Source organism: Mobula hypostoma, chromosome 12 (genome assembly GCF_963921235.1).
Source record: "Mobula hypostoma chromosome 12, sMobHyp1.1, whole genome shotgun sequence".
Classification (NCBI taxonomy): domain Eukaryota; kingdom Metazoa; phylum Chordata; class Chondrichthyes; order Myliobatiformes; family Myliobatidae; genus Mobula; species Mobula hypostoma.
The window spans coordinates 54,960,145-55,975,419 of NC_086108.1; the positions used below are offsets into that span (position 1 = coordinate 54,960,145).

At 41.1% G+C, this 1,015,275-nt stretch overlaps 2 protein-coding genes and 1 long non-coding RNA gene across 19 annotated transcripts; 2 read left to right on the forward strand and 1 right to left on the reverse strand.

Moving 5' to 3' along the window:
* Positions 1–400: 400 nt before the first annotated feature.
* lepr (leptin receptor) lies at positions 401–136,154 on the forward strand. 10 transcript variants are annotated; one of them, XM_063064153.1, is made up of 20 exons: positions 401–685; positions 5,289–5,409; positions 14,141–14,198; positions 29,721–30,002; positions 44,952–45,075; positions 49,546–49,727; positions 53,307–53,452; positions 61,193–61,334; positions 67,525–67,812; positions 69,057–69,174; positions 70,291–70,490; positions 72,786–72,934; positions 85,636–85,789; positions 87,140–87,222; positions 94,769–94,985; positions 95,180–95,371; positions 110,011–110,112; positions 114,695–114,800; positions 125,630–125,705; positions 132,531–136,154. In XM_063064153.1, exons 3-20 carry the CDS (start codon positions 14,159–14,161, stop codon positions 133,314–133,316), a joined length of 3,387 nt encoding a protein of 1,128 aa, XP_062920223.1. In that variant the 5' UTR covers positions 401–685; positions 5,289–5,409; positions 14,141–14,158; the 3' UTR covers positions 133,317–136,154. The 10 variants fall into 10 exon arrangements, with proteins under 10 accessions (XP_062920223.1, XP_062920218.1, XP_062920227.1 ...); XM_063064148.1 differs by lacking the exon at positions 5,289–5,409 and adding an exon at positions 17,884–18,023; XM_063064157.1 differs by lacking the exon at positions 5,289–5,409 and adding an exon at positions 27,637–27,760.
* Positions 136,155–284,958: 148,804 nt separating this feature from the next.
* On the forward strand, positions 284,959–905,714 carry pde4ba (phosphodiesterase 4B, cAMP-specific a). 8 transcript variants are annotated; one of them, XM_063064159.1, is made up of 17 exons: positions 284,959–285,365; positions 403,992–404,117; positions 466,167–466,405; positions 727,952–728,146; positions 736,034–736,070; positions 739,142–739,212; positions 771,378–771,427; positions 857,424–857,536; positions 883,494–883,587; positions 893,765–893,943; positions 895,336–895,434; positions 895,637–895,801; positions 897,659–897,758; positions 899,295–899,449; positions 899,566–899,688; positions 901,487–901,669; positions 902,445–905,714. In XM_063064159.1, the coding sequence occupies exons 2-17, from the start codon at positions 404,076–404,078 to the stop codon at positions 902,832–902,834; spliced, it is 2,235 nt and encodes a 744-aa protein (XP_062920229.1). In that variant the 5' UTR covers positions 284,959–285,365; positions 403,992–404,075; the 3' UTR covers positions 902,835–905,714. The 8 variants fall into 8 exon arrangements, with proteins under 8 accessions (XP_062920229.1, XP_062920231.1, XP_062920233.1 ...); XM_063064161.1 differs by lacking the exon at positions 284,959–285,365 and adding an exon at positions 321,145–321,165; XM_063064163.1 differs by lacking the exon at positions 284,959–285,365 and adding an exon at positions 352,553–352,570.
* Positions 809,707–856,361, reverse strand: LOC134354826 (uncharacterized). The gene is made up of 3 exons (XR_010019899.1): positions 856,219–856,361; positions 813,591–813,705; positions 809,707–809,769 (listed from the first exon to the last, which is right to left on the reverse strand). It is a non-coding gene; the product is annotated as an uncharacterized LOC134354826 (long non-coding RNA).
* Positions 905,715–1,015,275: the final 109,561 nt, after the last annotated feature.

Here is a 1,015,275-nt window from a genome sequence, read left to right on the forward strand (position 1 = left end):
GTGCCCAACTGATGCCTACGCTCGTCTCTTACAGATCTGTTTCCTTTCCACGTTATTGAACGGCTTCAGATGACTGACTTGTTTTTTTTTCCCTTCTCGACCTTCTCCTGAAGTGTAAATTTGCCGCAATTGATCCTGATAATACCAATCATTTCTCAGTTCCTTTGCTTTCTGCACGGTGATAGCTTAATCCCGACCTGTCAGTGTCCTTGTCCTAAACCCTCCATCGCCCATATGTTTGTGTTCATCATACCTCCTCTTAGGTATTCGACTCATGCAATTGCCCACCTCTTGCCCTCTCGGATCTGTGTCTGACGCAGTCACTACCCACTTCCTCGCTATATTACTCAGCGCTCATCTCTGATCCATGTCGACACAGAGTTGTTGTAACCTACTCTGATCAGTGCCCGGAATGAGGTGCGGTAGCCACGTGTGAATTAACGTCAGTGAAGCAGGAGCCAGGCTCGGGGCAGCCAGTCACGGGCTCTGCGCGGCCGCTCTCCTGCCGTGAGGCTCGCTGCATTCTCATCTGTCTGTGTCGCGGTAACGTCCATTACCCAACCCGACTGTTAGTTGCCGTACCGGCATGGGCTCTTATCACAGTTACCATGATGTTCGCAGAATGATTCTTGCAGTGAGGGAGCCTGTGAGTCTTTGACAGGAGTTGGGATAAGGGCTGCGGCATGTAAGTTTTAAAAGACTGTTTTCGTTTACTTTTAGAGAGAGCTGTCAGCGGGGAGCGTATTTTAGATGTCAGACATATGAAATACCGTTTGCAGGGCGCTCAGATCTTGCAGGAAAAGTGAAATATAAAAGTTTATGTGAAACGAAACTTGCTGGGATTAAATTTATCTGATTTAATTTGGTGAAGAATCTAGTTTGGTCTTTCAAAGATCTGCTTTACTTTCTATCCGTTAATACCAAATAGAGAATGATGAGTGATTAGAGACGTTTGCATTTCGAGGAATACAGATTCGTGGAATGGGTGGCATGACCCTCTTGTTTTTGAGTGTAAGAAAGGGCCAAACCCTCTGCGCATCAGTACTGGACCGTCAGCGGTATCGGGCTTTTTGCATAGCTCCGTGCTAGTTACGCTATTCTACGTCGGCAGGTAAAAGTTTTGCCGAAAACTTCTTTTAAAGACCACGCCTTGCTTTACATTGTAACATTTTAACAGAGTATAATTGTAAATACAAACAAACAGAAGATCACCGAATGCAAATCGGATTCCGAAAGGAGACGAAACCGCCCGCCGAAGATATATGCCAACTCTGAACACAGGGAAAAGTTGAGCAAATGTTTCCAAACAACTTGATAAGTCGGCTGGCTTTCACAATGGATTAATAGCTTTGGGTATGTTTAAGCAAGCGAAATTGGTTTTTACTGTTGTCACTTTGTTGAGCAAACATTGGCATTAGTATTTAGTTAAAGTTATTGTCAGATCCAAAGTCATCAGCTGCCAAATATCTAGATTCCCACTTGTGATAGGTATCGGGCAATAATTCCTTTGCTGAAAGATTGAAATTGAGTGGATTAATCTGTCACTGTCACCTTCGGTGGGGCAGATGGATCTCTCCTTGCAGTATTTTGTATTTCTAATCGCTGTGCCACTGGCTACTGTTAGCCCCGGGCTTCCCTCCTGTCTCCCAACCTCTCTTATATGTATCCCCCAACAGATGGATCTACGTCGACTGGTTTAGACAGGGGTTCGCTAAATCTTCGAATGGGTATGACCATCTATGATTTATTTTGGTATGTTAATGTGGTCTGATTTTATATTCCAGTAAGCTTTGCGCTGTCTGAAGTATTCCTGACCACAGTGATGCCCTGATGCTGCTTCTCATTTATGCATGCATTTCTTACCAACATTTCTTCCTTAGTATTGGAGGATAATCTGTGAGAACTTGAAGATGCGGTTTATTTTAACAGTAATCCAGTGTGTGAGATTAATTATATTAAAATCAATTTTGATATTTGTGCAGTTTTAACTTTCTTGCAAACAATTATGAAGATGTATTTCTACCAGTAACAGGAGATGGTCTACACACACTAACTGCTGGAGGAACTCAGCAGGCCAGGCAGCATCTACGAAAATGAGTAAACAGTCCATGTTTCAGGCTGAGACCCTTCATCAGGACTGGAAAGGAACTGGCAAGATGCCTGAATAAAAAGGCAGGTGGGGAGGAGAGGGAGAGAGGACAAACTCAGGTGGATGGGAAAGGTAAAGGGCTGGAGAAGAAGGATTCTGATAGGAGAGGTGAGTGGACCATGGGAGAAAGGGCAGGAGGAGGAGCACCAGGGGAAGTGATAGGCAGGTGAGGAGAAGGGAAGAGGTAAGAAGCCATAGAGGGGAATAGAAGAAGAGGGAAGGGGAAGGAAATTTTTAGCGAAAGGAGAAATCAATGTTCATGCTATCAGGTTGGCGGCTACCCAGATGGACAATGATGTATCGCTCCTCCACCCTGAGAGTAGCCTCATCATGGCAAAAAGGGAGGCCATAGACCGACATGTCAAAATAGGAATAGGAACAAGAATTAAAATGGTTGGCCACCAGGAAATTCCGCTTTTGGTGAATGAAGCGGAGGTGTACCACAAAGCGGTCTCCCAATTTACATCAAGTCTCACCAATATAGAAGGGGCCACAGCAAGAGCACCAGGTATGATAGACAACCCCAAAAGGTTTGCAGGTGAAGTGTTGCCTCACCTGGAAGGACAGTCTGGGGCTCTGAATGGAGGTGTAGGAGCACGTGAATGGCTGGAGTAGCATTCTGTCGCTGGGGGGGGGGGGTTAAGTGCTAGGAGGAAGACTCATGGGGAGGGATGAATGGACAAGGGAATCACAGAGGGGGCGATCCCTGTGGAGAGTGAGGGGAAGTAAAGATGTGCTTGGTGGCAGGATCTCTTTGAAGGTGGGGGAGGTTGCGGAGAATGTGTTGGATGTGGAGACTCTGGGGTGGTAGGTGAGGACAAGAGAAAGTCTATCTTTGTTAAGGCAACGGGAAGATGGGGTGAGCACGGATGTCCAGGAAATGGAGGAGATGCAGGTGAGGGCAGCATCAATAGTGAAGGAAGGGAAACCCCATTCTTTGAAGATGCAGGAATTCTCTGATGTCCTGGAAAGGCGAGCATCATCCAGGGAACAAATGCGATGGAGATGAAGAAACTGAAAGAAGGGAATAGCATTATTACAGGACAGCAGCGATTTCTCCTCCCAGAGAAGTGTGTGTTGCTCTGGATTTCTAGCATCTGCAGTATCTTTTGTGTTTTTAGGAGATGATCTAATGTTTGTGGTGAGTCAATGTGTATTTGAAATATATTATTTAAGTTCTGAAATTAAACTTGCTAATAATAGAATCATTCAAAACAATCTTATTGTTAGCACACAATCTTCCCCCACTACTTTTACGCAATTCTACTTCCACATAAATAATGATAAATTTTGTGGTTTTTCTTGTTCTTGATTTCCACTTGAGTGCATAAAAGCATTGCATCTGTTTTTTTTTATTGTTCTTATCTCTGAAAATACTTAAGTTGAATGCTATTTGTTTTTTTTAAAACACCACAGGAAGGTTGCTTAAAGTATATCAAGTCAATTGCTCTCCAGTTTCTTACGACTTTGTCTTCTGAAGGATCCTTGTTTTCTCTGTGCTGCCAGTAAAACCTCTCTCTCCCTCCTCTCTTCTAATATCTTAAGTATTAAACAAGATGTGAGCCTTTTCCTCAAGATCTAAATAGGTTCCTTCAATACTCTTTTCTCCCTATTCAGCAAATGAAACAGACTCTGCAGTAATAACTCCTCACTTTATATTGCCCTTATTCTTTTGTTAAGTTAATTCTTGCAGGCTTTGAAGTCCCATCCTAAATGCTGCTCTCAACTTACTTTTTTATTTGCCGCCCATCCTAAATTAAGGGCTAGCATACTCTGCTCTTTCTTTCCATACCCTGCTCCTTTGGTTATACTACAACTCCTCCTCTTCAGGTAACTAACTACATGCATAATTTATTGTAGCTGGACATTCTTCCTCTGTGTCACTCTTTCCTCCTCCAATCTACAGGCTTTTGAATCGCAGATGGACATTATCCAGCCATTAATTCTAATTACCCATCTCATTTTCAACTTTTGAGAATAGTCTGAACAAATGAACCCTTAATTTCCATTTCTGAGGAAATTCTGTATACATTTTTCCATCTGAAGCTTTATACAGTTGACTCTTGTCTTGCGTCCTTATTAATGTGCCTGACTATTTTGTTGTTATTGCCCCATTACCTTGTAGATTCAGCCCAGGGAATAATTGTCAAACGTAGTTTACTTAAAAGTACATACTGTTTATTAGCAAGCTTGCATCACACAGTTGACAAAATAGAGTAGCCACTCACAGAGCCCGGGAAAATCTGCAATTAAGTGAGCACTGTGTGGGACAGCTGTTATACATTTGTTATCACATACATACTCTGATTGTTGTTAGGCATCCTTGGTCACTTTCCCATGGAACAAACTCTTCCGTGTTCATTAGTTATCTTTGCAACATTATTAGCCAAGCTGCAAATAAGTCAGTTAGGTCTTAGCCCTTTTAATTCTGCATAGAATTCCTCATTCCCTCCTGTTATCATTCCATGACAACTAGGATTGTCAATGTCGTACAATGTTGTACATCTTAATTTTCATTTTCGTGTAAGTAGGGTGCATAGTAACCCTTGGGATAAGCCGAAGGGCTTTCCGTGTCATCATAGTCTCCATTCTCATCATTTGTACCTCGGTCTCTCTGTGGTCCCCTTCCTTCTAGGGGGACTCTTTGTATAAATATCTCTGTGGGTGTAGGGCAAAAGTACCGGCTGACAAGGGGCTGGAAACATTGGAAAAGTTCAATAAGTATGAATACTCCTGTGATGACTATAGCATTATGTAGCAGTACACTGCTCCATCCTGCGAAGATGCCGCTGACCGCTACATTCCTCCTTTTGAGCTAAAGCCATGTAGGTTGGCCCTGATTTTCCGGATTTTATTTACATCGTTTTGAATGTGAACAAAGAGAGAGGTAATGTTCTCTGATTCATCTGGGATGTAGGTGCAGCACTCTTGTCCTATAATGGCACATGCACCTCCTTTTTCAGCCAGAACAAAATCGAGGGCCATTCGGTTCTGCAGAACCATCTTGCGTAGCGCCATTGCCATCATTTCAGTGGTGATGGCCCTCACCTGATGCTGGACACCATTCATGGCCTTAGCGGTACTATTGGCCATCTCCTCCAAAACTGGGGCCAGGTTAATGATTTCTCTTGAATTGCAGCCGCCCCATAGGAGGGGAAAGCTGTCATCCAGAAGCGCTCCAGTTGTGAGATTCCTCGCTTTTGCTGTAGGAGGGAAAGGTGCTGGTCCAAGGTTTTCAGCATTCGCGTGTGGGATACAAGGTAAGCAAGGAAGCAGCATCCCATCCAATTCTTCTCTCTTGTTGCGTGTTCCATCGGCTAGCTGTCTCTCCTGGGAGCCATAAGTAGGCCCTTTCCCCATAAACCCATTAAGTTCTGTTCAGGGGGTGTGGTGATCTGGCCCTTGTATAAATGGCATGGGTGTATTGCCCAGAAAGTAAATCCCCTTACCTTTGAAATTACAGTAGCAGATAGTATTCGTTGGTTGGACAGATCTGACAATGGTGGAGGGCCATGATGTCTGACCTCCCCATCAGATGGCTTTTTTTCTGGAGGGGATGGGGAAACAAATGTACCAATCATCAAAGCAGTGGCATTCACAGTCTCCCATCGCATCACCGGTGCAATTTCGGGCCTCTCTAGTCTGAGTGTCATTAGAAAAGGCCCAGACTGACCATTGTTCACTGCTGTTCAGCCAAATGGCTATTAGGGGAATCCTTATATTCCCATGGGGAGGAATCACTGCACACACCCAGCAGGCAGATGAGTTAGTTTTCCCAGCATAACCATAGCAAAGCAACAGGAAGCTGTTTAGCTTGGCTACTACAATACAAGTGCTTAAGATTAGAAGTATAGACAGTAATAGCTTAGTCATGAATGCACACGTTTGATGTGTCCTAGATATGTCTATTTTGGAAGTCCTTGTACTGCCTTTGGAGTGGTCAGTAACACTTGGTGGGGTCCTTTCCAGTGAGGGTCAAGCCTCTTTCTAAGATGGTTCTTTACAAGAACGAAGTCTCCTGGGTGAACTCGATGTTCATCTTCCAGTTCCTCTCCTTCTCGGTGGGCCTTCTTCACCTGTGAATGCAAGACCTGGAGAGATTTGGTTAGTGCCAGGGTATAACCTATAATTTCATTCAACATTTGATTCAGGTCCATCTCAGGTAATTTTCGGGTCGGCAAACCAGCCTTCCAGGGGATTCTTACAGTCTGCCATATACTATTTTGGCTGCCGACAGACCATGTTTGTTCTGATAATGAGTTCTCATCTGGAACAAGACTATCGGCAGCACTTTGAGCTAATTTTGACTGATTTCTTGTCCTAGTTTAGCCAATTTGTTTTTCAGTGTCCCATTAGCCCTTTCAATTAGGCCAACAGCCTGCGGTGTGCGGGGGCAATGGAATGTCTGTTTAATACCCAGAGCCTGGCATAGTTGGCGATTAATCTCACCCACAAAATGAGGGCCATTGTCAGAAACAACTTGCTCCAGTACCCCAAATCTGGGAATGATTTCTTTCAACAAAATACGCACCACGGTATCGGCTTTGTTACCTGTGGTGGGATATGCTTCAATCCATCTACTAAAAACATCAAGAATTACAAAACCGTACTTATAGGTGTGGTAATTCGATAAAATCGAGTTGTAGTTGGCAGAAAGGGTGTCTTAGCAACGGGGCATATCCCTTTGGGCATGAGTTGCCTTTTCCTGGATTATGTTCTTGGCATATCAGACATCGTCTAGCAACATTCTCTACTACCTTCTTCAGGTCCCGGCTCCACACATTGCCTTACCATTCCCTCCTTGCCAAGGTGAGTTCTGGTTTGTACAAAATCTACAATATGGCCCAGTATAGTTTCGGCACGTAGACCTGACGGGCAGGAGTAAGCCCGAGGCCCTCGGACGGTGGGTAAAAACATCCAGCCGATTCCCAGGTGGCTTTCTATTTTCCAGAGGTGTCCCTCTGTAAAACACGCTCATCCTTAATTCCAGGCACACCCTTTGATTTGGAAACGGGGGATTCATTTTTACCCCGGCGATTCGTCATTTGGGGAACAATCAGTGCTCTAGTAAGGGCAGCTTGTTTCACAGCCGAGTCAGTTCTGTTGTTTCCACTGTTACGTACCCCGTAACTGGGTTGCCAAACCAGCAGAAATGGACCACTTAGTTGGAGCCTGGATTACTGGAACTAAGGAAGTTTTATTAAAGAAATAAGCAACACAGTACTCTAATAGTAAGGATATAAATGCAATGGGGTAGCAATGAATAAACACACACGTACACAGAACTAGGATAATAGGATCAATCAAGCTCTATTGCAGTCTAGGGGTAAAATGATCAGTCACAAGTGACACAGAGTTCAGTTCAGTTTCAGTTCGCAGTAATCGCCGTCGTGCCGTTGGGGAGAGAAAGAGAACGAATGAATATGCAAATAGGATTCCAAACAGACCTTTGATATTCCTCGCAGTTAGCTTTCGGGCGAGCCTTTTGTAATGTCTTCTGAGGTCACCGACTGTGACCCCTCCGTTCCAGATATGATCGTTCTTCTGCGGTGAACCCGGCACCCAAGCAAGGGCGGACACACAAACCGGGTACCCGTCCGACCGCACCTTTCCACCCTGTGCGTTTATGGCTGGTTTCGTGATCAGACCTCCAAAACTCCCACCAACTTGTGGGGGCACACCGCTTCCAGGGTCTCGTTACCTCGTGGTGTCATGTGTCTGTTGCCTTAGCGAACCTGTCCTGTTTTATCCCCCTGCTGGGGTATCGCCTGTCCATCAAACTTCAAACAGTTCAGGTTCAAAGCAAACCGGTCTCTGACAATACTCGGAACTGTGTCTCCTTTTCGTTAATCCCTCTCGTCTCTCTCTCTCTCTCATTAGCATTTTCAATGTTCCCCCATTGTCCTCTTATCAGCATCAATCTTCTGATAATTTGGTCTGTTGTTACACCACGGTCAGTCTCTCCAGTGTGTGCAGAGCGTTTAATAATGGCCAGTTGTGCAGGAAGACAGATGGTTGTCGATGTAAATTTTATTAGTCATGGGCATGCCAGAGGAGGTGACATAACACCTAGCTTTCCAAAGTTGGCTGAAGTCATGAATCCCTAGCTTTCTAAAGTTGGTGACTCCAAAGGCATATCTCGAGTCTGTAAAAATAATGGCCGATTTTCCAATGGCTAGGATGCAGCTCTAATGCGTGCAAAGAGTTCAGCTTGCTGCGCCGAGTGAGGAGAAAGAAAGGAAGCAGACTCTGCGGTTTCTATGTCGGAAACAGCAGCATAGCCTGCATGGCGCTGGCCCTGGTTGTCTATAAAGGAGATCCCATCTACATAGAAGACTAAATCCGGGTTAGCGATGGGGACGTCAGTCATGTCAGGTCGGACTTCTGTCAATTGGTGATTTATTGTTACACAATCATGGGGCGGTGAATCTAGACGTTCAGGTAGGCATATTAAAAAGGTGGCTGGGTTCACAGAAGAATGGGAAAAAATGGAGAAGGGGATTCTTTAGGAATCTGTTTAATACAGACAAGTGTGAGGTATTGCACCATAACCAATGTAGAACATACAGGGTTAATGGTAAGGCAATAAGGAGAGCAGTGGAACAGAGGGATCTGGGAATACAGATACAAAATTCCCTAAAAGTGGCGTCACAGGTAGATAGGGTCGTAAAGAGAGCTTTTGGTACATTGGCCTTTATTAATCAAAGTATTGAGAATAAGAGCTGCAATGTTATGATGAGGTTGTATAAGGCATTGGTGAGGCCGAATCTGGAGTATTGTGTTCAGTTTTGGTCACCAAATTACAGGAAGGATATTAATAAGGTTGAAAGAGTGCAGAGAAGGTTTACAAGGATGTTGCCGGGACTTGAGAAACTCAGTTACAGAGAAAGGTTGAATAGATTAGGACTTTATTCCCTGGAGCGTAGAAGAATGAGGGGAGATTTGATAGAGGTATATAAAATTATGATGGGTATAGATAGAGTGAATGCAAGCAGGCTTTTTCCACTGAGGCAAGGGGAGAAAAAAACCAGAGGACATGGGTTAAGGGTGAGGGTGGAAAAACTTTAAAGGGAACATTAGGGGGGGGGGCTTCTTCACACAGAGAGTGGTGGGAGTGTGGAATGAGCTGCCAGATGAGGTGGTAAATGCGGGTTCTTTTTTAACATTTAAGAATAAATTGGACAGATACATGGATGGGAGGTGTATGGAGGGATATGGTCCGTGTGCAGGTCAGTGGGACTAGGCAGAAAATGGTTCGGCACAGCCAAGAAGGGCCAAAAGGCCTGTTTCTGTGCTGTAGTTTCTATGGTTTTCTATGGAGAAGGACCTCATATCTAGTGTGGTGGGAATTGACAAGGCCCAGGAATTTACGCATCTGAGTTAGCGTAGTGTATTAACAATGGGGGTTAATTAGCACAAGTCGGGGGCTAAATCTGGCACCTTCTGGTCTATTACGATCTGTACTACATTGGTGCCACACTTGAAAACTAAACAAATAAATCTTTCTTTCTGACAAACTAACACACTAGATTTTTTTCAAAAAAATGTATAATGTAGTGTGCTTATATTCAGAATTGGACAAAATCAAAAATCAACCTTTCCTCACAAGGAAAGAAAACAAATATTAAAATATAGTGGATTGCTCCAGCACTGAAAATTTGAATGAACGTTTTTCCCTTTAGATGGCCTCTGTGGTTTGCTTTGAAAAACTGAACTAGACATTTCTTTCTGACAAGGCCACAGATTGTTAATACAGCTACAATGGTAAATAATGAACGTCTTTATCGGATTTACAGCTTTCCTAGAAATGCTTTGTCTTTGTGATCTACTAACTCGTTTTAAATGGCATTCTGAAGCTTGAGTGGATTCTAACCAGTTCATATTGTTGACTCTAACTTTGTCGGCCACCTTGCCGGGCAGGGCTCGGAGGAGAGCACAGTACTGTGGGGACTGGTTCCCGGCTACGTAGAGCGGACCTCCCGATCGTGCAGAATAAACAGCGTTAAAGCATTCTGGAAATCATCAGGGGTCTCACCTTTCCTGGGTTTACACTCTAAGTTACGTTTATGGAGGGGACCAAACGTGGGACAAGGCGTCCAATATATTTTCAATTATCCGCGGTTTGGTTTGGCAGGTCGCGCTTAACTGGTCGTAGTTGCCATGTCCGAGCCAAGTGGCGAATCGTGTCTGATCAATAGGAGTAAAGGCGGCCATAGCCGGGGGCGGGATCTCGGGAGTTAGCGGAATAGTCAGGACAGTTCTTAAATAACTACAGAACCCTTGGGGTCGACCTTTTTTGTCAGGGGCTGCATTCAGTAACCACAGAGCTCGGAAGGGATCCAGGGCTTATGGATCTGCATAGTAGGTGCTTGTCCCGCCACTCCGGCTTCTGGGTTAGGAACGGTCCTCATGGGCAATTGATACAGAGTTTGTATCGGTCCCGGTGAAACCAATGGCCCTTGTTCGGGGGTCCAGTCCGGGAAAGATCCAGTCTGACTGCATGTGTGGGCAGAAACGGGTACTGGGCTTCCCAGCCGTTTTGGAGGAACTACATCGGTCGGTGGCGATGCGATGACTGTGGAGTTGGCGCCTGGGACACCAGGGCGAGAACCATATGGGGGTGGGGAACCTGACCGTGGTAAAGCAGGCGCCGATACAATTGTGGGTAGTACGGAGGGATTATTAGGTCACTTTAGCCATTCCCAGTCATCATCAGTATCGTTTGGGGAATCGGTCGGTATGTCTGGATAGAGGCGGGGTACCCCAGAATTATTTTTATTTTCTGTTTCCCTTTCCCATTTATTCTTTCTTCCATGGCCAGTATGTTTTGTCTCTGATACAATTTCTTTCTCCGTCCCCTTTGTCTGTTTCTATCCCTTACACCATTCTTCACAAATCGCTCTCAACTCTTGCCATCTCCACGTACGTCTAACCCTCTTCGCTTGGCATTATCGGCCCAACAATTTAATTTATGTCTTTCTTCTTTTATTTTAGCCTCTTGTCGCCATAGGCCAATCAGGCGACCATACCCTTTCCCTGCCTTCCCTTTCCATAGCCCCTTTTCCGCCTACCGTATTACAATTAAATCAAATGTATCCTCCTGCAGGCCAATTGTCTTTCCCCATATGTTCAGACAATTCAAATGACATTTGTCTCAGTTTCCTTTCATTGTCTGGATACTTGTATATTATCTTCTGTAACGAACTACTCCCCCACCCCCTCTTTGTCTAAGTGCGCACCCATCGTATTCCGGGGGATTTAGGAGAAGACTGGAATTTCTCAATTATTCCGGGGGATTCGAACCGCCCGTCTCCTTTTTCCGGGGGACTCAAACCGCCCGTCTCCTCTTTATTCCCTTTGGGCCCCATCAGTGGATTTTCCCCTGCCAAAATGAGGGAACAAACAGAGTCGTCGGAGAGCGGAGAGGAACCAAGGTTAAAGCTTACTTTGTGGGCCCGTTCGTCTCTGATTTACCCCAACGGCCCGTTCGTCCGCTTACAGTATTCAGTTTTGGCGAGGGGGGTCTACCACATATTGGGACCTGCTCGCTGCTGCGCCAAGACGTCCATCTGCCTCTCTACCAGAGGACTTTAGATTCAGACCCAGGAAATAATTGTCAAACACACTTTATTTAAAAGTACATACTGTTTATTAGCAAGCTTGCGTCGCTCAGTTGACAAAACAGAGTCGCCGATCACAGAGCCTGGGAAAATCTGCAATCAAGTGAGCACCCCGAGTACTGTGTGGGGCTGCTGTTAACACATTCATACTCTGATTGTTGCTAGGCATCCTTGGCAGCTTTCCCATGTAACAATCCCTTCATTAGTTATCTTTGCAACATTATTAGCCAAGCTGCAAATAAGTCAGATAAGTTTTAGCCCTTTTAATTCTGCATATTATTCCTCCACTGGAAGTAATGTTTTAAAAAGTCTCAAGAGCAGCGATTGTTAAATGTTCAGAGAGCGCAATAAAGAACCAGAAAAAATAAAGTGCACGTGGACTTGTAATTTATTGGCTTCAACATCTAGTCGTTGAGTTCCAGTGATTTCAGTATTAGTAGTAGTCGTATACAGTGTGGGCTGCTCAATGTCAAACTTCGAATATTACTCAGCGTAAATCGGGAGCGAACTTTGTTAAAATTTTGCTTATGATTGTACCTCTATATGGCAGGAGAAGCAGAGTTTGTTAGTTTGGATCATGAGCTCCATTACGCTCAAGAAATAACATTTGGGGATGTTTTATAGTTACAAAAGACTATGTGAGAAAACAATGCAGCAGAATGCCAATGAGTCACAATGTTTTTGTTTTTCTGTTTCATTTTATGTTCTTTTACCAGTTACAAATTTCTCATATAGATTACCTTATAACTGACTACATGTGAATTTATCTGCACTCAGACAGTGGAAGACACTAACGCACCAGAACTTAAACCAACATAAATCATAGCTTCCTCACTGATTTTTGTAGTCACTCTCAAATAAAACGATCTTAAAGCTCCTTTAAGAATAGTTTTAACAACAGGCTTCCAAGGGTCTACTCTGGGCAATTGAAAGTTAGAGGTTCAACTGTATTAGACACAGGACAATTTCTACATTGATCAATAGAGTGTTTAAGGTTGATTCAACAGCCAGACAGTGTGTGACTAAAATAATTTGTACAAAGCATTAAGTGGTGTTGGTGATGCTGCTTTGCTGGCAATTCAGATGGTACAACTATGCAGTTTATTTCGGGTGATAATTTCTGAGCAATGTAATATGAGACCAGAATATTTGTTGGAGAATTGTATGGCCAAAGTTTGATAATTTGACAGAAAGGACTATTAATTCCACTTATATCAAATTGGGGTCCAATTTTTAGTGTTGTTTGGTTATGTATTTACAGGTTATCAGCAATCTCTAATTGCACTCTCTAAACCTATGATAATAGCATAGAAAAAAGCAGATGTGTTGTAAACCAGAAAAGGGAAATTTTTGAACTTGTGTCCAGTTACTACATGCAAATGTACTATTGTGAATCTTGTTTTAAAAAACGTGTGGGGCATTAATAAAATTCTTTATCAGACCCCTTCTTTTTGACTGAGAAGCCTGGCTCCAGTCCATGATGTTTCCCTGTGATGCCGTCCATGCAAAGGATAAAAACTCAGTAAAGTGCTCCTGTGGTAGGGAGTTATTGTGCTGGATATAATCTATCGATTTCAGTTCTGTAATGTTACACTGGGGTGACGTACCGTCGTTAGACAGACCCATTTCATGACTTATGATTATGGCTCGCAGACCTCCACCACCTATTTTAGATTGCACACTGAACAAAACTTGTTTTTAGAATCACTATAGATAATTGGGGGAAAATTATTTATTTGTCAACAGAAATTGCAGTAAAAGCTATGGAACTAGTGGGAATCATGGATAATCAGAGTTTTCCATTGCCACATGTAACTAGAAATAAGGCAGAGAGAATTATATGCTAATAATTGATCTCCGCAATTTTTAAGTCATTCAGTGGAAAATCTCTCAGCAGTATTTCTGACCTAATTTTTCTTATAATAAGGATTGAGAGAATTCCCCTTTGATTATTTTAAAATAGCAAGATGCTGGTAAGAATATTAAGGCATTGCCATTAATACTGGATCTGCAGACTCATTTTGACGAGTGGGAGCTTAAATCTTTGGCCATAGATTTCAATATCAAAGCTATACCAATCAAAATATTTCAGCAAAAATTGTGAGGATATTGATGTTGTGTGCAAAACAAGCACCATAGCAAATTGGTCAATGGCCAGAAGGGAAAAGTGTGTGAATCTTTTGAATGAATTAGTTCACTGAAGTTGCTGGTGTTTTCCAAATTTAAAAATTTAAATTTTGCAGGATTTTTTCTTTGTAGAAATTATTCTCACTCCATTAGATTATGTTCTGCTGCAAATTAATTTAAACAATTTTTTACATGAATGGCAATATGCAACTTGGATGTCTTTATTTCATTTTGTACATTTCAGGTTCCCTTCAGCTAAGAAATGATGTTACTGGAACTTGTGACTGCAACCTTGTGCCTGGGTAAGTCAAAGGTTAAACCTCTTACAGTATCCCTTTGAAATATGGGTGATTAGTCTACAAATAGACTACAGACATTTCTATTCTTGGCTCCTATGTCAACAAAATGGACAGCTGTGATGGCAAGGAAGCAACTGGGCCTGTGATGATATCCACGCCAGTTTGTTATTCAAGTCACCTACAGCAGGAACATAGAATTTTATTTTTTAGTGATTCTTTTGATGAAAGTTGTTCGTTTTCTCCTTCAATGAAAGGAAAATTGTTAATTTATTTTTCAAACCACTTTTGGAAGAATATACAAATTTGCTCGATTGCATTTTATGTAGCAGCATGGCAGTTATACACTCAATGGCCTCTTTATTAGTTGACTGCTGTACCTATAAAGTGGTCACTGAGTGCGTGTTTGTGGTTTTCTGCTGCTGAGGCCATGCACTTCAAGTTTTGACACATTGTGTATTCAGGTATACTCTTCTGCACATCACTGTTGTAAATGTGGTTATTTGAGTTACTATCACCTTCATATCAGCTTGAACCACTCTGGCTCTTCTCCTCTGACCCCTCTCATTAACAAAACAATTTTTGCCCACAGAAGTGCTGCGCACTGGCTGCTTTTTGTTTCTTTCACCATTTGCCGTAAACGCTAAACTGTTATGCACGAAAATCTCAGGAGATCAGCAGTCTCTAAGATACTCAAACCACCCTGTCTGGTATCTACAATCATTCCACAGTCAATTACTTAATCACATTTCTTTCCCATTCTGATGTCTGAACGAACCTCATGACCATGTCTGCATGCTTTTATGGATTGAGTTGCTGTCCCATGATTGCCTGATTAGATATTTGCATGAATGTGCAGGTGTGCATGCGTACCAAATAAAGTGGACACCAGGTGTCTATCTATTAGCTGGCTGTTGGCTTTATTGATCAATTCAAGAGTTAAGAGGTCTACCATCTGCAGGAAGCCCTTGGTTTGAGTTAGTGGCTCAAATGCAAGTAGCACAATGGTTATTGCAAAATGGAAGCAACATTAAAGCTGCAAGGACACAGGACCTGAACATATAGTCACACAGTGGACAGACATTGAGGAAGTGCTGCTGGGCAGCTGAGTAAACATGTGACAAGAAATGGAAGCACTCCACCCGTGGAGGAGCCTGCCATCACCACAAAGCACAGGGTGTAGTCAGGTCTCCCTCAATAGGGGGCACAATTGACTACATCCTTGCACCAGTGAATGACAAACCGCTAGATACAGCAACAGTCTGCAGCTTCAGACTGCTGGATGCCAGATGTATAGAAGATAATGTCCAGCATTTCCCTGAAAGCAAATGGCACAGTTGTCCTCATCGTGCTCACCTGGATGTAACTATTAGATTTTACTGAGAACCTCCTGCTGGACTGCAGATCCTCAAAGCTTAGACTTCCCAAGCAACTTTGGTGGATGTGGCCAACTGCTGGGAGTTCTGCCTTCCTACTATCCTCTACCCCCTCTTCCTCCCAACAACTTTTTCTAATCTGCATTGTATCTGTTAATATTATCTGTGCTGATCAGTTATCATGTTACCTTTACGATCAGGAGAATCTTCACTAACACACTCATGTTTGGGGTAAATTAGATCATGCCGGAACTCTGAAGTCAAGACAAAAACCTTCGGTGCTAGGCACACTACTTGCTCGAGACATTGACCCCTGTAAGGTAAACCTTAGAACAATCTAAACACTTGCTGATTTGGAGCAAATAACCTGTAATTAATTCATTACTTTAAACAGCAGTGGCAGGATTGGAGTTTGGGGATCCTTCCTAAACACAGAGATGTTTTGAGTTGTGTGAGTTCAAGTGAGCTCATTAGTGGAAACATCGGACTCCGGTTTTACGGTGCTGGCATTGACTCAGCATTGGATGCTGAGTTACTTAATGATCTGCCATTCTAAGTATCTCTGGCAGCCGTTGGCTCACCTTAGCAACGTGGCACCAGGTGTAACTTGTGCCACAAATATGCATGGCACATTGATCAACATATTGGAATTAATTTGATAACCATGGGCCCAAAAAAAGAGAAAACTTGGGAGCCACATGTTGCAGTCACAGAATTCTTTAAGTATTTTTCTTTTGAATAGATGTAAATTTTACATTTTAGTGTACGGGGAAAATAATTTTTACATTCCTTTGGTGTTAGTATAATATTGCTGTTATAAAATGTACATTGTCAGTGTCATATAAAGGTTGGAAAAAAGTCTTGTGTACAATGTTATGTAAAAAGAAACATGTTGAAGATTGTGCTGTGATAAGATAATGGTGGGAAAGTGATAGTTTCTACCATTTACTGTAATCTCTCCTCTCACACATCTCTTTTGATGAAGTTGTTGACATGTGGTTTGTCACTTTTCACTTAAACATTGGCATATTCAGAATTCTGTCTTGCATAAGACCACAAGCTTTATCAGGGAAGGAGAAAAATAGTTGACGTTTTAATATTTTGTTTTTGCAAGCCAATTTTTCCATCTGTACATGATCAACTATTTGGAGATTCTACTATTGGAGTAATGTTCTCTCTACCCTCCCCCTCTCCATTATATTCATTGTATCCGTGAGTTTTATCCTCGGATTTTCACCATTCTCCACTTTGTTTTTAAATTATGAGCCCTTTAGCTTTTAATCTACAGTCATTTTTCCCACATACGATGGCCACCAGCCTGTCAAAATGCTAGTTACTTTGAATAAGAGTACTTGTCTAAACTGTCAGCAATGTGTTTTCTCCACACATGTTGAAAGACCGTGTTTCCAGCACTTTCTATCTTTGTTGCCTATTGGTTTGTGCGAGGATTCTATTTGTCAGTATAGGGATAGTTATGTGGGGTAATGTAATGACAGTTTTTTCAAGATAGAATCTGTTCTATATAATTCACAAACACCATCACTGAGGTGTTGTGTTCAGTTTAAGAGACGGTGTCTGAAATAATGACATCAGTGCTTTTGGTTTGTCCATAATGGTAACAAAGGGCTGTGGCTTTTGTTAAGCACATCAAATGACTTATGTGTTTTATTCACAAAATCCTACAATGGTGACTCCGGCGATCTTAGAACCACTAAATGACATGTCAACCAACGCAGTCGCTTCAAAGCTGCCAGAGTTTTTGGAGCAGTTACCGAGTGGTTTGTACAGGCAGAAGTCCAGTATGCGCTGCAAGAAATCACCATGAACAATACCAAATTTTATGACATTACAATATTGCTAAGTAGTTCCACTGCAGTCAGAGTGGGGTCTACTAGAAGACCTGCCTGCATGTGATAAGTTTCTCACTCTGAAGACTCACCTATTACGGTTTTTGGACCATCTGAGTCTGAGTGTGCCAAACATTTGCTGTCCTTGCCCGTCATGGGTGACGCTAGGCCTTCAGAACATGTGTTCTCTCCTGGGCAATCACCATCCTAGTTTTATTTTTAGAGAACTCTTTGTGCAACAATTGCCTAATCAAAATTGCACAACCCTCACTAATGCACCCATGAGGACTACAGGGAGCTTGCTCAAATGGCCGATAGTCTACACTCAGCTGGGCCGAGGTGCATCGTTTCTCCTGCTTTCCCTGTCTCAATAAGCCCTGTCAGCAGAGCCTCCAGCAGACTCACACCCATGGCTGCAAAACAAACAACATCTGGTTTATGTTTTTTTTACCACACATGCTTTGGCAGGAATGCCAAGAAGTGCCGAATGCGTTGCAGCAAGACATCAAAGGTCTATGAACACTGTGGGTTCCAGCTGCCAGGGTCATCGACTGTTCATTATGGACACCCTTTCAGGACCATGCTTCCTGTGTGGCACGGATGCTCAGGTGAGTGTGTTGCCATCATTGCCCATTGATTATAAGCCAGGCGGCGACAGACCCTTGCTAAAGGCTGCCAGTGGCAGCTGGATCTGGACGTATGGGACACAACACGTGATGCTGTGCTTCAGTGGATGAAACAACACATGGGACTTTATCTTGGCTAAAGTTGCTAGACCTCTACCCGGTGCCAAAGGGCTGTTAGTAGATCTTAAGAACTGTCAACTTGTGAACGCAAAAGACTTTGGGTCGTTATTCTGTACCCCCAGTAATTTCCCCATGACGACTCTATATAGTGCATGCCTCACTACATGTGATTTCACTCAACTGTTGGGCAAATTCCCAAGCCTCACCAAGCCCACTTTTTCCAGTACATGGGGTTGAGCATCACAGTCCCACAACTGGCTCGCTGGTCTGTGCCGGTGCGCATAGACTGGACTCAGAAAAGCTGCTCAGCGCAAAGGCTGAGTTTGCTAACATGGAAATGCTTGGCACTGTACACAACTCGATTAGCCCTTGGCTCTCACCCCTCCACGTGGTCCCTAAACCCGATGTGCTTACATCCATGCAGCAATTATTGCTGCCTTAATGAGGCCATCACCCCCAATCAGAACCTGGTCCAACATGTTTAGGACTTTCAGCACGGTTGGCGGGAAAGATAATCTTTTTCTGAAGTGGACGTAGTCAGGGACTACCATGAGGTGCCTGAGTGCACTGAGGGTGTTCCCAAAACTGCTGTTACAACACCATATGGCCTATTTGAGTTTCTGCACACGCTGTTTGGGCTGAAAAATGGAGCACAGACTTTTCAACGGCTGATAGACTCTGTGTAAAGACTTAGATTTTCTTTTGTTTTTACCTGGAAGGCATACTTGTCACCAGCACATCCAAAATCAAACACTTATCACATCTCTGCACACATTTCAAGCTCTTAAGCCAATGTGGGCTGATTAATAACCCCACTAAATGCCGGTTCAGGTCGTCTACTATTGACTTTCTCGGCCAGCACAACTTCTAATAAAGTACGACATGTCTGCTGAAAAAAGTTACCACGAGTATGACTTTTCCACTGCCCCGCACTACCAAAGCACTGCAAGAGATTTTAGGTATGGTGAATTTCTGTCACTGTTCCATTTCACGAGCCACTGAACTTATGCTGTCCTTGTATCGTGCTCGTAAGGCAATGCCAAACTCGCATGTTTGATTGGTCAGTAGACATGACCAGAGCATGTGACAACGCCAAATGAGCCCTTTCAAACGCGATCCTACAGGTGCGCCTGCTGCATGGCAGCAATGCCATCTGTCCTACATTTTGGAAGTCACATACAGCTAATGTGAATTCACAAACATCTTCTTACCATGGTGGACGGTGCCACCAGGTGGCTAGAGGTTGTCCCTCTTGTATTGATGGCGGTTGCAGACGTGGCTCGTGCGTTCAACACCTGGGTCACTCAGCTCGGCATCCCATCTGATATTTCTTCCAATAGTGGTCCCCAATTCACATCAAACCTCTGAGCTACAATGGTGTTAAATTGCAGCATATCACCCGCAGTCCAATGTCCTGTGTGAGCGATTTCACCATTCCTTAAAGGCTGCTCTGAAGGATGAGTGTTGGCACAAACATCCTCTGTGTGTCCTACCAGGGCTCATATGGCTCCAAAAGAGGACCTGCAGTCCTTCTCATCTGAGTTGGTGTATGGGCAGACATTACAGGTGTTGGGTGATCTTATTCCTGGTCAGTGGCTCAGCAGTATTCTGCACTCCTTAGTAAACTCAATTCTTTTACACCTTTTCTTACTTTCCATCATGGCACACAGCACTCTTGAGTTTGAGTTGACCTACCTTCTGCCTCATCATTTCTATCTGCCATGACACACATCAACATCCCCTTATGACGCATTTTGGAAATGGGCAGAAAAAATATATTGCAGATAGTGTTATGTACCCCTAGGGGTCATATCCCTAAAAACTGTGCTTTTAAAAGAGAGAGCGAGAGTTGTACATCACAAACACCTTGTTATTAAGAGAGAGAGAGGTGAAGACTACTTTGAGATGGTGTTATGGTTTCTCTGCAGCATGTTTACACTTTTGCAAGCACACTGCCAGCTTCTGTGTTCTTACAGAGAGAGAAGGGAGGAGCTACTTGATGGACAGCTGGTGTTCAGCATGGTGAGATAAATAGAAGGTCAGCTGGTAGACAGACAGACGCATGATTTTGGATACTGGATGAACTTTGTAGTGCCCGCGGAACGGTGGGTTTTTGGAGGATCGATCAGGAGGATCGATCAGTTGCTCTCGCAGTGTGGAAAAGGAGTGACCGGTGGGGAGTTATTAGTGTGTCCAACCCTCGGCTGGGTTGATAACTCCAGCACAGAAAACGATCCCCTTGTTGTGGTCACATTCGGTGACTTCTAAAGGATTTTGGAGGACAACGGGAAGATCAACGGCATCAGCTCAGCTGAAGAAATAAACACCACCCTCTCTCTCTCCACCACTACTCAACTCAATACCACGAACTGAACTGAACTTCACTCATCACCATAAGACTGTATCCATTTACCCCTAGGCTTGAAGAAGCTTGGTTTTTCTATTTCCACACTTGTATGCATATAATCTTTGCTAACCTGTTTAATATATCTGAAATTATATTACTGTATTGCGTAGTTACTAATAAATAGTATTAGTGAATAGCAATACCAGACTCCAAAGTGTTTTCCATTTCTGCTGGTTCTTTAATCCGTCACAGGGTACGTGACAATAGGAAGGGTAAACCTGAATGTACTTGCGGAGATTGTTTTAAACCAGCCCACATGAACCTGGATGGTTCCACTACCATACCCCATACACCACAACATGACCATGTGTGTGCCAGCATACCCCTGGATGAGGCAGAAGCACTTACTGTTACCCCAGCCTAGCCACATAGGACTCGAGTCAGACAGACTCACAAGTCTGGGAGGGCCTGTGTAGGGTAATGTAATGAGTGACAAGATGACACATATTGTTCATCATACAAACTGTTCTATGCAATTCACAAACACCATCAGTGAGTTGTTGTGTTCACTTTCAGAGATGGCGTCTGATGTAATGATGTCAATACAGTATAATGCTGTTGGTTTCTTCATAATAGGAGTAAAGAGTTGCAGTTTTGTTAAGCGCATAAAATGTCCCTCGCATGTTTTATTCACAAAATTCTACATTAACACAGGAACAAAGGAAGTTGATCTTACACATTCGCAAAAGTGCTCAGTTGTGAAATGGACTATTATGAGCCAAATCAGGCAAATATTGTAGAATGCAATTGCTGATGCCTCCAAGGAATTTATAATTGGGGTCTCCAAATGTTTACACCACAAATGTCAGTGCTAATCTAACCAGCAGAGTAAATGGGAGGAGACAATTGAGAAAGAATTTTCAGTGAGTGGTGAACAGGACTTTATTTTGGGGCAATTAATTGGGAAACTTCCCTGAAGATTCCACAAGGTTGTAGTGTGAATTGCCGAATGACGCACAGTTGGGAACTGTGGTGGACTAAAGAAACTTGTAAGGTTGCACAATTCAGTAAAAAGACAAAATATAATTTTTTAAAATATTAGCTTCCATTTTCTCAGGTATGTTGGATCACAATGTGATGGAGGTTGTCTAACAGTTGCACATAATTCCGGTTCGATGTCATTTGGACTTCTGCATTTAGTTTGGGAATTTCCCCTGCCCTGAGATGCAGTATAGCATAAAATAAGTGCAGTGCCAGGGCTAGAGAGCTTAAGTTACAGGCAGCAGCACTGACACGTTTTAGTAATTTAATTGAGGAGTTTAGACTGATTATTAATTATTAAAATAATTGATATTGCGTAGTTGGGTCATTTTCTCTGACAGTGTAGTTCAGAACAAAGGGATACGGCCTTAAAATCTTACTCTACAGATGCGTGCTTAGAGGAAACATACTTTTTAATTTTGTCTCTCCTAGTGAAAAAAAGTTGTTGCATCTTGTGTACCTGAAAAAAATTACATTAGAGATTGATTTTGGAGGCCATTGATTTTAAGGGCTGTTAAAATATGTATGTGTCCTTTGTATTAATTTAATAGCGTACAGGTTTAGGTGTCTGGATTGGCCAGCCTGTTACAGTACTATCGAAACAACTAATTGATTCAGTCTCTCCGGGTTAAGATATTTTATCTGAAATATATTTCTTATACTATTGGACAGGCAGCAGAATCTATTGATCATTTAGTTTAGAAAATGGTCAAACAAGCTTAGTCACCTGCAGTTTTCCGAATTCCTCAGTACTTCAAACCAGCAGTTAGTGAACAACCGGAAAAAAATGTCCATGGCGATATTTTGTTTCTTTAAGTTTCTACCAATCTCCTGAAGTTGTAGCAAGTGATTGAGTGATCTTCCCTGCAAATTGTACATAACTATTTCATGAATTGCTGTATAAAATGTTGATTGGCTATTTTCATTGCATCTGTCTGACACTCATTTGGAATTAATTAAGAGAAGTACAAATAAATTATTGATACTGAGGGACTGTTGTTGGATTTTAGAGGCTTATGTAATTTAACACAAGTCTTTGATTCTCTGAGACAATCAGAAAAGTATTTCTACTTCAAGCATCAAAGTAAAACATTTACAACTATTATGTTCAAAGGCTAAATCTGAATGTTATGCAAAAAAGAAACTAACAGGTGAATTGGTTTATTACTATAACACGTGCAGAGGTACAGTGAAAAACTTGTCTTGTATATCATTCAAACAGAACAATGCATTACCAGTCAATGAATTACAACAGTACATTGGGGTAGCACAAGGTAAAACAATTACATGGAGCAGAATGAAGTGTTACTGTTACAGACAAAGTGCAATGCAGGTAGACAATAAGTGCAGTCATTTCAGAGTTGACTGTGAAGTCAAGAGACTATCTTAATGTACTAGGGAACTGTTCAATAATCTCATACCAGCAGGATAGATGCTGTCCTTGAGCCTAGTAGTATGTGTTCAGGCATTTGTATCCCCTACCTAATTGGGTGGGGGCGGGTGGTTGGGAGAAGAGACAATCCTCAAGTTGAGTGGAGTCTTTGATTATTCTGGATATTTTACTAAGGAGGTGAGAAGTGTAGTCAGACTCCATAGAAAGGAGACTGATTTCCATGATGTGCTATGTTGTGTCCACAACTCTCTACAGTCTCTTGTAGTTGTGGGTAGAGCAGTTACCATACCTGGCTATGATGCATCAATTAAAAATTGTTGAGGATTATAGGGGACATGCTGAATTTCTTTCGGCTCCTGGGGAAGTAGAAGTGCTGGTGAGCTGTCTTGGCTGTGATGTCAGCATGGCAGGACTAGGCTATAGGTGATGTTCACTCCGTGAAACTTGAAGGTCTCAACTCTCTTGACCTCAGCGCTGTTGATGAATGCTTCAATGATCAGCTTTTTGTTTTGTTGATACTGAGGGAAAGGTTGTTGATAGGTCACTAGGTGTCACAAAATCAAATTCTGTTGTCTCTAAGTTAAATTTCGCTACAAAGGTTCAATTGAATTGAATCAAAGATTTATTATCCAAAGAAAATAAATCTAATTCTCTTGTAAGTAATCCAGAATTTAAGAAATCTAATCTTTCAGCAAAGTTCCACAGCATTATTTTTCCCATAACTTAAATTCCTGATTCCTAAACCATCTTCTTGGGTTGTTTCTTTACCTTGAAATAAGACTATGAAAAAGAATACTTTTTAAAATTTACATTTGCAACTGGTTCTATATATGATTCGATTCTAAATTTTTTCTGTTTCCCAGTTTTTTGTGGATTGACTTCAGTGGACTTGTGTCTAAATGTAACACAGTTTTACTGATTTATGAAATAACCTGCTGTGAATAGCCAGTTGTATTTGAGCTCTGTTTCCTCTGAAAGTTGGTACAATAAGTGATAAATCGTGATGAGTTACGCACAGTTACAGCAGAATATGTCAGTGCTACAAGGGTTTTGTAGTTCACTGAAGCTTGAGCTTATGAATAACTTGTTTTAAGAAACTTTGTCTGAAAATATGTCAGTTAGGAAGTTGGAGGTTACTTGGATTAATTTGTTATCTTTACCTTTTTGTGCCGTGTGATTCAGACTTGGTGTGTATGAAGCTTGTCGAGGCAGAGCAATGTTGTGTTAATGATGTCAATGACATGGTGTGTTGTGGTGCAGTGCAGTATATGATCGTCCTCTTTAGCCAGTGGTCCCCAACCTCCGGGCCGTGGACCGATACATTGCCGCGAAGAATACAGCGGTACAACAGTAGCCAGAACACACCCAGCACATATTTAAGAAAAAGGCCGAAATAAACAAGCTAATTAATTACCTTATATTCCATCTGGGTAGCCTCCAACCTGATGGCATGAACATTGACTTCTCTAACTTCCATTAATGCCCCACCTCTCCTTCGTACCCCATCCCTTATTTATTTTTTATTATTATGATTTTTTTCTTTTCCCTTTTTTTCTCTCTTTTTTCTCCCTCTGTCCCTCTCACATCCTTTCCCATCCTCTGGGTTCCCCCCTCCCCCTTTCTCTCTCCCTAGGCCTCCTGTCCCATGATCCTCTCCCTTCTCCAGCCTTGTATCCCTTTTGCCAATCAACTTTCCAGCTCTTAGCACCATCCCTCCCCCCTTGTCTTCTCCTATCACTTTGAATCTCCCCTTCCCCTCCCACTTTCAAATCTCTTACTATCTCTTCTTTCTGTTAGTCCTGACGAAGGATCTCGACCTGAAACGTCAACTGTACCTCTTCCTATAGATGCTGCCTGGCCTGCTGCGATCACCAGCGTTTTTTATGTGTGTTAATTAATTAGGTGCTGCCCAGCATGTAAATGTTGGCCCAGATCAGGTTGCGTCGCCTCTGATCTGGGCCGACATTTACGTGCCAGGCGGCACCTAATTTATTAGCTTGTTTATTTCGGCTTTTTTTCTTAAATACATGCTGGGTGCATTCCAACTACTGCTGCACCATTGCATTCTTCGCGGCAATGTATCGGTCCGCGGCCCGGAGGTTGGGGACCACTGTCTTTACCTAATAGTGCTTGTAGTCAGAAACAATCTGGTAGAATGGCAACTCTTTTATAAATGATTCAATAAATAAATGCTGCTTGGAAGGCTGCTTGAAAACTCATGGTATTCTGCCTGACAGGCACAGATCTTTAGACTGCAAATATAAATGGGTATATTTTTATGAATAGTGGAAGACTGAATGATGCTGATATTCAGATGTCCTTGTGCACAAATCACTAAGTTTACATGCTGGGTCTGCAAACAATTCAGAAGGCAAATAAGATGTAAGAGGATTTGCATATCAGAATTGAGGACTTCTTGGAGTTATGCAAGACCTTTTTGAGTCTGCACTTGGAATGTTCTATACAGATATTGGGGACTAATTGTACGAGGAGAAATTAAATAGACATTGAATCTAGATTATTTTGCATTTAGAGTTTCTCATTTAAACACACTGAATTATTAAAGGCATGACAGAATTCTCCTGGCTAGAGCTTGTAGAACCAGGGGCCTCAATATCAAAATAAGGGCTTGGCAAGTTGGGACTGGGATAAAAAGAAATTTATTTACACAGTATGTAGTGAAATAGGAATTCTCCGTCAGCCAGTGCTGTCAAAGGATCAAATGGCCTGTTCTGCTTCTGTTTCTGAAATTCTCAGCGAGCTGATCAAAAGGCAAAGAGAAAGGTATTCTTGTTCACTTAAATTTAATGTTTCTTTTAACAAATCAATTTTTTTTTTCATTGTAAAATTATTTCAAAGTTTAAAAGCTCCTATCAGGTTTGTTTTGTTTTGGTCAGTACCTCTGCAATCAGCTTTTCTTCACTGGTCCATGTTGCTGAATTCTAGTGGTGGAAACACAATCTGCTTCAGGCCCAGATGGGTGTAGCACTGCTTCAGGGTGTTCCAGTATGATCCAGCCTATTAAGTGCACCAAGCAATACGATTGCTAAATGTTTCACATCAGGTATAAACACAGGGCGAGCTTAGTAATATACAATTGCCACAGGTTCCCCCAAATCATTTACCTCAATGTTCCACTTCCACAGGCAGTCTTTCCCAATATACTTGTGCTGAAAAAAATAATTTTAATTTCAGTATTGAATGCTGTGTCAATCAATATTAGTTATGTAATCAACATTGATTTTTAGTTCATTGAAATCCACATGTACCACTGAAGGAACCCGTGATCCCATATCCATTGAGTTTCTAGTTGAACCATGTTTCTATGGAGGTATTATTGCTTGCTTGCTTTGCATGATGAATGATGGCCAGGTTCCAAGTTACTTGATTGCTAAAATGCGGGAAGAGTTAGAAAACAAAACATTTACATCAGTGCTACACACTACATTCAGATTGGTTCTCAGTTGAAGCTCTGCCATTAATAATGGAGAGATAAGGTTCACGTAGTCTCTGAGATTTACTGCCTACATGTTCATTCGTTATGTGCCTTGTCATATGAAGTGAGTGATCTTGGTCTTTCCATGAACATGACTGGTCTTGGCAAATTAATCTACAGAAGTCCCATTGCCTTCTTCTGAGCAGTGTCTTTACAAGATGGGTGACCCTAGCCATTATCAATACTCTTCACAGGTTGTCTACCTGGCATAACCATGACTTGTGACATCCACCACCTGCTCCCATGGCTCATATGACCATGATTGAGAGGCTAAGCAAGTGCTACCTCTTGCTCAAGGGTGACCCGTAGGCTAGAGGAGAGAAGGAACACCTTATACTTTCTTTGATAGACACATACTTCCACTCCGCCATCCAAACTGTCCACTAATATACCATTTAATGCAAAACATAAGATACATTATATTACACGGCTTCTTCTGTGAAAATAAAAGTGAAACTGGAAATACATTTGTGTGTCACTTTATACTTGAATTTTGTAAATGCATTTGAAAGGAGAAAATTTTATCTGAAGGCTAAAGGTAGACAGGGTCATAAAGAAAGCTCGTGGCCTTCATAAGTATTGAGTACAGGAGTTGGAATGTTATGCTGAAGTTGTATAAGACATTGGTGAGGTCTAATTGGAAGTATTGTGTGCAGTTCTGGTTACCTATCTACAGGAAAGATATCAATAAGTTTGAAAGAGGGTGGAGAAAATCACAGGGAAAGTTACAGGGAAAGGTTGAACAGATTAGGACCTTATTTCCTAGAGTGTAGGAGAATGAGGGGACTTTTGAGAAAGGTAATCAAATTTATCCAACTTTGTTATGAAGGTACAGATAGGGTAAATGCAAGCAGGTGTTTCCCACTGAGTTTGGGTGAGACTACACTAGAGGTTGTGGGTGAAAGGTGAAATGTTTAAGGGGAACTTCTTTTCTCAGAGGATAGTGAGAGTGTGGGACGAGCTGTTGCCCGTGGGTTCTATTTCAACACTTAAGAGAAATTTGGGTAAGTACGCAGATGGGAGGGGTATGGAGGGCTATGGTCCGGTTCAGGTCGATGGGTCTAGGCAGATTGATAACTTGGCATAAACTAGATAGGCTGAAAAGCATGTTTCTGTGCTGTAGTGTTCTATGACTCTGTGACTTTTAACTGAATCCATTAATCTTATTGGTAAAACCATCTGATTTATCTTATTGCAGGTGTTCCCAACCTTTTTTATACCGGGGACCCCTACAATTAACCAAGGGGTCCATAGATCCCAGGTTGTTTACCCCGTCTTATTTGAAAATGTAATGCACTTCCTACAAAGGAAAGTTTTAAGAAGTAAGTTCAGAGGGTAACTCACATGACTTAGTAATGACAAAGTAATTTATTGTAATCTCATACTTTATTTCTGAAATAATTGATATTGTTTTGAACCTGTGTATTTGGTCAAGTGTGTCAGTGTTGTTCCTCTCCAGCGTATAATAGCGCCTTAGGAAAAGCAATTGCTTACTAAGTGCCACCAACTCACAATTGACATATCAGACATGTATAATTTGTTTTAGCTCACTGCACACCACTTCCTCCCTCTGTCCTGAGGGATCTGTGTACTCACTGGAACCTTTGCCATGGATTAATTGATTGATTAGAGATGAGGGATCTTAGTGCAAAGAATTCACACCGCGGTCTGTAAGGAGCTTGTGCATTCTCCCCGTGACCACGTGGGTTTCCTGTGGCGTCTCCGGTTTCCTCCCACACTCCATACTGGTTGATAGATTAATTGGTCACTGTAAGTTGTCCCGTGATTAGGCAAGGGTTAAATTGGGGATTGCTGGGTGGCATGGCTGGAAGGGCCAGGAGGGCCTATCCTGCACTATATCTTGATCAATCAATAAGTAAAACTGGGCAGAGTGCCAGCATGACACTTTTGAAAGGCCTTATATGCACCATTCATACATTGGAGCCAATACAAGAGGAACGTTCTGGGAACCACTCAGAACAATAACATAGGCAAAGTTATGTTGCAAAAAGGTGAGGAAACAACTGCTACTGAGTGTTTAAAACTTTTTCTATTCTTATTGTGATAAGGTAGGATTGGTTGGGGAGAAGGTTTGTGTTTAAGTTCAAAGTAAATTTATTACCAATGAACATATATCATATACAATCCTGAGCATTTTCTTGTGGGCATACTCAATAAATCTATAGATAATAGCTATACAAAATCAATGAAAAACAGCCCAGCTAGGGTGTTCAACCAGAGTGCAGAAGATAACAAGTTGTGCAAATACGAAAAGAAGAAATAATAATAATAAAAATAAATAAGCAATAAATATTGAGAACATCAGATGAAGAATCTTTGAAAGTGAGTCCATTGGTTGTGGGAGCAATAACCCCATCCACCCAGACAAATCTTCAGCATAGTCATAACTCTAAACCTTAAGATCCCAATAAAGGCAAGTAGTATTGAACTAGGTTAATGAAGGCATGGACCAGATCAAAGTTGCAGAGTCAAGTGACACTTACGCTCCAGTAACAAGATCAAGAAACACAAGAGGGATAGTTTTTCCACAGCCTCTGTGTGTGTGTGGGGGGGGGGGAGGGGGGGCAGGGAAGGGTGGGGTTGGGCCAGTGTTTGTGGGGAAGTAGGGGTTAGAGTTGAGGATAAGGGTAGGGTTGGGGAATGGAAGTGAGAGGCCAGAGGAGAAAGGGGTGTGGAGTTTAGGGTTAGCGGCAGGGTTGGAAGATGGAGATTAGAGCCTGGCGGGGAGAGAGCTCAGGTTTGGGGGTGTGTAAGCAAGGATTTGTGGTAGTGTGTGGTCTAGGGTTTGTAGGAATGTGTGGGCCAGGGTTGTGGGGGTGTCTGGGCCAGGTTTTGTGGGAACAATCCTATTGTCAGAGCTCTAATTTTATAGGTACAATCAGTATTTAAAGGCCTAGTTATTAGGCTTAGTTTTGACCAGTTGAAGAGTAGGTATTGTTTTTCTGCATAGTTATTAGATTTCATTTCAAAGAAGACATAGCTTCCCTACTTTGTGTCGTTTTTTTGTGATCTCTTTTGTAACTGGGTGCGTGGGGGGTGGTGGAAGGAGGGTAGTTTTCCCAGCATTACATTAACGGAGAATAGTCCTGCTCCCTTTGGGGAGTAGGTTTTGTTTTTTGGTCTAGTTCTTAGGCTTCATTAAAAAGAAGACATAACTTCCCCACTTTGTGTAGTTTTCGGTGATCCCTTTTGTATCTGGGTGTGGCGGTGTATTGACTGTCCTGAATAATTTCAACTTTTTGTTCTCTCCTTTCATTGCAGGAGCATCTGTTTTAGTTAACGCACATGATCCAGAAAAAGCCTTTGAGATTCCACCATGGAATTTTACGATGTTTTGCACACTGCAGAAGCACGGAGCTACTGAAAAACACAGAAGCTGGCAGACCCAGTTGTACAGGAATTCAAGCTGTCTCCATTCTTCGCTTAGTGAGTATATGCGAATTGCAAATACATCACGTTCAACGGACCAAGATGGCTTTAGCTGCTGTCTCTGGAAAGAGGCTGATGCGCATTGCCCTGCACAGTTCATCAAACAAGAGAAAAGTAAGAATCTATTTTCATCGGTTGCGTTGTGTTTGTAAGTGGTTTTTTTTATTTTAAAAGAACCTTAAAAATCCACAGCTTGTGTAAACATATTGAAGGAAATCCATGTATAAAAGTCACTGAGGATTAAGTCCAAATGTGGTAAAACTAACTGATAACAGATGTGTTTAGCCATGGAATTATAATTTGCTTGATGGTAACATTGTTAACTGGTGGATTTTGTAAAAGAATTGGCAAATTCTAGCAGAACTCTGTTGAAATGGAGATCTGTTTGCAAAGGATTGATTTAACACAAAAAGCTTTTATTTATTATTCACTTGAATAATGGATCAGCCCTTTTACTTTTTGAACGTAATCCAGCCCACAGAGGTCTATAGGAAAGTTCTGATCTCTGGCACTGCAAGTGACCTTTCTCAAATTAAAATCTGGTGGCCATAAACTCAAAGGATAAAATTGGCACGAGTAGGTATAGATTGGCACCAAGCTCTAACTTTTGCTTGGACAGCTGAATTCCTGTAGACACAACAGGAACTTGGTGGGGGTGGGGAGAAATTGCCAGGACAAAAATATTAGCATTGCAGTTTATTCAAATTGTGTTAATCTGATTGGCAAGGTCCTTAGTGTGACTAGAATGGCGTGTCCAACATCAAATATGCTCCATTGTCTAGTCTTAACACCTCTAGCCGAAATTAAAATTTTAAAATGTAATCTTATATCTTTTAAAAAATTAGTTTACTTAAGAGTCTTATTTATAAATCTGAGATCAATTGCAAAATTGTTCCACAGGCCATTTCCTGGTTTTGACGGCCCAATTTATGGATACTTGTACCTATGAATGACCTCCAAAATGCTGTTAAATTCAGATGTCCACACACACTGTACATATATCTGATCCTCTGGATGTCAGACTCATTTCCTCTTTCTCTCCACGTTTAGCATATGTTCTCTCTTATTGTTGTTCTCTGATTTTGATAATTATTCTACTCAAAACTGCAGAATATGGTTACCACATTGAGAGATTTTTGTGTATTTTATGGCTTATGGACAAAATTGACATGGACATCTGTAAAAACGGATCCTGTTCTTTACCCCTGGGATGCTTTGTATTAGTCAGACTGGGAAGTTCAGAAGAAGTCAGTTCACATCTGGCAACATGGTGGTCTTCAGCAAACAAGGAAGATAGAGGTGAGGGTCTTGGGGAGAAGGTACCTCGTGGCTGGGAAGGGTGGGAAGATAGTGGCCAGGTTTGTAGGATTGGGTGTTTGGCCATGAAGGATGGTGTGTGTGGAGAGTGATAGTGAAGCAGGTCATCTAGAGGAGTGACACTCACTGGGAGTATAATGAACTGTTAGAAATGGTGGTGGTGCTTGGAATGTGTGGAAATTTGTGTTCATTGACAGAATGGGTGCGGCAAGATGCAGGACGAATATTCTCAGAAGGAAAACTTGTTAAGGTTGAGTGTGCAGGATAGGTAATAGGATTTAAGAACTCAGTAGGGGATTGGTGTCCGGCAGCACCCTGAATTTGCCCTTCATGGGTTTTGTTCTGCTCTTGGGCAGGTACAGCTGATCAGAATTTGTGCATGTGTCTTTAAGGCCCTCCCTTTAGGTAGCACACAGACCTTGGCAAAAGCCAGGCTTGCCATGAAGGCATCAACCTGGTTTCTGGCTTCTGATTTTGACATGTAGGCAGAACCTGTGTCAGGCATAGGGCATAGAGCAGTAACAAGCCCATCTAATTAAACTAATTCCTTTTGCCTACACATAGTCTGTATTTGTTCATTCTCTGCCTGTTCATGTGTCTGTTTTAGAATCTTTTCACCAACACACCTAGCCTCACGTTCCACTTCTGAATCAAATGAGTATGTTTCCTCACTGCTTTAAAGGAGCATTGGAGGTTATTGTTTAACTACAGATTATGAGGTATGTGTGGATTTAACTTTCCTCCAATGTTCTCAAAGTTTATTTGATCTACTGGGATACAGTAGGATATCTGAGAGCACTCCACAAAATTTAAACACGTATGAAATTGTTGATTCACCAGTCACCAAAGTAACTGACCAATTCTCACAGATATCATGACTTCACCCCAGCTTCCTGCCACCCTAACAGAGATAGAGTTCCTCTTGTCTCTATCTTCCTTCCACATGAGCCTGTGAATCGTGCTCTTCATTGTCTGTGACTTCTGCCATCTTCAACAAGATCCTACCACCAAAAAATGTTTAGCTCCCTCCCCCAACTCTCTAGTTTTCATAGGGATCGCTCTCTCCATGTTCACCTTGTATATTTGTCCCTCCCCACTACTCTGCTTCCTGGCACTTACCCCTGCAAGTGAAAGAAGTGCTATACCTGTATCTATCCGTTCACCTCCTCCCTCCTCCATTCAGGGCCCCAAACAGTCCTTCCAGGTGAGGCAACACTTCAGTTGCAAATCTGTTGGGGTTGTGTATGGTATTGAGTGCGTTCGGTGTGGCCTGCTCGACATTGGTGAGACCCAATGTAGATTGGGGGACCGCTTCATCGAGCACCTTCGATCCATCTGCAACAAGCAGGATTTGCCGATGGCTAATCATTTTAATTCCAGTCCCCACTCCCATTCCAACATGGCGGTTCATGGCTTCCTCTACTGCTCTGATGAGGCAACTGTCTGGTTGGAAGAGCAACACCTCATATTCCATATGGGTAGCCTCCAACCTGATGGCATGGGTATTGATTTCTCTAACTTCTGGTAAGTTTTCCCTTTCCTCTTCCATTCCCTACTCTGGCTCCCCTGTTTTCTCTTTTCTTCTCATCTGCCTATCACCCACCCCCCCCTCCCAGCTGCTCCTCCTCCTTCCTCTTCTCCCATGGACCACTCTTCTCACCTCCAGTCCTTTACCTTTTCCACCTATCACCTCACAGCTTTTCACTTCATTCCCCTCCCTCACCCACCAGGCTTCACCTATTACCTTTGATCTTGCACTCCTTCCACTCTTCTCACCTTTTTATTCTGGCTGCTTCCCCGTTCCTTTCCAGTTCCCGGCCTGATACATGGACTGTTTATTCCTCTCCATGGAGGCTGCCTGGCCTGCTGAGTTGCTCCAGCTTTTGTGTGTGTGTGTGTGTGTGTGTGTGTTGCTAAAGAAACTTTTCCTTGACGCAGGAGTTAAGTTTGAATTTTACCTTCATCTAAAGATGTTAGTGCTGGATAAAGCAACATTTTAATTTTAGATGTGCAATGCCACTTTCAAGTTGCAGTAAATGCTTTGAGCTGCAGAGGAATAAATTTTTTTCTTCGACAGCCTCCAAATGTTGTAACACTGATCACTTCTTTTCCAGACTTTGTACCTTTCTGACCAATTTCCACTTCTGCACCCTGCATTGGAAATTTGGTCACACACTGATTTTTAATGAACTTGTAAAGTGTGCTTTTTGGCATTGAGTTTGGCTTTAAGGCCCTTGTTTTGAATGTTAAATATTTTTAAATTCACAGTAAAGTGTGAGTTGCCAGTGGGTACCTTTACCTGGACCTCTTAGCCAATGAACAGACATTTGGTATGACATAGAGAGGCACAAAACACTGCAGATTTCAGAATCCAGAGCAACAAGTAATCTGTGGAGGAACTTAGCAGGTCACACAGTGTCTGGTAGGGTGTGAGGAAGCTGGTAAGGAGGAATTCTCGAAGTTTCAGGTCAATACTCTGCATCATTTGCGCAAGCATGTTATGATTTGGCTTGTACGTGCAGTAAAAGAGTTTTGAGATATAGATTAAATGTGCATAACCATTTCTTGAAAATATGCTGAAAATCAAAAATTGGAGAAATTCTAGTTGATGTATTTTATTGTCTGATTATCTGGGAAGGCAGTGCATTGAAATTATAGACTCCTTACTGCAAACAGAAGATATAGTATTGCAAAGAGGTAGGATGATACTTTGTCCTTAATACATGTCCAAGTTACAGATTTTGTCATTATAGTTTAATCCTTTTAGCGTTGGCATCATTCTGATGTATCTGCACTGCAGGACTTAGGCACTGAGGAAATGCTCCAGTAGGGTGGGTGGCATGCCTGGAGGAAGAAATCAAGCTTGTTTCAGGTTAGTAATCTTTAATGAGAAAAGTAAGCAAGAAAGCCAGCTTTAAGTTCCAGAAACAGGAGGGATGAAATCGGGTGGAAAGCAGGAGAGAGTGAGTGATAAAAAAATGAGGAAGTGGTAATGGAATAACAGTTGGGAAAAGATGGATCTAATGGATGTGGACCTTCCAAGAGGAGCACAACCTTGTTGTGGCTTGGAGGCACGTGTGCCTCAATGACCCAGGGACTTCTGTTGTCTGGAGTCAGAGATTTGTGGTTAGGCTGTCGGTAGGGTCACCAATGCCAAACAGGTCAAAGGATAGAAGCCAGACTAGGAATGGTCTACCGGTCCTCCAGGTTTGGGTATTGAAGACGAGGCTAGCAACCCTGACTGGTAAAACAAAATTGCTACGGAAACAGCAATGGAGAATTCTTCTCCGTCTGTGTGTGACAGTACTCCTGAATCTCCACCCAGAACTTGCATGACTGTGAGTAGTGAAAACTGAGCCACTGACATGATGAAGAAAGCCCTGAACACCACCAGAGATGGAGGACCTTCATTACTGTCCAAAATGCTAGTGGTGTTACGGAGAGTAGAGAGAGACTGGATGTGAATAAAATCTGAAATGAGGAAAGAAGTTGCTGGAAATATGGGGACATGAGAGACTGCAGATTCTGGAAGCGAGAGCAATAAATAAACTGCTGGAAAAACAGCAGATCGGGCAGCATCTGTGAAGCAAAATGAGCAGTCTACATCCTTCATCTGGACTGATTCAGAGTTCTGATGAAGATCATAAGACATAGGAGCAGAAATAGGCTATTCTCCTCATCTCTGTTCTGGACATCCCTCAATTCTGAAACAAATAGTGAAAACTGACACAAAATACTTATTAAGTTCATCCACCATTTCTTTGTCCCAGTGGTCTGATTTCCACTCTTGTCTCTCTTTTACTTTTTTTTTATGAAGGGACCTGACCTGAAATATTGACTGTCCATTTTGCTCCATGAATGCTGCCTGATCCACTGAGTTGCACAAGCACTTTGCTTGTTGATGGAAAAATGACCTGTAACATCTAGTTGTCAGTTTTGCTGTTAGCTGTGGCCAGATTCAATTGGAGCAGAGCATTGTGCAGGTGTACTATATGTCTTTCAGTCTCAGTAGCCAACTTTCCATTAGCTTTTTTTTGATCTCCTTACAGTTATTTATGTGCTTGAGCTTCTCAAGGAAGAATTCTTCAAAATTAAGAATGTAGGATCTCAATACTATTTAAGGGAATGAGAAAAAAAACAGAAGGTAACCATTTCACTTTGGCTGTGTTGCAGTTTGGCAAAAGTATGATGCAAATTATTTGTCCAAAAGAACTGACTATTTTTTGGTAGTAACTTGGTTGGAAAGTTGCCACTGTATTAACTTATTAGGAATGAGAAAATGTCTTGTTTTTAATCAGTTTTGCAAACATTTAAGGACTAGGCAATGCATGCTTTTATGATCATTGCTGAATTTCCAGAAATGCCGTGCACTTTAGATGTTAGTATCTTATTTAGGTTTGTGGGTGAAATTAAGGTGATTGATGAAAAGTCATAAAGGAACTGTTGATGAGAGGAAGATATTGCACCATCTGATAATACTTAAGTACACTGGATTGATCTGCAAGCTCAGTGGAACAAAGCTTCAATCACCTGAAAACAGTGGGGCATGATTTCTAATGTACTCTTGGTCCAAGACTTGTTCCACTTGTGAATTGCTGTTACTACAAATAAATTCACAATATTGTAAAGGACAGAATCTTCAAAGGCAAGAGTTATCTCATCATCTGATAGTTGTTCCAGAATATAAAATATTGAATATAGTTCCAAATACTGTATTTGACATAAAGCACAATAAGCAGTATTGCTACAATTTAGTAAAATTCACTAAAAACTCATTCGAAGTTCAAAGTAAAATTTATCATCAGAGTACATACATGTCACCATATACAACCCTGATATTCTTTTTCCTGTGGCATACTCAGCAAATCTATAGAATAGTAACTGTAAACTGGATCTATGAAATAGCAAGAGCATAGACAACAACAAACTGTTGAAGTGCAACTACTAATAAAATAACAATAAATAACCAGAATATGAAATAACAAGGTAAAGAATCCTTAAAGTGAGATCATTGGTTGTGGGAACACGGCAACAGATGAGTGTAATTATCCTCTTTTGTTCAAGAGCCTGATGGGTGAGGGGTAGTAACTGTTCTTGAACCTGGTGGTGCAAGTCCTGAGGACCTTCTACCTGATGGCAGCAGCAGGAAATGAGTATGGCCTGAGTGGAGATGCTGCTTTCCTACGACAGTGTTTCATGTAGATGTGCTCAGTGTTTGGGAGGGATTTACCCATTTCACCAACAACCATGAAAACACCTGAATGTATGACTGACTGGTTCCATCAGCACTGTTTTATCACTTTTATGTTGTGAACATGTTCCAGGGTTGTAATTATTTTAATACCAAATGAAATGGTTTATTAGCTTCATTGTAGTAATTATGAACACTGTTTCCTCTAAACTCGGCAGTTGTGTAGCCGTGCAGTAACTGAAATAGCCTTTGTTGCCGTATAGCTGGAATTGTCTCTTATATAATGTTAATATAATTTTGAAATCTGTTATTTATTTGTGAACTACCTTATAATTAATTATGTGTTAGTGAATCCATAAATTTTCTAAATAATAAATGTACCACAACTTTTACTTTGAAATATTTTAGAGCTTCAACGTATTTCAAATTATCGCACTGTTACAAATTGTAACAATAAACACAGAATGGAAGTCAGTAGCTCATTGTTAATTAACTCCCAACCAGCTGAATGCCATTGCTATAATATGCCCATTACAAAAAAAGCATTTAAGGTGCTGCACACTTTTCAGGCTGTGTAAAAAATTTCCTGTTCAGAGTAATGGTTGGTCTGTGTAGCCGCGAAAAAAAATTAGAAGGAATGTTGATTATGAATTACAATTCCCTATAAAAATCAGAAAGTTTGTTGGAAATTACAACTTATCCCAAACTAGTTGATCAGTTGATAGCTATAGATGGCACTATTGCAACGTTGTAATTGTTTCTTAGCTACTCAGTGTAACTTGATAATTTAATGCTGGCAATTTTTTAATTCATCTAGAATGATCTTAGGCAGCAAGAATGTAATTTACTAACATTGAATTTTGGAACATTTGCTGAAATTTGCTTAAATTCTTATTAATTGAAACAAATGAATGATAAAGTCATACAATAAAAGTAATTGAAAAATACTTGTTTAAAATTAAAGAAGATGTAAAATTGGGTAAATGTTACAAGATTTAATTATCAAAAAGTAATTTAAATATTTGGAGCTGTAATTTTAAGATTGGAATATGATGTAGTTGCACTTTTAAATGCATTCATTGTCCTTCTCTCTGAACCTTTGGTTGTGTCACAACAGCTGTTACATTTTAACCTGGTTTAACAACCACCACCCCATCCATTCCATTACTTACACTATGTTTAAAGAAATATTTCTTAACATGAGCCATTAATTTCAGTATTGCTGGTATGTTCTATATGATTTTTTTCTTGTAGTATAATATTTTAATACATTTCTAAATTTAAGTTTCTGATGAGTCTCCTAAGGTTATTTTTATTTGTCTGTTGTTAAATTTGAAGTGCTGGTTAACACTGACATTTGCTTCAGGACTGAAGTTGATGTGTTGTGGTATGATGGTAATGGTGGTAATTATGGAACACAAAGTAATACAGTTTAATCCATAGTATCTGCTTCGCTACAGAATGCCCTCTGGGCAAGGGCTTATTATACAGTGAAATATCTCACAATCCTATTTAAATTCCAGAATTTTATTCAGAATCTCCCTCCAGATTTGAATAACAGTACATTATTTCTAGTCTGTAAAACTGTTCATATAAATACTGGTTGTTTCAATGCCAATAAAAATCAATACTAGAAATGCACATGCATATCATACAAAAAAAAAGTTCTTCCCACCAGTCTGCATTTTAACATTTTCAGACACACAGCATTTTGTTTTCGGAAGTGACACTTATAGATGTGAATGAAATGCTCAGGTTGACATTTATTATTACTGCTTAATTGTCCCAAGAGGCTCCTTGCAGAACATCTTCAATTGCTGTAGTCCATGAGAAATTCTATCAGGTGAGATAGGAGTTTTAATTACTGTAGAGGGGCTGCATTGCCTGAAGGTCATATGCAAAATTAGTAATATGAAAAATAGTGGTTGTCAAGGTGTTGGCAGATGAACTAAGTGAGTATTTTGCATTAGTCTTCACTGTGGAAGACACTAGCAGTGTTTCAGAAGAGCGGGAAGAGAAGTGGATGCAGTTACTATTACAAGGGAGAAGGTGCTCAAAAAGCTGAAAGACCTAAGGGTACATTAGTCACCTGGACCAGATGAACTGCTCCCTAGGGTTCTGAAAGAGCTAGTGTTAGAGATTATGAAGGTATTAATAAAGATCTTGCGAAAATCACTGGACTCTGGCATGGCGCCAGAGGACTGGGAAATTACAACTGTCAATTGTTAAGGATGAGGTTATAGAGTACTTGGTGACACAGGACAAGATAGGACAAAGTCAGCATGGTTTCCTTCAGGGAAAGTCTTGCCAGATGAATCTGTTGGAATTCTTTGAGGAGATTACACATAGGATAGATAAAGGGGATGCAGTGGATTTTGTATATTTGGACTTTTAGAAGGCCTTTGACAAGGTGCCATGCTTGAAGCTGCTTTCCAAGTTAAGAGCCCATGGCATTACAGGAAAGTTACTAGCATGGTTAGAGCATTGGCTGATTGGTAGGAGGCAGTGAGTGGAAATTAAAAGATCCTTTTCTGGTTGGCTGCCAGTGGCTAGTGGTGTTCCGCAGGGGTCGGTGTTGGGAGCACTTTTTTAATGCTGTATATCAATGATTTAGATGATGGAATAGATAGCTTTGTTGCCAAGTTTGCAGATGATACAAAGATTGGTGGAGGGGCAGGTAGTGTTGAGGAAACAGGTAGGCTACAAAAGGACTTAGACAGATTAGGAGAATGGGCAAAAATGTGGCAAATAAAATACGATATTGGAAAATGCATGGTTATGCACTTTGGTCATAGAAATAAATGTGCAGACTATTTTCTAAATGGGGAGAAAATCCAAAAATCTGAGATGCAAGGGAATTGAGAGCCCTTGTGCCGAGCACCCTAAAGGTTAACTAGCAGGTAGACTTGATGGTGAGAAAGGCAAATGTAATGTTAGCATTCATATCTAGAGTTCTAGAATACAAGAGTAAGGATGTGATGCTGAGGCTTTATAAAGCACTAGTGAGGTGTCACCTTGAGTATTGTGAACAGTTTTGGGCTCCTCATCTAAGAAAAGATATACTGGCATTGGAGAGGGTCCAGAGGAGGTTCACAAGGATGATGCTGGGAATTAAAACGTTATATGAAGAATGTTTGTTCGCTCTGGGTCTGTAATCGCTGGTATTTAGAAGAATGAGGGGGGGATTTCATTTAAACCTTTTGAATGTTGAAAGGCATAGACAATGTAAATGTGGAAAGGATGTTTCCCATGGTGGGGGAGTCTAGGACAAGAGGGCACAGCCTCAGGATAGAGGGGTGTCCATTTAAAACAGAAATGCAGAGAAATTTCTTTAGCCAGAGGTTGGTGAAATTGTGGAATTTGTTACCACAGGCAGCTGTGGAGGCAGGTTGTTGGGTGTATTTAAGGCAGAGCTTGATAGGTTTTCAATTGGACATGACATCAAAGGTTATGGGAAGGAGGCCAGGGAGTGAAGCTGATGAGGGGAAAGAAAAGATCAGCCATGATTGAATGGTGCATCAATCATTGAAAGCCACATGGCGAACTGCAACCTCAGTTCAGAGGCAACAAAAAGGAAGCAAGGTGTTGGCATTGTCAATGACGTTTATCATGAATGAATGATGTCAATAGAAATTGATCTTTCATAATATATAATTGGTCTAACTTCTGTCTCAGACTAGTATTTAACAAGATAACAGGCAGTGGTGGGATGCAAGGCAGCAAAACCCATCCATCCCTGACAACACACATCAAAGTTGCTGGTGAACGCAGCAGGCCAGGCAGCATCTCTAGGAAGAGGTACAGTCGACATTTCAGGCCGAGACCCTTCGTCAGGACTAACTGAAGGAAGAGTTAGTAAGAGATTTGAAAGGGGGAGGGGGAGATCCAAAATGATAGGAGAAGACAGGAGGGGGAGGGATGGAGTCAAGAGCTGGACAGGTGATTGGCAAAGGGGATATGAGAGGATCATGGGACAGGAGGCCTGGGGAGAAAGACAAGGAGGGGGAAACCCAGAGGATGGGCAAGGGGTATAGTCAGAGGGACAGAGGGAGAAAAAGGAGAGTGAGAGAAAGAATGTGTGTATAAAAATAAATAACGGATGGGGTACGAGGGGGAGGTGGGGCATTAGCAGAAGTTAGAGAAGTCGATGTTCATGCCATCAGGTTGGAGGCTACCCAGACGGAATATAAGGTGTTGTTCCTCCAACCTGAGTGTGGCTTCATCTTTACAGTAGAGGAGGCCATGGATAGACATGTCAGAATGGGAATGGGATGTGGAATTAAAATGTGTGGCCACTGGGAGATCCTGCTTTCTGGCAGACAGAGCGTAGGTGTTCAGCAAAGCGGTCTCCCAGTCTGCGCCGGGTCTCGCCAATATATAGAAGGCCACATCGGGAGCACCAGACGCAGTATATCACCCCAGCCGACTCACAGGTGAAGTGTCACCTCACCTGGAAGGACTGTCTGGGCCCTGAATGGTGGTAAGGGAGGAAGTGTAAGGGCATGTGTAGCACTTGTTCCGCTTACAAGGATAAGTGCCAGGAAGGAGATCAGTGGGGAGGTATGAGGGGGAGCGAATGGACAAGGGAGTCGCATAGGGAGCGATACCTGCGGAAAGCGGGGGGGGGCGGGGGGATGGAAAGATGTGCTTAGTGGTTGGATCCCGTTGGAGGTGGCGGAAGTTACGGAGAATAATATATTGGACCCGGAGGCTGGTGGGGTGGTAGGTGAGGACCAGAGGAACCCTGTTCCTAGTGGGGTGGCAGGAGGATGGAGTGAGAGCAGATGTGCGTGAAATAGGGGAAATGCGTTTAAGAGCAGAGTTGATGGTGGAGGAAGGGATGCCCCTTTCTTTAAAAAAGGAGGACATCTCTCTCGTCCTGGAATGAAAAGCCTCATCCTGAGAGCAGATGCGGCGGAGACGGAGGAATTGCGAGAAGGGGATGGCATTTTTGCAAGAGACAGGGTGAGAAGAGGAATAGTCCAGATAGCTGTGAGAGTCAGTAGGCTTATAGTAGACATCAGTGGATAAGCTGTCTCCAGAGATAGAGACAGAAAGATCTAGAAAGGGGAGGGAGGTGTCGGAAATGGACCAGGTAAATTTGAGGGCAGGGTGAAAGTTGGAGGCAAAGTTAATAAAGTCAACGAGCTCAGCATGCGTGCAGGAAGCAGCACCAATGCAGTCGTCGATGTAGCAAAGGAAAAGTGGGGGACAGATACCAGAATAGGTACGGAGCATAGATTGTTCCACAAAGCCAACAAAAAGGCAGGCATAGCTGGGACCCATATGGGTGCCCCTAGCTACACCTTTAGTTTGGAGGAAGTGGGAGGAGCCAAAGGAGAAATTATTAAGAGTAAGGACTAATTCCGCTAGACGGAGCAGAGTGGTGGTAGAGGGGAACTGATTAGGTCTGGAATCCAAAAAGAAGCGGAGAGCTTTGAGACCTTCCTGATGGGGGATGGAAGTATATAGGGACTGGACATCCATGGTGAAAATAAAGCGGTGGGGGACAAGGAACTTAAAATCATCGAAAAGTTTAAGAGCGTGAGAAGTGTCATGAACATAGGTAGGAAGAGATTGAACAAGGGGGGATAAAACCGTGTCGAGGTATGCAGAAACGTGATTTCCACCCAGAACAGAAATTCCATCGACATTTCCTCCCAGCTTCCTTGTTTCATGCAACTTTATCTTCAGTGAGTCCTCTGAAGTTTTGCAAGAAGTTTAGGAATAGAGCTTTGGGAATGCCTGAAACTTATTTTTTTGCTCGAGAGAATAAAGAGGCCGCAGGCAACATCCCTACATGTATACATGCCTGCAGGTTTACTTGGTGCAATGTAGTGTGGCCAGTTTACTTACTAGCCAATTCGTCTCTGGGGAATTGGAGGAAATTCGAGTATCCTGGGGAATGGGGAAAAGGGGTAAATTCCTAACAACAGCACCAGAAGTCAGTATTGAACTGTATGGCCCCAGCGTTTAACATTCAGTTATGGTTTGTATTATTTTAAATATGATGTGTTGGTCGTGGAACATCCAAATCTGCATTAATGGAATGGTAGCACCATGCAGCAGCTTTTAAAAATAGTTCCTATTGTCCCATGATACCTGTGAGTTTTAGGTTCTTTCATGTTCAATGACCTGATTATAAGGAGGTCATCCTCGTCCCCTTGATCTGTTTATTTGCTTTCTCTGTCAAGGGTACCGTATTGGCGTCAGGTGTTAACATTACTGCACACAAACAGATTCCTAGTGAAATGTGTTTGAGATTGTACTTAAAAGAAGGAAGATTATATTAAGCCACTGTATAAGAGAACCTTTTCCAGTCAAACAAAATCTTCATAGCATTTACACATGCAAGGCTCTGCCACAATGATGGGTCTTGCTCTTTAGCCCCAGGAAGCAATTTGACTACGGTGGATCCGCAAAACATAAATTCACACTTGCTGTGTACATCAGAGTTAATCGCTCAGCACTGACGGCAGGTTCTGGCATATTGGGCCTATACTTGCTTTGTCTGTTGTCTCCCCTTTGAATATAAGCAGTATGTAATCTGTTTACAAGCTTATGATTCTTCCTCACTGTTCTATTTCTATCTCACTTTAGTTGTCTTACAACTTGATAGCCCATTCTTTGCTTTAGTGAGCTCTCCACTGTTAACTATGTAAACTGATTTGATGATAGATGAATTGTAAATGGCACTAAGTGAAAACTATGTCTAACATTAAGCAGGAACTACAGGCTGGTAAGCCTAACTTCAGTGGTGGGAAAGTTATTGGAGGTGATTCTGAGGGACAGGATCTACCAGGATCTGGAAAGGCAAGGGCTGACTGGAAATGGTCAGCATGGCTTTGTGTGTGAGAAATTGAATCTTACCAATGTTACAGTTTTTTAAAAGTTGATCAAGAGGATTGAAGAGAGCAGGGTAGTAGACTTGTATACATGAACTTCAGTAAGGCCTTTGATAAGATCTTGGGCGGGCTGGTTTGGAAGGTTAGATCACATAGAATCCAGGATAAGCTGGAAAATTGGCTTGGTAGTAGGTGTCAGAGGATAGTAATGGAGTTGTTTTTCCAGACTGGAGACCTTTGACTAGTGGTGTACCACAGAGGTCAGTGCTGAATTCACTGTTGTTTGTCATGCCTCTCCTCCTCTGTCTCTTCTTCTCTCATCTTCTTTTGTCCTGACTCTTTGATCCCGGAGTCATGCGGCCCTGGCCTCATCCGCTTCTTGTTCCCTCCCTACTCTTGCCGCTTCCTGATGACTTTTAGCGTCATCTGTTGACCATAATGTCCCCCTTCCTTTCCACACAGCATAATTAGGCTAACCATTTTTTTACCCTAATGCTGGATAGAAGATACGAAACAGTAACACCAAAGGATGCTGCTTATTCTTGATGATGTGGTTGGTGCTCTCCTAAATGGATGTGATATAGTCACTGCTGTCTTTTGACTGCAGCAGAGGGTTTTATGGGTGTCTGGAAGTATGTCATTACAATAAGATTTAATTATCTCTTATTGATGGGTGGCAGTTAGATCTGTCCCAATCCTGCACATGCTGATGATGGTGTTAGCAGAATGTGACCCCTCGAAATAGAGCTGCCCTGCCCTTTTGCTCCAGTAGGTGTCGCTGCTGAGGCTGGCCGTGCGCATGCGTCGGGCTGTCGTGCCCCGACTTCCATGTTAGCCGATCGGGTCTCGGGTTAAAAGGGAGCCTGTTTATTTTGGCGAATGAGCAATTTTATACAAATATATAACCCTGAACTTTGCCTGCATTCTGTAAGTTAGCGCATTTTAATTCGATTTAGCCAAAAAAAGTACCACTGTAATGCACCGTTTGTGCTAATTGGAGGCCACAAACAGACAGACAGAGCATGAGAGTTTTGGTAGTATATAGATACACTTTAATTTCAGCTTGTTGATAAACTATTTAAGTGAAATCCATGTTGAAACAATGTTCCTGTTTCTTGGAAGTTTATCTTTGAAAACTAGAATTAAATGATTGAGATTTATGTTTTTATCCAGAGGTTGGGGAAAATATTACAGAACTAGTGAGGAGAGTAAAAATTTTACCATTGGTGAATTGTGTATTGTCATTGCAGTATGTGAATTGGGCTTTACTTGTTCATCAGCAAACATGAGGAGTTAAAACAAACCCAGAAATCCTAAAACACTCAGTGTCTGAGCTATTAACTGCAGTTCAGGTTACTGACTAGCACGTGCTCATTTTCAAATTAGATTGGTTAAAATGATTATATTGCTCAGATGATTTTGATTGCTACAGCATGACCCATTAATGCATTAATGAGGAGCAGGAAAACAAAGTATTTTTTCCATTACTCTTTTAGTCAAAAGGGTCCAGGATCAATTGGATGTCCAGAGCTACCTTTATTCAGCCCGTCATAGGTGCAATATTCCTGCACGATGTTTGATTTCACATCACAGGATACATTTCTACACTGAACCATTAGAGCAGGAACTATTTAACTTTATTTTTTCATGAACTTTTTCTATTTCTTGGGTTTCATTGGATTTTTTTTGTTAATCATTTATCCTTGTCAGGTATAAGAATCGACATCAAGTGTTGGGCAACCGAAGACCTAACATTGTTCGTCTGTACATTGGACCCAGAAGGTTGGAAAATGAGCAAGTTTGCAAAGTACAGAATGAAGCATCAAAATCAGCTGTAAGTTAACAAACTAAATAATCTTTTTTGGTAACATAATCTAGCCAAAGGAAATTCCCTGAAGTCCAGAAAATAGACCAAGGTTGATTTTGTTTCCGGCAGTGCTGTGGGATACTTGGAGGCCATTCTCAAAGTAATGCGATATGGATCAATGCCTGAAATTCCATTCATGGTGACCTCAGTTACATTTGTGTAAAAGTAGAAGTTGCTGCCTTCCAATGACATTATGTTCTGTTATTGGAGAACAACATTGACTGCTAACTTTGGCATGATTCCACAGCAAACTGGTCCATGAATAAAAAGGATGAATCAAATCTACTAAGAATCAGATGAAACTGAAATGGGGCCTTTCTCAATTGGCTGCTTGTAAGGATTAGAGAATATTTATTTTGGCAACTTCTTAGTTGTCTGGCAAATAACTTTGGCTGCTTCATCAAAGTTCGAAGAGTTCAAAGTAAATTTTATTGTCAGAGTACATGTATGTCACCACATCAAACTCTGAGATTCGTTTTTCTATGGCCATACTCAGCAAATCTATAGAATAGTAACTATGACAGGATCAATGAAAGATCAAGTAGCGTGCAGAAGACAATAAATTATGCAAGAAAATAAATACCCATAAATAACGAGAACATGAAATAACAAGATAAAGAGTCCTTAAAGTGAAATCATTGGTTGTGGTAACATTTCAGTGCATGGGCGAGTGAGTGTAATTATTCCATTTTGTTAAAGAGCCTAATGGTTGAGGGGTAGTAACTGTTCTTGAACTTGGTATTGCAAGTCCTGCGGCTCGTGTACCTTCTACCTGATGGCATCAGCGAGAAAAGAGCATGGCTTGGGTGGTGAGGACCTCTGACGATAGATGCTGCTTTCCTACGACATTGTTTCATGTATATGTGCTCAATGGTTGGGAGGGCTTTATCCAAGATGGCTTTCCATCCAGCATAGTATCAGAGGTGGGGATGTATGGGGATGACTATACCATGCTCAATTGCACATAAAATTCCTCAGTGAATGAGGCAGCCATGCCAACATGCAGCAATACAACATTCAGGCCTGGTAACAACACTTGTGGCATGAAAGTACCAGGCAGACACTCTCCAACAAGAAAGGATCTAACCACCTACACGTGAAATCCAATGGCATTACCATTGTTGAGTTCTTCATCAGCAGTGCTGTATTTCTGTGGTCATCATTAACCAGAACCAGAAAACTAGCTGAACCAGCCGGATTCATACCGTGCTACAATAAGTCAGAGGAAGAGATCATGAGGCAAATGACTTGCCTCCTAACAACTCAAAGACATTCCACCACATACAAGGCACAGTTCATGAATATGATGGAATATTCTCTGCTTTCCTGGGTGAATATAAGTCCAACAACTCTCAACTAGCTTGACACCATCCAGGACCCATTCAGCACCCCAAATATTCATTCCTCTACCAACATTGCACAGTGGTTAAAGTGTGAACTAACTACAACATCCACAACAGTTAACTGCCGAGCTATAACGGCAACCTTTCAAGTAGGACAAGTGTAGTTAGCTTAGGAGTCCCCTGCGGCTTGCATGTTAACTTGATTTGAAAATTGATTTGGTTTAAATTGTGGAACTCCAGATCCTGAAAATGAATTAACAAATATAAACCTGCTGTCCCCTTTGTAATATTTTGACATGATGAAGATGATGCATGGGGTTAATGTCAGCCAGGTTTCCTGCTGCTTGGAAATGTGACTGATGATCCAGTGGCCTAGATGCTTCTGCCCCTGACCACAATCTGTATTGGAGCTGGTTCTTGGTGGTGAGTGGTCCTCAAGGAGGTGCACTTCCAGTCTGTAGAAGAAATACTGAAAACTCCTCAAGTAGACTTAAATGCTAAGAAATAAAGTTCAATCAAAAACATTAAATTACAAAGAGTAATTAAAAATAAACTGCATTCCCTATTGTAAAACTGTGAAGTGGATGCCAAGTGCATCTGTTCTGTCTGTTCAGTTAGTCTAGTTTCACTATTTCTCTTCCAGAGCACACTGAGCAATTGATCTTTATGATCTACGTTCCACTGCCAGTGGTGGAGTTTAAACTCTATTGCACTAGCATCTGACTTGCAACTTTCAAAGTGTTTGCAAACAAGTCTGATAGTATCAAAAATTGGATGGTTGCTCATCAGTTGTTCACCAGAGAACCTTCAGCTGTGTTGGCGTGTGGCTAAGTGGTTAAGGCATCGGTCTAGTGATCTAAAGGTCGCTAGTTCGAGCTTCAGCTGAGGCAGCATGTTGTGTCCTTGAGCAAGGCACTTAACCACAGATTACTCTGCGACGACACTGGTGCCAAGCTGTATTGGCCCTAGTGCCCTTCCCTTGGACAACATCGGTGGTGTGGAGAGGAGAGACTTGCAGCATGGGCAACTGCCGGTCTTCCATACAACCTTGCCCAGGCCTGCGCCCTGGAAACCTTCCAAGGCGCAAATCCATGGTCTCACGAGACTAACGGATGCCTATAGGTTAAAAACAATTCAATCCACTTTTTAAAAATCACCAAGGATTATGTTGTTTGTTTGTTAAGGAGAGGATAGATTAGAATCAGTTGTCTGTTTTATTTTAAGGAAGAAGTTGCCATCTTTCCAGTTACAATCTAACAAGACATTTCAGGAAAAGAATGTTGATAAATTTAAATGACTTTAAAAGTCTTATTGTGATTTTGGATTGTGCTTCTTTGAAAAATTTAGAATGGATTAAACTGAATTAGAAGGCATATGCTATAATGAGATGTTGAACAAATTAAGATTTTCTTTGGAGTGATGAAAGCTGAGGGAAGACTTGAAGTTTACAAAATGATGTGAAGTATAAGTAGACAGCTGGTATTTGTTTCCCAGATTTGATCTCTCTAATACAAGAGGGCATGCATTTATCATCAGATGGAAAAGTTGAAAAGAGATCTTTGGTGCAAGTATTTCTTTTGCAGAGTGGTGGAAGCAGATACGATGTGGGCTCTTGAGACATTTAAATAGGCATTTGAGTATGCAGAGAATGGAGGGAAATCGACCATGTCTGGTCAACACACACAAAATGCAGGAGAAACTCAGCAAGTCAGGCAGTGTGAATAGAGGGGAATAAACAGTTCATGTTTCAGGCCAAGATACTTCATCAGGACTGGAAATGAAATGGGCAAAAACCAGAATAAGAAGGTCGGGGAGGGCAAGGGGGACAAGCTGGCAGATGATAGGTGAGAGAGAAGGTGGGTGGGTTGGTGAGGTAGGAGGAATGAAGTGAGAACCTGGCAGATGATAGGTGGAAGAGGTAAAGGGCTGAAGAAGGAATCTAATAGGAATAGACAGTGGACCATGGAAGAAAGGGAAGGAGGAGAGGAATCAGAGGAGGTGAGAAGAGAAGGGAAGCAGTGAGAGGGTAGTCAGAATGAAGAAAGGAAAATGACAGAAGGACAGAGGAAGAGAAATTACTGGGCTAAAGAAATCAACGTTGATGCCATCAGGTTGGATGTTACCTCAAAGGAGTATGAGGTGTTACTCCTCCAACCTGAGTTTGCCTCATCATGGCAGAAGAGGAGACCATGCCTAGGCATATCAGAATGGAAGTCAAATTCAAAGGGTGGCCACCGGGAGATCCTGCCTTTTATGGCAGAGAGTTCAAAGTTGCTCGGCAAAGAAGACCCCCAATCCACACTGGGCCTCACCAATGCAGAAGAGTCTGCACGGGGCGCATGGGATATGGTAGATGACCCAAACAGACCTGCATGTGAAGTGTCACCTCATCTGGAAAGACTATTTGGGGTCCTGAATCGTAATGAGGGAGTAGGTGTGAGGACACTTGTCACACTTGCAGGGATAAGTGCCAGGAGGGAAATCAATAGGGAGGGATGAGTAGGCAAAGGAGTCTTGTGGAGAGAAATCCCTATGAAAGCTGAAGGGGTTGGGAGGGAGGAAAATATGTACTTAGTAGGCTAATGTCTGGGTAGGAGGGATTTAATTAGGCAGCATTTAGCTTAATTAGTTCAGTGCATGGTGGGCCAAAGGCCTGTTCCTGTGCATGTCCCACATTTTAAGATTAGCTCCCTGTTTAATCACATTGCGGGGCGATCACGTATTGTGGACATCTTGTCCTATTTATCCCTGTTTACATTTCTGAGAGTACTGCTTCAGGGAGGAGTATAGTTCAATAGCAGCTGACAACCTGGTGTACTTCACATATTAACTCATTGATTATTATTGGCCTGTGCTATACTTCGGAATTGTCAAAGGAATACAATCAGCTAACAGAACTAAACCTTTAGACTTGAAAGAGTGCCTGGTAGGAACGTTAACTGCGGTTACTACCACATGTATTGAGTGCTTACAGCTACATAGGTTTTGTTTACAATATTGAGATTACTGATCTTGAAGAGTAAAGGCCTTCTCTGACATCCCCGTTCCACTGCGAATTGGTACTTGAGTTGTCTTTTGCATCTGCTGTTTGCAGGTTATTTGACCAGAAGGAAAGCAACACCTCAACTTACAGTAGTAGTTGTGTGGAGCAGCAAGTAATTCAATGCACCATCCCTTCCCCCGATCTCAATCACAAGTATTTCATCTGGATAGAGCTGATTACCAATTCTGGAACTTTGCAGTCACCTTTGATGTTTGTCATGCCAATAAATGTAGGTAAGTCTGGAAGAATTATGCTCTTGCAGTGTTTAATGCAATAAACAATTTTGAGTGTATTACCATGAAGGATGAAATGAGAAGCAGAGCAAACACTTCAGCTTACATTAATAATTGTGTGTGTGGAGCAGCATGTAATGAATTGCACCATCCCCTCCCCTGATCTGAATCACAAGTATTTCATCTGGTCAGGCTGAGAAAAAGTATTATTTCTAATGGTGGTTGAATGACCCTTGACTAAACCTTTAAAGTCTGTTGACTGTGGAAGAAAGAGTTAGTTAAAAGTTTATGGAAAATAACTCGTATGCTTGATTTTACATTTTAAGAGTTTTCAGGCAGCTAAGATATTGGATGGAGCACATTTAGAGCAAACAGCGTTTCACTTCAAGTGAGCAGAGTAACATCATCATTAGTTTCTGTAAAACATAGAATACCTTTGAAGATATTTCAGATCAGTCGTCCATACTGTAGCCCAATTATGTGGCACTTTTGGTTAGCCAATATGATGTTTTATTACACTTCACTGGAATGTAAGTGGATCTCCTGCAAATTAGATGGAAATTGGAAGAGATACACTCTTAGTAAAGGTGGATATAAAATCAATTTTATGTGAAATTTTCCATAATGTTTTCAGCTGCCTTTCACCACAGTAAATTCCAGATCCACTCTGAAACCTGGTATAGTTTGTTTGGTATAAGGTTTGGGACCCAAAATCTTTTTTTTTGTGAATTCAATTTTTCAGTTTTCAGACTCGTTTATCTGAAGAATTTGTTAACCGGAGGTACATGTGGAATGAATATTTTCAATTTTACTTTAGGGTGTTGCAGTACTTTTACAAATAACAACTCGATGTTCTTTCTCTTCCCATACTTTGCACTCATCAATATGGTGCACTGCAAATCAATCCCTTCATCGGCTTGGGATTTAGTCAAAAGACTTGAAGTTGGCATTGGCAGCAAGGAAAGTTTCTCCATCAAAGGCAGGGATTTTGTTTTTCTCCTGACATAGCTCAACCATGCCCATGTTAGACCTGTTTATTTGTCCTTTTGGGCTAGCTTCCTATTGTCTCTTTTCTTTATAACAACCCATTCTGAATGTTGGCATTTTCCTATCCTCAGTCCAAGTTACTTGAACCCCTTTCTTTTCTTACCTTTGTTGTATGCTAGTTTCTGCTCTACATCAATAATGTGTCTTAGCTACAGCAATATAGTTCCATTTCTCACCCCAGGCACTTTAAAAGTCTGAACAAAATGCAAATTATGACTACCCTTTGGTGCTCACGATACTGGTTTATTAAGAATCAAGTCAAATATCCCCTATTTTAATAGATTACAATTCTACTTAATAGAATAAAATCAGTTAGTTTGTCTTTTGGCAGTGCTTAACTTAGTAGAAAATAAATATTTGGAACATGTGACCCAAATCGTGCCGTGTGAATAAATAACTTTACATTTATTTGAAAAGGGCAGAGCCAATGAGTCACAAATGTTCTGCCTCTATGGCCAACAGCTCAGCAGATTCATTTTTCACTTCTTGTGGGTAAACTTGATTTTTCCTTCAAATGTTGCATGTCTAACGCAGCCAACACATTTGGGTAGCCTTTCCTGAGCAATTTGCTAACGACAGTCAATATCATGTTGCTGGGAGTTTCAAACATTTAAAGCTTAATTTCCCCACTTCTTTACAATCTCTGTGTCATCTGGCTGCTGCTTTCAGATGCACAATGCAGAATTAATAAACAAAGGAAATTTACACCACAGAAGCGGGGCATTCATTCTATCAAGTAGAATTAGAATTAGAATTTGTTTAAATCTTCCACCCATCACACAATGTGAGGGAGTAAAAATCTTTGTGTTATGACTCTGTTGCAATGTATAGAAATGCACAGTATCCGCCAGTTAAAAAAGAGCTGTCCAACCTCAATTCAGCTTCCTGCACTTTGATCTATAGCCTGGTTCTTAAATCCATATCCAATATTTTTAGTATGTTGATGTTTCTTCCTTTAGCATCCTTACAGGAAGTGACTTACAGGTACCAAAACCCGCCTGGGTGAGAAAATGTTTCTTCACTGGTGGGGTAATTAAATTAACATTCTATACATTATTCAAAATAAAGAACTTACTAAAGTGTGAAGGTGTACAGTTGCTGTGGTACAATAGTCTCTTTGAAAGAATAAGCTCATATGAATGCACATATTTCCCACTAAGAATCAGATAACAAAATTTTACATTGGAACTTTCAGCAAAGTGCTTTCAGGAAGGAGAGACCTTAATCAATGAAAGATGACAAGAATCTTGATTATGCATCAGTCACAAAGAATTGATTATTATAATATATGCAAAGCACTTGCTGTGCTGCCTAATGCAGAACTTTGCATGCCTTAGACAATTATGTTTTTTTCTGTTCTAGGTTACAAATATATTTCTGGTCAGTAAAATAGTCAGCGCTGCATTATTTTCTTCATTGTCTCTAAGTATTCTCATTGATTATGTAAAATAATGGGAGTTGTAAGTCTGAACAGAAAACCATATTGAATGGAATATTCAGTTTCAAAAAGGACACAATGTTGAGGCATGTGAGAAAAACTTTTACCAACTCCTCTTTGATAATTTGATTATTATTTTTGTCAGTTTTGCCTTGGATCCAAGCATTTTTCAGGAATCACTTCTCAAGGTTAATTTAATTCTTGCTTTATTGAATATTTCTTTAATAAAGAGTTTGATATTATTATTGTCAAGTCAGTGAAGACCTGAGTCAATTCAACATTTTATGAGAAACATTAACCTGCCATGCCATCACAAGCTTGACAAACTCAACCATGTTCAAAACAAGGTATAACTTTCTTTTATCTGCCACATCATACTGAGTAAATACTGAAAAGGAAATCTTGACAGAAAATTGATGTAGGTGAAAGAATAAGATCAAAAGAAGCTACTTGGAAGGAACAAAGAAAAGCTCATATATTGAAAAACCGTAGCAGGTAATAATTATAAATTGTGGAGGAACTGATCAAATGATTATCTTCCAAAGAAAAAGGTATTTTTAAAAAAGTGCACTCTGTCAAACTGTGAGGACCATTATATGTGCCAAAATGGGCATTCAGCTGTTCTGAGTGGTGGATCTTTGAATAGATGGCTCCAATCTGATGGCATGAAATTGCATGTCATCTTGATCCATGTGGTTAGCCCAGACTTGTTAAGAATTTGAAAAGATGAGAGCTCCTCTGTAGGTCCACTTGCTAAAGTGCGCTGCAAATTGATGAACTGAACAGGAAGTCACAAAAGCAGCCTGCATTCTGAAAGGAGTTAACAATAGTAGCCAGGTGTCTTTCAAACTTTCTTTGTCCTGTGCTAGATTTAAGATTCTTCAGATATAATAGGAAAGGAAGCATTAGCAAATTTGAAAGAGAAAAAATAACTGTAGTCTCTGAAATTCCAGATAGTAATGGAAAATGCCGTAAATTGAATCTGAATGTTTTCTTATTGGAAATAAAATAATAGTTTTGGATTTTGCAGGGATTATCTGTAATGTCAGTCAGCTTAATTGTATCAATGATTTTTTTCTCTTTGTAATTTGCAGTGAAGGTAAATCCTCCCCAGAATCTTCAGACTGAAATGACAGTTGAAGGAATTTTCAACCTTAGTTGGTCAAGCCCAAACCCTGAACCATACCTCCTCCAGTTTGAGGTAAAATACTCCACAGGCAACCCAGAGAGGGTCTGGAAGGTATGCTAATTTTATTTAGAAAATATATTTGTCCATTTATTATCATTTTCAAACAAAAAATTAAACAATTATTTCCAAAACCCTTGTGCAAACAGCTTTGACAATATTTTCTTCGCATCTTCGATAAATGTGTGGCATATTTTTGATCATTAATAGTACTGTTTAAGGACATCTTGGTATATAACCCTGATTCAAATTATCTTGCCAGCTATTTTTCCTCTTTGTTTCCAAAGGAAGTCCTGTACTTTTCCCAATGTGTGAGACCGTCTGTCACACTGTAGTAGCAAACAATTGCATCAACTCAGCCATGTAAAAAGAGAAGAACAAGGTATTCAGCTTATCGCATGTGTTCATAGGCCATTGAGAATTATGTGTTGTGATATTATATCACCTTCTTCTTCTTGAGCTCATCACCCTTAATGGGGCATTGACCGCCAACAGCAGCTTGCCCGAGTCCTCAGTCCTGGGCCAGCCCAGGTGTACAAGTTGTCCACAGGTGTAGCCCATCTTCTTGACTTCTAGATGAAGATCCTTCCTCTCCCAGGGACAAAGCCTTTGGAGCTTCTGTTGGCATTTCTGTAGTTCTGGGATTTTATGGGATGGGGTTTGTAGCCCCATATCCAACCATCCTCTTTTCACAGCTGGACTTGGGACCATCCACGACTGATTTATATCACCTGGCACAATGTTTTTGTGCATGGCACCTTCAGTTTATCAACATTCAGTTATGATTAATGCACCTTTGGACTTCTAGTCCAGATTTTCTCTTCATATGATCCACATACAAAGGGGGGCCACCAGGCACAACCAGTGGAATCAAATGACACACTTCTAAGCTACTGATATCAACTATTGGACAATCAAAGATTCCCCCACCATCTAAGCCATACTGACTTTTTGCAACTACCACTGAGCGGAATTACAGAAAGCTGAAATCCTTCACCACCAGGCTCAAGAACACTACTTCTCTTTAACCAATTGGTTCCTGAACCAACTGGCAAAGCCTAGCAACACCATGACCGCTTTAATCACTTTGCACTAAAATTGCCTTTTTTGTTCTAATTGTGTTCTTTCTTGTAAAAAATATGCATAATTTATGTTTAATTTATGTTTTCTTGGGAATGCTGCTTAGTTGATGCCATGTGCTTCTGGTGCTGCTGCAAGTAAGTTTTTGATTACACCTGCGCAGACATGTATATATGATAATAACTTGTTTAATAAAAGAGTGGCCAGCTCCAATATGATATCTCCCATCAGTCACATCAGCCCCTCTTGTCCCACTTCTGCATATCACAGGTGTTATGTTTTGTAACTTCAGAACGTTAAACTATTACAAAGGAAGATATGGGAGCCCGTAATGTGTGTCTAACCAGGTATTACTTTAAGTGAGGTGCACACAGATCACATGGTAGTGTCATGACGTATGCAATTCACGTATTTATACATATAACTTGCAATGAATTACTTAAATGAACAAGAATGCTTAATCAACAACATATTTACAGTACAAGATTACTCAAATATTACTGAAATATTAAATGCTCAACTCTCCCTTCTTAGCTATAAACTCAATATAGAATGCATCTCAACTATACTGTATACACAGTATACTATATAATATAACTACTATATACAGACATCCACAGCATAGTAAATTTTGATTGTCCCATTCAGGCATCAAGATTTAGTCGCCGTGGAGGCTTTGTTACTTTTGTGGTATAACATCTTTCCTGAAAAGGGAGGTTACTCTGCGTGGCAGGTGAGACTTGTGGCTGTGAAAAAAAATCTCAGTTTCTTGGGCCTCCTCCATGATGGTTGTAGGAGTTGGCTCTAAGACTGCAGGAAATGGTTTTGACAGCTCAGGATACCTTTCTTCTCCTTCCTCCTTCTTCCAGTTTGTGCATCTGATCTTGAGAAGGGCCATTTAGTTCACTGAAATATTCTCTTACTAATCCTTCTATTGCTCCTTTTACAATCTGATCTAACCTCTTGGTTTCCTCATCCACAACATTCCCCAATGAATCCTCTGTTTTTGTATCTGCATTGACTGCTTTCTTTTTGGCCTTCCATTCATCCCGCTGGGCTTTGATCTTTGCATCTATTTGGACAAGCAGCTATTTGTCCCCCTCTTGAAGTTCATGCAATTACCTTAAGCACGCAGAGTAAATTTTGGTTCCTTATACTCACAAAAGCGGAATGTTTGCATTTTTCTGAAGCTGTTTAACTCTCTTCCAGCTGAAAACCAAGCCACATCTCGCAAGTAACTGCCGGCTTAATACATCAGAAGCTTTCTCAGATATGTTGGCTACAAAAACTGTTGTAGTCAGACCACTGCTTTTATTACTTTCACAATACCACTGGCCAGCAAGGCCCTTCCTTGGTCCAATATGCTTTCCAACCAGAGGCACAAAGGTTGGCACCAATACCTGTTTGCCCACTTTTGGGCCACGATTCATGCTGCACAGCATGGAGATAGTTTTGGCATCATCCAGTACCTTTCTTAATTCACTTTTAGTTGGCTTTATTGCAGGGGATATGGCATGCAAATGATGAATGGATCTCCAATCATGTTGTAGCTGTCTCAGCCAATCACGTCCCCACAATGCTGGCCCTCCTGTTTTTACCACATACAAACTCAATGTGGCTTGCTGGTTTTTGCATTTCACTGTCATGAATGTCATTCTCACAGGAGTTAACTTTTCTCCTATATAATTTCTTAATTGGATATCTGCAGGTTTCAGTTCAGTGCTTTTGAAATGCCTTTCAAAATCATTTTGTGCAATGACTGAAAGAGCCAAACCTGTGTCCAATTTCATTTTAATTAATTTGCTGTTCACTTCTGGTGTATATCACGTTGCTTGTCTATTGTTAGTTTTTAAATTGTATACCTCAAAAGATCCCAGTCCTGTGTCATTCTTGCCATTATCAGACTTTTAATCAACAGCATGTAGATTAGTTCTCATTTTGAAACTCTAGCTTTTTCTCTTTCCTGCACAGTCCACTTATTTTGGTCTGCCTGACATGGTCTTTGTATGTGTCCTACTTTGTTGCATTTTCTGCAGATTTCACCTTTAAATCTACATTGGTCTGGTGTATTGTTTGGCCAGACCAGTTTCTGTTTAGATGTTGCAATTTTGTTCATACTTACTTTAATTCCTGACAATTGTGACAATTTCAACTGCTTTTTTCAATGTAAGCTGTCCTTCAGCTAGCAGCCATTTTGAATGCTCTCTTGTAAGATTCCACAAACTAATTGATCTTTCAGTATCATTAGCCTCAACATTGAACTGGTAATGTTGAGACATTCTTTTCAATTCAGCCATGTATGCTGAAATGGAATCCCCTTCCTTTTGATTCTACTTACGAAGCCTAAAACAGTTTGCAATGATTTTGGTTATAAGTGTTCCTGCATTATTTTCACAATGGCAGCAAAGCTAATTTCCACTGGTTTCGTTGGAGCAGCTAAACTTTGAAGTGAATTTCCAACATCTGCAGATTTCCTCGTGTCAGCAAAATTGGTTCTCATTTCTCACTGGCTATTTCATTTGCTTCAAAATACTGTTCAGTCAGCTCAGTATACATAAGCCAGTTATCTGTTGAGCAATGAAACACATCAATTTTTCTGATGTAGACAGCCATTTCTGCTATTTTTTATGATTATTATCAACCTCTACTCAATCTTAATGAACCCGTGAATACTTGTGTTTACTACCTTATCTTTAACTTGAAGGTTTCTGTAAGTGCTGGGCTGTATTTTTTATTCACTGATTCACTGTTCCTCACTATATTTTTTTTTAACTTGGAAGTTTCACTTCTCTTTAACAGGTTGGTAGCCTTTTCGAGTTTGTTTTAAAAATACCTTGTTGCTACTGTTACATTTTGTAACTTCAAAATATTAAATGAATCCAGAGGAAGACACTGGAGTCTGAAATGTGCGATTCTATCTTTAAGCGAGGCGCGCTCGTATCACATGGTAGTGTCGTGACATATGCAATTCGCGTATTTTTACATATAACCTGTAATGAATTATTTAAACAAACAAGAATGCTTAATCAACAACATTTTTACAAGATTACTTAAGTATTACTGAAATATTAAATACACACCAACAGGATCCACTTATTTCATGACTCCTTAGCTCACTCTTACACTTCCACCAAACACTCGTCTCCCACAGCACCTTCCAATGCAACAGGAGAAAATACACCCATCTGTTCACCTCTTTCCTTCCCACCATCCACTGATTCAAACAATCATTTCGGGTAAAACAATGATTCACTTGCATTTCTTACAATCTAGTCTTCTTCATTTGGTATTTGCAATGTGGTCTCCTCTGCACTGGGGTAACCAGATTCAGACTGGGTGATCACTTTACCGAACACTTGCATTCAGTCTGCAACAGTGCTCCTAAGGTTCTCATTGCCTGTCCTGATTCACCACCCTATTCCCACTTTGACCCTTTTCCTACTCTGCTATAGTGAGGCCCAAAGCACATTCGAGGAACAACACCTCCATTTTTTTGTGCATTGCAAGACTCAGTATTGAATTCCCCAGTTTCAGATAACTTGCTCTTTCTGTTTTAAGACTGGCCATTTGCACTTACTATTCAATTCCTCCTTTCTTTCATTTGTACATTTGTATATTGGGGCTTGCTCAGTACATTCCAATATGCCAGACCATACAATATTACCTGTGCCTCTCAAAATTAGCAATATATTCCATAGGCAAAGGAGCCTCACTATCTATTCAATGGAAGTTTTATAGACATTCCTTTAGTTCTATCCATTGTCCTCTTTACTTTCTTTGTTGCTTAAATAAACTTGCTTTTTCTCTTTTACAGTTCTGATGAGCAGGTTTCTCTATCCACAGATGCTGCCTGAATGGCTCTGTTCTTCCTGCATTTCTGTGTTTCCCTCTTACGTAGGAGCTGAACTAAAGGGTTGAGATCTGGTTAGTTGCTATTTGTAGGTGGGATGACCTCACCAGGGTTACTGCTCAGAACCCAAACTAGGGTCTTGGTAATTATTCTTGGTGTTCATTCCCACTGCAGCCATTTCACTGCGGATATCCTCATAGTCCATGATTAGCTGTCCAACTGATTGGCCCTGATCTTGACTGAATTGCCACATCAATTGACAGCACCACCTTACACCAGACCCAACACCTCCACTCCCTGTCCAGGGTCTGAGCCAAGTCTCCTCTGTGACCATTCCCTGACACTGCACCCTCCACTCACCATTGATTCAATCTACTTCTCTTTGACTCCTTCCCCCCAAGCTTGAGAACATGTACCTGCCAGGCTGAAGGACAACTTCTATCCCCCAATCCACTCTTAAATGGACTTGCTGAACACTCGATTTCTCAGTCTACCTCATCATGCCCTTGCATTTCATTTGTGTACCTGCATATCATTTTCTTTATAAATGTAAAACTATGTTTTGCATATTTTTCTTTTTTCATGAAATATGTATGGAATAGTTTGTCTGGATGGGATACAAACAATTTTTTTCTGTATCCTGGACATGTGACAACAATAAACCAACTGCCATTACCTCAAACCCCTATTTTGAGAACCGCCCATTTGTATTTCTGGATCTCTTCTCTGTCCAATTCTTTGACAAAACGTTCCTTTTTCACGAAGCCAGTGGTATATAGTTTTTTAAGAAGGTGAATAAGGGAAAGATATTCCAAGGTTCATTATCAGAGTATACTTGGCATCCAATTACAACAGCTTTCTAAATGGGGCTTCAGAGTAGTTTTGACAAAAGGATATTACAACTGTATGGTGTCAGCTTCTAGCAGAAGCACACACATAATCTTTGTGCATTGGTCTAGACTTAATATAAATGTATGTATTTGTTTTAAGTGTAATTTTAGCTCCGATTGGCAAGTTCTGCTGATGACAATTCTATTTTTTGGATAAACATAGATTTTCCATAATGTATAATGCTTAATTATTATCATTGTTGTAAAACACACATGAGTATATTTAAGCAACACACATCAAAGTTGCTGGTGAATGCAGCAGGCCAGGCAGCATCTATAGGACTGAAACGTCGACTGCGCCTCTTCCTATAGATGCTGCCTGGCCTGCTGCGTTCACCAGCAACTTTGATGTGTGTTGCTTGAATTTCCAGCATCTGCAGAATTCTTGTTGTTTATGAGTATATTTAAAGTTTATAAACTTTATCTTTTATTCAAATAACTTAATAGTGTTTATAAGCACTTGTAAGGAATCTAACGATTAATATGGCTGGAAAAAATGTGTTAGAGAGGCTAATGGGCTTAGGGCTGATAGATTCCCCTAGACCTGATAGATAGATTTTAGGATTCTACATAGATGGCTACAAAGATAATGGACAAATTGGTTGACAATTTTGCTAGATTCCCAAAAGCCTCAGCAGATCAGAAAACAGCACAGATAGCAATGGAAAAAAGTGACAGACAAGACAGGACATGACAGTGGGGTAAATCCTAGAATCCAATATTAAGGAGGTGATAACTGCTTGGCAAAAATATATATTGCATTGCATTTGGAGGTACTGTGATTTTATCAACAGAAAACATTGTATATTAATGTTTTTGAGTTCTTTTGAGTATGTTGTCAGCCAGATGGGTAAAGCAGAGCTAGGAGATGTAAAATTTCCAAAAGTTATTGGAGAAGGTGCTGCAAAAAATATTGCACAAATTAAAGGCATGTAGAGTTGAAGGTAATGTGTCAGAATAATGTGGTTACGGGCAATAAGAGGAAGGTAAGGATAATAGGTCCAATTTCAAGCTGGTGTTAGTGGGTTGCTTTGGGGATCATTGCTGGGTCACAGTTAATTACGATCTATACTAATGGTTTCAATGAAGTAACTGTGCGTAATCTAAGTATGCAAATGAATTGAAGATGGGAAAGTAAAGTTGTGAGGAGCACACGTGCCTGCAGAAGGATATGTAAGCTTGAGGAATGGGCAGATGATGGCAGGTAGGGTATATTGTGGGAAAGTGTTATGTCTGTTTTGGTAAGAAGAGAAGGAAGCAGATTATTTTTTAAGTATAAGGATATTAAATGTTAGTGTATACAGAGACTTATTTGTCTATATACAATAACACACATTTAGCATGCAAACACGCCAAGTAATTAGGAAGTTGTTTGGAATGTTGACCTTGATTGCATTTGACATGGTTACAAGTAAGGAAGTCTTAGTGCAGTTACATGAGATCACAGCTGGAGTACTGCAGTCCATGTTAGACTCTTTATTTATGGAAAAGTATATTCACATCTATGCGCTGATGATCCACAATGGATCCCTGGAGCAACCTGGATTGCCAGATGAAGGATGATGAACAGAATGAATACATGCTGTTTGGAGCTTAAAAGATCAAGGAGATGCTGAAACGTATGATTCTGAAAGGAACTGGCAAGGGTAGGAGGATGATATGAGTGTGTTTTCCCAGTGGAGGAATCTTGAACTGGTGTGTTTGTCTCAGAATAGGGGATAGCCATTTAAAATTGAGAGAAGGACCAATTTCTTATGAGGGTCGCGAATCTCAGAAATGCTTGACCCTAGAGTACTGTGGAATCATTAAATATGTTTAATTCTATTATTAGAGATCAGGCAGGGAAGTGGGGATGAGATCTAAAATCAAGTTAATCACACCTTATTAAAAAGCAGAGCAGGCTATCCCTGTCCCTATATAATCTCTCCATGTTCCTGATTCTAATGTTTGTATATTGATAATCCTACCTAATAGGTTAAGGATATCTGGCAAAACTCTTTGATTCTTCATAATTTGGAGAGTGGCCAAACTTATCGTATTGTCATTCGCTGTAAACGTCGTAGTGGCCCAGGGTTTTGGAGTGATTGGAGTGATCCCCTACAAGTGAACGTACAGGGTAAGTATTGCATTGCTGTAGTCAATAAGTAGAAGGCAGGACAGCAAATAGAATGTCTGTTTTTTAAGCATTTACTTTATCATTAAAAATTATAGAAAATGTGGTTGAGCTCAAACAACTTAACCAAAGGGATGACTGTTTAGATTTCCTAAGTAATTGTTTTTGATGTGTTTTTACATGCTAGTTATTTTTTTCCCATGGACATAAACTTATCTCTTTGAGGGATGTCCTTTTCATTTCTGGTTCATGCCATGATAATTACATATTTTCCCTGGTTAAAGCTTTATTGTATCATGAGGAACCTCGCCCAGAGGAAAATTTACCTACTGTAGATATTGTCACTTGTATTGGTTAAGGGAATAGAAGTAATTGTGCTTACTGGATACTAATTGGCGCCAGATAATACAAGGGGCCAGAAGGATGGTACATGGTAAATGGTAGGGCATTGAAGAATGCAGTGGAACAGAGGGATCTAGGAATAATGGTGCATGGATCCCTGAAGGTGGAATCTCATGTGGATAGGGTGGTGAAGAAAGCTTTTGGTATGCTGGCCTTTATAAATCAGAGCATTGAGTATAGGAGTTGGGATGTAATGTTGAAATTGTACAAGGCATTGGTGAGGCCAAATTTGGAGTATTGTGTACAGTTTTGGTCACCAAATTATAGGAAATATGTCAACAAAATAGAGACAGTACAGAGAAGATTTACTAGAATGTTACCTGGGTTTCATCACCTAAGTTACAGAGAAAGGTTGAACAAGTTGGGTCTTTATTCTTTGGAATGTAGAATGTTGAGGGGGGACTTGACAGAGGTATTTATAATTATGAGGGGATAGATAGAGTTGACATGGATAGGCTTTTTCCATTGAGAGTGGGGAAGATTCAAACAAGAGGACATGAGTTGAGAGTTAAAGGGCAAAAGTCTAGGGGTAACATGAGGGGGAACTTCTTTACTCAGAGAGTGGTAGCTGTGTGGAACGAGCTTCCAGCAGAAGTGGTTGAGGCAGGTTCGATGTTGTCATTTAAAGTTAAATTGGACAGCTATATGGACAGGAAAGGAATGGAGGGTTATGGGCTGAGTGCAGGTCGGTGGGACTAGGTGAGGGTAAGAGTTCGGCACGGACTAGAAGGGCCGAGATGGCCTGTTTCCGTGCTGTAATTGTTATATGGTCCTATGGTTATATAAGGAAGACTCCTACATGAATATATTAATTTATAAATCATTTTGCATATTTTTTGGCAAAGGTATGGGCATTACACAGCTTTATCTGGGCTTGGCAGGAAGGAAAGTTAGGACTTTAAATAAAGCCTTACTAGTTGCCTCTGCTATTGTTCCAGCAGTACATTCAACACCCAAATCACTCTCACGTAAAAAAAATCCTCATGTCACTTTAGGTTCTTTTACCAAACATGTTCATTATTTGGGCCCCAAGCTCTTGATCTGTCTGGCACTAGGAAAAGTTTATCTGTCAGCCAAAAGTCTACATGATTTTAAGTACCTCCATTATGTTTTTTTTTGCAATGTCCTCTGTTCCAAAGGGACCAGCCACATTTTCTCCCATCCGTCCTCTAGACTGAAGTCCCTCATTGCTGAAATAATTTTAGGATTTTTAAAATAATTATAAAACTGCAAAAGCCATTAAGTGCCACAAAACTTCAGCTAAAAAAAAGACAGATCATAAACTGGGTGTATAGAAGTGGAAGGTTTCACTGTTCCAGCTTAAATCAAAGGTTGTGAAACTGAGCAGGAAAACCAAGGCACTTCTGCAAACATGGATTTATGTCCTTGAGCCAGGATTTCATTTTACACCCTGTTGTTGCTTGGGTGACTTGCTGCATTCCATGTTAAAAGCTGACCACTGTGAATAACAAGGTTTGTCAGTGCTTTTACTGCTGTGTGTCTTCCTGAGAAAATGGACACATGTGACCTTTATAGTCTCTGATCAGCTGAAAGCTGTTGAGCGTTTCTCATTTAAAATTCCTGTCACGTGTCTCAGCTGGTACAGCTTGGAAAGAGGCTGCACTGAGAGCTAAACACTGCTCTGTTAGCTATTTCTGAGGGGTTGTTTGATCAATGTCAATAGATAGACTTATGCTGTTACGAGATGACTGTGAATCAATTGCATAAAATGGTAAGTGGAGCAGCATCTTTAAAGAAAGGAGAGTCCACTGTTCAGCTTGTTGAAGAGCAAGTTGAGTTTGTCCTCTTGCCTCAACCTTGGTCCCAATTGGCTTGTTTTTTACCTTTTGAATAATTCCCCATTTTAGGTGCCACTGGGGTCCTGCTGCGACACCTACCTTCAGGAATTCCCATTTCATTTATCTGTAGCTTTCTCTGTGGATGACCCTGGTGGATCTCCACACCACTTGCTTTCATTTAGGAGATCGGCAGATGCTCTCCTTGAGGTCTGTACTCTTTTCTTTAGATCAACCTGCAATATATCCATGAAAATAGGCATGTTGGATTGGAGAGCATATCTGTAAAATGATCTAAACTAGTTCTGAATAAAAATGGAGATGTAGATCATTGGAAAATGCCACTGAAGCAATCTTAAAATGATTTCAGATAAAACCATCTGCAGGCAGACACAAATGATATTACTTAACCTCCTCTACTAATACACTTTCTGGATTTTCCCAGTCCTAGACTTGAAGATCCCAAAATCCATCAATTCTGAACTTCCTGAAAACTCACGGTACTCACAACAGCCTGTGTAAATTTGGTTATCTCGAAATGATTATCCAAGTTTGGGTTTGGAAATTTGCCATATTTTTCAGGTGTTAGTTATGGAGAAGCTTGCTGGTTTCACTACTCTGGGAGAATTCAGCTCCACATATAGATTGTAAAACCTTCACATTATTGTTCATCAGTTAATGAATAATCCTTTCAGAATAGAAAAAGTAAACACGTTATTGTAATTGAAAATAAAATGAATACAACTTCTAGTTGGTTGAGTGGTGGAGTTCATGTCTCTCAGTTTGAAATGTGTTGACTCACTCCCCATTATGGAACCTTGAACAATTTGGGAGTTATCATCAGACACTGAATACTGTTCTGTCAGAGCTGAGTCTTTCAATTGAAGCCTTGTCTATCTGTTCTGAAATAATGCATCGGAACCAAAAGAAGGGGAGTTCCACCAGTTCGGACAAAATTTATTCTTATACCAACAAATCAGAATCAGATTTATTATTACTGACTAATATGACATAAAATTTGTTGACTTGCAGCTGAATTAACTGATCAGTTAATTCTTTGTTCTTGCCCGTGTACAAATTTACTGCCAGAGCAATTTGCATGTTTTTATTTGCACACTGAAAGGATTATTCATTCACTGATGTACAATGGTGTGAAGACTTTGCTAATAAATGTGGAACTGAATTTACACTGAGATTGTACAAGATGCTCTAGGAGTTATGACACGTGGAACTTTCTGCCTTAATCTATAGCCCCCAACTCTCACCCCTACTTTCAACCCATGTGTCGGAATTGACCACCATCAGATCAGGTATGGGAGTGGACAACGTCCCTCCCTGGCCTCCAATTTCATAAGCCCTAACCTGGCATAAACAGATGCATTCCTTGAAAAGGACTTCCATGAGTAATCTATCATTGAGAGGTCTCTGGGCCTCTGGACCTCCCTCTGCAATTGGATCCTCAACTTCCTGACTGGAAAACTACAGTCTGTGAGGATCGGTGATAACATATCCTCCTCACTGACAATCAACACTGGCGCACCTCAGGGGTGTGTGCTTAGCCCACTGCTCTACTCTCTATATACACATGATTGTGTGGCTAGGCATAGCTAGAATACCATCTATAGATTTGCTGACAATACAACCATTGTTGGTAAAATCTCAGGTGGTGATGAGAGGGCGTACAGGTGTGAGATGCCAACAAGTGGAATGGTGTTGTAGCAACAACCTGGCACTTTCATATCAGTAAGATGAAAGAGCTGGTTGTGGACTTCAGGAAGGGTAAAACAAAGGAACACATACCAATCCTCATAGAGGGATCAGAAGTGGAGAGAGGGAGCAGCTTCAAGTTCCTGGGTGTCAAGATCTCTGAGGATCTAACCTGGTCCCAACATATCGATGTAGTTATAAAGAAGGCAAGACAGCAGCTATACTTTATTAGGAGTTTGAAGAGATTTGGCATGTCAACAAATACACTCTAAAACTTCTATAGTTGTACTATGGAGAGCATCCTGACAGGCTGCATCACTGTCTGGTATGGAGGGGCTACTGCACAGGACTGAAAGAAGCTGCAGAAGGTTGTAAATCTAGTCAGCTCCATCTTGGGCACTAGCCTACAAAGTACCCAGGACCTCTTTAGGGAGCAGTGTCTCAGAAAGGCAGCGTCCAGTATTAAGGACCTCCAGCACCCAGGGCATGCCCTTTTCTCACTGTTACCATCAGGCAGGAAGTACAGAAGCCTGAAGGCACACACTCAGCAATTCAGGAACAGCTTCTTTGATTTCCAAATGGACATTGAAGCTTTGGACACTACCTCACTCTTTTTTTTAATATACAGTATTTCTGTTTTTGCACATTTTTAAAATCTAAAATTGACTTAGTTGTTTATTTATTATTATTATGTTTTATTTTATTTATTATTTATTTTTCTCTCTGCTAGATTATGTATGGTATTGAACTGCTGCTGCTGTTAACAAATTTCACGTCACATGCCGGTGATAATAAACCTGATTCTGATTCTGATTCCGATTCATTTTCATCATGCCCTTACCGTAATGTATCTAATTCATCTTCTCCTGACCCTGCTTCTTCTCTCCTTGTGCAGTCTTTTCCCTTGCCCTCTATGCTGCAGCTTAATTTGATGCTCTGCCACTCTTTCTTGTTTCCTTGCACTAACAGTTTCATTTTGACGTCAGATGCCTAAACTCTCTGCAACCTCCATTCTTCATGGGGGTGGTGCAGAAAGTCTGAGCATCTGTGGAGAAAATACAGAGACTCTGGGCACCCGACTGCATTCCGATAACTGCCATCCTCCTTTACCGATTAACATTATTCTCATATTGATGTGCTCAGCATGACTCCATTCAATTCCTCTGTACAAGTAATGTTGCTGTAGGGACCCATATAGATCTTAGCTGTGACCATTTAAAACAAAGCCATTTGATACTATCAAAATCTTACTGGTACTAAATTATTGAAGGAATAGAATAGATCTAGGGAACCAGTCCCTAGGCTTAACTCTACATTTATTCTAATGGCAAATGAATAATATATTTGTTGTCTATTCTTGCTCTTAACTCAAATTTCCTCAGTGTTTTTCTTCCCCCCCCCCCCCATCACTGTTTTAATTGGGTTGTCCTTCACCTAATTCTGGTGTGGATGAACCCTGGGTTTATCTACTCACGATCACCAACTGTGCTTAAGATATTTTAGTTTAAACAAAGTAAGGGCTGAGAACCTGGGCAGTACTAACACAATTGTAGAGATGCTGCCTCATAGTTGAGGTGACTTGGGTTCAACCCTGATTTTTTGTGCCGTCTATCTGGAGTTTGCACATTCTCCTTACATCTGTGCGACTTTCTCCTGGGTGCTCTGGTTTTCCTTCCTACGATGTGTGAGTTAGTCAATTACCCCCGGTGATAGAATCTAGCATGTTGATTGCAATGTGGGGTAAATAAAATGCATGAATGTAGAATTAATGTCAATGGGCATTTCGTGGCTGTTGAGTAATGCAGTTGCTACTTTCCGCAAGGTTCGCTTACAGTAATTTTGGAAGTTTTTGCATTTATTATGCTACTGTTTTACCCTTGCCTCCCCATGCGATGAGAACAATTTAAGAAGAGAATAGATAGATTAAGATTCGATCAGCAATTTCGTAGATTAAGCTTTAGTGCGCCGTACGGTAACATCCTAGGCAGAAAAAGGTGAGGCTATATTTCACGGGTAGGCAACCTCAAGCACAAATGATTTTCCAGCATGCGTTATCATTAATTTGAGGCAAAACATAACTAGATTTATTTAAATGGATAATTCCCATATTTCAAGTTTTTTATGGCATTTATCTGGTCCACCGTCCGCTCATTAATACGCGATCTGGCCCACAGAGGCAAAAGGGTTGCCAACCCCTGCTATATTTCCTTTTATAAGATGTTTGTCATTTGCTACAGAACTAATGAATAAACATGCAAATATTAAGAAAAATATTTTTCTTTTGACAGAAATTACTTATTACCCATCCCAAGTGCTGACAACTGTTGGCTCGGATGTCACTGTACGGTGCATTTTCTATAATCGGACTCTGACCAATTATAGTGTAGCCTGGTGGTTAAATATGCATGAGAAAATTCCAGAAGATAATTATGCTTTAATCAGTGATCATGAAACTAGTGTCACTCTCCTCAATGTAACATCAAATGGACAGTCTGGATTCAACATATTGCAGTGTTGCCTGCAAGATGAACAAAGAAGTATATGTAACTTTCGCTATGCTGAAATAATTATAATTGGTAAGGTTTGCTTTAAGTATTAAGTAGCTTGCTTTCTGACACTTTAAAATACTTTGAATCTCTTATATTATTTTAATCAATTAGTACAGGTGTATAATTATTTCCCACTTTTATACCATTTAAAATAAATTTATCTTCCTCCCTTGACAGTGCTGGGTTACACTTAAAAATAGCCTGATAATTATTTAGTATGGAAAACAAGTACTTGTACAAGAAAAGCATCACACACAAAACACTGGAGGAATGCAGAGGGTCAGGCAGCATCTGTGGATGGAAATGAACAGTTGACATTTTGGGTCAAGACTGTTCATCAGCCTGTTTCAGGGTCTCAACTCTAAATGTCGACTCTTCATTTCTATCCATAGGTGTTGCCTGACCTGCTGAGTTCCTCCAGCAGTTTGTGTGTGTTGTTCCAGATTTATAGCATGTGCAGTCTGTCTTGTGTTTTCAGAAGAACAGCAGTGTTTAGATTAGATTATAGTGTTTACTATAAAAAAAGAATGATTGGTCACATCATCTTCCCTGATCCTGAGAGGAGAGCATGAGATGAGCCAACAGGTAGGTATCCTAATCTTTAAGATTATGAAAGATCCAAATGAAGAATGCAAGTGGAAAAATGAAATACTTTTCTACCTGCTTAGAATAGCATAACTAAAGTTCACTAATATGCAGCAATCACATTAGTAAAAAGGAAATTCAAAAGAAAAATCCTGATCTAGTAAGAATATGACAACCTTTATCAAGGAATTTATTGCACGTGTATTGAAGGAGAGGTTAGAGGGACTGAGAAGGAATAAATGGTTATTTGGATAGTTATATAAGAAATAAGAATGGAAAATGCTGGAAACACTCAACAGGTCAGGCAGCTTCTGTGGAAAGAGGTATAGACATGATGTTAGTCAAAGCCCCTTCATGAGTTTAGGGTCTATTGAAACTTCTTTGATCTGAAACATTATCTCTGTTTCTTTATCTACAGCTGCTGAGTGATTCTGGTAATTTCCAGCAATTTCAGCTTTTTGGTTTTCAGTTAAATAAGCAAAGTCAAGAGAAGGACAGTAGGAGAAGTAGTTGTTGGTTGAGTGGGTGGGTTGTCTTTATGTTGTATATCGTGTACAATTCTTTTAACATTACTCTCATAATAACTTATTTTGTGGATTTAATCATGCATAGGATATAAAATATCTTTTTCCCATATCTTCATTAAAACTACTTGTAACATTTCTTTATATTGATATTTTAATTAGACTCAAAAATTAATATTTCATGCCAGACTGATGGTGCATTGGAAACAATGATCTGCAGATGGCACACAAATATATGGAAACCAGAAGCTGTCGGTGACTACAAGTTAAAATATTACATGCAAGTATAATGTCTTTATTTTTATATTGGGGTGAGGTTTAACTCCTGGTTGCTCATTGAAGGATTTTCACTGCCTTAAACTGATTCGGGCAGGTTTTCAGACTTGTTCAACGTCTTCCATGTATGTCCCCTGTCACCTCTACACCAGATTCACTTCGATAACTGTCAGCTTCACATATTAAAGTCCCCTTTACATAAAAGTTTATATTGTGAAATCTTCATGAAGGTGCAAATTGGAGCTCTGTCTATTTTATTTGAATAAAATAAACTTCCTGATCCGATAAGAATATGACAATCCTTATCAAGGAATTTATCGCAAATGTATTGAAGGAGAGGTTAGAGGCTGCATACTGAGTCCCCTCCTTTACTCCCTGTATACCCATGACTGTATCACCGCCCACAGCTCCAATCTGCTAATTAAATTTGCCAATGCCACTACATTGATTGGCCTTATCTCAAATAATAATGAAGTGGTCTACAAGGAAGAAGTCATCTCTCTGACACAGTGGTGTCAAGAAAACAACCTCTCCCTCAATGTCACAAAAACAAAGGAGCAGGTTGTGGATTACAGGAGGAATGGACATGGGCTAACCCCAATTGACATCAATGGATCTGGGGTTGAGACTGATGAACTCACGCTGATTTGAGTATACTCTATATTACATTGACTGCTCTATTTATTATAAATTATTGCAAATTACTATGATTGTACATTGCACATTTCGATGGAGACGTAACATAGACTTTTACTCCTCATGTATGTAAAGGATGTAAGAAATAAAGTCAATTCAATTCAATTAAATTAAATAATATGCCTTAGCTCCAAAGTAAAAACAATATTTCCTTTTAACAGTTTTATCCCATTTTCATTTAAGTGCTCTCCAGATTGATTGACTATTTGTCATGGTATCAGAACTTTAGGACAAATTGGGTTGAATTTGTCTTGACTCATTTTTTGTACACCATTACTTAAAAACCAGCAGGGATCCAGTGAATCCAGATACTGGAGGTGAAAGCATAAAGTGCTAATTTCCTGTGCCGTCTAATTTACAAACATATATTATCTGATTTGATCATAACTAAGTACATTTTTTTTTAATTTTTCTTCTGGAAAAGGAAAGAGTCTTGGTGTGATAACTCGCAAGTTGAAAGCAATAGCATTGATGTTGAGGAATGCACAGTGCAAAAAAATGAATTTGGCCATTGTCTTATCAAGCCAATTAATGTCACTTTTGGCCATGTGATGTGGGTGGAATTCAGCCTTCAAGAGGTGGCGTTCAAATCTGAACCAACCTGCGTGATTCCCATGGACATGGGTAAGTTCAGCTTTAATGGTTCTACTAAGGTGTTAAGGTCCAGCCAAGGTTCAATTTCCTCTTAACGTTTACAATTTGAAATCTCCAACTTGTTTGGTGGTCTACTGGGTATCATTTGTATTTGCTACCATAGAGGTTTAATAAGGAAATACATTCTTCTGATTCAATCTATGCATTAATAAGTGAGAAACTCCTACCTAGTTAAGAGTGCCTTTTATTGAAAGGGATCAATTTTTTTTTAGGCCTGTATATGGTATAAATGGAGAACTTTTTTGTCTTGAAATTGTTAGCTCCACAAACCTTGAATACCTACTAATGGTGAAAGGTTTACCCATATGTTGCCTGGGTGGGGGACTATAAGGAACAGTTTAATAAATGGATTGTTTTGGTCAGAACATTGGAGGTGAAGGGTTAACCTGATAGAAGCGTATAAAATGATGAGAAGCTGACGTGGACTGGATAGGCTGTAGACTCCAATGGTGGAGCAGTGGAGAGATCAAATACTAGAGACTGTAGATTCAAGATGAGAGGGAGAAAGCTTAAAATAAAATATTTGTGAGGCAGGTTTTTTCACACATTGTGTTTGGAATGCATTGCTAGGAGAGGTGGGTGAAGCAGATACAATAATAACATTTAAGAGACACTTAGGCAGGCACAGGGGATAGAGCGATGTAGACAAAATGCAGGTTGGTGGGATTAATTTAGATTGGCGTCATCTTTGGCAGAAGTAGCGTGTGATGAAGGGACTTTTCAAGTGCTGTCCGATTCTATGCTCTATCAGGCCAGCTGGTCTGCAGAGAATTGGCAGGGATGTTTCCTTGCAGTTCAACTTGCCTCTAACTTCTCATTTTGCTCAATGGAGTGTGATAGTGACAGAGATGAGCTGGGTCACATGTGCTGAGTTCAGCGATGGATCAGAGACACTGAGAGCAGGGTGCACTTTTCACCTAGCCTCTTAGACTTGTGTCAGGGAGGGCTGGCATAAGAAACACAGCCCAGTCATTAAATAGAATGCCTAACCTTAATTTTAAAAAGTAAGTGCGAGCAAACATTTTATTTATTTATAATTCTAATGCTTTAATTGATTTCTAGTATATTAATATAGTTTTCGTTCAGTTTGTCATGTTTTGCTTATTTTATTAAATCATTTATATTATGTATTTAAATTTCATCTTGTCAGGGAATGGCCTTTGAAAGTAGGGAATCCTCGAAAGGCTGTCAGTTTGTCCAGGGGCATGGCCTGGGTTTATTTAAAGTAGAGGTTCTTGATTAGTAAGGGTGTCGAAGGCTACGGGAAAAAAGGCAGGAGAATGGGGGTTGAGAAGGATAATAAGTCAGCCATGATGGATTGACAGAGTAGGCTCAATGGATTGAATGGCCTAATTCTGCTCCTATGGATTTATAGTTTTATATCCATGAGCTGCCAGTCCTGCCTCTCTCTCAGCTATATTTCTATTGAGGCTAGCCACTCCACACTCTGAGTTCATCAGCCTTACTTTTTAAACCTGGAGCAACAAAATAAATACAGTTTAACTGAGTATTCCTTTCTGTGCCCCTAGCTGTTCTGACTACTAAATTCTCTTGTTCAGAGTTTCATTCTTTATCCCATGACTTGCTCCTGTTCAGTGTCTATCTCTGCACCCCACCCTCCCATGGCCCCATCTGGCCGAACTATTTTAAACCCTCCTGTTTAGCACTATTCTGCAAGGATATTCGTCCATTGGTCCAAGTGCAACCTATACCTCTTGTATGGGTTGCACCCCAGAAGAGATACTAATGATCCAAGAACCTGAATCCCTGCCCCTTGCACCAACTTTTCAGCCACAAATTTGTCTGGCCTGATTTCTATTTCAGACTTTATTAGCACATGGCACCAAGACTAATCTGGAGGTCACTACCCACAAGGTCCTGCTTCTAACTCCTTACCTAACTAGTGGTAAGCAAGATGTGGGATGATCGTAGGGATTGGTGTAAGGATGTTGTGGTCGTATGAGTTTACAGCTGGATGTGATCGGTTTAAACACAATCTGCTGCAATGAATTAGGAGTATATGCAACTTGTTACACCATTTATCATGGGACCAAGGTGAAACCCAGGTGATTTCTTCCAATTTGAAACAGCATGAAATCAAATATATTTTGTCCTTTTTTCCCTGAAACCTTTAAGTCTCCTTATTGCTTTATTAAAATGCTAATTTGTTTTAACCTATGTGAACTTATTTATGTAACATAAATTCCTTATTTTGTAAGTCCTTCAATACCCATCAGAATTTCTTTCTCCTTTTCATATTTTTAGTGAAACCTTGGGCACCCTCTAATGTTGATGCAGAAATGACCTTAAATGGAAGTTATCTAAATATAAGCTGGGAAAAGCCTCTTCTGCCACCTTACACACTTCTGTTTGAAATTCAGTACTCTGAGGATGGAATAGAGAGTAATTGGAAGGTAGGGTGATTGGTTAAAATTTTTAAAACTTAAATAGTATAGCCATGATTGTGAGATGTACATACAATCAACCTACCTTGTCACCTACCTTGTTGTCGAGGTGTGTCAGATGTAGGTAATTTCAATGTAAGGGCAATGTACCTTGCCTGTTTTCTACCACCCTCTTCCAGAACAACATTATGAGCATGCCTAAGGATGTAAAGTACTCGTCATGGAAATTGACTTGTGATAAATGAATCTTTCAACTAAATTTCTGTACATCTTTGTAAAGTCACAAGGAAAGAATAGCTTGTGGATTCACACTTTGTCTCTCTGTGGAAAAAAATAGCTTGGTTCTAATTCAATGTTGAGAGATAATTAGGTGTCCAATTCTGTATATATCTTATCTACATTTCTTTACATTGACATATCTTCATGTATCCAGGCTTGCTTTGATCTCTTATTTTAAACATGATTAACTTAAAGATACTACATGTGTAACTTCAGATTTAGATTTTATAGTATTGGGAAAAGAAGACTGCAGAAACAAAGCTCACTAAAGCATTTGGCAATTTGGCAACTAGCGAAATGTATAACTTGATGCAGACTGTGCAGCACAGGTTGCATGGTTGGAAGGTCTGCTATCTTGGGACTGCTCCAGAGGAAGCTTCAACAATGTTAACATTCTTCAAGTCAAAACTAGAAAAAAAGCAATTGCTAGAAAATAAAAGGAGTATTGTAGATAGAAGGTCCTTTAGCAACAACACTGAACATCTCATTTACTCAGCACAATCTTCAGCTACAATATTCTGCAATTGCCAGACTTGACCTGGTCGGTGAGTGTTTAATATATTCCTGCAAGGGTGCTCAGCCTTTAATCTCATTATTAGCAAAGCTGTTGATCATGGAACTAGCAGGCCGCCTCACAATGCTTTTAATTTCAGCGTGAAATGATAACATATCACTCAGCTTGTTCACAAGTACAAGCAATTATTTTCTGGAGGGTTGCATAACATATTGCAGGAAGTAGTTTCAAGTTTACTTAATGTAATCAAAAATGTTTTTGCGTGTCCAACAGATTAATTTTTCCTTCCCTATTTCTCGTGTGCTCTTTCATTCTAGAGTACAGATTTCAATGTATCAGCTTCCTACAGGGACTGCCTCTGCAGCCCTTGTAAGTAATTTCAATGTGACCCAGCAGACAGACAATTTATTACATCAGATGCCAGTTTCTTTTTCTTTAAACTTGGACGATGTGTAAAACAGCATTGTCTGCAAGATTTGTTTCCAGCCAGGCAAATTAGATTTCTTTCTTTAGTCTTCACTATAACCCGACAAGAAAGCAGCATTCACCATCCAGGGCATGCTCTCCTTTTAGAACATAGAACATAGAATAGTACAGCACAGTACAAGCCCTTCGGCCCACAATGTTGTGCCGACCCTCAAACCCTGCCTCCCATATAAGCCCCCATCTTAAATTCCTCCATATACCTGTCTAGTAGTCTCTTAAAGTTCACTAGTGTATCTGCCACCACCACTGACTCAGGCAGGGTATTCCACACACCAACCACTCTCTGAGTAAAAAACCTTCCTCTAATATCCCCCTTGAACTTCCCACCCCTTACCTTAAAGCCATGTCCTCTTGTATTGAGCAGTGGTGCCCTGGGGAAGAAGTGCTGGCTATCCACTCTATCTATTCCTCATATTATCTTGTACACCTCTATCATGTCTCCTCTTGTCCTCCTTCTCTCCAAAGAGTAAAGCCCTAGCTCCCTTAATCTCTGATCATAATGCATACTCTCTAAACCAGGCAGCATCCTGGTAAATCTCCTCTGTACCCTTTCCAATGCTTCCACATCCTTCCTATAGTGAGGTGACCAGAACTGGACACAGTACTCCAAGTGTGGCCTAACCAGAGTTTTATAGAGCTGTATCATTACATCGCGACTCAAACTCTATCCCTCGACTTATGAAAGCTAACACCCCATAAGCTTTCTTAACTACCTTATCCACCTGTGAGGCAACTTTCAGGGATCTGTACCCCCAGATCCCTCTGCTCCTCCACACTATCAAGTATCCTGCCATTTACTTTGTACTCTGGCTTGGAGTTTGTCCTTCCGAAGTGTACCACCTCACACTTTTCCGGGTTGAACTCCATCTGCCACTTCTCAGCCCACTTCTGCATCCTATCAATGTCTCTCTGCAATCTTTGACAATCCTCTACACTATTTACAACACCACCAACCTTTGTGTCGTCTGCAAACTTGCCAACCCACCCTTCTACCCCCACATCCAGGTCATTAATAAAAATCATGAAAAGTAGAGGTCCCAGAACAGATCCTTGTGGGACACCACTAGTCACAATCCTCCAATCTGAATGTACTCCCTCCACCACGACCCTCTGCCTTCTGCAGGCAAGCCAATTCTGAATCCTCCTGACCAAACTTCCTTGGATCCCATGCCTTCTGACTTTCTGAATAAGCCTACCATGTGGAACCTTGTCAAATAGATGGATATAGATCACATCCACTGCACTATCCTCATCTATATGCCTGGTCACCTCCTCAAAGAACTCTGTCAGGATTGTTAGACACGATCTGCCCTTCACAAAGCTATGCTGACTGTCCCTGATCAGACTATGATTCTCTAAATGCCCATAGATCCTATCTCTAAGAATCTTTTCCAGCAGTTTTCCCACCACAGATGTAAGGCTCACTGGTCTACAATTACCCGGACTATCCCTACTACCTTTTTTGAACAAGGGGACAATATTCGCCTCCCTCCAATCCTCCGGTACCATTCCCGTGGACAGCGAGGACATAAAGATTCTAGCCAGAGGCTCAGCAATCTCTTCCCTCACCTCGTGGAGCAGCCTGGGGAATATTCCGTCAGGCCCCGGGGACTTATCCGTCCTAATGTATTTTAACAACTCCAACACCTCCTCTCCCTTAATATCAACATGCTCCAGAACATCAACCTCACTCATATTGTCCTCACCATCATCAAGTTCCCTCTCATTGGTGAATACCGAAGAGAAGTATTCATTGAGGACCTCGCTCACTTCCACAGACTCCAGGCACATCTTCCCACCTTTATCTCTAATCGGTCCTGTCATCCGTCACTCCTGTCATCCTTTTTTCTTCACATAATTGAAGAATGCCTTGGGATTTTCCTTTACCCTACTCGCCAAGGCCTTCTCATGCCCCCTCCTTGCTCTTCTCAGCCCCTTCTTAAGCTCCTTTCTTGCTTTCCTATATTCCTCAATAGACCCATCTGATCCCTGCTTCCTAAACCTCATGTATGCTGCCTTCTTCCACCTGACTAGATTTTCCACCTCAATTGTCACCCATGGTTCCTTCACCCTACCATTCTTTACCTTCCTCACCGGGACAAATTTATCCCTAACATCCTGCAAGAGATCTCTAAACATCAACCACATGTCCATAGTACATTTCCCTGCAAAAACATCATCCCAATTCACACCTGCAAGTTCTAGCCTTATAGCCTCATAGTTTGCCCTTCCCCAATTAAAAATTTTCCTGTCCTCTCTGATTCTATCCTTTTCCATGATAATGCTAAAGGCCAGGGAGCGGTGGTCACTGTCCCCCAGATGCTCACCCACTGAGAGATCTGTGACCTGACCCGGTTCATTACATAGTACTAGATCTAGTATGGCATTTCCCCTAGTCGGCCTGTCCACATACTGTGACAGGAATCCGTACTGGACACACTTAACAAACTCTGCCCCATCTAAACCCTTGGAACTAATCAGGTGCCAAATCAACATTAGGGAAGTTAAAGTCACTCATGATAACAACCCTGTTATTTTTGCACCTTTCCGAAATCTGCCTCCCAATCTGCTCCTCCGTATCTCTGCTGCTACCAGGGGGCCTGTAGAATACTCCCAATAGAGTAACTGCTCCCCTCCTGTTCCTGACTTCCACCCATACTGACTCAAAAGAGGATCCTGCTACATTACCCACCCTTTCTGTAGCTGTAATACTATTCCTGGCCAGTAATGCCACCCCTCCTCCTCTTTTTCCGCCCTCTCTATCCCTTTTAACGCACTGAAATCCAGGAATATTGAGAATCCATTCCTGCCCTGGTGCCAGCCAAGTCTCTGTAATGACCACTGCATCATAATTCCGTGTATGTATCCAAGCTCTCAGTTCATCACCTTTGTTCTTGATGCTTCTTACACTGAGGTACACACATATCAGCCCTTCTACCTTACTGTCTTTACACCGTTTATTCTGCTTCTCTTTCCTCAAAGACTCTCTATATGTTAGATCTGGCTTTAATCCATGCACTTCTTTCACTGCTTTATTGCTCTGGGTCCCATCCCCCTTGCAAATTAGTTTAAACCCTCCCGAACCATGCTAGCAAACCTACCTGCAAGGATATTGCTCCCCCTCGAGTTCAGGTGCAACCCATCCAATCTGTACAGGTCCCAGAAAAATCCAAAACCCTGCTCCCTGCACCAACTCCTCAGCCACGCATTCAACTGCCATCTCCTCCAATTCTTACCATCACTGTCACGTAGCACTGACAGCAATCCTGAGAATGCCACCCTTGAGATCCTGTTCTTCAGCCTTCTGCCTAGTTCCCGAAACTCACACTTCAGGACCTCATCCCTCTGCCTGCCTATGTTGTTGGTCCCAAAATGTATCACGACTTCTGGTTGCTTTCCCTCTTGTACCAGGATGTCGTGCACCCGGTCAGAGACATCCCGGACCCTGGCACCCGGGAGGGAACAAACCATGCGGGTGTCCTTCTCACGTCCAGAAAATCTCCTGTCTGCTCCCCTGACTATAGAGTCTCCAATGATGACAGCTCTCCTCTTCTCTGTCCTACGCTTCTGCACCACCGGGTCAGACTCAGTGCCGGAGGCCCTGCCACCATGGCTCACACCTGGTCGGTTGTCCCCGCCAACAGTATCCAGGATGGTAAACTTATTATTCAGGGGAATGGCTACAGGGGTGCTCTGCACTACCTGTCTGCTCACTTTCACTTTCCCCCCTCTGACTGTCACCCAACGACCTGCTTCTGACAGCCTAGGTGTGACTACCTCCCTTAGCTCTCATCTATGATTGCCTCATTCTCCCTTACGAGTCGAAGGTCATCCAGGTGCTGCTCCAGATTCCTTACACGGTCTTCCAGATCGCCCAGCCGTATGCTGTTCTGGCAGATGTGACTCTGTGGTAGAGGGGCATTCCTCCAAGACTGCCACATCTCACAAGAGAGGCACATCACCATCTCAGGAGGCATTGTAAAGACTAACTGCGAGCAAGCTCGTCCTCCGCCTCTTCTCGTCGAAGCCTCTTGAGTCAAAGCCTCAAAGCTCCACTCCTTCACTGGCCCACTCACTCACTGGCCGCTTTCCATATTATTTTGCTGCTGTCATTAGGAGCCTCAGGTTCCACACCTCCCGATTTAGGAACAGTTATTACCAGTCAACTTTCAGGCTCCTGAATCAGAGGGGGTAACTTCACACACCTCAATTCTGAATGGATTCCACAACCTATGGACTCACTTTCAATGAGTCTACAACTCTGTTCTCAGTATTATTTATCTGCCAGAGCTTTTAAAAAAAATTCGCACAGTTAGTCTTTTGCACATTGGTTATTTGTCAGTCTTTGTATGCAGTTTTCCATTGATTCTATTGTATTTCTCTGCTCTGTATGAATGCCTGCAAGAAAATGAATCTCAAGATAGTATATAGTGACATATATGTACTTTGATAATAAATTTACTTTGTACTTTTGTACTTTGTATAAGGACAGATTCTGTTGTGTCTGGTCATGCTATGAAGTCAAATGGCAGCAAGTATTACTGGATAACCATGAAGAAGCATAGATCATTATCAGAATGCTGGACAAGAACTGTGATGCGGCTGTGGTAGTGGCATCTGTATGACTATGGTGCTGGCTACAGAAAGTTAAACATTTGCTGTATAATTAGCTTCCTGTCTGTAGTGTGACAGTAGGAACTGTCATTAATGCTCCCCAATAACATGTTTATTTTGGGTTGGACTGTTCATTCAGATCCTTAATGTCTTGCTTCAGCAATATGAGGTACCCTCCTGCTTCAAACAGGCTTCAATTATACCAGTGCCTAAGAAGAACATGGTGATCTGCTTCAATGACTATCATCCAGTAGCACTTACATCCGCAGTGATGAATTGCTCTGAGAGGTTGGTCATGAAACATATCAATTGCTGCCTGAGAAGTGACTTAGATTCTCTCCAATTTGCCTACTGGAGCAACAGGTCCATAGTAGTTACAATCTCATTGGCTTGTCACTCAACCCTGGAACATCTCATAGCAAAGATATACACATCAGGATGCTCTTTTTTGACTATAGCTCAGCATTTAATTCTATCGTCCCCTCATAACTAATCAATAAACTCCTAGACCTTGGCCGCAGTACTTCCTTATACAATTGGACCCTCGATTTCCACACTTGCAGTTCAGATTGGCAACAACATTTCCTCCAGGATCTCCATCAGCACAGGCTGTGTGCTTATCCCCCTGCTCTACTCACTTTACACCTATGACCGTGTGGCAAAGCACAGCTCCAATGCCATATTCACGTTTGCTAATGACACCACTGTCATAGGCCAAATCAAAGATGGTGATGAATCAGTATATTCGAGGGAGATTGAAAATCTGGCTGAGTGGTTCTACAACAACAACCTCCTAGTCAATGTCAGCAAGACCAAGGAGCTGATTATTGAGTTCAGACGAAGGAAACAAGAAGTCCACAAGCCAGTCCTCATCAGAGGACCAGAGGTGGAGAATGTCAGCAACTTTAAGTTCTTTGGTGTTCTTATTTCGGAGGACCCGTGCTGGGCTCAGGACATAAGTGCAATTATAAAGAAAGCATGCAGAGCCTCTACTTCCTCAGGAGTTTGCGAAGATTCGGCATGACATCTAAAACATTGACAAACTTCTATAGCTGTATGGTGAAAAGTATATTGAATTGAATTGAATTAATTTTATTACTTATATCCTTCATATACATGAGGAGTAAAAATCTTTACGTTACGTCTCCATCTAAATGTGCAATGTGCAATTTATAGTAATTTATAATAAATAGTATGTATAACAAGACAGTCAATATAACATAGAAATACAGTGTCAGCATGAGTTAATCAGTCTGATGGCCTGGTGGAAGAAGCTGTCCCAGAGCCTGCTGGTCCTGGCTTTGATGTTGTGGTACTCTTTCCCGGATGGTAGCACCTGGAACAATTTATGGTTGGGTGACTCGGGATCCTTCGGGCCCTTTTTACACACCTCTCTTTGTAAACATCCCGAATAGTGGAAGTTCACATCTACAGATGCGCTGAGCTGTCCACACCCCTCTCTGCAGAGTCCTGCAATTGAAGGAAGTACAGTTCTCATACCAGGCAGTGATGCAGCCAGTCAGGATGCTCTCAATTGTGCCCCTGTGGAAGGTTCTTAAGATTTGGGGGCCCATACCAAATTTCTTCAACCATCTGAGATGAAAGAGGTGCTGTTGTGCCTTTTATGCCACACAGCCGGTATGTACACATCACTGGAAACGCCAGTGACATGGACTGACTGGAAACACCAATGCCCTTGAAAGGAAAATCCTACAGAAAGTAGTGGATACAGCCCAGTCCATCACAGGTAAATCCCTCACCACCAATGAGCACATCTACATGCAACACTGTTGCAGGAAAGCAGCATTCATCATCAGGGACCCCCATCAACCAGAACATGCTCTCTTCTTGCTACTGCCATCACGAAGAAGGTACAGGAGCAATAGGACTCACACCACCAGGTTCTCGAAACAAAGGGGTAACTTCACTCAACTTCGCTTGCTCCATCGTTGAAATGTTCCCACAACCAATGGACTAACATTCAAGAACTCTTCATCTCATGTTCTTGATATTTATTGCTTATTTATTATAATTATTTCTTTATTTTTGTATTTGCACAGTTTGTTACTTTTTGCATACTGGTTGAATGCCCAAGTTAGTGTGGTCTTTCATTGATTCTGTTATGGTGTTGGGCACGTGGCCAAGTGGTTAAGGCATTTGTCTAGTGATCTGAAGGTTGCTAGTTGAAGCCTTAGCTGTGCAGCATGTTTGTGTCCTTGAGCAAGGCACTTAACCACACATTGCTCTTGTGTCTGTGCGAGGAGTGGCGCCCCACACAGACTTCCAATCTGCACCTTGTAAGGCATGAAAATATCCAACACAGGCCTCTCAAGGTCTGAGTTGACGTTTCCCCCCCCCACCCCCGTTATGGTTATTATTCTGTGGATTTATTGAGTATGCCCACAATAAAGTGAATCTCAGGGTTATATATGGTGATATACTGTATATGCATTTTGATAATAAATTTACTTTGAACTTTTTTGAGCTTTCATAAAGAGCAAAGTCATCAGGTGCTATTCATAGGCACATGAAGGGTTCAGAAATCTGATGTTGGAGGGGATGATGTTTCAAAAACATTGAGTGTTCTTATTTGGGCTCCTGTACCTCCTCCATGATGGTAGTAATGAGAAGAGAAGATGGTGAGAGGACGCCACCTTTTTGAGACACTGCACTTTGAAGATGTTTGGTATAGTGAATGAAGGGATATGGATCATGTGCAAGCAGAAGTGGTTTTCGAATTTTGCTTCATGTTTGACTCAGACATTGTGAGCCCAAAGATCTGTTCCAGTGCAGTTCAGTTCTATGCTCTATGTTCTAAGGTACCAAAGGAGAATTACAGTTAATCGGGATCCGGAAGAATGCTATTCAGTAGATAAAGAGATATATGTGTAATGCAAAGGAAGGTGGTATAACTGATGGGGGCAGACACAAGTATTGTTAAGAATGATTGATAGGAACAGATAGAATGGATAAGAATAGGAACAGCATCCACTCCATCAGCGTCGTCCTCTCACCAGCTTAAGAACAACTCCAAGGCAATGTAAACAATTTCATTCATAAATTTCCTTATGGTATAGCATTTCATGGCAGTATAGAGTAGGAACTGAATGTCATCCGGACTTAGGCTGCATGACAGGTTGCTGAGTCAGGGAACCACGGGCGTGAGTAGTGACATCAGTGGTGGGTAGCTCCTGGAGGTAATTTTGAGGGACAGGTCCATCAACAAGCTAATTTGGAATAGTCATCAATGCTTTGAGTGCGGGGAAATCATGTTCGAGAAATGGAAGAATTTTTTTGAGGATAGATGATGCTCGGGCAATGGAAGGTGTTTCTTAGTCTGGAGACCTGTGAAGGTGTTTCTTGGTCTGGAGATCTGTGATCAGTTGTGTGCCAAAGAGGTTGTGGCTCGGACCTTTGTTGTGCATAATTAATATAAATAATTTGGATGTGAGCATACAAGGCTTGATTAGTAAGTTTGCGGATCATACTAAAGTAGGTGGTATTATAGATACTGAAGAGAGTTACCAAGAACTACAGAGGGGTCTTATTCATCCAGGAAAATGGGATGAAGATTGCCATAGGCACAAGAGATCTGAAGATTGCCAAATGGCTTTCAATTTGGATAAGTGTGAAATGTTGCACTTTGGAAAGTCAAACCAAGAAGGACTTGTAGACTGGTTGCACCCTGAGAGGTGCTGGGGAAAAGAGGATCCTAAAAGTACGAATACACGGTTAGCTGAAAGTGAGATCACAGAGAGACAGGGTGGTGAAGAAGGTGTCTGGCATGCAAGCTATCATCATTCAGACATTGAGTATAGTGTCGCAGTTGTACAAAATGTTGGTGAGACTGCACTAGGAGTATTGTGTGCACTATTGGTCGTCCTGTTATAGGAAGAACTTCATTAAGTTAGGATGTGCAGAAACGGTTCCTGAAAATGTTGCCAGGACTTGAGGACCTGATTTATAGGGAAATGTTGGGCAGGTTAAGACTTTATTCCTTAGAATATAGGAGGTTGAGTGGTGACCTGATGGAAGTGTATAAGATCATGAGGGGTAAGGATAGGGAGCATGCATAACAGCAGCATTCCAAACCAAATTGAGTCCTTAGATCTAAATCCCTGGAGCAGCCTGGAGCAGGCCCAAAGCCTTGGTATTCAGTTCTTCATATTAGCCGGGCAGGTCATCACAAAGTTTGGCAGACACAAAGCACAGCAGCTAGGGACAACCTCACAGCCTCAATGTCATGGAGAGAAGAGCCCTTAGTCTCTATGGGCCGGCATTTAAATTGACTGAACAGTAGATCGTACCTTCCATTAGGACCTGGGCTCCATCGTGGCGAATCACTCTGGGCCTAGAACACACGACCCAGTTGCTGTCTCTTCATCCTTCTGGGTAGAAGTTCAGGATTTCCTTTGGTTCCACCAGGTTTGCGTGCAGTCAAATTTTACATTTCAATTTACCATCTAGAAATACATTGAAATGTTGCAGTTGTGGAGAAGTCTCAAGTTGTCAACATTTTAAAAAATGTTGCAATTTCCTTGCGAGCTGATTTCTGGAGGGAATTGGATAGCTTGCCATCAGTGATGTGAAAGTAAATGGTTGAGTGGGAGTGAGTACAACAAAATAATCTCATTGAAGAGCTCATATAATGATGTGAACTGAAATAGCAAAGCTTAAGTGGTTTATTTTTATCTGAATTTTTGTCATACAATTACTTCCACTACAGTTACTGCTACCCACACATATGATTAGAAATGAAACTATTATTTTAAAACTAACCCCTGTCTCGAGTGCAAAACATATTGGCATGGAAATTCATTTATGTCCATTTTTGACAGCAGGATAGTTCAAAAAGTTCAAAAGTAAATTGATTATTAAAGTACATGTATGTCACTGTTCACAACCCTGAGATTTATTTTGTTAGAGGCACACACAGTAAATCCAAGAAACATTATAGAATCAATGAAAACCTGCACCCAACAGGATGGACAAACTACCGCTGTGCCGATGTGCAAAAACGAAAGAGAAAATAAGAAAAAATAATATATAAGCAATTAATAATGAGAACATGAGATGAAGAGTCCTTGAAAGTGAGTCAATAGGTTGTGGGAATAGTTCAGTGATGGGACAAATGAAGTTGAATGAAGTGATACCCTCTGGTTCAATAACCTGATGGATGAGGGTTCAGAACTTGAAAGGACGGCAGAAAATGGCATTGCACTATATGCATGTTAGTTCAGGAGCAGGGGCTTATTTAAATGCTTATTGCTTACAGTTAGTTGCTCTTAGGAAGGGCTGCGCTTAAATCATTGCAGTGTTCCTAGCAGCAAATGGCCACAGTGAGGTCCAATTTTGCAAAAGTGCATTCAGCCCCGTGTCTGTATGTGCAGCAGTAGCAGAGGTAGTGTGATCTCCTGAGTATGATGTTCTCTTCAGGGGCTGTACAGGCCGATCTGGAATTCATGCATTCTGGTGCAGGTCTGGCAAGTGTAAGTGGTTAGTGGTCAGGTCATTTGGTTGTTCAGTCTCTCCCTTTGCAGATGCTGCTCGTTCCCAGTGGCACAGTGGAGGTCAGTCTTATGTAGCACCACTTCCTCTTGAACAGATTTCCTCCAGGTGTACCTATGAGTGCAATGTCTTCCCAGTGTTTCGATGTAATGTTGAATTTCTTTGGGCTGATTTTGATGTTATATTTCCTTTGTCCACCAGGAGTTCACTGACATTTGTTTAACTGGGAGTAAAGGATCTGTTTGGGGAGATGTGAGTTGGGCATCCAGATAACATGATCTATCCATTGGAGTAGGTATTGCTTTATCATAGTGGAGATGCTATTCATGTTGGCCTCCTTCAATATGATGATTATGTGAACCGTCCTTCCAGCTGAGCCTCAAAGTCTTTTCTACCTCTCTGTAAGTCCAAAGGAACTAATGACATGGGCTCAGCATTAATTTTTAATTCTTCTCCGAATCTCTTACTTCCTTTTTAAATGAGGCATTGTGTCAAGATGATGGGGATGGGAGCAAGTTGAGATGGCTGCAGAGTGGAGAACACATCCAGCCAAGAATGGAGAAAGTAAGAATGAGTGGGAGGGGCAAGAAAATGGTGTTTGGGTTGAAGGCAATAGAAGGAAATCCGGAGTTGGGTGGATCTAGTTAGGATCTCGGTTTAAAGCCTGAAGCCAGTTGATCATTGGTGTGGGTGGTCGCTGGTAGATATAGCTGAGATGAGATCAAGGCCACCTGGTGCAATCTGCAGTGACAATTTCAAAATCTGCGGAAAGGATTTGGTCAGCAAAGATCAGTAATATAAGGAGATACCTGAGTAGGCTGTTTTCTGAAGAAGTGTTCTTGACTATGGAAGGACAAAGTCTTTGTTGTTCAGAATATAAAGTTAACTTATGATCTGCTTCTGTCATGACCTTCCTTTCATTACATAATCAGATGTGAGGTTTTGTGGTCCAACAGCCTTGCCTGCACCCTGTGCTCATATCTGTTTCTTGATATCACGAGGAGTGCATTGAACTGGTTGGAGGCTGGCTTCTATGCTGGTGAAGATCAGGGGACAAAGGCGAATGAGTCATTAGCTGACATTTTTGACTGAACACGGTTGTGAATGCCTCACCTTTGTCATTAACTGTGCATGTTGGACCCTGTCATCACTGACAATGGGATATATCTGGAGCCTTCTGATACCTGTCAATGTCTGCTAAGACCCTTATGCATCTCTGTTCTTCCCATTGTTTACTAGAGTAAATGATGAAATACATTTCTTTTCTGATTGCTTGTGCAATTCTTATTATTGCTGTCTCTCTTTGCAGACTTTATTTGCTGTCAATGAGACATTTATCATCACTGAAGTAGCTGATCCTTGTGCGATATATGTTGTCCGTGTACGCTGTATGAGGTTTGAAGGACCTGGATACCAAAGTGAATGGAGCAGTTTAGTGAATACAAATCTTGCAGACATCCAGGGTAATTTTTTTGTCTAGCTTTAGACTAATAAATAACCAATAAAGTTCCTCAAATAATTCTGTGAAAAATAGATTAAGGTCATAAGGTTATATTTGGTGTATCAATGTCATTTAACTTCAACAAGATGTTTTTACAAACGATGTTCTTCAGATTACTTATGCATTTTCTTACTTCCATTTTTGCTTCCTCCTACATTTATGCTGTCCCATCTCTGGTTCACACTTGTGCCTCATCTTTGGGCACAACTACAGGTCTCTTAACTGTACCGAACAGTGGCAGAAGATTATGGTTTTACTTGGTTTCATTGCTGGTCACAATCCCAAACACTTCAATAGGTGGAGCTTTTCCCAATTTCCCAATTAGTGCCAAAAAGTTCTAATAAAGAACAGCGGGCAATTTCCTTTGAAGGGTAACATGCTGATATTCACACCTGAGAAAGGTTAGAACATGGTTATGAAACATGAACTGTATAAAATACATGTTTTATTTTTGAGCATTCAGTACAAATTTGTTTTGCGTAACTACAGTTATTTGGGGGGGATGACAACTGTAAAAGTCATTCTATTAGAAATTATTCAATGTGCAAAACAAAAGTAATGATAAATTACTTCAAATTTTTTCAAATTGTTTATCAAAGTGACACTTTACAAAGTAATGACTTTTGCAGAAGTTTGTAACTAGATTAAAATATTCTTGATTGTTAATTTGGAAGACTCTTGGGCAGGGATTTGGGAGTTTTCCCTCATGTACACCCATTGCCAACATCGAAGTTTTCTGCATTTATAGCAGACTAGAGCAACTGTTGTTAGCACCTAATCTCAAATGAACTGAGGAATTTTTTCCTACTTAATTTTAGTAGCAAGTTATTGCTAAAACATTTAGTGCTCTAGCTGGAATTCTGAGTGTGCACCCAATATGTAATGAATTTAATGTAATAATAGTAACGAGTGCTGTGATTTTTCCAGGTTGAGGCACTGGCGTAAAGCCCTTAAACCCAAAGAGAATTTTTGTCAAATTGTCTATGATTCATATTGTGCTATAGCAGTCTTGTGGAATGAGTAGTAAAACAGCCTACTGTCTGTGATTACTAGTGTACATATAGCTATATGTTTGGCATTTGGCATAATTACAAAATTGTTCTGTGTTACTGCAGCAATGCACCTGAGGTATTAATCTCTCTCTCTTTTGGGCTGATAGTGCTGACTAATTAATGTTTCCTGTGCTTGTTAGATTTGCTGCTTTTCTTTATTAAATGTCTATAGTTCAAGCAGTTGGATAATATCATATTTTTAGGATTACTTGTATTCTATATTAAAAATGTGAATACTTTTTTGACATTTTCTTCTGCAGAACCAACCACAGGGCCTGACTTTTGGCGATTTATTGATAGTGATCCCTTGACCAAGCAGTCAAATATCACACTGATGTGGAAGGTAAAGAAATTTATTTTCAAAATAGTTTTTTAATGAGCTAAATACTTGCTGATGGTGCAGTGTGTAGCAGCAGATAGTGCCTTGGTTAGCTAATTCACTGTATCCCATCTCACTAAACTGCTTCTCTCAATCCAGTTTTTAAGAAGTCCTTTAGTGTGCTTCAGGCAATTTAGATAAAGAAGTGGATAATCTGGCCTAGGTCATGTTATGAGGCATCTGCCACTTCTCAAATTCTTTTCTTCGTGTGCTCTGGATCTTGTTTAAATATGCACTTTTGGCTTAACAAGATAGAAAAAGAACAGGCAAAAAAGTGGAAACATATGTTGTAAACATGCATAAAAACCAACACTATGCATACGTTTATCCTGAATTTAATATTAAAATAAGATTTCTGTACCAAGATTTCGATATCGTAGAGTAAAAGAAAAGTACAGCACAGAAGCAGGCCCTTCAGCCCATCTAGTCTATGCAATCCATCTAAACTGCCTACTCCAATCAACCTGCACCAGGACCATAGTCCTCCATATCCTTCCCATTGATGTACCTGTCCAAACTTCTCTTAAACATTGAAATTATGCTTGCATGCACCGTTTGTGCTAGCAGCTTATTCCACATTCTCATGACCGTTGGAGTGAAGAAGTTTCCCCTCAAGTTCCCCTTAAACTTTTCACCTTTCACCCTTAACCCATCCAAATAGTTGTAGTCCCATCCAACCTCAGTGGAAATATCCTGCTTGCATTTGCCCTATCTATATCCCTCAGAATTTTGTACACCTCTATCAAATCTCCTCTCAGTCTTCTAAGTTCCAGTGAATAAAGTGCTAATCTATTTAATCTTTCCTTACAGCTTAGGTCCTCAAGACCCGGCAACATCTTGTAAACTTTCTCTGTTCTCTTTCAACTTTATTTGCATATATCCTGTATGTAGGTGACCAAAATGGAACACAATACTCCAAATTAGGCCTCATCAATGTCTTAAACAACTTCAACATAACATTCCATGTAATGAATTTTATGATGCTATACTGATGTAAAACAACACACTAAGCATTGGAGGAACTCTGAAGGTTTGCGAAGAAAGTGGTTGAGACCCTTCATCTGGATTGTAAGCAAGAGAGGAAAAGTATAAAAAGGTGGAAGGAAGGGATGGAGCCAGAATTGGCAGGGTATGGGTGCATCCAGGTTCTTTGTGTGCTGCTCCAGATTTCAGCACCTGCAGTCTCCTGTGCTTCCAATGTACTGATACGATTTCACAGTGGACTTTCTGTCACCAGCTGGAGGAGGAATTCCCAGGCACATGAGTTTGTATTTTTCTTTGCTTATACACGACAGAAAATGGTCAGATGTCTGTATCTTACTTGCTCACACTTGAATAGCTGAGCATTTGGAGTTTCCCAACTGTTGTAATTTTTGAAGACTTTTGGGAAAACTCACTTTGGGAAATAACTAGTATTTAAAGCCAACTTCTTCCAATAGTTCAGAATTTTCAGGAAGTGCCTGTTGCCTACCTGTGAAATCCAGAAATCTCACTTGTGATTAGAATGAGAAAAATAGAAAATGTAAATGTACAATCTTTGCTTAGTTAGAAAGAACTTGGCATTTATTGTGAGAAGTTTTTAAAATGAGTTGCTGATCAAGTGGTCTTTGGTTGAGAAAGTGGACTCAGTGATCCTGGCAAAAATGGAGCTACGATAGATGACATGGAGTCTTTTAGGACAGTGGGGCACTATGCAGCAGGCACAGTTAGTGGAGCAGCTGCTTCACACACTTGAGACCTGTGTTCAATGCTGTGCTTTGCTGTAATTCTGGATTTCCCACAGGCCTCCAATTTCCTTGCACGTGACAAAAGATACACAGATAGGGTAATTGGCCCTGGTAATTACCCACAGTGTAGGTGGCAGGAGAATTAGTGGGATGCTGATGGGAGTGTGAGAGAAAATAAATTATAGGGAATTTCATTGGGAGATGGCACAGATGGGAATGCCCTGAAAGTGGCATAGTTTCGATGGGCTGAATGGTGGAAGGCACTAGGGAAGGGATGCATTATTTTGATCCATTGTTTCTCAGGTTAGTTCATGTTGGCTTTTGGATAGTACTCTGCATGGTTTCAAGGAGTAAAATTCACAGTTCAATCTGTTCAAATTAACATGACATGAACAGATGCAGATGAGAAGAGGTGGTTTAGAGTCAGAATTAGGTTTAATATCACCGGCATATGTCGTGAAATTTGTTAACTCAGTGGCAGAAGTACAATGCAGTGCATGATAATATAGAAAAATAAATAATAAATAAACAAATTACATTAAGAATATATATGTATATTGAATAGTTAAATTAAAAATAGTGCAAAAACAAAAAAAAGTGAGGTAGTGTTCATGGGTTCAATGTCCATTCAGAAATTGGATGACGGAGGGGAAGAAGCTGTTCCTGAATTGCTGAGTGTGTGCCTTCATGCTTCTGTACCTCCCTCCTGATGGTATCAATGAGAAGAGGGCATGTCCTGGGTGATGCGGGTCCTTAATACTGTAGTAGATGTCGACTTTCTGAGGCACGGCTCATTGAAGATATCTTGGAAGCTATGGAGACTAGTACCTCTGATGGAGCTGACTAATTCTGTACTTATGCCCCTGTGCAGTGCCCCCGCCCCCATTCCAGACGGTGAGATGGTGATGCAGCCTGTCAGAATGCTTTTCACGGTACTTCTGTAGAAGTTTTCGACAGTTGTAGTTGTAGGTGACAAACCAAATCTGCTCAAACTCCTTATGAATTACAGATGCTGTCTTGTCTTCTTTATAGCTGCATCAATGTGTTGGGGCCAGGTCATATCCTCAGAGATCTTGACACCTAGGAACTTGAAATGGCCCACTTTCTTTACTTCCGATCCCTCTATGACAATTGGTTCATATTCCCTCTTACCCTTTCTGAGATCCACCATCAGCTCTCTGGTCTTACTGACATTGAGTGCAAGGTTGTTACTACGCCACCACACCTAGCTGGTATATCTCGCTCCTGCACCCCCTCTCATCTCCATCTGAGGTTCTGCCAACAATGGTTGTATCATCAGCAAATTTATAGATGGCATATGAGCTATGCCTAGCCACACAGTCATGGGAACAGAGATAGTAGAACAATAGACTAAGCTGACACCCCTGAGGTGCGTCCGTATTGATCATCAGTGAGGAAGAGATGTTATTACCAATCAAAACACAGATTGTGGTCTTCCAGTTAAGAAGCTGAGGGTCCTATTGCAGAGGGAGGTACAGAGACCCAGGTTCGGTAGCTTTTTGATCAGGACTGTAGGAATGATTATTTACCTATCTAACAGGCATTAGGTAATTTGTTTTTGCTAGTAATACATCTTTAAATTGATCACACCATTTCAATTTAAATAGCTTCACATAGTTCAAAGTAAGTTTATTATCAAAGTACGCTTATGTTACCATGTACAACCATGAGATTCATTTTCTTGCAGGCATTTACAGGAAAAAGAAATACTGTACAGTAGAATTATTTGAAAAACTACATAAATAGTCAAAGACTGACAAAGAAGACCATTCTGTGCTAATAAAAATAATACTGACCGCGTGAGTTGTTGGAGTTTGACATTTTGAAATGAATTGCTGCAGTTCAAATTGATTTTAACTAAAATGAATGAACACACACACACACACACTTTTATGAACTGATGCATGCTTGAGCAATACGAATGTGAATTAAAATTAAGAAATATAGATTAATGATACAGGAAGAGCTCAAATAGAAAGATAAAAATTACAAGTAAAACCATCTACATATTTCTGTTTATGTAGTGCATTTACCATAGCAAAGAAATTCTACGTATTTCACAGGATTATTACCAAATATAATCTGATAGTGAACCATGTAAGGAACATTAGTGCAGTTGATCAAAATGTTGGTCAAAGAAATTAGTCTTGAGCTGTTTAAAGAAAAAGAGGGCTGGAGAAGTCGGTACCTTGCTTCGTAAACATAAGGCTGCTAATGGTGGAGTGAATATATTCCGGGATGGCCAGGAATTGGAGGAATGACAGTTACAAAGTTTAGGGAAAGTGACAACATGATTTTAAAAACAAGGATAAAAATTTTAAAATTAGAGGCTGGTTTAATTAGGTACCAGTATAAACCAGTGGTATGTGGAAGGAACTTTTCGTAAGGTAGCATGTGAGCAGCTTTTGAATATTCTCAAATTTATGAGGAAATAGAAAAGAGAGGGCCAGATAAAAGATGGATTAAATGAGGCAGTGAGTGTTTTGATACCAGGCAGCCCAAGGCAGAAGTGGTTTACAATAAGTTGACAATTGCTTCTATTGATACTTACGCAATAATTTAATAAACAATTATTAAACAATCTACAAACCGATGAAAACCAGCCAATGAGCGTGGGCATCCTGATTCTGTACCATTATAACAAGGCAGTGGAAGACAGCAAATACTAATATTAATTGATGTTCATTAACACCACCCTTTACAACACTGGGAATGTTTGGTTATTACATTGAGAGATTGTGTATTTTTCAATTTATATACATTATCGACTTGATGGTGATAAGAATGGAGACTCGTATTTCTGCGCAGGGTCAGATATGATGAAGGCTGTGATCCAGATTCAGACATTTGGCATGGGGGATAATTTGTTAAGGAAACAAATTTTTGATGGTGACCAAATGACTTCCTTCATTGCAAGAAAGTGCAATTCCTTTGACAGGATTATACTATAGATCCACTCTCCGCTCCCCAATAGCTGCCAATAGATGGCGGATCAGATATGCAGGCAGATTAGGGAAAAGTACAAAAACAACAGGTTTTTCATATTGGGTGACTTCAGCTTCCCCAAAACAGGGTTCGATCTCTTTAGTGCGAAAGGGTTAGATGCAGTAGAATTTATTGAGGGTAACCAGGAGAGCTTCCTCAAACAGTACAGTATGTGGATTATAGAACTAGAGCAGGAGCTGTACTGGATCTAGTGTTGAGAAATGCGTCTGGCCAGGTGAAATGGCGTACAGAGATGAATCACGGCAAGTGTGAGATGTTGTACTTTGGCAGATCGACTATATGGGGAAAGATGTGGTTAATGGCAGCAACCTTAATAGCATCAGAGGGTTACAGAGAGATTTTGGAAGTCTCTACCCATAGCTCCCTGAAAATGGCTGCACAAGTCAATGTTGTGGTAAAGAAAGCACATACCATGTTTGCCTTTTCATTGGCTGAGGCAATGAGTTCAAGAATCAGGATGTTATGTTGCAGCTTTATAAAATTCTGGTTAGGCTGCACCTGGAATGTTGCATTCACTGTATTACTGCACGGATGTGGAGCCTGAGGAGAGGATATAGTAGAAGTTTAGCAGAGTTCTGCCCTGGTTAGTGGGCATGCGTTATAAGCAAAGGATGGGCATGCTTGGGATGTTTTCTCTGGAGTGGTAAAGGCTGAGGGAAGACTGATACCAGTTTATAAAATTGAGAGGCATAGAATGGGAATTGCATTTATTACCACTGGATTTATATGTCATAAAACTTGTTGTACAAAGATATACCAATACTATAGGTTACAAAAATAAATATATAGCACAAAAGGAGGAATATTGAAGTAGTGCTCATAGGTTTCGTGGCCACGTTCAGAAATCTGATGGCAGAGGGGGAGAATTTGTTTGTGAGTCAGAGTCTTCAGGCTCCTGTACCTTCTTCCCCTTCCTAGTAATGGGAAGAGAGCAGAGAGATAAAGTAACATAAAATGCTGGAGGAGCTCAGCAGGTCAGGCAGCATCGATGAAGAGGAGTACACAGTTGACATTTCAGGCAAGACTCTTCACTGGGACTGGAAAGGAAGGGGGAAGAAGCCAATATAAGAAGATGGGAGAGTGGAACGAGTGCAATCTGATAGGTGGTAGGTGGAGCCTGTGAGGGGGAAGGTAGGTGGCTGAGGCATGAAGTGAGCAGCTGGGAGATGATAGATGGAAAAGACTAAAGGAGAAATCTGATGGGAGAGGACAGTGCCTCATGGGAGAAAGGAAAGGAGGAGGGGCACCAGAGGCACGTGAAGGGCAGATGAGGAGTAGAGAAAGTGTAAGAGGGGATCCAGAATGGGGAATGGAAAAAGAGAAAAGGGAGGGAAGAAATTATTGGAAGTTAGAGGAATCAATATTCATGCCATCAGGTTGGAGGCTGCCTGGATGGAATTTGTTCCTCCAACCTAAGCGTGGGCTAATCCTGGCAGTAGTCGAGGCCATGGACTGACATGTCAGAATGGGAATGAGGAGGGGAATTAAAATGCTTGGCTACTGGGAAATCCAGCCTGTTGCAGATGGAGTGAAGGTGTTGGACATAGTGGTTCCCCAATGTACGCCAGGTCTCACCATTGCAGAGAAGGCTACGTTGGAAATACTGGAAACAGTAGATGACCGTCACAGACTCAATTTGCAGTGTTCCTTCACCTGGAAGGACTGCTTGGACCCCTAAATGGATGTGAGGGAGGATGAGAATGGGCAGATGTGGAACAACTTCTGCTTGCAGGGAGATGAGTGGAGAGGGATGTATGGACAAGGCAATCACCCTGCAGAAATGCAGAGTGATTTTGGGGTGGGGAAGAGGAAAAGATGTACTTGGTGGTAGAATCCCATTGAAGACAGTGGAAGTTGTGGAGAATAATTCCAGTCCTTTCTAGTTTCAAAATCATTTATCACTCAAATTAGCCCACTGATAATGCCACAGCCTCTGCTTTCCACTCCAGCCTGTCCCACCTGGAAAACGGTGCCGCATACACCAGAGTGCTGTTTATCGATTTCAGCTCAGTGTTTGATACGATCATTCTTCAGAGGCTGGTGGATAAACTGTACCGATCGGGTCTCATTACCTTTCTCTGTAACTGGATCTTGGACTACTTGACAGAAACACCACAGCCAGCCCGCGTTGACAGCAATGTCTGTGGCTCCATCATGCTGAGCACTGGCACCCCTCGTGGCTGTAGGCTCAGCCTGCTACTGATGCATGGCTGCACTGATGGATCCAGTTCAAACTGAGTAAGCAGGTTTGCTGAAGGCACAACAATGGTTGGCCTCATTAACAATGACAACAAGACAGTGTACAGGGAGGATGTAGAGTCATTCGAGCACAGTGTGGACAAGACTAAAGAGGTGATTGTGGACTTCAGGAAGGTGCAGGCTGACCTGTTCTTACTGCACATAAATGGCTCATCCATGTGGACAGTTAGGAGCACGAAGTTTCTGGGAGTGTACATGGTGGACGATCTCACCTGGTCTCTCAATGCCATCTCTTTGGTCAAGAGAGCACATCGTTGGCTGAAGTGCTTGTTCACATGCTGTACCCTATGTCCTAATTTATCACCGTTGGGTAAATGATGATGCTTTGTAAAATGTAGGTTTGATTAATTTCCATGAATGAACCATCTTGTTAGATTTAAGTGATATTCTGCCCAACTTATTTGGTATTGCAATTGTATTTACAAAGAAAATCAATAGAATATGAACCTGAAGTCATTATAGTAACAAAATGAGATTTTTTTTTCTCTTCAATACAGCCTCTGACGAAAAGTGAAGCCATGTGCACTGTGAAGGATTATACATTGAAATATCAATCAAAAGAAAATATTACATGGTTGAAACGTGTTGGAGATGTTACAAGTTACAGCTTTCCTCTGACAAATGAAATTAAAAGTGTCTCTGTGATTGCTATCAATTCTATTGGTTCTTCCAGAAGGAATTTTAAATTAATCTTGTCAAAGGACAACAGCAAAGGTTGGTTCAATATACTGCAGTTCACTCTGTGCTTCTTGGTTTTGTTTGCCGAACATAACAGGAATTCTGTGCAAAATTAGATTACAAGGAAGTTATGAATAGATTTGTTAATTGGAATGCTCAAATGGGTTATGAAAGCTTTGTATTCATTGATATTCTCATATTTTATTTAAAACACTTACTTTGAATCACAGCAGAGACTGTTCTTCATTCACTTCATGCCTCCGTAATAAACAACAGTTGTGTAGCTGTTTCTTGGAGAGTGCTTCCTCTTAATTGCCAGCCAACGTCTTTTGTGATAGAATGGAAAAGCCTGGCAAATAACCGTGTGAAGAACTTAAAGTGGATAAGGGCTTCTGAGAACCTTACAAGCGTCTACATTCATGGTAGGTTCAGTTATGTAATTTAAAACAAAACTGGGAATTATTATGTTGCAAGACTTCCAAATATGTGCCTTATCAGAAGGTATGGAGCCTTTTCCACAGGGTATAAATAACTAAGCCGTTTTCACTGTACACACACTGGTATTTTGATTACAATAAAGGTACAGTATGAATGTCTGGGAATTATGCTTTTGTACAGTTCTGTCGGGTTAGTGGTAATGGAATGGTCACAAGTTTAGCTTGATATTCTACTTGAAGGACAATTAGGTCTAATATTGAATATAAATTTAGATTAGATTAGATTATGAGGAACACAGTCCTCCTTTATTGTCATTTAGTAATGCATGCATTAAGAAATGATGCAATTTGTTCCTCCAGAATGATATCACAGAAACACAAGACAAACCAAGACTAAAAACACTGACAAAAACCACATAATTATAACATATAGTTACAACAGTGCAAAGCAATATCGTAACTTGATGAAGAACAGACCATGGGCACGTAAAAAAAAAGTCTAAAGTCTCTTGAAAGTCCCATCATCTCATGCAGACAGTTGAAGAAGCTCCCTTCCATGAGCTTCCAGCGCCCCAAACTTGCCGATGCAACATCCTGGAAGCATCCCAACCACAGTCCGACTCTGAGTCCATCCGAAAACTTTGAGCCTCCGACCAGCCCTCCGACACCAAGCACCGAGTACCATCTCTGCCGAGCGCTTTGACCCCAGCCCCAGCAACAGGCAATAGGCAAAAATAGGCAAAGCTGAGGATTTCGGGCCTTCCCCCCCGCCCCCCGGAGATTCACGATTGCACAGTAGCAGCAGCAGCGAAGCAGGCATTTCAGAAGTTTCTCCAGATGTTCCTCCGTGCTTCTTCACATCTGTCTCCATCAAATCAGGATTGTGCATGGCATCCTACTTCACAAATATGATATCATATGGAGCGGCAGCGCGCGGTGCATCGCTTCGCCATCTTCTCCCCTTATAAGGATACAGGCTGTCACTCGGTTACAAGTGGGTTCAATTATCACAGATATACATAAGTTGAAAAATACACAAACTCTCTCAATGCAGTAACCATATCTTCACTGTGTTGCAAAGAGCAGTGTTAATGAGGGTCAATAACATGAGCATAAATTGTCTTGTGCTGCTTAGTTATAATGAATAGTACAGAATCGGGATGTCCCATGCTCAGTGATTAGTTTTCACGGGCTTCAGCTTGTGTTCTCAAAAGGCAATGGTGTATGATTACCGTGGAGAGGTTCCATATCAACAGCATTTTTTCCCCAAGACTGGGTCTCAGTTGAATTTAGTAATATCTATGAAAGCTCATTTGTATGTAAATGTGTCCATAAGTCAGTCATTCAAAACTTGTGAAGGGCCTAAAATGCAAATTTGCTTCATGCTGTTGTGGTCTGGGGATCATCCGTAGTTCATAGAATCATTGAAGTTTATAACACAGAGGCAGGGTAGTTGGACTATGAGTTTCAAAACAACTGAAAAAGGAACTGTTTGGAGTAAATTCCTTTCTCAGTTCTTGATCTTCAGCCCCACAGAGTTCAGCATTTTGAGTTCACATCCAAATACATTTTTCATAGAGTATACTGATGGCTTGCAGCCTCTCCCTTTACAGCAGGAACTTCCAGAACTTCATTGTTTTCTGGTCTATAAGATATGGGAGCAGAATTAGGCCAATTAGCCCATCAAGTCTGCTACACCATTTCATCATGGCAGATCCACTTTCCCTCTCAGCCCCAATCTCCTACCTTCTCACTGTAACCCTTCATGACCTGACTAATCAAGAATCTATCAACCTGTGCCTCTGGCTTAGCCCCCACACACGTCCATGGCAACGAATTCCACAGATTCACCACTCTCTGGCTAAAGAAATTCCTCCCCTCTATTCTGAAGCTGTGTCCTCTGGTCTTGATCTCTCCCACCATCGGAAACATCTTCTCCACATCCACGTTATTGAAGCCATTCAACATTCAATAGATTTCAATGAGGTCACCCTTCATTCTTCTGAATTCCGGTGAGTAGAGGTCCAGAGCCATCAAACACTCCTTATATGATAAGCCTTTCAATCCTGGAATCATTTTCGTGAACCTCCTTTGAATCCTCTCCGATGTCATCACGTCCTTTCTTAGATAAAGGGCCCAAAACTCTTCAAAGTACTCCAAGTGAGGCCTCACCAGTGCTTTATAAAGCCTCAACATTACGACCTTGCTTTATATTCTAGTCCCCTCAAAATAAACGCTAGCACCAATTTGCCTTCCTCATCACCGACTGAGCCTGTAAATTAATCTTTAGAGAATCCTGCATGAGGACTCCCAAGTAACGTTGTACCTCAGAGTTTTGAATTTTCTCTCCATGTAGAAAATAGTCTGTGCTTCTATTTCTTCTAACAAAATGCATGACCATGCACTTCCTGAAACAGTATTCCATCTGCCACTTCTTTGCACATTCTCCTAAACTGTCGAAGTCCTTCTGAAAAATACTTATTCAGTTCGTCCACCATTTCCTTGTCCCCAATTACTATTTCGCCAGCATCATTGTCCAGCAGTCTGATATCTACTCTCACCTCTCTTTTATATTTTACGCATCTGAAAAACTTCTTGTATCCTCTTTAATATTACTGGCTATTTCACCGTATTCCATCATTTCATTCTTTATGATTTATGATTTTTTTCATTGCCTTCTGTTGGTTTTTAAAAGTTTCCCAATCCTCTAACTTCCCGCTAATGTTTGCTCTATTATGAGCCCTCTCTTTGGCTCTTATGTTTGCTTTACTTCTCATGTCAGCCACGGTTGCATCATCCTGTCTTTAGAATACTCTTTATTCTTTGGGATGTATACACTGCCTATAAAAAGTGTTCATCCTCCGGTCCCTGGAAATTTTCATGTTTTATTATTTTACAACATTGAATCACAGTGGATTTAATTTGGCTTTTCTGACACTGGTCAACAGAAAAAGACTTTTGTGTCAGTGAAAACAGATCTCTCTAAATCTCTCTCTCTGCTCTCTCTCTCTTTCTCTCTCTCTCTCTCACTCACTCTCTCTCTCTCTCACTCACTCTCTCACACTCTCTCTCTCACACTCTCTCACTCTCTCACTCACTCACTCTCTCTCACTCGCTCACTCTCTCTCTCTCACTCTCTCACTCTCTCTCTCACTCACTGACTCTCACTTTCTCTCACTCTCTCACTTTCTCTCACACTCTCACTGTCTCACTCACTCACTCTCTCTCTCTCACTCTCACTCACTTTCTCTCTCTCACACTCACACTCACTCTCTCACTCACTCTCTCTCTCTCACACTCTCACTCTCTCACTCTCTCTCTCTCTCTCTCTTTCTCTCTCTCTCCTCCCCCCCATAGGATGATGATGGTTTCTTTCAGTCAGTTAGTGGGGTAATTACCCCACTCCTCAGAAAGGAACAGCGTGTGCGAGTGGATTTTAGGTGAGTAGGGGGTTGCACAGGTCCAGACCCACCCTCTCGACATCCCCTCCCGGACCCAGCGGCATGGTGGGGTCCAAGACGGCTGGGGGCAGTTCTGTTGCAGTGAAAGGCCAGACCAAGCTTTGCTGCAAGGGATGCCCTTACTGCGCTTCACAGCACGTGTTTGCTAGATGGCCGTCGACCCTATGAGAGGGTTCATCCACCCTTTGACAGGTCTTGTTTCTCGTCCTGCAGGGTGTCTAGCCACCCTCCTCACCAGGCAAGCCTGGTGGGGGAGCCGGTTTAGTCACCGACACCTGACCACGTGACAGGTAGTACTGGGTTACATGGTACCAGTAGCACTCCGACCAGTGACCTGACCCTTAAATACAAGTATAAAGCATGAAATAATTGCCTAAGTATTCACTCCCTTTAATATGACACACCAAATCATCACTGGTGCAACCAATTGGCTTTAGAAGTCACATAATTAGTTAAATGGAGCTCTGATTTTGGAGACCTGTGTACAGTCAAGGCATTTGAATTGATTGTAGTAAAAATACACCTGTATCTGGAAGGTCCAACTGCTGGTGAGTCAGTATCCTGACAAAAGCTACACCATGAAGACAACAGCACACTCCAAACAACTCCATGAAAATGTTATTGAAAAGCACAATAAATGGATACAAGGAAATATCCAAGTCACTGAATATCCCTTGGAGTACAATTAAGTCAATCATCAAGAAATGGAAAGAATATGGCACAGCTGTAAATCTGCTTAGAGCAGGCTGTCCTCAAACACTGAGTGACCATGCAAGAAGGGGACCAGTCAGGGAGGCCACCAGGAGACCTATAACAGCTCTGGCTTCAGTGGCTGAGATAGGAGAGACTGCACATACAACATCTGTAGCCCGAGTGTTTCACCAGTCACAGCTTTATGGGAGAGTGGCAAAGAGACAACCACTGCTGAGAAAAACTGACGTGAAATCTCAGCTAGAGTTTGCCAGAAGGCATGCGGGAGACTCTGAATTCATATGGAAGAAGGTTCTATGGTCTGATGAAACCAAAATTGAGCGTTTCGGCCATCAGACTAAATGCTATGTTTGGCATAAGCCAAACACCATACATCATCAAAAAAACACCATCCCTACCCTGAAGCATGGTGGTGGCTGCATCATGCTGTGGGGCTGCTTCACTGCAGCAGGCCCTGGAAGGCTTGTGAAGGTAGACGGTAAAATGAATGCAGCAAAATACAGGGAAGTCCTGGAGGAAAACCTGATACAGTCTGCAAGAGAACTGTGACTTGAGAGAAGATTTGTTTTCCAGCAGGACAATGACCCCAAGCATAAAGCCAAAGCTACACGGGAATGGCTTAAAAACAACAAAGATAGTGTCCTGGAGTGGTCAAGTCAGAGTCCAGACCTCAATCCAACTGAGAATTTGTGGCTGGACTTGAAAAGGGCTGTTCACTCACAATCATGGATTCTGATGGAGCTTGTGCAGTTTTGTAAAGAAGAATGGGGAAAAATTGCAGTTCCAGACATGCAAAGCTGACAGAGACCTATCCACACAGACTCAAGGCTGTAATTGCTGCCAAAAGTGCATCTACTAAATACTGACTTGAAGGGGATGAGTAATAATGCAATCAATTATTCTGAGTTTAATAATTGTTATAAATTTAGACCAATTTGTAGAAATTTGTTTTCACTTTGACACGAAAGAGTCTTTTCTGTTGATCAGTGTTAAAAAAGCCAAATTAAATCCTCTGTGATTCAGTGTTGCAAAACAATAAAACATGAAAACTTTCAGGGGCCAGGGGGAGGTGAATACTTTATAAAGGCACTGTATCAGGGTCTTTTTATGCTTGCAGTTCCTTAGCTCTACCCACAACGATTCAACACCTTCGGACCCTATGTCACCCCTTTCTAATGATTTTATTTTATTTTTAACCACAGAACCACACCACCCCTCTGTCTACCTGCCTGACCTTTCTACACAATGTGTATTCTTGGTCGTTAAGTTCCCAGCTGTAATAATCTTTCAGCCATGACTCAGTGATGCCCAAAATGTCATATATGCCAATCTGTAACTGTGCTACGAATTCAACTACCTTATTCCGTATACTGTGTGCATTCAAATATAACACCTTCAGTCCTGTATTCACCTTTTTGATTTTGTCCACCTTTTACATTGCAACTCATCCTGTTGAATTCTATTTGGCCCTATCAACCGCCTCTCTTTGTTAGCAATCTCACTGCACAATGCCTCTGTTTGTAAACCAACTGCATCATCCTCAGTGCTATCACCCTGGTTCCTGCCACATTAGTTTGAACCTTCCCGAAATGCTCAAGCAAAGCTGCCCACAAGGATATTGGTCGCCCTCGAGATCAGGTGTTACCCATCCCTTTCCCAAGAAGAGATCCCAGTTTACGGCAATCTGAACCAGAGATCATGGAAGAGGTTGAAATATGAGAAGTGTAAGGGGAACATGAAGGGAAACTTCTTTACTCAGAGGATCAGGAGAGTGTGGAATGAGCTGCCAGCACGAGTGGTGGATGCGAGCTCGATTTCAACATTTAAGAGGTAGATACACGGATATTAGGGATATGGAAGGCAATGGTCCGGCTTGCAAGTTGATGGGAGTAGGCAGTTTAAATGGTTTCTCATTGATTAGATGGGCCGAAGTGCCTGTTTTCTGCTGTACTTCTCCAGGACTCTATGACACTACCTAGCTACCTAAAATCTCCCTTCAGGACCTCCACAACTCTCCTCACTCCGGCACCTCAGTGGCAACATATCATCCGGGTATCTCTATTGCAGAATCTTATCTATGCTCCTCTGGCTATGGAATCTCCTATCACCACTGCAGTCCTCTTCACCTCTCTTCTCTTCTGAACCTCAACACCAGACTCGTTGCTTGAGCATGTACAGACTTTTTTTCCTTGTCATTATTCCCTAAACAAAACAGTATAACAATTATTTACATAGCATTTACATTGTATTAGGTATTATAAGTAATCTAGAGATTATTTAAAGTATGCAGGTGGATTTGCATAGGTTACCGCGGATCGGGATCGATAAAAAAAAACCTGGAAGTTCTCTCTCCAGCACTCGTTGTTTGAGCATGTATTAGGTATAAGTAATCTAGAGATGATTTCTTTCTTTTCAAATATTTTTATTATTATTATATTATTCAAAAATAACATGAGTACATCAAAGTAAGCAACACTTACAATGTTTCAAGGAGAAAAAAACTTTAAGTTAAAGATTGAAAAATTTTGGTGATAATAAAAAAAAACTCTACTAAGCAGAAAAAGTGGGGGGAAACCCATTAGGTGTACAACCCCGGAGCCATGCATCATACAAAAAGCTTCTAACGATAAACATCAAACCGCCAACAAGAAAAAAATGTACCAAAAATTTACTATTAGATCATGGAGGAAATCTATCAATTAACTCAAATGATAATAACGAGCAAATGAACCCCATCTTTACTCAAAATCAAATAAAGGTTCAAAGGTTCGACTTCTAATTTTCTCCAAACTAAGACATAGCATTACTTGAGAGAACCATTGTGACAAAGTGGGAGCTGATGTATCCTTCCACTTCAACAAAATGGCCCTCCTAGCTATCAATGTAACAAATGCAATAACATGTTGGTCAGACACAGAGATACCATGGATATTTTGAGGAATTATTCCAAAAAGCACAGTTAATTTGTTAGGTTGTAAATTAATTTTAAGTGCTTTAGAAATTGTCGAAAAAACTGACTTCCAGAACTGTTCCAGTATAGAACAAGACCAAAACATGTGTGTCAGTGTAGCTGTCTCAGTTTTACATCTATCACAATAACTATCAACATTAGGAAATATTTTAGACAGTCTCTCCTTCGTCAAGTGCTAATGAAATACAATTTTTCATTGAATCAGTGAATGACTACTACAGATCGAAGAAGAGTCAACCAGCTTCAGAATCCGCGTCCAATCCTCCATCATAAAAGTCAAATTGAGTTCCTTTTCCCAATCTTGTTTAATCTTAAATAAAGGAGGCTTATCCCATTGTGATAATAAATTATAAAGTCTTCCAATAGAACCCTTTGTGGAAGGGTCCATACTCATAATAGTATCTAACAGGTCAGCCTCCAAAGGAAAATTACTTAAATATTTTTGTAAGAAATGTGTAACTTGAAGGTATTGTAAAAAGTGTGAGTATGAAAGAGAATATTTATCAACTAATTGTTCAAAAGACATCAATCTACCTTCTTTAAATAAATCCAAAAAAGAATTAATACCTTTACTTTTCCAAAGTAAAAAAATTGGATCACTCAAAGAAGGCTTAAAAAAGTAATTTCGATAAATTAAACTACAAAGTTTAAATGTTTTTAAGATTAAAAAAACTGCGGAACTGGAGCCAAATTTGTAAAGAATGCTTAATCACAGGGTATAGCAACTTTAGCGAATTGTATCGTTAAAGCTACTCCCAGTAATGAGGTTAAATAAAACTGTTTCACAGCTTTCAATTCCAGGTCTGCCCAAATTGGCCGATCGTTCTTATCAACCCAGTATAACCAAAAGGACATGTATCGCACATTAACAGTCCAGTAATACATTCTTAAGTTAGGCAAAGCGAGATGAATTCCATGGACTCAGTGATTATGTTAGAGACTGAAATAAGGAAGGCCCAGGCAAATAGAGAGTCAGTAGTGGCAGTGTTCTTTGACATTGAAAAAGCCTATGATATGATGTTCAAGGAAGGATTATTAATTAAACTGCACAAGATGGGGGTTGGTGGGAGAGTTTTTAATTGGATTAAAGATTTTTTGTTTGGTAGAAAAATTCAAGTTCGGATTGGATCAGAATGATCAAAACAGTACATAGTGGAAAATGGCACACCTCAAGGTAGTGTGATTAGCCCGTTACTTTTCATCATTATGATCAATGATGTCTTCACAAAGGTACCAGTGTTTGCGGATGATGGGGCCTTGTGGAAAAGAGGCAGGAACATGGACCATAAAATCAGGAAACTACAAGAAGCAATTGATGAAGTGGTGGAGTGGGGTTATGATTGGGGATGTAGATTTTCAGTAGACAAAACTCAATCTGTATTTTTTTTACCAGGAAAAGGGTTGAGATAGGGAAGAAGTTAAGGATGTATGGGGTTGAATTAGAAAGGGTTGCATCATTTAAATTTCTGGGAGTTATATTTGATTCACGATTAACATGGGTAGACCATATCAGGAAAGTTGAGGAGAAATGTAAAAAAGTAATAAATGTGATGAGATGTTTGACTGGTAGGGAATGGGGAGCAAGTTGTTCAGCTTTGAAGAGAATGTATGGGGCTTTAGTAAGATCTGTATTGGATTATGGAAATATAGTATCTGGATCAGCAGCTAGGTCTCTTATAAGGAAACTGGATGTGATTCAGGCTCAGGCCTTGAGAGTGTGTAGTGGGGCTTTTAAAACGTCACCAGTGTCAGCCCTACAGGTAGAAATGGGAATAATGCCTTTGGAACTAAGAAGGATGCAACTGATGGCAAACTACTGGGCTAACTTGCAGGGGCACAATGATTCTCACCCTACTAACTGAGTGTTGCAGGAGTGCTGGGAAAATGGGAGGTTTCAGAGGGATACCTTTAGTCGGGTAGGGAATGATATCGCGAAAGAATGTGGAGTGTTTGATCTGAGGATAAGTCCTTCAGTAGTTTATCCGGTTGTAGCTCCATGGAAGCTTGTATGGCCTGACATAGACTGGCATTTGTTAGAGGCAAAAAGGAAAGAAAGATATAAAACAGATTTGGTAAATGCAATTAACTGTCATGTGATGGAAAAGTATAGTGATTATACTCACATTTATACGGATGGTGCGAAGGAACCTGAAACAGGAGTGACAGGGTTTGGGGTGGTAATACCAGCAAAAGAAATTGGAATCAGTAGAAGAACCATCTAATAAGTTAGGGGTGTTTACAGTGGAGATGCTAGCAGTGTTGGTTGCGTTGCAATGGGTGCAGAAAGCCAGACAAGCCAAAGCATTGATATGTTCAGATTCATCCTCAGTTCTAGCAAGTTTAAGGTCTTTTCACACAAACAGTTGGCAAGATGTACTTTATGAAGTCCTTCAGTTAGTTACAAGAATTGCAAATCAGGGAGGTCAGGTAAAATTTCTATGGGTTCCAGCACATGTAGGGGTGAAGGGGAATGAGAGGGTGGATGAGTTGGCAAAGAGGGCGTTAAAGAAAGAAAATGTGGAAATGCACATTAGTATCAGTAAAGCAGAGGTTAAGTGTGTAATCTGGGAAAAAGTCAACCGAATGTGGCAAGAAAGATGGGACAGGGAGGGGAAAGGGAGGCATTTATATCAAATACAAAAGAGTGTTGCAGTTACTAGGGTAGGTAATGGAAACAGAAGAGAGGAAATTGTGTGGACTAGGTTAAGGCTGGGGCATTGTGCATTAAACAAACCATTGAAAATGATAGGGAAACACCAGACAGGATTGTGTGAGGAATGTCAGGGAGTCAGTAGAACATATAGTTTTGTGTTGCAGGAAGTATGGGATACAGAGAGAGATGATGAGAAATAAATTAAGGGAGTTGGGGATGCAGGAATTCACATTAAAAGGGTTGCTGGGCATGGGTGAGAGAGCACAAGTCCGGGTATTTTTAGCGTTTTTAAGGGGTACAGGGGTTTTTTATAGAACTATGACGAATAAACAGGAATAGGATACTAGGATGGTCAAAGATGGGAGGGTGAAGTGTAGGTTTGTATATATATGTGTGTGTGTGTGTGTGTGATTGGGTGAAGAGATTTAGAATGTATGTCTAGTGCACATTCTGGAGCAGAGGGTGGCGGTAATGCACCATTAAGCTGGATGCCAACCGCCGTAAAACAAGATACAGACAGACAGACAGACCTCTGCCCTTTTTCAACTTTTGTAAGTGACGTTTACTAATTCTTGGTCTTTTATTATTCCATATAAAAGATAAAATAATAGAATCAATCCAATCAAAAAACTTCTTAATCAAAAAACAGGGATCTTCTGAAATAAATAGAAAAATTTTGGTAAAATCATCATTTTAACTGTAGGGATATGACCAACAAGTGAAAATGTAAGTGGACTCCATCTACTAAATAAATACTTCATGGAGTCTACCAAGGGAATGAAATTGGCTTTATAAAGATCCTTATATTTTTTAGTGATTATAACACCTAAATATTTAAAAGAATCTGTGACTTTGAAAGGAGTATTATCATATATAGAGACAGATTCATTTAAAGGAAACAATTCACTTTTACTAAAATTTATTTTATATCCTGAAAAATCTCCAAATTCATTGAATAATTTTAGCAAGGCAGGAATCGATTCTTTGGATTAGATACATAAACCAGTAAATCATCAGCATAAAGAGAAATCTTATGAATGGTCTCATTCACAAGCATCCCATGAATATTTTTAGCTTCACAAAGAGCAATAGCAAGGGGTTCTAATATTAAATTAACTAACAAAGAACTTAATGGACAACCTTGTCTTGTCCCCCATGAAAGCTGAAAAAAAGGAGACCTACAGTTGTTAGTGACAACAGTAGCAATAGGAGCTTTATATATCATTCTAATCCAATTATTAAAACTAACACCAAAGCCAAATCTCTCTAAAGCATTAAATAAATATTTCCACTCGACTCGATCGAACGCTTTTTCAGCATTCAAAGAGACGACGCATTGTGGAGTTTTAAAAGAGGATGAATATATAATGTTAAATAGTCTCCGAACATTTGAAAAAGAATAACGACCCTTTATAAAGCCTGTGTGATCTTTAAAAATAATTTTACTTAAAATATTCTCCAATTGATTGGCCATTATCTTTGACAGAATCTTAGCATTGACATTCAATAATGAAATAGGTCTATATGAGGCACAGTCAGTAGGCTCTTTATCCTTTTTAAAAATTAAAGAAATAGAAGCCTCATAGAAAGTAGAGGGTAAATCACCTTTCACAAAAGAATCCTTAAACATTTCCAACATATACGAAGAAAGTAGGGTAATCGGTGGACAGATCTAGGAAAGCTTATGGTTAGTCTGGAATCATTAGAGATGAGTCATTTTGCAGAAGCTGATGTAACAGGTACAGGAAAATGGCTTGATAAGGAAGAAATTAAAACTCGTAGCTAACAGGAAGGTTTTAAAGGACAGGTGGGCAAGACACAAAGCTTGATAAAAGAATTGGGTAACAGAAAAGTTGGGAGAAAGGTTAGTAGAATTTGGCATTCAAGGCTACATAGATGGATGGTGGTTTTGTCAGAACTCACAACTTGGTAGGAAATTTAATTAAAAAGGAATTGTCGTTAGATACTGTCATATCAGTGGAAACAGTCATAATAAGCATAATAAGCATCAAACACTTTGTTTATGAATGTAGGGATAAATGAAAATGTGAAGTTATTGTTGATCCTCTGAAAGAGTGAGATAGCAGTAGTTTGATTTCATGCAAAACAAAACGTAAATGCTTATTTATAAATGTCAAGAGTGACATAATATTGTTCCACTGCAAATAGTAATTCTTTATTCTTTGACAGTGAGGATAATCTATCATTATGTTACTGATTCAAAATGAACCAAAAGGTCTAATATGCATCTTAATATATGCTGCTTTCCCCGTGTGTGTGTGTGTGTGTGTGTGTGTGTGTGTGTGGTAACTTGGCTGAATCTGAATCTCCCACAATAGTGAACTGAAGAGCAACAATTTATAAACCAGCAGCAGAAGATGATAAAGTAGTCCTCTGTGAGGTTTTTAAAACACCAGGAGCCCAAATAATTCATAAAATAACAATATAAACAAACTTAAAGTTGTTGTACACAAGAAGACTTCTTTGCTATAGGCAACAAATATCTATGGATCCAAAGCAGTGGTTACAGAGAACTTACTCTTTCCAGACATTTTTATTATGTGCATTACTTTTTTTTCTCCCATGGGCGAGGCACTTCTATTGTAGGAGGCAAAAGAAACTCAGACCATTCTTATTCACTGACATGTTTCTGGTATATAAAGCTGTTTATAATCTGAACACATAGCCTCAGTTTTGATGTTAACATTTTGGTGAAAGCAGTAACTATAGAGAAAAGGGAAGAATCGAGGGGGAGGGAGAGGGAGAGGGATTTCAGTGGTAGTCTAAAGTGAGTGGTAACAATATCGCCTTACATGCTATCCATCTTTTTTCTACTAATTTATTATTATTATTATTTAGCTAGAGTGATGCTATTGAGTGCCAGCGACCCAGGGGTCAGTTCCGCCACTGCTTGTACATCTTTTGAACATTCTCTCTGTGACTTTGTGGATATCCTCCAGGTGCTCTGGTTTCCTCCCACATTCGAAAGACATACCAGTTAGTAGGTTAATTACTCACGTGGAACTAATTGGGCAGCATGGGCTCGTTGGGCCAGAGGGGTCTGTTATATATATTCCTCTCTCTGTCCCTCTCCCTCTTGCCCCCTCTTTCCCTCCTTCCCTTTTCTCTGTAGTTATTGCTTTCACCAAAATGTTAACATCAAAACTGAGGCTATGTGTTCAGGTTATGCACTGGTTTATATACCAGAAACATATCTGTGAACAGGAGTGGTCTGAATTTCTTTTGCCTCCTGTGATAAAAGTGCCTAGCCCAAAGGAGAGAAAAAAAAATGTATTGCACATATTAAAAATGTCTAGAAAGAGTAAGCTCTTTGTAATCACTGCTTTGTACATCATGCAAAAAGCAAACTTTATAATTGGAAGAAGCCTTTTTGCCAAAAAATTCATGGCACTATTTAAAGAAGAGCAATGGTTTCTTCCATATTAAACCCATGACAATGTAGACTGAAATCAACGGATGTTTCTTGGAGTTATTGTAATGGTATTTAGCTATCCTGTTACTTATCATTAGTATAGTTAGGTGGGGAAAAATTAATTGGCTGTGAAGAGCTTCTGAGAAGGTCAGAAGGCTTCTTCTAAATATAAAGTCTGCCGTTTGTATGACGTGCATTCTTGGCAGGTTGTGTTCAAATTCATGACAGCACCTGTGCCTTTACCCTCAATCTTCTTCCCAATTTAACACGAATCTGGTCATTACTTGCAATTATGTTTGTGGAGGTGTCTACATCTGGAAGAACCAAATTTTCAACTTGAGCAGAGTTTACTTTATGCTCTTAGATTCTAATTGATGTTAAATACCTTGGATGTCATTTTAGAAACGGCCAAACAGCAGCCAAGAATAACTATCTCCAACAAATCAAAAAAAAATCATTAACTTCACCGTGACATTGACTGAAATTGTCCTCCTCAAATTTCCCCTAAATGAATTCTTGGGAATCAGTATTGACTAGAAATTTAACTGGACCAGGCACACACAGCATTAATTCCAAGAGGAGATCAGAGGCTGAGAACTCTGTACCAGCTGACTCACTTCCCAAGTCCCCACTGTGCCCACTCTGCCACCAAAGATTTTCGACCATCTATATGGTAGAACCTTGCAACAGGAATACAGTGCTCTCGCTTTGATAAGTTTGGTTTCATTGACACTCAGATAGAAACTTGACACTAATGGAACAAAGGAGCCTACTTGACTGGCGTCCAAATTCTCTTCATCAATCATATTACTTACATAAACATTATCTTACAGATGAGATGGAATGTATCAGCTATCAGAAACATGTCCTTGCAGAAAATTCACAGACTCCCCAACAGTACCTCCTGGACCTGTGACCTCTATCTAAAAGGCAAGATAACAGCTGTAAGGGGGCATACAAATATGAACTAGGATCTGGAGTTAGCAACTCAGCGTCTCATGCCTCCCCATCATTTAATAACAAAATGTCTGATCTAATTTGAATTTCAACTCTGAATTCCTTTTTACCTACACGTCCCTCCTTTCTTGTCAAGTATCTGTTTACCTCTGTGTAAAAATGTTAAAATTTCCACCTGCAAACTTGCTACTATCTGAGAAGAAATGCTTTCACCTCATGCTTGGGTGACTTCTTTTATTCAACAGGGACTACTGATTCTAGATTTTCACTATGGCCTGGGTGCAGGTAGATGGGACTAAGCAGAAGAACAGGCTGGCAGAGACTAGATGGGCTGAAGGGCCTGTTCCTGTGCTCTAGTTCTCTATAGCTCTATGACACTATAATTGTTGTGCATTAGCACCGCTTTAAGCTTACCATTGCAATGTTTTATCTTTACAGACCATTTTTATCCATCTGTTCAGTACCAACTGACGATATATCCAATTTTCTCTGAAAAGGAAGGACAACCAAGCAGCCTTTATATGAAGATTAAAAATGAAGGTATTATTTAATTTTTTTTAGTGCTGAGTATTTTAATTGGTAACACATACTTGCATAGGAGGAGAAGGTGATGATGGAACATATGAGTACTCAAACATTGTCCAAATAATACAAATTTATTCCAGTGGATTCCTTTACCATATAAAGGCCAAACAGAAGCTAAGAAGCATATCCTCTGGTCTTTTACTGCACTTGCATTATTTGATTCAACATCCACACTGTAAAGACCTGATTTCATTCCCTCTCCTACTGTTCAGTGGGTCCTCCCTTTCTTTCATTCTCTCAATAAACATTTGACCAGTGTTTTCAAAATTGTAATTGTTAGACCTTAGCCCTTATTTCATTTACAGTCCAATACAGAATTGGTATGATAAATAATTTTTAAGGCGATGGGCAGTTTTTAAAAATTTCTCCCATTCTGATAACTAAGCTGCTGCTTTTGTTTCATTATTGACTCAATGACACATACGCTCAGTGGCCACTTTATTACGTGTCTCCTGTACCTAATAAAGAGGACAATGCTTCTGTAGCCCATCCACTTCAAGGTTCGATGTGTTGTGCATTCAGAGATGCCTTTCTGCACATCATTGTAACATGTGGTTATATGAGTCCTGTTGCCTTCCTGTCAGCTTCAACCCAGTCAGGCCATTCTCCTTTGTCCTCTCTGATGAGCAAGGCATTTTTGCTCATAGAAATACTGCTCTGGATTTTTTTTTTGCATTGTTCTCTATAAACTCTAGAGACTGTTTTGCATGAAAATCCCAAGAGATCAGCGGTTTCTGGGATACTCAAACCACCCTGTCTGGCACCAATAATCATTCTATAGTCAAAGTCACTTAGATCACATTTCTTTCCTTTTCTGGTGTTTAGTCTGAACAACAACTGAACATGTCTGTATGCTCTAATGCATTGAGCTGCTGCTACATGATTGGCTGATTAGAAATTTGCATTAGCGAGCAGATGTACAGGTGTACCTGATAAAGTGGCTACTGAGGGTATTTTCAACTGTACATCAACAGAGTTTGAGACTCGGTGCCTCTCATGGAGATCTAATCCATGTAATCCTGAAGTCAAACTTGACAGGACTTGGTAAGATTTCTGAGTTTATTTAAGTGTGGTTTAATTTAACCATGCTTGTTTAGAATATTTCCAGAATTGCCAAGAGGAAATGGTGCCCAAGTGCAACATAGTACTAGGGGCAGAGAAATTATTTTTTGAATTTCCCCCTATCCCTTCCAACAACTCTTCTATATTCCACCTTTGGGCTGAAGGTTTATTTCTTCGTTGCTTTCTTCACCCAAGATTTTGATATTAAGGACCAATATCAATTCATGACTGCGTCATTATGATAAAACATTGCCTGAATGTTGTCTCGGTCTTGGTGCATTAGAAGCAAACATGTTAATGTATGCCACTGCTGCATGCTGCAAGATTCAGACAACATTTCAGGCATGTGCTGATAAGAACAAGATATGACTGATGACACAAAAGTAACAAACAATCATTTCTTAAAAAAGAGAGTCTAAACAGCTATCCCTAATTTTCAATAGCATTTCTATTGCTCAGCCCTGCTTTGACCAGAAATGGAATCGGACTGGCCTGTTAAATACTGTAGCTACCAGAGCAACAGAGTCTGAGTATCTTGTGCAAATGTTGTGAGCAGATTTGGCCTCATATCTAAGAAAGGCTTTGGAGAGGGTCCAGAGGAGGTTTATGAGAATGATCCTGGGAATGAGGAGCATTTGATGGCTCTGGGCCTGCACTCACTGGTGTTCAGAATAATGTGCGAGGTGGGGGTGGGGGTGGTTTCATTCAAAGGCCTGGATAGAGTGAACATAGAACATACAAATCTACAGCACTTACAGGCCATTCAGCCCACAATGTTGTGCTGACCATGTAACCTATAGAAACTGCCTAGAATTTCCCTAGCACATAGCCCTCTATTTTTCTAAGCTCCATGTACCTATCTAAGAGGCTCTTAAAGGACCCTATTGTATCTGCTTCCACCACTGCCATCAGCAGTGCATTCCACACACCCACCACTCTGTGTGGAAAAACTTACCCCTGACATCCCCTCAGTACCCATTTCCAAGCACCTTAAATCTATGCCTCCTTATGTTAGCCATTTCAGCCCTGGGAAGAAGCCTCTGGCTATCCACATGATCAATGCCCTCAACATCTTATACACCTCGATCAGGTTACCGGTCATCCTCCTTTGCTCCAAGGAGAAAAGGCCAAGTTCACTCAACCTATTCTCATAAGGTACACCCTCCATTCCGGGCAACATCCTTGTAAACCTCCTCTGCACTCTCTCTATAGTATCCACATCCTTCCTGTGGTGAGGTGATCGGCACTGAGATGTGGAGAAGATGTTTCCAATAATGTGAGAGTCTAGGATCAGGGGCACAGTCTCAGAATGGAAAGATGTCCCTTTAGAACAGAGATGGGGAGGAATTTCTTTCACCAGAGGGTGGTGATTCTGTAAAATTCATTGCCACAAATAGTTGTGGAGGCCAAGTCATTGGATATATTTAAAGTGGAGTCAGATAGGGTTAGACCATAAGACATAGGAGCAGATTAGGCCATTCATCCAATCAAGTTTGCTCCGCCAATCTGTCATGGCTGATCTGAGATCTCATTCAACCCCATACACCTTCTCCCCATATCCTTTGATGCCCTGATCAATCAGGAATCTATCAACATCTGCTTTAAATATACCCACAGACTTGGCCTCCACTGCAGTCTGTGGCAGAGCATTCCACAGATTCACTACTCTCTGACTAAGAAGAATTCCTCCTTACCTCTGTTCTAAATGGTCGCCCCTCAATTTTGAGGCTGTGCCCTCTGGTTCTGGATACCCCCACTAGAGGAAACATCCTCTCCACATCCACTTTATCTAGTCATTTCACATTTGGTAGGTTTCAATGAGATTCCCCTTCTAAATTCTTCTAAATTCCAGTGAGTACAGGCCCAAAGCTGCCAAATGCTCCTCATATGTTAACCCCTTCATTCCTGGAATCATCCTCGTGAACCTCCTCTGGACTCTCTCCAACGACAACACATCCTTTCTGAGATATGGGGCCCAAAACTGTTGACAATACTCCAAGTGCAGCCTGACTAGTGTTTTATAAAGCCTCAGCGTTATCTCCTTGCTTTTATATTCTATTCCCCTTGAAATAAATGCCAACATTTCATTTGCCAACATGATTTTTGATTAGTAAGCACGTTCAAGGTTGTGGGGAGAAAGGCAGGAGAACGAGGTTGAGAGGGGGAATAGTCAAACTTGATTGAATGGCAGAGCAGACTTGATGGTCCGACTTACCTAATTCTGCTCCCACTGTGTGTCTTATGGTCTTAGGGTCTCACCTCCTAATACCCAAAACAAGCCCACCATCTGGGAAGGACATCATGAATGTGATAGAAACTCTCCACTTATTTAGACAGGCATGGTGATAACAACACTCACAAACCTCATCTTTATCCAGGACTAAGCAGCCCATCAGGTGTGAAGATAGCACTGAAAGATATAGGAAAGCTTTCTTAGAATATGATTCTGAGTTGCAGGCTGGAAACGAGCCCACAGAGATAGTCTTTGTGGCCGAGTCACACGGTTGATTCAAGTGATTTTAATGGACAGCCAGGACCACACCAGTTCCAAAGGGATTAGGCTGCATATCAACTGCATTTGAAAGGCAGGAGGTGACTTTATGGGAGACATCTAGGCTCAGAATGCCCAGGGTTGTAATTAGGTGCAATCCCTTGAAGCCATTCATGTCTTAAGTGCAGGAGAGAAGAGCATGTAACATTGTAAGCATTAGTGACATGATTCATCCTGTGAATATATATTCCTTTTTGTGACAATATGATGTGCCCTTATGACTCATAGCATGGTATTATGTAGTCTATAGCTTTGCATTAGCTGCTAATGTTCTTTAAATGTTGCTTGAACCTGATGTAACTCCTCTATTCAGCAATAATACGAGGTCTTTCTAGAAAGATCTTTTTTTTTCTTCTTAAGTCACTGGTTTACTGTGACTTGAACAGAATTCAGCAACCTTCTGAATCAGAATCGGGCTTATTATCACTGACAAATGGAATGGAAGTTCTTTTGTGGCAGCCGTACAGTGAAAGACATGAAATTACTGAAAATTACAATAAAGATGAAATGCAGTAGTGCAAAAGAGAGATAGTGAGGTAGTGTTCATGGACACCTCACATTGCTTGTGTGGGACGTAAATTTGGCATTGTGTCACACCACAGCACAGCTTTTTCCTTATTTGGTCACAGGATCAGAAACTAGAAACAGAAGCTGATCATTAATAATGGACACTGATGTGAGTTGGTGCACTCAGCTGCCTTCTTCAGCTATCAGATTACCTCCAATGCACACTCGAGACTGAACCGTAAACCTTAAGCTCTGAAGAACAAGGTAGCACTTACCCAGCCAAACAATAGAAAAAAAAACACCTATTTTCATTTAATAACGACAGCCCACTATATTACTCATGCTATGAGTGCATTTGTATAGACCTTTCTGTAACAGTTTAAAAAATGACACCAGAAATCCTATTTTTTCTTTCAGGAGAAGTGACACGAGCCAACAATGACGGAATGCAGAATGTCATTCTACCACTCGTATTTTTATCCTCGGTTTTATTGATTGGAATCTTTTTGATATCCAAGCAAAGGTATGTTTTCATATCTATTAGATTTAGGAATGTTAAAACTCATCAGAATGACTTGCTAAAGTTGTTTCTTTTCCCAATGTGATTTAAAGAATGCTTCAGAGATGATCTGAGTCACCATGCTGACAAATTCTTAATTTTTCAAATAGTACGTTTGAAGTAAAGCTCAGAAATGGGTTTGGAGATTGGAGTTTTGCAGCAATTAAAACAAAATCATTATTAATTTAACTTGAAAATGAGGCTTTTAAATACATCTGCAGTTTGCAGTTGTGCAGTGAGTATGACAAGGTAGCAGAATGAGCAGTTAATTGTACTCTCACAATCACAGGCCAAAACAGACCACACAATAAAGGTAGGGCTTCCTTCTGTTGCTCACGTTCTGAGAACAAATATTATTGAGAAAACAGCAGAAAAATGTCATGCAAAATGTAATTAAAAGCACAAGTTTTACTGTATCGGGAACGTCCTGTACTCAGAAGGACTGGATCATTCCAGCACCCTCTGCCTACTGTCACAACAGATCCACAGCAGATGCCATTTCATTGGCTCTTTACTCAGTCCTGGAACATTTGGACAACATCAGGATGCTCTTTATTGACTACAGCTCGGCATTCAATACTATCATCCCCTCAAAACAAATCAATAAGCTTCAAGACTTTTGCCTCAATATCTCCCTGTGCAATTGGATCCTCGATATCTTCACTTGCAGATCCAAGTCAATGCAGATTGGCAAAAAATTCTCCTCCAAAATCTCCATTAGCACGGGGGCACCACAAAGCTGTGTGCTTTAGCCCCACTTTACTTAGTTCATACTTATGATTGTTAGGCTAAGCACAGCTCCAATGCCATTTTTTTTAGATTATGAGGACACGCAGTCTTCTTTTATTGTCATTTAGTAACACATGCATTAAAAAATGATACAATGTTCCTCCAGAATGATATCACAGAAACACAAGACAAACCAAGACTAAAAAAAACTGACAAAAACCACATAATTATAACATATAGTTACAACAGTGCAAAGCAATACTCTAATTTGATGAAGAGCAGACCATGGGCACGGTAAAAAAAAGTGTCAAAGTCTCTTGAAAGTCCCATCATCTCACGCAGACGGTAGAAAGGAGAAACTCTCCCTGCCATGAGCTTCCAGTGCTGCAAACTTGCCGATGCAGCACCCCGGAAGCACCTGACCACAGCCGACTCTTGAGTCTGTCCGAAAACTTCGAGCCTCCGACCAGCCCTCCGACACCAAGCACCGAGCACCATCTCTGCTGAGCGCTTCGACTCCAGCCCCGGCAACAGACAATAGGTAAAGCCGAGGATTTGGGGCCTTCCCCTCCGGAGATTCTCAATCGCACAGTAGCAGCAGCAGTGAAGCGGGCATTTCAGAAGCTTCTCCAGATGTTCCTCCATGCTTCTCACGTCTGTCTCCATCAAATCAGGATTGTGCACGGCCCCTATTTAACAAATACAATATCACTTCAGAGCTATTAAAAACTATTTAAGTTTGCTGGTGACAAAGCTGATGAAATAAAGGTTATGACAAATTAGCATGTAAGAGGGAGATTGACAATCTTTCTGAGTGATGCCAAAACAACCTCTCACTCAATGTCAGCAAGATCAAGGAGCTGATTATTGACTTCAGGAGGAGGAAACTAGAGGTCCATGAACTACTTCTCATTAGGAATCAAAGGTGGAGAGAGTCAACGATTTTAAATGGCTTGGAATTATCATTTCAGAGGATCTGTCCTTGGTCCAGCACATAAGTGCCATTGCAATAAAAGCATAGAAGTGCCTCTACTTCCTTAGAAGTTTGCAGGCATTCAGTACAACATCTAAAACTTTGACAAACTTCGGTAGATGGATGGTGAAAAGTATATTGGCTATATTGCGTCACGGCCCAGTATGGAAACACCAATGCCCTTGAATGGAAAATCCTATAAAAAGTAGTGGATATGGTCCAGTCCATCATGAGGAAATTCCTCCCCAACACTGAGCACATCTACAAGGAGCACTGTCGCAGGAAAGCAGCATCCATCATCCAGGAACCCCGCCATCCAGGCCACGCTCTCTTCTTGCTGTTGGAGGAACAGGAACCTCAGGACCCACCTCACTAGTTCCAGCAACAGTTATTATCCCTCAGTTCTCAGGCTCTTGTGCCAGAGGTAATAACTTCACTCAACTTCACTTGCCCCATCACTGAACTGTTCCCACAACATCTGGACTCACTTTCAAGGACTCCTTATATCATTTTCTCGATACTTATTGCTTGCTTATTTATTTATTATTATTATTTCTTTCTTTTTGTATTTGCAGTTTGTTGTCTTTTGCAGACTGGTTGTTTGTCCATTCTGTGGATTTTCATTGATTCGATTGTGTTTCTTGGATTTACTGTGTATGCTTGTGAGAAAATGAATCTCAGTGTGGTATATGGTGACATATATGTACTTGGAGCTTTGTAGCTGTTCCAATGAATTCAATAAAATTAAGACTAATCTGAATCATGGTCTAAACTCCATCAGAATTGAGAATCTGATGTATTATCACTGGCTTTGTGATGAAATTTGTTGTGTAGTGGCAGAAGTACAGTGCAAAGATAAAAAAAATACTATAAATTACATGAATAGTATATTAAAAAAAAGGAATAGTGAAGTACTGTTCATGGGTTTCATGGACTGTTCAGAAATGTGATGGCGGAGGGGAAGATGCTGTTCCTGAATCGATGCACATGAGTCTTCAGGTTCATGTATTTCCTCCCTGGGAAGAGAGCAGGTCCTGGATGGTGAGTGTCACTAATAACGTGTGCCTCCTTCTTCAGGCACCATCTCTTGAAAATGTCCTTGATGGCAGTGAGGGTTACACCCATGATAGTTACCATCACTTTGTATTCCTAGATTAACAAAAATCCTATTAAGTTCAGATTTAAAATTACTGAGCTAGCATCAATGACTTTCTGTGCAAAACAGCTGATCACTTCCAACACCCCTTGCTTAATTTCCCTCCTAAAAGGTGTGTCTCTGATTTTCATGTATGAGCCTGTGCTTTCTATACCCTTATCCACTGAGAAATGTTCTCTTCCATCTGCACTAACAATTCTTTTCAAAATCCTAAAGCATTGAGTTGATCAACAATGTTCCAGTTTACGTGACCCCCTTCTCATAACCAAGGTAACATCCTGGTGAATCCAGCCAGTATATCCTTGCTAAAGTTTCGTAACCAGAATTGTACTCTTGTGCACAAACACTTGTATGCATCGGGAGCAAGAGGAGGCCTTTTGGCTCTTGAACCCTGCAGTCTGATTTAATAACATCGAGACTGATCTCAATTCTCTATCCATGAATGTGCAATAACCTTTCACTTTCCTGCCTTTCATGCATCCATCTACTTCTGCCTTAAAAATACCCGATGATTGGCTTTACTTCCTTTACGAGAATTCTAAAGATTCATAATCCTCTGAGGGGAAAAAGAACACTTCTTCTCTGTCCTAAATGAGTGAGTCTTTATTGTTAAACAACAACCCCTAGTTCTAAATTCTCTCACATGGGAAAAAAAACATCCTTCCACGTTCACCATATCAAGTCTTATGGGGCAGTGGTCCCCAACCTCCGGGCCGCGGACCGATACATTGCTATGAAGAATGCAGTGGTGCAGTGGTAGCCAGAATGCACCCAGCACATCTTTAAGAAAGAAGCCAAAAAAAAACGAGTTAATTAATTAGGTGCTGCCCGGATGCTATCATGCCCCTCTCATTAGCCTAGCCTGTCCATCCTTTCCTTAAAAGGCAACTTGACTGTTCTAAAGGATCGGAGAAAACTACAGAAATGTGTAAACTCACCCATGTCCATCATGGGCACTAGCCTCCCCAGCATCGAGTACACCTGCAAACGGCAATGCCTCAAGAAAGTGACATCCATCATTTAGGACCCCCATCACCCAGGGCATGCTCTCTTCTTATTGTTATCATCAAGGAGGAGGTACAGGAGCCTGAAGTATATGCTTATTGTTTCAGGAGCAACTTTTTCCCCTTTGCCATCAGATTTCTGAATGGACAATGAATACAACCTCACTATTTTTTGCTCTCTTTTTTGCACAGCTTTTTAAATTTATTTTTATGTACAGTATAAAAATATTATGTATTGTAAACACGAGGAAATCTGCAGATGCTGGAATTTCAAGCAACACACATAAAATTTGCTGGTGAACGCAGCAGGCCAGGCAGCATCTCTAGGAAGAGGTACAGCCGACGTTTTGGGCCGAGACCCTTCATCAGGACTAACTGAAAGAAGAGCTAGTAAGATGCCCCGTCTCCCCTCGTACCTCATCCGTTATTTATTTATTTATATACACACATTCATTCTCTCTCTCTCCTTTTTCTCCCTCTGTCCCTCTCACTATACCCCTTGCCCATCCTCTGGGCTTCCCCCACTCCCTCTTTTCCTTCTCCCTGGGCCTCCTATCCCATGCTCCTCTCATATCCCTTTTGCCAATCAACTGTCCAGCTCTTGGCTCCATCCCTCCCTCTCCTGTCTTCTCCTATCATTTTGGATCTGCCCCTCCCCCTCCCACTTTCAAATCTCTTACTAGTTCTTCTTTTAGTTAGTCCTGACGAAGAGTCTCGGCCCGAAATTTCAACTGTACCTCTTCCTAGAGATGCTGCCTGGCCTGCTGCGTTCACCAGCAACTTTTATGCGTGTTGCTTATGTATTGCAATGTACTGTTGCCACAAAAAACAACAAAATTTCATGACATATGCCTGTGATGTTAAACCTGATTCTGGATACTGATTCTAAACATTACACTAATAAACCTTCTCAGAACTACTTTAAACTTCAAAGTAAATTTATTATTAAAGTACATACGTAGATGTGTTGAATGGTTGGGAGGGCTTACCTGTGATGGACTGGGCCGAATCCACAACTTTCTATAGGGTTTTCCATTCAAAGTCATTGGCTGTGATGCAGCCAATCAATACACTCCCCACTACATACCTATAGAGATCTGTCAAAATTTTAGATGTCATGTTGAATCTTCGCAAACTCCTGAGGAAGCCGAGTGGCAGCTATGTTTTCTTCACAATTGCACTTGCTTGAAGGGTCCAGGACAGGTCCTCTGAAATAGTAACACCCAGGATTTTAAAGTTGCTAACCCACTCTATTTCCGATCCTCCACTGAGGACTGGGTCATGCCCTCTGGTTTCCGACTCCTGAAGTCTATAATCAGTTCCTTAGTCTTGCTGAAATTGAGTGAGAGGTTGTTATTACTTTACTTTATACTTTATTGTCGCCAAACAATTGATATTAGAGCGTACAATCATCACAGCGATATTTGATTCTGTTCTTCGTGCTCCCTAGAGTACAAATCGATAGTAAATATTAAACATTTAAATTATAAATCATAAATAGAAAATAGAAAAGGGGAAGTAAGGTGGTGCAAAATAAACCGAGAGGCAGGTCCAGATATTGGGAGGGTATGGCCTAGGTCCGGGTCAGGATCCGTTCAGCAGTCTTATCACAGTTGGAAAGAAGCTGTTCCCAAATCTGGCTGTACGAGTCTTCAAGCTCCTGAGCCTTCTCCCGGAGGGAAGAGGGACGAAAAGTCTGTTGGCTGGGTGGGTCGTGTCCTTGATTATCCTGACAGCACTGCTCCACAGCGTGCAGTGTAAAGTGAGTCCAAGGATGGAAGATTGGTTTGTGTGATGCGCTGGGCTGTGTTCACGATCTTCTGCAGCTTCTTTCGGTCTTGGACAGAGCAACTTCCATACCAGGTTGTGATGCACCCTAGAAGAATGCTTTCTATGGTGCATCTATAAAAATTAGTGAGGGTTTTAGGGGACAGGCCAAATTTCTTTAGCTTTCTCAGGAAGTAAAGGAGCTGGTGGGCCTTCTTGGCAGTAGACTCTGCTTGGTTGGACCAAGTCAGGTCATTTGTGATATTGACCCTGAGGAACTTAAAGCTTTTGACCTGTTCCACTTGCACACCACCAATTTAAATGGGTTTGTGTGGTCTGCGACTCCTGGAAGTCAACAACCAATTCCTTCGTCTTGCTGACGTTGAGGGATAGGTTATTGTCTTCGCACCGTGCCACCAGGTTCTTTATTTCCTCTCTGTACTCAAACTCATCATTACCCGAGATACGGCCTACAATTGTGGTGTCATCAGCAAACTTATATATTGAGTTCGATGGAAACTTGGCTACACAATCACAGGTGTACAGTGAGTACAGCAGGGGGCTGAGTACACAGCCTTGTGGGGCGCCAGTCCTCAGAGTGATTGTCGAGGAGAGCTTGTCCCCTATTTTTACAGCCTGGGTCCTGTCTGTGAGGAAGTTGAAGATCCAGCTGGTATTATGACACCACTCAGCCAGAATTTCAGTCTCCCTGCAGTATGCTGATTCATCAGCAACTTTGATTTGGCCCACAACAGTGGTGTCATCAACAAACTGGAATGTGGTATTGAAGCATTGCTTAGCCACATCGTCATAAGTGTAAAGCAAGTAGAGCAGAGGCTAAGCACGTGACCCTGTGGTGCACCTCTGCTGATGGAGATCGTAGAGGAAGTGTTATTGTCAATCCGAACTAAATGGGTCTGCAAGTGAGGAAGTCGAGTATACAATTTCACAAGGAGGTATTGAGTGCATTAATATCATTTCCTTAAATAAGGAAACCAAAACTATACTTAATATTCCAGATATATTGTCTTGTCAATGCCCTGCATTATGGATAACATTCTTACCTTTGTATTCAGGTTTTCAACCAATGGACAATACCATTATTACCTTTCCAATTACTCCCTATTCCTGTAGCAGGACATCCCCTTCCCTTGGCATCATAAAACTCGGTAATCTCTCACCAGTAAGATAACATGCTTTCTTAGTTTTCTTGACCAAATGTACACCATTACCTTCCCAACCCTCCCACATTATACTCAATTTGCTCTTTTATTCTATATTTCAGATACTAATGGCTTCCTATCTATCACATGTACCTGACCTATTATCTTAAGGAAGTTGTGAGTGTGCAATCCAAACCCCTCTGTTCCTCTACTCTTTGTACTCTATTATGCATTCAAATACCTTGCTTGCCTTTTCCAAACATATTGCCTCACTTCCCAGGGCTGAATTCCATTTGCAGTCCTTTTCAAATTTCTGAATAGTTCATGAACGCCACCTCACTATCCCTCTTTTGCAGTATTTATTTTAACTTTTAGTCATTTTCAAACGTTGTGAACTGTACCGATGCCACTAACAACCTTTGTCAGTGAGAATAAACCTGATTATGACGTTTATCTATTCTGTTACTTATCTATTACTGTCTTTCTGCAATCTACAGCTCCAACACTCCTAATGTTGGTATCATCATACCCTTCTATCCATGATTCAACATTTAATCTGAATCATTGATAGAAAAACAGATTTGGTGTTTCAATACCCTAACATCTCTATACTTACCTGTTGCGAAAACTCTCACTGAGCTATACACTTTGCTCTCCGCCACTTGAGTTCACTTTGAATTCATCTTGCCACTTTCCTTGGAATCCTATGGTCTAATCATCACCTATTGTGAACTTCTCAAAAAAAAAACAATTGTTATTCAGCCATAACTTTTTCTCAAGTCTATACTGACTGTTCTTGATGAACTAGTGTTTTTCCAAATAATGTGCCAAAGATGCTATGGAAAATAACAGTCGTAAACTCAGGCACAGGCCAAACCAGAAGATGCTTGAGTCATTCTACTTATGGTATACTTATGTGTACAAAGTTTATTTTGAGGTCAAAATGACACATTATGAACAATTTGACCCAAAGACTTCTTCCAATAATTTTCTTTCTACAGATGTCAGCCTGACAGGCTATGATTTCTCATTCTATCATTTTTATGTTTTAACAGCTGTATGACATTAACAGTTTTCCAGTCATTTGGCGGCATGCCTCTGGCTAGAGATTTGTTAAATGGTCAGAGTCGCTGCTATTTGCTCTACTTTTAAGAGTCTGGGATACATTAGATGCACTTGTGATAGGTGTTCGGATAGGCTTCTTCATGGAGGAAAGTGGAAGTGAGGGGTTGGAAAGTATTTTAGAGATTCAGGTCTGCGAATGCCTGTGAACTTGGTGATATGCATTAGTAGAATTTGAGAATGTGAACAAATGTTGTAGACCTGGAGGGAATGAGAGAGGTAGAGATGACTGAGATATGAAGTAATTTAAAATAAGGTTGAGAGTTATAACAAAGGTACCACTTAAGCCTCAAAGAGCACAGGAATCTTGGATTAGAAGTTAAAATGCAAACTGAGAGGCTGGTCAGGAACATGTAGGAAAGCCAAGCTGAGTTTTAAAGAGGCAAAGGAGAGAATTTCAGCAGCTAAGGCAAGAGCAGAGCCTGGTAATGATGCAGGGCTGAAAGCTGTTGGACTTTGTAATGTTCAGTTACACGGTTCAAAGATCCTCTCAAGGTCAGATTTTGCAAACTACCGTGCTGGTGACAGGAATAATCGAGTAAAGGGGCCACAAAGACTTTAACCTCCTAATTTTCTAGGGAGTAGCTAGGAGATTTTTCCTCATCCTTTAATGCTGTTGGACATGTCAGAGTTGATAGAATAATGAAGGGAGTTAGCAACGAGGTTGAGTTGTGACAGATTCTTGAAAGACAAGGTATTTGATAAATTCAAACCTAGCAAATTGAAAGGCCGTGTGATCACAAGGAAAGTGAGAATTTGGTCCCAAAATTGGTTCTGTTGTGGAGAGCAAAGGTGACAAGAAAGTAATGCTTGCCTTTTAGATCATATTTCCAACGATATCAGGTAGATGAGAATCCTTGGAGGGCATTGGAGATAAATGTCAGAACAGAAAAAAAATCCTTGCAGTTGATTCTCTGGCTGCAACTGGATAAATAAGGATAGGACCGGATGTGTGGTTTAGCCTGGCAGGTGAAAAGGTATATTTGGGGAGGTTGGTATAGTCGATCCTGTCAAAGGATGCAAAAGGCACAGGGAAAAAGCTGGTGGAGGTGCTGCATGATGGATTCAATCCTGGCCTCGGGGCATGTCTGTGTAGAATTTGCATGTTTTCCCTTTGACTGTGTGGGTTTCCCTGTCTGCTCTGGATCCCTTCTATATCCCAAAGGAGAGGGTTAGTTAGCTACTGTAATTTAAGAGAGTGGTAGAGTCTGGGGATATCTGAGGGAATTGGTGGCAGGATAATTTGGGATCATTGTTAATGGACGCTCGGTGGTCAGCATGGAGTCAAGTGGGCTAGAAGGACTGTTTTTGTGCTGCATAGTTTTATCTTTCAAAATAATCATGATAGTAACAAAAAGGAAGTCAACTAAGCATTCAGATTATAGTGTATAAGTATGGAATTAATTAATATCAACTTTTAATTATTTCATCAAGTACTGAAGTGTTTTTTTCACCAGCCAAATAAAGAACACATAATAAGGATGACCTGAAAACCAAAGACGGTTATTACAAGTAAACCCTTCTTTTAGTTCTGCATAGTGAATTCCATACTAATGGTCAGTGTTTTTCAGTTAATTTAATAACAAGAGACAAACAGGTTTATTTTTTTTTTGCTGAGTTATAAGGACTGGTAAGTAATAACATGGCATGTGTCCACAACTGAACACAGCAAATCAATTAGTATTAATTAAACCTAATATTTAAAGAAATGTGTTAGCTGTAAAGGCATAAAATCAATGTCACATAGTATTAACTGCAATGGCGGTAACATCATATCCTTCAGTGTCTCAAAGAAGACTTTCAGCAGATGAACATTTTAATGTTTGTCCAAAAGAAAGCAATTTGTTATTCCCACTGATGCCAGGAAGGTACTCATGTTCTCCAGCGAAGTATTTCCTCATTATTGCCTAAGATTTTTTTTTTTGGTCTACAACTGCTAACATTATTTTGCATTAATGACCATTTGTTTGTAGATTGCTTGAATTAAACAAAGTAATTATCACGTGTATGGTTAATATGGTACTGAATCATTTCAATAAATCCCTTCTGATAGAATGTTTCTACCAAATAAAGTTTAGGTTTTTGATTTCATATCTTTAATTTTACAGCAATAGATCAATAATTTCATCTAGTTAATGAAAGTTCTCATTTCAGTACATTAGACATCCAGTAATTTTGCGGTATTTTAAAAAGTTTCTTTATTGGTGAATTGTTTTATTATTGTCACATGTAGTGAGGTACAGTGAAAAACCTGTCTTGCATACAATTGTTCAGATAATTCATTACAACAGTGCACTGAGATAGTACAGGTTAGACCAATAGCCGTGCAGAAGAGTATTGTCATTATAATTTTAGTTGATACTTTCCTATAACTTAAAGAATATTTCAGGTGATTAAAATAATGGATCAAGAGTATTTTTTGTTGGTCTTGTTCAGTTTTTTTTCTCGGATGTATAGCCCTGTATATTTTTGTGTTTCTTCACCTTTATTGCGGCTACTCATTTGCTTCTTTGACTGATCTCCAAGTTCGCTTTATTACTTACCCATTAATACCTGGTTTATTTGGGTTCAAGGCAGGCTTTAGTAGGAATTTCAAAGCATATTTCTACAATTGTGAGGAGCCACTACGTTGCATCAAGGCCTGTCATTATTTCATTATTGAATTAACTTGCTTTCAGATTCATAATTGAGATGAAAGCATCCAGCATTTTCTTAAACACAAGGCTAAAAATCACCACAGTACACATAACTGAAGATCAGCTGGAAGTACTATTCAGCAGAGAGATGAAATTATGTGCGTGCTTGCTCTGCAATAAAACATTTAAATGAAACTGTTTCAGAAATGCAATGAATTAATAAGTAACATTCTTTACCATTAGAATAAGAAGTCTTGTCTGGAAAGAAGTTCCTAATCCTAACAAATGCTCGTGGGCTCAAGGAATTAACTTTAAAAAGGTGAGTTTTTAAATTCCCTTGTTCCTTCACTTGTTGTGAATTTGTCAATAACGAACATACAAGTTTGACTACAGAGATTTCCTAACCGGAAGACCAGAACCTGTGAGGATCGGTGATAACATCTCCTCGCTGATGATCAACAGGGGTGCACCTCAGGAGTGTGTGCTTAGCCCACTACTAGATACACATAACTGTGTGGCTAGGCATAGTTAGAATACCATCTATAAATCTGCTGACGATACAAACATTGTTGGTAGAATCTCAGGTGGTGACGAGAGGGCGTATTAGAGTGAGATATGCCAACTAGTGGAATGGTGCAGCAGCAACAACCTGGCACTCAACATCAGTAAGACAAAAGAGCTGATTGTGGACTTCAGGAAAGGTAAGACGAAGGAAGACGTACCAATCCTCAAGAGAGGGATCAGAAGTGGAGAGAGGGAGCAGCTTCAAGTTCCTGGGTGTCAAGATCTCTGAGGATCTAACCTGGTCCCAACATATTGTTGCAGTTATAAAGAAGGCAAGACAGCAGCTATACTTTATTAGGAGTTTGAAGAGATTTGGCATGTCAACAAATACACTCAAAAACTTCTATAGTTATACCATGAAGAGCATTCTGACAGGCTGCATCACTGTCTAGTATGGCTACTACGCAGGACTGAAAGAAGCTGCAGAATGCTGTAAATCTAGTCAGCTCCATCTTGGGCAATAGCCTATAAAGTACCCAGGACATCTTCAGGGAGCGGTGTCTCAGAACGGCAGTGTCCATTATTAAGGACCCCCAGCACCCAGGGCATGCCCTATTCTCACTGTTGCCATCAGGTAGGAGGTACTGAAGCCTGAAGGCACACACTCAGCGATTCAGGAACAGCTTCTTCTCTCTGCCATGCAATTCCTAAATGGACATTGAACCCTTGAACACTACTTCACTTTTTTAAATATACAGTATTTCTGTTTTTTTGCACATTTTTAATCTATTCAATATATGTCCCGCTCCCTCCGGATGAACCGGACCTGGTGGCATCGAGATTCATCGTCACCGAGGAGGACGTTAGAAGGGCCTTCCTGGAGATAAATCCAAGGAAGGCGATGGGCCCAGATTGCGTCCCAGGACGGGTTCTCTGGGTCTGTGCAAGCGAGCGAGCTGGAGTGTTTGCTGACATCTTCAACCGCTCCTTGCTTCAGTCTAAGATCCCCTCATGTTTTAAGAAGGCAACGATAATCCCAGTGCCGAAGAAGAGCAAGGTGGTATGCCTGAATGACTATCGACCTGTGGCTCCGACATCAATTGCTATGAAGTGCTTCGAGAGATTGGTTATGGCACACATCAACCACAGCCTACCGGTCAACCTTGACGCTTTGCAATTCGCCTACCGGAGCAACAGATCAACAGCAGTTGCCATCTCTCTGGCCCTACGTTCCTCCTTAGAACACCTGGAGAATAAAGACGCATATGTAAGGCTCCTTTTCATTGACTACAGCTCTGCCTTTAATATCATCGTTCCAAATAAACTGATTCCTAAGCTCCGGAACCTGGGTCTTAGCACTCAGATCTGCAGCTGGATCTTCAACTTCCTCACAGACAGGACCCAAGCTGTAAAAATAGGGGACAAGCTCTCCTCTACAATCACTCTGAGCACCGGTGCCCCACAAGGCTGTGCGCTCAACCCCCTGCTGTAATCTCTGTACACCCTTGATTATGTAGCCAAGTTTCCATCAAACTCAATATATAAGTTTGCTGATGACACAACAATTGTAGGCCGTATCTCGGGTAATGATGAGTTCGAGTACAGAGAGGAAATTAAGAACCTGGTGGCACGGTGCGAAGACAATAACCTATCCCTCAACGTCAGCAAGACGAAGGAATTGGTTGTTGACTTCAGAAGGAGTAGCGGACCGCACGACCCAATTTACATCGGTGGTGCGCAAGTGGAAAAGGTAAAAAGCTTTAAGTTCCTCGGGGTCAATATCACAAATGACCTGACTTGGTCCAACCAAGCAGAGTTCACTGCCAAGAAGGCCCACCAGCGCCTTTACTTCCTGAGAAAACTAAAGAAATTTGGCCTGTCCCCTAAAACCCTCACTAATTTTTATAGATGCACCGTAGAAAGCTTTCTTCTGGGGTGCATCACAACCTGGTCTGGAAGTTGTCCTGTCCAAGACCAAAAGAAGCTGCAGAAGATCGTGAACACAGCCCAGCACATCACACAAACCAATCTTCCGTCCGTGGACTCACTTTACACCGTATGCTGTCGGAGCAGTGCTGCCAGGATAATCAAGGACACGACCCACCCAGCCAACAGACTTTTCGTCCCTCTTCCCTCCGGAAGAAGGTTCAGGGGCTTGAAGACTCGTACAGCCAGATTTGGGAACAGCCTCTTTCCAACTGTGATAAGACTGCTGAACGGATCCTGACCCGGATCTGGGCCGTACCCTCCAAATATCCGGACCTGCCTCTCAGTTTTTTTGCACTACCTTACTTCCCAATTTTCTATTTTCTATTTATGATTTATAATTTAAATTTTTGATATTTACTAATTTTAACTATTTTAATATCTTTAATATTTAATATTTGTAATCCAGGGAGTGGGAAGCACAGAATCAAATATCGCTGTGATGATTGTATGTTCTAGTATCAATTGTTTGGCTACAATAAAGTATAAAGTGTAAAGTATACTGTAATTGATTTATTTATTATTATTATGCTTATTATAATTTTTTTCTCTTCTATATTATTTATTGCATTGAACTGCTGCTGCTAAATTAACAAATTTTATGTCACATGCCAGTGATAATAACCCTGATTCTGATTCTGATGTTGAGTGAACAATTAGAGTAATAGATATTCGAGAGTGTTTGTGTAGAAATGAGCAAATTTTTTTTGCACTGAATGTAGGATAATAAACAATGTTACACAAATGAGTGGGATACTGAGATTAATGTTCTGTGTACTGGATAATTGTAATTAAAATAATTTATTGTTGAGTTAAGGCCTTTTAAAAGTACCATATCAAACACCGAATCAATAAAAATCTGGTTGAGGGAATCATATTAAATAAGCACTGAGTAAACAGGTTCAGTGTATTCTCAGCTGAGATATTAATATCAAATTAGATCAAATATTTTGCACACTTTGTAATTTTTCTTTCCAAGTGATTAATATCAATTGAATCATATTTATAGCACACCTTTCCTATTCCCCATATGTTCTCCTGTGTTCTGGAACTGATGATTTACTTTTGAAATGTAGTCACTATGGTTAACTGAGAGTCAAAATACACTCAGCAGGTTCCCCCTAAAGATAATCTGATACAAGCAGATAATTTGTTTCGCTGATATTGACTGAGAATGCAGTATTAGCCAGGTCACTGGAAGACTCTACTTCTTTGTGAAATAAAAATGTAAGATCTATTCAGTCCAGTCGAGGGGGCAGGGAGGTGTATGCCATTTAATTCCTTGGGTACTTCTCAGAGGTGGGAGTACTACCAATGACGGGCGATGAATATTGTGTCTAGTGTACTTTGGACTGTCTTTGAAGATAGGTCATGAATTAATTGCAATTTAGTGTTAAGTAGCTGAGGATTATATATAGTCCTTTATTACAATCACCGAAAATACAATACTCTTCGAAAAGAAGTGCGGAGGGGAAGAATTGACATTGCTCCCAAATATCTCTGTGTTTAGCATCTCCAATGGTGAAGACTGGTGAGCAGTTGACTTTGGAACACTACATATTGGTCTAGTTCCTTAAATTTCTGGATTTTAGACTGTAAGACCATAAGACATGGGAGCTGAAAATAGGCCTTTTGGCCCATCGAGTCTGCTCTGCCATTCAATCATGGCTGATCCTTTTTTTCCTCCTCAACCCCGGTTCTGGCCTTCTCCCTGTTACCTATGATGCCATGTCCAATCAAGAATCTATCAATCTCTGCCTTAAATACACCCAATGACCTGGCCTCCACAGCTGCATGTGGCAACAAATTCCACAAAATCACCATCCTCTGGCTAAAGAAATTTCTTCACATCTCTGTTTTGAATGTGTGCCCCTGTATCCTGAGGCTGTGCCCTCTTGTCCTGGACTCTCCCACCATGGGAAACATCCTTTCCACATCTACTTCATCTAGGTCTTTCAACGTTCGAAAGGTTTCAATGAGAACACCCCCCCCCACCCCATCCTTCAGACCAGAGCCATCAAACGTTCCTCATATGATAACCCTTTCATTCCTGGAATAATCCTTGTCAACCTTCTCTGGACGCTCTCCAATGCCAGCACATCTCTTCTAAAATGAGGAGCCCAAAATTGTTCACAATACTCAAGGTGAGGCCTCACCAGTGCCTTATAAAGCCTCAGCATCATATCCTTGCTCTTGTATTCTAGTCCTCTTGAAATGAATGCTAACATTGCATTTACCTTCCTCACCACCAACTCAACCTGCAGGTTAACCTTTAGGGTGTTCTGCACAAGGACTCCCATGTCCCTTTGCATCTCAGATTATTGTATTTTCTCCCCATTTAGAAAATAGTTCACACATTTGTTTCTACTACCAAAGTGCTTGACCATGCATTTTCCAACATTATATTTCATTTGCCACGTTCCTGCCCATTCTCCCAATCTGTCCAGGTCCTTCTGCATCCTACCTGTTTCCTCAATACCTGCCTCTGCACCAATCTTCATTATCATCTGCAAACTTGGCAATAAAGCCATCTATTCCATCATCTAAATCATTTATATACAGCATAAAAAGAAGTGGTCCCAACACCGACCCCTGTGGAACACCACTAGTCACTGGCAGCCAACTAGACAAGAATCCTTTTATTCCCACAAGGATTCTTTTACTCCCACTCACTGCCTTCTTCCGATCAGCCAATGCTCTAACCATGTTAGTAACCTTCCTGTAATACTGCAGACTTTTAACTTGGCAACAGCCTCATGTGTGGCACCTTGTCAAAGGCCTTCTGAAAGTCCAAACATACAACATCCACTGCATCCCCTTTATTTATTCTACTTGTAATCTCCTCAAAGAATTTCATCAGGTTTGTGAGGCAAAGTTTTCCCTGAAGGAAACCATGCTGACTTTGTCCTATCTTGTCCTGTGTCAACAAGTACTCCATCACCTCATCCTTAACAATTGAATTTAACATCTTCTCAACCAGTGAGGTCAGGCTAACTGGTCTATAACTTATTTTCTGCTGCCTTCCTCCTTTCCTAAAGAGTGGAGTGACATTTGCAATATTCCAATCCTCTGGCACCAAGCCAGAATCCAGTGATTTTTGAAAGATCATTGCTAATGCTGCCACAATCTCTAATGCTACCACTTTCAGAACCCTAGGGTGCAGTTCATCTGGTCTGGGTGACTTATGTACCTTTAGGTCTTTCAGCTTTTTGAGCACCTTCTCCCTTGTAATAGTAACTGCACCCACTTTTCTTCCTTCACACACTATAACATCTGGCACACTGCTCGTGTCTTCCACAGTGAAGACTGATGCAAAATACTCATTTAGTTCATCAGCCATCTCCTTGTCCCCTGTTACTATTTCTCCTGCCTCATTTTCTAGTAGTCCTATATCCACTTTCTAGTAGTCCTATATCCACTCTCATCTCTCTTTCATTTTTTACATACTTGAGAAAGCTTTTACTATCCACTTTGATATTACTTGCTAGCTTGCTTTCATATTTCACCTTTTCCCTTCTAATGATTCTTTTAGTTGCTCTCTGTAGGCTTTTTAAAACTTCCCAATCCTCTATCTTCCCACTAACTTTTGCTTTGTTGTAGGTCCTCTCTTTTGTTTTTACTGCCTATGCTGCTCTGCTAACATGTCTGCCAGCAGCTCCTTCAAATTTACTTTCGCCAACTCCTCTCTCATACCACTGTAATTTCCCTTACTCTACTGAAATACTACTACGCCAGACGTTACTTTCTCCCTATCAAATTTCAAGTTGAACTCAATCATATTGTGATCACTGGTTCCTAAGAGCTCTTTTACCTTAAGCTCCCTAATTGCCTCCAGTTCATTACGTAACACCCAATCCAGTACAGCTGATCCACTAGTAGGTTCAATGACAAACTGCTCTAAAGAGCCATCTCTTATGAATTCAACAAACTCTTCAATCTGTTGTTGCTCTCAGCTCTTCAATCCACCTGTCTACCTGAAATAAACACGGATCATTAAATTGAAACTCAAAAAGAATCATCAAAATCAGCAATGGTTCTTTCTTTTTTATTTATGATTTTTTGTACAAATTGAAGACTATTCACCCTAAAACTATCAGCAGATATTCTGATAATTACACCTCACTTGCTTTTGTTAGTCAGATTCCCAGACAATGGAGAGTCAGAAGGAAGAAAATGGTGTTTTGTTACAACATTGGGAATACCTCATAGGACCTATGTAAATACCATCAAGGACACACCTCTTGCCATGACAATATGCTTCCTGAAATAGCAACTCAATTAATTTCCCAGTGGCTATATTAACAATGTAAGATAGTAATAAAAATAATTTTTAAATGAGGTGCATGCTTATATATGATCATATCATATGCGCTCTTTTAATCAATTACAAAATAGCATTTCAGTATTATTTGCTTTTTTGTTATTCTATTGCAGATTAATACAACAAGAGAAATAGTGAGAACTTAAAAGTACAATATCGGATATTACTAGTCCACAATTGAACATAAAATTTATAAATAATGTTACTTGCTATTTGCTACTTGTAAAACCACAAATATTTTCATAATTAGCAGAAATGGCTGTTGCTGATGTTTCTTATTTTAATCTTTAGAAGGATCTTAAAATTATTTAAAATGTTGTCTTTCTTTTGCAGCCTGACGCTGCTGCCAATGTATTTGGGAAATACAGTCAAGGTGTATTACCCGTTTCCCCACAACTTGTGGAATCAGAAATATTTGCTGCAGCAATCATAGAAGAGATAATACAATTTAAAGAAGACAAAAGTGTAATTGCTGTGGATTCTGGAAGTGAGGTAGTAATGAAGCAAAATGCAAATTCATCAGATATTCAAGGTCTGAGTGAAAGTAATAACATAGATAGCAAAATAGAAGACAATGTGGAAACTACTTGTGCACAGTCAAAATCTGAATATTCGAAGATTATGATAGACGTGGAAATGGATCCACTTTGCACAAAACAGAAGTGCGTAAGCAGCTATTCCGATGAAGGTGTGTATTCAGGCAATGAAACTGACAGTTCTAGTAATGAATCTAATAACCTGTGGGAATTTCAAAAACATACACTCATGCAGTTAATCCAATTTGATGAAGCCAATTCAAGTTCTATTATTTCTTCAGAGGGTTTCTCTGAATCTCATGAACAAGAAAGCAAAGTCTTCTTCAATGGCAATGATGAAGGAGTAGATTTTTGTTACTTGGAACAGACTTCATTTGAGGACGTTGCTAACAGTAACATAGAAGGACACACTGTGCAAGAGCTGCCACTTCTGGAAAAATGTTTATCTCTGGACTTTCAGAATCCATCTGAAATTTATTCAATATCTTACCTGAATTCATTGTTGAAATTCAGCCTGAATGGAGATCACCCTCCTCAGAGGGCACTCAGGTCATATATGCCTCAGTTTCAAACAGACTTCTAAGCACTGAAAAGCAAGCAATATTGATGACCAAATATCATCTAGCCATCTTAAAGGTTAGCCTGCAATTGACTGATGTTTTTGACTATGTATACATTACATTGTATCATTTTGTGTTGTCTAAATCCATTCCAAACCCAGGACGAGTGTGTTCATGAATAATGGCCTTATGTGTACTGAGCATTTCATTCTTGCACCCTATTAATTTGATTAGCTAATAATATTAGAAAGGATGGTAAGACAGTGCAATAAATTCAAAAAGCCATAAAAGATTAATTATTAATCAGTAATTATTGATAAGGTATTGAATTAAGTTCTATGGCTTTAAAAATCACAAATTAAGGCATAATATTTTGGAAGTGGATGGGATTTCATCGAGGTTAGAATGCCCAAAATAGAAAGTACATACAGGGTACCACTTAAATTTCAGAAGCATGACATTAGTATAAGTACAAAGAAGAGAGTAAAGTTTAAAGGACTGAGGTGGTCTCTAGATTAAATTCTATGCCTTGATATCATTAAGTACCTTGATAACTTCAACGGTTTGAGTGTTACATTGGCATAAGGTGGGTCTCGGCCTGAAACGTCGACTGCGCCTCTTCCTATAGATGCTGCTTGGCCTGCTGCGTTCACCAGCAACTTTGATGTATATTGCTTGAATTTCCAGCATCTGCAGAATTCCTGTTGTTTGCGTTTAAACTCTGATTAATCTGATATGATTCCATTAGAATGCATAGAACTCTGAGCCTGTACTGTCAACCTATTAAATAAACGCTGATACGACTTCTACTTTACATCATACACAAATAGAGGCTCTCATTGACGCATCAGTATCTTTTTATACAAAGAATAAATAAATTCAAAATATTCATTCTACTAACCAATGTCATGTACCATCACTTAATGCTGAATTCACCATTATTCCTTCAAGAAGCTTAGCACATATTTTTCTGAGCCTTGATTAAACTTGATGCCTTGAGGGCTTTGTTCAGTGTTAAGCCTGCATGCCATTTACTTACTGTGCAGGGGCTTATATGTTTGGTGCCAATATGATGGTAACAAGTTTAATGCATGAACCTTGATATGATCTCCAAACACTAAAGGTCCACACTTTGTTTCTGGACTACAGAAATAAAAAATCAGCCAAAGTCCATGTAAAGAATCATTGATTTATGTTGAAAGTCATTGAATCTTTATAGGAGTCTATTTTCCAGCATAAAACCAGGAAAGCAGATTCTTTTCTGAAGTAAATGGGATACTTTTTATCCAGAGAATAGTTGGAGATCAGTCTTTAAGCTGATAACAGTGTGTGAAATTGGAATTAATTTATTATTGTCACGTGGACTGAGATACACTGAAAAACATTTTGCAAGTCATCATGTGCATCATTTCAACACACAAATACATTGAAGACAAGGGAAACACAGCAGAGAAGGAAGAACGTAGTGTTACAGAGAAAGTGCAGTGCAGTAATGGGGTAGGTTGTGAATTCCTTAATGATGGATGCAACCTTTTGAAGATGTCCTTGTTGGTGGGAAGGCTTGTGCCCATGGTGGAAATGGCTGAGTCTACAAGCCTCAGTAGCTTTTCTTGTTCCTATGCATTGGCGCCTCCATGCAAAGCAGTGATGCAACCAGTCAGAATGCTCCCCTTGGTAGAAATTTGCAAGTGGGGTATGCTGAATCTCCTTTGTTTTCTGAGGAAGTAGAGTGCAGGTGTGTTTTTTTTTTGCCCTATGTGGTTGGGCACCAACAGACCATTGGTGATATTTACAGCAAGGAACTTGACCATCATCATTGATAAATACAGGAACATGTGCTCCACCCTGCCTCCTGCAGCTCTTGTTTTGCTGATATTGAGAGAAAGTTTGTTTTCCATGACAACATGTTCATAGGTTTTCTATTTCTTACCTGATTCAGCTGAAGCAGGTAGGTGCGAGCCATGTTTCGATGTGTCTGATCCCTTCAATATGTAACTTTCACTTTAAATTCATCTCCTTTAGTTTCAATGACCTAGGTGTTTGCTGGGATTACACTGGGGAGGTAGGGACTTGATTCTGGTTTACTTGTTATTTGAGATCTGGTCTACTATGGTGAACTTGTAGAATCTGGCCACTGCATAGGGAATAAAGTAGGGAGGAGAGGACTCAACCTTGTGGGTCACCAATACCGAGGACAGTCGTGGATGAGGCATTGCTGTCTATGCTTATCTGCGAACAAATGCAATCTTCTACCTGCTTCTGCAGTAATAAATAGGCCAAGGTTATCTGGGAAGTTGGAGATGATGTGACCATGACTAGCCTATTGAATCATGTAATGATGTTATCTGAATTGCTATGTCAGTGATTAATGAAGTGAAACACTCCCTGTTATCCTCCTCTTCCTTCAATCATTACAAACCACACTTACATAATATGGGCAAAATAACAACGATAGAGAAAAGATAGGAAAGGAGCATTTTCCATTTGAAGTATACATTGATTTACACTACTATTAATGTGCCTTTTGCAAAATTATACCATTTGAAAGAAATATATAGATATGAAATATTCCTTCATACATTTTAATGCTGAAAATATTTACATGCTAAAGTTTATTTTTTCACTAAATGAGGCTTGCAGTTGAAAATGTGGAAATGTAAAATTGTCCCTTATATCAAGGATTGGAATGTTTTGCATTTTGTGATTATTTTTTTATTCTACATATAGTTTAGCATCTTTGTTATGTGTGTGGTGCTAAATGTTATAACTTACAACAAATTGTATATATTTGCATTTAATAACCTGTTTGGTTCATAAAAACATAAGAAATAAAACCAGAACTAGGCCACTCCACCTTTGTGCCTGGTTTACCATTCAAAAAGGTCGTGGCTGAAGTTTTTGAATAAAAGTATCTCAACTCTCCTAAACTAACCTCACATTCCATGCTTCTCTTGCAATCCATGACACAGCGTTATCAAAGTCAGTGTTCCATCTATCCTTTTGCTGTACTCTATGGGTTAAATATTGATGAGTCATCTTCATCCCAAGTGTCATTTTGTTTGGAAGAGCTGTGAATTATTTTTAGTTTGCAGGTGATGGATAGAGTGGCCTTTTGACCCACTCTTATATAACCAATATGCTTTTGTGTTTCTGTGGAAAAATATTATTTTTCTTCTCCATGTCTGTTTTAGTCATCTAACTATACTTCAAAATTTCCAGTTGGGAGATCAGTGTAAGAGATTCTAGATTGAAAGTCCATAATACCTATAAGAAAGGAGTTACTCCTCCTTTCCCCACCGTCTCACTCTGACTTCTCCCCTTCACTTCCATCCGCATGAAGGGTCCCGGCCTGAAATGTCGACAGCTTGCTCTTTACCATAGATGTTGCCTGGCCTACTGAGTTCCTCCAGCATTTTGTGTATGTTGCTTTGGATTTCCAGCATCTGCAGATTTTCTCATGTTTGTGATACCAGATTTTGAAAAATTTGTTTTAATAACAATTTTGTTACTTAGTATCACAAAGGCATTTCTTTGCTAGAAAGGACAGGGGCATAGACGGTGAATATTTAGAGTCACTAGTTTTATATTTCTGTCACTGCTGCTCTACCCTTCAAACCATAATTATTTACAGTGGCCATCTAACCCTCACATATATTAGTGGTCAACAGCTCAAGCACCTTCTTGCCTGTGTTTCTTATTTTCATGGCAGTTTGTTATTAAGACCATAAGACATAGGAGCAGAATTAGGCCATTTCATCATGGCTGATCCTGGATCCCACTCAACCCATACACCTGCCTTCTCCCTATATGCTTTGATGCCCTGACCAATCAGCAAACCATCAACTTCCGCTTAAATATACCCCTGGAGTTGGACACCACCGCAGTCTGTGGCAGAATATTCCACAGATTCATTATTCTCTGGCTAAAATAACTCCTCCTTACCTCTGTTCTAAAAGGCCACCCCTCAATTTTGAGGTTGTGCCCTTGAGTTCTGGATACCCCCACCACAGGATACTCCTACCATAGGAAGCATCCTCCCCACATCCATCCTATCTAGCCCTTTCAACATTCAGTAGGTTTCAGCGAGATCCCCCCCATTCTTCTGAATTTCAGTGAGTACAGGTCCAAAGCTGCCAAACACTCCTCATATGTTAACCCCTTCATTCCTGGAATCATCCTCATGAACCTCCTCTGGACTCTCTCCAATGACAACACATCCTTTCTGAGATATGGGGCTCAAAATTGTTGACAATACTCCCAAGTGCGGCCCGACTAGTGTCTTACAGAGGCTCAGTATTATCTCCTTGCTTTCATATTCTATTCCCCTTGGAAAAATGCCAACATTGATTTTGCCTTCTCTAAAGCAGACTTCACCTGTAAATTAACATCCTGGGAGTCTTGCACGAGGATTCCTAAGTTCCTCTGCACCTCTGATGTTTGAACATTCTCTTCATTTAGATAATAGTCCGCACTATTGTTCCTTATACCAAAATGCATTATCGTAGATTTCCCAATACTGTATTCCATCTGCCACCTTTTTGCCTATTCTTCCAATTTGTCTAAGTTCTGCTGTAATTGCATTGCTTCCTTAGCATTACCTATCCCTCCACCTATCTTTGTGTCATCCACAAACATTTCCAAAAAGCCTTTAATTCCATTATCCAAATCATTGATGAACAATGTGAAAAGGTCCCAATACTGACTCTTGTGGAACACCACTAGTCACAGGCAGCCAACCAGAAGAGGCTCCCTTTATTCCCACTTGCTGCCTCCTGCCTATCAGCCATTCCTCTATCCACACCAGTATCTTTCCTGTAACACTTTTGTTGAGCAGCCTTATGCGTGGCACCTCATCAAATGTCTTCTGAAAATCCAAGTAAATGACATTCACTGCCTTTCCGTTATCCACCCTGATTGCTAATTCCTTGATGAACTCTAAACAGATTTTCAGGCAAGCTTTCCCTATTTCCCTTTACAGAAACCACGCTGACTTTGACTTATTTTATCATTAGTATCCATGTACCCCAAAAGCTCATCCTTAATAATAGACACCAACACTTTCCCAACCACTGAGGTTAGGCTAACTGACCTACAATTTCCTTTCTTTTGCCTTCCTCGCTTCTTAAAGAGCAGAGTGGCATTTGCAATATTCCAAATTCTTGAAAGATCATGACCAATACATCTGTTGTCTCTTCAGCAACCTCTTTAGGGACTCTGGGATGTAGTCCACCTTGTCCAGGTGACTTATCCACCTTAAGACCTTCGAGCCAGCCTAGCACTTTTTCCTTTGTAATAGCGATGCACTCACTTCTGCTCCCTGACACTCACAGTCCTCTGGCACACTGCTAGTGTCTTCCACAGTGAAGACTGATGCAAAATACCCATTAAGTCCATCTGCCATTTCTTTGTCCCACATTACTAGCTCACCAGCAACATTTTCCAGTGGTCCAATATCAACTCTCACCTCCCTTTTACTCTTTAAATAACTGAAAAAACTTTTACTATCCTACTTTATATTATTGGCTAGTTTGCTTTCATTTTTCATCTTTTCCCTTCTTATAGCTTTTTAGTTGCCCTTTGCTGGATTTTAAAAGCTTCCCAATCATCCAATTTCCCACTCATTTTTGCTACCTTATATGCCCCTTCCTTGGCTTTTATGCAGTACTTATCTTCCCTTGTCAGCCAAGGTTGCCTACCCCTTTCAGTTGAGAATTTCTTCTTCTGTGAGACATATCTATCCTGCACCTTGTGAACTATTCCTAGAAACTTGAGCCATCTCTACTCTGCTGTCATCCCCACCAGTATTCTCCTCTAATTCACCTGGGCAAGTTTCTCTCTCATGCCTCTGTAATTCCCTTTATTCCTTTGCAATACTGTTACATGTGTCTTATGCTTCTCCCTCTCAAATTGCAGTATAAATTCAATCATATTATGATCACTGCCTCCTGAAGGTTCCTTTACATTAAACTCCCTACTGCGATCTGGGTTATGCATCATGCCCAATCTGAGATAACCTTTCCCTGAGTATGCTCAAGCACAAGCTGCTCTAAAACCTTTCTCATAGGCATTCAACAAATTCCCTCCCTTGTGATCCAACACCAACCTGATTTTCCCAATCCCCTTGCATATTGAAGTCTCCCATTACACTTGTGTCATTACTCTTATTACATACCTTTTCCAGCTCCTTTTGCAATCTCAATCCTACATCTTGGCTACTATTTGGAGGCCTATATATGATTCCAGTAATGTTTTTTTTAACCCTCACAGTTTCTTAACTCCATCCACAAAGATTCAACATTCTCTGACCCTGTATCACCTCTTTCTAAAGATGTAATCCCATCTCTTACCAACGGAGCCTCATCACTGCCCATGCCTTCCTGCATGCCCTTTCAATACAAAGTATATCCTTTGATGTTAAGCTTCCAAAAATGGTCTTCTTTCAGCCACGACTCAGTGATGCCCACAATGACATACCAACCAATCTCTAATTGTGCCATGAGTTCGTCCACTTTATTCAGAATGCTACATGTATTTAAATACAGCACCTGCAGTCCTACATTCTTCACCCTTTCGAAGCATTGCCTCTGTGGTACAATTTAACTCTTTGCTCTGTTTGCATTTGTACCCAGTCATTGGTTTATCCTTCCTTACATTCATGTTACATCATCTATTTTTAACCTGCTGGCTCATCCTCAGCTCTATCATACTGGTTCCCACCCCCCTGCCATATTAGTTTAAGCCACTCCCAACAGCTCTTGTAAACCTGCCCGCAAGAATATTGTTCCCTGTTGGATTCAAGTGAAACATGTCACTTGGTACAGGTCACACCTGTCCCAGAAGAGGTCCCAATTATTCAGAAATCTGAATGTCTGCCCCTGCTCCAATTCTTCAGGCATGCATGTATCTTCCACCTCATTCTATTCCTATCCTCACTGTCACGTGGCCCAGGAGCAATCCCGAGGTTACTACCCTTGAGGTCCTGCTTCTCAGCTTCCTTCCTAACTCCTTGTACTCCTTCCTTTTTTTTTAACCTATGTCAGTGGTAACAAAAAGTACCACGACTTCTCGCTGCTCACTCCCACTTTTTGAGATATTGAGGACACATTCAGAAACATCACGGACCCTGGCACCTGGGAGGCAAACTACCATTCCTGTTTCTTTTTTGCCCTTGAGCAGGAGCTCCCAATTTGTTATAATGTTATGGACCAATACCATTAGGCAAGGGGCCCAGGGTGGGAACCTTTGCCCTTGGGGAAAGTTATTTTATGATGTTATTTATTCAGCAGCAGGCTTTCAATTCACAACCTTTCCTTGTATGTGTGGAACCACTGTTTTACAAAACAAATAGTACTTTTTTTTTCAGAAGTCTGCTTGTAGCTAATTTGCAAAATAAAATTGAAGCTAATAAGGAAAGACTGTGGAACATGTTTGAAATTAAGTTTCTAAAAAGGAAATCAATTTGTCTAATATATAATGTGTGAGAAAAAAAATCTAATCATCACTAATATGAATGCATGTTTTAAGTGTGTAAATTTTACTTTGTAAACTGTTTTGAAGACCGCAGTAACTGATGTATAAAAATGATAGATGCTGGTGTTGAGCTGTATTGACAGTGGGGAGCAATACAGCAAACTAAGGAAAAGCTTCAGTAGCTTGAACTATTAATGAATGTGAGTGTTGCAACAATTTGTTTTATCTATTTTTCAATGTAGTGTCTAGGCTGACTGTATTTGAAGTTATGGGATCAAATCTCTATGATTCCACCTGAAACTGGGATAAGTTGGAGCGGACAATAGAGTAAAATCAGGCAGCAAGTCCTTCCCAATCCTGACTTTATTTCCACAAACTGATGAAGGGCAAAGTGGGGCTATAGCGTTTCTTTTCTTTTTTTTTTGGCACGTGCCTGTGTGCATGCGAGTCTGCGTGCGTACGTCTGTGATGATGTCATTTTCATGGCTCTTACAAGGCGCGGAGTGAGAGAGAGACCGTGTGCACACCACTCCTCACACAGACATTTTCGTAGTACTTTTCCCTTTATTTTACGAGGTTGAGTTCTGATCTCAACACTCAACCCTGCATGGATGGAAAGCGTACTCGGGAGCGGGCCCGACTGGTTTCGAACCCGGGAACCTCCGCTCCCAAGTCTGGCGCCGATGCCATTGAACCACCAGCCGGCCCGGTCTATAGCTTTTCAATTGATTTATATTCCCAAACCTCACTCTCACCATTCCTAGGGACTACTTATTCTTACCAGTCTTAAAATTTGAACATTTGTAACTGACGCAAAAGGGAAAAGAGAACTTCCTTCCCTCCAGTTTTGGTCCAAGTCAGAAAATATACAAAGTTCATTTGATGTGGCAACCATACCTCAAAAGTATTGTAAAGAATGATATTGAAAATGTATAAGACTGAAAAGTAAGAACAATCACTGAGAGTGAAAAGAGAGAGGAACAATATTTGGACTTTTGAATTTAATACTATGGGAGCTCATTCATATGTAGGGGTACCCATAAGTTGGGTGATTGTAACCCAGAGATCACCTGTTCTTCTTTCCACTGTGTCTATAAGAACTCTAGTGCAAATTCAAAGTCTATGTTATGCCATTCTTCAACATCCCAAGTGAGCTTTCATTAGTAGTGCCTACTCAACCTCATCCAAAACATATTGCACTTCCCCTTCAAGAGAAACATACTGGCCTTAAGCAGAGCAGACTACATTTAACCTCCTGTATCCACTCATGATACTGCTACCTCCACCCCAACTGAAACAACAAAATGATGAAGAGACATCATGCACCCATCATTATAAAGTTGGCACATTTTCTGCATTTGACTGAACAGGGGTGGTTTATTCACAGAGCAGGATTGCTACACCGGCTTTTGGAATATATTGAAAGTTGGCCATCTAATTTCTACGACTTTTACTTTTGTTTTTACACGTAGTATTTGCTGCACAAGAAAACAGTCTCAGTAGAATTGAGCTGACATTAAATTGAATTGTTATATGATTTAGTAGTAACCTGAAGAACTTTGGTTTCTGCTCGGACGATCATCTATCGTCACGTGATGGAATAAAAGTAGCTGAATGACGGAACGAGCTTCATCTAAAGTCGTATGAACTCAGGAGAGGTAAATAAACTTTGTTCTGCATTCTTTGGTTCTTGGACTCCCATCATCTAAGGGTCTGAAGTAAAGGAAACCTGTAGATAAATAAAATATTTGAAATTAAGCCAATTCAAGGCTTGGACATATCACAATTCACCAAAGCCTTAAAAGGCAGAAACAACTAATTCTGGAGATTCTGGATTGTAACTGCAATTCATTATTAATAGATTATGTGTAAAGGATTCATAAGTTGTTTACCAGCTTGGCACACATGAAATTAAACTCACTCCTAAAAAAATAAATATTCACAGTAAATTTGAACAATATGCAAGCAATGGAAAGCTGGCATCGTCAAGCCTGATAAAATTGATTGTTGCATGTTTTCACTTGTGATAACATAAACTAAAAAAACATGATGAAGTGATGAAATTACAGTTTTGCATCAGGGAAACCGCCTCAAGCATGGAAAAATGTTGGATGGGACTAATATTTGAAACTCTACCAATAGTACCATTGCACAAAAAGAGGGACCGAGAGGTAGCATAAAACTGAATGGGAATTGATCCAGGAGGGAACATGTTTGCTTTCAGATGCCTTGAGCATTATGGGGACATTTGGATGGAAACTGCAATGTAATTCAAGTAATTTCAGATAAATGTAAGAGAATGTGATTCTTTTGAGTTTTTGGGACATGGACATCACAATTAAGATTTTCCTTGTGAAGATACTGAAGTTAGTTTATGATGAAAGCACTCTTACACTCCTGCTGGTTGCCAGCTTGGAATTTTCAGGATCTAAAGCTGCTGGTGATGAAGGACGAGCGATATACTTCCATGTCAAGATGACAAGTGGCTTTGTGTTTACCATATTGTCCTTCTTGGTGCCAGAGACTGCTGGTTTTGAGGTTGTGGTTGGAACAGCTGGGCGAGTACCTGCAGTTCAGATTATAAATAGCACACACTGCATCCACTGTGTACCAGTGATGGAAAGAATGCAATGGATGAAATGGCAAAGAAGTTACTTTGTCCTGGGTAGTTTTTCAATATTGGAAAGCCAGTCATTCAGGCAGGCAAGCAGAAATTATTCCATCACATCCCCTACTTTGTTCTATAAAGAAGAAAAAGCTTTCAGGTGTCATGAAGGTAGTCATTTCTTGCAGAGTCCCCCGATTTGCTCTTGTAGCTTCCATATGTATGTGGCTGGTTCCATAAAGCTTTAGTTCCATAAAGCTATCAATAGTGAGGGACTTCATAATGGTAAAGTCATTGAACATTCATGGATGGCTGGGAAGATGGGGTATATTTTAAAACTCCAATCCAGGAATAAAACTGGCATTATTGATCAGTTGCCTATGAGAAAATTCATTTTAGAAATCAGAAACTTGCTCAGTTTTATGCTTGCATACCAAGTTGAAAAGCTTGTCTGGTTCCTGAAAGTTTTGTGCACAGTTTCGGCCCACTTACCAAAAGGAAACAGGGGAATTGGAGGCTGTACAAAGGAGATTCATTGAACTAACTTCTGGGATGAGAAGGTTGACCTACAAAGAGAGACTAAATGTTTGGGCTCGTATTCCTTGAAATTTAAAAGAATGAGCAATGACCTTATTCAAACATTAAAAAAAAAACCTGAAGGGTTTCTCAGGGTAGGTGTTGGGATGTTTTCACTGCTGGGAGAGTTTTGAACAAGGAAACATAACTACAAGGTGCCAGTTATTTTAAACTGAGATACATCACCCTCAGCAAGAAGACATTTCTATGTCTCTCTGGAAATTTTGGTTCCACTGGGTGGTGAAATCTGGATCATTAGAAGAATTTAAGGAGGAGGTGAATATATACTCAATAGTTTGAGGAACAGAAGGGTAGCAGTCAGCATGGATAGGACTGATGGCCCACCCAGTTCCTATTTTGTGATATTCTTTTGTTCAAAACCAGTTTGAGATTAACATAACATTTGTGATTTATGCTACTTTGATTTATCAGGCAATTTATGATATCCTTGTAAATGTATCTTTACCTTTTGCAAATTATCACCTGTAATCTTATATTGCAGATAATTATACGTGGAAAATGATAGGACTACACGATGCAATTACTTTGCTAAATAAAGCAAGCAGAATATAGAAAATAAGATTGAAGAAGGGTTAGAAAGACATTTTAATTTACACTTGTTTGGAATTGGCAGTAATATATTTAGTGATAACATTAAATATTGGAGACATGAAAGGAATGAATAGAGAGAGCACTGAATTGAATGCCCATTGGTTGCTTGGTCTAGTTTGAAAATGATGTTTAGCAGCCACCCAAATTACAGGTCTGTGTGTTATTGGCTGGAAATGTTCAAAGCCAGAGTGTGAAGTCAAAGAGTTATCCTTATATAGCTGTGTTGTATAAAATTATCACTTGTATCTTCCAATGCAAAATGACAGGTACTTTACTAATATGCAGTAACTAGGGAAATGAAATTCATGAATTGACAGCAAGATATGCATTCACTGATATTTTTGCGTCATCACAGTTTACAATTCTTACCCATGCAGTTTTATCCTCCAAAAATTGTCACTGCAGAATTAGTATCTTGGTTAAACTCTTATCTTTCTCTTTTTCATCAAAATTAAATGCTACAATGCTGTACATCAGATTATATATTATTACACTTACTTAAAATAAATGTTGCTGTTTCCTCCCCATTTTGAAATTATTTCAGCCTGAATTGTGGCTTACTGCCTTATTCTGTCACCACAAAACTTGAAAATGAAATGAATATGTTTAGGAAGTAAAAAAATGAGCAAGACAAATATAAATTAAATGGAACAATCTTCAAGTAGACACACATAAGGACAAAGAAGCTCTGTGGATTCATGTGCATTAAAGGTTTAGCATGAATAAAGCTGTTTAAAAAAGAACAGAAAATTCTAATTAGAGAACAAATATAAGGAAGTTCTGGTAAACTTTTCCAAGTGGTTAGTTGGCCTCACACTTCAGAACAGACAGCAAGATCTTTGCAATGGTGCAGGGAAGATGTATTTAAAAATTACCAGGGATATGGGGCTTAATGGAGATATGAGAAAAGATCGAGATTTTCTTCGAGGAACAAGGGATGACTAAGGGTAAATTTAATATTGTGGGTTGTTTTGAATGAAAGTTGGGAAACAGAAAGTACACATTTAAGATAACTGGTCAATAATCTTGAAGGGTGATAAGTGAACCAAACTGCACTGCCTGAAACTGTTTTATATGTACTTGAAAAAGGAGCATTTCTAAAATGATTGGAGAGATGGTTGATGGAACAAAATGGTTTCCTCTTTCAAAGAGTTGGCATGGGCTTGATGGACAGAGTACATTTCTATGTTGTGTGCTTCTATAGGCTATAAGTTTCATTGCACATTAGTCAAAAAGCTGGCATTGTGTCAATGAAAAACTTATCAGCTAGACCAGCACTTGTTCTTTGAGCTGACATTAGTTGTTAAAAAGTATAATTTTGTGTGAGAAATTGATGTAGCCTTGTACACTTTTTCTAGCAACTATCCATCATATGATGTCAAAGTTCACATTAAAAGTGCAGTTATTATCGAAGTGTGTTAAAATTATACAACATTGAGATTTGTCTTTTTACAGGCATCCACAAAACAAGGAGACCCAAAAGACACCTTTTAAAAAAAGACTGAAACACCGGATGTGCAGAGCAAGAAAACAAATCATGCAAACAATAAAAGCAAGCAAATAGCATTCAGAACTGAAGTTCTGAAAGAGAGTACATCTACAGACCCTTAGCTCAGAGTAGAGCCAAGTAATCTGAGCCAAGCTGAGTCAAGCCAGCTCAACAGTAAACTGATGCCCAAAATCCATTTCCAACATGAGTTTCAAGTACGGTATTCTAAAATATAACTAATCCCATTGTGGTACAGAAACATGAAGCTTTTAATTATCCTGAAGGCTCAAACTGAGTTATTTAACGAATGAAGAACTTTACTACAGCTTTCATAGGCTGGTGTTGCACAGCTAGCCACCAAACCAGCCTCAGATGTACCAACACAGAATGGAAGCCCAGTCACCACATCAGCAGGTGGTTTCAGCAGATATTCCTTCAACCTCAAATAGCTAGAGGTGTCAGAGCAAATCTGGCTGAAAAAGGTAAGTGGTTTTGTATTCATCCCATCAAAAATGAATAACAGTTGAGAAAGGCAATTGGCAAAGCTGTTAGAATTCATGACTGGAATTTTCCAGGGAGCTATATATAAGGGCAATGAATACCCTCATTGAATACCAGAATTTATGGGAGCCATGCACTGCATCCAAATGCCATTTCCAGATGTGAACAGAAAGGTTGTATTTATCTAAAGTAGAAGGCTCCCCACCTTCCAGCGCAAGAGATTCTTGAATTCTCCAATACTATGGTGAGCAGCAAATGGTCACATATGGTATATCTGAGCAGACCTCCCTGCAAGGATCCCAGTGCAGTGTTAATGAGTTGGAGTGACTCTGACCTTCACTTTGAGATACATACATTTCTTGGGGCTTGCCTAGGACACAAATTAAGATTCCATGATCCTCATCACTTCTTCAGTGTAACAATGCATTGGATTCAGGGAGAGGTGATAAATATTAAGGTCGAGGTTTCAGGGTACTTGGAGACTTATGATAAAATAAGTCAAAGTCAGCAAGGTTTTTGTAAAGGGAAATCTTGCCTGACAAATCTGTTGGAATTCTTCAAGGATTAAAAGCAGGGTGGACAAAGGAGAGGCAGAGGATGTCATTTACTTGGATTTTCAGAAGGCAATTGATAATGTGCCTCACATGAGGCTGCTTAACTAGATATAATCCTATGGTGTTACAGGAAAGATACTGGCATGGATGAAGAAATGGCTGACAGCCAGGAGGCAGCGAGTGGGTATAAAAGGAGCCTTTTCTGGTTGGCTGCCAGTGACTAGTGGTGTTTCTCAGGAGTCAGTGTCGGGCCCACTATTTTTAGCATTGTTTGTTAATGATTTAGATAGTGGAATTGATGGCTCTGTGGCAGAATTTGCGGATGATATGAAGATAGGTGGAGGGATAGGTAGTGCTGAGGAAGCAATGCAATTGCAGCAGGACTTAGACAAATTAGTAGAATGGGCAAAAAAGTGGCAGATGGAATACAGTTTTGGGAAATATATGATAATACATTTTGGTAAAAGGAACAATAGCGCAGACTATTATCCAAATGGGGAGAAAATTCAAATATCAGAGGTGCAGAGCGACCTAGAAGTCCTCATGCAAGACTCCCAGAAAGTTAATTCATAGGTTGGGTCTGTGATAAAGAAGGCAAATGCAATGCTGGCATTTATTTCAAGGGGAATAGAGTATAAAAACAAAGAGACAACGCTGAAGCTTTATAAGATACTAGCCAAGCTGCATTTGGAGTATTGTCAACAGTTTTGGTCCTCATTTCTCAGAAAGAATGTATTGTCATTGGAGAGTGTCCAGAGGATATTCACGGGGATGATCCCTGGAATGAAGGGGTTAATGTATGAGGAGCATCTGGCAACTTTGGGCCTGTACTCACTGGAATTTAGAAAAATATGTGGTGATTTCATTGAATGCTACCAAATGGTGAAAGTATTAGATAAGGTGGCTGTGGAGAGGATGTTTCCTTTGGTGGGGTATCCAGAACTTAAGGGCACAGCCTCAAAATTGAGGGGTGATATTTTAGAACAGAAGTAAGGAGGAATTTTTTTAGCTAAAGAGTGATGAATCTGTGGAATGCTCTGCCACAGACTGCAGTGGAGGCGAAGTCAGTGGGTATTTAAAACAGGAGTTGATAGATTCCTGATTTGTCAGGGCATCAAAGGTTATGGTGAGTGGGCAGGTTTGTGGGGTTGAGTGGGATCTGGGATTAGCCATGATGAAATGGCAGAGTGGATTTGATGGGCTGAATGGCCTAATTCTCTCCCATGTCATGGTCTAATATCTGCTGTAGATCGCTGACTGAGCATGAGATGAAGACGTCACAAGCTGTTTTGACATTGCTGCTAAGAGCAGGTGCACATGAGGCATTACCTGTCTGGCTGAAATCAATTTAGCAAGACAAGCAACAAAGCAGCATTGATGAAAATCCATGCCACCATTTGACTACGCTTTATACCTCCTGAGACCCTGAACAACCAAATGCGCACTTCAATTTGCTGTGTTGTATGCCACACTGAAATTGTTCTCTGGCAATTCACAAAAAATACAAATCTGATAGAATCAGTGCCCATGGTGTTGAATTGAATAGCCAAATTTGCTCTAATAAAACAGTGCAATTTCAGATGATAGTTTATTTTAGCCAGACGTTTCCCTACTGCTTCTTTCAGATTATCAAATGTTACACATCAAAGGTGACTTTAATACATAATTTTTTGTTTTGTTACACAGTTATTGAACCTCTGCCTCTTGGATTCAAACCTATACCATCTGTAATGCAGCAGTGCTCTATAACTTTTCTGTTGAAATTATTTTCTTGAATGTACAACTTCTTCCCTTTGGCAATAAAAAATGGTGCTCATGTTTACCTTTACCTCAAATTAAAGCAGGAAAATATAGCCTGACTCTTTGACGGCATTATTGAAAAATGCATTGCTTGTTAAGGACATCTACAGTTGACATGATAAATAATTCCAGGTGTGATATCTGCGTAAAGAGTTTCGTCTTTTATGTTACTGTGTAGGCTAATCAAAATGGCTTCTTTGTTACGTTAACTGCTGAGAAAGTTCTCTCGCCAGCTGCTTGTTTGGGTTATAGAGCGAGTTGTATTCAGTTGCTAACCAATTGGGATAGATGTTATTCTTTCTTGTGTGTCTGTAAGCTATTGTGATACGCGGGTTTTGGGCAGAAGGCACGATGGGGAGAGAGAGAGTGGACGCGATGCTGTGAGCTGGCCAACAGGGAGGACCATGAGCTGAACTCCGAGGTCCAGGGTCTTCAGTGAGGATAGGAGATGAAGACAGACTCGTGTGGAGCGTCTGGTCGACCACCGTGGTTGGTCCCAGGCGGCAGGTCGAGGTGGTCAGAGGGGATCGAATGTTGAGAAGAGGACCGTTACTAGAGCTCCAACTGTTTGTGCATGAAGAGGTTGAACTTTGATAAGTTTGGTGCCTTCTACTTTCCTTTTATATTTTATCTTTATTAATTATATATTTCCAGTAATATCTATAAATTGTAATCATTTAATCGTATATGGTGTATTGTCTGTTATTTGGCAGGGTGGAGTACATCACACAGCATCCACACAAACTTGATTACCCAGTTTGGCGGGGTCGAAGGCTGCTTCCCCTAGACGACAGCGAGTTGAGCGACCCTGAGGCTTACCAGGGGACTACATCTGTATTTTGATGAGTTAGCTGATGGCAGTTGAGAGAGGAATTACAATTCATCTCAGGTGTTTCTGTTTGGAAGAAATCACATAAATGCCTCTTCCTATTCCTGGTCCACTCTTGTAGGTATTAAGTGAAAAAAGTAAGTGAAGAAGGATGACAAAGTATCAGCAGCAATATCAATCAGAGCTACTCATCACTGCTTTGCAGAAGTCAAGAATAAATTCTGATAAGGGAACCATTGTTACAAAAAATTATGAAGATAAAATTTAGCATAATAAAAAGTGATGTTGTAAACAAGTTATCATCTATGAGGCATCTAAGAGCCAAAAATGTGCTCTGCAAATAATTATCTAAAATTTATTGAAATAAATACAAAGAAAGGAATACAAGGAATTGTTCACTTCTAACCTCCCTCAAATGCACTGTGTGTATTGTGCATCTCAATTTCAAAATCCATCTTAACTTTTCTATCTCTTAAAACATTGGTCCATGAAAATGAATTGTGCATCTTTCCGGGCCACACTTGAAAGGGCTATTGAACCTGAGATGTACTGATGGCAGACTGGAAGATAATTTTGTGGAGCCAGTGATATAATTAATGCTGTTAAAACTCCACCCCCACCCCATACAAACACATCAGAAATCACTTAAAGCACTTACTTGTTATTGTTACACACATAAAAGTTGCTGGTGAATGCAGCAGGCCAGGCAGCACCTCTTCCTAGAGATGCTGCCTGGCCTGCTGCGTTCACCAGCAACTTTTGTGTGTGTTGCTTGAATTTCCAGCATTTGCAGAATTCCTGTTGTTTTTGTTACTTGTTATTGTTTCTGTCTTGCTTAAGAATCAGAGTTTCAGTCCAGGCACATTCACTATTACTTGGCAGATAGTATGCACTTTGTGAATTGATAACCAAATACTCCCTTGCAGTCCAACAACTTGTTGACTATACCAGAGCTTATGTGGTCCATCTGTTACAAACAGTAATGACTGACCACAGTTAATCTAACAAACAGTTATTGATTGAGATTAGCATACTCCAATTGTTAAAGTGAAATGATGGCTGTTTTATAATTCTAGGTGTAATGGCTTCTCTGTATTGTTAACTAATGTAATGACTTCTCTGTAATGTTACCTGCTGAGGTAATGGTTTCTCTGTAGCAGAAATGTTTGGGTTATGAATAGAGATAATGAGACTTTGGAATTCAGTGGCTAACCAATGGGAGAAATGTTATCCTTTCTTGTGTGTTTGGGAGTGGGGTTTTTGTGGGTTTTCATCGAAGAGGGAAGAAGAGGAAGGACGCGTGTGGAGAGTGCTGGTAGACCACTGGAAGTTGTATACTGGGATCCGAGGGTTGGCGACGTTTGGCGGAGATTGATGGTGGAGGAATGCCTGCTGAGTGAGCTCCAACTGAAACTGTGACTTTAATTTGGGCCCTTTTTTGTTTTGTTTATTTTCCTACTAACCCTATATTCAAATAAGATTCATAAAGTCTATCATTTAATTGCATATGGTGTACTGTCTGATATTTTGTGTTGCGGTTTTGTAATCGGGATACATTACACAGCATCCACACAAATGTGAATACCCAGTTTGGTGGGGCCAAAATCTGGTTCCCCTAGATGAACACGAGTGGGTGAACCTGAGGGTTACAATTTTGGGGCTCGTCCGGGATTGATTCTATTGGATGCTGTGCGATCGCCTTGTTTAAACCAGTGCTGGTATGGATGCTGCTGGGGTGGAAAGCTGGTGTGCCTCTGTGGGATTACCAGTTAATAATACATGCGTGTTGAGTGGGGTGGATATTTGTACCCTGCATGAATTGTTAATTCGATTTTTGAGCATGGTTAAAGCAGTTGGCAAAGTTGAAATCATAGCACGAAAGTTTGACAAAATGATGAGCTCAGACCTTGTTTTAGTTCAGACTAGCACTGACGTAATGGCGGTGGAACTGCCAGTGTCGATCAGTGCCCCGAGGAGGCGGGTCCATGGGCTGTCCATACTGTCAGGGGGGAGGAGAAAGGAGCCCAGCAGGCTGGGTCACAAGCTGAGTTGCCTGCAGCTGGGGGTGGAGATTTGAGAGACAGGGTTCTATCATTTCTGCAGAGTGAGGGGAAAGAGTGGTTGGATTCAGAAAGATTAATTAGTCCCCGTCCCCCAGTGGAGAGTGAGGATTCTGAGTTGGTATCAGCCCTTACTTCCCTGACGAATAAGTGGCCCAGCACACAGGCAGGGGGACCCCGCCAGAAGCTAAGAGTTTTCTCTGGAGTAACGCCCACCCCCGAGGGGGAGGAGGATTATGAGACATGGGTGGAGCATGCCTTTCAGTTGTTGGATGAGTGGCAGTGCTCTGATGTCGAAAACCGACAGAGATTGGTTGAAAGTTTGAGGGGGTTGGCAGCCGAGGTAGTAAGAGGCGTGAAAGTTAACCAGCCCTCTGCTTCCCTTGCTCAGTATCTAGATGCATTAGTGAGTGCTTTTGGGCTGACCAGGAGCACACTGGAGCTCCTGGGGGGGGGGGGGTGGGTTTCAAAACATGTGTCAGGAGAACAGGAGAAGCTTTCCGCGTACCTTTTTCCACGAGTGAGACAGCTAAATTGTTTCAGGCAGCTGAGGTGGATCAGCTAAGGATGGACCAGGTAACCAGGGTTCGCCCAGGCCCAGGACATGATTGCTTGGGGTTTCCGGCAGTCCCGTAAAATGCACCCCACCTCCCTCATTTGCACGACTGATCAGAGAGGTGAGGGAGGAGGAGAACGCGTTGGGGCCACAAGAGGACTCCATCAGCAGGGTGCTGTCCTTGATAGTAGCCCCTTGTGGTGAAGTGACTGGGGCCAGCTCAACCCAGGAAGTGGTAAAGGAGGTGGTGACAGAGCTGAGAACTGAGATGTCCCGGGGGTTCCCGGCAGGTGTGGGCCCTCCATATGATAGGACCAGGAGAGAGGCCCCCGCAAGGGGATGGACTTTGCAGAGGGCTGTGGGTGGCCGGGGTTCCGCGAGAAGAGGATCGGCCGGTAGCGTGTGTTCAAACTGTGGGGAAGAGGGACACTTCCGGCGGGAATGTGAGCGGCAGGAAGCCCCTCGGAGAGCGAGCCCACGGGTATCCAAGCAGGGAGAGGTGTCGGGATACTTAGAGGAAACCCAGCGAGGAAATGGCCTGGTGTCTCTGGGGGAACATGTTCTCAGCAATGTACCAAGGAACTCCCGAAAGCAAACGACCCTATTCCTGAAGGATTAGTGGGACCACACTCCATCGTTTCGCTACGAATAGAGGGAATTTATACTGAAGCCATACTCGACACCGGGTCACAGGTCAGGTTACTGTACCGTTCGTTTTACAATCAGTATCTGAAGCATTTACCCTTGACACCATTCAGTGCACTGGAGATTTGGGGTCTTGGTGCTGGTGATTATCCATACGACGGTTATTTGTCGGTGAAACTGGAGTTCTCGGAGGCCAATATGGGAGTGTCTGAGGTCCTTGATACAGTGATGCTGGTTTATCCGGACCCTGTTGAGACGGGTAGCGTTTCAAATCTGGTGGGGACCAACACCTCTCTTGTGAGGAGTCTCATGGGGGCCTGCAAGGAGAAGGCGGGTGAGAGCTTTTTGGGGACATTCTCCGTGCACCCAGTGTTTCAAGCTACGTTTGAGGAAATGCGTGGCAGCATTGGGCCAGATACCGAATTTAAACGAGGGACTGTGTGGTTCACCCAGTCAAAGCCAATGGTGGTACAGCCCGGGGAAGTAGCGAGAGTGATGGGGACACCCAGATTTCCCGGGGTGCCTGAGGGCGAAGCCCTCTTAGTGGACGTGCCAGAAGACCTTGGGGGGAGACGAGATTTCTGGCTGTGGTACTGGTGAGGCCTGAATTGCAGAAGCCCTCGGTTGTACAGGTGAGCAGGATGGCAGTGATTGTCAGGAACACTATGAAGAGGGAGGTCGCTTTTAAGCGAGGGATGCTCCTGGCGCATTTGTTCCCGGTGACGGTAATGTCTAGCGCCCCTGTGAGGCATGCCGGGGAGAAACTATTGGAAAAAGGGGAAAAGTTGACCGCTGAGTCATTCGACTTTGGGGACTCCCCAGTGCCGCCGGGTTGGAAAAGGAGGCTGGTAGAGAAGATGTTGAAGTTGGAAGATGTCTTTTCCACTGGAGAGTTTGATGTGGGTTGTTCCAAGAGCACTTGTCACACTATCTGGTGACCGAGGATACCCCGTTTAGAGAGAGATCGCAGCGACTGGCCCCTGCAGACGTGGAAGACGTCCTGCAGCATTTGCGTAAGCTGAAGGAAGCTGGAATCATCACTGAGTCCCGAAGCCCCTATGTGTCCCCAATAGTAGTGGCCCAGAAGAAGAACTTTACTTTATTGTCGCCGAACAATTGATATTAAGCGTACAATCATCACAGCAATATTTGATTCTGCGCTTCGCGCTCCCTGGAGTACAAATCAATAATAAATATTAAAAACTTAAATTATAAATCATAAATAGAAAATAGAAAAGGGAAAGTAAGGTAGTGCAAAAAAATCGAGAGGCAGGTCGGGATATTTGGAGGGTACGGCCCAGATCTGGGTCAGGATCCGTTCAGCAGCTGTTCCTAAATCTGGCTGTACGAGTCTTCAAGCTCCTGAGCCTTCTCTCAGAGGGAAGAGGGATGAAAAGTGTGTTGGCTGGGTGGGTCGTGTCCTTGATTATCCTGACAGCACTGCTCCGACAGCGCGCGGTGTAAAGTGAGTCCAAGGACGGAAGAATGGTTTGTGTGATGTGCTGGGCTGTGTTCACGGTCTTCTGCAGCTTCTTCCGGTCTTGGACAGGACAACTTCCATACCAGGTTGTGATGCACCCTAGAAGAATGCTTTCTACAGTGCATCTATAAAAATTAGTGAGGGTTTTAGGGGACAGGGCAAATTTCTTTAGCTTTCTCAGGAAGTAAAGGCGCTGGTGGGCCTTCTTGGCAGTGGACTCTGCTTGGTTGGACCAAGTCAGGTCATTTGTGATATTGACCCCGAGGAACTTAAAGCTTTTGACCTGTTCCACTTGCGCACCACCTATGTAAATTGGGTTGTGCAGTCCACTACTCCTTCTGAAGTCGACAACCAATTCCTTCATCTTGCTGACATTGAGGGATAGGTTATTTTCTTCGCACCATGCCACCAGGTTCTTAATTTCCTCTCTGTACTCAGAACGGGAAGGTACACATGTGTGTGGACTATAGGACTCTGAACAGGCGCACCGGCCCTGACCAGTATACGGTCCCGAGGGTCAAGGACGCACTGGTCTGTCTGAGTTGTGTGAAGTGGTTTAGTGTGCTGGATTTGAGGAGCAGATACTACCAGATCCCAATGAGTGAGGCCAATAAAGAGAAGACGGCATTTATATCTCCCCTGGGATTCTTCCAGTTTGAAAGGACGCCCCACGGCATATCGGAAGCCCTTGCCACCTTCCAGAGGGTCATGGAGAAGATGGTGGAGGATATGAACTTGCTTGAGGTGTTGGTGTATCTGGATGACCTCATAGTATTTGGATGCACCTTGGAAGAACATGAAGTGAGGCTACTGAATGTGCTCGGCTGCCTGAAAGCTGAAGGGTTAAAACTTTCCCTGACAAGTGCCAGTTCTGCCAAATGTCTGTTAGCTATGTCAGACACATAATCTCATGGGATGGAGTAGTTACAGACCCAGCTAAGATGGAAGCGGTGACCACTTGGCCGAGGCCCCAGACTGGGAGTGCTCTGCGCTCATTCTTGGGGTTCTGTGGTTATTATCAGAGATTTGTGAAGGGCTACGCCAAAGTGAGTCACCCCTTGAACCAGCTTCTGTGTGGTTACCCTCCCTTGGGGAAGAAAGGGAAAGGTAAAAAAGGACAGGAAGGTGGAGAATATCTAAAGCCGTCGGAGCCCTTCGGACAGAGGTGGGATGTAAAATGTGAGGAGGCATTTCAGTCGCTGAAGGAGTTGCTGACCCAGGCACCAGTGCTGGCTTTTGCGGATCCCCGATTGCCATATGTACTACACATAGATGCCAGCTGGGAGGGTTTAGGGGGCGTCCTGTATCAGGATCAGGGCACTGGGTTGAGGCCTGTGGCGTTTGTCAGCCGGAGTTTGTTGTCCTCCGAAAGAAACTATCCCAAGCACAAATTGGAATTCCTGGCGTTGAAATGGGCGGTGGTGGATAAGCTGAATGACTATCTCTACGGGGCCAAGTTTGAGGTGAGGATGGACAACAACCCTCTAACTTATATCCTGACCTCGGCGAAACTGGATGCCATAGGCCATCGGTGGTTGGCAGCGTTGTCCACCTATGATTTCAGCCTGAAGTACCGGCGGGAAGCCGGAACATTGATGCAGATGCTTTGTCCCGACAGGCGTATGAGGGACTGGACATGGACAAGGAGTGGGAGAGCGTTCCTGCCCCTGGGGTGAAGGCCATGTGTCAGTTTGCCATCATCGTGAAGGCAGAGGAAAAGGAGAGGTCGGATCGAGCAGTGGATCAATTGGGGGCTTCTGATGATGCCATACCCCAAGTTTACTGTAACCTGACTGTGCTGAAGACCAAGCAGCTGCCGGAATTGAGTTCTGGGGAAGTGGCAGCTGCTCAGCAAGATGATCTGGGCATTGGCACTATTTGGTCAGCGGTTGAAAAGGGAGATATGGCTCAGGCGGGGAGGATGAAACATGCTTCGGTGCCTCCATTACTGAAAGAATGGCCTCAGTTGAAGTTGAAGAATCAGATGTTATATCGGGTCACGTCACCCCCAGACCGACCTCGGTGCTGCCAGCTGGTTCTGCCCAAGAAGTATCGGAGGATTGCATTGAAGTCACTTCATGATGATTCTGGACATCTGGTGGTGGAAAAGACCTATGGATTGCTCAGAGACCGGTTTTACTGGCCCCAAATGAAGTTGGAGGTTGAAGAATACTGAAAGTCATGCATTCGCTGCATACAGCGGAAGACACTGCCTACACGGGCAGCTCCTTTGTCCCACTTGCAGAGTGCAGGGCCCCTGAACCTGGTGTGTATGGATTTCCTATCCATAGAACCCAATGCCAGCAATACAGCAAATGTCTTAGTCATCACGGACCACTACACCAGATATGCTCAGGCTTTTCCCACCAAGGACCAGAGGGCGACTACGGTGGCAAAAGTGTTATGGGAGAAGTATTTAGTTTATTGTGGCCTTCCCAGGCGGATACATAGTGACCAGGGACGGGACTGCAAGAGCAGACTCATCTATGAGTTACTGGGCATGCTTGGAGTTGAGAAGTTGAGGACCACGCCCTATCACCCGCAGGGCGATCCTCAGCCTGAGAGGTTTAATTGGACCTTGCTAGGTATGCTCAGGACCCTGGAGATCAGCAAGAAGAGCAGGTGGAGTCAACATATTGGGCATCTGGTTCACTGTTACAACTGTACACGAAATAAAGCTACTGGATACTCGCCATATTATCTGATGTTTGGGCGCGAGGCGAGGTGAGGTTGCCCATTGACCTTTGTTTTGGGACTGATGAGGGTGACTTACCACCAAAGCCTTATCTGAAGTATGTGTCTGACATGAGGGGAGAGCTGAAAAGGGCTTATGAATTGGCTGGGGTCGCAGCTGCCAAGCAGAATTGTGGAAATAAGAGGAGATATGATCAGAAGGTGAGGTTCTCCCAACTCATGCTGGGAGATCGAGTCCTCATAAGGAACTTGGGGCTACCTGGAAAGCACAAGTTGGTTGACCACTGGGTGGCCTCACCCTATGTGATGGAGAGTCAGATGCCAAACCTACCGGTTTTCTGGGTGAGACCAGAGGTGGGGAAGGGGCCTGCCAATATTCTCCATCCGAACCATCTGTTGCCCCTGGGACAAGAGGTGCAGGTAGACCTGGAGCCCGACTTGGAGCCAACACCTAGTAAGAGGACTCTGCGAGAACGCGGGTTGACTGCAGGGCCCCTAGTGGGAGAGGTTGGGCTGGGACCCACCCCTGAGAGGGATACTGATTTGGAGGATGATGATCTGGATGTGTGGTACATGCTGCCATTCGCTAACTCCCCATTAGTTGAGGCAGACTCCTGGCCCTTCTACCACTGAGTCAGGTGAGGTGGGGGGGTGCTATCTGTGGGCAGCCTGGGTTACAGCAGGACCCTGAAGGAGAGGAAGCAGGGCCTGGACATGGGACAGAGGGCTCTGAGTTGCCGGGGAACACAGGTGATAGATCAGGAGAGGACTCTCCAAGTAGGCCCGAATTATCCCCAGTAGCGTCTGAGCCTGAAGAGTTAGGTGAGGAGGTACGAAGGTCTCAGAGAATTAGGAGACTACCGGATAAGTTGGCCTATGTAGAGCCTGGGGAACAGGGCGTGATCTCCACTGCTTCAGGGAGCTATGTCACTGTCTTTTGCGCCTGGATTGGGCTTTGTGTTTTGCAGGAAGGGTTGGCAAACTATCTCAACGTCATGAGGACATAACTAAATTTGGTGGGGGGGAGAATGTAATGGCTTCTCTGTAATGTTAACTACTGAGGTAATGGTTTCTCCAGCAGAAATGTTTGGGTTATGAATAGAGATAATGATACTTTGGAATTCAGTGGCTAACCAATGGGAGAAATGTTATTCTTTCTTGTGTGTTTGGGAGCGGAGTTTTCGCGGGTTTTTGTTGCGGAGAGAAGAAGAGGAAGGACGCATGTGGAGAGCGCTGGTAGACCACTGGACAGCGTAAAATGGGATCTGAGGGTCCGAGGGTCGGTGACGTTTGGCGGAGATCGATGGTGGAGGAATGCCTGCTGTGTGAGCTCCAACTGAAACTGTGACTTTAATTTGGGCCTTTTTTTGTTTTGTTTATTTTCATACTGACCCTATATTCAGATTAAGATTCATAAAGTTGATCATTTAATTGCATATGGTGTACTGTCTGATATTTTGCGTTGCGGGTTAGTAATCGGGGTACATTACACAGCATCCACACAAACGTGAATACTTAGTCTGGCGGGGCCAAAAGCTGGTTCCCCCAGACGAACGCGAGAGGGAGAACCTGAGGGTTACATAGGATTTCTAAATTCTTCTTTTAAATATTTTTGTGAAATGTTTCTTGTTAATTTTGATGTACTGTTTCCCTCTGTTACATTATGTTTTTCATACTCTTCCTATACAGCCAGATCTGAATATGGACAAATTTACTGCAATAAATTTAATTTCTTTGCAAAATCTGATGCTAAGATGTGCTGGGACCTATTAATGGGATCCTATAAGCAAGCTTAATTGTGTTACTGGAAACAGTGAAGCATGCAGTTGACCTTTTCTAGTGGCGTGTAGCAACAATTATCTTGTATTAATGTATTTTACCATTGCTAGTTTGTGTTGTTTAAGAACTATATTAAATCAAAAGCAAATTGTTCAGGTTCATAAATAACAGACATGTTACATTCCAAGTCTACATTCATGATCTTTTAATAATTATTATGAATCATATTTTGCACAGAACTTCATATAAATGAAGCTTAGTTATGATGGTGCTAAACGGCGATTCCTTTGTTTGCTTCTTCAGAAACAGCTCTATTTCCATTTTTAATATTTCTATTTTTCCCTTTCAGGGATCTTTTGAAGACCCTGACCTGGAGTTACATGCCGACTTCAGCAGAATGGGACCTGCTCTTGGGGTTTCTCAACTGGCCGTTTTTCGACATGCCAAGGATGTGGCCTAAGAGTTCAGTTCATCTTGGGAGGTCTGGGATCTCATAGCTCTGGAGATGGGCGGATTGAAGTTCAGTGTCCCTGCAGGAAATCAGTGTGTCGTGGGAGTTGGAAGATCTCTGGCTGTGTGCCCAGAGACCAAGACCTTTGGACACAGAGCTTGGAAAAAGCGATGCAACAGACTTTTAACATTGTAAACCAGTGAGTTGTTTGTTATGTCTCCCCTCTCGCTGTGAAATAGAGGCACCTCTTTCTCCCTTATTCAGGAGAGGAGGGAGTCTGTAGTATGTCAATTACCGGGTGAACAAGTAGTCTTTGGGGTACTGCAAGTATGTGTCTTTGCTGTTGCTTCGCTGCCCGCTTAAGTGCTCAGTGGTGGGTGCCGATGTTTTCTTTTTGCCGGTGAGGGAGATGGGATCATTGCTTTGCTGCTGCTTATGGGCGGGAGGGAGGGGAGCTGAGGTGGGGGACTTTGGGGTTCTAATGTTTAACTGTCATTCATTCTTTGGGGCACTTCTCTGTTTTTGTGGATGGTTGCAAAGAAAAGGCATTTCAGGATGTATATTGTATACATTTCTCTGACATTAAATATACCTTTGAAACCTTTGAAATTACATGGACTGATAGCCCTTTGTATTACTTAGATAAAGTTCAATTTTTGAAATGTTTTCTAGTCCTTATCTTGATCCTATCATGACTTGAATGTGATAGTGCCTGCCTATAATCTTGATGAACAATTAATAATTAAGCAGTTATCATCTACCTGTCAAAAGTTAAATAAATTACACTTGACATTTATTAGATTATATTAGATTAGGTTCAACTTTATTGTCATTGTGCTTACAGATACAACGCCAATGAAATGCATTTAGCATCTGACCAGAAATGCAAAGAATAGTGTTATTTACAAAATAACTGTGAATAAAAAAAGTGCTACAGCACACAAATATAAAAGTACGGAGACAGTACAATACGGATGCAATACTGCTTAGTGCTGTGATGAGAGGTTCAGCAGTGTCACAGCCTCAGGGAAGAAGCCCTTCCTGTGCCTGCTGGTGCGGGAGCGGAGGCTCCTGTAGTGCCTACTGGATGGGAGGAGAGTAAAAAGTCCATGGTTAGGGTGAGATGCATTTATAAAAGAACAAAGAAGTATTCCCAGACACATTGTTATTTAACTAGAAGTTTACAAAAGTAGCAGCTTATTATCTTCAATCATCTTCCTGCTAGTTATTTTCACAATATACATGCACATACAGTACATGTATATACAGTATTGAGAGAGAGAGAGAGATGATGTACTTTGGGAAGTCAAAAAGGCATAGGGTACTAAGGAATGGTGATGAATCTTGATGTTCAAGTCCATTGTTTGCTGAAAATGGCAACCCTGGTAAATAGAGTGATGAAGAAGGCCTGTTCCTGCGATGTATGGCTTTGTCACTCTAAATAAACATACTTCTGCACTTCAGTAAGGGAAATTACAGAGATGAATTAAAAATGACAATGGGAAACTCTCTGTAAAATTCTCGTCATTGTATTTTGGAACCTGACACTTCAGCTTGTATAGAAAATCTGAGTCTAAGTTCTGATCTAGCTAAATTAAGGTATTTGCTTCATTTTTAGCAACTGGCATTCATTGATAATGAATAGTTGTTGCAGACACAAGAAGCGGTAGATATTGGAAACCGGAGCAGAGGAAACACTGAGGAACACAGCAGGCAATGCAGGATCTGGAGGGAAATGCATATTCGATGTTTCAGGTTGAGAAACTTGATCTGGACTCTAAAATCTGTTCATTTTATGATGGGACAAACCTTAAAATTAATGTAGACAATAGACAGCTGTGCTGTTCACATATTTTAATATTTGGTGGATAGAATTATACATTTGCTTCTGATCATAATGATCAAATGTGCTAAAAATTCAGTAATTGAAATTGTTATTCAAGTACAATATTTGTACAATACATTTTGATGTAGGATATACACCTATTGTGTTATTGGCATGCCACTTTTTTTTAGCCTCTACACCTATTGAAGAAAATTAGCTGAGACTTTGTTATAATATATTGTTGCATATATACCTTTTGAAACACAGAATTCAGAAAATGTTTTATATTTTTCAATCAATTTATTTGCAATTGTTACTATTTTCTGTCTCTATAATCAGTCAAACTCATATTTAAATCTTCAAAATTTTTTCAAAAATTACGAAGTGTAAATGTGTGAATCTATTTAATCTAACCAGCTCATTCCTTTTGCAGGATTTCAACATTCTCTCCCTGGGTAATTCTTGATGGTTGTGGGATTATCTGTCTTCATAGTAACATGTTGGAGATAATTTTAAGTATATATACAGTAACGTGTTTCTTGCAGCAGTCCTAAGTTGCCACACCTTCCATACTTGGACTACTTCCAAGTTCAAGTTTATGTTTACTGTCATTCAACCATACGTATGTATCCAGCGAAATGAAACATCGTACCTCTGGGCCCAAGGTGGAAAACACGGTAAATATAGTTATGATCCAGCACATACAGTCACAAAATAATATTAGTACAAGTCTGGGTGGCATAAGCCTGAAGATTGATGGTGCGTGTAATGCTGTTCTGGAACCGTGTTTCTGTAGGAATACGCACCAGTCATCTACCCAGCAATGTGGAAAATGCACAGGTATATCCTGTATACAAGAAACAGGACAAGTCTAATCTATCCAGTTACTGCTCTGTCGGCCTACTCTCAATCATCAACAATGTAATGGAAGGGGTCATCAACAGTGCTATTATGCAGCACCTACTCGGCAATAACCTGCTTACGGATGCCAGTTTGGGTTCCATCAAGGCCACTCGGCTCCTGACCTCATCACCTCCTTGGTCCAAACATGGACCAAAGAGCTAAATACCAGAGGGGAGGTGAGAGTGATAGCCCTCAACGTCAAGGCAGCATTTGACTAAGCACGGCATCAAGGTGCCCTAGCTAAAATGGAGTCAATGGGAATTAGGGGGAAACCCTCCGCTGGTTGGAAGATGGTTGTGGTGGTTGGAGGTCAATCATCTCATCATCAGGGCATCATTGCAGGAGTTCCTCAGGGAAGTGTCTTAGGACCAACCATCGTCAGCTGTTTCATCAATGACTTTCCTTCCGTCATAAGGCCAGAAGTGGGGATGTTCGCAGATGACTGCACAATGATGTGGACCATTCGTGACTCCTCAGATAGTGAAGTGATTCATACCCAGATACAGCAGGTGCTGGACAATATCCAAGCTTGGGCTGACAAGTGGCAAGTAACGTTCAAGCACCAAGCAATGACCATCTCAACAAGACAGGCTCTAACCATCGTCCCTTGACATTCAGTGGTATCACCATCAATGAATCCCCTACTATCAACATCCTGGGGTTTACCATTAACAGGAAATCGAACAGGTCTAGCCATATAAACACCATGGTTACCAGGGCAGGTCAAATGCTAGGAATCTTGTGGCATTTAAATCACCTCCTGGCTCCCCAAAGCCTGTCCACCATCTACAAGGCTCAGGTCAGGAGGGTAATGGAATTCCCTCCCCAAATGCACTGTGGGTGTACCTACATCTTCGGGCCTGCAACGGTTCAAGAGGGCAGCTCATCACCACCTTCTCAAGGCCAACTAGGGATGGGTAATAAATGCTGGCTTAGCTGGTGACACCCACATCCCGTAAATGAATAAACTTAAAAAAAAACACTAGTCCCAACCATGTGCTACAAATTTGCGTCAGAACTCTAATCATCACAATCTTTATTTATAAACTACAGTTGTACTTATATCCTGCATTAAGTTCTTTGGCACTCATCACTGCTGTCTTCATGGAAGCTCCAATTAATGTAGGATTCGGTTTGCTTAATGACTTCAATTAAATTTGTTCAACAATTATATTACATGCTTGCCAAATAGCACTGAGTCTATGAATCTTAGTGCTAAGATGAATCCTTCAATGAGGCTAATTATTCTCTAACAGACTCCTGATTCCTCATTTCAAAACTTTACTCCTGCATAATTTCTGGTAGCTTAGAACTGTATACCTTAGTCTAATATATATGCTTCAGTTCAAAGAATGTCTTTCTGCAGTCCATTCTGGCATCATTTTGTGCTGGTATAATTTTTGTGCAGTTACTGTTCGATATCTGTTATACAATATGTAACTATTTGTCATGTGCATTTTATCTGATAATCTTTGGAATTAGTTTTTGCATGTTGATCCCAATTCTGGTTTTGGATCTTATCCTATATGCCCATCCCCTCCCCGAACTTATTACCTCGTTCATTGATACCTTTCTATTTTCTCTGCACAAGTGTGCTAATAGAGAGGGTGGGCACAGTTCAGCTCAGCACGTCAAGGACACCAGCTTCCCTTCTGTGGACTCTGTCTGTATTTCTCACCCCCTCAGTAAAACAACCAGCAAAATCAAAAACCCATCCACGCCGGATATTCTGCCTTCTCCTTTCCCCCATCCGGCAGAAGATACAAAAGCATGAAAGCATGTACCACCAGACTCAAGGATTCAAAGACTCAAAGCACATTTATTATCAAAGAACGTATAAATTATACACCTTGAGATCTGGTTGCCACAAAGCAAGAACTTCGAATGACCTAAATTAAAAAAAAGAAAGACCCAACACGACTGTGCAGAGAAAGAGGGAAAACAGAACACAAATCATACGAATGATAGAAGCAAGCCAACAGCACTCCAAAGCAGACAGAGCCCCAGATCGGCTTCCCGAACTTTCGTAGTAAATCCAGGCCTTGGTCCCGGATCATCACACCAGCGGGGCAAAAACACCGAGCCCCAGATCCGCTTCCCAAACTGCCGGAGTAAATCCAAGCCTCGGTCCCAGATCATCACACCAGCGGGGCAAAAACACCGAGCACCCAGGTCAGTTCACAGCCTCGGCACTGTGGAGCAGGAAAGAACATTTGTGGAAGAGCGAGTGAAATCAGCCCAACCCTTGAGCTTTCAGTCTATCCATGCCAATGTTTAAATTGCCCAAGCACTGCGTACTGCCTCACTTTAGGACCTAGACCCTGGTGCCACTATACGCTGGGCTGCCCAGCCTGAAGCCATTCTCAATCTCACCAAATCGACTTGATGCTTGGAGCGGTCCAACCTTGCACCTGGGTTAGGTGGTTGGGCATCGAAACTCTTCCACATTGATCCTTCTCCAAAATGCTCACTTCATCTCCAGCAGTGATACCAACTTTGCCTGCACCTACGCCACTGTTTTACCACTATAAAATGGTTCCTTAGTATGATAGGAGAGACTCTTGACCGCCCAATCTACCTGGTAATATTTTTGCATGTCATTGTTTTTCTCCACTGCACTTCCTCTGTAGCTGTTACAGTTTATTCCACTTTTTTTTCCCTAATGCACTGTATACTGATTTGATTTGTATGAGCATTATGCAAGGCAAACTTTTCACTGTGTCTGGGTACATGATGATAACAAACCAATTCCAATTCCATCTTCTATTAAATGGTTACTTTAAAATATGTCAGCCAGACAGAAACAGCATTGAAAATTTGGCTTGAAAGTAGAAAGTGCAACTTCAGCACAATGGTCTTTGGTCGTCATTTTACATAGTCCATAGTTCTTAGTTCATCATTGCTACTTGTCACTGGACAGTGCTTTGGCATATTGGCATAAGGCCGACTCTCATTCTTAGTTCTCCCACTACTTCTCTTCTCAGCTGATCCACCAACTTTTTCTAAGTCAGTAAAAAATCCAATTTTTAAACTCTTGGATTTATTTGTATCAAATAACACGTGGCATTGTACTGTCCACTGAAAACATTGCCTAGTTCCTGTGGCATTCAATCCTGAGGGAGAGTGCAGAGCACACCACGACCCCAGCCTTGCAGGATATTCAGCTGAACTTTATCAGTAACACTACTTGTACAGCATGTGGGAGAGGCTAACTGTGTGGCAGAAGGATAACATTATTAACTACCACTACATCTCCCTTTTTGGAAAAAAAAGCATAACTAGAATGTACTTCTTGTCCAAAGAACTACATTGAAATTATAGTCACTGAAATTGAGTGATTGAGTTCACTTTACCCAGAGTATGTAACTTATGTACTTTACATAAACATAAAAAAGGATTGCCAACCTGCTGTCTCTGGTCTCTCTTTGTTTTTAATGGTCTCTCTCACTTTGTTTTCCTCCTTTGTCTTCACCAATTCCTTTTTTAAGAACAGTCTCATACAATGTTTTCAACATTAGAACTCTTTTTAAAAAAGAACACTAAATCCTATGGGGGTCAGGATAGACTATTTGAACACTCCAGCATTGTGAGAGGGTTATTCTGTCTCTTTAGTCACTTGCCCTAAATTATTAGTCTATGGAGTAGATTTCTGTGGTGGGACAGATAAATGACCATATCTAGTATAGGTTCTTGGAAGTGTTGGAGCGGATGGAGATTCTTCAACAGGTGCATCCACCTCAGGCAAGTGGTTCTTGTCATAAGGATCGGGCCACTCTATTTCTTTCTCTACCTTTCATGGACTTTGAAGGTGTAAAAGTGCAGACCTGTTCCACTTGATCTCACCTTGTGATGTTCTGATCATAAACGATTGTGATGTCTGCTGCCGGACTATTGTTCCGTTGGTGAATACCTCAACAGCTTCACCACTCCAAAGCAGCGACAAAGATTTTTCTCTGTGTCTGAGATCATGCACGCTCTTTGTTTTCTCAAGCTGTATTGTCTCAAAATTTCTCACTTTGTCTAAATTTGGTAAGTGGAGTTGTAGAAGGGAAGAAAGAACACAGGCTTGTTCTCAGTCTCTGGCTCATTGACAGTTCTGATGGACTATAACCATTTGCAAGAAGTGTGAAGTGATAAGCAAGCAGTGGTATTTTGGCTTCAGTAGAAGATTCTTAAGAGTTTGCACTGCTCTTTCCACTTCTTCATTTACCAGTGGACTGCTTGTCTGGTGTTTGAACTCATAGTCCCTAGCAAAGGCCTTGAATTCTGAGTAGCTGAATTATGGATCATTGCCTGACACAAGGGTCTCTGGTATTCCATGGTGAGTGAATACAGGTTTCAGGTGCTGTATAACTGCTGCTTAGGATGTGAGGACAGTTTAGACATTCCATGAGTAGTAATCCACAGTGAGAAGATATTTGTCTCTTCTCAGCTCAAAAATGTCTGTGCCTGCAACTTGCCAAGGAAGGTCTGGGAATTCTGTGGGACAGAAAGGTTCAGCATGAATTTTGTGCCACTGTCTGCATGTTTCACATTGCTTTACATAATCCCAGCTGTGTGCTCATACCAGGCATCCACACAGATTGCCTTGTCTTAGGTGACACACTTCAATGCCTTGATGTCCTAGGTGGATTTGACTGATGATCTTGGCATATGTAGATTCAGAAATGATGAGTCTAGGGGCCTTTAGCAGCAAACCATCAAGAGTGGTGAGTGTGTCTCTTTCAAGCCAGTAAAGTCTAAATTTGTGAAATCCTTTTGGAACAGCTGGCCATCCATGTTCACAGTACTGCATGACCTTGCTGCAGATTTCGTTCCATTTACTTTGTGATGCAGGAAAACTTTCACGAACCTGAGCTAAGTAGATGTTGATATCTTCCATGAGGGTAGAATCAGCTTCTGTCCACTCACTCACAGAGTGTCTGGTGTTGTGAAAGATTTGCCAGGGACATGTTGAATGTTATAACGGTATCGCATCTGCATCATTCTGAATCTTTGCGGTTGTGGAGGCAAGTCATCCAAGTGTTTAGAGCTGAGGAGGCTGACAAGTGAGTTGTGGTCTGTTTCAAGTAGGAATTTCATGCTTATCAAGTAGCAGATGATGTGTTCACAAGCCCACAGTAGTGCCTGCATCTCCTTTTTGATTTGGGAGTAACACTGTTCAGTAGGAGTCAATGCCCTTGATGTATATACCACCGATTTCCATACACCACTGCAGTATTGCATGAGCACTCCCCCTAGGCCAAAGGAAGAGGCACCTGATGAGACCTTGGTTGCTTTGTTCAGATCAAAGAATTCCAATGTTGGTGGAGAGATGAACTCTGCTTTAAGTGATGAGAATGACTTCCCCTGTGGTGTGTCCCAGGTACAAACGTTCATTTCAGCTTTGTTTCTATGCCAAATCTGGAATGAACATTTCCAGCTGGTTTGCCTTGCCAAGGAAACTGCAGATCTCTGATATGTTTGTAGGTTGTTCGATGTTCTGAATTCCAGCCAGTTTGTTTGAATTTGGTTTTACTCCCTGTGAGGATAGTTGGTGGCCGAAGAACTTCACATCCAACTGCAAATTCACATATCTTTTTGTTCAGGGCGATTTCAGCCTGTTTCAGTTTCTCTAAGGCAGCTTTCACTCTTTTTGTCTTGTTCCTCATTTGAGCTTCTGAAGATGAGAATATTCTGCATGTGGGACACTACTCCTTCCAGTCTCGCCAAAATTTGGTTCATCCTCATGGGCTGATGAGATGCCAAAAGAGAGTGTCTTAAAGGCATAGCATCCATATGATGTGATAAAAGTTGTGAGCTTCTGTGACTCTGGAGCTAAACAATCTGCCAGAACCTTGAGTTTGCATCTAGTTTGGTGAAAACTTTGCTCCACCCAGCTTACCCAATGTGTGCTCAACAGAGGGCAGAATAAATTTCTCCCACCTCACTGCACTATTCAACTTTGTTAGATCAACACAAATCATCACTGTGCCGTCTGGCTTGGGAACAGGAACAATACCCACACACCAGTAAGTAGGTCCATTCGCTTTAGTTATGACGTCAACCACTTCCACTCTCAAGTTCAGCTTTGATTTTGTTCATCAATGGGACTGGTACACACCTTGCTGTGGTCAGAGAGTAGGGCGTCACTCCTGGCCTCAGCTGAATAAAGTACTCTTTGTTCAGCACCCCCAGACCTGTGAAAAACTCTGGGTACTTCTCCTGCCACTGGACATGGTTTAGCAAATCCAACCTTGCAATGAGGTTCCATTTCTTGATGGCCTATCATCCCAGCAGTGGTGAGAAGAGATTCTGAACAACATACATAATTTTTTTAAAACTGTTTTTCATTTTTATAGATGGGGGAAAGTAAACATTCCTTTCATACTCAGCTTATGTTTCCCTGGCCCCATGAGCACTTTCTTTGTTGGGCTGTGAGGACGCTGAAGCAGGGACCCAATTGCAGACCGAGTACTGTGCACACTGTGATATTCACTGAGTAGCAAATCCAGAGGGGCAACGAAATCAGTGTCAAAGTTCAGGCAGAGATCAAAAATTCCAGAGAAATCCAAAAAGCCGGAATCGACAGAGAGACAGCTGATACAAATGCTAGAACAGCTCAGGAAAACTCACTGGCACAATCTGATGAAAACACAGGACTGAAATACACTGAGCAATAAACAGAGAGGCAGATGATAGGTGGAGCACAATGAGACAGAAGTGGCAGCAAAATGGGTAACAATGAGAAACGGGTGAGAGGCAGAGTACTCAGTAATACAGGGGCTGGAGTAGAGCAGAAGCAGAGACAGGAACACATGGGGCATGGAAGCAAACAAGAGCACATGGCAATACAAAACCACAGACTGATGGCTAGGGGGAAAACACACAAAAAGACAGAGTTCAACTGGAGGTAATGACATGGTCTTAGCATAACGACTGTTTTCTTCACCAGTTTTGTGAACAGACATTCATGGATGGCTGTGATTATCTGTTCTAGTGTTCATTTTAAACATCACTGCCTCATTTTGTAACTAAACCATAGTAAAGCAGCTTTGTCTATTTGAATCTAGAGCCCCAAGAAAAGCTCTTTTTCGTCTGAATCATGTCTTCTTTGACCTTCTGAACTGTTTTGAGTGACTCTGATTTTTATAATGGCCAACTCTATTGCATTGGTGGTATTTCACTTCTTTTGCTGGACAGAGCTCTTTAGATGGGGAATGGAGACTTGCCACATCTCCTGCAGTTGGACATTTTACCTGCTCTTTGTTTCACTTGTCTGTTTTATTTGAGCTGAGCTCTACTGTCACCTCCTTCCCGTAGTCTTTCTGACTGCACCTCATTTGTACCCTTCTTTTTGTGCAGCTTCTAGCTTTACCTCAGCATCCTTTTTTGTGCCTGAGATCTGCCTGTTGCTGATGAACATTCTCACTCTTTCTGACTATAGTGATAGTTTTCTCTAGCGTGAGATTTGCCTGCAACTGAAGTCTCTCTGACAATTTGGTGTCTAGTAGCCCAACAACAATCCGGTCTCTAATGAGCTCATCTCTCAGGTTTCCATTTGCACAGTGGTCTGACAATGCTGTGATGAAGTCATTTACACTTTCATCTGGCTCATGTTTTCTGGAGTTGGACTTTGCCCCCTCTTGTATCACATTTCACTTTCTTGTGAAATATTCTTTGAATTTGTCCTGCACTGTTTTGTACTTCTTTTTCTGAGTATCTGTCAGTCCTAATCCACCCATGATTTCATCTGCTTTGTCTCCCATGCAGTATTTTAGTGTGTTTACTTGATGCTCTTTTAAAGCCTGAATGAGATTGCTTGCATCCGAGCCATCTCTCAAAGTCCCATGGTTTAGAGAAATTTAATGTCTCTGGGGCTTTATTTGGTAAGTAGATGTAGATACTGCAGGTATTTGCTCCATTTTCCTGTTTGCTTATTTATTATTTTATTTATTTGGACTACAAAAATTTTGTTCCTTTCTCTCCCTGAGAGTTTGACTGACTTCTGTGCTGTGTCTGTATCTCTGTGTACTTCCCCAGGCTAGTGGCCCACAGATTATTACAATGTATCCACTTGTGTGTGCAACTTGAAGGCATTGGTTAGCAACCCTGGCCCGTTCTCAGGTCTTGCCTCATGATGCATACAATTTACAATTAGCAGAGGCTGTTTTGGTTGATAAGTCTCTGGATATTTTTCATCGATTATATATGAACAGGTTTACAGTAAATACTTTCTTGTTGGGGATTTCACTTGGTCTGTGGCACCAATCCATTGATGGTCATCCACTTCTGACACCATGTTGTGTTCGATATTAAGGGATAGTGTAGATTACATCGAGATGTCAGCCTTGCAGGATAGTCAGCTGAACTTTATTGATAGCCCTGCTTGTACAATATGTGAACTCCTCCCATGAGAAAGTGGCTACTGAGTGGAATAGGAATAACACTATTAACTACCACTACATATACCCTTTTTAAGCTCTAAGGTGAGGATCCAAGTATTTATGTACTCCAGGAGTTCCCAACCTTTTTTTATGCCATGGACCCCTACGATTAACCGAGTGATCCGTGGACCCCAGCTGGGGAAACCGTGATCTACTGTTTTTCTGGTCTTTGTGTACTGAATAAGAGACATTATTTTGAGCATTGATTTCAGGGAGGAGAACTAGGAGGCAAGCTGCAAAATCTGGAGCAACAAATGAAGCAAGAGAAATAATTAAAATCATCTTTCTTTCTTTGTTGCCAATGCCTTGGAGTGAAATATATTTTTGTTGAATTGTAAGACTGTCAGTCTACTTATTAAAGCAATACCGTCCATGTGAAATAAGAAAAATGTTTACCTTGTTCAAGAAGTAATTCCTGAGATGCACCTTTTCAGTGCCAGTGACAAGGCTTATTGCTTTTTATGGCTGGAGGTAGGTCAAGAAAAGTAGACCTCACGTAAATGGAGAAATCAAGTCTTCATGCATTTGTATGATGAATTATGAATTAACAGACTATACCTCAGAGTCAGAATATCATTAACTATGAATATTGCAAATATAGTTACATACAAGACATCACTACCTGCAACGGACTGCATTCATTCATTTTTTTCCCTGTTTCCTATACTTGAATTTCTAACTTAGAGCTGATCGAAGTCCACTGAAACAGCTGAAGAACTAGGGAGATAATGCACAATTTTAAACACAGGAAAAATTATTTCCCCTCACTTTTTTTAAACAATGGTGTTGAAGTAGGCCATAAGTGATGCAGAAAGGTTGGTGGAACCTAACACCACCTTGCGTAGTCACTATACATTGATGCATTGTCATTAAGTGTATGGATAGAACTCTTTTTAAGTGTTTGCTTGTAAAATCAAGTTACCAATGTTACATGGTGTATTGGAATAAGATCATTATAGGTATCTAATTCAAGAGATTGGTTATTGCTTTCACAGCAATAATCTTCCATGAATGACTGTCTGCACAGTATCCTAGTAACACTTTAATTTGCTTGTATTTCTTTACGATTATGCAAGCATGACAAGTTTGATGCCAATGGAAATGATCTTTTCATGACTGATATAGATGGTATTTGTAAGTAGTTTTCCATCTGCCCTATGCTTTTCAGTTGGAGTCTGCAACAAATCAACAGCATTTAGCTAGGATACACTTACTGCTGTTAATGATTTCTCAAGAATAATAGAACCAATTCAGCCATTTATTGCAGCTTTACAGTTGAAGAGGCCACTCCTTGTACTACTATCAATACTAATGGACTTTATGAAGACTTTATGTAATTTTGACAGTATATTGGTTGTAGAGATAGTGAAGTAAAGGTCTGTTAATTCTTATTAATGGAGAGCAATCCGTAATAGCCTAATAATGACCCTTCCAGGTTAAATTTCATTGACATAGCTACAAATATAAATTATGGAACATATTTTCTCAAGAGAAGATGAGAAAGAAGTTGGATCAATGCATTCAAAAGTTACATACACAATAGATAGCCAGAGAATGTTTTAACGTGGCTGATGCAATCATATTATATTTAAAGCAAGGCTGATGCTCCAAAGATGAGCTTGCAGTGTTGGCTGGAAATTCTGTGAGATATTAAAGAAATTGTAGGAGTTCGCAAAGAGTTGAGAGCTTGCAACATTGATTTCTGTTCTGTTCTCCAACTGCTTGTATTTACTTTGCTAAGGAGAAGGGAGTAAAACAAGTACTACTTTACAAGGGCAGTGTAATACTGAGTAACACACATAAAATGCTGAAGAAACTCAGCTGGTCAGGCAGCATCTATGGAGAGAAATAAACAGTTGACATTCAGACTGAGGCCCCAGGTCCTCATGGGGTTATTTCTCTCCATTGATGCTGTCTGAGCTGCTGAGTTCCTCCAGAATTTTGTGTATATTACTCTGGATTTCAAACATCTGCAGAACCTCTTGTGTTTACACACTTCAACGCTTGTGGGGCGGAAGGCCAGATTATATTGAGATGTTCAAAAGTGGGTGAACACCAGACCATAAGACATAGGAGCAGAATTAGGCAATTCAGCAAATTGAGTCTGCTCTGCTATTCCATCACGGCTGCTCCTGGATCCCACTCAACCACATACACCTGCCTTCTTGCTATAACGTTTAATGCCCTGACCAATTAGGAAAGAATCAACTTCTGCTTTAAATATACCCACGGACTTGGTGTGCACCATAGTCTATGGCAGAACATTCCACAGATTCACTACTCTCTGTCTAAAAAAATTCCTCCTTACTTCTGTTCTAAATGGTCACCCTCAATTCTGAGGCTGTGCTCTCCAGTTCTGGAGACCCCCACCATAGGAAACATCTTCTTCATATCCACCTTATTTAGTCCTTTCAACATTCAGTAGGTTTCAATGAGATCACCCCACATTCTTCTAAATTCCAGTGAGTACAGACCCAAAGCTGCCAAACGCTCCTTATATGCTAACCCCTTCATTCCCGGAATCATCCTTGTGAACCTCCTCTGTACTCTCTCCAATGACAAAATATCTTTCCTGAGATATGGGGCCCAAAACTGTTGATAATACTCCAAGTACAGCCTGACTGGTGTCTTATAAATCCTCAACATTATCTCCTTGCTTTTATATTCTATTCCCCTTGAAATAAATGCCAACATTGCATTAACCTTCTGTACCACAGACTCAACCTGTAAATTAACCCTCTGGGAATCTTGCACGAGGACTCCCAAGTTCCTCTGCAACTCTGATGTTTGAAATTTCTCCCCATTTAGATAATAGTCTGCACTATGGTTCCTTTCACCAAAATGCATTATCATACATTTCCCAACATTGTATTCCATCTGCCACTATTTTACCCATTCTTCCAATTTGACTAAGTCCTACTGCAATCCCATTGCTTCCTCAGCACTAGTTACCCTTCCACCTATCTTCGTATCGTCCACAAACTTTGCCACAAAACCATCAATTCCATTATCCAAATCGTCTTGAATACAAGAGCAAGGATGTGATGCTGAGGCTTTATGAGGCACTGGTGAGGCCTCACCTTGAGTATTGTGAACAGTTTTGGGCCCTTCATCTTAGAAAAGATGTGCTAACATTGGAGTGGGTCCAGAGGAGGTTCACAAGGATGATTCCAGGAATGAAAGGGTTATCATATGAGGAACGTTTGATGGCTCTGGGTCTGTACTTGCTGGAATTCAGAAAGATAAAGGGGAATCTCATTGAAACCTTTCAAATGTTCAAAGGCCTAGACAGAGTAGATGTGGAAAGGATGTTTCCCATGGTGGGAGAGTCTAGGACACAAGGGCACAGCCTTAGGGTAGAGGGGTGCCCTTTCAAAACAGAGGTGCGGAGAAATTACTTTAGCCAAAGGGAGGTGAATTTGAGGAACTTGTTACCACATGCCCCTGTGGAGGCCAGGTCGTTGGGTGTATTTAAGGCAGAAAATGACTGGTTCTTGATTGAACATGGCATCAAAGGTTACGGGGAGAAGGACAGGAACTGGGGTTGAGGAGGAGATAAAAAAAAGGGATCAGCCATAATTAAATGGCAGAGCAGACTTAATGGGCCAGATGGCCTAATTATGCTCCTATGTCTTGTGGTCTTATGGTCAATGTGAAAAGTAGTGGCCCAATACTGACATAGTGGTGAGGAACACCACTAGTCACTGGTAGCCAACCAGAAGCGGCCTCCTTTATTCCCACTTGCTGCCTCCTGCCTGTCAGCCATTCCACTACCCATGCCAATGGCTTTCCTGTAACACCACAGGATTTTAGAAAAAGTTAAGCAGCCTTGTGTGTGGCACCTTATCAAATGCCTACTGAAAATCCAAGTAAATGAGATCCACTACCTCTTCTTTGTCCATCCTGCCTGTTACTTCCACGAAGAACTCTAACAGATCTGTCAGACAAGATTCCCCTTTACAGAAACCATTCTGACTTTGACTTATTTTATCATCAATCTCCAAGTACCCGAAAACCTCATCCTTAATCATAGACTCCAACACCTTTCCAACCACTGAGGTTAGGCTAACTGGCCTATAATTTCCTTTCTTTTCTCTCTTCTTTAAAAGTGGAGTGGCATTTGCAATTTTCCATTTCTCCGGAACCATGCCAGAATCAAGTGATTTTTGAAAGGTGATGACCAATACATCTGTTATCCCTTCAGCAACCTCTATCAGAACTCTGGGATGTAGTCCATCTGGTCCAGGTGACTTATCAAAGTACTCATTAAGTTTCTCTGCCATTTCTTTGTCCCCCATTACTACCTCACCAGCATCATTTTCCAGTGGCCCAGTATCAACTCTCACCTCCCTTTTACTCTATATATAACTGAAAATCTTTTAGTATTCTGCTTTATATTATTGGCTAATTTGCCCTTGTGTTTCATTTATTCCCTTATAGCTTTTTCAGTTGCCTTCTGTTGCCTATTAAAATATTCCCAATTGTCCAACTTCTCACTCACTTTTGCTACCTTATATGCCCTTCCCTTGGCTTTTATGCAGTCCTTAATTCTCTTTGTCAGCCACGTGTGCCAACCCCTGCCATTTGAGAACAACTTCTTCTGTGGTACATATCTATTCTACACTTTGTGAACTATTCCCAGAAACTTCAGCCATCTCTGCTCTGCTGTCAACCCTGCTAGTATCTTCCAATTCACCTGGGCAAGCTCCTCTCTCATACCTCTGTAATTCCCTTTGCAATACTGATACATGTGACTTATGCTTCTCCCTCTCAAACTGCAGTATGAATTCAATCATATTATGATCACTGTCTCCTAAGGGTTCCTTTACATTAAGCTCCCTAATGAGATCTGGGTTATTACATAACACCCAATCAAAGATAACCTTTCCCCGAGTAGGCTCAAGCACAAGCTGCTCTGAAAAGCCATTTCATAGGCAGTCAATAAATTCCCTCTGTTGCAATTTGACACCAACTTGATTTTCCAAATCCCCTTACATATTGATGTCCTCCATTACAATTGTGACATTAGCCTTATTATATGCCTTTTTCAGCTCACTTTGCAATCTTAACCCCACATCTTGGCTACTATTTGGAGGCCTATATATGATTCCCATAATTTTTTTTTTACCCTTGCAGTTTCTTAACGCCACCCACAAAGATTCAACATTCTCTGACCCTATATCACCTCTTTCGAAAGATGTAATCTGATCTCTTACCAATAGAGCCACATCACAGCCTATGCCTTCCTGCATGTCCTTTCAATGCAAAGTATATCCTTTGATGTTAAGCTCCCAAATGTGGCCTTCTGTCAGCTACAACTCAGTGATGCCCACAATGTCATACCAAACAATCTGTTACTGCACGATGAGTTCATCCACCTTATTCCGAGCGCTACATGCATTTAAATACAGCACCTTCAGTCCTGCATTCTTCGCCCTTTTGAATTTTTCCTCTGTCTGCATTTGGCTTGTCCTTCCTTATATTCATGTTACATCCATCATCTACTTATAAGCCTCAGTCCTATCATACTGGATCCCATTCCCTTGCCGTACTAGTATAAACTACTCCCAACAGATTAATGTCTGAGTGTCCTGGAGTAATACAGACACTTTGACCCACCAAGTGTTCTAAATATCAACTACCAATTTACACTAATCATACACTTATTCCGTTTTATTTACTCTGACAAATCTGTTCGAATTCTTTGAGAAAATAACAAGCAAGATAGGCAAAGGAGAAAGGGTAGATATCGTGTACTTGGATTTTTCGAGGGCCTTTGATATAGTGCTGTATGTGAGGCTGCTTAACAAGATAGAAGCCCATGGTATTACAGGAAAGGTACGTACATGGATGAAGCAGTAGCCAATTGACAGGAGGCAAATAGCGGAAATAAAATGACCTTTTTCCGGTTGGCTGCCAGTGACTAGTGGTGTTCCTCAGTGCTCGGTGTTGGGACCACTTCTTTTTATGTTGTATGTCAATGATTTGGATGATGGGAATTGATAGCTTTGTGGTCAAGCTTGTGGATGATACAAAGATAGTTGGAGGCACAGGTCGTGTTAAAGAAGCAGGGAGTCTGCAGAGGGGACTTGAACAGATTAGGAGAATGGGCAAAGAATGGTAAATAGAAAACAGTTTTAGGAAGTCATGCACCTTGGTAGAAGGAATAAATGCCTAGAGTATCTTCTAATTGGGGGAAAATTCAAAAATCCAAGGAGCAAAAGGACATGGTAGTCCTGTGCAGGGTATTCTGAAGGTTAATTTGCAGGTTGAGTCTATGGTGAAGAAAATGCAATGTTACCATTCATTTAGGAGGTCTAGAATATAAAATCAAAGATGTAATGCTGAAGCTTTGGAAGGCATTAGTGAGGCCCCACTTGGAGTACTGTGAGCAGTTTTAGACCCCTTATTTGAGAAAGGACATGCTGACACTGGAGAAGATTCAGAGAAGGTTCACAAGAAAGATTCCGGGAATGAAAGGCTTATTGCCTTCTTCTTCTTCTTCATGTGCCTTGCACGTTACACGCTTGGGCGATCATAGCACTCCATATCGAACGATCCCTCGCAGCGTCAATGATATCTCGCACACTTAGATCTCTTAGTTCTTACATAATGTCCATATATTTTCTTCTTTGCCTTCCTCTTCCGCGTTTCCCAGACATAAGGCTTTGTAATGTAAGGCATTCTATTTCTCCCTTTCTGATGACATGGCCCAGGAGTTTAAGTTTTCTCTCATTTAATGTTCTCATTAAAGATCTTTTTATATGGGCATGTTGGAGTACTGTCTCATTAGTTACCCTATCTCTATATGATGTTTTCAGCATTCTTCTAAGAAACCACATTTCTGTTGCTTCTAAGTTCCTTTGAAGTTCTGGTGTTCTAGTCCATGTTTTGGAAGCATACAGCAAAATTGACCAGCTGTAACATTTTAGTAGCCTTGTTGTCATAGAAATGTGTTTGTTGGTAAAAATGGGTTTCATTTTTTGGAAGCTGGTTTTGGCAATGGCAATTCTTCTTTTTATTTCTACTTTACTTCTAGCATCTTGTGATATGAAAATACCAAGGTAATTAAAGCTGATCTTTTGTTCAGTCTCTTGGTTACTGATGCACAATTGGCAGTTGGGAGTATCCTGCTGTTTTGATATTACCCTACATTTGGTTTTTTTTTACAGTTGATGGTTAGACCAAAATCTGCACTTGTTTGTATTACTTTGTCTAGGAGGATTTATATGTCTTCTGCAGCACTTGCTATTAGGGTGGTATTGTCTGCATATCTTATATTGTTAATGTTAACACCTCCAATTTTTATTCCATCTAGGTGTTTTATTTCTCTGAGAATCATTTCACTATAGATATTAAATAATTCTGGTGAGGCAATGCATCCTTGTCTAACTCCTTACTGAATTTTAGTCCAACTGCTTATATTATCATCAATTTTTACCGCCGCCGTTTGATTCCAATATAAATTTTGAAGCAGTTGTTGGTCCCTTCCATCAATGTTTAGTTTAGCGAGAATTTGAAATAATTTCCTGAAATTTAGTCGGGACCCAGCCACCCCATACACCCCAGGCTTATTGTATAAGGAGCAATTGTTGGCTCTGGGCCTTTACTCACTGGAATTTAGAAGAATGAGGGGGTTACCTCATTGAAACCTATTGAATGTTGAAAGCCCTTGATAGAGTGGATGTGGAGGGAATGGGTCCTATGTTATGAGAGTCTAGGACCAGCAGGCACAGCCTCAGAATAGAGGGACATCCATTTAGCACAGAAATCAGGAGGAATTTCTTCAGCCAGAGAGTGGTGAACCTGTGGAATTTGTTGCCACAGGCAGCTGTGGAGACCAGGCCATTGAGTGTATTTAAGGTGGAGGTTCTTGATTAGTCAGGGCATGAAAAGTTACAGGGAGAAGGCAGGAGAATGGGGTTGAGGGGGAATTGGAGCAGACTTGAAGGACCAGATGGCCTAATTCTGCTTCTATGGTTTCTGGTCTTATGTTCCCATCAATCCTGCCAAACTCTACTACTTCTCAAAACACTGCAGGAAGTTTACAATAGCCAATTAACCTACCAACTGAAAAATTAGAGTACTCGTAGAAAGATAGTGAAAGGTCCACAAAGACTGGAAGGCCTATGACAAAGTCCTGGATGGGACGCTGGTCTAGAAGGTTAGCCCTCTTGGCCTTTAGGATGATGTAATAAATTTGAGTCAACATTGGCTTAGTGGAAAAAGACAGAGATAGTAACATAGAAACATATGTAATGCTCAGTTATATTGGCTCGTATATGTCTAGGGGAAATCCCATCCAGCACCTGCCTCAATGCTTCCCACGGAGTCAGTTTCCGCCCGAATCATTTCCAAACATCAATCATCAGCCAGCACACCCAGTATGTTTTACCAAGTACACTTTATAGATATTACTAATTCTAATTCTTACTTAGAGAGTGGTTGGTGCGTGGAATGCACTGCCTGAGTCAGTGGTGGAGGCAGATACACTAGTGAAGTTTAAGACACTACTAGACAGGTATATGGAGGAATCTAAGGTGGGGGCTTATATGGAAGGCAGGGTTTGAGGGTTGGCACAACATTGTGGGCCGAAGGGCCTGTACTGTGCTGTACTATTCTATGTTCTATGACATTAATATAAATTCGATACAGTAAAGGAAGTAATGGAAAAAAAAGGCGCCAAGACTCATCAAAGTCCAAGTTCTTCGCGCGGAACCGTTGGAGCTCAATGGATTTCTGACGACCACCCGAATCCTGTCGACTCACGGCTCGGGCCCACCCGAAGTGATCGACCGAAACCTTTCCGCATGTCCGCCGTCCTCCCCGTCTCTCGTCCGACTCCCCGCCAAAAACCCCCGCACGTCCGCCGTCCTCCCCGTCTCTCCGACTCCCCACCAAAACCCCATCCCCAGTCATATGATACAGCATTATCATCCAAAATCAAAATGGTACATAAACACACATTGGCTAATAGCATCCTGCTATCTGTATTAACCCAAGCAACTGTCTAGCTAGAGGTTTCAGGTGTCAGGGAGCAAGAAGTGTGTAAAGTTACCATACTAGAGTGTAGGTTCTTGGGAAACTTTCAATTCTGAAGGTAAATAAGACCATAAGACCACAAGATATAGGAGCAGCAGTAGGCCATTCAGCCATCGAGTCTGCTTCTCCATTCAATCATGGGCTGATCCAATTCTTGCAGTCATCCCCACTCCCCTGCATTCTCCCCCTATCCTTTGATGCCCTGGCTAATCAAGAACCTATCTATCTCTGCCTTAAATGCACCCAATGACTTGGCCTCCACAGTCGCCCGTGGCAACAAATTCCACAGATTTACCACCCTCTGACTAAAGTAATTTCTCCACATCTCTATTCTAAATAGTCATCCTTCAATCCTGAAGTCATGCCCTCTTGTCCTAGAATCCCCTACCATGGGAAATAACTTTGCCATATCTAATCTGTTCAGGCCTTTTAACATTTGGAATGTTTCCATGCGATCCCCCCTCATTCTCCTGAACTCCAGGGAATATAGCCCAAGAGCTACCAGACGTTCCTCATACAGTAACCCTTTCATTCCTGGAATCATTCTTGTGAATCTTCTTTGAACCCTCTCCAATGGCAGTCAGTCAGTCAGTGGGTGCCGTCCCGAATCTGGGGTTGGCAGCTATACACCTCCATCTTCTTTGATCTTACGACAGCACCGAGTACAGCCTCTCCTCCAGTTTGTTCTCGCTGGCCGCCTTGGCACTGCCCGCTGTCACCCCCGCCAAACTCGAGCTCGAGGCCGTATCGGCCTCCAGCCGCAGCCGCTTCTTCGAGCTCAGCCCTCCCTTAGGCGGAGGCCTTGGGCAGGTCCAGGCACACGGTGCAGCGCCCAAGTTCATCATGTCTCTTCTAACTAAGTGCATAGCATACGATTCATAGATACGCAGTGAGGCTTTAAACTCTTCCACAGAAGATGGCTGTTGGCTCACAAGGAGCTCATCCGCCCTTTATCAAGTCTTGTTTTTTATTTAGTCCTTCTGGGTGTCCTCACACCCTCCTCACCAGACTAAGTCTGGTGGGGGAGCCGGCCCAAGTCCCCGACCACTCGACCATGGCCCCCGACCAAGCACTGGGCACCCGCCCCCCGCCGAGTCTCTCTGAGCACTCGGCGCCCGACCGAAAACCATGGTCGAGCATATATCCTTTCTGAAATGGCAGTATATCCTTTCTAAAATAAGACAAAATGAAACAAGAAGCCCAAAACTGCACACGATACTCAAGTGTCATCTCAGGAGTACCTATAGGGTCTCAACATCACATCCCTGCTCTTATAGTCTATAGCTCTAGAAATGAATGCCAACATTGCATTCGCCTTCTTCACCACCCACTCAACCTGCAGGTTAACCTGCACAAGGACTCCCAAGTCCCTTTGCATCTCTGCATTTTGAATTCTCTCCCGATCTAAATAATAGTCTGCCCATTTATTTCTTCCACCAAAAGTGCATGACCATACACTTTCCACCTGGACCAGACGGTGTACACCCCAGGGTTCTAAAAGAGGCGGCTGAAGAGATTCTGGAGGCATTGCCAACCCTATGTGATCTCTTTCTAACGATTTAATTTCATTTTTTACCAACACAGCCATGTCACTCCCTCAGCTTTTCTGCCTGTCCTTTGGATTCAATGCATATCCTTGGACATTAACCTCCCATCTATTTAACAAATATCATCTATGTTAATAATGTAGATGATAATATGCTACATTGATCAGCAAATTTGTGAATGACACCAAGATCAAGGGCATTGTTAACAGTGAGAAGGACTATCAAAGTTTGCAGCATGATCTGGACTTGCTGAAAAATGGACTCAAAAGTGGCAGATGGAATTTAATGAGACAAATGTGAGATGTTGCGTGTTGGCAGGACAAACCAGGATTTACACAGTTAACAGTAGGTTACTGAGGTGTGTGGTAGAACAGAGTGATCTGGGAACACATACATAATTCATTGCAAGTGGCATCACAGGCTGATAGGGTCGTGAAGAGAGCTTTTCGCATATTGGCTTTCGTTAATCAGGGCATTGATGTTATGTTGAAATTGTGAGTGAGTCCAAATTTAGGGTATTGTATGCAGTTCTGGTCACTTACCTTCAGGAAAGATATCAATAAGCTTAAAACAGTGCAGAGAAAATTAACAAAGATGTTGCTAGAACTTGAGGACCTGAGTTCTAGGGAAAGATTGACTAGGATAGGATTTTATTCAGTACAAGACTGAAGGGAAATCTTATAGAGCTATAATATTATCAGAAGTGTCGATAGCATAATTATATGTGGGCCTTTTTCCCTGAGATTGGGCAGAACTAGAATTAGAGGTCATAGGTTTATGGTAAATGTTTAAATATTTAGAGGAAACCTGAGGGAGGAACTTCTTGACTCAGAGGGTGGTGTTAGTGTGGAACAAGCTGCCAGCGCAAGTGGTGGATGCAGGTACAATTGCAATATTTAGCTGAAGTTCGGATGGGTACATGAGAAGTAATGGAGGGTGTGGGTAATCTAGGTGTGGGTAGATGGGACTAAGCAGAAAAACTGGTTGTAATGGACTAGATGGTCTAAAAAGCCTGTTTCTGTGCTCTATGATTATAACCAGAGGTCAGTTGTAAACCTGTATCACTTGAGAGGTGAGCTCTGATAGCTGTGTCTCTGCTGTCACTTGGGCAGTAATTTTGCCTTTTGTGAGTGATGGGAATATTGCCATTCTCAGTAGTGAGCAATCCCGAGGTGGATTTTATGATTAGACAATATAACGCACCTGATTCACCTAAGTGTTGGTATTTCTGTTGTTCATAGAGTTGTTAATTGGCCTGAATGAGGTTCAGATTGAATGGAAGCCTTGTAAAAGGATTGCTTACACAAATGTGAGAAATTCTGCAGATGCTGGAAATCCAAAGCAACACACACAAAATGCTGGATGAACTCAGCAGGTCAGGCGGCATCTATGGAAAAGAGTAAACAGTCCACGTTTTGGGCCAAGACCCTTCATCAGGTCTGGAAAAGAAGGGGAGAGGAAGGTGAGGGGAATGGAGGAAGAAGTACCAGGTGGCAGGTGATAGGTGAGACCGGGAGATGGAGAGGGGGTGAAGTGAAGAGCTGGGAAGTTGGTTGGTGAAAGAGATAAAGAGCTGGAAAAGGGGGAATCTGATAGGGGAGGCTTACTGGTCTGCAATTCAACTTTGTTTTTCTTCCCCTTTTTATAAATGAGGTTATATTTGCATATCTCCAATCTGTAGGAACTGCTTCAGAATTTTAGAGGATGAACATCAATGTGTCCACTATTTAGGACAGAGATACGAAATGTCTTTAGTCAGAGGATGGTGAATCTGTGGAATTCATTGTCACAGATGGCCGTGGGTACGTGACTTATATGCCACTACATGGCTTCTGAGATTCATTTTCTCTGTTCGCTTATCTATGCTTTCTCTTTGCCCTGCTAATTCTTGTGTTACCAATTTGTTTCTGTTTCATGTCACTCTACCTTTTTTGTTAACTATGAAGTTCAGCAAATTGTTGCTCTATGTTTCCCTCTTGTGGGAATGTATCTAAACCTTATTCAAAGCATCTTTTTTCTTGTAGGCCTCCCACTGCTAAATTACAAATCTGTTAGATTCCAATTTACCTTGGCTGTACAAAATGTTCAAACTACTGAATTCATTCTTTCTCCTTTACAAGATATTTATTGTTCTTTGTCATTTCTTATGGCTAAACTATGGTATTTACTATTTTCCTAACAATGCTCCATTGATCCATTCTTTGCTTTTTCTAAGTCCATTCCTCAACTGATTTCACAGTGCCTTATGAAAGCAATAAAAAAAAGGAAAAAAAAATTAGCAGATCAAATATTATCTCTGGAAAGGGAAACCGAGGAGCTGACTGATAAGACCATAAGGTACAGGAGCAGAATTAGGCCATTTGGTCCATCAAGTCTGCTCCACCATTTCATCATGGCTGATCCAATTTTCCTCTCAGCCCCAATCTCCTGCATTCCCCCCATATCCCTTAATTCCCCAACCAATCGAGAATCTCCCTGGCTAAAAAAAGTTCTTCCTCATCTCCACTCTAAAAGGATGCCCCTCTATTCTGAGTCTGTGTCCTATTGTCTTAGACTCTGCCACCATAGGAAACATTCTCCCCACATCCAGTCTATCAAGGCCTTTCACCATTCAATAGATTTCAATGCGGTCACCCCTTATTCTTCTGAATTCTCATGTTTTCAGGGCCAGAGCCATTAAACGCTCTTCATATGACAACCCACTCAATCCTGGAACCATTTTCGTGAACCTCCTTTGAACACTCTCCAGTTTCAGCACACCCTTTCTAAGATAAGGGACCCAAAACTGTTCACAATACTCTGAGTGAGGCCTCACTAATGCCTTCTAAAGTTTCAATATTACATCCTTACTTTTATATCCTAGTCCTCTTGAAACGAATGCTAACATTGCATTTGCCTTCCTCACTACTGACTCATTCTGCAAATTAATCTTTAGGGAATGCTGCACAAGGATTCCCAAGCCCCTTTCTGTCTCAGTTTTTTGTATTTTCTCTCCACTGAGAAAATAGTCAGCCCTTTCATTTCTTTAACCAAAGTGCATGAACATACATTTCCCGACACTGTGTTCTATTTGCCAATTCTTCACCCATTCTCCTAATCTAAGTCCTTCTACAGCTTCTCTTCTTCCTCAAAACTACCTGCCCCTCCACCCATGTTGATATTGTCTGCAAACTTTGTAACAAACCCATCAATTCCATCATCCAAATCATTGACATATAATGACAACAGAGACACATGTGGAACACCACTAGTTATCGATAGCCGACTGGAAAAGGCTTGCTTTATTCCCACTCTTTGCCTCCTGCCAATCAGCCACTGTTTTATCCATGCTAGAATCTTTCCTGTAATACCATGGCTTTGAAGCTTGTTAAGCAGCCTCATGTGTGGCACCTTGTCAAAGGCCTTCTGAAAATCCAAGTACACAGCATCAAATGGTTCTCCTTTGTCTAACCTGTTTGTTATTTCTTCAAAGAATTCCAACAGATTTGTCAGGCAAGATTTGCCCTTAAGGAAATAATGCTGACTGCAGCCTATTTTATCATGTGCCTCCAGTACCCTGAGACCTCATCCTTAATACTGACTCCAACATCTTCCCAGCCACTGATGTCAGACTAACTATAGTTTACTTTCTTCTGCCTCTCTCCCTTCTTGAAGAGTGGAGTGGTATTTGCAATTTTCCAGTGTTCTGGAACCATTCCAGAATCTAGGATTCTTCAAAGATGATTACTAATGCCTCCATGAGGAGTATGACACTTGACATGTATACGAATGATGTAAGATATAAAGTCAATTCAATTCAATGACACTTACGTCATTCCCGCCAATCTGCAACAGTGCTGTAAGTTCATCTACCTTGTTCCGCACACTGCGTGTATTCAGATACAACACATTCAGTTCTGTATACCCCCTTTTCAGTTTTGTACACCTTTTACATTGCAACTCACCCAGTTGACTGCAACTTTGCTGCATCAACAGCCTCTCCTCTCTACATGTTGCTGCTGTTCGTAAACCAGCTGCCTCATCTTCAGCACTATTATCTGCCTTTCCTTTGATACTTCTTGTATTTAAATATAGGCAGCTCAGGACACTAGTTGCACCATGCTAAATCTATTGATTCCTTACTTTGTCTGAGGTCTTGACAATATCTGCCTCAACAACCTCTCCACCAACTGTCCCACAACCCTCATCTAAATCCCACCGTGTAGCATTAACAATACTCAGCATTGATCTGCTGAATACTTCCAGAACATTCTGTTTTTACTTCATGTTGAATTGGAAATGTGCTGATCAGGGAAGTTCTCCAAAGTGTATTGCAGAATATTACTTTCTCTTCCTGTCCATTACTATATTAAGAAAGTTGGATTCCCTCCACTTTTTCAATGTTTGGTGGTTTTTGCATTCAATTTAATTAACCTGCAAATTTGCTTTCTATGTTTCTGAACTGTACGAGAAGGCAAGGATCACAGCTGTTTGTAAATCATGGACTCTGTGCCAGTCTTGAAGTTTTAATCTTCAATCTTTTCCTCAGGCGGTACACTCGAGGCAATAGTGACTTCCTGTCAGTGTTGTGAACATTTGCTGAGAGGTGAACCTCCTTGCAAATGGAAAGAGATAATTTTTTTCAGAGTTTTGTCATGGATGTTGATTGTCAGGTGATAATGGGAGCAGATTGGTCGAAAACCTTTGTTTTATGGATGCTTTGGTTGGGCCTGTTCTCTTATACTCTTCATTATGAATGAATAATGATGTAGAGTACTCCACATGCTATTTACTGGTAAGGGCAGATTCAGAACATATGAGAAAGTCAAAGAGATGTTTACCCTGTTAAACACATAAATTGCTAGTGAGCTGAAGGTATAAAATGGTAAGCAGGAATATGAAGTGGTATTATGATTTTCTGACTTAGAGTGATTCCTGGCTTAAAATGAAGCATGATTGGACACCCAGCATGATGAGGATAGAGAGAGGAGAAAAAAAGAGGGATTGTCGGAATTGATTTAAGAAATATTTACAGTGGTGGAAAGAGAGAATATTTTCTGGTGGTGTGGAGGATTTAAAACCTTCTGTTTCAAGGATCAAGAAGGATGCCTTTGTTTAATTTGGGTTCATTCTACAGATAGCCACATAATGGCTGAAAGATGGAAGAGTGAGTTGTAGGGAATTACTGTTTGAGTAGAAGGTTGCTGTAGATAACTGGGAACTTCAGCTACCCTGATATTGATTGAACTAATATCAGAGCATAGGATAAATAATGAGGAAGAATTCAGAATCCGAACAGCAAATTCCTGCCACAATGAGGAAGGAGGCATTGCTAGATTTGGTTCAGAAGTCGAGCAAATGTTCATGGTGGAGCACTAAGGGTGTTGTGATCTTTGAACCGTTACGTTTGGTTTAGTAATGGAAAATGTTATGCAGCTGTCAAATGTGCAGTTCTAATTTAGTGTTCATGATTAATTTGAATCAACACTGACAGGGAAAGCTGAAATAGAACAGTTGGTAGATTTGAAAAGGAAATGGTCTGGATCCTGGACATTCCCGGTAATGAAGTGCAGAGGTCCTTGGCTGATAAAAGAGATAGAAAGGAGGAGGATGTGTAAAAGGCAGATATGTCACTCATAACAGTCTAATAACACAAGTGAGTTAAAGAGTGAATGTAGAGTGCTCAGAGAGGAAGTGAAAAAGGAAATGAAATCAAAGAGAATTGGAGAATGCCTTGCAGGAAACATGAAAGAACAAACAAAAGTATATAAATAGTAAATGGGTAAGGTTAGGAGGGATGGGTTAGGTTAGAGTCTAAAAAGATCTATGATTGGCACAGAAGCAATGAGTGAAATACTTAATGTATATGTTTAATGTGGATCTACCAAGGAAAATGCTGCCAAGACATCAAAAAAGATAGGCAGCAGAATTAAAACCAAGAACCAAAAAATGGTTAGGTTAGATTAGATTAGATTAGATTATGAGGACACTCAGTCCTCGCTTATTGTCATTTAGAAATGCATGCATTAAAAAATGATACAATTTTCCTCCAGAATGTTATCACAAGAAACACAGGACAAACCAAGACTAAAACTGACAAAATCATACAATTATAACATATAGTTAAAACAGTGCAAAGCAATACCGTAATTTGATAAAGAGCAGACCATGGGCATAGTAAAAAAAAGTCTCGAAGTCCCAATAGCCTCATCATCTCATACAGATGGTAGAAGGGAGGAACTCTCCCTGCCATGAACCTCCAAGCACCGCAAACTTGCCGATACATTGGAAGCACCCGACTACAGCGGACTCTGAGTCTGTCCTAAAACCTCGAGCCTCCGACCAGCCCTTCGACACTGAGCACTGAGCAGCATCCTCTGCTGAGCGCTTCAACCCCGCCCCGGCCGCCGAGCAACAAGCAAAGCTGAGGACTCGGGGCCTTCCCCTCTGGAGATTCTGGACCACACAGTAGCAGCAGCAGCGAAGCAGGCATTTCAGAAGTTTCACCAGATGTTCCTCCGTGCTCTCACGTCCGTCTCCATCAAATCAGGATTGTGCACGGCACCCTACTTGATAAATAACAGACATCACCACCGGAGTGGCCGCTGCCAGCTGCGTCGCACCGCCATCTTCTCTCCTGGAATGGTGAGTTTAATCTTAGTATCAGAGGGAAAAAAATTTAATTGTTACAAAGAAGTCTGATTTGATAAAGCATCTAAACATTGATTTTTCAAAGGCAAGTTTTGTTTGGCTGATTTTTTATTTTTTATTTATTGATGCCACCCAGCAATCTGCCAATTTTATCTGAGCCTAATCCCGGGACAATTTACAAAGACCAATTAACTACCAACCTGTACGTCTTTGGACTGTGGGAGGAAACTGAAGCACCTGGAGGAAACAGGGAGAACATGCAAACCCCTTACAGGCCATGGTGAGAAATCTGGGTTGTCTGTACTGTAAGGCATTGTGCTAACCTCTAGTCTAGTCTGGCCTGGGTTTTATGAAGATGTTTGATGTGATAACAACAGGGTTGATGAAGACAATGCAATGGGCTCCTACCCACGTGGCTTCACCTATCAACTTCTAGCTATCTTCCTTCCCCTCCCCCCACCTTTTTATTCTGGCATCTTCCCCCTTCCTTTCCAGTCCTGAAGAAGGGTCTCAGCCCAAAATGACGACTGTTTATTCACTTCCATAGATGTTGCCTGACCTGCTGAGTTCCTCCAGCATTTTGTGCGTGTTGTTATATTGCTGAATTTTCAGAAGGCAGTTTATATGGTTCAGAATTAAACGCTGTTTAGCAAAGTTGAAGCTCAAAGAATGAAAGGGTTAGCTACTGCACGAATAAGAAATTAGCTCAGGGACAGGATATACGATCATGATAAATGGTCGCTCTTCGGACTGAAGTAATTTAGATGCTGACATTTGTCATGGTTGGGCACTGTTCTCTCATTTTTTAGATATATTATTTACTGTCATGAGTACACAAAACAATATTTCCATATTTGTCAAAGATACAAATTTTAGAAGTATAGTAAACTGTGAGGAGGATAGTAGTAAATGTGAAGAGAACATAGATTAGCTGGGGAATAGGCAATGATATGAGGTTGAAATTTAACGCCAAGAAGTCTGAATTGATATATTAGGAGAGACACACTAGATTAAATGCTACAGTTCTTAAAGGGGTACAAAAATAGCAAGTCCTGGATGACAAATCAAGTTCAAGTTTATTGTCATTCAACCCTATATGTGTATACTGCCAAATGAAACAATGTTCCCCAGACCAAGGTCACAACACAATACATACTGTATAACTCACACACAGAACATGAAGTAATATTACCATAAATAAATTAACAAATAATAATGTGGATTTACAACACAAGTTAAAAAGTGAAAAAATATGACCCTACTGCCACTTCATACATGGTCAGATCTGTGTCATGGCAGGGAGTTCAGTTGTCTCATGGCCCGGGGGAAAAAGCTGTTTTCCATTCTATCAGCCCTTGTCTGAATGCAACAGTACCTCCTGTCTATTGGTAGATGGACAAAGAGATTATTGGATAGATAGGAGGGATCATTGACAATGCTAAGAGCCCCGCATACAGGGCTCCTGGTACATATCTCAGATGGGTGGAAAAGAGACCCTGATGATTCTCTCAGTGGTCCTTGCAAGCCTTTGTAGGGTCTCACAATCAGATGCCTTGCAATTCCTGTTCCAGATGGTAGTGGTGCTCCTGTAAAAACTGCTTAAAATTGTGGGCGAGGGGAGCCTTGCTCAGGAAGTGGAGATGCTGCTGTGCTTTCTTGACTAATGCGGTAGTGTTGAGGGACCAGGTGAGATCATCAATTATGTGCACTCCCAGAAACTTGGTGCTCTTAACTCTCTCTGGGGAGGAGCAGCTTATGTGCAGTGAGGAGTGATCAGCCTGCACCTTCCTAAAGTCCACAATCATCTCTTTAGCCTTGTCCACATTGAGTCCCAATTTGCTGTGCTCACACCATTCGATTAGCCTTTCTAGCTCCTCTCTGTATGCCATTCGTCACTGTTGTTGATGAGGCCAGCTGCTGTTGTGTTATCAATGAATTTGATGGATTGGTTTGAACTGGATCTCGTGGTTCAGTCATGCATCAGCAGTGTGAATGGTAGTAGGCTGAGCACGCAGACCTAGGGACACCAGTGCTCATTGCGAAGTAGCTGGAGATGTTGCTGCCAACACAGATCGACTGTTCTCTTTCTATCAAGAAGTCCAAGATCCAGGTAGAGAGAGAGAGGTGCTGTGATCCAACAAGGACAGTCTACCCACCAGCTTCCGAGGGATGATGATATTAAATGCTGAACTGAAGTCAATAAACAGCATCCTGGCATATGTGGCATTATTTTCCAAGCGGACAGGATGAAGTGGAGTCAAAGGCTATGGAATTATCAGTGGACCAGTGGACCAGTTTGGGAGATAAGCAGGAAGAAGGGATTTAATACGACCTATAATCAGCTGCTCAAAGCACTTCACTATTGTTGAGGTCAGTGCCACTACATGGTAGTTAATAAGGCCAGTTACTGTCTCCCACTTGGGCACCAGGATGATGGTGACTGTCTGCGGTGACAGTGGATGGACTGTTCTAGAGAGACGTTGAAGATGTCCGTTAGAACCTCTGGTAACTGGGTTGTACAGTCCTCCAGCACCCGACCAGGTGTGTTATCAGGCCCTGCAGCTTTACATCGATTGAGCCTGGCTAGGGTCTTACGCATGTCAGCTGTGGCCAGACAGAGTGCCTGCTCCTTGGGGAAAGGGGGGGCCTTCCTCTCTGGCACATCATTCCAAGCATCAAACCTTGTGTAAAAGACATTCTCACTGAACAAGAATGGAAGAAAGGCATTGATGTGTCATCCATTATTGTCTGAATACCCTGCCACGTGCGTCTCGTGTCTCTGGTGTAACAGAGATTGCTGTATATTCTCTATGAATAACCCCAGTTTGCTTTCCTGATTGTGTGGGAGGGTGCAGCTCTTGCTGACCTGAGACTCCCAGATCTGAAGGCAGCATCCCAGTCTCTCAGCACTGCCCGGACCTCTGCTGTCAGCCATGGGTTCTGATTTGCCCTCACCGAGAAGTGTTTAATAACGGTGACATCCTGAATGCACTTCTGTATGTTGCCAGTCACAGATCTCACATATTCATCAATGTTAATGTGATTGTCGTAGGTAGCTGCCTCCCTGAACGTGCTCCAGTCCGTGTTTTCAAAACAGCCCTGTAATGCTGAGGCTGCTCTTTCTGGCCTGGTCTTCATCTCCCTTTGAACTGGTTTGACTCAGCAGTGGTCTTTCTGCAGGAATTAGCATGACAGATAAGCGGTCAGATTATCCAAAGCGGGGGTGAGAAGCAGCACAGATGTTGGTATAAACCAGGTCTAATGTGTTCTCACGTCTGGTAGCAGTCAACCTGCTGATGGAATTTATGCAGGACTGTTTTTAAGTTAGCATGACTGAAGTCACCAGCAACAACAGAGAAACCATTGGGATATGTGGGTAGGAGGTCACTGTGAAGCTCATGTAGTGTTTCCCCAACATTTGCATGGGGGTGGGCGCACGTGATGTATACAACTACAATTGCAATGACAGTGAACTCCCTCGGTAAATAGAAGGGCCTGCACTTCATTATTAAAACTCTACCAGAGGTGAACAGTGGCTCATTTCTACTGAAGCGTTCACACCCCAGTTTTTATTAACGTACATTCAGTCCTCCTCCGCAGGTTTCAATAGAGGCCGTGAGACAAAACCCTCTTTGCTGGATGGTCATTTCAGGGGTGGTATCCTGGAGCCATGTTTCCATCAGGATGAGGGTACAGTTGTCCTTTATCTCACACTGATTCGATTTTTGATTATGAAAAGGCAGGTTTACAAACACCACAAAAAACATAAAACCTTCATAATGGGTTACAAAATAATGGAAATGTTGAATCTTTATAATGTGAAGTACTGTATCCATTTCTGATCATTAAACATTCTGAAGGATATCAAGTGGATTTGCTGGATATGTTTCTCCTGATTCCACAGGGAATGTTGAGCCATACCCTGGTATTGATCCATATGTGCCATATTCCCATGAGACAATATTGAGAGAATATACCAACAGCTATTTTTGATATCTGTATACTGTCGGAAGGGGGCCTCTGCATCAAACAATTTCTCCGACTTCCGATTATGAAAAGTAAGGTCCAAGTCTTCAGATGGCAATGTACTACTGCTGTAAAGCATCAAATTTCATGCCACATAAGATCATGATGATAAACTTAATTCTGATCCTGATTTATCCTAGAGTTAGAATTAGGCTCATGAACAAAAAAAACACTTTAAAAGAATGGGGGTAGGGGGGAATTATTGGAAAAAAAGTGACACCTTGGGAATCAAAAACACATAAATTATAACATACAAATATAATCTGATACTACATTACCACAGGTTGGTCAGCTTTCAACAAACACGTAAATTATAACATACAAATATAATCTGATACTACATTACCACAGGTTGGTCGGCTTTCAACAAACTAAGTGGCCATGTATTTAAGTCTGAGGTCCTCTGTTGCCGGGGTCAACTATGGGTGTTGCATCCTGGCTGTCATGCGCAAGCCAGGGCAGGACCATATGCAAAGCAAGCTGTTGCCCATGCAGCAGGCTCCCCTTCTCCATGCAGTTGATGAATCCAAAGAAAAGGCAGAGACCAATACAGTTTGGCACAGTAGTTGCCAGTCAATGTTGAACTCAACGTAGGTCTGCCTTAGGGACGCTAGAGCCAGACTTTTCCTTGGATTTAAGCAGTCTTGTCCTTAACGTACAATAATTCTATATTCAAATTTAATTGTAGTTTATTGTTCAAAATCCATTCATTTTTATATTTGTATGTTCTGCACAATATTTCTTAAATTTTACCCAAGTTTAATGTCCTGTCCTCCATTCCTTCTTATTAGTATCAAGTGAAAACTCAAGCTCAAAAAATTGGTTAATATCCATAAAGTTTGATGAATTCAGTCAATGGCATTGTAGGTTGTAGCTGTTTGAAAATACTACTTTGTTTCTATGTAAGCTTGTTTCCTGGAATGATAAAAGACTGTTTCCCTCCTCTGCTTCTTTTGCCTTTGAGGTACATTTCTAAATATGGCTTTGCAAATGTTTCCTAATGATAAACAATAAGTTGTTCCCTGATTAATTTTCTTGAGGTTCCATAAAACACAGAACAGCACACCCCAGCACCAGGCCATTTGATCCACCATGTTGTGCTGAACTAATGAAACTAGTAATCAAAGCCCACTAAACTTGTCCCTTCTCCCTACACAATTGAAGGGTATGGACACACATTGGCACTCAGCTATCTTGCCATTAACGGTGTACTGTCTCTTTAGATCTGATCTCCAAAAGTGCATCACTTCATATTTTCACTAGGTTAAACTCCATCTGCCATTTCTCTACCCTATCTACAACTAATTTATATCCTGCTGTATACTTCGGCAGTCTTCAAGGATATTCACAACACCGTCAATCTTGTATCGTCTTCAAACTTAACCGTCTACATTTTTGTTCTATATATCACCAACAGCAGAGGTCCAGTATGAATCACTGAAGAACACCATCTGTCATAGACATTCAGCTGGAATACGTTCCTCTTCCCTCTGTCTTCTGATGGCAAAACAATTCTGAATATAACCCATGCATTTTAATCATCTGGATGAACCTCACATGAAGACCTTGTCAAATGCTAACTAAACACCTGTAGTGCAAAGCTCAAAGTGAATTTATTATCAAAGTACATATACGAGAACCCAGCTGGTGGCGCAGTGGCATCAGCGCCGGACTCCGGAGTGAAGGTTCCCGAGTTCGAATCCAGTCATCCAGCACGCTTTCCATCCATGCCGGTTTGAGTGTCGAGCTTGCAACTCAGCCTCGTAAAACAAAAACTGCACCGTGACAAAGAACGTGGGAGAATCACTCACAGAATCTTTCCTCCAAGACAACCACTTGAAAAAGTGGTTGCCGAGGCGCTGGCAGATTATGGCACACAAAAAAACATATACAAGGGGTGATTGATAAGATTGTGGCCTAAGGTAGAAGGAGTCAATTTTAGAAAACCTAGCACATTTATTTTTCCTACATTTACACACTTAGTCCAGCGGTTGTGGAGCATATGGATCCCTTCTTTGTAGAAGTCGGCATCTTGGACCTCCAGAAGTGGTCCACAGCAGGGGTCATTGGTAAGTCCGTGGTTTAGGGTAGAAGGAGATGAGTAATTAACTTCAAGCTTTCTGCATAATCACTCAAAGAGTTGAACCGCACGTGCATGTAACAAGAGCTGAGTTATCCCCTCTGGTTCAAGAGCCTGATGGCTGAGGGATAATAACCGTTCCTGAAGCTGGTGGTGTTTGCCCTAAGGCTTCTGTACCTCCTCTTATGGCAGCAGCAAGAAAGAGCATGTCCTGGGTGGTGAGGGTTTCTGATGATGACACGCTTCTACCTTTCTACCTCGTTCTACCTTTCCTGTGACAGCACTCCATGTAGATGTGCTCATTGGTGGGAAGCACTTCACCCATATGGACTGGGCTGTATCCACTATTATTTTGTAGACTTTTCTGTTCAAGGGCATTGGTGTTTCCATACCAGGTTGTGATGCAACCAGTCATTATACTCTCCACGACATGTTTATAGAAGTTTGTCAAAGTTTTAGATGACATGTCAAATCTTCTCAAACTTCTAAGAAGGTAGAGGCGCTGTAGTGCTTTCTTTGCAAAAGCACTTGCAAGGTGGGCCCAGGACAGATCCTCTGAAATGGTAACACCGATGAATTTAAAGTTTTTGACTCTCTCCACCTCTGATTCCCCCATTGAGGACTGGCTCATGAACCTCTGTTTTCCTCCTCCTGAAGTCAATAATCAGTTCCTTGGTCTTGCTGACACTGAGTGAGAGGTTTTTGTTGAGGCCACAGTTTAATTCTCCCTCCCATCTGCTGATTCATCACCACCGTTGATTCCACCAACAACAGTGGTGTCTTCAGCAAACTTAAGTTTGGCACTTGAGCTGTGCTTAGCCTCACAGTAATAAGTATAAAGTGAGAAGAGCAGGAGTTAACCATACACCTTGTGGTGCCCATGTGGTGATGGTGATTGTGGAGCAGATGTTGTTGCCATTCCGAACTGACTGGGGTCTGTGTGTGAGGAAATCGAGGATACAGTTGCACAAGGAGCAATTGAGGCCTGGGTCTTGGAGCTAGGATCTAATGGGGAGACTTTATAAAGCACAGCTGAGGCCTCACATGGAGTATTGTGAGCAGTTTTGGGACCTTTATCTTAGAAAAGATGTGCTGAAACTGAAAAGGGTTCAAAGAAGGTTCATGAAAATAATTCCAGGATTGAATGGCTAGTCATACGAAGAGCGTTTGATGGCTCTGGGCCTGGATTCACTGGAATTCAGAAGAACAAGGAGTGACGTAAATGAAACTTATCGATTGGTGAATGATTTTGATAGGATGGATGTGGAGAGGATGTTTCCTAAAGTGGGAGTGTCTATGACCAGAGGACACAGCTTCAGAATAGCTGGGTGTCCTTTTAGAACAGAGATGAGGAGGAGTTTCTTCAGCTAGGGAGTGGTGAACCTGTACACTTCACTGCCACAGATAGCTGTGGAGGCCAAGTCTTTGTGCAAACTTAAGGAAGAGGTTGATAGATTCTTGATTGGTCAGGGCATGAAGTGATAGAAGGGAAGGCAGGAGATTGGGGCATGGATCAACCATGATGAAATAGTGAGGCAGACTTGATTGGCCAAATGACCTAATTCTGCTTATGGTCTTATGGTCTTATTGATTAGTTTTGAGGGGTTGATAATACTGAATGCCAAACTGCAGTCAATGAAAAGCATTCTGAAATATGCATCTTCACTGTCCATGTGTTCCAGCATTGAGTGAAGAGCCAAAGAATTGGCATCTTCTTTTGACCTGTTGTGATAGTAGGCAATTAGAACGGATCCAAGTCGCTCCTCAGACAGGAGTTGATATGTTTCATCAGCAACCTCTAAAAGCACTTCACAGTATGTAAAAGAAGGTAGGAGGACAGCCAGAAGGTCAGACTTCCTGAAGTGCAGTCTAGGGATGGAACAGTAGGCACTCCTGATAGTAGTATAACAGTGGTCGAGTGTGTTCTAAGGTTCAGAGATTCATTTTATTCTCAAAGTACACATGCACAATACAACTCTAATACTCCAGAGAACCATGAAATACAGAAAAACCATGGGAGTTGTTGAAAGAAAGGGCATCCACTACCCTCCGCTGGCATGAAGAAGAAGTAGAAAAGAACCAAATCCCCTACCCCTCCCTTGCACAAAAAACTAACAGATCGTCCACACGGAAAATGGCAGCTAGAACATCAAAAACCCCAAACCCCCAATCCCCTCCCTCACAAAAAAATGATGGTAACATCAAATCCCCATCCCGCTCCCTTGCAAAAAAATGATAACATCAAATCCCCAACCCCCTCTCTCGCACACAAGAAACTACCAGATTGCCCACACAGAAAAACACAAACAAGAACATCATTCCCCAAATCCGCAACTCCTATCCTCTCACAAAAAGTAGCACATCGGCAACAAGAAAGAAAACAGCGAAATGTGAAAGAGACCAATATAAAGTACAGTCCATGATCACATAAATCTCAGAATACTGAAAACATCCTCTCATCAGCATTTGAGGAGTGTGGCCGCCTGAACTCAGTCCTTCCGTGAAGAGTAACTGCCATGCCGGGACTGAATGCCCTCGACCCAGCTACCATCCACTATCATCCCTGTGGCCTCCATTGAGGGCAACCACTGACCTCGATGATGTAATCTTCCTTGACACTTCAGATTGGAGTCATTCATGACCCCGCGCCCTGTCTCTGCTCGTGTTCTTGGTCCTTTCTGGACACTGCAGACCGCTAGATCATTCGACTGAATTCTGAACTGCACATTACAGGCTACGACAGTTTTCGTAACACAATCAAGATAAAAAGAACCAGCCGAAGACGCAGAGAAAGTGAAATAATTGAAGAGATTGGCTATCTGGAAGATGTTGCCCGAGGAGTTGTTGTTCATTGGTGCCATCTTGATCAAAAGTGACTAGAAGTTGGGACCCTTTGTGCTGCAGTGATATGTGGACAACATCCATATGTCTACCCCCATCTACACCTTTGTCACGTCCATGAAAAAAATCAATTCAGTAAGGCAAGTGCTGCTCCAGGCAAACCCATGTTCACTACCCCTAATTAAGCCACAGCTTTCCAAATGCTCATAAATCCTATCCCCTGCAAATCCTGTCCAGTATCTTCCCTCCACTGAGTTGAGACTCACTGCCCCTGGCTGCTGTGCTTCATGTCTGCAAACTTTACGATGATTTGCCCCACTAATATGATGAACTGAAGGTTTTGGGACTATTCTAGGCTGCTCTGGGGATTTGGATCTAAGGGCTCAACTTGGTCCAGAATGCTGTTGTTGTTGTTCACGTCTATTGTGTAAATGATTTAGTTTGTGTTTTTCCCCTTTCTCTGTGGGCACCAGCGGCGGGGGGGGGGGGGGTCTTTTTTTAAAATTGGGTTCTTTCAGGTAATCAAACAGATCTCAAGGTTGTATAATTTATACATTCTTTGATAATAAATGTACTTTGAAACTTTGAAACCAATCCATAGTTTCCAGGATTATGCCCATTTCTCTCCTGGTCCTCAAATGTGGCTAGAGAGGACATGAATGACATTGGCCAAGGCTCCAGCAGTCTCATCTTTTGCATCTCTCAAAAACTTGGGACTTGACAACTTTAATGTGTTTCAAGAGACTGTACACTACCTCCTTCTTTATCTCTAGCATATTAGCAAGCACTGCACTGATCTCCTAATCCAGTAAGTCCTCCTGCTTGGTAAACACTCATACAAAGAACACATTTCAGGCATCCCTACATTCTCCACCTCCAAATACATATTCCCTTCTTTATCCCTCAGTGGTCCATCCTCTTGCTCTTGATGTAAGTGTACGGTGCTTTGGAATTCTCTCTAATCTTACTTGCCAAGAATTTTACATGAACCTCACCCCCTACCAGCTCTTCTAATTCCCTTCTTGACTTCTTGTCCTTCTACTTTATTATCCTCAAGGGCTCTTTTGATTTGTTTGATTTTAGCTTCCAAAACTTCACATACATTTCCTTTTCCTTCTTGACTCAATTCACCATGTCTCCCAACTTTGAAGGTTCCCCTACCCCGCCATCCTTCTCATTCCTTGTTACTGGGACATATCTATCTTGTACTCTGTCTTGCACCCTCCGCACGTCAGATGTGGATTCACCCAAAACCAGCTGTTCCCAATTAACTCTTCCTAATTCCTCACTATTATCCACAGAATTTATCCTACTTCAATTTAAGAGGCATACTTGTTGTGCGGGTCCATTCTTATCCTTACCTGTAGCTATCTTAAAATTTAAGTATTTTTGATCACCAATCCCTTACTGTTCTTCCATTGAATGGCAACTAATCTGACCAGGCTCATTCCCCAACATAAGGTCCAGTATGTCTCTTCCTGCTCTTGGACTATCTAAATGCTGATTTAAGAAACCCTCCTGAATGTACCTAACAAATGCTACCCTCTTTAAACCTCTTGCACTAAGGAAGTCCAAGTCTATATTAGGGAAGATGATATAGACAACCACAGCAACCCTATTGTTTTTACACCTGCATATCTGTTCCTCAACGTCCCTGTGGCTATCGGGGAGGGAGGTTCGCGGCAGAATTGTAGTCACCTTCATAATGATTGCACTTCCTGATTTTTAAGTTCTACCCATATAGACTCAGTGCATGAACCCGCCTTTATGTATTCTCTAAGTGCAGCTGTGATATTGTCCCTGATTAATAGCACAACTCCCCCAACCCCCTTTCACCTCCTCTCTATGGTTTGTTTTTAAATCTCAAAACCCTGGAACATTCAGCATCCATTCCTACCCCTCTCTCAACCAAGCCTTTGTTATGACCACAACATCACGGGCCCATGTCCTGATCCACACTCTAAGTTTATTCCCTTACCCGTAATACTCCTAGCATTAAAATACACACACACCAACCCCTCCATCCCATTGTGTCTATTACTTTACGCCTGCCTGTTCTTACTGGTTATGACATTTATCTTTCTCTTAATCACTCCGTTTGATGACTTGGTGCTCTAGTTCCCATCCCAAGCCAGTTTACTCCCTCCTGAGTAGCACTAGTGAACTTCCCGGTCAGGATATTGGTGCCCCTCTGTTTGCAATGCAATCTACCCCTCTTGTACAGTCACTCCTGTACTAGAACAAGGTTCGAATGATCCAAGAATGTGAAACCCTGCCAACTGAATCAGTTTCTCAGCTAATCCTTCATCTGTTATATATTTCTTTCTATTTCTGCCCTGACTGGTACATAAAACTGGGAGTAAGCACATATTACCACCTTCGATGTCCTGCTTTTCACCCTCTTTCCTAACTCTCCACACTCACTGTGGAGGACCTCTTCACCCTTTCTACCTCCCTGGGTCTTTGACATCAATGTGCACTATGGCCTCTGGCTGTTCAACCACACTCTCCACCCCCAGAATGTTCTGCAGCTGTTCTGAGACATCCTCAACCCAGCACTATCCACCACAGAACCTCTTGTCCCCTTGACTATCAAGTCTCCTATCAGTATTGCTCTGCCTGACTTTCCCCATCCCTTATGAGCATCAGAGCCTGTCACGGTGCCATTGATAACACTGTGTCCTGAGAGGTCATCTGAAAAGGTATTCTCATTGTGAGGGGAAAGGTTACAGGAGGATCTTACACTGTCCTTGCCTCTTCTGCTGGTCACCCAACTCCAAATTATCTGTGGCCTTTACTCTTAGGCATGACCACTGTACTAAAGTCCTGTCCATACTGCTCTTGGCATCCCTGATGACCCAAAGTAATCCAACTCCAGCTCCAGTTCCTTAACAAAGTCAGTCAGGAGCTGCAACTGGATGCACTTCCTGAAGTGATGTCACCTGGGACACTGACAGACTTCCTGGTCTCCCACACCCTGCAAATGGATCACTGCCCTAACTAACATTCCAGCTACTCAAATAGAAACACTAATTCTTAGAAAAACCTCACTTGCACCGACCTGCTCAGCCTCCGGAACTAAAGTCTCAACCCTCCCGCTCAGCAGCAACACCTATGCTTCAAACATCATCAATTCCTTAAAATGGCCGCTCTGTTAGCACCCGCTTTCTTCTTGCACGTCTTCTTCTAAAGTCCATCACCCTTAGTGGGGCATAGGCCTCCAAGGGCAGCTTGCCAGAGCCCTGCGACCTGGACCAAAGGTTGAATGGCCCTCTGGCTTCCAGTTTCAGCACGGTACTCCATGTGCCTTCTAGCCAAAGAGTATTCCTCTCCCAGTGATTTCTGTTGGTGTTTCTACAGGATAGGGTTGCTAACCCTATTCCTTTTTTTTTAAATCTTTTTATTGAGTAAGTATACAAAAAAGGTAAGCCATATAAACATTAATACAATGTTAAAGTATAATAAAATTCCAAAAGATAACAATACCAAAAAGAAAATACTACAAACAATGTAATTTAAGCATAAGAAACCAAGATAACATAATAGTATACTAGATTTTATATATATCAATGGAAAAAAAGAAAAAAAAACCCCCCAAAAAAAACCCACCGTGCAACTAACTAAAAGCAAAGCAAAGCAATGGGCTAACTTGAAACCAAACAGAGTTAAACTTAAAATCACGTCCTCAATCCCGACCTCCATTAAAACAGTGAAAAAAAAACAAGAAGGGTAAATATTACATTAAATGAAAATATCGAATAAAAGGTCCCCAAATCTGTTCAAATTTAAATGAAGAATCATAAAGGTTACTTCTAATTTTCTCCAGATTCAAACATAAAATCGTCTGAGAAAACCAAAAAAAGGTAGTTGGAGCATTAAGCTCTTTCCAATGTTGTAAAATACATCTTTTCGCCATTAAAGTAAGAAATGCAATCATTCTACGGGCTGAAGGGGAAAGATTACTAGAAATTTTAGGTAGTCCAAAGATAGCAGTAATAGGGTGAGGAGAGATATCTATATTTAATACCTTAGAAATAATATTGAAAATATCTCTCCAAAAAGTTTCCAAAGTAGGGCAAGACCAAAACATATGAGTTAAAGAGGCTATCTGCCCCGAACATCTATCACAGAAAGGATTAATATGCGAGTAAAAACGCGCTAACTTATCTTTGGACATATGTGCTCTATGAACCACTTTAAATTGAATTAGGGAATGTTTAGCACAAATAGAGGAAGTATTAACTAATTGTAAAATCTGCCCCCAATCATCCACAGAAATGGTAAGCCCCAATTCCTGTTCCCAATCTACCCTAATCTTATCAAATGGAGCTTTCCTAAGTTTCATAATAATATTATAAATCATAGCCGATGCACCTTTCTGACATGGATTAAGGTTAATTATCGAATCTAAAATATATATAGGAGGAAGCATTGGAAAGGAAGAAAGTATAGTACTTAGGAAATTTCTAACTTGTAAATATCTAAAAAAATGTATTCTTGATAAGTTATATTTATTAGATAATTGTTCAAAAGACATAAGGGAACCATCTAAAAATAAATCCAAAAACCGTAAAATACCCTTAGTCTTCCAAGTTTGAAAAGCGCGATCCGTAAAAGAGGGAGGAAAAAATATGTTACCTAAAATAGGAATCGCTAACCCGAATTGATTAAGATCAAAAAATTTTCTGAATTGAAACCAAATACGCAAAGCATATTTAACGATCGGGTTAGAGACCTGCTTAAGGCGTTTCGAATCAAAAGGAAGAGATGAACCTAAAATAGAACCAAGTGTATAACCCTGAACAGATTGTAATTCCAATGCTACCCATTTAGGAATAGATAGTATGTCCCGGTCAAGTAACCAAAATTTCATATGTCGAATATTAATAGCCCAATAATAAAATCTAAAGTTAGGTAATGCTAAACCTCCATCTCTCTTAGCTTTCTGTAAATGTATTTTACCCAGTCTCGGATTCTTATTCTGCCAAATAAATGAAGAAATTTTAGAGTCGACTTTATCAAAAAAAGATTTAGGAACGAAAATTGGTAATGCCTGAAACACATATAAAAATTTTGGCAAAAAAAACATCTTAACTGCATTAATACGACCAATCAAAGTTAAATATAAGGGAAACCATTTAGATGAAAGTTGAGTAATATGGTCTATTAATGGTAAAAAGTTAGTCTTAAATAAATCTTTATGTTTACAAGTAATTTTAATCCCAAGATATGAAAGGTAATTATTAATCAATTTAAATGGAAATTTATAATATAAGGGAAGATGTTTATTAATCGGAAAAAGTTCACTCTTACTAAGATTTAATTTATAACCTGAGAAAAGACCAAATTGTGCTAATAACTCTAAAATAGCAGGAATAGATCTCTCAGGATTAGAAATATATAAAAGTAAATCATCAGCATAGAGTGATAATTTATGGGACTTTAATCCCCGAGTTATCCCAGTAATATTTGAAGATTCTCGAATAGCAATTGCAAGAGGTTCTAATGCAATATCAAATAATAGGGGACTAAGAGGACAGCCTTGTCGAGTACCACGAAAGAGAGGAAAAAAAGGTGAGTTTAAAGAGTTAGTACGAACCGAGGCTACAGGGGAGTGATATAACAGTTTAATCCAGGATATAAATTTCAAGCTAAAATTAAACATTTCAAACACCTTAAATAAATAAGGCCATTCTACTCTATCAAAAGCTTTCTCGGCATCTAAAGAAATAACACACTCAGGAACATTTTGTGAGGGAGTATAAACGATATTTAACAATGTACGAATATTATAAAAAGAGTAACGACCTTTAATAAAACCCGTTTGGTCTTCCGAAATAATAGAAGGAAGTACTTTTTCTAGTCTATTTGCTAATAACTTAGAAAAAACTTTAGAATCAACATTTAATAAAGATATTGGTCTATAAGATGCACATTGAGCAGGGTCTTTATCCTTCTTTAGTATTAAAGAAATTGATGCTCTATTAAAAGATTCCGGAAGTTTACCAAGTTTCAAAGAAGCCTCAAAAACTTTATAGAGCCAAGGAATCAATAAAGAAGCAAAACATTTATAAAATTCAATGGTAAACCCATCAGGGCCAGGAGCTTTCCCCAGATTCATAGAAAAAATAACATTCTTAATCTCATCCATTGTAATGGAAGTATCTAATAAAGAAGACATATCCTGTGAAATCTGAGGGAAGTCTAACTTATCTAAAAAATCATTCATATATTTAGAATCTCGAGGAGACTCTGATTGATATAAAGAAGAATAAAAATCACAAAAGGTTTGATTAATCCCCACATGATCCAATATCAATCGATCATTTTGGTTATAAATCTGATTAATTTGAGATTTAACATAATTAGATTTCAATTGATTAGCCAGCAGCTTGCCAATTTTATCACTGTGAACATAAAAATCACTTCTTGTTTTCTTTAATTGGTTTACAATCGAGGACAAGAGTAGTAAACTGTGTTCCATTTGAAGTTCAGTTCTTTGTTTGTATAGCTCCTCAGAAGGAGCCATAACATATTTCTTATCAATTTCTTTAATCTTGTCCACAATTGCCATCTCCTCCTGCTTCTGTTTCTTCCTCAAAGCAACGGAATACGAAATAATCTGACCCCGAATATAGGCTTTAAAAGTGTCCCAAAGTGTGTTAACCGAAATATCTTCTGTATGGTTAATTGTAAAAAAAAGCTCAATCTGTTCATTCATAAAATTAACAAAGTCCGAGTCCTGAAGCAACAGCGAATTAAAACGCCATTGTCTATTGTTTGGTATATTGGCCATAATTTTAATAGAAAGCTTAAGTGGAGCATGATCCGAAATGGTTATAGAATCATAATCACATTTAATCACTGAAGGAATGAGACGAGAATCAATAAAAAAATAATCAATTCTTGAATAGGAATGATGAACATGTGAAAAAAAGGAAAAATCTTTTTCCTGAGGATGCAGAAAACGCCAAATGTCCGTCGACCCAGAATCAGAAAGGAAAAAATTAATCAAATTTGCAGATTTATTAGGTAAAGTCCGTAAAGGAGCCGAACGGTCCAAAGCTGGAGATAAACAGGTATTAAGATCTCCGCCCCAAATCAATGAAAACTCGTTCAAATTAGGAAACTGATCAAACAATGATTTATAAAATTCCGGACAATCCATATTAGGAGCATAAACATTAACCAAAACTACTTTTTTATTAAATAGTAAACCACTAACCAATAAAAATCTACCATTCGGATCAGAGATAATATCCTGTTGTATAAAAGTAACTGAGGAATCTATAAAAATAGAGACGCCTCGAATCTTAGCATTGGAGTTCGAATGAAATTGTTGTCCCTTCCAGAATTTGAAAAAACGTAGTCTGTCCCCCCTCCGTACATGGGTCTCTTGTAAAAATAAAATTTGTGCTTTAAGTCTCCGGAACACTTTAAAAACTTTTTTTCTTTTAATAGGATGATTAAGACCATTAGTATTCCAGGAGACAAAATTAATAATAGACTCCATAAATCCTAAAGTCAACCCACAACAAGGAGGATTGACAATAGGCGCGACCCACAAACCCGGAGAGGAAACAGAACATACAAAAGATACCGGGGAAAAGGACGCAACCAGTACTTCAATAATGTATATACCCTATTCCTAACCTTCCTCCTTTCATAGCCGGGCTTGGCACCGTCTAGGGCACAGCTTTCCCTTTCATAACTGCAAAAATAAGCAACTGGGCAAATGAGTTCTTCAGTGAAAAATAATACTCAAAAGGTGCTGCCTCCACACCCCCACCCCGCTTCTGTGGCTGCTGCACGTGGACAAACTTGATCAATGGTCAGAAACTTAGTGCCTATTGAAAGCAGAATGAATTTTGCCCAGCTACTCACACCGGAGGACATGAAATGGAGTTGCTGATTTATTATCTCGCTGCCAGACTGCAGGGGACAGGGAAGGGGGAAAGTCACTGAGGATAGAGTTCTGGCCGTAGCCAAGAGATTTTGAAGGCAACTGCTTTAAGATTTTGTGTCTGCAGTGAAAATGGACTGTCCCCAGTGGCACTAGGATAGAGTCATGGAGAAGTCTGGTAGAGAAACAGGGTCTTTGGCCCATATAGTCCATGCCAAAACTTTTTAAACTGCCTATCCCCATTGACATTCACAGGGACCATTGCCCCTTCATACCCCCTACTATCCATGTACCTATCCAAACTTCTCTTAAACATTGAAATCGACCTCACTTGCACCACTGGTGCTGGCAGCTCATTCCACACTCTCACAACCCCCTGAGCAAAAGTTTCCCCTCACTTCTCTCCTTTCACCTTTAACTCATGACCTCTGGTTATAGTCCCATCCAACCTCAGTGGGAAAAACCTACTTGCATTTATCCTATCTATATCCCTCATAATTTTGTGTACCTCTATTAAATCTCCTCTCAATCCTCTATGTTCTAAAGAATACAGTCCTAACCTATTCAGTCTTTCCTTTTACTGTAACTCAGGTCCGCCAGTCACAGCAGCATCTTTGTAAATTTTCTCTGTACTCTTTCATCATTGCTTGCATCTTTCCTGCACACAATACTCCAGATTAGACCTCACCAAAGTCTTATACAACTTCAACATAACATCTCATCCCCTGTACATTGATTTATGAAGGTCAATGTGCTAAAAACTTTCTTTATTACCCTACCTATCTGTGATGCCATTTTCAATGAATTACGGATCTGTATTTCCAGATCCCTTTGTTCTTCCACATTCCTCAGTGCCCTACTCTTCACCGATTAAGACCTACCCTGTTTGGTCCTACCGAAGTGCGAACTCTGCACTTGTCTACATTAAATTCCGTCTGCCATCTTTCAGCCCATTTTTCCAGCTGATGCAGATCCCTCTGCAAGCCATTATGTCCACTATACCCCAAATGTTGGTGTCATCAACAAATTGGCTGATCCGGTTATAGGACCTAGCACTGACCCCTGCAGTAGACCAAATGTCAGAGAGGCAACCATCAAGAACAAGAACAAGAAAAGAACAGGCAATTCTTGAAGTGTGGTTCTCTACAGAAGGATCCATCAACAAACACATCAACATAGATCCAGTATATGAACCCTTACAGAGAAAAGAGAAACAAAGTCATCAACAATCAATGAATCATCAGTAATCTCGCAATCTGGACAGCGAAGCGAACACTTCCAATGGACCTCTCTCAAAGCTAGCCAGTCAGAATCTTCTACTGCTAAACTGTTCACAGTGTTTTGAAACAGCCAACAAGATGACAATGTCCAATTAATATCCATTCAGATTCCGGAGGAGTATATAAACTGGCATTCTGAAGAGACAACGCCCTCAACCGCGCACTGAAGATGGCTTCTCGATTGGAGCCGAAACGTCTGCCTACATTTTGCCAAGCTTGGTGATCAACCAAACTTCCATCCACTACCACTCTCTAGCTTTTCCCACAAAGCCATTGTCCAATCCAATTTACTACCTTATCTTGAATGCTGAGCAACTGAACCTGCTTGACCAACCTCCCATGTGGGACCTTGTCAAAATCCATGCAGACAACATCACTGCCTTGCCTTCATTTACTTTCCTAGTAACATCCTCGAAGATCTCCATAAGATTGGTTAGACGCGACCTACCATGCATGAAGCCATATTGACTATTTTTAATCAGTCCATCTCTATCCGGTCCCTTAGAATACCTCCCAATGACTTTCCCACAGCCAATGTCAGACTCACCAGCCTATAATTTCCTGGTTTATATTTAGAACCCTCTTTAAACAGAACAACAGTGGCTATCCTCTGGTACCTCTCCAGTCACGAAGAATGTTTTAAATATCTCAGCTATGGCTTCAACAATTTCAACACTTGCGTCCCGTTGGGTCTGAAGGGACACCTTGACAGGCCTGGGGATTTACCCACCCTGATATGCCTCAGGGTAGCAAATACCTCCTCCTCTGTATTCTGTACAGGGTCCATGAAGTTGATGCCGCTTTGCCTCCCTTCTATAGACTCTATATCCGTGTTGTGAGTATATACAGATGCAAAGAATACATTTAAGATCTGTTTTGGCTCCACACAAGGATTACTATTCTGATCTTCCAGAGGACTAAATTTGTCCCTTGCTGTCCCTTTCCTCTTAACATGTCTGTAGAATCCCCTAAGATTCTCCTTTACCTTGTCTGCTAAAGCAACTTCATGCCTTCTTTTAGCCTTGCAGATTTCTTTCTTACGTGTTCTCTTGCATTTCTTGTACTCCACAAACACCTCATGTGTTCCTACTTACCTATACCTGCTATGCACCTCCTTTTTTTTCCTCTTAACCAGGACCTCAATATCTCTTGAAAACCAAGGTTTCCTACACCTTTTATCTTTACCTCTTATTCTGACAGGCACATATAAGCTTTGTAATCTCAAAATTTCATTCTTGAAGGTCTCCCACTTTCCAAGTACCCCTTTGCCAGAAAACAGGCCATCCCTATCCACACTTGCCAGATTATTTCTGATACCATCAAAATTGGCATTTCTGCAATTTAGAATCTCAACCCACAGACCAGACCTATCTTTTTGCATATTTACTTTGAAACTAATGGCATTGTGCTCACTGGATGGATCTACTGTGATAAGTGTTTTGAGAGGTTGGTCATGGCTAGAGTCAACTCCTGTGTAAGCAAGGACCTGGACTTGCTGCAATTGGCCTATTGCCACAAGAGGTCTACAACAGATGCAATCTCAGTGGCTCTCCACTTGGCCTTGGATCTCCTGGACAATAGCAATACCTATGTCAGGCTGCTGTTTATTGACTATAGCTCAGCTTTCAATACAATCATGGTGCTAATCAACAAGCTTCAAAATCTGGGCCTCTGTACCTCCCTCCTCAACTGGATCCTTGATTTCGTCATCGAGAGACCACAGTCTGTGTGGATTGGAAATAACAAATCCTCCTAACTGACAATCAACACTGATGGCCCCTCAAGGATTCAAGGATGAGTGCTTAGCCTACTGCTCTACTCTCTCTATCCTCATGACTGTGTAGCTAGGCACAGCCAAAATACTGTGTATCAATTTACCTATGATGCAACTATTGTTGGCAGAATTTCAGATGTATGGAGAGGCCACTGCACAGGATCAGAAAAATTGTGCAGAAAGTTGTAAAAGCTGCCAGGGGCACCTTGGACACTAACCTTCCCAGCATCCAGGACACATTCAAAAGGGGATGCCTCAGAAAGGCAGCATCCATCATTAAGTATCCCCATCACCCAGAACATGCCCTCTTCGCATTGCTACCATCAAGGAGGAGGTACAGGAGCCTGAAGGCACACATTCAACGTTTCAGAAACAGCATCTTCCCCTCCACCATCAGATTTCTGAATGGACAATCAACTCATGAACACTACCTCAGTACTTTTTCCCTCTCTTTTTGCACTCCTTATTTAGTTTTTTTTTAAATATATACTTCTTATTCTAAGTTATAGTGTTTATTATTATGCATTGCAATGCACTGCTGCCACAAAACAACAAATTTCCTAACACATACCAGTGATATTAAACCTGATTCTGGTCCTTCTTTCCCAATCCAAGGGATTTGTTTTTAGCAGGTGAATATCCAGATCATTGCTGGAAACACTCAGCAGGTTAGAGAGGAAATCTAAAACTGTTGTTTTGATCACAGAAATTGGGAGAACCATTCCAGAAAAAAATGTCCAGATAATTACTGTTGGGTTAGTTTGAATTCATTCACCCAATGTATGTCACCTGATTCAATCTTCACTGCGCTCGGGATAGTTTTTCTGTTGTAGCAATTTACTGCTAATCATAAGGAATTGTTAAGAGCAAAGTCATTGATTATTCTGATTTTCTTTCTTATGATTATGCAATGCCCTCTGAATCTGAATAGATTTCTAACACCATATTTGTACTCAAGCATGAAGATTAGTCATATGGACAAGATGCTAACAACTCCATGTTTCTCTAACTTTGACCATATCCCAGTCAGTATGAATATAACCAGTGTGTTGAAAATTGAAGGGAAGCAAATGATATAAAAAACAGACAACGCTGGAAATACTCAGTAGGTTAGACAGGATATTTAGAACTGTGTTGCTTTGGTCACAGAAATGGGCAGGACCATTCAAGAAAAAAATAATTAATGGATCTCGTCTTAATTTGCAGTATATGATATGATACATTTTAATGTGGGGTATTTCACAATATTATTCAACCCTGTCCAGTCATTAATATACTGTAGGTATATGAAATTAAGCCTTTGCCCTAATACTGATTCTTAGGGAATGCCACAATTCACCTTCCTCCATTCCAATATCCGTCTCTGTCACTGATCCAACTTTCTATCCATTCTATCAGTGCCCCTTTCATGTCATGCAATATTATGTAACACATTACAAAACCTTTTGCTTTGTTCTTCAAGCATCCTGTGATTATCAATCCAAAAAAAATTGTTGCTGAATTTGTATCTTAGGAATTTTATTTTTTGTTAAATATGTTAAAGCTCAAAATAAACTCAAAATTAGTATATGTATCTATCAAGCAAACACTATCCACTGCATTACTCTCATAATCACTATCTATCATCTCAGCAAGAAATCCCATTGTTGATTAAAGATGATCTTTATTAGATCTGTTCTCGTTTGCCCTAACTAACTTATTAACCTCCAGATGATTACCAATCTTGTCCTAAATCAATGTTTTAATTTATTTTTCGCACTAAAGTTAAACTGACTAGCTCATAGTTGCTGGGCTTGTGCAATGATGGAGTAATATTTGGTGTAGGAATTTCATTTCTTATTTTTCATTTTTCTTTTTATCATGTTTAATTACATTAAGAGTTTGGGAGGCTTGGTATACTTGTGTTATCTGTAGTTTATATTTGCATATGTTAATTATCAATAATGTATTCCCGATCTATTTGTACTAATATTGTTGTTATGTTTATGAATTTGAAAATTAATAAACAGATTGAGAAAGAAAGAAAGGAATTTCCATGGACCACTGGAAGATAACGATCATTTCAGTAGCAATTTCCTCCCATATTTCAATCGTAAGGCTGGAATAACTTCCACCCACTCTTTGTGACTTATCTTCTTTAAGTTCAGCTTGCTTTTCTAATGCTTCCATGATATCAATTTTTAAGATACCTGAAGTCTCAAATATATATTTCTTCACTGTCACTTTGGAAGTTCCTTCTTTCCTTGTTTTAATTGTCTGCCCCATTCCCACTCTGGTTTATCTTCTCTAAAGAAAGAATCCTACACTGTTCCTTGAGGAACAACATTTCTTCTTCCATTTGGACCTCATACTTGATTTCAATAATTTCAATATTTCAGGTAATCAGCACTTTTCTCCTCCATTCACAGATATTTACCGGATATTTCAATTTCAATTTGCTCTGCTGTCTCTAACTGCTGGAATTTCAAATAATAGTTACCTTGGCAACTTCACTCTGAACTCTGTCAGAAATATTCCTTTCATTATTTGCACCCTCTCTCGCTCGGAAATTTAAAACAGATTTTATTTTTTATTTTTCTAGCTTTGCTGAAAGGTCATTAACCTGAAATGCTGACTAATTTTTTCCTCAATGGATGTTGTCATTTTGTTTTACTTGTATTTTCTGTTTTTGTTTCTACGAAACTGTGGTATAAAGGGAGGACGGGAGGATGAATACAGGGCCCTGGTGGAGGACTTGGACAAATGGTGCAAGCTGAATCATCTGCAGTTCAACATCAGTAAGGCAAAAGAGATGGTGGTGGACTTTAGGAAGACTAAGCCTGCATTGCTCCATTACTATCGATGGCGAGGACGTGGATGTGCTGAGGACCTACAAGTATCTGGGGCTGCACCTGGATGACAGACTTGAGTGGAGCACCAACACAGAGGCTGTGTACAAGAAGGGCCAGAGTCACCTTTAATTCCTGAGGAGACTGAAGTCCTTTGGAGTATGCAGACCTCTCCTTCACGTGTTCTACCAGTCTGTTGTAGCCAATACAATCTTCCAGGCAGTGGTGTGCTGGGCAATGGCAGCCATATGGGTGATGCCAAGAGGCTCAATAAACTGATTAGAAAGGCAGGCTCTGTTATAGGAATCAAACTGGACACTCTAGAGGCTGTGGTAGAAGAAAGGACCCTACAGAAAATCCTGGCAATTCTGGGCAATGTTTCTCACCCTCTGCATGCCATCTTGGCTGAACAGAGGAGCACTTTTAGTAATAGATTAACATTACTGTGCTGCTCTAAAGAGCGCTACATGAGGTAATTCTAACCCTCAGCCATGAGGCTCTACGAGTCAACCTATAGCTGGGGAAGTGATGATCTGTTCCTGTTGGACCGTTTGAGATAACTTATTTTTTTATTCTTTCTTACTTCTCTTCTAATATTTGTATATCTGTGCACTTGTAATGCTACTGTGACACTGTAATTTCCTTTGGATCAATAACGTATCTATCTATCTATGTGAAATAGTGTCTTAAAAATTAATTTTGTTATTAAATATCAAATGTTGCTAATTATGTTGAAGTTCAAATTGAATTCAATATTAGTATATATGCATATATTCAGCAACAAAAGTTACCCTAAATATTTAAATATATTTGTACATTCTGATAGTTTTTAAAGAACCACAGTGGCATTTAAAAATTAGAGCAAGAGTAGATCTTTGGAGCCTAGTCCACCACACAATAAATCATAGCTCAAAAATACATCTTCATTCCCTGTCTCTCAAAGACTTTTGTATTTAGAAATTTATCTTTCCCCTGCTTAAACATATTCAGTGACTTGATCTCCACAGCCACTTTTGGTAGAGAATTCCAAAGATTTACTACCTCCTAATAGAAGAAATTTCTCCTCATCTCAAACCTCAATGTCTTTCCCTGTATCCTCAGACTGTGATCCTTACTTATAGACCCTCAAGCAGGGAAAACATCATCCTTGCGCTCAGCTCTTCCAGTATATCTGAAGTTGATCTAATCTCTCCTCATAGGGCAATCTAATACAAAAGAGTTTTTAATTTATTGATTTCCTTATGATCTGATATCATAACAAAAGGTATCTCTGGAAGTATTGCTTTATCATTTCAGATGACAGAAGAGGTTCTCATGACAATGGAGGATTAGGGAGACCTGAGAAAACAATTTGAAAGGCTACATGGTGACCCTTGTGACATAATCACCTTGCATTGCACTGATAATTGCTGCCACAAGGGAGAGCTATTGTTAGTATTTGTTGGTAAATTTTCCACTGTGCTATCCTTGCACAAAGAATAAAGGAGAGGATAACCTCTAAAATCATTTAACTCTCATGGCTTATGTGACTGTATCTAAAGAGAAAGAAGATGGGGTATATGAAAATATGAAGTCAAGAGGTGATGTGTGAAATGAGGGTTTTGTTTTGGATTGTGAAATCATCCTTGCAACTCTATGTATGACAGTTTTTGTGCTGTACAATCCTTAAGGACCTTTAAGTTTCATTGATTCTTTTTTTCTCTTCCTCTAGCGATTTAATATTCAGGGATTTCATTTTTCCCTAATTGCCTTTCTCATAAGGAAGCTTGTAATTTGCAAAGAGGAAGTCCACAAAGAATTTACTTCACTTTGGACTGCCTACCCCAGTGGTCCCCAACCGAGAAAATGCCTCTGATCTGGGCCGACATTTATGTGCCGGGTGGCACCTAATTAATTAGCTTGTTTATTTCGGCTTTTTTCTTAAAGATGTGCTGGGTGCGTCCCAGCTACCGCTGCACTACTGCATGCTTCACGGCTGGGTATCGGTCTGTGGTCCGGAGGTTGGGGACCACTGGCCTACCCCATGTGGCCAATCTTAAGTGATACAAACTGAGTCACTGGCGATTGGTTAGTGATGCTAAAGGGCTTTAGGCTATAGAGATATAGAATAACTCAGCACAGATTTAGGCCTTTTACCCCAACCATTCCACTCTGTTATGGAGCCTACCCACTTGTCCCAATTCATGCATTTGTCCTATATCCATCTAATCCTGCTGTTCCATTTACCTATCCAAGTCCTTCTTAAATGATGCTATTGTACCTGCCTCAACCACTTCCTCTGGCAGCTTATTCTCATACTTACCACCCTCTGTCAGACGAAGTTGCCCCTCAAGTTTCTCTTAAATCTCGCCCGTCTGATCATAAACCTGTGTCCCATGGTTTTAGCAACACACACAAAATCCTGAAGGAACTCAGCAGGCCAGGCAGTATCTATGGAAAAGAGTACAGTCAATGTTCCAGGCCAAGACCCTTCAGCAGGACTGGAGAAAAAAGCTCCGGTTTTAGATTCCCTTGCCACTCAACCTTATCTATGCCTTTGCAATTATAAAAGTTGCCCCTCATTCTCCTACATTCCAAAGAATGTAGTCTGGCAACCTCCCCCTATAACTCAGGCCTCCTAATCCTGGCAACATCCTCCTAAACCTTTTCTATACACTTTCCTGTTTAACCCCATCTTTCAAAACTGTTCACAATATTCCAAGTGTGGTTTCACCAATGACTTACGCAGCTGCAACCTAACGTCCCAGCTTCAAAACTCAGTGTCCTGACTGATTAAGGCCAGTATGCTAAACATCTGTTTTGTCATCCTGTCTATCTGCGATGCCGCTTTCAATGAAATATTCCCTTGTACTGCTAGGTTCCTCTGTTCCATTACACCTGCTTGAGCCCAACCATTCATGGTACAAGACCTACTCTGGTTTGACATTCCAAAGGTGAATCACCTCACACTTACCTGTATTTAAATCCAACTGCCACTCCTCAGCCCCGTCCCCTAACGGATCATGATCCCCCCACACCATAATCTATGATACCTTTCTTCACTATCAACAACACCTCTTAATTTTATGTCATCAGCAAACTTACTGATCAAGTCTAGTGCGTTCACATCCATATCATTTACACAAATAATGAATAAAAAGGATCTCAACACTGACCCCCTGCGGTGCACCACTAGTCATTGGTCTCCATTATGAGAACCAACCTTCAACCTCCATCCTTTGCTTCCTACCTGTGAACCAGTTTTGAATCCCTGGATTCCATGAGACCTAACTATCCAGACCAGTTTACCATGCAGGACCTTGTCAAAGGCCTTGCTGAAATCCGAACAGGCAACATTCATCGTCTTACTCTCATCTGAGTCAAAACCATAACTCAATGTCCTCAATGCCTCAGTGGCGTTTGTCTAGTGATCTGAAGGTCGCCAGTTCGAGCCTTAGCTGAGGCAGCGTGTTGTGTCCTTGAGCAAGGCACTTAACCACACATTGCTCTATGTCTGTGTGAGGAGTGGCGCCCCACACAGTCTTTTGATCAGCGCCTTGTAAGGCATGAAAATGCCCAACGCTGGCCTCTTAGGCCTGAGTCGATGACTTCCCCCCCCCACCCCCTCAATGTCCTACATAAAAAACCTTTAAAATAGATATAAAAGATCAGGAATATAACTGCACACATACAAAATACAGGACACAGCATTAATTTTCAGTTCCAAATATTCCACTTTGCCTGGATATTTTTGCTTTATCATGCCCAGTAATGTCACAATAGTTTAGTTCTTGTATTTCTGGCCATATACTTCTTGCCAGGAGTTATAGTCTAGAATGACAATCAAAATGTTTTAAATGCATTTTCCGTATTTTTGTCTTATGCTATAAATAACTGTTTTAACCTGGTTATAGGTGTTAGCCTGTTTTAACCATAGTCTGGAATAGTTTGTGACAAGATACTCTTGGTTCCTTTCATTTTGCAAGGCTAAAAATTGACTTGTTGATGGAGAGACTGGCTTGAACAAGGAGTGGAAAGTAGACATTGCACTAATACCTTCCATCATTGATCTTGGGACAAATGCCAATAGCCTGCATTGTCCTTGATAAAGGGACACCAGCTTTGTAATAAGCTCCTTAAATTACAAATGATCAATATCAATGAAGCCTTTAAAATCACCAGGGTTTTATAAGTGTGAAGTCTTCAGACTCTAATAGCAAATAATTTTGGATTAGGATTGTGTCTTGAGGGTGCAATGCAGTGTTGTAAAAACCCATATCTTTAAGTTGATTACAGAATTAGTAATTCATGAACATTTCTGAAAATCTGTGATTATATTTATGGGTCATATTTGGGATTTACCTTTAGACATCTGATGGTGATACTGAACAGGAATTAACAGCATTTAATTTATTTCTGCTGGCCAGCTGGAGGATTTCTGAATGGAGCCCCTTAACCAAGCAAGTGTCTGCCGTCTCAGTAGAAAAATATGTGTCCCAGGAGGTAGGTGGAAGTGAGAAATGAGAGAAGATAATATACAATAGACTAAGATTTTAAGATGGAGAGCAAGACAAAGTGACCCATTGAATTAATCCCTTGTGCAGCAAATGCACATTCCACATATCACAGACTCCACTCACTCAGTGTTCAAGAGAACCTACAATTGGCCTCTGCTACCTTGCACTTTGAAGAGAAAGACATGATATGTATCTTTTGGTTATCTAAATAATTTCATAACCCAGACCCTAACCTTTGTCGTCTTTGCCTTGCATAAGTAATATCTCTTATACCCAGCTGCTCCTGCAGTATAGTAATCATTATTTTTCAATAGGATATTTCACTATTTTCATTCAGACCTGTAAATATAATCCCTCTTGCTGTCACTGTCAAAACCATAAAAAGCCATCAGAATGCTTTGGAACGTGACCTCAAGATCCTCCACCTGAAGCCATGTCATTGTGTGTTGGTGGCCTTGAGGTTGATTGGTAAGATACGGCTATTAAGATAAGTGCTGCTCTGGGAAAGGGTTGAGGTGAGAAAATATGGCCAGTGATTCAGACCAGCTAGTCTGAGCCATTATAAGCAATAACAGCTTGGAAACTTCCCCTTTGGCCTCCAGTGTGAACACCGATTTTGAATGTGTGGAGAGTAACTAATAGTTGTTCCTATTGTCCACTTGTTCCTCTGTCTTTTCCATATTTATACATCTGAAGATACTTCTCAGTGTATTTATTATTGAACAACTCTTTACCTAGAAAATAGATTTTATCTTTTTTGGTACATTAAACCAGATTTCTGTCTTGGTATTATTTTTCCTTACTTCAAAGACATGTAATCACACTTTCTGAAGGAGGGACTTCAGGAAATTAGAGCTAGGTGCCACAATCAAGTGAAACAACAACTAAATATTGCCTGTTCTCGAAGAGCTTTCACTGCTGTGTAGGATTTTAAAGCTGCTGAGATAAGGTTAATTAAAAGCAATTCCTTCAATGGGATTATGTTATCATACAGTGAGAACAACTGATTATTGTGAGCAGAATGAACACTCTTCAGCTGAGAGTGGCTTCTCATTTCAGAATCAGAACCAGGTTTAATATCACGGGCATAGGTCATGAAATTAGTTAACGTTGCGGCAGCAGTACAATACAATTCATCTCCTAAGTTACAGAGAAAGGTTGAACAAGTTGGATCTTTATTCTTTGCAGCGTAGAAGGTTGAGGGGGGACTTGATAGAGGTGTTTAAAATTATGAGGGGGATAGATAGAATTGACGTGGATAGGCTTTTTCCACTGAAAGTGGGGGAGATTCAAACAAGAGGACATGAGTTGAGAGTTAAAGGGCAAAAGTTTAGGGGTAACATGAGGGGGAACTTCTTTACTCAGAGAGTGGTAGCTGTGTGGAACGAGCTTCCAGCAGAAGTGGTTGAGGCAGGTTCGATGTCGTCATTTAAAGTTAAATTGGATAGCTATATGGACAGGAAAGGAATGGAGGGTTATGGGCTGAGGGCAGGTCGGTGGGACTAGGTGAGAGTAAGAGTTCGGCACAGACTAGAAGGGCCGAGATGGCCTGTTTCTGTGCTGTAGTTGTTATATATGGTTAATACATGATAGATATAGAAAATACTGAATTACAGTAAGTATATACTGTGCCTATAAAAATATTCCCCTCTTGGAAATTTCATGTTTTATTATCCTACAACATTGAATCACAGAGGATTTAGTTTGGCTTTTATGACACTGATCAACAGAAAAGACCCTTTTGTGTCAAAGTGAAAGCAAATCTCTACAAATTGGTCTAAATTTATTATAATTATTAAACACAAAATAATTGATTGCATAATTACTCACCCCCTTCAAGTCAGTATTTAGTATACTCATCTTTGGCAGCAATTACAGCCTTGAGTCTGTGTGGATAGGTCTCTATCAGCTTTGAACATCTGGACACTGCAATTTTTCCCCATGCTTCTTTACAAAACGGCTCAAGCTCTGTCAGATTGTATGGAGATTATGAGTGAACAGCCTTTTTCAAGCCCAGCCACAAATTCTCAATTAGATTGAGGTCTGGACTGACCTGGCCACATCAGGACATTAACTTCTGTTGTTTTTAAGCCATTCCTGTGTAGCTGTGGCTTTATGCTTGGGGTTATTGTCTTGCTGGAAAGCAAATCTTCTCCCAAGTTACAGTCCTTTTGCAGACTGCATCAGGCTTTCCTCCAGGATTTCCCTGTATCTTGCTGCATTCATTTAGATTATGAAGACACGTAGATCTCTTTTATTGTCATTTAGTAATACATGCATTAAGAAATGATACATTATTTCCTCCGGTGTGATATCAAAACACAGGACAGACCAAGACTAAAAAAACTGACAAAACCACGTAATTATAACATACAGTTACAACAGTGCAACAATACCATAACTTGATGAAGTCCATGAGCACAGTAAAAGTTCAAAGTCTCTCAAATGTCCCACATCTCACGCAGACAGAGAGAAGGAAGAAAAACTCTCCCTGTCATACCCGACCACGGTCCGACTCTGAGTCATCCGAAAACTTTGAGCTCTGATCAGCTCTCTGACACCGAGTACTGAGTGCCATTTCTGTCCGAATGATTTGACCTCCTTCTTGGTCGCCAAAAGCAGGCAGGGCCGGGGATTTTGAGGACCCTCTGAAAGATTCCCGACCACACAGTAACGACAGCAGCGAACGGGCGTTTCAGAAATTTCTCCAGATGTTCCTCTGTGCTTTCACGTCCATTCTCCATCAAATCAGAATTGTCCACGGCCCCTATTTAACAGATACAATATCATTTTTCACCGGAGGGCTGCGCACACGTAGGCGCGCCACCATCTTCTCCTCCCGCTTTTATCCTCTACCTTCACAAGCCTTCCAGGGCCTGCATCCCCATGGCATGATGCTGCCTCCGACGTGCTTCACGGTAGGGATAGTATGTTTCTGATGATGTGCGGTGTATGGCTTATGCCAAATGTAGCATTTAGTCCGATGGCCAAAAAAGCTCAATTTTGGTTTCATCGCACCATAGAACCAAATCATCCAGCTGACTTTAGAGTCTTCCATATGGAAGGCAAGGGCAGGATTGAGTGGTGGATCAATTGGGAGCTTCTGATGACGCCATTCCTCAAGTTTACTGTAACCTGACTGCTCTGAAGACAAATCAGTTACGGAATTGAGTCCTGGGGAAGTATCAGCTGCTCAGCGACATGACCCGGGCAACAGTACCATTTGGTCAGCGGTTGAAAAGGGAGACATAGCCCAGGTGGAGAAGATGAAACATGCTGCGGTGCCTCCATTACTGAGAGAATGGCCCAGAATGGAGTTGAGGAACTGGATCCTACACGGGTCACCTGACCTCCAGACCGACCTTGATGTTCCCTGCTGGTTCTGCCTGAGAAGTATCGGAGGACTGCGTTGAAATCACTTCATGATGATTCTGGACATTTGGGGGTTGAAAAGACCTATGGATTGCTCAAAGATAGGTTTTACTGGCCCCGAATGAAGCCGGAGGTCAAAGGATACTGCAAGTCGTGCATTCGATGCATATGGAGGAAGATGCTGCCTACACGGGCAGCTCCTTTGTCCCACTTGCAGAGTGTGAGGCCTCTTGACCTGGTGTGTATGGATTTCCTGCCAACAGAGCCAGATGCCAGCAACATGGCGAATGTCTTAGTCATCACGGATCACTACACCAGATATGCGCAAGCTTTCCCTACCGAGGATCAGAGGGCATCCACAGTGGCCAAAGTGTTATGGGAGAAGTATTTAATTTATTATGGCCTCCCCAGGTGTATACATAGTGATCAGGGATGGGAATTTGAGAGTAGGCTCATCCATGAATTACAGAGCATGCTCGGAGTCGAGAAGTCAAAGACAACTACTTATCACCCTCAGGGTGATCCCCAGCCCGAGAGGTTTAATTGGACCTTGCTAGACGTGCTTGGAACCTTGGAGGTCAGCAAGAAGAGCGGGTGGAGTCAACATATTGGACATCTGGTCCACTGTTCCAACTGTACCCGAAGTGAAGCTACCAGATACTCGCCATATTATCTGATGTTTGGGTGCGAGGCGAGGTTACCCATTGACCTTTGTTTTGGGACAGACTAGGACGACCTACTACTGAAGACTTATCTGAAGTATGTGTCTGATATGAGAAGGGAGCTGAAAATGGCTTATGAACTAGCTGAGGTCGCGGCTGCCAAGCAAGACCACGGTATGTGTGCTTGCAACACTGTGTGTCCGACAGAGTGATCAGCAGCACTGGGGCTCCACAGGGGACTGTCTTGTCTCCCTTTCTCTTCACCATTTACACCTCGGACTTCAACTACTGCACAGAGTCTTGTCATCTTCAGAAGTTTTCTGATGACTCTGCCATTGTTGGATGCATCAGCAAGGGAGATGAGGCTGAGTACAGGGCTACGGTAGGAAACTTTGTCACATGGTGTAAGCAGAATTATCTGCAGCTTAATGTGAAAAAGACTAAGGAGCTGGTGGTAGACATGAGGAGAGCTAAGGTACCGGTGACCCCTGTTTCCATCCAGGGGGTCAGTGTGGACATGGTGGAGGATTACAAATACCTGGGGATACGAATTGACAATAAACTGGACTGGTCAAAGAACACTGAGGCTGCCTACAAGAAGGGTCAGAGCCGTCTCTATTTTCTGACGAGACTGAGGTCCTTTAACATCTGCCGGACGATGCTGAGGGTGTTCTACGAGTCTGTGGTGACCAGTGCGATCATGTTTGCTGTTGTGTGCTGGGGCAGCAGGCTGAGGGTAGCAGACACCAACAGAATCGACAAACTCATTCGTAAGGCCAGTAATGTTGTGGGGATGGAACTGGACTCTCTGACGGTGGTGTCTGAAAAGAGGATGCTGTCCAAGTTGCATGCCATCTTGGACAATGTCTCCCATCCACTACATAATGTACTGAGTGGGCACAGGAGTACATTCAGCCAGAGACTCATTCCACCGAGATGCAGCACAGAGCGTCATAGGAAGTCATTCCTGCCTGTGGCCATCAAACTTTACAACTCCTTCCTTGGAGGGTCAGACACCCTGAGCCAATAGGCTGGTCCTGGACTTATTCCTGGCATAATTTACATATTACTATTTAACTATTTATGGTTTTATTACTATTTAATTATTTATGGTGCAACTGTAAAGAAAACCAATTTCCCCCGGGATCAATAAAGTATGACTATGACTATGACTATGATTATGAATCAAGGAAATAAGAGGAGGTATGATCAAAAGTTTAGGTTCTCCCAACTCATGCTGGGAAATTGAGTCCTCATAAGGAATTTGAAGCTACCTGGGAAGCATAGCTGCTGGGCGGCTACACCCTATGTAGTGGAGAGTCAGACGCCAAACCAGAGGATGGGAATGGGTCTGTCAGGATTCTCCATCGGAATCACCTTCAGCCTCTGGGACAAGAGGTGCGGGTTGACCTGGTGCCTACACCTAGTAAGAGGACTCTGTGGTGTCGCAGGTCGACTAAAGGACCAACAGCGGGAGAGATTAGACCGGCCCCTGCCCCTGAGTGGGATACTGATTCAGAGGATGAGGAAATTAGGGTGTGGTATATGCTGCCTTTTGCTACCTCCCCACTGATTGAAGAAGAGACTCCCAACCTTCTCCTGTTGAGTCAGGTGAAATCGGGGGGGCGCGGGGGGGGGGTGCTATCTGTGGGCAGCCAGGAGTTCAGCGGGACCCTGCAAGGGATGAAGTGGGGCTCGGCCAAGGGACGGAGGGGTCCGAGTTGAAGCGGGGTACGAGTGATAGGCCTCGCCAGGTAGACTAGAAGTATCCCCGATAGTGTCGGAGCATGAAGAGTTGATGAGGGGATATGGAGTTCTCAAAGAATCAGGAGACCAGAGGCTGGCCTTTGTACCACTGAGGGAACAGAGTGTGGCCCCTACCACTTTGGGGAGCTATGTCACTGCCTTTCACACATAGAAAAAATAGGTGCAGGAGTAGGCCATTCGGCCCTTCGAGCCTGCACCGCCATTCAATATGATCATGGCTGATCATCCAACTCAGAACGCTGTACCAGCCTTCCCTCCATACTCCCGATCCCTTTAGCCACAAGAGCCATATCTAACTCCCTCTTAAATATAGCCAATGAACTGGCCTCAACTGTTTCCTGTGGCAGAGAATTCCACAGATTCACCACTCTCTGTGTGAAGAAGTTTTTCCTAATCTCAGTCCTAAAAGGCTTCCCCTTTATCCTCAAAATGTGACCCCTCGTTCTGGACTTCCCCAACATTGGGAACAATCTTCCTGCATCTAGCCTGTCCAATCCCTTTAGGATTTTATACGTTTCAATAAGATCCCCCCTCAATCTTCTAAATTCCAGACAGTATAACCCTAGTCGATCCGGTCTTCCATCATATGAAAGTCCTGCCATCCCAGGAATCAATCTGGTGAACCTCCTATGTACTCCCTCTATGGCAAGAATGTATTTCCTCAGATTAGGGGACTAAAACTGCACACAATACTCCAGGTGTGGTCTCACCAAGGCCTTGTACAACTGCAGTAGTACCTCCCTGCGCCTGTACTCGAATCCTCTTGCTATGAATGCCAGCATACCATTCGCCTGCTGTACCTGCATGCCCACTTTCAACGACTGGTGTACAATGACACTTAGGTCTCGTTGCACCTCCCCTTTTCCTAATCGGCCACCATTCAGATAATAATCTGTTTTCCTGTTTTTGCCACCAAAGTGGATAACCTCACATTTATCCACATGAAATTGCATCTACCATGAATTTGCCCACTCACCTAACCTATCCAAGTCACCCTGCATCCTCTTAGCATCCTCCTCACAGCTAACATTGCCGCCCAGCTTCGTGTCATCTGCAAACTTGGAGATGCTGCATTTAATTCCCTCATCTAAGTCATTAATATATATTGTAAACAACTAGGGTCCCAGCACTGAGCCTTGCGGTACCCCACTAGTCACTGCCTGCCATTCTGAAAAGGTCCCATTTATTCCCACTCTTTGCTTCCTGTCTGCCAACCAATTCTCTATCCACATCAATACCTTACCCCCAATACCGTGTGCTTTAAGTTTGCACACTAATCTCCTGTGTGGGACCTTGTCAAAAGCCTTTTGAAAATCCAAATATACCACACCTGGGTTGGACTTGGTGTTTTGCAGGAAGGGTTGACAAATTATCTCAAAGTCATGAGGACATGACTAAATGTGGTGGGGGGAGAGTCTGACACCCTGGGAAAGGTTTCACTGCTAACGTAATGGTAAGCTTCCAATGTGCACATTAGACTGTTTCATTAAAATGGGCCCTTTTCTTTTTATTTTTTCTTTATTAGTCAAATTAAAAATTATAAAGCCAAATCATTTATTTGCATATGGTGTACTGTTTGTTATTTCGTGGTACTGATTTGTAACAGGGTAATAAATCATGCAGCATCAACACAAACAAGAGGTTTTGCATCTCAGATTTCACACGTTTGACGGGGCCAGAGACCGTCTTCCCCAGACTAATGCCGCCGGTCGAACCTGAGGGTTACATGTATATGTATATCAAATAATTAAGTTAAAATAAGAAGTGCAAAAACAAAAATAAATTTTAAAAAGTAGTGAAGTAGTGTTCATGGGTTTAATGTTCCGAATCGCTGAGTGTGTGCCTTCAGGCTTCTGTCCCTCCTTCCTGACAGTAACAATGAGAAGAGGACATGTCCTGGGTGATTAGGGTCTTTAATAATGGATGTTAACTTTCTGAAGCACCGCTTCTTGAAGATGTCTTGGATACTACGGAGGCTAGTAGCAATGATGGAGCTGACTAATTTTACAACTTCCTGCTACTTACTTCAATCCCTTGCAGTAGCCCCTCCCCACAAACCAGACAGTAATGCTCTCCACTGTACATTTGTAAAAATTTTTGAGTGTTTTAGGTGACAACCAAATCTTTTTAGACTCCAAATGAAATATGCCCACCACCTTGTCTTCTTTATAGTTGCATCGATGTGACCAGGTTAGGTTCTCAGAGATATTGACACCCAGGAACTTGAAATTGCTCACTCTCTCCAGTCTATGAGGATTGGTTCATGTTCCCTCATCCTATCCTTTCTGATGTCCACAATCAGCTCTTTGGTCTTATTAACATCTTCGTCAGGGATGATGCCTAGGCATGGTTCGTCCAGTGGTACGTCTGTAGAAGTCATTGTCCATCTCTCCTGATTGGTTAGTCCTCATCCAGTCAGGTTTCTGCTTTCCCACTTTGTTTAAAATTGAATTCCAGTTCTTACTTGGAGAAAGACCTTGTTGTATCATCAGTAAATTCATAGATGGCATTTGACTTATACTTAGCCACACAGTCATGGGTGTAGAGAGAGTAGTGGGCTACGCACACATCCCCGTGGTGCACTAGTATTGACTCTCAGCGAGGTGGAGAAGCTATTTCCAATCTGCACAGACTGTAGTCTTCCAGTTAGGAAGTTGAGGATCTAGGTGCGGTGGGGGGTGGGGGGTGGGTACAGAGGCCCAGGTTCTGCAGCTTTTCAATCAGGACTGCAGGAATGGATGGTGTTGAGCACTGAGCTATAGTCAATAAACAGCATCCTAACATATTTATTTGTATTTTCCAGGTGACCCAAGGGTGCATGGAGAGCCACTGAGATCGCATCTGCCGTAGACCTATTGTGGTGATACGGTCCAGGTCCTTACTCAGATTGGAGTTAATTCTAACCATGAGCAACCTCTCAAAGGATTTCTTCACTGTAGACTTGAGTGCTACTGGACGATATTTGTTAAGGTAGCTTATACTGTTCTTCTTGGGCACTGGCATACTTTTTGCCCTTTTGAAGCAGGTGGGAACCTCATAGCAATGAGAGGCTGCAAATGTCTTTGAATACCCCCACCATCTGGTTGGCACAAATTTTCGGAGCCTTACCGGGTTACTCCATCAAGGCCTGCTGCCTTGTAAAGGTTCACCCTCCTGAAAGACACCAATGTTGGCCTCCAAGACAGAGATCACAGGGTCACCAGATGCTGCAGGGATCTTCACAGCTGTAGTTCTATTCTCCTTTCAAAGGGAGCATAAAACACATTGAGCTTGACTGGAAGTGAAGCATCATTGCCAATCGTGATGTTGGTTTTGCTTTGTAGGAAGTAATGGCTTACGAAACCTGCCAGAGTTGGTGTAGAGCCAACATTGCCCCTTACCTCTCTCAGAGTTGTTTCTTAGCTCTTGAAATGGCCCTTTGCAAGTCATACCTGAATTAATTCAGTGGCTCGAAATGAACGATTTTCAATCTGTGCTATTAATTTCTGACAGATGTCTCTTAATGCATCCATTCAATTTGTACTTGATCAGAGTTGCTATTTAATAGTTCAGTAATATTGTAAATATATTGGTTGATTAAGCATTCTTGCAGTTGACATAATGCACTGTGGGTTTTCTGTAAAAGTACTTAAATGGTATACACATCACACCATGAAGTATACACATTTATCTCCTGGCTCCTTGTTTTGATTTCAATTAGTTTTAATGTTTTAAAGATGCAAAACATAACAGTGATGATCAGAAACTTTTAAATGAACCTGAGACAAATACCTACATGTTGAAGTGCGGCGAGATGTTCGAGTTTAAAAGAAGAGCAGCGAGAAATAACGTACACCAGACCAATCCAGATTGAAAAGCGAATCCTGGCAGGAGGATGGGAACAAGTATGAGTATGAGCTGAGGATGCGCTAGCAGCTTTACATTTAAATGATGGGTGTAACACGAATGTAAGGAATAACAAGCCAATGATTAGGTACGCATGGAGACAGAGCAAAGAGTTAAATTGTACCACAGAGGCAAAATTCAAAAGGGCAAAGATGCAGGAGTGAAGGTGCTGTATTTTAGTGCGTATAGCATTCAGAATAAGGTGGACAGCCTGGTGGTGCAATTTGAGATTGGTTAGTATGATGTTATGGGCATCATTGAGTCTCAGCTGAAAGAAAGCCATAGTTGGGGGCTGAACATCAAAGGATATTCTTTGTATCGAAAGAACAGACAGGAAGGACTAGGCGGTGGTGTGGCTCTGTTGGTAAAAGATGGGATTACATCTTTAGAAAGAGGTGACATAGGGTCAGAGAATGTTGAATCTCTGTGAGTGGAATTAAGAAACAGCAAGAGTGGCCAAGATGTGGGGTTGAGATTGCAAAGGGAGCTGGAAAAGGCATGTAATAAGGATAATGTCATAATTGTATTGGGGGACTTCAATATGCAAGGGGATTGGGAAAATCAGGTTGGTGTTGGATCACAAGACAGGGAATTTGTTGAATACCTATGGCTTTTTAGAGCAGCTTGTACTTGAGCCTACTTATGGAAAGCCTTAGATTTGGTGTTGTGTAGTAACCCAGATCTTATTAGGGAGCTTAACGTAAAGTAATCCTTAGGAGGCAGTGATCATAATATGATTGAATTCATACTGAAATTTGAGAGGGAGAAGTATAAGTCACATGTATCAGTATTGCAATGGGATAAAGGGAATTACAGAGGCATGAGAGAGGAGCTTGCCCAGGTGGATTGGAGGAGGATATTAGTGGAGATGATGGCAATGCAGAGATGGCTGAGGTTTCTGGGACTAGCTTACAAGGTGCAGGATAGATAGGTCCCACAGAAGAAGTTGTTCTCTAGTGGCAGGTCTAGGCAACCGTGGCTGACAAGGGATGTTAAGGACTGCATAAAAGCCAAGGTCCCAGAGGACTGAAAGATTGCAAATGTCACTCCACTCCTTAAGGAGTGAGGAAGGCAAAGGAAAGGAAATTACAGGTCGGTTAGCCTAACCTCAGTGATTGGAAGTGTTGGAATCTATCATGAAGGATGAGATTTCGGGGTACTTGGAGACTAATGATAAAACAAGTCAAAGTCAGCATGGTTTCTGTAAAAGGAAATCTTGCCTGACAAATCTGTTAGAGTTCGTCAAGGAAGTAACAAGCAGATGGACAAAGGAGAGGCAGTGGATGTCATTTACTTGGATTTTCAGAAGGCATTTGATAAGGTGCCACACATTAGGCTGCTTAACAAGATGAAATCCTATGGCGTTACAGAAAAGATACTGTCATTGATAGAGGAAAGGCTGACAGGAAGGAGGCAGCGAGTGGGAATAATGGGGGCCTTTTCTGGTCGGCTGCCAGTGACAAGTGGGGCTCCTCAGGGGTCAGTATTGGGATTGCTACTTTTCACATTGTTTATCAGTGATTTGAATAATGGAATTGATGGCTTTGTGGCAAAGTTTGTGGATGATATGAAGAAAGGTGGAGGGGTAGGTAGTGCCGAGAAAGCAATGTGATTACAGCTGGACTTAGACAAATTGGAAGAATGGGCAAAAAAGTGGCAGATGGAATACAATGTTGGGAAATGTACGATAACGCATTTTGCTAAAAGGAACAATAGTGAGGACTATTACCTAAATGGGGAGAAGGTTCAAACATCAGAGGTGCAGAGGGACTTAGGAGTCATCATTGAAGACTCCTAGAAGGTTAATTTACAGGTTGAATCCGTGGTATAGAAGACAAATGCAATGTTGGCATTTATTTCAAGGGTAATAGAATATAAAAGCAAGGAAATAATGCTGAGCAACACACACAAAATGCTGGAGGAACTCTGCAGACCAGCGAGCATCTATGGAAAAAAGTGCAGTCAATGTTTAGGGTTGAAACCCTTCGGTAGCCTGAAACATTGACTGTACTTTTTTTCCATAGATACTGCCTGACCTGCTGAGTTCCTCCAGCATTTTGTGTGCGTTGTTCAGATTTCCAGCATCTGCCATTTTTCTCTTGTTTGAGAGAACCTAAGGCTTTATGAGACACTTGTCTGTCCACACTGGGAGTATTGTCAACAGTTTTGGGTCCCATATCTCATAAAGGAGATGTTGTCATTGGAGAGAATCCAGAGGAGGTTCATGAGGATGATTTCAGGAATGAGCAGTTAACATATGAGGAGCGTTTGGCAACTTTGGGCCTGCAGTCACTGGAATTTAGAAGAATGAAGGGGGATCTCATTAAAATCTACTGAATGTTGAAAGGACTAGATAGGGTGGATGTGGAGAGGATGTTTCCTCTGGGGAGATGTCCAGAACAGAGGGCCCAGCCTCAGAATTGAGGGTAACCCTCAATTTGCAGGGGTAAGGAGGAAATTTTTAGACAGAGGGTAGTGAATCTGTGGATTGCTCTGCCACAGACTGGACTGGAAGCCAAGTCTATATTTAAGGCGGAATTTGTTGACAGCTTCCTGATTGGTCAGGGCATCAAAGGATATGGCGAGAAGGCAGGTGTATGGGGTTGAGTGGGATCTGGGATCAGCTATGATGTAATGGCAGAGCAGATTCAATGAGCTGAATGGCCTAATTCCGCTCCTATGTCTTATGGTCTAAAATGAAACAATGTAGGACACATGCAAAAATTACGTTGTGTAGACTAGTGGTCCCCAACCACCGGGCTGTGGATCGGTACTGGGCCGCGAGCCGCGAGGAAATGATATGATTCAGCTGCACCTTTCCTCATTCCCTGACATGCCCACTATCGAACTTTAATGCACGCGAGGTCATCGGTGACCCAAGACGTGCAAAGGAATGTGTCCGTGACCTATTTGCGAATGTTTCCGGTGAATCTTCCATGTCAGCGCGGGAAAAAGATCAACTCCTCCAGCTTGCAAATGATGGCGAGCTGAAAAGTATGTTTGACATAACATCTCTGCCAGCATTCCAGATCAAAGTCAAGGCTGAATATCCTGAGATAGCCACGAAAGCACTGAAAATGTTGCTTCCATTTCCAACATCATATTGCTGCGAAGCAGAGTTTTCTGCGATAAATGCAATGAAAACTAAATTGCGGAATAGACTGGACATAAGGAACCCCCTTTGAGTATCTGTCTCCCATCACCCCTTGATGGGACCGTCTTGTTGCAGGAAAACAAGCCCAGGGCTCCCACTGATTCAGCGATATTGGTGTGTTGCAATGATTTTATATGTTCATATGAGGAAAGTATGCACTGTGTGTTTAATATCCAAACATTTCTTAAAATGTTATGATGCTATTAACTTATAAGTGACTTATAATTCAGTTGTCCCCAACGTCTGGGCTGCGAAGAATGCAGCGGTACAGCGGTGGCCGGAACGCACCCAGCACACCTTTAAGAACAAAAGCAGAAATAAACAAACTAATTAATTAGGTGCCGCCCGGCAGGTAAATGTCAGTCCAGATCAGAGGCGATTGCGTTCCGGCCACCGCTGTACCGCTGCATTCTTCACGGCAATGTATCGGTCCGAGGCCCGGAGGTTTGGGACCACTGTTATAATTGACTTATCACTATATTCATGGGAGGAAAATATGCGCTGTGTGTTTAATATTAAATTCATTAGATAAACCCCTTTAGAAACAAAATTGAGTGTATTACCCATTTATAAGTGACTTATAGTTGACTTGTCACCTATATTCCCATCATGATTAACACACCCCCACCCCCACCCCGGTCGGCCAGTCCGCAAGAATGTTGTCAATATTAAACTGGTCTGCGGTGCAAAAAAGGTTGGGGATGCCTGGTGTAGACAAAGATAAATCGACTGTACAGAGAAGAGAAAAATAAAAAAGTCAAGTTGCAGTTTCAAAAGGAGCACTAATCTGCATTCCATTGATGAAAAATAAGGTAATGATGAAAATGATACAGGACTGAGTTCCTTGAGATTTACAGCGTGAAAATTAACACGAAACAAGCAATATGGCTTACACGAGAAGTGAATGGCAAATTCATTAAAATGGAATTGGATATTGGCTCAGCTGTTTTAGTCATTCCACAAAATTAGTTTGAATGGCATTTTAAGGGCAATAAATGGAAGCCTGCAGGTATCTAAATAAGAACTTATACTGAAGAAAAGGTAACTCCTGTAGAATGGCATTTGTAACAGTGAAATACAATGAGTCACATTGAGCTTGTATGTGGTAAAAATAGGAGGGCCAGCATTGTGGACTGTGATTGGCCAACTCAACTACAACTTGGTTGGAGATCTATCCACCATTTGCATGTCATATCCCCTGCAATAGAGTCAACTGAAAGCAAATTAAGAGAGGTACTTTATGATGCCAAAGTTGTCTCCATGCTCTACAGAATGAACTGTTGCCCAACAGGGGGAAGCAGGTGTTGGTTCCAACTTCTGTGCCTTTGTTTGGAAAGTGTATTGGACCAAGGAAGGACCATGCTGCTCAGAGGAAGCGTAGAAGTGACGAAAGCAGTAGTCAGACTACAATAATTTTTGTAGGCAACATATCTGAGAAAGCTTCTGATATGTTAATCGTTAGCTTGTTCCTGTTTCTGTGGGTCTGTTTCTCAATCTCTTGGCATCCTCCATTGGTACTTTTGTAATCAGCACATTTTCATTTTTATACATATCTCTTTCAACATCTTTTTACTATTTTCATCTTAATTAACCTTCTATTATTTGGCATGTATTGAAATGGGAAACCATGGAGTATCAATCAGTTACAGCTGAATGAAGAAAAGAAGAAGTAACAAAAGTAGATGGGGGTGAATTGGGTGACTTTCAATTCTCCTAGATGATCATTGTATTCATTTCACTTAGTCAAAGATCACAATGAAAAAGACAGCTATCAAATCCTCCTAAATTCATTAATTAAAAATATTCTTAACAAGTCTTCCCTATTATAGCGTTCAGTTATTTTTCAAATGATACTAAGGAACTCACTTTCTAAACTGTCTTAAAATTACCTATGCATAATTAGATTCAGTATGCTCTTGTTCCCTTTCTAATCTCTGCTAAAGTAATGATTCCAGTCTCAGGATTTTACGTCCATAACCAATTTCTCCATCTCCATGAAGCAAAACTATTTATTTAGAATCCAACACATCATTGTGAAATACTGTATATTTCTCAGCATGTATTGAAGAGTTTTAATTACTTCAGCAGTCTTTTATGAGCCTTGGCAACAGAATATTTACCGCATAGCTGTGGTCAGAATATTCCTTCAACCCGTTAACTTAATACTAAGTTTATATACAAATCAATACTGTCTTGGTAGAATCACATTTTTTTGAATGAAACTCTTGAATCTGGAGATAACATAAATATTATCAATACATACCATTACAACCTATAAAGTATACATTCAGTGACCACTTTATTAGGTGCACCTGTACCCTAGCTTATTAATGCAAACAATCTCTATGCATAAAAACATAAGGACATAGTTAAGAGGCTCAGGTGTTGTTCAGACCAAACATCAGACTGGGGAAGAAATATGACCTAAGATGATTGGAATGATCGTTGGTGCCAGATGGGATGGTTTGAGTATCTCAGCAAGTTCTAATCTTCTGGGATTTTCACGTACAACAGTTTATAGACAATGGTGCCAAAACAAAAAAAAAATCAAGTGAGTGGCATTCTGGAGGCAAAAAAGCCTTGTTAATGAGAGAGGTCAGTGGAGAATGGCCAGACTAGTTCAAGCTGACAGGAAGGTGACAGTAACTGAAATAACCATGTGTTACAACAGTGGTGTATGGAAGAGCATCTCTGAATGTACAACATGTCAAACCTTGAAGCGGAAGGGCTACAGCAGCAGAAGGCCACAAACATACAGTCAGTGGTCACTTTATTAGACATAAGAATGTACAGAAATCTACTATATACCCTCTGTAATTTAACAATATCCATGGCAGTATGTGCAAATTTTTACACAAGGAGTTAAAAATTAAAACGTAATGGTTTCTTCAAGACCTCTTCACATACAGTCACTGAAACCTCTACAAGAGATTGTTTGAGCTCAGAGAGCAATTTTTCATATGATACAACCCTTAAAGCAGATAGCAATTATCTGTTCATAGCCAATATTATATATATGATGCTGCTTCCTCATTTTGTGTTGAATTTGTTGATTCTCCAGGTACTGCTGGAATACAATCCACCTCTGTACCTCATAATGCACTCTCATTTCGAGTCTTATTTGAAACATTTTATGTTGAGTACTCTTGAACAGTAGGCTGATTCCCCCACTTTAGGAAACATCCTCTCCACATCCACACTATCTAGGCCTTTCAATATTTGATAGGTTTCAATGAGATCCCCCCTCCCATTCTTCTAAACTCCCGCGAGTAAGGGCACAGAGCCATCAAATGCTCCTCAAACTTAAAACTCTTCATCCCCAGAAACATTCTCCCGAAGCTCCACTGGACCTTCTCCAATGCCAACACATCTTTTCTTAGATGAGGGGCTCAAAATTGCTCCCAAAACTCCAAGTGCAGTCTGACCAATGCCTAATAAAGCCTCATCCTTACATCCTTGCTCTTATATTCTAGTCCTCTTAAAATGAATCTTGACATTGCATTTGTCTTTCACATCACCGACTCAGGCTGAAAGTTAACCTTTAGGGAATACTGCCTAAGATCTCTCAAGTCCCCTTGCACTTCAAACTTAGGAAGAATAAACATGAGAACGTCTGTAGTTGCTGGAAATCCAAAGCAACACACACAAAATGCTGGAGGAACTCAGCAGGCCAGGCAGCATCCATGGAAAAGAGTAAACAGTCAACGTTTCAGGATGAGACCCTTCATCAGGACCCCACTCCAGTGCAAAGTCTCTTCCAGGGATGCCTACCCTGAAGAAGTTTAAATCTTCCCTTCGACGGGAGTTCAGTGAAACTCTCTCTCACTTTTTTATTGTTTACACTTTTCCATGAATGCTGCTTGACCTGCTGAGGTCTTCCAGCATCTGCAGATTTTCTCATGTTTAGAAAATAGGTTATGCCTTTATTCTTTCTACCAATGTGCATGACCGTACACTTCACTACATTATATTCCACTGCACTTCTTTGCCCATTCTCCCAAGTCATTCTCCTATGTTATTCTGCAGACTCCCTGCTTCCTTAGCACTACGTGCCTCTCCACTTATCTTTGTATCATCTGTAAATCTGGACACAAAGCCATCAATTCCATCAGCCAAATCATTGACATATAACGTGAAAAGAAGACATCCTAAAACAGACCCCTGTGGAACACCACTAGTCACCAGCAGTCAACCCGAAAAGACCCTCTTTATTCACACTTTTACCTCCTGCCAGTCAGCCACTCTTATGTCCATGCTAGAATCTGTCCAGTAATGCCATGGGCTCTTATCTTGTTAAGCAGCCTCACGTGCAGCACCTTGTCAAAGGCCTTCTGTAAATCCAAGTAAACAGCATGTACTGCCTCTCTTTTTGTTTATCCTGCTTGTTATTTACTCAAAAAATTCCAACAGATTTGTCAGGCAAGATTTTCCCTTAAAGAAACCATGATGACTTTGGCCTATTTTATCATGTACCTCCAAATTACCTGAAACCTCAACCTTAATTATCGACTCCAACATCTTCCCAACCACTGAAGTCATGTTAACTGGCCTGTCATATCCTTTCTTCTGCTTCCCTTTCTGAAAGAGTACAGTGACATTTGCAATTTTCCAGTCCTGCGTGAACATTCCAGAATTCAGTGTTTCCTGAAAGATCATTACTAATGCCTCTACAATCTCTTCAGCTACCTCTTTCAGAACCCTGGGTGTAGTCCATCTGGTCCACGTAACTTATCTACCTTTAAGCCTTGCAGCTCCTCAAGCACCTTCTCCTCAGTAAAGGCAACTACATTCACTTCTGCCACCTGACACTCTTCTGGAACACTGCCCATGCCTTCCACAGTGAAGAATAATGCAAAATACCTAATCCTATTATTGGATAGCTTACCTTCATATTTCATCTTTACTCTCCTAATGTTTTTAGTTGCCTTCTATTGGGTTTTAAAAGCTTCTCAATGCTCTAACTTCCAACTAATTTTTACTATACATGTCTTCTATTTTCCTCTTATGCTGTCATTAACCTCCCTCGTCACTCACAGTTGCCTCATCCTCTCTTTAGAATACACCTTCAGCCCGTGGTGTATTTATCCTGTGCCAGGCATGTTGCCTCCAGAAACACCAGCCACTGATGTTCTGCCGTCATCCGTGCTAGTGTCCCCTTTCAATCAACTTGGGCCATTACCTCTCTCGTGCCTCTGAAGTTCCCTTTTCTGCACTTCAATCTTCTCCCTCTCAAACTGCAGAGTGAATTCTATCATACTATGATCATTGACTCCTAAGGGTTCCTTCCCTTTAAGCTCCCTAATGAAAACTGGTTCATTACAAAACACCCAATCCAGAATTGTGTTTTGCTGAGTGGGCTCAAGCACAAGCTGCTCTAAAAAAGCCATCTTGTTGGCATTCTACAAATTCTCCAGGTCATACCTGCCCCAGCAGAGATCCCAATGATCCAGAAATCTGAAACCCTGTCCCCTGCACCAGTTCCTCAGTCACCCATTCATCTGTACTATCATCCTATTCCTACCCTCACTAGCACATGACACTGAGAGTGATCCAGAGATTACTACCTTGGAGGGCCTACTCTTCAACCTCTTCCCCAATTCACTATACTCACTGCACAGGACACCCTCCCCTTTTCTCCCTATGATGTTGGTGCAATGGTGGAACACAACTGTTGGCTGCTCACACTCTGTCTTGGCAACCGCTCTGAGGCATCGGTGACCCTAGCACCTGGGGGGGGGGCAACATACCAACTCTTTTGTGGCCACAGAATCTCCTCTCTGTACCCTTGACTATCGAGTTTCCTATCACTGTCACTTTATGTGACTTTATTCTTCTCTGCTGAGCCAGAGCCAATCACCGTGCCACTGACTTGGCTGCTGTTTCTGTGCCCTGATAGGTCATCCCCTCCCCACCCCCAGAGGTATACTTTTTGCTGAGGGGAATGGCCACAGGGGAACTGTAAACTATCTGCTTACTCCCCTTACTTCTCCTGGTGCTCACCCATTTACAATCTGAAGCCTGTGCTCTAGTGATCAATGTCTTTTCAATTTTAAAAAGATAATTTCTAGATTTACATCTTTTAGTTTTCCCAATGTCCAATTTCCTTATTTCTGACCAACTGGGAAGTGTGGAGTCTCACATGCAGGTAAGTCTCCTTCTCCCTGTGGCTATGTTGTGAAGTTTTCTCTGTTTTAGTTGCCTCCGTCACTGTCACCTCCACCACCTCTGCCATTTTCCCTTCAAAACTGGTTTAGAAAAGAGTTATCCATTCATCCATATTTTGTCAAGAGTAAACCTTGTTGTGGCAAGCGACAACAGGAATTCTGCAGATGCTGGAAATTCAAGCAACACACATAAAAGTTGCTGGTGAACGCAGCAGGCCAGGCAGCATCTCTAGGAAGAGGTGCAGTCGATGGTTCAGGCCGAGACCCTTCGTCAGTGGCAAGTGACATTAACTTCATATTTGTGGTGGTGTATCACCATATCAGTGACATACCATTTAGATTTATATTGTAAAGACTGGAAGAAAATATAAACATCTGAATTCAAATCCTATTCTTGTAGCTCTGGAAATTGGTTTGTCACAAATATCCATTTGTATCATTAGTGCCATTCAAGAAAATAGCCTGCTCTTACCTGCTCAACTTGATGTGACCAGTCCCACGTGGTTAACTCCAAATTAACACAGCAAGCTACTCATTTATAGCTCATGAATGGACATAGGCACTGAATTTGATGTGGCAAAGTAATTCCCTGCCTAAGCAACCTCGTAAAGTCCTCTTCACAAACATTAAAGTCTGTTGTTGCACAAAGAAAGATGTAGTTTTTGGAGATGCGTCCTCCCAATCACAAGACATTACTGCAGAAACTCCTGAGAGCACTGCCCTCAGCGCAAACATGTTCAGCTGTTTCACCAACGATGTTTTTCCTGATAAAGCCAGAAGTGATAACATCCACTTGTACATTACTCCTTGATATAGGTTAATGACTTCAAACAGCAAAGAGAAGTGGTGGGCATTTGTGTTAGATGTAACTTGTGGGAGTACCGAGAAGGAAGGAGAGGGGATTGGAACCTATGGGATTGCTTTTCTGGGAGCCAGCATAGTGATGGACTAAATATTTTTCTGTCAGTGGAATTATAAATTAACTCAATATTACTATAGCCATAGCATGTTATTTTTCATACCAGCCTGAGGGTTAGTAACTACTGCTTTAGGAAATTGTATTCCGTAATCCTGAGCAACAGTGTCTTTACTGTACAGATGCTCTTTTTTTGCTATTTCCTTTATATTCATAATGTCCAAACCTTCCGCAAGGTTTCTTCCATGATTTCCCTTTCCAATTTCTCCAATGTTACAATCTTGTGATACCATTTTATAAACCATGGTTGGTCCTCAAATCATGAAATCTCTGACAATATAATTTCATGCAACAACACACACAAAATGCTGGAGAAACTCAGATCAGGCAAGAATGAAGGAGGGAAATGAATAGTTGATGATTTTGGCCAAGATCCTTTAACTGGACAAATAATGAAGGGTCTCAGATGAAAGGTCTTCTTTCCCCTCCATAGATGCTGCCCTGCTGAGTTCCTTTAGCATTTTGTGTGCATTTCTCTGTATTTCAAGCATTTGCAGTTTCTCTTGTGTCTCCAAAGTAATTTCATGTTTTCATTCTGACCTTTGTCTTTGCCTCAATATGTTTGTCAACAACGTGTGTTCATAGACTTGCTGTTAAACAGCTCTAACTATCTCTGCTGCTGTGACGTGAAATTTATTTTCAACCAGCTATAAAGTATAAAATTTGTTTTAATGCTCATAAAGATTTCTTTATAGGGTAGTCTTGATAAGACTTCTGCTTCGGTATTTTGCTTGGTTGTTCTATTAGTCATGTCACAGTTGCACTGAAACATAGATATGTCTCACTTGCTTCTTTGATGTTACCCCGTGGGAATAGCTGACTTCAGAAACAAAGTGACCGGCAGTGACTTGAGGTATATAACTAATCCCTTAAATGGACATTCCCTCTTCTCCCCTCTCCCATCAGGCAGAAGATACAAAAACCTGAAAGCACGTACTACCAGACTCAAGGACAGATTCTATCCTGTCGTTATCAGACTCTTAAATGGACATCTTGTACAATAATAGTAGCCTCACAACCTACGTCATTATGGTCTTGCACTTCATTGTTTATCTGCACTGCACTCTTTTGGTAGCTTTTACACTTTATCCTGCATTGTTATCGTTTTACCTTACAATGCAGTGTGTAATGAGTTGATCTGTATAAGCAGTATGCAAGGCAAGCTTTGCACTGTATCATGTGACAATAATAAACCAACACCATCACTAATAATATAATTAGTCTTCCTATCAAACATAATGATGAATCCCTTACATTATCTTGTTTATTCTTGTCTGGAATATTTTAAGTAATGATTTTACCTCATGGTAATTCAGTTACTTTAATTTTGAAATTTGTGTTTTTCTCGTTATAACTACTAGTCCCAAATGTGATTTATAAATATATATTCCTTACATTATTCATTCACCTCAATGTTATGCACACTTTTTTATTACAGTTGTTTTCTTTTCATTCAGACATGGTTTGAATGGAACTGCAGAAGTGTGAAGGGCTCTGTTTTACTTTGTAAATAGAAAATGTGACCTTGATTCCTACATTTAAAACATCTGGCAGCACCAAACTGACATACTTAAGCTGAGTGTTTCCCGTAGCAACAGTAGCAGAGTTTCCTGCCGTAACCAGCCTTCATGCTGCTCTCACTCACATGACCCAGACACAATTTCAGAATTCCCTCCCACCAGTGCTCCTGCTGTTGGTTCACTACTTCTTTAATATAGATGTCTGTTTCCTTCACATTTTAAAGGTAATTTCAACACATGTAGTTAATGTGTATACCTGTTCAAATGTTAAGTACTGAATGTTAAGTAACTTGCAATGGAAGTTATGAACAATTCCTGCAAACTATGGACTCACTTTCACTGAATTGTCATCTCATGTTCTCAATAGAGAGATAGATACTTTATTGATCCCAAAGGAAATTACAGTGTCACAGTAGTATTACAAGTACACAGATATTTATTATTATTGTTTCTGTTTTCTCTTTCTGTATTTGCATAGTTTGTTGTCTTTTGCACATTTGTTGTTTCACTGTCCTATTGGGTGTGGTCTTTCATTGACTCTATTGTGTTTCTTGTATTTACTGCGAAAGCCCACAAGAAAATGAATCTCAGGGTTGTATATGGTGACATATATGTACTTTGATAATAAATTTACTTTGAATTTTGAACATATCAATTTATCTCTCAGTGCACAATCCAAAACATGCAGAAGTTGATGTAACTGATTTTTCAGATCAACGATATACAGTGCCTTGAAAAAGGATCCTGCCCTCAACCCAGTGTTCACTTAAATCTGTATTACAACCAGGGATATTGATCAATTGAGAATTTTTATTTGTGAATCAATTTCCCATTTTTTTTTCCACAGTAGACCTCCCCACAAAAAAACAGGGAAAATTTTAAAGCATGAAAAACTAAAAATTTAAAAACAGAGAAGTCAGCAGTTTGAAAGTATTCATCCACCTTTGCTCAGTACCGCTCCACAACTAACTTGGTACAGCTTGAGCAATTTTATAAGGAGAAATGGATAAATCTTGTTCCAGCATATTGTGCAAAGCTAGTAGACTTATCCAAAAAGACTTTTAAAGATAGCTGTGAGAGGTGGTTCAACTATGCACTGAGCGAAGGGGTGGTGAATATTTCTGATTCTCTGCTGATCTCTGGTTATGTGTTCAAACTGTATAGCTTTTAATTATCTCCAATAGCACTGGCTTAAAGTCATTTTAGAATTTCTCTTTATAATTGGACATCAGTTGTCTGAGAGGATGCAAGAAAGTTTACCGAAGCCTCACATGCATCTGGCCACATTTCAACTAAAAAATTCACTGTCTTATGCTCACATTGACGGCATACCAAGTATCTTTGCTCACTGTTAAAATAATGCTATCTACCCAAGAAAACATTTCTGTCCTTTTAAAGTACTAATTGAGCAGCACCTGTACCTTGTTATAGCCAGTGTCATTTCTAATACAGTTAGTTTATGACTCATCTTCTATTTTGTATGCCTAACACCCTGACAGTTGTTTAGTTTGACTGTTTATCCATGCTTAATTCTGCATCTGCTGCCTTTATTTTCTTCTCTTAAGCTCAAGTCTATACTTTAGATCTGTTGCAATGAACTGTAAGCTTATTAACAGGCACAACCTTCTTATGTAGTCATGTACTTTTTTATAAACCTCAGTCACTTCTTTCCTTTTAATGATCATCAACATTATGAAGAATGCTGTTTGGGTTCTTGAATTTAAACAATGCCCACTGACAGAACTGCAAACTTGCACATAAGGAGCTGAATGTGTGTGTGGTTTATTCTACATTTTACAAAATGACGTTGCAACACAAAGATCAGTAAATATCACGAACTAACTATCCTGATCCAACCATGCAGATGCTATGGCAAAGAAAGCATATCAGCATCTACTTGTTCAGGGAGCTACATAAATCTGGCATGGCCCCACTGACCTTCACCATTTTTTACAGGTGCACCACAGAAACATCCTATCTGGCTGCATTGCAGCTCGTTATGGCAACTGCTCTGCCTGAGACTGCAAGGAACTGCAGAGAGTTCAGGACACAGCTCAGCACATCATGAAAAACAACCTTTCCTCCATGGATTCTGTCTACACTTCTCATTGGTTCAGTAAAGCAGCTGACATAATCAAAGACCCTTTCCAGCTCATGTATTCTCTTCTCATCAGGCAGAAGATACAAAGGTCTGAAAATATGTACACCAGGTTCAAGGACAAATTCTATCTTGCTGTTAGAACTGAACAGACCTCTTATACAATAAGATGGACTCTTGGCCTCACAATCTGATTGGTCATGGCCTTGGACAATATTGCTTGCCTGTGCTGCACTTTCTCTGTAACTGTAACATATAAAAAACATCATTGTTCTTTCCTTCTATTGCCGTAAGGTACTGACGTGAAATGCTCTGTATGGATAGTATGCACAACAGTTGTTCACTGTACCTTGTGAAAATAATAAACCAATTTACCAACTTAGTCATATGACATAATCTTGAAAGAAGTAAAATCTTTAAAGAAACAACAGTTTTTCAGGATCAATATTAAATATTCTATATATTACAAATATTCTTAAATAGAGATTGTGAGGTTCAGACAAGAATTTGAAAGCACCATGCTTTCTTTATCATGCTTATATTCACATCTGAAACTTCCCTGACTTAAGTTTGTTCGATTAAATATTCTTAACAGGATATGTCATTGCTTGGGAATGGAATATTTTTCCAGATTTGCATTAGAGTTCAATACCAAGATTACCAATTTATTTTAGGGACAGATTGCAGCTTAGCAAGCTGTCGTAACAAATTTTTGTAGAACATTATATGCTAAACCAGTATATTATTATCATATATTGAAATAACTTTTTCAATCATTTTCTGTCATTTGTCCATTATGTAATTATCAGTATCATACTGTAGCTAATTATACCCAAGCATTTACGTCCATAGATTTCATCTAAATTTTATTTTGATTTTAATATTTTCATTTTGTGAATGACAAAGATGAATTTATTGCTCATATTTATGCCACACAGACTAAAACTCCCAAATTACCTTCTGGTAAGGGTTTGGTATTTGACTAACCTATTAGTCAAACATCATTTATGCATTTAAAAATGGCAACCAGAATTTCACATTATGTAAAAATCTCTATTGCTATAGAGTCTGAATCATGCTGCACTGAGATGAGCCTTTATAATTATCCTGCCACCAGTATAGTTCACATATACTTTAAACTTTATTTGAAATGAAAATGCAATATATCCATAAAAATAAACTGGAATGAAAGCGTGTGCACGTAGGCACAGCTGTGATGTCTTTAATGTTTGAATATCCTCCCTAACCTCACTATATATGTAAGAACGTACTAGATATGAATTGAACAGCAAACATAAATAACTAAAGATACAGCAGTGTGTACAGCAGCCAATGACCAACTGTTTGAGCAAGAGGTAACTTATAAATTACACTCCCTCAATATTCCCACATTCTTATTTTTATTATGGATTATCTGATAGTGATCTAAAACCGAATCTCAGTATGATATTTCTCCTAGCTCTTTTTTTCCCATTTCCATGAAAACAGTGTGTTTCAAAATACCATTAAGTGAGATATTTCATGTGGTAACTACTGGGTACTGAACAAGGAGCTTGATGATTTAATGGGCTAGAAGTGGTATGGTGAATTAAAATACATGGAGTACCTGCACCAGTCTCATCGGTGGTTGTTGGGGAGGGAGTGAATAGGAAGCCATTGTGCATTTAAGGGCCTTTTGAAAATATTTTGTCATAATACTCAGTCTGAATTCATGCAAAATGTTTCTTTTATTTTGCATAGGAGGCTAATTTATACTGTTTACAGCACAATTAATAATGATGGCCTGCTGGGGCCTCAAAGCACTGTAGCATGGAGAGGATGCTCAACAAATTTTGAAGTAGTGACGTACTATAGATACTGCTCTGTTTTATTCAGTTAATTGGTGCTGCAATTGAAACATTCCTTCTTTTATAACAGTTTTAAATTCAGCCTCCAGTGTTGTTCGATAGATTTATTTTATGTTTAAAAGCATTCTTGTAAATATGTGCAAAGAATGCAGAATAATAGATAAACAGACTGATAGATACTTCAATAAAATCAACAGAAATAAATTCCACATAAACATTTGCATTTCAAGAAGAGGATATTCTCAAAGAAATTAGAACTGAAGATTGATTTGTCATTTTGGAATCTCTCTGTCATTGTTGTTTGTTGTTTTGAACATGTAGTCTTGAATAAATAATCTTTATCCTGAACCTTGTGCTCTCATTTGTGTATTAATGATTTATCAACACCAGTCAATCCATTTTCAATCATTATCGCCTCCACTGTTTTCACTTATAGTTTCACTTGCATATATTACGGATGATAAGAAGCATAGATAGAGTGGGCATTCAGTGCCTTTTTCCCAGGGCAGAAATGGCTAACATGAGATGGCGTAATTTTAAAGTGATTGGAGGAAATGACAGAGGTAAGTTCATTATGCAGAGAGGGGTACTTGCATGGAATGTACTGCTGGAGATGGTGGTAGAGGCAGACACACTGGGGACATCTGAGAGGTTTTTAGATTGGCACATGGATGAAAGACAAATGAAAGGCTATGTGAGAGGGAAGGATTAGATTGATCTTAGAGTAGGTTAAAAAGTTATGCCGAAAGGTCTGTACTGTGCAGAAATGTTCTATATCCTATGTTCCTAAGGTAGTATCCAAGACATCTTCGGGGAGTGGCGCCTCAAAAAGATTGCATCCATCATTAAGGACCCCCACCACCCAGGACATACCTTCTTCTCATTGTTACTGTCAGGAGGAAGGTACAGAAGCCTAAAGGCACACACTCTGCGATTCAGGAACAGCTTCTTCCTCTCTGCCATCTGATTTCTAAATGGACATTGAACCCATGAACACTACCTCACTACATTTTTTTTGAATTTCTGTTTTTGTGTGACTTATTTTAACTATTTAATACACATATATATGCTTACTTTAATTTCATATTTTTCTATATTTATAATGTATTGCATTGTACTGCTGCTGCTAACAAATTTCACAACATACGTCGCTGATATTAAACCTGATTCTGATTTGACTTTAATTCTTAGTGATTGTTAGTTGTCTAGCTTGCTTATAAAATATTTTAGTAACAGACAAATACAGCTTGCCTGGTATTCTTCCTCATTTCTTTTGTAAGATCAGTCATACCCTTTGTTGACGTGCATGTGCTATTGTATATCATGAAATTAGGCATCAGTGCAACAATAGCTATGCAATAATAACAGTCAAAGCAATGTAATTCAGATTCATTAATTGATCTGGTAATCTCTTTCTACAATTCTGTGCTGCAGGAGAGGATATTCAGTGGTCAGAGAAAGAGTGAGAGAAAATGTATAGAGCAGGAGTTCAGGATCTATGTTGACAGGGCAGGCGGAAAGATAAAAGACAAAGATGGTCTGTTTGGAAACTGGAATCAGTAATGGTTTCATTTAAGGAAGCCAACTAATAAGTACTTTATTGATCCCGAGTGGGAAATACTTTTGTTACAGCAGCAACATTTAAAAACACACATAGCAGTGTGCAGACTTAACTAATAATATACAGAATAATAATATACATGATAATAATTTACCAATGTGCAATAATAATGTATGAAATAATAAAGCAGAGACTATTGTGCTATGATGTGTGTTCTCCTGTCGCACAGAGATGAACTGTTGTATATGCTTATTGCATTTGTTAGGAAAGATTTTCTGTAATGATCCTTGTGACAGTGAAGAAGAATGAGCCTGTTCGAAAGGGTGGACCACTGCTTATTCAGTAGGTCATGGAGAGGATGTGGCAGATTGTCCATAGTGGATACCAGTTCTTTTAGTAGCTTCTTCTCCACCACTGATGCTGTTGGGTATATACGGTAATGTTTTGTTTGATTGACCTTTGGGAAACATGGAGAAGCTTTTCTCAAAAACTATGAGTTAACTAGAATGTTTGTCAAAACAAGTTGTAACATGTTTGATGAAATCAACATGAATATCTAGAGATTTCATTTGGAAATATGAATTTGCTACTACTCTATTACTGTCATGGTCCGGTCTGTGAAGTCTATGTTCCGGTTCACGGTCCAGTCCATCGATCCTTGTTCCAAGTTTTCCTGTTTTCTCCCTCGTTCTGTTGGGTGCTTTAATTCAGGCACCTGATTCTCATTTCGGTCTGGCACATAAGTACCTCTGCAAACCAGCGACTGTTGGCTGGACTGTTCCCTTCCCTTCCCCTTCCTTCTGAAGCCTTTACCTGCGTCCTCGCCTGTAACGCCGGCAGGTTCAACCGCCAGGGCAAGACCGGGGACTTGCTGTGTCAAGGTAAGAAACAGTCTGTTGTTGTTTTGAATTGTCTCTTTGTGTCCTCGCCTTCGTAGGTAGGTCCAGCTATTTGCCACTACCTTGAGTTGGGAACTGTCTTTGTGTCCTCGCCTTCACTAGGTAGGTCTGGCCGTTTGCCACTACCTTGTGTTGAGAACCGTCACTTTGTGTCCATGCCTCCACTGGGTAGGTCCAGCCGTTTGCCGCTACCCTGAGTAGAGAACTGTCTCTTTGTGTTCTGTGTATAGAAAGAGCCCTGGCTCTTTGTCCTGTTCCCAAGAAGGGGATCCTGGCTCTGTGTGCTGTGTACGAGTCCCGGCCCTACGTCCTGCTCCCAAGGAGGGGCTCCGGCTCTGTGTTCCATGTTCTTGAGTTCCAAGTCCAACCTCTGAGGTTCCTGTCTCCCAAAACCAAGTCAAGGCTTCGCGTTCTCGTCCTGTCCATGTGCCTCGCCCAGCCCAAGAGTACCTCACCCAGCCCTGTGCTGGAGCTCCCTCGTCCAGTGCTGGAGTTCCCTTGTCCTGTCCAGGAGTCTCACATCCAGTCCTGTAGCCACACAATGACGTGTAGCCATGTCTTGTCCTGGCCTAAACCCGGATTCCGGTTCCAAGTCAAGACCCAGGTCCCTAGTCCCAACCAAGACCTAGGTTCCGGGTCCTTGTCCAGGGTCTAGTTCCGGAGTCCCGTGTCCCTAGTCCAGGCTCCTTGTTCCTAGTTCCGTGTCCAGGTTCCATGTTTCTTGTCCATGTCCTAGCCCAGGCCCTGCATCCTAGTCTCGTCCAGGGCCTGTGTCTATGTCCAGCGTCCTTTCTTCCCCACTTCCCTTGCTTTCTTGACACACTGAGTCCAGTTCCTCGAACTTCAGTGTCTGTATCTTCAATTTCGGTTCGCTCCCAATCCCCTCCTTGTGACAGTTGCACTTCCCATCACCTTACAGAAGGCCTTGAGAGGAACAGTCCAAGGTAACTTGTACTATGTGGAAAAGAGAATTATGATTTACTGAGGATTCTGTTTACCACTTTGAGGTCCAAAGGGCATACTCTACACCCTCTCTTTTCCTATCAGAAGTCATTTGCTGATTAGTTCCATATCAAAGCCACATAACTTAAAGGTGACGTGAAGCTATGCTGGTTATTATTGTCCACTTGCAAATGATACCTGGATCTCGGATTTCTTTGGGATTCATGTTAATAATGGCAGATAGAGAGCAGGAATTCTGCATTGTCTGACCACCCATTGGAAGCCTAGATCCAAGTCAGCTCTGACATTTTTCCTTCACAAATGCAATCTTGAATTGCACAGTTTAAAAAATGAATAGTTGAGAGGAAGTGGAGAGAAAAAACAGGGAAGTATTTTAATATCCCCTCTTGACCATTAGGCCAAAACTATAGGCAAGTTTTCCATTCCCAAATAAAGAGGATTCTCAAATGCTTCTTTGGATTGATGTGCCTGTTCCGTTTTTGTTTTTTTTTTGTGCAGGGTGAGGGGATTTGGGGTTGATGATTGTGCTGTCTTTTTTGTCTTTACTGGTTTCATGGCTGCCTGGAGAACAATTTCAGAGTTGTATACTTTGATAATAAATGAACCTTTGGATATAAAATTATCACTTTCCTCAGCTTATGTTTTCTGTCTTGTTGAATGATTAAGTGGATTAACAGTACAAAAATTTACATACATTTCCATTGAGAAAAAAGAATTAATGAGGATATTCATCCTTGAGGTGTAATAAAAATTAAAAGACATGGTTGAGTAAAATGATGAATAATAAAGAATAACATTTACACTGCTAACAACAGGAGCAAATAGCATTATCTGTAATGTGGAAAATTATGATGTTCATCCAATCTTAAGTAGCCTTACAAAAGGAATAATGTGTAGCAAGAGTTCTTTATGTTCCAATAACATACCCGTTGAAAATTGTTCCTAGAAATTAATGCTATTTTCTTACAGATATTACCTTCAGTTATCCATCTGGTAGTGTGCTTTGATGGGATTAAGACACTATTGTTCATCTTTCATATAGGGCTAAAATTACACCCCACTGTTTCTTATCGAATCACCACAAGGCTTTACGTCCTTGGTGGGATTCTGAGCAGAAGATCCAACAGTGAGGAAATTGATATTCCCTTTGAAGGAGATTACCTTTAGACTGAAAGAACGTTAAATGAGTACAATAGTAAATGTATCATAATCCTGTGTTTTTAAAATTTGGGGATTAGAATGACAGATTTTGAATGTTATTCCTATTAATATCCAAAACAGTTATAATTCACTTTTTAAAGTGCTATACACTATTATAGTACCTTTCCCAGTAAACTCCATAAGTTTTAAGAGGGCATGGGAAATTAGGCCCTGGTCAGATTAAAGGGACCTAGAAAGGGGGACCCATTTGATTTTTTTAGGGCCCACAGGAACCAGAGGGGCCCTGTGTGTTGAAGGGAGAATGGCAAATGGAACCCCAGTGGAGTTCAAGGGATCAGAGGAACCAGGCCCCTGCTAAGTTAAAGGAAGCATGGAAAATAGGCCCCTAATGAATTGGAAAAGGGCATAGGAACTTGTGCCAAGGAGAGTTGAAAGGGAGTGCTGAAAGCATCATTTGGTAAACCAGATTTTGAACCATTGGGATTTTCAAATGGTCAGATTTCAGATTATTGCAGTTTTACTGTATGCCTTATAGTTTGCTGCTTCTTTGAAATAATGATCCAAAAAGTAAACTCATTAAATATGTTGCTCATAAAGTATTGCCAATTTCAGTGTGACATCCATTGGCTATGCCCTAACCATAAGTAGTATAAGGCAAGTTATACTGTAAAATTTCTTGCTCACTTAACACGTGTGCAGCAAAATAGAATCAGTCATTTTGTCTATGTGCTCCTTTCATCCTTTATGTAGATACCGTTCAATGCTATAGTCAGTGGGTGAAATGGCCAAAAGCAGCTTTCAAATGAAAGTATTATGGAGGAGTTGGGTTCTGAATTTATTTGATCCTACACAGTGTTTTTTGCAAGGTGACTGATGAAGAATGAACCTGGCATTGGCCATGGGGAACTAAACCTTGTGGTCTATCAGAATTTGAATCTTGAAGGACTGGTAGCCATTCAAAGATGTAAAATGCTTTGAGTTCTAAAGGGAAACCTGAGGCACAACATATGTGCAGTGTCCCATTGCTGAACATTTGGGAAATGACAATCATACACCCATTCAGTTCTATTTTATGTGCTGATGGATATAAAGATAAAATTCAAGCATGTCTTTTTTTCCCTTGAAAATAGAGCATTTCTAACCTCCTGAAATCTCCAGTAAGCAACAAATTAGCCAGATTCAGAGGTTAGGAAGGTGAGTGTGACAGTGTCCTTGACCTCAGGTAATAAAGCAGTCTAGCCATGAGTCTAAGTTACAAGGTTTGTTCAAAGAAGAGTGCATATTTTAGTGACAGTATACGTTGTAAACCTCTGAGATGTTGATGCTAACAATGCGTCAGAGGCCTGAGTTCCTGTAGATGTTATGGCGATAGGATAATTGACTGACCATTTCATGGCTTTTTCCTCAGGGTGCCCAAACTTGCTGCTTCTGGGCTAATGCAAATAAGTATGAATCACTATGGAAGCATTCATTACAAGAAGTTTCTAAGTCCTGAAATACAATGGCATTGAGTAGAATTTTTGTGGGCAATTGGAAATGTTTCTAGTAGGCAATTTCCACTTCCATAGTATTGTGAGGCAGATTGCAGCAGGCAGATGACATTTGAGGCCAAGACCCTTCTTGAGGACTGGAAAGGAAGGGGGAAGATGACAGAATGTGAACTAATAGGTCATTGTTAGGGGTTGTAAAGCATCAAACTACCACCAGCAAGGTTGTTCTTTATGTTCTTTCCAAATCATTGGTCTCAAAACTCCTCACTGTCCATGACCTCAGAAGAGCAGATCATAGAAACATAGAAAACCTACAGCACGATACAGGCCCTTCAGCCCACAAAGCTGTGCCGAACATGACCCTACCTGAGAACTACCTAGGCTTCACCCATAACTCTCTATTTTTCGAAGCTCCATGTAGCCATCCAGGAGTCTCTTAAAAGACCCTATCGTTTCTGCCTCTACTACTTCTGCTGGCAGCCCATTCCACGCACTCACCACTCTCTGCATAAAAACTTACCCCTGACATCTCCTCTGTACCTACTTCCAAACACCTTAAAACTGTGCCCTCTCGTACTAGCATCTAAGCCCTGGGGTAAAGCCTCTGACTATCCACACGATCAATGCCTCTCATTACCTTGTACACCTCTATCAGGTCACCTCTCATCCTCCATCGCTCCAAGGAAGAAAGGCTGAGTTCACTCAACTTGTTCTCATAAGGTATGCTCCCCAATCCAGGCAACATCCTTGTGTAGCCTCCTGGTAAGCCTCAGGCTTGCTTAGCTCACTTTCGTCTAGGGGGAGCAGCCATCAGCCCCGCCAAACTGGATAATCAAGTTTGTGTAGATGCCGTGTGATGTACCCCACCACGCCAAATAACATACACCATATGCAATTAAATGATTACACTTTATAAGTATTTCTTAGTGATGGGTGAGTAGAAACAAATACAATAAAGGTGCCAAGTCAGTAACTCTATCAGTTCTGCGCACAAATAATTCGTTGGAGCTCTTACAGAACCAGGTCTCTCTTTCTTCCAGTTGATGTCTTCCGAACTCCGCCGACCTTCGAATGGGACCACCTTCAGTGGTCGACCAAACGCTCCACACGACTTTGCCCTCATTTCCTCTCCTCGCCGAAGACCCTAGGCCTCAGACTCCCGCTCGGGGTCCGTTCCGTCACCCAGCTCACAGCATCGCGTCTCGTCTCTCTGTCCCCATTGCGCATTCTGCCCAAAACCTGCGAAAACAATAGCTTATAGACACACAAGAAAGAATAACTATCCCAATTGGTTAGCAAATGAGTACAATTCTCGTTATCAGTAATTATAACCAAAACAAGCTGCTACAGTTAATGCAGCAGTTAACATTACAGAGAAGCCATTTTATTATAACATAACAAAGAAGCCATTTTATTAGCTTTAGCAGTAACATAAAAGAAGAAACCCCTTACAATTGTAAATCTCCTCTGCACCCTTTCTATGGTTTCCATGTCCTTCCTGTAGTGAGGCGATCAGAATTGAGCACAGTACTTCAAGTGGGGTCTGACCAGGGTCCTATATAGCTGCAACATTACCTCTTGGCTCTTAAACTCAATCCCATGATTGATGAAGGCCAATTCACCGTATGCCTTCTTAACCACAGAGTCAATCCACACTGCCAGGAGTCTTTCAATTAACACTATATTCTGCCAACATATTTGACCTACCAAAACGAACCACCTCACACTTATCTGGGTTGAACTCCATCTGCCACTTCTCAGCCCAGTTTTGCATCCTATCAGAAAACAGGAATTCTGCAGATGCTGGAAATTCAAGCAACACACATAAAAGTTGCTGGTGAACGCAGCAGGCCAGGCAGCATCTCTAGGAAGAGGTGCAGTCGACGTTTCAGGCCGAGACCCTTCGTCAGGACTAACTGAAGGAAGAGTGAGTAAGGGATTTGAAAGTTGGAGGGGAAGGGGGAGATCCAAAATGATAGGAGAAGACAGGAGGGGGGGGGGATGGAGCCAAGAGCTGGACAGGTGATAGGCAAAAGGGATACGAGAGGATCATGGGACAGGACGTCCGGGAAGAAAGACAAGGAGGGGGGGACCCAGAGGATGGGCAAGGGGTATATTCAGAGGGACAGAGGGAGAAAAAGGAGAGTGAGAGAAAGAATGTGTGTATAAAAATAAGTAACGGATGGGGTACGAGGGGGAGGTGGGGCATTAGCGGAAGTTAGAGAAGTCGATGTTCATGCCATCAGGTTGGAGGCTACCCAGACAGAATATAAGGTGTTTTTCCTCCAACCTGAGTGTGGCTTCATCTTTACAGTAGAGGAGGCCATGGATAGACATGTCAGAATGGGAATGGGATGTGGAATTAAAATGTGTGGCCACTGGGAGATCCTGCTTTCTCTGGCGGACAGAGTGTAGGTGTTCAGCAAAGCGGTCTCCCAGTCTGCGTCGGGTCTCGCCAATATATAAAAGGCGACATCGGGAGCACGGGATGCAGTATATCACCCCAGCTGGCTCACAGGTGAAGTGTTGCCTCACCTGGAAGGACTGTTTGGGGCCCTGAATGGTGGTAAGGGAGGAAGTGTAAGGGCATGTGTAGCATTTGTTCTGCTTACACGGATAAGTGCCAGGAGGGAGATCAGTGGGGAGGAATGGGGGGGACAAACCATCTCTCACTGCTCCCCATCTGTAATTTCTTCGGCTCTTCAACTTTTCGACCACACTTTGACTCAGACTCCCTATCACAGCCATATATCCTTTCTTGGAACGTGCCTCCGTCGCCAACTTACTCCAGTTGGCTTTAGGATTCGTTTCCGAGCCTCTCAATTTGGACCTTCTGAGGATCCCAGGTATTCACATTTTATTGACTCTGCCTCTCGCCACTTCTCCCGTCAAGCTCTGAAGGCGACTCTCTCCACCATGAGGAGGTACTTGGTGTCCCTATCCCAGACCCTTCCACACCTTCGGGACACTTTCTTCGCCGTCTGTAATGGTCCTACCCGTTATTTCATCCTCCGTCGGATTCACGCCTGCAATCGCCATTTTTTTGACTTTGTCATGTTAGGCAAAGATCGCAATATCCTACAGTTACGGACTCCAGAGCCTGCTGGCCATGAAACTAGCAGGCATGAACTTCAGATTGCGGCCTCTGCCATTGATCTCGGCGGCTCCAACACCTCAGGACATATTCAAAACCCGGACTCCAGCACCGACCATGGACACCTTCAAAGCAATTGCGCAACCACCAACTGCGACTCCAGCCTTGAACTCCAGGCCGGGTCTTTATGTGCTGCTGTTGTGACTCCCGTCTCCCCTTCCCCCACCAATACTCTGCAATCCCATCTCCTTCAGATCCCACCGTCAGCTCCTGGGCCCTCAGAGGCTCCATCTTCCTCTCACCCCAACCCTCCCCTCTCCACTGACACCCCCAGCCTCCCCCGTCCCCCCTCTGATCCCAGCTCTCATCCGTGCCGGGTCCTTACCATCCCTTCCGACCTTCAACTGTCGGAGGCAGAACGCTCTGTCCTCAGTAAGGTCCTCACCTTTGTCCCCCTTCGCCCACACCTCAGCGAGTTCCGTGTTCGCCATGATGCGGAACTTTTCTTCCGCCGTCTCCGTCTCCGAGCCTACTTCTTCGGCAAGGACTCTTCCACCCCCACCGATGACCCCTTCTCCCGTCTTCAACCCTCCTCTTCTTCATGGACACCCCGCTCTGGTCTTCTGCCTGCTCTGGATCTCTTTATCGCTAACTGCCGACGGGACATCAACCGTCTCGACTTCACCGCACCTTGTCCCCATTCCAACCTCACTCCTTCGGAACGCTCTGCTCTCCACTCCCTCCGCACTAATCCTAACATTATTAAACCCGCCAAAAAGGGGGGTGCTGTTGTAATCTGGCGTACTGACCTCTACCTAGCCGAGGCACAGCGACAACTCGCGGATACCTCTTCTTATTTACCCCTCGATCGTGACCCCACTAAGGAGCACCAGGCCATTGTCTCCCACACCATCACCGACTTTATCCGCTCAGGGGATCTCCCATCCACTGCTACCAACCTTATAGCTCCCACACCTCGCACTTCCTGTTTCTACCTCCTACCCAAGATCCACAAACCTGCCTGTCCTGGCCGATCTATTGTCTCAGCTTGCTCCTGCCCCACCGAACTCGTTTCTGCATACCCCGACACGGTTTTATCCCCCCTTGTTCAATCCCTTCCTACCTATGTTCATGACACTTCTCATGCTCTTAAACTTTTCGATGATTTTAAGTTCCTTGGCCCCCACCGCTTCATTTTCACCATGGATGTCCAGTCCCTATATACCTCCATCCCCCATCAGGAAGGTCTCAAAGCTCTACGCTTCTTTTTGGATTCCAGACCTAATCAGTTCCTCTCTACCACCACTCTGCTCCATCTAGAGGAATTAGTCCTTACTCTTAATAATTTCTCCTTTGGCTCCTCCCACTTCCTCCAAACTAAAGGTGTAGCTATGGGCACCGGTATGGGTCCTAGCTATGCCTGCCTTTTTGTTGGCTTTGTGGAACAATCTATGTTCCGTGCCTATTCTGGTATCTGTCCCCCACTTTTCCTTCGCTACATCGACGACTGCATTGGCGCTGCTTCCTGCATGCATGCAGAGCTCGTTGACTTTATTAACTTTGCCTCCAACTTTCACCCTGCCCTCAAGTTTACCTGGTCCATTTCCGACACCTCCCTCCCCTTTCTAGATCTTTCTGTCTCTCTCTCTGGAGACAGCTTATCCACTGATGTCTACTATAAACCTACTGACTCTCACAGCTATCTGGACTATTCCTCTTCTCACTCTGTATCCTGCAAAAACGCCATCCCCTTCTCGCAATTCCTCCGTCTCCGCCGCATCTGCTCTCAGGATGAGGCTTTTCATTCTAGGTCGAGGGAGATGTCTTCCTTTTTTAAAGAAAGGGGCTTCCCTTCCTCCACCATCAACTCTGCTCTTAAACGCATCTCCCCCATTTCACGTACATCTTGTTACGAGAATACACATAAAATTAAGATGTTTGCTGGCCTGGGCTAGCATCAGTGGCATCAGCAGTTGGTCTGCCACCTGCCCTCAGGGGAAGGAGAGATAAGGAACAATGGAGCAGCGTCTGGAGATGTGTAATGAAGGGATGTGGGAGAGAGAGCTGTCTGGAGCGGCTCCCCCCCTTTGAACCCTGAACTGTTTGAAGTGATGGACAGGCGATACCCCAGCAGGGGGATAAAAAGGGACAGGTTCGCTAAAACAGACACACACGCCACCCGAGGTAACGAGACCCTGGAAGCGGTGCGCCTCTCACGAGTGGGTGAGAAGTGCCAGACAACGACAAGGGTGGAAAGGTACGATCAGCGGGAACCCGGTGTGTGTCCGCCCTTGCCTGGGTGCCGGGTTCACTGCAGAGGATCGACCGCATCTGGAGGAGGGGTCACAGTCGGTGACCTCAGGTGACATCACCAAGGACCCGCCCAAATGCTGTTTGTGAGCCATCTCGCTGGTCTGTGAGTGAAGCCGTTCTGAATGATCAGTTGTTCCTATTCTATGTCTCTCTTCCCCCACCTTGTCCATCGCCATGGCAACGATTACTGCGAACTGAACTACTAACTGGACTGAACTTTGAGTCATTTTGAAATTGGTCATTTACCCCTAGACAACGATAGAGCTTGATTGATGCTGTTATCTTAATGCTGTGCACATGTGTGTTTATCATCACTGAACTGTTGCATTTATTATCCTTTCGATTACTGTGTTGCTTGTTTCTTTAATAAAACTTTCTTAGTTCTAGTACTCCAGACTCCAACTGAGTGATCCATTTCTGCTGGTTTGGCAACCCAGTTACGGGGTACGTAACAATCTGCTCTCACTCCATCCTCCCGCCACCCCACTAGGAATAGGGTTCCCCTGGTCCTCACCTATCACCCCACCAGCCTCCGGGTCCAACATATTATTCTCCGTAACTTCCGCCACCTCCAACGGGATCAACCACTAAGCACATCTTTCCCTCCCCCCCTCTCTCTGCATTCCGCAGGGATCGCTCCCTACGCAACTCCCTTGTCCATTCGTCCCCCCTATCCCTTCCCACTGATCTCCCTCCTGGCACTTATCCGTGTAAGCAGAACAAGTGCTACACATGCCCTTACACTTCCTCCCTTACCACCACTCAGGGCCCCAAACAGTCCTTCCAGGTGAGGCAGCACTTCACCTGTGAGTCGGCTGGGGTGATATACTGCGTCCGGTGCTCCCGATGTGGCCTTTTATATATTGGCGAGACCTGACACAGACTGGGAGACCGCTTTGCTGAACACCTACGCTCTGTCCGCCAGAGAAAGCAGGATCTCCCAGTGGCCACACATTTTAATTCCACATCCCATTCCCATTCTGACATGTCTATCCATGGCCTCCTCTACTGTAAAGATGAAGCCACACTCAGGTTGGAAGGAACAATACCTTATATTCCGTCTGGGTAGCCTCCAACCTGATGGCATGAACATCGACTTCTCTAACTTCCGTTAATGCCCCACCTCCCCCTCGTACCCCATCCGTTACTTATTTTTATACACACATTCTTTCTCTCACTCTCCTTTTTCTCCCTCTGTCCCTCTGAATATACCCCTTGCCCATCCTCTGGGTCCCCACCCCCCTTGTCTTTCTTCCGGGACGTCCTGTCCCATGATTCTCTCGTATCCCTTTTGCCTATCACCTGTCCAGCTCTTGGCTCCATCCCTCCCCCTCCTGTCTTCTCCTATCATTTTGGATCTCCCCCTCCCCCTCTCAAATCCCTTACTCACTCTTCCTTCAGTTAGTCCTGACGAAGGGTCTCGGCCTGAAACGTCGACTGCACCTCTTCCTCGGGATGCTGCCTGGCCTGCTGCGTTCACCAGCAACTTTTATATATTATTTGCATCCTATCAATGTACCATTGTAACCTCTGACAGCCCTCCACTCTATCCACAACACCCCCAACCTTTGTGTCATCAGCAAATTTACTAACCCATCCCTTCACTTCCTCATCCAGGTTATTTATAAAAAAATCACAAAGCGTAGGGGTCCCAGACAGATCCCTGAGGCACACCACTGGTCACCTGCCTCCATGCAGAATATGACCTGTCTACAACCACTCTTTGCCTTCTCTGGGCAAGCCAGTTCTGGATCCATAAAGCAAGGTCCCCTTGGATCCCATGCCTCCTTACTTTCTCAATAAGTCTTGCATGGGGTACCTTATCAAATGCCTTGCTAAAATCCATATACACTACATCTACAGCTTTACCTTCATGAATATGTTTAGTCACATCCTCAAAAAAATTCAATCAGGCTCGTAAGGCACAACCTGCCTTTGACAAAGCCATGCTGACTATTCCTAATCATATTATTCCTCTCTAAATGTTCATAAATCCTGCTTCTCAGGATCTCCTCCATTAACTTACCAACCACTGAAGTTAGACTCACTGGCCTATAATTTCCTGGGCTATCCCTACTGTCTTTCTTGAAAAAGGGAACAACATGTGCAACACTCCAATCCTCCAGAACTCTTCCCATCCTCATTGATGATGCAAAGATCATTGCCAGAGGCTCAGCAATTTCCTCCCTCACTTCCCACCGTAGCCTGGGGTACATCCCGTCCAGTCCTGGTGACTTATCCAACTTGATGCTTTCCAAAAGCTCCAGCACATCCTCTTCCTTAATATCTACATGCTCAAGCTTTTCAATCCACTGCAAGTCATCCTTACAATCACCAAGATCTCTTTCCATAGTGAATACTGAAGCATCTCCCATTTGGCCCTTCCGAAGATACCTATGTCTGCCTGACCTCAACTATCTTAGCATTATCCTAATTATTCATCTGGGTGATTTTTCACTGCTGATTCTCTATCTGAAAGCCCCGCAATCATTGCTCCACATTGATTCTTGTCAATTCTTTAATCTCTGGACATCTTGCTACTGATTTTACTGCACAAAACATTCCCCCTTGATCCATCCCACTTTCCAAAATATCCCCCCTTCCACAGTCATCTCACCTTGTAACTTTACCACTGATGCATTTAACTTTCACAGTGGTGCAATTAAATATGCAAATAGTTGTAGCCTAGAAATAATTAGCTACAAAACATTTAGCACAGAGCGAAACAGGGAAATCTGTTTGAATTTTTTTGGCTATCTTTGTTTCATGCCTCAATTACCATCTCCTTTCCCCTTGCATCATTGTCCCTTTTGAAATACTCAATCCTACCCTCTACCTTATCAACAATCTCCCTGATTGCTTTCTGCTTCCCTCCCGTATATCCTGTCTCTGTACTTGTTTCAAATCTATTGATTCAGAAATGTTATCAGCTAGTGCAACATTTTTGTCTGTTATATGATAAAATCTTATAAAAACTGATCACGAAATGCAGTTGTGCTCATTGGTGATTAAATTAAATATGCAAAGACACGTATTTAATTTCTGTTTTTGTTCTCAAAATGTGAACACTGCTGCCAACAACGGCATGTACGGTCCAGATCTAATCACTCCAAAATGAGGCAAGTCAGTGTCAATCACATATAGACTAGACCGGTAAATGATGGTAGATGACAAAATTGGGAAGGGAGTTTTGCCAACATGTAACTGTTAAACCTTTTAACAGTTCTTAAATGTCTCTAACATGCAAAAGCACTAAAAAAAAATCAAATTCAATTTAAAAGTTTATTAAACATATTTTAAAAGAGTAGAATATTAGGTAAAAATAAAATCAGAAATAAACTTAAGCAAATATTTTTAAAGAAAAACTTAACTTTCTCTTTGCTTCCTAAGTTATTGCCCTTCAGACAGCATCAGAACCAATGAGGACCCTAGAGACACCACAGACTGCAGATGCTGGAATCTGAAGCAACAACCAATTTGCTGTAGAAACTCAGTGGGCTGTGAGGAATCTGTGGGAGGAAAGTTGTGGACATTTTGTGTTGGAACCCTGCATCAGGACCCCACAGAGGAAAGTTCAGATGCAAGGTTTCAACCTGAAACATCAAAACTCCTTCCCCTCAGGTGCTGCTCAACCTACTGAGTTGCTCCTGTAGATTTTTTTTTTGTTGCTGAAACTTAATGAGTTTTGGATTCTGTATAGTCAGACTTAGCACTTGATCTGAATGTGATGCCCTAATATAAGTATGGAAACAAGTCTTCTGGGTCATCGAGTCTGCGCTGATTATCAACCACCATTTTCACTAATCCTACATCGATCTCACTTTCTATTCTTCCCACATACTCCCAACTCTCTCCAGATTCTACCACTCACCTACACACGAGGATCATTTGACACTGGAATGCCTTTTCAGAAAGCCTTTGATAAGGTCCCACATAGGAGATTAGTGGGCAAAATTAGGACACATGGTATTGGGGGCAGAGTACTGACAAGGATTGAAAATTGGCTGGCTGACAGAAAACAAAGAGTAGCGATTAACGGGTCCCTTTCCAAGTGGCGGGCAGTGACCAGTGGGGTACCGCAGGGTTCAGTGCTGGGACCGCAGCTGTTTACAATATATATTAATGATTTAGATGAGGGAATTAAAAGTAACATTAGCAAATTTGCCGATGACACAAAGCTGGGTGGCAGTGTGAAATGTAAGGAGGATGTTATAAGAATGCAGGGTGACTCGGACAGGCTGGGTGAGTGGGCAGATGCATGGCAGATGCGGTTTCATGTGGCTAAATGTGAGGTTATCCACTTTGGTGGTAAGAACGGGAAGGCAGATTATTATCTAAATGGAGTCGTTAGGAAAAGGGGAAGCATGACGAGATCTAGGTGTTCTTGTACATCAGTCACTGAACGCAAGCATGCAAGTACAGCAGGCAGTGAAGAAAGCTAATGGCATGCTGGCCTTCATAACAATTGAGTATAAGAGCAAAGAGGTCCTTCTGCAGCTGTACAGGGCCCTGGTGAGACCACACCTGGAGTACTGTGTGCAGTTTTGGTCTCCAAATTTGAGGAAGGACATTCTTGCTGTTGAGGGAGTGCAGCATAGGTTCACAAGGTTAATTCCCGGGATGGCGGGACTGTCATATGTCGAAAGATTGGAGCGACTGGGCTTGTATACTCTGGAATTTAGAAGGCTGAGAGGGGATCTTATTGAAACATATAAGATTATTAAGGGATTGGACATGCTGGAAGCAGGAAGCATGTTCCCGCTGATGGATGAGTCCAGAACCAGAGGCCACAGTTTAAGAATTAGGGGTAGGCCATTTAGAACAGAGTTGAGTAAAAACTTTTTCACCCAGAGAGTGGTGGATGTATGGAATGCTCTGCCCCAGAAGGCTGTGGAGGCCAAGTCTCTGGATGCTTTCAAGAAAGAGATGGATAGAGCTCTTAAAGATAGCGGAATTGAAGGTTATGGGGATAAGGCAGGAACTGGATACTGATTGTGGATGATCAGCCATGATCACAGTGAATGGCAGTGCTGGCTCAAAGGGCCGAATGGCCTACTCCTGCACCTATTGTCTATTGTCTATAATACATTGATCTGAAAGTATGGAAACAAGTCTTTTGGGTCATCGAGTCTGTGCTGATTATCAACCACCATTTTCACTAATCCCACATTGATCCCACTTTTTATTCTTCCCACATACTCCCAACTCTCTTCAGATTCTACCACTCACCTACACACAAGGAACATTTGACAGTGGAATGCCTTTGGAGTGAAACCGACACTTGGAGGAAACCGAAGCACCTGGGGGAAATCCATTTGGTACAGGGAGAATGTGAAAGCTGCATATAGGAAGCACATTGATCCAGAGTGAATCTGCGAGGTCTGCCACTATTCCACCAACAAGAATAGACTTGCTGCTGATCTTTGGGTGAACTGAGATACAGATTGTAAAGGATCAAATGATGTAGAACCCTTGTAAGTAAAGTAACTAAAAGAATAAAAATAGCCTGTTGCGAATTATATATAGACTTCTGATAGTAGGCACAATGTGGGATATGAACTACATCTGGAGAGAAAAAACAGGCATGAAAGAAAAATAATGTTACAATGGTCATGGAGGACTTCAATATGCAGGTAGTCTGGGAAAGTCAGGTTGGCAAAGATTCCCAAGAGAGAAAAAAAAATCTGTAGAATGCCAATGAGATGGCATTTTAGAGCAGCTTGTGGTTGAGCCCATTATGTAAAATGTAATTCTGGTTTTGGTGTTGTGCAATTAACTAGATTTGATTAGAGACTTAAGGCAAAGGAACCTTTATGAGGTCATGGCCGTAAAATGTTAGAATCTACCCTGCAGTTTGAGCATGAGAAACTAAGAACAAGTGTATAGGCATTACAGTTGAGTGAAGGCAACTACACAGACCTAAGAGAGGAGCTGGCTGAAGTTGGAAGGGGATGAAGGTGGAACAGCAATGGCTGGAGCTTCTGGGGGTAATTCCAAAGACTCATGATAATTTTATCCCAAAGAAAAAGGAACTTTCTAAAGGGAGGATGAGACAACTGTTACTGACAAAAAAAGTTAAATACTGCATAAAAGCAAAAGAATAGGCAAAAATATTGCAAAAAGTTAGTGGATTGGGAAGCTTTTATAAAACAACAGAAGGCAACCAAAAGAAGTAATAATGGGAGAAAGAACAAAATATGAATTTCAATCAACTAACAATATAAAAGAGGACACCAAAAGTTTTTTCAGATATGTAAAGAGAGGCAAGCTTGGACATTGGACCAAAGCAACAGCATCTGCAGGTTTTCTCATGTTGTTTGGACATTAGACCACTGGACAATGACGTTGAAGAAGTAGTAAACGGGAACAAAAAAATTGCAGAAGAACTGAAAAAATTTTTTGTATTGGTCTTCACTGTGGAAGACACCAACAAGTCAGATATTGAAGAGAGTCAGGGGTAGAAAGGAGAATAGTTACTATTACTAAGGAGAAAAAGCTTGGGAAGCCAAAAGGTCTGAAGTCACCTGGACCAGATAGACCACTTCAGGATTCTGAAAGAGGTAGCTAAAGAGATTGTGGAGGCACTAGTAGTGACTTTTGATTGGCAAAGAGTTGGGAACAGTTTCAGAGGACTGGAAAATTGTGAATACTACTCTACTCTTTAAGAAGGAGGGAGGCAAGAGACAAAACCTTATAAGCTGATGAGCTTGATACCAGTGGTTGGTAAGATTTTAGGGCCCATTCTTAAGCGTGAGGATTTATGGTACTTGGAAGCAAGTGATAAATTTGAGCAAACTCAGCATGGTTTCCTGAAGAGGAGATCTTGCCTGAGATATCTGTTGAATTATTTGAAGAAATAACAGTCAGGCTAGACAAATGAGAGTCAATGGGTGTTGCTTACTGCGATTTTTAATAGCCCTGTGGCAAGGTATTGCATACAAGGCTGCTAAACAAGATAAGAGCCCATGGCATTACAGGAAAGATACTAGCATGAATAGAAGATTGGGTAACTGGCAGAAGGCAAAAAGAGGAAATAAGGGAGCCCTTGTCTGTGGTTGGCTGCCAGTGACTAGTGGTGTTCCACAGGGATTGGTGGATTTGTGGAAGATATAAAGATAGGTGGAAGATTTGTGGAAGATATAAAGATAGTTGGGGGACAGGCAATGTTGAAGAAGTAGGGAGTCTGCTGAAGGACGGACAGGTTGGGAGAATGAGCAAGAAGGGGTAGATGGAATACCGTTTTAGAAAAGTGTGTGGTCATGCACTTTGGTTGAAGAACTAAAGGCTTAGACTACTTTCTAAATGGGGAGAGAATTCAGAAATTGGAGGTGTAAAAGGGGCTTGGGAGTCCTAGTGCAGAATTCCCTAAAGGTTGAATTGCTAGTAAGGAAGGCAAGGGCAACACTAGCACTCATTATGAGAGGACTGGAATATAAAAGCAAAGGATGTAACTGTGGGAGTTGCAGTAAGGCAAGGGTTAAAATAATACAGTATCTGGCAAGGATAGAGTGCAGAGAGCCCAGGGAAGAAAGATCTTCTAAGAGCATAGGTTACTTTTGCACACCAGGGGTCTGCACACAAGATGTGCAATCTAAGTCACACACACCAACTACGAGACAATTGTTTTACTAGGTTCAAATGATCAGCTGTTGTCAGCTTGTAGTTTCTATTGTGAATGGTGATTGTTTTGGCAAGTAAGACATTTAAACATACGTATTTCACCACTTCTACAACTGCTAGTCAATTCTGTATAAAAATGGCATTTCTCTGTTCATAATTCAGATCAGTGTGGTGACAGGGGCCAGGCTGTTCTCCTTGTGCACAAGTAAATTAAAGTGTGGTTGAGTCCTATGAGTGCATGTGATCTAGGTCCAGTTATTTTATTTTATTATTGGCGACAACAGTTCCACTGAGATGGCTAACTCTTGATGTCATTATATGGGAGAAAAGAATTCAACTCCAGTAGCTAAATCCTAGGCTGCTCATATTTGAGTAAGGGACTGAGTCTGGTGCTAGAATGCAAATTTCCTCTTGTATGGGGTAGTCAAGAGACATTAACAGCTTAGTTGCTGACATAGGAAAGCTGGAGCATTAAAAGATGGGTGCCCTGATCTGGCTCAGGTCCTGCAGGAAGCACAGGACAAAGGGTTGGGTCCCGCAGGAAGTGCAGGAAAATTAACTCTGGTCCTGATTGGGTCCTGCAGGAAGCACAGGAAGAAGCTGCCATGATTCAGGGTGGTTCATGTGCAAAGTTACCCTGGTCCAGGTCACGTCACGCAGGAAGCATAGAAAAAGTTGCCTTGTCCAGGTCGAGTCCAACAAGAAGCACAGGAAACTTTCAGTAAGTGTGTGGTTAAAAAAGGGAAATTCTGAAATGTGTGTGCTTGTGTACGTATTTATATGCACCCTGATTGTGTATGTGCAAATGGTGGCGTGAAAGTCTCCTGTCCCCAGACCTCTGAAGGATTCCAATAGTGTGCATCATAGACCAGAAAGCATTACATATGTTGAGAGGTATGCTGTATGGAGGAATGGACTAAATGAGTGTCTGTTGGCACGTTGTTAGAAAAAGGAAAATGTGCGAAGACTTGTGGCCTGTGTTTGTTCAATGCAGGAGTGAAATACAAAAATGGTCAGATGAATTCTGTAAAAAAAAAAGCAGAGGAAGTGAGTTTAAAAGAAGTAAGAGACACAGAAAGGACAGGCAAAGGATAATAGTGTCTACCTCAGTGTTTGAAAAGAAACATTTGGCACCAGGTTCTAAGGGTGAACTAGATGACTATAACTTGCTGTACCCTGTCTTCTTCGGGCACGGTTTCAATAAAGCCGAGGCATTTCTTGAGTATTCAGTGAGGCCTGTGTTCCCAATAGTAATGTAGGAGATCGGAGACAGAGGGGTGCAGAGTGGATGAGACATATGTTGATTTGAGTGTACCTTGAACTGATCTAGTCGGAGCTCTAAGAAAATTGTTTCTTCACACTGTATATTGGCACAAAATACATAGGGTCGTACAAAAGATGTCAGCTGGCACTTTACAAGCTTAAGTGTCATTTTCTTTGGTTTTACCTCCTGATCTGATATTGGGAAAAATGCTAGTGGATATGCAGTATGTGTACCTCATATGACAGCCGAGGTGTCACAGCTACCATCCCTCCTGTTCTGCTCAAGCAACTGATCTTTTTTGCATAATTGAAAGGCTGTATCCTTGCAACCAGTACCACAGCGAGTATTTGTCTAGACTCTGGAATTGCCTTAGACCTGGAGTCCACAGATCCCTTGCTTAATAGTATTAATCCATGTCATGGAAAAGGTTGGGAACCCCGCCTTAGAAATAGAATATGACAATAGACAATTATGGAAACTATGTGGGCTTCTCATCTCTTCAGGAACCTCGATAAAACACGGTGAATTAACTATAAATCTTTTCTTGTTTTTTAACTACTTACTGCAATTCTTGTTATAAAATATGTAGAACATAGTAACGAGAAGGATGAAGTAACTGGAGGGAACAAACGAGCTGACTCCTTTGCTAAGCCAGCAAAAGCAGATCTTTACGGCTACCTAGCACTCCAGTGTGATCAGGCTGCCAATACTTCCCAAATTCTTTTGATGAACTAGTACAATTACAGTGTGATGCCTCAGTGGCTAAACAGATGTTATGGACTAAAGAACACTATGTGCAAAACTATAAAGGATAATGGGTATAATCGTAAATGAGAGATTTTTGACCATTGCAAGAAATGTAGCAGCCACTGTATGATTTGCCAGAGACATAATCCTGAAAGACGCTGCAGGTATCTGCCACCACTGCGTCCACCCCCAGGCAGCTATTTGTGCATCTTCAAATGAACTTTATGCAGTTACCTAAATGTGTCCGTTGTGATTATGCACATTATTGTATTTGTTATCTCCTTGGGTAAAAGCTTACTCAACTCAGAGAAGTGATGTAACTGTTGCTATTTTTAAAAAATTACAGTGGACAACAAATTTCTTTGGAAGTGTTGCTTCCTCAGAATTTTTTTTTGTTTATGATAGATTGGTTGAAGATGGACACATATATAATTTCAGACTACTTCTATCATGTAGGAATTTGGAGAAACAAGACATTAACTTTTATTGAATATAATGCGTTATATTGCATAATGGTGCTGATGCTTTCCAATAGTTCAACAAAGCTAAAAAATGCTTTGTTGATGATTTTCATTTGTACTCAGCATCTAAAGCTTCTCGCTTAAGTGTCCAACAATAATTAACCAGCATTGATGGATTTCAGTTTCCCTGATAACATTTCTCCATGACCACAATGTTCTGGTGAAACCCTTCACCATGCTCATCTCTGACAGTGCCAAGATTTGTATGTAAGATGTCTAAATGGGAATACAGAAAATGAATCTTTAGTGACATGTTGCACTTTATGGTTTTGTATGTGTGAAGCATGTTGTCAACCAGCTACATGTAGTTTGTGCTCTGTAGTTGCCAAGAAAATTTTGAATAACTTCCTTGAATGCTTTCCATGCGATTTTCTCCTGTCCCATTAGAAGCTCTTCGAATTGGCTGTTATTGATGACCTGTTTGAATGTGGACCAACAACAATGTGTTCCTTAATGTTGGCATCAGTTATTCTGACTTAAATTGTGAATCGAAATAACAAATACAGGAGATTTCAAAATAATGATGCATGATAGGGAAATTTCACAGTGATTTTCATGATCGGTAGCCCAAAATTCATAAGATACACCCAAAGTATTCAGGAAGCAAATCTTTGTTGTATAGTGTTAAGAGAATTTATTCCTAGGTTTGGGATCCCTGAGTAAATCTCAAATGATAACAGTCCTCAATATATCAGTAAAGTTCTATAGGAGTTGACAAAAGCCTTGCAGTGTGAGCATAATTTCACCTGCCCTTACCACTGTCTTACGGGGCAGCTGAAAGACAGAGCAGGGCCCTGAAATTAAGGTCAGTAAATTGCAAAAGAAGACCAAACAAAGGTGGCCAGAAGTGCTTCTACTGGCCCTTGTGGCACTGCATTGCACTCCAATTTGTGTAACAGGCCCATCTCTGGATGAGGTAGTTTTGGAACGTCCCATGAGCTTGCCAGTCTATTTAATTAGACAGATGAACATTTATGAGTGAAAGCATGTTGCATTATTGTTTAGCATTAACACAAGTTCTTAAAGGTTCCCGACAACAGGGTCAGAAGGTCGTGCTGGCTGCAGAGTGCCACACATACCAGCTAGGAGATTGGGTACTAGTGAGAATGAAACTTGGATACGAATGAACTGCCTGGAGCCCTGCTGGGAAGGTCTACGCTAACCGTTGTTGACCACATATACCTCTTTATATGTCCAAAGAAAGCCAATGTGAATACACACCTCACACGTTAAGGCAGTGGAAACACCAAACCAGGGAACAGGTGGCCAGAAAAACCTTGATGGCAATGATCGATAGACTGAATCCTTCATCTTTGCTATTCGTCACCTTAAGTAATCACTATGCATCATAAAGACATAGGTAATATCAGCATCTATTTTCTCTGAAAATGCGGAATTATCTTATGATGGTAATACTCCTAACACTTTTCTTCAACTTAGTTATGAATATGTGTTGTGTACTAACCAGTCAGGTTGTTAGGTGTGCTCTAGAAGGCCTATACCTTCAGAAGGTCAATTGCCCCAACTTGTTTCCACTCCTGGATTGTAGTGGGTTTGATTCTGTGTTTAGTTTGATAACAAACCAGGAATGGTAAAAGGAGCAGGGAATGGCACTGCCCATAGGAATGACTCTTGCCATGCAACTGTCTTAAGGGGTTGTATCAACCTATCCACAATGGATTGCATAACTTCCAGCTCTAAAGCTGCTTCATAAGGATAAGGGTGAAGTTTGCTATCATAACCACCAAGGGGTTGGACGAGACTTGGGTAACAGTACATGCAATGTCTATACTACTGGTGACCCTCCGAATCCCATTAACAGTATTTAACTGGGTATGTAATCATCAGGGCTATCAATGGCTGCCAGAAGTATCCTCTCTACAATAGGATTTTTGACCTGAACCAAAGCCATGGAGGGGTGGTTGTTATCTGGCCTACATAGTACTGTATAGAGTATGTACCACCTGCCTACTCTCTCCCTACATTTACTTTGTGTGGCTACCATCGGAGGACTACAGAGACTGAGCATTTCTGGATTGTAGTGCTCCCGTTCTGGGGATCTGCCAGACTGGCTCATGAGAGGATCAAGTGCCTGAGTGCTGGAGATATTGGCTACATGGTACGAGCCAGACCATCAATGACATTACTGCTAAAATGTTGGCAATCTTCACTGTGGCCCGTCAATTCAATTGGCACTAGACTTCTTGTTGGCTGAGAAGGCTGGTGCTAGGAATGTCCCTGATACAGCTGAGAACATCACCAATCTAGCTGTGCACACCCAGCTGGATGCTGATACGATTAAGAAGACCGGAAAAGACTTATGTAGGACTCTGTCATCACCATGGGCATCCTTTTGCTGATTTCACTCTTTACAAGTCGTAGTAATACTCCCTGCTGTTTGTAATATTCATTGTAATCTCTTGCCTGAGATTACTCTGTGGAGTGATGGTCACCAGGCAACTTCCTCCATCATGGTCAAACAGTCAACTGTTCCTGTTGAAACCGTCACAGAGTTCAGAGGCTCTGTGCTATTGAAATTCAGTAAATTTGTGGTTTCCTCTGCAGGGCAAAAAGGAAGTTCCAGTAAGGCAAGGGTTAAAATAATTTGTAGGCAAGGGTAGATTGCAAATAAAATGTTGACAGGCCAGGTAAGAAAGGTCTTTGAAGAGCATAGCTTTTCTTTGCATACCAGGGATCTGCACACGAGATAATCAATCCAAGGCATATGCACCAACTAAAGGATAATTGCTTTACTAACTTCAAAATATCATTGGTTGTCAGCTTGTAGTTTCTAGTCACACCTGCATCGTGAATGGTTATTGTTCTTACAAGTAAGGAATTCAAACATATATAGTTCAGCAAATAGATAATATCTGTAACTGCAAACCAATTAGGTATAAAAATGACATTTCTCTGTTCATAATTCAAAACAGCGTGGTGACAGGGGTCATGCTGTCTCCTTATGCACAAGTAATACAAAGTGTGGCTGAGTCATAGGAATATGTGTGTTCTAGGTACAGTTATTTTATTTTATTATCAGTGATAACATAATGCTGAGGCTTTATAGGGCATTGCTCAAACCACATTTGGATATTGTGACCACTTTTGGGCCCCTTATCTCAGAAAATTTGTGCTGGCCTTGGAAAGGAGGTTCATAAGAATGATCATGGGAATGAAAGGGTTAATACACAGGGAGCATTTGAAGCCTCTGGTCCTGTACTCAAGATTAAAAGGATGAGGGGGCATCTCATTGAAACCTACCGAATATTGAAACACCTGCATAGAGTGGATGTGGAGAAGGTGTTTTCAGTAGTGAAAGAGTATAGGACCAGAAGCTACAACCCAGGATAAAAGGCTATCCTTTTAGAAAAGAAATAAGAAGGTGATGAATCTGTAGAATACATTGCCACAGATGGCTGTGGAAGCCTATTCATTGAGTATACTTAGGGCAGTGTTTGAGAGGATCGTGATCAGTGAGGATGACAACAGTTATGGGGACAATGCAGGAGAATGAGGTTGAGAAGGAACAGTGCATCATGGTGGAGTGGACTTAACAGGCCGAATGGTGTGATTCTGCTCCTATGTCTTATAGTGTTATGGATATTGAAGGTTTGGCCCAAAGTAAAATTCTAATGGAATCTGCCAACAAAGCCGTTCATGCAACTACACCTTATATAGATTATTGCTGAGGATACCTTCCTTAATCAAAATGTCATGTGCTATATGAGATATCCAATAAGACACCTTGGATTAAGTTAATAGACCTCCTGGTCTTGGAGAAAGATTGTTGATTGTGCAAGTACTTGTGAATGCCAGAGTTCTAGAGATTCTTTATGTCAACACCAATAATACAATAACACCAACAACACCAATGAGACCGACTATTGTTACTGGTGTCCCCTTGAGCATTCTGGAAAGAGGATGTCTTGGATGTCCTTCTTTTCCAAAAAGCAATTGCAGAATTATGAAATGGACAGCAGAGAAATGGGCCCTTTTGACTCCCAAACCCTTGCATTAGGTCTGTTTCCTATCTAAGTACTTAACCAAATGTCTTTTAAACATTGTAATACTGTCTGCCTCTATCCCCTCCTTTGAAAGCTCTTCCAGATGACCACTACTCTGTGTGAAAAACTAACCCCTTGGACCACCTTTAAATTTTTCCCCTCTCACCTTAAACCCTATTGCTTTAGACTGCACTGCCTAGGGGAGAAGATTCTGGGTATATGTCCTATCTATGTCCCTCATAATTTCATAAACCTCTACATGGTAGCCCTTCAGTTTCCAGCATTCAAATGAGAACAAATCCAGACATGAGAAAATCTATAGATGCTGGAAATCCAAGCAACACACACAAAATGCTGGAGGAACTCAGCAGGCCAGGCAGCACCTCAGCCTGAAATGTCGACTATACTCTTTTCCATAGATGCTGCCTGGCCTGCTGAGTTTCTCCAGCATTTTGAGAATAAACCCAGCCTATCCAATCCAGGGGGCATAGTACCTATTTCCAAGCACCTTAAAACTGCGTGAGATGTCAGAGGTAAGATTTTCACACAGAAGGTGGTGGGTGCATGGAATGCACTGCTGGCAGGAAGCGGATACAATAGGGTCTTTTAAGAGCCTCTTAGATAGGTACATGGAGCTTAGAAAAATAGAGGGCTATGTGTTAGGGAAATTCTAGGCAGTCTTTAGAATAGGTTACATGGTCAGCACAACATTGTGGGCCAAAGGGCCTGTAATGTGCTGTAAATTTCTATGTTCTGTGTTCTCTCCTTATAACTACAGTGCTCCATCACAGGCAAAATTCTGGTGAACCTCTTCAGCCTAACAACAGGTTTCCGGTCTTATTGTACACTCTGTAACAGTTTGTTTAGAGAGCCCTAGGCCTGCCAGAATTGAAGATTTAATTTACTTACCCTGTATACTGCATGGGGTAGGGTCTGAAACCATTCCTATTTCTACAACTGTTATCTTCTTCCTCTTTGTTTTCTAACTGGTGTGTAACTGTTAGAAAAGCCCACAATCATCACACAGGAACATTGCAAGGATCACTTTCACATTTCACAACAGTATGCAGCCAGTACAAAAATACTGAAGTAAACTGGAACACAAAGCATACAACGTAATACAGGCAGAATGTTTCCTAAAGCTCGGGTTTAGCCAAGAGCACAGTAACAGAAATTCTTCTTTTCTGACTTTGTCCACCCACTGTTTTGAACAGATTGTGGAGCTGACAGTTACAATATGGAAAGAGACAAGAAAAAATATTTTTACTGTGTCATTTGACCTCAATCTGCATATATTAATGAGGCTCGCACCTGGTTCTGGCTGAAACTTTCTACCTAAATTAAGGTTATCTTGGAAATCTAAATAGTGGTTTAGCTGTGACGTTAGCACAGAACCATCTGAAATAGAAAGCTATTCACCAATGTCAGTTTTAACTAATATATTGCTGCTTCTTGCAGAATATATGCTTGTTATGGAAACTCTTAATATGACCTGTCAGCATTTATCACCCATGGAGTTGAAAAAAGATTCCATAAGGATTGTATCGGTACTACTGTACAAAAATAGCTCATTGCCCCATTTCTAATAGTGGGCTCCAAAGCATGTAATTATTCTTTTCTACTGAGTTCAATAAATCAGCATCACAGATTACAATAGTTTATGATTTAAGACAATCAAAATAGACTTAATGATTAATTAGAATTAGATACAGAAGTTGACGACAATGAAAATGACTCTTCCTACACAATAGGTGACATTATTTAACATTTTTTTTAATAATGATACACTCTCAATTAATAATTTGGGAATATAAGATCCCAAGGAGAAGAACTGACAAGGCCAAAATTTGTTACCTGTCTTTAACTGCCTTTGGTAAGGAACTGCTCTCTTCCATTGCTGTTCGGTAAGGAGTTACACATTTTGATCAAGAAATTGTGAAGAAGCAGCAAAGTGAGTCCGAGGGTAATCTGTCGCCATCAGAGATTCATAATGTAATTGTAGTGGTTCCTGCGTTTTCACTACATGTACTTCGGGATGTTTGGGATGCGATATTGAAAGAAAATTACTTAGTAGGTGAAGTACATGTAGCATTTGGTACGTTCTGCAGCCTATGTGGAGTGAGAGTACAGTTAAGGTGATGATGGGCTGTCAATCAAGCTATGCATGTCCTGCTGAGTTCCTCCAGCATGTTGTGAGTCCTGCATGGAGTAGAGTCTTCTTGGTCGAGGTTTACGTTGCACTATTCCAGGTAATAAAGAGAATGCCAACATACTTATAGCTTGTACAGGGATATTTCTGTTGCATACCCAACTTCTGAACTATTATCTTGGCCACATTATTTTGGTTACCAGCCTATTAATGTATTGGACTTTAATATGTGGGAGCTAATGATAAGCATGTCTTTGAATATCAAGTTGGATTAATAAGAACTTCTCTTGTTAGGGCCAGTCATTGCCTAGTTCTTGTGTTTCGTAAATGAATTTGACATTTATCCACCCATACTTGAATAGGTTGAAGAGTTGCAAATGGAAAATACATTTTGTGATTACAAATGAAAAGGACCACTTCTGACCTTATGATGAAAAGAAGGTCATTGATAAAATAGCTGAGGGTGGTTGGGTCTTAAACACTTTGCAGATGAACTCCACAATAATGATCTGGGCTGGGATGTTTTACTTTCAATGAGCACAGCCATCTTCCTTTGTAGTAGGTATGACTACAGCTAACAGAGAATTGTCTCATTTATTTCCCGTCCTTAATTTTATCAAGGCATCTTTACATCACTCCCAGCAGATACTGCGACTGAACAACCAGCCTTTGACTGCTGTTATATTCATAGTAATTTTATGATAGCTTTAGATTTATGTTAATATTATAGTTTCAATTATAACATAATTTTCTTTTGTTTATTAATCTTTTTATTGATTTAAAAAGAGCATATATAAAAACAAGAGGAGAATTATCTCAAATATATCAATCACAATACAAACAGAAAGTGAAATAGACATTATCAAAATCATACATAGTATTAAGCTAATATGTAGTATATAATAAAAAAGACAGTTAATTTTCCTCATCAATTCATGGAGAGAAAAAAAAACTCTAAATTTTTAAATGAAGAAAAAAAAACCCACTACACTATACGAGAAAAAGAAAAAAAAGGGACTAGGCAGAAAAGAAAGACTTTCTGATCAAATCTAAAACTTCGAAAAAAAAAATAATTGGAAGAGTAATAAATCAAATCAAATCAAAATATTGAATAAAAGGTCACCAGATTTGCTCAAATTTAAAGGATGTATAATTTTATACTAGGTTTGAAATTGGTATAATTAACTCTAAGATTTAGACAAAGTCACGTAGAGTTGCGAGAGGCAAGCTTACCGAGATTTATTGTAAAATGATCAAGAAATATAATGGCAAACATTAGAGGAGATAAATTCATAAATCCCAATGAATATATTTTCTTTTCAGGAATAAATTAATGGAAAATTGGTACATCCACAAGTAATTAGAGAAGTTGAGCACAGTATTTAATTAAATCAAAAGCTTTACAATTTACCATAAAGTGTTGTGAAATATTTAAAAATCAATAAAGAATTATCAAAAATGCAAAAGAAGATAATGGTAGAGCTTTTACAAGTCTGCGAAAAGAAATGGATTGGTGAAAGTAAAATTTCACTCCTTAGAGGTGAAAACTGGTACAATTATAATAAATAATATGTGAATGACAGACACATTAAATGAATAGATTGTGTCTTCACAGTTGAAGACATTAAAGATGAATGAATTTAGTAGTTGAGAGGGGTGGCAACAAATGTCTACTCTGCCACAGTTGAGCCAGAGGTGCCTGATGGGACAGAAGTGTGGATAATTTGTGAGGTGCTGTCTTCCTTTGGACAGTTATTCAAGGAAATTATGTTTAAGTATTTAAGTATGTATATAAGGCCGAACTACTTGCTTTGGATTTTCACAGAACATCTCATGATTTGCTACATAAGATGCTATTATATAAGAACAGGTCCCTTGAATAAGATGGGATAATATGGATTGGAGACTGGTTAAAGGACAGGAAACAGAGATTTAGAAGTGATAAATGACTTATTACAGTGTAAGTGCTGAAAAATCAGAGGCCTTGATGCTTTACTATCTATACTTCTTCACCTATGACTTAGACGAAGGGACCAAAAGTCCCAGATTTACTATGAATGCATGACAAAATTGTTATGGAGTTTCTGTGGATGCTTCAAAAAGGTTGCAAATAGATATAGACCAATTATTTGATTGTACAACAAGTTGGCAGATTAACCATGTTGGCAAGAGTGTGAAGTTATTAATTTAGCTGAAAGAAAGGAAAAGCGGAGCTTTAAAAAATCATGAGTGATCAATTAATGTTGGCTATTCTGGACCTTAGGATGTAACTATGAAAATGGACAAGGGAGAGCCAGTGGATATAGTACACCTGGACTTTCGGAAACCCTTTGATGAAGTCCCACATAGGAGATTAGTGGGCAGAATTAGGGCACATGGTATTGGGGGCAGAGTACTGACATGGATGGAAAATTGGCTGGCTGACAGACAACAAAGAGTAGCGATTAACGGGTCCCTTTCGGAATGGCAGGCGGTGACCAATGGGGTACCGCAGGGTTCAGTGCTGGGACCGCAGCTGTTTACAACATATATTAATGATTTAGATGATGGAATTAAAAGTAACATTAGCAAATTTGCCAATGACACAAAGCTGGGTGGCAGTGTGAAATGTGAGGAGGATGTTATGAGAATGCAGGTTGACTTGGACAGCCTGGGTGAGTGGGCAGATGCAGTTTAATGTGGATAAATGTGAGATTATCCACTTTGGTGGTAAGAACAGGAAGGCAGATTATTATCTAAATGGAATCAAGTTAGGAAAAGGGGAAGTACAACGAGATCTAGGTGTTCTTGTACATCAGTCAAAGAAAGCAAGCATGCAAGTACAGCAGGCAGTGAAGAAAGCTAATGGCATGCTGGCCTTTATAACAAGGGGAATTGAGTATAAGAGCAAAGATGTCCTTCTGCAGCTGTACAAGGCCCTGGTGAGACCACACCTGGAGTACTGTGTGCAGTTTTGGTCTCCAAATTTGAGGAAGAACATTCTTGCTATTGAGGGAGTGCAGCATAGGTTCACAAGGTTAATTCCCGGGATGGCGGGACTGTCATATGTCGAAAGATTGGAGTGACTAGGCTTGTATACTCTGGAATTTAGAAGGCTGAGAGGGGATCTTATTGAAACATATAAGATTATTAAGGGATTGGACACGCTGGAGGCAGGAAGCATGTTCCCGCTGATGGATGAGTCCAGAACCAGAGGCCACAGTTTAAGAATAAGGGGTAGGCCATTTAGAACGGAGTTGAGGAAAAACTTTTTCACCCAGAGAGTGGTGGATATATGGAATGCTCTGCCCCAGAAGGCTGTGGAGGCCAAGTCTTTGGATGCTTTCAAGAAAGAGATGGATAGAGCACTTAAAGATAGCGGAATCAAAGGTTATGGGGAGAAGGCAAGAAATGGATACTGATCGTGGATGATCAGCCATGATCACAGTGAATGGTGGTGCTGGCTCGAAGGGCCAAATGGCCTACTCCTGCACCTATTGTCTATTGTCTATTATTGACATTTTTAATTGCCCCTCAACTAACTGGCTTGCTGGGCCAGGTCAGAGTGAACCAATTTGAATTTAGGGTGACAAATCAGCCAAATTGGGAAAGGCCAGTAATTTTCTTTTATAACAATAGCTTTATGGTCAGCATTGTTGCTAACAGCTTTTCATTCCAATTTAATACTTTCAATTTATATTCTCTAGGGATTTAAACTCTTGTCTTCCAGCCAATGTTTCTGGATACTATTCCCATGATTAGACCACATTTACCACCTTACACACATGTTAGCTTAGAAAAGCAAATCTTTTTAGAATGTCTGAGGTAACACATCTGGACTGCCTTGCCCAGTAAACTTACGGTGAAGAAGGTTGTTCTTGCATTAGGATGCGTGTGACAAAGAGATTGATTTCTGGTATATAAGAAATATGTGGCTTAGAAAGACTTAAAAAGTAACCTTTGCGAACTTCATAAAGTTGGCAAAGTTGATTTTAAAAGACTATTATCCCGATCGGAGAGTTAAGAATCTGCTCTCAGGATAAGGAGTTGATAGTCTAGGACTGAAACAAAAAGAAATGCTTCCACTCAAAACTTTGTGTGGCTTTGCAATTTTCTGCCTGGAGTCTGCAGGGATGCTGGTCAAGGAGTGCATTTAAGACTGAAGGATATCACGAAGAGAGCCTTCGGAATCCTTTAAAGGGATGAAGGCGTGTTCTGTGGATGGTGATCTGTAGAACGTGGAAGTTGATGAGATTGTAGTGAGTATGAAAGGAATCCATTTCTTATGGAGGGAGGAGGAGCCTTTCATTCAGAATTGTGGAAAAAATGTTCAGAAAGATTAAGGCCTCTATCATTAAAATGTAATTCAGTAGTGTAACTCAAGGAAGCAAAGAATTTGACAAAAAGCAGTGAAATTTGGATGGAAATTTCCAATTGGAGGTCAGAATATGAATGTACTGGAAAAAGGAGTGAGGTTGATGAAGAGGGGAGATGGAATCCTAGGACTGGAATAAAGCATGTTCCATAAATTACAAGAGGAAGTCTAGCTAGGATCTGCATGGATTTCTATAGTGAAACCTTTCACTTAGAGGAAGTGAGTGGAGTCAAGGGAGAACTTTTTCAAATTTTCTGCTGCAGAGAATTGCTGTAAACAAGACTATTTGGTCTCTGTTCATTGAAGGTGTGAAGTTCTGGTCTTTTGCTTTTAATTTGTATGACCAAATACTATGTCTGCAATTACATAAATGTATAACTTTATAAGTCATCCACACTCATTCTCTCCCATTTGACATAAACATCAGTCTAAACACAATACAGTTGAGTTTTACTTCACTTTATTCATATTGCCAACAAAATCTTTATCCATAACCTTCAGAAACAGTTTTTCAATTTATTCCATGTTACCTTCCAATTTCTATAAACAATAACTTAATTAATGATGCTCTTATCCTGTACTCGTTCTTCATTATACCTACCCTTGCTGCTGCTCTGGATATTCCATTAATTTCCTTCAGTTCTATTCTCTAGACTTGCTCGCATTTTATATCTCTTCTCGTTCACCCTTGACTTTTTAAGGCTAATCTTTTTAGGATAAAATTGTATCCAGCTCCCATGGAGTTTCTCACAATGACTCAGAAACATAGAAACATAGAAAACCTACAGCACAACATAGGCCTTTTGGCCCAAAATGCTGTGCCGAACATGTACTTACTTTAGAAATCTCTGACAGCCCCCCACACTATCCACAACACCTCCAACCTTTATGTCATCAGGAAATTTACTAATCCATCCCTCCATTTCCTCATCCAGGTCATTTATAAAAATCACGAAGAGGAGGGACCCCAGAACAGATCCCTGAGGCACACCACTGGTCACCGACTTCCATGCAGAATATGACCCATCTACAACCACTCTTTGCCTTCTGTGGGCAAGCCCGTTCTGGATCCACAAAGCAAGGTCCCCTTCGATCCCATGCCTCTTTACTTTCTCAATAAGCCTTGCATGGGGTATCTTATCAAATGCCTTGCTGAAATCCATATACACTACATCTACTGCTTTACCTTCATCAACGTGTTTAGTCACATCCTCAAAAAATTCAATCAGGCTTGTAAGGCATGACCTGCCTTTGACAAAGCTATGCTGACTATTCCAAATCATATTATGCCTCTCCAAATGTTCATAAATCCTGCCTCTCAGGATCCTTTCCATCAACTTACCTACAACTGAAGTAAGACTCACTGGTCTATAATTTCCTGGGCTATCTCTAATCCCGTTCTTGAATAAGGGAACAGCATCTGCATCCCTCCAATCCTCTGGAACATCTCCCGTCCCCATTGATGATGCAAAGATCTCCTCCCTTGCCTCCCACAGTAGCTTGGGGTACATCTCTTCTGGTCCCGGAGACTTATTCAACTTGATGCTTTCCAAAGCTCCAGCACATCTACTTTCTTAATGTCTATATACTCAAGCTTTTCAATCCACTGTAAGTCATCCCTACACCCACCAAAATCCTGTTCCATAGTGAATACTGAAGCAAAGTATTAATTAAATATTAATTAAATAGGTTCACTAGGTTAATTCCTGGGATGTCCGGACTGTCTTACGCAGAGAGGTTAGAGAGACTCGGCTTGTACATGCTGGAATTAAGGAGATTGAGGGGGGATCTGATTGAGACATATAAGATTATTAAGGGATTGGACAAGATAGAGGCAGGAAATATGTTCCAGATGCTGGGAGAGTCCAGTACCAGAGGGCATGGTTTAAGAATAAGGGGCAGGTCATTTAGGACAGAGTTGAGGAGGAACTTCTTCTCCCAGAGAGTTGTGGAGGTGTGGAACGCGCTGCCTCAGAAGGCAGTGGAGGCCAATTCTCTGGATGCTTTCAAGAAGGAGCTAGATAGGTATCTTATGGATAGGGGAATCAAGGGTTATGGGGACAAGGCAGGAACCGGGTATTGATAGTAGATGATCAGCCATGATCTCAGAATGGCGGTGCAGGCTCGAAGGGCCGAATGGTCTACTTCTGCACCTCTTGTCTATTGTAAATATCTTTGCCATCTCCTCTGGTTCCGTATACACTTTTCCACTGTCACACTCGATTGGTTCTATTCTCTCACATCTTATCTTCTTGCTCTTCATATATTTGTAGAATGCCTTGGGGTTTTCTTTAATCCTGCTCACCTAGGCCTTCTCATGGCCCCTTCTGGCTCTCCTAATTTCATTCTTAAGCTCCTTCCTGCTAGCCTTATAATCTTCTAGATTCTTATCATTACCTAGTTTTTTGAACCTTTCGTAAGCTTTTCTTTTCTTCTTGACTAGATTTTCAACAGCCTTTGTATACCACAGTTCCTGTACCCTACGACCTTTCTCTGTCTCATTGAAATGTACCTTTGCAGAAGGCCATGCAAATATCTCTTGAACATTTGCCACATTTCTGCCATATATTTCCCTGAGAATATATGTTCCCAATTTATGCTTCCAAGTTCCTGCTGATAGCTTCATATTTCCCTTTACGTCAATTAACAGACCTAACTTGTCTGTTCCTATCCCTCTCCAATACTATGGTAAAGGAGATAAAATTGTGTTCACGATCTCCAATATGCTCTCCCATTGAGAGACCTGACACCTGACCAGGTTCATTTCTCAATACCAGATCAAGTACAGCCTCTCCTTTTGTAGGCTTATCTACATATTGTGTCAGGAACCTTCCTGAACACACCTAACACACTCCACCCCATCTAAACCCCTTGCTCTAGGGGAGATACCAATCAATATTGGGGAAATTAAAATCTCCCACCACGTCAACCCTGTTACTATTACACCTTTCCAGAATCTGTCTCCTTATCTGCTCCTCGATGTCCCTGTTACTATTGGGTGGTCTATAAAAAACACCCAGTAAAGTTATTGACCCCTTCCTGTTTCTAACTTCCACCCACAGAGACTCACAGACAATCCCTTCATGACTTCCTCCTTTTCAGCAGCTGTGGCACTATCTATGATCAGCAGTGCCATGCCCCCACCTCTTTTGCCTCCCTCCCTGTCCTTCCTGAAGCATCTAAAGTTTGACACTCTAAGTAACCATTCCTGCCCCTGAGCCATCCAAGTCTCTGTAATGGCCACAACATCATAGCTCCATGTACTGATCCATGGTCTAAGCTCATCTGCTTGACAACAGCTATATGCCCTTAAAATATTATAAGAATGTGAATTTATGTTGTTAAAGGCAATAGAGTTATGTCTGATTCTAGTTACACCTGATGCCTGCATGCATGTTTTACAAACAGCAAGAGCCATATGTTGAGAATGTTCTTGATGTTCTTATGAACTGTATCCATCAGTATTGAATCCAATTGTAGTGCACTATAATTTGCTTTGTTTACACAGTTCTTAAAAATCAGATGAAACCAAGCATTTTCTAATGGGTTGTCGTGCTCTGTTTACACAATGCCATATTTTTTTGTAATGTCTCAGCAGATTGAGCATGAACTGTAATTCAACATCATTTGCAATTGTACATAAATGGTTTAAATTATCAATGACAATCTAATGATTGGAGAATGATTTATCCCAGATGATTTTATGTGTATGATGGGTTCCTTAAGGTTGTTTTAGCTAGGGGAGGGGGTAGTGGGGATAAGTTCACACTACTCATTAACTGTTTCCAATGGTGTGCACCTCAAATGGCCTCAAACGACCAAGTTCAGCTCCTGGCCATGTGTGGCTTAGCTACCAAGCCTGGCAGACCTGCTCTATTGACAGGAAAAGGGGTGAAAGTGAGTTACTGGTGTCTTAAAACCAGTTGCTTCAGGCAGATGTGGTCGGCAACTCATCTAAGGGAAGGAAAACTTTCATCTCAAACTTTTTGGAGCATGCACCATCCAATGGTACGCAATAATTCCAGCTGACAACACAATGTTACGCAATAACTCCAGCTCCATCGCTATCGAGCAACTCACTGATGGGATAGTCCTGCAGGACTTGATGTTCTTGGTACCCAGCAGTGACTTGCAATCGTAGTAAAAAAAAGACTACAAGATGAACAAACTCTAGGAGAAGATGACGCTAGCGAACAACACAACCATGGACGGTTAAAGAAACTACTTCTTTCACATCTTAATTTTCTTTCAAAATGTGTTTCTGCCACAGTTGGAGCCTGTGATCAACATTTTGGTGGTGTGTTATTAGGCTGATTGAGCAATCTGGCGCTTTGCTGTCTCGGAGGAGGTTGGTGAGGGGTGCAGACTTTAGGCCAAGAAGCCTGGAGATGGGGTGTGAGCCCATAATTGACTCTATTTCTCACTGATCTCACTGATTAAAGCATTGAGGAAGATTGAAATCATCGAGGTGAGAGCAGAAGGCAAGCGGGTGTTCGGCTCTGTCTACCAACAGCGCCTACTGCTGCCAAAGGAAGGTGTCTGCATGTGGTCTCTCTCTCCCTCTTGCTCACTGCTCCCAGAGGAAGGTCCCTGCGCTTGAATGGTCCCTCTCTCTCCCTCGATGCTGTCGGAGGATGGTGCCAGAGTCCTAGGTCTTAGGCAAGGCTTAATCGACGTGATTTAAGGATTGGACTCCGTAGTTCATATTATGATGTGTTTCTGGTTTCTAGTTACTCCTTACTTTTGTTGCTATTTTCGGCAATTTTGATAGGGGCGGCCTGCAGATAATGAATAACACAGCGCTAGATTTAACTAGAACTGAGCTGAACCGAATATGCCTGCATTCTTTTGATTTTGAGTTTTATATTCTGTGTTTTTTGCCATTTACATGATTTTTTTTTGTGTGTGGAGGGAGTTTCTTTGAATGGTTCCATGGTTTTCAAAGTTCAAAGTACATTTACTATCAAAGTATGTACAAGTTGTATAATCTTGAGATTTGTCTCCTTACAGACAGCCACAAAACAAGAACCACAAAAAGACCCATTTTAAAAAAATGACTCACCAACACCCAATGTGCAGAGAGAGAGGGAAAAAACACAAATCATGCAAACAATAAAATCAACCAATGGCATCCAGGACAAAAGTGAGTCCATAGACACAGAGCAGGCCACATCCTCAACCTCAATTCAACACACAGCAGGGCAAATCTTCATGAAACCTGCAGACACGAAGCCCAGAAGAGCCTGAGCAGGCCACATCCTCAGCCTCAGTGCCACAGACAGCAGAATAAATACTGCAGAGCAGCAAGCAGAACTGGCTCAACCTTCCCCGACACCCAGCCTTTTCAGTCCATCTGGCCCAGTGTTTAAACTGTCCAAGCACCGGGTTACCCCTCACACTAGGATCTGGGCCCTGGACCCTGCCACCACCTTCCAGCCCGTACCCAACCTCTCCAAATTGGCCCAGCACTTAGATCAATCAAACCTCAGGGTTGTATACTGCAAACATACTTTGATAATAAAATCTGTGAATCTTTGTATCTTTGAATACACCGTTGAGTGGACTCGGAGCGGCTCCTGTGATGAGCATGACGCCATCTTACTGTAGACCTTGTCATTTATCACCCGTGTGCTACATAGAGCATGAAAACAGGCCATTTAGCTCAACTTGATTGCCACAGCTAAATGCACATAGAGATCACCCCACTCCATTGATTCAAGCAGACAATCTAATGGCAACACTTCAGTATTGAGGGTACACTACATTATTGGAGGCAGTCTTCCAAATGACAAGTTTAACTCGTACATTAGGTGATGTGAATGGTCCCATGATACAATCTGAATTCTGATGTTCTATCAAATATCCATTCTTCAACCAGAAACAAAAGCTACATATTCTTGCCTTTTATTTTCTCGCTATTTAGAGAACCATATTGCATGTAAAATTGCTCTGCCTTACTGACATTACAACAAGGAGTACATCATAACATTAAATTGTTGTGGTGTGAAAAGGGATATTTCACATAGCAATTGCTGCTATTTCATAGAAAATCTTATTTCAGAAATCTTAACCATATCAAATTTCTTATTACTGTATTGCATTTTGTATACGGTATCATTTAGAAATGACGAAGTATTATATCCAACTGTGACACCAAAAGTCACATTTTAAAGGTACGAGAAAACCTGTTTCTTTAGCATATATCTTAATTTCAGGACATTCCTATGTTGTTTATAGTTAGAAATATAGAAAACCTACAGGACAATACAGGCCATTCAGCCCACAATGCTGTCCTTATCTTAGAAATTACCTAGGCTTACCCATTTTTCTAAGCTCCATGTACCTATCCAGCAGCCTCTTAAAAGACGCTCCACCACCATCGCTGGCAGCCCATTCCACGCACTCACCACACTCTGTGTAAAAAAAACTTACCCCTGACATCTCCTCTGTACCTACTTCCAAGCACCTTAAAACTGTGCCCTCCCGTGCTAGCCATTTCAGCCCTGGGAAAAAGCCTCTGACTATCCACACATCCTCCGCCGGTCCAAGGAGAGAAGGCCGAGTTCACTCAAACTATTCTCACCAGGCATGCTCCCCAATCCAGGCAACATCCTTGTAAATCTCCTCTACACTCTTTTTATAGTTTCCACATCCTTTCTGTAGTGAGGTGAACAGAACTGAGCACTGTACTCCAAGGGGGGGTCTGACCAGGTTCCTATATAGCTGCAACATTACCTCTTGGCTCTTAAACTCAATCCCATGGTTGATGAAGGCCAATGCACTGTTTGCCTTCTTAACCACAGAGTCAACCAGTGCAGCAGCTTTGAGTGGACTCGGACCCCAAGGTCCCTCTGATCCTCTACACTGCCAAGAGTATTACCATTAATATTATATTCTGCCATCATATTTGACCTATAAAAAAATGAACCACCTCACACTTATCTGGGTTGAACACCATCTGCCACTTCTCAACCCAGTTTTGCATCCTATCAATGTCCCACTGTAAGCTCTGACAGCCCTCCACACTATCCACAACACCCCCAACCTTTGTGTCATCAGCATTTACTAACCCATCCCTTCACTTCCTCATCTAGGTCATTTATAAAAATCACCAAGAGTGGGGTCCCAGAACAGATCCCTGAGGCACACCACTGGTCACCGGCCTCCATGCAGAATATGACCCATCTACAACCACTCTTTGCCTTCTGTGGGCAAGCCAATTCAGGATCCACAAAGCAATGTCCCCTTGGATCCCATGTCTCCTTACTTTCTCAATAAGCCTTGCATGGGCTTTGCTAAAATCCATGCACACTACATCTACTCCTCTACCTTCATCAATGTGTTTAGTCACATCCTCAAAAGAATTCAATCAGGCTTATAAGGCAAGACCTGCTTTTGACAAAGCCATGCTGACCATTCCTAATCATATTATGCCTCTCTAAATGTTCATAAATCCTGCCTCTCGGGATCTTCTTATCAACAACTGAAGTAAGACTCACTAGTCTATAATTTCCTGGGCTATCTCTACTCTCTTGAACAAGGGAACAACACCTGCAACCCTCCAATCATCTTCAACCTCTCCGATCCCCATTGATGATGCAAAGATCATTGCCAGAGGCTCAGCAATCTCCTCCCTCACTTTCCACAGTAGTCTGGGGTACATCCCGTCTGGTCCCAGAGACTTACCTAACTTGATGTTTTCCAAAAGCTCCAGCACATCCTCTTTCTTAATGTCTATATGCTCAAGCTTTTCAATCTGTTGTAAGTCATCCCTGCAATCGCCAAGATTCTGTTCTGTAATGAATACTAAAGCAAAGTATTTATTAATTATCTCTGCTTTCTCCTCCAGTTTCATACACACTTTTCCACTATCACGCCTGATTGGTCCTATTCTCTCACATCTTATCCTCTTGCTCTTCACGTACTTGTAGAATGCCTTGGGATTTTCTTTAATCTTGCTCACCAAGGCTTTCTCATGGCCCCTTCTGGCTCTCCTAATTTCATTCTTAAGCTCCTTCCTGCTAGCCTGTTAATCTTCTAGATCTCTATCTTTACCTAGTTTTTTGAACTTTTTGGAAGCTTTTCGTTTCGTCTTGACTAGATTTTCAACAGCCTTCGGACGCCACAGTTCCTGTACCCTACCATCCTTTCCCTGTCTCATTAGAACGTACCTATGCAGAACACCATGCAAATATCCCCTGAACATTTGCAGCATTTCTGTCATAGTTTTCCCTGGAAACATCTGTTCCCAATTTATGCTTCCAAGTTCCTGCCTGATAGCTTCATATTTCCCTTACTCCAATTAAACACTTTCCTAGCTTGTCTGTTCCTTCAAATTGTGATCACTATCTCCAAAATGCTCTCCCACTGACAGACCTGACCAGGTTCATTTCCCAATACCAGCTTCTCCTCTTGTAGGCTTTTCTACATATTGTGTCAGCAAACCTTCCCGAACACACCAAAAAAACTCCAACCCATCTAACCCCTTGCTCTAGGGAGATGCCAATGAATATTTGGGAAATTGAAATCTTCCACCTCGACAACCCTGTTATTATTACACCTTTCCAGAATATGCATCCCTATCTGCTCCTCTATGTCCTTGTTACTGTTGGGAGGTCTATAAAAGACACCCAGTAGAGTTATTGACCTCTTCCTGTTTCTAACTTCCACGCACAGAGTCTCAGTAGACAATCCTTCCATGACTTCCTCCTTTTCTGCAGCCGTGACACTATCTCTGATCAGCAGTGCCACGCCCCCACCTCTTTTGCCTCCCTCCCTGTCCTTTCTGAAACATGAAAAGCTTGGCACTCTGAATAGCCATTCCTGTCCCTGAACCACCTAAGTCTCTGTAATGGCCACAGCATCATAGCTCCAATTACTGATCCACACTCTAAGCTTTGTTCATTATGCTTCTTGCATTAAAATAGACACATCTCAAATCATCAGTCTGAGCGCGTCCCTTCTCTATCAACTGCCTATCCTCCCTCTCGCACTGTCTCCAAGTTTTCTCTATTTGTGAGCCAACAGCCCCTTCTTCGGTCTCTTCCGTTTGGTTCCCACCTGCCAGCAATTCCTGTTTAAACTCTCACCAATAGCCTCAGCAAACCTCCCTGCCAGGATATTTGTCCTCCTCGGATTCAAGTGAAACCCGTCCTTTTTGTACAGGTCATGCCTGCCCCAAAAGAGGTCTCAATGATCCAGAAATCTGAATCCCTGCCCCCTGCTCCAATCCCTGAGCCACGCATTTATCCTCCACCTCATTCTATTGCTATACTCACTGTCACGTGGCACAGGCAGTAATCCCGAGATTACTACCTTTGAGTTCCTGCTTCTCAACTTCCTTCCTAACTCTCTGTAGTCTGTTTTCACGACCTCCTCCCTTTTCCTACCTATGTCGTCGGTACCAATATGTACCACGACCTCTGGCTGTTCACCTTCCCACTTCAGGAAATTGTGGATGCGATCAGAAACATCCTGGATCCTGGCACCTGGGAGGCAAACTACTATCCGTGTTTCTTTCCTACGTCCACAGGTTTGCTTGTCTGACCCCCTAACTATAGAGTCCCCTATTACTGCAGCCTTCTTCCTTTCCCTACCCTTCTGAGCCACAGGGCCAGACCCTGTGCCAGAGGTGCGGCCACTGTTGGTTCCGCCGGGTAGGTCGTTCCCCCCCAACAGTACTCAAACAGGAGTACTTATTGTTAAAGCTGAGTTGGAGAGTTTATTGAGTCATTGTACTTATTGAGCTGTTACCTTAGTTACATTCTTGCATTGTCACTTAATTTTTAGAGGAACTAGAAAAACAATTCAATAACGAGTTTTTAAAAGATCCCTTTCATTGCGCTCTTCCAAATCTGTAGGCTAATTTAAGAATTTACGTAAAATGTGTTAATTTTGTTCAAGCATAGGACTCAGAAGAGGATAATAATATTATAATTGTATGAATAAATGCATTTTCTAAAGTGCCTCTTCCTGAAAGATTCCTTATTTTTAGTTGTAGATAAGGTGTAACGTACATCAACAGCAATTATTTTAGGGGAACTGATTCATACTTCAACATTCTGCTTGGGTAGTTCTTTAGGATCAAGTGTGACTTGTATCCATTCCAGTTCCATTAACTCTGAGATGTCTGACCAGCATTAGTGTTCCCTCCCAGGCCATCACCCCTGGTTATTTAATTCCAGTCACTGGGCCTCCTCACCTGCCTGTGGGACCAATGGATTTTGTCACGATAAACAATCTGCTAGAGGAACTCAGTGGGGGGGGGGGCATCGACTCAGACCAAGAGAGGCCTGCATCGGGCATTTTCATGCCTCACAAGGTGCAGATTGGAAGTCTGTGTGGGGCACCACTCCTCGCACAGACACTAGAGCAATATGTGGTTAAGTGGATTGCTCAAGGACACAAGGAGCTCAGTGGTTGAACAAAATCTGTGGGAGGAATAGAATTGTTGATGGTTCTGGCCAAAATCATGCATCACATCCATAGTTTTTTTTTGCTCCAGATTCCAGCAACAGCAGTCTTTTGTGTCTCCAGATTCTGTCACAGATGGGTTGGGTAGATGTACCTGTTGGGAGGTGCAATACTCCCTCAAACATTTATGCTAGGCTTCTGTGGGCTCTCAAGCTCCAAATGCCCTATTCAATGTTCCTTCTCTATTTTGCATGGTCACCTGACAGGGATTCTCATCACTCAACAGGGATCTTGCACTTTTTCAATTGGACTTTACGAATATCCTGTAATTATTTATTTGTCCATCTGGTAATATTTCCAGAGTTCAGAGTAGACTGTCAATATTAACAGTCTGGTGTCAGGCATGCAAAGAAGACCAGGCCATAGGAAGCAACTGACTGCAATTGTCACCTTAATGCTGGGGGGTGTTGGTGTGGCAGATTTTGCTGATGCTGGTTTGCTTATCAGTCAACAGATTTCGAGAATATTAGAGATCGTATGGATGGGTTCATTACAAGACCATAAGACACAGGAGCAGAACCAGGCCATTCGAACCATCAACTCTGCTCTGCCATTTCATTATGGTTGATCCATTTCCCCTCTCAACCCCATTTTCCTGCCTTCTCCTCATAACCTATAGGACCATATGACATCCACTCCAGTGTTTTACAGTGCTTGCTATTAAGCAACTCATTATATGAACATAATTAAAACCATTTCTGCACAGCACAACAGGAGCGTTGTGCTGGGTTTGAAGTCTTGGTCTCCAAGCAGCCGTTTCTTTAGAAGGCTAACGACTTCACTGCAGCATTGATGGTTTTAGTGAATTGAACCACTGTTTGGTCTATGTATTCCACTGAGCTTTATTGTCAGAGGGTGATGCTGTACAGCAGGGACAGGTGGTGGATGACCTTTATCTTCAGTGTATTAACTAAGCTTTGCTTCAGGTAACAAGTTGACAATAACAACCTTTCCACATGTCTGGACCCCAAGCACCAAGCTGTTTTCTGTAGCTGGTGACTGCAGCTGGAGTGCTATTAATCTTAGAGAGTAGGTGATTTACGATGAATGATTTACCACTTGAGCTGTAGATTAGCTTCGTGGCGGCAGATAGTCTGAGCAGCGACTGTCCTGATGCAGGCTTTTGACCAGAAATGTTAACCATACCATGGCCTTTCCAGCTGCTGCTCCACCCACTGGATCCATCCTGCAGTTTACTTTTTGCTCCAGAGAGCAGTGTACAGACTTGCATTTTGCTCTGCTGCCACAGCCCAAGGTCTCCAGATGCTTTGACATCGATATCACCGTATTAAATGAAAGATAATAGGCAGGTGAGGACAAACTCAGAACTCAACTAATGGGTAAATCTTCTGGAAGGGCACTGTGGGTGGACATGGATTTTCAATGAAAAAGTGAAGGGATGGAAGAACAATGAGTTAAACAGCATTTGTGGAGGCAAGTCTATTTTTCTGAGAATACAAATTGGATAGGCATGGACGTTGCTGTCAATAATGAGCTAATCCTATAACTCAGAATCTCCCCTTGTTGGTCAAGCAAAAGTCTTATGGCCTTCCAACTTACTTTACCAGAGGAACAGTTTGGTAGGGACGTCAGAATTTACACCCCAATCCTAATTCTTTGGGTGCGGCAATTAATCAACGTTTATTTAGCATTCTTCATCAAAACACATTATCCTGGCAAAATTATAGTACAACATGACGATCTTGAGGTTTCACCACAGAGTGTTCGTATTTACACATAAATAGACGACTTACCTGCCAAAAAACGGGCAGCAGCCGCTGACGTAATCAGCGTAGCGGAACCCAGGGCGAGTTAATTGCAAAGCTACGCCCCTTTTCAATGCCTTTGCGCATGTTACTGGTACTACACTTTGCACTTCATTCAAATGCATGCGGAAAACCAGATGGAGCTGTCAGAGGGAGACAGATAAATGTACGGCACCTTGCCAGGCTAGAAATGGGGCTGTAAATACAGAGAGCGGCAGGAGACTGTCGCATTGCCCAGGAACCTGACCTTCCTTAGCAACACTGCCTTCACTTGAGAGTGGGATCAAGTAGCCCGATAGGACACTGGACGTGGAGCGCAATAGCCCGCAGGAACCGGACACCACCGCTCGCGTGAGCCAGGCAGCCGGAGAGCAGAGGCTCGAGCTTCAGCTGGACATTCACCAGCAGCACGGGCTCGACTGTTGGACACCGAGAGGGACAGTCTGACGAGGCTTTCAAACGCTTAGGTTTATTTTTAATCCCACTCTTCGCCACCTCGTTTTCCCACCTTCAGTCCGACGACAACACTTGTCTTCCGATTCCAAGGTAAGACTCGGGGAATAATCCGTAGTGTGCTGAGTTTGTGTTCACATTCTTATAGACATAAGCAGATAACAGATGAGCTGCACTGTACGGTTCCCGGTGAACACTCACAACAAACAATGCACAGTCGACAGAGGTTTCTTCTTCTTGGGCTGCCCTACTTGGGTGCTAGCAAGTACTTGGCTGATCTTGTATTTTATTTGTATTCCGTTTTAGTAAATTATCCATTGCCCCTCCCCCTTCCCATCACCCTTGCATCATTTTAAAAGACGTTTTAAAATACACAAATTCCTTGTGGCCCAGAATGGCACGTGTTGGAATATACACTCCCAGAACTGACCAGCTGAACTCCTGTTAAAATTTTGTGTGTTTTGAAGAGTTTTCTTGTCTTTGTATGGTCGCTAGCAATATAGGCTGGAACAAACTCGTGCCTTCCCTCCCTTTCATTGGTTGATAAAGCTGTGCAAACGTACCGACCAGAGGGTGATTTCGAACGGCTTGATTGTAAGAAGGTTCCCTTCCATATCTTCACTTTTTCCATCTGAAACACCGAAGCGCTGAATGTACTGTATCTGCTCTTTTTATACACAGAATACAAAGAAACACTATTTTTAGCTGCAGTGTTTAGTCTTCCTGTTTGCTAAGCATAGCAAATAGATCGTAAACCTATAAACGTCCAATCCTGCAATTGTTGTGAGGACATCCAAATGGAGTTCAATGATTGAAACAAGACAAACCATCACCGAACAATAATGCAGTTTTGATCAGAAAATATTCATGGAGAATTTTGTATCAAACCGAAAGAAAATAGCTTTAGGATTTGATCATAGGCATCGTACAAATTTTTCCGATGTCTTCGCAAACTTATAAAATGAAAGCGTGTTACCAGTCCACTTATTAATGGCAAAAACACGATGCCCTGTTGGTATAATTGACAGGTTCAGCAAATCCTGATTAATTGATTTTCGAATTCGAGTGCGTTCAAAATAAAAAAAACGTATTTCTGTTTCTTCAAGTTTAGTTTTGACTGTTATGGACATAGTAAGTTTTTTTTTAATGTGTTTGCCCATTAATATCATGTACTAAAACACTTGTGATATTAGAATCTTTGGCATTTCTTGCTTTATTAGTTCTTCCGTCAGGAGATACAGGACAATTGAACATTTAGACACTCCATTGTAGAAAGAATATTGAAGTAGAAAGGAAGCTTGAAATGTTGCATTTGTTCACTGGACCATTCTGACTTTCCAAACAAAATTGTAAAACTGAATTCTTGTTTTGCCAAAAGAAAGCATGTTAATGGATACTAAATTGTTTTGAAAACCTTGTCTTACTGTCCATACATATCAATTGATTGTGACAGTGTATTGAGGAGGTACAAGGTAAAATATAAACACGGCAGAATAAAATGTTACAGTACAGTAAAAGTGCAGTATGGGTCCATCAGGGACATTGTTAAGCATCAGATTGCACAGTAAGTAAGTAACAAATGAAAAAGGATATTTTGATTTAAATTGAGAAACTTGAAGAGTTTCCACACAAAGTAACTACTGTTGAAACCAAATAAACCGTGACATTTGATAGGAGACTAAATTTAAACCCCCTACAGAGTAAGCATTGAGAAGTAGCATCGCTAATAGTTTTGGGGGAGAGCTAGTACTGATGCAAGAATAAACTGAACAGTGTTGAAATGTATGCATATCTGTGTATCTCAAAATATAGGAGAGGCTGCATTCATCACAGATGTGATATAGCTGGCATCCCATAAGGATGTGTCTAAAACCTATAATTTTTACACAGATTTGTGTTTCGGAAACAAAATCGACCAGAATTCATGCTCTTTTTGAGGTTTGTGGGTCTGTAGCTGCTGTAGAATGAGAACTGCAGCAGTCAAACAAGCTGTTAATCTGGACCTTCCCCTGTGTTAACCAACTCTAATGTGTTTAAAATTTAAATACTTCCCAGTTGTATAAAGATGCTTGTTTATAGAATGAATTGTTTAATGTGAATAGTGCATTATAAATTTTAATTTGCCTGAATCCTCATTTGTTAAATAAGCAGCTGCAGGCACTGCAATAACTCATCTGATTGTCCTACTCATTTGCACTCGAGTAAGGATGATGCTGGTTAAATTTCCGATTAATTTGAATAGACTGGCACATAAGCACCACAGATACTGCTGACTGGCAATAGGCAGACATTGATGTTCACAAACTCCAAAGCATGGAGTGCTTTTTATTGGCCTCTAGTGGCTAATGAGATTTCTAGTAAAATTTCAACTATACTATTGTTTGGCCTAGATTTATTTCTGTGTCGCCTGAATGGTTTTCCATCTTTCATCTTCATAAACCTGAGTCTTTCTACCCAGACTCTTCCTCTTGTCCATCAACTCCACAGAGTTAATCTCCATAGGCTCCCAATCTATTTCCATGGGCTCAGGCCCCTCTGTGGCCTCAAACCCTTCCTCCCACCCCCATCCCTAGAACCTATCTGGCCCAGTTGCTGGATCTGTTCTGCTAACTCTGCATTCTTGTGCATTTTGCAACATAGCTGTCAGGTTTTTGTTGTCTGGATTTTGACTTCAGGATTACCTATGTTGTCTTATGACTCCACTCTTAAAATGCATTTTCATATCTAACCCTTAACTAAGGTTTTGGTACATGTCCTAACATCTTTTTCTATGAAATTGTCAGCTTTTTCATCTTGTTTAATCTTGTATGGAGCTTTTTTGCACAAAATACCTCCTTATGTAACATAAATGCAAGTTAGTAATGTCATAGTGAAGAGATGTCTTCAGATTTTAATTGATAAATTAGTTTATTATTGTCAAAATGTACTGTGGTGTAATGAAAAACCTGTACACTGTACATCAATTCATTACAGCAGTACAACAATACAAGGTAAACCAGGAGTGCAGAAGAGTGTTGCAATTAGAGAGAAAGTACAGTGCAGTTAAGTGCAAGGCCATTACAAGGAAGACTGAGGTCGAGTTAAGTTAGCATATTAGGTAATTGTATATTGTCTTATAACAATGGGATAGATGCATGCTTTCAGACTTTTGTATCTTCTGCCTGATGGGAGGGGGGGAAAAATGAATGTCCAGGGTAGGGGTATATTTGATTATGCTGTTAGCTTTACCAAGGTAGAGAGTCCATGGAGTGGAGGCTGGCTTCCATGATGTGCTGAATTGTGTTTTCAACTCTCTGTAGTCTCCTTTGGTCACAGGCAGAACAGTTGTCTTATAGAGCCATGATGTATCTGGATTGGATGCTTTCTAAAACTGGTGAGGGTCAAAGGAGATGTGCCATATGTTTTTGGGCTCCTGAGGAAGTAGTGATGTTGGTGTGCACTCTTGACTGTAGTATTTATGTGGTTGGATTAAAAAAAAGGTTATTGGTGATGTTCTCTCCTAGGAATATGAAGCTCTCAACTTTCTCAACTTCAGCACCATTGAATTAAACAGGAGCATGTGCACTGTCCCCCTTCATGAACTCAATGACCGGCTATTTTGTTTTCCTGGCACTGAGGTAAAGGTTGTTCTTGTGACATCATGCCATAGGCTCTCTCTCTCACTCCTTTTCCTGTACTCCATTATTATGAGATACAGCCCACTATGGCTGTATCATCTGTAAACTTGTATATGGAGTCGGAGGAGTATCTGGCCACACAGTCTTGAGTGTATGGGGATTATAATAGGGGGCTGAGGACACACACTTGAGGGGAACTAGTGTTGATAATCGTGATTGAGGTGTTGATACCTATCTGTATTGATTGCAGTCTGTTGGTTGGGAAGTCAAAGTATTCGGCTGCAATGAGAGGAGGTGTCTCAGTCTCGCAGTTTGGAGATCAGTTTGTTTGGAATGATAGTATTGAAGTTGAAGCTGTAGTTAATAAACAATAGTCAAATGTTGGTGTTTTTATGGTCCAGATGCTCCAGAGATATGTAGGGAATTGCCATGCACTGTAGACCAGATTCAGTAACAGGTAAGTTGCAGTAGGTCAAGGTTGTCTTGGAGGCTGGAGTCAATATATGCCATGACCAGCTTTTTGAAGCACCCATGATGGAAGCCAAAGCTACCGGGCATAGACATTGAAGTATATTACTTGGTTTATTCAATAGCTGGATGATAGTCATGCCCTTAAGCAAGTGGGAATCTTCTATTTGTTGCATAAATTAAGTCACTGGAGAAAAGTACTGGTAGAAATGAAGCAGCCTCTTTATTTGACTAAACAAGGTACAGCAAGCATCATATTGATAGTCCTTCAGTGGAAACGTCTGACTGGCCTAATGCTACCTGATATTTTGTGTGGCAAACATTAAAGGACAATCCCATATTTACAATATATCCACAATGCTTTCTTTGAAACTACACATAAACTTCACATCTCTGAAATCACACTCACACCACAGATGTCTAAATGAATTCTGATCATCATTGTCCAGTCTGGGAGCTGCACTTTAAATTTAAATCTACAATCTATATTCAGAATTGAAGATCGGTGGCTGAAGTTATTTACTAAATGTTCAAAACCCAAAAATCGCTCTAGCAGTCCCTGCTCTTGGCCGTCCTGGACAAAAATAAATTTGTAGCAGAAAGGCCAAACTCAAATAGGGCAGCAGAAATGCCCTGCCATGGAATTCCCTCAATTACATTATGTGCATTTACCTCTAGCCTATCTTCCCTAATGGTACCTACAAAATGCTAAGCAGAGTGATTGTTCCAGAAATTTGAACAACAGTCTTTAGAAATGTAGCTTTGTTTGTATGCCTTTTGGCTCTTTCCCCATTGGCTGGTTACAGCTTAATCAAATTTCTTGTCTTCACCCCTTCACTCTCTTTCCAGAGGCACCAGCAAGTTAAGTTCATCAAGCTCAAGGGTCCTCTCATTAATGCACAGGAAGGGGCTGGGGTGGGCTCTATTTGAATGACTGCAAGGACCTCTCCCTCATGGCACTAACTTCCGAATTGTCCAGTTGATCGCTGACCCCAGCCACTGAAAGGGGCTAGCTCGCCTGCATTCAGCCTTGGGATGACTGCCTTCAGAGGCCATGTGCAATCTTTCTCAGGTTGCCATGCCATCAAAGTTATGGAACCTGATGTCTCTGCTTTAACTCTGTGTCCTGTGGTCACCTTCCCGTTTCCTGTGGGTGTGTTTCCATTAACTGTGAGCAGGTCTGGTGTGGTCGGCTGATGTTCATCTCTTAGGTTCTCTGTAACTACATGTTTACTGGGTACACTTGATTCCCCGGCTCTCTCTGGGGGCAATGTGAAGATGAGTCGTACAGTGTAACCCGAGTCCAGTGTTTCCTCTGACTACCTCGCCGAGTCTGCACACAGGCGCAAGTGTCACTTGTTAAAAGTGCTGTCTGTGGTCCCATTCATCTGGGAGCAAGCCCTGCTCTTTTCTGGCAGCACCCTCACCATGTCTTGGTCACCCTGCTATCTCCTTTCCATCTGGCTCTCTCTCTCTGATCAGCAATGTGCTGCTGTTGTTTTGCTTGGCCCTTTAACATATTAAGTTGGTTACAAAGGTCCTTCGCATACTGTCATTCTATCCCTGAAAGTCCCAAGCTCACTGCAACCTATAATTACCCCATCAGAGAGTCACATGGCTTGCCCTATCAGTAATTCGTAGGGGACTGAGACCCAGCGTGCGGTTTGGGGTTGCTCGCAATCTCATCAGAATTCCTGGTAGTACATTAACCCATGTCTTTCCCATCTCAGCTATAGCTTTGGCTAAGGCATTCTTGATTGTAAGGCATCCTTTCTCCTATTCCTGAACTCTGAGGGTGGTAGGGTATGTAGAACTATTGTTGATTCCCTAAGAGTCAGCATATTTCCCTAATCACTTTCCCTGTGAAATGTGCTCCTTGATCTGAGTCCACCTGGACTGGGGTTTCCCACCTTGGGAGGATTTCTTGAACTAGAATTGGTGTTGATCCTTGTTGGGAAAGCCTTTACCCGCTGGATGATGTGATCTATAACTACTAGACAACTGCTGTTTGGCAGGGGCCCTGTGAAGTCCATCTGGATGTTATCCCAGGGTCCCCTTGGCCATGGCTAGTTTGTCAGCTGTGGCTTTAAGCCCTTACCAGAGTTATACTGGGCATAAGTGGTACTACAGTAGCAGAGCTTCTCAACGTCCCCAACCATCCCTAGCCACCACTAGTCTAGCCAAAGTCTTGTGATCATGCTCTGTCTTCCCTGATGTATCACCCTCTGGTATGACATCAGGAGGATCTTCCTAATGCATGGTGGGGCCACTGCAACTCCTTCCACCCCATGGGTCCAGATCCTATCTGGTCCCTTTTCTCCCTTTCTCCTCTATATATTTTTTTTATTAAACTGTTTTAAGTCATTTCTTCCTGCACACTTGTAATTTCAATTGCCTCTTGTTCCTCTGTTTTCTTCACATTGATGTCTGCCCACTCATTTCCTTTCTGCTCCTTACTCTCCCCTTTCTGGTGAGCTTTTACTTTAATTGCTGCCACCTCTGCTGTCAGGCTCACTGCTTCCAGCTGTTGTTGTATTAGGTACCCGTGCTGAATACCTGCCCATATGCTCGTCGTGCCAATGCCATCAGATAATCACGCTCACCCTGACGGCATACCGGCTGTCTGTGTATGCGTCGCTTAATGTCCACGATACATTCTGTGAAATTGGACGTTATATGATTTGGACGTTGTGCAAACACCATATTATATACTTAGCAAACCTATATGGAGTTCTGTAGTGTACCTGTATTGACTAAATAGCCAAGAACTTGCACTAAAACTGTATACTGTACACTATAATACATACACTATAATTTTTAATTTCATTTTAACCTTTTTATTTTTTTTCACTTTTTAAACTTTTATGTAAACACTTTCTTAGCCTATATCACACACAATTTATCAAAGATGATCAGGATTGTCCACATCACTGTTCTCAACTTCCCCATAGTGTTCCACTGGAAGAGTTTCAGGTTGAATAACCTGCATTTGGAACCCATGATGCACTTTACGGTAATATTTTCAAAATAAAATTAAACAGAGAGATAATGCTACTTCACTCAAGAAACACGCGATACACGAGATTGGTTATGTCTGCTATGTCACGTTCTCCGATCAGGACTATGGACGTATATGCGATTGGACGTTGTCCGAATGGACGTTAAGCGGCGCACACCTGTATATTTGTTCGTCTGCCTTTACTGTAGGGTAGTGCTTCTATCAGGGCCACCGGCTCTGCCACCTGGACTGAGAAGCCCCCCGGGAGTGCTCCTGAATCTAATTTGTCACCAGTTTGCTTCACCATGGCTCACCCAGTCCGTGGCTTACTGTCTATGAAACTCCAAGACCCATCCGTTTTTTTAAAAAAAATCCTGTTCTTCCCCTTCCAGAGGTTGTTCCTTCACACTGGTATCTTCTTCCTATTTCTACTTGGCTCTTGTGTGTCTCCCCCCTCTGTTAGGATGGTGCTCATGGGATTCATTCCACTATTGTTACTGACTTGTGAACAACTGTCAGTGGTTCAGTTTTTATAGGATACTGCTTACATAGAAACATAGAAACGTAGAAAATAGGTGCAGGAGTAGACCATTTGGCCCTTCGAGCCTGTACCACCATTCAGTACGATCATGGCTGATCATCCAACTCAGAACCCTATACCTGCCTTCTCTCCATACCCCCCGATCCCTTTAGCCACAAGGGCCTTATCTAACTCCCTCTTAAATGAACTGTTTCCTGTGGCAGAGAATTCCACAGATTCACCACTCTCTGTGTGAAGAAGTTTTTCCTCATCTCGGTCCTAAAAGGTTTCCCCTTTATCCTCAAACTGTGACCCCTCATTCTGGACTTGCCCAACATCGGGAACAATCTTCCTGCGTCTTACTGGATTTATGCAAGCCCCCTTTTATTTTAACTGGGTGTATCTTTACTCGACTCCACTCTTGCTTGTGTCCAGCCCACACTCCTGGGAACTGCTGACAGTAACCCATGGACATCATTCTGGCTCCAGTCCCTGATGATCGAAGCTGCTGTGATTACGCTGACCATGTTGTGTACTCCGGTTGTACGTGTTCACTTGTCCATATTATTTCTCCCTTTCCTCAACCTGTAATGGCCATTACTTCCTTTGAGATGTTCTTTCCAAGGATAGCACCCTTGTTATTTGGACAGACCCAGAAGTACAGTGGAGCCTGCACCCTGCTGATTTCGAGTATCTGTGACTTGCTTCTTTCTGTTTTCAATGTTTTTCCTCTTGCACCTGTAATATTAATAGCCTGTCAAGTTGTTGGCAAGGGTAGGTCAGTTGTTGATACTGATGCTCCTGTGACAACTAACATATAGCATTGCTAGCCCCCTAACAATGCTGTTGTATACAACTGTGGGATAAGGGTGCTGGCAGTGGGGGGCCGCTGTGACATCTTTTTCTGCCCTAGAAACCACCTTCAGCAGCTCTATGATCTGACTGACAGTCAGATCGGGTGCTGATGAGGTGAGAGATTGCACGTCTGCCGTGACTTTTACCTGCTTTTTTTAAATTATAAATCCAAGAGTATTTTCACTTTGCTCACTTTGATGCAAATATATCCCACTCCTGACCCCAAATGTTGCATGAATAAAGTCGCGGGAAAAAAGTACTGGTAGATATGAAGCAGCCTCTTTATTTGACAAAACAAGATAGAGCAGGCATCGTTTTGAGACTCTTTTGGTGGACAGGTCTGGCTGGCTCAACACTACCTGTTATTTTATGTGCTAAACATCAAAGGACACTTCCATATTTACAATGTATCCACAATGCTTTCTTGGAAATGCACACAAACTTCAAACTTCCTGATTCACACTTGAACCACACCTATCAAAATTAATTTTAATCAGCATTGTCTGGTCAGTAATTCAAGGCTTTGATGAATCTATTGTTCAGAGCTGTCTTTTAAATTAAATCTATAATCTATATCCAGATTTGAAGTTTGGTCACTAAAACTATCTGCTAAACCCCAAAAGTCACTCTTAACAATATTGAAGCAGGTGAAGTTTAAAAATGTGTGCAGATATACTTGCTGGGCAATCTACATAGGGTCTGAGGACGTTGCCGGGGACACTAGCTGAGCCAGATGCTTTCAGGGTTCACTCTCCAGAAAACTGATCTTGTTTCTGTTACGTGTCCACATTTTTGTTTTCCTGGGAGTCCATAGTTTCGTTTACTGTGAGCATTACATGTCGCCAGTTTCATTTTACTGGGAGTCCACAGTTTCGTTTCTGTGAGCGTTACCTTATGACATATGCTGATGGTATAAAAGAAATTTGGACATAGTGCTGAGGAGGAGTTGAAGGAAAGAGAGAGAGAGAGTGAAGATTGTAGACTTCGAGCTGTCAAGGAACAGCTCATGATCAAGAAGGGTAAAGTCTAATGCTTACCCATACCCAAAGGATTGGGTTAATCAGCGGCACACTGTGCATTGTGGAGACGTATCTGTCCTTCATATGATCCATGAGTGTGGATTTTGTGACAGTCACTTTGTGAAATCGCTCTTCGTGGTCGTTGGAACAGCATTTCTCGGCTGGGATTATCGGTAACCGTTTCTTCGTTCGCTAGCCGTGGAATCTTTGGAATTCATCGTGATCGCCTCGTCGCTGCACTGTGAATCCACAAGTCTCTCCTCTCACCTATTTCGTGAATTACTGGGACTCTCTGAACTGCCACTTTAAGACTGTGCTTCAGTAAGATTTGTTAAGAACGGGTTTGACTGTAAGGGAGCTATAGACGCATAACACTGTTAACTTCTGTTTAAGAAAGTAGTTTATTTAATTTTCTATATTTTTGAGTAGATGTTAATAAATATAGTGGTTTTAATATTAAAACCCAACTCAATTTGTCATCTCTTGCTGCTGCTATGTTACAGAATCGTAACATTTCTGCATTGGTGGCTGTAGGTTCAGGTGCTTTGAAGGCTGTTGGGGTGGATGATGACATTCCAATTTCCTTGTGTCAAAAATCTGCATAGAATTAATTAAAATCACCGGGATGGGATGTACTGTTGTGGGCAATGCTGCCTGACTCTGTCTTGTAGCTCATTATAGCATGTCAGCCCTGACATAACTGATGGCTGGTCAAAGACTTCATTTTAAACTGGTATTTTTTCCTTGGTGTCCCTGACAGCTTTACAGAGTTCACATTTTGATTTCTTATAAATATCAAGGTAATCATATTTGAACACTGTAATCTTAGACTTAAGTACAAAGTTGTCCTCCAGGTTTATCCATGGTTTCCTGTTTGGGAACAATCAGATCGCCCTCTTTAGTACACAGTCCTCTACATACTTTTGTTGAAGTCCATCAAGATGGCAACATGCTCATTTAGGCTAGTTGGTGAGTCTTTGAACATGGACCTGTATACAGACTGCAGTCAAGTAGAATCTCATCTACTGTATTTCCTCAGGTCAGCACTGTTGAACTTTCAGTGCCATGTCCTCGTGTTCAATTTGTTTGTACGTGGAGGTAAGGTCTGATTTCCAAAAGTGTGGGTGGGTGGTGGCTTGATAAGCATCTTTGGTTGTTTAGCAATGGTCAAGGGTGTTTGCCCTCTTGGTGGGACAGGAGACACGCTGTTTGTGTTTTGTAGCACATTCTTGAAGTTGACCTGATTGAAGTTACCTGCAGAGAGCACAGACGAACATCTGGAGAAATTTCTAAAATGCCGGTTTGCTGCCGCTGTTACAGGGCGATCGAGAATCTTCCGGAGGGAAGGCCTCAAAATCCCCGGCTGGTGGTGACTGAGACTGAGGTCGAATCGTTCGGATAGAGATGGTGCTTGGTACTTTGTGTCGGAGGGCTGATCGGAAGCTCGAAGTTTTCGGACGACTCAGAGTCGGACTGTGGTCGGGCATGGCGGGGAGAGTTTTCTTCCTTCTCCCGTCTGCCTGAGATGTGGGACATTCGAGAGACTTTGAACTTTTTTTTACTGTGCCATCGCCTGTTCTTCATCAAGTTATGGTATTGTTGCACTGTTGTAACTATATGTTATAATTATGTGGTTTTGTTAGTTTTTTCAGTCATGGTCTGTCCTGTGTTTTGTGATATCACACTGGAGGAATATTGTATCATTTCTTAATGCATGCATTACTAAATGACAATAAAAGAGGACTGCATGTCCTCATAATCTAATCTAATCTAATGAAGAGTGCCTCAGTGTATGCTATTTCTAGGCTGCTTTCCACAGTTGATTGAGTGCAGGGTTCACGGCCACCTGGCGTGGGATGTAGACTGCCATCAGGATAGCTAAATTGAACTCCTGTGGCGGGTAGCATGGTTAACATTTCTGTGTTTGATATTTTTACAAGCTGATTGAGCTGGAACTTGTCAGGACCCTCGTGTCTAAGCACCGTGAAGCAGAGCCCTCCACCTATTGCTTTGCCTGGGGAATCCATACAGTCCATTGAGTGAATTGAGAAGCCCTCATATTGTATGTTCTAGTCACATGAAGCAGGTAGAAGCCATGTTTTGGGCTGATGTAGCACACAGCAATAATATTTGTTCTGTGGAGCTAAACGTTGTTGAATAGTTATTCAGTAGGTTATACTTCGAGGTTGCATTATGGTCATTGCAGGTGGTGAGTTGGAGATGTGTCTCTACCGAAGGAGGTGTAAAGTGCTCCTTCGCTCCGCTAGCCTGCGTGTTACCTTTGGCAAGGTGTAGGGCTTGTTTAGCCCCCTGATCAGTGTCATGTGAAGCCACGGGAGCAGGTAGTGGATGTTCATATGAGCAGGTGGTGCATATCGTAAGTCCTGGTTATGCGACCACTAATGCCAGGCAGACAACCTCTGAAAAGTGTTGATAATGGCTGGGTTCACTCATCTTGTAAAGACACTGCCCAGAAGAAGGCAATGGCAAACCACTTCTTCAGAAAAAATAGCCAAGAACAATCATGATCATGGAAATAACATGATCACCCACACATCATGTGACATGGCACGTAATGAATGAATGATAGTGATTAAACAATCGACTTGGGTAGCTGACTCTTATGCAAACCCATTGCCTAATTTGTGTTTTATCTGAGACAAGCAGCCTGGTGATGTTTATCATGGAGAACCAGTCTTGGATCCTTTATGTAAAGAATTCATTCTCAGTATTTGCTACAAGTTGGGAAGGAGTTCAAAATGGTGTTGGTGAAACACAGCTATGCTTTGCTGGAAGGCTTTAAAATTTCTAAATGTACTTCTCCTGAAATACCCCCACTGCACTCTGTGGCCTGTAATTTCCGTTTAAGTTATGTACTTCTAAACTGTCTTAATGATTTCACAATCTTCTGAAAAACTTAACTATCAAGAATGCAGGTTTGACACCTTTATGCAGATGAAGGTATATCACCACAGCTGGAAGAAAGGAGGAGGAGAAGGCTCCAAGTCAGACTAAAACATTGGAGTATGACACTTCCTCTACCCAGTATCTTGTTAGGAAATGTAAAGGTCACTGGAGAACAAAATTGAGGTCCAAAGGGCAAGACGATTGAATTGGAGAGAAATGAGGGATTGCTGCCTTCTGTTTCACAGAGACATGGCTAACCTCAGGCAAGCCAGATATGTTGGTAAGAAATGAGGGCTTTTCAATAGACTGGATGTACTGGACTGCTGATTCTGGAGAAGGCAAAAGGTGGGGTTCTGTGTTTCATGATAAACACATAAAATGGTGCTTGGATGTAGTACTCTTGTTTCCCCAAATTGCAACATTTAATGATTAAGTGTGAACCGTTCTGCTTACGAAGACAGTTCTCCTCTATGAGCTTACATACTGCCAAGCCCGATGCCACGCCAGCACTTCATGTACTGAGTGCTGTGATCAGTGAACAAGAAGCAGCCTGAGCTGATGCATTTCAGATCATTGCTGGGGACTTCAAACAGGCTCATTTGAAGAAATCTCTGTCCAATTATCATCAATATGTCACCTTCAGCACAAGGAGTTCCAACACATTCGACTGCTATTATACCATGATTAGAAATGCTTACCGTTCGACCATTGGTGGTAGATATAGGAACAATACAAAATGACGCTGGAGATGTTGTAATGAGAGACGCAGAGATGGCAGAGGAACTGAATGTGTATTTTGCATCAGTCTTCGTAGTGGAAGACATCTGCAGTATACCGCACATTCAGAGTACCAAGGAAGTGAAGTATGTGCAGTGAAAATTACAACTAAGGAGGTGCTCAGGAAGCTTAATGGTCTGAGGGTGGATAAATCTCTTGGACCTGATGGAATGCACCCTCAGGTTTTGAAGAAATTAGCTGCAGAGATTGCGTAGGCCTTAATGATCTTTCAAGAATCGATAGATTCTGGCATTTTACCGGACGAATGGAAAATTGCAAATGTTACTCCACTATTTAAGAAGGGTGGGAGGCAGCAGAAAGGAAATTATAGACCTATTAGCCTGACATCAGTGGTTGGGAAGTTGTTGGAATCGATTGCTAGGGATGAGATTACGGGGTACCTGGAGCCACATGATAAAATAGGCCAAAGCCAGCATGATTTCCTGAAAGGAAAACCCTGCCTGCCTAACCTACTGCAATTTTTTGAGGAAATTACAAGCAGGGTAGACAAAGGAGATGCAGTAGATGTGGTGTACTTGGATTTTCAGAAGGCCTTTGACAAGGTGCCACACATGAGGCTGCTTAGCAAGATAAGAGCCCATGGAATTACTGGGAAGTTACTAGCATGGGTGGAGCATTGGCTGATCGGCAGAAAACAGAGAGTGGGAATAAAGGGATCCTATTCTGGCTGGCTGCCATCTACCAGTGGAGTTCCACAGGGGTCTGTGTTCAGACTGCTGCATTTTATGATGCGTGTCAATGATTTGGATTTGTGGCTAAATTTGCCAATGATACAAAGATAGGTGGAGGAGTGGGTAGTGTTGAGGAAACAGAGAGCCTGCAGAAAGACTTAGATAGTTTAGGAGAATGGGCAAAGAAGTGGCAAATGAAATACAATGTTGGGAAGTGTATTGTCATGCACTTTGGTGGAAGAAATACACGGCAGACTATTAATTTAGATGGAGAGTAGATTCAAACTGCAGAGATGCAAAGGGACTTGGGAGTCCTTGTACAGGATCCTCTGAAGGTTAGCCTCCAAGTTGAATTGGTGGTGAAGAAGGCAAATGCAATGTTGGGATTCATTTCTAGAGGTATATTCTATACCTAAGAGCAGGGATATGATGTTGAGGTTTTATAAGGCACTCGTGAGACCACACTTGGAATATTGTGTGCAGTTTTGGGCTCCTTATTTTAGAAAGGTTATACTGACATTGGAGAGGGATCAGAGGAGATTCATGAGAATAATTCCAGGAATGAAAGGGTTACCGTATGAGGAATGTCTGGCAGCTCTTGGGCTGTATTCTCTGGAGTTCGGGAGAATGAGGGAGAATCTCATAGAAACATTATAAAAGTTAAGAGGCCTGAACAGATTAGATATGGCAAAGTTATTTCCCATGGTAGGGGAGTCTCGCATTAGAGGGCACGACGTCAGGGCTGAAGGATGTCTATTTACAACAGAGATGCGGAGAACTTACTTTAGCCAGAGGGTGGTAAATCTGTGGAATTTGTTGCCATGAGTGGCTGTGGAGGCCAAGTCATTGGGTGCAGTTAAGGCAAAGATAGATACGTTCTTGTCTGGCCAGGGCATCACAGGGTATGGGGAGAAGGCAGGGGAATGGGGATGACTGGAAGAATTGGATCAGCCCATGATTGAATGGCAGAGCAGACTCGATGGGCCAAATGGCCTGCTTCTGCTCCGTGTCTTATGGTCTAATCCCTAGACCATATTTCAGGGAATCTGATCAGTCTCTCTCTACCTGCGTGCAATCAGAGGCTAAAAGAATAAAACTCCAGGTGGAAGGACAACAAAGGTGGTAGCGGGAGGCACAGGAGTAGCTATGGAATTACTTTAAAGATGGTGGACTAGGCCATGTTCAAGGACTCCTCAGAGAATCTGAACGCTATGGATGTCAAGGATTTTATAAAAACAGTTGTGGATGAGTGTGTCCCCACAAAATCATTGTCTTCCCCAACTAGAAACCCTGTATGAACCATGAGATCCACAATCTGCTGAAGGCCAGAACAGTGGTAGTCGGGTCTGGCAACCAAAAAACACAAGAGCTTCAGATATGACCTCTATCTGACATTTGAAGTGGCTATTCTGGAACAAACTTAACTACTGAAGGATGTTCAACATCTGTGGCAGGGTTTGAAAGCTATCATCTCCTACAAAGTGACATGGTTTCACTCCCGGTTGAGCTCGATGCCTTTTATGCCTGCTTTGACCATCAAAACATGGAGGCACCTTAGCAACTTCCCACAGTCCTGATGACCCTGTGATATCTGTCTCTGCAGCCGATATGAGAGCATCTGAACCCATGGAAATCATCCAGTCCAGACGGGGTAACTGGCTGAATACTAAAGACCTGTGCTGATCAACTGGCTGGAGTGTTCACTGAGAACTTTAACCTCTTGCTTCGGCAGTCTGGGGTTCCCACCTGCTTCAGGCAGGCTTCAATTATACTGGTGCCTAAGAAGAACATGGTAACCAGCCTCTATGATTATTATCCAGTAGCACTTGCTTACATCCACTGTGGTGAAGTGCTTTGAGAGGTTCGTGATGAAACTAATCATCTCCTGCCTGCGGTGCAACTTGGATCCACTCCAGTTTGCCTACTGACACAACAGGCCCACGGTAGATGCCACTTCATTGTCTCTTCACTCAACCCTGGAATGTCTGGATAGTGAAGATGCATTCATCAGGATGCTCTTTATCGACTGCAGCTTGGCATTCAATACTATGATCGGTTCAAAACTAATCAATAAGTTTCATTTTCATTTTTAAAATCTTTTTGTTGATATATAATCTTCTACAGCTATAAAATACAAAAGTTCAACAAATTAGTGGGTGTGTGTAGGTGTGTATGTATGTATATATATATATATATATATATATATATATTTAAGCTGAGGAAAAAAAACTAATGCTAATGGAAAAAAAAATGTAAGGAAAAAAGAGAACCCCAACTAACTACAAAAAACCCCTACTAACTGCAAAAGAAAAAAACATTGGGAACCAACTCCCGGAGCAATACATCTTACAATTTTTAAAAATTTATATATGTATATATGTGTGTGTGTATGTATATGTATGTAGTATGTGTGTGTGTGTATATATATATATATATATATATGTGTGTGTGTGTGTATATATATATATGTGTGTGTGTATATATATAATAGAAAGAACAGCAACAACCAAATCACATTTATATAACATAAATTTGGAAGGAAACCATATAAATTAATTCAAATTAAATGATAATATTTGGCAAAGGAGCCCCACCTTCTCTCAAAATCGAATCTGGGATCAAAAGTTCTACTTCTAATTTTTTCCATACTAAGGCATAACATTACTTGGGAAAACCATTGAGTTAGTGTAGAGGCAGAAGTATCTTTCCACTTCAGTAAAATAGCCCTTCTTGCCAACAATGTAGCGATTGCAATTAGATGTTGGTTTGAAAATGAAATACCCTGAATATGATGTGGAACTATTCCAAATAGAACAGTCAATGTATTAGGCTGTAAATTAATTTTCAAAGCTTTAGAAATTGTAGAAAATAAAGATTTCCAAAGAGATTTTAATGAGAAACATGACCGGAACATATGTGACAAATAGCTACTTCATTTTTACACCTATAACAATAGTTGTCTATATTAGGAAATATTTTTGATAGCCTCTCCTTTGTTAAATAATAACGTTGAACAATTTTAAATTGAATTAAACAATGATTGGCACATGTTGAAGAAGAATTAACCATTTTCAGAACTCGCAACCAATCTTCATTAACAAAAGTCATATTAAATTCTCTCTCCCAATCTTGCTTAATCTTTAGTGAGAGGTTATCTTTTTGCAGTAAAAATAAATTATAAATTCTACCAATGGAACCTCTCACTAAAGGATTCATATTCAAAACAGTATCCAACAAATCAGATTCTTGCATATATGAAAACGTAGAAACATATTTTTGTAAAAAATGTCTAACCTAAAAATATTGCAAGAAATATGTATGAGAGAGAGAATATTTGCTAATTAACTCTTCAAAAGTCATCAATCGACCATCACTAAACAAATCTGCAAAAGAACAGATCCCCTTATTTCTCCATAAAAGAAAAATGGGATCAGTAATTGAAGGTTTAAATAGCAAATTTCAAAACACAGGGCTAGGCAATTTAAATTGTTTAAAATTATAAGAGTTGCGAAACTGAAACCAAATCCGTAAGGACTGTTAAATAACAGGGTAGAGATTTAAATTGGGAATTTTAGCAAGTTGTAAAGGTAATGGTGCTCCTAATAATGAAGTTAAATGAAATTGTTTAATAGCTTTTAATTCCAAATCAATCCAAGCTGGTTTTTGGCTCTTATCAGGCCAATATAACCAAAAGTATAGTTGTCGAATATTAACAGCCCAATAATACAATCTAAAATTTGGTAGCGCAAATCCACCATCTTTTTTGGATTTTTGTAAATGAAACTTATTAACTCTTGGTTTTTTATTATTCCAAATAAAGGACAAAATAGTAGAATCAATTTGATCAAAAAATTTTTGAGTTAGAAAAATAGGTATATTTTGGAAAATATATAAAAATCTAGGTAAAATCATCATTTTCACGGCATGAATATGACCTATTAAAGAAAGTGTAAGAGGATTCCATCTAGAAAATAATTGTTTCATACAGTCCAATAAAGGAACTACATTAGCTTTATAAAGATCTTTAATTTTTTTTGTAATGATAATACCCAAATATGGAAAAGAATTCACAATTCTAAATGGAATATCATTATATATAAAAACAGCAATATTTAAAGGGAAGGTGGGAAACCTTCAAAGCAGAAATTTTGAGAGTGCAGAATTTGTATGTTCCTGTCAGGATTAAAGGCAAGGTGAATAGGAATAAGGAACCTAGGTTCTCAAGGGATATTGCAACTCTGATAAAGAAGAAGACGGAGTTGTATGATGTGCATAGGAAGCAGGGAGTAAATAAGGTGCTTGAGGAGTATAAGAAGTGCAAGAAAATACTTTAAGAAAGAAATCAGGAGGGCTAAAAGAAGACATGAGGTTGCCTTGGCAGTCAAAGTGAAGGATAATCCAAAGAGCTTTTACAGGTATATTAAGAGCAAAAGGATTGTAAGGGATAAAATTGGTCCTCTTGAAGATCAGAGCGGTCAGCTATGTGCGGAACCAAAGGAAATGGGGGAGATCTTAAATAGGTTTTTTACATCTGTGTTTACGAAGGAAACTGGCATGAAGTCTATGGAATTAAGGGAAACAAGTAGTGAGATCATGGAAACTGTACAGATCGAAAAGGAGGAGGTCCTTGCTGTCTCGAGGAAAATTAAAGTGGATCAATCCCCAGGACCTGACAGGATGTTCCCTCGGACCTTGAAGGAGACTAGTGTTGAAATTGCAGGGGCCCTGGCTGAAATATTTAAAATGTCGCTGTCTACAGGTGAGATGCTGGAGGATTGGAGAGTGGATCGTGTTGTTCCGTTGTTTAAAAAAGGATCGAAAAGTGATCCGGGAAATTATAGGCCAGTAAGTTTAACGTCGGTAGTAGGTAATTTATTGGAGGGAGTACTAAGAGACAGAATCTACAAGCATTTAGGTAGACTGGGACTTATTAGGGAGAGTCAACATGGCTTTGTGCGTGGTAGGTCATGTTTGACCAATCTATTGGAGTTTTTCGAGGAGGTTACCAGGAAAGTGGATGAAGGGAAGGCAGAGGATATTGTCTACATGGACTTCAGTAAGGCCTTTGACAAGGTCCCGCATGGGAGGTTAGTTAGGAAAATTCAGTCGCTAGGTATACATGGAGAGGTGGTAAATTGGATTAGACATTGGCTCGATGGGAGAAGCCAGAGAGTGGTGGTAGAGAATTGCTTCTCTGAGTGGAGGCCTGTGACTAGTGGTGTGCCACAGGGATCAGTGCTGGGTCCATTGTTATTTGTCATCTATATCAATGATCTGGATGATAATGTGGTAAATTGGATCAGCAAGTTTGCTGATGATACAAAGATTGGAGGTGTAGTAGACAGTGAGGAAGGTTTTCAGAGCCTGCAGAGGGACTTGGACCAGCTGGAAAAATGGGCTAAAAAATGGCAGATGGAGATTAATACTGACAAGTGTGAGGTATTGCACGTTGGAAGGACAAACCACTGTAGAACATACAGGGTTAATGGTAAGGCACTGAGGAGTGCAGTGGAACAGAGGGATCTGGGAATACAGATACAAAATTCCCTAAAAGTGGCGTCACAGGTAGATAGGGTTGTAAAGAGAGTTTTTGGTACATTGGCCTTTATTAATCAAAGTATTGAGTATAAGAGCTGGAATGTTATGATGAGGTTGTATAAGGCATTGGTGAGGCTGAATCTGGAGTATTGTGTTCAGTTTTGGTCACCAAATTACAGGAAGGATATAAATAAGGTTGAAAGAGTGCAGAGAAGGTGTACAAGGATGTTGCCGGGACTTGAGAAACTCAGTTACAGAGAAAGGTTGAGTAGGTTTGGACTTTATTCCCTGGAGCGTAGAAGAATGAGGGGAGATTTGATAGAGGTATATAAAATTATGATGGGTATAGATAGAGTGAATGCAAGCAGGCTTTTTCCACTGAGGCAAGGGAGAAAGAAACCAGAGGACATGGGTTTAGGGTGAGGAGGGAAAAGTTTAAAGGGAACATTAGGGGGGGCTTCTTCACACAGAGTGGTGGGAGTATGGAATGAGCTACCAGATAAGGTGGTAAATGCGGGTTCTTTTTTTAACATTTAAGAATAAATTGGACAGATACATGGATGGGAGGTGTATGGAGGGATATGGTCCGTGTGCAGGTCAGTGGGACTAGGCAGAAAATGGTTCAGCACAGCCAAGAAGGGCCAAAAGGCCTGTTTCTGTGCTGTAGTTTCTATGGTTTCTATGGAACAATTCACTTTTATTTAAATTGAGTTTATATCCTGAAAATTTTCCAAAATCATTTAATAATTCCAAAAGATTAGGAATAGGTTCTTCAGGATTTGAAATATAAACTAAAAGATCATCTGTATAAGGAGAGATCTTGTATATGGTCCCATTTATAGAGATACCATGAATGTTTCAGCTTCACGAATTATTATAGCCTAGAGATAATGTTAGATAAAATGTTTTCCAAACGATTAGCCATTATCTTAGAAAGAATCTTAGCATCCATATTTAATCACGAAATAGGTCTATAAAATGAGCATTCAGTAAGATGGTTATCTTAAGGATTAAAGAAATAGAAGCTTCATAAAAAGAAGGTAAATTACCTTTCTCAAACGATTCATGAAATATTTCCAAAAGGTATGGGGAAAGTAACTTTTCAAATTTTTTGTAAAATTCTACCGAACAATTGGAGCAATCACGAGTCTGTTTCAAGACCTTGTCCTCAATACCTCCTTGAGAAAGTGGATCCTCTGTTTCCTTACTTGCAGACCCCAGTCAGTTTGAATTGGCGACAACATCTCCTCCACAATCACCATCAGCACGGGGGCACCTCAGGGCTGTGTGCTTAGTCCCTGCTCTACTCACTTTATACCTGTGAATTTGAGGCTAAGCACAGCTCTGATGTCGTATTTAAGATGTTGATGATGCCATTGACATTGGCTGAATCAAATATGACAAATTGAAAAGATGGCTTGGTGGTGCCACAACAACAACCTCTCAGTCAATATCAACAGGATCAAGGAACTGACTGTTGACTTCAGAAGGAGGAATCCAGAGGTCTATGAGCCAGTTTTCATCGGGGATCAGAGGTAGGGCGAGTCAGACACTTTAAATTCCTTGGCGTTATCATTCAGAAGATCTGTCAGGGGCCCAGCACATAAGTGTCTTTACACATAAAGTGCAGCAGCACCTATACCTTCTTAAAAGTTTGTGAAGATTTGGCATGTCATTGAAAACATTGACAAATTTCTTTGGATGTGTGATGGAGAACATATTGATCGGTTGTATCACTGCCTGGTATGGAAACACCAATACTCTTAAATGGAAAAGTTTACAAAAAGTAGTTTTACAGCCCTGTCAATCCCATCTGAAGCCCTCACCACCATTGGGCACATCTACGTGGAGTTCTGCTGCAGGAGAGCAACAGCAAGTCTTGATGAAGGGTCTCAGCCTGAAATAGTGACTGTTTACTCTTTTTCCGTAGATGCTGCCTGGCCTGCTGAGTTCCTCTAGCATTTTGTGTGTGTTGCATCCATCATCGAGCCCCCACCATCCAGGTCATGGTCTCTTCTTGCTGCTACCACCAGGAAGGTACAGGACCCTCAAGACCTATGCCACCAGGTTCAGAAACAGATATTATCCCTCAGCTATCAGGCTCTTGAACCAGAAGAGATAACTTCACTCTTTCTATCATTGTCCTGTTCCCACAATTTGTGGTTCACTTTCAAGGACTCTTCGTCTCATGTTCTCGTTATTTATTTATTATTCTCCTTTTTGTCTTTATACAGTTTATTTTTTTGCAATTTGGTGTTTGGCCATCTTGTTGGATGCGATCTTTTATTGATTCAGTTGTGTTTCTTTGTGAATGCCTGCAAGAAAGTGAATTTCAGGTTTGTGTATGGTGACATATATGCACTTTGATCATTTACTTTGAGCATTGACTTTCTCTACTGCTGAAGCTGCAGGGCAGTTGTTTAAAGAGCATTATTTGAAACGTACTTGAATAACTTTAGTCAGTCATCCTGGGGTAATGAGTGAAAGGAAGAAACTCATGAGACTAAGGGAATCACATCTTCCAGGGGTAACTTGAAAGCTACAATTTTGGTGGTGATATATTCACTTTTTCTTGATGAGTTGTCAATTTTTAACATCCTGTTTTATTGGCCAGTCTTGTTTTGTTTTGCTCTTCAGTTGCCCTTCAGGATATAAATTCATGTGAACATAAGTAGGATCATCTGGTGAGTTGCAAGATCTTTTTCTAACAGAGAGTATCTAGAAATGACTTGGAACAAAATGTGTACTTTTGTTAGATATAAAATAGATAGAAATTGCCTCTCGTCTGTTGACTTTGTAATTCTTGGGAGAATCTCAGGGTTGATTTTCTAAATGCATACTTCCATTACAAAACCATATTTTTTTTTACCTTGATAGTGGTTTATTTATGACCTGAGTTTTCATTAAAAAAAAAGACATGATTTTCTGAATCTTCAACAGTTTTGCACTTGTTTCATTTATAAATATATTGTACTGTCAATTCACGTTCCTGACAGGAATAGCAGGAGTGATGAAATTGTCTTTGCAAAGAATGGAAATGTATTTGTATGCAGTCGTTTAGTATCTGGGCAGAGTACTATATGATTGAAAATTCCTATTCCTTGGTGAGTGCAACTAAGCAAAGGTTGAAATCTTCTGTTGATGTAAATGTGTCCATAACCATAGCTTACGGTCCAGTGGTAATCCATCACCAGCTCTATCATATAAAGAAAGCTCTTGAGTCTGTTTGTTCATTCACTTATGGGATGTAGGTATTGGTGTGAAGGCCATGTAAATATGTCCCATTCTAATTTCCCTTGCAAAGTTAGTCTTGGCTTGAGCTGCAGACTGTGTCAAAGGCACTTCTGCTGCACCATGAGGTAGGGAATGTCAATATTTATTTCCATTTACAATAAAAGATGTTTTATATATGCAAGCTTTCATGTTTCATAGCATCTGCTACCCTTCTTTGAAGCAGTAGAGTTCCATGGTTTGGTAGGTACAAATGAAGAAGCCTTGAATTTGTGATTGAAGTTATCTGTATTGATGGCTTAAAAAACTATTTCTCAGTACATGTGACAATAATATAATTTTACCAGCATGTGAATAGTAAGCAGGAAGTCGGACCAATTTGGGACAAATAGTGGACAGCACTAGAGGTAAAAGCCAAGGTTAAAATGTATCTGGATGCTAAGGAAGAGACTAGTAAGAGTAAAGATGGTGGATAGGCTGAAAATTGATAAACAAGTTATACGAGAAAGAATATCTATGCTTAGCTGATAATCTGCCCATCCAGATGGCTTAGACCCAAATTGAGTGTTGGTGATGGCATTGAAAATAGTTGCCATGATCTAGCAATATGCAATAGTCATGGAGGAGATCTTGGAGATTGGAAATTGGCAAGTTTGATGACTTTGAAGAAAAGATGTATGAGTATTCCTCATACCAGCAAGTTGGTCAAATTAACATTAATGGTAGGAAAGGATTCAGAAAGATAACCAGGAGAAAGATTAATAAGTACTAGAAATTTGAATTAAATGAGGAGAGCCAGCAGGGGTTTGTTGAAGATCATGTATGATTCGTCCAATTGAATATTTCAATAAATTAACAAGGGTGATAAGGAGAAAGAGACTGAGGTTGTCCATATGGATTTTGAGAAAAGAATTTGATAGAACATTATCTAAAAGACTAGTTGATAAAATTGAGGCTCGTTAATGGGGAGGGTTAATGTCATCTTGGATTAAAAATGAAAATGGCTTATGGCAGAGAGCAGAGGTTTATGATAAATTTTGTTTATCAGATTGGAGGATGACAAGTAGAGCTGATCCCCAAAGAACATGGTGGGGATGCTGCTTTCCTTAACATACAGTGGCATGCAAAACTTTCTTTTTTTTCAACCTTTGTGTTGATTTTTTTTTAAAAGGTGTGTATACAAACAAGAGTAGAATATCTCTGGTATATACCAGTAACAGTACATACAGAAGGTAAAATAAACAATATCAGAATCACACATAGTGTTGATCTACAAGGTATAAATTTGATATAGAATGTATAATACAGAAAAAAAATGTAATTCATTCTCCTCTTATCAAATTATGAAGAAAGGAAGGACTATTAAAAATTATTGTATATATAAAAACAAGAAAAAAACCCACTATTCTAAACAGGAAAAAAAAAGGACTGGGCAGTCCATCCTGAGAGAAAAACCAAGAGAAGAGAGACTCTCTGATCAAATCCAAGGTTCTGAAAAAATAGCTGGAAGAGGATCAGTACAAAAATCAGATCATATGAAAATATTGAATAAAAGGTCGCTAGATTTCTTCAAATTTAAAGGATGTGTCCAATGTCTGACTTTTATTTTCTCTAGACTTAAACAGGACATGATAGAGGAAAGCCAATAAAAGGCGGTAGGAGGGTTAGGGTCCTTCCATTTAAGTCAAATGGCTTTCCTAGCCAATAGGGTTGAAATGGCTATCATCCTCTTAGCGGAAGCAGGAGTATATCCTGTAAGATTGGTAGACAAGACCTTAATCCTGTTATTAAACATACATTAAGAATTTGGTTTCAGTTTCACAGATTTTTTGAATTAAATAATTTTGTCCTTTCTCGTAAAATATATCGTAATTATTTTTTTAAACTATTAATTTTAGATCAGGCTTTTTAATTTGGAAAACCAAAGGAATAGTAACGTTTTTGGATTTGTTTAAAGGGGATTGTTTAATGTCTTTTACTCAGCTAGCGAATAAATTTGATTTATCCAATGTACACTTTTTTAGATACTTACAAATTAGGAATTTTTTTTTACGTACTTTGCTTCCAAGTTATCTTTCCGCTTATCCATCTAATATAATAGATACCCTGTTTCAGGTTAAACCACTCCAAAAAGGATTAATAGCTACAATTTATAAATGGTTATTGAATTTACAAATTATATCTAATGACAAAATTAAAGCTGCCTGGGAATTGGAATTTCAAGAGTTACTTTTGATAATCAATGGAGTAAAATTTTTCATCTGGTAAATACTTCATCTATTTGTGCCCGTCATTCCTTGATACAGTTCAGGGTAGTGCATCGGGCACATATGTCAAAAGATAAGCTAGCCTGTATTTTTCCCAGTATTAATCCTATTTGTGATAGATGTAATACTCAGGTGGCCACTTTAACTCACATGTTTTGGTCTTGCATAAAGTTGGAGAATTTTTGGAAAGATGTTTTTAAAACCTTATCAAAAGCGCTGGATCTGGATTTACAACCAAACTTATTTACAGCTATTTTTAGTGGCATGCAAAACTTTGGGCACCCCGGTCAAAATTTCTGTTACTGTGAATAGCTAAGCGAGTAAAAAAAATGACCTGATTTCGAAAAGACATAAAGTGAAAGATGACACATTTCTTTAATATTTTAAGCAAGATTACTTTTTTATTTCCACCTTTTACAATTTCAAAAAAGGAAAAGGGCCTGAAGCAAAAGTTTGGGCACCTTGCATGGCAGTAATTAGTAACACCCCCTTTGGCAAGTATCACAGCTTGTAAGCGCTTTCTGTAGCCAGCTAAGAATCTTTCATTTCTTGTTTGGGGGATTTTTGCCCATTGTTCCTTGCAAAAGTCTTCTAGTTCTGTGAGATTCTTGGGCCGTCTTACATGCACTGCTCTTTTGAGGTCTATCCATAGATTTTCGATGATGTTTAGGTCGGGGGACTGTGAGGGCCATGGCAAAACCTTCAGCTTGCATCTCTTGAGGTAGTCTATTGTGGATTTTGAGGTGTGTTTAGGCTCATTATCCTGTTGTAGAAGCCATCCTCTTTTCATCTTCAGCTTTTTTTTTTTACAGACGGTGTGATGTTTGCTTCCAGAATTTGCTGGTATTTAATTGAATTCATTCTTCCCTCTACCAGTGCTACTGGCTACAACACAAGCCCAAAGCATGATCTAAGCACCCCTGTGCTTAACGGTTGGAGAGGTGTTCTTTTCATGAAATTCTGCACCCGTTTTTCTCCAAACATACCTTTGCTCATTGAGGCCAAAAAGTTCTATTTTAACTTCATCAGTCCACAGGACTTGTTTTCAAAATGCATCAGGCTTGTTTAGATGTTCCTTTGCAAACTTCTGACGCTGAATTTTGTGGTGAGGACGCAGGAAAGGTTTTCTTCTGATGACTGTTCCATGAAGGTCATATTTGTGCAGGTGTTGCTACACAGTAGAACAGTGCACCACCACTCCAGAGTCTGCTAAATCTTCCTGAAGGTCTTTTGCAGTCAAACGGGGGTTTTGATGTGCCTTTACAGCAATCCTACGAGCAGTTCTCTTGGAAAGTTTTCTTGGTCTTTTAGGCTTAAACTTAACTTCCACTGTTCCTGTTAACTGCCATTTCTTAATTACATTATGAACTGAGGAAACGGCTACCTGAAAACGCTTTGCTGTCATCTTATAGCTTTCTCCTGCTTTGTGGGCATCATTTATTTTAATTTTCAGAGTGCTAGGCAGCTGCTTAGAGGAGCCCATGGCTGTTGATTATTGGGACAAGGTTTAAGGAGTCAGGGTATTTATAAAGCTTTGAAATTTGCATCACCTAGCCTTTCCTAATGATGATTGGGAACAAGCCATAGCCCTAATAAGCTAATTAAGGTCTGAGAACTTGGTAAAAGTTATCTGAGAGCTTAAATCTCTTGGGATGCCCAAACTTTTGCAAGGTGCTCTTTTCCTTTTTTTCCTCTCTAAAATTGTACAAAACAAAAAATAATACACTAACCTTGTTTAAAATGTTGAAAAGAATGTTTCATCTTTAACTTTATGACTTTTGGAGATCAGTTCATCTTCTACTCACTTAACTATTCACAGTAACAGAAATTTTGACCAGGGGTGCCCAAACTTTTGCATACCACTGTATGTAAATGACTTAAATATTGGAATACAGTAAAATTTTAAACATTTGTGCATGGTGCCAAAGTTAGCTTGACAAATAGAGAATATTATAATGTACAGAAACTGTCAGGTTAGCGGAACTAGCATACAAGTGGCTGAGGAAATTTAATATGGAGAAGTACGTGGTGACACAGCCTAAGAGCAGGATGGGAGAAGTGAAATAGGTGATTCTGTTGTTCTGAAGAATGTGCAGGGACTGAGTAACCTGTGGTTCATGGTGCATAGATGGTTAATGGTGGTTGGACATATTGAGAAAGTGGTTAACAAACCAAAAGAAATTTTGAACTTCATGAAATGTGGTATTGAATACTCAAGCAGGGAAGTTATTATGAACCATTGCACAATTATGGTTATACAATTAGCATATTGTGTCCAATTCTAGTCAACACCACATTAGAAAAGATGTATGCATCTTTCAAAATGCAGAAGAGATTTATTAGTGCATGAGACCAGGGATATGAGAGTTTTGCTATCAGATTAGGATGGACCAATCAAGAATCTGTCAACCCCTGCCTTAAGCATAGATAAAGACTTGGCCAAAGGTATCAAGGTGGCAGGGATTGAACAGAAAGTGGCGTTATTCGCAGATGATGTTTTGGTCTATCTGAGTGAACCAGAAAAATCATTTATAGGATTGTTTACACTGTTGGATGACTTTGGGAAAATATCAGGTTATAAAATAAATGTAAAGAAAACGCAGGTTATGTCCCTAAATTATACACCATCCAAAAAATTGCAGGATACATACGATCTTAAGTGGGAAGCTAAATCATTAAAATATTTAGGAATAACCCTGCCGAAGGATCTTTCAACACTGTCACAGGTAAATTATGGGCCTTTAATCTCAGAGATAAAAGCAGATATGCATAGATGGAATCTTATCCCTTTTTAAGTTTAAATTCAAGGATAAATACTATAAAAATGAATATTCTTCCTCGGTTATTGTATCTTTTCCGTACTTTACCAGTGGAGGTGGATGATAATCAATTCAGGGAATGGGACAAATGGATTTTCCGCTTCATTTGGCAAGGAAGGAAACCTAGAATTCGATATAACACCTTACAGTTAGGGAAGGAAGGAGGAGGTATGGTTCTTCCTTGCCTGAGAAATTATTTTTATGCCTCACAGATAACCCCTCTGTTATATTGGTGTAATAGGGAATATAAGGCTAGATGGAAGGAAATAGAATTTGGATTAGTTGACAGTTTTCCTCTTCAGGCCTCAATAGCTGACAAAGGATTGATGGCCCAGTTGGAAAAATTTAATAATGCTTGGATAAATCTTACATTAAAAGTATGGCAGAAGGTGGTTAATTCATGTGGAATTAATAACATGTTAAAACTCTTTAGATGGTGTGCATATGATACCGAATTCCTTCCCAACAGAGGAGATAAAAGATTTGAGCTATGGATAAAGAAAGGTCTTACAACCTACCTCTCATTTATAGATAAAAGAGTATTACAAAGTTTCCAAATCCTGCAGGACAAACATGGCCAAGAACATAATGACTTTTTTAGGTACCTTCAAATACGAAACTATGTTAACCAGAGTTGTAGATATACAGACCTATCAAAAGTAGAATTAGAATTTTTCAAGATTCTGAATTCGGCTTGCAGTTCAATACCTAGTAAATCAGTTTCTCGCCTATATAATGCACTCTCCCATGCTAAAAATGTAAATACACTGTATATTAAAGAGAAGTGGGAGAAAGAAGCAGGGTTGGTACTTTCAGAGGAGGCTTGGGGGAAAATCTGCAGCTTTCAATGGTCCTCGACTAATTCTTTGACTTGGAGAGAACATTGTTGGAAAAACATTATAAGATACTTCAAGACCCCATATCAGGAAAAATATAAAGATATAAATATGATGTGTTAGAGAAGGTGTGGCTCCAAGGAGGCGAATCATTTTCATATTTTCTGGGATTGCCCTAAATTAAGTCTATTTTGGGAAGGTATTCATAGAACATTAGTTAAGGTACTTAGGTCCCAGATACCTCTGAACTTTGAGATGCTCTATTTGGGGCATGTAATGTTCCTTGAACAGAAGGAAGATATAAAGTTGCTGCAGGCCCTCTTAGCGGCAAGTAAGAAATCAATCACTAGAAAATGGCTAAATCCAATACCACCTACATTAGAAGATTGGTACGAAATTATCTTGGAAATATTTAAAATGGAAAAGTTGACTTACTCCCTGAGAACTCAAAAAGAAACGTTTTATCAAATCTGGAATAAATGGATTGAATATATAACCCCAATGCGAGCAGACTTTAGATGACTCTCCTAATGATTTATATTGCTCTTCTCATCAACACAGTAATATTGCTAACGTAAACACCCCTAGTCTAAATGTTTGTTTTTTTTGGAAAATAGAGAATTAACACAAGTAAAGGGAAAGATTTGGGAAAGGGATAAAAAAAATGAAAAAATTAAGTAAATAAGTACATAGGGATTGGATAATTATGTCTGCGGGCAGGAACAAGCATGAACAAATTGGGATATAAACACCTACAATGGTTGGTATATAGGCTTGTATGCAACATTTTGGACCAGTGGAAATGGTCCAGAAGGGTTGTATGGAAACTATTATTACCATTTTTCTTAACAACTAATTTCATTACTTAGCCTAATAGGTTAGATTTACCACAGTACATAATTATCTATTTAAATGTTTATTTTCCTTTTATATCATCTCAATGTGTACTTAAGAATGTATAAATAATTGTAGTTTTATACATATAAAAAAATGGAAAAGGTTATATGTGTGAAAAAAGTACATGATAATTGTGAATTCCTTATCCAAATAAAAATAAAATTTTAAAAAAAAGATAAAGACTTGGCCTTCACAGTTATCTGTGGCAATGAATTCCATAGATTTACCATTCTCTGGCTAAAGAAATTCCTCCTCATCTCTGTTCCAAAATGCTGCCCCACTATTCTGAGGCCGTCCTCCTGATCTTGGACTCTCCAACCATAGGAAACATCCTCTTTACATCCACTCTATCAAGGCCTTTTACTATTTGATAGGTTTCAATGAAGTCACCCCTTATTCTTCTGAGTTCTCCTGAATACAGGCCCGGAGCCATCAAATACTTTTCACATGACAAGCCATTTAATCCTGGAATCATTTTCATGAACCTTCCTTGAACTTTCTCCAGTTACAGCACATTTCTAGGATGAGGGCCCAAAACTGCTCCCAATACTCCAAATGACACCTCACCAGTGCTTTATAAAGTTTCAACACTACATCTTTGCTTTTATATTCTAGCCATCTTGAAATCAATGCTAACGTGCATTTGCCTTCCTTACCACAGACTGCAAACTAACCTTCAGCGAATCCTGCACAAGGACTCCCAAATCCCTTTGCGCCTCAGTTTTTTGTATTTTCTCTCCATTTAGAAAATAGTCAATCCTTCATTTATTCTACCAAAGTGCATGACCAGACACTTCCTGACACTGTATTCCATCTGCTACTTCTTTGCCCATTCTCCTAATTTGTCTAGGTCTTTCTGTAGCCTCTCTACTTCCTCAAAACTACCTGACCCTCCACCTATCATCATATTGTTTGCAAATGTTGCAATAAAGCCATCAGTTCCATCATCCAAATCATTGATATATAACGTACAAAGAATTGATCCCAACACAGATCTCTGTGGAACACCAGTAGTCACCAGCAGCCAACCAGAAAAGGTTCACTTTATTCCCACTCTTTGCCTCCTGCCATTTGGCCATTGCTTTATCCATGTAAAATCTTTCCTGTAATAGCATGGGCTTGTAGCTTGTTAAGCAGCCTCATGTATGACACCTTATCAAAGGCCTTCTGAAAATCTAAGTACACAACATCAACTGATTCTCCTTTGTCTAACCTGTTATTTCTTCACAGAATTCCAACAGATTTGTCAGGCAAGATTTTCCCTTGAGGAAACCATGCTGACTATTGCCTATTTTATGATTTGGCTCCAAGAACCCTGAGGCCTTATCCTTAATATTTGACTCCAACATCTTCCCATCCACTGAGGTCAGGCTAACTGGCCTCTGGTTTCCTTTCTTCTGCCACTTTCATTTCTTGAAGAGTGTAATGACTTTTTCAATTTTCCAGTCTTCCGGGAGCATTCCAGAATTTAGTGATTCCTGAAAGGTCATTACTATTGCCTCCACAATGTCTTCTGCCACCTCTTTCAGAACCTTGGGGCATGCACTAGCTGGTCCAGCTGATTTGTCTATCTTCAGACCTGTCAGTTTCCCCAAATATCTTCTCCCTAGTAATGGTAACTTCACATAATTCATGACCCCTGACCCCTGGAACTTCCACCATACTGTTAGTGTCTTCTCAAGTACCTATAAATGGGATTAATACAGAAACGAATTTGATTTGCATTTAAAAGTTGCTGGTGAACGCAGCAGGCCAGGCAGCATTTCTAGGAAGAGGTACAGTTGACGTTTCGGGCCGAGACCCTTCGTCAGGACTAACTGAAAGTAGAGCTAGTAAGAGATTTGAAAGTTAGTCCTGACGAAAGGTCTTAGCCTGAAACGTCGACTGTACCTCTTCCTAGAGATGCTGCCTGGCCTGCTGCGTTTGCCAGCAACTTTTATGTGTGTTGCTTGAAATTCCAGCATCTGCAGATTTCCTCGCGTTTTGATTTGCATGGATGTGCTGAGCTCAAGTCTGCTCTGTGCTGTCTGACTGTATAACTGCATGAATTTAGTTTTGCCAAAGCCATTAATACTTCACATGGCCAAATGATGTCTCGCTGCTGAGGGCCAGCACGCTTGTAATTCATCTTACTTATCTTTAAACTCTGACTGTATTGAGTTCTGCATAGGAGTCTGAGTGTTGTGAGCACACTATTGGCGAATATGACCTGGTTCACAACATTACTGATGCCACTATATGGGCTGAGAGTAGTCTGATAGCTTGATGAAACTTCTTCTGTACCTGTGAGGGTTGGAATTTTCTTGGCAGATGCGTTTTGAAAGTTTGGGTGCATTCTTTTCCACCCATTATATTGGAGGTTTGGTGAATACATACTTAACTCACTGATAAATGCTCATAAAAGGTTTATTTTTTTCTGGGAGCTTAAATTTTTAAGAATACCAGCATACTGCTGTCCTTTCATGAATAACACCAAAATCTTGGATCTGTTATTTTAGATCAGATTAGATTATGAGGACACTCAGTCCTTGTTTATTGTCATTTAGAAATACATGCATTAAGAAATAGTACAATGATCCTCCAGAGTGATATCACAAAAAAAAAACAGGACAAACCAAAGACTAACATTGACAAGACCACATAATTATAACATATAGTTACAGCAGTGCAAAGCAATACCATAATTTGATAAAGAGCAGACCACGGGCACGGTTTAAAAAAAAAAGTCTCAAAGTTCCGATTGACACCCAATAGTCCCGATAGCAGGTGGCAAAAAGGAGAAACTCTCCCTGCTGTATACCTCCAGGTGCCGACAATTGCCGATGCATTGGAAGCACCCGATCACAGCCGACTCGGAGTCCATCCGAAAACTTCGAGTCTCCAACCAGCCTCTCCGATACAGCCTCCCGAGCACTATCCTCTGCTGAGCGCTTCGACCCCGCCCCGGCAGCCAAGCAACAAGCAAAGCCGAGGACTCGGGGCCTTCCCCTCTGGAGATTCTGGATCAAACAGTAGCAGTGGCAGCGAAACAGGCATTTCAGAAGTTTCTCCAGATGTTCCTCCATGCTCTCACATCTGTCTCCATCAAATCAGGATTGTGCACGGCACCCTACTTGACAGATGACAGATAGCATTCACCGGAGTGGCCACTGCGCGCTGTGTCGCGCAGCCATCTTCTCCGATTATTTATTTTAATCTTCACCAATTTGAGCCCATGTTCTTTGCTATAACACCCTGGTTTATTTAGAAAAATACAGCATTGCATGAATGTATGCCTTTCATGATGAAGATGTCTCCGAGTTTAAGGGAGGGGCCATGAGCTTCACCTGGAAGTGCACGAGGACGTTGTCCCCCCAAAGATCGGCCAGGGTCTATCCAAACCCGAAACCCTGGATCAACAGTTCCATGCACACTGCACTCATCACGCGAGACAGAGGTTTCGCAGCCAGTAACCACCAGAACTCAAGAAGTGCAGTTACAATCTACACAAAGTCATCGAGGCAGCGAAATGACAATACAGGGACAAGATCCAGACACAACTGTCCACGAACAACACACGCAGCTTATGGCAAGGTCTGCACACCATTGAAGATTTAAAAGCTAAATGCGATGGTGCTGCTGACATTGCTGCTTCTCTACCAGATGAGTTAAATCTTTTTTACGCTTGGTTTGATGTCGCCAACACTGAGTCCCCGGGGAGAGCCACTGAAGCGACCTGCACCTTGGTCATCTCTGAGGCTGAAGTACACAGGTGTTTCCAACGAGTGGACAGTCGCACGGCTGCGGAACCAAACGGCAACCCAGGGCGGATACTTGGAGTATGCGTGGCACCACTGGCTGGTGTGTTTGCAGACATTTTTAATCTCTCCCTCTCCCAGTGTAGAGTGCCCTCCTGCTTCAAAACATCCACCTTTGTCCCTGTACATAAAAAGACCAAGGTAACCTGTCTGAACGACTGGTGTCCAGTCACACTCACCTCAATAATAAGCAAATGCTTTGAGCTGCTCAAGGACTATATCTGCAGCATGCTACCACCCACACCGGACCCCCTACAATTTACCTACCAACACAGCTGATCAACAGATGATGTAATAGCCAATGCTCTACACACTGTGCTTACACCTGGAGAGGAGGGATGCTTATGTGAGAATGCTGTTCTTGGACTACAGTTCAGCATTCAACACATAATTCCCTCCAGGCTCGACAAGAAGCTCAGAAACCTCGGCCTTCACCCCACTTTGTGTAGCTGGAAACTGGACCTCCTGTCAGATCACTGGCAGGTAGCAAGAGTGGGCTCCCTCACCTCTGCTGCTCTGACCCTCAAAACAGGAGCCTCTCAGAACTGTGACCTAAGCCCCCTCCTTTACTCTCTGTACACCTATGACTGTGTTGCCACCTACAGCTCCAACCTGCCAATTAAATTTGCTGATGATACTATATTGATTGGCCTCATCTCAAATAATAATGAGGCAGGGTGAACAGCTTCAAGTTCCTTGGTACACACATCACTTGGTTTATACATATTGGCTGTGTGGTGTAAAAAGCATAACAGTGCCTCTTTCATCTCGGACGGTTGAAGAAGTTCGGCATGAGTCCCCAAATCCTAAGGACTTTCTACAGGGGCACAATTGAGAGCATCCTGACTGCCTGGTATGGGAACTGTACTTCCCTCAATGGCAGGACTGTGCAAAGAGTGATGCGGACAGCCCAGCACATCTGAACTTCCCACCATTCAGGACGTTTAAAGTGACAGGTGAGTTAAAAAGGGCCCAAAAGATTATTGGGAACCCAAGTCATCCAACCACAAACGTTCCAGGTGCTACCATCCGGGAAACGGTAACGCAGCATTAAAGCCAGGACCAACAGGCTCCGGGACAGCTTCTTCCACTAGGCTATCAGACTGATTAATTCATGCTGATACAATTGTATTTCTATGCTATACTGACTTCTGTGGTACATACTATTTATTACAAATTACTATAGTTAGCACATTGCACATTCAGATGGAGATGTAACGTAAAGGTTTTTACTCCTCAGGTATGTGAAGGGTGTCAGAATTCAATTCAATTCAAGCCCATGTCGACCATTGTATCTATCCAGTTAGTCCCAATTTCCTATATTTCACCCATATCCCTCCAAACCTTGCTGCTCCATCTACCTGTCCAAATATTTGAAACCTATTTTCCACAACTTTTCCTGTATTTTTTTTTTCTTATTCTCTTCTTTTGAGGGGGAGGGTGTGAGCTGGAATTTGCTGGGAAGACCAGAATGTACAGCTCATTCTTAGTTGCCTCAAAAAAGTGGTGCCTGGCTTCCTCCATGTATCACAAGTCCTTCTGATGAAGCTACTTCCACAGTTTTGTTGAGTTGGAATTTCCAAAATCATATTCACAGGTGATGAAGACGTGATTATATAGTTCCATATCTGAGTGGCGTGGAACTTGAAGAATGTGAGGTAGCTTTGCTTCCCGTGTCCACTGCTCTTTTTGTCCTTGATGACAGAGATGACAGCTAATGCTGACAGAGTAGCTCGTGCAAATATCTATAGTGTATCTTGCTGTGGTAAATTCTGCAGCTACTGAGCTAATGGCAGATAACACCACTTCATGGAAGAGGAATCAATTGAGTACGAACTTTGAGAAGACTCTACTCAAATCTTTCATCTCCTCAATACAGCCTCGCGCCCATTTGTCCATTTCTCTTTTGTTTCTTGGTCAGTATTTAATAATTGTGTATGAATAATTTTTGTGAGTGGGACTTATTTGGTGTTTTTCTAAATTGACTTTCATGTGGAGCATGTCTCAGATCATTTCAGATACATTGCTTGCAGTGACTTTTTTTTCTGTATTAACTTCTGATTTGCTTGTGATAAACAGATTTCTCCACTCAGTGTTAGATAATTGATTCACAGATCCTCCCTAGGTTACAAATGCCTAACTTGCATGCAGCTGTACATATGAGCATTTAGGGGCTGGTGCAATGTATTTGGTGGCTGCTGCAGGCATCGTCTATCACCTGGTTCATGGCTGCATTTCCTGTTATATGAACCAAGTGGGTTGTGAACATTTCAGAGAAAATGAACCTTTCTGTGTCCTGGGGAGAACTGGTACCAGTAATATCTATCAGTGTAAGGTTGTCAATGGATCAAAAATAAACTTATGCTTGGCAAAATAAATTCACCCATTTCCCTGGTCATTGCACTCCAGAAGAATAGACCTACTAGAAGTCTGTGTTATACACTGTAACTCTGCTTTATTGAAATGGAACTGTTCAAAGTATTATCAAAGTACATTTATGTCACCATATATAACACTGAAATTCATTTTCTTACAGGCAATCACAGTAAATACAAGAAACACAACAGAATCAATGAGAGACCACATCTAATAGGAGTGACAACAACCAATGTGCAAAAATGAAAAACAAACTGCAAATACAAAAAGAAAGAATAAGTAAGCAATATGTCCCTGGCACCTGCGAGGCAACATATCATCCTGGAATATTGCTGTCATCAGTAGAACCTCCTGTCTGTTCCCCTAACCAATGAATCCACTATCACTGCAGCTTGCTTCTCTCTTCTCCCCCCCCTCCCCACCCCCACTTCCCTTCTGAGCCACAGAGCAATCTTCAGTGCCAGAGATCTGGCCGCTGTGGCTTTCCTTGGCTATATCATCCCCCAACAGCATCCAAAGCAGTATAGAATTAAAACAAATTAAACATATATAAAAAAAAAAGATCTACCTACAACCTTTTCCTCTCCTAGCTGGAACCTCTATGAGCCAAAGCCAGAGCCAAACTCTCTCGCACTGTGCACTCTGCATAAACCTACCTCTTTTTTATTGACCCTTGTCATGTGCCTAATTTGCACAATCCAAAGTCTCCTTGGCAACTGTGGCACACAGAATGTCGCGACTGCTCCCACTCACTACCTTTCACTACACATGCCAACATTTTCTCAGAGATGGTGGCACACAGAATGTCCTTACTGTCCTTGCTCGCATCTGTTGAAATCTCTCTCCCTCTACTCAATCTAGCATCTCCTTGTGAACTGTGGCGGGATGTTAAAATTTTGATTCCTCTCGAAATGAATGCTAATATTGCACTTGCCTCCTTTGCTATCAACTCAACCTGTAAGTTAATCTTTATGGAATCCTGCACGAGGACTCCCAAGCCCCTTTGTGCATCTGATTTGAATTTGCTCCCCATTTAGAAAATAATCCATGCCTTTATTCCTTCTACCAAATTGGCGAGATTGTACATTTCCTTACACCATATTCCATCTGCCACTTGTACATTCGTCTAATCTGTTCAAGTCCTTCTGCTGACTTCCTCAATACTATCTTTTCTCTCCATCTGTCTTTACATTGTGCACATACTTGGCCATGAATTCATCAATTCCATCATCCATATCATTGACATATAACGTAAAAAGAAGCAGCCCCAACACTGGCCTCTGCAGAACACTAGCAGCCATGCAGAAAAGGATCTCTTTGCTTCCAAAGGTCAACCAATCTTCTATCCATGCTAGTATCTTTCCTGTAATACCATGGGCTCTTATCTTGTTTAGCAGCCTCAGGTGCAGCACCTTGTCAGAGGCCTTCTGAAAATTGAAGTAAACAACATCCACGGATTCTCAGTTGTCTATTATGCCTGTTACTGCTTCTGAAACCATTCCAGAATCTCGAGATTCTTGAAAGATCACTACTAATGCCTCCACAATCTCTTCAGCTACCTCTTTCAGAACACAGGAGTTTTGTCCATCCGGTCCAAGGGATTTATTTACCTTTCAACTTCCCAAGCACCTTCTGCTTAGTGATAGTAACTACACTCATTTCTGCCCCCGAAACGCTCCAATTTTTGGCATGCAGTTTGTGTCTTCCACAGTGAATATTGACTTTAAATACATATTTAGTTTGTCCACCATTTCTTTGTCCCCACTGCTACCTCTCCAGTGTCATTTTCTTGTGGTCCAACATCCATTCATTTTTTCCTCTTCTGTATAGCTATGGTGGTTGTGCAATATTTTGCACACAGTTCTCCTAAGATGCAATATTCTATATTTAGAGCTAGGTATACAGTATGAACAAAGGCCTGGCAATCTACTTCCATATCTTAGACAAAAACTGCGTAGGGTCACCATGAGTCAACAACGACTTGATGGCACTCAATAACAACAACAGCAATGTACAGTACCTTTTAAGCCAAACCTTCATACCCCCGTTGTGTATTTTTTAACCACGAGCACTTGTTTTGGTCTGAAGGGGAAAAAAATCTTTTATCTTATTGAGGCTTTTAAATCATGTAATTTTTTTTTCCCTGTCCTCTAAATTTTACTCTTCAGTTTGTTCATAACGAGCCATTTTCAGGTCAGTCACACTGGTGCAATGAATTTTTTCAATTAGATGAATCATTCCTCCTATCGATTTTTAGAGAATATTTTCATGTGTAGATTACTGTACTATTGGAAACTAGCAGAGTGCTTTCTTCAGCACCAGACAATATTTATTTTGCTTTAGTAATGTAATGGAGCCAAATTTGGCACAGCATTATTTTGAATGCTAAAAAAAGAAAGCAAGACACAGAATGTATTTCTGTGCAGGTCTTGCTTAGTGAAACATGCTGCACCTGCACTATTTATTTTCAAAGTTGTGTATCAATCCGCATTTTTGCTGATTTTTCATGGGATGCAGCTTTTTTAAGCTAAATTTTCTGAAAGTTGTTCTTGCTCTTGGGAAATTTACTTCCTCCAGTTTAAAAAAATATTTTGTCTAATTATTTTTAAAATCAATGGAAGGCTAATTATTGGTGAGTATAGCTTTATTCAACCAAATTTTTCTAGTAAAGCCAAAATATGATTGATTAATTTAGCTATTAGATTCCCAGTCTAAACTTGAATTTCCTTTGGCTTTGATCCTAGATTAATTGGACAATGCAGAACAAGGGTAGGAATTGCAGTTGAGTGGCAGGGATCTGAGGAATGTGGTAGAAAAGAGAGATCTGGGAATACAGATCCATAATTCTTTGAAAGTGGTAGATAGGTTCATAGGGAAAGCTTTCTACACATTGGCCTTCATAAATCGAAGTATTGTATTCAGGAGTTGGAACGTTGAGGTTGTATAAGTTCATTTAGAGTATTGTGCATAGTTTTGGTCACCTACCTACAGAAAAGATATCAGTAAGGCTGAAAGAGTGCAGAGAAAATTTACAAGGATGCTGCCAGGACTTGAGGTCCTGAGTTATAAGGAAAGGTTGAATAGATTAGGACTTTATTCTCTACAGCGTAGAAGAATGAGGGGAGGTTTGGTAGAGATGTGCAAAATTATGAGCGAGATAGATGGGTAAATGCAAGCAGATTTTTTTTTTCCTGCTGAGGTTGGGTAAGACCAGAATTAAAGGTCACAGGTTAAGGATGAAATGTGAAGTATTTAAGGGGAATATGAGGGGGAATGTCTTCTCTCAGGGTGGTGAGAGTGTGGAGCGAGCTGCCAGTGAAAGTGGTGGATGTGGGTTTGATTTCAACATTGAAGATGGGAGGAATGTGGAAGGCATGGTCCAGGTGCAGGTTGATGGGACTACCCATATTAATAGGTCAGTATAGACTAGATGGGGTGAGGGGCCTGCTTCTGTGTTGTCATGTTCTATGTCACTATTACTGCAATAATTAAGTATTGTTCATGTCTTATTGGACTAGTGCATCTTTTCCATGTTGTCATGGTAGGTAAATCAGTTTATCATTTCAATACGACTTGGCAGAAGATAAACTGTCCTTGGTTACTGATATGTGCATATTTGATACTGGAACATCAGAACAAGTAGGTGTCTAGCTTGATTTTTTTTAACTTCTTTTTGAGTCGGCTGTCTTGGCTGGAGTGGAAGAGGTTGTATAGCATTTGAGAGTTTAGCAATAATGTGATGATGTGGGCAAGACTTAAAAAGATTCATGCTATTATTAACTTTGAAGTGTAAGTGCCCTAAGATTCTGTGATGTCCTTGTATTTGCATAAGCATTTGCTTTTGGTATTGTGTACGCAATCATGCAGCTTTTCAAATATATTTTTATAGTTTGAAGTAATGTTATTAAATTTAACACTGAAAGAACAATTACTTTTCAGAAGCTTTCAAGTAACCTCTATTTTGCTGCAACCTTTCCTTTTGAAGGGAGTGTGAATTGTATTGAATCAAATGCACAACTTAGAAGTGATTCTTCAAGGCTATTCGTTGTTTTGTTATGGCTGGCTGTTTATTGACTGCTTTCAAAAGGAATAAAATTATGTTGTTTGCGTATGTCAGTAAATCACCTTTATTCAGTAGATGCTGTGGCATGTATTTGAAGCATTATCGTCCAAGATATCCTGCAGTGGGAGGGAGAACAGCCAGAGGTCGTGGTACATATTGGTACCAATGACATAAGTAGGAAAAGGGAAGTCCTGAAAAAAGACTACAGGGAGTTAGGAAGGAAGTTGAGAAGCAAGACTGCAAAGGTAGTGATCTCGGGATTACTGCCTATGCCGTGCAACAGTGAGAATAGGAATAGAATGAGGTGGAGGATAAATGTGTGGCTGAGAGATTGGAGCAGGGGGCAGGGATTCAGATTTCTGGATCATTGGGACCTCTTTTTGGGCAGGTGTGACCTGTACAAAAAGGACGGGTTGCACTTGGATCCCAGGGGGACCAATATCCTGGCGGGGAGGTTTGCTAAGGCTACTGGTGAGAATTCAAACTTGGAATTGCCGGGTGGTGGGAACCGAACCGAAGAGCTGGAGGAAGGGGTGGTTGGCTCACAAATAGAGAAAGCTTGTAGACAGTGCGAGAGGAAAGAGAGGCAGGTGATAGAGTAGGGTTGTGCTCAGACCGAAGGTTTCAGATGTATCTATTTTAATGCAAGGAGTGTTGTGAACAAAGCGGATGAGCTTAGAGCCTGGATCAGTACTTGGAGATATGATGTGGTGGCTATTACAGAGACTTGGATGGCTCAGGGACAGGAATGTTTACTTCAAGTACCGGGTTTTAGATGCTTCAGAAAGGACAGGGAGGGAGGCAAAAGAGGTGTGGGCATGGCACTATTGATCAGAGATAGTGTCATGGCTGCAGAAAAGGTGAACGCCATGGAGGGGTTGTCTACGGAATTTCTGTGGGTGGAAGTTAGGAACAGGAAGGGGTCAATAACTTTACTGGGTGTTTTTTATAGGCCGCCCAATAGTAACAGGGGTATTGAGGAGCAGATAGGGAAACAGATCCTGGAAAGGTGTAATAATAACAGAGTTGTCGTGATGGGAGATTTTAATTTCCCAAGTATCAATTGGTATCTCCCTACAGCGAGGGGTTTAGATGGGGTGGAGTTTGTTAGGTGTGTTCAGGAAGGTTTTTTGATACAATATGTAGATAAGCCTACAAGACGAGAGGCTGTACTTGATTTGGTATTGGGAAATTAACCTGGTCAGGTGTCAGATCTCTCAGTGGGAGAGCATTTTGGAGATGGTGATCATAATTCTATCTCCTTTACCATAGTATTGGAGAGAGATAGGAACAGACAAGTTAGAAAAGCGTTTAATTGGAGTAAGGGGAATTATGAGGCTATTAGGCAGGAACTTGGAAGCATAAATTGGAAACAGATGTTCTCAGGGAAAAATACAGAAGAAATGTAGCAAATGTTCAGGGGATACTTGTGTGGAGTTCTGCATAGGTACATTCCAATGAGACAGGGAAGTTATGGTAGGGTACAGGAACCGTGGTGTACAAAGGCTGTAATAAATCTAGTCAAGAAGAAAAGAAAAGCTTACTAAAGGTTCAGGAACTAGGTAGTCTTAGAGATCTAGAAGATTACAAGGCTAATAGGAAGGAGTTTAAGAAGGAAATTAGGAAAGCCAGAAGGGGCCATGAGAAGGCCTTGGCGAGCAGGATTAAGGAAAACCCCAAGGCATTTTACAAGTATATTAAGAACAAGAGGATAAGACGTGAAAGAATAGGACCTATGAAGTGTGACAGTGGGAAAGTGTGTATGGAACTGGAGGAAACAGCAGAGGTACTTAATGAATACTTCAGTGTTCACTATGCAAAAGGATCTTGGTGATCGTAGTGATGACTTGCAGCAGACTGAAAAGCTTGAGCGTGTAGATATTAAGAAAGAGGATGTGCTGGAGCTTTTGGAAAGGATCAAGTTGGATAAGTCGCTGGGACAGGATGAGATGTACCCTAGGCTACTGTGGAAGGCAAGGGAGGAGATTGCTGAGCCTCTGGAAATGATCTTTGCATCATCAATGGGGACAGGAGAGGTTCTGGAGGATTGGAGGGTTGTGAATGTTGTTCCTTTATTCAAGAAAGGGAGTAGAGATAGCCCAGGAAATTATAGACCAGTGAGTCTTACTTCAGTGGTTGGTAAGTTGATGGAGAAGATCCTGAGAGGCAGGATTTATGAACATTTGGAGAGGTATAACATGATTAGGAGTAGTCAGTATGGCTTTGTCAAGGGCAGATCATGCCTTACGAACCTGATTGAATTTTTGAGGATGTGACTAAACACATTGATGAAGGAAGAGCAGTAGATGTAGTGTATATAGATTTCAGCAAGGCATTTAATAAGGTATCCCATGCAAGGATTATTGAGAAAGTAAGGAGGAATGAGATCCAAGGGGACATTGCTTTGTGGATCCAGAACTGCCTTGCCAACAGAAGGCAAAGAGTGGTTGTAGGCAGGTCATACTCTGCATGGAGGTCGGTCACTAGTGGAGTGCCTCAGGGATCTGTTCTGGGACCCTTACTCTTCGTGATTTTTATAAATGAGCTGGATGAAAAAGTGGAGAGATGGGTTAGAAAATTTGCTGATGACACGAAGGTTGGATGTGTTGCGGATAGTGTGGAGGGCTGTCAGAGATTACAGCGATTGACATTGATAGGATGCAAAACTGGGCTGAGAAGTGTCAGATGGAGTTCAACCCAGATGAGTGTGAAGTGGTTCATTTTGGTAGGTCAAATATGATGGCAGAATATAGTATTGATGGTAAGACTCTTGGCAGTGTGGAGGATCAGAGGAATCTTGGGGTCCGAGTCCATAGGACGCTCAAAGCAGCTGCGCGGGTTGGCTGTGTGGTTAAGAAGGCATACAGTGTATTGGCCTTCATCAATCATGGAATTGAATTTAGGAGCCAAGAGGTAATGTTGCAGCTATATAGGACAATGATCAGACCCCACTTGGAGTACTGTGCTTAGTTCGGCTTGCCTCTCTACAGGAAGGATATGGAAGCCATAGAAAGGGTGCAGAGGAGATTTACAAGGATCTTGCCTGGATTGGAGAGCGTGCCTTATGAGAATAGGTTGAGTGAACTCGGCCTTTTCTCCTTGGAGCAATGGAGCATGAGAGGTGACCTGATAGAGGTGTATAAGATGATGAGAGGCACTGATCGTGTAGATAGTCAGAGGCTTTATCCCAGGGCTGAAATGGTTGCCACAAGTGGACACAGATTTAAGGTGCTGGTGTTTAGCTACAGAGGAGATACCAGGGGTAAATTTTTTACTCAGAGAATGGTGAGTGCGTGGAATGGGCTGCTGGCAATGGTGGTGAAGGCGGATACGATAGGGTCTTTTAAGAGACTTTTGGATAGGTACTTGGAGCTTAGAAAAATAGAGGGCTATAGGTAAGCCTAGCAATCTATAAGGTAGAGGCATGTTCGGCACAACTTTGTGGGCTGAAAGGCTTGTATTGTGCTGTAGGTTTTCTATGTTTCTATATTTGGAAATGTAGTAAGTATCCACTAATGGGCTGAACTGAACAGAAATGGCTAGCTTCCAGGTTGAACAGATGTAGCAGTAGCTTCGGTACAAACTAATTGCTTTGCTACTATTCAAATAGAAAAATAATACTTTGGAGTCACAATGGATTTACTTTATGTTGGCTGAGTTATCGATTAGAGGTGAAACTGGTTGTGAAATTGCAGCCATGGTTTGTTTTTCTATCTGATAATATAAAAGGATATTAAATTCTGCCAGGAAGTAAGAGAATTGGTAGAATTGGCACTCGCTGAAAGTACCACTCCTCAGAAATAAGTTGATTTAATTTCAGAATCAGGTTTATTATTGCATACTTTATACTTTATTGTCACCAAACAATTGATACTACAGCGTGCAATCATCACAGCGATAATTGATTCTGCACTTCGCATTCCCTGGAGTACAAATCGATAGTAAATAGTAAAAATTTAAATTATAAATCATAAATAGAAAAGGGAACATAAGGCAGTGCAAAAAACCGAGAGGCAGGTCCGGATATTTAGAGGGTATGGCCCAGATCCAGGTCAGGATCCATTCAGCAGTCTTATCGCAGTTGGAAAGAACATAGAATAGTACAGCACAGTACAGACCCTTCAGCCCACAATGTTGTTCCGACCCTCAAACACTGCCTCCTATATAACCCCCCACCTTAAATTCCTGTTCTCAAATCTGGCCGTACGAGTCTTCAAGCTCCTGAGCCTTCTCCTGGAGGGAAGAGGGACGAAAAGTGTGTTGGCTTGGTGGGTCGTGTCCTTGATTATCCTGGCAGCACTGCTCCGACAACGTGCGGTGTAAAGTGAGTCCAAGGATGGAAGATTGGTTTGTGTGATGTGCTGGGCTGTGTTCACGATCTTCTGCAGCTGCTTCCGGTCTTGGACAGGACAACTTCCATACCAGGTTGTGATGCACCCTAGAAGAATGCTTTCTACGGTGCATCTATTAAAAATGAGTGAGGGTTTTAGGGGACAGCTCAAATTTCTTTAGCTTTCTCAGGAAGTAAAGGTGCTGGTGGGCCTTCTTGGCAGTGGACTCTGTTTGGTTGGCCCAAGTCAGGTCATTTGTGAGATTGACCTCGAGGAATTTAAAGCTTTTGACCTGTTCCACTTGCGCACCACCAATGTAAATGGGGTCGTGCGGTCCACTACTCCTTCTGAAGTCAACAACCAATTCCTTCGTCTTGCTGATGTTGAGGGATAGTTTATTGTCTTCGCACCATGCCACCATTTATTACTGACATGTATTTTGAAATTTGTTTTGTGGCAGCAGTGTGAGACAAAATTTACTGAAAGTTACAATAAATGGTGCAAAAGAGGAATAGCAAAGTTATGTTCATGGACCATTCAGAAGTCTGATAATGGAGGGGGAAGAAGCTGTTTTTAAAACATTGAATCGGGGTCTTCAGTCTCCTGTACTTCCCTGGTGGTAGTAAAAAGAAAATATAATGGTTGTTAAGGGTCCTTAATGGTGGATGCTATCCAGAAGAATCACCTTGTGAAGATGTCCTTTATGAATGGAGCAGGCGGCATCTACAACCCTCTGACAGCGTCTTTCAGTCCTGCATATTGGTGCTCCTATACCAGGCTGGAGGCAGTGAGTCAGAATACGTTCCACTGTATATCTGAAATGTATTAGTTTTTGACATATTAAATCTCCTCAAACTCCTAATGGAAGCTACCAGAATGAACAATGTATGTTTAAGCCATTTCAAACAATTCGACCATTTTGCACTAAAGTGGAAACAATAACTTTCTGACAACTGGCAGGATGTTCTATAGTCTCTCCAGGATTATTCTTGTTTCTCCTCTTGAATATTGGAACAACAATTAGCTACTCACCAGTCCTCTGAAACATTGCCTGTGGTTAGAGAGGACAAAGATATATTGATCAAGGAAAATAAACAACCCTCAGGCAGAGAATATGTGGACTGGAGCTAAGGGAGGTTTGGTAAGTGAGAAGTGGCCATGAGAAAAGTTACTGGGGTAAGAGAATGAGAAATACCTCCCTCTTTTTCTGGAAATTTGAAGCATAAGTTAACATATTCTTGACATGTAGCAGATAGATGGCAGTATGGGTTTGGGAACCATGCTGATCAATATATCAAAAAGTCCAAGTTTAGTCAGTCTCCATAAAGCTAATACTCTCCAATGTGATTCCTATTGAACCTTTTCTGCACCCTCTCCACATTCTTCCTGTAGTTTAATAACCAGAACTACACACAATATTCCATATGATTTCACTTTTAAAAAAAAATGCAGCTGCAACAAAACCCCATAAAATCAGATGTTGAATCAATAACCTCAACATGGCCAGACTGATATAGTAGTTGCAGAGTGTCACACTGCTAGTTCAGTGAGGTTTCTGTCAATGATGACTTTCAGGAATTTACTGGTGGAGAATTTGATAACTGTAATTCCTTTGAGTGTTAAGTAGAAGTGGTTGGGCAGTCACCAATTGATCATTGGCCAGGGATGTATCTGGCTTGTATGTTATTTGCTACATAATCGTTGAACACTTTTTAGATCATTAGGACATGGGCTTAATTACCGAAAAATTTGTTTTAAAACTGAAAAATGTGGAATCACCAACAAATACTAACACTTCATACCCAAGTGATAGAGAGAAAGGAGGTAAGTAAGCCAATGGGTACTTGAATGTTATTCCACTCAAAATATTATCCTCAGGAATTCATGTGACTGATTCTGATATCCAAGAATCTCAATCACCTTCCTTTATCTACGCTAATCCAACTAGTGGAAAGTTTTCCCCATAATACCTTAAGACATAAATTCTAATAGGGATGTTTGAAGCTTTATGTGGTTGAATACTGCCCGGGCTCCAAGAGCAGTCATTTTCGCCTTACTCCTGGAATTCAGTATGATTTGACCAAATTGTAATAGGGTCTGGTGCATTTGAAGCCAAGCTAGGCAAATGAAAACTAAAATTGTTAGATTAACTGATCACTATGGAAAGAGAAATAGAGTTAAAATTCTTCAAAGACTATTTAGAGCATCAACAAGCATGCTTCTTGTTATTAAATGGCACTTAGAGAGGCATTATCCATAACTCTTACCAGTTGTCCATCATTTAAGTGATGTAACTGAAGTAGCATAAATTGCCTGCAATTGAATTCCATTACATCTTGTGAATAGGACATATCTAGGACATTTTTAATATTATATGATAAATGCTAAGGACAATGTGTTTCAAGAAACAGTTCATTTTGGAGTCCAAGACTTCACTATTATAGCCACTATGATACCAGGACTCGGGGCCTTTACTTCACCGTTATAGCCAGTATGATACCAGGACTCGGGGCCTTTACTTCACCGTTATAGCCAGTATGATACCAGGACTCGGGGCCTTTACTTCACCGTTATAGCCAGTATGATACCAGGACTCGGGGCCTTTACTTCACCATTATAGCCAGTATGATACCGGGACTTGGGGCCTTTACTTCACCGTTATAACCAGTATGATACCGGGACTCGAGGCCTTTACTTCACCGTTATAACCAGTATGATACCGGGACTCGGGCCCTTTACTTCACCGTTATAGCCAGTATGATACCGGGACTCGAGGCCTTTACTTCACCGTTATAACCAGTATGATACCGGGACTCGAGGCCTTTACTTCACCGTTATAGCCAGTATGATATCGGGACTCGGGGCCTTTACCGTTCTGAGACTACTTACCCTGTTTGAGATATCATGTTTGTGAATTAAGCTGGTCAAAGATCAACTTCTCCAAAAGTTGGCTGTAACATTCTGTATTGGCTATGGCTATGAGCATTTACAACTGGATGATCAAGGATGACAGAGAAACACACACAAGCTGCTGGAGGGACTCAGCAGGCCAGGCGGCATCCATGGAAAAGGGTCTCGGCCTGAAATGTCGACCGATGCTGCCTGGCCTGCTGAGTTCCTCCAGGTGTGTGTGTGTGTGTTGCCTGGATTTCCAGCATCTGCAGATTTTCTCTTGTTTGTGCTGGGAGAATAGAGTTGTGACCTCAACTGTTAATTGGAATCATTTATTTTGGAATCCCATTTCTGATTTCACTAGTGCTTATCCTCACAAGGCTCCATTAGGTTCATAGGTACATTTAATGTCAGAGAAATGTATTGAGCATTTCAATTCCATGTCTCACAGATGCAAAAAGGCTCCAAACCAGAACTTCCTCACAATCTCCTTTAGCAAAACTATCAGCATGTTCACCTCTTCCCTTTGCCGTTGTTTATATCATTTCCCCTATTAATGCAGCACAATTAAATTAAGAAGAGTAGAATGGCAATACAAAATACTGACAAAACCAAATAGGCTTCATCAGCCCACACTGATGGTGGAATTCAGGAGTATGATACTAAAGATTCAGAGAAAACAGTTCAAAGACTGCTAAAAATAAAGATAAACTAGTTTGTATTCTAAAACCTAATAGAGATCTTTTAGTTAATAAAGACATCTAGAAGAATGTAAATATGTTCATGGTGGAATAATATTAAGTAGAGTGTGCATTTTTTTTTTGAATCGGGTGTGACTCTCACAAAGCCATACAAGCTAGAAAGGAACGCAAACACGAGGAATTCTGCAGATGCTGGAAATTCAAGCAACACACATCAAAGTTGCTGGTGAACGCAGCAGGCCAGGCAGCATCTCTAGGAAGAGGTACAGTCGACGTTTCAGGCCGAGACCCTTCGTCAGGACTAACTGAAGGAAGAGCTAGGAAGAGATTTGAGGGGGGAGGGGGAGATTCAAAATGATAGGAGAAGACAGGAGGGGGAGGGATGGAGCCAAGGGCTGGACAGGTGATTGGCAAAGGGGATATGAGAGGATCATGGGACAGGTGGCCCAGGGAGAAAGAAAGGGGGGGAGGTCCCAGAGGATGAGCAAGGGGTATAGTCAGAGGGACAGAGGGAGAAAAAGGAGAGAGAAAAAGAATGTGTGTATATAAATAAATAATGGATGAGGTACGAGGGGGAGATGGGGCATTAGCGGAAGTTTGAGAAGTCAATGTTCATGCCATCAGGTTGGAGGCTACCCAGACGGAATATAAGGTGTTGTTCCTCCAACCTGAGTGTGGCTTCATCTTTACAGTAGAGGAGGCCGTGGATAGACATATCAGAATGGGAATGGGATGGGGAATTAAAATGTGTGGCCACTGGGAGATCCTGCTTTCTCTGGCAGACAGAGCGTAGGTGTTCAGCGAAATGATCTCCCAGTCTGCGTCGGGTCTCGCCAATATATAGGAGGCCACATCGGGAGCACCGGACGCAGTATATCACCCCAGCCGACTCACAGGCGAAGTGTTGCCTCACCTGGAAGGACTGTCTGGGCCTGAATGGTGGTGAGGGAGGAAGTGTAAGGGCACGTGTAGCACTTGTTCTGTTTACAAGGAGAAGTGCCAGGAGGGAGATCGGTAGGGAGGGATGGGGGGGGACGAATTGACAAGGGAGTCGCGTGGGGAGCGATCCCTGCGGAAAGCAGAGTGGGGGGAGGGAAAGATGTGCTTAGTGGTGGGATCCCGTTGGAGGTGGCACATCCGCTCCCACTCCATCCTCCTGTCACCCCACTAGGAATAGGGTTCCCCTTGTCCTCACCTACCATCCCACCAGCCTCTGGGTCCAACATAGTATTCTCCGTAACTTCCGCCTCCTCCAACGGGATCCCACCACTAAGCACATCTTTCCCTCCCCCCCCCCCCAGCTTTCCGCAGGGATCACTCCCTACGCGACTCCCTTGTCCATTCGTAACCCCCCATCCCTCCCCACTGATCTCCCTCCTGGCACTTATACTTGTAAGCAGAACAAGTGCTACACATGCGCTTACACTTCCTCCCTTACCACCACTCAGGGCCCCAGACAGTCCTTCCAGGTGAGGCGACGCTTTACCTGTGAGTCGGCTGGTGTGATATACTGTGTCTGGTGCTCCCGATGTGGCCTTCTATATATTGGTGAGACTCGACGCAGACTGGGAGATCATTTTGCTGAACACCTACGCTCTGTCTGCCAGAGAAAGCAGGATCTCCCAGTGGTCACACATTTTAATTCCACATCCCATTCCCATTCTGATTTGTCTATCCACGGCCTCCTCTACTGTACAGATGAAGCCACACTCAGGTTGGAGGAACAACACCTTATATTCCGTCTGGGTAGCCTCCAACCTGAAGGCATGAACATCGACTTCTCAAAATCCGCTAATGCCCCACCTCCTCGTCATACCCCATCCGTTATTTATTTATATACACACATTCTTTTTCTCTCTCTCTCTTTTCTCCCTCTGTCTCTCTCACTATACCCCTTGCCCATCCTCTGGGTCCCCCCCCCACCCTTTCTTTCTCCTTGGGCCTCCTGTCCCATGATCCTCTCATATCCCTTTTGCCAATCACCTGTCCAGCTCTTGGCTCCATCCCTCCCCCTCCTGTCTTCTCCTATCATTTTGGATCTCCCCCTCCCCCTCCCACTTTAAAATCTCTTACTAGCTCTTCCTTCAGTTAGTCCTGACGAAGGGTCTCAGCCTGAAACGTTGACTGTACCTCTTCCTAGAGATGCTGCCTGGCCTGCTGCGTTCACATGCTGGAAAGGTGGTACCATTACTGCTTGTAGGATTCTTCAGAGGATGGATAATGGAGGTCCTGATCAGATGTCTGTTCTTATTGAAAGGACAATTATGAAAGACAGTAAATTTGAAACTAATCTGAAGAAATATTCCAGTGAGTGAGTAGTCAATCTATGGAAACTATCTCGAGGGAGTTTATAAAAGCAATTAGTATTGATTAATTGAAAATGAAACAAGATAGATTTCTTTTAGAAACTAGCATGTTGTAATGTACGAGGAATCTGAGACATGGCAAGGGATAATTGGGTTTTGCTTGAGATAATGAAGTGACTTTGGTTACAATTTTCACTGCCAGTAGGGATTCTTCACATGTTTATTAAAAACTATATGAAGGGGATTGGCGAGTGTTGTCACTGCTAACCATGCTGTTGCTTGGCTGCTATTTGTAAAAGGCTAGGATTACTTAAAGATAGCTTGCACTTAATTCAAGGGAAGGACATGGTAGCCAGCATGGCATGAGACTTGGAAATTTTTACAGGTGTTCTATGGAGAGCATTCTCACTGGTTGCATTACTCTGACATGGAGACTCTCAGTGCACAGGATCATAAGAGGCTGCGGAAGTTTGTGGACTCAACCAGCCCCATCACATGTACAGGCCTGCCCAACAATGACATCTTCATAAACCAATGCCTCAAGAAGATGGCATCCGTGATTTAAGGATCCTCACATGCCCTCATCTCATACTTACCATCAGTAAGCTGGTACAGGAGTCTGAAGATGCACTAAATGATTTAGGAATTGCTATTTCCTCTTCGCCAAATTTCTGAACAGTCCATAAACCTATGAGTCCTTTGGCCAAAGCTGACTTGTGTAATAAAAAGACAATCAATTCTCCCTGATGCTGGATACATTTCCTAACAAGCTGAAGCTCAGGTGGTTCATCCCTTAGCCATCGTGGGCTGGGGTGCACTCCACATACAGTGGGTAATCATGACTGGCATGATTACCAGTCACACCAACGCTGTAGAATGAGATGCAGCAACCGAGCAGGTTTAATGACTTCATGTGTAGTGAATACATCTTCAAAATGCAATATTCTACCAACAGCTATTTAATTTCAAATATTGCTTAAAACATCACACCTCTATCAATCTGAAGTTATTCCTAAAATTCCGTATCAATTTTACAGAATAAGCATTATTTCATACCTTAATTCCATATATTAAATCTTGCACACATGGACAAATACTTCACCATAACAGCTTTGTTACCATACAAAAAAATGGATTGAATAACACTAAAGGAACATTTTCTTTTCTCTGGCAGAAAATGTGTAAAATAAGAGGAAATAATCAGCAAGGGGAAGAATGCACTTGCATGTTCATATTCCAGGAAGGAGATGATGTGGTGACCTTGTTTCTATAAAACTTTAACCAGTAACAGATGGAGATAATGGCAATCCAACTCCAAATGTTTTTCCAGCACAACTCTTCCAGCATAAGAGCTGCAAATAAAACAAAGACACCGTCCTTTCTATCCTAATCTCACTTTTCCCTACCCACCCCCCCACCCCCCCCCCAATTAGAGAGGAAAGTTCGATTAGGCCAGGCTGTGAGGGATAAAACAAAAATGGAAATAAAGGCCACTGACAGTCAATTTCAGTCAGCCTTCATTTTCTCAGTCATCTCAAGGGGATTTGTTTTTTTTTCCCCATTCTTAATTTATAACCCACCTCAAGATGTGACCATTACAGCAAAGGACCCAGTGGGAAATTACGTAATAGATGACCATAAGATTTAAGATGGTAACTATAGAATTCTGAAGGAACCTGGGATCTCAAGGCCACAGGAGTCTTCAGAATTTGACGAAATTCATTTTGTGTCCATGTATTGCACCTACTTTAAAAATGCTCATTTACAGTACATGATTCGCTGGAGAACCAGAATTTGCTACTATCCCCCAAATGCATTTGAGAAAGTATTGTGGTTAATACACAATGCCTGTACCCATTTGGAAGGAATTCCAACACTTTCTCTGGGAACAAAGCTTGTAGCACTCCTATAATCCAGAATAATGAATGACTTGGAGATGAATGCCGCGGATGGAAGTGACAGTACTCCCACATGCATGCTGCTTTCTAGCAGGCAAAGGGCATGAATTTGGCAAGTGCTTTGAAAAATGCTGAGGCAATTTGCTGCAGTAGATTCTATAATTGACATATCTGGCTGGAATCGTAGGTAGCAGATGAGCTACAAATCATAATTCCCTGCTTTCTCTAAGATATTATTGACATTAGAGTGCTAGAGCTGTGCTTATCTCAGAGTAGTAGTACTTCTTCACTCTCCTTATTTGTACTGAGCTAGAAGCTTTCTACTGAGCACGAGAGATGCAAACTTCACTTCTGTCTTTGTAGCACAAGTCTGAATGTGGCCCAGGACTGTTGCATGCAGGTATGCATAGCTTCATTATAAGAAGCTGCAAATCAAACTGAACATCGATCAGCAAAAATCGATGGTTCTAATGTTATGACTGATGAAATGTCATTGTTATAGCAGCAGAAGACAGCTGGGGCGAATTTATTGCCCTGAGGAAGACTTGTCACTTTAAGCTGAAGGTGTTATTTATTTAATGAGATACAGCCGGAAGAGACCCTCCCAGCCCTTCATGCCACACTGCCCAGCAACCCCCAATTTAACCCTTGCCTAATCACGGGACAATTTACAATGAGCAATTAACCTACCAACCAGTGTGTCTTTGGACTGTGGAAGTAAACTGAAGCACCAGGAGGAAAATCACAATGACTATGGGGTGAGCCATTTGTGTTTGAGCCTGTAGAACCAATGCCTAATATGGGACAGTCAGCATAGCTTTGTGTGGAGCAATTCATGAATTACTAGCTTGAATTTTAAGGAAGTGACAAAGGTAGAGCTGTGGATATTGGCTACATGGATTTTAGTCAGGTGTTTGATAAGGTTTCTCATGAGAGACTCATCCAGAAGATTAAGATGTTTGGGATTAACAGTGAATTGGCCATTTGGATTGAGTATTAGCTTGTCCACAGAGGTAATGGTCAATGGGATTAACTCTGGTGGGAGTTTCATGGCTTGTGGGGGCAGCTCGCAAGTGCTGTCACACTTCCAGTGCCAATGTGGCATACCCCATACCCACATTTCACTACCTGTATGTCTCTGGCATGTTGGAGGAAACCGGAGCACTGAGAGGAAACCCACAAAGTCATCTGGCAAACATACGAACTGCTTACAGACAGCGATGGGAGTGATCACCAGATCCATAAAGTGATAATGCTGACCTCTACTGTGCCAGACCCAGAATGCACTTTAATGGAAAGACCCTAAATGGTGTTGATGTACAGAGTTATCTTGGAGTCTAAGTCCATCATTTCTTGACAGCGGCTACAGTGTTTAATAGGGTGGTAAAGAAGGTAGTTGGCATGCTTGCCCTTTAGTTCAAGAGTCAGGAAGTTATGTTGCAGCTTTATAAAACATAACCCTGCATCTGGAGTATTGCATTCATTTCTGGTCACCCCATTTATAGGCAGGGTGTTGAGGCTTTGGAGAAGGTGCAGAAGATGATAATCAGTTTGCTGATTGGATTTGAGTGCATGTGCTATAAGGGGAGTGTAGACAAGAGTTGTTTTCTGTGGGGCGGCGGAGGCTGAAGACAGATCTCATAGAGATTTATAACATTATGAGGGGCGTAGATAGCCAATATCTGTAACCCGGGGTCGTAATACCTAATACCAGTGGGTTGCATTTTAGATTAGAGATTTACTTAGAGGGGTAAGTTGAAAGGAGATGTGCGGGACAATATTTTCACACAGAGTTGTGGCCACTTGAAATATGCTGCCTGGGGTGATGTGCACTGGAGGTGTTCAAAACGTTCTTGGGCACATTTATGTGCAGGAAACAGAAGGATACGGGCATTATGTGGTAAATGCAGAAGGAATTAGTTCAGCACAATATTGTGGACTGCAGAGACAGTTCCTGTACTGTATTATTCTATGTTTACTTTTGTCTTGCAGGCTAAGTAAAATAATACAATAAGTTTATTACATGAAGTAGTTATGTGATTACTGATAGACTTGGTGGTCTTGACATGTTTTATAGGAAGGCACAATTACAAACTTTACATGCTGTCATTAATAAAATTTGATTATGATAGAAATTTATTTCTCACAATGGAAATCCTTTTAGAATTCCCATTAGCTACATTATAGATGTTTTTGTTTTGCCTCTGTTGGCATTCACTGTGCTTCAAATAAAATGGGTACTTTTTACTTAAAGTGAAGTGTTTATATGTTTCAACATTAATGATCAATTAAGCATAAAATATTTACAAAATTTATTCTTATCAGGAAGGAGGGCTTTTACAGTTTGACTTTATTTGCTTCTGTAACACAACATGATTCATTAGCTGGTCATTCAACTGGTTGGCACAGATCAAGGAGTGAGGTCATTTGTATCAATACAACCACTCTTGTGATTGACATACTAGAGGATAAAGTAATGGGTATGGTTTTCACCAGTAACTGGGCTAATGCTGTGAGTTGGATCTTTGGATGATCTATTCTGTAATCCATTTAAGTGATTCCTCTACAGGTAAGAACTTTTGATAGTTGGCTAACATTTGGATATGAATTCATAAGTCAAAATGTACACAGTAGAGATAGAATGAACTCTGTTATTAGTAATCATATATAAAGCAAAATTACCAATCTTTCAGACTGGAATATATAATTGAGGGGAAACCCCTTGGTTATTATCATTCCAAGATGAATAATGAAATTAATAATCATAATAGTAAAATTACTGTTCTATGTTCATTGATTTTTAATGTTCAATTAATTATTTAATATTTCTTGAATAGTCTTTAGTCTGATTCTGTTATTTTTAGAAGATTGAACCTCCTAGCATACTCCTGTAAGATGGAATGTTAATTCTATTCTTGGCAAAGATATTGAGTGTTTAGAAGGACCTTTGGTGGGATGGTACAAATTATAATTTGATATTGTATTATAAAAATGTAGTATGGTTTTTTAAAAGCCATATGCAAGCCAAGAGGATGGATGAATTAGCCACGTGCGAACATTTTCATACCCACTCATGAATACAGAAAATGGGTGAAATAAAGCCATGTGGCTCCGTGAAACTGTTTTATTATTCAAAAATACAATTAATTATCTAGCAGAATAACAAATAATTTTAGGAGTCTATTTATAGGTGGAGTATAAATCTGCGCTAGTTCATATTATACTTGCTTCATTGACTGCATCCATATTTGCAAATTGATGTGTGGCTTAGGGAAAACCTCACATGAACAGTAGGCAGGATGTAGAGCAAGATCCCTGTGTGTTTTTTTAAAACTCTGTCCTGAGATCTAGAGGTAAAAGATGGGGGGAGAAGTGGCCCTCGGTATAGAGGGCAGAAATGTTACAGAAGGTAAATAACAAGGGCATTAGAGGAATTAGCTAAGGATATGACTGCAGTATCCCTAGACTGTGATCATGATGACACAAGAAGTGTAATGACCACACGTATGGAACTCTTCAGGGATATGGTGTGCTTACTCCTCTGCCTTCAGCCTCCATTAACTAGGAGGCCTCGTCCAAGGTTCTCTCCTCTGACTCATCTTACTGGAGGCTTATTACTAAAGCCCCTTTTTCTTTTGAGGTTTTATTTCAGTAATGAGCAGAAATTTCTTTAGTAATGACCTAACTAAGCCCAAAGAGCTGTCATTTTGAACCAGTGACCAATAAGCTGGCAAATATTAAAGGACTCTTTCCTGAAGTGTAGGTATAGGATTGCTTCCTGCCACATTTTTTAATCTATTCTACTATGTGAAGCGTAGACTGAGTTGCAGGAATATGGCCCAGTATGGTTGGACAAGCATCCACTGTTGCAGGAGGATTGGTGGCATTGCTTCATATTGTTCTTTTTGGCTGTGTGTATCTGATGTGGACAGAATTGCATGATTGAATGTCTCAACCTGCATGTAGTGAGTTATCGTGCATCACATGCAAAATGCGTAAAGAGGCACTTATGGTTCAAAAATCTTACAATCTACTTTTTGATTATTTTTGTTTACTATCACTCACAGACATTTGGCATTTAAAACAAAATCCTGAATCAAACCCTTTAAACAAGGCAATTTTTCCTCAGAAGATGATTCTTTGAAATGACAACTCTTAATTTCACTCTTACTCAGCCATACAAAATGATGCCTCTTTTTTTTATTGTCTTTCAGAGAGGTTATGCCTCATTCTTGGACACAATAGAGAACATGCAACCAATTCCCAATCTCATTCATTGGAAAGCAGCTTCATTCCTTTCTAGTGATGATCACTTGTGTACTAATGATGAGGCCATCTCTGACCACCTCTCAATATTTTTCATTATTGGTTCCAAGCTTACATTCTTCTGTATCTGCCTTTGGTGCAAACATTCTGATTCGCTTGCCTTGCATTTCAAAATCCTAGCCATCTCGTGTTTGGCTTCAAATTCACCACAACATTTTGCTGTTGCTGGCCTGCTCTGCTGCCTTTGCCTTGGAACGTAATACCTTCTCACCCTGGCTTTTCTTCCTGGTATCACTTGCATTTCCCTCCCATTAAGACGAGTGTGTCAAACTAAAAACATATATGACACATACTGTGGACATTAAACATCAAACTGCACAGTCACAGTAAAAAGAGTCCTACAGCCACGAACGCACATCAAAGTTGCTGGTGAACGCAGCAGGCCAGGCAGCATCTCTAGGAAGAGGTACAGTTGATGTTTTGGGCCGAGACCCTTCGTCAGGACTAACTGAAGGAAGAGCTAGTAAGAGATTTGAAAGTGGGAGGGGGAGGGGGAGATCCAAAATGATAGGAGAAGACAGGAGGGGGAGGGATGGAGCCAAGAGCTGGACAGGTGATTGGCAAAAGGGATACGAGAGGATCATGGGACAGGAGGCCCAGGGAGAAGGAAAATCTGGACTATTCCTCTTCTCACCCTGTCTCTTGCAAAAATGCCATCCCCTTCTCGCAATTCCTCCGTCTCCACCACATCTGCTCTCAGGATGAGGCTTTTCATTCCAGGACGAGGGAGATGTCTTCCTTTTTTAAAGAAAGGGGCTTCCCTTCCTCCACCATCAATTCTGCTCTCAAACGCATCTCCCCCATTTCACGCACATCTGCTCTCACTCCATCCTCCCGCCACCCCACTAGGCATAGGATTCCCCTGGTCCTTACCTACCACCCCACCAGCCTCCGGGTCCAACATATTATTCTCCGTAACTTCCTCCACCTCCAACGGGATCCCACCACTAAGCACATCTTTCCCTCCCCCCCCCGCCCTGCTTTCTGCAAGGATCGCTCCCTACACGACTCCCTTGTCCATTCGTCCCCCCCCCATCCCTCCCCACTGATCTCCCTCCTGGCACTTATCCTTGTAAGCGGAAGAAGTGCTACACATGCCCTTACACTTCCTCCCTTACCACCATTCAGGGCCCCAGACAGGCCTTCCAGGTGAGGCGATACTTCACTTGTGAGTCGGCTGGGGTGATATACTGCGTCCGGTGTTCCCGATGTGGCCTTCTATATATTGGCGAGACTCGACGCAGACTGGGAGATGGTTTCGCTGAACACGTACGCTCTGTCTGCCAGAGAAAGCAGGATCTCCCAGTGGCCACACATTTTAATTCCACATCCCATTCCCTTTCTGATATGTCTATCCATGGCCTCCTCTACTGTAAAGATGAAGCCACACACATGTTGGAGGAACAACACCTTGTATTCCATCTGGGTAGCCTCCAACCTGATGGCATGAACATTGACTTCTCTAACTTCCGCTAATGCCCCACATCCCCCTCGTACCCCATCCGTTATTTATTTATATACACCCATTCTTTCTCTCTCCCCTCTCTCCCCTCTCTCCCCTCTCTCCCCTCTCTCCCCTCTCTCCCCTCTCTCCCCTCTCTCCCCTCTCTCCCCTCTCTCCCCTCTCTCCCCTCTCTCCCCTCTCTCCCCTCTCTCCCCTCTCTCCCCTCTCTCCCCACTCTCTCCCTCTGACTATACCCCTTGCCCATCCTCTGGGTTCCCCCCACCCCCTCCCCATTTCCTTCTCTCTGGGCCTCTTGTCCCATGATCCTCTCGTATCCCTTTTGCCAATCACCTGTCCAGCTCTTGGCTCCATCCCTCCCCCTCCTGTCTTCTCCTATCATTTTGGATCTCCCCATCCCCCTCCCACTTTCAAATCTCTTATTAGCTCTTCCTTCAGTTAGTCCTGACGAAGGGTCTCGGCCCGAAACGTCGACTGTAGAGATGCTGCCTGGCCTGCTGCGTTCACCAGCAACTTTGATGTGTGTTGCTTGAATTTCCAGCATCTGCAGAATTCCTTGTGCCTACAGCCACGAGCCACGATTGGATCTTGCAGCGTGAGGCCCAAGACTCCTGCACCTTCCCCCAGCAGTTGCAAGTGGGAGACCAGGCAGATGCGCTGAATACCCGTTCACCTCCCTCTCTTGTCCTCTCCAATTTCAATTTGCTGGGTGCTTTAATTGGCGGGGTGTAATGGAGCCGACTATTGAGTTTTGGTTCCAACATTAGGAAGCACCGGCCGCACACTCCACTCTCAGCCTCCTCGAATTCCCCAAGAGATAACAAAAGCACTAGATTACTCACAGCCCAAAAATACACCATAAAAAATGGAAATTACAGGCTGAAATTGCTTACAGTCCGTAACTGATACAGTAATCTGTAACTGAGAAGCCAATTCTAATTAAAAATAGCAGTTTTCTGTTCAAACTTACGAACATTGTGGGTGACAGGGCCCATGCTGTGCTCTGTGCACAAATAAATACAAAGCATGCTCGAATCATAAGAGTGAGTGTGTTCTGGGCCTAGTTATAGGCACAACAGTTACTCTGACACATGCTGCTACGTTGGCTAATTTGTAACACTTAAAAGTGACCACACAGCCTTCAGAACAGCTGAACTTTTGCCTCCTCTCTTCTAAACATTAAACACTAACCTTTCTCACTTTACAGGTTGGATCACAAAAATCATTCTGACTGTGCTGCCAAATTTCATATTCTTGCCTTTCCAAGAGCTTCACGGGTGAATCCTTCCCAGGCATGTTTCTTGCAAGCTGAAGAACCAAAGAATGTTTTTTTATTAGTGCCAGTGATTTCCTGTTTGTTGTTTTTATTTTTAGGTTGGTTCTAAACTCTTATCTCCTTGTCATCCTTGACCCATCTGCAGACTTTGTCAATGGGTGCTCTCTCTTCCTTTGTTCAATTCACTGAGCTACCACTCCTCTGGTTCTATTCTCATCTTGCAAGCCAGGCAATTATTGCAATGGGTTTACTTCCTGATCCTCCGTTATCTCTGAAGTCCCTTGAGCATCAACCAGTGGTTCTCTCCAATTATGTGAAAGCATCACAGCTTCTCTAGAGATTCCCATTCACCATAGGATTTAGGAGCAGAATTAGGACATTCAGCTCAGGTATTCACTCATGGCTGATTTTATTTTCATAGAACTTAGAAATGTACAGCATATTACAGACGCTTCGACCCACAATATTGTGTTAACCACATACTCTAGAAACTGTCTAGAATTTCCCTACCGCATAGTCCTCTATTTTTCTAAGCTCCATGTGCCTATGGAAGAATCTCTTAAAAGACCCTATTGTATCCACCTCTACCACCTTCGCAGGTAGTGCATTCCATGCACCCATCACTGTGTGGAAAAATTTACCCTTGACATCCCCCTTGTACTTACTTCCAAGCACCTTAAAATTATACCCCCTTATGTTAGTTATTTCAGCCCTGGGAAAAAACCTCTGGTTATTCATACAATCAATACCTCTCATCATCTTATACACCTCTATCAGGTCACCTCTCATCCTCCATCACTCCAAGGAGAAAAGGCCAAGGTCAGTCAACCTATTGTCATAAGGGACGCTCTCCAATCCAGACAATATCCTTGCAAATCTCCTCTGCACTCATTCTATTGTATCCACCTTCTTCCTTCAGTGAGTTGACCAGAACAGAACACAGTACTCCAAGTGGTGTCTGACCAAGGTCTTGTATAGCTGTAACATTACCCCACAGCTCTAGAACTTAATCCCATGGTTGATGAATGGCAATACATCATATGCTTTCTTAACAATTTTGTCAACCTGCGCAGCAGCTTTGAGTGTCCTATGGATATGGACCCCAAGATCTGTCTGATCCTCCACACTGCCAAGAATTTTACCATTAATATTACATTCTGTCTTCAAATTTGACCTACCCAGATGAACTACTTCACACTTACCTAGCTTCAACTCCACCTGCCACTTCTCAGTCCGGTTCTGCATCCTGCTGTAACCTCTGACAACCCTCCAGACTATCCACAACACCCGTAACCTTTGTCATCAGCAAATTTACTAACCCACCCTTCTACGTTTGTACTTCCCATCCAGATCATTTATAAAAATCACAGAGGAGAGGTCCCAGAACAGATCTCTGTGGAACACCACTGATCACCACCTCCATGCAGAATACAAACCATCTACAGTCACCCTTTGCCTTTAGTGGGCAATTCAATTCTGGATCCACAAAGCAAGGTCTCCTTGAATCCTATGTCTTCTTACTTTCTGAATGAGCCTTCCATGGAGAATCTTATCAAATGCCTTACTGAAATCCATATACAGTACATCCATTGCTCTACCTTCATCAATGTGTTTACTCACATCCTCAACAGATTTAATCAAGCTCATAAGGCATGACCTGCCTTTGACAAAGCCATGCTGACTATCCCTAATCATATTATGCCTCTCCAAATGCTCATAAATCCTGCCTCTCAGGATCTTCTCCAACAACTTGCCCACCACTGAAGACAGATTCATTGGTCTATCATTTCCTGGGTTATTTCTACTCCCTTTCTTGAACAAAGGAACAACATTTGCAACCTTCCAATCCTTTGGAACCTCTCCCATCCATATTGATGATGCAAAGCTCATTGCCAGAAGCTCAGCAATCTTCTCTCTCACTTCCCACAGTCGCCTGGGGTACATCTCATCAGGACCTGGTAACTTATCTAACTTAATGCTTTTCAAAAGCTCCAGCACGTCCTCTTTCTTAATGTTTATATGCTCGAGCATATAACTCTATCAGTTCCTAGCTTCTTGAACCTTTTATAAGCTTTTCTTAACTAGATTTTCTGCATCCTTTGTACCATGGTTCTTTTATCCTACCATCCTTTCCCTGCCTCAATGGAACATACCTATGCAGAACTCCATGTAAGTATTCCCTGAACATTTGCCACATTACTGCTGTGCATTTCCCTGAGAACATCTCCCAATTTATGCTCCCAAGTTTCTGCCTAATAGCGTCATATTTTCCTCTACACCAATTAAATGTTTTCCCAAATTGTCTGCTCTTGTCCCTCTCCAGTGCTATGGTGAAGGAGATAGTTGTGATCACTACCCCAAAAATGCTTTCCCACTGAGAGATCCGACACCTGACCAGGTCCATTTCCCAATACCAGATCAAGTACAGCCTCTCCTCTAGTTGGCTTATCTACATATTGTGTCAGAAACCTTCCTGAACACAACTGACAAACTTCACCCCATCTAAACCTCTTGCTCTAAGGAGATGTCAGTCAATATTAGGAAAGTTAAAAATGTCCTATCACAACAACCCTATTATAATTGCACCGCTCCAGAATCTGCCTCCCCCATCTGTTCCTCAATATGCCTGTTACTATTGGGGGTCTATTTATATTAAAAAAAAACCACCCCAGAGAGTTATTGCCCTTTTCCTGTTCCTGACTTCCACCCACAATGACCTAGTAGATAATCCCTCCATGACTTTCTCCTTTTCTGCAGCCATGACACTATCCCTGATTATCAATGCCACGCCCCCACCTTTTTTGCTTCCCTCCCTGTCCTTTTTGAAACCTCTAAAGCCCAGCACACTCAGCAGCTATTCCTGCCTCTGAGACATTCCAAGTCTCTGTAATAGCCACAACATCATAGTTCCACGTATTGATCCACGATCTAAGTTCATCCGCCTTGTTTATGATACTCCTTGCATTAAAATAGACACCTCTCAGACCATCAAGCTGAGTGCATCTTTGCCTGCTTACCCTTCCTCATAAACTCCCTACAAGCTGCCTCTACTGCCTACCAACTGCCCCATCTCTGCCTCTTCACTTTGGTTCCCACCCCCCTGCAATTCTAGTTTAAACCCTCCCCAATAGCCTTAGCAAACCTCCCCGCCAAGATATTGTTCCCCTCAGATTCAAGTGCAACTGCCCTTTTTGTACAGGTCACACCTGTCCTAGAAGAGGTCCCAAAGATCCAGAAATCTGAAACCCTGCCCCCTGCTTCAATCCTTCAGCCAAGCATTTATCTGCCACTTCATTCTTTTCCTAACCTTACTGTCTTTGGCACAAGCAGCAATCCCGAGATTACAAGGTCCTGCTTCTCAGCTTCCTTCCGAACACCTTGTATTCTGCTTTCAGGACTTGCTCCGTTTTTCTACCTATGTCGTTGGTACCAAAATGTACCAGGGCTTCTGGCTGCTCACCCTCCCATTTCAAGTTATTGTGGATACATTCAGAAACATCACAAAGCTTGGCACCTGGGAGGCAAACTACCATCCACTGCCATCTTTCTCATTCCCAATGAATCACCTATCTGTTCCCCTAACTATAGAGTCCCCTATTACTGCTGCTATCCTCTTCCGTTCCCGACCCTTCTGAGTCACAGGGCCAGACGGTGTCAGAGGCATGGCCACAGGGTTGCTCTTCACTACCTGAAGCTCTCCCTTCCCAGTCACCCACTTATTTTTCTCCTTTGACCTTGGTGTGACTACTTACTTCTAGCTCCTATCGATCATCTCCCCACTTTCCCTCGAAGGTCATCAAGCTGCAGCTCCGGTTCCCTAACCTGGCCTCTAAGGGGCTGCAGTTCAATGCACCTGGCACATACTGGAAGTTCCTCTCAACCCTATCCTTCTGCCTTCTCCCATAACCTTTGGCACCATTACTAATCATGAACTTATCAGCCTCTGCTTTAAATATACCTAATGACTTGGTTTCCACAGCCAACTGTGGCAATGAATTTCGGAGATTCACCACCCACTAGCTAAAAAAAAAAATCCTCCTCTCTATTTTAAAGAGATGTCCAATGCCAGCTCATCCATTCTTAGATATGGGACCTAAAATTGCTCACAGTACATTTAGAGCAATTTGATCAATTCTTCATAAAGTCTCAGCATTGCATCTGTGCTCTCAAAATGAATGCGAACATTGCATTTATCTTCCTTACCACCGACTCAACCTTTAAGATAACCTTTAGGGAATCATGCACTAGGGCTCCCAAGTCCTTTTTGCATCTCTGATCTCAAAGTGCTTTCCATTTAGAAAATGCCTTTATTCCTTCTACCAGAGTGCTTGAGTATTCCATATGCCATTTCTTTGCCCAACTCCTAATCTGTTCACATTTTTCTGCAAGCTCCTTGCTTCCTCAGCGTTATTTTCTTCCACCCATCTTTGTATCATCCACAAATTTGGCTACAAAGCTATAACATCAGTCATCCAGACCATTAACATGTAGCATGAAAAGCAGTAGAACTAACAACAACCCCTGCAGAATGCTACTGGTTAGTGCCAGCCAAACAGAAAAGGCCTCCTTTATTCTCCTCGCCACATTTTCTAAAGGAAGATGAGACAATCGTGACTGACAAGTCAAAGACAGCATAAAGGCAAAAACCAACAGAAGGCAACTAAAATAGGAATAAGGCGAGAAAAGATGAAATATGAAGGCAAGCTAGCCAATAATATAAAAGTTTTTGAGGAAGTGATGAAGGTAATTGAAAGTAGAGTTGTGGATGATGTCTACATGGATTTTTACTAGGGCTTTTGACAGGGTTCCTCATTGGAAGCTCATAGTGAAGATCAAGATGCATGGGATCCGCAGTGAACTGGCTGTTTGCATCCAGAATTAGCTTTCCCATGGAAGGTAAAAGAAAGGGCATACAATATACCAAAAACTAGTGGAAAGCTGGATGACTAGGAAGCATTTAAAAACTAACAGAAGGCAACTAAGAAAGGAATAAGGAAATAGAGGATGAAATATGAAGTTATATCAGATGCACATATGGGTGAAGGAATGGCAGATGCTGTTTAACCCAGCCAAGTGTGATGTGTTGAAGGGTTGCACCTTGACAGGTCAACAGTCTACTATTAATGGCAAGGCCCTTAACAGTGTTGTTGAGGGAGACAGTTAAGTAAGTGCAGTGAGATCTTGGGGTCCAAGTCCATAGGCCCCTTGAAAGTGGCCACACAGGATGATCTGGTGATAAAGAAGACATGTGGCACGTTGCCATTATTAGTTGAGGAACCGAGTTCAAGAGTCAGGAGGTTGCAACTTTATAAAACTCCTGTTTGGCAGTGTCAAAGGTACTGTGTTGAGTTCTGGTTGCTCCATTTTAGGAAGGAGGTTGCAACTTTGGAGAAGGTGCAGAAGTGGTTTATCAGTATGCTGCCTCAGTTGGAGAGCATGTGCTAAAAGGAGAGGTTGAACAAACTTGAGCTGATTTCACTGGAGTGGTGGAGCTGAGGGAAGTTTATAAGATTGAGAAGTATAGATGGACAGCTTTATCTTATTCTCCAGGTTTGAAATATCTAATGAGGCGAGAGGGCGAGGTTTCACATTTAAGGTGAGAAGGGAGTAAGTTCAAAGGATATGCGAGAGGCAGGTGTTTTTTTTCTACAGAGTGGAGTGTTCCAGGAATGTGCCGCCTGGGGTGTTGGTGGAGGAAAATATAATAGAAGCTTTCACAAGGTTCTTAGGCATCTGAATCTGTAGGAAATGGAATAATTTGGACATTTTGAAGGCAAAAGTTGGGCATTTAATTACTGATTAGTTTGGTACAACATTGTGGGCTGATGGGCCTGCCCCTGTGCTGTAGAACTGTTAGTTTTCTTGCATTTTTCATGTAGTTTGACTTCCATATGCTTGCTTAATATTTTAAACAATCACCTATATATGTGTAATTGTTGAACAAAATTTCTGGTAATTACTATAGTTTATTCTGTACTTTCTAGAAGCTTCTCAGTTTTTCTGCAGCAGGTCTCATGCCACTTGAATCTGGTTATTTTATGGGTTTACTGTCATCACTGGAATGTTGTTATCTCTAGTTAGGGTCAGAGATGAATGAGACTTCTTTTTCTTTGTTTATTCTTTGTTTTTATAACACTTAGTAAAATGGCTGTAACTACTGTGTTTTATGCCTCATCCTTGACTTTCTAAGAACCTCTGATTGGTATCACCAGACCCAATAGCAAGCAGCATCCTTTGTTAGTTTTGTTGACTCTTTAGTTATTCATTGGGTGTAAGAATGATTTGGGTATGAATGGGCTGCAAGTTTGATACTAAATTAGAGGGTCTTGTTAGTATAGCAAGTCGCAATGAATTGCAAAAAGATCTTAGTCAATCCCTGACCTCAGACCTCTGCTGTCTTGCGGCTATACTGTTATAAGGATCTATCCCTTAGTAACGATGATCAGAGAGGCACAGAGAGAATTCGTATTTACCGACAAGTAACCTTTATTGTCGCAACTAAAAAGCATGTGGGTTCTCAAGCTAACTAGCTGTGTTCACCCCCACTAGTATTCCCTGACCCTCCATGAACAGAAGAGAAAAGATATTACCCAGAAAAGGAGTCTGCGCTGGCTTGGTGTTCCTTGTGCTTCCGGTCTCCATGTGTATGTGGGGGGGGGGTCCTCCTCATCCATGGTGGTTGTCTCTAGTTTCTGAAGAGTCATTGCTGTTACGTATTTGGAAATTTTGACACTTATGGTGCTCTCATCAGGTGAACTGATGGATTCTATTCGCCTGACCTACCTGGGTCACCACCTTACTGGCTCCAGTCCAGAGCTACAACCAATATCGTTCTATGGCTTCTGCACCACCCCCACCCCCCCAACCTCGTTCTACTCTGACTGGTTCAAACTAGTCAAAACGAGGTGACACTGAGTCAAACGAGATTACAGATCACTTCTCTGGTAAGTCTGGCACTTTACAGAGTAAATAACTACTCATCTGAGAATGGTCTCTGGTTTAGCAGGTCAGTAGTTAAAGCTCCTTGTGTCCACATTCAGTTGCCCTGATTAGATTATCTCGGAGCAAGAATCAATTCAGAGTGCAGAAAATGGAGGGTGGGGGGGTGGGAACAGACAATTGATTCGTCTGCTTCCTCTGTCCATGTTTCATCTAAATCCACTCATTTGTGAACAGTGGTTCCTCCTGGCCAACAGAATACACTCACAGAGGAGGCTCCGGGGAGTAAGCTCCAAGAGAAAATTCTGGAGCCGGGGCCCCTAAGGCAATCTTGTGTTGAGTGCAACGCTGACTGGCAACTCCTGCAAAAAGCTGCTCGTGCCAAACTGTATCGGTCTCTGCCATTCCTCTGGATTCATCGGCTGTGTAGAGAGGGGGCAGCCTGCCACATGGGCAGCTGGTTGGTCTCCATTTCATACTGCTTTGGCTTGCGTATCAAGTAGGCGGCTGGGGCACATCATCCATGGTTGATGCTGACAAATGGAGGAGCCTTTTGGTCATTTAGGAAGATGGGCTAAGGAATGGCAAATGGATTTCAATTTGGATCAGTGTGAGGTGATCCGTTTTAGACATTCAGTCGAGCGTAGGATTTGTATGGTGAATGCCAGGGCACCAACAAGTGTTTTGAAGCAGAGGGATCCGCAGAGTGCAGGTGCATAGTTCACTGAAAGTGGCCGCATGATTAGACAGGGTGATGAAGAAGGCCCTTATTTGCTGGCCTTCAGTCAGGGCATCATGTTTAGGAAGAGATACATTATGTTACAATTATAAAGGTCATTGGTGAGGCCACACTTTGAGTTGTGTCACCCTTTTCGGTTTTGGTCACCCTTTTAAAGAAAATATATTGTCAGGCTGGAGAGGGTGCAGAAGAAAATTGAGGCTGTTTCTTGGACTGGAGGGTCGGAGTTGTAGGGAAGTTGGCCGTGCTGGATCTTTATTCTGTGGAGTTACCTCAAAGTTTTAAAAAAAAAACAAAAATCATGAGTGGAGTGGATGAGTGAATGGGCATAGTCTTTCCCCCTCTGTCCCCCCCCCCCCCGCAGAGTTGGGGAGTCCAGAACTGAAGGGCACAGATACAGGAAAAGGGGGAAGAAATTTAACAGATCTGAAAGGTAACTTTACACAGTGGGTAGTGAATACTTGGAATGAGTTGCCAGATGAAGTGGTTGAGATGGGTACAATTGCAACATTTTAAGAGGCATTTGGATAGGTCTAAATTCGGCATAGCAATTTTAGAATCACTTCTTCAAATCACTTCCTCAATTGTCATCACATAAATTATTTCTTGCAAGATAATGAAACTTTTTGAGCATCATTGCTGACATTTTCAAATTTTAATTGTTAACTGAAATTTTCCTTCTGAGCCGTAAAAGTTAGTCAACTTGCCAGCAAGACTTTTTTCTTCAGATGAGATGCCTTTGGGAGCTTGGGTGAGTGGGATTGCTGAATATTCATTTTATTTTAGTCTGGTTTTCTGTGTAAATAGTTATTAAAAAAACGGCTAAGGAAACGTGTTTCAGGAAATGGCTGATGCTCATACATGGCATTAATATTGATAGAAACAAAGTTCAAGTGTGCCTGCAATTTCCCAAAATGTGCTTCTTTGGCTTTTTCCACTGGGAATAATCAGATTTTGCTGAATGTAAAGCTATAGATACTTAAACTGCAACTAAATTCCTGCAGACAGCTAAGAAGGCGGCCAGCAAGAACTTTTTTTTTGGTTTTGCAATGTATCACTTAATTCTCCTAATGGTAAAAAAGACTTTGCTTTATTCATTTTCTTTTGGGGTGTGAATGTTGCTGGCCAGACAATTTATAGTCATGCTGTAATTACCCTACGTCATTTTCGATTTCTTTCCACAACGGTAAAAAATGAATGCCTAAGCTCATTCTAATGCAGAAAGCAGTATTCAAGACAATATTTATAAGGATTTGAAGCACTAGTTGGTTAAGGGGAATTAATTTTACAGTGTTGGAAATCGTATAATTTCAGGGAAAAGAGTAGCACGAAAATACACAGACTACATTTCTCAAATCTCATTGCAAATAAATGGACAAAAACAATTACTGCCCTCATTTAATTATTAAATATAAAGTTAAACCTAATATTTTTCTGTGGGGGATGTCTGTTGTTCTGTCTGACATTGCTCAAGATAATCCACTCACATGAAATGTGAACAGATCTTGAAAGATTAAATCAGCAAAATAGTAGCTGCTGGACCAGAGAATTTGAACTGTGTTGGATTTTCAGGATTGTAGATTGTTTACTAAAATTTGATGTAGGTACTTTTTTTTTGTAAGAAGTGTGGAATATACTCTGCTGTTTCACCTTCCTGAAGTGCTGTGTTAATGTGCCATTCATAATCACTGTATACTGAGAACAGCTGAATAATATTACATCTTGTAAATCTGTTAAGTACCTCAGATCTTTTATAGGCAATCAAACCGAACTATCATTGAAAAGGTGATGGTGAACCAGATTCCAGAGATTGCTTGGTGTTGTTTGGTAGGGTGTTTCGAGGTATAGACAGACTAAAGCAATGTGTTAGATTTGATGTTGGGTAACATGAAAGTGAGCATGCAGCCTTATCCTGCTGCATGATTTTAATCATACTTGGTGTTGCCCTAGCACTGAAGTAGGATTGGTATTCCAGGATGATAACAATAGGGCTAGGCAGGGCCATTTGATTGCAGGTTTGGAGGAAGGCATTTCTGCTAAAGTTTAGAACTGGGAAATTTCTGCAGGACAACTCTCTTAATTGAGTTTCAGTCTCCAAATGATTGAGATGTATCACTATGGACTGTATGTTGTTTTAAAGTAGTGTTTTTACAAGTATCCGATAAGATCAGCACTTATTAAACTAGTGAAAAGTAATAGGATGAAATATGGGGGTGGGGGGAGGGGAAGCAAGAGACAATTCAGAGGGGTACTTTCAGGTAGACATAGACCAGACAAGAAGAAAATAGCAGATTTCCTTCCCCGATGGCCTTGTTGAACTGGATGGGTTCTTACAATAATTCGGTTGTTTCTGATGTCTTTATTGCTAATACTAGTTACTCCTGATTCCATGTTATGAGCTGAATTTAAATTTCACAGTTATCGTGCTGTGATTGGTATTCTGATTTCTGGTTGTTCAGGTTTCTGGATTACAACTGGAGTAAGTAATTTCACCACCACCAGCATACTGATCTTCAGTAAGAAGATTGGATTTTGTCTCGGTGAGGATTGTGTAGTGATTACTCTTATCAAAACTGTCAGTGACAAGTGCAAATGACATTAGTGTGGGCAGGGTAACTTCCTTTGTATTGATGTATTTGCCAAATGCAACTGAATTTGTTCAGCTTGGTGGTGCTACGTCCGCTGCTAAACGATTCTTGGTAAGAAACTTTGAAGTCTCCAACCTAGAGTGCATTCTACATCAAATTTCAAATTAACATTTATAATCAGAGTACATACGTGTCACCACATACAGCTCTGAGATTTTTTTCCTGTGGGCATACTTAATAAATCTATAGAACAGTGTCTGTAAACAGGATCAATGGAACTCAAACTGTGCAAATACAAATATAAATAAATCACAGATAAAGAGTCCTTAAAGTGAGATTATTGATTGTGGGAACACCAAAAATATAATGTGTAGCTATCCCCTTTTGTTCAAACACCTGATGTTTGAGGAGTAGTAACTATTCTTGAATCTGGTGGTGTGAGTGCTGAGGCACCTGCACCTTCTACCTGATGGCAGCAGCAAGAAAAGGGCATGGCCTGGATAGTGAGCATCTTTTGATGATTGATGCTGCTTTTTTTTTAAGGCAGTATTTCATGTAGCTGTGCTCAGTGATTGGGAGGGCTTTACCTGTGATATACTGGGTCAAATTCACTATCTTTTGTAGGATTTTCTGTTCAAAGGCCTTGGCATTCCCATACCAGGTTGTAATGCAGCCAGTCAAAAACTTTCCACCACAAATCTATCGAAGTTTGCCAAGGTTTTTAATTCCATGTCAAATCTTCATAGACTCCTGAGGAAGTAGAGGCACATTTGTATGATGTGGCCAGGACGGTCCTATGAGATGGTGACACCCAAGAATTCAAAGTTACTGGCCCTCTTCACTTCTGATCCTTTGAGTACTGCGTTATGGACCTCTGGTTTCCCTCTCCTAAAGTTTGCAGTCAGTTTTTTTGATCTTATTGACATGAGTGTGAGGTTGTTGTTATTATAACACTCAGCCAAATTTTCCATCCCCCTCCTATCTGCTGATTCATTACAACCTTTGATACGGTCCACAGCAGTGGTGTCATGAGAAAACTTGTATATGGTGTTGGAGCTGTACTAAGCCGCACGGTTTTTAGGTGTAAGGTGAGTAGAGCAGGGGGCTAAGTACACATCCTGTCCTGCTCACATTGTTTCCTACAAGAGTGGCTCAGGATAGAGAGCACTAATTCATCAGATGTGAAATGATTGGAAGTACCAACTGGAACTTTCCATACCGTGTTTAATCTGATGCTATGAGACATTGATGTTTAGATGTGAAGGACCCCTTCTCCTCTCCCCAGCTTCATTTTATGCTAACTGCCCTATATTGTGCTGACTCCTCTGCGGTCTATCCTGCTCATCATACAGAACTTGCCCAGAAATAATAATGAATTTTGGACATGGTCTGAAATATTATATCATACCTTTTAAGTATGACTATATGAGGCACTTGATTAGTCTTTTGAACACCGATCCCAGGTGACTGAGAAGAAAACTTTAGAAGGCTGTCCTACTTGGTTACAGTTGCACTATTAGAAATTTAAAGCCTTCAGATGCACTTTTACCTTCAGCAAATGTATCTAAAATTAAAAGTAGGAAACAATCTTGCTCAAGCTGATTCATGAGCAGTAAATAGTTGAGGACAAAGGGAAATATAATTTGACACAACTGCTGGCATACAGCCATGGGACAATAATGACTTTTATTACAACTTGTACACAACATGACATGAAGATCACATGATTCTAACTGACTTCAGATGTTATAAAACCTCTGGGTTATTTAGTCAGCATTTATTCTAGGCTGTGTATGAAGAATAAGCAAAAAGAAAAGGTGGTTCAAGTGATTGTTGGTGTGCTGTATACCAATGGCAAAGTGTTCAATTTGCTTGTAGCAGCTGATTTAAGTATTTTGAGACTTAAGCAAGGTCAGAAAACTTATAAATAAAATAACATGACAACGGTTTATTTTAACCTTCCTACTTTAACAAGCTGAATTTGTGGTTTAAACCCAGCCACATTTGGTTTGACAATAAATGGTCAGATCCATAAACTTGCTCTTTGTTCCAGAATTTAATTTTCTGTTTTTAATGTAATCCACCTGACTGACAATCCACCATTCCAGCTGGGAAACAGCAGAACAACAGCATTGGGAAGTTGATCGCTGCATACATAGCAGCTTTTCAGCGGCAGCTTCAACTTGCAAATAAGTATACCTATTGAATTTTTAAAATCTCGAAGCATGAATGTACCTGGACGCAAGAGCCGCCTGTCATTCAGTAAAATCGTCTATGATTACCAATATTGTATCAATTTACTCAGTAAGTGTTAAATTTCCTGTTTTCTTAATTTAAAAAGAATCTACCAATCTCTGTGTATTCACGTACTTCCTGGGAAGAGATTCCAAAGATATGCAACATCGTTCTATTCCTTCTCGGGTTGCAATAGCGTATCTTTTCTCATGATTTTCTGCCCCAGTTCTGAATTCGCCACAATGAAGAAATAGCGTAACGCTGTAAATACTCTTCAGAGGAAGGGGTAACTAGGTGGTCAGAAAAGATTTTAAAGATGTCATCAAGGCCTTGATTAAAATAGAAGATCTTCAGGAATCACTGGCCCATGGCCACTTGAACTGGAGAAGGTATATCTGGGATGGTATTCAGAACCTGGAGGTCATGTATTGGGAGCACAGAGGCCCAGTGTAACTGTTGCAAGGATCAGACACTCACAGGCTATGCACCCTCCCACACCCTTGCCTCGTTTTGTTCCATTTCTGATAGGGCCTGTGTTCTCACATTGGTCTCAGCCATCAAAAAATCTTGAGTAGTCAAGTTATTCTGAACCTGAAATATTGCCTGAGAAAACTTAGGAAGACTTCTCATTCTTCTAGGTTCCTTTTTAGTATTGGCAAATTTTCCTCTCCCTTCTCACAAAACTCCTTTATCCCAGGAATAAATCTCTTGAATCCAAGCTGTACCACAAAGGGAAGGCTGTCATTTCCTAAATATGGAAATGAATAGTGCGCATGATTTTCCAAATGAGATGCATAATCCTCAGAATAACGGTGCTTGTTCTCAACATACCTACTGATTAGAAAGTTGATGGACAACAGAAGTTGGTGGAATTGCTTATAGTGAGGAAGGTTTTCAAAAGATACATGGGGTATAGGTCAGTTGGAGATTTTATAGTTTAATTCAGACATGTCTGAGACGATGCACTTTGGGAGGTCAAATGAAAGAGGCAAGTATAGTCAATGGGAGCATTCTCAGGAACATTATACAAAGTCATGCAATGGTATTCTCCACTTAGGGAATATTCCCTTGGGAGAACATATGTGACTCAAGTGATTGCACTACCTTAGGAACGCTGATGTAGAAAGGGATCTTAGTATGTAAGTGCATAGCTTTCTGAAGGTGGCAATACAAATAGATAGGTTGTAAAAGCTGTTGTGTATGGCATGATTGCTGCCTTAATTTGGAGCATTGAGAATAAAAGCTTAAGTTATGATGCAAGTGGTAAAACTTTCATTAGGCCACATTTGGAGTAGTGTGTGGCATTTTGGTCACCACATTAAAGAAAGATGCAGAATGGGTTCAGTGAGATCTTCCCTTGATCGTTGAGTATTAGCCATACGGAGAGGTTGGATAGTCTTGGATTGTTTTCTCTGGACCATTGGTGGTTTAGGGTTTTTATTTATCCCTAAGTCATTCTCAGTATTTATTTCCATGCTTCCAGCTCTGGGTAAACTTTGTTTTTTCCTAATTCCTGATGATCTGTGCATTTGCAAGTCATTATTAGTTGCCTGGACTTTTTGCTCTGGAAATCTCTAAACCTTTCCACATCCCTCCTCTTCCCCATTTAAAAATTACTTTGTCCATGATTTTGATCAAACTACCAAATATTTTCTTCTTTGTATGAGCGTCAATTTACTTTCTAATGCTTACTTAACAATAATAAATCGCAAAAGGTTTGCGGAGGAGAAATCTAAATGGGAATGCAGAAAATGCATCTTTAGTGACATGTTGCACTTCATAGTTTTGTATGCTTCAAGCATGCTGTCAACCAGCTGCATGTGGTTTGGTGCTCTGTAGTTGCCATGAAAAATGTTAACATCCATAAATGCCTTCCATGCGATTTATTCCGGTCCCACCAGAAGTTCCTCAAATTGCCTGTCATTGATGCCCTGCTTGATTTGTGGACAAACAAAAATGCCTTCTTTCATAATGGCATCAGTTATTCTGAGAAACATATGTCTCAAATATCAAAATCCTTCATGGAAATTTTTGTGTCTGGTAATGGCAGATTCTATCCTTAGAGTCTTGAACCCAGTCTGGCCTTTGACAAACTCAAGTCTCTGACCAGGTCATTTAACTTAGATTGAGTTATCAGGAAGGAAAATCCTGCCTGGCTAACTGACTGAAATTTTTTGAGGAAATTACAAGCGGTATAGACAAAGGAGATGCAGTAGATGTGCTGTACTAGGATTTTCAGAAGGCCTTTGACAAGGTGCTGCCCATGAGACTTAGCAAGGTAAGTGCCCATGGAATTACAGGGGAGTTGCTGGCATGGGTGGAGCATTGGCTGATTGGCAGAAAACAGGGAGTGGGAATAAAGGGATCCTATTCTGGCTGGCTGCCAGTTACCAGTGGAGTTCCACAGGGGTCGGTGTTGGTACTACTGCTTTTTACGATGTATGTCAATGATTTGGACTGTGGGATTAATGGATTTGTGGCTAAATTTGCTGATGATGCAAAGATAGTTGGAGGAGTGGGTAGTGTTGATGAAACAGAGAGCCTGCAGAGAGACTTAGATAGTGTAGGGGAATGGGCAAAGAAGTGGCAAATGAAATGGGTAGACTATTATTTAGTTAGGGAGAGAATTCAAAATGCAGAGATGCAAAGGGACTTGGGAGTCCTTGCGCAGGATACCCTAAAGGTTAACTTCCAAGTTGAGTTGGTGGTGAAGAAGGCGAATGCATTGTTGGCATTCATTTCTAGAGGTATAGAATATAAGAGCAGGGATGTGATGTTGAGGCTCTATAAGGCACTTGTGAGACCACACTTGGAGTATTGTGTGCAGTTTTGGGCTCTTTATTTTAGATAGGATATACTGACATTGGAGAGGGTTCAGAAAAGATTCACAAAAATGATTCTAGGAATGAAAGGGTTACCATGAGGAATATCTGGCAGCTCTTGGGCTGTATTCCCTGGAGTTCAGGAGAATGAGGGGGGATCTCATAGAAACATTCCAAATGCTAAAAGGCCTGAACAGGTTAGATATGGCAAAGTTATTTCCCATGGTAGGGGACTCTAGGACAAGAGGCATGACTTCAGGATTGAAGGACGTCCATTTAAAACAGAGATGTGGAGAAATTACTTTAGTTAGATGGTGTTAAATCTGTGGAATTTGTTGCCGAGAGCAGCTGTAGAGGCCAAGTCATTGGGTGTACTTAAGGCCGAGATGGGTAGGTCCTTGATTAGCCAGGGCATCAAAAGGTATGGGGGGAAGGCAGGGGAGTGGGGATGACTGGAAGAATTGGATCAGCCGATGACTGCATGGTGGAGCAGACTTGATGGGCCAAACGGCCTGCTTCTGCTCCTATATCTTATGGTCTTATGGCTCACTTGATCTAAAGGGTTCAACATCTGTATCCGTACGTGTCGTTTTCCATTCCTGACTTGTGCATCATGGCACCTTCATCTGTCTCCTCTAAACTCCATGTCTTTGGTGGCTTTGGTACTGGAAGACCATCATCATGTGGTGAACATCTCGTGGCTGAAGGGAGATTGGGGGTTGTCAGTAGATTTCTTGTTTTTAGCAGAGAAACCAGACACACTGGTCAGACATAAGTAGCAGTCTGTCACATGATCCTCCTGCTCTCACCATATCATTGGGATAGCGAACATCATTGACTTCTGAGTACCTCTGAGAGAAGCCCTAAGATGGACAGCCGATGTTATGCAACAAATGTGAGGAGCCCAGGCTTTGTCATGGTCATCAATTTTACATTCAAAGTAGAGCCCTTAGGCTTTCTTAAGAGGAGTCGTGCTCCATCTTTTAGAATTAAGCGTATATTCGCCACAAATATAACAAAGTACTGTAGTTATTATAACATTAACAAGACATTTTGCTATCACAATGCTCCTGAAAGTACGATTACTTTATTATAATGAGTATACCCAATATGATATTCTCATAGAGTATGTGCGTCAACATGATCACAAACTGATATACATGTAAATACAATGCATAGAACAGTGTGTGCATGATGCTTTTATAGCCTTTCTAAAGCGTGTCCTGCCATGCAGCATCTGCCCTGCCTGAGCATACACAGGCATGCCTGGACAAGATAGAAAACTTTTCAGCTGACATCGGCAAAATTTTAATTGACTTTAATAATGGGTTGAAATAACAAATTTAGGCTTTTTTTTAATGGTGCATGATAGAGAAATTTCACAGTGATTTTCCAGTCGGCAACCCAAAATCCATAAGATACACCTAAATATATTCAGGAAGCACAATCTTTATTGTCCGATGTTAAAGGAAATTATTAACTTTATAACAGTAAAGTACAGAAAGAAAAATGATTAATAAAGTAGTAAAAGAAACAAAGTAATACTTATCAATAAATTACGAAGCCATGGCACACTGGAGGGGACTTCTTGTGTAGGTAACGCTCAGTTATATTGGCTCGTATATGTCCAGGGGAAATCCCATCCAGCACCTGCCTCAACACTTCCCACGGAGTCGGTTACCACCCGAATCAATCCCAAACATCAGTCATCAGCCAGCACACCCAATTTGTTTTACCAAGTACACTTTATAGATATTACTAATCCTATGACATTAATATAAATTCGATACAGAAAAGGAAGTAATGAAAAAAAGGCGCCAAGACTTATCAAAGTCCAAGTTCTTCGCGTGCATCCGTTGGAGCTCAATTGATTCCTGACGACCACCCGAATCCTGTCGACTCACGGCTCGGGACCACCTGAAGTGATCAACCGGAGCCTTTCCGCATGTCCGCCGTCCTCCCCATCTCTCCTCCGACTCCCCGCCAAAACCCCGTCCCCAGTCATATGATACGGCATTATCATCCGAAAACCAAATGGTACATGAACACCCATTGGCTAATACCATCCTGCTGTCTGTATTAACCCAAGCAATTGTCTAGCTAGAGACTTTCTCAGCATTTAACATAACAAAGAAGCATTCCCCAGTATAACATAACAAAGAAGCCATTTTAAATTTAACTTACAAAAAAAGAAAGACCCCATACATGTATTTGATATTTTAATAATATTTGAGTAATCATATATACTGTTTATTTGATTAAGCATGCTTGTTTTTAATTTATTGCAGGTTATATGTATAAATATATTAATTGCATATGTCATCATGCTACTACGTGATATGTGCACACAACGTTTAAAGTAAACTGAAGTTAAACCCGTATTACTAGATTCCTGTACCTTCCTTTGAATTAATTTATCTTTTGAAATTACGAACACAAATGGTGACAAGGTATTTTTTAAAACAACCCCAAGAGAGATATTGCCCTCTTGAAGTGCAGTGAAGCATTTGAGTTCTTAAAAAAAAAGCAGTGAGGAATGGCAAGTGAAAATTGCAGCCCAGCACGTGTAGTGATGGTAGAGTGTTTTTTTTAAAAAAAGCATCACAGACTATGTTCTTTGAAAAGGAAGACATGATCGAGTATTAAAATAAATCGGAAAACATAAGAATTTATAGGTTTATAAAGAGTGAGTGCAGGGTGATAATCATAAAATCACAGCAGAATTGGCTGGCTATGCTTAAAAAAAGATGGGTTTCATTACACAAAAGATAACTTGATTTCATACACTGGGCAAATAGAACAGTATTATGAAGCAAATGAAATAGCCAATGCGAAACAAATACCAAATTTGTTAAGTGCATTGGGATTAAAGGCATACAGTTTGCCTAGAGATTTAACTGCTCCAACCAAACAAGCAGAAATTAGGTTTGCTGATAATTGTCAAAGTAATTCAGGAGCATTTAGAGCCAAAGTCATTGTTGTTTGCAGAATGTGTTGGTTTTCGTAAGTGGAATCAAAAACAAAGGGGAGTTCATTTCAGCAAATGTGGCTGAATTAAAGATGTTGTCAGAGCATTGTCAGTTTGAAAATGGCCTTAATGGTGTACTGAGAGATTGTTTAGTTTCTTGAATCTCACAAGAAAGGATTCAAAACCGGCTTCTAACTGAAGCACAACTTGCATTTAAAAAAACAATTGAAATTGCTGTTTCAATGAACCACAGACAGATGAAATTGAGATGCAGTCAGGAATTAAAGTGAGCATGAGTAAAATTGCAGTGTCTAAACAGAAACCAGCCTGGCTGAAGACATTGTTACCACTGTGGCAGGGGCTCACATACACCAAACAAATACTGGGTTAAGGGTGAAACTTGCAGGAAATGCAATAGAGTAGGCCACATACAAACAGAATGTCAGGCAGACAAAAGTAAGTGGACTGCACAGAGAAGAGAAAAATAAAGTCAAGTTTTGCAGTTTCAAAGAAGGCGCTAATCTGCACGCTGTTGATGAAAAATATAATAATGATGAGACAGACAAACGCCACTGTATATAACCTTGAGATTTGCAATGTGATAACTAACAATAGACCAGCAATATGGATTCTGCTGGAGATTGAATGACAAAGCCTCCTGGTTTGACTGTTTCAGTCATTCGAAAAAAAATGAGTTTGAACAGCATTTCAAAGATACCAAAATGTAGCCTGTAGATTTCCAACCAAGAACCTGTACTGGAGAAGAAATAACTCCTTGGGATGACATTAGTAACAGTGAAATATAACAACCAACAAACAACATTGAGCGTTGTGGTAAAAACAGCATTGTGGGGGATAATAGGCTGAAATATCTACAACTTGATTGGAAATCCATCCATCATCTGTAAGCCACATCCTCTGCAACAGTCAACTGAAAGTGAATTAAGAAAGATGCTGGATGATGCCACAACTGCCTCCATGCTGTACACCATGAACTGTTGCCCAACAGAGGATAAACAGGTGTTGATGCCAACCCCTGTGCCTCTGGTTTCGGAAAGCATATTGGACCAAGGAAGGATCTTGCTCAGAGGAATTGTGCAAGTAATGAAAGCAGTCATCAGAAAACAACAGTTTTTGTAGGCAACATATCTGAAAAAGCTTCTGCTAGGTTAAGCCGGAGTTTACTTGCGAAATGTAACTTGGTTTTAAGCTGGAAGAGAGTTCAAGGAGTTTCAGGAAAGTTGCAAGCATTCGACTTTTGTGAGTATAAAGAACCAGAATCTATTCTGCGTGCATTAAGGTTATTGTATGCAAAGACCAAAGCCCAGCTGGATGAATGGCAGGCCAAAAAGAAAGTAGTCAATGGAAATAGGAAACAGAGGATTCATCAGATGATGTTGTGGATGTGGAAACCAAGAGGAGAGATCAGATTGTAAAGGGAGCAATAGATGGACTAATAAGAGAATATTCCAGTGATCTAAATGCACCTTCCCAAGATCAAGATGCAGAAACTAGAAGAAGAGAAAGGAAAGTGAAGAAAGGTATCCTGAACTGTCAGAACCATTTCCTACTGTCTCAGAATGAACTCCTACAGCCACTATGGAGGACGCTGTAGAACCTGAGATTGCTTCAGTCGCAAATCTCACCTGCCAAGCAATGACCTCCACCCCCTTGTCAGGAAAGACATTATCCCACAAGAGTAAGAAATCCTCCTCAACAATTAATCTTTAGGCCTAAATGGGACAATCTAAAGTTTACTATACTGTGGACGTCTGTGTATAGTAGTTGTATTGTGTGTGTGTATTTACATTCATGTATTCTGTACATGTAACATGCATATATTATATGTATAAAGAAGTAAATTGCATACTTCATCACACTGCCACGTGGTATGTGCATGCCTTGCTTAAAGTAAACATGAAATTTGATCAACCTTCTCAGACTCCCTTCTCTTCCTTTGAATTAGTTTATGTTTTAAAGTTACAAAATCGTTGAAATTTTCTCTGCACTCGAGCATCTATCTTTCCTGTAGGTAGGTGACTAGAACTGAACAGAATTATCTAAATTTGGTCCTACCAATGTCTTCAAAACACTTTGCAATCAATGAACATTCCTGATGAAGGGTCTTGGCCTGAAATGTCAACTTCTTTAACTTTTACATAGATGCTGCCTGACCTGCTGAGTTCCTTCAGCATTTTGCGTGTGTTATTCCTGTACTCTGTGCCCTGATTTATGAAGACCAATATGCTAAATGCCGCCTTTACTACCCTATCTGTATTGTCATTTTCAAGGAATAACGGATCTGTATTTCCAGGACATAATTCTGGAATTGTGGTTTGTTATAACTAATGACATAGCCTAGATGAAAGTTCTGTCCCACGCCACATCTACTGTTCCCTGAAGCTTCCATGAGATTTTTGGGTCCATTAGTTTTTAAACATTTTCAGAGCGTTAGAAAAGTTTGTGGCTGCATTAAATTTGTGAAGCAACAAGTCATACTCAGATGCAGATGAAGAAACAGTCAGCTATTGGACAAATTTAAATAAAGATCTTTTTAAAAATAGTTAGGAATCCTTGTTAATGGGGAAACTAAATATTTACAGAGGTGCATTTCATACAGATTTGAACAATGATTTCAATTACAAGAGAAAAATTAAAGGTTCTTGTACAACTTTACCAATTAAAAATTTTGCTTCAGTAACATTTTGTGTTAATTTACCTTGACTTTCATTTCCTGGGTACTTAAGTTCCAAATTCTGTTTAATTCTGGATAAAATGTTCTTCAGCTACATATGTGAATATTATTACCTTTGAGTGTATTATTTTGTCCAATGTGGATGTTAAGTTTTGTGAGGAAGTGATAGAAAAGATGTTCTCTTCCCCTCACCCCCCACCCCCCAGCCTCAACTTGCATATACAGTGCCTATAAAAAGTATTCACTACCCCCTCCCCCCCCCCAGAAGTTATAATGTTTTATTGTTTTACAACATTGAACCAGAGTGGATTTAATCTGGCTTTTTATGACACTGATCAACAGAAAGACACTTCCTGTGAAAACAAATCTCTCCAAAGTGATTTAAATTAATTTTTTTTGTGCAGTTGTTAAGTCGAGTCCAACTCTTCGTGACCTCATGGACCATAGGGTCCATGGGGTTTTCATGGTAAGATACGGAAGTAGATTGCCAGGTCTTTCTTCCACGCAGATACTGCTACTGCCCAGGCTGGGACCCGGCTGGGTTTGAACTCAGGACCATCTGCCTTGAAGTCGTGTGCTGATGCTGCTACAGCACCAGAAATTACTTTCTTTTCTCCCCCCTTTTTGTATTTGCAGTGTTTGTTGTTTGCACATTGGTTGTTGTCCATCCTTTCGGGTGTGGTCTTTCATTGGTTTTATTGTGCTTTTTGTAATTACTGTGATTGTCCGGAAGAAAATCAATCCCAGGATTGTATCTGGTGACATATACCATAGAAACTACAGCACAGAAACAGGCCTTTTGGCCCTTCTTGGCTGTGCCGAACCATTTTCTGCCTAGTCCCACTGACCTGCACACGGACCATATCCCTCCATACACCTCCCATCCATGTATCTGTCCAATTTATTCTTAAATGTTAATAAAGAACCCGCATTTACCACCTCGTCTGGCAGCTCATTCCATACTCCCACCACTCTCTGTGTGAAGAAGCCCCCCCAATGTTCCCTTTAAACTTTTCCCCCCTCACCCTAAACCCATGTCCTCTGGTTTCTTTCTCCCCTTGCCTCAGTGGAAAAAGCCTGCTTGCATTCACTCTATCTATACCCATCATAATTTTATATACCTCTATCAAATCTCCCCTCATTCTTCTACGCTCCAGGGAATAAAGTCCCAACCTATTCAACCTTTCTCTGTAACTGAGTTTCTCAAGTCCCGGCAACATCCTTGTAAACCTTCTCTGCACTCTTTCAACCTTATTTATATCCTTCCTGTAATTTGGTAACCAAAAACTGAACACAATACTCCAGAGTCGACCTCACCAATGCCTTATACAACCTCATCATAACATTACAGCTCTTATACTCAATACTTTGATTAATAAAGGTCAATGTACCAAAAGCTCTCTTTATGATCTAGTTACCTGTGACGCCACTTTTAGGGAATTTTGTATCTGTATTCCCAGATCCCTCTGTTCCACTGCACTCCTCAGTGCCTTACCATTAACCCTGTATGTTCTACGTTGGTTTGTCCTTCCAACGTGCAATACCTCACACTTGTCTGTATTAAACTCCATCTGCCACTTTTTTAGCCCATTTTTCCAGCTGGTCCAAGTCCCTCTGCAGGCTCTGAAAACCTTCCTCACTGTCTACTACACCTCCAATCTTTGTATCATCAGCAAACTTGCTGATCCAATTTACCACATTATCATCCAGATCATTGATATAGATGACAAATAACAATGGACCCAGCACTGATCCCCGTGGCACACCACTAGTCACAGGCCTCCACTCAGAGAAGCAATTCTCTACCACCACTCTTTGGCTTCTTCCATCGAGCCAATGTCTAATCCAATTTACCACCTCTCCATGTATACCTAGCAACTGAATTTTCCTAACTAACCTCCCATGCGGGACCTTGTCAAAGGCCTTACTGAAGTTCATGTAGACAATATCCACTGCCTTCCCTTCATCCACTTTCCTGGTAACCTCCTCGAAAAACTCCAGTAGATTGGTCAAACATGACCTACCACCCACAAAGCCATGTTGACTCTCCCTAATAAGTCCCAGTCTATCCAAATGCGTGTAGATTCTGTCTCTTAGTACTCCCTCCAATAACTTACCTACTACCGACGTTAAACTTACTGGCCTATAATTTCCCGGATTAATTTTCAATCCTTTTTTAAACAACGGAACAACATGATCCACTCTCTAATCCTCCGGCACCACACCTGTAGACAGCGACATTTTAAATATTTCTGCCAGGGCCCCTGCAATTTCAACACTAGTCTCCTTCAAGGTCCGAGGAAACACCCTGTCAGGTCCCAGGGATTTATCCACTTTAATTTTCCTCGAAACAGCAAGGACCTCCTCCTTTTCGATATGTACAGTTTCCATGATCTCACTACTTGTTTCCCTTAATTCCATAGACTTCATGCCAGTTTCCTTAGTAAACACAGACGCAAAAACCTGTTTAAGATCTCCCCCATTTCCTTTGGTTCTGCACATAGCCGACCACTCTGATCTTCAAGAGGACCAATTTTATCCCTTACAATCCTTTTGCTCTTAATATACCTATAAAAGCTCTTTGGATTATCCTTCACTTTGACTGCCAAGGCAACCTCATGTCTTCTTTTAGCCCTCCTGATTTCTTTCTTAAGTATTTTCTTGTACTTCTTATACTCCTCAAGCACCTTATTTACTCCCTGCTTCCTATACACGTCATACAACTCTCGCTTCTTCTTTATCAGTATTGCAATATCCCTTGAGAACCAAGGTTCCTTATTCCTATTCACCTTGCCTTTAATCCTGACAGGAACATACAAATTCTGTACTCTCAAAATTTCTGCTTTGAAGGCTTCCCACCTACCGATCACATCCATGCCAGAAAACAACCTGTCCCAATCCATGCTTTTTAGATCCTTTCTCATTTCTTCAAATTTGGCCTTCTTCCAGTTAAGAACCTCAACCCTAGGACCAGATCTATCCTTGTCCATGATCAAGTTGAAACTAATGGTGTTATGATCACTGGAACCAAAGTGCTCCCCTACACAGACTTCTGTCACTTGTCCTAACTCATTTCCTAACAGGAGATCCAATATTGCATCCCCTCTAGTTGGTCCCTCTATATATTGGTTTAGAAAACTTTCCTGAACACATTTTACAAACTCTAAACCATCTAGACCCCTAACAGTATGGGAGACCCAATCAATATATGGAAAATTAAAATCCCCTACCACCACAACTTTATGTTTCCTGCAGTTGCCTGCTATCTCTCTGCAGATTTGCACTTCCAATTCTCTTTGACTATTGGGTGGTCTGTAATACAATCCCACTAATGTGGCCATACCTTTCCTGTTTCTCAGCTCCACCCACAAGGACTCAGTAGACAAGCCCTCTAATCTGTCCTGCCTGAGCACTGCTGTAATATCTTCCCTAACAAGCAATGCCACTCCCCCACCTTTCATTCCTCTGCCTCGATCACATCTGAAACATCGGAACCCTGGAATATTAAGCTGCCAGTCCTGCCCCTCCTGTAGCCAAGTTTCACTAATTGCTACAACGTCATAATTCCACGTGTCAATCCACACCCTCAACTCATCCGCCTTCCCCGCAATACTCCTTGCATTGAAATATATACACCTCAGAAGATTTTTACCACCACCCACAACCTTTCTATTAGTGGATTTGCTTGAACTTTTAACATAATTTATTTTCACCCCAGCCACACTGTCAGCTCTGGTACTGTGGTTCCCATCCCCCTGCAAATCTAGTTTAAAGCCCCCCCCAATAGCATTAACAAACCTCCCTGAAAGGATATTGGTCCCCCTGTAGTTTGTGTAACCTGTCTCTCTTGTACAGGTCCCACCTGCCCCAGAAGAGGTCCCAATTATCCTGAAATCTGAAACCCTGCTCCCTACACCAGTTCCTCAGCCACTTGTTCATCCTCCAGAGCATCCTATTCCTACCCTCACTGGCACCTAGCACAGGTAGCAATCCTGAGATTACCACCCTCGAGGTCCTGCTTTTCAACTTCCTACCAAGCTCTCTATACTCACTCTCCAGGACCTCCTCACTCTTCCTTGCTATGTCATTGGTACTGATGTGCACCATGACATCTGGCTGATCACCCTCCCACTTCAGAATGTCATGCAATCGATCAGAGACATCCTTGACCCTGGCACCTGGGAGGCAACAAACCATCCTGGATTCTCTGTCACGACCACAGAACCTCCTATCTGCACCTCTAACTATTGAGTCCCCTATCACTACCGCTCTCCTCTTTTTCCACCCTCCCTTCTGCACTGCAGAGCCAGACCCAGTGCCAGAGATCCGGCTACTGCAGCTTGTCCCAGGTAAGTCATCCCCCCCCCCCCAACAGTATCCAATGCAGTATACAGTATGTACTTTGATAATAAATTTACTTTGAACCTTAAGATATGAAGAGTGTTTGTTCAAATGGTTACAAGGGCTGTTTCAAAGTTTTTGATTATGATGAAACTATGTAATAGTAAATTGTTATATATTGACCATCATTCCTGATTTTTAAAAAAATCTTTTCTATTTACTGTGGTGACAAGGAATATTGTAATGTATACACAATGGAAGCTACTACTTTTGATCTTTAAATATTTGTCAAAAATCTAGCTGTTATTTCATCTATCACTGTGTGATTTGTTTCACTAATTTATGCCCCCTAAAGGCTTAAATTCTCCCTCATCAGAACTATCTCTGCTACCACCACGTACATGTTTAGTTTGCGAGGGATCAATTGGGCATGAAGAAAATATCTCTCCAGTTCGTTGCTTGATTTCTATATGCAGGTTTGAATCTCACAGACTGACTCGACCATATAATCTATTTTAATCTCATGCCTGCCATCAGCTTGTGAAAGAAAGAAAGGAAATTCTCTGGAATATTAGAACATAGAAATTCCCCGAGAGCTAGTTTATCAGTGGAAACAGTGTGTGGGGGTGGGGGGGTGTTGGGGTGGGAGAGTCATTGTAACATTATGTAAAGAGAGATGCATTTCGGACAGACTGCTGTCTCCTGTCCTCTCTATTGCTGTGCCGAGAAGTTAGTGAGGAGTTAGCTGCTAGCTCATGCTCCCACGGTTAAAATGATCTCATCACCATGTGGTTCATTGTGGAGTGAAGCACAGAGGTAATGTGTGGAAGCTGTCTGGGAGATCTGATATTAATTAGGCAAATTAGGATGAGCAGTTTGGTGACTAACCTGTGAAATCCAGTGCTCACAGCTGTGGCCTAGGTAGTTTACTGAGTGAGGGTGTTGCTCAGAATTAACAGCAGCTGCTCTATATGTTGCCCAGGTTCTAGAATTTCTCACACCTTTTTGGATGTGATGCCAAATACTCCTTTTTCTTTGGCTGCACAGTGCTCCCCAGCACACAAATGACTCTGTGAGAACCTTCTTAAAGGCAAGTAACCACTGGTAAACTTGTCCCCATGTAAAGGCAGTGCTGCGAAGGCCTACGATCATTTTGCCAGTCAGAAAGCATCTCTGAGCACCATGTATTAGTGTTGAGCAGCTGTACCACTCACCCTAGCTTGCCCTCATGGGCAGCCTCTGCATATTGCCTGGGTGGTTCAGTGAGTCATGTATTGTTACATTTCATGTATTGTTCCATTGCCTCTGGAGAGACAACAGAAGGCAAGGGTTAATATTACGTTCCAAGCACAGTAGCACACAGACCTAGCAGTTGTCTTTTTTTAAGTGTGGGGCTGTTTGCAATCCAGGACCCAACAGCACTGTAATAAATCAATGGCTTGTATGATTGTGCTACATGGGGAATCAGTGAATTTCTAATACCTTTCTTCTTATTTTATTTTCTGTTTTTTAGGTTTCAGTATCATATTTCATCAAATGTATCCCCAAACTCATGTTCATAACTAAACTGTAGTGATTCATCGAACATTTATTCAAATAACATTTCAACATTACTCTTGACCTAAAGTTATTTGTTTGTTTAGTTTTTATCCCCTTGGCTGTCCTCGCTGGCTATATATTAAGCTGTCTTTTTCTACCATTTCTTCAAATTGTGAAAACTAACCAAAGAAGGAACATTATTTATCAAGTGTAAGTTTAAGTTTACACCACCAATTGAGTGATTGTGGGATTAAGCCAAGTATAAATTGCTTTGAGAAATCATGTATATTTTCGTTTTTGAAATCTCAGCCAAAGTCAATCTACCCTTGAGTCTGGATGATACTATCAGCCAAAAAGGCTTTTAGGAAATTTTATTGGAAGACTTTAGGAGAGTAAGATTTTCTTCCTCTTTGCACTGGTAGTGCATCTTCAAAAGGGAGGTGCAATTAACCCTTTCCAGACTCGCTTAGAGTAATCACATAATAAGGAGATGGGGCAGGGATATGATTTCATTGGTCATGGTCTTATTGAACGGTGAAGAAATTTGAATGACTGAATAGCCAATTCTGCTTTTATTTCATGTTCCTTGTTCGAGTGGAATGATTCGTTTATACAACAACATAAAGCTTCTGGTTCATTTGTTCACTTAAATAAGATTTTTAATATTAAATTTGTAGTTTTAGCAATAAATTAGAGGCCTATAAAAGCACTGAATTTGGGTGGGGGGGGGTGGGGAGAAGAGCTACCACTTCATCTTTTCAGAATCCTATTCCCTTAAACCATTCAGTAAGGTTGTGACTAAGAATGTATAGGCAACCTTTCTGTCTGATCCTCATATCCCTGAATTCCGTTGAGGAAATTTCTTTGAGTCTCATTTTATCGCAAGGTAATCAAATGAGTGACTGGATTCAGTGAGCACTCAGTCAATCTATTACATTCACATTTGTTGAACATGCAAAATAGAGGTGCGCATTTTTTAATGAATAATTCCTATATTAGTTTTATAAATTGTAGTGATAAATCAAGGCATCAGAAGGTTGCTATTTTGTTACCTGTCAGATGAAATTTTCATCTCCTCATGTTCAATTTTCTTATAAATTACACACGGGCACCATGTTATCATAGCAGTGAGTGTGACGCCATTACAGCTCAGGGTGTTAAAGTTCAGTCCTGCCATGCTCTGTAAGTACTGTAGTCCGTATGTTGTACCTGTAGAATGCATGGGTTTCCTCCAGGTGCTCCAGTTTCCTCTTATGGCCCAAAGAATAGTTAGTAGGTTACAGTAATTGAAAATTGTCTCAAGATTAGGTTAGGATCAAATCGGGGGTTGCCAGGCAGCATGATTCAAAGGGCTAGGAGGGCCTATTGCATGCTGTGTCTCTTAAATATATAAAATGGAAGAAATTTGACAATTAAATAGGATGTGATACGATTTAAATGCCAAACAAATCCAGAGAATGTTCACTTCCCTATATATTGAAATAAGTCTTCAGAGTAATATAAAGAAGTTAGGATAGATGACCCAAGGTGGGGAAGATGCTTACTTAGCACAAATACTAACAAAACCCTGGTGGACATGTTTGTTTTGCTGATCCTGTAAAATTCAATACAAAAAAAATTACTGCAATGTTCTTTAATAAAATCCCCTACTGAAGGTTCAGTTTTAGTCATGCTGATTTGACAAGTGTGTTTATATTCGATTTATACAGGTTCAGGCCATCCTTGTGTCTGAAGTAGTTAAATTTATAATTGTAATATCTGGCATGAAATTAGTTTCATGAATTTTATTATGTGAACATTTGCCATAAATGCATACATTCAATGAGATTCAAATAATTTAAGCTTTTCAGGCACAGCATAATTTCAAACCATTTCTTTTGCAATTCTTTAGAGGTGCCAAATCATTTTGATCAGAAGTATAGAGTGTGTGCTGTTCATTGTAATACCAGCATACAGTTATACAGTTCCATCGCAGAGACAAATATAGTTGTGATCATTTGCTGCTGCAAAGGACACTGGAGTTGTGGGCAGGTTGGTCCAGGTCATGGGTGGTTTTCATGAAGGAGAGCAGTAGTTAAGTAGCTGATTGACAGATCGGAACAAATACGGCTTTGAGTGCCAGGTTGGAATGTAGGAAACAGGTCTTGCATTGTGGATAAGCTTTTTATGGAAAGGCAGATGGTTGTGAGAGGCAAAGGTGCAGGTTTGACAGTGGAGGAAATTGGATTGGGTAGATCCAGGTTGTAATTTCATGGTGATTTTCATGATCAGCAGCCCGAAATCTATAAGATAAACCCAGAAGTATTCAGGAGGCAAAAATCTTTTCTTTTTGTCCTAAGTAATTTAGTACTATGTTTGGGGAAAAATAGCTGATGTGTAATCTACAAAATATCAGCACAAGATTCTGCAGGTGGTGGAAGTCCAGAGTAACACACACACAATGCTGGAGGAACTCAGCAGGTCAGGCAGCATCCATGGAAATGAAGAAACAGTTGATGTTTCGGGCTGAACCCCTTCGTCAGGACTGGAAAGGAAGGGAGACAAAGCAGAATAAGAAGGTGAGGGAAGGGGAAGAAGTACTGCTCCAAGGTGAAGCCAGGTGGATTGGGGAGGAAGGACAAACCTGGGAGATAATAGTGGAAAAGGTAAAGAGAAAGAAATTTGATGGGAGAGAAGAGTGGACCATGGGAGAAAGGGAAGGAGGAGGGCCCCCACGGGGATGTGATAGGTGAGGAGAGGAGGAGAAGAAGTAAGATGAGAGCCAGAGTGGGGAATGAAAGCAGAGGGAAAGGAAAGAAATTACCAGAAGTTGTAGAAATCAGTGTTCATGCTATCAGTTTGGAGGCTAACCAACTGCAACGTGAGATGTTGCTCCTCCAACCTGAGGATGGCCTCCTCGTGACAGTAGAGGAAGCCATGGATCAATGTGTTGGACTGGGAACTGGAGTTAAAGTGGTTGGCCATTGGGAAATCCTGCTTGTTGTGGATGGAGCAAAGATGGTCGGCAAATTGGTCCCCCAATTTTTGGCGAGTCTCACTGTTGTAGAGGAGAATGCATCGGGACCACTGGCTATGACCCCCAGCAGGCTTGCAGGTGAAGAGTTCCCTCACATGGAAGGACTGTTTTGGGACCTGAATGGTGGTGAATGGGCAGGTGTGGCACTTCCGTTTGCAGGAATAAGTGCCAGGAGGGAGATTAGTGGGGAGGGACAAGTGGACAAGTGTCGGGAGCGATCCGCACAGAAAGCAGAGAGTGGGGGTGGGAGGTGAAGATGGCGGAAGTTGCAGCAAATGTGCTGGATTCAGAGGCTCCTGGGTGGTAGGTAAGAACAAGAGGAAGATGGTTAAGGTGGTGGGAAGATGGAGTGAGGGCAGATGTCCAGAAAATGGAGGATTTGCGACATTAATGGTGGAGGAAGGAAACCCTATTCCTTGAAAAAAGGGGACATCTCTGATCTCTGACATATTGAAATAAGTAAGATGGGTTGCAACTAAACTGAGAGGGGAACAAATACCCAGACTGGGAGGTTTGCTGGTGCTACTCGAGAGGGCTTAAACTAGCGTAAGACTCGTTGCATCTAGTGGCATGATCTCGGGGGTGGCTCCCCCTCCCTGACCAAACTTTAGCACTCTTGTTTGGGTAGATGCTGCGTGTTGTGTCCCCTGTGTAACATCAGTACCCCGAAATAACGTTCTGTCTACAATGTGAGGTTAAACGATTAAGATTTCATATTGAAGTATGGGGTTAGTAGAGAAACAAAAGAAAAAGAAAACAAGTAAAAGATGCCGATAATCTCATCAACATGTCCAGTGCACAAATGTTGGAGCTCATGGACTCCCTTTCGCTGATCCTCCTTCGCTAGTCGGCCCCTGGGCTCTCACCCCGAGCCCAGGCCCAGCGGATCTGGCAGCTGTCTCCTCAAGCCACGTCTGCTCTCTTCATCCTCCTCATGCCTTCTCTTCCAAGCCCATGCAAACTGACAGCTTTCACACAGAAAGTATAACATCTATCCCAATTGGTTAGCAAATGAATACAAGTCCAGTTATCACTAATTATAACCCAAACATACTGCTATAGAGAACCACTGTCTCAGCAATTAACAGATCAGAGAAACCATTTTATTCACCTTAGCAGTAACATAAAAGAAGAAACCCTTACACTAGTTTGGCTGGGGGATGGGAACCAGAGCATCAGGTCAGAAGAATGAGTGCAGCAGATGAGAGGTACAGTACATCAAACTGACGTACCTACTGAATCAGAAGTAATCCAGCACTACTATTACCTTTGAACTCTCAGAAGCCACTGGAACCCAAATACACCCCTCTACAGTCTGGAGAAGGCTTGCCAGAAACCAAGCCTTGCCACTTGGAAGAAACTCTTCCAAGTGGTCTTTGTGGAAGAGTTTCTGGCCAAAAGACATTCCTCTGAAGTGGAAACAAACCCAAGAAACTGACCTACAAAACACATGAACTGGGGTGCTGGAACAATGGTAGCAAGTGCTCTGGATTGACCAGTCAAAATTTGGTATTTTTGGCTATGAGGCAGTTTGTCTGTAGAAGAGATAAAAAGCACTACATGGATGAGTGTCTGCAGCCAACAGTGAGGCATGGCAGAAATTCCCTACAGGTTTGGGGCTGTATTTCTGCAAATTGAGTTGGTGATCTGGTCAGAATTAATGGAATCCTCAATGCTGAAAAATACAAGCAGATTCTCATCCATCACACAATACCACCATGGAAGCATCTGATTGGTCCCAAATTCATCCTGTAGAAGGACAATGACACAAACACAAACCAAGACCATAAAGAACTATCTTCAGTGAAAAGGAGAACAAGGAATTCTGCAACAGGTGGTATGGCCTCCAGAGCCCTGATCTGAATAACATTTGAGGCTGTCTGAGATTAGCTGGGGAAATAGAAGCAAGCAAGACAGCCAAAGTCTGCAGAACCATGGCAAGTTCTCTAAGATGCTTGGAACAACCTAACAGCCAACTTTTGAAGATTGATCCTTTTTTAAACATCTTAAAACAATGTTGCTTACTGAAATACCCTTGGCTGTGACTGTGGATTTCAGCAGTAGTAGTCCTAAATGGGACTATAGTGGATTACAGTTAATTGGGACACATTGGGACCAGTACATTTTGGGCCAATTAAGCAGCTGTCGCAATGAACCAAAAATTCATGGAAATGGTTAAAAATGTACAAAAAAGGATAAACTATCATTTAACTAAATATCAAATTATGTATTTAAATAAAGTACAAAACAAATTAGAACACTACCAGTACTTCTACAGAAACATAAAACTCTGTATTAGTTCCTAATATCTGTCAGTGGAGGGATTCATCCAGTGCCTTGTTCTTTTGATTGATTGTAAATTAACAAAATCGGTGCGAGTAATGGATAATCTTCATTTTCATTGTAACATTCAAGATGATTGTCAATATCTTCAAATTCTTAGTTCTTAACTTGTTGAAGTCATGAAATTATTTCATTTCCACTCCTAGCAGTTTCTGGCATTTCCAAACCAGAATGCTTGAAACCACAGTAAGAAAACAGTTCTGTATTGTCTTATACAAACTTCTTGCCAACTATCAAAGACAAATTGTACAGTTTGTACTGAGTTTTGAATTGGTGTCTGTCAGCCCAAAGGGATAACAAACATAAGTGCACACAACTGATACAATTTAACTACTGTTCACTCTAAGCATGGTAGTGTCCATCCACTACACAAGTACACGTGACTGATGCTAGTTACAAACTGCTCAGCAACAGTTTCCTGTCCTAGTTCAGCGGCATAGTGTCCCAAATAAATAAAGAAAATCCCGGCTGTTTACTTGATTAGGTTTTATTCTTTAAGAGTTGTCCCAGGTAAGCAGCTGCCCCAGTTAACTGGAATCCACTGTGTTTGATGATTCCCTTCGGAGCTGCACGTGAGTCATACTTATTGGCGCCACTTTGAACTTTTTGATCAATATTATGTGGAAAATACTCAGCTGGTAAGGCAGCATCTGTGAAAGAGAAAAAAGTTACTCTTTCAGATCCAAGAACCTTTTGGTAAAACTGAGGAAATGGAAAACAAATCAGTTTGTTGCAGAGTTGCTGAAGGAGAAATTGTGGAACAAAGTGAATCATTTTCTGTTAGGGTGAGGCCACATGAAGTGTTAATTATTGCTAACAGCAAGGCTGTATGGCATTGCCATGTGCAGTTTCATGAGACTGACATTATGTTTTAGGGCTTGCTGTTGCTGCAATTAAAGTTTTTGCTACCCCTAGTCCAGCTCTAAAAATCCTTTATTTTTGAACATGAATCAAGGATAGATTGCTTTTGTGGTAATATCTGTGGAATGAGTGTGAGACTTGGCTAAGAATATATGACAGAGTAAAATTCTGGGGTTGTGGTGGCGCACAGCATCAAGAATGCCTTACCTGATGTTCACTGGTTATGGAGCTAAATGGAAGATGCTCTCAGTGTGAAAACTGGGCATTGCCTTCGTCAAAATTGCATGGAAGTCACTGTTCTTAAAGATGAAAGATCCTGGCATAGGTCGGCTGTGTTGATCAGGTTAACTGGGACTTAACAGTGTTGTTTCTCTAACCACCATGTGCTACGTGCCTGATCTAACAGTTGTGTTATATGGATCTTGGGGAGGTTGTTTAGTATCGGTGCTATTGATCCTCCGATGGTAATGGACATTGACGTCCCTTAACTGGTCTATATCTTGCTACGTCAAACTAGACAGGACTGAGATAACAACACACATAAAAGTTGCTGGTGAATGCAGCAGGCCAGGCAGCATCTCTAGGAAGAGGTACAGTCGACGTTTCGGGCCAAGACCCTTCGTCAGGACTAACTGAAAGAAGAGCTAGTAAGAGATTTGGGAGGGGGAGGGGGAGATCCAAAATGATAGGAGAAGACAGGAGGGGGAGGGATGGAGCCAAGAGCTGGACAGTTGATTGGCAAAAGGGATGTGAGAGGATCATGGGATGGGAGGCCTAGGGAGAAAGAAAGGGGGAGGGGTGAAGTCCAGAGGATGGGCAAGGAGTATAGTGAGAGGCCTTCTGTATATTGGTGAGACCCGGTGCAGAGTGGAAGACCGTTTCGCTGAACACCTATACTCTGTCCGCCAGAGAAAGCAAAATCTCCCAGTGGCCACACATTTTAATTCCACGTCCCATTCCCATTCTGATTTGTCTATCCACGGCCTCCTCTACTGTAAAGATGAAGCCACACTCAGGTTGGAGGAACAACACCTTATATTCCGTCTGGGTAGCCTCCAACCTGATGGTATGAACATTGACTTCTCTAACTTCCATTAATGCCCTCCTCCCCCTCGTACCGCAATTGTTATTTATTTACTATTATATTTGTATATTCTTTTTCTCTCTCTCGCCTTTTTCTCCCTCTGTCCATTTTGCTCTACTCCTTGCCCATCCTCTGGGTTTTTCCTCCGCTCCCCCTTTCTTTCTCCCTTGGACTCCTGTCCCATGATCCTCTCATATCCCTTTTGCCAATCAACTGTCCAGCTCTTGGCTCCATCCCTCCCCCTTCTGTCTTCTCCTATCATTTTGGATCTCCCCCTCCCTCTCCTACTTTCAAATCTCTTACTATTTCTTCTTTCAGTTAGTCCTGATAAAGGGTCTTGGTCTGAAACGTCTTCCTAGAGATGCTGCCTGGCCTGCTGCATTCACCAGCAACTTTTATGTGTGTTGCTTGAAATTCCAGCATCTGCAGATTTCCTCGTGTTTGAGGACTGAGATAGAACAGCAACTAGTAGTCTGCTGGAGGATTCCTTGTGTTTAAGTTTAATGTGTTGAGGTTTCCCACCGTTCTGTCTCCTGGCTGACGGAGATGGAACTTACATCTTCTTATAACACATGAAGAGCTTGGAAGATTGAGTGAAAGGTACTATATTCTGAGTAAGACTCTGTATGGTTTTTGAGTAGTCTACAAGACAGCTCTTGTACTTATACCATATCCTTTGTTTAGTTTTGAATTTGATCCTTGGGTTTATGCCAGATGTCTTGTTAAAGTGTTATTTTCATATTTTTGTAGTGTCTTAATACAGCTGAATGGCATTTCAGAGTAGACATTTGTCTGGGTATAAAATCAAAACCTGACCCAACACATGAGCTTAGGGACTGGTAGGTGTTTTGACGCCGAAGCTCAAAGATGATTCTAAATACTATCATGGGGTTTTATTTTTAATGAAAAGATTTGTTTATGAAACCAATGCCCTAAGTTAACCTTACACACTTCTAAGCTGTCATCTCTACTTTTAAGGTTTGGTGACCTAATTTTGACTTTAGATTTTTATCAGACTAGCAAAGTTGCTGCTTAAATTGTTAGATCAGAGTCTAGGCAAAGACCAAGATAACGAGAAAGAGTAGCAGCCTCATTAGCTGCTTGCTGCTCTCAAGAGGCTGAAAGCAGTGTGCTTGTGAAGGATAAGCTTAAATAAAATGTTCGAATGATAGCATCCTGGGTGGTTCAATATGTTGCAGTAGTTGGAGATATTTGTAACCTATCAAAACAAGGCCTGATGCCTCGGGTCTCAACTTTCTCATCTTGATCTGCCAGAAATGTTATTGGGATTTCACAAATGGTAACCCTAATGCATCAGTCAAGTAATTTATCAAAATATAAAAACTTTGCTTTCAAAGTCAATTTGCAGACATCCCACCTCTCCCGTAAATTCCGGGAGTCTCCCGCATATTAATAGTGGCTCCCTGATGCCCGCAAGTTATATACAATGTCACCGAAATCAATTTTTTTGAGAGCGAACGAGAGAGCGCGAGAGAGAAAGCAAAAGAGAAAGTGCAAGAGTGACCACGAGAGAGAGAGCGAGAGCAAGCAAGCGAGAGGGAGGGAGGCAGAGAGCGAGAGAGAGCGCGCGCGAGAGAGAGAGCGAGCGCGGGAGCAAGCGAGAGAGAAAGTGCGAGAGCGACCACGAGAGTGAGCGAGAGAGACAGCGAGCGAGCAAGAGCGCGCCATGGGAGAGTGTTCCAAAAAAAAGAAAATATAAATAGTACATCACCCCAGACTACACTAAAGTGTAACCTTGCCTAATAGGGGTCAAAAATAATGACAGTGTTGCTCGCTGCGCTGTTTGCAACAATGACTTTTCTATTGCCCATGGTGGGTTAAGACTGTGAAAGACATGTTGAGGTGAGTTTAGCAGGTGTCATTCATTCATTAGCATAGCTAACGTTATTTAAACTAGCTGGCCTGCTGCTAAGGAGCCACTCTATTGCGGACATCCCACCTCTCCCGGAAGTCTCCTGCAAATTGATGGTGCTGCCTCCCTAAAATGAGTTTTTGCAGGGTGGGATGTCTGCAGTATGTGTGGATGCTCATGTCTGCACTGGCCATAATGATGGTAGTGTACCATGTGTGTGCCCAGTATGTATGTCTGTCCTCAACTCAAGCAGGTGGCAAGCCCCTTTTCTAACTGTCAGAAATGCTGACGTTTAGTTTGAGAAATTCCCTGGATCGATAGGATTTATACCAACCTGCTGAGGGAGGCAAAGAAGGAGATTGCTGTGGCTCTGAGACTCATGAGTTTTCATTGGCTGCAAATAAGGTACAGGATTACTGGAGGACGGCAAAATGGTTCACACTTTTTCAAGAAACCCAGCAGGGATTGCTGTGGTCCTGCAAGGCTAACATCAGTAGTAGGGAATTGCTGTATGCATGTGTTTTGACATAGAGTATTAATGATCAGATAGAAAAGCAGGGACTAATCAGAGGTAGGTCCTGTATGACAACTTAAACTGAATTCCTTGAATTTGTGATGGTGTATCAATGCAAACAAGGCAGTAAATTGTGATTTACATGGTAAAGTCTATTGAAGACCCATACATAGAGATTGCTTTAAAAGGTTAGAACCCACAAAAGAAGTTGACCAACAGGATCCAAAACTGGCTTGGCAAAAGGAGAAGGAAACTGATATTTGAACATTGTCTTTGGTAGCAGAGTCTGAGAAACAGAGTGGCCTCAGTACAAGTCCATAGATCCTTAATGATGGCAATGCAGGTAGACAACTTGGTTAGGAAGGCATATTAGGATACTGGCCTTGAAACACACACAAAATGCTGGAGGAACTCAGCAGGTCAGGCAGCACCGATGGAAAGGAGTACAGTTGACGTTTCAGGTCGAGACCCTTCAGCAGGACGGCATTAGTCGGGACAGTAAATGAGAAGCGGGGAAGTTATGTTCCAACTTGAGGGAAAAGACCTTGGTTGGACTTCAGTTAGTACTGTGTGCCAATTTGTCACCAAAATATAAGGATGTGATGGTGCTAGACAGGGTGCAGAGAGGATTCACCAGGATGTCATCTGGGGATGGAGTAGTTCAGTTATAAAGAGAGGCTGAAGAAGCTTAGTCTCTTTACCCTGCAGCAGAGGATAATAAAAGGGACCATGATTGAGGTATATAAAATTGCGGTGTATACTGTAGGTAAGATAGAAAGCATAGAATTAGGGTAAGGGAGAAGAGATTGAGAGAGGGTATGAGTGGGGCCCCACCTTCACCCAGTAAGTAGTTAAAACTGGATCACTGACAGCGTGTGAAGTATTATCCAGATCAGGGGTTCCCAACCTCGGTTCCACAGACCCCTCGGTTAATGATAGAGGTCCATGGCACGATAAAGGTTGGGAACCAAAGATCTAGATGGACACTTGAATTATTGGGACATAGAGGGCTCTGGGCCAAGTGTTGGATGATGGGGTAAATGCAGGTTGGCATAGATGAGTTGGAGAAAATGGCCTGTTTTCATGCAGCGTGATTCTTTGAGTGTGAAAATAAGGAAACAGCTATTCCGGACTGGTGTGAAGACATTTATTTAGCCCAAGAGAAATGAACCTTTGAAATTCTTACCCCAAATTGGCTTTGGTGGTTCAGTTAGTGAGTATAATAGAGATAAATCAATAGTTTTTTTTTGTCAGCAAGGAATAGTACAGGAGAGTGCCAGAGTAGTAGAAAATCAGCCATGATATAATTGAGTGGAGGACTGGCACAACAGTCCAAGAGACCTCCTCTTCAAGTTCTTCAATTTTTTTTATTGTTATGAGCTTTCTCCTTGTAACTTGGGTTTTTGCTGTAGGCCATTTCTTGCAGTGCTGTGAGCTGCGTTCAAAACAACAGATTTAGAATTGTGAGTCAGTTGGGTAAGAGTAAATGCAAAAAGAAGAATTTTTGAAAGTCTGAAGCACTGATTAATTTTAAAGAAAGAAACAACTCCCTATAAGTAAACTTATTGAAATGTTTAAACCTAAAATCATGCTATATTTTCCAGCAATTCAGCTTGAGATTTTAGGTTCAATCTAAGTTCAGAACCTTTTGACACACCCATGAATTTCTCTTTCATTTATGACATATGATGCTAGGTCAGTTTTTAATATCAGATCAGTTTTATTGATTTTCATTTATCCAAGCTTAGTAAGGATGAGAGATGAAAACTCTTTGAACAAAATTAGGTCAACCCTGATCTAATTGAATGATGGAACAAAGGACAAATAGCCGATCCTCTTTCCTGTGGTAGAACTTTTAAGTGGATTATTCATTCAGGTTAATATTCCCATTGTATGTTACTTCATTTTGTCTTCTATTCTATATTCCCAATGAAGCCTTTTTTTTTCAAAATTAGATTTCTTTTATTAAAAATATAGATCACATTAGAGTGACAGTAATAAACTATTTTTTTCTGGTAATCTCATCTGTTTTTCCTCTATTAGATCTGTTGTATTAAAAGTGTGTCGTTAGCATCGATCCTTTCTAAATGTTTACACCACAGATGCTCCTAGCCATAGACCAAATGACCTCAGTATAACAAATTGTCTTTTATAACAGAATAATAAGAGCAAGATGCCACAAATTACTGCAATCTTGCTCTGGAGCACAGGTATACAATAGGCTCAGCACACAATTATTAGTCTGTTCTAAGAAACTGGGTTACGCCAAGGCTGTTATACATGACTTGTTTACTAAAATCTATTGTATGTCTTTGTACAAGTGAAAAATTGGCCTTTTGATCTATTTGTTATCAAACATAGATTTCACTTTCCTGGTACAGCTAACCCATAAACACTGCCACATTTGTCACTTTCTGTTTGATTGGATCAGCTGCATGAATTTGCATTTAGTATTTGGAGATAACAAAGGCATTACTGCAAAAAATATTCATTAAAATTACTGTCAGGTAAATGACCATATTCCCAAAAGTAACTTTTATTAATGTATTTATCTAATGCTTTTCATACAAACACTGTAATTCAAAGTGATTTCCAATAGGATGAAATGAGACTGAAAATAAAAGATGACACGATGTTAGTCAAAAGCAAGGTTAAATACTGTAAATAAGTTTTGAGCTGGCATTTAAAAGATTCAACTAAATCTGCATCACTTATAGTTTTAGATATCGAGTTCCACAGTTTAGGAGAGTAGTTACAAAAAGCTGACCTGACAGTTATCGTTTGAGGAGATTGCTTAAGTTCAAGAGACCAGCAGAAGAAGACTTGAAAGCTCAAGCAGGGTTATAAAATGAAATTGATTCTGTGATGTACTGCAGTCCCAGACCATTGAGAGCTTTAAAACAGGTAAGAGAGCTTTAAAATAAATTCCTAAAAGATATGGGAAGTCGATGCAGAGTAGTTAGAATGTGAGTGATATACTGTCTCATTCCCGGTTTTGGTTAAAAATCTAGCAGTAGCATTCTAAATAAGTTGAAGTTTGCCAATAGGTTGCTTTGTAAAGCCAGTAAAAAGTTGTAGTAATCTAGTCTATTCAATATAAAAGTGTGGATTAGTTTTTCTGCTTCATTACATGACAGAAACAGATGCCTTTCTAATATTTCTTAAGTGTAGAAATGCTGCCCTGGTCACTTCCTTTATCTAGGATTTAAAGCTCAAATCTGAATCAAGGATAACACCGAGGCTTGTTACTAATTTTACAGGGAAGCTAAGTTCCCAAGCTTATCAAGAATATGATCTCTTTTTGGTTTTGGGACCAACAGAAGTATTTGTTCTACCTCCATTTAGTTTTCAAAAATTACTGCTCATCCGGAAGTCAGAGAAAATGGGATATTATCATTATCAGGTTCAACAAAGATAGCCAATTGTGTGTCATCTGCATAACTGTGGAAATCAAGGTTGTACTCTCTTATGACATCTCCTAAGAAGAGCATGCGTAAGGAGAAGAGTAGTGGCCCAGGTCAGCTTCCCTGAGCAACATCAAAAGGTATGTTGTATGTCTTAGAAAATTGGCTCCAAGACAGACAAAGCTTTTTCTGTCCAAGATAAATCCAACTGAGGGTGCTACCAGAGTGGCCAATCCAGTTCTCAAGGCAACCTAGGAGTATGTTGTGGTCAATTGTGTCAAAGGCATCACTTCGATCTTGTAGAATTAGAACAGAGACCCTGTTGGCATCAAGATTGCTGACAATTTTGGTAAGAGCCATCTCTGTGCTGTGGTTTGCTCTAAAAGTTGACTGAAACTTTTCTAGAATATTGTTCTTATTCAGAAAGTAGAGTTGGCTGAAGATGACTGGCTTAAGGATCTTGTGTAGGAGACTTTATGTCTTACTTTGTGTAAGATTTTATGTAGAACAGTGGTCAGTGAGTACCTTACTCTCAAGGTTTGTCTATTTAAGTAGAGGTCTGCCAGCCACCATTTTGAAGGCATCTGGAAAAACTCCAGTTTCAAGGGATATGGTAATGAATTTTCCAGCAGAATTGAAAACTCTACTAAAAGAGTCTTTCAGAAGTGTGGTAGGGACAGGGTTAAGACAGCAAGTAGATGGTTTACTCTTTATTACAATCTATGTATAGAGTTCTGAATCGGACATACCTGTCTATGCTGTCTTTTTACAAGGTTGGCTATAGAGGTTACCAGTATCTGTAGTTTATACTCTCCCTAATGGAGTAATTTTGTTGATTTAAAAAAAAAAGAAATATTGTGAATTTCTCACATTTTATGGCAGATGCTTGACTGAGGATACTGTAGGTTTGGACAGGGCTCAACAGTTGGTTTCTAGTTGAGAATAATACTGTATTCCTGAATTGCTGCTATTCTTTCTAATGATGTGGGAAAAATGGGCTCTTCTTACAGAGAGTGCAGCAGCGTTAAGAGGTTAGTTTTTCCTTGAAAATATTATGGTGGACTTCTATCCCAGTTTTCCTCCATTTTCTCTCAACACTCTGAATGATCTTTTGAGCCTGCAGATGGAATTATTTAACTGTAGTGATGCTTCACTAAGTGATTTTTTAATCCTAAGTGGGTTAATGGTCTGATAAACTGCACATGTTTAATGCTTTTTCTGACCATAAACCACAAAGCATATTGACCAAATTAGAATTATGTCTTTCTACTGATATAAAACTTAACAATAAAACTCATAACAGCTATTTATTTGGCTTAATTTAAAATACTTTTGGAAAATGTAATTAACATAAATTGAAAGTTCATGATAGTCTGTTGCTTGCCATTTTTTTTTAAAAGCTATTATTTTGTGGATCTTGTCATTGACAAGACAGCATTTGTTGCTAATCGTCACCATTCTGTTAAATACTTTTTGGTGAGGAATATATTTGCTCTCACATCAGCACATTTTCCCACTTTGCATATATTAGCATATTCTTTAAAAATTATTTCAAAACGTCAGTCATTCTAGGATTGGATTTGATGCAATTGGGGGGAAAAGTCTGATTATGCTATCCTTCATAATTTCATCATCAAAATAAAAATTAAACTTCAATACCCAATCATTCTTCATTTTGAACACTTCCAACATATCAACCTTCATCAAACTTGTGTACTAATAGCAGATGCTGAAAGATGCCACTAAAATCTTTCCAAAATCTTCAAAATCCACTATGAAGATGATCAAATTGACACCTACATCTTCTTCTAAGCCAGCATCTCCATTATTGAAGTTCCTGTTGTATTCAGCTCTGTCAGGCTGACTATATTGAATATGTAGTATAGGACTTCAGAAGTGGACACTATTTGGAGCCCTGATTTGGAAAGTTGTTTTCATCTGTCCAACTGAAAATATTCATGGATATTCTCAAAGCCTACCAAAACTGCAATATCTCTACTAACTGCAGATTCCATGACCCAAATGGAGAGGGTACTTTCAGCATGGTATCAAGAGCCTCAAGATTGTTCATTGTCTACCAGAACGAGTTTCAGCTTACAAGCTACCCATCGGCCTCTGAAGTCAGGCACTTCCTGTGAAAGATTCTGTGGTTTCTGCACTGGCCTCATCAGTAATCCCCAAATCCACAGAAATGGGATGAAAGAGTCATGCTCTATCCTGGAAGGCTGCATAAGAACAGTAGAAGTATTATTTTTAACTTGATCTTGCTGTAGCCATTTTAAGGCCTATGAGGTTTGGTATTTTTATTCTATGTGTTTGGTTGAATAGACAGATCCAATTTGCACTTGATACTTTGACCTTTGTTCATGGTTCCAGTAAGCTGTTGAACTGCAGAATGCAACAGGGTGATAATTGTTCACACGAGAATGAGTATCCCGTACTGTGGTGCCAGCAATATTCCTTGGGCATGTGAGGGAGTAAAAGCAAATAATGGAGTGTAATGTCATATGAAAATGTAGCAATGGTGGGAGTTCCACAAATGTATAGAAAGAAGCACCTGCATGTAGTGTAGGTTGAAGGGATCAGTGACAAATCATATTCTCATTTTATGCATTGGGCAAATTCCAGCTCCAACCAGAGAGTTCAGACGTCTGTGCTTATTGCACAATTGCATCACAATTGCCAAATACCCCATCATTAATGTTCTTTCTTCATCTAGCAACCATCTTCATTGATATTTTAGAAACCTGCCTGGATCTGCTGCGGAAGTACTTTAGCTTCAGTCGTTTTCTTGGAACCAGTCAGAAACATGATGTAAAATCCTCTACTTGTCTGAATAATTGCAGCTGAACCAAGAAACAACAATATTTATACAAAACAACCTATTTCAATGACACAGTAGTCCCTTGCCTTAAAACCATGTAGTCTTCCCATCAAGAAACAACATGGCTGTATTGCACCACTTACAAAATACTCGAGCACAGCAAGCAGCTCCCACATCATCGGTTAGGACAACAGGCTCAAAGGAACATCTCACCTGATTTCCTTCCAAGTTGCCCAGTACGCCAACTTGGACATATCACTTGTTTCTTCTTTGGTCATGATCAAAATTCTATAACCTCCCATCTAGTGATGTTGTTGAAGAACCTTACAATTGGAACTTGGGGCAGTTTAAGAAGGTGGGAATCCACTGCTTTTTCAAGGAGTAAATGGTGAGACATAAATATTAGCCTTTCCAGCAGCAGGCAAACCTATCAATGTAGTAAGTTTTAAGTTTCTTTCCGTCAATGGATGAATTTTTGACAGGTGTGTGTGCTTGTTATGCAGTATTCAGCTTTGTTTGCAGTGAATGTGAGAATATTGGACACAAAATGCAGTACAAAATAGATTTACGTTTTACATAACATTGGCAGTTACTGCAGTTGATTGTGATATAATTGTCAAGTGTGGAACTCTAATCATTTTGGTTTTGACATCCTTCAGTTTAAGCTGAACAAAAGAGTTTACTATGATAAAGGAAGCAAGTATTCAGGTAAAAACAATGTAGGCTGGATGAAGCAACTTTGATATATTTGATCTGCTACAGTAGTTATTAATGCACAGACAAAAGCCACAAAATTGTAATCATGGGGTTGAAAATTTATTAGTCTTTGACAATTGCCTTGTGTCTCATTTATTTTACTATAATACTTTACAAGTACAGTTTTGGATGTACCATTTGCAGGCTTGTGGTTGACACAAATTGATTGCATGTTTCAGACCTGTGATAAGGACAATAAATAGCAGTTGGTTGTGTATGAATTGCTATAATTGGCCAATTCTTAAAGATTGATTTATGGATAAAAAATGATATGACGTGCACTGAGTGGAACACGGAATCCATATGGGGTTGAGGGCAATCGCCCTGGATGTGTATAATGCAAAGAGTTTGGAATATGAGAACAAAGGGGCAGGAGTAAGCCAAATTATTGATCAAGCCTGCTCAGCTTCTTTTCAAAATCATGCCTGAGTTTTTAAACCTCAGTGCCATTCTTACAGCATCATTGCCATATTAATCAATTCCTTTAATATCTGGAAATCTATTGATTTATGTTTTAGTGGCTGAGCCTTCTCTGCATACCAGAGTACGAAACTTCATTGATTGACACCCTCTAAGTCAGGGGTTCCCAACTGGGGTCAAATGACTGCTTGGTTAATGGTAGGGATCCATGGCATAAAAAAGGTTGGGAACCTCTGCTCTAAATGAAGAAATTTCTCCATATCTCAATCCTTCTGAGGCTGAGCCCGGATTGGGATCCGTGAGTTGTCCTATATCCAGCTTGTCGGTCCTTGTAAGAACGGGGCACGTTCCAGTGATCTGTCCCCCTCATTCTTTTCACCACAAGAAAATATAGTCCTCATCTACTCAATCTTTTCTCGAAGAGCATACTTGGCATCCCAGCAGCTTGTCCCATGAATGCACCGTTCAAGTATATAATTTTTTTAATAAAGAGTCCAAAGTTACATATTGTAGGTGTGATGTCGGCAAGCCTGTATAGACTGCAGGACATCTTTACTCCTGTTTTTTAATCTCGTGTAACAGAAGTCAACATACCGTTTGCCTTGATAATTGATTGCTCTGCAGTAGTGTAGCCAGCAAAACTCGTGCCACACAGCTTAAGCAAACTTGATTGCTGCTCTGTCTGTGTGGAGTTTGCAGGTTTTTCCCCGTGGCTGCATGGTCCATTGATATGTTAATTGACCTATTTTGTGTAGATATGCTGTGGAACCTGGGGAGACTTGAGGGGGATGTGGGTGAATTAAACAGAAATAATGGGATTATTGTAAATGGGCATTTGATGGTTGGCACAGACTGGCCAAAGATCCTGTTTCCATGATATGACTCTGACCTGTGTGTTGGTTTTCAGCAATTTGTCTCTTGGGCACCTAGGTTACTTTGAATCAATCCTACTTAACCTTTCCCCATTCTGCAGAAAATTCTGCTTTCCTATTGTTTTGCCTCACAATGGATAACTTGATATTTTTGACACTGCATTGCTTTAGTCATGTTCCTTCCCACTCGGTTAGTTTATGTACATCTCCTTGAAGCCTCATTGCATCCTCCTCCATACTTGCGATACCACCTAGCATTGTATTATTAGCGAAGTTAGAATTATGGCATTTGATGTCCTTGGCCGAACTGATGATTGTAGTTCATGAATAGTTGTGGTACAAACAGCTATGTTTGTGGTATTCTACCAGCCACAGCCTGCAAACCTGAGTACATTGATTTGTCCACTCTGTTTGCATCTGATAATAATTCTTAGCCTGTGCCAATATATTACCCTAATTCTGTGTTCTCTGACCTGTTTGGGACATAGTAAAATTGCATCTAATTATATCTGCGTTTTCCTATTGTTGCATCCTCAAAGAATTCCAGTAATTAGTCAAATGTGGAATTCCTTATGTAAATTCACACAGCATAGTAATGAAACAAAGTTCAAAGCACACTTAATATCGAAGTGTATATACTATATGCAACTTGATCTTCATCTCCTTACGGAAGATGACCATTGATAAATGGATAAATGAACCATTTAGATGTACCATTTAACCACCTTCTCTATGTCAACCATCAAATAGCCACCTGTTGCATTTATCAGCATTTGTTCCATAGCCTTTAGATGTCTTGGCAATTCCAAGCCTCCTGCTCAGGCAGTACGGTACAAATTGCAATCACCTGGATGATTTTTTTTCCCCCTCAGATTTCCCCACTGCCCTCTGCCCTCCCCCACAAGCCTACTCCCAACACCCTCCCCCCACTCCTCATTGTAAAACTATGCCCCTGGTTTTAAACAAATGTTATGGGAAAGGATTTTGGTATCCACCCTATTTAAGCCAAAGGGAGCTGCATGCAGAAAACTTGATCTCCTATTGAGGTTTGGAATTAACCTTCAATGCAAGTTATGAATTTCTCCCAGTTTTTTTTTATCTCTGACAGTTTACTGGGTCATGTTTTAAGGTCTAGGGATGGATTTTCCAGAGACTTTTGAACTAATCATAGTAAGTTTTTAATATTTTCTCAAACGCAGGTCAAACGGAACAGATGTGATTTGTGGTGTGCAGAAATTGAGCTGTGGCAGTAAATAGCAGATGTAAGGAAGTCTGGGTTTATAGGTTGGAGCTTAATATCTAATCCGGAACTACTGTCATTTAAAGACACCAAAACCTAGATTTTTGCGCATACATTGCGAAATGTGATAATTCCTGAAGTTACTGACTGGTTCAGAGAACCAATTTTGTCATTTTGCTCTGTTGTTGGATTGTACATGCTAATGACTGAGCCTAGTCTTTCTAAGATAGCTTGGTGTTAGGCTGGTGGCCCAACCTGGGGTATAGGTTTCAGGAATTTGTTAATTTTGATGGGAATTGTTGGGTTTGGGATTAGGAGGCCAAAAGAGAAAGTTATTTTTGCTTTCGATGCTAGATTAATAGTTATAATTATTTTGAGTTCTTATTTTGTTTATAAAGATTCTTCAGTTTGTATTCCATATAGGTTATAATATCTCAATGTCAGGGACTTGAATACATTTAGAATCCCTTGGTGTCTTTTACTGCTGGCAAAACTGGGAGTGAAGCTTTGTTACCAGTCGAGTTTCTCAGTAGCAGTGAGAGAATGAGGTCTCCTCACTGCTCCACTGCTATTGCTGAATATGTGTTGCTGAAGGTCCAGGATACTTTGAACTGGTACGATTAGCACACTTCATGTAGGCCAGCTGAATCCTGGTGGGGGGAGATTGCAGTGCTGGGAGAGCATGATCTAGCCCGTAATCTGACACTCCACTACTGTGGTGTTTCAGTATTCATCTTTGATCAGAGGAAATTTTACCCACTCTACTGGAATTTGAGGGATGTTTGACACATACCACTCCCAATGAATGTAGTTGCATAATTTTTATATAAATGTGTGCATATGGGTTTAGCAGATTGACTATTAAGAGGGTGGTAATGAGCTACTGCCTTGAATCGCAGCAGTACTTGAGTGTAGGTATGCCTACAATGCTATTGGAGAGAGTTTCAGGATTTTGACCTAGCAATGGTGAAGGAATAGTGAAATATTTAGAACTCAATATGGTGTGTGGCTTGGAGTGCAACTGTAAGATTGGTGGTATTCACATGCACTGGTCCTATGAGCTGATAGAGGTTGTGGTTGGAAGAGGCTATCTGAAGAGTTTGAGGGAATTGCTGAAATGCATCCTGCCAATGCTGTGTGCAGCCTCTACTGTGCATCAGTGGTGTAGTGAGTGAGTGGTTGTGGATGGGATACTGTTGTGCTCTGTATGATTTGAGTGATACGTGTTCTGTATATACAGCCGCTTGAATGTTGAAGCTGGAGTCATCCATGAAGAGTATTCTATCACATTCCTGACTCGAAGTTAAGTCAAAACTAAGTTGATGTTTTCTATTATAGAGATAAAATTTCTTTGGGTGTAAATTGGGAAAAATCTGGTTAAGATGACACTGTATGCAGAAATAAATAGCATTAGTTGTGTTGGTGTTTCTAAGATTTTTATTAAAGAAATTGCAGAGGTGATACTATAATTGTCAATTCCCTGTCAATGGAAGAAAATTTTTAACTTGCATGTTATGGGAGAGCACTGGAGCTGGGGCGTTACTGGTTGTAAATTATTTGAAGGGAACTACAGAAATTGTAGTTTTCCTTTTAAAATTTTCATTATTCACTAAAGTGGACGTTTTAATACAAACTTCAAAAATATATGTTTGTGTAATTACAAAGCTGTGGTTATCTTAGCAAAACATGCCCACTGATGCCACTAATGTAATAAATACCAAAGCTGAAGTGTTTATGATCTGTTTTTCATGTTGAAAGATATTACTGTTTTTCAAAGTAAAAAGATTAAATACTTGAATTAAAAACAATTGTGAAAAGATTGCCAAATCTGACTTAACATATGAAGAAGAGTCCTAAGTTTAAATTTGGATTTTGGACTTGGATTAATATTTTATTTATATACTTAAATTTATAAGTAATTCCTTAAAAACAAGCACTGCCATGTAACTTACTTTGACTGTTTCAATATCAATTGTTTTGTGTTTTACTGGCTTGTGTTACTTTTCATTCATAGTCATACTTTATTAATCCCGGGGGAAATTGGTTTTCGTTACAGTTGCTCCATAAATAATAAATAGTAATAGAACCATAAATAGTTAAATAGTAATATGTAAATTATGACCAGCCTATTGGCTCAGGGTGTCTGACCCTCCAGGGAAGGAGTTGTAAAGTTTGATGGCCACAGGCAGGAATGACTTCCTATGACGCTCAGTGCTGCATCTCGGTGGAATGAGTCTCTGGCTGAATGTACTCCTGTGCCCACCCAGTACATTATGTAGTGGATGGGAGACATTGACCAAGATGGCACGCAACTTAGGCAGCATCCTCTTTTCAGACACCACCGTGAGAGAGTCCGGTTCCATCCCCACAACATCACTGGCCTTACGAATGAGTTTGTTGGTGTCTACCACCCTCAGGCTGCTGCCCCAGCACACAACAGCAAACATGATAGTGCTGCCCACCACAGACCCACTCGTAGAACATCCTCAGCATCGTCCGGCAGATGTTGAAGGACCTCAGTCTCCTCAGGAAATAGAGACGGCTCTGACCCTTCTTGTAGACAGCCTCAGTGTTCTTTGACCAGTCCAGTTTATTGTCAATTCGTATCCCCAGGTATGTGTAATCCTCCACCTTACAACCTTAAATGTTTCGTTACAAAAACTTACAGAAATCAAGTTAATTCAGTACTTCTGCTTGTACAGTGGGGAACTCTAAAGGAAGTCAAAGTCAGAGTGTAAGGATTGCTTTTATTGGCTCTGTTCTAAACCAATGGGTTTTGAGTGTAGCTACTTGTTGCGTACCTTTGGATTAATTCTGAAGCATTTTCTCCACTGAGCACTGGTTGATTCTTCTTTCTTGTTTTTTATAATATCTGACTCAGATAGAAGTATAGTGTTCCCTATAGTGGGGAGGTGTAGGACCAAAGGGCAAAGCCTCAGTGTACAGGGACGTCCATTCAGAATGGAGATTAAAAGGAATTTCTTTTGCCAGAGGATAGTGAATCTGTAGAATTTGTTGCCATGGGCCGATGTGGAGACCAGGTCATTGGTTGTACTGTTTGTATTTAAGGCAGAGGTTGATAGGTTCTTGATCAATCATGGCGTGAAAGGTTACAGGGAGAAAGCAGGAGAATGCGTTTGAGAGGGAAAATGGGTCATCCATGATGAAATGGCAGAGCAGACTCAATGGACTGAATGGCCTGATTTTCCTATTCATTGTGGTCTTGAGTAAATTCAGATATTTGCTATCTAGTGTTATAGAGAGATGCTAATGATTCAATAATTGACAGGGCAAATTTATACCAGCTGTGCTATTTTATTTTTAGGATTTTGGAGTGTCTATGAAAATTGTTCCACATCAGTATAATGTTCTACTCTCCAATTCCCACCAATGAAGTGAAGACCAATACTTATCACTATTCACTCTTTAAATACCCAATTTAATTATAATTTTCCAATGCATTGCCTTTGTTTTGAAATGTAGACTAGTAATGCTTTTGCTTATTGCATGCGAATTAGTTCTTTGCTGTTGCACTTACTTTCACTATTTTAATACATCTGTATCTGCACCTGAACTGGAGGGAGGTGGGGCTTGTCTCCATGTGGGAAGGTTTGCTTGTGCTGCACGGGGGCTTTAAATTGGAGTTGCAGAGTGAAGGGAGCCAAAGTGCCAGAGCAGATAGTGGAGTGGATGGGAAATGTGTTGCTAAGCCTACATGTGAATTTATGATTTGAAAGATTGAGCATGGTAGGACTGAATTTCACAGTTGTGTATATTTCAATGCCAGGAGTATTGTTGGAAATGCAGATCAGCTTAGGACATGGATCAGCACGTGGAATTATGACATTGTAGACATTAGTGAGACTTGGCTGCAGAAGGGACAGGACTGGCAGCTCAGCATTCCCGGGTTCTGTTGTTTTAGACATGATAGAGCAGGGGAGAATAAAGGGGAAAGGATGACATTACTAGTCAGGGAAAATATCATAACACTACTCAGATAGGACAGGTTGGAGAGTTCATGTGCTGAGGCTGTATGGGTGGAACTGAGGAATAAGGAAAGGATGACCATATCAATAGAATTCTATTATAGACCATCCAACAGTCCATGGGATTTAGAGGAGCAAATTTGTAGCCAGATTGCAGACTGTTTCAGAAAACATAAGGTTGTGATAATAGCTGATTTTTAACTTTCTACCTATTGACTGGAACTCCCACTCTGTGAAAGGACAGGATAGGACAGAGTTCATTACATGTGTTCAGGAAAGTTTCCTTCATCAGTACATAGAGGTCCCAACTAGGGGGCATGTGATACTAGATCTCCTGTACCCAGGGCTGACATGCTGTTACTTGGACCCTGTGGGAGGCAAGTTCAGAAATTGCAGGAACCCTGCAGAGACATTTAGAACATCCCTAGTCACTGGTGAGGTGAGAGAAGATTGGAGGACACCTAATGTTGTCCCGAATAACTATTCTTGGGCTTCCAGCTGGGTACAGGTATTGAGTTTAAACGAAGTTTCGATGACAACCTCTGCCATCTTCATCAGGGCTGATGCCTGGGTATGTCTAATCTGGTGGTATTTATACCCCTGTAGTCCATCCCCTCACTTGGTTAGTCCTGATCCAATCAGGTTTCTGCTGTCCCACCTTGTTTACAATCGAATTCCAGTTCTTGCTTGGAGTGAGACCTTCATTTTTGTGAAAATTCTTATCCTCTAGTTTTATTTCAATGGCTTCCTTCACCAGGTGGTCCCAAAAACCATTGGCGCAGCACATTAGTTTTTTTGCTGTTGAGGTCAATCCCATGACCATTGCGAATTCAATGTTTTGCTACCTCCAATTTCTCCGGGTAACCCAAAACGGATACACTTCCTGTGATCCTTGATGCAGGTTTCCACCGTCTGTCCCATCTGTCTGTTGATACACTGCTCCACATTCACAGGGAATCCTGTAAATAGCAACATCCTGATTCCCAGGTCATCTTTGACCTACATAAGCTGTGATTTGAGTTTCCTTAAGGGTTTATGGGTGGTATTCATCCAGTATTTCTTCAGAATCCTGGTGATCCTTCCAAAAACCATGGAAATGTCGGGGAAGACAAGCAGTATCAACAGGTTCTTCCTAATTGTTAAGTTTCCTGGTTTTTCCATCAGACCTTTTAAGAACCCATTTGATTTTCTTCACCTTGTTGTCATTCTGATTGGACAAGGACTAACCAATCAGGAGCAATGAACAACAGGGTATAAATACCACCAGACTAGATGTGTCCAGGCATCATTCCTGATGAAGATGCAGTTTGTCATCGAAATGTCGGTTGAAATCGATACCTGTACCCAGCTGGAAGCCCAAGAAGAGTATATGCTGTGAAAGCACTAGATCCTAATGTTCCATTGTTTAAGAAGGGCTCTAACAATAAGCCAGGAAAGTAGTGGGTAAATTATTGGAAGGTATTCTCAGGGACTGGATATATAATATTGGATAGCCAGGGACTGATCAGGGATAGTCAATATTGTTCTGTGCATGGTAGGTCATGTCTAAGCAATCTTGGAGAGCTTTTGAGGTATGTTACCAGGAATGTTGTTGAAGGCGAAGTAGTGGATGTTGTCTACATGCTCTTGAGAAAGGCCTTTGACAAGGTGCCATATGGGAAGTTGGTCAAGAAGGTTCATTCGCTTAGCGTTCAATATGAGATAGTAAATTGGATGAGACATTGGCTTCACGAGGGAAACCACAGGGTGGTAGTAGATGATTGCCTCTCTGACTGGAGGTCTGTAACTAGTGGAATGCTGCAGGGGTGGGTGTTGTTGTAATCTATATCAGTGATCTGGATGATAATGTGGTAAACTGGATCAGCAAATTTACAGATCACAACAAGCTTGGGGTGTATTGGACAGCAAGGAAGTTTATCAAAGTTTGCAGTGGGATCTGGACCAGCTGGAAAAATGGGCTGAAGAATGGGAGATAGCATTTAATACAGAGACAAACTAGGGGAGGACTTGCATGGTAAGTGGCAGGGCACCGAAGAATGTGGTAGAACAGAAGGATCAATAATTCCTTGGAAGTGCCATCACAGGTAGATAGGGTTGTAAAGAAAGCTTAGTTGGGGTGTTATGTTGAAGTTGTATAAGATGTTGGTGAGGCTTAATTTGGAGTGCTTTATACAGTTTTAGTCATCTACCCCCATGAAAGACATCAATAAGTTTGAAAGAGTGCAGAGAAAATTTACAAGAATGTTGCCAGGACTTGAGGATCTGAATTATAGGAAAAGATTGAATAGGTTGGGATTTTATTTCCTAAAGCCTAGGATAATGGGAGTTTTGATAAAGATATGCAAAATTATGAGAGGTATAGATTAAAAGCAAGCAAGCTTTTTCCACTGAGGTCTGGTGAGACTAGACATCATGGGTTAAGGTTGAAAAGGGAACATAAGGGGGAACTTCTTCATTCAGGGTGATGAGAGTGTGGAATAAGCTGACAGTGGAAGTGGTAGATGCAGGTTTAATTTCAACATTTAAGAGAAGTTTGAATAAGTACATGGATGGCTGGGCTATGTACTGGTGCAGGTCAATGGGACCAAGCAGGTTAATGGCTTGGCATGGACTAGATGGGCCGAAGGGTGTTCTTCTGTGCAGTAGTGGTATGTGACTTTGACTATGACAGTATAGTGTAGATCAATTATTGTTTGGGTGGCTACCATTGCAAGGATGATTTAATTTTCTTTTGTGGCCATGGAATCTTCTATGTCAGTGTCTTCATTAACATTTAAGTTTCAACTTGTAAATGTTCTAGATATTAAACATTAGTTTTTATTACCTGATTAGAATATACCCAGTAATGTAGTTAACCATGCTAAATATTACCCCTTGCAAACCTTTGTTCAAAATTGTTAAATGTTTCTAAAATAGAGTATAGTAATTTCTAAAAGGAGATTTGGAAACAGGATGAGGAGTGGAGTGTTCAGTGCATTTGAGTGTTATGCCATTTAGCTCAATCAAGGCTGATCGCATACATTGCATTCCTGTTGTCTCTCTCTTTTGACGTCTTGTTTAGTTGATCCAATCCCTCCTTAAAATTAAGCTCTGTCACCTTGTATATTATTGATGTTTTTTAAATAAATTACTGAAGAGGGAATGTATTTGATATTATATTTCATAGTGAAGCTAGGTTAAATGATTTCCATGTAAATAGATACCCTCAAACTTTAACTGAGTAATACATTAACTATTTACAACAGGCACTTGTTTTTGTTTCTATCATTTATCTGAGGTATGTTCAGGATATAATGGACTCTGAGGATGAAAAGGTATTAGCTGATGTTTGTCAGATGGTTCAAAGAGGGACTTTTTGTGTGTACATGAGAACTCCTCTTGTGTCTTTGAATGATTCCCTATAGGTGAAGTGCAAGGAGTCAAAGGCCAGAACCCTGATGAACTTGACAGACAATGGTGATTGTAGAACGAATATAACAGCTGTAAATTTAGTTGTGATCATTGATACCAGTTTGAAATACCTGATTGGTGCCTCATTAATGTGAAGTGTTGAATCCCATTTTGGGAAAATTTGTGTTTTGTGTTTCTATGGCAATAATTTCAAGTTGATGTGTTCAGCCATTAGAATAGTCTAGTGAAGATCCAGGTATGTTTTAATTGTCTGTGTTCTCAAGTGTTTTACAAATACCAGTAGTTTGATAACATTCAAACTAGTATGAGTTTAGATTTTGAGTTAACTTTCTAAAGTAGAAATAAATTGAGTCACTCCCAGATGAACTCAATGCATTTTATGCTCAGTTTGACCGTCACAACATGGAGGCACCTTCACGAGCTGCCACAGCTCCCAGTGACCCTGCTCAAAACTAATCAACGAGGTTCAAGGCCTTGCACTCAATGCCTCCTTGTGCAATTGGATCCTCTATTTCCTCACTTGTAGACCCCATTCAGTTCAGATTGGCAACATCTCCACAATCTCAATCAGCACAGGTGCACCACAATGCTCTGTACTTAGCCCCCTGCTCTATTCGCCTTACACTTATGACTGTCTGGCTAAGCACAGCTGCAATGCATATTCAGATTTAGTGACAACACTACTGTCATAGTCTGAAACAGAGGTGGTGATGAGTCAGCATGTAGGAGGAAGTTTGAAAACCTGGCTGAGTGGTGCTATATCCACAACCTCTCCCTCAATGACAGCATGACCAAGGAGCTGATTATTGACTTCTATAGGAGGAAACCAAAGGTCCATGAGCCAGTCATTGGAGGATCAGAGGTGGAAAAGTCAGCAACGTTAATTCCTCTGAGTTATTATTTTGGAGGACCTCTCCTGAGCCCTAAGTGAAATTACAAAGGAAGCACAGCAAGCGCCTCAACTTCCTTAGAAACTTGTGAAGATTCAGCATGGCGTCAAAAACATTGACAGACTTCTATAGATGTGTACTGGAGAGTATTTTGTATCATAGCCTGGTATGGATCTATCAACTCCCTTGAATGGAAAACCACACAAAAAGTGGTGGATACGACCCAGTGCCTCGTGAGTAAAGGCCCCCCCACCATTAAGCACACCTGTACAAAGTGTTTTTGCAGAAAAGCAGCATCCGTCGTCGGGGACCCCCACCACTCAGGACATGCTTTCTTCTCAGTACTGCCATCAGAAGGTACAGAGGCCTCAAGGCTCACACCACCAGGTTCAGGAACAGTTATTACCTCTCAACCATCAGTCTGTTGAGCCATCATTGGAATGTTCCCAGAACCAATGTACTCACTTTCAAGGCTCTTCATTTCATGTTCTCAATGTTTTTATTATTTCCTTTTTGTATTTGCAGAGTTTTTTGTCCATTGCACACTGGTTGAGCCCCACGTTGATGTGATCTTTCACTGATTCTGTTATGCTTATTATTCTATTATGTGTTTATTCAGTAAGCCGGTAAGAACATTAATCTGTAGTAATGGTGACGCACATGTCCTTTGATGATAAATTCACTTTGTACTTTGACCCTGTGATTTCACTCTCTGAAGACTTTGTGTGAGCATCCTTCAGGAGCGCACACCCAAGAAAAGCTTCCAGCCCAGACAGGGTATCTGGATGAGTACTGGAGACCTGTGATGATTCAGTGATATCTTTAACCTCTTGTTTTGGCAGTCTGAGGTAACCGCGGGCTTCAATTATACCGATGCCTGAGAAGAACATCTTGATCTGCCTCAATGACCATCATCCAGAAGCACTTACAGTGCATCCACTGTGATGAAGTGCTTTTAGAGGAAGTGATGAAACTTACCAATTCCTGCCTCAGAATCAACTTGGATCTACTGCAATTTGCCTACCGTCACAACAGGTCAACACCAGATGCTATTTCATTGGCTCTTCACTCAACCCTGGAACCCTGGACAGGGAAGGTGCATACATCAGGATGCTCTTCATTGGCTACAGTGTGGTATTCAATACTATTATCACCTCAAAACTCCTAAATGGACATTGAAGCTTTGGATACTACCTCACTTATATAAAAAATATACAGTATTTCCATTTTTGCACATTAAAAAAAATCTATTCAATGTACATAAAAAGTAAATCAATTATGTTTTATTTTTATTATTATTTCTCTCTCTGCAAGATTATGTTTTGCATTGAGCTGTTGCTGCTAAGTTAACAAATTTCATGTCACACGCTGATGATAATAAACCTGATTCTGATTCTGAAGACCTAGGCCTCAATACCTCCTTGTTCAACTAGATCCTTGACTTTCTCACTTGCTGGCCCCAGTCAGCTTGGACTGGCAGCAACAACTCCTCCATGATCTCCATCAGCACAGGTGCGCCACAAGGCTGTGTGCCTAGCCCCCACTCTAATCATTGTATTCTTATGACTGTGAGGCTAGTCACAGTTCCAATGCCATATTTAAGTTTGCTGATGACACCATTGTCGTTAGCCAAATCAGTCTAGTTGGAGTCAAGTGGCATTTCAGCAGCTGTGTACAAATGAATCCTTTGACAGATGTAAAAGTTTAAGACCCAGCTTAAGAGAGAAATCAAGAGGGCCAAAAATGTAAACGCATACTCATTCTATTTATCACTGCAGAAGACAAAAACATTTTTAGCATCTGTGCACTTGAACTAACTTGAATTGACCACAGTTGTCACGGGCCAAGAAGTTTGTGAATCTTTTTGTGCCAGATGTGCAACTGATTCTTAGTCAGGTCTTCTTGGGCAGCCGGGCTTTTCTTTGAAATCCTGAATTACTGTTCATTTGACAAGTATTTGTATGTCACCAAGACAGCTGAGGTATTTGTATTCAAGTAACCAAATACACATGGAATGAAAAGCTATTGTCAGTAATAGTGAGCACAAAACCTCTTGACTATCACTTAAATATCCATCCCATTCATTGCAAGTTCTCAAGGAAAAAAACTAACATTCTTGCCTGGTGTTTCCTCAGCAATATGATCCACTCTATACTGCTGTTTGAAATAGTCATACAATTCATTTGAGGACAGTTAGGACTGGGCAATAAATGTTGTTTCCCCCCCCACACCTCCAATGACATCCACAATCTAGGAATAACATATATGAATTAATTTTCATTTTCATGTTAAGTGCAAAGTGATTAATTTTGGTCTAAAAGTGTAGAATTAAGGGACTGAATCAGGAGTTATAGGTCAGTAACTCTCCAAAAATGATGCAAGAAATTGAAAAAGTGTAGTGGCACATGAGATCCATCTTTCTCTGTTTTTATAGAGTTAGGGTACAAAAAAGGTAAACGTACTAAACTTCTGCTATGATACCACAGCTGGAATAGTTTCTGGACTTTGCATTTCTAGGAAAGTTGTAACACTCTGTTTGGATTGATAAGGATGAAAGTTGTTGTCAATTAAAACACCTGTGTCAGACTTTTATTTATTGACTACAAGCTCTGGACCCTGGGTGTCTCAGCAACACTGCCCTGCAATTAGATCTTTGACTTCCGAACCAACAGACCTGTCAGTAAGAATAGGAAGCAACACTTCTGGCAAGATTACTCTAGATGTTGGTGTTACACGTATTTGCTTCCTCAGCCCTCTACTCCCTGTATATTCATGCCGGATTATGCTATAACTCCATCTACAAGTTTGCGGATGAAACACCACCATAGTGGGCCATATCTCAAATAATGATGAATTAGAGTCAGAGTCCAGAATCCCTGTTCCTTTCCAATCCCGATGAAGGGTCTCTGCCTGAAATTTTGACTGTTTATTCATTTCAATAGATGTTGCCTGACCTGCTGAGTTCCTCCAGCATTTTGTGTGTACGTGTGTTGCTTTGGATTTCCAGCATTTGCAGACTTTCTCGTGTTTATTCTTTCTAAGTTGTTGGCAGTTTTATTTTTGCTTTTCAGGTTCTAGTGACGGAATTTTGAAGATAGCTCATGTTATTCCTGGTGTCTTTATAATTGAACTTCATCCATTATAATATGTTACCTACCACTACCAACCCCATCTCTATGATGAGCATAAAAGGTTTTCCAGATATTTTGGAAATCTTGAGCAGTGCAAACAAAATGCTGGATGATATCAGTAAGGCAAGCAGCATCTATGGAGAGGAATAAACAGCAAACATACAAAATGCTGGAGGAACCCAGCAGGACAGACAGCGCCTATGGAAAAGAGTACAGTCGATGTTTCGGGCCGTGATCCTTCAGCAGGACAGGAGAAAAAGAAGATGAGGAGTCAGAGTTAGAGGGTGGGGGGAGGGAAGAGATAACTACAAAGTAGTAGGTGAAACTGGGAGGGAGGAAGTAAAGAGTTGGGAAGTTGATTGGTGAAAGAGATACAGGGCTGGAGAGGGGGGAATCTAATAGATGACAGAAGGCTACGGGAGAAAGAAAAGAGGGAGGAGCACCAGGGAGAGATGGTGGGCAGACAAGGAGATAAGGTAAAAGGGGGAAAAGGGGATGGAAATGATGGGGGGGGGGGGAGGATGTTCGAGAAATCAATGTTCATGCCATCCAGTTGGAGGCTAACCAGACAGAATATAAGGTGTTGCTCTCTCCAACCTGAGTGAGGCCTCATTGTGATAGTAGAGGAGGCCATAAACTGACTTGTTGGAATGGGAAGTGGAAATAAAGTAGGTGGCCACTGAGGAATCCAGCTTTTTCTGGTGGATGGCACGTAGGTAATTGGTGAAGCAGTTTCCCAGTCTACATTGGGTCTCACCAATACACAGAAGGCAGCACTGGATACAGTAGATGACTCCAACAGGACTCATGGGTGAAGTGTCAACTCACCTGGAAGGACTATCTGGGGCCCTGAATGGTAGTGAGGGAGGAGGTGTAGGGGCAGGTGTGGCACTTGTTCTGCTTGCAAGGCTAAGTACCGAGAGGGAGATCAGTGGAGGGGGTGAATGGACAAGGGAGCTGCGTAGGGAGCGATCCCTGCGGAAAGCAGAAAGTGGTGGGGAGGGAAAGATCTGGTTGATGGTGGTATTCTGCTGGAGATGGCCAAAGTTTTAGAGAATTATGTGTTGGACCACAGTTGATGTCTTGGCCAGGACTAGAAAGGAAGGAGGTAGAAGTCGGAATAAAGTGGCGAGGAGAGAGAATGAGTACATGCTGGAAGGTGATAGGTTGGGGGGAAGGTGGGTGGGGAAGTAGAATGAAATAAGAAGCTGTAAGGAGATGGGTGGAAAAAGTAATGGGCTGAAGGTGAAGGAATATGATAGTCATCTCTAAAATACCAGGATGAAAACCATTAACATCACTGATATTTTGGGCTTTTGCTTTTTTTACGTAACATACTTTCTCATTTTTTTTCCCCTTTCTTCATTCTCTTTATACCTTTGGTTCTCCTCAATTTCTGATGTGTTTATATAACTTCCATGAGGATTGTTAAAGATGTTGGTTTAAGGAATGAGCTATTCTCTTGATCCAGTTGCTTTACTTGCCTGTATCTCTTGGGCGGGCCTATGTACTCTATAGTTTCGTCATTATCTCTTGCTTGCAGAAGCTCTCAGTATCCTTTTTCATACTTTTTATATTTCTTTGCTTTCTTATTCTATGTCAGAACTATTATCAACTTTATCATCCTCTTTTGCTCTTCTAGTTCCTTAGCCTTATCGGGGATCTCAATCAGCTCTGTAAGCAGGCTGAGGAAGGCAGAAGGCATTCAATTTAGATGAGCGTGAGGTTTTTTGCATTTCAAGAAGCTGAAGCAGGGTAGGACGGTCACGGTGAATGGAAGGTCTCTGGAGGGTGTTGGACAGAACAAGTATTGAGTTTGCTCTTCTGAATCAATCAGACTGCTGTGTGTATTTAGATAAAGGATTTTTAATTGGAATTTTTGACCATGGGTTGTTGGTTTCAACTTATTGCACTGATCCCTGATGTAAGCAGGGTCATAGTGAAAGGTGCCATGAATAAAATTGGAGATTAGAGCTTTTGTTAATCTATTTTTCAAGGCACAAACTGAAACAGCTGAAGGTCTGAACTCAAGTATTTACTAAAGGTTGCAAAGAATATGACCAAGGAGGACAGTATGTGCATTGTTATGAACCTTTGCAGTATATTTATTTTATATCGAAGAATAAATAGACATGAGTATTTAAAACTAATTTTTAAGCATATGTACTTAATGTTTTTCAATTAATTTCATCACAGAAATCACAAATCACAGAACGTATCTTAATTTTTTTTTGCTCCTTCAAATATTTTCTGGTAGTTTTTATCTTTCCTAAAGTTTCAAATTTAACTTGGAAATATTAAGCCTTAATATGATTGATAGTAATTTTATTCTGATGTGTTTATTGTTGCTTTGTTACAGGGGATACATGAACTTGTAAGGAGCTGGCAATCTGCTTCTCTGAAATAGAAGTGCTGGAACTGTAGAATCCCAGTTATTTTCATAATGAAAAAAAGTAGAAGTGTCTTGGCAGTAAGTGCGGAAGATGTAAGTCAACAGTATGGGTTGAATACCCAATTTAACAGTACAAGTTCAAGCTTTATTTACTAAAATGTTTTTCTAGATGTACTGTGTTAACTTTTTAAAAAAAAAATTCTTAGTTATTAGTGCTAAACTTAATGCTCATACTACTTCAGGATTATTGGATATCGCATAGATTTGGATGTGATCCTCAGTCCTGGAAAATTTCCTTCTCTCTTACTGGATTCTAATCCTCCCTTACTGAAAATGATTTAGAATCTCCTATTTTTTTTTTGCGGTCATTATTCAACACATTGAGTACATGAAATGTTAGTATATTAAGTAGATTCTTGTGCTTTCACACATGGTTTGGAGTGGAGTGAAGTGTTCACCTGCCATAAGAATGTACACTTAAGCGGATTTCTAGAACTATGCACTTAATTGTACTTTAGCTTCTTTGCTAGGGAAGTTTGGTTAGGAGTGGTATTGATGAAAATGTACCCTCTCCTCTAACGCCACCAATTCTCTTTTCCCACCCCCTCCCCATCCCTGCATCCAGCTCTAATCCCTGCTGGCTTCTCCATCCCCCCTGACTTTCTCCTCTCTGAGATGGAAAGTTCTGTCCTCAGCAAGGGCCTTTGCCTGCACTTCAATGAGTTCCTCATCCACCATGATACTGAGCTCCTTGTCTGTTGCCCTAGCTCACTTCTTTGGCAAGAATTCCCCACCCTGCATTGATAATCTCTTTACCCATCTCAAAGTCTCCTCCTCTTCTGCTCTGGACTTCTTTTTATCTCTGTTGTTGATGAGATATCAACCAGCTTGACTTTAGCACTCCTCTCTTCTCAAAAATTAATCTCTCTGAACACTTCCCTTCACCCTCTCCACACCAACCTTACCATCATTATCAAACCCGCAGACAAAGCGTGTGCTGTTGTAGTGTGATAGACTGACCTCTACCTTGCTAAGTGCAGGCAACAACTCTCAGACAGCTCCTCTTGTCCCTTGAAGAGGACCCTGGACCTCACTCAAGACCATCAGAAAATTGTCTCCAACTCCGTTGCCAAGCTCATAGCTGGAGACTGTCCATCCACGTCCACCAAGCTCATAGCTACCTTACCCAACACTGCTCGTTCCTACCTCCTACCGAAGATCCACAAATCAGACTGTCTGGGTAGGGCCACCGTTTCTGCCTGCACCAGTCCCAAATGAACTTCTGTCCATATACTTTGATTCCATTTTATCTCCCTTGGTTCAGTCCCTTCCGACCTACATGCGTGACACTTCACATGCTCTCATTTCCTCAAAAACTTTGAATTCCTGGGCCCTAATTGACTCATTGTCACCATGGATGTCCAGCTCCAATACTCTTCTTTCTCCCCCATCAAGAAGGCCTTAAAGCTCCCTGCTTCTTTCTCGACAACAGACCCGACCAATTCCCTTCTACCACCACCACCCTCCAGCTGGTGGAACTGGTCTGCACCCTCAACAATTTTTCCTTTGGCTCCTCCACTTTCTCCAAACTTAAGGTCTAGCAATGGGCACTCACTTGACCCCCAGCTATGCCTGCTTTTTCATTGATCCAATGTAGATTGGGGGCAGTTTTGTTGAGCACCTTTGCTCCATCTGCAAAAAGTGGAATTTCTTGGTGCCCAATCATTTCAAATCCTATCTCCTTTCCCTTTCTGGGGTGTTGGTCCATGTGCCATGATGAAGCAATTGGGGGTTGAAGGAGAAACACCTCATGTCTAGTCTCGGTAGCATTCGACCTGATGGCATGAACATTGATTTCTCCTTCCAGTAATTCCCACCCTCCCCTTTGCAGTTTTTCTGTTCTCTTGCTCTGGCCTCTCACCTCTTCTCCTCAACTGTCCATAACCTCCCTCTGGTGTCCTACCTCCTTTTTCTGACAAGATCCACTCTTCTCTCCTATCTGATTCCTTCTTCTCCAGCCCTTTAGCTTTTCCACTTATCACCTACCAGTTTCTTATTTAATCCCCCATTCACCTGGCTTCACTTGTCACTTTCTAGGTTGTCCTCCTTCCCCTCCCCCGACCACCTTATTCTAGCTCCTTTCCCCTTCCCTTGTCATCCTGATGAAGGGTCGACTATTCATTCGTTTTCATAAATGCTGAATTCTGCCAGCATTTTGTGTGTGTTGATGAAGAAATACTACTGAAGTTCCCCAAGCTGTCAAAGCTTCCTGCAATGCATCTCTTTGGGAATTTCCTGAACAGTCAAACGAGGAGTGAATTGGTTTTAATGTAGTTATTTTCTTGAAATTACAAAGTTGAGGAGATTTTATTTTACTTTCATTTGGGAGATTTAACATTCAACTACTTTTGCCACTCTTTGAAAAGTGAGATGCTCAAACATTCTGTATGATGCAAATGATGGGTTATTTGTCACATAATTTATTTATATATTTCTGTGTACCTATTATATCTACCCTGTACGTTAGAACAGTTAAATGAAGTACATATTATTAGCTCCAAACCAATTTCTCGTAATAAAGTCTTAATCAGGTTTATTATCACTGTCTTGTATGATGTGAACTTTGGTGTGTTGTGGCAGTACTACTAAGCTTTCTATATAAATTACAAAATAAACGAATAGTATAAAAAATCAGAAATGAGATTGTTTTTATGGACCATTCTGAAATCTGGTGATGGAAATGAAGAAACTGTTCCTAAACTGTCGAATATGAGTCTTGAGACTTTTGTATCCCTTCCCTGATGGTAGTAACAAGACGAGAGCATGACCTGATGGTGAGGAACCTTAATGGTGGATACTATGTTTCTGAGACACCTCTTCTTGAAGCTGTCTTCCATGGTAATGAGAGTAGTGTCACTGTTTAAACTGGTTGTGTCTACAACTCTCTGCAGCCTTTTGTGATGCTCTGCATTAGAGTCTCCCCACCAGGCTGTAATGCGGCCTGTCAGAATGCTTTCCACCATACATTTATAGAAACTTGCAAGTGTCTTTGCTGACATACTAAATCTCAAACAACCAACAAAGTAGGACTGGTGTCATCCCTTCATGATTGCATCAATACGTTGACCCAGGATAGACCTTCAGAGATGTTGACACCCAGAGACTTGAAGCTAAGAATGATACATCAGTTCTCATTGAGGGGTCATCCCTGGTCTTGTTATTGTCAAGTGTAAGGTGTCTGTTGAAACACCACGCAACCAGTCAATCCATCTCATTCTTGTATGCCTCCTTGATGGCATCTGAGCTTTTACTGACAACATGTGGTGTCATCTGTGAATTTATAGATAGCATTTGAGCTGTACTCAGCACATAGTCTTGAGTGCTATGATCAATTTTTTTCCCAATTACCTGGCGAAAAAATTCTATAAATGAGAAAATCTGCAGATGCTGGAAATCCAAATCAACACACACTAAATGCTGGAGAAACTCAGCAGGTCATGCAGAATCTATGGAAAAGAGTAAACAGTCAATGTTTCGGGCTGAGACCCTACTTCAGGACTGGAAAGGAAGGGGAAAAATAAGTAAGAAGGTGGGAGAGGGGAAAAAGAAGAACAAGGTGGCTGGTGGTGGGTGAGACATGGAGGGGGGAGGGGGCAAAGTAAAGAGTAGCATTACCAGAAGTTCAAGAAACAGGACTGGTGAAAGTCAAGGGGGGAGCATTACGGTAGGCTTATTCAGAAAGTCAGAATGCATGGGATGCAGGGAAGTTTAGCCAAGTGGATTCAGAATTGGCTTGCCGGCAGAAAGCAGAGGGTCGTGGTGGAGGGAGTACTTTCAGATTGGAGGGTTGTGACTAGTTGTGACCAGAACCACAAGCATTGGTTCTATTACCTCTACTTTTCGTGATTTTTATTAACGAGCTGGATGTGGGGGTAGAAGGGTGGGTTGGCAAGTTTGCAGATGACACAAAGGTTGGTGGTGTTATGGATAGTGTAGAGGATTGTCAAAGATTGCAGAGAGACATTGATAGGATGCAGAAGTGGGCTGAGAAGTGGTGGATGGATTTCAACCCGGAGAAGTGTGAGGTGGTACACTTTGGAAGGACAAACTCCAAGGCAGAGTACAGAGTAAATGGCAGGATACTTGGTAGTGTGGAGGAGCAGAGGAATCTGGGGGTACATGTCCACAGATCCCTGAAAGTTGCCTCACAGGCAGATAGGGTAGTTAAGAAAGCTTATGGGGTGTTACCATTCATAAGTTGAGGGACAGAGTTTAAGAGTCGCGAGGTAATGATGCAGCTCTATGAAACTCTGGTTAGGCCACACTTGGAGTATTGTGTCCAATTCTGGGCGCCTCACTATAGGAAGGGTGTGGAAGCATTGGAAAGGGTACAGAGGAGATTTACCAGGATGCTGCCTGGTTTAGAGAGTATGCATTGCAATCAGAGATTAAGGGAGCTAGGGCTTTACTCTTTGGAGAGGAGGAGGATGAGAGGAGACATGATAGAGGTATACAAGATATTAAGAGGAATAGATAGTGGACAGCCAGCGCCTCTTCCCCAGGGCACCACTGCTCAGTACAAGAGGACATGTCTTTAAGATAAGGGGTGGGATGTTCAAGGGGGATATTAGAGGAAGGTTTTTTACTCAGAGTGGTTGGTGCGTGGAATGCACTGCCTGAGTCAGTGGAGGCAGATACACTAGTGAAATTTAAGAGACTACTAGACAGGTATATGGAGGAATTTAAGGTGGGGGGGGGGTTATATGGGAGGTAGGGTTTAAGGGTTGGCACAACATTGTGGGCTGAAGGGCCTGTAATGTGCTGTACTATTCTATGTTCTATTACCAGAAATTTGAGAAATCAGTATTCATGCCTTCAGGTTGCAGGCTAACCAGACAGAATACAAAGTATTGCTCCTCCAACCTGAGTGTAGCCTCATCCTTGGAGTAGGCCATGGAATGACATGTTGGAATGTGAATGGGAAGTGGAATTGAAATTGATGGCCACTGAGTAAAGGTGTTTGGCACAGTGTCCCAATCTACGTCAGGTATACAGGAGGCCACACCGGGAGCACCGGATACAGTAGATGACCGCAACAGACTCTCAGGTGAAGTGTCACCTCATCTGATGGTTGAGGAAGGGAATCTACTTTCTTTGAAGAAGGAGAATATCTCAGTTGTTCTGGAATGAAAAGCTTTGTCCTGAGAGCAGATGTAGAGAGGGAGGAACTGAGAGAAGGAAATGGCATTTTTACAAGTGACAGGGATGGGAGAGGTATAGTTCAGACAGTTGTGAGAGTCAGTGGATTTATAAAAGATGTTAATAGATAGAGTGTCTCTAGAGGTGTATACGGAGAGTTTGGGAAAGGGGATACAGTTGTTGGAAATGGATCAAGAAATTTGAGGGTAGGGTGGAAGCTGTAGGCAAAGTTGATGAAATTGATGAGCTCAGCATGGGTGCATGAAGCAGCAGCAATGCCATCATCGACGTAGCATAGGAAGAGTTGGGGAGAGATGCCGGTGAAGGCTTGGATCATGGACTGTTCCACGTAGCCGACAAAAAAGCAGGCATAGCTGCGACCCCTGCAAGTGCCCAGGTCTACACCTTTGGTTTGAAGGAAGTGAGAGGAGCTGAAAGAGAAATTATTGAGGATCAGTTCCACCAGAAGGAGGAGAAAGGTGGTAGACAGAAACTTAATTGGGTCTGTTGTCCAAAAAGTGGAGAGCTTTAAGGCCTTCTTGATGGGGGATGGAGGTGTATAGAGACTAACTATCCATAGTGAAAAAGAGAGGACTGGGGCCAGGGAACTTAATCAGTGAAAAGATCAAAACTGGTGAAGTGTCACAGATGTACGTAGGAACAAACTGAACCAGCAGGGATAAAATAGTTGAAGAATGCAGCACAATTTCAGTGGGGCAGGAGCAGGTAGAAACAATGGTTCTACCTGGATAGTCAGGTTTATAGATCTTGGGCAGGAGTTAGAAATGGGAGGTGTGGGGTAAGGGAATGATAAGGTTGTTGGCAGCGGATGGGAGATCCCCAGAATTAATGAATTCAGTGATGTTGCAGGAGACTTGGCATGGAGAGGGAGACGATGGAAGAACAGCCCAATGACATGGTATCAATGTCACTGAGTTGTAGGCACAGCAGGACGAAGGTGAGGTGCTCACTGAGGACAAAACGTTCTGCCTCAGAGAGGGGAAGGTCAGAAGGAATTGTGAAGACCTGGCATGGATGAGAGCTGGGATCAGAGTGGGAGAAGAGGATTGGGGTGTTCAGGAAAGGTGGGGTTGGAGGAAGATGGAGGCTCTGTTGACTTGAGAGCTGACAGTGTGGCCTGAGCGACACGGGATTGCAGAGTGGTGATGGGGGAAGAGGAGACTGGGGTTCCAGTAGCAGCTCGTAAGTTCTTAGCCTGGACATGCTGTTGGTCAATGTCCAGATGAGGCGGAGGTACAGGTTGAGCAATTACCCATTTGAAGGTGTCAGGGGTCCTTGGAGCCGGCACTGATGGCGGTGGAATTAGGGTTCTCAATCTGCTTGGGATTGCTGGAACTGGTATTGGTGATGTTGGTGTCACTGATATAGAGGTGTCCAGAGCCACTGGGGTGGGGGATTGATTCGGTGAGATTCATAATCTGGGGGGATCTGATGATATTGAGGTTGGCAGCAGGGATCCTTCCAGACTTCCGGCCTAAAACATCGACTGTTTACTCTTTTCCAAAGATGTGCAAAACAATTCGCATGCTCATTTCATGTGTTACCACTCATTGTTCCTATCATTCTGGTCATTTCTTATTTTCTGTTGGGGCGCAAAATCCAGTGTAAGAAGTTGTGCCCCATTTTCGTCAGTTGGTAATGGATAATTAGGCAAATGACAAGGGCCATTTAAAAGTAATTAGTTTTAAGCTGAGCATCCTGAGGCAGGGAGATGAGGCTTTGGCAAGAGTGCAGAGGCTGAGGTTTCTGTTTTTCTTTATTATTGCATAGGTAGAGCAGCAAGAATGGATCCCTGGGAAGTGCTGTGCTCATCTTGACTGGTGTAGTCATCGGGAGCCCTCCAGTCTCCCTGACTTCCCACACCTGTGAGAAGTGCATCTGGGTGCAGCTCCTTCTAGACTGCGTTAGTGAGCTGGAGCTGGATGCCCTGTAGATCATTTGAGAGAATACGAGGTTGATAGACAGCAGTTACAGGGGGGCAGTCACACCGAAGTTCCAGGAGGCAAGGAGCTGGCTGATTGTCAGGAGAGGGAATAGGCAGATAATTTAGAATATCCTTAGAGCTGTTCCCCTCAATAACAAGTACACCACTTTTGATATAGCTGGAGGGGTGACCTTCCAGGGAAAGATGCAGTGACCAGTCTCTGGCATGGAGTCTAGTTCTGAGGCTCAGAAGGGAAAGTGGTGGAGGGGTGGATGAGGAAGAGTGGTGGTGATAGGGAATACAGTATTTGGTGGAGAAGGCATGAGATTTTGTGCATGTGGAAGATGCACCCAGATGGTATGTTGCTTCCCAGGTGCCAGAGTCAGGGATGTCTCATTTTGGGCCCACAGCATTCTTCAGGGGTGGGGGGGGGGGAGAGTTAGCAGCTAGCAGCCCAAAGTTGTGGTATGTATTGGTGATAACAATGTAGGTATGGAAAGATCTGAGGTCCTGAAGAGAAAATGGGTAGCTAGGAAAAATGCTAAACGGGACCTGAAGGGTAGGAATCTCTGGATTGCTGCCTGTGCCACACACCAGTGAGGGTAAGAATGAGATGATATGGTGGATGAATGTATGACTGAAGATTTGGTGCGTGGGGCAGGGTTTGAGATTGGTAGATCATTGGAATCACTGCTGAGGAATATATGGCCTGAACAAAATGAATGAGATGAGAATCAGAATCAGAATCCTTTATTATCACCAAGTATGTGGACACATACAGGGAATTTGACGCCGGTTTCCCTGAGCTCTCGCTGTACCAGGGGTTGCACTTGAACTTGAGAGATTGTTGGAGAGGGTTTAAACTAATTTGGCAAGAGGATGGAAAACTGTGATGGGTCAGATGATGGAACAATTGGTGTCAAGGTAGATGCGAAATGTAGAGAAACTGAGGAAGGAGAGGCAGTGGACTGAAATGTTGTCAACTGGACTTTAATATCAGAAGTATCAGAAACAAGGGTGATGAACTCAGCATTGGTCAGTACATGGAACTATAACATTGTGACCATTCCAGGCACTTGGCTGTCAATAGGGCAAGAATGGCTGCCATATGCTCAGGGGTTTAGATGTTTCAAAGGGAACAAGGAGGAAGGTAAGAGGTGGACGAATGACATTGGTCATCACAGCTGCAGAAAGGGAGGACATCATGGAAGGATCATCTATGGAGTCAGTGTGGGTGCACATTAGAAACAGGAAGGGAGTAGTCTTTCTTTTGAGAGTATTTTGTATGACCGCCAATAGCAACTGAGGAGCAGATCATTGGTAGATTTTGGAAAGGTGCAAAAATAACAGGATTACTGTCATGGGTGACTTCAAATTCCCTAATATTGATTGACACCAGGTGGAACATTTAGTCAAGAGGAAGAAGGAAAGATACTTCAGATTTAGGAGAAGGAAGGATACTTAAGGTTTAGCAAGCAAAAATCAGACAGGGTTCATGAGAGTTATAAAGAAGCCAGGAAGAAGCTTAAGAATGTACAGTAATTAGGGGAGCTAAAAGAGGGTGTGAGGTGGCCTTAGCAAATAGGATATAGGAAAAGCCCCAAAGCATTCAACATGTATGTGAACAACAGGGGGATGACTAGAGAGAGGGCAGAACTGACCAGATTTTTTTTGAAAAAAAGGAAATGTGCTTGGAGTCTGAGGAGGTGAGGAAGGTCCTTAATGTATTCATCAGTGAGAGATCTATAACAAATGTGAGTTCAGTGCAGAGTAGGCTGATGTATTGGAACATGTCAAGTTAAGAATGCAGGTGTGCTGGTACTTTTGAAAAGCATTAGTGTAGATAAATCCCTGGGATCAGACAGGATATATCCCAGGTTAATACGAGAAGTAAAGTTGGTAATGATCGTTGCATCCTCACTGCCCACAGAAGTAGTACTGGAAGACTGGATGGTGGTAAATGTCATTCCTCTGTTCAAGAACGTTAATAATGATCTTCCTGGAAAATATAGATGAGTGAGTCTTAACATCAGTGGTAGGCAAGTTATTGGAGAGGACTTCGAAAACCAGGATTTGGAGAAGCAGAGTCTGGTTAGGGATCATGTGCATGGCTTTGTGAGAGGCAGGTCATACCTTGAGAACTTGACTGACTTTTGCGAGGAAGTGACAAAACTAATTGAGGGTAGAGTAGTAGATGTGGTGTGAGGTTCCCCATGGTACGTTTATTCAGAAAGTCAGAAGACGTGGGGTCAGGGAGATGTGGCTGTATGGATTTGAAATTGGCTTGCCAATTGAAGGTAGATGATACTAGTGGATGGAACATATTCTACCTGGAGGCTCATGACATGTGATGTTCCACAGGAATCAGCTTTGGGAGCCATTTTTTTAAATGATTTTGATAAATGACTTGGATGAGGAAGTAGAAGGATGGGTTAGTTGGTGGTGTGGTGGATAGTGTAGAAGGTTGTCATAGGTTACAATAGAATATTGATCAATTGCAGAGCTAGGTTGTGAAGTTGCAGGTGGAGTTCAACCTGGAAAAGTGTCAATTGATTCATAGTGGCAGGATTCTTAGTATGAAGGAATAATGGGATCTTGTGCAAGTTGATAGAATGGTTAAGAAGGTGTATTGGCCTTCATTAGTTGGAGGACTGAGTTCAAGAGTCACAAGGTAATGTTGCAGCCTCATAAAACTCTAGTTAGATTACATTTGGAATATTGTTTTCAGTTTTGATCACCTCATTATAGGAAGAATGTGGAAACTGGAGAGGGCACAGAGGAGATTTAATGGGTTCTTTCTGGATTAGAGAGCATGTGTTATGAGGAAATGCTGAATGAGCCAAGACTTTTCTCTATGGAGTGAAGGAGGATGAGAGGTGAATTGTAGAAATGTCTAAGTTGACAGAAGGCTTAGATAGAGTGGACAGTCAGTGCCTCTTCCCAGGGTGGCAATGGCTAATACTTTTAATGTGCTTAGAGGTAACTATAGGGAAAATGTCAGAAGTAGGTTACTCACAGTGGTAAGTGTGTAGAGTGCACTGGTGGGGGTGGTGAACATTTAAGAGACTTGTAGATCAGCATATGGAGAGTTATTTGGGAGGGAAGGATTAGAATGATCTGGAGTAGATTAAAGGGATGTCACAACATTGTGGGGCCTGTACTGGGCTGTACTCTATGTTCCATGTTTAGTTACACTATTTCTTCTGTTAATGTTTGTGTGGATCAATGCACACTCAGCCTCATTTCATCATCTGAAGAGATTTCTTCTAGACACTCTCTAATCTTAATATTTCCTGGTTTCTTACCTTAATGCTAGACCAACTGAAAATAACACATTACCTACTTACTTAATAGGAATTGCTGTATTTAATCACCCTATCCTAGTTCTAACCAAGCAGGCTTAACTATTTAGATCTGTAGAGACCCAAAATACTGCACTTGGAACCTGGAATAATAAACAATCTGTTGGAGAAACTCGATGGGCCAAGCAGCACCTGTGGGAAGAAGGGAGTTGTTGACATTTCAGAAAGGGGATTGAGAATATTTGGATAGCTGCTGGAGGGAGTTGAGCAAGAACACAAAAGGCTAGCAGTGCTGGGATCTGCCATTCACCATTCTCCTAATGGTCCCTGTGACCTCTTTATCAGATTTCAGCACTGGTCACCCTTTGTATTCCTCCTTATCTCCTTCCACTTCCCTGCCCTACCTTACACCATCTCTCTCAATTTTTCTATTTGGCAGATGAATGATGTATGAAGGCTTCCACCGTCTCCCAATTCCACACCCCATCTACCCTCTCTTACCTAGCATCGCCTTCTTGTTATCCTTCTTCCTTACTTGGTCTACCAATCACCTCGGACACCTGTCTCTCCACTCAGAGAATCCTCTGTGTTCTCTACTTCTACTCCAGATTCAGAGTTTCCATCTGAAATTTCTTTCCTTCCACAGATGCTGCTAAACCTACTGAGTTCCTCAATCAGGTTGTTTGATGTTTTGGATGTGTATTTTTATTTTCTTTTATAGACCCTCTAAGACCTCCTATTTCTTCTTGTAGTATGGATCCTGGTGCATAAAGGTCTTCGCTTTGTTATTGGTCTTTTAATTTGTAAAAATTAGAAAAATAGATTCATTTAGGAAAGATTCCCAAATTTTAGTTTGGTAAAATAATTATTCAAAGCGGAATCAACTCAATATTTAATGATGTGTATTGCAGAAGGTCATCCTGTCTTTTATTACGTTATTAGAAAAAATAATCGGTCTCTGTCCACTCTCTCCATGCACAGATCATCAGGCCAGGGCTTTGATTCCTTTGTAGATTAATTTGAGAACTAAATAACAGAAAAAGGTGAATATAGCCAATAGATAGACAAATCTGATGAAAGACCGCTAATATGAAATGTTTACACCTTTAACTCTATTTCTTCTTCCACATATATTGCATGTTTCCAACACCTATTTCTGATTCCCAGCATCTGCAGTTTTGAACCTCTATTTGTGAAAATTACACAGGCTGCTCTATAGCTGGGGTATCAGGCAGACATGCTCATTGATCCTTTTTTTTAATTAACCTCGAAGTCTTTCTTGGCGGGGAATTGATTATACTGTATTTAGAAACATAGAAAACCTACAGCACAATACAGGCCCTTTGGCCCACAAAGTTGTGCTGAGCATGTCTCTACCTTAGAAGTTACTAGGCTTCCGCATAGCTCTCCATTTTCCTAAGCTCCATGTGCCTATCCAAAAGTCTCTTTAAAAATCCTATCGTATCCGCCTCCACCAGCGTTGCCGGCAGCCCATTCCACACACTCACCACTCTGAGTTAAAAAAAAACTTACCCCTGACATCTCCTCTGTACCTACTCCCCAGCACCTTAAACATGTGTCCTCTTGTAGCAGCCACTTCAGTCCTGGGAAAAAGCCTCTGACTATCCACACGATCAATGCTTCTCATCATCTTATATACTTCTATCAGGTCACCTCTCATCCTCCGTTGCTCCAAGGAGAAAAGGCCGAGTTCACTCAACCTATTCTCATAAGGCATGCTCCCCAATCCAGGCAACATCCTTTGTAAATCTCCTCTGCACCCTATGGTTTCCACATCCTTCCTGTAGTGAGGTGACCAGAACTGAGCACACTCTCCAAGTGGCGTCTGACCAGGGTCCTATATAACTGCAGCATTGCCTCTTGGTTCCTAAATTCAATTCCACGATTGATGAAGGCCAATGCACCGTATGCCTTCTTAACCACAGAGCCAATCTGCGCAGCTGCTTTGAGCGTCCTATGGACTCGGACCCTAAGATCCCTCTGATCCTCCACACTGCGAAGAGTCTTACCATTAATACTATATTCTGCCATCATATTAGAACTACTAAAATGAACCACTCCACACTTATCTGAGTTGAACTCCATCTGCCACTTCTCAGCCCTATTTTGCATCCTATCAATGTCCCGTTGTAACCTCTGACAGCCCTCCACACTATCCACAACACCTCCAACCTTTGCGTCATCAGCAAACTTACTAACACATCCCTCCACTTCCTCATCCAGGTCATTTATAAAAATCATGAAGGGTCTCAGAACAGATCCCTGAGGCACACCACTGGTGACTGACCTTCATGCAGAATATGACCCGTCTGCAACCACTCTTTGCCTTCTGTGTGCAAGCCAGTTCTGGATCCACAAAGCAATGTCCCCTTGGATCCAATGCCTCCTTACTTTTTCAATAAGTCTTGCATGGGGTACCTTATCAAGTGCCTTGCTGAAATCCATATACACTGCATCTACTGCTCTTCCTTCATTAATGTGTTTAGTCACATCCTCAAAAAATTCAATCAGGCTCGTAAAGCATGACCTGTCCTTGACAAAGTCATGCTGACTATTCCTAATCATGTTATGCCTCTCCAAATGTTCATAAATCCTGCCTCTCAGGATCTTCTCCATCAACTTACCAACCATTATTCGATAAAATTGTATCTGATTCGTTTCTGAGTCAGAATCAGGTTTAATATCACCGGCATATGTTGTGAAGTTTGTTAACTTTACAGCAGTAGTACAATGCAATACATAATAGAGGAAAAACTGAATTACAGTATCTGTGTACGTATATATTTTTTTTTTCTCAACCATTATGGGTGGTGTATATGTGTGTTTTTCCCTCAAACTCAGATCCTCTACCAGAGGCCTGAGAGCTTGAGGGTTCTGAGCAGTATCTTTGCTGCTGCTAATAGTGCACTTGTCTGGACCAAAATCTCAGATGTTGTTCCTGGGATTTGTTGGAGCCACTCTTTAGTTGAGATGTCATACATCCAAGTGCTCCTAGCACCTCCAAGACTACATTGGCTTTAACCTTCCCTTCCACATTCTTTCTAACTTGCTGTTTCAAGCCCTGGTATTTCTCCAGCTTCTCGTATTCTTTCTTTCCGATTTTACTGACATTTGGATTTACCACATTCATTACTATTGCATTCTTCTGTTCCTTGTCCAGTATTACTGTGTCAGGTTGGTTGGTCACTACCTGCTTATCAGTCTGTATTTGGAAGTCCCACGGGATCTTAACTCTGTAATTCTCCCATTTGGGCTTGGGATTGTCCAATCTCTACTCAGCGCAGATCTTCCTGTACACAATTCCTGCAACTTAGTTGTGCCATTTAGTGTAAGCCATCCTGTCTGAAATTTGCACCCTGCTATGTGTTGGATGGTTTCCATAAGATACAGGAGCAGAATTAGGCCATTAAGCCCATGAAGTCTGCTCCACCATTTCATCGTGGCTGATCCAATTTTCCTCTTGGCCCCAATTTTCCTGCCTTATCCCTGTATCCTTTCATGCCTTGACCAGTCAAGAATCTATGCCTTAAATATAAAAAAAGACTTGACCTCCACAGCTGCCTGTGACAAAGAATTCCGCAAATTCACGACTCTTGGGGTAAAGAAATTCCTCCTCTTCGCCATTCTAACAGGATGCTCCTCTATTCTGAGGAAGTGTCCTCTGGTCTTTGACCCTTCCACTGTAGGAAACATTCTTTCTGCATCCACTGTATCAAGGCGTATCACCATTCGATAGGTTTCAATGAGGTCTCCCCTCATTCTTTTGTATTCTAGTGTATACAGGGTCACAGTCACCAAAGGATCTTCATATGACAAGCTATTCAATCCTGGAATCATTTTTGTGAACCTCCTTTGAACCCTCTCCAGCTTCAGCACGTCCTTTCTAAGACAAGGGACTCAAAACTGCTCACAATACTCCAAGTGAGGCCTCACCAGTGCTTGAACATTGCATCCTTATTTTTGTAATCTAGCCCTCTTAAAATGAGTTTCAGTGGATTCCTTGCACAGTCTGCATCTTGGGTCTTGTCTAGTATGATGGACCCATGCTTCTATTGCTCTTGTGCTCAGTGTCTGCTGTTGTGCAGCCATGAGCAGTGCCTCTGTGCTGTCCCTCAGCCCTGCCATTTCCAGATATTTGCAGAACTTTCTTATGTCAGCCACCTCTGATATCTGGCGATGGTACATATTGTGCAGTGGCTTGTCCTGCCGTGGCTTCTGGTCCTCTGGCTCTGTTTCACCCACTTCCATTTCCATATACTCTGCCTGCTGCCTGAGGTCTTCTAGCAGATCATCCTTGGGGACAATCTTCCTGACGTACTCATGGATGTTTCGCATTTCTTCCAGGACTGTGGCCTTAACACTTCCAAGTCCCTATCCTACTTTATTCTAGCAGGTGTAAAGTCACTTGACTTTGGACTTTAGATAGAATCCTCCACATATTGTTAGTAGTTTCTGGGTCTTGATGTCAACGGCTTCCAATTCATTCCTTGGCCAGCCCACTTTTGCGGCTGGAATATGATGACTGGTGGATCGAATGATTGATGGCTTTGATCTTGTTCTTCCCATTCAGCTGGCTTTTTAGGACCTCTCTCTCACTCTTTGGAGGTACTTGGATGTTGTAGCCTTGTTTGTTTCCTCATCGTGGCTTCCATGCACCTCCAGGATCCTCGGGTATTTGTTGCCGTCCTGTACATCTGGTATGTGGCCTTCAGGTTCAATATATGGTGTGGCATGTGTATATATATATATGTGTGTGTGTGTGTGTGTGTGTGTGTGCGCGCGCGCGTGTGTGTATGCATATGCATATATCTATCTATATATATTATAAAATATATAAGTTTGTATATGTAGAGGCTAGTGCCCATGATGAGTTGACTAATTTTACAACTCTCTGCAGCCTACTTTGATACTGTGCTGTAGCGCCCCCCCCCGCCACCACACACCAGATGGTGATGCAGCCAGTTAGAATGCTCTCCACAGTATGTCAATAGAAATTTATGAGTATTTTAGGTGACATTCCAAATCTCCTTAAGCTCCTAATGAAATATAGTTGCTGTCTTGCCTTCTTTATTGCTGCATCGTTATGTTGTGACTAGGTTAGGTCCTTAGAGATATTAACACCCAGGAACTTGAAATGGCTCACTCTCTCAGTTCTGATCCCTCCATGAGGACTGGGTGTGTGTTCCCTCGCCTTACCCTTTCTGAATTCCACAATCAGCTCTTTGGTCTTACTGATGTTGAGTGCGAGGTTATTACTGAGACACCAGTCAACTAGCTGGTATATCTCACTCCTGTATGCCTTCTGGTCATCATCTGTGATTCTGCCACCAATGGTTGTATTATCAGCAAAGTGATAGATGGTATTGGAGCTCTGCCTAGCCACGCAGTCATGGGTGTAGAGAATGTAGAAGAGGGCTAAGCTCACATCCTGGAAGCACGCCAATGTTGATTGTCAGCAAGGTGGCGATGTTATTTCCAATCTGTACAAATTGTGATTTCTTGTATCCTAAAGCCAACTAATGCACTGAAGGCAGAAGATAATTTTTGGATTACTTTGAATGACACTCTCTTAAAGCTTAGATGTGAGAGATGATGTGTATACTACTGGTATTTCATTTGAAAGCAGTGCCACCTCCTCCACCCCTGCAATAACTGTCTGCTGTGTTGTTCCAACTTTATGCAAATTCTGTGTGATTAATAGCATTAATCTCTCTGACTCTAACTCTAGATATGGCAAATTAAGCCAGATTTCTAGAGAGACATGTAATGCATTTATGCTAATCTTGCATTCCTCTGATCCAAGAATGATTTTTTAACAAAACATGGGATTGCACTGAGTTTTCCAACTAATGTTCAGATGCCAGGCATGGAAATAAGAAAATAACAAGTCCCCTGCTTTGAAAATATACTTTACATGCCAAAGCAGTGATTTCCAAAGTGGGTGATATTTCACCTCCCCCGAGGGGGTGGTGGGATTTTCTAAGGGGTTGATAAAAATCTGATTTCAATGAGCACATATTTGCCTTATCTCTTGCTAACCCACCGTTCTCATAGACTTTGCTCGATGCCTGTTATAGTTGTTGAAAAGCCAAGTGACACTTCTGTATTTGGCATATCATAAGAAACCATTTTATTTCCGGGCGTGGACAGCGCATTATTGCCATTCAGTACTTTAGAACAGTGTTAGCATGTACGATTTCCATACTCTAATCCTGCAGTGACATAATTCCTGTGCATTAGGGAATGGCTTTCTATGGGGTAAAGTTCAGAACCTGCCCTTTCAAATGTCCTTGACTGAATTTCTCTAGCCCACTGTATACAATATTTCATTGCCAAATCTGGAAAACCCCATACAATCGGAGAATAACTTGATTCTGCCAGCAGTAAGGGAGGTTCTCAGTATAGTTTTGTATAAGTCGCCAGACTAAATAATTAAAGTAATTCTGCTCAGTAACAACTCTGCTCAAAGATGAATAGATGAAATGTCTGAGAATGTAGATGACACATTGTGCAATATACTTAGGACAACAGAATTTGCTCTGCAGTTGGAGGAATCAAATTTGCCAGTCAATGAATTTTTGCTCCTTGGCTACGTTCACTTCATAAAAGATGAAAGCATGGTTGAAGAGATGTTATTTGCAAGGGGATTAGAAACAAATATGAAGGGAGAGTTATTATTCCAGGTTTTTGAGGAATTTTTCAAAGAGAAGGGCATTCTGCTGTCATCAGAATTCTTGCTTTTGCAACAGATGGGACACCATCAATGACAGGATGCCACCATGATGTTATTACTTTCTTGAAAAAAGCTGTACCTAAAATATTTACCATTCACTCTGTAAATCATAGACAACATCTTGTTGCAAAAAAAAATCTGTGTTGGCTCACAAATCCTTAAATATTGGTATCACAGTAGTAAACAAAATCAAGTCCCATGCTCTCAATTCTTGACTATTTTGAGAGTTTCGAATTGACAGTGATGAACAGTTTGAAAGTGTGCTGTTGCACACAGAAGTCAGGTGGCTCTCAAAAGGAAACTGACACACACTTATGCACTTTTTGAAACTGATAAAGTTGTTTGAAGACCCAATTGCTTCATTCAGTAATCAAAACAAGAATGTTTGGCATGAGATTGCTTATTTGTCAGAATTATTCAAAGTTTAATGAAATTAATCTTCAATTGCAAGGAAATGATGTGAATCTTATTAAAGTCAAATCAGTCCTCTCCACATTTCTGTTTAAGTTAACCCTATTTAAGTGTATCATTGGTTGTAATAATCTTTCTTCAATTTCTGAGCCTCGGTGTTGGAGGAACAAGAAAGAAAGAATTCCATATGATGATCTACAAGTATACTGCACCCACCTGGGTGGACAGCAGAAAAACAAGTCAGAGATTTCACACAAAAAATGCTGGTGAACGCAGCAGACCAGGCAGCATCTATAGGAAGAGGTACAGTTGACATCTCGGCCCAAAACGTCGACTCCAGCATTTTTTGTGTGTGTTGCTTGAATTTCCAGCATCTGTAGATTTCCTCGTGTCAGAGATTTCACTTTTTTTTTTCTCGATCCAATCTCCAGATTGGGTAATAAATCCATTCCTGAACACTGAAGCTGAAGTTCCAAAAATCACATCAAGATTTTTAGTTGCAGAAAGAAATCTTTGAATGCTATCCTGCACTGTGAAAAAGGTCAAGATGTTCTTTATCACCCATCCAACATCATATTTGGTGAAGCATGTTTTCAGTGCCGTTGCCAAATTCTTTCAAAGCAGACTAAAATAACTGAATGTGGGATCTGAGATTCCCGAGTGACATTCAGTCTAATGTTGAGAAGCTGATGTCATTGCACCAAACCCATCCATCTCATTGAAAAGTGAAAAAAGCAATGAATGGTGAATAGTTGGACCACTAATGTATGCTCTAAAGTTATTGAAAATCATTTTACTGTAATTAAAGATATAATTTGTAGCTTTAAATATATTAGAATAATGTTTGCAATTATTTGTAGCTGCTTCAAATTTGCAGTTCCTATTTTCTTTGTGCATCATAAATCAAAATTCTTTATAGTTTTTATGTAATTGCAAAATAGGGTGGTGGTTTGGTGATGTGGTTTGGGAGTGAAGGTGGTGGTAAAAAAGTTTGGAAGCCAAGTTTCAGAACTTATTAAATTCCTTTAAAATCACTGTTCGAAAGGAATTTAAGAAGTCAAGGGATTCCAGTATCAATTAATTAATGAATACTAATACTATTATTGAATAATTCCATGTATGCAGGATGTGACCAAAGAGTTTCTGAATGAGGCAGATGGGAGTTATCAACTTATTAAAGGGGAAAAAATGTAGCAATATAAACTATAGGCAGATTAAAAAACTGGGCACACATTATATTGCTAAAAAACAAGCTTTGAGGTTTTCATTCTGAAACTTGCAAAACCTGAATGGAATTTTCAAACTTTATTTGGGCAAATTATAATTAATATTTCAAATATTATGAGACAGTAAATAAATTATTGGTTTAAAGAGGATAGAATTAGAACTTTCATACCATTCGTGTAATGGAGTGGTGGAATGAACCATCGAGAAACTATTTTGGCAGTCTCACAGCTTCAGCAAGTTTGTGTCAAGTTGAAAAATGGAGTTTGGGATTGACAAATGATGTGAAAAGTGCAATGTACGTTATGATAATTTAAGCATCAAAAGAAGCAAAGAATATTGCGAAAGAAAGATTTGGACAGTTTAGTGAGCAATGGTACATGGGCAAGAAGCAACCACCTGTTGAAGTGTATTTGGAACATTTCATTTTTTATTTCCTCACATGCAAGGTATGACCAACTCTTCTGAAAGAATGCAAGGCACATTTACAGTATAATGAACCTTGATACTTTTGACAGGGTAATAGGATTGGAACTCTACTCTAACAAGGTTGATAATAAGCTGCAGTCAGAAAGGTTTTAGAGTTCAAAGTTTATGCAGATGTGGGAAAGCCACTGTCACAGTTTTAAGTTGTAGTGTACTTTTTCGGTAATAAGGGTTTACTGTTTTCACCAGAATTTTGAAATTGCTGTTTTGTGATGATTTCAATTTATGGCTTTCTTTTAAGAGGGAACGAGAAATAGCTGGTGCAGATATTTCCATTAACTAAACGGAAATTAGCATCAAAGTGATCTCCTGGCTTAGTTTTGATCAGAGTTGGATAAGTTTGTGGCTATTTTCCTCTGTTGGATTCTAAAATGATTTTTAACTTTCTGAAAGTATCATAGCTTTATATGAAATGGCTTATCGCACAAAGATTTATGCCACTTTTTAAATAGATGATAAGTAAAGAAGGTAGTGTAAATTGACTTCAGGATAAGTTGGAGATGAGTGAAGGGATTGGAAAAAAGAGTATGTTGAGGTGGTGAGCAGCTGAGGAACAACCATGGAATAAAGGAGCAACTTCCTTGGTGAATTTTTTTTTTACTATTAATTATCTTGGGGAAAGTTTTGAAAGCTGATTTATATCTCGGGGGAAACCAATTAAATTGAAAAATGTTTGTCAGCCGCCTACATCACGATGACTCTTACCACTCATGAAGAATGAGTCTACTTATTAATTGTTAGCCATGTTGTCATATTTTCAGTTGTGACAATTCTGGTTTCCAGATGACTTTTTTTTTCCTCCTCCTTGCCTTTTGGGCTTACTTGAGTGCTCACGTACTGCAGTTGTGGGTGGATTTTTTTTTACTCGTGGAGCAAGAATATTCACAGAATATAGAATAATTCAAATGTAAAATATAATAACATGCAAGATTTTAAAATTGTACAGGTGGTTGAACACTATCTGAAATGGGGTTGCTGTCAAATGGGATAATGTTTAAAATCTGTTTATTAGGTATTGAAATTAACAAAAAATGCAAGCAGCTGCTATTTTTCCAGCAGTTGAGGGTGGGGGGTGTTGGGAGGTGGGAAGACGTCATCCATTGTAAAACGTTGATTTATCAGATGATGAATATTTTTGAGCTCTTCAGTTTGCACAATATCAGGAAGGACTTCAGTTTAAATGGTGAGGTCAAGTGGCAATGACCCAGTGCTGCCTCAGCAAATGATTGATTTCTCAAATTCTTTCACTGCTTCGTTCTGTGTAGCAAGTAATATTGGTGGGAGGGCCCAAACCTTGACGGAATTTCACTTGTTTTTACTATTTGTGTGGAGAATCTAGTGCTGAACGTGGAGTATTGATTCTCAAGAAAGAAAAGATCAATGCACACCCTTCCCTTGCTTCTGGCCCTTGTAGCTCATGTAGCTCTGCAATTTCGGTCAAGACCATTAAAAGAAATTCAATTTGGTTTTGCTATCCTTTTAATGTCTTTCAAACTGCTAAATGCACTGATGATTTTCCAAACATGAGTTGCTGGGATTTCCACAGTTTCACTAGTGGTTTGCATTAGCACTGTTCCTTGAACAGCAGATATGTGTGGCATTCCAATTTGGAAGTTGCTCAATTCAGCAAAAAAAAAAGACTCCTGCCTGGCTAATAAAGATTTAGTTTTCTGTATGACTCATTAATGCTTGCTTGACCAAGGTAGATGCTTTGCAGTTTCTAGTTTGAAGCAAATTCTGTTCGGAATAGGAATGAAGTCTCTTACCAAGGAATTGCACAAGTTTCAGAAGAGATCTAATCTGGAGTTTGAAGTGTAAGGTGTTACACATTGGTAGGTTGAATTCCGGGGGAATGTATGCAGCATGATGGTATTGGGTTTGCTGACTACGAGGTTCTAAAGTCAATCGGAGACTTTAAGCCCTATCAGATGAGTACTTTCACTAAACTACCCAATCTTTAAAGATTAGTTTACATCCCTGTTTATTCTCCATAACAGGTTTGAGCTGCCAATACTCACTATTTGAGTGGTGGGTCCCCGCTCCCTACCAAGGAGAAGGTACTTGCAGCTAACAAAGTAGTTTAAACACAGTTCATTTATTTTCAGTGATACATGCTTAAATCCAAACAACATTCTTAAAAGACATTTAAAACTCTCAGTGGATGTCTATGTGAGAAAACATTTCCAAATTACAAATGATTTCTAAAATATAAAGGATTTCCAAAAGACGGGTGCAATCCCTGTAAACTATAAAACATACAGATACAGATGAATGAATCATTAGTCGCAGAAACTGAATCAGAGGAATGTATTCTAGTCACCTGGTCTTCCTATCATTCTTGTTGATGTTCTTCAGCCATTTCTAAGAATCCTTAGCTGCTCTCTACATTTATACACTTCTTCTACCACTTGGGTGACTTCACACATATTAGATATTTCCTCAGTTACCCCTTTAGCAAAAATGATCTAAAACAATTGTGGGGATACAGATCTCGGCTGATGTACATAGTTCACAATTAATGCTGTAAAGATAACGTGTAAATAAATATTACAACTATAAACACATCAGTTATTTGATATGCTAAATGATATTGTCCATCTGGATCTAAAAGCTTCTGTGAACTAAGCAACTTAAGAGTCACCTCATCTATGAAATAAGCCAGATTAAACTACCCACTGTCTTGTACTGCTTTTCAGCAGTAATAAACCTAGTATAGTGAGCAAAATATTACTTCTCAGACAATGTACCTACTATCCACAGTGCTTATTTGAGTAACTGTTGTATAGACAGTACTTGTTTTAACTTGAACTGACTTGAGGCCCTCCATTGGTCAGGGTGGACTGTGGATGTTCTCTCCCAACTGTCTCTGTGATATGCAAGTCGGTATGCAAGCCACAGAACTGTGATATAGAGAGCAAACTGTTGCCCATGCAGCAAGCTTCACCTCTCCATATAGCTGATGAATCTAAAGAAACAGCAGAGATTGATACAGTTTGGCACCAGCAGTATGTGGGAGTGGCCAGTCAGCATTAAAGTCAACATAGGACTGCCTTGGGGATTCCAGCTCCAGATTTATCTTTTGGGTTTACTCTCAAAACCTTCCCCGGTGAGCAGGTATAGCCATAAGCAATGGAGGTTTGAGATCAGAGTTTTTCTTCTCCTAGACAGCTATATGGAGGAATTTAAGGTGGGGGTTTATATGGGAGGCAGGGTTTGAGGGTCGGCACAATATTGTGGACCGAAGGGCCTGTACTGTGCTGTACTATTCTATGTTCTATGTTCTGTGTTCTAGATGAGCTGCCACCCATGGCTGGCAAGCCCCATTTTCCCAAAGCGACTAGTTTTAAGGTGTCACTAAACATCTTTGCTCCCTCTATCTGTATAAGCAGTTCCATTGGACTTAGTAGCTAAGCCACACATCAAGGGCAGCAGCTGGACTTGGTTGACAGAGGCTATTGGAGATGCATGCCATTGGGTGCATTTAGTAGGTAGAGGAACTTATCCCCAGTACCACCCAGACTATGACAGCCTTAAAGAACCTCAAGCTGATTACTGCTTTCCATTTACATTTTAAGAAGTGAAGACTGACTTCTATTTATGACTAGAAGTCAAACAACTGTTAGTTGGAAGTTTACTTACAATTGTTGGTAATCTTAGAAGTGGCAGCTGCTGTTTAGAAAGCAAGGTTAGCAAACAATGAAAAGGCCTTCTGGCCAGGAGTGAATACCCATCACAACAGTCAGTGGCAGAACCCTTGACAGCACTGATGTCGAGATGGATCTTATGGTCCAAGTCCACACCTCTTTGAAAGTGGAAATGCAAATAATTGTAAAGAAAGCATATGGCATGGTTGCCTCATCACTAGGACATAGAGTATAAAAGGCAGGAATTTAGAAATTCTGTTAGGCTTCATTTCCAAGCAGAAGGGATTATTTCAGAATCAGAATCAGGTATATTATCACCGGCATGTGACGTGAAATTTGTTAACTGAGCAGTAGCAATTCAATGCAATACATAATCTAACAGAGAAAAATAATCAATAAAATAAAACAATAAATAAACGAGTAAATCAATTACATATATTGAATAGATTAAAAAAACATGCAAAAACAGTAATACCGTATATTTTTTTTAAAAAGTGAGGTAGCGTCCAAAGCTTCAATGTCCATTTAGGAATCAGATGGCAGAGGGGAAGAAGCTGTTCCTGAATCACTGAGTGTGTTGCCTTCAGGCTTCTGTACCTCATACCTGATGGTAACAGTGAGAAAAGGGCATGCCTTAATGATGGCCGCTTTAATTTGGCATCATACTCAGCACAGACATTGTGGGCCAAAGGGTCTTTTGCTATGTTGTATGGTTGTATGTTCTAAAAGAATTATTTATTGCAAGTGATGGTACGTAGGCTAGCATTGGGCAATTGAGCGCACTGCTCTGCATTCTGGTGTATATGGGATACCACTTCTTTATTTTGCCTTCAAGTTATTCAGTTTCCTCTTGAAGAAAGCCTTCTAAAGGAAAGGAGATAAAAAAGGGAATGAATGAATGAATAATAAATAAAATAAATAAATAAATAAGGGATGGTGTATGAAGGGGAGGTGGGGCATTAACGGAAGTTAGAGAAGTCAATGCTCATGCCATCAGGTTGGAGGCTACCCAGACAGAATATAAGGTGTTGTTCCTCCAACCTGAGTGTGGCTTCATCTTGACAGTAGAGGAGGCTGTGGATAGACATATCAGAATGGGAATGGGACGTGAAATTAAAATGTGTGACCACTGGAGGATCCTGCTTTCTCTGGCGGACAGAGCATAGGTGTTCAGCAAAATGGTCTCCCAGCCTGTGTCGGGTCTCACCAATATACAGAAGGCCACATCGGGAGGTCCAGACGCAGCATATCACCACAGCCGACTCGCAGGTGAAGTGTCGCCTCACCTGGAAGGACTATCTGGGGCACTGAATGGAGGAACAACACCTTATATTCCGTCTGAGTAGCCTCCAGATTGATGGCGTGAACTTTGACTTCTCTAACTTCCGTTACTGCCCCTCCTCCCCTTCGTACCCCATCCCTTATTTATTTATTATTCATTCATTCCCTTTTATATCTCTCTCTTTTTTTCTCCCTCTGTCCCTCTCACTATAACTCCTTGCCTGTTCTCCATCCTCTGGGCTCCCCTCCCCCTTTCTTTCTCCCTAGGCTTCCTGTCCCATGATCCTCTCCCTTCTCCAGCCTTCTATCCCTTTTGCTAATCAACTTTCCAGCTCCTGGCTCCATTCCTCCCCCTCTTGTCTTCTCCTATCATTTTGGATCTCCCCTTCCCCCTCCCACTTTCAAATCTCTTACTAGCTCTTCTTTCAGTTAGTCCTGATGAAGGGTCTCGGCCCAAAATATCAACTGTTCTTCTTCCTATTGATGCTGCCTGCTGCGTTCACCAGCATTTTCTATGTTCGTAGCTAACATAGTCATCTGTTGTTACAACAGATATATTATGTCTATACCTTCTTCCATTTATAAGATGGATTGCATAGAAGGCTAAATTCTCAGTTTTTCTATTGACCTTTTATCTAGAAAACCAGTTCCTCATGTGGGGTGAAAAATATTTGAAACTTGGTGTCCACTTTGGGAGCAGATCTCTAAACCTGCAATATCACCTTGGACCTTCACTAACCCCTTCCAAATGATGATCACTTCTTCAAAATCAAACTTTTTTTAAAAAATGAGCTCTTCACAGTGTTTGGAGTTGGTCACCAGCTGCCTGTTTGCACACCTGATTTGTTTGGTGATTCATAATAAATCAACTATAATATTTGAATTAGAAATAAAGAGTTTCCCGCACTGCTTGTAACAAAAGTTGGAAGGCAATTCAGGATGAAAGGGAAAATGGTGATTGTTTGGAAGTTTATCCATATCTTATTATTCCCTATAATAAAGACTAAACAAGAGTCAGTATACAACAGACCAAAATCAAAGTGTTCTTGAGTAAATGTTAGGAAATCGATGGAAGGTATTTAAACAAAGATAAGATATTTAAATATAGTAGATTCTGGTTAAATGAGCCATTGGTTAAATCAAGGCAGCCACTTATTTGGGACAACACAACTCTTAAAAGATCAAAAATTAATCAAGAAAAAAAAATTGGGGTTCCCTTTATTTATTTACGACACTGTGCCTCTTAATCGGACAGGAGACCTTTGCCAAAGGTTCTAACTAGCCTCAGTCACGTGTACTTGTATGGCTGTTAAACATTTTTCTGTGCTTAGCGTGAACAGTTTTTAAATAGCATCAGTTGCATGTGCTTGTGTTCAAAAAACAGTGATTTTTGTCACTGATAGTTGGCAAGAAATCTGCAATGCAAGAACTTGAAATTGTTATGCTCCCTGCAGTTTCAAGCATTCAGGCTTGGAGATTCCAGAAAAGGCCAGGAGTGAAAATGAAAAAATTTCACGACTTTAACAAGTTAGGAACTACAAAGAATTTTAAGGTACATGTTTCCCCCGCCATCCGAAGGTAGAAACGGTTCGTAAGCCGGAATGTCGTAAAGCAAAGAAGCAATTACCATTAATTTATACGGGAAAAATTTGTAAGCGTTCGCAGACCCAAAAGTAACCTACCAAATCATGCTAAATAACACACAAAACCTAAAATAACAGTAACATTTAGTAAAAGCAGGAATGATATGATGAATACACAGCCTATATAAAGTAGATTTTCACTACAGAGAACAGTGTGGCAATGATTGTATTTTCCACAATCACTGCTGCACTGTTCTCCGTAGCGAAAATCTCACGCAAGCGCTGTCAGCAGAAACACGGCGCAAGCGCTCTCCAGTAACCTTTAAGCTATGAAGCTGCCAAATCATACCAAATAACACATAAAAATACACAGCCAATATAAAGTAGAAATAATTTATATACAGTGTAGTATCACTTACGGGAATCGGGAAGACATCGAGCACACTGATGATGATGTGTTAGGCTGAGTCGTCGGAGGTTGGGGTGGTGCAGTGGTCCCCACCCTCCGGGCAGCAAACCGATACCGATCCACGAAGAATGCAGGGGTACAGCGGTGGCCAGAACACACCCAGCACATCTTTAAGAAAAAAGCCGAAACAAACAAGCTAATTAATTAGGTGCCACCCGGCACATAAATGTCAGCCCAGGCAATTGCCGATTGCGTCGCCTCTGATCTGGGCCGACATTTACGTGCCGGGCAGCACCAAATTAATTAGCTTGTTTATTTCAGCTGTTTTCTTAAAAATGTGCTGGGTGCATTCCGGCCGCCTCTGCATTCTTCACAGATCGGTATCTGTCCGCGGCCCCGGGGTTGGGGTGGTGGGACACTGAGGTGTCATCTGTTTCCATCAGGGTAGGCAGGTCATCTTCTTCTATGTCTGCCTGCCTCGATGTCGAAGGTTGAAGTTTGTCGTCTGCTGTGGCTGATGTGGAAGGCTTGCTTGACTGTTTAGCCTTGCGCATTTTTAGATCATACAGTGCTTTGTAAGCACTCAAACCATCCTGCAACTATGCCCTAAACCAACATACCTTTTCAAAATTAAAGTCGTACTTTATCATTGCAGCGAAAATCTCACGCAGTTGCTTCACGTTCAGTTCCTTGACGACGTCACTTTCGGTCCGTTCACTACTGCATTCGGTTTCAATTGTAATCCTTTCCTCTTCCAATTGCATCAGCTCTTCATCTATCAGTTCTTAGTCATGAGATGCCAAAACCTCTTCAACATCATCTTTGTCAACTTCCACAAGCCAAACTCACTTTGTCCTTGCTTCGTTCACCACGATCGAAACGCTTAATTATGTCTAGTTTTACGCTAAGTGCAACACACTTACGAGCTCTTTTAGGCTTTTCCGATACCTTAGAACTCATCTTGCAAACAGCTGCTCACAGCATGTGTTTAAGCAATGCTGGCTAGAAAGCAGTTCGGAATCTGGGGGAGAGCGGCTTCTCGGGGTGCGCGCTGCTTTTTGTCGCGTGCCGCTTTTTTCGCGCGCTGCCTTTTTTTGTAACAGTGAAAACACCTTCTGTTAGCGAAAACAGGGAACTAATGTAGGTCTTTCGTAACAGTGAGATTTCGTAAAGCGAACGTTCGAAAAGTGGGGGCCACCTATATGGACAATCATCTTGAATATTTTGATGAAATGAAAATTTGGATTATGCAATTGTCAAAGGCATTGCATGAAGGTAGTCCACTACGTGTCTAACTGGAAATGAACAAAATCAGTGCAATCTAAAGAACACGGAATGAATGCCTCTGTCAAGAACTATTAGGAACTGCAGTTTTATAGTACTGTAGTAGTATTGTTAATGTTCTATCTTTGTTCTCTATTTCATTTAAATATATAATTTCTGATTCGGTTAAATGGTAGTTTATGTTTTTTAATACATTTTTCACTATTTCCATGAAGTTTAGCTCATTGGGGTAACCACTTAATTGGGCCAAAATGTACCGATCGCGATGTGTCCCAATTAACCAGAATACACAGTACTTTACATTGGCACTGAGGGACCAATACAAATTAACAAGGCCAAGCATATTTTCTATTTGGTATGGCATAGGCATCTATGCTGCCAATCAGAACGTGAATAGTCCAATCAGAAATTAGTGAGACAGGAATGAGAATTCCAGTTACAGAAGGTTAAAGCAGAGGCAGACAGAGATTATACATTATGTTGCAGAGATTAAGGAACCTTGACTGCATACAGACCTAGCAGTTACTTGATACACAGCCATCTACAACCCTTCACTCATTCTACCGGTATCACATAGCAGCAGCAGTTTGACCCATCTACAGGGTACACTGCAGCAACAGACCAACACTCATTAGACAACACCTTCAAAACACACAATCTCTATCAGCTAGGTGAAAAGCAGCAAAAGCCTGGGAACTCCACTACATGGAAGTTACCCTCCAAGCCATATGTGATCCTGACATGGAAACATATTATCATTCCTAAGCAATTGCTGGATCAGAATCTTGAGGCTCACTCTCTTGCAGCACCCAGACCTCAAGGAATACAATGGTTTAAGGTGGCAGCTCTGCTGTGCGCAGTCAAGGTGTTTCAATTGATTGTAGTGAAAATACACCTGTATCTGGAAGGTCCAACTGCTGGTGAGTCAGTATTCTGGCAAAAACTACACCATGAAGACAAAAGGACATTCCAAACAACTCTGCAAAAACGTTATAGGAAAGCACAGGTCTGGAGATGGATACAAGAAAATTTCCAAGTCACTGAATCTGTTAAGTCAATCATCAAGAAATGGAAAGAATATGACACACCTATAAATCTGCCAAGAGAAAGCCATCTCAAAAACTGAGTGATCGTGCAAGGGGACTAGTGAGAGAGGCCAACAAGAGAGCCATAACAACTCTGGAGGAGTTACAAGCTTCAGTGATTGAGATGGGAGAGACTGCGTATACAACTGTTGCCTGGGAGCTTCACCAGTCACAGCTTTATGGGAGAGTGGCAAAGAGAGAGCCAACGTTGAAAAAAGACTCACTTAAAATCTTGGCTAGAGTTTGCCAGAAGACACGTAGGAGACACTGAAGTCAGCTGAAAGAAGGTTCTATGGTCTGATGAAACCATAATTGAGCTCTTTGGCCATCAGAATAAACACAATGTTTTGCATAAGCTAAACACCGCACATCATCAAAAACACCCCATCCTTACCGTGAAGCATGGTGGTGGCTGCATCCCGCTGTAGGGATGCTTCACTGCAGCAGGCCCTGGAAGGCTTGTGAAGGTAGAGGATAAAATGAATGCAACAATATATACAGATATTCTGGAGGAAAACATGATGCAGCCAGCAAGAGAACTGCAACTTGGGAGAAGATTCGTTTTCCAGTAAGACAATGATCCCAAGCATAAAGCCAAAGCTAGGAATGGCTTAAAAATAAAAAAGTTAATGTCCTGAAGTGGCCATGTCAGTGTCCAGACCCAATCTAACTGGGAATTTGTGGCTGGACTTGAAAAGGCCTGTTCACTCATGATCCCCATGCAATCTAACAGAACTTCTTCCCAATATTTTTATTAGTTTCTACATAGAAGAATACAGAGTACAAGAAAGTATATACAAGGTCAAAAAAGATTTTTTAAAAACTACCAATTACATTATATCTATCCATAATCACAATCTTATTACCCCGTATTCATGTAAGTTAATCAAAAGTTATATTGAAATATTCTAATTTATTACAGAAAACCCCTACCAAGACTGAAGCTGTTTATTAAGGAGAAAAAAAAGTAAAATACGTTCTCATATAACAAAAATTAATAATAGCCAACATCTGAATTTAAATAACGAATTGAAGGTTTTGAAAGTTTTGAAAATAATTCAGAAAAGGTCCCCGCAATGTTTGAAAGTCTTGATGAAATTCAGAAATTGAACAACGAATCTTCTCTAAATCTAAGCATGACATACGTCGCATAACCATTGAGCATGAGTAGGAGGAAAAACATCTTTCCATTTAAACAAAAGCGCCCTCCTAGTTATAAGAGAGCTAAAGGCCAAAATATGTAAATCAGTTGTCTTCAACTTGATATCTTGTCTTGCAACAATATCGAATTAGGCCATCATAGGATTAGGCTTAAAATTGACTTTGAAAAGTAAAGAGAAAGTTTGAAAAACTTCCTTCCAATATTTTTCAAGACTCGGACAAGTCCAAAGCATATGAATTAATGAAGCTTCTCCATTATTACATCTGTCACGGTAGGGAGATCTATCCAAATAAAAATGAGAAAGCTTATCTTTAATCATATGGACTATGTACCACCTTAAGTTGTATGAGGAAAGGAGGAGCACATAGCGATGAAGTATTAACCAGTTTAAAAATTTCATTCCAAGTTTCCTCAGATATTGATGTATGTAAATCTTGTTCCCAGAGTTTCTTAATTTTGTCTAAAGGAACATTCCTCGTCTCCAGTAACATACCATAAATATTAGATATTGAACCATTATGGAAAGGTGTCAAATTAAAAATTACGTCTAGTAAGTTCTTATCTGAGCTTATAGGAAATGTGCATAATTGAGATCTTAGAAAGTCTCTGATTTTTAGATATCTAAAAAAGTGAGTTTTGGTTAAGCTATATTTAGCTGACAATTGCTCAAATAATAAAAGATTTCCTCCAACAAACAGATCCCAAAATCACTTAATACCCAACCTGTCCCATTCTTTAAAAACTAAATCAGTCATGGAGGGTTTAAAAAAAATTAGATTCAATGAAACTTGAAAAGGAAAATCTCAATAAACCAAAATGTTTCCTAAATTGTATCCAGATCCTCAGAGTATGTTTCACTATTAAATTATCAGTTAGTTTACTTACAAATAAAGGAAGTGAGGATCCAAGAAGAGAAATAATAGAAAATTTATTAACAAAGTTAGCTTCTAAAGAAATCCAGACCAGACAGTCTACACGATTAATATCTGGCAGAACTTGAGTAACGTGTAAAGAAGAATGAGGAAAAATTGCAATGTCCAGATGTATAAAGCTGGCAGAGACCTATCCACACAGACTCAAGCCTGTAACTGCTGCCAAAGATGCAGCAATTATTGACTTGAAGAGGGTGAATACTTATGCAATCAATTATTTTGTGTTTTATATTTGTAATTAATTTAAGATCACTTTGTAGACATCTGCTTTCATTGACACATTTTTTTGTTGTGTCAAAAAAGTCAAATTAAATCCACTGCGATTCAATGTTGAAAAACAATAAAACATGAAAACTTCCGGGGGGGGGGGGGATGAATTCTTTTTATAGACACTGTAACTGCTGGAGCAGAAAAATAAAAGCGAATAAAGCCCTAGTCATTATCGCCAGAGAAGGGCAACACAAAATTGGTGATGTGGTGCTTCAGATTGTAGAACCTTCATTAGATCCTTCGTTAGATCCTACCTGGAGATTTGCATTTACTCCTGGACACCACTAATATACTGGCCTTGCAAGGAGTTCAGTACAGATCTAGTACAGTGGAACAAGCTGAAAGCGTTAAATTAATAGAACATTTAATAAATTTCACTTTAAATTTAGATAGTAGGATGCTGATCAAACAGAAATGTTTAAAATGACAGAGTTTCAGAAGAATTGATACAGAAAACCTTTAAGAATGCAGAACAACAGTCATGACCTTAGAGTCACAAATGAGCAATAACTCAATTGAGAAAGCTTATCTGCACAGGTAATGCAGAACATCTCTGGCAAATGCAGACTAAATTCAGCAAGATATTAGAAACTAAGCAATCTTTAATAAGAATATGAAGCGCAGAGAGGCAAATACAACTCACGGCAAGCTACCAGGTAGAATATGATTCTGCTAGTTTATTGGATTAGAAATCCATGAAGTCTAGAGAATGATCCGGAGGCAGGACAGGAAGGAAATTTAAATACTGTATGATTAATGAATACTGGAATGAAAAGTTAGAATCAATAAAAACCTACTGCTCAATTCTCAAAATCCTATTACAGCAATGTGACTGATTTTAAACTGTCCTCTTAAGTGGTCTTACTTGACCAAATTGTGAACTGCTAATGACAAAATATAGTATCAATTTAACTGAAATGTTCCAGTTGAGGCATTGGATTCATAAGGGAAACTGTGGTGCATTGGACTATTAGCTAGAATTCTGGACCACTGGTTCAGAGATATAACCGTGAATTGCATAATGGCATCTGGTGAATTTAAATTCAAGTCATTAAATATTCAGAAATTAACAAGCTATTCATGGTAACAGCAACAATAAAACTACCGGTCATAAAAAATTAATGGGTCACTAATATCCTTCAGGGAATGATATCTATCATCCTCATACTTTCAGGTCCAGAAGCAATTCTAAACCTATCATTTTGTTGACTCTTAACTGCCTCCACCAGGTCTGGGGCAATTAGGGATTGTATTACATAATTTCTGTTTTAAAGTTGAGTGTTATGTTCATACGCCTACAACTACTGAGGAGATGGAAGAAAAGCTGGAACATAAAATAAACTTTTATTCAGTAAAATCACGCATCCAAGAAACTCACCAGTGCATTCAGAGCATGACTACTTATTGTTTTCTCCCCAAGAACATTCGAGACATTGTCAAGAACAACAACCAGTGAAAATCACTGCGGTCGGGTGCTTCCAATGGTGCGGCATCGGCAAGTTTGCGGCACTTGGAGGTTCATGGCAGGAAGAGTTTCTCCCTTCTACTGTCTGTGTGAGATGATGAGGCTATCGGAACTTTGAGACTTTTTTTTACAGTGCCCATGGTCTGCTCTTTATCAAATTATGGTATTGCTTTGCACTGTTGTAACTATATGTTATAATTATGTGGTTTTGTCAGTTTTAGTCTTGGTTTGTCCTGTATTTTCTTGTGATATCATTCTGGAGGAATGTTGTATCATTTTTTAATGCATGCATTTCCAAATGACAATAAACGAGGACTCACTGTCCTCATAATCTAATCTAATCTAATCTAAGGTGGTCGCAAGTGGTTGATGAGGCGACACCAGGGATGACTGTCTGTAATAACTACATAGAGCACTTTCCCCATGTGCTTGACAATCTGACCTGATACCCAGGTGTTTTAAGCATTGCAATACCCGCTACCACACTGTCGCTTCAGGTTTGAGTGACTTCACTCATTGTTGTGGCTATCTTTGTGGATCTGATCATCTGCTGTCTTGGATGTTGGATGCTGTGGCAACAGTGCATCCAACACTCTGTGCAGTTTCCTTTCCAAGAGCCTTTCCCTTAAGGGCCTGAAAGTCGTGATACAATTCGATATGTCAGCAGAAAGGTGTTCAGAGCCATGGCTGATGCTCCTTCCCCTCTAGATTTCAAAAGTTACTCTTTGAAGGTATCCACAAACATTTTGGCTTGGCCATAGGACTGTGGATGATATGGGGTGAGCGGATGTGAATATTTCCACTGTTCTGGCAGAATGCAGCACACTGCTCTGCACTGAACAGGGTGCTTATTTCAGAAATGAGCATTTCTGGCATCCCAAAGTGGCTGAAGATCTTCGCTGTTGATTTCATAGGTAATACTTCTGGCCATTTGGAATAGGATTTAACTAGGACAAGGTAGATACCCCCACTGATTGGGACGGCAAATTGAATATGTACTCAGCTCCAAGGTCTGGTAGCCTGAGGAATGGTTGTGGATTGGCTCTCCTTGTATTTTTGCTGCCTTAGATCAGTGCATACACAGCTTATCTATGAACGTGATACCTTTGTCTATGCCCGGCCAGTAAAAGTTTCTTGCCAGGCCTTTCATTTAATTGATGCCTGGGAGACCATGGTGGAATTGTTTCGGTACTGTTGGTCAAAGTGTTTGCGGAATCATTATTCTATCTCAAAAAATTAGGCAGGCATCCACAGTTAAGGGCAGTATATGATGTATTCCTCATACTTGATGGCCACCTGTTAATTAGATATCTGAGATACACTGAAGAGGAGGATCTGCAGCCATTTCTGCTCTGATCTTATTGACCGTGACCGGAAAACCTTCAGCAGCATCTGGTAAACCTGGTAGACTTTGCAATCAACTGAAAATGCAGCCATAACTGCATCTTTGTTTTCAGTAACCGGCTGATTAACAAGTCTGGAGAGGGCATCTGCCTGACCAAGTTCATAGTTGATGTGTATTTGATTTCAAAAATGATAGGTTAATAGCCTCATCTTTATAGGCAGTTAGCTGTAAACACTGGGATGCCTTTCTTAAATCCAAAGACATGGTTTGTGACCAGTAAAGAGTGAAGCATCTGCCATAAAGCATCTTGTGTAATTTCTTCACAGAAAAGAGGGTTCCCAAAGCTTCTTTCTTGATTTGTCCATAGTTCTTCTTTGCTGTGATTAATAATCTGACTGTGTGCATGACAGCTTTTTCAGAACCATTAGGGAGGATATGGTATATGACAGCACCTGCCCCAGAGTTGCATGCATCCGTTGTGACAACAATTGGCAACTTTGAGTTGAAATGCATCAAGAGAAGGTCAGTCGACAACATATTCTTCACTTGATCAAAATCCTCACGGCATTCGTTGGACTATTTCGTCACGGCACAATTGTTGAGCAGGGCAATGAATGGCTCCCTCAGCCAGTGAATTGCTGGGAGGAATGCAGAATAATGACCTGATCATGCCCCAAAATGATTATAAGGTGCTGACATCTGATGGTGGAGGCATCTTTACAATAGCTATGATGCTCTCTTACTTTCTGTATACCCATGACCGTGTCACCCACAGCTCCAATCAGCTAATTAAATTTGCTCATGACACTACACTGATTGGCCTAATCTCAAATAATAATGAGGCAGCCTACAGAGAAGTCATCACCCTGACACAGTGGTGTTAAGAAAACAACCTCTCCCTCAACGTCGCAAAAACAAAGGAGCTGGTTGTAGACTACAGGAGAAATGAAGACAGGCTAACCCCTATAGACATCAATGGATTTGGGGTTGAGGGTGAACCGCTTTAAGTTCCTCAGCATAAACATCACCGAGGATCTCATGTGGTCTGTACATCCCGGCTGTGCGGTGAAAAGGGCACAACATCACCTCTTTCACCTCAGACAGTTGAAGTATGGTATGGCCCCCCCAAATTCTAAGAACTTTCCATAGGGGCACGGTTGAGGCCATCCTGACTGGCTGCATCACTGCCTGGTATGGGAACTGTACTTCCCTCAATCATAGGATTCTGCAGAGAGTGGTACGGACAGCCCAGCACATCTGTAGATATGAATTTCCCACTATTCAGGACATTTACAAAGACAGGTGTGTAAAAGGGGCCCGAAGGTTCATTGGAGACCCGAGTCACCCCAACCACAAAGTGTTCCAGCTGCTACCATCCGGGAGACAATACAGCAGCATAAAAGCCAGGACCAACAGGCTCCGGGACAGCTTCTTCCACCAGGCCATCAGACTGATTAATTCATGCTGATGCAATTGTATTTCTATGTTAGATTGACTGCCCTGTTGTACATAATATTTAGTATAAATTACTATAATTGTACATTGCACATTTGAACGGAGACATAACAGAAAGATCTTTACTCCTTGTGTATATGAAGGCTGTAAGTAATGAAGTCAATTCAATTCAAAGCTTTCAGGAGCTGGGTGAGAACCATGCTTATCTATGATGAACCCCAGATACTTGGAGGCCATCAGGAAGCTACATTTTTCTGGCCAAAGTTGCAATCAAAAATCTTGTAGTTTGCTCAAACATGGCCTAGTCATTACCACAGTTCTGTCTGATCTGTGCCCATCGTAATGATATTGTCAAAGTAAGCAGCAACGCTGTCAATACCAATCAGTGTGGTTTCCATCAGCTGTTGGGAAATTGAAGGAGCTGTTTTTACCACTAAAGGCAGATGGAGGAAGGAAAACAACCCTTAGGCGTTGTAATGGTAAGAAGCATTTGTGAATTTTTGCCACCTCTACCTGGAGATAGACTTCAGCCAAGTTCAACTTTGTAAAGAAACACCCTCCATTCAATTTTGTGAAGAGATCTGCTGGTACCAGTATTGGGTATTGGTGTCTCCTGTGCCACACTGAGACCAGATGAGAAGTCTGCACGCAACCTCACTGTACCATTGGCTTTCTCGATGATGGCTATTAGAACTTCTGAACATGAACAGTTAACAGTTTTGATCACACCACTTTGCTTCAGGTGATCTAGCTCTTTCTCCATAAGAAAAGGAAATAAGAAATTGGAAAGGCTGCACATGGCACTGGTCCCTCAGGACGGAAGACCGAAAGAGATGGAGTACTGCTTGCTGTTTTGTGCAGCGATCTGGACCATCTTGAAACACTGCTGCATAGTTCTGTTATAGTTATTGTTGTATGGACTCGTGTACTGTGCGGCATGGTGCCGACAGACATGATTTGAAAGGCCAATGTCTTCGTACTGACCTCATCCAGGGGGAGACTCCAGAGATTAAGCCTATCCATCAAGTCAATGGCAAAGATGTTCAGATCTGTTGCCTAGTGAGCTAGCCCCATCTGCTCATATCTAGCCCATAGCCCCCTAACCCTCTTCTATCCATAAACTCATTTAGGTGGCTTTTAAATATTGCCAATGTGCCCACCTCAACCGTTATTTCTGGCAGTACTTTTTTCCTTTGGATGAAGGAAGGATCTTTGTTGTATATCACAAGAAGCGGCAGAAGAAGAAACACTCTAGACCTTGTTCTCATCAGTCTATCTGTTGCAGATATGTTGACCCATAACAATAACTGATAGGAGTGACCAAATTGTATGGTGCAGCCACTACACTAAATGAGATTGGTTCAGAATACATCTCACTTCTTAAAGGTGGGAATCTGATAAGTCCTGCGCATCCTTGGGAGTAATGTAATTACATTCAGTCTGGGAAATGAACCAGGTATTCTTAAGTGGAGATGCCAACTTACGTGTGCTTACATACACGATCACATACACTCTAAACCAAAGAAGCAGCTTGTTCTAAACAATGTGAGATAATTCCACAACTAATTGAACACAACAACCTACTGTTAACTTGGCAAATCAATTTGTCAACGTTGGGCAGTGAAAAATTTATTGAGTAATACAAAGAACTAGTCACAAACAACCTGCTCAGTCTGGGTTCCACCACGGACTCGTGGCTCCAGATTTCATCCCTGCCTTGTTCCAATTTGACCACAGAAATGAATTACTGAGACAAGCTAAGACCTTTTGTATCAAGATACTATTACAGGCAGCTTGAGAAAAATTAGGTCAATAGCAATAAGGGGAAGAATTCCCACTAGCTGATATTGCATCCAACACAGATCAAGAAGCTTGCGGTTATCAGAGACCAATTACCTCATCCATACAAGGTGTGAAAGCCAATTACATCCACAACTAGCAGAACAACTATCAGATGAAAGTGACCAAAGCGGAAGAGCACCGCACTATCTCACTATCTACACAACACCATCACCGAAGATGCTTCCCAAACAATTATCCAAGGCTCAATCATCAGATTTTATCAATAACCTTCACTCCACCTTAACAATCAGGTGAGGATTTTGCTATTTATTAGGAATGAGGAATAAATGATAATATGATTATTTTTAAAAAATGTTAAGGAAAAGTAAATAAGTGACTGACCTCTGTGACAGTCAAAATCAAAGTCTGCCCCGAGCCTTTTGCAGCCCATCAGGCCGGTGCTTATGCCGGTTTCTGTGGCATGAAGTGACTGAGAGTATGAGACTCCCCCCGGATAGGACGCCAGTCTATCTCAAGGTTAACCCCTAGCATTTTGCCGGTACCCATTTTCAGCTGGGTGGAGTAGTGTGTGGTTAAGTGCCTTGCTCAAAGACACAACACGCTCGAACCCATGACCTTCAGATCGTGAGCCCAACGCCCTAACCACTTGGCCACATGCCACAATCTGTGACACGGGGCAGAATTTAAAGATTGCAATCTCATGGTTTTGAACTTGATTCAAGATCCAATTCTTTTAAAACTCTGGTTTACCTACATCATCTTTCCAATACCGTTTGCTGTTACATGAAGCAATTCTGGGGTCTAGATAATTTAAAAAAAGAAACCAAAACTTTCCAATAAAAGCAACAGTTCTACTTGGAGTGCAAAATGCAAATTATTTTCATTGACATTCAATTTAAGAAAGCCAAATTACATTTATTTGTTCAGCGTTATATTTTAACTTTAATGCTTATGAATTTAACCAAAATATTTTAAATGGAGTATTATTTTAGATACTCAATAGCAATGTTGACAGAGATGCGATGGGACAGACAGGGAGCGAACTTGGTGACTCACCGTATTTCTAAGTGCAGGAAAGGCTAACAAAAGGTGCTGCCAGAATTGAATGACTACTATTATTAAGTTAGAAAAGCTAGTGCTGTTTTTTTTCCAAAAGAGAAATCAAAGATGGCCAAAGTAATTATTAAGTGGTTTTCTAAGGCAGAGTTTGCTATATTTGCCAATTAAACAAAAAAAGCATGGTAAATAAACAATAAGCACAAGAAAATCTGCAGATGCTGGAAATCTAAAGCCACACACACAAAATACTAGAGGAACACAGGTGGTCAGGCAGCATCTATGGAAATTAATAGATAGTCAATGTTTCGGGTCAAGACCCTTCTTCAGGAATGAGAAGGAAGGGGGAAGATACCAGAATAAAAAGGTGAGGGGGAGGGGAAGGAAGAGAGCTAGAAGACGCTATGTGAAGCCTGATGGTTAGGAAAGGAAAATGGCTGGAGAGAAAGGAATCTGATAGGAGAGAAAAGTGGACTACAGGAGAAAGAAAAAGAGGAGAGGAATAGAGGAAAGAGGGTGGGAGGAAAATTTGTTTACCGGAAGGAGAAATCAATATTCATGCCATCAGGCTGGAGGCTACCCAGACAGAATAGAAGCTGTTGCTCCTCCATCCTGAGGGAGGCCTCATCTAGGCACGCGAGCAGACAGCTCAGAAAGGGAATGAGAATCAGAATTTAAATGTTTGGCCATCAGGAAGTCCCGCTTGTAACAGATGGTGTGAAGGTGTTCGACAAAGCGGTCCCCTAATTTACAATGGGTCTTACCAATGTAGAGAAGGCATTGGGAGCACCGGACACAATAGACCAGCCCAGCAGATTCACAGGTGAAGTGCTGCCTTGCCTGGAAGTAATGTTTGGGGTCCTGGATGGAGGTGAGGGAGGAGGTGAATGGACAGGTATAGCACTTAGGCTGCTTGCAGGGAGAAGTGCTGGGAGGAAGATTAGTGGGAAGGGACGAATGGACAAAGGAATCGCAGAAATGGGGGCAGCGGCAAATGAAGATGGCGGAAGGCATGAAGGAAAATGTATTGGATACAGAGGCTCATGGAGTGGTAGGTAAGGACAAGAAGAACTATCACTGTTGAGGCAGTGGGAAGGTGGGGTGAAAGTAAATGACCGGGAAATGGAGATTTGGGTAAAGGCAACATCAATGGTAGAGGGAAGGATACCCCATTCTTTAAAGGATGAGGACATCTCTAATGTCCTGGAGTGAAAGGCCATGTCCTGAGAACAGATACAGCAGAGGTGAATAAACTGAGAAAAGGGAATAGCACTTTTACAGGAGATAAGGTGGGATGAGGTATTGCCGAGATAGCCGTGGGAATCAGTAGGGTTATAGAAGATGTTGGTTAACAGTTTGTCTCCAGAGATGGAGATAGAGAGAGATCAAGAAGGGGATCAAGTGAATTTAAGGGCAGGGTGAAAGTTAGAGGCAAAGTGGATAAAATTGATGAGGTCAGCATGAAGCAGTGCCAACACAGTTGTCAATGTAGCAGAGGAAGAGCTGGGGAGTATTACCAGGGAAGGTGCCAAACATGGATGGTTCTACGTAGCCAATGCAGAAGCAGGCGTAGCTGGGGCCCATGTGAGTGCCCATCACTACCCCTCAAACTTGGAGAAAGTGGGAGGAGCTAAAGGTAATATTCTTCAGAGCGAGGACCAGGTCTGCCAGACAGAGGAGGGTGTTGGGGTGGGGAATTGGTTGGTTCTTTCATCAAGAAAGAGGTAGAGAGGTTTGAGGCCTTCTCGATAGGGCATAGAAGTGTATAGGGACTGAATATCCATGGTGAAGATGAGGCAGTCAGGGTCAGGGAATTGAAGGTTACTGAGGAGATTGAGGGCATACAAAGTATCACTGATATATGTGGGATGGGACTGAAGCAAGGAGGCTAGAATGGAATCGAGATATGAAAACACTAGTTTAATGGGGCAGGAGCAAGCAGAGACCCAAAGAGTCTGGTTTGTGGATCTTGGGTAGGAGGTAGAAGGTGTTGTAAGGAAACTATGAGTTTTGTGGCAGTGGTTGGGAGATCTCCAGTGTGGATGAGGTTAGTGGTGAAAGAGGTTTATGATGGTCTGGAGTGGGATCCTCTTTGAGGGCTAAGTATCTTGAGAGTTGCCACCTCACCAAGGTAGAGGTCAGTGTGCCACACTACAACAGCACCCTGTTTGTCTGTGGGTTTGATGACAAGGTTGAAATTGCTGCAGAAAGAGTGAAGGACAATACGTTCAGAGGGAGCAAGGTTGGGGGAGGAGAGAGAAGTTTTGAAGTCGAGACAGTTGATGTCTCGTTGATAATTTGAAATGAAGAAGAAGATCTTTTCATTTCATTCAGTGTCCAAGAAGAGAAAGAGGGTTGAAGACAGGAGAAAGGATTATTAGCATGGGATGTAGAATCCTTGCCAAAGTGTACTCGGAAACTGAGGAGATGAGAGAAGAACAGACGCAGAACTCAGAGTTGCAGGCAAAGGGAATCAAAGGTGAAGCCCTTTCTGAGGAGAGAACATTCTGCCTCAGAGAGGGGCAGGTTGGAGGGAACGGTGAAAACCCGGCAAGGATTAATGCTGGGATCAGGCGGGGTACATAACAATTTGGAATTCAGACAGAACTTAAAAATGTGTAACTCATTACCAAGCAGATTCATTGAAGTGAGCTGCACAAGTGTTTTGAAAGGGAAGCTAGATTATGATGGATAAAGGAATAATGTTGGTCATGATTAAATTATAAAAGGTGGGAGGAAGCTCCAGCGGAGAATAAACACATTTCCAATTCAATGAGGCAGAGCTGCTTGCTCCATCATTTCTCATGTAATCTATCACTATGACATCACTCTATTAGGTTTTCTTTGTTACTTGTCACAACACAGCTAACATAACATGTAATAATTTCTCCTGTCATCCCTACATACCCGTTTTTAACCACATCAATGACAAAAGCAGCTGCCAACTATTCATAACCAGGAGATGACTGATGCAAGGATAAATTCAGAAAGTTAGCTTGGAGCCGGGAACAGCAATGCACAGTTGACTTCAAACAAAAGAAGCTGGTGGGGGTTACTGGGGTCGAAGTGCAGCAAAACAGTCATTCATTGATGCGCCAATGTTTTCTGATACTAGATAAGGAGGGCAATCGCATCAAGCATCTTATCCGGTTGACCTATTACAAATCCTATAGGATTTTTAAACTTTGGAAGAACCAAGAGCATTTGCTGGGAAAGCCAGAGTTCAATGCTCATTCCAAACTGCCCTTGAAGTACAGCAAGTTTCCTTTTATCACTGTAGCCTGGGCTGGCTATACTGCCATCAATCTGTAAGGGAAGGTACACGAGCTCAAGGATGAGCCTGAAGAGTAATGCATTTACAAGAACAGAATGCACTCAATTTCAAATGGAAACTTATGGCTGTTGCATCCCAGTGAGTGCAGAAATTTCCACCACACTTCAGACTTCTGTCATTAGGTGATGAAAAAAACATTTTGCTGAGGCAAGACTAAGTACCATGCCTGTGATTTCCTCTTGCATCCCCAAGTATTTATGTGACTAATACCGTGAAGCTTCTTGCCACTGGTAAAATCACACAACCACTTCACGTGACCACCTCATTCCCACGATATTGATGTTGAAGATTGAAATAGACTACCACTTACACAACAAAAAGTTATTTTGTACAATACAGCTCAGATTTGAACTGTAATTTTTTGTCTCTGGCTAGTTCTTGTTGCAGACATCCCACCCTGCAAAAACTCATTTCAGGGAGGTAGCACCATCAATTTGCGGGAGACTTCCGGGAGAGGTGGGATGTCTGCAATAGAGTAGCTCCTTAGCAGCTGGCCAGCGAGTTTAAATAATGTTAGCTAAGCTAATGAATGAATGACACCTGTTAAACTCACCTCAACATGTCTTTTACAGTCTTAACCCACCATGGGCAATAGAAAAGTCACTGTTGCAAACAGTGCAGCGAGCAACACTGTCATTATTTTGACCCCTATTAGGCAGCGGTACACTTTAGTGTAGTCTGGGGTGATGTACGTTTTATTTTTTTTTGGAACACTCTGCCATGGCGCGCTCACGCTCTCTCTCGCTTGCTTTCTCTCTCGCTCTCAAAAAATTGATTTCTGTGATATTGTATATAATTTGTGGGCATCAGGGAGCCACTATTAATATGTGGGATGCTTCCGGAACTTCCGGGAGAGGTGGGATGTCTGTTGTTGAAACAGGCCAAGCTTATTCACCAAATTCACTTCAAGAGCCATGAATAGTATTAGGTGATGCTACTTCTGACCTTCTGATGGCTCATGAAGAACTCCAGGACCTGATCTGATTAGGCAGTGAAACTACAACCATCTTCATTTTGTTAGACAATATTTTAGCCAACAGAGTATTATCCATCAGATACATAACTGCTTCATGTTTTTGCCCAGGCTGCTCAATACCACATTTGCACACATATATTGTATCAAAGCCAGTAATTTAGGTACACCTATGGTATTCAACTCTCACCTACATTTTAAACAACGTATTGATGAAGGTCAATGAACAAGTGGTCCTGATAGAATTGAAACAAAGCATTGGACTTGAGTTTATTGGCGGGTAATTGAGCCTTCCTACTGCTCCTAACAATAATTAATCAGCAAAATAACGCAAGCTGAAGGCAACAAGTTGATATTTGGACAGATTTCTTTCAGACCTGGTTTTCATCTACACAATCCGACTGAGTAATGTTCCACCCTGTCACAAATTTGCCAATATTCCATGTTAATGAAACATTGATAATGACCAGGCCAGTTCCACAATCAGATCTTCAGCTCAATAATGAGGATATTAGAATGTTTGCAGCATTCAGTGCATTCGGCCATTTCTCCTTATCATGAGGTATGATTACGACTTGCTGAATAATAATTTCTGTGAAGGTGGGAACCTTCGTAATTGACTAATATGGATCATTCACTAGAAATATCATTGTGAAACCCATACTCCTCAACCTTGTGCTGAGGATTTTAATGGGATGTTAATGAAGCCTTCTCAAATTATTTAATGTTTAATTCTTCATTTCCATTCACAAAATGATATTTAGGACTCCAGATTTTGTTCCAATCTATTGACTCTTTTATCACTTTGCTCCAGTTATAATATACTCCTTCTACTACGTAGCATTCACACTGTCCAGTCCTGTGACTTCACTGAATTACCAACATATCTTTAGGCTTGCCTAGTCCTGATCCTGCTCCTTTTGTTTTCCTCAATGACAACTGTATTCGAAACAGACAGCTTTCAGGGAAGCGGCGGTCAAATAGACCCCTCACTTCTAGGCTCCTGTTGCAGATCCAGTGACGTTGATCAGGATTTGGTCAGGTTGCCAGTTGTTATGTTATTAAATTAATTTTGATTATATTGAAAGATAGAACGCAGAGCTGTTCTATAGTCTGGACTGACTAATGAACTACCACAAATGAAGTCTCCTCAATCTCAAATTAACTTAAGAGATACAGTGCAGAACAGGCTCTTCTGGCCCAACGAGCCACACCACCCAGATACCCACCTGTTTAACTCTAGCCTTACCAGAAGACAATTTAAAATGACCAATTGACCGACTAGCCAGTACATCTTTGGAATGTGGAGGGAAACCGGAGCACCCAGAAAAAACACAAGTGTTCCACAAGGAGGAACATATAGACTCCGTACAGCTGACACTGGAATTGAAAGCAGTAACTCCAGTGCCCTGAGCATTAACAGAGCTCCACTAACTGCTGTGCCACCATGGAGCCTCCAGCAAGAAAGATCACAACACTAAGCTAAAACACACTATAACTCCTTCCCTGCTCTCCATCCTCTGGGCTCCTCTACCACTTTCTTTCTCCCTAGGCTTCCCGACCCATGATCCTCTCCCTTCTCCAGCCTTCTATCCCTTTTGTCAATCAACTTTCCAGCTCTTAGCTCCATCCCTCCTCCTCTTGTCTTCTCCTATCATTTCGGATCTCCCCCTCCACCTCCCACTTTCAAATCCCTTACTATCTCTTCTTTCAGTTAGTCCTGACGAAGGGTCTCGGTCCGAAACGTCAACTGTACCTCTTCCTATAGATGCTGCCTGGCCTGCTGCGTTCACCAGCATTTTTTGTGTGTGTTGCTTGAATTTCCAGCATCTGCAGATTTCCTCATGTTTGCGTGACTATGTTAGCTATTTGAAAAGGTAGTTTTACATTAATTTATTTCTAAGAAAGTCCTTTTCATAATTCTGAGTACTAAGTCCCCTCCTTTACACCCTGTATACCCATGTCTATGTCGCCACCCACAGCTCTAATCTGCTAATTAAATTTGCCTACGGCACTACATTGACTAGCCTATGCTGAAATAATAATGAGGTGGCCTACAGGGAAGAAGTCATCTCTCTGTCACAGTGGTGTCAAGAAAGCAACCTCTCCCTCAATGTCACAAAAACAAAGGAGCTGGTTGTGGATAACAGGAAGAATGGAGATCGGCTAACCCCATCAATGGATCTGGGATTGACAGGGTTAACAGATTTAAGTTCCTTGGCATCCACATCACCGAGGACCTCACGTGGTCTGTACACACCAGCTGTGTGGTGAAAAAGGCACAACCGTGCCTCTGTCACATCAGACGGTTGATGAAGTTTGGTATGGCTCCCCAAATCTTAAGAGCTTTCTACAGGGGCACAATTGAGAATATCCTGACTGGCTGCATCACTGCCTGGTATGGGAACTGTACCCCACTTAATCGTAGGACTCTGCAGAGAGTGGTGCAGACAGCCCAGCGCATCTGTAGTTGTGAACTTCCTATGATTCAGGACATTACAAAGACAGGTGTGAAAAAAGGGCCCAAAAGATCGTTGGGGTCCTGATTCATCCCAATCATAATCTATTCCAGCTGCTACCATCTGGGAAATGGTACTGCAGCATAAAAGCCAGGACCAATAGGCTCCGGGACAGCTTCTTCCACCAGGCCATCAGACTGATTAACTCACGCTGATTTGAATGTATTTCTATGTTACATTATTACATTCTGTGTTACATTCTATGTCACAAACAGTCATAGCAATAGCTGGACAAAGTTTCTAGCTATATCCAAAAGCAAGAAATTTCAACTACTCGGGCAACTGAACTGCAAGGTGACAATGAAGAAACTTAGGAAATAATTTTCTACCAAAGGCTCAAGGAGAATCTTAAATAATATATTGCACCTAATTTGTATCTACAAACTATACAAGCACTGAATGGGTGTTAAAAAAAACAAAGTGCGCAGAGCATTAAGATTTTATTACTTCCTAGTGGGAACATAACTGATACGTAGATGACTCCCTGGAGAAACTTGAGAAACAATGGGTATAGAAAATTACAGGTTTCAATTGATACTTGTGGGACTAGGTAAATAGTAAGACAAAGCAAAAAAAACACAACTACTTCTGGCTGCTTCCAATATTAAATCACATTATATTATATTAAAAAAAACCAAGACCAGACTGAATCCCTCTTAGAAGCTCCATTAATATTATCTTTTCACAGTTACTTGGCCTACTGGTGATGTAGTGACATCAGTGCCGGACTTCAGAGCGAAGGCTCCCGAGTTCGAATCCAGCCGGCTACCTTACACACTTTCCATCCGTGCTGGGTTGAGTGTCGAGCTAGCAACTTGGCCTCATAAAAATAAGAAAGCCTTCTTAAATAAAAACGCCATCATGACAGCGTCCCGATGACTCCACTCAGAGTTAAGGGCTTTCTTCTTCAGACAGTTAATCGGGGGAAGCATGTAACAATGAAAAGGGAGACACGCATGAATTAATGACTGATTCACGAATCTGGTCCACCTTTTGAACATCAGATGAAGTATTAGCTGAGTTAACCAAAACTTTTGTTGGAAAGGCCTCCAAATAGAAATTGGAACACAAAGACAACTCCAAATAGAATTTGCTGCAAAAGAAATATTAATTTCCAAGTTTATGTCAAAAATATATAAAACTGAGGGCAAAGCACATCTGGTTTTTAAAAAAAATGTTAGAAATCAAAAAGAAACTAAATTCTGAGAACACTGAAGCAGATTTGGCAACTTTTGTGGGAAGAAATAGTTCACATTCCAGATTTAAATTAAGTCATCAGAACTAGGATAATGAGAAAGCAATTTAGTTTTCAGAAATAGAGAAGGATAAGAGAGAAAGCAAGTTAATGCAACATTATGCTTCTTTGTGCCATGTGTTGTTAAACATTAACAGAGGCAGTGGGACACTTTCACTTCAATAGTTTCCATGCCTCAAACCCCAGATGCTTGATTTTTATCATGGACATATAATCTCACTCTAAACTTCCTATCCCACATTACAAGGGCCCGAGAATCCTCTGTTAAATCAGTTTTCCCTCAGCAACATTCAGTTTCCATGAACTCATCTTCACATTGAACCTTTCCTTCAACTTCACTCACATTCTCTAGGCCAAAGCTAAAGTACTTGCATAGGATCAAACTGCAGCTCTATTTTTTGAACAAGCTTTGCTTTTGTTCCTCAGTTCTTGAACAGTACATGAATAACCATAATGCTGCCATTTCCTGCACCCAGAGCTTGAAATTTTATTTTTTTTGTTGCCAATTCCCACCCTCCTTTTACCCTCCGAGTTGGCCTATGTGTGCTGATCTTTCTCTTCTGGATGTCTCAATTTCAAGGGACAAATGAACTACCAATGTTCATTACAATCCAACAGTTACCTTGACTATTCCTTCCTCCCAAAGAGATTCCACCAGGGTCACCATGCCATTCTCCAAGTTCCACTATTTCCGTTGAATTTGTTCTGATAATAACACATTTCTGAACAGATACTGGGAATATTTTCCTTCTTCTGAACTCTTGGCTTTCTGTCCGTCAGTAATATAGTCCACCTTGATTCTACTTCCCCAACATGTTTTCTCTCACCTCTGCTCATTCTGGATTAAAAAAGAGCAGAGTACCCTTGCCCCTGAAGTTCCACCATCACTTATTCAACCCTCCTGCACCCCCCCCTACACTTTCAGCATACTGAAGTGTTTGCTCCCTCTGATCTTTTGGTCATCTCTTAAGACCCTACCACCTACTGCTCATTTTTTTGCAATACATAGGCTACTCTTTCTCACCCTCTTACAAATGCTGGGCAAGAAAACCATGGTCAGAGGGCATTGAAGTGGAATGCAGCCATTAAGTTAACAATTATTACATTTACTAATTCTAATTTAGTGAGGGCGGAGCTACAGTGGTACTAGAGAACAGCTTCTTTCCACTTATCTAAAGCAGCAGCTTATTTTCAACCTTTAATGTCAAGGTGGACCAGTTCTATCAGTGCCCTTGACCTGCAGCTACCCTCAATTGTGGTTCTTTGCAGCGACGGGACCTGCTCTCGGTGTTCACTGACCGGCCATTTTCCGATATCCCAAGGTCGCAGCCTAGGAGACGAGTGTGCCTTCAGGGTTCCATGGCTTTGCGGCCCTGTGGAGAGCCAATTCCAAACTGGTGCCGCCAACTGGAGTGTCTTGCGAGAAAATGGAACATTGGGAATAGATGTCGGAGGTCTCTGTAAATATTACTCTCTCACTTAAGAGTGTGCTGCCAAATCTTGAGTCTGAGAACTCAGAAAAAACAATATGGCAGAATTAACACCGTAAATAAGCAAGCCGCTTGTTTTTGTTGGTCTCCCTCTAGCTATTGACTGTTCTATTTATTATAAATTATTTTAAAAATTACTATGGTTGCACATGGCACATTTAGATGGAGACATAACATAAAGATTTTTACTCATGTATGAAGGATGTAAGAAATAAAGTAAATTAAATTCAGTTTGATAATTTTCTTCCTTATCAGCTTTAACAAAAGCCAGTGATGGACATTGATGGACAGTGGTTGTTTTCTTGACACCACTGTGACAGAGAGATGACTTCTTCCCTGTAGGCCACCTCGTTATTATTTGAGCTTAGGCCAATCAATGTAGTGCCGTTGGCAAATTTAATTAAAATTTATTGGATCTCATCAATTACTTTAATACTGGCGATCCCCGGCTTGGATTTATTCACAGTAAGGATGTTGATAATATCATGTGTCCAGCAACAATGGATATGAAATTGAGTCAGGTTATATAAACAAACAACGATATTTATTAACCTCTACTCAAAACATAGAAAAAATAAACAAACTAGCTTAACCAAAAGTTAACCGTTATGTAGCTATCTCGAACAGTCAAACTTAGAAATAGTTCTTAATGAGTTCTCATTCAAGCACAGTCTTAAAGTAGTAAGTTGAAAAGTCCAAGAGATTTTTACAATCTTTAAGGAGAGACTTCCCCGAAACAACGATTTCTTTGAAGTAAATGATGAATCTGATGATCACAGTCGAGCGATGCCCTGTTGAAGCAATCGTGAAGAAATAAAGGAACTGACCTTTCGGTTGGAGGGTGGTCACTGCACAAACCATCCTGACCTATGCAGGGTTTAACTCAAACGTGCCTGCCACAATTTCCCAGAGGATTCAGATTCCAAACAGTCGATCACTTCCAAAAGACCGAACGTCATTAACTTTACCCGATCATTTGTTTCTGTACTCTGGTAAGGTCTTCACTCTCCAATACTAGACTGTAAAGGAAAACAAAGGTGCAACAAACAAAAACTGGCGGCAATTGGCGGAACTGCTAGCACAATGTGTTTGCACCTTAAAATAGAAAGTAAAATCTGCATCACACTTTGGCGGCTTCCTTAAATACTGTAGGGAACATGCCCTCATGTGACATAACATCACCCCACGGTCATGAGACAATTACATCATCCCACTCACAAGACCATTACATCATCCCACTGTCCTGTGATCAAACTGTAGACATGTAACAATAGTCCAGTGGAAGCATTAATGGATACCAAGTCTGTGACTAAAGTAATGTAGTAGTGAACAAAACAGAGGGATCTGGCTGTTGAGGAAAGCTATTTCTAGCCCATGCAGTTCTGATTATGCATTGCAGATAACTCAATTTCACCTCTGGGGATGTCACCCAAAGTGGGCAGAGGCAGGCAGGAACGAGAGATGCATGGATTATCTTGCTGGTACATACCCGTCCCCACACTAATGAAGCAGCAATCCACTGACATCACAAGCCCAGTGGAATTAATCTTTGAAATGATACAAGTGCAGTGTATGGACAAGGATTGTATTCCAAGTAATTTAAAGGTCTTTTTATATATGGATTGTTATAGTATATGGCACATTATTGACATTTTTCATAAGACTTCCACTGAGAGAGATAAGTACAGACGGGGAGAAATCTATCCAAGAGACTACATGAATATCAGCTAGCTGTAACAAGACACGATTCTCTGTCAGTCGTCTCAGTACATGAAGACCAAGAAGGGGACTAGTTCATCTGGGAAACTACAAAAATCCTAACAGAAGCACAAAACAAGAAATCAATAGAATTCTTCGAAGCTTGTTTCTCAATGGAAGACTCTGTGAACAGGCATATTGAACCTGTGGATCTACAGATCGGGGCTGAGGGTTGAGCTAATACTCAGGACAACCGATAAACATTGATAGGGGCAAATGGAGATCACTCAGCTATCCGCTTGGCCGAGATGCAGCAGAGACTAGTGACCAGCATGGTAACCAACCAATCAGAACAATATAAATGCAAGCACTCGGCAGAAACAACACATTTGCTCACTGATGGTGTCACCTCTCAATTGGTGACATAACATCTGCAATCTAACCTCCACGCCGGAGAAAAATGCTACAAACAAGAGGCAAGTGCAGTTTGATGTTTCTTCATTAGTTGCAAGAAGATTCATGTCATGATAATGCCCTCTAGTGACATAAACACACCATCTGAAAATTGAAACAACAGGTATTCCTATGATTGACTTTAAAGCATCCTATTTGTATCTTCATTGCCTGTACTAGGGGTGACACTATTTTATCTATGATGTGCCTTGGATGGAAAAGCAGCCAAAGCTTTTGATAGTGGTGCCAAGTCAAGTTCAGTGTATTGTCATTCAACTGTACACATGTACACCAGCAAATGAAACAATGATTCTCCAGACTAAGGTGCACAGCAGAGTACGTATAACTTGCATATGACACATAAAGTAAAATTACCATCAGTTAACAAATAATGAGGTGCATTTACGACACAAGTCTAAAATGTAAACTGTATAATGCTACTGGCAGTTCATATGTGATGAGACCTGGGTGGTGGCAGAGAATTCAGTAGTCTCGCAGCCTGGGGGAAGAAGCTGTTTCCCATTGTAACAGTCCTTGTCAAATGCTATGATACCTCCTGTCTGATGGTTGGAGTGCAAGAAAATTGTGGGACAGATGGAATACTTGATGATACTGCGTATGCAGTGCTCTTGATAATTATCTCGCCTATGTGGAAGAGAGACCTCGATGATCCTCTCAGCTGTCCTCAAGTACTTCGTCGGGACTTGCAGTCGGGTGCCTTGCGATTCCTGTACCAGCTGGTGGTGTAGCTGGTCTGGACACTCTCACTGGTAATATTGTGAAAATTGATTAGCATGGGTGGGCGGCCAAACTCACCCCTTCTCTTCAGGAAGTGGAGATGCTGCTCTGCTTTCTTGACCAAAGAGCTGGTGTTGAGGGCCCAGGTGAGATCAACCATCACGTGCACTCCCAGAAACTCAGTACTTCTAACTATCTCCACTGAGTAGTCGGGACTGGTCAGCTTGACCTTCCTGGAGTGCATGATAATCTCTTTAGTCTCGTCCACGTTGAGACTCAAGTTGTGGTGCCCGCACCATTCTACCAGCTGCTCAACCGCCTCTCTGTACACTGTCCCGTCGTCGTAGTTGATGAAGCCAACCAGTGTTGTGTCATCAGTGAATCTGATGATTCTGCTTGAACTATGTGAACAGCAGTGGGCTGAGCATGTAGCCCAGGAGGATGCTGGTATTCTGTGTGATGGAGCTAGAGATATTGCTGTCAGCATGGACTTCATCAGCAAGAATGTAGAAAACTGCTTACCAGAGAGGTCAGTTTGTGTGTTCCAAAACTGAAACCACAGATGAACAGAGAGATCCACTCCCTTTTGAAGTCCAAGAATGTGGATAGAATTGAACTATACAAAGAATTGAGATATGACTTTCATGATGCTCTGAGGGATGCCAAGAGTCAGTCCAAAATAAAAGTCCCAGACCAGGCACTGTCTCATCCCAATACCTTAGAAAAATAGGGCAGTGTACCTTAAAGTCTACTGCTCAGTGTCTCTGACTTTCATGAAGTGCTCTGAGAAGCTGATCATAGCACATTAACTCTAGCCTTCCAAACAACTTCAGCCCACTGCAATTTGCCTACCATCAAAACTGGTATATGGCAGTTGACATCTCCCTAGCGCTATGCGCATCTCTGGAGCATTCAGACAATAAAGCCACCTACATTAGACCGTGGTTTACTGACTACATCTCACATTCAATACCCTATAATTCCAAGCAATCTGATCTCCAACCACTTGGAACTTGGTCTCAATATCTCCCTTTGCAACTGTAGTTTTGACTTCCTAACCAACTGACTGCAATCAGTAAGGGTAGACAGGAACACGTCCGTCATGATTATTCTTAACACTGGTGCCCTGCAAGACTGCAGCCTCACCTCCCTGCTCTAATTCTTATACGCTCATGACTGTGTGGTCATATTCTTCCACAAACCTGAAGATGACACCACTGTTACGGACTGTACATGAAATAATTATGAGTCAGAGTACAGGAAGGAGCTAAAGGAAGCCTAGAAACATCCTTCAATGTCAGCGAGTCCCTGTTGTCTGGCCATTGCCTTCAGGAAGGCGTGGGGGCAGGGGTCAGTGCACATGCTCTTATTTACATCAGTGGTGCTGGTGCTGAGGTCAGGAGGGTTAGGAGCTTAAAGTTCTTTGGAATGAGCATTACCATAGCCTGTCCTGTAACCACGTTGGTGCCACAGCCAGGAAGACTCACCTGTGTGTAACACCTGGATAGCACCGGTCTTACCACATGTGACTAGTCGCCATACTCTTTGAGAAAATCAAATTACACTGAGTGCTGGTAGACTATCAGAAGAGCCAGGTATCAGAAAGAGGGAGTGAATAGAAACCATACTCTTCTGGGGATAAGGTTTTTTTAATAAGAAGAAAAACTATACTAAATATTTACATGAGCAAGAACAATTCAAAATTCCAACATTTTGTTGATAAGTTCCAAATCTGAGATATTAAACCATAACAAATTCCTTTTTAATTAGAAGCAGTGAGATTCCTTTATTACTCTGATCTACCTAACTAGACCTAGTGTTACTCCCTGTTTAAAAGTTTACAGACTGAACTTTCCTTTTTACTTATCCCTAGTTAGTTAGAAAACCAAATATAATTCCTATTCTCAAGTATTATATTTAATTTCAGTTTCAGTTCCAGGCAGCATATCTACAAGTTTAATTTCAAATTCAAAAATTATATATACACAGTTTAACTCCTTTCACGACAATTCTCCAACATCACAACTTTTAAACAAAGTAAATCTCATTCAGTAACTTCCAAAGTCTTTGCAAAAGTAGTCAACTCTTGCAGAAAATCAAATTCAGATTCTTCGAATGAAAATAAACTTGTGCATCCAACTGTATAAAATCCTCTGCGTCATTACACATTTCGTTCCCGCGCTGGTTCTTCACCTTGGGTGGCACACCATCTTGTTTCTTAGTTCATTGAATGAAATAGTTTATCATCCACAGTAAGTCAGTTCATAAACTTGTACAAAAACTTTACCAAATCCCTTGGTATGATTTTACAAAACTAATTCCTGACTACACAGTAGGGATTTTGGACACTGGTCTCTGCCGATATTGTCTCGTTATAGCTGTAGCTTCAATAAATCTTTTATCGCTATCGTCTCTCCTCCAGGAGTTTCACCCTGAGGATTTCCAGTTAGTAGGATAAAGATACTCACTACTAATTCCACTCTAACAGTTCATGTCTTCAGTTTCTAATAACACACACAAAATGCTGGTGGAACGCAGCAGGCCAGGCAGCATCTATTGGAAGAGATACAGTCGACAGTGTCCTGATGAAGGGTCTCGGCCGGAAACGTCGACTGTACCTCTTCCAATAGATGCTGCCTGGCCTGCTGCGTCCCACCAGCATTTTGTGTGCGTTGCCTGAATTTCCAGCATCTGCAGATTTCCTCGTGTTCAGTTTCTAATCGTTGCTTTGTTTTTCTCCTTATCCATACGTGCGTCCAGCCCCGCTCCGCCCTCACATAGTGTTGTTTTTCAAATTTTCTTTTTTTAAAATTGCTAACCCTTGTTTTTATCCCTCTGCAGGTGGAGCTTTCTGACATTACATCTTGGGGTTTAATTAATCTGGGTTACTTCCTCAGAGAGCTAAACTAATTTGGCATGTCCCCTTTGACTCTCACCATTACAGCATGTCGTGGAAAATGCAGCTAGTGCTCCATGTAGATGTGCTCAAAGGTGGGGTGGGCTTTACCTGTGATGGACTAGGCTGTACCCACTGCCTTTCGTAGGCATTATTGTTTCCATACCAGGCTATGATGCAAGCAGTCAGTATACTCTCCACCGTGCATTTACATGAGTTTGCCAAAGCTTTAGATCTGGGGTCTAATTGTGGTTTGATTGTGGTTTCCCTTCTACCGTCATCAATGATGCCCTCACCCGCATCTCCTCCATTTCCCGCACTTCGGCCCTCACCCCATCTTCCCGCCACCACAACAGGGACAGAGTTCCCCTTGTCCTCACCTACCACCCCACCAGACTCCGGATCCAGCACATTATCCTCCACAACTTCCGTCACCTTCAACAGGACCCCACCACTAAGCACACCTTTCCCTCTCCCCCCCCCCTCCGCTTTCCGCAGGGATCGGTCCCTCCGCGACTCCCTTATCCGCATGTCCATCCCCACAGATCTCCCACCCGGCACTTACCCCTGTAAGCGTAAGTGCTACACCTGTCCCTACACCTCCTTTCTTGCCACCATTCAGGGCCCCAAACAGTCCTTCCAGGTGAGACAACACTTCACTTGTGAGTCTGTTGGGGTCATCTATTGCATCCGGTGCTCCCTGTGCGGCCTTCTCTACATCGGTGAAACCCGACGCAGATTGGGGGACCGCTTTGTCGAGCACCTCCATTCCGTCCGCCACAACAGACAGGATCTCCCGGTAGCCACGCACTTCAGCTCTGCTTCCCGTTCCCATTCAGATATATCCATACTCGGCCTCCTCTACTGCCATAGTGAGGCTAAACTCAGATTGGAGGAGCAACACCTCATATACTGTCTAGGTAGTGTCCAGCCCCTTGGTATGAACATAGAATTCTCCAACTTCCGGTAATTCCCTCCATCTCCCTTACTCTATCCCTATTTCACTCTGCCGCCTCCCCTAGCTGCCTATCACTTCCCTCATGGTTCCGCCTCCTTCTACTACCCATTGTTTTCCTGCCTATCACCTCCCTGCTTCCCCTCCCCAACCCCTTTGTCTTTCAAATTACTGGTTTTTCAACTGCACCTACCAGCCTTTTTCCAACCCTCCCCCACCTTCTTTCTTCAGTCCTGACGAAGGGTTCCGGCCCGAAACGTCGACTCATCGTTTCCACTGATGCTGCCCGATCTGCCGAGTTCCTCCAGCGTGTTGTGAGTGCTGCTTAGATCAGGGATCCCCAAACGTTTTTGCATCGCGGACCGGTTTAATGTTCACAATGTTCTTGTGGACCGGCTGGGGTGTGGGGTGTGTTAATCACGACGGAATATAGGTGATAAGTCAACTATAAGTCACTTATAAGTGGCTAATACACTCAATTTCATTTCTAAAAGGGTTTATCTAATGAATTTATTATTAAACACACAGTGCATATTTTCTTCCCATGAATATAGTGATAAGTCAATTATAAGTCACTTATAAGTCAATAGCATCATAACATTTTAAGTAACGTTTGGATATTAAACACACAGCGTGTATTTTCCTCATATGAATATATAAAATCATTGCAACACACCAATATCGCTGAATCAGTGGGAGCCCTGGGCTTGTTTCCCTGCAACAAGACGGTCCCATCGAGGGGTGATGGGAGACAGCGATACTCGAAGGGGGTTCCTTATGTCCAGTCTATTCCGCATTTTAGTTTTCGTTGCATTCATTGTAGAAAACCCTGCTTCGCAGAGATATGATGTTGGAAATGGAAGCAATGTTTTCAGTGCTTTCGTGGCTATCTCAGGATATTCAGCCTTGACTTTGATGCAGAATGCCGGCAGAGATGTTATGTTAAACATACTTTTCATCCCACCATCATTTGCAAGCTCGAGGAGTTGATCTTCCCGCGCTGACATAGATGATTCACTGGGGACATTCACAAGTGGGTCACGGACCCATTCCATTGCACGTCTTGGGTCATTTGCGGTTGGGAAGTTACGCTCGAATTCTGTCAACAGCGAAGTTAGGTGGTCGCGCACCAGCTGTGAGAAGGACGGTGCAGCCTCAGTCTCTCCCAAAATCCCAGCTAATGTTGGGAACATGTCAAATATGCCCCTGTCCATTCACTGTCCCCACAGTTCCAGTTTGGCTTTGAAAACAGACACTTTATCTGCCAACTTGAAGACAGTTGTCATTCTCCCCTGAAGTGACAAATTGAGTTCATTGAGCATGTTGAAGATGTCACACAGATAAGCGAGTTTTGCTATCCACTCCTCGTCACTGAAGTGTGCTGCCAGTGGTGACTTTTTTCCTGAAAGAAATCTCTGTAGCTGCTCTCTTAACTCAAAAACCCTGGCCAGGGCTCTGCCCCTTGATAGCCACCTGACTTCAGTGTACAAGAGAAGGCGTTTGTGCTCTGCATCCATTTCCTCGCAAAGCTGCTCAAACAGATGTGAGTTAAGGGCTTTTGCTTTGATGTGATTGATAACTTCAACAACGTCACTCAATACGCTGTGAAGATCAGGTGACATTTTTCAGCTAGCCTGCATTTCCCTGTGTGTAACACAGTGCGTAGACTGGCATTCAGGAACAACCTCTTTGACTCGGGTAATGAAACCAGACAGCCGTCCAGTCATAGCTGCAGCCCGTCTGTGCATATTCCAACTCAAAATGACCAGTCCAGTTTGCCTGACGTGTAGTCATTCAAAGACTTGAATAGTTCTGCCCCAGTTGTGTTCATTGGCAGCGGCAGTGCACACAACATATCCTCATGCACATTGTCTTGAAATATATATCGCACATAAACCAGCAGTATTGCCTTGTTGTCGATATCGGTAGTCTCATCGACCTGGATAGCATACCGTGGTGACTCGTTAAGCCGTTCCAACAGCTGTGCTTCGATGTCCTCCGCTATGTCATTAATTCTCCTTGAAACTGTGGTAGCTGAAAGAGAAACCTGTGCCATCTTGTTAGCTGCAGCTTCTCCCAACAGTTCACGGCAAATGTCCTTGGCAGCAGGCAGAATCAATTCTTCACCAACTGTGAAAGGCTTCTTAGCCTTAGCAATACGGCTAACCACTAAGTACGACGCTCACAGAGCAGCAGCATTTGTGGAGGTGGTGGCTCTCTGCACTTGCTTCTGTCCCGCTTGCTGACGTTTTTCCCGCTCAAAAAACTCAATGGGTTTTCATTACGTTCAGGGTGCTTGGACTCAAGGTGCCAAAGCAGATTTGAGGGCCTCATTGCCTCATTAGACAGCTTGTCTCCACATATCACACACAGGGGGCTTGGAGCGTGCGAGTCACCAGTCACAATAAAGCCATATTTTATGTACAACTCGTCGTATTTTCTGTTGAAGGAAGCTTTCGATTTTTTTGCAGTCTCGGCCTCAGCTGTCTCTGCGTGATCATAATCGTTAGCCTTTTATGTCCCCTACCATGTCTTCCAAAGAAACTCTGAAGCGATGTTTATTTTTTACTCATCGAGTAGTTTTAGGTTATACCGACTGATGACCTCGCGTGTGTTCAAGTTCAACAGTGGGCATGACAGGGAATGAGGAAAGGTGCAGCTGACTCGTATCGTTTCATATCGCCAAATCATATCGTTTCCTCGCAGCACGGTAGCACATGCTTTGCGGCCCGGTACCAGTCCGCAGCCCGATGGTTGGGGACCACTGCTTTAGATGACACACTGAATCTTTGCAAACTTCTAAGAAAGTAGAGGCACTGACAAATCATCTGTCTGACGACACTTGCGTACTGAACCCAGGACAGACCTTTTGACAGAAGGATTTAAAGGCATTGACCTTCTCCACCTCTGACCCCTTGATGAGGACTTGCTCATGGACTTCCGCTTTCCTCCTCCTGCAGTCAATAATCAGCTCTTTTTTTTTTGCTGACGTTGTATGTGAGGTTGTGGCACCATTCAGCCAAATTTTCAACCTCCCTCCTTTGATTCGTCAACAACAGTGGTGCCCTCAGCTACCTTAAGTATGGTATTGGAGCTGAACTTAGCCTCACAGTCATAGTCATACTTTGAGTAGAGCCGGAGGCTGAGCACACAGCCTTTGCCAGTGGCGATTATAGAGGAGATGATACCAATCTGAACTTACTGGGGTCTACAAATGAAGAAATCGAGGCTCCAGTGGGGCACAAAGATGTATCAAAGCCTAGGTTTTGGAGCTTATTGATTGGCTTTGTGGGGATGATGGTTTTGATTTCAGAGTTCTAGTTTAAGACTATTGAATGCTACAATAAGGTGAAATCTTGACCTCCCATCCTACTTCATTATGGGTTTAAGCCTTGTCTACCTCCAGTGCAATTTCTCTCCAACTACCATTTTCTTCTGCATTCTGTTATTATTTTCATTTGTACTATCTCAATACAGTGTTGTAATGAAATGGTCTCTATGGCTGGCTTGCAAAACCAAGTTTGTCACTGCACCCTTGTACATCTGATAAGAACAAACTAATTTACTGATTTTTATTCTAATCCCTCTAGGTTTCCACAGTCAGAGCAATATGAAAAGTTGTATTGTTTAAGGAAAACAATATGCCACTTCACAATTTCTGTTTGTAAACATTTCCAATAATTGCACTATTAAAGAGTTAATACTTATTGAAACAATGATCACGTTAGATAATAAATCATTTATATATTCCCCACAAATCATTCAAATTAGATTTATGATAATTTTTAATGTACAAATTATCATTTAAACAAATCAAAACATTTAAACTAATGTGTATTTCACAATTTGATGAAATGAATATTTGTGACTTGGGTGTTTCATGTATTTTTGCCCATCACTAGTGATCCTGAAAAGAGTGTAGGTAAGTGGTTTGTTTAAGCATTGAAATGGATACAGTGGATTCTGGTTAGTGGAATGCATGGGGACTAGTAGATTTTGACGCAGTTAAGCAACTGCCCCAATTAGCCAAAGTTTCATGGAAATAGATAAAATGATATATGTTAAAAAAAGACAAACTACCGCTGAACTCAGTAACAAATTATGTATCTGACTAGACAAATAAACAAACTAGAACACTACTGATGTTACTAGTGGTTGTCCGTCATATCCATTGAAGACAGGAAAACTGTGTTGGGTAATTTTTTAAAGAGGAAAAGATGACACTGAGGCAGTTCTACTCTTTTGACCTCAGATGTCCTGGTCAGTTGGGACAAGTAGTCGGCACAACTGGTGTCTTCCCTGGTTGCAGTAAATGATCATGACTACTTCTGTACCTCTTAATGCATGTCACTCTCTATGTAGTGTTGCAGAACTGCCATCCTGGCCGTTGGATCTCAGCGTAGATCTCATCTGCCCAGTCTTCTGGAGCTGACTTTGCTTACTAGGCCAGGCATGCCCCCATTTTGCCAGGGTATGAGACCTGCTGGCTTCACTCATGTGGTTTCGCCTACCTGTCAAAATGGTGTATGAGAGTGTGGACGCTGTTGTGTGCAGTCGGCTACTTGGAGCCACGGCTTTGAGCTGAGGGTCTGGGTGGGGTTCAAAGTTAACAATCAAGATGCTTGTTAATACCTTCAAATTCTTTGTAGTCCCAAACTTGGTGAAGTAGTGAAATACTTTCATTTTTTCTCCTGGTTGTTTCTGTCATTTCCAAGTCTGAATGCTTGAAACTGCAGTGAGTAATACAGTTCTGAATTGTCTCACTGCTTACCTCTCACAGACGATTAGTGACAAAAATCACTGCTTTTTGAACACACACCTGCAACTGATGCTATTTTAAAAACTGTTTGTTCTAAGCACAGTGCAGTGTCTAATGGCTACACTATGTGCATGTGACTGATGCTAGAAAGTGTTCAGCAACAGCTTCCTGTCCTAATTAAAGTGGCATATTGTCCCAGATAAGCAAAGGGAAACCTGGCTATTTTCTCAATTTGTTTTTGTTTTTTTTAAAGAGTTGTCCCAAATAAGCTGTGGCCCCGATTAACCAATGGCCCAATTAACTGGAATCCATTGTATCTGCTGAAGCAGGTAAAGTGAACAGTTTTGACAACCATTAGTCTTTCCTGGTTTATTTTTTGTTCCTGTGAACCAGCACAGACTCAGTGCAGTAAAAAATGACCTACATTTATCCTGGACCTTTACAAATTCTTCATTGATAACTAGTACTGAACTTATGAACTCATCTTTTCAAACCTTTTCTCTATTTTTGTGTAAGTTGCTTGTTGAATAATTAGCCTTTTTTGGTGGTATTCGTTGCAGGCATTCCTGTTATCATCATTGTGGGAAGATTTAAAGGTTATGCATTGAATTATAATTCAAAAAAATTGATCCTTCCATGTGTCATAGTTTGTGCTAATGCATTTCCATGGTTAGATAATTTGTAGCTTTTTCACTTAAAGTTGGACCGAAGCTAGGTTTGTGACTCAGTTCAGTATCAATAATGTAGGAGATAATACATCAATTACATATTAATGTGCTTATGTAGTGCAGAAAGAGTGGCTAGATAAATTATCACCAATTCATGGACTCGAAAATTCCATGCTGTTTCTGACATTTCTGGGCCTAACATTGCTAATTTGTTTGACTGCCCACATGTGGGCCCTGAACTCCAATTTTCTCCTTCAAAAGCTCTGGCCAAATTGCCGTGATATTTGCTGTTTATTCACCAGCCTTCTTGCTGCATTTTAAGCTGATGACACAGCAACCTTTATCTTTGTGTTACATAGGAAACACAATGTCACTATGGAAGAATACAAATGTAGGTGTAGCTGCTCAGATTACCCAAGGCAAGATCCTGTTAGAGGCTGCTTTATACTGAAAGGTTGAGTGGTATTTACGGCAGCAGGGAATGTGTATGTGCAGTTGTCAGAACCAGGTTTACTATCACCAACTTATATTATGAAGTTTGTTGTTTTGCAGCAACAGTATGTTACTATGTTATAAAATAAATAGTACAAAGGCAAATAATGAGGTAGTTTTCATGGACTGTCCAGAAATCTAATGGCAGAGGGGAAGAAAGTATTCCAAAAACAATGGGCGTGTGTCTTCGGGCTCCTGTACATCTTCAGTCATGGTAGAAACATGAAGAAGCTGTGTTCGGATTGCTGAGGGTCTTTAATGAAGGATGCTGCCTTCTTGATGCACCACCTCTTAAAGATGTTCTTTTTGTTGGGGTGTATTGTGTTGTCACGGAGCTGGTGGAGGCAACAACTCTCGGTGTCCTCTAGCAATCCTATATATTTGAGGCAGGCTGGCTAACCCACTGAATACATTCAGAGTTTCCTCTATTTCAGAGTTGTATCGTCTGAAATTTTAACTGTCTCATTTAATTTAACGTGTTGAAAAGTGTTTGCCTCCACTCAAGTTGCACTCTGGAAGGTGATAAGTGGAGACTCAAGAAGCTCGTGCTTACTCCCATTCTCCCCTGTCCCTTTCCCTCTCTGGACGCCGCTAGCCACTTAGAGATTTGTTTTGGAAGCTGACAAGGCAATCTCTTAAATGGCCCACTGCTGTGAGGCAGCAGCTGTTGTATCATCATAACTGTTGAATAAAACAACATCTCCTAGGAACCCACTTCCACTTACAACATGGGATACAATGGGGAAAAAGAAGAATTGTGATACAGACAGTTTTATAGTAATACGGTTCTTGGCAACACCAGGCGTTGCCTCTTCTAAAACCTGATAGCACTAGTGAAGTTAAAAGAATTCACACTGCTGTTTTTTATTTATATGTTGTAGTTGCAGAGTTAGGTGGAAACTGTTCTATTTTGTCTCCTGTTCTGCAAATTTTTGCTTAATATCATTATTTCAAAAATTATGTTGATTCCAGGAAAAATAAGAAAGTGTTAAATACTCTTGTAGATACTGAAATCATTTTGTTCCTCTTTCATTCTTTGAAAGGCTAGGTGCCGACTGTCGACCAGATTTCTTCCTTTTTCTCCTGAGGGTTTTGATTTTTAAATGTTCTTGTGTGGGGATGCCCACATTTTTTTGTGCCTCCAGCACTTTGTGGTTGAAAACAGTTAACTCGGTGTGGCAAATTTTGGTCACTAATATCATGTTTTGAGTGATAATCCAGATTCTTTACGTAGAGCTTTGTTTTAATTCAACGATTTATACAAGTTTTAATCAAGGCTATAAATACTATTTCAGCAGTTTTAAGTACTTTAACCAGAGCAACTTGTAATTACAATAGATCAATATAAAGTAATATAATTTATTGAACAAATGTCTTGATTGTATTATTTTTTAATACTGATTCATGAAACCAGTTGAATGTCATGCCATGTGAAATGCGTCATGGTATAAATGTGATGGGAAATGGCATAGCTTTCTTTAGCTTTTAAGATACTTTTGGATAAGTACATGGAGCTTAGAAAAATAGAGGGCTATAGGTAAGCCTAGTAATTTCTAAGGTAGGGACGTGCTTGGCACAACTTTGTGGGCTGAAGGGCCTGTACTGTGCTGTAGGTTTTCTATGTTTCTGAATTTGCCATGCATGTTTATTCTCATGCACTAGCAAATTGACACAGAATTACAAACAACCAAACCATGATTTACTGCTGTTTGATGAGAGATGAAAGCAAAGATTCATTCTAAAGTGAAACTTAAATCCCTTGCATATAGTGGACTCCTTTTATTCCTAAAAGTTTCAAATATTTATCTCCTCTTTAGAATGGTAACGAATTCCCAGAACATGGTCTTAGCAAATCTTATACTTCTTCTGGAACCACGCTTGGAGTGGATTTACGAAGAGGGAGAAGAAGATTCTCTGGTAATCTTCAGTTGCCACCATTGGCTTGGAGGCAGGGGGAAAGAGCGAAAACTCCAGAAAGAGACAGCATACCAAGGCCGACCACTTTGCCATTGCAAACCCCTCCACGGATAGCTATTACACCTGTGGACCAAGATTGGTAAGGCTATAACCTGAATTTACAGTATGGAATTTAACTGTGACATGCTTATGGTGGATAAATGTTTCTGATTGGATAAGTGAAGGCAAGATGGAGATGTAGGAAGGTGGAATAGACTATTAGGTCCAGAAAGGTGGCCGGGGTGCCGGGGGGGGGGGGGTGGGGAGATGAGGCTATAGTAAAGAAATTGACAAGGGAGAACATGCAGTTATTCTTATCCACCAAAATTCAAAGTAATTTTATTATCAAAGTACATGTATATCACCATATGCAGTACATCCCTGAGATTCGTTTTCTTGCAGGCATACATGGTATATCCAAGAAACACAACAGAGTCAGTGCAAGACTGAACCTAACAAGATGGACAAACAACCAGTATGCAAAACACAACAAACTGTGCAAATACAAAAGAGAGAAATAAGAATGATAGCTAAGTAAATAAACAATAAATATCGAGAACATGAGATGGAGTCCTTGAAAGTGAGTCTACAGGTTGTGGGAACAGTTCAGTGATGGGGGAAGTGAAGTTGAGTGAAGTTATTCCTGCTGGTTGAGAGGTAATACCTGTTCCTGAACCTGGTGGTGTGGGTCCTGAGGCTTTTGTAACTTTTTCCTTATGGTGGCAGCTGCGAGAAGAGAGCATGTCTGGGTGATGGGGATCCCTGATGATGGATGCCGCTTTCCTGCGATAGTGCTCTGTGTAGGTGTGCTCAATGGTGAGAAGGAGTTTACCTGTGATGGATTGGGCTGTATTCACTTCTCTTTGTAGGCTTTTCTGTTCAAGGGCATTGGTGTTTCCATACCGTGCTGTAAAACAACCAGTCAATATACTCTCCACCACAAACCAAAAGAAATTTGTCAAAGTTTTAGATGTCATGCCGAATCTTCACAAACTTCTAAGGAAGTAGAGGCACTGCCATGCTTCATAATGGCACTTACATGCTTCGTGTGGCCAGCAGCATCAATGTGCTCACCCTGCTCCTCTGTTTCAGAATTCATGTGAAACTTTGCTCTCCAGGAATCCGGGCACTTTGCTCCCTTTGTACCCCGTCCTAGCTACTGGCTGTTGTTTATTGTATTGCCAAAATTAGGCACCGGCAATCCCTTGCATGACAGGTAGGTTGCATTCTGACAAAAAGGTGCACGTTGTGATTTTCCATAATTCAAAGCTGCGTCATCTGCATGTGTTAAGAAATGCAATTTGAAAAAAAATGTTTAATTACTTCAAATAAATCCTGTATGAATTAATTTTTGGGTACTGATTTATGGAATTTGTAATGGGAAATTTTAGTACCCAGAATGGCTATTTTGCAAGGTTGCCTGTACTTGGGTTTTAGATAAAAGCAAGATGCAAATTTGCAAAGAGGACTCAAGATCAAGATTCAAGATTATTATCCTTCTGTACATGAGTGTAAAGGAAAATGAAATGATTGTTACTTTGGATCTGGTGCAGCTTTAAAAAGTCATTAAGCATAATGAACACAAAAAGGAAAAAGGATGCAATAAAATAAAAAAAATCCTATAAAACATAATGTACAAGTAATTGTTCGTCTGTTGCTGTGTGTACATAAAAGTAGTTTACAATATGTAAATAGACTGATTGTATGTTCATAAAGTGATGCTAGGTAATGGTGGTGGGAGTGGAGGGATGTGTTAATGGAGGTGCTGATCAGCCTGACAGCTTGGGGGAAGAAGCTGTTTTTGAATCGAGTGGTCCTAACATGGCTGCTTTGAAGCCTCTTTCCTGGTGGGAGTGGGACATACAGTCCATAAGCAGGGTGTGTGGGGATGCCTCATGATATTGCTTGTCTTTTTCTAGCACTTTTCTTTATATGTCCAAGATGGCAGGTAGCTTGGTGCAAGTGATGTGTTGGGCAGTTTTAACCAGCTGTTGTAAGCCCTTTTGTCTGCCACAGTACTGCATGTAAGATACCCTCAGCTGCGCATCTGTAGAAGACCGTGAGAATTGATGTGCATAGTTCAGCTCTCATTAGCCTCCTCTGAATGTAGTGGCAGTGGTGAGTTTTGTTACCTTTCTTAGGCAGCAGGAGAATGAAGGGCACATATATACACCATCTACAGATTGAAAAGCAGGAGAGTAAGTGTAAGATTTAAGCAGAACGAACCACGAGTTGTGCTGCTGGTTGTTAACTAAGCAAAGGCAACTTTAAAGCAACCGAGTTTGATTCAGTCTATTTGGGCAGGTTGCTTGATTTACAACTAAATCCCTATTGGAATCTCCAGCTGCCAGTTGCATGTCATCTCCTCCTGAAAGAAAGGTAGGTGTCAATGCCATAGAGTGTATTTGGATGATGCAGTTGAAATGTGTGTGAGAGATATAGGTGTGGGATTTGCAAGAATGCTAAATGTGAGGGTTAAGTGAAGGATCTGATGATTCTGGTTAGAAATCTTTCAGTCACGTCAGGAGATTCTTACTACAGCATGTTGAGATGTGTTATTATTTCACTCCTCTTATAGTAGAAGACAAATGGTTTCCCTGTGTTTACACAAATTTCTTTATTTGCATACCTTACTTCAAGGTAAACCACCATGTCAGTAACTAAATTAATTATTTTTACCTTCCCAGGTATCTAATATGCAGGAAAAAATACATATTAAAACAGACTTGAGCTACAGCCCTGGAAACCCTTTCTCCGGGATATGTAATTTAACTGTTAACGTTTCATTTATCACTTACCCAACAGCCTAGATTATTCACTCAAGGCACAGTGAACTTGATACCCTCCATGAAGGACATTTACTGGGCAGCATTTGCCAAGTTCCTGTACAACACTGAGACATAAAGACTCGTGGTTAATGATCCTTAGTCATCTGATAGTCTTTATTTCTTGTCTTTCTTACTAAGCTGGGTCATATTATGATCTTGGTTTTCATGAACACGAATCAATTTTTCCTTACTGTGCAGCAATTATCTGCATTTGATAATTTTGGCCAAAGCAGTCCAAGAGTTGTTTTGGATTTTTTCTTTATTAAGCTCCAATTAATTCTTGCAATTTTAAACCATGCTTACAGCATTCACCAGCATAGCATATATGGCAAGAACAAAACTAACCAAAATCAAACAAACTAACATGAATGCACATGGCTCTATAGGGCTGGCCAGTGGTGTAGTGGCGTCAACACTGAACTGAGCAGATGGTCATGAATTTGAATCCGACTGGGTCCCAACCTGGACAGTAGCAATATCTGCGTGGAACCGCTATGGACCCTATCCATAGGGTCGCCCTGAGTTGACAATGACTCATAGCACTCAACAACAACATGGCTCTATAAGCTTAAATGTTATGACAAATCAATAATTGCACAGGAATTGGCAGATTTCATTACTCTGAGTCCATGCACTCTTTTTCATCTTGAAGGTCCTGACCCAATGTAGGGTTTGATCAGGGCTTGTTACAATTTGATTCATATCTTGCTCAGCCACTTGCCTGGTTTTAGCTGGCACCAAATAGTCTCTTTCGTTATAAGTTTCCGATTCTGTGGCACACTGTTAAATGTTTTATTGGCATAATTAATTGTCATTCTGGATTAGCTAGACTTAATGACGGCCAAGTCTACCAAAGCATCTACATTTGTTTAGCTTCCCCCTTGGGCATTTCTCCATCTTTCATGGAGTATGTGTATCATTCATTTTCTCCTGTATTTATTCAGAAGTGAGGCAAGGCGGACACAGCTTCATTGACCTGATACAATTTGCAGGTGTTTGTTGTCTTGAGGCAATTCGGGGTGGATAAATCCCCAGGGCCTGACAAGGCATTCCCCCAGACCCTGCAGGAGGCAAGTGCAGAAATTGCCAGGACCCTAGCAGAGATGTTTAAATTATCCTTCCTGACTGGTAAGATACCAGAGGATTGGAGGATAGCTAATATTGTTTCGCTGTTTAAGAAAGGCTCTAAAAATAAACCAGGAAACTATTGGCTGGTGACCCTGACATCAGTAGTGGGAAAGTTAATGGAAGGTATTCTAAGGGACCAGATAAATAACTATTTGAATAGACATAGACTGATTAGGGATTGTCAGCATGGCTTCATGTGTGGTTGGTCATGTCTTACCAACCTTAGAGTTTATTTTTGGGAACTACCAGGAATGTGGATGAAGGCAAGGCAGTGGATGTGGTCTACGTGAACTTGACAAGACATATGACGAGGTCCCATATTGGGATGTTGGTCAAGAAGGTTCAGTCACTCAGGATTCAAGCTGAAGTAGTAAAAGGGATTAGGCATTGACTTTGTGGGAGAGGCTGAGAGTGATGGTGAATGGTTGCTTCTCTGACTGGAGGCATGTGACTAGTGGAGTGCCACAGGGTCCGTGGTTGTTGATATAGATGACAGTGTTGTTAACTGGATCAGCAAATTTGTGGATGTCACCAAGGTTTGAGACAGTAAGGAGGGTATCATAACTTGCAGCAGGAGTCTGGACCAGCTGGAAAAATGGGTTGAAAATGGCAGATGGAATTTAATGCAGACGCATACGAGGTGTTGCATTTTTGTAGGACCAACCAGGGAAGGTTTTGCACAGTGAACGGCAGGGTACAGGGGAGTGTGGTAGAACAAAGGGAACTGGGAATACAGGTCCATAGTTCATTGAAAATGTTGTCACATATAAATAGGGTCATAAAGAATCCTTTTGGCACAATAGCCTTCATAAATCAAGGTACTGAATGTAGGAGATGGTATGTTGAATTTGTATAAGACATTAGCGAGGACTAATTGGAGTATTGTGTGCAGGTTTGGTCCCCTACCGACAGGAAAGATATCAACAAGATAGAAAGAATAGAGAGAAGATTTACAAGAATGTTGCATGGTCTGGAGAACCTGAGGTAAGGAAAAATTGAATAGGTTAGGGCATTATTCTTTGGAATGTAGAAGATTGAGAGGAGATTTGATAGAGATGTACAAAATTATCGTTTGTATGAGGGGTATAGATAGGGTGTCAATGCAAGCAGGCTTTTTCCACTGAGGTTGGGTGGGACTACAACCAGATGTCATGGGTTAAGGATGAAAGGTGAAAAGTTTAAGGGGAACATGGGGGAAACTTCTTCACTCAGTGGGTCATGAAAATGTGGAATGAGCTGCCAGCACAAGTGTGCATGCGAGCTCGATTTCAACATTCAAGAAAAGTTCGGCTAGGTACATGGATGGTCGCGGTATGAAGGGCTGTGATCCAGGTGGAGGTCAATGGAAGTCGGCAGTTTAACTATTCAGCACGGACTGGATGGGCTGAAGGTCTTGGTTCTGTGCTGTACTTTTTTAAAATGATTCTATAACATATATAAAAAATGTAACCAGGCGTTTGCTACTCAGCTTCATGAGTTGTTTCATTATTTAACCGTGGCTCATTTACTTGAGTTATTCCCTTGATTCCTTTTAAATTGAACAATCAATCGATCTTGGTTTTGGATGAAACCAGTGACTGAGCTTCTACAAGTTCTTTAGGCTGAGAAATCCAAAGATTCAATACCATTTGAAAGAATTTCTCATCATTTCAGTCTTCAGTGACCTAACACTTTGATAGTTCTCAACTCCTCTGCCAAGGAGCACATCCTCAACTTAATTACCCTGTCCAGTCTTAGTGTATTAGTGTATTATTAGTGTATTTCAATGAAGTCACTGTTTATTCTTTAAACCTCTTTTCTCTAAGGCTTTCCAACTCGATCTCTCCTCACCTGACAGGTCCTCCATAGCAGAAACAGATCATCAACCTTGAATTCTGTTAGATTTGACTTAAGATTTTAGATTGAATGATATTAACTGCCTTTTTAAAACAGACATTATAGTGTCCTTTCTTTTGTAATCAACACCTATAAATTGTAGGATAATTTTTATTTGTGGACACATACTGAGATAAAATCCTGCTAATTGAAGCTATAACAACCACTTTGGTTGTGAATGAAGGGTTAGAATCTTTGTGAAGCTAAGTTTTTTTTTAAAGTTTAGTAATCATGCATAAACTTACCAATAACAGAATGTACTCACGAATATAAAATGAAGAACAAATGCTGAAAACTTACAATAAGAATGCAAAAATATGAAGTGGTTATTAGCATCTAAATTCAGAACTCAGAAATCTTTGGTTGCAACTAGAAGTTCATTTTAAGGAGTGTAAAATCAATGTATTTGCTACCTCTAGTGGTAATATTGGATGCTGCAAGTTAGAACAAGCCTTTTCCAGGTGTCCTTTGAAATGTCTTTTTGTTTCCCCTTTAATCATGCCTTCCCCTCTACCATAATTGCCTGGGCTTCTGGTGATGCTTCTGCTTTTGAATCCTTTCTTACTAACCAGAATAAGGATAGGGCCCTCTTCACCCCGCGCAAGATGAATCAGAAGGTTGTTATATGGTATTCATACTTTGATAATAAATGTACTTTGTACTTTGAGCTCACTGGCTTCTTCACTCTATAATGTTAGCAATCCCCAAGTGTTTCCCTTTCCTATTGCAAAGTAATTGTTACTTTCTCAATCACTTGGTTTGTCCTTCCATTTTTACAAACCACTTTCCTTCTCATCATTTTTTTTTTATCCAGCTGCTGTCAATGTAGCATCTGTCTTTTGAGCTTTTCCTTTCCCACAGTCCAGGGATCCAGGCAGTCAATCTGAGTGAAATATCACTTTTTCCAGTGTAATGTAGTTTATTTAGTGTTCAGTGTCATTTACAAAAAAACAAATGCAGATCGTGCCAGGTTTGCAGCGCACCCCCATTCCCCCATTCAATATGCAAGGGTAATGTGTACTTCTAGCCACTCGTCAATTTAATGATCCACCCCCGTTCCCACCCCGTCCATAAAATGACCAAGCCATTTATCGTAGATTATCAACCCACGGTCATCCTATACCTCTGAGCTGTCAGAAAAATAGCAATGAAAGGAAAATCCAGTTTCAGTCCATGACATTATGTGTAATATTGTCCATTTTGTGTTACTAGTTGGGAATATAGTGTAGGGAAGTGTATGGTCATGCACTTTGGCAGAAGGAGTAAAGGTGTAGACTATTTTCTGAATTTTTCTCCCCATTTAGAAATCTGAAGAGCAGAGGACTTGTGCAGGATTCCCTAAAGGTTGACTTGTTGGTTGAGTCAGTGGTAAGGAAGGCAAATGCACTGTTAGCATACATTTCGAGAGGATTAGAATGTAAAAACAAACAGAGGCTTTATAAGGCATCGGTCAGACTCTACTCGGAGTATTGTGATCAGTATTGGGGCCCTTGAAAAGATGTGCTGACATTGGAGAGGGTCCAGAGGAAGTTCAATTGATTAATTCTGGGTGTGAAAGGGTTAACGTCTAAGGAGCATATGATAGCTCTGCACCTCTACTCGCTGGAGTTTAGAAGAACGAGGAGGGGGTTCTGATTGAGCTCCACTGAAGATTGAAAGGGCAAGAAAGAGTGGATGTGGAGAGGATGTTTCCTATAGTGGGAAAGTCTAGACCCTGAGGGCATGGCCTCAAAATAGAGGGACATCCACATTACAGAGTTCTGGTGGAATTTCTTTAGCTAGATGGTGGTGAATTTGTGGAATTCATTATCATTGACTGCTGTGGAGGCCAAGAAATTAAATATACTTAAAGTGGGTGTTGATAAGTACTTGATTATTGGGATATCAAAGGTTACTGAGAGAAGGCAAGAGAGTGAGGTTCAGAGGAATAATAAATCGGCTATGATGGAATAATGGAACAGACTTTGTGGACCAAATAGCCTAATTTGCTTCTATGTCTTGCGGTCTTATTCATGGTAGATAAAGTAAAACTGTTGCTGTAGTTTAATTTGAGATTAATGTAGCAATTGTAATTACTTTATTACTTTCCAATGATATTTAAATAACTAATGTTAAATTAATAATTAAAAGATAAGCCAAAATAATGATACTTTATTTCCTTTAGTTGTTGTTGAAAGCTAGAAATTCACAATTGAGGCATCTTTGAGACATCTGGTGTCTGCCAACTTTAAAATTAAAATTATATTTTCTTTCCTGAAGTACGGTATTTTTGTTCCCGCTTGAGTTGAATGGGACTGGTTGATAACATTTCCTTACTGGCTTTGAGTGAATAATGTAGTATATTCTACCAATTATTTGCCACTTTGCAGAGTTTTTAAAAAATTGTAGGTCTAATAAGGATCTGAGTGAAGATGTTCTGTAGTTTACTTTTCTCAAGTATTTTTTAAAGGAAACAAACATAATGTACAGGAACTAATTCTCATTAGTTTCTATGCATGGGGCAAGCTATCACATGATGTTTTTAGCAACAGATGCACAAAGCAAGCATAAGTGCAGTAGTTGAATCTCCAGCTTTCTCTCAAAGTTTCAGTGACTTACATTGATGAGGTGTAGCTACACAGATATACTGTTTCTTACTCGTATTCAGCCCACGTTTCCTATACAAACCTGGTCTGTAAATAATGGGAGTTCCACTTGGCAGTGAAGCTCTGCTGCATCTGTCAGACTATTTTAGTCGCTAGATTGGTCCACAGCAGCACACACAGAATGCTGGAGGAACTCAGAAAGTCACTCAGCATCTGTGAAGATAAATAAACAGTTGATGCATCAGGCTGAGGCGCTTCACTAGGATTGGAAAGGGAGGGTGGTAGACACCAGAATAAAAAGGTGAGGAGAAGGGAATGAGGTCAAGCTAGAAGGTGATAGGTGAAGTCAGGTGGGTGGGACTGGTAAAGAGCTGGAGAAGACAGAATCTGATGGGAGAGCAAGGTGTACCATGGGAGAAAGAAGAGAAGGAGGGGCATCGGGAGAGGTGATGAACAGGTGAGGAAAAGAGTTAAGAGGCCATAGTGGGGAATAGGAGAGGGAAGGGAGGGGAAAGGGAAGAAAGAAAAAGTATTACCAGAAGGAGAGATGAATGTTTATGCCATTGTGTTGGAGGGTATCCAGATGGAATATGAGGCATTCAGTTTACTATACCACTGCTCCTTACATTGGTAAGACCTGATGTAAATTGGGGGACCGCTTTGTCAAGCACCTCTGCTCTATCCCTCAAAAGTGGAATCTCCCGGTGGCCAACCAGTTTAATTCCTGTTTCAACATGTCAGTCCTTGGCCACTTCTTTTTCTACAATGAGGCCACACACAGGGTGGAGGAGCATCCTTCCGTAAACTACCCACGTGGCTTCACCTGTCACTTTCCAGCAGCTTCTTTCCCTTTCCCTGTCATTTCACTCTGGCACCTTTCCCCTTCCTGTCCAGTCTTAGCCAAAACATTGAATGTTTATTCATTTCCATAGATGCTGCCTGACCTGCTGAGTTCCTCCAGCACTTTGCGTGTGTGTGTGTGTGTGTGTGTGTGTGTGATGCTCTGGATTTCCAACATCTGCAGAATCTCTGGTGTTTAGATTGGCCTTCATTTGATTTTGATGCTACAAATAACTTGATTATTGTGATACATGGAATATTCATGACAGATCAACTCACAAATGTAGCAAAAAAAATCTTGTTTCCGATTCTGTTGGAACATTTTTACAAATCCTGAGTCTATCTTTACTACGTTTATCTGTGTTGATCACGGACTTGTTGCAATTAGTGTAAGAAGGCAGCGGGCTGCAATTAGTGCGAGAGGTGGTTTATTTGTGTCACAGTGCGAGGTTTAAAAAGAGCTCTAGGCTTTCGGTCTTTACAGCAGATTGCAATCAGTGTGAGAGGGTGTTTCTTGGTGACGTAGCGTGAGGTTTAATAAGAACTCCAGAGCTTTTGACTCGGTATTGGCTGATTGGTAGGAGGCAGTGAGTGGGAATAAAAGGATCCTTTTCTGGTTGGCTGCCAGTGACTAGTAGTGTTCTGCAGGGGTCAGTGTTGGGACTGCTTTTTATACTGTATATCAATGATTTTGATGATAGTATAGATGGCTTTGTTGCCAATGTTGTGGATGATATGAGGATTGGTAGAGGGGCAGGTAGTGTTCAGGAGATGAGTGGGATGCAGAAGGACTTAGACTGATTAGGAGAATGGGCAAGAAAGATGCAAATGAAATACAACGTTGGAAAATGCATGGTCATGCACTTTGGTAATAGAAATAAATGTGCTGACTAACTTCTAAACGGGGATAATATCCGAAAACCTGAGATGTAAAGGGACTTGGAAGTCCTTGTGCAGAACATCCTGAAGGTTAACTTGCAAGTTGAGTCAGTGGTGAGGAAGGCAAATGCAATGTTAGCATTCATTTCAAGAGGTCTAGAATACAAGAGCAGGGATGTGATGCTGAGGCTTTATAAGGCACTGGTGAGGCTGCAGCTTAACTATTGTGAACAGTTTTGGGCTCCTCATCTAAGAAAAGATGTGCTGGCATTAGAGGGAGTCCAGAGGTGGTTCACAAAGATGATTCCAGGAATGAACAGCTTATTATAAGAGGAGTGCGTGGCTCTGGGTCTGTACTTGCTGGAATTTAGAAGAATGGAGGGGGGGATCTCATTGAAAACTTTTGAATGTTCAAAGGCCTAGACAGAGTAGATGTAAAAAGGATGTTTCCCATGGTGAGGACAAGAGGGCACAGCCTCAGGATAGAGGGGCATCTGTTTAAACAGAGATGTGGAGAAATTTCTTTAGCCACAGGGTGGTGAACTTGTGGAATTTGTTACCACAGGTAGCTGTGGAGGCCAGGTTGTTGGGTGTATTTAAGGCAGAGCTTGATAGGTTCTTGTTTGGACGCGGCATCAAATGTTACAGGCAGAAGGTCAGGGAATGAGGTAGAGAAGGGGAAAAATAAGGATCAGCCATGATTGAATAGCAGAGCAGACCTAATTCTGCTCCTATGTCTTATGGTCTTGGGGTTCCTTTTGGTAGACTGCATTCAATGCAGGGCCAATAGGAAGAAGAGAGGTGTAAGCAGAGCAGTGGGAGCGGGCCAGTGTTAGTGTGGCCAGGCACTGGCAAGCATGGGCAAAGGTTCTAAGTGAATAAGTTCCTTGTAGGTTTTTATTTCTGTTAATGCATTGCTAATCCATTTTGAACTGTTTTGGAGGTAGAGGAATTTTCTCTTTGTGAGATGTGGGAACTCTCCCTGATGACTGCATCTGTATGAAGTGCATTGAGGTGCAGCTCCTTAGAGACTGTTAAGGAACTGGACCTGCAGCTAGCTGACCTTTGGCTCATTCAGGAAAATGAGATGATAGATGGGAGTTACAGGGAGGTAATCACCCCTAAGTTGCAGGAGGCAGGTACCTGGGTGACCGTCAGGGGAGGGAAAGGGAATAGGCAGCCGGTGTAGGGTGTCCGATTTCTGGATCATTGGGATCTCTTTTGGGGAAGGTATGACCTGTACAAAAAGGACAGGTTGCACCTGAACCTGAGTTTGCAGATGATACGAAGATAGGTGGAGGTACAGATAGTGTTGAGGAAACAGGGTGTCTGCAGATTCCCCTCCTCTTGGTCAGACTGGAAGAAGGGGCAAAGAAGTGGAAGATGGAATATTGCATAGGGAAGTGCATGGTCATGCATTTTGGTAGAAGGATTAAAGGTGTGGACGATTTTCTAAATGGGTAGAAAATTCAAAACGCAGAGGTACAAAGGGACTTGAGAGTCCTTGTGCAGGATTCTCTGAAGGTTAACTTGAAGGTTAAGTTGGTGGTAAGGAAGGCACATGAAATGTTAGCATTAATTTTTAGAGAACTAGAATACAAAAGCAAGGATGTAATGCTGAGGCTTTATAAGGCATTGCCCAGACTACAATTGGGGTATTGCGAGCAGTTTTGGGCCCTTTATCTAAGAAACGATGTGCTGGCATTGGTAAGGGTCCAGAGATGGTTCATGGGAATGATTCCAGGAATGAAAGGGTTAACACATGAGCATTTGATAGCTCTGGGCCTGTACTCATTGGAGTTCAGAAGAATGAGGGAGGAACTCATTGCAGTTTATCAAATATTGAAAGGTCTAGATAAAGTAGATGTGGAGAAGATGTTCCCAATAGTAGGGAAGTCCAGGACCAAAGGGCACTGCTTCAGAATTGAGGAACATCCATTTTAAACTGAGATGAGGAAAGATTTCTTTAGCCAGAGAGTGGTGAATAGGTGGAATTCACTGCACAGACAGTTGTGCTGGCTAAGGTGGAAGTTGATTAATCACAGAATCAAATGTTACTGGGAGAAGGCAGGAGAATGGGGTTTAGAGGGAAAATAAATCAGCCTGGAATGGAATGGCTGAGCAGACTCGATAGGCTAAATGGCCTAATTCTGCTGTATGTCTTAGGATGTTATGGTCTTACTGTCCTGTTCAGCATGCATTGCTAGTCATTGTCTGTAGGTGGCAGCAATTGTTTTTCTCGAAGCAGGCAGGCATTTCTTGGAAGCAGCAACATTCAAAATGCTGGAGGAACTCAGCAAGTCGGGCAGAATCTATGGAGGGGAATAAACTATCAATGTTTTGGACCGAGACCTTCATCGGAACAGGATCTTGGCCTGAAATGATGACTGCTCATTTCCCACTGTAAATGCTGCCTGACTTGCTGAGTTCTAGCATTTTGTGTGTGGTGCTTATGATTTTCAGCATCTGAAGAATCTCATGTTTATTTCTTCGAAGAAGGTTTGGAAAGTGTCAATCGTCTAAGAAGGGTTGTTACAGGACTTCCACCTACTCTCCTGACTTCACTGTTATCCAGTCATGGTGACCACTCAGTAAAAACTTGAAAAACAAGTCAGAGCCCATTGCTGACCAGGTGAGGGTGAGTGTTCATGTTGTGGCAAAATATTAGATTAGGTGGAGGAGACCCCATGGTCTTCATAGTTGTATTATATTATTAATTTATATTGCACTAGAGTTTTGATGTTGAGGGCCATGAGATTGTTTTTAATGTTCTGGCATATGAAGAGGCAAATTAACTTGTAGTCTTATTGGATGAATGCTTCTCCTATGCCAGTAACTTTTTTCCTAATCAATTGCTTGCACACCATCAAAGACTCCTTATCCTAAATTTTTGTAGCCTCAGCTCTTGCATTCCCAAATTTATTTCATTTCACTGAAGCTGGTGTGACCATACATGGAGTATTGTATTCAGTTATGTTCACCCTATATTAGGAAGCATGTGATTAAACTGGAAAGAATGCAGAAAAGATTTACACTGATGTTACCAGGATTGGAAGACTAAGTTATAGCGAAAGGTTAGATAGGCTATCCTTTACTCATTGGATTATAAGAGGTTGAGCAGTCATCTCATGTAGGTATATAAAATCATGAGGGGCATAGATAGTGAGTGGTCTTCTTTCCAGTGTTGGGAATTCTAAAACTAGAGAACATACATTTAAGGTTAGAGGTGAAAGGTTTATTAAGAATCTGAGGGGCAATTTTTTCTTTACACAGCTTGCAGTGGTTAGATAGAACAAGCTGCTCAAAGAATTGCTTGTGACAGGTGCATTAGATACATTTAAGAAGAATCTAGACAGCTAGATGGATGACAAGGGTGTAGGCAGATAAGGGGCAAGTGCTGAGAATGGGATTATCTTGAATGTTGATCGTGGTTGACAAGGATGTGTATGGATTGAAGGGCCTTTTCCCATGTTGTACAACTCGAACTCTGTGACTCTAAGTTAAAGATTACAACATCTGGTTTTCAGAAATGGTGGGCAAGCCTTACATCTGAATGAGATGGATTTTTTTTGTTACCGTATACTGCAATTTCATTAATGATTGTAAGCTACTTCTGTAAAGATAGATGACTAGAAATCAGACTTCAATCTTTCTGGCAGGTGAGTTACACTACCTCCCACTTGGACCTCACACAAAGATGAGCCAAAGCCATAAGACATAGGAGCAGAATTAGGCCATTTGGCCTATGAAGTCTGGTCTGCCTTCAATCATGGCCGATCCTTGTCTCCCCATCTCAGCCCCACTCCCAAGCCTGCTCCCCATAACCTTTGATGCCTTGTCCAATCAAGAACCTATCAAGCTCTGCCTTAAATACCTCCAACGACCTGGCCTCCACAGCTGCCTGTAGTAATAAATTCCACAAATTCACCATGTTTGAAACTGTTGTAGTTAACACCCAGAGTAAAGAGCCAAAGAGGCTCCTTTGTGGTTCCCATTGAGTTTAATGCACCTGGTGGTACTCCGATGTGCTCCAATCTGCGGAAGGTTTATCAGCCCTTGGCTGTCATTTCCCCAGTAAGATAACAGCAGCATACCACTACGACTTAAAACAGTTGGAGCCAGCTACTTCAGTAAATCGATCAGGATTTATTCAAGTGTTAGGAACTATGCAGCAGCCTGCAAAAGAGGATGTGAGGGTTGAGTGTGTTCTCCAGACTAATTATTAATGAAGCATTCAGTAATATCGTTTGGAATGTGAAGAAGTTAAAAATGGGGTCTGTGGTTTAGCACATTTCTGTAGGGAACTTCTTTATTGTCTGTGCCATTGCCTCTCCCCTCTGCTCTGCTGAGCAATAAGACCATGGTGTTCTTCTACACCTATCTCTTAAGCAGCCTTAGGCATCGACTTTTTTAAAATTTGTTCTTGGTATTCTTCAGCCTTTTCCCATTTCACTCAGCTCTGGATTAGTGTTCAGCTTTTCCTCTGACACCAGCAGCTGCTTTTGGAGATCTAGATTATGCTGCAAAGGTATTCTTCCCCATCTGCAGTGTGCTTCCAGACCGATGCGTATACTGGAATTTCATCTGCAATATACCTGTGGTGTTTTCACAAACATTCTGTCATGCTTGACTCTTGTATCAGTGGTGAGCAACGGTGCCATGGCCACCAATTGGAGTGATGAGCATGAGAAATAGCGGGAAGCCCTGGCTCTCCAGGCTGATGCTCCGGGTAGTGCTAGCCACAGAAAATCTGTTAGTTTAGTCTTTGAGGATAAATACATTATGTGGTCTTCCCACAAATGAACATTTACCTTGCATAAATTCTTCTGTGATCCATATCAACATGTAAATTATAGGAATGGAAACTTTTCTTGTTCTTCAATTGCAGCAAAGTATTACGGCTGAGTGTGGCCACAAGACTCAGGGGATTTGCTGCCTGCAGTCCTAAGAAACCAGCAATAAAGGCTAGACCAGGGACTATGATGCCATCTAATGTTCATTGAAACAGAAGTGCAGTAAAACTCCAATAGTCACTATATAATTATTCAGAACGTTTGGCATTTGTGTCGTCAGGTGATATTTGCCATGACTCTCTTTAGATTCATCTGAATCTGTCGGCTGCACTGTCATTAGACAAAGGGGTAGAAATAATTTTATTGTGTTAACACAGCAATATAGACCATCTAAGTACTGTATGTTCAATTTCAATGTTAATAAAACTGCAGTGCTGGGTTTCCCTGTGTAATGCTACAGTGAATCTGACATTGTCAGTGCAATGTTCCTTTTAGTTATATGTCACATTCATGCTACTCTCAGAATAACTTAGTAGGTGAGAAGATATAAAAGAGCAATGAAATCTTAGCAGCGAAAATGTCTGTAATCTTTTCTTCAAGATTCTAAACCATTTTTGTTACTTTCATGCACATTTTTTGTTAATAAAACACTTATATACAGTACACATTGAACTGTTCTGTGTATATCACTCATTCATAAATAATGTCCAAACATTTTTGGCTGGGATTCTCATTTATGGTCCCTGTGGCATATTCAGCCAAGGAGGGGTTTCATTATTTCACTGCCCTATTTTCTTCTGCTACCAGAAACCTTCTCCATTTGTCATATTGGTGTTGTTACCATGATCTTTAGATGATTTCTTTTGTTCTGCCTCATGCAGAGGCTGGCTATGCGAAAAGAGAAAGCAGGGGAAGTTGTTGACTCAGGTATGATAACATTTTATAAGTACATAGATAGAAAGTGTTTTGAGGAATATGGGAAATACGTGGGCATGTGGGACTAACATGATGTGCACTATGGTCACCGCGAATGAATTGAATCAAAGGCCTATCTCCAAGCTTTGCTATTCTGATATGATGACACTATCATTTCCTTGGAATGCTACGTATAAAGATTTAATACATTTTAGAACTTGGTGGTAAATTTTCAATGTACAATAGCATCCTTGCCTTGTGTGGGTCTTAACAGAAGTCCTGAGTATCATAATAAAATCAGCATGCTTTGCTAATTGATGCAATAATGGTTACTTGTTTACACATGATATAAAGTTTGCATTTATCTCTCTTCAATCTCATTAGATAGTTGATTACCGACTAGAATAAAATAGATTTACATCGGATAAAAGTAACTCTTTAGCTTTTGAAAGAAAATGGGAGAAAAGCAAATTCTGCTCCTGTTGTCGGAACTAACAAATGAGAGTTATCTTCGAATTGCAGATTGTTGATTAGACCACACTTAAATGTGAACCTCTATTCTTTTTTTTTGTAATTTATTTTTTTATTGAATTTCATCATCAAAGAAACATTTCCATAAGATGTATTTCAGATACTGTAATATATATTATATAATCATATTTGTCACAAATCTCCACATAATATTTTTCTGAGTATACACTTATAGAAAGGGGAGGAAAGAAAGAACAATCGAAAGAAGGAAACTATGTACAGGATAGGGTTACAACATATTCATTGACTTGTGAGAATAAAATCAAGCCTATGAGGCGTTATGTAGTTAAACCATTTTTCCCAGTATGAATAAAATTGTTCCAACATGATTAACAGATGCTGTTGTCTTCTCCATTTTGTAAATGTCCATTGTAATTTCCATCCATACATTTAAAGTCAGGCTCTCCTGTGATAACCATTTCCTGGTAAGGGTTTTTTACCAGCCACCAGCAGTACATTCATTAAATATTTACTGTATATCTTTTCAACCATTCTTGAGGTATATACCCAAAATATATGGTCTTACTCTCTGAGGGTGTTTCACATTTAAAGATGTCTTGTAGGGCATTATGTATCCCACTCCAATAGTCTTTGATAACGGGGCATTCCCAGAAAATATGGTAATGGTTTGCATTTTGATTTCCACAATTTCTCCAGCAAACAGGGGGGTTACTATCATAATGGGATTTCTGAGAGGGTGTAATAAAATATCTTATCAAGTTTTTCCACCCGAACTCCCTCCATTTCTGTGAACTGGTATACTTCCATTGATACCTCCATATTATTGTCCAGTCTTCCTCAGATATTATTATCCCTCCTTTCTTCTCCCATTTTGTTTTAATGTATGAAGTCGAATGTGTTTTAAGATTTGACAAACCCTCAAACATGCTTGAAATGATTTTACTACCGTTGTCTGAATTATATGCTTTTCTAAATAGTTCTATCAGACATGTACCTGCCTTGGTTACATTTTTTACCATCCTATTAACATACTGTCGCATCTGTAAATACCAGTAAAAGTCTTGTTTTTATAATAAGTGTTTCTCTTTCAGCATTTCAAAACTGAACAGTGTTCCTTCTTTCATTATATTGCAAATAAATGTAATTCCTTTAGCTGTCCAGTCCTTAAATCTAGCATCAAGTTTATTCGGCATAAAATCGGAGTCATATGCACACCATTTAAGAATTGCAATGTCTCTCTCTAGTTTATATTCTTTTATAACAGTGTTCCATATTTTAAGAGTCCATTTCACCCACGGGTTGTCAATATTATTTATGTAACTCTGTAGGTTGTTATCAGCCAAAATTGCCTGTATGGGGATGGAAAGTATCCTCTCCTCAATGTTTTTCCATTGAGGGCCATATGATAGGTTGCACCAGCATATCACGGCTCTCAAATGTGCTGCAAAATAATAATCTCTAAGAGAAGGTAGGCCCCATCCCCCCTTTTCCTTGGCCAATTGCAAAGTTTTGAGATGAACCCTAGGCCTTTTACCTTGCCATATATATCTTGATAGCATCTTGTTCCATTCATTGAATTGATTTTGGTTAATCTCTATTTGTAGGGTCTGAAAGAGATATAATAGTCTGGGCAGTATATTCATTTTAATAGATTCAATCCTTGAACTGAGACCAAGAAAAGGAATTAGATTCCATCTTGTTATATCTTCCTTAAATTTTTATATATATAGGCTGATAATTGAATTCTGATAATTTTGCCAAATCTTGTGGCATAATGATGCCCAAATATTTGATGGACTCTGTTTGCCATGCCCAAGGATATCTACTTTCAATTTCTCTTGGTGGGCTATAGTTTTATGAAAGTGGTTGGGTTGCATCTATGTTGATCTTGTATCCTGATAATTGGCCATATTGTTCAAAGGATTGCATCAGTTTAGGTAAAGAGTATGTTGGTTGCCCTAGGTAGATCAAAATGTCATCCGCGTAACAGGCCAATTTATGCTCTGTCCCTTTAATAGTAATTCCCCTGATATCTTCATTTTGTCTGATGTATTGAGCTAATGGTTCCAGATATAATACGAAGAGTAGCGGTGACCATGCACAACCCTGTCTCGTGCCCCTTTCTAGGGTAAAACTATTAGATAGGTATCCATTGATTTTAATCCTAGCAGTAGGGTTGTCGTATAGTGCCTGTTTAGTTTTAATAATTGTGTCATGTAGACTAAATCTATGTAAAACTCTGTAAAGAAAATTCCAATTAACCAAATCAAATGCCTTTTCAGCATCCATGCTGATCACTATTGCTTCAATTTCATTTTTTATATGATCCATAATGGACAGTGTCCTTCATATATTGTCTTGTTGTATAAAACCTATCTGATCATTATATATCAGTGTGGGTAGAAACTCCCCTCATCATTTGGCCATGATGGAGGTAAATATCTATAATTCACATTAAGGACAGATATTGGTCTAAATGACCCGCATTCCATTTTATCCTTGCCTTCTTTCGGTATAGCTGAGATTATCGCCTCCTTCCAGCTGGGTGGCATTTGTGCCTTTCTTAGGGCCCAGTTCAGTGTGAGGAGTAAAACAGGAATTAACTCACTTCTAAACTCTTTATACCACTCTGCCGTATATCCATCTGATCCTGATGACTTGCTTAATTTAAGCCTACTAATTGCAGTTTTTAGTTCAATTTCAGTTATGTTAGCAGTCATCGTTCTATTTTGTTCTTTGCTTAAAGTGGGTAACTCTGGAGAATTCAGGAAGGTGTCAATTTGGGTTATGCTTCCCCCTGGAACTTTGGAATATAGAGTTTTGTAAAACATTTCAAAAGCTTCTTGAATTTCACTTAGCTTATTTTTTAATCACTTTTGTTCTCGGATCCCTAATTCTATGAATTGAATTTTCTGCTATCTTTTTTTTCAGTTTCCATGCCAGTATTTTCATAGATTTAGATCCACTTTCATAATGTCTCTGTTTCAGAAATATTAAATATTTTCTGATTTCTTGTGTAGCCAAACTTTTAATTTCATTCCTTTTTTTCTGGCATGTGCCTGCGTGCGTCCGAGTCTGTGCGTGCATGCGCGTCTGCGTGTCCGTGCGTGCGTTCGTGATGATGTCTTTTTCATGGATTTTACAAGGCGTGGAGTGAGAGAGAGAGACAGTGTGACGCACCACTCCTCAGACACACATTTTCGCAGTATTTTCCCTTTGTTTTATGAGGTCGAGTTGCGATCTCGACACTCAACCTGGCATGGATGGAAAGCGTACTCGGGGTTGGACCCGACTAGTTTTGAACCCGGGAACCTCCGCTCCCGGGTCCGGCGTCGATGTTGTTGCACCACTAGCCGGCCCATTTAATTTCATTCCTAATTTTTTAAATTTCCTCTAGTGTATCCTGTACCAAACTCAATTTGTGTTTTTTTTCTAGTTCCTTCAGTTTATTTTGTAATTCCTCAAATGTTTTATTCCTTATTTTTTTCTTATATGAAGATATCACTATAATTTTCCCTCTTAAGTCAGCCTTCAGAGTATCCCATAGAATGGGAGGTGAAACCTCTCCATTATCATTGAATTCTAAGTAAAGACCAATTTCTTTTTAAATTTGTTCCATAAAATCGGGATCATTGAGTACCAGGTTTGCCCTGCCATCCGAAGGTAGAGTGCTCCTATGAAACGGTTCGTAAGCCGGAATGTCGTAAAGCGAAGAAGCAATTACCATTAATTTATATGAGAAAAATTTGTGAGCGTTCGCAGACCCAAAAATAACCTACCAAATCATGCCAAATAACACATAAAACCTAAAATAACACTGACATACAGTAAAAGCAGGAATGATATGATGAATACACAGCCTATGTAAAGTAGAAGTGCTTTTCCACAGTCATTGCTGCACTGTTCTCCGTAGCGAAAATCTCACGCAAGCGCTCTCAGCAGAAACACTGTGCAAGCGCTGTCCGCAAAAACACGGCGCAAGCGCTCTCCAGTAACCTTTAAGCTATGAAGCTGCCAAATCATACCAAATAACATGTAAAAATACACAGCGGATATAAAGTAGCAATAATGTATGTACAGTGTAGTATCACTTACCGGAATTGGGACAGTGCCGAGCACACTGATGATGGTGTGTTAGGCTGAGTCGTCAGAGGTTGGGGTGGTGCAGTGGCCCCCACCCTCTGGGCCATCGACCGGTACTGATCCGCGAAGCATGCAGGAGTACAGTGGAGGTCAGAATGCACTCAACACACCTTTAAGAAAAAAAAGCTGAAATAAACAAACTAATTAATTAGGTGCCGCCCGGCTCGTAAATGTTGGCCAGATCAGAGGTGACGCAATCGGCAAACTGTCTGTCAATCTGCCCATCTACCTTCTCCCTCACCTCCATTCAGGGCTCAAAAACAGTCCTTGCACATATGAATCTGTTGGGATTGTCTGTTGTATTGGTGCCTCTGATACGGTCTTTTCTACATTGTTGAGACCTGACATGAATTGGGGGACTGCTTTCTCGCGCACCTCCATTCCGTCTGCCAAAAGGGGAATTTCCTGGTGGACAACTATTTTAATTTCTGTTCCCCCATTCCTATTCCAATATATCAGTCCGTGGTCTCCTCTTGTGCCACAATGAGACCTTTCTCAGGGTGGAAGAGCAACAACTCATATTCTGTCTCGATGCCCTCCAACCTAATGATATGAACATGGATTTCTCCTTCTGGAATTTTTTTCCCTTGTCCTTCCCTCTGCTTCTTTTTCCCACTTTGGCCTTTTCCCTCTTCTCCTCACCTGCCTATCACCTCCACCTGTTGTTTTTCTTCTTCCCTTTCTCCTATGCTACACGCTCCTTTCCTTTTAGGTTCCTTCTTCTCCGACCCTTGCTTTTCCTACACACAGCTTCCAGCTAGTCTTTCATTCCCTCTCCCCACCTTTGTATTCTGTCATCTTCCCCCTTCCTTTCCAGTGCTGAAGAAGTGTCTCTGCTTGAAACATCGACTGTTTATTCATTTCCATAGATGCTGCCTGACCTGCCGAGTTCTTCAAGTATTTAGTGTGTGTTGCTCAGAGCATCTGAGTTCAGAGTTTAATTCCAGTGCTGTCTGGAAGAAACTTGTATGCTCTTCCCATGAATATGTGGATTTCCTCCAGGTGCTCTGGTTTCCTCCCACAGTCCAAAGACGTACTGGTTAGTGAGTTAATTGGTCATTGTAAATTGTACGGTAATTAGGCTAGGGTTAACTAGGTGGGTGGCTGGGCAGTGTGGCTTGTTGGGCTGGAAGGGCCCATTCTGAACTGTATCCCTAAATAACATTAATTTTATTTCACAAGTCTTCTCAAAGCCACTGGTGACCTCCTTTCTCTGACAGACCATTTGACCCCCATTTCAGGCAGTGCAAGATCTTTTGCTGTAGACAATGTGTACGTTGCCAAGAGGCAAAATAACCAGACAGTCCAAGATCAGCTCTTGGATCTATATTTAGTTATCAGCATTTGTCTCTGACATGAAAAGATGAGCAAGTGTGTTTGCATAATATTTCCTGGTTCATATGCTGCCAAGGTCAAAGACCATTTTTGGATTGGTAGGGAAATCATTTGAGGCACTGGCCTCATTTCAGGGAACAGCATAATCAGGGTTATGATCTGTGTAAATGGTGAATGGATGTGAATGCACTGGGGACTACTGTGATCCAAACACTACAGCTTTATCTACATTATTCAGCCGAGAGTATTTCTCTTTGCAGTCAATATTCTAGTTATTCACTTTAACAGCTTTTCAGAACCATCTTCCATTGAACAACATGGCACTGACATAATATATCAGCAGCCAAGTTAAACTTTAGCTCAACTGGGTGATGAACTAGTTCATCAGCAGACTGTGGCAACGTTAAAGCCTTTCAACGAGTTTCAGTCTATCTCTGCTTCATATTCACTTCACAACAACCAGCACAGCGGAGTGGAGAATTGCTAGATTTGGTAAGAGGTCATAATAATTTGATAATCCCAGATATGTCATCAGCTAAATTATGCTTTGGTAATTGCTTTTGCCTTGTGTCCTTTAGTACTGCTCTGTGTTAAAGTCTCATATTTTATTCACCAGACGAGTACTCTTCTCTTCCAATAAAGGCTGTCTTCTTCACTCTGCTTAACACTTACAGATTCTGTAGGCATTCTCCTCTACAGACTCTCAGACAGGAAATTGTTCAAGTGCTAGTGACCCAAGGAATGTGCAGCAGCTATCCCTCATGGTTTTCTGAAAGATAACAGGTATAGAAAAGACTCTGAAAAATAGGTGGTTGTTTATAAACGAGCTGTAATGTATGTGGACATTCATAGGCTACTTGGACTGAACCTCCAGCACTACCTGCTGATCTGTATAGCTCATAGTCGGTATGCTGAACAGCTGCCCTCCGGTCAACATTGTGAATAAGGATGGTGGTGAATATTAGTAGCTCAGGTTGAGGCATTTGATGTTGCGGTGTTCATTGAGCTTGGCAATTAGCTGACAGGTGTTTCGTCACCAGTCAGGGATATGTTTCGAAATAGATGCCACCTATAAATGCCTAAGAGCCAAGGAAACACAAGCCAATAGAATTTAAAAGCAACTGAAGGCAATCCAATCATCACTGAGGCAAGCAAACGGGGGGGGGGGGGGCGCTATATAAACACGAGCACTCCCAAAGAGGCACCCACAACTGCGTACTGAGGATGTCACCCCAACTGGAAATGAAATGTCTGCAAACTAATTGACAAGCTTAGCTAACACCACAACATAATTGTAAATAAGTCTTCTATTCCAGAAATGCCATACTTTTGCAGGGAGATTTAATTAACTGTTGACTTGTATTCTGTGCAAATCATGATGGATTTGTTGCATTGACAAAGTTGATACACCCCAGAGTGCTAACAGGTTCAATTATTTTCTCTCTGGGAAGCCAGTGAATTTCATCCTCCAATTTTGGTTTCATTAAATATGCCTTATAAGGTGCTAAGCTGAAAAACCATGGTTCGGATTCTGCAGCATTACTAATGATAATGGTTTTAAACTTTGTTTCACTATCACATCAGCATCACCAATGACTCAAATACTTTCACTTATATAGGTTTCAAGTTTATTTGTCTCCTTTAAAGTTCAGTGGTGATGTTTTCTGGCCACCCAGTGATATATTCAGCCTAGTTCATCAGTCTAGTGCTGTATTCAAACTCAGATGGAATTATTTATTTTCATCGTAACTATCAATGGTTCAACTTTTGTAAATCAGTCTTTTTCATTAAACATTTAATGCTCCTTTGAATTAATTTTCACTTCCTTGACGTGAAATAGTGGAAATAAGAAATTATGAGCTCCTTCAGTTTCTTTCTACTATTTAGTTTACATTTGTTGTGCAAGTTTTGGTGGTTTGAGAAGCCAAACTGTATAATTAAAATGTTTCTTACCTGAGCCAGAATTCAGAATTCGTATGCTTATGGACTCTTATGGATGCTGCTGAGTGATTCTTGTTCCTGGCCAATGTTTTTTTTTACTTATTCTGCCAATTCTGTCGAGTGGGCTGAGATTGATAGTGCTCATTGATCCAAGGTATGCCGTGGTGTTGTAGGTTAATATTGATTCAACGAAACATTTATAAAATGTCTGGAAAATGAATGGCTGGACCTGAAGTTTCTGCATCTTCCTAAGAAAAAATAGTCACTGTTGGCACTTGGAGAGTATCAACCCACCATTGGTTTTGCAGGTAATTTTGTTATCTATAGTTGTGCCGAGGTACTTGTATTCTCCAACACGCCACTGGCCACTTATTTCCAGGGTTGGGACAGTGTACTGTTGTTTTCTAAAGTCCTGTACCATCTCCTTCATTTTACTGGGGTTCACTTCCAGATAGTTGTTTGTACACCATCCAGAAAATGTATTTATTTCTTCATTGATACAACGCTGAGATTCACTTTCTTGTAGGCATCCTCAGCAAATCTATAGAATAATAACCATAACAGAATCAATGAAAGACCACCCAACTAGGGTGTTCGTCTAGAATGCAGGAGACAACAGACTGTACAAATACAAAAAGAAGGAACAATTATAAGTAAGTAAATAAATAATATTGAGGACATAAGAGGAAGAGTCCTTGAAAGTGAATCCATTGGTTGTGGGAACATTTCAATAATGAGGCGAGTGAAGTTATCCCCTTTGGTTCAAGAGCCTCATGTTTGAAGGGTAGTAACAGTTCCTGAATCTGATGGTCTGAGTCCTGATGCTCTTGTACCACCTTTCTCGTGGGAGCAGTGGGAGGAGCGTATGTCCTGGGTGGTGGAGATCCCTGATGATGCTGCTTTCCTGCATTTCACGTACTGTAGATGTGCACAATGGTTGGGAGGGCTTTACCTGTGTTGGACTAGGACATATCCACTATGCTTTGTAAGCATTTCCGTTCAAGGGCGTTATCATTTCCATTCCAGGCTTTGATGCAGACAGTCAATGTAGTATTAGGGGAATATATGAAAAGAGGATTAGCTAACCAACAGAAAATATTAATCTCAAGATTCAATCATGTCTAATCTTATTTGAACAATGGAACAGACGAAAGGAACCATATGGCCACTTCACTTTTCTTCTTTTATTATCCATAGGTGTAAAGGCATTTGTCTTTTCCACAAAATAGCCCTGGCTTCTCCCAGCAATGGAAAATCCCATTGTTCAATGTAAAACATGAAAGGTAAAATAAAATGAAGAAAATAACTATAATACTGAAATGATCAACCCACCTTTGTTGTCCTCCTGTGCCACAGCTGTTGAAATTTGGAGAGAATAAATTGTAGGTGGATTTTATGATTTTTAACATTTTAATATTCCTTTATTTCTCTGTGTTTGGGTGGGTGAGGAGTTTAAAATTATTCATCAAGTATATGCTGATCGCAAAACTCAAACTGGGCTTAGGAAGTATTTTTGTGAGTTCGCCGGCCATTGTGCACCTGCAGCTCAAACACAAGTCTCATTATTGAATGATATTGAAACACGAAGGTCCACAACATACAATGGAACCTTCTACTCACTGTCGTGCTGGGTCCCAACTTGAACAATCTAAAACTAATACCGCTCCTTCTCTGTTCCAAATGTTGATGAAGTTTTCTTTCAGTAAGTGATTGGTCTTTGTGCCAACCACAAGAGGGGTTACAAAGTTTCTATTCGATAAACTATTCATGTGTCTTAATTTCTCCATCTAATTCTGGCTCTTAGTGTTAGTTTTCATTTGGCAATAGTTGGGATACTAGAAGTTGGTCTTTGATAAATTTGTCTTAAGCTGTTGCAAAATCAGTCAGCCTACTGTACTCCTGATATCATTTACGTTAAATCAATGGAACCAAATGTTGATTCCACATAGTGTCTAATGCACGAGACCTCAAGTGTCTAATTCTTCAACATACAATTAGCACTAAAAGACAAAACACATTTCTGTTCCTTACTCACTTTTAACTGTTATGCTCATTTGAGTAAACAGCATGTTATAATCAAATTTGTCATTATTCTTTTTGTCTGTCTGCCCAGTATTTCGCCAATTAACATCACTAAACCAGATCACTTAAAGTTGCTGGTTATGGAATCTTGTTTTTGCATTTTCTACAAAACAACAATGACTGTACTTAAACTATATCAGCCTAGAATTTGAAATGCATAGCAACCTATCATTAGGTACCACATGATCCAATTTTGATTTGGTACTGGAAATCATTTCCCAGAGAAATTGCACCACTTGAGAAATTCAGCAGGGCATTAGGTGCAATCCACATTAATGTACGACATTTTCCTGGTGTTAGGCATGCTCCAAATGTTGAAGCTGACAACCTCATACTATAATTTTCACTGGAACTCAAAACATATTGCGCTAGATTTTTTTTCCCCCCTCTAAAGCATACTCTGCAGACATTGGTAGTCTTGATTGACAGTTTTAGAATTTACTACAGGATGTTTAACCATTTCCAAAGTCAACAGAGTAGACATAAACTGGAATTTTCTCTGTGGAGCATTTGGCTGCTGAGTCACTCATTCAGTGGAGATTTTGATGCCTCTCAGGGTGGATTGGGCTCCTTGGAGAAGGTGGCCCGTAGGCAAAGTGCTTTTTTTCCAGAATATCTCCTAAGCAGCACATTGTCATCTGCAGATGTCGCACAGCCTTGCCAATCAAAAGAAGCAACTGGTGCTAGAAGAAGAAAAACAAGGTGACCTGGAACACAAGGCTATGAAGTGGAAGCTAGAAAGCAGCATGTGAAAATGTCTACAGGATTTTAATCTTGTAGCAAGATTTCATACAAGATATTGCAGCAAATGTCAGCAAGATTTTGACTCTGCAAATGCGAATGGAAGTTTGCAGATCACACTGACGTACAGTATCTTGTGAGGATTGTAAAATTTCTTTCAGCTTCCTAGGTGGGGTTGGTGTTGTTATGGCCGCCCTGTTATACCTGACTTGCCTCCAGGAATGTATCTTGATATCTAGACATGCTTTTCTCTACATTCAATGTGGATGCTCACTCCGCCTCACCTGCAGCCTTGTTCCTTGATGGCACCCAAAGTATGTGTTGCTGGTGTCTGGCGGCTAGTGAGGATTTTGCCTTAAAGGACTTTTCTGGTTGCCCTGCAGCAAAGTGTAGGCAGATGCACATTGTGTATAAGATGGTGTGTGATCCATCTGAAAATTGTGCAGATCCATTTTAGTGTGCGTTACTGAGTTCAAAACATCTTTCTGATGAAGCTCACTGTTTTGCGGTGGGCCATGTTGGGCATTATTGCAAAAAGCATTCATATCTTATTGTACTGAAAAACAGATGAAGTGGAATTTCTACACATTCATTTGCTTATAACTTGGTAGTCTTAATTTGTTTCCTTCAAATTCTGTTGCCTTTATCTTGGTTTAATATACAAAGATATATTAGTTGGTACAATAAACAGTTAAACATTGGGGAGTTATGAATGTAGTTTACACCAGCACTTCTTCCAGTGTCTACACTCAGTCTGGTCCAAAATTTATCAAATATACTTGAGGAATTTATAACATTTCTTTTGCTTAACAAATTCCCTGAACATTTAATGTCCTCAAACTATAACACAGTCTATTTTAAATGAAAGTATAAATCAGTTTTTCTTTCAAGAGTACTCACAATGCATCATAACGACTTTACCTCCTTGCTCACGAGCAATGCAATCTGTTGAGTCAAAATTGACATTTCCATCTTATTAGACAAGACAGCGATGAAAAATGGGAAAAAGTTGGGTATTGAAGTGAGCTTCATCCCAGTTCAAAGTAAATTTATTACCAAAGTACGTATATGTCACTATGTATTAACCTGAGATTCATTTGCTTGTGGGCATTCATGATAAAAACAAAGAAACACAATAGAATCAGTGAACAGACTACACAAGAGCAAAGATGGACAAAAACCAATGTGCAAAAGCCAACAAGTTGTGCAAGTGCACAAAGAGAAACAAAATAATAAATATAATAGATAAATAAGTAATAAATAATATTGAGAACAGGAGTCCTTGAAAGGGTGCCAATAGGTTGTGGAATCACTTGGGACCTTGGTGTTGGGGTGAGTGAAGTTGTTCACTGTGGTTTAGGAGCCTGATGGTCGAAGGGTAATTACTGTTCCTGAACCTGGTGATGTGGGACCCAAGTCTCCTCTACCTCCTTCCTGATGGCAGCAGCAAGAAGAGAGCATGGACTGAATGGCGTGTGTTCTTGTTGGATGACCCTGTCCTGCAACAGTACTGCTTGTACATGTGCTTGATGGTGAGAGGACTTTACCTGTGATGGACTGGGTTATGTCCACTACCTTGGGTAGCCTTCAACCTGATGTCATGAATATCGATTTTTCTAACTTTTTTAACCATGCCCCCTTCCCTCTTCTTCCAATTACCACTCTGGCTCCCCCTCTTACTTATTCCCTTCTCCTCTCCTTAGCTGCCTATCACCTTCCCCTGGTGCCCCTTCTCCTTCCTTTTCTCCCAAGGGCCACCCTCCTCTATCAGATTCCTTTTCTTCACCACTTTCCCATTTCCACCTACAGTATTTTCTCACTTCATCTGCCCACACTCCTGCCCCCCACAACCCTGTTGGTTTCACCTATCATCTTCTAGCTTGTATGACTACCTCTCTCACCAACTTCTTACATTGGCTTCGTCCACCTTCCTTCCCAGTCTTGATGAAGGGTCTCAGTCCAAGACATCGACTAATTATTCCTTTCCACAGATGCTGCCTAACCTGTGGAGTTCCTCCAACATGTTATATATGTTACCCTTTGTATCTTTTCTGGCCACACTTGAAGGGTCAGATTGTCAATTTAACCCTCGTCTCTTTGCTTTTCTGTCATTCCAATATTCAGAACATTTTAACCGTTCTTTTGGTCATATTTCCTTGGTGAGTATTTCCTTGGTAACTTCCTTGGTGTCCACATTTCCGAGGATCTCACCTGGTCCCTGAACTCCTCCATCCTGATCAAAAAGGTGCAACAGTGCCTTTATTTCCTGCGGAGCATGAAGAAAGCTCACCTCTGTACCAGGATACTGACAGACTTTTACTGCTGTACCATTGAGAGCATACTCACCAACTGCATCTCAGTGTGTTATGACAATTGTCCCGTATCAGACCACAAAGCACTGCAGCGTGTGGTGAAAACTGCCCAGCGGATTATCAGCGCCCAATTACCCACCATTGAGAACATCTACCATAAACGCTGCCTGGGCAGGGCGAAAAGCATTATCAGGGATGCATCTCACCCTAACCATGGACTTTTTACTCTCCTCCCATCCGGTAAGCTCTCCGCTCCCGCACCAGCAGGCACAAGAAGAGCTTCTTCCCTGAGGCTGTGACACTGCTGAACCTCTCATCACAGGGCTAAGCAGTATTGCATCCGTATTGTACTGTCTCAGTACTTTTATATTTGTGTGCTGTAGCACTTTTTTATTTGCAATTATTTTGTAAATAACACTATTCTTTGCATTTCTGGTCAGATACTAAATGCATTTCATTGGCTTTGTATCTGTACTCAGCATAATGACAATGAAGTTGAATCTAATCTAATCTAATCTAATATAATATACTCTATTTCCTTCATTCTTGCTGTGTATGAGTAATCTAATTTGCAAGTTGCTGTATAGATGAACTTCGAGTATTGCTTTTAAAATGAAAGTAATATCAAATGCCCCTCCTATAAATATCATTGAATTTAGAACTTATTTCATACAAATTATACTTTTGACTAGGTCCCATGTGGTAGGCTGGTCCAGAAAGTTAAGGCACAAGGGATCTGTGGCGTGGTGGTGAACTGGATTCAAAAATTGGCTTTAGTGGATGGTTGTTTTTTCTGACTGGAAATCCATAACAAACAAAGTTCTGTGGGAAAGGCACTGGGTCCCTTGTTGTTTATACTGTATATAAATGAATTGGGAAAGGAGAGGATATAATTAGTAAGTTCACAGACAACAGAAAAGTTGGTGGAGTGGTAGCTAATGTAGAAGGTTGTTTAAAGACACAGTGGGATATAGATCAAATTGAAAATTGGTAGAGTGGTAGTAGATTGAACAAGATCAAGACAAGAGTGAGGTAATACATTTTAGGAGGCCAAATTCTGCTAGGATATACAAATTAAATAATAGGGTGCTTGGGGACATTGTCACGCAGAGAGAACTTGGGTTCAATTCCATAGCTCTCTGAAAATAATGACACAGGTGATAGGACAATGAGAAAAGGTGTTTGGTATGCTTGCCTTTAAAGGCAATGGAATGACTACAAGTTCAAGTTCAGTTTGTTGTCATTCAACTGTACACATGTATACTGCCAAAGAAAACACTATTTCTCCAGACCAAGGTGTACAACACAATGCACATAACTCATACACACCATGCAGCAAGTAAAATTATCACTAGTAAATTAACAAATAATAAGATGCATTTACAACACAAGTTTAAAAGGTAAACAGTATGGTGCTACTGGCGTTTCATGCATGATGAGACCTCAGTGGTGACAGGGAGTTCAGTAGTCTTGCAGCATGGGGGAAGAAGTTGTTTTCCATCGTAACCATTCTTGCCCTAATGCTATGGTACTTACTGCCTAATGGTAGGGGGTCAAAGAGATTAGTGGTCGAACAAGAACCATAGAAACCATAGAAACTACAGCACAGAAACAGGCCTTTTGGCCCTTCTTGGCTGTGCCGAACCATTTTCTGCTTAGTCCCACTGACCTGCACACAGACCACATCCCTCCATACACCTCCCATCCATGTATCTGTCCAATTTATTCTTAAATGTTAATAAAGAACCCGCATTTACCACGTCATCTGGCAGCTCATTCCATACTCCCACCACTCTCTGTGTGAAGAAGCCCCCCGCTAATGTTCCCTCTAAACTTTTCCCCCCTCATCCTAAACCCAAGTCCTCTGGTTTTTTTCTCCCCTTGCCTCAGTGGAAACAGCCTGCTTGCATTCACTCTATCTATACCCATCATAATTTTATATACCTCTATCAAATCTCCCCTCATTCTTCTACACTCCAGGGAATAAAGTCCTAACCTATTCAACCTTTCTCTGTAACTGAGTTTCTCAAGTCCCGGCAACATCCTTGTAAACCTTCTCTGCATTCTTTCAACCTTATTTATATCCTTCCTATAATTTGATGACCAAAACTGAACACAATACTCCAGATTCAGCCTCACCAATGCCTTATACAACCTCATCATAACATTCCAGCTCTTATACTCAATACTTTGATTAATAAAGGCCAATGTACCAAAAGCTCTCTTTACGACCCTATCTACTTGTCACGCCACTTTTAGGGAATTTTGTATCTGTATTCCCAGATCCCTCTGTTCTACTGCACTCCTCAGTGCCTTACCATTAACCCTGAATGTTCTACTTTGGTTTGTCCTTCCAATGTGCAATACCTCACACTTGTCTGTATTAAACTCCATCTGCCATTTCTCAGCCCATTTTTCCAGCTGGTCCAAGTCCCTCTGCAGGCTCTGAAAACCTTCCTCACTATCTACTACACCTCCAATCTTTGTATCATCAGCAAACTTGCTGATCCAATTTACCACATTATCATCCAGATCATTGATATAGATGACAAATAACAATGGACCCAGCACTGATCCCTGTGGCACACCACTAGTCACAGGCCTCCACTCAGAGAAGCAATTCTCTACCACCACTCTTTGGCTTCTTCCATTGAGCCAATGTCTAATCCAATTTACCACCTCTCCATGTATACCTAGCGACTGAATTTTCCTAACTAACCTCCCATGCGGGACCTTGTCAAAGGCCTTACTGAAATCCATGTAGACAATATCCACTGCCTTCCCTTCATCCACTTTCCTGGTAACCTCCTCGAAAAACTCCAATAGATTGGTCAAACATGACATACCACGAACAAAGCCATGTTGATGCTCCCTAATAAGTCCCTGTCCATCCAAATGCTTGTAGATTCTGTCTCTTAGTACTCCCTCCAATAATTTACCTACTACTGACATTAAACTCACCGGCCTATAACTTCCTGGATTACTTTTCGATCCTTTTTTAAACAACGGAACAACATGAGCCACTCTCCAATCCTCCGGCACCTCACCCATAGACAATGACATTTTAAATATTTCTGCCAGTGCCCCCGCAATTTCAACACTAGTCTCCTACAAGGTCCGAGGGAGCACCCTGTCAGGTCCCGGGGATTTATCCACTTTAATTTTCCTCAAGACAGCAAGCACCTCCTCCTTTTCAATCTGCACAGTCTCCATGATCTCACTACTTGATTCCCTCAATTCCATAGACTTCATGCCAGTTTCTTTAGTAAATACAGACACAAAAAACCTATTTAAGATCTCCCCCATTTCCTTTGGTTCCGCACATAGCCGACCACTCTGATCTTCAAGAGGACCAATTTTATCCCTTACAATCCTTTTGCTCTTAATATACCTGTAAAAGCTCTTTGGATTATCCTTCACTTTGACTGCCAAGGCAACCTCATGTCTTCTTTTAGCCTTCCTGATTACTTTCTTAAGTATTTTCTTGCACTTCTTATACTCCTCAAGCACCTGATTTACTCCCTGTTTCCTATACATTTCATACCACTCCCTCTTCTTCTTTATCAGAGTTGCAATATCCCTTGAGAACCAAGGTTCCTTATTCCTATTCAATTTGCCTTTAATCCTGACAGGAACATACAAACTCTGCACTCTCAAAATTTCCCCTTTGAAGGCTTCCCACTCACATCTTTGCCAGAGAACAACCTGTCCCAATCCACGCTTTTTAGATCCTAACCTGTCCCAATCCACGCTTTTTAGATCCTAAAAGAGTTGGGATGCCATTTGCACCTGTATGAAACATTAGTCAGTCTGTACTTGGAGTATTATGCACTGTACTGGTTGCAGCATTGCAAAAAGAATGTGGCAGCAGTAGAGAGAGACTGCGTGAGAGACTCACCTTGATGGTGTATGGGACGGAGGGAGGGTTGTGGTTGTACAGAGAGATTGGATAGCTAGATTTATTCTTACTGTAACTTCATGTGTAGAAGACAGGAATTTTAAGGTTAGAGGATGGAAGTAGAAAGGCAACATCAGAAGCAAGTTTTTTTATGCAGTGCGGTGGGTCACTGGGGTAGTGAAAGCAGACAGTTTGGTAGAGTTTAAGAAGCTTTTAGATAGACGCGTGAATATGAAGGGAATGGAAGGATATGGATAATACACAGGAGAAGGACATTTAATATAAGTTGGCATCAAGATTGGCACAATGTTGTGGCAGATTGGTCTTTCCAGTGCTGTATTGTTCTATGTTCTAACTAAGGCTAAGTGGCAACCTTATGGATGTTTACAAAGTTATGAGGGGCATTAATATGACCAGATTCATTCTTCATGGCAGGGGACTCTCAAATTAGAGTGCACAAGTTTAAGGCTGAAAGGGAGAACTTTCCACACAATTTTTCCATGCTGGAAAATACTGGTAAATACTTGGAATGAACGGCTGGAGGTGGTGATAGAGGCAGATACAATTACAATGTTTAAACAGCATTTGGACAAGTGCTTGGACAAGAAAGGAGTTGAGAGGTATGAGCCTAATGCAGGCAAATGGGATGATCTTGGATGGGCATTATGATTGACATGGATGAAGTTAGCCACATAGGCCTGTTTCTTTGCTGTATGTTTCTATAATTAGAGTCATAAAGCTATAAATGATGAAAAGCAGGCCCTCAAGCCCTCAACCTCTCAACCTAACTCATCCATACTGACCATTGCCTCACTAAGCTTGTTCCATTTGCCTTCATTTGGCCCAAATCCTTTCAAACATTTCCTTTCATGCACTCTCTTAAATGCTGTATTTTACTTTATCGCTTCTAGCAGCTTGTTCCATTTTTGGGCCACCCTCTGTGTGTGTTGATTGGAGAGGTGGGAAGATACCCCATAGGGCTTTTTTTATCTTAAATCTTTCCCCCTCACTTTAAACAAATGTCCTCTAGTTTGGGACATCTTTGCCTTGGTTATTCACCTTATCTCATTGTTTTGTAAGCCTCTATAAAGTCACACATTAGCCTTCCATGCTCCAAGGAAAAAAAATCCTAGCCCATCCAGCCTCTTTTTATAACTAATCCCCTCCAGTCCTGTTCACATCCTTGTAAATAATGTTTTCACCCTTTCCAGATTAAATCCATCTTTTCTATAGCAGGGTAGCCAGATCTATGTACATTACTCTAAATGTGACATTGCCATTATACAGATCTCCAAGGTATTCCAACTCTTGTACTCAATATCCTAACCGGTGAAGGGAAGAATGGTAAATGCCCTCTGCATCACTCTGTCTACCTGTGTCATCACCCTCAAGTAATTATTAACTTGCATCTGTTGATCTTTATGTTCTATGGCAGTGCTCAGGTCCCTAGTTTTTACCGTGAAAGTCCTATCCTGGTTTGTCTTGCCAAAGTGAGCACCTTGCGTTTATTTGAATTAAGCTTCATCTGCCAATCCATGACTCACTGGCTGTTAGAAACATAGAAACTGGATAACCTCTCTCTTCACCATACCACCAAAGTTAGTGTCATCCATAAATGTATTAAGCATGCCAGTTGCATTCGCATCAAAATCAGTAATATAAATGCTGAACAATGGTGTACCCAAAACCTGTCCCTGACCATACCGCTCATTATGGGCCTTTAATCTAATAACCAGTCTTCTACTATCACTCAACACACATCAAAGTTGCTGGTGAACGCAGCAGGCCAGGCAGCATCTATAGGAAGAGGCGCAGTCGACGTTTCAGGCCGAGACCCTTCGTCAGGACTAACTGAAGGAAGAGTGAGTAAGGGATTTGAAAGCTGGAGGGGGAGGGGGAGATCCAAAATGATAGGAGAAGACAGGAGGGGGAGGGATGGAGCCGAGAGCTGGACAGGTGATAGGCAGAAGGGGATACGAGAGGATCATGGGACAGGAGGTCCGGGAAGAAAGACGGGGGGGGGGGTGACCCAGAGGATGGGCAAGAGGTATATTCAGAGGGACAGAAGGAGAAAAAGGAGAGTGAGAGAAAGAATGTGTGCATTAAAAAGAGTAACAGATGGGGTACGAGGGGGAGGTGGGGCCTAGCGGAAGTTAGAGAAGTCAATGTTCATGCCATCAGGTTGGAGGCTACCCATACGGAATATAAGGTGTTGTTCCTCCAACCTGAGTGTGGCTTCATCTTTACAGTAGAGGAGGCCGTGGATAGACATGTCAGAATGGGAATGGGATGTGGAATTAAAATGTGTGGCCACTGGGAGATCCTGCTTTCTCTGGCGGACAGAGCGTAGATGTTCAGCAAAGCGGTCTCCCAGTCTGCGTCGGGTATCACCAATATATAAAAGGCCACATCGGGAGCACCGGACGCAGTATATCACCCCAGTCGACTCACAGGTGAAGTGATGCCTCACCTGGAAGGACTGTTTGGGGCCCTGAATGGTGGTAAGGGAGGAAGTGTAAGGGCATGTGTAGCACTTGTTCCGCTTACACGGATAAGTGCCAGGAGGGAGATCAGTGGGGAGGGATGGGGGGGACGAATGGACAAGGGAGTTGTGTAGGGAGCGATCCCTGCGGAATGCAGAGAGAGGGGGGGAGGGAAAGATATGCTTAGTGGTGGGATCCCGTTGGAGGTGGCGGAAGTTGCGGAGAATAATATGTTGGACCCGGAGGCTGGTGGGGTGGTAGGTGAGGACCAGGGGAACCCTATTCCTAGTGGGGTGATGGGAGGATGGAGTGAGAGCAGATGTACGTGAAATGGGGGAGATGCGTTTAAGAGCAGAGTTGATAGTGGAGGAAGGGAAGCCCCTTTCTTTAAAAAATGAAGACATCTCCCTCGTCCTAGAATGAAAAGCCTCATCCTGAGAGCAGATGCGGCGGAGACGGAGGAATTGCGAGAAGGGGATGGCGTTTTTGCAAGAGACAGGGTGAGAAGAGGAATAGTCCAGATAGTTGTGAGAGTCAGTAGGCTTATAGTAGACATCAGTGGATAAGCTGTCTCCAGAGACAGAGACAGAAAGATCTAGAAAGGGGAGGGAGGTGTCAGAAATGGACCAGGTAAACTCGAGGGCAGGGTGGAAGTTCTCCAACTGCCAAGCCAATGTTGTATCCAATTGGCTAGTTTGCCTTGAATCCCATGTGATTTAATTGTCTAGACCCGGCCTACCATATAGTACCTCATCAAAGCTAACATGTCAGCTGCTTTGCACTCATCCATCTTCTTGGTCATCTCTTCAAGCAACTCTTAATCAAATTTATGAAACACTATTACTTGTATGAGGTAGGCGGTGTTGACTATTCATATTAATTGGTCCTTTCCTTTCTAAATACGTATAGATGCTTTCTCTCAGTATTCTCTCTAATAATTTATCTACCACTGATCTTGGGCTCACCAGTCTAAATCTGAGGGTTTACTTCTGCAGAGAGTTGTGGACACAGCTCAGCGCATCATGGAAACCAGCCTCCTATACATGGACTCTGCCGATACTTCTTGCTGCCTCAGTAAGGCAGTCAGCATAATGAAAGACCTTGCCCACCATCAGACCCATCTCCCATCAGGCAGAAGATACAAAATCTTTCAAGGCCAGCTTCTATCTTGCTGTTTTCAGCCTATTGAATGGTTCTCTGGTATATTAAGATGTACTCTTGACTTCAAGCAACACACATCAAAGTTGCTGGTGAACGCAGCAGGCCAGGCAGCATCTCTAGGAAGAGGTACAGTCAACGTTTCAGGCCGAGACCCTTCGTCAGGGAGAAGGAAAAGTGGGGGAGGGGAAAAACCCAGAGGATGGGCAAGGGGTACAGTGAGAGGGACAGAGGGAGAAAAAGGAGAGTGAGAGAAAGAATGTGTGTATAAAAATAAATAGCGGATGGGGTACGAGGGGGAGGTAGGGCATTAGCGGAAGTTAGAGAAGTCAATGTTCATGCCATCAGGTTGGAGGCTACCCAGATGGAATATAAGGTGTTGTTCCTCCAACCTGAGTGTGGCTTCATCTTTACAGTAGAGGAGGCTGTGGATAGACATGTCAGAATGGGAATGGGATGTGGAATTAAGATGTGTGGCCACTGGGAGATCCTGCTTTCTCTGGCAGACAGAGCGTAGGTGTTCAGCAAAACGGTCTCCCAGTCTGCGTTGGGTCTCGCCAATATATAGAAGGCCACATCGGGAGCACCGAATGCAGTATATCACCCCAGCCGACTCACAGGTGAAGGCCTCCTGTCCCATGATCCTCTCATATCCCCTTTGCCAATCACCTGTCCAGCTCTTGGCTCCATCCCTCCCCCTCCTGTCTTCTCCTATCATTTTGGATCTCCTCCTCCCCCTCCCACTTCCAAATCTCTTACTAACTCTTCCTTCATTTAGTCCTGACGAAGGGTCTCGGCCTGAAACGTCGACTGTACCTTTTCCTAGAGACGCTGCCTGGCCTGCTGCATTCACCAGCAACTTTGATGTGTGTTGCTTGAATTTCCAGTATCTGCAGAATTCCTCTTGTTTACTCTTGACTTCAGTCTAGCTTATGATCTGGCACCTTATTGTTCACCTGCACAGCATTTTCTCTGTCGCTATTACTTTATTCTGCATTCTGTTATTGTTTTATCTTGTACTACCTCAATGCAATTCAAGCTTTTCACTGTACCTAAGTAGACATGACATTCGGAACAAATTTAAATTCCAATTAATCTTGATGCCTTTCTTATATAAGGGTACAGCAGTCTTCAGTCACCTTGCATGCAGCTAGCTATGATACAGATTAGATTAGATTGTGGGGACACACAGTCCTCTTTTATTGTCATTTAGTAATGCATGCATTAAGAAATGATACAATATTCCTCCGGTGTGATATCACAGAAACACAGGACAGACCGAGACCGAAGTCTAACAAAAACCACATAATTATAACATATAGTTACAACAGTGCAACAATACCATAATTTGATGAAGAACAGGCCATGGGCACAAGAAAAAAGTTCAAAGTCTCTCGAAAGTCTCACATCTCAGGCAGATGGGAGAAGGAAGAAAATTCTCCCTGCCATACCCGACCACAGTCCGACTCTGAGTCGTCCGAAAACTTTGAGCCTCCGATCCGCCCTCTGACACCGAGTACCAAGCACCATCTCTGCCAAGCGCTTCGACCCCAGCCTCAGTCGCTAGCAGCAGGCAAAGCTGGGAATTTTGGGGCCTTCCCTCCGGAGATTCTCGATTGCACATGTAGCCCCCCCGGCCACTCTCAGGGTCGCTTGGCTCGCTGTTGTCTAAGGAAACAGCCTCGGCCCCGCCAAACTGGGTAATTCGTTTGTGTGGATGCTGTGTGAGGTACCCCACCCCGCCCAAATAACAGACAATACACCAGATGCAATTAAATGATTTACAGTTTATAGATATTACTGGAACTATATAATTAATAGAGAATAAAATATAAAAGGAAAATAAAAGGTGCAACATTTATCAAAGTTCAATCTCTTCGTGCACAACAACCGTTGGAGCTCAAGGACCTTCTTCTTCACCCTGCGACCCCCTCGGACCACCTTGACCGGCCGCCTGGGATCAACAACGGTGGTCGACCAGACGCTCCACACCAGTCCGTCTCCGTCTCCTTGCCGAACGTCCCGCTCGGGGTCCGACCCCGTTAGCGGAATCACAGCACCTCGTCCATCCTCAGTCTCGATCTCCCGCCTTCTGCCCCAAAACCCTGCGCATACAGTATCTTCAAATACACCAAAACCATAACAACTATCCCAATTGGTTAATAGCACTCTCTTATCACACACTAAAGCAAAAACAAACTGTTAGCGCAAACTTTCTCAGTGTTTAACACAACAAAGCCGCATTCCCCAGATTAACATAACAAAGACGCCATTTTAATTAGCCTCCGCAGTAACATAAAAGTCGAAACCCCCTTACACACAGTAGCAGCGGCGGCGAACTGGGCATTTCAGAAATTTCCCCAGATGTTCCTCTATGCTTCTCATGTCTGTCTCCATCAAATCAGAATTGTGCACGGCATCCTACTTACAAATATGATATAATTTCACCGGAGAGCAGCGCGTGCTGCGTCGCACTGCCATCTTCTCCTCCCGCCATCTGGCAGATCAATAGATATTTACTTTCCACCATGTCATATGATATACTTGATCAGGTCCAAGGGATTGATCTACCTGTCTCTGTGTTTTAAGACCTCCAGCACAATCTCTTGGACAATGAGTACTCTCTTCAAGACACCACTGTAAACCTCCATTGTCTTTCTCGATGGTAAATTCTATGAAAAGCCTACATGTTAAATTATTGACATATATTACATTAAAAGCAATGTCTTTATGTCATCGTGATTTAAAGTTTAAAACTTAAGAAGGTGATTTTGATCTTGCTACTCTCCATCAAGAATAGTAAAATCAAATTCACTAAAATTAAGTAGTCACTTTCTTTCCAATGCAGGAAATATAATGTTGATGTGCTTTGGTTTTAGTGCAAACTCAAAGACCCCTACTATCTAATTTTAAATGCATGTCTATGTCTTCAGTCTAATCATATCAATAATTGAAAAGCTTTACCTTCCAGATTGTTGTTTATTTGCAAATTGATGGAAATTGATGCTGGTTGAGTGAATTGAAACTTAGAGTATATATTTAAAGAAAGAATGTACATGTACATTTGCTAAATGTGTAACTGTGGTGAAGGACCAAATTAATGATCTGAATCTCTTCTAACATTGACAAATGTAAGATGTTATTTTTAAACCTGATGGAACCAGTTACTGTAACTTTTAACTACACACTACATAAATAGCAAAGTTTCTCCTCTCTTTCTACCAAACTAGTAGTTGTTTCCTTTTTTAAAATTCAGGAAATCGTGCCAAGTGTTTTTGAGGTTTGACAGCATAATGTGCTTGACAGCATATTGTGTTTGAAATACTTTCACCAGTTTTACAGAGGCTTAAAATAGTCTGTGTTTTTAATCCAAGTGAATACCTCCATCAACTGTAACACAGTTGCTGATTTACGAAGTAAATTGAAACATTTCCAGTTTACATTACTGTTAAACAGATAATTCAGATTAACTAATTCTGCTTTCTCCATTTATATCAATTTATTCAGCTCAAAGAGGAGAATTTATGTTAGGTACCAGGCTACTTTTGGTGGGGGGAGGGTGTGGTTGAAGGGGGCTTCTAGACTTGTTGACTGGCAGACCTCAATTTGTCAGAATTGATCATAAAAACTTCATCCACCCTAACCTAACTCTTAACACTGGTAGTCCCGAGGGTTGTATGCTCAACACTTTGCAGTGCTTCCTGTGTGGTCAAATATACCACCAGCTCAATCTTCAAGTTCATTATATAGGCCAGATTGACAACAATGATGAAACAGTACAGGAAAGAAGTCACTAACTCAAAAACCTGATGTTTAAGCAGCATCTATGGATGAAGGGTATTAATCTGAAAAGTCATCTGCACATTTCCTTCCATAAATGCTACCTGACCTGGTGAGTTCTTCCTACCTTTTCAGGTTTTGTGACATCTTCAAGATCAAAGATATCCATATCACCAGCAACTTTCATACGGTTATGGTGATTCTGGTAAACTGATCACCATCTGTCCCTTTCCCCTCTTCGCCTGGCCCATGTCACACATTCTTCAAACACTCCCCAAAGTTCTTCCTTCAGTCCTGACGAACGGTTTCAGCCCGAAACGCCGACTAATCTTTTCAACTGATGCTGACTGACCTGCTGAGTTCCTCCAGCGCATTGTGAGTATCTCTTCCCCTTCTCAACTTTGTCATCAGCCCATTACTCATATGCTTCTCCACTAATTCCCTTCCCCAGCTCCTTCCCTTTATTCCATGTTCCACCTTCCTCTCCTATTAGATTGCATAATATTCAGTCCTTTGACACTTCAACTGCAGCTTCTGATGCAATTCCCACTCTCCGCTCAACATACATGCTGTCAGTTGTAGGCCACCCATGTACAATATAAGACTACGGACACATGTGTTGGTTTGGGAATGAGTAGAAGAAATAGAATGGCTAGCAACTGGGAGATCTGGATGGCTGGGTGAATGGAGCACAAAAACTCAATGAAGAAGACTCCCTTCCTTTGGTCTCACTGACATAGAGGAGGTCACTTTAGAAACAATGGATGCAATTAAAGAAGGCTAGAGGAAGCTATACGAAAGACTGCCTCACCTGCGTGTTTGTGAGAGATGAGGTACAGGGATAATGTTACATTTCTTACTGTTAGAGAGGAGGGATCACTCTCTCTCCATGACTCTCTGGTCTGGAGGGATGAGCGAAAGATGTGGCTTGCAATAGGATCACTTTGTAGCTGGTGCAAGTTGCAAAGAATGATATGCTGAATATACAGACCGTTGGGGCTGATAGGTGAGGACCAGGTGGACTCCGACATCTACACCTCCTCCCACGCTGTCACTCATAAGGTGCTGTTCCTTTTTCTTTCTCCGTCTTTGTTACATCTACACTCGATATGAGGCCTTCCACTCCAGTGCAATTTTTAGAAAATGGGATTTCCTCTCCTTCGCCTGTTATAGATTGAGACCTCCCCCACATATTCTCTATTTCCTGCACTTCTACTTTTACTTACTAATGCTCTGACCCCATTTCCTCACCCACCTCCCTAGAAAGAACAGGAGTACTTTATATCCCTCCATTGATGCTGCCTTAACCACTGAGTTCTCCCAGATGCCAGCTTCTGCAGTCTTTTGTGTCTCCTTGGAAGGCAGTGTTGATCAGGCACACTCAACATGACTTTGGTAGGAGGTCTTGTCTGACTAAATTGATCACTTTTTTGACAAAGTGACAAAATATATTGGTATGCAGTTGTTAAGGAATATATCAAATGAATTTTAATCCAGATGTGTGCAAGCTGGTGTATTCTGTGAGTTCTAGTAAGGGTAGAATATATAACCATGCATCGTAGCCCCATGGGCAGTTCTGAGGAGCAGGGGGACCCTGCTATATATCCATATATCCAGCATAGGTAGACAACATGAAGAAAGCATTTGAGATGTTGGCCCTTATTGGCTGGTGTGTGGAATGTAAGAGCATGGTGATCATATTACAGTAAAACTTTCATTAGACCTTAGCTGGAATACTGTGAGAATTTCTAGTCACCACAATGTAGGAAGAACTTGATTGGATTCCATCAGGATGTTGCCTAGGGTGGAAGGATTGGATAGTTTGGTTTTGTTTTATTGGAGAACAAAGTGTAAAATTATGAGGGGCATAGAAAGGTTGTAGAGTGAGGAAGCTTTTCCCTTAAAAGAAGCATCTAAAACCAGAGGGCAGAGATCGCAGGTTGGGTGCCAGAGGGTTAGAGGAGATCCGAGGAATTGACTTAATATAGTTCCGATTTGGAATGTATTGCCTGAGAAAACACTTTTTTTTTAAACTATCTAGATGAGCTTTTGAAAGGCAAGACATGGATTGCCTCTAGCCAATTTTTGGTAACTGGGATTATCCCTCCATTTAACAAGGCTACATTAGTCTTTCAGATTATTTTCATTTCTCTACATTTCTGAACTTCCACTTCCTCAGCATTTGAGTTTATTTTTAAAAAAAATTGAATTCACCTTTTTCTTGGTTCACTGCCCACTCACCCTGTGCTGAAAGCCATTTGTCATGGTTTTGCTTATTCATTCTGTGAATGTCCCTTTGTAATTTTATTCTGTGTAATTATTTGCTGCTATCTACAATATTTATCTGTCTCAGCAATCAGAGACAGCTATGCAGAGTTGATCGTATGGCTCTCTATTTTGTTATATAGGTCCTTAATGAGTGTGGTGAATAGTTGGGGCCTGAACACAATCTTTATGGTATATCATCATTCATTTCCTTCCATTTCAAATGTACATTCAATTCCTAGTGCCTTCCCTATCTCTTAACCCTCCCAATAATTTCCTTTATTCTTGTAATTTTGGAGCTGTTAATTTCTTATGTGGGCCCCTATTAACACTATGTTGTCTTTTGGAGATGCACAAAAACTGGTCTCCTGTTCAGTTAGGTTAGAGATAGTTTATTGCACAAATCCACGTTGAGTTGCAAGTAAGAAATAATTGGCATACCAGCTTTGTCGAGTTGCTACAAGTCCTGTGGATTATGCACAACACAGCAGTAAAGAAGGGAATGAAAACTCAGGACAGGCAAAGTTTGCTACTTTCTTTGGTTGGTGTTCAGCTTTCTGAACATTATACCCAACCAGAAAAGTACTGAGTATTTTATCAAGCTGTAGATTTAAGCTTTGCAGATGGAGCACAGGCCTGAAGGTGCTTTAAAATGCACCACACAATGTCCAGTAACCAGACGGTGTTATTCTGGTAACTGGGGAATTAATGTATTTGGTTCAATTAAGTTTTAAGCTTCTAGCCAGCTGTAATCCAAAGATATAAGCAGCAAGTGTTGCAGTTGTAATTGCATCATTAAAGGTAAGGTAAAGTGTCAAAGAGCTACTGAATGTGAGAATGGAAGTGGCGTGCCTCATTTGCCTTTTATGCAGCATTTCTGTTGCCCTTGTGCATGAGCTCAAAACCACTGCAAGTACTCTCTGTTGCAATTTAGGCACTCTCGAGGGGGCAAGGATATTTTGTTTTTGAAGGATACTTTGACTACACCTGTGAATCTTTTCTTCTGCCTGCTTGGAAATCTCTTCCCACTGGCGGAGATCAGAACTGATTGTTTATTCTGGGAGTCTACCATCAGCATTTCTCTGGTTTTCTCAGCAGAGGTCCTGAAGTCTGCATTAGCATGGGTTTAACCCCATAGTGGCACCTTGACTATGCTGCCAGCTGTGCCTCTGGTGCAGAGGTGAACTCTTTGTGGAGTCTAACAAGACGGTGAGAACTTGTGCATATTTCCCAGCTTTGGGAAACCTTTCATTTGCGCAAGTCTGGAATAAGAACAGCAAGCCCTGAGAAATCAATAGGTAGAAATGGCTGCTGGCAAAACATTAATTAGACCACCACCTTCGATTTTGATTCAGTTACTTCAAATATTTTTAAAAGCATGTGCTTTCCCTTACTGTTTTGATTCCTGCATGTGCCAGTGATTTCAACAAGCTAAAAAGACATTCATTTTCAAAAATACTGTAATTTTCCTTGAAGTTATTCAAGTTTTTTTAAAGTGGCAGGTCAGATTAGTTTTAATATAATTTATATAGGCTTTTAAAACTTTTGCAAAGTATCATTAGTTAAAGATAAATCAGGAAACCATCTCTGCCTTGAAAAGATACATAACTTTCTAGTCTAATCTAATCTAATCTAACTTCTGCATACTAGCACGTATATTTCAGCCAAGTAGAATGATATCTTGTGACAGCTTCTTGGCTTTAATGTATTCTTTGAAGAAATAGATTATTTTTACTGAAGTAGGAAAGTTTATTTTTTTTTGCAATTAAACCACTTAATGTTGAAAAAGGACACCCTATTTAGCTCTCACGGGTTGTTAATCTTTTTCATAAACTATTGGGGTGAAGTAAATCTGAATGAAAATTTCAACTCGATCTTGAATGCTTGTTCTGTATCATGCATCATCATTACCGAACCAATTGAATGTTTTGTGGTTGATGATAAATAAATGATAAGAATTTTGTAACAGTTCTTTCCAAAACAGTATTCAACAAATTACTTGGTTTTTATTTTGAAGCATTAACATTTTACTTGGGTGATGCCTTGAGCTGAATGAATTTCATGCAGTTCATTGTGTGCTTCAGAGGCCTGCTTCATCCACTAGGCGGCTTCTGACATAAATGATCACACACTGACTAATATTCAAGACATCTATCAGTACTGCTGGAGCTCTTGTAAAAAGCAGCTGGCCATCATTACGTGTGGCAAGATAGTCTGGACAAGTCTAAGGTTTACAGGGGTTTCTTTTTATTGAAATTGTTTATTTAAATTTTTGCTTTAAGAGCAAAATATTTTTAACAGCTGCTTAATGTTGTTGTGCTGAAACCTTTTCCTACCAGCAAGAATATCTGAATGCAACACGGGACAAGAATTTTCAATGGCACAAATTTGTTGAACATGAACAAAATGACAACAAAGGACGTTTTTCGTTGTGAGCTCACGGCTCCTGAAGAGGATTCTTGCATTAGGATTTTTAAAGAGCATATGCATTTGGAACTGGAACCGTCCAAATTAACAGAAAAGAGAGCCACCTCTCCTAAAATCTCTCCTCGGAGCTCCCCAAGAAATTCTCCACGTCTGTTTAGAAAGTTGTTGGTGAATAAAAGCATTCGTCAACGCCGACGGTTTACTGTTGCACATACATGGTAAGAGCTTAATTACAGGAATATGTATTTTTAAATTTTAGATAAAATGGGTCATGGGGGACATTCTAATAAAAATTATCAGCAAAATGAATAGAATTAGAGGAATTGCATTAGATTAATAATATACCTTGTTATCTATTGTGTAAGAAATAAATTCATTGTACTTTTTCTGCAAGGCAAACTGGGAAGCATGACCCATTGATAACAAGCTTAGCATGTTTACTATTGAAAATGTCTTGTTGAGAGCTTGCAATGCAGTGATGGTTAGCAATGATTGCAGTTGCACCTGCAGAACAGCTGTATCAGCAGCACAGTGAATAAGCCCCTTTATCATGTCATTGCAAAGTGTGTGGTTCTAAATTGTATCCCTTTGTAATTGAAGGACACTGATAAAGATCTCTTCAAGGGCCAAGTATTGATACCATCACTGCTTTGCTTTCAGGATTATTCACAGGAATACAGCAGTGTTACTAAATTTAAAAAAAACAGTTGTAAATACGATTCTATTGGCTGGTGTGAAATATCTGCAGTGTAGGAGCCACTTGTGTTATAATTTAACTCTGAAGCAGGTCCCATGCTATCATTTTAACTAAAAATAATTTCTGGCAGATAGTTATTATTGGGTTAAGTGAGAGAGCCAAATTTAAAATTCTCTGTGTGTTTTCCTGTTGAAGGTATAGTGTTCCTCCCTCAGCTGTTAATGAACTGCTCCATTGATGACATCGTGGTCTGACTCTGATGCTGCTCTCAATTTGTTCAGCCCATGATATCATCCAATAGAACGGCTCATAGATCAGAATGGGGTGCTTCGTAACTTTGGCATTTATATTTTAAGGTGTACACATGAGTTTATAATTAATTATTCAGATAAAATTGTCATTCTATTTATTGCTAGCAGAATTTTTAAAGTCATTTGTTATTACATAAACCTCAAAGTTCGTCACAGCCTCTGTTGTGGCAACACAGTGGTACTCATGATATCATTTGGAACCACTCACCACCCACTTCTTATTCTCCCATTGCACTTAGCAATCTTGTTGCTCTAAATACCTCTGGTCTTCCTCCTCCGTGTGTGAAATGCTAGCAGCACTGGTATTCAGTTTCTCTCTTCTTCTCCTAGTTGATTAAGAGCAAACATTAATATCAGAAAGGTTACCCAACAATAGCAGAGTGACTGAAAGAGATACATTATAGAAAATAACACCCATGTTGCCTGGCTGCAGAGTGTGGCACAATGGAGGTTTCTTCTCGAAGGTGCACCTCTTTGAATACAGTTCATGACAAAATGTAACCAGTGTTCTGCTAACTGGGCAGAGGGTCTTTTATTCAGTAGTTATGAGTTTTGATTTTGCTTTCAAGCTATTCCATGTTAATCCAGAGATTCAGGTTCAAATCTCATCACAGCAGTTAGAGAATTTAATTTCAGTTAATTAAATGTCTGGAATGAAAGGTCAGCATCCGGACTGATGACTGTGAATCTAACAAATTGACGTGAAAATACATCCAGTTCAATAATGCCTTAAGGGAAAGAAATCTCTCCCTGTCTGGACAGTATATGACTCCAGTCCCCAGGCAATGTGATTTACTGGTAACGTCTTTCTGAAGTGACCTAGGAAACCACTCAGTTGGAAGGCAATTGGGAATGGGCACAAAATGTTGATCCTGTCAGTAGCGACCATGTTCGGTGAATTAAAATATAGTTTCAGCAGATTGGAATTTTGCTAACAGGTTAGTGCTTACGATAGTTTAAATTTACTTTATCTATTAATCTATTTCCTTTTCAACACATTCATTTACCTGTTTGCAGATGCTTGCTCCACTTGCAATTAATATGTGAAAAGAGTAAGTTTAAAACTAGCATTAAAGAGATCAATAAAGTCCAGCTGCATACCAAATTATTCTGAATTCGCCTTGCTAAATTGCATCAAATCAGCGAGGGCTTTTATATTTGTTTTCCTTGAACCATAAAAAGTCAGTCATACAGCATAGAAAAGGACCCATTAGCCCAACCAGTCTATGCCAATCAAAATGCCTATCTAAGCTAGTAATTAGCATGTGTTTGCCCTGCATCCCTCTATCTGTACATGTCCCAGTGCATTTTAAATGTTGTTTAATGCACCTGCCTTTGCTGCATCTTCTGGCAGCACATTCCACATACGAACCACTCACTGGGGTAAAATGTTGCCTCTCAATTGCTTATTAAATCTCTCCCCTCTCACCTTAAAAGTATGCCCTCTGTTTCTTTACCTAGCCTTGGTGGGGTTGGGCGGTGGGGGGGGGGTGAACTATGCTTTCACTTTTACCTATGCCTTTTATGATTTTGTACATCTCTATCAAACAACTCCCCCCCCCCATTCTTCTACATTCCTAGCCTGCTCAACCTCTCTCTACAACTTAATCCCTCAAAACCTGGCAACATTCTCAAATCTCTTCTGCACTGTTTTCAGCTTAAAGGCATCTCTCCTATAGCAGAATGAACTGGACACAATATCCTCAATGCAGCCTCACCACCATCTTGTACAAAAGCATCGTACTATCCCAATTTTTATAATCCGTGCACTGACAGATGAAAGCCAGCATATCAAAAGCCCCCTTCACCATCCTATCCACCTGCAATGTCACTTCTAGGGAACTATGAACTCCTAGGCTCCACTGTCCTACAAGACTAGCCAGGCCCTACTGTTCACTGTAAAGTCTGACTCTTATTTTTCGTCCCAAAATGCAACAGTTCACACTTATCAGAATGAAACTTCACTTGCCATTCCTCAGTCTGCTTATCCAGCTGATCAAGATTCTGCTGTAATCTTTGATAAAGCCATCTTCACTCTTTGACACCACATATGTTGATGCCATCTGCATATTTACTAGCCATGTCCTTATTCATTCTTATCCAAATCATTGATATAATTTGCTAACAACAATGGACCTAGCACCAACCCTTGAAGCACACAACTACTCATAGGCCTCTGGAAACAACCTTCCACCATCATCCTCAGTTTCCTACCATTAATATAATTATGTATCCAATTATCTAGGTCTCCCTGGATCCAATGCAAAATAACTTTCTATAGCATTGTATCATATGGAACCTTATCAAAGTCCAAATGGATTACATCTACCTCCCTGCCTTTATCTTCTTGATTACTTCCTCTAACAGTTCATTCAGGTACTCACTATACTCTCTGTAAAGTTATTGCTGAAGTCTCTGTGTAAAATCTTTGTATCCTCTAGGTTTAGACTCTGGAACACTGGGGAATAGACTATGACTGTCCACCTTATCCACACCCTTTACAGTTTTCTAAACCTTTTTGAGGTCACCCCTTATCCTTCTGTGCTTCAGGGATTACAGATCCAGCGCGGCCAGCCTCTCCCTATAACTCAGGCTCTCGAGTCTAGACGTTAACATAGTGTATCTCTTCTGTAACCTCCCTAGCTTGACATCTTTCCTATAATAGTGACCAAAACTGTACTCCAAGTGAAGCATCACAGATGACTTGTATAACTGGAATGTAATATCCCTACTCCTAAACTTGATGCCCTGACTGATGAAGGCCAGCATGCTAGGCACCATCTTCACCTCCTTGTCAACCTGTGTAGATGTTTTCAGTGAACTGTGCACTTGTACTTCCTGGTCCCTCTGCTCCACACTCTTATTCGTATCCTGTCATTCATTATGTAAGTCTCACGCAAGTTTGACTGTCGAAATGCATCATTTCACACTTATCTAAGTGGAAGTCCATTTGCCATTAGACTCATAGAGCACTGCAGCACAGAAAGAGGCTGTTTGACCATCCTAATCAATGTTGAATTGTTATTCTGCCTATTCCCATCAACCCATCCCAGGACCATTGCTCTCCATACTCCCTTCCATTCACGTACTTAATCAAACCCCTTAAATGTCGGAATAGAGCCCATATCCACCACTTCTGCTGGCAGATTATTCACTCTCACCACCCTCTGGGTGAAGAATTTCCCCCTCAAGTTCTCATTAAATATTTCAATCTTTATCCTTAACCTATGAATTCCAGTTCTAGTCTCACCCAACCTCGGGGGGGGGGGTGCGGGGGGAAGCCCCCTCATAATTTTGTATAACTCTATCAAATCTCCCGTCAGTTTCCTGCACTCCAGGGAATCAAGTTCTAACCTATTCAACTTTTCCCGATAACTCAGGTCCTCAAATCCCAGCAACATCCTTGTAAATTTTCTCTGTACTCTTTCAATCTTAATCACATCCTTCCAGTAGCTATGTGACCAGACTGTGCACAATACTCCAAATTAGGCCTTACCAAGGTCTTAAACAGATCCAACATAACATCCCAACTCCTATACTTAATAATTTGATTTATGAAGGCCAATGTGCCAAAAGCACTTTTTACAACCCTATCTATTTGTGACGCTACTTTCAAGGAATTAAGGATCTGTATTCACAGATCCCTCTGTTCTACCGCAGTCTTCAGTGTGCTATCATTCACGATGTGAGCCCTGCCCTGGTTTGCCCTGTCATAGTCCCTCGCCTCACACTTGTCTGCATTAACTTACATTTGCCATTTTTCAGCCCACTTTTCCAAGTGGTGCAGATCCTGCTCCAAACTTTTATAGCCTTCCTCGCTGTCCATTACAGCCCCAATCTCGTATCTTCCACAAATTGCTGATCTAGTTTACCACATGAATATCCAGATTGTTGACATGGATGACAAATACAACTGACCCAGCAGCTCAGCACATGTTACGGGCCTCCAATCAGAGGACCAACCATTTACTACCACTCTTTGGTTTCTCATGTGAAGCCAATGTCTAATCCAATTTACTAACTCATCCTGAATATCAAGAGACTGATCCTTCTTGACTAACCTCCCATGTGGGAGTTTGTCAAAGGCCTTGCTAAAGTTCATGTAGACAACAACCACTGCAGTTCCTTCATTAACTTTCCTGATAAGCTCTTCGAAAAACTCTATGATTGGTTAGACATGACTCACCATGCATAGCCATATTGACAATCTCGAATCAGTTCCAGTCTGTCCTAATACTTAAGTATCCATTCCCTCAGATATGGATATAATTTCAATAATTTTCAATGATTTGCAATAATTTACTCACTACTGACAGCAAGATCATTTGACTATAATTTTATGGCTTATTGTTCAGAATCTGAATCATCACTGGTATGTTGTGAAATGTGTTGTTTTGCAGCAACAGTACAGTGCAAATTACAATTATTTTATATATACGTATATAGCAAAAAGAGAGCAAAAAAGAAAAAAACAGTAGTGAAATAGTGTTCATGAATTCATTCTCCCTCAGAAATCTTATGGCAGAGGGGAAAAAACTGTTCTTAAAAACACTGGATATGTGTCTTCAGGCTCCCCTACCACCACCTTGATGGTAGCAATAAAATGAGGGCATGTCCTGGGTGATGGGGGCCTTCATGATGGATGCTATCTTTCTAAGTCTTCACCTTTTGAAGACGTCCTGGATGTTGTGGAGTGTCCATGAAGGAACTGACTGAGTTTACAACCTTGTGCAACTTTTTCTGTTCCTGTGCGGTGCTTATCCACACCAGATGGTGATGCAATCAGTTAGAATGCTCTCTACAGTAAATCTGTAGACATTTCTTAGATCTTGGTGGTATACAAAGTCTCCTCAAAATCCTCATGAAATGTAGCTGCTGTCGCGCATTCTTTGTAATTGTGTCATTATGTTGAGCCCAGGTAGATCTTTAGATACGTTGGCACCTGGGAACTTGAAACTGTTCACCCTTTCCACTGCTGATACCTCAATGAGGACTGAAGCGTGTTCCCTTAACTCCTTTTCCTGAAATCCACAATGAATTCCTTGGTCTTACTGATGTTGAGTGCAAGGGTGTTTTTGTGACACCATTTAACTAGCTGATTTATCTCACTCCCGTACACCTCTTCATCACCATTTGAAATACTGCCAACTATAGTTGTGTCATTAACAAATTTATAGTAGGCACCTGAGCTGTGCCGAGCCACAAAACTCAAGGGGGTAGAGAGAGTACAGCAGTAAACTAAGCACACATTCTTGAAGTGTGCCTTAGAGCCTTTACTGGACATCAGAACAATAGTAGCCATCATCCAGTCATCTGACACCTCACCCAGAGTGGCTAAGGATGTGTTAATTATCTCTGTCAGGGCCTCTTCAGTTTCTGTACTGGCCTCCCATGAGGTCTGAGGGGACTTCTTGTCATTCCCTGGGGATTTATCCATCCTAGTTTTCCACATGACTGCAGGCACCTTCTATAATCCATATGTGGTCCATGACCTCACTGCTGCTTTACCTCTCTTCTCTTTACAATGCGTTGCAACTTGCATCACTATCAACAGGACCTCTAATTCAGTATAACCTGCTAATTATGTCGTGTATCAGAATCAAATTATTTATCTGAATAATAAACAACAGTTGCCAATACCTATCCCTGGGGCACGCCACTGGTCACAAGCTTCCAGTCAGAATCATCCTTCAACCGTAACTCTCTGCTTCCTATCATCAAGCCAATTCTGAATCTATCTCACGATTTGTCAGATAGGATTTTCCACATACAAAACCATTCTGACTATTCCTAATTTAGCCTTGACTATCGAAGTAGTGGTATAACTTGTCCTTCAGAATTCCCTCCAATAATTTCCCTACAACTGAAGTCGGGCTTGTTGGCCAAGATTTCCCTGGCCTATCCTTGCTCACCTTCTTGAACAATGGAACAACAGTAACCACCCTTTAGTTCTCTGGAATTTACCAGCAGCTAATGATGAAGCAAATATCTCTACAAGGGCCTCTGTGATTTCTTCAGTGATCTTCCGTAAGGTCCTATGTGTACTTATTCAGGCCCTGGAAATCTGCTCACTTAAATAATCTTCAAGGCTGTAAATACCTCCTTCCTTATAATATACATATGAAGCAAGACCCCACTATTTATTATCTACATTTCTTTGGCATCCACAATATTCTCATTAGTAAAAGTCAGCCATCTCCTGTGGGTTCATACAAAGAGGGACCAAATGATAATTAACTGTATCTGGTCATCCTTTTACAGGTCTGTAGTTCCCAAGTTTATCTTTGCTCCTTTTCTGAGATGGTTCTCTGGCACCTCACCTGTGGCGAATGATGATGCATATTTCTCAGCCAGGTCTCCCAGAATTTCTCCTTTAGCTTCTCACAGTGTTCTAGGATATATCTGAACATGCCCCAGAGATTTATCTGCCTTCATGTATAATAACATGGCTAGCAGCACCTCTGCTGTAATATGGAATATTTGCAAGACATCACCATTAACCAATTTAAGTTCCATAGTCTTCATGTATTTCTCCATAGTAAAAACAGTAGAAATGTTTATTGATTACCTTGCCCATTTTCTCTGGCTCCAAACAGCAATGTCCACTTTGGTCTTTTGCTAGTTACTTTCTCCCATATAATTATATATTTCATATAATTATGAAATGTCTTTGGGTTTTCCTTGGTGTTCTCTGCTGAAATTACATTATTATTTTCATTTTTGCTCTTCTGATTGCCTTATTAAATATGGTCCCACATCCACTGTTCTGTTCCAGGGATTCCCTTGATCCCAGCTACTTTTAATGACCCAGCTCTCTTCATTTTCTTTATCATTTCCTCAGTATCCCTCATCATTCAAAGTTTCCCATGCCTGCCTGCCTTGCCCTTCACTCTGAAAGAAATATGCAAACGTTGAGCTCTCATTTGCTGAAGATCCCTTTTCATACAAACAACCTATTTAAATTAACTTTTGCAAGTTCCTGTCTAATACCATTTAAAATTTGCCTTGTCACAGTTTTGGCCTTTAATTTGTGGACCCAATCTGCCCCTTTGTATAACTAACTTAAATCTAATAGATCTATGATCACTGGTCCCAAAGTGCTCCCGTACTGACACCTCAATCGCTAGTCCTGCCTTATTCCCCAAGCGTAGATCAAGTTTTGCCCTCTCCTTAGTAGCACCTTCTATATATTGCCTAAGCAAACGTTCCTGAACACACTTAACAAATTCCCCCACATCTTAGCCTTAGCACTATGACAGTCCCAGTCTACATTAGGCAGTTTAAAATCTCCTATAATTATAAGCATGTTTTAGCATGTTTGACTTAATTTTTCTCAAGTAACATTGTCCTTGGTCTTTGAAGCTATTGAATTAGCATTGTGATAATTAATATTATGCAGAGATAATTTGTCTTTTCTCATGTTTCCTGCACAGTGACCACTATTAGAACATGATTAAAAAAAAGAAAGCTGGGTCTAATTCTCTGGGAAAACCATCAATAGTGCCATGACTATGACTAAGGACTGAGTTATCCTTTATTTTTTCCTTCATGGGCTAAAGGAGTGAACACCAGCTATAGGAATCCTCTGGTTGTTTTAAACAACATTTATCCAGGGTAAATTAGAAAATAATGATGGGATTTCAATAAAAATATTGCCATAATAGCACATGTATTTAAGGTAGGAGAGTGATGTTTAAAGGAGATGTGTAGGGCAGTTTTAATTTGTACAGTGTGGCAGGTGAGTGGAAGTTGTAATTGCAGCAGTCACAATAGTGGTGTTTAACAGGCTATGAGATGCACATGAGGGGAATGGAGGATCATGGATTACTTACAGGCAGAAGAAAGTTGGTTGAATTCAAGGGCCTGCTCCTTGCAGTAATGTTCTATGTTATATTGTTTATTGCCCTTGTGTGGAGGAGAGCTTTCACCTAGTTTCACAGCTCAATTTACTGTGATCACCGTAGCTTTCATTATTCAGACATAACCTTGATTTGAAATAGCAACATTAGAACAGGCCACTTTGCTGTCTGTTTTTGTGTTTATCTTTCACAAGAACCTATGTGATTTCCTACTCTAGTTTTCGTTTTATTTTCTCTTCTTTGAAAGACTTGAACCACTTTAAAATTATGACCATCTCTGCTTCAATCACTAACTCCTTCAGAGTATTCAGAATACCTATTTAATTTTCTGTTAGATATCCTCAATGCATTGGAAATATTGAAAACATCATAGTTTTTCATAACTGACATCATTATAGTAATTTGTGCTTATAGATTGCCTATATTTATTGAACACATTTCTATAATTCTGTGCCCAAAATTGCACACTATGTTCTAACTGTAGCCAAAATTTTTTGTGAAAGTTTGTCATTGGTTCTTTACTGTTTGGAATTCTTGAAGAGGAAGTGCAAAGAGGGTGTTTGTGGTTGAAGAAGAAATCAGAGAACAGTGGAGGCAAAACAGATCCTCAGAGGAGACAAACTTGGTTTGGGTGTGAGGAATGATAATATAGTTACTGCCCAGGCAGATGTAGCAGAAAGTGTTGGAGATCTACCATTTATCCTCTCTGGTTAATACGTTATTTCACTAAACAACTAAACAACCATGACATTGAACTTAGTTGGTTTAATGACAATGTTAAACAGTATTTTGTGATCAAAGATCCAAAAGAAGCAGATGAAAGGGTCCAAAAATAATATGTGGGTATGCAAGTCAAAGGTTGCCAATGGATCAAGGACAGAGACAGAAAAGTTATCTACTTTCAGTCATTAGTGACTTTAGTAATTATTAGGTAGTATGACAAAACAGACATCTAATTGAATCATGATTGGAGAGCTTCAGCTATGGAGTTCTGAGAAAGATAATTTGGTATTGACATGTTCAAGGATTGGGGAGAAGAGACTGTAATTTGTAATGACTAAGGGGAAAAGTTTTTTTTGAATGAGCATGTAATGACAAATTTTAAAGAGAGTCTGAGGTGAAAGAACCATTACAATATTGTTTATGTGGGTGAGAAGATAGGAAGTTGGAGTTAACAGATTAGTTGATTGCCAGGAAGCAAAAGCTGGCTCCCATGTACAACATGGGTTTGGAGGAGGACAAGAACTGAGATGGAGATGAGATTAGAGGAAAAATAGATGTGCATTCAGAGGTAAGTGGAAAATTAAGTTAGTTAAGGTATTTGATCAGATGATGTCAACCATTAGTGACAGTGGCCCATGAGATCCACATGACCTTGTTAGATGTGAGTAAAAAACATAGAAACATAGAAAATATGTGCAGGAGTAGGCCATTCGGCCCTTCGAGCCTGCACTGCCATTCAGTATGATCATGGCTGATCATCCAACTCAGAACCCTGTACCAGCCTTCCCTCCATATCCCCTGATCCCTTTAGCCACAAGGGCCATATCTAACTCCCTCTTAAATATAGCCAATGAACTGGCCTCAACTGTTTCCTGTGGCAGAGAATTCCACAGATTAACCACTCTCTGTGTGAAGAAGGTTTTCCTAATCTCTGTCCTAAAAGGCTTCCTCTTTATCCTCAAACTGTGACTCCTCGTTCTGGACTTCCCCAACATCGGGAACAATCTTCCTGCATCTAGCCTGTCCAATCCCTTTAGGATTTTATACGTTTCAATCATTTCCCCCCTCAATCTTCTAAATTCCAACGAGTATAAGCCTAGTTCATCCAGTCTTTCATCATATGAAAGTCCTGCCATCCCAGGAATCAATCTGGTGAACCTTCTTTGTACTCCCTCTATGGCAAGGATGTCTTTCCTCAGATTAGGGAACCAAAACTTCACACTATACTCCAGGTGTGGTCTCACCAAGGCCTTGTACAACTGCAGTAGTACCTCTGAGTACTACTGAGTAGAGATTGGACAAATCAGATGGATTTAAAAAGTTAGTTTCCCTTCGGTAATATAGTGTTTGGATATCTCTGAACTTCAGGATAGTCTTGGAATAAAGAGCAGTTTTGGGAGAGGAGAACATTATTTCAGAGCACTTCATAGAGTTCAGCCAGATCTCTTTCCATATATTAAACCAGTTGTGCACATGAACATTCAAGTGTGTCCTTTTGAGCTACGTAGCTGAGCATGAGGGCTGTCACAAGAGAGACATCTGACTGAGAGAATCAGTGATTTTGATTAAGATGATGGGATAAAAAATAGTGGATTGGGTGTGGTCTCTATCCAGAGGACTTGTCCCATTTCAGTTTAACTTCAACAACCTGGTTACAATAAAATCCACCAGTCTGTTCAAACCATTGTGAACAGCTGATTAATTGTTAACAATTTTTTTAAGTATAGTAGCTTCATAAAAATTGCAGTTGCTTTTTAAATAACTAATTTTCCACTGTAGGCAACATTAAGTATTCCCTTTTGCTCACTTCTGTTGCTTTGAGAAGAGCATGAAAATATCATCTGAAGATCCTGTGGTGATGGTGCTTGCCAGGCGATGGTGGGGAATTTCTATTCTTGTTCTTCAGGATTAATGATAAAATTAATAGCACTGAGGGCTGAACTACTAATGTATACAAAGTATCAAATAATCTCTTCCTTAAACGCCAACTGATCATAGAACTAACTAAGTTAGTAGGTTTAAGCTGTTTGGAATGAAGACACCAGATGGAGGTGACCAGGGATAATACAGAGCATCATTCTTTTGAGACAGCAAACTTATCGTGCCAGTCTGGTAGTAGTTATGCGCATTTCATTAGTCTCAACCTACAAATTAACAAATTCTCAAGTATCATTATTTAGCATTGTATGATTTGGACTCAGCTTCTAGATTGCTTGTTCATTACCTCAAGTCACGAAGACTTCTTAAATATTGGCCTCTTTATTGAAAACAAATAATGTGCTGCATGCATCATGTGAACAAGCAAAGTTTTAGATACATACCCCTTCTGAATATTTGCATATGACCAGTGCAGTGTAACCTTAAACTCTAAGCCAATGAGTTCTCAAATCACAGATTAGAATTGGAAGCTGTAACCACTTAAACTTAAGATGAAAGCGCTCACAACTGAGCGAGTTGATAATACACTGACCTGGAAAATGGAGAACTGCCGGCAAGGTGTCCTTCACATGTCAGTTTATCTCCAGCTCTTTACCCATACATTGTAATACTATCATCAGACAAGCTATAGGTCAGATGCTGGCTAATCAGAGCTCCCACTTAGTCATTGAATGTATTCAATTTATACCCAGCCCTTCAACTCTGCATCAACATAGCAGGAATAGGAACAGAGTTGTCAAACTGGAAACTCTACTATTGCTTAAAATTGCTAATTATTTTGGTTAGCGTTTGTGTCCACTGGAGATCAATTAATTTATGACCTGCAATTTTATATTTACTGATGTAGAAATGACATTGTGAGAAAGCATCAAAGGAAAAAAATATAATTGACCAATTCATTCTTCTCCAGTGCTATTTTAAACTACAAATGTAAAAATTCTGCATAGATTCTCCCCGGCCCATAATCATAACGCTCTTTCAATCACCATTCTAATTGAGCCTGGAGGCTTCAATAGAAAAATCGTTTTTACTATTGCCTCAACCAGAAAACCATTGGATCGTAGACAATAAAACATAGAAATATAATTAGGCCATTTGGCCCAACAAGTGCGCTCTGCCATTCCATCATGGCAGAGTTATTATCCCTCTTAAGCCCATTCCCCTACTGTCTTGCTGTAACCTTTGACCCCCTTACTAATCAAGAACCCACCAGTCTCTGTTTTAAATATATGCAATGACTTGGCCTCCGTAGCCATCTGTGGCAATGAATTCCACAGATTTAGCACCTTCTGGCGAAAGAAATCCCCCTTCATATCTGTTCTAAAGGGACATTCCTCTACACTGAGGCTGTGACGTATGTCCAAGACTCCCCCCTATAGTAATCATCCTACCCATGTCCACTCTATCTAGGCCTTTCAATATTCATTGGGTTTTAATGAGATACCCCCTTATTCTTCTATAGTCCAGCAAATCAGGCCAAGAGCCATCAAATGCTTCACATAAGTTAACTCTTTCATTCCCAGGATCATTCTTGGGAACCTCCTTTGGAACCTCTCCATTGCTAGCACATCTTTGTTTAAATAAGGGGCCCAAAACTGCTCCCAATACTCCAAGTGGTGTCTGGCCAATGCATTATAAAGCCTCAGCATTACATCTTTGCTTTTATATCCTAGTTCTCTAGAAATGAATGCTAACATTGCATTTATTTTCTTTACCACTGACTCAACCTGCAAGTTAACCTTGAGGGAATCCTGCATTAGGACTCCCAAGTCCATTTGCACCTCTGATTTCTGAATTTCCTTCCTGTTTAAAAAATAGTCTAAAGTGTAGGCCGTTCGGTTTCCAACTTGTTGTCCATGGACCCCTCTGTTAATGGTAGGGTCCATGGCATAAAAAAGGTTGGGAACCCTGGTCTACATCTTTTCCTTCTACCAAAGTGTATGACCATACGCTTCTCTACACTATATTTCATCTGCCACTCATTTGTCCATTCTCCTGATCTGTTTAAGTCCTTCTGCAGACTTCCTGCTTCTTCAACATTACCTGCCCCTCCAACTGTCTTTGTATCTTCTGCAAACTTGGTCACAAGGCCATCAATTCCATCATGCAGATCATTGACCTATAATCTGAAAAGAAGCGGTCACAGTACCAACCCTGACAGAACACTACATATCACCACCAGCCAACCAGCCAACCAACCAGTAAAAGCCCCATTTATCCGCAATCTTTGCCCCCTGCCAGTCAGGCGACCTTCTTTCCTCTAATACTATGGCTGTTATCATGTTTAGCAGCATCATGTGTGGCACCATATCAAAGGCCTTCTGAAAATCCGAGTATCAAAATTCATTCATTCTCCTTTGTCTATCTTGCTTGTTATTTCCTCACCTCAAAGAATTCTAACAGATTTCTCAGGCAAAATTTCCCCTCAAGGAAATCATGCTGACTTTGGCCTATTGTATCATGTGTCTCCTGTGCCCCAATTGATCATTTGTCTCTGACATATCTGCAATTTCCTAGTGTCATTGCAAAATACACATTTATTCAATACCAATCTCCTCTTAACAATCTATCCTCCTCTAGGAAATGAAACACTAGTATAATTGATTGAGTAACATGGTCCTGATGAAGGATCTCAGCCCAAAATGTCTGCTGTTTATTCCCTTCTGTAGACGCTATCTGTCTTGCTGACATCCTTCAGCATTTTGTGCGTATTGTTCAAGATTTCCAGCATCTGCAGAAACTCTTTTGTCTATAATTGGTTAAATTCTTCAGTTCTACAGCAAAGTGCAGGTAGAATGTATTATTAATATTTTATTATAGTTAAATTATTTCTCAAGCTTCTGCCCCCTCCCATGGTGGCATAGTAGCACAGTGGTTAGTGTAACACTATCAGAGCACCAGCAATCAGTAATGCTGTCTGTACATTCTCCCCAGTACAATGTGGGTTTCCTCCCACATTCCAAAGATGTAAGGGTTAGGGTTAATAAGTTGAGGGCATGCTATTTTGGTGTGGGAAGCATGACGACACTTGCAGGCTGTCTCCAGCATATCTTCAGCCTGTGGTTGTTGATGCATTTCAGTGTATGTTTCAGTGTTTTGATGGACATATGACAAATAAAGCTATTTTTTAAATTAAATTTACTAACCAGCCAGAGAAAAAAATTCCAAGGAATCTTTCATTGTGGCATAGTGGCACAACAAGTAGAGCTATTCCCTCTAGACTTCTGTGATCTTTCTCGTGCCGTCTACGAACAGGTTTAGGTTTCTCTGTTTCTGCATTGATTCTTTTGGGTATATTGATGTCTTTCCACATCACAAGCGTGGTTCAGTGCAATAATTGCCCTAGTTTGTAGCTGCGAAGAGCTGATGGTGGAGTTGTATGGAGACGAGGATATAGAACAATTGTAGCGGAACAGTGTTGCTGAAGAGCTGACAAAATTAATTTGCTGAAATACTGTCTTGTACAGTAGATTGTAAGAAAATATGGAAATGCCTACTGTCATGCTGAACAGAATGATTTGTTGAGATTTCAGCAAACATGATTGCATTAAGCTCACTAGTCCTTCATTGGGCGACAAGACTATCAATTAAGTTTGAACATATAGCCAAATATAGAGGTGTATTTTCAAACACATCAAGGAAAACAAATTATAGGTTGTCTATGCAGAATAATCAGCAACAATGCTCAGTGTAAAGCAGAGCATTTTCTTAGGCTAGTGAGTGACATATAACCGTCTATCCAACTCCAGTCTGTTGTCTTAAACTTGCTGTCAGCTGGTACACGTCTCAAGCTAGGATGAGTGGCAAAGTAATAACACATTCAAAAGAAGCTATAAAGGTTCACTGAAAATCTTCCTATTTTCACTTGTTAATTTTGAAAGTGGTTGACTGTTTTGTTTTCATTGCTCTCCTTATCACTTGGGTAAAAAATGGTGAGACCCTCCTGTAAAACCACCATGCTCCCTCAGCTGGAGGTACTTCCACAGTGTTATTGGGTAGGGAACCACGATTTTCAGCCAGATGTAATGAATAAACAATGATATGTTTCCAAGTTGGGACGTTGTATACCCTGAAGACCTTTCATGTAGTTTGGTTTCCATGCACCTTCAATGCATGACTGTGGATGGTTGTGCATTTAGGAAGTGCTGTTGGTGTGCTGTGTGTTTAATAAGGTGCAGACTGCAGCCAGAATGTGGTGATGTCAGGAAATGTTTAGGATTATGGGTTCAGTGCTAACCGACTGGGCTGTTTTGTCCTAGATGCTCGATTTCATGAATGGTACTGAAACTGCATTCACCCTGACAAGTAGAGTATGGAGATCATATTTCTGATTTAGGCTTTGTCGAGGAAGGCTGAGCTTGTTATTGACATGTATCTTTCTTATTGTGATTGTTAGGAAGCGTGTATCTTTTAAGTGACTGTTACCTGAAACTAAAGCTGTCCAAATTTACCTTTTAGAAACTTTTATTTGTGAGTTCAGATGCAAAGTAAAGTAGTGTTTGCCTGCAAAGATTTAGATTTATTTCTGTTTTTCTGTGTAAATGTATTTATCATTGAGTACAACGTTCTGCCAAAAACGTTTGTCTAATTTGGGAGTATGAGATTTAAAATTAGTGCTTCGTAACAATAACCAATAGCAAAAAGACAATTCAAACTTGTTTTTTTACTGAGTAGTACAATGGTATTGAAATGGCTTTCATTCTGTGACATAACTAATTTTTACACACCTATAACAAAATAACTTGTTCTAGTCAGAATATAACCTAAGGCTTGCTATTCCTTTTATTATTCAAGCATAGAATGGAACACTAAAAAATCCTTGTTGAATGAGGTGCTTTATATGTCATGACTATTGCATTGATGTATCGGTCTTCTAAGACCAGCCTGTATCACGGCTTTCACTCTTTTAAGAGAAATACAGGTACCCTCGGTATAGTGGGGGTATTGCGTTTCTAAAGAAATGGTCTGTATCATAATCTTTCAAAGCAAAAAGTAGCATCATACGTACACGTGTAAAGAAATGGAAGTTGAAAAAATTAATTCTGTAGTTACTTTTTTTCCCCACTTGAAATCTGTAAGAGCATTCTTTTCTGTATCTCAAATTTTGGGCAGTGATTTGTGAATTTAGTAAGGTTGAATTTCCATAACCTGAATGGCCATAACATGGGGATCATACGTTTCAGCCTGTCAATTTAATTTCACTTGCCTTTGTAACATCCAAGACTCAAGCCACCTTTCCAGGTGCAGCAGTAATTTATTTTCCAATTTAGCTTTCAATTTAGTTTATTGCATTCAGTGGACTTTGAATAGATGAAATCAAATGCAAATCAAGTAATCTCTTTGCAAAACACATCTATTCAGTCTTCAAATTTGACCCCATGTTATCAGTTGTCTGTAAATTTAATTTTAAATCCTACTCCAAATCTGGTTGCTGGTTTTGACCTGCACTGTTCCAATGAATATGCGAATGAGGAAGAGGATTTGGCTACTCGGCACTTCAAGCTTACTACTCATTTAAAAAAGATCATGGCTTATCTGATAATATTCTCAACACTGGATTACCCTTAAACCCTTACTTATCAAGTATCAATCTAGCAGTGCTTTAAAAATTGAAGACAGTGCTTCCACTCCTTTTTTGACAGAGAGTTCCAAAGACCCTTCTGACTGAAATCATTTTGCCTCTTCTGTCTAAGATGGAAGTAATTTGTTTTGAAACAGTGACACCTTGGTTACAGGTTCTCCAGCATCAGCTTAACATCAGTTTTGTTACAAACCTTTACCATTTACCTGTTTCAATTTTTTTTTCTCTAAATTGCTTGCAATGCATTGACATCCTTCCCTGAAAAAAGATAATTGCGCTGTACGCGTACTTCAGTTGTGATCTCACTAATGGCCAAAATACTTAAAAATATAATCTCCCCTAGTAATAAACAATGACAGTATTAGCTTTCTCAATTCTCTGCTATTACTGAATACTAGCCTTTTATGCATTATGCTTTAGAACACCCAGTGTATATGAAGGTTATAAATAGGGTCATACACTATATTGAATCCCATTCCATTTATGTGGCTGTGTTGTTCCTGCTCTGCTCATCTGACTTTCAGTTATTAAGTGATGAACCGTAAATTAATAAGCCCTCCAGAAACAAGTTTTCTTAAAAAACTTATTTTCTTTGAAACGCAGTTTTTGAGAACCAGACTTGTGCTGAAATAGTCCATTTAATGAGTCATGCTGCTGTCTCATCCAGAAATGGAATAAAAGAATCCTCTTAAATACTCCATATGTTTATAAATATATTAAAAACCAATCTTGTTAAGCCCATTTTTTAATTTTTGTAGGTAAAATATGTTGCTCTTAAAAACAAAGTATAAATAGGCTCAGATGATAATTGCACCGTCATGTGCACTGAGAAACTCAGGCTGATAAGGTTTCTAAGTTCCATCCATGGTCTACAGTATACTAATCTGCACTTCAGCAGTAAACGTTGTCCATTTGGTTGACCTTGAGAAAGAAGGAGAATATCAAGGAATCCTTTTCATGCTGTAATTTAAGTAAAGCTTGCAGAAATATGCATGAATGGTTGTTGTGGAAATAGTTCTGTATTTAAAAAACCTTCTGACTAAGTTTGCATACAGAATTTTCAACAATTATGACTCCACCACAGGTCAGTATCTGCAAAGGCAAATTGGGGAGGGAGGGTAGATTGAAAAAAAACAAAACTATATTTGTTTTTTTCATGTTACTTGGTGCAGATGAATCCCATTCCATTCCTGTCCTGATGCCTTTTTTAAAGTCAAATAAAAGTATTGAAATCATTACTTATTGAAGTTAATTATTACAGTCAATAACATTTTAACTGCATCAGTCAACCAGAAAAATAAGTTCACCTTAATGTTTGTACAACAACAAATCAATAAATAATTTCAACATGATAAAAAGCCCAAGCAGTAGTGGGTGAAATAATCAAAACATTGAGTAGAAAATTAAAACTACAAAATGTTTGAAATGTTACTTTGTGCTAGATTCCTACAAATTGAAATTTATTTTTTGTTCATTAAATGTATGTAAAATATACATAGAAATGTCCTACAGGTTAAAAAGAAGATCTCTCCAATATGGATCTCACATTGCATTGAATAATTACACTTTTTTAACTCTCAAAATTGTACAGTTTTGCTTCACAATTCAGGTGATAGTTACTCATGCTCCGAATGTTGCCATTTTAAAACATGGAATAAAAACACAAAAATGCAAAACCCGCTGGTGCTGGGTATCAAATTTAAAAACAAATCCTGAAGATACTCATCAGGTCAGGCAGCATTGATAGAAAGAGAAAAAAGAGTTAACATTTCATGCTGGTGATGATCTCATCAGAACAGCAGCCTGCACTGATAATGCACCCTTAATATGAAAACCTCTGAAAACATTTTGCTGGGTTTTCAGTAAATATCCTCTGACTAAAGAAGTAAGCTCTCAGAAAGGTAAATGAAAACTTGAAACGGAGCTTTTTTGTTTTGGAAATATACAGCACGTGTTGACAATTTGAGAGGGAAAAACAGCTAAGAGTTAAACCGAGGCAGGTGATCCACATAGATCAGGCTTCTGCTGTAGCTGGCAGGAAAATCTCTGACAGCTACTTCGTGATACTGTTGCCTATGTGCAGGACAGAGGGGGTGGATGCCTTCCTGGTCAGCGTGAACCAGGAGCTGGCCTTCAACAGGATATCATGTACATACATAATGGATGTTGTGCTCTCCAAAATGTATTTTGGGGAGGGAAGCAGAAACTAGATCCAACTGCTCTGCACTGATATCTATACATCCACTGATGTTCATATCAGTGAGCAGGAGACACAGTTCCCCTTCAAATCTGAAGTCGGGTAGCATTGTTTACTTTCCCATCTTGCGTGTATGCTATTTAGAGCCCTTTCCCAAATCCATCAGGAAGGACGGGCGCTTACGTTAGACAGGTGTCGTTGTCAGCACACTTGTCAAAACTACCCTGTACATGGATATGTCGCTGTCTTCTGCTCAGATCCATGGTCACTTTGCAGATTGGTCGGCAATTATGACCAGCTTAAGTTGGCATCAGGGGCCAGAGTCAACTCCAGGAAGTGCAAGGCCACTGTCTTTGGTAACTGACCCAACCGACCCTTCACAGTCAGACTCAACTACCTGAAACTGCTGGGGAACTGGCTCGGAGGGACGGAGGTATGTAACAATAGTTGGCCGAAGATGATTGGGAAGGCAAAACAAAAATTGGGTCTCTGGAATGACATACTCTGTCAATAACTGCTTCTTCATTTGTGTACATTTTATACACATTTTTATCATGAATAAAGTTTAATTTTGAAATTGCAAAAAAGTCCACTGCATTTACCCCATTGTGTGGGTCCTGATGAAGGGTCTCAGCCCGAAACGTCGACTGTGCTTCTTCCTATGGATGCTGTCTGGCCTGCTGTGTTCCACCAGCATTTTGTGTGTGTGTGTTATTGAATTTCCGGCATCTGCAGATTTCCTCGTGTTTGTGTGGGTATAAGCCTCATTTCTCATGGGATACTTGGTTTCTCAGCTCTGCCATGCCATTTCTATTTCTATGGTATTTTAGAGAAATAACATTCATTCCTGTTATGAACTTCTGGACCTTGGCCTTTTATGACCTTAAATAACTTAGGCTACCTAATATCTGACTCCTGTAAGAAAGTTAGTTCATTATCTTTGAAATGTTATTCAAACTCATTTTTTGGAATGACTGAAACAACCAAACAAGTGTCCAATTCCATTTTATTTTATGTTCCTTTCACTTCTCGTGTAAGCCATATTGTTCACCTATTGTTGGTTTTCACATCACAAATCTCAAGGCCAACCAGTCCTGTGTCTCTCTCATCATTATCAGATTTTTCATCAGCAGCATGCAGATTAGTGCTGTTTTTGAAACTGCAACTTTTTATCTTTTTCTCTCCCCTGTGCAGTTTCCTTTATTTTTGTCTGTCTGACATGCTCTTTATATGTTTCCTACTGTGTTGTATTTTCTGCAAATTTCAACTTTAACCCTGCATTGGTCTGGTGTATGTGAGCCCCTGCTACACGGTAACACAATTTGTTCAGCTTGGCGGGTTTCTGTTTAGAGATTGTAATTTTGTTCACATGCACGTTCATTCCTGACTACAACTCAATTGTGTCTCTGTTTCAATTGATACAGCGATAGCAACTGCTATTTTAAATTTGAGTTGTGCTTCAGTTTGGAGCTATTTTTGAATGCTTTATAAGAAAATTCCACAAACTAAACTATTTCTCAGTGTATCATTAAGCCTATCAATTGACAATGCTCAGACAATTGTTTTCAATTCAGCCTTGTACACGGAAATGGACTCCCCTTCCTTTTGATCCTGCTTATGGAACCTAGAGTATTCTGCAATCAATAATGGCTTTGGTTCTAAATGTTCCTGCATTATATTCACAACATCAGCAAAACCCATCTTAATTGCTTTGATTGGTGCAGAGAAACTTTGAAGCAAATATATGCTTTTCCACTAATAGTCAGCAATTGCATTCAGTAAAACTGGCACCCATTTCTCATTGGCTATTCCCTTTGCTTTAAAATACTGCTCAATTCGCTCAGTTTACAATATCCAGTTATTTCTTATGCAATTGAACCCATCTATCTTTCCAATCTAGCCAGCCATTTCTGCTTTTTTCTTAAATTTATGGTTATTATCACCCTGTATTCACTCTTTTTGAACCTGTGAATTTGCCCCTTTTCTTTTTTTAACTCAGTTGACTCTGTCCCTTCTTGAAGCACAAGCTGCATTTTTTTTATAACTTCGATGTCTTGTTGCACTTCACTCGTCAGTAGTTGTCTCAGGTTCATTTAAAACTTCCTCATCGCCAGTGTTATGTTTAGTAACCCCAAGACATAAAGCTGATTGAAAGGAAAACACAGAACTGGGAGATGCATTTCTTTGTTTCATTTTTGCTTTAGCAAGGTGCACACGTATGGCATGGTGACATGATGACTTGTGCCATTCATGTAATTTTACATAAAACCCATAATGAATTATATAAAAATGAAGAATGCCTAGTCAAACAATATATTTATAATATTATTCATATATTACTGAAATATTAAATACATGTCACCCATCAGTGGAAATAATATCCATTAATATTAATATTGTGAAATTAATTAGAACCTTGGGAATAGGTGCAGTATAAATTAGGATATTGTTTTTTGTCACTTGATTTACACTGAGATATTAATTACCATCTTGTATAGTAAACATGGTTAGCAAGTTTTGGTTACTAAGAATTAGATTTTTACGTAGCCTGCAAAACCTCAGAAATATAGTCACAGACCCATTTCCCATTCTACTGGCATCTATTTTAGGTGCATTTGATACATCTCTGAAATTAGGAACAAGTATATTGTTTGTAAGGTCCTGAAGTGGGATTCATCGTCCTGAATTAGGGTCTCAGCTTGAAATGTCAGCAGTTTATTCTTTTCTATAGATGCTGCCTGGTCTGCTAAATTCCTCCAGCATTTTGTGTGGATATTTTTGTAGGTCTCTTGACAACTTGCTGTTTACATAACCCAATCATTAATGTCTCTTGCTAGTGCCTTTGTTGATAGAAGTTAGTTTGGATATTGGTTAGACTACCTTGAGCGGAACACCTGCAAAATATGTGAAAAAATATAATATGGTTCTCAGATATACAAACATGGAGTTATCTACGAATCATTTAAGTGGATGCAAGTCTAACCCAAAAACATTAATGTTTTAAAAACTTTGAAACAGCATCCACAAAGCTCCTCCCCTTAACTTTTATCTAAAACTGGCTAAACACTGTGATTTTAATTTACCTAATTATCATAATTGTAGTCTGACAGTGATAAAGCTCACCTAGATGTGCTCCGATCCTGACTCAGCTAATGGCTGGTATATGTAACAGAATTGCAAATGAGAAAGGCCATTTTGTCATCTTGCATAAACACCCTACAGTCCACTGACTACTAAAACTATTTTTCTTGAATACTTCAGTTGTCCATGTCCATTTTACCTGGAAAAGGTATTTCAGGTGTTTGTCATTTTTTTTGGATAAAGAAATTCTTTCTGACACCCATCCTAAAGTTGCCAATACTTCTGTAAAACTGTTCATCTGGCACCCTGATACTGGACTAGTAGGTCTACTGAAATGTTGGATATTATTCCAATTAATATTCACCTTTTAACACTAAGCACTCTTTTAATTCACTTTTTTTTACAAGATGTTATGCAGCAATATAACAAAATTTCCATTTAACCTGATGAATTTATCAGCACAGGAAATTCGGGCATGTTTAAAGGAAGTGGAGGGTGGAGGCTGAACTAATTGAGTTTGCAGTTTGGTTCATTGGTGACACCGACGGTTGGGGGAGCTGAGTTGCTTTGGTTGTTGCGCAGACCGGGTCTTCATGCTACGACATTGGCTATGACAACCACATGGGACCAAGTGTGGGAGGCGGTGTGGGAGAAAACGCATGTGCGCTAGAATCAGTGCTAGATTGGAGGCTGGCCCCTGTAGGCCAGCTCTCCCAACTAGTCAGCTCTCCACTATTCGCTTCTTGGAAGACAAACTGGATTTGCCTTCATCTGAGGCTAACTATTTGCTGCTGCTTGCAGATTGGTGGCCCTAGGACAAAATCCCATTTACAAACAATCCTCAGACCGTGCCATTCTGGGGTCTGTGCTAATATTTTGTGACCGTATGTGCTATTATGACTATATGGTGCTGTGTGTGACTGTGTGCACTGTGTTTTGTACCTTGGTCCCGGAGGAACACTGTTTCATTTAGCTATATACACTTGTATGGTTGAATGGCAATTAAACTTGAACTTGAAGTTTCAAGAGAGCCCTGGCAGTTAAAGAGCACATGGGAACTGGGGTCCTTGGTAGATTCCAGGGAATATAGGAATCAGCACCAAGAGAGTTGGGTGCCAAACTTTTGGGATTTTAGAGCAATCGGGCATGGATTATTGGGGTTTTATGGTAGTCTGTGCCTGTGCCTTTCTTCTCCAATTTCCACAATTTAAAGGGACTTTTTAGATTTATATTTTTATATAATTTATAATCAGAGAGCTAACTGAAATGGATGAAACTTCCAATGTTTTTTTTCATCTCCTAGACCTGTCGCACAAAGGATCAGCCTTGTCTTCTCCTCCACATACCTTAAGTGAATTAAAATAGGCAACAAGAACTAGATCCAGTACTTAATGTGGCCAAAATAAGCTCCATCTCATTTGATCCATTGATTCCCTCTTCAGAGTAATTTATTGTTTACCTATTTTATATTTTCTACGGAACGGTTAACCACAAGTGAGATAAGACCAACGGTTGTATAACTTTATGCATTTTTTCTGTTGTTACAAATATAGTAAGTTTCTTTAAACTAGAAAATACATCAACTTTTGGCTGACTCTGAATTCATAATTCTAAATGACCCACTTCTGTGATGACTACATTTTATATCAAAGACTGATTACTCAAAAATTTCAGTAATTTAATCTTTGGAGTGTGGTGATGACCTGAAAAAAAAACCTGGCAGAGAAAATACCACTGAAACTAGGAAATAATTCTCACAAATTTTGAAAGAATATGCAATGAGCATATTTACTGAAACCTACTTGTGACTGAATGAGCTGCAATTTCTAACAATTGGAACCAATACTCCCATGATGCAATGTGTTGAAAAGGAACCTGGCTATTTCCATTAATGGTTCACGGTGTTATCCAGGCCCACATACCAATTGCGTAGAAGATTAACTTCCGAATTATGTCTCCACAGGATTGACATTAAACTAAAAAATTCTTAATGCATGGTATTTACTTTAAAAATAGCTACTTTAATCAGAGGTAGTAGAAAGCTTTGCTATTTAGATAGAACTGCTGTGATATTTATTACATTATTATATCCTCCATGCAGTACTGCAAACACACATTCTGACATTTAATAAGATGTGGACTTTTCCCTGTGCAGGTAGATTTAATTTCTAACAAAGATATCCTGTCAACCCAAGCATTTTCATTTGCTCCATAACAATATATCTAATATGTTTTAACTTTTGAGAGGCTATTTCATTTAATTGCATATTGATGGGAGACAGATCAGTGAAAATATTTTTATTATTCATGGTGTACATTGCCTGATATTAATACATGTTAACAGCTCCTGTACCAGCTCCACCTGTTATTAAAAGGAATTCTAGTCAGCCTCTTAATTATAAATTCCTGTGAACAGATATTTACAGTGCCTTGGAAAAGTATTCGCCCCCCAGCAAATATTTTCACATATTACTGTCTCACTTTCTAAATTTAAAATATTTTGAAATAGAATTTTTGAGCTAATCTACAAAACATCGTGCATGTCAGAACAAAAGAAAGATTCCAAAACCTGTCAACAAGTTACTAAAAATTAAAAACCAAAATTGTGAGGCTGGAAAAAGTATTTGTAATTGCTGTGCTAACTTTCTTCAGGTGCAATATACTGTACTCCCTTATCAACTCACCCAATTTGTTTATGTAGAAACCTGTTTTCAATGAATTTCTAAGAATAGATACCCCCCTCTCTGTAAGGTCCAACAATATGGTAGATTTTCAACGGAGCTGGTAAAATGAAGACAAGAACATTCAACACGGGTTAGGGAAATGACAGTAGAGAAGCATAAATCTGGGGAAGGGTACAAGACCATCTCAAAGGCATTGAACATTCCTAAGAGCTCAGTGCAGTCCATCATGAAACCATAGCCACACTGCCTAGGTCAGGCCGCCCCTCTAAACTTTAGTCATCGGAGAAGAAAGGCACTTGTAAAAGAGGCTGCTGTGATGCCAACAGTCAGTCTGAGGAGGCTGCAGAAGTCAGTGGCTGTAACTGGAGATGAAGTTCATGGGTCTGCAATCTTAAAGGTCTTGCACAAAAAGGACTTTTATGCAATAGTGGCAAGGAAGAAGCACTTGATAGTAAAAAAAAAACACCTCTTTGCCTGTAAAGTCTTTTCAAAGCATCACTTACATGACACTGTAGAGATGTGGAAGAAGGTCTTGTGGCTGGATGAGTCTAAAGTGGAACTTTTTGGCCTCGACACTAAGTGGTATGTGTGGCATAAATCTAATACTGTGCATCAGCCAGGTTACATAATCCCTACTGTAAAGTACGGTGAACGTAGCTTCATGCTATGGGGGTGCTTTTCAGCAGCAGGGACTGGAAAACTGGTCAGGACTGATGGGAAGATGAATGTTGTTAAATACAGAGAGATCCTGGATAAAAACCTGCTTGCCCTTGCCAGAAATCTTAAACTGTGGAGGAAGTTGGTCTTTCAGAAGGATAGCGACCCAAAGTGCACTGCCAAAATAAAAATGGAGTGGCCTCAAATGGAGAAAATTGATGTCCGTGAGTGGCCCAGTCAGAGTCCTGACCTTAAGAGTCCACTGCTGTTTCCCAACTAACTTGGCACAGCTGAAGCACTTTTCCAAGGAGGAATGGGAAGACCTTGCTTCTTCATGTTGTGCAAAGATAATAGAGACTTACCCAGAAAGACAACAGCTGCAATAGCTGCAAAGGGGTGGTTCATTTAATACTTCTGAACCGCTGACATTTCAGCTTTTGAACTTTTACTTTTTCATGCTTTACAATTTTTCCTGTTTTTTTTTGGTGGGGGGCTCTACAGTGGGGAGAAAAAGCAGCTTGTGATCCAGAGATAGGAATTCTCAGTTAAATTGATTAATATATGCTAGCATGGGTAGACAATTGGCTGTCTGCTAGAAGGCAAAGAGTGGGAATAAAGGAGGCTTTTTCTGGTTAGCTGCCAGTGACCAGTAGTGTTCCATGGAAGTTGGTATTGCGACAGCTTCTTTTCACGTATGTTAATAATCTGGATGACAGAATTGATAGCTTTGTGGACAGCTTTACAGATGATACAAAGATAGGTGGAGGGGCAGGTAGTGTTAAGGAAGCAGGGAGTCTGCAGAAGGACGTGGACAGATTAGGAGAATGGGCAAAGAACTGGCGTATGGAATAGTGTTCAGAGAAGTGTATAGTCAGCTACTTGAGTAGAATGGATAAAGATGTAGACTGTTTTCTAAACGGAGTAAATTCAGAAACTGGAGTGCAAAGAGACTGTGACATCCCAGTGCCATAGGTTAATTTGAAAGTTGAGTCAGTAGTAAGGATGACAAATGTTAGCATTCTTTTCTAGAGGACTACAATATAAAAGCAAGGATATAATGCTGAGACTTTGTGAGGCATTGGCAGACCACATTTTGAGTATTGTGAGTAGTTTTGGGCCCCATATCTAAGAAGGGTTGTGCTGGGGCTGGAGAGGGTCCTGAGGAGGTTTACAAAAATAACCCTGGTAATGAAAAGGGTTAATGTGCAAGGACTTTGGCCTTGGGCATGTACTTGCTGGAGTTCAGATGAATGAGGGGTGATCTCATTCTAATGTACCAAATATGAAAGGCCTGGATAGACTGGACAATTGAAAACAGTCTCTTAATAGAAGGATATCTCTTTAGAACAGAGATGAGGAGGAATTTCTTCAGCCAGATGGTGATGAACTTGTGAAATTCATTGCCATAGATGACTGTGAAGGCCAAGTGTATTTAAAGTGGAGGTTGATCAATTCTTGATTAGTCAGGGCATCAAAGGTTACGGGGAGAAGGCAAGCGAAAGGGCTTCAGAGGGAAATTAAATCAGCGATAAAAGAATGGTGGAGCAGACTTATTGAGCCAAATTGTGCTGAACGGCCTAGTTCTGTTCCTATGCCATGTGGTTTGATAAATGTCCCTGTGACAGTCCTGACTGGTCTTTCTTTTTCTGTAACCATTTAGTACTGAGTACTCAACTACCATGTAAGATAAAACTTGCAGGACAGCCCTCAAGTGTTGCCATGCTTCCGGTGCCAAGATAACAGGCCCATAACTCACTAACTTTAACTGTACTTCTTTGGAATACCAGAGCACTCAGAGGAAACCCACGCGGTCTCAGGGAGAACGTACAATGTCCTTACAGACAGTGGCAGGAATTGAACCCTGATCTTGCAGCTGACTGCTGTGAAGCATTGCATGTTCCCATGCCACCCATATATATCACTATATAGGGATAAAATTGGGAAGCTTTCTAGAGTATGTGATTTGATATGGTGGTCAAACTTAACATTTTAGGGTTTGTTACGTACCCCGTAACTGGGTTGCCAAACCAGCAGAAATGGATCACTCAGTTGGAGTCTGGAGTACTAGAACTAAGAAAGTTTTATTAAAGAAACAAGCAACACAGTAATCGAAAGGATAATAAATGCAACAATTCAACAATGATAACCACACATGTGCACAGAATTAAGATAACAGCATCAATCAAGCTCTATCGTTGTCTAGGGGTTAAATGACCAATTTCAAAATGACTCAAAGTTCAGTCCAGTTTGTAGTTCAGTTCGCAGTAATCGTTGCCATGGCGATGGACAAGGTGGGGGGAGAGAGACAGAATAGGAACAACTGATCATTCAGAACGGCTTCACTCACAGACCAGCGGGATGGCTCACAAACAGCTTTTGGGCAGGTCCTTGGTGATGTCACCTGAGGTCACCGACTGTGACCCCTCCTCCAGATGCGGTCGATCCTCTGCAGTGAACCCGGCACCCAGGCAAGGGCGGACACACACCGGGTTCCCGCTGATCGTACCTTTCCACCCTTGTCGTTGTCTGGGACTTCTCACCCACTCGTGAGAAGCGCACCGCTTCCAGGGTCTCGTTACCTCGGGTGGCGTGTGTGTCTGTCTTAGCGAACCTGTCCCTTTTTATCCCCCTGCTGGGGTATCGCCTGTCCATCACTTCAAACAGTTCAGGGTTCAAAGGGGGGAGCCGCTCCAGACAGCTCTTCCTCCCACATCCCTTCATTACACATCTCCAGACGCTGCTCCATTGTTCCTTATCTCTCCTTCCCCTGAGGGCAGGTGGCAGACCAACTGCTGATGCCACTGATGCTAGCCCAGGCCAGCAAACATCTTAATTTTATGTGTATTCTCGTAACAGGTTATATGATTTCATTGTTTAAAATTTCATCTTGAATTTCAGCTGAAATTCCAACTGACCCTTAATTTCCTCTTATTTTGATTTTTGAGTATATCATACATTGGCTATCTATTTATTTTATCCTTTCTTCAATATTCCAAGTAATGGTCTGACTTTATTGTGAATACGCCAAACTTATTTTGTTGGGGGATATCCATTAGGAATCAAAGAAGTTAAAGTGCACTATTGCAAGAATGCCGATTTTGAATTTTAACAACAGCCATTCTTGTTATAGCAAGAACAAGATTTGATTAAAAGGACGGTGGATTGTTAATGTTTATCACTGGATCTGGAGTTTAAAAGGTGAAAATGGAGAGATCTGGTTAAATCTTAACTGGCGTGCTAGTTCAGTTCTACTCGGCATATCTTTGGAAGGATATAAAGTATTATTCTTGGACTAGCATGATATAGATTCAGTGAGGTAATATGGATCAACACACATCAAAGTTGCTGGTGAACGCAGCAGGCCAGGCAGCATCTCTAGGAAGAGGTGCAGTTGACGTTTCAGGCCGAGACCCTTCGTCAGGACTAATATGGATATTGCATTTGCTTGTTTTAGATATTACATAGTTAACTCCTTTATCTCTGGTGGGTGGGGGGAGGAAGGAGATAAGATTTCTCGTCTGGTGGAGGTCCAGTACAAGGAGCTATTACTTTAAAAAAAACTAAGGGTGAAGATGATGACAGTAATCATTGTTTATGCTCATGTTGAAACGGAGCATTGATATTTTCACCTTGGATTGATTCTTAATGGAAAGAGCAAAAACTTCCCCACAAAATTGGAAATCTGAAATCTACTTCTTAAAGATTTTCTGGCCAAGTCAACTGAAAACTTAAAATTAAAATTGAAAACATTAAACTTGAGAATGGCCAAATGCATTAAGACTTTAATATTACATGCTGGTGTTAATTGAAAACTTAAAACTGAAAATGGTTGATTGATATTAAGTATTGGGGGTAAGTATAGTTAAAATACAGGTTAGCCTAATCTAATTGGATAGTGAAACTGCAGAAGGGTACAGAATACTTTATTTCTTTCCCTGATGAGATTGCCTTGGTTTGAAACCACTGCAAACTCTTCTCTTATTCTAAGTTCAACTGAGATAACTTTTATAGATTTGGTTTTAAACAGATTCATTTCTGGTGTGCATACACTATTTTGCTGTTACTTGCATTCATCTTATTTTAATTGTTTCATCTTCATCTATTTCAAATTTCTGAGCAATAATTGCTTTTTGTCAAATCTATACAGAATTAGAAAATCGTATAGTAATTATGTGCATCAGCACAGTGTTATGATTGATTTCTTGCAACTACTTTGTATGAATCTGTATCAATGTGAATTTGAATTAGATTACCACCTTTAACTAAACAGATAATATTCAAAAAAAGGTAGGTATTTCATGTTAGCCTTCTTGATAAACAAAAGATTAGTACATATAACCTTCAACTTGTGGTCTCGTAAAATGATGCCCTACAATCAGGGTTGAAATGGCTGTGAAATATTTTTATGCATGGTGTGTCTGCTCTAATCAGGAGGTCAGATGCTAGACTGAAATCAGCCTAGAGCTTCATTCATATTAATTAGATGATCTTCCAACACATGCTGCTTATATACGGAGAGCCTCCAATTAAAACAATTAACAATTGTCTGTTTGCCTTGCAATGTCACACAGTGCAAAGGTGCAGGAGAAGTCTGGGGAGGGTATGAGAGGAGCAAGGGGTGAGGGGAAATCTTACTAATTGTAGACCCATAGAAAAACAGAAAATAAACTTGCCTTCCAGCTGCTCTTTAAATAAAATTTTAGGAAAATCTTAACAGAATTAGAAAATCTGATACCTGCGTGGTCCAAGATTGCTGATTTTCCTGAGGTACAAGAACAACTGTTAGGTTTCAATAATATAAAATGAGAGTTTAAGTGGTCATTTAATATACATAAGCCTAAAAATAAAGATTAATTTCTTCCCCTCAAAGATTTAATTTATTTTGGAGCTTGGTGAATTTACTGAAATAGGACTACAACACATGACAAATCATGTGATTACAAACTCTGAAATATTTTGATGTGTTAAAGTGCAATCTAAACATATGCATAGTTTATTGTAATACTTATGTAGATTTTTCCATTAGATTTGCAAAAGGAGTGTTCAGGAAAAATGGAAGGCATTTCCTGGCTTGCGAAAGAATCTTCATGGGACTTAAAACATAAACTTTGCTCTTTAAGATGGGTTGCAAAGTTTGTCACAGGTTGTTTGGTTTCTCTAGGTATTGAATTATTACTATTATGGCAGCAGAAGTTTGATTTGTGACAGGAGTTTCTCTAGCTGCCATGATGATGGTGTTATCAATGCTGCCGGGAGTGAGCAGGTCTGACATTAGTTGGTTTGTAATGTTGAACTGATACCAGCACTGCCAAATTGCGATTCCATGCTCCAGATAATGTTTTCTGTTAGTGTTTCCGCCAAAGCAATTTGATAAGAATGCAGTGCTTTCTAAAATTATATAAAGTTACTAAAATTAACCAGGGAGCTGTTTGCTGGGTGCTAAAGACCATTTTACTAGCTTAACAAATTTTGGAGAAACTAGACTTGGGTGTACTATTCCCCATGATGGGTGCATTAGCAATATTCATACAATATAGAGATAGACCTTTTGGTGAACTGAGTCAGGACTGACTATCCAACACTAATACTCTCATCAATTCACCAAAATCCCGCCATTCATCTACATGTAGCAGCAATTTACAGTGGGAGCAGCTTAGCTACATGTGATGCACCCAAAAGGAAACTGCACCGCTGTATACATGTGCATGGTTGAATGATAATTAAACTTGAACTTGGAAGTAACTGTTTGAGTCTAGTGCTTCTGGAGTGGATGCTGCATAGCTACTTCTCTGATGGGAATGGGACAAATAGTCCATGAGCATGGTGAGTGGGATCCTTCATGATATTGCTGATCTTTTTATGGCATCTTTAGGTGTATGACAGGGAGGCTAGTCCCAGTGATGCATTGGGCAGTTTTAACTATCTGTTGTAGTCCCTCCATTCCAGTGCAGTGCAGTTCCATATCACACAGTGATGCAGCATGTTGGGATTCTCTCCACTGCATCTCTGTAGAAGGTCGTGAGTACCTTTAGAGTCTGGACCATAGATCAGCTCTCTTCAGACCTCTTTGGGAAGTAGAACCATTGGTGGGTGAGCTTTCTGAACTGTAGAAGATATGTTCTGGGACCATAAGAGGTCGGGCGAGATGTGCATTCCCAGGAGTTTGAAGCTGCTCGCAGTTTCCATTAGTGTATCTTATTTTCCTTATGTAACAGAATAATAGTCTTCTTAAAGTTGCTGTGAACCACACTAAGAACCTAATACCTTCCCAACAGCATGAAAGAACCTGCCAGCAGGAATATTGAACTTGTTCTTATGCAACCTGTCCTCCTCAACATGCCCTACCTACCCTGGAAACATTTCTAGTGATCTAAAAATTAAAATCCTCACTCCTGTATTTCCCTTTAGATATGTTTTCGTCTATATCAGAGCCAAGCTTTTGTCACTAATATATTTATGCAATTTGTTGTTTTCCGGCAGCGGTACAGAGCGGGCAGAGCAAATTGCTATATGTTACAATAAAAATAAATAAGTAGTGAGATAGTGTCTATTGGTTGTTCAGAAATCTGATGGCAGAAAGGAGAATGTTGTCCCTAAAACATAGAGTGGATCTTTAGGCTCTTGTTCCTCCACCCTGATGGTAGTAATGAAAGAGGGCGTGTCGTAGATGGTGAGGTTCCTTAATGATAGATGCCGACTTCTTGAAACACCATTAGTGATGGAGAGGCTTCATAAATAATCCATTGATTACAACCTTAGAAGTCCTGATAACTCCATAAATTCATAGGGGAGGATCTCATCCTTTTTTTTGCTAACCCATGTTATTGATTCTAACGTGTATTCTGACCACTGGCTTTTCAGCTTCTTACTTCAGAATGTCCTGTGGATGCTCTGAGACATCACTAATGCTGGCACCAAGGAGGCAGCATGCTGTTCAACTGATCATATTTAGTCATGGTGTTCTAAAATCATCCTGAATCACAGCCATAAAAAGTGTGATGCGTCTGCTTTCTAAGTGAAATATGCATATTCAGACTCCTCTAACTTCTCCTTGATGTTAGTAATGAGAAGAGGGCATGTCTTGGATGGTGATGGTCCTTCATTATGGGTACTGCCTTTTAAATATGTACTAAATAGTGGGGAGGGTTGTGCCATAATGGGGTTGGTTGAGTTTACAAGGCTCTGCAGGTTTTTCCGATCCCATGTATTGGTGCCGCCTCTATGCCGGACAATAATGCAACCAGAATACTCTCCACAGTACATCTGTAGGATTTTCCTAGTCTTTGGTGACATGCCAAGTCTCCTCAGTCCCCAGATGAAATACAGCTATTGGTGTGCCTACTTCATAATTGCATCAATATATCGACCCAGGATAGATCATCAGAGATGTTGACATCCAGGAATTTAAAGCTGCTCATCCTTTCTAATGCTGACCCCTCAGTGAGAACTGCTGTGTATTCTCATGACTTCTACATCCTGAAGTCCACATTCAATTCCTTGCCTCACTGATATTGAACAAAAGGTTGTTTTCGTGACGCTATTCAACCAGCCAATTTACCTCACTCCTGTGTGCCTTCTGGTCACCATATGAGATTCTGTCAACAACAGCTGTGTCATTGGCAAATTTATAGATGGCATTTGAGCAATTCCTAGCCACACTGTCCTGAGTGTAGAGAGAACAGCTCAGTGCTCTGATCACATTGTTGAGGTGTGCCTGTATTGATTGTCAGCAAGGAGGAGATGTTACTTCCTATCTACACTCACTGTGGTCTCCCAATGAGGAAGTCAAGGATCCAGTTGTAGATGGAGGTAAGATGCCCAGATTTGAAGTTTATTGATTAGAACAGAGGAGATAATGATTTTGAATGCTGAGCTGTATTCAATAAGCACCACCCTAATGTAATTATTACTGTTGTTCAAATGGTTTAAGGCCAGGTGGAAAGTCAATAAGATTGTATCCACTGTATGTCCTTTGTGGTGGTTGGCAAATTGCAGCAGGTCCAAGTCCTTGGTCAGAAGGGAATTAATTCTAGTCACGAACATAGTCTCAAAGCACTTCATCATAGTAGATGTGTGTGTCACTGGGTGATTTTCGTTGAAGCAGCTCACCCTGCTTTTCTTGGCTGTTGGTATGATTGGTACCCTCCTGAAGCAGGTGGGAAACTCTGACTGCAGCAGTGAAGTGAGAGATTGAAGGTGTTCTTGAATAGTCCAGCCCGCTGGATGGCATGGATTTTTCAGTGCCCTGTCTGGTACACGATTGAGATATGAGGATTCACCTTCTTGAAAGATGTTCTGATGTTGGCCTCTGAGACGGATATCACAGGGTTGTCAGGTACTGCAGTGATTCGCGCAGGTGTAATTTTAATCTTGTAGGAAGTAATGGCCTGCAAACCCTGCCATAGCTGATGTGCATCCGATTTAGTCTCTCACTTCACTCAGAATTGCTTTATCGCTCATAAGATAGACTTCTGTAGATCATACCTGGACTTCTTTTAAGTTCCGGATCTCTGCTCTTGAGGGTCACAGATCTAGCCTTCAGCAGATTGCGAATCTCCTGGTTCGTCCACAGTTTCTGCATTGGGTATGTCTAGTACATTCTCAAAGGTATGCACTAATTCACACAGGTTTTGATAAAGTTGGTGACAACTTTGGCATATCCATTCAGATCTGAAGATGAATCTCTGAATATGGTCCAGTGTATGATTCAAAGCAGTCCTGCAAGCACTTCTCTGCCTCCTTTAATGATTACTTCATGATCCTCAGTCTCAGGCTGTGGATGCACCTACAATATTCGTGTGGACCAGTCCTTGTAGTTGGCCTCCCTCAACCCCGTATCTGGAATCAGGCCTTAGACACTCTTGCTGTTTCCGATTGCATCAATAATGTGGTGAACATTAGCATTTTCCTTACCTCAGCAACCAAAAAATCCAAGGAAAGCATCATAGACACAGTCTTTTTACGTTATACCCCAACTTGACATTCAAGAAAGAGTACAGTCATCAGTCTTTGTGATGTGCCAGTCATAGCTGAAAGCTGGTTGTGTGGGTAAACTACAGAAGTGCATTTTGGATTTATTGTTAAATGTGTTGGAGTAGATTAAATTTAGATTCTTAGAGACCGTTAGTGGGTGAGTTATGTGTATGAGGTAGATGAGGCAGTATTCAAGGTTAAATCTGCATTTGTTGTAATGTGACATTTAACAAGGTATTAATTGACAATCACTCATAATAGCATCAATCTTGTTGCATTGCATCCAAGTCCTCTATTTCTGACCCTTGGAGATGGCTAAGGTTATCATTTCACACTGTTCTTGAATGCAAATGAAGGACATCCAGTCATTGTCAGAAACAGGTATTTACTTTCGCCTTCTCAACATCCCTCAGGTGTTAGAAAATCTGGAAACTGGGGTGCTCCTCTGGAATGCATCCCAAGGCAGAATAAGTTTCGGGGAACCTGCTGCAACTACTTAAACTAAATAGGCTGCATTTTAAAATGGTAGTCTACTAATAACTGCTACCAGCCATGAACAAAATTAGGACCCATATTGGAGGAAAGATCCTGGGAAGAGTGAGGTTGGTGTGGGTAAACCTGCTCCGTACTCACTGTTCCCAGTATAGTAATTGCATAAATGAACAGGCAGTAAGAAATTGGTGAGCTGCCTCTGGGGGAATCTGCAGGTATTAATTATGCTTTGCAATCTCTCTGCTATGTTTTGGGTCTTAATCTCACTTAACTCTCATTGAGACCATGATACAGATCAAAATATTAAGACAAATGATGTATGTTTGAATTTCTGGGCTTCCTGTTATCTCTCTTCCTTTTAAACTTTTCAACATGTCTTTCCTTTCTTGTTCTTTTCCCAAAAATTCAAATGCTGGATCTATTTCACTGCTTGTCCCAGTGAATTCCACATTCTCTTCCTTCAATAAAGGCATCTCTCTTGCGTTTTCTATTCAATGTATGGTGATCTTCTAAAATTTATTACCTTCCAATTTGAACTCCCACACAATTTTTCATGTTTTTTTTTAAAATGATGTCATGAGTCTTGATGTCATCTGTCTGCATGCAGTTGGTTCAAGCGATTTAGGAGGAATTTGGGAGCTGGATGATCTAGTTTTATACTTGCAGAAAATGAGCTACCTCATTAGGACCAAAGGAGGAAAAAAACTGCTGGGTAGCTTTATGCTGAGGTAGTCCTGAGCTTAGAACTGTATACTTTAATGGTCAGTGTTACTAATGACATGTGTTACATATTTCAAGATATTTCTCTTTGGAAAGCTATGAGTGCATTGATTTTATTCCAAGATGAATACCAGACATTTGTGTCGCTGACATCAATTCACAGCCTTTAAATGGAAAAGGAAACAACAGTTTAAAAGGGAGCACAATCGCGAGGAATCATTTAAATTTTTATGAAGACTGGTGATGTACATCACTACCACATTTTGAATATTTTTTGCAATTTATTTTGATCTAGAGATGTAAAACATTACTATTATTTTGTCATCTATGTTAGTGCATGAAAAAATAAATTCAGGTATTTACATTTTTCTTTGTACATAAAGAAATTTTGAATTCAGGAAGACCTAGAGTTCAATGAATGCTATTCATTTTATCCAAATAATTTTGAATATGCACATTGCGATATGTTATGATTTTATGTTCATTGCTAATCCAGATTACCTAATTAGCAATAACATTACCTAAATATTTCATGATTAGATTTTTGCATGCTAATAAAGAAAATAATGTTTGCACTGTATTCCAATTTAAATTTCAAGTACACTGATTTCACTTATTTAACAGTTGCTTGGTGTCCTCTGTCCAACAGAAATCTTGACTTTATCCTTTTCAGATAGTTTATTTGGAATGAGAAATGGTAACTTTTGATGTTACTTGGATGTATATTAGAAGTATGTTATCGATCGTTGTTTTCAAGAAAAAGACAAACCAAACCAAACTATGAAAATTTTCTTTTCTAATTACTCTCTTTGATTCTCTGGATACCAGATCAGTTACTTGTCTCATAAATAACCATATTTATGTCTGAGATTAGACAGAGATTAATAAGGATTTTTAACTGTGCCATCCTTGTTTAGTTCCAAGAGAATCTTGTTGTGTGTAATCACAGATCCCATTCCAGAGGCACAACACATAAACTACATGTAATCTTAGTGTCAATAATGTCAAGGGAATAAAGTGCTGAGGTAACTTAAATAAAACTTGTGATCCAACTGCCCTTGCTTCCTGAGATGAGCTTCCTTGAAGTTGCTATGAGTTTGTGAGTGATTTTGATGCTGAGGTTTGAGCAGTCAAGCTGTCATTTCTGACCCAGAAAGACAACCGACAAAAGCAGTGTGGTGTACAGCACCTGTGAAAGCTGCACCAAGAATTACGTCAGCCAGACAGGATGAAACTCTTCACTCGTTTACGGGAACACAAACTGGCAGAATGGAGACATGATCCACCTTCACTGATCTTGGTGCATGAAGACTGAGAAGGACGCCACCGTGGAAGTTCTCTTGCAGGCAAACACGAAGCAGACGTGAGAATTTTTAGAAGCGTGGTTCTCGTCTGATAACTCCGTAAACACACACCTCAAAATAGATGCCATTGACAAACCCTAAGAGACAAAGAAACATGAGCAAATTGAATTCAAAGGTCACCTGAAGGGCTAGCCAAACAGGTCCAAGGCAAGCGAAAGGGAGCCTATATAAATGTGAGCACTCCCAGAGAGAAGTATCAACAACTATGCACTGAGGATGTTACCTTGACTCGTGATGAAACGTCTCCAAGCTAATTGTAAAACTCAACAAACACTGTGACATCAAAATCGTGTAATCCCTCAAAATGAGGGATGTGAAATGTGAACCGGGACAGGATGAGATGTATCCCAGGCTACTGTGGGAGGCAAGAGAGGAGATTGCTGAGCCTCTGTCAATGATCTTTGCATCATCAATGGGACGGGAGAAGTTCCGGAGGACTGGAGGGTTGCAGATGTTGTTCCATTATTCAACAGAGGGAGTAGAGATAGCCCAGGAAATTATAGACTAGTGAGTCTTAGTTCAGTGGTTGTTAAGTTGATGGAGAAGATCCTGAGAGGCAGGATTTATGAACATTTGGAGAGGCATAACATGATTAGAAATAGTCAGCATGGCTTTGTGAAAGGCAGATTGTGAGCCTGATTGAATTTTTTGAGGATGTGACTAAACACATTGATGAAAGTAGAGCAGTAGATGTAGTGTATATGGATATCAGCAAGGTATTTGACAAGGTACCCCATGCAAGGCTTGTTGAGAAAGTAAGGAGGCATAGGATCCAAGGGGACATTGCTTTTTGGATCCACAACTGGCTTGCCCACAGAAGGCAAAGGGTGGTTGTAGATGAGTCATATTCTGCATGGAGGTCGGTCACCAGTGGTGTGCCTCAGGGATCTGTTCTGGGACCCTTGCTCTCGTGATTTTTATAAATAACCTGGATGAAGAAATGGAGGGAGAGGTTAGTAAGTTTGCTGGTGACACAAAGGTTGGAGGTGTGTGGTTCGTGTGGAGGGCTATCGGAGGTTACAGCAGGACATTAATAGGGTGCAAAACTGGGCTGAGAAGTGGCAGATGGAGTTCAACCCAAATAAGTGTGAAGTGACACACATCAAAGTTGCTGGTGAACGCAGCAGGCCAGGCAGCATCTGTAGTAAGAGGTGCAGTCGACATTTCAGGCCGAGACCCTTCGTCAGGACAAAATGAAGTGGTTCATTTTGGTAGGTCAAATATGATGACAGAATATAGTATTAATGGTAAGACTCTTGGGAGTGTGGAGAATCAGAGGGATCTTGGGGTCCGAGTCCATAGGACACTCAAGGCTGCTGCGCGGGTTAACTCTGTGGTTAAGAAGGTATACGGTGCATTGGCCTTCATCAATCATGGGATTGAGTTCAGGAGCCGAGAAGTAATGTTACAGCTATATAGGACCCTGGTCAGAACCCACTTGAAGCACTGTGCTCAGTTCTGATTGCCTCACTGTAGGAAGGATGTGGAAACCATAGAAAGGGTGCAGGGGAGATTTACGAGGATGTTGCCTGCATTGGGGAGCATGCTTTATGAGAATAGGTTGAGTGAACTTGGCCTTTTCTCCTTGGAGCGACAGAGGATGAGAGGTGACCTGATAGAGGTGTTTAAGATGATGAGAGGCATTGACTGTGTGGATAGTCAGAGGCTTTTCCCCAGGGCTGAAATGGCTAGCATGGGAGGGTGCAGTTTTAAGGTGCTTGGAAGAAGGTACAGAGGAGATGTCAGGGGTAAGTTTTTTTTTACACAGAGTGGTGAGTGTGTGGAATGGGCTGCCAACGATGGTGGTGGAGGTGGATACAGTAGGGTCTTTTAAGAGACTCCTGGACAGGTACGTGGAGTTCAGAAACATAGAGGGCTATGGGTAACCCTAGGTAATTTCTAAGGTAGGGACATGTTTGGCACAGCATTGTTGGCCGAAGGGCCTGTATTGAGCTGTAGGTTTTCTATGTTTCTATGTGAAAATAGAACTCTTTTCATAATTGAATGTGCATTAACAGCATACAAGAATCAGAGTGAAGCTCTGCTTCTATCATTCTCCATCTCAACTGAATGAAATTCCCAATATGCTGATGGAAGATGGGGAATGTTCATGAAGGAGGCTGTAGATAGTTTGCAGAATGTATGATGCAGTTCTGGACATAGAGGCTGAATATAGTGCAGTATGCGATTCAGTTTGGCAGCAGTCTGCAAAGTCATTATTTTCCCCTGTAGGTAGGAGAAGGTGTTTCAGGAATCTTCAGTCATCTGCTGAAGACTAACTTGCTGGACTTTGGTGATATCCTACAAACCTGATTAAAAACAAGCTCAGCGTTGAATGGATTTATTCTGAATATTCTAATCTGGCAGAATCTATTTGTATAGCAGTAGAAGTTCAAACATCACTGCTGTATTGCTTTTGATGGGACAACTGTGAAGACTAAATTGTCTACCAATAACATGTTGGAGAGGATGATTTGAGCAATGTAAAATTATTTTATTCAGTTTCTGCTAGATTTGCATGCTCCTTTGGATTCGGCACACACACTCAGACAGACTTCCCGGTACACCAAGTATTTCATTATGTAAACCCTATGTGCTTTCTTCTGTAGCATGCCCTTGAAATCTTCTTTTGAGTTTTTTTTTGTCAGAGAATCTATGTGTAGCCTTTACTTTTGGCACTCTTACTCCTGTCCCGATCACAGTTCATGTGCTATATTTTTGTCTGAGCCTTTAGTTTCCCTAAGTTAATGGGCTTGTTCATCAAATCAAATGATAGTGTGTCTTAATTATCACTTCCTTTGTGTTGTTTCTTCACTGCCTGGTCAGGTTGAACTTAATTATTTGAAAGATGAAAGACACAAGGCCAGTTGTCATGAGATGAAGGAGAAAAAGGTGGTGGTTAGATTAATTGCAGGTTGTAAGAAAGGAAGGTTATGAAGGAAAACATTTATGAAATACTATCAGCTTCAGTTTATTCAGCCTTGCTCTGCTTGCTATGGGTTTGTCAGTGTTATTTCCTATATTGTCATTTTTGTATTTTCTCTGGCAATGAGCTCATGCTTCAGCTGCTGTTTCCTAGTGTCTCACACTTTCTCCTGCAAAACAGCTGTGTTCAGAATTGCCATGTGATTTTGTAAAGTGATGCAGCAATCATAATTGAATTTCTGAAGGGGCTTTGGACTTGCAACTCTTTAAACTGTGTAAATGCATGGTAAGGACACTGATTGAAGAAAGTTCTTTGTGTGTAAGTGATAGGAGTGTGAATAATTGTGCAGTGGCATTATGTAGCACTTGAGGATGCATTCACTAGCCTTCACCATTCCTTCAAAGTTATTTAACTTGCACTACAATCAGGCCCTTGGGGATTAACAGCTTGTAAGGCTGTATTCTCCTACTATCACTTGAGCTGTGAGTAACATTTTCAATAACGTTCTAAAAAGAAGTATTAAGCTTGCCATTCAGTGTACGTTCAAATGAATGAACTCAAAGTTCCTGGGCTAGCTCTAACTTGCTGCAGGTTCTGTGGGTGGACTCTTCACCCTAAATGATGAATCTAGCAATGGAACACTGGTTGGGAAATCACCGGTGTAGCTCAGCAGACAGTCCTAGGACCTTGATGTTCATGTGGGAATACCAAACCAGCTGACACTTCCAAGGTTAATTGGTGGCAAATAGCTGCATAATGTGCTGTAGTTTCTCAGCAACTTCAAGCTCATGATATGATTTTGTATGGAGACTCCCTTTTATGGAATTTAACACAATACTTCAATGAAACACTGAGCTTCTACTGTTTCTGGCTGCTAATAAGACAATATCCCCCTGGATCTCTGCAAAGTCTTCTGTTGGTTAGTTTTTAATCACCATCTCAGGGCTAGGTGCAGTACTTCTCTGATCTATTGTGTACAATGTCTCACCTTCCAGAACTCTGCAGGACAAACAAAGAGCATTACAATTTTGTTTTACTTTTGTGAAAGGGGTTCTTCAGTATTGCCGACAGCCTGGACCCAAGGAAAATAGTATTGTTTCTACAGGGTTTGCTTGCCTTTTCAAATAATGGTGGACTGGTGCAGAGTATAGTCACTGTGATGTTATGCATGGGCATATTAGTTTCTTTTCATGGTTTGACTGAAAATACTCTTTTTTTTCATAATGAAGGTTATTAAGTCCTTGAGATCTCTAGATGCATCATTAATGAACATCCACACCTCTAGAAAGCCAATCACATGGTAAAAGTATTGTACAAGTGGTTGTTTTTGGCATCTGATGAAGAAAAATAAAAGACTGTTCTCTTTGTCTTTGTGACTTACTCTATAATGCACTGACTAATATAGCAAATCTCACTAATGATTGATTGAAAGAATAATTTGTAAATATTCATATATGTGACTAGTAGTCACAGCAATGGATAGCCCTGGCCATACGTCTGACCTTTTCTGGAGTTTAGTTTTGAGCAGATGGCATAATTCTGTTGACAGCCTGATTCATGAATAATTGATGGTGGAAGACAGCTGCCAATTGCTTAGTTTCTGACTGGGATGTCAGTACTTTGGCAGCAAGTGCAATGTATGTCTGACTGCCTACAGTGAATTAATACTGTTTTTGCATTATATATCATTTTATGCAAATGTAATATTTCAGTGGATGCAGAAAAAAAGCTTACTAGGGTGCCCATTATAGCTACTAAGTCTGAAATCTCAGTGTATCACAATTGAGTTGAAGATAAATGTAAATAAAATAGCCCTTGTTACTTCATTTGAAACTACTTTTTCTTCTCTCCCTAAGCAAGAGGCAGATTTTGCCTACCTGTTCTGTTGCTAATAAGGCAGAGGAGACAGTTACATTTCTTCAATACATTTTAAACAATTATTTTATTTTCTGTAATTTTCCTTCAAATCTTTAGGAAAGACTTTTTTATTCTAGTGTTGTGGAAGATAACTTAAAATGAAGTTGTTGAATAAACATCCTTAAAGCCTTTATTAATTCTGCAGTTAAAAGAACCCAGGAGCTTATCTGCCAACATTCCAGGATCTTCCTGCTGGCTGTAATTGTGCACTGCTCTTTTGCAAAGGAGTGCAGGTGAAAACTTACTTTGTATGTCCATAACTGCCTCTGGCAATCATAGTACTGAAGCATTCAAGGCCCCAAACTGCTTTCAGTCATGAAAAGAATGTCAATCATTACTCTCTACTTCTTGCCACACGCAGTTTTAGTTCTATTTTCTCACTTTTCTTTAAATCCCAAATGCGACTTTTCCTACCAGTTTTCCATTTCATTGGAGACTTATTCCATTATATCAATTGTAACCCTCAGCCACCCTTCTCATTAGCTGGCCTTAAGAATATAGTGCCAACTGCTTTTGATATCTGCATTTCAAAATGATAATTTATACTGTTCGTGTAGAATTTATCACAGTAATTATTCAGCAACTTATTTAAGATTATTAATGTAATTAATGTTAATGTACAGGAATTTTTGGAAACCCATTTGCTAGGTTGTTTTCTTGAGGTTAACACCAGAAATGGACCAAACACAGCAACGTAGCAACTTTAAGTTCACAATCACTGAAAGTTTATTCCTTTGTAGTACATAAAGCTTCAGTATAGTTTGGCAGAAAAGTTTGGGTTATTAAATATTTCTAATGTTTAGAGATGCAGCACAGAATAGGCCCTTCCAGCTGTGCCACCCCTGACAAGCTCCGATTTAACCCTAACATAATCACAGGACAGCTTACAATGACCAATTAACTTACTACCAGCATGTCTTTGGACTGTGAGAGGAAACTGGGGCACCCAAAGAAAACCCACAGCTTCCACAGGGAGGGAATGTGGACTCCTTACGGAGGATGCCAGGATTGAACTCTGAACTCTTGGTGCCCTGGGCTGTAATAGCATCACACTAACCACTGTATTACCCTGGCATTCCACTGTAGTCTGTTGTTTAATCATGTCTTGTTGCTGAAACATCAATTGATCTAAACACATTTTAGAAGCTGTGCAACTCATGTATGTAATCAACTGTTTCAGTTGACAAGATTGAAACTGAAAGGGAATTGATGGATTGCATGATGAAAGCAGAGAAAAAAATCAGCTGGCATCCATTTACAAAGTGCACTCGAGAGTTATGATTGCTTATGAAAGAGATATTTCTTTGTGGACAAACAAGTGCAAAAGCAAATACATACATATGTTAACAATGAAACACTGTGTATTAATGATCTATAATGACAGTAAAGGATGCAGTATTAGGATCACTGTTACAATTTATAGCTTGCTAACAGACACAGATGACTGATGGCTGACCTCACATCTGGATAGATTTTTAAAAATTGCAGTTAGTAACTGTCAGAGTAAATTATTTTTAAGTAATTTGAATGGCTGATCTGCAGGCTGATATTTGCACACAAACACCTGCACACACTGGGCCCTTTTATAGTCTACTGTAATTTTTCAAACATTTTGATAAGAATAGATCAGTGGTCCCCAACCACCAGGCCGCAGAGCATGTGCTACCGGGCCGCAAGGAAATGATATGAGTCAGCTGTTGAACTTGAACATAGGGTTGCCAACTGTCCCGTATTTGCTGAGACACCCCGTATATTGGACTAAATTAGTTTGTCCCATATTTCCCCTGCTAAGGTAGAGTGTTCCTATGAAACCTTTCATGCCGAAATGGCGTGAAGCAAAGAAGCAATTACCATTAATTTATATGGGAAAATTTTTTGAGCATTCCCAGACCCAAAAAATAACCTAACAAATCATACCAAATAACACGTAAAGCGGAAAATAAATAACAGTAACATATAGTAAAAGCAGGAATGATATGATAAATACACAGCCTATATAAAGTAGAAATAATGTATGTACAGTGTAGTCGGGAAGATGAAGGCAAAACCAATTTGTGGGGAAAAATCGGCACGGACGTGCATGCACACATCTCATGAGCACGTCACGCATGCGCACACAGGTGCCCGCGCAAGGCTTCATGGTTATGGTAGTCTCCGTTGGAGTAAAGTGTCCCGGGATTTGACTGCTACTATTGTTCCTTTTTTGGGAGTGAGAAAGTTAGCAGCCCTAACTGTAAAAGACATGTTGAGGTGAGTTCAACCCTACTTGAACATCACCCCGCCCACCCCGGTCAGCCGGTCTGCAAGAATATTGCCAATATTAAACCGGTCCACTGTGCAAAAAAGGTTGGGGACCCCTGGAATAGATGATGTGACTGTTTTTGGAATCTGGTGCAAAAAGTTAACAGCTGGAAGAATTCAGCAGTTCAAGCAGCATCTGTGAAAGCAAAAGCATACCTTGTTGAGATCCTTCTATAGACATTTACATGCAAGACATGACTCCTTGCCTATGGTTCTTGTGTACTCTGGGAATTCCAGAAATGAAGGCATATTGTCTAGAAATAATAGTGTTGGCTGATGAATTCTTCAGTGGCCAGTTTACAAGATAATTTATCTTGCTTTTATTTTGTTTGATCACAGACTATCTAATTGAATTGAGGTCTCTCTTCAGACAAATTCAAATAGCAGCCCAAAAAATGAAACACGGAAAAGACAAAGAACAAAAAATAATCAAAGTCAAGGAAAATATTCTTCAAATTGCTTTAAAATGCACCATTTTGGGAATGGTGGTTATGTTGAAAAAGGTGACCTTAAATTAAATGGTGAACCACTTTTTGACTAAAGCTTTATAAATTAGTTACAGTATTGTCTGTTGACTGTTTTTCTTGAACACCTCATATGGCTGATGAAGTTGCCTGCAGCCTTGCTGATATAATGTTTTTTTTATTGGATATAATCCATCGCAACATTATAAACTATTAAGTCTCATTGGCAGACTGAAGTCTGTTGTTTACCTGTGCTAAGCAAGTGAAACACTGTTAAATATATTTTTATGATTCATTATTTGACTCTTAAGATATTGGAGTTTCAGAGTGTGGGTTGTGCTTATCAGAGTCACTTACCTCAATAAATTTCCTTAAGTGTTCAGCCATTTTTATGATACTATCAGACATGTGCAACTGGAGATGTTGGAATATGGAACCAAAAGTAAATTGTAGGAAGAGCTCAGTGCACAGAGCAACATCCATGGAAACAAAGGGATGATTAATAATTTGGGTTATTTAATTTTAAATCAAAACTTTTGGCAATAAATTGTAGTAAGGATAGCTTAATTAAACATCTGCAGTCTTCAGTGAAAAGCAGTAGGGTTTCCTCATAGCATACAAGATGGCATGGAGCACAATTGGTCTCTTAGAAATCCATTTCAACAATGATTCTTTTCTTTCAGAATTCTTTTTGAGAAGGTGTAAGCATTAGAAGCTAATTGGGTGTACTCCTAGAGCGAAGACGGGACAACAATGTACATTAAACTGGTATCCATTATATACAGTCCAGTCAGTACATAATCTATATTTTGCCTGCTTCGCTAACATAATTGTTGAATTTAACCAGTTCAAAGTGCTTTGATTGTCTTGTTAATTCAGCAGGAGCTGACTTTCTGGCGTGACGAACTCCAACTGAAGTTAGGCTGCATATCCTACAACAGGGTAGATATATGGAAGCTGTAAGTGCTTTCTGTAACTTAAACAGTCTTTCAGAAATAGCATAATTGTAAAACATATGAGATCTAGGGTTTTGCAGTGTTGTATTGAAGGGAGTGGAAAATGCTGGAAATGCTCACCAGGTCAAACATCATCTTCACAGAGAGAAATGGAGTTAACATTTCATGTTGATGATTTTTTTAAGGATACTTTGGTGTTTTTCCTTTATTAGTGGTCATTTTTCTGAAATGTTTAACTGTACATCTCTCTGCAGAGATCCTGCCTGACCCAACTGAATGTTTCTAGCATTCTGTTTTTCTTTCGGATTGCAGCACTGAAAGCCAACTAGGGAGTAGAGAGGAGCAGTAATATCCAGTTTCTGCAGGGTGCTAGGAGCCCCTCGATGCACACACCCAAATCGTAGTTGGAGAAATATCTACCGTGGTCACAGCCAAGAGTGAAACCTTGAGAGCCTCTGCACAGATTTCGATTTATCCTTAAGAGTGAACAGAGTTGCACATCTTCAGATAATATACCTCAATTACAAAATGAGCCTCATACCCAGCTTAATTCACCTCACCCTCAGAACTCACTAACTGATAACTTCTATCAGTCTGTACCCAGATCTAACACTAATATTCCCCACCACACCCTCTTGTGCTTGGCACAGCTGCACCACTAATTTCACCTTGACCACTTAGAAGAAGAATGACCGTATTAGCTTTATTTGTCACAAGGACATTGAAACATAGTGAAATGTGTTGTTGATGAGGACAGTCTGAGGATTGCAGTGCTCCTGGCACCAGCAAAGCATGCCCACAACCTACCAACCCTTACTAACTCGTATGGCTTTGAAACATTGGCGGAAACCCACACAGTCACAGGCAGGCCGCACAAACTGCTTGCTAGAGGTTGAGTCCTGGTCACTTGTGCTGTAAAGCGTTGCACTAGCTGCTGCACTGCCAGGCCACACTCGCTGAAGACAAGATGGTTTTCAGATGCACTTAGAGCTCAGATGATTTAAAAACTTTCCAGTTACTAGGAGCCATATGCAAAGTGTGATCCAAAAGGACAAAACTTTAGAGGATTTATTTAAATAAATCAGCAATATTTTCCTTTTTTTTAGGATACTTTATACTGCCATTCTTTTTTTCTGCAATCAATCAGGTTTTAATTGCATATATTCCTACATCTTTACAAGTATTTCATCTTATTGTAATTTCACTTTATTCTGAACTGGTTCTCTCTGGTCCTGGTGAGCTTTTATTTCTAAAGCTATTGTTGTAATTTACAGTTGTCCATTATATGCCTCTTCTATGTCATGCCGTAATAGTTTTATAATAAGACCCACTGAAAAAAATGACAAGTTATTGGTATTCATTCTGTAAGCAACAAACAACCTGCTGGCACTCATCAAGGGTGGGGCAGCATCTGGGAGTGGGGGTGGGAAAAGCAGGAGGAAGGAACTGTCAATATTTCAGGTCAGTCCTGAAGCAGGGTTTTGACCTGAAATGTTGATACTTCCTTCACCCCACCACACCCCTTCTCCAAAAGATGCTGCTCAACCAGATGAGTTCCTCCTGCAGATTGTGTGCTGCTCTTTGACTTTGAAACTGGTAAGAGCAAAGTTGGGAATTGAGCCGGAAAGTATTTCTAACAAGTGCAGTCTTCTGCACTGTAATGCAAAAATGTGATATTTTATGTGTTGCATGGAATATTAATAATGTATAAAAGCTACGTGGTTTCTAACAGGATTTTTGTATTTGCACAATTTGTTTTCTTTCACACATTGGTTCTATCTGTCTTTGTGTGCAGCTTTTCAATGATCCTATTGTATTTCTTTGTTCTGTCGTGAATACCTGCAAGAAAATGAATCCTGGGGTAGTATATGGTAGCATATCCCACCATAATAAATTTACGTTGAACTTTCAACTTTGTGGTAGGTATGCAACATCTTAACTCCAATAGCACAGAGCATTTGTCTTTCTTTAAAAATTCTTGTATTCAAATTGGTTTCCATAAATACCCAACAGGAATCACAGGTTGCTGATCAGATTTTTTGAAGAATAGTTTTTTCTCTTGGATACAAGTAACTGGCATTTTGTTTTTTTCCTGAGAATTCCACAAGTTATATGCACAAAACTAGAGAGTTAGGTTTTTGTTTGAAATTGTGAATGTCACTTTCTTGAGGGTATGTGAAAGATTTTGACAAGTAATTATGTTAACAAGTGAAAAGATTTGAATGTAATAAATTGTTCAGCTTTCAAATGGCCAGACAGCCAGAGAGTAATTGGCATTGCTATGACAATGATAATGTTTTAAGGTGACCTGTAGTGATGTTATTTATACAAATAGAACCAGAAAAAAATTGAAGAAATGTAAGGTTGTATATCCTTTTTTAAAAAAATCACCCACCGAAGTAGTCAAATATAATTTGTAAGATAGAAAACGGAGTCTTGATAATAATGACTTCCATCGTTCAAGTGACAGAAGACTATGCAAGCTGATAAATTCAACAAGATAATTTGTCTTCATTTAAATTCAGACTGTTGGTAATAAACTTTGTTTTGTGAAAGGGTAGAATAAAGGGATCATAACTATTATATGTGAACAATGGTATTACAAGTCCCAAGAAAATATTGGCTACATAGGCTTCATATAATGACTTGGAAGATGTTTCCAGTCACATTTTGGCCATGACCAGTTCCTCTGAAAGAAACACGTTAGTTTAAATAATTAGCTATAATGATACAGAGTACAAAAAAAAAACAACTTGTTTAATGTAAATCGCATGGAATGGCAAAAAATATCCACTGGTGGTATGCTGTTCTAATTCACGGAAAAGGGTAGTAGCTGATCATGAGTTTGACTAATTACCATAGAGTAAATACTGAACTGAATTCCAGTGTTTTACAATAAATGGTGAAAAATTGAGAGGTCAATTGCTTTAAGGAGTTTCATCAGACAAGTAGTAATTGTGATTGAATGGTTCCCACAGAATATGGTTTAACATCAATAAGCGCAAAATATTTTCTAAAATTAAAATTAAAATTAGGTGGTCAACTGTGTATTCTGTTTATGAATTATGGTGCTAACTAGTTGTGTCAAAATTCTCTTTTGATCCTTTCTATTCCCATGTCTACGTTCTTTTGAAAAGAAAATACTTATTTGACTTAAATGACTTGGATAAAAATATATATTGGTGGATTAGTAAATTTGCAGACATTATAAAGTTTGATGCAGCAATGGGGAGAGTCAAGGGCCATCTAAAAATAAAGCAGGATATAGATTACTGATATGCATAGAAAATGGAAGGAGTTAATTCTGAGCATGTGTGAAGTGTTGCACTTTGGGATGCCAAAAGTATGGGGAAAGTGTACAGTTAATACCAGGACCTTTAACAGCAATGAAATGCAGAAGGATATTAAAATGTCAGACCACAGCTCACTGAAAGTGACCACGCATGTAGATAGAGTAGTAAAGAAGCACATAGTGTGCTTGCCTTCATTGCCCAGGGTATTAGTTATAAGAGCAAGGAAGTAACACTGCAACTATATAGAACTTTGGTTAGGTCATGCTTAGAGAAAGGTGTGCAGTTCTGATTGCCCCATAAGAGGAAGGATGTGGAGTCTTTAAAGAAGGTTCAGAAGAGGTTTAAAAGGATGCTGCCTGGATGAGAGGATGTGATCCAGATGGAAAGATTGGACAAACATGGGATTGTTTTCTCTGGAGTTCAGTAGGTCGAGGGGAGACCGGATAAAGTTCTATAAAGTTATGAAATGAATAGATAGGGTAGATGATCAGAATCTTTCTCCCAGGGTATAATTATCAATTATTGAAGACACACATTTAACATGAGTGGAGGAAAGTTTAAAGGGGATGTGCAGGGTATGTTTTTCTTTACAGAGTGGCAGATGTCTGAAACGGGCAAATAGGGGAACTATGAAAGCAGGTATGGTCTTTAAGGGGATTTTTAGATAGACATGTGAAATTTGCAAAGAATAGAGGATATAGATCATGTATAGGGAGAAATATGTAATCATATTTAGTGCAGACATTGTGAGCAAAGACATCCTGCGTTGTCCTGTTCTACATTTATCTGTTTTCTTTTGGAATAGAGGTTATTCTCTGATACTTTTCTACTTGGATTATTTCGTCTGGAAGGATAGAGTCATAGCTCATGGCAGCTCAGAAACAGGCCATTTGGCCCATCTAGTCCATGCCAAACTATTAATATGCCTAGTTCTATTGACCTGTGCCCACTCCATAGCTCTGCAATCCATGTAGTTATCCAAATTTCTCTGAAATATTGAAATCAGCAACATCCTTTGCACCACTTCTGCTGGCAGAGGATGCTGAGCCTTTAAAGACAGTGGGCAAGATCAAACACCTTAACAATGAGGTTAATGAGCTGAAAAAAGTAGCACCCATGGAATAAATAGTGGAAAGCTTATATTTGTTTTTAAACTAAGGAAACATTAGATGTACAGTAAACAAGAGAAAGATGCTAGAAATCCAAGCAGCACACTCAAAATGCTGCAGGAACTCAGCAGGCCAGGCAGCATCTATGGAAAAGAGTACAGTCGACGTTTTGGACTGAGACCCTTTGGCAGAACTGATATACAGTAGTTACTTTAGGTAAAGAATTTAAAGTGTATAATGTATAATGTTACTTGGGTTTATAAACATAGCATACAATTCACAATTTTTATTTTCTTAAGGATGCAATCTCCTCTAAAACATAGACTTTATTCAGATGTGGATAGTGAAGGAATGTTTTAGAATATTTTCAAGAAGCCAAGTAACTTAGGCCAAGGTCAAAAATCTTAATAATATGTCTCATAAATATATATTCTTTACATGCAAATGCAGGTGAATTAAGCAATAAATCACAATAGTTTAAAAAAAATTGATATATTTATACAATGCATTGTTGAAGTCTTAGAGTATGGCTTGTAGTTTCAAAGCCCAATATATGGGAAGCAAAGCCAGAGAGAATATCACGCATAGATTACGCAATGTTTCCTCTGGAACAGGAAACTGTAGCATACAGAAAAAGTTGAGATACTGAAATACTTTGAGAAAGCAGGAAGAGGTAATAAACTATATTAATATTATTAAGAAATGTATTGAGACTGCTTATATTTGTTTTAAAACTAAGGAAGCAGTAGTTACTTTAGATAAAACATTTAAAGTGTATAATGTTACCAGGGTTTATAAACATAACCTAGAAATGTAGGATACAATCCACAATTTTTTTCATAAGGAGACTGTTTCTGAATAAGGAGGAACTTATGCGTAAGGATAGTGAAGGATAGAAATGAAGAAAGATCATATTTTAAAAAATGTTAACTTGGTGAGGGAGAGAACATTGGAGATGAGGTAAGGAAAAATTGGATAAATACTTCGTGATGAAGCATAGAATCCTACAAGAGGAAGGCAGTTAGGATGCAAAGGACCATTAGATAAGTTGGACTAAAGAGATTCTTGAATTTTAAGCTTCTTTCACCCCTCTGATGCTTCCCTCCATTATGCCATGTAAATACTTGCACTTTGAATAGCTTGAGCATATTTGGTCACAGGGTAGTGCAGCAAGGCAGAAGAGTGGTACAGCTGATGCCAAACTAAGTCCTGGCCTCCGGTATTTGCACATTTTCCCTGTGGGTACCCCTTTATGTGTTCTGGTTTCCTTCACGTTCCCAAGAATGTGTGAGTTACTAACTTGTTGCTGGTATGTGGGTGAGTAATAGAGTCTGAAGGCAGTTAATGGGGAAATAGGTGAGAATAAAATACGAATAATGTAAATGAATACTTGAAGGCCAATCTGGACGAGGTGAGCTGAAAGACCATGCTGTATGTTGTACGGCAGTAAGTTGATTCTTTTTGAATATTTGCTATTTTATTTTCCATGCCGTATGTCATTTTCTTGTTATTTGCAGAATACGTGCCTTCTGTGCCTCCTTTGTTCCAGGATGTTTTCCTTCTGAATAAAATATTGTTAGAAGTTCTTGGAATTTAAAATAAAAATTTCTTTTCCATAATTAAAGCCATTCTCTGTTATATAGGCATCCATTAGTCTCGTGAGACCATGGATTTGTGCCTTGGAAGGTTTCCAGGGCGCAGGCCTAGGCAAGGTTGTATGGAAGACCGGCAGTTGCCCATGCTGCAAGTCTCCCCTCTCCACGCCATTGATGTTGTCCAAGGGAAGGGCATTAGAACCCATACAGCTTGGCACCGGTGTCGTCACAGAGCAATGTGTGGTTAAGTGCCTTATTCAAGGACACAACACGCTGCCTCAGCCAAGGCTTGAACTAGTGACCTTCAGATCACTAGACAAAAGCCTTAACCACTTTGCCATGCGCCAACACATTCTCTGTTATAATTATGCACTATATAACTTTTTTTTAGTACTTTTAATAGCTTATTAAATCCTTGCAGACTTATTTAATTATTACTGCAGATGTGTTGGATTGACTATTTTCACAAGCACTGCTAACAAATTACGTTTCGATGGCTTGGGCATTACAGAAGAATTTCTTTTTTTAGTTCTAGTAGTGGTTTGTTATCCAGTTATTTTTAGGAAAAAAAATGAAATCCAGCCTATTATTCAATGTATTAACTGTTTTATAGTCAGTGGGCAAACCAAAGGAAACAGTTTTGCTCCCAAAGAATGTATTTGTGTTAATCATCCAATCTGCGAAAATCTGTGGCTTGCTATGCATCCAGCTGAATCAATGTAGCAATGAAATTGACTGTACACTCTTCACTTTTCTCTAAAGATTTTTCTTGTGAATTGTTCAAGTTGTTTTGATTGCTGAGTGTCGCGTAAGGAATTCTAGCTGTTGAATTTTTTTTGCCCCGGGTGTCATTTTAATATTTTCTCATTTTCCCCTCCCTCTCTAAAATGCAATTGCTTGCGTTGTAGAATGAACGTAGCACTTTACTGTTCTACTGCACACGAGAAAACCCTTTGGCACTCCGTATACGCACTGCCCAATGTGCCAATCACATCTGCCTGCACATGATCCGTGTTCCCGCCTGTGTATGTTTCTGTCTAAACCCTTCTATAAGCACTGGCAGCTCCCATATACTACACCCAAGTGGCCACAAAGAGAAAGTCCTCTTTTTTTTATATAAATAAAAGACACATTGAAAATTAAATATACAAATTTTAGCACTCAGCAAGAATCCACATTTCCTCATAACATCATTTATATGTACTGGGGGAGAAAGATGATTGTGATTGAAAGAGAAAAGGACACTGGTGTTCTTTAGAAAACTCAGCAACAGCCTTTAATATTTCCAACTGTAGCAATACACGCAGCATCTCTGTGCAGCTCTTCTGTTTACAGAAATTCTCTCTTATGTAATAGACAAATCACAACCCAAGAGCCCAATTCATGGAATTACATTTGCTCTGATGGAACTTACGTGGGAGAAAAATATAAAATACGAGTAAAACAGCAAATTTTATCTGTTTATATTATTTTCAGTGAGTGCTCTTGCCACATGCAGGTTTAATTGGGCAGGTTTAATTTAACTGTGGTAGGTGAATTTTGTTTCCTTGCAGTTTTGTTCTGTGAGTTTTCCATGTTATTTTCCTTTAGAAATCTGAAACAGGGCCAACAAGTTTAAGTTGAAGTTGTAAATCCAAATGCCCGCTAATACTTGTTACCAGTTGCATTATTAAGCTGCCTTACCTTTATTTGTAATGTGCTTAACAGTACACGTCTCCTTTCAAACTGAAGGCTGGAAGGTGTTCAGCCACAGCAGACATTTGACTTTAAAAGCAGGTACAGATTTCCAAAGCAAATCTCTACAGTACCCCGCCCCCCAAGAAATAACATCTGCATTATTCACATTGATGTAAGTCCTATATGAAAATATCTCCAATGATACTGTGAAGTTCAATGTGAAATAGGGTTTCATAATATGAAAAATCACAATGCAAATGTTTTTCTCGGGGCACAGCTGCTTCTCAATGCAGGGGTCATCATAGTATCAAGTTATCAAAGAAAAAGTAATATCCTTTCTTCCACTACAAATTCTAAAAACACCTACTGAATAAGTTGGTCAAAACATACAGTAGTTATCATTTAAATTTGTTCAATACAAATGATGCATTGAACAAATTATTTTCCCCAGTGTAAAGTTAAACTTGGGGCTGCCATCTGACTGCTGCGTGATGTGATTGAGGGAAAATAATCAAATAGTTGATCAAATATCAAAGAAGGGCTTTAATGAGACATAAGACCATAAGATATAGGAGAAGAAGTAGGCCATTCGGCCCATCGAGTCTCCTCCACCATTCAATCATGGGCTGATCCACTTCTTCCAGTCATCACCATTCCCCTGCCTTCTCCCCATACCTTTTGATGCCCTGGCTAATCAAGAACTTATCTATCTCTGCCTTAAATACATCCAATGACTTGGCCTCCACAGTCACTCGTGGCAACAAACTAAAGTAATTTCTCCGCATCTCTGTTCTAAACGGACGTCCTTCAATCCTGAACTCGTGCCCTCTTCTCCTAGACTCCCCTACCATGGGAAATAACTTTGCCATATCTAATCTGTTCAGGCATCATCATCGATAGAGTGGATGACTTATTATAAAATTTTTGTTACATCGAGAAAAGATTAATGAAATGGAAAACTAATGAAATGGAAAATCAATGAATGGAAAATTGCAGGTAGTGCATCCAGAATATTCCATACGCCATTCATAGCATGCAAAGCCTTTGGTAGTGATGCTAATTTAGGGGCAAGTTTTGGTCTGTACTTCTACTATAACACACATTGATTTTTTTTTTCTGAATCTATTACTTGTAGTTTGGACGCATTAGTCAACAATGTTTAGATGAATTTTCAACAACATTGAAACAAACATCAAAATTCAAGCTATATTCTTTGTCTGACTATTTTCCTAACTTTTGTTTGACAACTTTAGAATAACTTGTATTCTTATCTTTTGTCCTCCTGCTATTGTCACTTTGGTAATAGCATTACAATATTAGAGGACTAATTTAAAATATATAGGAATTAAACAAACAATCTAGCAGATAGGACTGCATTTGACTATGTACCAGGAAAAAAATTATTTCTTGTATCTCTTACCAATAGCAGAAAAAAGTATCTATGTTCATTACGTAGACAGAAGCTAATGTCATTATTTTCATAACCATGTGTCATAGCAAGATAAATACAACTGAGATGCAGCTGGTGGTTCTATGAAATTTATGTCCAGGATACAGTTTGAGTGGTTTCTTTCTGGGTACGTTTAAGTGGCATGTCCGAATGAGATTACAAGGCAACCACATTATTTTAAAAACAATTCTGACGAGGTGATGAAGTACAAAGCAATTTCAAGCTCCTCCTAAAATAGGCATCATGAAATGGAAGAATCTATTCTTGAGGTGTTTAAAAGCGGGAAACGCTGCAATGCATCAGCTCTGCTTGCACATTCTTGGCAAGTTGTAATGACAGGTGGGCTTAATGCTGCAGCTCATGTAAAAGGCTAGAGGGACATCTTGAAGTTTGACCGGTTACCTATGTGTGTCTGCATTTCTAGTTGTGATTAAAATCTTCATGTGTAGCAACTTTAGTGAGTTACTGAAATATGATTGTTAATTAGGTTTTACTCACCCCACAAACAACTAATTGCAAAATTCTTACTACTATCAATTTAGAACATAGAATATAGAATAGTACAGCACAGTACAGGCCCTTTGGCCCACTATGTTGTGCCGACCTTTAAACCCCGCCTCCCATATAACCCCCCCACCACCTTAAATTCCTCCATCTACTTGTCTAGTAGTCTCTTAAATTTCACTAGTGTATCTGCCTCCACCACTGACTCAGGCAGTGCATTCCATGCACTAACCACTCTCTGAGTAAAAAAACTTTCCTCTAATATCCCCCTTGAACTTCCCACCCCTTACCTTAAAGCCATGTCTTCTTGTATTGAGCAGTGGTGCCCTGGGGGAAGAGGCTCTGGCTGTCCACTCTATCTCTTCCTCTTAATATCTTGTATACCTCTATCATGTCTCCTCTCATCCTCCTTCTCTCCAAAGAGTAAAACCCTAGTTCCCTTAATCTCTGATTATAATGCATACTCTCTAAGCCAGGCAACATCCTGGTAAATCTCCCCTATACCCTCTCCAATGCTTCCACATCCTTCCTATAGTGAGGTGACCAAAACTGGACACAGTACTCCAAGTGTGGCCTAACCAGAGTTTTATAGAGCTGCATCATTACCTCGCGACTCTTAAACTCTATCCCTCGACTTATGAAGGCTAATACCCCATAATCTTTCTTAGCTACCCTATCTACCTGTGAGGCAACTTTCAGGGATCTGTGGACATGTACCCCCAGATCCCTCTGCTCCTCCACACTACCAAGTATCCTGCCATTTACTTTGTACTCTGCCTTGGAGTTTGTCCTTCCCAAGTGTACCACCTCACACTTCTCTGGGTTGAACTCTATCTGCCACTTCTCAGTCCACTTCTGCATCCTATCAATGTCTCTCTGCAATCTTAGACAATCCGCTACACTATCCACAACACCACCAACCTTTGTGTCGTTTGCAAACTTGCCAACCCACCCTTCTACGCCCACAACCAGGTTGTTAATAAAAATCACGAAAAGTGGAGGACCCAGAACCGATGCTTGTTGGACACCACTAGTCACAACCCTCCAATCCGAATGTACTCCCTCCACCACGACCCTCTGCCTTCTGCAGGCAAGCCAATTCTGAATCCACCTGGCCAAACTTCCCTGGATCCCATGCCTTCTGACTTTCTGAATAAGCCTACAGTGTGGAACCTTGTCAAATGCCTTACTAAAATCCATGTAGATCACATCCACTGCACTATCCTCATCTATATGCCTGGTCACCTCCTCAAAGAACTCTATCAGGCTTGTTAGACACGATTTGCCCTTCACAAAGCCATGCTGACTGTCCCTGATCAGACCATGATTCTCTAAGTGCCCATGGATCCTATCTCTAAGGCTATGTCCACACTAGACTAGATAAATCCGTAACCAAAGCTTTTTCTCTTTGTCTTAACCCTTCATCCACACTAAAACGGCGTTTTCATCCCCCAAAAATGGAGATTTTCAGAAATGGTCCGCAGAGTGAATAAATCTGAAAGTGCCTAATATCCGTTGTAGTGCGTACGGGGTAACCGGAGCTTTTTAAAACCGCTGTCATGACGTGCCGCAACAGATGGCGACAGCGCGGCATTTCATTGTTTTCTTGAATGCAACCCCCCACACAACCTAACAATTTCAGAACAGACAACTATGAGACTGAAGCCAGAAGAGTTAGAAAGATACTCACCAAATACTTTGACCCATAGCTTACTGAATAAATAAGTACACTCACTTTGCCCTGTTTTCTGTCCTTCCTTGTATAAAGGTGGTTTTCCTATTTATGCGAGTACTTCTCTGACAATAGATGTGTAACAGCCTAATGTAACATTGTATGGAAATACAAGATAACACTGATGCAGACATGCTTTATACATTTAACAAGGTGCTTTATTAATGCAACAGAGTTAGTTAGTTTTTCAATGTTCGTCGTCAGCCGGGTCATACTGTCCATGAACTCCCTGTCGGTTGCCTCCATACGCTCCAGTATTTGTTTCTCTTTTAGTTTTAAGCCCTCCTGTGCGAGAGCCAAGAGCAATTCCTTTTAAGTTTTTCTACTCTGTAACCGGACAAATAGGCACCAAGTATACTGTTTCCTCTTCGCTTGTTTTCTGTGTGTCCTGCATATGCCCAGTTGGAGGAGATTCGCCCAAATATCCGTTCTAATGTGGACGGAGATATTTTGAAAAACGCTTGGTGTGGACGCCTATAGCTTTTACGCGGAACTGGCATTATCAAAATTATCTGGTCTAGTGTGGACGTAGCATGAGAATCTCTTCCAACAGCTTTCCCACCACAGAAGTAAGGCTCACTGGTCTATAATTACCCGGACTATCCCTACTACCTTTTCTAAACAAGGGGACAACATTCACCTCCCTCCAATCCTCCGGTACAATTCCCTTGGACAACGAGGACATAAAGATCCTAGCCAGAGGCTCAGCAATCTCTTCCCTTGCCTCGTGCAGCAGCCTGGGGAATATTCCGTCAGGCCCTGGGGACTTATCCGTCCTAATGTATTTTAACAACTCCAACACCTCCTCTCCCTTAACGTCAACATGCTCCAGAACATCAACCTCACTCATATTGTCCTCACCGTCATCAAGTTCCCTCTCATTGGTGAATACCGAAGAGAAGTATTCATTGAGGACCTCGCTCACTTCCACAGCCTCCAGGCACGTCTTCCCACCTTTATCTTTAATCGGTCCTATCTTCACTCCTGTCATCCTTTTGTTCTTCACATAATTGAAGAATGCCTTGGGGTTTTCCTTTACCCTACTCGCCAAGGCCTTCTCATGCCCCCTTCTTGCTCTCCTCAGCCCGTTCTTAAGCTCCTTTCTTGCTACCCTATATTCCTCAATAGACCCATCTGATCCTTGCTTCCTAAACCTCATGTATGCTGCCTTCTTGCACCTGACTAGATTTTCCACCTCACTTGTCACCCATGGTTCCTTCACCCTACCATTCTTTATCTTCCTCACCGGGACAAATTCATCCCTAACAGCCTGCAAGAGATCCCTAAGCATCGACCACATGTCCATAGTACATTTCTCTGCAAAAGCAACATCCCAATTCACACCTGCAAGTTCTAGCCTTATAGCCTCATAATTTGCCCTTCCCCAATTAAAAATTTTCCTGTCCTCTCTCATTCTGTCCTTTTCCATGATAATGTTAAAGGCCAGGGAGCGGTGGTCACTGTCTCCCAGATGCTCACCCACTGAGCGATCTGTGACCTGACCCGGTTTCTTACCTAATACTAGATCTAGTATGGCATTCCCCCAGTTGGCTTGTCGACATACTGTGACAGGAGTCCGTCCTGGACACACTTAACAAACTCTGCCCCAGCTAAACCATTGGAACTAGTCAGGTGCCAATCAATATTAGGGAAGTTAAAGTCACCCATGATAACAACCCTGTTATTTTTGCACCTTTCCAAAATCTGCCTCCCAATCTGCTCCTCGACATCTCTGCTGCTACCAGGGGGCCTACAGAATATTCCCAATAGAGTATCTGCTCCCTTCCTGTTCCTGACTTCTACCCATACTGACTCAAAAGAGAATCCTGCTACATTACCCACCCTTTCTGTAGCTGTAATAGTATCCCTGACCAGTAATGCCACCCCTCCTCCCCTCCCCCCCCCCACCCCTATCACTTTAAAGCACTGAAATCCAGGAATATTGAGAATCCAATTTATTCCTGCCCTGGTGCCAGCCAAGTCTCTGTAATGGCCACTACATCATAATTCCATGTGTGTATCCAAGCTCTCAGTTCATCACCTTTGTTCCTGATGCTTCTTGCATTGAAGTACGCGCACTTTAGCCCTTCTGCCTTACTACCTTTACACACTTTATTCTGCTTCTCTTTCCTCAAAGCCTCTTTATATGTTAGATCTGGCTTTACTCCATGCACTATACTTGCAGTTCTCGCATGACCTTTATCCTCCTCCACCTCACTATCTGCTCTAACACTCTGGTTCCCCTCCCCTGCAAATCTAATTTAAACCACCCCCTCCCCAGAGCAGCATTAGCAAACCTTCCCACAAGGATGTAAGCCCCCCTCCAGTTCAGGTGCAACCCGTCCTGTCGGAACAAGTCCCATCTTCCCTGGAACAAGGCCCAATTGTCCAGAAACATGAAGCCCTCCCTCCTGTACCAACTCCTTAGCCACATAGTTAGCTGCATTATCTTCCTATTTCTAGCCTCACTAGCACGTGGCACGAGTAGCAGTCCTATGATTGAAATTGTTTTGCCAACATTTTTATTTTATTGTTATGTTAAAACAAATGGCAATTGTAGTTTTAAATTTCCTTTCCAAACACTGCTGAAGATGCAGCAGAAAATGAAAAACAAAAATAAGTAACTTGCATTTAAAAGGAAGATCAATAATGCTTTGTTCAGTAATAGTGTTGTTTTAATTACAAGATCACCACATTTATCATGTAACTTTCATTTTAGAATTAGTGAACACCAGTAAATATCCATTTAAGAAAGAATAAATAGTTGATATAATTTTTATGCTATAACGAAGCATCTTGTAACATATTGCCAGCACAGAAAGAAAAATATAAATTGATGGTCTTTCTTCTCTAGAAAAATATATTCTCCTTATTTGGTAATGATACCACTTTATTCACTTTAAGTGTATTATTTCACAGTTTTAATTCATTTCATATTCATTTCCAGAGGACTATAATGTAAAAGCAAGGACATAATGCTGAGGCTTAATAAGGCATTGGCAATACTACATTTGGAGTATTCTGAGCAGTTTTGGGCTCTATATCTGAGAAAGGATGTGCTGGGATGGAGAGGTTCCGGAGGAGGTTTACAACAATGATTCTGGGAATTAAAGGATTAATGTAGGAGGAGTGTTTGGCTCTTTGCCTGAACTTGCTGGTGTTTAGAAGACTGATGGAGAATCTAATGGAAACCTACTGAATATTGAAAGGCCGAGATAGAATGGACATGGAAAGCATGTTTCAATAGTGGGAGAGTCTAGGACCAGAGGACACAACCTCAATAGAAAGATGTCCCTTTAGAATAAAAATGAGGAGGAATTTCTTTAGCCAGAAGATGGAGAATCAGTGGAATTCATTGTCACACACTGCTGTGGAAGCCAAGTCATTGGGTCTACTTAAAGTTGAGTTTAATAGGTTGTTGATTAGTAAGGGCATCAAAGGATACGGGCTGAAGTATAGGGGAGATCGAAAATAAATCATCCCTGATCGAATGGTGGAGCAAACTCAATGGGCCGAATGGCATAATGCTGTTCCTATGCCTTGTGGTCCCATACACTTCATTCAATACTCCAGTTCATTACTGCTCTCTTAAAATGTTCTCAGGAACTCAGCTTCCTCCTGCTGTTACAGTTTCATGTGAAAATGAATAATAATTGTGAGGTCAGATAAATCTTCAATGAAAGGAGCATTACAAATATTTACTTCTGTGTTTTGAAAGGTAGTAAAATTTAGATTGGATTTTGTGTCCCTGAACTAAAAATATTATGTCGAATGTAAATAATCTTGTTCAAAGAATGTGACAGACATTGTTGCAGGTCTTTCCTCTCAAATTATTTTGCAAATAAAAGTGCAAACGCGTGCTGGGATTAACTGGCACTATTTAACGCCCTTCTTATAATTGTAGTACTCCCATCACACTGAATTACTTGACAACCAAGTCATCCTGTGAAATAGATCAAAAATATATAGCTATTTTCCATTGTTCTGTTTCCAACATTAAAAACAAGTGTTCAGGATGAGCAGTGAAGGGATTGTCTAGAGGAAAATGTTGGTTTCCATTCAGCCACACTCATCAGCACTCTTTCCCCAGAGCTCCATCTCGCCTCCCTATTGTGGTCTATTCAATATTTCAGTAATACTGCAGGTATAGTGTTTGATGAAGCATTCTTTGTCTATATGTAAAAATATGTGAATGGCAAATGTCATTACACCACCACATCGTAAGGGAGCACCTCACTAAGTGTAAAAACTAAATTAAGCATACGTGCATCTTTCAGCTTACCGTGGTTTTCCTTTGTTTAATTTTATGTTTTGGAGTTACAAAACAGAACAGTAGTGACAAGGAAGTTTTAAACAAATGCGGGACAGTTACCTACCTGATGAAGTGCAGCGAGACTTCAGAAGAAGGGGACAGAGTAGGTCGAGTGAGGGGAAAAAAAAGTTAGAAACCAGACATATCCACGAGTTCATAAACAATGAGTACTGGGTGATAATAGTAGTAAATTAAAAAGAACAGAAATGGCTAGTTATATCAGAAAGATAGATATGTTCAATTGCACAGGAGATAACTGGAATATGTATATTGAGTGAATTGAGCAGTATTTTAAAGCAAATTAAATGGCATGTGCAAAGAAAGTGCCAGTTTTTCTAAATGCATTAGGTGAAAAGGCATACAGTTTGTTTAAAAGGTTCGTCGGAGACCCCTTGTCGGGGTCTCGGCCTGAAACATTGACTGTTCCTCCTCCTATCGATGCTGCCTGGCCTGCTGCATTCACCAGCATTTTTTGTGGGTGTTGCAGCAAATTAATTAAAATGGAATTGGACACTGGCTCAGTTGCTTCAGTCATTCCACAAAATAAGTTTGAATGCATTTCAAAAATAATAAACTGATGCCTGTGGGTATCCAACTAAGAGCTTATACTGGAGAAAAGACAACTCCTGTGGAAATGACATTTGTAACAGTAAAATAGAACAAGCAATATTGATCTTGTATCTAATAAAACAAGAGGGCAAGTGTTGTGGAACATGATTGGCTGAGACAACTGCAACTTGATTGGAAATCCATCCATCATTTGCATGCTGCAGTCCCTGCAATAGAGTCAACTGAAAGTGAATTAAGAAAGGTACAAGATAATGCCACAGCAGTGTACAAAGATGGCAATGAAAAACACAAACATATCAAGGATAAAATAGTGTTAAATGAACATGTCACACCATAGTTTTACAAAGCCCATCCTATTCCTTATACCATCTGTAATAATGTCATCTAGATCTAGATTACATGAAGGCTGAAGAAGTTCTTTCCAAAGTTGAGTGGAACACATAGGCAACTCTAGTGACCCTAGTAACCAAGAAGAATGGGTTTATCAGGATCTGTGATGATTTTAAAGTCGCCATCAACCCAGTACTGAAAGTAGATTAATACTTTCTGCCCAGGATAGAGGATATCTTTGCAAACCTTTTGTGGAGGAAACACTTCAGTAAAGTGGATTTAGGCCTACGTACAGATGGAGATGGAAGAAGAGTCCAAAATGTTTCTCATGATAAGCACTACAAAAGGCTTTAGCACTACAATCTGCTTGTTTTTGGAATAGTATCTGCACCTACACTGTGGCAGAAAGCCATAGATCGTGTGCTGCAAGGGAGTCCATGCACTCAGTGTTACCTGGATGACATTTTGGTTGCTGGTGGGGCTGATAAGGAACTTCTCCAAAATCTCAAGACAGTATTAAAAAGATCAGGAGATTCTGGTCTCAGAGCCATGATGTTACAAGTGGGAATACTTTAAATTAAGCATCACTTACTGTGGTCACACCATTGACGATTTACACAATCATACTGATTACACAAGTGTGCTGAGGAAAGTCAAGCAGTAGTGGATGCCCCATGGCCGAAGGATGTGTCACAGTTGCTGGCCTTCTAGGATTTGTCAATTACCGTAATAGGTTCTTGCTGAACCTGGATACTGTGCTTCACCCCTTGAACTCATTACTACAGAGCAGAAAGAGATATCAATGGACAAAGCAGTACGAGGTGACTATCCAAAAGGCAAAGGAAATGGTGATGGCTGACACTGCTCACACACTATAATCCATGTTGTCTAGTGAAAATTGTCTGTGATTCCTTATAGTACAGGTGCAGTTATGTCACATGTTATGAGTGATGGAAGTGAATGCCCCATAGCTTTTGCATCACATTCCCTTAACCTCGCTGAGAAAAATTAATCGCAGATTGATAGAAAGGCCTTGATATTTGTTTGGGGTATAAAACATTTCAACCAGCACTTATGGGAGAAATCTTACCCTCATCACTGATCATGAACCATTGGTGTCCATTTTCAATCCACTGAAGGGTGTTTCACTAACAACAGAAGCTCAGATGCAGAGATGAGCTCTGTTTCTTTGGGGACATAATTAGAAAATCAAATTCAAGAAGACAGCTAATCATAGAAATGCTGGTAGATTGTTTTGGTTACCCTGCAAGAGGAAATACCTGAAATATATGCAAAAGTGAACACTCCTCTTGATGTATTCTCCCTAATGCAAGTTGAAGGTCTGCTTAATATGGCAGAGATGATCCAAGGGGAAACCAGGAAAGACCCCACACACTCTGAGATCTACAAGGCCACCCACAATGGCTGGAATGTGCAGAAGAGATCTCAGTTCACCTATTTTTACCAGTGCTGGGATCCACTTGCCCTTGACAGGCCTGCCTTTTTGTGGGGATTGAGAGTTATTGTACCATCCAAGCTGAGAGCTAACTGTTGGAGAAGTTATACATATGCTGGTCATCTAGGTATGGACAAAATTAAAGTGTTGGCCTGAAGCTTTGCTTGGCAGCCTGATTTAGATCAGCAGATAGAGCAGTTTGCCATGCACTGTCTGGGATGCCAACATGTCCAGAGGAAATCTGTCCAGAGCTGTCAGAAAAACACTTTATGCAGTCCTAACGTCAGCTCTGACAACCACCATGGAGGAGGCTCCAGAACCTGAGATTGTTTCACAGCCACAAGTCTCAAGGGCCAAGCAGAGTGATCCTCCTTGTCAGGAAAGGCTTTACGCACATGTAAAATGACTAGAGAGCAGTACTTCCCATTTTTGGATTGAGATGCTCTCTGTATTGAGTTGGAGTTGATAGCTAAGCAGGGAGTTGTGTAGTGTATTCAAAATTTAAGTAATGTTTGAGTAATATTTCAAATATATATTTGATTAAGCATTCTGTGTTGTTTATATAATTTATTGCATATTTTATGTAAAAGTAGATGAATGGTATATGCCATTACACCACCACATCATAAGTGCATGTATTGCTAAGAGTAAGAACAAAATTAAGCATACATACATCTTTTGGCTCCCTGTTTTTCTTCCAATTAATTTTGTTTTGGAGTTGCAAAACATAACACCTATGTGAGGCTCTTTTACAATGCAAGGTCTTACCAATAATACACGCAAAATTCTGGAGGAACTCAGCAGGTCAGGTAGCATTTTGGGAGAAAATTGAAGAGTTTATACCAATGACATTCTCCAGAAAGCTACTTTTGGGGAATACACATAAGCATAATTTGGAATTGGTGCCTGAATTATTGGTGTGGTTAATCAGAAATTCTGACCCATTATATTTGAAGTAAGAAAATTCCCCACTTGTGAGATTCTACTGATACTGCTAATCTCACCTTGCAGCAAGGTTATAAAGCTTCAAACAAATTTATAATTTTGTAAATGTTCCTTTTTGTTGTGTCTGTTTACATATATCAATTAAATAAATGCACACACACTGGAGATGGCTTTAACTGGTATTCACATTGCAACGAGAGAGAGAAACAGTGTACATGCACAGATAACAGATCAATACGTAGTGCTAAGGGAGGGGTTCATTGCTGTAAAAGAAATAGATCCATACATTACGTTTCCTCCTCTAGATTAATGCAACATAAAGCTGCATATGTACAAAACATTCAAATTCCCTTTCATGAACCCATATTCCAAATAAATATGCTTTTCACAGCAACAGTCCATAACTAACTAACTTCACAGTCTTTTGGGTGGTGTTCTGTCTCTTTCAGGATAGCGCCTCTGGACCTGTGGAGTGGCATCGGGTTTGGCAGGTGTCTTGTCAATGATAATGTTCTCGTCATGCCTCTCGGCGTGTGGAGTGGCATCGGGTTTGGCAGGTGTCTTGTCAATGATAATGTTCTCGTCATGTCTCTCGGCGTGTGGAGTGGCATCGGGTTTGGCAGGTGTCTTGTCAATGATAATGTTCTCGTCATGCCTCTCGGCGTGTGGAGTGGCATCGGGTTTGGTAGGTGTCTTGTCTAAGACGACGTTTACGGTTTCCCATGTCAGATTGCTGTCAGTGGCATGATCATTACTGAGAAGTAAGTCTGGTGACAATAACATATCTGTCTTGTTGGATGCAGTCGACTCAGGTATGTTCTTCAGTTGAGAATCCAGTATCTGGTCCACATGACATCTCCATGTCTGATCTCCAACATCCACTGTGTACATTAGTGGTCTGGGTCTTGTAGCTATCCTACCTGGTGCCTACCTGCCATCTCAGTAGTCACACGCTAGGACTTCCTGTCCAATCTTGAAGCTCCTTGCTGCTTCACTTGGCAACTGGCTGAACTGTTTATTCTGTACTTCCCTCTAGAGGTCTATGCAAGATCTCAGGTTTCTGCTCATGAACAGCATTGCAGGTGTTTGATTTGTCATTGCACGGACAGAGTTCTGATACACAAAAAGAAAGTTGTCCACCTTGTGCTGTAGAGAAATGTCCTCCTTGTCCATCACTTTAATGGATTTCTTGAAGTTTTGGATAAACCTTTCAGCCAGCTGATTCTTTACTGGGTGGTGAGGAGCTGGGTTGAATTGCCTGATGCCATTTTTCTTCAGGAACTGTCAAAATTCTTCTGACATGTATTGTGGTCCGTTGTCACTCACAGTTTGTTCTGGTAAGCCATATCTGGTGAAGGTAGTCCTCAGGGCGGAGCCAGTCTTTGCTGAGCTGGTTGACTTCATTGGTATAACCTCCAGCCACTTCGAATGAGTATCTACAGCAATCAGAAACATGGAGTCTATGAATGGTCCTGCAAAATCAATGTGTACCTTTTGCAATGGTGACGATGGCTGCTCCCCTTGGTGTAACCATGTCCGTGGGGGTACATTTTGAACTTTTTGGCATCCCAAACAGCTTTTGGCTAGATCTTCAATCCGTCTATCTATTCCCAGCCACCACACATAGCTCCAGGCGAGGCTCTTCATCTTGACTATACTCAAGTGTCCTTCATGCAGAGATTCTAACACTCTGGTGTGCAGTTTAGTGTGAACCACAACACGAGATCCACACATCAGGGTTCTTTGACATACTGACAGTTGATTTCATCTCGCTGAGAACTCTGGAAACCTAGGGTTATAATGAGCTGGTCGTCCTTGCATGGTGATTTTATAGACTTTTGACAATACCAGGTCATTCCTTGTTTCCTTTTATATTTTGGAATTTGTTACTGGCAACTAGTCCACCAATGCAGTGTGAAACACTTCTGCTGGGTCGCAGTATGAAGACTTTTCTTCAGTTGCCATTAGTAGGAGACATGACAAGCCGTCAGCATTGCTGTGTTGTTTGGTGCCCATGAACTCTAGGTCATAAGAGCGCGCTCCTAGGAATAGTGCCCAACGTTGTAATCAGGATTGAAAATGGACACAAGGCTGGTGATCTGTCACTATGGTAAACTTTTGTCCGTAGAGGTAGTAGTGAACTTCTTTATACCCCATACTAGATTTCAGTTAATCTGTGCGTAGTTGTGTTCTGTGTTCGTTAGTAATCTTGAAGCAAATGCAATTAGGTGTTCAGATCCATCTTTCATAATATGTGACAGAACGACTCCACAGCCATAAGGGGATGCATCGCACACCAGTCTGATGGACAGGGATGGAGCATAATGGGTGAGCAGTTCATTGGATGTTATTAGTCTGTTTGTTTCCTTGAATGCTCTTTCACATCTTTCTGACCACTGCTACTTTGCTCCTGTCTGTAACAGTGCGCTCAATGGACGCAGCACTGTAGCAATGTTTGGGAGAGACCAGTGGTAGTAGTTTACAAGGCCCAAGTATGACCTGAGTTGTGACACAGCACCGGGTTGATGCTCACCTTAAAATCCCCACATATGCAAACAGCTCCAGCCTTCCCTTTCTTGAACACCGGGACAATGGGTATGACCCAGTCGCTCCACTCAACCTTGAAGGGTATTCTAGACGCTTCCAAGCTCTGAAGTTCAACATCCACTTCAGAACGTAGTGTGTAAGGCACTGGACGCACTTTATGGAATCTTGGTGTTGCTGTTGCATCCAGTTCAACACAACTACATATCAATTAAATAGAAGCATGCATGCTGGAGGTGGCTTTAACTGGTCTATTCACATTTCAATAAGAGACAAAGAGCAATGCACGTGTGTAGACAACAGTGCATATGTAGATAACAGATCAATATGTAGTGCTAAGGGGGGGGGTCATTGCTCTAAAAGAAATATATCCATACATTTCACTTTTTCTTTAGATATACCCCACAGTTGGAGTATGATGAGCCACCATGCTAGAGGCACTCTGTCAGCCTTATTGTCTGATACAGTAAACAGAGCTTTCTGTTGTGCCTTAGAGACTCCATTAGTCTATGGTAGTCAATATCTTATAGTTTAAAATATTTTGAAGATTTGAAAATAAATCAAATTTAAACCATGACTGTAGGAATATATGACTGTTTGAGGAATTGATTCACAATTTGATAATGGAAACTAATTTTGCAAGCTTTTGAAACTGATTTATCACCAATAAATGTTTTAAAAATATCATAGTTATGCATGCAAATGCTGCAGCGATTTTCTGCTGCGTAGAGTCTTGGAACCTGTCCTGGCAGTAGCCGAGGGTTAAATATTTGCCAGAACACTAGGAGACTGATAGGAAAAGAGCAAAATAGTTGGAGTAATGACATAACTTTATCACAGAGCTGATACAGACAGGATGAGTTGAATGCCCACTTTCTTTGCTCTACCATTTGATTATGTTAATTTTTATTTTAAGGAGAACCGTGCAATCTGTTATTTTCACTTAGGGGAGGAAAAAAACAAACAAGCCTCAATATAATGTTTTAAATGAGAAGACATTGATGACTAAAATGATTTTCCTTTTGTATTCATCTCACTGGGGCCATGATACAGTGTGGACATCCACTGGCTCAGAATCATGCAGTCAATGTGCCGACTACTTGCTCTCTGCTTATTGTATTCACTTTGCATGTATCCAGTGCCAAATGTTTTGTTCATTAGATGCATTAGCAGGAGGGCTTAAATCATTGCTTGGCAGTTGTTTTAAAGCTAAAGGTCAAGGTCAGTGAATGCAGCCTTGATCATTACATCTGATCAACTGCTGCACAATATTTAGTCACAGATCAACTTATCAAACCCTTTCATTTACCTATCAACCGTCACTATCAATACCTAATGCTTAAAGCTGCAAAAGATTGATGCATGCATACAATAAATCTTGTATTAATTGGTCACGCATCTTTGTGAAGAGCTTGAAGCACATCCTTAAAAGAATCTGAATCAGGTTTAAGATCACAGGCATATGTCATGTAGTTCATTGTTTTGGAGCAGCAGTACAGTGCAATACATAATATTTTAAAAACTAAATTATAATAAGAAATATTTATACAGTGAGTTCTGGTTAATTGGGACACATCAGGACCAGTATATTTGGCCCAATTAAATGGCTGCTTCAATTGGACTCTTTCCTGGGAAATAAAAGAGACAAACTACCATGAGAGTTACCGCAGAAGTCAGGCGTCAGGGTGACTGCTGGGCCTCAAAGCCACAGTGTTGCTAGCGGGCTTCGGGGGCCAGTCAACAGATGATATCGGTGGGCTGGGGGGAGGGTCTGGAATATATTTGCACATATTCTGCATTGTTGTATGTTTACTGATATTCAGTATGGGTGTGTTTACTTGTGTGCATCAAGCCACGGCGTCATGAGGGTGCGGACTCTTTTTACAGGATTGTGATCTTGTGTGTGCTTACGGTGTGTGTGACTTTGTACCTTGACCCTGTAGTGATGCTGTCTCATTTGGCTGTATTTATGTATGGTTAAATGACAATTAAACTTGATTTGAATTGAATTGAAAATGTCCTTGAACAATCCCGTTAAATGGTTCGCACAGGTTTTCAGTGCCTGATCAGGAGCACCATCAGGGCCTGGCCTGACGCCTTGTCTACCCTCTTGAAAGATGTTCTAACATCGGCCTCTGATGCGGAGGTCACAGGGTCACCAGATGCTGCAGTGATCTGCACAGGTTTAGTTTTATTCTCCCTTCCAAAGCACACAAATAGCATAATACTAAGAAATGTGGATAAATCTTAGGATGCACCTCTGCAGTCCTTTCATTATGGGGCAATGCTTTATCTTTGTTGCTGAAGGGGTGGAATACAGTAGTAGTGAGGCCAGACTAATTTAATGCAGAATGTTTATTGGGCACACTTGGAAAGCTGTCTAGGATTCTGGTTTCCCATTGCCAGGATGATGTGCAGGTACTGCAGAAGATGCAAAAGTTTTTGGATAAATTGCTTGGACCAAAGAATCACTTTGTTTGGACCTGGCTGTTTGTGCCGGGATTATATCTTCAGAGTATGGGTGTCTAAGGAGAGATTGAAGGTGATTAAAAAGTGATTTAAGTCAGAGGTAAAAGGTTAAGTGATGAAAAAGTCAAAAACCCTCACTACATTTGGAATGTGCTGGATAGAGAACTTGGGAAGTGTAGCGGCTGTGGACTGGGAGCTGGGACGTGGGACTGTTTGAAAGCTAATTTGTGGATATGATGGGCTGAATTGCCACCTATGCTTTAAGTCTTTATGTTTCTATAACCTTCATCAACTCATTGTGGAATCATCCATACTTTGACATCTGCTGATTTGCTTCTCAGCTTCTATTGCAGGGCATGCAGCTTCCCGCAGGGTGCTAGAATGCAGCCTTAGAACACTCACATACAAGCTCTTCTCACAGCCAAAATGTTCCTTTTGTTTACCAGTGCTCAGTGGGGATTCCGGTGGCAATAGTCCAGAGATGGTATTCAGAACTGTCCAGAGATGGTTTCGCCAGAGTATGGAGCTAAAAAACTGTCTCCGTATATCTATGGCTTTGTCAGAATTAGTGTTTTATGCTGCTTTGCTTTCTCTGCACTCTTTGGACGTTAGCAAACCTTTATCAAGATACTGTACAGATGGCACTTGGAAACACTTGGAGATGCAAACCACAGGAAGCTTAACCTAAAAGGAGTGAGGGCCTTATAACTCATTCTCATCGCCAATTCTCTCAACTCCAAAGGGGAAATAGTCTTGTTTGTCTAAACTGTGCCTTTGGCTCCCTGGAGCCTGATCTGACTCATTAAACTTATGACTCAGAGGTGAAGTTGCCACCACTGTGCCAGGCTGACAAAGTGAAGGTCATTTTTACATAGGCTGAACACATTCTGCTTAACAACTTGTACTTTTTGACATACTGCAGAGCCGCTGAATCCTTAAGTAGGTTCCACTTAACATCAAGCCAGGTACATCCAGTGGGTTTCGAACTGCGTCAACTCAAGTAGGGGTTTTTATTTAATGACCGATAGGAGCCCAGGAAACATTTAAAGGCCGCCTCTTGATTAGAAGTTCTGCTATTTTATCTCCCAGTGCAGCCCTTGAGCCTTGTTGCTATTAATCAATGGTTACTGAATCAGCCTTGAAAGGACAATATAATCTTGATGCAAAATTTTAGGGTTTTCTACACAAACAAAGGATTATTCAAACATGGAGCAGGATACTCCAATAATTGTTGGGCACAATTTGCTCACAAGAAGACATTGGATAAACAGTTAGAAAAATAAATGTAGAATAATGGGAGTAGATGAATCTGACATGGTGCAGGCATAATGAGCGAACAGTCAATGAATACATTTCCATGATTTTCTGATTAGCATTGTGTTAAATTTAATTGTAATAGATTACTGCTGCTTTTGTAACAAAATTGATTGGCAAATCCTGGCTTATGATTCCAAACAGAAAACTTGAGTGGACTCCTGGGACACTATATCAATTTCAGACAGTGAACAGAATAATGAAGCAGTGGAACTGTTGGTTAGATGCAATTAAGATGAACCATAAAATAATAAGCTGATTAGGTTTTTAAAAAGAAAGATTTTTTCTTGTATTTTAAAACTGTTAAGATCATAATTATTGTATGCCACAATAATGTATTATAAATTATTGGTTTAAAGGTTAAAATCAATGGATTATGAGCTACTCCTTTTGTGAAAGTCTTTTTTTTAAAAATTAAAGATTTTAAACACTTCAAATGAATGAACTTTCAGTCAAATTCAGGCCATGTTTACATAATCTGTTTAAATAGTTTACCCCAGGCAAATGTGCCTCCTACTAAGTAAAATGGAATATACAGTGTTCCGGATGGGAATCAATGTTCTTTGTAACTAAAATACCCCTTTCTTAATTTTGAATTCAGCAACCTGGAGTTAAATAGTAGTAGTTTTTAAACTACTAAATTCCTACCTTTTGATAATATGTTAACAGATAATTTCCTGCCACGCTCTTGATCTCTCATATTCAGAAAAACACCTGTTTTTCTTTTACTGTAGTCTAGTACCGCCCGTCAAAGTTTTGTTTATTCTCTTGATTTGTCCGTTAGTGAGAAAGGAAAGCCATTTTACCATCATATTGGCTATATTAAGCATAGGACAGAATTGATTCCTCAAAGTTTCACTTTTCTCTGACTGAATTATCCCCATGCGTAAGCCTGTTGCTTGAACTATTGAATAAGAAATCAACATTTTAGTTGAAATGAATAAGCAGGAAAAGGTAATCTTTGAGTTTTGATGCACCAAGGTAATCCAGGTGGATTGAGAAGGGTGTGATGTCAAAAAATCGGTGATTAAAATGGAAAGAGAACAGCTGACAAATTATTTTCTGTTGTGTTCTTATATCTATCTTTCTCATATTTTAAATATTTTTATTGAATGAAAATATACCCTCAATGGATTCTTTGGTTGGATAATTTAGAAAGCTATCCTTGTTAGAAGGAGTTGATTACCACTATCACAAATGCCACCATTAACATAGCAGTGGGGTCCCTCCAGTCTGTGCCAGATTCAACAAAAATTTGAATTACAAGTCTTTGACTTCCTCATTGGAAACCACAGTCAGTACGTATCAGAAATAACTTCTCCTTGTTGACAGTTAACACTGATGCACCTCAAGGATGTGAGCTTAGCCCACCGCACTACTCTCTCTACACCCATGACTATGTTGGTAAGTACAGAGTGGTGTTGCAACAACAAACCGGCACTCGACATCAGTAAGACCAGGGAATTGTTGACTTAAGGAAGAGTAAGTCAAGGTAACACACACCAGTACTCATCAAGGGATCGGTAGTGTTATGTTTTGTAATTCTAAAACTTAAAACTAACTGAAAGAAAATTATGAGAGCCCATAAGAGTATGTACGCTTCATTTTTACTTTAGTGAGGTGCGCACATTTGATGTGATGGCATAATAACGCATGCCATTCATGTACTTTTACATCTAACCCATAATGAATTATTTAAACAATAAAGAATGCTTAATCAAACAATATATTTACAATATCACTCAAGTATTCCTGAAATATTAAATATACTCTTCTCATCCCTGCTTAGCTATAAACTCCAACTCAATATAGAATGCATCTCTACTTGTATTTTAAAATTTTAATTTTAATTTTTAATTTAAATTTTAAATTGTTCCATTCATGCCTAAAGATTTAATTGCTGTAGAGGGGTTCTTAGTCCTGTCCGATAACGTCTTTCCAGATCTGTTTGGTAACCATGCTTGGCAAGTGAGACTTGTAGCTGTGAAACAATCTCAGGTTTTGGGCAAACATGAGGAAATCTGCAGGTGCTGAAATTTTAAGCAACACACATAAAAATTGCAGGTGAACATAGCAGGCCAGGCAGCATCTATAGGAAGAGGTACAGTCGACGTTTCAGGCCGAGACCCTTCGTCAGGACTTACTGAAAGAAGAGCTAGTAAGAGATTTGAAAGTGGGAGGGAGAGGGGAGAGCCGAAATGATAGGAGAAGACAGGAGGGGGAGGGATGGAGCTAAGAGTTGGAAGGTTGATTGGCAAAAGGGATATGAGAGGATCATGGGACACAACCTTCCAGCTCTTAACTCCATCCCTCCCCCTCCTGTCCTCTCCTATCATTTCGGATCTCCCCCTCTCCCTCCCACTTTCAAATCTCTTTACTACCTCTTCTTTCAGTTAGTCCTGATGAAGGGTTTCGGCCCAGAACGTCGACTGTACCTCTTCCTATAGATGCTGCCTGGCCTGCTGCATTCACCAGCAATTTTTATGTGTGTTGCTTCAGGTTCTGGGGCCTCCTCCACAATGGTCGTAGGGATTGAATCTGGGACTGCAGAAAGTTGTTCTGATGGCTCTACTGGCATTCCAAACAGTGTATTTCAAGCTGCTGATCCAATGATCTATCCAAGGCCACCAAACAAAGCTTTGAGCCAATGCTTTCATTTTGACCATGTCTGCATGACCGGCCTGTAACTTCAACACTTTTCCTCTCAGCTTGGACGGTACAAAAACTGTCAATCCCCACATAAGGCAATTCCCATCAATGGCAAGTTCATCCCGGCACTGGAGCAATGGGGGAACGAGAATTTCTACTGCACATTCCAGCCATTTAGGGTTGTCGCGTTGACTTGAGGCAGTTTCAGATCCTTTCTGCTTTCCCTGTGGATCATCTCCGTCATAGTGGGCAGACTTTTGATTTGCATTAGGGAGAATACATGAAGAGGAATGTCCTCTATTTTGCCCATTCCCATTTCTTCCCAATCTTTTGTAATGAGTTCAAGGGGTGGAGCACAGTAGCCAGGTTTGGCAGGAACCTGTTGTAGTAATTGATAAATCCTTAAAAGGACCACAACTCTGACACATTCTTTGGCTTTGGAACATTCACTACTGCTTGAATTTTCTCAGCACACTTATATAATTCTTATGCATCAATAGTGTGACCATAGTAGGTGATGCTTGATTTAAAGAATTCACACTTATCGCATTGTGCTTTGAGCCCATAATCTTCTAATCTTTTAAAACCCGTCTTAAGATTTAGAAGATGTTCCTTGTCATTCTCACTGGTAACAATGTTGTCATCTAGGTAACACTGAGTGCCCGGGCAGTCTTGTAGCACCTGGTCTATAGCTTTCTGCTAGAAGACAGGTGCAGATGCTATTCCAAAAATAAACCTATTATAGTGATAAAGCCCTTAATGAGTGTTTATGCTGAGAAACACATTGGACTCTTCTTTAACCTCCATCTGTAGGTAGGCTTCAGATAAGTCCACTTTACTGAAGTGTTTCCCTCCAGAAAGTTTTTCAGATATATCTATCCTGGGCAGAAGATATTGATCCACTTTCAGCACTGGGTTGATAGTGACCTTAAAATCACCACAGATCCTGACAGACCCATCCTTCTTGGCTACCATGATCATTGGCATTATCCATGTGCTCCACTGCTGATCTAGCTCACTGGCTACATTATCACAGACGGTGTAAGGATTGGACAGGCTTTGTAAAACCTGGGTGTGGCACTTTCATTTAACATTATATTACCCTTAATATGTTTGCCACTGCCACAAAACAGCAAATTTCACAACGTACGGCAGTGATATTAAATGTACTTCTCACTCTGATTCTGAAATCTTCCCACTCTATTCTAAAGACTAGCTTGATTTGTCACATGTGCATTGAAACATACATTGAAATTGTGTCGTTAGGTTCAAATCAAGTCAGCAAGGATTGTACTGGGGAACCCACAAGTGTCCCCACACTTCCAGCGCCAACACAACATGCCCACAACTCACTAATCCCAACCTGTACGTCTTTGGAATGTAAGAGGAAACTGGAGCACCTGGAGGAAGCCCATGTGGTCACAGGGAGAACATACCAACTCCTTACAGGCAGAGGCAGTATTAAACAGGGGGTACTGACTCTGTAATAGCTTCACACTAACCACTGTGCTATCGTGCCACCATAAATTTTCATTTAGAATCTTTCTCAGTTGTGATAGAAGTTCATCAGCCTGAAACATCTCTTTCTCCTCGGATGCAGTCAGGCCTGATGAATATTTCCAACCTTTCTGATTTTATTTTATTGAGGTTTCAGCATGGAATGTAGATAATCTTTAGGACAACATGTAAACTTGTGTGCATTTTACATTCTGTGTTCTGGTTTTCGGGGCCAGCTTGATTTCCCACATAGATTGGTGTGGGACTAGACATTTTGACTAACATTCATAAATAAAGATCATGATGTATAATGAGGGAAGTAAATTATAGGTTATAATATTCATTTTTTATTCTTGTGTGTAATCTAGTCCTTGTATAGGCCTGGATCAAAGCCATGTTGAGGACCTGAGGAAGGCACTTTACTTATAATGACCTGAATACAATGATACTCTTCAGAGTTCACTGAGTGTTTCTTACAACAGCTCAATGTTTATAATTAAATGATTATTGATATTTGATGGAAGGTTATCAGTACTGTTGATGTTGAAATTAGTGTATGAATTTAAAGCGAGATCTCTACAAAATACTTGAGATAAATTTGCATGGTTGTTAAGCTGTTGTGCTGTAAAGACCAATGGTAATGCCGTGACTGCATGAAAAAGGATCTAGTGCTTTCCCTTCTCGGGCTTCTAGATGGGTACATATATCAATTATAACTGACATTTTGATGACAAACTCTGCCATCTTCTTCAGGGATGATAACTTATGATTTACTTCCCTCATTATACATCATGTTCTTTATTTATGAATGATAGCTCAAAATGTCCGGTCCCACACCAAGCTATCCCTAAAGAAGATGGCAGAGTTTGTTGGTGAAACGTCGGTTATAATTGATACTTGTACCCGCTGGAAGCCCGAGAAGATTTGATTTGACATGGACTGTATTTATTCATCTTGTCTATAAAATTATGATAAAATTTAATTATATTACTCTGATTAAAAAGGGTCAAACATTTCTGTTTCTGTCAAATATCCCAAACTTTTAAAATGAGGAGTGGAAGTTACAAACTGGAATATCTCAAAGAATGAACTGCATCTAAGAGGAAATGTTAAATTACATATGGTGAAACTGTTTACTGGAGACCAAGTTTCCCTATGCTGTTTGCAGAGTCCACTGGAGTTGTGAAACATGGTAATAATCTGGAAGAATGGAGATATGATTGGTCAGAGGAGATAATAGAAACACTTAAACATAGAAGATATCCAAAAATTGTACCAGAAGGCTGAGTCTGCAGTCCCACGCAATAAGGCTGATCAATACCTCCACCCACTAACCCACCCCCCACACCTCTCACCACCACTACTTTATCATTTCCTCTCAGTCACCTTCCAGTACACACCCATATGCCTAGTGCAGCTTTATGTACATACAATCACTCTCTCTCTCTCTTTCTCTCTATATATATAAAGGCTATCTTACTTATTTATATTGTGTTTTTATTGTGCTGTTCTTTAGCTAATTGGTTTTTTTTGCTGCTGCATCAGATTTGGAGTAACAATTACTTTGTTCTCCTTTACACTTGTGTGCTGGAAATGACATTAAAAAATCTTGAATCTTGAGGTAATTGTTGCTTGTCCAGGGTGGAAACTTTCACAACTGTGCCCTGGCTAAAGTGATGACCATCAAAATAAACCTACCACTTTTTTTTCAGTGGGTTAAGCTCTCTCATTTCTTTGGGAAAATATTGATTTTCTGAACAGAGTGAAGAAGGAGGATGACTGCAAAACTTTCCCAATGGGATAAGTCTGTCCTTGCTTATGGAGAAAAGAACTATTTCTTGAAAATATTTACTTGAGTAGTATATTTTGAAGCAAGTAAATGCACCAAGGTAGGTATGCCAAAATAGTAGCTTAAGCCTATAATTTACTTGTGTATGGGTCAGACATCAACCTTACCAATATGCAGCTAGACACTGACTGCAGTCTGAACCTGATGCCAATGATGTGAAGCTGGAGAGCAAGAATGATTCAAGTCTTAGTGAAGGGTCTTGGCCTGAAAGGACGACTGTTCATGCTCCTCCCTTGGTGCTGCCTAACTTGCAAAGTGGACAGTTTAATACTTCCCACATTATAGCCCATTTGTCAGTACTCTTCAAAATCATATAACCAATTTATTTCACTATAGCTTCATAACATTCTTCTGCCTTTTTATTCAACTTTATTTATTGGTGCCTTCATCCAAGGCATTTATGTAGAAAGTAAAATGTTGCTGTCTCAGTACTACTGTGCCTGTGGCACATCAGTTATTGCATGCTGCCAGTCAGAAAGTGATCCACTGTGCCTACTATTTGTTTCCTATGAGCCTGTCAATTCTATCCATGTTAATAAATTATCTCCTATACCATGCAATAACCTTTGATGTGACCCTTTCTCAAATGCCCTGTAGAAATCTAAATGTAGTGCATCTCCCATATCAATGTATTACTATTTCAAAGGATTCTAATAAAATTTCCCTTTCAGAAAGTTATGTTGACTTCCCTGATTGATTTTTTTTGGCGCTGTGCCACAACGTTTTTAGTAATAGTTTCTATCATGTTTCATATAACACATGTGAAGCCTATAGGTTCTTGCTTTCTGTCTCCCACTCATTTTCAATAAAAGAGTTACATTAGCCATTTTCCAATCTAATGGAACCTTCCCCAATAACATACAGGATTTGGGAAAATTAAAACAAATGATTCAAGTATTTCACTGTACACCTCTTCTCAGACTCCAGGTTGAAGTCCAATAGAACGTGAAGCCTTGTCAGCTCCAACTCCAACTCGAATAGTTTATTAAGAACAACTACCCTAAGGATCATAATTTTTCTCTGCTCTTTCCTTTCTTACAATTTTTAATTTAGCTATTTCGAGATGTTGCATACGTTATAGTGAAAGTTGATGCAACACACTATTACTAAGTTGCCACATACAAAATTACTGTGCAGGACATTGAGCACATAGAGTTGAGGTGAAGGATAGGGGCTAACTCATGGAAAACAAAAAGTTACAGAGAAGTACAGCACAGAAACAGGTCCTTCGGCCTATGTAGTCTATTGCAAAACCATTTAAACTGCTTACTCCATCAATCTGCATTGGGGGCCATAGTCCTCCATACCCCTACCATCCATATACCTAACCAAACTTCTCTTAAACGTTGAAATTGAGCTCACGTGTACCACTTGTGCTGGCAGCTCATTCCACACTCTCATGACCCTCTGAGTAAATAAGTTTTCCCTCATGTTCCCATTAATTTTTTCACCTTTCACCCTTAACCCATGACCTCTGGTTGTAGTCCCACCCAACTTTAGTAGAAAAAGCCTGTTTGTATTAACCTTATCTGTACTTCAGAATCAGAATCAGGTTTATCATCACTGGCATGTGACATGAAATTTGTTAACTTAGAAGCAGCAGTTCAATGCAATACATATTATAGAAGAAAAAAATAAATAAATAAATAAATCAATTATAGTGTGTGTGTGTGTGTGTGTGTATATGTATGTATATATATATAGAATAGATAAAAAATCATGCAAATAACAGAAATCCTATATTTTTTTAAAAAAGTGAGTTAGTGTCCAAGGGTTCAAAGTCCATTTAGGAATCGAATGGCAGAGGGGAAGAAGCTGTTCCTGATGCTGAGTGTGTGACTTCAGGCTTCTGTACCTTCTTCCTGATGATGCCAGTGAGAAAAGGGCATGCCCTGGGTGCTGGAGGTCTTTAATAATGGACGCTCCCTTTCTGAGACATCACTCCTTGAAAATGTCCTGAGTACTTTGTAGGCTAGTACCCAAGATGGAGCCAACTAAATTTACAACGCTAGCGGAAGTTTGAGAAAGCCACATTCAGGTTGGAGGAACAACGCCTTATATTCCGTCTGCGTAACATCCAACCTGATGGCATGAACATTGACCCCAAACTTCTGCTAATGCCCCACCTCCCCCTCATACCCCATCCCTTATTTATTTATATACACACATTCTTTTTCTCTCTCTCCTTTTTCTCCTTCTGTCCCTCTCACTATACCCCTTGCCTATCCTCTGGGTTTTCCCCTCCTCCCCCTTTTCTTTCTCCTTGGGCCTCCTGTCCCATGATCCTCTCATATCCCTTTTGCCAATCAACTGTCCAGCTCTTGGCTCCATCCCTCCCCCTCTTGTCTTCTACCATTTTGGATCTCCCCTCCCCCTCCCACTTTTAAATCTCTTACTATCTCTTCTTTCAGTTAGTCCTGACGAAGGGTCTCGGCCTGAAGCGTCGACTGTACCTCTTCCTAGAGATGCTGCCTGGCCTGCTCCATTCACCAGCAACTTTTATGTGTGTTGCTCGATATGCTGGGACCAGATTAGATCCTCAGAGATCTTGACACCCAGGAGCTTCAAACTGCTCACTCTCTCCACTTCTAAACACAAAATAATCTGCAGATGCTGGGGTCAAAGCAACACTCACAACACACTGGAGGAACTCAGCAGGTTGGGCAGCATCCGTGGAAACGATGAGTCAACGTTTCGGTCTGGAACGTTTCGGTCCTGACGAAGGGTTCCGGCCTGAAACGTTGACCCATTGTTTCCACGGATGCTGCCCGACCTGCTGAGTTCCTCTAGCGTGTTGTGAGTGTTGCCTCTCTCCACTTCTGATCCCTCTATGAGGATTGGTATGTGCTCCTTCGTCTTACCCTTCCTGAAGTCCACAATCAGCTCTTATGTCTTACTGTCGTTGAGTGCCAGGTTTTTGCTGCGGCACCATTCCACTAGTTGGCATCTCACTCATGTACACCCTCTCATCTCCGCCTGAGTTTCTACCAACAATGGTTGTATCGTCAGCAAATTTATAGATGGTATTTGAGCTATGCCTAGCCACACAGTCATGTGTATATAGAGAGTAGAGTAGTGGACTAAGCACACACCCCTGAGGTGCACCAGTGTTGATAATCAACGAGGAGGAGATGTGATCTCCAATCTGCACAGATTGTGGACCCAAAATACTCTGCAGAGGCTGGGGTCAAAGCAACACTCTCATTACTACCTCGACTATACCTCTTCCCACCCTGACACATGCAAAAATGCCATTCCCTATTCCCAGTTCCGCTGTCTCCGCCGCATCTGCTCCCAGGATGAGGCTTTCCGTTCCAGGACATCTCAAATGTCCCCTTTCTTTAAGGATCGTGGTTTCCCTTCTGCCATCATCAATGATGCCCTCACCCGCATCTCCTCCATTTCCCACACTTCAGCCCTCAACCCATCCTCCCGCCACCACAACAGGGACAGAGTTCCCCTTGTCCTCACCTACCACCCCATCAGCCTCCGGATCCAGCATATTATCCTCCACAACTTCCACCACCTTCAACAGGACCCCACCACTAAGCACATCTTTCCCTCTCCACCCCTCTCCACTTTCCGCAGGGATCGATCCCTCCGTGACTCCCTGATCCACACTTCCCTCCCCACAGATCTCCCACCCGGCACTTATCCCTGTCAGCGTAAGTGCTATACCTGCCCCTACACCTCCTCTCTTGCCACCATTCAGGGCCCCAAACAGTCCTTCCAGGTGAGGCAACACTTCACTTGTGAGCCTGTTGGGGTCATCTATTGCATCCGGTGCTCCCGATGTGGCCTCCTCTACATCGGTGAAACCCAACACAGATTGGGGGACCACTTCGTCGAGCACCTCCGCTCCGTCCGCCACAATAGACAGGATCTACCGGTTGCCACCCACTTCAACTCTGCTTCAGATTCCCATTCGGATATGTCCATACATGGCCTCCTCTACTGCCATGATGAGGCTAAACTCAGGTTGGAGGAGCAATACCTCATATACCGTCTAGGTAGTCTCCAGCCCCTTGGTATGAACATAGAATTCTTCAACTTCCGGTAATTCCCTCCCCCTCCCTTCCCCTATCCCTATTTCACTCTGCCCCCTTCCCCCAGCTGCCTGATGAAGGGTTCTGGCCCGAAATGTTGACCGGTCATTTCCGCGGATGCTGCCCGACCTGCTGAGTTCCTCCAGCGTGTTGTGAGTTTTGCACAGATTGTGGTCTTCCGGTTAAGAAGTCGAGAATCCAACTGCAGAGGGAGATGCAGAGGCCCGGGTTCTGTAACTTCTCAATCAGGATTGTGGGAATGATGGTGTTAAATGCCGAGCTATAGTCAATGAACAGCATCCTGACATAGGTGTTTGTATTGTTCAGGTGGTCTAAAACTGTGTGAAGAGCCTTTGAGATTGCATCTGCCATTGACGTTTTGTGGCAATAGGCAAATTGCAATGGGTCCAGGTCCTTGTTGAGGCAGGAGTTCAGTATGGTTATTACCAACCTCTCAAAGCATTTCATCAGCGTGGATGTGAGCGTTACCGGGCGATAGTCATTAAGGCAGCTCACATTATTCTTCTAAAGCACTGGTATAATTGTTGCCTTTTTGAAGCAAGAGGGAATTTCTGTCCATGGCAGTGAGAGGTTGAAAATGTCCTTGAATACTCCCGCCAGTTCGTTGGTTCTCATAAAAATTTGGGTTAAATGAGTTATATTTAAAATGGCAATCAGCAACTCATGGGGTTTCAAAGGGATCATTGCTGCGGCCTGGTTAGATGTAAAAATAAGTGGTTTTAACATATTGTAACAAGGATAGATAGAGCCTGCAAAGAGAAATAGATAGGGTAAGTGAATGGGAAGGAGGCTGGTATATGGAATATTATGTGGAGAAAATGTTAGGCTTTTATATTTCGGAAAGGATGAATGATAAAGCATTTGAGATGACAGAACTTTGCAGTACAAAGGGACCTAATAGTACATGAAAAATAATCTGTTTAGCATGCAAGTAATTAGTAAAGCTGACAAAACGTTTGTCCATATGGCAAGAGGTAAGGTATCGTATATAAAAGAAAGGTTCATTTGAGGCTTTTAGAATGAAGGTTGAGACCATGAAGTACTGCACTCTGTTTTTGTTTACGAAGTTAAGATAAGTTATGATTGCATTTGGGCAATGCAGAGTAAGTTCATTGGGTTGATCCTGGTTTGAAGGATTGACGTATGATGAGCAGTTGGGCAAGTTGGAGCAATGGGTATTGGTACATAAAAGAATTAAACATTAATGATTCTGAGAAAATCTTGGTTCTGATAAGGGTATTAAAGCATACTTTCAGAATAAGTGGAGATGAGAAGCATTTTCTTGTCAGCAGGTCACAAATCTTTCACTTCACTGCCATTTAAATTCCAAGGGAGGGGAGAGGATGGGGAGAACATGTAAAATTGCTTTTGAGGCCAAGATTATATCAACCATGATCTTATTCCATGGCAGAGCTGGACTGACCCACTGACTGATTTACTCCTGCTTATGTTGTTCGGTCATTCTTTATATTTTTTGTTACTATCCTTTGCTGCTGTTGTTCCTTTCATAACATTATTGGTCTTTCAGTATCTTCGTTGAGTGATGAATTTTGATATGTGTTTTTCTCCCTGGTATTTCAAAACTCTCTTAAATAATCAATCATACTTCTGGTAAGATGACAGTGTGCTCAGTTGTAGTGGCCGCTCTGGGTCCAAAGATGTCATTGTTCATCTTTTGCAGCTTTTTTGTGATCACAAGACACTGCCTGATATTGAGAACATCAAGTACTGCAGGTCTGTCCCTCTGGTGAGCTGCTCAATGGCATTGGAGCTTCTATAGCCACCCAAGGAGGAAGGTGTTAAAGGTGATGTGTGGCCCAACAGATGGTGCAAGTGGTTGTCTTGGATGTTGTTCTTGTAATCACAAGGCCCTGATGGACATTGGCAATGCAGAATTCTGCAAGTCTGGTTTATTGGTTCATTGGCAAGACTGATGGCAGGGGAGCTGCGTACCCTCGGTTGTTGCATGGACCCTGGGCCCTCAGGCGGTGGGGTCATGATTTGCAGCCACCCAGGGCTGGAGACACTGGGGGCGGTGTTGGAGAGAGCTGAGGCCTGTGCTGGATTGGGGGGCTGGCCCTTCCTATTGGTCTCATTCTCCAGTGTTCACTCATTGGAAGACAAACTGGATTATGCCTGTCCGTAGCCACACTAGTATGTGGTGTTGATGGCTGCGTACTTGTTCTTGCAGAAACGTGGCTCCAGGACAACATCCCATGCACCATCAATCTGCAGGCCATGTGACTTGGGCAAGATTACTTCAGTGTTTTTGCTATCGTAACTCATTCTGACTGTTGGTACTGAGCTTTGCTTGGCCCTAGAGGACCACTGTTTCATTTGGCTGTGTTCATATACATTATCAAATGACAATTGAACTTGAACTTGAAGCTTGTCTTTCTCTATAAGACATTTTTTTTATTTTGAGTATGGAATCAGGGGTGAACAGTAACCTATTTCGCTCTTCAGAGTAAAACCACCTGGCCCAAAAACCACCCTAATCGTATCTAAAGAATGGCTTGAACCAGAGTTTTTGGTGCTTCAAACATTTATGGAAGGTCAAAGAGCTCATGAGATATTGTCAAAACATGGCAAAACAAAAGGTTTCTGTTGCTGTTGGCGGGTGACTTTCCTGTCATAGTAGCACAAGATGGGGGTAAGATTGTGCAACCTGATTGAAGCAAAGACCCATTAAGCTATTTCGTGATTCGTGAGGGAAATTAGAGAGAGAGAGGGAGTTGAGAGGGAGAAACAGAGAGCTAAAAGACTTCTAAAGGCAGTGAAAGGCAGTTCAGAGATATACTTTACATAGGAAAAACTGAAGATACATTGGATGATGATTTTACTGTGCACCTCTTTTCATTCTGCAGGAGCAACCCTAAGCTTCCAGTTGTCTGCCACTTTTTAGTTTGCATTTCATTCGGACTCAATGCCTAATTCACAGTTTCAGATAACCTGCCTTTTCTGTGTGCTGGACTGAACTGGCTTGAGCTAAAGAGAGGTTATCTATTGATAGCCTACCAAACCAAAATTAACTCATTCTTTCCCAGCATTACCCTTCAGATTTCAGGTCTGCGCAATAGCCCTGCATAGTTCACAACCTCCTACACTCCCCTGATTCCATTTCTAACTGCCTCCAGTAATCTATTAACCTGATTAAACCCACCCTCACCCTATCAGAGATGTACCCCTTGCCCCTAACCATCAATTTCTGCTCTCCCTTCCCCTTAAACTAACATCCCATTTCCAAAGAAAGGCCTCTGACCTGTTATATTAACTATGTTACTCACTCCCCAGTTATTGCCTGACCTGCTCAGTCTGTCTAGCATTTTATGCTTTAACGTGAGAATCGCAGTATTTGCAGTTATCTGATACATAATTGTTCATTTCAAACATTTGAATGCTACTGAACCAGAAGATATGAGTGGCACAAGCAGTGAATATCTAAAACTCTCAAGACAGTGACAGTGAAACTACTTCATAGAAAAAACAGCGCCCAGAGAATGCTTGCATGTTGAAATTGTGCTTGGAAATTCCTGCTGAGTGCAGGTAAATTTTGGCCGTGGTGTTTTAAGTATTTTCCCCTGGTGCAGCTGTGTGATAAATTGTTGATATAAAAGTACAGACAACTATACGTCAGTGGAGGTTTGGTTGAGTTTCTGTTTATTGGAAAAAGGTGGGTGTTGAAGTTTTCCATAACACAAAGCCTCACCATCTGTTCCTGTATCAAGAAATGTGAGTTTAAACTAAAATTGTGTTGATATGTTTTCTTTAAAATATATTCCTAGGCAGCAATTTTTATTAAACATCTCAAATTTTTGGATTGTGATTTGTGAATTTTGTAAGGGTGAATTTCCATAACTCTAGGATCTTTTCTGATACAGGTCATTAGCAATACATTTTTTATTATTATCACTTTGTAGGGTACAAATGAAATGTTGGAACTTATCTTTAATTGTTAACTCTGAATAGATCAGAGTTTGCCATTGGAATAGGCTGATAAAAATGAACACAGATTGAAATAGTGCATGTTCTATGATGGATGTAGTCTCCATGGCAACAATGACATCAATGCTGTAACCAAGTAAGGTAGAATTTTTTTTAGTAATTATGAATGATGCTGGTGATTCAAGAAAATTTCAACAATAAGATAGGGAAGTTGATATCCTGAATTGCTAAGTGAAATTCAAAAGTATTTATGCATTGATTAACAGTTAAGAAAATGAATTAGTAATTTTCAAGTATAGTTTTATTTTTGATTTGCTGCTAACATGCAAAATCATTTAAACAGAATTTGTGAAAAATTATACGTTTTCTTAGCTGTGTTTATGTTATTTTTTCCCATCTGCAAAAAAAAATGTTTAAGATGGATTGTACTGTGGCTGTGCAATTTTCACACAAAATAAAATTTAATATTACATGTTTTTGTGTAACACAGTTTAATGGTTTTAAGCAGAAAGAATAGAGCCATATACCACTGTCATTTTGCTGAAATGATGAATTGGTATTTGGAATATTTATTTCATTCATTTTATCCCTTCTATTTGAGGGTTCCACAAGGAAAAGCATTTCTTTCATGTGTGAAATGATGCCACATTGATGTTATAGATTACTGAATTTAAAAAATGTCGCTGAAGATTTTGGAGAATAGTAAATTTTACACCTTAGACTAGATTTTAGAACACAGTTCTTTCTGCAGTGAATTACTGTTATTTGAATAACATTGGTTGAAGGGCTGTGGGGCAGAGGGGACTTCTCCAGCAGGAAAGCGGGTGAAGAGAAAGATAATTCCTCTTTAAAATTATCTGAATAATTTAAAATATAACATTGTCAGAAAATGAGTCACTTATCTATAAAACAGGTGAATGGAAGAGGAGGAAACTCCTTTACAGAAAATAACTTTGTTTTAGATTTTCAGTCGGCCTTTGTAGTTGAGCATGCAGTAGCTTGAGGAAATACTTTGATCATAGAGCAACAATTCTGGCAGTTCAACAACAATTTGCAATTCCAAAAATTACGAGAAATTGGATAGTGTGGCCCTCACTTTCATTGATAGCACAATTCAACCTATTCATGGATTTGTTTGCAAAGGGAATTACAGAATTCACAGTAAATTTGGAAAAGCCCAGGATCCTCTCAGATGTGCTAATGCACAAGGAACCTAGATATAAGCAATGGCATCTAATGGCATGCAACCTAGGCCCTAAGGGTCCAGCCAGTGGTCAAAGCAGACCACGCAAGCAACAGCAAATCGTCAGGGTGCTTGGAAGACTTCCAACCCCATTAGAGGTACAACACGGTAACAGGCCCTTACGGCCCAATAAGCCTACACCACCCATGTGACCAATTAATCTACTAACACCTATGCCTTTGGAATGTGGGATGAAGCTCACAGAAAGAATGTACAAACTTCTTACAGACAGTGTAAGATTGAACCCGGGTCACTGGCGCTACAGTAGTGTGATGCTAGCCGCTTCACTATCATACTGCCTGTTCTGCAACCCTTTATACATTTAGTCAAAAACCTTTCAACCTCCACTTTAAGTATACTTAATGACTTGGGCTCCACAGCCATCTGTGGCAATAAATTTCACAGATTCACACTCACTGGCTAAAGAACTTCCTCCTCATCTCTCTTCTGAAGGATATCCTGATATTCAGAGGATTTGCCCTCTGGTCCAAGACTCTTCTGATATATCAAACATCCACTTTATGTCCACTCTATCCAGGCCTTTCAAGATTCACAGGTTTCAATGAGATCTCCCCTTCATTCTTCTGAACTCCAGCGAGTATAGGCCCAGAATCATCAAATGCTCCTCACGCATTAACCCTTTAATTCCTGGGATAATTCTCACAAACCTCCTCTGGACCTTCTGAAATGCCGGCACATCTTCTCTTAGCTTTGGGGCCAGAACTGTTCACAGGACTCCAAGTGTAGTCTGACCAATGCCTTATAAAGTTTCAGCATTACATTCTTGCTTTCAAGGCATGAAAAGATACTGGGAGAAGGTGGGTGATTGAGGCCGATGGGGGAAATGGATCAGCCATGATGAAATGGTGGAGCAGACTCAATGGGCCAAATGGCCTAATTCTACTCCTATATCTTATGCTCTTATGGACTTATGGTCTTTCATACTCTAGTCCACTGGAAAAGAATTAGTACTGACCGAACCTGCAAGTTGACCTTTAGGGAATCCTGCAATAGGAATCCCAAGTCCATTTGTACTTAGGACTTTTGAATTTGCTCTCTATTTCAGGAACAGTCTGTTCCTTTATTCCTTCTACCAAAGTGCATGACCATACACTGTATTCCATCTGCCACTTCTTTGCCCATTCCCCCAATCTATCCAAGTCTTCTGCAGACTCCCTGTTTCTGTATCCCTACCTGTCCCTCCACCTATCTTTATATCATCTGCAAACTTGGCTACAAAGCCATCAATTCCATCATCCAGATCATTAACATATATCATGAAAAGTAGTAACCCAGCATGAATCCCTGCAGAACACCATTAGTCACCGGCAGCCAGCCAGAAAAGGCCCCCTTTATTCACCCTCTTTGTCTTCAGTTAGTCCATGCTGGTATCTTCCCTATAAGACCATGGGTTCCAATCTTGTTTTGCAGCCTCACGTGTGGCACCTTCTCAAAGCCCTTCTGAAAGTCCAATTAAACAACATATACTGATTCTCCTTAGTCTGTCGTGCCTGCTATTTCCTCTAAGAATTCCAGCAGATTTGATAAGTGAGAAACCATGTAGGAACCTTAAGGAAACCATGTAGATCTTGCCACCTCTGCATGCCAACTTGGCTGAACAGAGACACACTTTTAGTAATAGACTAAGACAACTGCACTACTCCAAAGAGCATTATATGAGGTCATTCTTACCTTTGGCGCTTTGGTAGAAGGAACAAATGAACAGACTATTTCCTAAATGGAGAACAAATTCAGAAGTCGTAGGTACAAATGGACATGGGATTCGCAGTGCAGGAAGTGATGACCTGTATAATGAGTCAACATATACAGTATCTGGGAAGTGATTACCACATCCTGTTAGACTGTTTGAAGTAACATTTTTTATTCTTTCTTACTTCTCTCCTAATATTTGTGTATTTATGCACTTGTAATGCTACTGTGACACTGTAATTTCCTTTGGGATCAATAAAGTATCTATTTATTTAATCATGTGCCTCTTAAGTACTCCAAGACCTCATTCTTAATAATGGACTCCATCATCTTCCCAACCACTAAAGTCAGGCTAACTGGCCTGTAATTTCTTGTCTTTTGCCTCCCACTCTTCTTAAAGAGTATAGTGGCATTTGCAATTTTTTCGGTGCTCTGAAACCATTCCAGGATTTAGTGATTCTTGAAAAAACAGTAATAATGACTCTACAATCGCTTCAGCTATCTCTTTCAGAGCCATGGAATGTAGCCAATCTGGTCCATGTGACATATCTACATAGTTTCAAGCCTCTCCACTAACTAAGAACCTTCTCCTCAGTAATAGCAGCTATGCTTATTTCTGTCCCAATGCTCAAATTGCTGGCATATTTCTCTCATCTTCCACAGTGAAATCTGACACAAAATATTTATTTGGTATGTTCATGATTTCCTTGTTCCCCATTGCTATCTCTCCAGCATCCGATGTCAACCCTTACCTTTATTTTACCGCAAACAACAGGAATTCTGCAGATGCTGGAAATTCAAGCAACATACATCAAAGTTGCTGGTGAACACAGCAGGCCAAGCAGCATCTATAGGAAGAGGCGCAGTCGACGTTTCAGGCCGAGACCCTTCGGCAGGTCTCGGCCTGAAACGTCGACTGCGCCTCTTCCTATAGATGCTGCTTGGCCTGCTGTGTTCACCAGCAGCTTTGATGTATGTTCCTTTATTTTACCCTTGGGATTGAGTACCAACCTGATTTTCCTAATCTACCTGCCTTTGAAAGTCCCACGTGATGAATGTAACATAATGTTGCCCTTTTTACATGCCTTTTCTCTCTCCTGTGTTCCCCTCCATGGATTCTTTCTGATCTGCTGATATCCTCCAGGGCTCTGTGTGTGTTTAAATAAATAGGTGCTTCAGGCTCTTCAGGCTCTTCAGAACTGGAATTTAGAAAACCTACACTGGGATTTCAACTTTTTTAAAAGAAGACTTCACATTTTAAATAAATAATATTCATACCAAGATTTAAGTGGTAGTGAACTGGGAAAAAAACTATTCTTTGAGCCATTTTGTAAGAAATAGTGGTTTTGGATCTTTATTAATATTTAAGTCCATCTGATTGATGCTGGATTTTGGAGTGGTTCATTGGATTCTACTTTGCATTATTCTTTGTAACTATGACAGCAGATATGTGATGAGTACAGATCAGAAGTCTTCATTAATTGGTAATACTGCTGTTTAATTTGAAAGATGAATTTAAACAAAATTCATCTGAAGTTGGGCAGTACTAATCAGTACATTTGGACATGCTGGGACATAGTGTGTATCCCACCCAGTGTTGGTTTAGGTGAAGCAATTAGTTATGAAATAAAATTAAAGTGGGAGAATGTTATCTGGAGAACTGACAGTACATCTCATACAGTGGAAATATATAGGTCAGTAGCTTGAGGTGCCAATTTTTGATGTCTGCTTTCAATCAGTAAAGTAAAAATAGGATTGCAGAAAATTCCACACTTAATATCTTGTTCCTCTCACTCGCCTATCAGCCATTCCTTCCCCTCATTCTTTCCCTTCTCCCCTTCTGAGTATTTGGCTTTACTCCTTCCTTATTGATTCTCCCCTTTTAACCCCTCTGCTCCTTTACTATGTCAGCCCCTTGTTCTTTTCATCATTCTTTCAACCAATCTTTGTTTCCCTTTTGGGCCTTGTATCCGCCTCTCATTGTTTTTATCTCTCTCTATCGTCCACATCCATGTTCTTGTCCATTCATTTTCCCCCTTTTCTCTCCACCCACTTCTCATCCCTCTGCCTCATTCACCCCTTTCCGTCTCAGCCCTTTCCTATGCCATCATCACCTAATCTCTGCCTTTCTCATTTCTCCTCGTCCTCTGCACTCCTGCTAGCCCCCATTATTCTTCTTATCTCTTTTCCCACTCTCCTATTCATTTTATCTCCTTTTTACTCTGCATAACTGTTCATTGATCCTCATCACTTTTACTCATTCCTTACTATCACTGATCCCTTTATTACTTCTACTCCTCTCCTAGGATGGCAGGACAAACGCATGGAAAGTAATGGAGTTCAAATTCCTTAGTCTAGAAGAATGGGTTCAAAGTTGAAAGTACATTTATTATTGAAGTATGTATTCTGTATACAACCTTCAGATTCATCTTCTTGCAGACAGCTACAAAGCAAAGAAACACCACAGAACTGGGTTAAAGAAAAACCTCACACAGCGTGACCATTAAAATGTACAAAAGAAAGAACAAATCACGCAAACAACAAAAAGCCAATGTGTATTAATATTTCAGTAATATTTGAGTACTGTGTGTATGTGTGATATATATATATATGTTGATTAAGCATTCTTATTTGTTTAAATAATTTATTATGAGTTTAGGTACTGTATAGGTATGTGTATTGTGTGTGTCATCATGCTACCACGTGATATGGGCATGCCTTGCTTAAAGTAAAGCATGAAGTCTGGATCGCATTTCAGACTCCCGTGTCTTCCTTTGAATTAACTTTATGCTTGAAGTTACAAAACAGAACCATGGTGATGGGGTGTTTCTAAAATGAAGCCAAGACAGTTACTGACCTGGTGAAGTGCAATAAGATGGGCAGGTTAAAAATAAGCATAGCAAGAAAAGGGTGAGTTTAAAAAAGAGTAGCAGAACATGTGCGGGGTCAGTCGAGTTTTAAAGAAAGTCAGAATGCTGAAGAATTTGTGGGTACATAAAGTGTGAGTACCAAGTGATAATAAAAAAAAGCAGGAATAGCTGGCTGCATTGGAAAGACTGTTGTAGTTGATTACACAGCAGATTACTGGATTTTGTATATTGAATGGATTGAACAGTATTTTGCGGCAAATGAAATAGTGAATAGGCGACGAGTACCAATTTTGCTGAGTGCCTTGGGTTTAAAGGCATACAGTCTGCTTCAGAGTTTGACTGCTCCAACCAAACCGGCAGAAATGAACTTTGCTGATATTGTGAAAGTAATGCAGAACTTTTAGAACCAAAACCATTAGTGATTGCAGAATGCTTTAGATTTCAGTGTACATGGCTGAATTGAAGAGATTGAGCATTATCATTTCAGTGATGGGCTTAATGATGCACTGAGAAATTAGTTTTTGGAACCTTACAAGAAAACATTCAAAAATAGCTCCTAACTGAAGCACAAATTGCATTTAAAAGAGCAGTTGAACTCACTGCTGCCATCAAGAAGAAGGTGCAGGAGCCTGAGGACTCTCACCATCAAATTCAGGAACAGTTTTTGCCTCTCAACCATCAAGCTCTTCAACCAAAGGGGATAACTTCACTTGTCCCATCATTGAATTATTCCCACAACCTACTTTCAAGGGCTCTTCATCTCATGTTCTTGATATTCATTGTTTATTTATTTATTATTGTTATTTCTTTCTTTGTGAATTTTGCGGCAGCTTGTTGTCTTTTGCCCAAGTTGTGTGATCTTTCATTGATCCTGCTATGGTTATTATTCTATGGATTTATTAAGTATGCCCATGTAAGAGATAAAGTCAATCGATTCAATTCACAAGAAAATGAATCTCGGTGTTGTATATGGTGATATATTTGTACTTTAATAATAAATTTGCACTTCATTAATACATTTGCTTTGAACTTTGAAATCCAAGGAGATCTCTGAAAGTGAACAGTTGATAAATTTCAGCTATACATAGCATAAATTCTTTCAGAATCTCCTGAGCCCCTTTTGTCAATATGTGCTTCTATCCATTAACAGCTTTCACTTGTTCTAGGATGGGATAAAAGTACAATTTAGTGAAAAGAAATGGAAATGTTTTAGTAGATTGGAAAATGACTGTTGAATGTTGTTCTTAACCTTTTCCAGCTGTTCTTTGCTGTTGGCATGTATCACTGGTAATATATTGTCTGAATATTTTATCATGTATTTTTAGCTGCTTTTTATGATTAACTGTTGGAATGGATGGTCTGTCTTCAGAAATTTAGCCACCAGAAGTGGTTTGGGATGGAGGGAAGGGGGTGTGGTGCTGGAGTCCATTTTGTGTTTCCTTTATCTACCCCCCTGTTGTTTGGTCTTCCTGCACTAGGTGGTGGTTTGCAGTCAGGAAGATATAAATTACCTTGTCCATTATTCATCATGGGAAGGGTAAAACCCTGACCAAAGGGCAGTGGTCCCTCATACTACAAATTCTGAAGCAATGCATCTTCCAATAATTAGAACATCAAAGTTAGATGCATGGTCATGCAAGATGCATAATTTATATCTTACTGCTTTTGACTTATGACATGATATGGTGCAACATGTGAACAACCCTGATCTTCTGCCATTTGCATTGTTTTGCTCATTGTATCTAGTTAGCTAAGTTTTAGGATCAAACTTTATTGCATTGCCTGCGGCCCATGAGTTATATTTTAGTCAGTAGTGACAGTGCTGCACTGTACAGGGAACATTTGTTGTATCACTTTGACCACTCTGTACTGAAAGTGATTTTTTTTTTGTTCTAATCATGTTTTCTTGTAAAATTGTGCATAATTTATGTTTTTGTGAATGCTGCTTATACGATACTATGCACTATGATGCTGCTGCAAGTAATATTTTAATTGCACCTTTACATGCATGTATTTGGGCTCGTAACAATAAACTGGACTTTCAGTTTCAGGCATAGAGTAACACACAGGCATGGTATAAACAGTCTGGAAACAGGCCATTCAGCCTAAATTTGGCTTTCAACTTTAAAAGCAAGTCTCAACTGCCCTCTTAAACAGACATAAAATATGGTATGATTCTACTCCAGAGATAGTGTATTCTGGCTAATAGTTATACTTCAGCCAACATCACAGAGCATCAGACTACCCAATTGTGGAAATAGCTGTGTGTAAATTGCCCAAGTATTTTCCAAACATAACAGATAACTGCGCTTTAGAAGTACTTTATTATTTGAAAGTGTTTCATAAATGCAGCTTTCCTTCCTAATCTCTTACTCATTAAGCTATTTAACTTGCAAAATATATAATACGTTGCAACATGTTTTGAGATCAACTGACTACTAATCTTATTTTTTTCCACAGGTAAGTAATTCCATTGTATCTGAGAATTCAGACATCAGCTAATTTGGTAAGATATTCCTGAATTTGAGACCAATGTGCACTCCAACTATATAATGACTATATATTGATGTTAATTTGAAGTATTGAAATAGTATTTTTATTTATTCAGCTGTGTTGTTATTTCTTTATTAAAAGTAATTTTTTTTTGTATAAATGGAATTGACTTCACAATTACAACCACACCAAATTCTATTCATGGTCTTTTTCCTGTGTAACTACTAATAATTGCATTTTTACTTGGATGTACAGTGAAATTTTCCTCATGAAATGAATTCCAAAGTAGTTGTAGATCAAATTAATTATTACACTAATTTTCATGCTGATGAAACTGGAAAATTGGTTGAGCCTTTCTACAGTATAGAACAGTAGAGCAATGGACAGGCCATATGGTCCACAATCTTGTGCCAATATTGATGCAAATTCATATTAAATGTCCTCCTCTAGTGTATCATTCATATCGCTCCATTACCATAATATTTAGCTTTCTATCTAAACTCCACCAAACTGCCTCCACCCTCTACTAGCCAGGGTAACCCATTCTAGACACCTACCATTCTCTGCATTAAAAAAAAATTGCCTCTCATATCAACGATATACCACCCCCACCTTCCCCAGTACCACCGAACCATTGATGTTTAACATTTTTTGTTCTGCAGAAAAGATTCTGACTGTCTTATGACTAGCTTGCCTCTCATAATTTGAAAAATCTCTAGCTTGTCTCCCATCAGTCTCTGACACTCTGAGAACAACCCAAGTTTGTCCAACCTTTCCTTATCACTGATGCGCTCTAATCCAGGCAGCATCCTGGTAAACCTCTTCTGAAACCTTTCCAGAGCCTCCACGTCCTTCCTATAATGTGGTGACCAGAAAGGCACACAGTACTCCTAGCATGATCTGACTAAAGCTTTATAAAACTGCACGATGACTTTCGCAGTCTTACGCTGAACGGCCCTACCAATGATGGCCACCATTCCATGTGTCTTCTTTACCATCTTATCCAATTGTGTAGCAAGTTCCAGTGAACTATGGACCTGAACACAAAGAACCTATTACTTCAGCGCGATCAAGGAGCCTACCATTAAATGTGTGCTTTCTCCTTTCATTTAACATCCCAGACAGCACCATCTCAATCTGCCCAAGTCAAACTCCATCTGCTACTTTTTGCCCTTTCTGAGTTATTTAGTTTCTCAAATATTCTGTTGTTTTACAATGTGTATCAAGTTATCTTACCAGCTCAAAATTATCAGAGTGTATAATGGTTCAACAACATAACGTCCCACTACATCATTATGCTTCCTTTTCTGTTAAATTCATCATTTACATTTTTCATTTTTCATTTTTAAATCTTTTTATTAATTATTATTGAAAATCAACAACAAAGAAAAATACATCAAAATAATCAAGACAACATATCCATATGTAGAATAAGAGTTAAACTATCAACCAAACTAAACAGTATATCAATAATAATAAAAAAATGTTAAAGCTATTTTTTTGGAAAAAGGAAAGAAGGAAAAAGAACCCCTACTAACTAAAACAAAAAAAACCCTAATAACAAGAAAAAACAGGAAAAAATGCCATTTGGAGCACAAACCCGGAGCCATACAAGCTTCCATAAGAAAAAAAGATATCAATCCGCCAACCAAATCCATTTACCCAAGAATCAGAAGAGGACCATCTTAATTAACTCAAATCAAATGATAATAACGGGTAAAAGAGCCCCACCTTTTCTTGAAGTCAAATCTCAAAAGTTTGACTTCTAATTTTTTCCAGACTAAGACATAACATCACCTGAGAGAACCATTGTATCAAAGTGGGAGCAGAAGCATCTTTCCATTTTAATAAAATAGCCCTCCTGGCCAATAATGTAACAAATGCAATTACGTGTTGGTCTAATACAGAAATACCGTGAATATATTGAGGAATTATACCAAACAAAAATTGTCAATTTATTAGGGTGTAAATTGATTTTTAAAGCTTTAGAAATTGTAGAAAAAATATATTTCCTAAACTGTTTTAATAAAGAACACGACCAAAACATGTGTGTCAATATAGCTATCTCAGTTTTACATCTATCATACTGACTATTAACATTAGGAAATATTTTAGACGATCTCTCCTTTGTTAAATAATAATGATGTACAATTTTAAATTGAATTAGAGAATGACTGGCACAAATCGAAGAGGAGTTAACCAACTTCAAATTTCGCAACCAATCCTCTGTTATCAAGGTCATGTTAAAGTCTCTTTCCCAATCTCACTTAATCTTAAGTACAGGATAGTTATCCTGTTGTAATAGTGAATTATAAATTTTCCCAATGAAACCTTTCACTAAAGGGTTCATTTTTAAAATAATGTCTAACAGGTCAGAATCTTGTATATATGGAAAATCACTTAAATATTCTTGAAAGAAATGTCAGACCTGAAGATATTGCAAAAAATGTGAATATTTAGTTACTAATTTCTCAAAGGACATCAATCGGCCTTCTTGAAACAAATCCATAAAGGAAAATATTCCTTTATTCCTCCAAAGAGAAAAGGTAGGATCACTAAGTCAAGGTTTAAATAAATAGTTTCGATAAATTGAACTAAAAAGGTTAAATCTTTTAAGATTAAAAATCTTACGAAACTGATACCGGATTCGTAATGACTGCTTAATCATTGTATTTATATTTAGAATAGAAATTTTGGCTAATTGTACAGGTAAAGGAGCTCCTAATAACGAAGTTAAATAAAATTGTTTCACAATTTTCAATTCCAGATCAACCCATGGTGGTAACTTCATCATTTACAAGCATCAAAAATATTTTTGCTTTATTCTTAGGTGAGAGATCATGTTTGAGTTAAGAGGGTTTGGAAAGAGGATCTTAAATGCAATGAACTCTTTGTAAATAACTTTATAAAAAAAAGTTACATTTCCGGCTAAATCTGATTAGAATATTCAAATATGCCAGCCTACAAAAGCAGCAACATAAATAAGCAGCCAGTGAGGAACTGCGTATCCACCTTCCACAGTCACAGGTGCTATAGTTGATTTTTTTTTCCTCTGGCTTGTAGTGTAAAAGCAACTAGCACAGGCATTTTCCACATCTGGGTGGCACATCTCCAGTTAGTATTATTTTTTGGTTAGTTCAGGGTTCATTACTTCCTATGTGCTACAATTTTCTTCTGATAGATTTTGACCACTCATACTTTTTTACCCGACTTACTGCCAAAACTTATTGCTAAATTGAATGAGGTAATTATAGAGAAAGTGTGCAAATGTATTCTGAGTTCACACCTTGGTTTTTTATACATTTTGAAGTCTAATATTTGCGTTCCTATAAGGGAGTTTTGGTTGTCAAGAACACATGCTAGAAATGAGTGGACTACTCAAGGGCGTCAGGCATTGCATGCATTGTATGTACATTCTCCATTTCAAATCTGCAAATACAGAAAGCCATTCTCTTTCCCTACATCCAGTTATTTCGCATTAGTGGCACAAGATTGTCAACTGAATAAATGAGTTGATGTTGAAGGTGAGAGGATGAATGTAGAATAGCAAATAAAAGGAATGCTATGTGTGCATATCTTTAATTGAAAAATAAGAACCAGAGAGTGCTGTTTCTCCTCTAATCTATTTAGTCATAAGGGTCCAGCTTCAATTTTAATGATTTAATGTGGCATCATGCAATTTATTTACAGCTATACAAGTGATTCATATTATGTCTGTGAGAACTGTTTTTTTGTTCATTTTCCTCTGGTAAAAATAATTACTTGTTTCCAACAGATTGTTTTTAAAAGATGTTTAGATATAATTTAGTAATACATTTCATATACAGTACTGTGCAAATATTTTAGGTACAAAATGTCTTAGGGTGCTGAAGACATTTGCACAGTACTGCATTTTTTAACATGGAGTGGAGGATGAGTTTGTAAATCTGGCAGGAGCAAAGGATGTTGGGAATGTAAGGAGGTTTGAGCACCATACAAGGTGTGTGGGACAGATGGCAAAGAAAGAGTGCTGGGGTGGGTGGGGGGGGTGGTTAGCATGGGTGCAGACACACCCAGCCTTGAGACACTAGACAAGGTCGTTTGATTCTATACAATTGGTTTACTGATCAGTACTGAATGTCTCTCTGGTGCTTCCCATGCCCTCCCCTCTCCCTTCCCCCTTTCCCACCCATGATTCCCCTCTCCCTGCCCTCTTCCCACTCTCAGATCACAATAGACCCATATTAGAATCAGATTTATCACAACTCACATATGTCGTGATTTTTTGCAGCAATACATAAAATTACTACAGTACTCTGCAAATGTCTTAGGCACCCTAACTATATATATGAGCCTAAGACACTTGCACAGTACTGTATCATCTTGGAAATGAGTAAAGTTATAATTGTGAGAGGCCTTTGAGCATTTGTTTCTTGATTATAGGTACAATGCATAGATGTCTTAGGTTGAAAAGATTATGTTTATGTTGCATCTAGTTGTGATTGTGAAAGTCCAAATCACAAAATAGAACAATGAATTTAAAGAACTGGCTAGTCAAATCATTATTTTGTGTTTCAATGCCTACAAATAGCTATGCTTGTAGTCCTGAATGTTTGTCTTTTTGGCCTCAGTGAATGAGTTGGAGAAAAGCAACAGAAGCATAAGTTGCTTTCCATAGATTTTGAAATTATTTTTGTGCAAATTCAAACATAGCAAACTTCAACAAATATTGTGTATTTTCAATAAACTGTTCTATTTCTATTGTTATATCTTTCTTATAATTATATTACTCCAACGACTTAAAGTCAGGGGAATGCTGGGCTATCTATAATATGGATTCATTTTACTGTACATCTTAAAAAATGGATGTCCTGCTACCCTATAATTTTTAGGATTTCAAAACTAAACCTTGGCACCATTAACCATGATCCCTATTACAGTATTCACCACATTGAACCTCATTCCTCTCCATGATTTTGCTATTAAATACAATGAAATGTGACTTTTTATTTAAAACATTTTTGTTAAAATGTTTCATGCTTGTTAAATTGAAAATGTTTATTTCCTTGAATTATTTCCCTAATTGTTATGAAAATTCTAATACTTCTGCGGAACAATGAAACAAATTTTATTTGCAGCAACTCCTGTTACAGTAAAGTAGAAGTTTACATTTCTGAGAATGTAAATGGCATCTAAAACTTCAGGTAGCGGCATTAGCTAATAATTATATCATTCTTTAAAAATCAGAGAATGTCGTCAATCTATTGAAAACTAGGTCTTCAAGTAACTTCAAATTACCAACAAATAATACAATTTGATTTTGTTTTAGAAGTCTTTGCCACCTCCTAGAAGCATTTATGATTCAGGGCATCAATTGGTGAGCCAATATCCTCAATTTAAAGGTCAGAAGCCTTAACATCAACTCAAGTGTGTGTTTTATTCTTGGTTTTATTTTTCATTGCAAAAGATTTGACTGAATGCTGCTGACAATGAGAAAGCACAAATCAAAATTTATTCTTAGTTGCATGTTGGCCAAGTGAGTGCTGGTCAAACTACTGAACTGACTTTATTACTCACATCCTTCATGTACATGAGCAGTAAAAATCTTCACATTATGTGTCTGTCTAAATATGTAATGTGTAATTTATAATAAATAGTATGTATAACAGTACAGTCAATCTAACATAGAAATACAATTGTATCAGCATGAATTAATCAGTCTGGTGGGCTGGAGGAAGAAGCTGTCCGGATGTCTGTTGGTCCTGGCTCTTATGCTGTGGTACCTTTTCCCGGATGGCAGCAGCTGGAACAGTTTGTGGTTGGGATGACTCGGGTCCCCAGTGATCTTTCGGGCCCTTTTTACACACCTGTCTTTGTAAGTATCCCGAATAGTGGGAGGTTCAAATCTACGGATGCGCTGGGCTCTCTGCAGAGTCCTGCGATTGAGGGAGGTACAGTTCCTATACCAGGCGGTGATGCAGCCAGTCAGGATGCTCTCAGTTGTGCCCCTGTAGAACGTTCTAAGAATTTGGGGCCCATACCAAACTTCCTCAACCGTTTGAGGTGAAAGAGGCGCTGTTATGCCTTTTTCACCACACAAGTGGTATGTACAGACCACGTGAGATCCTCTGTGATGTGTATGTCAAAGAACTTAAAGCTGTTCACCCTCTCAACCCCAGATCCATTGATGTCAATAGAGGCTAGCCTGTCTCCATTCCTCCTGTAGTCCACAACCAGCTCCTTTGTTTTTGTGACATTGAAGAAGAGGTGGTTTTCTTGACACTACTGTGTCAGGGTGATGACTTCTTCTCTGTAGGCTGTCTCATTATTATTTGAGATTATGCCAATCAATATAGTGTCATCAGCAAATTTAATTAGCAGTTTGGTGCTGTGGGTGGCGACACAGTCATGGGTATACAGAGAGTAAAGGAGGGGGCTTAGGACACAGTCCTGAGGGGCACCTGAGTTGAGAGTCAGAGGGGCAGAGGTGAGGGAGCCCACTCTTACCATCTGCCTATATTTTCACCAAAAGGTATTTTTAAAATCCATAAAAGTTATGAATAATATTTTGAGTTTGTTTTCTTGATTTCTTTTTCTCTTACATTTCCTCAATACTGGACTAAAGCCATGGTGCCTTATGTTATTAGATAATTGGTTGAAGGAAAGGATAGATAGGAGTTCACTATCTAAATTAACAATCAATTTTTTTCATATTTCCTGTAAGAAACTGTTGAATAGCATTAAAAATTCAATTCAAAGAATTCAATTTCTTTGGGTCTTTTTGCTAAAAACACTAATTGAATTTCTTCAAAAATTGTAATACGGTTTGCTTTATGTTTAGTTTCACAATGCAGGGTAGAGAAGGGGAGAGTTAAATTCTCTCCATCTGTCATTAGAAGTAACAGACCTACAATTCCTCTTTGTTGTCATGCTTTCTCCATGAGCTTCTGTTGACCTGCCAATTCTTCCAAATGATTCAGACAGAACTTTCATGAATAATCTGAGATTTCAGGGCTTGCACTGAACTTCATTGAATAATAACTGCATAGTGGAACGTGTGTTATGGCAGCATCCTTCAGAAACTTCTAGCTGCACAACAGAAAATGCTATAACTGTTTTGGTGTTGTATTTATTAAGATGGGATCTAGATGAAAAGATGTTTTCTACTGGATTCCAGCTCCTGGCACAAAAGGATCCATTTCCTAGCCTATCCTTCACTATTCCATCATGATGTACGGGTACTCAGAATACAGGTACATCACTTTAGAACAGAGATGATTGGAACTTCTTCAGCCAGAGGTGGTGAATGTGTGGAATTCATTGCCATAGACGGTTGTGGAAGTCAAGTCATTGGGTATATTTAAAGCAGAGGTTGATAGGTTCTTGTTTAGTAAGGGTGTCAAAGGTTACTGGGAGAAGGCAGGAGAATGGAGTTGAGAGCGATAATAAATCGGCCATGATAGCAGAGCCGATTTGATTGGCTGAATGGTCTAATTCGGCTCCTATGACTTATGGTCTTGCAATCATGCCAACTGATCTATCCTAAGTACTAAATGGTTAAGTTTTATTTTACTTCACTCGGCTATAACCGACACACCAATCGTGAGTTGGAGAGCTACAACAGAGGAGGCTGCATACAAGTGCGGGAGCCAAGTTTAAAAGGGGAAAGCTTCACGGCACTCAGCTATAACCAGCACACTAATCGTGTGTTGGAGAGCAGGGGAGGTTCAGGCCTGAATAGAGATCTTGACGGGATGAAAGCCTCGGCAGACGACTGGAATGTCACCTTTGAGCCTACTAAGTGCAAGGCGATGGTGACGTCTCGGAAGAGGAATCCATCTAACCCCGACCTGTACTTTGGGAACTGCAAGCTGGATTTAAAGAAGGAGCTAGTAATCCTTGGTGTTAATATTGACAGCAAGTTGGTGTGGGATAAACACCTTTCCACTATTTCAAACAAGGCTGGACAAGGGCTTGGAGCTCAGTGGAAAGTAGCATCCGAACTAGACAAAGAGGGCAGAGACATGGTTTACAAAGCCCAGGTACGAAGCATCATGGAGTATGCCTGCTTATCATGGATGAATGCCTCACAGAGTGTCCTCAGCCAGCTTGATTTCATTCAAAGAAAGACTCTCAGGATTATAGGTGTAGATGAAGCCACAGCTCGTGAGAAACTAGCCATCAGTAGCTTACACCACAGATGACAGGTTGCTGCAGCTACTGTGCTATACAAAATGCACACCAGCCACAGCCCTGCAGACCTTCACGCCATGCTGCCTTCATCTTATGAGAGACAGTGCACCACACGATCAAGTTTATCTATGTCTGCTCATGCTGTTTCTATGCCTGATGCGAGAACCTACACACTGGATAGAAGCTTCCTTCACTGTGCTATCAGAATTTGGAACAGCCTTCCAGATGCTGTGGTTGGAAATATCTGTGATGATGGGGTTCAAGCCTTCAAGAGTTGAGTGCACAAATACCTATCATCTCTGGGAGGGAAGTCACATGCTTCTTCATAAGCTATCATGAAGGGGACCAGGTTGGCAATGCTTGGTTGTTGGTAGGTAGAGTTAATACCTGACTTTCAAGAGCACTTGTGAGTGATGTTCTGGCTGGACTTAGTCCATAAACTGCTGGAGAACAGTGCGGAAAGAACAGGTGCTCCTGCCACGTTTTGTCACCCTGCAACCTTATCCTTCAATCTCTTTGAATTATGGAGGACAGCATGTGTATAAATGTCTCTCTCCAGCAGACTTTATCATGGTCATCATGACTCCAGTATTTCTACTATTTTTTAATTGTACTTACGATTTTTTTTTGTGTTCTGTCGCTGAGCAGCAGTGAACCATCTGATTGGCCTATCAGAGTTCTCTTTGGGAACTAGTTGACTTGATCAGCATTTCTGATCTGACTATTGTTCACGATTGCATTTAATCAAAAAAAAGGGAGACACTGCCTAGCGGAGTGGTCACCGTCGGAGTAGTCTGAGTCAGTGTGGTAGGGCTTTGGTGAGGTAAGTGGACCATTTTTCCCTTGCAATTTTTGAGGAATAGAGAGCATGTCTGCAGGTTAGTACTTAGCTCTGGGTGCCAGATGTGGGAATCCTGGGAATTTTCCAGTCTCCCAGACAGCCACATCTGTGCCAGGTGCACTGAGATGCGGCTCCTGAGAGACCGTGTTGGGGACCTGGAGCTGTGACTTGATGACCTACAGCTTATTAGGAAACATGAGCAGGAGATAGAGGAGTTAGTCACCCTGAGGCTGCAGGAGTTAGATAAGTGGGTGACTGTCAGGGAAGGGAAGGGAAGAGCTCAGATGGTAGAGAGCATCCCTGTGGCCATCCTCCTCAGAATCGTTATCTCATTTTGGATTTTGTTGGGGGGCAGGGGGGGTGACCTGACAGAGGATGACCACGCGATCGGGTCTCTGGCACTGAGCCTGGTTCTGTGGTGCAGGAGGGAGGGAAGAAGATGAGGAACGCAGTAGTCATAGGGGATTTCATAGTGAGGGGAACAGACAGGAGGATCTGTCAGCTTGACAGAGATACCTGCATGCTGTTTTGCCTCCCAGGTGCCAGGGTACGGGATGTCTCGGGTAGTGTGCAGAGTAGTCTGAAGGGAGAGGGTGAACAGCTAGAAGTCTTGGTACATGTTGGTATCAATAACATTGGTAGAACAAGGGAGGAGGTCCTGAAGAGAGAATTCAGTGAGTTAGGTAGGAAGCTAAAAAAGCAGGAAACCAGGGTAGTAATCTCAGGATTGCTGCCTGTGCTACGTACTAACGAGCGCAAGAATAGCACGATCAGGCATATTAATGCATGGCTGAGAGACTGGTATAGGGGGGAGGGCTTCAGATTCCTGGATCACTGGGGCCTTTTCTGGGGGAGGTACAACCTGTCTAAAAAGGATGGGTTACACCTAAACCCAAAGGGGTCCAATATCCTAGCAGGCTGGTTTAATAGAACTGTTAGGGAGGGTTTAAATTAATTTGGCAGGGGGATGGAAACTGGAGTGATAGGGCTGAGGAAGGGGAAAACAGAAGTAAATCAAAGATAGCGTGCAACAGAGATGATAGAAAAACGGGCAGGAGATGAAGCATAATCACAGCCATTGGGATGAGTTATAAATACTGGACTGAAAATATTATATTTGAATGCACGCAGCATAAGAAATAAACTGGGCAATCTTGAAATTCAGCTACAGATTTGCAAGTATGATGTTGTGGCCATCTTTGAAACTTGGCTAAAGGATGGCTGGCATTAGGAGCTCAGCGTCCAATGGTGATTCGGAAAGATAGGTTAGTAGGCAGAGGGGGTGGTGTGGCCCTGTGTGTAAGAAATAATATTAAATCATTAGAAAGAGGTGACATAGGATCGGAAGGTGTAGCATCTCTATGGGTTGAGTTAAGAAATGGCAAGGGTAAAAGGACCCGAATGGCAGTTGTATACAGGCCTCCAAACAGCAGCCAGGATGTGGATTACAAAATACAGCAGGACATAGAAAAGGTGTGTCAGAAGGGCAATGTCATGATAATCGTTGGGGATTTTAGCATGAAAGTTGATTGGGAAAACCAGGCTAGTACTGGACCTCAAGAGAGGGGATTGGTAGCATGTCTAAGGGATGGCTTTATAGAACAGCTTGTTGTTGAGCCCACTAGGGGATCAGCTGTGCTCAATTGGGTGTTGTGCAATGATCCGGAGGTGATAAGAGAGCATAAGGTTTAGGAACACTTAGGGAACAATAATCACAATATGATTGAGTTCACTTTGAAATTTGAGAAGGAGAAACTAAATTCCAATGTGTTGGTATTTCAGTAGAATAAAGAAAATTGCAATGGCATGAGAGGGGAAATAGCCAAAGTTGACTGGAAAGGGACACGAGCAGAAAGGACAGCAGAGCAGCAATGGCTAGTGTTTCTGAGAGAAATGAGGAAAGTGCAAGACAGATATATTCCAAATAAAAAGAAATTTTCAAATGGAAGAAGGACACTGCGATGCTGACAAGTGAAGTCAGAGCCAAAGTAAAAGCAGAAGAGAGGGCATACAAGAAAGCCAAAGCTCGTGGGAAGATAGTGGATTGGGAAGCTTTTAAAAACTTGCAGAAGGAAACTAAGAAGGTCATTAGGAAGGAAAAGCTGAAGGGGACTTTGCGGTTCTTACGTTTATCTGCCGTTCATTCTTTGGGGCATTTCTCTGTTTTCATGGACATTTGCAAAGAAAAAGCATTTCAGGATGAATATTGTATACATTTCTCTGACATTAAATTGGACCTTTGAACCTTTGAATTATGAAAGGAAGCTGGTGATTAATATCAAAGAAGATACTACAAGCTTTTTTAAGTATATAAAAGGTAAAACAGAGTTGAAGGTAGATATAGGACCAATAGAAAATTACACTGGAAATATTGTAATGAGAGACGCAGCGATGGCAGAGGAACTGAATGCAACTATTCATGAACAGATTAATGAACTATTAATGAACAGATGCAACTATTTTGCATCAGTTTTCACAATGGAACTTATCTGCAGTATACAGGACATTCAACAGTGTCAGGGAAGTGAAGTATGCGCAGTGAAAATTACAACTGAGAAGGTGCTCAGGAAGCTTAATGGTCTGAGGGTGGGTATATCTCCTGGACCTGATGGAAGACACCCTCGGGTTCAGAAGGAAGTAGCTGGAGAGATTGTGGAGGCATGAACAAAGATCTTTCAAGAATCGATAGATTCTGGCATTGTACCAGATGACTGGAAAATTGCAAATGTTACTCCGCTAATTAAGAAGGGTGGCAATCTGCAGGAAGGAAACTATAGACTTGTTAGCCTGACATCAGTGGTTGGGAAGTTGTTGGAATTGATTGCTAGGGATGAGATTAGGGAGTAGCTGGAGGCACATGACAAGATAGGCCAAAGCTTGCATGGTTTCCTGAAAGGAAAATCCTGCCTGACTAACCTCCTGCAATTTTTTGAGAAAATTACAAGCAGAGTAGACAAGGGAGATATAGTGGATGTGGTGTACTTGGATTTTCAGAAAGCCTTTGACAAGGTGCCGCACATGAGGCTGCTTAGCAAGTTAAGAGCCCATGGAATTACAGGGAAGTTACTAGCATGGGTGGAGCATTGGCTGATCAGCAGAAAACAGAGAGTGTGAATAAAGGGATCCTATTCTGGCTGGTTGCTGGTTACCAGTGGAGTATCAAGAAGAATTTTCAAATTAGTGTTGCACACAGAATAACTCATAATAGCACATGCATGAAAAGATCTTGAACACCATAGTTTAATAAATAATTATTCACATCAGTTATCGGCATCGCTTAATTTGTAAATTACTTTGAAATCAATTCCAATGTACAGCTAAGATAGACGAAGACTTAGCTTTATAGCATATTGGACATTTTTAGTCTTAACTAAATGGCTTAATGATGGACAATTACAGAAATGATTTTTGTTTTGATGTCCTTTGTTTTGAATACAAATAATTTCAATTTTACTTGACTGCATGTTACCAAAATAAGACTAAGTATTTTGTGGAAGAGAATATACTGATATTCCTCTGTTAGAATTTAGAAATCACTTAACCTTAACTTGTACCTTAAGCAATGAAATATATCACTGATGTAACGTGGGAAACAACCACCATTTTGAATACTGAGGTCACACACTGCGGGGAGATCAGTTTATAGAAAGTCTTTTAAATGTTGCTCGTGTTGAGGTAAATGTTGACCAGGGCTTCAAATTCAGTGGGAAGCACCACAGAGACATTCTGTAATGATCAATAAACCAATTATTTGGAATTAAATGACCTTGCCTTGTGTCTCAAGGCTAGGTGTGTCTGTACCCATGCCACTCCCCACCCCGGCACTCCTTCTCTGCAACCTGATCCACATCTGAAAGACAAAAAAATACTATAAGTTACAATAATCAATGGTGCAAAATTGGAGAATGAGGTAGTGTTTGTGGATTCATGGACTGTTGAGAAATCTGATGGCGGAGGGCAAGATGCTGTTCTTGCAAAGCTGAGTGTAGTTCTTCAGGCTCCTGATGGTAGTAAGGTGAAAAAGATAGGGTCTTTAATGACGGACACCACCTTCTTCAGGAACTGCCTCTTGAAGATATCCTCTGTGATGGGGAGGTTTGTATTTGAATGGAACTGGTTGAGTGTACAATCTCTGCAGCTTATGATCCTGTGCATTGGTGATTTCTGACCCTATCAGGCTCTGATGTTACACTGTGATGCCTTGGGTTCCTGCTCTTCACTTTTCCCTAGGAGTCCTCTCTGGCAGCCACATTTATTGATACGGTGGAGATGTCCCCTGAGCTTCCAGCTGCTGTACTCACTCCCTGGGCACTTTAGAGTCTTGTCTACATATTCTGAGGATCACTAGTTCTTTTAAATGTCTTTAAACAGTGTTGAATACTGCCATGTGTGGACTGCAGATTTCTGAGTGTAATTAATATTTCAGTAATATTTGAGTAATATTTTAAATATATTTGATTAAGCATTCTTTGTTATTATGTAATTCATTATAGGTCATATGTAAAAGTACGTGAATGACATACGTCATTATGCCACCATGTTAGAACTGTGCATTTCACTAAAGTAAAAACAAAATGTGCACTTTCTCTCAGGATCCTGTGTTTTTGTTTCAATTAGCTTTATATTTTGGGGTTACAAAATATAATTTTTTTCAGCTGCAGTAGTTATAAACAGAGGTATTTTATAATTCTCTTGGGAGCTTAACACGCAAAATACCAAGGGATTCTTTCTGTTGACCTAAAAAGACATTATCTGATTGAAATCATGTAAGATCAATTACAGAATAGGACTGGAACCTCGGAATACATAGTAAACAATGAAACTGTGGACGGTCTGCTTCCAGTAGCTTGCCTAAGCAGGAAAGGCACTAGAGAATCAGCAGTGTTGTTGATTGCCATGTGTGCCACATTTGATGATGCTGCATGGATCACTGATGTGTAGGGAACAAACAGGGTGCGATACAAATTGAAAAGGAGAGCCATATAAAATAAAGAAATTGAGGGACCGTTTCTTTGAGCACTTTGTTCTAGCCGCTGCAAAAGGCAGCATCCCCGGTGACCACCTATTTCAATTCAACTTCCCATTCCTTTCCGAACATGTCTGTCCATGGCCACCTCTACTGTCGTGATGAGGCCATACACAGGTTGGTGATGCAATACCTGGTATTCCATCACAGATACTAACCATTCCTCCATGGGCTCTGGACTCTGTCTGCACTTCTTTCTGCCTCAGTAAAGCAGCCAACATAATCAAAAACTCCACTTACCTCCTCCCCAACATCCTCTCTTCTATCCCCCCATTGGGTAGGAGATACAAAAACCTGAAAACATCTATTACCAGGTTCAAGGATAGCTTCTATCCCATTGTTATAAGACTACTGAATGTTTCTCATGTGATAAGATGGACACTTGACCTCAGTCTACCTTGTGACTTTGCACATTTCCTCTATTCTGTAACAGTTTATTCTAACCTATGACCCTAACCCCAATCTCCACTTTACAGCTATATTAACAAAGTTATATGTTTACACCACTGAATTTAGACATAATAAAAGAGATGAACAAATTTCAAATATTGTAATGTTATGTCTAACAATAGTTAAAACGTAGTTGGCGACAGCCATCTTAAATTCATCTAAAGTACATTAATCATGTACTCAGAAAAGGATAAATCCAAGCAAATAATATATTACAACTGAAATTTTTTAAAAAACATTTTTTTCTATGATTTGTAAATATATATCAAACCCAGAGCTATATTAATATTAAGGCAAGCAAAAAAAAAATTAAATCAACCAGGTCCTGTGCAGACATCCATAAAATGTGGAACAGATTTTCTTCAAAGCAACTATAGAAATGTACTAACTAATAACAAATTAAAAAAAAAATAAATCAACCAAGTCCTGTACGGACATCAATAAAACGTAGAACAGACTTTCCTCAAGGCATCTATAAACATCTCCCAGCTTGGGGTTGCCTATTCAAGCTGCATTCAACATGGATTTAAACCCCTTATTAAATTCCCAACCTTCATCTGGAGAGTTAATCTTCTGTGGCAGAGAGTCAGGTGGAAAAATTATCAAACGTGCCGGATAACAGAGTGACAGGCGACATTTTATTTTATATAACTCAACCATCACTTCCCGGTATTTCCTTCTTTCGGCAAAAATCTCTGGAGCGAAATCTTCCACTATATGAATTTCTGCTGCATTGTAGATTAGCCTACCCCTTTTTCTTGCCCCTCAGAGTATAACTTCTTTGGTCGTAAAATAGTGCAGCCTATTTATCAGTGGTCATGGACGTAGTTCGGGTGAGAGCTTAGATCGTGAGATTCGATTAGCTTTATCGAGTACAGGGTATGCTTCAAGAAACTCGCTAAAAAGTGAATATAGCATATCTGAAAAGAACTTTAACAGGTCACCGGTTTCAGTATTTTCAGGCAAGCCCAATATACGTAAATTCCTCCTGCACATTCTGCTATCTAATCAATTGTTTTTTCCTTCGTACGTGATAATTCCAAAGTAACTTCATTAATTTTCTTTTCCATAGATGACATGTTCAATTCTTGCTCTTTAATAGTTTGCCTGAATAACTCCTGTTCCCTCTCAATTCGATGAGTTGTCTGTTTGAGTGTCTGAAATTGAAAATCCAAATTCTTCAAAGATTCTTGAACAGTAGAGATGGATTTTTCAAGCTTTCCGTTAGCATCCATCAGTTTATCAATCTTTGTCAATCTTAGTGTTAAGCGAACCGAATTGGAGTTTTATATTTTGTATTGAAGGGAGTATTCTTTCTAAAGTAGAAAGTTCCTACGATTTCTTTGTTTGTTCCGTTTGTTCTGTTTCGGAAAAGGTCTTGCCACCTCTCAATTCAATACCAGATCAACTTCCTGCCATCGTAGTTAAGTCATAAATCCTTCAATAAAAATAGTGAATCTTCAAACTTAAAATGGATCTATCAGTGGAATGTAAGATATAAAAAATTAGAGCCGTGGTGAAAAACGCATCTCACTCGATTCGCTGCAAAATGGAGTATTCGAAAGGTTACTTTGCAGCCTGTCTTACCCTGACTGCCATGAAGGAGACTGCAAATAACACAATTTGTCAAGGAGTCTCTCATCTTGAAGAGAGATCATGACTGATGCCTGTTATGCAAGCAACACTTTTATACCCATATATGAAGGAAAGCTGTCTAATCCTGCACAGCACTAAATAGATCAATTAGAGCATAAACATTTTAGATGACATGCCAAATCTGTACAAACCTCTAAGAAAATAGAAGTGCTGAAATGCCGCCTTTGTGATGGCATTTAGTTGTTGGTCCCAGGACAAATCTTCTAATATGGTAACGCTAAGGAATTTCAACCACAGGTCACATAATGAGGCCTGGCTTATGGACCACTGGCTGCTTCTTCCTGTCATCAATAATCAGCTCCGTAGTTTTGCTGAAGTTGAGTGAAGGGTTTTTGTTCTGGCACCATTCTACCAGATTTTCTGTCTCCCTCATATATGCCAATTTGTCACCATCTTATATACAGTATTGGAATTGTACTTAGTCACACAATCATAGGTATGAAGAGAGTAGAGTAGGGGACGAAGCAACACAGCCTTGTTGTGCACCTGTGCTGATGGTGAATGTTGTTGTCAATCTGTACTAACTGAGGCCTGCATGTGACAAAATTGAGGATCCAGTTGCATCACCTAACTTAAAGGTGACTAAACCAAGGCTAGCTTCTATTAGTGTTTATCTTTGACTTTTTGAATTGCATAGTTTCAACTCATTAATTTTCTTCATCTTTAAAAGAGATTTCCTGTAAGTTTAAAACGGGCATCTAAGATTTTAAAAACTTGGAACTTTAGCATAATGGATGAGTATTGTCTGGTGTCACATTAGTTAAGTAATTAGCAGATCTTCTATGGCATTACTGATGATTTCCCAGATAGTATGGAGTTGCAAAGGGAAGGTATGGGTATTTATTACATTGAAAGCAACTGGACACTTACAGTTGGAGAAATTCAATTCTGTAGCACAGAATCAGGCCTCTTTGTCCTAGCTTGTCTTTACCACACTATTAGTCTGCCTAGTCCCATCAACCAGCACCTAGACCATAGCCCTCCATATCTCCCCCATCCATGTACCTATCCACATTTCGCTAAAATGTTGAAATCACACCAGCATCCACCACTTCCGTTGGCAGCTCACTTCATGCTCTCACCACCCTCTGAGGGAAGAGGTTCCCTCTTATGTTCCCTTCTTAAACATTTCACCTTTAACCCATAACCTACGACCTCCAGTTCTAGTCTCGCCCAACCTCAGTGGAAAAAGCCTGTTTACATTTTACCCTATCTATACCCCTCATAGTTTTGTGTATCTCTATCAAATCTCCCCTCAAATGAAGCTTTTAAGTAACAGATACAAATTTATTAAAATTCTCAGCACATAAGGCAGAATACATTCTTTGTCTTTCTTTCTAGTCTTTTACCTCACTTCATAAAATTTGAAGGCCTGTATTTCTGAGTGGTGATGACAATGAAACTATTAGAATATACCAACATAACTCCATAAAACTGATGGAATTCTGGGAGGACTCTCTGGCCCTAAAAAGTGAATTTCATATACTTAAAGAAAACCCTGTGATTTTCCATCTCCCAGGGAGAATGAAAATCTAGCTGAGTGGTGTCATAACAACAACCTCTTACTGAAGGCAACATACACAAAAATGCTGGAGGAACTCAGCAGGCCAGGCAGCATCTATGGAAAGGAGTAAACAAGCAACGTTTCTGGGTGAGACCCTTCATCAGAATCTCTTACTCAATGTCAGCAAGACTAAAAAGCTGAATATTGACCTCAGGAGGAGGAAACCAGAAGTCCATGAGCCAGTACTCAACAGAGGATCAGAGTTGGAGAGGGTTAGCAAATTTAAATTCCTTAATGTTATTATTTCGGAGGTCCTATCCTGGACCCAGCAAGTGAGAGCAATTACAAAGAAAGCGTGCCAGGGCGTCTACTTCCTAAGGAGTTTGTGTAGAGTTGGAAGGACATCTAAAACTTTGGCTAACTTCGAGAGATGTGCAGTGGAGACTATATTGACTGGCTGCATCATGGCCTGGTATGGATACACTAATGCTGTTGAACAGAAAATCCTACAAAAAGTAGCGGATTGAGCCCTGTCCATCATGGGTAAAGCCCTCCCCATTATTGAACTCATCTACACGAAACGCTGACACAGGAAAGCAACATCCATCATCAGGGATCCCCACCACTTAGGGCTTCTCCCTTTTCACTGCTGCCATCAGAAAGAAGGTACAGGAGCCTCAGGACTCACATCACTATCCTCAAATATCAGGCTCTTGAAGCAAAGGGGATAACTTCACTTAACTTCACTTAACCCATCATTGAAATGTTCCCACAACCTATGGACTCACTTTCAAGGGCTCTTCATCTCATGTTCTCGATATTTGTTGTGTATTTATTTATTTATTATTTTCTCTTTTGTATCTGTACAGTTTTGCACACTGGTCGTCTGCCCTGTTGGTGTAGTCTTTCATTGATTCTATTACGGTTATTGGATTTATTGAGTATGCCCACAAGAAAATGAATTTCAGGGTCGTATAAAGTGCCATATATGTACTTTGATAAAAATTTACATTGAACTTTGAAGTTTGAATTTTTTAATTTATACAAGATGTGAAAAGATTTACCCTTAGCTTTTGGCATTTCTGTCTCTCCCTGATCATCTGTATATGTTACAATCTTTGCATTTATAAATATAATTAAAACTTGCACATTTGGTTTGTTGCTGTGGCCTGCAAGTTACTAAGAAAGATCAAGTGCTCAGTGAGCTTGATGATAGTAGTTAGGTAATGAGGAGTTTGAAGTAATAGTCATTGGCAGTAACTGTCAAAAAAGATGTCCTTAATTGCTGGATTAAGGAATTGCTGGATTACTCTTTGAGGTCAGAAGTGAGCACCGTTGCTCCATCCCTCACATAAATTGTGGGTCATGAATTAAAATCACTTTCATTTACATTTATACATGAAAAGATTTCTCAATTCATAATCCAGATCATTTTAATTTGATAGGTAAAGTTTTCTTCTTTAGCTTTGGGAAGAGTGGCGACCACAAAAATTCATGTCCCGAGTGTCAGTTTTGGATATCCCATCTTGATAGCCTGTCAAAGATGGACGTGATTGGGCAGCACAGGCTCGTTCTGCTGGAAAGACCTGTTGCTGTGCTGTACCTCTAAATAAAAATTTAAAAATATGTGGTGTCCAGTCCCTTTCACCACTGCCACAAGAACAGAAAGCTGCCCCAAGCCAGTCCATTCTACTTGAAGAGGTTGTTTCTACATGTATAATCTTTGGACAAGTCCACAGCGGACTTGGAATTCAAGGTTCAGTGCACATCATTTGTGAAAGAAGACCACTACCCAGTAGCTTCAGCCAAATTATCTGTGGAGCAATATTTCAGCTTTTATTTTTAAATGCAGAAGAATTTGTAGACTGGATATGCTAGAATGAGATGAGAGTACATGTAGGTTTTATAATGGCAGGCCTTTTATGCATGAAATGCACAGTAAAATGGCTGAGAGATCTCTGATCTCCAGTAGGTAGCCATAAATTTTCCTTGGCAACATGAAAGACTGCAGATACTGGAATCTGTGGCATTGAACAATCTGATCAAAGATGGCACAGGCGATACACTGCCATGCTGTGCAGGCAGCTAACAAGACTACTAATAATTCTACTAAATGCAATCCTTTTTGGGACTACAATCACTGCTATTCGCAGCTTATAATTTCCCACAGGGGCATGTGCTTTTGAACTATCTGTATGACCTGGCATTTTTAGTGGTATCCTGAAGGATTTGGCGAACTGGACTCTTGAGAAAGCTGGTACGGCTATGGCAGCCATTGCTGGAGCGGACCCGGGGCCAGACTGAAGCAGTGGGGCCTGGGCCTGAGAGCTGATAGCAAACCAATGTTCGGCTGATTTAAGCGTCAAGCCAGATTAAAAAGATTAAGGTGAAGAGAATGAGGGCAAAGAATGAACTGATGTTCAGCTCACTTCTCTGTGAGACTTTACTTGCCTCAGCACTGAACTGACTCTGCATCTGTGGCCTGCAGCCATCAGCACTCACCTCAGCACTGAGCCTGGCTCCACAGCTGTGGGCTGTGGCCTGCAGCCATCGGCACTCACCTCAGCACTGAATCTGGCTCCATGGCTGTGGGCTGTGAGCTGTGTCCTGCAGCCATCAGCATTCACCTCAGAGCTGACCCTGGCATTATATTCTTGTTGCAACTGTGAACTCGTTATGATGCAGCAATGCCATCATCATGCCATTGAAATATTAATGTTTAGTGATAACTGGTTCCAATTGCCTATGTCCATAGCTACTGATAGCTTAGGAGAAGGATACAGCATGAAAAGTGGGTGGTTAATTAAGGAAATAAATGGACTAAGAGCAGAAATGTAAAGTTGAAAATAGATCAGTGAGGTTCTTTCCATTTACAACACAAATCTAACAGTTTTTCAGCTTTGACAGGGCTGCTTATGGCAATTGGCTAGCAATTTTGCAGCAATTGCTAATATGGCTCAGCTCTTCCTTGACACAAATTGCTAGTGTTTTAAAACAATAATGATAGTCTGCACTGTAAACTGTTATTTTCCCAGCAATCTTTGAGTATTTCCCTGTAAGAGTGGGGCTGTGTTCTTCCATGTTTTGGAGTAAGCATGAACTTCAATCTCTCCAAGTTTAATTATTGCTTGAACTAGCTTTGCTAGATTTTGCAGAATTCACTTTGAAAATCGGCAAGTACATTGTTGAAAAAAGGAAAATAGCACGGACAGTGAAAGCAGTAGTCTAGCAATTAGATCACATAGTGTAGGGCTTTTCCTCACCATAATTTAATTTTTATATTTCAGATTTAAATTATGAAAGGATGGTGCCGTTGGTGAAATACATTGTGAACACCATGTAATGTACACTAATTTAATGTACAGTATGAACATGGAGTGTTGCCATATGTAGAACAATATTTGAAACATTGGCAGCTGCAATTGGTCAGGATTTATTCCTTGAGAAGTATGAGTGACCATTTGTGGAAGCCCATTTACATTGCCTCCATTTCCCATGCATCAACGCTCACCCCATCTTCCTGCCACTTTTATAGTGATAGAGTCCCTCTTGCCCTCACCTACCACCCCAACAGCCTCCGCAACCAACACATTATCCTCTGCAAATTCCACCATTTCCGAAGGGATCTTAGCACCGAAAATCTCTTTATCTTCCCCCTCTCTCTCCACTTTCTGCAGGGGTTGTTCCCTCCACAATTCCCTTGTCCAGTTGTCCCTCCATTCAGGGCCCCAAACTGTCCTTCCCAGTGAGGCAACATTTCTCCTGTAAACCTGCTGAAGTTGTCTATTGTGTCTGGTGGTCCTGATGCGGCCTCCTCTACTTTTGTGAGACACATTGTATATTGGGGGACAGCCTTGTTGAGCACCTCTGCACCATCCACCACAAGTGGAACTTCCCAGTGGCCAAACATTTTAATTTTGATTCCGATTCTGTTCTGACTGGCCAGTCCATGGTCTCCTCTTGTGCCTAAATGAGGTACGTTCAGGTTGCAGGAGCAGCACCTCTGGGTACCCTCTAACCTGATGGCATGAATATCGGTTTCTCCTTTTAGTAAAACAAATTCCCTCCTCCCGCTTTCTCTATTCCCTACTTTGACCTACCCATTACTTTTCACTGGGTCCCCTCCTCCTTCCCTTTCTCCTACTGTCCACTCTCCTCTCCTATCAGATAGTTCCTTCTCCAGCCCTTGACCTTTCCCATCCAGCTGGCTTCACCTATCACCTTCCAGCTAGCATCTTTCCCCTCTCCCCTCCTTTTTATTCTGGCATCATCTCTCTTCCTTCTCAGTCCTGAAGAAGGGTCTTGGCCCAAAACATTGACTGTTTATTCTTTTCCATAGATATTGCCTGACCTGCTGAGTTCCTCCAGAGTTCTAGAATTCCGTTCCCTGCTGTTCCTTAAGAGCTATCAGTTATTTGCCTTGATCGCTGCATTCTACTGAAATGATCTTTGGAGGCTGTATGACTGCTCAAGAGAACACTATGAGCTGATAAAATGACTGAGTTTGGTGCAATGTTATTGCTCTGTTTATTCCCTAGAAATTTAATTGCATAATGCTTTTTTTAGCATTGTGCAATTAAAATTAATTTCTCTCTCCCCATTCTCCAAACCAAAAACTTGGTTTGCATCACTTGAGAAATTGGATAGGGCACTTCTGAACATAGAAACAGGAAAAAATAATCCTGGAGGAACTCTGTGAGTCAAGCAACATTTTTGGGGGATGATAGGGAATTGTTGGTATACCAAGATTGAGTGGAACATCTAAACACACAGCACTCTCTTCATTTTGGACTAATCCCAACCAAGCTGTCAAGGTTGGTGCCTTTCTAATCAGACAGACTAACCTCTACCTTGCAGACATCACGATCTTTCTCTTTCACAGTGTCAAACTTCATGGTGCCCTAACCCCACATTTCCTGCTTTATTTCTTAAACCAAAATCCACAAGGAGTACTGTCTTGGTAGGACCATTACCTCTGCTTCTCTGGCCTCACTGAATTTATCTGTTCATACTTTGGTCCACTTAAAGGGCATCTCTGTACCCCCACTCCTCCTCCACCCCCCAACAACTACTTTGTCTTCTAACTCTTGCCAGAATTCTCTGCTTTAAGCAGAGAACGGTTCCATAAGATCCATTACTTGCTTTAGCCAGAATCATATCATCTACAAAGGTATTTATATGATTACCCTAAAAACCTTCATAGAGAGCGCCCTGATTAAAGTATCTATACTTGAAACTGGAGATCACTATAACTTAATGGCTTACCTCAGTTCTAGTCAAGCAGAAATGCTTTAAGTGTGCAGTACCCTTAGAATCATAACAGTTTGAATACTTCGTAAACAACAGGAATTCTGCAGATGCTGGAAATTCAAGCAACATACATCAAAGTTGCTGGTGAACGCAGCAGGCCAAGCAGCATCTATAGGAAGAGGCGCAGTCTACGTTTCAGGCCGAGACCCTTCGTCAGGACCTGACGAAGGGTCTCGGCCTGAAACGTAGACTGCGCCTCTTCCTATAGATGCTGCTTGGCCTGCTGCGTTCACCAGCAACTTTGATGTATGTAGTTTGAATACTTCATCGCTTTTTGCCAAGCAATGTATTTTTATCAGAGGGACCAATTAAGATAAAAAAAAACACTTCTGATTTTCCAAGTTTAGACTTGGCAACATATTGCTACAGTGAATGTTGAGACACAAAGGCAGTGTGGACGCTGCAGTGGTATTCCAGAGTGGTCAGGTGACAGGATGGGGGCGGGACTAGTCCATGCAGAGGTTTTCTCCTTAGATCTTACAGCAATCAAAACAAAGAGTGCATTATGTTCTTGGATGTAGTGCCCGGCAAGCATACAGCTGTGCGTAGATAATTATTTGCAATGACATAACAATCCTCATCACAGATTACCAGGATAGCAGACTACATTTTATCCCTATCACACTTCCAGTATCATCACATGGTCCCATGGTCTTTGCACTTTATTTGTCTACTTGCACTATACTTCCTCTGTAATTGTAACGCTCTTTTTTGCTTTTTGTCTTTCTTTACCATTTCGATGCAATTATGTATGGCATGTTCTGATTGGATGTCCCACTAAACAAAAGTTTTTCACTGTGTCTTGGTACATGTGACAATAATATACCAATAACAATACCACTCTCAGGTCTGGAGGACGTTGTAAACTTTATTGCCCTATTTTCATAAGGAAGGAGACCATTTTGCATACCATTTGAACCTTTGCGGCAACTTCTGCTTGTTGCAGATTACCTTATCTGCAAGACGCAGGCGAAAGTAAAATCAAAGAGCTGTTACGATAATTGTGATCCATTTCTGTATTGGAATGATCTGCAGTAGACTCAAGTATTTCCAGAACTGAAAATTAGATAAGAGTGTTTCACTGCTCAGCTGGAGGTGTTTATTTAAAAAATATAATTTAACTTTGTGAAATTGATTGCGTGATATTGATTGATGCTAGGTATTAATTAATGTGCATAGATCAACTGTACAATCCTAATGAGGTGGTGTGGAGAATGCTCTGTATCAAGATTCTGGTGATTCAACTGATGTCCTTTCATACTTTTCAAGTTCAATAACATTTTCTCATAATGGATTTGAACCTTAGTTTCAGCCTCACCTTCTCTCGCTGTTTCTTCTGGCTTTCTGACTTTTTCAATAATTTTCCTCCCTCCCTGCTGTGATTTTCTATTAATGACAACTGGAAAAGGCAGTTGATTAAAATCAAGCAAACAAACTCTTTGATTATATTTGTGTTTCTTCAGAAATCCTTAACCCATTGCTTTCTAATAGGGTTTAGTCCAGTGTTGATTTCATTTAATTACAAATCCCAGGGGCACTGGTAACAGCACCAATAGTGGAGATTTGTGCAGAAAGGAACCCCGCAATGCTAATAGCTAGTATCAAATAACTGCAGTAAAGTGAAGAAGTAACAAAAGAAACCCCAGATTTATAAGTTTAGAATGCACAGTAAGCAACTTTATGAAAAACAATTGGTGCCAGCCTCTAAAGCAGATGTTTAGCAATCAGTGTGGAAGTGGCGTGTATTTTAAATATAAAGGGAATACTTTGCTGAACCTATTTAAAATCCTTGCATTAATTTGCTGTTAGCAACTCCTACACAAGTTTAATGTGGCCTTTGTGAAGATCACTTTACCTGGCACTAGGTCCTTGGAAAAGTTGAGTAATTGGACTGATCTGAGAGGAGTTAAGGATCTTTCATGACACTTCCACTTTAGATAAATTATCAATGAGCCCAAGACTTTGTAAGTTGCGTATGTTGGAAGAGAATTTTGTTTTTGGGCATTTCCATATTTCACTCAATGTTGGGTGTTTTGGTAAAGATCTTTCTTTTGATATTTTGTTTCTTCTTCTTGTCAAGATTGTTTTTAGTTTGCATAGCATTGTGAAAATTGATGCACTTGGGTGTTGCTTCAGTGTGTTGTAAAATAACTTGTCACTTCATATAAGGAGAAGAAACTCATAACTCACTAATTGCAGCTGCAATGACACCTGAAGCTTTCAATTTCTCCCCAATGAGATCCATAAGAATCAATGCCAACTGAAATATGTTTACCTTTACCACTTAATGAGGCAAGCTGCCTTGAATTGGTAACATCCAATGTGCAATTTCTAGGTAGTATTTGAAATAATGACAATGCTTCTTGTAGAAGTAATGGTTTTTTTTACATTTACTTGTGTTATATGTAGAAAGCTTCACAGAGACGTACAATGCAGAAGACCCATTGTTTTATGTTTTTCTTGAGAAAATTATGTTTTCAGTCCTGCTCCCTTAGACTTCTTCCCATGTTTGTCTAAATATTTTAGTCAAAGTTTTTATTTAAATCCCTTTTAAAAGTTATGTCTCATATCTGATAGTACCAGTTTGATATTTCCTGTCAGCTTCTATTTAGGTGAGGGGCAGCAATGGTCTCAAGTTTCCTGTGAAAATGAGGCATCCACTGAACATGACATGAAGCCTTTAACTGAAGGTCTTTGACTAAGTGCAAGATACCACCAATGAAAACCATGAGAGAATAAGATTTATTCAAATATAAACCATATGACTTCTACCCTAAGAATAAGTTTGCACTTAATATGCAAAGTCTGGCCTTTGAAATCATCAGGACACATGAAAAGTCAATGTATAGGAGTAGCCACGTTGTGAATGTATTTTTAGAAGTAGAGAAAATCTTGATTAGGTTTGCCACATTAGATAGTCTACCTATAATCACCATCCTCTTGGTTCAAGAAAATTATTCATATCTGATAAAAGTGGGAAAGAGGCTTTCTGTTATCAGTCAGTATTGAAGAAGCTTTAGGTATAAAGGTAATCAATTAAAAAGTTAGATCAGGTCATTCCATAGTGATGCAGGTCTAATTAGATCTGAAGAATTGCTTTTTAGATACTTCAGTCTACTTTGTTTTGGACCTGACATTCCTCCTCTCGGGTATTCTGTTGATCTCCATGCTCTTCCTTCTCCTTGTGGCTTTAATTATTTGAGTGATGGTGGGAGGTAGGTGTTTTGGAGTCCAGGAGTCCATCTTATTGTACTCGGGAGCAGTGGAGTAGAAGTTGTCCTTAAGCTTGGTTGTATGTCCACCATAGAATGTATCGTATTTGGATGCATCATGGCTTGGTATGGCAACATTCCCTCTTCTCCCGTGATGGGAAGGGAGTGAAGAGGGAATGTCCAGGATGGGTTGGGTCTTTGATTTCGCTGGCTGCTTTACCGAGGCAGCAAGAAATATAGACAGAATCCGTAGAGGATGCTGGTTTCTGTGATGCACTGTGCTGTGTCAATGATTCCCTGCAGTTACTTGCAGTCACAGGCAGAGCAATTGCCATACCAAATCATGTTGCATCTGGATAGGATGCTTTCTATGGTGCATTGTTAAAAATTAATAAGAGTCGACAAGGACATGCCAAATATCTCTGTCCTTCTGAGGAAGTAAAGGCATCGGTGAGCTTTCTTGCCAAGGCATTGACGTGTTTGGACCAGGACAGACTATCGGTGATGTTCAATCCCAGGAGTTTGAAGCTCTTAACCCTCTCAACCTCTATGCCATTGATGTAGAGAGGAGCATGCACTGCCACCTCCCCACCTCCCCCCCCCACCAAAATTCAATGACCAGCTCTTTTGTTTTGTTGACATTAAGGGAAAGAATGTTGTTATGACACTATGCTAATGAACTTTCTATCTCCTCCCTGTACTCCAGCTCATCATTATTTGAGAAATGATTCATTACAGTGGTATTATTAGATTATTAGATTATGAGGACACACAGTCCTCTTTTATTGTCATTTAGTAATGCATGCATTCAGAAATGATAAAATATTCCTCCGGTGTGATATCATAAGGTGTACATAGGACAGACCAAGACTGAAAAACTAACAAAAACCACATAATTATAACATATAGTTACAACAGTGCAACAATACCATAACTTGACGAAGAACAGGCCATGACACAGTAAAAAAGTTCAAAGTCTCTTGAAAGTCCCACATCTCACGTAGACGGGAGAAGGAAGAAAACTCTCCCTGCCATGTCCGACCACAGTCCGACTCTGAGTTGTCCGAAAACTTGGAGCTCCAATCAGCCCTCCGACACCAAGTACCGAGCACCATCTCTATCTGAACGATTCGACCTCAGCCTCGGTCGCCAGCAGCAGGCAAAGCTGGGGATTTTTGGGCCTTCCCTCCGGAAGATTCTCGATCGCCCAGTAACAGTGGCAGTGAACCAGAGTTTCAGGAATTTCTCCAGCTGTTCCTCTGTGCTTTCACGTCTGTCTCCATCAAATCAGAATTGTCCACAGCTCCTATTTAACAGACAATATCATTTTCACCGGAGAGCTGCGCGTGCTGCGTCGTGCCGCCATCTTCTCCTCCCGCCACCTACCTTTATTATCTGCAAACTAGTAGATGTCCTGCAACAATTTGTTGGACATTCCTCACAAGGCTTGTGTTATTATATTTAATGACCTGCAATGTCCCAAAGCACTTTACAATTTTAAAATTTGATCACAGTTGTAAAACAAGAAATGTGACAGGTAACTTCAGATTTCAAAATAGTTCCACAAATATCCATGTGATAATAGCCAGTAAAACGGTTTCATTAATTTGGTTGTAGGAGAAATATTGGCATAAGTGTCAGGGAAAGATCTTTTGTAAACTCTTTCCTAATTATATAACCAAATTTGAGAAAAATCTAATATTTTATTATCAGCTAAATTTCTTTTTTTAAAATTTAAATTTAATGATCATTATCCCAGATTCAGGTCATTAACATATTCTTGTTTCTTTTTTGGCAATATATAAGGACTATGTAGGTAAATAATGTGCAAAAGCATGCAGAGAATATATTAAAATATATCTATTAACATTTAGTGAAATACATATAGTTGTATGCATTGTGCCTTCAGTGTTTCTTCAGAAGAATAGGTGTTTTTTCTACAAGCAGCTGGTTCTTAACTAGTAATTTACTTTGCATTCAGGTGAAAAAGTGGTAAGACAATTTAAATTTCTTGCTTCTTTGGCTAATTTGTTTCTTGTGATTTAACTTAATCTTGTAATGAGTTATTAGGGTGGCTTCCAATACCATTCTCCTGTATTTTGTAAATAGCAACACTAAATACTGCATTGATGTCTGCACACACGAACCTGTATTACCAGTCTGACCCTTAAAATAAAGAGAATTCATAAAGAATGGGGACTTAGGCCAAGTTTTGCTCCATTTGGTATGTCTATCTTTGGAATAGAAATGTCTTGTTTTATCTTTGTTGTTATTTGTAACAGTTGGTAATCTAATATCCTTGAATCCTTCAGAGAATGACCAGATAGCACAATAGATCTGCATTATGAAATTCAAACAAGTTGCCGCCAATGCAGAGTGGATGATGTTACTTATATCTGTCTCTGACCTTTTAATGCTCCAGTCACTTTTATAATTGCTTGTTGCCTCCATAATCTAGCTCACCATACTGTGCTTACTCCAAAAATGCTGAGATCAAGTATCATTTTGAAGTATTCCGGGAAATTTGTCGAGGAGTTTGAAAGCTCAAAATCAAGGAACCAGGTTAGTTGGGAAGGAGCAAAAAAAAGCAAACTGCTGGAGGATCTGAGTGGGTCAGACATCTGAGGAGGGAAATGGGGTCATCTGGTCTAGGGTGGAGACTGAGTGCAGGGAGAAATTCATAGAAGTGAGAGGAACTTGTATTCAGATGATAACCTAAAGTGTAATGCTAGCAGTTATCTAACTCCAGTGTACTTAATTTAAAAAGACTTTGTATGCGTCAGTTTGCAGTAATCGTACAATACCTCAATGTTCTTGTATGTGAAGGTATTCATAAACTCAACTTTATCATTCCAATTAATGCTAATGTTTCATTTTGTTCCTTGTCCAAATTGACTTTTGATGTCCATTATGACAAACCCATAAAGTCATGAAAACAGACCATTTTACCATCTACCCCCGCCCCCCCATGTTCATGCTGACCAGTACTTACCAGGACCGTAGCCCTTTGTTTAATGTTGATGATTCAAGGGTTCATCCAGACAGTACATTCCAGATTTTAATCACCTAGGTGAAAAAAAATTCCTCCCTAATCTAAATTTCCCACCGTTATGCTAAACTTAAACCCTCTGCTTTTTAACTACCCCACTAGGCAGAAATGTTTTTTTTTAAAAAACTCTGCTCTATCTATGCCCCTCATTATTTACATATTTTATTCTGGTCCTCCATTGAGCTTCTCCGCTCCAAGGAAAATAAACTCAACATATCTAGTCATAGAATAATACAGCATGGAAACAGGCCCTTTGCCCCAATGTGCCCATGTTGTCCATCTCGGGATCTCTGGTTATGACTGAAATAGTCCATCCCAACCAAATACTGGTAAACCTTTTTGTTGTATATTTGAGCAAAATTGTGTGTCTGAATATATATAAAATAAACATTCATGTTCATTTAAATAATTAATTACAGGTTATATGTAAACTATATTAATTGCATACATCATCATGCTACCACATGATAGATACACACCTCACTTAAAGATGAAAGCAGACCTGCATTCCTGGACCCCTGTGTTTTGCTTGGAATTAGTTCATGTTTTATAGATTACAAAACATAACGCTCCTCTGCCCCCTGCCAAGGTGCAGTGGCCTCTTTCCTATAGTGCAGTGACCAAAACTGCTCACAGTGCTCTACCTGTTGCCTGACTGGTGTTTAACAATGCCGTACCCCAGTAAAAGTGCTCTTCCAATTTTGTATTCTATGTTGCAGTTTAAGGCGGCAAATATCTCCTTCACTACTTGCGTTGTCACCTTCAGGGATTTTTGGGTGTATATACATCAAGGTTCCTCTGTTCCTCAATACTCAGTAGGATACTTATCTTTGTACAAGTACTACTTTTATTAATCATATAAAAATGCATCAGCATATCAGCATTAAATTCCATCTGAATCAACTGTACCCATCTTATTAGGTTTTCAGTATAGTCCTGTAACTTAAGACAACCTTCCTCATCATCAGCAATGCCACTGTGAATTTCATAATTATACCTCCTGCATTCACACTTCAAATTATTAATGTAAATAACTAACAGTTACAGTCCCAGGACCAATCCCTGAGCACTAATAGTTGCAGACTTTCAATTATGAAAAGAGCCCTCCACATCATCTGCTGCTTCTTATTATGAAGCCAGCTTGGTGATGGTATTGTTTATCATTGTCACAAGATACAGTGAAAAGCTTGTTTTGCATACTGTTTATATAGATCAAATCATGTCACAGTGCATTGAGCTACATACAGTAAGGTAAAACAAAAACAATGCAAAATAAGGTCTAAAGTTCAGTGTAGGTAAGTGATAAAGTTCACCACGAGGTAGATTGTGAGACTAAGAGTTCATCTTATCAAACTAGAGGTCTGTTCAGGACTCTGATGGAAGCTGTCCTTGAACCTGATGGTATGTGCTTTCAGGTTTTTGTATATTCTGCCTGAAGGAAGTGGGAATGTTTACAGCTAGGAACTTGAAGCTCTGAAGTCTCTCAAGCTCAACACCATTAATGTAGACATGTCTTTCTGAAGTCAATGGTCAGCTGTTTTGTTTGACTGACACTGAAGAAAAGGCTGTTTCACTGACACCATGTAGTTAAGCTTTCGATCTCCTTCCCATACCATAGTTCTGCCATAACCCCAAGCTGTTATTAACCACTCAGTAATACACAATTTAAACTGGATTCCAACAATATCAACCAGATGGCAAGGCTATTAGCTACATTTGGAAGCTGTTACTGACCTGCCTATGTAAGGTGAAGGCAGTGAGCATTGACCGCTGCTCAACTCTCAAGGTTTTGTATGTGTCGGATAAGTCATGTAGCTTCTACAGTCATGAGTTCATCAGTGCAACGCATCTGTCCATTCTGAGCATTTATGGAGGGGTTCTGTGGACAATGCGCTCAAACCACCAACGAGAGAGCAACATCCCTTTGACACAGTTAACCTATCTAATTATGAATAGTTATTTTGCCCTTTGCAAATGTCAATACATCTGGTTCTTTGTGAAGTGCAAATATCAGCCAGCCAGATGGTTCACTCAGACATTTTGACTATTGTAATCAATTTAAAATAATTTGCATTAATGTACTCAGAAAATCAGACTCGTTATATATAAAAAAGGATTTTGCAGAACATGGCTGCCAAGATGGAAAATAATAGGAGCAAATATGCTATTGTTGCTTTGTCTCTTTTAAAAATTTAGCTTATCAAACACAGATAGCAATTATTTTTGTGTAATAATTTGAAGTACCTTGTCAATAAGGAATGAGAAAATCTGCTTTGGCATCTGTAGTTTTACTATCAATAATTTATTAACATCAATATCTTCATTACCAGCAACTGTATATGTGTTAAAAGCCAAGGTTTTTGCAGCAAATAAACAATGGTTTTGAAAACATGTTGCTGTAAATTATCTACAGTCGTGGGAGTAGTGTATGCCATTTCAACTACAAGATTATTCCCTCCAAATTTTCCACGCCACACTTTGTATTAATTTTGATCCTGCTTGAATATGTGTGGGCATGAGATCTGGTGCTATTGCAGTATTTAAGTAATTGCAGAACTATTTTAAATCCATGCAAGGTGCTTGTTAACTGGGCTGGGAATTCCTCCAGAGCCTCAGTGACAGATGATTTACTATTTGGAATTAACGTGAAAATATACATCTATGGGACAAAGAGAAGGAAGTCAATGAAGAAAATTAACATGAAAACATGCGTCTATAGTACGAAGAGAAGGAAGTCAATGAAGAATACAATGCAGGCCCATCTAAAAAGCTGTTTGAATTGATAAACCTCCAGATTAGCGAAAGAAAGAGGATTTACAATAGCTTTCCCTAAAAACTGGTTTACTACTAAAGACACTTAACTTACAGTTATGAATTTTATGGCTACCTGTAAAGATTTCAAGGAAATTCTTAATATACACATGCTCTGTGGCTGGTCTTTCACTCACTCTAGAATGTTGGGGGGAGGGGGGTGGGGGGTGAAGAAAAGCCTCATTGGCACATTAGCTTCACCCTCACTCGCTTCAAGAAATATCCACTTGTACTCTTCTGGTGTGTGTTCACGTACTTCATACAGCACAGAAAAGGGTCCTTTGGGCGATCGAGTTGACTGCCTGAGCTAATCCTATTTGCTACCATATGGCCCATATCCCTCTGAGTCTTTGCTAGCCATTAATTTGTCCCAATGTCTTTTAAATGTTGTAATTTTGTGTTCCTCTACCACTTCCTCTGGCAGCACGTTCCGTATACCCACCATTTTCTGAATGGGAAAACGCTTCCCCCTGAATCTTTCTCCTTTCATCTTAAACCTATGTGCCTTATATTTAGACTCCACTGCCCTGGAAAACAAAGACTGTGACAATTCACCTCATCTTGCCTTTCATGATTTTAAATATGATACGGTCACCGCGCAACCTCCTGCACTCCAGATATAATAGCACCAGCCTATCCATTCTTTCCCTACAACTCAAGCCCTACTGTTTTGCCCAAATTCTTGTGAGTTGCCTCTACTTTTTTAGAAGTCTGTCCCGCACACCACTGTTATAGAGAAGGCTTACTTGAGTTACTGTCGCCTTCCTGTCAGCTTGAGCCAGTCTGGCTATTCTCCTCTGTTCTTCCTTATTAACAAAATATTTTCACCCACAGATCTGCCGCTCACTCGATGTTTTTGATTTTTAGCACCATTCTCTGTAAACTCTAGAGACTGCTATGTGTGAAAATCTCAGGAGATCAGCAGTTTCTGAAATACCCCGTCTGGCACTGACAATCATTTCACAGTCAAAGTCACTTAGATCAGCATTTGTGCCAACCTTCCCTGAAATGTCAAGTGGACGATGCACCGTGTCTTTGTCCTAGGCTTCCTGGTTTCATAATTTATCATCTCTGCCCAAACAAATTTACTTTTGATGTACCTGGAAATGGTTGAATGCATATGATAATCTGTAGAGCTGGAAAATAGTGTGGATTTTGGTCCTATAGTTTCGCATTCATTTTGATTCATGCCACAGGTTAAGCTGCTGCAGTACTGCTGAAACATTGGTGTTCACTATGTCTGAAGTTGCCTAGGTAGATCATGTCAATGCAAAGTAGAATACTCTAATCTACTTGGGCGGTGTCTTTCAAATCAGTGTATCCTCAAGCAACAGCAAAGAAAAAGTCATTGACGTCCCTCTCAAGGGCACTTACTTGCTAGTTCAACATTTAAGAGAAGGTTGGGTAGGTGCAAGGATGCTAGGGGTATAAAGTGCTATGGTCCTGGTGCAGGTTGACGGGAATAGGCAGTTTAAATGGCTTGGCATTGACTAGGTGGACTCAAGGGCCTGTTTCTGTGCTGTACTTTTCTATGACTCTGTGACTCTTATACCCTGCTCACCAATTCCTAGTTGGGTTTCAGCAGGACAATTTCATAGCAGGCTTCATTGTAACTTTGGTCCAAAATCTAAGAGCTGAAATTAAGAAGCAAAGGTGATGTGGTTTGTCCTAAAGTAAAGACATCATTTGACCAAATGCAACACTCAGGAACTCATATAAAAGTACAATCAATAGAAATCAGAGGAAAAATCTGGCCCAATTGAAGCCATCCTTGGCAAAAATAATTAATTTCTAACAACCAAAACCATTTAATAACCCATAATTATTTAGGCAGAATCAACTCAGCCCTCTTCATCATCAATGACCCTTCCTCTCCAATAGGTTGAAAATGGAGATGCTTGCTGATCTTCCATTTACAATTCCTCAAATAATGTATCGGTCCATTCCCTCATGAACCAAGAGCTGAATATATATAGTTTTATCCTATTGTTATTACACCTTTCGTTAATCTACCTGCATATGTGCTCTTCAGTGTCCCAGTGGCTATGGGGAGGGGATGGGGTCTATAGTAGAGTCCTGTAAGAGTGATTGTACCCTTTCTATTTTTGAGTTCTACCCATATAGACTAGGTAGACATATCCTCCATTAAGTCCCCTCTGAATGCAGCTCTAATATTGTCCCTGATTTGTAGTGCATCTCCCTCTTCCCCCAACTCTTAAATAGGCATGTGAGTGCAAAAAATGGAGGGCTATGTGAGAGGGTAGGATGAGTTTAATCATGGAGTAGACTAAGGAGTTGGCACAATATTATGGTCACAATATCTAAGGCAACTTATCACCTATTGGAAGTACAGTATTCTCGAATCCTATAAATAAGGGGCGGCACAGTAGCATAGTGGTTAGCACAACGCTTTACAGTACAGGTGACCTGGGTTCAGTTCCCACTGCTGCCTTAAGGAGTTTGTACATTCTCCTCATGACCACGGGGGTTTCCTCTGGGTCCTTCTGTTTCCTCCCATGGTCTGGGGATGTGCTGGTTTGTACGTTGATTGATCATTGTAGATTGTCTTGTGACTGGTCTAGGGTTAAATTGGGGTTCCTAGGTGGTGTGACTTGGTGGACTGGAGGGTCCTGTGCCACACTGTATCTCAATAAATACCGAAGTAATTAAATTGGGCAAAGATTGGTGGTGGTGGATGGGGGGAGGGGTGGTGAATTCACATATTATTGAAATCAGTATTACAAAGTATGAAGTCAATTAACCTCCTTTATTTGCTTGAATACTTGCCTAGAAGCTGTTTTGTCACAGTACTGTAATCAGAGAAAGGCATAATGCTCATAATAAAATGATTAGTGTTTAAAGGGCAACATGTGAACTGACAGAAACCATTATGAACATTTTATTCCCGATACAAGAGAACAAATCTCTGGTGTCTCTGATGGTGTCAGATTGGAAGCAAAGTCTGGATATTGTTGGTAATAACTTTGGATATAAACACTTGTAATAGATTACTCTCTGCCATCTGACAGAAGATGTATCTTATTTACTGATTATTGCATAGATAGGTGTAATGAATCACTACTGTGGAAAATGTACACTGGAATAAAACTCAGAGACAGTGAGATATATGTAGTGGACCCTGTTGATACAGAGTATTTTAAGTAACAGGTTTAGAGCATTTTGTTGGTTGTATGTACAGATATTATTTCCAGCATTATTTTGTAAAACTCAGGCAACCCCACATTCCTGTACCATGTCCTGAGATGACAATGAAATTGGCAGCAATCATAGGTTGATCCAAATATTTACAGCAGATCAAACAAATTATCCAAACCAAACACCATGTAGGGGCAATTCAGTTGTGATCAAGTTGACATAAGTGGGCTTGGAAGCTGCTGATTCACACTAGCGGTGAATCAGGTTCAGTCCTGACCTGTACTGCCAGCAGCATGGAGGTTGCACACTCTCGCTGTCGCCTCAGAATTTCCTCCAGGTGCATTAGCTTTTTTGTATCTCAAGGATGTCCAGTAGGTGGGCTAATTGACTACTTTATATTGTCCTGAATGTGTAGGTGGGTTCTTAAGGGATTGATATGAATTTAAGGAGAATAAAGAAAAATTAGTGCAGGATTAGTATAAGTGAACAGTTGACTGACGGTTGGCACAGACTTGCTGGTCACATGGCCTATTTCTATGCTATAATATATTTCTATTTAGAGATGAATTGAATGAGGGAGTATGCTGTACACTTAAACTATACTAACAATTAGGCAATTCTATGGAATGTGTGGATAGAATTAGGAAGTTGTAAAGTAAGCTGGCAAACAATATTGGTCAATGGAGAAGAGGAAACTCAAGCCTTGGACATTGTTCAAATGAAATTCAGCAAGCACATTAAAGTACAGCCTTCCAATGTCAATATTGAGTTCATTTATTGCAAGTCATAATGAGTACCCCATATTTTATGGTACAGCAATTACTGTTAATACCTTTATCATTTTTAGCTTCTCTATATCACTCTTTTGGTTTGTTTCGTTGCCCAATTACAGCTCCCAGTTTGCCCTGTGCTGTCAGTCCTTTTGACTCCATTTCTCCTACCTACACTCTGCTTGCACCTTATGTTTCTTCTGATGGAAACTCATCAGGAGAAATTATTTATTTCATTGCTTTGGAAGGGAGAAGTAGCCAGAGTGTGGTTCTGTTCTGCAAAGAGAGAGCTGTGATCTTCAAATTCACTCCGATGCTGCTTCAAACAAAATATGGTAAAATCTTGAACTATTTCCTGCTAAACATAGTTTAGGCTTGTCCAGAGACCTATCATGCTTTTGTTATAGATCAACTGGATTGCTGAAAATGTCCTGTGTTTTCCGTTTTCTGTTTTATACCGAAATGATAATACTGAGTCTTTACCGGAACAGCCTACTCATGATTCCTTTACAGAATTCTATTCGAATTGGCCTATCATTAAGTCTCTTGATACATGGAGTGATAACAGAGTAACAGTCCTGATTAGATTTCAATTGTCATAATCATTATGAATCAGTCTACTATCGTGATTATAGTGTTTCCTCAATCTCTTCCAAGTGTTTAATTACTATAACAACGCATGTGTTTTAAATCAGTTGACAAAATAGATAGTGCTGTGATAAATGTGAGCTAGTAAAGGGTTAATTCAATAGCAGCTGGTCTTGTAGGCTGTCCCAGACATCAACTTTCTCCAACAGCATGTATTATTGTGCCCGCAACATCAACGGAGAACCTTAAAACTAGAGTTAATGGCTTTTGTTAGCTGTGATGAAGAAGGGCAGAACTGGTCTAATTAAATGTTGTTATACCTCAGGGGCCAGGTTCAGTTTATAGCTTCTTGCTGTTTAAAAATTACTCTATCCACCTCACTAACAAAATGGATGATTTTGCAATTCCTCCTTATTGAGTTTCACTTAAGAATCTCCTGTAACAACTTTATGTTGCCTTCACCTAAATTTATGGTGCTAATTAAAATAGAATTGCCATCCCATTATAGGAAGGATGTGAAGACTATGGAGAGGGTGCTGAATAGGTTTACCAGGATGGAGCCTACCTTAGAGGGCAGGAGATATAAGGAAAGGTTGGACCAACTTGGGTTGTTTGCTAGAGTGCTGGAGACCAAGAAGGAACCAGATAGAAGTTTTCTAAAATATGAGAGGCGTAGAGTAGACAGTCAGAATTTGTTCCCCAGCATAGAAATATCAAACACCAGAGGATGTGATGTCAAGGTTTGAGGGAGAAAGTTTAAAGGCGATGTGAGAGGTGATTTTATGCAGAGAATCATAAAATCTCTGATTGGGGGTAATAGTAGAAACTAGCAGTCTGGTGGGTTTTTTAGAGCCTTTTAGATAGACACGTGAATCTGAAAGGAATGGGGGTTATGGATGATACGCAGGAAGAGGGTGTTTATTATAAATTGACATCAAGATCAGCACAACATTATGGACTGAATAGCTTTTCCAATGCTGTACTGTTCAATGTTCTAACTCCTGAAGTCAAGAACCAGCTCCTTCTGACCATGAGGCAAGCGTGCCATTTCCTGAGACTGGACTGGCATCTTAAATTTCCTACATTGAAGGATAAGACGTGGATATCATTGGCAAGACTAGTATTTATTAATCTGGCCCCAAAATTGTGTGGCCTGCTTTGATTGTCAAGTCAAGTTTATTGTCATTTGCCTATATGCATGTATACCATCAAATGAGATAACATTTCTCTTGACCAGAGTGTAAAGCACAGTAGTATACATACATATAACACACAATAACTTAGGAAAGAAAGAATAAAATCTGCAAATGAATTCTGCAGATAAATGAAGTAAATTGTATAAATTAAATACTGTGGGGTACAATACAAGTTAAGCTGTGACGCTTCGAAAGTGCTGTGGCTGGGAGTTCAGAAGCCTAATGGCCTGACGGAAGAATCTGTTTCCCATCCTGACCATTCTTGTCTTTATGTATCTGAGTCTCCTGCCTGATGGTAGGAAGAGGATGTTGGATGTACAGGTGGGATCCTTCATAATACTAAGGGCCCTGCGTTTGCAGCGCTCCTGATAAATGTCCTAGATGAATGGTAGAGAGATCCCTATAATCCTCAACTGTTCTCACAGTCTTTATAGGGACTTCTGGTCCAATGCACTGCTGCTCCCATACCAGATGGAGATGCAACTTGTCAGGATGCTGTCAATGGTGTTCCTATAAAATTCAGTTAAGATGTGTGGGAAGGGGGGGGAGCCTCGCTTGCCTTAATCTCCTTAGGATGTGAGGTCATCCATGATGTGAGCTCCCAGGAACTTAGTACACTCAACTCTCTCTATGGAGAAGCCAGACAGGGGTGGTTCATCTGCTCCTTCCTAAAGTCCACAGTAATTTCCTCGGTCTTCTCCATGTTCAGACTTGGATTGTGGCTCTCACACCAGTTCATCAGCCATTCAACTTCCTCTCTGCACTCCGTCTTATCATCATTGTTGATGAGGCCAGCCACTGTTGTCTCATCCACGAACTTGATGGCATGGTTGGATCTGAATCCTGTGACACAGTCGTGTGTCAGCAGTGTAAACAGCTGTGGGCTGAGCACACGGCCCTGAGAGCGCCAGTGCTCAGAAGAATGGGACAAGAGACATTACTGCCCACACAGACTGACTGTGGCTTTTCTGTTAAGAAGTGCAGGATCCAGTCACAGAGGGAGGTGTTCAGACTTGGTGAGGACAGTTTCCCCACTGGTTTCTGGGGTATGATGGTGTTAAATGCTGGACTGAAGTCTCTAGTGGGGCTGAGGAGGGGAAAGAAAAGGATCAGCCATGATTGAGTGGTGGAGCAGACTCGATGGGCCAAACAGCCTAATTCTGCTCTTACGTCCTATGTCTTATGAATAATATTTGAGCTTGGTCTAATAGCTGCCCATTAATATTTGAATGAGACAAGACCATCTCCAAAAGGGTTTTGATATTTGCTGTTTGGCAGTCAGCAAAATAATAAATGTCAATTTCTCTATCATCAATATTCTGACTGTCACCATTACCAAATAGTTATACAAACCACATAGAACTTTACATTTAGCTGTGAGTTGGATCTTGGGGATTCCACAGCAGTTGCAAGAGGTTCACTTTTTGATTCTCCAAAATCATTTCACCCCCTACAAGGCAGAGATTAGGAATATAATGTCACAACTCAATTGGCCTCAATGTGTGCAGCTCAAAATATGAAAACATGATCAGCATTTCATCCACTGCTTTAAACTTCAACATCTGCACCCCTCCCCACCCACCTCTGGCATATTGTGCCTACAAAATGTACCATCAATGTGGTGAATGGCAACAATTTAGAAGATATTTCAATAGCACTTCTATATCTAAAGGACAAATGCAGCAGATACATGGAATATCATAAGTTCCACTTCATATGCCATAGATTTGGAATTATGCCTTCAGTATTCCTTCAAATCAAAACTAAATCCTGAAATCTTTCCAATAGCATCCAAAATGCACCTTTGCTAAGTTGAATGCAACTCAAAAGCAACAAACTGTTAGCAAAAATCCCACTACTTTTGTCAGTGATCCTCTCATCTCACAAAGGGTAATAGTTAAGCAGTAATTTGAACAAATGATTATTACTTTCAACTAGACTGTTCCAATTAGAAATTAAATATTTACATTCCCTTTTAGATGGAAACATCTGAGAGGTAATGAGATATGGAGGCATTATTGCAGTAAAATCATCATCGTATTAGTGATGTCTATCTTACCGTAGCTGGTTGCAATTGGATTCCCTCCTGGGTTTTCATTACATGTGTGAACAGAAAGCAAAGCCATAAACTTTTTAAGAGGTGATCCTTTGCAATATCATTCTTAACTGATTTTTCAGACAAGTTAACGAAAATTTGGAAGTCATCGGTGGGTTAGATTGAGCCTCTCCCCCTCAGGCAGCAAAGCAACTTACAATAATTATCATTCTTTCCAGTACCTTCCATTGGATAGCTGAGTTAACTGACAATGCATATCTGGTACTGTATGAATCCTGTTTAGATCTTCATCAGTCAACTCTGTAATAGTTGAGCACTACTCCAGGGAGATAGAGGAAACACAGCAAATGGAGCAATCTGTTGATTTTGAGTACTTAACCAAGAATTTGAGAAATGGTGGAGAAAATAATTTTAGATCAATAAGGACAGAAGGAAGTCCATACGAATGTCGCAGAATAAACCAAATGCCAGAGTTTATATAAATTGGAACATAGTTCATCTGATTCTGAAACAATGAACAGTGCCTATAAAAAGTATCACCCCCCCCCCCCGGAAGTTTTCATGTTTTATTGTTTTACAACATTGAATCACAGTGGATTTTATTTGGCTTTTTTGACACTGATCAACAGAAAAAGACTTGTGTCAAAGTGAAAACAGATCTCCATAAAGTTAGCTAAATTAATTACAAGTGTAAAACACAAAATAATTGATTGCGTAAGTATTCACCCCCTTCAAGTCAGTATTTAGTAGATGTACCTTTGGCAACAATTACAGCCTAGAGTCTGTGAAGATAGATCTCTATCAGCTTTGCACATCTGGATGCTACAATTTTTACCCATTCTTCTTTACGGAACAGCTCAAGCTCTATCAGATTGTATAGAGATCATGAGTGAATAGTCCTTTTCAAGTCCAGCCACAAATTCTCAATTGGATTGAGGTCTGGACTCTGACTTGGCCACTCTAGGACATTAACTTCATTGCTCTTAAGCCATTCCTGTGTAACTTTGGCTTTATGCTTGGGGTCATTGTCTTGCTGGAAGACAAATCTTCCCTCAAGGCGCAGTTCTCTTGCAGACTGTGTCAGGTTTTCCTCCGGGATTTCCCTGTATTTTGCTGCATTCATTTTACCCTCTACCTTCACAAGCCTTTCAGAGCCTGCTGCAGTAAAGCACCCCCTCAGGATAATGCATCCACCACCATGCTTCATAATCGGGATAAAGCTCCCATAAAGCTGTGACTGGTGAAGCACCCAGGCAACAGTTGTTGCTTGTGCAGTCTCTCCCACCTCGGTCACCAAAGCTTGTAACTCCTCCGGAGTTGTCACAGGTCTCTTGGTGGCCTCACTCACTAGTCCCCTTCTTGCACGGTTACTCACTTTTTGAGGATGGCCTGCTCTACGCAGATTTACAGCTGTGCCATATTCTTTCCATTTCTTGATGATTGACTTAACTGTACTCCAAAGGATATTCAGTGACTTGGAAATTTTCTTGTATCCATCTCTTCACTTGTGCTTTTCAAGTACCTTGTTGCGAAATTGCTTGGAGTGTTCTCTTCTCTTCATGGTGTAGATTTTAACAGGATACAGACTCGCCAGCAGTTGGTTCTTCCAGATACCTGTGTATATTTACTGTAATCAATTGAAACACCTTGCCTGCACACAGATCTCCATTTAACTAATTATGTGACTTATAAAACCAATTGCCTGTATCAGTGATGATTTGTGTGTCATATTAAAGGGGGTGACTACTTATCCAATCAATTATTGTATGTTTTATATTTGTAATTAATTTAGATCACTTTGTAGAGATCTGTTTTCAATTTGAGATGAAAGAGTCTTTTTCTGTTGATCAGTATCAAAAGAAGTCAAATTAAATCCACTGCGATTCAGTGTTGTTTAACGATAAAACAAGAAAACTTCCAAGAGGGTGAATATTTTTTATAGGCACTGTAGTTAAATTCTATGTATAATGAAAGGAATCCAAATATTAAAAATTTGTTCATGGGTAGGATCAATCTATCATAAAATGCACTGAAAACCACGTAGATGAATGCCCTAGATTATTTACTGTTATGATACCATCCATATTTATGTAGAAACCCCAACAAATGCATCATGACTCTTGTTATAAATTTCTGATTGTTCGCAGATCTTTTCTGTTGCTTCAGCTGAAGGACTGAGTATAACAATAGCTAACCTGCATATTCAGCTCCTGACATGACAATTTCCACCAACCCAGAAATATTACTACTACTTAACCTGTCATGTCACATTTATAAACTCTTTCACCTCCTCCGCCCCGCGCCCCCCCCAAGATAAGGTGCTTTCCACTAGCAACACCCCAAAGTATAGCACATCGTTTACTCCCTCCCTTCTCCAAGTGCTTTACTTAAACTCTCATCATCAAGACAATTTCCCATTCTCTGCTCTCCATTCACTTCCTCATTTTCTTGTATCTCTCTTGTCCATCTCTCTTCCACTTTCTTCTCTGTTCCCCAATTATTGTGTCAGGATGCTTGACAATGGCATGCAACACATACAAAGTGCTGGAGGAACTCAGCAGCCCAGGCAGCAATGATGGAAATTAATAAACAGTCAACATTTTGGGCTGAGAACCTTCCTCAGGACTGGAAAGGGGGGGAGAAGACACAAGAATAAAATGGTAGGGTGGGGAAGGAGGACAGTTACAAGGTGAGGGGTAAAGAAAGCCAGGTAGGAGGGAAAGATGAAGGGCTGGAGAGGAGGGAATCTGATAAGAGTGGACATGGGAGAAAGGGAAGAAGGAGGAGCACTAGGGGTGTGATAGGCAGGTGAGAAGTGTTAAAAGGCCAGAGTGGAGAATAGCAGAAGAGGTAAGGGTGAGGTAAGAAAGTTTTTACTGGGAGGAGAAATCGATGTTGATGCTATCATGTAAGAGGCTACCCAGACAGAATATGAGTTGATGCTCATCCATCCTGAGAGTGGCCTCATTGTGGCACAAGAGGAGGTCATACACAAACATCTTAGAACAGGAATGGGAACAGGATTTAAAATGGTTGGCCACCAGGAAATTCCATTTTTGGTAGATGGAGCAGATGTGCTTGACAAAGCGGTCCCCCTGTCTATGACAGGTGTCACCAATGTAGAGGAGGCCACTTCGGGAGCACTGGATATAATAGACAACCCCAACAGAATCACAGGTGAAGTGTTCCCTCACCTGGAAGTACTGTTTGGGGGCTAAATAGAGCTGAGGGAGGGTGTGAATGTGCAGGTGTAGCACTTTGGCCACTTGCAGGGTTAAGTGCCAGGAGGGAGATTAGCAGGGAGGGATGAATAGAAAAGGGAATCATGGAGGGAGCAATTCCTGCAGGGAACAGAGAATGGAAGGGAGATAAAGATGTATTTGGTGGTAGGATCCCTTTGGAGATGGTGGAAGATGAGGGGAATGATGTATTGGATGCAGGCTCATGGAATAGTAGATTAGGACAAGAGGAACTCTATCCCTGCTAACGTGGTGGGAAATAGAGGAGATGTGGGTAAGGGCAGCATCAATGGTTGACAAAAGGAATCCCCATTCTTTGATGAAGTAAGATACCTCTGATGTCCTGGAAAGGAAAGCCTCATCCTGGGAGATGAATGAGCTGAGAAAAGGAATAGCATTTTTACAGGACACAGCATGGGAAGAGGTATAGGCAAGATAGCCGTGGGAATGGTGCCTTTATAAAGGATGTTGTTAAAAAGTTTGTCTCCAGAGATGGAGACAGAGAGATTGAGAAAAGGGAGAGAAGTATCAGAAATGGACCAAGTGAATTAAAGGGCAGGGTGGAAGTTGGAGGCAAAGTTGATGAAATTGACAAGCTCAGCATGGGTGCATGAAGCAGCACCAATGTTGTTGTTAATGTAGTAAGGAAGAGTTGGAGAGTATTACCAAGGAAGGCTTGGAAAATAGACTATTCTACATAGCTACCGAAGAGGCAGGCATAGCTGACTCCATGCGAGTGCTCATGGTTACCCCTTGAGTCTGAGAGGAGCCAAAGCAGAAATTATTTTGAGTGAGGACCAGTTCTGCCAGATGGAGGAGGTTGGTGGTGGAGGAGAACTGGGTGGTGCTCATGTTAAGAAAGAAATGAAGGGCTTAAAGGCCTTCTTGATGGGGGTTGTAGAAGTGTGTAGGGACTGGACTTCCATGATGAAAATGAGAGTGTCACGGCCAGGAGGTGAGGAGATTGAAATCATGTGAAGTATTGCAGATGTAGGAAGAAAGGGGCTGAAGCTAGGGGAATAGAATGGAGTTGAGGTATGAGGACACAAGCTCAGTGGGACAGGAGCACATAGAGACAATGGGCCTACCCAGACAGTCAGGCTGACAATTACATGCCTTTTTCCCGTTCTCTTAATTGTTTACCCTCAATGAGGTAATAGTTGGGTTTTAGAATCAGTCATTGAAAGATACGACATGAAAAAGACCCATTGGCCTATTGAGTTCAGAGTCTATACTAATCATCAAATACTATTTACCCTGATCCTACCCAAACCTATTTTTTTCTTCCCATGTTCCCACCATCTACTCTTCCCCACGTTCTACTAGTCACTTTCATGAGGTGGAATTAACAGTGACCAATTAACCTACCAAACTGCACATCTTAAGGATGTGGGACAAAACTGGAAAACCCAGGGGAAATACACCCAGAAACATGAAGATTGTGCAGACTCCATATTCCAAATTTCAGGATCACATCTCTGAATCAGTGGTGCTGTGAGGCAGTGCCTCTACCAGCCGTGCCACTGTGAAGTAATATTAGTAATTTAGTTGTTAGTGATAGAAAAACAAATAAAATGAGCATTCATCTACCTCAGCTCCATGCTCCTGCATTATCCCCATTTGTCTTGATTTCATTAATGTACAGAAGTTTATAAATATCTGTTTTTAATACACTCAGTGACATAGCCCTCATAGCTAATGGGGGCAGTGTTTTCAAAAGATTGTCTTCAGTAATTTCTCAGTATTTCTGTTCTAAATGGCCTACTGCTTAATCTGTGGATATGAATCATGGATCCAAACCCTTCATGCAGGAAAGTGGTTTACCTTCATCCATCCTATCGACTTAAGGGTTCACTTATTGTCAAAGCAGGTATCCATATACAACCCTGAAGGTTGTCTTCTCCAAATAGCCATGAAACAAAGAAAGAACACGAAAGTTGTTCAGAGAGTAACAGCAAACCCACAACACCTCCCCACACAAAAAATAACAGCATCCCGATCATCAACCCCCCCAAACCCCCTCCCCCAACACAAAACAGAACAGGAACATCGACCCCCCCCAAAAATAACCCCTCCCCCGCATAAAAGAACTAACAGAACATCAACTCCCAAAATACTGCCCTCACACAACAACATGGAAAAGGAACAAGCAATAAAAATACAGAATATAAAAACCATAAGTCTGAAAAAGTCCACAGTCCATAAATGCAATAGTCCAATCCATAAACGCAGAACCATGATACAATTCTATAATATCGCCGTCACTCATCGAAAGAGAGGGACACCACACGAGGCAAAGAGGCCTTCCCCGCCTGCCACAGTGAGCCGCCACTCACAGATTCCTTCTCTGTCAGCGATCAAAAGGAAGCTGGATGGTGCTGAACTGGCGATCGCCTTCTGCCTTCACCTCAATGTCCGAATCTTCCTCGATGCTTTAACTGGCAAAATGGAGTCGAACATCGGCTCGCGTCCCATATCGAAGTTTCTTCTCATCGAGTCTGTCCGAGTAGGCCCTTGCTTGCTGGAATGTTCTCAGGGACAGCAGAGCACTAGATTACTCAAACGATCTCCAAACTGTAAATTGCCGACTCTAACAGTCCCAGAAACTAATTTAAGGTGGAAAAACTGACATAACAGAAGTAAAAAAAAGATATTTTTGTGAGCAATCTGGAAGATGTCCTGTAAGGAATTTGTGAACTTCAATAATATTGCCTCTCAGTTTTATAAACCCCGTAGAATGCAGGTATAGCTTTGGCAAACCTGCCATATAGAGAAACCAGTCAGGTGAATCTTCATTGAATTTCATTTTTGGCAAAAATACTTGCTTTGTATATAGACCAAACCTGACTACAATACCCCAGGTGCAATTGAATTAAAATTTTATATAATTGCAGCTAGGCATCTTTACTCACCACCTCCAGTCCTCATGTAATAAAATCCAACAGATCATCAGCCTTCAGATCACATTAGTTTTCGGTGTTGTGTATAAGGACACTTGGGTCCCTCTTGAACATTAACATTTCCTAATCTGTTAACATAAAAAAAACTTTGCATTTCTGTTTGGTGTACCGAAGTCAATGACCTCACATTTTGCTACATTACATTTTATCTGCCATGCTATTATCCACTCACTTGGTCTGTCTGTATCTCCTTGAAGACTTAATGTCTTCATTGTAAGAGCATCTTGCTTCATTGGTATTTTTGGCAATTTTTATGTTTGATTCTGTTAAAAAGAGACACCAAGTTCTTATTTAAGGGGCTGTTTCCTTATTGCCCCTTGCAAGTTCTTTTTGTAAAGGACACTTATTTTCCATCACACTTCTTGGTTGAGTATTCTGGCAAGCTCACTTCATATTCTGTTTTCCTTCACTTTATCAATTTCTTGGTTCTCTTTTACTGCTTTTATTTTTACCAACATTATGAGATTCTATGAATTTATTACTATTGTAGATTTCTCCAGACAATCATAAGCAGACATTTCCTGGTGGATCTTTTCCTGGAATGCATTCTTAGCTAGCCTCCCACTTTTCACCCTCCACAAACCTGTCTTTATATTCAGACCTCTTTGTAACCTTGCTGTTCCCGGTCTCTCTTATCTCTACATCACTCGAAGAGCTCAGCATTCCACCAACTTTGGCCTTGTGCAACTCCCAATGCCTTCTGTATGGGAATGGTGACTGCTTCTCAGTTTTCTAGGCCATAAACTCCGTCCCTGTGTGTTTTTAGCTTCTCCCTTGAGGCAGCATAAAATTTATTTCTGGGGCCCATTGTGGTATCTCCTTTTGGCTTGAAGGCAGTTTTTATCTGACTGTGCTTCTGTGAAATGCTTTGGGCAAGTAGAATACGTCACGCGTGCTCTGTAATGCTATGTATGCAATTTATTGTCAATATTTTACTAGTGGCAATATGAATTAGTCAGTATTTGCAGCAAGCAGTAGAGCAACAAGCAATGAAAACTCAGGTGAAGTGTTATAAAATGCACCATAAATCTTCTTTTAATGCAGACACCTTGTCAGATAACCTCTCTTCCAATATGCAATATTTCTTTTATAAGACTGATATAGGAAAAGTGAGTGATCAGAATACCATCTGACTTAAATTTTAATCAGACTGCTCCCTCTTTCCAAAGAAAGCATTGTATAGAATGTAATAGAATGCAGATTATTTGAACAGTGCGAAAGCTAATTAGTATTTCAAGTTGGACAGCAGAACCTAATTATGTGGGTGTGTCCTAAATGCTGATCAGTGTAATACAGGGATAGCAGAAAAGTTTTTGATGTATTTTACCATGATTGGATTTTATTTTATTTCAACCTCATTCTAAAGCTCCTCTTGGAAAATTAGACATTATGAATACTCTCAAAGAAAATAAATGTTTTCAAAAGTAGTATCAGCTATTTCTAAAAATCTTTTGAATGAACATGCAGTTTTTTTTTACCAAATTAGAAATCTCATTTTTACTTAATGGTAAGAATTTGGAATCTAATTCCATCAGTCCCTGTTGAACAGGAACCTTTTTTAAAGCAATGGTGAACCAACAGATTGCAAAATTCAATATCCAAGCAGATATGTACCAGATGCAAAAAAAAAATTCTTTATGTGTCCTTGCAAAGCTGGAAGAGGTAATTTGCCCATTAAGCCTATACTTGTTCTCAATACACAGTAATCAGACTAATTTTCCCTCATATTTTCTTGTAATTTCTATTTTTGAGTAAGCCCTTCACCTCTCACTAGTTCTCCTGCCACATTTGGTGGAAACTAGCCAATTTATGTTCCAGTACGACTTTAGAATGTCGGAGGAAATCAGAGCCTTTTGTGGACAGCTACATGTTCACACAGAGAAGATGTGTAAACTCCAAGGTCAGGATCAAGCAAGAGTTGTGAGACCTCGGAACTAACCGCTGTGCCACTGCTCTGTATGGTGCTTAATGATATCTAGCTGCACATTAAAAACTTCTTTAAAAAATAAACTGACAGCTTCCAATCACTACTTATAACATTTTGCAGAGGAAGATTTACATAAAGCAGAAAAGAATCAAACATGCAGCATCTCCCTCATCAGTGTGACAGAAATCATTCATTCATTCAGGTGCCTTGCCGTTCGGCGTGGGCGATCATGTCTCTCCATCTATCACAGTCCCTGACCCTCCGAATTGTAGTTGTTGCCTCCCCGTTTCTAACCATCTACACTTGGTCTTTTAAGCTTTCTGAGTCTCAGGTACATCACGCTGATTATTGGTACGTGATCACTGTAGCAGTCTGCACCCCGATATGTTTTGCATGATTTCAGAGCATTTCTACACCTTCTCCTTATAAGCACATAATCAATCTGGTTTCTGGTGTTATCCCCGTGCTCTTCCATGTCCATAGTTTTCTCAGGTGTTGCTTAAAGATGGTATTACCAATTATATAATCTTTTTCTGTGACCCATGTAGCTAGTCGTTCACCTCTCTCATTTCTCTCACCTGTGCCGTAATACCCAATAGTGTCCTCGTCCCTGGTCTTGTCTACTTTTGTATTGAAGTCACCTTGAATAATGGTATTTTCTGAGCTTTTACATTGTCTTAATGCTGTTTCTAGTTTGTCATAAAATTGATTGATGCTTTCTTCACTGTTGTCTGCTGCTGGGGCATAAACTTGAACGATGTTCATGTCCAAAGGTTTTGCATGTAGTTTCACAAGTAACATTCAATCTGATATTGTCCAATAGCCTTTTATTGATTTTGCATGTTCTTCATCTAACATAATTCCAACACCTTTTTCACGTATCTCTCCTCCTGAGTAAATGATGGTATATCCCTCTGAGCTTGTTTTACCAGCTCCTTTCCACCTCATCTCGCATGTTCCCAAGATGCTGATTTTTATTCTTTCCATTTCCTGTTTGATGTTGTCTAGTTTACCTGGTTGGTTAAGGATTCTTACATTCCAGGTTGCTAGTCTGATCTTCTTTGCTTTTAATCTGGTGACAGTCGCTGGATAACGGTCAAGATTCACCTGTGGCGCATGAGATCCTCTACCAGATGAGGCTCCTTCGGTGAAGGCTCCATTCACATCTTTGAGCTGAGACCGTAGTTGATTTGAGTTCATGATTGTACAAGAGAGGAATACTGAAGTGGTTTCCCGTTGCCTTCTTCAGTTGCAGTGTCCATACAGGATGGGTAACCCTGGCCATTGATCAGCAGATTCATCTGCCCAGCGTTTTTAGTTTTACAGTCATAAATTCCAATTGTAGAATCTGCTTGTAAAACCATTCACCACCTGCAAACCATGGCTCACGTGACCCTGATTGGGAGGCTAAACAGGTACTACACCTTGCCCCAGGGTGACCTGTAGGCTATCGGATGAAAGGAGCACCTTACACCATTGCACAGCACCGACACCAAGTGGCAGAAATAAGATGCTCTATTCTACAAAGGAAAAATATTGCTTTTTGTATCCCCTATGCCACTCTAACTCTATTATGCATCAGTGGTTGTCAGAAAATATAAGTAATGGTATAATGTTTGCCAAGACACGACTCATGATAATAAAATATGTAAATTTCGTAGTTCAGCACAAGTGTGCATTAAGTTTAAAAAAGAGAAATAATTATAGTTCATGAACATATTTTGATCATCTTAAAGAAATATATTCTTAAGGGTTTTTGTCAAGCTCCTTTATTATTTTCCCTCCCCACTGATCTCCCTCCTGGCACTTATCCGTGTAAGCGGAACAAGTGCTACACGTGCCCTTACACTTCCTCCCTTACCAACATTCAGGGCCCCAAACAGTCCTTCCAGGTGAGGCAACACTTCACCTGTGAGTCGACTGGGGTGATATACTGCGTCCGGTGCTCCCGATGTGGCCTTTTATATATTGGTGAGACCCGACGCAGACTGGGAGACCGCTTTGCTGAACATCTACGCTCTGTCCGCCAGAGAAAGCAGGATCTCCCAGTGGCCACACATTTTAATTCCACATCCCATTTCCATTCTGACATGTCTATCCACGGCCTCCTCTACTGTAAAGATGAAGCCACACTCAGGTTGGAGGAACAACACCTTATATTCCGTCTGGGTAGCCTCCAACCTGATGGCATGAACATCGACTTCTCTAACTTCCGCTAGGCCCCACCTCCCCCTCGTACCCCATCTGTTACTCATTTTTATGAACACATTCTTTCTCTCACTCTCCTTTTTCTCCCTCTGTCCCTCTGAATATACCTCTTGCCCATCCTCTGGGTCCCCCCCCCCCTTGTCTTTCTTCCCGGACCTCCTGTCCCATGATCCTCTCGTATCCCTTTTGCCAATCACCTGTCCAGCTCTCGGCTCCATCTCTCCCTCTCCTGTCTTCTCCTATCATTTTGCATCTCCCCCTCCCCCTCCAGCTTTCAAATCCCTTACTCACTCTTCCTTCAGTTAGTCCTGACGAAGGGTCTCGGCCTGAAACGTCGACTGCACCTCTTCCTACAGATGCTGCTTGGCCTGCTGCGTTCACCAGCAACTTTGATGTGTGTTGCTTGTTATTATTTTATTCATAGGATAATCAAAAAATAGTTTTGATACTTAAAAGTAGTCTCAATAGACAATCACATTAATGCCGAATGTTGCAGCTTTTGCAAATCTCTACCCTGGCAATTGATGTGAATTGATGCTTTCCACTGTAGAACAAACACTTGCTCCCCATGACATTTCTCCAACAAATGGCAATGTTCCAATCTTCCACATGACTGCGTATTATTTTACAATTTCTCCATTCTTATTCTTTCATGCTTTATTAGTATCGTGGTCGTTATCTATGTTTGTTAGACAGTCCACTAATATGACTGGCAAAGAATCAGTTTGTTGGTAAGTCTGCACTATAGTGGGCTGCTTCACTTTTTACAGAAGGTTGCTCACCTCATTCTGTCAACTCAGGATGAAACCTTATACATATATGAATGCAACAGTGATGTGTTGAGGTTGAAGTGTTCACTATTAGTCAGAGGAAGGAGCTAAAGAGGTCATTATAATAAGTGGAACATCTGAAAATTCTCCTAGGACACATCCAAGTAGAATGTTCAGACTTTTTTTTTCATAATATCCTTCCAGTCAGTACACCAGATGGGGTTGTGTGAAAATGGGGGACACCTCCCTTTCCCTAATCAGGGAGAGAGAGGACCTGTGGTTTGTCGAATGCTGGATGAAATGTGATAGTTTTTGGGGTAACTGCAAGGTCTGTGTCTTTGCTATTGCCTAGTCCATGCTTGTGCTCAGTAGCGGGTGCGCTTTTTTTTGCCAGAGGGAGGAGGGTTCGTTGCCTTGCTGCCGCTTACACGCGGGAGGGGGTAGCTGGGGGGGGTACTTTGGGGTTCTCACGTTCAACTGTTATTCATTCTTTGGGGCACTTCGCTGTTTTTGTGGATATTTTGTGAAGAGAAAATTTCATTTCAGGATGTATATTGTATACAGTTCTCTGACCTTAAATTGGACCTTTGAACCTCTGTTTTGGCTGTACTGAAGCATTCTGTATCATTGTGTAGCACAGGTCCCCAAAGAACTACCACATGATGATTGCATCGTATCTTGTGACAAGTTCTCATGATAGAGGTTTAGGAGGCCACTTTGCACTGATGACTGTGAGGTTGATAGCTGTCCAAGTTCATGGAAGTATCTTGTTGACAGAGTTATAGAAAGACTGGAATGGAAAAAAAGCCTGTATAAACAAAGGAAAATAAAATAAGTGAGCTTGGATTTGTGGATCACTGACTCAATATTTATAGCATGTGAGCATGCTGTATATTCTTACTAGCTTCCAAATATTTATCGTGTCTGTCTGTTCAAGCCATATCCCGGTATACTGTTTGATTACATTGTGGTTATACTAGATGAAAGCAATTACTGGATGAAATAATGGAACATCATTCTGAATGCAGCCTTTCCTGCTTTCCCAAAGCTTTAAGTACAAGAACTTCCAGTCAGTACAGCAGATGGGGTTGTGTGATAATCTCTACTTGGCTGTCGCCTGCCAAAGTGTAAGGGTATGCCTCAGCAGATTCTACAGTTACTGCAGCTGTCTGCATGAATCCTGGTTGCATTGCAATGCTGACGTCAAAATGAGTATTCAAATGAATCTGGTGAATCCAATAAACCCCACAGGAATTGAATGAATAGCAAGAGCATAAAAGCATTTAGATGAATAATAAATGCTGACAATTTTCTACAGTTTCCAGCATAGTAAAAGATCAGCAAATATCTGATTCAGAATCTAGCTTGGTTAATGACATTGTACTAAGTTAGGTAGTGTTAATAATGTCTTTATATATTAAAAAAACACTTTAATGTAGTGTCTGAGGACATTGTTCTGCCAATATATATTTTTCAAATTACAGCAATAGCGACAATTTGAAGGAATGAGACCTTATGCTTGTAAAAGTAATGCTTGTAGAGGTGCTGCTTCACAGAGCCGGAGACACAGGTTCAATCCGGGCCTCTTTTGCTGTCTGTTGTGGAGTCTGCACATTTTCCCTTTGAGCAGGAGGGTTTACTCCGATTGACTGTGTGCTTTGGTCTTCTCCCGAAGATGTGCAGGTTGGTAAGCTAAATGGCCTCTGGCAATTTTCCTTGTTTATGGATGAATAGTAGGATCTGAGAGAGTTGATGAATCTGAATCAGAATCGGTTTATTATTACTGGCATGTGATGTGAAATTTGTTAACTTAGCAGCAGCAGTTCAATGCAATACATAATCTAGCAGAGAGAGAAAAAATAAATAAAATAAAACATAATAATAAATAAACAAGTATATCAATCACATATATTGAATAGATTATTAAAAATGTGCAAAAGCAGATTCATATTTTTTAAAAAAGTGAGGTAGTGTTCAAAGCTTCAAAATCCACTTAGGAATCAGATGGCAGAGGGAAACAAGCTGTTCCTGAATCCGAGTGTGTGCCTTCAGGCTTCTGTACCTCCTACCTGATGGTAACAGTGAGAAAAGGGCATAATCATACAATTTAAAGGTTACTTACTCTTGAATAGGCAAGTCTTAACATTTTTGGGACATTCAATGGGTACATGTTGGAACTATGTCCTTTATTTGCTTGAATGCTAAATTTCAATGAGATATTAATGTTATCAAGGGTCGGCAGGAAAGGGCAAACGAGTTTAGGTGCGGCAAACGAGTTTTGGTGCACGTATACAGATTGTTACATATTGGTACCATTGACATAGGAAGGAAAAGCAAAGAGGTCTGGAAAAGAGAATTTAGAGAGCTAGGTAGAAAGCTAAGAAGCAGGACCCTCCTGGATAGTGATTTTTGTATTGTTACCTGTGCCATGCACTAGTGAGGGTAGAAACAGGATATTTTGGCAAATTAATGCATGACTGAGAAACTGGTGCAGTGGGGAGAGGTGGGGGAGGGGGTGTTAGATGGGGAGGGGTGGGGAGAAGGGGGAAGAGGAGTGGGGAGAAGGGAGAAGAGGGGAGGGGAGAGAGGGGGTCAGGGCTTCAGGTTCTTGGATCATTGGGAGCTCTTCTCGTGGTGGTACGACCTGTTCAAAATTTACAGGTTGTGCCTGAACCTGAGTGAAACCAATTTTCTTGCAGGCAGGTTTGTTAGAGCTGTTGGAGAGGGTTTAAGCTAATTTGGCAGGGGGTGGGAACTAGATCAAAAGGACTCCATAGAATAGGTGGTAAAAAAGCAAAGATAGCGTGCAGTCTGACTGTCAGGAAGGACAGGCAGATGGTAGTACGTAATTGCAGCCAACAGGGTGAGTATAGGTGCATTAGGAATGCAGAAACAAAAGGAGTAACAAATACAGGACTCAAAATGTTATATCTCAATGCATGGAGTATAAGAAATAAGGTGGATGATCTTGTTACAATATTACAGATTGGCAGGTATGATGTTGTGGCCATCACTGAATTGTGGCTGAAGGATGATTGTAGTTGGGAGCTGAATGTCCAAGGTTACGTGTTGTATTGGAGGGATAAGAGGGTCGGCAGAGGAGGTGGTGTGGGTCTGCTAGTAAAGAACAGCATCAAATCAGTAGAAAGATGAGGCAGTGGATTGGAAGATGTTGAATCTTTGTGGGTTGAGTTAAGAAATTGCAAGTGTAAAAGGACCTTGATGCCAGTTATATACAGGCCTCCCAACAGTAGCTAGGATGTGGACCATAGATTACAACAGGAAATAGAAAAGGCGAGTCAAAAGGGCAATGTCGTGGTAGTCATGGGAGATTTCAACATGCAGATCAATTGGGGAAAATCAGTTTGGAAATGGATCTCAGTCAGTGAGTTTTTGAATACCTTCGTGATGACTTTTTAGAGCAGTTTGTCATTGAGCCTACGAAGGGATCAGCTATACTGAATTAGGTGTTATGTAGTGAAACGGAGGTGATTAGGGAGCTTAAGGTAAAAGAACCCTTAGGAAACAGTGATCACAATATGATTGAGTTCAACTTGAAATTTGATAGGGAGTAAGCAAAGTCTGACGTAACAGTATTTCAGTGGAGTAAAGGAAATTACAGTGGTATGAAAGAGGAGATGGTTAAAGTAAATTGGAAGGAGATGCTGGCAGGGATGACAGCAGAGCAACAATGGCGTGAGTTTCTGGGGGAAATTAGGAAGGTCCAGGATAGATGTATTTCAAAAACAAATACTCAAATGGCAAAATAGTACAACTGTGGCTGACAAGAGAAGTCAAAGCAAGTGAGAGGGCATGCAACAATGCAGAAATTAGTGGGAAGACAGAGGATTGGGAAGTTTTTAAAAGCCTACAGAGAGCATCTGGAAAATTGTAAATGTCACTCCCAGTTAGTCTGACCTCGGCGGTTGGGAAGATGTTGGAGTCAGTTGTTAAGGATGAGGTTATGGAGCGCTTGGTGACACAGGGCAAAATAGGACAAAGTCAGCATGGTCTCCTTAAGGGAAAATCTTGCCTGGTGAACCTGTTGGAATTCTTTAAGGAGATTTCATGTGGGATAGATAAAGGGATTGGAGTGGATGTTGTATATTTGGACTTTCAGAAGGTCTTTGACAAGGTGCTACACATGAGGCTGCTTATCAAGGAATCCATGGTATTACAGGGAAGTTGCTGGCATGGTTAGAGCATTGGCTGATTGGTAGGAGGCAGCAAGTGGGAATAAAATGAACCTTTTCTGGATGGCTGCCAGTGATAGTGGTGTTCCACAGGGGTTGGTGTTGGGTCCACTTCTTCTTATGCTGTGTACCAATGATTTAGATGATGGAAAAGATGGCTTTCCTGCCAGGTTTGCAGATGATGCAAAGATTGGTGAAATTGCAGGTTGTATTGAGGAAATAGAAGGACTTAGACAGATGAGGAGAATGGGCAAGAGATTGGCAAATGAAATACAATGTTGGAAAATGTATTGTCTTGCATTTTGATAGTAAAATAAATGTGCAGACTATTTTCTATTGGGGGGAAAATCCAAAAATCTGAGATGTAAAGGGACTTGTGCAGAACACCCTAAAGGTTAACTTGCAGGTTGAGTCAGTGGTGAAGAAGGCAAATGCCATGTTAGCATTCATTTTAAGAGGACTAGAATACAAGAGCAGGGATGTGATGCTGAGGCTTTAAAAGGCACTGGTGAAGCATCGCCTTGAGTGTTGTGAACAGTTTTGGGCTCCATATCTAAGAAAAGATGTGCTGACTTTGGAGAGGGTTCAGAGGAGTTTCACAAGGATGATTCTGGGAATGAAAAGGTTATCATACAAGGAACATTTGATAGCTCTGGGTCTGTTCTCTCTGCAACTTAGAAGGATGAGGGGTGGGGGGTGTTCTCTTTGAAACCTTTCGAATGTTGAAAGGCCTAGTTGGAGTAGATGTGGAAAGGATGTTTTCCATGGTGGGGGAGTCAAGGACAAGAGGGCACAGCCTCAGTATAAAGGGGCATCCATTTAAAATGGAGATGCAGAGAAATTTCTTTAGCCAGAGGGTGGTGAATTTGTTGAATTTATTACAACAGACAACTGTAGAGACCAGGTCATTTGGTGTATTTAAGGCAGAGATTGATAGGTTCTTGATTGGGCATGGCATCAAAGTTTATGGGTAGAAGGCTGGGGAGAGGGGCTGAGGAGAGGACAAAAGGATCAGCTATGATTGAATGGTGGAGCATACATGATGGGCCAAATGGCCTAATTCTGCTCCTATGTCTTCTGATCTTAAGATCTTATCTTATCTTATTTCATTTCCTTCTACCAGATCTAAGTCGATGTGACTTTTTAAAATGAATACTGACACTACTACTTTTGATTGTAGATTTCCCCCAATATTTAACTTTCTGTCTTTCAAACAAAATTTTATACAAAACCAAGTTGTGCAACATGAATTCATAGTAGAATTTCACTTTAGTTTGGCTGCTCACGTCCAAATGCTTCTGTTGATTACCAGAGAATGTATACGGTATACAACCTGAAAAACTTGTCATTTCAGAGAAATAGAAGAACCCCAAAAGAATGAAGAATGCTAGAACCGCAAAGTCCCCTCTCCCCGCAAAAGCAACAGCAATCATCAAAGCATCAACCTCTCCCCTCCTCTCCCCACCCCCTGCACATTTCAGCAAAAAGCAAAAGCTGCAAATTGTAGTGTTCTTGTGAGGTGTATGATTAATCTCACTTTGTCAAGTCTCAACCCTTGCAACCTAACTGCAGCTTCCATCTGGGTTACCAACACCACTCTCCTCGAATACTTCTTTACCAAGACCATATTGAGTGAAATTGCCCTTGTCTGGTTTTACTCTTATCTGCTAACTTGTAGACAGGCAATCACCCTGCAGTGGCTCTATTTCCATTTACCCCAGTAATCCCTCAATGGTCCATCCTAATGCCTTCAGTTTTAGTTCTTTATCTCTTTTATATGCATCTGCCGGAAGCTTCATCTGAGAACAAAACACCACTTTCTGCACACACACTGAAAGCGGCAGCTCAATCTTACCTCAAAGCATCTCGACTTTTGGTGCCTCTCATTTGCCATGCTGCTTGTCCAGTATTCAAAATGAGTGAACAGAAATCTTCGCAAGCCCAACAACAGGGAGACTGAAGCCTTTGTCTTTGATCTATGTTGTAAAATTCATGTGCTCAACATAATTTGTATGCTTCTCCCTGCCTGTGGTCTAAAGCCATCAGACCTTTCAGACTTGGATTTGATTTTGGTACCAATGCTGTCCACTTGCATGTGCATACCATTACCAAACCTTATGCAACTTTAGCTCACCTATAGCCGAAACTACTCCCGCCCCCCTTCCTATGGCTGGCCACCCTTGTTTGAACTTGTGTAAACTTGTGCTCCTCCAAAACACTTCTCCCCATTCACTGACATCTGATCTGTTCACTTATCTTCTTCGCATTCTTTGACCTGTGCTGGATATTACAATGATAGTGCATCTATTTCATAATTCCTTTGCTTGTTTTCAAACCTTGCACCCGCCCCCCCCCCCCAGTCTTGCCTCTTCCTACCTCTGCAATGAGATCTTTCTGCTCCTCCAGTCCCCTGATCTTTTAACACTGTGCCTTTGGCAAAATGGGATGCATATTTGCATTTCTGATATTTTGAAATACTTCTTTTCTATTTTATTTGATCTTACTGAAAATCATTACACTACAACTTGGAGTTGTGTGGCAACTGAATTGGTGTTTTATGTGAGAAAATCTTGTATTTGCATGTCCTTCAAAGCTTACTGATTAATGGGAATTTATAATAGTCAAGGACTTTAAAAGTCAGAATGTTACTGAGATCATGAAGGATCATTTCCAGAAGATAAAAATCCCGGTATTCATTGAAACAGATTCAACTCTGTCAACTTGCTCTACTCAGGTATATCATTGTGTACATGCAGAACAGGGAGTGAGCGTGTACCAGATCAGCTTGGACCAGGAGAAGGCCTTTAATCACTTACTGCATGTGCACATCATGGACAAAATGGGTTTTGGGGAAGGAATCAGGAATTGGATAAAATTGATAACAGTAGCACAATCAAAATTAATTGTTGGGGAACAAGAAGCTTTCCCTTCAAATCAGGAATCAAGTAAAGCTGCAACTTTCTTTCAAGCCCTTGTCCAAATACATCTGGAAGAACATAAGTCAAAGCCTGCTTGTAGATGTATGACATCATGGTCTTCTGATCAAATCCACTGTTTCTCTGCTGGTTCATCAGCATTTATAACCAGTTTAAACTGGCCTTGAAGGGCCAGTTAACTGAGGTGGCCCTTACCCTGCTTCTACACTGTAGCAGTTACCTGAACCATCATATGCTTTATCTGGTGATACAGTCTGGATAGTCTCTTTCAGGTCATGGTGTATATGTCTCCAGAGTAAAGAAGAACAAATATACCAAATATAATTGTCATCCTGATGGCCCACTTTATATGTGGTGCATAGGTAGTGCCAGAATGTGCAAACACCAAGAATTACAGAAAGACTTCATTGCTGTTCCAGAAGAAAGGAAATTGATGAGATAAAAAGGAAAATGTCTGAAATAATATCAGTAAAGTTGGATAATACACAGCAGATAAATCTGAAAGAGAAAAAAAACACATTTCAGATGTTATCAACCATTTTAATTCTTGCAATCAGACGTTAAATTTAAATTTTAATATGAGCAACTATTTTGGAATACTTCACATCTAATTAATTATTATTGAAGTGTGCTTGCTGCTACATATGTAAGTAAACACACTATTTTATTGGACACAGTAAAATTTGCACAAATTGCCAAGAATTAAATAGAATATGTGCCACATTCAACCCAATCAGACCAATGCTGCCATTTTAGCTTCACTGTCTTTATCCTCATCCAAATCTATCAGCATCTGCTATACTCCCTATTCACTCATCTGCTTGACCAGGCTTGCTTTACGTGCATCTATACCATTTGCCTTAATTGAACGATCAATGGCATAATAAAGAACTTTCTTTAAAAGACAAAAAACCTCATCCTCGATTATGGTGGAGCTCAAACCAAGAATACCAAAAACAAACATGTTCAGCCTGAAGCATTGAGTGGGTAAGCCATTTTGATTTATTTTTGCGAAACCCACCATCACTGAACCCAGCCTTATGCTAATGTGATTTCCTTTAGGTGATATGTACAAATATACAGCTGACAGCCTTAGATAAAGTAGACTCCAAATTTACATCAGCAGTTTTATCTCACCACAAGTGGTTTCTAATTTAAGTAGGTTCTTGAGAATTCAAAATTCTCAATTTTGGAAGTGTCATAATGAATAATTTCTCAGTGTTTGGAATAAAATTTATAAACCAGAAAGGAATGGCCAATTTACTACATTCTGAGGAGCTTACCAATCTAAATTAGAATGTAACTGCAAGTCGTGGACAGAATGTATTAATCACACAAAATTAACTTTAAATTTGAACTATTCATCCATTGAGACTATTAATAAAATTTGCAATACTCTTGAACTTTGTTTAAGGATTCCAACTACAGACTGTTTTTGATGTGCTTATGAGTCACACAAAGATAAGCAAAGGAGTACAAACTCCTTTGCACACAGATACTGAGAAATTAAACCCATTTGCAACAAAATTATAGAGGAATAATTGTCTTACTGTTGTTCTGAATTAATTACTCAGATCAGTGAACTGTTACATCAATATTATCCACATAGCTCCATTTTAAATATCAACAATATCTTGTAATTGTACTGCTATTGAAAGCAAGTTCACTTGCTATATGAGATTTGTGATCTGTAAAATCACAATTTCGTAAATGGAGTTCAACAGATATGTCCTCTTTATTACGCTTTACACACAGACAACTGAGGACAAATTTCTGCCCATGTTGCTTATATAATATTAAGGTAATTGGAGGAAAGTATAGGGGGGATGTCAGCGGTAAGTTTTTTTCACATAGAGGGTGGTGGGTGCATGCAAGGCCCTGCCAGGACCAGCAGTAAAGGTAGGTACATTAGGTCATTTAAGAAACTCTTAGAGAGGTGTAACTCTTGCTTCAGCTAGTGGCTTGATATAGACCCCTGGCCCCGCCAAACTTAAGAATTCTCATTTGGGTGGATGCTGCGCAATGTGTCCCCTGTTACAAATCAGTACCGCAAAATAACAAACAGTACACAATATGCGATTAAACGATTGAGCTTTATAATTCTTCATTTGACTATATGGTGAGTAAAGAAAACAAAAAAAAGAAAAAGTGTCCATTCTCATGAAACAGTCTATTGCTCAAGGTTGGAGCTCACTGATAAGGCTGTTCATCCACCATCGACCTCCTCCGATCATCGCTGACCTTCAGACCCTCGCTGCAAGTTCACTCCGTCCGAGGTCTACCATCTCTCCCCATTCGTGTCTTCTTTCCTCATCTCTCCCCGGCAAAAGACTGCGATTTCCCGGCTCCCAGACGCACAAGAAAGAACAACATCCCGCTCATTGGCTAGCATGCCCCGTTATCTCTGGTCGTAACCTAAACATTGCTGTTACAGAGAAGCCATCACCTCAGTGTGGAGCATTATGGAGAAGCCATTACATTAGCAGTGAAACTTTACAGCGTGTTACATAGGCGACACAGATAAAATCCTGGGAGAGCTCAGCAGATCAGGCAGCATCTCTGGAAAAGAGTAAACTGCCGACATTTGGGCTGAGAACCTTCTTCAGGACTGAGGGAAGGGGTGAAATGCCTGAATTAAAAGGTAGGGGAAGGGGAAAGAGGCTAGCTGGAAGGTGATAAGTGAAACCCCGGTTGGTGGGAAAGGTCAAAGGCTGGAGAAGAGTTAATTTGATAGGAGGGTAGAGTGAATAATAGGAGTAAGGGAAGGAAGGGTCCCAGGTGGAAATGACAGGCAGGTAAGAAGTAAAGGGTCAGAGTGTGGAACAAAGGGCGGGGGGGGGCGAAGGAGGATTTTTGTTCACCAGAAGGAGAAATCAATATTCATGCCATCAGGTTGGAGGCTAACCAGAAGGAATAAAAGCTGTTATTCCTCCACCCTGTGGGTCTCCTAATCTTGGCACAAGAGGAGGCCATAGATCAACATGTTGGATAGGCACATAGAAGATAGGAAAATTGAGGGCTATGTAGGAGGGAAGGATTAGATTGATCTAGAGTAGGTTAAAAAGGTTGGCACAACATCATGAGCCAAAGGGCCTGTACTGTGTACTGTATCGTTCTATATTCTATGTACAGAGAAAGCTAATCTCGCAAGCTTGAGGCTTTGGTAATGCCAGACCTGCAGAGTTTCTTAAGTATTGGATATTTTCCTGTTAATATCCTAATATACTTTAAATTCATTTTTATTTTGAATATTATGCAGTATAATGAGTTTCCCAGCAAAACTGATAAGTTTAAGTGAAGAAGTAGAAACAGAACCTTCATAGGTGTGAAGGGAGTGGGAAGAGCTGGAGTCTGAGGTGTTGAGGAGAGCATTGAAAGCCCAGACTCCGGTCTGTGCAGAGGAGAGCAGGAGCCATCCAATCTGCAAAATCATTGGGATTTCTGAATAACTGGGCAAAATATAATCGGAGTTACATCATGAGTAGTGATAATATTCAAGCAAGTTAACGATGAACAATGTAGAGGATATTATAAGCTAGTGTACATTATTGGTATTGCGTTGTTAGAGTTAATCTTCCTATTAATTTGGATATTTAGTATTTAGTGCTAATATAACTAAGTTTAGTTGTGTTCCGATATAAACAGAAATTGCTGAACAAGCCAGGCAGTTTTTGTGAAAAGCAAAACACAAATATTTCCTGGCCTGTTGAGTATTGCCAACATTTTCTATTTCAAATTAAGATTTACTGCATCTGCTGTTTTGTTTTGCTTTTTAATATAGGTGTGCTCAGTGTCTTTATCAAATCCATTGCACTTAACATGCATTTAATTTAGCAAAGTGCGATTGTATCATTTTATTACTGGCTTATATTTTGTGCTTTCCACTGACAGATTGGCTTTGAATGTATTCATGGTGTGTTGTCTGTTCATTTTGCAAGAAAATGAATATACATGATTCGGATTTTCCAATACATATTTATATCAACACATTAAAATCCACAGTGGAAAGAGAAAGCAGTATAAAAGTTCCACCCACATATTTCCAAATATTACAAAGTAGAACTACTTATTTAATGATGGCATTTTCTGTTCAGTTACAAAATACACGTGGACTAAGATGTTAACTGTCCTGTGCTATCACCAGTGGGATCATCAGTTGATCTGCCACCTGTCTTCAGGAGTTTCGGCCCGCCTATGATCAAGACTCCCTCGAGGTGGTGGGCCAGCAGTGCTAAAGCACCACCTCCCACTGGTAAGCTTAAAAACTTGGCATATGCCTCTATCAGAGTTATTGGTCACTTCCATCCAACAGATAGTCTACTCTTCAGGTCTCTATGCAACTACCGAAGGGTTTGCAAGATATGTATACACTGTCTGACTATCTGCCCCTCTGGACATACTTGGTCCACACCCATGCTGACCCTTTCTCTGCTGCCTCAGCTACAGCCCTGCTGGTTGACTTGATCTCTCTTCTAGTGAAGCCAAGGTCACGCAGCCACTTCTGGAGAGTGAACGCAATAAACCCATGGCAGCCTACTTTGAGTGGATAGCATGAGACCTTCCACCCTCTGTCTCTGCACTCTGATCTTAATTCTGCATACTTGGTTAACTTGCGCTCATGGGTTTCATCGATTTTGTCTTCCCAGGGGACTGTGAGTTCACCAATAACCGTTTCCCTACTGGTGTCAGACCATATGATTATATCTGGACGCAATGTAGTGAAAGCTATTGCTCCGGGAAATTGCCTTTCCCGTCCAGGTCAACCTTGACACACCAATCATTGGCTGAAGAAAGTATGCTTGATCGTGAGCCTATACTGTACACCCTTGACTTGGAGCCTTCTTTCACAAATGATATGCGAAGTTCTGTGCAGCATGGGGCATGAGATAAGTTGTGCTGCAGTACTCTCTGCTCCACCGCTTCTGTTACAACTTTGAGAACATTGTTATGTCTCCAAGTGTACATGCCGCTGGAAAGATTGACTCTGCATGCACTCAAGATATGTTGAAGTGTTCTCTTCTCACCACAAGCAGCACACCTGTCTGTCTTAACTTCATACCAGGTGCTGAGGTTGGCAGGTGTTGGGAGCAGATCGTATGCTGCTCTGCATAAAAAAGAAATGCGGAGTGGTTCCATCTGCCACAGAACATTCCAAGATAGGTGTCATTGTTCAACACTTTCCCACCGGGTCCAAGCCCCTTGTTTCGCCAGGCCAGCTGTTTCAGTTAACCTCTTCTCCTCTTCTACCTCTCGTATTTCTTGTGTTACAAGCTCACGGCGTTTCTTACCTATAGAAGATGACCACCACTTGTGGGTTGTCCATCCAAGTCCCTGGTGGCCTAGCTGGATAGCCCCATCCTCCTCCTTGTGCTTCAATCTAGACTCTGCCTCATCAACTGCTACACGGGCTGACCACTTCCTGCCTGATCTCACATCCGGCCGGGTGTTCTTGATGACAGGGTCTTTTGAGTCTCGAAGCATCAAGAATGATCTTACCTTGGCTACTTTGACCTCCTCAACAAGGGATTGCACTGGGATGGTAAGCTTTGTCTGGCTACTGTGGATTGCAACATTGGTGAGGCTGCTCGGTACTCCAAGCCACTTCTTCACATACTTGTTATCTTCCGTTCCGTTGCCTCAACATGGGACATTGCCACTTTGTAGACAGTTAGTGGCCACATTATCTGTGGCATCAGTCCGTACTGCAAGCACCACAACTTCAACTTGCTAGGCAAGCCACACTTGTCAACAGACATCAGAGCTCTGCTGATCTGTTTTCCTGTCTCTTGAACCCTCTCGGTGTCTCTCAGCTCCTCTGTGTACCATCGCCCGAGGCTCTAAACTGGTTGGTCCTGAATGGATGGAATCTCCTCGCCACAAAGGGTGAAATGAAAGTCAACCAGCTTTCCTCTCCTAAGAACAAGGCTCCTTGAATTCTTGGTCTTGAACTTCATTCTTCCCCAGTCCATTAGCTCCTCAAGCCTAGATAGTACAATTTCCACTGCCTCCGTGCTGGGACCCAAAAGGGTAAGATCATCCATGAACGCTCGTATTGGTGGTAACTCCTCTCTGCCATCAAGTGCGACACCTGGTCCCACTGATTCTGCAGCCCTCACAATGACCTCCATGGCTAACACAAAAAGGATGGGTGAAATTGCACATCCCATTGGAATTCCAACATCCAAGCTCTGCCACCTAGTTGTAAACTGCTGAGTGGAAAACCTCATCTGGAAATCGTTGTAGTACTGAATAACAAATTTCCTCACCTTAGCAGGAATCCATAGGAATTCCATCACAAACTCAATCAGGACATGGGGAACAGAACCATATGCATTTGCCAGATCAAGCCAAACTACACCCCAGATTTCTTCTCAACCTTTTTGACTCCTGGATGGTATGCCATATCATACTAGAATGTTCAAGGCATCCTGGGAAGCCTGGTATTCCTGCCTTCTGCACAGATGTATTTACTAATCCATTCTCAATCACAAATGAAGATATTTTTTCTGCCAGAATGCCAAACATAATCTTCCCCTCGACATTCAGGAGTAAAATTGGTTGGAACTGATTCAATGTAGAAGAATTCTCTTCCTTCGGGATGTATACTCCTTCAGCCTCACTCCATGACAAAGGAACAACACCTTGTCTCCACACCACCTTTAACAATCTCGACAAGTATTTCCTCAGCTGTTCACTCTTCTTGAACACCTTATACGGCACTCCATTAGGTCCTGGCACTGAGCCTGACCTTGCCTTTCTGATGAACCGTTCAACTTCTGCCAGTTTGGGTTCTGACAGATCGAACTTCACTTCTGGCTTGGTAGGCTTCACAAGCCCTGAAATGTCAAGCAAAGGAGCCTCCTGCTGTTCGTTAGAGTAAGTGCTTGCTAGGTGATCTCAAGTTCTTGTTGAGAGATGTTAAGCTGCCCGCTCTTGCTTCGTTCAAACAGTTTCTTTGTGAACTCGTGAGGGTTCTCAAAGAACGACTTTCTTGCCTTCTCTCTCTTCTTTCTCTTTGTACATTGTGACTCTGCATGATGGAGTGATGCTAACTTTATTTGAAAATGCTCTGGGAGATCAGCAAGCCCTGGCTTGTCACCCTCACTTGCTACCTTCCACCTCTGTCTCAACGATCTAAGCTCTTTCCTCAACCTACTAATCTCCTTCTGGCGCCTGCTTTGTTGCTGTGTAGGCTTTGTTTTCTTCAACTCAACCAAACCAAACCTGTACTATCCAACGTCGTAAATCATATCGCCCATCACTTCCAACTTTCTCTTTGATGTTCCCCTGAGAGTGTTCTCCAACATCATACTGATATCCTCATCAAACACATGCCAAGCCTTCTCATCCGCGTTTGCTGGCCACTTGACCTTCCTCTTCTTCTCTACCTCCTCACCACCGCCATCATGCGAAGAATCTACCTGGGAACTGTGGTCTGAAACCTGACTTGGGTTATCTCTCGTCTGACCTGGAGTATGATGACACTCTCCAGAGTGAATCGCTGTGGCTTGTGAATCAGTGGTTGAAAAAAGACCACATCATCTGTGCTTGGTGAAGAAATCTCATCTTCATCCACTGGGGTGGAATAGCACTTCAACTTTGCTTGGTGGACTCGTAAACCTTTAATGCTGGAAAACGCTCTCCCACACCAACACACTGGACACTCAGAGCCTCTTAGCCTAGCTCTTGGTCGTAGACGTTCCCTGTAATTAACTGTATTCGTCCGATTGGGTCCATCATTCTCCCTCCCTTTCAGAGGACCCCGAGGGCATGTTTCTCCATGTAAACTAGAAGCTTCAAGGGGTTGGTGCTCTTCTGAGCTGGTGCCCGGACTGCCAGTCCTGACACCCCCGGTGCCAGTCTTTCCTGGCTGTCCGCTGTCTCTCCACGCTGTCACCGGACTATTCCCGGTTGTCAACCAGACTATTCCTGGTAGTCACCTTCATAAAATAGATACAATGATAATAGGGTAACACATACAAAATGCTGGAGGAACTTAGCAGGTCATGTAGCATCTGAGGAAAGGAATAAATAGTCGACATTTTGGGCTGAAGTCCTTCATCGGGATTGGAAAGAAAGGAGGAAGGTGCCAGAATATGAAGGTGGGGGTGAAGTGAGTAGCTGGGAGGTGATAGGTGGAAAATGTAAAGGCCTGAAGAAGAAAGAATCTGATAGGAGAGGAGAGTGGACCATGGGGAAAAAAGGGAAGAGGAGAGTCACCAGGGGGAGGTGTAGGCAGTTGAGGAGAAGAAAAGTGGTAAGAGGGGAACCAAAGTGGGAAATGGAAAAAGAGGGAACGGGAAGGGGGAACAATTACTGGAAGTCAGAGAAATTGATGTTCATGCCATCCATTTGGAGGCTTCCCAGATGGAATATGAAGCGTTGTTGCTCCAACATGAAAGTGGCAGTAGAGGTGACCTCAGGCTGACATGTCAGAATAGGAATAGGGATTGCAATTAAAATGGCTGCCCACCGGGAAATCCTGCTCGTTGCAGATTGAGTGAAGGTGCTCGGCAAAGCGGCCCCCCAATCTATGTCAAGTAGATTGGAGGAGCAACACCTCATATTCCATCTTCCCCCCCACCTTCTTATTCTGCCTTCTTCTACCCTTCCTTTCCAGTCCTGATGAAGGGTCTTGGCTTGAAACATCGACTGTAAATTCCTTTCCATAGCTGCTGCCTGATGTACTGAGTTCCTCCAGCATTCTGTATATGTTACTCTGAATTTCCAGCATCTCCAGAATCTCTTGTGTTTGTGATAATGATTATAGTTTTTTTAAAACCAAATAAAAGGACAATGAAACATGAGCAGTAATCAGTAAATAGAATGCTACGCTGGCTTGAAATAGAGGATTGCTGCAAAATGTTAAATTTCAATATTTTGATTATTTTTTCAATTTTAACAAATTCATCTATGAAAAACAACACTATTTCCAGAAGCTTACAAGAGGCAGTAAAAGTAAACTATTGTAGAAATCCACGCTGAAAAATGCTGATCCGAATGATGAGGTACATAGTCTGCAATCAAAGCATAGTCACGTGTTTATGCAGCTGCTTCCAACTATTGATATTTCTAAGCAACAATGCATAAATTTACGCTTTACCCCCTGCAGAATGAAGGATGAGCCAGCTGTCTTAGCAGATAATTAGAGGTTTGTACCTCTAAAACTCCAACTCTCCTAGCCTACCATTGATTACAGTTTGGATGCTTCCTTGTAGCTTTGTCTCTGTTTCCTTGCTTGATTATTGCCAGATTATCAGTTTCAAATTACTTAGTAATTTCAGCTGCTGGACCTATGGATGCCATTTGCTATTGTGTAGTATTCCGACATGTATCAATCAGTGCTTTTACATGTGTGAAAGAGGGCTGATCAGCATCTATTTGTGTACATACCAATAAAAATTGCCCAATATGCTGTGCAATCTTTCCGTAACACCTTGTGTCAGCTTATTGTCTCCAGACTTTGTGGTCAATCTTGGAAGAATGACTTATACTGCTGACCTTAAAGGAAATTGCCCAAAGATCTAGTGATCCCTTGAGCAACACACACAAAATGCTGGAGGAACTCAGCAGGCCAGGCAGCATCTATGGAATAAAGTGTAGTCGACGTTTTGGGCCAAGACTCTTTGGCAGGACTGGAGATAAAAGAGGAGGAGTAGGCCTGCTGAGTTCCTCCAGCATTGTGTGTGTGTGTGTGTTGCTTGGATTACCAGCATCTGCAGATTTTCTCTTGTTTGTGGCAATCTTTCGAACATGTGTTCAACCATTCTCACCATGATCGTTGTCAGCTACCAGTTTTGGCGAGTTTCTGGCAAAACTACCAGCAACAAAGCAGGTATTGACGAATTCTGTTGGACTCAACAAACCTGGAAGTGAAAACACAATTTTCATTTCACCATTTAAGCAATATATAGCTCTGACCAGCATTTCACAGCTAAAATGAATTCCTTTATTTGTTTGCTTTACTTCTCATTGTCCTCCATCAGACAGTTCTACAACATTGAAATCATTTGAGCAATCCTGGCATCAGCTTCTTCTAAAAAATAAAATAAAAATTGGAACGTATACGTATAGTTATGGTTGCAGCTGAAAGATCATAATTTTTAAAGAAATCCAAAGCAATCCAAGTCCATTCACACAATTAATTTATTTCATAGGATTATAGCAATTATTAATTGGTAAAAATGATTTGGTACATAATTAGAACTTTGGTTACATCTCATAAAAACAAAAGAAACCATGAAGTCTAGACTGTTCGGCCCCTTGTGTCTACTTTGTTGTTCAGTAAGTGTTGCCTCAGAGCCACTTTCCCACACAAACTCCATATCCTTTGATTTATTAATATCCAAAAATATATTAATCTCTATCTTGAATATATTGAGGACACATTTCTCTGCTCTCTGGTGATTTGTCATCCACTTATCTCAATCTTCTCAAGGCTCCTGGGTTATTTTATGTAGAAGGTACAATGTAAATAACTGTGCTTCTCATAAGATAATACAATTCCACTAATATAAAAGACACAAGAGGTACTGCAGATGCTGGAAATATAGACCAATACACACAACGTCCTTCAGGAGCTCAGCAGGTCAGGCAGCATCTATGAATGGTAATAAACTGTCCATACTTTGGGCCAAGACCCTTCTACAGGACTGGGCTGATGTCCAATAATATAATGCTCATAAGATAATAGCCAGCCAGTGGTGTAGTGGCATCAGCACCGGACTTTGAAGTGAGTGGTCTGAATCCAGCTGGCTCTTTGCACACTTTCCATCCGTGCTGGGCTGAGCACTGAGCTTGCAACTTGGCCTCGTAAAAATCAGACAAAATGCTAAAGAAACAGCAAGGTTGCCACCCGATGCACCACAAGGCGCGGACAGGAATAACATAAGATAATACAATTTCATCTATTTCTACCTTTGCATCTTTCTATTATTATTAATGATGATTGACTGTTGTACATATAGTCTAATTGATGTATTGTGAAGCCATATTATAATATGTACAAAAGAGTATATTTGGCCACGTTGCATAGAGCCTGCTTCGCCATTGGCTGATCTGTAACCTAACTTTGCCTCTTTCCCTAGAAAATCATTGATCAATGAACAATCTATCATCACTTGCTATTTGTAGGAAAGCTACAAATTCTACCCTTCACTGGGTCCTGCATGTTTGTTGGCTATTTTAATTTGTTCACTGTCTTAACTGGAAATGTTAAGTTAAATAACTTTGATAAATGATTTTTTGAACAAGTTTTGTTCCATTGTCATGCTGAATGTCACAAAGGGATATTTTGCCTGACATCTAATGCTTTAAATTGTTTACATTAAATATCATTTGTCTTTGGTTCATTCAATTACAGAACTTTGCAAAAGCCATTAACTGGGCTATTAATCATATCTTGATATTAACCTTATCTTCAGTTTTGCAAACACCTCGTTAATTTTAGCCTCCATGCGATTTACATTAGAAATGTTATCGGTGAAACAAAGATGAAACAAAGATTCCTGGACAGATTTCATTCAGAGACTCACATGCCATGCCTCTCATTAATAGATTTTGATTCAATAACAATAGTTAAAAGGCACATGGACAGGAACGTGTATGGAGAAATTTAGAAGAATGGGTCAAACACGAACAGATGCAAGTAGCTTAAATTGGAATCTTGCACACTATAGACCAGTTGGGCTGAAGGACTTGTTTCCATGCTGAATGACTCCTTTTTTTAAAAAAACTTATTTAGCCACTGTCTTGTTCTATGCTAAACTTGAATCTGTTTGTTTGTACCTACAATAGTGAGTTTATATCACAATATAACTGACTTTCCCAAACCCACATAATGGATGCTGCCCCTCATGCCTGAAAGAGATCAGCTCTAACAGCAAGGATGTGGACCTTTTGATCTACTCTTGAGTTTCAAACTCCACCAGAAGTTATTACCACCCCGCCCTCGCCACCCCCCACTCCCAGACCATTGGGTGAGGGAATGGCCTGCTTATGATTGCCAATTCAATTCTGCACTGTATCACAGCTGGCTACAGGAATCAAGTAGTGTAGGAGAAATCAATTACCATATGGCAAGACTTATAAGTCTTCCAATTGATTGTTCTACCTATTTTAGATATCAGCTTATTTGGGAATACATTCCATGAAAATTTGTCAGATTGTATGAAATATGAAAAATAAATAAATAGAAGACTATTGTGTGCATTTCAAAGCTGTGAATGATGGAAACCAGATGGTTCTCTAATGTAACTCTATATATCACGGACTGAAGATTAGACAAACAATTACCTTTCAAAGAGATGGGAACGAATAAGCATCTGTTTAACTAACTGTTTGAATAAAGAAAGACATAGTATACCGAAGTCAGTGCTGATGCAAGACCATTAAACAGTCACGGAAACTTTAGAATGTGTAATTTTTGGGAAAGAAAATTATTTACAATTAAATGCAGTTGAATTTTTTTTGTTGGTGTTTCAGTAGTTTCTTAATGTCATGCAAAAATAATTAGTTTCACATTGCATTTCCTAGATGTAAATAATCAGGAATCTTCTGACCTATGTGTTTCCCATGTTTATGACAGTTTTCCATAAAAGGTCTCATGGTTTTATAATTTTTATCCCTCTTGTATACTCCAGAAAATCTTTACAACGTTGCTGAAATGATTTGCCATGCCTGACGTTGAAGGTTATTGATTTATTATCTCAGCTATTTTAAATCTGTACATTAAATTCTTTGTAAAATTAAGATAGAAGTGTAATTTTTGAGGTACTTGTATAATTGTGAATAATTATGCTACTCAAACTCCAGAGTGAATGGACCTGGTGAGAAGGTGTTCTAGTGAAATCCTGTTACATGTAGCATTTTTATTTGATGTTGCATTCGTAATTTCTAGCTCTCACTGCTTGATATCCCTGTGCCTGCTGGGTCGCACTGCAGAATATATTGTCCACAAGGTCTACAGCTACTTCTGACACAATAGACTCATGCTGTTACTTAATATTTATATGTAGTTGGAAACAAAAGTTACATGGTACACTATTATAAAAAAATTGTTTAGTAAAATAAAAGTATTGGAAATAATCATCAGCAATAAAAATTCATAACTATATAAAGTTGGCAATGAAGTTGTTCTTGCAAATCCTTGAAATAGTTGTAGTGGCTGTAGATAACCTGGTAATATATAGACTGCAATTTCAATCAGGCCACATTCATGTAACCCTAATACAGTTAAACCCTCTGGAAATATAGATATTTATTGAATAGGGTCAGGACAATCCCATTACTTTGTTTTCTGTTACAGTACAGACACCATACATTCATGTGTAACTTTCAAACGGTGAAGAATAAAGGAAAGACAGATGTTAATTTGCTTTTATTCTGGTCTGAGTTCTGTGGTGTAACAGTCGAGGTTCTGGCATGGTTACCTACATTTAGTTGCATCCATTGCATTCTGTGTAACTATTTTCTCAAACAATTTTCTCATGAAACACTCTGCTTATGCATGAGGCTGCTGTTCATAAATCATGCTGCAGTTTCTTTGGATGTTTCCCACACCACTGCTCTTCACTATGTTCTTAATCCTGAATAACTACTTTATAGTACTAAAGTGTTGATGAATCAGTTGTTTTTTTATTGATCTGAATTATGCTAGTTTGAAGCAGTCTTCACTTTTGAAATCTACTTTTCTTCTGAGGGTAGTAATTACTCAGTCAGATTAGGTGATTGGCTCGAATCCATAGTTCATTATGGTATGATTGAATAATATGCATTGGCTTTATGTAAGAATATGATTCATCCCACACAACAACCTCCTGCTCAGTTTATCCAATATTGTCAACAATCTTGAATCTCCTTGCAAGGACATCATCTTCCCCACAGGAAATCAGACTTCTGAACCAATCACCTCTTTTACACCCCCTTCCTGGTGATGCTGTCTCTGTCTCTTAATTCTGCCTGTCTCGGTGATTCCATTATTGTTACTTTAGCATTTCTTTTTGCACTAATTCAGGTTGTGCTGCTGTCTTTTCACCATTTTGCTGTGCTTTGCAACACTCCATTATTTTGCCCTCATTGCTGTATTATTACTGGGTATGATGTTCACTCTGTAAGCTTCATTTGAGCAAGGAATTTCATTGCACCCTTGTGTATATGACAATAAAGTAATCCGAATCTCATTTGTACTGCTGAAAACTGTCAGACTTCCCTGTTCCCTCTCTGTTCTGATGCTGGATGTGCACTCAGAAGGTTGACTACAACAATCATTTCCACAGACGCTGCTTGAACAACATTCTCCTTTTTATATAGGTTGGAACAGTTTGGACTTGAAGATAATGTGACAGAAATTGAGCATTATTTAATTTATTATCCAAACATATGTAAGACTCGTTGTATCTAGTGGCATGATCTCGAGGATGGCGCCCACTACCCGGCCAAACTTTAGCACTCTTGTTTGGGTGGATGCTGCGTGTTGTGTCCCCTGTGTAACATCTGTACCCCGAAATAACATTCAGCCCACAATGTGCAGATAAACGATTAAGATTTTGTATTTAAGTATGGGGTTAGTAGAGAAACAAAAGAAAAGGAAAACAAATAAAAGGTGCCAATAATCTCATAAATGTGTCCAGTGCACAAACATTGCAGCTCACGGATTCCCTTTCGCTGTTGGCCCCTGGGCTCCTGCCCCGAGCCCAGGCCCAGCAGGTCTGGCAACTGTCTGCTCAACCCACCTCTTCTCTCTTCATCCGCCTCGCGCCTTCTCTCTCAAATCCCGCGCAAACAACAGCTTTCAGATACACAAGAAAGAATAACATCTATCCCAATTGGTTAGCAAATGAATATAAATCCCGTTATCACTAATTATAACCCAAACATGTTGCTGCAGAGAACATTACCTCATTAGTTAACATTACAAAGAAGCCATTTTATTAGCCTTAGCAAGTAACGTGAAAGAAGAAACCCCTTACTCATACAATGGGGGTTAAAAAATAGAAGTTTTAAAAAATAGGCAAGTTGGAAGGCTATGCTCCAGGGTGCAAGGAACTTTCTGTATCATCATCTTGTTGGTGGTAAGCAACACACGTGCAATGTTAGCGTTCATGAGCAGGAATTTCATTAGCCAGAGGGTGGTAAATCTATGGAATTCATGGGCACAGACAGCTGTGGAGGCCAAATCATTGGGTATATTTAAAGTGGCATTTAAATAGGATTGAGGGGAGCAAACCTCAATCTGAAAGGGCAAATTGACTCATTCTACTCCTACATTTTATGACCTTATTGGTCATCTTCCTATTTTTAGACAGTCCCTCAGTATTGAGAATGACTTGCATCCACCTTGGTTATGTGGGTTCTGAGGTGACTATTGATGCCAATCTGAGAATGACAGACTTTTCCACAGATGGCATTAGTAGCGGTCATTGGGGTTGGTGGGTTAGTAGTTTGTGAGACAGAGTGGCCCTAATAGGGTGGGTGAGCGGGTAAGTAGTGCGTGACTTGCAGAGGGCTTCTTTGTGCTTCTAGTTAATGGCATTGAAGTTCCATCATGCATGCTCGCTTTTAGGCCAATGGTTCCCAGCTATCTGGGGTGATATTGTATATTTTCAAGGAAGTTTTGGACATGTCTTTTGGATCTGTCTCTCTTTGCCTGGTAACTCTCCCCACAACCGTACTCAAAGCTTTTCTGAATTCCCCCAAAAATGATTCTGAGATTTTCCAATGAGTAGCCTAATGTCAGGTTAAAGGGTCATGGGATAAATAGAGCTGCCCCATTATGACAGGAGTTGCTCCCAATCTGTATGGATACAGCGTGGATAAGCTCGGCACGGATGCAGCTTTGGAACTGGTTGCTGCTATAAACATGTGCTCCTGCTGCCTCCACACAGGGCTCCCACAGAGCCTGTCTTGGTCATGACCAGTGCCACTTCTGCTACGCTTCTCACAGGATGCTTACCTCAGTAGATTCCTGACAAAGTGAGCAGCTCAAAACCTATATGCTGGAACAGACCAGCTGCTAGCTTCTGTCATGGCTCAACAGGTAGTACTGATTTAAATGATTCACTTCTCAGCTGGCTGAAGTCATCCTGGTTGGGACATGTATTAGTTAATGCAGTGAAATCTATGGACGTGGTCTAGCTGTTGAAACAGGAGAGAAGAGAGAGAGAGAGAGAGAGAAAGAAAGAAAGAAACTCATCCAGCAACAAGCTTAACTAATGTGGTCAGCTCTGAACTCAAGGGTGATCTATTAGGTGTTTAAGCGTGTTAACTGTCATTGAAGAGAAAAGCTGCAACATACGCTGTCAGATAGATGATGGTTAAAGAAGTGTGTGAGGACCGTGCATATTGGAGATGAGTACACATCCATGCAGGCAGAGACAATGGTGTTGGGCTCATTTTCTGGCCAGTCTAACTGTATGAGGTAATCGGACCATTTAGAGGAGAGAAGAGATTTCTGCTCATAAGGGAAATAATCAGATGCTTTTTATGGTGTACAGGCATGCAATAAGAAAAATGCTTGCCTGTATGTAGTTGTGGTCTTATAATATTGTGGTTGTAAGTTGCATTGCATCTGAGTGCAAAGAGTTGGTAACTTGAATTGTCAAATAGCTTTGTTACACTTCTATGTTTTTTTTAACACCGGGTCTAGATAAATTGCTGTTTATCTCAGAACAAGAGATTGAAAGTCTTAGGAGGCAGAATTATTCTTTATAAGAAAACGACCCATAGTTGGCCAGAACTATTTTCACTAAACATTGGGCTTTCCATGGTTTAAACACTTTTTAGATGTTTTCATTCAGGAAATGAGGCAAGGATCAACAACAACTTTACAGTTAGAGCCATTTCAATTTTTGGGTTCCTGGGCATCATTATTTTGCAAAACATCATGTGGGAGAACCATATTTCCTTCATTAATAAGAAAGGCTCAGCAGAGGATGTACGTCCTGTGACAATTTGTAGAATTCCTTCTTCCCCAGAATATTATGGCGCAATTCTACACTGTCACCATAGAGAGCATCCTCAGTATTGTTAGGTGCCTCATCCTCTCATAATATATGAAAACTACAGCAAATTCTCAGGTCAGTAGAAAGTACAAGAAGAGAACAATCAATATTGACCATTGCTGCAGGTAAAATAGTGAATTCATCATTGTGAAGCCTTGAGTTACATTTGAAACCTCTTTGATCAGAGTTGTCTCCATGCTGATGGATAATAACCATTGATCAAGCTCCCACAGCTCATTAGCTGGAAACCAGCATCTTCATTTTTTAAAGTCCTGATGCTGAAAGTTCACCTGAAACATTCACATTTTGTTCCCTCCACAGATGATGCTCAACCTGCTGAGTTGTTGAGGATGTTGCTGTGCTTCAAGGCAATGAGATATAAAGAGAGATTGAACAAGCTAGGACTTTATTCATTGGAGTGTTGGGGAATGAGGAGTGATGTATAACTGTATAAAATAGAGTGAATGCAGACAGTCTTCCCAGAACTGGGGAATCAACAACCAGATTACAGAGACTGAGAGTGAGAAGAGAGAGTTTTAATAGGAATCTGAGAGGCAACTTGTTTTTTTATCCAGAGGCTGGTCTATACATGGTCTCTTGTTCCTCCTTAATTTTCCTGTCAGTCTAAAGCACGTCAGCAGGAAGAGCAGAACTGTTACTTCACATGCCGTACTAGTCAATTGCTACCTTCTGAAAATTCAGGGCGAAGTGACTGAAAGTTTGCATCTGGGGTTCACAGATTAAACTAAAATGTTTCCTTTCTTTTATTTTCATGTAAAATTCTAGTGCTTGCATTGAAATTGAAGCTGTCTTTTAATCTACTCATATTATAATTGCTCTCTTCTATAGTGCCTGTGCAAGACAGAAAATAAAACTAAAACCTGTCCATTTTTATGTCAGTAATCAGTGGACAAATGAATTAAAAATAAATTAACTCAGAATGCATAAACCTAAGATGTGACTATATTACGATTTACAATGGATGAACACTGTCTTAAGTTTGCCTATATTAGTATTTCTCCCTCTCTTTATGAACACTGTGTCGTTTTATGTAGAATCCTGCCTCCCTGTGGCTAAATTAATAAATATTCAATTGAGACAAGACCGAACATAAACCAAGAAACTGATATATTTCCTATAGGTTATGGAACTGAACAAAATATTGTTGTTTATTTCATGCAACTTCCAATAGCACAGAAAATAACAAAAGATTGAATTGCCAAATATAGTGCCTAGCAATCATTAACCAGATTTTTTTTGCCACTTTTCCTATTAAAGCTTAGTTCAGACAGTATTTCTATCTTGGTTGTGTAAATGATAGATTTGACTGCTGATTTTTCCTTCAGCTCTCTGCATTAAGGGAGCTTTTACTGAATTTGAAATCAAAATGTTTTAACCTTAATCAGAAATATTATTACCCTTGGTTTGCTTCATCCTCAACCATTTTTTCAGCTAAGGTTCTTGATAATCTGATATGCTCAAGATATCAAACTTTCAATAAGTTTCAATTTCCCAATTTGCTAATGAACTGTTTTGTCTCAGATTAAAATGCAAATAGAAATGCCACTAGTGATGTCCATAAGACCATAAGATACAGGAGCAGAATTAGGCCATTTGGCCCATCGAGTTTCCTCTGCTATTTCATTATGTCTCATCCATTTTTCCTTGCCGCCCCAGTCTCCTGCCTTCCCCCTATAGCCCTTCATGCCCTGATTAATCAAGAATCTGTCAACTCTTGCCTTAAATATACATAAAGACTTGTCTTCCACAGCTGCCTGTGGCAAAGAATACCACAGATTCACCACTCTCTGGCTAAAGAAATTCCTCCTCATCTCTGTTCTAAAAGGATGCCCCTCTACTGAGGCAGTGTCCTCTGATCTTCGACACTCACACTGTAGAAACATCCTCTCCACATCCACTCTACCAAGGCCTTTCACCATTTGATAGGTTTCAATGAGGACACCCCTCATTCTTCTGAATTCCAGTGAATAGACCCAGGGCCATCTAAAGCTCTTCATATGATAAGCCATTCAATCCTGGAATCATTTTCATGAAACTTCTTTGAACCCTCTCTGGTTTCAGCAATCCCTTCGAAGATAAGGGGCCCAAAGCTGCTCACACTACTGTAAATGATGACTCACCAGTGCTTTATAAAGTCTCAACATTACATCCTTGCTTTTATATTCTAGTCCTCTTGAGATGAATGCTAACGTTACATTTGCCTTCCTCACCACAGTTATCTATTATCAGTCAATGGATTTAATTCGTCTGGCCAATCTGACCAAACCGTTTGAGAATTAGAAATTATTAGCTTTTTGTGTTCTGATTTTAATAATATCTAAACATTTTCTTGAAGATAACTAACCAAAGCTATTCATGTTATAAAGCCTGTCCCTCATTCAATCCCAGAACTTGATATTTTGCTTCCTGGCAAACAGACTGGTGTTTAGCTGTGAGGAGGGGGTAAGGAAAACGCCAAGGAAACAGCCTTCAACCAAGAAAACTGAAGCAGTAAGTTCTCCCCTTCGGTTATTTTGCTTTATTTTTAACCAGGAGTGGAGCAACCCCTTTATGCGAGAGCTGTCGCTTCTACATAGCTTCTGCTCTGAATTACAAACAGGATCAGCCCTGAGATCTCAGGTGATCGGTCTGATGTGCTTTTGGTGACAGTTATTCAATATAATGATCTTGAGAATGAAATTCAATGTGAGCATGAGTAGAACGGACCAGGTGAGGACAGGCAGGTTTCTTTCATAAATGACATCAGTGAAGCAGATGGTTTTCACAAGACAGTGCTTCCAGTAACCATTAGCAATACTGGTGTTCTTTATGTTCTGAGATTATGTTTAATTCAGTGGATTGAAATTTTCAGCTGCCGTGATGGACTTTGAATTTGTGCCTCCAGAACCCCACTATAGTAATAATGTCAACAGATTAAAACATTAAACTCTGGATTAAAAAATCAAAAAGTTGTAAAAGATTGGAATGCAGATTGAAAAGGAATATGGTTGAAACCTTGAAGTTGAATCTCCAACAGAGTAAATATGATTCTTTTCAAGTGAAAAGCTTAAATGATAGGCCAAGGTACAATGCAGTGCATTACTAAGTCTGAAGAAAATAAAAGACAATACAATAAAGGAATAAACACAACAGGTTCTGCGTATGCTGGAAATCTAGAGTAACAAACAGACTGCTGGAGGAACTCAGCAGGTCAGGTAAAATGGATGGAAAGGATTAAAGAGTTGGCATTTTGGGCTGAGGCCCTTCATTAGGACTATGATGAAATAAGTGAAGAGGTAGTGTAGAGGATAGCAAAGTTGAGTTTCACCTCTGTAGGTTATAAAATGAAGTGAAAACTGTGAGTTGCCGGTTTGAGTTTTGGAGTCATACAGTATGAAAACAAGTCCTTCAGCACACCAAGTCTTCAAGCACCCATTTACTCTAATCCAATTACATTCTCCCTATATTCCCATCAATTTCCCCAGATCCCACCACACAACTTACAATGTGTGGGTTATCACACAATTTACAGGGATAATATACAGTGGCAATCAACCTGACAATCTAAATGCCTTGGGGAGGAGCAGGGGAGAGAAACTTAAAGCACCTGGAAAAAAAACCCACACAGTCACAGGGAGAATGTGCTAACTCCTCCCAAAGCACTCGATGCCAGGGTGGTCCATTCATTGTGGCTGTGAGGCAGCAACTCTGCCGTCTGGATCATTATGTAGCTTTTATTCTGAGAAAGAATGCTTTCAAATTAGAAAGTACTTGGATGAATATTTATTGATGCCTTTGTATATTAAGTTATAGATAGAGCTGGGAAGTAGGATACACTAAATAGATTTTCTTCATTTAGCATGTTTGCACTGGGTAAACCGGCCATCAGGTTACTGATCAATGAAGCTTAACTTGACCAAAATCTGATTTTAATCCAATCTCTATATGCTGTAACATTTTTGTATATGTCAAAGAAGAAGTTTATTTCAGTACCAGTGTAATGTAAAAAAAAATACCTTTCATGAAGAAAATCTCAAACACAATAAAAGTAAAAAAAAAATGCAGGGACTAAATAGAAGGTGAGAAGTTGATTTGAGAAGAACTCCAAACTATCTTTTACTCTTCTTTTGCACATTGTTATCTGCGAAGCTAGAAACATTTTTTGGTTTTTTTTGTAAGTGTCCTCTGTTAGGTCTATGTCCAAATGCCTTGCATTGAATTGACTTGAATTGACTTTACTTCTTACATCCTTCACATACATGAGGAGTAAAAATCTTTATGTTACGTTTCCATCTAAATATGCAATGTGCAATCATAGTAATTTGTAATAATTTATAATAAATAGAACAGTCAATGTAATATAGAGTACACTCAAGTCAGCGTGAGTTCATCAGTCTGATGGCCTGGTGGAAGAAGCTGTCCCGGAGCCTGTTGGTCCTGGCTTCTATGCTGCAGTACCATCTCCTGGATGGTAGCAGCTGGAATAGATTGTGGTTGGGGTGATTCAGGTCCCCAGTGATCCTGCAGGCCCTTTTTACACACCTGTCCTTGTAAATGTCCTGAATCATGGGAAGTTCACAACTACAGATATGCTGGCCTGTCCAATCAGCGCTTACAATCTGATCCAGGCCGTGTGCAAACATTGTGTTTACCTCAGTGTGGCAGATAATTTTCATATGAAACATCTGCAAAGAGCCCAATCCTACCTCCTTAACTCTGATTTAGAATGATAGTTCTTGTTTGTGGAAGGACAGATTTCAAGAAAATAAAATTGACTGAATTCTGCCACCTACTGTCGGAACAATGAACTTCATCCTTATGATACATTTTTAATATTCTAGGCAGTACTTGCAATGACTGAATAGAAGTCAAGAAGCAACAGGGAAACTTATATTTTTTTTTAAATCATGGAAATGAGGGCCACGGAGAACTAGCACAGAGACATGAGGCCTGAGGCAGATCAGACATAATTGTATTGAATGGGAAGGCAGGATTGAAGGGCTAAGTGAATTACCCTGCGCCTGTGTTCTTAAGTTGACATGCTGCCTTGGAGAGGATTTGCGCAGTATGTTAGGGTGACATTTTTATTTGTATAACATGCCATCAGTTTATAGTTAAATATCGGTCAAGGTAAGCTTCTTTTCATAGAATCACAGAATTGTTACAGACATTAGAGTTTATTTCTACCCGTCCATGCCAACTCTGTCAGTAATCCAATCAGTCCCACTCTCTAATTGTTGAATGCAACAATTGAATCTTACATCAATTTGACCCCTCACAGTACATTCTAGATGTGAACCACTTGTTGGGCAAAAAGATTTTCTTCATGTCACATTGAGCACTTTTACTGATTACTAGCTTGCTACAATTTTGAGTTTGATCGTGGCCGAGCCATTGTTTTATAAAGTCATTGTTGTAATAGGTGTTGATCCCCCTGCCCATGGAAACAAATTCTCTTTATCTGCCTTTCATTACTTTTAAATTCCCCAGTCAGATTTGTCACAACTACTCTATCCAAAGATTCCACACTGACCATTACACACCCATTTTTGATCCTACATTAATCCCATTTTTAGTCTCCCCACATTCTCATCTACCTCAACAACCATAGCTTCTATGGTGTATTCAAAATACTGAAATACTTTATCTCCAGAATCTCGTCTACAACTTTAATAAATTTGTATCATTCCTGAGGTGAGCCACGTAGAGCTGGGCATTACAATCCAGTTGTGGCCAAGTTAGTGGTCTACAGAGGTTCATTGTGACTTTTTTGCTCCAGTGTTCTTTCCTGTATCAATGAAGCACATGGTCTATCCTTCATTTTTCTGTGGAGCTTGAGGAAATTGGCTCTCTCACCAAACAGGTGTACAGTGGCGAGCAGTCTTACTGGTTGCATCACAGCCTGGTGTGGAGGTTCCAATGCACAGGATCGCAAAAGATTGTAGACGATTGTAGATTCAGCCTTGCTTTCCATAAAGACATCTTCAAGAAGCATTGCCTCAAGAAGGCAGCATCCAACATTAAAGACCCTCACCACCTGGGATAGGTCCTCTTTCTGTTACTACCTTCAGAGAAGAGGTAGGCACAGGATCCTGAAGACACACACTCAACATTTTAGGAATTCCTTCTTCCCCTCTGCCATCAGATTTCTGACTGGTCCATGAATCCATGAATACTACCTCATTGTTCATTTTTTATACTGTATATTTATTTTGTAACTTGTCATTTTTATGTTTTGCATTGAACTGCAGCTGTAAAGTATTGTTTCACAACATATGTCACTAATAATAAACCCGATTTTGATTCTTATGCTTTAGCTCACTCTAATGGATTATATAAATATATAGTATCCCAATGCCTTTCTCTTCTTGTACCACTTTTGAATTGTGCATGCTACATTCCCACTTCTTATTACCAAAATGTATATTTTCAGCTTGACATTTTGCTAGTTAGTGTCTCCACAAATGAGTCAGGTGCTGGGCAGTTCTTATAATATCTTGGGCAGGTAACAGTTCTGTTTCATAGGATTTGAGATAGTTAATCTTGTAGTAGGTAGCTAAGAGCAATTATAACTACTTGTATTTATAATTCGGATGTTGATTTCCAAGTTCCCATCAACATTAATGAACTTAACTTTCAGTGTTCCTATCGTAGACTTGCTCCCCATCACTGCTTTATTTCATTAAATGTTCTTGTATTCTTTATTATTTCTAGTATGATCAATTAAACTATATTTACTAAATATTATATCCTGTGCAAATTAAACAATCGCTATCTACAATGGCTTAGAGGACTACATGGTTCTGATTATACCTAATCATCTGGAAGTCAGGAGTTTCCAAAAGAAGTAATACTTTGTGATTTTTAATTCATAATGTAGAGGAACAAAATTGCATGGAAGTCAAGCAATTCAGAAGTGGAAACATGAGTAATTTCTTCCTCTAGGTTAAAATGGACAAGCTGAAGTTTATATATGTATCTTTGTAGTTCATCCCAAGAAAAGTGACAGCACATTGCAGTGGTCCAGTATAGCAGAAAAAGATCCAAGGACAAAGTGTCAGAAGTGCCAGTCTTATTCCAAACACAGGACTCATTACTTCCGGTCCAATTTCTACCCAAATGAAGTTGAGTTTTTCAGGCATGATCACTTAAAATTATTCAATTGGAACAAAATACTGCAGATACTAGAAATCCAAAATGAAACAAAAAATTGGTCAGCAGGTTGAGCAGCATCTGTGGAGAAAGAAATGGATTTGCTGTTTCGTGTCAAAGGCTGTTCTTCAGAATTGGAAAAGTAAGAAGACGAATGTGTTTTATGTTGCAGAGGGGCAGACAGAAGAGGCAAAAATACTTCAAAAGAATTATTGGTTGGAGGATGGGGGAAAAAATAAACAACTAAAGCAAAGAGGTACAGCCTGATCTGAGGAAAGAAAAAAATAAAGACATGAGGCCATTGAAGTTATAGAGACTGGTAGGCTGAAAGCTGAGGATGTTATACCTTGACCTGGCGTAAATGAGATGAGATGAGAAGGTGAGAGCAGAAGTGTGGATGAATGAAGAATTGCCTCTGAAAATAAGGGAAGTTTATTCTTGGATTGCATATATTATCACATGAGGGCTGTCAGGCTTGGTATATTGCATGATGTTTGAAATTAAAATCTTAATTAAGGATAACTCTTGTTTCCTTCAAGAATGTTACTCTTCATCCTGTTCTAAGCTTCCAGTGGTCTTGCAAGCAAAATGATCAATTTTGTATAAAGTTAGTGAAAGTGAGGAGAGTAATTGTGGTGTGAATGTGTTAGCAACTGAAGTTAGTGGATGTAATTTTTCAGGTGGTTCAATGGTTCCAGTTACTATCAGAGAATGTATACAGTGTACAGCCTGAAATTCTTATTCTTCACAGACATCCACGAAACAGAAGGAAAAACCTCCAAACAACGAATTACAGAATAATGTTAGAACCCCAAAGCCCCTCCTCCCCTCCCATGCACAAGCAGCAGCAGCAAAGTATCAACCTTCCCCCTCGCCTTCCCCCCACCTGCTTCAGCATGTATCAGCCCCCACCACTCGCCCACTCGCCGTGCAAGCAGTAGCAAAGCCCCCAAGGAGACGATGATCTGGAGTCCATCAAAAACCACTGTCCATCCCAACAGTTCAAAATCGCACAATCTCTGTGAGAGAGGGAGAGAGAAAAGAAAAAAAAAGAGAGAATTCCTGCCACCACAACAGGGGAGAGTAGCAGCTTGCTGTTTCAACGTTAGTCTATAACATCACTTTAGTTCTAGTTCTCCTGACTCGAGATCAGCAACAGACTGTCTCTCACCATCGAGAGAGAGAGAGAGAGATTACTGGAGCGCAAAGGTCACTGTTTCAATATTCCAATCTCCCGTGACACCAGCGAGGAATCGGGTTGTCTACAAGGCTGCACCCTGAAGGCTCACATCTTACAGGCTGTTCCTGGAGATATCAAAAATACTAGGCTGCTCGGTGAGCTTCGAGAGTGGGAAGCCACTCTGCAGTTTTGGTGCAGCTGTAAATCATGGGCTCCAACAGGATTCTGACCACCTTGAAAAGGAAAGAAGAAACATTAAAGGAAAGATGAACTAGAAGAAATCACCCTCTGGTGCCATATTTAGCTCCTCCCTCTTATGTATTGATGTGCTGTATACTTAACAATGTGCCGGAGTGGTATGCTAGAATTGTTAAGCCTCATTTGTAACTGTCCAAAGGTATTTTGTGTCACGTTTCAAACAATAAGTTTTTATCTTATTAGTTTTGGCTGTATTCAAACATAAATACCAGAAGCAAAATATCTCCTAACCCCTGTTCCTAACCCAGTGGAGCAGCAGTCCATAATGGTCATTGTGGGAAGCTTTTGGTATTTGTATTTGTAGCCTTTTATTAAATTTTTGATGATAATGTATTTTGCTATTATATTTTCATTGTTCAAAAAGGAACTTCTGTTTCTCCTTCCTTAATATTCACTGAATTAGTTGGCACATGACCAAGTGGTTAAGGCATTGGTCTAGTGATCTGAAGGTCGCTAGTTCAAGCCTTGGCTGAGGCAGCATGTGTGTCCTTGAGCAAGGCACTTAACCACACATTGCTCTGCGATGACACTGATGCCAAGCTGTATGGGTCCTAATGCCCTTCCCTTGGACAACATCGGTGGCGTGGAGAGGGGAGAGGCAGCATGAGCAACTGCCGGTCTTCCATATAACCTTGCCCAGTCCTGCACCCTGGAAACCTTCCAAGGCGCAAATCCATGGTCTCACAAGACTAATGGATGCCTATATATATATATATATATATATATATAACACCTCAAGCTTAATGGATATTACCTGACTTTTAGTGAAGTACTGCAAAGAACATTTCCTGATTCTTCTGCACTGATTGTTTTGAGTAATTATTGTCAGTGTCAGTGTCAGAGTTTGACTTGACCTATCATGGATTTTCAAGCTTTATCACAAATAATTGGTTATATCAGCTTGTTCGTCTGAATTTCAAAATATAACATATAAGAATGATTGGACCTTCAACAATCAGTGGTGAATCCTAAATGATTTTGTGAATAAACATCACTAATGATGTATGTTTTTGAGACTTCAATGTTCAGTTCATATATTTGCTAATTATTGACATTTAAAGTGGTTATACAATTCCTTATATATTATTTGGCTTCCATTCCCTCCATAGAAATCATAGAAAGGATATAAGAACATTTAACAAAATAAAACAGGGGTAGGAGAGCAGAGCAGGTTGAAGGATGGTAGTATTGTGGGAAATAATCTCTTTGTTGAAACAATATCTAGCAAAAAGAAGCTGGGAAACTTTATAATCACATAACACAGATGGAGGCTGTTCTACCATTATGACCATGCCATCTCTTTGAACGGCCTGTCAAACTAGTTCATTTCCTCACCTCTTTTCTTTGGGCTTTCATATTTTCCCCTTCAAGTGTGTAACTAATTCATTTTAAAGTTTTTGTTACAAAATCATCAAGCTACTATGCTTTTAAGCAAACAAAAGAAAATCTGCAGAGGCTGGAAATCAGAGCAACATACACAAAATATCGGTGGAACTCAACAGGCCATGCAGCATCATTGGAAAAGAATAAACAATCGCCAATTCAGGCTGAGACCCTTCACCAGGACTCAAATAGTCAACGTTTCAGGCCAAAGCCCTCTCAAGCAGTTCTTTTTAATGGGCTTCTCAATTTGTCATGTCATGTTCAAAGATTTGTATTCTGCTATCTTTTTCATGCACCCACATTAATATTGTACAATGTAGTTAATATTATCTTTCTGCATCCTTCCTGCAAAATGTGTTATTTCACGTTTCTCTGTTTCTTAATGTATCTATCAGTCCAACAGTTTACAATATTTCCAAATTTTGTCATTACAAACTTTAAAATGATGCTTTGTGTGCAACAGACCAGATAATTATATATTTTAAAAAGAACCATAGAACCATAGAACCATAGAAACTACAGCACAGAAACAGGCCCTTTGGCCCTTCTTGGCTGTGCCGAACCATTTTCTGCCTAGTCCCACTGACCTGCACACGGACCATATCCCTCCATACACCTCCCATCCATGTATCTGTCCAATTTATTCTTAAATGTTAAAAAAGAACCCGCATTTACCACCTCGTCTGGCAGCTCATTCCATACTCCCACCACTCTCTTTGTGAAGAAGCCCCCCCTAATGTTCCCTTTAAACTTTTTCCCCCTCACCCTTAACCCATGTCTTCTGGTTTTTCTCTCCCCTTGCCTCAGTGGAAAAAGCCTGCTTGCATTCACTCTATCTATACCCATCATAATTTTATATACCTCAATCAAATCTCCCCTCATTCTTCTAAGCTCCAGGGAATAAAGTCCTAACCTATTCAAACTTTCTCTGTAACTGAGTTTCTCAAGTCCCGGCAACATCCTTGTAAACCTTCTCTGCACTCTTTCAACTTTATTTATATCCTTCCTGTAATTTGGTGACCAAAACTGAACACAATACTCCAGATTCGGCCTCACCAATGCCTTATACAACCTCATCTTAACATTCCAGCTCTTATACTCAATACTTCGATTAATAAAGGCCAATGTACCAAAAGCTCTCTTTACAACCCTATCTACCTGTGACGCCACTTTCAGGGAATTTTGTGTCTGTATTCCCAGATCCCTCTGTTCCAGTGCACTCCTCAGTGCCTTACCATTAACCCTGTATGTTCTACGTTGGTTTGTCCTTCCAACGTGCAATACCTCACACTTGTCAGTATTAAACTCCATCTGCCATTTTTCAGCCCATTTTTCCAGCTGGTCCAAGTCCCTCTGCAGGCTCTGAAAACCTTCCTCACTGTCTACTACACCTCCAATCTTTGTATCATCAGCAAACTTGCTGATCCAATTTACCACATTATCATCCAGATCATTGATATAGATGACAAATAACAATGGACCCAGCACTGATCCCTGTGGCACACCACTAGTCACAGGCCTCCACTCAGAGAAGCAATTCTCTACCACCACTCTCTGGCTTCTTCCATCGAGCCAATGTCTAATCCAATTTACCACCTCTCCATGTATACCTCGCGACTGAATTTTCCTAACTAACCTCCCATGCGGGACCTTGTCAAAGACCTTACTGAAGTCCATGTAGACAATATCCATTGCCTTCCCTTCATCCACTTTCCTGGTAACCTCCTCGAAAAATTCCAATAGATTGGTCAAACATGACCTACCACGCACAAAGCCATGTTGACTCTCCCTAATAAGCCCCTGTCTATCCAAATGCTTGTAGATTCTGTCTCTTAGTACTCCCTCCAATAACTTACCTACTACTGACGTTAAACTCACCGGCCTATAATTTCCCGGATTACTTTTCGATCCTTTTTTAAACAACGGATCAACATGAGCCACTCTCCAATCCTCCGGCACTTCACCTGTAGACAGCGACATTTTAAATATTTCTGCCAGGGCCCCCGCAATTTCAACACTAGTCTCCTTCAAGGTCCAAGGGAACACTCTGTCAAGTCCCAGGGATTTATCCACTTTAATTTTCCTCAAGACAGCAAGCACCTCCTCCTTTTCAATCTGTACAGTTTCCATAGTCTCACTACTTGATTCCCTCAATTCCATAGATTTCATGCCAGCTTCCTTAGTAAATACAGACGCAAAAAACCTATTTAAGATCTCCCCCATTTCCTTTGGTTCTGCACAAAGCCAACCACTCTGATCTTCAAGAGGACCAATTTTATCCCTTACAATCCTTTTGCTCTTAATATACTTGTAAAAGCTCTTTGGATTATCCTTCACTTTGACTGCCAAGGCAACCTCATGTCTTCTTTTAGCCCTCCTGATTTCTTTCTTAAGTATTTTCTTGCACTTCTTATACTCCTCAAGCACCTGATTTACCCCCTGTTTCCTATACATTTCATACAACTCTCTCTTCTTCTTTATCAGAGTTGCAATATCCCTTGAGAACCAAGGTTCCTTATTCCTATTCAATTTGCCTTTAATCCTGACAGGAACATACAAACTCTGCACTCTCAAAATTTCCCCTTTGAAGGCTTCCCACCTACCAATCACATCTTTGTCAGAGAACAATCTGTCCCAATCCACGCTTTTTAGATCCTTTCTCATTTCTTCAAATTTGGCCTTCTTCCAGTTCAGAACCTCAACCCTAGGACCAGATCTATCCTTATCCATGATCAAATTGAAACTAATGGTGTTATGATCACTGGAACCAAAGTGCTCCCCTACACAGACTTCTGTCACTTGCCCTAATTCGTTTCCTAACAGGAGATCCAATATTGCATCCCCTCTAGTTGGTCCCTCTATATATTGATTTAGAAAACTTTCCTGAACACATTTTACAAACTCTAAACCAGAGAGTGGCCTTTCTCTCAATCTTGAGAGACAAAACTGCGTACATCATTTCAACTTTTTAGCTGCTTTCTGAGCCTTGATATCTTTGTTTCCATGTTGTTACTTCCCTTTGATACTTTATTTGTCAGTTTTACTTGCATATATTAAGACATTTTTGCCAAACACCTTACGAAACCTCACACTCAGGGGGACATGCCCAGCAGCCAGGGTTATGCCCTGTAACTATATACCCAATAAAAGTCACTCAGTGAGTGGATTTGTTAGTTCCATGTGTGTATCTTTACTGCTGCTCAGATGCCAGCATTTTGGGTCCAGAAACAATCATTGCATTCCTTCTCTCAATTACTGAGGAGCCATCAGTGTATAGAATCAAATCTTTGGCAGAGAAGTCTTCTCTTCTCCTTGAATTAATACTGTGACCACGTGTTTCTTGTTGACATGTAAGACCATAAGATGTTGGAGCAGAAATAGGCCATTTGGCCCATTGATTCTCCTCTGCCATTCAGTCATGGCTGATCCTTTTTTCCCCTCCTCTACCCCATTCCCTGGCTTCTCCCTGTAGCCTTTGATGCCGTGTACAATCAACAACCTATCAATTCCTGCCTTAAATATACCCAATGACCTGGCCTCCACAGCTGCCTGTGGTTACAAATTCGCCACCTTCTGGCTAAAGAAATGTTTCTGCATCTCTGATTTAAATGGACTCCCCTCTATCTTGAGGCTGTCCCCTCTTGTCCTAGACTCTCCCACCATGGGAAACATCTTTTCCACTACTCTTTCTCTGCTCTCTCTAGGCCTTTTAAGATTCAAAGGTTTCAATGAGATCCCCCCTCATCCTTCTAACTTCCAGCAAGAACAGACCCAGAGCTATCAAACGTTCCTCATATGGTCACCATTTCATTCCCAGAATCATCCTTGCGAACATCCTCTGAACCCTCTCCAAAGTCAGCACACCTTTTCTAAGATGAGGAGCCTAAAACTGTTCACGATACTCAAGGTGAGGCCTCACCTGAAGCCTTATAAAGCCTCAGCATCACATCCCTGCTCTAGTATTCTAGACTTCTTGAAATGAATGCTAACATCGCATTTGCCATTCTCACCACTGACTACAAGTTAACCTTTGATGATGATTTTGAGGACACGCAGTCCTCTTTTATTGTCATTTAGTAATGCGTGCATTAAGAAATGATACAATGTTTTTCCAGAATGATATCACGGAAACACATGACAAAATGACTTAAAAACTAACAAAACTACATAATTATAACATATAATTATGACGGTGCAAAGCAATACTGTAGTTTGATAAGAACAGACCATGGCACGGTAAAAGTCTCAAAGTCTGTTGAAAGTCCCATCATCTCACGCAGATGGTGAACCTCCAGTGCCGCCAAATTGCCGATGCAGCATCCTGGAAGCATCCGACCACAGTCCGACTCCGAGTCCATCCGAAAACTCCGAGCCTCCGACCAGCTCTCCGACACCGAGCACCACCTCTGCTGAGAGCTTCGACCCCAGCCCTGGCAATAGGCAAAGCCGCGGATTTGGGGCCTTCCTCTCCGGAGATTCTTGATTGCACAGTAGCAGCAGCAGCGAAGCAGGCATTTCAGAAGTTACTCCAGGTGTTCCTCCGTGCTTCTCATGGCTGTCTTCATCAAATCCGAATTGTGCATGGCCCCCTAGTTACACATACGATATTCATTCGGAACAGCCGTGTGCGTTGCGTCACGCCGCCATCTTCTCCTCCATCTTCTCCTCCCTCCTTTAGGGTGTTCTGCACAAGGACTCCCAAGTCCTTTTGGATCTCTGATTTTTGGAATTTCTCCCTATTTAGAAAATAGTCGGCACATTTACTTCTACTACCAAACTGCACGAGCATGCATTTTTCTACATTGTATTTCATTTGCCACTTTCATTCTCCTAATCTGTCTAAGTCCTTCTGCTTCCTACCTGCTTCCTCAACACTACCTGCTCTCCACCAATCTTGGTATGATCTGCAAACTTGACAACAAAACCATCTTTTCCATCATGTAAATCATCGATATACAGCATAAAAAGAAGTGGTCCCAACACCAACCCCTGCAGAACACCACTAGTCACTGGCAGCCAACCAGAAAAGGATTCTTATTCCCACTTACTGCCTCCTACCAATCAGCCAAGCTCTTACCATGTTAGTAACTTTCCTGTGATACCATGGGCTCTTAACTTGTTAAGCAGCCTCATGTGTGGCACCTTGTCCAAGGCCTTCTGAAAGTCCAAATATATAATGTCTACTGCCTCCCCTTTATCTATTATACTTGTAATCTCCTCAAAGAATTCCAACAGGTTTGTCAAGCACGATTTTCCCTGAAGGAAACCATGCTGACATTGTCCTGGCTTGTCCTGTGTTGTTAAGTACTCCATAACCTCATCCTTAACAACTGACTCCATCATCTTCCCAACAACTAAGGTCAGGCTAACTGGTCTATAATTTCCTTTCTGCTGCCTTCCACCCTTCATAAAGAGTGGAGTGACATTTGCAGTTTTCCAGTCCTCTGGCACTATGCCAGAGTCCAATGATTTTTGAAAGATTATTGCTAATACCTCCATAATTTCTACTGCTACCTCTTTCAGAGCCCTAAGATGCAGTTCATCTGGTCCGGGTGACTTATGTACCCTTAGCTCTTTCAGCTTATTCAGCACCTTCTCCTTTGTAAAAGTAACTGCTCTCACTTCTATATAGGGTGATTTGCCCAGTTTAACAGGGATTCTTAATGCAAGTGCTATATACAATCTTACCTTTAAAGTCTAAAACACTTTCAGTTGTTCTTCATTAGGTCACAGGGTTGTCAGAGCATTTCTTGACCTTCAGCAGATTGTTAAGCGGTTGAGCAATAGTCAATTGATCTGCTACTAGCTTGTCAATACATTAGTTAGCAATAATTTCATCTGACATAGCTGTCAATCTTTTTTATTTCATCACTATCATTCTCACATGAATCACTAGGGGCCGCTGTAGAGACCTTCTACTGTTCATCCTGGATTTCTTTGAAGTTCAGATGGTGGCGCTGTTTCTGGAGTCTTGTAATGCTCCCGAGTACGGATGGTGGCACTATATAATGAGACTATTCAATGTGAGCTGCAATTCGTCAGGCAGAGCTCCGGAATTAGGTGTTCCCCAGGGCGGAGCACCAGCAGTAGCATTTCAAACAGACCACCCACTTGAGGTCTCAGTGGTGCGTTTCCATTTTCTTTTAGTTTGCTTTGAAACTTCATACAATGCATATTCATTGAACTACAATGTTCTTTTGCTCACTTATTTAATGCAGAAGTTTCCTCTTTAGACTCTTTAAGCTGTTTTCGTAGTTTATCACATTTTTGGCATTTCTTTTGATTAGTCAGACTATTCGCATCGTTAGTTTTCAATCACTCACACATATTACTAAGCTTGTTTTTAATCTTTCCATTCATTCTTTCTACTAAGCCTGCTGCCTGAGGATGGTAGCTGTAATGGAAATGTTGGTCATGCTGTAAGGCCTTATATACTTCCTTTATTACCTTCCCAGTAAAGTGGTAAACATTTAGCTACTGTAATTGCATCATTCTTTCTACAAGGAAATGCTTCACCCCTTCATGAAAAAACATCAATGATGGCCGATGTATATTTATATCCTTCACACGAAAGTAATTCTATGAAATCCATCTGTACGGTCCATCAGAGGGCAGTGTATCAGACCCTTCCACTCACTAGTTTTCCTGGATTTTGTAAAACCTGTATCATGCATTGTTCACAAACTTGAGCTTGCAATAAGCCAGGGGCATACTATATTTGATTTTTACATTCTAACAATACCCTTTATAGCCTCCAGGTAAAGAAGGAACTGTGCCCCACAGGGTGGTGGAGCATTTGGGTTGACGGTCGCTATATACAGCTCAACTAGAGTCATAGAAAAGTACAGCACAGAAGCAACACAAAATGCTGGAGGAACTCAGCAGGCCAGGCAGCATCAACCGAAAAGAGCACAGTCCACTTTTTGGGCTGAGACCCTTCAGCAGGATGGGTCTCAGCTCGATAAATGTACTGTACTCTTTTCCATAGATGCTGCCTGGCCTGCTGAGTTCCTCCAGCATTTTGTGTGTGTTGTTTGATTTCCAGCATCTGCAGATTTTGTTTTGTTTGTGGTCAGTAGGTGTAGGAGTAGACCATTCGGCCCTTCGAGCCAGCACCACCATTCACTGTGATCATGGCTGATCATCCACAATCAGTATCCAGTTCCTGCCTTATCCCCATAACCTTTGATTCCGCTATCTTTAGAGCTCTATCCATCTCTTTCTTGAAAGCATCCAGAGACTTGGCCTCCACAGCCTTCTGGGGCAGAGCATTCCATATATCCACCACTCTTTGGGTGAAAAAGTTTTTCCTCAGCTCTGTTCTACATGGGGCTACCCCTTATTCTTAAACTGTGGCTTCTGGTTCTGGACTCACCCATCAGCGGGAACATGCTTCCTGCCTGCAGCTTGTCTAATCCCTTAATAATCTTATATGTTTCAATAAGATCCCCTCTCAGCCTTCTAAATTCCAGAGTATACAAGCCCAGTCGCTCCAATCTTTCGACATATGACAGTCCCCTTGGCCCTTTGGTTCATCTAGTCCATGCCAGACCATTTAAACTGCTTAACCCTTTGACCTGCACCCAGACCATAGCCCTCTATACCCCTGATATCCATGTATCTAACCAAATTTCTCTTAAGCATTGAAATCAAGCTCGCATGCTCACTCCACACTCTCATGACCCTCTACGTGAAGAAGTTCAGATTCAGAATCAGGTTTATTATCACCGGCGTGTTTTGTGAAATTTGTTAACTTAGTGCAGCAGTTCAATGCAAAACATAATATAGAAGAAAAATAATAATAATAAACAAATAGATCTTATTCAGTATGCTTTATACAGTATACGTATATTGAATAGATTAACAATTGTGCAAAAAGCAGAAATACTATATATAAAAAAAAGTGAGGTAGTGTCCAAGGGTTCAATGTCGATTTAGGAATTGGATGGCAGAGAGGAACAAGCTGTTTTTGAATCACTGAGTGTGTGCCTTCAGGCTTCTGTACCTCCTACCTGATGGTAACAGTGAGAAAAGGGCATACCCTGGGTGCTGGAGGTCCTTAATAATGGACGCTGCCTTTCTGAGACACCGCTCCTTGAAGATGTCGTGGGTACTTTGTAGGCTAGTACCCAAGATGGAGCTGACTAGATTTACAACCCTCTGCAGCTTCTTTCAGTCCTGTGCAGTAGCCCCTCCATACCAGACAGTGATGTAGCCAGTCAAAATGCTCTCCACAGTACATCTATAGAAGTTTCTGAGTGTATTTGTTGACATGCCAAATCTCTTCAAACTCCTAATAAAGTATAGCCGCTGTCTTGCCTTCTTTATAACTGCATCAATATGTTGGGACCAGGTTAGATCCTCAGAGATCTTGACACCGAGGAACTTGAAACTGCTTACTCTCTCATGTTCTCCTTAAACTTCCCACCTTTCACCCTTAACCCATGACCTCTCGTTGTAGTCTCACCCAAACTCAGTGGAAAAAGCCTGCTTGCATTTATCCTATCTATACTTTTGATAACTTTGTATAACTCTATCAAATCTCCCTTCAATCTTCTATGTTCCAAGGAATAAAATCCTAACCTACTCAATCTTTCTTTATAACTCAGGTCCTCCAGTCCCAGCAACATGCTTGTAAATTTTCTCTGTACTTCCTAAACCTTACTTATATCTTTCTTGTAGGCAGCTGACCAAAACTGCATACTACAATGACTCTCACAGCTATCTGGACTATTCCTCTTCTCACCCTGTCTCTTGCAAAAACGCCATCCCCTTCTCACAATTCCTCCGTCTCCACCGCATCTGCTCTCAGGATGAGGCTTTTCATTCTAGGACGAGGGAGATGTCTTCATTTCTTAAAGAAAGGGGCTTCCCTTCCTCCACTATCAACTCTGCTCTTAAACGCATCTCCTCCATTTCACGTACATCTGCTCTCACTCCATCCTCCCACCACCCCACTAGGAATAGGGTTCCCCTGGTCCTCACCTACCACCCCACCAGCCTCCGGGTCCAACATATTATTCTCCGTAACTTCCGCCACCTCCAACGGGATCCCACCACTAAGCACATCTTTCCCTCCCCCCCCTCTCTGCATTCCGCAGGGATCGCTCCCTACACAACTCCCTTGTCCATTCGTCCCCCCCATCCCTCCCCACTGATCTCCCTCCTGGCACTTATCCGTGTAAGCGGAACAAGTGCTACACATGCCCTTACACTTCCTCCCTTACCACCATTCAGGGCCCCGAACAGTCCTTCCAGGTGAGGCATCACTTCACCTGTGAGTCGACTGGGGTGATATACTGCGGCCGGTGCTCCCGATGTGGCCTTTTATATATTGGTGAGACCCGACGCAGACTGGGAGACCACTTTGCTGAACATCTACGCTCTGTCCGCCAGAGAAAGCAGGATCTCCCAGTGGCCACACATTTTAATTCCACATCCCATTCCCATTCTGACATGTCTATCCATGGCCTCCTCTACTGTAAAGATGAAGCCACACTCAGGTTGGAGGAACAACACCTTATATTCCGTCTGGGTAGCCTCCAACCTGATGGCATGAACATTGACTTCTCTAACTTCCGCTAGGCCCCACCTCCCCCTCGTACCCCAGCTGTTACTCATTTTTATGCACACATTCTTTCTCTCACTCTCCTTTTTCTCCCTCTGTCCCTCTGAATATACCTCTTGCCCATCCTCTGGGTCACCCCCCCCGTCTTTCTCCCTAGGCCTCCTGTCCCATGATCCTCTCGTATCCCCTTTTGCCTATCACCTGTCCAGCTCTCGGCTCTATCCCTCCCCCTCCTGCCTTCTCCTATCATTTTGCATCTCCCCCTCCCCCTCCAGCTTTCAAATCCCTTACTCACTCTTCCTTCAGTTAGTCCTGACGAAGGGTCTCGGCCTGAAACGTCGACTGCGCCTCTTCCTATAGATGCTGCTTGGCCTGCTGCGTTCACCAGCAACTTTGATGTATGTTGCTTGAATTTCCAGCATCTGCAGAATTCCTGTTGTTTACAATACTCCAAATCGGGCCTTACCAACACTCTATACAACTTCAACAAAACATCCCATCTCCTTACTCAATACTTTGATTTATGAAGGCCAATGTACCAAAAGCTTTTTTCATGACCCAATCTACCTGTGCCGACACTTTCAATGAATTGTGGATCTATTTTTCCAGATCCCTTTGTTCTACTGCACTCCTCAGTGTGTTACCGCTCACTGTGTAAGAACTACCCTGGTTGGTCCTACCAAAGTGCAACACCTCACACTTGTCTGCATTAAATGCCGTCTGCCATTTTCCAGCCCATTGTTCCAGCTGGTCCAGATCTCACTGCTTGCTTTGACTGTCTCCCTTGCTGTCCACTACACCTCCAATCTTGGTGTCATCCACAAATTTGCTGATCCAGTTAACCACATTATATCCAGATAATTGATATCGATAGCAAACAACAACGGATCCAGCACTGATCCCTACAGCACACCACTAGTCACTGGCCTCCAGTCAGAGAGGCAACCATCTACTACCACTCTCTGGCTTCTCCCACAATGCCAATGTCTAATCCAACTTACTACTTCATTCTGAATGCTAAGCGACCGAACTTTCTTGACCAACCACCCATGCGGGACTTTGTCAAGTGCCTTGCTTAAGTCCACGCAAACAACATTCAGTACCTTGCCTTCATCTACTTTCCTGATAAATTCCTCAAGAAACTTCATAGGATTGGTTAGACATGACCTGCCATGCCTGAAGTCATGTTGACTATCCTTAGTCAGTTCCTGTCTACCAAAAATACTCATTTAGAATACTTTCCAATAACTTTCTGACTACTAATGTCAGTCTCACCAGCCCATAAGTTTTTGGTTTATTTTTAGTGCCTTTCTTAAACAGCATCTTACCCATTTCATTTGGCTGGAGGGCCCAAAGTTGCAGTGGACCTTGGAGAGCAGAGGTTCCACATCAGCAATGAATGGAAACCGCCCTCCTACAACTTCCTGTTCAAAGGTTGCCTCTGTTCCTAATGTACAAGAGAGCAATAAAGGAAAGCCCTTTCCTCCTTCCAAACACCACTGACTTCATCCAGTCATTGACAAGACCTACCGACCTGGCATTCCTTGCAGACCATACCATTGGTCAAAGGTCCTTTGTTGCCCTACCTCTGGAACCTGCTAGACTTAGGTAAGGTTTCCTGTTCTGCTGATTTTGTATTATCCACTGAACCTTGTAGGCAAGCCATGATGCCCCCCCCCCCCGCAATACTAGAATCACGCACATTCATTTCAGAAGTGCATAGGACAAATTTTCTTACTGATATAGTGATCCACTTTCTACAGTGAAGATAACAGCAACACTCACTGAGTTTTAGATTTAAGCGGAATCTAGAGAAATCTCTAGAGGCTTTCAAGGCACTTGCACAAAAATGTTTCCAACTCCTTGATAGGTGGGTAGTGAGTAACTGCCACTTAAACAACATTGGTTGACTACTACTGAAATAATATAGTCCACCATGGCTCTCTGATATACAGATATTAAGTCCCTCAGGAATGCAGGTAATAGTAGCTCCCATTTTACAGAATAAATCTCTTCCACATAAGTTTACAGGCAGATCCGGAGAAAGGACAAAGGTATGATGTAAATCCTGATCCCCTATGCTAATCTCCATGGAGTATGATGTTCTTGGAGCCCTGAAATTTAACCTCATATAATTCAAACTTGGGGCCTAATGATACTCTCATTAATGTTTCCAAGTGCATAATGCTAGGTTTGTGACACAAAACAATAGCTTTAAGTTTCTGAAGAGCTTTTTCTAAACCTGTCTCTGGATCAGGCAGTTCTACTATTGTGCGTTATTACCAATTTCTAGTCGCCCTTCCTCACCCTACTTGGTATATTTTCTCAAGCACGAGAAAATCTGCAGATGCTGGAAATCCAAAGCAACACACACAGAATACTGGAGGAACTCAACAGGTCAGGCAGCATCTATGGAAAAGAGTAAACAGTCAGTGTTTTGGGCCAAAACCCTCTTGCTCTTGATGTGTGTATAGAATGCCATGGGATTCTCTTTAACCCTAGTTGCCAAGGACTTGTCATGTCCCCTCCTGGCTTTCCTAATTCCCTTCTTGAGTTCTTTTCTGGCTTTTTTATAATCCTCAAGGACTCTGTTTGATTAAAGTTTCCTAAGCTTCGCATGCTTCTCCTCTTTCTTCTTGACTAAATTCATTACCTTCCTCGATATCCAAGGTTCTCTTACTTTGTCATCCAAGTCCTTCCTTCTGACTGGAACATACCAAAACAACCTCTCCCTCAATGTCGCAGAAACAAAGGAGCTGGTTGTGGATTAAAGGAGGAATGGAGACGGGCTAACCCCTATTGACATCAATGGATCTGGGGTTGAGAGGGTAGACAGCTTTAAGTTCCTCGGCATCAACATCACCGAGGTCCTCATATGGTCTGTACGCACCAGCTGTGTGGTGAAAAAGGCACAACAGCGCCTCTTTCACCTCAGACGTTTGAGGAAGTTTGGTATGGGCCCCCAAGTCCTAAAAACTTTCTACAGGGACACAATTGAGGGCATCCTGACTAGCTGCATCACTGCCTGGTATGGGAACTGTACCTCCCTTAATCGCAGAACTCTGCAGAGGGTGGTGCAGACAGCCCGGCGCGTCTGTCGTTGTGAACTTCCCATGATTCAGGACATTTACAAGGACAGGTGTGTAAAGTGGGCCCATAGGATCATTGGGGACCCGAGTCACCCCAACCACCATCTGGGAAATGGTACCACAGCATAAAAGCCAGGACCAACAGGCTCCAGGACAGCTTCTTCCACCAGGCCATCAGACTGATTAACTCACACTGATTTGAGTGTACTCTATATTACATTGACTGTTCTACTTATTATAAATTACTATGATTGCACATTGCACATTTAGATGGAGATCTAACGTAAAGATTTTTACCAAACATACATGTGAAGGATGTAAGCAATAAAGTCAATTCAATTCAATACCTGTCCTGTATTCTGTGCAATTGGTCTTTAAGCACTCTCACATGACAGATGTGACTTGCCGAAAAATAGTAGTTCCCAATTAACTCTCCGAAATTCCCACCTAATGTCCTCATAATTTACCCTGCCCCGTTTTAGTACTCTCCCACAAGGTCCATACTTATCTATAGCTATCTTAAAACTTAAGAAGCTGTTGTCACCGTTCCCTAACTATTCAGCCACTGAAACATCTCTTTAAAATCTTTTTATTATTATTATCCAAAATTAACGCGAGTACATCGAAGTAAACAACACTTACAATGTCTCAAGAAAAAAAAACATTATTTTAAAGATTGAAAAAATTTTGGTGATTAAAAAAAACCCTACTAAGCAAGAAAAAATGGGAAAAAAAAACCATTAGGTGCTCAACCCTGGAGCCATGCATCATACAAAAAGCTTCTAAAGATAAACATCAAACTGCCAGCAAGAAAAAAAAATGTACCAAAAATTTACAATTAGATCGTGGAGGAAATTTATTAACTCAAATGATAATAATGAGCAAATGAACCCCATCTTTTCTCAAGATCAAACATAGGTTCATAGGTTCGACTTCGAATTTTCACCAAACTAAGACATAGCATCACTTGAGAGAACCATTGTGACAAAGTAGGAGCCAATGTACCCTTCCACTTCAACAAACTGGCCCTCCTCACTATCAGACTGCACCCGAAACATCTGTCACTTGCTCAGGCTCATTACCCGACACCATGTCCTGTACAGCCCCTCATTTTGTTGGACTATCTACATATTTACTCTGCCCCATCTAAACCTTTTGCACTCAGAAAATACCAATTTATATTAGGAAAGTTGAAATCCCCCCTTTTGTTTTTACACTTTCCTTAACCTGCCTGCATATCTGTTCCTCAATGTCCCTAACCTATTGGCTACTGGGGCAGCGGGGGGGGGGGGGGGAACGCGGTTGTAACACAATCTTATTAGCATGATTGCACCATTTCGAATTTTGAGCTCTCCCCATATAGAGTCAGTGGATGAGCCTTCCATTATGTCTCCTCTGAGTGATAAGTAATGCAACTCCTCTGTCTCTGTCTCTGTCTCTGTCTCTGTCTCTATCAAAATATCAAAACCCTAGGGCATTAAGTACTCATTCCTGTTCCTCTCTCGACCAAGTCTCTGTAATGACCACAATATCATAGTTCCGTGGACTGATCTATGCTCTACATTCATCACCTTTACCCATAATAGTCCAAACAGTTTTTACTGGCCCAGACATCTCTCCACCTTCCTCTCCATCCTTCTGCTTTCTGTTCTGGTGCTCTGGTTCCCATCCCCCTGTCAAACAGTTTTAACCCTTCCACATAGTCCTAGCAAACTTCCCAGCCAGGGTATCAGTTCCCTTCTAGTTTAGTTTTGGTGCAAGCTGTCCCTCTTGTACAGGTCACTCCTGTTGCAGAAAATTTCCAAGTATTTAAGAACCTGAAACCCTGCTCCCTGCACCAGTTCCTCAGCCACTCATTCATCTGTACCATCCTCCCATTCCTGCCCAAATGATGACGTAGCAATCCTGTAATCCTGAGATAACTACCTTGGAGGTTCTGGCTCTTCAGCCTCTCTCCTAACCCTATACTCACTGTTCAGGATCTCTTCCCCTTTCTACCCAGGTATGCATTGGTACCAATGTGCACAACGGCCTCTGACTGCTTACTCTTCTTCCTGAGAATATCCTGCTGCCATTCTCAGACATCCTTGACCCTAGCAGGTTGTGGATTTCCTTTTATTTTAAGACAGCTGGACTTCGCTCCAAAATCATTCCCGAGTGAGTCACGTTTCATGTTGACATATGAATTCAGGAGTACCCTTGTAAGAATTGTATAACCAAGTTAGCTTTAAATGAACTTTCTCTGCAACAAAACAAACAATTTTTGAGTTCACCTATGCATCGGATATTCATGTCTAATCAACTTACTTTTAACGGCTGTGGCACAACCAGGAGTATGTTTATCTTGGATTCAGAATGTTGCTGTTTTAAGCCCTACTCCAGAGACACAAGTGGCAAATGAAATACAATGTTGGGAAGTGTATGGCCATGCACTTCAGTGGAAGAAATAAACGGGCAGACTATTATTTAGATTGGGAGAGGATTCAAAACGCAGAGATGCAAAGGGACTTGTGAGTCCTTGTGCAAGATATCCTAAAGGTTAACCTCCAGGTTGAGTTGGTTGTGAAGAAGGCGAATACAATGTTGGCATTCATTTCTAGATGTATAGAATATAAGAGCAGGGATTTGATGTTGAGGCTCCATAATGCACTGGTGAAACCACATTTGGAGTATTGTGTGCAGTTTTGGGCTCCTTATAGGATCTACTGACATTGGAGAGGGTTCAGAGAAGATTCACGAGAATGATTCCAGGAATGAAAGGGTTACCGTATGAGGGACGTCTGGCAGCTCTTGGGCTGTATTCCCTGGAGTTCAGGAGAATGAGGGGGGATCTCATAGAAGCATTCAGAGTGTTAAAAGGCCTGAACAGATTAGATATGGCAAAGTTATTTCCCATGTTAGGGGATTCTAGGACAAGAGGGCACGACCTCAAGATTGAACGATGCCCTTTTAGAACTGATTGCGGAGAAATTACTTTAGCCAGGGGGTGGTAAATCTGTGGAATTTGTTGCCACGAGCGGTTGTGGAGGTCAAGTCATTGGGTGCGTTTAAGGTATAAATAGATAGGTGCTTGATTAGCCAGGGCATCAAAAGGTATGGGGAGAAGGCAAGGGAGTGGGGATGACTGGAGGAATTGGATCAGCCCATGATTGAATGGCGGAGCAGACTCAATGGACTGAATGGCCTACTTCTGCTCCTATATCTTATGGTCTTACAAGTATGAAATTCTAAGCTAATAAGTTGCAGTATTGAAGGTGCACTGCATTGCTGAAGATATTGCCCTTTTTTATTCCTTGAATGGATGCAGGCTTTTCCAGCTGAGCCAACATTTACTTGTCCATCTCGATTTGTCCACGTGAAGGCTGTGACCAGCATCTACTTGTCCACCCCTTAATTGCTGAGAGGAAGGTGGTGATGAACTGCTTTCATGAATTACTGCAGCCCTTGAGGAATGGGTATCCCCACCATGTTGTTAGGGAGGGAATATGCCCAACAGCAATGAAAGAAATGCAATCCATTTCCAAGTCGGGATGGTGTGGCTTGGAGGGCAATTTCCAGATGGTGGTGTTACCTTGTTTTAAGTGCCTTTGTTAAACTGATGGGCCTGTTTCTCTGACCCTGGTGAACCTCAAAGATTCCATGTAACAATTCTGAGAAGAATAGGAAGTTATATCAATACACTTGTCAATATTTGTTCTGCAATCAGTATCACTAAAACAATTTATCTGGTCACTGTTGTTTGTGAGATATAACTGTTCAAGTTAGATTTTGTGTTTCATACTTAGCAACAGTTTCTGAAAGATAAAGCAAAGATCTATAGACAAATATAAAAGAATAGGAGGTGAATTTTTTGAAATATAAAAATATGTTTCAAGTCTTTATAGGATAGCTAGAGAGATGAACGGGGATTTAGGGGAAAGAGTTACAAATTTAAAGTAGGCACCAAAATAAAATAGGAGCAGGAGTTGGCCATCAGTTCCTTAACACCTGCCCCACCATCTAATATGATCAAGGCTCATTCATCCTGGCTTTAACTCCTCTTCTGTGACATTTCTCTCTACCCCTATGTTCCTTGATCAGTCAAATATCATCCACTCCACTTCAAGTACTTCAAATGATTCGGCTTCCGTCACCTCACAGGGCACAGATTCCCAGAGGTTCACCGTACCCTGCAATGAGAAATTTCCACGTACCTCAGTTTTAAAGGGCTATCCCCTTACCTTGTAGTTATGCCCTCTTGTTATTGAACACTCCAACATCAATCCTGTGGAGCCCCCTAGGATCTTATGTGGTTGACTTTGTTCCCATTCAGAATGGAGTGATTGACAAGATTAACCTTTCCAGGAGTTAATTATCTAACATCTAATAAAACAGGCACCATAATTTATTCACAAAGCTTCTAATAGTCATAGTTATAAAGCCTATGGATCAAAGCAGTCAGGTTTTATAATGTATGTGGGAAGATCACTTTCAATTAGCTGCTGTTGAATTCTTGCCTTTCATAGGAAAGTGAGCTTTCTATCTTGAGCTTATTATAGCTTCAAAGTTAGTCCGTCAAGATCCAGGATGGCTTGCTTCTATTTTAATTCTATTATTTCTGAGGTGTTTCCCAAGTCAATGTGATATCCACAGGGCAGCACAAGATTCTTGAATGTGCATGAAGATCAGTACATACTGTGGAAAGTGTTGTGCTCCTTCAGTCATTTTTGTTGGGGTTTTGTGTGCTCCTAATGAGAAGGTGGATGTTGGAAGCTTTATCTTTCCAAGGGATTTGAACAATTTTGCAGAGGAAGCATAAGTGGCGTGTTGCCAGTATTTCAAAGCGCTTAGTGAAGATTGTAGATCTTTCTGAAGTATAAGGAGGGTGGCATTTCTACTGCTTATTTGTTGGTCATTAGTGTACTGTTTTTGAGTCCTGATCTCTCTAATCCCCAAACAGCATAACACTCTGCTGGTGTACTGGGGGCTGTGGAGAAAATTGTCATCGACATGAATCATCAATGAGAATTTCCACACATTTCAGGATCTTACTCTGGATATTTATTGGTGGAGGATGTGATATGATCACAGTTTGTGCAGTTTTTCTTATGGATATCTAGGGTAAGATCCATTTTCTTTCACTTTGGAGTGAGTAAGTCAAGACTTGGAGCTGGGTCTCCGAATATGTGTGTATGTCATCTGTTTACTGATGTTGGTCCAGGAGTGAAGATGATGAGGGTTCATCCTGCGGGCTAGCTCCATGTCGGCAGGAATCTTTTGCAGTGGAGGTACAGAGTTACAGTGAGAGATATTGCTTGACATCATTCAACACTGAGACTGTGTCAGTGGTGAAACCACTGATGAGAATTATGTGAAGGATGTATGATTTTGATATACATCTGAGGAGAATAAGATTTCAGAAGAATTTTCCACAGTATCTCTTGGATGAAGGCTTATACAATGTCAGAAAGGACCATGTATACTGGCTAATGCATTTTACCTTTTCATATTTTCTAACAACATAGAAAACCCATTTAGCTCGTCAAGTTTATGCAGGCTCTTGGGTCTACCCTCTAAATCTCAGTCCCTGCATTTGTTTCCAAAAAATCCATTCTCTTACACATTGTCATTAATACCTCTTCTCATTAAACTACCCTTGTATTGTTTTGTGGTGAAAGCCATTGTGCCTCATGATGGACAGAATCTACTCGGTCTTCTTCAGCCACTAGGAGCGATCAGTTGAGGAAGATCATTGCAATGACTTGCAGACATTTGGAATTTGGATCTATCTCTTTTAAGAGATAGTAATGATTAAGACCATAAGACATAGGAGCTGAATTAGACCATCTGGCCCATTGAGTCTGCTCCACCATTCAATCATGGCTGATCCTTTTTTTTATATCCTTCTCAACCTTAGTTCCCAGCCTTCTCCCTCAGCCATCTTTGATGCCATGTCCAATCAAGAACCTATCAATCTCTGCCTTAAATACACCCAATGACCTGGCCTCCACAGTTGCATGTAGCAACAAATTCCACAAATTCACCACCTTTTGACAAAGTAATTTCTCCGGTATCTCTGTTTTGAAAGGGTGCCCCTCACTCCTGAAGCCACACCCTCTTGTCCTAGACTCTCCCACCATAGGAAACAACCTTTCCACATCTACTCTGTCTAGGCCTTTCAACATTCAAAAGATTTCAGTGAGATCCCCCCCTCATCCTTCTGAATTCCAGTGAATACAGACCCAGAGCTATCAAACGTTTTTTGTATGATAACCCTTTCATTCCTGGAAGCATCCTTGTGAACCTCCTCTGGACCCTCTCTAATGCCAGCACATCTTTTCTAAGATGAGGGGCCCAAAACTGTTCACAATACTCAAGGTGAGGCCTCACCAGTATCATAAAACCGCAGCATCACATCCTTGCTCTTGTATTCTAGACTTCTTGAAATGAATGCTAACGTGGTATTTGCCTTCCTCACCACTGATTCAACCTGCAAGTTAACCTTAAGGGTGTTCTGCACAAGGAATCCCAAGTCCCTCTGCATCTCAGATTCCTGGATTTTCTCCCCATTTAGAAAATAGTCTGCACATTTATTTCTACTACCAAAGTGCATGATCATGCATTTTCCAACATTGTACTTCATTTGTCAATTTCTTGCCCATTCTCCTAATCTGTCTAACTCCTGCATCCTACCTGTTTCCTCAACACTACCTGTCCCTCCACCAATCTTTGTATCATCTGTAAACTTGGCAACAAAGCCATCTATTCCATCATCTAAATCATTTATATACAGCATAAAAAGAAGTGGTCCCAACACCAGCTCCTGTGGAACACCACTAGTCACTGGCAGCCAACCAGAAAAGGATCCTTTTATTCCCACTCACTGTCTCCTACCAATCAGCCAATGCTCTAACCATGTTAGTAACTTTCCTGCAATAACTTGAGCTCTTAACTTGGTAAGCAGCCTAATGTGTGGCACCTTGTCAAAGGCCTTCTGAAATTCCAAATAAACAGCATCCACTGCATCCCCTTTATCTATCCTACTTGTAATCTCCTCAAAGAATTTCAACAGCTTTGTTGGGCAGGATTTTCCCTGAAGGAAACCAAGCTGACTTTGTCCTATCTTGTCCTGTGTCACCAAGTACTCCATCACCTCGTCCTTAACAATTAATTTCAACATCTTCCCAACCACTGACAGGTCTATAGTTTCCTTTCTGCTGCCTTCCATCTTTCTTAAAGAGAGGAGTAACATGTGCAATTTTTCAGATTTTTGTAAGATCATTTCTAATGTCACCACAATCTCTAACACTACCTCTTTCAGAACCCTATGGTGCAGTTAATCTGGTCTGGGTGACTTATGTATCTTTAGGTCTTTAGCTTTTTGAGCACCTTCTCACTTGTAACAGTAACTGCACCCACTTCTCTTCCTTCACTCACTACAACATCAGGCATATAGCTAGTGTCTTCCACAGTGAAGACTGACGCAAAATACACATTTAGTTCATCAGCCATCTCCTTGTCCTGTTATTATTTCTCCTGCCTCATTTTCCAGCGGTCCTATATTCACTCTCATTTCTTGAATAAACTTTTACTATCCACTTTGATATTATTTGCTAGCTTGCTTTCATACTTTATCTTTTCCCTTCTAATGATTTTTTTTAGTTGCTCTCTGTAGGTTTTAAGAACTTCCAATCCTCTATCTTCCTACTAATTTTTGCTTTGTTGTATGCCCTCTGTTTTGCTTTCACAGTAGCTTTGACTTGTCAGCCATGGTTGTACTATTTTACCATTTGGGTATTCTTCATTTTTGGAATGCACGTGTCCTGCACCTTCCTCATTTTTCCCAGAAACACATGCCATTGCTGCTCTGCTGACATCCCTGCCAGCAGCTCCTTCCAATTTACTTTGGCCAACTCCTCTCTCATACCACTGTAATTTCCCTTACTCCACTAAAATACTGCTACATCAGACTTTACTTTCTCTCTATCAGATTTCAAGTTGAACACAATCATATTGTGATCACTGGTTCCTAAGGGTTCTTTTACCCTATGCTCCCTAATCGCCTCTGTTTCATTACACAACACTCAACCTAGTATAGCTGATTCCCTAGTAGGCTCAAAGACAAACTGCTCTAAAAAGCTGTCTCTTAGGCATTCAACAAACTCACTCCCTTGAGATTCATTACCAACCTGATTTTCTGATTGACTTGCATGTTAAAATCTCCCATGACTACTATAACATTGCCCTTTTGATACGTCTCTTCAATTTCCAGTTGTAACCTATGGTCCACCTCCCAGCCACTGTTGGGAGGCTTGTACATAACTGCCATCAATGTCTTTTTACTGTTACACTTTCTTAACTCAACCCACAAGGATTCAATATCTTCTGATCCTATGTGACATCTTTCTACTGATTTGATGCCATTCTTTACCAGTAGAGCCACATCACCCCCTCTGCCTACCTTCCTATCTTTCCGATATAGCGTGTAGCCTTGGACATTCAGCTCCCATCTACAACCATCTTTCAGCCATGATTCAGTGATGGCCACAACACCATACCTGGCAATCTGTAATATTGCAACAAGATCAGCCACCTTATTTCTTATACAATGTGCATTTAGAGTACCGTATTTGCTATCCTTTCTGATTCTGCATCCCTAATGATTTGATACTCAGCCTGTTGGCTGCAACTAAGTCCCATCACCTGCCTGTCCTTCCTGACAATCTGACTGCATGCTATCTTTACTTTTATAACCCATTTTTCAACTCATACAGATTCAGCCTTCTCTTTGCATATGAGTAAAATTAGGTTCATAACTTGTGTCCAGATTTAGGAGCTTGAATACATATACCAGCAGAAATAAGGTTAATTTGGTGTTTGGGCTTCACACTGCTTGTGGTTCTGCTTGTCTGGAATGGTGGGAAGTTTGCGTCAGATAGTACATTGTGGAATGGAGTCAAGGTCACTCTCATAGTCTCATGGTTCAGGAATTCCTTGAAGTTCTCTCTCCAACAGGCATTAACTTCTTCACAATCCCTGACAAGTTCTTCATCCCTGGCTTTCACTAAGAAGAACATTTGGAATGTTTGCACCATAAATGATCTTGACATCATAGAAGAATCCACATGTGGTCCTTATTCTGACCCCAGTGATATTAATTTCACTGGTTGGGAAACAGCTCCAGCAATTTTTATTTTACTGTACACTGGCAGTCCGTTCCAAGTAAAATAGAAAATCCACTTCAGGATTCTGTATGTGCAGATTACAGCTCACAGTAACAGGAGTCTAAGAAAGTTTTTGTGTGCATGTATTACGGTATATTCGGATTACGCAGATCTGAAATGTCAGAGAGATACCACTAACTACGATGATTCTTCGCTCTTCTTTATGGGACTTTCCTGTAAAACATCCCAATAAAGTACATTTCTCCTTCAGTGAGGAAGATATTAAACGAGCTCGTCTGTCTGCTAAACTCGGGTTTGTAATTCCTTTCTGCACAGGAGTGTTTCTTTCATGCTTTGAATAGCTGTTAAATTTAGAAAACTTATCTAGCATTTCATGAATATGTTTTTGTATAATTACACTGCAAACATTTGCTTGGCTTTATTTATCTGAACTGTCAGGCTTTGGATAATTTTGCTGTTTTTATTATATCATAACAAATAGTGAAATGGAGGTTTCACCTGAGTACACTTTCTTGGGTCTGAAATATAACTGCATCAAGTGCATGAGGAAAAACATTGAGTTAAACTTGTGACGTGAAATATTAACAAAAGTATGTGAATAAAATTGTAATGAAGACAATCTATTTGTGAGGACATTCACTGCATTTGTGGTGAGGATAAATTTGTACAGGATCTCCCCAGTTTACGATTGCCTTACTTAAAATGCATCTGGTACATACAAACACAAACATTTGGGAGACCTGGAGTATGGATGTTCTGGCTGTCGTGGGGCAAACATTTGCTTGGTTTTATTTATCTGAACTGTCAAGCTTTGGATAATTTGCTGTTTTTATGATATCATAACAAATAGTGAAATTAAAGTCTCACTTGAGTACCCTTTCTTGGGTCTGAAATATCTTCGGCCACTGCTACACTTCAGATATGAACTGTTTGTGTTGTTAACACTGTGGGGACAGGACCTCGGAGTTATCTGGCGAGCAGCTGTGTAGGTGTTGCATTCATTAATATCGTACAGCTTAATGCAATTTAAAAGTTGGTATTTCTACCAATTGGCTCATAAAATTAAAACATTGTTACTTTCAATTTTGTGCTTTACCATGATTATTTTAACCATTGTTCATATGCTAATTTTGATGCATTAGTCGATTTTCTGTTGCCCTCCTTAAACCTCATCCTACTTGGCATTTACAAGTACGTTTACAATTAAAGGTTACTTTTTCAGTATGACAATAACTTCAAAACTTAGAAGAAAACAATGGTTGAAATGATGTGTCTTAGATGTGTTTACTCCTTACTGTTATATTCTACATTTAGTGACTCAAGGTGGTATTATTTCCATAGCTTTTCATACATTTAAATAACTTCTTTAAAAGTTTTATTGATCTGTGACAATTGTAACTGCAAAGCTTTTTTTTTACTTTATTCACCCTTGAATGACAACAGTGGGTCATTTCATCATAAGACCATAACACAGGAGCAGATTTAGGCCACAGGGCCTGTCATGTCTGCTCCACTGTTCGATTATGGCTGATTTATTTTCCTTCACAACAACATTCTCCTACCTTCTCTGTGTAACCTTTGACACCCATACTAATAAAAAACCTATTAAACTCCACTTTAAATGTACCCAATGGCTTGGCCTCCCCAGTCATCTCTGGCAATGAATTCCATAGATTCTCCGCACTCTGACTAAAGAAATTCCTCCTCTCTGTTCTAAAGGGACAGCCTTCTATTCCGTGACTGTGCCTTCTGGTCTTAGACTGTCCCTTATTGGAAACATCCTCTCCATGTCCACTTTATTTAGGCATTTCAATATGCAGCAGGTTTCAAAAAGATCCCCCCTCATTCTTCTAAACTCTAACAACTAGAGGCCCAGAGCCATCAAAAGCTCCTCATACATTAACAATTTCATTCCCAGGATCATTCTTGTAAACCTCCTCTGGACCGTCTCCAAAGCCAACATGTGCTTTCATCAATGAGTGGTGCAGAACTGCTCAGAATACTCCAAATGTGATCGGATCATTGCCTTTTAAAGTCTCAGCATCACATCTTGGTTTTATATTCTAGTCTCTTTGAAATGAATGCTAACATTGCACGTCCTTCCTTTCTACCAACTCAAACTGCAAGTTAACATTTAGAGAATTTTCCACTAAGACTCCCAAGTTCCCTTGTACATCGGATTTCTGAATTTGCTCCCCCTTTGGGAAATTGTCTATGCCTTTAGTTCTTCTACCATTACTACCTCTCCAGTGTTTTCTTTTTCCCAAGTGGTCTGTTGTTCGCTCTTCCCTCTCCTTTACTCATTATATATCTGAAAATAAAACCTTTTGGTATCCTCTTTTATATTAGTATTGGCTAGCATACCTTCATAATTCATGTTTTCTGTCTTAATTGCGTTTTTAGTTGTCGATTAGTTGGTTTTTAAAAGCTTCCAACTCCTCTAAATTCACTCTAATTTTTTCTATATCTTATACCCTCTCTTTTGCTTTTGTGCTGTCTCTGACTTGTCAGTCACGGTTGCTGCATCCTCCCTTTAAAGTGCTTCATCTTCTTTGGGATGAACTGATCTTCAATCTTCTGAATTACTCCCAGAAACTCCTGCCTTGCTGCTCTCCTGTCATCTCTGCTAGTGTCCTTTTCCAATCCAGTTCTCTCTCATGCCCCTGTAGTTTTCTTTACTCCACTGTAATACTGATTCATCTGATTTTAGCTTCTCCTTCTAAAGCAGCAGGGTATATTCTATCGTATTATGATCGCTGCCTACTGAGGGTTCTTTTACCTTGAGCTCCCTAATCAAATATGGTTCATTACACAACACCCAATCCAGAATTGCCTCTTCCCTAGTTCACTCAAACATTGTCATAGAAAAGTACAGCACAGAAACAGGCCCTTCAATCCATCTAGTCTGTGCCGAACCATTTAAACTGCCTACCCCCATCGATCTACATTGGGACCTGAGTGCTCTGTACAACATGAACTGCTCCAAAAGCTATCTCATTAGAACATCAGCGAGCAGGACAAGTCCTTCAGCCCACAATGTTGTGCCGACCTTTTAGCTTACTCTAAGTTCTATCTAACTCTTCTCTTACATAGCCCTCCATTTTTTTTTTATCATCCGTGTGCCTACCTAAGAATTTCTTAAATATTCCAAGAAATTCCAAGCGAGGTCTAATGTTGCAGTAGCTGCAGCATTATTTTGTGGCTCTTGAACTCAATTCTCAGACCAATGAAAGCCAACACACCATACACATTCTTAGCCGTGCTATCAACTTACATGGTAGCATTGAAGGATCTATGGATATTGTCCCCAAGATTCCTCTTTTCCTCCACACTTTCAAGAATCCTGCCATGAAACGTGTATTCTGCCTTAAGGTGCAACCATTCAAAATTAATCACCACACTTTTCTGAGTTGAACTAAATCAGCCACTTCTCAGCCTATCTCTGCATCCTGTCAGTGTCCCATTGCAACCTTTAACAACCCTCCACACTATCCACAACTCCACTAACCTTTGTGTCATCTGCCAACTTACTAACCTATCCTTCCATTTCTTCGTGCAAGTCGTTTATAAAAATCACGGGGCAGAGATCCCAGACAGATCTGTGCAGAACACCACTGGTCACTGACCTGCAGGTTGATACTGTCCATTTCTTACCACTCTCTGCCTTCCATGTGCAAGTCAATTCTGTATTGACAGAGCCAAGTTTCCCTAGATCCCATGCCTCCTGATTTTATGAATGAGTTTCCCGTAGGGAACCTTGTCAAACACTTTACTAAAATCCATATACACCACAGCTACTGCTCTACCTTCATCATTGTGCTTTGTCACATTCTCAAAGAATTCAATTAGGATCACAAGGCATGGCCTGCACCTTGCAGAGCTATGCTGATTATCCCTAATTGTAGGCATTCTCTTAATTCTGGGATCCAGCACTAACCTGATTTTCCCAATCTACTTCCATATTGAAACTCCTATGACCATGACCATTGTAACATCGCCCTTTTTACATGCCTTTTCTCTGTCCCACTATAATTTCTGCCCCACATCCCGGCTGTTGTTCGGGGGCCTGTATATAATTACCTACAGTGTCTTTTTAACCCTGCAGTTTCTATGCACGATGGCTCTACATCTTCTGATCCTATGTCACTTCTTTCTAAGGATTTGATTTCATTTTTTACCAACAAACCCACCCCATCCCCGCTTCCCACCTGCCTGTCCTTTTGATATGGATGTTAAAGTCCCAGCTGGGATCCCCTTTCAACTATGACTCACCTGCTACTTTATAACTGTGCTGCAAGATCAACATTAATTTGTATACTGTTCATTGAAGTATGAAGGATCAAGGATTAACTTTATTCACCAAATGCATCGACATGTATTAGAACTTTGCTGTGTTGTGTTAGTGTGACTTGTAACAAAATTGACATTCAACAATTATAAAGAATAAAGAATTTTATAAGAATAAAGCTAGAGGCTAAAGTACAAATGTGGAATGAAATGTGCATAAATACATTAAAATGCAAAGGTAAATTACAAAATAAAATATCAAAGAATATTGAAGAAGCAAAAAAATCTCTAGCTATATAAATAAAAGGAAGATCATGAGGTGGATGGGCTTACTAATATATATACACAATAAACTCACTTTTAATGGCAAGAAATTGTAGAAAAAATGGGCCAGATTTTATAATGTTATGACAGCTTCTTCATGTATAACTACCATGTTTACTTTTGTTAAGTGGGGCATGCTTAGGGCTTCAATGTGTAAACTCACTGATAGCAATTTGCTGGTGTTTCTTAGACTGATCTGCAATTCTGAACTCTTGGGTTCAATGTCATCCTTTACAGGAGGAATAAATTTCAATTTTGAATTTTAAAATTTGTTGAAATATAAATTACATTTTGACTTTCCTTAAAACCACCAGAAATTGTATTCATAGTAAATCCTCTGAAATGCTAGTTTTGATATCTATTCATACAAACCTTATATTTATCTTGGTTTTCTGCCTCAATAATCTGCCTGTGCATATCTCTCAAAAAGACAAGAGATTCTGCAGATGCTGTAAATCCGGAGTAAAACACACAAAATGCCGGAGGTACTCATCAGGTCAAGTAGCATCTATGGAGAGGAATAAAGACCCCACTTTCAATCCGGTGCCTGATGAAAGTTCTTGAACCAAAACATTGACTTTTTATTACTCTTCATTGATGCTGCCTGACCTGCTGAGTTCCTCCAGCATTTTTTTGTGTGTTACTTTCCATATCTTTCCTTGTTCCATTGATTTCTTGCTTGTCTCTGCACTTTCAAATTATTATGTCAGGCCTAATTAACCCCCAATTTTGGTCATGATCTCAGCAGAAGTTATTGATGTTCAGGAAACTGGACCTAGGCATTACCATATAACATTACTTCTTAATGGTTTCCTCACTGTAAGTTAGTGGGATTTGGATCAGGTACATTTATATGCAATATCCAACTTCACATCATAGCATTACCATCAGCTGCCTTGCCCTATGGGCAAAAAAAAACTCTACTTCCCTTTCCTTCTTTAAGAAACTTTGAAGATGATGTGCTTATAACTGATGGACAAGAGTGAAAATAAATATGAGTGGGCCAGCAGAGAAGGATAATTATTACATTGTGTCTAATCATCAGTAAGGTTGAGAAAGATAATGATTAAAAGTACCACGGTCAGACCTCTACCATTCTTATGTGCCGATGAAACGTAATCTCACAATCACTTTGCAAAAATCTTTCTGGAATTACTTGTTTAATTAAACTCTTCCTCCTATTTTCAACCAAAGACCACCTTTACAGTGTTTCTAGATTTCATTTGTGTCACATTCAAGCATGGTAAAATATAACTGCAAAACTAAAGAACCAGTTTTCAAGGCTGCAAACTTTGATATTATGCCAAACACTTCGACTAAGTCCAAATGCTGCAGAAATCTAAGGTCCTTTCACTTTGGACTTTGTTCGTGTTGGCATATATTCTGAGTTTTTAAAGAAATGAAAATAAAGTGCCTCGATGAAAGAAAATATAATGTTACTGGTTTAGTATTTTCATGGTAAAATAAAGAGAATCATGAACTTTGATCCCTAAAAATTGGTAAAAGTCTGGGAATATCGTCTAATAAAGAACTGTTTCTTTGGTACAGTTGTTGTAAGTCACTGATAACCATAAATCTGAAAATTCCTTGTGTATCAGATGACATAAAAATAAGTACATGCTGTTGGAAAACATATCCTTCTGATCATTGTAATCATGAACACATAAATACATGTAAGGAATGTAGGTCCATAACAGTTCAGAGATCACAGTCAAGCATATCAAATGCAGAAACAGAAAGACAATCATTCAGTGGTTGTTTCTTTTCAACTGGTACCAGAAATTTCTGTTTGAGCAATATAAGAAGGTTTCTTACCTGACTCTTTCCTGTAGATTAGCAGGGTTTTGGATCAGTAAGGATCAAAACAAAAAGTCAAGCAGGTGCAACCATTGAGCCGATAGTATATATTGCCTTGGATTTTTTAAGACACAGTTTGTTGTTGTGTTTAATTGCTTGAGGTCCAGAGGCCCTGCAATTTTCACCAATACTTGAGATGTTGTAAGATTATATTCACTGATTTATTGAATGAATGGGTCCCTCACTCATCCCAGTTCCGGTGAAGTACAAACATCGGTGAAGCCTATTTACTAAACAACTGAAATGTGTAGATCATCAGTGTGGCGTATCATACAAACTGCAACACTTCCAACAAAACAGCATTCCCTCACTATTGTAATCTGTTGCCAATTTTGATTATAGAATTACATTCTGAAGCAGGTGCTGCATTACTATCTTTAAATCTGTAAAAAAAAAAGTGCATTCTCATTGTTAGAATAAATTATCCTCTATCTACTATCTTATATCAAACACAAAAGTATAGGACTGCTTTAATTTGGTTCTGGGTAGATACCCTGTGCAAATCCCAAGATAGGTGTAAGGCCTAACGTATACTTAAATATCATGCTCATCATAGAAGCAGTAACTTGGAAATGAGGTGGTAAGTCCTAACAAATAATTCACTACAACGCGGAGCAAGCGAGCCTCCTCTTGCCCTGGCCAACATGTGCACTTCAGCCTCCATTACTAAATACAGAGAAAAAGCACATTTTCGGGGATTTTGCCATGCAAAAATATTGCATTGTTTTTCCTGTCTGTACACCATTGGCTATAAATTGTTACAACATGTCCCAAGAAAATTGCATCTATATAGTGAATTCTTGTAATTTCCATTAAAGTTGGTAAACTATTAAGAGCAATAGAAAATATGTCTCTTTGAAATATGTGAGATCATCTTCTAAGATTTATTCTGCATCTGACTGATCAGTGCCAGATGTAGAGTGCTGAAAGGGTTCTACTTTCCAAAATCAGTAGTTTGGTTAATTTGTTGTTATTGCTGCATGTACTGAGATACAGTGGACGGCTTTTGTTTTATGTGCTATCCAAGCAGATCATGTCATATGTAATTAGACAGAGATGGTAAAAAGAAAGATACAAGTGTTACAGTAACAGAAAGAGTGTATTGTTAATTTAACATGGATGAAAGCAACTTCGTGGTTTTCAACTCCCCAGTGTGTAATGCCTGAACTGTATAAACATGGCTGAAGGGTTTTATGATTGACAGTTATTCCTGTGAATGTGGTTATTGCATATGTAATATAAGTTAATTATTGAGAAAAGCTGTATGAAATATTGGCTGTTCTTTTTACTCTGACGTAGTAAACATATTGTATGAATCAAGCACATGCCACACATGAGGCTACTTATCAAGATAAGGGCCCATGGAATTACGGGAAAGTTACATACATGGATAGAGCGTTGGCTGATTGGCAGGAAACAGAGAGTGGGAATAAAGGGATCCTATTCTGGTTGGCTGCCGGTTACCAGTGGTGTTCCACAGGGGTCTGTGTTGGGGCCGCTTTTTTTTACATTGTACATCAACGATTTGGATTATGGAATAGATGGCTTTGTGGCTAAGTTTGCTGATGATTCGAAGATAGGTGGAGGGGCCGGTAGTGCTGAGGAAATGGAGAGTCTGCAGGGAGACTTGGATAGATTGGAAGAATGGGCAAAGAAGTGGCAAATGAAGTACAATGTTGGAAAGTGTATGGTTATGCACTTTGGCAGAAGTAATAAACGGGCAGACTATTATTTAAGTGGGGAAAGAATTCAAAGTTCTGAGGTGCAACGGGACTTGGGAGTCCTTATGCAGGATACCCTTAAGGTTAACCTCCAGGTTGAGTCGGCAGTGAAGAAGGTGAGTGCAATGTTGGCATTCATTTCTAGAGGAATAGAGTATAGGAGCAGAGATGTGATGTTGAGGCTCTATAATGCACTGGTGAGACCTCACTTGGAGTACTGTGGGCAGTTTTGGTCTCCTTATTTAAGAAAGGATGTGCTGACGTTGGAGAGGGTACAGAGAAGATTCACTAGAATGATTCGGGGAATGAGAGGGTTAACATATGAGGAACGTTTGTCCGCTCTTGGACTGTATTCCTTGGAGTTTAGAAGAATGAAGGGAGACCTCATAGAAACATTTCGAATGTTGAAAGGTATGGACAGAGTGGATGTGGCAAAGTTGTTTCCCATGATGGGGGAGCCTAGTATGAGAGGGCATGACTTAAGGATTGAAGGACACCCATTCAGAACAGAAATGCGAAGAAATTTTTTTAGTCAGAGGGTGGTGAATCTATGGAATTTGTTGCCACGGGCAGCAGTGGAGGCCAAGTCATTGGGTGTATTTAAGGCAGAGATTGATAGGTATCTGAGTAGCCAGGGCATCAAAGGTTATGGTGAGAAGGCAGGGGAGTGGGACTAAATGGGAGAATGGATCAGCTCATGATAAAATGGCAGAGCAGACTCAATGGGCCGAATGGCCGACTTCTGCTCCTTTGTCTCATGGTCTTTTAATATGGTGACATTTAGAAAGTTGAATGATGAATTTAATTTTTCAAGAAACTATAATGTCAAGTTTGTCTTTTAAGCAGCCAGAAATCAGTTCAGAAGGTACATAAATACTTACAAGAATCAGTATGGTTTGAATTAGGGATTCAGTGCAAGTATAACCTTTTGCATGATGACAATTGGACCAGATCCAGTAGTGGGACTAAAGACTGAGTTAAATTCAGGGATTCAGTGTAAGTTTAACCTTTAGTGAGATGACCATTGAACCAGATCCAGTAGTGGGACTAGAGATAGAGTTAGATGTGGAGATACATTACAAGTTTAACCTTTTGAGTGGGGGATTCAACATGTAGGTACAGTGGATTGGGAAAAATCAGATTGGTGCTAGAGACGGTAATCTTCAAAGAAGCTGGTGACTATAATCTTTTGCTTATTGCCGCAGAGATATACCAAAGATTATGATCTTCTACCATCCAAAGGTAAGCCAGAAATTACTGTTGACAAAGCCTAGTTTTAGTTAATAAATTTTAAGTAGTATTCCATGATAGGTCTAAATCATATTGAAGATATGGACTTAGCTCTCATTCACTTTAACACTTCTATCTTTGGAGAGAGAGGAGATCAAGCAGTAGGCTACAAGTTTAATGTTGAGCTAAGAAACTTATGCAGTCGCAAAGCAAATGCTGGAAATCTGAAAATCTTCTAGAAGATAATCTTTTATATGTATGACCCTTCTCTCAAACTGCCTTGTTCTTCAGTTCTGCAGAGGCTTATTGCTCTGAAAATTATCCGCCTGTTTATTTGGGCAAAACTTCTCAGTCATTTTCTTGGCAATTCGAACTTTACATTTTTATCGTTCATTTATATACCTAATTTGAAGTTAACTATAAAATGATTGTCAGTTCTTTTCCTCATATGAATTATTCACCTTACATCATTTTCCAGGCTTCATCTGAGCAGTGAAATTATACAGCATAGAAAAAGGCACTTTGGCCCAAATCATCCATGCTAACCAAAGTGGCTTCCTGAACTTTTTCCATTTGCAACTTTTCTGTGTTTGGAAATGAATTGACTTTGGAGGTAGCCTTGATATATTATGAAAAATATTTATCACTTTGGCCACGCATTACTACTGTCTCGGTGTGCAGTATGTAAACCCGGTTTCAGCATTATAAATCCAGTTGTGTATTTGAAGCAATTGCACTTCAAATAGCAACCATGCTATTAGATGCTAAATAATCAACACTATGGGGTAGAATTTATGCCCATGGATTTTGCAATGCCCTTGGTTATTCTTGCTAGGAAAAAGGAGGAGAAATAGTGTGAATTGTTTGCTCACATAAATTTTCTGTGATTTCATTTAGCATCATAGGAGAATTACTGACGCCCCATGCCTTTCAATTTGTCTTGGCACGAAGGGGTTTCTCTTTCTATGAAAATATTGTTCACATTTTATTCAGAAACTTAATATTATTGTTGCAAAAATGATGCACAGCATGTCAAAATAAAAGGGTAGAATTGAAGTTGGTTTATATTTTCTTAAAATTGTGAGTTGAGACTGCAGATTGTAACTTCTATGCTCTAACCTTAATTACATTAGTTGGAATAGTGACAAGAATACTATGTTTGCCCTTAATAACCTTTGTTTTGTAGGTGGATAAATTGACCAGTTTTCCTGGTCACTAGATGACATAAACCTTAATTGAAATGTAAAGTCAGATCCTTATGTTTGCCTAAACTCATAAAATAAAGTTGTAACATCTGCATGACAGGTATTAGGTGCAGAATCACAGCATGACGCAGCACAAAGAAGTGATTGAGGCATACAGCACAAAACAGGACTTTCAGCCATCACAACCAAACAGAGCACCATGCATTCACTTACACTCATCCCATTTTTTCCCCTTCCATCCCTGTGTACTTGCTCGACATAATTCACCTGCTACCCGACTGCACTAGGGGCATATTTTTCACTCTCAATAGTTTTTTCTTTGGCTCCTTCCACTTGCTTCAAACAAAAGGTGTAGCCATGGGCACTCACATGGGTCCCAGCTATGCCTGCCTTTTTGCTGGTACAGTCTAGGTTCCAAGCCTACACTAATATCACTCCCCAACTACATTGACGACTGCATTGGGGCTGCTTCCTGCATCCATGCTGACCTCATTGACTTAATCAACTTTGACTCCAACTTCAACCCTGCCCTCAAATTTACCTAGTCCACTTCTGACATCTCCTTCCCCCTTCTCGATCTCTGTCTCTATCTCCGGAGACAGCTTATCTACTGATATCTTTTATAAACCCACTGATTCTCTCAGCTACCTGAACTATACCTCTTCCCACCCTGTATCCTGTAAAAATGACATCTCTCTCTCTCTGAATTCTTCTGTCTCCACCATATCTGCTCTCAGGATGAGGCTTTTCATTCCAGAACTAAGGAGATGACCTCATTCTTCAAAGAAAGGGACTTCCCTCCTTCTATCATCAACGCTGCCCTCACCCTCATCTCTTCCATTTCGCACACATCTGCCCTCACCCCAATCTCCCTCCACCCTAGCAGAGATAGGATTGCTCTTGTTCTCACCTACCACCCAACCACCCTCCACATCCAGCACATAATTCTCTGTAACTTTCTCCATCTCCAGCAGGAGCCCACCACCAAGCACATCTTTCCCTGCACCCACCCCCCAATTTCTGCTCTCTACAGGGATTGCTCCCACATGGCTCCGCTGTCCATTCATCTCTCCAAACCAATCTCCCTCCTGGCACTTCCCCTTGCAAGCATAACAAGTGCTACATCTACCCTACACCTCCTCCCTCACCACCATTCAGGGCCCCAAACAGTTCTTCCAGGTGAGGAGACACTTCACCTGTGAGTCTATTGGGGTTATATCTACTGTATCCAGTGCTCCCAGTATGGCGTCCTGTATATTGGTAAGACCAGACACTGATTAGGAGACTGCTTCACCGAGCATCTACCAGGAATAGCGGGATCTCCTGCAGGCCTCTCATTTTAATTCCACTTCCTTTTCCCAGTCTGACATGTCAGTCCATGCCCTCCTCTACGGCCGCACTCAGGTTGGAGGAACAACACATTATATTCTGTCAGGGTGGCCTCCAACCTGATGGCATGAACATTAATCACTCAAACTTCCAGTAATTTCCCCCACCCCTTCACTATTCACCATTCCCATTTTCCTCTCTCACTGTATCTCCTTTCCCGCTCAACACCTCCCTCCAGTGCTCCTCCCCCTTCCCTTTCTTCCATGGCATTCTGTCCTCTCCAATCAGATCCCCCCTTCTCCAGCCCTTTATAGCTTTCACCAATCAACTTCTCAGCTCTTTATTTCACTCCTCCTCCTTGCCCAGTTTCATTTATCACCTACTGCCTTGTACTTCTTCCTTCCCTCTCCCTGTCTTCTTACTTACACTTCTCATCTTTTTTTCTGCAGTCCTGATGAGGGTTTTAGCCTGAAATATTGACTGTTTACTCTTTTCCATAGATACTGCCTGGCCTACTGAGTTCCTCCAGCATTTTGTTTGTGTTGATTGGATTTCCAGCATCTGCAGATTTTCTCTTGTTTGCAATTTACAATATTTAAATAACTTTTTACCCAGCAAATCTTTTCACATGTGGGAGGAAGCTAAAGCACACAGGAGAAACCAGTGCAGTCACTAGTAGAATGTGCAAATAGTCTCGGATGACATCAGCTATAGATGATGTTTTTTATCATGTGAGGTCAGAAATGAAAGGAAATAGCCTAGGACGCTGATTGGAAAGCCTCAATCTTGATGATACTGGACTTTTTTTCCTGCTGCTGGGCCTAGGTACAGTGCTCAAAGGTTAGAGAAATAAGGAAAGAATCTGAAGACCCTTGCATTCCTGGAATAGTAAATAGTTTTGATTGGGAGATTAAAGCATGATGCCATAGGTACTTGCACTTGTGCTGAAATTCATCCATGCTTAATTACCTTTTTAACCTCCAGTAGTTCAAATGATCAGGGGGTATTTTTTCTCTTGCACCGTTATGAAAATATTTTGTAATTTTTCAATCTTCAGAAGTTGACTATAGACATTGACTATAGTTGACTTGGTAACCTGAGAGATTTTATTTTTTTTGCCTGGGAACTCTGAGCTCTGGGTTTCTCTGCATGCTGTGGTATTCTAACTGCACAACCATATGATATTTTTTTCCCCTTGGCAATCTTCCCTGGAAGTCTGTCTCGTGAAATTTTCTTCAGAGTAGTTTCTGAAAGAACTGGTACAATCCATTTTGCAACACCAGTTTCATTTGTCATTGTGTTTCTACCCCATATCCTTTTCTGAAACATATTTTGGGAACTTGAAATGAAGTTGCTTAAACAATATGATAAACGGTAAAATTTAAATTCAGCTGAGACGAGATTGATCCAGTACTTGTATTCAGCTGTATGCCCAGTCAGACACACTGCTGATTTTTGAACTAAGTACAAGCATACCCAATGTGGTCAAAACAGCTGCAACTTGTAACCGAAACTGGACTGGATTTCTCTTGGTGACGCCTTTTACAGCGACAGGGTCTTCCATTTATACCTTGGAATAATCATTTGAGAGCAAAGGGAGAACGAGTTTCTCCATCTGGTACTGTAATTGTAGGACTAGCTGTAGGACACATAAACCTATTCAAGGGAATGGGTTCTGGCTTTGAGCATATCAGGAACTGAAATTTTAACTGCACAAAAGAATACAATTCAATTGTGCTCCATCTACTTATTGCCAATCTGCTCTGAGCAGTTTGTCAACAACTAAAGTAAGATGAACAAATCCCCGCTTGGTGCAAACTTCCCCTCAACAGAGTTCAGGAGCATAATAGCTGAAGCTTTCCCTGTTCAATTATTACTGTGAGGTTTCCTTGATGTGTATCTTCAGTTTCCTTTTCTAAACTCTCTTGGCCGAAAGTAAATGAGGGGATGTGTTTTTCACCTGAATTGCAAACAGCATCATCTACAATTTATGGCCCCTGTGATTTGGAGTTTCTTTAGTGCTCCTGCTAGTACGTTCATCAGACAGGTCAGCAGTTCTTCTGGTTATGGACTGCTTAATGGAAATTCGGTGGAATCCAAAGGCTAGGCCCAGTCCAGAAGGCCATAGTGGAATGGGATTTGAGGATGGGGGTTTGGATAATATCAGAAGGAATAACGGGGTGAATGATACAATCTGGTAACCATTCCCTTTGCGTAATAAACAGTATGGTAACATTGGAAACAGTACAAAGGTGATTCACTACGCTGACACCATGAATAAGAGATTTGTCCTAAAAACGAGAGACTAAATCGTTGGGCCTGTTTTCCAAAGAGTTAAAAGCATAAGAAGTGGCATTGTTCAAACATGTAAGAAGCTGAAGTGGCTTAGTAGTGTAGGTATTGGGATGCTTTTGCTTGTGGAAAAGTGCTCAGGAGGACAGTAAACAAGACAAGGGAATAATCATTTAAAACTGAAGTACATAAGGAATTTCTTTTTGCAGAATGTGATGTATCTCTGGAATTCTCTGCTCCAGTGGGTGATGGAAGCTGGATTATTTGAAGTACTTAAAGTGGAAGTGGAGAAATACTTGATGGTTTGAGAAATAGCACAGGAGCTGAATATGACATAGATTGGCCATTATCATAATTGAAAAACATGGAACATAGAACATTACAGTACAGTAGAGGCCCTTCAACCTTTTAAACTGCTCTATGATCAATTTAACCCTTCCCTCTTACATAGCTCTGCATTTTTCTATCATCTAAGAGTTTTCTAAATACCCCTGATGTCTCTACCATCACCTATGGCAAGGTGTTCTGAGCACCAACCACTCTCTGTATAAAGAATTTACCTCAGGCAACCCACCACCTAATACAGAATTCCATCAACCTTCATATCATCTGCAAACTTCATAACCTACCCCTCCATTTCCTCATCAAAGTCATTTATAAAGATCAAAAAGGGCACTGTCTCCAGAACAGATCGCTATGGAATCTGGTCACTGACCTCAAGGCAGTGTCCATCTGTTATTCCCCTCTGCCTTCTATGGGCTAGCTAGTTCTGTATGGACACAGCTAAGTTTCCCTGGATCCCATGTCTCCCAACTTCCTGAATGAGCCCTCCATGGGATTACATGGTGGAGCAGGTTTGAAGGACCTGATAAACTACTACTGCTCCTATTTTCTTGTGATAGATTGAACAGCAATAGGAAATGGCAGCATACACGGAAGGTTGGTGCATCCTGTGAGTTGCTGGAGTTGCAGGGTGTCGGTTGTTCGGAGTATACAAGCGTGATTGTAGGAAGGTGTCCATGAGTCAAGGGAGCTGTGAGGCTGGGCTTTAGTCTGTAAGTCAACGTTTTTCAGGCTATTAGAGTCAGAATTTGGATTGGGGATCATGATGGCAAATGGGGGCAAAAAGGTCCTAGTGAAATGATTGGTTGTTATGAACCTGGTTGGTAGAAGGGATTTGGTGAAGGAAACATGTTGAGGGTCATGACCTAAGGAATGCTGGGAAAAGTGGCCTGAGTATTCCAACGTACATGAATTGGGATCACAACACCAGACTGAAACCTACTCACTGAGATCTCCTTTAATTTACTAGTCGACAGATGAGATGGTCCTTTGGAAAACAGGATGAATGTTAACTGCCCAACCACAGTCAATTGCATGGGTGGCACTCAGAACTGACATTGAAATGAGAAAGATATCATTACTGTACTTTCTGATGTACCAAATAGCTGATTCAGAATGGGAAGTGTCACTTTGAATTGTCCTTGTGGTGTATTGCGATGTAGAAAACATGCAATGGCTCTGTACTCTGAATATGTCATATCCATTGAGTGAATGTCTAAGCTTTGGTGCTTATTTCCCTTTTTCACTAAATATATATGTATATTACTCTTGATTTCAAGCAGGACAGAATTTAATTTCTTCCCTAGCCTCAGTATTACAATGCTTCAGGAACTATCTAATGTTTAATGGATTTCATTTTATCTGTTTCCTTCACATGTGTAATTCTTTCTGCATACTCATTACTTTCAGTTTTTGTTCAAGTTTTCATTAATCCTCTTGGATTTTGTAAAGTCTCTCTCCAGTATATTGTTCTGCATCCTAATAAGTTAAAAAGCGAATTTGTTGTTTTATTTACTTTTACACATCAATTCCATGAGAGGAATCTTATTTTATATTTCTGTATTTTGGGTCATGATTACTGAATTCTTTAAGGGCTAATTTCTGGAACACAGACTGCCATAATGCAAGGGTCACCTATCCTACAAACAAGAAAACCAGAAAAGAGAGCTGTTGCTTGGTCACTCTCATTCACTTATCTGGTGTTAGAACTCTATTGGCTTAGAATCAAGCCATTTACCAAGTTGTTAATTGATCTTTGGTTCAAGCAAAATAAAAGAAATTTGAGCATTGTAATATGATAGATAATTTTAAAGACGGTTACAAACAAACATGTGCCAATGAAGCATTTTTGTGTGTGCATTTTCTAATAGTTTTGATGTGGAGAATGGTCCCTCTCCAGGCCGGAGTCCATTGGATCCTCAAGCCAGTCCTGGATCAGGGCTTGTATTGCACACAAATTTTCCAAGCCATAGTCAGCGCCGGGAATCCTTTCTGTATCGCTCAGACAGTGACTATGAATTGTCACCAAAGTCTATGTCCAGGAATTCATCAATTGCAAGTGAAATGTAAGTAAGTTGTAACATCTTAGCACGTTAACACTGGACAAATTTATACTGTGAAACATATTTGCAGGTCAACCATGGAAACAATATTTAAGCATTATCGAAAGCAGTAATTTTATGTCATCCGCTTTAATCAAAACTTTCCATTGAGCTTTCTAACCGCTTGGTTCTTTTTGACTGTGTAACATAACTTGATAAAGGCAAGATTACTCGTATACACTAGCAATCACCTAGTCTCACAACAGCAACCACTGATATGAAATCTTCCCTGAATAATAATCCTTCAAAGTGAAAAGACATTTGTGTTCTAATGACAATAAGGATCAATCTTCTCACCAAAGTTCAAAATTCAAATTTATTATCAAAATACATATATGTCACCTGAGGTTTATTTTCTTGCAGGCATTCACAGTAGTTAGAAAGGAATACAAGGGAATCAATGAAAAGATACACACACACACACACACACACACACACACACACACACACACACACACACACAGCCAATGTGAAAAAGAAAACACGCTGCACAACTGTTTCCAACTACGTTTTGAAAATCACGCTGTTGAGATTTACTTATACTGGCAATAATGCCCAACTAACAGCATGGTCCTCAAATCCATCATCACCACCTACTGCACCAGGCACATAGTCAAACACATTTATTGATTATTTCTGGAGTAAATGGTGCTTACAAACTTACAGTAAGAGCTGATTGAAGGGCATAGCCCATGGAATTACAATTCTATTCTCAAATGAATTGTGGAAATGTTTGAACAAATGTAATGTATGAAAGTTCACCATGATTTTAAACAGAACGAGCTTCACCCATGTATTACAGAGATATGAACTATCAATTGACAAGAGCTTATTGTGCAGCTGCAATTTTTAACTTCCTGAACAAGAATTTCAAAATAGTTAACACATCTATTCTGCTAAGTTCCTTTCTGTGGTGGACTGCTGCATTCAAATTCAGAACACTTTGGCTTCCCCACCATCACCCTATCAGACTGCAGTTATTTTAATTTTGGTTTCTGGTTTTATAAATCTTTAATCAGAAGGGTGTTTAAGGAAACTCATTGAGTTAAAAAAAAACCTCTACTGAATGATTCTTTTTATATTCATGCATTGTTCTGAAACTACCAATTCAGACTGAAGTACCCTTTCAAAGACAAGTATTTTGCCTGAATATTCATTTTTATGTGAAGCTAGAGAATTATTATGAAGCAATATTCATTCACTTATCATGCATGATCACAGAACTGTTACCATTCCATTTGTTCTAGTTTGACCAATACCCAATGAAAATATATAATGGATATGGGATTCTAGCTAATTGATTTATCTTCTCCTTTGTCATCAGGCATTATGATCAGATTTCGAACCGTACTATAAACAAAACAATACATTCAAAAGTCAACCCTGGGACTATTTTATTCTGATGAACCTATTACACAAAGAAATTAGTGACTCCAAGAAGAAACTTTGAGAGCAGTTTATCAATAAATAAGTCAAAATAAAATTAATGTTTCACTTATATTTCATTAATACTGACCAGACCACATGAGGAACTGGTAAATGATTTGAAAACACTGGCAAACAGACTGTTACTTTTCTATCTGCTGGCATTTGCACATCTCTGCTTAGCAGTTAGCAGTAATGGAAGTGGAAGCAAGCATTTTAACGTGGTGAACTGGAATGGTAACAGTGCAAGAAGCACACAAACTGTGTCTGATATTTGGACTACAAGTTTTTGCTAGTTAAGAATCATATTCTATTGCTGGATTAAGAATAAATTTACGCAAGGCTGTTGCTCATGAGCACTTTACCAGTAACTATTATGTAAAAGTGCACCTGTTGATTACCAAGTAAAGAACTGGGTTAGAATGGGAAGGTCCCACAGCCTATCATTTTCTGCATATCCAGTCGTACCTCTGATTCTCGTCTTCTAGTAATGAATGAAAGAGACTGCAAATATCCTGTGCCATAAGAACATTTCAACGTATTATTTATGAGCAGCATGAACTCAAAATCCCAACTGGTTACTATGACAAACAACAAGTTAGCCTCTGCTAATATCCATGCAACCTGACCCAGGGTGGGATAGTCCTTTCAGAATCAGAATCACGTCTATTATCACTGACGTATGTTGGGAAATTTGCTGTTTCTGTGGCAGAAGTACAGTGGAAAATGTGAAAAATTATGATAAAAATGCTAAATTGTTTGTTATCTACATCAATGATCAGGATGATAATGTTGTAAACAGGATTAATAAATTTGCTGATGACACCAAGATTGAGAATGTAGTGGAAAGTGAGGAAGACTATCAAAACTTGCAGCGGGATCTGTACCAGCTGGAAAAAATGAACTGAAAACATGGCAGATAATGCAGAGAAATGCAGGTGTTGCACTTTGGGCGGACCAACCAGGGTAGGACTTACATAGTGTGTGGTCAGGAATGGAGGAGCGCAGGAGAACAGAGAGATCTGGAAGTACAGATCTGTAAATCTTTGACAGTGGCGTCACAGGTTTATAGGGTCATAAAGAGAGCTTTTGGCACATTGGCCTTCATAAATCAAAGTACTGAGTACAGGAGATGGGATGTTATGTGGAAATTGTATACGGCATTGGTGAGGCCTGATTTGGAGTATTGTGTATAGTTTCGGTCTCCAACCTAAAGGAAAGGTGTAAATAAGATTGAAAGAGTACAGAGAAAATTTACAAGGATGTTGTCAGGACTCCTCCAAGAGGACCACAACCTTGTAGGGTTTGGAGGCTTGCGTGTCCCAGTGACCCAGAGAGCTCTGTTGGTTGGAGTCAGGGCCTTGTGCTTTGGCTCTTGGTAGGGTCAACCATACCAAATGAATCAAAGGATAGAGGCCAGACTAAGGTTCGGGAGTTCAGATCAAAATTAACAACCCCCTGACTGGTAATAAAAAATATCATGGAAACAGCAATGAAGAATCCTTCTATAGCTGTATGTGACTGTATGGACAGACAGAGGTGGAGGGCTTTCATTGCTGCCCTAAACACCAGCAGCTTAAAGGATAGTAATTAAATAAGTTGCCAGAACTTGAGAACCCAAAATATATCAAAAGATATATATACACTAGAGCGTAAAAGAATGAGCAGAGATTTGATAGAGGTATACAAAATTATGAGGGATATAGATAGGATAAATGCAAGCAGGCTTTTTCCACTGAGGTTGGGTGAAACAAGAACTAGAGGTTATGGGATAAGGGTAAAAGATGAATTGCTTAAGAGGAATATGTGGGGGAATTTCACTCAAAGAGTGGTGAAAGTATGGAATGAGCTGCCAATGGAAGCTGTGGAGGTGGGTTCAATTTCAACAATTACAAGAAAGTTGGATGGGACGGTAATGGAAGGATATATCCTGGAATGAAGTTGATGAGACTAGGCAGAGTGATAGCATGGCACAGACTAGATGGGCCAATGCACCTGTTTCTGTGCTGTACTGTTCTATGGCTCTATTATTCTATGACTCTAAATATAGCACAGAAGAGGAAGAGTGAGCTTGTATCCATTGATTCATGAATTATTCAGAAATCAGAAGGCAGAGGGGATGAAGCTGTTCCTAAAATCTTGGGTGTGCATCTTCTGGCACCTGTACCTCCTTCCTGATGGTAGTAATGAGAAGAGGGCACATCCCAGATCGTGAGGGTCCTTAATGATGGATGCTGCCTACTTGAGGTCCTGCCTTGTGAAGATAACTTCGAAGGTGGGGCGGCTTGTGCCCACAATGGAGCTGACTAAGTCCAAACCCTCAGTAGTCTTTTTTGATCTTGGATATTGGAGGCTGTGATGCAACCAGTCAGAATGCTGTCCTCAGTACATCTGTAGGAATCTGCAATTGTCTTTACTGACATATAAAATTTCCTCAAACTCATAAAGAAATACAGTTGCTGATGTGCCTTCTTTGTAATTGCATCAATGTGTTGGGCCCAGGATAGATCCTCTGATTTGCTGACACCCAAGAACTTGAAACTGCTCACCCTTTCCACTTCTGATCCCCCAATGAAAACTGGTGTATGTTATCCTGGCTTTGCCTTCCTGAAATCCATAATCAGCTCCTTGGTCTTTCTGACAATGAGTTCAAGGTTGTTGCTGCAATACCACTCATCCAGCCTATCTGTCCCACTCTAGTATGCCTCCTCATTGCATTCATACCCTTAAGACAACTTAAGGAATTGAGGCTAATAGTGATTTTGCTGTCTAACTTCATCGTAGATTGATCACTGAACTCAGGTATCTGTGCTTCACACACCATATTGCACTGATTAATCAAGTTATCGGGAAAGCAGTAGTGCAAGTCAGTTATACAACCTTTACAGCTTGATTTTCAAGTAAACCAATATTCGTCACCAATGGCCAGTAATAAATCTTTTCTAATTTTATTTACTGCCATGGTTATCTCCACTGCTTCCAGTAAGTTCCACATGATGAAATTTGAATGACTCCTTAGACCTACTTTGTGCCTGAAATGTAAATAATGTCAGAATTGAACAAGAACTGAAAGCAATGTCCAGCTGGATCAACAAGGAATTCTAAGTTTTCTTTCATGAATGCCCAGTACCAGTTAACAAACTCCAAGCTGGACTTTCAGTTACTGCAATTCCATCCAAAACATACAAAAGGAATTTCCAGAAATGACATTCAGTCACAACATAGAAAACATAGTTATGATACAGTATCAGAAACCAGTGCAAAAACACATGGTTGTGCTGTATAACATTTGTCAGTATTCCATCTTTAGTCAACATGAGGCAGCTTTAAAATGATATAAACATTTTCATAGAGTAGTGATTTTGATGAGAATAAAATCTCCAAGGCATATTACACAATCACCATTATGCCAAGAAAGGATGTAGAAAGAGAGGAATTTGGTTACAAATTTGGATTTTAAAGAGGGTATCAAAAGAGACGAGAAAGTTGAGGGAATGGAAGAATGTAATAAAGATGTATGAGTCTTGCAGCTTAAGGCCTAACCTCCCATATTCAAGAGAAAAAGGATATCAAAGAAGTCCATGGCAAGGAAGTTGTGGGGATGCCTTATGATCATATCAGTTTAGGCCAATAACAGGCCAAAGGATAGTTTGACAAGAAATGGGTGAATGGCAGGATAATTCACACTGCAGAAAGCCCATCATTTTCACCTTCCCATTCACCTTAGTGATTTATTCCAGGGTTTGAAAGTAACTTACAGTATTCAGCAATATTAAAAGAATGGTGTATATGGAGATTTATTGCTAAAACATGGAAGAATACAGCATAGTACAGGTCCTTCACCCTTGATGTTGTCCTGACCTTTTAACCTACTCTATGATCAATCTAACCCTTCCCTGCCGCACAGCTCACCATTTTTCTTTCATCCGTGTGCCTATAATGTACCTGCTTCTACCACCACCCCTGGCAGCATGTTACATGGACCCACCATTATCTGGGTAAAAACCTATCCCCTGTACTTTCCTCCAATCACCTTAAAATTACGCCCCCTCATATTTGCCATTTCCACTCTGGGAAAAAGTCTCCAGCTGTCCACTCCATCTATGCCTCTTATCATCTTGAACACCTCTCATCCTCCTTTGCTCCAAAAAGTATAACCCTAGCTCTATCCTCATAAAACCTGCTCTCTGATCCAGACAATGTCCTGGTAAATCTCCTCGGTGCCCTCTCTAAAGCTTCCACATTTTTCCTATAATGAGGCAACTAGAAACGAAAACAATATGAGGGGTGATTGATAAGTTCATGGCCTAAGGTAGAAGGAGGCAATTTTAGAAAACCTAGCAAATTTATTTTTCCTACATTTACACACTTAGTCCAGCGGTTGTGGAGCAAATGGATCCCTTCTTTGTAGAAGTCAGCGTCTTGGACCTCCAGTAGTACTCCACAGCAGGGGTGATTGATAATTTGGTGGCCTAAGGTAGAAGGAAATATTAACCTCAAACTTTCTGCATTTTCACTCAAAGAGTTGAACTGCACATGCATGTAACGAGAGCTGTATAACTCATCTCCTTCTACTTTAGGCCACGGACTTATCAATCACCCCTGCTGTGGACCACCTGGATGTCCAAGACGCTCTCATTACATGCACGTGCATTTCAACTCTTTGAGTGATAATGCAGAAAGTTTGAAGTTAATAATTCATCTCCTTCTACCTTAGACCACAAACTTATCAATCACCCCTGCTGTGGGCCACTTCTACAAAGAAGGGACCCGTATGCTCCACGACTGCTGGACTAAGTATGTACATGTAGGAGGGGACTATGTTGAAAAATAAATGTGCTAGGTTTTCTAAAATTGACTCCTCCTACCTTAGGTCACAAACACTCCTCATACTCCAATTGCGGTCTTACCAAGTTTAATAGAGCTACAACATTACCTCAGTCTCAACTAATGAAGTACAACTCTCCATGCTATCAACTTGTGCGGCAACTTTAAGGGATCTATGGATGTGGATGCTAAGATGCTTTTGTTCCTTCATGCTAATAAGAATCCTATCATCAACCTCCAAGTATTCTCTACTCTGCCTTCAATTTTGAACTTCCAAAGTATATCCCATCACACTTCTTAGATCCTCATTTCCCAAATCCAATTCCCTAAAGCCATTGCGACATCTGCACACAATAAAATTCTTGGTAACCTGGTACTAGCAGAAGTTGGGTTAATCAACTTTATTTTAGATGTTTTGCAGTGCTATAGTACATTTTTCAGTGAACCAAGTGAATTTAAAGGGAGCACAGGAAGCAAAGCCCAGTGAGTGTTAAAGGATCGCAGGACAGAACCCTGCTGAGTTTAGAGGTTGTGTGGAAAATGGGGCACTGGTTGCTTTAAAGGAAATATGGGGAATGGGTGCTAGTGTGTTCATAAAGTACAGGAATGTGAATGGTTGTTTATAAGGAATGCTGGAAGCAGAGCCCTTGTGAGTCTTCAGGGAGCATGAGAACGGGGGCCATAAAATTCTAGGATTCACACAGAAATGGAACCTAGGAATATAGCTCCATGAATGTGGTATTAGAGCCGGGTGAGTTTATTGGGAGCTTGAGAAAGAGGTTCAGGTGAGTTTATAAGTAATGTTTGGAATGGAGTCAAGGTAAGTTTATAAGCATCACAGGAAACTGGGCTCCAGTGAGTTTATAAGGACCATGGGAACAGGGCCTTGATGAGTTTAAAGGGAGCATAGGAAACAAAACCAGATGAGCCAGTGCCAAACCATTGTGATTTCTGACCAATGAGATAAAGACTTAACAGAATTTCAATTTATCTTGAAGATGTACTGCACTCCACGTAAAGACATTAAGAAATATAAACAACAGATCTTAAGTATATTTTTTGCAAATGAATTCTTAAACAAGAGAGCTCCCCACACTCTACTATTGAGGTATATATTTGGCTCTGAATGAATCTTACGGATTTTATCTCATTTATTCTAGTAGTAAATATTATTTGTTGTTTATATATGTTCTCATAACATAGTAATCAGTTAACCCATTTGAATCTATTCTTGCTCTTTCTATCTGTGATAATCTTTTGTTCTTTCTCGTTTTCCTTTTCCCAGCTTACAGTTTCCTTCCACTAACAACAAAGTTCTAAGTTTAACGGTTCAATAGCTCATGCCTCTGTCATGTCCTATTGGTTCCATTTTTCAGATCAGACATCTTTGTGTCCAAAATTCAAAGCCGCCATGTTGAAACCTATGACAAAAGTTTACACAGCAAGGAGTGATGGTGTCACTCCCATTATGAAGCACTGTGATTTGTACTTTGTATACTAATTTATTAACATTCATTCTTCGCATTCTAAACAATGTGAAAAATAATGTCAATTGCCTGGACTGAATTTATTTTGTTTTGTTTTGTTTTATCTTTTCAGACATGGAGATGACTTGATAGTTACACCGTTTGCACAGGTATATTAAATTACATTTTCTTTTCATTGTGAGTTTTCCTCCTCTTCTCCTTTTGTCTCTTATTTTCCTTCCTTGTTTTCCCTGATTCCCTGGTGTGCTCGTTTTATCCGGAAATGCACGAAAGCTAACAGCCTGTTCTTGGAACTATGTGAGTCACTCTGAAAATTGTAATCAAATATTTTAGGAGAATGGTCCACTGGGACAGCTGTTCTTGGATATTTTCCTTTGCTTTCAGTATGAAGAAACCCCATTAATCCAGCTGTACTTAAAATGTTGCTAAAAATTGTCTTGTGTTTCACTCTTTGAAAAAAATTAGTCCCATTCTTGTACAAATCACATGATACCTTATAATACCATTACGAAACAGTGTTGGGGCTTCTCTGCTAAAGTTAATGTCAGTTGTACAGGCAAACCTAGCTGGAATTTTCTGAGATCTCCTGTAACAGCTACTCTACCATCTCCCTCATTATCCTCTGTTTCCAGTATATTTTTGTGGAATTACTTTCAAAGAGTATAATGTCTGTTCAATAAGTAGGCATGTTAGTTATTTTATTTATTTTTATTTAGAGATTTAGCGTGGAGCAGGCCCCCACCCCCACCGGCCCAATAAGCCGCGTGGCCCAACAACCCACCTATTTAACACTAGCTTAATCAAAGGACAATTTACAATGACCAATTAACCTACTAACCAGTACGTCTTTGGACTATGGGAGGAAACCCATGTGGTTAGCCAGGAGGATGCAAAAACTCCTTACGGGCGGTGCTGGAATTGAACTCCAAACTCCAGAATGCCCCGAGTGGCAATAGCGTCATGTTGACAGCTATGCCACTATGGCACCCATTACGATTATATATATGTATTCTGCCACAAATGTATTAACAAGTGTGAGATCCCACCATGCAAGTCAATGGGCATCTGACATCATAAATAATCTCAATCTCAACTCATTGTGTCCTTGACAACTTTCTGGCAAGAATCACACAATATACAAAATGCTTGAGGAACTCATCAGGTCAGGCAATATCTGTGGAGGGGAATAAGCAGTGAACATTTTGTGCTGAGACCCTTCATCAGGACTGAAAGGACCGGGAGAAGGGCAGGAGCTAGAGTAAGAAGGTGGTTTTCTACCCAAGATCCACAAACCTAGTTGTCCCATTAGGCCCATTGTTTTTGCCTGCTCCTGCCCCACTGAACCTGTGTCCGCATGCTTTGACTCCATTTTGTCCCCCTTGTTCCAATGCTTCTTCCTACACCTCCGCAGAGCTCGTCAATTTTATCAACTTTGCCTCCACTTCTACACTGCCCTCAACTTTTTCTTGATCCATCTCTGACACCCCTCTGTCCTTTCTCGATCCCTCTGTCTCTGGAGACCAACTGTTTACTGACATCCTTTACAAACCCATTGACTCTCACATTTATCCTGACCACACCTCTTCCCACTATTTCTCTTGTAAAATTGCCATTCCCTCTTCTTCATTCCTGTGACTCCACTGCAACTGATAGTTTCCATTCCAAAACATTTAAGATTTTTTTAAACAAATGGGGTTTTCCTTCTACCACCATCTTTGTTGCTGCCCTCACCAGCATCTCCTCCATTTCTGACACGTCTGCCCTCACACTATCCTCCTGCTATTGTAACAGGGATAGTGTTTCCCTTACCTTTACCTATACCCACAAGCCTCTGTATCCAGCACATAATTCTCCTTAACTTCCACCTATATCCAATAGGATCCTACCATTCATACATTTTTCCCTCCACCCCCCCCCATTGCTTTCCATAGGAATCACTTACAAGGGAGTGTGACTCACTTATTCACTTGTCCCTCTCCACTGAGCTCCCTCCTCATACTTACCCTTGTGACCCTGCTAAGTACCACACCTGCCCCTACACCTCCTCTCTCACCACCACCGAGGGCCCCAAACATTCTGTCAGTCACCTATTGTATCTGAAGCTCCTGGTGTAGTGTCCACTACTGCAGTGAGCCCTGACACAGATAGGGGGAGCGCTCTGTTGAACATCTTTCCTCTGTCTGCTTCAACAGCCAGGATCTCCCAGTGGCCACCCAGTCCAATTCAACTTCTCATGCTCAGACTGACACGTCTGTCCAAGGCCTCCTCTCATGCCATGATGAGGGCAAAACTCAGGTGGAAGAACCAGTACTTCATATTCTATCTGGGTAACTTCCAACCTGATGGCATGAACATTGATTTGTCTAACCTCTGCTAATCACTCTCCCCTGTTCACTCCCACCCCCAACTTCTTACTCTTTTTCCATTCCCCATTCTGACTACTCTCTCGCCCTTCTCTTTCTCCACCCTCATGACTTCCCTTTGGTTTCCTTCCTTGCCTTTATTCTACAGTCCACTGTTCTCTCCTATCAGATTCCTTCTTCTTCAGCCCTTTACCTCTTCCACCTATCACCTCCCAGCTTCTTATATCATCACTCCCTATCCGCCCATCTTCCCCCTCACCTGGTCTCACCTATCATCTGCCAGCTTGTGCTTTTCACCCTGCCCCATCTTTTCGTTCTGGCTTCTGTCTCCTTTCATTCAAGTCCTGATGAAAGATTTTGGTTTGAAACATTGACTGCTCATTCTCCTCCATAGATGCTGCCTCTCCTGCTGAGTTCCTCCAGCACTTTTGTGTACTGTGCAAGATTTCAAATATCTGCAGAATCTCTGGTGTCTAGGAATCACACATAGGAAGGCTTCAGCAAGGACTGCTGGAAGACAACTTGTTAACAACTAAACATTTTCCAATAATGAGAGGCTGGGAAGCAATTTCCTCTTCTGATGTTTTATTTCTTCCCACGGCCTTAGTAACAATGGAATGAAATTAGTGGACTCTGGTAACACAAACATTTCAGTTCAAATTTATCCTAGTGCACTTGATTGCACCGTCTTGCCCAAAGCCTTGCTCAAATCAACTATTCTATAAATGAATGGGAGTTGAATCTAGCACTTACTTCACCTTTTAACTAAGTTTCAAATTAGGCAATTCTCTCAAAGCAGATTATCTGAAGACCATTAAAATATCTTTAAGTGAACAAACTGCTTTTATTTTTTTAAGGTACTGGCCAGCTTGCGGAGTGTGAGGAGCAATTTCTCAATACTAACAAATGTTCATGGAGCCCCAAGCAAGTAAGTTCATCATAAAAGTTAAATAATGGGGAATTCTAACCTGCAGGAGCATGTCGGTGGCATGATGACTCATGTTTGCACTGGGCTGTGTCTGCTGTTTAGGTCCCAGCTCAGTTGTTTTCTTTTAGTGTTTTTGTGGATTTCTGGGGATAGTTTTGGGGATAAACAAGGTTTTAGGGACATAGATATGAGGTAATTAGGGACATCTGTGGGCTAGGCTCCGATGTCCGACAGACCAGCGTGGACAAAGGCTGATGGCTCCCTCGCGGTCAACCAGTTGTTGGCAGGACCTGGAGTCAGAATTCTGTGCAGGCAAGAGGAAAGAGGTCTGATGCCCCCTAGGTTCACAAATCAGCGAGACTGGAGTTCGAAACCTAGTGCTGAGTGATCAGCAATTCCTGAGGTCGATGCCAAGGATTGTCCGGAGGATTGAATCAGAAGTCCAGAATTCGAAGCCCGTTGGCTGGACTCCAGGGCCTGAAAATCAGAGTAGAGTACACTAGAGTAGTTGAAAGCGCAATGTCCACATGACCATGTTTAAATCCTTGTCTACTGGAGGCTGAAGAATATGGATTGTCTTGGGATTAGAGGACTGTGTATGGCATGGGTGGGATGGAGGAATGGGGTGCTTGTTTTTCTATTTCTGTTTTGTTGCTTGTTGTATTTGATGTTGTTCAGCAGAGTATCATGGGCATGCTATGTTAGCGCCACACTTGCGGGCCGTTCCCAGCATCCCCTTGGGTGTGTTGGTTGTAAACACAAACAATGCATTTCACTGTATGTTTCAATGTACATGTTATAAATAAACGAATCTTGAATTTTGAATGATGGAAGTGTATGACTGGATCACATTCTGCTGTAGTGCATCTGTTTCTGGATTTGATGATGGTGTATGTACATCCAGCAAGTCACTTAATTGTGAACCTGGCTGGCTCATGTTGCACAAGTAATATTAAGAGCTGAGGCTTCATAATTGTAAATCCAAATACTGCAGAACCTGAAAATCTGAAATAAAAGCAGAAAGTAATAAAATTGTACCTGTAATACTCAGCTGGTCAAGCACATCCCATCTTTGACCTGAACTGTTAACTCCATTTAAGACCACAAGACCATAAGATATACAAGCAGAAGTAGGCCATTCAGCCCATCGAGTCTGCTCTGCCATTCAATCATGGGCTGATCCAATTTTTCCAGTCATCCCCACTCCCTTGCCTTCTCCCCATACCTTTTGATGCCCTGGCTAATCAAGAACCTATCTATCTCTGCCTTAAATACACCCAATGACTTGGCATCCACAGCTGCTCATGGCAACAAATTCCTCAGATTTACCACCCTCTGACTAAAGTAATTTCTCCATATCTCTGTTCTAAATAGTCATCCTTCAATCCCAAAGTTGTGCCCTCTTGTCCTAGACTCCCCTACCATGGGAAATAACTTTGCCATATCTAACCTGTTCAGGCCTTTTAACATTTGGAATGTTTCTATGAGATCCCCCCCCTCATTCTCCTGAACTCCAGGGAATACAACCCATGAGCTGCCAGACATTCCTCATACGGTAACACTTTTGTTCCTGGAATCATTCTTGTGAATCTTCCCTGAATCCTCTCCAATGTCAGTATATCCTTTCTAAAATAAGGAGCCCAAAACTGCACACAATACTCCAAGTGTGGTCTCACGAGTGCCTTACAGAGCCTCAACATCACATCCCTACTCTTATATTCTATACCTCTAGAAATGAATGCCAACATTGCATTCACCTTCTTCACCACTGACTCAACCTGGAGGTTAACCTTTAGGGTATCTTGCACAAGGGCTCCCATGTCCCTTTGCATCTCTGCATTTTGAGTTCTCTCCCCACCAAAGTGCATGAGCATACACTTTCCAACATATTTCATTTGCCACTTCCTTGCCCATTCCCCTTAACTATCCAAGTCTACAGACTTTCTGATTCCTCAACACTACCTGCCTCACCTCTCATCTTTGTATCATTGGCAAATTTAGCCACAGATCCATTTATACGCAGTCCAAATCATTGACATACATCGTAAAAAGCAGCTATCCCAACACCGACCCCTGTGGAACTCCACTGGTAACGAGCAGCCAACCAGAATAGGATCCCTTTAATCCCTCTCTCTGTTTTCTGCTGACCAGCCAATGCTCCACCCATGCTAGTAACTTCCCTGTAATTCCATGGGCTCTTATGTTGCTAAGCAGCCTCGTATGCAGCACTTTGTCAAAGAGCTTCAGAAAATCCAAGTATACCACATCCACTGCAAATACTTTGTCTATCCTACGTGTAATTTCCTCAAAAAATTGCAGTAGTTTAGTCAAGCAGCTTTTTCCTTTCAGGAAACCATGCTGGCTTTGTCCTATCTTGTCCTTGGTGTCAAGGTCTCTAAGGATCTAACTTGGTCCCAACGTATTGATGTAGTTATGAAGAAAACAAGATAGCGGCTATGCTTTATTAGGAGTTTGAAGAGATTTGCATGTCAACAAGTACACTCAAATCTTCTTTAATTGTACAGTGGAGAGCATTCTGACAGGCTGCATCACTGTCTGGTATGGAGGGGCAACTGCACAGGACCAAAAGAAGCTGCAGAAGGTTGTAAATCTAGTCAGCTCCATCTTGGGCACTAGCCTACAAAGTACCAGGACATCTTTAGGGAGCAGTGTCTCAGAAAGGCAGCGTCCATTATTAAGGACCTCTAGCACCCAGGACATGCCCTTTACTCGCTGTTACCATCAGGTAGGAGATACAGAAGCCTCACACACTCAGTGATTAAGGAACAGCTTCTTCCCCTCTGCCATCTGATTCCTAAATGGACATTGAAGCTTTGGACACTACCTCACTTTGTTTAATATGCAGTATTTCTGTTTTTGCACATTCTTTTAAATCTATTCAATATACGTGTTTGATTTACTTGCTTATTTATTATTAAGTTTTATTTTATTTATTATTTTTTTCTCTCTCTCTCTGCTAGGTTATGTATCACATTGAACTGCTGCTACTAAGTTAACAAATTTCACGTCACATGCTGGTGATAATAAACCTGATTCTGATTCTGATGTGCCTCTAGGTGCTCCATAATCTCATCCCTAACAATTGATTCCAACAACTTCCCAACCACTGATGTCAGGCTAACAGGTCTATGGTTTCCTTTCAGCTGCTTCCCACCCGTAAAAAAGCTTTCAGTATCTTCTTTGATATTAGTCACCAGCTTCCTTTCATAATTTATCTTTTCCTTCCTAATGACCTTCTTAGTTTCCTTCTGCAAGTTTTTAAAAGCATCCCAATCTTTTATCTTCCCACAGCTTTGGCTTCCTTCTATGCCCTCTCTTTTCCTTTTACTTTGGCTCTGATATCACTTGTCAGCCATGGTAGTGGCCTTCCTCCATTCAAAAATGTCGTCTTATTTGGAATATATCTGTCTTGCACTGTCCTCATTTTTTGCAGAAGCTCCAGCTATTGCTGCTCTGCTGTCCTTCCTGCTAGTGTCACTTTCCAGTCAACCTTGGCCAGTTCCCCTCTCATGCCATTGTAATTTCCTTTATTCCACTGAAATACCGACACATTGGAATTTACTCAAATTTAAAAGTGAACTTGATTATACTATGATCACTGTTCCCTAAGGGTTCCTTAACCTTAAGCTCTGTTATCACCTCCGGATCATTGCGCAACACCCAATTCAACACAGCCAATCCCCTAGTAGGCTCAACAACAAGCTGCCCTAAAAAGCCATCCCTTAGACATTCTACAAATTCTCTCTCTTGAGGTCCAGTACTGGCCTGGTTTGCCCAATCTACTTTCATGTTAAAATCCCCAAAGATTATCATGACATTGCCCTTCTGACATACCTTTTCTATATCCTGCTGTAATATGTAATCTACATCCTGGCTGCTGTTTGGAGGCCTGTATACAACTGCCATTAGGGTCCTTTTATCCTTGTCATTTTTTAACTCAACCCCTTGAGATGCTACACCTTCCAATCCTATGTCATCCCTTTCTAATGATATAATATTATTTCTTATACACAGGGCCACACCACTCCCTTTGCCTACTAACCTGTCTTTCCAATACACCATATATCCTTGGACATTCAGCTCCCAATGGCAGCAAAACTTTAACCAAGTTTCAGAGATGGCCACAACGTCATACTTGCCAATCTGTAGCTGAATTTCAAGCTCATCCATTTGCCTTTTCATCAGACACTGTTTGACTTTCAGATGGTTTCCAGCATTTTCTTTTTTTTTGTTTAGCGGTTCTTTGCTGTAGTGGTCCAGCATTTGGCTTGGGGGCAGGGAGGTGCAGAGAGAAAGGGAGTTTGGATAACTTTCAGACTTCAAAAGATCAAAATCAAGAATTTACTGATTGTATGCCGAGAGATTGTCATGATTATCATCCTCGAGCAAGGGTAATGAACCTTTTCAAAAATTCTTATTACCACATTTAATTGCATCTGTGAAAACATATCTGCATCTAATTACTAAAATTTAGCCCTAATATTTACATGATTACCACTGATTTCTGAGAGCTCAGAAGACCGAATAGAAAATAAGGCCAAGTTTAATTTCTTCTGTGGCCAGCGCATTTCATCAACCTAATGAGACCTTAAAAATGTAAGATTAGGATCAGATTAGGATTAGGTTTGAATTTGATGAAGTGATATTGACTATTTCCCTCCACTGATACTACTTCACTTGCTGAACTCGTCCAGCTTTTGTGTTTGTTGCTCAAGTTTTCCACAATCTGTAGAATCCTTTGAGTCTAGAATTAGGATCTGAATGTCTTTGTGAACTCATCAAAAGGGCAGATCATTACCCTCCATGGTGGAGATGATGTAGTGCAGTAGAATCAGCACCTTTTTAGGGGTGTGCATAGAAGGGATGTCACAAGAAGCATCATCAATGTCACAGGATTTGCAGGCAGAGCTTCAGCTTTCTTGGAGGAGCAGTCCTTCAGCCACATGACACTGCCATGAGCGGACCCACTGTTCATTGACCTTGATAGACATGTACTTCCTCTGGTTGTGACAGTAACCATGCCCATCTCATCTTTTAAAAGCTTGCAGTCATGGCCAACAAAATACCCAGGATTGTCCAGCCAGTTATATTAAACATATACAGTAAAGCTATAAAGCGTTCTTAAGTGAGTTGATTACCATGGCTGAAGATTATTTGAACTTACTATGATATCAATACCCAAAGTGAGGTGTGAGTCAATTCTCTTTAATAAGTAAGTCTAACACAATATGTTAGGAAGGCAAATCAACATTTATTTGAAATAAAATGAAGTAAATGCACAGCTATGAAAAAATAAACATCTCCAATGATTTCAAACATCCTCAAATGATAGTTTTATACCAGTTGTTAGAATCTAAACTCATCCTTTTCAGATGTGGTTACATAGAACTGATCTAAATGACTCAGTCAACAAAATTGACACATCTTGATGTTGGGAAGGAGGATCAGAAGCCTGAAGGCACACACTCAGGAACAACTTCTTCCCCTCTGCCATCCAATTTCTAAATGAACATTGAACTCATAAACACTACCTCACTACTTTTTTTTTGAACAACTTATTTTACCTTAACTATTTAGTAGGCATATAGTATATATTCTTAATTCATTTTTTAATTTATATTTATTTCATTGTACTGCTGCTGTAAAGTTACCAGATTCCAAGACATATGCCAGTGATATTAAACTTGATTCTGGCTCTGATCGTATTCCTTAATGACAATGGCACTTTACAAAGTTCCTGTTCCACCTAAACCAACAGTCTTGACTGACTTCTGACCAGAAAGTTCCACTGTACGCTACAGTCATAAGTTTTCTTGCAGAAGTGAAATCAAATTACATTACATTGGGGTCCTAGATCTATTTGAAAACCTATTTGATGATAGTTGTCTAATTCTCGTTAAAGTGCAACACATTCTCCATCATCCAAACCACAAGCTTGGACCACATTGGTAATAGAAACTGTTCTTCCTGTTTCTTCATGTCTCTTTATGTGCAGCTATTTGTTTTCCAAAATTAAGGCTCTTTTCACACCCCACACAATAGTTACGGCCCACGGAGGTCAGCATGTTAAACCCATGGCCACTTTAGGTGAGAGCTAGACCCACTCTATCAAGAGACAGTCTCATCCCCTCACTCCTCAGACCCGCAAATTATTTTCCTACATATGAGATTTTGGATCCCTTTTGATTGCTGCCCTTTGAATCTTGAATACTACATCTAGAAGTATATCCAGACCTCAACCACGCAGTTCCGCTAACTGCATTACAGGAAAGATGTGGAAGCTTTAGAAAGATGTAAAAGAGTTCACAAGGATGTAGTGTGGATTAGGGAGTATCAATTATAAAGAGAGATGATTGTAATCTCTAGAGCATCAAAGGCTGAGGGAGAAACTGATTAAAGTACATTAAGTCATGATGGGTTGATAACTAGTCTTTTGTTCCCGCTGTGGAAGTGTCAATTACTATAGGGAACTGTTTTAATGCAAGAGGAGTAAAATGTAAAGAGGATTTATAAAACAAGTTTTTGTTTGACACAGAGTGGTAGGTACCTGTGATGGAACCTGATATGACAGCAAACAGGTGTTTCGGTCCCATGAACTGAAAGAGAGTTGAAGGAACCGCACATGGAGCAGGCAGATGTGCAGTGTGAAGTTGGCATCGTGGTCGGCATACATGTGAGGGGATGAAGGGCCTGTTCCTGCACTGTACTGCTTTCCTGTTCTATGTTCTTATAGACGTGAGAAATATGAGAGCCTTCTGAATTCATCCTTCTCTTGGATCAATGCTACATAATACGACAACACTACTGCAGATCAGATTGGTGAATTTGGCCATGTGCTGCAAGGGCTACAGTTCAGCCATCCTGATCACTGACTATTTGCATTAGTAGAGTGCTGCTGTAAATACAGTGAATATTGTTGGGTTACATCATAGTTTGACGAAACATAGAGCCCTAAAGTAAAAATTGGTTGATGCTTTTGATATAAAAATCCCTAATTCTAACCGGCTTAATAAACTTGCTGGCTTTATCGTGCACAATATCCAAGCTAATCCCTTCAATCATGTTAATATTAGGGGTGATAAATTTAATGTGAAAGGCACCCAAAGCAAGAATTGTCAATAGTTGTATGTATGCAAGTGCATGACTGCCCTCTTTAGAGGTTTTGCAATGTAGCCAAGTGCTGCTTCCAGGTGTGAATGCTTAGCCATCTGGACCAAAAATGGGAAGTTCCCCTCTCTGCAAGTTGAGCAGTGAGTGTTGAGGCAACACAAAGTTACATACCGTTCCTGAGGCAAGTTTTCTCAGAGCGAAGCTGATTTTGACTTCTGACTATGAAAGCAATGGAAACACATCTGTGATTAAGTTTTTCTATCCTGGGGAGGGGATACAGATGTAAGCGAGGGCTCTTTTGCAGAAAGATTGCTTATATAGTCATTACACCATCAGCAGTGTATATAAAGAGTGTTTTCCTGTGAAGTTTAAGTGGAGAGGTTTCATTCCTCATCCTTTAAATGTCCTTCTTATAATTTCCACTCATTTCTGATCAGATGAATGTAGAACCATTTTTGTTCTTACAGGTTTCTAATGAATATGATTTAGGAGCACGAGCAGCTCACCCAACCCCTAGGTCTTCTCTGCCATCTAATGAGATCATGGCTGAACTAATAGTAACTTGAATTCTGTATTTCCATTTACCTGCAGTAACCTTTCTCCTCCCTACTTATAAAGTATTTGACCACTTTTCCCTTAAAAAATTTTCAAAGACTTTCCTTCCCCCACCTTTAAGGAAAAGAGCTCCAAGTATACACAACTGAAAGAAAAAAATAATTACATCTCCTTCTTAAGTGGATGATGCTTTATTTTTAAACAATTATCCCCAATCATAGATTTCTCCATAACAAGAAACATCCTGTCAGGACCTTTCAGGTCCCTTTATGGTCTATATTTTCCAGCCATTGCAGACCCTGCCTGCCCAACCCTTCCCAAATGAAGAACCACTCATTCCAGATATTAGAATCTCAGAATAATTTCAAATCACTGGTATATCTCATGAAGTTTGCTGTTCTGCGATAGCTGTTCATTGCAATACATAGTAATTTTTAAAAACTGTAAATTACAAAAATAAACGTATATAATAAGTTAGATAAATAATGCAAAAAGAGAGCAAAAAAAGAAAAATGAAGAAAAAATAGTGAGGTAGGGTACATGGGTTCATGGCTTATTCAGAAATCTGATGGCAGAGGGGAAGAAGCTGTCCTGAAACATTGAGTGTGTGACTTCAGGCTCCTGTACCTCCTCCTTGATGGTAGCAATGAAAAGATTTGTCGGGTAAAGCTTCTCTGAAGTACATCCACTGCAATAATTCCTGAAATAACCAGACCAGTCATTACAGATGTGATCTCAGCAAGGCTTTTTATAATTTTCATGCTTTTGTTATGTTGCCCTGGCAATTAAAAACAACATTTTTGCTAGTCTTCCCAATTAATTGATCTACCTATATACTAGTCTTTTGTGAATCATGCATACTCCTAGATCCCACTATAAGTACCTGTAAAAATTCTGCAGTTCTTTACCATATAGATAAAATGATTTTTTAAAATTTTCCTGAAGCCACATTGCAACACCTCTGTTCATCCACTTAATCCAGATTCCTTGTAGCCACCTTCAGTCAAACTCAGCATTTATTGTCATGTGCATATGTCCGTTTGCAGAGGTCTAGTGAAAAACTGGCCTGCAGCTCTATCACAGTCAAATAGCTTCATATGAATAGTATTCACAAGGGAAACATAAATTAAGCACTATTTTACAAGAAATGAATTGAATTGAATCAAATTGAAATGAACACAATTAGAACTAAGTGGTCATGGTGTTGCTGTACTCTAGTGATTAAGTTGTGTTGGTTGGTTCAAGAACCATGTGTTGGGTGGAATTAGTTGTTCTTGAACCTGGTGGTGTAGGACTACAGGATTCTGTACAGCTTCTCTGCTAACTGTTTGTCAACTTATTTAGGTATTATTAGCAAATTTAGCAAAACTATTACATTCTATGCCTTCATCTGAAATATTTATATTGATTGTGAAAGTTCAGACCCCAGCAATGATCCCCATACCCTGTCACTTATGATAGCTTGCCAATCAGCAAAAGGTCTTCTTTTGGCTGCTGTCTGCTCTATTTCTCGCAATAACTTTTGATAAGGCTTCTTATCAAATAACTTCTGTTAATCTAAGTGTTGTAGATCCACCAGTTCCACTTTATGGGTAGCATGTATTTTTTCCCTCAAAGACACCAATATCTTGGCCAAAGCTGATTTCCCTTTGATAAAACCATGTTAATTTTGCTTGATTACCATGAACATTTCCATATGTGCTGATTTATCTTTAATAATTGTGTTTAATATTTTCCCAGTGACAGAATTAAGCTAATAACCTGAAGCTTCCTGTTGCCTGTCTCTCTTCCTGTCTTCTGGCATTTGATGCGCTGTAACTGAAACCTTGAGTACATGCAGTGACTGGGCTCCAATTTTCAATCTGTTTGTCTTTTGTCAAGAGGTATTGTAACACTTTGTTACACCATGCAGGACAAATGTATGTAGTCCTTTAAATATTATTGCAATTTGAGTTTTCAGCATTAGTAAAAGCTTTCTGCACAACAGAACTCAAGTAGATTGAAAATGAGATCCCAATCACTAGACCCAGAAGTGGTTTCAGCCACCACCTTACTGTGAATGAACAGTCCTAATGCCAGAGCAGTAGAAAGTCCTGCCAAAGTAAATTGTGGACATAGCATGCAAATATTGACATCATTAGGTTCTCTGAATGCCAGGGTTCTTAGAGCACACTAAGTTTCACAACAAAACAAAATCCTTACTAATGAATTTAGGCATTTTGAATGTAGAAGGTTAAACAACGATGTCCTCATTTTAATTAAATAAAAACTTGGAAGGAATCACCTGGTTAGCTAATCTTGTGAATAAAGTGTGTTGCTGTACTGTAGGGATCAGATATGTCTACCAGGGAATTATTGAGCAATTAAAAATCACTGTTACATGAACTGGATAAAGAGTGTTCTGGGGCGGGGGGAGTGGTATTGGAATAAGCTTCCAATTACAATCCCTTGTTACTCAGACTGGAAAGAATACATTTTTGGCAAGATTGGAAATAAGCATGGTTTTTTACAACCACCTGGGGTAGAACTGTCAAGGCTCCCGAATAAATTAAAATGTGGATGTGGAACTAAAAGTCTGCCAGTAAATTGAAAACTGTACTGTTGAAGTCAGAATTTTAATTGAATCCAGGGGTGTGTATAAGAATAAGTAATCCAGACCTATCTTTTTCCCATGAAATAGTTAGCTTGAAGTCAAGCAGAATACAAATCAAAATACTAGAACATCCTGAGTCAAGACCCATTTCTTTTTGCAGAAAAGCATATTTGCTGTAGATAGCTACTAGAGGGCGTACTTCACCATATTGTGATGAATTTTTGAGGAACATACAAACAAAAGCGAGTGCTATTTCTAATATGTTTAATTGGATTAAAATTGGTTTAACCTGAGTTACTTTACCTACTATGTTTTAAAATAATTTACTTCTTTGATGTGAAACGTAATGAATATTTTGAAATTAGTGTCTAACCTAAAGGATCAATTGTCTCCTTATGTATCACAGCCCCTTGTGGAGGGTTTCCCTGTATTCTTTGTGAATCTCTATCACTTCATTGAAATAAGCGTGTAGGATTCTCAGTGTAGATTGGCCATATGCTCAGACTGGAATACGCTGCAGGTGTTTGTTAGTATAGCTGATGGAGCCAAAAACTGATGGTGAGGTGAGAGGCATCAAAATTTGCACCATTTTGTAGCAGTTGTCTTTAATATTTTCATTTTGCTACTGGGTTAAAAATGAGTTTAATAGCCCTAGGAGAGAGGAAAAGCACTCCTTTTATTGAGAAAAATCTGAATTGTGTTTCCTCATCCAGTAGCACGTACATCGACTTTGATGAAGTGCTTTGAGAGGTTGGTGATGAAACATATCAACTCTTGCCTGAAGAGCAACTTGGATCCACTCCAGTTTACCTACTGTACTGTCACAATAAATCAACAGCAGATACCATTTGACTCAACCCTGGAGCACCTGTACAATGAAGATGCATACATCAGAATGCTCTTCGTTGACTACAACTTAACTTTCAACTCTATCATCCCATCAAAACTCATCATTAAGCACCAAGATCGGGTCCTCGATACTTTCCTGTACAAATGGATCCTCAATTTCCTCATAGACAGACTCCAATCAAAACAGATTAGCAACAACATATCCTCTACATTCACCATCAGCACAGGTGTACCACAGGGCTATGTGCTTCACTCCCCTGCTCGACTCGCTTAACATCTATGATTGTGTGACTAAACACAAGCCCGGTGCTGTATTTAAGTTTGCTGACAACACCACTGCTGTCTGCCAAACAAAAGCTGGTAACAAATTAACATATAGAAAAGAGATTGAAAATCTGATTGGTGCCGTAACACCAACCTCTCACTCAATGTCAGCAAAACAAAAGAGCTGATTATTGACTACAGGAAGCAGAAGCAGAAGATCCATGAGCCAGTCTTCTTCAGGGAAACAGAGGTGGAGAGGGTCAGTAACTTTAATTTCCTTGACACTATCATATCAGAGGATCTGTCCTGGAATCAGCACGTATGTGCCATTACAAAGAAGGCATGAGAACACCACTACTTTCTTCGAAGTTTGAGCAGATTTGAAATGTCTTCTATAGATGTACAGGGGGAAGTATCCTGACTCACTCAGTCTGGTATGGAAACACCGATGCCCAAGAATGGAAAAGCCTACAAAAAAGCGGTGGATGCTGCTCAATCCATCTACAAGAAGAGCTGCCACAAGAAGACAGTATTCATCGTCAAGGACCCACCATCCAGGCCATGCTGTCTTCTCACTACTACCTTGGGCCTGAAGGTCAGGAGCCATAGGCCCACACCACCAGCTTCAGGAACTGTTATCACCAGTTAGTAATGATCTTTCAAGAATCACTAAATTCTGGAATAGTTCAGGAGGATTGGAAAATTGAAAGTGTCACTCTGTTCTTAAAGAAGGGAGGAGGCCAGTTAGCCTGACATCAGCGGTTGGGAAGATGATGTTGGAGTCCGTTATTAAGGATAAGATTTTGGGGTATTTGGGGCATATGATATTATAGGTCAAAGTCAGCATGATTTCCTTAAGGGGAAGTCTTTCCTGACAAATCTTTTAGAAATCATTGAGGAAATAACAGGCAGGATAGATACAGGAGAGTCAGTGGATATTATTTACTTGGATTTTCAGAAGGCCTTTGACAAGGTGCTGCACATGAAACTGATTAATGAGAGGCCATTACAGGTATTACAGGAAAGATACCATCATGGATAGTGGATTGGCTGACTGGCAGGAGTGGGAGTAAAGGAGGCCTGTTCTGGTTGGCTGCTGGTGATGGGGGTTGGGTGTTGGGACCACTTCTTTTCACGTTATATGTCTATGATTTGGATGACAGAATTCATAGCTTTTTGACCATGGTTGTGGATGATACAAAGACAGGTAGTGTTAGGGAAGCAGAGAATCTGCGGAAGGACTTAGACAGATTGGAAGAATGAGCTAAAGAAATGGCAGATGGAATATAGTATAGGGAAGTGTCTAGTCATGCACTGTGGTAGAAGGAACAAAGGCATTAAATAGTTGAAAGGAGAAAATTTAAAAATCTGAGCTGCAAATGGACTTGGGAGTCCTTCTGCAGGGTTTCCTAAAGGTTAACTTGCAGACTGAGTCGGTGGTAAGAAAAGCGAATGCAATGTCGGCATTCATTTCAAAAGGATTAGAATATAATGCAAGGATGTAATGCTGAGGCTTTATAAAGTATTGGTCAGGCCGCACTTGGGAGTATTGTGAGAAGTTTTGGGCCCCTTAACAGTAAAAAGATGTGCTGCTGTTGGAGGGGGTCCTGAGGAGGTTCAAGAGAATGATTCCAGGAATGAAAGTGTTAATGTGTGAGGATCATTTGATGGCTCGGAGCCGGTACTCACTGCATTGGATGATGCCTGGTTAGCTCCATCATGGGCACTAGCCTCCGAAGCATCTAGGACGTCGTCAGAAAGGATGCATCCATCAGTAAGGTCCACCATCACCTAAGACACACCTTTTTCTCGTTGCTACTATCAGGAAGGAGGTACAGGAGCCTGAAGGCAGACATTCAACGATTCAGGAACAGCATCTTCCCCTTGCCAGATTTCTGAATGGACATTGTACCCATGAACACTACCAACACTACCTCACTACTTTTTTTTTGCTCTACTTATTTAATTTAACTATTGTGTGTGTGTGTGTGTGTGTGTGTGTTTCACTGTAATTCACAGTTTTATTATGTATTGCTATGTATTGCTGCTGCATAACAGAAAATTTCATGCCATACGCCAGTGGTATTAAACCTGATTCTGATTCCGAGCTTAGAAGACTGAGGAGGGAATCTCATTGAAACCTATTGAGTATTGAAAAGCCTAGATAGAGTGGATGTGGAGAGGATGTTTCCTGTAGTGAGTGAGTCTAGAGCCAGAGGTTACAGCCTCAGAATAGAGGGATGTCCACTTAGAACAGAGGTGAGGAGGAATTTCTTTAGCCAGGGGGTAGTGAGTTTGTGGAACTCATTTCCAGGGACAGCTGTATAGGCCAATTCATCAACTTTATTTAAAGTGGAGGTTAATAGGTTCTTGATTAGTCAGGGAGTCAAAGGTTATAGGGAGAAAGCAGGAGAATGGGGCTGAGAGGAATAATAAATCAGCCATGATGGAAAACCAGATCAGACTCGATGGTCTGAATGGACTAATCTGGTCCTATATGGTCTTATGGTGAGTGAAGTGGAATGGATAAGGGCTCATTGGAGGATGTCACATCAACTCATTTTGATCACGTCTGTTTTCTTATGTCTAGCTGAAGCAGGGTTACTTAGAGATGGTTGACTTCAGCAAAGGAGGTCACAGACAGCCTTGTTGGGTGATCTCAATTAGCTTGGCGCCTGCAAGATCCAGATTTGGACTGTGTCCTCTCAGCATGAACGAAGGCAATCTGTACTGACTGGCTGACAGGCAATAACAAAGGATGGGCAAAATGGCAGGAGCGCAATCATAAATGCATTTAGTGCAATGTGAGCTTGGGTCCTTAATTTAGTTACATGTTGTGCCAGGAATATAATGAATTACTAAGTGACACGAGCTGCTAAAACGTGCACTTTATTTACTCCACACTGCAGAAATGAATGTGCATCACGTAAATGTCACAGATTTAGATATAATAAATTGCATTCACTTCTTTTTTTAAAAGGTGATTCACATGTTCAAACATACCTTATGATGTTACTTGAATCTCTCATAAAATATCTTGTGTCATTTCTTTCGCAATCTTCATTGGATCAACTTCCAGAAAACAATTTGATCACACAACTTTTAAATATTTCCTGGTACAGTACATCTCTCACAGAAGTTAAGTGATTTACATAGACACTTCTAATTTAGCCTCTCAGGTTAACAACTTTGTATGGCAGACTGCCACTCTCACTCCAGCTCCTCTTTGCAAAAGCCGTCTTTGGCAGGTGGTGTTTATATACAAACGGTATAAATTGTTTAAAATCTCTCTCTCCATGCCCTAAGTAATAATTTTGTTTCTGTAACAATTGGTTTTCTGCTGTTCTCTCAAATTTAGCTGAACTGAGCCCAATGATTTCCTGAGTGTTCTACAACTGTGTAATGAAGGTGTGTGACCCATTGTAAAATGTAACATTGTTCTGTTATTCAGCAAAATGTTTGTTAAATATTGTCTTATTATTAAACTTAAACCTCTTGAGAATACTTGTTTCTTAACTTGACAATCCTCATTGATCTTGCTGCCATACTATTGGATAACTGGTGCATTTAATACCATTTTATTTTCAGAATGAGCTCATTAGAAAAAAATAAAACTGATTTTCATTATCAAAGACTAACTTTTTTTCCACATCACAACATAGGAAAATGAATCTTGACTTTTTTTGATAGAACATTCTGTTGTAACAGTGGACCCATATGTATCATACTGATTCATTTCAAAAGACGAGTTATTTGTTCGGAGCTATTAATATTCTTTGCACAGTAGTTACCTCCATCATCACTGGTCCAAAATCCTGGAACTCTCTCCCTAGCAGCGTTGTGGGTGGTTGCCAGTGGTGCAGCGCTAGCCGGAGCGCACTGGAGCGCGTCCGGCACCTCTTTAAGAAAAGAGCGAAATAAACAAGCTAATTAATTAGGTGCCGCCCAGGGTGATTTGAGTATCTCCGAAACTGCTGATCTCCTGGCATTTTTACGCACAACAGGCTCTGGAGTTTACAAAGAATAGTGCCAAAAACAAAAAAAATCCAGCGAGTGCCTGTTCTATGAGTGAAAACATCTTGTTAAATCCACTCGCTGGATTTTTTTTTGTTTTTGGCACCATTCTTTGTAAACTCCAGTCTGTTGTGCATAAAAATCCCAGGAGATCAGCAGTTTCTGAGATACTCAAATTATCTGGGTGGCACCTAATTAATTAGCTTGTTTATTTCGGCCTTTTTCTTAGAGCGGTGCCAGACGCATTCCAGTGTGCGCCGGCTAGCACTGCACCCCTGGCGGCTGCACACCTCAAGGACTGCAGCTCACCCTCACCTGCTTCAGGACAATTAGGGGCGGTCAATTAAATACTGGCTCAGCCTGTGAAGCCCACATTCCCTGAATGGATATCCATATGTAAATATTCTTTGAAAAGGTTTCAGTGGCCTTTTGCGATCTTGTAAAATTATTTTCATTGCAGTGGCTCAGCTATTTTGTACACCTGTATACTAGCCCTACAAGATATTCTTTATCTAAAATTCTGGCAGTTACCTCAATGTTCTTGATGCCAGAATGTTTGATTTCTCGATGTATTTGATATGATAGTTCTGCAGCCCTGTTTTTCATAATCTCATACTGTTGGTCATAGAATGGTTTCAAGTCTTCATTTGTGTATTTGTGTGATGAAATGCATTTTAATGGATTTATGGATTTGTACAGCATGGGAACAGGTCGTTTGTCCCAAATCATCTACGTCACCCAAGATGTCTTTCCAAGTTAATCCTATTTGCCTGCATTTGGCCCATATCCCCAGACTTTTGCTATCCATGTACATGTCCACATGTTTATTTAATGTTATAATTGCACCCATCTCTTCCATTTCCTCAGGCAACTCATTCCATATACCCACTGTTTGAAAAAGATGCCCCTCAGATCCCCTTTCCTGCATCCTCTGTATCTTGATCACATTATTTCTATAACTTGGTGATCAGAATTGCATACAATACTCCCAACAAAAATTTTGTACAACTGTACGGTGATGCCTTTTTTGTCATGGACGATGAAGGGAAGCCTGTCATACCCTGTCTAACTGTGTTTTCATTTCAGGGAACCTTGTTCTTATACCCCTAGGTCTCCACTTGTCTGACTTAAATTCCATCTGCCGTACCTTTTGCTTTAATTTCCCTGCTGATCAATATCCTCTTATAACCTTAGGTGACCTTCTCCACGATACCAGCAAATTTGGTGTCGTCTGCAAGCATACCAACCATACCAGCTACTACATTCTCATGCAAATCATTAATATATATGACTATCAGCAAGAAGAGCTCAGTTGTGTCTGCGAAGCAGGATGTTATATGCTGCAGGGCTGTCTCTGTGTGGGCAACAAGGGCAGCATCATCTGCGAAGAGTAGCTCTCGGATGAGCTGCTCCAATGTCTGTGGGCAATACCTATCTAACTGATACTTTAACAGAATTAACAAAGGATGGAGAAAGAAGGAAAAGTGGAAAAAAGAACAGCAGCAGAAGATACTTATGATTTATTGTCACAATATGACTGGTTAAACATAGACCATGGAGAGAAAACGTAGTTGGAAATGCAATAATGAAAAATATAATGAAAAATGCCCAATATTGTGCTGTATGGCGAACTCTCCACTGGCCACCGTGACAGAGGGGCACCAAAGAAGAGGTACAAGGTCACTGAAGAAATCCCTTGGTGCCTGTCACGTTGACCATTGCCAGTGGTCTAATCTAGCCTCCAATCACAAGGCCTGGCGACGCACCATTAACCAGTCTATCTCCTCCTTCGAGAACATATGCAGGGCTGGCATTGAGGACAAAAGGAGAAGGAGGAAGAACTGTGACACAGCAGCACCAAACCCAGAACAGAATTTCCCTTGCAGCTGCTGTGGCCGGACCTCCCTGGCCCGTATTGGCCTCTTCAGCCACCAGCGAGCCTGCAGCAGACGTGGGCAGCCCCCTTCTTAAATCTTGAAGCTAAGCCATGATGATGATCAGTTAGATCGGTATTGCCTGCTATGCCACTCGCGTTTAGGCCAGTAATGAAGGCCTTCTTCATTGCTGTTTCCGTAACAATTTTGTTTTGACCAGTCAGGGTTGTCAGCTCTGAGCAGAACCTCCAAACCTGGAAAATCGGTGGACCCCTCTTAGTCTGGCCTCTACCTTTGACCTGCTTGGTATGGGTGACCCTACTATGAGTCAAAGTACAAGGCCCTGACTCCAGCCAACATAGTTCTCCAGGTCATTGAGCCATGCAAGCCTCCAAACCCTACGACAAGGTTGGGGTCCTCTTGGAGGTAAAGTATCAGTAATGAAATCAAAATCTGGCAGAATTTATCATCATACTCTGCCGTGCCTAGGGATTGTATGAGTTCTGAAATGTTACCAGTTTTCCTTGCCTCCAAATTGCTTCTATTTTCTTTCTGGCTGCAATCCAGTTTTTCACCAAAGTAAGCTTCTCTTTCTGTATGAATACACACTTCCATTGTATTCATATATGTATCTGTGTGAATGCTTCAAATTTTCAAGGATTTTTTTTAGCACTTGCGCAAACATTTTGACCGCAAAGACACCAGTTTATATCTCATACTATGTAGTGCATTGTAGTTTGAAAGCTCATCAGAGATTATTTTAATGTCACAAATTTGTTTTGTGTTAAAATACAGGCCCTTGGTACATTCATTGTCACATTTTCTTTGTTTTCTACTTCTATGTTCTTTTGGACATTAAGCCTGTATAATTTAGTGAAACATTGATTCCTATCGACCCTTTGTATAGATTCTTTTAAGTCATTAATTGGTACAGTTCATTGTTTGATACTTGGTTAATTTTAACTTATTATCACCACATTAGCAGCCTTGTTCGTGTTGGGTGCTATCAGTGTGGTACTGCCTGGTAAATCTGCATTGTCTTCACTGGAGTGGATCAAGTGAGCCAAAACTGTTTAATTCTGTGCTTTTATGACTCTGATTATAGAAATTCATTTTATCTTTATTTATCTAATACTTCCTCATTTTAGGTTATCAACGGTTTTCTCAGTCTTGCCTAGAACTTCTGATTTTGCTTGAAAATGCATCAATCACCCCTGTCTATAATTCTAAATTGTTATTGAATTTGGATCTTGGATTAAATGAACTTTTTTGGTTTTGTTACCATTTATATTAACTGTAAAAATTGATCATCTGTAAAGTTCCATATTTCATAACTTTGAATAAATTTGCTCATTGATTAAGCTAAAAACCAAACTTAGCATTCAGTGTACAATGCAAGAAGGTGCCAATGTTGCATCTTAGAACAAGGCCTTCAGTAGAACAAGGTATTTATTAATAGGTTCACCTGAGCCTAAGATCGTTTGTGCCAAATTTTATGCTCTCTAAAACTTCGAAGGGTCTCAAATATTTCCTAACATTCCTGAACTAATATTAATAAGCAGAATTGTTCTGTTGCTCTCCTGTACAGCATCATTCTGTCCAGGAACTTTCCCACCACTATCATAACTTCCATTTTTTGCTTGCTCAACAGATGTTCCATGCATAAATGGAAAGGTTACAAGAGCAATATGAGATGTTCACCATATAAGCAGAAGCAACCAGTCCATGATGGTGCTGGTCCTCCAATTTGTCTTTCCTTGTTCACTTTTGTCATCATTACCCTCTATTTGGTTCGACAAATCCAGAAGCATAAGTAAGATTGTCAATGTAACCTGCTCAAGTCTGAGTAGCCATTTTGTCTTTTTCTTCTGATGCTATTCTTGCCAAGACTGGCACTCAAACCAGGGCACTTGAAGTTTCTTGTCATTTTAGGATCTACAAAATGTAATGGCTGCATTAAATGGTTTGTTAATTTAATCAGAATGCCTTCTTAATGTGAAGCATCTGCTGAGAGCTCCTATCCTGATACGTACACACACACCTGACATTACTCTATTGGCTAGGTATGTGACCCAATTTTTCTCAAAATTAGTGCTGGTATTTGCCTAGGAGCCTTTCCATCTGCATTGTTCTTCCTTCTCAGGCAGAGTTTTGGCCACATTCTTTTCCCACACTTACTGGCACTCAGTCAAGGTTAGCAATTACTAGTCCCTTGGAATGCCAATGGGTCAGGTGGCAGATGTATCCTTATTCAAGTAAGGTCTGCTCTTGTTTCTTCATACAGGATCCCTTCCTTGTATCCTTATTATCCATTTATAATATGTACAATATACTGTAGTTTCTTATTTGAACTGCATCTGGTGCTTAGAACATAAAAGTTATGGAGACATCAGAAGGCCAGCTGAAACACAGCTGTTTAGTTCACTCTGTCCAAATGCATCTGTGCACACATATCCTCAGTAGGTCATGTATTTTTGCTGGATGTGACTGATTTTCAGAATGTCACTGGAGAAAACTAGTTTCTGTCAAATGCCGGATGGAGTAAATAATCAAATGGTCTTGAACTAGTTCAGAAAATCCAGGTTCTAGAGTACTCTAAAGTAATGTGGCTGTTGAGAAATGGACAACATAGAAGAAATAATTAAATACTGTAGCAGTTCAAAGACACCAGGGAACTTTTAGCTTTCTCGACAGTACAAGACACTTTGGCAACTAAATTACAGGAGTAGGTCGGCTGCCAGCAAATATTTAGACACAGCATGTTTGGAATCTGAAATGCACTACCTGAAAGTGTGTGGAAGCACAAACTGTGGCCTTCAAGAGGAACTGGATAAATTTGTGGCGAGGAAAAAATGTTAGTCAATGGAGAAAGAGTTGGTGAACTGGAGAAACGTTCTGGTAGAGAACTGGCTCAGACACTGTGTTAAATAGTCTCTTATTCCATGATTCTAGGATATTCAAAACTGGCTTAAATATATAATTCCCACTGGGGTGTTGGAAATCCTTGTACTTCCTCACCATTTCCAGTAATCTTCTCACTTGAGGCACAATGTTTACATTTATTGATTTTAGCTATATGATCACAATTATTTTATTAGTAAGTGCACTGCCCATTTATGAAATATAGATATACAACAAATGAAAACGATAAGACCAACTAAGTATTCAATTTTGTTCCTGTAACAATGATGGCTACAGTTTTATAAACAGCACTTCGACATTTGAGCCATCTAACACTCATCCAATTCTACCCACTCAGCAGACCTGTGTAATCTCCTGAGAGAAATATAAAAAAGGCTACTAATAATAAAAAAAAAATCATTTGGAAATTTCCTTTTCTTCCCTATCCTCACAATTGACTAAAAGCGTCAATTGTTATCATTGTTATCGATAAAGATTCTTGGGAGTGATGGGCTCCTTGCATAGGTCTAGTTATAAAGATCTGAATGTCATTCACAGCCCCTCTGAACAGAAAACTGATCTCAGTCAAGTCATTTGAGGGTGACCTCCAAATGTCACCATAACTCTATACTAGGAAATGATTTTGAGAGTTTTGACTGAAGTTGGCTATCTTCCTCAGTAGAAAATACATGTATTGCTGTTAGGTAAGGAATGGTCAACAAACCTCAACAGAAAAGTAGTTTGCCATTTCTCAACAGTAAATCTTGTATGTAAGACTGATCTAAAGTAAATACCAGAGGAGTGTAGCCACCCTTATATCAGCAAAGCTTGATATCTTCAGAGATGGGAAGGTGAAGACTGGAAGGGAAAAGGGTGTTAGGATAAAACTCACTGGCAGCTGTAGATATTGAGGAAATTGAACTAACTGTTATGTTTCCAGTTAATCTCAAACAGATCCAAATACTTTGAGACAGTTATAAGCTGCTGAGTGCTGTCTTGAATGATGATAAACATTACCAGGAGAGTTGACTGGCTCTCATAATCCTCAATAAATGAAGTAGTACTATTCAAAAGAGTTTTGCTTTGGGGGTGTGGTTGTTGAAAATGTTGTTGGTGAAGATTTTCTTTCTCTAAATAGATTTCCAGCGGTAACTGCACAAGTTGATTGGATTGTTAAGAAAGCGTGTGATATGTTGACCTTCATTGGTCAGGGGATTGAGTTCAAGAGCTGTGATTTTTATAGGAGCACCAAGGATAACGTCCTGCCCAGCTGCATCACCATCTGGTACGAGAATTGCAAGACATCTGACTGTAACTCCCTATAAAGGATTGCAAGGACTGCTGAGAGAACCATCGGCATCTCTCTCCACTCAGAGATATTTATTAGGAGTGCTGCATTCGCAGGGCCCTTAGCATTGTCAATGATCCCTCTCGTCTATCCAACAATCTCTTTGACCCCTACCCTCAGGCAGAAGGTACCGTAGCATTAGGACAAGAGCTGTTAGGATGGGAAACATCTTCTTCCCCCAGGCTGTAAGGCTACTGAACTCCCTGCCACCACCTGGGTCTCATCACTTTTGAAGCAGCAGTAACCGTTAACTGGTAACTTTTTAACTTGTGTCATAAATGCACCTTATTAATTGTTAATTTACTTGTGATAATATGTGTTGTATGTGTGAGTTACATGTTCTGTGTTGTTGACCTTAGTCCGGTGGAAAGCTGGTTCATTTTTTTTGGTATACATGTGTACAGTTGATTGACAATGACTGAACTTGAACTTGAAGAGTCGTGAGTAATGTTGCAGCTCTATAAAACCCTAGTTAAACCATACTTGGTATGCTATATTCAGTTCTGGTTTGCTTCATTAAAGGAAGGATGTGGAATCTTTAGAGGGGTGCAGCGATTTATTAGCCTGATGCCTGTATTAGATAGCATGTCTTATGAGAACTGGTTGAATAAGCTAGAGCTTTTTCTGTTTGAAACAAAGGAGCATGAGAAGTGTTTTAACAGAGGAGTACAAGATGAACGGAGGTATAGATTAAGTCGATAACCAGATACTATTTTCCCAGGGTGGAAATGGCTAATGTGAGAGGCTAAAATTTTAAGATGATTGGAGGAAGGTATGGAAGAGATGAGAGAGGGAAGTATTTTTTTTTTACACAGGGAGTGGTAGAGTGGAACTGTAGCACAGTGGTTAGCACAACGCTTTAAAGTACAAATGACCCAGGTTCCATTCCCGCTGCTGCCCGTACAGAGTTTGTACATTCTCCCCGTGACCACGTGGGTTTCCTACTGGTACTCCGGTTTCCTCCCACAGTCCACAGGTGTACTGGTGTGTACGTTAATTAGTCATTGTAAATTGTCCCATGATTAGGCTCAGATTAAATCAGGGGATTGCTGGGTGGCATGACTAGAAAGGCCCACACCACACAGTGTCTCAAAATAAGTAAAATATGAAATGCCCTGCTGGGATGGTGGGAGAAGCAGATACATTAGGGGAACTTAATAAACTCCTAGATAGGCACATGGATAATAGAAAAAAATGGAGGGCTATATAGGAGGGAAGGGTTAGATTGACCTGAGAGTATGTTAAAATGTCGGCACAACGTGGTGGGCCAAGAGCCTGTAATATTCTATGTTTTATATATATATATATATATATATATCTCACCCATGAAAATTTTTCCATAATTCTGCTTTTTTTTGGCCTTGATCACTTTGGTACTATCTTCTTATAGACCACATTCCTTAAATGTCCAAGTCTCTTCCTTTTGGTAGTTTCAGACAATAAATATAAATCTATTCTAATATTATCTATGAAATGCTCAACCTCTGCCTTCCATCAAAAATTGCCACAAGGTGCAGCTGCGGCAATTATAGATGGATGGCAGAGCTCGAGCAGAGACAACTCGTCAACTCAGTCCCCTGACTAATGAAGGCCATCACACCATACGCCTTCTTAAAAACCCTATTAGCTTGCATGGTTGCAGCCCAAAAGAAAAAAAAATCTTCACCAACAGCATTTTAACAACCATCCCTCCATAACAAAACTCTTCACCATTTCAGTGCTGTTCAATTTCTATATTTCATGAATGTACAATTTGTAAATTCTGCTAATGCTTTATGAATTATTTAGAAATCGGAGGATTAGGAAGTACATTTTCATTCACAAAGAGGATAAAGAAGATAAATTACATCAAACTGATGTGAGTTGTTTACAAAGGCCCACCCATAGTTTTAAAGTGGGTGCTACCCCGAAGAAGCTGACAACTCAAGTACTCATACAATGATCACTAGAGGCATAGAAACAGATTGATGGACAGGTTTTGTTAGTTAAAGTTCGAGTCTATAGGACATTCCTTCACTAGGATTAAAGGACAAAGTGGCAAAAGTAGAGTACAAAGTAAATGGCAGGATACTTGGCGGTGTGGAGGAGCAGAGGGATCTGGGGGTACATGTCCACAGATCCCTAAAAGTTGCCTCACAGGCAGATAGGGTAGTTAAGAAAGCTTATGGGGTGTTAGCTTTCATAAGTCGAGGGATAAAGTTTAAGAGTCACGAGGTAATGATGCAGCTCTATAAAACTCTGGTTAGGCCACACTTGGAGTACTGTGTCCAGTTCTGGTCGCCTCACTATAGGAAGGATGTGGAAGCATTGGAAAGGGTACAGAGGAGATTTACCAGGATGCTGCCTGGTTTAGAGTGTATGCATTATGATCAGAGATTAAGGAAGCTAGGGCTTTACTCTCCGGAGAGAAGGAGGATGAGAGGAGACATGATAGAGGTATACAAGATATTAAGAGGAATAGATAGAGTGGATAGCCAGCGCCTCTTCCCCAGAGCACCACTGCTCAATACAAGAGGACATGGCTTTAAGGTAAGGGGTGGGAAGTTCAAGGGGGATATTAGAGGAAGGTTTTTTACTCAGAGAGTGGTTGGTGCGTGGAATGCACTGCCTGAGTCAGTGGTGGAGGCAGATACACTAGTGAAGTGTAAGAGACTACTAGACAGGTCTATGGAGGAATTTAAGATGGGGGGTTATATGGGAGGCAGGGTTTGAGGGTCAGCACAACATTGTGGGCCGAAGGGCCTGTGCTGTGCTGTACTATTCTGTGTTCTATGTTCTGTAAAATTATAGAGATCAAGACAGCAGAGCTTATTTTTGCAGGTTTGATTGGAACAGCCAAACTTCAAAGCAAACTATATGCCTTTAAGCCTAATGTGTCTGGCAGAATTAGTACTCGTTTCTTGTCGGTTATTTCATTTGCTTCAAAATACTGTTCCAATAGTTCAGTATACATAAGCCAATTACCCATTATGTAATCAGACTCGTCAGCCTTTCCGATGTAACCAGCCATTTTGTGATTTTTTTAATGATTAGTATCACCCCGTACTCACAACTTATGTACCCTGACCTCTTCCATTTCCTGCCTTAAAAAAAAAGCCAATCATATCTTCCCTTGTGAAGAACATGTGTTGGCTGCTTCTGTTTTAAACTTGACCACCTCTCCATGTGATGGGGTGTCTTTTTTACTCTCCGATGTTCCTGCTGTGTTTTATTTTATTTCAAACATCAGTAACTGTCTCAGGTTCATTTTAAAATACCTGGTTGCCAATGTTATGCTTGTAACTTCAAAACTTTAAATCAGTTCAAAGAAAAAGTGGGGAATCTGATATACCTGTGTAACTTCAAGTTTACTTTAAGCAAAGTGCACATGTGTCACATGGTAGTGTGATGTCGTTTGCAGTTAACATAGTTTTACATATAACCCGTAATTAATTATTTCAACAAACAAGGATGCGTAATCAACAACATATTTACGAAATTACTTATGTAATGGCCTCTCTGTAATGTTAACTGCTGAGTTAATGGTTTCTCTGTAGCTGCGATGTTTGGGTTATGACTAGAGATAATGGGACTTTAGTATTCAGGGCTATCCAATGGGAGGAGTGTTATTCTTTCTTGTGTATCTGGGAACCGGAGTTTTCCACGGGTTTTCGGTCGAGGAGAGCGAAGAGGAAGGATGCGTGTGGAGAGCGCTGATAGACCACCAGATGGCATATATGGAATTCGAAGGTCCGAGGGTCAGTGATGTTTCAGCTGAGGTCATTCGTGGAGGAATACCTGCTGCGTGAGCTCCAACGTATTTTGAGACTTTAACTGTGGGCCCTTTTTATTTTTGTTCGTTTATTTTCCTACTAACCCTATATTTGAATTAAGATTCATAAAGTTTATAATTTGATTGTATATGGTGTACTGTCTGATATTTTGCATTGTGGGTTTGTGACGGGAATACATTACATAGCATCCACCCAAACTTGAATACCCTGTTTGGCGGGACCGAAAGCTGATTCCCCTGGACAAACATGAGCGGCAAACCTGGTGGGTTACACTTAAAATAGCTGAAATATTAACTACACAACAATTAGACCTTCATGAGTCCTGCATAGGTGTCTGATTGTGGTTTGGTATTTGTAAAATACTGGGAAGAGGGTGTTAAGTAAGCCTGTGGTCACCTGACAGAGACAAGCAGCAAAGAGAAATAAATGGACATTAGGTACAAAAGTTAAGTTAAAAAAAAATAAAGGGGACTTACCTCTAAGAAAATCCAGGTGACTAAATCCATGATGGGTAAGTCGCATAAGTTCATGTGATAGGCATATATTCCCATCCTACTAGAAACAGATTTAGGAAATGGCTCAGAACTTGTTCGTCCATCCCTTTGCTATTTCAATCAAGAAACTTCACCACTTGTAAGTAACCTGAGAGGACCCTGAATCAGCCATACCAGTAACTGCTATATGTTGCTGAGCCTAAATGATAGCACCTGGACCAATGTAATCCAATGGGTTCAATGTTGGTTCCTGGAAATATTAGGTTAAATGGACCTTTCTCCCTCACCCTTGTTCCTACATCACAGTGTTTCTTGTTTATCATCGCCCTTCTAATCACTTTAATTGAAATTGCCTTTGACTAACTTTGTTTGAGTTAAACATATTAATGTAAGTAAACCATCCAGCTTTTGACCTTATTTAATAATTAAGACAGAATGTAGCTGATGTGTCTCAGTATTATTTACTTGATTTTTTAAGACACTTACTTCATTTAAATTTGCCCATCTTAGTTGTCAAAATTACATTTCAACCCATCAAGTACAATCTTTTGGTACAAATTCTAAATTTCTGGTACTTGTTTTGAGGAAAAATCCTAATTGTTTTCCGTTTTAAATGACCTTTAAAATTATGCCTCTTGTAATTCCCTCACTAGAAGAGGTATTGTCTCTGGCTAAACGATTCTGTGATTTAGCTTAATGATTATATGTTCCTCATGATTAAATTTAATCAAAGTTAATAATTATTTTCTTACCATCATTTTACTTAAGTGCTCCTTAAGTGTGGAGAGAGCCAGATGTTCACAGTGGCATCCAATGTGTCTTGAGGCTTATTTCTGCTAAATCGCATGGCATGCTGTCCCAGACAGGTCATTGCAACAAATGCTGGCAACATGCTACTACTTGTACTTATGTTGAGTTCAATTGGAACAGCCAGAATGGGAATTGAATGGTATTATTCAAATAAGAGATGAGCAGAGTCTTGGGATATGCTTGTGACTGAAACAGGTATTCCTATAAACCAGACACCCAGAAGGCATTTGATCTCCAAAGTGTAGACTACGGTGGAAACAAAAACTGGATGAAATTAATATAAATAATGTTTGCTTTACCTGTAAAGTATGTGTTGTGTAGTTAATATTTCAGTAATATTTGAGTAATTTTGTAAATATATTGTTGGATTAAGCATTCTTTGTTGTTCATATAATTCAGAGTAGTTATATGAAAAAATAAGTGAATTGCATACATCATCATACAACCACAGTGAAGGCAAATGCAAGGGTAAACTCACAATTTGGACTCCTGTGTCTTCCTTTGAATTAGTTAAGTGTTTTGAAGTTACAAACCATAACAGTGGCGATGGAGTAATTTTAAAACAAACCGGAGACAACTACCAATCTGTTGAAGCACAGCGAGATGCTCAAACTAAAAATAAGAGTAGAGGGGAATGGAGGGTAAAGAAACACAGCCTCGCACGTGTCGAGGCAGGTGAGTTAAAATAAAAGCAGTGTAACATATGTTCTTTGGAAACAAAGACACGATCAAGTATATATAAAAGAATCAGAAAATGGAATAATTCATGAGTTTATAAAGAGTGAGTATCGGATGATATTAAAAAAAAGCAGAAATGGATGGCTACATCAGACATATTGATGTGTTTGATTTCACAAAAGGGTGGCTAGAGTAGGCATATTGATCTAATTGAACTGTATTTTGAAGCAAATGAAATAACCAATGAGAAACGAGTGCCAATTTTATTTGCACGTTTGAGCTTGCATGTGGTACAAACAAAAGAACCAGCATCGTGCGGGCATGATTGGCTGAGGCAACTACAATTTGTTTGGGGATTCATCTGCCATTTGCATGCCACATCCCCTGCAATGAAGCCAACTGAAAGTGAATTAAGAAAGGTACTGGATAATAGCAAAACTGTCTCCATGCTGAACACCATGAACCATGGCCCAACAGAGGGCCAACGGGTGTTGGTGCCAACTTCTGTACCTCTGGTTGGAAAACATATTGGATGAAGGAAGGATCATGCTGCTCAGAGGAATCATGAAAGTGACAAAAACAGAGATCCGACTACAGCAATTTTTGTAGGCAACATTTCTGAAAAAATTTCTGAAATGTTATTCAGGCAGTTACTGCAAAACTGCGGCTTGATTTTAAGGAGTTTGAGGAGTCTCAGGAAAGTTGCAAACATGTGGCTTTTGTAATTAAAAATCTAAAGTTACTGTTTGAATTTCAAATGGAAAAGAAAAAGCTGCTTGTAACAGTAGATGCAAAGACCAGAGTTCAGCTGAATAAATGGAAGGCCAAAAAGAAAGAAGTCAATGGAGATACAAAAACAGGGGATTCATCAGATGATGTTGTGCTTGAGGAAACAAAGAGGACATATCAGATCGTAAAGGAAGCAATCGGATTAATAAGAGAATATTCTAGTGAATCAAATGGATCTTTCCAAGATCATGATGAACAAACTAGAAAAAGAAAAAGGAAAAAGAAAGGTGTCCAAATCTATCAGAACTATTCCTGCAGTCTCAGAGTCATCTCCTACAACCAAAACAGAGCAGGCCCAGAACCTGGGACTGTTTCACAGCCACAATTCTCACCTACCAAACAAGGAGATTCCCCTAGTCAGGAAAGACGTTATCCCACAAGAGTGAGAAGTCCTCCACAGCAATTAAATCTTTGGGCTGAATGGAACAATTTCAAGATTTACTATGCTGTATATAGTAGTTGTGTTATATAGTGTACTGTGCATATAGTTGAAATGCATTCATTGTTGAGTTGGAACTTATAGCTAAACAGGGAGGAATATTTCAGTAATATTTGAGTAATCTTGTCAGTATATTGTTTGATTAAGCATTCGTAGTTTATATAATTCATTATGGTTATATGTAAAAATATGTGAACTGCATACATCATGACCCTACCACATGAGATACGCACGCCTCACTTAAAGTAAACACAAAGTTAGACTCACATTTCAGACTCCTGCGTCTTCCTTTGAATTAGCTTTCATGTTTTGAAGTTATAGAACATAACGTGAGTGAAACTCAGCAGGACGGAAATGGAGAAAGTAAAAGGTTTGGATCTCTTGAGTTGCACATGAAAATGGTTGGGAATGTTTGTCGTGACCTGGGTGTAAACCAGAGTACGGTGAACAGAATAGTTCCTTTGAAATGGTGAAGGGGAAATATGAAGATGTCAGAGATGGCAAAGAATGACCTATTGTGTATGGAGGCTCATGTTGGTGGGGGGGGGGGGGAACAGCCGAAAATTCTTATAATTTTGAGAAGGATGGGGAAGGTAGAGACAGAAGAGAGAGAGAGATGCAAAAGACTTAATTAAAGAGAAAGAAGAAGTTGTACAAACCTTTACTATGAAAGGTTGTGTCATCATGCAATATGATTGCGGTGTCTAAACCATTTGTGCAAGAAGTGAGATGGGAGAACATTTGGGCAAGATATCTTTGATTTGCAGTGCACTTACAGCTGGAGAAAGGAAGGTCAAGGAACTAGCTTTATTTTAGGCTGAGTCCCATAAAAATCCAGCCCTATTCTTGTATTCAGAACATAGCTACCCCTATTATTTTCTTTCCTGATGTTATAGCATTCATCGATTTGAAGAACTGCTAGGGCTTTGCTGCCAACCCTAGAAGCTGTATTTGAGTACAACAGCTGTCAGAGGGAGGTCAGAAGTCTGATCCTGTCAGAATTCTGTCAGGAGCTTCAGCTTTGTAAAGACACTGCTAAAGCGAGAACTGTTCTTATAACAGAGATAGTTGTGAGGAAATCTGATAATGCATGTTAATTCATGAAGGGTTCAGACAGAGTAGATAGAAGAAAACTGTCCCCATTGGACAGCTCAGTGGTTCAGCTTGCAGCACTTCTGCCTTGTAGATCCCTGCAACCCCCGTTCGATGATGGCTTCAGATGACAAATTACGACTGATGGAAGTTGCATGTAACCATGGGTGTTTTCTCCCACAGCTCAATGAAATGGTGTAAGAAAGTATTGTGAGTGGATCGAGAGGATAAAATGGAAATATTTGGCAAAAGAATCGAAAGTAGCCTGAGGGAGAACTTCACGTAGCAAGTGGAGCCTGGAGTGCAGTGTCAGGGGTGGTTGTGGAGGTAGGGCCACTAAAGAAGTTAGCATATCTCTCTCACAGCACTAGTGACCCAGGCTCAATTCCACCGCTGTTTGTAAGGAGCTTGTATGTTCTTCCTGTGACTGCGTGGGTTTCTTTCGCGTACTCTGATTTACTCTCATATTCCAAAGATGGAAAGTATTCTTAGAGATGGTATATATAATTATCTGGATAGACAGGGTCTGATTAGGAACAGTCAACATGGATTTGTGCGTGGAAGGTCATGTTTGACAAATCTTATTGAACTTTTTGAAGAGGTTACTAGGGAAGTTGACGAGGGTAAAGTGGTGGATCTTGTCTATATGGACTTCAGTAAGGCCTTTGACAAGGTCCCACACAGAAGGTTAGTTAGGAAGGTTCAATCGTTAGGTATTAATATTGAAGTAGTAAAATGGATTCAGCAGCGGCTGGATGGGAGACGCCAGAGAGTGGTGGTGGATAACTGTCAGATTGGAGGTTGGTGATTAGTGGTGTGCCTCAGGAATCTGTACTGGGTCCAATGTTATTTGTCATATACATGAATGATCTGGATGATGGGGTAGTAACTTGGATGAGTAAATATGCAGATGATACTAAGATAAGTGAAGTTGTGGATAATGAAGTAGGTTTTCAAAGTTTGCAGAGAGATTTAGGCCGGTTAGAAGAGTGGGCTGAAAGATGGCAGATGGAGTTTAATGCTGATAAATGTGAGGTGTTACATTTTGGTAGGACTAATCAAAATAGGATATACATGGTAAATGGTAGGGCATTGAAGAATGCAGTAGAACAGAGGGATCTAGGAATAATGGTGCATAGTTCGCTGAACGTGGAATCTCATGTGGATAGGGTGGTGAAGAATGCTTTTGGTATGCTGGCCTTTATAAATCAGAGCATTGAGTATAGGAGTTGGGATGTCATGTTGAAATTGTACAAGGCATTAGTGAGGCCAAATTTGGAGTATTGTGTACAGTTTTGGTCACCAAGTTATGGGAAAGATGTCAACAAAATTGAGAGAGTACAGAGAAGATTTACTAGAATGTTACCTGGGTTTCATCACCTAAGTTACAGAAAAAGGTTGAACAAGTTGGGTCTTTATTCTTTGGAACGTAGAAGGTTGAGGGGGGACTTGATAGAGGTATTTAAAATTATGAGGGGAATAGACAGAGATGACGTGGATAGGCTTTTTCCATTGAGAGTGGGGGAGATTCAAACAAGAGGACATGAGTTGAGAGTTAAAGGGCAAAAGCTTAGGGGTAACATGAGGGGGAACTTCTTTACTCAGAGTGGTAGCTGTGTGGAACGAGCTTCCAGCAGAAGTGGTTGAGGCAGGTTCGATGTTGCCGTTTAAAGTTAAATTGGACAGCTATATGGACAGGAAAGGAATGGAGGGTTATGGGCTGAGTGCAGGTCAGTGGGACTAGGTGAGAGTAAGAGTTCAGAACGGACTAGAAGAGCCGAGATGGCCTGTTTCCGTGCTGTAATTGTTATATGGTTATATATGGTTATATGGGTTTGAGGGTTAATTAGTCACAACGGTGTAATTGGGTGGTGCAGGCTCATTGGACCAGAAGGGTCTGTTACCATGCTGTATCTCCAAATAAAATCTGCAGCATTTTAAAGGCAACTGGATAAATATCTAAAAGGAACAAATTTGCCAGACTCTAGAGAGATGGTGGCCAAGTGAAAAGCTGTATTGTTCCTCTGTAGAGCCAATATGGATTTGATGGAGGGAAGGCATTTCGCCGTTCTGGGATTCCCATGATTAGTAAGTGAATCCCAGGTCTAGATTCCAAATCCATGGAAATCTACTGTGCATGAATCATCCCATTCTCAATTTACATCAGATTTATTTGTAGTTTGACTCAAAGCCAGGGGAATCAGCTGACTTTTTTTTAAACTGCTCTAGGGCTAGAGTCAGAATTTTGTTATTACAATTTTCCATTATTCAGGTATTTTGTTTTGCAACTAAAAGGTGGGGTACCTGCTCAGAAAGTTCTTTACAGTGTGGCTACATGACTAAATTGAAAGAAATTCTTTGGTCCTGTAATCATACTTCAGGAATAAGACATAAGAAAACAATAGAAGAGTAATATATAAAACTAGTTTTTCCTGTTTGTCATTTTTATTATTTGTTTTAATCTGCATTTATTAACCATCTATTATGTTTTCAAATTTTTCTATTGCAGCAAGGTATGAAATTAGGCTATGGTCTAATTTGTCTCGTTTTCTTTTCCATAGAAGATCTCCAGCCACAAGTCAACCACCCCTTACAAGAATCAGTCTGACAGGTACCAAATTCTTTCTTAGAAATTACATGCAAACTCAGATGAGGGTATTTGATTCTTGGCTCTGTGTATACCATTCAAACACGACCATTGGTATGAAATCTACTCAAACCTCCCTCTTTTAGGCACAATGCTGATTTTACATAACTATTCTCTCTAGTCTAACATTGTGTTGTTTGCATTTAGCATTTTGTTCATTAGTTTGGCTGGAAAATGATATTCATTTTCTTGCCTTCCTTATACAGTTCTTGTGTAACTTAAGAGATGAAATTGTCAGGTAAACTAAGTATTATTGCTTGAGAAGAAAATTGCTCACAGTTGTAATTTGGTAAATTGATTTATTATTTTCATGTGTACTAACGTACAGTGAAAAACTTGTCTTGCACACCATTCATACAGATAAATTCATTAAAACAGTGCATTGAGGTGGAGCAAGGTAAAATAAAAACAGAAAGCAGAATAAAGTGTGACAGTTACAAAGAAGGTGCAGTGCTTTCCCAAAGCAGTGAGAAATGCTGGCAGTGTCCATGGAGGGGAGGCTGGTTTTAGAAACATAGAAAACCTACAGCACAAGACAAGCCCTTCGGCCCACAATGCCGCTTTAGGAATTTTAGAAATTACCTAGTGTTACTCATAGCCCTCTATTTCACTAAGCTCCATGTACCTAGCCAGGAGTCTCTTGAAAACCCTATCGTATCCACCTCCACCACTGTTGCCGGCAGCCCATTCCATGCATAAAAAATTTACCCCTGACACCTCCTCTTTACCTATTTCCAAGGCCTTAAGACTGTGCCCTTTCATGTTAGCTATTTCAGCCTCTGACTATCCACACAATCAATGCCCTCATCATCTTATACACCTCTATCAGGTCACCTCTCATCCTCCGTTGCTCCAAGGAGAAACGGCCGAGTTCACTCAACTATTCTCAGAAGGCATACTCCCCAATCCAGGCAACATCCTTGTAAATCTCCTCTGCACTCTTTCTATAGATTCTGCATCCTTCTGTAGAAAGGTGACCAGAACTGAGCCCAGTACTCCAAGTGGGGCCTGACCAGGGTCCTATATAGCTGAAATCCATACACACTACATCTACAGCTCTACCTTCATCAATGTGTTTAGCCACATCCTCAAAATATTCAATCAGACTCATAAGGCATGACATGCCTTTGACAAAGCCGTGCTGACTATTCCTAATCATATTATCCCTCTCCAAATGTTCATAAATCCTGCCTCTCAGGATCTTCTTCATCAACTTACCAACGACTGAGTAAGACTCACTGTTCTTTAATTTCCTGGGTTCTCTCTACTCACTTTCTTGAATAAGGGAACAACATCTGCAACCCTCCAATCCTCCGGAACCTCTCCTGCCCCCACTGATGATGCAAAGATCATTGCCAGAGGATCAGCAATCTCCTCCCTCACTTTCCACAGTAGCCTGGGGTCCCGGTGACTTATCCGATTTGATGCTTTACAAAAGCTCCAGCACATCCTCTTTCTTAATATCTATATGCTCGAGCATTTCAGTCCGCTTTAAGTCATCCCTACGATCACCAAGGTCCTTTTCCGCAGTGAATACTGAAGCAAAATATTCATTAAGTACCTCCGCTATCTCCTCTGGTTCCATACACACTTTTCCACTATCACACTTGATTGGTCCTATTCTCTGGTGTCTTATCCTCTTGTTCTTCACATACTTGTAGAATGCCTTGGGGTTTTCCCTAATCCTGCTCACCAAGGCCTTCCCATGGCCCCTTCTGGCTCTCCTAATTTCATTCTTAAGCTCCTTCCTGCTAGCCTTATAATTTTCTAGATCTCTATTATTACCTAGTTTTTTGAACCTTTCGTAGGCTTTTCTTTTTTTCTTGACTAGATTTTCAACAGCCTTTGAATCTCTGTTCCTGTACCCTACCATCCTGTCCCTGTCTCTTTGGAACATACCTATGCAGAACGTCACACATATATCCCCTGAATACCTGCACATTTCTGCCGTACATTTCCCTGAGAACATCTGTTCCTAATTTATACTTCCAAGTTTCTGCCTGATAGCTTCGTATTTCTCCTTACTCCAATTAAACACTTTACTAACTTGTCCATTCCTAGCCCTCTCCAATGCTCAGGTAAAGGAGATTGAATTGTGATCACTATTTCAAAACTGCGCTCCCCCTGAGAGACCTGACACCTGACTAGATTCATTTCCCAATACCAGATCAAGTACAGCCTCACCTCTTGTAGGTTTATCTACATATTGTGTCAGCAAACCTTCCCGAACACACCTAACAAACTCCTCCCCATCTAAACCCCTTGCTCTAGGAAGATGCCAATCAATATTTGGGAAATTAAAATCTTCTACCACAACCATACTGTTATTTTTACACCTTCCCAGAATCTGTCTCCCTATCTGCACCTCGATGTCCCTGTTACTATTGGGAGGTCTATAAAAAACACCCAGTAGAGACTCAGTAGACAATCCCTCCATGACTTCCTCCTTTTCTGTAGCTGTGACACTATCTCTGATCAGCAGTGCCATGCCCCCACATCTTTTGCCTCCCCCTGTCCTTTCCTGAAACATCTAAAGCCTGGCACTCTAAGTAACCATCCCTGCCCTTGAGCCATCCAAGTCTCTGTAATGACCACAATATCATAGCTCCAAGTACTGACCCACGCTCTAAGCTCATCCACTTTGTTTATAATGCTTCTTGCATTAAAGTAGACACATCTCAAACCATCAGTCTGAGCGCATCCCTTCTCTATCGCCTGCCTATTCTCCCTCTCACACTGCCTGCATGCTTTCTTTATTTGCGAGCCAATCGCCCCTTCCTCCGTCTCTTCAGTTTGGTTCCCACCTCCCAACAATTCGAGTTTAAACTCTTCCCGGTAGCCTCAGCAAACCTCCCTGCCAGGACATTTGTCCCCCTCGGATTCAAGTGCATCCCGTCCTTTATGTACAGGTCACACCTGCCCCAAAAGGGGTCCCAATGATCCAGAAATCTGAATTCCTTCCCCCTGCTCCAATTCCTCAGCCATGCATTTATCCTCCACCTCACTGTAATCCTATACTCACTGTCACATAGCACAGGCAGTAATCCTGAGATGACTACCTTTGAGGTCCTTCCTTCCTAACTCCCTGTAGTCTGTTTTCAGGACCTCTTCCCTTTTCCTACCTATGTCATTGGTACCAATACGTACCACGACCTCTAGCTGTTCACCTTCCCACTTCAAGATATCATGGACGCGATCAGAAACATCCTGGACCCTGGCACCTGGGAGGCAAACTATCATCTATGTTTCTTTCCTACGTCCACAGAATTGCCTGTCTGACCCCCTAACTATAGAGTCCCCTATCACTGCTGCCGTCCTCTTCCTTTTCCTACCCTTCTGAGCCACAGGGCCAGACTCTGTGCCAGAGGCACGACCACTGTTGCTTCCCCCAGGTAGATCGTCCCCCCAACAGTACTCAAACAGGAGTACTTATTATTAAGGGGGACAGCCACAGGGGTACTCTCTAGTATCTGACTCTTGCCCTTCCCTTTCCTGACTGTTACCCACTTATCTGTCCCATGAGTCCCGACGAAGGGTTCCGGCCTGAAACGTTGACTGATCGTTTCCACTGATGCTGCCCGACCTGCTGAGTTCCTCCAGCATGTTGTGAGTGTTGCTTTGACCCCAGCATCTGCATATTATTTTGTGTTTACGAAGGTCATCAAGCTGCAGCTCCAGCTCTCTAACACGGTCCCTAAGGAGCTGCAGCTCGACGCACCTGGCGCAGATGTGGCCATCCGGGAGGCTGGCAGACTCCTGGACATCTCAAATCTGAAACCCAGTACAGAATACCGGCCTCACATATATACTTCATATTCCTCACAAGTAGCTTACCTCGCCTCGACCCGTTATCACCAAAGCCCCGTTGAACCAAAGCCCTCCTACTCTTGTCTCCCTCTACTGCATTGCCCGCTCTATAAAGCTGTCTTCTTTTAAGTCCTTTCCACTGTTTCACTGTTGTACTGAGCTGTGTTCACCACTCTCTGCAGTGTTCTGCAGTCACAGGCAGAGCAGTTGGCAAACCAAGCTGTGATGCATCCGGGCCAGGTGTTTTCTGTGGCGCATTGATAAGGACACTAGTGAGAGTAAAAGGGGACATGCCGGATTTCTTTAGCCTCGTGAGGATGTAGATGCGCTGGTGTGTCTTGATCATGGTATCAACATGGTCGGACCAGGGCAGGATATTGGTGATTTCCACTCCACGAAACTTGAAGCTCCTAGCTCTCTTGACCTCAGCATAATTGACACGAACAGAAATGTGTGGCCAGCCACCTCCTGAAGTCAATGACCAGCTCGTTTGTTTTGCTACCTTTGAACGAAAGGTTGTTGATATGCCACCACGTCACCAGGCTCTAGATCTCCTTCCTGTGCTCCGAACTATCATTACTTGAGATGCAGCTCATGACGGTATTACCTGCCAACTTGTAGATGGGGTGAGAGCAGAATCTGGCCACGTAGTTATCAGTGTATGGGGAGTAGAGAATGCTGCCTTATGTGGCATCAGTGTGAGAATAATCGTGGTGGAGGTGTTTATTTATTTTGTTTAGAGATACAGCACAGATCTACTCCTGCCAGCCCAGCGAGCAAACCGCTCAGCAATCCACTTATTTTAACACTAAACTAATCATAGGACAATTTACAATGACCAATTAACCTACTAACTATGACTTTGGACTGGAGCACCCGGAGGAAACCAACATGGACATGGGAAGAACGCACAAACTTGCTTGCAGAGGACGCTGGAATTGAACTCCAAACTCCGATGCCCTGAGCTGTAATAGCGTCACACTAACCGCTAAGCTACTGCTGTGCCCTGCGTTGCTGTCTATCGTGACTGATTACAGTCTGTTTGTCAGGAAGGCAAGGATTCAGTTGCACAGTGAGGTGTTGAGTCCCAGGTCTAGGTGCTTGGAGATGAGAATGCTTGGAATTATAGTATGGAGATGGAACTGTAGACAATAAACAATAGTTTAATCTAATAGCTCAGAGAGCATAATGCCAAGGAGAAGGCATCTGACGTATACCTGGTTTGATGGTAGGCAAGTTGCAGTGGGTCAATAGTGTCTGATTGGCTGGCATTAATATGTGCCATGGCCAGCCTCTGGAAGCACTTCATGATGGTGGATGTCAGAGCCACTGGGCGGTAATCGTTAATGCATATTACCATGTTCTCCTTCAGTATTGGAATGATAATGGGGTTCTTAAAGCAGGTGGGACCCTCATATTGAAGCAGGGAGAGGTTAAGCATGTCTGGAAATACCCCCACCATCTGATCTGACCTTGGACTGTGACAATCCATCATACCTATATACCTCTTGGTCATGCCTCAGCCTGCTATGCTGCAGAGAAGATAGTCCCAGTTTATCCTGTCACTCCTTATAACTCAAGCCATCTAGTTGGTAACATTGTCATGAATCTATTTTGCATTCTTTCAAGCTTAATCACATCATTCCTATAGTATGGCAACCAGGACCGCACACAATGCTTCAGATGCAATCTCACCAATATCTTGTACATATGTAACATGATTTTGTAAGTCTTATACTCAGTGCCCTATATGTGTCATATAACTTCTTCACCACCTTGTCTACCTGTGACACCACTTTCATGAAACTATATGCTTCTACCCACAAGTGTCTCTGTTCGACAACATTCACCAGAGTCTGACTTTCACTTTGTAAGTCTGCTCTGATTTAACTTCCCTGCGGCACACCACTGTTCACCGTCCTCCAGTCTTACAAATAACCCTCCATTATCCCTCTCTGATTCCTTCCCCGAAGCCAGTTTTGTACCCAATTGGCTAGCTCACCTTGAAGCCCATGTGATCGAATCTTCCTGGCCAGCCTGCCATGCAGAACCCTGTCAAAGGCCTTGTTAAAGCCCATACAAACAACATCTACTACCTAGCTGTCATCTATCCATGGTCATCTCTTCAAAATAAAAGTCTTTCAAACTCAGGAGATGAACAATCGATGAACTATAATATGCTGGTGGTGTAGTGGCATTTGCATGGGACTTCAAGGCAAGTGGCCCCAGGTTCAAATCCAGCTGGCTCCTTGGGTGCGTTCCACCCATGCTGGTTTGAGCGTCGAGCTAGCAACTTGGCCTCAAAGGAAAGAGACAAACACTGAAGAAGCAGCAAGGTTGCTACCCAAAGCACCACAAGGCGCAGCAAGGAACAGCAAACTGTACTTAATAAAGTGGCCACTGAGTGTATCCATGTAGTTTTCTGTTGCTGTAGCCCATTCACTTCAATGTTCAACATGTTATGCTTTCAAAGATGTTCTTCTGCACACCACTGTTGTAATACATGGTTTTTTTGAGTCATTGTCAATTTGTCAGCTTGAACAGGTCTGGGCATTCTCCCCTGACCTCTTTCATTAGCGAGATGTTTTCACCCACAGGGTTGGCGTTCATTAGATGTGTTTTGTTTTTCATACCGTTCTCTGTAAACTCTAGGGAATGTTGTGCCTGAAAGTCGCAGGAGATAAGCAGTTTCAGAGATATTCAAATCACCCTATGTGGCATCACCATTCATCCAATAGTCGAAGTCACTTAGGTCACACTTCTTCCCCATTCTGATATTTGGTCTGAACAGCAACTGAACCTCTTGACTATTCCTGCTTGCTTTTATGCATTGAGTTGCTGCCACATGATTGGCTGATTAGATATGTGCATTAACACAGTGTCTTTAAGTCGACATTTACTTTCCAATCATGCTTCCTTCAGTTGATACTCAACTATCAGCATAGCCGCCAAGTGTCTTCTTTAAAAACTTCCCCCAAAGTGCTTCAATATTATTTTTTTCTGTACTCCTTGTGATAATCAGTTCCACATCCTAATCATACATGTATAAAATTTCACTAAGGAATTCTGTAAGATGATTACAGATACCAATGCAAAACAAAATTCGTATCTAAGTTCAAAACTTCAAAGTACATTTATTATCAAAATATGTAAAAAAAAATTATACAACCTTGAGAATTGTCTGCTTACAGGCAATCACAAAGCAAGAAATCCAAAAGATGTATTTTTGTAACATAGCAATATGTTATACTGCTGCCACAAATCAGTAACAATTAAAAAAAAAGACCGACAGCCAGTGTGCAGGAAAAAAACATAAATCATGCAAATAATAAAAGTAAGCAATGGCATGCAGAACCAGACTGGGTCCATAGACCCGGAGCTCGGAGCCAGAGTAGGCCCATGGCCTTGGTCTCAGCTCATCACACAGCAGGGCAAACCGTCGCGAAGATCGCAGACATGAAGCACGCGGCAGCCAGAGCAGCCTCACGGCCTCAGCGCCGTGGAGACAGGAACAAGTGTCACGGAATTATTAAGTGCATAAGCAGTACTAAATTACTTCCAAGAATTTATGGGAAAATCTGAGTTCAGGGAATGATTTTAGTGCAATCGATATTATCATTTGTTTTAACAGGCATTTCAAGTGGTATTTTTTTCTTTGAGTAATTATTTATATCAACTCCAAGAAATATTAGCAGTCATTTGTAAATTCAGGAACAATTGCTCCTGGTTTTAGAGACGTTGATCTATGTAATGGCTGACTTTCAAGTGCATTTATATAGAACCATAGAGTCATCGATCACTATAGCACAGAAACAGGCCCTTTGGCACATCTTGACTGTGCTGAACTATCAATCTGTTTAGTTCCATTGACTTGCACCTGGGAGTTGCTAATGTATGTGGACCATGGCCCATGCAGTATCATTGTCTGTGGAAAAAACAGAAAAGGAGTACCATAAATGTTGTTCTATTTTCAGAATCAGAATCAGGTTTATTGTCACTGATATTAGTCATGAAGTGTACTGATTTCTGGCAGCAGTATAACATATGGCTATGTTACAAAAAATAAATGAATAATAGTGCAAAAGAGGAATAGTGAGGTAGTGTTCATGGGTTCAAGAACCATCAGAAATCTGCTGGCAGAGGGGAAGAAGCTAAGACTATGAAAGAGGGCCTTTAGGTTCCTGTACCTTCTCCCTGATGGCAGTAATGAGAAGAGAGCACGTCCCAGATGGTGAGGGTCCTTAATGATGGATGCTGACTTCATGAGGCATCCATCAATGGTGGAGAGGCCTATGCTTGTGAGCACCTCACTAAAATAAAATGAAGTAGATATATCATTCTCCGGACTCCCGTGTTTTTTTAATAGCTTATGTTGTTACAAAATATAATATGGTGACGAATGTTATAAAGTGAGCCAGAGATGCCAACTTAGTTGTTGACGCTATTTTACCTGTTGAAGCACAGTGAGACATCTGAATTTTTTTTAAAAACACAGTACGTTTTCTCCACAAAGGGAGAAGAGTGGTTGAGTTTTTTAAAAATGCCTGATTCTGATTCTGATATTTTTGGTTGAAAATCTGCAGAGTCATAGAACACTACAGCACAGAAACAGGCCCTTTGGCCCATCTAGTCCTTGCTGGGCTATTATTCTGCCTAGTCCTATTGACCTCCACCCAGACCATAGCTCTCCATTCCCTCCCGTCTATATATTGATCCAAATTTCTCTTAAATTTGAAATTGAACCCACATCCACCACTTCCACTGGCAACTCATTCCTAACTCACACCAAATGCGGAGTGAAAAACATTCCCCTCGTATCCCCCGTAAAAGTTTCACCTTTCACTCTTAACCCTCGTCTTATCCAACCTCAGTGGAAAAATTCTGTTTGCATTTATCCTATCTGTACTGCTCATAATTTTATTTACCTCTGTCAAATCTCCCCTCATTCTTCTAGCTGTAGTGAATAAAGTCTTAACCTATTCAACCTTTCCCTACAATTCATGTCCTCGAGTCCTGTGGACATCCATGTAAATTTTCCCTAGACTCATTCACTCTTATTGACACCTTTCCTGTAGGTAGGTGACCAGAACTGCACAACAATACTCCAAATTAGGCCTCACCAACATCTTAATCAACTTCAACGTAACATCGTAATAACTGTTCTCATACTTAGTGATGAAGGCCAATGTACCAAAAGCTCTCTTTATGAGACTATCTATCTGTGACACCACTTTCAAGGAATTATAGATGTTGAATTCAAGCATGTTGATGTTTTGAGTCAAAACTCTGCTTCAGGACTGAAGCACAAGGATGACGAGACTAAGCCAAGTTGATAAATCTAACTTTATACAAACTCTTAACAATTTAAAACTTTAAAAACTTGTAAATTGATTGGATACAAACATTAATAATTGAATAAATAGAATACGTTTAAATAAACGTTGTACCATCTGGACAGATTACGTAATCCAGTCTCAGGTAAGCATGACTCCAGTAAATGTTGGCAATTCACCGATCTTCAGCTCAGAGTTGGTTAACTGGAGTCTGAGGTACAGTATCAGGCAGGGGGGGAATTACCTGGTCATCAGCATGCAACATGTTTAGGTAATATGGCTGTTGGGGCTGAGTAGCTGCCTGCAGGTTGTGTGATGCTTGCAACAATGAGAAGGTTAAAAACTGCATGAGTTGTATGGTTGAGCACCAGCGATAGAGATTTGTGGTACACGATGATGCAGTGCAAGTGGATGATACTAATAACACAGCTGGTAGGAGATACTATTTGAAGATAAATTCACTGTGACAATTTGTATGAAGTTGTTAGATTGTTTCTGCACTGTATCCATGTTCTTTTGGTGAACTGTCAAAGTGGACATGCTCTATTGTATTTTCACATTGCCTCCCCAACCCCAACCTGTACTGCAAGGCATCTCCTCCCCACCAATCCTTGCCCCATGTGAATTAGAGAAACAGGATCTCTCACTGCTCACCTCCTAATGCACTATCGGAAAATATTAGTGCAGCCATTGTGTTTGTTCAGCCACTGATCAAGGCTTTGATCAATTTTCAAATGGTTCCTATGACTTCTTTCATTAAAAAGGGACAATCTATTTTTAAGTTTCATTGGCACAAAGGATAAACGGATTTTTTAAAGCTGTAGGCAGTCAAGCTGAAGTGACAGCTCCTTGAGCAGTCATGGAAAGCATCAAGCAACCCATCTGATATTATCTTGTCCTGTCCATATTGTAATACATTTGTTAATAATGTGCCAGAAATACCATGTCTATTTCTGAGTAGTTGCCATTTGTCAAAACTTGGGCAACCAGTTTTAACATACGTGACTGTTTTATTTTGTAGTTTTAGTCACCTATTCGTGGATGGCAGGATGGTGCTTGTAGAGTTATTGACATTCTGGAATCTTGTAAGTGTGGCAAAGTGCGGGCAACATAAATAACTTAGAGCTGAAAAAGTGGTGAAATAGACCCTAATACAAATTAAAAATTGTAAAATTAATATTTCACAGGTAAATAGTGCTTTATATAATCTGAATTTGGTTTTCCTTGTCTGCTGATAAAACCTAAAGCCTTTGTTTGTGGATCCAAAGCAAAGATAATCATCTCTACCATTGATTTAATTAGTTTGAGCTCACATACATTCATGCTAAGGAGGAATTGATTTATGCTCTTCCTCTTAACAACTTCAGAAAAAAATCATTTCATAACCAGCTTTAATTGCCATTTATTTTCAATCTTATTATGGCATAATCAATTTTAACTTTACAAGTGCTTCGAAGGGGATTCTAATATCTACTTTGATTAAAGCAGTTTTCAAAATGCTGTGTTTTGATTGGCTGCAACTGTTGTTATGGCCACTTTTGTAGCCAATGGAAACCTTAAAGCCGAGAAATGCTGCAGAACAAATATGTCCATTGGCACCCAGAGCCATCAATACCTGGATAAGTAACCTTGCCGATAAAGTGTAGGGGGATAGTTTCTTAAATAGCAGTTATGGTATTGAGCATTTTTGATATTTCACTTGTGTGTGAACCATTGTTGATCTTGTGTACAGTATCTATCTTCCAGAAGCATTTGTTCAAAGTGAGTCACTGTTACAATTTCCTGTTACAATAATTGTCACGGCTGAGGTGTTCATCATTCCTGTCAGCTGTTGTTGATGATCCTTGATTTAAGGCTCCATCAGAGCAACTTTACGTAATCAAAGCAGGAAAATGTAGCTCAGTGATTTTGTTCCTGTTTCCTGGCTATAGACACACTTGGGTGCACTTTCCTGTATCCTGTTCTGCTGGCAAAACATAAAAAGCTAGTTTTGAAAAATAACTCCTTTTGAAGAATTTCAGATGACGATTGTTCCATCTGGAAATTAAACAAAACTTTACTTTATGATATGTCTAAGGATTACAAAAGTCAAGAAATTCTTGCAATAAACTGATTAATCTAATTACAGCTAGCAATGTATTTCCAGCAAAAAAGTCAAATGATTGATATAACATGGGCTCCTTTATATTAGGAAAAGAGGAAAATAACATTTCCGTTAACTTCCAGTGTTTTGTCCTCTGTGTCTACCGGTCTGATTCAATGTTCGCAGACTTTTCCTGTTTGTCAATTTTTGTGAAGCTAGAGGAGAAGAAAGAGTTGGCTGCAATATTGATTTGATTAGACAATTACAATTACATCATTAAAGAGCAGAGTGAATTAAATAATTAAGTTGAATTTAAAACATTTAAAGCATTGTGGTTTAATATTTAAGACAAAGGTTGCAAATATCATTATCTATGATGATTTGAGGACTACTGTTTCAATGCAGAACATGGCCTGAGTTAAGGAGATAAAAATCATTTCTCATGAATTAGCACAATTCCTGTACTCCATCTTCAATAATTTGTTAAAGAAATAAGATTCTGGCTAACATTGAGAAAGAAGCAGTCTTCCATAAAACCACAAAATTATCTGCTTTTGGCACTTAGAGAACCTTGCATGCTGATTTCTTATAGTGGTACTTCTCAAAGAATTCTTATCAAAGTTGGGTATTTCACAGGTATGATTATGAAGCCAATTTTAAAATTGCAACCGAAATAATGAAAATCAAGCTTATTGTTGCTCGAGTGGGTTTCTTGAAAGTAAATATGCCTGTTGGTGCATTTCAAATCTTAATCAATCCCATGCTCTGATACTTATATTTATCAATAAGCTGTTGCTCTGTTGGAAAAGTTAAATATTGCTTGGCATGTGACATTGAAATGGCATATGAGCTTATTAATTGCACAAAATAACTGTGTTCTTTAGATTGCCTGTAGTAAATGCAAAGTACTTGTATCCAGCTGCTTTGGACATCATGATATAATTTGTGAATGAAACAGCTCTCTGAGACTACATTTCACTTTGAAATTTTGAACACCCATGTGCTAGATAACAACACTAATACTAAAGCAAAATACTGCAAATGCAAGAAGTGTAAATGAAAATGGAAAGCCAGGCAGCATCTCTGGGGAGAGAAACAGGGTTAATATTTCAGGTGAATCATCTCTCGTCGCAACTGAGGAAGAATTTGAGTATTGACAGTCTCTGATCGAAGTCCACACTCAAAAATCTCTAGTGCTTCTTGATTTTGGCTGAACCTTCAGTCATTTTGAATTGTTTGGTGCATTCAGTTGCCAAATGGTTGATAGCCTTTTAGTTATCAAGGGTGGTGTATCCTTTCAAATCATTCGGTGATAAAATCTATTAATATTGCTGAATGCCTTTCTTATTATAACTTCAATAAATATGAAAGTACTTACTTGTCACAAAGTTTAGAGGGTAAATCTCCATGGCTCCCAAGTCAATGTGGAGTTAGCTGATTTTATTGGTGGCATACAATCCTGATTTCTATTGGTCTGCTACAATCATAAGAGGGAAACAACTGGTATTATTGAATGAGTTTGCATGCCTGTGTACACATCGGTGTATTCAAGTGTACGCATGAACAAGTACCCTTTGTTACCCACTGACTAAATTAACCACCTGCCTAGCCTATGTTCCTGACACTCATATCCAATCACACTCTGGATCGCAAATCTTTCTATTCATCCCAATTCTAAGAAATAATTTTGCCGTCACTGTAATTGTGGCCTATTCCGGCAATTGTGAAAGATTAAGTCACCTGGGACTGAACTCACTGGAATTCAGAAGGATGAGAGGATATCTTATAGAAATATATAAAATTATGAAAGGGATAGATAAGATAGAGGCAGGAAAGTTGTTTCCACTGGGAGCTGGGACTAGAACTAGGGGACATAGCCTCAGGATTCAGGGGAGTAGATATAGGAAGGAGATGAGGAGGAACTGCTTTTCACAGAGAGTGGGTATTCAGTGGAATTTTCTGCCCAGTGAAGCAGTGGATGCTTCCTCAATAAATATATTTAAGAAAAGGTTTGATAGATTTTTGCATGGTAGGGAAATTAAGGGTTATGGGGAAAAGGCAGGTAGGTGGATATGAGTCCATGGGTAGATCAGCCGTGATCTTATTGAACGGTGGAGCAGGCTCAATGGGCCAGCTGGCCTACTCCTGCTCCTATTTCTTATGTTCTTGTTTTCTTATTGATAGTCGTAGCCAACTCAGCAAATAAGTTCTTAAGCACCCTGCTGTATTTTTATTCATGGAGTTGACCTGAACCCACACTACAATTTATCTACATTTGAAGAAACGTTCAACAATATTATAATAGGCCATTCATATGGTCATGATCTGATGTGACTGATGTCCCAGCTTCCTTCAAGAAGCGATGCCAATATCTTTAATTATCCACTAAAGAACATTTGACTTGATAGATATGGGTGTAATGCTTCCAGTCAGCAGACAGAAGGCATATTCTGTTTTTCCCTCTATATGTATTTCTTTCTGAATAAGTTAAAATGGGAATTTGCTTTTGAAGTTAATTTGTGTCCGTAAAAGTACAGGAAGAGTAACAAATATCTCACATTAGTATTCCAGAAAGGCTCAATAAAAGTGCCTACAGGGAAGAAAACAAAATAACTAAACCTGAGAAATAGAGAAAATGCGTTTATTTTTATATTGTGGTATGATTTTGAAAGCCTATCTTTATTTGTAACATTAATATTAAAATAAGGGTGTACAAAGCCTTTAGTTCATTAAATTATCACACTAAAGGATAGATTCCAAAATGGATATCAAAATATATACTCCACAATACTTCCTTCTAATTACAAATGTGAATATCCATTTCAAACGTGTATGCTCCATTTTAGTGCAATAAATAACAGAAGTGCAGTAAATCACTCGATATAAGGTCTAACAAGCTACAGACATCTACAGGTCAAGATGAAATGTTTGCTTACTTGAGATAGCTACTTCATACCCCTCCTCCATCATCCCATGTGTTTGGGGTGCAAACCTAATGTATGGTCAGCGAGTTGGGATTTTGTTTCTTTCTTATGCAGTTACTGTGATGCCACCTAGAAACTGAGAGACTAGATAAGGTAAATTCAGATTCTTACAGGTACCTGGGCTCCTACAACAACAATGACCCTTAGGTGAATAACAGAAGCTTGCTGATCATAAAGGAATTTAATGTGAGTCACTAAATTCAAAATAGGCACAATAGTTCATCTTGTGTTGTTTACAGTAATCAGATTTTCCAAGCCACTGTAAGAAGGAAGTGATGACAACTAGGAGTTGTGAGCATTGGTATCTTAACCTTTGGATCTGTGATGTCTATATCATTGAGTGTGGGTTTGATATCAGTCAAGTTATCTTGAACAGTTGATGACAGTGTGGCGACCCACTTTCTGACACCCACGAACCGGCTCACGAAACAGCGCGCGCAGGCAGAGGGCGGGCAGCAAAAAGGGCGGGGACGGGAAGGATTTAAAGCGGGCCGCGAAGTTTGAATAAACCTCTTTCATCGCAACTCCAACTCACCGACTCCGTGTGGTTATTCTAGCGCTGTGTGTAGCACATCGCTACAATTGGTGACCCCGACGGCCCAAACGATATTTGAACCAGAGATGACCGACGCTGCATCTGTTCACGCAGTTTCGTTAGAACTGCCAGGCTTCTGGACGCTGCGACCCCATTTATGGTTCGAACAGGCAGAAGCACAATTCCACATTCGGCAGATAACCTCGGAGTCCACTCGCTACTACTACGTGCTGAGCTCCCTCAACCAGGAGACTGCTGCACAAGTTGAGGAGTTTATACAGTCGCCCCCGGAGGACGGCAAATACACAGCATTCAAAACCCTAAACCCTGCTCATAAGGACTTTCGGACTCTCACGGCGCGAACGAGCACGCCGCTTAATACACCTGGATGGTTTGGGAGACAGGCCGCCGTCAGCATTAAGGAACGAGATGCTGGCCCTGGCTGAAGGACACAAACCCTGCCTCATGTTTGAGCAGGCATTGCTAGAGCAACTGCCCGAAGACATATGCCTGCTGCTGTCCGACGCAGATTTCAGCAACCCCCGGGAGGTGGCGGCCCGAGCAGATGTGCTGTGGAATGCCAGGAAAGAGAGAGGGGCATCCGTCGCACAGATCACCAAGCCGTGTGCCCAACGACAGACCAGACCGGGCCCGGCAGCAGAGCCTACAAAACCCGGCGACGGGAGTGAGGAGCCCAATGAACAATAGTGTTTCTACCACCAGCGGTGGGGCACAGAGGCCCGCCGCTGCAGACCGCCCTGCAAATTCCCGGGAAAAGCCAAGGCCCAGCCGCTGCCGATCGCTACGGCGGCTGGCCATCAGGACAGCCTCCTGTACGTCTGGGACAAGCAGTCGAGACGCCGCTTTTTGGTCGACACCGGAGCGGAGATCAGCGTCTTACCTCCAACGAGTTACGACACCCGCAACAGAGAACCGGGACCCACCCTGAGGGCCGCTAATAGCAGCACAATACGAACCTACGGCACCCGCACGGTGCGGCTACAGTTCAGCTCCAGCCGGTTCACGTGGGACTTCACACTGGCCGCCGTGGCCCAACCACTGCTGGGGCAGATTTTCTACGAGCCCACAGCATGCTGGTCGACTTGCAAGGGAAGCGATTAGTCCACGCCAAGACTTTTCAAACGTTCTCCCTGGGTGAAGCACAGTTGCCAGCCCCACACCTGGACTCCATCACGCTGTCCGACGATGAATTCACCAGGGTCCTGGCGGATTTCCCATCAGTAACTGACACCGCAGTTCACGGTAGCCATGCCCAGACACGGAGTACAGCACCACATCCCGACCCAGGGACCACCCCTCCACGCCTGCGCTCGAAGGCTTCCCCCGGACAAGCTCCGACTGGCGAAGGAGGAGTTCAAGAAGATGGAGGAATTAGGGATCAAACGACGGTCCGACAGCCCATGGGCCTCCCCCCTTCACATGGTGCCCAAGGCAACGGGGGGCTGGAGACCATGCGGTGACTACCGCAGACTGAATGAGGCTACAACGCCAGACCGCTACCCTGTGCTGCACATTCAAGACTTCGCAGCAAACCTACACGGCGCAAGGATCTTTTCCAAGGTAGACCTCGTCTGGGGATACCATCAAATCCCTATACATCCGGACGACATCCCCAAAACAGCACTTATCACCCCGTTCGGACTTTTCGAATTCCTCCAAATGCCGTTTGGTCTAAAGAACGCCGCACAGACTTTCCAGCGGCTAATGGACGTGGTGGGACGCGACCTGGACTTTGCATTCATCTATTTGGACGACATCCTCATAGCCAGCAGTAGTCGGCAGGAGCATCTGTCCCACCTCCGCCAGCACTACTCCCGCCTGAGTGAATTCGGCCTTACAATCAATCCAGCCAAATGCCAGTTCGGATTCGACACCATCGACTTCCTGGGCCACAGGATTACTAAAGACGGGGCAACCCCGCTGCCCGCCAAGGTAGACGCGGTCCACCACTTCCCCCGACCCAACACAATCAAAGGCTTGCAGGAATTCGTGGGTATGGTGAATTTCTACCACCGTTTCCTCCCCTCAGCAGCCCGAACCATGCACCCCTTGTTCACTCTAATGTCGGGTAAGGGCAGGGACATTACCTGGAACGAAGAGGCCGCAACCGCTTTCGTTAAAACCAAAGAAGCCTTGGCAAACGCCGCGATGCTAGTGCACCCCAGAACGGACGTTCCTACTGCCCTCACGGTGGACGCATCCAACACAGCAGTCGGTGGAGTGCTGGAACAACTCATCAAGGGTCGCTGGCAACCCCTGGCGTTCTTCAGCAAACACCTACGACCACCCGAACTCAAATACAGTGCTTTCGACCGGGAGCTATTGGCACTATACCTGGCAATCCGGCATTTCAGGTACTTCTTAGAAGGTAGGCCCTTCACCGCGTTCACCGACCACAAACTGCTTACCTTTGCGTTCACTAAGGTGTCCGACCCCTGGTCGTCCCGCCAGCAGCAACATCTGTTCTACATCTCCAAGTACACGACGGACCTCCGACATGTCTCTGGAAAGAACAATGTCGTGGCAGACGCACTTTCCAGACCTACCATACAGGCCCTGTCCCAAGGGGTGGACTATGCAGCGCTGGCAGAGGCACAGCAGGCAGACGCTGAGATCCTCAGTTACAGGACTGCAGTCTCCGGTTTGCAGCTCCAAGACCTCCCCGTAGGCCCAGGTGAGAGGACCCTACTATGTGACGTAGCTACCGGCCAACCCCGTCCCGTCGTCCCAGCAGCCTGGTGCCGGCGGGTTTTCGAATCTATTCACAACTTAGCACACCCCTCCGTCAGGACAACCGTCCGGCTGGTCTCCAACAGGTTCGTGTGGCATGGACTTCGTAAACAGGTCAGTGAATGGGCCAAAATGTGTATGCAGTGCCAAACGGCCAAGGTGCAGCGGCACACCAAGGCTCCACCGCAGCGGTTCGAACCCACCCGCCGGAGGTTCGACCACATCCATGTGGATATCGTGGGGCCCCTGCCAGTGTCACGAGGAGCGCGATACCTCCTAACTATGATAGACCGGTTCACCAGATGGCCAGAGGCAGTCCCACTCAGCGACACCACCTCCGAATCCTGCGCCCGAGCACTGATCGCAACCTGGGTAGCACGCTTTGGGGTGCCGGCCCACATTACCTCCGACAGGGGCGCCCAGTTCACCTCCAGCCTGTGGTCGGCTATGGCCAGACTTTTAGGAACACAGCTACACCACACAACTGCCTACCACCCACAGTCGAATGGACTAGTGGAGGGCTTCCACCGTCACCTGAAATCGGCTCTCGTGGCCCGCCTGGAGGGGCCTAACTGGGTGGACGAACTTCCCTGGGTCCTGCTTGGAATCGGTACGGCGCCCAAAGAGGATCTACACACCTCGTCGGCCGAGTTGGTGTACGGTGCGCCCCTGGTCGTCCCAGGAGAATTCATACCAGCCCCAGGGGGGCAAGAGGAAGAACCCACAGCAGTCCTGGACAGACTACGTCAAGGGCTTGGCAACCTGGCCCCCATACCCACTTCACAGCACGGACAGAGCCCGACCTGCGTACCCAAAGACCTGCAGAACTGTAAGTTTCTTTTTGTACGACGGGGCGGACACCGGGCACCGCTACAGCGGCCCTACGAGGGGCCGTTTAAGGTGATCAGCAACAACGGGTCCACGTTCGTGCTGGACATTGGCGGGAGAGAGGAGGTTTTCACGGTGGATCGACTCAAACCGGCCCATGTGGATTTGGCGCAACCGGTCCAGGCTCAGGCACCGCGGCGCAGGGGCAGACCTCCCAAACAGAGGCCGATCCAGACTGTGGACATTGGGGGAGGTATCGCCGGTTCTGGGGGGGGGGGTTATGTGGCGACCCACTTTCTGGCACCCACGAACCGGCTCACGAAACAGCGCGCGCAGGCAGAGGGCGGGCAGCAAAAAGGGCGGGAATGGGAAGGCTTTAAAGCGGGCCGCGAAGTTTGAATAAACCTCTTTCATTACAACTCCGACTCACCGACTCCATGTGGTTATTCTAGCGCTGTGTGTAGCACATCGCTACAACAGCATAATTTCAAATAATGAAGTTAAATTGGCAGCTAATTTCACCTATAATTGTCAGAGTAAGGCTCATAGATGCAAAATTTTTGCCAGCAGCTACAGGACATTCACTTAGTCGAAATATTGATCAAACCTAGCTAGATGAATTGATTTAGTGGTTAGTTCTATCAACTTTAGATTTGAGATGGGTACTGCCTGGCAGTTAGAAAACTGGGTTGATTTTCTCATCAGTCTTATATCTTTGGATTTCCAAAAATGTGTCAAATATTTTGCATCATATTCAAGCCAGTAAGTAGGAGCCATTATTCCTTCTGATAACCTTGTGGACTGTGTGTGAGTAGCTGAAGACAAAGTAAATTAAAAGCTTAATTATGAGGAGTTTGCTTACATGCATGCTTGCCAAATTCAGAATGATATCATGACTATTATTAGTTAGAAATGGAGACATTTTAACATACTCTCCTCAAGATCTGGAGTTTGAAATCTATTTCAGACAGATATGAAGTAAATTTCAATTACCTTGTGGCAGAAAGGACCTGCGTGAAATGATTGTGAAGTTTCTCACCTTATTACTTAATAGCTGTGAGTATATAGCAAAAAGATACATTATAAACATGAGGAAGTCTGCAGAAGCTGGAAATCCAAAGCAACACACACAAAATGCTGGAGGAACTCAGCAGGTCAGGAAGCAACTATGAAAATGAATAAACAGTTGACATTTCAGAGTTACGTTAACCCAGCAGAATCAAAATCAAGTTTATTATCACTATCATATCTTGTGAATTTTATGTTTTGCTGCAGCAGTACAGTGCAAGACATACAAATTACTTGAAGTTACAAAAATAAATAGGACAAAAAGGGAATAACAAGATAGTGTCCATCGGTTCAGAAAGCTGGTGGCAGAGGGGAAGAAGCTATTGATTAAGTGTTGAGTGTGGGTCTTCAGGCTTAATGACCGATGCTTGGTTCTCGAGACACTGCCTCCGAAAGATGTCCTCAGTGGTGGGGAGGGTGTGCCCATGATGGAATTGGCTGAGCCCACAGTCCTCTGGAACCTCATTTCATCTGCACATTGGAACCTCCAAAAGAGGTGATGATGCAGTCAGTATTCTCTCCCACAGTACGTTGGTAGAAGTTTTCAAGAACCTTTGGTGATTTACCAAATCTTTTGAGGGAAGCACGAGAGTGTTTGGAGGAGAAAGTAAGAAAGACTAAAAAGCAAGCTGATGCTCTATAATATAATAATGTAAGTCCATTGCAAGTTGTAAATTATTGCCTACTTTGCAAGTTCACCATATTATTTCAGTAAAGTACATTGAGACAAGTGGATCCAAGGAAAGCATCTGGTCTGGACAGAGTACCTGGCCGAGTACTGAAGACCTGTGCTGACCAACTGTCTGGTGTGTTCGTGGATATCTTCAACCTCTTGCCCCAGCAGTGTGTGGTACCCATCTGCTTCAAGCAGGCTTCAGTCATACTGGTGCCCAAGAAGAGCATGGTGATCTGCTCAGTGACTCTGGCCCAGTGGCACTTACATACACAGTGATAATGCGTTTTGAGAGGCTGGTGTTGAAACATATCAGCTCCTGTTTGAGTGGCGACTTGGATCCACTCCAGTTTGCCTACAAAGCAACAGCTCCTCAGTAGATACTATTTCATTGGCTCTTCACAGAGCTCTGGAACATCTGGACAACAAAGATGCATACATCAGGGTGCTCTTTATCGATTATAGCTCAGCATTTAATACCATCATCCCCTCAAATCTTTTCGGTAAGCTCCAAGACCTGGGCCTCAATATCCCCTTGTGCAATTGGATCCTGGATTTCCTCACTTGAAGACCCCAGTCAGTTTAGATTTGTAAAGAACATCTCCTCCACAATCTCCATCCGCACAGGAGCACCACAGGGCTGTGTGTTTAGCCCCCTGCTGTGTGGTTAAGTACACTTATGCCTGTGTGGCCAAGTACAGTTCCAACACCATATACAAGTTTGCTGATGGCACCACTGTTGTGGGCTGTATCAAAGGTGGTGATGAGTCAGCGTACAGGAGGGAGACTGAAAATTTGGCTGAGTGGTGTAATAACAATAAACTCTCACTCAGTGTCAAAAAGACCAAGGAACTGATTGTAGACTTTAGGAGAGGGAAACCAGAGGTTCATCAGCCAGTAATCATCAGGGAATCAAAGGTTCAAAGATCCAATTTAGTGTCAGAGAAATGTATACAATATACATACTGAAATGCTTTTTCTTCGCAAACATCCACAGAAACAGAGGAGTGCCCAAAAGAATGAACGACAGTTAAACGTAAGAACCCCAAAGTCCACCCCCCGGCTCTCCTCCCTCCTGTGCATGTAGCAGCAAGCAACGATACCCCCTGGCCCCACCAGCAAAAAGAAAACATCAGCACCCACCACCGAGCACTCAAGTGTGAACAAAGCAGTAGCAAAGACACAGACTTGCAGTTACCCCAAAGGCTTCGCGTTTCACCCGGCATTCGACATACCGCAGGTTCTCTCTCTCCCTAATAAGGGAGAAGGAGGTGTCTTCATTTTTCCCAGCGAGTGGGGAGACATAACAAACAACTCTCTGGTTTATGATGTTAAAAGTTGGTTACGTCGTTTTTTCCCGAGCTCTGTTCCCAAAGATCTCAAAGATCTTGGGCCTTTGGGCCCACAGCAGTAGGTTTTCCAACTCTCCCGACACCACTTGGGTCTCTTGCCATGACACTGACCCTCGATCCACCCACCTCCAGAACCCCGAGATCTTAGGCTTCCAAATCCAAGCTGGACTCTCAGGCCATACCCTTGGCATGCTGAACAATGGCCAGTCCTGAAACCCTGAGAACAGGTCCTATTCCCACAAAGAACCGAAGTCAGTGTGTAACTCCAGGTCAGAGTCTTCAAAAGAACCCTGAAAGGGAAAAATAAAGATATTAAAGATGGAGATAGAGCTGTTTCCAAAGGTGCAAGCAAAGTAGTCGCCATTCAGCGCCATCTTGACTTCGCTCCGCTTCTCCACCTCAGAGGCGGAAAGGGTCAGTAATTTTAAATTCCTGGGTGTCACCAGCTCAGAGGACCTGTCCTGGACACATCATATGAGTCTTACTTCAGTGGTTGGTAGGTTGATGGAGAAGATCCTGAGAGGCAGGATTTATGAACATTTGGAGAGGCATAATATGATTAGGAATGGTCAGTGTGGCTTTGTCAAAGGCAGGTCGTGCTTTACTAGCCTGATTGAATTTTTTCAGGATGTGACTAAACACATTGATGAAGGTAGAGCCGTAGATGTAGTGTATATGGATTTTAGCAATGCATTTGATAAGGTTCCCCATGCAAGGCTTATTGAGAATGTAAGGAGACATGGGATCCAAGGGGACATTGCTTTGTGGATCCAGAACTGGCTTGCCCACAGAAGGCAGAGAATAGTTGTAGACAGGTCATATTCTGCATGGAGGCCAGTGACCAGTGGTGTGCCTCAGGGATCTGTTCTGGGTCCCCTTCTCTTTGTGTTTTATAAATGACTTGGATGAGGAAGTGGAAGGATGGGTTAGTAAATTTGCTGATGGCACAAAGGTTGGGGATGTTGTGGATAGTGTGGAGGGCTGTCAGAGGTTACAGTTCGACATTGATAGGATGCAAAACTGGGCTGAGAAGTGGCAGATTGAGTTCAACCCAGATAAGTGTGAGGTGGTTAATTTTGGTAGGTCAAATATGATGGCAGAATATAGCATTAATGGTAATACTCTTGACAGTGTGGAGGATCAGAGGGATCTTGGGTTCCGAGCCCATAGGACACTCAAAGCTGCTACGCAGATTGACTCTGTGGTTAAGAAGGCATACGGTGAATTGGCCTTCATCAATCGTGAGATTGAGTTTAAGAGCCGAGAGGTAATGTTGCAGCTATATAGGACCCTGGTCAGACCCCACTTGTAGTACTGTGCTCAGTTCGAGTCGCCTCACGACAGGAAGGATGTGGAAACCATAGAAAGGGTGCAGAGGAGATTTACAAGGATGTTGGCTTGATTGGGGAGCATGCCTTATGAGAATAGGTTGAGTGAAAATGGCCTTTTCTCCTTGGAGCGTCAGAGGATGAGAGTTGACCTGACAGAGGTCTACAAGATAATGAGAGGCATTGATCGTGTGGATAGTCAGAGGCTTTTCCACAGGGCTGAAGTGGCTAGCACAAGAGGGCATAGTTTTACGGTGCTTGGGAGTAGTTACAGAGGAGATGTCAGGGGTACATTTTTTATGCAGAGAGTGGTGAGTGCGCGGAATGGGCTGCCGGCAGCGGTGGTGGAGGCGAAAACGATAGGGTCTTTTAAGAGATTCCTGGATAGCTACGTGAAGCTTAGAATGATAGAGGGCTATGGGTAAAGCCTAGGTAGTTCTCAGGTAGGGACATGTTTAGCACAGCTTTGTGGGCTGAAGGGCCTGTATTGTGCTGTAGGTTTTCTATGTTTCTATATAAATATAATTGCGAAGAAAGCACGACAGCACCTCTAATTCCTCAGGAGTCTGCAGAGATTCAGAATGTTTTCAAAAATCTTGGCAAACTCCTATAGATGTTTTGTGGAAAGTGTGCTAACCGGCTGCATTATGGCCTGGTATGGGAACACCAATGCCTTTGACCAGAAAATCCTCCAAAAGGTGGTGTATTTGGCCCAGTACGTCAAGGGTAAAACCCACCCAAGCATCTGCACATCTACGTGAAACATTGATGTTGAAAAGCAGCATCCATCATCAAAGATTCTCACCACCCAGGCCATCTTTTCTTGCTGTTGCCATCAGGTAGAAGGTACAAGTACCTTAAGACTTGCACCATCAGGTTCAAGAACAGATACTGCCCCTCAACCATCAGGCTCTTAAACAAAAAGGGAAAACTACACTCATTCTCTTTCTGGTGTTCCCACATCCAATGGTCACACTTTAAGCACTCTTTATCTTGTTACTTCATGCACTCATTATTTATTGCTATTTATTTATATTTACATTTGAACAGTTCATTGTTCATCGATCCTGTTTACAGTTACTGTTCTCTAAATTTGCAAAACATGCCTCCAGGGAACAGAATCTCAGGGTGGTGACATGTATGTACTCTGAAAATATATTTTACTCTGTACTTTGAGGATTCCGAGGCTTGGAAACATGACTACATGAGCATGGTATAATTTATTTCATCAGATCCTTTGGCCAGCTCTGTTTCTGGCACAATGCTAAGGCAACATACCAAATGTATAGAAAAAATATCTATGCTATCTTGGACCATGCCTCGGAGCTGAACAAAAAGCTTCAGCCTTGTTTTCTGATTGTTTATGGCATCTGGGCCTGTGCTGCAGCTTCCTGCTCTTTCTTTAACACACCAGGGCTCTCATTCACATGTCCTTTGAATTTCATGATTCACATGTCCTTTGAATTTCCCAGCTTCCTTCAGTCTCCCCAGGGACTAGTTCCTGTGCTCCTTTGAAACTCATTGGTTCCCTTTTCCATAGTTCCTTGAAAATTACTGGGTTCACTGAAAAATTACAAGACATAACACCCGAAGCAAAGCGAATTATAAGAGTGATAAATTATTAACTGGGATAACATCCAACCATCTGCAAGATCTGCACACCCAGCACCCTGAGTGTATTAGATTAACAAAATTTTACCGTATTTTCAAATCAAGAAGATGAGCAACTTGGGAGGAGTGGTGCTCCAGGCATCTGCTGTTAGTGGGGGAGGTTTAATAAGTGCTGTCAGAGTGCATGTATTTTGTAGATGGTACAAGCAATGACTGCTGTTCATTAGTGATAGAGGGAATGAATCTTTAGAGTAGATACCAATCAGATGGACTGCTTTGTTCTGAATGGGGTTAATCTCCTTGAGAGATGTAGGAGTTGTACTTGACAAGGCAAGTGGAGAGTTTTCACATACCTGCCTTGTGCCTGCGGAATGTGGAAAGGTTTTGGAGTATCGTTCAGCAGAGTGCACACTCTGCTCGTGTAGTCATGCTATGTTGAGCACGCTATGTTGGCACCAGAGGCACAGCGACGCTTGCTGGCTGCCACCAGCATATCCTTGATGAAAACGGTGCGTCCACTTTTCCATGTGTCGAGGCTAATCTTTAAAAAATCTTTGATTTAGTTGTGGTGTTTATGTGGTTGGTTTGGTTGGGTTTCTAGTCACTGGATATTAAGCCATAAAAGCAGAATTAGGCCATTTTGGCCCATCAAATATGCTCTGCCATTTCGTCATGGCTGATTTATTATCCCTCTCAACCCCATTCTCCTGCCTTCTCCCCATAACCTTTCACTCCCTGGCTAATCAAAAACCTATCAACTTCCGTGTTAAATACTCCCCCAGTGACCTGGCCTCCATAAGGGACTTCGCACCGGGAGTACCATTAAATGTATAGGGGAATTGTTTAGAACTACTCTTGTTGGAGGCAATTGTCTTGCCTAGACTGATTCTCTGGTTGAAGAGCTGGTTGACTGTTGTGCAATCATCATCTATTCGTGAACTGAAGAAGGAACGTCATCAATGAAGCATCTAAAGATGATTGGTGTGAGAATATTGTGCTAAGCACCCTGCAAGGAATACATGTTATGCAGCCATGTCTTGGATGGATCTGATTCTAAGTCACGGGGATCTGAGTGCCCATTATAATCAAAGTCCTTTCCATGGAGTGTGACCTGAACAGTTGGTCTGTTTTCCCCTTGATGCTTATTGATCAGTTTTATTAGGTCTGTCAATGGCACCTTGATGTCAAGGGCAGTCACTCTCATCTTCAGAATTCAGCAGTTTGAGTTGTAGAGTCATATAGCACAGAAAATGACCTGTTGACAATCAATTACCAATCTGTTCTAGACGGATATGTGTATTTGGGTCAAGTTTAGATAGCCATCTTGGATAGTCATATGGATATGTTGGACTGAACAGACTATTTCTGTACTGTATTACTCCATGACTCATCTGCTATCATTTGATCTGTAGTTGCTCATGTAGATGCTTCCTAAATGTTGTGAAAGTACTTCCCTCTGCCACCACCTCAGCCTCTTCCACTTTAAGGAAAAACACAATGAGGTTATCCAAGCAGAGTCTGGGTGAAAATATTCTTTGTCAGATCCCCTCAAAACTTCTTATCCCTTACTCTGGTAACCCCCAGTTACGGACACCTCTGCAATGAGCAATAAAACTCCTACTATCTACCTTAACCATCGCCCTCATAATATTAAATTCTTCTGTTAACTTTCCCCTAAGTCTCCTCTAAAATATAGCATATTATACTATAGTATACTATAATAGTATAGTATAGTATAGTATAGTATATACTATATAGTATAGTATATAGTATAGGCTCTTCAGCCCACGATGTTGTACTAACTTTTTAACATATTCCAAGATAAATCTAGCCATTACTTCCCATATAGCCTTCATTTTTCTTTCATCCAATTCTCTTAATTGTCCCTAATGTATCTGACTCTACCGCCTACCTGGCAGTGTGTTCCATGCACTCACCACTCTCTGTGAGAAAAAACTTACCTCTGACATCCCCTTACTTTCCTCCATTCACATTACAAACATGTCCTCTTGTATTAGCTATGCCACTTGGGAAAAAAGTCTCTGGTTGTCCACTCTATCTATGCTTCTTATCTTATGTGCCCCTATCAAGTTGCCTCTCATCCTCCTTCACTGCAAAGAGAAAAGCCCGTGCTTGCTTAACCTTACATAAGACTTTTTTTCTAATCCAGACACATCCTGGTAAATCCCCTTTGCACCCTCTAAAGCAATCATTCCCTGTGGAGGCAGTAGCACCCCCCAAGAGGGCAGTTATGTGTCCTAAGGGGGAGTTAGGGGAAATAGAAGTCGTTGGGGGGGCATTCAAGATTCTTGGGGGGGGGAGCAAGCTGCACCCCAATGAGGCACGAGACCTGACTGATGGTTAGTAGAGCAGGAGCTTCCAAAAAAAGGATGAGGCACTAGAACACAGGAAGAACCATGGTTCTGCAGGTGGTGAGCAGTCGTCATCACAAAGCATCTGAAACTCAGCAATCTCATGCGACCTTACCAACCTTTGCGTGCTGATACCATCGTTCCATCCGTGTGAATTTGCTGCCATCGTCAATATCCGACAGGCATTCCCAGTTGGTTTTTTAATTTTAATTTAGCCCTGTTAATGATGGATAAGTACATACGCCGCAATCTCTATGAATCTGAAGATGGTGAAGCCTTGAATTCTAATCCTGCTAAGAAACAAAAGCTACAGAAGGTGTGTCAATAAAATATTACATACCCGGAGTATGGTTTTATTCCACTCCTGTCAGATCAGCGATGCCCCATGTGTCTTATTTGTAATAATGTACTGTCTAATGAAGCCATCAAGATTGCAGTAACACACTCTATAAAAGACACCCTGAAAAGGCTACTTATAGTATTACTCAGTTCTTGAAAATGAAAGAAGCATTTGAAAGGTGTTGCAAACTCAAATCCTTTGCCAAGAAAACTAGAAATGACCTTGATAGTAATCTCATTGCTTCTTATAAAATTTCCAAAATGATAGCAAAGTGTGAAAATCCCATATAATTGGGGAAAGAATAATAATAGCTGCTGTATCAGAAGTTGCTCATCACTGTTCTCAAAATGAATACCAGTATTTTTAAATCATTTCTGTGTAATATATCTGTAGTTCATCATATTGATGAAATGAGTGAAGACATTGAGCATCAACTAAGCACAGAACTACAAAAAACAGAATTTGGGACACAACTGGATGAGTCAACTGTGTGAGATAATGAGGCATTGCCAATAGCGTATGTATGGTTTATCAAAAATGGATGTTTATGAAGAGATTCTCTTTTGTAAAAAGTTAAAAACAAATATCAACAGAGACTCAATCCATGGTGAGCTCAAAATGTATATTGAGGATAAAAGTATTCCTATTAGGAACATGATTGCTTGTGCAACAGAGAGAGCACCATATATGAGAGGTCACCATGTTCATTTAGTGACATTTATGAAAAAGGAATTCCAAGTCTGTTCGCAATCCATTCTGTAATTCATGGTCAGCATCTCGCAGCCAAAAACTTCAGCCACTGACTTTTTTCAAGCATGACTCTTATAATATTTGCTATCAACAGTATTAAAGCTCATCCATTAAATAGAATTTTTCGCCAGTTACACCAAGATAACGATGAAGAGTTTGAACGCTTGCTTCTTCACACTGAAATGCATTGGGTGTCAAAAGGTTGCTGCTTAAAATGTTTCTTTGATCTTTTTGACACTGTGGTTGGATTTTTGTTCAAAGTCAACAAGAGCTTAGGAAACAAGATTGAATTTCTATGTGGAGATGTGGCGTACCTAGCCGATCTGTATGACAAAATGAACATTCTAAATATGAAACTGCAGGGTGAGAACTTCAATTTAATCTAGACAAAAAGTGCAATGTTCATTTTATCAGAAAATTGGAAATATATAAGCAAAACTTTGGGAGAAGAATGTTCTCACAGTTTCCCCACATGGAACGTATGGCACTCTCTTCCGCAGACGGTGATTTGCAAGAGTACTGCTTAGACCTGTAGTCACTGAAGAAGGATTTTCAGAATTGATTCAAGGATTTGAATGATATGGAATTCCAGACCAGGTAATTAACTCATTTCTTTGCAAGGTGGAAGAACAGGAAGAGAGCTTGCAAGAAGAAATTATCGAAATTCTGAAGAGCAAAAAATGCTTTTCAAAAATGTCAGCTTTTGTGAAATGTGGCAACAGTGTCATATGAAGTTTCCTGTCTTTAGAGAAGAGCCAAACTGCTCTTCCTTGCACTTCCATCCTCCTACCTTGTTGAAAGAGGCTTCAGTGCAGAGAAGTACATACTCAGAAAAAAACAGAAACTGCTTGGACATTGTTACGTACACGGACTTAAGACTTTTGCTGTCACAACTTGAACCAGATATTTCAACTCTTGCTAAAAACCATCAAGCTCAAGGATCACGTTGATATTGAAGCTGCTGTACAGTGCCCAGGTACTGTGTAAGCTAGGATTAAAGACAAATAACAATTTAAAGTAGAATAATGTTTCTCATGTTAGCATATGGTAGACATGTTTTACACTATGGGGGTACTGGAAAGTATATTGTTTCTGGGTTGAACTCTATCTGCCACTTCTCAGCCCAGCTCAGTATCCTGTTGATGTCTATACTATCCACAACACCACCAATCTTTGCACCATTTGCAGACCTACCAACTGTTTCACATACCCAAATCCCTGCAGAACACCACCAGCTATGAACCTCCAGCCAGAATACACTACAACTAAAGATTATCTTTATTCGTCACAGACACATCCAAACATGGAAACATGCAATGAAATGCATTGTTTGCTTCAATAACCAAGAAGGTCCAAGGATTGTGCTGGGGGGAGCCCTTGAACATTGCCACATCTCCAGTGGCTTTTTAGCAGGCCCACAACTCACTAACCCTAAGCATACATCCTCAGAATGTAGGGGAGACTGGGGTACCCAGAGGAATCGCACACTGTTATAAGGAGCTCATATAAACTCCTTACAGAGAGCAGTGGGAATTGAACCCTGATTGATGAAGAGTGAGGTGTACCCAGACTGAAAATGAGGTACTGTTCCTTAAGCGTCCACTTCGGGCTTCATTGTGACAGTCGAGGAGGTCACAGACCCATAGATCATAAGACCATAAAATAATGGAGCTGAAGCCAGCCATTCAGCCCATCGAGTCTGCTCCGCCATTTTATCATGAGCTGATCCATTCTCCCATTTAGTCCCATTCCCCTGCCTTTTCACCATAACCTTTGATGCCCTGGCTACTCAGATACCTATCAATCTCTGCCTTAAATACACCCAATGACTTGGCCTCCACTGCTACCTGTGGCAACAAATTCCATAGATTCACCACCCTCTGGCTAAAAAAATTTCTTCGCATTTCTGTTCTGAATGGGCGCCCTTCAAGTCATGCCCTCTCGTACTAGTCTCCCCCATCATGGGAAACAACTTTGCCACATCCACTCTGTCCATGCCTTTCAACATTCGAAATGTTTCTATAAGGTCTCCCCTCATTCTTCAAAACTCCAAGGAATACAGTCCAAGAGCAGACAAACGTTCCTCATATGTTAACCCTCTCATTCCTGGTATCATTCTAGTGAATCTTCTCTGTACCTTCTCCAATGTCAGCACATTCTTTCTTAAATAAGGAGACCAAAACTGCCCACAATACTCCAAGTGAGGTCTCACCAGCCCCTTATAGAGCCTCAACATCACATCTCTGCTCCTATACTCTATTCCTCTAGAAATGAATGCCAACATTGCATTCACCTTCTTCACTACCGACTCAACCTGGAGGTTAACCTTAAGGGTATCCTGTACGAGGACTCCCAAGTCCTGTTGCATCTCAGAACTTTGAATTCTTTCCCCATTTAAATAATAGTCTGCCCGATTATTACTTCTGCCAAAGTGCATAACCATATACTTTCCAACATTGTACTTCATTTGCCACTTCTTTGCCCATTCTTCCAATCTATCCAAGTCTCTCTTCAGACTCTCCATTTCCTCAGCGCTACCGGCCCCTCCACCTATCTTCGTATCGTCAACAAACTTAGCCACAAAGCCATCTATTCCATAATCCAAATCGTTGATGTACAATGTAAAAAGAAGCGGCCCCAACACGGACCCCTGTGGAACACCACTGGTAACCGGCAGCCAACCAGAATAGGATCCCTTTATTCCCACTCTCTGTTTCCTGCCAATCAGCCAACGCTCTATCCACATATGTAACTTTCCCGTAATTCCGTGGGCCCTTATCTTGTTAAGTAGCCTCATGTGTGGCACCTTGTCAAAGGCCTTCTGAAAGTCCAAATCTACAACATCCACTGCATCTCCTGTCTAGCCTACTGGTAATTTCCTCAAAAAATTGTAATAGGCTTGTCAGGCAGGATTTCCCTTTAAGGAATCCGTGCTGAGTTCTGCCTATCTTGTCATATGCGTCCAGGTACTCTGTAACCTCATCCTTGACAATCGACTCCAACAACTTCCCAACCACCGACGTCAAGCTAACAGGTCTATAATTTCCTTTTTGGTTCCTTGCCCCCTTCTTAAATAGTGGAGTGACATTTGCAATCTTCCAGTCTTCCGGAACCATGCCAGAATCTATCAACTTTTGAAAGATCATCGCTAATGCCTCCGCAATCTCCACAGCTACTTCCTTCGGAACACACGGGTGCATTCCATCTGGTCCAGGTGATTTATCTACCCTTAGACTATTCAGCTTCCTGAGTACTTGATCAGAGTGGGAGTGGGAGTGGGATGTAGAATTAAAGCAGCGGGCAACAGAAAGATCAGGGTTGCCGCTGTGAACTGAATGCAGAAGCTCCATAAAGTGATCACTCAACTTGCATTTGCTTTCTCCACTGTAGAGGAGAACACTGAATGCAGTGCACTGGATTAGAAGAGGTCTGAGTGAATCACTGCTTCACTGGGAAAGGCTTAATACCTTGGCGTTGGGAAGAGGTGAAAGGACAAGTGTTGTATTGCCAGCACTTGAAAGGAAATGTCTACAAATAAGGGTGGTGGTTGGTGGGAAGGAGTCATGAAGGAAACGAGGGATGATTAGCCAGATTGTACTCATCCTGCTTTTTGTGAGCCGGACTCTTCTGGGCAACTTTCCACATTACTGAGCTGATTCCAGTATTTTAACTACTGAAACAGCTAGTCAAGAGGTGCAACTCATTCTGGAGTGCAGGTCCTCAATAATACAGCTGGCATGTTGTCCATTCCCGTAGCCCGGCCTGGTTCCGTCTCGTGTCAGGCATTCTTTTCTAACGATGCAGAAGCGGAAGCGGAAGCAGAAGGCTGACTGAGCTGACTACAGTCCTTTCTCTGTATCTGAAAATCCTACCTCAAAATGGGGCAGGCAATAAACACTGTCTGAGTTTCACGCATCAGATCTTGGAAAATAGTCATCGAAAGAGGTCACTTCATGTATCACTGCTGTTAAAAGCCATTGAATTGTTTTTAAATGTCCCTGATGTGTACAAGAATGATCAACAGAAACTGCGTAGTGTAAATAAAGCATCAAGGTTCAGTAAAATAAAGAAAAAGAAACAAAGCACTACATACATATAACACTTTGCACACAACTTTGCTCCAAATTCACTGGCTACTTAGTTTAACTGTATGACATGTCGTGTTTTCTAGCTGGCATCCAAGGCTCTGGCATCTGACCTCCAGCTCATCTCTGACTTCCTGTGTTTCAATAGACAGGCATGGAAGTCAGGGACAAGCTGGCCTACAGGGAGAACTTAGCAATAATTCTCTACATACCTGCCAGCCAAGTGTGAGTCTGATGTAGCGCATTAAATAATCAGTGAGAAAATTACTTTTATTTTGAATAGTTCAAATGTAATTTAGCATTTGATGGCCCTCTGTTCTGCTAATCACAATTAGGGCCTCAAAGTTGAAAGAGGAATAGCAAGACAGCGAAGTAATTCAATATTAAATATTCACTCGGTAAACCTTCACAAGTTCCTATGAACTGTAACTCCCCCAAATCTCAGAAGGTAAAAACATTATACAATATGAATTTATGCCATTTCTTATGTCTAATTAGTCCAAATATTAACAGTCTCACCTCATCTGTGCAACAAAGAATTAGTAGAGTTTGATTGACATGCCAGTAGTTAGTGTTTTATCTAGCAATGAAATATTAAAAGCATTCTGATTTATCAAAAGTCCCAAATTTCAAATTAAATCTCAAAATTTACTGATCAGAGTATGCAAGTATACAATAATGACAACTACTTGAAGATAAGTAAGTTTTTCACTAACATTTGCACACTAGCCAATTCCAGTTGAAAGCAGATTAGCAGATCATCTCAGGATTCATGGCTGAAATGATTGCTGTATTTGCTTACAGTCCCTGCATCCTGAAGAAAAATCCATTTTGTGGGATATTCTTTATTATTTTTTCAGAATCCCTTGTAAAATTTGGGTCACCAATCTGCATAAAGCTGTGAGATCACCAGAAGTGAAGATTTCTGACAATGCTGTGTGGTGAATTATAATTGGGGAGGCACAGTCAAGTTGGATTGGTTTCTTTGGGAGGAAAAGAATGATGAAGGAAGATTTAATCATGAGTCCTGTGTAGGGTAAGCAAAAAAGATCTTTTTCCCTTTGGCAAAGCAATAACTGAGGGACATGGATTTAAATTTTTGGTAGAAGGCTACAGCTCAGATGAAAAATAATGATTCCATTCAGTGATGGCATCTTGCCACTGAGTGTCCAAAAGGCGAGTGGTAGCAAAAGGTCTCTCCACTATTAGAATGTCTATGGATGAGCATTTGAAGAACTATAACCTGTTGGGGTATGTACCAAGAAATGGGAAATGGCATTAATGTAAAATCCATATTTGGCTGGCATGCATAGAATGAATTTAGAATGACTTTCACCATAAGACCCACAAAAAATACCCCACAAATTTCCATTAGTTCTGTGCTCAGTTTTGTTTTTGATCTGTACTTGCTAAGATGTCCCATCCAAGCTGGTCCCATTTGTGACATATGACCCATAACATAACATTCTAATCCATGTACCTGTTCAACTTTCTTTTAAACTATTTTATTGTACATGCCTCATCCATTTCCTTTGGCCGATCATTACACATGGATACCACCCTTTGTGTAAAAAAAAAGTTGTCCTTAAGATGCTATGAAACCAATGCACTCTAAACTTTAACCTATGCCCCTTAGTTCTTGATTCCCCAATCTTGGGTAAAAGACTATGTGCATTCACCCTATCTATGCCCCTCCTGATTTTATGCACCACTATAAGATCACCTCTCAACCTCAAGTCCTGGCAACATCCTTGTAGATCTTTTTTTACATTCTTTCCAGCTAAGTGGGATCTTTCCCATAGCAGGGTAACCAAAACTGAACACAATACTTCAAGTGCAGCCTCACCTGTTTCGTCCATGAACAACCGCACAATGTCCTTCCAAAGTTATGCACTGACTTATGAAGGCCAGCGTACCAAAAGCTTTCTTCAGCACCCTATCTATCTGTGACTCCACTTTTAGTCAACCAAGTACGTGTGCTCCAAGGTTCACTTTGTCCCCCAACCTTCCCCTAGCCCCTGCCATGCACTAGTTGCAGACCCCCAGTCTGAGAGGCAGCCTTCCCCCATCTGCTTTCTACCACCAAGACAATTTTACATCCAATTAGCCAGTTCTCCCTCGATTTCACATGCGGTAACCTTACAAAACAGACTACTATGTGGAACATGATGCAGGTTATCTGCAAGGAAACAATTCTGGCCACCATTTTCTCTGGCATCTACCTTCGCCAATGGAATGCCCAGTGGCATTGCATTGAGCTTGTGCTATGACCCATTGTAATCCTGTAATCTAGCACACCTGTGGGATCCTAAAAGCAACTTGAAGAAAGAACGAAAGGGCCCCCTTCCCCACTTCCCCCCTTCCCCCTCCTGCCCTCCTCGGCCGTCTATGGCAGCTAAGAATGTACCATATCTAAATGAAAATTTAAATAAACTGTGCTGGAAACCTGACATAAATACAGACAATTTTGGAAACAGTCTGCGGCAATACCTGTGGAGAGAGAAATGCTTAACCCACTGAATGCTTGCAGCAGTTTCAGTTTTTCATTTTGGTGTACCTTCAGGCCAGAAGCTTTGTTCATGTTTCTGTTCTGTAGATCTCAGGTTAGACCCTCTGAGCTCAGAATGTTACAGAGATATCTTCTATCACAAGTGTAGAATGCTATGCAATGTACTATAAAAATACTGTGTAATGTACCTAAGTGCAAATGTACTTTTGGTGATCCAGTCAGGATTATATTGGAAGAGTGTTAAGATTTCCTTAACGTACATAGCTTTCCTCATATATATAAGACCATAAGATATAGGAGCAGAATTCGGCCATTTGGCTCATCGAGTCTGCTCCGCCATTCCATCATGGCTGATCGAATTTTCCTCTCAGCCCCAGTCTCCTGCCTTCTCCCCGTATCCCTCCATGCCCGTATCCCTTCATGCCCTAATCAATCAAGAATCTATCAACCTCTGCTTTAAATGTACATTAAGACTTGGCATCCACAGCAGCCTGTGGGAATGAATTCCAAATATTCACCACTCTCTGGCTAAAGAAATTCCTCCTTATCTCCATTCTAAAATGATGCTCCTCTATTCTGAGGCTGTGCCCTCTGGTCTCAGACTCTCCCACCATAGGAAACCCTTTCATTTCCTCCACCAAATTGCATGACCATACACTTCCTGACACTGTCTTCCATCTGCCATTTCTTTGCCCATTCTCCTAATCTGTCTATGTCCTTTTGTAGCCTCTCTACTTCCTCAAAACTATCTGTCCTCCACCTATCTTCATATCGTCTGCAAATTTTGCAACAAACACGTCAATTCTATCATCCAAATCAGTGACATATAATGTAAAAAGTATAAGTCCTAAACCAGACCTTGTGCAACACCAGTAGTTACCAGTATCCAACCAGAAAAAGCTCCCTTTATTCCTGCTGTTTGCCATCTGCCAATCGGTTCGATTTGGATCCCGCAAACCGCCTATGGGTCATAGGGGCACTTTTGCATGTCTTGATCTAGTGAGGCCTGACAGCACCTCCAGGACAGACCACAGCCAATGTCCTAAAACTCTGTGGCTTGCCCTGGTCTCGAACACGTGGCTGTTGTAGTTCTTTGGGGAATTCATCTGCCCTGGCTGGTGAATTCGTTGACAAGGTCTTTCACCCAGTGGTGCCATGTTAACACCACCCCTTCACATTGTTTAGCCGGTCGGTTGAAGTGGTGTACTGGGGTATGTCACTGGGAGGTAAATGTGAGAAATTTAGGAGATGGATGAGGACCAGTGATGTCTGTCCGCCGACAAGGTAGAGTGTAGCTGCCAGACATCAAAGGTACTACCTCAATGCAGAGCCCCCTACACCCCTCCTGCCAATCAGCCACTGCTTTATCCATGCTAGAACATTTCCTGTAATACCACAGGCTTGTAGCATGTTGGGCAGCTTCATGTGTGGCACCTTGTCAAAGGCATTCTGAAAGTCCAAGTACACAACATCAACCAATTCTCCTTTGTCTGTCCTACTTGTTATTTCTTCAAAGAATTCCAACAGATTTGTCAGGCAAAATTTTCCCTTGAGGAAATCATGCTGACTATGGCCTATTTTATCATGGGCCTCCAAGTAGCCTGAGACGTCATCCTTAATATTTGACCTCAACACCTTCCCAGCCACTGACTAACTGGCCTATAGTTCCCTTTCTTTTGCCACTTTCCCTTCTTGAAGAGAGGAGTAACATTTTCAATTTTCCAGTTTTCCAGAACTATTCCAGAATCTAGTGGTTCTCAAAAGATCATTATTAATGCCTCCACAATCTCTTTCAGAACCCTGGGGTGTACACCATCTGGTCCAGGTGACTTATCCACCTTCAGACCTTTCAATTTCCCAAGAACCTTCTCTCTAGTAACAGTAACTTCATGAACTTTATGACCCCTGGAACTTCCACCAAACTGCTAGTGTCTTCTACTGTGAAGACTGAAGCAAAATACTTATTCAGTTCTTCTGCCATTTCTTTGTCCCCCTTTACTACGTCTCCAGCATTTTTTTCCAGTGCTCCGATATTCACTCGTCTCTCTTTTACACTTTCTGCATCTGAAGAAACTTTTGGTATTCTCTTTATTATTGGCTAGCTTACTTTGGTATTCCATCTTTACCTTCTTAATGATACTTTTTGTTGCTTCCATTGGTTTTTAAAAGTTTTCCAATCCTCTAACTTCTCACTAATTTTTTGCTCCATTTTATTCCCTCTCTTTGGTTTTTATGTTGGCTTTGACTTCTCTTGTTAGCCACGGTTGTGTCATCTTGCCTTTAGAGTACTTCTTCCTCTTTAGGATGTTAAATAGTTTATATTTAGTCAAGTATAAAAAAATGAAAATGGTATGAGGTACCAGAATGCAAATCTATCAAGTCTGCAGTTGGCACTTTGATTGAGAGATTAGAGTATGTGACCTGTTAACTGAAATGGCAATTCACATTACATTTGCTGACCATCAGTCTTGATAAGCATAGTTTTGTTTAATGTTATCTCCTCATGCATGTGGTATTGGATGGCCAGAACAGTCATTTATGCATCACTTATTAAACTGTTTAAACCAATCAGCACGACTGAATCAATATCATTGAATTCTGATAAGATGGTACGATGGAGGCACGCTTGGACACAATGGCTTCAATAGGGTCAGCCAAAGGTGTTATTGTCTTTTTTAAACTCATTTTTTACGATTGCATGACTCTGCTAGACATTAAGAGCTGAAAGTTCTGCTGGTCTATCCCATCAGCAAGTTGCTCATTGGTGGGGAAATGGAAGGAGCTGGACTTGATGCAGACTGTGATGCAGCCTGCAACAGAGAGGCCTGGCGTGTGAAGGAACTGACCGGTCTAACCGTGAGTGATCATCTTAGTTGCTTTTCTTGTGGTCACAAGACCCTGTTGGACATTGATGGTGTGGAATGCTGCAAGTCCAGTTCATTGGTTCCTTGGCAAACGGCGGGGGTGGACAGCGGGGAAGTGTGTAGCTTCTTTCATAGCGGGGACCATGTAGCCTGTTTGCAGCTGCCCAGGAGGAGGCATTGGAGTCGGTTCCACCAGAATGCCAGAGGCAGTGTGGCACAGAGTCAGTACTGCTCCCTCAGTGTTTGCCCGGCAGAAATCAAGCTGTGTTATGTTCAAATACAGACTGCCGCAACACTCATGGAGTCAGGGACTTTGACTATATTTTTCGTGTGACTGTATTTTACAACTATCTTATATGTGCTTGCTATCTTCTATGTGCTTTGTGTGCCTTGTGCTGTGAATGAATGTTGGTACTATGTTTTGCACCTTAGCCCCGGTGAAACACTGTTTTGTTTGACTGTATTCATGTATGGTTGAATGACAATTAAACTTGAACTTAAAATTGATAATCCTGATTTTTGATTTTTAATCTTTCTCACATCATCTATTCGAGCTATGTCTGTATATTGCATTTGGTCTTGATCCTTAAATCCCATAACAATCCAGAGACAAAATGTGCAATGCCTGTTTACCAGGAATAATGATGCCATTATTTCTGTGCAAATGAGCTAAGAATTTACTCAGGTTTTGTTTGCTCCAGAATTTTCCCTGATTTGTTTTTATCATATTTTAAATGACAAGAAATGTTCTCAGCATTTCTTCTTTTAGGGAGCTGTCAATCTCAGCAGGAGGAAAAAACAAGGGTTGAAGCACTAAGCCTCCAAACTGTCAACAGGGAGGTTGGTTTATGAAACTAACCAGATGACTAAGCCATGTCATTTAGGATCAGGATGATTCATTCATTTACCCTAAAACAGATGTTTAGTACATCACTGTCCTACTTTATAATTCAATGGGTGATTATATCTGGGAACTTACCTGATTTAAAATGTTTGCAAGCCACAATAGGATTGTAATTTAGTAACTCCCAACCTGGAGGTAAATTAAAATTGACATTTCAACTGCAAAATATACATTTAATTACTCAGATGAATTATAAGGCTCTACACAAAACTTCACAATCAATCTGTTAATGTGTTTTCATTTATATATGCTACCATAATAGAGTCTACATGTTTAATTTTAAATTTGTTTAATTTGAGAAAAACGCATTTAATTTACCTTATTATAACTTAATATACTTTAAATTGTTGAATGAATTGATAGATTGTAGTTGTGCTTAAGTCATACTAACCAACTAAATTATACCAGATTAAAGGTAATTAAATGTAATCTATTAATATTTTACCAAAGTAACAATTATTTTACTTTTTCCACTCCAAGACATATTGCATCAAATATCATACTGAGTGAATGTTCCCTAGACAATAAAATATTGTCTTGTGGTTGGATGAAGTAGAATCAAATTGGTATTGTAAACCATAGATTTCCTTTGACCTCCATGTCCCAGTGGCAAGCGTGCAGTGTCTCTGTAGACAATATTGAATTATATCAGGTCATCAATCCCTATCCTTATGATTGTAATGTTGTGAATTATAGTCTAAGATCCTAAAAATTCCTATTGCAACCATGGCTGATCTTATAACTCAGCCCCAATTACCTGCATATAATCTCATATCCTTGATTCCAATAATTTAATATTGCTGTTGGATGCCCTCATCAGAATAAACAAATATTAAATGTCTGCTTGTGGAGCAGGCAGGAAAATATCTACCCAATAATCATTTGCAGAACTACTGGCGTGACCCCTTTAAATGCACCGTAAAAATGTACGGCTCTTTATAAGAAATACAATTCATTTGAATTATCCCTGACATCATTTTTCCCAAAACTATCAATGTAATTTATGATAAATGTATTGTTTATCTTTCTTTTTAAAACCGATCTATACTTAACTTTATTTTTCAAATAGTGTTGCCTGAATATACAGCTGTATAAAACTGCATATTTTTAAGTCATAATATGATAAACAATCATAGAATTATTTTGTCCTATAGATTGTTACTCCGTGCTTAAATATATACCTGTACCGTGCCTGTTGGCAGTAATAAATGTTCAGTGAGCCCTGTGCGTCATCAGCATGAAGCTTGGCATGTGAAATGTGTTAATTGCTACAATGCAAATTTATTCACTGCTAAGACTTGCCACCTACGGTTCTAAATAAAATAATCTTGCCCACTTTGATCCTATAAATCTGGACTGGATGTATGGATTTCTGCTTCATGTACAGGCGACTGAAAACTGAAATAGGGCCATAAAGTAGGAATTATTTCATTGGTTCTCCAATTTTGACTTTTGAATTTTTTGAGCTAACCAGTCCTTTATTCAAATTGAATGCAATATAGCACTTTCATTTATATACACATTCATGATATCAACAATTATATAGATACAGTGACAAATAAATAAACCCACAAATTTACAGTCTACTTCACACTCTTTGTACTTAATACCAATAATTTACACAAATAATTTAAAACCAGGTATTGAAATATTTTCTTAATCTGTTTTTTTATGGAGATTAAGGTAATAACTTTTCTTTAAATCTGTCTCGGTGTCTGATATGGTAACATGATTTTATAAAAAGGAATAGAAAGAAACATCTGCTGATATTCATCACCATTAATTTCTTTCTACATGTGAACACTGTTTCTCTCTACAGATGCTGTGTGACCTGTCGAGTATTTCTGACATTTTTATCACAGATTTTTGATGAGTATTGACTTTAAGCAAGGCTTGCAAATCTTACCCTGATTTAGACTCTAATTACGTCTAGGTTTTAAAAAAAAATGCATGTTGTCTTTCCCTGATTGGTTGCTTGAATATACCTACATTTTGTAGTAGCACAGTGGTACAACTAGGAGAGCCACTGTCTGACAGCAATAGAGACCCTGATTCAATCCTGACCTCCAGGTGCTCTCGGGGTGGAGTATGTACCTCCCTCTCTGTGCATGGGCGGATTTTCTCAGGGTGCTCCACTTTCCTCCCACATCCCAAAAACGTGCTCATTGATAGATCAATTGTCTGCTGTAAATGACCATAAATTATATGGGAGAGAAGGAATCCAGGTGAAATTAGAACATAGAATAATACAGAACACAAAGAGGCCCTTCAGTTCATGCTGTCTATTCTGACCATAATGCCAATCTAAACTAATCCCACCTACCTGCACAAAACTCATATCTCTCTATTCCTTTCTTGTTCATTTACCTCTCTGTGTGCCTCTTAAACATTGCTATTGTATCTGCTCTAACTACTTCCCTTGACAGTGGATTCCAGGGACCTACACTCTCTGTGTAAAACAAAAAGCTTGCCACATAAATCTTCTTCAAACTTTTGCCCTCTTGCATTTGGCATTTCCTTGCAAGGAAAACAACTCTATCATATCCTATATGATAGTCTACCATATCATATAACATCCACGCTCACCCCATCTTCCCGCTACTTTGACAGTGATAGAGTTTCTCTTGGCCTTACCTACCACTCAATGAACCTCCATATCCAACACATCATTCTCTGCAACCTATGCCACCTCAAAAGGGTTCCTACCACCAAACATATCTTTACTATTCCCTTTAGCCTTTACCTTCCTTCCTTAGCTTTCCACAGAGATCGCTCCCTCCATGATTCCCTTGTCCATTCATCTCTCCTGGCATGTATCTCTGCAAGTGGCCAAATTGCTACAATTGCCCATTCACCTCCTCCCTCACCTCCTTTCAGGGCTCCAAACAGTCCTTCCAGGTGAAGCAATGCTTACCTGCAAATCTACTGAAAGCATCTATTGTGTCTGGTGTTCCCGATCCGGCCTCCTCGACATTGGTCGGATCCGTGGTAAATAGGGGGACCAGTTCATTGAGCACCTCTGCGCCATCTGCCAATAGCAGAGTTTCCTGGTGGCCAAACAGTTTAATTCTCCTTCCCATTCTCATTCTGGCATGTCAATCCATGGCTTCCTCTTGTGCCACGATGAGGCCACCCTCAGGGTGGAGGAGCAACACCTAATATTCCATCTGAGTAGCCTCCAACCTGATGGCATGGGTATTGATTTCTCCTTCCAATAAAAAAAACCCTCCCCCTTCCCTCTTCTTCTATTCACCACTCAGACCTTTTACCTCTTCTCACTTGCCTATCACCTCCCTTTGGGTCCCCTTCTCCTTTCCTTTCTCCTATGGTCCAGTCTCCTCTCTTATCAAATTCCCTCCTCTCTAGCCCTTTACCTTTCCTACCCACCTGGCTTCAGCTATCACCTTTCAGCTTTCCTCCTTCCCCTCCCCCACCTTTCTATTCTGGCATTTTCCCCCTTTCTTTTCAGTCCTGAAGAAGGGTCTCAGCCCAAAATGTCAACTATTTACTCATTTTCATAGATGCTGCCTGACCTGATGAGTTCCTCCAGAGTTTTGCCTTGAATTTACAGCATCTGCAGAATTTCTCACTGTCTATCATATCAATGCCTCTTATAATTGTATATATTTCTATCAGGTCGTCACTCAGTCTTGTACAATCCAGCAAAAAAGAATCTCGTTTTGTCCAACTACTCCTTGTTGCTAGATCTCCTTAATCCAGACAACATCTTGGTGAACATCCTGTGCACTGTCTCCAAAGCTTCCATATCGTTTCATTAATGTAGTGACCAAAAGTGCACACAATACACCAGATGTGGCCGAAGTAAAATTTTATAAGCTACAACATGTTATACTCAATGCCCCAGGGAAGGTAAGCATGCCATATGCTTTCTTCACCATTTTCATGGAGCCATGGACTTTCACCCAGATGATCCCTCTGAACATCAGTACCTGAGGATACTGCCATTTACAATATACTTTCCTCTTGCACTTGACCTTCTAAATGGACCATCTCGCACTTGTCTGGATTAAACTCCATCTGCCATTCTTCTGAGTTGATGAGAATCTGGGAAGAATAATAAATGGAATGAATGTAGGATTGATGTGAATAAGTGGTGAATGGCGGGCACAGACTGAGTGAGCCAAAAGAATCATTTCCTTGCTATATCTGCCCTTCACTCTAGGATTTTCACTGGAACTCTATTGAATAAAGTCAGCACTTTAACAACAGGGAAGACCACCCCACTGCTACTGTGTCATTCCTGTTCCTGAGGTTATGTGCTTAAGTCCCACTTCAGAAACTTAAGCATACAATCTGGAATTGAATTGCTGTACCATGCTGAGAGAACACGCACCATAAGAAATTATTAAACTAAGGCCCATCAGGTGAACAAATGTGTTATTATTATACTGGGGTTACTTACGAGCAGCTACACTTCAAACATGCTTAATTGGATAAAAGAAGAATTTAGACTTAACGAGATTTTGCAAAGCACTGTATAAAAGTAAGTTTGTTCTTTGTTATCAAGAGTCTAACTGAAATCAGTTCATTCTCTAAAGACCAGAAAACAGACAGGATATTTTTTATCAATGTGGCCAAATTACACAACGGGAAGGGTATTTACTAAATGAGCCACTTCAGGCATTGAGAGGGTATAATAATGTCAATGAATAATCTGGAATTAGTATTTCTGAAATGTTTGTAGATTTCTCTTAGGCCTGGGCTTAATTTGTAGCACAGTCTGGCATCCTTCTGCATTCAATGTGGTTGTTCCACCAGTCACAGATGTGAATTTATGTAAAACCATAGACACACTGTCTGAACCCCTTGTCTTCCTAACATTCTGAAAAAGTAAAATAGAAGCAAAATTAATGATTGTTGTACAAGGAAAGTGGTTAGATTTCATAGAACCATGTTGAATCAATTGGAATTGCACTGGAAAAGTTCCAGTATCTGAGTTCAAAGAGCCTTTATGTCTTTATTGACGTACATCCTGCCATTTCTTTGGGATAAAGATTTACTGGCTCAATTTTTAACATACTCCATGAGGAACTATGAAATTCTGATGGTTAAGGGGCAAGTATAAATTTTCAAACTGGAATACTAATGTGCTCAAAGAATTTGACTACTTGAATATTATATTCTTCACTGAACTTAGTGTATTTTTGATGTAAAAGAAAAAATAATCAATGCAGTAAATCTTTGATAAAGCTAAATAAATGAGAAATGCATGGCAAGGGCAGTTAATATAAGAAACAAAATATCTTAACATTTCAGTACTTCTATTTAATAATGGTGTCTATTTTTCTTTCAGATTCTATGCATTTACATAAGCAAAAGATTTTTAAAAATATATTTCTAGCCATGGTGACATAGTCATTAAGTTACTGTATTCAAATCCAAGGCCCAAACCAATAATCAAATTCAACCATAGAAATTTAAATTCATTTAATTAAATAAATATTGGATATACTTTGAAAAGTTCGTTTAAGTAATGGTGACCACAGAACTATTAGTTTGTGTTTAAAAATCCATCTGGCTCATAAATGATACTCAGGGAAGGAATTCTGCCATCATTAAATCTGGCCTATATGTGATTCCAGAGCCACTACTGAGGATGGCAAACCATATTAAACTTTAATATTGAAGTTATTACAGATTACACCCCAAACTGGCTTTACTTTCTGTAGACCTAGCTAAGATATACTGCGGAAATTCTCAATGCTCTAACTGAATGTGACTGAGGCCAAGAAATTATGTCCATTTCAATTATAAAAGTGCTCGAGAGGAACAAGAATTCATGCTTTTTCAGGTGCTGATTTAAGAAGTCATTCTCACAACCACAATGTTGTGTAAGTTTAATGTTTCTTGTCAAAACTAATCCAGAATAATCAGAATCCAGTTCCCAGTCAATAAATCCATTTCATGTGTTCTTGGTTATCCTCGACACAACTCTGAAAGCTGGTTTCATGCACCCAAGTAAATATTTCAGTTATGCTATTGACGTCATTGAAGTCATTAATTGGACACAAGGCCCTCCCAGCTGCAGAACCTGCCAAAACACTGAACTCCACGCATACTGTATTTAGAAAGGAAGTGCAGTATTACTGAATGCTTTCATGATGTCCTTTTCATGAAACTAATCAATTCAATACTAAATAGAAATATACTTTATCAAAAATTTTTGAGAACCAGTGTTTGACATTTTAAACAGGAATGCCTTGTGTGTTTTGTCCCATGATTTTAACATTAAAGGCATGTATCCAGTTTTTTTCATTAGTACTAGAATATTCTTTGTTTTTCGTTTAATTAGTATATTTACAATTTTATTCAAGTTAAGATGATTGTGTCTCACACACTGTTTATCACAGGTATGGTTAACATGAGTGCAGATTTGAAAATCTGCACAGTTCAGCAGACCTCCTATTGTATAAAAATAAATATGATGGTGGTAGACTAATTTATGACAGCCTTCCACTTTCGAACACTATTCAAAATCCTCGGCACCGAATCAGGCTCAGAGGTTCCAAACATTTTCAGCTGTATTCCATTTCAGATAGATTTGTATCTGCCGCCTAGCCCCCACCATTCCTGCAGTCCAGTGGCAAACTTTGCTTAAAATTGTTCGAATTAGGCCCCACCCCAGCCTTATCGGACTCCCAACTTCAGTATGAGAATACATGACCTAGGTTGAAGCATTGGCAAAGTTGGGGTGTAATTGCAAGATAAAGGGTCAGTCATTGATAAAGGAACTGTGTAGAAATTTCTTCTGTCAGACCATTGTAAGTCTTTGGCATTTTCTGGCCCCAGAGGGTGGTGGAGGCCGGAATATTGGATAAATTTAAGGTCGAGGTAGATGAGCATTTGAAATTTTGAGGATTTCAGGAAATTTGCATAGAAGAGGAGTTGAGGCATGCGCAGTTCAACAGCCATAGTCATTTTGGACAGCAGAGCAGGCTTGAGGGGTTGCAGTCACCAGCCACTGCTCCTGTTTTCCTTTATGTTCCTATGAGGTTGGGCAAGGGATGGATCAGGGTGTAATTTGCACATACTGTATTATAGAGAAAGGCATGCTCCTCCTGACATACAACGGTAAATGGCGGAGAAACCGAGGAGTCCAGAGACATGGAGAATCAGACAAACATTAATATATTTGTTATTACTGAACCATTGCTGATTCCAGCCAGGTCTGTATTCAGTCAACTGATAGAGGATAGGAGTGGGAAGTTGTGAGATAAAGGGATCAAGTTTGTGTTCTTTGGGGATTTCAGCTGTAATTATGAGAGTAGCGGTGCAGAGAATATTTTGGGAGCAGGGCATCCAGGAGTTTAAATACAGCTCAGGCTCTAAATTGGTTTGAAAATGGAACACCAGAGTTCAAAGACTTTTGTAGAAAACTGATTAGTGAATAGGCTCCTCGTTAAGTTCCTGTTTTATAAATTATAGGCTGTTAAGGTAAGGAATTACGGGACATCTTGACAGAGTGGAGAGTGCATTCTGTACAATGTGGGAAACCATGGGCACTTTCAGTATCCTTGGCAACCAAATATGCTGGAAAAACCCCTCTACCGGCAGGAGATCATACTCTAGTCTTGGAGCTGGAGCAACAACTGGAGTCACTGTAGTCCATTTGTTAAACATTTACAAGTAGATAAGCCGTTAGGCAACTAACAGGCAGAACAGGAGGAGGAGGTAGATAGTATAGCAGTCTCCCCTGTCCTCCTCACTCACTGATAGATTTTTCCATTTGGACACCTTGAAAGACAATGGTTCTTCAGGCGAGTGCAACCAGAGTCAGGAACTTGGTGCCACAGGTGCCACACCTGCCGCTCAATGGCAGGGTTAAGGAGATATACGTGAGAGCAATAGAGAAAGGGTAACTGACAGGTAGGAGGGCAGTTTTGTGGTCATAGGCACATGAAGGAATAAAGGTCGATACTGAAATATCACAGGGTATCATGAAGGGGATGCTGCACAGCCAGTGGGCAACATCCATATCAGGACCAGCAGCATTGGTAGAAAGAGAAATGAGGTTCTGTGGTCACAGTTGTGGGAGATTGATAAATGGTTTTAAAGGAAAAAAATCAGGATTTCAAAGGGAGGAATCTCTAGATGACCTCTAGTTCCACATATATTCAACCATGGTAATCATAAACAAACATTTGGGCAAGCACAGTAGCCTAGGAGGTAATGCTACTTTGCACACGTCTCCAATGACTTGGGTTCGTTCAATACTGATCTCTGGTGTTATCTGTGTGTGTGTGTGTGTGGGGGTGTGTGTGTGTGTGTGTGTGTGTGTGTGTGTGTCTGTGTGTATGTGTGTGTCTGTGTCTGTGTGGGTGTGTGTGTGTGGGGGGGGCTTAGATTTTCTCCCTGTGAGCACATAGGTACCCCCTTCCAGATTTCCTGTTTCTACCCTCATCCAGTGCTGAATGTGTGCACAGTAGGCTTATTCAGAAAGTCAGAAGGCATGGGTTCTAGGGAAGTTTGGCCTGGTGGATTCAGAATTGGCTTGCCTGCAGAAGGCAGAGGGTGGTGGTGGAGGGAGTACATTCAGACTGGAGGATTGTGACTAGTGGTGTCCCACAAGGATCTGTTCTGGGACCTCTACTTTTCGTGATTTTTATTAGCGACCTGGATGTGGGGGTAGAAGGGTGGGTTGGCAAGTTTGCAGATGACACAAAGGTTGGTGGTGTTGTAGATAGTGTAGAGGATTGTCGAAGATTGCAGAGAGACAATGATAGGATGCAGAAGTGGGCTGAGAAGTGGCAGATGGAGTTCAACCCAGAGAAGTGTGAGGTGGTACACTTTGGAAGGATAAACTCCAAGGCAGAGTACAAAGTAAATGGCAGGATTCTTGGTAGTGTGGAGGAGCAGAGGGATCTGGGGGTACATGTCCACAGATCCCTGAAAGTTGCCTCACAGATGGATAGGGTAGTTAAGAAAGCTTATGGGGTGTTAGCTTTCATAAGTCGAGGGATAGAGTTTAAGAGTCGCGATGTAATGATGCAGCTCTATAAAACTCTGGTTAGGCCACACTTGGAGTACTGTGTCCAGTTCTGGTCACCACACTATAGGAAGGATGTGAAAGAATTGGAAAGGGTACAGAGGAAATTTACCAGGATGATGCCTGGTTTAGAAAGTATGCATTATGATCAGAGATTAAGGGAGCTAGGGCTTTACTCTTTGGAGAGGAGGAGGATGAGATGAGACACGATTGAGGTGTACAAGGTAATAAGAGGAATAGATAGAGTGGATAGCCAGCGCCTCTTCCCCAGGGCACCACTGCTCAATACAAGAGCATATGGCTTTAAGGTAAGGGGTGGGAAGTTCAAGGGGGATATTAGAGGAAGGTTTTTTACTCAGAGAGTGGTTGGTGCGTGGAATGCACTGCCTGAGTCAGTGGTGGAGGCAGATACACTAGTGAAGTTTAAGAGACTATTAGACAGGTATATGGAGGAATTTAAGTTGGGGGCTTATATAGGAGGCAGGGTTTGAGGGTCGGCACAACATTGTGGGCCGAAGGGCCTGTACTGTGCTGTACTATTCTATGTTCTATGTTCATATTGTCCCCAGCATAGGTGAGCAGTAGGTGACTTCGAGTGACATTGGTATGCAAAGGAGAAAATACATGGAAACAGCTGGGGAAATGGAACTCATGAGATTTCAGTAAACATGGGCTTGCTGAACCAAAAGGCCCTTTTTGTATCATAAGGAAGTAGAGAAAAACAGGATTAAAGAGCAGACAAATGCACGCTGGAGAGGTGATGCAGGAGGGGGGACTTGGTACTGTATTCCTGAAGAATTGGATATATTTATTGATTAAATGAAACACGTGCAAGCCAGACAGGTTATATGTTAAGAGGAGTAAAAATGATAATCCTCATGGGGAATTTGCTAGTATTGTTGGGGAAGTTGTAAATTTAGCAGGGATTGGAAACAAGTAGTTAAAATCAGAAGGAGAAAATCTAAGCAAGAAGTGGAAGGTAGGAATTCAGGTGAAATTGTATTTGGGAAGTCAAGGAAAAAAAGAAAAGACAATAGTTCAGAGAAGTCTTAAGGGTAGTGTATCAGAAAGAGCCAGTCAGATTAGAAGTGTATGAAGCAAATAGACTAGGGAGAAATGGAGATAAGATAAAAATTAAAAGCACTTTATCCAAGTGTATTTGAAACAAGATAGACGAGTTGATGGCACAAACAGAAATCAATGGATATGATTTAATAGCTATTGCAGAGACGTGGTTGCCAAGTGACGCAAGTTGAAAATCAAGTGTTCAAGGTTAAAACATAAAATAGTGCAAACACTCAGCCGATCAGACAGCATCTATAGAAGGAGAAACAGCATTAACATTTCAAGTTGAAGATCCTTCTTTTTTCACCTGAGACATTAACTCTTTTTCTCTTTCCACAAATGTTGCTTGATCTCATGAGTATTTCCAGTATTTTCAGTTTTTTATTTTAATTTCCCAGCGGACATGTTCTCACTGTTTTTGTCAGATTCTCAGGGATGTTTGCACTGCAGCCATATTAGTGGATGATACAAGAAAGGTGAGTTAGCAAGTCATGAGGCTGCAAAGTTGTGTAGTTGTGCCGAATACAGGAGCAAAGATGATTTGATATGGCTTTACAGTATGAAGGTGAGACTGTACTGTACTTGAAGAACTATGGACAGTTTTGGGTGCCACATTAATGGAGGAAGAAGTGCAGAGAAGGTGGCCTAACTCTGCTCCTATGTCTTACGGTTTTATTGGAGTTTAGCAAAAAGAGAGGTAATTTTAATGAAATATAGGAAATTCTGAGAGGAGTTTATCAGGTGGATGTTGAACTATGCCCCTTCTGATTGGGGGCATAGTTTTAGAATCCTATAATTGTGCACTGCGTACAAAGACAGATCTTGTAGGGTAGGACTGTGATAACCATTATTAACTGTATCTCTGGCGTTTGGAGTGTTCCACTATAGTCAGTTTCTTCTTCAATGCCACAATATATTTTTCCCAACTTATGTAAGCTTCTGTAAGTAACAGACTGCAAAATGCAGAGCCAGTTATATATAACTGTTTATCCCATCCTATCTTTCCCAAGAGACCAACTGCAAGACAAAATTCGCCTTAATCACTGCAAAAATAGCATCCACTTCCATTGCTGTTTCTTTGGCAAGGAAACTGACCCCCACACCACACTAATGACCCCTTCTTTCATCTCCAACAATCCCCTTCCATGGAGCACAACAGCACAGAAACAGGCCCCTTGGCCTATCTAGTCCATACTGGTCTGGTCTTCTGCTTAGTTCCATCCACCTGCACCTGGACCCTCTATACCGCTCTCATCCACGTATCTAAGCAAACCTTTCCTGAATGACATAATTGAACCTGTATCTATTCATTTCACTGGCAGCTCATTCAACATTCGAACCACCCTCTGAGTGAAGAAGTTTCCCCTCAGATTCCCTGTATTTCATTTTAACCCTATACTCTGACTTCTAGTACTCATTTCACGCAGACTGAAGGGAAAAAACCTACATGCATTCACCCTTTTCATACCCTCAGGTGTATCCTGTACCTCTATAAGATCTCCGCGCATTCTCCTGAGCTCCAGTGAATAAAGCCCTAACCTGTTCAACCTTTCCCTATAAGTCTGTCCTCAAGTCCAAGCAATGTCCATGTTTAATAGAAGCCTTGGGATTCTCTTTCACCTTGTCTGCCAGAGCAATCTCATGTCTTCTTTTAGCCCTCATGATTTCTCTCTTAAGTGTTCCCTTGCATTTTTTATATTCCGTAAGTGTCTCTTTTGATCCTAATTGCCTATACCTGATATTTGTCTCCTTCTTTTGCTTTACCATGGCCTCAATATCACTTGATAACCAAGGTTCCCTAAATCTGTTAGTCTTGCCTTTTTTATTCTAACAGTAACATACATATTCTGTACTCTCAATATTTCACCTTTGAAGGCCTCCCACTTACCAAGTGTCTGTCAGAAAACAACCTGTTCCAGTCCGCACTGATGCCATCAAAATAGGTCTTTCTCCAATTTAGAATCTTAACCTAAGGATCAATACTATCCTTCTCGATAATTCTCTTGAAAGTGATGGAATTATGAGCACTGGATCCAAAACAGGACAGAGAATATAGCTTAGAAATACAATTGTGTCAGCATGAATTAAGCAGTCTGATGGCCTGGTGGAAGAAGCCGTCCCGGAGCTGGTTGGTCCTGGCTTTAATGCTGCGGTAATGTTTCCCGGATGGTAGCAGCTGGAACAGTTTGTGGTTGGGGTGATCCGGGACCCTAATGTTCCTTTGGGCCCTTTTTACACACCTGTTGCTGTAAATGTTTCCATGCATAGATGTGTTGGGCTGTTCCGCACCACTCTCTGCAGAGCCCTGCAATGAAGGAGGTACAGTTCCCATACAGCCAGTCAGGATGCTCTCAATTGTGCCCCTGTAGAAAGTTCTTAGGATTTGAGGACTCATGATGAGTTTCTTCAACCGTCTGAGGTAAAAGAGACGCTGTTATGCTTTTCTCACCACACAGCTGGTGTGTATAGTCCAAGTGAGATTCTTGGTGATGTGTATACCAAGGAACTTGAAGCTGTTCATCCTGTCAAACCCAGATCCATCGATGTCAAAGGGGTTAGCCTGTCTGCATTTCTCCTGAGTCCACAACCAGCTCCTTTGTTTTTTGTAACATTGAAGGAGAGGTTGTTTTCTTGACACCACTGTGTCAGGGTGATGACTTCTTCTCTGTAGGCTGCCTCATCATTTGAGATAAGGCCAATCAATGTAGTATCATCTGCAAATTTAAATAGTAGTTTGGAGCTGTGGGTGGCGCAACAGTTGTGAGTATACATAGAGTAAAGGAGGGGGCTTATGACACAGCCTTGGGGGGCTTCTGTGTTGAGGGTCAGAGGGGCAAAGGTGAGGGAGCCCACTCTTATCACCTGCCAGCGATCTGACAGAAGTCCAGGATCCAGCTGCGCAAGGCAGGGTGAAGGCCGAGGTCTCTGAGCTTTTGTTCTAGATTTAGGTCTGGTATCTGCAATAGTTTGTCTTCAGGCAGAAATAATAATTGCACGTACATTTGAGGCAGACCAATGAAGGATTCAAAATAAGAAGATGCCAGCCAAATTCACTTTTCACTTACCTTAGAATTTGTCACATATCACTTGTTCATTAATAATTACCTTGTTGGACTTTTATTTTTCTAAATCATCTTCTTAAATGTTAAAAATACAAGCACTGGGCAGAAGCTGGGTATTTGGCTGTATGTGTCACAGCTCTTGACATACTAAACATTTTCCATAATCATCATCATCATCATTACGTGCCGTGCCGTATGATGTGGGCAGTCATGGTCTTCTATCTGTTTTTAATCTGAAAAATTACAATAAGCTCTTCAAAACTTTTGCCTGTCCATCTCTTTGTGGAACTCATGAATGTCATGAGCTGTCAACCGCGACTTTTCTTTCATCAAGTTTTCCCATCACTACAAGATGTTTGAGCTTTCGTCAGTAAGTGTCCCAGAAATTCCAGCTGCTGCTTCCTGATTGATGATATCAACTCTCTTCTTATTCTGGCTTTTTACACTTCCTCATTCTAAGGGTAGAAAGACCTTAATAGGAGTTATCTACAGGCCCCCAAACGGTAGTCTGGATGTAGGGTGTAAGTTGAATCAAGGGTTAAAATTGGCATGTCACAAAGGTAATGCTACAGTTGTTATGGGGGACTTCAACATGCAGGTAGACTGGAGAAATCAGGTTGGTACTGGACCCCAAGAAAGGGAGTTTGTGGTCCCTCCAAGATGGATTCTTAGAACAGCTTGTACTGGAGCCTACCAGAGAGAACGCAATTCTAGATTTAGTGTTGTGCAATGAACCGGATTTGATCAGGGACCTCGAGGTAAAGGAGCTATTAGGAGGTCGTGACCATAATATGATAAATTTTAATCTACAATTTGAGAGGGAGAAGGGAAACTCGGAAGTGTCAGTATTACAGTTGAACAAAGGGAACTATGGTGCTATGAGGGAGGAGCTGGCCAAAGTTCAATGGAACAATACCCTAGCAGGGATGACAGTAGAACAGCAATGGCAAGTGTTTCTGGGAATAATGCGGAAGGTGCAGGATCAGTTCATTCCAAAGAGGAAGATGCTGGAGTCAATTATAAAAGATGAAATTACGACACATCTGGATAGCAGTAACAGGATTGGTCCGAGTCAGCATGGGTTTACGAAGGGGAAATCATGCTTGACTAATCTTCTGGAATTTTTTGAGGATGTAACTATGAAAATGGACAAGGGAGAGCCAGTGGATGTAGTGTACCTGGACTTTGGAAGAAAGATCCTAAGGGGAGTAAGGGGAGCCTGTGGCTGACAAGGGAAGTAATGGACAGTATAAAAATAGAAGAAGTATAACATAGCAAAGACGAGTGGGAAGCCAGAGGATTGGGAAACTTTTAAAGAGCATCAGAAGGTAACTAAAAAGGCAATATGCAGAGAAAAAATGAGGTACGAAGGTAAACTAGCCAAGAATATAAAGGAGGATAGTAAAAGCTTCTTTAGGTATGTGAAAAGGAAAAAAAATAGTTAAGACCAAAATTGGGCCCTTGAAGACAGAAGCGGGTGAATTTATTATGGGGAACAAGGAAATGGCAGACGAGTTGAACAGGTACTTTGGATCTGTCTTCACTAGGGAAGACACAAACAATCTCCCAGATGTAATAGTGGCCAAAGGACCTAGGGTAATGGATGAATTGAAGGAAATTTATATTAGGCAGGAAATGGTGTTGGATAGGCTGTTGGGTCTGAAGGCTGATAAGTCCCCGGGACCTGATGGTCTGCATCCCAGGGTACTTAAGGAGGTGGCTTTAGAAATTGTGGATGCATTGGTAATAATTTTCCAATGTTCTATAGATTCAGGATCAGTTCCTGTGGATTGGCGGGTGGCTAATGTTGTCCCTCTCTTCAAGAAGGGAGGAAGAGAGAAAACAGGGAATAATAGACCAGTTAGCCTGACGTCGGTGGTGGGAAAGATGCTGGAGTCAATTATAAAAGATGAAATTATGACACATCTGGATAGCAGTAACAGGATTGGTCCGAGTCAGCATGGGTTTACGAAGGGGAAATCATGCTTGACTAATCTTCTGGAATTTTTTGAGGATGTAACTATGAAAATGGACAAGGGAGAGCCAGTGGATGTAGTGTACCTGGACTTTCAGAAAGCCTTTGATAAAGTCCCACATAGGAGATTAGTGGGCAAAATTAGGGCACATGGATTGAAAATTGGCTGGCTGACAGAAAACAAAGAGTGGCGATTGACGGCTCCCTTTCAGAATGGCAGGTGGTGACCAGTGGGGTACCGCAGGGTTCAGTGCTGGGACCGCAGCTGTTTACAATATATATTAATGATTTAGATGAGGGAATTAAAAGTAACATTAGCAAATTTGCCGATGACACAAAGTTGGGTGGCAGTGTGAAATGTGAGGAGGATGTTATGAGAATGCAGGGTGACTTGGACAGGCTGGGTGAGTGGGCAGATGCATGGCAGATGCAGTTTAATGTGGATACATGTGAGGTTATCCATTTTGGTGCTAAGAACGGGAAGGCAGATTATTGTCTAAATGGAGTCAAGTTAGGAAAAGGGGAAGCTCAACGAGAACTAGGTGTTCTTGTACATCAGTCACTGAAAGCAAGCATGCAAGTACAGCAGGCAGTGAAGAAAGCTAATGGCATGCTGGCCTTCACAACAAGGGGAATTGAGTATAACAGCAAAGAGGTCCTTCTGCAGCTGTACAGGGCCGTGGTGGGCCCACACCTGGAGTACTGTGTGCAGTTTTGGTCTCCAAATTTGAGGAAGGACATTCTTGCTATTGAAGGAGTGCAGCATAGGTTCACAAGGTTCACAGTTTAAGAATTAGGGGTAGGCCATTTAGAACGGAGTTGAGGAAAAACTTTTTCACCCAGAGAGTGGTGGATATATGGAATGCTCTTCCCCTGAAGACTGTGGAGGCCAAGTCTCTGGATGCTTTCAAGAAAGAGATGGATTGAGCTCTTAAAGATAGCAGAATCAAAGGTTATGGGGATAAGGCAGGAACTGGATACTGATTGTGGATGATCAGCCATGATCACAGTGAATGGCGGTGCTGGCTCGAAGGGCTGAATGGCCTACTCCTGCACCTATTGTCTATTTTTTACTCTGTCCTTCCGTGATATTTTCATCATCCTTCTCAAAAATCACATTTCTGCAGCTTCGAGTCTTCCATCATTTTGCGTTGATTTTGTCCATTGTTCACTTCCTAATGTTCACGTAGAATTAAAATAGCACTGCAACACTTTGAGGTTTGTACTCATAGAAATTATATTATTCTTTAGTATCTTGCTCAAACACTTGAACATGCATTTAGCAATCCCAATCTTCCTTCTAATTTCATCATCAGCCGTACCATCAGATGGTATCGTAATCCCTAAGTAATTAGACTTCCAAGTTTGTTTAATTGTTTTGTTTCCCACTTTTGGTTCCCATTTCTGTATTTCTTTCTTTGTTACAACCATACATTCAGTCTTCTTGCAAGTTGATGGTCAATCCTCTCTTTGAATTTTCTTTGGCAACTTTATCCTTGTTAACCTTTTCCTCTAGCTATAAAACACTAGTCAAGAGCAAATGAAAATATTTTCCACTTATCTCAGTGAATGCATCTTCATGTATATTTAAGAACCCCCAGGACACTATATCATCCCCTGAATCCTTCACTGCTCCCAAGACCAAAGCACCACACACACAGTGTTTCCCATCTAAAAATACACTGTGGTTCGTCAACCAGGCTACTCTGGCAGGACCCCTAACCCAAGTTCTCTGCCAAGAGAAAGGACAACAGAAGCAAAGGCATGGGAATACCACCATCTATAGGTTCTTCTCCAATTTTCCCACCATTTTGATTTGGGACTTACTAAAATTTCCTTGTTGAGTTTAAATTCTGGAGCAGTCCACCAATAGCACAGTGTGAGTATTTTCACTTGAAGGACTGTAGTAGTTTGGGAATGTGGCTGGGATCACCTTTTCAACTACAGTTAGGAATGGCCAGTAAATCTGATGCCTACACCCTGGTAACTAAATAAATAACCATAAAATAGTTTAACTTCAATGAGAAAAGCATGAAAGCAGTGTACCAACTCTATTCACAAGACAAGAGATCTTGTAGATACTGTAAATCTTGAGTAATACACAAAAATTTGGAGGAATTCGGAAAGTCGAGCAGCATCTATGGAGGGGAATAAACAGTCAATGTTTTGGGCCAAAACCCTTCATCAGTACTAAAAAAGAAAGGGGTAGGGCTCAGAATAAGAAGGTGTGTGAAGGGGAAGGAGTACAAACTGGCTTTGATCCCATTACGGACTACTCAGATTTCATGGAAAGTTCAGGAGATAGACAGCAGTTACTATCTAGTTTACTTTGATTTTTTAAAAATTATATTTTAATCTACAGCTGACATATTGGATGCCGCGATGTTACCGGTCCATTGTTTCAGGCCTTCTTGCACCAGGGAAAGTAACCCATTTTGCCTTTGTTTTCCACCCTGAAATAATATCAGGGTCATGATCATCAATTAATCCTGACTTGTTACATACACCTGTTAGGGTGCATTTTCCCGTTACCTTATAAGGTAACCGTAGCTTTCAGCCAGGAGCAGATATCATCAGATGGTTCCCAACCTTCACAAAGTGTTTCGACCCTTAACCACGACACTATCCAGTTGGTGGCCAGCAGTGGTGGCCAAATCTCTGCCCATCTGCTCTTGGCTTCCAGCTTCCCTCCTCTCGCCTACTCCAAATCCAACAAGAGGCTTGTTCTGCCTCTTACCCCATCCTACGAGCTGCTTGTTTTTTGCTCCTTTCGTCCAGGCCCAGATCTGACAACAACCGCCATGCTGATTTGGCTGGGATAGTTAATCTAGATCTGCTTATTACTTTTTTAACTCCTTTGTCAATATCTAGAGTGAGGAAAGGAAAGCAGAGCAGATTCACAAGGCTGTTGTCAGGACTGGAGAACTTGAGTCATAAGGAGAGACTGGATAGGCTGGGGATTTTGCCCTGGTGCATCAGAGGCTGAGGGGTGGCTTTATTAGAGATCACAGCTCTTTCCCAGCATAGGGGAAAGTAAAACTAGAGAGCATAGATTTACGGTGAGAGGGGATAGATTTAAAGTGAATTTAAGATTTTGACGCGGAGGTTGGTGGGTATATGGAATAAGCAGCTAGAGACAAGTACAATTACAACTTTTGAACTACATTTATACAAGTTGACAAATTTCACGACACATGCCTGTGATAATAAACCTGATTCTGATTCTGAAGAATGTGGATGGGAAATGGTTAGGGAGATACGAGCAACTTGGTTGGCATGAACAACGTGGGCCAATGGGCCTGTTTCCACTCTGTATAATTCCACAACTCTATCATCCAATGAAAACAGAAATTGCTAGAAATATCTAGTTGCTCAGGTAGCATTTGTGTAGGAGAAATGGATAAAACATTTTCATATGGTTTCAATTTCTATTTATCTGATGAATATAGTGTTACATACCTCATGGGTATCTGGTGACTGTCTTATGACCATGATGTAATTGAGTATCTGATGAGCATGATGTAATGGTCTTGTGGAGGTCACATGACGTAATTTTCCTGCTGATGTGAGGTCACGTGATATAATTTGGGGGCTCGTAAGGATTGTTCCAATTTTGAGCTTGAGTGCTTGTTTAATTATCAATCTGATTTGGAAAAGGGAAATACCGAATTCTTTTGTTTGTTTGGTCTATGGGTGATATTTGACAGCCGTGAATATTGACGACTTTATGGAATCGCCAGACCAGGAGTTTTCGGCAAAGGCGAGAAAGGGTGATGTGTCCGAGATTGCTAGAAGGTTGGACCTTAAAGGAATTATAAAGGTTACAACAAAGTCAGTAATTCAGAGAAAAATTGCGGCACACTATAAAGAGTTGGGTGTTTTTGATGAAGCAGTGTTAGATATATTTCCATTGAGTAATCTAGAGATGCAGTTACATATCGAACAAGTAAAGTTAAAGCAATTAGAAGCTGATTTGGAATGAAGTCGGTTAGAAGCAGAGAAACAGGAAATTTGATCTAGACATGGAGGAATGAAAGTCCGAGAATCAGTCCTCGGATTCTAGGAAACAGTTTGTTGCTAGTCAAGAGGTTATTTTGGCTCCTTCATTTAGTGAAACGGAAATGGACATATATTTCCAACATTTTGAAATTGTTGCTCTGATTTCAGAGTGGCCGAAAGATAAATGGCCAGTGATGTTACAAGGTGTAATTACGAGGTAAAGTGCAACAAGTTTATACAGCGTCAACTGCTGAGCAAGCACTTGATTATGATATTGTGAAGCAGCATATTGTGAAAGTGTATGAACTGGTTCCAGAAGCTTATAGAGAAAGATTCAGAAATTTGAAAAAATCTGTGGAAAAAACTTATGTGGAATTTGCCTACGAGAAATCTGTGCGTTTTGAGAGATGGGTTTCCTCTAAAAATGTGAGTGGGGAGTATAATAAATTAAAAGAGTTGATTTTATTGGAGAAATTTAAAAGGTGCGTTCCTGTTGAAGCGAGGACATACTTAAGTGAAAGGGACACTGCTACATTGCAGGAGTCTGCTAAATTAGCTGATGAGTATGCTTTAATTAATAAGAGTAAATTTTCTCCAGGTAGAACTTTTAAAAGGGAAAATAGCACAGAGTCAAGGTAAACCAGAAATTAAATCTGAAGTAAGTGAGAAAGGGAAGGATGAAGGGAAACCTGTGATGGAAAGACATTTTGGTCCTATTTGTAATTATTGTAAGAAACCTGGACATGTAATAGCTAACTGTTTCCGATTGAAGAAGGAAGCAGTCCCAGATGCTTGTGTGCAGGATATTGAATCACCTGTAAATCCACGGAGTTCGATAAATACCAATGAAGTTTTGTCAGAGTCTGACCAAGTTAAGAGGGGATATGAATATTTTATAACCGAAGGATTTGTATCCTTGAAAGAGGGATCCACTCCAGTGCTAATAAGAATCCTTAGAGACACCGGAGCTTCTCAATCACTAATGTTAGACAGTGTTCTAATGTTTAGTGATGAATCTGACACTGATGAGGTAAACACTAGAAGAGGAGTTGGGAGTGCCCTTATGCCGGTACATTTGCATAGAGTAAATTTAAGGTCAGGGTTAGTTACAGGGCCTTTTAAAGTAGGACTACAACCCAGTTTACCCGTGAATGATGTTTCTCTTTTGTTAGGGAATGAGTTAGCAGATGGACGAGCTTTTCCTGAAGTGCATTTGACAATAAAGTCTATTTCTGAGGAATCACAGAGGGATTCTAACACAGATTCTTCCTGTGTTGTAACCGCAGCTACGGTTAAAAAGACTGAAGTGCAGAATGGGTCAGTTACCCATGACTGTTCAACTCAGGATGCAAATTTTGAGGATGTGTCAGAAACTCTCTTACCTTCATTATTTGATCAAGATTCTTGTGATAAGACTGACCATGAAGACTTGTCTTTATCTCGGGAGGAGATGATAGTAGAGCACAGTAGAGACTCTGAGATTATCAAATTAAAGGAACAGGCTCTTCCAGATAGTGAAATTGAGAAGGTGCCAGTAGGATATTATTTTGAAAAGGGAGTATTAATGAGGAAGTGGCGATCACCTACAATTCCTACAAGTGAAGAATGGGAAGTTAATCACCAGGTAGTAGTTCCTAAAGTTTATCGAAATGAGATTTTAACTATGGCTCATAGTATGCCTTTGGGTGGCCATCAAGGTGTAAAGAAAACTGTGAACAAGGTTTTTAAACATTTTTACTGGCCTAGTTTAAGAAAAGATGTGGCGACATTTTGCAGGACATGTCATACTTGTCAAATTGTAGGTAAACCTAATCAAGTTACTCCAGTGGCCCCACTGCAACCTATTCCAGCATTTGGTGAACCGTTTTCCAAAATTATTATAGATTGTGGAGGCCCATTGCCAAAAACTAAAACTGGACATCAATATTTGCTGACCATTATGTGCACAGCGTCTTGGTTTCCAGAGGCAATACCCCTTAGGAATATAACAGCCAAAACTGTGACAAAAACTCTTATAAAATTCTTTACTTGTTTTGGGTTGCCTAAGGAAATACAATCGGATCAAGGTAGTAATTTTATGTTCTGGATTGTTCCAGCAGATAGTTTATAAACTGGGAGCAAAACAGATTACCTCATCTGCATATCATCTAGAATCGCGAGGAGCCTTGGAGAGATTCCATTCCACCCTTAAAACTATGATTAGGACGTATTGTGTGGAAAATGAAAAGGACTGGGATGAAGGCGTACATTTACTACTTTCGGGAGGCAGTGCAGGAATCATTAGGATTTAGTCCTTTTGAACTTGTGATTGGACATAGAGTTCGAGGACCTTTGGCCTTGTTGAAAGAACTGTGGATTAATAAAGAGGTAAACACTAATTTTCTGGATTATGTTTTAAAATTTAAAGAAAGATTACATAAAGCTTGTAGCTTAGCCAAGGAAAATTTAAAATTGGCTCAGGAGAAAATGAAAACTTGTTATGATAAGGAAGCTAGAATGAGGTCATTTAAGCCTGGAGATAAGGTGTTAGTTCTTTTCCTGGTTGAAATGAACCCATTACAAGTTAAATTTCATGGTCTTTATGAGATTAAATCTAAAGTAAATGATGTGGATTACATAATAAAAACGCTAGATCAAAGAAAGGCAACACAGCTGTGTCATATAAGTATGATAAAACTGTATTATGAGAAACAGGCTGCTACTATGACTGTTGTCATCAATTATAATGAGTCTGATCCCATTGGGAACTTAACGGATGATTCATCTGAATCTCATTTTAAACCCAACATTATTTCTGCCAACATAAATCAAAGTTGCTGGTGAACGCAGCAGGCCAAGCAGCATCTATGGGAATAGGCGCAGTCGACGTTTCAGGCCGAGGCCCTTCGTCAGGACTAACTTCCTTCAGTTAGTCCTGACGAAGGGTCTCGGCCTGAAACGTCGACTGCGCCTCTTCCTATAGATGCTGCTTGGCCTGCTGCGTTCACCAGCAACTTTGATGTATGTTGCTTGAATTTCCAGCATCTGCAGAATTCCTGTTGTTTGCATTATTTCTGCCAGATTACCAAACTCCACAATTCTGGAAAATATTGATGAAAAATTAGCTCATTTACAGCCAGAGCAGAGAGAGCGGATGAAACAGTTAATTTTTAAATATAGGGATACATTTCCGGACGTTCCTAGAAGAACCACTGTAGCTTCGCATGATGTAAATGTTGGAGATGCAAAACCAATAAAACAACATCCATATCGGATAAACAGGGGAAAGTGTGAACTTGCTGATCAAGAAATTAAGTATATGTTAGAGAATAATATTATTAGACCTTCTAATTCGAAGTGGAGTTCACCATGTGTTATGGTGCCTAAACCAGACAATAGTATTCGGTTTTGTACAGATTACAGGAAGGTGAATGCTGTGACAAAAACTGACGCATATCCAAACCATATGGTAGATGATTGTGTGGATAAAGTTGGACAAGCAAATTTCCTTACAAAGATTGATTTGTTAAAAGGTTATTGGTGTGTTCCATTGATGGATAGAAGTAGAGAGATTTCTGCACTTGTAACCCCATCCGGGTTATATGAATATAATTTAATTCCATTTGGGATGAAGAATGCACCAGGTTCTTTCCAGTGGATGATTAATAGTGTGATTCATGGGTTAAAAGATACAGATGCTTATATTGATGTTTTAGATACAGGAAATAATACTTAGAAAGCACATATTACTGCGGTGGAGAAACTATTTGAAAGACTTTCAAAAGCTAACTTAACTATTAACTTAGCTAAAAGTGAATTTGGTCATGCCACGGTGATCTACCTTGGTTATATTATAGGTCTGGGCTCAGTTAAAGAGAAGAGTTAAGGAAGTAAATCAAACTCCAATTTAGCAACAAAGTTTGATGTTACAGGAGTATAATATTTTGATAACTCATATTAAAGGTAAAGATAATGTGATCGCTGATTCTCTATCTAGATGTTAAATGTACAATGTAAATGTTTTTTGAGTGGTATTTTAACAATTGTAACACTCCTACTGTATATTAGTTTGCAAGATGCTGTATGATAATACTGTGTATATTGTGTAAGTTGTAAATTTTATACATTTGTATTTTTTTTTGTAAATAGTTAATTGTTAAAATTTTGCTCCTAAAAAGACCAATTTATTTTGGAGGGAGGTGTTACATACCTCATAGGTATCTTGTGACTGTCTTATGACCATAATGTAATTGAGTATCTGATGAGCATGATGTAATGGTCTTGTGGAGGTCACATGATGTAATTTTCCCACCAATGTGAGGTCATGAGATAATAGAAACAAAGAAAGCCGACAGCACAATACAGGCCCTTCGGCCCACAAAGCTGTGCCGAACATGTCCTTACCTGGGAACTACCTAGGCTTTACCCATAGCCCTCTATTTTCCTAAGCTCCATGTATCCATCCAGGAGTCTCTTAAAAGACCCTATCATTTCCGCCTCCGCCACCGCTACCAGCAGCCCATTCCACGTACTCACCACTCTCTGTGTAAAAAAATTACTCCTGACATCTCCTCTGTGCCTACTTCCAAGCACCTTAACACTATGCCCTCTTGTGCTAGCTATTTCAGCCTTGGGAAAAAGCCTTAGACTATCCACACGATCAACGCCTCTCATTATCTTGTACACCTCTATCAGGTCACCTCTCATCTTCCGTCACTCCAAGGAGAAAAGGCCAAGTTCACTCAACCTATTCTCATAAGGCATGCTCCCCAATCCAGGCAACATCCTTGTAAATCTCCTCTGCACCCTTTCTATGGTTTTCATGTCCTTCCTGTAGTGAGGCGATCAGAATTGAGCACAGAACTCTAAGTGGGGTCTGACCAGGGTCCTATATAGCTGCAACATTACCTCTTGGTTCTTAAACTCAATCCCACAATTGATGAAGGCCAACACACCATATGCCTTCTTAACCACAGAGTCAACCTGCGTAGCAGCTTTGAGTGTCCTACTGACTCGGGACCCAAGATCCCTCTGATCTTCCACACTGCCAAGAGTCTTACCATTAATGCTATATCCTGCCATCATATTTGACCTACAAAAATGAACCACCTCACACTTATCGGGGTTGAGCTCCATCTGTCACTTCTCAGCCCAGTTCTGCATTTTTATCAATGTCGAGCTGTAACCTCTGACAGCCCTCCACACTATCCATAACACCCTCAACACCCCCAACCTTTGTGTCATCAGCAGATTTACTCACCCATCCCTCCACTTCCTCATCCAGATCATATATAAAAATCACAAAGAGTAGGGGTCGCAGAACAGATTCCTGGTCGCTAGCCTCTATGCAGAATATGACCCATCTACAACCACTCTTTGCCTTCTGTGGGCAAGCCAGTTCTGGATCCACAAAGCAATGTCCCCTTGGATCCCATGCCTCCTTACTTTCTCAATAAGCCTTGCATGGGGTACTTTATCAAATGCCTTGCTAAAATCCATATATACTACATCTACTACTCTACCTTCATCAATGTGTTTAGTCACATCCTCAAAAAATTCAATCAGACTCATAAGACACGACCTGCCTTTGACAAAGCTATGCTAACTATTCCTATTCATATTATGCCTCTCCAAATGTTCATAAATCCTGCCTCTCAGGATCTTCTCCATCAACTTACCAACCACTGAAGTAAGACTCACTGGTCTATAATTTCCGGGGCTATCCCTACTCCCTTTCTTGAATAAGGGAACAACATCCGCAACTCTCCAATCCTCCAGAACCTCTCCCATCCTCATTGATGATGCAAAGATCATCGCTAGAGGCTCAGCAATCTTCTCCCTCGCTTCCCATAGTAGCTTGGGGTATATCCTGTCCAGTCCTGGTGACTTATCCAACTTGATACTTTCTAAAAGCTCCAGCACATCCTCTTCCTTAATATCTATATGCTCAAGCTTTTCAGTCCGCTGCAAGTCATCCCTACAATCACCAAGATCCTTTTCCGTAGTGAATACTGAAGCAAAGTATTCATCTTCTCTCCCATCTCCTCCGGTTCCATGCACATTTTTCCACTGTCACACTTGATTGGTCTTATTCTCTCACATCTTATCCTCTTGCTCGTCATAGAATGCCTTGGAGTTTTCCTTAATCCTGTTCACCAAGGCCTTCTTATGGCCCCTTGTGGCTCTCCTAATTTCATTCTTACGCTCCTTCCTGCTAGCCTTATAAATCTTCTAGATCTCTATCATTACCTAGTTTTTGAACCTTTCCTATGCTCTTCTTTTCTTCTTGACTAGATTTACAACAGCCTTTGTACACCACAGTTCCTGTACCCTACCATCCTTTCCCTGTCTCATTGGAATGTATCTATGCAGAACCCCATGCAAATATCCCCTGAACATTTGCCACATTTCCGCCGTACATTTCCCTGAGAACATCTGTTTCCAATTTATGCTTCCAAGTTCCTGCCTAATAGCCTCATATTTCCCTTTACTCCAATTAGAGGTTTTCCTAACTTGTCTGTTCCTATCCCCCTCCAATGCTATGGTAAAGAAGATTGAATAGTGATCACTAGCTCCAATATGCTCTCTCATTTTGAGAGACCTGACACCTGTCCAGGTTCATTTCCCAATACCAGATCAAGTACAGCCTCTCGTCTTGTAGGCTTATCTACACATTGTGTCAAGAAACCTTCCTGAACACACCTAACAAACTCCACCCCATCTAAACCCCTCACTCTAGGGAGATACCAATCAATATTTGGGAAATTAAAATGTCCCACCACAACAACCCTGTTATTATTATTTGTTTCCAGACTCTGTCTCCCTATCTGCTCCAAAATGTCTAGTATCTTCTTTTTTTAAATTCTTGTACTAACAGGACTCATCTCTTGCACTTATCAGTACATGCCCAAATTCACGTTATTGATTGAACACTTTCCTGTTCCACATAGCGTCACATAAAAAAACACAAGGCAAAAGTGGTGGATACAGCCAGTCCGCACTGGTAAAGCCCTCACCACCACTGAGTACATTTACAATGAGCAATGCCATAAGAAGGCAGCAAGGAACTCTGCCATCCCAGCTCTGCTCGCATCTCACTACTACCGTGGGATAGGAGGTACTTGAGTCTTAGATTCCATATCACCAGGTTCAGGAACAGTTACCCTCTAACCATCATCTCTTGAACCAGCATGGATAACTTCACTCAGCTCAACTCTCAACTGATTCTACAGCCTACAGACTCACTTTCCAGACCCTGCAACTCGTATTCTCAGTATTATACAATTTGTCACCTTTTGCACATTGGTTGTCTGCAAGTCTTTGTTTATGTATAGTTTTCACAAATTCTGTTGCGTCAGCCTGCAAGAAAATGCATCTCAAGGTAGTATATGGTGCCATCGAGTATACGTACTTTGATAATATATTTACTGTGACTTTGATCAAACCAAATTGTTCTTAATAGCATTGTAGTTTTAAGTATTTTCAGTTTATTGAATAATTTAAGTCAAAATTGTATAAGATTTTCATTAAAGAGAATGCCATTATATTTTAAAACATTTGCCTTTCATTCAACTTCAAAAAAGGCAGAATACTGGCAGTTTTTAGATGAAGAACTAAGGAACCAAGGTATATGAATGGGGAAGGAGCATTGGTGGGTTAGTCAGTTGCCACTAATGGAGGCAGGGGGTAGAATGTATGACATCGTGGGGTGTGTGGGGTGGTGGGGGTGGGGAGATAGCATGTGATGAGAATGAAAAAGCTCATGTGAGTCATAGGTGTCTGGCTATACCAGGAGGAGATATATAAGGAAAGTATATGATTTCATTGAGTAACTTAAATGTGAAAAGGGATGATGGTATACGGACATATGGAATGGTAATAGAAGAGACAAATAAACTCATTTTTACTTATTTAAAATCATAAGATTTCGTAAGATCTTCAGGTCTCTTCCTAGTCTACTTTTGTAATCAATATTTATAAAGCCAAAAATCAGAGGCCTTCTTGCATATGAACAAAATGGGTGAACCTTCTCACTGACTTTGGTATTTTACTGGCAAGGCAAGAAAATGATCTTAAATAGAGGAGTAGGCATGCAAAGCTGAATGCACCTCTCCTCCTTTTAGATATCTTCTAAAATCCCATTGGAAGGAGAATTGGTCAGAATTTTTTCTGCAATTTAATTTTTTTTCAGTAAGCACCTTTGCACCTTGTAGTCCCAACTATTGTCTTATTGATCTCCAAGTGCACTTACTTCATTAAGTGCGAATGAAGGTCAATGCAGCTTTTACTCCAACAGTGATCTTAAGGTGAGATCATCTGAAACACTTTCTGGTGCCACAAGGTGAAAGTGAGAAGTTCTGAGAATGGCAAAAAACAAGGCTGAAAAGTTTGACTAAGATTTTATGCTCCCGCGAACAACTATTGGCAGTGTTTATACCATGCCACCAATACACAGTCAAACAACTTACTAAATTAGCACCTTCAACAAAGAAAAAATGTCTCAAGGTCCATCACAAAGAAGTGCTGGTAGGTGAATTGTGACTGTAAATTGTCCCTCAGTCTCAGTAACTTACAAAAGGGAACATGGTGAGCAAATGGAGAAAATAATTTGCAGAGCTCCGGGATGAGGGGGACTCATGGGATTTCTCTGCTGCAAGTTGGCATGGACTCCGTGAATGAATGCTTTCTTATTAAGTGTATTAGTCGTACTAACAGCAGAAAGGTACATCAGTTAGACCAAGTTTCTACGAGATAGCATATTGGCTGTATAATCAGGGTGCCCAAGGCATGCTTTCACTCCTTGCAGTTTAAAATAGCTTATTTTTGTAAATGTAATGAATAGCTGTTGCCTGCTATGTCCTTACAGTATGGTAGAATTTGCCCTCGAATATCCCAGAATTACAAAGCATCCTTCTTATAACCATCTCAGCCTCACTTCCTGACTGCTCTCATTCTTTCTCCAAAGTGATTAATAGTTTCTCAGTGACATGCTTTATCCCAGCAGCTATAAAGTAACTCAGCATCTGATATTCTCCTATTTTACTTGATGATTCTGAGTTTATTTTAACAGATTTTTAGTATTTATTACTTAAAGTTGAAGTAATTTCTTATCGAAGTACATATATGACACCATATACTACCTTGAGATTCACTTTCTTGCGGGTATTCATAGTAGAACAGAGGAATGCAGCAGAATCGATGAAAAACTACACACAAATGAAGACTAGCAAGCAACCAATGTGCAAAAGAAGACAAACTGTGCAAATTAATATGAATAAATAATACTCAGAACATAAATTATAGAGTCCTTAAAAGCAAGTCTTATCAGTTCATATTTGAGATGAGTGAAGTTATCCACACTGGTTCAGGAGCCTGAAGGGTAGTAACTGTTTATTCAGCTGAGCATTGTAGAATCTGTCTGCATCCATTTGAAAAGATTGTGAGGCATTTGTCCTTATTGCACTGGGCATGATTTGATTTTATTTTCTACTTCATTTATCAGCTATCTGTATGGATATCTTTGAATGAAATTGCGTCGTTTCAACTTGAACAAATTCTTTTTATTGATATCGGAATTTAGGTCAGTCAGTTGAATCAGTCAGTCACTATCTCAAGAGGCACTTGTTCTGCCTATCATTTTCTTATCCTATTTGGCGATTAGTGTGGTGCTAAGGGATTGAAAGATTGCAATACCATGCCAGTCATTGTAACCTTGGTGATGGGAAAGTTATTGGAAACAGCTATCTGGAAGGCATTCATTAAATTTAGAGAGGCATAGATTAGCCAGCGTGAATTTATTTTGGAACGTGTTTGTCAAGGTAATTAGGGGTAGGACATTTAATATAATCCATAAAGGTTTTAGCAATGCTTTTGTCAAGTACCACATGACCAACTGGCCGAAACCCTTTTCCTCAAAGTAAGATAGGAGCAGCCTTTGAATATATTTAAGGTAGTGGTAGATAAGAAAAAAATGTGGATGCTTCCCCTGGGTAGAGAGGACTGCGAAGTTTTGGTTACAAGCAGATCCGTAAAATAGCAGAGGAGACCTGAAGGGATAAATAACCTCCTCCTGGTTTTTATTGTTTGTATTTTAAATGTCCACCCGAGGAGACTGCAATTCAACAAGAAAATTGGCTGTGCTACCTGCTAGAACCTGATCAGCATCCACTTCCACTTGTTACCATTGGGAACCATAATTGTCAGTGCCTGCCAACGTCACCACTCTCTTGATTTTGCATCCAGTTCAGACATACAAGGCTAAATTTTTGGGAGTTTTGCAAAATTACTCAGCAGTCTTGAACTCATGCATCAAGCTCATCAACGAATTTGGAAACACAATCTTGTTAACCAAAATATTTCACTGCAGAGTTTTCTCAGTTTTCTTGAGTTTCTGTTTTAATCAGAGTGTAGAATATAATAATTTGCAATTCATGTGTCATTACAAGATTAATCCAAGCAACGTTATCAATAGCAAAATATTCCATTCCCTGGAGCATGAAATCGATATGTTACTAATACTACCAAATCTTCTGTATTAATATTTAATGTCCCTTCACAATTTGCCTTTATCTTAGGGTATAGATCTGATCTCAATAACTTCTTTTGAACCTTCCACTCACCAGCCTCACTCAGACTGCTCACCTTTGAACACTTGAATCAGATATGCCAAATATCACCTCTCCCACCAGTAGTGTATGTCAAAATGTGTTTTTTTAATTTGCATTAATTACATCTTCCTCTCTCCACTCGAAGTGTTTGATCTCAGTCTGCAGTTGTCTGCCAGGCAGAAAGCATGGACTGAAGTGAAGCAGTTGGCTGAACTTTCTGTTGTTCCATTGCAGCAGCCTGCTCTGTTTCATTTGGAATAAAAATCAGTGCAGAGGAGGATAGAATGTTCAGAGGACTCTTATTGTATTTTAAAAGGGCAAGGAAAAAATTGTTTTAGAAAAAGTGAGATGCATCAGCAAGAGAATGCAAAAGTTAATTTATGGCTGATGGTATCTGTCTTTCCATGGTTTGTTCTTGACCTCTCCAGGAGTTAGAGAGCTGGGTAGTTGGTGATGATTCAGGAATCAGAGACCTAAGTACTGTACTGGTGATGATTCAGGAATCAGAGACTTAGGTACTGAAAACAATTGCCACCAGGCTCAAGGACAGTTTTTACTCTGCTGATATAAGATTATTAAATGGTTTCCTAGTACGACAGAATGGACTTGGAATCCTCACAATCTACCTCATTATGTTCTTGTACCTAATTGTCTACCTGCACTGTATTTTCTCTGTAAGTGTTGCTATTGTATTCTGTTATTGTTTATAAAGCACTGTGTGATGATTTGATCTGTTTGAACAGTTTGCAAGACAAGCTTTTCACTGTATCTCATATATTTGACTATAACAAACCAATTCCAGTTCAAAATTCAATGGGCCTAGGTGTTTGCAAGGTGAACATTTGCCAAAAGCAAATAGGACACAGAGCATAGAACATAGTACAGGCTTTTTGTCCCATCAATGTTGTGCCAATCTTCCATTTTGCCCCAATATCAATCTAACCCTTAGATCCTACATAGCCCTCCATTTCTCATTCATCCTTGAGCCTAATAGAGTTTCTTAATTGCCCCTAATATATTTGCGTCTACAATCACCCTTGGCAAGGCATTCCATGCACTCACGACTCTCTGTGTAAAAAAATCTACCTCTGACTTTCTCCCTGTACTTTCCTCCAGTAAACTTAAAATTATGTCCCCTCAGATTAGCTGTTTCCATCCTGGGGAAAAAGTCTGTATTTATCCATTCAAACGATGCCTCTTATCATCTTGTACACCTGTCAAGTCACCTCTTATCCTCCTGCACTCCATAGCTGGGTCTCATGAGAGTACCCATGGCTAAACGTTTGATTTGGAGAGAGTCCAACTAGTCAGAAGATAAGTTGTCTGGTTCTGTCTGCATTGAAGAAAGAAGCAGAGAATCCTGAAGGTTTTGTTATGGGGGATAGAAGTGTCCAGGGACTGCAGATCCATGGTGAAAATGGGAATAGAAGGTACCTCTTCCTAGAGATGCTGCCTGGCCTGCTGCGTTCACCAGCAACTTTGATGTATGTTGATAGAAGGTCCTGTTTGACTCTGTTTGCAAGGATCATACCACTCTCCCCAAGTCCAGAAGAAGTTGCAGAGTTTTGAATGTTACTCAATCAAACATCCCCTGCACTGACTCTCTCTACACTTCCCAATGCCACAGTGAAGCAACTAAACTAACCAAGCACAACACACAAAATGCTGGAGGAACTCAACAAATCAGGCTGCATCTATGGAAGGGAATAAACAGTCAAGACCCTTCATGAGACCTGGCTTCAACTGCTGAGTTCCTCCAGAATTTTGTGTTGCTCTGGATTTCCAGCATCTTCAGAATCTCTTGTATTTAACTTAATCAAGGACAGCAGACATTCATTTTTCTCTCCCTCCCACTGGACAGAAGGTACAAAAGCTTGAGATTATGTTCATCAGAGGACAGGGCAGCTTTTATCACACTGATTGGGACTTTTGAGTGGGCCTCTCAAGCAATAAAAGATGGACATTTGATCTCCCAGTCTAACTCATCGTATTTATTATCTGTTTACTTACTTACGTATTACCTGTTATGCCTGCTGGTGTTTAAGGCAGCAATGAAGGTCCTCCATCCTTGGTGGTGTTCAGGGCTTTCTTCATCATGCCAGTATCATCTTCTCCATTTTCACTACTGTCAGCCTTGCAAGGCGCAGGTGGAGATTCAGGAATACCATCACACTCAGATGTAGAAGGATTCTTCCTTGCTGTTTCCGTAACAGTTTTGTTTGACCAGTCGGGGTTGTTTGCCCTGAGCTGAACCCCTGAACTTGGAGGACTGGTGGACCACTCTTAGTCTGTCCTTCACCCTTTGACCTGTTTGGCATGGGCTGTCCTACCAAGAGCCAAAGCATAAAGCCCTGACTGCAGCCAGGATAGCTGTCTGGGTCACTGAGACACGCAAACCTCCAAACCGCAAGAAGGTTGTGGTCATCTTGGAGGATTTATCTGCTTGCACTTCACTTCCTCTGTAGTTATAGCACCATGTTCTGCGTTCTTCTTTCCTTTTCACTCCCTTGGTATAATTATGTACAGGATGATTTATCTGGAATGCACACAAACAAAGCTTTACACTATATCTTGCTGTATGTGATTTTATTAAACCAATACCTATTTGTATAAAAATCATCATCGATGAGTCCAAAGTTCGGGACCTAGAGTTTGGAGTCCCATCCTCAGCAGACCTTTGGGCTGATACTGAAGTTCAATCAAAGGTCCAGAGGTCGATGCCCGATGGTAGAAGCCAAGTCTGTGAGTCCAATAGGGAAGTCAGGGGTATGATCTCAGTGTCCATGAGTCCCATGGAAGCTGGAGGCCCATCCTGTCCTGGGGTAGGAGGGTTGTCTGTCTGAGTGAGTGCGAGCGAGGAAAGGGACTCATTTGCTGTTGTTGTTTTGTTATTGTTTTCCTGTTGTTGATTTGCTTATTTTGTTCTGCTAAACATGGTTGACATGCTACGTTGGTGCTGGAATGTGTGGCAACACTTATGGGCTCCCTCCAGCATATCCCTAGGTTGTGTTGGTTGTAATGCCAACAATGCATTTTTCTGTATGTGTAAATGTATGTGATAAATAAATGAATCTGAAAGAGAGGTTTGGTCCTCTTATCTGCACTATTCCATATTGTTTCTACATTGTATCTGTTGGTCTTTAAGTTACTTGCTAATGGGAACAACTCCTCTCTACTCACACACTCTAAATCAATTCATGACCTTGTCCACCTCCATCAAACCTCCTCCTTCTCAACTCCAAGGAGGACAACATCAGCCCTTTCCAGAACAACACGCACAAAATGCTGGATGAGCTCAGGAGGCATCTATGGAGAGGAATAAGCAGCCAACATTTCAGTCTGAGACTCTTCCTCAGGACCCTTCCTTTTCCAGTCTGATCTTATCGCTGAAATCTCTCATCCTGTGATAAGTGAAGTAACTCCCTTCTTTAGCTTTTCTGAGATCACCAGTTCTTTTCTAAAATATGCTGCCTGAAGTCACACAGTGGTCCAGCTGTGGACAAACCTAATTCAAGATCACTTTAGAAAAATATTAGTGACTAAATATCTTGTAAGTTGCAAAGAAGAAGAAGATTTTGCTATCTTTGCAACCTCTCAGTGGCTCAAAACAGGCTCATTTTCAAACCTTTCGTTGTTCTAATGAAAGGTTAACTTTATACTCTCACTGAGCTACACATAATTTGAAAAAGTAGAACTGGGATTGGGATTGGAATTGGTTTATTATTGTTACATGTACCAAGATACGGTGACAAGCTTGTCTTGCATACTCTTCATACAGATTAAATAATCACACAGTGTATTGGGGCAGAACAATGTAAAACAGTAACAGAATGGGTGGCGCAGTGGTTAACAAAATGCTTTATGTCATCTGCGATTAGAATTAATTTCCTGTTGCTATCTGTAAGGAGTTTGTATGCTCTCCCCAAGGTGCTCCAATTTCCTCCCACATCCCAAAGACATACAAATTAGGGTCAGTAAACCGAGGCTGTGCTCTGTTGGTACCAGAAACATGGTGACATTTGCGGTCTGCCCTAGCACATCCTCAGACTGTGGTGGCACTTGCGCAAGTGACACACTTTACTGTATTTTTCATCGTTTTGATGTACATGTGACAAATGAAGCTAATCTTTATCCTTTAAAGTGTTATAGTTACAAAGAAAGAGCAGTTCTGCTAAACAATAAGGTACAAGATCAGAACGAGATAGAACGTGAGGTCTAAAATCCAACTTATCACATTAGGGAAGTAAAGAAACTTATAGTCTTATAACGGCAGGGTAGAAGCTACTCTTGAGCTTTCATGCTTTCAGCTTTTGTATCTTGTCGAACAGGGGAGAAAAACGAATATCCAGAGTTATTGACTTCTTTGACTATGCTGGCTGCTTTACTGCGGCAGTAAGGACAGAATCCGTGGAGGGGAGACTGATTCGTGATCTGATGAGCTGTGTCCAGAACTCTCTGCACTTTCCAAAGTGAAAAACCATAGCTTGTTCATCCCTATACTCATAAGACACAGTCTCTGTTCCAGGTAACATCCTGGCAAATCTCCTTTCTAAAGCTTCCATATCCTTCTTATAATGTGGTGACCAGAACTGAATACAATATTCCTATGTGTCTAACCAGGGTTTTATAGAACTGCTACATTTCCTCATGGTCATACCAAGTTAAAATTTCAATGAAGAGCATTATGTAAGACTAGACAACGGGGTGACCTGTTGGGCACCCTTTGAGAGAAGGGTAGTACAGTCTGATGTGACCAGAATGAACATTAAATTTTCCTGATCACTTTGTTTTGGAAATTGAAGAAGAAAACCTCAGTTTATTAAAGAAGAACAACGTGTAGCAAGGCAAATATAGCTCCTCCTCGTTTAATGAAGGACACTTTTGATGGCATCATTTCTGGTTGATCTGCCATCCTTGTGCCTCTCTTTGTCATTCTGGAGATGTGCGATCCTTTCATCCGTCATCTCTTCATCTCTTCTGCTGTTTATTCTTTATCTCTGATCTTGGAGAAGTGCATTTCTCTGCTCCTTTGTCTCTTCCTCTCTCCTCCTTCTGTGCCTGTTTTTGTCATTCTGGAGATGTGCAGCCCTTTCATTCCCCCGTCTCTTCTGCTGTTTGTCTCTGATCCTGGAGACGTGCATTTCTCAGGTCCTTTGTCTCTTCCTCTCTCCTCCTTCTATGCCAGTTGTTGTCATCTTGGAGACGTGCATGCCTCTTCTCCTCTGTCTCTTCTTCTCTCATCTTTTTTGTCCTGACTCTTTGATCCTGGAGTTGTGCGGCACTGGCCTCATCCGATTCTTGTTCTCTCCCTCTCCTTGCCACTTCCCAGTGGCGCTTGGCGTCATCTCTTGACTATATTGTCCCCCTTCTGTTTCCACACAGCATAATTAGGCTGACCATATTTTTTTTTACCCTAATGCTGGATAAGAGATACAAAGCAGCAACACCAAAGCATCCAGGATGCTGATTATTCTTGATGATGTGGTTGGCGCTCTCCTAAATGGACGTGATATAGTTACCGCTGTCCTTTGACTGCAGCAAAGGGTTTGATGGGTGTCTCGAAGTACATCATTACAATAAGATTTATTTATCTCTTATTGATGGGTTTCTTATTGGTGTTGGGCACCTGGCCAAGTGGTTAAGGCGTTCGTCTAGTGATTTGTAGGTCACTAGTTTGAGCCTCAGCTGTGGCAGTGTGTTAGTGTCCTTGAGCAAGGCACGTAATCACACATTACTCTAGTCTGTGTGAGGAGTGGCGCCCCACACAGACTTCCAATCTGTGCCTTGTAAGGCATGAAAATGCCTGACATAGGCCTCTCATGGTCTGAGTCGACGTTCCTGATGGATCTCAGTTTGATCTGTTCCAATCCTGCACATGCTGATGGTGATTAGCAGAAAATGACTGCTCAAAATAGATCTGCCCTGCCCTTTTGCTCTGGTTGGTGTCGCTGCTGTGAGCATTGTGAGTTGCTTCTGAGGCTGGCAGTGCGCATGTGTCGCGGTTTCCATCATGGCTGACATCGGCTCGGGTGAATGCAGGCTGTTGATTTTGGCGAGTGAGCAATTTTATAGGAATATATAACCCTGAACTTTGCCTGCATTCTGTAAGTTTGTGCATTTTAAGTCGATTTAGCCAAAAATAGTGCCGCTGTAATGCACCATTTGTGCCAATTGGAGGTCACAAACAGACAAACAGAGCATGAGAGTTTTAGTAGTATATAGATAAATAGAAATTCCATCTGATAATAGCATCACATTTAGATTCATAGACAGGTACAGCACGGAAACAGACTCTTTGGCCCATCTAGTCCATGCTGAAACCATTTATACTGCCAACCCCCCCCCCATCGACCTGCTCGGGGACCAAAACCTCCATATCCCTACTATTCATGTACCTATCCAAATTTTTCTTAAATGTTGAAACTGAACACGTATGCACCACTTGTGCTTGCAGTTAATTCCACACTCTCACAACCCTCTGAGTGAAGACGTTTTCCTTCATGTTGCTCTTAAATTTCTCACCTTTCACCCTTAACCCATGACCTCTGGTTGCAGTCCCACCCAACATCAGGGTAAATACAAACAGGCTTTTTCCACTATCTGTACCCCTCATAATTCTGTATACTCAAATCTCCTCTCAGCCTTCTACTTTCTAAAGAATATGCTCCTATCCTATTCAGTCGTCCTTGTAACTTGGGTCCTCCAGACCTAGCAACATCCTTGTAAATTTTTGCTGCATTCTTTAAAACTTGTTTCCATCTTTCCTATAGCTAAGTGACCAGACCTCCACACGATTCTACAAATTGGGTTTCACCCATGTCTTATACAACCTCATGCAAGTTGTATATAACATCCCATCTTCAGTACTCAATACATTGATTGATGAATACCAATATGCCAAAAGCTTGCTTTATGACCCTATCTATCCGTGAAGCCACTTTTAACAAATTATGTACCTGTATTCCCAGATCTCTGTTTGACCACACCCATTAATGCCCTACTGTTCACTGTGTAAGACCTACCCTGGTTGGTCCTACTGAAGTGCAAAACCCTTGCACTTGTCTGCATTAAATTCCATCTGCTATTTTTCAGCTCTTTTTTCCAGCTGATGCAGATTTACAGTGATTATAAGATGCAAAACAAAACTCAACAAGAGATAAAGAACTATGGTGGAGAGGAAACAGAGCAAAAAGTGGATCAACACACTTCTATTGCATTTGAGAATATTCATTCACAGGCCTGTAAAACTAACGTGGTCACTCAATGATTACAGTGGAGAATACTTGCAAGTATTTCAAGAAAACAAAATAAATTTAAATTAAGAAGTCTTTTCAGCACAACGTAATTCATTCAAAATAAAATGATAGCATTGTGGGGCAAGTGAAGTTGAGTGAAGTTATCCCCTTTGGTTCAAAAGCATAATGGTTGAGGGGCAATAATTGTTCCTGAATCTGGTGGTGTTGGTCCTGAGGCCCCTGTACCTTTTTCCTGGTGGCAGCAGTGAGAAGAGAGCATGGCCTGGGAGTTTGGGACCCCTGATGATGGATGCTGCATTCCTGCGACAACGCTTTATGTTGATGTGCTCAATCGTGGGAAGACCTTTACCTGCGATGGACTGGACCATATCCACTAATTTTGTAGGATTTTCCATTCAGGGCATTGGCGTTTCCATACTAGGCTGTGATGCAGACAATGGATATAGCCTTTACTACACATCTACAGAAGTTTGTCAAAAGTTTAGATGTCCTGATGAATCTTTGCAAACTCCTAAGGAAGTAGAGGCACTGCCAAGCTTCCTTCGTAATTGCACTTACTTTCTGGGCCCAGGACAGGTCCTCCAGTGTAATAACTGAGGAATTTAAAATTGCTGACTCCCTCCACCTTTGACCCTCCAATAAGGACTGGCACCAGTATCTTTGGTTTCCTCCTCCTGAAGTCAATAATCAGCTTCTTGGTCTTGCTGATGTTGAGTATTGAGTAAGAGGTTGTTGCTGTGGCATTCAGATGGATTTTAAGCCCCTCCCCTATATGCTGATTTGTCACCACCTTTGATTTGGCCTACATCAGCAAACTTGAATGGGGCTTTGGAGCTGTGCTTAGCCACACAGTCATACATGTAAATCAGGTAGGGCAGGGGTGAGAGCACATGGCTTTGTGGTGCACCTGTGCTGATGGTGAAGATGTTGTTGCTAATCTGAACTGACTGCGTTTTGCAAGTCAGGAAATCAAGGATCTAATTGCACAAGGAGGTATTGCAGACAAGGTTTTGAAGCTTATTGATTAGTTTTGAGGGGATGTTGGTATTGAATGACAAGCTGTGGCTGATAAAGAGCATCCTGATGTATGCATCTTTGCTGTCTAGATATTCCAGGGTTGAGTAAAGATCCAATGAAGTGGTATCTGCTGTGGATGTGTTGCTCCAGTAGGTAATTGGAGCAGATCCAAGTCAAATCTCAGGCAAACTGTAATTACAAAAGAAAATAAATAAACAAGCAATAAAAATATCAAAAACATGAGATGACATGCCCTTGAAGTCAAGTCCATAGGTTCTGGGAACAGATAGGACATGGGAACAGAATTAAGCCATTCAACCCTTCAAGTCTGCTTTGCCATTTGATCATGGCTGGTCTATTTTCCATCTCAACTTTTAGTGTTGGAGTTGAGTGAAGTTATCCCCACTGGTTCAAAAGCCTGATGGTTGAGGGGTAATAATTGTTCCTGAACATGGTGGTGTGGGTCCTGAAGCTCCTGTACCTTCTTCCTGATGGCAGCTGTGAGAAGAGAGCATGGCCTGTGTGGTGGGAGTCCCTGATGATGGATGCTGCTTTTCTGTGATGGTGCTCCTTGTAAATGTGTTCAGTTACCCGTGACGGACTGACCCATATCCATTACTTTTTATATGATTTTCTGTTTAAGGGCATCACTGTTTTCATACCAGGCCAAGTCAGATTCATGTTTATTATCACTGGAAAGGTTATGAAATTTTATGCTTTGCAGCAGCAGTACAGTGAAAATATATAAAATTACAAGTTAGAATACAAAATTAAAATTAGTTCAAAAATTGAACAACTAGTGACGTATTGTTTATCGGCTCAGAAATCCGATGGCAGAGAGGAACAAGCCACTCCTAAAACTTTGATTGTGTGTTTTAAGGTTCCTGTACTTCTTCTCTGATGATAGTAATGAGAAGAGGGCATGTTCTGGGAGCTGAGTGTCCTTAATGATGGATGCTATCTTTTTGAGGCCCTGCTTTGTGAAGATGTCTTCTATGGTGGGGAGACTAGTACCCATGATGGAGCTGGTTGAGTTTACAGCAGCTTTTTACAATCCTTTGCATGGGTGCCTCCATATCAGACAGTGAAGCAACCAGTCAGAATGCTCTAATGGTACATCTATAGAATTTGTTAACATGTTTGGGGATATACCAAAACTCCTCAGACTCCTAATGAAATATGGCCACTGGTGTGCCTTCATAATTGCATCAAAATGTTGGATAAATCTTCAGAAACATTGATATCCAGGAACTGGAAGCTGAATGTGAGTAAGTTCTAATTCTTTCAAAATAAAAGCAACCATGAAACTACGAGGTTGTCATATTAAAAACACACACACACACCCCTACACCTGGTTCACTAATGTCCTTTAAGACAGAAGATATGTCATTCCTACCTTGTGATTTTTAATAACTGTTGTCTCAATTCGCGGGAAATTGAGGGAAGGATAATAAATCTCAGTTACAGCCACATTCTGTGAAAGATTAAATAAAAGTACTTTAATTTTCCCCAAATGTAACATAGTTGTTTTTGAAAGAATTCCTAGGATTTTGACTTCACTTTTCTCTGTAGATTTATTTTCTTTACTTAAGGCCAAAGCCAGCAAATTACACAAGAGGCTGGACATCCTTGAGTACGGCTCGCCACCTACTCCCCAAAGGATTCCTGTATTTGCACAGGAAACATTGGGAATATTTTTGTCAGAATGAATGAATTTCAACCCCTTCCAAGATAGACCATCCTGTCCGAATGCAATTACATCTACTGCCTTAGCATTTGCTCCCCTCACCTGTGACATACAGTGACTAGAGACATCCATCTACAAAATGCATCATACGTGTTCCTTGAACCTATTCCAATACCTCTTAAACTAACAGTCTTAACCAGCTAGAAAAACATGGGGAAAGCATATATCACAACACCGACATTTCCAAGATTTCCTTTAGATCGCTATTGTGACCCGAAAATATATTCTTGTTCCTTTATTATCATTGGGCCTAAATCCAGGAACTTCCTACGCAACATTCAGAGTCAGAATCAGGTTTAATAACATTGGCATATGTCATGAAATTTGTTCTTTTGCAATAGCAGTACAGTGCAAAACCTAATAAAAATATAAATTACGGTAATAATATATATACAGAATATAAATTAAATAAGTATTGCAGTATTGCAAAAGTTGTCCTTTCAGAAATGTGATGGCAGAGGAGAGGAAGCTGTTCCTGAAATGTTGAGTGTTTGTCTCCATACACCTCTACCTCCTCCTTAAATGGTAGCAATGGGAACAGGGCATGTTCTGAGGATGGTGATGAGGATACATAATGGTGGATGTTGCCTTTGTGAGGCATCAACCTTTGAAGATGTCCTCAATGCTGAGAAGGCTATTGCTCATGATGGAGCTGACTGAGTTTGCAATGTTTTGCAGCTTTTTACAATCCTGTACAGTGGCTCCTCCATACCATACAGAGATGCAGCTATACAGAGTGCTCTCCATGATGCCTCTGCAGAAAATCCATCAGCTGGGGGCTGTAAGGGTTCAGAAGGCAGCTTAGCACCATCTTCATGGGAACAACTATGAGTATGCTTTAAATATTATCCACCAGTAAATGAATTAAAATTTCCTACAGTAAAATCTAATTAGTACCTGGAATGAAAAAACATACCAGTTCATGAAAGGTAAGAGGTGATAAGTCACATAGAAAAGAAATTGAGTGCAATATCTGAACAGAATATTTGCTGATTACCAGTGGAAGGTTATCACAGGTGATTCCACAACATTATATAAGATAAAGGACATGAGGTCAATGAGAGAGGAACAGTTTGTAGAATTGGAAGGCGAGAGGGTGGGTGGTGGTCATGAGGTAAAAGACTGTAGAAAGGAGAGGTGGAAGAGAGCACAGAGGATTAGAATGGAGGAGGGGAAATTGAAGGAATAGAGAGAAGGTAGGAAATTAGAGAACTGGGGAGAATGCAAGGAATTGTAAGAGTGGGCAAAGAGGGTGGGGACTGGAATGTGGTGAGCTGGGAGTAGAAACAATCGTATTCCCACTCCGATCAGGGTGGAGGCTGCATAACATCCATGTTTGGACCACCAGACTCAAACACAGTTCCTTTTTCCCAAGTAGTAAGGCTAATCAACACCTCCACCCACTAACCCACCCCTCCACATTCCCCACCACCACTATTTTATTCATTTTCTGTCAGAGTCATCTTATGCACAGGCACTCCTGTACCTAGAGTCACTGTATGTATAGACAATCAATCTATACAACCATCTTATGTATTTATAATTGTTTTTATTAGTGTTCTTATCTTAATTTTTGGGGGGGGGGGCTGCATTGGGTCTGGAGTAATGATAATTTCATTCTCCTTTACATGTGTGCACTGGAAAATGATATTAAACGATCCTGAACCTTGAATTTTGAGAAAGGACGGGGAGGGAGCAGAAATCGGAACAAGGAAAGGACTTGGAATGTAAACGAAAGAAAATGTATATGGGCAGAGAAAGAAATCCAAGAGTGAAAAGGACTAAGATTCAGAGTTGGGGGGAAAAAAAATCAGAGGAGCTTGCTACGTAGAAGATTTGGAGTTCAATTAAGTAAAGGGCAAATTGAAGGGAGCAAATGGAGAGGACTGGAGGGGAAAGAATACTGTGTATCGGGAATGGTTAGTCAGAAAGGGAAATACAAACTACTGGAGGAGTTCAGCAGGTTCCTTTAACCATACATCTAACATGCCACTCCCCTGTGTCAGTTGCCAGTGTGCACTGCTGCATGACAATGGTGCCAGTCAGTCTAATTGGTTTTATTGTATTGCTTACACTGTCTGAATGCACTTTGCATCCACAAATTTTGTAATTTTATTGTATATTAATGTGTGCACTCATCGCTGTCAAAATATGAGATCCATTAAAAATTAGATATGTACCTCTCTCAGGTCATCTGTCAGCCTCCTTCACCCCACAGAATGTAAACCCAGCTTTTCAGATCCCTCCTCATATTTATGGTCTTCAGATCCAGACCGTATCCTGGTGACTGCTCTCTGTGGTGCAACCACATCCTTCCTATGGTGCGGTGACTAGAACTGCATACATAGAGTGCAGTCTAACCAGTGATTTGTAAACTATAAATATGAGAAAGTCTGAAGATGCTGGAAATCCAAAGTGCCACACACAAAATGCTGGAGGAATTCAGCAGGCCAGGCAGCATCTACGGAAAAGAGTAAACAGTCAACATTACCCTCCCCCCGCCATTTTTTATTCTGGCATCTTCCCCCTTCCTTCTCAGTCCTGAAGAAGGGTCTCAGCCTGAAATGTCAACTATATCTCGTTTCAATAGATGCTGCCTGACCTGTTGAGTTCCTGTAGCATTTTCTCTGTAAAGATCTGTAAAGTTTCATACAGCAACCCTGCTTTTATTTTTCTTTCCCAATCTATGAAGGCAAATGTGCCATATCCTTCCTTACGACCCCATCTACCAATGTGGCTGCTTTCAGGGAATTATATTGCAGACAAATCCCAAGATACCTCTGTACGTTAACACTCCTTCGTGCACTAAGACATACTGGATATGTGAAATCTCATCTGACTTCCAAAGTGTGTCATTTTATGCTTATGGATTAAGTCCCATAAACTCGCAGGATGAGGTTTTCCCTTCTAGATCATCAGAGATGTCCCCCTTCTTCGAAGCACAGAATTTCCCTTCCTCCACCACTGATGCTGCCCTCACCCACATCTCCATTTCCTGGATATCCACACTCACCACATCTTCCTGCCGCCTTAACAGGGACAGAGTTCCTCTTGCCCTGCCCTCACCTACTAAGCCCATGAGCCTCTGCATCCAATATATCATTCTCTACAACTTCTGCCATTTTCAATGGAACCTTACACATCTTTACCTCTCCCCCCCACCCCGCTGCGATTGCTCCCTCCATGATTCTGTCATCCATTCGTAACTCCCCCCTAACCCCCTTCACTGCCCCTGCCCCGGTCTTATCTCTGAACATGACAGAGATCTCCTCCTCCTCCATCAGCCCCATTCAGGGCCCCAAACAGTCCTTCCAGGTGAGGCAACATTTCATCTGTAAATCCCTTTCCAACACTTCGGTTCATGGCCTCCTATTCCGCCATTATTGTCACTAATCATAAAACAAAATAACTAAAATAACTGGGCCCAGAACACACACACCTTTATGAAACAAACATTATTTATTTTATTTGTGCACCAGGAGAACAGAATGGGCCCCTGTCACCCACACTGTTCTGAATCCTGAACAGATATTTGATTATTTTTAATGCAGAATTGGCTTATCGGTTATGGATATTGACCATTTGGTAACTTATGCACATTTGAATTCCTTACTTGCAAGATCAACAACCATTCACAATAGAGGCGATAAGAGTCAGTCAAAACTTCAAGCAGACAACCAATTATTTGGATATTTGAATAGGTTCCTAACATATTCTGGTATCTGTCCCCCACTTTTCCTTCACTACATCGATGACTGCATTGGTGCTGCTTCCTGCACACATGCTGAGCTTGTTGACTTCATTAACTTTGCCTCCAACTTTCACCCTGCCCTCAAGTTTACCTGGTCCATTTCCGACACCTCCCTCCCCTTTCTAGATCTTCCTGTCTCTATCTCTGGAGACAGCTTATCTACTGATGTCTACTATAAGCCTACTGACTCTCACAGCTATCTGGACTATTCCTCTTCTCACCCTGTCTCTTGCAAAAATGCCACCCCCTCTCGCAATTCCTCCGTCTCCTCCGCATCTGCTCTCAGGATGAGGCTTTTCATTCCAGGACAAAGGAGATGTCCTCCTTTTTTAAAGAAAGGGGCTTCCCTTCCTCCACCATCAACCCTGCTCTCAAATGCATCTCCCCCATTTCACGCACATCTGTTCTCACTCCATCCTCCCTCCAGCCCACTAGGAATAGGGTTCCCCTGGTTCTCACCTACCACCTCACCAGCCTCCGGGTCCAAACATATAATTCTCCGTAACTTCCGCCACCTCCAACAGGATCCCACCACTAAGCACATCTTTCCCTCCCCCACCCCTGCTTTCTGCAGGGATTGCTCCCTACGCGACTTCTTTGTCCATTCGTCCCCCCCCATCCCTCCCCACCAATCTCCCTCCTGGCACTTATCCTTGTAAGCAGAACAAGTGCTACACATGCCCTTACACTTCCTCCCTCACCAGCTTTCAGGGCCCCAGACAGTCCTTCCAGGTGAGGCGACACTTCACCTGTGAGTCGGCTGGGGGTGATATACTATGTCTGGTGCTCCCGATGTGGCCTTCTACATATTGGCGAGACCCGACGCAGACTGGGAGATCGTTTCACTGAACACCTATGCTCCGTCCGCCAGAGAAAGCAGGATCTCCCAGTGGCCACACATTTTAATTCCACGTCCCATTTCCATTCTGATATGTCTATCCACGGCCACAGTCATCGATGTAGCAAAGGAAAAGTGGGGAACAAATACCAGAATAGGTTACTGGCCTCTTACCTCTTCTCTTTACCTGCCTGCCATCTCCCCCTGTGCTCCTCCTTCCTCTCATGATCTACTTTCCCCTCCTTTCAGATTCCTTCTTCTCCAGCCCTTTGCCTTTTCCACCTATCAGCTTCCAGCTTCTTATTTCATCCCCTCCACCACCTATCACCTACTACCTTGTCGTATGCCCCCCCCCCCACTTTCTTATTCTGGCATCTTCCCCCTTCCTTTCTAGTCTGGCTGAAGGGTCTCGGCCCAAAAAGTTGGCATCATTTCCATAGATGCCGCCTGACCTGAGTTCCTGAAACATTTTGTGTGCGAGCCCTGGTATAACCAATTCCCCTCCACCGCCACTCTCCTCCATCTGGTGGAACTGATTCTCACTCTCAATAATTTCACCTTTGCCTCTGCCCACTTCCTTCAAACAAAATGTGTAGCCATGGGCACTCACATGGATCCTAGCTATCCCTGCCTTTTTGTTGGCTATGTGGAATAGTCTATGTTTGAAGCCTACACTGTTATTACTCCACACTTTTCCTATGCCACATCAACAATTGCATTGGTGCTGCTTCCTGCACCCATGCCGAGCTCGTCGACTTCATAAGCTTGGCCTCCAACTTCCACCCTGCCCTCAAATTTATCTGGTCCATTTCTGACACCTCCTTCCCCCTTTTCGATCTCTGTCTCTATCACTGGAGACAGCTTATCTACTGATAAACCCATTGATTCTCATAGCTACCTGGACTATACTTCTTCCAACTCTGTGTCTTGTGAAAATGCCATCTCCATTGCCAATACACCTGCTCTCAGGATGCAGCTTTTCATTCCAGAACTAAGGTGATGTCCTCCTTCAAAGAAAGGGACTTCCCTCTCTCTATCATCAACACTGCCCTCACCTTCATCCCTTCCATTTTGCACACATCTGTCCGCACTCCATCCTCCCTCCACCCCACCAGGGACTGGATCACTCATCTTCATCTACCACCCGATCAGCTTCCATATCCAGCACATAATTCTCTGTAACTTCCTCCAATGGGAACCCACCACCCAGCACACCCTTCCCTGCACCCCCCCCCCCACTTTCTACAGGAGTCGCTCCCACATGACTTCATTGTCCATTTGTCTCTCTCCCTTGTTCTCCCTCCTGGCACTTATCCTTGCAAGCAGAACAAGTGCTCACCTGCCCCCACACCTCCTCCCTCACTACCATTCAGGGCCCCAAACAGTCCTTCCAGGTGAGGGAACACTTCACCTGTGAGTCTGTTGGGGTCACCTACTCTATGTGGTACTTCAGGTAGAGAGACCTGACGTAGATTGGGAGACCGCTTCACCAAGCACCTATGCCCTTTCCACCTGAAAAAAATAGGATCTCCCACTGACCACCCATTTTAATCCACTTCTCATTCCCATTTCAATATGTCAGTCCATGGCTCCTCTACTGCTGCGATGAGGCCACACTCAGGTTGAAGAAGCAGCAACTTATCGTCCTTCTAGGTAGCCTCCAACCTGATGGCATGACCATAGATTTCCCCATCTTCTGGTAATGCCTCCCCCTTCACCATTCCCATTCTCCCCTCTCACTGTATCTCCTTACCTGCTCATCACCTCCTTCTGTTGCTCCTCCCCCTTCCCTTTCTTCCATGGCCTTCTGTCCTCTCCAATCAGATCCCCCCTTCTCCAGCCCTTTATAGCTTTCACCAATCAACTTCTCAGCTCTTTACTTCACTCCTCTGCCTCGTCCAATTTCACCTATCACCTACTGCCTTGTACTTCTTCCTCGCTTCTCCCATCTTCTTATTTAAACTTCTCATCTTTTTCCTGCAGCCCTGATGAAGTGTCTCAGTGCCAAAATGTTGACTGTTTACTATTTTCCATAGATGCTGCCTGGCCTGCTGAGTTCCTCCAACATTTTGTGTCTGTTGCTTGGATTTCCAGCATCTGCAGATTTTCTCTTGTTTGCCAAAATTCTATCCAACTTCCCACCTCATCTGTCTCCTGCTGTACCCTTTTTACTCATAATACCACCAACTTTCATGTCATCTGCAAATGTACTCACTCTGTCTTCTGCTTTTATATCGAAGTAATGAATATCAGAAACAAGGGAACCAATACTAACCTCTGCAGTTTGCCACTGTTCACATACTTCCACTCACAAAGTTATTCTTCCACCATCTCCTTGGCCTCCTGTTACCAAGTTAATTTATTTTATCCAAAAGGGAACAAACACAGAAATTGTTGGAAATGTTGGCAGATTAATCCGCTTCTATGAAGGAAAAAATAAATATTTTTAGTTTAAAATTCATTCTACTGTAAGATTTCCAAATAATTGCCTAAAGCTTTGCTAAACACATATCAATAAAATCATCAGCAAGATTTAATGACCTTCTAATCCACATAATCAGTTCCAGAAAGAACTTAAGCTTTATTAACTGACCTCTAAATGATCCAGTGTCAGCTGGAGTTACGGTTGAACATTTGGATGGTCTTAAATATTCCCAGCAGGAACAGCAAGACGGTGTAATGCTTACAGGAGAATAGATAGCCCGTAGTGAATAATTGGCTATGAGGTGCAGAGCATCATTATTATCAGTAATTGACTAATTTATTCAGTTCGCGTTTTATGTTAGGATTGGGGAAAATCCAGTCCAGGCTTTCCAAGTGGTTTGTGTCACCGTTCAGTAAGATTTTCTGGCTTTTAACGAGTAACAACGTTATTCATTCAGCTAACACTTAATACAACTGAAGCACATAAGATACAAAGTAGGAAAAAGGGACTACCCTTGTGTGAGCTTTGATGGAGTTACATTTTTATTAAGTTAGAGAAAGCCCACAAGGCAACAAGTGTCCGGCAAAAATCGGGCTGTTCTTGTGATGCTGAGGGGTTTCCCTAAATCTGTAAGACTCCAAGGCGAACTTTCTTTCAATTTACGAAACCTACAAGCGTGCTCCGTAACGTAAATGCAATATAAATTAAAGTTTGTCATAGTTTCGCTAAGGAGTAAACAGTACTGTTGACTAATTTTATGCTGGAAACGTGACGTCCGATTTGGGAAATCTTCGCTATTATGCAAATTTCATGGTGTCATTTCTCCACTCCCCTTCCACGTTTAGAAGAGCGTTCCCGGCTAATATTCTGAATCTGAAGCTTGTCAACAAACGCAAGGATAGCTGTCCCGTAACTCTGATCATTAACTGTGAAGGACTGTGAGGCTCGCACGATGAAGGAACATTGTGGTCGGGCATTGGGCTGCCCTAGTAATTCTGAAATAGACACGATGCAGCAGTTAAACCCTGACTACATGCCTATGTGCTTGTTTACAGAAGAAAACTACCAAAAGTTAGCTATGGAGACTCTGGAAGAATTAGACTGGTGTTTGGATCAACTTGAGACAATACAAACATACCGGTCAGTCAGCGAAATGGCTTCGAATAAGGTAAACAATTGTTTATTATGTTTTCATGCTTGACAAAATAAATGGAAAAACACTAATATCTCTGACATAAAATGTAATTGTGAATTATCAGTATATTATGATTAAATGCTAATGTGCACCTATGGTGAAATATTTTATCAACTTTACACCAGAATGCATTCATGTTTTAAAAAACTTTAAAATCTTCAAAGAAAACTAAAACCCTTATTTAGATGTGTGTGTGTATATATATAATTTTTTAACCTGTTGCTCTTAAATAGATTGTATTGCTGCCTAATTATTAGTGAAATGAATACTTTGAACAGCTTAATGTTACTAGTTTTGTTTTTAATATCATCACAATTATTCATATATTTTAGTGCATTTAGTAGACTTAAACAATAGAATAGTAACAGATTCATTAACAGTTCAAAAACAAATATGCATATTTTAAATAGAGATCATGTAATAGCTCATATTACAGTACTGCACTGAATCTGAAATATGACCTCTAATAATTTTAAACATGTCTATGTATTCACCAGTTATTATTTGTGCAGAATGACTAAAGGTATTATTTGAAATGTCATGAATTGACATGTTTAATTCTGTTCTTGTATGCTTACTCATTAGTATAGTGTCGAATATTATGCAAAGGATACAGTACAGCTAATATCTATTAACAAAATATCAGTAATTTAAAGAGTTTTCATTTCTAGTTTTGTGCTGAAGTTTATCCGAACACTCTTGTGAGTAATACCATCAATAGTTGTAAAGGATCTTTGCTCTGCCTCAACAGTATGGTTCACCTACCATGTCAGAATTCCGTTGTTTTGTTTTCTATGGAATTCCCCATGTTTTCCAGTAAAATCAACAAATAAGTGAAGTATGAGCAAAATAGGAATAGTCCTTATTCATCACATGCAGGACTGTTAAATTATGGAAATGGAATTCATTTAATCAATCAGGGCTGTATTTGGATCCAAGCACCAGAAAAGAAAATTTAATATTTTTAATATATCTGTAGACATTGATGTAAGAATGATTTTATGTTTGAGTCAGTATTACAAACTGGAGGCACTGACTTTAATTGTTTCAGTTCTATAACACTTAACTTTTTCATTTTAACACCTATACCTCATGCTACCACAGTTCACCAGCTCATTGCTGCTTAACTCAACATGGCAAAGCAGAAAATGGCTTCCATGCAACAAGGGTCAACAGTTGTCAAAATGGGTAGCGCACAACTCATGCGATATGAACATCAGAAGCTATGTTACCACATAAAATATGACAAAGCAGACCACAGTGTCCTGAAATAACAAATCCACTGCCTGGAGCTCTGTATTTCATGAGTTTTACAACATACCCCACAGTCTTGCAATTATAAGGGATAATAATTATCTTGGCAACAGGAATATTGCAATTATTTCTTTCTTTATGACATGGATGGATGTCATTTAGCCCAGAAAGTCTATGCCAGTTCTCAGTGCATTTATATTATTTCCTATTCCCCACCTATTAACCTGTAAACTATTCTCTGTTGCATTCCAATTTTCCTGCCTCCCATTTATATGAATGGAAAAATTGTAGCAGTCAGTTTAACAATGAGCACACCTTAGGGATATGGGAGTAAACTGGAACACCCTGTGGAAAAGTCACATGGTCATAGGAAAAATGTGGCAACTCCACAGACACAGACAGACACACACACACACACACACACACACACACACACATATCAGAACTGACTGGCACACTGGAACCATGGAACAGCTACATGAGCTGCAGCACCAGGGCACTGGCAGAGTGGTGAGGAACTGGGCAACAAATAAACGCCTTCCTCCACGGATTGTCTTCGTGCAAACAATACATTCAGCTGGGTTTTCCAATCCACTCAGCCCCAGGTGGCCACATGAACAGTCTCAAATCACAGCTAACTTCTGGTCACAGTCAAGAGATCTACTTAGCCACATTGTAAAAATGAAACAAACACAAAATAAACATTCTGAACATATAAATCAAAGCATGCTGTATTGCAAAGCAATGCCCCCAATCAAGGTTTTTCTTCATTTTCAGAGTGCCTATTGTTCATGTACCTTTCTCTTCTTCTCTTGTTCAGTGCCTTCAGAATGGATCGAGCTTGAATAATGCAAAGTTGCAGACTAAATGTTCTTGGCTTTGGAGGATGACCTGAAACAATGGTTCTGAATCTGAACCTGGTTCGGTCAGGGTTGGGTGCCTGATGGATGAGAACAAGAGAGAAAAAAAAAATCAGGATTTTCTGGTATTCATTGTCATGACAGAAGTTAAAATCTGTTGATTTTGCTGAACTACAGTCTGAAATATGAGCCAGAAATATTGGCTGAGTTAACGACTGGGCTAATGAGTTGCTGCTACTTCCCTGCTGTATGGAATGAGCTCCAAGCTTGATGCAAGGCCCCACTTTGGTCCTTGCCACAATACACAGGTTTTCTGGCAGGCTTCAAAACCATAATGTGACATCTGTGTAGGGCTTGTCTTATCTCGTGTGACTGGTCGCCACATTCTTTATGAGAAAATCAAATTACATAGTACTACACTAGGCGCTAGTAGCCCATCAAAAGTCTAGGTATCGGAAGGAGACAGTAAATAGAAATCAAACACTGTATATAATAATATATACAAAATATTGATATGAGTAAGAACAATTTAAAATTCCAATGTTCTGTTTAGATTCCAAATCTCGGATATCAAACGAAAACCAAATTCCTTTTCAGTTAGAATCAGTGAAATTCATTAGAATAACCTTTGTTACTCCATTTTCACTAACTAATTAGATCTAGTGTAATCCCCTATTTAAAGGTTTACACACTAACAATTGCCTTTCTATTTATCCCTAGTTAGTTGAATAATAATTCAGCTCAAGTCAGTATCCCTACAGATTCAAATTCAAATTCCAAGATTATATATATATCCAGCTTAACTCCTTTCAAGACAATTCTCCAATATCACAACTTTTCAGCAAGGTAAATCCCATTGTAACTTATCAAAGTCTTTACAAATTAATCATTTCTTGCAGAAAATCAAATTAAATCCTTCGAATGAAAATAAACTTGGACATCCAACCGTATTAAATCCTCTACCTCATTAAACATTTCATTCCCATGCTGGTTCTTCGATCTTGGGTGGCTCGCCATCTTGTTTCTTGGTTTGTTGTCTGAAATAGTTGATCATTCGTGGATGGTCACTTCACAAACATACACGGAAAAAAAACTAACCAAATCCCTTGATATTGTTTCACAGAACTAATTCCTGGTTACACTTTAGAGATCTTGGACACTCGTCTCTGCCAATATTGGCTCATTATAGCTGCTGCTTGTTATAGTCATAGCTTCAGTTAGCCCTTTTATCACTATCGTCTCTCCTCCAGGGGTTTCACCCTGAGGTTTACAAGTAAGTAGGGTAGAGATACTCAATACTAATTCACTTTTAACAGTTTATATCTTTAGTTTCTAATAAGTTTGCTGCATTTCTCTTTCTTGTCTGTGCCTGTGTCAGTCGCACCTCGTTCTCACAGTTTTTCCTCAGGTTCTCTTTATTAAAAAAATTGGTAAACCTCATTTTCATCCCTCCACAGGTGGAGCTTTCTAACATTACATATTTGGTTTGAATTAACCTGGGTTACAATAACATTTTAACTTGCATATCATTCAGCCTTCAATGTAATTGGTTAGTCCTCTGCAAAAAAGTGTGTGTGTTTGCCAAGCTCTCTGCTGGGTTTGGCGGGGTGGGGGAGGGGGGTGAAGCTGGCACCTTTATTATCTGTGTGCTCAAGTTATGGACAGTTTCAATATATGAGCGGGTGGTTAAGGATGTTAGACCGTGCGTGATGTGTTTTTCATCATGCTTTACGATATTGCCTGTCTAGGTATTTGCAGCTTTAGAATTCCCGAAATGCATGGAGGATTGAATTTTATAAGAGGTTGGGATGAAAAATAAAAGCAAATTCTTTTGTTCTGTGTAGTGCTGAATTGGAAAAGATGGTAGGTCAAAGGGAAACTGAATGTGAGAAGCAACACACACAAACGCTGGAGGAACTCAGCAGGTCAGGCAGCATCTATGGAAATGAATAAACAGTCGACATTTCAGGCTGAGGCCTTTCTTCAGGACTGGAAAGAACTGGGGTGGGGGAGGGGAAGATGCCAGAATAAAAAGGTGGGGAGAAGGGAAGGAGGATAGCTAGAAGGTGATAGGTGAAGCCAGGTGGGTAGGGAAGATAAAAGGGCTGGAGAGGAAGGAAACTGTTAGGGGAGGAGGCTGGACCACAGGAGAAAGGATTGAAGAGAGGACCCAGGGGGAGATGATAGGCAGGTGAGAAGAGGTAAGACGCCAGAGTGGCGAATTGAAGAAGAGGGGAGAAGAATGCATGTATGAGAATAAACTCTTCCATTGTTTCAACCCATTCCCAGCCTCTGCTTCAGCAATGGCCTGTCCAGTTGTACTAAGCATGGGGTTGTAAAAACTGCAACACTCATCCATGTCTGTTACTGCCTGTTATTCTGGCTGTGCACCTTTTCGATCTGCAAATGAGATGTCCCAGTGCATTTCTTTTTGGTAAGATATCTGGTCAACTTAATTGATATAGTTGTTGAAGAAAGTGCAAAAATGGGTCTATCTGTTAATTGTAAAAAGACAGGATGTATGGTGATATCCAAAAAGAAGGAGAATCCTATCAGCAGACTGAGAATAAACAGGGAAGACATAAAACAAGTACAGAACTTTTGCAACTTAGGAAGCTGGGTGACATCAGATGGCAGGTGTGACATGGACATCAAAAGAAGAATAGGGATGGCAAAAGACACCTTTACGAGAATGAAGAATATACTGACCACACTAAACTAGGCATGACAACCTGCCTCAGAGTACTGAAATGTTAGGTTTATCCAGTTATGCTATATGGATCAGAATGTTGGACAATATCTAGTAACATGTGGAAACAAATTGAAGCAGCAGAGATGTGGTTTTTAAGGAGGATGCAAAGTATATCATGGATGAAATGAATATCTAATGAGGGTGTCATGAACAGAGCAAACACGAAAAGAGAAATAATGTATGAGATCATGAAAAAGCAACGTAACTTCATTGGACATGTGATTAGGAAAGAGGAGTTAGAATGCATGGTAATTATGGGAAAGATTGAAGGGAAGAAAGCAAAAGGAAGGCAAGACAAATGATGATGGGGACAGCAGCCAGAGAACTGGAAATGAATACCAATGAATTGATCCACTTGACCCAAAACAGGAGAGTGTGGACCATGGCAGTCAAAGCTCAAACTGGGCACGGCACCTGATGATGAAGATGATGATGATCTGGTCAACATTCTGTCCAAAACATAGAGGGAACAAGTTCCTAGAAACAAATCAAAAAATCATTTCTGAATGAATCAAAGAGACCACAAATCTAACTACAAACGTTTGTACATGTATGTATTTAGAACATAGAACAGTAGAGCACAATATGAACCATTTGGCCCACAATGTTGTGCCAACATATATAAACCTACTCCATGATCAACCTAACTCTTCTCTCCTACACTGCCCATACTCTATTTTTCTTATATCCCTGTGTCTATCTAAGAGTCTTTTAAATGCCCTTATTGTAACTGCCTCTACCATCAGTCCTAGCAGTGTTCCACTGCTCTTTGTTTTTATAAAGAACTACTCCTGACATCTCCGCTAAACTTTCCTCCACTCACCTTAAATGCATGCCCCCAGTATTAACTTTTCAACTGGAAAATTTCACAGATTAACATCACTTAACTTCAAATTCAAGCAACATATTGACAGATTGAAATGAATTGGAAATTTTGAATGTTTTGTAATTAAGTTACAAACCATGATTTGTAAAGGTAGAATTAACTTTTTTTTACTGAATGGGGTTTTTGAGGGAACTGTTTGGGGAGGTATAAAAACATCTCCACAGTGCTTTAGTTGAATGTGTTGAATTTTTGATTTCTCAGCCAGAAAGTATGAAGTGTGAGGAATAATTGTTTTGAAATACTTTTTGTTCTCAAGCACATTAATTATAAGATGCATCATTATGAAAATCAAAGCTCCAACATAAAACAAATTAATGTCTCCCAAAAAGAAAAAGGATTTTTTTAAAAACAGGGTTCAATGTATAACAATAATGCCTTAAAGTTTTAAAGTGTTTTCCCGAGAGAGAGAGAGGTTGCAGCTAAAGTATGGAAATCACAATAATATTTCATTGTGGTTGAAATAAAGGTTAAAAGTTATCCATGATTGCTTTATCAAAAACAGGATGCTTGTATTCCTGATAACTATGAAAGGAAGAGAAGTCAGTGGAACAATGTGGGGTGGAAATTGCAATAGAAATGTGAACACATCTACTGCAGTTGCACAAGCTGTGACTGTTTTCTGGCGAGATCATTGCTGAGTTCCTGACTGTGTTGCTAAACCCAAAAGACGTCATTGAAGACTGACAGGAGGCACCGGGTATCTGCTTAAAGAGTGACTTGTACTTCCTGTCTCGTTCCTGGCTACTTAACAGTACAAAGGCACTAAAGTATTTGGAATGTAGGCGTGTGCAGCTTCTAACCTTTCTATTCAAACTGATTGCAAACAGTAAACTAAAGGCAACTATGATTACTAATAATTAAAGGGGATCTATCATCAAGATCGTGGCAGAATTTTAAATTCCTCAGGAAAATCAGCTGCAGGCATCTGTACTAACTTTATCACTGAATTGTTGATGTTAGTACTGCTTGGATTGAAAATGGGAATATCCAGAAAAGAAAATAGGCCATATTTTGACTGTTAGTTTGAAAGTCTAAATAGTACATGTTCTACCATTTATTTAATATATTTGCTTGGTGGACCACACTGCATCCAGCAAATTAATGCTGTGTGGTCTATCTAGCAAACACACAGCCAATACATTGCCTTTTGCTTTCTTCTTGGCATCTAATTACTCAGCTACCTCACACAGTATTTCAACAAATACTGTAAAGAGAGAGAGTACACTGTTATGGGCAGGTGTGATGACTAGAGGGATTTTGGGGTCCTAATTCATAGCTCCCTGAACGTGGCTATACAGATTGATAGGGTGGTTAAGAACCATATGCTTGGCTTTAATAATCAAGGCATTGATTTCAAAAGTCAGGAAGTTATGTTGCCAGATTGTAAAACTCTAGTTAGGCCACATCTAGAGTTTGCATACATTTCTAGTTGCCCCATTCTTGGAAAGATGTTGAGGCTTTGGAGAGGGTACAGAAGAGATTTACCACGATGATGCCCAGATTAGAGGGCATGTGCTATACGAGGGGTTAGACAAACTTGGGTTGTTTTTGCTGGAGTGGAGGAGGCTGATGTTATATTTTGTAACTCCAAAACACAAAATTAATTGAAAGAAAAACGCAGGGAGTCCAGGATAAATATGTACTCTTTATTTTTCCTTTAAGTGAGACAAGCCGTTATGATGTAGTGGCATAATAATGTATGCCATTCATGTACTTTTACATAGAACCCGTAATGAATTATTTAACCAAAGAATACTTAATCAAACAATATACTTACAATATTACTTAATACTACTGAAATATTAAATTACACAACACTCCTCCTGCTTAGCTATAAACTCTAACTCAATATAGAAGATATACTTTATACAGTCCACTATATAAATCAACTACTATATAGACATCCACATCATAGTAAATTTTAAATGGTCCCATTCAGGCCTAAAGCTGTGGTGGATTTCTTACTTTTGTGGGATAATGTCTTTCCTGACAAGGGGGATCACTCTGCTTGGCAGGAGAGACTTGTGGCTGTGATACAATCTCAGGTTCTGGGTCCTCCTCTGTAAAGGTTGTAGGAGTCTTCTCTGGGACTTCAGGAAGTGGGTCTGACAGCTCTGGACGACTCCTTTCTTCTCTAACAATGGACTCTGCTCTCCTCAACTGATTGAGGTGTTGTCTCCAAGTGATATCAGACTCGATCTCCGCTGTGCTGGAGAGTGGTCCAGTTCTGTCCTTCATCTTTCCAGAAGTATCTGCATTTGTCACCTGTGTATTCCCATGGGAGAATTGTATGTCCAAGAGTGAAACATTGAAACTCCTTGTTTGAGGGGCCCTCAATTTGTCTCAGCTGTTTGTCCTGCATACGACTTCTAAGATTGGATTTGAGCAGGTTCAAGCGTGAATGCAAGGGATGACCCAGGAACAGGAACTGGTGAGTTATTGGCTGTGGAGTGTGTTGCATTCTGATATGCAAGGAAGAAATTGGTGAGCTTCTGATTCAGTGTCAGTGTTGTGTGTTCTGCTGACCTTGCTCGCAGTGAGTTCTTTAGACGGTGGACAAACATTTCCGCCGAGCCATTTGTTGCTGGGTGGTGTGGTGCAGATGAAGTGTGTCTTACTCCATTCATTTTCCAGAATGAGTGAAACTGTGCCCCCACCAGCTGTGGTCTGTTGTCACTAACTAAGTGTCTGGAATATCAGCCTTTGTTGATGTGTTGAGAAGTCTCTTCTCAATGTGTGAGGCTGCAGTGGAGGCTACTGGGAACACTTCTGGCCACTTTGCAGCTGCATCCACTACTACCAGAAAATTTGTGCGCATGAATGGTCCAGCAAAATCCACATAAATGCTTTTCCAGGACAGTGCAGGCCATTCTCAGGGATGGAGAGATGCTGCTCTTAGCATCTTCTGGATGTGTTAGCATCCCAAATAGTGGACGGCAAGCTGCTCATTCTGCTGATCTATCCCAAGCCACCAGACAAAGCTTCGAGTCAACACTTTCATTTTGACCACACCTAGATGACTTGCGTGTAGTTCCTCCAACATTTTACCTTTCAGCTTGGATGGTACAACAACTCTCAAGCCCCACATAAGGAAACCTCCATCAAGGGCAAGTTCATCGCGACACTGGTAAAAATGAGGGGAGGAGTTTCTGCTGCATATTGCAGCCATTTTGCACAGCCATGTAGACCTGAGAGAATGTAGGATCTTTTCTGGTTTTCTTTTAGACTTTTGATTTGCATTAGGGAGAATATATCAAGAGGAGTGTCCACTTTTGAAACATTTTCAGTTATTTCTTTTTTCAAGGGCGAACAAGACAATCATCAGCATTTCCATGATGAGATGTCCTCTTGAATTCGATCTTGTAATTATGCCATCCAAGAAACAGAGCCCATCTTTGCATTCATGCTGCCGCTGTTGTTAGTGGAACAGCCTTCTGTGGATTGAAAATGGACACTAGTGGTTGATGATTAGTGATGAGGGGAAACTCTCTCCCATATCAGTACTGGTTGAAATGTTTCACACCCTAAACCAGACTCAAGGCCTCTCTGTCAACCTGTGTGTAATTTTTCTCTGCAACAGTAAGGGAATGTGATACAAAGGCTATGAGGTGTTCACTTACATCAATCATAACACGTGACATGACTGCACCTGCATTATACCATAAGGCGAGGCATCACAGGCAAGTTTCACTGAATGATATAGATCTTAATGTGTGAGTACACTGTCCGACGTTGCCATTTCCTTTCCTTTTCGCAAAGTCATCTCACACTTGTTGTTCATTGCCATTTCTTCCTGATCTGTAGTAATGAGTTCAAAGCATGGAGCCAAGTAGCCAGGATTGGCAGGAGCCTATTAATATAAATTGAAAATCCCGAAAAAAAAACCACATCTATGACACATCCTTTGGTCTTGGGGCATCCAACACTGCTTGAATTTTCTCAGCGTATTTGTAATCATTGAGGTCAATCATGTGACCTCAAATGATGCTCGGTTTAAAGAACTCACACTCGTTGCATTGTTCTCTGAGCCAATAATCTTCTAATCTTTTGAACACAGTCTTGAGGTTTTGGAGAAGTTTCTTAGCATCCATACTGGTAACAGTGATGTCATCCATGTATCACTGAGTGCCTGGGCAACTTTGCAGCCTCTGGTCCATAGCTTTATGCAGAGAGCAGGTGTAGATGCTACTCCAAAAATAATCCTATTATAGCGATAATGCCCTTTATGAGTGTTTATGGTGAGAAATACTTTGGACACCTCTCCATCTCCATCTGTAGTAGATCTCAGCTAAGTCCACTTTACTGAAGTGTTTTCCTCCAGAAAGATTTGCAAATATTCTGGGCAAAGGTTATTGATCTACTTTCAGTACTGCATTGATGGAGATCTTAAAATCACCACAGATCCATTCTTCTTGGCTACTGGGACCACTGGCATTACCCATGGGCTCCACTCAACCTTGGAAAGAATTCCTCCATGCATTCTAGCTCACTGGCTACTTTCTCATGGATGGTATAAGGAATAAAATAGGTTTTGTAAAACTTAGGTGTGGCATTTTCATTTGACACTATTTTACCCTTGATTTGATTGAGATTTCCAGTGCCATCACTGAACACCGTAGAGGCATCATCCGGTACCTTTCTTAAAATGCTTTCAGTTGACTCTATTACAGGGGATGTAGCATGCAAATAGTGGATCGATCTCCATTCAGATTTTGGTAATTTTTATGAATAGATTTAAAATTGAGGATAAGATTTAGAGTCAATTTTAACTGAAGAAAGCCCCTTCCTGAATTTGCATGATATTGCTCTGTTTACTTCCAACTATATTTTCATAAAGTATAACAACTCGGGTAACATTGTCCTAAAAGTAGGAATTGCTCTTGGAGAAATCTGTGTAAATAAATCAGGAAATGCTGCACCTGAAAGCAACCTAGTTTATTAAAAACCTCCATCACCCAATACCTGCCCTCTTCTCATTGATACCAGTGTTTAAAATAAAATGTTGCCATGCTCTAGATTGCGCCCCTCACGAGGTTGCTGTGCTCCAGGTTACGTCCTGCACAAAGTTGCTGTGGTCTGGGTCAGGACCCACACAAAGCACAGGAAAGTTCAGTAAGTTGTGTTGTAAAAACAAAAGGATTCAGAAATGTGTGTTGCTGTTTTGTAACTCCAAAATATAAAACTATTTGGAAGGAAAACAAGGGAGCTGGGAGACAGCTCGTGTATTGAAAGTTTTATTTTAACTGAGGTGTGCATGCATCATGTGGTAGCATCATGACATATGCAATTCACACATTTTTACATATAACCTGTAATGAATTATTTAAGCAAACAAGATGCTCAATTAAACAGTATGCTTGCAATATTATTCAAATATTACTGAAATATTAAATACACAACACTCCTCCCTCCTTAGCTATGAACTCCAACTCAGTATAGAATGGATCTCAACTTAAGTACGTAGTATACTATAAAATATAATTATTATACAGACACCACAGCACAGGAAATTTTAATTTGTCTCATTCAGGCCTAAAGATTTAATTGCCTCAGAGGCTTTCTTATCTTGTGGGATAATGTCTTTCCAGACAAGCGGGATCAATCTGCTTGGCAGGTGAGACCTATGAATGTGAAACAATCTCGGGCCCTGGGGGCTCCTCTGTGGTGATTGCAGGGGTTAACTCTCATGGCAGTGATTCTGACAGCTCTGGACATCTTTCTTCTGGATGTATTGGCATCTTGAACCGTGCATGGCAAGCTTCAAAGGACGATGTGCATCACACTGTGTGAGAACTGTGTCCGACATCACTATTTCCTTTAACTTTTGGTAAGGACGCCTCACACTGCTTTGTTCATTGCCATTTCTTCCCAGTCTGTCGTAATGAGTTCAAGGGGTAGGGAACAGTGGCCAGATTTGGCAGGAATCTTTTATAATAATTGACAAAATCTTAAAAGGGTTGCAACTGTTACATATCCTTTGGCTTTGGGGCTTCCGGCTCAGCTTGAATTTTCTCAGTACACTTGTGTAATTCTTGTGTGTCAGTAGTTGACCACAGTAAGTGATGTTTGGTTTAAATAATTTAAACTTGTTGCATCATGCTCTGAGAACATAATCTTCTAATCTTTTTTAACACTCTGTTGAGATTTTGGAGATGTTCCTTGTCATCCTCACTGGTGACAATGATGTCCTCCAGGTAACACTGAGTGCCTGGGCAGCCTTGCAGCTCTTGGTCCTTAGCTTTCTGCCAAAGTGTAGGTGATGATGCCACTCAGAAAAAATAAGCCTGGTAGTTATAGTGATAAATCCCTTTGTCTGTGTTCATGGTGAGGAACACTTGAAACCCTTCTTCCATCTCCATCTGTGGGTACACCTCAACTAAGTCAATTTTGCTATAGTGTTTTCCTCCTGAAAGATTTGCAAAGATATCCTCTATCCTGAGAAAGGATTTTGACCTGCTTTCAGTACTGGGTTGATGAAGACCTTAAAATCACCATGGAACCTTACATAATTCTTGGCTACTGGGACCACCAGCATTGCCCATTTAGCTATCTGACTATTTGAATTTGCCAATACCATCCTTGAACACTGCTGTACCTTTATTAATTTGCTTTCAGTTAACTCTTTTGTAGCGCATGTGGCCGCAAAAGAATGAAGTTGTAGTTGTCTCAACCAAACACAGTCCCACAGTGCTGGCCCTCTTTTTTGTACCACATACAAACACAATGTGGCTTGTTGGCTGTTGCATTTCACTGTTATGAATGTCATCCCCACAGGAGTTATCTTTTCTCCTGTACAAGTTCTTAATTGGATGTCTGCAGCCTTCAGTTCAGTATCTTTGAAATGTCTTTCAAACTCATTTTGTGGATTCACTGAAACAGGCAAGCCAGTATCCAATTTTATTTTAATTAAGTTGCCATTCCCACTTGCCATAAGCCATATTGCTTGTTTCTCATTAGTTCTCACATTGTAAATCTCAAGGCTACCCAGACTGTGTCACTCACATCATTATCAGAATTTTTAGCATGCAGATTAGTACTCTTTTTAAAGCTGCAAATTGATTTTCTATCTTTTTCACTTCCCTGTGCAGAAAGTTTATTTTTGTCTGCCCAACATGATCTTATTATGTGTCCTATTTTGTTGCATTTTCTGCAAGTTTTTCCTTAAAACCTGTATTGATCTAGTGTATATGAGCTCCTGCCACAACAGTAAACTTTTTTTTAATCCAGGAAGGTTTCTGTTTAGACTAGGAGTTCCCAAACCTTTTTATACCATGGAACCTTACCATTAACCAAGGTGTCCGTGGATCCCATGTTAGAAAACCTTGGTTTAAACATTGCTATTTTGTTCATGCACACTTTCATTTCTGACTGCAATTCAATTGCTTTTCTGTCTGCAGTTTCTATTGCTACAGCAGGTTCCACTGCTCTTTTAAATATGAGTTGTGCTTCAGTTAGAAGCCAGTTTTGAATATATTGTAAGATTCCACAAACTAAACAATCTCTCAGTGCATCATTAACCCCATCACAGAACTGACAATGCCCAGACAATTTCTTCAATTCAGCAACGTACGCTAAAATGGACTTCTTTTTGATTCCACTTATGAAACCTAAAGCATTCTGCAACCAGCAATGGTTTTGGTTCTAAATGTTCCTAAATTACTTTCACAATATCAACAAAGCTCATTCTGGCCGTTTTAGTTGGACTATTTAAACTTCTAAGCAAACTCTATACTCTTCCATTGAGTGCAAAACTGGCACTTGTTTCTCATCAGCTATTCCATTTGCTTTAAAATAGTGCTCAATTCACTCAGTATACATCAGCCAGCTATCTTTTGTGCAATCAAACATGCCCATCTTTCCTATGTCGCCAGCCAACTCTGCTTTGTTAAATGTATGATTATTTTCACTCCGGTACTCACTGTTTACGAACTTATGAATTTGTCCATTTTCTGCCTTTTTAAAAAATTCTGCTGGCTCTGTCTCTTCCTGAAGAAACACGTGCTGTGCTGTTTTTTTTTTACTTATCTGTTTCTCATTGCGTTTTGTAAGAAACTCGTATGTCTCACTGTGTTTCAACAAGTGGGTAGTCATTTTGGGCTCGTTTCAATCTTCCCTTTCATCATTGTTACATTTTCTAATTCCAAAACTTACAATTAATTGATAGAAAAACACCTAACTACAGGGATAAACATGTACTCTTCATTTTTACTTTGTGAGGTGTGCACTTATGACCTGGTGACATAATGATGTACGCCATTCACGTACTTCTACATATAATCCATAATAAATTATTTAAACAAAAAATGCTTAAACAATATCTTTACAATATATTACTTAAACTTTACTGAAGTATTAAGTACACAACGGCTGAGAGAAGATTTGATGGAGGTTTATAAGACAATGAGAGACATAGATAGAGCAGACAGATAATATCCTTTTCCCAGGGCTGAAATGTTTAATACCAGAGGGAACGCATTTAAGGTGAGAGGAGGTAATTTCAAAGGAGGTGTAAGGAGCAGGTCTTTTACACAGAGAGTGGTGGATGCCTGGAATGCATTGTCTGAGGTGGTGATAGAGGCAGATACATTAGGGGGTTTTAAGAGATGTTTAGGTAGGTACATGAATGTGAGGAAAATGGAAGGATATTGTCAATCTGTAGGCAGAAGGGATTGGTTCTATTGACCATATGATTACTAGTTTAATTGGTTCTGCACAGCTTTGTGGGCTGAAGGGTTAATGCTGTACTGGTCTATGCTCTATGTTAACACTAATATCATAAATTGGTGGGTTTGCAATGTTAAAATTAAAAGGACCTCAAAGCTATTTTTGCTCCCTCATGATTATCAGCAACTTTTAAGTTTGTAGATTCCAAGCAAAAACTTACAAAGATATACAACATTGTGGTACAGCAATTAGTGCTGCTGCTTCACAGAGAGGTACTTAAATGAGATATTGAAGAGTTTTTTTAATATTGATTCTTCTTGATGTATATCTCCTGCATATTTTTCTTACCATGTCTGTAATAATTTTCTTCCTTAATTTAGACACTAACTTTTCTTGTGGATCATCATAAAAGTATTCGACAAATGTACCTTCATGACTAACTGTATTTCAGCCCAGTTCTTACCAGAAGCATCCTGGATATGCATTTCTTGTTGTGGTAGAATTTTCATTTTGAATGACCCATTGATCATGTAAGCACGTGCATAATAATAGTAGAGGACTGGCAAGTTATAACATGGAAGTTGTTAATCAGAACTTCCGGCTGAATACAAGGAGCATCATTGAGTGAGTTGAGAAATAAGGAAGAATGACCATCCATATCATGATCAGATTGATTTTGAGTTCTACAGCAATATGCTGGCTATCCTACAAAACTACATTCTTCTCTGGTAACACTTCACTAAACATATAGATTAAGCCATCAACAAATTAGAGGTACTTGATCAGAGAAGCTTTATTGATTATCATTCTTAAAACTGTATTCACCAACACTAAACTGTAATGTTGATACTTTATAAAGCGCTGATGAGACCTGACCTGTAGTATTGCGAGCAGTTTTAGGCCCCTTATTGTAGAAAGGGTGTGCTGAATTGGAGAGGGTTCGAAAGGTATTCGCAAAAATGTTTCTGTGTTTGAACAGTTTGTCAGATGAAGAATATTTGATGGCTCTGGGCCTGTATTTGCTGGAATCCTTAAGAATGAGGGGTGACTTCATTGAAACCTATTGAATGATGAAAGGCCTTGATAGAGTGGATGTGGAGAGGATGTTTCCTATGGTGGGAGAGTCTAAGACCAGAGGACACAGCCTTGGAATAGAGGGGCGTCCTTTTCGAATGGTGATGAGAGGAATTTCTTTAACCAAAGAATGGTGAATCTGTGGAATTCATTGCCACTGGCAACTGTGGAGGCCAAGTCTGTATGTATATTTAAGACAGCGATTGACTGATCCTTGATTGATCAAGACATGAAGGGATATGGGCAGAAGGCAGGAGACTGGGCTGAGAGGAAAGGTGGATCAGCCATGATGAAATGGCGGAGCATACTCACTGAGCCAAACGGCCTAGTTCTGCTTCTATGTCTTACGGTCTAAGCAATCTGCACGAAGGCGTTACTTAAAGAGTTAATTTAAGTGGATGCTCATTATTAAGCTACATTGTTGGCATAACATCTGAGTGTCTGTCAACCAACAATATCTGTTTCCACAAGCAATAATATTTCTGACATGTCCTTAAACCAGTTGATTGTTCCTAAATATAGTACATTGTTTTCCAAAGATTCGTGGAATGATATCTTATCCACAAGAATCTGTGATGGAACCATCTTTCCGTTGATGCTAAATTTGTTTATGTGAATTTGGACAACCTAACTTTCATGATGTGTTTACTCGCTGCTTTGTCTGCTTCATGTTAAATTTCTGAAGTTCCTTTATGCTGCCATGATGTTGTGATTCCCAGTTAAAAAGGGCAAGGTTTCCTGCTGATAATCTTGATAACCATTATATTTTCCATTTGCTTTTCAACTGATGTCACAATTCTATCTGAAGTAGTGATAAATTGAGTTACATTTGGGAGAAAACGTTTTGAGCATGTGCTGAGTGATAGGGGAATAACTACAGATGACAATTCAGGTCATGAATTTAAATGATTGTACGTTAGTCCAAATGGCAGGTTCGTGCCCTAGTCTACTGAGAGCTTCCCACACTAATCTTTTCTATTAACTATATAAACATAGATGTATAAATAACAGAAGTTACTTTATCTGCCAGGACATTGACTCCCTTTAAAATGATTTGAAAAGATACAATTTCAGAAGTATTCTAAACTGAAATTTGCACTGCATTTGAAAATTGTTCAGATGCGTAAATAAGAATGCAGGTAGGTCATATGTTGACTATTGAAGATGATGTACAACGTGCTGAATCAGTCCAGGTACACAGGTTTGTAGAATGGGAATTGAGGGGAAAGAATTTCTCAAAATTCTAATAGGTAGTGACAACTAACTTAATTTATTTTGGATGAGGAAGCCAGTTGACCTACCTCTGTTGATCCATCTAAAGAAATGCAGAGTCTAATTGTTTCTTAAATAATTTTATGCCAATTGTCTTCTCCATCTGGAAATTTGTTCAAGTTGTTGAATTTCCTGATTACTTCTTTGAAATATTCTTATATTAGAGTTTCAGTTCAAAAATATGAGTACACATGTATATGTTGCCACTAAAATGTAACATGTAGCAGGTGCTATCTTTTCGATAAAGAGTTAAACTAAGGTTTCAGCTCCTTTCAGGTATAATTCAAAGGAAACAAGAGAATTGTGCTCCCATATGTAAATGGCTACTTAAGATTATTGAAAGACTATATCTGATCACTATCATATTGCTATTTGTTTCAACTTGTGCATAAATTTGATTCTATGATGCCTGTATGTCATCAACAACTATATGGATATCCTGAATGGGAAATGAAAGGTACTCTTTAAACTTTGATCCTTTCCAGTTCCATTTTATTCCACTGTTTTGGCTTAAACTAATACATTCAAAAATGATTTAAATCCTTAACAATTTTGTATAACTTTTATAGTGTTAGTTTAGTTGTCTGCTTTGCTGGTTGTACCAAGCTACTTGATTCTTTCCCGACAAGTTGAAGCCCAAGATTAGTCATGCTGCTTTACAACATTTCAGAAACAATTTGTCAAGGTGTGTTCTATCTTGAGCTTTGTAATAACTGGAGCAGTAAGACAGATAGTGCTGTCAAGTTACTTAAATTGTGTTTGATAGATAATGATAATTTGCACCTTGCACCTCCAAGTACTGTACATGATAGGCATAAATAAAATGTCAAAATATCAAACCAATAATGTCAGCCGCTCAAGAGTAGCATTGAAATAGTTGCAGATGAAATTATAAGTGTCTGTGGGTGCATTAATAGGTTCAACGTTTTCAAATTTTAATGGGGCACAATCACAACGTTCATAGGAGATTATATAGCAGGAGTCCAAGAAAGTAACGGTTGAAGTTTATGGATATAGCTCCCCCTATGGATTAGCTTCAGTTGACCTCACATAATTTAACATTGTGGGTTGCAGTTCTGTGCATTCATAGCCCCAGCTTAAATTGGATAATACTGTTACCCAAGTTGGATTGTATTGTTACTCATGAAAAGTCCTTTCTGATTATGAATAAAACAACATTTTGCTTCATGCTTTGCATGTCATGGAAAGTTATAAATGTTCATAAATCACAGCACAAGGTTAAAACAGTTTTATTTAATTAGGAAGTAATCTCATATGAATATCAAAATTGCTGCTATGCATGTGAACCTCACTGGTTAGGCAACAAACATTCCTGTTAGTTCTCCTTTATAACCAGCTTCATATACGGTCTTTGAGTCAGTGTACCCAGTCTATTGGCAAAGTGAATGAACTACCAGACCAGTAGTTTATAAGTTGTGGCGATATCTGGTTGCTGATGGCAAGTATTTCCTTTTAGGTACCCATTTTGATTTTCTAATTCTGACCTGATTCTGTCTCTTATGGGACAATGGCAGTCCTGTGTAAGAGAATGGATGATAGATATCGTTATATGATCATAGGAGTTACTTGCATAGGTTCTATGCAATAATTACTTTTAATAATATTATTATCAATATATACATCCATAACAGGAAGAGTGTAGGCACCTGCTGAATTTCCACCTTGCCATGTGTTCTTTTAGAAATGAGTTAATTTTGATATTAAGCCTCTTTTAGTGATAGATGTTTTAAGGTCCTCTCAAACTGCTTTTGTATCATACCCAAGCACTCCTCTGTCCAAGTGATGGTGAGCATGGAAAAAAATTACTGGTTCATCACTAAGGAAGAGTAAGGTGGCTATCAACAGGAGGCTTCATATTTGACAAGAGATGTCATGATGTCCAATGACAGGAATTCTCCAATTGTTTCTAAGCATAATTTTATTTGGATTTGCGTGCACCATCGTCCCTTCCTCAGGTGGAGGTGCTTCCAGGCATTTCCTTTCCATAGAATGGTACTTTGAGCCAGGGACATCTGACCCTCCCCTCACTGACTTCCCAGGGAGAGCAGAGTGAGCTGCTTCAATGGCTGTCGCTCAGTGGCTCTCCCATCTACTGTGACAAAGTGCTTTGAGAGGTTGGTCTTGCCTAGAATCAACTCCTACCTAAGCAGGGACCTGGACCTGGACCTGCTGCAGTTTGCTTGTTGCCTCAATAGGTCTGCAGCAGATGCATTCTCCTTGGCTTCCACTCAGCCTTGAATCACCTGGACAATACTAATACCTAGATCAGGCTGTTATTTATAGTTACAGCTCAGTGTTCAACACAATCGTACCTTCAGTTTTAATCAATATGTTCCAAAAGCTTTGGCCTCTGTACCTCCCTCTGCAAATGGATCCTTGACTTTCTCACCGGGAGACTGCGGTCTGTGCAGATTGGATTTAGCATCTCCTCCTTGCTGATAATCGGATCTTTTTATTTTGCCAAGCTCAGCCAATATTCTTTGTTCAGATTCTTGTCGTAAATGGGAGCCACTCTTCAGTACTTAATGTAAATGGCAGGCAATAATCAGTGAAGTTAAAAGGACAGCTTTGCAAACATACACACAGTCTATAGAACACAGGATGCTGGCCCACAGCATCTGGGCTGATTTCTCAAGAGTCACAGTGTAAGATAATGGAGTTACTCCTTACTCGATCTTCATGATTTTAATTTTGGGAATATTGCCACCCCAGCAAAATTCATAAAACAGATTTAAAACTCAGTGGTTTTCTACAGTGCCTTGAAAATGTATTCAGCCCCCACAACTATTTTCACATTTTACTGTCTCATTTTCTAAATTTAAAATATATTAAAGTAGGATTTTTGAGCTAATCAAAACGTTGAGCATCATATTAAATCAAAAGAAAAATTCCAAAATCTGCCAAAAATTTACTTACAATTAAAAAACAAAATTGTGAAACTGAAAAAGTATTCATCCCCTTTGTAATTACTACAGTAACTTTCCTCAGGTAGAATGCTTTATATTACCTTACCAACTCACATAATTTGTTATGTAGAAAATTGGAGGAGCACCTGAATAAATACCCCCTCTGTCTGTAAGCTTCAATAGTATGGTAGATTTTCAACAGATCAAGCCAAAAGGGCATTCAAGGCAAGTCAGGAAAATGATAATAGAGAAGCACAAATCTGGGGAAGGGTACAAGACCATTTCAAAGGCACCAAACACACCTCAGAACTCAGAGCAGTCCATCATGAAAAAGCAGAAAAAATATGAAACCACAGTCATACTGTTTAGAATAGGCTGCCCCAATAAGCTTAGTCATCAGAGAAGAATGGCACTTGTAAAAGAGGCTACTGTGACACCAACAGTCACTGGAAGTGTGTTGCAGAAGTCAGTGGCTCCACAGTCTCCAAATCCTTGCAAAAAAAAGGAATTTATGGAAGAAGCCTTGGCTTTAAAAAAAAATATATCTTTGCCCATAAGGACTTGGTAAATGACCATTTAGAAGTTGCTGTAAAGATGTAGAAGAGGTCTTGTGTGAGGAGGTATGGGCAAATCTTGCTTCATCACATTGTGCAAAGCTAATACAGCCTATATAAACAGACTACTGGCTGTCTTAGCTGCAAGAGTTGGCTCAACTAAGTACTGAGCAAAGGGGGATGAATTCTTTTGAATTGCTGACACTTCAGGTTTTGAACTTTTAGTTTTTCATGCTTTACAGTTTTTCCCTGTTTTGTGGGCTCTACTTTGGTGGGGGGGGGAGGAAGGTGCATGTGATTCACAAATAAAAATTCTCAGTTAAATTGATGAACATCTCTAGTTGTAGTACTCATTTACAAAGGGTACAATACAATACAAAGGGTTGGGGGCTGAATATTTTAAAAGGCACTATATCTGGAAAAAAGATTCCTAATTACTAAGGAGTAATTAAAGTACAAAGGATTTGCAAAGCACTGAAACAATTCCTACAAACTAAAAAGATATACCAATGAGTCACAGATGAAGAAATCATCCCTCACAGAAATCAAAGGCAGAGGAATGGATTCCAATTAGCTATCTTTCTATCATTCTTCTTATGTTTCTTTACCATTCTTAATAAGTCTGACTGCTCTCTACATTTATGCTGTTTTTTTGCCACTTTGGTGACTTCATGCGTATATGATATTTGTTCAGATACTGTACCTTTTTATGTAAACAGTCTAAGCTTCTGGAGACAAAGTTCCCAGTTTCCAACAATTAAAGCTATGAATCTGACTCTGACCACACAGACTTTTGGACTATTAGCAGTCCAGCTATTTGATAAGCTGCTATTATTTGAAGGACCCTACAAGAACACGAATTTTATGTTCTAAGTTTGGTAGAACAGGCAAAAGCAAACTTTAAAAAAGAGAAAAAGGACAAAATGGTTGAGTGAGAATGGAATAATCTAAAGCTGCTCTACATGGTTTGTAGTAACAGTCTAGAACGATGTCTTTTACATCTGACATGCAACCACTCAAAGATGATTTTGACAACTTATTCATAAATTTGAATTTGTTTTCAAGCCATAGCCATGCTTGAGTTTACTCTTTTTGTAACAACAAGGATGAAAGTTACAGCATTGAAATGGAATATTTTATTTTATTTTGTTTAGAGAAACAGTGCAGAATAGCCCCTTCTGGCCCTTCAAGCTGCACTGCTGACTAACCCCCAATTTAATCCTAACCTAATCACCAGACAACTTACAATGACCAACTAACTTACTAATCGGTGTATCTTTGGACTGTGGGAGGAAACCAGAGCACCCAGAGAAAATGTACGTATTCCATGGGGAGAACGTACAGACTCCTTACGGAGGATGTCAGAATTGAACTCCCATTCTCCACCGCCCCAAGCTGTAATGACATTGTGCTAACCACCATGCTACCATGGCACCCCAAGGGCCTGTTAAACCCTTTGAAGGGAAAATACTACTACAGTAACTATCCTCTGCATTTTTCTGTCATTTGAGAGGAATTCATAAAAGTGAAGTTGTGTAAAGCAATTTTTACAGCAATGCATCATCGTAATTCTAAGCCAAATTAGAGGATTACACCCAAGTACTGATCAGAGATTCCGAGTGGAAATTACAGTCATTGGGTAAGGACAAGATGGAGCATTTCTGTGATTCCCTCTGGAGTCATATGAATTGTTGATCTTCATTGTCTTGGTTCAATGTGAAGAATGACTGTTTATCTGGTATTTCATTAGACCTCTGCTCTATTACAAATCGCTGTATGTTACTGAAGAAAGATGCAATGGCCTAGTCATAATCTGGTGACATGATCTTTTGAAAAATTTGAAACAGTTCATTCACACCTTTGGAGGCTTATTGACTGTGTGGAAGAACAGAGTTTCCAACTCCAGGAAGAATGCCCTGGTTTTTTGTACTCTTGTGAAATTGACCCATCAGTTACATTAGCCCTAGGCTGTAAAATATTTACCATATCTATTGTTTCATTGGATGTGAATGATGCTGGCATTTATTTTCCATCCATGACTGCCCTTCATGTTATTTCCAAGTGGTAATAAAGAATTAACCACATTGGTGGATTTCAAAAACATACAGTTCTTTTGTCTGGACAGGAAATTTCCTTCCCTGAAGCACAGCAGTGAATCATCTGAGTTCTAAATGGCAAAACAATTATTCCACAAATATTATTGATAGCTTTTTGATCCAGATTCACTTAATTACTTGAATTCTAACCCCATTTACTGTTTGAGGGATTAGAATTTGTGTCTCTAGATCAAGAACTGAGGTCTCTAGATGGCTATTCGGTAATTTAACCACTCTGTAGCTATCAGCATTAAATCTGCCCATTTAATCCTAAATGTAAGCAAACTGGCCTCTGGTAATAGATCAGTATTCTTCACAGGCACTATTGTGATTTGCATTTCAGTCTTCCGATGAGTGCCCTTTCTGACGTACTATAATGGAACCTCAACATTAGCATGTACACATGTCAGAATTGGTTTGTAATGTTGAAAGGTAGTCTTAAATGTTGTAAATGTGCCTCTGTTAAACCTTCTGCTAGGACCAAGTCAAATTTTTAATGATAGATGCTTTAATGAAATGTTGTATTATCAAATTGAATGACTCCTTTCAGTGAAAACTATCATATTTAAAACAGGTAGTCCTAGGTGAGCAGTTTGGTTAGAGTAATGACACTGCGGGGAAAAAAATACCTCTCTTCATTCTTGGTTAATACCTGGTGACCCCTTGAAAAGAAGCTCCATGAGCTTTCTCCTTCACCTGTGAAGCTGTACGTAATCTCATTTTTTTTTATTTTATTGTTTGAGATCACAGAAAGCAGGCAAAATCTATGGAGTTCATAAGAATAATTGTCAATTGATTTTTTAAAACCAAACTTTAAACAAATTAAAGTGAAGTTATTAAACCTTATTACATAAGGTACACTGGCCATGATCATTGGAGAGGTTGTGTTGGTTTATGTGTTCACAACAATTGCTCCCTTGAATTCAGTGGCAGATGCAAGTTAAATTATTATGCAAAATAAATGAGAATCCAGGCAACTACTTTGTTCATCGGTAATGTAATATATAGCAGGAACTCTTTAGGTAGCTAGTTGGAGCAATAGTACAGGATATGATACCAGTGGAGTTCTAATGTTCAATTTGTGATGCTATTTTGACTTGCTCAAGATTCTCGGGGGCTCCTTAATGTAGCTGCCCTCCCATGTTTTAATGCTCTTTATCAGCAGTGCAGAGAAAGCCAAGGTGATGTCACTGCAGCTGAGCTGAAAGCCAATCAGACACAGAGTGAATAGCATTTTTATGCAGGCACTGTGCTTCGTCTAGAATTTAAAGGGGAACTGTTATGGGGAGTGCAGGTTGTAGTACAAGCTTTAAATAATCATCAATGTATCAGTTTCTTCAATATTGGGACTTTCTCCATTGTCTGAGAAAGCTAGTTTCTCTGTAGAATGTTTAATGAAACCATACAAAACATTGTGTTTATAGTTAGGAATGTCTCGCCTGGGTGATCTCAGTAAGGTGGAACTGATTTATTAGGATACCATTGTTAAGCACTCACTCAGTAACTTGGTTCTACTTGCTGGCACTATATCCATAATTTCAAATAACATTAGTTAAAAACCTACACATGTACAAATATCAGCAAATAGCCTCTTAATAAAATACTTGCTTCTGAAAATATATCTGTTTTAAATTTTAATAACTCCTTGAACAAAAAACAGCTAAATGGAATCCATCAGTATAACAAACCTTAATTTTATATTCCTTGTGTCAACAGAGAAATCTAAACCTCTTAGAATTACTCTAATTATTGTTGTAAATCATTGTAATACCTTTTTTATTCTCCTTATTTTGTGCAATTGAGAAGATTGGTTCAGATCATACCTCTATCTTAGACTGCTAATATGCCTAATCATTTGTCATTATGTTGAAAAGTATCTGACAGTACTGTAGGAGAGTGCTAAAATCAGATTCTATTCTCCACTGAAATGGGGACACCATCTGCATTTGATTTACATAAATAAGACATCTAATTTACATAAGTATTGGGCATCCTCCATGTTCTGTCATTTCCTATATTGTGCTTTAACAATCTAGATTCTGTAAGCTTGCAGACAATAGATATATTTTGCCCCTTTATACTGAGACTAATATGAAGTAACACCCCCACCCCCTCTAGCGAAGAGACCAAAGCTATTCATAATTCATAAGTGCTGTGAAGTGCACACACTTGTATGGTCTCAGTTCCATGTGACCCCCTGATTTCATTATCTCAGTTCTGTCAGTGCAAATGCGCAGATAGATCCTGGGAAAGATACTATTGCATGAACTGGATTTTCTCAGTCAGTGAAAGAGTATACTGAATTTTGGGACAAATTTTCTTCAAACATTTAAACTGCTAATGAAACATTGTGACCATTGCTGTTGAAACTCTGCGTGTGGAATTGACCAGCTAGATACTTATTTTGTACACGGCTGTTGTTGCTTCTGTTGGGCCAAAATGCCTGAAGCAAATTATTTACTGTCTGTTTCTTGGGGTTATATCAAGGTGAGTAAATTAATTATGAAATGCTTTTGAAAATGCTTTTTTTTGTGAGATTACGTGGCTTTAGGTTAATATGCTGAAACCTCTGAACCTCAGACTTTATTTCCATATTGACAGTTTATTGCACTTGCTAATTTAATTTCAAATGAATATCAATAAAGTTCATCAGAATTAAAATGTTATCTTTATGAGCAAAGACAAATAAATGAAACAAAAAGTGACTGACCAGGAATTTCCACTATCACATTTTGAATATAAAAGTTTTTATTTTTAAAAACAATGTATAATTAGAACAAGCCGTGCAGTGAAGGGGATGAGAAAAATCTTCAAATATGCTGTATGTTCTTTTATTAATATTTAACATTCTGAGTTCCAAAGTACATGTTTACAATCCTTTTATAAGTCATCACAAATTTATAGTTTCTTTACAAATATATTATAAGATTTCAGATTTTATAATGGAGTAATAGAGAATTAAGCTGCTATCATATTCAGAAAAATACTTAATATATGATCTCACTAAATTTACGATTGCATACTTCATATCAAAATAAATTCAGCTATTTGTTTAGGGAAATTATAAAACTGAGCTTCCAAATGGTCTATAGATTAAATACAATTTTAAATACCCATTTTTATCAACCATTTTAAAATAAATGCTAAAGGTAAGATTAACATATCTTTTCCCGTACTTGCTGTGTCTTAGAACTAATTCATTAGCAATGTAGCTACATAATTACAATACCATTGTTTATTGTGTAAGTAAATAATTTTGTATGCAAGTCAAACACTACTTCATCTGTTCTAAGCTCTTCCTTATTCATAATTAATATTTAAAATTTGAAGCATCAATTATTTGGGAACAATTCCTATATAACTGAAAATAGAACAATGAACCTATTTAAAATGCATTTTAGAATATCAGCTAGGTTTATACAGAGCACAGTTAAAATATTACAAACAATACCTGACAAAAAATGTGAAAATTTACATTTCCTTTCACTCTTGAGGAATGTATAAATTGATGAAAATATCTGATTCAAAAGTGATATTGAAATGGTTGATAAAAATAGTTGGTGATAATTCCTCTTTTTGTCTTTGCAACAGTTTAAGAGAATGCTGAACCGTGAGCTCACCCATCTCTCAGAAATGAGTCGGTCAGGCAACCAAGTATCCGAGTTCATTTCCAATACTATTTTGGGTGAGTCTGCTAAAGCACCTTTCATTTGCACTGCATAAAAGCAGAGACATTATTTGATAGTTTCAACAATTAAGAGCTTCCTTTAAAATATTTAATACAATCTGAAATTACTCTGCATTGCTGCACCATTCAGAAAATACTTACTTTTAGTACCTTTTGCATTATTGTCCTATGCATCCCTGTCATTTAAATGTTTTTTTGAGATTTACATATTAACTGCAGATTTCTACTGGCCTTGTGATCCAGTGAATAAGCCTTAGTTGTATCGTTGATCCCACCATTACTCATTTCTTGGGTAAGTCATTCCCAAGTCCACAGCTCAAATTCATTATAAGAAAATTATATTTTTCTAAAGAAGAGTAGAAGTGTCCCGCTTTTGGAGTATTAAGAACAATAGAAGAAGCAGGATGTTGCTCCACTGAGCCTTCATATCCAATCTAGCGTGCAGTGATTAGAAATTTGGCAAGTCCCTATTAGGGAGCTTATCAACAGAATGATTCTGTTTTATCAACAGGAAGATTCTCTAGAATGAATATATGTTCTACAGATTACTAATTTCTTTATCTATAACGTATTCTAAACTTCTGTATCTTTCCAAACCACTTGTGTACAGATAGTTACATATTTTTCTACCTCCTCCCACTCCTGGCAATTATAAAGATAATTTTCAATAATGTTGGTAACATGGCAATGTGAATTGTACAAGCACTAGGATGGAAATCGGGATCCATGTGTGGGATCTACTCTGAAAGCTTCCCACAACGTTGATGATTTTCACCGCAATCAATTGCAATAACACAAACTCTGCTTATCTTGTCTTCTCCAAATTCATTCTTCTTTTGGAAAGCATGTTAAGCCAAATCACTGCCTATGACTCAACTAAATGTAGCATATCTCATGGCATTAATGAAAGATTTCCTGATTAGCATTCCCTTTTCAGTTAACACCAGCTAGTATAAAACCACATTACCCAGTTATGTATAAGCTGCTGACTGTAGGATCCACCTGGTGGAGTTGGATTCAATCTCTGACAGTACATTGACAGTGATTGCACTAAAATATAGTGATTTCTTTCTACTTTATTAATCCATGTTTCTGACAATATAATAAATATCAATCCACAAGCATTTGTTGTTAGAAAGTGACTGGCTTGAGAGCAGGTTTCCTTGGAAAAATAAGCAAAATATTAGCTAACGAATTTTAAATAGTATTGATGGCAGCTATTAAAACAATTTGCAAAGCAGGCTACCTTTTTAGAAATTATAAGTGGAAATTTAATTTCTTTCTGGTAATGTCTGCTAATGACTAATGAGTCTGCCAATAGTAGCAGAGAATCTGTTCACCTGGATGTCCCGTGAACCATCTGGGCAAGGGGAGGACTTTATTAAATCTGCAAGACTCAGCAAAGCCTCTCTGGTTCTGATGGACTCTTAAAGGAAAGGTTTTAATTTATTTTCTTGTAGCTGCACAACTCGGACGTGTATGAATTACCAAGGATTTTAAGATTGTTCCCAAGCAGCAATTGGCCCACCACATCTTACTGAAATTGTGTCTCAAGTAGGGAAAGCCCTACCTGTGGAAGTATAGCAATGGTGGGGGCAAAATGACACAGTCAGTGCTGGAAACACTTTCAACGCTATAAAAATTGTTCAGCTGGCTCTTAGGTGAGGTCCATACTGTGGTAAACCATGTGTATAGGTTGTAACTGGGTTACCTGTCTGGACACGCCCCTCTGCTGACTGCTCCTGTGGCTCCTCCCACAGACCCCTGAATAAAGGTGTTTGTGCCATGGCTGCTCCTCTCAGTCCAGAACAGATATTCAGCATGGACGTGGGTCCATTTTACTTGTTAATAAAAGCCTTTCAGTATTTACTCTACTTCCAGTCTTTTGGAGTAATTGATAGTGCATCACATACCCTGTGTGCTTTGGTCTCTCTAATCATCTTAAAACTACAGCACAATTCAAGCCCTTCAGCCCACAAAGCTGTGCCAAACATGTCCTTACCTTAGAAATTACTTAGGGTTACCCATAGCCCTCTATTTTTCTGAGCTCCATGTACCTGTCCAGGAGTCTCTTAATAGACCCTATCGTATCTGCCTCTACCACCATTGTCGGCAGCCCATTCCACGCACTCACCACTCTGTAAAAAAAAACTTAGCCCTGACATCTCCTCTGTACCTACTGCCAAGCATCTTAAAACTGTGCCCTCTCGTGCTAGCCATTTCAGCCCTGAGAAAAAGCCTCTGGCTATCCACACAATCAATGCCTCTCATTATCTTATCCCCACTCTCCCCACTCTCCCCATCTATAGTATTTTTACATGGGGAAATGCTCTAAGATCACCTAAGCCATTTCAATTAGATTAGCAATCCAGAGCCACCTGGATCTATTTGATTCGGTACCAATATAACTTTTGAGTGAATTCTACAAAGAGAACTTTCCTTGCATGCAGTTTAATCAAATTTGAAACAAATATTTAATATAAGCCAGCATATTAGACATATGCTGCATATACTGATGTGCAATTATATAATCAGCTATCTGCTAAATTGGCAAAGCTGTGTGGAAATCAAATTTTCTTTATTTATCCAAGCATGTTTTGTTTTAGCTATGAGCTATTTGATTGGCACCCATGGAATTTGCAGGCTTTGGCTTCTAATTCCTACATGTGTTATTTTGCTGTTTCATATTGTTTATCATTGTGAAGCAATTTGTTTGGTAGGCTAGTGGGAAAATTGTTAATTTTTCATCTAATCCCTTTGAAAGTATGAACAGCTGAATTGACCACATGCCTTCCTTTTAATTATTTGGATTATTTTCCAGAGTCCTATCAAAATACACCCTGAGGCTTTTTCATGTATTTGCTGACCAATGTGAAATCAGTTAATTGGTTTTAATTGCCTCCATTTTCACTACAAATCTGATACTGATTTATTCTGTGGTGTGCTTTCCACTCGTTGACTCAGTTATTCACAGAAGTGGAATAAATAATTTTATGGTTCAATTGGTAAAGGAGTTTCCTCTCCTGATGACTCACCAGGGACAGCCATTCAAATTAATTATCACTTAACCATATATGAATATAGCCAAAGGAAACAGCGTTCCTCTGGGCTAAGGTGCAAACGACATTACCAACAGCACCTAGCACATAGCGTAAATATATAATCATATGGTTATGGTTTCAGAAAAACATAGTCACAATGAAAAGAAACAATATAGCCAATATATCTGAGTGGCATGACTAGATTTATGGGATGTTGTCCTTAGACTATAAGACCATAAAAAATAGCGGCAGAATTAGGCCATTCTGCCCACAGAGCCTGCTCCATCATTCCATCATGGCTGTTTTATTATCATTCTCAGGCTCATTCTCCTGCCTTCTCCCCTAATCTTTAACACCCTGGTTAATCAAGAACATATCAACCTATGCCTTAAATGTACCCAATGACTTGGACTGCACAGCTGTCTGTGGCAATGAATTTCACAGGTTCACCACCCTCTGGCTATGGATATTTTTCCTCATGGACATTCATAAATTTTGAGGCTATGCCCTCTGGTCCTAGGCAACTCCACTAAAGGAAGTAAAATCACCATATCCACTTTATTCAGACATTTTGATAGGTTCCATTGTGATCCCTCCTCATTCTTCTAAGCTCCAGCAAATACAGGCCTAGAGCTATCAAACACTACTGGTATGTTAACTCTTTCCTTCCTGGGATCATTTTTGTGACCCTTTTCATTGCTAGCACATATTTTCTTAGATTAGGGGTCCAAAGTTGCTCACAATATTCCAAGTGCAGTCTGACCAATGTCTGTCTTGATCATCTTGCTTTTCCACCGAGCGAGCACCTGAGAGCAGCACAGAGTGAACACCAGAGGGCAGCACCAACAGAAGGGACCAGGCCCCAACACAATACTAATTCCTGTACACACACAGAGATGCTCGCCTCGGTATCTCTTCTCCTGGGCAGATGCGACAGGCGATCCCATGGCCTAGGCCTTGTCCTCACCACAACTGTAGCAATGCAGCCCTCCCCCTACTGTCAGTCTCACCAGTGAACCAGAATTGCAGTATTTTAGTTTACCAGTGCTCTGTAAAGTCTTGTGTTCCCACTAAAAATGTCCAAGACAATCAGTCCCACTGATTGTTTGATGGTATGCCACAGCACAACAATGGTACAGAATATGCTGGGATAGTCCAGCAGTACTTGATGTTCTTGGTATCCGGCAGTGACCAGCAACCATTAAAAAAGACATACAGGAAAACAAATATACCTTTGATTAGATCCACAATGGTTGCTGCATCCAAGCATGCCGCCATCTTACCCAGTACAAATATAAATGCCATAAAAATCACTAATGATTCTGACACAGTCACTGTAATGCCCAGGGAGTGGATCACAACTAGGGAAATCTAAATATCATGGTCTTCTAAACATTAGACAAAGAATTAGGGTAAAGAATCACCAAGGTTTCTTTCATCTAATTGGTATTAAAATGTGATCAGGTTAAGAAAAGAAGACAGCATATTTAGCAGAAGTGTAGCGGAAAAAGAACATTTTGACTATACATTTCAAAAGAGGTCATGATAGTTTAAAAGCTATGAAGATATAGTTGTAATATAAACATAGATTTTATTTTGAAATGTGAAGCTGAATTAGCATGTAGCAGAAAGTCTGAATCGTATAGTCCATCAAAACCACTCCCCAGATCTGATCATTTCTCATTCAAACAAGTTGAAAATTTGAAATTGTCCAGACTTTTTTGATGGAATGCTCAGTGAGTGTAACGTTTCCTATTGTTCAATTCTTTTGCTGACCTAATCAGCTCCTAAACATGTACTTTTGCCAAAGACATGGCCCAGAATTTTCTTGTTTTCTCTGGTAGTTCTGCAGTGAGCTGCCAACACATATCCACTATGTCGAAACATATCCAGGATATTCTGAATCCCCAAGTTTATTGACAAAGCTTTGCTGGCAAATTAATGGCTGCTCCATCACAGATTCTAATAGGGGATAGATTTGCTGTGACACTCCAGCATCTAAACTGGGGTATTTACTCAGGTTAGTTCCTGAGCACAAGATCCACAGACCTATTATCCCAATGGAGACTCGATGCTGCATTTTTTAATTTTTTAAGAGTTCTTATAAAAAATGTATATTATTTTACTTGCCCTCATTTTAATCATTTTGTTTGTTTCTGAATGTCATGAAGATAAGCAACTTTGGAAAAATTTGACATTTGGGAGTTTTTTGGGTAGAGCCTGTTCTGGCCCACATATTCACTCAGTGATCACTTTATTAGGTACACCTGTACACCTGCTTATTAATGCAAATATCTACTCAGCCAATCACGTGGCAGCAACTCAATGCAAAAAAAAAAAACCCATGCAGACATGATCAAGAGGTTCAGCCATTGTTTAGACCAAATATCAGGATGGGGAAGAAATGGGATCCAACTGACTTTGACTTTGGAGTGATTGTCGGTGCCAGACAGTGTGGTTTTACTTTCTCAGAAATTGCTGATCTCCTGGGATTTTCACACACAACTCTTTATAGTTTACAGAGAATGGTATGAAAGACAAAAAAAAATCCAGTGAGTGGCAGTTCTGTGGGCTAAAATGCCTTTTTGATGAGAGAGGTCAGAGGAGAATGGCCAGAATGGGTCAAGCGGACAGGAAAGTGACAGTAACTTAAATAACCACGTGTTACAACAGTGGTATGCAGAAGAGCATCTCTTAATGAATAACACGTCAAACCTTGAAGTGGATGGCGCACAGCAGCAGAAGACCACATCAGGTCCTACTCCTGTACCTAATAAAGTGGCTCCTCTGTGTATGCCTCAATTACAGAAGTTTCTAGTGCTTTGTAAAGGTTGAGGGACTATGTCAATTCTTTTCTAGTAGTAACAAATTTTAAAGTGAGATTGGCTAATTTAGGGTCTCAGGGAAGAGTGTAAAACTGAGGGAAGCCTTGAAAGAGTGAATTGGAAAGATCAGGGAAAGGAATAACTAGAGATCTTCAACTTGAGATGATTGGCTGAAGAGAGCTTTGGGGAAAAAATGGTTGTACCCAAAAGAGCAGTTGTGTCTGGAAGTCATAATGTTGGGCACAACAACAGTCCCAAGTGCTTTCTGTTTACTCATCAAGACTGGGGCAAGCTGTACAGAGTTAAGGAGTTCATGTTTCAGATCAAAAAAATCCTCATCAGAGGAGGGAATGTTAAAAAAAAACAACAGGCATGTTTTTAACTTACAGAGAAGTGAGAGAAATTTAACAGCATTTCTTGTTTTTATTTCTCATTTCTAGGATCTGCAATCTATACTTCAAATCACTACCAGTAAAACTAATGCACTCTTGCCCAACTTTACTTTTATCAAATTCATCTCTCAAAGAAGTGACAGATGAAACACAAGTCTTCTACCTACTTTGTGGTTTCCATGGGAAAAAATAACTTTATGGAGTTTCATTTATCTTTGAAATTTAAACACCTGGTCCTTTGTGTCTTCTTTCAAAGAAACTTTGCATTTGGTATATTTTTCTTGAGTTCTCATCAGTCGAATCTCAAGCATCACTCAGCTACAGCTTGTTAATATGAGGTTACTTCTTTGTCCTCTAATTTTCTCCTCATCTCTCCTGAAGGGCATGTTCTGGAACGTCCTTCCAATTTGACTGTGTAATGTCTGCTACCTAGTACTGGTTGTTATAGTTCAGGCTTGGCACTGTTGTAATTCAGTCTGACTGAAGATCTGTGACTGCTCATTTAGAAGATGACGGAGCACTGCTGAGACAATGTCATTAACCTTTCTGTGCTGCTCACCATCAGCATCCAATTTGCCAAAGAAATCTTTGAAGAGGAAGCCCTTCACTGATAGTACAGAGTGAAAAAACATCCATTAATATCAGTTTGATAAGATGCTTGTGGATAAGGCCTCTGTGATGTGCTGCTTTGATGCAACCAGGTTCAGCTGAACTGCTTTCTTTTGCAAGGGTCTTTAATTAAGTTGTGGAATAGACCCTATGAATTCTGGTGTATAAATTATCCTGGTTGATTAAGCCCCTTATCCTCCGAAGAATATAACGATCTGTTATCTTAATAGTTGAAGACAAACCACAGTGGGATGTCATCAATTCAATGTGTCTGAAGAGAAACTGAGGTTTTGGTGCTGAATGCAAAATTCACGCAGATCCAGTAGATGTATTCTGCATTGAAATATAATTATGGGATTTAATATGAAACTGATAAAATATTTTGGAAAAAGAAATAGAGAAGTCCATGACATAATTAATATGCTGCGATCCTAATCTTCAAGGTTCTATTATAAATATTAATTGCAATTCCCTTTTACTGTTTGGGAAGTAATCATTTGTTTTAGATTATTTTCTTAATCACAGCTTCAGACTTCTAATTGTTAAGTACATCAAATTTAGATTTTAGTGAACATTCTAAAAGACACAGTGTCAAAGTTCAAAGTAAATTTATTAACAAAGTTACTATATACAACCCCGAGGTTTATTTTCTTGTGGGCATACACAGTAAATTGAAGCACAACAGAATCAATGAAAGACCACACCCAGCAGGGTGGATGAACAGCTTGTGTGCAAAAGACAATAAACTATGCAAATACAAAAAAAGTATGAAAAAATAGTAAATAGAGAACATGAGATGAATAGACCTTAGAAGTCTATAGATTGGGGGAACAGTTTAGTGATGGGGCAAGTGAGGTTATACCCTCCAGTTCAAGGGTCTGATATTTGAGAGCTAATAACTGTTCCTGAACCCCCTGTACCTTCTTCCTGATGGCAGCAGCAAGAAGAAAATGTGACCCGGGTGGTGGGGGTGCTTGATGATGGATGCTGCTTTCCTGCGACAGCACTCTGTCAATGTACTCAATGGTGGGGATGGTTTTACCCACGGTGGACTAGGCTGTATCCACTACTTTTTATAGCATTTTCCATTCAAGGACTTGGGTGTTTCCATACCAGCCATGATGTAACCAGCTAATATAATCTGCACATATCAGAACTTTATCGAAGACTTAGATGTCATACCGAGGTTTTGCAAACTTCTAAGGAAATAGAGGTACTGCCATGCTTTCTTTGTTGTGGCATTTAAATGCTGGACCAAAAACAGATCCTCTGAAATCTTAATGCAAAATTTAAAGTTGCTGACCCTATCCACCTCTGATTGCCCCGATGAAGACTGGTTTATGGACCTCCGGTTTCCTCCTCCTGAAGTCAATAATCAGCTCCCTGGTCTTGCTGACATTGAGTGAAGGGTTGTTGTTTTGGCACCACTCAGCCAGATTTTCAATCTCCCTCCGACATTCTGAATCGTCGATAGTCGCTGAGGCAGGCTGCCACACTCTTCTGTGGTACTGGTATAACTGACCATCTTGAAGCAAGTCGCTACCTCAGATTTCTGAAACGAGAGGTTAAAGATTTCGGTGATCAGCACTGGCTTTTAGTACTCGCCCAGATACTTTCCTTGGGTTCACCCTCCTGAAGGATGCTCTCATGTCGACTTCACAGACTGGAATCACAGGGTCATTGGGAACTGCAGAAGCTCGAAGAGCTTCGTCCATGTTTTGACGGTTAAAGTGGACATAGAAAGCATTGAGCTCATCTGGGAGTGAAGCTCCATTGTTGCCCAGTTCCACTTTGTAAGAAGTAAGAGCATTGAAGCTCTGGCACAGCTGTCGAGCATCCTTCAGTGATCTAAGTTTGGATCAGAACTTCCACTTTGCATGTGAGGTGGCTTTACAGAGATCGTACCTGGACTTGTATCATACTTGGTCACCGAACCTGAATGCCACTGATCTGGCCGTCAGCAGATTGCGTATCCGTTGGTTCTTCCAGGCCTCCTGGTTGGGGAAGACAACTGTCTTATAATGTCTTTGACAACCCTGGTGTATTCATTCAGATCCTCCAATGACTACTCGAACACAACCTAGTCTACTGACCAAAAGCAATCCCGTAGCTGCTCCACTGCTTCCAGCAGCTACTTCTTTCTTGTCCCCATCTCTGGAGCACTGCTCTTAGGCCTCTGCCTTTGTGCAGGTAGGAAGAAAACAGCCAGATCAGACTTCCCAAAATGTGGTCTGTGAGTGGAATGGTAGCCATTCCTAATCTTACTACAGCAGTGGTCAAGTGTGTTGGGACCCTTGCTGCTGTAGGTTATATGTTGATAATAGTTGGGCAGAGATTTTTTTCAAAGTAGCCCGATTGCTATCAGCTTGCTATTTACAATTGGATAGCATCATAGTGTAGGCCAGTGTTAGTAATTTAAAAGGCACCCTGAAAGGTGTCAGTTCATGAAATGAATATGTCATACTATTGAGAAGGAAAAGAAAACAATTCAACATGATCCTGGAACTGTAATTGTTAATCTCTTTATTGATGACAAGTTTTGAGGAATACCGATATTTTGTTGCAAATGTAGGCAAGTCTGGTCTGCCACACCTTCTCCCAAACACCCTCCCCACTTCACCCTGCTCACATTATCAAACAGACTCCCCAAGTAACAAAGGGTGGGAACTGTTCATCAGTTGTGATTCTTAGCCTAGGAGCATTAAAGCCAGATTAATCACGCTCTCACTACTCAGTCTGAGTTTACACAATGATCATGTGAAACACTGGCCTACACTGTGATGCTGTCCAGTTGTGAAGAGCAAGCTGATCGCAGAGGCTGCTTGGCAAAGCACAGGAGAGCTATTGGTGCCCATGCAAATTTATACATTCAGAACAAATAAAATAGAAACTGCTGAAAGTATATTTAAATGCCACTACTTCTCATCAAAAAATGCTTTGAAATAATTAGCAATATACTCCATTGTGAAATCTATGGTAATAATGAAGATACAATTCAATGTTGACAATGGTCTGCAAGGAAAATGGAGTAGGCTGCATAAAGGGCAGTCACTCTGTAACTGCCCACATTCCCTTCTAGATAAAATTATGTCCACTTCAAAAATTCTGAACTTTCCCAATAGGTCTATGTTCATTTTAGGTTGACTATTATTATGTACTTTAAGTGAATAATTACACTCACAGTGAAAAATGTCCCCTATTTTAGTATTCTTCTCTATTGTATTTTTCTTTTGAAGATAAAGCAGAATTTTATTTTTGGATTTCTAATTTATCCCAAGGTATCATATGTTCTGTTCTCTTGTTACAGACAAGCAGAATGATGTGGAGATGCCGTCCCCCACACAGAAAGACAGAGACAAGAAGAAAAAGAAACAGCTCATGACACAGATTAGCGGAGTGAAAAAGCTGATGCACAGTTCTAGCCTCACATATTCAAGCATCCCCCGATTTGCTGTCAAAACTGACATGGAAGATTGCCTTTCCAAGGTACAATTCAAGCCTCCATGTGAACTTTTATAGCAATGGAATACTAGAAAAGGAGTTCACAGTTTTGCAGCCCAGCTTGTTCTATTTTTCAGTGGGATTTTGGCTGATCTTTGACATTACCACAAGTAAAGTCCCTCAGTGGATGACATTCCGGCAAGTTCAGGTTTTCCAGTAAATACAAGCTAGATCATAATGATCAAAGATCATTACATCCTTCCAATGTGTAATGCTCTGACTGCTCACAGTGTACAGAATCAGAATCAGGTTTATTATCACCGGCATGTGTCATGAAATCTGTTAATTTAGCAGCAGCAGCACAATGCAATACATGATAATGCAGAAAGGAAAAAAAGTAAATCAATTGCAGTAGGTATTCCCACCATCCAGACCACATCATCATTTTGCAGCTACTATCGGGCAGGAGTACTGAATCTCCTTGCCACCAGGCTCAAGAAAAGTTACTTCCCTGCAACCAGTTCGTTGTTGAACCAACTGGTAAAGCCCTGGTCACTATAACTGGTAAAGTAAAGCCCTGGTCACTACAACTGGTAAAGCCCTGGTCACTACAGCTTAGCAACACTATGTCCACAGTGCTAAAATAGACATTTTTTTCTTGTTCTAATTGTGTTTCTTGTAAAAAAAAAGTGGATTATTTATAGACGTTTTATTCACAAATGCTGCTGATGTAAGATTATGTGTCTGTGATGATGCTGCAAGGTTTTCATTGCATGTTTGCATGCACATGACAATGAACTTGACTTCATTTTGTAGCAGTACAGTGCAAAGACACAAAATCCATAAAATTTTGGATCTCCCCCTCCCCCTCCCACTTTCAAATCTCTTACTAGCTCTTCCTTCAGTTAGTCCTGACGAAAGGTCTCGGCCTGAAACGTCGACTGTACCTCTTCCTAGAGATGCTGCCTGGCCTGCTGCGTTCACCAGCAACTTTGATGTGTGTTGCTTGAATTTCCAGCATCTGCAGAATTCCTGTTGTTAATAAAATAATAATCATAAATAACTAAATCAATTACACATTACATATATTGAATAGATTAAAAATTGTACAAAAAAACAGAAATACTATATATTAAAAAAGTGAGGTAGTGTCCAAGGGTTCAATGTCCATTTAGGGATCGGATGGCAAAGGGGAAGAAGCTGTTCCTGAATCGCTGAGTGAGTGCCTTCAGGCTTCTGTACCTCCTACCTGATGGTAACAGTGAGAGAAGGGCATCAAGACTAGCATGTCCTTTATAGAAATGAAACTGTTGTATTAGCACATTTTAGATAAAAACTGTGAAATGATATGTGTGGATGCAATATTTCCATACGGTTTTCATAAATATCTGAGGAATTTATTGTAATTGCTGTATTCCAATGTCCTTATCTTTGCAGGAACTGGATGACCTGAATAAATGGGGACTTAACATATTCAAAGTGGCAGAGTTTTCAAACAATCGACCTCTCACCTGCATTATGTACAGCATCTTTCAGGTCAGTAAGGTCAAGTGAGCAGTGGAATTCTGGATGTTTCTAGTTCAGTTGTTACTACTATTGAATATATTTCAATGCACTAGTTAACAAAGTAAAAGTAATTATTTTCTGCACAAAAAAGTTAAATGAAATGCAGCCCAAAATGATTCTATGTTCATTTTAAATTGATGTGTAATTTACATTTTTAATCCATTTTCAATAGGAGAGGGATCTGCTGAAGACATTTCGGATCCCAGTGGATACATTTGTTACATACATCATGACACTGGAGGACCACTACCATTGTGACGTAGCCTACCATAATAGCCTGCATGCTGCTGATGTTGCTCAGTCTACGCATATTCTTCTTTTAACACCAGCACTAGATGTAAGTACAATGTAAAAAAAGGAGTTGCATTGGATTCATTATAACCAGAGAATACTCTTAAAGTCTTTTACAACCAGTTAAATGTTTTCTGAAGTGAAATGCACAGAATCACTACCAAAACATCTTGTTTCCCAAACCTATTTTCATTCTTGCCTAATTCTCAATCTATTACAACCAGAACTATTGCACCTCTTTTCTGATAACTCTTTCTGCTGCATGAAACAGATTATCTTTCTATGTTCCTACAATGATTAAGTTTATGCCCTAAACCCAGGATCGCCTTTCAATTCTTGCTGATTATTATCTGCAGCTATCAGCATGACACAGTGATTATGATAGAAAGTGTATAGTTGTAGATTTGCCAAATCAAAGCTTCATTTCATTATAGTACTGCGTTATTAGTTATATAATGTTTTAGTTCATCACTGATCCAATTATTTGTAAATTGAATTATCTAATTCTGACTATCGGTAGCCTTCCCCATTTCAATCATGGGTTTACAATCAAATACAACTACTGTTTGTTCTGTTCCCTTTCCCAGGCCTAGAAATACTAAAGCTAATTACCATCCCATAATCAGTAACCAAGTTGAAGTGAGCAAAGTTCAGTGCGGAAATGGGATAGAACTTGTAAACCTCCTAATCAGCATTGTTCAATAATATATTACACAATATATTTTCTCAATAAGCTATCAAACAAGATTTTGAAGTTATGGATTTCAACGTTTTGTGCAAAAGTAGGATATGTAGTTTTGTTCCTCGCTTTCTCTAATGCTTTCATCGGTTAGTTCCAGTTCCGGTTGCCTCACTACAGGAAGGATGTGGAAACCATAGAAAGGGTGCAGAGGAGATTTACAAGGATGTTGCCTGGATTGGGGAGCGTGCCTTATGAGAATAGGTTGAGTGAACTTGGCCTTTTCTCCTTGGAGTGACGGAGGATGAGAGGTGACCTAATAGAGGTGTACGAGATGATGAGAGGCATTGATCATGTAGATAGTCAGAGGCTTTTTCCCAAGGCAGAAATGGCTAGCACGAAAGGGCACATTTTTAAGGTGCTTGGAAGTAGGTACAAAGGAAGTGCCGGGTAAATTTTTTATGCAGAGAGTGGTCAGTGCATGGAATGAGCTGCCGGCGATGGCGGTGGAGGTGGAAACAATAGGGTCTTTTAAGAGACTCCTGGATAAGTACATGGTTCTTAAAAAAATAGAGGGCTATAGATAACTCTAGGTAATTTCTAAGGTAAGGACATGTTTGGCACTGCTTTGTGGGCCAAAGGGCCTGTATTGTGCTGTAGGTTTTCTATGCTTCTATGATTACTTTCTAGTCCCATGGAATTATTTTCCTCCAGACCAATTAGAGACAATCATCAATGATATTCTGGGACTTGGGCTTATTTATCCAGGACAATAAAATGTCAGATTTTATACATGAATTCCCATGACTTAAAAGGCAAACCTGGCATTAACAAGTGCTTGTGAATGTCTTTGCGTACATTAAATAGTTTCCAAACATAATACATGGAATAAAAGTTCATCCCCCATTGTTGTCGGTGGAAGAACACATCTGACATTCAGTTGGTAAACTCCCATAGCAGTAAATATGAGATCAGTGATTGTGTTACAACAGTCAATTCGTACTATTTTGTGCCCTTGTTTTGCACATTATTACTACCGTGTGGTTCTCACAGGAACAGATTGCAAACAATTAAATTTATCTACAGTGAATCCAACACATTCTGTTTCACAGTTTTTTTTTATTAACTGGTACAGTATTAGAAAGAAAAGTTAACGATCCTAAATATGCAGTTATTGCCATCTTTTGCTATTCATTCATGTTTGTTTGATATTTTGTTTTCCAGGCTGTGTTCACAGACCTTGAGATACTTGCTGCAATTTTTGCCGCTGCAATCCATGATGTGGATCATCCTGGTGTCTCAAACCAATTCTTAATTAATACCAGTAAGTGCATAGAAGATGATTGATACTGTAACAAACTTCAACAATTGCATAGACTGTAGAACATTGAATAGTATAGCATGGACAGACACTATGGCCCACAGTACCTGTATTCATTGTTATTTCTATTCTTTAGCATATGATTTCTGATTCAATTTAAAATGTCTAAAAAATTCATCTTTCTTCCTTTGTCCATTTATAGTAGTTCTTTCTGAAGTAGTACTTTTTTGTCGTAAGGCTTTCTATTGTAAGGGATATGGGTTGGATCCTGGAAAATGAGACCAGCTGGTATAGACATCTTGATTGGCAAGGACAAGATAGACCAACATGCCTGTTTCCTTGCCATAAAACCCTGAATATTTTCACAGGCATCAGTTGTCTTTGTGTAGTCTTCCTATTGGCTTTGTTGTAGAGTTTACAATGGAAGAGATTTTTCCTAACCAATGTCAAGTCCAAAATAGCAAGTGGAACTTTTCAATTATCTGTGACCACCAATGCTGAGTGGATGGTGCGCTCTCATTCCCCTTGATATTCTCCTCCAAACAAATGGTTTCATTGACTTGGAGGCGCTTTGAGCAGCTGATACTATGGCATGTGTTTAGTTCTGATTATTAAGGATGAATTCTTAGCCCAAAATTTTCAAACATCTGGCATTCGACTTAAGAAGCTTACCTTCAATTTTAATAAAAATGAAGGGATATAAATTGACAAAGCTATTAAACCATTAATGCCAATCACATATATTCTACCCTTTAAAAGTAGAGAAATAATGATATCTGAGAGAATATCTTTAATTGCTAAATTTTATCTGTCATATCAACACAGTTATTGATCTCGTGTATTCCTGTTTCCCTATTTTGGTTTTGTCTGTTTAACACTTGGTGACTAATTTTGTGTAGGCGGAGTGAGCAATGAGTATAAAGCCTCCAATTGGTTGCAGTTTCTAAAGGAATCTGTTAAGATTCATCACGTATTATGTTTTTGTTGCTGTTTTAATCCAGTTCTAAAATGGAACAATTTAAGCCTATTTCCAATATATTTTTTGTTCCTAATGAATTGCATCAATACAGATGGATGTTTCTCTGGACTTTTTTTCTTAATGGTGTCCAGAATGTCTACCATCCTAGGTGCCTTATGTAATTGGCTATTGTTTGTAGCAGAGCCAAAAGACATAATACCAACAAATTTACTTGGCAATTGAACACTTAAAACTGCACCTAAACTGGTAGAGTAAAGTGGGATGATTTACATGGATGATCTGCTAGTCAGCTGTTAGGTAGCAAACAACAACGCCTAGCTTTCTTAACCCATCCTTTCCCCCAATCCAACATGATTGTTTTATTTTGAATTATTTTAAAAGGGAAGCCCTGTATGTACTTGTGTCAACCCTTAAGTATTGTAGCATTCTTGTACTTTAATAAGCTGCACTGATTTTTTTTGGCAAAACATATTACCTAATTCACAAAGAATCAACATCACATGGGTGTCTTCAGCTTTCTTTTCATTGTCTTCACTTTCTTGAACCTGCTTATTTTTCAGATTCCGAGTTAGCACTGATGTACAACGATGAGTCTGTGTTAGAAAACCACCATCTGGCTGTAGGTTTTAAACTGCTGCAGGAGGACTCCTGTGACATTTTTCAGAATCTTACCAAGAAGCAGAGGCAGATGCTAAGGAAGATGGTTATTGAGATTGTAAGTAATCAGGCCTGTGGACTCGGTGCTATAAACTGACAGACATCTTTTTGTTTCTGTGGAGATCTAAAACCTAAAATAATTGATCAAATATCCAATATTCTTCTTTGTTCTAGGTGTTGGCCACAGACATGTCAAAACATATGACGTTGCTGGCAGATCTCAAGACCATGGTGGAAACAAAGAAAGTGACGAGTTCAGGTGTTTTACAACTTGATAATTACACAGATAGAATTCAGGTGTGTAGCTTGACCAACAGTATTCAATGCCTACATGAAGTGCTGTTGAGGGTGCTGTTCATGTTTTCCAGGGCATCTGGTACACCCCTAATGAGATCATTATTCTCTTAACATCCATTTCCACACATGCTATTATAAATGAGATTAGAACTACTGTGGAACTGTTTTAATATGAATAGATGCATGCCCTTATGGTTTCTTGGTTTTTATACTATTTAAAGCTCCCTTTATATGGCAACATTAGCAGGGGGTACCTTGCAGCATACACAAAAGATCCATAGTGCCTTTATATTCATCCACTACACACTGCACAATAAAAGAAGAAAACAGCTAGCAGATGGGCCATTCAGAACCTCACCTCCTGCTGAGCGAAGGAAACAAGTATTGTCTGCAAGGAATTTCAGTGATTATTCAATTGAGTGTCCTATCTTAAGAAGCCTGAAACATGTAATTGCCTGGTACAAACTAAAAAGCACTGTGCTTCCAAACTCTCTGTCAACGATTTGGATGGGAATGTATAAAGCATGCTTAGTAAGTTTCTGAATTATACTAAAATGGGTGGCATTGTAGACAATAAAAATGGTTATCAGGATTTACAGAGGGATCTTGATCAACTGGCCAAGTGGACCGAGGAATGCAAAATGAGTTTAATTTTGATAATTACAAGTTGTTGCATTTCGGGAAGACAAATGGGTGTGGGACTTGCACACTGAACGGTAGGGTCCTGGGAAGTGTTATAGAACAATGGAGACAGGAGTACAAGTGAAGCAACCCCTGAAAGTGACCTTTTGGCACACTGACCTTCAGTCAGGGCATTGAGTAGAATGATTGAAATATATATATATATTGCATAGGAGGTACATTTGGAATATTGTGCTCTTTTTTTCATCATCCTGCTGTATGAAAAACTCTATTAAGCTGGAAAGAGCGCAGAGGATTTTTATAAAGATGTTGCCAGGACTCAAGGAACTGAGTTATCTTGAAAGGTTGAGCAGGTTGGGACTTCATTCACTGGAATGTGGGAAAATGAGCGTGATTATGAGAACATCTTTTTTCCCAGGTTTGGAGAATCAAAAGCTAGGCTCAAGCTGAGAGGGGAGAGCTTTAATCAGATTATGAGAACATCTTTTTTTCCCAGGTTTGGAGAATCAAAAGCTAGGCTCAAGCTGAGAGGGGAGAGCTTTAATCAGAATGGGAGGAACAACTATTGCACCCAGACAGTCATTGGTACATAGAATGAGCTGTCAGGGGAAGTGGTTGAGACATATAAACAAAATTTTAAAAGTACTTGAGTAGGAAAGGGCAAATGGAACTACCTTAGATTATAACCTTGGTCCGAGTGGACTACTTGAGTCAAAGGACCTGTTTCCATGCTATATGACTCTGACTTTTGACTTTATGATCCTTAGTATCAATATAGTACACTGATAATTAATTTAATTTATTTAGAGATACAGTATGGTAACAGGCCCTTCCAGCCCAATGAGCCATTAACACCAACCTGTTTGTCTTTAGAATATGGGAGGAAACCCGAGCTCCAGGGGAAGCCCACACAGTTCCAACCTGCTCAAACTCCTTACAGATAGCAGTGAGTCAGAAGCAAGAGGTCAGAAAAGTCACAAAATACCATCACATTCACTTCTATTAAAATAAACAGGCGTTTGCAGTGTATCACTGCTGTCGAGCTTTGTAGAAAAGACAGGGTAGAATAATATGCCTCCTTTGATGCCATTATTAAAATAATTCTGTAATACTGTTCTTCAGCAGTCTGGTTAAACATCTGTTATTTTGGTTGCAGGTTCTCCGTAACATGGTACACTGTGCTGATCTGAGCAATCCCACAAAGTCTCTAGAGCTGTACAGACAATGGACGGATCGAATCATGGATGAATTCTTTCACCAGGGAGACAAAGAACGGGAGCGAGGCATGGAAATAAGCCCAATGTGTGACAAACACACAGCAATAGTTGAAAAATCCCAGGTAGGTGATAAGTTCTGTAGTTGTTGAATAGTGTTCAAAAGGTCCATGAACAGTTTTATTATTATCCTGACTTCCTTGTTTATGTGCACTGTGCCTCTATTTATAAACTGAAAAATACTTGATATTTTAAAATAGCATTATTAGATTGATCTTCTGTCTTCAAAGATTTGTCTATTAAGCCTGCCACTCTTGTGCAACCTTTTTGTGTCATTTAAGTTATATTGACTTTTGTTCAAAAAGATACCACTTCACACTTCTCTCTTCTCTCATTATGCTTCATTCAGCTTTTGTCTGTCAATTTTCTATAGGGGGCCTTTGCTGTCCTGAACTCTGCTACTTTTTGTCACCATTTTGTGTGCTACATTTTAAAGTTTTTTGTTGCCTGTATTAAAATAATGCCCTATTCTGGGTCACTAATGTACATCAGAACAAGAGCAAACAATCTTGTGAAGCGCAACTCCATTCATCACTTCAGAGCTTTCTGTAATAGGGTGAGAGAGTGGATTAAGTGTCTTTGATTAATGGAAAAGGAACAGGCTTATTTGATCCTTGGTCTCTATTCTTATGTAATCAGTGCACTGGATTACTTTCTGTTCTCCCTACTCCTCCTTTCGTCATTTATGTAAGCAGGGATGCATTTGGCCTTGTGGTGCCAGTTCAAATAGATTCCAAATGAAGCACTGAGACAGCATTCTCGTTCAAAAATTACAGACTTATATTTCCATCTTTACATGTGTACATTTTAAATCTATGTTCTTAATTTGTTTTAATTCAGGTTGGATTCATTGATTACATTGCACATCCATTGTGGGAAACGTGGGCAGATCTCGTTCATCCTGATGCACAGGATATTCTAGACACATTGGAGGACAATAGGAATTGGTATCAGAGCATGATACCCCAGAGCCCATCCCCTTCCCCTGATGAGCAAGAGAAAGAAGGACAGTGTTCCACTGAAAAATTCCAATTTGAACTCACACTAGAAGAAAATGAGGATTCTGAAGAAACTGAGAAAGAGGAAACAAGTCAGGGAGAAGAGGACAGTAGCTGTCAGAGTTGTGAAACAAAAATCTTTGTTGCACTGGAGTCCGAGAACCAGGAAACAGAGATGGAAGAAGCACAAACAGATCCACTCACGGAAGACACAACACCCGTAGATACGTAAATTTTCTAAAGATGTGGACATATGCTTATTGTCACACTTGCAATTTATCTGTAGGAAAGAAGCCTATGATATGGGTTTATATTCCTAGATAGACATTTGCCGAAGAAAGCTTGCCGTTATGGTTCAGATGATGAACTATCATGACACCAAGGTTGGAAAGACAATAGTGGTGGAAACATTTAGAAGTTTTGATGTAGGGGCTTATTGACAAGCAATGTTTATTTGAAACTGGTGGGCACAAGCCATCCAAAAGTAGGGATGAGCATGCAAATGAATGACACAACACTGAGAGATTTTGTATTGCAAGACACTGAAACTGCATTCCAGTCTCAACAATATGAAATAGCTTTTCATGTAGGAAAATGTTCTCTGTTAAGTCAATGATGTCTTAGGACTGTGTGCCTTTTGAAAAACGTTTCTGTCCTTCCAAAAGTATTTTATTTTAAGTGAACACAATTTACTAAAATCCTAACAGAATTTTTCTACATATGATGAATAGTGGCATGAACAAATGAGAATTAAGTCTTCCGTTTCCCATCATAGACAAAATGGCAATATCTTCCAGTTATCAGTAAATTGTTTATAAAGTGTATTCTTTGGTGTATCTTTACTTTTGAAAGTTAAAAAGGGGACAAACAGTTTAAACACATTTTTTAATGTATCCCAACTATTCTGGTGGTTTAGAAACATTTTCTTTTTATATCTGCCTTTTTTTAAGAAACGTTCTTGGGATATTCTAAATACCTACTTGTTACACATTACCACAATTTTTCAAGGAGGAAAGGCAATTTAACTTTACTCCGTAATGCAAGTTTGAAGATCTGAACACAATATCAAGTCATTGATTCTGTGAAATATACCAAATGATAATATTTCCAACTCACAGTTCACCCTGAAACTAACAAAACAAGTGAGAAGGTTGAATGGCTCACTAAGTTTGAGCCTTCAGGGCAAGAGTTTGGATCCAGCTCAGAGTGATGTGTTGAAAGAAAAATGAAGAAAATTTGGGCACTCCACTCTGGCATGGACCCTTCAGAAAAGTTGCTCACCACCCAAAGATTTGGTCTAATTTGATGTTAATTCTGAGAAAATACCTGGATCATATGTTAGGATAATGAAAGAATCCTAGGATTGTATAGATGAAAGGAAGCAGTAAACTTTCTTTGGATCAAACATGCAAAAAAAAACACAAAAATGATACATCCCCATAATGTCAGTTAGCATTTTTTAAACTCATTCACACCACATCCTTTGGGAATTAGGATCTGTTTATTGGGAAATGTAAGGGATTTTTCTGCTGGAAATGTTCTGGGAGTTATGTCATGTCATTTTCCAGGTTGTCAAAGCAGATGCATGTGCCAAGCTCAGACCTTTGTAGAAAGACACGAGTTTCATTAGGAATTGTGATTTCTTGTGTAACTTAGCAGCTTGGATTCCAGTCTTTTTAGTTCAAAGAAAGCTCTTAATCCCTTTAGAACATTTTCTTTTTGGTTTCTGCATTAGTGATATATGCTGGAAAATTGTTAGTTAATGTTTATTACCAGCAGTGTTAATAAGTTCAAATAAATTGTGGGCTAATTTTGATTTAATTAACAAATGAATTATATGACATCACCAGGATCAAGTAAAAATTATCTTTTCTTTTTTTCTCTTTTTACTTTTCAAAATGGAAACTTTTGATTAGGAAGAGGTTTCAGCTCTATTTTCATAATTTCACTTCTTAAAAACTGGTATTTTGGCGCACACATATTGCCTGATCCATGATAGGCCAAAATTTTTCAAACACACATTACCAATGTTAGGTATGATCACCCACAATTATAAATTGTCTTTTCAAACGGTAATATTTCACTGGATAATTGGGTAGTTGGAGGGCGTTGGAAGAGCATGGCGATGCCTTCCTCCTTTGCTTATACTCTGAAACCATGGCACCACTTTTCATTGTTCCTATTCATGATCTTAACAGTCATAGAAAAACATTGTCTATGTGCAGGTACTTCTAACCAACAATTTTAGAACAAACTCTGGCAACATGAGTTTGTATTAGGAGACCTTGGTGAGCATTTAGATTTTTTACATGTATCATGTAGAACTAAGAGACTGTTCACTTGAATGCTTTTATCCTTTAATTTATTTAGGTGTCTTGCCATTCTTCATCAGCTTGGGCATCTTTTGTATAGCATTGCAACCATATTCTTAGAACACATCCATTTTCTATTTAGAGCTCTGTATTTATACCATGTACATACTGTATAATGTTTGCTGTAAATTATTAATTTATACAGGTACATTAACATTGCCTTTAAAGTGGTGGTGTTGCTGTGTAGAAAATTTCAGGTGAAAATTCCCTTTTTACCTTTTTTTTAATAATGGTGTAATATAGAATAACCTGAACAGTGGTGATAAAGAGACATATGGAACCCAGAGGTCACAGATATTAAAGTTTTTCAGTTATCTGAAGTAATCCACCATAGATTCCAGTTTAAAACTATTCAATGTGCAACTATGAAGCAATGTCTGGGATAACTGTTAAAAAGATAAAGCAACAAAACACAAAAAAAAAATTGCAGTCTGATGTCAGTACCTTTTAAAATACGTTTTAAGCTTTTGGTCCAAATTGTGTTAAAAAACAGTTCAACAGATTGAAACGTCTGCATGAGTAATGGGTTTATATGTCTGTTAAACATTGCAATGTTTCAGGTGGTGATTTCCTTAATGTTTTCTGAGTCTCACACAATGTATGGTACAGTATTGTATATTGTGTTCAGAAACCTTTTAAGAGATTTTTATATGAAGTGATTAAACAAAAGCATGGATATATTTTATGTTCCTTCAATTTTATTGCATTTTGGAAGTTATTAAATAGCACGATTGGTGCTTTTAAACTCAGTGAGTATAATACTCTGCATTTTAATTATTTTTCTCGTCATGTCCTCTTTTTATCCTGGTCACCCAGCATGCTTCACTCATTGTAATCTCTCCAGTTGCTATTCTTTATTGTCCACTCTAATTGCTCTCCAGAAGTTTGGCCTCCTTGAACCACTGCAGTCCTTGTACTGAGGCTACTGCTGTGAAGCAGCTTAACAGGGAACGGAAGAATTTTGCTGCAGCAGAACTGAAAGATCCAGTGTATTTCCAGTTCAGAATAGCGTGCTGGTTGCATTGAGATGCTGTTCCCGTATACTGCCTTTAGCCTTCCGTCACAATAGATTTCATTCTTTGTTTCTCAGTGAGTTTCTGCATTTTATTATTGTTGCACATTGGAGTCATGGACTACTGAAAATGAAGGGAGAAAGTGTTTAAGGCAGGGGTTTGAATACCTGAATAAGGTTAAGATGTTGAAGTACTAATGGGACTGGCACGTAAAGAGTTTCCCATAGTATGGTTTGTGCATTGTAAATGGTGGAACGGCAATGGCAAATGGAAAGTTAAGCCTGTTTTTGCAGAGTATCAAGTTTCTCCTTAGTGATGACCCCAGGCTGTTGAGGGAGTTAAATCTGAAGGTAGTACCTTTAAATGGTAGGTGATTTGTGGATGTATTATAGGAAATGTCCATTGGCCATGTCCATGTCCGAATGTTATTTGATAGCTTTCATTGCAAATTAGGCCATGCTGTGTGAGGGCACAGCATGTCCCCTTACCTGTTGAACTACAGGTGAAACAGATCAGCCAACAGTAAACTCAAATGTTGTCCTTTGTGCAAACTGAATTCTACCCATTTCCCAAATACTTCAGTTCTGCCAGGACGTCTCAGCTAAATGCTGTCTTGAAGTCAAGTCTCATTTCTGAAGTTTGGTGTCATCGGTCTTCTTCCTCCTGCCACCACGTATATCTGTGACTTTCCAAACAAGGATTGTTGGCAAAGTTTGCCACTGGACTTTCATAGCTGATGTTCATATGGAGAGTATTACTGAATGCTAGTCAGCAATGGGAAGACTGGTTGATTTTCTTTATTTGTTCTGTGGTTATCAATAGAATTCGTATGTTGCCTTGTTAAACTGGGTAAGCAAAGACAGATTGTAAAAAGTAGTTTTAGTCTGTGATGCTTAGTTTTACGTGACTGATTTACCAACTTGAATGCTCAGGAATTCTTCTCAACTTCTGGAAAGCACTAACCATTTGTAACTCTGGTTATGTTTCTGGAGGTCACAAATAGGCAATGTGCTCAAACACAATAAGGAGTCATATAGAGTTGTACGACATAATATCAGGCTCTTCTGCCCATTGTGTAATGCTGACTATCATGCTTATCTATATTAATCTTATTTGCCTGCACTAATTCCATAGCTTTTCACATGCCTTGCACACACAAGTACTTGTCCAGATGTTGTTACTGTTTCAAAGTTCAAAGTAAATGCATGAACAAAGCACATATATGTCACTATATACAACCCTGAAATTCACTTTCTTGTGGGCATACTCAATAAATCCATTATAGAATAATAGCCATAATATAATCACCGAAAGACCGCACCAATATGGGCATTCAACCAGTGTGCAGAATACAATAAACAATGCAAATACAAAAAGAAACAAATAAATATCAAGAACATGAGATGATGAGTCCTTGAAAGTAAGTCCATAGGTTGTGGGAATATTTCAATGATGGGACACATGAAGTTGAGTGAAATGAACCCTTTGACACAACAGCCTGATTATTGAGGGGTATTAACTCTTTCTGAAACTGGTGATGTAAGCTCCTGTACCTTCATCCTGATGGCAGTGGTGAGGAGAAAGCATAACCTGATTGGTGGGAGTCCCTGATGACGGATGCTGCTTCCCTGCAACAAGGTTTTATGTAGATGTGCTCAATAGTGGGGAGGGCTTTACTCATGATGGACTGGGCTGTATCCTCTACTTTTTGCAGGGTTTTCAATTCAAGGCCATTGGTGTTTCCAGACCAGGCCGTGATGCAACCAGTCATTACACTCTCTACTACACATCTGTAGAAGTTTCCCAAGGTTTTATATGTAGTGCTGAATCTCTGCAAACTCCTAAGGAAGTAGAGGCGTTCCCATGCTTTCTTTGTAATTGCACTCATGTGCTGGATCCAGGACAGATCCTCCAAAATAATAACACCAAGGAGTTTAGACTCTCTCTACCTCTGATTTTCCAGTGAGGGTTGGCTCAGGAACCTCTGGTTTCCTTCTCCTGAAGTCAATAATCAGCTCCTTAGTCGTGCTGACTTTGAGTAGGAGGATGACATCGTGGCACTCAGCCAGATTTTCAGTCTCCTTCCTACATGCTGATACATTACCACCTTTGATTTGGTGTCACCAGCAAATTTGAATTTGGCATCAGAGCTATGCTTAGGTATACAGTCATAAGTGGAAAGTGAATAGAGCAAGGGCTAAGCACACAGCTTTGTTGTGCACCTGTGCTGTTGGAGATCATGGAGGAAATCTTGTTGCCAATCCAAACTGACTGGATCTGCGAGTGAGGAAATCGAGGATCCAATTGCACAAGGAGTATTGAGGCCAAGGTCTTTCTCCTCTCCTTCTTACCCCATCCCTTGTTTATTTTTATTCCCCCCCTTTCTTTTTTTTCTCTCTCTGTCCCTCTCATAATCACTCCTTGCCTGCTCTCCATCTTCCTCTGGGCTCCCCTCTCCCTTTCCTTCTCCCTGGGCCTCCTGTCCCATGATCCTCCCCCTTCTCCAACTCTGCATCCCTTTTGCCAATCAACTTTCCAGCTTTTAGCTTCATCCCTCCCCCTTCTGTCTTCTCCTATCATTTCGGATTTCCCCCTCCCCCTCCCCCTCCCACTTTCAGATCTCTTACTATCTCTTCTTTCAGTTAGTCCTGACGAAGGGTCTCAGCCTGAAATGTCGACTGTACTTCTTCCTATAGATGCTGCCTGGCCTGCTGTGTTCCATCAGTATTTTGTTTGTGTGTTGCTTGAAGCTTAATGATTAGTTTTGAGAGGATGATGGTATTGATTGCTGAGCTGTCGTCAATAAAGAGCATCCTGATATAAGCACCTTTGCTGTCCAGATGTTCTAGGGTTGAGTGAAGAGCCAATGCGATGGTATCTGCTGTGGACCTGTTGTCAGGGTAGGCAAAATGGAGCGGATCCAAGTTGCTCCTCAGGCAGGAGTTAATATTTCATCACCAACTTCTCAAAACACTGACTCAATCACCTCTTCTGACAACTCATTCCAGTTATATGTACCAGGTATTCTGTGTGAAAAGATTGTCCCTTGTATCTCTTCTAAACCCTTATTGTCCCGCATAAAAATCAATGCCTTCTAGTTTTAGATACCCTACTATGGGAAACAGATTCTGCCTATCTAGCCTATCAAGGCCTCCCATAATTTCATGTACATTTATCAAGTTATCCCTGAGTCTCCTTTGCTCCGGGGAAAACGGACTCAGCCTATTCAATCTCTCACTATAACCCCAAGATCACCAGTGTAAACAGCATCATCTGCATCCCCTTTCTTAATCTCCCTCACCTCTCTCCACTATTTCGATCTCTCTGTCTCCATCTCTGGAGCCAAAGTGTCAATCGACACCTTTCATAAACTGATCGATTCCCACCATAATCTTGACTATACCTCTTCCCACCCTGTCTCCGAACAATGTTATTCCTTTTCTCAGATCCTTTGTATCCACCATATCTGTTCCTAGGATGAGGCTTTCCCTTCCAGGCATCAGAGATGTCCTCATTCATCAGAGAACGAGGTAGCCCTTCCTCCACCATTGATGCTGCCCTCTTCCATTTCCCAAACATCCATGCTCACCCCATCTTCCCACCACCTTAACAGTGATGATGGTGTTTTCAGGTGATAGGAAGATTGGTGCAGGGGTAGGAAATGGTGAGGAAGCAATGCAGCGCTTAGACAAATTGGAAGAATAGGCAAAAAAAGTGGCAGATGGAATACGGTGAGAAATGTATGATAATGCATATTGGTAAAAGGAACAATAGTGCAGACTATAAATGGGGAGAAAATTCAAACATCAGAGGTGCAAAGGAACTCGTGCAAGACTTACAGAAGGTTAATTCACAGGTTGAGTCTGTGGTAGAGAAGGCAGATTCAATGTTGGCATTTATTTCAAGGGGAATAGAATATAAAAACAAGGAGATAATGCTGAATCTTTATAAGACACTAAGCAGGCTACTTTTGGAGTATTGCCAACAGTTTTGGGACCCTTATCTCAGAAAGGATGTGTTGTCATTGGAGAGTCCAGAGAAAGTTCACGATGATTCCGGGAATGAAGGGGTTAACATACGAGGAGTGCTTGACAGCTTTGGATCTGTATTCACCGGAATTTAGAAGAATGTGGGGGAATCTCATTGAAACCTACCGAATGTTGAAAGTACTAGATAAGGTGGATGTGGAGAGGATGTTTCCCCTGGTGGGGGGATATCCAGAACTAGAGGACACAGCCTCAGAACTGAGGGGCAATCTTTTAGAACAGAGATAAGGAGGAATTTTTTAGCGAAGGAGTGGTGAATCTGTGGAATGATGCCCCACAGACTGCTGTGGTGGCCAAGTCCGTGGGTATATTTAAAGCGCAGGTTGACAAATTACTGATTGGTCAGGGCCTCAAGGGATATGGTGAGAGGGCAGGTATATGGGGTTGAATGGAATCCGGGATCAGCCATGATGAAATGGTGGAATGGACTCGATGGGCTGAATGGCCTAATTCTGCTCCTATGTCTTATGGTCTCTTGTTCTTACCTACCATCCCGTGGCCTCCACATCCAACACAACATCAACATTTTCCACAACTTCCACCATCTCCTTAGGATGCCTACCACCAGGCATATCTTTACCTTACACCCCCTGCCCCCCATTTTCCACAAGGATCGCTCCCTCCATGATTCCCTTGGAATTTATCCTTCTCCAATAATCTCCCTGCAGACATTTATCCCTGTAGATGGCTAAAGTGCTACATCTGCCCTTTCACCACCTCAATCACCTCTATTCAGGGCCCCAGGCAATCCTTCCAGGTTAGGAAACCTTCACGTGTGAATCTCCTGGGGTCATCTATTGTGTCTGGTGCTCCCAATGCAGCCTCCTCTATATTGATGAGATCCATCATAAATTGGGGAATCACTTCATCAAGCACCTCCGCTCCATGTGCCAAAAGCGGAACATCCTGGTGGCCAAACACTTTAATTTCAACTTCCATTCCTGTTCCTCTTGTTCCAAGATGAGGCCACCTGCAAGGTGAAGGAGAAACACCTTATATTCCTTCTGGGTAGCCTCCAAACTGATGGCATGAATATAGATTTCTCCTTCTGGTAAAAAAAATTCTCCCCCCACCTCCTTTTCTTCTATTCCCCACTCTGGCCTCTTAACTCTTCTTGAGTCTATCCTGTCTATCACCTCCCCTTGGTTCCCTCCTCTGTCCCTTTTTTCTCTGGTTCCCTCTCCTCTCCTATCAGATTCCCTTCTCTCTGGCTCTTTATCTTTCCTACCCACCTATCTTCACCCATCACCTTCTTGCTACCCTCCTCCCCCCACCCCCCACCTTTCTATTCTGGCATCTTTCCCTTCCTTTTCAATCCCGAAGAAGGGTGTCAGACCAAAGCATCGACAGTTTATTCATTTCCATAGATGCTGCCTGGCTTTCTGTGTTCCTCCAGCATTTTGTGTGTGTGTGTGTGTTGCTTTGGATTTCCAGAATCTGTCGACTTTAATGTGCTTATCATCTACATGTGATATATACAATGTTAATATACAAAAATGTAGTCAATTCCTCACTCCTATCAATATTGTCCAACTTACACATCAGAAACCTGAACCCAATGTACTTTATTGCCCAGAGAATGTTCTGCAGAAACTGTTGTATTTTAAAGATCAACACAGACCTCCACTCTATGACCATTTACACATCCATTATTCAAGACTAGCTAGTTGTTTCCCACTCAGCACTGTCATGGTCCCAGCAGCCCTGGAAACCACTCTGTGTAAGGGAGCATTTCATCCACATTGTCTCTTATTTTCCTAATAAACTCTAATTCTATTAGAAGCCAGACAGTTTTCCAGCATCTCTTTGAGGGGATTTGTTGACATAGAAATACTGCTTTGCTGCAAAGTTTGCATCTTTCAAGTACCCAAGGGGGCTAAAGTATTATCACAGTACAGTGGCTGCACTGAATACTAACTGAAACAGTAAAAGGGAAGCAAGAGGAACATTAAAAAAGCATTTGGGGAATTCCAATTTAAAGAGAAATAAAATAAATGAACACTAGCTCTAGATGTGTGAGGTATCACTGAAATATATGTCTGTCTAAATTTTCTTCATTATTCACAATTACTGCTGTATTGTCAAAAGGAACTGCTGACTGATTTTCCACAGAAAGGATCAAATTAATATCAGCTAAATCAGAATGTACCTATTGCTAATCATTTGAGCTAAATATGGCCTCCAGGTAATTAAAGCCTTGACACATCATCTGGTGGTTCTATAATGATTTTGACGATGAACTGAATCTTTCATCCAACACCAAGGAAAAACAGAGGTAAAGGCCCTCATACACTACCTTCAAGATCATGCTATTTCAATTCTGCCATGTTTGCACACATTTGTCACACATTTATAGGCACCAAGGCCTCAAGTGTTGGGATAGTTTCTCCGAAAGATTTTCTCTTCCTATTTCAAATTTTTAAAACTCTTTTCCCCTCTGATGCCCTCCTTAAAATCTAACCAGCCAAGCAGTTGGTTTTTAATATCTTTGATCAATGAGATTGAAATGTTTTGAGACAGTTCACAATGCAAGCCAAATTGTGAAGCTGTTTATTGGGCAGATGCAAAATTAGGGAGCAACACAGAGATAAATTGGATGTAGGACCAGAGCCATTGGGTATGTCAAAGTATTCTAAGTCCATTTATTATCGAACTTGTATGCAGCATGCAACCTCGAGATTCGTCTTCCCCACAGACAGTCACGAAACAAAGAAGAACCATGGAACCCGTTCAAAAAAATCCATCTAACTTCCCTTCTCCCACATGCAAAAAAACCGTGCAAACGGCAACAAAAAATGAGCAAAAAGCACAGAATATAAAACACAAAATCAAAAGCCATATTTCAGTTCAGCTCAGTATTCCTTATCTACAGGATGCCCTGATTTAACATTTGCCTAAGCTATCAACAAAAAAAAATAGGAGAGACCAGATAAACTAGAAATAAACATAGTGAGAACTATCCAATCCACAAAACTGCATAGATTAAACCTTGCTCCAGCACTGTCCTCTGACAACATCGAGGGAGAGAAAGAGAGAGAGAGATCATTCAAATACAAGGGCCTTCCCTTGGGAGCAGCAAGTAAAAGGGAGAGAGAGAGACCATCACACACAGGCATCTTTCTCAAGCAGCAGTGAGCGAGAGGCAGGTAGACAGTGTTGAACACTCGTTCAGCCTCTTCACCTGCCTTGACAACTTCAAACTTGGCGTTTCATTCGGTGAGATCGGTGAGAAATGGAGTCAATCCTGGGCCGGCACTGCATCTCCTGCCTTCCTGTCCTCTAAGCTGCACACTTCACTCACAGCCTCAAAAAGCCTCCACCTTTTAAATCTACTCCTCAGCTTTTCCCTCCAGCCCTGCCAAAGGGGTTCGGCCCGAAACGTTGACTGTGCTCTTCTATTAGATGCTGCCTGACCTGCTGAGTTCCTCCAGCATTTTGTGAGTGTTTCTCAACTTCTGTATTCAATTCCCTGATAGGTGATGGCTAATGTGTCAAATGTTTCCTTCACCACCTTATTTAACTGTGACACCATCTTCAGTGAGCTATGAATTTGCACTTCTCAGTCTGTCTGTCACAATGCTCCTCTTGGCCCTACAGTCACTGTGCAAGTCTTACCCTGGTTTGATCTCCTAATACACTCTACCGCTCATTTATCTGATTGAAAGTCATTTGTTAATCCTCAACCCACATACCTCACTCATAAAGATCTCACTCTAATGCTTCATAATCTTCTAGATTGTCTTCAAGACCACATATTTTAGAATCATCTGCAAACTTACTTGCCTTGTATATTCACATCCAAGTCATTTATATAAATTACAAACGACAAAGGTCCCAACACTGACACCTGTGGGATACCATTAGACACAGGCTTCCATTCCAGAAAAAAGCCTCAACTCAGCTTCCAATCACTGAGACAATTATGAATCCAATCAGCTATGCCCCCTAGATTCTATGTGATCTAATCTTACAGTGTAGCTTGCCATGAGGGACGGTGTCAAAGCTCTTGCTAAAATCCGTATAAAAAAACTTCCACTGCACTATCCTCTCGGTTACTTCCTCAAAGAATTCTAACGTCAGACATAATTTCCCACGCATAAAGCTGCACTAGCTCTCCTGAATCCAACCCTGACACTCCAAATGCATGTAGATCTTGTCCTTCAGAATCTCTTCCAGCAATTTATCCAACACGATGTCAGATTCACTAGGCTGTAGTTTCCTATCTTGTTTTTGTAACCCTTTTTAAATAATGGTACTACATTGGCCTCCACATTTGTGGCCAGAGATGAAGCAAAAATCTCTGTACGGTCCCCCGCAATTTCTTCTCTGGTTTCCCACTAGGTTTGAGAATCTACCAGGTTTATCCATTTCAATAGACTAAGGCTTCCAATACCTTCTTCTTGCTAATTTGTATATGGCCCAACACAGCACCACGCTCAGCCATTTCCTTAGCTTGTATTGTTTTCTCCACAGTACAAATTGTTGAGAAATATTTATTAAAAATCATTCCCATTTCTTTTGGCTCCACACACAGAAGAGCCTCAATATCTTTTACCCTAAATGTGCCAGCCTTCCTGTTCACCCTAACAGAAGCACACAGATCCTGCACTCTTGACATCACTCGTCTAAAAACTTGCCACTTTGCAGATGTTCATTTCCCTGCAAGCAATCTCCCCCACTCATCCTCTGCAAGATTCTGCCTATTGGCTCCAAAATTTGTTCTGTCCCATTTCAACACCCTAACTTATGAAATGGTCATAACCTTCTCCAAAACTCTTTTAAAACTAAATGTATTATGGTCTCTGAATCCAAAATGCTCACTAACACAAACTTCCACCACTTGTCCAACCTCATTCCCCAGGAGGAGGTCCAGTGTGGTTCTCTCTTTAGTAGGTCCTTCCTTATATTGATAAAGGAACATTTCAAAGGTTTCAAAGGTACATTTAATGTCAGAGAAATGTGTATGATATACATCCTGAAATGCTTTTTGCAACCATCCATGCAAACAAAGGAGTGCCCCCAAAGAATGAATAACAGTTAAAAATTAGAGCCCTAAAGTACCTCCCCCCCACCGGCTCCCCTCTCTCCTGCACGTAAGTGGCAGCAAGCAACGATCCACCCTCCCCAACCAGCAAAAATAAAGCATCGGCACCCACCACTGAGCACTTAAGCGGGCAGCGAAGCAACAGCAAAGACACAGACTTGCAGTACCCCAAAGACTGCTCGTTCACCACAGGCTCTCTCTCTCCCTAATAAGAGAGAAAGAGATGTCTCCGTTTCACAGCGAGAGGAGAGACATAACAAACAACTTGCTGGTTTATGATGTTAGAAGTCCATTGCATCACTTTTTCTGAGCTCTGTGACTAAACTTCTCAGGTCTCTGGGCACACAGCCATAAATCTTCCAACTCCCATGGTCTCCTGCTGGGACACTGACCTTCTATCCGCCCGTCTCCAGAGCCACAAGATCTTGGCCCTCCAAAGGCAATCTGAGCTCTTGTGGGTTCCATTCCCGCAAAGAACTGAAGTCAGCATGTAACTCCAGGTCAGGTTCTTCAAAAGAACCCTGAAAGAGAAATAGAGTTGTTTCCGAAGATGCAAGCAAAGGAGTCACTGGTAGGTGCCATTGTCTCTCCTAAGCTCCTCCTGGACACGTTTCACAAATTCTATTCATTCCACTTCTTACAGTATAGTTGGATGAGCCAATATGAGGGAAGTGATAACCTCCCATTGATACAACCCTGTTACGATTACAACTAGCTGCAATCTCTCTACATATCTGCTCCTCTAATTCCAGCTGACTTTTGGTGGGGGTATAATACAATCCCAGTATTCCATACTTTGTACCCATTTGGCCTTACTGGATGACCTCCCAAAGGACATTTGTTATGACCTCCTTTATCAAGAAGCCAACACACCCCCCTCCCACTCCCACCAGGGCATTTGTCACACTGAAACATCTGTATTACCTATTGTGAGAAAATAATAAGCTGGATAGACAAAGCAGAATTGGTGGATGTGGTGTACTTGTATTTTTAGAAGGCCTTTGACAAGGTGCTGCACATGAGGCTGCCTAGCAAGATAAGAGCCCGTGGATATCAGGAAAGATATTAGCACGAATAGACCACTGGCTGTTTGGCAGGAGACAAACAGTGGGAATAAAGGGAGCCCTTTTTTATTGGCTGCCAGTGTCTAGTGATGTTCAGCAGGGGTCAATGTTGGGACCATTTTTTTTAATGTTGTTTGCTTGACTGCTATGTGCCGTGTTGTATGATGTAGGCGATCATGGTCTTTCCATGATCATGATTGTTCTTGGAAAATTCTCCTATAGAAGTGGTTTACCATTGCTGCCTTCTAAGCAGTGTCTTTACAAGACTTGTGACTCCAGCCATTATCAAATCTAGCTGGCACCAGTGGTCGCTTATGCATCAGCTGCTCATACAACCATCAACCACCTGCTCCCATGGCTTCATATGACCCTGGTTGGGGGCGGGGAAGCCAAGCAGGTGCTACAACTTGCCCAAGGGTGACTTGATGGCAAGTGAACGGAAGGAGCATCTTGAACCTCCTTTGGTAGAGACATATCTCCACCCCGCCATCCACGTTGTACGTCAATGATTTGGATGACGGAACTGATGGCTTTGTGGCCAAGTTTGTGGACGATATAGTGATTGGTGGAGGGGCAGGTAATGTTGAGGAAGCATTGAGGCAGCAGAAGGACTTAGGAGAGTGGGCAAAGAAGTGGCAGACGGAATACAGCATGAGGAGGCCTATGGTCACGCACTTTGATAGAAGGAATAAAAGCCTAGACTATTTTCTAAATGGAGAAAGTTCAAAACTCTGTGGTGCAAAGGGACTTGGGAATCCTCGTGCAGTATTTCCTAGATGTTAACTTGCTGGTGAGTCATTGGTGAGGAAAGCAAATGTAATGTTAGCATTCATTTCAAGAGAACTAGAAAATAAAAGCAAGGATGTAATGCTGAGGCTTTATAAAGCACTGGTGAGGCCTCACTTAGCATATTGTGAGCAGCTTTGGCTCCTTATCTAAGAAAGAATATGCTGACATTGGAGAGGGTTCAAAGGAGGTTCATGAAAATGATTCCAGGAATGAAAGGCTTATGATATGAGGAGTGTTTGATGGCTCTAAGCCTGCACTCAGTTGAACTTAGAAGAATGAGGTGGCGGGGGGATCTCATTGAAACCTATTGTATGTTGAAAAACCTAGATGGAGTGGATGTGGAGAGGACGTTTCCTATAGTGGGTGAGTTCAGGACCAGAGGTCCCAGCCTCAGAATAGAAGGAGATCCATTTGGAATGCAGATGAGATGGAATTTCTTTAGTCAGAGGGTGGTGAAATGGTGGAATTCGTTGCCACAGGCGGCTGTGAAGGCCAGGTCATTGGGGATATTTACGGTAGAGGTTGATAGATTCTGGGTAAGTCAAGGTGTGAAAGGTTACAGGCAAAAGGCAGGAGAATGGGGTTGGGAGGGAAACGGCTCAGCCATGATGAAATAGCAGAGTAGACTCGATGGACCGAATGGTCAAATTCTGCTCCTATGTCTTATGGTCTTATGGTATCCTGGATCACTGAGCTGCCAGTCCTTGCCTTCCTTCAGCCATGTTTCTATTATGCCTGTGATATCCGAATCCTCAGATCCAATCCAAGCCTCAGTTCATCCACCTTCTAAATCAAACCTTTTGCATTGAAATAGATGCAGTTTAAAGCAGTGGGCTTTTGTCTCTCTTCGTGCTCCTACCTATCCTGACAACTAAACATGCTCTCATTGACAACAGTATTATCCCGATTTCTCATCAGCTATTCAACAGCTCAGCTCAGAGTCCCACACCTCTACCACTCCTTTTTAAATGTTCCTAAGTAGCACTAAAATATCTCCCAGCCAGAATATTGGTGTTTAGTAACAGTAATGTGTTAGTTACCTAAGGTTGATGGAAAGGAGAATTTGGTGCAAGTTACCATACACATGATGTGATTTAAGTGACTTTAACCATGAAATGATTGTTGGTTTGAGCATCTCAGAAACTGCTGACTTCTTGGATTTTCACACATTATTGAGAATTTACAGAGAAAGGTTTGAGAAGCAAAAAACATCTAATGAGCTGCAGTTCTGTGGATGAAAGCACCTTGTTAACAACAGAGGTCAGAAGAGAACAGCGAGGCCCTGTGGGCTTATCCATCTTAATGCATTTCAGAAGAGCCAGCCACTACTTCCTCATTAATCTCAAAATGTCCCAGCACATTAGCACACCCCACTCTGTTTTCACTATCTTCTAAATCCTTCTCCTTGGTAAATAGTGACACAAAGTTCTCATTGAATACCCGAGTCTTCAAGCACAAAATCCCTGCACCCTTGAGTAGTCCTACCCTCGCCTTAGTTATCCTCTTTTTCTTAATGTATGTATGAAATTCCTAGGCATTCCCCAGATCCTGCTTCCCAAGGATATTGCATGGTCCCTTCAGTCTTCCTAGTTGCCTGTTTGAGCACTTTGCTGTTAACTTTATGCTCCACAAAGGCCCAGTTTGATTTTAGCTTCGGAAACCTTATGTATAAGGATAAGACATGAGAGAATAGGACCAATCAACTGTGACAGTGGAAAAGTGTGTATGGAACCGGAGGAGACAGCAGAGGTACTTTATGAATACTTTGCTTCAGTGTTCACTACAGAAAAGGATCTTCGCGATTGTAGGGATGACTTACGGTGGTTTGAAAAGCTTGAGCAGATAGACATTAAGAAAGAGGATGTGCTGGAGCTGTTGGAAAGTATCAAGTTGGATAAGTCTCCGGGACTGGGTGAGATGAACCCCAGGCTACTGTGGGAGGTGATTGCTGAGCCTTGGGCAATGATCAATGGAGAGGTTCCAGAGGATAGGAGGGTTGCAGATGCTGTTCCCTTATTCAAGAAAGGGAGCAGAGATAGCCTCGGAAATTATAGACTAGTGAGTCTATAATGAGGAAGTGGAGGGATGGGTTAGTAAATTTGCTGGTGACACAAAGGTTGGGGGTGTTGTGGATAGTGTGGAGGGCTGTCAGAGGTTACAGTGGGACATCGATGGGGTGTAAAACTGGGCTGAGAAGTGGCAGATGGAGTTCAACCCAGATAAGTGTGAGGTGGTTCATTTTGGTAGGTCAAATATGATGGCAGAGTATAGTATTAATGGTAACACTCTTGACAGTGTGGAGGGTCAGGGGGATCTTGGGGTCCGAGTCCATAGGACGCTCAAAGTTGCTACGTGGGTTGACTCTGTGGTTAAGAAGGCAAACGGTGCATTGGCCTTCATCAACCGTGGGATTGAGTTTAAGAGCCGAGAAGTAATGTTGCAGTAATGTAGGACCCTGGTCAGACCCCACTTGGAGTACTGTGCTCAGTTCTGGTCACCTCACTACAGGAAGGATGTGGAAACCATAGAAAGGGTGCAGAGGTGATCTACAAGGATGTTGGCTGGATTGGGGAGCATGCCTTATGAGAATAGGTTGAGTGAACTCTGCCTTTTCTCCTTGGAATGGCAGAGGATAAGAGGTGACCTGACAGAGGTGTATAAGATGATCAGAGACATTGATCATGTGGATAGTCAGAGGCTTTTTCCCAGGGTTGAAGTGTCTAACACGAGAGGGCACAGTTTTAAGGTGCTTGGAAGTAGGTACAGAGGAGATATCAGGGGTAAGTATTTTTACGTAGAGCGTGGTGAGTGCATGGAATGGGCTGCTGGTGACGGCGGTGGAGGCGGATACAATAGAGTCATTTAAAAGACTCTTAGATAGGTACAGGGAGCTTAGAAAAATAGAGAGCTATGTGTAACCCTAGGTAATTTCTAAAGTAAGTACAGGTTCGGCTTAGCATTGTGGGCTGAAGGGCCTGTATTGTGCTGTGGGTTTTCTAAGTTTCTATGTAAACTTCTTTTTTCCTTCCTGACTAAATTTAGGCTCTCTCAGGTCAGTCAAGTTTCCCTTATCTCACCATCCTTGTCCTTACTTCTTCAAAGACTATGCTGATCATGAACTTTAATCATCTGGTCTTTAAACATCTCTCATGTGTCAGATGTAGACTTGTCTGACAGCGGCTGCTCCCAATCAATGTCCTTTAGCTCCTATTTCATTCTGCCATAATTTGACCTTCCTTATTTAGTATCTTCCAGAAAGATCCAGTTTGATTACCCACATAACTATTTTAAAACATAATTAGTTGTGGTCACTAATCACAAAATGCTCATCCACTATCAGGTCTGTCACCTGGCCTGGCTCATTTCCTAGCAGATTCTCTCCTCTTGTTGAACTGTCTACATACTATTTCAGAAAGCCTCCTGGATGCACTGAATAAATCCCAAGTCTCTTGTATTAAGGAAGTTTCAGTTAATACTAAGGAAATTAAAGTCTTGCACAATGACTACCCTGGTGCTCCTGCTTTCTTGCTTACTGCCCGTTAAGCTGCTGACATTTACAGCAGCAACAAAGGTCCTCTACCTCTGTCTGTCGGTGTTCAAGGCTTCCTTCATTGTGCCAGAGGCTTCCTCTTGGTTTTCACTACTGTCAACCACGCATGTTCCAGGTGGAGACTCTAGAACTCCATCACACACAGATGTAGACGAACTCTTCATTGCTGTTCTATGGGTTTTGTTTGACTAGTCAGGGTTGTTAGCTCTGAGCTGAATCCCCAGACCTGGAGGAGCCGTCGTCCACACTTTGTCTGGCATCTACTCTTTGACCTGTTTGGCACAGGTAACCCCACTAAGAGCCAAAGACCTGACTCCAGCCAAAATCGTGCTCTGGGTCATTGAAGCACACAAGCCTTCAAACCACGGCAAGGCTATGGTCCTCTTGGAGGTATTGTTCCTGCATCTCTTCATAATCTGTCTACATATCTGTCCCTCCACCTCTCAGTGGCTATTGGAAGAGGGGTCATATAATATAATTCCATCAGCATAATTAAACCTCTCCTATTTCTGAATTCCACCTAAATTGCCCTCCAGTACTGCTATGACATTCTCCTTTATCAGCAGTGCAACCCCCACCTCTTTTATTCCCCCTCTCTGTCATGTCTAACGCAGAAAAACGCAGGAACACTGAGCTGCCAGTCTTGCCCCTCACACAACCAGGTCTCTGTAATGGTAACAAGATTCCATACACTGATGCAGGATGTAAATTCATCCTCCTTATGCATAATCCTGCTAACACTGAAATGAGCACAGTTCAGCCGATCAGTCCCAACACATTTATTAGCCTGTGCCTTGCTGGCCTTCTTTTCAGTCTTATCTTCATTGCCTCATTGCCCTCAATCCTATCACTTGTTGTCCTGCTGTGGTTCCCATCCCCCTACATATGTACTGTGCATTTGTGCAGGAAATTCTGATTTCTGAAATGCAGGGATGACATCAATTTATCATCCCTAACAGCAGGGTATAGAATGTACCAGCATAAGCATTTTTAAGCCTTTAAGGAAGAAGATGAAAATGTTGGTTTGTTGTTTAGATGTGTCGATTTTAACGCAAAGACTATTAAGAGTAAGGCGACAAACTTAGAGTATGAATCAGTGTATGGAACAATGACATGGTGACAATAACAGAGACCTGATTGAGAGAGCGACAAGACTAACCGCTTAACATTCCAGGATTTTGATGTTTTAGAAGAGATAGAAAGGGTGGTAAAGGTGGTAAAGGGGTTGAATTACCTTTGAAGAGCAATATCACAGCTGGATTCCGAGGGTAAGAAATGAAGGGTTCATCGACTGAATCTAAATGGGTAGTCTAAGATCTAAGGGGTAATGGGTAATCTAAGCTCCAAACTTGGGCCTTAGCACTCAGATCTGCAGCTGGATCTTCAACTTTCTCACAGACAGAACCCAGGCTGTAAAAATAGAGGACAAGCTCTCCTCTACAATCACTCTGAGCACCGGTGCCCCACAAGGCTGTGTACTCAGCCCCCTGATGTACTCCCTGTACACCCATGATTGTGTAGCCAAGTTTCCATCAAACTCAATACAGCTGTCCCCCGCTTTTCAAACGTTCACTTTACGAAACCTCACTGTTACAAAAGAACTACATTAGTACCCTGTTTTCGCTTTCAGACGGTGTCTTCACTGTTACGAAGAAAGGCAGCGCGCGATAAAGAATCAGCGCGCGAAAAAATCAGCGCGCGATATAAGGCAGCGCGCGCCCCGAGCGGCCGCTCGCCCCCGGATTCGGAACGGCATTGCTTAAACACGTGCCTGTGAGCAGCCGTTAGCAAGATGGGTTCTAAGGTATCGGAGAAGCCTAAAAGAGCTCGTAAGGGTGTTACACTTAGTGTAAAACTAGACATAATTAAGGGTTTCGATCGTGGTGAACGAAGCAAGGACAAAGTGAGTTTGGCTTGTGGAAACTGACAAAGATGATGTTGAAGAGGTTTTGGCATCCCATGACCAAGAACTGATAGATGAAGAGCTGATGCAATTGGAAGAGGAAAGGATAACAATCGAAACCGAATGCAGAAGGTGAAACAACTGCGTGAGATTTTCGCTGCAATGATAAAGCACAACTTTAATTTTGAAAGGGTACTTAGGTTTAGGGGATACTTGCAGGATGGTTTGAGTCCTTACAAACAAACTGAAAAATGCGCGAGGCTCAGCAGTCAAGCAAGCCTTCCACATCAGCCACAACAGACAACGAACCTCGACCTTCGACATCGAGGCGGGCAGTCATAGGAGAAGATGAGCTGCCTGCCCTGATCGACGATGAGATGACACCCCCGTGTCCCACCACCCCAACACCCGGGCCCCGGACAGATACTGTACCGAATCGCGGAGAATGCAACAGTAGCCGGGAGACACAGCACATCTTTAAGAAAAAAGCCGAAATAAACAAGCTAATTAATTAGGTGCCACCGACACGTAATCGTCGCCCCAGATCAGTGCCGATTTCCGATTGCATCGCCTCTGATCTGGGCCGACAATTACGTGTCGGTGGCACCTAATTAATTAGCATGTTTATTTCGGCTTTTTTCTTAAAGATGTGCTGTGTGGCTCCCGGCTACTGCTGTGTTCTTCGCGGCAACGTATCGGGTCGGTGGCCCGGAGGGTGGGGGCCACTGCACCACCCAAACTGCGACGACTCAGTCTAGCACACCATCATCAGTGCGCTCCGCGCTGTCTTCCCGATTCGGTAAGTGATACTACATTGTATATACATTATGTCTACTTTATATAGGCTGTGCATTTTTACGTGTTATTTGGTAGATTCGGCAGCTTCGTAGTTTAAAGATTATTGGAGAGAGTGTTCTTGCCAACAGCGCTTGCGTGAGACACGTGAGATTTTCGCTACGGAGATCTCATATCATTCCTGCTTGTACTATATGTTACTGTTATTTTAGGTTTTATGTGTTATTTGTCATGATTTGGTAGGTTATTTTTGGGTCTGCGAACGCTCACAAAATTTTCCCATATAAATAAATGGTAATAGCTTCTTCACTTTACAACATTTCGGCTTACGAACCGTTTCATAGGAATGCTCTACCTTCGGATGGCGGGGGAAACCTGTATTTAAGTTTGCTGATGACATTACAATTGTAGGCCGTATCTCAGGTAATGATGAGTTTGAGTACAGAGAGGAAATTAAGAACCTGGTGGCATGGTGCGAAGACAATAACTTATCCCTCAACGTCAGCAAGATGAAGGAATTGGTTGCCGACTTCAGAAGGAGTAGGGGACCGCACAACCCAATTTACATCGGTGGTGCTCAAGTGGAACAGGTCAAAAGCTTTAAGTTCCTCAGGGTCAATATCACAAATGACCTGACCTGGTCCAACCAAGCAGAGTTCACTGCCAAGAAGGCCCACCAGCACCTTTACTTCCTGAGAAAACTAAAGAAATTTGGCCTGTCCCCTAAAACCCTCACTAATTTTTATAGATGCACCGTAGAAAGCATTCTTCTAGGGTGCATCACAACCTGTTATGGAAGTTGTCCTGTCCAAGACCGAAAGAAGCAGCAGAAGATCGTGAACACAGCCCAGCACATCACACAAACCAATCTTCTGTCGGTGGACTCACTTTACACTGCACACTGTCGGAGCAGTGCTGCCAGGATAATCAAGGACACGACCCACCCAGCCAACACACTTTTCGTCCCTCTTCCCTCCGGGAGAAGGCTCAGGAGCTTGAAGACTTGTGTGGCCAGATTTGGGAACAGTTTCTTTCCAACTGTGATAAGACTGCTGAACAGATCCTGACCTGGATCTGGGCCGTACCTTCCAAATATCTGGACCTGCATCTCATTTTTTTTTGCACTACCTTACTTTCCATTTTTCTATTTTCTATTTATGATTTATAATTTGAATTTTTAATATTTATTATCGATTTGTAATCCAGGGAGCGGGAAGCACAGAATCAAATATCGCTGTGATGATTGTACGTTCTAATATCAATTGTTTGGTGACAATAAAGTATAAAGTAAGGTAAAGAACTCAAACATAAGATTGGAGCCATCACACTGATGGGTTTATACCACAGACCACATTTAGCCTTAGAGGTACTGAGGTGCAGTGAAGTGAAGAATAAGAAGGGCAGAATATACAGAATGAAAGGCACGGCCCTCAACTGTATTGGAGAATAGAGGGCCAAGGTGTACAAGTCTGAGTATCATTGCAGATGTCAGCACAAGTAGGCAAGATGGTTAAGAAAGCATATGGCATACTAACCTTCATTAGACAAGGTACAGAGTTTAAGAGTAGGGGTATTTATTGTACAACTTTATAAACAATTGATTAGGTGGTCAGCCGGAGTACCCTGTGCAACTCTGGTTGCCACACCATAAGACCATAAGACATAGGAGCAGAATTAGGCCCACCAGCCCATCGAGTTAGCTCTGCCATTCCACTCTGGCTGGTCCTGGATCCCACTCAACTTCATACACTTGCCTTCTCATCATATCCTTCTCACCAGTCCTGACAAAGGGTCTCGACCCGAAACATCGACTGTACTTCTTCCTATTGATGCTGCTTGGCCTGCTGCATTCCACCAGCAATTTTGTGCGTGTTGCTTGAAATTCCAGCATCTGCAGATTTTCTCGTGTTTGCGCCATATCCTTTGAAGCCCTGACCAATTACGAAATGAGTAACTGCCACGTTAAATATACGCACAGACTTGGCCTCCACCGCAGTCTGTGGCAGAGCATTCCACAGATTCACTACTCTTTGGCTAAAAAAATTCTTCCTTTCCTTTCTCCTAAAGGGTCACCCCTCAACTTTGAGGATGTGCCCTTAAGTTCTGGATACCCCCACCATAGGAAACATCCTCTCTGTATCCACCTTATCTAGTCCTTTCAACATTTGGTTGGTTTCAATGAGATCCTCCCTTATCCTTCTAAATTCCAGTGAGTACAGGCCCAAAGCTGCCAAACGCTTCTCATATATTAACCCCTTCATTCCCAAAATCATCCTAATGAACCTCCTCTGAACTCTCTCCAATGACAACACATCCTTTCTGAGATACGGGGCCCAAAACTGTTAACAATACTCTAGTTGCCACCTGACTAGTGTCTTATAAAGGCTCAACATTATCTCCTTGCTTTTATATTCTATTCCCCTTGAAATAAATGCCAACATTGCATTTGCCTTCTTTACTGCAGACTCAACTTAGGATTTCCTTGGGATGGAACATTTCAGCTATGAGGAGAAAATGGATACACTGGGTTTGTTTTGCTTGAAGTGGAGGAGGCTGAAAGGGGAACCTGATGGAGATATACAAAATTATGAGGGGCATAGATAATGTAAATCATGTATAACTTCTCTCCATAAAGGAGATATCTGAAGCCAGAGGCCAGAGGGTTGCTATAAGTGGTAAGAAGTTTAAAGGGATTGGAGGAATGTTTTTTTCCCTTCCACCCAGAGGGTGGTTGGAATCTGGACATACTGGGTGCTGAAAGCAAAGACTCATGATTTAACAAGCATCTAGGCAAGCATGAGTCGCCATTGCATTATAGGCTACAGCCCAGTAGCCACTGGGACATTGAGGAACAGACATGCAGGCTGATTAAAGAAAGTTGTAAAAACAATTCGACTGTCGGCATGGGGCACTTCAACTTCCATAATATAAACTGGGACCTTCTTAGTGCAAGAAGTTCAGATGGAGCAGAATTTATCAGGTGCATCCAAGAGGGTTTCTTAAATCAATATGTAGATAGTCCAACAAGAGGGAGAGCTGTGCTGGACCTGGTGTTCAGAAATGATCCCGGCCAGGTAACCGACCTCAGTGGGAATAGTGACGTCTTTAAGCTTTAAGTTAGCTATAGATGAGTTTAACTATGGACCTTGCAGGAGAGTATTAAATTGGAGCAGGGCAAATTACAAGAGCATTAGGCAGGAACTAGAGATATTTACTTGGAAATGGTTGTTTTTGGGCAAGTCCACGACGGGCATGTGGAGGATATTTAAAGACCAACTGCACAGAGTACAGGACAGGTGTGTTCCAGTCAGAGGGAAGGATAAAGATGACAAGGTGAGGGAATATTGGATTTTGGGAGAGGTGATGAATTTAGTCAAGATGGAAAAGGGAAAGTATATAAAGTTTTGGAAGCTAGAATCAAACAGATCCCTTGAAGATTATAAAGAAGCTAGAAAACAGCTCAGAAAGGGAATTAAGAAAGCCAGGAGGGGCTATGAAAAGTCCTTGGCAAGTAGGATTAAAGAGAATCTCAAGGCATTCTATATCAAGAGCAGGAGGATAACTAGGGTGAGGGTAGGACCACTCAAGCATAGGTGGGGGGGACTTTTGCTTGGATGTGGATGAGGTCTTGAATGAGTACTTTACATCAGTATTTACCGTTGAGAAGGTAGTGTGTAATGATATGCTAGGACATTTCAATATAAAGGAGGAGGTAGTGCTGGGCCTTGTAAAGAGCATTAAGGTGGATAAGTCCATGGGATCTGATGGAATTTACCCAATGTTATTGAGAAAGGCAAGAGATAAGATTTCTGGGGCCTTGCCCAATATCTTCGTGCCCTCTTGAGCCACATGCAAGCTCCTGGAGGACTGGTAAGTAGCTAATGTTTTCCTATTTTTCAAGAAGGAAACTAGGGATAAACTACAGACCGGCGAGTCTCAGAGCAGTGGTAGAGAAGTTACTGCAGGATATTCGTAGGGATAGGATTTATGAGCATTTGGAACCATGACCTAATTAGGGAGGGCCAGCATGGCTTTATGCAGGACAAGTCGTATCCTACTAACTTGATTGAGTTTTTTGATGAGGTGACGAGGGTGATTGATGAAGGTACAGTTGTGGATGCTGTCTACATGTACTTTAATAAGATGTTTGACATAGTCCTTCATGGAAGGAAGTCATGATGCAGTTCTATAAAACTCTCGTTAGACTGTATCTGGAGTATGGAACACAGTTCTGGTCACCCCATTGTAGGAAAGATTTTGAGGCTTTGGAAAGAGTGCAGAAGAGGTTTACCAGGATGTTGTCTGGATCAGAGGGCATGTGCTATACTGAAAGGTTAGACAAATTCATTTATTTTTGTCTCTGTACTAGCAGAGGCTGAGGAGAAATCTGAAAGAGATTTACATAACATGAGAGGCATAGATAGAGTAGACAGACAGTATCTTTTTCTCCCCAGTGTTGAAATGTCTAATTCCAGAGGGCATGCATTTAAGGTGAGAGAGGGCAATTTCAAAGGAGACGTGAGAGGCAAGTTTATTACACAGAGCGGTGGGTACCTGGAAAGCACTGCCTGGAGTGCTGGTAGAGGCAGATATTACGGATTTTTTAAGATAAGCACATGCTTGTGAGGACAATGGAAAGATATGAACATTGTGTAGGCAGATGAGATTAGTTTACTAGGCCATTTGATTACTAATTTAATCGGTTTAGCATAACATTGTGGGCAGAAGGGCCTGTTCCTGTTCCTACGTTCTCTGCTCTACAGCCTGAGTGCTAGAAAATGGGATTGGTGTACAGAGATAGTTAATGGCTAGCATGGGCATGGACAATTAGAAGGCCTGTTTGGTGCTGAATGGCTGAATGTGACAAAATCTTGTTCATGGTGTCTTTCTTTCTCTAAACTGAGCTCTTTGAACAGGCATAAGCAATTTCTGTTCCACCCCACCCATTTCTAACTGCAGCCAATGTTTCCCCACCCACTGCAGCCCACACCTGGTTTTAGTCACAGCAAATGTCTACATAAGCAACTCCTCAATTTCCTGCTGGTTTCTCTGCCCCTTCATTCCTTGTTTTCTTTTCCATTTACAACTAGTGCCTCTGCCAATGATCAGGTTTTCACTTACCAGTTGTCCTCAATTCCTTGCCATTGTTGGCCTCACAATTTACTTTGTCGCCACTTTAGTATCAAGGTCTAACTCTGCAAACTTAGATGAAGGCCTGTTTAATTGCCTAGAAACCTTATAAGCCAAATAACTCATTGTAAAGTTGCTGGAATTAACCACATTTCCAACTTATTTTTGTACTGTCCAGAAAGGAAATTTTAATTTCCTACACTCAGTACTTTGATGAATAAAAGTGTCCAATCAATAATGTTTTTCTTTATTTCTGCTGTTTGCAATTTTTTTCTCCTCCAACATTTAATCTTCCAATGTTTGTATTTTAGAGGAGGCATTGTCAGTTGGCAATGAAAAAATGCCATTGTGCTAATTTGAAGCTCGCAGTAAATTTCACACAGCCCAGTGTGGGCAGATGGTGCTAAAAATAAAATTTCACTGGCACTCTCTTGTCACTTAATAAATTGGCACAAGTTTTAAACCCCACACAGAGCCATCTGCAAGAAGCAATCTCCATAGTTTGTTGAAATATATTTAACTTATTAAACTCAAATGAGTCATCTGATGGAGTACGTGCCGCATTAATTGGAGCAGCTTTCACCCCGTCACCCAAACGTGGTGCTGTTCTAACGAGGAGATATTTTGTTTCCCTATTACAACTGGATCCAGAATTGAAAGGAATTGTCTGCTAATTAAAAGTTTTCGATAGCAAAATAAGTTATGATTATACTGCCTAACTCATATGTGACATTTCCCAACCATAAATCTTTGTGGAATACTTGCTACATACATAATTTGAATTAAAACTGATGATCAGTTCTACCACACACAGTCATTTCAATATTCACGAAGCGAATGCCTTGGTGTCAGATTTACTCATTAGTGATCTGTACTTAAACCCACACAGTGAAAACAGCCGCAAGCTGATAAGAGAATTTATGGTTGAAGAATCTATAAATCACTGGGATGCAGAGGCGAGTGAATTACTTCTGGTGGAGAGGAGAATACCCAGTTCTGTACTATCAATTCATATGGAGTTTAAGAACACGTGTAGGTCATTTAACTTCTTATTTCTGTTATGATATTCAACGAGATCTGCAACCTAATTCCATGTGCTTTTGCTCAATAATCCTCAGTATGTTTGCTTAATAAAAATCTATCAATTTAAAATTAACATATGATGAAACTTTAACTGTCACTTCCAAAAGAGTTCTTAAATTCCACAATCCATGCATGTCAAAATGCTTCGCGGCATTTCTCTCCAAAGGGTGTGGCTCTTATTTTTTGAAGTATTCTTTCTCCCCACACATCCCTGCACCCACTCGCCTCCCTGGAAATAATCCAAAATGGTAATAACATCTCCTTAACATATCGAAAATCACGAATCAAATCTTGTAAAAGTTTCAGAATGTTATGAAACCCACCCATCCACGCACACCAGCTTCCGAGATTCAAATGCTCTAACTCCCCGGAGAATGGATAGCTGACTCGGCCCTTTAAAGATTCAGGCCATTCTTGCAAATTGGTAGTCACGTCTTGGGGGTTAACGATTGAGCATTTAAGGAACTCCTGAACTAGGGTTCAGTGTATAATTGTAAACCTATTCATGATTTTGTCTAGTGTTTGTCTTGTGCTCAGATTCTCGATTCAGTTTGAAACCGTGTCTTGATCCTAGCCCCGGATACTCCAGCACTTAGGTCCAAGTCATTCTTGTCAAGAACTCTCGTCATAGTACGACTAAACCAGCATGGACCCAGCTGGGTATCAGAGTCTTTCATCTGCTGAGACCAGCCACAATGAAAATACTTCCCATCAAAGCCTGGAGATACATGACCTCCAGGTAGCCATAGGTCAACTTTTGCAAGGAGGAAGCCAGAGTCACCTGGGAGAATCAGTCGGTACCACTGCCGAGCCAGGACATCTTCCAGCCCCAGAGAGATTTGACAGTGACCTCGGTTCTTGCTGCAGCTTCCTCATCCAGTGCTTGTTAGTGTTTGAGCTCCAGCTGTCCCGACTCCCTTCAGTGCACCGAGTCGTGGCCTTCATTATTTCTCTTCTGACTGGGAGCCCTGGCCTGGGCCACTGTGCATTGGGAATGCAGGTTGAAGATTTTCTCGCACTCAGAGAAATTCATGGACGTCATGAGGGAGGTGCTTCATCACCCTATCGGAACCGGTTGCACTTTGGCCTGCCTGATGAAGGTTTGACGGGGGGATGGACAGAGGCCAACTATACGATCAAATTTCAGACCATGGCCCAGGTGAGTGGTTGGAATGGGGAGGCCTTAGAAATGTAATACTGCCACAGGCTCTGAGAAACTGAAAGATGCCCTCACCTTGGGAGAGCCAGCAGAGAAATTAGAAGGTTTCATCGACCGGTCCATTTGTCTCGATCTCTCTGGCAAAGCGTAAGTGGAACTACATCATGAGGTCAAGGAGGGCTAGCCCAAGCCCAAACTCAATGCATCATTGATCCACTCTCCAACCTTGGACCACGACCAGCCCGTAAAGATCCTGTTGAACCCATGCAGGTTGGTTGCACTGGACTCTGTCGCTGAGAGGTCCCCGTGCCGGAATCAAGGTTGCTGCTTTTACTGTGGGGAAGCAGGTCACCTACAGGCCAAATGTTCAAAGCTGCAGCCACCTGGGGAACTGCTAAGTCTGTCAAATACTGCAAGGGCTGTGATGGTAGCAGCCATTACACCCAACTCCACGGATTCTGGTTTTGTGCTAAAGGTGCAGTTTACCTGGGGTCAGAACTTGAGGCAGGTCAAGGCTTATAAGACCATGAGGTATAGGAGCAGAAGTAGGCCATTCGGCCCACCAAGTCTGCTCCGACTCTGTAGACTCCGGAGCAGTGGGTAATTTTCTGGATAGAGGAACTACTAGCTGGTTTGACATACCACTGTGAAAGTTTAGTCAGTCCTTGCTTGCAACTGTCTTGGACAGCTGCCCACTAGGTAGCAGGCAGATCCTGCAACAGACTGGAATTGCAGATGAGGATAGAGGATCAAGTGGAAGACATTAGTTCCTACATTATTGACTCTCCATTCATACCCCTGATCCTTGGGTGCCTTTGGCTATTCCAACATAACCCATCCAAGGACAGGAGGGAGGGGAGAATCTCTACCTGGTCCAACCATTGAAAGAGGGATTGTTTTCAACCCCAGACTCTCCCAAGACCAACAGCCAATGACTTCTGCTCAGAGTAACCTGGAGCCTTCAGAAAACCCAGTCCTACCTTCCAGGGAAGACAAGCTGGCTCAGGTGAATAGGCCTGTGCGAGTCCTGATCCATTACAGTCAGGCATGCGCTACAACGAGATCACTAGCTCAGGAGCAAATGAGGGAGGTGCCCAAGCACCATGGAACTCTAGCAGCTAAGCCAATGGCCTCCAGTTAACAAGTCCTCTCCAAGGGGGAAGGCTCCAAATTGAAGATCCTTGAAAAACTATTCCCAGGAACAAAAGGACCTTTTGGCGTACCTCACTGCTGATGTCTGAGGAGATGGATGAGGATTTCGATTGTGATTGACTTCTGTTTTCACTAGACTCTTGTGGACCTATGGGGGAGACTCTGGGATCTGCCGAAGCACCCCCGCCATCGGGAGAGTCTCAGAAGTCATCCTCAGAGGAAGGTTTGGGGGTAATTGCAGCACCTGAGTGGGTAGAAATCCCTTCCCTCTACAAGGATTTGGAAGGGGCCTACAACTGAGCAATAGATCTACTGCCAGGTACTTGTCCTCCGCGGGGTCAATTATACACACTCTCAGGCCTGGAGAGAAGCTCTGTGGAGGAGTATATTAAGACCATAAGACATAGCAGCAGAAATAGGCCTGCTGCTATGCCTTATGGTCTCAATGTGTACTTAAGAATGTATAAATAATTGTAGTTTTATACATATAAAAAAATGGAAAAGGTTATATGTGTGAAAAAAGTACATGATAATTGTGAACTCCTTATCCAAGTAAAAATAAAATTAAAAAAAAAAGAAATAGGCCATTTGGTCCATTGAGTCTGCTCCGCCATTTAATCATGGCCGATCATTTTCTCCCCTCCTCAGCCCCACTCCCCGGCCTTCTCCCCATAACCTTTGATGCCGTGTCCAATCCAGAGCCTATCAAGCACTGCCTTAAATACTCCCAACAGCCTAACCTCCACAACTGCCTGTGGCAATAAATTCCACAAATTTACCACCCTCTGGCTAGAGAAATTTCGCCACATTTCTGTTTTAAATGAACATCCCTTTGTCTTAAGGCTGTGCCCTCTTGTCCTAGACTCTCCCACCATGGGCAACACCCTTTCCATATCTACTCTGTCTAGGCCTTTCAACATTCAAAAAGTTTCAATGAGATCCCGCCCCATCCTTCTAAATTCCAGCGAGTACAGACCCAGAGCTGTCAAACATTCCTCGTATGATAACCCTTTCATTCCCAGAACCATTTTTGTGAACCTCCTCTGAAACCTCTCCAATACCAGCACCATCTTTTCTTAGATGAGAAGCCCAAAGCTGTTCACAATACTCAAGGTGAGGCCTCACCAGTGCCTTATAAAGCCTCAATATTACACCCCTGTTCTTGTATTTTAGACCACTTGAAATGATTGCTCACATTGTATTTGCCTTCCTCACTACAGATTCTACTTGCAAGTTAACCTTTAGGGTGTTCTGCACAAGGACTCCCAAGTCCCTCTGCATCTCAAATTTTTGGATTTTCTCCCTGTTTAGAAAATAGTCTGTACATTTATATCTACTAGCAAAGTGAATGGCCATGCATTTTCCAATACTGTATTTCATTTGCCACTCTTTTACCCATTCTCCTAATCTGTCTAAGTCCTTCTGGTTCCTACCAGTTTCCTCAACACTAGCTGTCACTCCACCAATCTTCATATCATGTGCAAACTTGGCAACAAAGTTGATCTGTTCCACCATCTAAATCATAGGTATACAGCATAAAAAGAAGTGTCCCAACACTGACCCCTGCAGAACACCACTAGTCTTTGGCAGACAAGGATCCTTTTATTCACACTCACTGCTTCCTACCAATCAGCCTTTGCTCTAACCATGTTAGTAACTTTCCTGTAATACCAAGAGCACTTAACTTGGTAAGCAGCCTCATGTGTGGCACCTTCTCAAAGGCTTTCTGAAAGTCCAAATATACAACATCAACTACATCCCCTTTATCTATCCTACTTGTAATCTCCTCAAAGAATTCCAACAGGTTCATCAGGCAGGATTTTCTTTTAAGAAAACTATGCTGACTTTGTCCTATCATGTCCTGTGTCACCAAGTACTCCATGGCCTCATCCTTAACAATTGATTCCAACATCTTCCCAACCACTGGGGTCAGTCTAACTGGTCTATAATTTCTTTCAGCTGCTTTCCTCCTTAGAGAGTGGAGTGACATTTGCAATTTTCCCGTCCTCTGGGAGCATGCCAAAGTCTAACAATTTTTGAAAGATCATTACTAATGCCTCCACAATCACTACCACTACATCTTTCAGAACCCTGGGGTGCAGTTCATCTGGTCTGGGTGACTTATGTTCCTTCAGGTCAACAACATCTGGCACCCTTCAACATCTGGCACACTGCTAGTGTCTTCCACAGTGAAGCCTGATACAAAATACTCAATGTCCCCTGTTACTATTTTCTAGTGGTCCTATACCTACTCATCTCTCTTTTATTTTTTACATATTTGAAAAAGCTCTTACTATCTACTTCAATATTTTTTGCTAGTTTTCTTTCATATTTCATCTTTTCCCTCCTAATAATTCCTTTGTAGCTGTCAGTAGGGATTTAAAAGCATCCCAATCCTCTGTCTTCCCACTAATTTTTGCTTTGTTGTATGCTGTTTCTTTTCCTTTGTCATGAGCTTTCAGCCATGGTTGTACTACTTTGCCATTTGAGCATTTCTTTGTTTTTGGAATACATCTATCCTGCATCTTCCTCATTTTTCCCAGTAGCTCACACCATTGCTGCTCTGCTGTCATCCCTGCCAGCATCTCCTTCCAATTTATCTCTCTCATACCACTGTAATTTCCTTTACTCCACTTAATTACTGCTACATCAGGCTTTACTTCCTCCCTATCAAATTTCAAGTTAAACTCAATCATATTATGATGACTGCCTCCTAAGGGTTCTTTTACCTTCAGCTCCCTAATCACCTCCAGTTCATTACATAACACCAATCCAGTATAGCTGATTCCCTAGTAGGCTCAATGAAAAACTGCTCTAAAAAGCCATCTTGTAGGCATTCAATCAACTCACTCTCCTGGGATCCACTTCCAACCTGATTTTCCCAATCGAGCAGCATGTTGAAATCTCCCATGACAATCCTTTGCCCTTTTGACATGCTTTTTCTATTTCATGTTGCAATCTGTGGTCTACATCCCAGCTACTGTTGGCAGGCCTGTATATAACTGCCATCAGGGTCCTTTTACCCTTATAGTTTCCTAACTCAACCCACGAAGATTCAACATCTCCAATCCTTGTCATATCCTTCTACTGATTTGATGCCATCTTTTACCAGCAGAGCCATGCCACCCCCTCTGCTGACCTTTCTATCCCTCCGATACAAAGTGTAACCTTGGACATTCAGCTCCCAACTACAACCATGCCTCAGCCATGATTCAGTGATGGCCACAACATGATACCTGACAATCTGTAAAAGTGCAATAAGATCATCCACCTTATTTTTTATACGCTGGTGCACTGAGATATAACACTTTGAGTGCTGTATTTGCTAACCTTTTTGAATCTGCATCCCTAATACACTGGTACCCTGCTGGCTGTAATTATGTCCTATCATCTGCCTGCCCTTCCTGACAGTCTGACTGCATGCTATCTTTGCTTCCTATCCTGACTCCCTTCACTCTGGCTCCCAACCCCTTGTCAAATTAGTTTAAACCCTCCCCAAAACTTCTAACAAACCCGCCTGCAAGAATATTGGTTCCCCTCGGGTTCAGGTGCAACCCGTCACTTTTGAAGGGGTCATACCTACCCCAGAAGAAATCCCAATGATCCAAGAACCTGAATCCCTGCCCCCTGCACAGGTTCTCAGCCACATATTAATTTGCCAAATCATCCTGTTTCTACTGTCATGGGTGCATGGCACAGGCAGCAATCCAGAAGTTACTACCAGGTGGTCCTGCTTCTTAGCTTTATACCCAGCTTTCTAAATTCTCCTTTCAGGACTTCTTCACTTTTCCTTCCTATGTCATTGATACCTATATGTAACAAGACTGTTGGCTGCGCTCCCTCGCTCTCCAAAATGTTGTGGACACGATCCAAGGTTGCCCTAACCCTGACACCTGGGAGGCAACATATCATCTGGGTGTCCTGTTCATATCCATAGAATCTCCTGTCTGTTCCCCTGACTGTTGAGTCCCCTATCACTACCGCTCCACTCTTCTCCCTCTTTCCCTTCTGCACCATGGTGGCATGCTCAGCACCAGTAACTCAGTCTCCATGGCATTCCCCTGGAAGGTCATCTCCCACAACAGTATCCAAAGTAGTATACATTTTCGAAGGGAATGGCTGCAGGGGTGCTCTGTGCTAACTGTCTATTCACATTTCCATTCCTTCTCCCGACAGTCAGCCAGCTGCTCACCTCCTGCAACTTAGGGGTGACTACTCCCCTGTAACTCTGAGTGACTATCTCTCACTCTCCTGTACAAGCGGAAGGTCATCCAGCTGCTGCTCCAGATCCCTAACATAGTTTTCAAGGAGCTGCAGCTGGATGCTCTTCCTGCAGGTGTAGTTCCCTGGGAGAATCTGGGTCTCCCAGGACTCCAACATCCGGCATGAAGAACACATTTACTACACTAGGTAGAACAAGAGAGAGAGGAAAAAAGGGGGAACCCAAACGAAGTTTACCCAGAACCAACACCTTTTTCGAGCCAAAGCCTCTTTTGAGACAAAGCCGAACACTCCTACTCTCACCACTAGCCTACTCCCAACAATGGCTGCCCCAACAGTGGCCACCCAGCTTGTCCCTTCTGTACTTTTAAACAAGCGTTGCGACCTGCGAGAAACCTCATCGCTGTGGCCTGCTCCTGCCGCTCTTGCCCTGGGATTCATTCGGCCCTCTAACTCTCCAGCTGGCTCTGGCTTTTTCTTGGTACAGAAGAAGGATGGGAGTCTGCGGCCTTGCTTTGATTATAGAGGGCTGAACTGTTACCCTCTTCCATCAGGAACACTGATTTCAAGATTCTCCAAGGGGCACGAGTATTCTCGAAGCCAGACTTGCGGAGTGCATACAACATGGTTCACATAAAGGAGGCCGACAAGTGGAAGACGGCATTCAACACACCAATAGGACAGTGAGCATCTGGTCATGCCCTTTAGCCTTGTGACCTCTCCAGCTGTTTTACAGGCCTTTATAAGTGACCTGAACTGGGATGCTCTCCATAAGTATGCCTTCGTCTACTTGGATGACATCCCAATTTACTTGAAGTCGATGGAGGAGAATATTGCTCATGTCAGAGATATCCAAAGGTGGCGTCTTGAACATGGAGTTTACATCAAGCTGGAGAAGTCTGAATTTCACAAAACCACGAATCTTTTTTTTTGTGCTTCATCATAAATAATGGTAATCTCAAAATGGACTTAGTAAGATTTTGCCCACCACCATCCAGTGTGAAGTAGGGCTAACAATTCCTGGGATTTGTCATCTTTTCTCAAAAGTTTATCAGAAGCTTCAGCCCAGTAGTGACTCCACTGACAGCACTAACCGAGAGATCGATGAGCCCTTTTGTTTGGACTACCAAAGCGGAGGCTGTTTTCACAGAGCTCAAACGGCAGTTCAAGACAGCTCCCATTTTGGTCGCCAGACCTCCCCTTCATCGTGGAAATGGACACCTGGGTTGTTGAAGTGGGGCAGTGTTGTCTCAGCAGACACCTTTGGCCAATGACTGCACCCGTATGCGTTCTTTTCCAGGTGACTATCCCGGCAGAGGTATATTACAACAGAGTAGAGAGCTGCTCACAGTCAAGTTGGCTCTGGAGGAATGGCACCTCTGGCTCACAGGGGGCCAAGAACCCTTTTATCGTCTGGATAGAGCACAAGAATCTGGCTTATATTCAGGAGGCCAAGAGACTAAATTCCAGGCAGGCCAGGTGATCTCTTTTCTTTCACTGTTTTAATTTCATCCTGATTTATCGACTGGGATCAACCAGAACCCAGATGCCTTGACCCCTCAGTTTGACAAAACCGAACAAGAGAAGCAGCCTACCACCATTTTGCCCCAAGCCAAGGCGATAGCTCCAATTCATTAGGGGATCAACACACTTGTTTGCAGGGCTCAGGCAGAAGGAGGGATTCCTCTGATTGGCCCTCCAGGAAGCTGTTCATTCCTAGTCCCGTACAGTTTCTGGTTCTTCAGTGGGGACATGTATCGAGATTGACATCTCACCCAGGGATTGTCCAGACCCTCGAGTTCATTAAGAAAAGATATTGGTGGCCTGGAATGGTGAGGGAGGACCATCAATGTGTGCCAGCATGCAAGGTGTGAGCCTAGAACAAGGATCCTTGCACCCAACCTCAAGGGCTCCTTCATTCTCTGCCTGTTCCGGAAAGACCAGGGGCTCACAACTCCATGAACTTGGTCATGTGTCTTCCTCCTTCCAAGAGGAAAACCATTATCATGGCAATTGTGGATTATTTTTCAGGGGCCTGCAAATTCATTGCCTTAGACAGACTTCCATCTGAGGTGGAGAGGGCCAAGATTGTCCTGAGGCAGGCCTTCAGGATCCATGGTTTTCCAGTGGACATTGTGTGGGATTGTGGTCCACAATTCGCATCATGTTTCTGGAGGGCAATTTGCAAACTGATTGGGGCAACAGCGAGTCTTTCCTGGGGGTTTCACCCAAAGTCCAAATGCCATATGGAACAGAACCAAGATATGGAATGTACTGTAAAATGCCTGGCCTCTGAAAGTCTGAACAAGTGGAGCAATCATTTGATGTGGGCAGAGGTCACTCACAACGCTTTACAGCATTCGGTGCATTGGATGTTTCCTTTCACATGCCAATTTGGGTATTCTCCGCCACTCTTCCCTGAACAGGAGGCACAGGTTGGTGTTCCCGCAGCTAAAGATCTCATCCGATGCTGCAAGGAGAGATGGACTAGGGCAAGGGTAAGATTTTGTTAGTTTCTACCTGGAAGCAAGAAGTAAAGGCTAACTGCAAGAGAAGATGGGGACCAGTTTTGCAGCCTGGGCAACAGGTCTGGCTGTCAACTCAGGATTTGCCTCTCCAGGTGGAGAGTAGGAAATTAGCGTCCAAGTCAGCGAGTTAGAACTGCGAGAAGAGTTTAAAAAGAGGTAGTTATTTCTTCAGCGGTTTGATCGAGGCACGACTGCGCAAGCGTGTGGTCATCAGCGAGTTAGAAAGAAGACAGCTTTACAGAGCGGTGGATGAAGTAGGAGGACTTTGGTTCAACGGGGCTTCGTTGATAACGGGTCGAGGCCAGGTACGCTACCTGTGAAGAATATAAACAGGAAGTATGTCTGTGAGGCCAGTGTTCTGTACTGGATGTCAGATGTGGGAAGTCCGGGAGACTCCCAGCCTCTCGGAAAGCCACAACTGCGCTAGGTGCATCAAGTTGCAACTCCTTAGAGACTGCGTTAGAGAACTGGAGATGCAGCTCGATAACCTTCATCTGGTCAGGAAGAGTGAGGAGGTGATAGAGAGGAGCTATAGGCAAGTGGTCACACCAGAGCCTTGGGAGACAGATAAGTGGATAACAATCAGGAGAGGGAAGGGCAAGAGTCAGATACTAGAGAGTACCCCTGTGGCTGTCCCCCTTAACAATAAGTACTCCTGTTTGAGTACTGTTGGGGGGAACGACCTAACTGGGGGAAGCAACAGTGGCCACGCCTCTGGCACAGAGTCTGGCCCTGTGCCTCAGAAAGGTAGGGAAAGGAAGAGGATGGCAGCAGTAACAAGGGACTCTATAGTTAGGGGGTCAGACAGGCAATTCTGTGGACGCAGGAAAGAAACACGGATGGTAGTTTGCCTTCCAGCTGCCAGGGTCCGGGATGTTGCTGATTGCATCCACGATATCCTGAAGTGGGAAGGAGAACAGCCAGGGGTCATGGCACATATTGGTACCAACGACATAGGTAGGAAAAGGGAGGAGGTCCTGAAAACAGACTACAGGGAGTTAGGAAGGAAGTTGAGAAGCAGGACCTTAATGGTAGCAATTTCAGGATTCCTGCCTGTGCCACGTGACAGTGAGTATAGGAATAGCGTGAGGTGGAGGATAAATGTGTGGCTGAGGCATTGGAGCAGGGGGCAGGGATTCAGATTTCTGGATCATTGGGACCTCTTTTGGGGCAGGCATGACCTGTACAAAAAGGATGGGTTGCACTTGAATGCGGGGGTGGGGGGCAATATCCTGGGAGAGGTTTGCTAAGGCTACTGGGGAGAGTTTAAACAAGAATTGCTGGGGGGTGGGAACTGAACTGAAGAGATGGAGGAAGGGGCGGTTGGCTCACAAATATAGAAAGCTTGTAGACAGTGTGAGAGGGAGAATAGGCAGGTAATAGAGAAGGGATACGCTCAGACCGATGGGTGAGATGTGTCTATTTCAATGCAAAGAGTGTTATAAACAAAGTGGATGAGCTTAGAGCGTGGATCAGTACTTGGAGCTATGATGTTGTGGCCATTACAGAGACTTGTATGACTCAGGTGCAGGAATGGTTACTTAGAATGCCAGGCTATAGATGTTTCAGAAAGGACAGGGAGGGAGGCAAAAGAGGTGGGGGCATGGCACTGCTGTTCAGAGATAGAGTCACGGCGGCAGAAAAGCAGGAAGCTATGGTGCGATTGTCCACTGAATCTCTGTAGATGGAAGTTAGGAATAGGAAAGGGTCAATAACTCTACTGGGTGTATTTTATAGAACTCCCAATAGTAACAGGGACATTGAGGAGCAGATAGAGAGACAGATTCTGGAAAGGTGTAATAATAACAGGGTTGCTGTGGTGGGAGATTTTAATTTCCCAAATATTGATTGGCATCTCCCTAGAGCAAAGGGTTTAGATGGGGTTGAGTTTGTTAGGTGTGTTTAGGAAGGTTTCTTGACACAATATGTAGATAAGCCTACAAGAGGAGAGCTGTACTTGATTTGGTATTGGGAAATGAATCTGGTCAGGTGTCAGGTCTCTCAGTGGGAGAGCATTTTGGAGATAGTGATCAAAATTCTATTTCCTTTACAATAGCATTAGAGAGGGATAGGAACAGACAAGTTAGGAAAGCATTTAATTTGAGTAAGGGGAAATATGAGGCTATCAGGCAGGAAATTGGAAGCATAAGCTGGGAACAGATGTTCTCAGGGAAATGTACGGCAGAAGTGTGGCAAATGTTCGGGAGATATTTGCGTGGAGTTCTGCATAGGTATGTTTCAAGGATGGTAGGGTACAGGAACCATGGTGGACAAAGGCTGTGGAAAATCTAGTCAAGGAGAAAAGAAAAACTTATGAAAGGTTCAAAAAACTAGGTAATGACAGAGATTTAGAAGATTTTAAGGCTAGCAGGAAGGAGCTTAAAAATGAAATTAGGAGAACCAGAAGGGGCCATGAGCAGGTCATGGTGGGCAGGATAAAGGAAATCCCCAAGTCATTCTACAAGTATGTGAAGAGCAAGAGGATAAGTTGTAAGAGAATAGGACCAATCAAGTATGACAGTGAAGAAGTGTGTATGGAACTGGAGGGGATCACAGAGAAACTTAATGAATACTTTGCTTCAGTATTCACTACTGAAAAGGGTCTTGGCAATTGTAGGGATGACTTACAGTGGACTGAAAAGCTTGAGCATATAGATATTAAGAAAGAGGGTGTGCTGGAGCTTTTGGAAAGCATCAAGTTGGATAAGTCACTGGGACCGGACAAGATGTACCCCAGGCTAATGTGGGAGGGGAGGGAGGAGATCGCTGAGCCTCTGGCAATGATCTTTGCATCATCAGTGGGGGCAGGAGAGGTTCCGGAGGATTGGAGGGTTGCAGATGTTGTTCCCTTATTCAAAAAAGGGAGTAGAGATCGGCCAGGAAATTATAGACCAGTGAGTCTGACTTCAGTGTTGGTAAGTTGATGGAGAAGATCCTGAGAGGCAGGATTTATGAACGTTTCGAGAGGTATAATATGATTAGGAATAGTCAGCATGGCTTTGTCAAAGGCAGGTCGTGCCTTACGAGCCTGATTGAATTTTTTGAGGATGTGACTAAACACATTGATGGTAGTGGAGCAGTAGACGTAGTATATATGGATTTTAGCGAGGCATTTGATAAGGTACCCCATGCAAGGCTTATTGAGAAAGTAAGGAGGCACGGGATCCAAGGGCACATTGCCTTTTGAATCCAGAATTGACTTGCCCACAGAAGGCCAAGAGTGGCTGTAGATGGGTCATATTCTGCATGGAGGTTGTTGACCAGCGGTGTGCCTCAGGGATCTGTTCTGGGACACCTTCTCTTCATGATTTTTATAAATGACCTGGATGAAGAAGTGGAGGAATGGGTTAGTAAATTTGCTGATGACACAAAGGTTGGGGGTGTTGTGGATAGTGTGGAGGGCTGTCAGAGGTTACAGCAGGACATCGATAGGATGTAAAACTGGGCTGAGAAGTGGCAGATGGAGCTCAACCCAGATAAGTGTGAGGTGATTCATTTTGGTAGGTCAAATATGATGGCAGAATATAGTATTAATGGTAAGACTCTGGCAATCCTTGGAGTAATGGCAGTGTGGAGGATCAGAGGGATCTTGGGGTCCGAGTCCACAGGACACTCAAAGCTGCTGTGTAGGTTGACTCTGTGGTTAAGAAAACACACGGTGCATTGGCCGTCATCAAACGTGGGATTGAGTTTAAGAGCTGAGATGTAATGTTACAGCTATATGTTGTTGTTCGTCCATCATTGACGCCGATGAGGACCTCGACACCATTATGATGGTGTCGAGACTAGCGCGTGATGTGGATTTAAGTGAGGGAGAGTTGCGCAGCATCGGTCTCACTCTCTCTTCCCAATTCCCATCTGGATCCAGTGGCAAGACAGAATCTAGACGACTGGAGATGGGACTAGGTGCAGTGGATGACCAGGACGTCTTCTGTGTCTTGTCCTGCTCTACATGTTCCACGACGCTTGCAGAGACCGCCTTCTTGACCGTTGGACCTTCCGCTGGTCTCGTCCGCTCAATCCGCCGGAGTCTGTCTTCACATGCTGGGATAGACAACTCCCTATCTCACCGAGGGTTTGAGACCCGTCGGCTACCCTCACCTGGTTTAGCCGGCTTGTCGAAGCCGTTGCCTGGGATGTGGCCGCTGTCGCATGCAAACAGCTACGGGGAGCCACAGGTGAGAGCTGAGTGCCAGGTGGGGACCAAAGGTGGACTAACCGCCCTGAAAAGGACGCAACATGATCCCCCACCAGAGGTGCTACCCCTCCCTGACACCCCATGTACCCCTATATACAGCTATATAGGACCCTGGTCAGACCCCACTTGGAGCACTGTGCTCCGTTCTGGTCACCTCACTGCAGGAAGGATGTGGAAACTATAGAAAGGGTGCAGAGGAGATTTACAAGGATGTTGCCTGAATTGGGGAGCATGCCTTATGAGAATAGGTTGAGTGAACTTGGCCTTTCCTCCTTGGAGTGACGGAGGATGAGAGGTGACCTGATAGAGGTGCATAAGATGATGAGAGGCATTGATCGTGTGGATAGTCAGAGGCTTTTTCCCAGGGCTGAAGTGGCTAACATGACAGGACACAGTTTTAAGGTACAGAGGAGATGTTAGGGGTAAGTTTTTTCACAGAGGTAAGTGCATGGAATGTGTTGCCGATGATAGTGTTGGAGGCGGTTACGATAGGGTCTTTTAAGAGACTCCTGGAGCTTAGAAAAATAGAGGACTATGGATAACCTTTGGTAATTTCTAAAGTAAGCAAAAGTTCGACACAGCATTGTGGGCTGAAGGGCCTGTATTGTACTGTAGGTTTTCTGTGTTTCTAAGTTCATTGGATCCTTCAGGATTGTCAGGAAAGTAAAACCAGTGGCTGTCACCCAGCAGCTTCCCAACACCCTCAAGATTATTCCCACTTTCCATGTTTCCAAGTTAAGCCTGTGAACACCAGCCCTTTAGCCCCACCCTGGTTTATTGATGGGGAACAGGTTTTCACCGTGAGAAAACTTTTGGTCTCGTGTACAATTCGAGGTGTTTGGCAGTATCTCGTGGACTGTGAAGGACTGGACCGGAGGGGAGGTCCTGGGCACCTGGATCTGGCTGTCATCCACGACTGCAACCATTATCCCTCTGATCAGCCAGGTCCATCAGGAGTTGACCATGGGGTAGGGGATCCTGTTACGACATGCTACCCATCCGCACCAGCTTCCAGGTTTGGGAATCCAGTTTGAAACCATGTCTCGATCCTTGTCTCGCATGCTCCAGCATTTGGGTCCAAGCCCGCCTCATCAAGGACTCTTGTCACACAGATACCAGTTTCTGTAATTTCTCGTTGCTATTTAACTCTTAAGAGACTAAGTTTCATTCTGTAAATTAGGGGCTGCTGTTGTTGGGTAAGCCCACAACTGACAGAGACCGGCTGGTTGGAATTGAGGGCCCAACGTTTTCCCATGGGAAAGACAGACAAAGCTGGCAAGGTTTGGGAAGCTTGGCTGATGAAAGATATTTCTAATTTAGTCAAAAAGGAAAAGTAAGCATACTTAAGTTTTAACATAGAATAAATACATATAATTTTACAGCATAAGAACAGGAACTTCTGCCCACGATGTAATGCCAAACAAATTAAACTAGTAATTAAATACCTAACTAAACTAATCCCTTCTGCCTACACAATGTCGATATCCCTTCATTCTCTGTATATTCCTGTACATATCTAAGAGCCTCTTCAATGCTTTACTCCATTAACACACCTGGCAATGCATCCCAGTCATGACCTCTCCCTCTATGTAAAACAAAACATGCCTGAACATCTCCCTCTCTCCTTTCATCTTAAATGCATGCCCTCTAGTACCGTATGTCTACTCTATGCCCCTCATAATCTTAGTTTCAAGCAGCATGACTATGTACAAGGAAGCTTGACATTGACTTGTCTTATTGATTCCATAGGACCAGATTCACCTGTGGTCCTTGTGGATGTAGTTCATGTGATGAAGTGTTTATACAGTATATACATCATGGTTGTTGGTCAGAAAGAACTGTAATCTACAAAGCAGTAAATAGGAATGAGGCAAGGGCAGTGGTAAAAGACAAAGCAAAAGTTTTTGTTCTTCTCATGGAGGCTGCCATCTTGTAAGACTGTCCTTGCAGCCACCATTGTGTGCACTGTTTGGTGAATTGGTTTTTGATGAGGGGTAGCTTAATCAGAGCAATTGAACGTGGAAGCAGGCATATAATGCTGATGATCTGCGAAACCTGAGGCCACTCTCAGATAAAGAGCTGTTTATTATGTAAAATATCAGGCTTATAGAAGGAAAAATCTGTGATCTGATTATATCTGCCCAATGCTTAGCTAACCTGGTTGAACTATTTTCAACCAGTCTGTATTGGAAAGAATAAAAGAAATTATCTAAGGCACAAGACTAGAGGAAAGAGCCATAAAGCAATACGCTGTACCCTTGGGGCATATCTGTAATAAAAACATTGCATCCAGTGTGCTGAATCCTGCCAACTACACCAATTTTGTAATAAAAAAAATTTTAAATTTCATTATGGGTTATTTCTTTATTCAGCTCAGGGTATTTGCATAGACATCTGCAAACAAAGGAGACACTTCACATGTATTCATCCACAAGAAAACACGTTATTAGAACTAGCACAAGAAAAACAAATATCTACAGCAGTAGTAGCAGTACAGAAAGTCGATCTCTACTATATCGGAGAGGACCACAAATCTGACAATCTTACGCATCTCTCTCTCTCTCTTTCTCTCTCTCTCGCTCTCTCGCTCTTGCTCTGGCACTTCAGTCTAGACACATAATTTAGGAAAACAGGGACATCAGGTCCGCAAGAAGGAAAAGATCATTCATTATCACATCTCTGGGAAGTGCATTCCTGCACACCTCCAGACAATCACAACATTTCAAATTGACATAATTTTGTCTTTGAACTTCCATTTTATTCTGGCATGTACCAAGGAGGAATCCAATTAACTCTTTCCTTACATGCCACCCCTTGATTCCTCATTGGTACTATACGTTATACAAAATTTACGGTAATTATAGGTTAACTAGAATTATTACAATATAATATCTTAAGCAGAGGGATTATAATATGAATGCTATATAAGCAAGAAGCTAAAACAAATTGCACTATAAGCTCCACTAATATAATCAGATTAGTTCACATACACAATTAGTTCTCTGAATCGCAATCGCAATTAATCATGATTAAATTTCACAAATGTGTGTGTTGTTATCGGAAGACATCTTTTATAGCTGGCTTGTGTGTGTTCTTCCCACATGTTCACATGGTGATCTCTACTCAAGGGAAGGTCCTTGCCATTGACAAAATTAAATCTAGGACTGATATTGGAAGAAAGCAAAGTATCTGTTATTATCAGTCTTACACAAATTCATATCATTCTCATTTGGTCAATATCTCCCTGTTTAAACACACCAGATGATCTTTCCTTTGTACTGATACCCCAGTAAATATTACCATCTCCATTTGCTACAATCTCTTCCTTGCAAACTGGAGAATTTGGAATATGACCCCAAACTTTCTTTCCTATCCTGTGAGCCCTTTCTTCAGTGCCTCTTTCCTCCTCTGGTCTGACCATTGGCAATGCTTGGAGTAATGTTGTTCAGTTTGTACAAGGCAGGGGATAATACAGTCAGCCACCCCTAAAAGGTATGAATTGGTGTCATTAAACACATTTGTTGTTTTAATAGTCTATTCATTCTTTCGATCAACCCTGATACTTGGGTGCGTATGATACACCCAACAAATGCCTCTATTAGCAACAGTCTCTCATAGCCTGTCCCAAGGAATGAGACCCATTATCTGATTGTATCACTTGAGGATCTTCATAGCAACCAATTAACTTCTGCAATCCCTTTTATGTATGTATCTGGTCAGCTCTGGTGCAAGGAATTGCCCTGGTCAGCAAATATTTAAATCATTGGTGCTGTGGCAGGGGTCTGATGTAATCAATTTGCCATATCTGAGCTGGACCAGCTGTGCATTTTAATGTGAACGGTCAGCTTCTCGGGAGTGCTCCCCTTTTAACCTGCTGACAAATATCACCATGAGACCATAAGACAAAGGAGCAGGAGTAGGCCATTCGGCCCATCGAGTCTGCTCCGCCATTTTATCATGAGCTGATCCATTTTATCCTATTTAGTCCCACTGCCCCGCCTTCTCACCATAACCTTTGATGCCCTGGCTACTCAGATACCTATCAATCTCTGCCTTAAGACACCCAATGACTTGGCCTCCACTGCTGCCCGTGGCAACAAATTCCATAGATTCACCACCCTCTGACTAAAAAAATTTTTTCGCATTTCTGTTCTGAAAGGGCGCCCTTCAATCCTGAAGTCATGCCCTCTCGTACTAGACTCCCCCATCATGGGAAACAACTTTGCCACATCCACTCTGTCCATGCCTTTTAACATTCGAAATGTTCCTATGAGGTCTCCCCTCATTCTTCTAAACTCCAAGGAATACAGTCCAAGAGCGGACAAACGTTCCTCATATGTTAACCCTCTCATTCCCGGAATCATTCTAGTGAATCTTCTCTGTACCCTCTCCAACGTCAGCACATCCTTCCTTAAATAAGGAGACCAAAACTGCCCACAGTACTCCAAGTGAGGTCTCACCAGTGCCTTATAGAGCCTCAACATCACATCCCTGCTCCTATACTCTATTCCTCTAGAAATGAATGCCAACATTGCATTCGCCTTCTTCACTACCGACTCAACCTGGAGGTTAACTTTAAGGGAATCCTGTACGAGGACTCCCAAGTCCCGTTGCATCTCAGAACTTTGAATTCTTTCCCCATTTAAATAATAGTCTGCCCGTTTATTTTTTCTGCCAAAGTGCATAACCATACACTTTCCAACATTGTACTTCATTTGCCACTTCTCTGTCCATTCTTCCAATCTATCCAAGTCTCTCTGCAGACTCTCCGTTTCCTCAGCACTACCGGCCCCTCCACCTATCTTCGTATCGTCAGCAAACTTAGCCACAAAGCCTTCTATTCCATAATCCAAATCGTTGATGTACAATGTAAAAAGAAGCGGCCCCAACACTGATCCCTGTGGAACACCGCTGGTATCGGCAGCCAACCAGAATATGATCCCTTTATTCTCACTCTTTGTTTCCTGCCAATCAGCCAACGCTCTATCCACATATGTAACTTTCCTGTAATTCCATGGGCTCTTATCTTGTTAAGCAGCCTCATATGTGGCACCTTGTCAAAGGCCTTCTGAAAATCCAGATATACAACATCCACTGCATCTCCCTTGTCTAGCCTACTGGTAATTTCCTCAAAAAATTGTAATAGGTTTGTCAGGCAGGATTTTCCTTGAAGGAATCCATGCTGAGTTCTGCCTATCTTGTCATATGCCTCCAGGTACTCTGTAACCTCAGCCTTGACAATCGACTCCAACAACCGACGTCAAGCTAACAGGTCTATAATTTCCTTTTTGCTTCTTTGCCCCCTTCTTAAATAGCGGAGTGACATTTGCAATCTTCCAGTCCTCCGGAACCATGCCAGAATCTATCGACTTTTGAAAGATGATCGCTAATGCCTCCGCAATCTCCACAGCTACTTCCTTCAGAACACGAGGGTGCATTCCATCTGGTCCAGGAGATTTATCGACCTTTAGCCTATTCAGCTTCCTGAGTACTTTCTCTGTCGTAATTGTGACTGCGCACACTTCTCTTCCCTGTCACCCTTGAGTGTCCGGTATCCTGCTGATGTCTTCCTCAGTGAAGACTGATGCAAAATACTTTTTTGCTTCCTTGTATGCCCTCTCCTTAGCTTTAACTTTGGCTTTGACTTCTCTTGTCAACCACGGTTGCATCCTTTTTCCACTCGAAAATTTCTCCTTTTTTGGAATATACCTGTCTTGCACATTCCTCATTTCTCGCATAAACTCCAGCCACTGCCGCTCTGCTATCTTTCCCGCCAGTGTCTCTTTCCAGTCAACTTTGGCCAGTTCCTCTCTCATGCCACTGTAGTTTCCTTTACTCCACTGAAACACTGACACATCAGATTTTGGCTTCTCTTTTTCTAATTTCACAGTGAACTCAATCATGTTATGATCACTGCCTCCTAAGGGTTCCTTCACCTCAATCTCTCCAATCACCTCCGGTTCATTACACAATACCCAATCCAGTACAGCCGATCCCCTAGTGGGCTCAACAACAAGCTGTTCTAAAAAGCCATCTCGCAGACATTCTACAAATTCTCTCTCTTGAGATCCAGTGCCGACCTGATTTTTCCAATCTACTCGCATGTTAAAATCCCCCACAATTATCATAACACTGCCCTTCTGATAAGCCTTTTCTATTTCCAGTTGTAATTTGTAGTCCACATCCCTGCAGCTGTTTGGAGGCCTATAAATAACTGCCATCAGGGTCCTTTTACCCCTCCTATTCCTTAGCTCAACCCATAAAGATTCTGCACCTTCCGATCCTATATCACCTCTTTCTAATGATTTAATATCATTTCTTACCAATAAAGCCACGCCTCCCCCTCTGTCTACCTTCCTATCCTTCCGATACACCGTGTATCCTTGGACGTTCAGCTCCCAGAGACATGCATCCTTTAGCCAGGTCTCAGTGATGGCCACAATATCATACCTGCCAATCTGTAGCTGTACAACTAGATCATCCACCTTATTTCTTATGCTGTGTGCATTTAAGTACAACACCTTAAGACCAGTATTTGATACTTTTTGCTTTGATTTCACTGCAACTTTATTGCACTGCAACTCATCCCAATGGCTACACATTTGCCCCATCACCTGCCTGTCTTTCCTGACATCTTTACTGCTCACTATCTTAGATTTATTTCTATCTTAGATTTATCACACACAATATCACACACAGTAACAACTTCTTTAGTCATTACTACAGGCAGTTGTACACCTCGTTGTCTAGTCCATTCAATTGTACCAGGCATTCCCAGATGACCAGTCATATTTTGTGCCCATTGACCCAGTGCATGGAATTCAGGGGTGTTGGCCTGGCATACCCAGATTAACTGGTCCACTTTATTTTTAAGGGTGAAAGTCTGTTCCCGCGTTCAGATGTGGCCAAGAGGAAGAGAGGGACACTGATGCTGGTCAATAGTTCATAGATTTTAATGTGAACAGGATTTTAAGGGAAAGGAAAACAATAAACGCTAGGGCAGGTGGGGCCATTAACCATAACTCTCAAATGGAAAACTAAACGCCAGCACTATGGCTGAAAGAAAAATCTAAACATAAAATCCTTCCTAACGTGCTGCACCAGACAGTCAGTCATTCTGGTCTGGCGCGTGGTGTCAGGATTGGTCTCCTTTCGGATTAACTGGGTCACGATATGAACGTTCCTGACTCGACCCTTGTTTTTTACAAGGCCGAGTGGCTAGCTCGATGCTCAACCCGGCACAGATGGAAAACGTGCTCGGGGGGTGGTCCAACTTGGATCCGAACTCGGGAGCCTTCACTTCGATGTCCAGCGCTGATACCACTGCACCACCAGCCGGTCAAGATAAAATGGATACTGCTCATCTCTAGTGTAAGTCAAACTGATTGTCCACTTCCTCGGATAAGGCTGAATGCAAGCAGGCAGTGTAACATTGCTGTGCTTTGCTCAAATCTCAACAAGTACTACAATGCAAAGAAGGGAGTTAAACACCACCATAATGAAACAGTAATTAGCTGAAATGTTTGTATTCACGAGCTGTGGTAAACCATATATATATGTTGTAACTGGGTTACCTGTCTGGACACACCCCTCTGCTGACTGCTCCTGTGGCGATTGTGCCATTGCTTCTCCTCTCAGTCCAGGGCAGATACTCAGCATGGTCGAGGTCACACTTTACTACTAATAAAAGCCTTTCAGTATTTACTCTACTTCCAGTCTTTTGGAGTAATTGATAGTGCATCAATTTTATTAGCAGTAATTCTAAAGCATGGAACACGTGCTGAGACCCGACAAGTTAGACCTTGACCCGCAAACACCGTCTATGCACGACATCACTTAGCAACGTGGCAGCAGCAGCCCGGAGAGTCGAGCACTGAATTTGTTTGGGCACTACAGACACATGTGCAGACCTGCAATTGCTAGGGGCTGACATCTGAACGGCATGCGGAGCTCCTAGTAAGAGACGCCGTCGTCACGGGGACCAAGTCAGTGTATGTGCGTCAGCTGGGACCCGCCAATCTTATCTTATGTTTGGTGATTGAGCTGGCTGACAAGCTGGAGGCCGCTCTGTACATCTCTGACGCTCTCCAGGCACGCGATCTCCCAACGGCCTCGTGGACACTGCAGACCCCACAACCCGCCAGCAAATCGACCACGGCTGCTGCCAGTCGCACGTCCGTGAAGTGCTACTTCTGCGGACTCGAGAAGCACCCCCAGAAACGCTCTCCGGCCCGAGAAGCTACCTGCTCCAGCTGCGGAAAGAAGGGCCACTTCGCCAAGGCCTGTAAGTCCAAACCGCGAGCGGGATCGAGCAGCGCCGCATGCGAGGCGTGGGGGTCGTCATCTTGCCTGCACGCCGCCACCATGTGCGAGACATGGGGGCGGCCATCTTGGTCGACGCCACCTCACACCGCCTACGACCCACGGGTGCTCACGAGGCACCCCACCATGCCGGACCAAGACAACGACTCAACTCTGGCCTCCGTGACCCTCGACCAAAGTGCTTCCCACCAGCTCGCAAGGTCATTGATGGACATCCTGGTGGAGGGGTGCAGGACAAGCTGCCTGTTTGACACAGGCAGCACGGAGAGTTTTATCCACGCGGACACGGTGCAGCATTGCGGACTCATGATATGGCCGGTAAGTCAAAGGGTCACCATGGCTTCCGGGTCGCATACAACAGACATCCGGGGGGTTTGTGTAGCGACGCTAGTGGTGCAGGGCACAGAATATCGAGACTTTACGTTACTGGTCATGCCTCAACAGTGTGCCCCTGTGCTATTGGGGCTCGACTTCCAGAGCCACCTGAAAAGCGTGACAATGAAGTATGATGGGCCCCTCCCACCAATCACTGTCATAAATTCCCAGTTTTGTAGGGATACGTCACATACCCCGCTACTGACCACACACACACTCCAACCCGCACATCCCATCCAACACCATGTCAACTGCTGCAGCACCGACGCCACTTGCGGCCTCTCCACCCTCAAGATCCCTCCTCCACCGCTGTTTGCCAACCTGACCCCCGACTGTAAACCTGTGGCAACTAAAAGCAGGAGGTACAGCGCGGGGGACAGAGCCTTCATTAAGTCGGAGGTGCAGCGGCTGCTCAGGGAGGGGGTCATTGAGGCAAGCACAAGTCCTTGGAGGGCGCAGGTGATCGTTGTTCAGAATGGGCAGAAAAATAGGATGGTCGTGGACTATAGCCAGACCATCAATAGTTTCACGCTGCTCGACGCGTACCCTCTACCCCGCATCGCAGATATGGTCAATCAGATAGCACAGTACAAGGTGTACTCGACCATAGACCTAAAATCTGCTTACCATCAGCTCCCCATCCACCGGGAGGATCGCCCTTACACCGCCTTCGAGGCGGACGGCAGGCTTTATCACTTCCTGTGGGCCCCCTTTGGTGTCACAAATGGTGTATCTGTCTTCCAGAGGGAACTGGACCGGATGATGGACCAGTGCCAACTGAAGGCCACACTCCCCTATCTGGATAACATCACCATCTGTGGTCACGACCGGCAGGATCACGACAACACCTCCAAAAATTTCTCCAAGCGGCCAAAGCTTTCAACCTCACCTATAACAAGGACAAGTGTGTATTTGGGACCACCCAACTTGCTATCCTTGGGTGTGTCGTGGAGAACGGAGTCATTGGCCCTGTCCCCGACCGTATGCGCCCCCTGTTGGAACTCCCTCTTCCCAACACCCTCAGAGCCCTCAAAAGGTGCCTGGGCTTCTTTTCATATTACGCCCAATGGGTCTCTAACTATACAAACAAGGCCCACCCCCTGCTCAAGTCCACCACATTCCCACTCTCAGCCGAGGCCCGCGCGGCCTTCAGCCGCATAAAAGGAGACATTGCCAAAGCAGCAATGCATGCGGTGGACGAGGCCATTCCCTTCCAAGTAGAGTGACGCCTCCGACCGGCTATATGCCCTACATGTAGATCTTTGCCACCCGGGGATCCCTCGGCTTTACCACTTCGTGAAAGCCCGGAACCTGCCTTACTCCCTTGAGGAGATCAGGACGATGACCAGGGATTGCCAAGTCTGCGCAGAGTGCAAACCGCACTTCTACCGACCCGAAAAGGCACAACTCATCAAGGCCGCCCGCCCTTTTGAGCAACTGAGTGTTGACTATAAGGGCCCCCTTCCCTTCACCGACCGCAATGTGTACTTTCTTAATGTTATCGACAAGTACTCGCGGTTCCCCTTCGGCATCCCCTACCCCGATACCACTACCATGTCAGTTATAAAAGCCCTGCGCAAGCTCTTCACTCTGTTCGGATACCCATGCTATACCCACAGTTGCAGAGGGTCCTCGTTTATGAGTGACGAGCTGCGCCAATATCTACTGGCTAGGGAAATTGCAACTAGTAGGACCATGAGCTATAATCCCCGGGGGAATGGACAGATGGAGAAGGAGAATGGCATGGTGTGGAAAGCCACACTCTTAGCCCTCAGGTCAAAGGGACTGCCAGTCTCTCGCTAGCAGGAAGTCCTTCCCGAGGCACTCCACTCCATCCGCTCCCTGTTATGCACAGCCACCAATGCCAGCCCTCATGAGCGACTCTTTTCTTTTCCCAGAAAGTCGACCACTGGGACCACCCTACCAACTTGGCTGACGTCTCTGGGGCCAGTGCTGCTCCGGAAACATGTGAGGAGCAATAAATACTCCCCGATAGTCGAGAGGGTTCACTTACTTCATGTGAACTCCCAGTATGCCTATGTGGTTTTATCTGATGGGCAGGAGGACACGGTCTCCATCCGCGACCTGGCGCCCGCAGGAGCACCGGGCCCCTACCCTGAACACTCTGTGGTGACTATTGACCCCGTACCCACCGATGTATGTACCCACGAGACACCGCACACTCCAAACCCTACACAGACACAACACGACACTCCCATACCGGGCGCGATGCACACACACGAGGGATTAACAACGCCTAACGTGCTGGCACCTGAAGTCAGGCCGGAGCCAGCACAACCGCCATCGCCGGTGCAATTACCACCGGTGTTACGTAGATCACAGCGACGGACTCGACCGCCTGATAGACTTGACCTGTAAATATACCTGTTTTAAATATTGTCAGTCACTTCACCCCGCAGGACTCTTTTTAAAAAAAAAGGAGGGGTGAATGTGGTAAACTATATATATGTTGTAAATGGGTTACCTGTCTGGACACGCCCCTCTGCTGACTGCTCCTGTGGCTCCTCCCACAGACCCCTGAATAAAGGCGATTGTGCCATTGCTCCTCCTCTCAGTCCAGGGCGGATACTCAGCATGGTCGAGGTCACATTTTACTGCTAATAAAAGCCTTTCAGTATTTACTCTATTTCCAGTCTTTTGGAGTAATTGATAGTGCATCACGAGCACAATTGTGGGAGTGCACAAACCCTGCAGCCATGTCTGTGGTTGTGACTGAGGCATCTTTCTGGTGAGTGTCTACATGAAACATAGTGATGATCATTCCATGGGCCCCCTATCAAATCTTTTCCCAGAGTGCTTGTCTCTGTATCTGCCAGCTTTCTTGTTGCCATCCTATCACACGCTAGCAAGTCCATTCGCAACTGCGCATGAGACTGTGCATGTGTGCACCTGACTCGTTTCAAGCTGCAATGGTAAAGTGATTACTACCAGTTCAGCTAGCTGGCTGGAACCGTTCTCTCCCTGTTGCTGAAAAACCGTTTCTGTGACTGGATTCAAAGCAGCTGCTGTCCACCCCTGGACACTGGCTGTTCTGTGACTAAACCAGGCGTGGTGTTTGTCTGCTACAGACAACTGCTCATATGATACGCCCCTTGTAACAAGAGAGCGAGGCACAGGTGTGAGGGGTTTAGTAGTTTCAGTACATTTTTAGCCATGGGCATGTGAGCAATACTTTTGTGTAACTTACTGACCCCCTCCCAGACCTTGTTTGTCCGTTCTCCAAGGCACCACTTCCATTTCACAATAGAAGTTTGCTGCACCCTCCCGCACCTAGTTAGTGGAGGTCTCCATGAACACCCGCGTCATAATGAGGGGGTCAGATCTCATAGTGACTTCGCTTCCCTCGGTGGCAGCCTCCATTCCCAGGGAGCAGGCTGGTAGCTGTCTTTCAGAAGGTGTGTGTCAAACAGCAGCATCAGGCTGGGTGCAGGACCAGAACCCTAGAGAGTGCGCACCCCATTCTGTCTCTGCCTTAAATTTCATAGAGTGCTGTTCTGATGTACGAACACTTGTAGCTCGAAGGGGAATCTGGGTGAACGAGAAGCCCCAGGCAGGACCTGAGCCATGGCTTCCTTTGCAGCCTTGAATGCCTGTTATTATTCTGCACCCCACTCAAAAGTTTCTTTCTCCCAAGTTACTTCATATAAGGGTCGCAACAGGACAATTAGGTGTGGTAAGTGCCACCTTATGTAGCCCAATAGTCTCACAAACCTTTGGATCTCCTGCTTATTGGGGTTGGGCAGGGTAGGCATTTCATTTTTATTATTCTGTACTTTGTTTGGGATTACTTAATGTCCTGAGACCCACTGGATACCTAGAAACTGGACTGACAGGCTCCGCCCTGTGTTTTCTGTGGATTCACCATCCATTCTTGGCCTCTCATGTGGCTTACCAGCACATCCAGGGCTTCAGCTGCCCCCTCTTCAGTGGATCCACTTTGCATGCTGTTATTGATATAGTGGGATACCTGTATGCCTGCTGAGAGAGTACATGTATTACGGTCTCTCACTATCAGTCTATAACACAAGGTAGGGCTATGCATATACCCCTGAGGCAATCTGATACCTCCCCATGTGAAGGCAAATTGGTTCTGTGACTCTGGCGACAGGGGAATAGGTAAAAATGTGTTGGCCAAATCTATTACAATGTACCATTTTCTGTCTCCCTGTGAAATTTGGAGGGAGGATCACACTTATTCAACTGGCAATAATCAACTGTCACCTTCCAGCTGCCATCCAATTTCTTCACAGGCTAGACAGGATTGTTGTGCTCTAAAGTTGCATACCTGATCACACCTTGTTTAAACAACTCTGTTACAGTGTCTGAGATTTCCGAATATCCTCCCAGTATTCGGTACTGTTTCACACAAACCACGGCACTCAGTGGAGGTATTGTAAAAAGCTCCCACTTCGCTAGCCCCACTAAAATTGTTGCTATTAAACTATCCAATGTGAACTTCCCCAATTTAGTTTGCATTATCTGTCCCTGCAGCACATTCACTCCAATTGTATTTTCAGATAACAGGGCTATCAGTATTTGGTCTCCCTCCCCAGTAGCCAATCGGACCATTGCTCATTTTCCATGGTTTTATTATATTCCCTTCTAACACTCCACTCACACCAGCAGCTGCTGGTGCTGGTCAGGGTTTCTGCTTATAACTGAATGCTCTGCATCCATGTCTAGCCTCCAGCAAACCCAGGTCTAAATGGACATTGAACCCATGAACACTACCTCAATACTTTCATTTCTGTTTTTGCACTACCTATTTTAACTTAACTATTCAATATATATATGTAATTATTGTAATTCAGTTGTTTTAAATATTTATCATGTATTGCTTGTACAGCTGCCGCAAAGTTAACAAACTTCATGACATATGCCAGTGATATTAAACCTGATTCTGATTCTACCAATGCCTTGCAATGGACAATATGTTAGCCATTGAAGTAAAACCATAGGTTTTGTCTGTCCACACCAGTACCTTAATATCAGTCTCATCCTCCGGTTCGTCATATTGTTTGCAAAACACAGAATCCTGCCGACTACACCAATTTTGTAACAAAACATTATTTCAAATTTAGATATGAGTTACTTCCTTATTCACTCAGGGTATTTGCATATGCATCTGCAAACACAGGAGGCACTTCACACGTATTCAACCACAAGAAAACACTTTACTATAATTAGTACAAAATACAACATAGAAAGAGAAACAAATGCCTACAAATGTAGCAGTACAGGAATCAAAATAATACCTATCATTCATTAAACAACCTAATCCCTGTTATATCTGAGAGGGCCACAGATCTGACAATCTTACATGCAACCTGTTGCCCTTATGTCTGTCTGTCTGTCTGTCTTTAACTCTAACGTACACTAACTCTGACTCAGCATAGTTCCTTCTCTCAACACCAACCCTGACCCAGCTTAAGACAGAACTCTCTTTCACTTCCACAAAGTAAGTGACCCTTTTTTATACCCTTTCAGATTTGCTCAAAGCACAACATAATTATCACCTCAGTACTTTCCCATCTCTGGGTCGTACCAGCTGCATTTCCTTATCACCTGTGACTTTCAGGCCAAACACATAATTTAGGAAAGCAGGGACAACAGGTCTGTAAGGAGAAAAACATCATTCATTATTTCATCTCTGGAAGGTGCACTCATGCACACCTCCAGATAATCACAACATCTCAAACTAACATAATTCCATCTTTGAACTTCCATGTTTTTTTCTGGCTTGTACCAAGAAGTAATCACAATAAACTTTTTCTTTACAACATCCAATGAGAAGTTGACACAGGTCAATCTTATGAGCTTGAGCCAGTGAAATTGAAACTTCATAGATTGATCTGATAAGGAAATAAATAAGGCTGGAGGATCTTGGGAGCATAGACAGTGACAACTCTGTGGAGACCAGCCATCATAGAAATGGATGATTCCACCCTGGAAACATGGAGATTACAATGGGATCAAGAAGAATCCTAGTCAGCATCAACTTCCTTTCCTGGGTATTACATCTCTCTCCTTTGACCACTCATGCAGGGTCAGTGAAACCTGGTGGATCTGCACATATGTACTTAGGTTTGTAAATTCATGTGTTTGTAATTGAACAATAAAGGACTTGTCAGTAAATAAAGATTCTCTCTGTGCCTAACTGATCACTATTGTTGAGGGTTAAAACTTGTAACTGTGTGGGTTTGCTGGAATCAAATGTTTCTGCTCCTGAACTGAAACTGGTCATTTGATGGTCAGTGTGGACTTGTTAGCCAAAGAGCCTCTTTCTCTGCTGTATGATTCCATGACTGACGTCGTGAAGGAGAAATGACTCATCTTGAAAAGACATATTAACGTTCCAGCATAAACTCAGCTTGTTATTTGAAGTGTTCATTTTGAAATAAACAGATTATCCACCGAGGAAAGATTGGACAGGCTAAGCTTGTATCTACTGAAAATCAGAAGAGTGACAAGTGACTAGATTGAAACGCAGAAGTTCCTGATGATTCTTGACAGAGCATATGTGGGTAAATCCTTAAAAATAAGAAGTGCCTATTAGTGGTTTGCTGGTTTGGTCTCTTGCCTGTCCTTGCTCTTACTCTTGCTAGATGTCATATGGCATCTCGGAGTCAGAGATGCCCTGGGTTCAATTCCACCACTAACTGTAAGGAGTTTGTACGTTCTTCCCATGACTGTGTCGATTTCCTCTGGGTGCTGTGGCTTCCTTGCACATTCCAAAGATGTACAGGTGAGTAGGTTAATTGGTCACTTTGGTGTAACCGGGTGCTGTGGGCTCATTGGGCTGGAAGGGCCTGTCACTGTGCTCTATCTCTAAATTAATAAAAAAGGGGCTGAGAGGTGTTCGTTTTTTTACATAGAAGGTGGTGAATATATGGAAAGAGCTGCCTGAGGATATGGAGGAAGCAGGTATAATTATGACATTTCAGAGACATTCAGACTAATGCCAACACTGTTGTCCCTGCAGCTTATCTCAATAAACTCATCTGCAACTCTGCGAAACTCCTTAATATCTCAATACCATTTCCAGAAAAGCCACAACTCTCATTACCTTATCAAAAGTAAGGTTTGTTTTGTTATTTTTTCATGGCTATACACTAATCTGTCACTTGATGCTCCAAGGACATACCAAAGTTTCCTTGCTGGTACCTCAAATTGACAAGGTAATCCTTAATTGCCTCCACTGTATTTGGTTATGAGCATCAAATGAATAGGTCTGAAGTGTTTTGGTCGGTTGAAGTGCAGAAAAGGAAATGCTTTTTGACTTCTTTTGTCTTTAAGTCTTTCAGTATCTCACAGAACTAATATCAATTTTTGTTTTGCTGGCCCTAATCTCTTCACAAACTCTTTCAGACTAATCATATTATCTTTTCAACACAGCCTCTATTATTGGAGTAAGCCACGATGATCATGTTAAAACAGAAAACACTGGAAACACACCACAGGTCAGGGAACATTTGTGGAAAAATAAACAGTTAATGTTCAGACCATGGTTCCTGTTTATAATTTGCTTGTGTTTCAGATTTCCACTATCTACAGCTGCAGGAATGCAGCTGGGTAGTTTAAAGTAAAGATAACTCTGAAACTACAGGACCATGATTGACTTTGGTAGGTTAGGACTGGTCCAACTTGACCAAGTAGGAGCATTAAACCATTCTCGTCCACTTACAGATAAGGCCTGCCATTCATGATTGCGTTAACATCATAGCTTTGGCTGAAACTTCAATGTACAGAGCGATCTGTTGACCCTTGCTTAGGCTGTCCAGCTCCACCATGCCGTCACCTCTTATCAACACCGGTATTGGTTATGATTAGTTTAATTAGCTATCTGTCAGAGACAGATGACTGCAGTTTGTTCCCTTGGTGTATTAGTAAGATGAGCATTGATAGACTTGGCTCCACACAAAAAAGCAGTATACCCCAGCACTAGTTCTTTTCCTCTTTGGACACCAAGCTTTGGGTTAAGCCAGACAATTTCCAACTCTGACCTGCTGTCTGACTTGCCAGTGAGTTTGTGATCCTGCATTACTTCCAACAAATTCCCTCTCCCCTCCCCTGCTCTTCCCACCATGCTTGTCAAAGTCTACTTCCATGCCCATATTACCTCTTGAATTAGTTGTTGAGTATTGCCCAAACTGGCTCCCCAGACAAAGGCTCTAACTCATTCAAGACCAGTGTCTTGATGTTACTTCCTTCATTACAATCGGTTCCTCTATCGCCACTCTTCTTACTGACCTCAAAGCTCCCATGTTTCCTATTTAAAACATATTCCATTCTTTGTGCTCTCATTCTTCCCCTTTTCTCAGCCTTATAGTTTCCCACTCGACCATGACTGTTTCAGCTGTCTCTTGTTCACCTCCATCTCATCACTGCAAACTGTATTTCAGGTGCTGTATTTCAGACTCTGTAATAGTCTTCCAAACTCTCTCCAATTCTTCATCTCCATCTTCTTTTAGGTTCCCCCTTAAAATGCACGACCATCATCAAATTTGATCGTCATCTTTCCACATATCTCCTCTTTAGGCATAAGATAGTTTTGCTTCTGATTTACACATGTTTGTGGAATACCTAGATACATTTTCATTTTCATTTTTAAATCTTTTTTATTAATTATTATTGAAGATCAACAAAAAATACATTAAAGTAATCAAGTCAACATGTCAATATGTACAATGAGAAATTAAATTATCAAATAACTGATTAACAAAGCTAAACAACATATCAATGATAATAAGAAAAAGTAAAATGTTAAAACTTTTCTTTGGAAAAAAGAAAGAAGGTAAAAAGAACCCCTACTAACTAAAACAAGAAAAACCCTACTAACAAAAAGAAAAGAAAAAAACCATTGGGAGCACAACCCCGGAGCTATATGCCGTACAAGCTTCCATAAAAGAAAAACATCAATCTGCCAACTCAAGTCCATTTAAATAAGAATCAGAAGGGAACCATCTTAACGAATTCAAATCAAATGATAGTAGCGGGCAAAAGAACCCCACCTTTTCTCAAAGTCAAATCGAGGATCAAAAGTTCGACTTCTGATTTTCTCCAAACTAAGACATAGCATCACCTAAGAGAACCACTGTATCAAAGTGGGAGCAGAGGCATCTTTCCATTTCAATAAAATAGCCCTTCTGGCCAATAATGTGACAAATGCAATTACATGTTGGTCTAATATAGAAATACCATGAATATATTGAGGGATTATACTGAACAAAACTGTCAATTTATTAGGTTGTAAATTAATTTTTAAAGCTTTAGGAATTGTAGAATACAGAACATGACCAAAACATATGTGTCAATGTAGCTGTCTCAGGTTTACATCTATCACACTCACTATCAACAATAGGAAATATTTTACACAGTCTCTCCTTTGTCAAATAGTAACGATGTACAATTTTAAATTGAATTAAAGAGTGACTGGCACAAATCAAGGAAGAGTTAACCAACTTCAAAATTTGCAACTAATCCTCTGTTATCAAGGTCATGTTAAGGTCTCTTTCCCAATCTTGCTTAATCTTAAGTAAAGCATTATTGTACTGTTGTAATAGTAATTTATAAATTTTCCCAATAAAACCTTTCACTAAAGGATTCATTTTTAAAATAATGTATAACAGGTCAGAACCTTGTATATATGGAAAATTACTTAAATATTCTTGTAAGAAATGTCTGACCTGAAGATATTGCAAGAAATGTGAGTATGAGAGAGAGTATTTAGTTACTAATTTCTCAAAAGACATCAATCGGCCTTCTTGGAACAGATCCATGAAGGAATAGACTCCTTTATTTCTCCAAAGAAAAAAGGTAGGATCACTTAGTGATGGTTTAAATAAATAATTTCAATAAATTAAACTAAGAAGGTTAATTTTTTGGGGATTAAAAAAATTACGAAACTGGTACCAAATTGGTAATGACGGTTTAATCATGAGATATAAATTTAGATTAGAAATTTTGGCCAGTTGTACAGGTAAAGAAGCTTCCAATAACAAAGTTAAGTAAAATTGTTTCACAGCTTTCAATTCCAAATCCACCCAAGGTGGTCGTTCATTTTTATCAGTCCAATATAACCAAGAACACACATAACGTACATTAACAGCCCAATAATACATTCTTAAATTAGGCAGAGCAAGACCTCCATCTTTTTTTAATTTTTGTAAATGATATTTTCCAATTCTTGGTCTTTTATTATTCCAAACAAAAGATGAAATAATAGAATCAACCTGATCAAAAAACTTCTTAGTTAAAAAAATAGGAATATTTTGAATACATATAAAAATTTTGATAAAATCATCATTTCAACTGCATGAATTTGGCCAGCTAACGAAAGTGTAAGTGGATTCCATCTACAAAATAATTGCTTCATAAAATCCACTAAAGGAACCAAATTAGCTCTATAAAGATCTCAGTAATTTTTAGTGATGATAATACCTAAATATTTAAAAGAGTCCGTAACTTTAAAAGGAATGTCATCATATATAGAAGCAGAATCATTTAGAGGAAATAATTCACTTTTATAAAAGTTTAGATTATATCCCAAAAACTTTCCAAATTCATTTAATAATTTCAATAAACTAAGAATGGATTCTTCAGGATTCGAAACATAAACTAAGAGATCATCAGCATAAAGGGAGATCTTATGAATAGTCCCATTTATGAAAATTCCGTGGATGTCTTTAGCTTCACGAAGTGCAATGGCCAAGGGTTCCAACACCAAATTAAATAACGGGACTTAGTGGACATCCTTGCCTCGTACCCCGCGAAAGTCGATAAAAAGGAGATTTGCAATTATTAGTAATAACAGTAGCAATAGGGCTTTTATATATCATTCTAATCCACTTATTAAAGTTAGTACCAAAGTTGAATTTCTCTGAAACATTAAATATGTATTTCCATTCAACTCTATCAAATGCCTTTTCAGCATCAAGAGAAACAACACATTGGGGAGTCTTAGAAAAGGATGGGTATATAACATTTAACAGTCTCCAAGTATTAGAGAAGGAATAACGGCCTTTTATAAAACCTGTTTGGTCCTGAGAAATAATCTTAGCTAGAATATTCTCCAGTTGATTAGCCATAATTTTTGAAAGAATTTTAGCATCCACCTTTAATAATGAAATAGGTCTGTATGAAGCGCAGTCAGTAGGGTCTTTATCTTTCTTAAAAATTAAAGAAATAGAAGCTTCATAAAATATGGGAGGTAACTCTCCTAACAAAAAAGAATCTTTAAGTGTTTCCAACATATATGGAGAAAGCAATCTTTCAAATGTTTTATAAAATCCTACAGAAAAACCATCCAATCCAGGTGCTTTACCAGATTGCATTGAAAGAATAGCTTTCTGAATTTCTTTTTCAGTAATAGGAGTATCAAGATTTTGTTGATTTTCAACAGATATTCTAGGAAAATCAATCTTTTGTAAAAAAGCAATCATTTTAGAAGGATCAGCTGGAAACAGATTTATAAAGTTCACTGTAACAGTCTTGAAAATTTTTATTAATGTCTTCATAATTACAAGCTAAACTACCGTCTCCCTTACGAATTTTTAAAAATTGTCTTTTAGCTCTAGCCGCCTTTAATTGGGATGCTAACAGCTTATTATTTTTATCTCCAAACACATAAAATTGACTTTTCAATGTAGGCAAATTTCGTTCAATAGGATAAGTTAATTGTAAATTATATTGTGATTGAAGTTCAACCCTTTGTTTAAATAAATGAATGTTAGGAGAGATTGCATAAATATTATCCAAGTCTTTAATTTGTTTTGAAATCTTATCTAACTCTAGTTTCGTCTGTTTCTTAAGCTTAGCTAAATAGGAGATTATCTGACCTCGCAAATATGCTTTAAATGTATCCCATATAACCAATTTCGACATATAATTAATTTTAACCCCTTCACTCTCCTGACTGTCTGAGTGTCACCCAGTTTTCCTGTGCCCTGTATCTTGGGTGTAATTACCTCTATGAGGGATGATTGACAAGTTTGTGGCCTACAGTAGAAGGAGTCAATTTTAGAAAACCTAGCACATTTATTTTTCAACATAGTCCCCTCCTACATTTACACACTTAGTCCAGCAGTCATGGAGCATATGGATCTTGGACCTCCAGAAAGTGTCCACAGATGGGCGATTGATAAGTTTGTGGTCTAAGGCAGAAACAGATGAGTTATACAGCTCCCGTTACATGCACATGCAGGTCAACACTTTGAGTGATTATGCAGAAAGTTTGAAGTTAATAACTAATCTCCTTCTACCTTAGGCTACGAACTTATCAATCACCCCTCGTATATATGCCCAGTCTATCACCCCCTCAGCCTCCTGAATGATCCAGAGTTCAGCCAGTTCCATCTCCAACTTCTTAACGTGAAGTGTTGCAGCTGGATGCACTTCTTGCAGGAGAAGACATCAGGGACACTGCAGGTCTCTCTGCCTTCCCAAATCCTGCTAAAGGAGCATTCAACTCTCCTGCTTGGCATCCCTACTGCTCTAACTGTGCAATTATAAAGAAGGAAACAATAAATAAACTGGAAAAAAATCTATCTACAGCTTTTCACCTTGTCTCACTGATGCTTCTCCTTGCTGAAACCTCAAATTCCCACTTTAACACTGTCCACTCCAACAAATATTGCTCCACTTGCCCCTACGTTATTTTTTTTTTGCCCTTGCTAATGAATCCCAATCTCTGATTGGGCGCTTTTCATAATATGTTATAATTATCCCAGAATACAAGCTATTCATAATGTCAACTCATGCAAATGGACGTTGTTTAGAAACTCTTTAAATAATTAATTTTCAGCTATTGCTATTTTTTGGTTGTGTGAAGGGAAGTCAGTCCCCTATCTCCTCCATTCTTTTAGTGAATGATATATGTAGACGATGGAGTTATTTCTTGGAATGACAAACTCCTATTCTGCTACAAATACATTATTCATTTTATATCATGCACAAACAAGACAGCAAATTGTTAGAAAAAATGCAATGAAAATCTTAAGGCTTGCACAAGGCTTTGGTACCAACTGAAACTTCCTCATATCTTCCACACCATTGTCATGGCATTAACAGTCTTGAGAGCTAGTTACAGGTTAGCTTTGGTATGTGAAAACAGCCTTGCTTGAACATACTCATCCATGAGTCCACTTACAAACCTGGTCTTACAACATTGCAAAGTTATAATGCCTTAATAAATTCTTTAATTTAATTATGGTTATAATTACCATTTCCCTTTTGATTAAGCTGAGGTTCATCTTTTGCATAGACGTTCTTTTCATATGAAGTTCCCAAGTTCGATCAGTCTAACTTTCTGTAGTCTGTCTTTGCAGCCTTGCCGATGTATTATCTGGGTTCTCTGATTGGCAGTTGAATGAAGAGATAAACCATCTCATCAAAACTCACTATCTCAGACATTTAGTTCTGTGAGGGTCTGGAAGTTTCTACAAATCGTGCCACAGCTCACAGAAAAGTAAGCCACATATTACAGCAGCAGCCTTGCAGCAACAATACTATTCACACTCTTTCTGCTTGTAACTGAATACTCATTCTCCTTATAAATACTTGCTATACCAACTGTGGTGCATCAACTAAATGGTGAAGTCATAGCTCTCTTTGTTGTACAGTTATGTCCCACCAACTACAACCTTACGAGAGTAAAATGGCATCTATAGTCTCTGTTGTCTTGAATACAAAACAATCATTAGATTTTGCTAACACAAAATACTCTGTAGATGCTGGGGTCAAAGCAACACTCACAACACGCTGGAGGAACTCAGCAGGTCGAGCAGCATCCGTGGAAACGATCAGTCAACATTTCGGGCCGGAACCCTTCGTCAGGACTGAAGAGGGAAGGGGCAGAGGCCCTATAAAGAAGGTGGGGGGGGAGGGTGGGAAGGAGAAGGCTGGTAGGTTCCAGGTGAAAAACCAGTAAGGAGAAAGATAAAGGGGTGGGGGAGGGGAAGCAGGGAGGTGATAGGCAGGAAGGGGTGAAGAAGGAACAGGGAAAAACACAATGGGTAGTAGAAGGAGGCAGAACCATGAGGGAGGTGATAGGCAGCTGGGGGAGGGGGCAGAGTGAAATAGGGACAGGGGAAGAGAGGGGGAGGGAATTCCCGGAAGTTGGAGAATTCCATGTTCATACCAAGGGGCTGGAGACTACCTAGACGGTATATGAGTTGTTGCTCCTCCAACCTGAGTTTAGCCTCATCATGGCAGCAGAGGAGGCCATGTATGGACATATCCGAATGGGAATGGGAAGCAGAGTTGAAGTAGGTGGCTACCGGGAGATCCTATCTGCTGTGGCGGACAGAGCGGAGGTGCTCGATGAAGCGGTCCCCCAATCTGCGTTGGGTTTCGCCGATGCAAAGGAGGCCACACTGGGAGCACCGGATGCAATAGATGACCCCAACAGACTTACAAGTGAAGTGTTGCCTCACCTGGAAGGACTGTTTGGGGCCCTGAATGGTGGCAAGAGAGGAGGACAGGTGTAGCACTTACGCTTACAGGGATAAGTGCCGGGTGGGAGATCCGTGGGGAGGGACGTGTGGATCAGGGAGCCGCGGAGGGACCAATCCCTGCGGAAAGCAGAGAGGGGTGGAGAGGGAAAGATGTGCTTAGTGGTGGGGTCCTGTTGAAGGTGGCAGAAGTTGCAGAGGATAATGTGCCGGATCCAGAGGCTGGTGGGGTGGTAGGTGAGGACAAGGGGAACTCTGTCCCTGTTGTGGTGGCGAGAGGATGGGGTGAGGGCCGAAGTGTGGGAAATGGAGGAGATGCGAGTGAGAGCATCATTGATGACAGCAGAAGGGAAACCACAATCCTTAAAGAAAGAGGACATTTGAGATGCCCTGGAACAGAAAGCCCCATCCTGGGAGCAGATGTGGCGGAGACGGAGGAACTGGGAATAGGGAATGACATTTTTGCATGTGGCGAGGTGGGAAGAGGTATAGTCGAGGTAGTTATGAGAGTCAGTGGGCTTGTAGAAGATGTCAGTGGACAGTCTGTCTCCAGAGATGGAGACCGAGAGATCGAGAAAGGAGAGAGAAGTGTCCGAGATAGACCAAGTGAATTTCAGGGCTGGGGGGAAGTTTGAAGTAAAATTGATGAAATTGACGAGCTCAGCATGGGTGCAGGAAGCAGCAACCAATGTAGTCGTCAATGTAGTGAAGGAAAAGTTGGGGAGAAGTACCAGAATAGGTTTGGAGCACAGACTGTTCCACATAACCAACGAAGAGGCAGGCATAGCTGGGGCCCATGCGAGTTTTGCTGCTTTCCCATAATTGCAAAGCTAATTTAACGTTCCTCAACCTCCAAGTGGCTTTAAAAAAAAAACAAAGATCTCACATCATCTGACAACACTTTTATCTATGCTGAAGATTTCTTTTTAGTGGATCATCTGGACTCACTTGAGAAGCTTCATAGATCATTCACTTGTAGTGGAAATCTTGGCCATCTCACAAGATGTTTGTAGTAATTCCTTAGAACAACTTCCTGCCGGTGCACAATTATCTAAAGGATTTCAGGACAGTCATGTTCAACAGTGATGATCGAGTGATCTGTGCTCATATTTTGTTGAAATACATGCTGGCATTTTTCTCTACAGCTGCCCGTTTTCCAGGATGATCAGTTATGACAATGGTTCTGTACTCTCCTAACTACAGCCTGTACAGACTTTGGCCAAAAATCTGAAGTACTATGCAAATTCTTCTTCTGCAGGTAAGAGACTCCTTACCTCTGCACTTCTGTCATGGTACTTTTTTTCATTTTTAATAGTTTGTTCTATATTTTGGTTTTCACTTTGGGAAGGTAAGATTTAAAGGTGGCTTCAATTTCTTTGCCCGTAAGTAACTCTACAGGAGATGGTGTAGCTATAGACTATAGTATTATGAACAGGAACTGAGACACTTAGTTTTCAATGCTGCTTCCTTGCACTTTCTTGGTTCCTTCTTTGAAAGTCTAAACGGCTCTCCTCACTTAAATCATTAGAGAAAAGATGAACTGGACAGATGTTGCATAAATTTTGCCATTTTGTTTCTTCGGTGTGCTTCTTAACAACTTCAACCATGCTTGTGAAGCAACTTCCATTGTCTGATACAAACATATGAGATAATCACGGCACTGAAAATTTGTCTCATCCTTCAGTTTTGACACTTGACACTAAAGCATTCATTGGGCATACAGCATCAAGAATAGCTGACCTACAAAAAGTCTCGACTGTAGGTACTCGGACAATTCAAAAGTATGCAAGGAAGAAGAATCAGGTATTTTTCTGTTTTTGCTCAAGACTACACTTCTTGTTCAATGCAGTTGAGATCAATTATTCTCTACAGCTGCCTGTGTTTTGGCATACACCCTGGTGACCTTTCAGGTAATCTTCCATTCAATGGGAATCACAGCACAAATGCCTTATGGTAATACCTCACAAGATAGGATTAACTTTTGATCAGTAGTGTAGTAGATGAGCTATCAACAGCCTATATATTTCTTTGGAATGCACTAAAGCTTTTCCAAGAGCTTCAGGCCATATCCACCTCCTTTCACAGTTACTGATGCAGTAAAGTTAAGAACTTTGTGATATTTGGCAAGTAGTGTTGACAAGAATTTATCATAATAATTCAAAAATCGCATTTAGCTGGGTCCAAAGAAATAGAACTGGATTTAACCTTTTCAAACTGTAGATAACCCTTTGCACCCACACATTATACAAAGTACTGTACTTCATTTGTCAAAGAAGGTACATGTTGCCCTGTGTTTTCCAGTCTGGTGAACACATATTGCACATATCAGGAATTCTTCCCCCATGTCTCTGTAACCTGGATATTCTTGTATTTCCTATCAACAATGATGGAGGTCATTTGGTCTATTGAAACTTTGCAGACTGCCAGCATGATTTCATCAATTCTACCCCCCTACTTATATCAGTCAAGTATACAGCAACCCTAGGAATGCCCTGAAACAACCCTTCCATGTTCCTCTGAAAGACAGCAGCTACAAACAAAACTTAAAGGTAGTCGGTGAATAAGCTCTTGTTTCTATTGGCATCCAAAAATATCTTTGTCTGATCCTCTGGTTCTATTCATTGATCCATATGAGTTGTATTGAAGTTGATGAACTTCTCACCCAACAAAACTACAAATAACTCTTCAGTTTGATGAATGGAATAGGGTCAAGACTTGATTAATGATAGCTAGCAATATTCACAATTCCTGATGGATCCTCAAACACTGGCACTGTGGATGTGACCTGATCTGGAGTACTTAACTGGTTAATCATCTTCTCTCTGAGAAGCCTGCCGATCAATGCTTCCAATTTTGGTTTTGTTGTGTTTTGTTTCATCTGACACCGACCTTGGCTTTAAAAACCATACTGGATCATCTGGACAGCATTACAAAAAGTACAGATACAACCCACTCTATCTCAGGGAGTGCTCCCTCCACCATTGTGCACATCCACAAGGAGCACTGCCACATGAAGCCTGCAACCATGATCAAAGAACCACACCATCCAGGCTACGCTTGATTCTCACTTCCGCCATCGGGAAGTATGTACAAGAGTCTTCGATCCCATGCACCAGGTTCAGGAACAGTTATTACCCTTTAACCATCAGGCTCCTGAACCAACATGGATAATTTCACCCACTTCAACTCTGAACTGATTCCACAACCTATGGACTCACTTTCAATGACTCTAAAATGTTGTTCTCAGTACTATTTATTTATTCATTTATTTTTGTGTTTTGTCTTCTTCTGCACGTTGGTTGTTTGCAGTCTTTGTTTGTGTGTAGGTTTTCATTGATTCTATTGTATATCTCTGTTCTGCTGTGAATCCCAGCAAGAAAATATATCACAAGGTAGTATATGGTGATATATTCTATATGTCCTTTGATAATAAACTTACTGAGAACTATTTATTTATTTATTTATTTATTTATTTGGAGATCTAGCCCAATCATGGGAAAATTTACAATAACCAATAAACGTACTAACTGGCACATCATTAGATTTTGAGAGGAAACTGGAGCACTCCGAGGAAATTCACACACTCGTGAGGAGAACGTACAGACTCTGTACAGAAGATGCTGGAATTAAACTCTGAACTCTGACACCCTGAACTGCAATAGCATTGCGCTAACCACTACGCAACCGTGAAATTTGGATTTTGTTTTGGGCGCACTTCAATGTACTCTGCTCCTTTTTTGAAAACGTCTTGTAATAAAGTCTCATCCTTCACAACATAATGAATGTAACTCCATTCTGGAGGTATTTGTTTTCAACAGCCTTTTCCAACAGGTCCAGTCCAGAGCCTACAGCAACTACCAATGTTATGGTTTTAACATGTCTTTGGCATTTCGCTGTCATAGCAGCAAATCCACCTATTCCAGTCCTTTCATGTGGAACAGAGAAAGTTGAGGTGTAGTGTTTGTTAGCCATTCAGCTCCTTATCTTTCTGGTTTATCAGTGTAACACCACACCCATTGTCAAGATGAACTGTCACAATTATGTCTTTTATCTTCATTACATCAGTCAATGCTTCTTCTCTTGTTCAGTCAACCCTCTTTATGTGGAACATGGAGAGGCTACACTGTGTTGCAATCTTCATTTGCTTTCTTCTTACACTGACATTGGTGGACACTTAGGAAATTTGTAGCAACTTCACTTGATTTCTTTCCATTCTGTTTTCTCAACTTTATTATTGTTCCACAAGCCCCGGCATTATGGCCCTTCAAAGCATAGGTGTGACACTTCATCTTTGAACTAGTATTAAGAAGATGTATTATTCCCTCCATAATAACCTTGATTTAGCTTCTGAAAGTGGTTTAATTTGCTTCAGCGCAGAGTCTTTTACAGCATGTCCTCTGTGCATGCTGTTACATGGAATAGCAGGCCCAACTTGGATGTTTTGAGTATTTTTACTTGCCGATTCCCTGCTTTTCCATGATCTTGCTTGGCTTTAGGTTCAGGTGATTGTTTAACAAATTCCCAGATGCCTGAAGGATTTTAAGATCAGGTTATCTCGAGCTCAGCAGATTTTTCAGTAAAGTATATTTAGGAGCTCCCATGACACTGATTAAAGTAGACTTACATTTATTTCCATTATCAATTTCAGGAAAGAAATGTGCCGATGCTCCACACATCAAATGTAGCAACTGAGCCTATTGTTGTAATCATTACTCTTTTCATAATTTTTCTATTTTCTTATGCACGTAGTTGTTAGTTTGTCATCATTCCCCCTGGGTTTTTGCTAAAATGAGTGTTCTTCAGTCACCTCACTTCAGGAACAATTTTCCTCATCACCAAAGTCATCACCTTGAACAAAAATGGGAGACAGATACATCAATTAGACAGCTTTATCCATGGCTTGCTGAGCTAGCTCAAGTCTAGCAGCTACATCCCAAATGGCTTCCAAACGTTAGGAAGCCTTTAATGCACAATGACCCCTACAGGCTTGGAAGGTAATGATCAATCTGACATTAATGCACTCTCCTTCTGTCTCTTCTCTCTCTGCTTTTCTTATTGCCTCTGCCTCAGCCCCTGCTCTTCCCCTTTTCCTGCCGCTGACTCTGTCTCTTCCACGGATACTGCCCGACCTGCTGAGTTCCTCCAGCATGTTGTGAGTGTTGCTTTGACCCCAGCATCTGCAGATTATTTTGTGTTTCTGTCTCTTCCTGCCGCTGACTCTGTCTCTTCCTCTCCTTCTCCTTTCACAAGATGAAACTTCTGCCACTCCACCCTCTGAAGGCCTCTCAGAATCTTATATAGTTCAAACATCCCCTCCCTCTTTCATAAACTTCATCAGACACAGGCCTAGCTGTCCCACCTTTCCTGGATCCTGCCCATTCTGGAATTTAGTTTCACCAAATGGAGCTGGGATAATATTGAAAGCCTGAGACGATGCATTGGAGCACAGAGAAGCTCTGTATATGTGAAAGAAGGAGAGCACCACCCCACAAACTGCTCATCCACCTGTCTTGTCAGCCACCTCCAAAGTGTCTGTTGTTTTCACATTGACCTCACTGGCCTCCTCAAAACCCACTTAACCGGTATGGAATCACATCATCCTTGATTGCAAGAGACTGCCTAAGGAGAATAAAATAACATAACTGAAGAATAATTCCATAATTTGTGTTCAATCCTCCAGGCAATAAATAGTAACATTCTGAGTATCTGTATTGTCGTTTACAAAAACCTGAATACTTCCCTTTTTGTCCACCATGCATCCCAGATGTCTCACCGTCTGGAAAACGTGATTTTTATTTTTCCTGCTGGGATGCACTATTTTCCCACATTATTCTGCATTTGCCAGACCTTTGCCCACTCACTTAGCTTGTTTTTACCCTTTGCAGCCTCCTTGCGGCTTATTTCCACTTTACTTCTCAACCTATATATTGTGTCTTCAGCAACCATATCTTTAGTGCTTTCATCCAATATACAGTATATAAATTGTGCAAAATTGAGGTCTCAATACCCATCACCCTGGCATAGCGATTACTGGATTTTGACAACCAGAGTGAAGCTTGCATTTCCTTCTGTTCCGCTTATGGGATCCTTTTATCTGCAAATTGTCTGCTATTTTGATTTTAATGATCAGAAGTTTCCATGTCTGTGAAAAATGTATTTCAACAATCAAAATTACCTTGTATATAGATGTAACTAACTAGCAGCACTTAACATTTCCATTGCCATTTATCAGGAGAGATGCAGTTTTTGCTCTGTTGTGCAGCTTTTCTTCAGTACAATTTTCTCAAATTTGTTTCCAATATAAATCCTTTATTTTTCTCTCATCACCTGACTATATATTCCCTAATCGTCCTGCGATATTTTTCCTTCTCTATTTCCAACTTTCTTGATTATAACCTTCAATGGCAATCGACTGCCAGGCTTTATCTCTGAAATTCAATTCAATTCAGTGTTTAATTGTCATTTAACCATACATAAATATTCATGAATACAACTAAATGAGACAGCGTAACTATGGGGTCAAGGTGCAAAGACACATTACCAACAGTCACACACAGTACACACACACGGTCACAATCGCGTAATACGAGCCCTGGGGCCCAGCTCCCCCCTCTGCCCCCCGCGACACCGTGGTTTGATGTATAAAAGTCAACAAACCCATATAGTATATCAGTAAAAAGTACAATGACACAGAATATGTGTGTGTGTATATAGTCCAGTTTATAGTAGATTATAGTAGATAATAGTAGAGTTTATAGTAGATAAATTACTGAAGGCTTGGTGGCTTGAGGACACACAGCAAGTGCTGAGACATGGGATAATGAAAGGTGGGGCAGGCTTGAGCTACATCTGTTCCTGCTTTCTTGTGCAATTGTGACTCAGAATTTTGTTTGATAATGGTATTATGAAGGGCCTTGAGACATGTAAATAGATGCTATATAAATGCAAGTTGTTGTTCTTTTCATTGTGGAAAATACAATGATAGGGAGAGGACAGTTTCTCCTTTTCTCTATGAGGTTTAAATTATTAGCAGTATGGAAAATGAAGTGAAATGAAATCCTCAGTATTGTGGGGTGAGGGGGTTGTTGACAGCTTTATCAAACCATTAGCCCGCAGCTTCCCAGTGATGCTCTTTTAATAGGTCCTGTGTAGTAACCTCTTGAGAACATTAATTAAAAGGCGATTTGTTAAATCTTTAGATATTGAACAAATTCTGTCATGTTGATCAATATAATGTAATGCATTTTCAGAGGTCCAGCGGTGCTAGGATATACACAATGAATGGTAATGCTCTCATGAGTTTTGAGGGATAGAGAGGCCCTGGTATACAAATCCAAAGATTCTTGAAAGTCTCAACACAGATGGTTAAGATGGTGAAGCAGGTAAAATGGATACTTGCCTTCATCGGCCAAAGCTTAAAATATATGATCAGGGAGGTTATAGTAAAAGTTCATAAAAGATTGGCTAAGCCACAGCTAGAGGACATGTACTGTTCTGGTTGCTGCATGAAGTGAAAGCCCTATTTGCACTGAGAGGGAGCAGAGGAGATTCCCCAGCACATTTCCTGGGATGGAATGCATGAAGAGAGTATGAAGAGGTATGAAGAGAGGCAAGATCAGAGGCATTCATGTTTGGTGACTAAGAGGTCCAGGTGCAATCTCTGGAAAGCCATCTCAAAGGCAAAGGGGCAATTCCAGACTAAACTTGAATTAACAAAGGATGCTCAATAGTTTTGGCAGGGCTTGAATGCTATCACTTCTTATAAAGTTAAACCAAGTGACAGCAGGGCTTCACTTCCAGATGAGCTCAATGCCTTCTATGCTCAGTTTGACTGCGAAGACATGAAGGAACCATCACAAAATCCCATAGTCCCCGATGATCCTGTCATTTCAGACTCTGAAGCCAACAAGCCAGCAGCCTTAAGAAGTATGAACCCAAGAAGACCATCCAGCCTAGATGGGGTACCTGACCAAATACGGATCAACTGGCTGGAATGTTCACTGAGATCTTTAACCTCTCACTTTGGCAGGCTGAGGTATCCACCTGCTTCAAGTATACCGGTGACTAAGAAGAGCATGGTGACCTGCCTCAATGACTATCATCCAGTAGCACTTACATCCACTGTGATTAAGTGTTTTGAGAGTTGGTGATGAAACATATCAACTCCTGCTTAAGAAGCATCATGGATCCACTCTAATTTGCCTACCAGAGCAACATATCCACCCCAGATACCGTCTCATCGGCTCTTTACTCAACCCTGACACATCTGGACAGCAAAAGTGCATACATTAGTCTGCTCTTTATCGACTACAGCTCAGTATTCAACACCATCATCCCCTCAAAACTAATCAATAAGTTCTAACACCCTCGCCTCAACACTTCCTTGTGCAATTGGATCCTCTATTTCTTCACTTGCAGACCCCACTCATTTTGGTTTGGAAACAATATCTCCTCAACAATCTCCATCAGTACAATTGCACCACAAGGCTGTGTGCTTAGCCCCCTGCTGTACTACTTTACACTGTGGCTAAGCACAGCTCTAATGCTATATTCAAGTTTGCTAATGATATAACTGTTGAAGGTCAAATCAAAGGTGGTGATGAATCAGCATATAGGATGCAGATTGAAAATCTGCTTAGTGATGCCAGCTTATCAACCTCTTACTCAATATCAGCAAGATCAAGGAGCTCATTATTGACCAGGAGAATGAAACTAGAGGTCCATGAACCAGTCCTCATCAGAGGATGAGAGGTGGAGAGGGTCAGCAACTTTAAATTCCTCTGTGTTATTATTTCAGACAACCTGCCCTGGGCCCAGCATGTAAGTGTAATTATGAAGAAAGCACAGCAGTGCCTCTAGTTCCTTTGAAGTTTGTGAAGGCACGGCATGACCTTGACAAACTTCTATAGATGTGATGTGGAGACAGAATTGACTGGCTGCATCACAGCCTGGTATGGAAAAAGCAATGCCCTTGAAAGGAAAATCCTACAAAAAGTAGTGGATAAAGCCCATTCCAACACAGGTAAAGTCTCTCCCACCACTGAGCACCTCTGCAAGGAGCATTGTCACAGGAAAGCAGCCAACATCATCCGGAACCCCCACCCAGGCCATCACTCTCTTCTCGCTGCTGCTGTCAGGAAGAAGGTACAGGAATCTCAGGACTCACACCACCAGGTTCAGGAACAGTTATTACCCCTCAACCATCAGGCTCTTGAACCAGGGGGGATAACTTCACTCAAATTCACTTGCACCATCTTTGAAATGTTCCCAAACCTATGGACTCACTTTCAAGGACTCTTCATCTCATGTTCTCGATATTTATTGCTTATTTATTTATTATTATGCTTTCTTTTTAGATTTGCACACCTTGTTGTCTTTTGCACTCTGGTTCACTGCCTAAACTGGCGCAGTTTTCCATTGATTCTGTTATGGTTATTTTCTATTATGGATTTATTGAGTATGCCTGCAAGAAAATGAATCTCAGGATTATATATGGTGATATATATGTACTTTGATAATAAATTTTACGTGGAACTTTGAAGATAGGTTGGGTTAATTTTCCCTGGAGCAGTGGAATGTGTGGGAGAACCAATAGAGATGTGTTGTTCGTCCATCATTGACGTCGATGAGGACCTCGACACCATTATGATGGTGTCGAGACTAGCGCGTGATTTGGACTTAAGTGAGGGAGAGTTGCGCAGCGTCAGCCTCACTCTCTCTTCCCAATTCCCACCTGGATCCAGTGGCAAGACAGAGTCTAGACGGCTGGAGATGGGACTAGGCGCAGTGGATGACCAGGACGTCTTCTGTGTCTTGTCCTGCTCTACACGTTCCACAATGCTTGCAGAGACCGCCTTCTTGACCGTTGGACCTTCCATTGGTCTCGTCCGCTCAATCCGCCGGAGTCTGTCTTCACATGCTGGGATAGACAACTCCCTATCTCACCGAGGGTTTAAGACCCGTCGGCTACCCTCACCTGGTTTAGCCGGCTTGTCGAAGCCGTTGCCCGGGGTGTGGCTGCTGTCGCATGCAAACAGCTACGAGAAGCCACAGGTGAGAACTGAGTGCCAGGTGGGGACCAAAGGTGGACTCCACACCCTGAAAAGGACGCGACATGTTCCCCCACCAGAGGTGCTACCCCTCCCTGACACCCCATACACCCCAATAGAGATGTACATAATTAAGTGTGGCACACTTAGAATAAAAGGTTTAAAAAAAAACTGTTCCCCATAATAGAGGTGTCAGAATGAGTGGTTTGAGGTAAGTTGTAGAACGTTTAGAGGGAATCTAAGGAATTTATTCACCTAATGGATGGTATCTGGAAGGTTCGGTATAAGTGGGTTGTTCAAAAGTTCATAGTTCAAGGTAAATTTATTATTAAAGTATGTATATGTCATCATATACTACCCTGAGATTCATTTTCTTGCAGGCATTCACAGTGGAACAAAGAAACACAACAGAATCAATGAAAAACTACACACAAAGACTGGCAAGCAACCAATGTGCAAAAAAAGACAAACTGTACAAATACAAATAATAAATAAATATGTAAATATTAAAATGTTAATCATTGAGAACATGAGTTGTAGAGTTCTTGAAAAAGAGTCCATAGGTTGTGTTCAGTGATCAGTTCAATGTTGAGGTGAATTAAGTTATCCATGCTAGTTCAGGAGCCTGTGGAGACAGCTACTAGATACCACTTAAGAGGTACCTAGATGAGCACTTAAGTTAACGAGGCATGGAAGGCTATGAGCCAGGTGCTGGTTAAAGGAATAACTAGAGATGTATACTCAATGGTTGGCCTAGACAGGGATGAAGAGACTATCTTTATATTGTATGACCTCTTAGCTGTACGACTGCAGTTTTTCATTGGAGTCCGAACAATGCTATTTACAGCAGAAAGAAATTGATTACTAATTTATGCAACCTTCCTGTGAATTTGGTCATTGAGTTCTTATTTTCTTCAGCTGGGCTGTAACGTAAAGCTCTCTGCAAGTATTCTGACTCTAAACTGGCTAACTGGACAGATCGACTACATAAATCAATGGGGTCACCTGTCAAAGGATTCCTGCCTATTTGCATCTCATCCCAGTGGATTGTTAACCTTTATTTCTCTCATTTCTTAAAACCTTTCCCTCAATGGAGACCAGAGGAGTCACCATGGCAAGAGGCCCTTTGATTGCAGCCAATGTTCAAAAATAGAAATGCAATTCAGTGACCTGTGTTTCTACTATCTCACTCCAGTTGTATTGTTGATAATTCAATTTAATTCTGCAACCTTTATTGCTAAATGTGTGTGTCTGTATAAGGGTGGATTATCTGGTTGTTTAAAATATCTCTGGCACACTGGGAATTGAAGGCTGAATCTACCAAGCTAAATGATGTAGCAGCTCTGCGCTGGATGGTTAAAAATAGTAACAGGTGAGGATAACATTTTCTTCAATCCCCTGAGATCACCTTGTAGGAATGTAATGAAACAGTCTATTTGAATTGATTAACTCCAGTGTGATGCTGCTATTTAGCTGCTGACAGTGCATTTTAGTCTCCCTTCTAGGCTTTTGTCTTAAATATCAAAGAAACAAATGTTCTGTCTGGGCATTTGCTATTATGAGAATTTTGTGCCAATGGCTGCCACACCAATTTGATGACTCCACTGCCAACTTCTTATCATTCATTTTCAAATGTTCTTTATCTTCTAATATATGTAACCTTTATCATTAATTTCAGCACAGTATTTGGATTGCTGATCTAAATGGGTAAGATACTTGGTTGAGAAATGGAGTAATTTTGTTGCACCACAAAACAGTTGGCAACGGTCTGCCTTTGTAAGCTCCCTTTCTCAAACTTATGTCAAAGTAATGCTGCTGGCATTTAACATGAGTCTGTTCCAGTTAGCTGCTATTGCCTATTTGCTCACTCTAGCTCACAGTCCAGCATCACTGATGGTCCTCTCTGCTGATAGTAATGTGACTCTATCACCAGGGTGATGATCTGGGCTTAAACCCCAAGGATAGGGTAGTTTGTCCTGCCAAGATGGGCCTCTACCAGTGTGAATGTCCTTGACAGACTCAAATCTGTCTCCTCATATGAGGACACCACTTGAAGTCCTCCCAGCTGGGCTAACAATTCTCTACTTCCATTCTGAAACAGATTATTTTGGAATTAAATTGAGTGAGCCATATGAAAGTTTGTGACTTGGAGGAACTTATGCTAGTTTAGCTCAACTTATGTGTCATTTGACCAGTAGCTAATCTGAACATTGGAAGTTTGGGAGGAAGGGATTTCACTTAGGCCCACTACCCGAGTAGAAGAAGGGAGCAGTGGGTCGTGGCAGTGTAATAGAGCTTAGACCAGTGACCAATCTGGACATCAGAAGTTTGAGAGGAGGGGATTTCACTCGGGTTCACTCAGATCCTTCCCTTCTTTATATCTGCTCAGCCAGGATAGTTGAGATGCCAGGCAGATAGAGTCCCCAGCATTCTTAAGTGACAATTGACAATAGACAATAGGTGCAGGAGTAGGCCATTTGGCCCTTCGAGCCAGCGCTGCCATTCACTGTGATCATGGCTGATCATCCACAATCAGTATCCAATTCCTGCCTTATCCCCATAACCTTTGATTCTGCTATCTTTAAGAGCTCTATCCATCTCTTTCTTGAAAGCATCCAGACTCTTGGCCTCCACAGCCTTCTGGGGCAGAGCATTCCATATATCCACCACTCTCTGGGTGAAAAGGTTTTTCCTCAACTCCGTTCTAAATGGCCTACCCCTTATTCTTAAACTGTGGCCTCTGGTTCTGGACTCACCCATCGGCGGGAACATGCTTCCTGCCTCCAGTGTGTCTAATCCCTTAATAATCTTATATGTTTCAATAAGATCCCCTCTCAGCCTTCTAAATTCCAGAGTATACAAGCCCAGTCGCTCCAATCTTTCAACATATAACAGTCCTGCCATCCCGGGAATTAACCTTGTGAACCTATGCTGCACTCCCTCAATAGCAAGAATATCCTTCCTCAAATTTGGAGACCAAAACTGCACACAGTACTCCAGGTGAGGTCTCACCAGGGCCCTGTACAGCTGCAGAAGGACCTCTTTGCTCTTATACTCAATTCCCCTTGTTTTTAGCTTGTTTTTGCCATTAGCTTGCTTCACTGCCTGCTGTACTTGCGTGCTTGCTTTCAGTGACTGATGTACAAGAACACCTAGATCTCATTGTGCTTCCCCTTTTCCCAACTTGACTCCATTTAGATAATAATCTGCCTTCCTGTTCTTACCACCAAAGTGGATAACCTCACATTTATCCACATTAAACTGCATCTGCCATGCATCTGCCCACTCACCCAGCCTGTCCAAGTCACGCTGCATTCTCATAACATCCTCCTCACATTTCACGCTGCCACCCAGCTTTGTGTCATCGGCAAATTTGCTAATGTTACTTTTAATTCCCTCATCTAAATCATTATACATATTGTAAACAGCTGCAGTCCCAGCACTGAACCCTGCGGTACCCCACTGGTCACCACCTGCCATTCCAAAAGGGAGCCGTTAATCGCTACTCTTTGTTTTCTGTCAGCTAGCCAATTCTCAATCCATGTCAGTACCCTGTCCCCAATACCATGTGCCCTAATTTTGCCCACTAATTTCCTATGTGGGACTTTTTCAAAGGCTTTCTGAAAGTCCAGGTACACTACATCCACTGGCTCTCCCTTGTCCATTTTCATAGCTACATCCTCAAAAAATTCCAGAAGATTAGTCAAGCACGATTTCCCCTTCGTAAATCCATGCTGATTCAGACCGATCCTGTTACTGCTATCCAGATGTGTCGTAATTTCATCTTTTATAATTGACTCCAGCATCTTTCCCACCACTGTCGTCAGACTAACCGGTCTATAATTCCCTGTTTTCTCTCTTCCTCCCTTCTTGAAGAGAGGGACGACATTAGCCACCCGCCAATCCACAGGAACTGATCCTGAATCTATAGAACATTGGAAAATGATTACCAATGCGTCCACGATTTCTGAAGCCACCTCCTTAAGTACCCTGGGATGCAGACCATCAGGTCTCGGGGACTTGTCAGCCGTCAGACCCAACAGCCTATCCAACACCATTTCCTGCCTAATATAAATTTCCTTCAATTCATCCATTACCCTAGGTCCTTTGGCCACTATTACATCTGGGAGATTGTTTGTGTCTTCCCTAGTGAAGACAGATCCAAAGTACCTGTTCAACTCGTCTGAAGTGGGAGGGTGAACAGCCAGAGGTCGTGGTCCAAGTAGGTGCCAATGACATGGGTAGGACAAGTGATGAGGTTCTGTAAAGGGAATTCAGGGAGTTAGGTGCTAAGTTAAAGGTTAGGACTTCCAAGGTTGTGATCTCAGGATTGCTAGCATGCCACGTGTTAGTGAGGCCAGAACTAGGAAGATTATACAGTTTAATATGTGGCTAAGGAGTTAGTGTAGGAGGGAGGGCATAAGATTTTTGGATCCTTAGATTTTCTTCCAGGGAAGGAAGGATCTATACAGAAAAGACAGTTTGCATCTGAAATGGCGGGGGGAACTAATATTCTCGTGGGAAGGTTTGTTAATGTTGCATGGTGGGGTTAAACTAGAGCTGCAGGGGATGGGAACCAGAATGCCAGAACAGTTAGTGGAGAGGTTGTGGAGGCAGATGTTGGTAAGACCTCAGGAAATGTAAGGAATTAAAAAGTTGAGTATGGTGCTACTAGTGTCCTGAGTTGTGTACGTTGCAATGCACGAAGTATCATAGGAAAGGCGGATGAGCTCAGGGCACAGAACAACACCTGGAATTATGACATTGTACCCATTAGTGAAACTTGGTTGCAGCAGGGGCAGGACTGGCAGCTCAATATTCTGGGGTTCCGTTGTTTTAGACATGACAGAGAGGGAGAGTTAATAGAGGAGGGGTGGTGTTACTAGGAAAAATGTCATGGCAGTGTTCGGGCAGGACAGACTGGAAAACTCATCTGATGAAACATTATGGGTGGAACTGAGAAATAAGATAGGTTATGACTACATTAATGGGGCTACATGACAGACGACCCAACAGTCCGAGGGATTTAGAGGAACAAATTTGTAAAGAGATCGCAGACTGTTGCAAGAAATATAGGTGATTTTAATCTTCCACTGGGAATCCCATACTCTAAATAGACTAGATAGATATAGTTTGTTAAATGTGTTTCCTTCATCAGTATGTAAAAGTCCCATTGAGACAATATGCAATACTGGAAATGTTAATAAGGAATGAGACAAGCAGGTGACAGAAGTTTGTTCACATGAATATTTTGCATCCAGTGACCACAATGCCATTAGTTTCAAAGTAAGTATGCAATGAGAAAGGTCTGTCTGTGGGTTGAGGTTCAAAATTGGAGAAAGGCCAATTTTGATCTTATCAGAAATGATCTGGCAAGTGTGCATTGGGGCAGGCTGCTTTCTGGCAAAGGTGTACTTGGGAAGTGGAAGGCCTTCAAAAATGAAATGTTGAGAGTACAAAACTTGTGTGTGCCTCTCAGAATAAAAGGTAAAGATAACAAGTGAGGGAACCTTGGTTTTCAAGAGATATTGAGGCCCTGGTTAAGAGAAAAAAGGAGGTCCACAGCAGGTACAGCCAAGTAGGAATACATGAGGTGTTTACGGAATACAAGAAATGCAAGATTAGACTAGGTTAGATTATGAGGACTCACAGTCCTCTTTTATTGCCACTTAGTAATGTCTCCATTAAGAAATGATACAATATTCCTCCAGTATGATATCACAGAAACACAAAACAAACCAAGACTAAAAAAACTGACAAAAACCACATAATGATAACATATAGTTACAACAATGCAAAGCAATACCGTAATTTGATAAAGAACAGACTATGGGCATGGTAAAAAAAAGGCTCAAAGTCTCTCGAAAGTCCCATCATCTCACGCAGATGGTAGAAGGGAGAAACTCTCCCTGCCATGAACCTCCAGCGCCGCAAACTTGCCGATGCAGCACCCCGGAAGCACCCGACCACAGCCGACTCTTGAGCCCGTCCGAAAGCTTTACGCCTCCGACCAGCCCTCCGACAACCGAGCACCGAGCACCATCTCTGCCGAGCGCTTTGACCCCGGCCCCGGCAATGGGCAAAGCCGAGGATTTGGGGCCTTCCCCTTCAGAGATTTTCGATCGCACAGTAGCAGCGGCAGCAAAGCAGGCATTTCAGAAGTTTCTCCAGATGTTCCTCCGTGCTTCTCACGTCTGTCTCCATCAAATCAGGATTGTGCACGGTACCTACTTACAAATACGATATCATTTCAGAGTGGCCGCACGTACTGCATTGTGCCGCTAACTTCTCCTCCCCCCCGCCCAAGAGAACACTTGAGAATTTAGTCAGGAAGGCTAAAAGAAGGCATGAAGATGCTCTGGCAAACAAGGTGAAGGAAAATCCTCAAGGATTCTGTGGGTATGTTAAGAGCAAAAGGATTGGTAGGGACAAAATTTGTCCTGTGGAAGACCAGAATGGTAGTACACGTGTGAGGCCAAAACAGATGGTGGAGATCTTAAAATGCATTCTTGGTATCTGTATTAACTCACGACACGGATATAGAGTATATAGAAGTGAGGCAAAATGGCATCAACTTCATGGACCCTGTACAGAATACAGAGGAGGAGGTTTTTGCTACCCTGAGGCATATCAGGGTGGGTAAATCCCCAGGGCCTGTCAAGGTGTTCCCTTGGACCCTACGGGAGGCAAATGCAGAAATTTTCAGGGTTCTAACAGAGATATTTAAAGCATCCTTAGCAGCAGGAGAGGTACCTGAGAATTGCAGCATAGACAATGTTGTTCCGGCATTTTAAAAAAAGCTCTAAACAGAAACCGGGAAATTATAGACCAGTGAGTCTGACATCAGATGTGGGGAAGTTATTGGAATGTATTCAAAGGGACCTGATACGTAAGTATTTGGATAGACATTGACTGATTAAGGATAGTTAACATTGATTCATGCATGGTAGGTCATGTCTAACCAATCTTAGAGTTTTTCAATGGAGTTACCAGGAAAGTGGATGAAGGGAAGGCAGTGGATGTTGTCTACATGGACTTTAGTAAGGCCTTTGACAAGATCCGGCATGGGAGGCTGGTCAAAAAGATTCAGTTGCTTGGCATTCAGGATGAGTTAGTAAATTGGATTAGACATTGGCTTTGTGGGAGATGCCAGACAATGGTAGTAGAAGATTGCCTTTCTGACCGGAGGCTTATGACTATTGGGGTGCTGCAGGGAATGGTGCAGGGTCCTTGGTTGTTTGTTATCTATATCAATGATCTGGATGATAATGTGGTTAACTGGATCAGCAAATTTGCAGATGACACCGAGATTGGGGGTGTAATGGACAGTGAAGAGGGCTATCGTGGCTTGCAGAGGGATCAGCATAAGCTGGAAAATGGGCTGAAAAATGTCAGATGGAATTTAATGCAGACAAGTGTGCAGTTTTGTATTTCAATAGGACCAACCAGGGTAGGTCTTACACAGTTGGTGGTAGGGCACTGAGGAGTGTGGTAAAACAAAGGGATCTGGGAATACAGGTCCATAATTCGTTGAAAGTGGCGTCACATGTACATAGGGTCATAAAGAAAGCTCTTGGCACATTGGTCTTCATAAACCAATGTACTGAGTACAGAAGAAGGAATTCATAGGTGAGACATTGGCGAGTATTGTGTGCAGTTTTGGTTACCTACTTACAGGATAGATGCAAATAAGGTTGAAAGAGTACAGAGAAAATTTACAAGGATGTTGTCAGGTCTGGTGGACCTGAGCTATCAGGAAAGATAGAATAGGTTAGAGCTGTATTCTTTAGAAATTAGAGGATTGAAAGATTTGATAGAGCTTTACAAAATAATGAGGGGTTTAGATGTGGTAAATGCAAGCAGGCTTTGTCCACTGAGGTTGGGTGGGACTACAACTAGAGTTTAGGGCTCAAGAGTGAAAGGTGAAAAGCTTAAGGGGAACATGAAGGGAAACTTCTTTACTCAGAGGGTCGTGAGAGTGCGGAACGAACTGCCAGCACAAGTGGTCCATCCGTGCTCAATTTGAAGGTTTAAGAAAAGTTTGGAGAGGTATATGGACAGTAGGGATATGGAGGGCTATGGTCCCAGTGCAGTTTGTTGGGAGTAGGCAGTTTAAATAATTTTGGCATGGACTAGATGGGCCAAAGGGTCTGTTTCTGTGCTGTACTAATCTGACTCTATGACTCCATTTTCAGAGAATCAAAGGGCAGATTTCCCAGGAAATCCAGAAATCCCGTCCTTTCTTAATATCTGTGTAATGTGGGGAGGGTGGGTGAAGATTGATGCAGTTTGACTGAGGACCTAATTGTGTGCTAGTTGCCCTTCCTGTTCTCTCAATATTAGTTAAATGACTCATTTCATTGGAAATGGATTGAACGCCAAATTCTAAACCATACCCTGAGACTAATGGAAATTGCCTAGACTCCAAAAGTCCCAGGAATTTCAGAGCCCTTAATTGAATTGTGGTCAGATATTGTATAATCACTGACTTTATTAATATTGGATATAATGGATTAATAAGAAAACTGGGAATTTCAACAAATTTTTGCCTCATTAACTGTACATCACCCTTTCACTACAGACACTGAAGACAAAATTGAGCACGTTACTAACTCAGTATCCTTGTGCCCAATTATTTTGTATTTCCAAGTCTCTATATTATATCAACAGAAGCCAATTATGTCCCTTGCCTGTGACACCTAGTCATTCCTTGTTCCTCAGATCCCAGAGTACAGGACGTATTCATCAGAAAGTTTTGAATTGCTCTATCCCTTGATTTTGCATTCAATGTGTCTGATGACTAGAAGTCACAGCAATACTTGGTAAATATTATTAATGAAGATGATGGGGCAAAGTCAGGAGATAACTACAGTGATGTCAAGAAGAGAAAGCACTGGGACAAATAGTAATTTGAAGTCAGTGGAAGAAGCGCATGAAGTAATCCAGATGAACAGTGTGGAGGTGGTGCAGGAGAAAGTTTCCCAAATACCATGAACCTAGACCTAATTTGGAGTATTTCTTGTAGTTCTGGTCAACTAACTATAGAAAAGATATCAATAAGATTATAAGAATGCAGAAAGGAATTTACAAGGACGTTGCTGGGACATGAGGACGTGATTTATAGAGAAAGGTTGAATAGATTTTGACTTTGTTCCATAGAGAGTAGAAGATTGAGAGGCGATTTGATAGTCTATGAAATTGAGAGGTATAGATAGGGTAAATGCAAGCAGGCCTTTTCTCTGAAGTTTGGAAGACTAGAACTAGAGGTCATGGGTTAGGGGTGAAAGGTGTAATATGTAAGGGGAACATGGGGGGAGGGCGCGACTTCTTCACTCAGAAGGTGGCGCAAGAGTGGAATGGCTGCCAGCAGAAGTGGTGAATGCAGGTTTGATTTCAACATTTAAGATAAATTTGGATAGGTACTTGGATGGGAGGGTTATGAAGAACTATGTTCCAGGTGCAGGTTGATGCAACTAGGCAGCAAAGTAGCTTGGCGTGGACTAGATGGGTCAAAGGGCTTGTTTCTGTGCTGTACTACTATATGAACACAAGACACTGGAACAGAATGATAGTCTATGGCTGTCTATGATACTGGATTCAAATACATAGTTGAGACTCTTTTGAAAATTATTTATTATTATCACATGTACTGGGATACCGTGAAAAGCTTTATTTTTGCAACCCATCCATACAGATTATTTCATCACAATAATGCATTGAGGTGGTACAAGGAAAAACAATACTAAAGTGTTACTGCTACAGATAAAGTGCAGTGCAGGCAAGCAATAAGCTACAAGGCTTTAACAGGGTAGATCTTGAGTCCATTTTATCAGACTAGGGGACAATTCAATTGTCTTATGATAGCAAGAGTAAAACTGTTCTAGAGCCTGATGGTATGTTTTCAGGCTTGGTTATCTTCTGCCTGACGGAAGGAAGGAGAAGAGAGAATGTCCAGGCTGGGAATGGGTCTATGTTCATGTTGGCTGCTTTACTGAGTCAGTGAGACACATAGACAGCCTCTCCAGAGAGGAGGCTGGTTTTTGTGATGTGCTGAGCTGTGTCCACAACTCTCTGCAGTTCCTTGTGGTCTTAGACACAGCAGTTGCCGTACCAAGCTGTGATGTACCTGTATTTGGATAGAATAGTTTTCACGATGCATTGATTAAAATTTGGTGAGTGTCAAAAGAGCTAGGCCAAATTTTTTTAGCATACTAAGGAAACAGGCATTGGTGAGCTTTCTTGGTCCTGGTATCTATATCCTTGGAACTTGAAACTCTCAATCCTCTTGACCTCAGCACTGATGTTGTAAGTATGAAAGTTTGTACCGCACCCCTTTTTGAAGTCTCTGTTTTGCTGACATTGAGGGAAAAGTTATACAAACCCAGTAGGGTACACAGTTGGGCTTATCCTGAGTTAAGAGACTAACTGATGGTCTAAGCGGAAGTAACAGTGAGAGCTCATCAGAATGGAACCCTTTTATTAAAATCGTTGAATAGAAAATTCATGTTGTACATTTTAACAGAGCTCAGGCTCAGCTTGTAGGCTAGTGGGTGATGGTACAATACTATTAACCAGGAACAAGAACAGAGTTCTATTGGTCTTAACCTTCACCTCAACTGGTACATAATTCTTCACTATTTCTGCCTTCTCTCCCTGATTTTCTATCAACTGTTAACCCGAAGGTTTTGGAAACTTTTCCATATGATGAAGTAATGCTACAACATTAGCCTTTATTAATGGCCAACTTGAAAGACATATAGAGAGAATAGGATACAGGAATATAATTGGGTGAATGGAACAGATGGGAATGCACTTAGTGGAGCAAGTGGACTTTTATGTTGTACGGAAACATGAGATCCCATCACGCCTCTAGGAAGACTGAAATGAATCTGAAGCTGAGAGGCTATCTTGCATTTGGGGCAAGTCCCATAATGCAAGAAAACACAAATACCAAAGCCACAAGATAAGGTGGGAAGGGTAAAAATTGGGATTAAGATGCAGTTAGTGTAAAATAGGTGGTTGATGGTTTGTGTTGGCTTGATGGACCAAATGGGTGGTTTCCATGTTGTATTTCTCTATGACTGCAAAAGATACAATTAGTGTATAGATTGCAGCTTTTTTTTTTACACACTTACTGGATCTCTGTGCATGTTCGTGGTGAAACCATACTGAAAAATACTTGGAATGAATGTTGTCCAATCAGCCAGTGCCAAGATTCATTTCTGCTTTTTGTGTTAATTTACTGTGCCTAATGAAAGGGAGAGAATTACAGTACAAACAAGTGAAATTTGAATGGAAACATGAAAAATGTCAACTAAATTGCAACAAAAGAGGAATTGTTGAAAAGGTAGGGTCCTGGACTGTAATCTGAAGCAATCTGTGCATACCTGGGATCTTATTGTACAACCCTCGCTTCATGATTTGGTGGAATGCGAAATTGTTGAAATGTAGAAAATTATTTTCAATAATAAACTATTTCAAGTCTGAAACTGAAGAGGGTGGATGTTGTGATAGCCAAAACCCAGACTGTGCAGGTGATGAGCACATTGCCATATTTAAAGAGCCTTTTAGAAATATTGCAAACAGACGTAAGGTGTAGCTCTTCAAAACTAAGCTTGCATTTGTGGAGATAAGTCAACATCTATCTGTGTAACTCCCCATGTCACTGTCAGCAGTTTGGGATATTTTTTCATGGAGTTCAGAGTTAAACCCCATAATAGTAACATCTCTCCACCACCTACACTGGTGCAAACATTGGGGCTGGTGCAGAGAGTGCCTCTGTGCCTATTACAATGCAGGGGTTTGTTGCAAGGGGCCAAGTAATATATTTATTGGCATAGGCTCTTATAAATTTAATAAGTTTAACATTTTTATAATTTTCTAAAATTTTATTTTTTAGGTATAGCTTTATCAATATTAATTGATTTAAAACATTTAAAAATTGAAATTAGTTTTTACATGTCCAGAATATTGCAGTTCCAATATGCTTATTCTTTTGGCTCTATGTAACTTAGAATTTGTTTTTACTTTTATTCTAAGTGTGTACAAATGTAAAGAGGCTTTTAGTTTGTTATTGATAGAACCATGATGCTGCCAGGGCCTTGCTGACTCATTCCAGTGGTTGAGGTCAGTTTATTAAAAGCTGAAAGTTTATCAAAGTCTGCCCTCTGCTGTCCATTTAAAAAAAAACTTAATAGCAAGCACCTTCCTTCAGGTTGACTTTCTGGATTTGTCCTGTGGGATGTCAGACATTTGCTTCTCAAAAGGCTGTTTATGGCCTAAGCAAGGAATATTTTAAGTATTTCAAATATTTTCCTCATTGCAGGCAAGTATTATTATTTTAAAAAAACATTTTGTTATTCTTGACACGAGATTCTGCAAATGCTAAAGATCTTGAGTGTTATTTTGTTATTTTTGAATGTCATCTTTTCATGTTCTTTGTTTAAGCCACCCCTCATTAAGTAGTTTTTCTTTACCTGGTGATACCCTCCCATGACAAGTTCAGGATACAGTGTCTGCTCAGGGTTCTGGCGTTGGACATGTGAGTGATATGGCCTGCCCATTGTAGCCAAACTGCAAAAAGGACCTCAATAATTAGTTTATTAGTCTGTCCAGAACATTAGTATTGGTTCACTTATCATTAAAGTAAATTTGAAGAATTTTGTGAATGTAAAACTTTGGTGATATTTTTCCAGCACCTTGATATGCCTACTGTGGTTAGTCACAGTTTCAAAAACAAATAGGAGAGCGGGTATCAATGCCGTTCAATGACTATATCTTTTGTGCCATGTCTTCACAAGGGTGCCACGGTAGCATAGCAGTTACCATGACGCTATTACAGCTTGGGATGTCAGAGTTCAGAGTTCAATTCCAAAGCAGTCTGTAAGAAGTCCGTACATCCTTCATGTGAGCACATGGGTTTCCTCCAGGTGCTTTGGTTTCCTCCTACATTCCAATAGGTTTACTTGGTCATTGTAAATTGTCCTGTGATTAGGTTAAAGTTAAATAGGTGGGTTGCTAGTTGTGTAGCTTATTGGCTTAGAAGGGTCTGTTCCATGCTGTATCATTAAATAAAAATAACATTTTGAAAAAATTATTCAAAAATTAAAAAGTAAATAAATAAAAATAAGTAACTTGAGAATAATGTTCCTCAACTGACCATGGGCTGTGCTAACACACTGAAGAAAGTGATGATTTTTATCAAAATTTTGCTCTGCACCACTATTGTCAGAAAACAGACAAACAAGTGCAGCAGGGACAGGTTGGCAGATAAATCTCCATCTTGGTAATACTGAGTGAAATATTCACCCTTCACCCTTCATAGCACCCATAGGTGGGGGGAAGAGATGTATTGAAAAGATGAAACACAAGTTTAGATCTAAAAATTCCTATTCACTTGAGGAAGATCTCAATGCCCAAAATATGGTGTTGTTTTCAGAGTAAGGAAAATTCAAACTCCAGGAAGAAAATTTGCTCTTGCTATACTTTACTTTTAATATTTGTGTTTATAACAATATTATTCAGCACTGCCTTACTTGCTTTTCACCTTTGAGCAGATGGAAGTCGCATGTACTATGGAACTTGTCTCATCTGGCAGGGTCACCCCCAAATTTAATGACTCAGAAAATATTAGATTAAGAAGCTCTGCGAACAATATTGATTTTAATTTAAATATTACCAAATGGCCCTTACCCCTGGGTCATATGGGAACTAATACACTGGAACACCTAATTCTTGCCTCTGGCAAAGTGATTTTTCCCGTCCGTCTAAACACTCACTCTGACTGTATTGCAGACAAAATGAACATAGATACAAAGAATCACTTGCAGAAACAGGAAACCGGCACTTCGATCCACCTGGTCGGTGCCAATCCATCAATCTCCCTAGTCCCATTGACCTGCACCCAGACCATAGCCCTCCAAACCCATCTAGTCCATGTACCACATTTATTCCAGCCTGCCTATACCTGCTGTGCACCTCCTCCTTTTTATTTATGTATTTATTTATTAGGATACAGCATGGAATAGGCCCTTTCACCCTCTGAGCCACACCACCGGGCAATACTCGATTTAATCCTAGCCTAATCACAGGACAATTTACAATGACCAATTAATCTACCAACTGGTATGTGTTTGGACTGTGGGAGAAAACTGGAGCACCTGGAGGAATCCCATGCGGTCACAGGGAGAAAGTACAAACTCCTTACAGGGAGCTGCACAACGGGGCTAGAAAGAGTGGCATAAATGTTACCTGCTCCATTCTTTCCCAGGCCAGTTTACTGCAGCTGGTGGGGAAACTGTCACAGTGGTCAAAATGCAGCAAAGAGAAAGTTAAAGACTATTCCTCTCACTCCTGGTGCATGGAATGTGCACACACTGGTGGACAGAATCGATGCTGACACACTTCCCAGAGGAGAACTGCTTTAATAGGGAGAGAGAGAACCTGATATAACGTCGATATCACAGCACTGAGTGAGAGCCAGTTTGCAGGAGAGGGCAAACTTTGTGAAAGGGGTACAGGAAGCACCTTTTAGAGTGGAAGAGGAAATCAAGACCAACATGAGGCTGGGGTTGGATTTGCAGTGAAGACTCATGAACATGAACTCCCGCTTATTATATTTGTAACTCCAAAAACTAATCGAAAGAAAAGCCTGGTACAGCCAGCAGATGATATGTGTGTCTATTTCATTTTTACTTTTAAGGCACGCATTTATGACGTGGTGGCATAATGACATGTGCCATTTTGTCCCTCTTAGTCCTAAAAATGTAATCACTGTGGAGAATTTCTTGCTCTTGTGGGTCACTCTGCTTGGCCTTTGAGACTTGTGGCTACAAAACAATCTCAGGTTCTGGGACCTCCTCTGTGGTGGTTGTAGGAGTCAAATCTGGGACTGCAGAAAGTCGAGTTGGCATCCCGAAGAGTGCATGGCAAGCAGCTCAATCTGCTGATCTGTTCCATGCCACCAGACAATACTTTGAGTCAATGCTTTCATTTTTAATCACACCTAGATGAGGGGCATTTAGCTCTCAACTTGGATGGTACAACTCTCCATCCCCACATAAGGCAACTTCTAGTCCAAGGACAAATTCATCCAGGCACTGGTAAAAATGGGGGAATGGGATTTCTGCTGCACGTTCCAGACATTTTGGGTTGACATGTAGACCGGAGACAGTGTGGGATCTTTTCTGGTTTACCTTTGGGTCACCTCTGCCATAATAGAGAGAATATGCCAAGAGGAGTGTCCTTTTTTGTAAATGTTCAGTTATTTCCTTTTTCAAGGGTAAACAGGACAATCCATCAATATTTCCATGATTAGTCATCCTCATGATTTATATCTTGTAATTGTATCCTCCAAGAAACAGAGCCCACCTCTACATTTGTGCTGCTGCTGTTAGTGAGTCACCCTTCTGTGGATTGGAAATGGACACGAGTGGTTGATGATCAGTAATGAGGGTAAATTCTCTCCCATACAAGTACTGGCGGAAACGTTTTACACCCTAAGCCAGACTCAAGGCCTCCCTGTCGATCTGTGTGTAATTTTTCCCTGCAGCAGTAAGAGTATGTGATGCAAGGGCTATGGGACGTTCACTTCCATCATTCATATTATGTGACATGGCCGTACCTCTACCTTAAGGTGAGAGTTCACAGGCAAGGTTCACTGGACAATGTGGATCATAATGTGTGAGTACAGTGTCCGATGTCACCACTTCCTTTGCCTTTTGAAAGACCATCTCACACTGCTTTGTCCATTGGTCCTTTGAATGTTTTCTTGTAAGATTCCCGAAACTAAACGATCTCCCAGTGCATCATGAAGCCCATCAATGAATTGACAATGCTCAGACAGTCTCTTCAATTCAGCCACGTGAGCTGAAATGGACTCCACTTTTTTTGTGTCTAATTATAAGACCATAAGATATAGGAGAAGAATTAGGCCATTTGGCTCTTTGAATCTGGTCCACCATTTCATCATAGCTTATCCATTTCTCAGCCCCAATCTCATACCTTCTCCCACATAACCCTTAATGCCCTAAATAATCAAGAATTTATCAACTACTGCCTTAAACATATCCAATGACATGGCCTCCATAGCCATCTGTGGCAATGAATTTCACAGATTCACCACTTTCTGGCTAAAGAAATTCATCCTCATCTCCATTCTAAATGGACATTCCTGTATTCTGAGGCTGTGCCCTTGGTCCTAGACTCCCCCACAATGGGAAACATCCTCTCTACATCCACTGTATCGTGGCCTTTCAACATCAGATAGGTTTCAATGAGATCCTCCCTCATTCTTCTGAATTCCAGTGAGTACAGGCCCAGAGCCATCAGTCAGTCCTCATATGGGAACCCTTTCTTTCCCAGAATCATTCTCATAAACCTCCCCTGAACACTCTCTAATGCCAGCACATCCTTTCTTAGATAAGAGGTCCAAAATTGCTCACAGTACTCCAAGTGAGGCCTTACCAGTGCCTTATAAAGCCTCAATATTACAGTCTTCCTGTTATATTCTAGTCCTCTCGAAATGAATGTTCTTCCTTGCCACTGACTCAACCTGCAATTAACTTTCAGGGAATCCTGTATGGGGACTCCCAAATCCCTTTGCACATCTGATTTTTGAATTTTCTCTCCATTTAGAAAATTGTCTACACTTTTATTTCTTCTGTCAAAGTTCATGACCATACACTTCCTGACACTGTATTCCACCTGCTATGTCTTTGATCATTCCCATAATCTATCTAAGTCTCTCTGTTTCCTGCTTGACCCCCAACTATCTTCATATCGTCCGCAAACTTCACTACAAAGCCATCAATTCCATCATCCAAATGATTGACGTATAATGTAAAAAGAATCAGTCCCAACACAAACCTCCGTGGAATACCACTAATCATCAGCAGCCAACCAGAAAAGGCTCCCTTTATTCCCACTCTTTGCTTCCTGCCAATCAGCCAGTGCTCTATCCATGCTAGTATCTTTCCTGTAATACCATAAGCTCATAGCTTGTTAAGCAGCCTCATGTGTGACACCTTGTCAAAGGCCTTCTGAAATCCAAGTACACAACATCTACTGATTCTTCTTTGTCTATCCTGATTGTTATTTCTTCAAAGAATTCCAATAGATTTGTCAGGCAAGATTTTCCCTTGAGGAAACTATGCTGACAATGGCCTACTTTATCATGTGCTTCCAAGTACCCTGAAACCACATCCTTGAGAATAAACTCCAACATTTTCCCAACCACTGAGGTCTGACTATTATTTACTTTCTCTTGCCTCTCTTTCTTCTTGAAGAGTGGAGTGACATTTGCAATTTTCCAGTCCTCTGGAACCATGCCATTCTGAAAAATCATTACTAATACCTCCACAAGCACTTCAGCCACTTCTTTCAGAACCCTGGGGTGTAGTCCATCTGATCCAGGTGATTTATCCACCATCAAACCTTTTGCTTTCCCAAGCACCTTCTCCCTGATCATGGCAACTTCACTCATTTCTGCCCCTGACACACTTGGAATTCCGGCATACTGTAGTGTCTTCCACAGGGAAGACTGATGCAAAATACTTATTCAGTTCATCCTCCATTTCCTTGTCCCCCATTACTACCTCTCCAGCATAATTTTCTAGCAGTCTAATATCTACTTTTGCCTGTCTTTTACTTTTGATATATCTGAAGAATATTTGGGTATCCTCTTTAATATTATGGCTAGCTTACCTTCATATTCCATCTTTACCATCTTTATAACTTTTTAGTTGCATTTTGTTGGTTTTTAGAAGCTTCCCAATCCTCTATATTTCCACAAAGTTTTGCTCTATTATATGCCTTTTCTGTGGCTTTTATGTTGGCTTTGACTTCCCTTGTCAGCCTCAGGAGCACCATCTTCTCTTTAGAATACTTCTTCTTTGGGATGTATCTATCCTGCACCTTCCAAATTGATCCTGGAAATTATGAAACCTAAGCATTCTGGAATCAACAATGGTTTTGGTTCTAAATGTTCCTGCATTACTTTCACAATATTGGCAAAGTTCATTTCAGTTGGTTTGGTTGGAGCATTCAGACCTCTATCTGTATGCTTGTCCACCAATTGCACTCAACTAAACTGGCACTCATTTCTCATCAGCTATTCTGTTTGCTTTAAAATACTGCTCAATTCACTAAGTATAAATCACCCAGTTATCTTCTGTGGAATCAAACTCATCTATCTTTCCAAAATGGCCAGTTATTTCTGTTTATTATAATTATTATGATGGCCCAGTACTCACTCATTATGCACCCATGAATTTCATCCATCTTCTGCCTTCTTTTAACTCGACTTTCTCGAAGAAGCATGTGCTGCACTTTTGTTTTTTACTTGACCATTCCTCTCCTCTGGTGAAGGCGTACTATATTTTTTAAAATTTCAAATGTCTTGCTGAGCTTCATCAAGTAGGTAGTTATCTCAGTTTCATTTGAAACTTTCTTGCTCTCACTGTTATGTTTTGTAACATCATTGTTATCAAAGTACATATATGTTACCTTGAGACTTGGTTTCTTGTGGGCATACTTAGAATTAATGAAACACCAGTCTCAAAAGGGCAGAGATATAACCAATGTGCAAAAGACAACTGTGCAAATTCAAAAGAGGAAAAATAAATAATAATAATAATAAATAAATAAGCAATAAATACACTGGACAACAAAGATTTTGCTTCCTGAATACTTCTGGATGTATAATTATTGATTTAAGCTGCTGATCACGAACAACATCATAACATTTCCCTATCACACACCATTTGTTTTTAAAGAATGCCTATATTTGTTATTTCAATTCATAATTTAATTCAGAATTACTGATGCCAAGATTAAGGATGGCATTTTTGTTGGTACACAAGTCAAACTTCTTGTAGAACCAGAGAAAATCACGTGGAAGATATTCAAGGATGTTGTAAATTTTTCTAGTAAGTACACAGCACCAAACTACATGCAGCTGGTTGACAACATGCTTCAAGCATACAAAACCAAGAAGTTTTCATGGAAGGTTCATTTTCTGCATTCCCATTTAGAATTCTTCCCTGCAAGTCTTGGCGCTGTCGGTGACAAGCATGGTGAAAGATGTCAGTGGGGCATTATGGTGATGGAGAAATGGTATCAGGGCAACTGGAATCTATCAACGCTGGCTGATTATTGTTGGTCACCTAAGCGAGAAGCCTCAGACACTGAGTACAAATGAAAATCATCAACAATTTAGCTTAGTTGAACTATTGCAAAGCCTCAACTATTAAATGCATTATGTTTAATAAAAGTTAATTCCCTGTTTCTCCAAATTTCTGTGTGATAAAAGTGGACTGAAATTATATTTGTGTTCAGCTTCAAGTCTATCATAAACAAAAAAAATCTGAGAAAATTACACTTCCAAAAATATTTGTTGTCTGGTGATATTGAGAACATGAATGATGAATCCTTGAAAGTGAGTCCATAGGTTGCGGAACAGTTCAGTGATGGGGCGAGTGAAGTTATCCCCACTGATTCAAGGGCCTGACGCTTCAGGGGTAACAACTGTTCCTGAACCTGGTGGTATGAGTCATGAGACTTCTGTACTTCCTTCCTGATGGCAACAGCGAGAAGAGAGTATGGCCTAGGTGGTGTTGGTCCATGTTGATGGATGCTGCTTTCCTGCAACAGCGTTCCGTGTAGATGTGCTCAATGGTGTCTCTATAGAAGTTTGTGAAAGTTTTAGATGTCATGCTGAATCTTCACAAATTACTAAGGAAGTAGAGGCACTGCCGTGCTTTCTTCATAATTGCACTTATGAGGTGGGCCCAGGACAATTCTCTAAAATGATAACTGTGAGGAATTTAACATTGCTGACCCTCTCCACCTCTGGTCCCCCAATAAGGACTGGTTCATGGGCCTCTGGTTTCCTCCTCCTGAAGTCAATAATCAGCTCCTTGGTCTTGCTGACATTGAGTAAGAGTTGTTGTTGTTGTGGCACCACCCAGCCAGATTTTCAAACTTCTTCCTATATGCTATTCATTACTAGGTTTGATTCAGGCAATGACAGTAGTGTCATCAGCAAACTTAAATATATTATTGGAGCTGTACTCAGCTACACCATCTTAAGTATAAAGCGAGTAGTACAGGGGGCTAAGCACACAGCCCTGTGGTGCACCTGTGCTGATGGAGATTGTGGAGGAGATGTTGCCAATCCAAACTGACTGAGATCTACAACAGGAATTCTGCAGATGCTGGAAATTCAAGCAACATACATCAAAGTTGCTGGTGAACGCAGCAGGCCAAGCAGCATCTATAGGAAGAGGTGCAGTCGACATTTCAGGCCGAGACCCTTCGTCAGGACCTGACGAAGGGTCTCGGCCTGAAACATCGACTGCACCTCTTCCTATAGATGCTGCTTGGCCTGCTGCGTTCACCAGCAACTTTGATGTATGTTGCTTGAGATCTACAAGTGGGGCAATTGGGGATCCAATTGCACAAGGAGGTGCTGGTGAAGCCCAGCAATTATTTCTCAGTGGCAAATAAACCAAAGAATACAACTATATACTTCATTAATAACACTTTCTGGTAAGCTATCACAGCAAATGATGGAGAAGCAATGCAGATTCAAGGGTCAAGGCAAGTGGGTGCGAGGCAGAGTGAGAGCGAAGGAAGATCCGAAGTTTGATCGATCTAAGCACCAGGCTGATTTGGAAAGGTTGAGTATAGGCCAAAACGTGGCTGTGGGGTGCAGGCTCAGAGCATACCGAAGTGACAGGGCCCGAGTCCAAGAATGAGGAATGACCCAATATTTGGATCATTTAAATGCCAGGGAAGCTTGGAAAGGCAGAGTGTTGGGACCAGAGGCAAGGGCTGGGCTAGTTGTGCTTGCTGCTGGCAATGTATACTTGGCTCTACACTGCAAATGAGGCTGCGGCCTGCTCTGACTGCAGTGATGCCTGGCTTCATGTCTGTGGTCTCTCTTCCATTCTGAACGCTATTTGCTTACTTTAATTGTTTGCATGATTTGATTTTTGTTTTTTTTTCTTCTCTGCACATCTGGTGTTTGACAATCTTTTATTAATGGTTCTTTTGGGTTTTTATGTTTTGTGACTGCCTGTAAGCAGACGAATCTCAATGTTGTAAAATGTATACATATTTTGATAATGAATGTACTTTGAACTTGAATTTTGAGGTATTGCGGCCAAGATCTTGAAGCTTATAGATTAGTTTTGAGAAGATGATAGTGTTGAGTGCCAAGCTGTAGTCAATAAAGATCATCCTGATGTATGCATCTTTGCTGTCCAGATGTTCCAGGGTTGAGTGAAGAGTCAGTGAGATGGCATCTGCTGTGGACCTGTTGTGCCAGTGGGAAAACTGGAGCAGATCCAAGTCACTTCTCAGGCAGGGGTTGATATGTTTCATCACCAGCCTCTCAAAACACTTCATCACAGTGGATGTAAGTGCAACTGGACGATAGTTATTGAGGCTGGTTACCATGTTCTTCTTAGGTACAGGTATGATTGAAGCCTGCTTGAAACAGGAGGGTACCACAGATTGCTGAAGTGAGAGGCTAAAGATATCAGCGAACACTCCAGCCAGTTGATCAGAACAGGTCTTTCGTATTTGACCAGGTACCCCATCCGGGCCAGATGCTTTCTGTGGGTTTATCCTCCTGAAGGATGTTGGTTTTAGGAACTGAAATCACAGGGTCATCAGGGGCTGTGGGAGTTCATGAAGGTTCCTCCATGTTTTGCCACAGATATCAAGCATCCTTCATTGATTCAGGTTTAGTCTGGAATTGCCACTTTGCCCGCAAGGTGGCTTTCTGGAGATCGTACCTGGACCTCCTGTATCTTATTTGGTCACCAAACCTGAATACCTCTGAACTGCAGATCTCATGATTCATCCAGAGATTCTGGTTGGGGAAGACTCTGAATGATTTTGTTAGAACACACTCATCTACGACTGTTTTTATAAAATCTGTGACAACTCTGGTGTACTCGTTCAACAGAGGCCATAAGACCGTAAGACATAGGAGCAGAATTAAGCCACGTGGCCCATTGTGTCTATTACATCATTCAACAATGGCTGATCCTTTTCTCGCTTCCTCAGCCCCACTCTCCAGCCTTCTCCCCGTAACCTTTAATGCTGTGTCCAATCACGAACCTATTAAATTCTGCCTTAAATACACCTAATGACCTGCTGCTTATGGTAGTAAATTCCACAATTTCACCACCCTCTGGTTAAAGAAATTTCTCCACATCTCTGTTAGAAATGGACATCCCTTTATCCTGAGGCTGTGCCCTCTTGTCCTAGACTCCCCCATCATGAGAAACATTCTTTCCTCATCTACTCTGTCTAGGCCTTTCAACATTCGAAAGGTTTCAATGAGATACCCCCTCATCCTTCTAAATTCCAGGGAGTACAGACCCAGAGCTATCAAATGTTCTTCATATGATAACCTTTTCATTCACGTAAACCTCCTCAGAACCCTCTTCAGTGTCAGCACATCTTTTCTTAGATGAGGAGCCCAAAACTGTTTACAAAACTCAAGGTAAGGCCTCACCAGTGCCTTATAAAGCCTCAGCATCACATCCCTGATCTTGTATTTCTAGACCTCTTGAAATGAATGCTAACATTGCATTTGCCTTCCTCACTACTAACTCAACTTGCAGGTTAACCTATAGAGTGTTCTGCACAAGGACTCCCAAGTCCCTTTGCATCTCAGAGTTTTGGATTTTCTCCCTGTTTAGAAAATAGTCTGCACATTTATTTCTACTACCAAAGTGCATGACCATGCATTCTCCAACATTGTATTTTACTTGCCACTTTCTTGCCCATTCTCCTAATCTGTCTGTCCTTCTGCAGCCTACCTGTTTCCTCAACACTACCTGCCCTTCCGCCAATTGCCGTATCATCTGCAACTTGGCAATAAAACCATCTATTCCATCATCTAAATCGTTGATATACAGCATAAAAAGAAGTGGTCCCAATACCGGCTCCTGCGGAACACCACTAGTCACTGGCAGCTAACCAGAAAAGGATCCTTTTATTCCTACTCACTGCCTCCTACCGATCAGCTAATGCTCTAACCATGTTAATAACTTTACTGTAATACCATGGGCTCTTAGCTTGGTAAGCAGCCTCATGTTTGGCACTTTGTCAATGGCCTTCTGAAAGTCCATATATACAACATCCACTACATCCCCTTTATCTATCCTACTTGTAATCTCCTCAAAGAATTCCAAAAGGCTTGTCAGGTAAGATTTTCCCTTAAGGAAACCATGCTGACTTTGTACTATTTTATCCTGTGTCACCAAGTACTCCATAACTTCATCCTTAACAATTGACTCCAACATCGTCCCAAACACTGAGGTCAGGCTAACTGGTCTATAATTTCCTTTCTGCTGCCTTCCTCCTTTCTTAAGTGCACTGATGAGAACTCGAACACGGTCCAGCCCACCAACTCAAAGCAATCCTATCTCTGGAGCCTTGGTCTTTAGCCTCTGCCTGTATGCAGGTAGAAAGACAGCCAAGTGATCAGATTTCCTGAAATACAGTCTGGACATGGAACAGTAAGCATTCCTGATCATAGTATAGAAGTGGTCTAATGTGTTGGGACCACTGGTGTTACAGACTATATGCTGATGGTAATTGGGCAGAGATTTCTTCAAACAAACCTGATTGAAGTCCCCGTTTATAATTTGTTTGCTGATTGCAGCATGCAGTATCTCAAGTGCCTTATTAGAGTTAGCTGATGGTGTAATGTAAACTGGGCTCAGGATCATGGAGGAGAACTCTCTTGGTTAATAGAAGGATCAGGACTTGATCGTTAGGTGTTCCATGTCAAGGCAACCAGAGAATGACAAAACCACCACAAAGAGTTTATCATAAAACACACACACTCACCTTTTGTCTTTTCCGAATCTGCAGTTCTGTCCATCCTGTGTATCAGGAATCTGTGTATACAGTGTATATATGTAACGGCCTTCTGAGACTCCGGCCACCTTCCGAACCCCCGAGGTCTGATATCCACCACCCTGGAACCGCTGGCCGTTCCTCACACGTCCGTCCTCTCTGCTCGCCTCCAGAAAAAGCCCGCGCTCCTCAACTCAGCACATATATACAAGATAACAGAGCATGACTTCCACTGGCTAACAAATGAATACAGTTTCCATTATCACATTGTATAACCCAAACATTGCTGTTACAGAGAACCCCTTGCTCAGCAGTTAACAGCACAAGAAGCAATTTTAATATAACACCTCAGAGAAGCCATTATGGTATTAAGCAATTAACAGTTAACAGTCCGTCTAGTATTACTGAGAGCCCTACATATACTTATATAGTTGTTTGTGTATATTCTATATAATTTATAGTATATTTTATGTATTACATTCTACCGCTACACCAAAACAACATAATTCGTGACGTAAGTCAGTGATAATAAATTTGATTTTGATTCTGAATAGGTACATTCTGAGAACTTGTCTTCAAAAGTACAGATCTGAAAGCTTTTCTTCAAAAGCCAAAATAAGCTTGGAGTAAGCTTTTCTCACAGAAGCTAAATTTAACATTACTCCTGGTGTGCTTTTATCAAAGAAAGAGGCATGTTTTTTAGTTGATTTCACAGCCCAGAGGCACTAAAAGCCAGATGGTCTGTACTTGTTTTGATTTCTTACGTTCTCTGTGTTCATTGTGCGCTGTCTGTTGGCCTGAGTAATTTCCTTCCACTGCGAAGTGTATAATTTTTCAGACATTGCTGCATGTTTTCCATCTGTCTGCTCAGGATCCTGTGCTTCTTACAGTTCCAGTTTCAAGAGCTTTTGTGGGATCTTCTTCTGTTGTCCCAAAACTTTTTGCCATAATCTGTGCACCTGAATTTGCATATATGCTATAGATATGTCTTTGCTTTTCTTGTGCTTGGGGACATCCAGGTCTATCCACTTGAATCTCCAATAATTTTGTTCTAATGAACTTTCAGACACATGTTATGATAATTCAGATACATCATTTGTCCAACTCCAATAGGAGTGAATGACAAACAGCTGGGGGATCTCAGCAAGTGAAGCAGCATTTGTGGAGGCAAAGTAAGGGCACAACTCAAAGCATCAGATATCTCTCTGTCTTCACAGATACTGCATGACCCATTGTATTTCTCCAGCAGTTTTCTTATTGCTCAGATCGCCAGCACCTGCAGTCTCACGTGTCTCCAGCTCCAGTAGAGATAGTTTGGCCTTGGTAATTTGTTTCGGTAATTCCAGACCCATTGTCAGTCCCTTTTTGCACAATCATGTGGAAAAGCTTTAAGCCATAATCTGTGCACATGATGGGTCACCAGGTTATGGTCTGGTTGCCTTATTATAGGAAGGATGGGGAAGCTTCAGAGGAGATTTACCAGGATGCTGCCTAGATTACGGGGTTAGGTTGAGCAAGCTAGGCCTTTTCTAGTCGGAGAGAACAAGTATGAGAGGTGACCTGTTTGAAATATATAAGATACTAAGACGCAGAGATAGACAACCAGAGACTTTTTCTCAGAGTGGAAATGGTTTAAGAAGTTTGGAGGATAGGAAAGGGAGACTGTCAGTAGAAGTTTTTTTTAAATACAAATTGGTGCCTGGAATACGCTTGCCGGGACTGGTGGTAGAGACAGATATATTTGGGATATTTAAGGGACTCTTACATAGGCAAATGGATGAAAGAAAAATGGAGGAGAAAGTGAGAGGGAAGGGCTAGATTTGATCTTGGAGTAGGTTAAAGGTTGGCACAACATCATGGGCTGATGGGCCTGCACTGTGCTGTGCTGTCCTATGTTCTGCATTTTCAAAGAGAACGTGTTGATGCACTTGGTGCAATTGAGTTTATTAACAACAGCAGGTCATGAGAAGGAAGGTGGGTGGGGGGATCTCATTGAAATCTACTGATTATTGAAAGGTCTAGACAGAGTGGACGTGGAGAGAATAGTGGGAAAGTCTATGACCAGAGAGCACAGCATCAGAATACCTTTAGAATGGAGATGAGAAGGAATTTCTTTAGCCAGAGGGTAGCGAATCTGTAGAATTCATTGTCACAGACGGCTGTGGAGGCCAAGTCATGGCGTATATTTAAAATGGAGATTGATGGGTCCTTGGTTAGTAAGGGTGTAAGAACTTAGAGAGAAGACAAAAGAATGGAATGGAAAGGGAAGATAAATTAGTCATGATGGGGCAGCAGAGTGGTGTAATGGTTAGTGTAATACCATACAGTACCAGTGATCCAGATTCAATTCCTACCCCTTTCTGTAACGAGTTTATACATCCTCCCCATGATTGTCTGGATTTTGTCCCGGTGCTCCAGTTTCTGCACACGTTCCAAAGTCATGCAGGTTATGCTTAGTAAGTTGTGGTTTTGTTATGCTGGTGCCAGAAGCATGGTGACGCTTGCAGACTGCCCTAGCTCAACGTTGGACTGTGTTAGTCTTTGACGCAAATGACACATTTCACTGTATGTTTCACGTGACAAGTAAAGTTAATCTCTCTTCAAAAGCTCTCGTGGAGAAAATTTGATGGGCAAAATGTCCTAATTCTACACCTATATCTTATGGCCTTTTGGACTAACATTGTCTTCAGACCTGGCCCAGCCAACCACTTATCATAAGCTGGATGCTGTGAAGATAAATGTGACAGATGGATCTAACCTGTACATTTAACGTAAAATGCTTTGTCCTTTGCACAATATGAACATTTTCCTTTGGTCTTTTCAAAATACAACGTTTTTCTGAGCTAAGTGCTTCTGTTTTGCATATTCTTGGAGTATTTTAGGTCTCCAGTTCATGGTAATCTTTTCCTGTAACATCTCTGATACATTACTGACTGCTCTTTTTATTGTAGAATGAAATATTTCTGGAAATTCAATTTAAATTACTCAAATGCACTACATTCATCTGGTAGCCACACTAATATCCATGTCGTCTCCAGTAAACTTTAATCTTCAAAACTACTGTCTCCAAAGTTAGACTCTTTCTGCTTTACCCTGCATTTTCTGCAAAGAGCAATGGCCTTCACTATTGCCCAGATACACTTGAAACATCCTACCATGCGTAGAACATAGAACAGTATAGCACAGGGGAGGAGCTTCTGCCCATGATGATATTCTGAACTAATTTGACCAGTGACTCTTAATTAATCTGACCCCCCCCCCACCTTCCCATACATTGACTTTACCCCTCCCTTCTCTACATTTTCACGTGTCTGTAGGAATTTTTCAGCCCTCCTTTGCTATCTGTGACTATCACCTCCCCAGCAGTTCATTACAGGCTCACAGCACTCTGTAATAAAAATAACTTGCCTCACACATCTTCTTTACACTTTCCTCTCTCACATTAAATACACGGAGAAAAAGATACTGGCTGTCTTGCCTTCTATCAAATCTTCCCTCGGCTTCTGCTGCTCAGGAGAAAACAGCCTCAACTCGCCCAACTTCTCATAGCATGTGTCCTCCAGACTAGACAGCACCCTGATAAACCTCCTCCACATCCTCCCTATAATGTGGCAACCAGCAATGAATGCACTAGTCTAATTGTAACCTAATCAGAGCCTTACAAAGCTGTAACAACCTCTTGGCTCGTGAACGCAGTGCCTCAACTAATAACAACAAGCATGCCAACCTATCAACCTGCATGACCACTTTTAAGGAGCTACTTACCTGGACTCCAAGATCATTCTGTTCATCAGTGCTGGTAATGATCCTGCCATAAACCGTGTACTTTCTCTTTATGCTAGCTCTCCAAAAGTGAAGCCCCTCACATTTAATAATAATTATAGTAATAAGAATAACTTATTTATAAAGCACTTTTCAAGCAAACAATGTAGTTCAAAGTGCTTTACAATGGGATAAAATGTAAACATAAAAATAAAAGACAAAATGATGTTAGTTAAAAACAATGTTAAATGAATAGGCTTTGAATTGCCATTTGTAAGTGTCAACTGAGTCTGCATCCCTTATAGCTTTAGATATTGAGTTCCACAGTTTAGGAGCATAGTTCTAAAAAGCTGACTTGTCAATTCTCTTTTCAGGAAAATTGTTTAAATTTAAGAAACTGGCAGAGAAGATCTGAGAGCTTGAGCAGGGTTATTAAATAAAAACAATTCTGTGATGTACTCTGGTCCCAGACCATTCAGAGCTTAAAAAACAACCATGAGAACTTTAAAATCAATTCTAAAAGATACAGGAAGCCAATACAGAGTAGTTGGGATGGGAGTGTAATGCTTCCTCATCCTGGTTTTAGTTAAGAATCTAGCAGCAGCATTCTAAATGAGTTGAAGATTGCCAATAGATTGCTTTGGAAGGCCAATTAAAAATGCATTGCAGTAATCTAGTCCAGATTAAATGCATTTGCCACTTTTACAGCCATGTCTGCAACTAGTCTATATCCTGCTGTGTCCTTGGGCAAACCGCTATGCAATCGACAAAGCAACAAATATTTGTCATCTGCAAACCTTCTCACCTACCTTACCACATTTTCATACAATATATATGCCAAACAACAGCGTTCCCAGATTCACGTGGAACACCACTCATCACAGATCTCCATCCAGAATAAGACCCATCGATTACTACCCTTTGACTTCCATGGCCAAGCCAACTCTTGATCTAGTTCACCAAGTCACCATGTATCCCATGCATCCTAATTTTCTGGAAGAGCAGAACCTTGTCAAGTACCTTAATAATATCCAGGTATGCAACATCTACTGCCCAAACTTCGTCAATCACCTCATCACTAAACACAAGTTCCTTCCTTTATCTTTGAGCAATCCTACCCCCTTCCTGGTTATCCTCTTGATCATGACATATGTGTAAAATGTCTTCTGATTCTCTTAAATCTTACGCAGTAAGAACTTTTCATCAACCCGTCTAGATCCTAAAATTCCTTCTCAAGTTTGCATCTGGCTCCTTTATAGATCTCAAGCAGCCTGTTCAATTCAAGCTTCTTAAGGCTTACATATGCTTCCTCTTTCTTGACTGAATTAACTGCCTCCTTCATCATCCAAGGTCCATGCACCTTCCCATCCCTGTCTTTCCTTTTCACTGGAACAAACTGGTTCTGAACTCTGCACAGCTGGTCTTGAAACAACCTCCATAGGTCAGATATGGAATTGCCTGAAAACAAGTCTTCCCAGTTAACTCGCCCTGGCTCCCATCTGATCCCCTCACTATTTGCCCTCCCCCAGTTTAATTCTTTCCTGCAAGGTCCACTCTTATCCTTATTCATAGCCATCTTAAAGTTTAGAGTTGTGATAATTGTTTCCCAAGTGTTCACCAACTGTAAGATCAGTCACCTGGCCATGCTTAAACGCCAGTAGAAGATCCAGTCTAACCTTCCCTCAGCTGGACTATCCACAAATCCTCTTGGACACAGCAAACAAATTCTGCCCCATTTATCGCGGAATTTGAAATTACGCACAGTGATAGGCAGCTGTCAATTTGAGGGGAGCATGGGTTTGCGCCTCTGCTGGACTGGGATAAGCAGCATCTGCTGTGACTGTGGAGTCCAGTGCAGGAGTGACAGTCCTTGTCACACTGTGCACAGCAGGCCGCTGAGGCAGTTCTGATGTCTTGGACAGTTTGGGCACCTAGCTTTCGGTGGGCTCTCTTTTCCTCTGCTTGCTGCATCAGAGTGGTCTCATACCTCAAGAGATCCTTTTCCACCTCCTGCTTCCAGGCACACCTGCCTGAGGCGAGTCACCGCCATGTGTTGGCGCTAATACCACGGGCCGTGAGGTCGCGCTTACAGGTGTCCTTGTAGCGCAGCTGGGGTCTTGCTGTTGCCTCTTTCCAGACTCCAGCTCCCCAAAGAGAAGGTCCTTTGGTATGTGCCCATCTGCCACTCGCAAGATGTGGCCTGGCCAGCGCGTACGCCTCTGTTTGAGGAAGGTGAACGTGGAGGTGGTGCCTGCTCTCTCGAGCATTGTGTTGTTGGTAACTTTGTCTTCCCAGGTGATACCAAGCATGCGTCTGAGGCAGCGCATGTGGAAAGCATTGAGTTGCTGCTCTTGTTTTGTGCGCAGGGTCCAAGTTTCACTGGTGTAGAGCAAGGTGCTCAGCACACAGACTGTGTACTCCTGGACTTTGGTATTCATGGCCCAGATTCTCTTAGTCAACCTTGAAAAGGTTGTGGCTGCTTTTCCGATGTGTTTGTTGATCTCACTTTCGAGTGACTGGTTATCCGAGATCGTGGAGCCCAAGTATGTGAATTCATGGACAACTTCCAGCTCAGAGTCTACAATGGTAACGGATGGCTTGTTGTTAATGTTTTGCCCCATCACCTGTACCTTCTTCAGGCTAATAGTCAGGCCAAACTCTCTGCAGGCTTCCCCAAAACAGGTCATAAGATGTTGTAGCTCCCGTTGTGAGTGAGTTGCAACAGCAGCATCATCGACAAGCAGGAAGTCTCTGAGGAGCCTTCTCTGCTTTGGTCCACGCTCTGAGTCTCGACAGTCTGAGCAGGTTTCCATCTGATCAGGAACAAAGATAAACGCCCTCAGTGGCCTCCCCAAAGGTGGACTTGAGCAGGACTGCAAAGAAGATGCCGAACAGCATCAGAACGAGGACATGCCCCTGTTTTACCCGCTGAGGATGTTAAAGGACTCTGATGTGGAGCAGTCGAATACTATGGTCCCCTTCATGTCGTCATGAAATGACCAGATGATACTGAGTAGGATTGAGAGGCAGCTAATCTTGGCAAGGATCTCAAAGAGGCCATTTCTGCTCACAAGGTCGAATGCCTTAGAAGGTTGATGAAGGCGATGTAGGGTGGTTTCTGCTGTGATAACCCTGTTATATCAGAAATTCTAGCAAATTTCTAGAGGTACCATAGAGAGCATTCTGACTGGTATGGAGGTTCCAATGCACAGAATCAGAAAAAGCTGCGAGGGTTGTAGACCTTGCCAGCTCTATCATAGGCACTAACTTCCCCACCATAGATGACATCTGTAAAAGACAGCATCCTTCATTAAAGAGCCTCACCATCCAGGACATGCACCCTTCTAATTTCTACCATCAGGGATGAAGTACAAAAGCCTGAAGGTGCACACTCAATGTTTTAGATTCCTGGATGGTCCATGCATCCATGAATATTACCCCACTATGCTGCACTCTTTTTGCATTATTTATTTATATATATTTCTTGCAGTAATGTATCGTATTTTTAAAGAATGTACTGCAGGTGCTGCTGCCGCAAAACAACAAATTAGAGAACATGCGTCAATAATAAACCTGATTCTGATTCTACAAAAGGCAACAAAAATACAGATGCTGTAAATCTGAAATAAACACAGAAAATGCAGGCAACTCTCGGCATGTCAGGCAGCATCTGTGGAAAGATAAGCCAAGCTATCATTTCAGATGAATGACCTTTAACAGTCAGAACCTTGTCAGTCCCATACATTGCTTATCACTTACACTCTTCTGCTAGGATCAGAATATAATGTATTTTCACTAATGAACCCTGAAATTATATGTATACACAACACCTTCCTTTTACCTCCAACATATAAATATTCTTTCAATGTATGTGTAATGGCCCCTCTGCAATGTTTCACTGCTAATGTAATGGTTTCTCTGTAGCAGCAATATTTGGGCTATGACTAGAGATAACAGAGCTTTGGAATATATGTTATCGAATGGGAGAAATGTTGTTCTTTCTTGTGAGTCTGGAAACGAGATTTTTGCGGTCTTTTGTCAGCTCGAGGAAAAGGAAGATGCGTGTGGAGAGAACTGGTAGACCACCGGATGGAGTGGTCCGGGAGTGAGGGTCCGAAGGTTGGCGATGCTCGGAGGAGGTCAATGGTTGATGCATAGCCATAGCAGTGAGCTCCAACGTGCACTTCTGACTTTTTCCTTAAAATGGTCCCTTTTACTTTTTATTTTCTTTACTAACCCTCTATTCAGATTAAGGTTCATAAATTTCAGTCACTTAATTGCGTATGGTGCACTGTCTGATATTTTGCGGTGCGGATTTGTAACCGGGTAACACATCATGCAGCATCCACACAAATGAGATTTCTCAGTTTGGCGGGGCCAGAAGTTGTTTTCCCCTAGATTAACATGTGCTGCCTGAGCATGAGGATTACATATGTGAATATGCAAATTTGTGTATGGAAGATCTAGACTTTGATCTGTTCATTCAACATGGCATTATATCAACACTGTTGTGTATTTAATATTTCAGTAATATTTGAATAATCTTGTGTGTGTGTGTGTATATATATGTATGTTAATTATGCATTCTTATTCATTTAAATAATTCATTACGAGTTATATGTGTAAATACATGTCAGATATGTCATGACACTACATCATGATCTGTGCACACTTCGCTTAAAGTAAACACAAAGTTAGATCCACGTTCCCAGACTTCAAAGTCATCCTTTGAATTAATTTAAAGTTTTGAAGTTACAAAACATTACAAATACTATGTTATATAAACAGATCAAAGTCGAGGCAGTTTTAGCACACCGAGGAAGGAATAAGGTGCACTGACTAGGGGGCAGGTGGAGATTTTAATCCTGAATACTGTCTTGGCTTGCAGTTACCCAAGAAATGTGACTGGATTCCAGATAAACAAGAGACTAGGGGAATTCAGTGAGTCAGGCAGCATCTGTGGAGAGTAATGGACAGCTGACGTTTTGGATTGAGACCCTTCATTAGCCCTGATAAAGAGTCTCAGTCCAAAACGTGAACTATCCATTTCCCTCCACGGATGCTGCCTGGCCTTCTGAGCTTCTCTAGCACTTTGTTTGTTGCTCCATATGTCCGCACCTGCAGCCCCTTTTGTCTCCATGCTGGGCATAGTTGGGACAGCTGTACTGTAGCATTGCTGGCAATTGCTGTCATTGTTTATACATAAAGTATTACCTCAGGAGAGATATGGATGACCTGACAATAATCATGGAATTTCACTCAATGGGGGTCGATAGCTGGGAATGAAATGTAACCCATGTATAATCTTTAATATAAGTAAAGGTTTAAAGAAATTGGAAAGTTATGAACAAGAGATAAATAGAACTGTTTACTAAAACCATACTTTAAAAGGACATGTCTTTGACAAATCAATTTATTTTACGGCTTTGCCAAGTAAAATTGATTCACCTTGGGTCAAAGTACATAATATCATTCTGGCTGTTCTTCATCTCCAGACATTAGGATGTTATCAATGATCAAAGTATCCATAACATTTTTAGGGCACTGGTAACCAAACAGCAGAACAATAAAAGTATTTTTTTTTCTTAGACTACTTGATTTGAGAAAATAGAGCAATTTGAATGTAAAATTGGCTTAAGTTCACTATGGCTGATTCGTATTTAAGCTATTTTTTTTTTCTAGAGCTGCGAAAAGTGCCTATATTTAACGAGAACCAACACTTATTTCCTCCTCCATGTCTGTCTTCACCAAGAGGTGACTCCTGAAGCAGAGAAAGTCGTTCATGTTTTCAGTGATCTGGACATGAACCTTTACTGTCAGGGGATAATGTAGAAGGTTGTAGATGCTGTGTGAAATGCATATTTTGACTTATTGTTTGCCAAGTGAGTTAACATTGTTTTTGAGCTCAGCCTCTGAATGTAAATAAAGAAAGCATTATAGATATATTGCACTTTGACTAGTGGCATTCAGGTGAATTAGTTTCTGGAGTTCAGTCCTGGAGTGTCTGTTGGTAGTGGGTTGTAATATTGCAATTTTAAAAATTGAGGAAAATATTCAGGCATTATACAATCTGTTTAACCCCAGAGATAACTGTGTCAGACAACAGAGAGATACCATTTATTTAATCCAGTTGAAGTTGACTTCTTTCTTGAAGATGGTCATGTTTAGAGCATCCCAGAAGTACCCTGGCATGGCCTCCTCTTCCCAGTTATTGAGGATGAGATTTGAGACAGAAGATTTTCATCCTGATTTCAGTGGGAAGACTATCTGCTCTCTCGACTTTTTGCTTGTCAGGAGTGACAGCAAGACTGGCCTGAACGGGCTGCTGTACATGTAGTCTGGGGGGGCTGACATCAAGGACAGAGTCACAGTTGAGAAGGTCTTCCAGTGGGAATTGACTGACTCTCCATCCCTGATTAGACACCATATGTAAAACTGCCTTAGACATTGTGAATTGGGCAATGTGAAAATGGGGTGGGGGGGGGCTATTCATTTTCAGTTAATCATTTAATTTTGAGAGCCAGATTGTAGATATTGCTCTAGATGTGTTGGTTGTTATTTACTGCGTGCAGGTGCCAGTCCTCCCAACTGGTTTCTAGATTGATTTCCAATAATTAAGGTTAGACTAGTGATTTTGTTGGTTTTCTCTAATTTTAGAATTGTACTTCCGTGCCTTCAGTCTGCTGGAACCGTGCGGAATACCATCAATATAACTCATTATTAACCTTCTCTCTTGTCTACCTTGTTCACAATGATTGTTACTCATTCTCATTGAGGTGTTCACCGTTTTGAAGTCATTCAGCATAAGGGGGATGGCAATTGGAAATCAGTTCCTTTTTCCCCAGAAAGGCAATGCACAGTATTGTTTCTGTTCATGAAATGTGGAAGGCTTTGTTTTAGCTTGATTTCTTGTACCCAGGCATCCAGACTTCCACCAGAGGTCACCAGTTAACTCCTGGGGAAATATTGTTTCCTTTCCTAAATATAAGAAACATGGTGAGCAGCCCTAGGGAGACTAGTAATTAGAACAATCTGCAGATCAAAATTAAATCATAATCTAAATTAAAACTTGCCACCTCAGGATGTTTACCATAGTAAGTAATCTATGTGCAGTAGCTATTCAAACTTCTTTTTATCGGAAGTACTTATAGTACATAAGTACAGCTACTAAGACATGTTCTAGTAGCTCTGCTTGCTTCAAACAAAATACTCTCTATTCCTTTTTGTGGGCTTTTGGTGATGCATGTTATAAAATAATTTTGAGCTCCTTGCAATATGGTTGTCCTTGATCCTAGCAACATTGTCTGAATGGGAAATTGGTCAGATCCCACTTGGAGTACTGTGTTCACTGCTGGTCACCACAATACGGGAAGGATGTGGATACTATGGAAAGAGTGAAGAGGAGATTTACAAGGATGTTGCCTGGATTGGTTGAGTGAACTTGCCCTTTTCTCCTTAGAGCGACGGAGGATGAGAGGTAACCTGATAGAGGTGTATAAGATGATGAGAGGCATTGATTGTGTGGCTAGCCAGAAGCTTTTTCCCAGGACTGAAATGGATAACACAAGGGGACATAGTTTTAAGGTGCTTGGAAGTAGGTACAGAACGGATGACTTTTTTCACACAGAGATTGGAGGGTGTGTGGAATGCACTGCCAGCAACAATGGTAGAGGCGGATACAATAGGGTCTTTTAAGAGACTCTTCGATAAGTACATGGAGCTTAGAAAAACGGAGGGCTATGCTGTAGGGTAATCCTAGGCAGTTTCTAGAGTAGGTTACATGGTCGGCACAACATTATGGGCCAAAGGGCCTGTAATGTGCTGTAGATTTCTATGTTCTATATTCTATGGTATGCTTGGTGCTTACAATTGTATTTTCATGAGAACATTCCCTTTTTTTTAGGGATTTCAGTATTCAATGTATACAGAGTCCATGCTCCTAGTGCTTCAACAAATTAAATACTGATGACAACTATACAGTAAATCCTTTGGATAGGAGGACAGTTCTCTTCAAGAGCAGCAAATTCTGCTTTATACATTTCTTTCTTTGAGTTTTTTTCATTTTAATCATGCATTTGCCTGGCAATGCCACATTATATATTACAGCAACACACACAAAATGCTGGAGGAACTCAGCAGGCCAGGCGGCATCGATGGAGAAAAGTACAGTCGACGTTTCGGGCCCTTGTAGCTCTTGTTTTGTCTGCACACTTGCTTACTGATGTCACAATGTTACTTATAGCTCCATTATCTACCTAGAACTTTGCTTTTCTTCCTTCTTATATTTCCCATTGTGTTTCCAAGATCTCTGGGTTGAGTATCTGGCCTGCTCTATTCTACTCAGTGTTCTATTTCTTTAGTGAGTTCGGTGTAGTTGTGGTCTCCTTCAGAAATCTTATATAAAGTTTTATCAGCTTGTTTGACCCTGTTAACTAGCCTTGCCCCTTTATTGTTACTCCTCTTGCAACAAATCTTCACTCTACCTTTTGTAGTTGTGACATTTCTTCCTAATAGCTAGCAATTTGTCTTCTGCCATTTCTTTTCTTTCACAACTGATACTGTTTGCCATAACACTGGCATATCTCAAACCCGTACTGCTCTTTCTCTCTGTGATTGCATGGAAAGAGCTAGGCTTTGTGCCATCCAGCTCATCGATTCTGCCTTTGGACGGGTCTGCAGTATTGAACACACTTTGCCAGGAGTAAGTTTGTTTCTCTCAACAGATGCTTCTCACTCAAGCGTCTGATTGCCTTGTTCTTTCCAAACAGAATTATAAGTGGAACTCTGGGCATCTGAAATCAAATTTCCAACCAGCAATGTCGGTCTACCCATTCACCCGACATTTTTAAAATGTTTGAATCTGCCCACCATCTTATAGCATTGGAGGGTTGAAATGATTTTTCAAAGTCCTTTAAAACAACTGAGAGCAACTTAGTAGTAGGCATGAATACTTATTAGAGAGCTCAGTCTCAGTGACCAACCTGTTACAACAGCATCTTCATTTTCCTTTCACTTTATTAGTCATTTTCAGCTTTATGTATAGGAGAGAATTTGCTTCCATAGATTGGCGGTTTGCTAGCCTCGAGCAGAATTGCTCTAGTCTGTCAGTGGTGTACCATCAAATGGAAGCAAGCCAAGTCTGGCAATTCCAATTAAACAGCCACTCATGGATCAGGTAATAGTTCAACCAGGCTATTCCTATCCAGTACCAAGTTACACGGCGATTGATATTCTGGCCAGAGGGTGAGTGCAACCATACATCGTCTTTCCTGAAAAGCAGGTCAGTGAGCCATGTAAAACCACTTAAAAGATGTTATAATATTGTGGCATTCTGAAGGCGTCGACAGCTTCCCCAGCATTCCTGGTGGCCAACTTGTGTGTTTGTGGGTCACCCTGACTGTAAGTGGGGTGTGTGATAATCACCTCTCCGGTCTGTATGTGACTGGGCTGGTTCTCACTGAGCGATGGCGCTCTGTCTGTTATTGTGCTTGTCGCAATAAAACCAGCAATTGAGATAAACGAGCTCTACTCTTCTGTCATCATGGTCTGAAAGCTCACCACATTGGTGTCGGGAGTGGGATTAGAAATTGACAGCAAGGTTGAAGAGCTACAATGTTGGATGAAGCGCCTCAAATCCAGGGAATGTCAAGCAGTTTGCTTCCCCCACACCCCGAGGCTAGGCTCCCGAAGACGGGGTGCCGACCCGGAGGGAGAACTTGGGAACCGAGCTTTGTGCCTTCCCAATGCGACAGGCGTACCCAGGGTACAGCGCGGAACGCATCACCTGCTACCCTTGCGGCCTGCACCAGGGAACCCAAGACGCCATAGCCATGGGAGGACGGACAAAGCGGCAGGCACCACCCATGCCGCCAGAGAAGGACCAACGAGCCCCAGCAATTAACATCGCAAAGTCCTCCCTGAAGCTCCCAGAACACACAATCGTACCAGCTGCCTGGAGCCTTACCAGGCGTAAGTCAAACTTGCCACATGGCACAACGGATGGAGCCCTACGGAGACGGTGGTGAATCTTTCCCTGGCACTGGAGGCTGATGCCCTGTGGGCCCTCCTCGACATAATGCATTTTCGGAAGATCTCTGCCATTATGCTCAGTATGGCTACCCGCCCTCCCCCAACACTAAAGGCACTGATGCCAGAGCACCCTCACCTGACATCACCATCATTGCTGTCATTGCTGGCTAAGGTGCTGGCTGAGGCAGAGAGGGCAGAAGCAATTTTAACCCGCCAAGGCGTTCCAGCATCGCCACCCCACGCCACCTGGCTGGGCTTGTGTCACTGAGTCAGAGGTGGAGAAGCCAATGAGACAGGTCCGACCAGCTCCGTGACGGGCCCCTACTACCAGTGTGGCAAGGCAGGCCATGTGGCCTAGGACTGCCCCACACCAGCACCACACCACAACCCAGCGCAACCATCGGGAAACGCCAAGAGGGTGGCACTGGCTGAAACCTCTAGCAGAGTCCCTTCATTGTCAACTCTCCAGGTGGGGCATTTGGATGGAGAGCAAGGTTTATACATGGACTGCATGGAGGAGAGCACAGATGCTGTGTGTTGGTGGGGTCAACAATCACCGCCATCCATCTGGGTGTCCTCCCCAACACGGACCAGCCACCCCCCACCTGGGTGGACAACAATGGCAATCCAGCTGGCTACTGTCACCGGCGACTGTGCGGCAATGAGAGGGAAGATGAGGCGGCACATCACAGTGGGGAGAAGCACAGTGGAGCACGAGCTGTGGCTGGCCGACATCCAGGAGTCCTGCATCATTGGCCTGTTGGGGGCCCATGTGGATGTGCTGGTGGCAACATTCTACCTCGGCGCTGAAACTGTGGCTCTCTGGCGGGGCGGCTCCAGGAAGTGGACTAGGCGGGCACGGCAACGACTATCACCGGTCCTACAGCGGCCCACCGCGGTGCAGCACGCTGCGCAGTGGCCCAGTGCAACACTGTGGGAGCAGGGGCAAGCGGTGGGTGGTGGTACCTCAGGTGGCAGCCAGTGGTGAGGTAAACCTCCCCACCATTGACCACCAGCAGCTGCGCAGCAAGCAGGAGACTGATCCCCTGCTGGCTTGGATGAGGGGATGGCTGAGTGTGGGATGGCGGGCCAAAGTGCGCAGAGGTCTCCGCCCTGGATCCAGTGGGGTGCACTGGAGGTGCGCAACGGGTGGTTGTTCCAGTGGTGACAGTCTCCTGACAGTGACAGGCATCTCCTGGAGCTGGTCGGCCCCAGAGGCTCTACGCTGCGTAGCTGCGGTCAGTGAAAGGGCTGGTGGGGGCCAGCCATTTCGGGGTCGCAAAGACGTTGGGCAAGCTGGGCAAACGCTTCTATCGGCCTGGGTACAGGCAGGATGTGGAGCTATTCATGCACTGCTTGTGACGCTTGCACGGAGGGGGCCAGGGCACCAATGCAGCAGTATGGGTCTACTGCCCTACCAGCAGAAGGGACTGTCTGCAAGGGGCCAGAAGAAGTGCTCAGTCGCATCTCCAAGGTGGTCTCATGGATGCGGTTGCCCGAGCGGCAGAAGGCAGTCAGGCTGCACTGAGACCCGCAGGCACCATATTGACCCTTGGCCACCCCCAACCCAGCAAGGCTGAAGGGAGGAAGTGACACTCCAGATGTCCTGCCAATTGCCTCACCAAACAGTGCCTCCCCTGGGGTGGGGCACAGACATCCCCCAGCGCCCCAAGGCAGTGGTGTCAACCACCACTGGGATTTTGGGACTTTGTTGTGGACACTGCAGTTGCCGAGGATG

What these genes read in the sequence shown, in the direction of transcription:
- lepr (XM_063064147.1), top strand. Translation starts at nt 5,217, where the DNA reads ATGGCCTTAGCGGTACTATTGGCCATCTCCTCCAAAACTGGGGCCAGG. An exon ending in TACAAGTTAAAATATTACAT is followed by an intron (nt 69,175 to 70,290) that starts GCAAGTATAATG and finishes CTTCTGGAAAAG; the next exon opens with GAAAGAGTCTTGGTGTGATA. An exon ending in TACAAGCGTCTACATTCATG is followed by an intron (nt 95,372 to 110,010) that starts GTAGGTTCAGTT and finishes TTATCTTTACAG; the next exon opens with ACCATTTTTATCCATCTGTT.
- pde4ba (XM_063064158.1), top strand. Translation starts at nt 511,131, where the DNA reads ATGCAACACGGGACAAGAATTTTCAATGGCACAAATTTGTTGAACATG. An exon ending in TCATCAATTGCAAGTGAAAT is followed by an intron (nt 728,147 to 736,033) that starts GTAAGTAAGTTG and finishes TTATCTTTTCAG; the next exon opens with ACATGGAGATGACTTGATAG. An exon ending in TTATGTACAGCATCTTTCAG is followed by an intron (nt 895,435 to 895,636) that starts GTCAGTAAGGTC and finishes CATTTTCAATAG; the next exon opens with GAGAGGGATCTGCTGAAGAC.